The sequence below is a fragment of the Rhinoraja longicauda genome, chromosome 15 (assembly GCF_053455715.1).
Source record: "Rhinoraja longicauda isolate Sanriku21f chromosome 15, sRhiLon1.1, whole genome shotgun sequence".
Classification (NCBI taxonomy): Eukaryota; Metazoa; Chordata; class Chondrichthyes; order Rajiformes; family Arhynchobatidae; genus Rhinoraja; species Rhinoraja longicauda.
In genome coordinates this window covers 10,127,667-11,281,099 of record NC_135967.1, presented here as the reverse complement: position 1 = coordinate 11,281,099, position 1,153,433 = coordinate 10,127,667, and the positions used below count along the sequence as shown (strand labels likewise).

Below are 1,153,433 nucleotides of genomic sequence, written 5' to 3'. Positions count from 1 at the left end.
GCAGTTGCTGCCAGTATCCCTGTCTTATAACAATTTGTGATGAGCTTCAGTAAATTCAGTTTATCAACAAAATATTGCAACAATACCTTTGGGCATTGTGTTCATGTGTAAGTTCATAAATTATGGGAACAGAGCAGAATTAGGCCATTTGGCCCATCAAGTCTACTCTTGCATTCAATCATGGCTGATCTATATATTCCTCTCAACCCCACTCTCCTGCCTTCGCCCATAACCCCTAACACCCATACAAATCAAGAATCTGTCAATTTCCGCCTTAAAAATATTCATCGACTGCTTCCATACCCTTCTGTAACAATAGATTCCATAGATTCACCAACCTCTGACTAAAGAAATTCATCCTCATCTCCCTTCTTAAGGTACGTTCTTTAATTCTGAGGCTGTGGCCTCGACACTCCAGCTAGTGGAAACATCCTCTCCACATCCAGTAAGCTTTGAACGAGATTATGTAAGAACCATAACAACATTTAAAAGGAAGTCGGGGAATTGAGAACCAGAGGACATAGGCTTATAATGAAGGGGAAAAGATTTAATAGGAATCTGAGGGGTAACTCTTTCTCGTACAATGTGCTGGATGTATGGAATGACCTACAAGAGGAGGTAGTTGAGTGTGGGACTATTACAAAGTTTAAGAAACATTTAGACAGGTACATGGATAGGACAGGTTTAGAGGGATATGGGCCAAACACAGGCAGGTGGGACCAGGATAGATGGCCATCTTGGTCAGCATGGGCAAATTGGGCCAAAGGGGCCTGTGTCCATGCTTTATGACTCAATGACTATGATATTTGAACACGTACATGGATAGGATAGGTTTAGAAGGAAATGGGCCAAATGAGGGCATGTGAGACCATGGCATGTTGGTTTGGCGTGGGCAACTTGGGCCGAAGGACCTGTTTGGGTGCTGTATGTCTCTGATTCCAGTCAATAATAGCTCAACGTTCAAGCTGCATTCCTACCTTATTACTGAAGTTCATCAGTGGCTGATAGGCATAAGATCATAAGTGATAGGAATATAATTAGGCCATTCGGCCCATCAAGTCTGCCATTCAATAATGGCTGATCTATCTCTCCCTCCTAACCCCATTCTCGTGCCTTCTCCCCACAACCTCTGACACCATTGTGAATTGAAATATGAAATGACTACAGATCTTAAAATCCTACATGAAATAAAACAAATGCAAACAAGCTTCTGATGACATTTAGAGGCAGTTTCATAAACGAAATATTAAAATTTATCTTTGTGCCTAGCTGACTCAGCATTGTTAAAAGGAGTAATTGCTTTTTTATAAAACCTGATTTCCAGTCTAACTCCTTCCAATAGGTTCTTTATGTAATCAATATCCAAATTGAATGATACATTATCCGTTCCAGAAGATAAGATGAATATTTAATATTCATTTTCTCAGCCGAATCAATTTTAGGTATTGTAGATATTGTCTTTGTTGCAATGTTGATTGATATTTAATTAATTGATGAAAACAAATCTATTCTATAACTGTTCAAGCTTTCCTTACAACACTTTCCATTGATGTTGGCTGCAAAAGGTCATATTACATACCAGATCCATACCTTCTGCCCTAATGAATGAACAAGATGCCATCCTGAAATCTATTAATTGCCTTTTTAGGAAGATCTTTTGCATTTGGAAACAATGAACAGACTGTCTGTCATGATTTATTTTATGTTTTGGTGTAATAAATGCAGCATTTCCATATTATATCTTTCAGGCTGCACAACACTGGAATATGTTTCCACTTCCAAATGTAATTAGTTTAGAGACATAATGCCGAAATGGGCCCTTCAGCCCACCAAGTCCGCACCGACCAGCTATCCCGGTATACTAGCACTATCATATGTACTAGGGACCAATTAATCTACAAACTCTTGGGAGTGTGGGAGGAAACTGGGGAAAACATGGGGAAATCGTACAAACTCCATACAGGCAGCACCCTTAGTCAGGATTGAACCCGGGTCTCTGACGCCGGAAGGCAGCAACTCTACCACTGCACCACTGTGCTGAAATTATACAGTAAGAAATTAAAACTGAAATATTTGGCTTGTCTTGTATCCAAATAACGTAAAACCTCAACCCAAGCAATTTTTAGAAATTTCCTTCACGATTTTGGAGCGAGTTTAAATTTCTGTGTGCGGAAGTAATGAGAACCTGCCTCTGATGCTCGAGACTTGTGGAAAGAGGTTATGAGCAGGGGAAATGGCGCAGCTGGTGGAGCTGCTACCTCACAGCGCCAGAGACTCTGGTTCGATCCTGACTACAGGTCTGGCCGCGTGGAGTTTGCACATTCCCCCGAGGACCGTGTGGGCTTTCTCCAGCTCCTCTCCTGTGCCACCCTGTTGTCTCATATTTATTTTATGGAAGATATTAATGACAGAAAAGAAATGTAGATATAAAGAAGAAAGCAGACATTTTAAGTCTGAATAAAAGAACGTTAATCATTAAAGTTGACGAATCACTCATTCCAAACTGAACAAGTTGATGGTCATCACAAGAAAAGTTTCAACAGCACTATTTTTATCTGAATATCCTACAGGATCAGGACCATGACAAACAATGTCACTGGTTTGAAATTATTTCTAAACAGCTAACGGTGCTGATTGCTGTGTTGAAAAGGAACCGGAGAGAAACTGTTTTTATTGTGCCACAGAAAATTGTTTGTAAAACATTTGTATTCTGATGGAGGATTTTTGGAATAATGGCTTTGCTATTCAACCCAAATAACAGGAGTCTCCAGTGTGTATTAAAACACATTCCAATTTCCAATTGACTTACGACCAAAATGGAGACTCATTACCTCCAGCACCAGTACGAGTTACTATTTTTTCTGGTTTCGTTTAGAGATATAGCGAGGGAAAAAAAATTACTGAAGCCAATTAACCTACAAACCTGCATGCCTTTGGAGTGCAAGAGGAAACCGGAGCACCCGGAGAAAACCTACACAGTCGCAGGGAGAACATGCAAACTCTGTACAGACAGCACCTGTAGTCAGGATTGAATCCGGGTCGCTGGCACTGTAAGGCAGTGTTCTCTACCGCTACACCACTGTGCCTGCCCCTCTGTACATTTTTGTACATTTGGTGGTGGAGTATGAGCCAGAAGGATCATACATAAAAACAATGCCACTATCGTAGATCCTTGAGCATTTGACTATTATTTCAAATGATGCCAAAGACATGCCTCTGATACCACATGTAATATTTAGTGCAACTGATACATAGACAGATTCCTAGGCTGATAATAGAAGGACCCACCGAGAGAAAGGAGATGAGGAGATGAGGAGGAATTTATTTAGTCAGAGGGTGGTGAATCTGTGGAATTCATTGCCGCAATGTCAATTGAGACCATCACCACCAGGGGGCGCCGCACGAGGGCTGCCTTGCCTACAGTCTGTCTGTCCTTTTCAAACTTGTTATTTTTGGCAAGTTTTAAAAGTTTGTGTAAATGTTCTCTGGTTTGTTTTATGTGGGGTGGTGGGGTGGTGGTGGGGGGGGGGGGGGTTGAAACTTTTTTTCAATCTCTTACCTTGCCGGAGATGTGATTGCTTCCGGATCGTATCTCCGGTTGCTCTGCACCCCAACATCGTGGAGCTGGAGGTCTGCCTGGGACTGACTGTGAGCCCCCACCGGGGCGCGGACCTACCATCTGAGCATGTGATCCCTTGTCTGGGATCAACACTCCTGTGGAATTTAACATCGCAGAGCTTACAGTCTCGGGTTGAGACCGGTCGGGAGCTCCAAAAGCCGCACGAGGTTCGATAGCCCCGATCGCCTGGCATGGGGGAGTTGAAATAACATAACATAACAACACTTTATTGTCACTCGGCTTTTTACACCGAACGAAATTTCAGCAGTCACACAAAACACAGCAAAAAAGAAAAGAACACAGGACACCCGACCCCAACACAAACATCCATCACAGTGACTCCAAACACCCCCTCACTGTGATGTAGGCAACACAACTTCCCCTCTCTTCCCCCCGCACCCACGGACAGGCAGCTCGACCCCTACCGAGGCAACCGACACGCACAGCCCCCGCAAGGGGATGGAAGGCCTGGGCACCGAAACGTCCCACGGCCGCACCGGGCGATGTTAAGTCCAGCGGCTGAGCCGCACCGGGCACCGAAACGTCCCGTGGCCGAGCCGCACCGGGCACCGAAACATCCCGCAGCCGAGCCGCACCGGGCACTGAAACGTCCCGCGGCCGAGCCGCACCGGGCACCGAAACGTCCCGCGGCTGAGCCGCACCGGGCACCGAAACGTCCGGCGGCCGAGCCGCACCGGGCACTGAAACGTCCCGCGGCCGAGCCGCACCGGGCACCGAAACGTCCCGCGGCCGAGCCGCACCGGGCGATGTTAAGTCCAGCGGCCGAGCCGCACCGGGCACTGAAACATCCCGCGGCCGAGCCGCGCTGGCGATGTTAAGTCCAGCGGCCGAGCCGCACAGGGCACTGAAACGTCCCGCGGCCGAGCCGCGCTGGCGATGTTAAGTCCCGCAGCCGAGCCGCGCCGGCGATGGAAGGCCCCGCGGGCGAGCTGCGCCCCGGGGAAGAGACCTAATAAAAGAAATGTTTCCCCCGCCCCACCCCACCCCCACACCCACACATACACAGCCAAAAACAGAAACAAAAACCATCCCAACACCGACACCGACACAAACAAAAAAAAAAGAAAAAAAGACAAACAGACTGCCAGAGAGCAACAGCCGTTAGGCGCAGCCAACTCCTCCCAAATCCCCCCCCCCTCGATGCAGGAGCTGGATCGCCCCGACGAGGAAGTTACCGCCACCGGTTACTGGAGTCAAGATCATCCTGTCAACGGAAGGTTAGAGACCCTGGATCGCTGGAGGACAAAAGGGAGAGATTTAACTGTTTTTGGCCTTCCATCACAGTGAGGAATGTGGAGGAGTCACTGTGGTGGATGTTCATGTTAAAATGTATTTTGTGTGTCCTGTTGCTTTTTATTGTTATGACTGTATGGCAAATGAAGTTCCTCATATGTTGCAAAACATACTTGACTAATAAAGTATTATTGTGATTGTGATCATTGGGTATTTTTAAAGCTGAGATTGACAGGTTCTTAATTAGTAAGGGTGTGAAAGTTTACGGGGAGAAGGCAGGAGAATAGGGTTAAGAGAGAAAGATAACTGCCATGATTGAATGGCAGAGCAGACTCGATGGGCCGAATGGCCTATTTCTGCTCCTATGACTTATGAACATGAACCTATGAGCATGTACCTGACCAGCATAGGAATCCTAGTAGGATAGAAGTGGCTTCGGACCAATTCTGGAGTGACGCTCAAGCAATTCTTTTGATCGAGATCGATAGGTTAACACCATTAGCGTTGTATCAATGTGACTATCAGAATGGTGGAAAGACATAGCAAAATGTTCATCCTTCGACATCTCACAATGTTTATACTGTTGAGTTGTGAGCTACTGAAAGGGAACACGAGGTCCTGTTCCTCTTGTTTGTGTTTGGCCTCACTCTGTCAATGGAGGAGGCCCAGGACAGGAAGGTCAGTATGGGAATGGGGAGGGAATCTCTACTTTGCATTTGTGAGAAAGGGCAAGTAATAAATTTGCCTCTGCTCGTTGGCTCCAGTGAGCTCGAGTTTCATCTGCTGATTTGTACTTCCCTCCTCTCGGTTCTAATGTATTAACGTGATGGACCCAAAAACATAACATATATAGATGATAAAAAGTAACTGCACATGCTAGTTTAGACCAGAGACAGACAAAACATGTTGGAGCAATTCAGTGGATCAGGCAACATCTCTGGAGAAAATGAATGTGACTTTTTGGGTCTGGACCCTTCTTCAGACATCCGCAATATTAATCGGTCTAAATAAGGGTCACGACCTGATACTGTAGTGGGACGAGAAGGAGTCCCGCCAAAATCTAATCGGACACGAGTTGCGTGCACTATACGTGTTTATTCGCTCCAATACAGCTCCTACTCCAACCCTCGTGACGGGCGTTGCCCGGCCTTAAATACCAACTCAGGTACCGACCCCGTGGCTAGCACCTCCCACACCGAGACGCCACCCTCTAGTGCCGATGGTTCGTTCTGCCCTTAGGTTGCCACCAGGCGTCACCACATGACCGACCCCCCCCCCCCCCCGCTGAACCAGAGGCACCGAACGAGACTGGACGCCGAACGAGGCGGCCCGAACGCATCGATACAATCCCACGCCTGGGGAGCTTGCTCGGTTCGGAAGAATCTCCGGGAGCCCGGCATGGCAGACGCCCAAGACGGGACGGTTGAGCCACATGGACTGGCACGTTCAGGTCCAAGTGGGCCAGTTTCAAACGACCAACAGACACAGTTTTGCGCCGGCCTCCCATGTCCAAATCAAACGTAGTAGCCCCGTGCCGCAGCAAGCGAAAGGGATCTTCATACGGGCGCTGCAAGGGCGACCTGTGGGAGTCACGGTGTAGGAAAACGTATGGCGGCAAGCTTATCAGCGGCAGTGGCACATGGGAAGAGGCCACTCCATGACGCGACGTTGGGATGGGAGACAATACGCCGACCCTCTCCCGCAAGCGGATCAGCACCGATGAAGGGGGTTCCTGGGACCCATCAGCAGCTGGGACAAACTCCCCGGGGACGGTAAGCGGAGCACCATATACCAACTCCGCGGAGGACGATGACGGATCCTCCTTGGGGGCCGTCCGAATCCCCAACAGGACCCATGGCAACTCGTCCCGCCAAAAACCAATCGGACACTGAAGCCAATTAACCTACAAAACCTCACGTCTTTAGAATGTGGGAGGAAGCTGGAACACCCGGAAGAAACCCGCATGGTCACGGGGAGAATGTGCTCACTCCACACGGACAGCACCCAAGGTCAGGATCGAACATGGGTCGCTGGAGCTGCAAGATCGCAGTTCCACCAGCTGCTCAATTGTGCAGCCCTGGTTCGTTGGGTTATCAAAGAATATAATGTATGCAACATAACTCAATGAAATGTTTGTTTTGCACATTAAATCTATTCAGGCAAGGGCAAATATGCTGAACAGCATCCATCTAGTTTATTAAATAGCAGAGGCATTCCCTCCTTGCACACTTGGCAATTTACCAGAAGCAATGAATGTGAGCCAAAGTGGATTCTCATTACAGGTGCAAGGACACCGTCTGCATTGCTGTCCTCATTTTCATTAATTAGCAAGTATGATCTCCTAAACGGGGCTTTCTTTCACTGACACCTTTATTCTGTCTGTGAATCTGCTGCTGCAAGGCTTTGCCTGAACACCTAGCACGGCCAGGTGTGAAAAGCAGCTGAAACTGCCGCCCCATCCTCACTCCGTCAAGTTAATGTTACTGCCGGGGATATTTAGCAAGGCTTTTATGAGTTTTATTTCAATTCTTTCAATTCTTTCAATTCCTATGAAAGGAAGATTGTGAGGAGCCAATTCTCTGGCCATTCTCCTGTGCTTCATCTTTTGTTGATACTCCTGCACAATTCATTTCTGGGCGCTGCAATGTGGCAGTGGTTGAGTTGCTCCCCTACAGATCCCGAGAACATGGTTCGATCATGCCTATGGGTGCTGTCCGTGCCGAGTTTGTACATTCTCTCTGTGACCGTGTGTTTCTTTTTTTTGCCGGGTGCTCCAGTTTTGTCCCACATACCAAGGGCGAGCAAGCTTGCAGGTTAAGTGGCATCTGTAAATTGCCCCTTGTGTGTAGGGAGCGGATGTGAAAGTGGGATAACACAGAACTAGTGTACGGGTGGTCGGTGGGCTGAAGGGCCTCTTTCCACGCTGTTTCAGAAGACCAAAATCCTGCTTCTACCAGCCATGCAGGCAGTGAGATCCCAGCTCTCCGTGCAAGCTCGTATTCTCCTCTTTCCAAGTGTGCCATCCTCTGCGTCGTCTTCAGCTTAAACGAGCTGAGAGACTTGTTTGTGACATATGGATGGGGTAAAGCTTTGCTCCAAGCAAAATGAGCAAAATCAAGTTCACTCATCCCAGTCGATTAATAAAGTCCTGTTATCATTAACAATTTCTCAGAGGATACCAAAAAAAGCAACATATCCTACAAAAATAATTTCTCATTTTGAAGATGGATAATTATCCTGTAATTTATCACTTAATGGCTGTCTAAGAATCAAATTAAAGAAGCATTTTAAGATCTGTCAAGAGGCCAACATAAATTGAGTGTGTAGAATATTCTCAAGTGGCATGACCTTTGTATGTTCTCTCAATACTGCATGCGTTCATGAATAAAGTAACTCAATTGCTTCTACCACTGACACCCTTATTTTCCCTCGTGCTTTCACACATTATTATACTTGGTTATGGTGCGTGCAGTAATAATGTAAATGGAACGGATTCACTTTGACCGACCATTTCTGCCACAGTCAGAGACAGTTTATTCCCAAACAACCTTTAAGATGCCATTTGGAATTAAAATCGAAAGTGTGGCTTATTATATTGCACAGCACCCAGGAGCAAAACTAATGACCTGTTGGGTTTTTTGTGTGTAGATAGGAACTGCAGATGGTGGCTTATAATGAAGATAGACGCAAAGTGCTGGAGTAACTCAGTGGATCAGGCAGCATCTCTGGAGAAAAAGGATGGGTGACCTTTCGGGTGATGTGAAGGAGGGACCCGACCTGAAACTTAACCCATCCTATTTCTCCAGAGATTCTGCCCGACCTGCTGAGTTACTCCAGCAATTTGTGTCAACCTTCTGTTTGTTTGTTTATTTATTTTTTCCATCCCAACAAATTAAATCACAATTTTTTTCATACATTCACCGAGGGGTAATTTTATAGCTGGGTATAAAATCATCAGGGGGAATAGATAGGATGAATACACAGTTGTTTAGCCAGGGTAAGAGAACCAGGATCCAGAGGACATGGGTTTAAGGTGAGGGGGTAGGGGGGGGGGGGGGGGGGGGGGAGAAAGATATATTAGTAAGCTGTGGGGCAATTTTTGTATTATTTTCACACAAAGGGTGGTGTAGGTGTATGGAACAAGCTGCAGGAGGAGGTAGTTGAGGCTGGTGCTATCACAACATTTAGAAAAACATTTGGACAGCTCCATGGAAAGGATAAGCGTGGAGGGATATGGACCAAATGCAGGCAGGTGGGACTAGTGTAGATGGGCCTTGTTGGTCGGAGTGGGCAAGTTGGGCCGAAGAGTCTGTTTCCATGCTGTGCGACTCTGAGCTGCCGCAGTGAGATTCAAACTCCTGTCTCTCGCGTCACGCAACCCTGCTTCTTCTAAAGCAATCTCTGGGGATTGAGAAAACCTTGTGCTCACTCTGGTTCTGTGGGGCTCAAGATGGCCGAGGGAGCCCAATATAGGAACGACAGGCTCTTGCATAGATGGGCCGACTGACATCTCTCTACTTTCCAGCAAATTAACCACTGTGTTACTGTACCCTGCAGCGAGCTCCAGAAATGCCAAATAAATTGCATTAGCGCACACTAAACTGCTTTAGATAAAGATCTCAAATTTTATTATGTTTAATGTTGCTCTCTGCTGTGATGTAGCATAGCAAAAGTCTTTAAATTGCAATCTCTCTCTGTGTGATCTTTTGCTTTGCTCTCTTGAATAAATTAGTATATTTTATTTAGTTTGGAGCTGCAGGGAGGAAGCAGGCCCATCGAGTCCGTGGCACCCAGTAATCCACACATACGACCACTATCCTACACACCAGGGACAATTTACAATCTTTACCAAAGCCGATTAATGTGTGCGGCACGGTGGCGCAGCAGTAGAGTTGCTGCCTTACAGTGAATGCAGCGCCGGAGACTCGGGTTCGATACTGACTACGGGCGCCGTCTGTACGGAGTTTGTATGTTCTCCCCGTGACCTGCGTGGGTTTTCTCCGAGATCTTCGGTTTCCTCCCACACTCCAAAGACGTACAGGTATGTAGGTTAATTGACTGGGTAAATGTAAAAATTGTCCCTAGTGTGTGTGTAGGATAGTGTTAATGTGCGGGGATCGCTGGGCGGCGCGGACTCGGTGGGCCGAAGGGCCTGTTTCCGCGCTGTATCTCTAAAATCTAAAATCTTTTTTAAAAAAAAGCCTGCATGTCTTTTGAGTGTGGGAGGAAAACGGAGCACCCAGAGAAAACCCACGTGATCATGGAGAACATACAAACTCCGTACAGCCAGCACCCTTAGCCAGGGTTGAACCCGGGTCTCTGGCGTTGTGAGGCAGGAACTCTATCAGTGCATTTCCTGCAGGTATATTTGGAATGTGCTCCATTGGCTGTGCTGCATTAGAAGATGCCTTGAGACTGTGAAAGATATTGATAAAATGCAAGCCGTTTCCTTCTACACTGACTTGAATGCATCTGGCTAACACAGGTAGCATTTACCACCCTCACTCTCTGGTGAAGCTTATCACTGATGTGCGATGTGATGAACAGCTCTCCACAGCTGCAACACCGTGACATGCAACACTGTGAGCTCGTGCCAAGGTCCTGAGCATCAAAGTAACTGGGAATTCCACAATCCCTGCACGTGGAAGCTGGAAGGAGCTTTCACTCTATATTTATGTGCGCTATCCACAGCACCGGGTGGCGGAGCGATAGAGTTGCTGCCTTACAGCGCCAGAGACCCGGGTTTGGTCCTGACCTCGTGTGCTGTCTGTAGTTTGTCTGTCTCGGAGTTTGCACATGATCACAAGGGTTTCCTCCAGGTGCTCCGGTTTCCTCCCACATTCCAAAGACTTGCGGGTTTGTAGGTTAATTGGCCTCTGTAAATTGCCCCTCGTGTATGGAGTAGATGAGGAAGTGGGATAACATAGAACTGGTGTGAATGGGGTAGATGAGCTGTATCTCTAAACTAAAATCGAAGGGAAAATATGGATGTGCCTTTAGAATGGAGATGAAGAGACTTTTTTTTTAAACCAGAGGGTGTTGAATCTGTGGATTTATTTGCCACAGACAGCTGTGGTGGCCAAAGTCTTTGGGTATTTTTAAAGGGGAGATTGACAGATTCTTCATTAGTAAGGGTGTCAAAGGTTATGAACACAAAGCATGAGAATGGGGCTTAGAGAGAAAGATAGATCAGCAATGATCGAATGGCAGATGAGACTTAATGGGCTAAATGGCACAATTCTACTGCTATGACTTATGAATTTATGAATAGCAAGAGACGAGAGATTGCAAGTGATTGTTCAATCCAGATAAGGAGGGATTGATTGGGAGAGGAGTCAAGTAGGGGAGAAAGTTGGAGTTTAATACTATTGAAAAACTAAGGGGAAACAGTGACATACCTGAGAAAGGAAAGGAGAAAGAATTTATTTAGCCAGAAGGCGGTGAATCCATGGAATTCATTACCAAAGACGACGGTGGAGCCCAAGTCTTTGGGTATTTTTAAAGTGGAGATTAACAGGTTCTTGATTGCTACGGTTGTCAAAGGTTATGTTTATAGTTATATTTCAGAGCCGATAATCATTTAGAGATAAACATGATATGGTGGATGAGTGAGAATATACTGATTGGGTGATAATTAGCTGGGTAGGAATGAACTGTAGATGCTAATTTACACCGAAGATAGACACAAAGTGCTGGAGTAACTCAGTGAGTCAGACAGCATCTCTGGAGAACAGGAATGTGATAATTCGGGTCGAGACCCATCATCAGACTCCTCACTCTTCAGCATCTGGGGAGGTTTTGCAAAGGAGCTATATAAACGCAAGTCTGATTTTTTGGTTAGTGACAGCTGCTGAGAACTTTGTTGCACCAGTGCATAACATTACCGTGATGGAGGTACCAAACGATAACTGATGGCACCATGCCAATAAAATGGGAAAGAGTTCCCCTTCATGCAGCATCGGTGGTGATAATCTCCCACTGACTGATGTTCCTGACTCGACAGTTTCCCACTGAGTTGTCAGAGATACATGTCTTCTGTTGTCAATTATACTGCAAGACAACTTGGGGAACTTGCACCCTGTGATTACAAATCAGCTCTGTGACAGTGCGAATGCCTACACTGTAGTTAGCAGCACATCTACCACTGGATCAGAACAATGTTGGTCCAAATCCCCCTTCATTTTATATTTACAAAGGTTGACTTCCAGGAGGCCATTTCCTCCTCTCCTTATCTGCCTGCATCCTCTCCTTATCTGCCTGCATCCTCTCCAACCTCTCTCTCTCTCTCTCTCGCTTGCCCACCACCTCTCTTTTGATTTTATTGCTAATGCGCGAGGCAATTAATCTTTCAGCATGCGCTCGGCCTGCGCTCGGCCGTGGGACTTAACATCGCCGGCGCGGCTCGGCCGCGGGACGTTTCAGTGCCCGGTGTGGCTCGGCCGCGGGACTTAGCAGCGCCCGGTGCGGCTCGGCCGCGGGGCCTTCCATCGCCCGGCGCGGATCGGCCACTGGACTTAACATCGCCGGCGCGGCTCGGCCACAGGACGTTTCAGTGCCCGGTGCGGCTCGGCCGCGGGGCCTTCCATCCCCTTGCGGGGGCTGTGCGTGTCGGTCGCCTCGGTAGGGGTCGAGCTGCCTGTCCGTGGGTGCGGGGGGAAGAGAGTGGAAGTTTTGTTGCCTTCCATCACAGTGAGGGGGTGTTTGGAGTCACTGTGATGGATGTTTGTGTTGGGGTCGTGTGTCTTGTGTTCTTTTCTTTTTTTGCTGTGTTTTGTGACTGCTGAAATTTCGTTCGGTATTTATACCGAATGACAATAAAGTTCTGTTATTGTTATTCCTTCGGAGTGCGGGAGGAAATAATAGCATCCAGAGGAAATTCAAGCATTCAGAGAGACAAAAATCATTCTCTGCACCCATCAGGATCGAATATGGATCCCGTTAGCTGCAAGGCTTGGATAAACGTCAAGGCCGCAGAAAGCATTTAGGCAGCGTCACACTGCTGAACAAATCATAGAACGTGGAACAGTGCAGTATAGCACAGGAACAGGCCCTTCGGCTCACAGCCTCTGTGCCAAATATGGTGCCAAATTAAACTAATCTCATCTGCTTGCACATGATCCATATCCACATGCTTATCTAAAGCCTCTTCAACGGCACTATAGTATCTGTCTCCATCACCATCCCCACCAACACATTGGAGTTATTCACCACTCTGTGTTTAAAAAACAAAGTTGCTCCTCACATCGCCTTTAATCTTTACCCCTCTCACCTTAAAGCTATGCTCTCTAGTCTTTGACATTTCCACCACGAGAACATAGGGTTAGACAATAATAGACAATAGGTGCGGGAGTAGGCCATTCGGCCCTTCGAGCCAGCACCACCATTCACTGTGATCATGGCTAATCCTCCACAATCGGTACCCCATTCCTGCCTTCTCTCCATATCCCTTGAATCCGCTATCTTTAAGAGCTCTGTCTAACTCTCTCTTGAAAGCATCCAGAGAATTGGCCTCCACTGCCTTCTGAGGCAGAGAATTCCTCAGACTTACAACTTTCTGATGAAAAAGTTTTTCCTCATCTCCATTCTAAATGGCCTACCCCTTATTCTTAAACTGTGGCCCCTGGTTCAGCACTCCCCCAACATCAGGAACATGTTTCCTGTCTCTAGTGTGTCCAATCACAAGATTTTTTTATGCTTCAATAAGATCCCCTCTCATCCTTCTAAATTCCAGTGTATACAAGCCCAGTCGCTCCATTTTTTCAACATACGACAGTCCCGCTATTCCGGGAATTAACCTAGTGAACCGACGCTGCACGCCCTCAATTGCAAGAATATCTTTCCTCAAATTTGCAGATCAAAACTGCACACAATACTCCAGGTGTGGTCTCACTAGGGCCCTGTACAACTGCAGAAGGACATCTTTGCTCCTATACTCAACTCCTCTTATTATGAAGGCCAACATGCCATTAGCTTTCTTCACTGCCTGCTGTACCTACATGCTTACTTTAAGTGACTGATGTACAAGGACACCGAGATCTCGCTGTACTTCCCCTTTTCCTAACTTGGCACCATTCAGATAATCTGCCTTCCTGTTCTTGCCACCAAAGTGGATAACCACATTTATCCACATTAAACTGCGTCTGCCATGTATCCGTCCACTCACACAACCTGTCCAAGTCACCCTGCAACCTCATAGCATCCGCCTCACTGTTCACACTGCCACCCAGTTTTATGTCATCTGCAAATTTGCTAATGTTACTTTTAATCCCTTCATCTAAATCATTAATGCATATTGTAAATAGCTGCGGTCCCAGCACCGAGCCTTACGGTACCCCACTAGTAACTGCCTGCCGTTCTGAAAGGGAACCGTTAATCCCTAGTCTTTGTTTCCTATCTACCAACCAATATTCTATCCATGTCAGGACCCTACCCCCTAATCTCTTATGTGGGATCTTATCAAAGGCTTTCTGAAAGTCCAGGTACACTACATCCATTGGCTCTTCCTTGTCCGTTTCCCGAGTTACATCCTCATAAAATTCCAGAAGATTAGGCAAGAATGATTTCCCCTTCGTTCTGACTGTCTACCCTATCTGTGCCTTTCAGCCTCCAATGCTCCAGGGGAAAATAATCCAAGGTTTGAAATCATTTTCCATAGAAATGGGAAAACAAGATCATATCTGTTTTCTTATGGAAGATATATACAATTTTCCACATTTAAGAAGGGGGATTGCTGTAAAAACCTAATGTGTTCATACATTTTTGATCAGACACATTTGAGAACAATTGAGAACAGTAAACCTTTCTCCTCTCGCCTTGAACTTTGATCTCTGGTACTTGATTCCCCGTCCCTGGGTAAAATACTGTGTATTCACACTGTCAAATGCCCTCATGATTTTATACACCTTGCTTGGATCATCCTTGTGCCTATTGGAATCCAAGGAATAAAGTTTAGTTTATTGTCAGGTTCTGAGGTACAGTGAAAAGCTTTTGTTGTGTGCGAGCCAGTCAGCGGAAAGACTAGACGTGATTGCAATCGAACCATCCACAGTGTACAGATACAGGGTAAAGTGTATAACGTTTAGTGAAGACAAAAGTAACAATGACCTGTTTCCTTTATCATCATTACTTTTTTGCATAACTTTCATTCATTTATTCTATAGCTCTCTGCTTCACCGTCTATATCTCTCGTTTCCCTTTCCCCTGACTCTCAGTCTGAAGCAGGGTCTCGACCCAAAATTTCACCTATTCCTTTTCTCTGGAGACACTTTTCTCTGAGTTACTCCAGCTTTTTGTGTCCATCTTTGGTTTAAGCCAGCATCTGCAGTTCCTTCCTGCACATGAAGTCCAGAAAGGTCTGATTAAAGATAGTTTGCGGGTCTCCAATGAGGTAGATTGTAGCTCACCCAATGTTACCCTTTTGCTCAGGCCTGGCAACATCCTTGTAGATCTTCTCAGTACTCTTTCCATCTGAATGGCATCCTCCAAAGACGTACAGGTTTGTAGGTTAATTGGCTGGGCAAATGTTTAAAATAATTGTCCCTAGTGGGTGTAGGATAGTGTTAATGTGCGGGGATCGCTGGGCGGCGCGGACCCGGTGGGCCGAAGGGCCTGTTTCTGCGCTGTATCTCTAAATCTAAAAAATCTTCCTGTCACAATGACGCCCTTCGGTGTGCGTGCCCCTTCTTCCACTTACACAGAGTCTCTGTCTAGTTCCAAAGCAGGGACAAAGAGGTTCTCAAACCATCTTGAATGATCTGCTGGGAGTAGTCATGACAGAGATTACAAACGAGCCCAGTGAGTTGGAAGTGTGCCAACATCCTAGCAATTTGAACGGAGCAGTAAAGAGAAATTGTTATCCGCTCCGGAGTTATCTGAGTTTGATTGGTGGAAAAATAAAACTTGCGAGGAACTTAAGAACTCAAGTTCGATCCTGACTACGGGCGCCAACTGTACGGAGTTAGTATGTTCTCCCCGTGACCTGCGTGGGATTTCTCCGAGATCTTCGGTTTCCTTCCACACTCCAAAGATGTACAGGTATGTAGGTTAATTGACTGGGTAAATGTAAAAATTGTCCCTAGTGTGTGTAGGATAGTGTTAATGTGCGGGGATCGCTGGGCGGCGCGGACCCGGTGGGCCGAAGGGCCTGTTTCCGCGCTGTATCTCTAAATCTGAAAAAAAATCTAAAAAAAAGATAGAGACAAAAAGCTGGAGTAATTCAGCGGGACAGGCAGCATCTCTGGATGGTCGGGTCGAGAAAGGACTGGGTGATATTTCAGGGAAGAAACGTCCTGACTTTATTTATTTTCTCCAGAGATGCTGCCTGTTCCGCTGAGTTACTCCAGCATTCTGTGTCCATCTTTGGTACAAACCAGCATCTGCAGTTCTTTCCTACACATTTTAGTTAGGAACTTATCCCGATTGTAAAAAGGGCTTTTATGAAACAGAGGAGATAGTGGCTAATGTTAAATTGACAAAATAGGGCACACACACAGGCAAGTTGGTGGTCAGCCTGAGGACTAGGAAATCCTTTAGGATCCAGGAGTGAAAGACTAAATAGCTCCGAAGAATGGGTGAAAATTCATTTTGGGAGAACACTTGTAATACCAAAACAATCAATAAGAGATTCAGTGGGTATATGAATAGAAAGAGGACCGCTAAAGTAAGAGAATGAGGCTGGAGAATTAATAACAAGAAACAAAGAAATGGCAGATCAGTTAAATCATTCTTTTTGTCAGTTGTTACCATGGAGAACATTGCAAAATTTTAAAGAGCATCAGAAGATAAATAAAAAGGCAATATGGGGAGAAGGTAAGCTAGCCAAGAATATAAAGGAGGATAGTAAAAGCTTCTTTCGGTACGTGAAGAATAAAATTAATAGTTAAGGCAAATGTGGGTCCCTTGAAGACAGAAGCAGGTGAATTTATTATGGGGGAAAAGGAAACGGCAGACGAGTTGAAAAGGTACTTTGGATCTGACTTCACTAAGGAAGACACAAAAAATCTCCCAGATGTTCTAGTGCCAGAGATCCTAGGGTGACGGAGGAACTGAAGGCAATTCACAATAGGCGGGAAATTGTGTTGGGTAGATTGATGGGACTAAGGTTGATAGATCCCTGGGGCCTGATGGTCTGTATCCCAGGGTACTTAAGGAAATGGCTCTCGAAATCGTAGATGCATTGGTAATCATTTTCCAATGTTTTATAGATTCAGGATCAGTTTCTGTGGATTGGAGGGTAGCTAATGTTATCCCACTTTTAAAGAAAGGAGGGACCGAGGAAACCGGAAATTATAGACCAGTTAGTCTGACATCGGTGGAGGGGAAGATACTGGAGTCAATTATAAAATAAATTGCAGAACATTTGGATAGCAGTAACAGGATCATTCCGAGTCAGCACTGATTTACGAAGGGGAAATCATGCTTGACTAATCTTCTAGAATTTTTTGAGGATGTAACTAGGAAAATGGACAAGGGAGAGCCAGTGGATGTAGTGTACCTGGACTTTCAGAAAGCCTTCGATAAGGTCCCACATAGGAGATTAGTGGGCAAAATTAGAGCACCTGCCATTGGGGGTAGGGTACTGACATGGATATAAAATTGGTTGGCAGACAGGAAGCAAAGAGTCGGGATAAATGGGTTCCTTTTAGAATGGCAGGCAGTGACTAGTGGGGTACCCCAAGGCTCAGTGCTGGGACCACAGCTATTTACAATATACATTAATGACTTAGATGAAGGGATTAAAAGTACCATTAGCAAATTTGCAGATGACACAAAGCTGGGTGGTAGTGTGAACTCTGAGGAAGATGCTAAGAGGTTGCAGGGTGACTTAAATAGGTTGTGTGAGTGGGCAGATGCATGGCAGATGACGTTTAATCTGGATAAATGTGAGGTTATCCAGTTTGGTGGTAAGAACAGGAAGGCAGATTATTATCTGAATGGGGTCAAGTTAAGAAAAGGGGAGGTACAACGAGATCTGGGTGTCCTAGTTCATCAGTCACTGAATGTAAGCATGCAGATAAAGCAGGCAGTGAAGAAAGTCAATGGAATGTTGGCCTTCATAACAAGAGGAGTTGAGTATAGCAGCAAAGAGGTCCTTATGCAGTTGTACAGGGCCCTAGTGAGACTATACCTGGAGTATCATGTGCAATTTTGATCTCCAAGTGTGAGGAACGACATTCTTACTATTGAGGGAGTGCAGCATAGGTTCACAAAGTTAATTCCCGGAATGGCGGGACTGTCGTGTCGTATGTTGAAAGGCTCGAGCGACTGGGCTTGTATACTCTGGAACCTATCGAAACATACAAGATTATAGAGGGATTGGACACGCTAGAGGCAGGAAACATGTTCCCAATGTTGGGTGAGTCCCGAACCAGGGGCTACAGTGTAAGAATAAGGGGTAGTCCATTTAGAACGGTGATCAGGCAAACCTTTTTCACTCAGAGAAGCTGTGGAACTCTCTGCCTCAGAAGGCAGTGGAGGCCAATTCCCTGGATGCTTTCAAGAGAGTTAGATGGAGCTCTTAATGATAGCGGAGTCAAGAGATATGGGGAGAAGGCAGGAACGGGGTATTGATTGTGGATGATCACGGTGAATGGCAGTGCTGGCTCAAAGGACCGAATGGCCCACTCCTGCACCTCTTGTCTGTTATCATCTCTGTGATGGAGTGTGGAAGTAGGCCATTCGTCCCACCAAGTCCGCATTGACCAGCGATCATCCCGCACATGATCGCTATCCTACACATTAGTTGAATCAGGAGATAAAATTGGCGTGTCAAAAATGTAATGCTACGGTGGTTATGGGAGATTTCAACATGCAGGTAGATTGGGAAAATCAGGTTGGAAATGGACCCCAGGAAAGAGAGTTTGTAGAGTGCCTTCGAGATGGATTCTTAGAACAGCTTGTACTGGAGCCTACCAGGGAGAAGGCAATTCTGGATTTAGTGTTGTGTAATGATCCTGATCTGATAAGGGGACTAGAGGTAAAAGAGCCATTAGGAGGCAGTGATCACAACATGATAAGTTTTACTCTGCAAATGGAAAGGCAGAAGGGAAAATCGGAAGTGTCGGTATTACAGTATAGCAAAGGGGATTACAGAGGCATGAGGCAGGAGCTGGCCAAAATTGATTGGAAGGAGGCCCTAGCAGGGAAGACGGTAGAACAGCAATGGCAGGTATTCCTGGGAATAATGCAGAGGTTGCAGGATCAATTTATTCCAAAGAGGTGGAAGGACTCTAAGGGGAGTAAGAGACACCTGTGGCTGACAAGGGAAGTCAGGGACAGCATAAAAATTAAGGAGAGGAAGTATAACATAGCAAAGAAGAGTGGGAAGACAGAGGATTGGGACTCTTTTAAAGAGCAACAAAAGTTAACTAAAAAGGCAATACGGGGAGAAAAGATGAGGTACGAGGGTAAACTAGCCAATAATATAAAGGAGGATAGCAAAAGTTTTTTTAGGTACGTGAAGAGGAAAAAAATAGTCAAGGCAAATGTGGGTCCCTTGAAGACAGAAGCAGGGGAATTTATTATGGGGAACAAAGAAATGGCAGACGAGATAAACCGTTACTTTGGATCTGTCTTCACTGAGGAAGATACACACAATCTCCCAAATGTTCTAGGGGCCGGAGAACCTAGGGTGATGGAGGAACTGAAGGAAATCCACATTAGGCAGGAAATGGTTTTGGGTAGACTGATGGGACTGAAGGCTGATAAATCCCCAGGGCCTGATGGTCTGCATCCCAGAGTACTTAAGGAGGTGGCTCTAGAAATAGTGGAAGCATTGGAGATCATTTTTCAATGTTCTATAGATTCAGGATCAGTTCCTGTGGATTGGAGGATAGCAAATGTTATCCCACTTTTTAAGAAAGGAGGGAGAGAGAAAACGGGTAATTATAGACCAGTTAGTCTGACATCAGTGGTGGGGAAGATGCTGGAGTCAATTATAAAAGACGAAATTGCTGAGCATTTGGATAGCAGTAACGGGATCATTCCGAGTCAGCATGGATTTACGAAGGGGAAATCATGCTTGACAAATCTACTGGAATTTTTTGAGGATGTAACTAGGAAAATTGACAAGGGAGAGTCAGTGGATGTGGTGTACCTCGACTTTCAGAAAGCCTTCGACAAGGTCCCACATAGGAGATTAGTGGGCAAAATTAGGGCACATGGTATTGGGGGTAGGGTACTGACATGGATAGAAAATTGGTTGACAGACAGAAAGCAAAGAGTGGGGATAAATGGGTCCCTTTCGGAATGGCAGGCAGTGACCAGTGGGGTACCGCAAGGTTCGGTGCTGGGACCCCAGATATTTACGATATACATTAATGACTTAGACGAAGGGATTAAAAGTACCATTAGCAAATTTGCAGATGATACTAAGTTGGGGGGTAGTGTGAATTGTGAGGAAGATGCAATAAGGCTGCAGGGTGACATGGACAGGTTGTGTGAGTGGGCGGATACATGGCAGATGCAGTTTAATGTAGATAAGTGTGAGGTTATTCACTTTGGAAGTAAGAATAGAAAGGCAGATTATTATCTGAATGGTGTCAAGTTAGGAGGAGGGGGAGTTCAACGAGATCTGGGTGTCCTAGTGCATCAGTCAATGAAAGGAAGCATGCAGGTACAGCAGGCAGTGAAAAAAGCCAATGGAATGTTGGCCTTCGTAACAAGAGGAGTTGAGTATAGGAGCAAAGAGGTCCTTCTACAGTTGTACCGGGCCCTGGTGAGACCGCACCTGGAGTACTGTGTGCAGTTTTGGTCTCCAAATTTGAGGAAGGATATTCTTGCTATGGAGGGCGTGCAGCGTAGGTTCACTAGGTTAATTCCCGGAATGGCGGGACTGTCGTATGTTGAAAGGCTGGAGCGATTGGGCTTGTATACACTGGAATTTAGAAGGATGAGGGGGGATCTTATTGAAACATATAAGATAATTAGGGGATTGGACACATTAGAGGCAGATAACATGTTCCCAATGTTGGGGGAGTCCAGAACAAGGGGCCACAGTTTAAGAATAAGGGGTAGGCCATTTAGAACGGAGATGAGGAAGAACTTTTTCAGTCAGAGGGTGGTGAAGGTGTGGAATTCTCTGCCTCAGAAGGCGGTGGAGGCCAGTTCGTTGGATGCTTTCAAGAGAGAGCTGGATAGAGCTCTTAAGGATAGCGGAGTGAGGGGGTATGGGGAGAAGGCAGGAACGGGGTACTGATTGAGAGTGATCAGCCATGATCGCATTGAATGGCGGTGCTGGCTCGAAGGGCTAAATGGCCTACTCCTGCACCTATTGTCTATTGTCTATTGTCTATTGAGATAACCACTTATGAGGTGTTTGCGCAGTAATCAACCAGAACCAGACACCTGCATTAATCAAACCTACTGACCTTCTTCAGATTATATTAGAGAGACTTTTAGATCTAAAGAAGAAGAAATCTCTTGGAGCTGATGCCTTGCACTGAGGAGTTTTAAAGGAAGAGAATGTACTTTGTATCCACTTTGGTGGTAAGAATAAGAAGGCAGATTATTATCTGAATGGTGTCCAGTTAGGAAAAGGGGACATACAACGAGATCTGGGTGTCCTAGTGCATCAGTCACTGAAAGGAAGCATGCAGGTACAGCAGGCAGTGAAGAAAGCCAATGGAATATTGGCCTTCATAACAAGAGGAGTTTAGGAGCAAAGAGGTCCTTCTGCTGTTGTATAGAGCCCTAGTGAGACCGCACCTGGAGTACTGTGTGCAGTTTTGGTCTCCAAATTTGAGGAAGGATATTCTTGCAATTGAGGGCGTGCAGCGTAGGTTTACTAGGTTAATTCCCGGAATGGCGGGACTGTCATGCGTTGAAAGACTGGAGCGGCTAGGCTTGTATACATTGGCATTTAGAAGGATGAGAGGAGATCTTATCGAAACATGTAAGATTATTAAGGGGTTGGACACGTTAGAGGCAGGAAACATGTTCCCAATGTTGGGGGAGTCCAGAACCAGGGGTCACAGTTTAAGAATAAGGGGTAGGCCATTTAGAACAGAGATGAGGAAAACTTTTTCAGTCAGAGAGTTGTAAATCTGTGGAATTCACTGCCTCAGAAGGCAGTGGAGGCCAATTCTCTGAATGCATTCAAGAGAGAGCTAGATGAAGCTCTTAAGGATAGCGGAGTCAGGGGGTATGGGGAGAAGGCAGGAACGGGGTACTGATTGAGAATGATCAGCCATGATCACATTGAATGGTGGTGCTGGCTCGAAGGGCCGAATGCCCTACTCCTGCACCTATTGTCTATAGAGAGTAAATTTTAAAATGTTTTAATTAAATTTTTAAAAATTGTTAAAAAAATTTCAAACCTCGCTAATTTTCAGGAAAGCACCAGAAAACTGGAAAACAGACAATATAGTCCGAGGTACAGTGAAAAGCACTTGCCCCGTGCTATCCAGTCAGCGGAAAGACAACACATGATTACAATCGAGCCATTTACAGTGCATGAATATATGAAAAGGGAATAACGTTTAGTGCAAGGTAAAGCCAGCAAAGTCTGATCAAGGATAGTCCGAGGGTCACCAAAGAGGTAGATAGTAATTCCATACTGCTTTTTGGGTTGTGGTACGATGATTCAGTTGCCTGATTACAACTGGGAAGAAACTGTTCCTGAATCTGGAGGTGTGCGTTTTCACACTTCTATACTTTTGGGCTGATGGGAGAGAGGAGAAGAGGGAGTGGCTAGGGTGTGACTCGTCCTTGATTATGCTGCTGGCATTGCCGCGGCACCGTGGGTGTAAATGGAGTTAATAGAAGGGAGGTTGGCTTGTGTGATGGGCTGGGCTGCGTCCACAATTCACTGCAATTTCTTGCAGTCTTGGATGGATCTGTTCCCAAACCAAGCTGTGCTGCATCCTGATAAAATGTTTTCTATGGTGCATCTGTAGAAGTTGGTGAGAGTTGTAGGGGACATGCCAAACTTCCGAAGCCTTCGAAGGGAGACAATATGACTCCTTTCTTCAAAAGAAAAGAGGATGATAGGTGGTGGGGAACTACAGGCCAGTTAGTTTAACACTTGTTTAGTTTGGTTTTGAGATACAGCGTGGAAACGTGCCCTTTTGAACTCTACACATTTTTAGCCACCTTACCTGGAAAAAGGTATAGCTTCCAAAGGAAATTCATCAGGATTAATCCTGGGATGAAGTGTGTGTGTGTGTGTGTGTGTGTGTGTGTGTGTGTGTGTGTGTGTGTGTGTGTGTGTGTGTGTGTGTGTGTGTGTGTGTGTGTGTGTGTGTGTGTGTGTGTGTGTGTGTGTGTGTGTGTGTGTGTGTGTGTGTGTGTGTGTGTGTGTGTGTGTGAATATGAGAGAGAGAGAGAGAGAATATGAGAGAGAGAGAGAGAGAATATGAGAGAGAGAGAGAGAATATGAGAGAGAGAGAATATGAGAGAGAGAGAGAATATGAGAGAGAGAGAGAATATGAGAGAGAGAGAGAGAATATGAGAGAGAGAGAGAATATATTTAGGGTCTATGTTCCTTAGAGTTTAGAGGAATGAGGGGTGACATAGTTCAAACATATGATCCAAAGGGAGTTTGACAGGATGAGATGTTTTCAGCAATGGGAGTATCACAAACAAGGGAACATAACTACAAAATAAGGGACCGATCAACCAGAACTGAGGTATCTGGAAATTTATTCTCTCTGACGGTGGGGTATCTGCAATCTTGTTCCTCTGAGTATCAAATATATTTAAGATTGAGATGGTCATGTAGATCTGAAACAGCCCCTTCAGCCCAACTTGCCCACACCAACCAAGATGCCCCATCTGTACTAGTCCCGCCTGCCTGTATTTGGCCCATATCCCTCAACTTCTCCTATCCATGTGTATGTTTAAATGTTGTTATATTCCTGCCTCAACTACCTCCTCTGGCAGCTCATTCCATATACCCATTTTGTGTGAAAACGTTGCCCCTCAGTTTCCTTTTAAACTTTTCCCCTTTCATCGTAAGCCTACGTCCTCTGGTTCTTAAGTCCCCTTATCTGGGTAAAATATTCTGTATGTTCATCCTATCTGTTCCCATCAGGATCTTGTATATCTCCATGAGATCACCCCTCAGCCTCAAGTGCTGTGAGGAATGAAGTCCTAGCTCGCCCAACTCCTCCTGATAGCTTAGGTCCCCAAGTCCCAGAAATATCCTTGAACGTATGAAAGATCTTTGAGGGATTGAGGGTTTGAGTGCAACTGACAGAGTAGTTGAGTTGAGACCAGCATAGATCAGTCACAATCATACTGAATGGTGGGGCAGGCTTGCGAGACCTGGGAAGCTACTCCTATTTTCTTGTGTACATCTGGGACCTCTCTCTAGGTTGTGGGTCAAATGCCAGTGTTTCCTTGCCTTCTCCCAAAAGGCTGACTTGAAATGTAAGGAAATAATTCCTACAGGGAAAAACTTCGGCTGTTTTGATCTCTGACCTCTTTGGAGCACCATTTCTGTGGTAAAGATGTCAACAATGTAGGATCTTTTGCTGAGTGCAGTTGGAACTAGAAAGTGCTGGGCAAATAAAATATATATATTTTTTAAATCAATATAATGTTGATGACCATGTAATTCTAATGAATGTAAAAGCAGTAATGAGGAATATAACATATAACATATAACAACTACAGCATGGAAACAGGCCTGTCCGGCCCTACCAGTCCACGCCGACCATTCTCCCTGACCTAGTCTCATCTACCTGCACTCAGACCATAACCCTCCAATCCCCTCCTATCCATATACCTATCCAATTTACTCTTAAATAATAAAATCGAGCCAGCCTCCACCACTTCCACCGGAAGCCCATTCCATACAGCCACAACCCTCTGAGTAAAGAAGTTCCCCCTCATGTTACCCCTAAACCTTTGTCCCTCAATTCTGAAGCTATGTCCCCTTGTTGGAATCTTCCCCACTCTCAAAGGGAAAAGCCTACCCACGTCAACTCTGTCCGTCCCTCTCAACATTTTAAAAACCTCTATCAAGTCCCCCCTCAACCTTCTACGCTCCAAAGAATAAAGACCCAACCTGTTCAACCTCTCTCTGTAGCCTAAGTGCTGAAACCCAGGCAACATTCTAGTAAATCTCCTCTGTACCCTCTCCATTTTGTCGACATCCTTCCTATAATTTGGCGACCAGAACTGCACACCATACTCCAGATTCGGCCTCACCAATGCCCTGTACAATTTCAACATTACATCCCAACTTCTATACTCGATGCTCTGATTTATAAAGGCAAGCATACCAAACGCCTTCTTCACCACCCTATCCACATGAGATTCCACCTTCAGGGAACAATGCACAGTTATTCCCAGATCCCTCTGTTCCACTGCATTCCTCAATTCCCTACCATTTACCCTGTACGTCCTATTTTGATTTGTCCTACCAAAATGCAGCACCTCACACTTATCAGCATTAAACTCCATCTGCCATCTTTCAGCCCACCCTTCCAAAAGGCCCAAGTCTCTCTGTAGGCTTTGAAAATCTACCTCACTATCAACTACTCCACCTATCTTAGTATCATCTGCATATTTACTAATCCAATTTGCCACACCATCATCCAGATCATTAATGTAAATGACAAACAACAGTGGACCCAACACAGATCCTTGGGGCACTCCACTAGACACTGGCCTCCAACCTGACATACAATTGTCAACCGTTACCCTCTGGTATCTCCCATTCAGCCATTGTTGAATCCATCTTGCAACCTCACTATTAATACCCAACGATTTAACCTTCTTAATCAACCTTCCATGTGGAACCTTGTCAAATGCCTTACTGAAGTCCATATAGACAACATCCACAGCCTTGCCCTTATCAATTTCCCTGGTAACCTCGTCAAAAAATTCAAGAAGATTAGTCAAACATGACCTTCCAGGCACAAATCCATGTTGACTGTTTCTAATCAGGCCTTGTTTGTCCACCCTAGTTTAATCTTTGTAATTATATATATTTTTAATTAAGGCTTTCATGCACAGTATTTAAAAATTTAGATTTTCTTATTTAATATACTGTGTATATAATGTGTTGATTTAAAAAAAAAATCACAGTATGTAACCACTGATTAGAAGATATATCGTAATGAATAATATATTCAAATTTGGCTTAATTGTTTTATCACTTGTTTGACAATTAAAAAAACGTGACCCAGGTAATTGTTACGGTTCACTTAATGCTTTGCAATTCATAAAGCATTAACATTGGTGAACGGGAGATGATTGTTCAGGCAATTTAGCAGAAGTGGTGTTCCGAGTCATGAAAGCATGTCTGATTCCTTGGTTATAACGGTGACAAAGTGGGTCACAAGCACTTCATGTGAAAGAGCAACTTTGGGATTTTCATACATACGTACGTGGTTTATCTGTGAAATCCCACAGCTATTTGGCTGCAGTTCAGATCTATTCCACTGACTGTGCTGTTTGTAGCTTCCCCGATGCAAACAAGGGAAATGACGGCAAATCATTTATAATTTCATCTTATTAGCAACTAATTTTGCATGAACCTCCTTTTTGTGGAATGAGGTTAAAATGCGTTTTTCATGATGTGCCAGGTTACAATTACTCCTCACCAAACCATGCCAGTCGGTTAACTTCAGACATCACGTTTCATAAGTACTAGGAGCACAATTAGGCCATTTGGTCCATTATGTTTACTCCACTTTTCAATTGTGTCTGATCTATCTTTCCCTTTCAACCCCGTTCTACTGCCTTTGCCCCATAACACATGACACCCGTATTAATCAAAAATCTGCCCTAAAATTATCTATTGGCTCGACCTCCACAGCTGTCTGAGGCAATGAATTCCACAGATTTCCACCCTCTGACCAAATAAATTCCTCCTCATCTCCTTTCGAAAGATGTGTCCTTTTATTCTGAGGCTATGCCCTCTGGTCCTAAACTCCCACTTGTGGAAACATCCTCTCCACATCCACTCTATCTAGGTCTTTCAATAGTCATAAGTTTCAATGAGATCACCCCTCATCCTTCTAGAGTCCAGCGAGTATGGGCCCAGTGCCTTACAGCGCTCATCTTATATTAACCCAATAATTTGGGGGATAATTTCCATAAACCACATCTGGACCCTCTCCAATGCCAGCGCGTTCTTGCTCAGATATATGGGTCAAGGAATGAGGTTGGAGTGTCAGAGTGCATCCAGTGGAGGTGGGGTGCAGGGGCTTTGTAGCCAGTTCCACCACAAGGCTCCTGAGGGAAGTAGGAGTCAGAGGGCAGGCCCAAAGGAAGGCAACCAAATAACTTGCCAATGCCGCTGAACGGAGCAGTCACTGGCTGTGGGTGAAAAGAAGAGATGCTGTCTGGGCTGCCACGTGACCATCTAGAGGCTAACCATAAGACACACACCCAGGTCTGATCACCCTGCGGTGGGCCTGCCTCGACTGAGGGGGTCTTGTGATAAAAGGCCGAAACACCCAGCGACGGCGAGGTACACAACTGAAGATGTGTCTGAATGGTAGCAACATCACCTAGTGGTCATCCCCAAGAACAACACCAGGCAAGTCAATTGTCGTGCAAACCTTAGGGATTGTAACATCCAGTCCTACTAATCAACCAAATACTGTTGCTATTTCCTCACATAAATATTTCACACTATTTTTGCCTAAAAATGTCTATGTCTTAATTGGTGGGTTGGATGGTTGAGCATTGATAGCGCCATGTCTGGCTGAGCATTTCATTTAACGAGGTTATGACAGGATTCTGTCCCCAAGACCCGTTTGTAACCCAAAATAAATACACAAAGTGCTAGAATAACTCAGCAGGTTAGACAGCATCTCTGGAGAACATGGATAGGTGACGTTTCGGGTCGGGACCCTTCTTCAGACCGATTATAATGTGCGGGGTGGGGGAGGGGAGGGACAAAGCCTGGCAAGTGATGGGTGGATACAGCTGAGAATCCAAACTGTACAAGTTGGACAATTTTGGAGTACACCATTGAAACAAGACCTTCAGCCTAATGATTCCATGCCAACCATGTATTTCCCTTACACCAGTTCTATCCTGCACACTAGGGGCAATTTACAGAGGCCAATTAACCTATAAATCTCCACATCTTTGGAACTGGGGAAGAAAACGGAGCACATGGAGAACGCTCACGAGATCACAGGGGGAATGTGCAAACTCTGCTCGGGCAGCATCTCAGGGTTAGGATTGAACGGTCCCTCCATAAGTTGGGGTGCACCTCTACCCCATTGAGGACTGTCTCTGGCGCTGTGAGGCAGCTGCTCTACCGCTGTGCCACCGCGCCGCTCTGGTGTAAGAGTAAACATTATATGGGAGAGGCTCACAGGGACAGTGGCGCCCGGAGAGCGATCAGGAGCAGGTGGAGCAGCCTCCAGCCGACCTTCCTGACTCAGTGTGTGAGCGAGCGAGTCTGTTCAGTGCACCTTGCTCTGCTCCGCTCCGCTCCACCCGGCCCCCCCATTATTGCAGCTCTGAGTGGGGCTGGAGGGTGGGAGGTGGATATGCCAACTCCCACCCAGAAGAAGATGCCTGCAGCTCCACAGCAGCCGGCAAATCCAACCCCATCCATTCTCCGCTGATCTCCCAAACACTCTTCCGTTATCTACCAGGCGTCCATAAATCTGCCGTCATAACACAAGGAAGAGGCTGTACATGTGACAGATTGCTGTGTGTGTATAAGCTAGCTGCTGCTTTGTCCCAGCCCGGTCATTCCTCCTTCTCCTCATCCCAGTCTGGCAGAAGGATCCGGTTTGAATGCGTGCACATCATCAGACTCGGGAACAGCTTCTTTCCCTCCGTTATCAGGTGGCATGGTGGCCCAGTGGTAGAGTTGCTGCCTTACAGCGCCAGAAGCCCGCATTTGACCCTGACTGCAGGTGCCACCTGTACTGCGTTTGTAGATTCTCCCTGTGACCGTTTGGGTTTTCTCCAGGTGCTCCGGGTTCTTCCCACACTCCAAAGATGTGCAGGTTTGTAAGTTAATTGTCTTCTGAAAATTGTCCCCAGTGTAAAGGATAGTGCTGGTGGACAGGGTTATGGCTGGTTGGCTCGTACCTGTTTCCACGCTGTTATCTCTAAAGTTATCAAGCTTCTGAACGGTCCCTCCATAAGTTAGGGTACACCTCTGCCCCATTGAGGACATTGGACTTTGTCTCTGGAACTGGTGCGCTACAATGCTGAAAACTATATTCTGCACTGCATCTTCCCCTTTGCTCTATCTCTTATACTTGAGTTTGACCTGATTTGTATTTATGTATAATATTACCTGATCTGATTAGATAACATGCGAAGCGAAGCTTTTCACTGTAACTCGGTACACATGCCAATAATAAACCTAACCCTATTACAGCAACGATTGTTAAAAGTGAGAAGAGCAGCCTCTTTAAATGTGAAAAATGTCATATAATAACTAGGTATTGATTCTTGGTAATGTTTATTAATCAAATGTCAAGAAAAATGAGAAACAAATTCAATCTCAATTTTCTTTTCTCTCATTATTGATTTTCCTGTTTAACTCTTGAGCCCAAATTGATTCCAAGTGGTGGGGAACAGATAAATAGAGAGCTTCTTATAATTAAAATTAATTATTCAGCGCAGCTGATCTTTTTTCAGAGTAAAAGGAAATATAGGTTATTGATTAGCAAGTGAATGTAATGTTCCCTGTACTATTTATATTTAATATGTGCTTCACTTTATGCCCTATGTTTAAAAGTTTAATTGTTATTGTAAGAGCATTTATTCCCTCTCACCAAACATCTGTCTTTGTTATTTTTATGGAGATGCTAACCTGGTACAATAAATAGACTTGGCAAAGACATGGATCTGGTACCAATAGGCACAATGTAACACTGCAGTATACTGCTGGTGGGAACAGGTCTGTCACTGCCTAACACCAAGTTATACATCAAATGGAGAAACAAGAAACTGCAGATGCTGGTTTATAAAAACAAGTACTGTTCTGGAGTAACTCAAATGGGTCAGGCAGCATCTCTGGAGGACATGGATACATGATCGCTTTGGATCGAGACCCTTTAGATTGTGCAAGGGTCCCGACCTAAAACGTCAATATCCTCCAAAGATGCTGCCTGACTCAATGAGTTATTCAAGCACTTTGTGTTATTCTCATATGGTATTAATTTAGGGCGGCACAGTGGTACAACTGGTAGAGCTGCTGCGACACAGTGCCTGAGACTCGGATTCAATCCAGCCTCTAGTGTTGTCTGTATGGAGCAAGATTGATCCAAGGGCAGGATACAATGTCGATAAAAGCCCTGCGGGCCATCGTGCCTGCACTGACCAATGATCACCTGTACACTAGTTCTATCCCACACACAAAGAACAATTTGCAGAAGCCAATCAACCTGCAAACCTGCACGTCTTTGCGATGTTGGTGGAAACCGGAGCACTTGGAGAAAACTCATGCGATCACAGGGAGAACGCACAAAATCCATACAGACAGCACCCGTAGTCAGGATTGAGTTTGAGTTCAGTTTATTGTTGTGTGTATCGAGGTACAGTGAAAAGCTTTTGCTGCATGCTAACCAATCAGCGGCCAAACAATATATGATTACAATCGAGCCATTCACAGTGTGCAGATGCAGGGTAAAAGGAAAAACGTGGATAATGTTTGGTACAAAATAAAGCCAGTAAAGTCCGGTCAAAGATAGTCCGAGGGTGTCTAGTGAGATAGATAGTAGTTCGGGCTTGTTCTCTAGTTGTGGTAGGCTATGTCAGAACCCGGGTCTCTAGCGCTAGAAGGCAGCAACTCTACAGCTGCGCCAATGTGCCACAGTTGGTAGAGATTACACTGTGGAATTAAACTTGGTTTTGATTTATCTTTTTCTTGTGGGCTGAAGGGCCCATTCATGTGTCATCTGTTCTATGACTAAATTGTTGGAGCTGTTTGAAGTAATATTTTTTTTGCACCAATATTGAGGTTATTAAGTTATTGGATTTTGTGTATTTTCTATTATCTATGTATATTGTGTTACAGGCCTGCTCATAAGAATTTCATTGTTCCTGTTGTCAATACATGTGACAACTGAACACCCTTGACTCTCGACTCAACTGACTCTTCTGAATGGGCTGGATTGGTGCCTTGCGAGTTTGTCGTCAATGGCAAATAGTTTGTACATTAACAGGACAGAGCCGGGTGGCTTGGACTCTATTAGCATAATCGCTTTCATTCCTTGGCCAACACTGCAAAAACATTCTGAGGTTTATGTGAAAACTATTGATTTGTAGGCCTTGAGGAAAGAAACCCTGAACAAGTGACCCTTCTGCAGAAACCAGTACGGACTTGACAACCAAATGGCACCTTCTGTGCAACACCAAATCGATAATTCCTAAGTGGTCACTGTATATACCATGGACACCACAATTGGTAATCACTTCACATTTGCAGGCTTTTCTGAATACCCCAAGGTCATTCTTTTATTTCTTTTTTTAATTGTACAAGCACTCTTGAGGACTTTGAGCAATTTATTTTTTCAATGTTTAACACAAAGTACTTATTATATTGTGGAACCAATATATTTTTACAATTTTTTTTCCCCCTAGATTTGTAGCTTTTGATAAATAGGTTTCAGCTCACAAGGTCTAAGGCTTGATTGCTAATATTTTAAACATAAGTTGCAAATTAACATTAAAATACAATTAAATCTCTGTATCGTGCCTGGCTCCCGTTTGATTTCCCAAATGTTAGTTTTTAAACATATAACTCTCATGCTGTTTCACGAGAAGAAAAAGAATGGCGATAGTGGCATTTCTGATTTATTGCTGTGCCCTGACCTTTTTTTATAAAGTGGTCTTTGGAGAACAGTTTAAATAACTAAAGCAGTCAATCAGCACTTAGCTTAAGTTATTGCGGTTGGAAAAATGCTGGTGTCAAACAGTGGAGAAAAGCAACCTGCTATACCTGCTCATGTGCAAAGATACCTTTAGCTTAGTTTAGTTTAGAGATATAGCACAGAAATAGGCCATTCTGCGCACTGTCTGGCAATCCCCACACACGAGCACTATCCTACACACTAAGGACAATTTACAATTTTCACCAAAGCCAATTATCCGACAAACCGGTATGTCTTTGGAGTGTGGGAGAAAACCGGAGCACCCGCAGAAAACAGGGAGAACACACAGACAGCACCCGTAGTCAGGATCGAACCCGGGTCTCTAGTACTGTTCAGGCAGCAACTCTAAAGCTGCACCATCTGTGCCGCCTGTGTTGAAGTAGACAAAATGTGTGACAAAAGGGCCTGCAGATGCTGGTTTATACCAAAGATAGGCACAAAATGCTGGAGTAACTTGGCGGATCAGGCAGCAAATCTGGAGAAAAGAAATAAAGTCGGAACATTTCTTCCCTGAAATGTCACCCAGTCCTTTCTCGAATTGCAAATGTGATATTTCAGTTATTTCTTTTTAAGTACTTCGCAAAAATGTCTAAACATCTGTTTTTGCTTTTTTATGATGAGGTATTGTGTGTAGATTGATGATTAAAAAAAAGAATTTAATCAATTTTAAAATAAGGCTGTAACGTAGCAAAATGTGGAAAAAGTGAAGCGGCCTGAATACTTTCTGAATGCACTGTATGTAGCAAACGCTTGCACTCAGTACTTAACAATATGTACTTGACGGATCAAATGCTCTATTATTGCGGTGAATTTATTTGATGCTTTGAATCACTGGAGGGCTCCCAAGCTCAAAATGGTTTTGATATCTATGTGTCTTGTTTTCCATTCTTAGTTACTATTTGGGTATCCTTAGCAACCGATAACAAAGATGCCATTATGTAGAAACTAAGAGCTGCAGATGCTGGTTTACCGAGCAAAGACTCAAAGTTCTGGAGTAACTCAGCAGGTCGGGCATCATTCCTGGAGAACATGGACAGATAATGTTTACTTTAGTTATGCACAGTCTCTTTCAATGCATGATAAAGTCATAAAAAATGTTGGCAATTTCCTTTCTTAAAAATTATGTTGGCAAAATGAAGATTCTATAATGAATACAATAATTTGTTAATTTAGTGGAGTTCATTGAGTGCAAAACATTGTCTCCAAATGTTATTATGTTATGGTTTATCTTGCAATCTCATATTGGGAAGCAAATTGCAATCAGGTTACAACATTATATCATCATATTATGATGCTCGCAGACTCAGCCAACTAGATTTCTCCAGCAGTGTGTAATAACTCATAAGAAACTGCAGAGAACAAAGAATAAAGTGCTGGAGGAACACAGCAGGTCAGGCAGCATCTGTGGAGGGAAATGGACAGCTGACGTTTTGGGTCAGGACCCTTCTTCAGACTAAATGTGTAGGAAGGAACTGCAGATGCTGGTTTAAACCGAAGATAGAAAAAAAAAAGCTGGAGTAACTCAGCAGGACAGGCAACATCTCTGGAGAGAAGGAATGGGTGACATTTCAGGTCAAGACCCTTCTTCAGACTGGTTAGGAATAAGGGAAACGAGAGATATAGACTATGATGTAGAGACATAAAGAACAATGAATGAATGAAAGATATGCAAAAAAGTAACAATGATAAAGGAAACAGGCCCTTGTTAGCTAATTGTTGGATGAAAACGAGAAGCTAGCGTGACTTGGATGGGGGAGGGATAGAGAGAGGGAATGCCGGGGCTACCTGAAGTTGGAGAAATCAATATTCATACTACTGGAAGGGTCTCAACCCGAAGCGTCACCCATTCGTTCTCTCCAGAGATGCTGCCTTTCCTGCTGAGTCGCTCTTCTTCAGACTGCTAGTCGAAAGTAAAACAGTTTAGCCTGGGTTGGGAGTCAAGCATGATCACGTTAAATGATCATTAACGAAGGGACGAATGGCCTACTACCGCACCTATTTTCTATTGTCTATTGCCTATAACCCTGCTTGTGGATGAAGAAGTCTCATCCTTGAAGTAAACAGTAGTTTACAACAGAAAGCAGTAGGCCTATAAAAGCAATATTTACTTTGTTACAAAATAACTTTACAAACACCAAGGTGGTTTCAAAGTGTTGAATTATCAGTGGCAAAGCCATCAAAAGTGAACAGACGATGATTGTATTGTAATGTGTATCAGGTGGTGTGTTTTGCTCAGGATTCCAGCGCCCACAGTTCCTATCGCCTCCGTAGGACATCAAGATGTTGGTTCCTCTGTTGCTCGTCAGAATTGTAGCCATGGGTCGTCTTGTATCCAACTGAGAGACTCACTTGGGCCTGGGTTTAACATTTAATGTTTCATCCAAAAGGCAACATTTCAAACAGCAAAGCAAACTGCATTGGAGTGACAGACTGTTCTTTTGTCTTGTGTTGTGCACAGCGGGAATGAAAGTTGCAGCCAGTGGCTCAGGAGGAGAGTCCAACTAACAGCCAAGCACTTGACATGAAACAAAATGCTGACAGGCGGCAAATGATTTACTGTCCTAAAGATTGGGATGGGAGACAGATCTGTCGTCCCTCAGCGCAAAAAATTAGTTTAGTTTGGAGATGCAGCACGGAAACGGGTCCTTCGCCCCACCGAGTCCACACTGACCATCGATCACCTGTGCACTAACACTGTCATACACACTAGGGACAATTTACGATTTTTACCGATGCCAATTAACCTACAAATCTGCACGTCTTTGGAATGGGGGGGGGGGAATGGAGCACCCGGGGAAAACTCGCACGGTGACAGGAAGAACGTACAAACTCCATACAGACTTCGCCCGTGGTCAGGATCGAACTCGGGTCCCTGTGCTGTAAGGCAGCAACTCTACCGCTGCACCACTGTGCCGCCCACAAGGGTGTGAGTCCCGTCCCACCCACTATGTAGTGTGCGGGATGCCTGTAATTGAAAGTTTTAGACTTTGTATAGATTGCAGGGTCTGGGGTTGAGTGTTGTCTCCAAAGCATGGCGGCGTCCGGTTGCACCCAATGACGTCCAGCAGCTTACACAGTTCACCTGGGCAGGAATGTCTGGATATTCCAGCACCTATGCATGCTCTGCATTATCTGCCGCCACTCATGCAGAAAGTGGCACTTGCAATGGTTCATTGTTATTTAAAGGTAATCCAATCATAGACAGGAACATCAGAACGCAGGAACGTCGTCATTCTGTGCCAGACGGGGAACCTACTTAAACGAATCGAGAAACAAGGAACTGCGGATGCTGATTTACAAAAGAAGACACAGAATGCTGGAGTAACTCAGTGGGTCAGGCAGCATCACCGGAGAACATGGATAGGTGACGTTTCAGGTTGGGAACTTTCTTCAGATTTCTTCTGAATCTGAAGAAGGGTCCTGAACTGAAACGTTGTCTATCCATGTTCTCCAATGATGCTGCCTGACCTGACGAGTTACTCCAGCAATTTCTAAACTAATCTCTTCTCTGAATGTGATCTATATTTCTCTATTTCCCTGCCTCCATTTAATGAAGCTATTTAAAAAAAATCTTAAATGCCACTATCGCATTTGCCTCCACCACTAACTCTAGCAGCATGTTCCAAGCACCCACCACTCTGTGTGTATAAAAACTTGCTCTGTGTACCTCCCTTAAACTTTCGCTCCCTGACCTTGTAGCTGTGTTCTCTACTGTTTGACGTTTAGCTAGTGGAATGGGCAGATTGGTGGCAGGTGAAATATAATGCTGAATAAAATATAGTGTTACTGTGTAGAAGGAAGAAAAGTGGAAATGTCAAGTGGACGACTCAGTTCCCAAAGCAGTTTATCGGGGGTTTTGGTTTATTGAAGTGGCTGGGATGACCCTAGGTTTGATAAACGGAGGGAAAGAATAATGAATGAGGAACTCAAGATGAACATCAATAAAATAATGGTTTTGGTTCTTAAGCTGGAGAGGGTGCAGAAAAGATTTACGACAATGTTGACACAACTCGAGGGTCTGAGTTACAGGACGAGGTTGAGCAGACTGGGATCTTATTCCTTGGAGTGCAGGAGGATGAGGGGTGGACTTGTTGAGGTGCTCAAGATCATGAGAGGAATAGATCAGGTAAATGCACAGTCTTTTACCCAAAGTAGGGTAATCAAGAACCAGTGGCCATAGTTGAAGGTGAGGGGTAAAGATTTAATAGGAATCTGAGGGGCAACTTTTATGGACATAGAGTGGTAGGTGAACGGAACGAGCTGCCAGAGGAGGTAGTTGAGGCAGGTACTATCACAACTTTTAAGGAACATTTAGGCGGGTACCTGGATAGGATAGGTTAGGTTTGGAGGGATATACTCAAACGTAGGCAGGTGGGATTACTATAGATGGGGCATATTGGTTGATTTGGGCAAGTTGGGCCTGTTTCCACGCTGCATGACTATATGACTATAACTGGAGTACAGTTCTTGGTGCAATACTTTAGGAAAGATGTAAAGGTTTTAAAGAGGGTGCAAAGAGTTTTACTAAAATGATTCCAGGGATGAGAGACTTCAGGTTGATGGATAAACAGGAGAAGATAAGACAAAATCTCTCGGGAAGAGAGAAAGTTGCAAAGGGTCATGATGGAAGTATATTGTTTAGTTTGTTGTCATGTGTATGCAGATAGAGTGAAAAGCTTTTTGTTGCCTGCCATCCAGTCAGCGATAATGATACATGATTACAATCAAGCCTTCCACAATGTACTGATACAAGATAAATGGACTAATGTTTAACGCAAGGTAAACTCCAATAAAGTCTGATTAAAGATAGTCTGAGGGTCTCCAATGAGGTTGATGGTCGGTCTGGTGGTAGGATGGTTCAGTTGCCTGATTACAGCTGGAAGGTACTGTCCCTGAATCTAGAGGTGTGCATTTTTGAACTTCTGTATCTGATTTTAAATGGCGAATGGTAATTTGGAGGGCGGCACGGTGGCACAGCGGTAGAGTTGCTGCCTTACAGCGAATGCAGCGCCGGAGACTCGGGTTCGATCCTGACTACGGGTGCTGTACTGTACGGAGTTTGTACGTTCTCCCCGTGACCTGCGTGGATTTTCTCCGAGATCTTCGGTTTCTTCCCACACTCCAAAGACGTACAGGTTTGTAGGTTAATTGGCTGGGCAAATGTAAAAAAAATTGTCCCTAGTGGGTGTAGGATAGTGTTAATGTGCGGGGATCGCTGGGCGGCGCGGACCCGGTGGGCCGAAGGGCCTGTTTCTGCGCTGTATCTCTAAATCTAAATCTAAAAAAAAAAAATCTAATGAGTAAATGATAGGAAATCATTGCCATTGGTGGAGGGCTCATAAACGGAGGGAAATCAAGTCAATTTGATTGCTGAAAGAACTGAAAGTAACGTGAGGAAAATGAGATCACATAGTAATGTGATAGGCTGTGGAATGCAATGTCAGGGGTAGTTGCAAAGGCACAAATAATTGTAACTTTTAAAAGGAAGCGAGAAAGTGTCTGATCAGAAAGAACTTGCTGCTTTGGAACTTCGGTCTGAAGAAGGGTCTCAACCCGAAGTGTCACCCATTCCAGAGTTACTCCGGCATTTTGTGTCTATCTTCGGTGTAAGCCAGCTTCTGCAGTTCCTTCCTACACAATAACTTGCTGCGTTGTGAGGAGAGCGAGGGTGGGGGAAATGAGAATAATTTGCTTGTTCTTGCATGGAGCTGCTATGGACTTGAGATAAATGGTATCCTTTTGAGATGTAATCATTCTGCGATATTGAAGCAAAGTAAAGGTATATTGAGAATGATTTAGGCTCTTGTATTCATGGTAATCAATGATTGATGGCCTGTACTATTATTGTAGATCCCAGACTTCTCAAATTGAGTTTTATTTAATGAAAAAGCCATTAATGGGAAATGGCTATGAGTAATATTTGAAAATATGAATAGTGTTATTAAAGAAATAATTTCTTGATTTGACTGAGCTATTCATCATATACTAAAATATTTTGAACAGATGTCAAGGACGGGGGCAATAATGGGGACAATAGGCTGGATTTCAAAAGCATTGTGATCACCTTCAAACAAAGGTTCTTAAATGCTGCTAAACTCTTGGCTAGATAGCAGGAAATATTTTAAATCAAATTCAACAAAATACACTGGGTCATGTTGCTAACAAGTTAAAATCATTGCTTTAAGAGGCACATATTGTACAGTGGGAGAGATGGGGCAGATGAAGAAACATCAGATTGCAGGTATAATGCAGTACCCACAATGAGTTAACTGGGAGTGCTTGACAGAACATAGAACAAAGAACAGTGCAGCACAAGAACAGGCCCTTTGGCCCACAAAGTTCATGCCAAACATGATGCCAAGATAAACTGATCTCATCCTCCTGCACATGATCCATATCCCTCTGTTTCCTGCATATCCATGTGTCTATCCAAAAGCCTCTTAAATGTCACTATCATATTTGCCTCTCCACCACTCCTGACAGCACAATCCAGGCACCCACCACTATCTGTGTGTAAAGAATAACTTGCCCTGCGTATCTCCTATAAACTTTTCCCCTCTCACTAAGAAGACGGTGGCCTCTAGACTTTGATATTTCCACCCAGGAAAGTTATTCTGATTGTCTACCCAATCTATGCCTCTCATAAATGTATATTCTTTTATCAGGTCTTCCCTCAACTTTTGGCATTCCAGGAAAACAATCCAAGTTACTCCACACTCTCCTTGTAGATAGTACTCTCCAATATGTAGGTTAATTGGCTTGGTAAATGTTAAAATTGTCCCTAGTGTGTGTAGGATAGTGTTAATATGCGGGGAATCGCTGGTCGGCGCGGACCCGGTGGGCCGAAGGGCCTGTTTCCGCGCTGTATCTCTAAACTAAACTAAACTAATAGTGATGGGATTTATAACAGTTCACGGGTAAGCAAAAACAAGTTAATTTTCCCATGAAACAAGATGATATTTAAAGCTCAAAGAAGCCAGATTATTCACAAACTTAACAATTTCCAATGAAAGTAGGTTAATTTTTCCAGGCAAAAATTGGCAATGATGAAGTGTGGTTACCATAATTAATTGAGAGGGGAATATTGCAATTATAACCATTCTGGATGGGAGTGGTGTCAGAACACAGAACACACAACAGTACAGGCAACATAGGGATAGACCCTTCGGCCCACGATGTCCATGCTGAACATGATACCAAGTTAAACTGATCTCCACTGCAAATGATCCATAACCCCATCTTCCCCACATAAGTACCTCCCCCCACCCCATCCCCTTCCATCTATATTCCCTCCTCTGGCTTCACATTTCACTCCACTTCTCTCCTTATCTTGCACCTTACCTCCTTTCTACTTCCAGCAATTGTCCATCCTTTTGCCAATCTACAACCTCTCTCACCTTCATCCACCAATGATTTCCCAGGCTTTGTCCTATCCCCACCTCCTTTCCAGCTTCTCCCCCCCCCCCTTGAGCTTTGGATCTTCAGGCTTCTGAAATTGCAATTCCTACTGGGCGGCACAGTAGCTCAACGGTAGAGTTGCTGCCTTATCGTACCAGAGACCCAGGTTCAATCCTGTCTACGGGTGCTGTCTGTATGGAGTCTGTATGTTGTTCCTGTGACCGCAGGGGATTTCTCCCGGTACTATGTTTTCCTCTCGCATTCCTAGGACATGCAGGTTTGTAGGCTGATTGGCTTCAGTAAGTTGTATTAATCCCTAGTGTGCAGCACTAGTTTACGGGGTGATCGCCACAGACTCGGTGGGCTGGAAGGCCTGTTTGCACACTGTATCTCTGAAATCTAAAGGAGCAGATGGTGGGTGATAAGCACAGGAGATCCATTGAGAGACTAGCAGCTATGACATGCCTGGATTCTGCAGCTCTTGTCGGGACCAGCAACAAGTAGCCAGAACCCAACCAACTCGGAATTAAAAACCAGAGGAGGTCTCATCAAAGACAAGGGAGGCTGACGGTGCTGGCTTCAAGGAGCACTTCAAAGAACTCTTCAGCCAAGTCTCCGTCTTTGATGTGAGTGTCTTTGACTGCGACGCGCAGCTATCCCCTGCAAGTTCAGTGCCACCTCAGCCCAGCGGTAGGCTGTGGACAGGCCCTCCAACAGCTGGAAATCAGCAAGGCCTCTGAAGCAGGCAAACCCCCCTGCAACACCACGAAGGTGTGGTGGAGGAGTACTGCTGCTCTGAATACATCACCACACCTAGGAAGACAAGAGCGTGCCAGAGGATCTCAGAAGTTCTGCAGACACGTCAGTTCCAAGAAGGAGGCAACCCTGATTAGAGTGGTAGAGGTGCTGCCTTACAGCGCCAGAGACCCAGTTTCGATCCTGACTCCGTGTGCCGTCTGCACAGAGTTTGTACGTTCTCCCTGCGACCAGATGGGCGTTCTCTGGGTGCTCCGGTTTCCTCCCACATTCCAAAGACGTACAGGTTGGAGGTTGATTGGCCTTGGTTACATTGTCCCTAGTGTGTAGGATAGTGCTAGTGTACGGGGTGATCTCTGGTCGGCATGGACTCACTGGGCAAAGGGCCTGTTTCCGTGCTGTATTTCTAAATGCTAAAGTCGAGAGCAATTACGGAGGGATCTCGCTGCCATCTGCCACAGGGGGAATGATCCTAAGGATTATAATCTTGAGCTGCTCCCAGTGTGGCAGTGAACATGGTATAGACTCTGCAACAAGAACAGGACAAGTATAGGGAGCTACGTCAACTACTGTACATGAACATTGAACATAGAATATGGAACAGTACAGCACAGGGATGGGCCCTTCGGCCCACAATGTGTCTGCCAAACATGATGCCAACTGATTAAACTGATTTCATCTCCCTCTTTGTGATTCATATCCCTCTATTCTCTGAATCTCCATGTGACTATTTAAAAGCCTCTTCATCGCCACTATCGTTCTATGTTCAATGCATTCCAAGCACTCTCCACCCTCTTTATAAAAAAAAATTGCCCCTCACATCTCCTTTCCACCCAAATCCAAAAGTTGGTAGGTTAATTAGCCACTATTAATTGGTCCCAGCGTGTAGGCTGAAGTGAATGTGAGGATAACTAAAAGGGTGTTAATGTAAATGTAAGAAATTTAAGTGCTCTTGTAAAAAATACTCCTAAGTGGATGATAATCATTGGTGCATTGCCAAAGAGTCTATTTCCGAGCTGAATCTTTTTATTATTCTGAATAAAGATTCTGAAATGATTCACATGTCACAAATAGATATTTGGGTGGCACACTGGCCCAGCGGTAGAGTTGCTGCCTTACAGCGCCAGGGACCTGGGTTCAATTTTGACTAAGGGGGCGTGTCTGTACGAAAACATAGAAACATAGAAAATAGGTGCAGGAGGAGGCCATTCGGCCCTTCGAGCCAGCACCACCATTCATAGTGATCATGGCTGATCATCCACAATCAATAACCCGTGCCTGCCTCCTCCCCATATCCCTTGATTCCACTAGCTCCTAGAGCTCTATCTAACTCTCCCTTAAATCCATCCAGTGATTTGGCCTCCACTGCGCTCTTTGGCAGAGAATTCCACAAATTGACAACTCTCTGGATGAAAAAGTTACTTCTCACCTCAGTTTTAAATGGCTTCCCCTTTATTCTAAGACTGGCACCTGGTTCTGGACTCGCCCAACATTGGGAACATTTTTCCTGCATCTAGCTTGTCCAGTCCTTTTATGATTTTATATGTCTCTATAAGATCCCCTCTCATCCTTCTAAACTCCAGTGAATACAAGCCTAGTCTTTTCAATCTTTCCTCATACGACAGTCCCGCCATCCCAGGGATCAATCTCGTGAACCTACGCTGCACTGCCTCAATTACAAGGATGTCCTTCCTCAAATTAGGAGACCAAAACTGTACACAATACTCCAGATGTGGTCTTACCAGGGCCCTATACAACTGCAGAAGAACCTCTTTACTCCTATACTGAAATCCTCTCGTTATGAAGACCAACATGCCATTAGCTTTCTTCACTGCCTGCTGTACCTGCATGCCAACTTTCAGTGACTGGGGGACAAGGACACCCAGGTCTCACTGCACTTCCCCCTTACCTAACCTAACTCCATTGAGATAATAATCTGCCTCCTTGTTTTTGCATATTCTCCCTGTGACTGCGTGGGTTTTCTCCGGGTGCACCGGTTTCCTCCTACCTTCCAAAGACGTGCATGTCTGTACGCTAATTGCCTTCTGTAAATTGTAAATTGTTCATCGCGTGTAGATATTGCCCGTGTACAGGGTGATCATTGGTCGGTGCAGACTCGGTGGACCAAAGGGCCTGTTTCCATGCTGTACCTCTAGAGTGAGCAATCTCCTCTGCCGACACATGATCTGTCTCCCTCCATTCTCTGCATATCCATGTGCCCATCATAAAAACTTCTTAAACGTCACTATTGCATCTGCCTCCACTACATTCCAAGCACCTGCCACTCTCGGTGTAAAAAGAGTTGTCCCACACATGTCCTTTAAGCTTTGTCCCTCTCACTTTCAAGCGATGTTCTCGGGTCTGTGACATTTCCACCCTGGGGAAAAAGGCTCTGACTGTCTACCTTATCTATGCTTGTCAAAACTTCATATACCTCTATTAGGTATATGAAAAACTTTTTCAGTCAGAGAGTTGTGAATCTGTGGAATTCTCTGCCTCAGAAGGCAGTGGAGGCCAATTCCCTGAATGCGTTCAAGAGAGAGCTAGATAGAGCTCTTAGGGATAGCGGAGTCAGGGGGCATGGGGAGAAGGCAGGAACGGGGTACTGATTGAGAATGATCAGCCATGATCACATTGAATGGTGGTGCTGGCTCGAAGGGCCGAATGGCCTCCTCCTGCACCTATTGTCTATTGTATATTGTCTCCCCTCTATCTCTGGCGTTCTGGAGAAAACAACGGAAGTTGTGTGGCACCAGCTGTACTAGCGGTACTGTGCTACTGTTTTATTAGCGAGATGCAGCATGGAAACACGCCCTTCACGGAGGTTAATTAACCAACAACCCGCACGTTTTTGGGATGTGGGTGGAAACTGGAGTACCTGGAGGAAACTCACATTGTCACAGGAAGAATGTGCAAAGTCCACATAAACCCCTGTCCCACTTAGGCGATTTTTTAGGCGACTCCAGGCGACTCCAGGCGACTAGGCTGTCACCACACGGTTGCCGGGGTGTCACCTGTATGGTCGTGAGTAATCTCCAAGGAGTCGTAGCGTTTTCCTGGTCGCTGCTGGATTTTGAAATGTTTAAACATTTTCAGCGACTGTTAGTTTGACACCAATGCTCGTAGCTTGAAGTCTCCTGATGTGGGTGCTGTCGTAGGTTGTCGCCAGGTGACGTAGGTTGTCGCCGGTGCTGACTTCGGTGAATTCCATTGGCGACTACCTACGTCAACCGGCGACAGGTACCGGCGTCAAAACCGGAGGCCAAAATGATGTGAATTGTCTTCAGTTGTCGCCGCCAGGGTCGTTGCTTGTCACAGGTAGACGTAGGTTGACTTCAGTTGTCGTAGGTTGTCGCCTGTGTGGTCGTAGGTTGTCGTAGGTGCAGTCATAGGTGGACGTCCTAAGTCACGACGATTGGGTCGCCGGTTGTCGGTAGCTTGTCGTAGCTTGACGTCGACTAGGTGGTAGGTTGTTGTAGCTTGTCGTAGACATTGTCGTAGGGGGGGTGGTCCAGTCTCCGGTTTTTCGGCGACCTGCTATGACTAATGACAGTCGCCGGCAGTCACCTAAAAAATCGCCTATGTGGGACAGGCCCTAGAGACAGCATCAGAGGTCAGGATTCAGGATCAGAACTCTGGTGCTGTGAGGCAGCAGCTCTAACAGCTGCACCACTCGCTGCCCCCTGGCCCTGCAGATCTTCTGGTGCATGTGAAAGGAAGAGGTGTTCACAAGTCATAGGAGCAGAAGTAGGCCAATCGGCCCATCAAGTCTACACCACCATTCAATCATGGCTGACTTATCTTTCCCTCTCAACCCCATTCTCATGCCTTCTCCCCTTAACCCTCGACACTCTTACCAATGAAGTATTTGTCAATCTTCACTTTAAAAATACCCATTGACTTGGCCTCCACAGCCATCTGTGGCAATGAATTCCACAAACCCGCCACCCTCTAACTAAAGAAATTCCTCCTCATCTCCTTTCTAAAAGTACCTCCTTTTATTCTGGGCTGTGCCCTCTGGTTCTAGACTCTCCCACTAATGGAAACATCCTCACCACATCCACTCTATCCAGGCCTTTCACTAAGTTTCAGTGAGGTCCCCCCTCATTTAATCCATTCATCCTTGCTAATGTGAAAGTGATGAGGTGTCAGCTCGCAAGGAGAAGGCTGAAGAGGCAATTGTCCTTCATCGTATCGAGATCAGTGGCCACAAGATAAAGATTTGATTTATCCTCACCTAGTAATGAATCATGTAATTAATAACAGTGACATTCATCACATCTCATGCTCATTGCCTCGACAAGAACTAGTTCAGTCCAATTTCTCTGTAACCATTACCGCAGAATAGGATTAGACAACTCAAAGAGCTTGCAACATTTCACTGCCGTTTGTTGCAAGCTGCGAAGACTGTCAATAGATAATTTTGTCTGAATCCCTTCCACTTTTTTTAATTGTCTTTCTTTGTAGCTCAATACAGCTAATTAAGTTGTGAAACAGAACCCTCATTCAGTGACCCAATGTGTAACCCAGTCTGTCTGACCAAAACTATCTCTAAATACTCTAGAAACATACAATGGAGAAACGGGCCCTTGCGGTCCACCTGGTCCATGCTGACCATGATGCCTCTTTCTATGCAACACATGTTTACCTGCATAAGGCACATATCGTACAACTCTTTTCTGTCCTGTCCTGTCCAAATTCCTTATTAAACATTACAATGGTACCAGCCTCCACTACCTCCTCTCGGTACCTCACTCTAAATATTTACCACTGCCTGTGTGAAAAACCTACCCCTCAGATCTCCTCCGAATTTCACTCCGTTCTGTCTTAAACCCGTCCCACATATTTCCTCGCTCATCTGCCCCAGGAAAAAAACAGATTTTAACTGTCTATCCTATGCCCCTCATCATTTTGTAAACCTTATTCCTCAGCCTCCTATACTTCAATGATGAATAAATCCATCCTAGCCAACTTCTCCTTATAATAACAACCCTCCATTCCAACCAACATCCCTATGAATCTCTTCTGCACTCTCTCTCTCTCTCTCTGTTGCGTCACCATGCTTCCTGTGGTACGGTGACCAGAACTGTGCACAAGTGTGGTGTAAACAACATTTATGTACAACTCCAGCATGATGTCCTAACATTGTACAAAATACCTCGGCCATTCATGGTAAGCCAATCCAAGTGTCATTTTCATTACCCGATCCAACTGTGTTGCCACTTTCATGGAAATATGTATCTGACCTCGCTGTCCTGCTACATCCCCCAGGCATTCACTGTGGCCCCTGGTTTTTCTTACTGAAGTCTAACACCTCGTGTTTATCTGAATGAAAGTCCATCTGCCTCATCTCCTTGGAGGAAATTGGGCACATTTTGAGCAATTTAAAACTTTCCATCTCGCTAAAAGCGCTTTGTAAAACATTGGTCTCCCTGTCCTGCTATCTTTCTATTTGGGTCACTGGCTCTTTTTTATCCTCTTGTGCTCTTGAAGTGTTTTACGACAATAAAGACAAGTCCTTTTTCAATTTAATAGCAGGCAAAGGTGCCACTTTGGATCTTGTCCTTTTGTTCAGTTGTTGGCCTTACAAGACCTCCTTCTGTTACGCTAATTGGAAATAAAAAAGAAAGTCTTCCCTTTCTGTAGCACCTTTCAAAATCTCCGGATGTATCCGCATGGTTGAGTGCCAAGGAGCCATGAGAGTTTAATTGTCATATGTTCTGATGACAGAACAATGGAATTCTTACTTGCAGCAGCATAACAGGCCTGTAAACACAATACACATAGAAGTTTTGTTTATTATACATTATCTAGCAATTAATAAGCACAATTCTATTGCAAAAAAACAAAGAACTTTTTGCAACCAAAAATGGTCCATAGAAGATAGACACAAAGTGCTGGAGTAACTCAGAGGGTCAGGCAGCATCTCTGCAGAAAAAGAGATGCTGCCTGACTCGCTGACTTATTGCAGCATCTGCAGTTCATTTCCACACAATGCTCCACATTAGTCTAATAGTCTACACAATAGTCCACAGAAGTTCATAGTTGCGGTTAGGGTTGTGTTGTGCCCAACATCCTGATGGGCGTTTGGAAGAAGCTATTCTTGAACCTGGTGGTCACAGTTTTCAGACTCCTGTACCTTCTTCCCGATAGTAGAAGTGAAATGGTGTGGGTCTTTGATGATGCTGGCTGCCTTTATGAGGCAGCACCTCCTGTAGATCCCTTTGATGGCGGGAAGATCAGTACCCATGATGGACCAGGCAGTGTCTATCTTATCGAAGATGGGTAATCAACAAGAAGGGCTGCAATGCAGGAAATGCAGCACTAATTAATAGTTTAGTTTAGTTTATTGTTACGTGTACTGAGGTACAGTGAAAAGCTTTTGTTGCGTGCTAACCAGTCAGTGGAAAGACAACACATGAATACAATCGAGCCATTTACAATGTATAGATATATGATAAGGGAATAATGTTTACTCCAAGGTAAAGCCAATAATGTCTGATCAAAGATAATCCAAGGGTCACCAAGATAGTAATTCAGGACTGCTTGCTTAGGGTGATTCAGTTGCCTGATAACAGCTGGTAAAGACACTGTTCCTGAATCTGGAGGTGTGCGTTTTCATACTTCTATACCTTTTGCCCAATGGTAAAGGGGAGCAGAGTGCCAGTGTGCGACTCTTCCTTGATTATGCTGCTGGCCTTGCCAAGGCAGCGTGAGGTATAATTGAAGTTTTCAAAATATACTGAAATTATTGGGTAGAAACATTACGTAGAGTCATTGGGTCATACAGTGTGGAAACAGGCCCTTCGGCCCAACTTGCCCATGCCGACCAACATGCCCCATTTACACTAGTCCCACCTGTCTGCATTTGGCCCATATCCTTCTAAACCTGTCCTACTGACGTCCCTGTCTAAATGTTTCTTAAACATTGTGATTGTACCTGCCTCAACTACCTCCTCTGGCAGCTCATTTCACATGCCTAGCACCCTTTGTGTAAAAAAGAAAGTGGCCCCTATTTCCTGATTCCCCTACTCTGGGGAAATATGGAGCCTGAGGGAGGATTATTAAGGGGTTGGAAAGATTATTAAGGGGTTGGACACGTTAGAGGCAGGAAACATGTTCCTAATGTTGGGGGAGTTCAGAACCAGGGGCCACAGTTTAAGGGTAAGGGGTAGGCCATTTAGAACGGAAATGAGGAAAAACTTTTTCAGTCAGAGAGTTGTAGATCTGTGGAATTCTCTGCCTCAGAAGGCAGTGGAGGACAATTCTCTGAATGCATTCAATAGAGAGCTAGATAGAGCTCTTAAGGATAGCGGAGTCAGGGGGTATGGGGAGAAGGCAAGAACGGGGTGCTGATTGAGAATGATCAGCCATGATCACATTGAAAGGTGGTGCTGGCTCGAAGGGCCGAATGGCCTACTCCTGCACCTATTGTCTATTGATATTGGTAGAAGGTGATGAGGAAGAAGGATAGTGGGAGAGCTGGGGGTTGGTTGGAGGGAGCATCAGAAAGAGAGGGAGGGGATGGAAAGTGGGGAGTTTTAGCTAGAATTAGGAGAATTCAATTTTCATATTATGGGTCTAAGCTACCAAAACAGATAATACATCTGAACAATGATTGTTGGAATAGCCCAAAAGTGAGTTCCTTGAATCGATCACCGGGAGATCAACTCTATCGATAGGTCTCCTTTCTTTCTTTTCAAATCTTTTTATTAAATTTCCAAAAAAATAAGCATAACAGTGATATTGATACATAGGGATCAGGATTACATTAACAACAAATGTGGCCTTAATATAAATCCAGTTTTAAAATACATATAGGGTATAGACCTCCCAGTCTCTATGTATTTATAGATAAAAGGTTAAAAGAGAACTTATTGTTAAAAAAAAGATAAAAAGAAAAAAAAATTAAAAAAATTACCCCCCTAAACTAAAATAAGTAAACAACAACAAAAATCAAAACACAACAGAATCTGGGCTGCAAAAAAAAAAAGTCAACAGTTTAGACCCCTGTTTGTCGTTAAATCTGTTCCACCAAATAAAGGTAAAATATTATTATAACGGCTGGAGAGGGAACAACTTATATTGTGTGAAAATATTGAATAAAGCTTCCCCAAGTCCTAACAAGGAACATCAACAGAAGAACTATTAGAGAGGATTAGGAAAAGATTCGGGTATTGAATTGAAGCGGAACGACACGCTAATCAACAAAAGGCAAAATATTCAACAGGAAGACGGGAGAAACAACATTTAATTAGCATGTGCAGAAATACAGGGACAGATCTTCAATAGATGGCAATCCTTGCTACAGCATTAAAACAATTGCACCTTGCCTATAAAATGTAACTAACTGCACCGCTCATTAAGTTTATGAACCATTCATTTGGTGAAGTGTTTGTATTTCCATTGCTCATTTAACATCGAGAAACCGTCTGATGGCGTCTCCATGTGGGCAGCTGACGCAAATAGGCCTCTTTGTGCCGATAAAAGGAAAGATCAGGTGGATCAAACAGGCTAATTGACCTAGAGTTTCCACTGTTCTGCCTTGCTCCCTTCTTAAGCATTGGAGTAATATTTACAATTTTCCAATCATCTGGAACCACCCCCAAACACTACTGATTCTTGATAGATCATAACTAATTCCTCCACGATCTCTAAAGCCACCACTTTCAGAAGCCTGGGTTGCAGTCTATCCGGTCCAGGTGACTTATCCACCTTCAGACCTTTCAGCTTCCCAAGCACCATCTCTTTAGTAACAGCCATTCCACTAACTTCCACTCCCTGACTCTCTTGAATGTTCAGCACGTTGCTGGTGTCTTCCACTGTAAAGACTGATGAAAAAAAGTTATTCAACTCCTTTGCCATTTCTTTATTCCCCATTATCATTTCTTCAGCATTATTTTCCAGTGGTCTTGCCTCCTTCTTACTCTTTATATATCTGAAGGAACTTTTGCTATCCTCTTTTATATTATTGGCCAGCTTATTTTCGTATTTCATCTTTACTTCCCGTGTTGCCTTTTTAGTTACCCCTCTGCAATTTTTTTTTAAAACTTCTCAATCCTCCAGCTTCCCACTAATCTTTGCAGTTATATACACAGTATATGCCTTTTCTTTTAGTTTTATGCTGTCTGTGACTTCCCTTCTCATCCACGGTCACCTCATTCTCCTATTAGAATCTTTCTTCCTCTTTGGAATATAAACATCCTGTATTTTTCTATTTGTTCCCAGAAATTCCTGCCAATGCTTTTCCACCGTCAAACCTGCTAGGGTCCCTTTCCAATTAACTTTAGCCAGCTCCTCCCTTGTGCCTCTGCAATCACCTACCTTTGCTCAACAGGAATACAGACATATCCAATTTCATCTTCTCCCCCTCAAATTGTGTTGAATATTATCATATTATGGTATTATCACATTAAGGTCCATAATCACATCCAACATTACACAGGGACATTCAACATGGCTTTATGTGGGATATTTTTTGTTTCATTCAGAGATACAGCATTGAAACAGGCCCTTCAGTCCACCGAGTCCACGCCAACCATCAATCATCCATTCACACTAGTTCTATGTTCTCCCACTTTCGCCTCCACTCCCAACACACTTGGGACAATTTACAGAGGCCAATTAACCTACTGAACGGAGAATGTGCAAACTCCACACGATGTCAGGATTGAACCCGCATCTCTGGCGCTGTGATGCAGGGGCTCTACCAACTGCGTCACTCTGCCACCCAGAGGTCATGTCTTCCAAACTCAATTGAGGAGATCTAAAGGTGATTGATGAAGATAGAACAGCGGATATTACTGAGGCATTTGAATGTTCCCACAATAGCGCTACATTAGAAATTTTGGGATGTTGAGTCTACAGTATCTGTTCAAGTGCAGATTGAGACTTTAAACTTTTACTTTAGAGATACAGTGTGGAAACAGGCCCATCGACCCACTGAGTCCGTGTCGACCAGCAATCATCCCTGTACACTGGCTCTATCCTGCACACTAGGGACAATTTACAAAACTTAACTGAAGCCAAGTGGACTACAAACCTGTGCATCTTTGGGATGTGGGAGGAAACCAGAGCACCCGGAGAAAACCCATGCGGTCACAGGGAGAACATACAAACTCCGTACAGCTAGTGCCCGTAGTCAGGATTGAACCCAAGTCTCTGGCGCTGCAAGGCAGCAAATCTACCAGTGCCATTGTGCTGCCCACTAGACGTTGTATTGTTTGATGGCACCTGATGGTTTTAATCGTTATCTGGACTCGAGTTCCTAGACCCCAAAGATATTGTTGAGGTAAGCTTTGAGTTTCACCAGTGTATCATTCATAAGTTTGTATCATGCTGAAGGTGGAACAATAAAGCAAATTGCCATGACTTCAGTGATCATGCGGAAGGCTTTCAGCTTGATGGTGTTGAGCATCTTGAGCATTGTGCCAATGCTTGCAATCTCATTGCACTCCTGACGGATACAGTTTGGAATAGTTTAGTTTATTGCCACATGTACTGACTACAGTGAAAAGCTTTGTGTTGCATGCTGTTCAGTCAGCAGAAGACAAGACCTGATTACAATCAAGCCGTCCACAGTGTACAGATCCAGGATAAAGGGAATACATTTAATACAAGATAAAGCTCACCAAAGTCTGACTAAAGATAGTCCGAGAGTCTCCAAGATAGAAGATCAGGACTGATCTCTAGTTGTGGTAGGATCGTTCAGTTGCCTGATAACAACTGGGAAGAAACTGTCCCTGAATCTGGCGGTGTGCGTTTTCACACTTTTATACTTTTTGCCCGATAGGAGAGGGAAGAAGAGGGAGTGCCCAGGGTACAACTCGTGCTGGCTCGAAGGGCTGAATGGCCTACTCCTGCACCTATTGTCTATTGTCTATTCCCTTGACTTCATCTGCCCAGTTAATACTAGCTAACGTCTGGCTCGTTGAAATACCCCATTACTGTTTTACTTTTTGGAAAAAATTCCTGCATTGTCTGCATATTTCTTCCTCCATTTCTCTTCAGCTATTAGATGATCTGTAGACTACATTTATTACTCTGAATTATTCTTTATTACCTTTTAACTATTCAAATGGATTCTATTTTTGTCTTCCTTGCAGCTGCATTTATTCTCTGCATCCATTATATCTAAGTACAGCTACTCCACCTCCCCTCTTTTCCTCTCCATCTTTGAAATGTGCTTACTCTGCAGCATTGAACTCTCAGTCTTCATCTTTCTCAAGCCATATCTCAGTAATTCCTATGAGGTCTGGTTCCTCCCAATGCATGATTACACCCATCTCCACCATTTTACATGCTGTGCACACAGTTTAACTTGCCTTGAATGGGATTTTTCTCTCACTTTATGTTCAACCATCATTTTGTACTCCCGTTCAATATCCCTATTTGCCTCCTTGCTGTCAATGGGCTCTCTTGCTTTCTCCCTTCTTGTGCTACACTTTCCAGTTTTGCCTCTGATTCGTAGTGTCGAGAGGATCTGCAGATGCTGGTTTATACTGAAATCGGACACAAAGTGCTGGAGTAACTCCACAGGACAGGCAGCATCTCTGGTGAAAAAGGATGGGTGACATTTCGGGTCGGGACCCTTCTTTAGACAGGAAGTAGAGAGGATGGAACTGGAGGTAGGAAAAGGCCGGAACGAAGCTGAACCTTTGGAAAGAGACTTAAGATTCATGGTGAGTGTCTTAGAGGCTTTTGGCACTGGACACAAGGCAGGGAAAAACAATCATGTTTTGGTTCCAGGAGGCTGCAAAATCCACATCTAGTTCCCAGGAAAGAGAACAAGTGGCAGTACCTGCCAGGCCGAACCCTTGTTGTCTCTCCCTGTCCCACATTTCAGGGCAAGGGGTATAAAACAGGAGAGAGTAATGCCAAAGAACTAAGGTGTGCCTCTGCTAATCAACGTTTGCGTTAAAAGTATTGGGGTAGAAGTGGGACACTGTTCAATTACATATGTTCATTCAGATTAAAAATCTAAACTCGATCTGCAGTTAAAACAAGTATGCTGAAACTTTACCTTAAAGTCCACAACGACCAGTGATCTCTCCGGACACTAGCATTATCCTACACACGAGAGACAATTTATGACTTTACAGAAGCAAATTAGCCTATGGCTTTGGAGTGTGGGAGGAAACCGGAGCACCCTGGAGAAAGCCCACGTGGTCACAGGGAGAACATACATACTCCTTACAGACAGCACCTATAGTCGGGATCGAGCCCGGGTCTCTAGACCATAAGGCAGCAACTCTACCGCTGTGCCACTGTGTCACTCTCTACACGTCATCAAACGACAGATTTGATAGATCCGACCAAGCCTGAGCTTCCAATTAAAATGCACATTTTTACCACAAAGTAATTCCTACTGTTCGCACTTTGGTGAATTTATTTCACAGTTCTGATTTTGGGAGAGGAAGAGATCGTACTTTTTATATTATGGAACTGCATTCTGAGGCAATAACTATTACAAAACTGATTAAAAACTCTCAGTGCATGAAGTGTCCATATGGTTACGGAACACTAAGGCACTCACCATAAATCTTAAGGCATGAAAAGATTGTTCTCTGTTTCATAAATGTTAGTGTTCAGAGTTTATGATGTTTTTGCTTGGAACCAGGCATTGAAACCATTGAGTTACATAGGAGCATATCCGTCTAGGAGACATTAAAATGGTATCTGAATCATTCCAGGTCAGAAGATAACACCGAGGTGCAGCTGGTAGTGCCGCTGCCTCACAGCGCCAGAGACCAGGGTTTAATTCTGTCCTCGGGAGCTGTCAGTGTGGAGCTTGCACCTCTTCCCCGTGATCCCATGGGTTTCCTCTGGGTGCTCCTGTCTCCTCCCACATCCCAAAAGATGTGTAGGTTGTAGGTTAAATTGGCCTCTGTAAAATTGCCCCATGTTTGTACAGAGTGGAAGTAGGACAACAAAGAACTCATGGGAATGGGTGATCGATAGTCGGTGTGGATTAAATGGGCCAAAGAGCCTGTTTCCATGCTGTATCTCAAAGGTTTCAAAGGTCTTTTATTGGTACGTGTACCAATTAAGGTGCAGTGATATGCGAATTACCATACAGCCGTACCAAAAAAAACCAAGACACACAACTACATAAAAGTTACCAGAAACATCCACTGCAGCGGACTCCCCATATTCCTCATTGTGATGGAAGGCAGTAAAGTCCAATCTTCTTCCCTCATTCTTCTCCCGCGGTCGGGGCGATTGAAGCCACCGCGTCGGGGTGATCGAAGCTCCTGCGGTTTGGACTTCCTGAAGTCAGTCTCTGACGAGAGACCACCGGCTCCACAATGTTAAAGTCCGCAGGCCCCGCGGTTGGAGCTCAGAGGTCGATCCCTGGCAAAGGGCCCCGCGATGTTAAAGTCCTGCAGGCTCCCGCGGTGAAGCTCTCGAAGTTGGTCTCCAACAAAGGCCACCAACTCCTTGATGTTAGGCCGCAGTGCGGACGGAGATATGATATGATAAAAAACATTTTAAAAATTAAAATAAATTAAGACCAGGTGGACCACAGTTTGTGCAAGTGTACCCTGCAGAATCACCTATTTACACCCATCTCTTTGTGTTTTGCTCCATAGCTCAGGAGATGTCTCCATCTCTGATTCTCCCCAATTTGTTGTCGGTAGGCTTGTGTGAATTGGACATGGTCCAATTCACAATGAGGGAGAATGGAAGGAATTTCAGGACAAGAAATGAGGAGGTGACCATTAAAGAACTATAATGAAGGGTTTTACAAGAGGTTGAGATGGAGGACCTCCTCTGTCCTGTATAATATACTCCCTGCCCATGGAGGTAGCTGCAGAGTGGACAACCACAATGCAGACCAAGGCATGTTGGCTCAGAAGTCAAGAGACGGGGCAAAAGCCGGTGGTTTGTGTTCATGATGAAAAGCTCTTTCATTACAGTGGACGAAAGCTTTCCTGCAGGCTAGGATGAGAGAAGTTGAGTATAGGAGCAAAGAGGTCCTTCAGCAGTTGTACAGGGCCCTAGTGAGACCATACCTGGAGTACTGTGTGCAGTTTTGGTCTCCAAATTTGAGGAAGGACATTCTTACTATTGAGGGAGTGCAGCGTAGGTTCACAAGGTTAATTCCCGAAATGGCGGGACTGTCGTATATTGAAAGACTGGAGCGACTGGGCTTGTATACTCTGGAATTTAGAAGGCTTGTATACTCTGGAAAAACTTTTTCACTCAGAGAGTTGTGAAGCTGTGGAACTGTCTGCCTCAGAAGGCAGTGGAGGCCAATTCCCTGGATGCTTTCAAGAGAGAGTTAGATAGAGCTCTTAATGATAGCGGAATCAAGAGATATGGGGAGAAGGCAGGAACAGGGTACTGATTGTGGATGATCAGCCATGATCATAGTGAATGGTGGTGCTGGCTCGAAGGGCCGAATGGCCTACTCCTGCACCTATTGTCTTTGAGTCAAGTCTTGAGATGATAAAATAATGCAAATAACCACCCCTGCAGACTGCTGTGATCTACTTTAAATGAAGGTTGCCTACATGTACATGTAATTTGTGGACTGCCATTTGTTTGTGCTCAGCAGCAACAAAATGACACCATGCAGTCTTCTCTGTCTGCACAAGGATTTCTTCTATCCTCTCTCCGAAGGTAAACGTGGGCTGCCACATTTGAACTCAAGAATGATTTGTTTCAAGTTTGCGATGAAGACAGTGCGCAAAGCTGACAGGATTGGAAGTGGAGGACACAGCTGGAACTTTCATCTCCTGTAATGACATTGAACCCTGATTGAACATTCGAGTATTGAGCTATTCAATTTTACTTCGCAGTGTTTCTGTATTAATCCAGAAAAAAAGAGCAGACCTGTAACCCTTTCGACCTCCTCCACAACCATTTTTGCCGCCGTGTTTTACTTTCTATTGATTTCAGCAAGTGGCTGAAGAACAATACGTTTGGAGAAAAATGAACGTAAGCAACATATCAAATGTTGAAGTGTAATATCTGAAGATTGTTAAAATCTTGTTTAGTTTACGGAACACCCTCACAAGGATTTTGCCAGGACCTGAGGGCTTGAGCGATTGGGAGAGGTTGGGCAGGCATGGGCTTTGTTCCTTGAAGCACAGGAGGATGAGTGATCTTATGGAGGTACATCAAATCTTGAGGGAAACAGATGGGTGAGAAGGGGAATCAAGAGCCATGGGTTTAAGGTGAGAGGGGAAAGAGTTAATAGGAAGGTGAGGGGTATCTTTTTCATATAGAGGGAGGTGGGGGTATGAAAGGAAAAGTTAGAGGAGGCTGTTGAGCGAATTACTGTAACATTTAAAAGACATTTGGACAGTTTTATGGACAGGAAAGGTGTCGAGGTATATTGACCAATGCAGGCGGGGGGCGGGGCTAGTGTAGATGGGGTATCTTGATCGGTGTTGGGGAAATTGGGTCGAAGGGCCTGTTTTTGTGCTGTGTGATGTTACAACTATGACCCTGTACAGCATGGAATCAGCCCTTTGGCTCACTGAGTCCGTGGTGACCAGCGGTTACCATTCACGCTCGTTCTAAATGATTTAACTTTCTCACTCACTCCGTACACATTTAGGGGCAATTTACAGAGAGCTCAGTTAACCAACAAACCCACACATCTTCGGGATGTGGGAGGAAACCCATGCGGTCACAGGGAGAATATACAAACTCTGTACCGTCAGCACCCGTAGTCAAGATCAATCCCGAGTCTCTGGTGCTGTGGGGCAGCAGCTTTACCAGCTGTGCTGCATTCCAATGCATTTGTAATTAAAAAAAAAAATTAAACCTCCAGTAAAATAATCACCCTGAAATTTCCCTCTGTTCCTCATGTCAATCATAGAAATGGTTGTGTTTTGTGTTATTTTAAATTGTGGCTCCAGTGACTGACTGAGGATGAATTTTTATGTGATTCTTTGACTGTGATAAATCAGGCTTTAATTAGTCTGTGCAGAATACGTATTAATTTAGCTGTAATTTATTAGGAGACCGCACAATGATGTGCACCTGCTTCTGACGAACCTTTCCTTATATTCCCTCTGCCACGTATCCTTAAACTCCTGGCCTGGCACGGTGATGCAGCGGTAGAGTTGCTGCCTTGTAGCGCCAGAGACCCGGGTTCCATCCTGATTACTGTGTGCTGTCTACCGGGTGCTGTCTGTACCGAGTTTGTACCTTCTCTCCGTGACCACGTAGGTTTTCTCCAGGTCCTCCGGTTTCCTCCCACACTCCAAAGACGTACAGGTTTGTGAGTTAATTAGGCTTTTGTAAATTGTCCCTAATTTGCAGGATGATATAAATGTGTGGTGTGGTTGATGTAGATTCAAAGATAAACACAAAGTGCTGGAGTAACTCAGTGGGTCAGGCAACATCTCTTTTGAAAAAGGATGGGTGACACAGACTGAAAGTAGGCGACCTTACTTTCAGTCTGAAGAAGGGTCCCGACCCGAAACGTCTTTTTTCCATCCTTTTTCTCCAGAGCTGCTGCCTGAACTGCTGAGTTACTCTCGCACTTTGTGTCAATGTTTGAGAATGCACAAACTCCGCAAAGACAGCACCCATAGTCAGGATCGAACCCAGATGTCTGATGCTGTAGGACGGCAGGTCTACCTACCACTGTGCCGCTCATTGAAGATAGACCCTTCTCCTGTCTGATTAAGTGTTCCAATCTGAAACGGCACCTATCCCTGTTCTCCAGAGATGCTGTCTGATCTGCTGAGTTATTCTAGCACTTTGTGTCCTTTTGCACAAACCAGCATCTCCAGTTCCATGTTTCGACATTCAGCCCACACTGTCCATGCTGGTCACCTTTCACGCCTCCAGTCTAAATCTAACAGTGAGACGCTCAATTCCATTCATACCCTTTTGTTTCAGCTTCCAATTAAATGTATCTTTACTCTTTTCATCTCAACAAAACACGCCCTATGAGAGAGAAGACCACATTCCCCGTGGATAAGGAAGTTTCTTCGGAGCTTCCCACTGGACTCCTCAATGTCTCAAGTTCTTCTCTTCTCGTGGAAACCTACCTTTGCATTCATACATTCAAAACATTTCATTAAAGGCTTTTTTTACCTCAAGAATGAAGACTCGTGCAATTGATTCTAACCATTGTTGCTTATTGCAATGAATCAGAAGAGATGTCATTGTACCTAATATCTAACTATCCTAATTCATTTCCTTACAAAAAACAATGAAAGGAAGTCATACAGTTAGCCCTTCGGCCTAACTTGCCCACACCAACCAATATGCCTTATCTTCACTTGTTCCACCTCCCTGCATTTGGCTCATATCCCTCTAAGCCTATCCTATCATTATACCTGTGTAAATGTATCGTAAACATTGCAATAGTACCTGCCTCAGCTACCTCGTCTGGCAGCTTGTTCCATACACCCACCACCCTTTGTGTAAAAAACGTTATCTCTCGGTTCCTATTAAATCTTTCCCCCTTTACCTTAAACCTATGTCCTCTGGTTCTTGATTTCCCCTACTCTGGGCAAGAGACTCTGTGCCTTTATTCAATCTATTCCTCTCATGATTTTTTATACCTCTATAAGATCACCCCTTATCCTCCTGTGCTCCAAGGAATAAAGTTCTAGCCTGCCCAACCTCTCCCCACAGTCTTGGCAACATCATTGTAAATCTTCTCTGCACCCTTTCCATCTTTCATATAACATGGTGTACAAAACTGAACACAAGACTCGAAATACTTCCTCAACAACATCAGCATCCCCACATAACTGCAACCTGACCTCCCAACTTCAATACTCCCAAGAATAACGTTATTTATTTTCTCTGTTCTAAGTCCTTTCTATCTTTAAAGAACATTATCTTTGAATGTAAAGTCAGAATATTATTTGTCTGAGTGAATATTACTGGACTATATAATTTTATGGATTCATAAACTGCTTCAGTGAACTTTAAACACTGCAAATCATCTGTTGGGCTCAGAATACAAGATCTCACAGGCCACAACCTATTTCGTTGGGTGGAAATTTAGATGAATACTAGACGCTGCCCAGTTTGAAGAAGGGTCCCATCCCGAAATATCACCTCTCCCTGTTCTTCAGAGATGGTGCTTGACCCGCTGAGTTATTCCATCACGTTGTAAACGAGTGTCTGCAATTCCTTGTTTCTACTGGGCACATCTCCTTTGGTATCTGAAGAAGGCTCCCGACCTAAAATGTCACCTGTCTGTCCATTCCCTCCCCAGATGCCGCCTGACCCATGAGTTCCACCAGCACCTTGTATTTTGCTCAAGGTTTGAACATCTGCAGTTCCTTGTGTCTCCTTTGCTATTGCTGAAGTGAAGTGTTGTGCATCTTTAGAAAGCACCACAGATCATTTGGCTCTGCAGTCATTTATTTAACATGGGCACTGTCCTAAAAGGCCATGATATTCACACACATTGAGATTAGCAGATAAAGGCATGAAAAGTCTTTGAATTGGCAGATGTTTGCAAATTCTTGGCCGAAGATCAAAATAAATCAATGAGGGATGATAGACTTTCTCCTTACGCGCACTGATGTGTGCTGCTTGTAACATGTCCTGTTCCATTTTGACATTCACACTTCAATTGGTAGGTTTTTGAACCATTATTGGCATGGCCTAATGTTTTGCCTTCGTTCATACCCCCGGCTAATTCAATTTCCTTTGATCTTGAAGTTTCTCTCTTCTGCCAGGTGAACCTGTGGAATTCATTTCCACAGATGGCTGTGGAGGCCAAGTCATTGTGTATTTTAAAAAGCGGAGATTGAAAGGCTCTTGATTAGTGAGGGTGTCAAAGGTTACGGGGAGAAAACAGGAGAAAGGGGTTGAGAGGGAAAGATAGATCAGCCATGATTGACTGGCAGAGCAGACTCTATGGGCTGAATGGCCCAATTCTGCTCCTTTCACGAATGAGCTTATGAACGTCTTTAGGATGTGGGAGGAAATTGGAGCATCCAGGGGCTCACAGGGAGAACGTGCAAACTCCACACAGACTGCTCCCAAGGTCAGGATCAAACCTGGGTCTCTGACGATGTGAGGCAGCAGCTCTACCAGCTGCGCCACTGCGCCGCTCAAGCGGGAAGAAGCGAGGGGCTGATTGGAGCGAGAGGGAAGTCGTTACAACCTATTACTGTCACTGAGAAAGGCCAGTGATTGGCACTCATTTGCCTAAGGGGCTAAATTGAAATCATCTGCTTTTTATCCCTCACCGTTGTGCTCACAAAAGCGTACGCCGTCAGCCAGCCCGAGGGAATCTGGTGCAGTGCTGAAATAATTATCTGTCTTCTCACTGCAGTGTGGCATTCTGATTTAAAGTTCAGAGAGAATTGTCTCAACTCACCAGGAAGAATGTACCACACAACCTGCTTAAATAAAATTAGTTGGAGCAAAAACAAACTGCAGATGCTGGGAAGCCGAAATAATATCAGAGCATGAGTCTGAGTTTAGTTTATTATCACATGTTTCAACAACAATGATCAACAACAATCTTCAGATCGTCCCTCTGTCCCTCTCTTTCCCCTCTCCCTTCCCAGTTCTCCCAATAGTCTTCCGGTCTCCTATTACATCCTATCTTTGTCTCGCCCCCTCCCCTGACATCAGTCCGAAGAAGGGTCTCGACCCGAAACGTCACGCATTCCTTCTCTCCCGAGATGCTGCCTGACTCGCTGAGTTACTCCAGCATTTTGGGTCCAACAACAATCTTACTGTAGCATTTCAATGTATCCCATTGCTAATTCCTTTAATGTAAAAATTCTATTTATATTGCATCAGAAACATTCCTTTGGATGTTGTTGCACTAAGATGCTAAATTAACTTGTCACGTAATGCTGGAGTAACTCAGCAGGTCAGGCAGCATCTCGGGAGAGAAGGAATGGGTGACTTTTCTGGTCGAGACCCTTGTTCAGTCTGAAGAAGGGTCTCGACCCGAAACGTCACCCATTCCTTCTCTCCCGAGATGCTGCCTGACCTGCTGAGTTACTCCAGCATTTTGTGAATAAATCGATTTGTACCAGCATCTGCAGTTATTTTCTTATATAACTTATCACGTACATGCAGAAGGTTGACACAGAGTAATGGGGTAACTCAGCAGGTCAGGCAGCATCTCTGGAGATAAAGGATGGAGACGTTTCCGGTTGGGACCTTTCTTCAGATTGAAAGTGGAGGGGAGGTTTCCCTCTAATTTCAGTCTGAGGAAGGATCCCGATCCGAAACGGCACCCATCCTTTTTCTCTAGAGAAGCTGGCTGTCCTGTTGAGCAAGGAGAGGGACATCAGTTCGTGGGCCGAGCTGGTCAAGGGTGACGGAGGAGGCCCTGCAGGAGCCTGGGGCTTTCCTGGATCGGGAGCCGCTCCAGGGCATCGAGCGCGTGGACATTGGCGCCAAAATATGGCGGCTCGTGCACGTTTGATCAATGCAAAAAGAATTTCACCGTGCAATGCACACGTGACAATAAACCACCGTTGAATCCTCATTAACCTTCCAGACACAGTAATATCCTTGTAAATCTTTTTTACACCCTTTCCAGTTTAATAACATCCTTCTCCCCGTACCAGGGTAACCAGAACCGTACAAAGTACTACGAATGTGGCCTTACCTACGTCCTGTACATAAAAGATCAAGACCACGCAAGGGGCTACCAACTCCAAAGAAATGCTTTACGTCTGACAAATTATACTGCAATGGTGTCGAGGGAATTGTTGTGGGAGCACAGACAATCAAATGGATCTGAACCCATCACTAAATGCGACGGTTTTTGAAATAAACACATCCACGTTTCAACTTTTCTCTGGGCCAGACTATCAATTTTGGTTTATGCACTCAATAGTTGTAGAACCTCCTGTATTTTACATATTTTATTTGCAAAACATTAACGTAATTCCATGATATCTTTTCATAATTAGAGAACTGTTCTCAAACCAAAACTGGTGAAGGGTATTCAGAATTATTACTGCAGTTTTGATTGCACAGACTTATGGCATTGCAATGCTACATAAAATATTACAATCTACCACAACATAAATATAATCTGTGCACCAAAGGCAAATTACGAATCTGAGGAGATTTTGAGATGTGGTTTGCTGAAATTAGTATGAAGTACTCTCGTGAGTTACTGAAATAAAGAAATGTGCTTTGAGGAATTGGAAATGTGCTTTGAGGAATTGAACTGCGATCACCAATATTTATGTCTGAAGAAGGGTCTCGAGCCGAAACGTCACCCATTCCTTCTCTCCTGAGATGCTGCCTGACCCGCTGAGTTACTCCAGCATTTTGTGAAATAAATACCAATAATTAGGTAATGTGCATTGGTGAAACCATATTTGGAGTATTGTGTTCAGTTTTGGCCACCCTGTTATGGGTTGTTGTTGAGCTGGAAAGGGTGCAGAGAAGATTGACGAGGATGGTGCCAGGAATAGGGGGACTGAGCTTTTGGAAGAGATAGGGCAGGCTCGGACTTTATTCCTTGGAGGATGAGGGTGATCTTATAGAGGTGTATAAAACCATGAGGGGAATAGAAAGGGTAGACACACAGACTCTTTTACCCAGAGTAAGGGAATCAAAAACCAGAGGACATACGTTTAAGGTGAGAGAGAAAAGATTTAATGGGAAGCTGAGGGGCAACTTTTTCATACAGAGGGTGGTGGGTTTATGGAACGAGCTGCCAGAGGTGGTAGTTGAGGCAGACACTCTCACAACATTTAAAAGTCACTAGAGCAAGTGGACCCATTGGGCCTAAACCTCTCCTGCATTGGTGCAGCACCCTCTCTTCCCCCACTCCCCCCTACTCCCTTCTCCCCCCCCCACTCCCCTCTCCCCCCTTTCCTTCCCCCTCCCTCTGTCCACTCCCTTCTCCCTCCCTCCCCCCCTCCCTTCCACTGCCTCACCTCCACCCCCTCCCTCCCCCCCCCTCCCCCCTCTACTTCCCCTCCCCCTTCCCCTCCCCCCACCTTCCCTTCCCCCACTCCATCCCCCTCATCCCCTCCCTCCCTCCACCCCCCTCCCCCCTTCCCCTCCCCCCACTCCATCCCCCTCAACCCACCTTATCCCTCCCTCCCTCCACCCCACCTCCTCCCTCCCCCCTCCCTCAACCCCCCTTATCCCTCCCTCCACCACACCTCCCCCCTCCCTCCCCTCCCTCCCCTCCCTCCCTCCAGAGGAGATAGATTTAAACATTAAAATGTGAATAACTAAAAATATAACACCAATTTTAATGAAACTTCTTCCATTAGCACCAAAGGGCCGACGGTGAGTAAGGTGGGCCTTAAATTGTCGCGCTATCGTGTACTGTTTTTGCTGTAGTTCAGAAACAAACAAACAAACGAGCGCTTTAGTATATTGAAGATTATTTGGACATGGACGTGGATAGGAAAGGCTTAGAGGAATATATATGGAACAAATGCAGGCAGGTGGGACTAGGGTAGATGAGACATCTTGGTCAGCATGGGCAGGTTGGGCCGAAGGGCCTGTTTCCGTGCTGCATGACTCTATGGAGACACAAGGAACTGCAGGTACTGGAACCTTGGACAAAACACAGTGTGATAAAGTAGGAGCAGCACTGTGACACAGCAATAGAATTGCTGCGATTGACTAAAAAAAGCAATAGAACCAGGGACCTGGTTCAATCCTGACTATGGGCGCTGCCTTTATGGAGTTTGTACGTTCTCTCTATGACCGCATGGACTTTCTCCGGGTGCTCTGGTTTCCTCCCACATTGTAAAGGCATGCAGGCCAGAAGGTGAATTGGCTTCTGTAAATAATGCGTAGTGCGTAGGATAAAACTAACGTACGGGGTATTTGCTGGTCGATGTGGACTCGGCAGGCCGAAGGGCTTGTTTCCATGCAGTATCTCTAAACTAAACTGAAACTAAAACTAATCAACTCACCGGGTCAGGCAGCATCTCTGAAGGGAATAGATAAGCAATGTTTCGGATCGGGACCCTTCTTCAGATAATTTAATGTGGCCGCATTAAATCGTTATGTTAACTCACATAAAAGTAATTGGAAAATTGACATCAGACAGTACCCTAGCTTATGGAAGGACTGTTCAGAAACCTGGCAACAGTGATTGCATTGGAGATAAAGGTGGAGGTAGTTTGCAATTGTCACCCAGCCTTGAAAATGGATTTGCAGATTAATTACCATTAGAGAGACTGTTTGCATCATATTCCTCTTATGATTACATTTTATGCTTCTCAGAATGGATTTTCACAACAGGAGTGAAAGGCACATTAAGCATTGCAAACTTCTCCTATTCCAGGTGATTAAGCCTGCTGTGCCACATGTGCATATGATGAAAAAATATACTGAAATCTAAGTACTAAAGCTCGAGGAAGACATTTCCTTGAATGGATTTAGAGTTTGCCAAGTGCCTTTATTGTTAACACTGACTTATGTCAGTATGTCCAATGGCTTGTACTTATGAGATACTTGCAATGAATTGATATTGGTGACATGACACAGTGGCAGAGGTGGCATGGTGGCAGGGATGGGCACTGGCAGGGGTGGCACGGTGGCGCAGTAGTACAGTTTCTGCCTTGCAGCGCCAGAGACCCGGGTTTTGACATAAACTACCACAACCAGAGAGCAGGCCTGAACTACTACCGACTACGGCTGCTGCCTGTATAGAGTTTGTACTTTCTCCCCGTGACCACGTGGGTTTTCTCCGGATGCTCTGGTTTACCTCCCACTTGTATAAGTCTGTAGGCTAATTGGCTTTGTAAAAAAATTGTCCCCCAGCTGTAGGAATTAGCTAGTTGACAGGTGGTCGATGGTTGGCACGGTTTCAGCGGATCCCCAGAGCACTTGTTTCCAGGTGGTACCTCTAAAACTAAAACGTAATGAACAATTATGTGTTGAGACATTCCGAGACCTACAGAATTATGTGAACTCGAACTAATGTAAATATTTCTAACACTGTACAAGAATGATCCCAGGAATGAGTAGGCAACAAAAAACTACAGATGCTGGTTTAAATCGAAGGTAGACACAAAATGCTGGAGTAATTCGCAGTGGAGCGGCAAGATGTTTGTCTCCTACTACATCCCATCTTTGCTTCCCGTCCCCTACTACATCCTATCTTTGTCCCACCCCCTCCCCTGACATCAGTCTGAAGAAGGGTCTCGACCCGAAACGTCACCCATTCCTTCTCTCCCGAGAAGCTGCCTGACCCGCTGAGTTACTCCAGCATTTTGTGTCTACCCAGGAATGAGTAGGTTAACCAATGATGAGCGTGTGTCGGCACCGGGCTTGTACTCGCTGGAGTTTAGAAGAATGATGGGGGATCTCATTGAAACATACAGAATAGTGAAAGGCTTGAATAGAGTGGAAGTGGAGAGGATGTTTCCACTAGTGGGAGAGTCTCGGACTAGAGGTCATAGCCTCAGAATTAAAGAATTCTTTTAAGAAGGAGATGAGGAGATGTCCCGCTTCAAGTGTTAATTTATGGGGATCGCTGGTCGTCGCGGACTCGGTGGCCTATTTCTGCACTGTATCTCTAAACATACAAAAGACCCGTGCAAAATCTGACTTGCATAAGTGTTCAGAGAAAGTAACCCTTGCGTAGGTTGGGGAGTGCCTTTATTTTTTTTGTCTAATTTCATGAGAAAACTCAAGGCCAGAGTTTGAAAGGATGATATATAAAGTGAAAGAGCTTCACTGGTGGGCGTGTCAGAGTGGTGATTACTGTGGTTTGTGATATGGATGTATTGCTCAACATCATCTGTGGTGCTGCAGCTCATGAATATGGATGTCTTGTTATGTGTCAGCTAACATTGTATCTGCTTAACTGTAATATTCAAGAGCATTGGCAGCTCATCCACGTTCCCTGAATAGTGAGGATGAGAACTCTGCCTCTTTGATTAAATGGCATGGTGCCGCATGGGATAATCTTTACACGTTTCCGACACAGTATGAACAAGTGTCGGGTGGCAATGGCAGTGCAGCGGTAGAGTTGCTGCCTTACAGCACGGGAGACCCAGGTTTGATCTTGACGACGGGCGCTGTCTGTACGAACTTTGCACGTTCTCCCTGTGACCGCGTGGGTTTTCTCCGGGTGCTCAGGTTTCCTCCCTCACTCCAAAGACGTACAAGTTTGTAGGTTAATTGGCTTCAGTAAAGATTGTAAATTGTCCCCAGCGTGTGGGAGAGTGCTTGTGCACGGGGTGATCGCTGGTCGCCACGGATTCGGCGGGCCAAAGGGCCTGTTTCCGCGCGGTATCTCTGCAGATGATACTAAGCTGGGGGGTAGTGTGAATTGTGAGGAAGATGCAATAAGGCTGCAGGGTGACTTGGACAGGTTGTGTGAGTGGGCGGATACATGGCAGATGCAGTTTAATGTAGATAAGTGTGAGGTTATTCACTTTGGAAGTAAGAATAGAAAGGCAGATTATTATCTGAATGGTGTCAAGTTAGGAGGAGGGGGAGTTCAACGAGATCTGGGTGTCCTAGTGCATCAGTCAATGAAAGGAAGCATGCAGGTACAGCAGGCAGTGAAGAAAGCCAATGGAATGTTGGCCTTCGTAACAAGAGGAGTTGAGTATAGGAGCAAAGAGGTCCTTCTACAGTTGTACCGGGCACAGGTGAGACCGCACCTGGAGTACTGTGTGCAGTTTTGGTCTCCAAATTTGAGGAAGGATATTCTTGCTATGGAGGGCGTGCAGCGTAGGTTCACTAGGTTAATTCCCGGAATGGCGGGACTGTCGTATGTTGAAAGGCTGGAGCGATTGGGCTTGTATACACTGGAATTTAGAAGGATGAGGGGGGGATCTTATTGAAACATATAAGATAATTAGGGGATTGGACACATTAGAGGCAGGAAACATGTTCCCAATGTTGGGGGAGTCCAGAACAAGGGGCCACAGTTTAAGAATAAGGGGTAGACCATTTAGAACGGAGATGAGGAAGAACTTTTTCAGTCAGAGAGTGGTGAAGGTGTGGAATTCTCTGCCTCAGAAGGCAGTGGAGGCCAGTTCGTTGGATGCTTTCAAGAGAGAGCTGGATAGAGCTCTTAAGGATAGCGGAGTGAGGGGGTATGGGGAGAAGGCAGGAACGGGGTACTGATTGAGAGTGATCAGCCATGATCGCATTGAATGGCGGTGCTGGCTCGAAGGGCTGAATGGCCTACTCCTGCACCTATTGTCTATTGTCTATTGTCTAAGTCTAAAGCCTGCGTTGTACCATTAGAGTGCTGGAGTAACTCAGCGGGTCAGGCAGCATCTGTGGAGAACATGGATAAGTGACGGTTCACAGAGTGCTGGAGTAACTCAGCGGGTCAGGCAGCATCTGTGGAGAACATGGATAGGTGACGGTTCACAGAGTGTTGGAGTAACTCAGCGGGTCAGGCAGCATCTGTGGAGAACATGGATAAGTGACATTTCACACAGTGCTGGAGTAACTCAGCGGGTCAGGCAGCATCTCTGGAGAACATGGATAGGTGATGGTTCGGGTCAGGGCACTTCTTCAGACTGACAGTATTTGGGTATGGGGGAGAGGGTTGTGGGAAGAAAGCTGGAAGAGGGGGGTGCAGGACAAAGCCTGGCAAGTAAAAGGCCAACACAGGTGAGGAGGGAAGATGGTTGGATAAAGATCAGAGATAAATGGAGTGAAGAGTTGCAAATTGTGAAGCTAGAGGAAGGAATGTATGTGAAAGGGAAGGAGGAGGGGAGAAATAGATGCAAGTCCAGGTGAGGCACAGCATCTACAGTTCCTCACTTCGACGCTTGTTCCATTACAAACTGGAAATGAGATTTATGGGACATTGAGAATAGCATGTACTACAAGGTACACTAAATCTCTTCAGGATTCTCAATCAGTTCCTGACTTTATCAGCCACGTCCATTGCCTGTTTTCTCCAATCTCAGAAGTGATTATTGGGACAAATACTGAATTAAAAAGAAAGAATCTCAAGTGTCTTTACAGGGAAGAAGGATGTGTCTGATGAAAGCAAAGTGACAACAAAACCTTCCTCATGGCATGGGTGTCTTTTGTTTCTCACCAATCTTTCTTAACCAATGCTTCATTCTGTGTCCATATGGCACAGCTTAACTTTCCAATGGATTGGATCGTAAAGGTTTGGAGGGATATGGGCTAAACACAAACAAATGTTTTAACATTAGAGATGCAGTGTGGAAACAGGCTCTTCAGTCCATCAGGTCCAAGCCGACCAGTGATCGCCCATGCACTATTTCTATCCCGTACACAAGGGATAATTTCCCGAAGCCAATTAACCTACAACGACTATCCTGCACACTAGTGACAATTTACATTTTTTACTGAAGCCAATTAACCAACAAACCTGCACACCTTTGAAATGTGGGTAGAAACTCCAGCACCCGGAGAAAACGCACGCGGTCGCGAAGAACGTACAAACTCCGTACAGGCTGCACCCGTAGACAGGATTGAACTGGGGTCGCTGGCACTGTAAGGCAGCAACTCTGCCATTGCCGCAAGTGGAGCCTCTTGCTCAGCAATAGACAATAGACAAATAGACAATATCTCTCAGACCATTTCAGATTTCATCACTTCCGGCTGTTTGCCCTCCAAAGCTTCCAACCTTATCGTTCCCCAGCCCCGCACGGCCCGCTTTTATCTACTCCCCAAAATCCACATGCAGAACTGCCCTGGCAGACCCATTGTTTCTGCTTGTTCCTGTCCCACTGAAATAATTTCCACAAACCTCAACTCCATCCTATTGCCCTATCTATGTCCACGACACCCCACACGCCCTTCGTCTCTTCAATGACTTCTGTTTTTCCAGTCTTCACTCTCTCATCTTTACTATGGATGTTCAGTCACTCTACATGAAGGTCTTAAAGCCTTTGGTTTCTTCCTCGACTGCAGAACCAGCCAATTTCCCTCTACCAACACTCTCCTCTGCCCAGCAAAGCTGGTCCTTACCCTTAACAACTTGTTCGACTATGGGCACTCACATGGGCCCCAGCTGTGGCTGCCTCTTTGTCTGGTACGTCAAACAATCACTGTTCCAGGCTTCCACTGGCCCTATTCCCGAACTCAACTTCCGCTCCATTGATGACTGCATCGGTGCTTCCATCTGCACCCATGCAGAACTCACTGACCATTAACTTTACTACTAATTTCCATCCTGCACTCAAGTTCACTTGGACCATCTCCGACACCTCCCTCCCCTTTCTTGATCTCACTATCTTCATCACAGGACACTGACTATCAACTGACATCTATTATAAACCCACTGACTCCCACGGCTATCTCGACTACACTTCTTCCCACCCTGCTTCCTGTTAAAACTCTATCCCCGACTCCCAATTCCTCTGTCTACATCACATCTGCGCCCAAGATGAGGTGTTCCAAACCAGGCCGACGTCCTCATTCTTTAGGGAACAGGGGTTACCTTCTTCCATCATAGATGAGTCCCTCACGAGGGTCTCCTCTACATCCCGCAGCTCTGCTCTTGCTCCCCCTCCCCCCAGTTATAACAGGGACAGAGTCCCCCTGGTCCTCACTTTCCAACCCACCAGCCGTCACATACAGCACATAATCCCCCAACATCTTTGCCACCTCCAACGGGATCCCACCACTAGCCACATCTTCCCATCTCCACCCCTTTCCGCTTTTCACAGTGACAGTTCCCGCCACAACTCCCTGGTCAACTCGTCCCGTCCCACCCAAACCTCCCCAGGTACTTTCCCCTGCAAATGCAGCAGATGCAACACCTGTCCCTATACCTCTTCCCTCGACTACGTCCAAGGACCCCGACAGTCTTTCCAGGTGAGGCAGAGGTTCACTTGCACCTCCTCCAACCTCATCTAACTGTATCCACTGTTCCAGGTGTGGACTCCTCTATATCGGCGAGGCCAAGCGCAGGCTCGGCGATCGTTTTTCGTTGAACACCTCCGCCTAGTCCACCTTATCCTACCTGATCTCCTGGTTGTCAAACACTTTAACCCCCCCTCCCATTCCCGCACTGACCTTGTTGTCCTGGACCTCCTCCATTGTCAGAGTGAGGCCCAGCACAGATTGGAGGAACAGCACCTCGTATTTCACTTGGGTACCTTGCACCCCAGCGGTATGAACATTGACTTCTCTAACTTCAAGTAACCCTTGCTTTCTCTCTCTCTCTCCATCCCTCCCCCTTCCCAGTTCTCCGACCAATCCTACTGTCTCCGACTACATTTTATCTCTGTTTGCTTTGTTGTTACCTTCTCCCAGCTAACAATGATCAATTCTACAGTTTCTTTGATCTCCATTCCCTTTGTCCTGTTTCCACACGTTAACTTGCTTATCTATGTTTCTCCCTCTCCCCTGACATCAGTCTGAAGAAGGGTCTCGACCTGAAATGTCACCCATTCCTTCTGTTCAGAGATGCTGCCTGTCCCCGCTGAGTTACTCCAGCATTTTGCGTTTATCTTTGGTTTAAACCAGCATCTTGCAGTTCCATCCTCCACATCTTGCCTGGCAAGTTGGGCCAAAGGGCCTGTTTCTGTGCTGTCTGACTCTATGACCCATTGATGCGGTAGAAGTGAGCAAGAAAGCATGCCGTTTCCTTTTAAGAATTAGCAGGTGACTATGAAGATAAGGCACCCTGCAATTGTAAAAGATCGATGGCAATCAAACATCACATTGTCCCTGAGGGAACAGCATTACGAAAAGAGAAATTGCACAAAGCTGCTGTGACACGGGCTATTCAGATTACGATTCTTTTAAACGAGGCACACCTACTGATTTGTTGAATGTGTCTATGTTCACAGTGAGAGCCTCATGCACTAAAACAGAATGATTTCCCACAGACAGCTGCAGCCTCCTCCCATGGTACTGAGGTGAAATTGTTTTCTGAATATGCATTGATTCTGGGGAGCTGCTTTCAGAGGCAACAAATTATCTCCCAATGCTAAATGAATGCACACTTTTTGAAAGAGAAACCATTTTGACATGAGGATTAATCAACCAGTGGTTAATCATTGGCTTGCAGATTAAAATGATACTCTACAAGACAGCAGTGTTGCACAGCAGGTAGTGCTGCTGCTGCATACCTACAGCCAGCCGGGTTCACCCTGTACAGTTTATGTAGTGTGTCTACATTCTCCCTGAGCCCACGTATGTTTCCCCAGGGTGCTCCAGCATTCCTCCCACACAACATCACAAGATCATCAGTCATAGCAGCAGAATTGGGCCGTTCGGCCCCTCAAGTCTGCTTCGTCATTCAATCTTGACTGATCTATCTTTCCCTCTCAACCCCATTCTCCTGTCTTCTCCCCGTAACTGTTGACATCCATACTAACCAATGAATCAACCAATCTCTGCTCTAATAACGCCCAATGACGGCCTCCACAGCCACCTGTGGCAATGATCTCCATGCCGACCATTGATCAACTGGTACACCAGTTCCATTTTGTCTTACTTTCGCATCCTACACACTTTAGACTTTAGAGATACAGCGCAGAAACAGGCCCTTCAGCCCACCGAGTCCCCTCCGACCGGCGATCACCCCGTACTAGCACTATCACAACACCCTCGGAGCAATGTACAACTTTTACTGAAGCCAATTAACCTACAAACTTGCACGTTTTTGGAATGTGTGAGAAAACCGCAGCGCCAGGAGAAAACTCACACGGTCACGGCGAGAACGGACAAACTCCATACAAACAGCACCATGGTCAGGATCGAACCCTGGTCTCTGGCGCTGTGAGACAGCAGCTCTATCGCTGCACCACTGTGCTGCCTCAGCTCCACAAGACATCTTACAAGTCCTAATATATTTATCCGTTCATAAAACTTACTAAATCAGTTTACTTTAGAGATTTTTTAATAATGTTTCTCGCCTGTTGGAGACATAAAAAAACTCTTTTTTTTGGTGATAGTTCCATTTTCAGCCATTTTAGTAAAACTGCTCCAAGTTATTACTTGTAAACACAGCAAGGAATTAGTCCAGCAATGGAAATAAAATAATTCTATTGCATTACCTTATTGCAAAGGAGAGTGGAACATTTCATTGTGGTTTTGAGGATGGATATTAGCAAAGATTTGAGCTGGAACATGGAACGTGCAGTTTCAAGGGCGTTTTGGTCCAGTTACATCATTCCATCCTAATGTCATTTATCTTTTAAACCAGTGGATGTCAAGTTCAAGTCTTTCTTATCACTGCACATCGTGATGCAGCTGGGAGAGGCCCTGCCTTGCAACACCAGAGACCCAGTTTCAATCCCGACCTTGGATGCTGTCTGTGTGGAGTTTGCATGTTTTCCCTGAGAACAGGCGGACACCCTGTGTCCTTTGGTTTCCTCCCGCATCCCAAGTACATACTGATTGGTAGTTTAGTGTACTTTATTGTCACGTGCACTGAGGTACTGTGAAAGCTTTTGTTGCGTGCTAACCAGTCAGTGGGAAAGGTTGTACATGATTACAATTGAGCCATTCACAGTGTATAGATACAGGTTAAAATGAATAACTTTTAGTGCAAGGTAAAGTCCAGTAAAATCTGATTAAAGATAGTCCGAGGGTCTCCAATGACGGTAGGTAAATTGGCTGCTGTAAATTGCCTCTGGTGGGCAGGGGAGCGGTAGAATCTGGGTGGGAGTTGAGGATGTGGGGAGAATAAGAAAATGGAGTTCATGCAGGATTTAGTGTAAGTGGGTGTTTGATGGTTGGCATGAACTTGATGGGATGAAGGGCCTGTTTCGTTACAACTATGTGGAACAAATTCCATTCTTGATCACTAATTTGGAAGGAATTATGTTTTGGAGCAAAAGGTTGCCCTGGACTGCCGGTATCTATCAAACATCAGTCCTGATAGATTGAGGCCAATATTGAGGCACCAGACAAATGAAAAATGGACACAGAGTGCTGGAGTAACTCAGCGGGTCACATAGCATCTCTGGAGAACATAGACAGGCGACGTTTCAGATCGGGACCCTTCTTCAGATTCGATAGGTGATGTATCATGTTGGGACTCCTGTCAAATAAAAAAAATAGTTCTGACTGTGGAACTCATAGATTTAAAGCACAGCAGATAAAGATAGCACAGGAAAAACACTGCATCTAAAATGTCATTTGAAATATTATGAGCAACTTAATTCTTGTACACAGACACTCTTTTGCAAATGTTAGCTAAGCCTTATTTGGAATATTGGAGTAATTGTTGGGCAGTTCAGAACGTCCCATTGCAGAAAGGACATGGAGGCTTTGGAGAGGGTGCAGAAGAAGTTTACCAGACAATACAATACAATACAATACAATACAATATATCTTTATTGTCATTGTACAGGGGTACTACAAGATTGGGAATGCGCCTCCCATACGATGCAATAATTTAATTAGCTAGTCAGTATTGCTGCCTGGATTAGAGTGATTAACTATAAGGAGAGGTTGGACAAACTTGGATTGTTTTCTCTGAAGCATCAGAGGTTGGGGGGGGACCTGATAGAAGTTTATAAAGTCATCAGAGGCATAGATAGGGTAGACAATCAGAACCTTTATCCCAGCTGGAAATGTCAAAGACTAGGAAACTTAGCTTTAAGGTCAGAAGTGGAAAGTTTAAAGAAGATTTTTACACAGAAAGTAGTGGGTGCCAGGAACGTGCTGCTGGGGTTGGTGGCGAAAGCAGATTAAATGGTAGCATTTAAGAGGCTTTTCGATAGCACACGTGGGTAAGCAGCGAATGGATGTGGAAACGAGGAACAGCAGATGCTGGTCTACACAAAAGGACAGTAAGTGCCAGAGTAACTCGGGTCAGGCAGCATCTCGGGAGAACGTTACGGGTCAGGACCCTTCTTCCTGGTGGTATATGGATCATATCTGAGTGGAGGAGATGGAAGGAGATAGCGGGAGGGGGGAAGGGAAGAAATGACTCGCCTTCTGAAGCATTGCCGCAGCATCAGCAAGCCTGTTTCAAGCAACTACAATTGGAATAATGAACTGCCTCAGTAGGCAAAGCACTTTGGCAAAGAAATTGAAGCATCTTTGTTATTTCATTTTTATAATATCCATCTATTTCTCCAGAAGTCTTGATGTTTTGTTTTAATAATATGGTTCAATAATGTGTGGTGCTGCAATTTGCCTGGAGAATGAGCTACTGCGTGACACTTTCAGTTAAATAAATACCTTTGCAAGTCTCCCAGGAATGCTAGGATATAGCATGATGCAGCACATTTTTAAATGGAGCGTTCACACCGCTCTTATGATGTATTATGTTTCACCGGCTTAAGAAAGTGTCAGTGCCCTATTAAATCACCAATTGTATCATTGTTGTTTTAAAATAACATGTAATTTATCACCAGCATTGATAAAGAAAGTAAAGCATTGCGTGAATTCAGGGCAAGGACTCTGCAAAATGTGCTGCTTAAGATCTGTCTCTCCATTTCCGTACAATTTTACTGAAATTTTGAACCAAAATGACTCTGTTTCCACTTCATTGCGGAAGTGAATATGCCGTAAATGTGCACAAGAGATTCCAAGGAACGACTCGGCGGGTCAGGCAGCATCTCTGGAGAACATGGATAGGCGACGTTTCGGATCGGGACCCTTCTGCAGACTGATTGTCTAAATGAGAGTGGGAGGGAGAAAGCTGGTAGAGAGATGGGGCAGGGCCAAGCCTGGCAAGTGATGGGTTGATTGGCAGATGTTTGTACAGAGAAGTAAAGACAAAAAGTTTAAAGGTCAAATTGTGAAGCCAGAGGAAGGAATACAAGTGGAAGGGGACGGAAGGAGGTGTGGGGAGAAGGAAGGGGAGAAATGGGTGTGAGTTCAATTGGGGCACCGAGGGGAGAGGGGGAATAAAAAGGGGGGGGCAGAAGGGGGGTGGGTGTGCTTTTTAGATTAGTGCCGGAGTTACTCAACTATTCAGGCAGCACCTCTGCAGGGTGGATGAATGATGTTTTGGGTTAGGACCCTTCTTCAGACATTGTAGTGTGGCGGGGGGGGGGGGGGGGGGGGGGGGGGGGGAGAGGGAGAAAGCTGGAAGCGAGGGGGGGCAGGACAAAGCCCAGCAAGTGGGGGGGAGAGGGGGGGTTAACAGGCTGATGGTTGGACAGAGATCAAGACAAATGTGTGAGATAAGGATACACTTTTCACTGTACCTCACTACACGTGAAAATGTAATAAACTAAACTAGGCAAAACCAGTAGAATGTGAAGCCAGATGGAAGGAGACTGAAGAATGCAAAGGGGAGAAATGGATGTGAATCCAGGTGGTACACAAGGAAGAGGGGAGGATCAGGACTTGGAGGAGTACACATCAACTGTACTTTGCTACATCCAAAACTGTGTTGACAATGTCACCGTCGACAAACGCATCCGGTTGTATCCCAATCAAAAACCCTGGATGACAAAGGATGTCAGGTCTCTCCTCAAGGACCGTAACACCGCCTTCAGGTCTAGTGATAGAGCTCTATACAGTGCTGCTAGAACCAACCTGAAGAGAGGCATCAAGGATGCCAAAGCGTCCTACAAGAGGAAGATTGAGGACCACTTTTCCAACAATGACCCACGGCGGGTATGGCAAGGCATCCAGCACATCACCAACTACAAGACCAGCAACCGCACGACTGCCGACGGCGACGCCTCGCTGGCAGAGGAACTTAACTGTTTCTTTGCTCGTTTCGAGGTGAAAGCTACAGTGGCAGACATAACACCCTCTCCAGCACCTGACAGCAACACCTTCACTGTGCAGGAGTATGATGTTAAGCGCGTGCTCAGAGCAGTGAATCCCAGGAAAGCTGCAGGCCCCGATGGTGTGACGGGCAGAGTGCTGAGGGAATGTGCAGACCAATTATCTGAGGTCTTCACAAAAATCTTCAACCTGTCCCTTTTAAAATCCACCATCCCTCCCTGCCTGAAGTCCGCCATAATCATCCCACTGCCGAAAAAGTCTGTCATCAGCGGTCTTAACGACTACCGTCCGGTAGCACTCACACCGGTCATCACAAAGTGCTTCGAGAGACTGGTCCTGCAGCACATCAAAGCCAGCCTCCCACCCACCTTCGACCCACACCAGTTTGCCTACAGAGCAAATAGGTCTACAGGGGATGCCATCGACACTGCTCTTCACACTGCACTGACCCACCTTGAACACCAGGGGAGCTATGTGAGGATGCTCTTCCTCGACTTCAGCTCTGCCTTTAACACGGTCATCCCGAGCAGACTGGTCACCAAACTTTCCGACCTTGGATTTTCCCAAACCATCTGCCAATGGATCAAGGACTTCCTGACCAACCGCCCCCAGACCGTCAAAATAGGCCCTCACCTCTCCTCCACCATTACACTGAGCACCGGCTCACCACAGGGCTGTGTGTTGAGCCCCATCCTTTACTCCCTCTACACTCACGACTGCGCCCCCACCCATCCCACCAACACCATCATCAAGTTCGCGGATGACACGACTGTGGTTGGACTCATCTCAGAAGGAGATGAGACAGCCTATAGGGATGAAATCCAAAGGCTGGCAGCATGGTGTTCAGTGAACAATCTGGTCCTGAACTCCTCCAAAACAAAGGAACTTATAATTGACTTTAGAAAAACCAGTGGAGATTACGACCCACTCTACATCAATGGGGTCTGTGTGGAAAGGGTACCAGCTTTCAGGTTCCTGGGTACGCACATCGCAGAGGATCTTACCTGGTCTACCAACACCATCACCACAGTAAAGAAGGCACAGCAGAGACTCCACTTCCTGAGGATCCTCAGGAAAACCAACCTGCAGGAGAAGCTCATGTTGTCCTTCTATCGCTGCTCCATCGAGAGTGTGCTGGCATACTGTATAACCACATGGTATGCCAGCTGCTCAGAAAAGGACAGGAAGGCCCTTCAGAGGGTCATCACGACGGCCCAGAAGATCATCGGCTGCTCACTGCCCTCCCTGGAGCACCTGTTCAGCCTACGCTGCCTCAGTAGAGCAGGCAAAATAATAAAAGATCCATCCCACCCCGGCCACCGTCTGTTTGTTCATCTGCCCTCTGGTCGACGTTTCAGGTCGATCAAATCCCGAACAAACAGACTTAAGAACAGTTTTTACCCCAGGGCCATACGAGAACTGAACACTACCTTTGCACTAGGCAACACTGTTAAAAAATCTTGTACTTAATATAATTGTATTTAATTGTATTTATGTATTTATTTGTTTTTGCATTTATTGCATATATGTTTGTATGCTATTTGCTATTTTTTAATTTCGTTGTACTCGTTGCAATGACAATAAATGAATATTATTATTATTATTATTATTATAAAGAGGATGGGGAGGTTGGGGGGGGGGGGGGGCGGTGTATTTTTTTGGATTAATTTACGAAGATTGGAGAATGCAATGTTCCAAGTTTCTAAGGGTGAGCTTTAGAGTGCGTGGGGAATTATTACATTGGAGGCAATCCAGTTAATAACCGATGTCTGGATTTTTTTGGAACCATTTTGCATCAATGTTGGAAAAAGTAAATGATGCAAGCTCACAAATATAATAAGTTTAATATGGTCATTACGGCTTGTGAATATATTTGCAAATTGGAAAGTGGAAAAGAAACCGGGCTTGAAATTGGATTTCACCTATTTTTGTGCATTAGATGATGCCCGAACAACACTTAGAGGTCGGTGAAATAAATTCCTAAATTAGGTCATCTTTACTTGAGATATTGCAATCACAGTTTCCTCCCACATAAGGGTGTTGCGAGTGGAGAAGTGGGTTAATGGGTTTGATTATTTTTCTCTTAACCAGTTTTTTAAAAAAGAATAAGATCTGCATCAGAAGTTGTGTTTTTTTTTTGTTTGTTTGGCTGTTTTACTTCAATTAATGTAGTTGTTTACCCAGATTATGGGAATGGGGAATCAGAGGACATAGGTTTAAGGGAAGGGGGGAAAGATTGAAGAAGAACCCGAAGGGCAACCTTTTAACACAAAGGGTGGTCGGTCTATGGAATGAGCTGCCGAAAGAGGTAGTTGAGGCAGGTACTATCATTAAGAAACATTTAGACATGTACATAGGTGGGATAGGTTTAGAGGGATATGACGGAGGCAGGTGGGACTAGTGTAGATGGGGCATGGTGGTTGGCGAGGGGAAGATAGGCCACAGGGGCCTGTTTTCACGCTGTGTTACTCGATGACTCTATGAGTTTATGACTCTAAAACCTGTCTTGCTAATACAATCATGAATTCAAGAGTCATACATCATGGAAGCTGGCCATTCGGCCCACCCATGGGTGACCAGTGGGCACCCATCTGCATTGGTGGCACCTTCCAGGACTTGGCCCGTTGTCCCCGTACCACGGCAATTTAAGAACTTGTCGACACACTTCTCAAATGCTCTCAGTGACAGTTCTTCCACCACTTTTTCAGGAAGTGTGCTCCAATACTCACTGCTATCTTGGTGAAAAAGGTCTTCCTCTAATACCCACTCCAATGTGAAACAAGCATTTTCTTTTAAGATTCCAGCTTTAAAAACAGAGTTATGTTGCTTCGGCTTGTGACCAATTCATTTGCAGATGCACTACAATATATTCAATGATTCAATTATACTTTGTTGTTGTATGTACCTCGGCACATGTTTGTTTTGCTTACAAACGGGTGAAATCATGCAGCAGACCTCACCTAGGCAGTACACAAGAGTCGTCACATTACTGACGCTGACAGAGTTGGAAAAAAAAGTCCATTGAACAGTCTTATCTACGACCAGGCCTGTTTCTCATGTGGCCGCAGGTGCCCCCCCCCCCCCCCCCCCCCCACTGGGTTCCCCTTTGTTCTCGGCGGCCCCTGCCTGCTCGCTCTTGGCGGCCATCCTCACTGACTGAAGTGTGGGTCCTACTCGCTCTCCTTGGCTCCTCTCTCTCTCGACGGCACTGGTCCCCCTTGGTCACAGCGGCCCCCAGCGGGGTTACTCTCGGCGGAGCGGATTCCATCTCGCTCTCGGCAGAGCGGGTCCCTCCTCACTCTCGGCAGCATTGGTCCCCCCCCGTGGTCACAGCGGTCCCCACCCAGGTTACTCTCGGCAGAGCGGGTCCCTCCTCACTCTCGGCAGCATTGGTCCCCCCCCCGTGGTCACAGCGGTCCCCACCCTGGTTAAACTCTGCAGAGCGGGTCCCTCCTTGCTCTCGGTGGCATTGGTCCCTCTCGGTCACAGCGGCCCCCACCCTGGTTACTCTCGGCGGCCCTCCCACGGGATCCTTCAGCCCTGTGGTGCTGCCTGCCCGCGCGCGGCGCACCTTGGGAAGTCCACCCTATTCGTGGTCGGTGTAGCCACGTGATGTTGAAAAGTCTGAAGATTATAAGAGAGATAAGTGGTAACCTTGTAACGGGTTTAACCCAAGAGCTTATGTACTGGGAAAGCACAATGGGAAAATGGGCCCACATAGTGATGGGAGCTTAAGGATGTTAGGCGAGGTGATAAATAGGTTTATCAGCTGCAAATTTCACATGTAATCGGAAATAGAGGTGTCCTTTATTGCACCCATTTGTGATTGGGAATATTGTTTTCTAATAGCAGGAAGCAATAGGTTAAACGTTGATCAATGGTGATTCTTTCAAAGATGTAAAATCCATATGTAACCATTGTGTCATGGGAATGTAAAATTCTCTGGGTGCTGCAAAGCTTTGAAATACTTTGCGTTTTCTCAAAGTGAGTCCCAGTGTACGCTTGTTTGGCAAACACACCACTATATGAGGTATTCTTTGTGTCTGCTCCTTTTTGAACCATAATGAGGAGGGCAACTAGGCCCCACATGAAAGCCAGATTCAGGGTACAAGTTAAACCCAAACTTCCCTCCAACAACACGTGTAGCACAATATATATAAGAAAATAACTGCAGATGCTGGTACAAATCGATTTATTCACAAAATGCTGGAGTAACTCAGCAGGTCAGGCAGCATCTCGGGAGAGAAGGAATGGGTGACGTTTCGGGTCGAGACCCTTCTTCAGACTGATGTCGGGGGTGGGACAAAGGAAGGATATAGGTGGAGACAGGAAGATAGAGGGAGATCTGGGAAGGAAGAGGGGAAGGGAGGGACAGAGGAGCTATCTGAAGTTGGAGAAGTCGACGTTCATACCACCGGGCCGCTAACTGCCCAGGCGAAATATGAGGTGCTGCTCCTCCAATTTCCGGCGGGCCTCACTATGGCACTGGAGGAGGCCCATGACAGAGAGGTCAGACTGGGAATGGGAGGGGGAGTTAAAGTGCTGGGCCACCGGGAGATCAGTTGCGTTATTGCAGACCGAACGCAGGTGTTCAGCGAAGCGATCGCCGAGCCTGCGCTTGGTTTCGCCGATATAAATAAGTTGACATCTAGAGCAGCGGATGCAATAGATGAGGTTGGAGGAGGTGCAGGTGAACCTCTGTCTCACCTGGAAAGACTGTTTGGGTCCTTTGATGGAGTTGAGGGGGGAGGTAAAGGGACAGGTGTTGCATCTCGTGCGGTTGCAAGGGAAAGTGCCCGGGGTTAGGGTGGTTTGGGTAGGAAGGGACGAGTGGACCAGGGAGTTGCGGAGGGAACGGTCTCTGCGGAAATGGTGAAAATGAGGGAGTGGGGGCCTGGGAACCGGAAGTTATCCAGGAGATGGAGAGCTTGTGAGGTGTCTTGGACGTAGGTGGGGAGGGATTTAACCAGGGGGGATAGGATGGAGTCGAGGTAGGTAGAGATAAGTTCGGTGGGGCATGAGCAGGCAGAGACAATGGGTCTGCCGGGACAGTTGTGTTTGTGGATTTTGGGTAGGAGGTAGAATCGGGGCATGCGGGGCTGGGGAACTATGAGATTGGAGGCACTGAGGGGTAGATCGCCGGAGTTGGTGAGGTCGGTGATGGTGCTGCTGATGAAGGTCTGGTGTTTATCGGTGGGGTCATGGTCCAGGGATAGGTAGGAAGAGGTGTCTGATAGTTGTCGTCTGGCCTCGGTGCGGTAGAGGTCAGCACGCCAGACTACCACACCCCCTCCCTTGTCAGCGGGTTTAATTATTAAGTCCGGGTTGTTGTGGAGTGAGTGGAGGGCTGCACGCTCAGGAGGGGAGAGGTTGGAGTTAGTCAGGGGAGTGGAAAATTTGACAATAGACAATAGACAATAGACAATAGGTGCAGGAGTAGGCCATTCAGCCCTTCGAGCCAGCACCGCCATTCAATGCGATCATGGCTGATCACTATCAATCAGTACCCCGTTCCTGCCTTCTCCCCATACCCCCTCACTCCGCTATCCTTAAGAGCTCTATCCAGCTCTCTCTTGAAAGCATCCAACGAACTGGCCTCCACTGCCTTCTGAGGCAGAGAATTCCACACCTTCACCACCCTCTGACTGAAAAAGTTCTTCCTCATCTCCGTTCTAAATGGCCTACCCCTTATTCTCAAACTGTGGCCCCTTGTTCTGGACTCCCCCAACATTGGGAACATGTTATCTGCCTCTAATGTGTCCAATCCCCTAATTATCTTATATGTTTCAATAAGATCCCCCCTCATCCTTCTAAATTCCAGTGTATACAAGCCCAATCGCTCCAGCCTTTCAACATACGACAGTCCCGCCATTCCGGGAATTAATCTAGTGAACCTACGCTGCACGCCCTCCATAGCAAGAATATCCTTCCTCAAATTTGGAGACCAAAACTGCACACAGTACTCCAGGTGCGGTCTCACCAGGGCCCGGTACAACTGTAGAAGGACCTCTTTGCTCCTATACTCAACTCCTCTTGTTACGAAGGCCAACATTCCATTGGCTTTCTTCACTGCCTGCTGAACCTGCATGCTTCCTTTCATTGACTGATGCACTAGGACACCCAGATCTCGTTGAACTCCCCCTCCTCCTAACTTGACACCATTCAGATAATAATCTGCCTTTCTATTCTTACTTCCAAAGTGAAGAACCTCACACTTATCTACATTAAACTGCATCTGCCATGTATCCGCCCACTCACACAACCTGTCCAGGTCACCCTGCAGCCTTATTGCATCTTCCTCACAATTCACACTACCCCCCAACTTAGTATCATCTGCAAATTTGCTAATGGTACTTTTAATCCCTTCGTCTAAGTCATTAATGTATATCGTAAATAGCTGGGGTCCCAGCACCGAACCTTGCGGTACCCCACTGGTCACTGCCTGCCATTCCGAAAGGGACCCATTTATCCCCACTCTTTGCTTTCTGTCTGTTAACCAATTTTCTATCCATGTCAGTACCCTACCCCCAATACCATGTGCCCTAATTTTGCCCACTAATCTCCTATGTGGGACCTTGTCGAAGGCTTTCTGAAAGTCGAGGTACACCACATCCACTGACTCTCCCTTGTCAATTTTCCTAGTTACATCCTCAAAAAATTCCAGTAGATTTGTCAAGCATGATTTCCCCTTCGTAAATCCATGCTGACTCGGAACGATCCCGTTACTGCTATCCAAATGCTCAGCAATTTCGTCTTTTATAATTGACTCCAGCATTTTCCCCACCACTGATGTCAGACTAACTGGTCTATAATTACCCGTTTTCTCTCTCCCTCCTTTCTTAAAAAGTGGGATAACATTTGCTATTCTCCAATCCACAGGAACTGATCCTGAATCTATAGAACATTGAAAAATGATCTCCAATGCTTCCACTATTTCTAGAGCCACCTCCTTAAGTACTCTGGGATGCAGACCATCAGGCCCTGGGGATTTATCAGCCTTCAGTCCCATCAGTCTACCCAAAACCATTTCCTGCCTAATGTGGATTTCCTTCAGTTCCTCCATCACCCTAGGTTCTCCAGCCCCTAGAACATTTGGGAGATTGTGTGTATCTTCCTCAGTGAAGACAGATCCAAAGTAACGGTTTAACTCGTCTGCCATTTCTTTGTTCCCCATAATAAATTCCCCTGCTTCTGTCTTCAAGGGACCCACATTTGCCTTGACTATTTTTTTCCTCTTCACGTACCTAAAAAAACTTTTGCTATCCTCCTTTATATTATTGGCTAGTTTACCCTCGTACCTCATCTTTTCTCCTCGTATTGCCTTTTTAGTTAACTTTTGTTGCTCTTTAAAAGAGTCCCAATCCTCTGTCTTCCCACTCTTCTTTGCTATGTTATACTTCCTCTCCTTAATTTTTATGCTGTCCCTGACTTCCCTTGTCAGCCACAGGTGTCTCTTACTCCCCTTAGAGTCTTTCCACCTCTTTGGAATAAATTGATCCTGCAACCTCGGCGGCTGATGTCACGCCGGCAGTTTGAGATAAAAAGTTCTAGTGAGGGTAGTAGGCCATACTGGGGGGTAAAAGTGGAGGGGGTCCGTTGGAGACGGGAGAAGGGGTCATCAGTGGGGGGTCGGGGCTCCTTGCCATGGTAAAAGGCTCGGAGGCGGAGGCGGCGGAAGAAGAGCTCCACGTCATGGCGGACGCGGAACTCGTTGATGTGGGGGCGGAGGGGAACAAAGGTAAGGGGAACAACATTTCCGTCACCTACAACAGGACCCCACCACTGGCCATATCTTCCCATCCCCTCCCCTCTCTGCGTTCCGCAGAGACCGTTCCCTCCGCAACTCCCTGGTCCACTCGTCCCTTCCTACCCAAACCACCCTAACCCCGGGCACTTTCCCTTGCAACCGCACGAGATGCAACACCTGTCCCTTTACCTCCCCCCTCAACTCCATCAAAGGACCCAAAAAGTCTTTTCAGGTGAGACAGAGGTTCACCTGCACCTCCTCCAACCTCATCTATTGCATCCGCTGCTCTAGATGTCAACTTATTTATATCGGCGAAACCAAGCGCAGGCTCGGCGATCGCTTCACTGAACACCTGCGCTCGGTCCGCATTAACGCAACTGATCTCCCGGTGGCCCAGCACTTTAACTCCCCCTCCCATTCCCAGTCTGACCTCTCTGTCATGGGCCTCCTCCAGTGCCATAGTGAGGCCCGCCGGAAATTGGAGGAGCAGCACCTCATATTTCGCCTGGGCAGTTTGCGGCCCGGTGGTATGAACGTCGACTTCTCCAACTTCAGATAGCTCCTCTGTCCCTCCCTTCCCCTCCTCCTTCCCAGATCTCCCTCTATCTTCCTGTCTCCACCTATATCCTTCCTTTGTCCCAACCCCGACATCAGTCTGAAGAAGGGTCTCGACCCGAAACGTCACCCATTCCTTCTCTCCCGAGATGCTGCCTGACCTGCTGAGTTACTCCAGCACGTGTAGCACAATACACTGGTCAGTGATGTAACTGGTGTATCTCTGGATAACAGAATATTCTGACATAAGTCTGGTGGCACGGTGGCGCAGCGGTAGAGTTGCTTCCTTGCAGCACCAGAGACCTGGGTTCGATCCTGGCTATGGGTGCTTGACTGTATGGAGTTTGTACGTTCTCCCGGTGACCTGCGTGGGTTTTCTCTGTGGTCTCCGGTTTCCACCCACACTTCAAAGACGTACAGGTTTGTAGGTTAATTGGCTTGGTATAATTGTAAAATGTCCCCAGTGCGTGTAGGTTGGCATTAGTGTGCAGGGATCGCTGGTCAGTGGGCCAAAGGACCTGTTTCCACGCTGTATCTCTAAACTAAACTGCTGTGACTGTGTAGTCTTCTGTCAAAGAATGCACCCGTGGGTAGTTTAGAGTGATAGAATTTATTGGTTAGAGAGTAGAACACAAGCCGCTGGAGTAACTCAATGGGTCAGGCAGCTTGTCTGAAGGACATGGATCGGTGACGTTTTGGTTAGGACCCTTCATCAGACTGGAGGACTTGGATAGACAACATTTCGAGTCAGGACCATTCTTCAGAGTTGGGGATATGAGTGGAACAGCGGTCATGGGGAGAGATGTGAATTAGTAAAACCACAAGTGGCAATGGAGGATTTTGAATTAATTAGTTGCAATTTTTAATTGAAGCCCCAAAAAAAAAACATTTACATTTGCAAATTACCAACAATCTCTGACTTTGCCGAAGATAATTAAATGTGTCCAAACTGAAAGAAAAATGAGAAGCACAATCTCTGGGCATTACACAGATCACTAATTTTCAAAAGGTGTTGTTGGGTCTCCTATGTCCAATTAACTTTTATTTACTAAAATGTATTTATTACTAATTAACTTAATTGACAATTAACCAAGATGGTGGCCAAGACGTTGCGACTCCCAGTGTGCTGGTCCCAGAAGCTGATCTGCAATCACTGATTACATTTGCTCCACTCTTTTTAAACGAGTACACCAAAAGCAGTATTTCTTGCTTCAACTATGCTCTTCTTAATCTCCTCTCAGATCTTTAATTGACTTTGCTGGACTTTATCTTGCACTAAACGTTATTCCCTTTATCCTGTGTCTGTATACTGTGGATGGCTCGATTGTAATCCTGCCAAGTCTTTCCGCTAACTGGATAGCGCACAACAAAAAGATTTTCACTTTACTTTCGTACACCTGACAGTAAACTTAACTAACTAACTTATTTTAATTAAACAAAACATGGAAACAGAATACCATGGCATCTTGATTATCCATCATAAAGTAAACCGTCTGAAGAAGGGTCTCGACCCGAAACATCACCCATTCCTTCTCTCCGGAGATCCTTCATGTCCCACAGAGTGACTCCAGTATTTTGTGTCATTCTCTACCAAGAACTGCAGATGCTGGTTTATACAAAGGACACAAAGTGATGGAGTAACTCAGTGGGTCAGGCAACATATCTGGTGAACATAGATAGACAACGCCATAGAGAGTCACACAGCATGGAAATAGGCCCTTTGGCACAACTTGCCCACACCGCCCAACATGCCCCATCTACTCAAGTCCCACCTGCCCTTGTTTGGCCCATGTCCCAATAAACCTATCCTATCCATGTGCCTGTATAAATGTTTCCTTATAGGTTGCAATAGTACCTCCCTCAACTGTCTCCACTGGCAGCTCGTTCCATACACCCACCACCCTTTCTGTTAAAAAAAACATACCCCTCAGGTTCCTATTAAATATATTTCCCCTCTCATGTTTTGTGTTTGGGTTTGAAGAAGAGTCCCGACCCAAAACAATCTCCAGAGATGCTGCCTGACTCACTAAGTTACTCCAGCACTTTGTGTCCTTCTTTACTAAGGGGAGGGACAGTGTTGAGGTACTAATTGCATGGCTCATGCAGCTATTAGGGATATGAAGAAGTGTCTCATTCTTCGCTGTGGGATTCTGTGACTTTACGATTGCTTTCTGTAACATGAATCTCCTCCTGGACATAAGAGCAGCTGTAATCTAATGCATTGCCGGAAGCTTTCGTTGTTCTGACAAAAGCAAGAGAGAAAATCATTCTAGCAAAGCATGGGGAGGAATGCAAAGCAACAACAGGTTTATTACATGCGGGACACATGAAGGAGCCAGATAATGTTTTCATACATCAAACAATTTCTGACTGATGCTCAGAAAAACAGCCACCTCTGCAATTTCTGGTTACAATAGGGCTTTCCTCAATCACCTGGTGTTCATGCAGTGAATCATAAAACAGGAGAATGATCTTTATTCTGCCCGCACCCTTGTGCAGACAAGGTGCCTTTTCTGATCTCACCTTCACCATTTGTATGCGGCACAGTGGCGCAGAGGTAGAGTTGCTGCCTTACCGCGCCAGAGATCCATGTTCGATCCTTACGGGTGCTGTCTGTACGGAGTTTGTGCGTTCTCTCCGTGACCATTTGACTTTTCTCCGGATGCTCCGGTTTCCTCCCACACTGCAAAGACGTGCAGGTTTGTAGGTTAATTGTGCTTCAGCAAGTTGTGAAATTGTCCCGAGAGTGTAGGCTAATGGACGGGATGGTCGCTGGTCGGTGCGGGCCTGGTGGGCCGAAGGGTCTGTGTCCACGCGGTATCTCGAAAGTATAAACTCCCCCTGAATCCCGCTGCTCACCCACACACCGGGGACAATTTACAGCAGCCACTTAACCCATTAAACTGTGCATCTTTGCAATACGGGAGGAAACCGGAGCACCCGGAGGAAACCCACCAGGGTCACAGCGAGAATGTGCAGATTCCACCACTGACACAGAACGGTCAGGATTGAACCTGGTTTGCTGGTAGCAACTCCGCCGTGACCTCTGTGCCAACTCTGTTGCTGGGTAAGGGTTAAAAGGCATTGAGCAGATTGAAAAGTGAAAGGGTTGAGGTAACTCAAATTGCATGTAACCCACAGCACAACAGCAAGTGATATTTAATATAATGACTTGAGAGTGTTGAGAGTGGAAATGGAAAATCGTCTATATCAAGGTTCTCTCAGCATGAAAGCACTGACAGATGAAGAAAGTATGTAAATTTTGAAATGTCAAGATGCATGATAAATGATCAGAAGCTTTTGAGGAGGCAATGATAATATTTCAAACTGATCTATTCACCGTATTATGGAAATGACAGAAAACGCTATTGTCTAATGTGACAATAGTGCATTTGTTGTAGAGGATGGACACATCAATTTAAAAGCAAAACTCATTTATTTAGTAACGTGAAACTTACTGCCATTTAGAATAGCTGAGGCGAACAATTTAGATGCGTTTAAAGAGATTTAAATTATGGACACGAGGTACAAAGGAATTGAATTGTTCATTGCCAGCGAGGTGACACAGGTTGGAAAGATGCTGATCTTAAAGTAGAGACACACGGAACTGCAGATGCTGGAATCCTGTGTAAAACACACAGTGCTGGAGGAACCCAGTGGGCCAGTTAGCATCTCTGGAGGGAATAGATAGCCGATTTTATCCATTCCCTCCACAGATGCTACCTGTCTGATACATGGATATTAAAAATGTAGGGCAGCACAGTGGTGCACCAGTATAGTTGCTGCCTTGCAGTCTCAGTGACCCTGGTTCGATCCTCACTACGGGTGCTGTCTGTACAGAGTTTGTGCGTTCTCCCTGTGACCATGTGGATTTTCTCTGGGTGCTTTGGTTTCCTCCCACACTCCAAAGACCTAGAGGTTTGTAAGTTAATTGGCTTCGGTAACATTGTGAAAAGTTCCTAGTTTGTATGATAGTGCTAGTGTACAGTGTGAGCGTGGTCAGCATGGATGCGGTGAGGCAAAGGACTTGTTTCTGCGCTATGTCGCTAAAAGTCTAAAAGATGTGGGCCAAACGCAGGCAGGTGGGACTAGTGTAGATGGGGTATCTTGGTTAGCATGGGCAAGTTGGGCTGAAGGGCCTGTTTCCATGCAGCATTACTCAATCTATAACCTGCTGTGTTACTCCAGCACTTTATGTTTGAGCCTGAAGCTATTCTAATTCAATATGCTTTAATGTTGTAAATTTTCTGTAATGTCATTACTGAATGCACAAAGATACATTTCAGCATATCTATCTATATTCCTTTAGTTTTATGGGATCTTGAATCACAGTCAAGTAATCCTTGTCTCAGCTTCTCGTGATCAATATGATAATAAATATTTACGTCTTGCAGTTAAATTAACTTCCATATTGAGATTGATGTCTTTCATGCTTTCTGGGGACTTCTATAAGTAGAGTTTTTTAAAAATTCCCATTTCATAAATCATTTTATGTTATGGATCATTTATTGGAAAACTTGCCAACATCTGGGATTTAAAAAAAACAACCTGTTTTGCTCAAATAACGGGATAATGATTTAGGAAGACAGAAATAAAACAGATTTAATGTTTTTACTTTTGAAAAATCAAGGAAACAAAACACATACTTTATTGTGCATTTATGGATTCTACTGATGTTTCCAAAAACTGAAGTTTGTTCACAAAGATAAAATGAACAATGAACATTTGCTTTGAGAGTGTGTTTTTAACAATTCCAGTGATATCACAACGCATTTTATAGAAAATACAATTCTTGTAAAATTAAAAATACCGTAACACAGCACGTTCTCTTGCATTATCTGCATGTGGAGTAATGATTTGACTGGTTAGCATGAAAAAAAAGCTTTTCTCCTGGAGTGCCTGGAATGCACTGCTGGTGTGGGGGGAGGGGGGTGGGGGGTGGTAATGGAGGGAGATATGACTGTGGCATTTAAGAGGCTTTTGGATGGGCACAAAATTATGCAGGGAATAGAGGGATATCTATCTATATACTAAAACCCTTGTTTGTTTGTTTGTTTGTATGTTTGTTTGTTCCTGAACTACAGCCAAAACGGTACACGATAGCGTGACAATTTTAGACCCACCTTACTCACCGTCATCCCTTTGGTGCTAATGGAAGAAGTTTCATTGAAATCGGTGTTATATTTTTTAAGTTATTCATATTTTAAAGTTTAAATCTATCTCCTCGGGGGGTGGAGGGAAGGGTGGGGGAGGGAGGGAGGAAGGGGGAGGAAGAGGGGGGAGGGGAAGGGGAGGAGAGGGGGAGAAGGGGGAGGGAGGGGGAGAGGAGGGGAGAGTGGAGGGGGGAGTGGGGTGAGGAGTGGAGGGGGGCGAAAGAGTGCTGCACCAATGCAGGAGAGGTTTGGGCCCAACGGGTCCATGGTCTAAATGCAGACAGAAGAGTTGGTCTTGGCATTATGTTCAGCACAGACATTATGGGCCGAAGGGCCTGTTCCTGTGCTGTACTGTTCTATGTTCTATGTATCTTGGTACATATGACAATAATAATAAACCGAACCAATTAATGGGAAAAATATTGGCAGATCGGATAGCACCTGTGGAAAGAGAAACAAAGGAAATGCTTGAGGCCACTGATCTCAAGAATCAGAAAAGTTTAGACTTCAGAGACACAGCATGGAAACAGGCCCTTCAGCCCACCAGGTCTGCACCAGTCAATGATTATATGGTACACTAGCAATATACTACACACACCAGGGATAATTTATAATTCACAGAAACCAATTAACCTACAAACGTGTACATCTTTGGAGTGTGGGAGGAAACCAGAGCACCCGGAGAAAACCCACGTGGTCACAAGGAGAATTGTACAAACTCCGCACAGACAGCACCCATAGTTAGAATCAAACCCGGGTCCCTGGCGCTGTAAGGCAGCAACTCTACCGCTGCACCGCTAAAATTTATTGAACTGAATCATTAACTCTGATTCTCCCAAAAAAATGGATTGGCTTAATGATTTTGGGGGAATGCAGTAATGTAATCAAAATGGTGTTAATGTTGCGAATTATTCTCAAGCAGCAGAATGCACGCATTTTGTCAGCAAAATTGACTCAGAGAATTTACATCTGCTTTGTCTGTGCAATGGGTTGTTGTAATGTCATTACTCGATACTGGATACAATGCAGTTACTGCCCCTCCATTACAATGAAGAAAGGACTGGAAATCCCACTAATGCTTCGCTGAAAGGGGATGAAGGGGATAGTCATTACAAACTAAATTGTTATTAAAATGCTGTTCCTGTAAAATCTTTAGCCTTTATTACTATGTTGTTTGAGGTAAATTGCTCACTTTGGGAATTTGTAAAAGCAGGACAAACTGCAGTGTTGTGTGCAGCAAGTACTACTTGAATATATCAGCATTATACTTCTGGTGGCCCTTTCAGAACAAAATTTATTATCAAGATTCAAATGTCAAGAGTGCTTTATTGTCATATGTCCCAAATAGAACAATGAAATTCTTACTTGCAGCAGCACAACAGAATATGTAAACATAGTACACTGTAAACAATGTAAATATATTTACACACACGCACACGCACACGCACACACACACACACTGCAAAAAGACAAAACCAATGCCCTCAAGTCTATGTACTCCAGAGCTCACTTAGAGGTTGTAGTGTTTAATAGCCTAATGCTGCAGGGATGAGGCTGTTCCTGAACCTGGATGTGTCAGAAGGAACTGCAGATGTTGGTTTAAACTGAAGATAGACACTTAAAGCTGGATTAACTCAGTGGGATAGCATCTCTGGAGAGAAGGAATGGGTGAAGTTTTGGGTCGAGACCTTCAGACTAGTTAGGGATAAGGGAAACGAGAGATATAGATGATGATGTATTGAGACAAAGAACAATGAATAAAAGATATGCAAAAAAGTAATGATGATAAAGGAAACTGGCCATTGTAAGCTGTTTGTTGGGTGAAAACGAGAAGCTGGTGCGACTTGGGTAAGGGGGTATAGAGAGAGAGAGGGAATGTCGGGGCTACTTGAAGTTGGCGAAATCAATTATCATACCACTGGGCTGTAAGCTGTTTTTCCCAATTTGCATTTAGCCTCACTCTAACAATGGAGGAGAACTATCCTGAACCTGGATGTTACAGTTTTCAGGCTTAATTTTCCGTCCGATGGCAGGAGTGAAATGAGTGTGTGGCCTGGGTGGTGTGGGTATCTGATAATGCTGTCCTCTTCACTCCTGGGTGGTCAAGTGGCCGAACCAGCCCTGGCGCAACCAGTTAAAAAATGAACAAGCTACAAAATTCCATATCTAATAGAAGAATATAAAATACATGGTACGCAAATGCTGGCAGAGCTGATGCCACACAGCGTCAGAGACCCAGATTTGATCCCAACTTTGGGTAATGTCTGTGTGGAGTTTGCACGTTCTCCCTGTGACTTCTGGGTGCACCACTGATTGTCCTCAGAATAACGGAAACTAATATCCAGAACAATATTGCAAGGACAGAGTCTGCTTCCGTTTCCAGCGCATCACCATTTCCACCAGGTTCCGCCAACCAAATCCCAAGGAGGGAATTTAGAAGGATGAGGGGGGATGACTAGTGAAAGGCCTGGATAGAGTGAATGTGGAGAGGATGTTTCCACCGGTGGGAGAGTCTAGGACCAGACCCCATAACCTCAGAATAAAAGGAACTACCTTTAGAAAGGAGATTAAGAAGGAATTTTCTTTAGTCATTGGGTGGAAAATCTTGCTGTAGACAGCTGTGGAGGCCAAGTCAATGGATATTTTTTTGGCAGAGATTGACAGATTCTTGATTAGTAAGGGCGTCAGGAATTATGAGGTGAAGGCAGGAGAATGGGGTTGAGAGTGAAAGATAGATCAGCCATGATTGAATAGTGGAGTAGACTTGATGGGCCGAATGGCCTTATTCTGCTCTGGGAACTTATGAACTTATGGGTTTGTCTCTGTAAATTGCAGACAAACAAAAAACTTTGATTTAGTCGAAATGGATGAGGATTAACAGAGAACTAGTGGGAACAGATGATTGATTGACAGTCAGTGTGGACTCTGTGGCCTTCTGTAAATTGCCCCTAGTCTGTAGGGAGTGGACGGGAAAGTAAGATAAGATAGAACTAGCGTGAATGGGTGAGTTTTAGATATTTAGAGATACAACGTGGAAACAGGCGCTTCGGCCCACCGAATCCACGCCGACCATGATCACCTGTACACTAGTTCTAGCCGACACACCAGGAGCAATTTACAAAAGCCAATCAACCTATAAACTTGCATGTCTTCGGAATGGGTGTGGAAACTGGAGCACCCAGAGAAATCGCATGCGGTCACAGGGAGAGCGTGTAAACTCCGCACAGACAGCAACCGAGATCAGGATCGAACCCGGGTCTCTGGCGCTATGAGGCAGCAATTCCTCCAGCTGCCCCACCGTGCTGATCGATGGTGATCAATGGCTGGCATGGAAGGGTCTATTTCCAATATCTACTCAATCAATCAATCCATAATCCATCCATCATTCGATCCGTCCATCTATCCATCCTTTGATCCTTCGGCCCAACTTGCCCATGCCGACCAAGATGCTCCATCTGTACTAGTCCCATCTGCCTGCATTTGACCCATTTCCCTCTGAACCTTTCTTATTCATGTACCTGGCAAATGACTTTTAAGTGTCAGGCACAAAGTGCTAGAGCAACTCTGCAGATCAGGCAGCCTCTCTGGAGAAAAAGGACAGATGATATTTCGAGTCGGGTCCGTTCCTCAGAATGAAAGTAGAGTTCGAGTGGGGGGGGGGGATGAAGGGCGAAGAGTTGAGGAGAAAAAACACCAGGACCAATCAGAGCTGGCAACAAATGACTCAGGCAGGGCAGTACTCTGGTGGGCCTGTTGCCTAGGGAACTAAGGAGGTGGGTGGTGGAACTGGTTAAACGACTAGGCTGGAGGAAGGGAGCTAGCAGGGATGGGAGGTGAGTGTGAAGAACAGTCCCAACCGAAAACGTCACCAGTCCTTTATCTCCAGAGATGCTGCCTGACCCATTGAGTTGTTGCAGCACTTTGTGTCTATCATTGGTATAAACAGCATCCGTAGTTTTTTGTTTCAACATTTTGTCTTTTAAATGTTGTCGTGGTACCTGCCTTGACTGCCTCTTCTGACAGTTCAGTCCAGATACCCACCACCGTCAGTATAAAAAAAAGTTGCCCCTCAGGTTCCAATTAAATATTTCCCCTCTCACCTTAAACCTATGTCCTCTGTTTCTTGATCCCCATGCTATTCCTCTCACGATCTTATACTCTATAAGATCATCCCTCATTCACCTGCGCTCTAAGGAATAAAGTTCCTAGCCTGCCCAACCTCTCCCTGGAGCACAGACCCTCGAGTCCTGGCAACATCCTCGTAAATCTTCTCTGCACTCTTTCCAGCTTAACAACATCTTTCCTTTAGAATAGTTCGATCAATCTATATACTAAATGGGGTGTGGTGGGGGGGGCGGGGGGGAGAGGGGAGGGGGGAGGGGGGAGTGGGGAAGGAGAGGGTGTTGCACCAATGCAGGAGAGGTTTGGGCCCAACAGGTCCACTTGATCTAGTATTAACTATTTGTTTCAACCACATGACACTATATCTGCTATGCTGTTGAATTTGCAAATAAGGATGTCATTTTTGGTACATATGGCGATTAAACACCCTTGCCTCTTGACTCCCCCAAGCTGTTTATTTTGTAGTTAAAAAAAATGCCCATATGCATATTAATTAAAAATTAATGTACATTTATCAGCTGTTTTTTCCAACAATATATGCCTTCTCCTCCGTTTTGATTTTGTGACCAATTAGATTCAAATTGAACAAACGAATAACGAAAAAGTATACCATCAAATTAAAATGTAAAACATTTGAAAATGTAATTTTTAATATTTTAAAGGTGCCAGTACGGCCTACTATCATAAAATAACACTGCTCACAACAGAGAAATTTATAAATATGTGAATGATTCTCATGGAGACTATCCATGTTATTGAGTCACAGGACCTTCCATCCATAGAGACTGCACTGACCATCACCCATTTAGTTTATTTTAGTTTCGTTTTATAGTCACGTGTACTGAGGTACAGTGAAAAGTTTTTTTTTTGTAGCGTGCTATCCGGTCAGCAAAAAACTATACATGATTATAATCAATCTGTCCGCAGTGCAAGATCAAGTCCAGTAAAGTCCAATTGAGGATAGTCCAAAGGTCTCCAATGAAGTGGATGCTAGCTCAAGACATAAGATGATAAGGTCATAAGACGTAGAAGCAGAATTAGGTCATTCTGCTTCTATCGAGTCTGCTCTGCCATTCGATCATGGCTGAACTATTTTTCCCACTCAATCACATTCTCCTTCCTTCTCCCCGTAACCTTTGATGCCCTTACTAATCAAGAACCTTACTTCTCCGCATTAAATAATCATTAATCCCACTTTATTTTCCCTTGATGCTCAACGACTCTCCCAAGACTCCACCACTGACCTGCAAGCCAGGGACAAATTAAAATGGCCAAACCGCATATCTTTGTAATGCAGGAGGCATCGGGACCATCCATCTTTTCAGGAGTCCACTCAGCCCGCCTGAACCTACCTCCTGGTTGCTAAACACTTTAATTCCCCTTCCCATTCCCACACTGACTTTTCTGTCTCAGGCCTCCTCCACTGTCATAGTGAGGCTATACACAAATTGGAGGAACAGTATCTTGTATTTTGCTTGGGCAGCTTACACCCCAGGGGTATGAATATTGATTTCTCTAACTTCAAGTAACCCCTGCATTCCCACTCTCTCTCCATCCCTCCCCCACCCAAGTCCACCAGCTTCTCGTTCTCACCCAACAAACAGCTAACACTGGCCTGTTTCCTTTGTCATTGGTACTTTTTTGCATTTCTTTCATTCATTGTTCTATATCTCCCCACATCATTGTCTATGGCTCTCGTTTCCCCTTCCCTGTGACTTTCAGTCTGAAGAAGGATCTCGACCCGAAACGTCACCCATTCCTCCTGTCCAGAGATGCTGCCTGTACCACTTGGTTACTCCACTTGGTTTGTGTCTATCTTCTAATTGTCATGGACCTGATTAGTTTAGTTTAGAGATACAGAAAGGAAACAGGTCCCTTGGCCCACTGAGTCCGTGCTGACCAGTGATCTCCATACATTAGCACTATCTTACAGACGAAGGCCAATTTACAATTTTTACTGAAGTCAAATTAACCTACAGGCCTGCACGTCTTTGGAGTGTGGGCGATAATCGGAACACCCGGGGAAAAACCACGCGGTCACAGGGAGAACGTACAAACTCCATACAGACAGCATCTATAGTCAGGATTGAACCCAGGTCTATGGCACGGTAAGGCAGCAACACTGCCGCTGTGCCACCATGCCACCCTGTTGTTGGCTCCGGGATTGGTTAAATCAATGGTTTCAAGAAGGAATGACGAGGGCACAAGATTTGCAGAGCGATGGGCATAGAGTGTGGGAATGGCATCGATATGATAGATCTATTTGCTCTGGGCTGTATGGCTTCCTCCTGTACTGTGACATTCTATGTTTCTGCAAAGAATGTGGGAGTCTGAGAGGTAAAGACCTAACGGGACAAAAGTGCACGAGGACCTTGGGGAGCCGAAAGAAGAAATGAGGCGGGAAAATAGGAACGGAGAGGGGCTGAAACGGGAAGAATTGGAGCAGAAATCACAATGGGAAGGAAGATGCATCTGACAGAAAAAACTGCATGTGAGCAATTTGACAGTGCAGCCAAGTGGTAAAGTCCAGCACAAACATGAACAGAGGATTGAGAATTTATCCTGCAACATACTCACATGTATTACTTGACTGACGACTTAAAGGAGGTTTTTATTTCCATATAGTTAATTGAGAATTATTAATTTTCTGGAGACTATCAATTAATAAACAGATAATTCATTCTCTTGGAGGATATCTATAATTAACTCAAAAATAGGCACAAAGTGCTGGAGTAACTCAGCGAGTCGGACAGCATCTCTGGAGGAAAAGGATAGATGACATATAGTGTCAGGACCGTTCAGACTGAAAGTGGGGGGGGAGGGGGGGTGGGGGGGGAGGTGAAGAGCTGGAGGCGAGGGAAGACCAGGAGCAATAGGGGCCCGCTACAAATGATCTCAGTAAGGTTGGTGAACTGATAGGCTCATTGTTGGCTGCCTGACCCGCTGAGTTACTCCAGCACTTTGTGTCTATCTTTGGTATAAACCAGCATCTGCAGTGCTTTGTTTCTCCTCTGCAATTATCTTGGTGGTTTTCTTTTCCCAAAGCAGTTCTCTTAACAGTTGACCTCTGGACTGCACATGACCAATACCAATACTGCAGATGTTGGCATCTTGGGCAAAGTACTAAAAGCTGAAGGAACTCAGTGCATCAGGCACATCTGTGGAGCTGTCAGAAGGAACTGCAGATGCTGGTTTACATCTGTGGATGTAATGGACAGGCAAGGTTTAGTTTTACTTAGTTTATTTTCACGTGTGCCGAGGTACAGTGAAATTTGTTTTTTGTCGTGTGCTACCCAGTCAGCGGAAAGACTATTCATGATTACATTCAAGCCACCCACTGTGTACAGATGCAGGATAATGGTGAAATGCTTCTGTTGGAGTAGAGGTTTAAAAGAGTGGAGCGATTGTAATGAATGATTGCAGATCCACTTCTGGGACCAGCATGCACGCGTAGAGTCGCCTTGCCTGGGTGCCATCATGGGACAGCATGAGTTTGGGACCTATCTTCAGACTGATGGAGCAGTGGAAAGGGAGGTGGGGGTGGGACAAAGCCTGGCAAGTGATAGGTGGATACAGGTGAGAGGCACCAAACAATAGGGATCTATCAATGCAAAAATATACCTTTTAGTTTTAAAAATACAGCATGCAAACCGGCCCTTTGGGATATCGAGTCCATGTCGAACATCGACCACCCATTCACACTAGTTCTATGTAATCCCAGTTTCATATCCTACACACCAGGGGCAATTTACAAAAGCCAATTCACCTCCAAGCATTCACGTCTTTGGAGTGTGAGAGGGAACCGGAGCACCCGGAGAAAACCCAGGCCGTCGCAGGGTGAACGTACAAACTCCGTACAGGCAGCACCCGTAGTCAGGATCGAACCCGTGTCTCCGGAGCTGTGAGGCACCGTTATGCCACCATGCCGCCCAGGCCCAGTTACATAATGTTAAGAGCAGGTCACTGTCTAATTATGATGACACAACGTGCACATTTTTACATTAAAATAAGAAAATGCTACAAACCCCAGCAGGTCAGACTATATGTGTGGAGAGAGAGACCATGTGAAGCTTTCAATTCCACATCTGGTGCTCTGATGAATGGACATTGAGCTGAAACATTGTCATTTATTTATCACTTTCCACTGCAGCTTCCCAATCGATTGAATATCTCCAGGAGAGACTTTAGAGTTATTTCAGTTATCCAGAGAGTTTAATTATCATGGTACCTGCCAACTAATAGTTAGCAAGGTTTTTGTGGAGCCAGGTGTCTGATGAAGAGCGTTGAGTATTAGGGACAGGAAGCCGTGTGGCAGCATTATAAATATTCATTGGGCTGCTTTTGAGTGTTGTGTGCATTTCTGGTCGCCCCATTACTGGAAGGTTGTGGAGGTTTTGGAGAGGGTGCAGAAGAGGTTTGCATAATTGCTGCCTGGATTAGAGGGTATTAGTTATCAGCACAGGTTGGACAAACTTGGATTATCGTCCTGCTGAATTTCACTGAATGTTTGTATCACTCGTTATCACCTTCTCCACAGCCAACAATGGACCATTGTGGGCTCCACCTTCCTTCGATCATCGTTGCTGGCTTTGATTTATCCTTTTGCATACCTTTCTTTTATTTGTTCTATGTACCTTTTCATATCTCTCTTTTCCCTCTCCCCTGACTCTCAGTCTGAAGAAGGGTCTCGACCTGAAACGTCACCCATTCCTTTTCTCCAGAGATGCTGCCTGACCCGCTGAGTTACTCGAGCACTTTGTTTCTATCCACCTATCAATTGCCAGCCTTTGGTTTACCGCCATCTCTCTTTTCCAGGTTAATCCCCCACCCGCACTATAATCAGTCTGAAGGTGAATCCCGACCCAAAACGTTGTCTGTGCATTCCCTCCCCAAATGCTGAGTTCTTCCAGCACTTTGTTTAGTTTAGTTTTAGTTTTAGTTTAGAGATACAGCGTGGAAACAGGCCCTTCGGCCCATCTGAGTCCGTGCCGACCAGCAATCACCCACACATTAACGCTATTCCTACACACACGAGGGACAATTTACACCCATACCAAGCCAATTAATCCACAAACCTGTACGTCTTTGGAGTGTGGGAGGAAACCAAAGATCCCGGAGAAAACCCACACAGTCACGGGGAGAACGTACAAACTCTGTACAGACAGCATCCATAGTCGGGATCCAACCCGGGTCTCCGGTGATGCAAGCACTGTAAGGCAGCAACTCTACCGCTGCGCCACTGTGCGCTTTTGTGTTTTGCTCGATTCCGACTTCTGCAGTTCATTTCGTCTCTCAACCCTTTCATTGTTTTACCCTTCGCATTCTTTGTCAATATTAGTAATTTTATTTGAATTATTGTTTTGTTTCTTGCAGAAATATTGTTAGGGAGATTTTTCAAGATTCCCATGCTATTTCATCTCCAGGTTTTAGATCACAATGTGACAAATTTTCTGACTTAAATTCTGTGTGATTCCTCTTCTATTTATCATGTTTGGTATTTAATACACTGGTGGAAACCTAAATTGTTCCATAATTATGGATTTTTAATATTTAGCAGACAGCATGTTATTTAACAATAGCCGCACATCACCTGGACAATGCAACAATCTTGAAAAATCAATTCCACTGATCAATGTCTCGACTAAATCTTGAACAGAGCAATAATTGAATTAGTAGGAATTGAGTGAGGAAGAAACTGGCTTTTTCACAATGATTGAAATCCTACTTTAAATTGTACTATTTTGACAAGATTGTTTGCGTTCACTAGCTTTAGATTTGAATACCTTTTGTCTATGAAAAATAACATTTTAAGTTATACATATGACATGTCCGTTCCTCAGAAAAGATACATTTACATAAATGGTTTTGCAATAAATAACATATTAGACACCAGCATAACCTTTTTTAATCCATCCATATCTATATACTAAAACTCGTTTGTTTGTTTGTTCCTGAATTACGGCCAAAACGGTACACGATAGCGCAACAATTTTATGCCCACCTTACTCACCGTCGTCCCATTGGTGCCAATGGAAGAAGTTTCATTGAAATCAGTGTTATGTTTTAAAAGTTATTCACATTTTAAAGTTTAAATCTATCTCCTAGGGAGGGGGGAGCGAGGGAGGGAGCGGGGTGGAGGGAGGATAAGGGGGGTTGAGGGGATGGAGGGGATGGAGGGGGAGGGGATGAAGAGGAGGGAGGGAGGGGGGAAGGGGAGGGCTGGGGGGAGGGGGGAGGGGAGGGGGGGTGGAGGGGAGGGAGGGATGGGGGGAGGGGAGGGGTGGAGGGGAGGGGTGGAGGGGAAGGGAGGGGAGGGGGGAGGGGACGAGGGTGGAGAGTGAGGGTGCTGTTCCAATGCAGGAGAGGTTTGGGCCCAACGGGTCCACTTGGTCTAGTCATCTAATGAAACAGGGCTTATAGTTTCATTCTCTGCTAAGTTACACTCTATTGTAGACTTACACTAACATTCTTCCTTATGACTCGGTCAAGATGGTAGAGAGCTACCCACCAAACATACCCATGGACCAAAAGGATGGCAGATGTTCATAAAAGACCACCCCATTCTTGACCACTGCAATATTCAGAAGGATGGACAGCATTTATTGCCCATCTCTAGTGGTCTTTGAGTTGGAGAAGGTGGGCTGCCTTCTTGAATCACTGCCCCCTTCAGTCCTAATTTCTGGGAAGTTCCAGATTTTTCACCTAGTTATGGTTAGAGTTACTCCAACACTTTGTGTCTATCTCTGGTATAAACCAGCATCTGCAGTTGCTTCTGATTATATTACGTTTAGACTTTAGCTTAGCTTAGTTTAGCTAAATTTAGTTTTAGTTTAGTTTAGTTTAGTTTAGTGATCCAGCATGGAAATAGGTCCTTGTAGCCCGGAGAGTTCATGCTGACCATCGATCCTCCATTCACATTGTGTTATCCCTTTGCTATGTTCTATGTTATCCCATTTTCCCATCCATTCCCGAAACACTATTTGCAACTTGCATTGGCCGAGTTTAGTTTAGTTTAGAGGTGCAGCTTGGAAATGTGCCCTTCAACCCACCAAGTCCATGTCGACCATCAATCACCCGTTCACAGTAGTTCTATGTTAAGCCGCTTTCTAATCCCACTCACTGCAGACTAAAGGGCAATTTTCCAGAGGACAGTTAACCTACAAACCCGCATGTCTTCGGGATGTGAGAGGAAACCCGAGCACTCGGACAAAACCCACATGGTCACAGGGAGAACGTACAAACTCCATGCAGACAACTGCCGTTGTCAGGATCGAAACTGGGTCTCTGGCGCTGCGAGGCAGCAGCTCTACCAACAGTGCCACTGTGCTGCCCTTTGTCACTTATAATGACGAAAGAACGATAAGGTTAACGGCAGCATGGTTGGAAAGGTCACGTGGAGGTCACCTTGTGCCTGCTGCTGATATTCTTTAATGGTATGGTGGTTTTAGAAGATGTCCTCGAATGTTCTTAGGTGGCACGGTGGCGCAGCGGTAGAGTTGCTGCCTTACAGCACCACAGCCCCGGTTCGATGCCGACCACGGGTGCTGTCTGTATGGAGTTTGCACGTTCTCCCTACGACCGTGTGGGTTTTCCCCAGGTTCTCCGGTTTCCCCTCACACTCCAGAGGCATGAGATTGTAGGTTAATTGGCTTAGGTTAAAAAAAACTGTAAATTGTCCCTTGTATGTAGAATAGTGCTAGTGTACAGGGTGATCGCTGGTCGGTGTTGACTCGGTGGGCCGAAGGGCCTGGTTCCGCGCGGTATCTCTAAACTAAACTAAACCAAGATGTATCTTACACGTTGGAGGCAGTGCAAAGAGCAGTCACGCTGAGCTGGAAATGGAGGAGCCGAACATTTAGAGTGATGGTTGATAGATTTGCCATCTCCAATGCTGCACAGAGATTTCTGTCCGTTCAGTACGCGGCGGGGGGTTTCTCTGCCAAGTTCTCCCTATTCAAGGCCTTGCTGAAGAAATTAGTCGTCTGTTGGATAGCTTTGTCTGAGTGCAAGCTCTCTCTGATGCTGTGTCGTGTTGCCATGGGATTTGGGGTGATGGATACGGCTTCATGACAGCAAGACACAGCAGCCTTGTGGCAAAGATGCCGACTACAGGTTTGCACTGCATGATCCATCACCTCCCAGTCCGCCAGCTGCAAATCAAAGCCATACATTTTATCACAGCACTTGCACTTTACTCAACACGTTTTGACTGACTTTCGACTATAGATGTCAGAGATGCAACGTGGAAACAGGCCCTTCAGCCCACTGAGTCCACGCCGCCCAGCAATCACCCCATACACTAGCTCTATCCCACACACTAGGGACTATTTACAATTCACTGAAACCAACTAACCTACAAACCTGTACGTCTTTGGAGTGTGGGAGGGGACTGCAGCACCCGGAGAAAACCCACGCAGGTCACGGGGAGAACGTACAAACTCTGTACAGACATCAGCCATAGTCAGAATTGAACCTGGGTACCTCTGCTGCTGTAAGGCAGCAACTGTCTGGTGGGTGCGTGTTGCGAAGATCCATTGATTGGCTGATCGAGGGAGGGCAGGGTGATTTGCCAACCAGCCTCGATGACTTGCCCGGTGGAAGTCCGCGCCATGATTGTTGGCTTCAGCTTCCCCCTGGGTCAGTGGTTCGCTTGTTGGCATCCTTAACCAACCTATTCAAACGTCTGCATCGACTTGACGTGTCACGTCGAGGGCACAACACACGGCTGGCCCTTGTGTTCATTCTTTAAGGGATCGAGGCATTGACTTGCAAATTCCCATTTCGTGAATGGAGCCCTGTGCTTGCTCGAATCACAGAATCCTTCATTCAGGACTTTACACTTGAAGCTGCTGGACCCGCTGAGTTACTCCAGCATTTTGTATCTATCTTTGACTTGAGAGATACATTGTGGAAACAGGCCCCATGGCCCACCGAGTCCACCCCCACCAGCGTCCACCCCGTACACGAGCACTATCCTACACATGTGGGACAATTCACAATTTACAGAAGCCAAATAATGTACAAACCTAGAAACAGTGCCAAAACATGGCAGCGCCCATGTATGTAAATATGCAAAAAAAGAAGACCTCAGTCAAATTTCCTCCCTGTTTTAGTGGTGGGCATGAATGACATAGAAAGGCACTGCCCATAAATTGGCCCTTCGGTCCACCAATTCCATGCCAAGCATAAAGTACTGATTCATTTCAATCATACACTGAATCCATTTATTCTCTTTACATTCTCTCCAACACTCCTTATCTTCCCTCCAAAGCAGATTCCACCATTCATCTGCGCACTTGGGGACACCCGGAGGAAACCCACGTGGTCACAGGAAAACGTGCAAACTCCACGCAAACAGCACCCGGGATCAGTATCGAACCTGGGTCGCTGAAGCTGCAGCTTGGTTTACTTTATTGTCACGTGTACCAAGCGACAGTGAAACATTTTTGTTGCATGCTATCCAGTCGGCGGAGACCATACAATTGAGCCATCCACAGTGTGCAGATACATGATAAAGGCAATAATGTTAAGTGCAAGATAAAGTCCAGTAAAGTTGGCATGGTGGCACAGGAGTAGAGTTGCTGCCCCACAGCGCCACAGACCCAGGTTCGATCCTGACCACGGATGCTGTCTGCACGAAGTTTGTAAGATCTCCCCGTGACTTGCGTGGGTTTTCTCTGAGAGCAGTTTCCTCCTAAACTCCAAAGACATACAGGTTTGTAGGCTAATTGGCTTGATCGCTGATTGCATGGATTCAGTGAGCTGAAGAGCTGTATCTCTGAATTAAACTCAACTAAAAGTCATATTAAATATAGTCTGAGGACTAAGATAGACAGTAGCTCAGGACTGCTCTCCAGTTGTTGATAGGATGGCTCTGTTGCCACTCATCTGGGCTTCATTAGACAATAGACAATAGGTGCATGAGGAGGCCATTCGGCCCTTCGAGCCAGCACCGCCATTCAATGTGATCATGGCTGATCATTCTCAATCAGTACCCCGTTCCTGCCTTCTCCCCATACCCCCTGACTCTGCTATCCTTAAGAGCTCTATCTAGCTCTCTCTTGAATGCATTCAGAGAATTGGCCTCCACGGCCTTCTGAGGCAGAGAATTCCACAGATTCACAACTCTCTGACTGAAAAAGTTTTTCCTCATCTCAGTTCTAAATGGCCTACCCCTTATTCTTAAACTGTGGCCCCTTGTTCTGGACTCCCCCGACATTGGGAACATGTTTCCTGCCTCTAACGTGTCATATCATATCATATCATATATATACAGCCGGAAACAGGCCTTTTCGGCCCTCCAAGTCCGTGCCGCCCAGCGATCCCCGTACATTAACACTATCCTACACCCACTAGGGACAATTTTTACATTTACCCAGCCAATTAACCTACATACCTGTACGTCTTTGGAGTGTGGGAGGAAACCGAAGATCTCGGAGAAAACCCACGCAGGTCACGGGGAGAACGTACAAACTCCTTACAGTGCAGCACCCGTAGTCAGGATCGAACCTGAGTCTCCGGCGCTGCATTCGCTGTAAAGCAGCAACTCTACCGCTGCGCTACCGTGCCGCCAACCCCTTAATAATCTTATACGTTTCGATAAGATCCCCTCTCATCCTTCTAAATTCCAGTGTATACAAGCCTAGTCGCTTCAAAAAGAAAAGCCACAAGTCCTCGTCTCCCTCCTTTACTGAAGCCCCTCGCTCTTGATTTAATTCTTGGCAATCTCCCCTGCACCCTCGCAGAGAGAAAGGAGAGTTCCCCCAACACGAAACTTTTTGTAAGCTGATAGCTGTCCTTTGACCATTGACAATCGACCATTATTTACAAACGTTCACCGTAACGTACCATTGGCGGTGAATGGGTGCTGTCTGTACGGAGTTTGCATGTTCTCTCTGTGACCGTTCTCCCCGGGCGCACCGGTTTCTTCCCACACTCCAAAGATGAGCAGGTTTGTAGGTTAATTGAGTTCTGTAAATTGTTCCAAGTGTGCAGGATAGAACCAGTGCATTGGGCGATCGCTGGTCGGCATGGACTCAGTGGGCTATTGCGGCCTGTTTTCACTCTGTATACACTGGAATTTAGAAGGATGAGGGGGGATCTTATTGAAACATATAAGATAACTAGGGGATTGGACACATTAGAGGCAGGAAACATGTTCCCAATGTTGGGGGAGTCCAGAACAAGGGGCCACAGTTTAAGAATAAGGGGTAGGCCATTTAGAACGGAGATGAGGAAGAACTTTTTCAGTCAGAGAGTGGTGAAGGTGTGGAATTCTCTGCCTCAGAAGGCAGTGGAGGCCAGTTCGTTGGATGCTTTCAAGAGAGAGCTGGATAGAGCTCTTAAGGATAGCGGAGTGAGGGGGTATGGGGAGAAGGCAGGAACGGGGTACTGATTGAGAGTGATCAGCCATGATCGCATTGAATGGCGGTGCTGGCTCGAAGGGCTGAATGGCCTACTCCTGCACCTATTGTCTATTGTCTATTGTCTATTGTAAACTAAACAAATGTCCCAGGAGGGAGAGATGAGTTGAGTTGACTCTTGTGTACTGCCTCAGTGTCATCTACTATTCTCACACCACTGTAGTTCGGTTTGACTGTGATTATGTAGAGCAGGATTTCACTGAATTGTGTGTAAACAAAAAATAATTTCACTGTTCCTTGGTACAGGTGCGAGTGAAGTGCCATTAAACTGTTGGTCTCACCTGGAATACCTGTCCCAATGTAGCAACAAGGTTGACAGGCATTGGGAGAAGCCCAGGAGTGGGTAACGGATACATTGGCGCGGTGGCGCAGCCTGTGGAGCTGCTGCATCACAGCGCCAGAGACCCGGGTTTGAACCTGACTACGGGTGCTGTCTGCACGGAGTTTGTACGTGCCTTGAAGTTATAACTATGTAGGAGAGCCTTGTTGCTTTTGCTTAGGATCCATCATCTAGGATTGGCATTTATTGGGCCAAGGACATTTAGACGAGGGACATTTTTATGACGGACTGTTTTAGATTTCGTGATTGAAAGAGCAAATATTAGGGTCTGTCTGCCTGAGAGGTGTATCAATCATACAGCAGCAAAGAGCCTGGTTGATGCCAATTTATGCATCTACCCACTGTCGTCTCCAGCAAGCCCATCAATCTGGGGTGACCTTTTTACAGCAGTGGGCAGAGAATACTTTTGAACAATGCTGGATTCAAAGTTTCCCTTCACATCCTCGCATAGAAACCTGGCATTTCTCGTCATTCATTCTCTGTAGCTTCTCCTGCTTGGGGTGGCACGGTGGCGCAGTGGTAGAGTTGCTGCCTCACAGTGCCAGAGACACTGGGTCGATCCTGATTACGGGTGCTGTCTGTATGGAGTTTGTACATTCGCCCCATGACCTGCATGGGTTTTCTCCGTGTTCTCCAATTTCCTCGCACACTCTAAAGACGTATGGGTTTGTAGGTTAATTGGCTTTGTAAAATTGTAAAGATTGTCCATAGTGTGTGTAGGATAGTGCTGGTGTACGAGGATTGATGGTTGGGGCAGACCCGGTGGCCCGGGGCATGTTTCCATGCTGTTTCCATCTCAACTAAACTATGAGACCTCGGTGTGGGTGCTATCTGTGCGGAGTTTGGACGTTCTCCCTGTGACCACGTGGTTTTTTCTCCGGGTGCTCCGGTTTCCTCCCGTATTCCAAAGATGTGCGCGGTTCTAGGTTAATTGGCTTCTGTAAATTGTCCCCAGTGTGCAGGATGGTCGGTGCGGGCTCGGTGGGCCGAAGGGCATACTTTCGCAAAGTATTTCTCGACTGGACTAAACTAATCCCTTCTTCGAGACATGACGATATTTCTTCGTGCTGTTTCTGCTTGAAAGGAAGGAGGTTTTTGGTGTGACGATGCACTGCCACTTTCAGCACAGTCTGTGTTGATTATTCCACACGAGAGTAAATAACAGGCACCGAAGCCTTCTGCAATTTTGTTGAAGGCTGTTTAGCGGTCGACAAAGTATGTAAATAGTTTAATGCTTGCTTGCTGTGGCATGGCTCCAGGAAGCAATTTTCCACTAAAATTCAGCAGCTGAGACTCAATCCTGCCAATGGAATATTATGAATAATATAATCTGATTGCTGAATAAACCACAGCAAGACTGCATAGCCGTGCAAATAGGATCCATGATTTACTTCAATAATTGCTTAACTTGTGATTAGGAGCAGCTGATGCCCCCTATTAAAAATCATTTGTGGATTGATTGAGAGAAAGTGAGCAAAATTATGTGGTCTAATTCAGCAGGGGACGCATCCTACCATGTAATCCATTTACCTTCAGACTTTAGAGATACAGCATGGACACAGGCCCTTTGGCCCACTAATTCCGCGCCGACCCAGCGACCACCCCGGCTACTATCCCACACACACTTGGGACAATTCACTATTTTACAGAAGCAAATTAACCTGTACGTCTTTGGAGTGTCGGAGGAAGCCGGAGAAAACCAATGCGGTCACAGGGAGAACGTACAAACTCCACACACACAGCAACCGTGGTTAGGATCAAACCTTGGTCTTGGCACTGCGAGGCAGCAACTCTACTGTTTATAGTACCTGCCTCAACAACCTCCTCTGGCAGCTCGTTCCATATATATATATATATATATATATATATACCACCCTCAGGTTCCTTTTAAATCTTTTCCCTCCCCCACCTTAAACCTATGTCCTCTGGTTCTTGATTCCCCTACTCTGGGTAAAGGACTCTTGTGTGTTCATCCTACCTGCAGTGTTTTCATTTTATTATTTATAGCCTGTTATTTTAATGACTTGCGAAAGATTCGCATTATAGCATTGAAATTAAGTCTCTAACAGAGGCAACTGTTCAACTGCACAGTCGGTGGACACTTTGTCTCTGAAAAGAGACTTTTCTTTGATAGCAAGTGATAATTTTACACATTAAAGTCTGTTTAGCCTGTCAGAGAAATGGCCAATTTGTCGCTGGTTAAAACATCACTGAGAATGTTAATTAAAAAGTGTAAAATTGACAAAGAAATGTCCAGCATTCATTTCTCACGTCCCAAGGTGTAAAAACTGTTCATGTATCTGTTTGATCAAAGCTAATTAGTACTGTCATGTCAGATATCCCACTGCCAAAAAATACCTTCCAGAAATTATTAACCCCAGATGATGTGATTCAAATTTGGTATTTTGCTGTGCAATTATTATTTTGCATTCAAATAAATGTAATTTACCAGTCTCAGCGAATGCATGATTTTCTTAGAGCCACAGAGTCATCAATTCATAAAGCACAGAAACAGGCCCTTCAGCCCAACTTGTTCATGCCCACCAGGTTTTATAACAAAGTCTGTCCATTTTCCCGCTTCACATATAAAAATTCTTAAGGGATTGGACAGGCTAGTTCCAAGAAAAATGTTCCCGATGTTGGGGGAGTCCAGAACCAGGGGTCACAGTTTAAGAATAAGAGGTAAGCCATTTAGGACTGAGATAAGGAAAAACCTTTTCACCCAGAGAATTGTGAATCTGTGGATTTGTCTGCCACAGAAGGCCGTGGAGGCTAATTCAATGGATGTATTCAAGAGAGAGTTGGATATAGCTCTGTGGGCGAACTGAATCAAGGGATATGGGGAGAAAGCAGGAACGGGGTACTGATTTTGGATGATCAGCCATGATCATATTGAATGACGGTGCTGGCTCGAAGGGCCGAATGGCCTACTCTAGGACCGATCTTCTATGTTTCTATAGTATAAACAAAGAACTGTAGATGCTAGATTGTACCAAAGGTACACCTTCCCTAGCTAACAATGGGCCTACCAGGCAACACCTTGCCTGAGGTCATTTGTGACTGGCCCTGATTTGTCCTGGTCTTTATTTGCCTCCAGCTTTTCACCCCCCTCCCCACCCTCGTACTTTTCATCCCAACAAGGGTCCCAATGCAAAACGTCACTCATCTTTTTTCATCAGAGATGCTTTTTGATCTGCTGAATTACTCCAACACTTTGCGTCCATCTATATCGGCATAGCACCTTTTATAACTGAAGGACCTTTCAGATAAGGCTGATCATTGTTGTAATTGTGGAAGCACATCAGCTAATTTGTACATCGCAAGCCTCCAACCAATAAGACCACATTTTGTGTTTAATTTACATAAAATTTGTTTTTGTGTAAAATACAAAATGTTGGAGTAAATCAGTGGGTCAGGCAGCATTCGGGGTGGGAACCTTTTCCATACTGATTGTAGAAGGGGGAACAAAGCTGGAAAAGAGTTGGGTGCGGGACAATGGCGAGTGATAGGTGGATACAGGTGAGGAGGAGTTTAGTTGGCAGATGAAAAGAGCGCTAGAAAGCGACCAAGCCACTTTGATTCATATGTTTTGGGATTGTCCTAAGTTATCTAATTTTTGGCAATTAATATTCGATATGCTTTCCCAAACAACTAATGAATCCTTAGAACCATCAGCTCCCCTTGCTTTATTCGGTGTGGTAACACAAAATCTTGCATTAAATAATAATAAACTAAATCTTTTGTCTTTTGCCACGCTGGTGGCCTGGCGACAAATCTTGATCAGATGGGAAGATTGTAACCCTCCAACATTTGCACAATGGATTAGGGATATGTTGTATTTTATTAAATTGGAGAAGATTAGGTATACTGTTAGGGAATCAGCTGACAAGTTTACATTGATATGGCAACCTTTTCTTAGTTGTATTGATGCTTTAGGCTCTGATAATTTTATGGTTGAGTAGAGTCTTTGATATGTGTGTATGTAATTAAGAGTGGGATTGAAGTATTAGAATGGTCCCTGATATGTCTTAACATTCCGATTTTTCTGCTTCCCTCTTCTCTGTTTTTATGCGTGTTAGTGCCCCAGATAATATGGTGTACTACTTTAAACCTCTAACAATTTATCTTTTATAAAAAATTATTTTAATTTTATTTTTTCATTTATTTATTTTTTGATAATTTTTTTTATTTTTTTAAACTTTGTCTTTTTCTTTATGCTTATGTTTATGTTTACTTATTTACTTATTTTCCTTGCATATCTTAAGTTGTATACCCTCTGAATGGTATTGTGGCTATCAGTACTAATGTGTTCATGCATTAAATTGTCAAAGCTGTATTAATAAAAAATCAGAAATAAACTTTGTTAAAAAAACACCAAAAAAAAGAAAGGCACAGCGGTCGAGTTGCTGCCTCGCAGCGTCAAAGACCCGGGTTTGATCCTGACCTCGGGTGCCGTCTGTACGGAGTTTGTACGTTCTCCCTGTGACCGCTTGAGCTTTCTCCACTTGCTCCGGTTTCATCCCACACTCCAAGCTGCGCAGGTTTGCAGGTTAATTGACTCATGTAAATTGTAACTTGTACAGAGTGTATGGGGTGATTGCTAGTCATTGCGGGCCTGTTTCCACGCTGTATCTCTAAAGTCCTAAATATAAAAGTGAATGGGTAGAGAGGAGAAAGAGACAAATAAGTGTCAGATAAGGAGGGAAGAGGGGTGAAATGTAAAGACAGAGGGAAAGATCTAGGTGGATGGGATTGGAGTGATGGGTTAGGGGGAAAAGAGGCTGCATAGTGGGGGCAATGGGTGCTCATCAGGGTGGGGTAAAGGGGTTTTGGGACACAGGATAAAGAGAGGGGGAAGGAGGGTGTTACTTAAAATTGGAGCATTCAGTGTTCATACCATTGGTTTATTAGCTATTGAAACGGTGCTGTTTCTTGTTTTAGTGTGTATGTCTGAGTTTATGTGCTTGTGATGATGACATATTTCATCATATCTGTACTTCAACATACAATACACCTGCATCCCAAAGATGTGCTGGTAGCTTCAGAACAGCACGGTGACGCAGTGGTATAGTTGCTGCCTTACAGCGCCAGAGACCCTGATTCAAACCTAACTTTGGGTGTTGTCTCTACGGAGTTTGTACGTTCTCCCTGTGACCGCACGGATTTTTTCAAGGTGCTCCAATTTCTTGCCACTTTCCAAAGATGTGCAGTTGTGTAGGTTAATTGGCTTCCATAAGTTGTCCCTAGTGTGTAGGATCATGAGAGAAAGAGATCAGATAAACGCACAGAGTCTCTTGCCCAGCATAAGGTGAGCGAGGACTAGAGGACAAGGGTTTAAGGTGAAGGGGAAAAGATTTAATAGGAATCTGAGGGGTAACTTTTCACACAGAGGGTGGTGGGTGTACGGAACAACTGCCAGAGGAGGTAGTTGAGGCTGGGACTATTGCAAAATCAAAGAAACATGGATGGGACAGGTTTAGAGAGGTATGGGCCAAACGCAGGTAGGTGGGACCAATGTAGATGGGACGTTGGTCAGAATGGGCAAGTTGGGCCGAATGGCCTGCTTCCACGCTGTATGACTCTATGACCCTATCATTGCTGGTCAGCACAGACACGGTGGGCTGAAGGGCCTGTTTCTACCCTGTATCTCTAAAGTGTAAAGTCTAACATCTAAAGTTAATTGTCTATTGTGCTGAAAATGTCAATAAACTCAACGTGACTTAAAAACACTAGTGCAGGGGTAAATGTCTCACTGTGTGCTCTAAAGCAAGCATTGATGATCAAAGAAACGTTTCAGTTCAAAAGCAAATTGACCTTCCTCTGAAAACTGGCATCCAACCATGAAGACAAGAGAACGCAAGGAAGAATCTCCTACAATCGTTCACTGTTGATTTAGCTGATCAAAATGGAGGTGGCAGCATAGATAAAAGATGTGCTTCCATGCCTTGCTGCAAGTTGGCTTGCTCCTGTGAGAAGACCGATCGGAACAAAGGTTGGGAAAATAAAGGAAGGAGATTTGGATTCCACAGACTCAACTCAGCCATCTCTCAGATGCACACTTATTTTAAACTTTACTTTATAGATACAGTGTGGAAAAAGGCCCTTCGGCCCACCGAGTCCACGCCAACCAGTGATCACCCCGTGCGCTAGCTTTATCCCACACACGAGGGACAATTTATAATTTATCAGAAGCCGATTAACCCTCAAACCTGCACGTCTTTGTGTAGGAGGAAACCTGGAGCACCTGGAGAAAACCCACGCAGCCACAGGGAGAATGTACAAACTCCGTACAGAGTTTGGAGCACCCGAAGCCAGGATCGAACCTGGGTCTCTGGCGCTGTGAGGCAGTACCATTGTGCCACTGAGCCGCCCAGTGCGAAGTGGAAACAGTCCCATCAGCCCACCGAGTCCGCGCAATCCTGAAAGAACAGAGCACTGAAAGAAAGATCTTGCCTGTCATGACATTGCATTGCAGTCAATACAGTGTTTTTTTAAACAACGGTCACCATTGTAAAGTTGGAAAATCGAGCAGCCAGATTACATGCAGCAGCTTTTTGCAAAACAGTTGCCAGTAACCCATTTGTTTTACCGATGTTGATTGAGGGTTAATGAGAGTGAAACTTGCTGCTCTCCTTTAAATAGCTTGGGCTCCATGGTGCCACAAGCAGATTGTGTTGCTGCCTCTCAGCTCCGAGGGCTCGGGCTTGATCCTGAACTCTGGTGTTACCATGGTAGAGCGTGCACATTCTCCTCTAAATTTCCCCTGGCTGCTCCAATTTCCTCCCACATCCCCAAGATGTGCTGAGAGGTTAATAGCCTATTGTATGTTGTCCCTTAGTGCAGCCACGTGGCAAAAGAATTCAAGAGGATAGAGACACAAGGGACTGGAGGTGTTAGTTTACCAGAAACGACACAAAGTGCTGGAGTAACTCAATGGGCCAAGCAGCATCTCTAGAGAACATGAATGGGCGACGTTTGAGGTTGGGACTCCCCTTCAGGCTGATTGAAAGGTCTACTAACCTTTGTATGTTTGGCAAGGATGCTGCCTGACACGCTGAGTTCCTCCGGCAGTTTGTGTCTTTTGTTTAATTCATGAGGATTATGGCCAGCATAGTTAGTGGCCCAGCTACTAGAGCTGCTACCACATGGTGCCAGAGACCTGGGTTTGATCCTGATCTCGGGTGCTGTCTTTATGGAGTTTGCACATTTTCCCTGTGCCTGTGTACGTTTCCTTCAGGTGCTCGCTCCCCTTTCCTGCCACATCCCAAAGACGTGAAAGTTTGTCGGCTAATTGTCCTCTATAAAATTGCCATTAGTGTGTAGGGAGAGGGTTGGAAAGGGCAATAATGTAGAATTAGTTTGAACATCGTGATCGATGGTTGGCGTGGACTCGGTAATGCTGTATCTCAAACTTAACTAAACTAATTCCACAATGATTCATCAGCAAAATTATTGTTTGGTCTGGATATTGGAGTGAAATTTGGCTTAAGTTTGATACAGTTAATTAGTTTAAAGATAGAGCGTGGAAACAGGCTTTTCGGGCCACCGATTCTAAGATGACCAGGGTCACCCACACACAAGTGCTTTCCTACAGACTGGGGACAGTTTACAGAAGCCAATTAACCTACAAACCCACACATCGATCGGGTGTGGGAGGAAACCGGAGCAGCCTGAGGTAACCTAGGCGTTTACGGGGAGAAGGTACAAACTCCGTACAGACAGCACCCGTAGTCAGGATGGAACCCTGGTCCTTGGTGATGTAAGGCAGCAACTCTTAGTGTGTGCTTTGGGGCAATTTATGCAATTTAAATAAAGGACTTTCTTCCTTGAGCTGAACTATAAAGAAAGACAGTATGTTTGCAGTCTTCAAGCTTAAGCTATTCACTACAGCACCACTGCAACTGGTTTAGTTCAGAGGCACAGCACGGAAACAGGCCCTTCGGCCCACCGAGTCTTCGCCGACCAGTTATTCCCATACACTGGCACAATCCTACACACTAGGGCTAATTTACAATTTTTACTGCAGTCGATTAACCTACAAACCTGCACATTTTTGGAGTGTTGAAGAAAATTGGAGCACCTGGGGAAAACCCAAGCGATCACAGAGAGAAGGTACAAACTTTGCGTACAGACAGCACCGGTAATCTCTGGCACAACAAGGCAGCAACTCTGCCGCTGTGCCAATGTGCCACCCTAAAACACTTTGGACTGGAGTGATTGAGTTATGAGGGGGGGATGGATAGGCTGAGACTTTTTCCCTGGAAGGTACGAGGCAGAGGGATGGCCTGATGGATGTATATCTGTGCCCTTGAGTTAAGTGGATGATCACAGTCTTTTCCCCAGGTTCAGGGAGTCTAAAGCTGGAGGGCATAGATTTAACCTGAGAGGGGAAATATCTAAAGGGATTCAGTGGACACACAGAGAATGATGAATATATGGAACTATCTGCCAGTGGAAGGTAAAGAGGTGCGTACAATTACAACATTTAAAAAACACTTGGACAGATACATGGATGGAATTGGTTTTGAGGGATCTATGCCAAAAACAGGCAAAGGGACTAACTCTGATTGATAGCTTAGGTACCACAAAAAGCTGGAGTAACTCTGCAGGTCAGGCAGCATCTCTGGAGAGAAGGAATGAGTGACGTTTCAGGTCGAGACCCTTCTCTCCAGAGATGCTGCCTGACCCGCTGAGTTACTCCAGCATTTTGTGATACCTTCGATTTGTACCAGCATCTGCAGTTATTTTCCTACATTGATTGATATCTTCATCAGCATATTTTGTTGAGCCATGGGGATTGTTTCTGTGCTGTATGACTCTAATCTCGATATCTTTTTTTATGCAAAGGTTTGTGAAAATTTGAAAAAAGAAGCGAGCTGGAGATGCATGTTGAATCAATTTGTTTCTAAAGACAGTGAATTATATAATGGGGAAAATTATAATGAGTTCCGTTAAAAAAAGAGCAGATAATCCATGTAACTGGGATAAAATCAGCAGACAAAATGGCTATGTATTGTGGATTAATCAAATCCTGTTCCTACAACCTTCACTGGAAACATTGTATATTTGGTCATCAAACAAAAATGAAAATGAAACATGTTGTGAAAGGACCACATGGACAGAGGAAAGGTTATTCTGCCATTCGGTTAGCCTTTACCTGATCTCTATCTAAATGCCCAGAAAGGAACTGTAGATGCTGGTTTAACCCGAAGGCAGACACAAAAAGCTGGAGTAACTCAGCGGGACAGGCGTAATCTCTGGAGAGAAGGAATGGGTGACGATTCGGGTCGAAACCCTTCTTCAGACTAGTTGGAGATAAGGGAAACGAGAGACATAGGCAGTGATGTGGGGAGATAAAGAACAATGAATGAAAGAAATGCAAAAAGAGTAAGGATGTTAAAGGCCATTGTTAACTGTTTGTAGGGTGAAAACGAGAAGCTAGTGTGACTTGGGTGGGGGAGGAATGGAGAGAGAGGGAATGCCAGGGCTACCTGAAGTGAGAGAAATCAATATTCAAACCGCTGGGCTGGAAGCCGCCCAAGCGAAATATGAGATGCTGTTCCTCCAATTTGCGTTTACCCTCACTCTGAAAATGGAGGAAACCGAGGACAGAAAGGTCTGTGCAGGACTGGGAAGGAGAATTAAAGAGTCCAGCAACCGGGAGATCAAGTAGGTTCATGCTGGCTGAGCGAAGGTGTTCCTCAAAATGATCGCCCAGTCTGCGTTTGGTTTCGCTGATGTATAAGAGTACACATCTTGAACAGTACAGTACTCCAAAGACGTACAGGTATGTAGGTTAATTGACTGGGTAAATGTAAAAAATTGTCCCTAGTGGGTGTAGGATAGTGTTAATGTGCGGGGATCGCTGGGCAGTGCGGACTTGGTGGGCCGAAAAGGCCTGTTTCCGCGCTGTATATATATGATATATGATATGATATATGATATATGATATATAGTAGATACAGTAGGAAGAGGAGCAGGTGAACCACTGCCTAACCTGAAAGGACTGTCAGGGTCCCTGGACAGAGTCGAGGGAGGAGGTATAGGGGCAGGTGTTGCATCTTCTGCAGTTGCAGGGCAAAGTACATGGGGAGGGGGTGGTTTGGGTGGGCAGGGATGAGTTAACCAGGGAGTTGCAGGGAAACGGTCGGTCTCTGTGGAAGGCGGAAAGCGGTGGAGATGGGAAGATGTGGCTAGTGGTGAGATCCCACTGGAGATGGCGGACATTTTGGAGGATTACTTGTTATATGCAACGGTTGATGGGGTGGAAGATGAGGACTAGGGGGACTCTGTCTCTGTTGCAACTAGGGGAGGGGGAGCAAGGGCGGAGCTGTGGGGTACCAAGGAGACACAAGTGTGTGTCTAATTTATGATGGGAGAGGGGAACCCCCCATTCCCTAAAGAATGAGGACATCTCGGATGTCCTGGTATGGAACACCTCATCCTGGGCGCAGATGCAGCGTAGATGGACGAATTGGACGTAAGGGATAGATTCTTTGCAGGAAGCAAGGTGGGAAGAAGTGTAGTCGAGATAATTGTGGAAGTCAGTGGGTTTGTTATGGACGTCAGTCAATAGTCTATTTCTGGTGATGGAGACTGTGAGATCAAGAAAGGGGAGGGCGGTGTCGGAGATGGTCCAGGTAAATTTGAGTGCAGGATGAAAATTAGTGGTGAAGTTGATGAAGTCCATGAGTTCTGCATGGGTGCAGGAGGTAGCACCAATGCAGTCATCAATGTAACAGAGATAGAGTTCGGGGATAGGGCCAGTGTATGCCTGGAACAGAGATTGTTCAGCGTACCCTACAAAGAGGCAGGCATAGCTGGGGCCCATGCGGGTGCCCATAGCTACGCCTTGGACTTGGATAAAGTGGGAGGAGTCAAAGGAGAAGTTGTTGAGTGTGAGGACCAGCTCCGCTGGGCGGAGTAGAGTGTTAGTGGAGGGAAATTGTATGGTTCTGTCGTCGAGGAAGAAACGGAGGGCTTTAAGGTCTTCCTGGTGGGGGATGGAGGTGTAGAGTGACTGAGCGTCCAAAGTGAAGATGAGGGAGCAGGGGCTCGGAAAGCAGAAGTCATTGAAGAGACGAAGGGCATGTGAGGGATCTTGGACATAGGTCGGGAGGGATTGGACCATGGGGGATAGGATGGAGAAATGTCTTATCTAAATGCCCTTTTCTGCAGGGTGAACATATATTTTTTTAAAAGACAAAGTGCTGGAGTAACTCAGCGGGTCAGACAGCATCTCTAGAGAACATGGATGGGTGACATTTCAGGTCGGGACCCTTCTTCAGAAGTATGATCTCTGGTCGGTCCCAAATTGGCTCCCCGTAGACACATCAACTACCTGACCGGCCTCATTTCCTAAGTCTGTGTTGCCTTGAGTGTGGGAGACTAACGGAGACTAGGTGAGGTGCTTCAGATATCTCAAGGTGTCCCAAATAACAAAATGTATTGGTTTAGGGCCATTTCGTTATCCAGAAGCACATCTCCATACAAAGGAAGTGAGAAACTACAAGTCAATAGACAATAGACAATAGGTGCAGGTGTAGGTCATTCGGCCCATCGAGCCAGCACCACCATTCAATGTGATCATGGCTGATCATTCCCAGTCAGTACCCCATTCCTGCCTTCTCCCCATATCCCCTGACTCCGCTATCTTTAAGAGCTCTATCTAGCTCTCTCTTCAAAGTATCCAGAGAATTAGCCTCCACGGCCTTCTGAGGCAGAGAATTCCACAGATTTACAACTCTCTGACTGAAAAAGTCTGTTTCTGTGCTGTATGACAGGGTGGTTAGAATTTGGGATACGTTACCTGAGAGAATGGTGAAGACAATAATACTCATAGCATGTATGTAGTATCTAGAATTGGACTTGAATTGCCAAGCTATATACTGTAAGTCTTAGAGACCATGTGCTGGTGAATGGGGCTAGTGTAGATCGAAGCTTGATGGTCAGCATTGGATGTGGTGGGCTGAACGGTCGGTTTCTTTGCTGTATAATTCTATGCCGCTATGAAATTGAAAAGAAAAGAATAATTCTCTGGAATAGGGTGGATGTACAATCATGTAGAAAATGTTTGCTTGGAAGAAAATAAGCAAAGCAATAAAGCTATTAAATGTTTCAAACCCAGAAAATATATTGATGAAGCATAAACTTGCTAAACTAACAACACGGAAGGTTATAACACAATTTTATTTTTTGCAATGGCAGCCAATTTTGCCACTTAGTTGAAATGTAAACTGAAACCATCATTGATTTTGCCCTGAAAAGGTTATTGTTTCCTGAATTCTTGTGCCCAAAGCAACTCAATATTTAAAGGATATGTTCTTGGGTCACATTTTTAAAAAAAGCAACATTTGCTGTTGGTATTTATATTGCCACGAACCGTTGGAATTGACCTGAATTCATTATCCAAAGAGTAATAGAGTTATCCAATGTGGAAACAGGACTTCAGCTCAACTCGATCAAGCCGACCAAGATGCCCAACCTAAGCTTGTCCCATTTCACCGCGTTTGGCCCATATCTCTCTTAACCTTTCCTATCGATGTAATGGATTGTGTTTTTCAAATGCTGATTTAGTTTTTTCTGCAAATTAACTCCTCTGGCAGCTGGTTCCATATACCCACCACCCTCTGAGTGATAAAGTTGCCCCTGAGGTTCCTATTAAATCTTTCCCCCTCTCATTTTAAGCCACTGCTCTCTGGTTCGTGATTCTCTGACCTTGGGTAAAAGACTGCGCATTCACCCTATCAAATACCCTCTTAGCCTCCTGTGCTCCAAGCAATCTTGCCCGAGCTTGCCCAATCTCTCCCTATAGCTTCGACCCTTGATTCTTGGCAGTATCCTTGTAAGTATTCCCTGCATTCTTTCCATCTTAATGCCATCCTGTCCAGACCAGGCTGACCAAAACTGAATATAATACTCCCAAGTTGTATAATTTTGTTTGGTTGGGAAAAGATAGGACTGTTTGTCATGACTCCATCTGAAATATCAAGATATTTTGGGATCACTTTGCTTCATTTGCAGTAATGTTAAGGTCTAACTTTAGGATTAAGAATGGTACAAGATTATTATTTCCTTTCTTTTGGAGAGGATATTTTCAGCCTGAATTTCAAAGTGGAGGAACAGCAGCTAATATTTTGCTTGGGCAGCTTACATCCCAGTGGTATAAATACTGATTTTTCTAATTTCAAGTAACCCTTGCATTCTCTCTCTCCGCCCCCTCCCCCACCCTCGTCACCCTGCTAGTTTTACTGTTCGTATCCCTTTGTTATCACCTCTTCCACAGCCAACATTGGACCATGATGGGCTCCACCTTTCCTGGGTTGTTGGTGAGGAGCTCAGATTTGTTCTGTACATTTTCATAACTCCAGCTACCTTCTCCCTTAACTCCCAGTCTGAAGAATGCCCTCGACCTGAAACGTCATGTTTTCATGTTCTCCAGAGATGCTGGCCTGACCTGCTGTGTTACTCCAGCATATTGTGCCTGCCACAGAGCCTCTCCATAAGGATGGGATAACTAGACTTTGGATTTGAGGTAATTGGAATGGGAGATTAAATTAAATTATTGACAGTCCACTGTAGAATTAAGTAAAGTGTCACCAGAGCTGCTGTGACCTGATTGTATTTCCGAATATTAATGAACTATGGGGGCTGCCTTCATGTTTGGCACCTGGTTGACAAGAATGATGGTTCTTATTTGCATTTTGAATCCCCAGCTGTCTGGTTAAGATGGATGGTGGGCTTTCTTTTCATTTGTCATTTCTCCACTGGATGTTTTTCCAACTGAAAAGAAAGATTAAAGGAGCCCAAATAGTGAAATTATAATTTATTTCGGGGGGAAAATGTACTAATTTTTTCAATGGAATTGCACACAGATATTGGAGGGGGTGGGGGGCAGGATGGGGAGGTGATGAAGCTCAGATGCCCTCGAAGAAACTCACCCCATTGTGTCGTGTATACTTAGTCACAGAGTATTGTAATTGTACTGTATTGTAATTAGTTTATTAGCCAAGTATGTAAAAATTTGCCATACAGTCATAGCAAAAAAAGCAACAAGACACACAACTACATAAAAATTAACATAAACATCCACCAAAGTGCAGTGTGATGGAAGGCAATAATACATTATCTTCTTCCCTCCTTTTCTCCTGTGGTCGGTGCAGTCGAACCATCCGCAATCGGGGCGATCAAAGCTCCCACAGCCGGCAATCGAAGCTCCCACGTCGGGGCGGTCGAAGCGCTCGCGATCGGGGCGGTCGAAGCTCCTGCGGTTGGAGCTCCCGAAGTTGATCCCTAACCAAGGGACCGCGAGCTCCACGATGTCAAGTCCGCAGGCTCCCGTGGTTGGAGCTCCCAAAGTCGATCCCCAGCAAAGGGACCCGCCAGCTCCACGATGTTAGGCCGCAGTGTGGACGGAGATACGATACGGAAAATTCACATCTCCGTCAAGGAAAGAGATTAGAAAAAAGTTTCTCCCCACCCCTACCCCCACATAATACAAAAACTAAAGATACACTAAAACAGACTAAAAACAACAAAAGAAGAAAAGGACGAGACAACTGTTGGCGAGGCTGCCATCGTACGGCTCCACCCATGGAGTCTTACAGCGTGGGAACAGACCCTATGGCCCAACTTTCCCACACTGGCTAACATGTTCCATCAACACTGGTCCCACCTGCTTGTATTGGGCCCATATCCCTCTAAATCTGTCGTGTCCATGTTACCTGTCGAAATGTTAAACATTGCCATAGTACCGACCTCAACTACCTCCTCCGGCAGCTCGTTGCATACACCTACCACAAAAAGTTACCCCTCACATTCCGATTAAATCCATCGCCTTACCTTAAACCTATGTCGTTTGGTTCTCAATTAACCTACTCTGTGCTGGATACTCTGTGTCTACATGATCTCAAGATTTTGTACACTTCTATAAGATCACCCCTCATCCTCCTGCACTCCGAGGAAAATAGTCCTAGCCTGCTCAACCTCTCCTAATAGCCCAGGCCGTTGAGTCCTGGCAAAATCCTTGTAAATCTTCTCTGCACCCTTTCCAGCCTGCCAGCATCTTTCCAATACCATGGTGCCCAAAGCTGAACACTGTGCTCTAAATTCAGCTTTGCCAATGTCTTATACCACTGCAACATGACCTGCCAACATCTCTGCTCAGCACTCTGACTGAAGAAGGCCAACGCGCCAAAAAAATGCACAGTTATTTCATTCTTTGAGATTGAAGACCTTTGGATCCACACAGCCTTTTGTTCATTGTGGACTCAAAGCAATTAACGTAGGCTGGTGTATTCACTGTAGTGCTGAAACAATTAAGATTAATTCAGACCATGTTGTTAACTCGAGTGCTGAATGGTGAATCTCAGCAGGAGAACTATTCAAACTACATGTTACAATTAAGTAAGTCATTTAAAACTAGAATTATCGCAAAACATTTCCTGTAAAGTAATAGTTTCGTTTAGTTTATTGATATTGCGTGGAAACAGGCCCTTCGGCCCATTGAGTCCACACCCACTAATGGTGCCCATGCATGTGCACTATCCTACATACTAGGGACGATTAATAATTTTTACCAAAGCCAAATTAATCTACAAACCTGTACGTCTTTGGAGTGTAATAGTTTTGAAGCAGATTCTGGATGGGTGAAAGAAGGCATCTCCAGTGATGTTTAGATTAGAGATACTGCGTGGAAACAGGCCCTTCAGCCCATTGAGCACGTGCCAGCCAACAATTGGCCCATATAATCGTTCTATCCTGCAATGTAGGGACAATTTACAGAACCTACAAATCTGCACATCTTTGGGATGTGGGAGGAAACTGGAGCACCCTGAGAAAACCCATGCAAGGCGAACAAGCAAACTCCATACAGACAACACCCGCAGTCAGGATCGAACCTGGGTCTCTGGCTCTGTAAGGCAGCAACTCTATCATTGCGCCATCCTGGACGTGGAATCAATATAGTTCTCCATCATAGAGCTTGCTTGTTCTCCCTGTAATCTTATGGGTTTAACACTGACGTTCCACCTTTCTCCCACATCTCAAGCACCTGAGGCTACCATGGACTGGGCAAATGGTAGAATCTGGAGAGATGGTCATTCTGGGGAAGTCTTGCTCGTTTAATTTAGAGATACAGCGGGGAACATGCCCTTCGGCCTACTGAGTCCACGTCGGCCATTGATCACCCTTTCACACTAGTTCTATGTGATCCCACTTTCTCATCCCCTTCCTACACAGAGGCCAATTAACCTGCAAACCTGCACTGCTACGGGGTGTGGGAGGAAACAGGAACATCAGGAGAAAACCGAAGTGGTCACAGGGAGAACGTGCAAACTCCACACGGACAGCATCCGAGGTCAGGATTGACCCTGGGTCTCTGGAGCTGTGAGACAGCAGCTCTACCCGTTGCACCACTGTGGGGAAACTTGGAAGGAGTCAAAGAAATAGATGTGTATGATTAGTGTCTATAGGGGCTTGATGGTCATAAGGTTATAAAGTTATAAGTGATAAGTGATAGGAGTAGAATTAGGCCATTTGGCCCAAAAAGTCTACTCCGCCATTCAATCATGGCTGATCTATCTCTCCCTCCCAACCCCATTCTCCTGCCTTCTCCTCTGACACCTGTACTAATCAGGAATCTATCTCTGCCTTAAAAATATCCACTGACTTGGCCTCCACAGCCTTCTGTGGCAAAGAATTCCACAGATTCACCACCCTCTGACTAAAGCAAGTGAACCTAGTGGGCTGAAGGGCCTGTTTCCACACTGTATGATGCTGACGCTAACAATGTGGTGGTCCCATTGCTTGTTTGATGGGTTGGGTTTTGTATTGCTGGGACAGTCTGACTCAGCTGGTGTGTCTGATGCCCCGACCACACACTGCAAAGAAACTCTGACTCCTGGATCCAAGCTCGTCCTAAACCCTCGCCCACAACTAACATGAATCTCCATTTCGGCTTTGATCCCTTAACACCAACACACCTTGGGTCCATCTCTAACTCCTGACAACCTCAGTTCCTGGCCCAAACTAAGTCCACAAATGAATCCCCAATCTCAACACTTATTTTGTGCATTTATAACCCAAGCCAAATATCCATTCTAGTTCTAGAGTAACATCAGGCCAACAATAACAACTGCACCCACATAACCCTCAAAGTGCTTAAGTAACTCAGCGGGTCAGGCGAACATGGATAGGTGATGTTTCGGGTGGGGACTACCTTGAATCCATCCTTTCTTACCTACATCCGAGACATCTCGCAAGGCCTTTCAATTTCTAAGCCTCCATTTCCTCATCTTTACCATGGCCGTCCAGTCCCTCTGCACCTCCACCCCTCACTGGGAAAGTCTCAATGCCCTCCAGTTAAAGTCTTTATTTGAACCTTAAGGATAATTGTTCAAGTTAAATAACTTTGGCAATTTGTATTATTCAACATTAAAGATTGGCTTAAAATAGCCTGATGGGACTTGAGTCAAAAATGGTTCATGTTTTGTTTAGTTTGGGGATGCAGCGCGGAAACAGGCCCTTCGGCCCACCGAGTCTGCACCGACCAGTGATCCCTGTGTACTAACACTATCCTACACACACGAGGGACAATTTATAATTATATCAAGCCAAGTAACCTACAAACCTGTACGTCTTTGGAGTGTAAGAGGAAACCGGAGAAAACCCACACAGGTTACGGGAAGAACATACAAACTCTGTACAGACAGCACCTGTGGTCAGGGTCAAACCTGTGTCTCTGGCGCTGTAAGGCAGCAACTTTACTGCTAAGTGTTACAGATGAAAAAGGTTGGAAGCGAATAATTTTGTATTTTCAAAAAAGGAATTATTTTGTTCAAAACCAAAGCATTTCAATCAGAATAATTGTCGCAATGACTTTAATTCAGAGCAGTTGTCTCCTGCGATTGATTCTTGCTGCAGGGCACTGTAGACTTTGGATTACATTTTCAATCAAGTGAACCCAACTTAGAATGACATTTTCTCCAAAGTATCACCAGAAGAACATGCAATTATTCATCTCGAATTGTCTCCAAGTGTCTTGGACGCTTTAACAAATTACCTTGGAGAGCAGCGATCATTAAATGCAGGGAGATGGTGCTGCTTCTTGTTCCTTTACAAGTTTCAACCATTAGTAAACAGGTAAAGTGTTCCGCATTTTAAGTGGAAAACACAGAGAGCTGGAGGCACTCAGAGGGTCTGGCAACATCCGGGGAGGGAATGGCCAGGCAAAGTTTCCGGTCGTGGCCTTCTTCAGATTGACTGGAGTAGTGGGGATAAATGTGGAAAAGAGATAAGGAGCGAAGAACAGAAGAAGTATGACATGTGAGGCCATTCAGACTGAATGTGGTGGTGGTGGTGGTGGTGGTGGTGGTGGTGGGGGGAGAAAGTTTCTTTCTATGGACTCCAATATCTGCAACACATTGGAATCAACGTTGGCTATTATTTTATCTTCCAGCTGTACTTACGGATAAGCTACCAGAGCTGTTGGACCCTTTTGAAAACCAACAGAACATTGTAGATGTCCAGTTGGGTGAGTAACTTCCTTAGGAAGTCATCCTTCACATCTTCTCGATAAGCATGAATATTGTTCTTCTTGTGTGGTATCAATATACTATTCTTCCCACACCTTCAGCTTCAGCAGACTGTGTAACCCCTTGTGATCCTCAGTGTGCAGGCAACAAAGGCAGAAATGAGGGATGCATTCTCTGATTATATTGTATCCATTCCTTCTATTTCAAGCATTTAAGCTTTCCAAAGCTGTCTACTTCCTTAAGACATGATTTCTCTTAAATATCACAGTTGAAATAAAAAGTGTTTTTTTTCTTTAAGCAACTGAATGGTCAATTATCTTTTTTTAAATGTTATACGCTGGTGGAGCATGCTTCTGTATTTTTGTATTGTTCAACTTTCAGCTCCAGAACAAGAAAGAAATGAGTTTGCCATCCAAATGTGTTTGACAGGGATGGTGGGCATCAGGAGGAATAGATGATGCTGATAATGAATGAGTATTTATTATGTGCAGGGGAAAGCAAGTAGCTACCTCTTTAAGAGGTTATCTTAAGTAGCTAAGTACTTAAGTACTCTTAAGTAGCTATCTCTTTAAGTACTAAATAGCTATGTCTTTAAGATTTACTCTTAAGTAGCTGCATCTTCGAGAGGTACTCTAATGTTGCTTACTTTAAGAAGTACTCTTAAGTTGTTCCCACTTTAAAGGATATTATTATGTCTTTAAGAAATGCTCTCAAGCAACTCCATCTTTAAGAGGTACTCTAAAGTAGCTATCTCTTTAAGAAGTAAAGAAGCTACCATTTTAAGAGATACTCATCAGTAGCGACATCTTTAAGATGTGCTCTTAAGTAGCTTTGCCTTTAAGAGGTAGTCTCAAGTAGCTACATCTTTAAGTACCCTTACATAGCTAGGTCTTTAAGAGGTACACTTAAGTAGCCACCTCTTTAAGACAGGTCTCTTCCATTTTTTTAAAAATTCACCGCTATTGATGCTCTTGATCCCAGGATAACCTCCAGTGCAATTAGCATCCATTTAATCAATAATAAACGTTGTGCTAGAGCTCCAGCTGGCTACCTACTCAGTCAGCAATTACAGGAGAGGGGAATTATTTGCTCTGACAGAAATATCCTTCCACCAGCGTGGAAGGAGCATTGTGTTATTTGATGAGCATGAACATCGAGGACTGAGGGTGATCTGGTCCGTGCGGGAATTTGGTTATCTACTCGGTTTATGAGAGTTGGGAAGTTCGGAACTGTACAACAAGTGCGTGCTTCGTCTCAGAAAGAGAAAGTAAGTCCTAACACGGAACTGGAAACAGAAAGGGGACCTGGATTATTAGTTGGTGTTAGAACCCATGCCATGTGGGCAATGGCTGTAGTTGGCATGCCTTTTATTTCCTGTGAAGAATGGTTTACTTTATGCTTTCATAGTATGAAGACATAGTGTGCACATTTGTGGTATTGTCTTCAGCTTTGGTCACCATATTTTAGAAAAGATGTTGTCAAGCTGCATTGAAGATTTACAAGGATGTTGCCTGGACTCGAGGGCCTGAGCTACAAATGGAGGATGAGCAGGCTCGGACTCAATTCCTTGGAGCGCAGGAGGATGAGGGGCAGTCTTATCGAGTTGCACAAAATCATGAAAGGCATAGATTGGGTAAAGATACAGAGCCTCTTGCCCAGAGTTGGGGAATTAAGAATCAGAGGACATAGGTTTAAGATGAGGGGGGGAGAAATTTAATAGCCTGAGAGTTAACTTTTTTACCCAAAGGGTGGTGGGTGTATGAAACAAGCTGCCAGCGGAAGTAGTTAAGGCAGGTACTGTCGCTATGCTTAAGAAACATTTAGACAGGTATATGGATAGGATATGTTTAGAGGGATGTGGGAAACGCAGGTGGGACTAATGTAGATGGGCCTTGTTGGTCCGAAGGGCCTGTTTCCACACTGTAAGACTTTGACTCTGAGAGCGAAGGTAAGAATGTGCAGACAGAGAATTTAGTTTTAAATGAGCTTTCAAAAATAATTTTGGATTGTTCTTCTTGGAGTAAAGATTAAAAGAACATTTGAATAGAGGTGTGAAGGGTTTTAGTTTAGTTTAGTATTGTCACATGTACCTCGGTACAGTGAAAAGTTTTTGTTTGTGTGCTATCCAGTCAGAGAAAAGACTACAGATGATTACAATCAAGCCATCCACAATGCACAGATAAAGATAGTTCAAGAGTATCCAATGAATTAGAGGGGATGTCAGTATACACTCTAATGAGTGCATAGTTCAGTTGTAGCTGGGAGGAAACTACTCCTGAATCTGGAGGTGTGCGTTTTAACATTTATGTACCTCTTGCCTGATGGGAGAGGAGAGGAAGGGATATATATATATAAACATAGCACAAAAAGTAAGGAAATTTGTGTTTGGTAGATTATTTCTTTGTTGTAACAATGCTTCTTGGCAATAAATCTTATACCGTTGGAAAGCCTGTTTATTTCCCTTTTAAATGGTACCACATTTGTAAGGAACATGCATTTGTGGGATGAGCAGCAGAGCTGAGTATATGGGTTGCGCCCATGAACAATTTGCCAAATCTTCTCTGCCAATGCCAAACAGCTTATTCTGCTGTTGCTATTGACTCTTGTTTTGAGCTTCTGGTACCCCCAGGTGCTGACAATCAGGTGCCTGATTGGCACCTGATTGGCAGCATCTGTGAGCATGGGCCCTGCTACAGTGATCAGTAGGTGTCTGCTCCACGAATCGGCATGCCACGTTTGACTGATCTGGATAGGGCCCGTGCGATAGGGCAACTTCAAGCTGGTGTTCCGCAAAACCAAGTTGCGGCATTATTTGGAGTGAGCCCTAGTACCATCTCCAAAGTGAAGGCCAAGTTCCATATAACGGGGGATGTCAGAGACAGGCCGCGAAGTGGGCGTCCCAAGAAGACGACACCCGAAGAAGACCATTTCCTCACCCTGTCAGCACTTAGGAACCATAGGCTGTCTTCTACAGATTTGCAGTCAAGGTTTGCAGGACGATATGGCCGACGGCTCTCTGCCCAGACAATTCGGAACAGACTGCACACAGCCGATCTCCGGTCTCATAGGGCTGCCAGGAGGCCTGCCATGACTGCCCTTCACCATCAGGCCCGTTTGCGCTGGTGTCGGCAACACGTGCACTGGAACCTGAACATGTGGAGGAACGTTATGTTCAGCGATGAGTCCAGATTCTGCCTACGGCAGTTGGATCATAGGGTCAAAGTGTGGAGAAGACGCGGAGAACGCTATGCTGATTGCTGCACCGATAGAGTAACATCTTTTGGTGGAGGCAGTGTGATGGTGTGGGGCGGCATCTCCCTCACTGGAAAAACGAGGCTTGTCATCATTGGAGGCAATCTCAATGCAGAGAGATATCGAGATGAGATTCTGCAACCAGTGGCAATCCCATATCTCCACAGTCTGGGACCGAACTCTATCCTCCAAGATGACAATGCTCGCCCCCACAGAGCAGGGTTTCTCAGAGACTACCTCCAGAATTTGGGAGTGGAGAGGATGGAATGGCCTGCCAGCAGTCCTGACCTCAACCCCATTGAACACTTGTGGGATCAGCTTGGGCGTGCTGTTCGTGCCAGAGTGACCAACACAACCACGTTGGCTGACTTGCGACAAATGCTGGTTGAAGAATGGGATGCCATCCCACAACAGTGTGTGACCAGGCTGGTGGCCAGCATGAGGAGGAGGTGCCAGGCTGTTGTGGCTGTGTATGGTTCTTCCACACACTACTGAGGCTCCTGTTTATTAAATGAATAAATTGTTAAATTGCCAATATGTCTTGTTTCTTCAGACTTCAATCATCCAATCCACCAAACAACACCGAACAAGAGTCAATGGCAGAATAAGCAGTTTGGCATTGGCAGAGAAGATTTGGCAGATTTTTCATGGGCGCAACCCACATACTCAGCTCTGCTGCTCATCCCACAAATGCATGTTCCTTACAAATGTGTCACCATTTAAAAGGGAAATAAACAGGCTTTCCAACGGTATAAGATTTATTGCCAAGAAGCATTGTTACAACAAAGAAATAATCTACCAAACACAAATTTCCTTACTTTTTGTGCTATGTTTAGATATATATTATATATATATATATATATATAAATATATACATCTTTTAATATATATTTATATATATATATATATTCACACACACACACACATATATATATATATGTATATATAATTATGTATATATATATATATATTTATATATATACACATATGTGTGTGGATATATATGTGTGTATGTGTATATGTATATGTGTGTATATATCATACACCTCTCAATTATTTCATGGTAACCACATAACCTTTGGTATATTGTATATATATTTATGTAGTTGCCATAAAACAATTGAGAGGGGTGTGACGTATGATCCACGTGAGCACGGTATAAGTAGATTAATCAGTGTTGCACCATTATTGCAGGAACGATGTGGATGCTTTGGAGAGGGTGCAAGAGGTTTATAAGAATGTTGCCTGGATTAAAGGATATTAAAGGATTAAAGAGAGATTAGGCAAACTTGGATTGTTTTCTCTGAAGCATCAGAGATTGAGGGAAGACCTAATAGAAGTATAAAAAGTTTTGAGCGGGATAGGAAGCTAGCTTTAAGATGAAAGGGGCAAAGTTTAAAGGAGATGTGCAGAGCAAGTATTTTACACAGAGAGTGCTGGGTGCGTGGAATGCACCCTGGGGTGGTGGTGTAGGCAGGTACAAACACGGCATTTAAGAGGCTTTATTAGATGCGCACATGGATAATGCAGAGAATGGTGTGATGCAGGTTAATCACGTTCAGGCAGAGAAGATTGACTTGCCATTATGTATGGCACAGACATTGTGGGCTGAAGGGCCTGTTCCTGTGCTGTACTGTTCTATGTTCTGAAAAAAAAAAGAACAGCTTGGAAAGATAAATTTACAGCTTTTCCTCCTCTAATTTTGCGATTAAATACGTTTTTAATCTGCACCTCTGTTATAGTCTTTGTCAGAAAATAGTGTTCAGTAATGCATCACATGAGAGGAAAAGTAATTTAATGAGAAAATATGTGTGGTGTTTGAGCATATTGCACTGGGTTTTGCCTGATATTCTCTGGCTCTCTCATGTCTTATCTTTTTATTTGATTGATATTCGGTAATGAAATGTAAATTTAAAGTGTTTTTACTTTGCTTAAACTTTTAGCAATTTAGTATTTCTGTTAGCTATTGTTGATTTTTGACTATATTCACATATGTCTGGAGTGTTTAATTGTCGCACGCACCAGCACTAGAACAATTACATTCTTACGCTGCAGCTTTGCAGGCACATAGCAACACAATACATCCCCTTTAAGGCCTGCTCCTCTCCCGGCCACAGGCAAATGAGCCACAGCCAAGTCCAAGAGAGGGTCATTGGATCAATTATCAATTAACCCGAATCGACAGACCTACCCTTTTCAACCCTGGAGAGGAGAGGGGAAGAGAGAAAGAGAGGAAGCGAGAGAGAGAGAGAGAGAGAGAGAGAGACGAAGAGAGAGAGCGCGCGCAAATGAGAAAAAAAGGGAGGGAGAGAGAGAGGAAGGGGGTGAGAGAGGATGATCATGTTATAGGTGCACAATTAGGCCATTTGGCCCATCAAGTCTACTCTGCCATTCAATCATGGCTGATCTATCTCTCCCTCCTAACCCCATTCTCCTGCCTTCTCCCCACAACCTCTGACACCCGTATTAATCAAGGGGGAGAGAGGGAGGAAAAGAGAGACGGTGGGAGGGAGGGAGAAGGGGAGGGAGGGGGGAGAGAGAGGGGGAGGGAGAGAGAGGGGGAGGGAGAGAGAGGGGGAGGGAGAGAGAGGGGGAGGGAGAGAGAGGGAGAGCGAAGTGGAGGGAGAGAGACGGGGAGGTGGAGAGAGAGGAATGAGAGGGGAAGCTGAAGGGATGATTCCAGACCTTTGTCTCTAGAACTCAAGCCCATCGGGTAGTTTCGTCTTACTGTGTGTGCCAGATCATTATTGATCAAGCGTCATGACTGATGCCACAATAGGTACACAATAAATTACCAGTTATTCTATGTAAATGAGACCATGCTGGTACAAGCCAAAGTACAGAGTATAACTTCAGTCGTGGAAAGTTCATAGTCATACCATAACAAAAAAGGAATGCTGGTTTATATTAAAAAATTACACAAAATGCTGAAGTAACTCAACGGGTCCCGACTCAGTGTTGCCTGACCCGCTGAGTTACTCCAGCATTTTATGTCTCTCCACGGTAATAGTATTGTTTAACCTCAAGTTTCCTTGAACAGTGAGTTAATATCTTGTGCTGTGCGGCAAACACAAACTGGAATTGTGAGGGCTGTTTTCTCACTCCTTTATTGATTTTAATCTTGCCGTGACATTATCTGTCCATTGTCTTACACTCCAAAGTCATTGAATTTCTGCTTTGACCCAGTCCTGCCCGATAGGCCAGAGTCCCACATCCAACAGAACGTCCCCTTCAAGTGATTCCGATCCTTGCTACAGGGGCGAGGGAATGGTGGTACCAACATTAAGGGTGACGCAGTGGCATAGCTGGTAGTGCTGCTGCCTCACAGCACCAGAGACCCAGGTCCGACCCTGACCTCGGGTGCTGTCTGTATGGAATTTGTACATTTCCCCTGTGACCGGGTGCGTTTCCTCTGGGTGCTCCGGTTTCCACCCATGTCCCAAATACTTGTGGGTTTACAGGTTAATTGATCTATTAAAAAATTGGCCCTCATTTGTCGGGAGTGGATGAGAAAGTGGGATACCGTAGAACTTATATGAACGGGTGACTGACGGTCTGATGGGATCTGTTTCCCTGATGTACCACTAAACTAAATTGACCTAAACTAGATTAGATTAGACTAAACTAAACTAATAGCCTCCGTAACTAGGTGCTTAGAAATGTGGTAGATTAGTCAGTGTCGCTACACTTGTGCTCGGGTCAGTGGGTGTTTTAGTTTTAGAGATACAGCATGAAATCAGACCCTTCGGCCCACCGAACCCACCCTGACCACTGATCACCCATACACTAGTTCTATCCTGCACACGAGGGGTGATTTACAGAAGCCAATTAACCTACAAATCTGCAAGTCTTCGGCATGTGAGAGGAAACCCACGCAGTCACAGGGAGAACGTACAAACTCCGTCCCGCAAACCGTTCTCTGCCTCCTTGCCCAGCCATCTTCAACCTTCATGCCCCAGGGGGGCCTCCAGCAGTGTGGTGGTGAGCACCTCCAAGTCACCACAGCACCCCCAATAGTTGATGCTGGACTCAGCCTATCTTGGACTATCGAGGACCGTTCCACCATATTCGGCACAGTGGTACAGCAGTAGATTTGCTGCTTTATAGGACAAACCTTTTGTTTGTTTTTATGTCTTGTTTGCTTTGTGAAGCGTCTTTGAGTATCTTGAAAAGCGCTATATAAAATAAATGTATTATTATTATTATTATTATTATTATAACGCTGGAGACCCGAGTTCGTTCCTGACTACAGGTGCTGTCTGTACAGAGTTTGGAGTGTCAGCATGGGATCGCCGGTCAGCACGGACTCGGTGGGCCGATAGGCCTGTTTCCACGCTGTATCTCTGAAATAAACTAAACTAAACTAAAGAAATATTCCTATCTCTGTTACCAAAAGAACCTGTCAGGCCAGCCATGGATTTTTAAACCTGTTCACTTATATTTTAATTGAACTTTTCACCTCGGAGGTTTGTATGAGTCTCATTCCGGAGGTCTGCCAGAATGCTGCCTGTATTGGAGGGTATTACCTGCAAGGAGAGGTTGGACAAACTTGGATTGTTTTCTGTGGAAGATCAGAGGTTGAGGGGAGATCTAACAGAAGAATAAACAAGGTTGACATTCACAACCTTTTTCCAAGGGGTGCAAATGTCAATGACTACAGAGCATAGGTTGAAGGTGAGAGGGGCAGAGTTTAACGGAGATGTGTGGGGCAAGTCGTTTTATACAAGGAGTGGTCGTGTTTGGAACACGCTGCCAGAGGTGGTGATGGAGGCAGATACAATAGTGACTTTCATCAGGCTTTTAGATTTGCACGTGGGTATGCAGGGAATGGGGATGTGGATTACGTGTAGGCAGACGAGATTAGTTTGACGTGGCATCGTGTCCGGCATGGACATTGTGGGCCAAAGGGCCTGTTCCTGAGCCGTACTGTCCATTGCTCCGTGTTATATGGCATCCTTAATGATAAACTCACCTTGGCCTTGAAAAGGACAACAATGACTTTCTGATCATCTTCCATTTTGAGCAGGTTAACAACCATTAAAATAGCTGTGCATGAAAGTGAACAACAAATATACACAGGGAGATCAAAACGTATCATTGCCAACCATAGAAAAATGTATTATTTGCAAATGTAAAGATATTCCTAATCTTTTTGTTTATTATCCCGACGATAGAAATAAGTGTGCAGGTATGGCACACAATTAAAATGTAGTGGTCTTATGTGACTTTTGTAGCTTATTTGGATTGGATTCGATAAATAAGCCACTTGAGCATTTATTATCGACTGAAGTGCTGTTTGTTGGCATTGTTGAAAGAATTGCTAAAGGAGAGGCACCAACAATGTGATTTAACAACACATTGGGGGCGATTTGTTACTGAAACCAATGACCCACAAAGTGTTGGTCGCTTGCTACAGAACTGGAAGAATGAAATGTATTGGCTTTCTTTGCGTCTCTAAGGAATTTTTTAATTTTTAATATGTGACCTAACTAGACCCAAGGTATACAAACACAGGCTTAATTGGCTATTGATAATTCGTGGTTCTTGGAACCTGCTGAAGTGTCAACAGCTGTATGTGGCATTTCTAAACTCTAACGGTTGCATGCGGAGGAATGATGTGCCACAATTACCCTTCCTTCAGGATGCTCCCTCTCAAGGAGTTAGCAGAGTTCGATTACCAATTTAGAGCTGGTTCAGAATCCTCTGTTTGTCACTTAGCTGAAGGTGAAACTTGTCAGTAGCAGCATTGGGTGTAATCATGTCATTTTTACTCTATTCTTCAGCTGAATATTCTGTGACGAAGGGAAGGATTCAAGCTCAGGTTCTTTTTGTGTGCCTGAGTAGACCCTAGTTGTCCTACTAGTTCGACAGACCGCATCCCTGTATTCGTAATGTAAGAAAATAACTGCAGATGCTGGTACAAATCGAAGGTATTTATTCACAAAATGCTGGAGTAACTCAGCAGGTCAGGCAGCATCTCGGGAGAGAAGGAATGGGTGACGTTTCGGGTCGAGACCCTTCTTCAGACTGATGTCGTGGGCGGGACAAAGGAAGGATATAGATGGAGACAGGAAGATAGAGGGGGATCTGGGAAGGGGGAGGGAAAGAGAGGGACAGAGGAACTATCTAAACTTGGAGAAGTCAATGTTCATACCGCTGGGCTGCAAGCTGCCCAAGCGAAATATGAGGTGCTGTTCCTCCAATTTCCGGTGGGCCCCACTATGGCACTGGAGGAGGCCCATGACAGAAAGGTCAGACTGGGAGTGGGAGGGGGAGTTGAAGTGCTCAGCCACCGGGAGATCAGGTTGGTTCAGGCAGACTGAGCGAAGGTGTTGAGCGAAACGATCGCCAAGCCTGCATTTGGTTTCGCCGATGTAAAGAAGTTGACATCTAGAGCCGCGGATGCAATAGATGAGGTTGGAGGACGTGCAGGTGAACCTCTGTCTCACCTGGAAAGACTGTTTATCACCTCTTCCACAGAGAACAATGGACTTCCTTGATGTTCTTTTGCCAGCCCTGATTTGTTCTGGTCTTTTCCTAACACGTTTCCCCCCCCCCCCCTCACACCCTCTACTTTAAATCTGAAGAAGGGTTCCGACCTGAAATGTCACCCATTCTTTTTCTCCAGAGATGCTGCCTGACATGCTGAGTCTCTCTATCTTCAGTAGAGTGTCTATCTTTGTGTCTATCTTCGGTATATATCAACACCAAGAACATTTCAAATGATGAAGTTCCTATTCACTTCCTTCAACTCTTGGTTTAGTTTAGATTTACAGCATGGAAACAGTTCCTTCTGCCCACCAAGTCCACACTGACTGTCGATCGCCCGTTCAAGATCACACTAGTTCAATATTATCCCACTTTCCCACTCCCTGAAGACATGGGGGCAATTTTATAGAGGCCAATTAACTCACGAACCCGCACGTCTTTGGAATGTAGAAGGAAAAGGAGTTCATTCCTGACCTCGGGTTCTCTCTGTACAGAGTGTGCACGTTCTCCCTGTGACTGTGTGGGTTTCCACCAGGTTCTCTGGATTCCACCCAGATCCCAAAGACGTGCAGGTTTGCAAGTTAATTGGCCTCTGTAAATTGTCCCTAATGTGTAGGGAGTGGATGAGAAAGGGGGATAACATAGGACGGATGATCGATGTCCAGTGAGGACTCGGTGGGCCGAAGGGCCAGGTTCCATGCTGTGTTTCTAAACTATACTAAAAATATTTGGTTTGATCAAGTACTTGGAACTCAAGTTGTTACAGAGGGCAAGGGCATGAGTAGAGGGCTCTTCCATTTCATTGTATTTTAATCTCAATGCAATGAGCTGAACCTGCATCTTCTTGCCCTTGGTAGTGTCAGAGTATTTACAATATTATTTTGTGCTGGCTTAGTATTTTTTTTAATATTGATTACTGGCACAATAGGTGAACTGAAGTGGCCACCTTTCATCCTTAGTAACTACCAACTGACTGTGGCAGTCCACTGCTCAACTTCAATCTAATTCCTCATGTAGAGCTGCTGCCCTCTCAGCGTCAGAGACCCGGGTTCGATCCTGACCGCAGCCTCTGAAAAGAGGCAGAGAGTGAACGATAAATATCACGGTGAATTATTTCTTCACACAAAGGTGGCAATCTCTGGAATTCTCTAATTAGTGTGTTATAAAGACGAGATGCAGCGCAGAGGGAGAGCTACTGCCCATGCTCGATCCTGACTACAGGTACTATCTGTGTGGAGTTTGTGCTTTCTCTCTGTGACCGCATGGGTTCTCTCTGGTTGCTCCGGTTTCCTCCCATATCCCAAAGACATGCGAGTTTGTAGATTAATTGGCCTCTGTAAATTGCCTCAAGTGTGTAGGATGCCAAAGAGGGCTAATGGAGAAACAGTGTACAGATGATCAACGGTCAGCATGAACCCGTTGGGGCGACGGACCTGTCTCCACATTGTATCTCTGAACTCTAAACCAGATCATATGGGTATTTAAAGTGGAAGTAGATACATTTTTGAAAGATCAAGGAATTGAAAGCCATATTGAACTGGTGCAGGAGATAACCTGGGATCATGTTGAATGGTGGGATAGGCTTGAGGGGCTGAGTGGCCTAATATTGGCGCCATTTGTTTCTGTGCTTGCGTGAATATTCAGTTGCTGTGCCATAAATCCAAAGCAATTCTCTATGAGGAAGCTTTGGGTCACCTCCTTCTGTTCAGCATTCATTTATTTCATTTCTACACACTTCTGTGAAGACAGAAGGAGATCTATTGCTATATTTATGGTAATATTCTCATACAAATTGTCGTAATCTTGCTATCTGTACTAAGTGGGTTACTGAGCTTTTGTATTGTGGCTAAAAACAATCCTTTCAGATGAAGAATCCATAATAATCATGAACAATGAGCAATAAAATTGTAAATGAATTAACATAAATATCCTTTTGTTTTAATGTCCTCAAACAGAAGGCTACATTTTAAATGTCGCTATTATGGTGTCAGATTTTTATTACTCGTCTATTCAGATAAATGTGCACCGAATCTAAAACAAACTTAGTTCTTGAGGGAATTTGAAGGTTGTTCGAGTTAAAAAGCTTCCAGAATAATTTGGTTAAATAGTTCTTATGATAGAAGACAGCATTGTCAAATCAACAAGCACTGGATCGCTGGAGTGCTAACATTCACCAGACGCATATTAGGGTTCTTAATTAATTCCAAGGGACTATTAACTGCACAAGAAGAGCTGTCAAGAGCTCTTAGGCAAGTTTGTTTTAAATCCTAGCTGTCTCGTACTGTGGTATTAGTTTAATTGTCTGAATTTGATAACCCTTTCAATTTGTAAATAAATTTAATTAATGGTTTTCATCTGTCATGTTCGCCTGTGAAACGAGCTGCCGGGCAATATTTAGCAGTATCATGCACTTTACTTTACTTTAGAGATACAGCGTGAAAATGGACCCTTCGGCCCCCCGAGTCCGCGCCGACCAGCGATCACCCTGTACATTAGCACTGTCCCGCACACTAGGGACGAATCACAAATTTTATCAAAGCCAATTAACCTAAAGACACTTACGTCTTTGGAGTGTGGGAGGAAACCAGAGAACCCGGGGCAAACCCACACGGTCATGGGGAGAACAGACAAACTCCATACACACCGCACCCGTAGGGACATTTTTTATCAAAGCCAATTATCCTACAAAGCTCTATGTTATCAGAATTTAATTTTACTTTTAGAGTTGCTGCCTTACTGCGCCACAGACCGGGTGCAATCCTGTCTTTGGATGCTGTCTGTATATTCTCCCTGTGACTGCGTGGGTTCTCTTCAGGTGCTCCGGTTTTCGCACACACTCCAAAGATGTACAGATTTGTACGTTAATTGGCTTTGGAAAAGATTGTAAATTGTCCCTGGTGTGTAGGATAGTGGTAATGTGCTGGGTGATTGCTGGTCGGCATGGACTCGGTGGGCCGAGGGGCCTGTTTCCACACTATATCTCTGAACTAAACAAACCTAATCTAAATCTTCAATCCTCATCTCCAGATCTCACACTTTTTGCCTTGTCATCTGTGTCCTTGTCCACCCATCTGCCAATCAAGCACCTTCCTCACCTATATTCTCCCATCACTTGTCAGGCTTTGTCCTGCCCCCACCTCTCTTCCAGCTTTCTCCCCACTCCAACATCATAATCGGTATGACGAAGGGTCCCGACCCAAAGCGTCACCCATCCATGTTCTCCAGAGATGCTGCCTGATCTGCTGAGTTACTCCAGCACTTCGTTTCTGGAAACAGGCCCTTCAGCCCACATGAAGTACTCATCTTCACTATTGAAGTACTCATCTTCACTATAATTCCCATTAGTCCCACTCACCACTTTATTATCACTTTATTCTTCAGTCACACACGAACAGCAGGGGTAAGTTACAGTAGCCTAATAAACTATCAACCAGGAGGGCAAAAAGTGGATAGGTGACATTTCGGGTCGCGACCCTTCTTCAGACTCTTCTTCGTCTCAAACCGAAACGTCACCTATCCATGTTCTCCAGAGATGCTGCCTGACCCTCTGAGTTACTCCAGCACTCTGTGAAACATCACCTATCCATGTTCTCCAGAGATGCTGCCTGACCCGCTGAGTTACTCCACTTTGTGTTGTATTGTGTAAACCAGCACCTGCAGTTCCTTGTTCCTGAACTATCAAGTAGCACATCTTTGGCAAGTGGGTGGAAACTGGACCATCCATACTGTCACTGGGAGAAGGTGCAAGTTCTGCACAGCACCCAAGGTCAGGATTGAACATGTGACTGAGGAGTCTGAGACAACTGTGAGAGGGACCATACCACTCTGAGGCATTAATGATTTGACCAGCAGCTGTGCCAGGCAGCATGTCCTTGTCTGTTGTCACAATCGTTCCCAACATTTTCAAGGGCAGCCAAAATGTGCAGGAAGGGGATGGAAATGTTGAGATGTTAAAGGAGATTTGCGTGCATCAATGACATTTTATCCTCTCTAATGTCTTCCTGTAATGGAATCTGGAATAGTGTTTCTGTTTTGGGAGGTAACAAAATGCTGGAGTAACTCAGCGGGTCGGGTGTCATCTCTGGAGAACAAGGATAGGCAACATTTTGGGTCGGGACCCTTCTTCAGACCTGAAGGGTCCTGTCCCGAAATGTCACCTATCCATGTTCTCCAGAGATGCTGCCTGAACCACAGCTCCAGCACTTTGGGTCCTTTTCTTAATAATAAATTCTTGATAAACAAGGGGAATTATTAGACAAAAATATGGCACCGTCCATCTTCTCTCTGTGAGTCAGGCAGCATCTGAAGAAAAAGAATCGCTGAGACGGCTGTCTAAAGAAGAGTCTCGACCCGAAATGTCACCTATTCCTTTTCTACAGAGATGCTGCCTAATCCTCTGAGTTACTTCAGCATTTTGTGTCTGTGTTTGGTATAAAACAGCTTCTGCAGTTCCTTTCTAGACATTTCGTCTCAGAAAGAACTGCAGATGCTGATTTAAATTGAAGAAAGGCACAAAATGCTGCAGTAACTCAGCGGGACAGGTAGCATCTCTGGAGAGAAGGAATGGGTGACGTTTTGGGTCGAGACCCTTCTTCCTTCTCTCCAGAGATGCTGCCTGTCCCGCTGAGTTACTCCAGCATTTTGTGTCCATAGACATTTTCATTGTGAAATCTCCTCAAGGTGTGCCTACTTTGAAGAGGTTCTCCTCCTCTCTCCAATGGGAGTTCTGCAGCAGTCTGAAGAAGGGTTCTGATACGAAACGTCACCTGTTCCTATTTTCCGGAGATGCTGCCTGACCCGCTGTGTTACTCCAGCATTTTGTGTCTGCCATTTGCAATGGCAGAGCTGATTCGTCTCTTCCAAGGATGGCACTTATACACAAGAGGCTTATCCACCGTCAACTGACCAACATGTTGAGTTTGGATTCGAGAAAGTTACATACAGACATCCCCTCAGCCAGGGCCGTTTTTACAGCATTATGGGCCCCCGGGCAAAGCAGTGTACTGGGGCCCCTACCGTTACTCTCCCCCACCCCCCTTTCCCTACCAGCCCCCCCCCCTGTCGTGCCGGCGAAAACCACTTACCGAAAAGCACTTAGCGATGGACTTAGGGTGCTACATTGTTGCGAAAAGCACTTACAGATCGCTGTGAGAAGCACTTAGGGATGGAAAAGCAAAGCACTTAGGGAGCTAATTGTTGCGAAACAGATCGCTGTGAGAAGCACTTAGGGACCGAAAATGTTGCGAAAAAAGCACTTATTGAACCTACATTTTTAAAGTAGTATTTATTTATTACAAGTCACTTAACATACACAGATCAGCATGGGGCCCCTATGCTCGTGGGCCCCCGGGCAAGTGCCCATCAGGCCCATGCGTTAAGACGGCCCTGCCCTCAGCTAATGGAGAATATGGATAGGTGACAGGAATAAATCAATACCAAAACCAGGCAGGGAATTCTGAGCTAGCAGCTGTTTTTTGAAGTGACAAAGGGTTTTCAAGGACTACATTTTAAAACTTTCCATTGGTCGATAGGGTTGTAACAAGGAACTGCAGATGCTGGTTTACAAAAAGCAAAAGGCACAAAGTACTGGATGAACTTCGCCGGTCAAACAGCATCCCTGGAAAACATGGACAGGTGACGTTTTGGATCGGGAGTCTGAAGAAGAGGCTCAAAATGAAACGTCACCTATCCATGTTCTCCAGGAACATGCTGCCTGACCAGCTGAGTTTGTCCAGTATTTTTTGTAGTAACAATAGATTTGACATCCCATCAATAACTGAAGTGTGGTTCCAATCTACCATCTACCTCATTGGTGACCCTCAGACTACCTCCAATCAGGCTTTACTGGACTTTGACTCTCACGAAAGGTTATTCCCTTTTTTTCTGTTTCTGTACACTGTACATTGTGTCATGTATAGCCTTTCTGCTGACTGAATAGCATGCAATTAAAAAAGCTTTTCACTGTACCTTTGTATATGTGACAATAAATTAAACAGAACTAAGACAGAAGGAACTGCAGATGCTGGAATCTTCAGTGAAATGCTGGAGGAACTCAGCAGGTCAGGCAGCATCTAAGGAAAGAATGGATCGGCAATTTTTTGGGTCGTGACCCTTCTGCAGAATGAGATGAGATTTCATTCATTTTCAGCACAAAAGGGGGATGATTTCTTGAAGCTCAGCAAGCGTGTTTGTTATTTGCGACGTAGTACAAGAGGAAAGAAAATTGAAAGCAGATTCAATAACAATTTTCAAAAAGGGATTGAATAAAACATGAGGTGGTTACAAAGAGCACAGGAGTTTGGCAATAATTGGGTAGCTTTTTCAAAGAGCTTGCTCTGACCTCTTCCTGTGCTGCCTGAGTTGATGATTCCAGGTTTCAGATAAAAGGGGACGTACAACGAGATCTGGGTGTCCTCGTGCATCAGTCACTGAAAGGAAGCATGCAGGTACAGCAGGCAGTGAAGAAAGCCAATGGAATGTTGTCCTTCGTAACAAGAGGAGTTGAGTATAGGAGCAAAGAGATCCTTCTACAGTTGTACTGGGCCCTGGTGAGACCGCACCTGGAGTACTGTGTGTAGTTTTGGTCTCCAAATTTGAGGAAGGATATTCTTGCTATTGAGGGCGTGCAGCATACGTTTACTAGGTTAATTCCCGGAATGGTAGGACTGTCATATGTTGAAAGACTGGAGCGACTAGGCTTGTATACACTGGAATTTAGAAGGATGAGAGGAGATCTTATCAAAACATAAGATTATTAAGGGGTTGGACACGTTAGAGGCAGGAGACATGTTCCCAATGTTGGGGGAGTCCAGAACCAGGGGGCACAGTTTAGGAATAAGGGGTAGGCCATTTAGAACGGAGATGAGGAAAAACTTTTTCAGTCAGAGAGTTGTAAATCTGTGGAATTCTCTGCCTCAGAAGGCAGTGGAGGCCAATTCTCTGAATGCATTCAAGAGAAAGCTAGATAGAGCTCTTAAGGATAGCGGAGTCAGGGGGTATGGGGAGAAGGCAGGAACAGGGTACTAATTGAGAATGATCAGCCATGATCACATTGAATGGTGGTGCTGGCTCGAAGGGCCGAATGGCCTACTCCTGCACCTATTGTCTATTGTTAATCCAAGGTACATTCACTCTGTGTGTTATAAGAAACATACAGGGTAAAAAAAATATTGAATAATAAATTGTACAAAAGCAACTGAAGTTTTAATGCAAAAGCAATTGAGAAGTCGGCAGAAAATAGACCTGATTTTATCACAAATGTAAACTTTAATGTAAAATATAATGCCAAGACCGTATGACAAAGGATCAGAATTGGAGCCATTGGGCAATTGGAGACACAGGAGCCTTTCAGCCCATCGAGACAAACTCTTATCTGCTGATAGAACATAGAACAAACCTCCTCATCTTCTTATCTACTAAGATTCTAGTTCTCACTACACATTAGGAACAAATTACAGTAGCCATTTGACCTACGGAATTGTCCATCTTTGGAATGTGTGAGGAAACTGGAGTAACTGTGGGAAACTAATGCAGTCACATGCAAACTGCACACAGCATCCAAGGTCAGACTGAATCTGGGGCTGTGGTAGAAACAAAGAACTACAGATGCTGCTTTATACCATAGACCACAAAGTGCTGGAGTAACTCAATGGGTCAAGCAGCAACTCTGGAGAAAAAAGGATGGGGGATGCTTGGGGTCTGGACACTTCTTCAGACTCTGAAGAAGGTTCTGACCCGAAATGTCCCCCATCCTCTAGAGAGTCTGCCTCACCTGCTGAGTTACTCCAGCAATTTGTGTCTATCTCCAGGCTAGTGATGCAGTCGTTCCACTAGCCGCACCACAAGACCACTTCTAATTAACTCTGATTGACGAAGAGCACAGAAAATAATTTGTGTACTGATTTTTGTTCCATTTCCCTGAAAGTGGCGTCACATGTATATATATTATGGCAAAGAAGGGGTTTGGTACATTGACCTTCATCAGTCAGGGTATTGAGTAGAGAAACAAGGAAATGCAGATGGTGGTTTACAAAATGCTGCAGTAACTGAGCGGGTCAGGCAGCATCCCGGGAGAACATGGATAGGTGGCTTTTTGGGTCAGGACTCTTCTTCAGAAGATTCTGTGTTGTTTTTCTGAGTGTGGAAGTTGGGACATTATGGTACAATTGTAGCAGGACTCGAGGGCTTGAGCTATAATGGAGGGACTGGCAAGCTAGGACTTTATTCCTTGGAGATCAGAAAGCCAAGAGTGATCTTATAGATGGTGTAAAATCATGAGGGGGATAGGGTGAATGCACTGAATCTTTTACCTAGGGTAGGGGAATCAAGAATTAGAGGACATAGGATTTGGTTAAGAGGGGTAAGATTTAATAGCAACCCAAGGGGCAACTTTTTTATTCAGAGGATGGTGGGTGTATGGAACCAGCTTCCAAATGATGTGCAGGGCGGCACAGTGGCATAACCGTAGTGTCAGAGACCCGGGTTCGATCCTGACCATAGGTGCTATCTATGTGGAGTTTGCACGTTCTCCCTCTGACTGTTTAGGTTTTCTGCAGATGATCCGGTTTCCTCCCACATTTCAAAGATGTACAGGTTTGCAAATAGCCTCAAGTGTGTAGGGTAGTGTTAGTGTACGGGGTGATCGCTGGCTGCCATGGACTCACTGGGCTGAAGGGCTTGTTTCTGTGCTGTATCTCCAAAGTCTAAAGTCTGAAAAAGTAGTTGGGGCAGGTATTTTAACAGCATTTGAAAGAGCATTTATAGACAATAGACAATAGACAATAGGTGCAGGAGTAGGCCATTCAGCCCTTCGAGCCAGCACCGCCATTCAATGCGATCATGGCTGATCACTCTCAATCAGTACCCCGTTCCTGCCTTCTCCCCATACCCCCTCACTCCGCTATCCTTAAGAGCTCTATCCAGCTCTCTCTTGAAAGCATCCAACGAACTGGCCTCCACTGCCTTCTGAGGCAGAGAATTCCACACCTTCACCACTCTCTGACTGAAAAAGTTCTTCCTCATCTCCGTTCTAAATGGCCTACCCCTTATTCTTAAACTGTGGCCCCTTGTTCTGGACTCCCCCAACATTGGGAACATGTTTCCTGCCTCTAATGTGTCCAATCCCCTAATTATCTTATATGTTTCAATAAGATCCCCCCTCATCCTTCTAAATTCCAGTGTATACAAGCCCAATCGCTCCAGCCTTTCAACATACGACAGTCCCGCCATTCCGGGAATTAACCTAGTGAACCTACGCTGCACGCCCTCCATAGCAAGAATATCCTTCCTCAAATTTGGAGACCAAAACTGCACACAGTACTCCAGGTGCGGTCTCACCAGGGCCCGGTACAACTGTAGAAGGACCTCTTTGCTCCTATACTCAACTCCTCTTGTTATGAAGGCCAACATTCCATTGGCTTTCTTCACTGCCTGCTGTACCTGCATGCTTCCTTTCATTGACTGATGCACTAGGACACCCAGATCTCGTTGAACTCCCCCTCCTCCTAACTTGACACCATTCAGATAATAATCTGCCTTTCTATTCTTACTTCCAAAGTGAATAACCTCACACTTATCTACATTAAACTGCATCTGCCATGTATCCGCCCACTCACACAACCTGTCCAAGTCACCCTGCAGCCTTATTGCATCTTCCTCACAATTCACACTACCCCCCAGCTTAGTATCATCTGCAAATTTGCTAATGGTACTTTTAATCCCTTCGTCTAAGTCATTAATGTATATCGTAAATAGCTGGGGTCCCAGCACCGAACCTTGCGGTACCCCACTGGTCACTGCCTGCCATTCCGAAAGGGCCCCATTTATCCCCACTCTTTGCTTTCTGTCTGTCAACCAATTTTCTATCCATGTCAGTACCCTACCCCCAATACCATGTGCCCTAATTTTGCCCACTAATCTCCTATGTGGGACCTTGACGAAGGCTTTCTGAAAGTCGAGGTACACCACATCCACTGACTCTCCCCTGTCAATTTTCCTAGTTACATCCTCAAAAAATTCCAGTAGATTTGTCAAGCATGATTTCCCCTTCGTAAATCCATGCTGACTCGGAATGATCCCGTTACTGCTATCCAAATGCTCAGCAATTTCGTCTTTTATAATTGACTCCAGCATCTTCCCCACCACTGATGTCAGACTAACTGGTCTATAATTACCCGTTTTCTCTCTCCCTCCTTTCTTAAAAAGTGGGATAACATTTGCTATCCTCCAATCCACAGGAACTGATCCTGAATCTATAGAACATTGAAAAATGATCTCCAATGCTTCCACTATTTCTAGAGCCACCTCCTTAAGTACCCTGGGATGCAGACCATCAGGCCCTGGGGATTTATCAGCCTTCAGTCCCATCAGTCTACCCAAAACCATTTCCTGCCTAATGTGGATTTCCTTCAGTTCCTCCATCACCCTAGGTTCTCCGGCCCCTAGAACATTTGGGAGATTGTATGTATCTTCCTCAGTGAAGACAGATCCAAAGTAACGGTTTAACTCGTCTGCCATTTCTTTGTTCCCCATAATAAATTCCCCTGTTTCTGTCTTCAAGGGACCCACATTTGCCTTGAATATTTTTTTCCTCTTCACGTTTTGGAGGGATATGATCCAAATGTGGATAAATGGGACCAGGTTAAATGTAGCACCTCGATTAGCATAGACGCGTTGGGCCGAAAGGCCTGTTGCTGTGCTGTATGACTCTGCGACTCACCATTAAATCATCTGAGCGTTTTAACGTTGTGAAACTCACTGCATAATGGGAGAGCTTGCAGTTAGTGGTAAAATATACATTTGCATTACATTTTTGAGGGTTAATATATTACAACAGTATCTGCAAAGATCCAAGGTAGACACAAAATGCTGGAGTAACTCAGTGGGACTGGCAGCATCTCTGGACAGGGGGAATGGGTGATGTTTCGGGTCGAGACCCTTCTTCAGCATTTTGCGTCTACCTTCGATTCAAACCCGCACCTGCAGTTCTTCCCCACACGCACTATCCACAAAGATCTATTCTGGCTTCTGTCGGCATGCAACCAATTGTTTCAGAAGACTTTTATTAAACAGAACAGCCACTCAGGCATACCATCTCGTGAGTTATTGGGTTGTTCAAGGAGCTTGGACTTAATGCTGTATCTCTTTCACCATGCAACCTTAATGTAATTTGAAAGAGATAGAATAGTCTGCAGTGCCTATTTTAGAGGACACCAGTCAAGCACAAGACTGCTGCTTGGAATTAGGATAAACATTTATTAACTCCAGTTGACTGATCCGGAATTGTGCCAATTCAGCAAAAATAATGTTTTTAAAAATCTCCCGGTTTCTGAATGCTGCTGGCAGTCACTCGAGTGTGGCTCTCCCCACGTGATATGTTGGTGGATAAAACAGGAGCCCAGATAAAAGGGAAAAAAATGTGTTTGTTTACTGTTGCTCGTTGAACTTCCCACAGGCTACTGTAGTCTGACAGCGACTCACTAGTGGATGTCAGGTCGAAATGCTATCTGAACATGAGTTAGACTATCAACCACTGCCCAAGCGCATCACATTTTAAACAGCTATAAATTATTTTTATGTATCAACTCCAAAATAAAGGCATTTCCCAAGGCATCTAAAAAAGAACAGTAAAGTAAGTCGACTGGATTTCAATATAAATACTAGAGTTACAGGAAAATAGACCATCTACCTGGAAGGGTGACACAGCGTTAGAGTCACAGCACCAGAGACCCAGGTTCGATCCCGACTAAGGTTGCTTGTCTACGTTCTCCCTGTGACCTGTGTGGGTTTTCACCGGATGCTCCGGTTTCCTTCCACACTCCAAAAGATGTTTAGGTTTGTAGGTTAATTGTCTTTGGTAAAATGGTAAATGGTCCCTAGAGTGCAGGGTAGTGTTCAGGCATGGTGGGGATCGCTGGTCGGCACGGACTTGCTCAGCTGAAGGGTCTGTTTCCGCGCTGCATCTCTGAACTAAACAAAACTAAAAGTAACAAGGCACCAACTTTCCACCAGCAATTCCTTTCTTAGATTGGTTTCATAGAATAAGGAATATAGAACAGTAAAGTGCAGTAACAGGCCCTTCGGCCCACAATGTCTGTTCTGAACATGATACCAAGACCAACTCTAAACTGCCTGCACATATTCCATATCTCTCTATTTCCCGCATAGTAATGTGTCTATCCAGAAGTCTCTTAAATGCCACTGTTCTATCTGCCTTAATCACCAACCCTGGCAGTGCGTTCCAGGTTCTCACCATTGTGTAAAAAAACATGCCCCACACATCTCCTTTAAACATTTCCCCTCTCACCTTAACGCTACGCCCTCTAAGATTTGATATTTCCATCCTGCGGAAAAAGTTCTGACTGTCCACCCTATCTCTGCCTCTCATAATTTTATATATTTCCATCAGGTCAACCCTCAACATCCAGGGTTCAAGAGAATATAATTCGTCCATTAACAAAAAAGTCCCGTGACTTCCCTAAGTTACTGGTGATAGTGCGTTATTTACTGCAGCAGTAGGGTTTTCTCCGGGTGCTCCGGTTTCTTCACATCTCAAAGAAGTGCAGGTTTGTAGGTTAATTGGCCTCTGTAAATTGCCAATAGTGTGCAGGGTGTGGATGCGAAAGTGGGATAACAAGGAACTTGTGTGAATGGGTGATCAATGGTTGGTGTGGACCTACCTGTTTAGAGATACAGCGTGGAAACAGGCCCTTCGACCCACTGAGACCACGTCGACCGGCGATCGTCGGTACATTCATTCTTCTCTACACACTGGGGACAATTTTTACAGAAGCCAATTGCCCTACATATCTCTACGTCTTTGAAGTATGGGAGGAAACCGGAGCACCCGGAAAAAACCCACGCATTTACAGGGACACATTTCACGCATCCCTTTAGCTTATAGGTCATGCAAAGTCAAGTTGATGGCATTGATTGAGATACTCACCTCCAGCGCTACACTTCTTGTCCAAGATTTAGTTGATTCACAGAATAAGATCACAGACTGGAGCCTCCACTGAAATTGATGGAGGGGTTTACTCCAGCAATTTTTCTTGCTCAGAACAGCCTTGCCCCCCACATAATTGCTACATGATTGAGATGGAGATGTTTTCAAGTTGCCTTGTGTCACAACACAGCGTACTTTATTATACAGTGGCAGCTTTGATCTATATTTTCTGTCACATCAGTCAGCCTTGCAAATTATTATTGCGTGTGTAATCCATTACATCTTTGGTGCGCTATCTGCACCCAAAGATGGTCTGAAGCCGCACAGGTAATGTTGCTAGATGAGCTTCGTCATAAAGGGAAGCATTAGCACATCGTAATCAACGTAGTGTTATGTTTTGGAAGTAAAACTATTAGCGTCAAATAATAGATACACAGCATGATCCTCACAATTGGAATTATTGGTGCAATTATTGCAATAAAAAGCACTTCATGATGTGTACAAGACAGCCTTTCCACTTCATGGAGACAAAAGAAACTGCAGATGCTGGAATATTGAGCAAAACACAAAGTGCTGGAATAATCCAACGCGTCAGGCAGCATCTGCGGAAGAAATGGATAGGTGACATTTTAAGTCGGGACTCTTCTTCAGATGGTCTGAAGAAGAGTCCCAACCTGACACGTCACCTGTCCATTCTTCCACAGATGCTGCCTGACTCGTTGAGTTACTCCAGCAATTTGTGCTTCATTCCACACAATATTTATGTTCACTTGCACCTATTGTTGGATGCAGATTGCTACACACAGCCTATGCTGCAGGAGAAGGTTATTTAGCCTGTGAATCCTGTTCTTGGGTGACTACTAACCCAATGGTACAAACTTTGAATTGTCCAATTTGAGATAATCTCCACTCCCCCCCCTTCCCCCCTCTCTTTCCTATCTCTTCCCTCCTCCCCCTCAAGCTGAGGGTTTGAAGGGGCTGTTTCCATGCTGTATCTGTAAAATAAACCAAACTATTTTTCCTCAGTCTGGCTGGTAATCTCTTCCCATGTCAGAACTCTGGCGGAACTGAATGCCTGCCTCAAAAGTCTACGTGAATGATGTAGGCTGCCCAACTGAGCCAAATGAGTGTAATTAGGGTGTTGATGTTTGGGATGGAGGCCTGGAAGAGGCCTCTGATATTGGAAGAGGATCCTTCTGGTGCGCTTGTCACTCTTCTGGTGGATTTGGAGGATTTTGCAGAGTGTGTTGGTGGTACCTAATCTGTGCTTTGATTGGCGATTCCTTGAAAGCACTACCAATGGAAACGCAAGCAACTGTAGATGTAGGAGTCCCGAGCAAAACATAAAGTGCTGGAGGAACTTAGCGGGTCAGGCAACATCAACGGAAGGAATGGACAGATGATGTTTCTCTATCAGTTTGAAGAAGCGTTGAAACATCCCTTGTCCATCCCCTCCCCAGATGCAGCCTAACTCATTGAGTTCCTCCAGAGCTTTGTGTTTTGCTTAAGATTCCAGCACCTGCAGTCATTTGTATCTCCTTTTTATGTATTTCTTGTTTGTCTGAATTTGTTGGACTTGAATGTTACCACTCACAATGTTTCTGTCTGGTTTGATCACTCATTGCCTGCTTTGGTGCAACAGTTCAGAAGGTTTGGTCCTTGGGTCTACACCTGTGCTCAGAGTATTTGCTGTAATATTCACCAGCCCAGTTTTGCACCAACCTGCAATGTATATTTTGACCACTATGTCCCATTTTATTCCCACAGTTGTGCAATTTTTATTTTCTCTTTTTAAATGTTGGATACTTGGACTTTGTGGTTGAGTTATCAGAGTCGCAATGCCAAAACCATGATTCTTGATCAGTTGACATGAGTTTGTATCCCACCCTGGCAGCTGAGAAATTGTACTGATTTAAAAAAAAAGAATCTGGACGTAATAAACATAAAATCTAATCTCAGTAAAGGTGACCATATAACTGGACTATCGAAAAAAATCATCTGGCTTGCTAGCATCTTGCAGGGAATGAAATCACTATCTCTCACCTGGTCTGGTCTTTAGGTTGCCCCACTTAACCATCATAACACTTGCATTTGGAAATAGCCAAAATGCCACTCATTTCAGGGGACTCCTAGGAATGGGTAACCTTGCCACAAATGCAAACTTTTTACAAATAAATCAAATGTTTTATTTTTGCATCTCTGCAAGACTTTGTTTAGGTCACATTTGGATTATCATGTGCAGTGCTGATCACCCCTTTACACGAACGATGTGGAGGCTTTGTGCAGAAGTGGTTTACCAGAACTCTGCATGGATTAGAATGTATTAGCCACGAGGAGGGGTTGTACAAACTTAGGTTGTTTTCACTGGAATGCTGGGGATTAAGGGGATAGAAGCAGATAAAATTAGAGGAGGCACAGATAGAGTAGACAGCCAGAACCTTTTTCCCCCAAGGTTGAAACATCAAAGAATCGAGGGCATAACTTTAAGATGAGAGGGGCAAAGGAGATGTGCGGGACAATGTGTAAAGGAAATGTGATGGGCAAGTTATTTTACCCAGAAGGTGGTGGGTGCCTTGAACACTCTGCCTGGAGCAGCAGTAGAAGCAGATACGACAATAATGTTGAGGAGGTTTTTATATCGGGACATGGATATGCAGGGAATGGAGGGATGTGGATTACATGAGGCGGTCAAGATCCGTTTAACTTAGCATTGTAGGGACATAGGGATTGGCTGAGAGTTCGAACCCTCGGATTGGCTAACGATGTCACGAGGTGGGCCAGCGCGGGAGAGAGAGCTAGTCTAATGTTGAACTCCGTCCAGTAAGGACGTATTCGTTGGTTGTCTCCAGTTGTGAGTATTGCGTTTGTTACGGGTTTTTTGCCCATGCAAATAAACTCCGTCTTCAACACTCACCCGCTTCTGGACTCGCCACATTGGTGACCCCGACGTGATCGACGATCACAAGAAGATGGAGGGAGCGAACAGTGGGCAGCCCAATGCGAACGCCGTTCACCTGCCCCCGTTCTGGGCCCATCAACCGCACCTGTGGTTCGTACAGGTGGAGTCCCAGCTCCACATCAAAAAAGTCGTGGAGGACCAGGAAAAGTTCCACCACCTGGTAAGCTGCCTACAGCCCGAGGTGGCCGCGCGGGTGGGACGGTACCTGACCAACCCCCCCCAAACTGAGAAGTACGAGGGGCTTAAGAGGCTCCTCCTGAGGGTTTGTGGCTTTAGCCAGAACCAGCGGGCTCTTAAGCTCCTACATCTACCGGAGCTGGGGGATCGACTACCGTCCGCCCTAATGACTGAGATGCTAACCTTGATCGGCGACCACCAGCCGTGCATCATGTTCGAAGCGGCATTCCGGGAGAAATTGCCCCTAGACGTCAGGTTAGTTTTGGCGGACGTCTCCTTCGAAGACCCGGTGGCGTTCGCGGAGAAGGCGGACGCTCTCGTGACGGAGGCCCCGACGGGCGACAAGTCGATAAATCGGGTTTCCAGGCCTAAGAGCGACCGACCGCGCGGCCAAGATGGCGGCACATCACCCGCCATTTTACAGAAAGCCCGCCAAGACGGAGCTGCAGCGCCCGCCATTTCGCAGCGGGCCCACTCTACAGAGCCGCACAGGCGCGGCTGGTGTTTCTTCCAACAGCGGTGGGGCGGGGAAGCCCGAAATTGCAGGGCCCCATGCACCTTTTTGGGAAATGCCTCGGCCGATCGAACATAGAGGCAGTCTCGATCGGCCGCAATCGCCGCCTCTACATCAAGGATCGAGGTACCGGCACCGTGTTCCTGGTCGATACAGCCTGACCGCTATCCGATCCCTCACATACAGGACTTCTCAGCCAGCCTCGAGGGCGCTACGGTGTTCTCGAAGATCGAATTGGTGCGGGGATATCATCAGATCCCCGTCCACCCACCGGACATTCCCAAGATGGCTACGATTACTCCGTTTGGTTTATATGAATGGTTGCGCATGCCGTTCGGTCTCATAAACGCGGCTCAGGCATTCCAACATCTCATGGATCATGTGGGTCGCGGATTGTCTTTTGTGTTTATTTATCTCGACAACATCCTGGTCGCTAGTCGTTCGATCCCAGAGCACCTGGTCCACCTTCGCACTGTGTTCCAGAGGCTGCAGGATCACGGCCTGATCCTCCACCCGTCCAAATGCCAGTTCGGCCTGTCCTGGGTGGATTTCCTGGGCCACCGGGTCACCGGCCGGTGCCACTCCATTGCCCGCCAAGGTGGACGCCGTCCGCGCCTTTCCCCGCCCTACCACCATCAAGGGCTTGCAGGAATTCGTAGGCATGGTGAAATTTTACCACCGGTTCGTGCCTGCGGCAGCTTGGATCATGCGCCCCCTTTTTCAATGCCTCGCGGGTAATCCCGCTGAGTTGGTCTGGACCACAGCTGCCGAGGCGGCCTTTGATGCGGTCAAGCTGGCCCTCGCCAATGCCACCATGCTCGTACACCCCCGCCCCTCGGCCCCCATGGCCCTCACGGTGGACGCCTCAGCCGTAGCGGTGGGTGGGGTCTTAGAGCAGCAGGTCGATGGTCACTGGCAGCCTCTGGCATTCTTCAGCCGGCAGCTTACTCGGTCTGAGCTGAACTACAATGCTTTCGACAGGGAGCTCCTGGCCCTCTATTTAGCTGTCCGTCATTTTCACTATTTTTTGGGGGGCCGAGTTTTTGTTGCCTATACAGATCACAAGCCCCTCACGTTTGCTTTTTCTAAGGTCTCGGATCCGTGGTCGGCCCGCCAGCAACGGCACCTCACCCTCATTTCGGAGTTCACCACGGATGTTCGCCACATCGCGGGTAGGCTTAACGCCGTTGCTAACGCCCTGTCCCACCCAGCCATTTCCTCTGTTGCGGCGGTGGGGGGCTGAGGTGGATTTTCGGGAGCTAGCGGAGGCTCAGCGCCTGGAAGGCATTGCCTCAGCGTACGCCTCCACTGCCTCAGGGTTGCGGTTGGCCCAGGTGGCATGCGGCCCCACAGGTACCACACTTTGGTGTGACGTTTCCCTTCCCCGCCCCCGCCCGGTTGTGCCGACCGCCCTGCGGCGGAAGGTTTTTGAGGCCATTCATGGCCTGGCACACCCGTCCATTCGGGCAACCTCGGCTATGGTGGCCGCCCGATTTGTCTGGCACAGCCTGCGCAAGCAGGTGGCCGCCTGGGCCCGCGCCTGTGTCCCGTGCCAGGCCTCCAAAGTCCACTGCCACGTCCAGCCTCCGTGCCAGAATTTCGTCATTCCGCCCGTCCGTTTTTTCCACATTCATGTAGATTTGGTTGGTCCATTGCCTTACTCTAGGGGCTACACTCATCTCCTGACGGTGGTCGACCGTTTTACTCGTTGGCCGGAGGCTCTCCTGTTGTCGGACACCTCGGCGGCCTCCTGTGCACGGGCCCTGGCGTTACATTGTGTTGCCCGTTTCGGCATCCCGGCCATCATCACTACCGACCGGGGCGCCCAGTTCACCTCGTCCCTGTGGGTCGCGCTTGCGCAACTGTATGGGTCCCGCTTGCAGCAGACAACCGCCTATCATCCCCAGGCGAACGGGATGGTAGAGCGCTTCCACCGACAGCTGAAGGCGTCCCTCTGTGCCCGCCTGACCGGCCCTGACTGGGCTGACCAGCTGCCTTGGGTCCTCCTCGGTATTCGCACGGCACCTAAGTCCGATCTGGGTACTTCCTCGGCGGAACTCGTCTATGGCTCGCCCCTGCAGGTGCCGGGTGACCTTTTTCCTCCATCCTCCGACCTGCCGTATTCCGTCCCGTCATTTTTGGCTTCTCTCCGGGCTCGGGTAGGTTCCAGCCTCCCGTCATGGGAGTGCCGTGGTGTACGTACCGGCGGACTTGCACGACTGCGAGTTCGTTTTCCTCCGGCGGGATTCCCACCGGCCCCCTCTGCAGCCGGTCTACCAAGGCCCGTTCCAGGTGCTCAAAAGAGGGACGGTCACCTTCACTCTGCAAGTGGGCACCCGACAGGAACGGGTCTCTGTCTCCCGGCTTAAACCTGCCCACTTAGACCAGGACCGTCCCGTTCTGGTGGGTCAACCTCCTCGCCGGGGCCGCCCTCTGGCCGGCCCACCGGGTTTCCCAGCTGCGTCTTCTCTCCCGCCGCCCGGGCCTCAGCTGCCCCCGGTCGGGTTTCCTCTGCCCCCTCCAGCCACGCCGCCTCCACCGGAAGGGCCCTCCCTACCTTCCCCTCCAGCGTCGCTCCCATCGCCTCCACCTTCAGGGCACTCCCCGCCTCCCTCATCGCCGGGGGTGCCGTCCTCCCCTCCCCGTACCCGTTCAGGTCGGGCGGCCCGGCTGCCCGTTAGGTACCGTACCGAGGGTTCTGGGGGGGGTCATGTAGGGACATAGGGATTGGCTGAGAGTTCGAACCCTCGGATTGGCTAACGATGTCACGAGGTGGGCCAGCGCGGGAGAGAGAGCTAGTCTAGTGTTGAACTCCGTCCAGTAAGGACGTATTCGTTGGTTGTCTACAGTTGTGACTTTTGCATTTGTTACGGGGTTTTTGCCCATGCAAATAAACTCCGTCTTCAACACTCACCCGCTTCTGGACTCGCCACAGCATCATGTTTGAAGAGACATTGTGGGCCGAAGGGCCTGTTCCTGTGCTGCACAGTTCAATGTTCTGTGGCATTTGGAGGGGACAGCAAGGCCTATATTTGGTGTCCATTCCCTAATTTCCCCCTGGACCAACACAGAGCGCAGTTATGAGTGAATCACATTGCCGTGGATCTGCTGGCTGAACAGTAGATTTGCTTCCCTCCAGGGCATTGATTAATTAAATGGACTTCTCTGCCAATCTGCAGTTGCATGTTCGCCAGTGATAATACTTAATGATACTTTACTTATTTAATTGAATTAGAATTCCCCATCTGCCATGATGGTTTTGATATTGTTCAGTAACTTAATCACGATGCTGCTGTCTCTCAATTCCCTTTGAAAGTAGAGTTTGAATCTCCTTTTTCATCCTTTAAAGCTGGATTACAGCAACCTACTGAATAACATCATCTCACCTCCTGGGGAGAAATGGCAATTGTGAATCTGTCCAAAAAAACACAAACTGCTGAAGGAACTCAGGCAGCATCTGTGGAGGGAAATGGACAGACGGTGTTTTAGGTCCCGACACAAAATGTCGTCTGTGTACATTTTCCCTCAGATGCTCCCTGAACCGCTGATTTCCTATAACATTTTGTTACTTACACAAGATTCCAGGATGTGCAGACTCTTATGTCTCCGTTGTGAATCAGTTTGAGTTTGAATTTAGTTTATTGTCACATGCACCAAGGTAGTGAAAGGATTTTGTTGCGTGCTAACCAGTCAGCTGAAAGACAATACATGATTACAATCGAGCCGTCCACATTGTACAGGTATATAATTAAGAGGATAATGTTTAGTGCAAGATAAAGTCAGTAAAGTCTGATCAAAGATAGTCTAAAGGTCTCCAATGAGGTAGATAGTAGCTCAGGACTGCTTTGTAGTAGTTGGTAGGATGATTCAGTTGCCTGATAACAGCTGGGAAGAAACTGCCCCTGAATCTGGAGGTGTGCATTTTCACACTTAGCTTTTGCCTGTGTGGAGTTTGCACTTTCTCCCTGTGATCGTGTGAGTTTCCTCCAGGTGCTCCAGTTTCCTTCCAGCAGCCATATACCTCCCACCCTTTGTGTTAAAGTTGCCCCTCAGGATCCTATTAAATGTTTTCACCTCACCTTAAATCTATGGTTCATGATTCCCCTATCAGGGTAAAATACTGCATTTACCCAATTTATTCCTCTCGTGATCTTATACCACTCTGTAAAATCACTCCTGCCCCTCGTGTGCTTCAAGGAATAAAGTCCTAGCTGGCTCAACCTCTCCCTGTAGTCAAGCATTTGGGTCCTGGCAACATCCTCATAGATCCTTGCACTCTTTCCAGCTTAATAACATCATTCTTAAAATTGGGACCAAACCTACTCCAAATGTGATTTCACCACTTTTTTGTACAACTGTTACAGAACTTCCCAATGTCTATACTCTATACTCTGATTGATGAAGGCCAATGCGCCAAAGGCTGCACTCATAGATCCCTCTGCTCTACAGCACTCCCCAGAGTCGAGCCATTGCCTGTGTCCTGCCCTAGTTTGATTTCCCAAACTGCAACATCTCACATTTATCTGTATTGAACTCCATTAACCATTCCTCAGCCCGCCTGCCCAACCGATCAAGATCCTGTGGCAATTTCTGATGACCATCTTTGCTATCTATGATGCCACCCACTTCTGTGTCATCTTCAAACCTCGTGCCTTGTGCATGCGAGGCAAAGCCTCAGCACATACCCACACCAAAGTACTCTTGAGGCAAAACCTTAGCACTTACCTCCAACAAGATACTTTGCCTCAACATCGCCTTTCTCCAAATACGGCTGCTCCCAATGGGCCACTCCACGACCGCATTGGTTCCTGATTCCACTTCACTGATGCCCTAATTCCCATCTACGAATATTCCACCTTAAGTTCTATTTACTGGTGTTCTATATTAATTCCTAGTTTCTTGGTCACTACTCTAATTCCCATGTTCTCTATCCTCATTCCCATTGATCAATGCACCACCGTATTACCTATTTACCAGTGCCCTACCCCAATCCCTATTTACTGGTGCTTTTCCTTAATCCTTATTTATTAGTGCCCTACCCTGATCCATATTTACTAGTACTCTACCCTTATGCCCATCTGATTTTGCTCTACCCTAATTCTTATTCTCTCGTGTTCCACCCTAAATTCCCATTCGCCAATGCTCTACCCTATATGGAGAAAATAGACTTAATGGCAAGACCCTTAACAGTGTTGGTCTGCAGAGGGATCTTATGTGCTTTGACACCAAGGATGTGCCTTGTCCAGTCCCGTGTGATCCCATGGAGCTGTGCAACATCATAAGAAGGAACACAGTGAATGCAATTATCTTCCCAACTAAACCAAACAAAACTGATATAATGTGCAGAAATGAACTGTAAATGCTGGTTTATACCAAAGGTCCAAAATGTTGGCGTAACTCAATGGGTCAGGCAGCATTGGAGAAAAAGTGATATTTTGGGTCAGAACCCTTCTTCAAACTGAAAGATAGAGAAGGCCAGAACAAAACAGGGCCGGCAACAGATGACCAGATGACCTCAGGAAGGTCCAAGGAGTCCATAATGGTCCATTGTGGGCTGGGGAAGATGTGCTAACCAGAGGGATACAAGGATGCGGACAGCGGAACTAGTAGAATGACTAGGGTGGGGGGGAAGGGGGTAAGAGAAGGCGGGGGGAGGGATGTAGTTACTTGAAATTAGAGAAATCAACATTCACACTGCTGGGTTTTAAGCTGCCCAAGTGAAACATGGGGTGCTGTTCCTCCATTTTGCATGGGCCCTCACTCTGATGGTGGAGGAAGCCCAGGACAGAACGATCAGGACGGGACTGTTGCGAAAAGCGGTGGATTGACCTTCGGTACCTGTAATCGTGGTTGGATCTGAATTGGGAGTTCTGGAAGCCACAAGGCACAAGATGGAGGCGTAGTCAAGTGTCGTGGAAACACACGTGGCTGTGATAGGGAGTCTGGAAATCCAGATAACTGACATCATCTTGTGGAGCCTTCATGCCCATGTTGGTTTTGCATACAGCCTGTCACCGTTGGCAACTCGCCAGCAGCCTCACGAGAAGGTCCAGCCACACGAGCTCAATAACAACTGCAAGAGCACGCGGGTTACCCGTAGATCGCCTCAAAGTCGCAACGGCTGAATTTGACCATATGTTGGAGCTGGGGATCGTCCGCAGGTCTAAGAGCTGCTGGGCGTCACCTCTTCACATGGTCCCGAAGAGGTCTCCCGGAGAGTGGCGACGCTGTGGCGAGTACCGTTCACTAAACAATGCCGCTATTCCAGATCGATACAGCATCCCACAATTGCAGGATTTCTCTGCAAGCCCACAGGGTAAGCGGGTGTTAGCAAGCACCGATCTCGTGCGCGCGTGTTATCAAATTCAGGTTGGGCCTGCCGATATTCCTAAGACAGCCGTGGTCACTCCGTTCGGGGCGTTCGGATTTCTACGCATGCCGTTTGGTTTACGGGACGCAGCACAATCGTTCCAGCGTTTCACGGACCACGCACTCTCCGGCCTCGATTTCATCTACCGCGTACATCGACGACGTGTTGGTAGCGAGCTCCAGCGAAGACGAACACAAGAAACACCTCGGATTACTGTTCCAGCGTCTCGACGAATATGGTATTGTCATTAACACAAACAAATGCGTGTTTGGCGCTCACGAACTCGCCTTCCTCGGACATCGCGTGACGGAGAACGGCATCCTGTCCCGCGAAGCAAAGGTGCAGGAAATCTGAAACTACCCAGCGCCAAATTCATTAAACCAATTTTGCCGATTTTTGGGGATGATGAATTTCTACCGCCGTTTTCTACCGAACGCTACAGGTTCCCTATCATGCTTGACCAACTTACACAAAGGTTCGGACAAATCGTCTTCAAAGAAACCTTTGTGTTTACCCGAGGATGCAATGCAAGCCTTCAACACCACTAAGAGGACACTCGCCGATGCTGGTCCATCAGAGGCCCAATGCCTTATTTTCCCTCACCACTGATGCCTCCGTCAACTCCGTGCGAGCCGTCGTGGAGCAGCGAGTCAACAGCAGGTGGGGGCTGCTGGCATTCTTTACGGCAAAATTACCACCCACTCAGATGAGGTACAGTACATTCGGGCGAGAACTTTTGGCTATGACTGGTGAGAATGTAGGTAAAAGGGGCTTCTGGAATAAACGCGACACAAGGTGTCTGGCTCAGCTAAGTGTCGTTTGTTCTTTGCTTTCTGTCATCGGATTCAGAAGATCCTACAACTGACACTATTACCGTACATTTTTCTGCGCAACTTTTCAATTGTTCTTAATGATGCACCAAATTATACCCAGTGCTCTGACTTTGGTCTGGTGAATGATTCATCGTGAGCAGTGCATAACAATATTGATCTCTCTGTTTACTAAAACTTTCATTGCCACCATAACTACTTCATTTATGTAGTGCCCATAATGTGCAAGACCCATGACGGAAAGGCTATGAGCCATGTAATGAGCCTTATTAAAAGGGCCTGTCCCACTTAGGCCATTTTTTTGGCGACTGCCGGCGACTGTCAAAGTCGTAGCAGATCGCCAAAATTTTCTTTTACCCAACGACAATGACCACGACAATGCCGAGTCAGGTCGAGATTACACCGTCTTCTGAAACATCGCGAAAATTCCCACGCGGTCAATGCTTCTCCGGCGTCCTGATTTTCGCTGAAATCACTGACAAGTCGGTAAGTACTTGAGTGTTTTGAACTATAACAACTTGTGCGGGTTACTTAAAAACCAAGCTTCACTGTAACAAGGCATAAACTGGATTTACTTCCAGTTTAATAATAGCTTTATTAAAAAAAGTCGTAGCAGATCGCCAAAATTTTCTTTTACCCGACGACAATGACCACGACAATGCCGAGTCAGGTCGAGATTACACCGTCTTCTGAAACATCGCGAAAATTCCCACGCTGTCAATGCTTCTCCGGCGTCCTGATTTTCGCTGAAATCACTGACAAGTCGGTAAGTACTTGAGTGTTTTGAACTATAACAACTTGTGCGGGTTACTTAAAAACCAAGCTTCACTGTAACAAGGCATAAACTGGATTTACTTCCAGTTTAATAATAGCTTTATTAAAAAAATAATTAAAAAGTGGTTCAGTGGATTTTTGTGAAAAGTGTGTGGGCATTCTTTGAAAATGGAAGGGAGATGCATATCTGGTTTCTGGGTTGCATATCTGGGTTGGGAGCCCACTTTAAATGTAATGGCTGAGGCCAAAAACATCACGAAAATTCCCATTATTACCTGACCGTCAAACTGTCGCCTCCAATCTACCTGTCAAATGTCCTGACGGTAAATAAATTGGTTAAACACAAGCATTTTATGGCATTTTGAAATGACTTTACATATTTTAATATTATTTGCTTCTAAATGCATCTAAGAGAACCTAACAAACCTGGGGACAGCAGGCGACAGACAGCGCCCGCAATAAGCAACGATACCTGGCGACAAGCCAGCTGTCGGCGAGAAATTTCAAACCGGATGATTTCTCAGCGACGCGCCGAGATCCACTACGATTTTTGGAAGACTCCTCACGATCACGCCCGCGACACCCGGCGAACTGTCGGCGACAGCCTAGTCGCCGGCAGTCTCCTTAAAATCGCCTAAGTGGGACAGGCCCTTTAGTCTGCTGCCCATATTGGGAGGTCTGAACAGTCTAGACAGAATGACACAAGCTGGGAATGTAAAAGTAGTTGTACAAGACTAGAGAAGCATTGTCATTAAAGCACAGGACATTATCAAATTTCATCATGGCGGATGGGGAATTTAGATTTAATGAAATAAATAAAGGTATCAAGTCTGGTGAACCAGCAGCGACAGATTGACAGGAAAATCTATTTCATTTACCAATACCCTTGAGGGAAATTCATCTGCCGTGCCTGCCTTATAACTCCAGAATGATAGCATTTGGGTGACTCACACCTGCCTCCGAAATGGTGCAATAATGTCTGTTTCCTTCTTTAATAGAATTGTAGAGATGAAATTCTAGAGGTTAGAAATAACCGCCAATGGTGGAGGGAATTGGGTCGAGGTCAGGCAAGAGGTCAGAATTAGAAGGCCAAAGCCCTCTCAGATTGTAGAAACAGGGAACTGCAGATGCTGGTCAATACATAAAAGGACACAAACGTGCTGGAGTAACTCAGCAGGTCAGGCAGCGTCTCTGGAGAACATGGATAGGTGACGTTTCAGGTCGAGACTCTTCTTTAGAGTCCTCGCCAGGGTCTTCTTCAGAAACATCTCCAATCCATGTTCTCCAGAGATGCTGCTTGGCCCGCTGATTTGCTCCAGAAATTTGTGTCCTTTTGTGTATCTCAGACTGTCTGAAGAAAGGTCTCGACCTGAAATGTCAGCAGTCCATGTTCTCCAGACGTGCCACCTGACCCCACTGATATGCTCCAGAAATTTGTGTCCTTTTGTGTATCTCTGATTGTGATAGAACTGAAGAAAACTTCAGACAAGTAGACAGGCGGGATCCCCACAAAACAGAGATACAACAGATAACACTGAGGTGTTGATGACCTTAGAACACGTGTCATTCAGCTTGCACGGAATGAAAGGGATTGGTGAGAGTTAGGATGGAGACAGAAGAGCCTTGACTAAAGAGGGGTCTCGACCCGAAACGTCACCCATTCCTTCTCTCTAGAGATGCTGCCTGTCCTGCTGAGTTACTCCAGCTTTTTGTGTCTATCTTCACAGCCTTGTCTAAACTTGGCTATAGAGAACAGATCAAGGGAGTCTGACTCTAAGCACAATGCTGTGATCAAATGAGAGGTATGTGGCACAGTGGTGCAGTGGTAGAGTTGCTGCCTTACAGCGCCAGAGACCCAGGATTCAATCCTAACTATGAGTGCTTGTCTGTATGGAGTTTGTACATTTTCCCCATGACCTGCGTTTGTTTTCTCGGAGATCTTCGGTTTTCTCCCACACAAACTTGAAGATTAACTAGACCAAGTGGACCCATTGGGCCCAAACCTCCTGCATTGGTGCAGCACCCTCTCCTCCCCTTCCCCTCTCCTCCCCCTTCCCTCCCCTCCCCCTTCCCCCTTCCCCTTCCCACCTCCCCCCCTCCCCCTTCCTCCCCTCTCCCCTCCCCTCTCCCCTCCCCTTCCTCCCCTCCCCCTCCCCCCTTCCCCTCCCCCTCCCCCCTTCCCCTCCCCCCTCACTCCATCCTCCTCAATCCCCCTTATCCTCCCTCCTCCCCTCCCTCCATCGCCCTCCCTCCATCGCCCTCCCTCCACCCCCTCCTTCCCTCCCTAGGAGATAGATTTAAACTTTAAAATGTGAATAACTTAAAAAATATAGCACCGCTTTCAATGGAACTTCTTCCATTAGCATCAAAAGGCTGACAGTGAGTAAGGTGGGCCTAAAATTGTTGCGCTGTCGTGTACCATTTTGGCTGTCATTCAGGAACAAACAAACAAACAAACGAGAGTTTTAGTATATAGATTAGCTTGTTATAATTGTACATTGTCCCTAGTGTAGATAGAGTTAATGTGAGTGGATCGTTGGTCAGCGCGGACTCGGTGAGCTGATTGGCCTGTTTCCGCACAGTATCTCTAAACTAAACTAAACTTGGGTAACAAAGGCACACATGGCAATTTAAGACAGATGTGCTAAAACTGGGTGGAGTAATCCACTGACATTGTTGCATTGTCAGTAAGTTACTAATGCATCATGTTCAAAGCCTAGAAGCCGTAGTCAAAGTCTAGAAGGCATAGCTTTAATCTGCTGACATTGTTGCATTGTCAGTAAGTTAATCATGCATTTATTCACAAAATGCTGGAGTAACTCAGCAGGTCAGGCAGCATCTCGGGAGAGAAGGAATGGGTGACGTTTCGGGTCGAGACCCTTCTTCAGTTACTAATGCATCATGTTCAGACTAGAAGCGGTAGTCAAAGTCTAGAAGGCATAGCTTTACAGTGAAAGGGGCAAAGTTTAACGGAGATGTGTGGGGCAAGTGGTGGGTGCCTGGATTGCACTGTCGGGGGGTGGTGGTGGAAGCAGATAAGATAGTACCATTTAGGAGGGATGTGGATATGCAGAGAATGGCAGGATATGGATTATATGTAGGGAGAGAAGATTAGTTTATTCTGTTTATTAGTTTATTTTGCCCTCATGTTCAGGGCAGACATTGTGGACTGAAGGGCATGTTCTGATGCTATACTTGTTAATGTTTTCTGTTAAACAATGTAATTTGCTCTAGGTAAAACCTGTTTCCATGCTGTATCTTCTAATTAAATAAAGTAGGAAATAGGAGCAGAGGGAGGCCATGTGATACTTTACATTTGTCTGCCATTGAATAGAATCATGGCTCATCATCCAAAACCAGCTCCCTATTCTGCTTTCTCCCCAGATCCCTTGATCTATTGACCCATTATAGAGTCATAGAGACATACAGCATGGAAACAGGCCCTTCAGTGCAATTTGCCCACACTGACCAACTCCTCGAATATGCATAATTTAATTTCAACTGGTAGATAATTCCAAGGCTCACCATTATCTGAGTGAAGAAATGTCTCCTCATCTCATAAAGGCTTACCCTTTATCCTAAGGTTTTTTGGTCCTAGTCCTGAAGGTAGACCCAAAGTACTGGAGTAACTCAGTGGGTCAGGTAGCATCTCTGGAGAACAAGGATGGGTGATATTTTGGGTCGAGACCCTTCTTGGTTCCACCGACCATTGGAAACATCTTTCCTGCATCCCAACTGAGAATTCCACCCTTGCTGAATGGAAGAGATTGACCATGTATCATGAAAGTTGCTTCAGTAATTGTACTGGTAATTGATACAGAAGGGATCTTTGTCTACATATTATTCATACATCCAGCGATATCAATAGTGCTGAGCAGATTAAAGGATCTTCATGCTTCACCAAGTAATCAAATGCATATCGCAATATTATATGCGGCGTTAACTCGTAAAAATAGATGTGAATTCACTGAGTGTGAACTGATAGCCCTCTGGAACAATGACAGGCTTATCTTTTTCTTTAAATCGCTAATTGGTTATGTAGTCAATAAAAAGTAATGCAGACAGGAAGGATTAAACATTGTTACTGGTTTGAACGGCAATGCAATGAAGCTCCACAGAACAGCAATCAAGCAAAGATTGTGTGCCGTTAATTCTGCATCAAAACCAAATAATATTTACAAACCATTTAAATTAAGAATGATGCAATTGAATACAGTCAAGTCCCCCCAATTTTATCTTGTTCGATAAATCTCCTGTGGAGTCTGCATGTGCCGATTTTAAAACACTGAATAGTTTATTTCCACATCTGATGGGTCGAGGAAGACTGAGCAACTGGGACAAACCCAGGATCACCAACGCCACCGTGAGGTCATGACTGGGCTGCCGGGTAAGAAGCCCTTGGCTGACAGCGCCTCTACTGAGGCTAAGACTGAGTGGTGAGCCTGAGACGCCAGAACCCTGCCCACTGGAATGGAATGTTGGCCTTCATAACAAGAGGAGTTGAGTATAAGAGCAAAAAGGTCTTTCTGCAGTTGTACAGGGCCCTAGTGAGACTGCACCTGGCGTACTGTGTGCAGTTTTGGTCTCCAAATTTGAGGAAGGATATTCTTGCTATTGAGGGCGTGCAGCGTAGGTTTACTAGGTTAATTCCCGGAATGGCGGGACTGTCATATGTTGAAAGACTGGAGCGACTAGGCTTGTATACACTGGAATTTAGAAGGATGAGAGGGGATCTTATCGAAACGTATAAGATTATTAAGGGGTTGGACACGTTAGAGGCAGGAAACATGTTCCCAATGTTGGGGGAGTCCAGAACCAGGGGCCACAGTTTAAGAATAAGGGGTAAGCCATTTAGAACGGAGATGAGGAAAAAGAATTTCAGTCAGAGAGTTGTGAATCTGTGGAATTCTCTGCCTCAGAGGGCAGTGGAGGCCAATTCTCTGAATACATTCAAGAGAGAGCTAGATAGAGCTCTTAAGGATAGCGGAGTCAGGGGGTATGGGGAGAAAGCAGGAACGGGATACTGATTGAGAATGATCAGCCATGATCAAATTGAATGGCGGTGCTGGCTCAAAGGGCCGAATGGCCTACTCCTGCGTCTATTGTCTATGACAATGAGGGACTGCACCGACACACTAAGGAGACAGACAGACACACACACACACACACACACACACACTTACACTCTCTGAGGGCAAGGAACAGCGCCCTCATGTGGCCCTGGACTTTCTTACCACTGCAAATAAAATATATCATGTGTATACAATCATGAGACACAAAGTGTGGTAGGTGTATGGAACGAGCTGCCAAAGGAGGTAGTTGAGGCAGGGAATATCGCAATGTTGAAAAAGCAATTAGACAAGTATATGGATAGGACAGGTTTAGTGGAATATGGACCAAACGCAGGCAGGTGGGACTAGTGTCGACCAATGTGGGCCAATGTGGGCAAGTGGGCTGAAAGGCCTGTTTCCACACTGTGTGACTCTATGAGTTCACCTTACTACAAGAGTATTTGTGGACCACAATGTCACAACTGTGCTCCTGATTTTCTTTCATTCACTCTTCCCCTCTGACTCCATTACTTTCCATAACGCATATTTCTTTGGTACAGAAGTCGAAAATGCTGGAAATATTCAGCATGTCAGGCAGCATCTGTGGGAGGAGAAACAAGAGTCAATGTTTCAGGTTGGAGACTTTTCAGGACTGGGAGGGAGACAAAAGAAAACATACAAAACTGCAGGGAGATTTGGGGGACGTTGCTGCTTGGGTCCACTGAGGTAACCATGGCGATATTAACTCGAGTTTGCTCACTTTAAACCTTCGCCCTTCTCTTCTTGAACTCAAGGCATGTCCGTAGCTGTGAGGCAACACGGGAAGCCTCAAAATCAAAATGAACAATGGGATTGACAAATGGGATAGCACAGCCTAGAGACCCAGGCTCAATCGGGACCAGGGGGGTGTGTGTATGGAGTGTGCACGTTCTCACTGTGACCACATGCATTTTCTCTGGGTGTTCTGGTTCCCTCCCACAATCCAAAGGCGTGCAGGTTTGTAGGTTAATTAGCTTCTGTAAATTGTCCCTAGTGTTTCGGACAGAACTAGTGATCCAGGGTGATCCAAAGTATTGCAGATGCGATCCTGACTACGGGTGCTGCTTGTTTGGAGTTTGTACGTTCACCGTGTGACCGTGTGGGCTTTCCCCTGGTGCTCCGATTTCCTCCCACGTTCGAAAGACGAAGCTAAATTGGATTCGGTAAAGATTGTAAATTGTCCCTCATGTGCCAGGTAGTGCTAGTGTACGGGGATCGCTGGTCGGCATGGATTCGGTGGGCCAAAGGGTCTGTTTCCATGTTGTGTCTCTAAACTGAACTAGTCCTCTTAATTTTTGCACTGCAATGTTTCTTGCCATCTGTACACAGTTTTCTCTTTGCTCCTTTCAGACACAAGCCAGAAGCAAGGCATGTAATTATTGTGGAGGTTCATTATTGCCATCTATGATGAGTTGGGTGAGATGCTTTGTATGGTATCTTAAAAGTGCCTTTTCCTGAGCAATGAAAGCCGTGGCCTTGATCCGAAGAAGGTCTTCCCCCTCAATGTCCGGTTACCGTCTTTGTTGCCCAGAGTGCTAACTTAGCAATGAGGTTTTGGAGCACGTTTAACTGTTTAACCACTGCTTAAGTTTACTCTTAATTACCAAGAGCCAGATTAAGATTCCAATCATCAATTTTGTTTAGTTTGGTTTAGAGATACAGCATGGAAACAGGCCCTTCAGCCCAACGAGTCCATGTCGACCAATGCTCACCCATACACTAGTTCCATCCTACAAACTAGGGAGAATTTTTGGAAGCCAATTAACCTACAAAGGTGAGATGAGTATAGGAGCGAAGAGGTCCTTCTGCAGGTGTACAGGGCCCTAGCGAGACCGCACCTGGAGTACTGTGTGCAGTTTTGGGCTCCGAATTTGAGAAAGGACATTTTTGCTATTGAGGGAGTGCAGCATAGGTTCACAAGGTTAATGCCCAAAATGGCGGGACTGTCGTACGTTGAAAGACTGGAGCGACTGGGCTTGTATACTCTGGAATTTAGAAGGATGAGAGGGGATCTTATTGAAACATATGATTATTAAGGAATTGGACACGCTAGAGGCAGGAAACATGTTCCCGATGTTGGGGGAGTCCCGAACCAGGGGCTACAGTTTAAGAATAAGGGGTAGGCCATTTAGAACGGAGATGAGGAAAAACTTTTTCACTCAGAGTGTTGTGAAGCTGTGGAATTCTCTGTCTCAGAAGGCAGTGGAGGCCAATTCTCTGGATGCTTTCAAGAGAGAGTTAGATAGATCTCTTAATGATAGCAGAGTCAAGGGATATGGGGAGAAGGCAGGAACGGGGTACTGATTGTGGATGTTCATCCATGAGCACGGTGAATGGCGGCACTGGCTCGAAGGGCCGAATGGCCTACTCCTGCACCTATTGTCTATTGTCTAAACCTGCACGTCTTTGGAATGTGGGAGGAAATCTGAGCTCTTAAAGAGAAAATCCATACAGTCACAGGGAGAACGTGCAAACTCCATACAAACAGCACCCGTAGTCAGGTTTGAAGCTGGCTCTCGGGTGCTGTGAGGCAGCAACTCAATTGCTGCGCTACTGTGCCGTCCTGCAGACTAGGGACAGTTTGCAGAAGCCGATGAACCTACAAACCTGTTTGCCTTTGGAGTGTGGGAGGAAACCGGAACTCCCAGAGAAACACACGCAATCATAGGGAGATCGTGCAAACTCTGTACCGACAGCGCCCGCAGCCAGGATCGAACCTGGGTCTCTGGTGCTGTGAGGCAGCAACTCTACCGCTGCTCCAATGTGCCTCCCATTAATTAAATTGATTACAAGTCCTCATTTGCTTTGTGGCACAGCAATGAATTGCTTTCAACGCCCACCAGCAGAGCAGGAGTCCGGGCTCCACAGCTGAAGATCAGATGCCCTCCTCCCTCACTGACTGGAATCAGTTGACTGTGTATCACTGGGCAGGGGGACTTTGGAGAAGGATTTGGGAGGCTTTCAACAAAATCAACAAGCTACTCATTGGCTGTAAAACTGGCTCTGCAGCATGCTCTCTGATTCCAAAATGTGGCCTTTGATAGCTGCCAGAAGCCACACATTATCTAACATTTGCATAGTTAAGGCTTTCCTGAAACATTTGACAACAGTGTTGGCACTTTACAGCTCCAAGCTCCTGCCAATAACCTCAACAGTAGCAGAAACGATGGTCCACACTGAGTATATTTTTAAGGTGAGGGGGAAATTTAATAGGAACCTGAGGGGTAACCTTTTTTACACAATGAGTGGTGGGTGTATGGAACAAGCTGCTGGAGGAGGCAGTTGAGGCAGGTACTATCGCAATGTTTAAGAAGCATTTGTGCAGGTACATGGATAGGACAGGTATATGGCCAGAAGCAGGCAGGTGGGACTAGTGTAGATGGGGCATGTTGGTCGGTGGGGGCAAGTTGGGCTGAAGAGCCTCTTTCCTTGCCTTATGACTCTATGACTCAATGACTGTGAAATTTGAAGCCAAAGGAAGGAATATAGTTGGAAGCGGTGAGGGAGGGAGAGGATAAGGAAAAATGGATGTGCATTCAAGTGGGGCACAGGGAAGAGAGGGGGAAAGGGGGAAAGGGGGGCAGAGGAGGGGTTTGTAGGGTAATTAGCTCAAATTGGATAATTCAATGGAAGTTTCGCCACCAAATCAAACACGACTGAGCAAACTATGGCATGTTGAAACAATAACTCCGCTGCCTGATCTCCCAGCGCAATCACAGCTAACCTGCGGGTAAAATATTTTACTTAGAATTCACAGGACAGCCGTTTAGTTTTTTAATACGTTTCTGGCCTGACCCTCTCTTTCCCGAATAACCTTATCCTAACCACAGTAGAGCCCGACAAACGAAACAGAAGCTGAAAGTTCTGCGCTCGAACGGATTGTCAAATGTCTCAGCTGGCTTTTCATCAGGTTTTATTGGAACGAGCAGATGAGGTGGAAATTCATCTCACAAACATGGGTAATGAAGGGTGGGATGCACTTATGTTCTGCAGTACGATGTAATTTGCTCAATTAAAGCAGTGGTGGGGGTTGCTGGGGGGCTTTCTCAGTCTCGCTTATTCCCCTGGTCCCAATACTCACAGTGCTTCAGAACCACATTTCACTGACTTGATACCAGGCCAGTTTCCAATGCTAGCTGACTGACACTCCGAGGACTCTATTATATAAATACTGTCAAACGTGACTTCAGCTCGTGAAAGGAAAGCATTTTTGTTAGATTCATTTCCAAGGGAAATATAAAGTGGAGGAACGACGAGAGAAGTGAATGGCTGGAAGGAGCTTGGCACTGGGAGTGGAAGGTCAAAGTGTCTTCAGATTCAATTTTCTGCACTCCATCAGTCACGCAGATGAGAAATTTAATTAGTTTCAGTGTAGATTATTAAAATGTAGCGGCTTACAGGAGTTGGGGGATGTGTGTTCCCCCGCTTCTATAACATTTAATTCCCACTGAAGGGTATTCTGATCTGACAGACAGGGCCCTCTGGAAAGGGATAAAAGTTACAGTATCAGATAAGGTAATAAGGTCCGGATGATAAAACCAACCAGCATTACGATCCATCCATCTATATAAAAGGCAGCGAGCAGCTCCAATCCATTTAACACTCAGAAGCTGATCCCTGAGAGGTGTCACTGTGTGCAGCCAAGTGCCGCCTCCGGCAAGGTACAGCAATCCCAGTGTTGGTGGATGTGTCAGGGCCATGCCAAGATCACGTAGAAGTTGATGCCCAGTCAGTAGCACTCAAAACGCAAGGCAGGATGGGGGGCAACTTCATATCCTTCACTCCGGTGTGACCGAGCCTTGAAGCGTACTGTCTCTCTTGCAGAGCACGCTTTGTGTGTTGCATTGTGTGAATTTACAACCAAGCGCTTGCAAATTGGTGTCTGCGGGGTTTTTTTCTGCATCCATACACATGATTGATCATGTGGCGGTGGCACGGTGACACAGCAGTAGAGTTGCTGCCTCATGGCGCCAGAGACCCGGGTTCTCATTTCCATTGGAAATATAAAGTGGAGGAACGAAGAGAGAAGTGAATGGCTGGGAGAAGCTGAGCACTGTGAGTGGAAGGTTAAGAAACATAGAAAATAGTTGCAGGAGGAGGCCATTCGGCCCTTCGAGCCAGCACCGCCATTCAATGTGATCATGGCTGATGGTCCCCAATCAATAACCCGTGCCTGCTTTCTCCCCTTGATTCCACTAGCCCCTAGAACGCCATCTAACTCTCTCTCTTAAATCCATCCAGTGATTTGGTCTCCACTGCCCTCTGTGGCAGAGAATTCCACAAATTCACAACTCTCTGGGTGAAAACGTTTATTCTCACCTCAGTTTTAAAAGGCCTCCCCTTTATTCTAAGACTGTGGCCCCTGGTTTTGGACTCCCCCAACATTGGGAACATTATTCCTGCATCTAGCTTGTCCAGTCCTTTTATAATTTTATATGTTTCTATAAGATCCCCTCTCATCCTTCTAAACTCCAGTGAATACAAGCCTAGTCTTTTCAGTCTTCGCCTAGTCTTTTCAATCTGTCTTAAGGTGTCTTGAGATTCGGTTTCTTTGCATTCCAACAGTCACGCGGGTCTCTGGCACTGTGAGGCATCAACTCTACCAGCTGTGCTACCAAGGTTGGCAGGAATAGGCAGCACACTGCTATCCTGTATCGGAACACACCCTTCTTCCATGTGTAGGGAAAAAAAACTGCAGATGCTGGTTTAAATCGAAGGTAGACACAAAATGCTGGAGTAACTCAGCGGGTCAGGCAGCATCTCAGGAGAGAAGGACTGGGTGACGTTTTGGGTCGAGACCCTTTTTCCATGTGATAGCATCGCCATCTCAACCCCAGGCTGTAAGTGAGCCCAAGACACGGCAGGTTACCGACTCTTTGGGAGGCCATTGGTTGCACCTTCTGGCAATGCATAATACATATCTGCTCAGTTCACTGTGTCCTTGAAATTATGGTGAAGGGTCCCGATCTGAAGGTTCGCCTATCCATTCGCTCCGCAGATGCTGCCTGATCCGCTGAGTACCTCCAGCACTTTGTGATCTGCTCAAGATTCCAGTCTCTGCAATTACTTGTGTCATCTCTGAATAATATAAGAAAATACCTGCAGATGCTGGTACAAATCGAAGGTATTTATTCACAAAATGCTGGAGTAACTCAGCAGGTCAGTCAGCATCTCAGGAGAGAAGGAATGGGTGACGTTTTGGGTCGAGATCCTTCTTCAGACTGAGGTCTGAGTGTCATCTCTGAAAGTCATTTTGTATTTTGCTCTGGCAGCTTACATCCCAGCGGTATGAACATTGACTTCTGACCCAAAACATCACCTATTCCTTTCTTCCAGAGATGCTGCCTGACTCGCTGAATTGCTCCAGCATTTTGTGTCTATCTTCTGAAAGTCGTCTCATTGCCTTCAGTGCCACCGAGTACCTTTAGCCCCTACTATTTGCTTTTCAGATTAAACTTATTGGGGGGGAATGATCTACTCATGTTAAACAAATGACAGGTTTGTTATCTTTTTGAACAAAGCCTAATTCATAATTAAGGGATTTTATTCTGTTTACTGGCAGAAAGAGTTTTTATTTAGATCTGAATGTTTCAGTAACATGTGTAGGAAGGAACTGCAGATGCTGGTTTACACCATAGATCAGGCTCGAAAAGCCAGAGTAACTCAGCAGGTCAGGCAACATCTCTGAAGAAAAGGAATGGGTGATATTTTGGGTCAAAACCCTTCTACAGAACTGGCTGTAATACTTAATTCAGTAATGACCCTGTTTAGTACACCAATTACATGTTTTAAGTTAATAGGAGAACCCCAAAAAAGTTGTCGTTTTTTTTCTTGGGGAGAGAATATAATTTCCTGACTTTCTATTGTGTATTGGACTTTCTATTTTGTGGCATATGGTCTACTTTCCGGTAATTCTACTATTTATTTTGAAATCCACTATATTTTATTGTTCTTTTTTAGATGATTTAGGAAATGCCTTCATTTTATTGATAAAACCTGGAGAATTTATATTTAGTTAACATGTGCTACACTTGGGCAGTGTTTTTCAGTTTAAATAATAGTCATAGAGTTGTACAGCGTGGAAACAGGCCCTTCAGCCTAACTCACACCAACATGTCCCATCTACACTTATCCACCTACTTGTATTTGGCCCGTATCCTCTAAACCTGTTCTATTCATGTACCTATTTAATTGTTTCTTAAACACTAAGATAGTACCTGCATCAACTACATCTGCCGGCAGCTCGTTCCATACACCCACCACCCTTTATGTGAAAAAGTTGCCTCTTAGGTTCCTTTTAAATCCCCACCCCACTCACCTTAAAACTATGTCCTCTGGTTCTCTATTCCTCTACTCTGGGCAAGAGTCTCTGTGCGTCTACCTGTTCTATTTTTTTCACGATTTTGTACACCTCTATAAGATCACCCCTCATCCCCCTGCACTCCAATGAATGGAGCCCAAGCCTGTTCAGATGCTTTTCAACCTGACACCATTACTAAGCTATTGGCCTATGGTAAGTTCTCACAAGCTATAGTAAATGAACTCGTTTTTTCTGTCTTCATCTGAGCTGCTGTTCCATCCACCTACACAGAGTCATTTATGTTAGAAAGGGGAAAAGTTTTATCAAAGAACAGAACAGCGTTTTGAAGAGGATGCTTAATAAAGAAAATATGAAAGAAAGAACTTCCTTGTCGTACAGCGTCAGATCACGACAGAGTGCTTGTCATTAAACACTTTGTATGATAGTGGTGCAACTGGTAGATCTGCTATCTCACAGCACCAGAGACCCGGGTTCGATCCCCAATTTGGATGCTGTCTGTATAGAGTTACAACATTCTCTATACAGGTATGTAGGTTAATTGACTGGGTAAATGTTTTTAAAAAATTGTCCCTAGTGTGTGTAGGATAGTGTAAATGTGCGGGGATCGCTGGGCGGCACGGACTTGGTGGGCCGAAAAGGCCTGTTTCCGCGCTGTATCTGAAATATAAAATATGAAATTCTCCCCTTAACCCCGTGTGTTGCCTCTGGATGCCCCTCCCATGTGATTTCCTCCCTCAAACAAAAGACGTGGGTTTGTCGGTTAACTGCCCTCTATAATATTAATCCTATAGTGTAGGGAGTGGATGCAAAAGTGGAATAACATAGAACTAGTGTGAACGGGTGATTAATGGTCAGCGTAGACTCAGTGGGCCGAAAGGCCTGTTTCCATGCTGTATCTAAAACCTAAAGCCTGTTGGGTATTTGCAACGAGCTGCCAGAGGAGGTAACTGAGGCAGGTACAATAACAACATCTAAATGACACTTGGACATGTACATGGATAGGAAATGTTTAGAGGATATGGGTCAAACAGAGGGCAGCACGGTGGCGCAGCGGTAGAGTTGTTCCCTTGCAGTACCAGAGACCCAGGTTAGATCCTGACTACTGGTGCTCTCTGTACGGGGTTTAGACATTCTCCCTGTGAATTGCATGGGGCTTTTCCAGGATCTCTGGTTTCCTCCCATATTCCAAAGAAGTACAAGTTTGTAGATTAATTGGCTTTGGTAAAATTATAAATTGTCCCTAGTGTGTGTGGAATAGTGTTAACATGCAGAGATAGCTGCTCAGCACTATTCGGTGGGCCGAAGGGCCTGTTTCCTGACTGTATCTCTAAACTAAACCAAACAGACAAATGGAACTTGTTTAGATGGGGCATCTTGGTTGGCATGGATGAGTGGTGAGGACTTATGACAATTATTCATTCTTGACTTGTCAACTTTGTACATGGTACCCATATGAGTGTAGTTGTAGCAACTGACAGCTAACTTTCCACTCCATTTATTGGTATCCAGAATGCATTGACAAGCCTTAAGGCATCTTGATATGTTCTCAAGTCTGTCAAGAGTGTTTAATCGTCATATGCAGTGGGACTCAATCAGTGCAATTCTTACTTGCTGCAGCATTTAAAGACACATTAACACAGCAACACAACAAATAAACATGCAATAAACAACAAGGTTAATTTGTCTAACTCCACCTTAACCCCTCTAACAGTGCAAACCGTGGCGGTATCTTTGGCCAGATAACTTCTTCAACCTGACAAATGATGTGACCAATTACTGCCTGAGATTTTTACACACAGTCATAGAGTTATACATCACAGACACAGGCCCTTTGGCCCAACTTGCCCATGCCGAAAAGCTGAGACAAAGATCACTTTAACCATGATTCAAGATCCCACAAAGCGAAAGGAATATAGATAGATATGCTGATATGGGTCTTTGTGCATTCAGTGATGACATTACAGAAAATCTACAACAGTAAAGCATGTTGAATTAGACCAGGCTAGGCACAAGATGCTGGAGTAACTCATCGGGTCAGGCAGCATCGCTGGAGAAAAGGAACAGGTGACGTTTCGGGTTGAGACCTACCTTCGTCTCGACCCGAAACGTCACGTGTTCCTTTTCTCCAGCGATGCTGCCTGACCTGCTGATTTACCCCCGGCATTTTGTGTCGAACTTTGGTGTAAACCAGCACCTGCTGTTCCTTCTTACACATTGAACTAGACCAGCTTCAGATTAAAACACAAAGTGCTGGAGTAACTCAGCAGATAGAGTAATACAGTTGGGAAACAGGCCCTTCGGCCCAACTTGCCTATGGCGACAAAGATGCCCATCTAAACTAGTTCCATCTTGCTGCACTTGGCCCATGTCTATATACCTGCCCAAATGTCTTTTTGATGTTATTATAATACCTGACACTATCCTACACGCACGAGGGACAATTTTACATTTATATCAAGCCAATTATTCTACAAACCTGAAAGTCTTTGGAGTGTGGGAGGAGATCGAAGATCTCGGAGAAAACTCATTCTGGCCTTCCTTCACAGTGAGGAGGGACTAGAGGAGACTCACTGTGATGGATGTTTCTTTTGTTTGGTGTTAGTTTATGATTGTATGTGTTATTGCATTTTTATTGATTATTCTTATTGGTCTTATTGTTGAACTGTGGGTAATTTTTCATTTCACTGCACATTTATGTGTATGTGACAAATAAACGACTATTGACTATTGACTCCGTAAAGACAAGCACCCGCAGTGAGGATCGAACCCAGGTCTCTGGCGTGTAAGGCAGCAACTCTACCGCTGTTGTGCCACCGAGCCGCTTGCACGGTTTATTCTTTGCACGTTCCTTTGAAGACACTGCCTCATTCAAACAGTTTGAATGGGGTTTGCTATTTCATTGGCCTAATTTTTAAGCAGTTCTCCTTGTTATGTTGCAGTTTCAGTACATTTTGATTGACCTTCATTTATTTTACCTTCATAACCAAATGAACAACCAACCATTTGTCCACATAACTGCCGTGACTAGGCTTTTGAGGCAATTCATTGGATGCAAAGTGTTCAGGGACACTTATAGAGGACATGATAAATTGCTGAATAAATGCATGCATTTCTCTTTGCTTTTGTGCTATTGTCTGATCCGTCGCCCTGAGTTCAGTGAGATAATTAGTTGGAAGCAGTCTTATCACCAAATGCAAGCCTGCTATTAGATATGGGTCAATAGGTTTAGCTCTTGGGTATCTACAAGAAAACTTTCCCGCCAACTGGACTTGAAATGTGCATGTGAGTTGATGGTTCTTTGTTATGAATTCCAAGAGTCTAGAAAGACATAGGAGCAGGATTAGGTCCTTCAGTCCATCGAGTCTACTCTGCATTTCAAATGGCTAATCTATTTTTCCGCCTCAAACCCATTCTCCCCGTAATGTTTGACACCCTTACTAATCAAGAACCTATCAATCTCCGCTTTAAAAATACCCAATGACTTGGGTTCCACCATCGTCTGTAGCAATTAATTCCACAGATTCACCACCCTCTGGCTAAAGAAATTCTTCCATATCTTCATTCTGAAGGTACATCCTTTTATCCTGAGGCTGTGCCGTCGGGTTCTTGACTCTCCCATTACTGGAAACATCCTTTCCCTGTCCACCTTATCCAAGACTTTCATTATCCAGTAGGTTTCAATGAGGTCCCGCCTCATCCTTCTAAACTCCAGTGAGTACAGGCCCAGTGCCATCAAGCACTCCTCATATGTTAACTGAATCATCCCCGGGACCATTTTCGTAAGCCTCCTCTGGACCCTCTCCAACACCAGCACATCCTTCCTCGGATATGAGGCCCAAAGCAGCTCACCATATTGCAATTGTGGCCTCATCAGCACCTGATAAAGCCTCAACATTACATCTTTGCTTTCATATTCTAGTCAAAATGAATGCTAGCATTGCATGTGCCTTCACCGACTGAACATGCAAATTGACCTTTGGGGAATTCTGCACCAGCACTCATAGAGTCATGCAGCACGGAAACAGGCCCATCGGCCCAACTTGCTCATACCGGCCATTACTTCATCTGCACTAGTCCCACCTGCCTGCATTTTGCCCATATCCCTCTAAACCTTTTCTATCCATGTACCCATGTAAATGTTGTTAAAATGCTGTTATTGTACTGCCTTAACTACCTCCTCTGGCAGCTTGTTACATATTCCCACCGCCCTCTGTGTGAAACAAAACGAGCTAACTATGGGGAGAATCATCTCGCTGGTCTGCTTCCACTAAAAGGCATCTCCCGGATTGTCCTCTGCCTTGCTATTTCTGTTAATTAAAATGTCACAGAACTGAGCGCAGTCTCTCCCCTTCCCTTAAAACCATGCAGTATGCTACATAAATCAGTAGAAGCTATCCTGATTTTAAGTCCTCTGTTGTTAAATTCACCCCATTGTGCAAGCATCAATCTTACTTTATGAGAGCAAATTCAGTATTTTGCTTTCAGTGTGACATCCTTATCATATGATGTCACGGCTATCTATTTGAATTGTTTGCTTTCAGTAAAGGGAAGCAGATTACATTCACTGCTCTATGAACATCACTTATCTGGCAATATGTTTGTCTCCCGCACACTTAAGCCTTGCCAGCGTGTTATGAAATGAAATTGTGTGTGTCAACATTATATGAGACAAAGCAAAGGTCATCTCTGATGTTGTTTCTCATTCAGGAAAGAGCCCGCCATCTCCTCAGTAGGACAACAGCAGGCGTCAAGAACCACTCCAGCAAATACAATTTTGGCAGCACTACCTCACAGTGCCAGAGACCCGGGTTCGATCCTGACTACGGGTGCTGTCTGTACGGAGTTTGCACGTTCTACCTGTTACTCCATGGGTTTCCTCCAGGTGATCCAGTTTCCTCCCACATTCCAAAGACGTGCAGGTCTGTAGGTTAAATAGCTTCTGTAAATTACCCATAGTGTGCAGGATGCAAAATTGGGATAGCATATAACGTATTGTATGGGTGATTGTTGGTCCGCGTGGATTCGGAGAGGCAAAGGGCATGTTCCCACACTGTATCTCTGAACTCTCTAAACAATAGTACAGTGGAAACACCAGGATGAGACCTTAAAATACTTCACAATAGAAATCCAGTGATAAATGCTCATGTCATGACTAGTCCGCAGAGTCAGGTTACCATGTGTTGAGAATACACTGAATAAACACGTGTTTTAATTTTCAGTCTTTTCAAGCATTTGAGGGAGGAATTGATTAAGAAACAGAGTGTGTATAAGGAAGGCAAATGCAGCGATTTCACCAAATCTCTGATCTCTGATGACATGGGAATGTAGAGCCAAACTTTAGCTTGGGGTTGTGTGGATTTATATAGTTCAGTGGGATGGAACAACAACACAGGAAAGAAAACTCGGATTACAATGAATTCTGTATTGCTACAAATGATCGAGAACACATGAAATTGTTATCAAAGCTCAACCTGTTCATTGAGCTTTGATCAATAAGCTGCATCAAACCCTTTTGGTGAAGGTAACCTCCTGCCCTCCCCACAGCCTTACACCAATGCGGTTAACTCTTAATCTTTCACCTGAGATAGGCCAGACAACCGCTTGGTCATTGGGGGCTGGGCAATAAACGGTGGGCTGTGTCTGTGATCTTTGCATTTTGAGAATGAAATACATATCTGAAAAATGCAAAATTGAGGTGTTCACAGTGTTGAAACAAAAGGAACACAATCTTGTGGTATTTTCTTCCCAGAGACCAACTCTCTCAACACTGGTGGAATGGAAATTGGATTGGATTGAATAGAATTGAATTCAATTAAATTCTGGGTGAAGAAGGGTCTCGACCCGAAACGTCACCCATTCCTTCTCTCCAGAGATGCTGCCTGTCCCGCTGAGTTACTCCAGCATTTTGTGTCTGAATTCAATTGAATTGTTCAGTTGGGTTTTGTTTAGTTTTGTTTTGAGATACAGCGTGGAAACAGGCCCTTTGGCCCACCAAATCCATGCCGACCAGCGATCACCCATGCACTGATTCTATATTATCCCAGTTTTGCATCCGACACAATAGGGGAAATTTACAGAAGTCAATTAACCTACAAACTTGCATATCTTCTCTTTGTGGGAGGAAACCGGAGCACCTGGAGAAAACCCACGCTGTCACAGGATGAACGTACAAACTCTGCAGGACAACACCTGTAGTCAGGACCTAACCCGGGTCTCTGGCACTGTGAGACAGCAGCTCTACCAGTTGCAAGACCCTATCTATTTTCTCCAGAGATGCTGCCTGACCCATTGAATTACTCCAGCATTTTGTGTCTATATTTGGTACAAACCAGCAGTTCATTTTTATGACATTAAGCATATGCAATGTTGTTTGTGAATGATGATTACTTTAAGCCTGCCATCTCTTTTGGGATAACGCATTAGACCTGGAGCTATAGTTCTGAGTTAAATGGTGCAAGAATCAATGGCGTATCGAAGGTCCCAGAGACAGCCTGAGACCCCAAGGAATAAACCACACATATGTTGTTTAAATTTCTCATATCTCTGGTGTACAAGTAAGTCTTTGAACATTATCTATTGGACCTTGTTGGGAATTAAGATTCTGCTGAGTTCACTATACTTCGCACACACTCAATAAAACACAGAGGTCAAGTCAAGTCAAGTCAAGTCAATTTTATTTGTATAGCACATTTAAAAACAACCCACATTGACCAAAGTGCTGTACATCTGATTAGGTTCCAATGGGAAAAAAATGAAACATACAGTAGCACGCAAACAGTTCACAGCGCCTCCTCAATGAGCCTCAAACGCTAGGGAGTAGAAATAGGTTTTGAGCCTGGACTTAAAGGAGTCGATGGAGGGGGCAGTTCTGATGGGGAGAGGGATGCTGTTCCACAGTCTAGGAGCTGCAACCGCAAAAGCGCGGTCACCCCTGAGCTTAAGCCTAGACCGCGGGATAGTGAGTAGCCCCAAGTCGGCCGAAGAGGTGCAGTTAAATAAACTCCAGTAGCTCCGATCCATCTTCGCTTCTGGTGCTGTGAGTGTGGAGTTTGCACGTTTAGTTTAAAATCTGTAAAATCATTGTTTTGAAGTAGATTCTGAGTGGTTGAAAAGAAGGCGTAAAACTACGTTAAACATCTCCAATGATATTTAGTCTAGTTTAGAGATACAGCGTGGAAACGGGTCCTTTGCTTCACCAAGTCTGCGCCGACCAGAAGTTACCTGTGCACTAACACTATCCAACACACTAGGGTCAATTTACACAAGCCAATTAACCTGCATGTCTTTTGTATATGGGAGTAAACCGGAGCACCCAGAGGAAACCCACACGGTCACCGGGAGAGAGTGCAAACTCCGTGCAGACGGCACCCGTAGTCCGGATCGAACCCGGCTCTCTGGCGCTGTAAGGCAGCGACACTACCGCTGCACCACTGTGCCACTGTTGCCACTGTTTGAGCAAGGCTGCCCTAATGATTGAAATTGATGGATTGAAAGATACAGTTTGGAAACACAATGCTTTGGCCCGCCTTGTCCATGCTGACTAACGATCACCAGTTCACACTAATTCTATGTTATTCCACTTTTATCATCTGCTCCCTACACACCAGGTACAATTTACAAGAGGCCAACTAGCCTACAAACCCCTACGTCTTTTGTATATGGGAGGAAACCGGAGCACCCGGAGGAAACCCACGCGGTCACAGGACAAACGGTCAAACTCTGCACAGACAGCACCCGAGGTCAGGATTGAACTTGGGTCTCTGGCGCTGTGAGGCAGCAGGTCTACCAGCTGCACCACTGTGCCACCCGATAAACTCCCTCTGCTGTTCTCCCTGTGAGTGCACTCATTTCCTCTGAGTTTCCTCCACGTTTTAGATTTAGGTTTATTACTATCACGTGTACCGGGGTACAGTGATAAGCTTTGTTGTGCATGCCAATAAAATGAAATCAGCTAATACTATTCATGAATGCAATCAAGCCAAACTCAAGTACACTACATAGAGCAAAGGGAAAGATACAGAGTGCAGGGTATAGTTCTTTACGCGTTCAGGTTGGTAGGTTAGTTGGCCACATCAATGGCCCCTGGTGTGGGAGTGAATGGGAGAATATGTCGGGGGTTGATGGAAATGGGATTAGTGTAGGATTAGTGTAAATGGGAACTTGATGGTTTGCATGTACTCAGTCGGCTAGAGTGACTGTTTCTCTCCCATATGACTCCATGTCTGTCTATTATCATTTTCTATCGAGCCTTATTGTCACAGTATGCTCCGTGTTGGCTAAATTACATCGTTTGGCAGGCAGACCACTTCCATTGGCCAAACCATATTGCCGCACAGACTTGTTTCTTAATTACATTGTAGCCTCACTGTAAACAAGGTAGAGGCGATAAAAAGGATAATCATAATTTCAGAAAACCCATGGATCCCAATTCACCAAAACTTCCTCTTTAAGGAGTATTGAATGCGGTTCTGGTTATCCGATTACAGGCAGGATGGCGAGGGTGCAAGAACCAATGGACAATAGACAATAGGTGCAGGAGGAGGCCATTCGGCCCTTCGAGCCAGCACCGCCATTCAATGTGATCATGGCTGATCATTCTCAATCAGTACCCCGTTCCTGCCTTCTCCCCATACCCCCTGACTCCGCTATCCTTAAGAGCTCTATCCAGCTCTCTCTTGAATGCATTCAGAGAATTGGCCTCTACTGCCTTCGGAGGCAGAGAATTCCACAGATTCACAACTCTCTGACTGAAAAAGTTTTTCCTCATCTCAGTTCTAAATGGCCGACCCCTTATTCTTAAACTGTGGCCCCTTGTTCTGGACTCCCCCAACATTGGGAACATGTTTTTCAAAAGTGAAGAGTTTTTTATTGTCTTATGTGAGAAGCCTAGGAAGGAACTGCAGATGCTGGTTTACACTGAAGATACATAGACATAAAATGATGGAGTAGCTCAGTGGGCCAGGCAGCATCTCTGGAGAAAAATGATGGGTGACCTTTTGGGTCAAAACCCTTCTTTAGACCTCAGACCCGCTGAGTTACTCCAACATTTTGTGTCTACCAGAATGTTGCCTGGGTTAGCCCCAAGGGAAGGTTGGACAGACTTGGATTGTTTTCTCTGGAGGTTGAAGGGAGACCTGATAGAAGTATATAAAATTATGAGAGGCATAAATAGGGCAGACCTTACCAGAGTGGAAATGTCAAAGACTACCAAAGTGGAGAAGAGTTTATTTGAAAGAATACTAAGCTGAAACATTACAGTGGTGCAGCGGTAGAACTACTGCCTTACACTGCCAGAGAACCAAGTTCACTCCTACCATGGGTGCTGTCTGTATGGAGCTTGTACGTTCTCCCTGTGACTGCGTGGGTTTTCTCTGGGTGTTCTAATTTCCTCATACACTCCAAAGATGCAGGGGTTTGTAGGTTAATTGGCTTTGGTTTAAAAAAATTGTAAATTGTCCCCAGTGTGTAGGATACGTGCTGGTGTACGCTGGCTGGCACGGTCCCGGTGGGCCGAAGGGCCTGTTTCTGCTCTGTATCTCAAAACTAAATTAATATTAACAACTTTTCTTTCTATTGATTTGCTGCCCGACCTGCTGAGTATTTGCAACATGCTCTATTTTCATTTTAGATCTTTAAGATCTGTTTTAATTTCTTTCTGATCATAAGTATTCATCTAGAGGCTAACCATAAGACACACACCCAGGTCTGATCACTCTGCGGAGTGCCTGCCTCGACTGAGGGGGTCTTGTGATAGAAGGCCGAAACACCCAGTGACGTCGAGGTACACAACTGAAGATGTGTCTGAATGGTAGCACCTAGTGGTCATCCCCAAGAACAACACCAGTCGGCCGCTGGACTTAACATCGCCCGGTGCGGCCGCGGGACGTTTCGGTGCCCGGGGCGGCTCGGCCGGGGGGCCTTCCATCCCCTTGCGGGGGCTGTGCGTGTCGGTTGCCTCGGTAGGGGTCGAGCTGTCTGTCCGTGGGTGCGGGGGGAGGAGAGGGGAAGTTTTGTTGCCTCCATCACAGTGAGGGGGTGTTTGGAGTCACTGTGATGGATGTTTGTGTTGGGGTCGTGTGTCCTGTGTTCTTTTCTGTGACTGCTGAAATTTCGTTCGGTGTTGTGCCGAATGACAATAAAGTTTTGTTATGTTATGTTGTGTTAATTGTAGTGCAAACCCTAGGGATTGTAACATCCAGTCCTACTAATCAATCATCAAGTTTCAAAAATCAAAATTTCTCTGGATTCCCATTGTGTTGGAACAAATGTTGTCCTGTTAGCAGAGTTCTTATTGAGAAAAAAATACTTGCATTTAGATAGGAGACACAAGAGATAGCAGATGTCGCAATGTTGAGTAGAAAACAGTGGTGGAGGAACACAATGGGTCAGGCTGCATCCGGTTGTCCAACCTCTTCCTTGCGCTAATATCCCCTAATCCAGGCATCATTCTTGTGAACCTCCTCTGCACACTTTCTCAAGCTTCTACATCATGTAATGGAGCTTGCCAGAACTGCATCCAATACTCCAAATGTGGGTGAATCAAAGTCCTGTAGAGCTGAAACATACGATGATATTGTAATCATTGCCTTGAACAGAGACAGTTCACTCTGGAACAGAGGAGATTGGAGTTTATTTGAGATGTTTTAAATGATCAAATCAAGAGTGATTTATTGTCATATGTCCTGACAATGACAATGAAATTCTTACTTACAGCAGCACAACAGATATGTAAACATAGTACTCTGCAAAACCCATAATAAACACAAAATAATCAGTGTGTGTATAGATATAGATATATATATATATACACTTATTTTTTTGTGTTTACTTATGTTAGGTATTTATTGCGTTTATGTATACATACAGATATATATATATATATATATATATATAGATATATATATAGTGTAAGAAAATAACTGCAGATCCTGGTACAAATCGAAGGTATTTATTCACAAAATGCAGGGGTGACTGAGCAGGTCAGGCAGCATCTCAGGAGAGAAGGAATGGGCAACATTTCGGGTCGAGATCCTTCTTCATATTATATATATATATATATATTAAAAAAACACAGACAAATAAATAATCAATAATAGTGCAAGGTCAAAAATAATGCCAAGTCTATATAGTTCAGAGCCTCTGGAGGTTGTAGTGTTTAATAGCCTGATGGTTGGAGGGAAGTAGCTGCTTCTGAACGTGGACGTGACAGTTTTCAGGCTGAGAGTTCTTGGTTGGGCAGACAGTGAGGACCCATTTCTCTTGTCTCGTTAGACCAGTAGTTAAGGAGTGTGGTCAATTTAATCAGTGGGGGCATTAGAGGAGATTTGAGAATTGTTACTTCATTCAACAATGGAGGTCTGTAAGTGTGTGTGTGTGAGTAATGAACTAGTAGCAAGAATGGAATTGGGTAGCGCATCCATTAGCACTATGGATTCATCAATACTTTCGCTGACTATGTGAGCTGATTAAACTACAACTTTGGGACTCTGGCCACACCATGGATGTTGAAAAGCACACACAAAAAGATGGCAGGCTTCAGCCCCACATGTCAGCGACAAAATCACAGCTGAACTAGTGCATCATCTATGGTCCTGCCTGATCTCCACATCCTTTAATCCTTCTGGTGCCCAAAACATGTATCCATCTCAGTTTGCAATATAGCATCATACCCTGTGGAAACAGACCCTTTGGCCAAACTTGCCCTCGCTGACCAACCTGCTCCATCTACACTAGTCCCACCTGCCTGTGTTTGGACCATAATCCCACCTGTCTGCTTTATCCCTCTGAACCTATCCTATCCATGTACCTGTCTCAATGTTTCTTTAACATTGCAATAGTAGCTGCATTCACTACTTCACCCACCACCCTTTGTTTGAAAAGTTACCCCTCAGGCTCCCATTAAATCATCCCCCCCTCACCTTAACCCTATGTCCTCTGGTTCCTGATTCTGGGCAAGAGACTCTGAGTGTTTACACGATCTATTCCTGTCATGATTTTATATACCTCGATAAGATCATCCCTCATCCTCCCGTTTAAAAAAAAGTTGTGCAAGTACCTGCCTCAATGACCTCCACTGGCTGCTTGGTCCTGTACAGAAAACCCACCACCTTTTCTGTGCAAAAGTTGTTTTCAATATGTTCAATGGCCGGTGATCCTCTGGGTTTTGAGGTGGAGGATTCCAAAGACTTGCAGTCCTCTGAGTAAAGAAATATCATCCCATCTCAGTCTGAAGCATTCGATCTCTTATCCTGAAACGACACCCACCCACCCCTCCCTATACTGCTGGCTCCAAACATTCCAGACACAGGGAATGGTGACAGCATTTATCCTGTCCACAATTACCTGGTTCACTGTGTGTTTCAACGTGACCACTTCTCATTCTTTTGAACGCCAGTTTACAGACAGGACTCATGGATATTACCCAAGCTCTTATTGTATATTGACTGGTTACATCACAGCCGGATTTAGCAACTCGAATGCCCAGAAACAAAGGAGACTACTTCAAGTGGCCCCGTTGACCTCAAACCTCTCCTGCATGGGTACAGCACCTGTCCTCTCCCCTCCCACCCCCCTCCCACCCCCCTCCCTCCCCCCCTCCCTCCCCCCCTCCCTCCCCCCTCCCCCCTCCATCGCTCCTCCCTCCACCCCCTCCCTCCAACCCCGTCCCCCACCCTCCCCCCTCCCTCTCCCCTCCCCTCCACCCCCCTCCCCCTACACCCCCCCCCTTTTATCCACTTGAAAGTTTGAAGTAATTTTATCCACTTTATAATTTGAAGTAATTTTATCCACTTTATAGTTTGAAGCACTTTTATCCACTTTTTATCCATTTTATCCACTCACGTGCACACTAGGGTAAATTTACAGAGGTGATTTAACTGAAAAACCGGCATGTCTTTGGGATGTGGGAGGAACCCAGAGCACCTGGAGTAAACCCATGTGGTCAGGGGGGAACATGCAAAAGACAGCACCAAGGATTAGAATTGAACCTGGTTCTCTGCTGCTATGAGGCAGCAGCTCTACAGCTGCGCCCATTGTGTGTATTGTGTTTACTCTGCCGCAAGTAAGAACTCAATTGTTCCACTATCGGTAAATATAACAATGAAACACTCCTAACTCTTGAATCTCTTGTCAAAGAACAACCCCTACATCTGAGCCCAGTGTTGCAGTGTTCATTTTTTAGGTGCCGGAGCGGCGCTCCAGTGAGCTCCAGCAGCACTGCACCCCTGTCTGAGCCACTGATTTGGTGAACCCACAAAATTATCCTAACTCCAAGGGATCCAAAACTGCACCCCATACCCCTGATGATATCTCCACAGTCCGACCAAGGCTGCTACACCTTTCTGCACCAACCTTTTCACAACTGAGGCCATTGAATCAAATAACCACTTTTGACATATGCACACATTTAATTGATTAGGTATTAAACACATCTCAGCATGCTTAGTCTCTTAAAACCTAAGTAACAGACACCTAATCTATCAAATTGCTCAGGTGATTTCTTGTGCTGGTTGTTAGCACATGTTTCCACCAAGCTAGATGTAAAATGAGTGCAGAATTAGTATTTATAGTGTTTTAAAAATTATAATTCTGCAATGATCTTTCAAATTGCCCTTGAAATTATCTTAAGTAATGAGGAATAGTAATCTTCGTTAAGTGACACCATAAACAAAGTAAATATTACTACAGTTTTTAGGTAACAGCGGGGCCAAGTGTTTTACACTACCAATAAGATAAATATTTTTGCCTCAATCTAGACTTGCGATAAATCGCCTCAATTCACTTTGTAGGGTCTGAAGAAGTGTCCCAACCTGAAATGTTGCCGATCCATGTTCTCAACAGATGCTGCCTGACACGCCAAGTTACTCCAGCAGTTTGTGTCTTTTTTTTGTAAACCCCTACCACCTGCAGTTCTTCGTGTCCACACCTCAATATTGTGCCTGTATTTCAAGTGATGCATGAATTATAGAGTTTCAACTGCATTGAGATCTTGTAAAATATCCCAAAAAAACTTCCTCCAGATTTCAAACTACTTGTTAGCAAAGCCATGGAAGATCTCTCAATTATTAATCTTTGTATCTTAAATTATGCAGTGTTATCTCTCATGCAGTTATGCGTTATGTGCTGTATTAGAATTTTATCCTGTATAATATCCACAATCCTCTCGCTTTACAGAAACAACTGGTATAGTTTTCAGACCTTTTCTGAGAGAGTGTTGTCTGAATTCAATGTGACTGCATAACTGTGTATTAGGCATAGCAGCTGAAGTCATTGAGACACATACACGGAAAGAAACACAGAAATGGATGTGGAGAGGATGTTTCCACTAGTGGGAAAGTCTAGGACTAGAGGTCATAGCCTCAGAATTAAAGGACATTCCTTTAAGGAAAAGATGAGGAGGAATTTCTTGAGTCAGAGGGTGGTGAATCTGTGGAATTCTTTGCCACAGCAGGCTGTGGCATATCATGGATATTTTGAAGGCAGAGATAGTTAGATTCTTGATTCGTACGGGTGTCATGGGTTATGGGGAGAAGGTAGGAGAATGGGGTTTGGAGGGAGAGATAGATCAGCCATGATCGAATGGTGGAGCAGACTTGATGCGTCAAATGGCCTAATTCTGCTCCGATCACTTTATGACATGACCTAAATAGGATCAACGAATGGACAGGTGATGTTTCAGGTTGGGACTCATGTGGTGATTCCAGCATCTGCAGTCTTGTGTGCCCTCTAATTACTGCCCAATAATAGTGCAAAGCCAAAAACAATGCCCCCCCACCAAAATGTATATATATATATATATTTAATTTAGTTTAATTTAGTTTGGAGATACAGAGTAAAAACAGGCCCTTCTGCCCACCTAGTCCAGGCCGACCAGCGGTCTCCATACACTAGCACTATTCTACACGTTATTCTACACTATTCTACACAAGTTACCAAAATCAATTTACCTACAAACCTGTATGTCTCTGGAGTGTGGGAGGAAATCGGAGCATCTGGGGAAAACCCACCCGGTTACAGGAAGAACGTACAAACTCTGTACGGCCGACACCTGTACTCAGGGTCGAACCTGGGTCTCTGGCGCTGTAAGGCAGCAACTCTACCGCTGCGCCACCGTGCCGCCCCTCTACTGTCTCCAGCACCTCTTTATCTTTTACGCCCGGTTCCAACACTTGCAATCTCCGATGTCTATCGTGATGACGGATTGGTTCAATGGCTCTTTATCGTCATGTATGCACATATGCACAGCTCAGTGAAATTCATTTGCACAACCACAAATGCACAGTTGCCGTAATATAGATGCCATTTAAAAAAGAAAAAAACACAGAAAACGCAAACAGTCCAAAATCCAGTCCACTTGTTGGATGTCCTGGAGCACCCCCGATCCAGGAGGCCTGCAGACCTGCGACCCAGTGTCCCCCTCGTCTGCCCACCCCCCACCACCCCTGTGTCCCGAGGGAGGGGAAGTGCCTCCTGCAGCCGACCTTGAAGGCGCTGGAGGCAACGTTGGAATGTGAGGCAATGGCCGGCTTAAATACTAGAGATTTGTGTCTGACATCAGGGGCTTTGCACAGAGCTTGCCGAGACAGTGAAGATCCAGACACCATGATTGAAGCAGAGACAATGTCATTATTTAAGGATGTTAGCTAGTGATTGAAATAAGGAGTGTGTGAACAGATTATAGCCTCTTGGGATTGGGGCTAGTTTTCACGCAGAGTATAAATACAGACTGGTTGGGCTCAAGGGTTTTTGTCAGGTTTTGATTTTCACTGTCAGTCACTGTTAATTGATGGCTTAGCTGCTCGCAAGTAGTAAAGGGTCATGATAATATTTGTCACTTCTCCTGACTTCCACGAGGTCTTCTAATAGATTTACATTCCTTGAAAACCTCGGTCATAAAACTGTGTGCACTTGCTCTCGTGAATTTGTTATTCCTGGCGTTCAATGCACATATTAAATTATTGAAGAGAATATTTGGGAGAGAGAATATAAGTCTCTTTTGATCTTTTCATCAGTTCTTTCTGATGTACACCTTTTAAATAATTATATTTTCTTTTTGCATATCGGTTTAAGTGCACCATTCCAAGTATTTTCCTGCATGACGTGTAAGCCTGGGAATTTAAGACAACATACTTTTCTTAGGGGGCATTAGCCACAGAGAGAGGAGACAAGATGAACTGCAGATGCTGCTTTACAAAAAGGGTTGGCCAAACTTGTGTTGATTCTTTCAGGAATACCGGAGGTTGAAGGGAGACCTGACAGAAGTATGTAAAATGATGAGAGGCATGGACAGTCAGAACCTTTTTCCCAGGGGTGGTAATGTCAAAGATTAGAGGGCATAGTTTTAAAGAGAGAGGGAGAGATTTTAAAGGAGATGTAAGGGACACATAGGGTCGTGGTGGTGGTGGTGGCGGCAGATACGATAATGACATTTAAATAGGCTTTTATATAGGCACATGATGTGCAAGGAATGGAGTGATATGGATCGGATGTAGGAAGATGGAATTTGTTTATCTCGGCATTATGTTCTGTACAGACATTGTGGGTCGAAGGGCCTGTTCCTGGACCGTACTGCCCTGTGTCCAATGCTCCAAAAGTTTGCTTCTTCGCTTGGCTTTCCCCGCATGTGATAGTGTAATAGAGGCATAGAGTCATACAGCACAGAAACTGGCCCTTTGGTCCAACTCATCCTTGCTGCCCAAGGTGCTCCATCTAAGCTAATCCCATTTGTCCCTATTTGGCCCATATCTCTTTAAAACTTTCCTATGCGTGTGCCCATCCAAGTGTCTTTTAGTTATCATCGTACCTGCCTCAGCTATCTCCTCTGGCAGCTCGTACCATAAACCCACCACCCAGATGAGGTTGCCCTCAGGTTTCTATTACATCTTATGACAATGAACCAGAATTCCCAGTAGTGCCATATCTTGGAACAAACTGTAAAGATTTTACATTTTTCCATGATCAGATGGCAGACGTGATTTGCGAACGTTTGCCAGGACCCAGTTCCTCTGGTCTGGGATACTTAGGTACAGATTGCAGCGTGGGTTTTCCCTGGGTGCTCCAGTTTCCTCCCACACTCTGCGCTGTATCTCTAAAACTAAGGGAGGCACGGTCAGGCAGCAGTAGAGTTGCTGCCTTACAGTGCCACAGACCCGGGTTCCATCCTGACTACGGGTGCTGTCCACACAGAGTTTGTACGTTCTCCTTGTGACCGCGTTGGTTTTCTCCGAGATCTTCAGTTTCCTCCTGCACTCCAAAGATGCACAGGATTGTAGGTTAATTGGCTTGGTTGTAATGTAAATTGTCCCTCGTGTGTAGGGTAGTGTTAGTGCGCGGGGATCGCTGGCCGGAGCAGACTTGGTGGGCCGATGGGCCTGTATTCAGGCTATATCTCTAAACTTGGGCTGCATCTCTAAACTTAACGAAACTAATTAAAGGTATTTATTCACAAAATGCTGGAGTAACTCAGCAGTTCAGGCAGCATCTCAGGAGAGAAAGAATGGGTGACGTTTCGGGTCGAGACCTTTCTTCGGAACCCGAAATGTCACCCATTCCTTCTCTCCTGAGATGCTGCCTGACCTGCTGAGTTACTCCAGCATTTTGTGAATAAATACCTTCGATTTGTACCAGCATCTGCAGTTACTTTGCAGTTTTAACGAAACTAATTATAAGGTGTATTTAGCTCAATGCACCCGGGCCATGCGGCCCTGCCCTCTCTCGTTCTCTGCTATCGAGCTGCCTTATTTCCTCTGTGTTGCACAGTCTCTTCAGCCCATTGAGTCCATGCTGTCCAGTGATCAGCCCAAACACTAATCTACACACACTAGGCCAATTTACATAAGCCAATAAACCTACAAACCTGTACATCTCTGAAGTGTGGGAGGAAACCCACGCAGTCACGGTGAGAATGTACAAACTCCGTACAGACAGCACCCGTAGTCAGAATGGAACCCGTGTCTCTGGCACTGTAAGGCAGCAACTCTACTGCCGTGTCACCCCTGCAGTACTTGTGTCTCCTTTTCATGCATTCCCTGTCTGGCTATGTTAGCTGGGCTTGAATGCTGCAAATTTCATTATTGTCTGGTTTGATCACTCGCAACTGCTATGGTTCAGGAGGTGTGGTCTTTGGGTCTACACCTATGCAAGGAGTATTTTGCTGTAATACACACTGGCCTGGTTTATCTTTTATTCATCACTGCTTGCAGGACGTGGGCAAGAGGCGAGGCCCGTTTACCTTGTCCATTCCAGAGGCACAAGACACTGGGGGGTGATGGAATGTTGAGTAAAATAAATGGCACCTGTGGCAGTAAACTGAAGCATAACATTTTGGATGGGGAGAGTCAGTCAAACCTCACCTCCGCAGATGCTGCCTGACCCGCTGAGTTTTTTCAGCTGCTTGTGCTTTACTGACACCTGATCAGAGTGTTTCACTGTGCTGTTCCAAAAAGGCAGTTAAGCTTTAACATCGCACAAGAGACAATAGACAATAGGTGCAGGAGGAGGCCATTCGGCCCTTTGAGCCAGCACCGCCATTCAATGTGATCATGGCTGATCATTCTCAATCAGTACCCCGTTCCTGCCTTCTCCCCATACCCCCTGACTCCGCTATCCTTAAGAGCTCTATCTAGCTCTCTCTTGAATGCATTCAGAGTATTGGCCTCTACTGCCTTCTGAGGCAGAAGCCGTTTGGATCATCAGCTTCATGCCAGCTCACATTAGTCTCAAGCAATTGCTTATTCCCTGGACCCCTGAAACTTATTCTCTCACACACCCACCAATTCCCCTTTGAACCTTTTCCCTCTTATCAACACTAAGATAACTTAGTGGCCAATTAATCTACCAATAAACACACTTTTGGGAATATGCAAGGGATCTGGAGCATCCAGAGGAAACCCATGCAGTCAATGGTTGTATATACAAACTCCACACAGACAGTACCGGAGGTCATGATCGAACCTAGATCAACAGAGCTGAGAGGCAATCGCACTAACATTAGTGGAACTGGAGTCAGGTGGAAGCCACTCGGGTTAAGAATGATGGACATTAATAAGCCTTTTTGATGCACTATAATAATACAAAGTTTTTAATTTAATTAGAGTTATTGATTTTAAATTCCCCAGCTTCCATTTGGAATCTGAAGATTTCTCATTGTACCTTGCTGTTATACATCGACTGGTTATAGTGGCTGAAATGGGAAAATCTGATGACTATTACTGCCGGGAAAAAAAGACACAAAGTGCTGGAGTAACTCAGCGGGTCAGGCAGCATCTCCGTACAGACAGCACCCGTAGTCAGGATCGAAATTGCGTCTCTGGTGTAGCAAATCTACCACTGCGTGAATATCCACCACTGTTCCATTGAACTGCAAACCTGTAGGTTTTTGGAATGTGGAGCACCTGACCAAAACCCACGCGGTCACAGCGAAAACGTACAAACCCCGTACAGACGGCCGCCACCCGTACTCAGACCCATGAAAGATGTTAACATGGATTTTGCACTGAAGACCAAAGGTGTATGTTCCCCTTTAAATGTTAGTTCCTGTAGCAACGAGAAGAATTGTTGGTTGACAGGGTACCTTTTTAAATAGCACAATTGTTTGATTGATTAGCTTTCACACTTTGTGTGCCTCGCCAGTAAAACACACACTGAGTGACAAATGATTGCAGAAGACGATATCTCGGTTCAGCCAAATAGAACCAGGGTGTCAGGAAATAATTTCGGAGATGAAACTGTAGAATGACATTGACTGAACATCTGACCATGTAACCTTTGGATGGACTGTGTTACATTCTTTACAACCATTCCCAAACATTCTAGAGTTATGGATTCATAGAGTCCTACAGCATGGAAGCAGGACCTTTGGCCCAGCTTTCCCACATCAACCAAGGTGCCCTATCTACTCTTGTACCACCTGCCCATGTTTGGCCCATATCCCTCTAGACCTCTCCTATCCATGTACCTTGTCCAAATGTCTTTTAAATGCTGTTAAATGCTTTTAAATGCTGTTATAGTCTCTCCGTCAACTCCCTCCTGTGACAGCTCATTCCAAATACCCACCACCCTCTGTGAGAAAGAGTTGCCCCTCAGGTTCATATTAGATCTTTCCCCTCTCACTTTAAGCCTATGTCCTCCGGTTCTTGATTCCCCAACTCTGGGTAAAAGACTCTGTGCATCTACCCTATCTATTCCCCTCATGATCTTATACATCTCTATAAGATCACCTACATATCTCTTCATCAGGCTGAAGAAGGGTGTCGACCCGAAACATCACCCATTCCTTGTCTCCTGAGATGCTGCCTGACCCGCTGAGTTACTCCAGCTTTTTGTGATACCTTCACTTCATCAAAATATTTAAGATTAAAGAACATCTTTAAAATGAATGTGCAAGCGTGCAGAAGAAAGGAGGTCACAAACAGGACACACAGTGCTAGAGTAACTCAACGGGTCAGGCAGCATCTCTGGAGAACATAGATGGGTGACAGAATGGGTCGGGACTTGGTACTGAGTTAGTACTATGTTCAGACTGAGATCTGTCATGTACTCCATCCTAGAAACTAGGAACTGCCGATGCTGATTTACAAACTAAGATACAAAGTGATAATAAAACTCAGCGGGTCAGACAGCAGCTCTGGAGAACACGTTTCTGGTCGCAACCCTTCCTCAGACTGGATGGAATATCTGGGCCAGGTACTTCATCCCATTGCTCAGCTATCTGCTGAGATGAATCAGACTCCTTATTTAGGTTTTGGTAGGTTTATTAGTGTCATGTGGACAGCGGTACAGTGAAAAGCTTTGTTTTGCATACTATCCCATCAAATCTGATAATGCTCTACATAAATACAAACACGTCAAACTCTAGTACACACTGAATACACTGGAATTTAGAAGGATGAGAGGAGAACTTATCGAAACGTATAAGATTATTAAGGGGTTGGACACGTTAGAGGCAGGAAACATGTTCCCAATGTTGGGGGAGTCCAGAACAAGGGGCCACAGTTTAAGAATATGGGGTAGGCCATTTAGAACTGAGATGAGGAAAAACTTTTTCAGTCAGAGAGTTGTGAATCTGTGGAATTCTCTGCCTCAGAAGGTGGTGGAGGCCAATTCTCTGAATGCATTCAAGAGAGAGCTAGATAGAGCTCTTAAGGATAGCGGAGTCAGGGGGTATGGGGAGAAGGCAGGAACGGGGTACTGATTGAGAATGATCAGCCATGATCACATTGAATGGCGGTGCTGGCTCGAAGGGCCGAATGGCCTCCTCCTGCACCTATTGTCTATTGTCTATTGTCTAGTACCACAGGTAGAGCAAACGGTAAGATACAGAGTGCAGAATAAAGTTCTCAGCATTGTAGTGCATCAGTTCCATAGGCAAAGTCCAATGTCAGCAATGGGATAAAGGTGAATCAGACGGTACCCCAGCTTATGTAAGGTCCATTCAGCAGCCTGACAACAGAGGGGCAGAAGCCTGGTAATGCATGCTTACACGCTTCTGTATCTCTTGTGGCAGATTTGATGCAAAAATCTGTGGCCAATTTTTCAGTAGTCTCCTTCCAAAGCCCATTAGCCACATGTTTCTCCCTCGTTGAAATTTCACAGAACATTATTCTTTGTCAGACGAACAATATAAATGCAAATAGCCGTGCGTTTGAAAAGAACGATTCAGTTCAGTCAGTAGACATTTCTATATCTTCCCTTCCTTTATTTAGCATAATGATATTTGAGAGTTAGTTAGGAGTCCCACAGGAGCCCACAGACCATGGGAGTCGTTTATAAATGTCATTTGTTCTTCAGGATATAGTTAAAGACCATGGGATAAAGTTCCCATTGTTCCACACTTGGGGCTCAATTGACTCCAAGCGCAGAGGAAGATTAATGGGTCAATACATCAGATTATTTTTTTAAGCAAAGCACAAAGTGCTGGAATAACTCAAGGCTTGGGGCAGCATGTTGCCACAGCGGCAGAGCCTTACAGCGCCAGAGACCTGGGTTCCATCCTGACTACGGGTGCTGTCTGTACAGGGTTTCGACAATCAACCTGTTTCCGCACGGGTTTTCTCCAGCAGTTCCGGTTTCCGTCCACACTCCAAATGTAGATTAATTGTGTAAGTGGTCCCGAGTGCATAGGGTAGGACTAGTGTATGGGCGATTGTTGGTTGGCATGTATTCGGTGGGCATTCGGGCCTGTTTCCACACAGTATGTCTAAATGAAATGAAACTAAACTAAACTAAACTAAATGGATCAGGCAACATCTTTGGTGGTATAGCTGTGTTGGGTTGGGACCCTTCCTCGGACTGATTGTAGTAGGGGGGAAGAAAGCTTGATGAGAGGTGGGGGCAGGACAAAGCCTGGAGTGTGATCCAGGTGAGGGCAATTAGGAGTTGAGTTGTTTCTGTGTGGCAATTTAAGCAATGTATTCCATTGCCATAACAATATTAAAGCAGTCCGTGCGATGTACCCAGTTGGAACCCAGTTGGAACCCTGTTGAAAAACGGAAAAATTTGAAAGGTTGTCTTGAGACATTTTCCCACATTAAAGGCAGAATTTATGACTTGCATTGCAATGTTGTGTAAATAAAGCAATGGACCTATTTGGACTGTGAATGGACACTTGAGGACAATACTCATTAGATGAATGGTTATGGCAATTTAAATGGAAGATTTTTGTTCACTGTTTGGCTGCTTTAGACTTTAGAGATACAGCTTGCAAACAGGGCCTTCGGCCCACCGAGTCCGCGCCGACCAGTGATAACCCCCTACACGAGCACTATCCTACACACGAGGGACAATTTAGAATTAACAGAAGCCTATTAACGTACAAATCTGTACTTCTTTGGAGTGTGGGAGGAAACCGGAGCACCCGGAGAAAACCCACGTGGTCACAGGGAGAATGTCCAAACTCCGGACAGACAGTACCAATGGTCAGGATTAAACCTGGGTCTCTAGCGCTGTCAGGCAGCAACAATGCCACTTAATGCCCTAAAACTTGTAAGACACAATCTCCCAGGTGCATAACCATGCTGACTATTCCCAACCAATTCATTTCCATCTACAGTGTGACTCGCATTTGGCACTATGGTGCTCAGATATTGTTTGTAATGTAATTTGATCCTTCACCAGGGAACTTCTAGAAGGTCACCTGACCTCAGTCACAAGGCACAAGCCCATTGGCCAGCTTCTGCTCTTGGCCTCAAGGGGGCATTGGCATTTACATTACATATACATCACATTGTTGAATGATCCAAGAGTGATCCATAAAATGATCTGGCGGCTTGATGCATAAAATAGGAGAATAGATTTCTATCTGTCGAATGGCTTTATAGGTTATGTTAATTTTCTAGATAATCGATGCATTAGGAAACCTTAAACATGCTTTTTCTAGCAGTACTGATCAAGAATACTCAGCAAAAATATTCATTAACAATGCAGTAAATATCATGTAAAACCCTCTTTTCAAGGAAGCGGCTGGAATGTTGAATAACTTTAGACTTTACTTTAGAGATACAGCGTGGAAACAGGCCTTTCGGCCCACCGAGTCTGTGCCGACCAGCACCTGTACACTAACACTTTCCGACACGTTAGGGACAATTTACAATCTTACTGAAGCCAATTAACCTTTAAACCTGCCTGTCTTTGGTGTGTGGGAGGAAACTGAAGTAACTGGAGAAAACCCACGCGGTCACAGGGAGAACGTACAAACTCCGTACAGACAGCACCCGGAGTCAGGATCGAACCTGGGTCTCTGGCGCTGCAAGGCAGCAACTCCACCGCTGCGCCACTGTGCCGCTCTAAATATTGAGAATGACATCGGACTACGTAAAGAAGGGTAGATAAATAGATTGGGAAGAATAAGAATTGAAACATGAATAAAGTGCTGAAGTAACTCAACACGTCAGGAGCAAGTCTGGAGAATATGTTAAGGTGATGTTTCGGATCAGAACTCTTAGACTTTCTCGGATGAATTAAAGAATATTATGATATGAGGTTAAAAGGGTTGGGAGGTGATTCATGTGGACAAGGAACCCTGGCAGCAAGGATCTGGACAAAGGAACTTTGTTCCGTGTTGAAAATCTGATGCAAGTGGAGGTTTGTAGCATATATTTGGCATAAACGAAACTGATGTGCGACAATACGCTATAATGCTGAGAGGATTCTGCACGCTGTATCTTTCCCTTAGCTCTAGGTACATGGAACAGGTCAGCACGGTGGCACAACGGTAGAGTTGCTGCCTTACAGCTCCAGAAACCCGGGTTCAATCCTGACTACAGGTGCTGTCTGGACAGAGTTTGTACCTTCTTTCTGTGACTGCGTGGGGTTTTTCTGGGTGCTCCATTTTCCTTCCACACTCCAAAGACGTGCAGGTTTGTTGGTTAATTGGCTTCTGTAAATTGTCACTAGTGTCCAGGATAGAACTGGTTGGTGCGTACTCAGTGGGCCAAAGTGTCTGTTTGCAGGCTGTATCGCAAGTCAAGTCAAGTCAAATTTATTTGTCACATACACATACACGATGTGTAGTGAAATGAAAGTGGCAATGCCTGCGGATTGTGCACAAAAAAGAATTACAGTTACAGCATATAAATAAAGTTAATAAGTTACTATAGTGTAGACAAAAATTTAGTCTCTGGGGTTATAAAAGTTGACAGTCCTGATGGCCTGTGGGAAGAAACTCCGTCTAATCCTCTCCGTTTTCACAGCGTTACAGCGGAGGCGTTTGCCTGATCGTAGCATCTGGAACAGTCCGTTACTGGGGTGGTAGGGGTCCCTCATGATCTTGCTTGCTCTGGATCTGCACCTCCTGATGTATAGGTCCTGCAGGGGGACGAGTGTAGTTCCCATGGTGCGTTCTGCCGAACGCACTTCTCTCTGCAGGGCCATCCTGTCCTGGGCAGAGCTGTTCCCAAACCAGACTGTAATGTTGCCGGACAGGATGCTCTCTACAGCCCCAGAGTAGAAGCAATGAAGGATCCTCAGAGACACTCTGAATTTCCTCAGTTGTCTAAGGTGGTAAAGGCGCTGCTTTGCCTTACCCACCAGTGCGGCAATGTGCGTTGCCCACGTCAGATCCTCTGTGATGCGGACTTCCAAGTATTTAAAACTGCTCACCCTATCCACAGTACGTCCTTGGATGTTTAGCCCTTCTGAAGTCCACAATCAGCTCCTTCGTTTTAGTGACATTCAAGAGGAGGCTATCGTCTCTAAGCTCAACTAAACTGAACAGTAGGGTACAGAACAGAAACAGGCTCTTCGAGCCACACTGTTTACGTAGAACTTTATGCCAAGTTAATTAGTTATTCCAAGTTAGTATACTTGATTTATTGTGCTTGAGTTTGAATTGATTGTATCTATGTAATGCTATATGTCACCCGTTTGGATAACATGTAAAACCATGCTTTTCCCTGTACCTTGAAATATGTGACAATCACAACCCTAAACCGAAACTTAAATGCCTGGAAATACAATACAATACAATACAATACAATACAATACAATACAATACAATATATCTTTATTGTCATTGTACAGGGGTACAACGAGATTGGAAATGCGCCTCCCATACGATGCAATAAAATAATTAGCTAGTCAGTATTCATTTAAACAACCCAATTAAACAAATTGTAACAGTTTTAAAACAGAATAAAGAGCAAGTAGATCTGTGCCGGTTCCCTGTGCGATGTGACCATCCGGCTCAGCAGGACCGGTTCATTGCAGCTATGGCCCTGGGGATGAAGCTGTTCCTTAGTTTGGAGGTGCGGGCGTAGAAGGCCTTGTATCGTCTGCCCAATGGTAGAAGTTCGAACAGACTGTTGCAGGGGTGTGAAGAGTCTTTGTGGATGCTGGTGGCTTTTCTGAGGCATCGTGTGTTGTAGATGCCCTCCAAGGCTGGTAGCTGTGTTCCGATGGTCCTCTGAGCTCTATGGACTACCCGCTGAAGAGCTTTCCTCTCTGCCTTTCCGTGCAGCTGAGATACCACACAGGGATGCCATGTGTTTCTTGAATTTCATCACAAAACTTTGATGCAACTTGCTGGTCCAATGGGATCCATGCATTCCATGCTTCAATGCAAAGTTGACCATTGAGAGTGAATGGACAGTTGCAGCATCCTTTTAAAATGTAGAAGTATTTTCCCGATGCACAAGGAACTACAGATGTTGACTACAAAAATAAAATACACCATTTTATAGAAAGAAAAAAAACACACAGTCTGAGTAAGGGTTCCAACCCAAAACAAGACGTATTCCTTTTTTCCAGAGACGTTGCCTGACCCGCTGAGTTACGCCAGCATTTTGTGTCTATCTTCGGTATAAAGCACACAGTGCTGAAGCAACTCAGCGGGTCAGGCAGCAACTCTGGAAGACATAGATAGGTGAAGATTTGGGTCAGGGCCCTACTTCAGACATTTTTTAAAACATTTCACAGTTTGGTAAAGACATTTACATTTGTCATCGTTGCTTTTAATGTCTTTAAACTACATTATTAATGAGACAGGCAGTATATTTGTTTATGCTCTTGAAGTTGTGGAACGTGCAGAATGCAAACGCAATCTGTGCTTTCATGCATACTAGGAACAAATCTGTCCGCATATTACTAGCATCCGACAACAAACGGTGAAGTTATTAGCCTGTAATTGCAGTGGTATATAGAGCAGATGCTCGCAATCAACTAAACAGGAGGGATACCTCATCTTGGGCATTTCAGACCCATGGTGTTTAAGGTATCTTTAGGACACTACCATGTTTAGAAATAATAAATGGTCTGTGTAATTTATGTGTGTAATAAAAGCAAAGAGACTTAATGCATGCACTGTATTGCTTTGTACACGGTTTTAAATAATTTTGTGGCAAAGATATGCAGTCTGCAAACAAGATTTAATGATAAAAATTGCATAACAAATTGCCAATGGCACCTTTATGCGGCAGGATTTCTAATTACCTCATTGAGGAATATATGACTTTTCAAACCCATTATTTATTCACCATTCCACTGGAGCCTCCGACAGCCAAAATAAAGATTAATCTAACATGATGGAGATGGCTTGTTTACAACACAGGCTAAAGGAAACATTTTGTAGCATTTTTATAAGTAAATAATCGTTTGGTCCTGAGCTAAATGTATTCAACAAAGGGAAGGGACCAATGCACCCACTTACATTTGATTAATTTATGTATTGAGATTAGAAAATGTAGATTTTGTTTTATTGTACTGCATATGTAATGTGGCATCTGGAAGGCCTGTCTTACTTGAGATGTGCCATATGCCATGGGGAAGGTTTCAAAGTGTTTCTTGATAAATTGATGTTTCCCATCCTGAACGATCCTAAACCAGGTTTACAAATGGCTCGTGTCTCTCCGCCCCACACCCATTCCTCATCTCCCCCACCCCCCACCTCTTCTTTATTCTAGCTATCATTCCTCTCCACTTTTAATCTTAATGCAGGGTCTTAACCCAAATTTGACAACTTTGACAACTCCTTTCACCAACCCCCCTCCCCCACCCTCACTCACACACACACACACACACACACACACACACACACACACACACACACACACACACACACACACACACACACACACACACACACACACACACACACACACACACACACACACACACACACACACACACACACACACACACACACAAGCACCTTTTATTCACAAAATGCTGGAGTAACTCAGCAGGTCAGGCAGCATCTCTCCCGAGATGCTGCCTGACCTGCTGAGTTACCCCAGCATTTTGTGAATAAAAACCTTCGATTTGTACCAGCATCTGCAGTTATCTTCTTATATCACACAAGCACCTTACTCACTACTTCCTAAAATGTAATTTGACCCTGATTTAGATTTGGTTTATTATCGTCACACGTATCGAGGTACAGTGAAAAGCTCTGTTTTGCATATTATCTAAACAGGTCAGATATAACTTACATAGATACAATCAAGACAAACTCAAGTACAATGGATAGAGCAAATGGGATGATACAGAGGGAAAGATATAGTTCTCAGCATTGTAACGTACCAGTTCCATAGACAATGTCCTCAGTGGGGTGGAGGAGAATCAAACTGTACCCTAGTTTATGGAAGGATTGTCAGAAGCTTTGATAACAGAGGGGAAGAAGCTGTTCCTGGGTTTGGTAGTGTGCGCTTTCAATCTTCTCTATCTTCTGCTGGACAGGAGCAGGGAGAAGAAGGAAAGTTTGGAGTTCCTCCAACAGATTGTTGGCTGTAATGAATTCAACTGACTGTCACAGTACCACTGTTTAGAGTAGATAATGAATGGCTTTTTTGTTAACTTTTAGTTTAGTTTATTTAGTTTAGTTTAGTTTCTAGTCACATTTAGCAAGGTACAGAGAAAAGCTTTTTTGTTGCTTGCTATCCAGTCAAAGGAAAGACTGGGCGGCACAGTGGTGCAGCAGAGAGTTGCTGCCTTACAGTGCCAGAGACCCGGGTTTGATTCCGACTGCGGGTGCCGTCTGTACGAAGTTTGTACTTTCTCCCTGTGGCCACGGGTATTCCCCAGATTTCTGGTCTTCTCCCACACTCCAAAGATGGACAGGTTTGTAGGTCAATTTGGTTCAGTAAAACAAAAAGTAAATGTTTCCTAATCTGTAGGATAGTGTTACTGTACTTATCTTTAGGACACTACCATGTTTAGAAATAATAAATGATAGTATGGGAATCGCTGGTTGGCACGGACTCAGTGGGCTGAAGAGCCTGTTTTTGCGCTGTTTCTCTAAACTAAACTAAACTATACCTGGTTACAATCAAGCCGTCCACAGTGTGCAGATACAGGATAAAGGGAATAATGTTTAGTGCAAAAAGGACGGAAGTGAATTAATTAGTTTTCTTTGTTTCTTATAGGCTTTTCACAGCACAGCACAGACTGAATCCATTTGGCCCATTGAGTCCAACCTGTACTCTGGAGAGTCCATTTCTATGCACTTTCCCCTTATTTCCTTTAAGTGCCTACATACTTCTTCACTGTAAGCCCCTGGTGTCTCTGTCTCCATTCCCCCCCCCCCCCCCCCCCCCCCCAAGTGAGTTCCAGGTTATAATTAAGCACAAGAAAGCTTTTCCATCAAATTCCCTGTTAGTCCTTTCCGTGTGACTTTAAATCTGTGCCCCCTGACCATTCAGTCACCTGCTGATGGAGACATCTCCTCTCTCTATTAACCTTATTTGAACCAATTGTGGGTTTATACACCTCTATCAAGTCTTCTCCTGAGCCTTTGCTGCTGCAAGCAGAACATCTCCGGCTTCTAGCCTTGTCGATTCTCCCTTTAATTTAATCGTTTCGCGATTCACCGGCTCCACCAGCGTCGATTGACCTTTTTCAATTATCTTTGAGAAGCAGCAGTGAGCCACTTTCTCCTGAACCTCTGCAGCCCGAAGCTAAACTCCCTCATCCCTCGGAGAGCAGGGAGGGCGGTCGAGAGCTACCCGGCGGGGGCCGTCAACAACGGTGGGGAGACCCTGCAAAGGGGGGGGGGCACCGAGAATAAAGGGGGTCCCAGCGGAAGCTGTGGGTCTGGGGGGGGGGAGCATTGAGAACATAGGGGGGAACTCGTAGGGGGGGGGGGCAAGAAACAAGAGGGACCCGGTGGGATGAGATAGGACAGTTCAGTGAACTTTTATAACCTTGTCAGTGCCAGACACGTGGCAACACTGTGTACTGCCTAAGTGAGGTCTGCTGTGTGATTTTACCAGGTTGTGTGCAAAACTAAGCATTCCACTGTACGTAGGTGCATGTGACCATAAAGTATCATTGAATCGTCCTTGGAACCTTTCCTGCTATTCTTTTCTACTCCGTCCCTGAGACTTCTATGTTCCCTCCAAAGCATGGCAATCAAAATTGGCCACCGTTCCCCAGTCGTGACCAGACTAGACTTACTTCCATCCAGATGTTCTTTTAAAATTAAATCTCAAAGTAGGATTTCAGCGCATATATTCTTCCAAATACCTGCGTGGTTTCCCGGCACTAGACCTGGATAATAAGGACTATATTTCTGGTTTCTGCCACTTCTGCACACCACTTAAAGGAAGACACATTTCAATCTGGCAAATTGACTTTAATTAATAAGCCTCTGACGTTTGTTTGTTTTTTCCTCTCTAACAAAAGGAGATTTACGTGTTAAGGTCAATTGGAGGTGCATTTGTCGCTATTGATTTGTGGATAATTGGATGACCACCACAGTAACTCAGTCTCGAAGCATTCCTTACTGTACTGTTTGAATAGATTTGAGAGGAGCAGTTTGGCAGTGTCATTTATTCCAAAGATAGACACAAAATGCTGGAGTAACTCAGCGGGTCAGGCAGCATCTCAGGAGAGAAGGAATGGGTGACATTTCGGGTCGAGACCCTTCTTCAGACTGATGTCAGGGGAGGGGGCGGGACAAAGATAGGATGTAGTAGGAGACAGGAAGACAGTGGGAGAACTGGGAAGGGGGAGGGGAAAGGGACGGACAGAGGAACAATCTAAAGTTAGAGAAATCAATGTTCATACCGCTGGGCTGCAAGCTGCCCAAGCGGAATATGAGATGCTGTTCTTCCAATTTGCGGTGAGCCTCACTATGATAATGGGGGAGCCCCATGACAGAAAGATCAGACTGGGAGTGGGAGGGAGAGTTGAAGTGCTAAGCCACCGGGAGATCAGGTTGGTTCAGGCGGACTGAGCAAAGGCGTTGAGCGAAACGATCGCCGAGCCTGCATTGGTCTAGCCGATCTAGAGAAGTTGACATTTGTTGTGTTCAATGCAATCGGAGCCTTCCTAAAAGGGAAGCCTATACAATCCATGCTATCAATTTGTCTGAGTACATCAAATGCGAAATATGTCATACAGAATAATAAAACATCATTGGGCATTGAGTCAGGCCAGATAAGAACATAGAACAGTAGAACGGTACAGCACAGGAACGGGTCCATCAGCCCACAATGCTTATGCCGACCATGATGACAAGTTAAACCGATCTCAACTGCATGGTCATGGAAATGATCTATTCGCTGTACTTTGCTGCATTTCCACGTGCCTCTCTAAAAGCCTCTTAAACATCACTATTGTATCTGCCTCTGCCACCACCCCTGACAATGTGTTCCAGGCCCCCACCAGCCTCTGTGAAAAACACTTGCCCTGCACATCTCCATTAAACTTTCCCCCTCTCATCTTATAGCTACGCCCGAAGACTGGAGAAATTCCTTCCTCAAAGGACATTCATGAACTAGGTTGGTTTTTACAACAACCTGGTAATTTTCTGATCACAATTACTGATGTTCGTGTTTCTTTCAAGGTTGATTCCACTTACTGGGACTTGAACTCAGATCGCTGGATCAATAATCCAGACCATAGATGGACACAAAGTGGTGAAGTAACGCAACGGGTCAGGCAGCATCTCTGGAGAAAAAGGGTGATGGTTGGAACTCTGCTTCAGTAGTAGGGGTTGGGGGGCAGGAGCGGGCTGCAGGCGGTTGGCAAATAAGAGCTGGAGGCGAGGAAATACCAGAACAAATCAGGGCCAGCCACAAATGACCTTTGGCAGGGTGGTGCCTGGTAGGTCCATTGTTGACAAGGGAAGGTGTTATCTCAAGATCTCAAGAAAAACAAAGTGGAGAACTGAGGAACGGGAAAAACAACCAGGGCAGAGGAAGGGGGCAAGGAGGGGAGTGTAATATGAAGTTACTCAAAATTAGAAAATTCAATGTTCATCCCACTGGGTTGTTAGCTACCCAAGGGAAATACGAGGCGCTGTTTCTCCTGTTTGCATCTGACCTCACTCTGAAATTGGAAGAGGCCCAGGATAGAAATGTCAGGATGGGAATGGGTAGGGGAGTTAAAATAATCCAGACCTCAATAGTCCACAATGCCCCTCCACCTCAAGTTACAATAACAGTGCAATTGCTTTTTCAATAGTCAGTAGTCAATTTATTTGTCACATAGTGAAATTAAAGATTACCCACAGTCCAACAATAAGACCAATAAGAATATGCAATAAAAATATGCAATAACACACAATCATAAACCAACACCAAACAAAAAGAAACATCCATCACAGTGAGTCTCCTCCAGTCACCTCCTCACTGTGGTGGAAGGCCAGAATGTCATTTCTCTTCCCCTGCCGTCTTCTCCCGCGGTCAGGCTGTTGAAGTTGCCACGTCGGGGCGGTCGTGGCTCTCGACATTGAAGCCATTGATTTTAAGGAAGTTATGATAGAAAAGTTGACAGGAAGTTTACACTGAAGATAAAGTTTTTTATTAATAAAGGCAGGGATATATAAAAGCAGAGCTTATTCGGAATTTTTATATCTCTTTCCAATTCATTTTGAATTTCCCCTTCATTTTAGTTTCTTGCTTTTTTTGTTTCACTTATATTCTTTTTTTTATTTTTATTTTTTATTTATTTATTAGAGGTTAAATACATCAATGTACTTCACATATATCTTGTTACAATCATTGTACCCCATAATTTTATGGCTTTAAAAGAAAAATAGTAGAAAGAAAGAGAGAAAGAGAGAGAAAAAAAAAAAAAAAAAAAAAAAAGAAAAAAAAAAAAACTTTTATCACGCAAAAGGAATCCACCAACTCGATAGTTTTCCGTCCCCCCCCTACCAAGGCCCGAGGTACTCCTCCACCCTATCTTTGTAATAATTCTATAAATGCAGACCACGTCTGATAGAAGCGTTCTGATTTTCCTTCCAGGCGGAGTCTCATATCTTCCAGATGTAGTGTTTCAAACATAGTTGATATCCACATATTTAATGTTGGTATAGGAGCATTTTTCCAGAATTTTAAGATTAATTTTTTTCCTATTATTAAACCGTAATCAAATAAATTCTTTTGATACGCATTTAATTCCGAACTACCTTCTGTCATTCCGAAAATAATCCATTCTGGCTTTGGTGTCATTTTTATTTTAAACACTTTTGTGAAAATTTCAAAAATTTCAGTCCAAAACTTTTGAATTTTTGTACAAAAGATGAATGAGTGCGCTATAGTAGCTTCTTGACAATGGCATTTATCACAAATTGGTGAAACGTTAGGGAAAAATTTATTTAATTTAGTTTTTGAGTAGTATAATCTATGTATGATTTTAAATTGTATTAAAGTATGTCTTACGTTAATTGAGCATTTGTGCACATTTAATAAGTATTGTTTCCACCTTTCAGTGGAAATTTTTATGCTTAGTTCATTTTCCCACTCACCTCTAATACCTTCCGTTGTTGGTATTACTGCATTTAGTATAATATTATATATATGTGAAATTAAATTTGGTGATTCCGCCTTTGTATTCATTACTTCATCTAGTAAGTCTGATGGGACGTTGTGAAATTCATGCGCATGTTTTTTCAAATAATCACATATTTGGAAATATTTAAAATACTGATTGCTACCCAGATTGTATTTTAGTTGTAATTGTTTAAATGATAATAGTTTTCCCGTATCATACAAATCTCCCAAAGTTTTAATTCCTACTCTTTCCCAATGTATGAATGCTTTGTCTATAATCGAGGGTTTAAACAAAGGGTTTTTAGCAATAGGAGATAGGAGAGATAAGTTTCTTAATTTTAAATTGTGTTTTATTTGTTTCCAAATTCTGATTGTACTATGTATAATTGGGTTTTTGTTGTAGTTTGTGTTATTCACCGTCATTGGTGAAAGAAGGATTGCACCAATATTAAATGGGGAGCAATCCTCTTTTTCCATGATGATCCATTCCGGTTGATGAAGAGCGTTATCCAACAATTGAATCATGTTTCTAATATTTACCGACCAATAATAATACATAAAATTAGGGAGTGCTAATCCCCCTACTACTTTGGGTTTATTCAGGTGTGATCTTTGTATTCTATGGGTCTTATAATCCCAAATAAAATTTGTAATATCTGAGTCCAATTTTTTAAAAAACTTTTTGGGTAAATATAGTGGGATTGATTGGAACAAGTATAGAATTTGAGGTAAAAAAATCATTTTTATGGCATTTATTCGACCTATTAAAGACATCGGGAGGGTTTTCCAGAATTTAATTAAATTATGTAATTTCTTAAGTATAGGGTTATAGTTTGCTTTAAACATGTCTTGGTATCTTCTAGTAATTTCAATGCCCAAGTATTTAAATTTTCCCCCCGCTATTTTAAAAGGAAATTGTACGAGATGTATAGAATCTTTCGGTTTTATTGACATGATTTCACTTTTACTCCAGTTTATTCTGTAACCTGAAAATGAACCGAAATCCTCAATTAAATTTAAAATATTGGGTATAGTGATATGAGGCTTTGTGATGTACAAAAGTACATCATCAGCGTATAATGATATTTTATTGTCTGAATATTTTGTCTTATATCCGTGGATATTCGGATGAGTTCTAATACTTTCCGCTAATGGTTCACTTATATTCTGATGGGGATATGTTTTCTTTGAAATATATGTCCCTCTACAGGTAGTCACTGTTGTAGCAAAGATGTCGTATGATTCAGTCACCCTAGCTGCAGAGTGTTCATAGTTTCATGAGTATTAGTTTAGTTCAGAGCAAACCAATATTTAAGAGCTACCAAAGCAGATTATTGTTTAGTTTAGTTTAAAAATACTGCGCAGAAACAGGCCCAACGGCCCACTGAGTCCACGCCGACCAGCGATCCCCGTACACGAGCACTATCCTACACACTAGAAGATTTTACTCTTTTTTTTGAAGCCAATTAACTTACAAACCAGAGATAGACACAAAAAGCTGGAGTAACTCAACGGGACAGGCAGCATCTCTGGAGAGAAGGAATGGGTGACGTTTCGGGTCGAGTTAGGAACAGGGGACGTACAACGAGATCTGGGTGTCCTAGTGCATCAGACACTGAAAGGAAGCATGCAGGTACAGCAGGCAGTGAAGAAAGCCAATGGAATGTTGGCCTTCATAACAAGAGGAGTTGAGTATAGGAGCAAAGAGGACCTTCTGCAGTTGTACAGGGCCCTAGTGAGACCGCACCTGGAATATGTAATACTGTGTGCAGTTTTGGTCTCCAAATTTGAGGAAGGATATTCTTGCTATTGAGGGCGTGCAGCGTAGGTTTACTAGGTTAATTCCCGGAATGGCGGGACTTTCATATGTTAAACAACTGGAGCGACTAGGCTTGTATACATGGAATTTAGAAGGATGAGAGGAGATCTTATCGAAACGTATAAGATTATTAAGGGGTTGGACACGTTAGAGGCAGGAAACATGTTCCCAATGTTGGGGGAGTCCAGAACCAGGGGCCACAGTTTAAGAATAAGGGGTAGGCCATTTAGAACTGAGATGAGGAAAAACATTTTCAGTCAGAGAGTTGTGAATCTGTGGAATTCTCTGCCTCAGAAGGCAGTGGAGGCCAATTCTCTGAATGCATTCAAGAGAGAGCTGGATAGAGCTCTTAAGGATAGCGGAGTCAGGGGGTATGGGGAGAAGGCAGGAACGGGGTACTGATTGAGAATGATCAGCCATGATCACATTGAATGGCGGTGCTGGCTCGAAGGGCCGAATGGCCTCCTCCTGCACCTATTGTCTATTGTCGAGACCCTTCTTCGTCTTTGGACTGTGTGTGGAAACCGGGGCAGCCAGAGAAAACCCATGTGGTCACAGGGAGAACGTACAAACTCCATACAGACAGTAATTAGGAATGAACCCGTTTCTCTGGCGCTGTAAAGCAGCAACTCTACCGCTGCGCCACAGTGCTGCCCCTGTGGGTTCCAAGCAGTATAATTATATGACTATTATAAGCAAAGAGCTTGAAAAACAATGAATTTGCACTCTCTTGCTACTTCTCGCAACTTTACATAATTTTGTTGACTCTGAACTATTTTTGTTGCATTTCTTTATTCTCGATAAACAGTTTGTAACATTTAGAGCCAGCCAATATTTAACAGCTACCAATTGCAGATTGTTGCTTCAGCTCCATTTTCCACTGTCAGCCTTGCAGTGGGGACAGAGTAGAATAACATCACCCCAGTTAGTTCTGGTGCTTCAGTAAACTGTAACACCGTTTGTGCCAACTTACCTTTGACGTGGTTGATTCAATGCTTCCTTGACCTTCCTCTATACCTGTGTACAGAGGGCCACTTTTTCCATTCGTCATGTGCCTAAATAATTTCAGATTTCTCTCATAAAGATTACAAATAAACGAAGCTTTTTTTTTTACAGTATAAATCATATCCAGTGCTTAACACGAGGTCACAAGGATTTTCATCAGTTTGAGGAAGGGTCTCAAATCCGTCAATGTTCACCAGAGATGGACGCACTTTGCGTCCTTTTACATTTCACACCTCTTCTCTCCTTATCTGATACCCCCTTATCTCCTTATAACCTCTAACCTTTGACCACCCATCTGCCATGCAACACCCCCTCACATTTTAAAAGACATTTGGTCAGGTACATGGGGGTGAAAGGTTGAGAGGGATATGGGCCAAATACAGGAAGGTGGGATGGGCGTATTGTGGCATCTTGGTCAGCATGGGCAGGTTGGGCCGAAGGACCTGTTTCCGTGCTGTATGACTCTATGACCTGTACCCAGCTCTCACTTGCCAGGCTTTGTCCCACCTCCCACCTCTTTTACAGCCATCTCCCTCCAACTACAATTAGTCTGAAGAAGGGTTTCAACTCGAAAGGGCACCTGTCCATATCCCCCACAGATGTTGCTTGACCCGCTGAGTTCCCCCAGCGCTTTGTGTTTTATATTCACAATTTGTCATGATAATGCAAGAATGGTTAGTAGCGTCAGGGCAGTAATTAGTTCAGGACTGCACACACTGAGACTTATATAGTAATGTGAAGTAGGCAGATAATTTGGCACAGATGGATAACTAAACTCAACTCTACTATGAATTGGGTGACACCGTTGCTGACAACCTTTGCATTTTCCAGGAGCTAACTGCGTAACTGCCAATATTCAGGTAAATAATTGCACCACATGGGAAATCTTGCCACTGCCGTCTGCATTAATGGATGTGCCAGGTGTCTTCTCTCAACTTTAGCTGTCTGTATCTAGTCCCAGCCTACCAACACAGAACTCATTTAACCAACACCAGATGATCAGATCGTCCACATGACAGCACAGATGACGGAGTGATGCAGGAGGTAGTGCAGCTGCCCCCCAGTCCTGGCGACCCTAAGGAGAGTCTTGCACCCAATGCTGACTCTGTGGGGTCTGCACGTTCTCCCTGTGACTGTGTGGATCTCCTCAGGTGCTCTGGTTTCCTCCCCAAAGGTCAGCACGTTAGGCGGCTTCTGTAAGTTTTCCCCCAGTATAGGTCGGCGGTTGAAGATTCAGAATGCAGTTGGTAGCGTATGCGAGAGACAATGTGAAGTGACAAGGACATAAATATAATGGGATTGTGTGGGAAGGAACTGCGGATGCTGGTTTAAACGAAGATAGACACAAAATGCTGGAGTAACTCAGCGGGACAGGCAGCATCTCTGGATGCCGAAACGACCCCCATTCCTTCTCTCCAGAGATACTGACCCGCTGAATTACTCCAGCGTTTTGTGATACCTATTAGATTGAAATCTTTTTAGTTTCCGTCCCGTTATGTTCTGTATTCCTCTGTATATATACTACTTCTGCAGAGTAATCGTTTCTAAAAGCTTTTAATGGTTCAAGAGTGAGGATCAATGACTGCTTATGAAACATTAAACTGAGAAATAGCAACCTTTATCACAGAACATAGAACAGTGGAGCACAGGAACAGGGCCTGTAGCTGGAGAATCGGATGGCATAGAATTAAGACAAATCGTCTTCCATTTAGGGTTAGAGAGCTCAGAGAGCCGTGGACACACGGTCATGGAAATGGGGCAAGTTTAAATTAATGTACATTCTCAATGGAGAAAATCCATTAGTTTCATGGCCTTTGGTTCAATGGATTCAAAGTGAATCAGAGGACATGGTGATTGAGTGGAAAGTTATCGAGCCACAGGATTATCCAAGATCGTTGAATAGTAAAGAATGATTAATGGGCTGAAGGACCTCTCCAGCTCCTGCCGCTGATATTCTCAAGAACTTGAGTTGTAAAGTAGGTATAGGTTTTGATAAGTTACGAGCTTCAATATTCACTAGAGTTGCTATGCCCGCAGCGCTAGAGACCGGGGCTAGATCCTGACATCGGATGCTGTCTGTGTGGAGTTTGCATGTTTTCCATGAAACCACGTGGGTTTTCTCCGAGTGTTCCGGTTTCCTCTCATATTCCTAAGACGTTCAGATTTGTGGGTTAATTGGATTCTGTAAATTGTCCTTAGTGTGTAGGATAGAACAAGTGTACAGGTGACTGTGGTCGGTATGGACTCGATGGGCTGAAGGGCCTGTTTCCATGCTGTATCTCTAAACTAAAGTAACAGCATTTGGCACATTGGCCTTGATCAGTCAGAGTATTGACTATAAAATTTGGGAGGTCATGGCTGCTATGAACCGGTCCTGCTGAGCCGGATGGTCACATCGCACAGTGAACCGGCACAGATCTACTTGCACTTTATTCTGTTTTAAAACTGTTCTAATTTGTTTCATTGGGTTGTTTAAATTAATACTGACTAGCTAATTAAATTATTGCATCGTATGGGAGGCGCATTCCCAATCTCGTTGTACCCCTGAACAATGACAATAAAGATATATTGTATTGTATTGTATTGTATAAGATGTTGGTGAGACCGCATTAAGAGTATTGTGTTCTGTTCAGGGCACCACATTATAGAAAAGATTTTGTTAAACTGGAAGGGGTACAGAGAAAATTTACAAGGATGTTGCCAGGACTAGAGTGTCTGAGCTATAGGGAGACGTTGAGTAGGCTGGGACTCTATTCCTTGGAGCACAGGAAAATGAGGGGTGATCTTATTGAGGTGTACAAAATCATGAGAGGAATAGATTGGGTAGATGCTCCGGGTCCCTTGCCCAAAGAAGGTGAATCGAGGACCAGATGACATAGGTTTAAGGTGAAGGGGAAAAGATTTAATAGGAATCTGAGGGGTAGCTTTTTCACACAAAGGGTGGTGGGTGTATGGAACAAGCTGCCAGAGGAGGCAGTTATGGCAGGGACCATCCAAACATTTAAGAAACAGTTAGACAGGTGCATGGATAGGACAGGTTTGGAGGGATATGGATCAAATGCGGGCAGGTGGGACTAGTGTAGCTGTTGGCCGATGTGGGCAAGTTGGGCCAAAGGATCTGTTTGACTCAATGACTCTACGACTCTACAGTTTTGATGTAGATAGACAAAGTGCTGGAGTAACTCAGCGGGTCTGGCAGCATATCTCGAGAAAAGGAATAGGTGCAATTTTGGGTTGAGACCCTTTATCAGACTGATGAAGGGTTTCGACCGGAAAAGTCACCTATTCCTTTTCTCCAGAGATGCTGCCTGACCAGTTGGGTTACTCCAGTATTTTGTGTCTATATTCAGTGTAAACCAGCATCTGCAGTATCTGAGCTAGTTTTGATGTGACAGACTGCCGAGTGTTAGCTATGGATTAACAACTTTCTGACAAGGTCACAGAGAGCAGAATAGTTGGCCTGCCTGGCTCAGAATTTCATGAGCCCTTTTCTACATAACTCCAGTTTCACTTTACATGCTGAAGCATCTGAACTGTGTGAAACCACTCTTGAATTTTGGCCTGAGAATCTTTGCAATAAAGCAAGCGTGGCCTCTGTGTGCAAAGGTGCATAAATTCTGATGATATTGATTCATAACCATCTTGAAAAATGTCTGACAGATCCTCTTTTTCATTATGGAGAGAATCTATATATTGCATCCTCATAAACAAATGAATATCAAGCCGACGTTTTTTCAAATGGATATCTCAGTAAAAGAGAAAAACAAAATCTACAACATGGGCACTCTTGCATTGATGCTGACAACGTTCCTTTTTTATTCCTGGTGATTCAACAGATCTAAACACATCACTAGAAGACAGAATATTTCTGTTCATGGGAGGGTGGGTGTAATCTGCAAAATGCCATCAAATGGGACAGGTACATGGATCGGAAATGTTTATAGGGATATGGACCAAATGTGTGCAAATGGGACTATTAAATGGGGCATCTTGGTTGGTTGTACTGAAGGGCCTATTTCTGTGCTGTATGATTCTATGACTCTAATGCCAAGTATGGCTTGGGCATGATGTTGAGCCATTGAGTCTCATAGCGTGGAAACAGACCCTTCGGCCCAACTTGCCAATGACCAACATACTCATTTACACTTGTCCCACCTGCCTGCATTTGGCCCATATCCCTCTAAACCTATCCTATCCATGTACCTGTCTACATGTTTCTTAAACGTTACGATAATATCTGCCTCAACTACCTCCCCCCACATCCGGTCCCATACACCTACCACCCTTTATGTAAAAACGTTGCCCCTTAGGTTCCTATTAAATCTCCCCTCACCCCCCCCCCCCCCCCCCACCCTCGCCTTAAACCTATGTCCGCTGATTCTCGATTAACTGATTAAACTGCGTTAACCCGATCTATTCCTTTCATGATTTTGTACACCTTTATGAGGTCACCCCTCATCCTCCTGCGCTCCAAGGAATAAAGTCCTCGCCTGTTCAGCCGCTCCCTTTTTCTGAGACCCTCCAGTCCTGGCAACATCCTCGTAAATCTTCTCTGCACTCTTTCCAGTTTGACAAAATCTTTCCTACAACATGGTGATCAAAACTGAACACAATAATCTAAATGTGGCCTCGCCAACATCTTATATAACCCTAACATGACCTCCCAAACTTCTTTACTCAGTATTCTGCCTGACGAGGGCAGAAAGCCTTTTTGACCACCTTATCTCCCCTGGACGTCACTTTCAAGGAGCACAATGTGTTCCAAATATTTGAGATAAATTCTCATTCATTTACTGGGGTGATATTACCGTATCAGTTTATTTCCTGCAGTTTGTCAGTGTGCACAAGTTCTGGCTTATGATACAAATATTTTAATTTGGATAAAATACTGCCTGGCGATTCCAGAAAAAGGGTTTCAAATATTTGAGATCAACTTTCGTTCACTTGTGCAAATAATCGAGACAAGTATTTTCTTGCGATAAACATCTCAATAATGTTTTCCCTGGTGTTTGACATTAAGAAAGATTCAGATGATGTTGTGAATGGACAGATAAAGTTTCATTTTTTTCAAATCTAACATCTTTTCAATCCTTTGTTCCTATTTCACTGTAGAAAATAACTCAGCTTTATGAACTGAATCTCTTGTGGGTGTCGCTATTGAGTTCAAACCATATTATGCACATTGCTTCTGAAATATTATTACCAGGATATTACTGTATCAGTTTATTTCCTGCACAGTTTGGCAGTGTGCATAAATTCTAGCTTAATATAATATTTAAATTGGAGTTAAATTACTGCCTGAAGTCCAGATTCAAGTCAAGGGTGTTGAATTGTCATGTGTGTCTACAATGGAACAATGAAATTCTTACTTGCAGCAGCACAATAGCCCTGTAAACAATGCACATGGATAATATATAATATACCAAAAAAAAATCAATACATCAATAACCACAAAGTTAGAGCAATCATGCAACCAAAAGGCTTGTATACACTGGAATTTAGAAGGATGAGAGGGGATCTTATTGAAACATATAGGATTATTGAGGGATTGGACACGTTAGAGGCAGGAAACATGTTCCTAATGTTGGAGGAGTCCAGAACCAGGGGCCACAGTTTAAGAATAAGGGGTAGGCCATTTAGAACAGAGATGAGGAAAAACTTTTTCAGTCAGAAAGTTGTAAATCTGTGGAATTCTCTGCCTCAGAAGGCAGTGGGGGCCAATTCTCTGGATGCTTTCAACACAGAGCTAGATAGAGCTCTTAAAGATAGTGGAGTCAGGGGGTATGGGGAGAGGGCAGGAACGGGGTACTGATTGAGAATGATCAGCCATGATCACGGTGAATTGTCTATTGTCTAAAAACAGTCCATTGAAGTTTATATTTGAGGTTCGTATTGCAGAATGTTTAAGGGACTGATTGGTGCTGGGAAGAAGCTATTTTTAACCCTGGTGTTCATGGTTTTCAGAATCCTGCACTGTCTTCACGGTGGTCGGAGTGAAATGAGAGCTTGGCCACAGTGTCTTTGATGATATTGGCTGCCTTTTTGAGGCAGCACCTCCTGTAGGTCCCTTCCATGGCGGGGAGGTCAATATCCGTGATATGACTGGGCAGTATCGAGCACTCTCTGTAATCTTTCTCCCTGGCCACTTGAGTTGGCGAACCAGGCCCTGATAGAACCAGTCAATATGCTCTCCGACTTACACTCGTGGATGTTCACGAGAATGTTCATCGGCATACCAGACCTTCAGGGATTCCAGTGCCTATGAACCTGTGGCTGGGTGGTTGGGGAAAGAGGTGAGAGTTCTTGTCTGGGATTCAATAGGTTTTGATTGTGGAATGGGGTGAGGTCCTTGAAGGGCTGAGAGAAGGATGCTTGAGATAATACCTTCCCAGCGAACATTGGGCTTACCAGGGCACCACCCTGCCGGAGGTCATTTGTTGTTAGCCCTGTTTGACCTGGTCTTTTCTCTCCACCCCACCCTCCCCCACTGTCCCACCCCCTACTTTCAGTCTAAAGAAGGGCCCCGACCTAAAACGTTACCTAGGATGGCACAGTGACACAGCAGTAGAGTTGCTACCTTACAGCGCCAGAGACTCGGGTTCGACCACCACTACAGGTGCTTGTCTGTGCGGAGTTTGTACGTTCTCCCCGTGACCGCGTGGGTTTTCTCCGAGATCTTCGGTTTCCTCCCGCACCCCAAAGACGTAGAGGTTTGTAGGTTAATTGGCTTGGTATAAATGTGAATTATCCTTGGTGTGCGTAGGATAGTGTTAGTGGGCGGGGATCGCTTGCCGGTGCGGATGTGGTGGGCCGAAAGGCCTGTTTCCACGCTGTATCTCTAAACTAAACTAAACTAAGCTATCCATGTTCTCCAGAGATACTGCCTGACCCACTGAGATACTCCAGCACTCTGTGTCCATCATTCCAAATATAAACTTAATGCCGTAATGTTTGATATTCAATCTTAAGTGCTCTATATTATTCCATAAAGACCTCATTATAAATGTGAGGTGAAAATTGTAATGAGGCAACTTTTAAATTGCAAAAGAGTACAATCATTTCCTGGCTACCTGAATTGCATTTATCACCCTGTACAGTTTATTGCAGAACAAGAAAATGTATGGTATGGGGAATAGTGAGAGTTCTCATCATCATCAGCTATTAGAATATAACAACTTCCATTTGCAAACAGGTTTGGATTTCTTTTTAAATCTAATTTAATTTCAGGGAGGCACAGAGCCAAGCCTAATGAAGGAGTGCACACAGTTTAGTCAATCAGAGGAATACTCCTGTTGGGTTCTAACTGGAACATTCACAGTAGGCAGAGGATATGTTTCAGTAAATGATGCCTTCCATGCATAATGATAGCGAGGTAATGCAACAGCCTGAAACAGTCTCACAACTGGTAGAGCCGCAGCCTCACAGCCATGTCGACGGGGTCAATCGTGACCTTGGGTGCTGCCTGTGTAACGTCCGCACGTGCTCCTTGTGACCGTGTGGGTTTCCTTCGGGTGCTCTGGTGTCAATACGATACGATACGATAGAACTTTATTTATCCCAGGAGGGAAATTGATCTGCCAACAGTCATAAAAACCCAAAATACATGAAACATGAAATTAAAGTGTTGAGTGGAAAGGCTTTGGGGATGTCCAGAGGCATGCAGGTTGGTGGGTCGTTTAGCTGCTGTAAATTGCTCCAACTGTTATCAGGCAACTGAACCATCCACGCAGCCGCTGGAGAGCGTTCCTGATCTCCCATCTACCTCAGTGCAGACCGTTAAATTTTAGTCGGACTTTATCTTGCTCTAAATGATGTACCCTGTACCCTATATCAGCACACTGTACACAGCTTGATTGTGATCATTAATCGTTTTTTCGTTGACTGGAGAGCACGCAACAAAAAAGCTCTTCACTGTACCTCGGTACATGTGACAATAATAGACAAAACAAAGTGTAGGTGAGGGTTAGAGTCTGGGGGAGGGTTAGAGTCTGGGCAATGTTGGGTGAATATAATGGGATTATTATAGGATTAGTGCAACTGGTCAATGCAGACTAGGTAGACTGCTGGGCCTGTTTCTCTGTCATGTCCCTCCATCACCCATTGACACAGTGGTTCAATGGGAAATTCTTCAGATCCGACATAGCTCTATCATCTGCACCACAGTGGGCATCAGAGTGTCAAAGTTCGTGGAGCTTCTCCCTCACAGGTTCGATCCTGACCCCCAGGAGCATTGTACAGATGAAGATTGTGTGTCCTGGAACACTGCCCGAAGAAATCTCTGAGGCAACATCCTACAACTCAGGAGACTGGTCTCCAAACACCCCAACCATCTCCACCGCGCTATTAAAGATGGAGATGGCCCAAACTGTGCATCACACTGTTCAGTTTTACTCTTGAATCTTGTATTGAATTAACCGTGGAAATTCTAATGTTATGTTGACCTACACTCCTTCCAAAATAATTCATCTCATTTCTATGCACCGTGCTTGAGTTGTTCATTGCATTTGTTTTGTGAAGACGAGCACTCCAATTCATTTGCAGTAAGCAAAACACTTTGAGGCACTTCAGAGAGCCAGAGAAGGCTGTAAGATACTTCAAAAATTTCTTTCGCACATGCTTGAAAATGGTTGAGATGTTATTCATCAGGAATAACCTTGATTCGGTGGTAATGGCTTCTCTGGAAAAGTCAGTGCAGGAACAGGCCCGTCGACCCACAATGCCCGTGCCAAACATGATGCTAAATTTAGTTTATTTTTTTGTTTCGTTTAGAGATACAGCGTGGAAACAGGACCTTCAGCCCACCGAGTCCGCGCTGACCAGCGATCCCCACACATTAGCACTGTCTACACGCCAGGGACAATTTACAATGTTACCAAACCCAATTAACCTATAAACCTGTACGTCTTTGGAGTGTGGGGGGAAACCAGAGCGTCTGGAGAAAACCCAAGCAGGTCACAGGGAGAACATACAATCTCCGTACAGACAGCACCCATGGTCAGGATCGAGCCCGGGTCTCTCGCGCTTCAAATTGCTCCAACTGTTGTCAGGCAACTGAACCATCCGCTCAGCCGCTGGAGAGCGTTCCTGACCTCCCATCTACCTCAGTGCAGACCGTTAAATTTTAATCAGACTTTATCTTGCGCTAAAAGACGAGCACTCCAAATCATTTGCAGTTATGCAGTAACTCTACCGCTGCGCCAAGTTAAACGAATCTCTGTTCTCTACTTTCTTTGAAAGCCTTAACTTAAGGAAACATGTTTTTTTGTTGTGGACATTAGAAAGAATTTTCAGTGTGCTTTCAAGTTTCTTTCTGATGTGGAAGTAAGCTATTCAGCCCTTTAAATCCAGGTTAGCTGTCCGAGTAATCTCATCAATCTTGCGTAGGAAGGAACTGCAGATGCTGGTTTACACCGAAGATAGAAACAAAATGCTGGAGTAACTAAGCAGGACAGGCAGCATCTCTGGATAGAAGGAATCGGTGACGTTTTCGGGTGGAGACCCTTCTTCAGACTGAGAGTCAGGGGAAAAGGAGACACAGAGATAAGGAGGTATCAGGTGTGAAAATGAGACATTAAAGGGGATGTAGCTCAAGGAAAATGTAGAATAGATCATTGTTGACTAGGAGAAGGTGACAATGAAGCATACAGAGAGAGATAAGATTTTATCAGGGGTACAGTCAAACTGGTCGGACCCTGACTCTCCCTCGCCCCTAACTCTCAGTCTGAAGAAGGGTCTCGACCCGATATGTCACCCATTCCTTCTGTCCAGAGATACTGCCTGTCCCGCTGAATCACTCCAGCATTTTGTGTTTCTCATCAATCTTGTAGCTTATTCAATCTACCATCAATTCTGCCCTAATTCTCCCACTCCCCATCTACACCAGCGATCACCTACAGCAGCCATAGAGTCATATACGGCACGGAAACAGGCCCTTCGGCCCAACTCATCAATACCAACCAAGATGCTCCAACTAATCATCCCCTTTGCCCGTGTTTGAGCCATATTCCTTTAAACCTTTCCTGTCCATGTACCTGTCAAAGTGTCTTTTAAATGCTGTCTTTTAAAACCTACCCCCTCTGCCAGCTCATTCCACCTACTCATCACCCTCTGAGTGAAAAAGTTGCTCCTCAGGTTCATGTTAAATCTTAACCCTCATACCTTAAAAGTTATATCCTCTTAGCCAGACACCTTTTTGGGATATGGGAGAAAAGCAGAAAGCCCTCATAGTCAAAGGAAGAACGTGCAAGCTCCAAACAGACAGGCCCCACATTCAGAATTGAACCCAGGTAACTGGGACTGCACTACCTGCTGCACCATTGAGCCGCCCTTAGAATGGACAAAACAAACTCTTTTTGAAGTACCTACCAGGGGTGCAGTGCTGCCGAAGCTCACTGGAGCGCCGCTCCGGCACCTCTGTAAAACAAAGCCCAGATAAACAGCTGGGAATTTTAACTAGCGGAGAATTTAACAGAGGCGTTCTGGCACCAGTGACAGCTCCAGGACCCAAAAAATTAGCACTGCAACATTGGTGCCTACAAGTTCATGTTTGTACGTTATAGGGGCAGAATTAGGCCATTTGGCCCATCGAGTCTGCCATTCAATCGTGGCTGATCTAACTTTCCCTCTCTCCTGCCTTCTCCCCATAACCCCTGACACTTGTACTAATCAAGAACCTGTCAACCTCCACCTTAAAAATATCCATTGGCCTCCACAGCCTCCTGTGGCAGTGAATTTCACAGATTCACCACCCTCGGGCTAAAGAAATTCCATCGCATCTCCTTTCTAAAGGTGCGTCCATTTATTCTGAGGCTACGTCCTCTGGTCCTAGACTGTCCCACCGGTGGAAACATCCTCTCCACATCCACTTTATCCAGGCCTTTCACATCGAAGTTACCACTTCACATTTGTTCATCTCTGCACAGTGATACAAGCAGCAAAGAGAGAGCGGGCAGAGAATCTGCATTCAGTGATGTTGGTTACGAGTTAAATATTTTGTTGAATAACATGAAGCATCACAGAAAAGGCTCCACGGCCCACAATGCCCGTGCTGAACGTGATGTCAAGTTAAACTAATCTCCTCTGCCTTTACGTGATCTGTACCCCTCCATTCCCTGCACGTCCATGCACCTTTATAAAAGCCTCTGAAGCACCACTATCGTATCTGCCTCCACCATCAACCCCGACAGCGGGTTCCAGTCGCCCACCACTCTCTGTGTGAAAAAACTTGCTTGACATATCTCCTTTAAACTTAGCTCCGCAAGCTTAATATTTTGCAGGACATACAGTAAGAGAATAATAATTGAGTAATGATTGTATCACTTGGGTAGCTTACATCCTGAAGGCAGGAACATTGAATTCTCCAATTTTCAGAAACCTCCAATAACTCCCCCCCCCCCCCCCTCCCCCCCCAGCAAAAGCTGTTCAACACAATAAAGATGGCCAAGAAAATGCTTCAGAATTAAATCTAAGAGTGCAAAATTGATTATTTCACAGGGCTAGCACCAATTAAAGAACCTTGAATACATAAAATGCAAGAACGTAACACAGTACAACACAGAAGGTATTTATTCACAAAATGCTGGAGTAACTCAGCAGGTCAGGCAGCATCTCAGGGGAGAAGGAATGGGCGACGTTTTGGGTCAAGACCCTTCTTCAGACTGAAGAAGGGTCTCGACCCGAGAACGTTACCCATTCCTTCTCTCCTGAGATGCTGCCTGACCTCCTGAGTTACTCCAGCATTTTGTGAATAAATACCTTCGATTTGTACCAACACCTGCAGTTATTTTCTTATATTTACAGTACAACGCAGTATCAGACCCTGCAGCACACAATTTTTGTGCCGAACATAATGCCAAGTTAAACTAATCTCATCTGCATGCACGTGATCCAAATCCCACTATTCTCTACATATCCACTTGCCTATCTAAAAGCCTCCTAAATGCCACTATCCTATCTGCCTCCACCACCAACCCCTGTCAGCCATTCCAAGCACTCGTCACCCTCTGTGCACAACACTTGTTCCATGCATCTCCTTTAAACGTTGCCTCTCACACCTCAAAGCTATGGCCAGGAGTCTTTGACATTTCAACTTTGGGGAAAAAGGGTCTGACTGTCGACCTCATCTAAACCTCTCACAATTGTATATACTTCCCTCCGCCTCGGATGTTCCAGGGAAAATAATCCAAGTTTGTCCTTACAGATAACTCTCCCTAATGCAGGCATCATTCTGCTGAACCTCTTCGGCAACCATTCCAAAGCCTCCACATCGTGCAATGGGGCGACCAGAACTGCACACGATACTTTGTCGAGAGAAGGGTGTCCTTCAAAGCTTTGACCTCAAGATTAAGAGTGTTGTAATTGATCTGTGTTCCATTGCAGGCGATTTGAATGTGTTTTATGGTGCAGATTTATTTCAAAGTAACTGTTTTCATTGCCAGTTTATATTCACATTACAATTTTAATGCACAAACATTTGGTGCAGATGTGAAGCGGTTTCAAATCAAGGATTTTGAATGTTCAGGGGTGAGCAGCAAGAAAGATGGGATTAGGTGCAGATGCAAGAGCACTGGATTGTGGGAGTGTTATGCAGGATGAAGAGTCTGTGCTAAGGAGGTGAGAGGTTAGAGTGCAAGCTTGGTGAGGCAATGAGTGTGTGATAGTGGAGGGATAGAGCTATCACCTCACCATGTGAGTTTACTCCGGGTGCTCCGGTTTCCTCTTACACTCCAAAGACGCGCAGGTTTGTCGGTCATTGGCTTCGGTAAAACATTTAAAATTGTTCCAAGTGCATCGCAACAGTGAAAGGATTCAATCCTGAGCTCCAGCATTGTCTGTCTGTGTGGAGTTTGCATGTTTTGTATTGGTATCGCTTTATGTGACTTTTAGACTTTAGAGATACAGCGTGGAAACAGGCTCTTCGGCCAACTAAGTCCGCACCGACCAGCGATCACCCTATACCCTAGCACTATCCTACAAACCACCTTGCAGCGCCAGAGACCTGGAATCAATCCTGACTATGGGAGCTGTGTGTATGGAGTAATGTACGTTCTTGTCGTGACTGCATAGGTTTTCTCTGGGAGCTCCAATTTCCTCCCACACTCTGAAGACGTACAGGCTTGTAGGTTAATTGGCTTCAGTAAAATTGTAAATTGTCCATTTGGTGTAGAATACTGGTGTACGGGGTGATGGCTGGTCGATGTGGACTTAGTAGGCCGAGGGTGGCACGGTGGCGCAGCGGTAGAGTTGCTGCCTTACAGCGAATGCAGCGCCGGAGACTCAGGTTCGATCCTGGCTACGGGCGCCGTCTGTACGGAGTTTGTACGTTCTCCCCGTGACCTGCGTGGGTTTTCTCCGAGATCTTCGGTTTCCTCCCACACTCCAAAGACGTACAGGTATGTAGGTTAATTGACTGGGTAAATGTAAAAATTGTCCCTAGTGTGTGTAGGATAGTGTTAATGTGCGGGGATCGCTGGGCGGCGCGGACCTGGTGAGCCGAAGGGCCTGTTTCCGTGCTGTATCTCTAAATCTAAAAATCTACAAAGGGCCTGTTTCTGCACTGCGTCTCTAAAGTCCAAAGTAAATGGCGAAGCTGGGTAGGATATAGTCCCAATTGAGACAAGTGAGATTCGCGTAAGTAAGCTAAAAGTTTGCATTGCCTGTGGTGGGACAAAGGGGATATTTCTGTAGGAAAAAAATCTGCAGATGCTGGTTTAAATCGAAGATAAACACAAAATGCTGGAGTAACTCAACGGGTCAGGCAGCATCTCTGGAGAGAAGGAATGGGTGACGATTCGGGTCAAGACCCTTCTTCAGATATTTCTGTGTTGTACAACTCTTTGGCACTGTCAGAACTTTTTTTTTTCCCAAGCGTGGAAATTCAAAAATGAGAAGGCACAGCTTTAAGATGAAATGGGCAAAATTTAAAGGAGATTTACAAAACAAAGAACGGTAGGTACCAAAGATAGGCACAAAGTGCTTGAGTAACTCAGCTGGTCAGGCAGCATCTCTGGATAAAAAGCATAGGTGACGTTTCGGGTCGGGAGCCTTCTTCAGACTTCCTGACCCGAAATGTCACCTATCTTTTTCTCCAGAGACGCTGTCTGACACGTTGTGTTACACCAACACTGTGTCTACCTCGGTATAAATCAGCATCTGCAATTCCTTCCTATTACGTAAAGAATGGCAGGTGCCTGGAAAGTGCTGCCAGGGATGTAGGTATGAAAGGATTGTTTGAGGCATTTAAACAGGCACCTGAACACAGAGGGGGCCTTCCGTGAACGCTGGAGGTCGAATGTATTATTGACAAAGTTGGCGGAATTTTAATTTGATAATTGTTTAGTTTGTAAACTGCCAATACAGGCAGCTTTTGATTTGATCGCGTTACTACTGTGTATGTTTGTTTTTGTTTTGGAATAACGTTTTTGTAAACAAAAAAAACACAGAGGGAATGGAGGGATATAGACTATGCGCGGGCAGATGGGATTGGTTTGGATTGACACAGATATTGTGGGTCAAAGGGCCCATTCGTATGCTGTACTGTTCTGTGTTCTCCGTGTTCTTCTTTGGATCTGGATTCACGTAAAGGCCAAACAGAGTTTGCATATTCTCCCTGTAAACACGTGGGTTTTCTCCGGGTGCTCCTGTATCTTCCCACACTCCAAAGAAGTACAGGTTTGTGGGCCAATTGGCTTTGATAAAAAAAAATGTAAATTGTCCCCAGAGTGTCGGTTAGTGCTGGTGTCCAGGGTGATCGCTGGTCAGCATGGACTTGGTGGGCCGAAGAGCCTATTTCCACGCTGAATCTCTAACGTCCAAAGTAAATGCGAAATACTTTTCTGTGGATAAGGACAAAAATATATATTTTTCCCAGAAATATATTTGAGACCCAGATGGGTGGTTACGATTGTTAATTTCATGGTTATTGTTGCTGAGACTAGCTTTTTTTTTCAAGTTTCCAGATTTATATAATTACTTGAATTTAAACTCCCCATCTGTCATGGTGGGATGTTAATTGGTGTTGATGGGCCAATGATCCATAACCTAACCACTGGTCTATCACAGGCATCGTGAGTGTGTAGTTCATCTCATTTAGAGAATCCAACAAATATATGCACAGTGTTGCCCCACAGGATGAACTTGCTATTCTAATTGCTATTCTAATTATTTATCTTGCTGAATACATACGTCCAATCTATCTGTTGCTGTCAATTGCTAGATTTCAATGTAGCACCATAAACCATGGTATTTTGCAGGAGAGTTTTTGAACAAAATCCAATTCCCAACTACAGTGGTAGCACATCCCAAAGGTATGTGTGCTTCTAAGTTAACTGGCCACTGTGAATCGCCCCCCAGTATGTAGGGAGTGAATGAGAAAGTGGAATAGCATGGAATCAGTGGTCGATGTTGGCATGGACTCAATGGGCCAAAGGGCCCACGTCAAAGAATGGTCCAGATGCGAAATGCCACCCATCCATGTTCTCCAGACATGCCGACTGACCTGTTGAGTTACTCCAGTACTTTGGGCTGTTTCCATGCTGTAACTTTCTGTCAATTAAAATCAATTAACTTTGTGTTTTGCTCAAGATTCCAGCATCTCCATCTAAAAACCGAACCTCTGCTTAACGGTTTGGGACTTGGTACAAACAAGGTCACAGTAGCACAGTAGCGCGACCTGAGATTTATAGAGTCTTGGATGATATAGTGTGCTGGAATAAAGCTGGTAACAGCCAGCATTCAGTACGTTGTTAATGTATTTTTCTTCCAGCTTGATGCAAGGGGCACTTCCACTGTGTGCAGTGCAGGCAAAATTGACTTAAACTTGACTGATTTAGGGCTTCTGCACTTTTTCATAAATGGGTTTTTAAAATGACCATAAATTTCATTAAAGGCCACACTACAATTTATACATCACCTCTCTCGGTTACTTCAGACAAATAATTGTCAGATTTGTTTAGAATGTGCCATTGAATGTGGCATGTTATCTGTTTAGCTTCTTGTCGTGTTCATTAATCTTTGGTAGGAGCCATCCCTCCATCTTTGTGTAGAGTTTCTGCTTCATGAAAAGGTCACAAGTGTCTTAGCTGTGTTTCATTATCTTTATATGAATGGGATATGTCGGGAAGGGTGGACATAATGATATGAGAATGCTCAACACCAGATTATGTATTGCCATGGATCTGGGTAGAAGTACCTTACCGTTAACTTACTGCACGAGACTCCAGGGCCTGAGCTACAGGGAGAGGTTGAGCAGACTAGGATTTTATTCTTTACTTCAGACTTTAGAGATAAAACATGGAACCAGTCCGCGCCAGCCGGCAATTACACCACACACCAGCATGAGGAAAAACTTTTTCAGTCAGAGAGTTGTGAATCTGTGGAATTCTCTGCCTCAGAAGGCAGTAGAGGCGAATTCTCTGCCTCAGAAGGCAGTGGAGGCCAATTCTCTGAATGCATTCAAGAGAGAGCTAGATAGAGCTCTTAAGGATAGCGGAGTCAGGGAGTATGGGGAGAAGGCAGGAACGGGGTACTGATTGAGAATGATCAGCCATGATCACATTGAATGGCGGTGCTGGCTCAAAGGGCCGAATGGCCTCCTCCTGCACCTATTGTCTATTGTCTATTGTCTATCCTACAAACTAGGGACAATATTTAAATTTTTAACCAAAACCAGTTAACCTACAAACCTGTTCATCTTTGGCGTGTGGGAAGAAACCGGAGCACCCGGAGAAAACCCCTCGTGGTCATATCACAATATTTGGATAGGTTCATGGATAGGAAAGGTTTTGAGTGATATAGGCCAAATGCAGGCTGGTGGGACTGGTGTAGATGGGACTTGTTGGTCAGCATGGGCTAGTTGAGCCAAAGTTTTCACATTGTATATCTGTCTGACTCTAATTATCCCGCCTGCTTTACATTTCATGCCTCCCCTCCTCTCATTATCTGACACCCTCTTGTCTCATTTTCACCTCTAGTCGGAGGCTGAGGAGTGACCTTACCGAGGTTTATAAAATCAGGAGAGGCATAAATAAAATGGACGGTTAGTCTTTTCCCCCCAAGGTAGCAAAATATGAAAATAGAGGCTAAATAATGTACCCAACCATTTCAACTCCCCTCCCCATTCAAATACAGTGGTTTCTATCTTGGGCCAGAGTGAGGCCACAAGTGTAAATTGGAGGAAAAACACCTCCTATTTTGATTAGGTAGCTTACAACTCATGAGATGAACATTGAGTTATCTAATTTTAAGTAACTTCTACTTACACTACATTTCTCTCCCTCGCCCACCTTGCCTTCTTCCCCTACCCTAGTCACTTCAGACTTTAGAGATACAGCGTGGAAACATGCCCTCTAACCCACAAAGTCCATGCCGACCAGCGACCACCTCGTACACTAACACTATGCTACCGACCTATACATCTTTGGAGTATGGGAGGAAACCGGAACACCCAGAGAAAACCCATGCGATCACAGGGAGAACATACAAACTCCATACAGACAGCACCTGCAGTTAGTTTCAAACCTGCGTACCTGGAGCAGTAAGGCAGCATCTCTCCTGCTGCGCCACTGTGCCATGTCATCCGCCCTTTGACTTGCGTTCAAAATGTTTCCTGATGGATCCTGCAATATATTGTGTTCCTTGCTGTTGTGTCTCGATTCCTCCCACCAGTGCAATTTTAGACTTTAGACTTTTAGATTTTTTAGATTTAGAGATACAGCGCAGAAACAGGCCCTTCGGCCCACCGGGTCCGCGCCGCCCAGTGATCCCCGCACATTAATATTATCCTACACCCACTAGGGACAATTTTTACATTTGCCCAGCCAATTAACCTACAAACCTGTACGCCTTTGGAATGTGGGAGGAAACCGAAGATCTCGGAGAAAACCCACGCAGGTCACGGGGAGAACGTACAAACTCCGTACAGTACAGCACCCGTAGTCAGGATCGAACCTGAGTCTCCGGCGCTGCATTCGCTGTAAGGCAGCAACTCTACCGCTGCGCCACCGTGCAGCCCAGTACTTTAGAGATACAGTCCGGAAACAGGACCTTCAGTCCACCAAGTCTGCCTTGACCAACGATCACCCTGTGCACTAACATTATCCGACGCTCTAGAGACAATTTTACAACTTAACAAAGCCAAATAACCTACAAACCTGTAGGTCTGTGGAGTGTGGGAGAAAACCGGAGCACCCAGAGAAAACCCATGCGATCACGGGGAGAATGTACAAACTCCATACAGACAGCACCCAGAGCCAGGATTGATCTCTGGCGCTGTAAGGCAGCAACTCGACCATTGCGCCACTGTGTCGCCCTTCATGATTTCTCTCAAAATCTCAATTTCCCTCTGTATGTACCCTATCAAATCCTTTTCTCATTTAAACAGATTGATCGCACCACTGCACTGCTGTAATGGTGATAATGTACAAGAATATTGCAATTCATAAATTGTCAATTCATCTTGGCTGATCATTGCAGTCATTCATATCTAATTACATGCTTATTATCACCTAAATTATAGAAGGCATGCCTGGAAGTTTTGACAATTTATTTTGAAAACGTCATCCGTTGGTAAACATTCTCCCTCACACCTTCTCTCTGGTACCACACGCCAGGCATCTAACCGTGTTCTCTTATAAACTTTCTGATGTCTTCGGGCTTCATTACACAGCAAGTGGTCTTCTCTGTAGTGTGCAATGCACAAAGCACTGCTGGCTACCCCATTGAGCTCCAATCTTCGCCGACAGAATTGGCTTCCTTGAAACACAAGAAACGTGGAACAATAAAGGTTAAAGTCGTGCGTGCAGTACATTTTAATCGAGGCACTAGTGGATGCAGAGGCTGTAATCTGGAGTGAAATAAAATCAAACTGCTGTAGGAACACAATGGGCCAAGCAGCATCTGTAGAGGGAAAGGCATTCAGTTTAGTTTAGTTTCGAGATACAGCGTGGAAGCAGTACACGGAGTCCACGCTGACCAATGATCACCTGGACACGAGCTCTATACTGCACACGAGGGACAATTTAGAAGTCAATTGTTGAAACAAAGAACTGTAGATAATGGTTTATAGCAAAGATTGACACAAAGTGTTGGAGGAACTCAATGGGTTGGGCAGCATTTCCAGAGGAAAGCGGTGGGTGACGTTTCGGGTCGGGACTAAACTAAGCTAACTAACTAAAATGCCCTTGAATTAGTGCTGGGCCATTCAGAAGGAGGTCAGTGAGTTACACACATTGCTGTGGTACCGGAGTCAATGAGACACAAGACTGATGGTTAATTGTTTTCCCTCGAGGACATTGGGAACCTGATGGTTCTTCACAGTTAGCGTTACTGACACTTGATTTTTATTCCAAATGTATTTAATTAAAATAAATTTAATTTCCCAGAAAGTGTAGTGGGATTTGAGATCCCATTGAGGGTCTAATGATTTTGCCGCTGCACTGCCATTCCCATCTGCAATACTTGACTTTATCCTGTTATTGAGATTGTTCTTCATAGCCAGTCCACAAATTACATATCTCATCATTAATTTATTGACTCTTAAAAACAGCAGCCTTTTGGCACTTTTGAAATTGGGTCATTTTGTCTTACCCATATAATTTAAAGCAATGTAGCACGAAGGTACATAGTGACTATAGTATATAGATATTATATAGTAACTATTATATAGTTGGCGGGCAGTTTGTACATTCTCCCTGTGACTGCATGGGTTTTCTCCGGGTGCTCCGGTCAGCCTCCAGCACTGCAAAGACATACATGTTTGTAGGTAAAATTGTAAATTGTCTCATGTGTGTAGGGTAGTGTTAGTGTATGGGTTGACCACTGATCGGAGCGGACTCAGTGGGCCCAATGGCCCGTTTCCATGCTGTATCTCTAAAGTCTAATGACAGCAATGTCTTATACTCTATCTCACTGAGGTAGCAAGATATTATTTCTTGCTATGATAATCCAGATGTTTGTAAACTCAGACACTATTTAGTCTTTCATGAACCCTCGAGTCCTTGCAAGCCTATCGATATTGCACTTGCAATCGTGTATATTTTGCAGTCATTGCTTAAAAATAAGGGTTTTCCAAACCTTCGACAGAGCTACGGTGAGACATTTTCCAAAGATTGTGAACCTTTAAACTCTTGCTCAAAGGGTATGGCCGATAGCAGTAGATTCTTAATAGAAACAAGGAACTGCAGTTGCTGGTTTACACAAAAAGACACAAAGTGGTGGAGTAACTTTGCAGGTCAGGCAGTATCTCTGGAGAACACAGATAGGTGACGTTTTGGGTCATGACCCTTCTTCAGACCTGAAGCGTCCTTACCCGAAATGTTGTCAATCCATGTTCTCCAGAGATGCTCTCCGTCCATCCCTCTCCTCCACAGCTGCAGAAACCCTCATCCACCCCTTCATCACCTCCCGTCTGGACTACTGCAACAGCCTCCTCTATGGTTCACCCTTAAAAATCATCAAAAAACTCCAACACATCCAGAACTCCGCTGCCCGTCTACTCACCCACTCCCCGATCCGTGATCATATCACCCCCGTCCTTTACAAGCTCCACTGGCTCCCCATCCCCCAGAGAATCCAGTACAAAATCCTCCTCATGACCTACAAAGCCCTCCATAACCTTGCCCCATCCTACCTGACTGACCTCCTCCACAGACACACTCCAACCCGTAACCTCCGCTCTACTGCTGCAAACCTCCTGTCCCCCCCCCCATCCGGACCAAACTCAGATCCTGGGTGGACAGGGCTTTCTCCATTGCTGCTCCCACACTCTGGAACTCACTACCCCAAACCGTCCGAGACTCCTCCTCACTCACCACATTCAAAACATCACTGAAGTCTCACCTATTCAGCACTGCCTTCAATCACTGACCGTTACCTCACCTTCTTTTTCCTTTTCTCTTCGTTTACTTATTTATCTATTTATTTTCTTTTATGTTTTAGTAAACCTTGTAAAGCGTCTTTGAGTGTTTATAAAAGCGCTATATAAATGAAATGCATTATTATTATTATTATTATTATTATGCTGCCTAACCCGTAGAGTTGCTGCCATGCTGAGTTGTGTCCTTTTCTTAATAATAGATTTTTGATAGATTCTTGATAGGAATGTTTGGTTACCACAAATATGGAGAAGAGGCTCCAGTTATATCATCCATCATCTCTCTGTACAGATATTCAGAGGCTCTTCATTTCATACCTTCATATTTAGGTATTGTGCAGACAGGAACTGCAGATGCTGGTTTATACCGAAGATATACACAAAATTTTGAAGTAACTCAGCGGGCCAGGCAGCATCTCTGGAGAGAAAAAAGGTGGGTGACGTTTCAGTTCGGGACCCTTCTTTAGACGGTAAGTAGACAGAAACCTCCCCTCTACTTTCCGTCTGAAGAAGAGTCCCGAGCAGAAATATCACTTGTTCCTTTTCTCCAAAGATGCTGCCTGACCCGCTGAGTTACTCCAGCGCTTTGTGTCTATCTTCAATATGTAGGTATTTTTGGGGTAGACAGCCAGACCTTTTTCCTGGCAGGTCAATGGCAAAGATATGAGTGCATCTTCGTAATGCTTTTTTTTTCTGAGTTAAATGTAATACGAATCAGCTGCTGGTCTCGTGATCACCAGAACATATGGATCTGTGATGTGTTCTGTTTGAAGGAAGAGTGATTAACTGGTATCATTATCAGAGCAGTCATATTTTGTTCCCGACAGGCCCATCTTTAACAGCTCTCGTTCAAGTATCTTTTTAGGTATCCTAGGTGCTCAAGGAGACCACAGACAACATATGGAGTTGTTAATGAGCCTGTCCATGGAACACCTCCATATGCTGGGCTGTAAAATTTGATCACGTGGAAAATGCCTGATAGAGTACACGATTTAGCATTAATATGCTAGTGTCGTTGGGATTGCAACCGAGAGCTCTTTGACTGATTATGCTAATTGCTTCACCCCAGATCTCAATAGCAGTAGTTTGTTTCTCTGTCATTATGTGCTTGCAATTTCAGTTAACAGCCTACAGCAGACTTAACAACATAAATTTGTTCTCAGGAAAAATAAAGAGCAAAGGAGTGTGTAATCAAATAAGAAGTTGTTAAACTACTAAAAAGGACAATAAGAATGTAAAGCAAAGTGTTAATCAGAGCAATGGATTAATGAGTTCAATTTCATGTGTGGTTAAAAACAAACATCCCTCAAATGCCAAACTCAGAAATAAATAGTACTAAAAATGTGGTGGCTAGTCAAAACTCAACAATATTCCCCAAAGTCACAAAGTGTTCCTAAAATGTTTAGAATATAGAACAGAACCATAATGTGCAGGAACAGATCCTTTGGTTCGTAATGTTTGTGCCGAACACAATGCCAAGTTAACCTTACCTCGGCTGCCTGCAGGTGATCCATATTCCTCCATTCCCTGCAGATCCATGTGCTTTCCAAAAGCCTTTTAAGTGCCACTATCCTATCTGCCTCCATTACAACCCGTGGAAGTGCGTTCCACGCACCCACCACTCTGTGTTAAAAAACTCGCCCCGCACATCTATATACTAAAACTCTCGTTTGTTTGTTTGTTTGTTTGTGACCGAACTACAGCCAAAACGGTACATGATAGTGCGACAATTTTAGGCCCACCTTACTAATCGTCGTCCCTTTAATGGTAATGCAAGTAGTTTTATTGAAATCGGTGTTATATTTTTTGTTATTCACATTTTAAAGTTTAAATCTATCCCCTAGGGAGGGAGGGGGGAGGGTGGGTGGGATGGAGGGAAGGGAGGGGGAGGAGGGAGGATAAGTGGGGTTGAGGGGGATGGGGTGGGGGAGGGGGAGACGGGTTGTGGAGGGGGTGGGGGATTGTAGGGATGGGAAAGGGGGGAGGAAGGAGGAGGGTGGGAGGGGAGGAAGAGGGGGGGGCAGTGGACAGGAGGGAGGGGGGAGGCAGGGGGGAAGAGAGAGGGGGAAGAGAGGGGAGGTGGAGGGGGAGGTGAGGGTGCTGCACCAATGCAGGAGAGGTCTGGGCCCAACGGGTCCACTTGGTCTAGTCTTCTTTAAACTTTAACCTTCTCACCTTAATGCTATGCCCTCTACTCTTTGACGTTCACATCCCGGGAAAAAGGTTCTGACTGTCTGCCCTATCTATGCCTTTCATCATTTTATATACCGTTATCAAGTCTCCCCTCAGTCTCTGATGCTCCAGAGAAAACAATCAATGTCCAACCTCTCCATTTGGCTAATACCCTGTGATCCAGTCAGAATTCTGGTAAGCCTCTTCTGCACCCTCTCTAAAGCCTCCACATCTTTCCTGAAATGGGGTGATTAGAAATGCATGCAATAAGCCAGAAAATCCTCTCAACGCATTTGGGATGATATGATGTTCAAGTCCAGGGCAATTCAGTCTGAGAAAATAATATTAGCTTATTCTGAAACGAAACCCTATATTATCTCCCATTTGATAAATTGTTCAGACATGCATCACTATTAGACTTTACACTGGCACCAAAGTAGTCGTTTAGGGTAGAATTAATACGACTATTAAATAGAAAAAGATAAAGTGCAGAAATGAACTATGATGAAAGATGTGATGCATATATTAGCCGTCAGTTTATTGCAGTATTTCTTTTATCTCAAATGCCAAATATCAAGAATAAAAGATCATCCCCCTCCATTCCCAGAACTGGCTTTTATGATTCATATTTGTTTGAAATATTAAATACTGTCCAACTTTATGCTATTGTAAATGCACAGTACTTTTCAACACAAGTTTAGGCTGATTTTGATTGTGCTGTTGAATGTGGCCCAGTTCTATTGACTTCCAAAGGGACTACATGAATGCATTGTAGAGGGGATGGGTGTTGAGGAAGGAAGTTTCTCATGAGGAGGTTCCACACATTTTGTTTCTTGGACTGCAAGATCCAGCTTGTGTTTTCCAACCCAATTTTTGGATATCCGTGGTTCTATCTCAAACTAAATATAACTCTAAGACTTTGGTCGGGCATAGTAAGAGAAATATGGATCAAAGCACCCTTAAAATGTTAAAAAAATGTCCGTCCTAATTTTGCTTATCATAGATATTTTACGCTTAATAGCTGTTTTGTTTGGCTGGCTTCAAATAATTGAGCTATATCACCTATATTATCAACATAAGGGTGGCACATTGGCACAGCTGGTAGAGCTACTGCCTCACAGCACCAGATACTTGGCTTCAATCCTAATCTCGGGTGTGGAATTGACATGTTCTCCCTGTGTCTAAAAAACCCCATACATTTGGGCACAAGGTTCTGATTGTCTTCCCTATCAAAACCTCAAGTGCTAATAGAGCACTTTAGTCTTCTCGATATTAAGTGAGAATCTGAAGCATTAGTGGGATTGTGTGGATCCAATGCGGACTGAAGGTTGGTCTCAGTTTGTGTGAGGATGGCTGGCTCTTCAGAAGACCAGAGAGCCATAATGAAGGCCTGGAAGATTGTATTCTCCAGGAGCGGAGACAATAGAGACCAAAGAGCTGCCACCCATTCTGCGCCTGATGTCAGTTCCAGTGGGGCTGTGACCTCTGGTGAGGCAAGGATGGATACTAATGTGATGGAGAACAGGATCGGTAACACCTTGTAGAAACAAGGAACTGCAGGTTCTGATTTACAAAAAAGATATAAAATACTGGAGTAACTCAAAGGGTCAGGCAGCATCTTCAGACTTTAGAGATATAGTGTGAAACAGGTCCTCCAGCCCACCAAGTCCATGCCGACCAATGATCACCGGTACAGTAGCACTATCCCACACATTTTTTTCTGAAACTAACTAACCTATAACCCTGTACATCTTTGGAGTGTTTGAGGAAACTGGAGAACCCAGAGAAAACCAACACAGTCACAGGGAGAACGTAGAAATTCCGTACAGACAGCGCCTGCAGTCAGGATCGAACCTGGGTCTCCGGCGCTGTAGTTTAGTTTAGTATAGTTTATTGTCACCTGTACCGAGGTACGGTGAAAAGTAAGGCAGCAACTCTACCGCTTCGCCACTGAGCCGCCCACTGTGCCATCCTCTCTGGCGAACATGCCTGGGCGACATTTCAGATCTGTCCAAAGAAGAGTCACGATCTAAAAAAATCGCTATCCATGTTCCCCAGAGATGCTGCCTGACCCGCTGAGGTACTCCATCACAATTTGCGTCTTTTTTGGAGATAACACATCCTTGATTAATCTCATTTTGGATGATGAATGGATCTGTCTCCAGACTTTTGCAGAGAATGGTCGCAGTCTTCTGTACAGGAAGAAGCCTTGGGACCTTAATACATTTTGGAGGGGAGCCAACTCTAGCCAAGCGCCTTCCACGGAACATCACGATTGCAGTAATGTAATCACTGAAGTTCTGACGTTCACTTGCAGAACACGTTTTGTTCACGATACATTTCCTGGATTTGATGTGAAGATCATGGTAATTTTCCCACAAGACAGTTTGAAACAATAATGAGATCCCAACAGAGCTTCTTTGGTAAGTGAAGTAATTGATTTAAGGGGATGCAAGACAAGGACTTTTCTTGCTGTAAAAAAGCAAAGCAATACCATAATAACTGCCGTGAACAGACACAAAATTGTCACAACGACCTTGAAAAAATCATCCACGCATTCATTTCCTCCCGCCTAGACTACTGCAACTCCCTATACACTGGGATCAGCCAATCATCTCTGTCCCGCCTGCAATTGGTCCAAAACGCCGCAGCGAGACTCCTGACGGGTACCCGTAAAAGGGACCACATCACCCCCGATTCTGGCCTCTCTCCATTGGCTCCCAGTACAGTACAGAACCAACTTCAAGCTCCTCCTATTCACATACAAAGCCCTAAACGGGCTTGCCCCCCCCCCCCCCCCCCCCATATCAAAAATCTTCTAACCCACCACTCTATCTCCAGGTCCCTCAGGTCGGCCGACTTGGGGCTACTGACTATCCCGCGGTCTAGGCTTAAGCTCAGGGGTAACCGCGTTTTTGCGGTTGCAGCTCCTAGACTGTGGAACAGCGTCCCTCTCCCCATCAGAACTGCCCCCTCCATCGACTCCTTTAAGTCCAGGCTCAAAACCTATTTCTACTCCCTAGCGTTTGAGACCCTCTGAGGGGGGCGCTGTAAACTGTTTATGTATGTGCTGTTATGTTTGTGTGCCATTGTATGTTCTTTTTTAGTACCTGTACTGATGTACAGCACTTTGGTCAACGTGGGTTTTAAAAAAAATGTGCTATACAAGTAAAATTGACTTGGCTTGACTTGACTATCATGTTCAATGATTCCATTGCGTGACTTCATTCCCTGGTCCAATCTTTGCCTCCCACGATAATTGACATGTCTTCAGCTTTTAATACTATTAGTTCAATTCTCGATAAATGTTTCACAACAACTTATGCGGAAAGACAAAGTGATCCCAAAATGTTTAAATCTGACAGCATTAAAGGGGAAGTGAAGAATAACGAGAGAGAGAGTGAGAATTTCATGGAGGGACTTGGGACCTTGGTACAAGTAGACCACTTGAGTGATTACCTTCAGAAATAACTGCGATCATATGAACACATAATGAGAGTAAAGTTGTACGTGCTTCAGTAGAAAGTCAAGGATAGCTTTCCTGCTTTCCTTGAAGTTTTATAGATGAAGAATGTTCAAAGCTGCAGCTGGGAATCTTGAGGGCAATGTGACTGATGGCTGAACGTCATAACTTCCAACACCGTATAAATACAGAGAAAGCCCCACCTAACTATTGCTGCTTCAGCATGCTCAAGAAAATTGCAACAGTTCATCCTCCGAATCATCTGCAGGGCGTGCAGCGTAGGTTTACTAGGTTAATTCCCGGAATGGCGGGACTATCATATGTTGAAAGACTAGAGCGACTAGGCTTGTATACACTGGAATTTAGAAGGATGAGAGGAGATCTTATCGAAACGTATAAGATTATTAAGGGGTTGGACACGTTAGAGGCAGGCAACATGTTCCCAATGTTGGGGGAGTCCAGAACAAGGGGCCACAGTTTAAGAATAAGGGGTAGGCCATTTAGAACTGAGATGAGGAAAAACCTTTTCAGTCAGAGAGTTGTGAATCTGTGGAATTCTCTGCCTCAGAAGGCAGTGGAGGCCAATTCTCTGAATGCATTCAAGAGAGAGCTGGATAGAGCTCTTAAGGATAGCGGAGTCAGGGGGTATGGGGAGAAGGCAGGAACGGGGTACTGATTGAGAATGATCAGCCATGATCACATTGAATGGCGGTGCTGGCTCAAAGGGCCGAATGGCCTCCTCCTGCACCTATTGTCTATTGTCTATAGTTCATCCTCCGAATCATTTTGCAGCTTTTGCTTTACTTTTTGAGTTAAAGCATGGAAACGGGCCCACCGAGTCTACGCCGACCATCGATCAGCCTTTCACACTAGCTCTGTGCTATCCCACTTTTCCATCCATTCCCTGCACACTAGGGGCAATTTACAGAGGGCCAATTAACCTACAAACCTGCACACTTTGGTTTGTGAGAGGAAACCAGAGCACCCGGAGGAAATCCATGCTGATGCCAAAACCTCGTGATGAACAACTAACCATTCGATGAAACGCAGAGCACAAGAGTATCTTCTCATACGAAAGTAAGCTCATCTGCGAGAAAACTATTACTGGTAAAATATTGTCATTTTAAAATAAATTTAATTATCAGGAACAGCAGTTGGAATTTGAATTCTGGCAAGCGTATTTTTTGCTCAGTTGAACACTGCCATAAGTTAGCATTTGAAATTGGGTCAATATGTGACTCAGATTCATTTTGGCTACGTGCTCCTTCATTAACTACCAAAGATGCCAAACATTATCAAGCAATGGATCTGCTCGCGTGGAAAAACAAAAAAATTGCAGATGCTGGAAATATATAAACCGTAAGTGCTGGAAACCTTCAGTAGGTCAGACGTAATGTGTGAAGAGAGAAACAGAGTTAACGTTGATGTGTCAACAGTACTATCTCCACAGACGCTGCCCGATCTGTTGAGTATTTGCAGCAGCCTTTGTCTTTATTTCAGACTGATCGATTGAATTGATTGAAAGATACGAAGTGAAAACAGGCCCTTCGGCCCAGCCAGTCTATGCCGACCACCCATTCACACTAATTCTATGCTATCCCACTCTCTTATCCACTTCCTACACTCTGGAACAATTTACAGAGGGCCAATTAACCTACAAACCTGCACTTCATTGGGATGTGAGAGAAAACCGAAGCACCCAAAGGAAATGTTTGGCATAATGCGCTCAAATTTACTGCCTACAACATAGTCATGTTTAGATTTAGTTTAGTTTAGTTTAAAGATGAGAGGTGATCTTATAGAGGTGTACAAAATCACGAGAGGAATAGATGGTAGAAACGCAGTCTCTTGCCCGGAGTAGGGGAATGGAGAACCAGAGGTTTAAAGTGAGGTGGGAAAGATTTAATAGGAACCTGAGGGGTACTTTTTTACACAAATTGTGGTGGATGTATGGAACGAGCTGCCAGAGGAGGTAGTTGAAGCACGTACTTTTGCAATGTTTAAGAAACATTGAGACACCTACCTGTACATAGATAGGATATGTTTAGAGGGATATGGGTCAAACACGGTCAGGTGGAACTAGTGTAGATGGGACGTGTTGGTCGATGTGGGCAATTGGGCCGAAGGGCCTGATTCCATGCTGTATGACTCTATGAGTTTATGAGTTTTGGCCTGTCTAGGTATCTAGAGTTAGGGGCTGCCATTTCAGAATAAGTGGCTACACATTTAAAATGGAGGAGGGGAGGAGGAAATTTTTCCTTTCTGAGAATGGCAAATCTTTGCAATTCAGTTCTGCAGGCACATGGATCATGGTTAGTACAGACAGGTGTTTGGACCATGGGGAAGTCAAGGATTATGGCAAACATGCAGGCATGCAGAGCCTAGGCCAAGATCAGAGAGGCTGTGATCTTACTGAATGTCTGGGCAGGCTTGAGCATCATTTGGCCAACTTCTGCTCCTATTTATGATGAAAAAACATGCATCATTTCACGGTATACTTTATTGATTGAAAGATACAGCATGGCAACAGCCCCTTCGGCACATCCACGCCGACCATCAATCGCCCGTTCACGCTAGTTCTACGTGATCACCACTTCCTGATCCACTCCTTGCACACTAGGGAGAGGCCAATTAGCCTAAAAACCCGCACGTCTTTGATGATGTGGGAGGACACCGGAGTGCCCAGAGGAAGCCAGTGCGGGCACAGGGAGAAGGTGCGAACTCCACATAGACAGCACCGGAGGTCTGGATTGAACCCAGATCTCTGGCGCTGTGAGGCAGCAGCTCTACCAGTTGCACTACTGGACCAGGCTTTACTGCAATAATTGGTATGAATCCCTGAATATTATCTCATCGCTTTAAAATGTATGTTCCAAAATCATTCTTGTTTTACTTTGAGTATCATGGGTTGCATTGATGAATCTCCAAGACAAGGTTGATGCAGATTCTGTGCCGTGCCCCATGTGTGACTTTGTATTGGTTCATTACTGTCATGTATACCAAGATACAGTGAAAAATATTGTCTTGCATGTTATCATGGCAAATCATACCGCGCATACGTACATCTAGGCAGCGCATGGACAGAAAGAAAGAATGTAGCACTGAGGTACAGTACATTAGGACCATATGAGCAGTCCGTTCAAGAGTCTGATAATAGCGGGAAAGAAACAGTTCTGGCACGGAGAATGGAATGGTATGGATCATGTGTGGGCAGATGAAGTTAGTTTATCCTGGCATTATGTTCGCAGTTCTCTTATCTATTTTTTTATATTCTATTAATCTGATAAGTGAGTTCACAAGTGATAGGAGCAGAATTAGGCCGTTCAGCCCATCGTCTACTTCACCATTCAATCATGGCTGATCTATCTTTCCCTCTTAACCCCATTCTCCTACCTTCTTCTCATAACCCCTGACACCCTGTGCTAATCAAGAATCCATCTATCTCTGCCTTAAATATTACAATTGAGTCCAAAATAACAATCGATGGTACACGCTTTCAGGCTTTTGTATCTTTTGCCTGGTGGGAGAGGGGAGAAGATGGAATGATGGGGTTGTAAGTGGCTCTTGACTATGTTGGTTGATTTCCCGGAACTGTGGTGTAGATGGAGTCGATGGTGGAAGTTATGTGTTATATACTGGGAGTGAGTTCACAACTTTCTGCAATTTCTAAGGCAGAGCAGTTGCCACACTGAGCTGTATTGCATCTTTCTAAGCTGCATCTGTAGAAAGTGAGACATACCCAATTGTTTTAGCTGTCTGAGGTAGTAGCAGCGTTGGTGTACATTCTTGGCCATTGCGTTAATGTGGATGGACCTGGACAAAATTATTGGTGGTATTTACGTCTAGGAACTTGAGTCCCTCGACCATCTCTATGTCAGCACCATTGATAAGGATAGAGGCCCGTACTCCAGCCCACTTCCTGAAGTCAATGGCGTTATATTGCTGATGTTGATGGAGAAGTTGTTGGCTTGACTGTGACCATGCTACTTAGCTCTCTATCTCCTTCTTGGACACCGTCTCGACATTGCTTGAGATCTGGCCCACTACCATGGTGTCATCTGCAAACTTGCAAATAGAGTCGGAGCAGAATTTGGCCGCACAGTCGTGAGCGAATAGGGAGTGTGCACTGCCCCAAACGGCTGTGGAGGCCAAGTCATTGGGTATTGTTAAAGCAGAGATTGCCAGGTTCTTGATTAGTATGGATGTCAAATGTTATGGGGTGAAAGTAGGAGAATGGGGTTGAGAGGGAAAGATACAGTAGATCATGGCGGAGTAGACTAAATGGGCAGAAAGGCCTAATTCTGCTCCTGTGACTTATTACACACGTCCAGCAAATTCCAGTGATCACTGAAAATCTCTATTATTTTTATTTTGTATATAATTATTCTGTTGTTGGTCCACTCTCTACAACATCCATCTGTTTCACTGAGTATGGATTTACAATAATCAGCATTAAAAATCCCAATTAGCATGTTTTCTTTCAAAACAACCACTAACTCTTATGTTCACTGGTTTTGGTAACTTGGCTTTAAAAAGGAGACATCACTGCAGTCAATGAAATATTTCTGAAGTGTGATTACTTTTGTAACGTGGGAAACATGCAGGCTCATTTATGAATATCAAACCTACAAAAACATTTGATCGTGTCAAGGTTTGATGTTATGTTGAGTGAAGGATGGAGATCGGCAATGATATCACCTCTCTTGGATTCCTCACAACAGCATCACAAGGCTTGTTATATCCAAATAAGACAGGAAACAGAGGCAACACTTCATTCACAAAATGGGCGGCACAGCTGGCACAGCTGGTCGAGCTGCTGCCTCACAGCGCTAGAGACCCTGCTTCGATCCTGGCCTCAGCTGCTATCTACGTGGAGTTTCCACGTTCTCCCTGTGACCACACGGATTTCCTCCGGGTGCTCCGGTTTCCTCCCACACCCCAAAGACGTGCAGGTTTGTAGGTTAATTGTCTTCTGTAAATTGCGTCCACTGTGTAGGGAGTGGATGAGAAGGTTGGATAACAGAACTGATATGAACAGGTGCATGATGGTCAGCGTGGGCCAAAGGGCTTCTCTCCATGCTGTATCTCTAAACTGAAAAGAAAACACAAGCTCCAATGGTATAACAATACTCAGAATCAGAATCAGAATCAGAATTACCTTTATTTGTCATCCACAAAACAAGTCTTTTGGACGAGATTTCGCCACCCACAGTCCAACAATAAGAGCAATCAAATAAGCAAATTACATAACCCCAACCAACACAAAACACACAAAAAAAAAGAAACATCCATCACAGTGAGTCTCCTCCAGTCACCTCCTCACTGTGATGGAAGGCCAGAATGTAATTTCTCTTCCCCTGCCGCCTTCTCCCGCGGTCAGTCTGTTGGAGTTGCCACGTTCCAGGCCGCGCCGGACGGTGAAAGGTCCGCGGTGAAAACTCAACTAAGTCAACTTGGAGTCAAATTAGGGAGAATTGGACTCTCAATGTTACCCTGAGTTCTGAAGACACTTCTGACACACTTTGGTCTCTATTTAAAAGCATTTGCTATTTCCCAGCAATTAAACGTTTTTTTCATAGAATATAGAACAGTTTAGCAGAGGAAGGATGCTTCAGCCCACAATGTGCCGAACCTGATGCCAAAGCCAACTCTTATCTGCTTGCACATAATCCCTGCATATCCATGTGCCTATCCAAACATCTCCGAAATGCCTCCGGTACGGAACAAATGATGACCTAGGAAAGGTAGAGCCCACAGTGGCCCATTGTTGGCTGTGGAAGAGGTGATAACGAAGGGATACGAACCAGAAACTGTGAAACGTTTCATGTCGGGACCCATCCCCAGACTGAACGTGCATCAGTGTGAAGAAGGGTCCCGACCCAAATGTCTCCTATCCATGTTCTCCAGGGATGCTGCCTTCTCCACTGAGTTACTCCAGCATTTTGTGTCTTTCCTTGGTAAACTAGTGACTGCAGTTCCTTGCGCCTACGTTTGACCTGGCTATTTTATACATGTATTTTGGAAGCACATTGAGAAGATAATGTTTCCGCTTCATCGTGAAGAGCTGCATCAATTAACACTCTGGTTCAGGGCAGCATTGGGCCTTCAGTTGCCTACAAAGCTGTCAATTAACTACATTTAAAATTTGGCTGAAGCAGCAATTCCTGCATGCCTTGAGATGTTAATACAAACAGACTGGTCGTTTCACATTGGTGCCAAGATTTCTTGATGAGAACAGCAAGTAATTTGTCATGTAGGCAGAGTGTCAATCAGTGCCCCATGCAAACCGAAAGGATGTGGGTCACTCTTTATCCGATGCTAACAGGTAAATGTGATTAAGAACATGCTTAAATACTGTGAGAAACCATTGTTCTGACACTATATCATGTGCCTGCTTAGAGTAGCATAAAGACTATGATTAGTTTAGTTTAGTTTAGAGATACAGTGTGGAAGCAGGCTCTTTGGCCCACCGAGTCCGCACCGACAACAATCACTCTATCCTTTACACTAAGGACAATTTACAGAAGCCAATTACAAGCCTGTACATCTTCGAAGGGTGGGAGGAAACCAGAGCACCTGGAGAAAACTCACGTGGTCACAGGGAAAATATACAAACATCGTACAGACAGCACCCATCGTCAGGATTGAACACGGGTCTCTGGCGCTGAAAGGCACCAACTCTACCGCTACGCCACTGTGCCTCCCACTCTTGTGATCTCCTTTTGATTCCCTGTACTTAAATGGTATCTGTGTCAGAGATGTGAGACTGGGCTCTCTGAACTAAAGGATCACTCACATTCATTTCACCACTTCAAATTAGGGAATATTGTCAAAGGTTTTGGATGCATTATTAGCTTTTGACATTTTCAAATCGTGCTTTGTATTTGTATTTTACCAAACCACGCAGCATGTGGGTTGATTATGATGTTCCCTCTTCATATGCTAAACATCCATTCCTAAGAGCTGTCACAAACTGGGAATCGTTGGCTTACCATGTGATATATTGCTTTACCGCTGCCATTTTGACTGCTGTCTGCGTGGAGTTTGCACGTTCTCCTTGGGACCGCCGGAGTTTCCTCCACCATCCCAAAGACGTGGGGGTTTGTAGGTTAATTCCATGGGAGCGCTCTGCCTCTATGCCCTCTTCATCACAAGCCATCTGAAGAAGGGTCCTGACCCAAAATGTCACTTCTCTATTCCCTCCACCGATGCTGCTTTGCCCAGTGAAGTTTTGTTTATTATCACGAGTACTGAGAATTTTTTTTGTTGCGTGCTAACCAGTCAGCAGAAAAGCAATACATGATTACAATCAATCCATTTACAGTGTATGGATAAATAAGAAGGGAATAGGAATACAGATTTAAGAGTGTCGAGCGATTGTAATATGAGTTTGTAGACCTGCTTCTGTGGCTAGCACGTAAATAGTCGCCCATGTTGCGTGTATCCACTGAGTTTCTCCAGCACCTTGTCCTTTATTGATGTTGAAATTGTTCACTGAAGTCTTGGAACTCCATGCTCAGCCACCTTACCAGAAGAACTGCAGTGACTCCAGACGCCAGTTTACCCAACTGCAAGGGCAATTGGGATAAATGTCTCTGATGCCTGATCTTATCAATGGAGTAAAGTGAGATGTCAAATTTCTAGTGAATACTGTATCTCTATTCTTCAGTTCAGACGTCCAGAAGCATTTGCCACATTGCAGTTATAGTTTGAATGTTATAACGGCACAGTTAATAGATCTCAGAGCTCCAGCAACCCAGGTTTGATCCTCACCTCTGGTGCTGTTAAGCTAATCTCTTCTGTCTGCATATGATCCATATCCCTCCATTCTCTGCATATCCATGTGCTAATCGAAAAGCCTCTTAATTGCCACTGTTGTATCTACCTCCATAATATGGGTTTCTTCTCCCTTCTCCCAAAGACATGCATGTTGGGAGGTTAATTGATCACTAACGATAGACCCAAAATGCTGGAGTAAATCACCGGGTCAGGCAGCAACTCTGGAGAAAAGGAAGGGGTGACGTTTCGGGTCGGAACCCTTCTCACTCCGAATTGCCCCTGATGTTCAGGTGAGTGGTAAAATCTCGGGGGTATTGAGAGGAATATGGGGACAATAAAATTTGGTGAGTGTATAATTAGTGTAAATGGGTGCATGATGGTCAGCACAGACCCTGTGGGCTGAAGGGCCTCTTTCCATCATCTACAGTATATATCCATGACTCTGTGCCGGTGAGTCGTCGGTACAAACTGATCTAGTGACAAGTTATTTTTTTTTGTTTTAGTTTAGAGATTTAGTTTAGAGCATGGAAAAAGCCCTTCGACCCACCGAGTCCATGCCGATCATCGATCACCCATTCACACTTGTTCTGCGTTATCTCATTTTTGCATCCACTTCCTACAAACTGGACGCAATTTACAGAGGCCAATTGACCTACAAAGCCGCATGTCTTTGTGGTGTCAGAGGAAACCAGAGCACCCGAAGGAAACCCAGGCGGTCAAAACTCCATACAGACGGCACTTGAGGTCAGGATTGAACCAGGGGAATGAGCCATCAAGCCCTCCTTTCCCAGCTCGATGCTCCAGTCACTTCCATGGAGCCACAAGAGACTGCAGATGCTCGAATCAGCAGCAAAAGCAGGAGAGCTGCCGGAGGAACACAGCGAGTCAGGCATCATCCGAGAAGGCAAATGCTGAGTCAACATTTCTGAGAGGCATAGGCAGAGTAGATGATCGTAACCTTTTTCCCCCAGGATAGTAATGTCAAAGACCAGAGGGGATAGCTTTAAGGTGAAAGGGGCAAAGTTTAAAGGAGATGTGCCGGGGCTTTTGTTTTACACAGAGGGTGGTGGGTGCCTGGAACGTGCTATCAGGCCTGGTAGTGAAGGCAGATGGTGGCATTTAATAGACTTCCAGATAAGCACATGGACATGCAGAGGATGGAGGGATATGGGTCACGTGCAGGCAGAGAAGATTAGCTTAACCGGGCATCATGTTCTGCATGAACATTGTGGGCCAAAGGACCTGTCCCGTGCTGCACTGTTGTGTGGACTATGTAATTGCATTAACCTGCCTTGGTCCACTTTAAAGCACTGTAAGCCAGCTTTACAGCCTTTGAAACAATCTGCTCTTCAATTTTCCTTCCCAATAATTGTGTCATTATCATATCATATCATATCATATATATACAGCCGGAAACAGGCCTTTTCGGCCCACCAAGTCCGTGCCGCCCAGTAATCCCCGTACATTAACACTATCCTACACCCACTAGGGACAATTTTTACATTTACCCAGCCAATTAACCTACATACCTGTACGTCTTTGGAGTGTGGGAGGAAACCGAAGATCTCGGAGAAAACCCACGCAGGTCACGGGGAGAACGTACAAACTCCTTACAGTGCAGCACCCGTAGTCAGGATCGAACCTGAGTCTCCGGCGCTGCATTCGCTGTAAAGCAGCAACTCTACCGCTGCGCTACCGTGTTTATGTTTAAGATCTGCTATTAATTCCCGACTGAGATCTTTGTAGAATTGGTGTAAGATCTCAGCCCAGTGGATATCTAAATGTAATTCCTATTTATATCTAACTCTAGGCAGAGCCAATTTTCAATGCAGTTCACTGCCTCTGTGCTAATCCAGGCGATATCAACCTTCACTCAATCTCTTGTGGGATTTAGTGTAGCATTGTATTTGAAAGTCAAAATCTGTAATGTCTGATGGTGTGTTCCTCTGTGACATACAGATCGATGCTTATCAGCATTACAAGCCAAGGGAAGGGTTTGTACTTTATTTTTCAAGATCAAAACTAATCTCACAGTCTCCTTTTATGAATGCTGCAAATGAAGAACTTACTTAATATTTCAGTCCTCTGATTGATTCGATCCAATTGAAAATTTGAATCTAATGCAAGATAATCTTTCCATTAAACCCTGCTTCACCTCTGATTGTGAAATCGGATTTGGAAGATACCGAGAGACATAAAGAACTTCAGATGCTGCAAAACACAAAGCTCTGAAGTAGCTCAGCGGGCCAGGCAGCATCTGTGGAGGGAATGGGCAGGCAATGTTTCCAGTCGAAACCCTTCTTCAGATTGATTGTTGTGCGGGGGGGGGGGCGGGGGAGAAAGCTGGAAAAGAGAGGTGGGGGCAGGGAAAAGCCTGGCGAGTGATAGGTGGATACAGGTGAGGGGAAGGTTTGATTGTCAGATGTGTCGTCACCGATCAAATGGACTCTGACAACTTGCATTTATTTTCCAAACACACTTTATTTACTTATGCACAAGGACAGCAACACAATTCCAGTTCCTGGACTACTCTGTAATTCCACTTGGAACTGGGTTGCTTTTTTTACAGATTTTGACCCTTGAAATCATGCGCGTTTTCTAATTTATCATTGATCCCAACACATTCTCAACACACGAACACAAATACACTTCCAATTATTCAAATAAAACGAAATGCTATTTAATCCTTTGTTTGTATTCAATTGTAGTAAGGTTGATTATCAAGAACTGTGTGCTCTAGATTATAGCCAGCTGTACGTCAAAGGATGTCCTTGTGCTGAACAGCTATCTTAACCCTTGTTAAATACTGAAGCATCCACAGATGGGTGGAGTAAGTGACGAAGGCATGAGATGAAAAGGAGACAAAAGTGTTTCAGATAAGGAGAGAAGAGGAGTGAAATATAAAGGCAGAGGAAGGGAAGTTGTTGGCAGTGGATGGGGATAGCGGAGCAGGTTAGGGTCTGAGAGAGAGGGGCAAGGGAGAGTGAGAAAAATGGGTGTGAGCACGGTTGTGGAGCAAGAGAAAGGAGAAGGGCTCACATTACACAAAATTGGATCATTCAATGATAAGAAGATATCCATTGTTTCGTCTTTACTTACAATTTTTATTTTCAATTTATACTATTTTTGCCATGAATGTTCCCATGGGTTGGTCAATGTTCATTACAAATTATAAATTGTCCCTCGTGTGTGTAGGGTAGTGTTAGTGTGAGGGGATCGCTGGTCAGCGCGGGCCTGGCGGGCCGAAGGCTCTGTTTCCGCGCTGTATCTCCAAGCTAAGCTGAACTGAACCGAGTCTTTCAATGCAGTCGCCCACATGAAGTAAAACCATTTAAACTATTTCCAGAAAGAACAATGTGTTGGGAATGTGCTTTATCACATCACGTCGCCTTTTTATCCTGGGCATTTACCGACTGAAACAAAGGCATCGCAAAGGGACTGTGGGGCTAAATTAATTTACACTTTGCATTATATCTGAGAGACTTTCATTAATTTCCTGCAGACCTCAGGACGAAGCTGAATGTAGATTATGATTCTGAATATTTTTTATGCAGAATAAATTAGAAATATTCCTGTGTGAGGAAATATTTAATATTGTATCGGTGTTGATAGGCTATCTGTATTGAACAGGATTTTACATTGTAATAGCATCACTGTTGCCTAATTTGGAACAATATTGAACATTCATGACCAAATCAGAGAAGACAACTGCAATGCTGCTTGATATTTGCAAGACATATTTGGGGTAATAGGTTCCTTATTAATGTAGCTTTATTGTGATTTATTATATTCATATCTTCTTTGATATAAACAAATTTTAGAATTTATTATGTATTGCTTCCATTGTCAGCCCATGCTCTTTGCAAAATTGAACTCATTTTCTAAAATTAGGTAAGCATCGGACTTGGTGGGCCGAAAAGGCCTGTTTCCGGCTGTATATATATGATATGATATGATATGATAAAAATATCAGATGAGATTTTAAACAAAGACTTGGTCGACTTTCTCGGTTGGAAACAGAAGATCCTACATGACTGTGTTTTTTTTTAAAAAGAACATTTATCTCTCATATCTACCATCATTTTAACAGATTATCTGGTTAATCTCCCATTATTCTTTGTCAAAGTTTGGCTGCTTCTTGTTTTATGATTTACACAAATGATGGACTATTTTCAAGTTTGTGATAAACAAAAATAATGAGCAAACAAAAATCCAAAATTAGCGTAAAAATTAGTGTGAGTGAGTGTCAGGGATTACATGCTTAAACATATAGTATCTCTATGGTGTCTTCCCAGCGGCATAGTTGCTGCCTTACCTGGGTAGACCTGGGTACAATCCTGACTACGGGTGCTGTCTGTACGTTCTCCCTATGACCTGCGTGGGTTTTCTCATGGATCTCCGGTTTCCTCCCACACTCCAAAGACGTACAGGTTTGTAGGTTAACAGGCACTGATAAAATTGTTAATTGTCCTTAGTGTGTAGGATGGTGCTAATGTACGGGGTGATCAATGTTTGGCATGCACCTTGTGGGCCGAAGGGCCTGTTTCCACGCTGTATTTCTAAAGTCTACAGAGAGGAGAAATGGAAGTCTTCTCCCTTTAGAATAGAATAGAACAGAATAGCCTCTATTATCATCCAAAAACATGTTTTTGGACGAAATTACGTTACCCACAGTCAACAATGAGAGGCAATGAAAAAAGAAAGCAATAAAACACACAATCACAAAAACCAACATAAAACAAAAGAAACATCCATCACAGTGAGTCTCCTCCAGTCACCTCCTCACTGTGGTGGAAGGCCAGAATGTCTTTCTTTTCCCTGCCGTCTTCTCCCGCGGTCAGGCTGTCGAGATTGCCACGTCAGGGCGGTCGGGGCTCCCGACATTGAAGCCCCCGCCGGGCGGTGGACACTCCCACGGCCTATTCCAGGCCGCGCCGGATGGTGAAAGGTCCACAGTGGGCTGACCCAAGCCCCCCAATTCAGGGCGGATGAAGATGCTGCCGCTGCCGGAGCTCCCAAAGTTGGCCTCCACCCAGGGACCTGCGAGCTTCCGACGTCCACAGGGCCCGCGGCCTGCGACCGAATCCTCCGAAGGAGAGTCGCAGCCGCACTCGCAGCGCCACCTTACTTTAAAAGTCTAAAGGGCATCTCACTGGACTACATCTCCTCTGATCACTCTTCTCCCCACCCTAATGTGGAGTACCATGAAGGGGCATTATGTAAACAAGCATCTCTTCAAGCTTGGAAGGGTGCAGAGAAGATTTACAAGGATGTTGCCAGGACTCAAGGGGCTGAACTACAGGGAGAGGTTGAGCAGGCTCGATCTCTGTTCTGTGGAGTGCAGGAGGATGAGGAGTGATCTTATAGAAGTGTACAAAATTGCGAGAGGTAAACGCACAGAGTCTCTTGCCCTGATTAGGGGAATCGAGAATTCCCCTCGATTTTGGTTGAAGGTGAGGGGGGAAAGATGAAGGGTAACCTTTGTATACAAAGGGTGGTGAGCTTACGGAATGAGGTGCCAGTGGAAGTACTGGAGGCAGGTACTATCACAACGTATATGAAACAATTAAACAGGTACATGGACAGGATAGGTTTAGAGGGATATGGGCCATATGCAGGCAGGTGTGACTGGTGCAGATGGGACATGTTGGTCGATGTGGGCACGTTGGGTTGATGGGCCTGTTTCCACGCTGTATGACTTTGACTATGACTCTTCCTGTCCAAGATATGTTTGAATGAAACATGGAGTTTCTTTTTCCAGTTGACATAATCCAAATCAGGGGCAACTGGTCGAGATGAATGCACCCAGTGTACAATGGTACAGCGTTTGTCATAATGCCTTCAGCAGGCAACTATCACATCAACTCTCCCTCCACTCCATTATGTCAATCATATAGTCTAACTGCGGTGATCGAGTATCCTGTTGTATTTGATTGTAGCACTGTGCAAGACCCACGTTATTGTCTCTGGACTCTGAAAAGAGTACATTGTGTTTGTGGTTTATTTTGGGCAATTGTAGCACAGAATCCTACCTGGCTGTATGAACCACTAAGTGATTTGGGCCAATTATCTTATTGACTGCAGTATATCACTCCTGTCAGAAGCCTCCAAGGTCACTTTTAACAGGACACTTAGCAGCACTGATGAATTACAGTGCCAGCCAGCATCGCAGAATGAGGTTGCTTCATCTTGTTTGGCTGCACATGATTCATTTCTTCAATTCTGATTCTAAACTTCGGATTCTTGAGACCTCTTTCATATAAAGGAATTTCCGCAAATCTCAAAGAGTAAAAGTGAGGTCAAATAAAACGTTATCTTTCCTTGGCATCAAACTGGCTCTTTGGCAATGAGCCATTTTTACATTTAAAGTTTACGTCAAGCAAGGACACAGAGTCATAGAGACTTACAGCGTGGAAATAGGCCCTTTGGCCCAATTTGCCCATGCCAAACAACATGCCCTATCTACACTCATCCCACCTGCCTGCTTTTGGCCCATTCCCTCCATACCTATCCTATCCATGTACCTGTCCAAATGATTTCAAACATTGTTATAGTATCTGCCTCATCTACCTCCTCCAGCAGCTCGTTCCATACACCCACCACTCTTTGTGTAAAAAAGTTACTCCGCAGTTTCCTATTAAATCCCCCCCCCCCCCCTCCCCACCCCCACCCCACCCCCACCCCTCCCCCATCACATTAAACCTACGTCCTCTGGCTCTTGATTCCCCTATTCTGGGCAAATGACTCTGCATGTTTACCTGATCTATTCATCTCATGATTTTGTACACCTCTATAATATCACCCCTCATCATACCGTGTTCCAAGGAATAAAGTCCTGGCGTGCTCAACCTCTCCCTGTAGCTCAGCTTCTCCAGTCCTGGCAACATCCTTGTAAATCTTCTCTGCAGCCTTTCCAGCTCAACAACATCTTTCCTATAAGTGGTGACCAAAACCCAACACAATACTCCAAATATGGCCTCACCAATGTCCTACGTAACTGCAACATGACCTCCCAACCTCTACACGCAATACTCCCTGTACTGAGATGTGATCTATGTACAGGTCCACCGTCGAATATCCAGCAACTGGTGATCCGACATCCACCTGTAACACGGACAAAATCTCCCCCCAGATGTTCCCCTGAAAATGTGCTGCCCAGGCTGGGTGAGCTCAACTGATCCCGACCTCATCGGTACTTCGACGCCCTCTGCGGCTGGGACTCTGGAACTCCAGCCCAGCCGGAACCGGCAGCCAACTTCAGCGCTATCTCCCCCCCCCAAGAAGACGCTGCGACTTCTGTTGGTCCGGCAAAACGAATAATCTAGAAATGCTCTGGGTGCCAGAAAATAGGTGGTGGACCTGTACTATGGAAAACGTTCACCATATACCATACCATACCATACACATACAGCCAGAAACAGGCCTTTTCGGCCCTCCAAGTCCGTGCCGCCCAGCGATCCCCGTACATTAACACTATCCTACACCCACTAGGGACAATTTTTACATTTACCCAGCCAATTAACCTACATACCTGTACGTCTTTGGAGTGTGGGAGGAAACCGAAGATCTCGGAGAAAACCCACGCAGGTCACGGGGAGAACGTACAAACTCCTTACAGTGCAGCACCCGTAGTCAGGATCGAACCTGAGTCTCCGGCGCTGCATTCGCTGTAAAGCAGCAACTCTACCGCTGCGCTACCGTGCCGCCCTGACTCTTGCTAATCTGGCACCTGACACCGTGCTGAGGGTGTGTTTGCTGTGGCTCACAGCTTGATTTCTAAAGGCTCATTTTCACCCCTCCCCCCCCCCCACCCCTCCCACCACCCCCTTTGTGTTTACACACCCTCTCCCGCCAGCTCACGGAAATTGTACAGCCTTCGCTCGACCATCCCCCCCCCATCCCGCCTGCCCATTCCTGCTTCCAATTTGTGGAATGTAAAATTCAAATGAACGGAGCAGAATTGCTTTATTTTTTGTTCTTTCTCCTTCATTCCGGTTTTCAATTTCACTCACACAGGGCAGCAGAGCAGAGGGAAATTAAAATAAAATTCACTCTGAAGGTGAACGAGAAGGTGACTGCAGATCACAAACGGTGGACACTGGGGTTGGCTCTTTCTTTTCCCACCAAAGTGTGATCATTTCTCGAGCTGCCTGAGGTAAAATTAGACAATAGGCAATAGACAATAGGTGCAGGAGGAGGCCATTCGGCCCTTCGAGCCAGCACCGCCATTCAATGTGATCATGGCTGATCATTCTCAATCAGTACCCCGTTCCTGCCTTCTCCCCATACCCCCTGACTCCGCTATCCTTAAGAGCTCTATCTAGCTCTCTCTTGAATGCATTCAGAGAATTGGCCTCCACTGCCTTCTGAGGCAGAGAATTCCACAAATGATAACAACTCAGTGCAGCAGGAGGCAGCTGAGACTAGGCCGCAGATTTGATTCCTCATATCAGTCAGGTCTGGCAGCGTCATTGCTTCCTGTCCAAATGATTTCAAACATTGTTATAGTACCTGCCTCATCTACCTCCTCCAGCAGCTCGTTCCATACACCCACCACTCTTTATGTAAAAAAGTTACTCTGCAGTTTCCTATTAAATCTCCCCCCCCACCCCCTCCCCCATCACATTAAACCTATGTCCTCTGGCTCTTGATTCCCCTACTCTGGGCAAATGACTCTGCATGTTTACCTAATCTATTCATCGCATGATTTTGTAAACCTCTATAATATCACCCGTCATCATACCGTGTTCCAAGGAATAAAGTCCTAGCCTGCACAACCTCTCCCTGTAGCTCAGGTTCTCGAGTCCTGGCAACATCCTTGTAAATCTTCTCTGCAGCCTTTCCAGCTCAACAACATCTTTCCTGTAACGTGGTGACCAACTCCTGTCCAACAGATTCTCATTGGCCACAGTTTGTCATCAAGTTCAAGTTCAAAAGTTCAAGTTTAAAAACACTTTATTTGTCCCCGTGGGGCAATTTACATAGGCACGTAGAGTAGTACAAAAACTATAGGGGGAGAGGAGGGGATTAGCAGGGTGAGCAGTGGGACAGGGGTGGCTGGGAGTTGAGGGGCTGAACAGCCTTTTTGGACAAAGGTTGCCCTTCTCTGTGTTCCACAGCCTGGGCAGCGAAGCCGGCATCCTGAGGGGAGCCACTCAAACGCAGAGAACAGGACGTGTGAGGGGTCCTGTAAAATCCTGCCAGCTGACCTTAGCATCTGCTGGCAGGAAGTCCAATAATGAGTCCAACAGGGAGCCCAATAATTTTGGAACAGACTCTGGCTGTGCTCTGCAGACGGTTTCTGTTCTGAAAGCTGATGGAGTGGAACCAGCAGGTGAAGGAGAACGTGATGATGCTCTCAATGAAAGAGTGGTAAAACGTTATGAGGATGTCCTTGCTGACCCCAAAGAAGTGGAGCTTCCTCAGGAGATTACTGCCGCTGCTGGCATTTCCCGAGGATACCCTCTGTATTGGAGGCAAATTTCAGCAGGTTGTCGAAGATCATGCCCAGGTACTTTCATGTTCCTCAACAATCTCCACAGGCTTCCCGTGGATAGTGGCAATGACTGCCGCAGCCAGTTCCCTCTGCTTGTTGGAGAAGGTCACTACCATCTCGTCGGTCTTGTTTGCATTTAGTTCAAGGCAGGACTTGTCGCACCACCCCACAGACTCACGAAGAGCTGAGCTGTGGTGCTGTGAGGGGCCTGAGAGCAGAGACAGGAGAACTGTGTCATCAGCGTACTTGACCAAATGACAACTTGGCCGGGTGGACCTGCAGTCATCAGTATACAGAATGAAGAGCAGGGGTGAGAGGACACAGCTCTGCGGGGAGCCAGTTGATGTGTGTAGGAGATTGGAGTAGGTGTTATTGACCAGCACTCTCTGTTGGTGAGAAAGTCCACAGGATTAGTCGGTCACCTAGGTGGAAACGGGTGGTGAGTTTCTCTGCAAGAATGTGTGGCTGCAGGGTGTTGAACGCACAGGAGAAGTCTGCAAACAGGAGTCTGGCTGTAGTGTTGGGGAGTTCCAGATGTTTATGTATGGTGTTGAAAATGAATGCTTTTACATCATCAACCCCTCTACCCGCTACCCGCACAATATGCAGACTGGAGTGGGTCCACCTGTGAGTCTGCTGCCTTAATCCTAATCAGATGTGCAGCACTTTGGTCAACGTGGGTTGTTTTTAAATGTGCTATACAAATAAAATTGACTTGACTTGACTTGACTTAATGATTTGGTTTTTGGTGACCCTCTCCAGAGCCTTCATCACAAGAGAGGTGAGAGCCACAGGCTTGAGGTCATTCAAGACCGTGATGGTGCCCTTTTTTGGTATGGGAATAACTGTGGAGTGTTTCCACAGCTGGGGGACTATGCTGCTGCCCACGGAGCTCTGGAACAGGAACTGGAACACGCCCCCTAGCTGCTCAGCGCAGCACCTCAGGGTACGGCCGCTGATGTTGTCTGACCCAGGTGCTGAGTTTGCTTTGGTCTTTTTGAGGGCCCTGACCACATCCTCTGTGTTAATGGTGAGGGCAGAGTCTCCAGGTTTGAGTGCGGAGATGGTTGCATCTAGCTGGGTGCTGTTGTCTGTCTCGAAGCTGGTGTCGAAGGAATTGAGGTCATCAGGTAGTGATGTTTGCATTAGGGACTTCTCAATGATATGTTTGTGAAATGGAAAGACCACGGGTTTTCCAGGGAAGCTACTCCACTTCGATTTACATTTATGTGTGGGAAAGAATGCAGTTTAAACCGGAGATAGACACAAAATGCCAGAGTCTGAAGAAGGGTCTCGACCTGAAAGGCCACCCATTCCTTCTCTCCAGAGATGCTGCCTGACCCGCTGAGTTACTCCAGCATTTTGTGTCTATCTTAAATCTACATTTACATCACTAGGAGTCCCTAATCGCGTAAAAAACAAAATTATGCATCAGGCATCGTTGGGCATTACTGATGCACTCTGTATCTTTATGGTGCATTCACTCTCTGCCCATCTTTAACCCCACATGGTTAAAAATACCATTAATATTGTATTTCCACCTCCCCATTAAAATCAATAGTAATCATGATTTCACTGTGTTTGAGCGTTATTTGTGGTTCCAAGTTCAGGCTTCATAATCATAAGGCACAGAGGCGTACAATGGAGGTGCTGCCCCATAGGTTCTATCCTGACCTCGGGTGCTGTCTGTGTGGAGTTTGCAAGTTCTCTGTGTGACCGCGTGGGTTTTCTCTGGGTGCTCTGCTTTCCTTACCACATCTCCTACCATGTGCAGGTTTGTAGGTTAATTGGCTTCTGTAAATTGTTCCTCGATTGGATGATAAAGTGGGTTAACATCGACTGATGCGAATGAGTGACTGATGGTCGGCATGGACTCGGTACGCCATAGAGCATGTTTTCATGCTGTGTCTTGAAACTAAACTAAACTAAACCAAACTAAACTCAACTAAAATCAATGCACAATGGCCTGTAGTTTGCTAGTAAATATTGATGATTCTGAATGGGCAGTTGACATTTACCCATTTAACCGGCAACAAGTCAGAGAGAAACACACACGCAAAGTGAGAACTCTTTGCATTTACTCTCCATTAGTTGGTATCTTCTTTGGTGCTGTCTCAGAGGACAATCTACCATCATTTAGACAGCTACATGGATAGGATAGGTTCAGAGGGATATGGGCCAAATACAGGCAGGTGGGACTAGTGTAGATGGGACATGGCGGTAGGCATGGGCAAGTTGGGCCATAGGTCCTGTTTCCATGCTCTATGACTCTATGACTATGATTCTATCATCTGAAACAATCACACCACTCTTTTAAATCTGTTTTCCACTTGTGAAACTATCACCATTTCTAGTACTTGCGTTTGGCTTGATTGTATCCACGTACAGTATTATCCGAGTTGATTGGATAGCACGCAAACAAAGTTTAGGTTTCGGTTTATTATTGTCACATGTACTGAGTAAGCGCTTTCTAGCTCCTGTATCTTTTACCAAAAGGAACCAGGGAAAAGAAGGAATGGCCGGGGGGGGGAAGAGTATTTGATTATATTGGCTGTTTACCTGAGGCAGCATGAAGTGTCAACGTATTCAATGGTGGGGAGTCTGGTCTGTGTGATGGACTTGGCTACATCTGCAACTCTCTGCAATTTCTTGCAGTCTTGGGCAGAGCTGTTGCCAAACCAAGCTGTGATGCTACCTGACAGTATGCTTTCTATCGAAGGTAGACACAAAATGCTGGAGTAACTCAGCGGGTCAGGCAGCATCTCAGGAGAAAAGGAATGGGTGACGTTTCGGGTCAAGACCCGAAACGTCACCCATTCCTTCTCTCCAGAGATGCTGCAGGGCCCGCTGAGTTACTCCAGCATTTTGTGTCTACCTTCGATTTAACCCAGCATCTGCTGTTTTGCTTCCTACACAGTGTGCTTTCTATCGTGGATCTGTAGAATTCTGTAAGAGTCATTGGAGGCATACTGAATTTCTCCTTCTCTGAGGAGGACGAGGTGTTGGTGTGCCTTCTTGACTGTCACATGCATCAGGGAACAGGGTTCGACCCTGACTACAGGCGCTGTCTGTACGGAGTTTGTGCGTTCTCCCCGTGACCTGCGTGGGTTCTCTCCGAGATCTTCGGTTTCCTCTCATGTTCCAAAGACGTACAGGTTTGTAGGTTAATTGGCTTGGTATGAAGGTAAAATTATACCTGGTGTGCAGGATGGTGTTAATGTGCAGAGATCGCTGATCGGCGCGGACTCAATGGGCCGAAGGGCCTGTTTCTACACTGTTTGCGCACTGTATCTCTAAACTAAACTAAACTAAGTTTACCCAATGACAGATCATAGAAACATAGAAACATAGAAAATAGGTGCAGGAGGAGGCCATTCGGCCCTTCAAGCCAGCAACGCCATTCATTGTGATCATGGCCGATCGTCCCCAATCAATACCCCGTGCCTGCCTTCTCCCCATATCCCTTGAATCCACTAGCCCCTAGAACTCTATCTAACTCTCTCTTAAATCCATCCAGTGTTTTGGCTTCCACTGCCCTCTGTGGCAGAGAATTCCACAAATTCACAACTCTCTGGGTGAAAAAGTTTTTTCTCACCTCAGTTTTAAATGGCCTCCCCTTTATTCTAAGACTGTGGCCCCTGGTTCTGGACTCGCCCAACATTGGGAACATTTTTCCTGCATCTAGCTTGTCCAGTCCTTTTATAATTTTATATGTTTCTATAAGATCGTTGGTAAAATGAACGCCAAGGAACTTGAAGCTCTCAACTATTCCCACTTTGTCACAATTAATGCTGATTAGGGGACGTACTCCACATGCTTCGATGTTGAGGAGTTTTTGGATCCTTGTTTGATTAAGAACAGGATCTGCAAACCCTCTATTTCACCTAAGATTACAGGGCTGTGGGGAAGCCGAGGAAGAAGGAAGCGAAACATTTTTTAAAATATATATATATATATATATGACATTTTAATGGTTTTGAATGTCAGAGTCTCTTTTCGTTCAAATTGCCAGTCTTGCCCTGACCCTGTCACCATTACACAATCTCCAATTTGATCACTTTCTGCCAGATAATGTTTGAATCTTCAGCTGAGTGGACCTGTGATTTAAACTTTTAAACTTTAAACTTTAGACTTTAGAGATACCACATGGAAACAGGCCCTTCGGCCCACCAAGTCCGTACCGACCAGTGATCGCTCACCCCCTCCACCAGCACTACCCTGCACACGAGGGACAATTCACAATTTTTACAGAAGCCAATTGTGTACGTCTTTGTAGTGTGGGAGGAAACCGGAGCACCCGGAGAAAAGCCACGCAGTCACAGGGATGACATACAAACTCCGTACAGACAGCATCCAAGGTCGGAATCGAACCCAGGTCTCTGGTGCTGAAAAGCAGCAACTCTACTACTGCATCACAGTGCCGCCCAAATGTTCAAAAGGAGGCAAAATCGACAGTGCAGTGGACAAAATGCAGCAGGCTGCTAATAATTGAATAGTGTCTGGTTAAGGCCGGCAACAGATAGGATGGGCTTGAGGGGCCTCCTTCGGCGGGGACTGAGTGGATGTTGCACGCACTGACATGGCTCCGTGAAGACTGCCACTTCCCGATCTCAACACGGTGTCAACGAGGCAATGAAAACAGGCTGGAGCTGTGCAAGCATGTTTTATTAATCTCCTGCAGGAGAAATAATGTGTCACTTAGTCTCTAATACAAAGAGATATCAAAATATAATGATGGCAGTCAGAATTACCATGACCTAGGGGATATCCTGAAATCCCGTTATCACCTTCAATTTCACTTCTTCCTTGGGATTATAGAAATTCCCCAAGCTGATTATCCCAGCCTGACAAATGTCAACAGATTGGCATTATTCCTGAAGGATCAGTGTGGGAAATGACTGCAGATTTAGCCCACGTCATTGTATTTTGACTCAGTGCTGCTATCTGCTGTCATTTTAAGAAGTACCATTGCGGCAGTGCTTTCTATAAAGCAAGTTCTTGCTTCATCCAAAACCATAAGACATTGCAGAGAGGGACGGCACGGTTCCCCAGTGGTAGAGCTGCTGCCTTACAGCGCCGGAGACCCAGGTTTGATCCTGACTACAGGTACTGTCTGTACGGAGTTTGCACATTCTCCCTGTGACCGCTTGGGCTTTCCGCGGGAGTTCCTGTTTCTTCCCACATTCCAAAGACACACAGGTTTGCACGGTATTTGGCTTCGGTAAGAATTGGGATTTGTCCCTCGTGTGTAGGATGGTGCTAGTGTGTGGGGATCACTGGCCAAAGCAGACCCAGTGGACCGAAGGGCCTGTTTCCATGCTGTATCTCTGAACTCAAATTGAAAGTTGTGGACGTAGCCCAGACCATCACGCAAACCAACCTCCCTTCCATTGACTTCTAGTTCTTACCAATAAATATCATCAGCAATTTGTCCTGGAACAGCCACATCGAAGCAATGGCCAAGAAAGCACGCCAACGCTGCTACATCCTTACCAGGCTTAGGAAGTCCAGCATGTCCCCAACAACCCTCACCAACTTCTACAGATGTGCCATGGAAAGCATTGCATCAGGATGCATCACAGCATGGATTTGGGAACAGCTCCATCCAAGCCTGATAGTCATTGGGAAGAAGCTGCTCGTAAACCTGGACGTTACAGATGTTGGGCTCCTATACTTTCCCGATGGCATGTGTGAAATGAGAGTGTGGCCAGGGTAGTGTAGGCTTGATGATACTAGCTGCCTTTTGGAGGCAGCGCCTCGAAGGTGGTTCAAAAAGTAGCTCCAAAGAATAATAAAGTACAATAAGGGAATAAGCGAGTGGTATAGAGTTAAGAGTAAGAGTACGTGGCAACACCTCAGGGAAGGGGGTATAAAAGCTGTGATCAGTGCAGACTCTCAGCAGCAGGGAAGATGCTGTTCTGAAGACTGGGCACCCAGGCTTTCAAGCTCCTGCGTCTCTCTCCAGAAGGCAGTGGAGAGAAAAGGGGAATGGCCAGGGTAGCAGGCATCCTTGACGTTACCTCCAGCCTTCCTGCCCCAAGGCACAGTGAAGGTGGACTGGATGGCAGAAAGTGACAAGCCAATGATGGATCCGGTTGTGTTCACCACTCTCTGTAGGTTCAGGTGGTGTAGGGCAGAACAGGCTGAGACACAGAATGCTTTCTATGGTGCATCTGTGACGCAGCGGTATAGTTGCTGCTTAACAGCACCAGAGACCCACAATCGATCCTGACGATGGGTGCTGTATGATCAGTGCACATTGTCCTTGTGATCCCGTGGGTTCTTTGGAGTGTGGGAGGAAACCAGAGCACCCGGAGACAACCCATGTAGTCACAGGGCTGACTTTTGTATCAGCAGCAAACTTTTGTATCATCAGCAAGTTGCCCTTCATGTTCTCATCCAAATCATTGATGTAGATGACAAACAGTAACGGGCCCAGCACTGAGCCCTGGGGCACACCACTAGTCACAAGCGTCCAGTGTGAGAAGCAACCTTCCAAACTCTGTACAGACAGCACCCAAGGTCAGGATCGAACCCAAGTTACTGGCACTGTAAGGCAGCAACTCTACCGCTGCACCACTGTACCACCCATAATTCAGGGAGTGGATGGGATTCGTCTGAGGGATAGCACAGATTTGATAGCACAGATTTGATGGGCTGAATGGTCTTCTTCTGTCATAAGGAAACATGACAAGTCCGACCAGAGAAAATGTAGTTCATGTTCATGGATGACGCCTTGCAGGGGAAGCAATGAAGCTTACAGAAAAATATGCCTCAGGCTGCGAAGATAGACACAAAGTGCTGGAGTAACTCAGCGGGTCGGGCAGCATCTCTAGAGAAAAAGGAATAGGTGACGTTTCAGACCGAAACTCTTCCACAGACTGAGAGAAATTGACCAAAGAAGGGTTGCGACCCGAAATCTAGTCCATCCAGAGATGCTGCTGACCTGCTGAGTTACTCCAGCACTTTGTGTCCATCTTCGGTGTAAACCAGCATCTGCAGTTCCTTGGTTACAGGTGAAGTGTAGAATCCGGATGGAGTTGGTGGGAAGGTCGGGGGAATTAAATATGGAATTATGCAGGATTAGGGTAAAAAAAGTTGAAATGAGGAACTGCAGATATAAAAGATTAAGAGTTAAAATATCAGAGCTAATACTTTAAACTTCCCTTTTGCCAGGGAGCCTGAATGTGCTTTTAATCCCTGTTTAGATACACTGACTTAAGGTTTGACAAATGTTACAAATATAATTTTGCTTAAATCTCTCACGCTTCAGCATGAAAGTAAGTAGCTGTCAGCAAATGCATCTCTTCTGACTGCAGCTGCACTCTGACACGAGGAATATTAATTTCTCCAATCCACTCTCCGCAGTTAACAGCCATGTAATTTGCTCAGCAGTTTTGCTTTCAGATTGAGTGGCATGTGTATGGTGGGTTACTGTATGAAACGAGGAACGGTGCTGAAGAAAGTGGTGTTGGAAAATGGCCATCAATTAGACAACTTTCATTACCAGCCTCCAGTGTGCCTTCGTTAAAATTTATTTTTAACCACAGGAAGCTTCAAAAATAAATAACCAATTTGTGCCTGAAAATACTTTAGTAAAATCCAGTCAATGAAAGATTAGTGTTCTACAAAATGACATTTCTCCACAATGTGATTTGTGCAATAGGGAGAAGGTTGGGCAGGCTGTGTCTTGACTCCTAGGAGAGCAGAAGGCTGAGAGGCGATCTTACAGAGGTGTATAAAATCACAAAGAACTGCAGATGCTTGTTTAGAGTCAGAGAGTCATAGAGTGATTCAGTGTGGAAACAGGCCCTTCAGCCCAACTTGTCCACACAATGTCCCAGCTACACTAGTCCCACCTGCCTGTGTTTGGTCCATAGCCCTCCAAACTTGTCCTATCCATGTACCTATCTAACTATTTCTTAAACTTTGGGATAGTCCCAGCCTCAACTACCACCTCTGGCAGCTTGTTCCATACACTCACCACCCTTTGTGTGAAAAAGTTACCCCTCAGATTCCTATTAAATATTTCCCACTTCACCTTGAACCTATGCCCTCTGGTCCTCGATTCCCCTAATCTGGGCAAGAGATTCTGTGCATCTACCCGATTTATTCCTTTCATGATTTTGTACACCTCTATAAGATCTCCCCCCATCCTCCTGCGCTCCATGAAATACAGACCCAGTCTACTCAACCTCTCCCTATACCTCACACCCGCTAATCCTGGGAACATCCTCGTAAATCTTTTCTGAACTCTTTCAAGCTTGACAATATCTTTCCAATAACACGGTGCCCAGAACTGAACACAATATTCTAAATGCGGTCTCACCAATGTCTTAAACAACTGCAACTTGACCTCCCAACTTCTATACTCAATACTCTGACTGATAAAGGTCAAAATGCCAAAAGCCTTTATGACCACCTTATCTACCTGCGACTTGACCTTCAAGGAACCATGCACCTGTACTCCTCGACCCCTCTGCTCTACAACACTACCCAGCGGCCTACCATTTACTGTGTAGGTCCTGCCCTTGTTCGACGTCCCAAAATGCAACACCTCACACTTCTCTGTATTAAATTCCATCAACCATTCCTCTGCCCACCTGGCCAATCGATCCAGATCCTGCTGCAATCATTCACAACCATCTTCACTATCTGAAAAACCACTAACTTTTGTATCATCAGCAAACTTGCTAATCTTGCCCTTTATGTTCTCATCCAAATCATTGATGTAGATGACAAACAGTAATGGGGCCCAGCACCAAACCCTGAGGCACACCACTAGTCACAGGCATCTAGCCTGAGAAGCAACCTTCCACCATCACCCTCTGCTTCTTTCCATGGAGCCAATTTGCTATCCATTCAGCTAACTCTCCTTGGATCCCATGCGATCTAACCTTCCAGAGCAGCCTACCATGCGGAACCTTGTCAAAGGCCTTACTGAAGTCCATGTACACAACATCTACAGCTCTGCCCTCATCAACCTTTTTGGTCACATCTTCAAAAAAATCAATCAGATTTGTGAGACACGATTTCTCACGTACCAAAGATAGACACAAACTGCTGCAATAACTCAGTCAGTCAGGCAGCATTTCTGGGGGAAAAGGATGGGTGTTGTTTCGGGTTGCGATCCTTCTTCAAACTGAGTACAAAAATCATGAGGGGAATAGATAGGGAGAATGCACAGTCTTTTACCCAGAGTAAGGGAATCAAGAACCAGAGGAATAGGTTTATAGTGGGGCCAGATTTAATAGGAACATAAGGGGCAACATTTTTACTCAGAGGGTTGTGGGTGTATGGAACGACCTGCCAGAGGAGGTAGTTGAGGCAGGTACTGTAACAGCATTTAAAAGGCACTTGGACAGGTACATGGATAGGAAAGGTTGAGAGAGAGGTTGAACTAGCTTTGATGGGGCATCTTGGTCAGCATGTTTGAGCAGGGCTAAGGGGCCTGTTTCCATGCTGTACGACTCCATGATTTACAGGCCATTATTCTTTGTCTCAATCTGTTTTTATCAATGTGATATGAAAATCTCTTCCACAACATTAGATGTTCATTAGTCAGACTACCGAAGGATGCTTGTTGGCTCTAGTTCTCTGGAGCACAGAAACAGGCCATTCAGCCAACAGGTTCGTATTGGAGTTAATGTTTAAAGATGGCATAAGAGGTTACATTTGTTATAATGTTATTGTCACGATGTCTGACATTGCCTCAATCCATACCTCGAGTACTCTCTGTGTAGAGTTTGCAGGTTCTTCCTGTGACCATGTGAGTTTCTTCCGGGTGCAGGTTCTCCCACATCACATATGTGTGGACTGAGAGTTTAATTGGTCTCTGTAAATAATAATAATAATAATAAGCATTTATTTTATATAGCGCCTTATCAGGTGCTCAAAGCGCTTTACATAAACAATCAAACATAAAAACAAACAGACAAACTATCCTAACGGAGAAGCGGCGAATAAACAACGCCAGCGTCCTCTCACGTCAGGGTCCGGCAGTAGAGAACAAAAAGCACAGGACACACAGATACAATTTTTACACAATTTTTACACAAACAGCCATCACAGTGATTGCTCTAGGCACACCCTCACTGTGATGGAAGGCAAAGTCTTATCTCCTCCTGATTTCTTCTCCCGTGGTGCCACGAGGTGATCGAGGCTCCCTACTTGCCCTACGGTTACAAGTGAGTTCTAGAATCTGAAAGGAACCGATGGGGAGGTTGGGAGAATTAAAAATGGGGTTATGCAGAATGTTAAAGAAAAGTAGAAACAAGGAACCAAAGACACAAAATACAACAGTAACTCAATGGGTCAGGTAGCATCCCTGGAGAACATGAACAGGTATTGTTTCGGATCAGACTGATAAAGTGTTCCGACACGAAACATCACCTAGCCATGTTCTCCAGGGATTCTGGCTGACCCGCTGAGTTACTTCAGCATTTTGTGTCTTTCCTCAATGTAATAAGGTTTGGACTTGATGGGTCAAAGGACGTGTTACCTTGCTGAATCTCCCGATGACATTTTTTGTGCAAAATGATTAGTTTGTATTGAATCTTGGGGGAGGTTCAGACTAACGTGCAATCCTGTGGTCTTCATATTGTAAAGGTGAATACAGAGGACCTGAAGAAATCTGCTCAATGGTGCCTTTTGTCACCTTTAACGATAAATACTCATAAACACCTGTGGAATGACCTGTTCCTGTTCTACACAGCATGGTGGCGTAGCGGTATACTGCCTCACCGCGCCAGAGACCCGGGTTCAATCCTGACTACGGGTGCTGTCTGTATGGAGTTTCTACGTTCTCCCCATGACCGCATGGGTTTTCTCTGAGATCTTCGGTTTCCTCCCACACTCCAAAGACGAATAGCTTTGTAGGTTCATTGGCTTGGTATGAATGTAAAATTGTCCCTGGTGGGTGTGTCGGGTAGTGCTAATGTGCGTGGATCGCTGGTCAGAGCGGACACGGTGGGCCAAAGTGCCTGTTTCCGGGCTGTATCTCTAAACTAAATTAAACTACAGAGAAACACCCTCACCACTCCCCACCTACGCCATCTCACCCATTTCGCAGTGCTTTCCATCTTCTTTCTCCCTCATGAGTTTCTGCAACTTCTGCTTACATTTTTCCCCAACACATTCCACCCATCAAAAGGAAGGTTCAGACCTGAAATGCCATCTGCCCATTCCCTCCACAGATGCTGCCTGATCCGCTGAGTTCCTCCAGCTCGAAAACTTTGTGTTTTGAGCAAGATTCTGACATCTGCAGCTCGTTACAACTCTATTCGACTTATCTGCTCCCTGCACCAATACTTTAGGGCAGCATAGTTGCCAGTAGAGTTGCTACCTCACAGCACCAGAGACCCGGGTGCGAACCTGACTACGGGTGCTGTCTGTATGGAGATTGTACGTTCTCCCTGTGACCACTTGGGTTTTCTACGGGTGTTCTGCTTTCCTCCCACACTCCAACGATGTGTAGGTTTGTAGGTTAATTGGCTTTAGTAAAATTGTAAAAGTTGTCGCTAGTGTGTAGGATAGTGCTTGTGTACGGGGTGACCGCTGGTTGGCGCATTCTCGGTGGACCGAAAGACCTGTCTAAAGTGATCTTGAGCTTTTGAGGGTGGCACAGTTGCTGCCTCGTAGCTCCAAAGATCTGGGTTCAATCCTGATCCCGGTTGCTCTCTGTGTGGAATTTGTATGTTCTCCCTGTGACAGCGTGGGTTTCCAGAAGGTTCTCTTGCTTCATCCACATCCCAGATACGTGCAGGTTTGGAGGTTAAATTTCCTCTGTAAGTTGCCTTTCGTGTGGAGGGAGTGGGTGAGAAAATGGGCTAACCTAGAACTGGTGCGAACGGGTGTGGAGTCAATGGGCCGAAGGGCCTTTTTCTGTTCTGTATCTTTCAATCAATAAATCAATCTAATTTATCAAAGGGCACAGGAAAAAGGGACAGAAAAAGTTGGGCTAAGGGAGTCTATTCTACCATTCAATAAGACCATCTACCTGAAATCCAAATTATGACTTTAAAGGTGATGTCAGACTTCTAATGTGTGTTAGAATTAAAACATTTTTAAAATGATTAATTGCTTTGAAATTTGTATGCAATCTTCTTGGCTCCATGTTATAAAATGGGCACAAGAACCTGAAAAAAAGAGTAAAAGAAAGTTTTGACAATAGAAAGGATGTGCTCAGTATTCAAGGTCAGATCTCTTTGCAAGCGGGATATTGTCAGACTAATATTTAGTAAAAATACTTCATTGTTAGCTGAAGATAATGGGAAATAAGTATTTGTTGATACAGGCACATGGTGCTAATCTGTTTAATTTGATTATAAATGTTGTCATATTTTTCCATCATTTTCTGGTTTTATTTACCGTTGAGATTTGATTCTAACATAAGAGACTGTAAGATCCAGCTGCCAATAGTTCTTCATTGTCAGGGCCAAAGCTAAGCTAAACTGAAGGAATACAGAGTCATGGAGAGTCGAAGAGTCACACAGTGTGGAAACAGACCTACGACCCATACCAACCAACATGCTCCATCTACATTAGCCGCACCAGCCTGTGTTTGGATCAGATCCCTCTAAACCTATTCTATCCATCATATACAGCTTCTTTATTTATTTTTTAGTTTAGTGATACAGCGCGGTATCAGGCCCTTTGACCCATCGAGGCCGCGCCGCCCAGGGTAATACTATCCTACACACACTAGGGACTATTTACAATTTTACCGAAGCCAATTAACCTACAAGCCTGAACATCTTTGGAATGTGTGGAGGAAACCGGAGATCTCGGAGAAAACCAACACAGGTCGCGGGGAGAACATACAAACTCCATACGGACAGCACCCATAGTCAGGATCGAACCCGGGTCACTGGCAAGTCTACCGCTGCGCCACCGTGCTTCTGATCTTGTGATGTACACAGAAACCACCTCCTAATCTCCAAACTTCAGAGGCTTTTGAGATTCAAAAAGGATTGTAAAGAAGGACCAACTTTGGCCCAAAGACACTCAGTGACAGCGGACAAGGAGATGGAGAGTAAAAATATTGCTTGCAGCAGCATCGCGCACAACTTATACATAAATTACACCTACAATTCTAAAAGAATGTTACAATGAAGAAGACATTAGTGCAAAAGCATTATTAGGAAATAAAGAAGTCCACAGCAGTGCAAGAGGTGGACCATAGTGTTCCATTGCCGAGGTAGCAGTGGGACTGTGCAGGTGGGTTTAAGAGTCTGATAGTTTTAGAGAGCTAGCTGTTCCTGAACCTGGTGGTGTGGGACTTCAGGCTTCTGTACCTCGAAGGAGGTAGTTGAGGCAGGTACGATCACACTGTTTAACAGACGTTTGGACAGGTGCAAGGATAGGATAGGTTTGAATAGTTCAAATAGCGTCTGAAGAAGGGTCTCGACCCGAAACGTCACCTGTTCCTTTTCTTCAGAGATGCTGCCCGACCCGCTGAGTTACTCCAGCGTTTTTTTGTCTATCTTGGGATAGGTTTAGATGGTCATGGGCCAAGCATGGACAAGCGGGACTCATGCAGATGGGGTGTGCTTGTCAGCGTGGGCAAGTTGGGCCTAATGTCCTATTTCCATGCTGCATGACTCCATGACTCCAATCAAATCCAATTGGTAAATAAAAACAGAAAATGCTCAAAATTAGCAGATTAGTACCAAATGCCTGTATCAACAAATACTTATTTCCCAATTATCTTCTGCTAACAACTGAAGTATTTATACTAAATACTAATCTTAAAACGTCCTGCCCCGCCACTTGTTTCACTATTCCTGTGACCTTCTCTATTTTTTTCTGAGGGTCAGGATGGGATTTAATCATAGGCGGCTGAATTTTTCTAGCCTCCGTTTAAGTTTCACCAACGGAACAGTAATGATGCGTGAGTGACAGCCTTGTTTAAAAAAAAATCACTCAAAGAAAGATTTCAAATTCTAACCTGAGGCTTAACAATGACTAGGTGACCTTAGTGGATGAAAGGAACTAATAATGTCCATCAATAGCTTTTAATTAGAACATCATTTTACCTTGCACATGGGTCAAAGCATCCTTGAAGTGTATAGTTGACCCTCAGTTTAAGTTCATTGCAAGTCTATGCATGAGTGCCAGTAATGTGAGAAGTGCAGTTGTCATGGAGTCATATTGTCGTACAGGACAGGAAAATGGTACTTTGGCCCATCATATCCATGCTGCCCCCCATTGATGTTAATCCCATTTACCAGCATGGCCTGCAACCCGCTATGCCCATCTAATTCAAATCTGCATCTTGACACTTGTTAACTTTTAGTTTAGTTAAGAGTCCAAGCTAATCATCTGTTAGCACAAGTTCTGTGTTATCCCACTTCCCCACCCACCCCCTACAGACTAGGGGCAATTTTACAGAGACCAATTAACCGACAAACCCGCACATCTTTGGGATGTGGGAGGAAACTGGAGCACACTGAGGAAATCCACATGGTCACAGGCAGAACATGCAAACTCCATACAAACAGCATTCAAAGACAGCATCGAACCGGGACCTTTGGTGCTGTAAGGCAGCAGCTGAGCTCTTTTGCACACTTTTGCAGCACAGAGCAGTAGTAGAGTTGCTGCCTTACAGCACCAGAGACCCGGGCTTAATCTAATCCTGACTACGGGTGCTGCCTGCACAGAGTTTATACATTCTCCCTGTGACCACGTGGGTTTCCCTTTTGTGCTCCAGTTTCCTCCCACACTCCAAAGGCGTGCAGGTTTGGAGGTTAATTGGCTTCTCTAAATTGTGAATTGCCCCAGGTGTCTAGGGTCATGCTGGTGTACGGGATGGTTGCTAGTCAGAGCGGACTTGGTGGGCCATAAGCCCGGTTTCCACGTTGGATCACTGAAGTCTAAAGTAAAGTCTAACGGAGTATTTGCCTCCACTACCTTGTCATACAGTGCACCGCACATTACAGCCACTTTCTGGGATAAAAATTAATTCTCTAACCCTTACCCTTTCCACCTTAAAACTGCCCACCCTGGTTTTACACATCTCCATCAAAACTGTTTCTCACAAGCCAACTATCTGTGCCTCTCACAATTTTGTAAACCTGTATCAGTACTTCCAGTGAAATCATGTCCTTCCTACAGTGAGGTGACCAGAACTGCATAAGTACTCCAGCAGCAACCTAAACAAAGTTATACAAAGTATTAACATGACCTCCCTGCCTCTATGTTCTACTCTTAGGCTAATGAAGGTAAACATCTCATGTACATTCTCAAGCAACCTATCTGTGTATGTGTTTGTATGTTTATATTGTGTGTGAAGGTACATGATTATAGTGCATGTGTGTGTCATGTGTGCGCTGAGAGTCATTCATGTGATTGTGCATTGCATATATGCTGTATGTGGAATTTTGTTGTAGTATGTGCATGGCATGTGTTGTGCATGTTTAACCTATGTATCTGTCGTGTTGGGTGGGTGTATGTATCATGGGGTCAGGAAACAAGTCTTTCGGACCAACTCATCCATGCCAACCAAGATGTCCTATCTAAATTAATCCTATGTTCCCGCCTTTGGCCCATATCGCTCTCAACTTTGAGATAGCCCCGAAATGCCATCCACCTAGAGATACTGCCTGACCCGTTGAGTTACTCCAGCACTTTGTGTCTATCTTCAGTATAAATCAGCATCTGCACTTCCTTTTTACACATTCCCTCCAAACTTTTCCTCTAGAGGTAATTGTTGGATGTTTTTATCATACCTGCCTCAACCACTTCCTCTAGTAGCTCATTCCATGTACGTACCACCCTCTGCGTGGAAAAACCTGCCCCTCAGGCTCTTGTTAAATGTTTCCCTTCTTACCTTACACCAGTGCCCTATTGCTCTTGATTCCCCTACTGTTCATTGAACCTCTCTATGCCTCTCATAAATTTTGTACACTTCCATAAGATCACCCCCTCAGTCTCCTGCATTCCAAGAGGTAAAGTCCTAGCTTGCCCAATCTCTCCATACTCCAGCCTGTGTGTGTATGTGTGTGTGTGTGTGTGTGTATGTGTGTGTATGCACTGTCTATCTGTAAAATGAAATGTACTTACATGGTTTGTGTGTGTCTGATTATCTTGCTTATTCGGTCAGAGAGTCAATAGGATTAACAAACTTATCAGGAAGGCTGGCTCCGTCCTGGGGGCAGAGTTGGATTCATGGGAGGTGAACTTGCAGGGGAGGATGCTCCTCAAACTGCAGAGTATCCTGGACAATACAGCTCACCCCTACCATGACACACTGGTCAACCTGAGGAGCACCTTCAGCAAAAGACTGGTTCCACCACGATGCAGTACAGAACGCCACAGAAGATCCTTCTTCCCTGTGGCTATCAAACTGTACAACTCCCCCCCCCCCCCCACCTTCTGTCATGGGGCAGACTGAGGCTGACTCCCCTCCCCCACCCCCACCCCCCCCCCCCCCTTCCCTCCACAATCTTTGCACATCCCCCAAACCTTTCAACTCATCACTTTAATTTCATGTTTCATCTATTTTGTGTTTTGTGTATTTGGTGTGTTTATGACTGTTGGCAGATCAATTTCCTTCCTGGGATAAATAAAGTTCTATCATATCGTATCGAGTCATATAGTTCGTTAGTTAGTTCGTTTAGTTTATTGTCACATGTACCGAGGTAAAGTGAATAGCTTTTGTTGCATGCTAACCAGTCAGCAGAAAGACAATACACGATTACAATCGACTCATCCACAGTGCACAGATACATGATAAAAGGATAACGTTTAGAGCACAATTAAACCCAGTAAATTCCGATTTCAGATAGTCCGAGGGTCTATCCGATTAAAGAGGTAGATGGTAGCTCAGGACCACTCTCTAGTTGGTGATAGGATGGTTCAGTTGCCTAATAACAAATGGGAAGAAACTGTCTCTGAATCTGGAGGTGTGCGTTTTCACACTTCTGTACCTCTTGCCTGATGGGAGAGGGGAGAAGAGAGAGTGTCCATGGAATATAACAATGGCATTGGGAAACATAACCTTTCAAAGGGACATTAGTGTAGTTTGGTTTAGCGATCAAGTTGGCCCACCGAGTCCGCGCCGAACAGCGATTTGTGCACACTAACACTATCCTACACACACTAGGAACAATTTACGATTTTTACAGAAGCCAATTAGCCTACAAACTGTACGTCTTTGGAGTGTGGGAGGAAACCGTAGAAAACCACGTAGGTCACGGGGAGAACGTACAAACTCCGTGCTGACAGCACCCACAGTCAGGATCGAACTCGGATCGCTGGCGCTGTGAGGCAGCGACTATCCCTGTGCCATCGTGCTGCCCTGTTGGGTAATGTGTTCTGACTGTACTCTGGCTCACAACCTTTCTCCATAGAGCCCCTTGCTGGGATTTTGATTGGGGCCATTCTATTTCATCAATGGCACCATCTTAACCTGATATCCATTCTATACATTTACCATCAGGAACAGGGCCCCTTGCAAAAGGTTATGCAAAAGTAGTTGATGGGTTGATTCGCACTTACTGGGGGTCTGGTATTTTCCCCAATACGAGACCAAGCCCTCTGTCTTGATCACCCTTGTACCATCTAGGCATGTTTAGTCAGTGCCAGCCCCATTTTCTTCCAAGCTTTGTTCTGCACAGTTTTGGAACTCAGTCAAAAGGGAAAACTGAGCATAAGTTTCTATGAGGAGGTTAGTGATGTGAATATAACTCACTGTGAATTCGCTCTGATCATATGTCCAGAAGATTTGGGTATCGTAGCGGTGCTGTGTTGGAATAGATCTGACTGCAATACTTCATGTTAATGAGCTCTGCATTTGCTGTTCAATGCATCACACAGCACCTTGCAATGACAGTGTCTGAAAATTAGTCCCATCTGAGGCTAAATGCACCAGACTTATAATCCAAGTTGTTAGTAACCATATTGGTGGCCTCTATTGAATGACATGCCTGTTTCCCTGTGTTGAGGTGAAATCTATGGAGGTTTCTTCAGCTTTGACAGCGTGTTTTTGCTGTCCATTGAGCAGATAATATTACAGCACAATAGATATACAGTGTGGAAACAGGCTCTTCAGCCCATCAAGATACAAAGTGCTGGAATAACAGCAGGTCAGGCATCATCTCTGGAGATCATGCATAGTGACATTTTAGGTCGGGACCCTTCTTCAGACTGCCCTTCACCCTACCGTGTCCATGCTGACCAAGGTGGCTTCCTGAGTTACTCCCATTTGCTTGCATTTGGCCAATATCACTCCCAATCTTTCCTATCCTATGTTGGAGGAATTCATGGTGTGCTCATGCCTCCTGCATTCTGGAGAAGGTGTCCACAGAGGATTCAATAGCTTTGGGTTTGATCAAATGTTGTTTGCTGGGATGGTGATGGGCAAGTCTGGGAACAGCTCCATCCAAGACCGCAAGAAATTGCAGAGAAATCTGGACGCAGCCCAGACCATCACGCAAACCTCCCTCCCTTCCATTGGCTCCATCTGCACTTCACGCTGCCTCGGCAAGGCCACCAGCATAATCGAGGACCAGTCTCAACCCGATCATTGCCCTGTCCATCAAACAAGTGTGAAAATGCACATGTCCAGATTCAGGGACAGTTTCTTCCCAGCTGTTATCAGTCAACTGAACCAACCTATCAACAACTAGAGAGCGGTCCTGACCTGCTATCTACCACATTGGAGAACACGGTCTATCTTTAATCGGACTTTACTGCACATTATCGTGCACTAAACATTATTCCCTTTATCCTGTATCTATACAATATGAATGGCTCGATTGTAATCATGTATATTCTTTCCGCTGACTGGTTAGCACACATCAAAGGCTTTTCATTGTACCTCGGTACATGTGACGATAAACTAAACTAAACTTAACTAAACTAAACTAAACTAAACTAAAATAAACCTGCCAGTCTAAGGCAGTGGAATGTGCTATATATTCACAGGTTTTGGTTTAGGTGTATTATTGTCACGTGTACTGAGGTAGAGTGAAAAGGTTTGTTGTGCATGCTATTCAATCAGATCAGATATACAATACATAAATACAATCAAGTCAAATTCAAGTACAATAAATGGAGCAAAGAGGAAGATACGGAGTGTAGAGTATTGTTCTCAGCAATGTGGAACATCAGTACCATAGATAAAGTCCAATGTCTGCAATGGGGTAAAGGTGATTTGGACCGTATTCTCGCTTATGGAAAAACCATTCAGAAGCCTGCGACGAGAGGGGGAAGAAGCTTTTCCTGAGCTCTCTTCCTTTATTGCCTTGATCTTCAGTAAATTCCCTAAAGAAATCACCTATTGCAGTGAATTAAAAATAAATCAGAATCAAAATCAAAGTGAATGAAATATGCGCCCGGGCATTGCAGACTGGGCCAATTAATTAAATCAATGGTTTTAGTAAATAAATTGCCTTCCGTATTCTTTGGAGTGGGAAAAGCCACTGACAATATGTAGCAACTTTAAAAGTATGTGTGTTGATTTCTGTATGCAATAGAATTATGGAAATAATATTAGATTTCTTGGATATTGTGCTGTGCAAAATTTGAGTTGTGTCTTTATTATCAAGTTGTTTCCATTATTTACTTGATCACCAATCTTTTCCAAATTTAATTTTAAACATATAGTTGTCAAGTGATTACAAGGACTGCTCTATAAATGCAATTAACTCCCATCCCTGTCCACAGAGTTTGGTTCTGTTATTAATACAACATCAGAGCAACAGTTAAAATGTGTTGCTTGAGGTTCAATGTTATTTGCTGATGGCAAGTGCACTCCACAACAAATGTAGTCACTGGGGGAATGTGAGAGTCAATCTAACCACAGCAAGATCGTGTGGCCAGCAATACGAAGCTACTTCATGATACTTAGGCTGCATCGTGTACTGACTGCAGGGCAGATGTCATGGCAAATATAAGCCATACCTGCAAAGAGTTCTGGAGAGGCTGCAGAGGAGATTCACCTGGATATTACAGGGATGGACCATTTTGGTAACAAAACACATAAACAGGGTGGAGTTACAAGGTTGAGCTTAGCAACATCACTTTGGTCCCTGAGATGTTTTTGGGCACATTTGTAACATCAGTAATGGCACATGGTCAGAATGGTGAAGACTGCTGCCTGGATCAGAGGGCATTAGCTGTAAAGAGAGGTTGGACAAACTTGGATCATTTTCTCTGGGGGATCGGAGGCTGAAGGGAGACTTGATAGGCATAAATTATGAGAGGGATACCCTGGGGTAAACAGTCACAACCTTTCTCCCAGGATGGAAACGTCAAAGGCTAGGGGGGGGGCATAACTTTCAGGTGAGAGAGGCAAAGATTGAAGGAAGATGGGTACAACATTCTGGAGTAACTCAGTAGGTCAGGCAGCATCTCTGAAGAAAAGGAATAGGTAATGTTTCAGGTCGGAACCATTCTTCAGACTCTGAAGTTTGACTCAGGGACTAAAGAAGATTTCCGACCCGAAATGTCATCTATTCTGTATAAGAAAATAACTGCAGATGCTGGTACAAATCGATTTATTCACAAAATGCTGGAGTAGCTCAGCAGGTCAGGCAGCATCTCGGGAGAGAAGGAATGGGTGACGTTTCGGGTCGAGACCCTTCTTCAGACTGTCTCGACCCGAAACGTCACCCATTCCTTCTCTCCCGAGATGCTGCCTGACCTGCTGAGTTACTCCAGCATTTTGTGAATAAATGTCATCTATTCTTTTCTCCCGAATTGTTGCAATACCTCCTGGGTATCTGTGTTTGGTATAAAGCATCTGCAGTACCTTCCTACACAAAGTTTAAAGGAGATGTGCAGAGCAAGTTTTTTTACAGTGGTGGGCTCCGGAATTATGTGATCAGAGGTGATGGTGGAGGTACACACGATAGTGACATTTAAGATGCTTTTATATAGACACATGGAGATGCAGAGAATGGGGGGATATGGATCACATGAAGGTTGACTGGATCGCGCATCAGTAAAGTTGTTACCTTACAGCGCCAGAGTCCAGGGTTCGATCCTGACTATGGGTACTATCTACACAGAGTTTGCATGTTCTCCTCGTGACTGCATGGGTTTTCTCCGGGTGCTTCAGTTTCTTCCCACACTCCAAAGAAGTACAGGTTATCGGTTAGTTGGCTTCTGTAAATTGTGAATTGTCCCTAGTGTGCAGGATAGTGCTAGTGTACGGGGTGGTCGGCGGTCGGCATGCACTTGATGGGCCGAAGGGCTTGTTTCTATGTTAGATCTCTAAACTAAACTAAACAGGTGGAGGAGTTTAGTTTATTTTGGCAATATATTTGCACAGCCAGTGTGGGTTGAAACATAGAAACATAGAGAATAGGTGCAGGAGTAGGCTTTTCGGCTCTTCGAGCCAGCACCGCCATTCAATATTATCATGGCTGATCATCCAGAATCAGTACCCCATTCCTGCTTTCTCCCGATATCCCCTGATTCTGTTAGCCCTAAGAGCTGAATCTAACTGTCTCTTGAATACATCCGGTGAATTGGCCGCCGCTGCCTTCTCTGGCAGAGAATTCCACAGATGAAGGGCCCGTTACTCTGCTTTATTGTTCTATGTTCTAAAATGCTGTGGTTGGAAAGGACTAGTATTGAAATTCCTCCTTCAATGGGTTGCACTGGACACCCAAATATTGTCTGTGAATTGGATTTGACTCCTGAAATTCAGTATGTTTAAATCAATGGAAGCAAGTTTCAGAAACATCATACACATTACACCATTAACACAGGTGGCTGAGAGAACAGTTGAAGTGTGGAATGCCGCTTTGCAGACTGTCGTGGACTTTCACAGTCTCCTTTACTTTGCTCGCCGTGGGATATAGTTGGTTGCAATTGTGAAGCATATGTGTACCACAGAACAGTCATGGTGTAGGAAGGAACTGCAGATGCTGGTTTACATTGAATATGGACACAAAATGCCAGAGTAACTCAGTGGGTCAGGCAGCATTTCAGGAGAAAAGGAATAGGTGATGTTTCAGGTTGAGACCCTTCTTCAGACTGAGAGTCAGGGGAGGGGAAAACTAAAGGTAGGAAAAGGTACAGAACTAATCAGAGCCGGCACTGATGGCCAAGGAGCCAACACGGCTCCATTGTTGGCTGTGGTGGAGGTGATAACGAGGGGATACAAACAGTCAAACTAGTAGGATGACTAGGATGATTGATGGACTGAGAGAGAGGGAATGCAAGGGGTACTTGAAATTAGAGAAATTAAGTTTCATACCATTGGGTTGTAAGCTGTCAAATGCTGTTTAGTCTCTATCTTGAGTGATAAACTAATATGAAAAGGGAGTGACAAATTCTTTCAAAGGCTAATCGTATTACCTTGCTTTGAGGTCACTTAACAAACAAGAGGAGTTAAAAACACACATTTTTACATTTAATTTTTGTGGTGTAAATTGTTCATCCAGCTGAGGGTTTAGGTTTAAGTTTATTATTGTCATGTTTACCAGAGTACTGTAAAAAGCTTTATTTTGCATGCTCTCTAAATAGATCAGATAAGTCCACACATAAATGCAATCAAGTCAAACTCAAGTACAGTATATAAAGCAAAGGGGAAGATAGAGTGCAGAATATAGTTCTCAACGCTGTCTGTACGGAGTTTGTACGTTCTCCCCGTGACCTGCGTGGGTTTTCTCCGAGATCTTCAGTTTCCTCCCACACTCCAAAGACGTACAGGTATGTAGGTTAATTGGCTGGGCAAATGTAAAAATTGTCCCTAGTGGGTGTAGGATAGTGTCAGTGTGCGGGGATCGCTGGGCGGCGCGGGCCCGGTGGGCCGAAGGGCCTGTTTCTGCGCTGTATCTCTAAATCTAAACACTGTAGTGCACCAATTACATAGGCAATCCAATGTTCGCAATGGGGAAGAGGCGAATCAAACACTACCCAAGCTGATGGAAAGACTGTTCACAATCCTGATAACAGAGGGGAAGAAGCTGTTCCTGAGTCTGGTTATACATGCATTCAAATTTCTGTACCTTCCGCCTGATGGGAGCAGAGAGAAGAAGGAATGACCGGGTGGGATAAATCTTTGATTATGTTACTACACAGCAGTGGGAAGTTAGATGGTCAATGGTGAAATGTCTGGACTGTGCGATGGACTGAGCTACTTCTACCACTCTGTGAAATTTCTTGCGGCCTTGGGCAGAGTTGTTCCCAAACTAAGCTGTGTTGCAAACCCCACTGCAAACTATGGCACATCTGTAGAGGTTTGGAAGAGTCATTGGAGACATGCCAAATATCCTCAGTCTGCTCCTGAGGTAAAGGCGTCGTAGTGCTGTCGCATGGTCCACATCTGATCATTGCTAATATTAATGCCAAGGGACTTGAAGCTCTCGGCCATTTCCACTTCAGCACCATTGATGCTGAATGACGCAGTTTAAAGGAAGCCGGTCTACAGCCACTGTGCAGGGAATTGGAGCCACCTGTAAGCAAAATTGAACAGGAATGGCAGCTTCCATATTTCCACTGACAGATAAGGCCAAGCAAATCTATACTGGTTAGCAGAACATTCCATCAGGCCCATTCCACCACTTATTTCCGATTACCCATCATAGACAATAGACAATAGGTGCAGGAGTAGGCCATTCGGCCCTTCGAGCTAGCACCGCCATTCACCGTGATCATGGCTGATCATGCACAATCAGTACCCCGTTCCTGCCTTCTCCCCATATCCCTTGACTCCGCTATCATTAAGATTAAGATATCATTAATGTTCTCTCTGACACCCCACCCGCTACCAGGACAACTGCAATCAATAGATGGCAACTCCATATTTTAACAAAGCGGCAATCTTTGATGAAACATTATGATCAGGTTAAGATTTCAGTAATTTTTTTCTCTATTTCCCTTGATGTTTCAATTATTCAATGCATTTTTGATCTGAAAGTTAATTCTCTTTTTAATTATTCTAAATGTAGGAATGATGGTTAATGGTCAGGGCAGACTCGATGGGCCGAATGGCCTGCTTCTGTGTTATATATTTTTTACAATGACGATAATTTTTTTGCCCGTACATTCAAACGTAACTTTCAAGTACGAACTGTTCATGATTTCACTGTGCTGTGCATACCTGACAATAAAGAACCATCGAACCATTCAGAAAACAATTCCAGGCTAGGGAGAAAGAGCAGAGAGTGAAGTGATTAGACAACTTTTCAAAGAGCAGGCATAAGGACAATGGGCCAAATGGCCTTTCCATGCTGCTTGCTTTTAGTTTAGAGATCCAGCACAGTACATACCCTTGGGCCCATCGAGACCCTGCCGACCATCGATCACCTTTCCACTCGTTCCATGCATACCACCTTCGCATCCTGCACACTTGCGGCAATTTACAGAAGCCAATTAACCTACAAACTTGCATGTCTTTAGGATGTAGGAGGAAACCGGAGCACCCGGAGGAAACCCATGCGAGTTACAGGGAGAATGTGCCAAAGGGCTTGTTTCCATGCTGTATATTTTTTACAATAACTCTATAACAAGAAATTAATGGTTCAAATTCAATTATAAATTATTCATCAAATTAATGAATGATGTATATGACAGGGAAAAGCCATCAAAGGCCATCAAGGTGACACAAGAAACTACAGGTGCTGGAATCTTGAGCAAACAAACCAAGTGCTGGAGGTACCGTATGAAGAATGGTCTCGATCCGAAACGTCACCCATTTCCTTTCTCCAGAGATGCTGCCGGACCCACTGAGTTACTCCAACATGTGGTGTCTCTCTTCGCTGGGGGTACTCAGCAGGTCAGGCAGAATCTGTGGAGGGAATGAACAGATGACATTTTGATGACAGCTAGAAACTCATCGAATTGAGAATGATCAGCCATGATCACATTGAATGGCGCTGCTGGCTCGAAGGGCCGAATGGCCTCCTCCTGCACCTATTGTCTATTGTCTATTCAATTGCCCACCACCCTTTGTGTGAAAAAGTTACCCTTCAGATTCCTATTAAATCTTTTCCCCTTCATTTTGAACCTATGTCCTATGGTCCTGAATTCCCCTACTCTGGGCAAGAAATTCTGTGCATCAACCAAATTTATTCCTCTCATGATTTTGTCCACCTCTATAAGACCACCCCTATCCTGCGCTCCAAGGAATAGAGACCCAGCCAACTCAACCTCTCCCTATTGCTCAGACCCTCTAGTCCTGGCAACATCCTCGTAAATGTTCTGTAACTGATGAAAAAAGAACTAAAATAAAAGAGGAAGTTCTGAAAACACTCAGCGGGTCAGGCAACATCTGTGGAATGAGAAACAAAGTTAGCAGTTCATGTTCAGTCTGAAGAAGGGTCTCGACCCGAAACGTCACCCATTTCTTCTCTCCTGAGATGCTGCCTGACCTGCTGAGTTAGTCAAGCATTTTGTGAATAAATACCTTCGATTTGTACCAGGATCTGCCGTTATTTTCTTACACTAGCAGTTCATGTTGAGGATCTTAGATGGTTTTAATATTTCACTAAAATAAAACCAGAAGATTTACTTTAGTTTAGTTTGGACATACAGTGTGGAAGCAGGCCCTTCAGCCCACCAAGTACACGCCATCCAGCACACCAACACTATCCAAAACACACTCGGGACAATTTATAATTTTACCAAAGCCATTAACCGACAAACCTGTACGTCTTTGGTGTGTGGGAGGAAACCGGAGCAAACCCACGCGGTCACAGGGAGAACGTACAAACTCCATACAGATAGCACCCATGGTCACGATCCGGCGTCTTTGACGCCTAAAGGCAGCAACCGTGCTGCCCCTAAGAAGATGCTGGTGTTATTTGGCAGATCAGGCAGCATTTGTGGAAAAACAATACAGTTAATGTTTCAGGACGAAGACCCTCTATTCGATTTTCATTTAACTAGTTTTGAACCAGTCTGCATATACTGGTGGAGTTAGTTAACTGAAGTTAATTGACAAGGCATTAATTTGTTTCACTGGGAGATGAGCTCAATTATCAATTACACTGTATAAAAAAAAATGATCCTTTGATTTGAAGTCTTGCTTGAGGCTTGTTAATTTTACAGTCATATTTTCTGATTTTACACTCCTAGACCAAAGTCAAATGACTTGCTTTCATTTGTAAATACATCTATAAATAGATTGGAGCCCAGTTTTAAATACACAAGTCAGATTGTACGTTTCAACCTTCAGTGTACCAGGGATCCACAGAGCTGGAGTTTGTTTATTTACCTTGCAGCAAGAAATCCTTTCAGGAGAAATTAGGAGTGAGAATGTGGAGACAAGAGACAGCAGATGCTGGAATCTTGAGCAAAAAGCAGACTGCTAGAGGAACTCAACATACCCCCGTTGACTTCCTCCAGCTGTCTGCTGTTTGTTGTGGGCGGTACGGGCGGGCGGACGATGAGGCAAATAGCTGAGGGACATTTAAAGGAAGCAAGATGAGGGGGAATAGATTCTGCAGCCAGAGACTCATCGAATTGCAGATCCTTGAGTCTTCAGCAAACCATAATGTAAAATGGTTCAAAATCATGAGAGGAATATATTGGGTGGACGCACAGAGTCTCTTGCCCAGAGAAGGGGAATCGAGAACCAGAGGACTTAAGTTTAAGGTAAGGGGGGGGAAGACTTAATGGGAACCTGAAGGGTAACTTTTTTACACAAAGGGTGGCGGATGCATGGAACAAGCTGCCGGAGGAGGTAGTTGAGGCAGGCACTATCGTAATGTTTATGAAACATTTAAACAGGTACATGGATAGGACAGGTTTAGAGGGTTATGGGAAAAACGCAGGCAGGTGGAACTAGTGTAGATGGGACATGTTGGTCGGTGTGGGCAAGTTGGGCCGAAGGGCCTGTTTCTAAACTGGATGTCTCTAAGGTTCTTTATTATCACAAGTACTGAGTAGAGTGAATTTTTTTCTCTGCACACAGATCAGTAGATTATTACTGTGCATAAGTACAATCCCGGATTAAGTACAAAGCATATAGAAAAAGTCCACTGAGACCAGATACAAGAGTCACCAAGTTTTTGGCTCCATTTCCAAAGTCCAAGCTGCAGTTGACCATAGAGGCCCATTGTAGCCATCACCCCGATCGCCCATTGAACCGCCCATCCGTCCAGCCTTTGTGGTCCAAGTGGACCTCCCACAGCCGACCTTGAATGCGCAGAAAGTAAGACCCAGTTGTTTTATCGGCCCTTTGTTCTTTTTCCCGCCGTTGCCGACGCCCTCCTCTCTGGTTCTCTGGGACGAGCAGAGACTGGGCTCGGCAGCTTCCCTCGTCGGGCTTCCCTCTTGTGCCGCGCAGCACGACGGTCCTGGAAGTACTGGAATAACTCCGCGGGTAAAGCAACATCAGTGGAGGGAATCGGTAGATGATGTTTGAAGATGGGCCCTGAACCGAAACCTCACCTATCCATTCCCTCCACAGATGCTGCCTGACGCCATGAGTTACTCGAGCTCTTCATGTTAACCTCGAGACATGCTGCCAGACCTGGATGAGTTGAAATGGGAAGCAATATCCAGAATACCTGTTGGGCTGAATGTTTAGAGATAAAGCATCGCCTTTACAGCACCTCTCCTCTCCGCCCCCCGCCCCCTTTGGCCCACCGAGTCCACACCAACAATCAATCACCTGTTCACACGAGTTCTATGTTATCCCACTTTCTTATCCACTCCCTACACACTAGCGGTAATTTACAAACCTGCAAGTCTTTGGGATGTTGGGGGAAATCATAGCACCTGGAAGAAATGGGCACAGTCACAGTCACACATTTAGCCCAGTTAGACGATGGAGAGCCGGCATTTGTTAAGCGGCAGGAGAATGGGGTTGAGAGGGAAAGATAGATTGAATGGTGGAGTAGACTTGATGGGCCAAATAGTATAATTCTGCTCCTATGAGTTATGAATTGATGAACTAAGTAATGCGGGTAATTGTCTGTGTGGATAGCAGCTAAATCTTGCATTCCATCATATAACATTTAGTTTAATCGCCAGAGTTCCTTTTACCGATTGTGTTTAAAAGATCTGTAAACAAAGGGCTATCCCTCATGGTGACAAAGGGATTAAGCCACATTTGGCAGAATGCAAAAGGAAGTGTTTTGATTGTGAAAAGTTTTTCATTGCTTGACTGAACTGCCAGATGTCCAGCATTGACTTTTAATGGTTTAGTTTAATTTAGTTTAGTTTAATTTAGTTTATCGTCAGCGTGTATCAAGGTACACTGAAAAGCTTTTTGTTACGTGCTATCGAGTCAGCAGAAAGACTATACTTGATTACAGTGTTCATACACAGGACAATGCAAATAACATTTAGTTCATAATAAAGTCCAGTAAAGTACGATTAAAGATCGTCTGAGGGACTCCAAAGAAGTTGATAATAGGTCGGGTTTGCTCTCTAGTTGTTGATAGGTTGGTTCAGTTGCCTGCTAACAGCTGGGAAGAAGCTATCCCTGAATCTGGAGCTGTGCGTTTTCACACCTCTGCACTCTTGCCTGATGGGAGAGGGGAGAAGAGGGAATGCTTGGTTGAATATTTTTCTGTTGTTGCTTGAATGCTGGTGATCACTGTCCAGTGACCAACAGAATCAGCTGTCATTATTCACGGCTGCTGGTCACAGAAGTGTGATCTCTGTGCGGTTGACGTGTGCGTGATTGCTCTGCTCCCTGCATTCCCACACGGATGCCCGCAATAAAACCGTCGCCTACAGTTCACAGCGGCGGACCTACCTGGGAATGCCTGGCCGTGGATTGAGTGATCCAGTTGTCACCTTCCCAAACTGACGACTTCTCAAATCATAACCAGGCAGGCTGATGAGTTTGCCTTGACCTTGGATTGCAGTGTGCGTAAAGTCACGAGGGGAATAGATAGGGTGAATGCATGGAGTCTTTTACCCAGGAAAGGGGAATCAAAAACGAGAGGATGTCGGTATATGGTGAGAGGGGCAAGATGTAATTGGAACCCGAGGGGCAATGTTTCCTCACAGAAGGTGGTGGGATTGTGGAACGAGCTGTCAGAGGAGGTAGCTGAGGAGGGTACTTTAACAGCATTTAAGACACATGGACAGTTGCATGGATAGGAAATGATGAGATGGATGTGGGGCAAATGTGGGCAAATGGGACGAGCTTAGATGGGGCATTTCAATCGACATGGATGAGTTGGGCCGAAGGGACTGTTTCCATGTTCTTTTACTCCAGGAGCACAATGGAGTGAACCAATCCAGAGGTTTAGGTTTATTATTGTCACATAGAAACATAGAAAATAGGTGCAGGAGTAGGCCATTCGGCCCTTCGAGCCAGCACCGCCATTCAATATGATAATAGACAATAGACAATAGGTACAGGAGGAGGCCATTCGGCCCTTCGAGCCAGCTCCGCCATTCAATGTGATCATGGCTGATCATTCTCAATCAGTACCCCGTTCCTGCCTTCTCCCCATACCCCCTGACTCCGCTATCATTAAGAGCTCTATCTAGCTCTCTCTCGAATGCATTCAGAGAAATGGCCTCCACTGCCTTCTGAGGCAGAGAATTCCACAGATTCACAACCCTCTGACTGATCATGGCAGATCATCCAGAATCAGTACCCCGTTCCTGCTTTCTCCCTAATATTCCTTGATTCCGTTAGCCCTAAGATCTATATCTAACTCTCTCTTGAAAACATCCAGTGAATTAACCCCCACTGCCTTCTGTGGCAGAGAATTGCACAGATTCACAACTCTCTGGGTGAAAACGTTTTCCCTCATCTCAGTCCTCAATGGCCTACCCCTTATTCTTAAACTGTGACCCCTGGTTCTGGACTCCCCCAACATCGGGAACATTTTTTCCTGCATCTAGCCTGTCCAATCCCTTAATAATTTCATATGTTTTATATGTTTCTATAAGATCCAAGGTGTAGTGAAAAACTTTGTTTGCCTGCTATTGAAACAAATCAGGCAATACTGTATATAAATACAATCAAGCCAAACTCATGAAGAACAGGTAGAGCCATGGGGAAGTTACAGAGTGCAGACTATATGGACGTCATTTTTATAGTGCATCAGGTCCACATAAAAAGTCCAATGTCTGCAATGGGATAATGCTGAATTGTACAATACCCTAGCTTAGGGAAGGACCATTCAGAAGCCTGATACCCAGGGTGGAAGAAGCTATTCCTGTGTCTGGTGATGGGTGCTTTCAAACTTCTGTACCTTCTGCTGGAAGGGAGTAGAGAGAAGAAGTAATTACCGGAGTGGGACAAGCCACCATCAATAACTAGCTTGCGTACAGTTACTTTGTGAATTATTTTACTGGGGCGTGTTGTTTTTGGAGCTCCTGCAGTATATGTTGTTTTCCCCTTGAGAAAAGAACTGAATGAAATTCATTGGTAATACACACTCAATGATAATGAGTCCAGGTTGCAAGGAGCCTCCCCAGTGGATTAAGGGGTCATGTTGTCAAGAGATGTATATTGGACTTTCTGTTTAAATGCAGGAGCAAGGCCAGTCGGTCTTGTAATGCAACAATGCATGGCAAACCATTCTGGTTGAGGCATTTAACTGAGCTGTGTCAGCTGGATGGAAATTATATTAATTTCACTGCTTGAACATGCATTAAATCTGCTATCTACAGATAGAAAGTCTTGCTCGAAAGCAGGTTAATTTAATATTCATGCTGCTCCAGTTGAAAACACCTCTCAGAAAACATTGTTGAACTATTAAATGTTAAGAGACCATACAGTGTAGGTTATACATTGAATATCATTTAAATAATAAGCTGAAATAAAAGCAGATAATATTACAAATACAGCAGGTCGGGCAGCATCAGTGGGGAGAGAAGTGAAGTTAATGTCGCAGGTTAATGACTTTCCAGCAGACACACCAAGTATATGCATTGCAAGTAGTGTCTCTAAAATGTATCCAATCCATACCAATTACCAGCTTGCATCCGCTGACTTGATCAATTCTTTAGAGCTCTAAGCTGCAAACTTGGTTGTGTGCAACACATTACTTTAGTGTTGAGGACACACTGAGTCACTCCAGCACTTTGTGGGGACTGGAGAAGGGTCCCAACCCGAAACATCACCCATCCATGTTCCTCAGAGATGCTGCCTGACTCGTTGAGTTATTCCAGCACTTTGTGGAGTCGGAAGAAGGTTTGAGGTCAAGGTCAGTTTATTGTCAGGAGGTGTTGGAAAAAACCCGTAGATGCTGATCAGTCTGAAGAAGGGTCTCGACCCGAAACGTCACCCATTCCTTCTGTCCCGAGATGCTGCCTGACCCGCTGAGTCACTCCAGCATTTTGTGTCGACCTTCAGTTTACTGCCACATGTACCAATTAAGGTACAGTGAAATTCGAATCACCATACAGCCATACTAATTTTTTTTTTAAAGCAGCAAGACACACAATACCTAAAAGTTAACATCAACGTCCACCACAGCGGATTCCCCACATTCCTCACTGTGATGGAAGACAAGAAGGTCCAATCTCCTTCCTCTTTACTCTCCCGCGGTCGGGGCGGTCGAACCATCCGCAGTCGGGGGTATCGAAGCAGGCCGGCGGTCGAAGCCTCCGTGTGGGGCGATCGAATCTCCCACGTCAGGGCGATCAAAACCCCCGGGTTGGGGGGGTCGAAGCTCCTGTGGCTTGGAGTCCCCGATGTTAAAGTCCCGCGGGCTCCCACGGTTGGAGCCCCAAAGACGACCCCCGACAGGGATCGCGAGCTCCGTGATGGTACGTCCGCAGGCTCCCGCGATGGAGCTCCCGGTCGATCTCCAGCAAAGGCCGCCAACTCCCCGATGTTAGGCCGCATTGCGGACAGAGATACGATACAGAAAAAATCGCATCTCCATCGAGGTGAGAGATTAGAAAAAGTTTCTCCCAACTCTCCCACCCCCTACCCCCCACATAAAACAAGCTTAAGAACACTAAAAAAAAACATACATTTAACACATAAAAAACAGACACAACGAAGGAAAAGAAAAGACAGACTGTTGGCGAGGCAGCCATTGCTGGCGCCACCCAGTGGTTTAGAAGAGTCTTGACCCAAAACTTCATGTTCTTCATCGGAGGGTGGTGAATATGTGGTACGAGCTGCCAGAGGAGGTAGTTGAGGGAGGTACTATAACAACATTTAAAATACACTTGGACAGATACATGGATAAGAAATGCTTAGAGGGATATGGGTCAAATGTGTGCAGGTAGCTTAGATGGGGCGTCTTGGTCAGCATAGATGTGTTGGGCGGAAGGGCCTTTTTCCGTGCTGCAGGACTCTATGTCTCTGACTCTAGCAAAGCAAACCACTGCCGCAAAGCACAATGTTTTAAGGACAACTTATTCTTTCCCGAACTCTAAGCTCTTTATTATACCATTTATTTTATAATTCAGGGAAGCTTTCACTATTATCGAAAGATTTATCTATATCCTTGACAGCAGGGAGTTTACGTTGATTATTAGAGGATTAGCCTTTGTGCAACCCCTTCGCTTGACATATTTGGAGTTCTGAGATTCAGATTTGGTTCAAATATACTTTGTGTCATAAACTTCTTATCACCTTTTCTGTACAAATTGATTTTTCTGTCCAGCTTGTCTCTTGGCTTTAGCAAGACAAATTATGATTATGGTTGATGAGACAAAGCATCTGCCTAACCATGAGTCATCTCGTAAAATTTGTTCTCCGGACAGTGACAAGGCTAAACCCTCACTTATGCCTCCATATCGATTAAAGTTGAGTGCAAAAATAGGTGCCTTAAAAACCCACCAGAAATGCTGTAAAAATCAGGAAGCATCTGTGGAGGGAGTTAATTTTCACAACAGCAGAAACATGTATTTCTAATCATCAGGAAATTCAGCTGATCGAACTTTGCTTATTATCTTGCATCAAAGTCTATTGTGTTTACAGGCCTGTTATGCTGCTACAAGTAAGAATTTCAGTTCTATTGTCAGTACCATTAATAGAGACAATTAAACATTCTTGCCTACACTTTTAGTTTCGTTTATTATTGTCACGTGCACCAAAGTACTGTGAAAAGGCTTTTTATTGTGTGTTATCCAGTCAGTGGAACGACGATACATGATTACCACATGATTATTGTCAACTCGTCCCTTGCCACCCAAACCATCCCCTCCCCAGGTACCACAGGAAATGCAACACCTGTCACTCCCCTCCCCGCCCCCTCAACTCCGTCCAAGGCCTCCACCAGTCTTTTCAGGTGAGGGGAGGTTCACTTGCACCTCCTCCAACCTCACCTACTGTATCCTCTGTTCCAGATGTGGACGCCTATATATCAGCGAGACCAAGCGCAGGCTCGGCGATGTATCGCTGAACACCTCCGCAAAGTCCGCCTAAACCTACCTGATCTCCTCTTTAACTCCCCCTCCCATTCCAACGCTGACCTTTCTGTCTTGGGCCTCCTCCATTGTCAGAGTGAGGCCCAGCGCAAATTGGAGGAACGGCACCTCATATTTCGCTTGGGTAGCTTACACCCCAGCAGTATGACCAAGCGCAGGCTCGGCGATGTATCTTCAAGTAACGCTTGCTTTCCCTCTCTCTCCATCCCTCCCCCTTCCCAGTTCTCCGACCATTCTTAACGTCTCCGACTACATTTTATCTCTATTTGCTATGTTGTTACCTTCTCCCAGCCAACAATGATCGATTCTACATTTTCCTTGATCTCCATTCCATTTGACCTGTTTTCACACCTTACACTTCCTTATCCTATGTATCTCCCTCTCGCCTGACATCAGTCTGAAGAAGGGTCTCGACCTGAAACATCACCCATCTCTCCAGAAATGCTGCCTTTCCCGCTGAGTTACTGCAGCATTTTGTGTCTATCTTCAGTTGAAACCAGCATCTGCAGTTCCTTCATACACATTGCAATCAAGCCGTCCACAGTGTACAGATACGGGATAAAGGGAATAACGTTTAGTGCAAGTTAAAGTCCAGTAAAGTCTGATTAAAGATAGTTAGAAGATTTCTAATGAGGTGGATGGGAGGTGTGCGCTTTCACACTTCAGTGCCTCTTGCCTGATGGGAGAAGAGGGAGTGGCCGGAGTGCGACTGGTCTTTAATTATGCTGGTAGCCTTGCTGAGGCAGCGTGGTGCAGATGGTCATTGAAAGGGAGGTTGGTTTGCCTGATGGTCTGGGATCCGAAATTGAATATTGTAATGTCAATGGCATGAATTTTAGAAGCAAAATATCTTGACAGAACCTTGGAGCAGATTTAATGACTGACCAAGGATGAGTTTCGTTTGGGAATTTAAACGCTAAAATCCATAGATGCTGAAAAACTAAAACACTCACATGGAATAGCAAAGACAGCCATCTTGGTTAGCGTGGACATGGTGGCCAACAGGGCTGGTTTTAGTGCAGTATAATTCTTTGTTTCCTTTCGCATGATAAATGTTTGTGTAGATTTCTTTTGATTGTAATTGGGCGATGTTACAGCGGAAAAGGCTCTCTTTCTCAGCAGTAGTAGGAATATGTGGTGGGCATATGGACAGAATCTGTCACAGAGATGGACCCAATGGTCTGGGAATGTTCATAATGGAGGTGGGTGGCAGTATTTTTATTCTTTCCAATATTCATTTGAAGGAATTATCTGTTCATCCTGTTGACGCTATTAACTCTATAGGGTATCAACTGAGATGGTGAACAGAAATGGACACCAAGTGCTGGAGTAACTCAGCGGGTCAGGCAGCATCTCAAGAACATGGCTCGAAGATGTTTCGGGGAGGGACCCTTCTTCCGACTGATTCCTTCATTGAGGGGGATGTGGGGGAGATAGGAATCAGGAAGTGAGGAGGGGCAGGACAAAGCCTGGCGGGTAATAGGTTGATATGGGTGAGGGGGTTCTTTGATTGGCAGATGGTTGGACAAAGACCAGAGATAAGAAGACAGAAGGTGTGAGATAAAAGGATTGAAGAGCTGTGATATGTGAAGCTAGAGGAAGGAATGTAGGTGGAAGTGGAGGGGGAATGCAGAAGTAAGTGCAAGCCAAGGTGCGAGGAAAGGGGAGGTGGGGGAGAGTAGTTTGAGGAGAAAATGTAGAAGGGGTTTGTGGATAATTCAATGTTTATACCCTTGGGTTGTAAACTTCTTCATTATGGGCTCCACCTTTCCTGAGGTCATCTGCGGCCAATCCTGATATTTTTCTGATCTTTTCTGCCCTCCAGTTTATTTCCCCCCCCCCCCCCACTACTTTCAGTCTGAGGTAGGGTTCCCACCTGTAACGCGGCCTATTTTGTTTCTCCAATGATGCTGCCTGAACCCCTGAGTTACTCCAGCATTTTGTGTCAACATCTTCAGTCTAAACCAGCATCTGCAGTTACTTCCTATAGAACAGTCCGGCATGGTGGCGCAGCGGTAGAGTTGCTGCCTTACAGCGCCTGAGACCCGGGTTCAATCCTGACTACGGGTGCTGACCGCGTGTAGTTTGTACATTCTCCCCGTGACCGTATGAGTTTTCTGTGGGCGCTCCGGTTTCCTTCCACACTCCGAATACGTACATGTTTGTAGGTTAGTTGGCTTCTGTAAAAATTGTAAATTGTACCGTGTGTGTAGGATAGTGCTAGCGAACGGGGAACGGTCATTAGCGCGGACTTAATGGGCCGAAGGGCCTGCTTCCATACAGCATCTCTGAACCTAGTCATTTTCACTGTGTTCCTTTGTGTTTGCGGTCCTGGCAATTCTTTCTTTCTGTCGCGTGTTACCTGGCACTATCCTCCCAAAGCCTGTCAGGTCACTTGACGTCACATCTCGGCCTACGATCCACAGTTGGAGAGTGGGCCAAAAAAAGGCAGTGGTGTGGCTGATTTGCTGGATGTTGTCAGCATCCAAGCAGAAACAGCTGTCATGTTTTCACATGAAATCGTCAAGGGATAGCGTGGATGTGAACAAGGGAAGATGGGCAGTGACAGACAACCGGATGGATCGCAGGAGCAAGTTTGTTAGAACGGGGAACATTGTAAATGCTTCTCTAACTATGACAAGAAGGATATGATCTGAACCCCCAGATGAAGTTCCAGCCATCTATTTGATGTGGAGAGACATTGATAACATGGTCAATCATGCACATGGCTGCACACAGGTCAATCCACTTTCCAGTCATCATCCTACAGTAAGACACAAACTGCTGGAGTAACTCATCGATCAAGCAGCAACTCTGGAGAAAAGGAATAGGTGATGTTATAGGTCAGAATCCTTCTTCAGACTGCAGTCACCTACTCCTTTTCTCCAGAGATGCTGCCTGACCCACTGACTTATTTCAGCATTTTATGTCTATCTTCGATATAAACCATAATCTGCAGTTCCTTCTTACACTTGGCCTGTGGTGACTTACCCAGCTCTGCCCCCCTCCCCCACCCACCCACCATCAGACAAGGGCTCTTTATCCTGAAACATTAACTCTGCTTCTCTTCCACAGGCGCAGCCTGCCCTGCTGTGTATTTTCCATTTTCTATTTTCATACATCCCGAAAACAAGCCCTTTGGCCCAACTTGCCCATGCCGACTAAAATGCCCCATCTACACTAGTCCCACCTGCCCGCATTTGGCCCATATCCCTCTAAAACTTTCCCATCCAGTTACCTGTCCAAATGTCATTTAAATGTTGTTATAGTACCTGCCGCAACTACCTCTTCTGACAGCTCGTTCCACCTTCTGAGAGGAAAGATTGCCTCTCAGGTTCTAATTAAATCTTTCCCCTCTCACATTTAATCTGTGTCCTCTGGTTCTTGTTTTCCCTACTGTGGGTAACAGACCCTGTCCATATATCCACCACTTTATTTTAAATTTATCACATCTCTCCATTTCTTTATTTTCACCGAACATCCTAATCTGCAAGCAAAGGCTATCATTATTCTTTCGAGAGTGAATCGAAGCTGAACGGTTTTACCTTTTGCATGTTTACTTCCGTATTCGACAACATTCCTGGGCAAAGTTCCTGTCCGGCATTTCTTTCTTGTGAGAGCAGGTTAACTAGTGCATCCTGGCAAACATTCAATTGATATAGAGAAACAAGAAACGTCAGAGTGCTGGAGTTGCTCAGGGGGTCAGGCAGCATCTCTGGAGAACATGGTGCTTTATTGCCACATGTGCAAACGCACAGTGAAATTATTTTCATACAACCAGTTCAATGATGTATTGGAGGCCATACCTAAGCACAATCCCCGATTAGCAAAGTGCACAGAAATAGTCCACTGAAACCGCATACAAGAGGCGCTAGGTTATGGTGCCATTTCAAAGTCCAGTCCGCACTCTCGGTCTTATGAATGGAACCCGGTCCAGGCGAGCCCCAGGCTGCTGCAGGGCCTAGAGCTGAGACCTTCCTTGGACATGTGGATTGACCAGCAAACCAACGTCCCTCTCCTTGCCCGTCCACCTTTGTGCCCCTGGAGCGCCTCCTGTAGCAAACCTTGAGGGTGCGGTAAGGCAGACCCTGGTCCCTCTCGTTGGGTTGGGACCCTACATCAGATTCCCTTTGCAAAATGGCTTTGCCAATTGGTATATCAGGCATGAACATACATAGTATTTGCAGGCTGTTTTTCAATTATTTATCTTTAATAAAAGTTTTTGAGATTAAAGGGAAAGCTTTGCAGAAGTGAAGGCACGACCGACCACCTTTGGCTAAAAAATAAATAAAAGCATAATAAAGTGTATTATGTTAATTTGCGATCCATTAATATTTGCACTTAAATAATTAAAAACAAATGTCTTCATTTCGTTTAGTTTAGATATACAAGGTGGACCCGGACCCTTTAGCCCACCAAGTCCGCACCAACCAGCGATCCCAGTACACCAGCACTATTCTACACACTAGGGACAATTTACAATGTTTTACCAAAGCCAATTAACCTACAAACATGTAGGCCTTTGGAGTATGGGAGGAAATCGGAGCACCTGGAGAAAACCCACATGATCTTCGGGAGAGCTTACAAACTCGGTACAGGCAGCGCCTATAGTCAGGATTGAACCTGGGTCTCTGGCAAGGCATCAACTCTACCGCTGCGCCACCGTGCCGTGTCACAGCGTGTGTTCTGTTAATTGGATTGGAGCGCATGTCAGGGTCATTTACACTCTGCTTTTTCATCAGACTGTCCGAGATTACTCCAACAAAATTTTATCTTCTGAAGAAGTTAATCATTTCCCTAATGGCTTATTTAACAGTCACCATTGTACTGCAGGTGAAGATTGGGCATTATAATGATTTAGGATCATTTTTAAATCAGAGTGATACACCTGGATTCCATTAGAAAAGGTGATTAGACTGCCCAGAGCCCTAATAGGGAAATTATATCGAAATAACACTAATTAATAATAGGCAAAAGTCATTTAAAAGTCCTGCATTTTGAGTCCAGCTGGCATCACTGATGAAGATACATTTCTTTGCCACCTGATGGTTTGAACCAAGACCCGGGATTAATGATAAGCGTCAATATGGTGATTATTTTACCAAGGGATGGCACTCCCGATTCATTCTTCACTGCAAACAAATCCGATTTATTTATCTGCAGAAGTTAGCCTGCAGCATAGAACAGTCATAGAGCCTTAAAGGTATAGAGTCATACAGTGGGGAAACAGGCTCTTTGGCCCAATTTGCCCATGCCAACCAAACTGCTCCATCTACGCTAGTCCCACCTGCCTGCATTTGGCCAAAATCCCTCTAAACCTATTTTATCCATGTACCTGACCAAATAACTTTTAAACGGTGTGACAGTATCTGCCCTTCGGCCCAACTTGCCCACACTGGCCAACATGTCCCATCTACACTAGTCTCACCTGCCTGTGTTTGGCCCATATCCTTCCAACCTGTCCTATCCATGGACCTATCCAAAGGATTCTTAAACATATCAAATAAGACCTGCCTCAACTATGTCCTCTGGCAGCTTGTTCCATACACCCACCACCCCTTGTGTAAAAAAGTTACCCCTCAGGTTCTTCTGAATATTTTCCCCACTCACCTTAAACCTATGTCCTCTGGATCCTGATTCCCCAACTCTGGGTAAAAGACTGCACTTACCCTATCTATTCGCCTCATGATCTTATACACTTCTATAAGGTCACCTCTCATCCTCCTGCGCTCCAAGGAATAAAGTCCTAGACTGCTCAACGTCTCCCTATAGCTCAGGCCCACGAGTCCTGGCAAAATCCTTGTAAATCTTCCCTGCACCTTTTCCACCTTAACATATTTCCTGTAACATGGTGACCAAAACTGAACTCAATACTACAAATATGGCCTCACCAATGTCTTGTACAACTGTAACAAAACCTCCCAACTTCTATAGTCAATACTGACTGACAAAGGCCAATGTGTCAAAAGCCTTTTAGGCCACCCTATCTACCTGTGGCGCCACCTTCAAGGAACTATGTACCTGCACTCCTAGATCCCTCTGCTTGACAGCACTCCTCAGATCTCGGCCATTCACTGTGAAAGTCCTGCCTTGGTTTGACTTCCCGAAATGCAACATCTCATACTTATCTGTATTAAACTCCATTAACTACTCAGCCCACATGCCAAAAAACGATTAAGATCCTGCTGTAATTTTTCATTACCATCTTCACTATCTACGATGCCACTCACTTCCAGGACATCTGCAACCTTGCTAATCACGCCTTGTACATTCTCATCCAAATCATTGATATAAACTACAAACAGCAATGGGCCCAGCACTGATCCCTGAGGCACACCACTAGCCACAGGCTCCCAGTCCGAAAAACAACCTTCCACCAATCATCCTCTGCTGACTTCCAAGAAGCCAGTATGGGGCTAAAATTAGCCATTGAACAAGATCCTACTTGACATTGAGTTAAAGGATTTGGGTGGGACCAGAAAAATCTGTCAGTTTAGGACTTTATTCCTTGGAGACCAGGAGGGAAATAGATAGGTAAGTGCAGTCAACTCAAGCTAAAATCGAGATGCTGCAGGAACTCAGCAGGTCAATTAGCATCTGTGGAGGCACATGGACAATCAATGTTTTGAGATGAAACTGGGTGGCGCAGAGGTGCAGTGGCAGAGTTGCTGTTTTTACAGAGACCTGGGTTCGATCCTGGCTATGAGTTCTGTCTGAACAGAGTTTGTGTGTACTCCACGTGACTAGGTGGGTTTTCTCCGGGTGCTCCGGTTTCCTCCCACACCAAAGACGTACAGGTTTATAGGTTTATTAGCATCGGTAGTTGTAAAATTGTCCCTAGTGCGTAGGATAGTGCTAGTGTATGGGGTGATCGCTAGTCGACGTGGATTTGGTGGGCCGAAGGACTTGTTTCCACACTGTATCTCTAAAGACTAAAGTACAGTGTAAATGAAGACATTCTTCGGGACTGTGCCAGTTCTGTGTAAAGCTATTGACAGTCCCACTGACCTCCTCGAGCTCCGTATGTAATTAATTCCTTTCTGAAAGTTATCATTGAATCTGTTTCCACCATTCCTTCAGGCATCTCATTCTAGATCACCTTACTGTGTAAAGAATAATCCCTCGTGTAAAAGGACACAAAGTGCTTTCAACGTCTCAGACAGATTCGCTGGAGAACATGGACAGGCGACGTTTTGGGTCGGGACGACCCGTTGTGTTACTCCAGCACTTTGTGTCCTTTTGTGTAAATCAGCAATACAGTTCCTTGTTTCTACAATCCCTCATGTAACCTCTGGTCTTCATCAATAACATTGATTCTTGTCACTGACCCTTCTGGGATTTATTTGTGAAAGTTATAACAGTATAACAGTATAACAGAGCTTTATTTGTCATTCGGTACCGAGGTACCGAACGAAACTACATAGCAGTCATAAAAAAAAGAACACAAGACACATAGCCCCAACACAAACGTCCATCACAGTGACTCCAAACACCCCCTCACTGTGATGGAGGCAACAAAACTTCCACTCTCTTCCCCACGCCCACGGACAGACAGCTCGTCCCCGACCAACCCGCACAGTCCCCGCAAGGGGATGGAAGTCCCCGCGGCCGAATCGCACCGGGCGCTGAAACGTCTCGCGGCCGAGCCGGGCGATGAAAGGCCCCGCGACCAAGCCTTGCGCAGCTAAGTCCCGTGGCCGAGCCGCACCGGGGGATGTTAAGTCCCGCGGTCGAGCTGCACCGGGCGATGTAAAGTCCCGCGGCCGAGCCGCACCGGGCGATGCTAGGCCCCGCAGCCGAGCCGCACCGGGCACTGTCAAGTCCCGCGGCCAAGCCGCACCGGGCGATGAAAAGTCCCGCGGCCGAGCCGCACCGGGCACTGTTAAGTCCAGTGGCCAAGCCGCACCGGGCGACGCAAAGTCCAGCGGCCGAGCCGCACCGGGCGATGCAAAGTCCAGCGGCCGAGCCGCACCGGGCGATGCTAGGCCCCGCAGCCGAGCCGCACCCCGCGCCGTGAGGAAGAGAAAAGTTTCTCCCCACCCACACCACCACCCTCCCCCCCCCCCACACATACACAACCAAAAAAAAAACAAAAACCATCCCAACACCGACACACAACAAAAAAAAAGGAAAAAAGACGAACAGACTGCTAGCGAGCCGCAGCCGTTAGGCGCCGCCACTTCCGCTTCATGTTTTTGTATTTAAATTTGTTTAGTGTAGTTTTAGTTTAGTTTTGAGACACTGCGCGAAACAGGCTCTTCGGCCCACCGAGTCCACACCGACCAGTGATCCCCATACACTGGGACTATCTTACACACTGGGGACAACTTACAATCTTTACTGAAGCCAATTAATCTACAAACCTGTACGTCTTTGGAGTGGGGGAGAAAACTGTAGCACCCGGAGAAAACCCACGTGGTCACAGGGAGAAGGTATAAAATCCGTACAGACAGTACCCGTAGTCAGGATCGAACCCAGGTCTCTATAAGAAAATAACTGCAGATGCTGGTACAAATCGAAGGCATTTATTCACAAAATGCTGGAGTAACTCAACAGGTCAGGCAGCATCTCAGGAGAGAAGGAATGGGCGATGTTTTGGGTCGAGACCCTTCTTCAGACTGATGTCAGGGGGGCGGGACAAAGGAAGGATATAGGTGGAGACAGGAAGATAGAGGGAGATCTGGGAAGGTCTCTGGTGCTGTAATGCAGCAACTCTACTACTGCGCCACCGTGCCACCCCTGAATTTATATGCTGTTGAAGTTGTTATCTGGCACAATCTTACTGAATGGCGAAGCAGACTCAGGGGAGGGTGTGGAGTTTGGGTGTCACAAAATGCTGGAGTAACTCAGCGGGTCAGGCAGCATCTCAGGAGAGAAGGAATGGGTGACGTTTCGGGTCGAGACCCTTCTTCGGTTTATGGAGTTTGGGGAACAGTAGGGGGCGCTGCGAGAGGTGTGCACTGTGCCCTATTTCTATTCCAGTTCTGAATAGTTTTGTTTTCATTTGACACCTTTTTTCTCCCCGAACAAGAGGAAATGTACGTTTTCACCAAATGCTCCATGCGATATTTATCATTGATGACACCATCACAGGATGTCACAGCCTGCTGCATAGAACAGCGTGGGATTAAAATTGGCCATTGAATAAGATCCTTATTGAGACTGGGTTGAGGAGTTGGGGAGAGACCAAGAACAATCTGTTATGTTAACGCAGGCAACTCTTCAATTCCAATTTACTTTACTGACTTGGAAAAATAGCACTAGTCGTGGATATCAATCCTCAAACTCTCAGCAATCCCTTGAGGGCACCTTTGGACATAGGCTGAAGTATAGAGAAGACATACATTGGTCATTCCCTCGTCTTCCCTCTAACATCGGAGGGAAGATACAAAAGCTTGCTTCCACGTATCAGGAATAGCTTAATTCAGTCTCCTGACTGGATCTCTCATAAGCTACGGATGTATTCCCAATCTCCCACCTACCTCATTTTGGAACTTGCACTTCTTCTTAACTTGCATTTCCCTGTTGCTCCAACACAGTACTCTGGTGTTCTTCTTGCTGGGGTAGAATGCAGAACAATGTTTTTCTCTGTACCTTGGTACGTGACAATAATAAACCAAGACCAGTCTCTACTTTCTCAAAGGTAATGTGGACTGGACATAATGTTCTGGGTTCAATTGAAGGATACAGTGTGGACTCAGGCCCTTCGGCCCACTGAGTCCACGCCAACCCTTTCACACCATAGAAACATAGAAAATTGGTGCAGGAGTAGGCCATTCGGCCCTTCGAGCCAGCAATATGACCATTTGATCTGATCATGGAATGTCATCCGAAATCAGTACCCCATTTCTACTTTCTCCCCATTTCCCTTGACGCCAGTTTTATGTTATCCCACTTTTGCATTCACTCTCTTCACACGAGGGGCAATTTTATAGAGGCCAATTAACCTCCAAATCCGCACGTCTTTAGGATGTAGGAGGAAACCAGAGCATCCAGAGGAAACTCACATGGTCACATGGTGAATGTGCAAACTCCACACAGATAGCATCCGAATCCAGAATCAAACCTAGGTCTCTGGCGCTGTGAGGCAGCAGCACTATCAGCTGTCAGTGGTTCTGGATGGGGAAATGGCTGATTATTGATTGTGCCAGGTTCTCACCCCACCCAACCTTATGGGCGGCATGGTGGCACAGAGGTAGAGGTTCAATAACTATGGGTGCTGTCTATACGGAGTTTGTATGTTCTCCCTGTGACCACATGGGTTTTCTCCGGGTGCTCCAGTTTCCTCCCACACTCCAAAGACGTGCAGGTTTGTAGGTGAACTGGCTTCGGTAAAATTCTAAATTGTGCCTAATGTGTAGGATGGTGCTAATGTATCGCTGGTCGGCGCGGACTTGGTGGGCCGAAGGGCCTGTATTTCTAAAGTATAAAGTAAAGTAACCTGTCTTTTTGTGCATACTTAGTTAGTTAGTTAGTTTAATTTATTGTCATGTGTACCGAGTTCGAGTGAAAAGCTTTTGTGTTGCATCCGATCCAGTCAAAGAAAAGATTACACATGATGACAATCAAGGCATCCACAGTGTACAGATACAGGATAAAGGGAATAACGTTGAGTGGAAGATAAAGTCCAGTAACATCCAATGAAAGATAATCCAAGGGTTTCCAATGAGGTGGATAGTATCTCAGGACCGCATACTAGTTGGTGATAGGATGGTTCAGTTGCCTTGTGACAGCTGGGAAGAAACTGCCCCTGAATCTGGTGGTGTGGTGGGAACTAGATCCCCTTCCACTATTTCTAACCCTGGAGAATATTCAATGTCTGTAAGAATTATTCTGTCATCTGTAAATTATTTTTGTCTGTTGCTAGGTCATCCAACCAGCCTCGTCTGCAGGGCATTCTTTGGCTACAGCTTGGTAAGCCCCATCATTTACTGGATGAAAGGTGACAAGTACATGGAGGAACTGGAAGACAATCAGGTTAAGGAGAGTGAAATCAGGTAAAATTTATTTTACATGGATTATCGTTGAAATTCTCTTTTTTTTTTAAATTACCAACCAGCTGAGATTTCAATCATTTCATGACAATGAAATGCGATTCTCTGCGTCATGGTTTTAGCGGGTACGGTTTCCTTATGACACACGAGAAACTACAGATGCTGGGATCTTGATCAAAACACAAAGTGCTGGAGGAACCCAGCTGGTCAAGTGGCATCTGTGGAGGAAATGGCCAGACGCTGGTTTGTGTTGGTCCAAAATGATTAAATGGATCAAACAGCCCTTGTCTCCAGTGTCTATTGTTCGGGCATCACATGCTACCTGCTTCTAAAAGCTCCTCCATAAGTAGAGTAACATTGATTACAAATGACAGTTCACATTTTTAAGAATTAAATACTTCTCCCCAAGGTTTTGTGCAAGCCAATTGCTCGGCAACTATGTTTAGTTTAGTTTCATTTAGAGATATAGAGTGGAAACAGGCCCTTCAGCCCACCAAGTCCGCTCCAGCCACCCATATACTAGTTCTATCCTAGTGACAATTTACTGGATCCAATTAACCTGCAAATCTACACGTCTTTGGGATGTGAGCAGAAACCACATAATCCATATCCCTCCATTCCCTGCAAACCCATGTACCTATCCAAAAGATTCTTTTTGTGTAGCTTTGTTTAGTTTAGTTCAGAGATACAGCATGGAAACAGGCCTTTTGGCCCACTGAGTCTGCGCCAACCAGACAGTGATCCCCCATACACTAGTTCGATCCGACACACTGGAGACAACTCACAGAAGCCAATTAACCTAATAATCCTATACGTCTGGAGTGTGGGAGGAAACTGGAGCACCCGGAGAAAGCCCACGTGGTCACAGGGAGAAGGTACAAATTCCACACAAATAGACAGCACCTGTAGCCAGGATTGAACCTGGGTCTCCGGCGCTGTGAGGTAACTCTACTGCCGTGCCACTGTGCCGCCTCGTAAATGCCGATAAAGACCCGTCTTGTCATCGCGATTCACATTATGTAGCTTTGAAATAAATAGGATCACGCAATCAATGTTATGGGCAACTAATGGGAGCCAAATTAAGAAGACCTATTAACAGAAACTTAAATGAGGGAATGGAAACATTAAGCGAGAGTGAGTGCAATGAAGACATGCAAACATGGCAGGAGTTAGCTAAGGCTAAGCTCTACTGTATTGAAATAAGATGAGACAGATGAAATGTGGTGTGACTGACCTCTGGTATACCCGAGATACGAGATTCATTTGTCACTGGTGTAGGGAGAGACAAACGCTCCACATTCTGGTACTTTATCCTTCAGGGTGACCTGTGCATATATATCAATGCAATATAAGTGGCTCAGACTTGAAAGACAAAGTTTGTTGTTACAAATCCTATTACTGTCATTTCAATATTGATTTTACAGTGGCACTGGGCAGACAAGCAATTCTTAGCTGCAAACATTGAAGCTTAAGCTGAATGGGTCTGGGATTGAGTTAAACCTTGGGTCTGATAGTCATCCAGAGGGCAGTCGGGACTCAAACACGTTGTGGTGGCTCTGAGTGGAGACAGGGAGGAAGTTTCTCTCCCTGAAGGACATTTACAACAATCCATTAGTTTTATGGCCACCATTATTGCAACCAGCTTTTCAATTCCAGATTTATTTTATTACCCAGGTGCTGTGATGGGGCTTGAACTCGGGTCTACAGATTACTATTCGGGACACTAGACTATGCACTTCTCCTGCACAACTCCTGCACTTCCAAATAGAGCCAATAGAGTCATACATAGTTGAAACAGGTCCGTCGGCCCAACTTGTCCATGCCGACCAACTTGCTCCCATCTACACTAGTCCCACCTCCTGTACTTGGCCCATATCCCTCTAAATCTATCCTATCCATGTACTTGTCCAAATGCCTCTTAAATGTTGTCAGGTCATAAGGAATAGGAGTAGAATTAGGCCATTTGGCCCATCAAGTCTACTCCGCCATTCAATCATGGCTGATCTATTTCTCCCTCCTAACCCATTCTCCTGCCTTCTCTCCATAACCTCTGACACCCGTACTAATCAAGAATCTATCTTTCTCTGCCTTAAAAATATCCACTGGTGGCCTCCACAACGTTCTGTGGCAAAGAATTCCACAGATCCACCACCCTCTGACTAAAGAAATCTCTCCTCATCTTCCTAAAAGAAGATCCTTTAATTCTGAGGCCATGCCCTCCAGTGCTAGACGTCCACTCCACGTCCACTCTATCCAAGCCTTTCACTATTCGGTGATAGTACCTGCCTCAACTACCTCCTCCGGCTGCTCGTTGTTTATACTCGCCACCCTTTGTGTAAAAAAGTTACTCCTCAGGTTCCTAGTAAATCTCCCCCTCCTCCCCCCAACCCCACCCCCCCCCCCCCCCCCCCCTCTCATCTTAAACCTGTCCTCTTTTTTTCGATTCCCCTGACCTGGGCAAAGGACTCCGTGCAATTACCCATTCTATTCCTCTTATGATCTTGTACACCTCCATAAGATCAACACTGTGGCACGGTGGCGCAGCGGTAGAGTTGCTGCCTTACAGCGAATGCAGCGCCGGAGACTCAGGTTCGATCCTGACTACGGGCGCTGTACTGTACGGAGTTTGTACGTTCTCTCCGCGACCTGCGTCCGTTTTCTGTGAGATCTTCGGTTTCCTCCCACACTCCAAAGACGTACAGGTTTGTAGGTTAATTGGCTGGGCAAATGTAAAAAATTGTCCCTAGTGGGTGTAGGATAGTGTTAGTGTGCGGGGATCGCTGGGCGGCGCGGACCCGGTGGGCCGAAGGGCCTGTTTCTGCGCTGTATCTCTAAATCTAAATCTAAAAAAAAAATCTCATCCTCCTGCCCTCCAAATCTACACATAAGCTGTGGCATCGTCTACAAACGTTCCCCTGTGCTGCACGGATAACCACAAATAACTGGTTCAGAGGCCGATGTGTCAACTGCTACCAGCCCATGGATCTGAACATTCATGTTTCACCAGCCTTGTTAGACTGGATGATCTGTCAGACACCATTTGCTTGCCGTATCTTACAATTATATTCAATCAATACATTACTCACACAGTTCAGAGGTATTAAACATAGAAACATCGAAAATAGGTGCAGGAGGAGCCCATTTGGCCCATGTGATCATGGCTGATCATCCACAATCAGTAACCTGTGCCTGCCTTCTCCCCATATCCCTTGACTCCACTAGCCCCCAGAGCTCTATCTAACTCTTTAAAATTCATCCAGTGAATTGGCCTCCATTGCCTTCTGTGGCAAAGAATTCCACAAATTCACAACTCTCTGGGTGAAAAAGTTTTTTCCCACCTCAGTTTTAAATGGCCTCCCCTTTATTCTTAGACTGTGGCCCCTGGTTTTGGACTCCCCCAACATTGGGAACATTTTTCCTGCATCCAGCTTGTCCAGTCCTTTCATAATTTTATATCTCCCTATAAGATCCCCTCTCATCCTTCTAAACTCGAGTGAATACAAGCCCAGTCTTTCCAATCTTTCCTCATATGACAGCCCCGTCATCCCAGGGATTAACCTTGTGAACCTACGCTGCATTGCCTCAATAGCAAGGACGTCCTTCCTCAAATTAGGAGACCAAAACCGCACACAATACGCCAGATGTGGTCTCACCAGGGCCCTGTACAACTGCAGAAGAACCTCTTTGCTCCTATACTCAAATCCTCTTGTCATGAAGGCCAACATGCCATTAGCTTTCTTCACTGCCTGCTGTACCTGCACGCTTACTTTCAGTGACTGGTGTACAAGGACACCCAGGTCTTGTTGCACTTCACCTTTACCCAATCTAACACCATTGAGATAATAATCTGCCTCCTTGTTTTTGCCACCAAAGTGGGTAACCTCACATTTATCTACTTTATACTTCATCTACCATGCACCTCCTAACATCCTCACTCAACCTGTCCAAGTCACCCTGCAACCTCCTAACATCCTCTTCGCAGTGCACAGTGCCACCCAGCTTTGTGTCATCTGCAAACTTGTTAGTGTTACTTCTGATTCCATCATCCAAATCATTAATATATATTGTAAATGGTTGTGGCCCGTTCTAATTTTAGCCAGTTCTCCCTTGACAAGGTCTGGAAATATATTTATTGGCAAATATTCCAACATTTCATTGCAAACATCTTTAACATGTTTAACCACCTTTTTAAATTCATTCTTAGGATATAGTCGTCACTACCAAGGCCAGCATTTAATGTCTATCTTCAAACGGCCTTGAATTATGTGTTGGAATGAACTGCAGATGCTGGTTTACACCAAAGGTAGACTCAAAATGCTGGAGTAATTCAGCAGGACAGGAAGCATCTCTGGATAGAAGGAATGGGTGATGTTTCGGGTTGAGACCCTTCTTCAGACTTGAATTATGTGTTATTTCAGAATGTAAAAGGGTCAACTGTGAATCTGGAATTATAGTTCAGAGTAAGAACTACATTTTTCTTCCCAAGTGAACATAATACAATCTTTGTCCATCTATGTCTCTTTGTCACCATTATCGCGGTGGATTAAAAAACTTCCAGCTGTACTTAATGCTCTTGACTGAGTGTACATTCCCCAACCGTCATTGAACCCATGGTTCCATATCCACAGTCCAATCCTCCAGGTCACGACCCAAAAACGTCACCCATCCTTTCTCTCCAAAGATGCTGCCAAACTTGTTGAATTACCCCAGCACTTTGTGTCTACCTCTAGGTTATAAGTCCAGTAACTACTGTGTCATCATAAACCATCTAGTTACTTGCTGCAAAATGTGCCTGGTTTGGTTGGTGTTCGTGATGGAATCAAATATCCAACAATGTCCGGCGGTTAGTGTAGAAGCAAGGAACTGCAACTGTTGGTTCACAAAAAAAGATACAAAGCGCTGGACTAACTCAACGGGTCAGGCAGCATCTCTGGAGAACATGGCTCAGTGACGCTTCAGGTTAGGACCTTTCTTCAGACAGTTAGTTTTAGCTGATGATTCTTGCTAACCCAGTCCCCTTTTGGAGTTGTAAACACAACGACCTTCAGGTTTTGGTTTATAAAAAAAGACGCAATCTGCTGGAGTAACTTAGTAGGTCAGGCAGCATCTCTGGAGAACATGGATAGGCAACCTGACCCGTTGAGTTACTGCAGCATTTTGTGATCTCTTTTGGTGTTTTTAATCCTCATTTGGTGCCCTTGTTTGCCCAGATGAACACAAATAGAAACATGTTAAGATGATAATGCACTACTAGGAGAGCACAGTGGTGTTGCTGTCTTACAGCACCAGGCATCTGAGTTTGTTCCTGATTATGGGTGCTGTCTCTATGGACTTTGTACGTTTTCCCTGTGATCACGTTGGTTTTCTCCGGGTGCTCTGGTTTCCTTCCATATTCCAAAGATGTGCGGGTTTGCAGGTTAGATAAACATAAAATACTGGAGTAACGCAGCGAGTCAGGTAAGTCGAAAGCACACGTTAGCTTTTACCATAAGTCAATAAGTTATTTGAGCAGAGTTAGGCCATTTTGTTTCCACGCTGCATCTCTAAACTAAACTAAACTGAACTAAACTAGGGAGTGCAAGCCTCCAACTAATTTTAAGTATATATGTTTGTGGTTTTGTTTGTATCTTGCAGTCCTTTCATGCTGAGAATCCCCCCAAAAAAGACATCAAATGCAAGTCAAGCAGGAGATGCTGATCTGGTGGTTCACGCCGGTTCCAATGTCTAAATACGTAAATGTTTATTTGACTGCATTGCACCATTTTAAAATCAAAATAGGATTCATTAAAGTTTCATGTATATAAAATAAACATGACCTGCTGAGTGATGGGGGAAAAAACAGAACAGATACCTTATTGAGAAAAATATCTGACATACTCTTGCTATCTTCTAAATCGTCTGTGCTGTTGAGCTGTCAGTCACGTTTAATTGTGCACTGTGGGTGTGGAGTTAATTATTGTACATCACACATTGATTAACAAGGAAATTGGTTTGGTTTTTTTCAATTGCATCCTTTTGAAGGCATGGGGAAGGTTCTGACTTCAGACTAACTGTCATCTGTCCATCCGCTCAGCAGTCATCCCTTGGGCTGTTGGCGGCAACTGCACAGAATCTAACGGATGTGAGCGAGGCAAATCTCCGAGATGGACGTGTGGAGGGGGGAGAGGAGTGTCCGTGGGATGGGGCCGGCTGCTGTGCGGATGCAGTGGTGACGGAGAGTCAGGATGCATCAGCTTCTACAGGAGTGATCACTTTGAATGACGTCTCGAGTAGAGTGATTCTGAAAATAGTCTCCTTCCCCGTCGGATATGCGTCAGTCCGATAGCTTCTGTTGGAGAGCTCAGCTGAAGAAAGCCGAGATTCAGTGGTGCACTCTTTGTATCAGGAGCGGAGTGGATACCATCTCTCGCCAGCACTGGGCTTTGCTTAATCCAGCAACGCCACAGGCTGATCCATCAGTTTATCCTGACCTCGTCAACTCTCCTGCTTTCAAACATTCCTCAGAACCTACATCACGTTGACCTGATTTAATTAACCTGTCCTAAGGTCTTGCAAAGCAGCTCGGTTTAAAAGATAGAAAGTGCGGGTTATAATTTACAAAGTTACCTCATAATGATTTTGTTTTTTACCATCCAAATCAAGTTCCCAATTAAAGTAAATATTCTGCTTCTTCAATAGACAATAGTCAATAGACAATAGGTGCAGGAGTAGGCCATTCGGCCCTTCAAACCAGCACCGCCATTCACTGTGATCATGGCTGATCATCCACAATCAGTACCCCGTTCCTGCCTTCTCCCCGTATCCCTTGACTCTGCAATCTTTAAGAGCTCTATCTAACTCTCTCTTGAATGTATCCAGTGAATCCGCCTCCACTGCCTTCTGAGGCAGAGAATTCCACAGATTCACAACTCTCTGGGTGAAAACGTTTTTCCTCATCTCCGCTCTAAATGGCCTACCCCTTATTCTTAAACTGCGGCCCCTGTTTCTGCACTCCCCCAATATTGGGAACATGTTTTCCTCTTATTGAAACATATAAGATTATTAAGGGATTGGACACAACTCTAGCATGTCCAATCCCTTAATAATCTTATATGTTTCAATAAGATCCCCTCTCAACCTTTTAAATTCCAGTGTATACAATCCCAGTCGCTCCATTCTTTCAACATCTGACAGACCAGCCATCCCGGGAATTAACCTCGTGAACCTACACTGCACTCCCTCAATAGTAAGAATGTCCTTCCTCAAATTTGGAGACCAAAACTGCACACAATACTTCAGGTATGGTCTCACCAGGGCCCTGTAAAACTGCAGAAGGACCTCTTTGCTCCTATACTCAACTCCTCTTGTCATGAAGGCCAACATTCCATTAGCTTTCTTCACTGCCTGCTGTACCTGCATGCTTACTTTCAGTGACTGAAGTACAAGGACACCCAGATCTCTTTGTACGTCCCCTTTTCCTAACTTGACACCATTCAGATAATAATCTGCATTCCTGTTCTTGCCACCAAAGTGGATAACCTCACATTTATCCACATTAAACTGCATCTGCCATGCATCCGCCCACTCACACAACCTGTCTAAGTCACCCTGAATCCTCACAGCATCCTCCTCACAGTTCACACTGCCACCCAGCTTTGTGTCACCTGCAAATTTGCTAATGTTATTTTTAATCCCTTCATCTAAATTCAATTTTCACTTTTGCAATCTCATAATCTTCAACAATCACAAACCCCTACATTCTCCATCAAAAAGACCAGTTTACCCAACATTGACCCGATCTACACCACGCTGCTTCGGATATGCAGCCAACACCATCAAGGGCCTTTCCTACCCTGTCATTTTTTCTTCTCCTTGCTCCCGTCGAGCAGAATGTACGGAAGCTTGAAAGCACGCACCACCAGACTCAGAAACAGCTTCTAAACGTCTACTATCAGACTTCGGCCCACCGAGTCAACGTACATAGCGCTATCCTACACACTAGGGACAATTTACAATTTTTACTAAAGCCAATTCACCTATAAACCTGTACATCTTTGGAGTGTGGGATGAAACCAGTGCACCCGGAGAAAACCCACATGGTCACTGGTAGAACGTACAAATGCAGTGCAGACGGCACCTATAGTCAGGATCAAACCGGGTCTTTGGTGCTATAAAGCAGCAACTCTACGGCTGCACGACTGTGTGTGTGTGTGTGTGTGTGTGTGTGTGTGTGTGTTTGTGTTTGTGCGTGTGTGCGCCTGTGTGTGTGTGTGTGTGTGTGAGTATGTTCTAAAAAACATCACAGCTTGTCACCTCCATTGTCCAGTCCCCACCTGCAAACAAAAAGTTGTCCATTTAATATGCAAGCTCCTCCTTTCACCAACCTATCAATTCTGATTCAATTTTAATAAGCTGTACTTTCTGACTCAGTCAATAACCTCCGACATGCGACTTATTTCACCTTGACAGCTGCCTGCTGTGGTTTTTCACTAAGCGCTCTCTTTGCATGCCATGCTAAATTATTCCTTCAATTTGCAATGTCATGCAAAATATATTTACTGCACGTGGTGCTGTCAAATCACTCGGGATCCACAATTTTTAGATGAAAACTGACAGTTCCAAGCGATGTCCTTTTTTGTCAGACCTCCCAATCCTTCATTCATTCTCCATGTGTCAAGTAGTATAAGAAAATAACTGCAGAAGCTGGTACAAATCGAAGGTATTTATTCACAAAATGCTGGAGTAACTCAGCAGGTCAGGCAGCATCTCAGGAGAGAAGGAATGGGTGACGTTTCGGGTCGAGACGTTTCGGGTCGGGACTGAAGAAGGGTCTCGACCCGAAACGTCACCCATTCCTCTCCTGAGATGCTGCCTGACCTGCTGAGTTACTCCAGTATTTTGTGAATAAATACCTCCATGTGTCAAGTAATTCCTGTCAAGTAATTCCTGTCAAGTAATTCTGTGGTTTCATCAGTAAGGTCTGAACCTTGCGGCGGCACGGTGGCGCATCGGTAGAGTTGCTGCTTTACATCACCAGAGACCTGGGTTCGATCCTGACTACTGTCTGTACGGAGTTTGTACATTCTCCCCGTGACCTGCATGAGTTTTCTTTGGGTGCTCCAGTCTCCTCCAACACCCCAAAGACGTACAAGTTTGTGGGTTAATTGGCTTCGGTAAAAATTGAAAAATATCCCTCGTGTGTAGTGTGTGCTTGTATTACGGGGATCGTTGGTCGGCTTGCACTGGGTGGGCGGAAGGGCCAGTTTCTACACTGTATCTCTAAACTAAACTGAACTAAACGACAGCTGTTTTGTGGAGGTTTTCTTGTGAAATGTCGTACAGTGGTGTAGGTGTTAAATTATTGGAGTCCTAATCCAATGGTTTGCATGAATGATCTTCAGTCACGAGTCATATCCCATTTTAACAGCTGGGGCATTAAATTCAATAAATTATGTAATCTAGAATTATTAAATCAGCCATCATCTTTGTGATTGTCAAACCACTATATTGTGGTTTAAAATTTGTACAAGTCACGAATATCCTTTAAGAAAGAAAGGAAGTCTGCTGTCGACATAAGGAACTGCAAATTTTGGTTTACAAACAAAAAGACACAAAGTGCTGGAGTATCTCAATGGGTCAGGCAGCATCTCTGAAGAACATTCATAGGTGACATTTCGAGTCAGGAACCTTCTTCTGGAAGTCCACTGTTGATTTTATATATTCCTCTAACTCCAGCCCGACAGTTATGGTTGATTCTTATTAGAATTTAACTCTCACTAGTGTGAGGTGTTGCATGTTGGTACGTCAAACCACAGCAGGACTTACACAGTAAATGGTGGACCCCTGGAGAATACGTTTATAAAAAGAGAGATCAAGGAGTACAGGTGCTTGGTACCTTGAAAGTGGTGAGTCAGGTGGACAATATGATGAAGAAGGTGTAAGAAGGAACTACAGATGGTGGTTTAAACCGAAGATAGACACAAAAAGCTGGAGTAACTCAGCAGGACGGGCAGCATCTCTGGAGAGAAGGAATGAGTGACGTTTCAGGTCGAGCCCCTTCTTCAGACTGGTCTCACCTATAACCTGTGTAGCTGCATCATGATGTCCCAACCTTTGTACTCAATAACCTTCCCAATGAAGGCAAGCATACCAAAGACCTTCTTCACCACAGATAGACACAAAAAGCTGGAGAAACTCAGCGGGACAGGCAGCGCCTCTAGAGAGAAGAAATGGGTGACATTTCGAGTGGAGACCCTTCTTCAGACTGAAGAAACAGGAGCAAGAGGTTCTCCCTTTCTCAGTTGAGATAATGAGTCAAGAGTGTTTGCAGTGCTGACTCGAAGGGCCAAATGGCCTCCTCCTGCACCTACTTTCTATGTTTCTATGTTTCATATAACCCAAAACAGAAAAATTACGTTTATACTTGGAGCAGCACAACAGATATGTAAACATGGTATTCTGTAAAACCCATAATAAACAAAAAAGAGAGAGAGAGAGAGTCAGTCTATGTAGCTCGGAGCCTATTTGGAGGTTGCAGCATTTACTAGCCTGATGGTTAAAGGGAAGAAGCTGCCCCTGAACCTTACAGTTTTCAGGCTCCTGTCCCATCCGGATGGCAGGAGTGAAATGACAGCGTGGCCAGGCTGGTGTGGGTCTCTCATGATGCTGCTGCCTGCCTTTTTGAGGCAGCGACTCCTGTAGATCCCTTCGATGGTGGGGAGGTCAGTATCCGTGATGAACTGGGCAGTGTGTTTACCACTTTTTGCAATCTTCTCTGTTCGTGGTCACTCGAGTTGGAGTCTCAAACCTGAAACATGAACTATTCTCACTTTCTGCAGCTGATGCGTGACCGGTTGAGTTTTCTGCACCTTTTTGGGGTTTGTGGTTCGATGGCCCCAACACAGACTTATGTCACCTTTGTCTTCCCCACAGGGTACTGAGTGAGCATCTCGGGGAGAAGGAGGTGGAACTTTCGTTGTTATTTGACTGGGTGAAGGAGACGGACCTGGGAAATTACACCTGCATTTTGGAGAACCGGATTGGACGCACGCAGACCAGCATTCTTCTCCAGAAAAAAGGTAAATCTCAGCAAGGTGGGGTGCTTTGAAACAATAATTTAGTCCCGTGTGATTTTTCTTCCTGCACTTTGACCACAACCCGATCTGAAGCAGAGAACATCAGCAATAGGTGACGTTTCGGGTCGGGACCCGTGGTATTTAGTTATAGTTTTAGAGATACAGCGCGGAAACAGGCCCTTCGGCCCACCGTGTCCGTGCTGACCGGTGATCCACGTACAATGACACTATCCTACACACGAGGGACAATTTACAATCTTTTCCAATGTCAATTCACCTGCAAACCTGTACGTCTTTGGAGTGTGGGAGGAAACCAGAGCACTCGGAGAAAACTCAAGGGGAGAACATGCAAGCTCTGTACAGACAGCACCTGTAGTCAGGATCAAACCCAGGTCTCTGGCACTGGAAGGTTGCGATTCTTCCACAAAGCCACCGTGCTGCCCCTATTTGAGCCTTCCTCAGACTCAAAGCAGAAAGCCCAACCTGAAACACCTATCCATGTTCTCCCGAGATGGTGCCTGACCCGATCAGTTGCTCCAGCACTTTGTATCTATCTTCGGTTTAAGCCAGCAACTGCAGTTCCTTTTTATTGCAGAAAATATCAGGCCTTGGTCTGTTATTAGTTCACAGTTCATTGCCGTGACTTGACAATACAGCACGGTCCTTCAGCCCAACTCATCCATGCCGACCAAGATGCCCTGTATGAGTCCACGTTTAACCCATGTTATTATAGTTTTTGCCTCAACTGCCTCCTCTGGCAGCTCGTTCCGTGCGTCAATTACCCACTGTGTGAAAATTTATCCTTCAGATTGCCCCTCTCACCTTAAACCTAAATCATCCGCTTCTTCATTCCCCTATCCTGGGTAGAAGACAGTGCATTCATCCTATCTAAACCCCTCGTGATTTTATGCACAAGATCACTCCTCAGCCTCCTGTTCTCAAGGAACACAGTCTAGCCTACCCAACCTCTCCCAATAGCTCAGGCCCTCAGCTCAGTCCTGGCAACACCCTTGCAAATCCTCTCTGCACTCTTTCCATTTTTTGTTTGGCTGTGGGGGGAGATTGGCCAAACTTGTATTGTTTTCTAAGAAGCATCAGTGGATGTGGGGAGATCTGATGGAATGATATAACATTATGAGAGATAGACAGCCGGAACCTTTCTCTCGGGTGAAAATGTCAAAGGCCAGAGGGCAAATCTTGAAGGTGAGATAGAGAAAGTTTAAAGGAGATGGGAAGGTTTTGTAAAAGTTTTGTTCTTCACAAAGAGTGGTGGCTGCCTGGAGGGGTGGTGGTGGAGGCTGATACCATAGCGCATTCTAGAGCTTTCTGGATATGCACATGAATATGTAGGGAATGGAGGGATGTGGGTCACGTGCAGGTTTAACTTGACATCATGTTCAGCACAGACATTGTGGGCCGAAGGGCCTGTTCCTGTGCTGTACTGCTGTTTGTTCCGTGATCTCATCCATAGGACTTTCATCTCTCAGCTGCGAGCTTTCGGGAAAATCGTCCAGTCCTGCATCCTCTGAGATATCTGCGTGCACCCAATTTTGCCCTCTTGCATGTCCCTGATCTTTCCCTCCGGTATTCGCCTTAAACTCTGCGATGTCCTGCTTAGAAGTCACTGAAGTCCTCTGTGTCGGAAGGAACTGCTGATGCTGATTTACACCGGAGGGAGACACAAAATGCTGGAGTAACTCAGTGGGTCAGGCAGCATCTCTGGAGAAAAGGAATAGGTGACATTTCAGGTCGGAAGAAAGGTTTTGACCTGAAATGTCACCTATTTCTTTTCTCCAGATATGTTGCCTGACCCGCTGAGTTATTGAAGTCCTCCCTTCCTTTAAAACCTACCTCTTTTTCCAAGCTTCTGTTCACCTTACCCCACATCTCTGTATATAGCCAGATGCAGGCACCGCCTAATTAGAAAGTATAGTTGCTACTGTATTTGTTGAGCCAGGAACTAGTTCTGCACTCCACTTGAAGCAGAGTGTGTATGGAGCGCCCTCTGCTGTCTATTGCTGTGCTTAAAAAAACATCTCACAGATCCCCCGGGTTAATAAAACAACTATTTTAATTTTAACATATTTCAAATAAGCTGCAAATTTACACAGCACTCCGGCACTGTGATCCAATGGATGTGTCATAAATATTCCAGTGTTCTTGCTTTGTGTGTTGAATTAAGGAAATAATGGAATATGAATTCTGACTGCAATGAATGGTGACAATCCCCAATCTTTCTTTTCCAAAAATGTTACGTTGAATCGTTTTTTAGAAAAATTGTATTCATATTTTTTGTGATCGGTTTCAAATCCATGGTATTTTTCTTTAATTTTATTATTCAAATTTTACTGGTGGTACTTAACAAATCCATTAATTGTTTAGTTTTGTTTATCAGTTTAGTTTGTTATTGCCTCGTGTACAGAGGGTACAATGAAAAGCTTTTCTTTGCGTGCTATCCCGTCAAAGAAAAGAATATACATGAAATCAATCAGTGCACAGATAATGGATAAAAGATACAACATTTTGTGCAAAGATATAACGTTGAAGTCTGATTAAAGATATGTAAGATGGAACTGTAAATGCTAGTTTACACCGAAGGTAGACACAAAGTGGTGCAGTAAATCAGCGGGTCAGGCTGCACCTCTGGAGAAAAGGAATAGGTGACATTTTTGGGTTGAATCTCCTCATCTGACTGGGAGTCAGGGAGGGGGAAACTAAAGGTATGGGAAGGTACAGAACAAAGCAGAGCCCGCATCGATGACTCAGGGAAATCTGGAGCCCACAATGGTCCATTGTTGGCTGGGGACGAGGAGATAACGCAGGAATGCAAACGGTGAAATTAGCAAGAGGACTAGGGTGAGTGAGGGACGGAGAGAGAGAGGGAATGCAAGGCATACTTGAAGTTAGAGAAATCAATAAAGATAGTTCTAATGTCTCCAATGAGGTAGGTGGGAGGTCAGGACCACACTCAGGCTGATGAGGGGACTGTAATAAATACAATAAGCTCAACTTTGATGATAATCCTTCAGCATTAAAAAGAAAGATTCATGTTCCTAATTGCCTCATAAAATGGAATTTCAAATTAAAGCCACGGTTTTTGTCTTAAATTAAAACGATCTGTAGGTTGTGTTCGTGGAAATGAAATGGGTGGTGTTGGCATACTCAGTTCTTCAGGGTATCAAAAAGTGAGCCAAATCCATCATTTATTTTTCCACACTATGGTCTCTAATCGTGCTGTAATGCTTGAAGGTAGCTGGTAGGAACACAAACATGACAAATTGGCAGGCTTGTAACTCTAATGGGCTTGAGATTTATGAACAGTATGGATCATTAGGAGATGGATTTGTCAATGGGACACAGAAGCAGAGAATGTGGGGTCTGATGTATTTTCCATTAACACTGTGCTCTACAGAAAGTAGCAGTGGGGGAGAGGTGCACGGCAATATCGAGCTGTGTTGTGAAGGACACAAGATTGCTGAGCCTGTGTGTACAAACCACTGAAATGCAGGTATCAGCCATCCAATGCAAAGATTAATAGAAAGCACACCTTCATAAGGGCAGCACAGTGGCACAGCGGTAGAGCTGCTGACTCACAGCACCAGAGATCCACTTTTGATTCTGACCTCCTTTTTTTTTTTTTTTTAAATATAAAAATTTTATTCCAAAGAAAAACATACAAACATACTAAGCAAAATGTGATCAAACAAAAGCCGCCTGTATCTATCGGCAGTTTACAAAATAAACAGTTATCACATTAAAATCCCGCCATCTCTGTCAACAATACATTCAACCCCCCGCGGCGACCAGCGTTCACGGAAGGCCTCCATAGTCCCCGTGGACACCGCGTGTTCCCTCTCCAGGGACACGCGGGCACGGACGTAAGCCCGGAACAGTAGTAGGCAGCCGACCTCTGTGAGGCCGTCGACTGCCCGCTGCCTGGACGCGCGGATGGCCATCTTGGCCAGGCCCAGGAGCAGACCGACAGGGGACGATTCTGACCTCGGGTGCTGTCTGTATAGAGTTTGTACATTCTCTCTGTGACCACTTGGGTTTCCTCCGGGTGCCCTTCTTCAGACTGAGAGTCAGGGGAGAGGGAAACTACAGGTATGGCCCAGTACCTTTTCATACCTCTAGTTTCCCTCTCACCTGAGTCTCCGTCTGAACAAGGATCTCGACCCCACACATCACCTATTCCTTTTCTCCAGAGATGCTGCCTGACCCACTGAATTACTCCAGCGTTTTGTGTCCATTTACACTGTACAGTTCCAGGTTTAGGTGAGGCAGACTCCAATGGAATGAGAGAATGGTTTGCCTTTGCCAACATTTGGAAGGTTAAAGGGACAGTATGAATGAAGTTTCAAGGTTCTCTTTCGGAAAAAAAAAACTGCAGATGCTGGTTTAAATCGAAAGTACACGCATCTCGGGAGTGAAGGAATGGGTGACGTTTCGGGTCAGGACCCTTCTTCAGACTGATCAGTCTGGACCCGAAACGTCACCCATTCCTTCTCTCCCGAGATGTTGCCTGACCCGCTGAGTTACTCCAGCATTTTGTGATACCTTCAAGGTTCCCGTCCAGGGTTGATGCAGCCGGTAGAACTGCTGCCTTATGTGACCAGAGACATGGGTTCGACCTGAACCTCGGGTGCTGTCTGTGTGTGGAGTTTGCACCGTTTCCCCTACGACTGCTCCAGTTTCCTTCCACATCCCAAAGGCGTGCGAGTTTGTAGATTAATTGTACTCTGTAAATTGCCCCCAGTGTGTCGGGAGTGGAAGTGGGAAAACATAGAACCAGTGTGAATGGATGATGGATGGTCAGCGTGGACTTGATGGGCCGAAGGGCCTGTTTCCATGTTATACCTCTAAACTAAACTAAACTAAAATAAACTAAACTCCTGATCTAGAAGCAGTGTGGGAATATTTCACCACAAGGACCACAGCTAAATAACATGGCTGTAGGTTGGATTATCACACAGTGGATCATGAGCTTGTATTGTTTTTATCATGTATCAGGATCAACTGAATTGTCCCTTTATGATACTCCGAGAGAACGTCAAGGAAGATAATATAAACCTTACAACCAGTGCTAGACATTTTGGGAGATAAACTAGAAAATGCTTTTTCATGGACGGATCAGTGGCAGCTGTCTGAATGATTAATTTTACCTTAAAATTTAGAAATATGTTTTCACCGGATGGATAAATAAATAAATAAAAGGATATGGAGGCAAGTCAAGGGGATGCATTTATTTTGCAGATCAAAACACTAAGTGCTGGAGGAACTCAGCAGGTCAGGCAGCAGCTGTGGACTACTGTGGTACTGCCTGACCCACTGAGTTGCTCCAGCATTTTGTGTTTTCCCTCGGGATTGCAGCAGCTGAAGTTCTTTATGTGTCTATAATGCTGATCAACTGTAATACGATTCAGTAGTGAAGAGGACAAGAGGGCAGTATGGCTTCTCTCTCTTTGTATGAATTCTGGCACATCAAAGGTAAGGGTATTATAGATGTGTGCAAGCCAAACGTAGACATTTCTCAAAGAGAGATGTAAACCCACCTTCCAGCACCAGAGACCCAGGTTTGATCCTGACTATGGTTGCTGTCCGTACAGAGTAACTGGGTCAGGCACCATCTCTGGAGAAAAAGGTTGAGTGATGTTTTGGGTCGGGATCCTTCTTCAGACTGAAAGTAGGGGGTGGAGGGGGAGGGTCGGGGGGGGGGGGGGAGGGGTGAAGAGCCGAAGGGTACAAAAGACCACGACCGATCAGGGCCAGCCACAAATGACCTCAGCCGGCAGGGCGTTGCTTGGCAGGCCCATTGTTGGTCCAAGAGAAACAATATGGAGAACTGTGGAACTGATTAACGACGAGGGTGGAAGAAGAATCCCGGTACGGTAGCGCAGCGGTAGAGTTGCTGCTTTACAGCGAATGCAGCGCCGGAGACTCAGGTTCGATCCTGACTACGGGTGCTGCACTGTAAGGAGTTTGTACGTTCTCCCCGTGACCTGCGTGGGTTTTCTCCGAGATCTTAGGTTTCCTCCCACACTCCAAAGACGTACAGGTATGTAGGTTAATTGACTGGGTGAATGTAAAAATTGTCCCTAGTGGGTGTAGGATAGTGTTAATGTGCGGGGATCGCTGGGCGGCGCGGACTTGGTGGGCCGAAAAGGCCTGTTTCCGCGCTGTATATATATGATAAGAAGGAGGAGCAAAGAGGGAAGGGGGAGGGGAATATGAGATGCTTACTTTAAATGAGAGAATTCAACTTTCATACCGCTGGGTTGTAAGCTACCCAAGTGAAACATCAGGTGATGTTACTCTAATTTGCGTGTGGCCTCGTCCTGGCAATGGAGGAGGTCCAGGACAGAAAGTTCAGTGTGGGAATGGGAAGGGGAGTTGAAATGATTGGCAACCAGGGGATCAGTTAGGCCCAGGTGGACCCAGCATGCATTTATCTCAGATCTTTTTAGTCATCCCCCTCCCCCCCCCCCCCCCGAGCTTTGCCTGACCTTGCACCTGTCTCTCCACCCCCTCCATCCACCTGCATTCCTACACAAATTGCACCTCACCAACCCTCTAGCTTCACAATTTACATCTCTAATCCTCTTGTTTCACATGTTGTGTGTGTTCCTATCTAGCTTTTGTCCAATCATCTGCCTATCAAACCCTCCCTTGGCAGTGTTCACCTATAATCTGCCATCTTGTGTCCTGCCCCTCCACTCTTTTAGTTTTCTTTCTCTCAACCCCTGTAACCAGACGAAAGAAGGGTCCCGACCCAAAACGTCATCTGCCTTTGTATTCCAGGGATGTTGCCTGACCTACTGAGGTAGTCCCACATCCACTCCACCAAGGTGGTGCTGCAGTAAAGTTGCTGCCTTCCAGCACCAGAGACCCAGGTTTGATCCTGACTATGGTTGCTGTCCGTACAGTTTAAACGTTCTCCATGTGACTGCGTGGGTTTTCTCCGTGTGCTCCAGTTTCCTCTCACATTCCAAAGACGTGCAGGTTTTGTAGGTTAATTGACCTCTGTAAATAGTCCAAAGTACGCAGAATAGAACTGGTCGCTGGTTGGCATGGACTCGGTGGGCCGAAGGGCCTGTTTCCATGCTGCATCTTTAAACTAAACTAAAATTCAGCAGGCATGTTGTGATAAATTTGAAAGAGTGCATTATCAAGCAACAAAGATCATTCACTCACTGAGAATTATATGTCCTCTTTTGCACACAATTTAAATGCCTTAGTCTGAAGTGCAGTTGAATAACAGAATCTCTTAAAGAAAAGGCTTCATTTTGCAAGATATTATAAGCATTTGCACTACAGTTTCAAACAAATTGTTAGCAGCATGATGTTGTAGAATGAATGGCACACAATGGCAGTTCCTCAATAAAAAACAACTCAAGTGGACTATGTTAATTGGTAAGCTATCGTTCTGGCTGCTTTTCAGCTTTCTTTCCAATAATGTTCACTCAAGATAAGAGATCAGGCCATTACAATGGAGTGCTTGATGTCTAACAGGAGCTGTAAAGCATAGCTGTTGCAGATGGATGTGTGGCATACACTATTGTTGTAGATGTAACCCAGTTCATTACACAGACCATCCTCCCCTCCATCAACATGACACAGTGCCTCACAGAGCCAGAGACCCGGGTTCGAATGTTTGCACATTCTCCCTGTGATCGCATGGGTTTTCTCCGGGTGCTCCAGTTTCCTCCCACTTTCCAAAGACTTGTAAAGACCGTGGCTCCTGTAATTGGCTTCTGTAAATTGTCCCTAGTGTGTAGAAGAAACTAGTCTAAGGGTAACTATTGGTCGGCACGGTCTCGGTGGACCGAAGGACCTGTTTCTACACTGTATCTCTGAAATGAAAATTAAAATTATGGGTCATGGAGTGGAAACAGGATCTTTAGCCTAACTTGCCCATACCGACCAACATGTTCTATGCATATTAGTCCCACTTGCCAATGTTTGGTCCATAAACCTCTACACCTATCCTGTACCTGTCTAAATGTTTCTTAAATGTTGTGATAGCGCCTGCCTCAACTACCTCCTCCAGCAGCTCATTCCATACACCCACCACCAAAAAAGTTATTCCACTAGGTTCCTATTAAATCTTTCCCCCCACTCCCTTAAACCCATGTCCTCTGGTTCTCGATTCCCCTACTCTGGGCAAGAGACTGTGCGTTTACCCAATCTATTCCTAGCATGATTTTGTACACCTCTATAAGATCCCTCATCCTCCTGCGCTCCATGGAATAGTGTCTGAGCCTTGCCAACCTCTCTCTATACCTCAGGCCCTTGAGTCGTGGCAACATTCTCGTAAATCTTCACTGCACCCTTCCAGGTCATAGATTAACATGACACATAACAACAAGTTCCGCCCAACTTATCAATGGCAACCAGGCAAAACGGGCTGGTCCCATTTGCCCTTGCCTGCCCCAAATCCCCCCAAACCTTACATATCCATTTACCTATCCAAATGTATTTTTGCCCGTCATAATTGTATCCACCACCACCACTTCTGGCAGCTTGTCACCACCCTCCAAAATTGTTGCCCCTCAGGTCCCTTTTAAATTATTCCTCTCTCACCTTAAAACTATGCTCGAGAGCTTTGGACTTCTTTACTCTGGGGAAAAGACAGAGACTATTCACTTTTTCAATGCTCCTCTGATTTTATAAACCTCTATAAGATCACCCCTCAGGCTCCTGTTTTTTTACACAGAGATTGGTGGGTACCTGTGGTGATGGTGGAGACAGATACGACAGTGGCATTGAAGAGGCTTTTTGATAGGCACATGGATATGCAGGGAATGGTGGGATATGGACCAAGTGCAGGTAGTGATTAGTTGAACTTGGCTTCATGTTTGGCACGGACATTGTGGGCTGAAGGGTCTGTTCCTGTACTGTTCTCTTCCAAGTGATCACAGACAATGAGGGTATTTATTCACAAAATGCTGGAGTAACTCAGCCTGAAGAAGGGTCTCGACCCGAAACGTCACCCATTCCTTCTCTCCCGAGATGCTGCCTGACCTGCTGAGTTACTCCAGCATTTTGTGAATAAATACCTTCGATTTGTACCAGCATCTGCAGTTATTGTCTTATACAGACAATGAGGGACTCAGCACCAAGCCCTGTGGCTCACCACTCATTATATTTCAATCTGATGTGCAAAAGATTAATAAGAACATAGAACAGTACAGGTAGACACAAAATGCTGGAGGGTCTCCCAGCATTTGAAGCTGGAGGGTCTACAAAATGAAGGATCTCGACCCGAAATGTCACCCATTCCTTCTCTCCCGAGATGCTGTCTGACCCGCTGAGTTACTCCAACATTTTTTGTCTACCTTCGATTTAAACCAGCATCTGCAGTTTTTTTCCTGTACATAGAACAGTACAGCACAGGAACAGACGACTTGGCACACGACTGTGCCGAACATGATGCCGTTAAACTGATTTCATCTGCCTGTTTGTGATCCATATCCCACCATTCCCTGCATATCCACATGCCTCTCCAAAAACCTCTTAAATCCCACTGTCGTGACATTTCATAAAAATCACTGATTCTTCACTCAAACCAGTTTAAAAGCTTTTAGAAGAGATTACTATGCAGAAGATGTATACAGAAGAATACAGACCATAATGGGAAGGAAACTTAAAAGACTAGATTCTAAATAGTCATTCACATTTGCAGTGTTGGGCAATATGGAAGCCCAGACAATCCATGCTGTAAATATGTATGAGTACATCAAATACTAAACATGTCATACAGAACAATAAAACATCAGCAGGTCATTGTCAGACCTGTTAAGATCATGAGAGGGTAGCACAATGGGGCAGTGTGGCACAATGGCACAGCAGTAGAATGCTACCTCACAGTGCCAGAGACAATAGACAATAGACAATAGACAATAGGTGCAGGAGTAGGCCATTCAGCCCTTCGAGCCAGCACCGCCATTCAATGCGATCATGGCTGATCACTCTCAATCAGTACCCCGTTCCTGCCTTCTCCCCATACCCCCTCACTCCGCTATCCCTAAGAGCTCTATCCAGCTCTCTCTTGAAAGCATCCAACGAACTGGCCTCCACTGCCTTCTGAGGCAGAGAATTCCACACCTTCTCCGTTCTAAATGGCCAAACCCGGGTTTGATCTTGACTGTTGTCTGTAAAGAGTTTTTTACGTTCTCTCTGTGACCGCATGGGTTATATTTGGGGTCACCAGTTTCCTCCCACACTCCAAATACCGACAGGTTTGTAGGTTAATTGGCTTCGGTACAATTGTAAATTGTCCCAAGTGTGTAGGATAGTGTTAGAGGTCGGCGTGGACTCGGTGGGCTGAAGGGCCCTTTTCCGCACTGTGTCTTAAAGTCTAATGTAAACATAGAACAGTAGAAGAGTACAACAAAGGAAAGGGCTCCAGTTGTGCCGAACATGATGCCAAGTTACCCATTCCTTCTCTCCAGAGATGCTGCCTGACCCGCTGAGTTATTCCAGCATTTTGTGATACCAAGTTATACTGACCTCATTTGCCCGTACATGATCAATATCCCTCTCTTCCCTGCACTGCCATGTGCCCATCTAAAAGCCTTTGAAACACCACTACCATGTCTGCCTCCACCCCTGGCAATACATGCCAGGCCCCCAACACTCTCTGTATTAAGAACGTTGCCCAGCACATCTGAAATATCATTAAAAAATTAAATTAAAGGCACAACACTTTGAAATGTCTTTCAATCCAGACATAAAAATTAATCATTTTATGGATTTCAATGATTGTTAGCAGTAATTTCAAACTTGTGCACACCTCATAAAACAAAACGGCAGTTTGGAGATTTTTTATAACAAGCATATTTTATAAATGCCTCAAGTTCTGATCAGCTCAGTGATTCACAGAAGTTACGGTGGAGAGGGGAGCAGCTTGTGGGGGTGTAAGGGATCTCAGGTGTATACTTTAGACTTGAGAGACATAGCATGAAAACGGGACCTTCAGCCCACCGAGTCCACGCCAACCAGTAATCAGCCCGCACATGAACACTATCCTGCACGCTAGTGACAATTTACAATTATTTTTACCAAAGCCAATTCACCTAAAAATCTGTGTGTCTTTGGAGTGTGGAAAGAAACCAGAGCACCTGGAGAAAACCCACGTGGTCACACAGAGAACGTACAAACTCCGTACAGACAGCAGCCATAGTCAGGATTAAACCCGGGTGACTGGTGCTGTACCACTGCGTCACTGTGCCGCCCTCTCTTGTGAAATTCTGTGTTCGACTGCCCATGTCTAGCTTCCTCAAGAAATTCCTATCATTTTCCAGGTGAAATGACAGCAAATACGAACACAACGAATTGCAAATGCTGGAGTCTTGAGCAAATGCTAACATAGAAACATAGAGACATTAGAAACATAGAAAAATAGGTGCCAGAGTAGGCCATTTGGCCCTCCGAGCCAACACCACCATTCAATATGATCATCTAAAATCAGTTCCCCGTTCCTTTTTTCTCCCCATATCCCTTAATTCTTTTAGCCCTAAGAGCTGAATCTATCTCCCTCTTGAAAACATCCAGTGAATTGGCCTCCACTGTCTTCTGTGGCAGAGAATTCCACAGATTCACAACTATCTCGGTGAAAACGTTTTTCCTCATCTCAGCCCTAAATGGCCTACCCCTTATTCTTAAACTATGACCCTTGGTTCTAGACTCCCCCAACATCGGGAACATTTTCCTGCATCTAGCCTGTCCAATCCTTTAAGAATTTTATATGCTTCTATAAGATCTCTTCTCATCCTTTAAAATTCGAGTGAATACAAGCCCAGTCAACCCATTCTTTCATCATATGTTAGTTTCTACTGCCTTATGTGGCCACCACTGCCACATAAGGCAGTGGAGGCCAATTCACTGGATGTTTTCAAGAGAGATCGTTAGATTTAGGTCTTGGGGTTAAAGGGATATTGGGCAATAAGTGGGAACGGGGTACTGATTTTGGATGATCAGCCATGATCATGTTGAATGGCGGTGCTGGCTCCAAGGGTCGAATGGCCTACTCCTGCACCTATTTTCTATGTTTCTATGTTTCACCATGATTACTACTACAATATCTAAGCCCACAGCGTGGAGGCACTTGAGATAAATGATAAACTGAAGGTGCAAGTTAACTTCCAAGTGCTCTTGAAGGCAGAGTGAGACTGTAAAGGACACAAGGTTTTTTTTTAAATGCTGGAAAGAACGGTTGGCACAATGGCACAGCTAGTAGAGATGCTGCCTCACAATGCCAGTGACCCAGTTTGATCCTGAGCTCCGATGTTCTGTCTGCACATTCTCCTGGTGAGCATGTGGGTTTCCTCCGGGTGCTCCGGTTTCCTCCCACATCCCAAAGACATGCAGGTTTATTGGCCCTCTGTAAATAGCCCCCAGTGTGTAGGGAGTGGATGCGAAAGTGAGGTAACTTAGAACTAGTGTGAATAAGTGATCGATGGTGGGCGTGGGCCGAAGGGCCTGTTTCTATGCTGTACTTTTCAATCAATCAATCAAAGAAACTGTGTGTGCATAAGGTATTGTAGCCGTGATGATGACTAGAAGTAGTTAGTGAGAATGAAGAATAAATGTAATGATGAAAATAAAATGTGTTGGAACAAAAATTCTGTTCAATCCATTATTATTTCCATAGGCTTTATACACCTATAAAATCAGTCATTTCTAACCATTTATTTAAGCTTGAGGCAAAGTTGTAAGAGCAGTTTTATTCTTAGGATACTGAGTAAATATTCAGAGTATTTTAGTCACATATTCCATTACATACTGAGGTGCAGGAATCATTAGGAGTTGTTTCCAAAGCCCAGTGTTTGCATTCACATCAAAAGGCTGAAGAAACTGATCCAGTTTCAAAATGTCCATGATAATCAGGCAAGTACTTGAAAGGTAAAGAAATCAGAAGATTGTTGGGAATGATCCAAGAAGTACCACTGCCAACACCCTTCCCCAATATCTGGCTTTACATTTCACTCCTCTTCTCTCCTGAACTGATAGCACTTTGTCTCCTTATCCTACATGGATAGGACAGGTTTGGAGGGACATGGGCCAAACCCGGGCAGGTGGGACTAGTGTAGCTGGGAGATGTTGGCCAGTGTGGGCAAGTTGGGCCGAAGGGCCTGTTTCCAGGCTGTCTGACTCTGTGGGTATTGTCAACTCTACCCTTTGTCCACCCATCTCCCTATCAAAATTCTCCTCACCTATATCCACCTATCACTTGCCAGGCTTAGTCCAGTTCCCCACTACTTTTTCAGCTTCCCCCTCCCCTCCCCCCCTGACTACCATCAGTCTGAAGAAGGGTCCCGACGCAAAACATCACCTATCCATATTCTCCAGCGATGCCGCCTGACCCTCTGTGCATGTTGTGTTTTCAACAAGTGATGCTGGTTGGTACAGGTGTCAATGGGCTGAATAGATCCTTGTGTTTACCATTCAACCCACCATGAAAAATAACATGGCTTTACCTTGCACTAAACATTATTCTATTATCATGTATCTATACACTGTAAATCGATCGATTGTAATCACGTATTGTCGTTCTGCTGACTGGTTAACATGCGACAAAAGCTTTTCACTGTACCTCATGACACGTGACAATAAACTAAACTGGACTGAGCTCTCCAATAAGTGGAAACAAAAGTGGGATTATGTTTCATGTGAACGGGTGATCGATGGTCGGCAGGGACTCAGTGGGGCGAGGGGACTGTTCCCATGCTATATCTGTCAATTAATCAATCAATCACTTTCTGCTTATTACTGGACGGTGCACCACACAGGTGAATATATTTCCCATCATGTCTGTGCTGTCTAATCCCACTCGTTAGCTGCTTCCCCATTACCATGTGAGTTCTTTACCCTTCAAGCATCAGTTATCCTCTTTAGAAGGTGCCTTAAAGCGAATGCAGCGCCGGAGACTCAGGTTCGATCCTGACTACGGGTGCTGTACTGTACGGAGTTTGTACGTTCTCCCCGTGAACTGCGTGGGTTTTCTCCAAGATCTTCGGTTTCCTCCCACACTCCAAAGATGTACAGATACAAGCAATCTCCCAGATGTTCTAGTGGCCAGAGATCCTAGGGTGACGGAGGAACTGAAGGAAATCCACATTAGGCAGGAAACGGTGTTGGGTAGACTGAAGGAAATCCACATTAGGCAGGAAACGGTGTTGGGTAGACTGAAGGCTGATAAATCCCCAGGGCCTGATGGTCTGCATCCCAGAGTACTTAAGGAGGTGGCGCTAGAAATTGTGGACGCATTGGTGATCATTTTCCAATGTTCTATAGATTCAGGATCAGTTCCTGTGGATTGGAGGGTAGCTAATGTTGTCCCACTTTTTAAGAAAGGAGGGAGAGAGAAAACGGCAAATTATAGACCAGTTAGTCTGACATCAGTGGTGGGGAAGATGCTGGAGTCAATTATAAAAGACGAAATTGCAGAGCATTTGGATATTAATAACAGGATTGTTCCGAGTCAGCATGGATTTACGAAGGGGAAATCATGCTTGATTAATCTTCTGGAATTCTTTGAGGATGTAACTTGGAAAATTGACAGGGGAGAGCCGGTGGATGTGGTGTACCTTGACTTTCAGAAAGTCTTTGACAAGGTTCCACATAGGAGATTAGTGGGCAAAATTAGAGCACATGATATTGGAGGTAGGGTACTGACATGGATAGAAAATTGGTTGACAGACAGAAAGCAGAGTGGAGATAAATGGGTCCCTTTCAGAATGGCAGGCAGTAACTAGTGGGGTACCGCAAGGCTCGGTGCTGGGACCGCAGCTATTTACAATATACATTAATGACTTGGATGAAGGGATTAAAAGTACCATTAGCAAATTTGCAGATGATACAAAGCTGGGTGGTAGTGTGAACTGTGAGGAAGATGCTATGAGGTTGCAGGGTGACTTGGACAGGTTGTGTGAGTGGGCGGATGCATGGCAGATGCAGTTTAATGTGGCTAAGTGTGAGGTTATCCACTTTGGTGGTAAGAATAGGAAGGCAGAGTATTATCTGAATGGTGTCAAGTTAGGAACAGGGGACGGACAACGAGATCTGGGTGTCCTAGTGCATCAGTCACTGAAAGGAAGCATGCAGGTACAGCAGGCAGTGAAGAAAGCCAACGGACTGTTGGCCTTCATAACAAGAGGAGTTGAGTATAGGAGTAAAGAGGTCCTTCTGCAGTTGTACAGGGCCCTAGTGAGACCGCACCTGGAGTACTGTGTGCAGTTTTGGTCTCCAAATTTGAGGAAGGATATTCTTGCTAGTGAGAGCGTGCAGCGTAGGTTTACTAGGTTAATTCCCGGAATGGCGGGACTGTCATATGTTGAAAGACTGGAGCGACTAGGCTTGTATACACTGGAATTTAGAAGGATGAGAGGAGATCTTATTGAAACGTATAAGATTATTAAGGGGTTGGACACGTTAGAGGCAGGAAACATGTTCCCAATGTTGAGGGAGTCCAGAACAAGGGGCCATAGTTTAAGAATAAGGGGTAGGCCATTTAGAACTGAGATGAGGAAAAACTTTTTCAGTCAGAGAGTTGTGAATCTGTGGAATTCTCTGCCTCAGAAGGCAGTGGAGGCCAATTCTCTGAGTGCATTCAAGAGAGAGCTAGATAGAGCTATTAAGGATAGCGGAGTCAGGGGGTATGGGGAGAAGGCAGGAACGGGGTACTGATTGACAATGATCAGCCATGATCACATTGAATGGCGGTGCTGGCTCGAAGGGCCGAATGGCCTCCTCCTGCACCTATTGTCTATTGTTTGTGGGTTAATTGGCTGGGCAAATGTAAAAATTGTCCCTAGTGGGTGTGGGATAGTGTTAATGTGCGGGAATCACTGGGCGGCGCGGACCCGGTGGGCCGAAGGGCCTGTTTCTGCACTGTATCTCTAAATTTAAACAATCTAACATCTAAATGTTGCCCTGTGAGGCAGCAGGTTTTTGGATTCCAGTCTCTGTGTAATATAAAGTTACCTCTGGTTGCAAAACTAATCTCCTGCCCGCAATTACAATTTCTTTCCATTTACCCTCGGGAAAGCATTTGCGACTTTGAGGACCTCCACCAAACCTCTTCCTAACCATTAAGCTGAAAGCAGTTGAGTTTTTCCAGCCTCCCAGTATCTCCAGTTTCTCGTTATACCCTGGCATCAGACGGATAAATAGATTTCACCGCTGCAAAAGCATGATTGAATTGAACCCTGGTCAGCTTTCCATTGGTCACGTACAGTCTTCGAGTTCACTCTTGCAAGGGTCTAGTTAATCCCTTGGATCCAATGTTACTGAGAATAAACGCAATAAACTTTCACTGAACAAATTGTGGCTTTGCCGCCAGTGTGTGGTTTACTGTGGCTGATAAGCGTTTAAACATAATGAGGCCAACAAGAAGTACATAAGGTCGACGAGGTGAACAATAAAACCATTAAGAATTTTCAGTTCAAAAGATACTCCCCGAAGCTGGAGAAATAATCTTCTATGTTGGCATTAACTCAGCAAAGACAAGGAATAAATATTACAGGAGGAAGAAGAAAATTCCATTCAAAACATCATACAATTCAGAAATGACATTGGCATTGTGTATGAAATATTTATTGACTTGCTGATTAAAATTTATTTGAAAGCATCAGGATAAAAACATGTCCTTGATCTTTTGAGTTCAACACAGAACATAGTAACAGCCTTGTGTTGTGCTTCTGAAATTTAGTTCTGTTGACTGCGATGGAACCAAATTTCAGAATTCAGTACAAGGAACAGCTGCTACTACTGTTACCATTTTAGCACCAATGATCAAAAACAACTTTCCAACCACTCGCTCCTCTGCATACTAATATTGTAATTCCATTTTCCATTTCTATATAGAGTCAATCAGCACCAAAATAGGTGCTTTAGCCCACCATGGCAATGCCAATAACAATTAACCAACTGTACCAGTCTCACTCGCCAGCACTTGGTTCACAGACTACATTCCTTGATGATTCAAGCACATGTTTATGTATTCTTTATATGCTGTGAGAATCTCTGCCACCATCATTCACTCAGGTAGCATACTCCAGATTCCAACTGCTCTCTGGGTGAGAACTCGGTGATCCTAGACTTGCCATTGCTGAACAGTGTCTGCGTTTTGCCTCAGATAAATATTTGCTGACACCATTGTCTTGCCATTTATTCCAGACCTGATGTACAGAGTGGAACTTGCAGGTGGCTTGGGTGCTATCCTGCTCCTGATCACCTTATTTGTGACCCTTTACAAATGCTACAACATCGAGATAATGCTCTTTTACCGGAGCCACTTTGGAAGTGACGAAACGGAAGATGGTAAGCAGATAAACGTTTGAATAAAGTGTATGAAGGAACTGCAGATGCTGGTTTAAACCAAAGAAACACACAAAATACTGGAGTAACTCAGATGGGCCAGGCAGCATCTCTGGAGAGAAGGAATGGGTGACGTTTCGAGCCGAGACCCTTCTTCAGACTGACGGCAGGGGGGGAGGGAGATAGATAGATAAGGAAGTGTGAAGGTGTGAAAACAGGGCAAAGGGAATGGAGATCAAGGAAAATGTAGAATCGATCATTGGTAGCTGGGAGAAGGTAACAACACAGCAAGCAGAGACAAAATGTAGTCGGAGATAGTAAGTCTGGTGGGAGAACTGGGAAGGGATGGAGAGAGAGGAAAAGCAAGGGTTATTTGAAGTTGGAGAAGTCAGTGTTGATACCGCTGGGGTGTAAGCTGCCCAAGCGAAATATGAGGTGCTGTTCCTCCAACTTGTGCTGGACCTTACTCTGACAATGGAGGAGGCCCAGGACAGAAAGGTCAGTGTGGGAATGGGAGGGGGAGTTAACGTTTCCAGCAACTGGGAGATCAGGTAGGTTCAGGCGGACTGAGCGGAGGTGTTCAGTGAAACGATCGCCGAACCTGCACTTGGTATTGCTGATATACAGGAGAGACTGAGCGGAGGTGTTCAGCGAAACTATCCTGCTAAACCCGCCTGCGGTCGATCTTCCTCCCCCCAGACATCAGTATGAAGAAGGGTCTTGACCTGAAACATCACCCATTCCTTCTCTCCAGAAATGTTGCCTGTCCCGCTGGGTGACTCCAGCATTTTGTGTCTAGCATTTGAATAATGGTGTGTTTCTCCGATGATAAGGAGTAAATAATGTGTGTGAGTTCAATGTCCATTTGCTGAAAGAGTGGATATTATTGCAATGTAATGGTTTATATCATCAGAAGGAATGTGAGGTATAATATATTACTCAAAATGACAGGCTATCTAAACGACATGTTATTGAAATTGAACAAAAGACACATCTAAGTGCTATTGTCAGGTACCATACTTTTATCAGTCACTTTTAGGGAGAGACCTCAGAAAAATATATTAAATGATAAGAGGCATAGATAGGGCAGACACTCAGAAGCTTATTCCCAGGGTAGAAATGTCAAAGACTAGAGGGTGCAGCTTATTAGGGTCAGAGGAGCAAAGTTTAAAGTAGATGCTCAGAACATGTATTTTACACCCAGGGTGGTGGGTGCCTGGAACATACTGCTTGGTGTGGTGGTAGAAGCAGGTATGATAGTGGCATTTAACAGGGTGGTGGGTGCCTGGAACATACTGCTTGGTGTGGTGGTAGAAGCAGGTATGATAGTGGCATTTAACAGGCTTTTAGGAAGGCAGAGAATGGAGGGATGTGGATCACGTGCAGACACATGAGATTAATTTATCTTGGCATTGTGTTTGGCATGGGCATTATGGGCCGAAGGGCCTGTTCTTGTGCTGTACTGCTTCATGTTCGATAATATCCTGCAAGAGGTGGTTAAAGCTGCTATATAAATGCACCTGAGATCAGGTTCAGATGGGGAGTCACTGAGATACTGTTGCCAAGAACGTGGATAGGACAGGTTTAGAGGGATATGGGCTAAACGCAGGCTGGTGGGACCAGTGTAGATGGGGCATGTTGGTCATTGTGGGCAAATTGGGCTGAAGGGCCGGTTTTGTTGCTGTTTGACTCGAAAACAACTGGCTCAAGAGGCAGGGTCTACAGAAGAGCAATATTGGACTGAAGGGAGATTATGATATGAAACTCAGTGCCTTTAAAGGTACTGGAAACAGAGTCAACAAGGCCTTCAGAAGGGACTGAAGGGGAAATCTTATGAAGAGCAGTGGGAATCAATGGGGGAAATAGGACTGACTGGACTTCTCAATGGGTAATAGACACTGACTTGATGGGCCTAATGTCTTCTGTCAATGCTGTACCTATTCTGTGATTCTAAAAGCCTTTTCCATTTCTCTATATATTTATGCTACTTAGAACCTGTAGAAGCAACACACTGATTTTGAGAGTGTGTGAGAGTCCAGTTAATGCATGGCCTTTGTTGACTGTGGAGATCACAAAAGCTCACAAGAGTTTTATCTGCCAAGTTCTTAGTGCAAATTCCTTAAAATCAGCACAGCTCCAAACCTCGTGGGGATGAACCTGATGTTTTTTTCTTTAAGAGTGGGACAGAGTGCTTTATGAATTTAACAGAATGGTTGACAGTGTCAAGACACAGAAGTGGCTCGCACTCAATGCAGTGAGCCATTTGCTTTCTCACATTGAAGGAGGCTTGATTTCGCAAGTCCCACTGTGCATATAGCAGAGTTAAAAAGAATCAAGGATATCCACAATAAAGACAGATTGTGTTGGAAATGTGTGCTTGTGAAAGTGAAAGACTGACTTGGATTTTTTCAATTATTGCTGCATTTCATTCAAATGCAGTTGACACGTTTAAACAACGGAATAGTGGAGTTTAACCCAGGGTAATGGAGTCAAGAAGCAAAGGACGTAGGGTTAATGTGAGAGAGGAAAGATTTAATAGGTACTTGAGGAGCAGCTTTTTCATTCAGAGGGTGGTGGATGTATGGAACGAGTTGCCAGAGGAGGTTGTTGAGGCATGTACTATAACACCATTTAAAAGACCGTTTGGACAGGTACGTGAATAAGAAAGGTTTAGAAGGATATGGGCTAAATGCGGGCGGGTGGGAATAAAGCAGATGGGGCAACTTAGTTGACAAGTTGTGCTAAAGGGCCTACTTCCATGCTGCATTTCTAATCTAATCTCTAAACAGAAATCAAATAATTTCTTGCTTGCAGTGTTAACGCCCAAAGCTTTTGGTGCTGCATATTATCACATCTGGTAACAATGCACCGACTTTCACCTGCTGTGAAATGTTGATAAGAGACAAGCCAAGATTCAGATCCTGTTTCTTCTTATCATGCTTGATATGAATTGTCAGTCAAACCCATTCCACGCAATTGTAGAACATCAAACAGTGTCGCACAGGAACAACCCCATCTGCCTGCGATGCCTGTGCTGAACATGATGCAAAATTAAACTAAACCCTTCTGCCTGCACCTATCCATAACCCTCCATTCCCCTCATGGGGCTATCTACAAGCCTCTTAAACATCACTGTTCTATTTGCTTTCACCGCAAACCCTATCAGTGTGTTGCAGGCACCCACAAAAGATTCTGACTGGTTACCTGATCTATGCATCTTACAATTTTCTAAACTATAATCGGGACTCTTACATTTTAGAGAAAGCAATCCGAGTTTGCTCAACATTTATAATAATAATAATACATTTTTATTTTTTTTTATTTTTTTATCCATCCTGGTAAACCTCCTGCACCTCCTTGAAAGCCTCTCCATCCTTCATGTGAAGGGTAGACTAGACTGGACACAATACTCCATATAAAAGTTTTAGAGAGCATCAATTTGACTTTCAGACAATTGTTGTGTCAACTAATATATATATATACATACATATATATATATATATAATTATCAACAATAGATGTCCCAGCACTGATACCCGTGAAATACCACTGGCCACAGGAACGGCACGGTGGCGCAATGATGGACTAGTAGAGCCGCTGCCTCACAGCTCCAGGGACCAGGGTTCAATCCTAACCTCGGGTGCTGTCTGTGTGGAGTTTGCATGTCCTGCGACCATGTGGATTTCCTCCGGGTGCTCCCATTTCTTCCCACATCCCAAAGACGTGCAGGTTTCCAAGTTAATTGTCCGCGGGAAATTGCCCCGAGCGCATCGGGAGTGGATGGGAAAGTGGGATCACATAGATCACATCGAACTCGTGTGAACGGGTGAATCATTGGTTGGTGTGGAATTACCGTATCTTCCAAACAATCAAATGATTAAAGTAAGAAAAAAAACAATGATACTCCTCTACCACTACCCTTGCAATCACAGGGAGCGTATCTACACGCCCAGCACGCTCACACGCCACTGGAAACACTATCCTTGCAATCGCAGGGAGCGTATCTACACTCCAAGCCTGCTCACACACCACTGGAAACACTACCCTTGCAATCACAGGGAGCGTATCTACACTCCCAGCACGCTCACACACCACTGGAAACACTACCCTTGCAATCACAGGGAGCGTATCTACACTCCAAGCACGCTCACACACCACTGGAAATCAGGATGGAAGCCAGCTTAAGGTCCACTCACTGCCCCACTCTGGTCTCCCACAGCCGTCCTGCTAATTCACGGGGCGGCCAGATGGCACAGCGGTAGAGTTGCTGCTTTACAGCGCCAGAGACCCGGGTTCGATCCTGACCGCGGGTGCTGTCTGTACGGAGTTTGTACGTTCTCCCGTGACCTGCGTGGGTTTTCTCCAGGAAGCTCCAGTTTCCTCCCAGACAGGTTTCCGTGCTAATTGGCTTGGTATAAAAGGAAATTGTCCCTAGTGTATGTAGGATAGTGTTAGTGTGCGGGGACTGCTGGTTGGTGCGGACTTGGTGGGCCAAAGAGCCTGTTTCTGCTCTGTACCTCTAAACTAAACTAATCTAAACTAAGCTAGGGTACTGTCCAATTCACCTCTACCCTATTGCGGACATTGGACTTTGACGATGGAACTGGTGCACTCCAATGTTGAGAACGGTTTTCTGCACTATGCATCTTCCCTTTGCTCTATCTTGAGCATGGCTTGATTATATTCATGTAAAATGTTATCTGATCTGATTCAACAGCATGCAAAAACAAAACTTCTTGCTGTACCTCTGCACACGTGACAATAATAAACCTAAACCCAAACCTAGCCGACTGCTCCGGTTTCCTCCCATATTCCATTGGTAGGATAATTAGTCAATGCAAATTGCCCCTAGTAGGGGTGAGTGGCGGTAGAATCATCGAGGAGTTGACTGAGAGAGAATAGGTGACAGTGAAATAAGCAGAGAATGCATTGATGGGATTGATCTCACTCGATGGGCTGAATGGCCTCCTTGTATGTCATCAGAGCGAATGGCACTTGAGTACATAGCTCCAACATGAAGCTGAGATTAAGTAGCCTGTAAAGTATAGACTGAACTGTTCTCTTAAACCTCTGTGGTATTGTCCTTAATGCTGATGTTCATGTAATTAACTCACCTCATCAGATAGTATAGAGTCATGCAGCATGAATACAGGCCCTTCAGCCCAACTTGCCCACACCGGCCAACATGTCCCATCTACACTAGTCCCACCTGCCTGTGTTTGGCCCATATCCTTCCAACCTGTCCTATCCATGTACCTATCCAAATGATTCTTAAACATATCAAATATTACCTGCCTCAACTACCTCCTCCAGCAGCTCATTCCATACACCCACCACCCTTTGTGTGAAAAAACATTACCCCTTAGGTTCCTATTAAATCTTTCCCCCATCACCTTAAACATATGTCCTCTGGTTCTTGATTACTCTATTCTGGGCAAGAGACTTTGTGCATCTACCCAATCTATTCCTCTCATGTTTTGTACACCTCTGTAAGATCACCCCTCATCCTGCTGCTCTCCAAGGGATAGAGTCCTAGCCTGCTCAACCTCCCCCTACAGCTCAGGCCCTCGAGTCCTGGCAACATCCTCGTAAAACTTCTCTATACCCTTTGCAGCTTGACAACATTTTTCCTATAGTGCCCAAAACTGAATACAGTACTCTAAGTGCGGCCTCACCAACGTCTTATTTAGTTTTTTTTTAGTTTAGTGATACAGAGCGGAAACAGGCCCTTCGGCCCACCGGGTCCATGCCGACCAGCGATCCCTGCATATTAACACTATCCTACACACACTAGGGACATTTTTTCTTACCTGTACCAAGCCAATTAACCTACAAACCTGTACGTCTTTGGAATGTGGGAGGAAATCTGAAGATCTCGGAGAAAACCCACACAGGTCATGGGGAGAACGTACAAACTCCGTACAGACAGCACCCGTAGTCGGGATCAAACCCGGGTCTCCGGCTCTACATTCACTGTAAGGCAGCAACTCTACTGCTGCGCCACCGTGCCGTACCTATTCAAATGCAACATGATGATGGTGTATTTGTCGAACTCTGACCCCCATGTGCCTGAAGGTTAGAGTTAGCGTGCCATTGATTTGGGCATGGTTTCATTAACTCCATGTGCAGAACCCTTGGACTTCTTTGCAAGTGGACCAGTTCAGTCAATCTGGAAGGAACGCATTGACCTAGAAAAGGCTTATAAGCCAAGCTGAAAAAGCTCAAAACCTATCCAAGGGGATACCTAGACAATAGGTGCAGGAGTAGGCCATTCAGCCCTTCGAGCCAGCACCGCCATTCAATGCGATCATGGCTGATCACTCTCAATCAGTACCCCGTTCCTGCCTTCTCCCCATACCCCCTCACTCCGCTATCCTTAAGAGCTCTATCCAGCTCTCTCTTGAAAGCATCCAACGGACTGGCCTCCACTGCCTTCTGAGGCAGAGAATTCCACACCTTCACCACTCTCTGACTGAAAAAGTTCTTCCTCATCTCCGTTCTAAATGGCCTACCCCTTATTCTTAAACTGTGGCCTCTTGTTCTGGACTCCCCCAACATTGGGAACATGTTTCCTGCCTCTAATGTGTCCAATCCCCTAATTATCTTATATGTTTCAATAAGATCCCCCCTCATCCTTCTAAATTCCAGTGTATATAAGCCTAATTGCTCCAGCCTTTCAACATACGACAGTCCCGCCATTCCGGGAATTAACCTAGTGAACCTACGCTGCACGCCCTCAATAGCAAGAATATCCTTCCTCAAATTTGGAGACCAAAACTGCACACAGTACTCCAGGTGTGGTCTCACCAGGGCCCGGTACAACTGTAGGAGGACCTCTTTGCTCCTATACTCAACTCCTCTTGTTATGAAGGCCAACATTCCATTTGCTTTCTTCACTGCCTGCTGTACCTGCATGCTTCCTTTCAGTGACTGATGCACTAGGACACCCAGATCTCGTTGAACATCCCCTCTTCCTAACTTGACACCATTAAGATAATAACCTTTCTTTTCTTACTTCCAAAGTGAATACTTTCAAAATCAGCCACAATTTAGGAACAGCTCCATCCAAGACAGCAAGAAATTGCAGAGAATTGTGGACGCAGCCCAGACCATCGCACAAACCAACCTCTCTTCCACCGATCTCTTCCTTTTCTCCAGAGATGCTGTCTGACCTGCTGAGTTACTCCACCATTTTGTGTCCATCTCCCTTCCATTGACTCCATCTACACCACGCTGCCAAGGCAAGGCCGCCAGCCTAATCAAGGACCAAGCACAACCGGGTCACTCCCTCGTCTCCCTTCTCCTGTCAGGCAAGAAGTACAGAAGTCAAAAAACGCACACCTCCAGATTCAGGGACAATTTCTTCCCAGCTTTTATCAGGCAACTGAACCATCCTATCACTAACTAGAGAGCAGTCCTAAACTACTATCTACCTCATTGGAGGCACTCAGACTATCGTCAATTGGACTTTACTGGACTATCCTGCACTTAACGTTATTCCCTTTATCATGTATCTGTACACTGTGGATGGGTCTATTGTAATCATGTCTAGTCTTTCCGCTGACTGGATAGCACGCCACAAAAGTTTTTTCACTGTACCTCAGTACACGTGACACTAAACTAAACTAAAACTAAAAAACTAAAACTAAAGATGAGGTTCAATCACATCTCAATTAAACTCTTCAGCAGTGTTCCCGATTTAACACTGGGAGGGTGCATGGGTGTTTTAATGTCATTTTAACTCTTCTTCCATGATCTCTCTAGATAATAAGGAATATGATGCATATCTGTCGTACACCAAAATCGACCCTGATTCACTCACGCAGGAGAACAGGAAAGAAGAGCAATTTGCATTGGAAATACTTCCAGATGTCCTGGAGAAACACTATGGGTACAAACTATTTATTCCTGACAGGGATTTAATGCCAAGTGGAAGTAAGTGAACATCATTTATTCACGTGTTTTTATGTGTCAATTTTATATGAAGCTTTGCAGATTATTTCACAGCTTGAGTACATTAATGCAATCCTTCTGACTCATCCCTCAAGAAGGGACAACACAGTGGCATAGCAGGTAGAGATGCTGCCTCACAGTGCCGGAGATTCTGGTTCGATCCTGACCTCGGGCTCTGTCTGTGTGGTGTTTGCACATTCTTCCTGGTGACTGTGTGGGTTTCCTCTGGGTGCTCCGGTTTCCTCCCACATCCAAAAGATGTGTGGGTTTGTAGGTTAATTGTGAATTGCCCCCAAGTGTGCGGGAAGTAGATGAGATGGTGGGATAATGTAGCACTAGTGTGATTGGGCGATTGATGGTCGGCATGGACTCGAAGGGCAGAAGGGCTCCTTTCTGTGCCATATCTCTCAATCAATCAATCAGTCAATAAGATATGACTGGAATAGGAATTCATGGATCAAAACGTTTAGGAGGGATATGGGCCAAACATGAGCAAATGTATCTAGCTTAGATGAGACATCTTGGTCAGCATGGACTAGTTGGGCCAAAGGGCCTGCTTCTGTGCTGTATTGCTCTATAACTTTAAGGTATGACTGAAAATATAAAAAATATATATTTGAATGGATAAAAGAAAAGATTAAGAAATGAAAAAATGTTGTCACTTATTTGGATTATCAGCATATTAATTCATTTTAATAGTTGGCAGTTTAACTCCCAAAACTGTTTGAGAAAAGCACTTTAGTTGCTTTTTCGTTAAAGTTTAGCATTCAAAGAAAATGGATGGAAATTTGCCTCATGCCAAGTGGCCAGTCCATAATAAGTTATTTATGTGAGGCAAACTGATGATATTGCGTGGAATCCTACTTTTTTTTCACAATTGCCTCTTCTTCACTTGATGCATTGCAGTCATAATTGCAATTCAGAGCTGTCTTCCAAGGGAGGCATTCAAAGTACTAAAATACAACTCCGTTGTGGTCATTGGCTTTCTCAACTACACCTCCCTAAGCCACTTACAGTATGCCCGTCCATTGCTCTCTCAGTTTCTCAATGATTGAAAGATACAGCATGGAAACAAACCCTTTCGGCCCATCGAGTCCACATCGCCCATCGATCACCCGTTCGCACTAGTTCTACATTGTCCCATTTCCCTATGTCATCCATTCCCTGCACACGAAGGGGGTAATTTACAGAGGTCAATTAACCTGCAAACCTGCATGTCTTTAGGACGTGGGAGGAGACCGCAGCACCTGGATGAAAACCCACATGGTCAAAGGGAGATTGTGTAAACTCCGCACAGATAGCACCCGAGGTCAGGATCGAACACGGGTCTATTTCATTGTGAGGCAGTGACTCTACCAGCGGCACCACTGTGTCGCTCATCAACCTGGACACCCTCGACTTTGGAGTGTGGGAGGAAAGTGCGGCTATCAGGACTCGAGGGCCTTAGGTCTAGGGAGAGGTTGAGAAGGCTAGGACTTTATTCCTAGGAGCGCAGGAGGATGAGGGGTGATCTTATAGAGGTGTACAAGATCATGAGATGAATAGATTGAGTAAATTGCCTTTTACCCAGAGTAGGGGAATCAAGAACCAGAGGCCATAGGTGTAAGGTGAAGAGAAAAAGATTGAGTAGGAACTTGAGGGGTAACTTTTTTACACAAAGGGTAGTGGGTATATAGGACCAACTACCAGAGGAGTTAGTTAAAGCAGGTACTACCGTTATGTTTAAGGGACATTTGGACAGGTACATGGATAGGATAGGTTTAGAGGGGTATTGGTCAAGCATGGGTAGGTGGAACTAGTGTAGATGGGGCATGTTGGGTGGCATGGGCTCGTTGGGCCGAAGGGCCTGTTTCCACCCTGTATGACTATGACTTTATGTTGTGTATGAATTGATGTAGTTATTCTGGAAGAGGTGTTCCAGAGGTGGAAAGCAGAATTTGCTTTTGTGTTTGCAACACTTCTCTTCCAACTAAGTCTGGGATGATATCAGTAATAATGCCGATGGCTTATCCACTCTGTAAGACCTTTCACAGTGTGTTTCCATTATACCATGGAAGACAAAGGCAAGCTGCAAGATCAAATGAGAAATATACCAAGTGCATCCTTGGCCAAGTTCACTGCACAACACAACCTTTTCCCTTGCCCAATGATTTTACTTTCCATTTTGGAGATACAGCGTGGAAATAGGCCCACCGAGTCTGCACCAACAGTACAGTGAAAAGCTTTTGTTGTGTGTTAACCAGTCAGTGGAAAGATCATTCATGATTACAATCAAGCCATCCAGAGTGTACAGATACATTATAAAGGGAATAATATGAATAAAGTTTAGTGCAAGATAAAGCCAGTAAAGACCGATCAAAGATAGTCCAAGGGTCTCCAATAAGGTAGATAGTAGTTCAGGACTGCTCTCTAGTTGGTAGGATGGTTCAGTTTTAGTGCAACATTTAGTGCAAGGTAAAGTCCAGTAAAAGATAGCCCGATTGACATTTTACAGAATTCACAATTTTACAGAAGCAAATTAATCTACAAACCTGCACTTCTTTGGAATGTGGGAAGAAACTGGAACGCCCGGAGGAACCCCATGCAGTCACAGGGAGAACGTACAAACTCCGTACAGACAGTGCCTGAGGTCAGGATCGAACCCGGATCTCTGGCGCTGTGAGGCAGCAACTCTACCGCTGTGCCACTGTTTTATGTGTTGACTAAAATGTGACTCTGCAACTCCTGCCAACTGCAGGGAAGTTGCACAAGGCAGTTCCAAATTCTGACCACAACTCTGAGCCTTGCTCTCCTTTACACAGTGGCCTCTGGAGCTAGATTACTCAATCTTTAGAACCACTTCCCCATTCTTTACCTTTATACCTGCACAGTCTTGACCTAAGTCCATTCCCTCGTGAAGCTTTGTTCCCACTGCCTCCTCTCCACATTCTGTCAGATACTGCAAGTGGTCTCTTCTGCGCTGTGCTTTAGTTTAGTTTAGAGATATAGTGTGGAAACAGGCTTTTCGGCCCACTGTGTCTGCCCCGACCATCGATCACCCACACACTAGTTCAATTCTACATACTAGGGACAATTTACGGAGGCCACGTAACCCTTAAGCCTGCACATCTTTGGAGTGTGGGAGGAAACCGGAGCACCCAGAGAAAACCATGCAGGCACAGGGGAAACGTACAAACACCACATAGACAGCACCCTTAGTCAGGATCGAACACAGGTCTCTGGCGCTGGAAGGCACCAACTCCCGTGTATTGTTGTATGATTTTATATTTGCACTAAATATGAAAGTTACAGTAGCTACAACTGATCAATTCCTCCCTTGATTAACCAGTAATGGTGTAACAATGCTTGTTTGTTGTTAAAACAGGCAGGGGAATTATGTAAGTGAAATCTTTACATGGCCCCTTATTACCATTAAACATACCACACCTTGAAGTAGATTTTATTGGGAATATAAGTGAGAATCAAATTACACACAGTAAATTCCTGTAAACAATGTGAATGAATATATGTAACATATTCCAGATATACTGTTATATATTTCCATTACATTATACTTATTTAGTTTATTGTTGTTGTAATAATTTTGTTAGTTTTTTATTTTAAGTTATTTTATTTTATGATTGTGCTTATTTATGGTATCATTGTACTAGATGGTACGCAAAACAAAGTATTTCATTGCTGTACGGACTCATTAAGTCTTAGAGTCGTACAGCACAGAAACAGGCCCTTTGGCCTAACCTGCCCATGTCGACCAAGATGTCCCATCTGTGCTCGTCCCATCTACCCGTGTTTGGCCTATATCCTTCTAAACCTTTCCTCTCAATGTGCTTGTCCAAATGTCTTTTAAATGTTGTTATAGTACCTCGTTCCATATACCAACCACCCTTTTTGTGAAAAAGCTGCCCCTCAGGTTCCTATTAAATCCTTCTCCTCTCACCTGAAAACTCTACCTCGACTCAAAACGAAACGAAACTTTCCCCCATCCTCACATCCATTTTCAGCGAAATCTCTTGGATAATGGTGAGGGTGAAAAGCTCTGCTTCCCCTTGCTCAGATGGAGGGGGGAGAGGAGAACTGAAACAGGAGGTTTAGTTAACAAACTCAGTAATGCTTCATTGAAGTGCGTAGATCAATTCTAATCAACATGCTTACCCAACATGAGTGTTTAATGTAATACCGCAGTAATTCGATTTCAAAGGGTCCTTCAAGGAAAATGGCGAGATTTATAATCAATCATTATCAAAGCAGCTGTTGGCAGCTGCTTCCTCTAAATATCCCACTGTGCGTTGCCTCCTCAGAGAAAGCTTACTTTAATTTATCAGATGTTTGCTCCCTCTCCCTTGACTTTTACAATTGTGGCAACCGTCATTTAATTAGTTGCTTTAATTCACTCCGAACTTCTTGTTAATAGTCCAATGTTGGCAATTGTGCACACTGTAATAGGATTTCACTTCAGGCAGATGTTAATAATTCCTTGCTGTTGCTTGGGTTTAATTAAGTAACAAGCAATTCTTTCCAGTGCTGATACAACATATAGAGTAAAACTTTATTTATTCTCTGTGGAAGCAAGGAACTGTAGATGCTGGTTTACAATAAAAAGGCACCAAGTGCTGGAGTAATTCAGCAGGCCAAGCAGCATCTCTGGAGAACATGGATGGGTGACATTTTGGGTCGGGACTTTTCTTCAGAGTGATTGCAGGGGAGGGGGAAGAATGTTAGAAGAAATTAGGGTAGAACAAAGTATGGCAAGTGAAGCCACATTTAGAGTATTGTGGGTTCAGTTTTGGTCACCTTGTTATAGGAAAGATGTTGTCAAGATGGAAAGGATGCAGAGAAAATATATGAGGATATTGCCAGGACTCTAGAGTCTGAGCCAAAGGAAGAGGTTGAGCAGGCTAAGACTTTATTCCTTGGAGCGCAGGAGGATGAGGGATGATCTTATAGAGGTGTACAAGATCATGAGAGGAATAGATTGGGTAAATGCACAATCTCTTGCCCAGAGTAGGGGAATCGAGAACCAGAGGACATAGGTTTAAGGTGACGGGGGAATGATTTAATAGTTACTATAACATTGAATTGACATGTGGACACGCCATACGGATATGATAGGTTTAAAGGGAATGTGTAGGAAGGGACTGCAGATGCTGGTTTAAACCAAAGATAGACACAAAAAGCTGGAGTAACTCAGCAGGACAGGCAACATCTCTGGATAGGTGATATTTTGGGTCGGTCTGAAGAAGGGTCTCGACCCGAAAAGTCACCCATTCCTTCTCTCCAGCGATGCTGCCTGTCCCGCTGAGTTACTCCAACTTTTTGTGTCTATCTTAGGTTTAAAGGGATATGGGCTCGTGGGACTAATGTAGATGGGGCATACTGGTTGGCGTGGGCAAGTTGGGACGAAGGGCCTGTTTCCACTCTGTATGACTCTATGACTCTATGACTAATAGGTGAATCCAGGTGAGGGAGTTTTTGATAAGCAGTTGGGTTATTTATCTATGTCTCGTTCCAGCCAAATTTCATTCCACAAGCTGTTTAGTGTGTCCTCTGTGCACCAATTATAATATTTCACTGCATCAATATAGCGCTGTAATTAAAATAATGAGCAAGCAGTCTTTCAACACGTTTATAATATTCCAGTCAAGCCAATTCCCACTTGAATCTCAACTTGATAAACAAAAATCTACCCAAAAACAAGAATAGTTGTTTGCTTGGAGAACAGACAAAAATATTAGAAGAAACAAGGAACTGCAGATGCTGGTCTTCAAATAAAAGACATAAAGTGCTGGAGTAACTCAAGGGGTGAGGTAGTATCTCTGGAGATCATGGATGGGTAATGTTTCAGGTCAGGACCCTTCTTCAGACTGAACACGCTTGACTCTTGATGAAGGGTTCTGTCCCGAAACGTCACCATGTTCTCCAGAGATACTGTCTGACCCATTGGGTTATTCCAGCACTTTGTGTCTTGACAGAAATATTACTTAATATTAATATTAAGTTATCTTCTTAGGTTAAAATGAAAAGAACTCCCAACTTTATTCTTTGACAAGAGATCGATGGGGGGATGCGGGAGGGTGGGTGCAGGCAGTGATGATGGAGGGCATTGCTGGGGAAGACAAGGCTATGTGACCACAATGCGTATTTGACCCACTACCAAGCCTCTACAGTTCAGCTGCTCATGGTCAATAGGCAACAGTCCATGTCAAGTGACCACAATGGTCAGGCTGCTGCAGGGCCTCCAGCCGTTGCCTTCCTCAGACATCTGGATCGACCAGCGAACCGATGTCCCTCTCCTCACCCATCCACCATTGTGCCCCTGAGGTTCCTCCTGCAGCCGACCTTGAGGGCGCGGTAGGCTAGACTCCGGTTCACTCTCCCATCAGATTTTTTTCTTGTGTCTGCATTCACCGAGCTCCCAACTCTCCAGTCTCTGGTCTTCGGGGGACAAGAAGGGGCCGGCTTGGCGGTTCCCCCTGCAGCCTGCAGCCCACCGGGTCTTGTGCGTCCAGCTGCGTGGCCCGACGGGTCTTTGAGCCAACCACCGAGGTTGGTGTATATTGACCTGTCATTGATGCGCCCGGTCTCCCTGCAGTCTCACGGCTTTTTCCGTGCCTTGCACCTCTTTAAATACAGCTAGATATGATCAAAATCCTCATCATATTGTGTGTGGGAACACCTATGTAATCAGCCTGGAAGATAAAGAGCCGGCACTGTGCGTCCTCTCTGCTTTTACACGGGGCAATTTTATTTTGCAACCGGATCATTTCCACAAGTTGGTGTCCTTACAGCGGACAGCTGAAGCACCAAGATAAAGGGAGCAGCTTTTTCTGAAGGAAAAACTGAAAGCATATCAGGATGCAGGAAAGTCACACGTTAATACTATTTCAATGTCGTTGCCGGAGCAGGCAAGGACTAACGCCAATCACCAACTGCACTCCTCTCAACAACGAACAAGGTGCTTTTCGTTGAGTTGCAGAAATTTTGCAACGGAATATTTGAAAAGTAGTAGAAGTCTATTTATTTCCCGACACTTATAAATAAAGGATGAACGACATCTGCTACAGGATTACAGCAGCCAGATTCAGGGACAGTTTCTTCCCGGCTGTCATCAGGCAACTGAACCATCCACTCTCCAACTAGGGAGCGGTCCTGACCCCCCCTCAACCTCATCAGAGACCCTCGGACTATCCATAACCAGTCCTTACTGGACTTCATCTTGTGCTAAACATTATTCCCTTTATTGTGTATCCATACACTGTGGACAGCTCGATTATGATCATGTATAGTCTTTCCACTGACTGAATAACATGCAACAAAAAGCTTATAACTGTATAAAACTGTAATAAAATTGCCATGGAAGCCAATTAATTCCAGGGATCCAATAGAAACATTTCTGCAGAAATCCAGAGACAACTGAAGATGCTGGAAGCATGCAAGGTTCTGAAGGATATGGCCCAAACACTAACAGGTGGGACGAGTTTTGATGGGGAATCGTGGTTGATGAAACAGGCAGAATCCCCCCATCTATTGATTGTTAATAGCAGCAATTGAAATCTTGACAATTATTTTTTTTTTCTTTTAACTTTTTAAATGAAATTATTAATATCTGCCTTTCAGCCAGAGATATTTTAGTTTAGTAGATGTCACTGCAGGGCCATATGATTCATTATTGTGGATAACTCTTTGAGTTAGCTCATGTTTGTGCTACCTTTAGCAGATTAAAATTGACAGATGTTTCGGCCTCAAGACTTTCAACTTGTGTGCTTGCTTTACTAATAGTTTAACATTAGCGTTCCTTCCATTCCTTACCAATTAAGTGATATGACAGTGTAGGAAAATAACTGCAGATGCTGGTACAAATCGAAGGTATCACAAAATGCCGGAGTAACTCAGCCGGGTCAGGCAGCATCTCTGGAGAGAAGGAATGGGTGACGTTTCGGGTCGAGACCCTTCTTCAGTCTGAAGACCCGAAACGTCACCCATTCCTTCTCTCCAGAGATGCTGCCTGACCCGTTCAGTTACTGCAGCATTTTTGTGATACAAGTGATAAGACAGTGTTCCTCTCATTCCCGAGTTCCTCTCATTCGAGTATTGAGGTTGTGAGGTCATGCTGCAGTTATGTACAATGTTAGTGAGGCCACGTTTAGAGTATTGGGTTCAGTTTTGGTCACCATGTTACAGGAAAGATGTTGCCAAGCTGGAAAGTGGGCAGAAAAGATTTACTAGGATGTTGCCAGGACTCGAGGGCCTGAGCTATTGGAAGAGGTTGAGCAGGCTAGGACTTTATTTCTTGGAGTGCAGGAGGGTGAGGGGTGATCTTATAGAGGTATACACAATTATGAGAGGAAGAGATCGAGTCAATGCACAGCCTTTTGCCCAGAGTAGGGGAATTGAGAACCAGATGACATTGGTTTAAGGTGAGGAGAAAAGGATTTAATAGGAACCTGAATGGTAACTTTTTGACATAAAGGCAGATGAGATTGGTTTAACTAGGAATCATGTTCAGCACAAACATTGTAGGCCGAAGGGCCTTTTCCTGTGCTGTACTGTTCTATGGTCTATATGTGAGATGAAATTATTGAAGAGTTGTGAATTGTGAAGTCAGAGGAAGGAATGTAGGGGGATACAATAATAGAACCCAAGATAAAAGGGAAATTTGCATTTCTCTGTCAATTCCTATGATGTGGACTGATCTAAAGCTAATAAGATACTCCTTGATGTACTGTTACAAGGATAGTTTGAGATGAGTGCGGTAAGAATTGGAAGCTGTGGAATTCATCGCCACAGACAGCTGTGGAGGCCAAGGCATTGGGTATTTTTAAAGTGGTGATTGATAAGTTCTTGATTAGTAAGGACTGCAGAGATACAGCGTAGAACCAGGCCCTTCGGCCCATCGAATCCGTGCCGAACAGCAATCACCTCTGACACTGGCACCATCCCGCACACTAGGGACAATTTACAATTTGAACTAAGCCAATTAAACAACAAACCTGCGTGTCTTTAGAGTGTGTGAGGAAAGCGGGGAAATCCCATGTGGTCACAGGGAGAATCTACAAACCCTGCACAGACAGCACCCATAGCCAGGATCAAACCCGGGACTCTGGCGCTGTAAGGCAACAACTCTACTGCTGCGTCACTGGGGCGCCCTAAGGGGATCAAAGGTTACGGGGCGAAGGCAGGAGAATGGGGTTGAGAGGGAAACAATAATTTAGCCATGATCGAATGGCGGTGCAGACTCGATGGGCTGACAGTCTGATTCTGCTCCTATGACATGCCTTATTTCATGGTTGAGGATATCCACTGTATAAAGAAGAAGTGTTCCTTTTCATTACCCGTTCACCATCTCACTAATCACTAAAACCAATGTGAACCAATAGCCAAGGAGAGTGACGCTATCAGAGCCAAAATGGCCTCTCATTTCATAGAAGCTTGGTTTATATTTAATGCTGGCCAGCGCTTTTCTTTGTAGACATAAAGATGCCAGGACGCCTATCACGTTGGTGTCTATGATCATCGTCTTATAAGCCTACTTTAGTCGTTTCAGGGTCTGACCGTCTCAGTTAATTAATAGTTTATTTTGAAACTTTTGTGATCTTTTTTGTAATATAAAAAATGTGAAAATTTGAAAATCTAGCTTTTAATATTTTCGAGGTGCCAGAACGCCATTACTGGAATGTAGCATCACAAACAAAGTACTGACCCTGGGCAAAACGAGCTCCAGCATTCCACTCCGTGTCTTACTATGACTGAGTGCGTTTTCTCCTCCGGGTGCTCCGATTTCCTCCCACATCCCAAAGATGTGCAGGTTTGGAGGTTTATCGGCCCTCTGTAAATGAGTGTGTAGGGAGTGGATGCGAAAGTGGGATAACGTAGAATTAGTTAGTCTGAACAGGTGATCGATGGTCGGCGCGGACTCGCTGGGCTGAAGGGCATGTTTCCGTGCTGCTTCTATCAGCTTTAAACCAAGCAGCAGAATATGCTTACAGCTCTGCAGCAGCCGAAAAATCCAATCCCCGCTCTCCAAAACACTCAATCCTATGTGTAAGAAAATAACTGCAGATGCTGGTACAAATCGAAGGTTTTTATTCACAAAATGCTGGAGTAACTCAGCAGGTACCAGGCAGCATCTCAGGAGAGAAGGAATGGGTGACGTTTCGGGTCGAGACCCTTCTTCAGACTGATGTCAGGGGGGAAGAAGGATATAGGTGGAGACAGGAAGACAGTGGGAGATCTGGGAAGGGGGAGGGGAAGAGAGGGACAGAGGAACTATCTAAAGTTGGAGAAGTCAATGTTTATACCGCTGAGCTGCAAGCTGCCCAGGCGAAATATGAGGTGCTTTTCCTCCAATTTCCGGTGGGCCTCACTATGGCACTAGAGGAGGCCCATGACAGAAAGGTCAGACTGGGAATGGGAGGGGGAGTTGAAGTGCTCAGCCACCGGGAGATCAGGTTGGTTAAGGCGGACTGAGCGAAGGTGTTGAGCGAAGTGTTCGCCGAGCCTGCGTTTGGTGCTGCTCTAGATGTCAACTTCTTTACATCGGCGAAAGCAAACGCAGGCTCAGCAATCGCTTCGCTTGCAGCCCAGCGATATGAACATTGACTTCTCCAACTTTAGATAGTTCCTCTGTCCCTCTCTTCCCCTCCCCCTTCCCAGATCTCCCACTCCCATGACATCAGTCTGAAGAAGGGTCTCGACCCGAAACGTCACCCATTCCTTCGCACCCATAGTCTAACGTGTCCAACCCCTTAATAATCTTATACGTTTCAATAAGATCTCCTCTCATCCTTCTAAATTCCAGTGTATACAAGCCTAGTCGCTCCAGTCTTTCAACATATGACAGTCCCGCCATTCCGGGAATTAACCTAGTAAACCTACGCTGCACGCTCTCAATAGCAAGAATATCCTTCCTCAAATTTGGAGACCAAAACTGCACACAGTACTCCAGGTGCGGTCTCACTAGGGCCCTGTACAACTGCAGAAAGACCTCTTTACTCCTAAACTCAACTCCTCTTGTTATGAAGGCCAACAGTCCGTTGGCTTTCTTCACTGCCTGCTGTACCTGCATGCTTCCTTTCAGTGACTGATGCACTAGGACACCCAGATCTCGTTGTCCGTCCCCTGTTCCTAACTTGACACTATTCAGATAATACTCTGCCTTCCTATTCTTACCACCAAAGTGGATAACCTCACACTTATCCACATTAAACTGCATCTGCCATGCATCCGCCCACTCACACAACCTGTCCAAGTCACCCTGCAACCTCATAGCATCTTCCTCACAGTGACTGGTAGAATCCGGGAAACTTGATGGGTGTGTAGGGATAATAGATACAGGGGAAAGTAGTGAGGAAATGGATTGCACTGGGGATGACCTGGGGTTGACTCGATGGGCTGAAATGATCTCCTGCGCAGCAAGAAAATATGAAAGCATGGATTGATAAATGCGTGAAAGATGGAGATTTTTGTAGGTATATGTGTAAGAATGGGAGATAAATATATGGACGTATATCTGTGGGGGTGGCATGGTGGCGCAGGGGTAGAGTTGCTGCCTTATAGCACCAGAGACCAGGGTTTGATCACCTGTTTCCGCACTGTATCTCTATCCTAAACAAAACTGAATATGTTTATACCTTTCCTATAATTTTGAATTTTTAAATTACATTTAATTAATTGACACTCAAGAGATTGTTACTTTTAGTTTTTAGTTTCAGAGATGCAGCATGGAATCCAATCCTTCGGCCCACTGATTCCATGCCGACTATCGGTCGCCAATTCATACCAATTCAATGTGATCCCACTTTCTCATCCACTTCCTACATATTAGAGGCAATATTTACAGAGCTTAATGCCGGTTTTAACCTGCTGGATCTTCTGAATCTATCTCCTTTACTTTAGGTTGGAGACACAGCATGGAAGCAGGCCCTTCAGCCCACCGAGTCTATGTCGACCAACGATCGCCCATTCACACTAGTTCCCTGTTATCCAACTTTCTCAGCTCCCTCCTACACATTAGGGGCAATATTTACAGAGCCTAATTAACCTACAAACCTGCACATCTTTAGGATTTGGGAGGAAACCGGAGCACCTGGAAGAAACACATGCATTTACAAGGAGAATGTGCGAACTCCACAAACAGACAGCACCCCAGATCAGGATTGAACCCAGGTCTCTGGTGCAGTGAATCAGCAGCTCTACCAACTGTGCCATTGCACAGCCCTTGAGATAAACATGCCTGGACTGAGTGAATATGGATTGAGAATTTGACAATGGTAAAAAAATGAAATTGCAACAGGCTATAGATAACCTGTTCATCTCAGGACGGATGGCTATTATTAAGGGAATGCCATAAGTGTCGGTACTTCGGACTCAGTTACTTACAACCCACATTGATAACTTAGAATGGGAGACCAAATGTAACATATCAGTGTTTATTGATGGCACAGAGCTGGATGGGAAGGGAAGGACTAGAGAGGAAGCAAACAATAAAGTTGCTATATAAAATCATGAGGGGCATAGATAAAATGCAGTATTATAGTCTTTATTATAGGGTGGGTGTGTCCAAAACTAGCGGCAAAGTTATAAAGTAAGAGGGGAAAGATTCAAAGCGGTCCTGAGAGGCAAGTTTTTCACGCAGAAGGTGACGGATATTTGGAACGGGGTAGTAGAGGCACATCCAGTTACAACCTTTAACAGACATTTTTAGGACTGAGATGAGGAATAATGTTTTCACCCAGAGAGTTGTGAATCTGCCACAGAAAGCAGTGGAGACCAATTCACTGGGTGTTTTCAAGAGAGAGTTAGATTTAGCTCTTGGGGCTAAAGAAATCGAGGAATATGGGGTAAAAGTAGGAATGGGGTACTGGCTCGAAGGGCCGAATGGCCTACTCCTGCACCTATTTTTCTATGTTTTCTATATGGATTGGAAAGGTTTAGAGGGATATGGGCCAAATGCAGGCAGGCGGGACTCGCTCTAAGAGACAACTTGTTCGGCAGGTTGATAAGTTGGGCCAAATAGCCTGCTGTATAACTATGATTCCAGGTTGAGAAGTAGATGGGAGGTTAAGTGTTTTGAGTAATTTGAGGCATTTTGATTTCACCGTGGGTTGTGAAATTATTCACTTGGATAGAAAAAAAAGGCAAAACAGAATTATTTATTTGAAGGTGAGAAGCCAAGAAATGTTAATATTTGGAGGGATTTGAATATCCTTGTACATAAATCACAGCAAAGTAACGTAGTGTATTGGGCTTTAATGGCAGTATACAAATAACGATTTCTTGCTGCAATCAGAGAATGGTTACGTTACTGGAGCAATATCTTAAGGTCTTGTCTATTGATCCAGTTGGGAAATGCAAATTCAGGCAATTAAATAGATCTTGAATAAAAGCTATCACAAAATGCTGGAGTAACTCAGCGGGTCAGGCAACATCTCTGGAGAGAAGGAATGGGGTACGTTTCGGGTCGAGACCCTTCTTCAGACTGATGTCAGGGCGGGTGGGACAAAGAAAGGATATAGGTGGAGACAGGAAGACAGTGGGAGAACTGGGAAGGGGGAGGGGAAGAGAGGGACAGAGGAACTATCTAAAGTTAGAGTAGTCAATGTTCATACCGCTGGAGTGTAAGCTGCTCAAGCAAAATATGAGGTGCTGTTCCTCCAAATTCCGGTGGGCCTCACTATGGCACTGGAGGAGGCCCATGACAGAAAGGTCAGACTGGGAGTGGGAGGGGGAGTTGAAATGCTCGGCCACCGGGAGATCAGGTTGGTTAAGGCAGACTGAGCGAAACGATCACCGAGCCTGCATTTGGTTTCGCCGATGTAAAGAAATTGAAATTTAGCGCAGTGTATACAATAGATGAGGTTGGAGGAGGTGCAGGTGAACCTCTGCCTCACCTGGAAAGAGTGTTTGGGTCCTTGAATGGACTCGAGGGGGGAGGTAAAGGGACAGGTGTTGCATCTCCTGTGGTTGCAGGGGAAAGTGCCTGGGGAAGGGGTGGTTTGAGTAGGAAGGGACGAGTGGACCAGGGAGTTACGGAGGGAATGGTCTCTGCAGAAAGCAGAAAGGGGAGGAGATGGGAAGATGCGCCCAGTAGTGGGGGTGACGGAAATGTTGGAGGATGATTTGTTGGATACGCTGGCTGATGGAGTGGAAGGTGAGGAAAAGGGGGACTCCATCCTTGTTACGAATGGGGGGAGGGGGAGCAAGAGCGGAGCTGCGGGATAGAGAAGAGGCCCTAGTGAGTGCCTCATATGAAAAGGAAGAAGGGATGCCCCGTTTCCTAAAGAATGAGGACATCTGTGATGCCCTAGTGTGAAACACCTCATCCTGGGCGCAGATGCGGCGTAGACGGAGGAATTGGGAGTAGGGGATAGACTTTTTGCAGGAGACCGTGTGGGAAGAAGTGTAGTCAACATCTAACATCTAAAAGCTAACATCTAAAACAATGACTGTGACACAAATGAATTGGCACAGAAGCTAGACTGTTTCACGAATACTCCAGGGAAGGAAAATTGCCATCCTGATCTATGCTGGACGACGTGACTCTGTACACACCATCAACATTGATACCTCTCAATGGCCTTCTGACAGGGGTGGCACGGTGGTGCAGCAATAGAGTTGCTGCCTTACAGTGGCGGAGACCCAGGTTTGATCCTGATTACGGGTGCAATCTGTACAGAGTTTACATGTTTTTCCTGGAACTGCATGGGTTTTCCCCAGGTGCTTCGGTTTCCTCCCACACTCCAAAGACTTACTGGTTTGTAGGTTAATTTAGCTTTGGGGAAAAATTGTAAATGTCCCTAGTGTGTAGAATAGTGCTAGTGTATGGGGATTACCGCTCAGTGTGTACTTGGTAGGCCTGTTTCCACATTGTATAATTAAACCAAACGAAACTAAATGGCATGCCCCCAACTTCAAGTGTAGTTTTAGGTTTAATTTTAGAGATACAGCATGGAAACAGGCCCTTTTTGCCCACCGCGTCCATGCCAACCAACGACCAGCGATCACCCATACACTAATTCTATCCACACACAAGGGAACATTTACGGAAGCTAATCAACCAACAAACCCGCACGTCTTTGGAATGTGGGAGGAAACCGAAGCACCGGTGAAAACCCAAGCAGTCATAGGGAGAATGTAAATATTCTGTGCAGACAGCACCTGTGGTCGGGATCGAACTAGGATCGAGGTCAAATGTCCTGCAAACTTGCACATCTTTGGAAGGTGGGAGGAAACCGGAGCAGCCGGAGAAAACCCATGTGGTCACAGGGAGAACGTACAAAATCCATACAGACCACACCTGTAGTTAGTATACCACCCGGCTCTCGAGCGCTGTAAAGCAGCAACTCGACCGTGCGCCACTGTGCCGCCATTACATTGTTTAAGGATGGAAAATAAATACCAATGACATCCATGTCCTATAAATATATAATAATCATAAAAAAACTTGGATGAAGCCATATCTGGGATACAATGTACGTTTTTTGTTCTCCTGATGTAAGTAAGGATATACCTGAATGAGTTGAAAGAAGGTTCATGGGATTAATCCTGGGATCAGAGGATGGTCAACAGGAACACCATGAGATTCTTTGCTTGGTTACAGTTGCTATATACATGCAAACTGATGTTGCTGATGCAAAATAATTTCATTGTTGTAAATTATACAGTTGTCCACCATGGAAACACATCATTTGAAAACCATTTCATGTACAAGACATCAGTGAGGCCACATTGTTTAGTTTAGTTTAGAGGTACAGCGTGGAAACAGACCCTTCGCACTATCACTTTCCTACACACTGGGGGGCAATGTGCAATCTTTACTGAAGCCAACCAACAAACCTGCACTGTACATCTTTGGAGTGTGGGAAGAAACCGGAGCACCTGGTGAAAACCCACGTGATCACAGACAGCACCTGTAGTCGGGATCGAACCTGGGTCTCTAGCGCTGTGGGGCAGTAACTCTACCGCTGCACACATTGTGTTCAGTTTTGGTCAGCCTACTCTAGGAAGGATGACGTTAAGCTGTAAAGGGTGCAGAGAAGATTTACCGCAAGGCTCAGTGCTGGGACCCCAGTTATTTACAGTGTATATTAATGATTTGGACGAGGGAATTGAATGCAACATCTCTAAGTTTGCGGATGACACGAAGCTGGGTGGCAGTGTTAGCTGCGAGGAGGATGCTAGGAGGCTGCAGAGTGACTTGGGTAGATTAGGCGAGTGGGCAAATGCATGGCAGATGCAATATAATGTGGATAAATGTGAGGTTATCCACTTTGGCGGCAAGAACAGGAAAGCAGAGTATTACCTGAATGGTGACCGATTGGGAGAAGGGGAGATGCAACGTGACCTGGGTGTCATGGTGCACCAGTCATTGAAAGCAAGCATGCAGGTGCAGCAGGCAGTGAAGAAAGCGAATGGTATGTTGGCATTCATAGCAAGAGGATTTGAGTTTAGGAGCAGGGAGGTTCTGCTGCAGTTGTACAGGGCCTTGGTGAGACCGCACCTGGAGTATTGTGTGCAGTTTTGGTCTCCTAACCTGAGGAAAGACGTTCTTGCCTTAGAGGGAGTACAGAGAAGGTTCACCAGATTGATCCCTGGGATGGCGGGACTTACATATGAGGAAAGACTGGATAGACTGGGCTTGTACTCGCTGGAATTTAGAAGACTGAGGGGGGATCTTATAGAAACATATAAAATTCTTAAGGGGTTGGAGAGGCTAGATGCGGGAAGATTGTTCCCGATGTTGGGGGAGTCCAGAACCAGGGGTCACAGCTTAAGGATAAGGGGGAAGTCTTTTAGGACCGAGATGAGAAAACATTTCTTCACACAGAGAGTGGTGAGTCTGTGGAATTCTCTGCCACAGAAGGTAGTTGAGGCCAGTTCATTGGCTATATTTAAGAGGGAGTTAGATGTGGCCCTTTTTGCTAAAGGGATCAGGGGGTATGGAGAGAAGGCAGGTACAGGCTACTGAGCTGAATGATCAGCCATGATCATATTGAATGCCGGTGCAGGCTCGAAGGGCCGAATGGCCTACTCCTGCACCTATTTTCTATGTTTCTATGTTTCTATGTTACCAGGATGTTGCTAGGACTCGAGGGCCTGAGCTATTGGGAGAGGTTGGGCAGGTTAGGAGTTTCTTCTTTGGAGCGCAGGAGGCTGAAAGGTGATCGTTTGGAGGTATATACATTCATAAGGGGAAGGTATAGCGTGAATGGACAGACTTTTACCCAGGATAAGGAAATCAAGATGAGAGAGGAAAGATTTCATAAGAACCAGAGTGGAAACTTTTTCACTCAGAGGTAGGTATATGGAACAAGTTACCAGAGGAGGTGGTTGAGTCAAATACTATAACAGCATTTAAAATACACTTGGACAGGTACACAGATAGGAAAGGTTTAGTAAGTAACGCAAGTAAATGGGACTAGCTTAAATGGAACATTTTGGTCGGCATGAATTGGGCCAAAGGGCCTGTTTCCATGCTGTATTACTCAAGGACTAAATTTAAATTATACATTTCTGTTATTTTTTGGACCTGCACATGCACTTTCTATCCTTTTATCGACTCGTTGAACAGATTCCCCGCAGCTTCGTAAAAACACTCATGGGGAAATTTCTTTCAGCGCACGAGAAAGTAAACTTGCACGTGTGAGTTAATTATTTAGCGCAAGTAAACCATGTGGGACACATAACATTATTATGGCAACACTCCAAATTTCACAAAGTTAATTTGGAGTTACAGGATAATGACTACCTTCTAATTAACAAAGTTAATTCTCCGTGGCATATTTCATTAATTTGTTTATAGGTAAAGATAAATCGGAATTTCTTGTTTAAAATAATTGTTTATTGATCAATCTCTCACAAAGTCGGGGTGTAATGAAACACCTCCATTTATTGTAAGTACGGCCTCAACAGCATTGAAGAAACTGAAACATACACTGTGCCCTCTCTGATACCTTAAACAGGTAATCCCTCCACTGCCAACACACAATCCAGCTCCTGGGCCTGGCCAAGCTGGCCATCCGCGACTCACGGCACCAGGCTGAAGAGGGCTCTGCCTGAGCCAACTGCCTACCCCTTTTCCGGGGTTACGTCCGCGCCCGGGTGGTGTTGGAGAGGGACTACTCGCTGTCCACGGGCACCCTAGGGGATTTCAGGGACCGTTGGGCACCGCGGGGGATTGGATGTATCCTGGATAGGGATTGTAATATAATTGTATAATAGTTTCAATTGGTATATTTGTTTGTATAGTATTCTGGTGGTGGGTTCTGTTTTGGTTTTATTGGTAAAATATTATTTTAATATTTGAATAAATATTTTAGATTTAAAAAGCAAAAAAAAAAACACACTGTTCCAAAACACATTTTGGATATGTTTGGCACAGTGGTGCAGCGGTAGAGTTGCTGCCTTACAGCGCCAGAGACCTGAGTTTGATCCTGACTCCAGGTGCTGTCTGCGTAGAGTTTGTACGTTCTCCCTGTGACCGCGTGGGTTTTCTCCGGGTGCTCCGGTTTCTTCCCACATTCCGGTTTGTAGATTAATTGGCTTCTGTAAATTGTCCCTAGTGTGTAGGATGAAACTAGTGAATGGGTGCTCAGTGTTTGGTGTGGGCCGAAAGGCCTGTCTCTGTGCTGTATCTCTAAATCTAAAACTGCAAACTAAAACATTGAAGCACTAGGAAGCAGTTAAAAACAAATGTAAACCATTAATTACATTAATTCAAGGAGGAGCTTCTTCCCCTCTGTTATCAGGCTTCTGAACAGTCCTTCATAAGCTAACGTACTGCCCGATTCACCACTGCCCCATCATGATCATTAGACTGTATCTATGGAACTGATGCGCTAATATACTGAGAACTATATTCTGTACTCTGTATCTTCCCCTTTGCTCTACCTGTTGTATTTGAATTTGATTTGTTTGTATTGTATGTATGGTCTCTCTGATCTGCTTGGCCAGCATGAGCACAGCTTTTCACTGAAACTCAATACACATGACAACAATAAACCTGAATGTAAATTAATTAATTATCAAACTAATTATCTTTTTTCCTCCTGATTTCCCGGTTGGGAAATCAAGTGAATGAGAATTCCAGTCTTGTGTCAGGACTGGTTGGTCAGGGATACCAACACGACTGGGCTCTGCAGGGAGCCTGGTGGTCGAAAGGAGTGACACACTGAAGGCAGGATCCCAGTCTGAAGAAGGACTCCGACCCGAAGTGTCACTTCTTCCTTCCCTTCATTGATGTTGCCCGACCCGCTGAGTTATTTAGTTTGGTTATTTTGTGTATTTTACCGAGGTACAGTGAAAAGCTTTTGCTTGCGAGCTACCCAGTCAAAGAAAAGCCTATATATGATTACAATCAAGCCGTCCACAGTGCGTGGATAAAGGATAATGAGTGCAACATTTAATGCAAGATAAAGTCCGATAACGTCTGATTAAAGATCATTCAAAGGTCTCCAATGAGGGAGATGGGAGGTCAGGACCACACACTAGCTGATGAGAGGATGGTTCAGTTGCCTGATTACAGCTGAGAAGAAACTGTCCCTGAATCTGGAGGTACTGTATGTGTTTTTATAGTTCTATGCCTCTTGGCTGGTGGAAGAGGGAGCGAGTGGGGTAAGACTGGTCTTTGATTATGCTGATGGTTTTGCCCAGGCAATTTGAAGTCTAGTTTAAGTTCCAGCACTTTGTGGTTTAGTCAAGATTCCAGCACCTGCAGTTCCTTGTGTCTGTCCCCATAATTAAATGTCGGAGCTATTTCCCTGGCAGCATCTGAATGCCAGAAGCAATGGCCATTTTGATACAGCATGTTGCGTTTAATATGTACAATGGATAACTAATATCATACTGACCAGAATTCAGAACTGTAGATAATGTTCAGAAAATCAAGAATCTTACAAAATAAAGTGCTGGAGTAACTGAGCAGGTCAGGCAGTATCTCTGGAGAACATGATTAGATGGTTTCGGGTCGGACTCTGAAGATAGGTCCCGACCTGAAATGTCAGCCTATCGAAGTTGAGACTGAAGAACGGTCCCAACCCAAAACATTGCCTATCCATGTTCTCCAGGATTGGTACTATCGCAATGCTTAAGGAACATTTGGACGGGTACAGAGATAGGACAGGCTTAGAGGGATATGAGCCAAATGCAGGCAGATGAGACGAGTGTAGATGGGACACATTGGTTGGTATGGGCAAGTGGGGACTCCATGAGATGCTGCCTGACCTGCCGAGTTACTCCAGTGCTCTGTGTCTTTTTTTTGTAAACGAGCATTTGCAGTTTGGTGGGTCTGCATTCCACACAAAGTGTTACTTTGTAACTCCCTGTTTTTGTTAGTCAAATCTTCGAAGTCAAACTAGCTGGACAATGTTATCCACGATAGGACAACACTGGAATGTGCCGAGACTCGGAAAGTGCAAACAGTTTAGACTTCCTTAGATAGATACAAAAAGCTGGAGTAACTCAGCGGGTCAGACAGCATCTCTCGAGAAAAGGAATAGGTGACATTTCGAGTCAAGGCCCTTCTTCAGACTGGGTCTGAAGAAGGGTCTTGACCTGAAACGTCACCCTATCCTTTGCCCCAGAGATGCTGTCTGACCCGTTGAATTACTCCAGGTTTTGGTGCTGTTTATCTTCAGTTTAAACCAGCATCTGCAGTTCCTGCCTACACGTTTAGATTTCCTTGACTTGTAATATTCTCTGCAGAAACAATTGAAGGAAATGGTATTCATTGCTTATGTTGGAGAAAAATCCTTTTTGTATTTTAAGTTTATTTCAGATCTTTTGTGACCCAACCGATATTATTAAATTATTGGAATGAGAAGGATCATTCTACTATGAATATCCAAAGCTTGATTCTCTCGTGAAAATTGCTCACTGTTAGCACACTGTCAGATTCTGATTGTTAAAGGATTGATTTCAGCTCAATCCTCAAAGCATTAGCATTTAAATGGATAAAGCAGCACTAAGGTAGATGTTGAGGTAAATTGGCATTGTTATTAGACTTTAAAGATACAGTGTGGAAACAGATTCTTTGGCCCACCAAGCCTGTGCCAACCAGCAATCATACATCTGTGCCCTATACACTAACACTATCCTACACAACACTAGGGACAATTTACAATTTCCAGAAGCCAATTAACCTAGCATTCTGTGTGTCTTTGGAGTGAGAGAGGAAACCAGAGCACCCGGAGAAACCCACATGGTCACAGGGAGAACGTACAAACTCCGAAGATAGACAGAAAATGTTGGAATAACTCAGCGGGACAGGCAGCATCTCTGGAGAGATGGAATGGGTGACATTTCGGGTCGAGACCCTTCCTCAGACTGATGTCAGGGGAGAGGGAGATACATAAATAAGGAGGTGTAAGGTGCGAAAATAGGACAAAGGGAATGAGATCAAGGAAAATGTAGAATAGATCATTGTTAGCTGGGAGTTGGCTGTTTTTTAAAATTTTTGTTCAAAGCAAACAGAGATAAAAAAATGTAATCGGAGACAGTAAGACTGGTCTTAAGGATAGCGGAGTCAGGGGGTATGGAGAGAAGGCAGGAACGGGGTACTGATTGAGAATGGTCAGCCATGATCACATTGAATGGCGGTGCTGGCTCGAAGGGCCGAATGGCCTCCTCCTGCACCTATTGTCTATTGTCTAATGTCTATAGAACTGGTAAGGGGGAGGGATGGAGAGGGAGGGAAAGCAAGGATTATTTGAAGTTAGAGAAGTCAATGTTCATACCACTGGGATGTTAGCTGCCCAAGCGAAATATGAGGTGCTGCTCCTACAATTTGCGCTGGGCTTCACTCTGACAATGGAGGAGGCCTAGGACAGAAAGGTCAGTGTGGGAATGGGAGGGGAAGTTAAAGTGTTTAGCAACCAGGAGATCAGGTAAGTTTAGGCGGACTAAGCAGAAGTGTTCAGTGAAACGATCGCCGAGCCTGCGCTTGGTCTCACCGATATAATAGGAGTCCAAACTTGGAACAGCGGATATAGCAGATAAGGTTGGAGGAGGTGCAAGTTTTCGGGACAAATGTTGCATCTCCTACGATTGCAGGGGAAAGTACCTGGGGAGGGTGTGGTTTGGGAGGGAAGGAACGAGTTGACCAGGGAGTTGCACAGAGAACTTTATCTACTGCATCTGCTCCATTCCCAGTCCAATTTTCATACCTTACACTTCCTTATCTATGTATCTCCCTCTCCCCGGACATCAGTCTGAAGAAGGGTCTGGACTCGAAATGTCACCCATTCCTTCTCTCCAGAGATGCTGCCTGTCCCACTGTTACTCCAGCATTTTGTGCCTATCTCCGGTTTAAACCAGCTTCTGCAGTTCCTTCCTACATGTACAAACTCCGTACAGACAGCACCTGCAGACAGGATCGAACCTGAGTCTCTGACCTTGTAAGGCAGCAACTCTACCGCTGCACCACTGGGCTGCCCCGAATTCCCTTTATTGGGTAAGCGTTAGGTTGGGTATTCAGAGGGAGTGAGATTGGAGGGGATAAGAGGAATAGAAAAGTCAAGCCATTATATTGTGATTGCCTGAAGAATCGTTTTTTTATCAGTTTCTTCCACAGATACTGCCTGATCTGTTGGGTTACTCCAGAACTTTGTGTTTTACAGCACTAAGTAGATCATGTGGTGCCATTGACTGGCAGCTCAATTTTGCCAACCATATTGAGCCCATGGATGAGAACTCAATAATAAGTAGCTCTCTGCCCTCCGCAGTGTATGGATACATGATGAAGGGAATAATGTTTAGTAACAAGGTAAAGTCCAGTAAAGTCTGATTAAAGATAGTCTGAGGTTCTCCAAAGAGGTAGATGGCAGGTCAGGTTCACACTAGTTGTGGATCGGTTGGTTCAGTTGCCTGGTAACAGCTGGGGAGAAGAAACATGTCCCTGAATCGGGAGGTGTGCATTTTCACACTTCTGCATCTCTTGCCTGATGGGAGAGGGGAGAAGAGGGAGTGGCCGGGGGGAGACTGGTGCTTGATTATGCTGGTGGCCGTGCCGAGGCAGCGTGAGGTGTAAATGGACACAATGGAAGGGAGGTTGGTTTAGGTGGTGGTCAGGGCTGTGTCCACAAATCTCTGCAATTTCTTGCAGTGGTGGATGGAGCTGTTCGCTGTGGTGCATCGCTATGAAATGCTTTCTGTGGAACACCTGGAGAAGTTGGTGAGAGAGGTTGGGGACATGCTGGACTTGCTCGGCCTTCCAAGGAAGTGGAGCCAATAGACAATAGACAATAGGTGCAGGAGGAGGCCATTCGGCCCTTCGAGCCAGCACCGCCATTCAATGTGATCATGGCTGATCATTCTCAATCAGTACCCCGTTCCTGCCTTCTCCCCATACCCCCTGACTCCGCTATCCTTAAGAGCTCTATCCAGCTCTCTCTTGAATGCATTCAGAGAATTGGCCTCCACTGCCTTCTGAGGCAGAGAATTCCACAGATTCACAACTCTCTGACTGAAAAAGTTTTTCCTCATCTTAGTTCTAAATGGCCTACCCCTTATTCTTAAACTGTGGTCCCTTGTTCTGGACTCCCCCAACATTGGGAACATGTTTCCTGCCTCTAACGTGTCCAACCCCTTAATAATCTTATACGTTTCGATAAGATCTCCTCTCATCCTTCTAAATTCCAGTGTATACAAGCCTAATGAATACAATCCAGTGTATACAAGCCTATACGAGTCATTGGTATAATTTCCTGGCAATTGCTTCGATATGGCTGGTCCAGGGAAAGTTGCTGGAGATATTTACTCTTACTTGAAGCTTTCAACCGTCTCAACTTTGGTGCTGCCAGTATATATCGGGGTATGTGTACCGCTTCGCTTCCTGAAGCCGATTACAGTCTCCATTATTTTCTGACATCTGGACAAAATTGACTAAAGGACGTCTGCAAAAAAGAGGACCATTGATTGCTGTGGATTGACCACACCATAACATGGGTGCAGAAGCCAAATAAAGCTCCTGTCCCAATCCTGTGGATAGTAATAACAATGGTGTGCAAAATAGAATGTATCTGAAAAGCACCTCACATTGCAAAGGATTCACAATTAAAAGGACTCCTCCCTCTCTCTAGTTTATTTTATTTTATTTTATTATTGTGACGTGTACCAAGTTACAGTGAAAAGCTTTTTGCTGCTTGCTATCCAGTCAGCGAAAAGACTCAACAGAATTACAATCAAGCTGTCCACAGTGTACAGATACAGGATAAAGGTTGTAAAATTTAGTGCAAGATAAAGTCCAGTTCGATTGAAGATAGTTCGAAGGTCTCCAGTGAGATAGATGGTAGGTCAAGACCGCTCTATAGTTGGTGAGAGGACGGTTCAGTTGCCTGATAACAGCTGGGAACAACTGACCTTTTGGTCTGGTTCACCTTGTGGTCTAATTCCTCCAGACCACCGTGGTGCAGGCAGAGTTAATGTCTGCTTCCTGTTTTCGCTCAGGATTTGTGATTTTCACCGCAAAGGAAACACCAACAGCAGGTAGACTGCAACGTTCCCATGGCAGCAAAGTGTTTGCTTCCCTTTCTTTGCAAGGGCACGGTGGTGCAGCGGTAAAGTTGCTGCCTTACAGCGCCAGAGACCCAGGTTCAATCCTGACTACGGGTGCTGCCTGTACCTTCTCCCCACGGGTTTTCTCTGGGTTCTCTAGTTTCCTCCCACACTCCAAAGAAGTACAGACTTGTAGGTTAATTGGATTTGGAAACAAATTGTGATGTCCCTTATGTGCGTGAGTGTGTAGGATGGTGTTAGTGCACAGGGATCACTGGTTGGTACGGACATGGTGGGCCGAAAGGCTTGTTTCCACGCTGTTTCTCTAGACTAAAGCTGCTGAATGTTCTCCGCCATTATCTAATGTTAAAGTGATATTTATCGTGATTAATATTGTTATGTGGATCAAGGTGGAATTTATAGTTTAGTTTGGAGATGCAAGGTGGAAAGGCTCTTTGGTGCACCGAGTCCGCACCGAACAGTGATCATTTGTAAACTAGGTTAGTTTAGTTTAGTTAGAGATACAGTACAGTATCAAGCTCTTCGGCCCACCAAGTCCACAACGATCGCTGTGCACAAGCACTATCCTACACACTGGGGGCAATTTACAATTTTATCGAAGCCAATTAACGTACAAAATTTGGAGAGCATCTTTGAAGTGTGGGAGGATATGGGAGCACCCGGGGAAAGCCCACGCGGTCACTGGGAGAATGTACAAACTCCGTACAAACACCCATAGTCAGGATCGAACCTGGGTCACTGGCCCGTGAGGCTGCAAACTCTACCGCTATGACACCGGGCGACCCACATTAAGTTGTGATGGTCGCGTTGCATCACAGCACAAGTAATGCAGAGCGATGTTGCATTGACACGAAGCAGGATGTGAATCCCAATTGAATATTTCACAACTGCATCAGTTCAATAGTTCGATCGTTGCATTACTGTCACATGTACACAAATACAAAGAAATGCTTTGTTTTGCGTACAATCCAGTACAGTCAAACTATACACAGGCACAATCATACAAGTACAAGAGCACAATGAATGTAGTGTTAAAAATAAAGTAGATTTCTTCTGAGGCAGTAAACAAGGAGTTGCCATGTTTCCAACACTATCTTGTAGCTTTTCAAGTATCAACTTGGGAGGCACAGTGGTGCAGTGGTAGAGTTGCTACCTTGCAGCACCGGAGACCCGCATTCGATCCTCACTAGGGTTGCTGCCTGTACAAAGTTTGTACGTTCTCCCTGTGACCACGTGGGTTTTCTCCATTTGCTCCAGTTTCCTCCCACATTCCAAAGATGTGCAGGTTTGTAGGTGTATATATAAATTGTCCCTAGAGCGTAGGATAGATCGAATGTACAGGGTGATTATTGTTCAGCATGGACAGTGGGTCGATGATGCCTGTCTCTGCACCGTATCTCCAATCTAAACTCAGCTAAAGTTCATGAAAGTATTGGGACTTATCTTGGCCTTAAGGGCGCGTTGTCCTGGAAACGGTACAGGGTTGGTGTTGCAAGGATCGGCCTGGCTTGGTGATGCTGTCGGTATCCACCACCGCTCCATGCCACTGTGGGACCCACTCGATCCATGCACTCCTCTGACCTCATGTGGCCTCCAGCGGCGTTTTTCGAGCATGTGGGAGGTGAACTCACGGCCCATTCACAGACACTGATCTTCCCCTTCCCCTTCCCGTTTCCCTTTCCCTTCCCCTTCCCCTTCCCCTCCCCCTTCCCCTTCCATCGCCGATATCTCTTCAGACGTTGAAGTAGCCAAAAAGTCAAATCATGAATGGCACGGTGGCGCAATGGTAAAGTTGCTGCCTTACAGTGCTGGAGATCTGGGTTTGATCCTGACTATGGGTGCTGTATGTATGGAGTTTGTACGTTCTCCATGTGACCACGCAGATTTTCTCCGGCTGCTCCGGTTTCCTAACACACTCCAAAGATGTGCAGCTTTGTAGGTTAATTGGCTTCTGTAAATTCATGTCATAGGAGCAGAATTACGCCATTCAACCCATCAAGTCTACTCCGACATTCAATTATGGTTGACCTATTTTTCCCTCTCAACCCCATTCTCCTGCCTTCTCCCCAGAACCCCTGACACCCATGAAGAATCTATCAATCTCTGCTTAAAAATATCCATTGGCGGTCTCCACAGCCGTCTGTGGCAATGAATTCCACAGATTCACCACCCTCTGACCAAAGACATTCCTCCTCATTTCATTTCTAACAGTACATCCTTTTATTCTGAGGCTGTGCCCTCTGACCCGAGACTCTCCCGTTGGTGAAAACATCCTCTCCACATCCATTCTATTCAGGCCTTTCACCAGTTGGTAAATTTCAATGAGGTTCCCTCTCATTCTTCTGAACTTTCCCCTCCTCTCTTCTAAAATTACCCACCCCCCCCTCCCTCCTCCATCCCCCCTCCACGCCCCACCCCTCAATCAGTCTGAAGAAGGGTCCTGGCCCAAGACGTCACCTATCCATGTTCTCTGGGGATGCTGCCTGACCTGCGGAGTTACTGCAGCACTTTCTGTCTTGCTTTCAAAACCAGCGTCTGCAGTTCCTCGTTTCCACAAATAACCTTTCCTCTTCCCTTTCTTAACCTGCAGCTTACATGGAAGACTTGGCGAGGTGCGTCGATCAGAGTCGGAGGCTGATTATCGTGTTGACGGCCGACTACATTGTGCGGCGTGGGTGGAGCATATTCCAACTGGAAAACAGACTACACAACATGCTCGTAACTGGTGAACTCAAAGTTATTTTGATCGAATGCCCTAACGTGCAAGGGGTAATGAACTACCATGAAATTGAAGCCTTAAAAGACAACATAAAACTTTTATCCATCATCAAGTGGTGCGGGCCGAATTGTAACAAACTGAATTCCAAGTTTTGGAAGAAGGTCCAGTATGAGATGCCCATTAAGAAGAAGGAGCCAATTGCACGTGGCCAAGTCTTGGATTCTGGTGAACAGGGTATTTTTGGTGAACTTCAAGCTGTCTCCACTGTTTCCATGGCAGCCAACTCCGCCACGCTTGGGCCTTCCCCTATGGAGCTGCAACCCAGCTTCCACAAAGCAGATCATATGCAACTCAGGCATTACTGCCGAACTTACGAGTACGACTTTGCCCCCCCGACTGTGCCCATTACCTCGATAAGCAATCAACATACCTACTGCAATATTCCAATGTCCCTCATCAATGGACAGGTGCCACAGATCATTATCACCAGAGATCCCTCCCTCCGGAGTAACCCCATGAGCGACGAAACCCTGCCAATGCCTCCACGAGAGATTGGCATCACCAGCGACATCTGGTAAGGGTGAGGCAGAAGGGGGCCTCATTCCCCTCGTCTCTCCACCCACCCTCCCGACCAGAGGCTCACAGGGAAACAAGAACCTAACGTTAAACTCATGAGCCGTGAACACCTCCTCATTCATGCAATATCCTCGAACAATGTTACCTTTCAGAACATTGTGTGTGCGTGTGCGTGTGAGCTTGTATACTTTAGTTGGGATTTTAAGAAGATTGTCAGCCTGTGCTATAGATTGGCTTTAACCCTACTGCGCACAAAGTTGCCAAATCTGAATCAGTCAATGATAGCAGACATTGTTTTGAGCGAGTCACTGATTTTCACGGTCAGATTAAAGCTGACGTGTCAATTTCTGGAACTATTCCCCGCCCTTGAAAAGTTGGGGTGTTGATGGGAACTTTTGATACTGTGATGAACATATTTTGTTAGCCTAGGTTATTAACGGTTACGATAGGAACCAAAGGATGTTGATGGAGCTAACCATGATCTAATAGAACGCGGGAACATGTTCGAAGGGCTGAATGGCCTCTTTCTGTTCCTAGCCTCTTGGGCGACATCTTCTTAGAGAAACGTTGTCCGAAGTGAGGACACTAGAAATTTATATTTTGGCTTCCTTTTCTACTCTGCCCAGTGCGTGTTTTCACGGATGTTGACAACAACGTCACTGGAAGCAAAGTGGGAGACTTGAGCAGCCATGAATTCCGATCAGATTTTTTTTTTTAAACCCACAGCCAAATCTTGCAAGTTTAATGACGACAAAGTGGTTAAATATAATGTACAGGACACTACTGAGCGTGGTACTGTCAGCCTGTTACCGAGGGGCGCTAATGTTTTGCACAATGGCTTGGTGAGTTCCATCACTCTTTTTGGTCCACTTTCCCTTTGCGATCAATTTCTTTTGCCACAAAGTGTTTCTCAGAGCCCATCAATCTCAGCATTCCGCATTAATACTGCAACCAAAATGAAATACTTCAACCTGATTTCTTTTTGAGTGGTTATTGCCATTGAGAGTGGACTTTATCTTCCTTGATGCAGTTTACCTTGTAATATTGTTGCATCCTCACCCTTTTCCCTGCACATTTCTTCCCCCTCCCCCCCTTAGACTTGAGAGACACAGCACGGAAACAGGCCCTTGGGCCCATCGAGTCCGTGCCAACCAGCGATCACCCCGTTCACTAGCACTATGCTATACATTGTGGACACTTTATAATTTTACCAAAGCCAATTAACCGACAAACCTGTACGTCTTTGGAGTGCGGGAGGAAACCGGAGCACCTGGAGAAAACCCGGGTGGTCACAGGGAGAACGTACAATCTCCGTACAGACAGCACCCACAGTCAGGATCGAACCCGGGTCTCTGTGGTTTTTGGGCAGCAACTCTACCGCTGCGCCACCGTGCCGCCCTACCTCATGGAAAAGTCGAATGTAAGGCATTGCCTGCACAGGAAATTCAACAGGTTTGTGGAATAGAATGTCAGTGTCCTGGTCATTCAGACAAATGCACACATATTTAAAGAACGGCATGTGCATTCACTGCATCAACACACTTTTAAACACAGCACATTGAATAAAAAACATCTCCTCCGTGAGTGACAGTGCAAGATCTATTTCAAGTCATAGAGTCACAGAGAGACAACAGGAAACAGGCTCTTCGCCGACCAACGCCCCATCTACATTAGTCCCACCTGCCTGTGTTTGGCCCATATCCCTCAAAACCTGTCCTATCCATGTACCTGCATAAATGTTTATTAAACATTGCAATAGTACTTGCCTCAACTACCTCCTCCAGCATCTTATTCCATACACCCACCATCCTTTTTTTTAAAAAGTTACCCCTCAGGTTCCCATTAAATCATTCTTCCCGCACCTTAAACCGATGTCCTCTGGTTATCGATTCCACTACTCTGGGCAAAAGATTCTGTGCGTTTATCCAATCTATTCCCCTGATGTTCTATTCGAGATTAAATTACTTTCAATAGGTTTCTGCCAGAGTCTTGCAGCTGTAAGTCGGGCACTCCCTTGTCATCATCTCTTTGCCTACCATTGATTTGCTGCCTTACAGCACCAGAGACCCGGGTTTGATCCTGACTATGGGTGCTGACTGTACGGAGTTTGTACGTTCTCCCCCTTGACCGCATGGGCTTTTGGGGATGCTCCGGTTTCCTCCCATATCTGAAAGACGTTGTGTAGGTTAATTGGCTTCTGTAAATTGTCCCGAGTGTGAGGGGTAGTGTTAGTGTATGGGTGGTTGCTGGTCAGTGTTAATTCAATGGGCCGAAGGTCCTATTTCCACACTGTGCCTCTAAACTTCTGACAGAGAATGACTGCCGACTGCTTTATGAAGCAGACTGAAGTCCCTATTAAACCATGTCTGCGTAAATAATTATTCAGTGACGCAATTGTTTTATTTCTGTAACTGTTTAGCATCAAAGCATCGTCTGCGTGGATGATATTTCTTTGTGGGGCTAGGCAAAAGGACAGAGCGATGTTCGTGTGAGTTCAAAGTGGGGTGGCACAGTGGTGTATCTCGTAGAGAGAGCTGCTTCCTCATAACGGATACGAGGAACTGCAGATGCTGGTTTACAACAAAAAAGGGACACAAAGTGCTGGCGTAACTCAATGGGGTTCAGGAATCGTCTCTGGAGAACATGGACAGGTGACGCTTCGGGTCAGGAACTTCTTCAAACAGTCTCAAGAACGGTCCCGACTCGCAACGTCACCTAGCTGTCTTCTCCAGAGCCTGACCCGCTGAGTTATTCCAGCACTTTGTGTCTTTTTCTGCTGCCTCATAGTGTCAGAGACCCTGGTTCAATCCTGACCTCGGGTCCTATCTGTGTGGTGTTTGTGTCACCATGTGAGTTTCCTCCGGTTGCCCTGATTTCCTCCCACATCCCAATAGTCTACATTAGTGACTTTAGACTTTAAAGAAATGCAGTGAGGAAACAGGCCGTTCGGCCCACCGAGTTCATGCCGACCAGCCATCACCCCACACACTCGCCCTATCCTACACACTTACGAAAATCAATTTTTTTACCGAAGCCAATTAACCTACAAACCTGCCGTCTTTGGAAGATGGAAACCGGAGCACCCAGCGAAAACTCACGCAGTCATGGTGAGAATGTACAAACTCCGTACAGACAGCACCCGTAGTCAGGATCGAACCTGGCTCTCTGGCGCTATGAGGCAGCAACTCTACCGCCCTACCACCGCGCCTCCCGTCCAGTGTTATAATTTGCAACAGGGACTGGTAGCAAATGGTCAAGAGTGAGGAAGCAGGAACATTTCCTCCTTACCCACCCTTTGGAGGCAGACCTCAGTGCCCAGACTGACATCGATTAATTCTACACAGATAGAGTCCAACCCATAGACTTCTAATCCTACATGTTTTGCTTTTACTTATCCAGTAAATAACTGCAGTGGATTAATTTAAATAAAATTTAACTTGAGTGAGCCATACATAACAGTGACATTCACTGCAGAGTAGTTCAGTTAATTATTGTCACGTGTACCGAGGTACAGTGAAAAGCATGTTTGATGTGTGCTATCCAGTCAGCGGATAGACGAGAGGTGTTTACAGTCTAGCCGTCTACAGTTTACAGACACAGCATAAAGGGAATGATGTTTAGTGCAATATAGTGTGTAGTAAAGTCTTTATTAAAGATAGTCCGAGGGTCTCCAATGAGGTAGGTGGGAGGTCAGGACCCCTCTCTAGTTGGTACAGTGATCCAAAAATTATTGTGCTCAGTTAGTTAATGCAGGAAAAGAGGAAATGATGTACAAATACTTTGGCAGTGAACTACTGAAGCCATTTGTTTTTGGGCCCTTTGCCATTATTTGTTTTTGGGTGGAAGGGGTGTTTGAGCATTGTCCATCCATGGCCGCCCTTGAGGAGATGGTGGTGAGTCATCCCCCTGAACTACTCAAACCCACCTGAGTGGCTGCAGGGGGCAGGAACTCTCACAGTATTGAGGAAGTAACTCCGTGAACCCCAGGTGTAGATGGCCCAGTCCAAGCACTGGTAAATGGGAATATGTAGGAAGGAACCGCAGGTGCTGGTTTACACTGTAAATGCTGGAGTAACTCAGTGGGACAGGCAGCATCTCTGGAGAGAAGCAATGGGTGACGTTTCCGGTCAAGACCCTTCTTCAATGGGAAGAGTCGCAATAGGGACTTGAGGCCTGGCAACGGTTTGCTGGGGCTGAAGGGCCTGCTTCTGAACTGTACAACTATGACTTTCCAATGAAGTGTTGCTGGGTAGGAAACTCCACGATTTAGAGTCACAAATAATGAAGTCAAGGCAATATATAAAAGGTTAAGGACGTTAGAGTGAGTTGCATGCTTCCCCCCCCCCCCCCCCCCCCCTCTCTCCTTTGCTAAATTCGAATGGACTAAAAACGAAGTGTAACAGTGTCATGTCCCACATCAGGGAACTGGTCCTCTCTGCCAGGCCACTGCCCCAAATAGTGCCACATTATAACCTTGGGCTTGGTCTTCCAGAGAGGGTTTGTTCCTGTCCAATTTCCATGCAGAATAGGTTACCAAAGGACACATTGGGCTGTCAAAGGACTGTCAAAAGCCTGCGGTGGAAAGAGTTAGGTTCTGCTCGTGACATTAATAACAGCTAGATTGAATATAGCAAAGTAATTCGTATTCTCAGCCCAAGGCAGTGAATAACATGCAACTTGGCCTGGAGGTTAGGACTTTAAAAATTATGTTATAAAATAATTCTACACCCACCATGATGTAATGTGCTTCATGCATGTTAATGCTGATGGTAAAACAGGGTGTCCCTTGAGTATGATATTCCTGGCCGGGTGAAGTTAACCCAAACCACCAAAGTAAGCTTTTCAAATACAGGCCCACCACCGCTATCCCGGCAACTGGTGATGTGGCACCTCCTTTAATCCGGACTAAATTACGAGAGCGCACTTCAAATTCCCTCTGGAAGTCCATCCCGAATATGTGGCCCCTAAGCCGGGTGATGCAGTCGAATTTGCTCCCTGCGGCCAGTACTTTGGAACTCCAGCCCAGCCGGAGGCAGCAGATCCATTCCCTTAGCCGACATCCACGGCCGATTAGGGAACCGGTACCTCGACCTCCCGCAAGGCTGTGATCTCTGTTGGTCCGACAATATGTACAGTAACGCAAGGCTCTGATACCAAGGGTGCCAGAAAATCGGTGGTGGGCCTGTACATTTTCATGATGCATTGAGGATTAAGCATTGACAAAATTGGGGGTGACCAGCAAGAAAGTGGGGCATGATTCATAGGGACTTTATTGAAATCTACGGGCAAGTGGCTGGAGAGATGCAGTGAGGTTGATGCACTGGGCTTGCTCACTAGAGTACTGAGGTGATGGGGAGACGTTCAAGATGGCAGAAGGTGCTGTAAGCATCGATGTAAACTGCTTCGACAGGTGAGTACAAAACAAGAGGATATACCAGGATAACACACACACACACACACAAAAACCAGAGAGAATGTAAGGAAGATTTTTCATTCACAAAATATGTTAACATACAAAAGATGAAGGACGCAGATTCAGAAATAACTTTCAAAAAGGGAACTGGATGTGTACTTGAATTTATTGATACAATAAGCCAAATGGCTGCCTCCTGTCTGGTTTGAATTTATAACTGTGTTGTGGAGCATATGGAATTTATTGATTTAAGAGCTGCTCAGGTTTCTCAGAGCATGCGTGTCCTCTCGAAGAATCATCACATCTGCCGACGTGACCGCCGATAAATCCAACGCATGAACCACACTTATACCTGGGCAGTATGCCCACTCGATAGACAGACGCTGCTTCTTTGATGACCAGGATTGCTAAAAAGATAAGCTGGCTTACTTTAATAGGATCAGGTAAGAACTGCCATCCCCTAAAACTAACCAGAGCTGTTCGACTGACCGTTATTCCCCCCACCCCCCACCCCCCCAAATCCAATGTAAATAAACACAAAGCCTTTAAGTAATATTGTTATTCAAGCTGTCGATCTTTTCGGATGGCGTAACTCATTTCAGAAACTCGAGCTCGGAGCTGAAAAGATGTAGAGTAACTAGATTTAATTCAGCGATTGCACTTTCTAGACACATCATTGAGTATGATGGTCACCTTGACAGGTGAGCAAGCTTTAAGATGCTCCCCTCAATTCCAGTCCCCTTGAAGGCCATAAGACTTCCATTACCACTCTGAAAGCAGATACAATGAAGATGTTTTCACAGATTCGTTTGTTAGATTTTATGAGCACAGAACATACAGTCCCATACGTATCATAGCACAACCTTCTTGCTAAAAAGAGAAAAATAATTTTTTTGGATCCCTTGTAAAGTACCAGTTAGCTGTTCGGAAAAATTTTACTACTTGTACATAAATATTTTTGTATTTAAAGGGGGCGATTTCGCCACCTTTGGTATACAAGTAATTTCAGGAATGGAATCACCGAGTTATTTGCCAATTTTGTAAAGTGTTCCACTCTGCTGTCTTCTCACTTACAAACCTTGTGTTAATATATCTCCTTAATGCAAATTGTTCTGTAACACAAAACAATTTTTAAAAAACTGCATGTAAATGAAATGGGACTTTTATTATGTTGGAAAGAAATTTGCAAAACATTAATTGATGGCCTGGCAAGGTGTGGTAAGGTACTGTACTATCCTCTGATTGCAACTTCAAGTGCTATGGTTCGAGTTTCAAATATGCCAGATAATAATGATAGATCTGCATCCTCAATCCTGGCCAGGTCACTGTGTGACTAGTCTGCAACAGTGAATGTTCCTTTTAGCTCACCTCTTTAACAAAATCTCTATTTTACTTTTAACTTATGCCATCTTTGCTACCGAGAACCTTGTACTGTATTTATAATGAGAAAACTCAATATTTGTTGATGCGGAACAATTATTTATCAAACACAATAAAATACAAGACTGAGAAAAAAAATATCTATGGTGTTTATTGCAACATCTTCGTTTAATTTATAACTTAGTTCAGAGATATAGTGCGGAAACGAGCCCTTCGGCCCACCGTGTCCACGCCGACCAACGATCCCCGTACACTAGCACTATCTTGCACACTAGAGACAATTTACAGTTTTACCGAAGCCAATTATCCAACAAACCTGCACATCTTTGGAACGTGGGAGGGAACCGGAGCACCCGGAGAAAACCCACGTGGTCACAGGGAGAACGTACAAACTCCGTATAGACAGCACCCATAGTCAGGATCGAACCCGGGTTTCTGGTGCTGTTAGGCAGCAACTCTACCGCTGCGGCCTTGTTTTTGTATTTGTATTCATGAGGCTGAAAGTTCCTGAAAATAATTTAGTTTAGAGATGCAGCATGGAAACAGGTCCTTCGGCAACCGAGCCCACACTGCCAGTCTGAAGAAGGGTCTCGACCCGAAACGTCACCCATTCCTTCTCTCCTGAGATGCTGCCTGACCTGCTGAGTTACTCCAGCATTTTGTGAGATAAATACCTTCGATTTGTACCAGCATCTGCAGTTTTTCTCTTACACGAGCCCACACTGACCATCCCGATCACCTGTGCGCACTAGTTGTATGTTATCCCACTTTCTCTTCCGCGTCCTGAGCACTAGGGCCAATTAACCTACAGAGACGCACATCTTTGGGATGTGGGAGAAAACTGGAGCACCCGGAGGAGATCCACGCAGTCACAGGGAGAACATGCAAAGTCCGCACAGACAGCACCCAAGGTCAGGATGAAACCCGGGTCTCTGGAGCTGCAAGACAGCAACTATGCCAACTGCGCCTCTGTGCCACGCGACTGTTCTGTAAACTGAACCACTGAACAATTATAAGAACATTGTCCTCAGTTGCATTGTAATATTCTCAGTATGAGAGTTTCATGGATCAGTTCCAATATTACTTCCATCTATTTCACTCAGAGGGAGGTGGGTTTCGCTCAGAGGGTGTATGGAACATGCTGCTAGAGGAGGTAGTTGAGGATACTATATGATACTACAGAATTTAGACTCATAGAGTTATATAGTCATATAGCACAGAAACAGGCCCTTCGGCCCAGCTAGCGCATGCTGATCAAGGTGCCCCATCTACACTAGTCCCACCTGCCCGCATTTGGCCCATATCCCCCTAAACCTCTCCTATCCATGTACCTGTCCAAATGTCTTTTAAATGTTGTTATAGATTTGTGCCTCAACTCCCTGCTCCGGCAGTTCATTCCATGTACCCACTACCATCTGTGCAAAAATGCAGCCCCTAAAATGGATTCAAGCATTAAAAACACATTCAAATATCCACTGAAAATTGGCAGCTAGAGCTCTGGAACTCTGTGGGTCAGCTCTGAAAATCTAAGTGACTATCTTCTGAGTGAAACATTGGATTACTCGAGTCAATTCTGGTGGAATGCAATTAATCAAAATCAATGAAGTTCAGTCAAGAAGACTCCAAGCTTGTGGATCTAACATTCCACACATGTTTTCAATGGTCTTGCTCCCATTACTGCCTAAAAATAAGTTACGGAAAGGAAAAATGGTACATTCTGCAGTCATACGTTTTTGTTCAGTGTGTAATTTTTTGGGGAGATAAAGCAGCCAATATTAAATGTAAACATTTAAGAACATATTTCCTTTAGTTTAAGATAGACACAAAGTGTTGGAATAACTCAACAGGTCAGGCAGCATCTCTGGAAGAAAAGAATAGGTGATATTTCTGAGTCTGAGGAAGGGTCCCAACCTGAAACATCACCTATCTTTTCTGCTCTCTGTAAAAACAAAATGGCTCCTAAAATATTGGCAGTATACCTCCTGCCAAGTGCAACAGCAGGACTGTTCGAACTTTTGCTACTTTCTAGGCGCCAAATCGTGCTGACACTTGCGTACTCCCCAGGTGAGGTCTGCTGTATGATGTTACCAGGTTGTATGCAAAACAAAGCATTTCACCCGAACTGGGTACGTGACAATAAAGTATCATTGAATAAAGTATCATTAAAAGATTGCCATTGAGGTGGGGGATGAGTGGTTTGGAGTGGGAAAGGAAGAGATGTGTATCTCACATGATGATACATGGGAGAATCAGAGAAGAAGTAAGCCATCAGGCCAAGTACAGGCCTGTAAATCACTGTATAGTTATACCAGGAGACCAGCAAATTGTTTCCCCAATCTAATCTCAAACGAGATCCCTTTTGAAAAGCCGAATTGATTCTGTTTCCACCAGTCACACATGCAATCAAATCCAAATCACTGCTACTATGTGTATAAAGGAAGTTTCTTCTCCCACCCACATATATATATATTTATACTTCACTTTAAGTCTCTGACCATTAGACTTTAACCCCGATGGGAATAGTTTCTTGCGTCATCTTTCTCTCTACCAGATCTCTCCTTGGGAAGTAAGAGTCTCTCATTGAACCTTGTGTCAGAATTTCTTCAGCTCTGGAACCTCTCTCGTGCTCTGAATAAGAAAAAAAACTGTAGCTGTTCTCTTTTTAAAGATGAAGGAAAAAAGATAAGGAAGTGTGTGTAGAAAGGAACTGCCGATGATGGTTTACACTGAAGATAGATACAATGTGCTGGAGTAACTCAGTGGGTCAGGCAGCATCTCTGGAGAAAAAGGATGGGTGACGTTTTGGGTTGGGACCTTTCTTTAGACCCCTAAGGAAAGACAAGGAAGAGACTTGGAAGAGAGAGAGAATGCAATCACGTGAGAAACTTGGTTCGCATGTTCAATGGTTCAATGGTTCCTTTATTATCACGTCTACCAAGGTACAATTAAATTCTTTATTTTGCATACAGATCAATAAGGTTATTGCCACACATAAGGACAAAAGTAAATAATACATAGAAACAGCCCACTGCATTCATATGCAAGGGTCATAGAAACATAGAAAATATGTGCAGGCGTTGGCCTTTCGAGCCAGCACCGCCATTCAATATGATCATGGTTGATCACCCAAAGTCAGAACCCCGTTCCTGCTTTCTCCCCATATCCCATGATTCCATTAGCCCGAAGAGCTAAATCTAGCTCTCTCTTGAAAACATCCAGTGAATTGGCCTCCACTGCCTTCTGTGGCAGAGAATTCCACAGATTCACAACTCCCTCGGTGAAAAAGTTTTTCCTCCTCTCAGTCCTAAATGGCCTACCCCTTATTCTTAAACTGTCACCAGATTTTGGCTCCATTTCACAATCCCAACTGCGGCTGGCCATAAAGGCCCTTTGTGGCCATCACCTCCGCCCGGCCGTCCCGTGAACCACCGTCCATCTCCTCGTTCGGCCATCTTCAACCTTCGTGCCCCATGGGAGCCTCCCACAGCCAACCTTGAGGCCGCAGAGGGTAAGACTCCTGGTTCCTTCTTACCGGCCCATGTGATTCAAAGACTAATGGTCAGAGACTTAGAGTGCTGATTTTATACCTTTTAGTTGTTGACTTATAAAATTAGGGGCTGATTCTAAGCACTCACCTAGAGTCCTGGCAACATCCTCATAAACCTTCTCTGCACCCTTTTTACAGCTTAACATCTTTCACATAACAGAGTGACCGAAGCTGAACACAATAATCCAAAGATGGACGCAAAATGCTGGAGTGACTCAGCAGGTCAGGCAGCATCTCTGGAGAAAAGAATGAGGTGACGTTTCGGGTCGAGAACCTTGAGTTACTTCAAATGTCACCTCACCAATGTCCTGTACAACTATGGCAAGATCTCCCAATTTCTATACTCAATACTCTGTCTGATGAAGGCCAATGCGCCAAAAGTCTTCTTGACCACCCTAATTACCTGTGACGCCATAGAGGCAAATAGGACTAGCCCAATATGTCATCTTGGTGGGCATGGACAAGGTAGGCCGAAGGGCCTGTTTTCGTGCTGTAAATGCCTCCATGACTGTACAACTGCTTTTCTTGCAAGAGTATAAAACGTGTATTTTTCATTCAAATTCTTGAGATATATGCTTGGAATCACGTCATTAAATGCTTCTTTGAGGCTTGAATGAATTGTGTAATTGAACCTGCTGTACAACTGCACCTGAAATCAATTTTAAATGTTCTCTTGATTGTGCTTACAAAACGTAGCAGTGAAAACAGATAACAAACAAAACCTCTCTCCTCAGAAACCTTGTGACTTATTTATACAGGTTTAACTTTTCATCAGACTTAACACTGCAGAAGGATGTGTTCCTTGGTGACCATGTTGCAGTGACAAATCTCCACAATCAAACAGAAAGCTGAACTCTGGGCCTCCGCTTCCAGGCAAGATCTCCTCTGTAATAAATCATTTATAATTCAAAAGGCAACTGCAGTAGCATTGACTCTCTTTTAAAATGCCAAACTAAATTAAAAATCTCGTCTCACATCCAATCGATGGACCTGCTAGCCTTTGTGGAAATGATCATTTATATAAATTTGAAAGTACGCCAAGCATCAACATTTTCAACCATCATGAATTTCCTTATTTCTTATAAGAAAGGTATTGGAAAGCTTCTTGCTATATTCTTCAGAGGTTTATTGGAATTTGGCAGTCTCTCTCTTTCACGAATGCTTCTGGTGATGGTCCCTTTTTCCAAAGATCTGGTCATCTGATTGATCATCTACATACTAAAACTCTCGTTTGTTTGTTTGTTTGTTCCTGAACTACAGCCAAAACGGTACACGATAGCGCAACACTTTTAGGCCCACCTTACTCACCGTCTTCCCTTTGGTGCTAATGGAAGAAGTTTCATTGAAATCGGTGTTATATTTTTTAAGTTATTCACATTTTAAAGTTTAAATCTATCTCCGAGGGAGGGAGTGGGGAAAGGGGGAGGGAGGGAGGGGGGAAGGAGGGAGGAGGGAGGATAAGAGAGGTTGAGGGGGACGGAGTGGAAGGGGAGGGGAGGAGGGAGGGGAGGGGAGGGCAGAGGAGAGGGGGGAGGGGGAAGGGGGAGGGGGGGGGGGGGAGGGGAGGGGGGAGGGGGAAGAGGGGAGGAGGGAGGAGAGGGTGCTGCACCAATGCAGAATAAGTTTGGGCCCAATGGGTCCACTTGGTCTAGTAAGATTATAAGACAAAAAAGCAGAAGTACGCCATTCAGCCCAACATGTTTACTCTGCCATTTGATCTATTTTTCCTTCTCAAAACCATTCTCCTGCCTTCTCCCTGTAACATTTGACACCCTTACTAATCAAGTATCTGTCAATCTCCACTTTAAAAATATCCAATGACTTGGTTTCCACAGCCATCTGTGGCAATGAATTCCACAGATTCATCATCCTCTGGCGAAAGAAATTCCACCTCATCTCCATTTTGAAGATACATTGTTTTATTCTGAGGCTGTGGTCTCTAGTCCTGGACTCTCTCACTTCTGGAAACATCCTCTCCACATCCTCTCTATCCCGGACTTTCATTGTTTGGTAGGTTTCATCATCATCATCATCATCATCATCGGCCCACCAAGTCCGTGCCACCCAGCGATCCCCGCACATTAACACTATCCTACATCCACTAGGGACAATTTTTTACATTTACCCAGCCAATTAACCTACATACCTGTACGTCTTTGGAGTTTCAATGAGGTTCCCCCTCCCCCATCCTTCTAAACAGCGAGTGCAGGCCCAGAACCACCAAATACTCCTCATATGTTAATCCAATCATCCCCCGGATCAATCTCAAAAACCTCCTCTGGATCCTCTCCAACACCAGCACATCTTTCTTCAGATATGGGACCCAAAACTGCTCCGAATATTCCACATATGATCTGACCAGCGCCTTGCAAAGCCTCAGCATTACATTCTTATTTTTATATTCTAGTCCTCTTGAAAGGCATGCTAGCATTCCTTGCTACTAACTCAACCTGCATATTAACCTTTTGGGAATCCCGCACCGGCACTCCCATGTCCCTTTGCATCTCCGATTTCTGAATCCTCTCTCCATTTAGAAAAGAGTCTACGCCTTTGTTCCTCCTGTCGGAGTGCATGGCCCTATACTTTGCTGCACTGTATTCCTTTTGCCTCATTTAATTCAAGAAGACCCCCAGTTGTGCTAAAATGATTGGGGAAGACTTTCTGTGGAGATCATTGTAACCAAGTTCCTATTTCCATTGTGTTAACATTACTTGCATCTAATCTGCCTCTGAAACATTTATCTATGTCTTTCTCTCTACATTAGGTCAGCACGGTGGTGCAGTGGTAGAGTTGCTGCCTTACAGCGCCAGAGACCCAGGTACGATCCTGACTTTGGGGCCTGTCTGTACGGAGTTTGCGAATTCCCCCTGTTTCCGCGTGGGTTTTCCCCGGGTGCTCCAGTTTCCTCCCACACTCCAAAGATGTAGAGGTTTGTAGGTTAAGTGGCTTCAATTAAAAATTGTCCCTAGTTTGTGGGATAGTGCTAGTGTACAGGGTGATCGCGTGGACTTAGTGGGCCGAAGGGCCTGTTTCTCGAAACTAAACTAAACTAATTTGGCAACTTAGGCAACAACTGCAGATGTTGGTTTAAATCAGTTTAAATCAGTTTAAATCAGTCTGAAGAAGTGTCTCGACCCGAAACATCACCCATTCATTCTCTCCAGAGATGCTGCCTGTCCAGCTGCGTTACTCCAGCATTTTGTGTCTACCTGGAAAATTAGGCACTCCCTTTCAACAATCTATCATCTGCACTCCCTAAACATAAGATTATTCAGAACATTTGCACTGAGTGTTGCTCACAAGACCAACCTGTCCTTGATGATCTGCAGTGAAACCACACATTAGCAACAGCAAGATCTTAGCACACAATAGACAATAGACAATAGGTGCAGGAGTAGGCCATTCGGCCCTTCGAGCCAGCACCGCCATTCAATGTGATCATGGCTGATCATTCTCAATCAGAACACACATTTTGCTTCCAAATACTGTTATACCTTCATTGCTTCCTGCAGAAATCATTTGACAGGGTAAATGCAGGGTTAGTGTTTTCCACGTCAATAGTGTCTAGAACAGCCATGGTGGCGCAGCGGTAGAGTTGCTGCCTTGTAGCGCTTGCAGCACTGGAGACCCTGGTTCGATTCCGACTACGGGTGCTGTCTGTGCTGTGTTTGTACATTCTCCCCATGACCGCGTGGGTTTTCTCCAAGATCTTCGGTTTCCCCCCACACTCCAAAGACGTACAGGTACAGTATGTAGGTTAATTGGCTTGGTGTATGTGTAAAGTTGTCCCTAGTGCGTGTAGATAGTGTCAATGTGCAGGGATCGCTGGTCAGTGCGGACTCGCTAGGCCAAAGGGCCTATTTCCGCACTGTATCTCTGAACTAACATAAACTAAACTTGTGTTGGAGCCTCAAATGCCATTCAGGCCATTCAGGACAGAAGTGCAAAGAACTATCTTCAGCCAGAGGGCAGTGAATATTTGCACTTCTCTATCCGACAATTTAATTACTTTGAGTATATTCACAACTGGAGGGCAGTACTGAGCTACTATCTACCTCATTGGAGACCCTTGGACTATCTTTGATAGGACTTTACTGGACTTAATCTTGCACTAAACGTTATTCCCTTTGTCATGTATCTGTACACTGTGGGTGACTTGATCAATTCACGCTTGGTGCAAAGGCCCAAAATACTGCAAGTCCCTCCTAAAATATTTCACCTCCTTTCTTTTCTGACCCCTGATAATATTCTCCTCCGAGCTGACGTCTTTGATCAGGATTTTGCTGCCTTCCCCAACATCTTTCTGGTGTTTGAGTTCCTTTGGTGATTCTCCTGGGAAGCACTTTGCATGTTTTCTGTTACTGAAGCCACGGATACAAGTTGCTGCTGATATATTTCCAATTTCAACACGTTTATTTGAAGATAATTTACAACAGATTTAAAAGAAAACATTTTAATGGCACCTCTGGGGACTGGCCCCTGCGAAATGGTGAAGAGGAAGAATTAATGGTATCTTTCAAAAGCAACTTGGATAAATATTTGAAAAGTAAACACTTTGAGTGATAAACGCAGAGTTAAATTAGTTTGAGACCCAAGCGAGTTGGAATCTTAAGCTGAACACAAAGTGTTGGAAGAACACAATGGGTCAGGCAGCATCTGTGGAAGGAATGGACAGATTGACATTTTGGGTTAGGGCTCGTCTTCAGACTGATTCAGATTGAATTGGTTAGCTCTTACAAAGAGCTGGAAAAGGCATAAAAGGCAAAATAGCCTCTTACATGCTCACTGATACCAATTTAATTTAATGTATTTGGATCAAGATTGGTGAATGTGGGCTCGAGCAGGTTGGCGATAAGGCATTAGCACAAGAATGACTTCCCTCTTATCTGAAGGTAATTGATGGTGTAAGTGAGTATAGATTTGATTGTTACAACAAAGGTGGTAGTATAATGGGTAAGTTAGTGGCCTAGGCTGATGATTTTGGTTCAATTCCCACCAAGGTGCCTGTGGAATTGAAATGTATTCTGGGTAATGTTGTTATTCTTACAGCTGAGAAGAGTGTCATAGAGTCATAGTGTCATAGAGTCATACAGCATGGAAACAGGCCCCTCAGACCAACTTCCCCACAACAACCAACATGTTCCATCTACACTAGTCCCACCTGCCTGCGTTTCGCCCATATCCCTCTAAACTTATCCTATCCATGTACCTGTCTAATTGCTTTGTAAACATTGCAATAGTCCCTGCCTCAACTGCTTCCACTGGCATTTCATTCCATGCACCAACCCCACTTTTTTGAAAAAGTTACCCCTAAGATTCCTATAAAATCTTTTCCCCCTTCACCTAAAACCTATGCCCTCTGGTTCTCGATTCCCCTACTTTGGGCAAGTGATTCTGTGCGTCTACCCGAACTATTCCTCTCATGATGTTATGCACCTCTTTTAGATGAGCGTTTGTCGGCACTGGGCCTGTACTCGCTGGAGTTTAGAAGAATGAAGAGGGACTGAATTGAAACATACAAAATAGTGAAAGGCTTGGATAGAGTGGATGTGGAGAGGATGTTTCCACTTGTGGGAGAGTCTAGGACGAGAGGTCATAGCCTGAGAATTAAAGGGCATTCTTTTAGGAAGATGAGGAGTAATGTCTTTAGTCAGAGGGTGGTGAATCTGTTGAATACTTTGCCACAGAAGGTTGTCGAGGCCACCAGTGAATATTTTTAAGGCAGAGATAGATAGATTCTTGATTAGTACGGGTGTCAGAGATAATGGGGAGAAGGCAGGAGAATGGGGTTAGGAGAGAAAGATAGATCAGCCATGATTGAATGGTGGGGTAAATTTGATGGGCCGAATGGCCAAATTCTACTCCTATTCCTTATGACCTTATAAGATCACCCTTCGTCCTCCAGGGAATAGACACAGCCTGCTCAACCCCACCCTGTAGATCAGACCCTTGAGACGTCACACCACCATCCCTCCTGTATGGCAAATCTGACACCAGTCATTGGATCATTGAGCCCTTGAACTTCTGAACAAAGTTTTGTCTGGACTCTTGGTGTCATCTTTTATTTTGAAATTTGAGATCTTTTTATGTTCAGTTTTGTGCCTCTTCTTGAATCAGACTTTGTTCAGACCTGGAGTACCTAAGTTTAAACAATACTGGCACTGGGTTTCAGCAAGGTGGCTGTCGTTGAATAGTTGCCCCTTTGGCTTAGTTTAGAGATGCAGCGTGGGGACAGGCCCTACTGCCACCAAATCCACACCGACCAGCGATCCCTTCACACTAACACTATCCTACGCACACTAGGAACAATTTACACTTGTACCAAGCTAATTTATCCACAAACCTGTACATCCTTGAAGTGTGGGAGGAAAGTGAAGATCTCGGAAAAAACACATGCAGGTCACGCGGAGAACATACAAACCACGTAAAGACAAGCACCCATAGTCAGGATCGAACCCGGGTTCCTGGCGCTGTAAGGCAGTAACTCTACTGTGCGGCCCTCTTAAGCATCATAGAGTCATACTGCACGGAAAAAGGCACTTCAGCCCATCCAGTCCAGGGCAACAATCAACCACCCATTGACACCAATTCTACATTAATTCCATTTTTATTTTCCCTCATTCCTATCAGCTCCCACTGGTTTCTATCACTCATCACTCTTCTAGGATCAGGTCGGATGGCACAGAGGTGCAGCTGGTAGAGCTGTGGCCTTGCAGTGCCAGAGATCCGCGTTCAATCCTGACCTTGAGTGCTCTCTGTGTTGAGTTTGCACGTTCTCCCTGCAACTGCGTGGGCATTCCCCAGGTGCTCCAGTTTCCCCCCACAGTCCAAAGAAGCACAGGTTTGTAGGTTAATTGGCTTCTGTAAATTGTAAATTGTCCCAAGTGTGTAGGATAGTGTTAGTGTATGGGGTGATTGTTGATCGGTGCCATCTCGGTGGGCCGACGAACATGTTTCCACGCTCTATCTCTAAAGTCTAAAGTACACACACTGTAATATTGGCTCGCTCCACCTTCACAGATTTGGGAAATCTTAATCTCGGGCACTCCTTTGCAAACGGTAACTTCAGTAGTTCCTTGCTCCAAAAGTCTTTGCTCCAATGTTTCCCCCTCTTTGGCTTTTTTAGCACGGAAATTATAGATTGGGAATTTTAAAAATGTAACATGTTGTTTGGAAGCACTCTGCCTGATGTTGTTGTGAGAATTGCTTCCATTTTTAAGTGGGCTGGTGACCATGAGAAAATAGGAAATAAAAGCTTGGATTTACGGTTGGTTGAAATCTCTGGCGAAGAACTAATGCAGTGCTCTGCCCCAATGTTAGTTTAGTTTTGTTTATTAGTTTAATTTATTGTCACGTGTACCGAGGTACAGTGAAAAGCTTTTGTTGCGTGCTAACCAGTCAGTGGAAAGACAATACATGATCACAATCGAGCCATCCATTGTGTACAGATACACGATAAAGAGAATAACGTAAATAATGTTTAGTGCAAGATAAAGTCCAGTAAAGTCCAATCAAAGATAGTCTGTGGATCTCCAATAAGGTAGATAGTAGCTCAGGACTGCTCTATAGTTGTTCAGTTGCCTGATAACTGAGAAGTGTTGGACTAACTCAGCGGGTCAGGCAGCATTCCTGTAGAATATGTATAGGTAACATTTCGGGTCGGGACCCATCTTCAGTCGAATTGTAGTGGAGGGGAAGTGGGGGCAGGACAAAGCCTGCCAAGTGATAGGTGGGTACAGACGGAGGGGGGTTGGTGATGGGCAGATAGTTGGACAAAGGCCAGAGTCAAAAAGATTTAAAAATGTGAACAATAGAAGGTGTGTGAAATGACAAGAGTCAAGAGTGTTTTATTGTCATATGTCCCAGATAGAACAATGAAATTCTTACTTGCTGCAGCACAACAGAATATGCAAACAAATGCGAAGCCAGAGGAAGAAATATTTGTGGAAGAGGACAGGGGGAAGGGGGTAGGGGGAAATGGGTGTGCTATCAACCCAGGAACCCCCACAATTATCTGGACCACACCTCCTCCCACCCTCCTCTTGTAGAAAGCCCGTCCCCTCCTCCTAATTTCTCCATCTCTGCCACATCTGCTTCCAAGATGAAGCTTTCCATTCTCGAATATCCAAAATACCCTCTTTCTTTATTAAACATGACTCCCCTACTGTCATAGATGGAAGCATGCAGGTACAGCAGGCAGTGAAGAAAGCCAATGGAATGTTGGCTTTCATAACAAGAGGAGTTGAGTATAGGAGCAAAGAGGTCCTTCTGCAGTTGTACAGGGCCCTAGTGAGACTGCACCTGGAGTACTGTGTGCAGTTTTGGTCTCCAAATTTGAGGAAGGATATTCTTGCTATTGAGGGCGTGCAGCGTAGATTTACTAGGTTAATTCCTGGAATGGCGGGGCTGTCATATGTTGAAAGACTGGAGCGACTAGGCTTGTATACTTTGGAATTTAGAAGGATGAGAGGGGATCTTATCGAAACGTATAAGATTATTAAGGGGTTGGACACGTTAGAGGCAGGAAACATGTTCCCAATGTTGGGGGAGGCCAGAACAAGGGGCCACAGTTTAAGAATAAGGGGTAGGCAATTTAGAATGGAGATGAGGAAAAACTTTTTCAGTCAGAGAGTTGTGAATCTGTGGAATTCTCTGCCTCAGAGGGCAGTGGAGGCCAATTCTCTGAGTGCATTCAAGAGAGAGCTAGATAGAGCTCTTAAGGATAGCAGAGTCAGGGGGTATGGGGAGAAGGCAGGAAGGGGGTACTGATTGAGAATGATCAGCCATGATCACATTGAATGGCGGTGCTGGCTCGAAGGGCCGAATGGCCTACTCCTGCACCTATTATCTATTGTCTATTGACCATGGTCTGGTACAGCAATCACAATGCACAGGAACACAAGAGGCTGTAGAGAGTGGTGGACTCAATGAGATCCTTCTTGGGCACAACCCTTCCTCACCATCGAAAGCATCTACATAAGGTGCCACTTCAAGAAGAGGCATCCATCATCGAGGATCCCCACCATCTGGGCCATGCCCCCTTCTTGCTGCTACCATTGGGTAGGAGGTACAGGTGCCTTGTCCTAAATCAACCATCAGGTTCTTGTACCAACCTGCACAACACTAATCCTACTCAGCAATAGCACACTTTTGTCCACCTCTTACACGACCATGGACATGTTTCCTGATTCTGTCTTGCAATTATGTTTTATTTTTGCAGCCTTTTTCCTTTCATTGTCTTAATTTATTCCTAATTTTATGTAGTTGTGTGTTGCTTGAGTCTTTGTGTCTGAGTTGCTGCTGAAAGCAAATGTTACTGTAGCTGTACCTCACCATACTTCTGCAAATGACCACAAGCTCATAAGTTCATAAGTTCCAGGAGCAGAATTAGGCCATTCGGCCCATCGAGTCTCCTCTGCCATTCGAACATGGCTGATGTATCTTTCCCTCCCAACCCCATTTTCCTGCCCTCTCCCCATAACCCCCCGATAAACTCGAGGCACCAGGAAGTACAGATGCGGGAATCTGATGTGGAACACAAAGTGCCGGAGTAACTTAGTGGATCAGGCAGCATCTGTGGAGGGATTGGATTGGTGATGTTTTGGATCGCGACCCTTCCTCAGATATTCACAACGAACTTGACTTGACTCGGATGATCAAGCCATGGTTGCTCACAGCCGTGTGCCGGAGTTCCTCATCAAAGACTTTGTTTCAAGCTTCGGCAAGTTTTCACTCCGGATATCACATAAGTTTCACGCTTCATTTATTTAGCTTTTCATTGATCAATTTATTATCAGAGAACAATTCTTTGAAAACCATAGTATGGTGAAGAGATGTTTTTGTCCACATTTTCCCCCATGAAACTGTGTGACTATTTTTTTGTCATTTATCAGGCATGCATCCACAGTGTTGAAGATTAGCAGTGATGGGAAAGTGCTGCCCAGTTGGTGGCTTGAGTGAGACAAAGTCCTTTCATCCGTGAGCAGGCATCAGCAACACAGGGGTTTCCCAACAGGAATTGCCACGAGCACATTGTTTAGAGAAGCCTTGCGTAATGTCTCTTGTGCAGAGCTCATGGTCACACAAAACCTCTGGCATCACGTGCCAATCCTGCTGTTTCATTAATACCCTGTGTTACAATCACCCACCTGAGTTGCACAGATGTCCAGAACACTAGCCATCACCTCTCAGTCCTTCCTCTCATGGCTTCCGGCTACCAGTCTCTTACCTTAAGAATAGTTCAGATCATGCATCCGGTCACCTACTCTGATATTTTGCTGTGCGTGATGTTAGATGAAGCACTTTCATAAGTGATAGGAGCAGAGGTGGGCCATTCGGCCCATCGAGCCTACTCCGCCATTCAATCATGGCTGTTCCATCTATCCCATCCCACCCAAGCCCATCCTACCTGCCTTCTCCCCATAACCCCTGACACCCCTTTGGTGTCATATTAGGTGTTACTTTGGGTGTCGAAGGTTATGGGGAGAAGGCAAGAGAATGGGGTTGAGCGGGAAGGATAGATCAGCCATGATTGAATGACGGGGTCGTCTCGATGGGTCGAATGGCCTAATTCCACTCCTTTGACTTATGAATGACCTAGTCAGTGCCACAGTGTGTCTGCCAAGGAATGGCACCTCTGACACACGGCCATTCCACCAACAGTAGATCTGAAGAAGGATCACGACCTGACCATCATCTGTCCATCCCCTCCACGGGTGCTGCCTGACCCACTGTTCCTCCACACATAATGTTTCATCAGAATTCCAGCATCTGCAGTCTCTTGTGCCTCCATTCTTCCACCAGCTTTCACCGATTATGAAACCAAACTAACAGGCCTTGAGAAGAAAATGCAGAAGTTCATAAATTTGTTATAAAGTCGTAGATTCATACAGCGTGGAAACAGGCCCAACTTGCCCACACTGACCAACATGCCCCATCTACACTAGTCCCACCTGCCTGTGTTTGTCCCATACCCCTCTAGACCTGTCCTACTCGTGTAAACGTTTCTTTAACACTTTTGAATCATTTTTTAAAGTGTCGTAACGACTTCTGTCCTTTGAGACCAGATCTGTCGTTACATTAAGTTCACCCCAGGCCTCTCACAACCTCCTATTGCTGGCATCACAGGGTCAAGGAGTCATGATGGAGTTGCACACCATAAATATGGGCCGTTTGGCATGTCCATACTCATCCCATTTGACTGCATTTGGATTGTATTCTTCTCTGCCTTCTCTGTCTACTTAAGTAACTTCTTTAACATTTAAACATGGTCATTGTGTCTGATTCTACCACCTCTTGTGTCAGCGCGTTCCAGATAATAACCACTCTGCGCGTAAAATACCTTCCCTTCACAAACTTTTAAAACTCCTTCCTGTCAACTTAAACCTATTGTTTTTGATACCTCTACGATGGGGAAAAAATAGACTATTTACCCAATCTGTGCCTCTTATAATCTTGGTTAAGTTTAGTTTAGTTTAGTTTGGTTTTGTTTTGTTATTTTGTTTCGTTTCGTTTTTTGTCACGTGCGCCGAGATACAGTGAAAAGCTTCTGTTACATTCTAACTGGTCAGCGGAAAGACGAGACATGATTATAATCAACATAATCAAGCCATCCACTGTGTACAGATACAGGATGAAGGGAATAACGTCCAGTAAAGTCCGATTAAAGATAGTCCCAGGGTCTCCAGTGAGGTAGACCGTAGCTCTCTTTATTTCTTTTAGTGATGTTGCTCATCTTAAATCAGCCTGGTTTATTTCTTGTAGACACAAGGAACTGTAGATGCTTTTTTTGACAAAAAAAGACACAAAGTGCTGGAGTAACTCAGCAGGTCAGGCAACATCTCTGGAGAACATGGATAGGTGACATTAACATGGATAGATTCTCAAGGCGCATTCCCAATCTCGTTGTACCCCTGGGTACAATGACAATAAAGATATATTGTAAGAAGGGTCCCGATACGAATCATCACCTATCCAGAGTTCTCCAGAGATGCTACCTGACCCGTTGAGTTACTCCAGCACTGTGACTTGATTTCTTTCTTCATCTTTTCATCTCAAATATAGAATAACTTGCTATATCCTTTTTTTTAATGTTCATTTCCTCTTTTTATTTGGCAGGTCTGATGTCTTTACTTCCCCCTTTTGACCTGGATCTTTTTATAAACTTCTTACTTTGCAGAGCTAATTGGCTCTTGGCCTTCTCCAATCTGTGCATAGCAAGCTCCCACTCCCAGCTCCAAATTAGAATGTCATAGGTTCAATTCCCAGAGACCACATACTTTATTATAATTAAATGAAGGAAAACCACAACCACGCCCAGAGATAAATGCTCTGTTATTTCTTGACGTAAAGTCCAGGAAAGTTTCACGTTTAAATGTGAGGGGGATGGCCTCAGAATTTGATATCTGAAACATAGTTCTTCCAACAGTACAATATTTCCTCATTGGAGTATCATCTACATACTAAAACTCTTGTTTGTTTGTTTGTTTGTTCCTGAACTACAGCCAAAACGGTACACGACAGCGCGACAATTTTAGGCCCACCTTAATCACAGTCGTCCCTTTGGTGCTAATGGAAGAAGTTTCATTGAAATCGGTGTTATATTTTTTAAGTGTTTCACATTTTAAAGTTTAAATCTATCTCCTAGGGAAGGAAGGAGGGAGGGGTGGAGGGAGGGGGGAGGGAGGGAGGATAAGGGGGGTTAAGGGGGATGGAGTGGGGGGAGGGGAAGGGGGAGGGGAAGGGGAGGGGAGGGAGAGGGGAGGGGGAGGGGGGGTGAAGGGGGGAGGGGGAGGGGAGGGGAGGGGGAAGAGGGTGGAGGGAGGGGGGAGGGGAGGGGGGGGGGAGGGGAGGAGGAGAGGGTGCTGCACCAATACAGGAGAGGATTGGGCCCAATAGGTTCACTTGGTCTAGTAGAGTCATAGAACTGTACAGCCCAGAAATAGACCATTCGATCCACCTTGCCGAATGCCGCCCATGTACTCTCGACCATGTTAAATATCATTCCGACTTTGATGCAAATTGTCATTCCTTCATTGTCACCCTTGCTAAAGTTCTAAGTTGATTGTATCATACTATTGGGAGTCCCACCTGCCAGAAGCAGTGGCGCGGTGGTGCAGCTGGTAGAGCTGCTGCCTCACAGCGCCAGAGACCCCGGTTCGATTCTGACCTCGGGTGCTGTCTGAGTGGAGTTTGCACGTGCTCCTTGTGACCACGTGGGTTTCCTCCAGGTGCTCCGGTTACCTCCCACATCCCAAAGACGTGTGGGCTTGTAGGTTAATTGGCCTCTGTAAGTTGTCCCTTGTGCATAAGGATTGGATGAGAAAGTGGGAGAACATCGAACGAGTGTGAACGGGTGATCAACAAACGGCGTGGACTCGGAGGGCTGAAGGGCCTGTTTCCATGCAGTTTTTTTTCAATCAGATCAATCAAGTCTTGTATCGGCTCAGTAGTAAGGCGAACCTTTCAGGACAGGGGAGGAAGAAACTTGAAATGCAACAGAGTCTCTGTCACACACGTCTCACAAATACACTGAAAAAGCAGCAGAACTAACTTCTAGCCGGAATGGGTGACGTTTCGGGTCGAGACCCTTCTTCAGAATGTCACCCATTCCTTCTCTCCAGAAATGCTGCCTGTCCCGCTGAGTTACACCAGCATTTTGTGTCTACCTTCCATTTAAGTCTGCATCTGCAGTTCTTTCCTACACACAACTTCTAGCCTGTATTTATTCCGCTGTTTGAAAAAAACTCTTAGTGGTGTTGGTCGAAGAAACATAGAGTAGTGCATAGCAGGAACAACTCTCCATGCCTGGATAAGATATGTGATAAGGTTTTAGTGAGTGTCAGCCCGGGTAAGTTTGAACCCTATCCAGATGCAACAACGGTTTCGACCTCAGGTGGAACGGCTGTTTCTGTTTGAAGATTGTTGTTTTCTGCCCTGACCTTCCCTCGGACAATATTATTTTCTTCAACCACAAAGTGCTGGAGGAACTCAGCAAGTCAGGCAGCATCTGACGAAGGAATGGACAAATGATGTTTCAGGTCAAGACCCTTCTTCAGTCGGTCGAAAGATTTTCTCCAGCATTTTGTTTTGATTCCAGCATCTGCCGTTCCTTTTGTTGCTGTGATATTTTCTCTGCAGTTCTGTATTCCAGGCTGACTCCTGGTTTGTCTCCCGTAGTTTTAGTTTAGTTTAATTTATTATTGTCACGTGTACAAAGGTATAGTAAAAAGCTTTTGTTTGTGCGCTTTGCAGCCAGTGAAAAGACTATACATGACTACAGTCAAGCCTGTTCACAGTGCAGATACGGGATAAAGGGTATAACATTTAGTGCTAAAGTCCAATAAAGTCTAATTAAAGATAGTTCAAAGGTCTCCAATGAGGTAGATGGGAGGTCAAGACCGCCATCTAGCTGATGAGAGGACCAGTCAGTTGCCCGATAACCGCTGGGAAGAAACTGCCCCTGAATCTGAAGGTATGTTTTCAAACTTCTGTATCTCTTGCCTGATGGGAGATGGGAGAACAGGGAGTGACTGGGTGGAGACTGGGCCTTAATTAAGCTGGTGGCCCTGCCGAGGTAGTGTGAAGTGTAGATGGAGTCCATGGAAAGGAGGTTTGTTTGCGTGATTGTCTGGGCTACGTCCACAATTGGATGGAGCTGCACCCAAGCTATGTTGTGATGCATCCCGAAAAAATGCTTTCAACGACGCATCTGCAGAAGTTGGTGAGGATTGTTGGGGACATGGCAAAATCATAAGCCTTCTCAGGAAGGTGAGGCATTGGTGTGATTGCTTGGCCATGGCTATGGCGTGGCTGGTCCAAGATGAATTGCTGGTGATCCTGTATTTATTCCTAAGAACTTGAAGCTTTTGATCATCTCCACGTTGGCGCCATCAATGCATGCCTGGGTGTGCGTACCGCTTCACTTCCTGAAGTGAGTCACTATCTCCTTTGCCTGCTGTCATTGAAGGAGAGGTCCTTGCCTTGGCACCAGGTTACGAGGCTCTCAATCTCCTTCCTGTACTTCGTCCCGTCATTATGGACTGTCGGCTTTCCTGTTTGACTGTCCTACGAATCACTCATCTTGGACGATATGTTACAATCAATCCCTTTCTGCCTTCCCAGTTGCATGTGAGGTACCCATTGGAACATTTCTGAGGGTCAGGAGGCCTCCTGATACTCTGGCCAACGTAAATATCATCGGCGATGCTTCATTCAGTTTTTGAAAAGAAATCACAGGAGAATGAATGCTTTCAGAACACTGTGAACCAACAAACATGACTTAACAACCACAGTGCTGATACTGATTAACCAATACCAATCATATCCTGCCATGTTCTAAAGATATGATTGCCCTTGCACCTTCCCGTTTAGACATGAGGAACTGCAGATGCTGGAATCTTGCATGGAACACAAAGTGCTGGAGTAACTCAGGTGGTCAGGCAGCATCTCTGAAGCACATGGATAGGTGATGTTTCAGGTCAGGACCCTTCATCAAACTCAAGTGAGAGGAGCCAATAGAGAAATTGGTGAGGGTGAGGTCAAGTCCCCCTGTTAGTAGAGGGGGAAGTGACTGGGACAGTCCGAAGAAGAGCCTTCAGACTTTAGAATTTACAGCATGGAATAAGGCCCTTTGGCCCAACCAGTGATCACTCCGTACACTGGTTCTATCCAACTAATTAGATACAATTAACATTTTACAGAAGCCAATTAACTTACAAACTAGTGCGTTTTTGGAGTGTGGGAGGAAACCAGAGTACCTGGAGAAAACCCATGCGGAGAACGTACAAACTCCGTTCACGCAGCACCCATAGTCAGGATCAAACCCGGGTCTCTGACACTCTAAGGCAGCAACTCTACCGCTGCTCCACTGTGCAGCCCCCTCCCGCCCACCAAGAAAACCACCTTGGCTCTGAGTCCTGCTCTGTTCACTCACACGCTGCAGCTTTGGCTCTTGTCTAGCAAGGGGGGAGGGGGGGGAAAGGGGGGAGGGGGAGGGAGGGAGGGGGGAGGGGGGAAGGGAGGGAGGAAGGGGGGAGGGAGGGGGGAGGGAGGGGAGGGAAGGGGGGAAGGGGGAGGGAGGGGGGGAAGGGGGGAGGGGAAGGGGGGGGGGGAAGGGAGGGGGGAAGGAGGGAGGGGGGAAGGGGGGAGGGAGGGAAGGGGGAGAGAGGGAGAGGGGTTCTGAGCGCAGACCCGTTGATCCCCCCACATCTGTGCTGGAGTCTGTAACGGGGGGGACGAGGGTTCGAGTCGTGGGAAGTGTCACCCAACTTGTCTCTCTCTGTCTCTCTGTCTCTCTCTCTCTCTCTCTCTCTCTCTCTGTTCGTGTCAAAGTTTCTCGGTTCATTTCCTCCGGCTTGTGTGTGTGTGTGTGTTTTCCGGGTTCTGCCCCTCTGTGGATGTCAGTGTTTCCTGTGTTTGTCAGTGAGGCTGCGGGCAGAGGGGATAGAGAGTGTGTGTGGTGTGTGTGTGTGTGTGAGAGTGAGAGAGAGACACATTCAGCATGGAGTGACAGTGCCCAGGTGAAGCTCTGCCCTTGTTGCACGTCGCCCAGGTGGAGGGGAGGGGAGGGGAGTGGAGGGGGAACATTGCAACAACTTTCCGACAAAAAAAGATAAAGTGTGTGGAAGATGGCAAGAGAGCTCCCAGCCAAGAGCCTGGATAACATTGATCTCTCCTGCTTGCGGGTAAGTTGCATTTGGACGCCTGTGACTGACTGTGCGGAGTTTGGTGGACTGGGTGAATATGTGAGACTCAATGAATTAACGTACCCGGTCCGTTCTCAGGCTAATGTCAGTGCCATTCGCTCATTGCAAAGATCATAAGCTTTTTAAATCGACTTTTTTTTAAAACGTGAAGCTTTTAAAAATCTACTCTCGCATCAATTGGTCTGAGCTGTGTAAGTGCATTCTGTTGTCGCTCCTGTGGTCCCTCCAGTTACTGCTTGAGGAACTACTTACCCCAGCACACATCCACACTGGCATTTATTCAACAGCTTCGGCCCACAATGTCGTACTGTGCTGGCTATGAAGCCAAGACCATCTGCCTGCACATGCCCCATAATAACCCTCTATTCCCTGCACATGCCCCCATAATAACCCTCTATTCCCTGCACATCCAAAAGCCTCTTCAATGCCATTATCTTTTCTGCCTCCACCACCACCACCACCACCACCACCACCACAATACAAAGTGTTCCAGGCACCCACCACCCTCAAAATCAAAACTTGCCCCACGCATCTCCTTTAAATGCTGCCCTACCCGTGGTAAACTCACTGCCTTACAGTGCCAGAGACCTGGGTTTGATCCTGACTACAGGTGTTGACTGCACTGAGTTTGTACGTTCTCCCTGTGTGACAGCGTGGGTTTTCTCTGGGTGCTCCGGTTTCCTTCCACGTTCCAAAGACAATAGGTGCAGGAGGAGGCCATTCTGCCCTACGAGCCAGCACCGCTATTCAATGTGATCATGGCTGATCATTCTCAATCAGTACCCCGTTCCTGCCTTCTCCCCATACCCCCTGACTCCGCTATCATTAAGAGCTCTATCTAGCTCTCTCTTGAATGCATTCAGAGAATTGGCCTCCACTGCCTTCTGAGGCAGAGAATTCCACAGATTCACAACTCTCTGACTGAAAAAGTTTTGCCTCATCTCAATTCTAAATGGCCTACCCCTTATTCTTAAACTGTGGCCCCTTGTTCTGGACTCCCCCAACATTGGGAACATGTTTCCTGCCTCTAACGTGTCCAATCCCTTAATAATCTTATACGTTTCGATAAGATCTCCTCTCATCCTTCTAAATTCCAGTGTATACAAGCCTAGTCGCTCCAGTCTTTCAACATATGACAGTCCCGCCATTCCGGGAATAAACCTAGTAAACCTACGCTGCACGCCCTCGAACAGGTAAAATTGTAAATTTTCCCTAGTGTGCAGGGTTGTGCCAGTTTTCAGGGTAATCGCTGGTCGGGATGAACTAGGTGGCCCGAAGGGCTTGTTTCCTTGCAGCACCAGAGTTTGGTTGCTGTCTGTGTGGAGTTTGCATGCTCTCCCTGTGACCACGTGGATTTTCTCCCATGTGCCAAAGATGTGGGTTTGTAGGTCCATTAGCATCTTTAAATTGCCCCTAGTGGATGAGAAAGTGGGGATAATAGAGGACCAATGTGACCAGGTGTTTAAAGGTTGCAGACGGGCCTGTTTCAGTGCTGTATCTGAACCAATCTCGGTGTGATTCCAACCCATGAACCTGTGTCAGACTCCAGGACCCTGACTCCAGTGTACTAACATCAACATGCCACTACTCTTTCCAATGTACTCATGTATGGAGCAGCAGGTAGAGTCAACCAGCACAGAAACAGGCCATTACGTCCAACTCGTCCATGCCGGTCAAGGTATCCCATCGAACCTTGTCCAATTTCCCCATGTTTGGCTTGTATCCCTCTAAAGCTTTCCTATGCATGTTCCCGACCAAGTATCTTTGAAATGCTGTTATAGTAACTACCTCCTCTGTTAGACAATAGACAATAGACAATAGACAATAGGTGCAGGAGTAGGCCATTCAGCCCTTCGAGCCAGCACCGCCATTCAATGCGATCATGGCTGATCACTCTCAATCAGTACCCCGTTCCTGCCTTCTCCCCATATCCCCTCACTCCGCTATCCTTAAGAGCTCTATCCAGCTCTCTCTTGAAAGCATCCAACGAACTGGCCTCCACTGCCTTCTGAGGCAGAGAATTCCACAACTTCACCACCCTCTGACTGAAAAAGTTCTTCCTCATCTCCGTTCTAAATGGCCTACCCCTTATTCTTAAACTGTGGCCCCTTGTTCTGGACTCCCCCAACATTGGGAACATGTTATCTGCCTCTAATGTGTCCAATCCCCTAATTATCTTATATGTTTCAATAAGATTCCCCCTCATCCTTCTAAATTCCAGTGTATACAAGCCCAATCGCTCCAGCCTTTCAACATACGACAGTCCCGCCATTCCGGGAATTAACCTAGTGAACCTACGCTGCACGCCCTCCATAGCAAGAATATCCTTCCTCAAATTTGGAGACCAAAACTGCACACAGTACTCCAGGTGCGGTCTCACCAGGGCCCGGTACAACTGTAGAAGGACCTCTTTGCTCCTATACTCCACTCCTCTTGTTACGAAGGCCAACATTCCATTGGCTTTCTTCACTGCCTGCTGTACCTGCATGCTTCCTTTCATTGACTGATGCACTAGGACACCCAGATCTCGTTGAACTCCCCCTCCTCCTAACTTGACACCATTCAGATAATAATCTGCCTTTCTATTCTTACTTCCAAAGTGAACAACCTCACACTTATCTACATTAAACTGCATCTGCCATGTATCCGCCCACTCACACAACCTGTCCAAGTCACCCTGCAGCCTTATTGCATCTTCCTCACAATTCACACTACCCCCCAACTTAGCATCATCTGCAAATTTGCTAATGGTACTTTTAATCCCTTCGTCTAAGTCATTAATGTATATCGTAAATAGCTGGGGTCCCAGCACCGAACCTTGCGGTACCCCACTGGTCACTGCCTGCCATTCCGAAAGGGACCCATTTATCCCCACTCTTTGCTTTCTGTCTGTCAACCAATTTTCTATCCATGTCAGTACCCTACCCCCAATACCATGTGCCCTAATTTTGCCCACTAATCTCCTATGTGACCTAAATCAGTCACCTCCCCTCAAAATCCATGTCTCTAGTTCTTGATTCCCCTAGGCTGGGTAAAATACTCTTCCTATCTATGCCCTTTCTGATTTTATGAGCGTGCGACTACTAAGGCCCCCCTCGGTCATGGCTGACCATGGGTGATGCATCCTGGTTGTTGGCTGTTTGCTCCAAACCTCGGCAAGAGCAGCGTTGATGTGTGGGTCGGATGCAAGCCTGGGCGATGTCATATGAAGGACAGGCTGTTGCCCATGCAGCACGTCCCCCATCTCCACGTCACTGATCGATCCAAAGGAACAGCAGAGCCATTACAGTTTGGCACCAGCGCCATCACAGGAGCTGCCAGAACGAGGTTGTAGACAACGACGAACTGCCTTAGGGACTCCGACTGTGGAATTTTCTTGAGGTTTACTCCTGGAGCCTTTGCCATGACTGGATATGGCCACAAGGCAGTGGAGGTTTTAGATCAGAGTTTTCCCTCTCCTGGATGGCCTGCCTTCCCAGGCTGACGAGCCTTGTCTGCCCGAAGCCCGTAGCATTTTTATAATTGTGAGCGTTCTAGCATTTTTATAATTAATTGGCTTTAGAATTATTCATCTCTGTTAGTGGTTGGTAAAACAAATTCTCTTCTTTTATTTGTTAAATCCCATTTTCTTTCCTCAGGATCCTGCAGGAATATTTGAGTTGGTGGAAGTGGTTGGCAATGGGACCTATGGCCAAGTCTACAAGGTGAGGGTTTGCTGTACTGTTCGCAAGATGGCTGAAGTTGTTTGAGTTTAGTTAATGTCATGTGCACAGTCTGGCAAATGTGTAGACATTCATAAATCATAAGTATAAGAAAATAACTGCAGATGCTGGTACAAATCGATTTATTCACAAAATGCTGGAGTAACTCAGCAGGTCAGGCAGCATCTTGGGAGAGAAGGAATGGGTGACGTTTCGGGTCGAGACCCTTCTTCAGACTGATGTCGGGGGTGGGACAAAGGAAGGACATAGGTGGAGACAGGAAGATAGAGGGAGATCTGGGAAGGAGGAGGGGAAGGGAGGGACAGAGGAGCTATCTGAAGTTGGAGAAGTCGACGTTCATACCACCGGGCCGCAAACTGCCCAGGCGAAATATGAGGTGCTGCTCCTCCAATTTCATAAATCATAAGTTCCCTTGTCTATTTCTAGACTTTCTTTTGTCAGCGGTGCTGTGAGGAGGGATTTACAGAGTGAGACAATATACATCACTTTGATCCTTGCCACACCACTGATCTGATCTGTGATCTGAGATTGAGCATTTTCCTGGAAGTTTTGTCACACTAAATGTCTTCCCCCCCCCCCCCCCTCCCCACCCCATCCTGTTCGCTCTCACTACAGACTATACCATAATACATAGAAGCAGAATTAAATCATTCAGTCCATCGAGTCTGCCCCACCATTCAATAATGGCTGATCTAGTTTTCCCTCTTAACCTCACCCTCCTGCCTTCTCCCTGTAACCTTTGATGCTCTAACTAATCAAGAACCTGGCGATCTCCACCTTAAAGGCAAAGGCATTACATCCTTGCTTTTATATTCTAGTCCCCTCAAAATGAATGCTAACATTGCAGTCAGAGACATATTATGCTTTCTTTACTGCCAGTACTGCTGTAACAAATAAATGGAGCAGTTTAATGAGCACTTCAAATATTATTTGAATGACTTGCTTGTGGTAATATCCCTCGGGCAAGAGGGTGGTGGAGGCAGATACACTCATAACACTTTAAGAAGTAACTGGATGAACATGGAACCATACCTCACAGGAATGCACAATATCCACGCTGAACATGATGCCAAGATAAACTAATCTCATCTGCCAGCACATGATCTATATCCCTCCATTCCCAGCATTCATACAGCACACGAATCACCAAGGCACAGAAGGCTGTGGATGAAGTGCTTGTAAACTGGATTAGTACAGAAGGGTAGTGATGATTGGTACAGACATAGTGGGCTGAAGGGCCTCTTTCTGTGCTCTACAACTTGGTGACTCTCCCAGGCAAATTTTAGTTCCTAGTGACTTCAGGACATAACAGAAGTCTGCAACCAAATCCAATTGGGCTCTCGACTCGAAACATCGCCTGTTCCTTTTCTCCAGAGATGCTGTCTGACCCGCTGAGTTACTCCAGCTTTTTTGTGTCTGTCTCCAATTAGAATGAGGTGACTTAACGGGTTGGGCAGAGTTATTGGTTACATCGGGAATTATCCTGCATTGTAAAACCTCTTCAATTGCGATTACATACCAAATCATCGATTATCTTCTTAGGAGGAATTCCAGGCGGATGAGGAAATTGCATTAACCTTGGGGGCAATTACCACAGGAAGTTTGCAGTCCAATTTCCTGGTGGGAGGGACTTAATTAAGAAGTGAATGTGAACATGTCAAAACATGTCTGACGTCTTTGTAATTCTTCACGGTGGTTTGGGGAGGACAGTGGAACTGCCAATGTTATCTGGCTGGGTTGTTGGCCTTGTAACCTTGGAGTCATTTCTACAGAGGAGCCCGGAACACATGTTCCTGCACGGTGGAGCAGCACTAGAGCTGCTGCCTTACAGCGCCAGAGACCCGGGTTCCATCCCAGCTACAGGTGCTGACTGTACTCAGTTTGTACATTCTCCCTGTGAATGCGTTGATTTCGTCCCACACTCCAAAGACTTGCAGGATTGTAGGTTAACAGTCTTCAGTAGAGATTGTAAATTGCCCTTCGTGTGTAGGATAGCAGGAGTGTGTGGGGATCGCTGGTCGGCGTGGGCTGAAGGTTCTGTTTCTGCATTGTAAACTAAACTAATAGGTACCATGCAACAAGCATTGGTGTGGACCTGCAAGTTGATGGACACATCTTGCCTCAAACTGTTGCTTTTTGCTCGCATTGAGCATTTAAGACCACGCAGAGCAACAGATAGACCACAATGTGAATCTGGACAAAGTACGTCTAATACCTCTGCCATTTTTGATATTTGCCAGTATAAACTCTCTAATCTCTTTGTAAAAAAAAAAAAATCGTTGTCATTGCCATTCTGTCACGTTGCTGTTTGTGAAACATTGTGTGCGTAAATTGGGAGCTATGTTTCCTGTTTCAAAACAGCTCAGAAGTCGTTCACTGACTGTGAAGTATAGTAGGATGTTCCAAGTGACTTGTATTCGGGCGGCTCGTATTTAGAGCAGTTGCCTCACAGCGCCAGAAACCCCGGCATTGATCCTGACCTCTGGTGCTGTCTGTGAGGAGTTTGCACATTCTCCCTGTGACCATGTAGGTTTCCTTCGCGTGCCCCGGTTGCCTCCCACACCCCAAAGGCGAGCGGTTTGTAGAATAATTGGCCATCTGTAAATTGCCCCCAGTGTGTAGGGAGTGGATGCAAAGTATGATAACATAGAGTGAGTGTAAATGGGTGATCAATGGCGTGTGGGCTAAGGGGCCTGTTTCCATGCTGTCTCTTGCAATCAATAAATGCAGGTACTTCATTTTGTTAAGATGTTATGTTACATTGCTCTTCAAGAAACCCCAGGAATATTTCAACAATACGAACTAGTTTATATTTCTGAAACCAATTGTTTATTTTCCATTTTTTCTCGCCCAGCTAACTCTGCCCCATCCTGGGTAGTTGTCCTTCTATCAGTTTTATCACTGCTCATAGGAAGGTGGTTACATTTGTTCAACCATCCCCCCTGTGAGGGAAAGGATATAGGAGGAATGAAGTAGGGTCCCAGCCTGAAACGTCACCTAATGTCTCAATGGTTATTTATTGTCACATGTACCGAGGTACAATGAAATTATATATATATTTTTTGCGTATGTTCAGTAAACTATCATGTATAGAAGCACAATCCCAGATTAAGTGTGTAGTAATAATCCACTGAGACCGTGTAAAAGAGTCGGCAGGTTTTGGCACAATTACCAAAGTCCAAGTTGCTTTAGGTGCAGTTGTCCATAAAGGCCTGTTGTCTTGGCATTGCCTGACCATGCCTATCTGGGTTCTCCAGAGATGCTGCTTCACCAGTGCCGCTGAGTTACTCCAGCAGTTTGTGTCTTTTTAAAGGAGAATAAAACAGGATCAGCTTAAATGGGTGGTTGATAGTTGACATGGACTCAATGTGCCGAAGGTCCCGTTTCTGTGCTCCAACTCTGGAATTTCAGGCTTCATTAGTGAACTTAAATATGTACAGACCATGTTTTATATTTCTGCTAAACCATTGCATTGTGTTCAATATATGCAACAGCCTTGTTTTCCCTTTGCTCCTAATTATATACCAGATGCTATGGTTGGAGTACAATTCAATTGCATTCTGTGCGATTGTTAATGAAAATTTCTGTTTCCTTTCCTATTTCGGCTAATTGTTGTTCCCCAACATCCTTGTTCCCTTTCCTGAGTTTGCTCTGGGTAAAGTTAGGTGTGAATAGTCTGTTCAACTATTGCTTCCATCAAAGAGAGGCCTAGGGCTGATCACAGACTCTCTTCAGAACTTCTGATGCATACCTTCTATGTTCCTTCTGAAATATTCATGATCCCATGCTATAGAGTGCCCGAGCACTAGAACAAAACACTTCAAGCAAAGCTTTATTGGTTTTCGCAACATGGGAACAAAAAAAATGTATTTTTTGAAGTAGAGATGTTTTGAAACTGCGGAATAAAATGTTGCAGAGAATAGAAAATGACCTGAGAGGATAAGTTCATCAGTTGTCGGAGCAGAATTAGGCCAATCGGCCCATCAAGTCTATTCTGCCATTCAATCATAGCTGATCAATATTTCCTTAACTCCATTCCCCTGCCTTCTCCCCATAACCCCTGATACCCGTACAAATCAAGAACCTATCAATCTCCACCTTAAAATTTTCCATTGATGTGACCTCCACAGCCTTCTGCGGGAATGAGTTGCACAGATTCACCACCCTCGGACTAAATAAATTCCTCCTCGTCTCCTTTCTAAAGGTACGTCCTTTTATTCTGAGGCTGTGGCCTCTGGTCGTAGATTCTCCCACTAGTGGAAACATCCTCTCTACATCCACTCAATCCAGGCCTTTCACTATTCAGTAAGTTTCAATGAGGTCCCCCTCATCCTTCTAAATTCCAGCGAGTACAGGCCCAGTGCTGTCAAATGGTCACCATATGTTAACCCTATCATCCCTGGGATCATTCCTGTAAACCTCCTCTGGACCCTCTCCAATGTCAGCACGCCCTTCCTCAGATATGGGACCCAAAACATCTCGCAAGATGAGATGGGTGGTTAGTAACCCGACACGGTGTGCATGACAAAGCTTGTAAGCCAAACTCGGCCTAATTATTACAGAAAAAGCCTTACCAAGCCTATAACACGAAGTGCAAGAGGAATTCAACAGATCAGTCATCTATGGATGGAATGAATGGATGGATGATGTTTCTGGTCAGGACCTTTTAGCTTGATAGTTGGAGGGGAGAGAAAGCTGGGAAAGAATGTTGGGGGTGGGGGCAGGATAAAACCATGGAAGTGATGGGTGGAAACGGGTGAAGGGGGGGTGGGGAACGGGGGCGGGGGGAGGTTGATTTCAATCAATGGTACTTTATTGTCGCATGTACCGAGGCACAGATAAATTCATTTTTGCATATAGATCGGTACATGTATTACAATACGTAAGCACATCTTGGATACAATACAAGTGTGTAGAAATAGTACACTAAAACAGTGAGCGAGAGTCACCAGACTCTTGGCAGGAGTAAGTGATGAAGGCTAGACACAAACCCTGTTACCTGTATGTGCCAGGCTTTGTCCAGCCCCCATCTCTCTTCCAGTTTTCGACCCCCTACTACAATCGGCCTGAAGAAGGGTCTGTCCATTTGCTCCTGACCCTCTAAGAGAAAATATTTCACGTCATTGCCATCTTAAATATGTGACCATTTCTTTCTAAACCACTTCTAGATTCTCCCACAACACCAAATATCCTCACCACAGCCATCCTGTCAGACTTTACTGGACTATATCTTGCACTAACATCATGTTAGTTATTCATGTTATTCCCTTTAGCGTGTATCTGTACACTGTGGATGGCTCCATTGTAATCTTGTGTTGTCTTTCCACTGACCGCTTAGCACGCAACAAAAGCTTTTCACGGTACCTCTGTACACGTGTCAATAAATTAAACTAAACACTGTTGAACCTTGTGTAGGCAGGAACTGCAGATGCTGGTTTGCACCGAAGATAGATACAAAATGCTGGAGTAACTCAGCAGGAGAGGCAGCATCTCTGGATAGAAGGAATGGGTGACGTTTGCCATCTCTCAGTCTGAAGAAGGGTCTCGACCCAAAACGTCACCCATTCTGTCTATCCAGAGATGCTGCCTGTCCCGCTGAGTTACACACCATTTTGTGTCTATCCCATTGAATCTCTTGGGCTTCAATCAAATTGCCCCTCACTCTTAAATGCCAGTGGATACTGGCTTAAATGCCAGTGGATACTGTGTCCAACCTATCAGCGAAAACAATCCCTCCATTCCAAGAATTCATCTTGTAAACCTCTGAACTGTTTTCAAAGCATTTACATCCTTCCTTAAAGAGTGGGAGCAATACTGCACACAATACACCAGATGTGTTCTTACTACACCAGATGTGCTCTGTACAAGTGAAGCATAACTGCTTATTTTGCATTCAATTCTCCTTACAATAGTCAATAACGTTCTTTGACTTTAATATACATTTAGATTTGGCTAACCAAATTGGTAACAACGGGATTTCCAGGAGTGTATACGGGATGGTTTTCTAAGCCAATATGTAGAGGAACCAACTAAAAAGCAGGCTATCCTAGACTGGGTATTGGGTAATATGTTGTTGTTGCTGTTCGTCCTTCGGGTTCAAAGATGACCATGACTTCACTTTCAGTTGGAGGATTGGTGACTGTGGGTCCGGAAGTGACTGGTGAGGCCAATCCGGGCCCGGAAGGCACGCCCACACGTAGGACACAAGTGGATGGGTGCTGCAGTGGAAGTCGAGGTAGCCCGGGCCTTGCGCGCGGTGCGGTTCCTCTGGGCCTCTGCAGTGCGTCTGTTCTCTGCTGCACGGGCTCCTGTGGTGAGCTTGCTACGCCAGGTTGGACGGTCCAGAGCAAGAGACTCCCAAGTGCTGAGGTTGATGTCTAAGTCTTTGAGGGACACTTTGAGACAGTCCTTAAACCGTTTCTTCTGTCCTCCTACTGAGCGCTTGCCCTGACACTGTTCTCCATACAGAAGCTGTTTTGGCAGTCGACTCTCGGGCATTCTGACGACAGGGCCTGCCCATCTGGCTTGGGCTTTCAGTAGGAGGGTGTGGACGCTGGGGATTCTGGCGTAATAAGGAAGGATTAGTTAGCAATCTGGTTGTGCAAAGCCCCTTGAGCAACAGCAACCATAGTATGGTGGAATTCTGCATTAAGCTGGAGAGCGACACGGTTAATTCAGAGACCAGGGTCATGAACTTTAAGAAAGGGGACTTTGATGGTATGAGACGGGAATTGGCAAATGATTCTTCGAGGGTTGACGGTGGATAAGTAATGGCAAAGATTTAAAGGTAGCATGGATGAATTACAACAATTGTTCATCCCTGTCTGGCGTAAAAGTAAAACGGGGAAGGTGGCTCAACCGTGGCTAACGAGGGAAATTAGGGAAAGTGTTAAATCCAAGGAAGAGGCATATAAATTAGCCATAAGAAGTAGCAAACTGGAGGACTGGAAGAAATTTAGAATTCAACGGAGGAAGACAAAGGGGTTGATTAAGAGGGAGGAAATAGAGCATGAAAGAAAGCTTTTGGGGAATATAAAAACTGTCTAAAAGCTTCTTTATATATGTGAAGAGGAAAAGATAAGTGAAGATTAGTGAAGACAAATATAGGTCCCTTACAGCCAGAAACGGGTGAATTTATAATAGAGAAACAAGGAAATTGTGTAAGAAGGAACTGCAGATGCTTGTTTAAATCGAAGATAGACACAAAAAGCTGGAGAAACTCAGCGGGACGGGCAGCATCTCTGGAGAGAAGGAATCGGTGACGTTTTGGGTCGAGACCCTTCTTCAGACTGGTTGGGGATAAGGGAAACCAGAGATATAGATGGTAATGTGGAGAGATAAGGAACAATGAATGAAAGAGATGCAAAAAAGTAACGATGATAAACTGGCCATTGTAAGCTGTTTCTAGGGTGAAAATGAGAAGCAAATGGGCCTTGAGTAGGGGAGGGAGAGAGAGGGAATGCCAGGGCTACCTGAAGTGAGAGAAACCAATATTCATACCACTGGGCTGCAAGTTGCCTAAGCGAAATATGAGATGCTGTTCCTCCAATTCGCGTTTAGCCTCACTCTGACAATGGAGGAGACCAAGGACAGAAAGGTCTGTGTAGGAATGGGAAGGAGAATTAAAGTGTTCAGCAACCGGGAGATCAGGTAGGTTCATGCTGGCTGAGCAAACTGTTCCGCAAAACATTCGCCCAGTCTGCGTTTGGTCTCGCCGATGTATAAAAGTCCACATCTTGAACAATGGATACAGTAGATGAGGTTGGAGGAGGTGCAAATGAACCTCTGCCTAACCTGAAAGGACTGTCGGGGTCCTTGGACAGAGTTGTGGGAGGAGGTATAGTGACAGGTGTTGCATCTTTTGCGGTTGCTGGGGAAGGTACCTGGGGAGGGGGTGGTTTGGGTAGGAAGGGATGAGTTAACCAGGGAGTTGCGGAGGGAACGGTCTCTGCGGAAGGCGGAAAGGGGTGGAGATGGGAAAATGTGGCTAGTGGTGGGATCCCGTTGGAGATGGTGGAAATTTGAGGATTGTGTTGTATGCGACAGCTGATGGGGTGGAAAGTAAGGACGAGGGGGACTCTGTCTCTGTTGCGACTAGGGGGAGGGGGAGCAAGGGCAGGGCTGTGGGGTTCCGAGGGGACACGAGTGAGGGCCTCCTCTATGATGGGAGAGGGGAACCCCCGTTCCCTAAAGAATGAGGACATCTCAGATGTTCTAGTATGGAACACCTCATCTTGGGTGCTGATTCAGCGTAGACGCTTTGGTTCTGTCTTCACTAAGGAAGACCCAAACAATCTCCCAGAAATACTAGGGGATTGTGGATCTTGCGTGAGGGAGGAACTGAAGGAAATTCACTTTAGCCAGGAAATGGTGTTGGGTAAACTGTTGGGACTGAAGGCACATAAATCCCCATGGCCTGATGGTCTGCATCCCAGAGTACTCAAGCAGGTGGCCCTAGAAGTCGTGGATGCATTTCATGATCATTTTCCAATGTTCGAAAGACTGTGGATTAGTTCCTGTGGACTGAAGGGTACCTAATGTAACCCTGCTTTTTAAGAAATGAGGGAGAGAGGAAACAGAATTATAGATCAGTTAGCCTTACATCAGTAGTGAGGAAGATGCTTGAGTCGATTATTAAAGGTATAACAGCAGCACATTTGGAGAGCAATGACAGTATTGGTCAAAGTCAGCATGGATGTATGATAGTCCCAAATCATGCTTGACAAATCTGGACTTTTTTGAGGATGTAACAAGTAGAATGGATAAGGGAGAGCCAATTTTCCATCCATTCAACTATCTCTCCTTGTTGAAATCCTTGAAGTATACAACATCCACACCTTTGCCCTCATCAACCTTTGGTTACATCCTCAAAAACCTCAATCAGATTTGTGAGACACTATCTCCCATGTTCAAAACCATGCTGATTGTCCCCAATCAGCCCTTGTCCACCTCGTCAGTGAGAAATCATCTTGGGTTGTTGTCGGGGAGAATAGTTTTGCATCGTGCTCCACTCTTTCCTGCCTGCTCCAATTGCCGCTTGCTTTCAGGGTCAATGTTATTGAGCAGCTGGAGGTCATTCAGCCCATTAACCCTTTGTTAGCTTTGAGTGGAGAAATCCCCTCTGATGCACTGTCTTGCCCTTTCCTCTCAGTCCGACAAATTATTTTCCCGAGAGGGCCTATTTAATCCACACTTGGAAGCCCCAAATGACTACTATCATCTGCACAAGATCATCACTGCTCTGTAACAACAAAAAATATGGAGGTACAGTGAACAGCACCAAAGTCCCAAGACCTCGGATGCTGTCCGTGTGGAGTTTGCATGTTTTCCCTGTGACTGCGTGGGTTTAAATCCATGCGTTCCATTTTCCTCCCACACCCCAAAGTCTTATGGGTTTGTAGGTTTGTTAGCCTCTGTAAATTGCCCCTAGTGTAGCGAGAGGATGCTAAAGTGGGATAACATAGAATTAGTGTGAATGGATAATCAATGGTTGGCATGATCTCAGTGGGCCGAACAACTGTTTTCATACCATATCTTTCAATAAATCAATTCAACAACATCTTGCTTGCATCCTTGGCCCAAAAGCCATGCCTCCTGATCTTTAAACAATTTGGGAATGTAAACAGCTTATCTCTGGTTGCAGAAATGCTGCCTTTTTTAAAAACGTTTCCAGTGCTTTTAACACCATCCGGCCTGCACTGCTTGGGAGCAAACTGCCGAAGATGTGGGTTGGTGCTCCATTGGTATCCTGGATCACCAACTACCTGACTGGGCGACAACAGTATGTCAGGCTACAGAACTGTGCCTCGGGCATGGTAGTGAGCAACACAGGGGCCCCACAGGGGACGGCCCTCTCTCCCTTCCTGTTCACCATCTACACCACGGACCTCAGATATAACTCGAACTCCTGCCACCTACAGAAGTTTGCAGATGACTCTGCAATTGTGGGCTGCATCAGTGAGGGGAGGGAAGCTGAATACAGAGGTGTAGTCAACAACTTTGTGTGTTGTGGGCTGAATCACCTGCAGCTCAACACCAACTAGACGAAGGAGTTAGTGGTGGACTTTAGGAGGAGAGGAACACCCTTGTCCCCTGTCTCCATCAATGGTGTGGATGTGCAGTTTATCAAGGAGTACAAATACCTTAGAGTGTAACTGGACAGTAAACTGGACTGGTCCAGGAACGTTGAGGCCCTGTCCAAGAAGGGGCAGAGTCATCTGTACTTTTTGAGAAGGCTCCACTCCTTCAATGTCTGCAGTAAGATGCTGCCGATGTTCTACCAATCGGTGGAGCCAGTGCCATTTTATTTGCCGTGTGCTGAGGCAGCAGGGCGATGGCCACTGGGTACGCCAATAGAATGAACAAACTCACCAGGAAGGCCGGCTCTGTCCTGGGGGCAGACTTGGATTCATGGGAGGTGGTCTTGGAGGGGAGGATGCTCCTCAAACTGCAGAGCATCCTGGACAATACAGCTCACCGCCTCCATGTCAAGTTGAGGAGTACCTCCAGCAACAGACTGGTTCAACCAAGATGCAGGACAGAGCGCCACAGGTGATCCTCCTTCTCTGTGGCTATCAAACTGTACAACTCCTCTCCTTCTGTCGTGGGGTAGACCCCCCCCCCCCCCATCCCCCCCAAAAAAATCTTTGCATATCCCCATTTCCACTTATCACTTTAATTTCATGCTTCATGTATTTTGTGTTTTTATGATTGTTGGCAGATCAATTTCCCTCCTGAGACAAATAAAGTTCTATCGTATCGTGATCTGCTGAGTTACTCCAGCATTTTGTGTCTATCTTGCCTCTAGCGGCACTGTCTTGGACACCACTGTTATCCTCCTTGGCTCCAAGGAGAACAGCCCCACTTCCACTGCCCAGTCTTACACTATCATGATTATAATGTTAGTAACCAGAAGGTGGTTGATGGAGAAGGAATTATTCGCAACCTGAATTAGCACCTACATGAATAGAGATGCATGTGGATGATATTCCTAGCCTGTGCTCTGGAAAGTTTGGCTGAGAATTACAAGTTCGCTTGAAGATCTGACTATGCCAACAAGAACTTGGCTGCATTTTGTAAAAGGTTATTGAGCCTTTCATCTGAGAGAAATGGATAATCAAACTAACCTGTATTAATCTGAAACTAGCCACATTCCTCTTTCATTAAAGGGGCACAGTGGTAGAATTGCTGCTTCACAGCATCAGAGACCTGGGTTCGATCCTGACTACGGGGGCTATCTGTACGGTGTTTGTCCGTTCTCTCTGTGACCACGTGGGTTTCCTGTATATTGCCTTTAGTGTACAGGAAATGGATGCGAAAGTGGTTTAACATAGAACTAGTGTACAGGTGATCGATGGTCGGCGTGGGCCGAAGGGCCTGTTTCCATGCTGTATCTCTAAACTAAATTAAACAAATGCCATAATCATTGAGGTTCACTGCAAGAATTCTGAAGCAGCACCTGTGTTTGTGGAATTGAGGAATGCATTGGCCAAAACCTCAGCTATTTCCTAAAATATTACAGCACGTCACTCGATAGGTCGAAATGCCTTCCAGCTCCACCTTGTTTATATTTGGCGAAGCCAGTGGTTTGTGTTGGCAAGCACCATACAGTCTGATGCAATGCATTGGATGCTGCTCTTAAACTGAGCCATTATTCCTCTTTCAACACATGTAGCATGACTTTCTTTTAAAGACAGATGAAGAGGAAACCAGTGTTTAGGTGTTGGTCACTAGTGACTGCAGAAACAAAAGAGAGGGGTTTGATTTGGCCAAATTCAGGAGCAGGTTATGCGTCACCTAACCTTATTTTTGATAGGAAAGTTTAAAAAGTAGCTTGCGAGGTTTAGTCAATATGTTCTGATCTTGTGCAATGTACAAAATGCTGGAGTAACTCAGCAGGTCAGGCAGCATCTCGGGAGAGAAGGAATGGGTGAAGTTTCGGGTCGAGACCCTTTCTTCAGACTTTGAGTCTCGCCTGGGAGTTGGGTGATATATATATATATATATATATATAGCCTTAGGCTGCATGTTCCAGGCACTGACTACTCCCAGCATAAACGACCTGCCCGACACATCTCCATCACCCAACTCCCAACTGCATTGTGGGTCACCCAGCCTTCTTTAGGAGATGTGTCGGGCAGGTCTTTTATGCTGGGAGTAGTCAGTGCCTGGAACATGCTGCCTAAGGCTTTAGTTTTTTTTTGTTTTAGAGATAGTGTGGTAACAAGCCGTCCGAATCCACACCAACCAATGATCACCTGTACACTAGTTCTATCTTGCACACTGGGGACAGTTACGCGCAGAAGACAATTAACCCACGATCCTGCGCATCTTTTGGTTGTGGGAGGCAACCGGAGAAAACGTCGTCACAGGGAGAACGTACAACCTCCATGCAGATCGCACCCGTAGTCGGGGTCGTACCCAGGTCTCTAAAGACAACAACTCTACTACTGCGCCATGGTGCCACCCACTGTGGCGTGGCATAGAACAGTGGCGTTTTTAGATGGGTACATGTATATGGAGGGATGTGGGTCATGTGCAAGCAGAGGAAATTGGTTTAATTTGGCATCATGTTTGTCACAGACCTGAATCTGGTGCAGCAGGTAGAGTTGTGGCCTCAGAACGCCAGCAACCCGGGTTCAATCCTGATCGTGGGAGGTGTCTGTGCGAAGTTTGCATGATCACCCCATGACTGCGTGTGTTTCCTCCAGATGCTCCTGTTTCCTCCCACATCCCAAAGATGTGCAGCTTTGTAGGTTAAATGGCCTCTGTAAACTTGCCCGTTGCACATCGGGATTGGATGAAAAAGTGGGATAAGGGAACTAGTGTGAATGGGTGATCAGCAGTTGGCACGAAAATCTTTTTGTTACACGCTATCCAGTCAGTGAAAAGACTACACATGATCACAATCAAGCTTTCTGCCGTAAGCAGATGCAGAATAAAGGGTTTAGTGCAAGATGGGGTCCGATTAAAGATAGTTTGAATGATTCCTATGTGGTTGATGGCAGGTCAGGGCCTCTCTCTTCTTGGTGAGAGGATGGTTCAGTTGCCTGATGATATCTGAGAAGAAATTGTCCTTGAAATGCAGGTATGTCAAAAATCTGGTCATCTCCACAATACTGACTACTAATACTGACTAGCTAATTAAATTATTGCATCGTATGGGAGGCGCATTCCCAATCTCGTTGTACCCCTGTACAATGACAGTAAAGATATATTGTATTGTATTGTACTGCATCTGGAGGTTTTCAAACCTCTGTACCTCATGTTTGATGGGAGAGGGGTGACCAGGGTGAGACTGGTCCTTGATTATGCTGATGGCCTTGCCAAGACAGCATGAAGTGTAGATGGAGTCAATGGAAGGGAGATTGGTTTGCATCATGGTCTACATCCACAACTCTGCAATTTCTTGTGGTCTTGGAAGGGAGCTGTTCCCAAACCAGGCCATGATACGTAGATGCTGCACTGATGATGGAGCGAGTGTATGATTGAGATATTAGTTAACGTTGTAGACTTTCCCAACTGCAGATAGAGTGGTTTCCTGGCCATTCCTTGTTCTTAAACTCCTCTCTACTCTTGAAATTGAAAGTAAATTACCTTTCAGTATTTAAGGCTTGAAATCCTAATTTGTTTGAACTTGGTATTCTAACCTCTGGAGTCTAAATCAGCATCTATCTGGAAATGTGTGAACACAGGTAGTGGAGTTTACTGGGGAAAGATTCGACCAGTAAATTATTTGATTTGAAGATCTTCCAGTGTTCCGACTGCTATTTATCTTTCAAATTAACATTATCAGAACAGATTGACCCTTTTAACCTCTGTATCGTGTTTAGGAATGTGCTTTGCACAAATGTCTGAGAGTAAATACTTCAGTAGCTTTCTGTTACCTCCCTGGAGAATTTTAAGATAACTTAAGAATGTAAAATCCACATGCAATTTCTTTTAATATCATCCTTGTTCTCGATGTAATACCATGCTGAAAGGATTGCATTCACACTACGGGCTCCTATATTTCACAAGGTGTCACATAGTTTATGTAATTGATGGCATAACATGCTTGACAGCTCCAGCTTTAGTTGCCACAATCACCCCAATATCTTTCTTTTCAAATAAAAATGGCCTCCCCACAAAATCTATCAATAGACAATAGACAATAGACAATAGACAATAGGTGCAGGAGTAGGCCATTCAGCCCTTCGAGCCAGCACCGCCATTCAATGCGATCATGGCTGATCACTCTCAATCAGTACCCCGTTCCTGCCTTCTCCCCATACCCCCTCACTCCGCTATCCTTAAGAGCTCTATCCAGCTCTCTCTTGAAAGCATCCAACGAACTGGCCTCCACTGCCTTCTGAGGCAGAGAATTCCACACCTTCACCACCCTCTGACTGAAAAAGTTCTTCCTCATCTCCGTTCTAAATGGCCTACCCCTTATTCTCAAACTGTGGCCCCTTGTTCTGGACTCCCCCAACATTGGGAACATGTTATCTGCCTCTAATGTGTCCAATCCCCTAATTATCTTATATGTTTCAATAAGATCCCCCCTCATCCTTCTAAATTCCAGTGTATACAAGCCCAATCGCTCCAGCCTTTCAACATACGACAGTCCCGCCATTCCGGGAATTAACCTAGTGAACCTACGCTGCACGCCCTCCATAGCAAGAACATCCTTCCTCAAATTTGGAGACCAAAACTGCACACAGTACTCCAGGTGCGGTCTCACTTGTCTTCCTCGCCTGAAAAGAAACTTGTTCAGATATTCGTGCCATTAAACTTCCACCCTTTGCTTTTCGATTCCTGAGCATCACAGCGTCCAAACTCCATGTAGTAGAGTGCAGGTTTAGCAGCATAATCAGGGAAACTGCATGCGGTTCACCCTGAATATCACCTATGATCTCTCGCATTCAAATAAGAGGCAATTTATTATTTTCCGGAGTCGAGTATTTTCAATTAGTATCCAATTTATTTCTGTGTTACAAAACAGGTTACTGTAACTTTTGAGATGTATTTTAGTTATTGGTGTTCCGAATTTTTGCCTCTTGAGCTGCCAAAGCACACTGCAATTGAAATGTTTTGAGCTTATAGCCAGTAATTTCGTGATGAAACAGATTAAAGAGAGCCATCTTAGAGTTTAGTGTTGATTCAATGTTTGTGGGTCATGGCAAAGGCTGCAATGTATATTTTGTCACAAGGATAATTGGCAGGCTGGCTAGAAACCTGAGCTCCTGATGTTTTTCATACTTGAAAGCATGTTCACTTATCTAAGCTTGCTTGGTACTTTAATTATGGATTTGGCCTGTGAAAACTTTCTTAAAGATCAGAAATCCCTCTGTGGGACCTTGCTGTATGGGAATATCTCACGGACGGACTGACGCCAACATTGACATAGCGTGTTTAATGAAATAAATGTACACCAAGGTGTTTGAGGTGTGTTATCAAACAAACATTTGCTACTGAGTCACACAAAGATATTTGGACCGAGGGAGTGCAGAGTGACACAGCAAGTGGAGGTACGTCCGCTCTGTGCTTGAGACCCAAGTTCAAACCTGACCTCGGGTGCTGACTGTGTGGGGTTTGCACGTTCTCTCCTTGACCACCCGGTGCTCTTGTTTCCGTTCCCATACTAAAAGATATGCAGGTTGGTAAATCAAATGGTCACTATAAACTGCCCCAAATGTGTAGTTAAATTACTTTAGTTACTTTGGAGATACAGCGTGGAAACAGGCCCTTCGGCTCATCGAGTCCGTGCTGACCAGCGATTACCCCGTACACTAACACTACACTACACTACCCTCCTGTCCGGTAAGGCAACAACTCTACCACTGTGCTGCTATTGTGGAATTAAAACCTTGATTGTCACAGGGACCATGAACCCACCAAACCACAGGTGCCTGTCTGATCACTAATCCTCTGCAAGGAAGGAAATCTACTTTTCCAGATGGCCTTTCCAAAGACTTGTTAAACCACTCATTTCAAAGGGATTTGCGGATGGATCTTAAATCACTGTCCTCAAATCCTGTAAATATTCTACTCTTGTCTCTTCTTTAAAATGTCCTTATAGATACCCGTTTCTTCCCTCTGCTCAAGTAATTGGTCTCAGTGCCCCATCACTGGCATTAACAGACCTGCTGGATGTGATGCATTGACGAATGAATGTTTATGCTGACTGCTGTGTAATCTCCTTTTCAATCCTTCAGAATCCTACTGCAGCTGACTCATTCCTTTTAAAAGTTGAAATATTTCCACTCAAAGCTCGCAATTGATTCAACAAGTCATGGTCTCTGAAGGGTGACACTTTTATTTCTACACATAATATACACTGTGCGATTAAAAAGTGTCCATGAATCTTTTACCCAGCTCCCAGTACATATAAGTAACAAGATCTTTAATTGCCGACAATTATTTTAAAGCCTATAATTTTCTGATACATTTCATTCCACAATTTAATACCTGAATATATTAGTGATTGCATTGATTAGTGTCGTTCCTGCTGTAGTGTGTTGCCGCTTGTTTCAATCTGACAAAGCTCTTTCAGATGAAAGAGCTGCTGCCTCACAGCAGCCAGAGTTCCGGATTTGATCCTGATCTTAGCCGCTGTCTGTGAGGAGTTTGTACGTTCTCCCTCCGACCGCGTGAGTTTTCTCCAAAACTCCCATAGAAACCCAATAAAGGAAACTCATCCTGCAAATTGCACACATTTTACTCTCAGCCGAATGTTAAACTAATTATTTTTTTAAAAAGGAGCATTAATCATATCACACGTTAAACTAAAACCTGCAAAATAAATTCTCCATTACAAAACTAATTTACCTTCGCGATTTTTAAAATGGAAGTGAATTTGAAATTAATTATGCCATAAAATGCTTTTCCTTGAATGGAGTCGGTGGGCCGAAGGGACTATTTCCAGTCGGTATCTTTCAATCAATCAATCAATGGAAGAAATTCGAGCGATAAACAGAAGCAACAAATCCTATATGCAGAAGTATTATATAAAACTTTAATAAAAGAAAGTTGTAGAGTTTTGTAAAATAACAAGGGCAAAACATTTTATGGCATCATTAATTTCAAATTCACTTCCATTTTAAAAACCGCGAAGGTAAATTAGTTTTGTAACGGAGAATTTATTTTGCAGGTTTTAGTTTAAAGTGTGATATGATTAATACTCCTTTTTAAAAAAAGAATTAGTTTAACATCCGGCTGAGAGTAAAATTTGTGCAATTTGCAGGATGAGTTTCCTTTATTGGGTTTCTATGGGAGTTTTGAGAATAAAATAGCTTTTCATTGTAATGAAACAAAGAAAAATGATCACAACTACGTATTTATATAGTCAAAACTTCATGAGTCATTTCACTGCTTAACATGTCATGATGCAAAAAGTATTATTTTTTCTGTGGAAATGTTAATGGCATTCAATTGTGCTTTGACTGTCTCTCAAAATATAACATGCCTTCAGAATGTAATAATAATAATAATAATAATAATGCATTACATTTGTATAGCGCTTTTCTAGAAACTCAAAGACACTTTACATATTAGATAAAACATAAAAATAAAGAAATAAACGAACAGAAAAGGAAGAATAAGGTGGAGTGACGGTCAATGATTGAAGGCGGTGTTGAACAAGTAAGACTTCAGTGATGTTTTGAATGTGGTGAGTGAGGAGGAGTCTCTGACGGTTTGGGGTAGTGAGTTCCAGAGGGTGGGAGCAGCGATGGAGAAAGCCCTGTCCCCCCAGGATCTGAGTTTGGTCCGGATGGGGGGGGACAGGAGGTTAGCAGCAGCAGAGCGGAGGGTGCAGGTGGGAGTGTGTCTGTGGACGAGGTCAGTCAGGTAGGATGGGGCCAGGTTATGGAGGGTTTTGTAGGTCATGAGGAGGATTTTGTACTGGATTCTCTGGGGGATGGGGAGCCAGTGGAGCTTGTAGAGGACGGGGGTGATATGGTCACGGGGAGGGGGGGGGGAGTGGGTGAGTAGACGGGCAGCGGAGTTCTGGATGTATTGGAGATACATCCAATGTACATGTACATGTACAACCAATGATTTTTTTTTAAACCCCTGCAGATGCTAGAAACCTGCGATAAAACAGAAAACATTGGGGGGAAAATAACATAGCAGGTTAGACAGCATCAGTGGAAAGAGAGACGGTCAATGGGTCAAGTCTACTTTCTCCTAGTTCTGATAAAGGGTTGCAGACTGGAAATATTGACTATTTCTCTTTACACAGATGCTGCCTGACCTGCTGAGTATTCCCACCATTTTCAGGGGGTTTTTTCATCTCTGAATGTGCAGTTCAAGAAAGATTAACTAAATTCATTTTGACAGTCTCTGAACTAAGGCTGTCTCTCTGCCTCCGTCTCTTATAACATTTATTCTACTGCTAAATTCAGAAAATTGTAAAAAAAATGTCAGTCAATTGTAAAATGGCCAAGGCTGCATGCTGCATGATGATCAGTAACTGTTGATTAAGGCATTGTTTAGTTTAGTTTGTGATTGCCAGGTGTACCAAGGTACAGTGAAAAGCTTTTTGTTGCGTGCTATCCAGTCTGGGAAAAGACAATACATGGTTACAATCAAGCTGTTTCTAGTGTACAGATATAGGATAAAGTGAATAACCTTTAGTGCAAGACAAATTCCATGAAAATCCCATTGAGCATAGTTCAAAGGTCTCCGATGAGGTAGATGGCAGGTCAGGACCACTCTCTTGAGTCCGAAGAAGGGTCTTGACCTGAAACATTGCCTATCCATGTCCTTCTGAGATGCTGCCTGACCTGCTGAGTTACTCCAGTACTTTGTGCCCTGTGTATTAATCAGCATCAGCAGTCTCTTGTCTCTACACGAGACCTGCTTGTTCTAACCGAATTAAATAAATACCTTGGGAATAAATTAATTTTGGTTAACTGAATTAGATGGAGGAAAGTTCTAATTTGGAGAAGCTGACCTAACATCAAGGTGGCACAGTGGTGCAACAATAGAGTTGCTGCCTCACAATGCCAGAGACCCAGATTCGATCCTGACCTTGGGTGCATGACAAAATGGAAAGCTTTCCTCCCACATTCCAAAGACATGCAGCTTTATAGGTCATTTGGCCTTGGTAAATTGTCCCTAGTGTGTCGGATTGAATTAGTGTGCAGGGTGATTGCTGGGGTAATCGCTGATTGGTGTCGACTTGGTGGGCTGAAGGGCCTGTTTCCACGCTGTATCTCTAAACTAAACTAAAGTAAACCTGGTTATGATCAGGTCTGATGACCCTTTCTAAGCCTCATGTTCTGCTCCATCTAGGGTTGCCAACTTTCCCACTCCCAAATAAGGGACAAAAGGTGATGTCACCACCCTGCACCTCACGTGACCTCACCCAGCCAGCGGCCACATGTTCCCGCTCCACCAATGGTGGCCGGCTGGGCCGGGAGGCAGGTTGCTACGCAACCTCCGTTGGACAGCACCCGGGCCTCCGGGCCTACAGTGGCCCCCGGACCCACAATGTCTGGGCCTACGGTGTCCGGGCCTACAGCGCCCCCTGGGCGTAATACGGGACAGGGGCGGTCCCATGTGGGGCAATCCAATTTAGCCCAATATACGGGATGTCCCGGCTAATACGGGACAGCTGGCGACCCCAGCTCCATCTGAGAACATTTGTTCTGCATTTTGACCTGAGGATGACTTCAGCCATCGTCTGATATTATCAGCAACCTATCAGATAACCACTTGAACTCTTGAACTTACTTTCACTGGTGCTCAATGCAAAAGCCAATATCTCTGCCAAAAGTACTTGTTTCATTTTATCATTATTTCCAATTCAACTTTTTGTTTCTATGAATCCTTGTATTGGTCAGGTGTTGGGGTATTAGAGTCATGGAAATCATGTCCATGCCCACACTTCTGCCCACCTGTATTTATCCAGTTTGCCAACATTATCCTGTATTGGTACATAGAAACATAGAAAATAGGTGCAGGAGTAGGCCATTCGGCCCTTCGAGCCTGCACCGCCATTCAATATGATCATGGCTGATCATCCAGCTCAGTAACCTGTACCTGCCTTCTCTCCATACCCCCTGATCCCTTTAGCCACAAGGGCCACATCTAACTCCCTCTTAAATATAGCCAATGAACTGGCCTCAACTACCTTCTGTGGCAGAGAATTCCACAGACTCACCACTCTCTGTGTGAAGAAATGTTTTCTCATCTCGGCCCTAAAAGACTTCCCCCTTATCCTTAAGCTGTGACCCCTGGTTCTGGACTTCCCCAACATCGGGAACAATCTTCCCGCATCTAGCCTCTCCAACCCCTTAAGAATTTTATATGTTTCAATAAGATCCCCCCTCAGTCTTCTAAATTCCAGCTTTAGTTAACTGTGGATGGCTTGAATTGTAATTGTGTATCGTATTTCAGCTAACTGGGAAATACGCAAGAAAGCTTTCCACTGTACCCTTGTGCACAGGGCTACAATCTAAACTATTAGGACCATCTGCTTCTATGCCATGCCTATTGAAATGCCTCTTAAATATCCAATTCCAACAGTTCCAGGTATCAATCACACTCTTGGTAAAAAAGCTTGCCTCTCAGATTAGCTGTAAGTGGTTCCAGTGATGGTTCTTGATTCTTCCCCTGGTGTCACCTCTGCTCTCAGTGGTAACAATTGAAATGACACTCTTTGCATTAAATCAGCCCTCTGAGACCTTGCCCTTCACGAGCTGTCCTACCCTCTCGAACGTCCCTTTCCTCTCGTTCGGGATGATCCAATTCCATTTGAAGTCCGAATTCGATTCATTGCCTGCCCCCAGATTTTGGTTCAATTGTTTGTTGAAGCTTCCATCCCAGAAACATTTTCTCAAAATCACAATTTTATCATATAGTTGCGTCATCTACTCTTTCATAAAACACAGAGCAGTACAGTCTGAAGAAGGTCTTGACCCAAAACATCATCCAGTCCTTCTCTCCAGAGATGCTGCCTGTCCCGCTGAGTTACTCCAACATTTCATGTCGATCTACAGCACAGGAGCGGGTCACTTGGCCCACAATGTTTGTGCCGAACATGATGCCAAGTTACACTGATCTCATCTGCCTGTATATGATCCATATCGCTCTCTTCCTTGCACTTCCATGTGCCAATCTAAAAGCCTCTTAAAGGCCACTATCATATCTTCCCCCACCACCCCTGGCATTGTGTACCAGGTCCCCACCACCTCAATGTGAAACCAAACTTTCCTTTTACCTTTTTTATATTTTAGCTTCGACCCAATTCACAGAGCATAAACTACCATTTTGAAATGCCCCATTAAGTCTAAAATTTTAATCAATTCAAATGAACTCTCAAACCTAATATCAAGACTTCCTTTCAGAAGTAAAATACGAATGGTGGTTTCTGCATGAAGGAGCACAAATGATCAAGAAGATATTTGAAATACTGTAGCTGGAAATGTATTGTGCAAAGATTTTGTAAAATCTATCTTCAATGCTATCAAACCAAAATGTCATCATTCACGGTTGCCCAGATTGCCAGTGTTTGGACTATTGTGGTCTTGTGCAATGTTTCAATAAGTTGACAGAGGTAGGAATGCAACACATAGGAACAAGTGTGGGACACACATTACAGTCATGAACTTTTGGTTCAATGCAGAGTGGGAGCTCTTTTTTTTCATGATATAACAATCAATTTCTATTTCACCTCTCGACTTAAAGGTGCAGTGTGGAAATAGGCCCTTCGGCCCACTGAGTATGTGCCGACCAGCAAGCATCCCATACACTAACATATCCGACACACTAGCGACAATTTTACCCGAAGCCAATTAATGTCTTTGGAGCGTGGGAGGAAACCAGAGCACCCGGAGAGAACTCGCACCGTCACAGGGAGAACGTACAAACTCTATACAGACAGCACCCATAGTCAATGTAAGAAAATAACTGCAGGTGCTGGTACAAATCGAAGGTATTTATTCACAAAATGCTGGAGTAACTCAGCAGGTCAGGCAGCATCTCAGGAGAGAAGGAATGGGTGACGTTTCAGGTCGAGACCCTTCTTCAGACTGATGTCATGGGGGCGGGACAAAGGAAGGATATAGGTGGAGACAGGAAGACAGTGGGAGATCTGGGAAGGGGGAGGGGAAGAGAGGGACAGAGGAACTATCTAAAGTTGGAGTAGTCAATGTTTATACCGCTGAGCTGCAAGCTGCCCAGGCGAAATATGAGGTGCTTTCCCTCCAATTTCCGGTGGGCCTCACTATGGCACTAGAGGAGGCCCATGACAGAAAGGTCAGACTGGGAATGGGAGGGGGAGTTGAAGTGCTCAGCCACCGGGAGATCAGGTTGGTTAAGGCGGACTGAGCGAAGGTGTTGAGCGAAGTGTTCGCCGAGCCTGCGTTTGGTGCTGCTCTAGATGTCAACTTCTTTACGTCGGCGAAAGCAAATGCAGGCTCAGCAATCGCTTCGCTTGCAGCCCAGCGGTATGAACATTGACTTCTCCAACTTTAGATAGTTCCTCTGTCCCTCTCTTCCCCTCCCCCTTCCCAGATCTCCCACTCCCATGACATCAGTCTGAAGAAGGGTCTCGACCCGAAACATCACCCATTCCTTCGCACCCATAGTCAGGATTGAACCTGGATCCACAGCACCGTAAGGCAGCAGCTTTACCAACACCATTGTGCCATACATCTGAGAACTCATTCCTTCTTCCTGCTTCCAGCTGGCAGAATGTCCAAGAGCTTGAACACGTGCAACACCAGATTCAGGAACAGCTGCTTCCCCTCTGTTGTCAGGCTTCTGATCGGCCTTTCCATAAGCCAGGGTACTGTCTGGCTCACCTCTATCCCATTGTGGACATTGGCTTTTGTTTGTGAAATTGATGCACTTCATTGCTGAGAACTATATTCAGCACTCTGTATCTTCCCCTTTGCTCTATCTCTTGTAGTTAAGTTTGACTTGATTGTATTTATGTTTAGTATAGCTGATCTGTTTGGATTGCATGTAAGGCAAAGCCTTTCACTGTACCTCTGTACACGTGACAACAATAAACTTTAAAACTGAACTGGCACCCATCTGACCTGTGAATGGTGGGAGCAATGTCATAACAGCAATGACAGAAGTTCCAATCCTGCAGCCAAAGGTTGCTACACCATTTGAGTTTGCCTGCCGCCTATCTGATGAAATGGGACAATCCACTACCAGTTTTTAGTTAAGTTTGGGGGTTTTGGTTTTGGAGTCTCAGTTTTAGATTTAATTTATTGTCCCATGTACCGAGGTACAATGAAAAGCTTTTTTGTTGCATGCTATCAAGTCAGCGGAAATGCTATACTCGATTATAATCAAGCTGTCCAAAGTATACAGATACAGGATAAACGTTTCATGCAAGATAAAGTACTGTAAAGTCCGATGAGGTCTCCAATGAGGTGGATGGTAACACTTAGTTGGTCCAGATCCCATTTATTTTTTTCAAGAGGTCAATCTTTTAATGAAGGCAAAGAAACCAACCTGAGCGTTGGTCCTTTAAACAACGGGGTTAGGAAGACTTGGTTGACGTCCACGTAAACAAGAGCTGCGCTGAAGATGAATGTTGTGCACTGTTTCAAATGCTGTTGCCAGTTGAGGAAATTCTCCACTGGAATGCTGAAGGGAAATGGAAAGCCGGAAAAAGAATGGAAGGGTGATTTTCCTTCTAAGTGCAAAGACTTCCAGAACAATGAGTACAATTGCTTTATTCTGAGTTAATGCAAAATTTTCATAGTTTTATGAATGAATTTCTGGTCTGAGGATTTGGTCACAACTTACTTTTTGGATAAATCGCAATGAAGGCTGCATCTGCTTAATGAAGTCTTCACTACACTTGTGGGTCTAAGTCTACAATCCCAGGTATATGTGGAGTCCTACAATGGATGATTCTCTGGGTTGTATCAAGGGACTGGAGAGATGCTTACAATAAATATCTGTTCTGCTCCTGATTTGGGTCCGTTCCTGATCCATTAACTCATGCAAACACCACAAATATTATTTTTTTAAAGTGTAGATGCTGGACATATTCAGCAAGCCAAGCATCTACTGTAGAGCGCAAAACAGTTAGTATTTCTAAATCATGGTCTTTCAATGGAGAACTCTCAGCAAATAATAGATCGTTGACCTGAAATTCTCTCTGCCTCCCTGGATGCTGTTCAACCTGCTGAGTATTTCCAAAATGTCATTAAAAAAAATCCGATACTACTGTGACTGAGTTCTGGCTTATGCATCAACAGTAAAAAATATCACTGAAGTGGTTACAAAGGTGTCAACAGTTTCAGGAAACTTTCTAGTCAAAATAATAGCTGTGCTTTTTCAATGTGGTGAGGAGGTTATTGTGGAGCATTGTTGAGATTGTTGGAGAATTGATGACATTGCATCATTTTAGGATTTAAAAAAAAATTCCACCATATGGGCGGCACGGTAGCGCAGCGGTAGAGTTGCTGCTTTACAGCGAATGCAGCGCCGGAGACTCAGGTTCGATCCTGACTACGGGTGCTGCACTGTAAGGAGTTTGTACGTTCTCCCCGTGACCTGCGTGGGTTTTCTCCGAGATCTTCGGTTTCCTCCCACACTCCAAAGACGTACAGGTATGGAGGTTAATTGGCTGGGTAAATGTAAAAATTGTCCCTAGTGGGTGTAGGATAGTGTTAATGTGCGGGGATCGCTGGGCGGCACGGACTTGGTGGGCCGAAAAGGCCTGTTTCCGGCTGTATATATATGATGATGATGATGATGATATGGCGGCACGGTGGTACAGCGGTAGAGTTGCTGCTTCAGCGCCAGAGACCAGGGTTCGATCTTGACTACGGGTTTGCACATTCTCCCCGTGACCTGCGTGGGTTTTCTGCAGGATCTCTGGTTTCCTCCCATACTCCAGGCACATATAGGTTTGTAGGCTAATTGGCTTGGTATAATTGTAAATTATATTTAGAGAGATATGGGCCAAGCGCGGGCAAATGGGACTGGTGTGGATGGGGCAAATTGAGTCAAAGGGCCTATTTCCACTCTCTCTGACTATGCCATTTTAAACGGGCATCCCAAGGTCTACCATTTTGTTTCCAGCTCCAATTCCTCCTTTCAATTATCAAACAAAGAGATTAAAAACAAAATAGGAAGCGTTGATTTGGTTTCATTCTTATGACTCTGCAATTTGTTGCATTTTAAAATGTGTATGGGAGCAGTTGTATTTTTATGTACCTTATCTATTTAGTAGATCAAGCTATGGTTTAGATTGGTATTGGTTTAGTCATGCAACATGCAACATGAATGAAAGTGTGGATTCTGTGTAGTTGACCAAGGCAGAGGTTTATTAGTGAAATCAAAGCAACTTCCAGGAAATCCTTGGGAGTGTTTCATGGTTTTCAACCAAAAAATGAAATCCTCTTAAGTCGCCATAAATGGGTCGATACATGGAAATGATATTGGCATCGGATTTTTATTGTCACATGTACCAAGATATTGCGAAAAGCTTCGTTTGCATGCAATCCAGTCAAGTGATACTATGAAAAAAGACAAAGTGCTGGAGTAACTCGGTGGGTCAGGCAGCATCCTGGTGATGTTTCAGGTCACACCTTTCTTCAAAATACTATGCTATAAATTCTGTTACAAAGTCATATCCTGCGTGTGTGCAATCCAGTCATACATAATTACAACAGGTATTGCAAAGATAAAAAATAACCTGAGTGTAGAATATAGTGTTGCAGCATTTTAGATTTACAGTTACAGAGAAAAAGTGTAATGAGGTAGATTGGAAGATCGGGCCTACATCCTAGTTTATGAGGGTTTCAGTTGTCTGATTGCAGTGGGGAACAAGCGGTTCCTGAATTTGGTGTAATATGTGCTTTGTAGCTTGAGCATCTCCTGCCCAACAGGAGAGGGGAGAAGAGGGAATATGAGTGATCATTGATCATGCTGGCTGCTTTCTTGAAGCTGCGTGAAGTGCAGATGGAGTCGATGGTGGAGTGACTGGTCTGTGATGGACTGGGCTACATCCACAACTCTCTGCAATTTCTTGCGCACTTGGGTAGATCTGTTGCCTAATTAAAATGCGATGCTTTCTACGGTGCATCTGTAAAGTTAGTAAGATATGTACGGCCTGCTGTTTCAAAATAGAGTTCTTGGAGGGTTTTTGTTTCGAAGAAAAATCAAACCGTTCTTGCATAATTGTGCAGAGCAAGAAAAAGAAAACCAAGATCTGAATTTATAGGGCACCCTGAACAACACCTACAAATTCCAGAGAGAAAAGGAACTGTGGATGCCGGTTTACAAAAAAAAATGACAATGTGCTGGAGTAACTTGCATGGGTCAGGCAGCATCTCTGGAGAACATGAATAGTTGACGTTTCAGAATGTAGATACAAAATGCTGGAGTAACTCTGCAGGCCAGGCACCATCTGTGGAGAACGTGGATAGTTGATGTTTCAGGTTGGGACCTTTCCAGATGTTGTTTCAGAAGAAAAATTCCAGATGTGTTTAGGTTCACATGCAGCCAGTGCACAGATGTAAATGGACTGCTCCTTTGAGAATCCTTTTAAATTATTTTGGAGAGGGTATTGAGTAAAATTTGCTGCTATTGCTAGGTTTTTTTGAGACTACGCTTGATGGTAATCAATGTTTGACGGGACAGTTTTCAAAATAGAATTGGGCACAAAATTTAATTAAGTCGCAAAACGCTCTCCAAATCAGTACTCTCACAGCCAGACATTAGTTCCCTCAAAGTTAATTGATCTCGAGTACAGAGCACATGATAAACCTTTCAATGCTTTTAAGCTCTTATTGCTGATGAACAGAGGCTAGTGTTTTATATTAAAATGATCTTACAGTTCCTTGTTATTCTAGACGATGCTTTAATGTGTGTGACGGTCCTTCTCAAAGCACTTTGGAAGTGTTTTTAAATCTCCAACATGACCACAAGCAGAATTCCACCATTAATCATGAGACAACAATGAAAGCCTTTAGTTTTTGGTCTCTGGAGTTTGTGTCTTAAGTTTGGACCTGATGCTGAGTAAAATTAATATTTTGTTTTACTTTAGTTTAAATACAGCACACAAACAGCCCCCCCTCGACCCATTGAATCAGTGTCGACCAGCGATACCCACACGATAACGCTATCCTCCACACACTAGGAACAGTTTGCAATTTTACTGAAGCCAATTAGCCTACAAAACTACATCTTTGGAGTATGAGAGGAAACCAGTTTTGGTTCAATTTATTGTCATGTGTACCGAGGTACAGTGAAAATCTTTTGTGTGCTGACCAGAAAGAAAATACATGGTGACAATCGAGCCATTTACAGTGTACAAGACAAGGGAATAAATCAGAGCTCCTGGAGGAAGACCAGGCAGTCACGAGGATAACATTCAAACTCCGTACAGATAGCACTGGTAGTCAGGATTGAACCTGGGTCTCTGGTGCTGTAAGGCAGCAACTCTACTGTTGCACCACTGTGCCACCCAAGCCAGAGGGTTTTGACAGAAGAAACTGTTTTGAGCTTTTAATTGTCCTTCGTGTCACAAATGTGCCTTCTCCATTTACCCTTTACATTCAGCCTAGTTGCCTCCACAAAGCATATTTTAAATAGGTTCCTTCTCTCCTGAGATGCTGCCTGACCTGCTGAGTTAATCTAGCATTTTGTGAAATAAATATTTTAAATAGGAACTGAGTTTTGCATTGTATAGCACTGTTCACACCCTTCTGATATCTATCAAACTGCTTTAATCAGTGTGGTTTTTTTTAAGTGAAGTTTCGGATGTAATAGTGGAAATTTAGCAGCAGGTTTACCCACAGAATAATTTCACAAACAGCCAGGTAATCTTTAAAAAAAATAATGTTGACAGAGTCGTCAATATTGGCCAGGACAGCTCCAAAACCAAAGCACCACAAAGTGCTGATCATCTGAAGGAATATAGAGACAGAAAACACTTTCAAAGTTACTAGAAAAAGATGACCTGCAATACTTGGCAGGCCCAGCAGCCTCTCTGGAGGAAGAAACGGTATTGAAGTTTTAGATCAATGATTTTTCCAGATAACTTTGCTGAAAGATCATCCATATGAAGCATTAATTCTGTTTCTATTTCCATGAATGCTGCCCAATTTGCTGAATATTTCAAGCCTTTACCTTTTTTTTTAGGCCGGGTACATGTCTTCAAAATGGTGCCACAAAATCTGTGGTATTCCTCTTGCACAAGCAGAGGGACTCATTTTAACATCTCCTCTGATAATGCGGTATTCCTACAACTGTGCACTGAATCAACAGCCTGAATATTTGCAATCTATTGTCTGGAGTGGGACTTGGAATTTTGTATCATCGGTCTTGAAGGCAAGAGTTTTTCTTATCGAGGCATGGGTGGTATCTAGATAAACAAAGGCTCATGGACTGGAGAGGGTTTAACCTTTCAAGCTCTTGTATAAGCACAAGGGTTTTATCTGGGTGCTCTGATTACCTCCCACATCCCAAAGATGGTGGGTCCAGAGGTTAAGTGGTGATTGTGTACGTGTAGGTGTGTGGTAGAATCTGGGGCAAGTTGATTGGGATGTGGCAGGAATAAACATTTAATGTATTGTCACGTTTACCAAGGGACAGGGAAAAGCTTTTTTGCCGCTTGCTATCCAGTCAATGGAAAGACTCTACACACTTACTATCAAGCCGTCCAATGTGCAGATACAGGGTAAAGGGAATAACGTTTGGGGCACGGCGAAGTCCGATTAAAGATACTCCGACTGTCTCCAATGAGGTAGATGGTAGGTCAGGACTGCCTTCTAGCAGGTGGTAGGGTGGTTTAGTTCTCTCACAGCTGGCAAGAAGCTGTCCCTGAATCTGGAGGTGTGTGTTTTCACACTTCTCGACCTTCTGCCTGATGGGAGAGGGCAGAAGATGGAGTGACCGGGGTGAGACTGGCCCTTGATTATGCTGGTGGCCTTGCCGAGGCAGCGTGAAGTGTAGATGATGTTGATAGAAGGGAGGTTGGTTTGCGTGATGGACTGGACGGTGTCTGCAATTCTCTGCAATTTCTTGCAGTCTTGGATGGAGCTGTTCCCAAATCATACTGTGAATAAAATGGGATTAGTGTAGATGGATGGATGCTGATCACCATGGACTCAGTGGGCTGTAGGGCCTGTTTCCACTCTGAATGTTTTTCCATATTAAATTAATCTGGAAGAAACATAAGTTTAAGGTTAGGTTTATTATTATCATGTGCACCGAGGTATAGTGAAAAGCTTTGCTTTGCATTTCACTTTGAAATCTGTTCAGATAATGCGATACGTTAATACAATTGATATGTAGCAGATGCTAATGAATACACAAAAGACCACAAGTTCTTCAGAAGGGTCTCAACACGAAACATCACCCATCCGTGTTCTCCAGAGATGCTGCCTGACCCTTTGAGTTACTCCAGCACTTTGTCCTTTTATAAATGCAATCAAGTCAGACTTGAGTGCAATAGGTAGTGCCAAGGGGACGGTGCAGAGTACAGAGAGTGTAGTTCCCAGCTTTGTGAAACACTCGGCTGCAATGGGAGGTCAGAACTGTGCACGCCCACTGCTACTGAAACTGTGCCATCATCTTTACTCATTTCCTCTTCTCACTTCTGTCCAAGTTGGTCATTATATCCTGCAAACCCTTCAAAACACTCTGCATGTGTCTGAAAGGTAATATCATTCTCATGTGCTCATCTCTGCACATTTCAATCCTTTACTTTTATTTAGTAGAGTTCTATTGACTGAGATTTGATGCAAACTGCTTGGCAAATGTGCAAACCAGTACTGGGAAGAGTGAGCAAATATTAGGCCGATCTTCAAGAATGGGTTTTCTAAGGATGAATCATTTTTCTCTAGTGCTGCATTTCACAGCCTTGATTTTCCACAGGCTGCTGAGGGCAGAGTTTTGCAAACAGGAAATTCCAGGGAATATGCACTCATTCACAGTAACTTGGAAGGGAAATGTATCAAGAAGGATCATGTTGGATATTTGCATTTGATTCAGCTCTGATACTGTAGCTCTGAGTTGAGATTTGAGGCAAGTTGGAATCGAAGATGAGGGAAATGTAATTTTTTCTCAATCTGATGGTGATCTGGAATGAATCGGTAATTGTTGGTGGGCCAGTGGTCATAATCATACAGTGGGCAAACAGGCCCATCTTGTCCACACTGACCAACATGCTCCATTTACTCTACTCTCACCTGCCTGTGTTTGGCCCATGTCCCTCTAAACCTGTCCTATCCATGTACATGTGTAAATGTTTCTTAAACGTTGGGATAGTCCCTGCCTCAACTACCTCTTCTGGTTGCTCATTCCATACACCCACCACTCTTTGTGTAAAACAAAATTACCCCTCTGGTTCCTATTATATCTTTTCCCCCTCTCACCTTACACTTTTGTCCTTTGGTTCTCGATTTCTCCTACTCTGGATGAGAGACAAAATCTACACGATCTATTCCTCTCATGATTTTGAACACCTCTATGAGATCACCCCTTATCCTCCTGTGCTCCAGGAAAGAGACCTAGACTGCTCAATGTCTCCCTATAGCTCAGATCCTCGAGAGCTGGACACATCCTCATAAATCTTCTCTGCGCCATTTCCAGCTTGAATAAGTGAAGAGTGTTAGTTGCTTCACATTCTCATGACCTATCCTGGGCCCAGCACATTGACGCAATAGCAGAGAAGGTGCAACAATGCCTCTCCTTTCTTTGACGTTTCAAGAGACCTGGCAAGTCAGCGTCAACCCAGGCTTCTGCAGATGCACTGTGGAAGGTGTCCTGGCTGGTTGCTTCATGGCCTGTTACGGCAATTCCAATGCAAAGGAATGCAAGAGGCTGCAGGGAATGGTGGACTCTGCCCGGTCCACCACGGGCAAAGCCCTCCCCACCATCGACAGCATCTACATGAGGCACTGCCTCAATAAGATGGCAACTAACAAAAAATGATCCCCACCACCCGGGCCGCGCCCTCTTCTCGCTGCTACCATCGGGCATGAGGTACAGAAGCCTGAAGTCCCACACCACCAGGTTCAGAAACAACTACTCTCAGGTTCTTGAACCAATCTGTACAATCCTCATTCTATGCAACATAAACCTATGCACCACATCTTGGAATACCATGGATTGTTTTCTAATTATACTTTGGCACTAAAATCTTCCTTTGCAGTCTTTTTCTTTTTGATGACTTTAAAAAATATATATAGTTGACTATTTTGTGTGTGTCTGTGGTCTTGCAAGCAAGATGTTTCATTATACCTGTACCTCACTGTACTTGTTTACATGACAATGAATATTTGACTTGACTTGGCTATTGCCTGACGGCTGGTGGAAGCAGACATTTTGCAAGGACATTGAATGTACACTCAAGGGGTGAACAATTGGGCGACTTTGAGGAAGGCAAAACTGCTTGGGTAGCTGTTTCAAAGAACCAACACTGTGGACCTCTTCCTGCTACTGTTGACTTGGGTCAAACTCTACTGTCGGTTGATGTGGACGAAGATGCTGTGTTGTGGGTTTGCACCATTTGTTTACATTCGTTTCACTCCAGAGATATGCAGATAAACTGCAGCCCGTTCTTTTACTTTAGTTTAGAGATACAGCACGTAAACAGACCCTTTAGCCCACTGAGTCTGCACCAACCAGTGATCCTCGTACACTAGTACTATCCTCCCCACAACAGGGACAATTGTTACCAGAGCCAATTAACCTGCAAACTTGCACGTCTTTGGAAGGTGGGAGGAAACCGGAGCACCCAGAAAAAACTCACAGGGAGAACGTACAAACTCTGTACAGCCAGTGCCCGTAGTCAGGATCGAGCTTAGGTCTCTCGTGCTGTAAGGCAGCAGGTCTACCGCTGTGCCACCATTACACTGAGTCAAACAGCAGTTCCCATTCCGATTGTAAATAGGGTATTGTGAGAGCTGAATCTTTGATTGGTTGACAGTCTTTCTGACTTAGATCAGCAGGGTGTAGTCAGATCTGAGAATTATCCAGAATCTGAGGTGTGTTGATGATCTTGGGTAATCAGATCTTGCTCTCTTCACCAGAAGACCTGCCTTAGCATAATCTTCCGTATTTCATTATAGAAAAGATTAAAGCTGCCTTTTGAGCAGTGAAGAATTGCTGACTAGATCCATGCTGTTGATGGAGCCATTGATGTGCTATGTTCTGAAGAATGCTTCTTTTTTGTAACATTGCAAATCTCATTGTAAATGAGCAAATATGTTTCTAAAATTTTTGATCCCTCAAATTCGCATAAATTCACTGTTGTGGATGTAAGACAAGAAAGCCAATTCTTGAAGGGTTGTCAGGGGTTTGTTAAGTCATCTCTTCATTAGTCTCTCTATCTCCGGTCCCCCTCTCCCCTGACTCAGTCTGAAGAAGGGACTCGACCCGAAACATCACCCTATTATTACCTCTCTCCGGTGATGTTGCCCGTCCCACTGAGTTACTCCAGCATTTGTGTCTATCTTCAGTGTAAACCAGCATCTACAGTTCCTTCCTACATTCTACATTAGTTTAGCTTAGAGACACAGCGTATTAACAGGCTCTTCGGCACACAAAGTCCAAGCCAAACATGATCACTCCGTACACTAGCACGATCCAACACATTAGGAACAATTTTTTTTTTTTTTACCGGCCAGTTAACCTACAAAGTTCTACGTCTTTGGAGTGTGGGAGGAAACCTGTGAAAGCCCATGCAGTCGCAGGGAGAATATATACTGCACCTGTAGTCAGGATTGAACCCAGATCTCTGGTGCTGTAAGGCAGCAACTCTACCGCTGCGCCACCATGCCACTCTAAATTAATTTATGACCAGTTAATTTCTCATTTATTCTTGTGATCCTATTACAAATGAACATGATCATAGTGGCTGTGCTTCAGAACTGATGGCAGTAGTGTCCGCCAGAAGTATATGTGGGATTTACACAGCTAGGGGTTGGGGACCTGAGCAATAGGGAGAGTTCGGATAGGCTCGGACTTTATTCCTTGGAGCTCAGGAGGTTGAGGGGTGATGTTATAGAGGTGTGTAAGACCATGAGGGGAATAGACAGGAGAAATGTACAGAGTCTTTTACCCAGAGTAGCGGAATCAAGAACCAGGGGGCATAAGTTTAAGGTGCGGGGGGAAAAGATTTAATTGGAACATGAGGGGCAACTTTTTCCACACAGAGAGTGGTGGGTGTATGGAATGAGTGGCCAGAGGAGGTAGTTGAAGCAGGTACTATAACAACATTTAAAAGACATTTGGACCGGAAAATGTTTAGGAAAGGATTAGAGGGATATGGGCCAAACATGGGCAGGTGGGACTAGTGTAGATGGGGCATCTTGGTTGTCATAGGAAAATTGGGCCGAAGGACCTTTATCCGTGCTGTATGACTCGGAGTCTGTGACTCTATGACCTGCCATGACCTGTCTGTGACTAATGCAGTAAGAAATACCTACGTCGTTGTAACTCTACTCTGTCGTAATAATCCAGGTAAACTCTAGTGGGGGACATGGAATTATTCATTCAAATGGGAATTCTTGATTTAAGTTTATTGTTATTGACATGTATAATGAGGTACAGTGAATCGCATTGTTTTGCATTCTATCCAAACAGATCAGATATACAATCATGTCAAGCTCAGGTACAATAGATAAAGCAAAGGGAAAGATACAGATTGCAGAATATAGTTCTCAGCATTGTAGTGCATCAGTTCTAGAGACAAAGTCCAATGGGTAGTGGTGAATCGGACAGTACCCGAGCTTATGGTAGTACCGCACAGAAGCCTGGTAATCGAAGGGAAGAAGCTGTTCATGAGTCTAATTTTAGTTTAGAGATACAGCGCGGAAACAGGCCCTTCGGCCCATTGAGTCCGCATCGAGCAGTGATCCCCACACATTAACACTATCCTATACGCTAGGGACAGTTTACACATACACCAAGCCAATTAACCTACATGCCGGTATGTCTTTGGAGTGTGGGAGGAAACCGAAGATCTCACAGAAAACCCACGGGGAGAACGTGAGAAATCCATACTGACAGCACCCGTAGTCGGGATCGAACCCGGGTCTCCAGCGCTGCAAGGTCAAGAAAGGTCCTGACCTGAAATGTCATCTGTTCATGCCCTCCAGAGATGCTGCCTGACCCACTGACTTACTCCAACACTTTTTTTTGTTGTAAACCAGCATCTGCAGTTCCTTGTGTCTAGATTCATAATTGTTCCTCCAAGTTAACCACTGAAAGGAAAATAACAGAAAAGACTTTGCAACATTAGTAGATGTGATCTCTGCTGCCTATAACTCTGTGGGGAAAAAATAAATCATTTCATTTACCTGAAAATAATAACTCTGAAGATGGGTCTTGACCCGAAATGTCACCTATTCTTTTTCTCCAGAGATGCTGCCTGACCCACTGAGTTGCTCCAGCATTTTGTGCCTGTTGTTTGCCTCTCCATTTTCTGAAAGCGGATTTAACTTCTGTGATTTAGTAAAATAATCTCCTTTTGTTTTTACAGTCTATGTGCTCTGCCATTCCTAGTTTCCTGCAGATTAAATTGCAAAGGCAGGTTGTCTAAACTTGCAATCCCCTGAGTTTGGAAAGTTAAAGGTTGAGCTAATTGAAGCATTTGAAATGATCAAGGGGTTTGATAGGGCTGATATGAAGAAAATATTTCCTCTGCTAACAGAATCTAGAATAAGGAAGTGACATTGTAATTTGAGCTGTCATTGACAAATGAAATCACAACCATCTCTTTCAACACAAGACACCAAGTGGAATTCCAAATTTTCATGACGGATTAATAGATCTTTGAGAAGTTGGAATAAAATCAAGTTAATGCAAATACAAGTCTGGCACTTTTTGTTGAATGTGAGTGGCGAACAGAAAGAATAGTTATGATCAGAAATTTACTGCCTTTAGGGGTATTGAAACTAAACGAATAAGAGGCTTTAAAACAGGAACTGGATTGGCGATGCGAGGAGGTTATTTGCAGGGCTATGGGGGAAATAGGAGAGAAATAATATATAGAAAGCAATATAGTTATTTCACATCTTTAGACTAGAGATACAGTGTGGAAACAGGCCTATCAGCCCACCGAGTCCGTGCCGACCAGCGATCACCCCGTACACTATCCTACACACCAGGGACAGTTTACAATTTTACTGAAGCCAATTAACCTACACACCAGTATGTCTTTGGAGTGTAGCAGGAAACCGGAGCACCCGGAGAAAACTCACGCCGTCACGGAGAGAATGTACAAGCACCACACATACGGCACCCATTGTCAGGATCGAACCCAGGTCTCTGGCGCTGTAAGGCAGCAACTTCACCGCTATGCCACTGTGCCACCCTCAGTTTATTTCTAGTTATGTGTGCAGCCATACAGTGAAGTGCTTCTTCCTCATGCTATCCATCAAATCATTCCCTACATGAGTACAATAGATCATCTGATGGAACAACACGCAGTGTTGCCACATTCCATCACCATACAATACAATACAATACAATATATCTTTATTGTCATTGTACAGGGGTACAACGAGATTGGGAATGCGCCTCCCATACGATGCAATAATTTAATTAATTTAAACAACAACAACCCAACGAAACAAATTGTAACAGTTTTAAGGCAGAATAAAGTGCAAGTAGATCTGTGCCGGATCACTGTGCGATGTGACCATCCGGCTCAGCAGGACCGGTTCATAGCATCTATGGCCCTGGGGATGAAGCTGTTCCTGAGTCTGGAGGTGCGGGCGTAGAAGGCCTTGTATCGTCTGCCCGATGGAAGGAGTTTGAACAGACTGTTGCAGGGGTGTGAAGAGTCTTTGTGGATGCTGGTGGCTTTTCTGAGGCATCGTGTGTTGTAGATGCCCTCCAAGTCTGGTAGCTGTGTTCCGATGGTCCTCTGAGCTCTATGGACTACCCGCTGAAGAGCTTTCCTTTCTGCCTCCATGCAGCTGAGGTACCACACAGGGATGCCATGTGTTAGGATGCTCTCTATGGTGCAGTGGTAGAAGGTCGTCAGCAGCTGTTGAGGTAGACCAGACTTTTTCAGTGTTCTTAGGTAGAACAGCAACTTCCAAGTCTCTGAAAAGTCTGATCTTCGCTTGGGGGGTGGGGGGGTGGGGGGGGGGGGGGGATGCAGTGACTAGTTTTCTCACTTTAAGGCCCGGTCCTGGCAGTACTGGATGGATGAAGTCAGGGTCGGCCTGGCCCAGCGCGATACCGTCAGCTCCTTCCGCCACCACCCCGTACAGCTGCCGCAGGAGACGTTCGATCCGCTCGCTCACCCGGCTGCTGTAGGGCCTCCCGTGGCCATCTTGGCAGTGCTGCGCTCTGCACTCCATTTAAAAAAAACTTGAACAATGAAAAAATATTTGCATTTGTGCAGCAACTTTCACTCTTTAGGTTATCACAAGATTCTCCAAAGACGATGAAGAGTTTGTTTTGAAGTGTGGACATAGGAAGGGCAATGGTTTTTTGGGGCATAGTGGCTTCAATGAGACGGAAATTAGATTTAGTTTGGATTATTGTTAGGTGTCTGACATACCGTGAGATTAGTTTTTTTTATTGTCACGTGTACCGAGGTACAGTGAAAAGATTTTTGTTGCCTGCTATCCAATCAGCGGAAACACTGTATATGATTACAATCAAGCCATCCACAGTGTGCAGATGATACAGGATAAAGGGAATAATGTTTAGTGCAAGATAAAGTCCTATTAAAGTTTGGCTGAGGGTCTCCAATGAGATAAATGGATAGTTAGGATCACTCTCTAGTTGGTGATGAGATCGTTCATTTGACTGAAAACAGCTGGGAAGAAACTGTCCCTGAATAATATTGGCCTCGGAGCAACAGTATTCCACACAGGGATTTATTCACAAAATGCTGGAGTGACTCAGCAGGTCAGGCAGCATCTCGGGAGAGAAGGAATGGGGGACGTTTCGGGTCGAGACCCTTCTTCAGTCTGACGAAGGGTCTCGACCCGAAACGTCACCCATTCCTTCTCTCCCGAGATGCTGCCTGACCTGCTGAGTTACTCCAGCATTTTGTGAATAAATCAATTTGTACCAGCATCTGCAGTTATTTTCTTATTCCACAACAGGGCCCTTGTGAGACCACACCTGGAGTACTGTGTGCAGTTCTGGTCACCAAACTTGAGGAAGGATATTCTTGCTATTGAGGGAATGCAGCGTACATTCACGAGGTTAATTCCCTGAATGGCGGGACTGTGGTACGTTGAAAGACTGGAGCGACTGGGCTTGTATACATTGGAATTTAGAAGGATGAGAGGGGATCTTATTGAAACATATAAGATTATTAAGGGATTGGACATGCTAGTGGCAGGAAACATGTTCCCAATGTTGGAGTCCAGAACCAGGGGCCACAGTTTAAGAATAAGAGGTAGGCCATTTAGAACGGAGATGAGGAAAAACTTTTTCACTCAGAGTTGTGAAGCTGTGGAGCTCTCTGCCTCAGAAGGCAGCGGAGGACAATTCTCTGGATGCTTTCAAGAGAGAGCTAGATAGAGCTCTTAATGATAGCAGAGTCGAGGGATATGGGGAGAAGGCAGGAACGGGGTACAGATTGAGAATGATCAGCCATGATCATGGTGAATGGCGGTGCTGGCTCGAAGGGCCAAATGGCCTACTCCTGCACCTATTGTCTATTGACAGTCCTGGTTTTTATCAAAAACTTTTTGGGCGATTTATATTAACTCAAGATAGCAGATAGATTAACACCATGTAAGAGCCAGCAGCCTTGGTGTTCACTCTGCACTGCATCTGTAGGTTGCTTTAGATTTATGTGCTCAAGTCCATGCAAATATGACTATCTTAAAATCTTCTGGCCTGCTAAATTAAGCTCAGATAACTCAGCAAGCCATGATATTGCAGATCAAAATGGATATAGAGTCATAGAATTATAGAGTCATTGAATCCTACAACACGGAAACAGGCCCTTCTGCCCAACAAGCCCATGCTGACCAAGATGCCCCTTTCAAGCTTGTCCCACTTGCCCATGTTTAGACCATAACCCTCTAAACCTTTCCGATCCATGTGTCTGTCCAAGTGTCTTTTAAATATTATAATTTCTCCCTCAACTGCCTCCTCCGGCTGCTTATTCTATAGACCCACCACCATCTGAATGAAAAAAAAATGCCCTTCAGGTTCCTATTAATTCTTTCCCCTCTCACCTTAAATCTATGTCCTCTGGTTTTCAATTCCCCTACCCCAGGTAAAGACTCTGCACATTCACCCTATCATTTCCCCTCATAATTTTATATACTTCTATAAGATCACCCCTTGGTCTCCTGCACTCCAAGGGATAAAGTTCTAAAATTTGGTAGATTGCATTGAGTAGAGGAGGAACTGCAAAGATCCACATATTGCTACTATTGCTGAGTTGAATTTTCCAACAAGCAGGCTGGGATCTGAACTTGACCTCTTGGTTTCCAGGCCAAGAGCATTGAACCACAGTAGCCCCAGCACCTAACCCATGTGGTACTTGTTAACTGCCTGTGAGCCAATAAATCAGCTGCAGAATTGGTGCTTTTATACTTTACACTTTAGTGATGCAGCATGGAACCAAGCCCTTCGGCCCACCGAGTCTGCACCAACCCGTGATCTTGATGCCTCGTTCAATTAATCTCCTCTGCCTGCACACAATATCCCTCCCTTCCTTGCATAGTCATCTGTCCTCCTATACTCCTGACGTATGACTTGCAGATGGTGGGATTCAGTGATGCCGTTGAATGGCAAAGGGCGATTGTTAGAATTGTCCTTGCTGAACTTGGTCATTGGGTTTAGAGATACAGCATAGAAAGAGGCGCTTCGCCCACCATGTCAACGCCGACCACCGGTCACCCTTTCACAGGGAGAACGTACAAACTCCACACTGAGAGCAGCCATTCATTCTACTGCATTTATTCCACTATTTGAAGATTTTCTTGATTAAATACTTGTGTAAATTGATTGAAAGATGCAGCGTGGAAAGGGCCCCTTCGGCTAACTGAGTCCACGCTGACTGTCGATCGCATGTTCACACTAGTTCTATATTATCCTACTTTCTCATCCGCTCCCAATACACCAGGGGCAATTTGCTGGGGGGCAATTAACCTGCAAACCGACATGTCTTTGGGATATGTGAGGAAACCGGAGCACAGGGAGGAAATCAACTCGGTCACGGGGGAGAACGTGCAAACTCCACACAGACAGCAGCGGAGGTCAGGATCAAACTCTGGTCTCTGGCGCTGTGAGGCAGCAGCTCTGGCAGCCAAGCTACTGTGCCACCGATGTCACGAGAAATGTGACTTCCCTGTTGTCTTCACACGCCTGAATGCTGGCTCTATCTTGTTGCACGCGAGCAACTATCTTGTTGCACTCTGTCTTGTTGCACGCGAGCTCAAATATCTTTGTCATCTCGCATCTTGCAAATCGGACTTTACATTGCCATTCATCAGTTGGCATCCTCCCTTGTGACTTGGCCATGGAAGGAAGGTCATGATATTTTATCCCAAAGACACATTGAATTAAAAAATATGCCACATGAGCATTTCCACTTGCATGTGGTCGGGAACTGGAGGCTATTATTGCTGAGGGAAAGAACAGCATTCTCATTCCTATTCTTTGCTGTTCAGTTTTATCACCTTCCTGCTTCAGAGTATAAAATAGACGGAGTGTCCAAAATAGCTTAAGGGAAGAAAGGAAATCCAAAAGCAATTAAATTATCCCTGGAAATATTTACCCCAGTACCAGGATTGTGGCCACAGCTTCCCTTCACTGCTCCACTCCCAAAAAAACACTTTCAATCGTATTCTTTAAATTAGGAATTCATTCCGAAAGTATTAAGTTTTACAGTTGGCCTCACGGCTCTAGAAAGCTGGGCTCGATCCTGAAGTTTGGGACAGAAACAGAAAGAGCAGGAATGGATTCAATGGACAAATGCAGCAATTTAGGCAGCACGGTGGCTCAGCTGGTAGAGCTGCTGCCTCACAGTGCCAGAGACTCTGGTTCAATCCTGACTCCTCAGGATTGGAGAGAGAGTTGGATGTGGCACTTGGGGCTAACAGAATCAAGGGATACGGGGAGAAAGAAGGAACGGGGTACTGGTTCTGGATGATCAGCCATGATAATATTGAGTGGCTCAAAAGGCTGAATTGCCAACACCTGCACCTATTTTCTATGTTTCTGACCTCAGGTGCTGCCTGTGTGGGTTTTCTCCAGGTTTTTCCAGTTTCCCACCCACTCTCCAACGACGTATGGGTTTGTAGGCTAATTGATTTTGGTTTTAAAAAAATTGTGAATTGTCCCCAGTGTGTACAATCGTGTCAGCGTGTGGGTGATCACTCGTTGGCACTCTCGGTGAGCCGAAGGGCCTGTTTCTGCGCTGTATGTCTAAAGTCTAAAGCTGCTGCCTCACAGCGCCAGAGACCCTGACCTCGGGTGCTGCCTGTGTGGAGTTTGCACACTCTCGCTGTGACTGCGTGGGTTCCCTCCGGGCGCTCCTGTTTCCTCCCACATCCCAAAGATGTGCGGGTTTGTAGGTTAATTGACCTGTGTAAATTGTCTCGCATGTGTAGAGAGTGAATAAGTAAGTGGGATAACGTGGGAATAGTGTGAACGGGTGATCGATGGTCAGTTTTGTAGGTTAATTGGCCTCTGTAAATTTCCCTGAGACTGCAGGGAGTGGATAGAACGAGGGACCGAGGGTGAGTGTGGACTCAGTGGGCCGAAGGGCCTGTTTCCATGTTGCATCATTTAATCAATTAATCAATGGAAAGACAGCCTTTATTTTATTAATTGCAAGGGGAAATATCACCCTCATTTGAATACAATTTAATGGCAACGCAGGAAATTGGTGATTTCCTTTCATGAGTCCTGTGTTGATCCCGGAGTTGGAAAGCAAACATAATGAGAGAAAAAATGGGTCTTGCTTTTACACGGCACCCTTTTCATGACCCCAGGACATCCCGAACACCTTGCAGCTGATGAAGTTCCTCCTTAGTTCCTTCTGAGCTTCATCATCATTGTTACACAGGATGTGCCGTCTCCTATTTGCACACAGCTTTGCTCCACAAACACCAAGGTGGCAACAAACAGATCATCTGGTTTAAGCCAGGACCATTCCTTCAGTAGTCTGACGAAGGGTCTCAAGCCGAAACGTCACCTCCTGATGTTCTCCAACGATGCTGCCTGAACTGCTGAATTATCCAGCACTTTGTGTCTTTTTTGGTCAACCAGCATCTGCAGATTTTACTTTAGGCTTCACTTTTAGACTTTAGAGATGATACAGCGCGGAAACAGGCCCTTTGGCCCACCGAGTCCACATCGACCATCGATCGCCCCGTACACTAGCACTATCCTACACACAAGGGACAATTTACAATTTTACCGAAGCAAATTAACCTACAAACATATTCATCTTTGGAGTGTGGGAGGAAACTGGAGTACCCGGAGAAAACCATGCGCTCACAGGGAGAACGTACAAACAGCAGCCATAGTCAGGATCAAACCCAGATCTCTGGCGCTGTAAGGCAGCAACTCTACCGTTGCACTACTGTGCTGCCCCAGAGTTCCTTGCGTCTAGAATGTTTTTAAGTGTTTTGATTAAGGAAGGACTAATTAATGGCTGGGAGATGCAAGGAACTGCAGATCTTGAGCAAAACACAAAGTGCTGGAGTAACTCAGCGAGTCAGGCAGCATTTTGGGTTGGGCCACTTCTTCAGAATGGCCGGGATAGAGGGCGTAGTGGCATAGCTAGTAAAGATCTTGGCCCCATTGACCCAGGTTCAGTCCTGACCTCGGGTGCTCTCTGTGTGGAGTTTGCATGCTCTCCCTGTGAACGTGAAGCTTTGCTTTGAGGGCTCCGGTTTCCTCCCACATACCAAAGATGGGCTAGTACATTGGCTACTGAAGTTTTCCCCGAGTGTGTAGTTGAGTGGTAGTAGCTGGGGGGGAGTTGATCAAAACATGGAGAGAATAGATCGCAAGTAGAAATTGGGCAGGAATTGCTTTTACTCTGAGAGCCAGCATAGAATGTTGCCAGGACTCGAGGGCCTGAGCGATAGGGAGAGGTTGAGCATGCTAGGACTCTATTCCTTGGAGCGCAGGAAGATGTGGTGTGAGCTTGTAGAGGTGTACAAAATCATGAGAGGATTAGATTGGGTAGACGCACAGAATCTCTTGCCCAGAGTAGGGGAATCGAGAACCAGAGAGGTTTAAGGTGAGGGGGGAGAGATTTAATCCGAACCTGAGGGATAACTTTTTCACACAAAGCGTGGTGGGTGCATGGAATGAATTTCCGCGGGAGGTAGTTGAGGCAGGTGCTATCGCAATGTTTAAGAATCATTTAGACAGGTGCATGGATAGGACATGTTTCGAGGGATATGGGCCTAATACAGGCAGGTGGGACTCGTGTAGATGGGACATGTTGGCTGGTGTGGGCAAGTTGGCCTGAAGGCCTGTTTCCATTCTGTATGAATCCATAACTAAGAATGGACGGGCCAAATGGCCTATTTGAATGTATTGAAAAACAGAAACTTGGTATGTTTGCAAGAACTCTCATGATCTTTGAACATTGCTGAAGGTATTTATTCACAAAATGCTGGAGTAACTCAGCAGGTCAGGCAGCATCTCAGGAGAGAAGGAATGGGCGACGTTTCTGCAGTTATTTTCTTACACTACTCTTTGAACAAGTGTTTGAGTAAGTGTTAATGTAAGCCTGACTGCGAGAGAAGACGGCAGGGAAGGGAAATGACATTCTGGCCTTCCATCACAGTGACGAGGGGACTGGAGGAGACTCACTGTGATGGGATGTTTCTTTTGTTTGGTGTTAGTTTATGATTGTATGTGTTATTGCATTTTTATTAATTATTCTTATTGGTCTTACTGTTGAACTGCGGGTAATTTTTCATTTCACTACACATTTATGTGTATGTGACAAATAAACGACTATTGACTATTGAAGTGACTTTGAGAGGGCACTATGGGGGCTGATTTAACATTGTTTCTGAAGGTAGGCCCCTTTGACAGTGCAGGGCAACTTTCTAGCAGCATTGGATTCTCAGCTTGATCAACCTCTCATGGGACTTGATCCCACAAACCTTTGTCCCAGTACTCCATGCGAAGAGTAAATGAGACTGGAAGCCTGACGACGTTTACTTAAAGAAATCAAAGTCGGCCGGGAGTGTGTGTGAATATTTTTTAAAAAGCACAATCAGCAAATTTGTGGTAATGATCACATCAGTGTTTTCTCAGTCAATGTGTTTCCTGGATGTAAATCCCGAAGTGCGGTCAGCTGCAGAATACCGTGGGATCGACACCACACTCTTGTCACTGGTGTGAAACTTGATCCTGTGCTCAATGCTTCTTGTTCCAACAAGAACTGAAACCACTCGTGAGTTCAACGCATCATCCCGTTCTGAAGGATGTGGCACTTTAATTTTTAATCCCATTTATTATGGCTAACCACAAACCACTCATGAGCAAGGCTAATGGGGAGCTACTTTTCTCTTAAACGATTACATAAATTGGACAGTAATCCAGAGGTCTGGAGTAACAAATTTGGAGACATGTCAGCTGGGGAATTAAATCCAGTTATTTAATTTGTGACGTTAGAATTAAAGGCTAGACACGAGGATATGTCGGGGCTGGAATCTTGAGTGGAGGACATGGTAGGCCACATTTCACGGAGTCATATGGCAGGGAAACGGGCCCTTCGGCCCAACTTGCCCATGCCGACCAAGATGCCACATCTACACCAGTCCCCACCTGCCCACATTTGGCTCATGTCTCTCTGAACCTTCGTTGAAACAAGGACCTGCAGATGCTGGTTTGCACAAATGGAACAAATGAGAAGTAACTCAGCGGGTCGGACAGCATCTCTGGAGAACATGGATAGATGATGTTTCGGGTCGGGGCCCTTCTTCAGTCTGAAAAAGAGGTGGACAATAGACAATAGGTGCAGGAGGAGGCCATTCGGCCCTTCGAGCCAGCACCGCCATTCAATGTGATCGTGGCAGATCATTCTCAATCAGTACCCCGTTCCTGCCTTCTCCCCATACCCTCTGACTCCGCTATCCTTAAGAGCTCTATCTAGCTCTCTCTTGAATGCATTCAGAGAATTGGCCTCCACTGCCTTCTGAGGCAGAGAATTCCACAGATTCACAACTTTCTGACTGAAAAAGTTTTTCCTCATCTCAGTTCTAAATGGCCTACCCCTTATTCTTAAACTGTGGCCCCTTGTTCTGGCCTCCCCCAACATTGGGAACATGTTTCCTGCCTCTAACGTGTCCAACCCCTTAATAATCTTATACGTTTCGATAAGAGGTGGAGGCTCTTGAAGGGGGAGGGGGAGGGTGGGAGGAAGGCGACAACATTGATGGGTGGAAGGAGGAAATAGGAGGACAAGGTGTGAGGGAATAGTGTTTGTAATGGAGGTGTCCCACACTTCACGCAGTGCCCGACATTGTGTAGTGTCTCGTACTGTTATTGTGCCATGCCACACTGCGCTTGAAACCAAACCCAGAGGTGCTGTGATATTTCTCAGAATTGCAAAAAGGCAGCACTTGTGAACCAGTGTGGGGAAATGAGTGCAAAATAAAATCAAAGCCCCAGCAGGGACATTTCGATTTGCATGTGGTCACAACCAGATGTATGCTGTGAGTGCAAAATGAAGGCCACAGGTTGTGACCTGTTAATTGGTGCCTGTCGGTAAATCCATGCAGACTGATAATGCCGTGTCACGGTTTGGTTCCCTGAGCAGACTGCCCAGCTTGTCTGGAGAAATGCCTCATCACCAGAACTCACCAACAAGCACCAAGACCTGGCTTGGCTGTGGGTGAGAGGGACTCTCCCAGGCAGGTCATTCCTGCATCGTCAGAATCGTACCACCGATGGCGGCTGCCCTCGGGCCTGCTGCTCTGGAGAGGAAACAGGTGTCCACCTCTTCACAGAGTGTGGATTTGCGAAGAGGGTCTGGAGAAGGTTGCAAGAGTCCCCGTTGCAGTCTATCCCAAACAGCTCCGTAATGGAGGGCTCTCTGATTCTATGTTCCCAGGGACACATTCAGAGACAGACGTCGAGTGCACCTGGAAGGTCATCAACTCGGCGAAATACGCTCTCTGGTCTGCCCGAACCTTGTTGGCCTCCCAGCGGCGCGAGATGTCCGTCGGGGAATGTAGCCGACTGGCACTCTGCAGACTGCAGGATTACAGGCTGAGGGACGCACTGAAGCTCGGGGCAGCCAACGCCAAGGCCCTGTGGGGGAGGGCCACAGTCTAGGGTCCTTCCACTGCTGGTCATTGGAGAGCAGAATGGTGGAGACACTCCTCAAACAAGGGAAGGGATATCACCACAGTGGGCCACATGAATGGCAAGGGTGCCAGGTATAATTATGGTTTTTGAGAACACTACCAAATATAACGCTGCTGAATGTATGAGAATTCATACCTAATGGCGAGCTACTTTTCTCTTAAACGATTACATAAATTGGACAGTAATCCAGAGGTCTGGAGTAACAAATTTGGAGACATGTCAGCTGGGGAATTAAATCCAGTTATTTAATTTGTGACGTTAGAATTAAAGGCTAGACATGAGGATATGTCGGGGCTGGAATCTTGAGTGGAACACAGAGTGCTGGAGTAACTCAGTGGGTCAGGCAGTATCTCTGGAGGACATTGTAGGCGACATTTCACGGAGTCATATGGCAGGGAAACGGGCCCTTCGGCCCAACTTGCCCATGCCGACCAAGATGCCACATCTACACCAGTCCCCACCTGCCCACATTTGGCGCATGTTCCTCTGAACCTTCGTGGAAACAAGGACCTGCAGATGCTGGTTTGCACAAATAGAACCGTGGTGCAGAAGTAATTCAACGGGTCGGACAGTATCTCTGGAGAACGTGGATAGATGATGTTTCGGGTCGGGGCCCTTCTTCAGTCTGAAAAAGAGGTGGACAATAGACAATAGACAATAGATGCAGGAGGAGGCCATTCGGCCCTTCGAGCCAGCATCGCCATTCAATGTGTTCATGGCTGATCATTCTCAATCAGTACCCCGTTCCTGCCTTCTCCCCATACCCCCTGACTCCACTATCCTTAAGAGCTCTATCTAGCTCTCTCTTGAATGCATTCATAGAATTGGCCTCCACTGCCTTCTGAGGCACAGATTCACAACTCTCTGACTGAATTTTTTTTTCCTCATCTCAGTTCTAAATGGCCTACCCCTTATTCTTAAACTGTGGCCCCTTGTTCTGGACTCCCCCAACATTGGGAACATGTTTCCTGCCTCTAACGTGTCCAACCCCTTAATAATCTTATACGTTTCGATAAGAGGTGGAGGCTCTTGAAGGGGGAGGGGGAGGGGGAGGGTGGGAGGAAGGCGACAACATTGATGGGTGGAAGGAGGAAATAGGAGGACAAGGTGTGAGGGAATAGTGTTTGTAATGGAGGTGTCCCACACTTCACGCAGTGCCCGACATTGTGTAGTGTCTCGTACTGTTATTGGGCCATGCCACACTGCGCTTGAAACCAAACCCAGAGGTGCTGTGGTATTTCTCAGAATTGCAAAAAGGCAGCACTTGTGAACCAGTGTGGGGAAATGAGTGCAAAATAAAATCAAAGCCCCAGGAGGGACATTTCGATTTGCATGTGGTCACAACCAGATGTATGCTGTGAGTGCAAAATGAAGGCCACAGGTTGTGACCTGTTAATTGGTGCCTGTCGGTAAATCCATGCAGACTGATAATGCCGTGTCACGGTTTGGTTCCCTGAGCAGACTGCCCAGCTTGTCTGGAGAAATGCCTCATCACCAGAACTCACCAACAAGCACCAAGACCTGGCTTGGCTGTGGGTGAGAGGGACTCTCCCAGGCAGGTCCTTCCTGCACCGTCAGAATCGTACCACCGATGCCGGCTGCCCTCGGGCCTGCTGCTCTGGAGAGGAAACGGGTGTCCACCTCTTCACAGAGTGTGGATTTGCGAAGAGGGTCTGGAGAAGGTTGCAAGAGTCCCCGTTGCAGTCTATCCCAAACAGCTCCGTAATGGAGGGCTCTCTGATTCTATGTTCCCAGGGACACATTCAGAGACAGACGTCGAGTGCACCTGGAAGGTCATCAACTCAGCGAAAGACGCCCTCTGGTCTGCCCGAACCTTGTTGGCCTCCCAGCGGAGCGAGCTGTCCGTCGGGGAATGTTGCCGACTGGCACTCTGCAGACTGCAGGAGTACAGGCTGAGGGACGCACTGAAGCTCGGGGCAGCCAACACCCTGTGGGGGAGGGCCACAGTCTAGGGTCCTTCCACTGCTGGACATTGGAGAGCAGAGTGGTGGAGACATCTCTCAAACAAGGGAAGGGATATCATCCCAGTGGGCCACCTGAATGGCAAGGGTGCTGGGTATAATTATGCTTTTTGAGAACACTACCAAATATAACGCTACTGAATGTATGAGAATCCATACCGTGGAGAATACCGGAGGAATTTTGCACAGTTCTAGTTTTGTACATATTTTTAAAATCCTGAATAAAGTATATTTTGATTATTAAAAAAGGTACATGTAACAGTTCAGGGAAATGACTCTAATTCCTAGGGTGAACCTTCTCAGGAAGGTTAATTTCCCAACAGGCCCAGGCTGACAAATGCCAGAAACGGGCACAAACAAGAGGGGCGGCGTGGTGGCGCAGTGGTAGAGTTGCCACCTGAAACAGGCAGCAGAGGAAGAATGTGCAAACTCCACGCGCACAGCATCCGCAGTCAGGATGGAACCCGGGCGGCATCAGTCTGAAGAAGGGTCCTGACCCGAAATGGGTGGCACAGTGGGGGGCACAGCTGGTAGAGTTGCTGCCTCACTGAGCCAGGGAACCAGGTTCAATCCCAACTACTGGTGCTGTCTGTGCGGAGTTTGCACGTTCTCCCCGTGACCGTGTGGGTTTCCTCCCGGGGTGCTCCGGTCTCCTCCCGCATTCCAAATACATGCAGGTTTGTAGGTTAATTGACTTCTGTAAATTGCCCCTCGTGTGTAAGTTGCAAAAGTGGGATCACATCTAGTGTGAACGGGTGATCGATGGTTAGCATGGACCCAGGTGTGCCGATGGGCCTGTTTCCAATTTGTATCGCTGAACTAAACAGAACTGAGACATTTCCTATCCATATTCTCCAGAGAAGCTGCCTGACCCACTGAGTTACTCCAGCACTCTGTGAAACGTTACCTATCCATGTTCTCCAGGGATGCTGCCTGACCCACTGGGTTAATCCAGCACTCTGTGAAACGTCACCTATCCATGTTCTCCAGGGATGCTGCCTGACCCACTGAGTTACTCCAGCACTCTGCGAAACGTCACCTATCTATGTTCTCCAGAGATGGGCGGCACGGTAGCGCAGCGGTAGAGTTGCTGCTTTACAGCGAATGCAGCGCCGGAGACTCAGGTTCGATCCTGACTACGGGTGCTGCACTGTAAGGAGTTTGTACGTTCTCCCCGTGACCTGCGTGGGTTTTCTCCGAGATCTTCGGTTTCCTCCCACACTCCAAAGACGTACAGGTATGTAGGTTAATTGGCTGGGTAAATGTAAAAAAATTGTCCCTAGTGGGTGTAGGATAGTGTTAATGTACGGGGATCGCTGGGCGGCACGGACTTGGTGGGCCGAAAGGGCCTGTTTCCGGCTGTATATATATGATATGATATGATATGCTGCCTGACCCGCTGGGTTAATCCAGCACTCTGTGAATCATCACCTATCTATGTTCTCCAGAGATGCTGCCTGACCCGCTGAGTTACTCCAGCACTTTGCTCCACACACATTCCACGCAGGCAGCACCCGTGGTCAGGATTGAGCCTGGGTGTCTGGAGCTGTGAGGCAGTAACTCTGCCGCTGCACCACTGTGCCATCCTCTAGCCATCAACGAAGCTTGATGCAGCACTGCTGTGAGGAGTGACTGCGTGTGACTTTGAGCACTGTTTTTGCACATTGCCATTCACCGCACTTATCTGGATACATGACCCTACTTTCATTTCTTTTGAAGATGTTGCAAATTTCACCCGTAATCTTCCTCTTTGTTTTCTGAGTGCACGAGCTGCCCAGTGGCTCATGTGCTCAGCCTTCCCCTCGTCCCGTGAATTGGCAGTGTCATCAGCAGATGTCCACTGACAATAACAGACCAAAGTCTGTTAAGCTTTGGAATGCGCTACCTGAATGGACTGTAAAAGTAGATTTACTGCAAACTTTTGAAAGGGAATTGCAGTTGAGGGTTTCTTGCCTGTGCTTGAGATTGGATAAGCGGGGTCGTTTTTCCTTGGTAGATGAGGGATGTAAGGGATCTGAAGAAGGGTCCCCACCCAAAATGTCCTCTTCTACCCTTTAATGTTTCCTCTTCGCCATGTTGTCCTCCCTCTCCCTCCTCCCTCTCCCTCTCCCTCTCCCTCTCCCTCTCCCTCTCCCTCTCCCTCTCCCTCTCCCTCTCCCTCTCCCTCTCCCTCTCCCTCTCCCTCTCCCTCTCCCTCTCCCTCTCCCTCTCCCTCTCCCTCTCCCTCTCCCTCTCCCTCTCCCTCTCCCTCTCCCTCTCCCTCTCCCTCTCCCTCTCCCTCTCCCTCTCCCTCTCCCTCTCCCTCTCCCTCTCCCTCTCCCTCTCCCTCTCCCTCTCCCTCTCCTCTCCCTCTCCCTCTCCCTCTCCCTCTCCCTCTCCCTCTCCCTCTCCCTCTCCCTCTCCCTCTCCCTCTCCCTCTCCCTCTCCCTCTCCCTCTCCCTCTCCCTCTCCCTCTCCCTCTCCCTCTCCCTCTCCCTCTCCCTCTCCCTCTCCCTCTCCCTCTCCCTCTCCCTCTCCCTCCCCCTCCCCCTCCCCCTCTCCCTCCCCCTCTCCCTCCCCCTCACCCTCACCCTCCCCCTCACCCTCCCCCTCTCCCTCTCCCTCTCCCTTCCCCCTCTCCCCCCTCCCCCTGTTTCTGTGCTGTACAATTCCATGACGCAACGACTAAGGTTTTAGAATTGGATGGAAACTTTTTAAGGTTTGGGCTATGAAGCATTTTGTAGGATTATGGAGAAAGAGTAAGGGATTAGGTTTAAAAATTGGATAGTCCCATTGAGGGAAAGGCACAGACATGATGGACCATAGGTATTGCAGTTGGGAGGTCATGTTACAGTTGTACAAGACGTTGGAGAGAAGCCACATTTAATATGTTGCGTTCAGTTTTGGTCGCCCTGTTATTGGGAAGATGATGTTACGCTGGATAGGGCGCAGAGAAGATTTACAAGGATGTTGCCCAGAGTAGGGGAATCGAGAACCAGAAGACATAGGTTTAAGGTGAGGAGGGGAATGATTTAAGAGGAACCTGAGGGGCAACTGTTTTTTTACAAAGGGAGGTGGGTGTATGGAATGATCTGTCTGAAGGGTCTCGACTCGAAACGTCACCCATTCCTTCTCTCCTGAGATGCTGCCTGACCTGCTGAGTTACTCCAGCATTTTGTGAATAAATACTTTCGATTTGTACCAGCATTTGCAGTTATTTTCTTACACGAGCTGTCTGAGGAGGTAGTTGAGGCACGTACTATCACAATGTTTAAGGGACATTTGGACAGGTACATGGATAGGACAGGTTTAGAGGGATAAGGGCCAAAACACAGGCAGGTGTTTTGCCCACGTCCACTGACATGCCTCAACTACTCTAGTAAGAGTAGCTGAACTAATGTCAGTGGACGTGGGCAAGTTGGGCTGAAGGGCTTGTTTCCACACTGTATAACTCTACGACCAAAAAGCCTCCTTCCGTGTGGTGCAATTCTACAATTCCCTGATTTCTTCTTCATTTTTGTTCCACTCACAATGTTACCCTGACATAGATTGAACTTTTCTTGAATCCATAAACAGGGTCAGATAACCTGATGAAAGAAGGGGTATGGTAGCCCAGGCCAGGCGTGCTCTTGCCCAGTGACAACACTGATGTACAGCCCTGGTCACACTCTCCAGACACTGAGTATTGGAAACCATTAGAGATTTATTCCTCCCACTCGTAAGATACCAGGAGCCAACACGGGGTCATTGCTAATGGGGCACAAATTCAGAGTGAAACACTGGATTGTCATTGTTTAATAGTTTAAAGAGTGCAGGAGCCTCAGGCATAAAATCCCTTTCCTTCCCCTTCTCTCCCTATCCCCATCCACCTGCATCTCTCCTTCCGGTCTTACATTTCATTCCTCTTCTCTCCCCTAACACTCTTTTCACCTCTAACGTTTGTCACCTAATCCACCCATCACACTGACACTGAGTATATGTGTAGGAAAGAACTGCAGATGCTGGTTTAAATCGAAGGTAGACACAAAATGCTGGAGTAACTCAGCGGGAGATGCAGCATCTCTGGAGAGAAGGAATGGGTGACGTTTCGGGTCGAAACCCAAAGGTGTAACATTACAGTCCCTTGATCAGCCACTTTTACACATAAAGTGTGGCCCATAAATTCTTAAAGGGATGGTGCAGTGAGTGTTATCAGATAGGATCTTGTCCCTCATCCTTCAGCTTCAATTAATGCTGCACTGCAGATACTCCCCCATTCCTTCTCTCCAGAGATGCTGCCTGTCCCGTTGAGTTACTCCAGCATTTTGTGTCCATCTGCAGATGCTGCTTGAGTTGGTCAGGGTACATGAAGGCATCGTGTATCTGGGACCATGGTTAATAACGAGACCAAGCCACGTCAAGGGTCAAGAATGTTTTATTGTCATATGTCCCGAAACAGAACAATGAAATTCTTACTTGCCACAGCACAACAGAATATGCAGACATAGTACTGTAAAACCCATAATGAACAACAAAATAAAAGTTGTATCTATATATATATATACATATATATATACACACACATACATGTACACACACACACATACATATATGCATACACATATATACACATGCATATGGATGCACACACATGAGCACACACACATATTGTGTGCGTGTGTGCATATATATGTCTGTGTATATATGTGTGTGTGTGTGTGTGTGTGTATGTGTATATGTGTGTGCATTTAGATGTGTGTGTGTATAGTTTTGTTTATGTATACACATACGTATATATATGTGTGTGTGCATATATGTATGTATATGTATGTGTGTTTTAATTTCGAGATACAGTGCGGAGACAGGACCTACGGCCCACCATGTCCATGCCCACCAGCGATCGATCCCCTTACACTTTCATTATCCTAAACACTAGGGACAATGTACAGTGTTTTACTAAAGCCAATTAACTCTTAAACCTGTACATCTTTGGAGTCTGGGTGGAACCCACGTGGTCACAGGGGGAACATACAAACTCCACGGGGGGGGACATACAAACACCCGTAGTCAGGATCGAACCCGGATCTCTGGCACTGTAGGGCAGCAACTCTACTGCTGCGCCACTGTGTTGTGTTCAAGAGTGTTTATTGTTCAATGTTTCTGAGAAAAGTGCTCTTACTCAGGAAACAAGTTCACTTATTTGACCAAACCTACAGCAAATCCTTATGATAAAATCAAAGTTGCTGCTGTAGGATGAAGTGAATGGACCATTGATTCATGATGCAGATTATGTGTGCAATATCAATTCTTGTCTCTGTGCATGATTGATGTATTAATCACCCAGTTATCTCCGTGCCAGCCTGGATAAGTAATGCTACTCTATAAATGATACTCCATATAAAAAATTATATATATATATATATATAGAGAGAGAGAGAAAGAGAGTAGTTGACCTAAGACTCTGAATGTTAAAGGGTATGAACAACTTAATCTCTTCGAGTGCTTTCACAAGTAATGTTAATCGTTTAAAATCATTCCAATCCAAGTTTCTTCGTGCGGCAAGAAGCTGCAATTTAATATTGTCTCTTTTAAAAAAATAATTGCCTCTGCTAAGAAAATCTAATCACATTAAATGTAATGGAGAATCATATTTTACAAAAATATTAGTTTTATTTGCCCCCATTACACCAGAAATTGCATTTCCAAAGTATTTATTTGAAATCCTCAGATTAGATGTGCAGTCGTATCAATCAATCTATCTATCTATCTATCTATCTATCTATCTATCTATCTATCTATCTATCTATCTATCTATCTATCTATCTATCTATCTATCTATCTGTCTGTCTGTCTGTCTGTCTGTCTGTCTGTCTGTCTGTCTGTCTGTCTGTCTGTCTGTCTGTCTGTCTGTCTGTCTGTCTGTCTGTCTGTCTGTCTGTCTGTCTGTCTGTCTGTCTGTCTATTACAAAACCTCTCATCTTATATCAAATACAGCCAAAACAGTACACGATAGGGCAACAATTTTAGGCCCATCTTACTCACCATTGGCCTGCGGTTCAAATGGTTGATATATTTTTTAATTTATTCATTTGTTAAAGTTTAAAAATCACTTTTTAAACTTTAATAAATTCATTTTCCACTTGCCCTGCCCATCAGCTGCACCTGCGCAGTAATACCTCCGTGTTCAACGTCACAATGGGAACTTAAACTCCGCACTTGCGCAGTTGGGGCCTGTTGATCTAATCTTTAAGTAAGATGGCCATCGGATCCGCACATGCGCAGGTTGGGGGAGGGTTGCCGCTCGGAGGGGGGCGGGACCCACCCGAGTGAGTGGCGGCCAATGAGGGGGGGCGGGTTGAGGAGAGCTCTCCTGCTGCTGGCCGCCGTGATGGCCACCCGGGGCCGGGGTGAGTGGCTTCCTCTCCCCTTTCCTCTCACCTCACGCCTGCCCCTGGCCCCAGGGGAATGTTGAGGGGGGTTGAGGGGGGATGGAGTTGGTGAATGGTTGGGGTGGGGGGGGGAGGAGGGGGTTAAGGGGGTGATAAGAGGGGGTTGAGGGGGGAATGGAATGGGGAAGGGATGGGGAGGGGGAGGGGAGGGTGCTGCACCAATGCAGGAGAGATTTCGGCCCAACGGCTCCACAGCAGCTAGTATATCACCAAAAGTCACCAGTATTATGACTCTAATCTCTTTTTACCTTTCATTACAGGGTCGTCATGTGAAGACTGGACAACTAGCCGCCATTAAGGTTATGGACGTCACAGAGGTTAGCTTATAGTTATTGATTAGGTTATTGGCTAACAAATTTTCATCTCCATAATTTTTAAAACATGGAGAGATCAGTCTGAAGAAGGGCCCCGACCCGGAACATTGTCTGTCGACATCTCTCCACAGATGCTGCCTGACCTGCTGAGTTCCGCCAGCAGTTTGTTTTTTGCTCCAGATTCCAACATTCACAGTCCCTTTTCCCTCAAAGAATTTATTTCTTTGTTCTTGCATGTTGTGTAAAATAGAAAGATAAGAGTTTCACTCTTAATGAACTGGAATAACTATTGTTGTCTTTTGCGTACGTATTTCTTAAATGCTGCAAGCTAGCATGAGGTGAGGCAATTCTAAGGGAAAATAATTCACCTGCTTTACTTTAGGTTAGAGTTTAAAGATATAGCGTGGAAACGGCCCTTTGGCCCACCGAGTTCATACTGACTATCGATCACCTGTACACCAGTTCTATGTTGTCCCACTTCCGCATCCTACATGTAGGGGCAATTTACAGGACACCATTAAACTACATACCTACATGCCTTTGGAATTTGGGGGCAAGGCAAGGCAATAGCACATTTCAGCAACAAGGCAATTCAAAGTGCTTTACATAAAACATTAAAGAGCAATTAAAAGCAATTAAAAACAATCATTGAAGAGAATAGAAAATAAAAACAAGCTAAAATAGAATAAGTCAGGGATAAAATACAAGAATAAAAGTTACAGTGCAGTGTAAGAAATGAATAATTATTTGATTTAATAAAAGGCAGCATCAAACAGAAACCCCCCCGCTGTCACAGGGAGGACAGACAAACTCCGTACAGCAACCATGGTCAGGATGGAACCCGGGTCTCTGGTGGTGAGGTAGCAGTTCTACTGCTGCGACACTTGGCTGCCTATATTCCCAGCTGTGTGGACAGACAGCGCTGCAGCAATGATTACGTTCACTTGCTAGTGAAAAACAAAATGCAACGTCGCTTCACATCAGCGGGTCATCTTTTTAACTTAAAGAACGGGTTGTCTTATTATCCTTGGGTATTGGCAGTCTTTAAAAATACCAGTTCAACTTTTCCTGAGATAGTTATTAACATTTTAACTCAGAGGATACAAGGAATTGAAGACGCAGCCATTTAGAGTTATACAGCATGAAGCAGACCCATCCTACCAACTTGGCATGCTGACCAAGCCCATGTTTGGCCCATATATCCCTCTAAACCTTTCCTATCTATGTATCTGCCCAAATGTATTTTAAATATTGTTATGGTACCTGCCTCAACTACCTCCTCTGGCAACTCCACCACCCTCTGAGAGAAAAAGTTGCCTCTCAAGTTCATATTAAATATTTCCCCTTTAATGTTAAAACTATGTTCTCTGATTCTTGATTCCCTCCCTCTGGGTAAAAGGCTCCTGTGAATCTACCCTATCTATTCCATGACTATGACATGAAAAGCCATGTTAAAATCATTTAACGTGACTTTTCAACATACCAAAGAATTTCTGAGTCTTCTTGTCCCCCTAGCCTGGGGTTGTCCCCTTATTGGGTGATTGTGCAGCTCGTAACATGCATAGGTGGTGGGAGGTGGGATTGTGGAAAGAATACTGTTGTTCCTTCAATTGTTCCACAAATCGGGCTTAATTGACCTGTCCTTTCACGACAATGGTTCAGTGGATCCTTATCACATATATCAATGCACAGTGAAATTATTTTTCTTGCATGCATTTTAATAAAATTATTGCCATGCATAAATACAGTTCCAGATTAAATATAGAATGTATGGAAACAGCCCACTGAGTCCTAAATGCTAGAGTCGCCAGGTTTCAGCGCCATTTTCAAAGTCCCAGCTGCATTTTCAGTCAGAGAGTTGTGAATCTGTGGAATTCTCTGCCTCAGAAAGGCAGTGGAGGCCAATTCTCTGAATGCATTCAAGAGAGAGCTAGATAGAGCTCTTAAGGATAGTGGAGTCAGGGGGTATGGGGAGAAGGCAGGAACGGGGTACTGATTGAGAATGATCAGCCATGATCACATTGAATGGCGGTTGTGGCTCGAAGAACCGAATGGCCTCCTCCTGCACCTATTGTCTATAAAGGACCATTGCAGCCATTGCCTCCATCCGGATCGTCCGGCTAACCGCCATCCTTCTCTTTGGAACGTGGGAGGAAATGGGAGCGCCCAGGGATAGCCCACACGATCACAGGGAGAATGTCCAAACTCCGTGCAGACAGCACCCGGAGTCAGGATCAAACCCGTGCCTCTGGCGCTGGAAGTAGCAACTCTACCCCTGCGCCACTCTACCGCATCATGGGGACCTTTTAAAGAGCCGGCTTGCCACAAGCTAAATAATCATACAGAGTGGTGCAAATAGACAATAGACAATAGGTGCAGGAGTAGGCCATTCGGCCCTTCGAGTCAGCACCACCATTCAATGTGATCATGGCTGATCATTCTCAATCAGTACCCCGTTCCTGCCTTCCCCCCATACTCCCTGACTCCGCTATCCTTAAGAGCTCTATCTAGCTCTCTCTTGAATGCTCTCTCGCCAAATGTGGAGAAGATGCAGCAAAGAGCAATGTGATGTTAATTCAGAGGCACTCATCTGCACAATAATGAGGTCACGTAAAGTACTAAAAGCACCTAACTGCACACGGCTACATAAATGACAAGGAATTTTTGTCAGTCTCCATTTTTTACTGACTGAAACATTGCTCTATTGTAATGAACATTTGGTATTTTTCTCTTTCTAAATCACTAACAAGCATTTAAACAGCGACAAGCGTGGATATTGTTAGCTACTCGCTCTATTAATTTAGTTTAGTTTAGTTTGGAGATACAGTGCTGAAACAGGCCCTGGCTTTGGCCAACCAAGTCCGCACCGACCAGCGATCGTACACTAGAACTATCCCAGACACCAGGGACAACTTACAATTAACAGAAGCCAATTAACCCACAAACTTGTACGTGACTTTCGAGTGTGGGACGAGACCGGAGCACCCGGAGAAAACCCACACGGTCACGGGGAGAACGTACAAACTACGCACAGACAGCATCCGTAGTCAGGATGGAACCTGGCGCTGTAAGGCAGCAACTCTACCGCTGCATTGCTGTGCCACCCTATTGTCGCACAAGAATGTAAAAAAGTATAAGTTGACCTCCTCTAAAATAGGTATTCAATTTATCCAGAGTAAACTATGGGGTTTCATCTGTGTCAAGAACGTTAGATTAAAGTTTAGTTTAGTTTATTTTTGTACAGTGGAACAGTAGATGCTTTTGTTTTGCGTGCCATCCAGTCAAAGAAAAGCCGATACATGATTACAATCAAGTCGTCCAGAGTGTAGAGATAAAGGATAAAGGGTACAACATTCAGTGCAAGATAAAGTCTGATTAAAGATCTCTAATCATATATGTGGGAGGTCAGGACCAGACTCCAACTGATGAGAGTTCAGTTGCCGGAGTACAGCTGGGGGGGGGGGGGGGGGGGGGGAGAAAGTGCCCCTGAATCTGGAGGTGTACGCTTTCAAACTTCTGTACCTCTTGTCTGATGGGAGAGGGGAGAAGAGGGAGTGACCGACCGGGGTGAGACTGGTCCTTGATAATGCTGGCTGCCTTGTCGAGGCAGCGTGGTGTAGATGGTCTAAAACATGCCTGCACAGCTTGTACTCTGATTTGTGTGATTCCTCAACTGCTCATATCTATCACCGACTTGTAAACTGTTCAATCATCATAACTTCAGGAAATCCTGTTCAAAGGATAAACAAGCCATTAGTATATATCTGTCAAAAATGTGGCTACTATAGAGATATGTTCCCATGCATGTAAAAGTGTGCAACTCTCTCTGTCAGCATGTTGACTTTGATTTTAGTTGGACTAGTATAGATCACACATTCAAAAGTACAGTGGATATGTTCAATCAGATTATAATAGAGACGGCTTGGCTGTATAAACTGTAGCTGATCAACAGTCAATAATCTGTGTACACAAAGTGTATTTAAGCCTTTTGTTTTTGCACAAAGTGGGCTTGGGGGTGTGTCAGAAGACAGTTAGCTTATCACGTTCTGTAATTGTAGTGCCATCAATCATTTAACTGTGTTAATGTTCAGTAAGCCAGCGTTTCGGTCACTTTAACATTAAGAAACTTGCCATCAATCAAGATAAATGTCAATTGTTGGAAAGGTGGCAATAAAGTGGAGTATTGGGGTCAGTTCTGGCCGCCCCCAGCGCAGGAAGGATGTGGAGGCTTTGGAAAGGGCACAGAGGATGTTTACCAGAATGATGCCTGGATTAGGGGGTATCAGCTACAGGGAGAGAGGCTTGGGCAGACTTGAACGCCAGCGGTTGAAGTGAGATCTGATAAATGTTTATAAAATTATGAGGGGCACAGACAGGTTAGACAGCCAGAACCTTTTCCTCCGGAATGTAAATGCCAAAGACCAGAGGGCATAGTATTACGGTGAGAGGGACAAGGTTTAAAGGAGAGATGTGCCGGGCAAGTTGTTGACATAGAGGGTGATGGCTGCCTAGAACACCCTGCAGGGGGTGGTGGAGGCAGATCCGATAGCGGTGTTTAGGAGACTTTTAGACAGCTACATGGAAGGATATGGGTTACGTGGAGGCAGAAAGGTGTTGGTCTTGGCATCATGTTTGGCACAGACATTATGGGGCAAAGGGCCTGTACGTAAGCTGTACTCTTCTATGTCCTATGTTTCAGATCAAGAACCCTTCATCAGAATGGGACACGTGACAAAACGCCCGTGATTTAAGTTGCAGGGACAGGCAAGGGCAGCAGAGAATAGAGAAAATGCTGATTTCTCTTCTCATTAGTGTAGTTGAGCTTAGAGATATAGCGCGGAAACAGGCTCTTTGCCCCAGCAAGTCCGTGCCGACCAGCGATCCCCGTACATTAGCACAATCCTAACACATTAGGGACAATTTACAATCTCTATCGAAGCCAATTAACCTGCAAACCTGTACGTCTTTGGAGTGTGGGAGGAAACTGGAGCACCTGAAGAAAAACCACGCGGTCACAGGAAGAACGTACAAACTCCATACATATAGCACCCGTAGTCAGGATCAAACCTGGGTCTCTGGCGCTGGAAGGCAGCAACTCTACCGCTGCGCCACTGTGCCGCCCGTATTCGCAGCTACAAGTTATTTAAATTTAATTGTTACTTTGATAACTTTGGTCTCCAACTTTCCTCTGCAACTTCTCTTTTTTTTATTCTTGAGCTGAGACACTGATTCTGTTTTTTTCCACACAGATGCTGACTGATCTGCTGGGTATTTCCAGCACTTCCTGTTTGTTTCTCATTCCCATTACCTCCAATGTTTCACTCCAACGACTCCCTACCTTTCCCTGCACTTTACCTATTGTCATTTTGTTTGGCTTGACTGTATTTATGTCTCGTATTCACTGTTTTCATCGGTTAGCGGGCAAAACAAAAGCTTTTCACTGTCGACACAAGAAACTGCAGGTGCTGGATTTGCAAAAAAAATCACAAAGTGCTGGAGTAACTCAGCGGGTCAGGCAGCATCGCTGGAGAACAAGAATAGGTGACATTTCGGGTGGGGACCTTGATGCTGCCTGACCCGCTCAATTCACTTTGAGTTTCAGGTCCTGACCTGAAACGTCACCTATTCCTTAAAACGTCACCTATTCCTGTTCTGCAGAGAAGCTGCCTGTCCTGCTGAATTCAGTTTGAAAATGGGTCCCGGCCCAAAAGGTCTGCTATTCATGTTCTCCGGAGATGCTGCCTGACCCGCTGAGTTACTGAAAGCACATTGTAGCTTTTCTCTGTACCTCAGTGCACATGCTAATTACAGACTTAAACCTAATATATAAACCTTGGGCGAATACACGATTACATCCTTGCTTTGTGGAAGTAGGGATGTAATGAGACTAAATCGGTAGCAAGGAGTTAGCCTGATGAAATCCTCCTTTCATTCTCAGCTCCGCTCAGAATGTGGTTCCAGATAAACATGAACCATGAGAGGTTGTGGTGTGGCAGCCTGCTCCTGCTGTGTCCCATTGCTTCCTCTTGAGTGAATGCACATTGCAATGCCTTTGGTCCTCTATCTCACTCCACATCCTTCCTCTCCTTCGCAGGAAGCAAGGATCCGGGTCATCTTCCTCTCACTGCTGAGTTGATGGGAAAGTGGTTCGAAATGTATTTTAAGACAACGGATTGCTCCCAATGTTTTTATGGTATTTGATGGAATCAAGACTGCTTTATGTCATATTTCCTGAAACAGAACCATGAAATTCTTACTTCTGAGGCTGGGACCAGAGGCCACAGCCTCCGGATAAAAGGACGTACCTTTAGAATGGGGTTGAGGAGGAATTCCTTCAGTCAGAGGGTGGTGAATCTGTGGAATTCATTGCCACAGGCGGCTGTGGCAGCCAAGTCAATGGATATTTTTTAGCCGGAGATTGATACATTTTTGATTAGTAGCGGGTGTCAGGGGTTGTGGGAAGGAGGCAGGAGGATGGGGTTGAGAGGGAAAGAGAGATTAGTCGTGATTGAATGGCAGAGTAGACTTGATGGGCTGAATGGCCTAATTCTGCTCCTATGACTTATGAACTTTTTTTAAACAACATTTTTCAAAATTTTGTTGGGGATGATAAGTATGGAACCAATTCCATTCTTATCATTCCCAACAAAATTTTGAAAAATGTGCAAGGATTATTCCCAACAAAAATTATCCTCAATCTACCTGTGGTATCTCAAGTCCCCTTTAATTAAAAGCACTGCCCACTCGCGGAAACTCAACGCCCTTCCCGAAATACATGACCATTTGCATCAGTGTTCAGCATCGTGCATTGAGTTTGACAAGAAAGTGGGTGAACATGTCGTTCACTTAACGCCTCGTTGATTCGCGTCTCTCAACGCCGGGCAGGTGAGATCAACTCTCATCCAGGTCAAATTGAAATGCAGCAAGTATTAACTTAAATCCCCACTTAGCTTTAAAAGTTCTTCACCCTCAAATCTCCAAAGTCTAACGATGGCCTTCCCCTGATCTTGTTAATCTCGCCAGCCTTTTATTTCAGGACAGTTGTTGAGAGTTTCTGGTGGTAGTCTGTTCATTTTACATGCTGCAAATTGTACTTGTGCTGTTGACCGGAAGCACGGGGTTCAGTTTCACTGCACTTCCCTGGAGCTTCATGCCCTCGCTTCAATCGCCCAGGATTTAGTTTAATTTAGTTTAGAGAAACAGCATAGAAACAGGCCCTTTGGCCCACCGAGTCCGCACCGACCAGCGACCCCCACACATGAACACGGCCGTACACACACTAGGGACTACATTTACACCCAAGCCAATTAACCTACAAGCCTGTATAGGTTGGGTGTGCAGGAGATTTTGAGGGTGAACTCAAACATATTACCATTTTTGCTGGTGTCAGAGAAAAGACCAGGGCTCACCTGTGTATGCACACGTTGGGTATATCCCAAACCAGAATGGAGGATGATTAACACTGGGCTCGCATAACAGCTGGAAAATGGGAAGGACTGTTCCTTCCATCAAATGTGGTTTGGTTATCAGCCAAGAGAAGTCAGTGAAGAAACTGGAGGCCTTCCAGTTTGGAGATTGGGGGGATTTGCAAGCCTCACAAGGGAATTTCAGTTTCATCCGAATAATCAGTTCCCAGTTTCTTTATGCGCATTGTGTTCTAGTGTGTCTAGTGGAAGTATTAAGGCCAACAAGTGGATGGTCATGTATTGTGCAGCCATGTCCTATCCATCGTGTGCTTGACCATATCCGAAAACTGCCATTGATCAATTAGATAAGGCATTTGTGAGAGCTTGGGCGAGGATCACTGTGCACCATATTAGTTCCCGTACTTCAGGAAAGATGTTGATGTTTTTCAAACTGTTCAGAGAAGATTCACTGGACCATTTCATGGTCTGTGGGAAATAGGAACTGTACCCTAGCTTCTGGGGAGGGCTATTCAGTAGTCTGATAACAGCGGGGAGAAGCTGTTCCTGAATCTGGTGGTACATGTCTTTGGATCATCTGTGCAGCCTGAACAGACGTCTTCTTTAATGTACAGGGAAATACACCCCTGAGAGTATGCGGACTCCAGGAACAAATGCTGTAACAAATCAACACTGTGCGGAGCACCGATGTATTGGATAACTGACTAACACTTCTGAACAGTGCAGAGATCTTTTGCATCCAGCTAAGAGACCTAGGTTTGATAGCTTGTCAGGCGGTAGGGCGGTCCGGTGGAATTGTGGTAAAATTTCTGCCTTACAGCGCTGGCGATCCGGGTTCGATCCTGACCACGGGTGTACATTCTCCCCCTGACCTGTGTGGAATTTCTCCAGGTGCTCCGGTTTCCTCCCACACTCCATGATTAATTGGCTTGTAAAATTGCAAATTGACCCTCGTGTGTGTCGGACAGTGATAGTGTGCGAGGTTCGCTGGTCGGCGCAGACTCAGTGGGCCGAAGGACCTGTTTCGGTACTGTATCATTCAACTGAACTAAACAAGCAGCGACTCTGACAGTGGAGCACACTTTAAAGGATAAATGAAGATGTGTAATAAATGTCAAGCACGTCCCATAAGTGAATGAAAACAAGCTAATGAGTGTGATGATGCAAAGGAGACAAACAAAATGGCTGCTTGTTATAGACGATATCAGCCTGAGAGAACAATACAACAGTGGAGCGAGTCAGAGGAACAGATTGTTGGTGGCAAACCTGCTCCATGTATCAAGTAACAAAGCGGAATATGAATTAGTAAACCTGAAGAGCAGTACGAGATATTTCAGCTACTATGTTGAGAGCCATTCTAAGGCGATCACCCTCCTTCATTAATCAACGTCAATCCATATAGGTAATCATTAGAAGGATTTGCAGGATATTGATGAGTGTAGTGGGATCTGGATGCCACTTCCTCAAGGACTGGGAGAGATGGAAACTCATAAAATGGTAGAAATTACCTAGATGTGTGCTTGAAGACTCATTCCTTGCAAACCTCAGGACTAAGAGCTCGAGATGGCATCAACTTTTTAAATGTTTGGTTGTGGCTGGCATGAACACAGAGGGCCAAATGGCCTCCTGTAAAGACTTGAGTCTTTAGACTTTAGAGAGATGTGGCATGGAAACAGGCCCTTTGGCCCACCCAGTCCGCGCCAACCGGCGATCACCCCGTACACTAACACTATCCTTCACATTAGGGATAATTTACAATTTTATAGGTCAATTCACCTACAAAGCCGTTCGTCTTGGGAGTGGGGGAGGAAACTGGAGCATCTGGAGAAAACCACGTGGTCGCGGGGAGAATGTACAAACTCCGTACAGACAGCATCCGTCGTCAGCCCGGGTCTCTGGTTCTGTAAGAAAGAAACTCTACCACTGCGCCAATTTCTATGGTGCTATAAATTATTATTATTACCAGTTCTGTTAATATCAAACATAGAGTAGAGGTGTAACAACATAAGACATGGAAGCAGGAGGAGGTCATTTGTGCCCGCTCTCCAATAAAATCAAGGCTGATCTTTGACCTCTGCACCACTTTCTTTTTTTCTGAGGTGTGAATGATAATCTCATTGTACACAGCACGTGTTTAGCACATGAACAGAGGTTGGTCTTTGTCAGATCCTCGCCTTGATCCGGATATAATAAACACACTCCAAGGACACTGAACGCAAAACATGCAGCTTATTCCTCCTCCATTCCTTTAGATCCCAGCAACTTGTGATGTCTCTCCTTTATGACTCATAGTAACACGTGATACATTTAAATACAATGTAAATTACCATGACAGTCCCCAACTTCCACCATGAGGATTACAAGTTCAGGGTTGCCTTCCCATCAAAATATGAGCCCCTTGACTTGCATTGTTGTGGACGGCTTGTTAGATAATCAGCATGAACAGATGGCGTCTTGGATGATCTGCATGTCACGGATGGAGATGAAGATGAGTTGCACTGTCATTAAAAATAATCTGCCAGATCTTTTTTTTCTCCCCACTCTCACTTCCCTTGTCCTTCCCAGCTATTCCATCCTCCTCCTGAATGCTTCCTCTTTTGCCCACCATCCTCACCCCTCCCGATCACTCTCACGTTATGTTGCTTTAATCTCGTTGAAAACCATCCATGGCGTTTGCTGTGGGCGACACAGTGGTTACAGCTCAATGTGCCTGAGTAGCCTGGCTTCAATCCAGACCTCCGTTGCAGTCTGCACAGAGTTTGCACAATCTCCCCGTGCTAGATTAACTGGCCTCTTATAAATGTCTCGAGTGTGTCAGCGAATGGTTGAATCGCGGGAGAATAGATGAGAATGTGGGGAGAATAAAAAACAAAATGGGATTCAGGTATGGTTAGTGTAAATGATTGGTTGATGGTCCATGTGGGCTTGGTGGGCCTTCTTCCATGTTGTATCTCGATGACCCTGACTGGAATCTCACAGGCTCTGCAGTTTCTTTTAAATGCATTACAAAACCTATTGCCGGTAGTTCAGGTTTATGCAATAGGGTTAGTCACATTCACTGTGAAAGATGTGTCGTGACACTCATGACAAAACCATAGATGCTGCCGCAAGGGTAACATCAACTCCTCCTTCTGCAGGAGATGGGTGGAGGTGTTGCATCCCATGTTATATCTTTCCCCTCTCACCTTAAACCTATGTCCTCTGGTTCTACTCTGGGTAAAAGACCGTGCATTCACCCTCTCTATTCCTGGCGGGAACTGTCTCGGATCATGAGGGGAATGCACAAAGTCTTCTACCAGAGTGATGGAATCAAGAACCAGAGGACATAGGTTTAAGGTGAGGGGAGGACAGATTTAATAGGAACCCGGGGGGCAACGTTTTTTTACACAAAGGGTGTTAGGTATATGGAACGAGCTGCCAGAGGAGGTAGTTGAGGTAAGTCCGATCAGAACGTTTAAAAACTATTTGGACAAACTATAAGATAGGTTTAGAAGGATATGGGCCATAAGTATGCATGTGGGGTGTGTAGATGGGCCAGGTTGGTTGGCATGGACAAGTTGGGCTGAAGGGCCTGTTTCCACCCTGTATGACTATGACTATAAATCTAGTTGCACTGTGCAATTTTGGCAGCATGTATTCCAATGGCTCAGATTTTGCTGTAACAGGGCAGATAATGGTATGTGGCCTCCACTACTGAGGTTTACACATAGATCTTTAGGGCCGGCACATTGATGCAGCGGTACAGTTGCTGTCTTACAGTACCAGAGACCCGGGTTCGATCCTGACTACAGGTGTGGAGTTTGTACATTCTCCCCGTGACCTGCGTGGGCTTTCTCCGGGATCTCCGGATTCCTCCCACACTCCAAAGACCTACATTGCCTAATTGGCTTCGGTAAAAATTGTAAATTGTCCTTAGTGTGTAGGATAGTGTTAGTGCGCGTGGGTCGCTGGTTGGCGTGGACTCAGTGGTCCGAATGGCCAGTTTCCACGCTGTATCCCAAGATTAAACTAAATTAAACTAAACGCATTGTACTCAGTGTATAGGTTTTAGGAAACTGCAGCCAACTGAAGCAATGACGTTGAAGAACTGAGATCTGAACTGTACAAACGATGTGGGAGAAAGGTGATTTTAAATTCATATCCAGCATTGCAAGAGAAACTCATGTTGCTCTTAGGTTGCCATTCAGCTGGAAAGAGTGCAGTAATCCATGAGGAAGTTAACAGGACTTGAAGGCCTGAGCCACAGGGAGAGATTGGTCAGGCTAGGACTCCATTCCCTGGAGCGCAGGATGCTGATCTTGTAGTGGTGTACAAAATGATGAGAGGAATTGGTTGGGTTACCTAGACTCAGGGAATCAAGAATCAGAGGACATAGGTTTAAGGTGAGAGGGGAAAATTATAATATGAACTTGAAGGACAGTTTTTTTCACTCAGAGGGTGGTGGGTATATTGAATGAGCTGCCAGTGGAGATGGTTGAGGCAGGCACTATAATAGCATTTAAAGGACACTTGAACAGATGCATGGATGAGAAAGGTTTGGAGGGATAAGGGCCAATTGCTGGCTGGTGGGGCTAATGTAGATTGGTCTGCTTGGTCAAGTTAGGCTGAAAGGCCTGTTTTTGTGCTGTATGCCTCTGTAAACAAAAGGAGGGTTTTATTCAGAGAGGAAGCAAGTCAAAAAAATAATCAGAACCTCAACAAGAACGAAAACCTGAAAGAATGAGATTTTAATAATTAATCTTCAGTAAGTCACTCAGCAATTATAAACAATTGTCAAAATTGTAGAATGAAAATGTAATTGCAGCATATAACTGCAAGTTTAGCTTGCATTTACTGAAGAAGCTTCCACCCACTCAGTACATTTCAGTTGTAAAAGAGACAGGAAAAGACATTGCTATTGAACGTCATGGGGGGAGCCATGCGACTTAAATAGCAATTTCTGGGTATGGAGATATCCGCTGCATCTGAAGTTTAGAGGCTGAAGATTTTATAGTATTCTTCACTTTGGCAAACTATAACTTTAGACTTTCGAGGTACAGCGTGGATAAAGGCCTTCAGCCCACCGAGTCAACGCCGACCGGCGATCCCCGTGCACTAGCACTACCCTAAACACAAGGGCCAATTTACAATTTACAGAAGCCAACTCGTCTACAAACCTGCACATCTTTGGAGTGTGGGAGGAAACTGAGGCACCTGGAGAAAAGCACGCGGTCGCTGAGAGAAAGCACAAACTCCGTAGAGGCAGCACCCATAGTCAGGATCAAACCTGAGTCTCTGGCGCTGTAAGGCAGCAACTCTACCGCTGTGCCGCCCTAAACCCTGCACACTGGACTGTCCCTGAGCCAACGCAAGAGATTACAGAATTTTAAGTGAAAATCACATCTAGTGCAGCGCAAGTTTCAGTAATCTTCGGTGTTAGGTTTAAAAGCATTGCATAAGAAATAGGCCCCATCCCCAAAGTTGGCTGTATCCCCAAGCGAATTAGTAACAATGGCCATTGCCACTTATTTTATGTTAGCTGCACTCCAAGAAGGCTCCTAGTGTCAAGTTGGATTATGGAGACATGAGAGTCGGTAGACACACAGAGTCTCTTGCTCTAAGTAGGGGAATCGAGGACAAGAGGACATTGGTTTAAGGTGAGGGGGAGAAGATTTAAGAGGAACCTGTGGGGTAACTTTTTCACACAAAGGGTGGTGGGTGCATGGAACAAGCTGCCAGAGGAGGTAGTTGAGACTGGTACTATCGGAATGTTTAAGAAACATTTAGATGAGTACATGGACAGAACAGGTTTATAGGGATATAGGCCAAATTCAGGCAGGTGGGACGAGTGGAGGGAGATGAGGCAACTTAGTTGCCATGATCAAGTTGGGTCGAAGGTCCTGCTTTTAAGCTGTATGACTTTAACTCTTTGACCTAATTTTTTTCAAGCTGGATTACTTGGGCACAGTGTCACTGAGTTTAATTTTTCTTTTGAATTTATCAACTAATACATCCCATCAAACTAACAATTTACTCTCCATATCTTCTAAACATAAGTTTTATTAATTTGTAATCCTGTTATTCAGGCGATGACTGAATTAAATCGTACGTCGACAGGTACACGGCCTTTAGACAGGTACATGGAGAGGAAATGTTTAGGGGGACATGGGTCAAACGCAGGCAGTTGGGGCTAATGTAGAGAGGGCAGCTTGGTTGACATGGGCAAATTGGGCCAAAGGGCCTGTTTCCATATTGTATGACTCTATCTTGCCAGATTAAGTAGTTTAGACAGGTATAATAACATTTAAAAGACATTTGGATAGGTACATGGATGGGTACGAAAGGTAAACCTACAGAGCAGTGGTGCAGTGCTAATTGTTTAGGCGTCGGAGTTGTCACCGGTGCCGGAGCGGCTGCTGTTAAATTCCCCGCTAGTTAAAATTCCCTGCTGTTTATTTTGGGGGTTTTGTTTACAGAGGTGTCGGAGCGGCGCTCCGGTGAGCTCCGGCTGCACTGCACTCCTACTACAGGCACTACAAAAGATTTAACACTACCTGAGAGGCAACTGCTTCACACAGAGGGTGGTGGGTATATGGAACGAGCTGCCAGAGGAAGTCGTGGATCCCGGATAGAAAGCAGTTCATAGCCACTTGGACAGGTACATGAGAATAAGAAAGGACGAGAGGGATTTGAGCCAAATGCAGGCAATTGGGATTAGCTTAGATAAGTCATCTTGGTCGGCAGGGGCGTTGGGCCGAAGGGCATGCTTCCATGCTAAATGGCCCTGTTCCTATTCACAAGCAGGAGTGGCCAATTAGGAGCAGGAGTGGCCAACATTTAATAATGCAAAGAGCAGATCTGATTATAACTTCAAATCCACATTCCCATCTCCCACAGTAGCCATTCGGCTCTCGCCTATTCAATAATATATCCATGTCTGCCTTACGATCTTCAAAAACTCTACTTCCACTACGCTTCGTGCGAAAGAAAGTTCTAAAGACTCATCAACTTTTGAGAGAAAGCATTTCCTCAACTCTGGTATCAGCCAGCTAAATCTTCTCTGTGCTGCTTCAAATATATGAACATCCTTCCTTCAGCCCAGGGAGTGCAGGCAACCATCAAGCACCCATTTTTACACTGATTCTATCCTCATGCATTTATTCGTCCCACACTCCCAACAACTGAATGCCAGATTCTACCACCCACCTATACAATATTTAGGGACCCCAATTAACCTAGCAGCCCACACATCTTGGAGAAAACCTAAGAGGAATCCCACACAGTCACAGGGAGAACACACAGTTACAGGGGGGCAGCACGGTGGCGCAGCGGTAGAGTTGCTGCCTCATAGCGCCAGAGACCCGGGATCGATTCTGACAACGGCTGTATGAAATATGCACATTCTCCCTGTGACTGCGTGGGTTTCCTCCAGGTGCTCCAGTTTCCTCCCACACTCCAAAGATGTACAGGTTTGTAGGTTGACACAAAAATGCTGGAGTAACTCAGCGGGACAGGCAGCATCTCTGGAGAGAAGGAATGGGCGACGTTTCGGGTCGAGACCCTTCTTCAGACTGAAGAAAGGTCTCGACCTGAAACGTCACCCATTCCTTCTCTCCAGAGATGCTGCCTGTCCTGCTGAGTTACTCCAGCATTTTGCTTCTACCTTCGATTTAAACCAGCATCTGCAGTTCTTTCCTACAAAGGTTAATTGACTTCAGTTTTAAAAATTGTACATTGCCCCTCATGTGTAGGATAGTGCTGGTTTGCAGGAATATTGCTGGTCAGTGCAAACTCGGTGGGCCAAAGGGCCTGTTTCCGCACTGTATTTCTAAAGCCTAAACGCTAAAGTAAGCATGCAAACTCCACATGGACAACACCGGGAATCAGGATCGATCTCGGGTCTCTGGAGCTGAGAGGCAGTGGCGCTACCCGCTGTGCCACCGTGTCACTCTGTTCTGTAGGAATCCTCCTCCTGTGTCACATTGACCAATGTTGTCAAGTCATTTTCTTTCTTTCAGGCACTTGAGTTCTGGCTCCATAATTTATCTTTTGACGTTTCAAAGAATAATTGGTAGACTCGGCTACTCAACAGAGTGAAAATAAAACTACACATGTGCACAATATGTTTCACAGGCGTTGGGCTGTGAAGTATGGATCTTTGTCCAGCAACACCCTGGTTTTGTCCCGTCTCACCTCTGATGTGCGTGCCTACCAGGCACATGGGAGGCAGAGATGAGATGGCGGCTAAGTGCAGACATCCTCCTCAGCCTCTGAATTTTGCTCTTAATCATATCATATCATATCATATATATACAGCCGGAAACAGGCCTTTTCGGCCCACCAAGTCCGTGCCGCCCTGCGATCCCCGCACATTAACACTATCCTACACCCACTAGGGACAATTTTTACATTTACCCAGCCAATTAACCTACATACCTGTACGTCTTTGGAGTGTGGGAGGAAACCGAAGATCTCGGAGAAAACCCACGCAGGTCACGGGGAGAACGTACAAACTCCTTACAGTGCAGCACCCGTAGTCAGGATCGAACCTGAGTCTCCGGCGCTGCATTCGCTGTAAAGCAGCAACTCTACCGCTGCGCTACCGTGCCGCCCGGGGGGAAAGTACAACATACTAAGTTGAGGCATTGGATTTCTTTTGAATGGGGTTGCAAACATCTATGCACTAAAACTCTTGTTTGTTTGTTTGTTTGTTCCTGAACTGCAGCCAAAACAGTACACGATAGCGCGACAATTGTAGGCTCATCTTATTCACCGTCGTTTCTTTGGTGCTAATGGAAGAAGTTTCATTGAAATCGGTGTTATATTTTAAAAGTTATTCACATTTTAAAGTTTAAATCTGTCTCCTAGGGAGGGAGGGGGGGAGAGGAGGGTGGATAAGGGGGGTTGAGGAGGATGGAGTGGGGGGAAGGGGGAGGGGGGGGAAGGAAGGTTGGGGGAGGGGGGGAGGGGGGAGTGCTGCACCAATGCAGTAGAGGTTTGGGCCCAACGGGTCCACTTGGTCGAGTTGATTACAAAGGTAAAACTAAAAGAAAAGCAGGTACATTGTCTGTGTCTTTCATTGTCATTTAGTTTAATTTCGTTTTGAGATACAGCACGGGAACTATCCTACACATTAGGGATAATTTACAAATTTTACCGAAGCCAATTAACCTACAAAACCTGTACGTCTCTGGAGTGTGGGAGGAAACCGGAGCACCCGGAGAAAACCCACATGGTCACGGAGTGGATGTCCAAACTCCGCACAGACAGCACCCGTAGTCAGGATTGATCCAGGTCTGTGGCGCTGTGAGGCAGTAGCTCGAACAACATCACCACTGTGCCACACGGAATTCTTTTGTACGGAGTTGCAAACTCTGATTACAAGAGTAAAACTAAAAGCAGGTAAATGGTAGGTGTGTTTCATTGTGATTACCTGAATGATTTTATTTAATTTCCCGCTCTTTAATCTTTGTTTGATTGAAAGATGCAGCATGGAAACAGGCCCCTTGGTCCACCACCGACCATCGCTCATCCACCCGCACTGGCTCCATGTTATTCCACTCCCTAGACACTAGGGGCATCTCCAGGGAACTTTCATATTCTAAACAGCGACGATGGGGCAGATGTAAAAGTACTCAGTAGAGCTTACAGGGAGAACGTGCAAACTCCGAACAGTCAGCACACATGAAAGTTTGTGATTCAATGAGTAGCTAGAATGGGGGAATTTACAGTCTTTTAGTGCATAGAGGCATAACATCACACAGCAAGCGAACAGGCCCTTCGACCCACTGAGTCCATGCCGACCATCAAGTACCCATTTTTACACTGATCCTGTCGTAACCCATTTTCTTCTTAGAATCCTGATACCATTACCTATTTACACAGTAGGAGCAATTTACAGTCGCCAATTAACCTACCAACCCACTGACTGAGTTCATAAAGAGGTAGGAGCAGAATTAGGCCATTCGGCCCATCGTGTCAATTCCGCCATTCAATCACGGCTGATCCATCTTTCCCTCTCAACCCCATTCTCCTGCCTTCTCCCCATAACCTTTGACACCCTCACTAATCAAGAGCCTGTTAATCACTGCTTTAAAAAGACCCAATGAACTGGCCTCCACAACCATCTATTGCAGTGAATTTCATAGATTCACCACCCTTTGACAAAATAAATTCCTGCTCATCTCCTTTCTAAAGGTACGTCCTTTTATTCTGAGGCTGTGGCCTCTGGTCCTAGACTCTCCTACAACTGGAAACAACCTCTCCACATCCACTCTATCTAGGTCTTTCACTATTCAGTAAGTTTCAATGGGGTCTCCCCTCATCCTTCTAAGCCACTCCATGCCAATACAATTGTCCATTCCTCCCATAGTATGCAATGACATTGTCTAGCAGAGACACTTAATGTCACAGCATTTGTGATCTTAGGTGGATGGAGAGGAGGGGGAAACAGAGAATTCCTTCCCGTGAGACCGCACCTGGAGTACTGTGTGCAGTTTTGGTCTCCAAATTTGAGGAAGGATATTCTTGCTATTGAGGGCGTGCAGCGTAGGTTCACTAGGTTAATTCCCGGAATGGCGGGACTGTCGTATGTTGAAAGGCTGGAGCAATTAGGCTTGTATACACTGGAATTTAGAAGGATGAGGGGGGATCTTATTGAAACATATAAGATAATTAGGGGATTGGACACATTAGAGGCAGGAAACATGTTCCCAATGTTGGGGGAGTCCAGAACAAGGGGCCACAGTTTAAGAATAAGGGGTAGGCCATTTAGAACGGAGATGAGGAAGAACTTTTTCAGTCAGAGAGTGGTGAAGGTGTGGAATTCTCTGCCTCAGAAGGCAGTGGAGGCCAGTTCGTTGGATGCTTTCAAGAGAGAGCTGGATAGAGCTCTTAAGGATAGCGGAGTGAGGGGGTATGGGGAGAAGGCAGGAACGGGGTACTGATTGAGAGTGATCAGCCATGATCGCATTGAATGACGGTGCTGGCTCGAAGGTCTGAATGGCCTACTCCTGCACCTATTGTCTATTGTCTATTGTCTATTGTCTATTGTGAAGCTACATAGGTCTTCAACCTTAGAGGATAACACTGACAGTTGAGACCATACAATTAGAGACACAAGGAACTGCAAATGCTGGAATTGTGCATAGAACACAAAGTGCTGGAGCAACATAAAAGGTCAGGCAGCATCTCTGGAGGACATGGATATGCCGTGTTTCAGATTGGGACACTTCGCCACATCAGTCTGAAGAAGGCTCCCAGCCCGAAACGTCACCTATCCATGGTCTCCAGAGACGCTGCTTGAGCTGCTGAGTTACTCCAGCACTTTGTATCCTTTTTTGGAAAACCAGCATCTGCAGTTCCTTTTTTTGCATATAATTTATTCTTTGGGGACAGAGAGAAAGTTATTAATAAAATTGATCCAGGAAGATGGTGCAGTGGTAGAGTTGCTAACTTACAGCACTAGAGACCTGTGCTCAATCCTGACCATGGACGCTGTCTGTACAGGGTTTGTACGTTCTCCTTGTGACTGTGGGAGTTTCCTCTGGGTGCACTGGTTTCCTCCCACATTTCAAAAATGTGCAGTTTTGGAGGCTAATTGGCTTCTGTAAATTGCCCCAGGGTGTAGAATAGAACTAGTATATGCGGTGATCATTAGTCGGTGCAAACTCAATGGGCCGAAGGGCCTGTTTCCACACTGCATCTCTAAAACTAAAGACCTGCATACCGGGGAACTGTTAGACCAGGAATCCTCCTGAACATAATGAAGCTGGATACAAATCAGAATCTGTCCAATTGGGAGGAGTGAGTCTAAATAATTATGTTTAATGACTGAATTAGGAAGGTATTTGGTTCTCATTTAAGTGGGTGTGTGACTTGAGCAATTTGGGCTAGATGGTTCATTAGAATAAGTTAACACCCATTTCATTGCAGGAACGAGAGTGAATTATTAACCCTTTGGTCAGTTTTCGGGCTGTAGTATAATTGAGCATCAATGTACCTTTAAGAACTAAAGGGTGGCGCAGTGGCACTGTGGTAGAGTTACAGCACTGGAGTCCTCGAGTTCGATCCTGACGACAGGTGCTCTTTGAGTGGAGTTTGCAACTTCTCCCTGTGACCGCATGGGTTTTCTCCGGGTGCTCCGGTTTCCTCCCACACTCCAAGACATGCAGGGTTGTAGGTTAATTTGCCCTTTGTAAATAAATTGTTGCTGGTGTGATGGATAGAATGAGATCTGGGTGATTACTGGGGTCAACGTGGATTTGGTGGGCCTAAGGGCCTGCTTCCAAGCAATTTGAGCTAAACTAAACCAAGCTCTATTGCAGGGCATGACTTAAATGCATCATTGCACTAACTTTTGTTTATTGAATGACTGCCTTCAATTGCTTAGGAAAATAACTGCAGATGCTGGTTCAAATCGAAAGTAGACACAAAATGCTGGAGTAACTCAGCGGCTCAGGCAGCATCTCAGGAGAGAACGAATGGGTGACGTTTCGGGTTGAGACTCTTCTTCAGACTGAAGAAGGGTCTCGACCCAAAACGTCACCCATTCCTTCTCTCCTGAGATGCTGCCTGAGCCGCTGAGTTATTCCAGCATTTTGTGTCTGCCTTCAATTGCTTGCGCGGCCTGCTTGTTTAATTGTTATTTATTGTCACCTGTACTGAGGTACAGTAAAAGCTTTTTATGTTGTAAGGTATCCAGTCAGCGGAAAGACTATACATGATCCAGGATAAAAGGAATAACGTTTAGTGCTTGATAAAGTCCTGTAAATTCTGATTAAAGATAGTTCGAAGGTCTCCAATGAGGTAGATTGGAGGTCAGGACTGCTGTCTGGTTGTTGAGAGGACAGTTCAGTTGCCTGATAACAGCTGAGAAGAAACTATCCATGCGTCGGGAGTTATGCCTTTTCATACTTCAGTACATCTTGCCTGATGGGAGAGGGGAGAAGTGGGAGTGATCGGGGCTGGTGACCTTGCTGGTGCAGCAGAACATTGCATTCTCCAATTTTCAGGTACCGACCGACAGACGGCCCCCTACCCCTTACCCTTCCCCCCTCCCTTATCCCTACTCTTGCCTGTGCACCCATTTGGCCCATCCCATCTCCTCCTGTCCCCTTCCACTGTTATTCCTTCCACAATTTGCACCTCTTCTATCCTTATCTCCTTATCTCACACTTTTTGTCTTTTTGTCTCTTGCCTTTAGAGTCATAGAGTGATACAGTGTGGAAACAGGCCCTTCGGCCCAACTTGCCCACACCGACCAACATCTCCCAGCTAACTTTTGCTATCCCACTGGCTTCATAATACCATCTACAAGCAAAAGCGTATCTATCTCAGACTTAGTATAATTAGTTTAGTCTAGAGAAACAGGCCCTTCAGCCCACCAAGTCCATGCCGACCTGCGATCCCCGTACAGTAACACTATCCTACACACTCGGGACAATTTACAATTTTACCGAAAGTCAATTTACCTACAAACCTGTAAGTTTTTGGAGTGTGGGATGGAACCGGAGCACCCGGAGAAAACCCATGCAGGTCATGGGAGAACGTACAGACTCCGTACAGACAGCACCCGGAGTCAGGATTGAACCCAGGTCTCTGGCACTGTAAGGCAGCAACTCTACCGCTGTGCCAACGTGCCACGATGAATTGAGCTCACATTTACTGCCCCTTGCGGGATGGGTGGTTTTAAACTTCCATTCCGCTGCATGAAGATACATTCCTAATTTTGATTCTGTAGAAAAGCAGGACTTTGATTTGTTAGGTTATGAATTCAATTCCAAAACACTCCAAACAGCAGGGAAGTTTCCATCTGCCCTGCCAACTTCATTCGACATGCTGAAAACCAATCAAATAACCCTTTAAATTCACACACTCCATGGGATGCCACCAAGTTTACACACAAAAAAATGTTATGACAACTAGTTTATGCAATCACTTTTTATTGTCTAACATTCAGATCCCTGGTAATTACTGATGGGATAAAAAACTAAACTTGAAAGTCCCGGAAAGTGTAGAATTCCCTGAAAACTTCACTGCTTTTTAGTTGCCAGGTTTACACTACATTTGGTCCTTCATACAGATATTGCTAATTTATGCAATTTAAAAAAAACAGCCCCTAGACTTTGGAGACTCCCTTGTTCAGGATAGTTCAATTTGGCTTGTTGAAGAAGTTTCTACAATTTCAGCATGGCTATTTGTAAATTAATTTAACTCCGTTTTAATGTGGGAACAAAGAACTGCAGATGCTGGTTTATAATCAAAGTGCTAGAGTAACTCATTTTACAAGTTCTGCCAGGTGAAGGAGAGTGTTAGCAGAAGGGAATTTGTTCGGCCTCTGTCAGAGACGGGGGCCACATGTAACCTGGAGGAACAGCACCTCGTATTTTTCTTGGGCAGCTTACAACCCAGCAATATGAGCGTCGAATTTACTAATTTTAGGTAACTTATACAAACACCCCCCTCTCCCCTCCCCAGCCCTTTGTGTCAAAGGTCATAAGTTCTAGGAGCAGAATTAGGCCATTCAACCCACCAAGTCTACTCTGCCATTCAATCATGGCTGATCTATCTTTCCCTCCCAACTCACATTCCCCTGGCTTCTCCCCATAACCCCTGACACCCATGCTAATTAAGAATCTGTCAATCTCCACCTAAAAAATATCCATTGACTTGGCTTCCACAGCCGACTGTGGCAATGATTTCCACAGTCACCACCCTCTCTCAAAATAAATATCTCCTCATCTCCTTTCTAAATATACGTAATTTTATTCTGAAGCTATGGCCTCTCATCCTCGACTCTCCCACTAGTGGAAACATTCTCTCCACATTCACTCTATCCAAGCCTTTCTCTATTCCCCCCATCCCCATGCTTCTAAAAGCTCCAGCAAGAACAGGCCCAGTTCTTGCAAACGCTCATCATGTGTTCACCCAATCATTCCTGGGATCATTCCCATAAACTTTCTTTGGACCGTCTCCAATGCCAGCATATCTTTCCTCAGATATGGAGCCCAAAAATGCTGACAATACTCCAAATGCTGTCTGACCAGTGCCTTAGAAAGCCTCAGCATTACATCCCTGTTTTTATATCCAGACCCTCTCGAAATAAATGCATTCGCCTTCCTTGCTACCGATTCGACTTGCATATAAACTTTTTGGGAATCTTGCACCAGCACTCCCAAGCCCCTTTGCACATCCAATTTCCGACTTCTGTGTCCTTTTGTGTAACTCGGTTTTATAGCAACTGCTATACCATCTGATTGCATGTTGGTACAAATAGGAAGCCTGTTAAGTTCGGAGCCCAGGAGGTCAATGTACAACATTACTCCACTTTGGACAATTAATTGCTACCACTGAGGAGTAGTGTTTTACGCCTACCGCACCTGAGAATGCGCATTTAGTTTTAGAGGAGACATGGATCTTTTATTGTGGAAAAATGTTTCACTGCAAACTCAAGTTGAGGTCATTGGGAAGAAGCCAAGACCATAACAATCTGTAAACGCGATGTTTCAGTTTCAGTGGGGTTTTGATTGCTGTGTATTCCAGAAATGACTTGCAACAAAACCCCCATTTGGTTGGTTCAATAAAGTGATGGTTCGAGTCCGAAGCTGTGATTACGGGATCGTTATGTAATCTGAGTTCCTCATTTTGTAACTCGCAGAATTTGTGGGGCTCCCCACTTCCAATGTGGAAAACAGGCAATGCTTTCTTATTTCTGTGGAAGAGAAGTAAGCTTCAAGGACCATTAGGACAGAGGAATTCCCCTCTGACCATTTAGTCGTTTTGGTATAAATTGTTTAGTTGAGATGAGTATCAGCATTAGGGAATGCAAGTATGTTTCTCCTACCTTTTAAAGTACTTGGAATATGGTATTGAATTTTTTGTTCGATGCTGACATTGGGTGCTGTCTGTGTGGAGTTTGCACGTTCTCCCCGTGACTGCGTGAGGTTTTTTTCCAGGAGTTCTTGTTGGCAATTTACGTGCTTACCTCTGAAGGACACTGTGGGGCGGCTCAGTGGCACAGGTGGTACAGCCACCGCCTCTCAGCACAAGAGACCTGGGCTCGATCCTGACTACGGGTGCTGTCTGTGTGGAGTTTGTACGTTCTCCCTGCGACCACGTGGGTTTTCTCCGGGTGCTCCGGTTTCCTCCCACATCCCAAAGACCTGCAAGCTTGCAGGTTAATTAGCCTCCGCAAATTGTCCCTGGTGGTTGGAAAAGTGGGGGTAGCCCGGAACTAGTGTGAACAAGTGATCGATCGGAAAGGACTCATTTGGTTGAAGCCCTGTTTCCATGCTGTATCTTTAAACTAATCTAAACTAAATAGAGAAATATAACGTTAGTATCAGTAATGATGACAGTGGAAATATTTGTTGTGCCTGCTTCAATCCGTGTCCTCACCACCCTCTGCGTGAACGTTGCCCCTCAGATTTCCATGGGGGTGAATGCAGGGTGAATGGATGAGAGAGTGGGGTACCGCAGAACAAGTGTGAACGGGTGGCTGGCGGTTGGTGTGTTGGCTGCAAGGCCCGTTCTCAAGCGGCATCTTTCAACCAATCAATCATCTGCAGTTTAGACTTTACTTGAGACTTTAGAGGAACAGCGCAGAAACAGGCCCTTTGGCCCACTGAGTGCGCCTACCAGCGATCACCCCGTACGCTAACCTACACCCACTAGAGACAAATTTACAACGCTCTGTAACCAATTCAGCTACAACCCCGCATGTCTTTGCAGTGTGGGATGAAACCGGAGCACCCGGAGAAAACCCACAGGTGGAACGTACAGGCAGCACCCGAGGTCAGGATCGAACCTGGGTATCTGGCGCTGTAAGGCAGCAGCTCTACCGTTGCACCACTGTGCCGCCTGTTGCATGCTCTGACTACACGAGGTAGCCATTAGCAGTAAGTTGCGCTGACTTGGAACACTGAGACCGCTGACTAGTGTATGGTTAAGTTCCTGGACTTGTATCCAGACACATCTGTGAAGTCACTCTGCAGTTTGCAACTGAGCAGGTTCGCTGGGGAATTTCAATTAGCTAAATAAAATTGGAATTCGTAGCTCAGATCAGTAATGGCAACCTTGAAACCTTGGGATTTTTGGAAAGAGAAATAAACAGCTGGTGTCCTGATGTCTTTCAGGGAAAGAAATTATAGTTTCTGTCCATTCTGGTCTGTAATCCACACTTTTACAATGCATTTCATTCTTGGCTGAACTCTGAGACGGACTTGTCAGCCACTGGACTGCAGGCTAAATAAATACACACTGACACGTGCAACCCGTTTGAACAAATTTGATGTGGTCTTACAAATGAACCGCTGTGTGTTCTCGTGTGTGCTTAGTTTAGTGTAGACATACAGCATGGAAACAGACCCTTCAGCCCAATGAGCCTGCGCTGATTAACACCTAACCAGATCTATGTTATCTCAGATATACATATATATCAACATAGATTTCTTTTGCATTCACTCCCCACACATTCGGGTCAATTTTACAAAGGCCAGTTAACCTCCAAATGTGGGAGGAAAAGCACCCTGAGAAAACGCGCACTGGCACTGGCACTGGAACGCGCACTGGCACTGGCACTGGAACGCGCACTGGCATCTAGAATGTGTGCCACACTCCACAGGTGATTCAAAGCTACCTAGATACAGTGAAAGGCTTTGTTTTGCACACAAACCGGTAAGATCATAATGCAAACCTCACCTAGGCAGTACACATGTGTCACCATGTTTCTGGCGTCAATAAAGTTACAAGTTTTCATCAGTAAATATGTAAAACTGAAGTGCTTCCAAAACTGAAGTGCAGCCAAATTTCCAAAGCTTGGTTTAGTGCACCTATGTTGCACATTTAGCACATGTGAACGAACGCAGGGCACATTTCGAGCCCGTTAATCATCTTCCATCTTTCAACAGCCCCCTCCCCTCCCCCTCCCACTGCCCCATCCGCCATTTTCCTACAGGGTTAAGCCTTCCCATACTACTATTTCAAAGAAGCAGTTGATATTTCTCCAATTCCAAACAACATGCTATTCCTCAACCTACATCAGATTGTTTGGTCATGACCTGTCTGTGGAAACATGTTGTTCACTCAATGTCTCTTGTTTCGCCTGCAGCAGTGAATGCATTGTAATCGTTCGTAAACTGCTGAGAAATGTTATGAGGGTTCACATGAAATGTGCTCAGTGAATCCAGCTTTTCATTACTTCATCTCCAATGGGCAGTGTTGTGGATGCAGATGGGGTAATGCAAGATTATTTCTTCCTGCCCTCTGGATGGATATGTCTAAACAATGGACCAGGATATTGATTATTCTCCTTAAGTAACACAAAAGGACACAAAAGTGCTGGAGTAACTCAGCGGGCCAGGCAGCATTGACACAAAGTGCTGGAGTAACTCAGTGGGTCAGGCAGCATCTCTGGAGAAAAAGGATGGGTGACATTTCGGGTCGGGACTCTTCTTCAGACTGTTTCGACATCCTACTTAAATAATCCTGAGTATGACTCGATTCACAAGAGAATTCATTACTTGCATCTCTTTGTACATGAACACACAAAAGTTAGCAATGCAACTATTGTCCTTCCAAAGTACAATTGAGATGAACAACTACAATTACAAAGGGTGATTACCAAGGGTTTTAATTACAAAGCGTAAGGAGTATGACTGTGGAGAAGTTTTGATAGAACTGAATGACCCATCCTTACTCCTGTTTGAATGGGATTTGATATTTTTAAGATTACTATTGACTTCAGTTTTCTTATTGACATGTATACCAAGATGCAGTGAAATGCTTTGTTTGCTTAATACTTAGTCAAATCATACTATATGTAAGTACAATCATGCCACAAATACAATAGGTGGTGCAAAGAGGAAAATACCAGAGTACTGAATATAGTGTTACAGCATTATCGTGTTATAGTTTCCGTCATCCAGCACAGAAACAGGCCCTTCAGTCCAGCTTGTCCATGGTGACCAACATGTCCCATGGAAGCTACACCCTTTATCTGCGTTTTGACCCATTTTCCTCTAAACCTTTCCTATCCATGTACCTGTCCAAGTGTACTTTAAATGCCGTAATAGTACCTGCCTCAACCACCTCCTCTGGCAGCTCATTCCATATACCCATGACCCCGAATTACGGAGAAAAAACAAGGTTCGCAATGAGGTAGGTTGGAAGATTGGGCTTGCAACCTAGCTAATTGCGGCAGCCTGGTGGCGCAGCGGTAAAGTTGCTGCGTGATAATACCAGACACCTGGCTTTGATCCTAACTCTGTGTGCTGTCTATATGGAGTTTCTGCGTTCTCACTGTGACCTCGTGGGTTTTCTCTGGGTGCTCCGGTTTCCTCCCAAACTCCAAAGACGTACAGGCTTTGTAGGCTCATTGGCTTCAGTAATAATTGTAAATTGTCCCCAGTGTGTAGGATGGTCAAGTCAAGTCAAGTCAATTTTATTTGTATAGCACATTTAAAAACAACCCACGTTGACCAAAGTGCTGTACATCAGTTCAGGTACTAAGAACGAACATACAATGACACCATACAATGGTGTTAGTGTAGGGCGGTCGCTGGTCGGCACGGTCTCGGTGGGCAGAAGGGCCTGTTTCCACGCTGTATGCCTAAAGTCTCAAGTTATAGGAGGACCGTTCAGTAGTCTGATGATCGTGGGGAAGAGGCTGTTCTGAATCTGATGCCTCGTGCTTCCAAGCTTTTGTATCTGTGGTGTGGATATTTGTGATGGCCAGCAAAGATAAATTTGTTCTTGAACTGGGCAACAATAATTCATATTTCAATGGCTAAGATGCATTTTCTATAATCCCTCGCCATTCATTTCTCTTTCCTCTGCGGGAAATGTTTGAAGTCTCATGATTTATATATGTTCTGGGCCAGGCATGTGAGCAACTCGTGAAGCTGCCTTGTGACATTCATGATGAGGTCAGCCTTCAGTGGCCCTTGCGCGTAAATAGCCTGTTATTGTAATCACCAGACATAACAGATGGTCCGGGGTCTTAGACACAATTACCAAGAGTTAGAGCCAAACAGTCTCAGTTAACACTTGCGTGCCCATTGTTGGACATCCGAGAAGGAAAGCAGGCACCCTACACCTCCACTCTTGCCATCTCGAGATAACATCACGGCTTCTTTATAGTAGTCCGCTGATTTGGCACCCAAGAGAGAAAATATTTTTTTAATTGACTGTGTTGTGCCCACATTTTGCACAAGCGAAGGATGGGGGGTGATCTTCTAGAGGTGCAAAAAATCATGAGAGGAATAGATCAGGTGTACGCACAGAGTCTCTTGCCCAGATAGGGGAGGTTTAAGGTGAAAGGGGACAGATTTTGTCGGAATCCGAGGGGTAACTTTTTCACGCAAAGGGTGATGGGTGTATGGAACGATCTGCTGGAGGAGGTAGTTGAGGCAGGGACTATCGCAACATTTAAGAAGCAATTAGACCGGTACATGGGTAGTATAGGTTTAGAGGGATATGGACCAAATGCAGGTTAGTGGGACTAGTGTCGATGGGACATGTTTGTCAGAGTGGGCAAGTTGAGCCGAATGGACTGCTTCCATGCTGTAGGATTCTATGAATGTGTTATGGAACATAGAACAGAACAGTACAGCACAGGCCCTTCGGCCCACAATGTCTATGCTGGACATGATGCCAAGACCAACTCTTATCTGCCTGCCTATGATCTATATCCTTCTATTACCTGTATATCTAAGTGCCTCATCAAACATAATCCTGAATTACTGCAAGACGTGGTGATAACTGTGCAAGAGACTTGAATAGTCAGCAACATATTGCAAATGCATTTGGCAGAGCCTTCCAAGCCTGGCTCCAGATTTAGGAACTCTGACCTTTGGTTTAGAAAGTAACAAAAATGACTCTATTCTTAAAGAAAGAATGACACGTATTAATAGCCTCATCAATTGTGAGGTTGTTCACAGCAATGGTGATTTACAGCACAAAGAAAGTCCTTCAGCCCAACGTGTCTGTGCTAACCATCAGCCATTCATTTACACTAAACTTATGTTATCCCTTTCTTTTCTTTTCCACACATTCTCATCAACTCCCTCTGGATTCTACCTTTCACACATGGGGCAATTTACAGAGGTCAATTCACGTACCAACCTGCATATCTTTGGGATGTGAGAGGAGACCATAACACCAGAAAGAAACAGACACAGTCACTGGGAGAACGTGCAAACTCCACACCTACAGCACCTGAGGAGAGGATTGAACCCAGGTCCCTGGTGCTGTGAGACAGCGGCTCTACTGATTGCACCAATGGAATTGGGTGTTTCTTCACCTGAGACACAGTCCTTGAGTAATTCTGAAGCCATCAGCATAATTGTAAAAGTTGTTCCAAGTTGAATTACCTAATCATTTTCTCTTTGTTTGGGAGAGGATGGGGGTAGTAACATGGTTCAAACCATCAGCTTCTCACGGTGAACCTGGGTGACTTGTTTGAGAAGATAATGGCGATTCATCCTCTGCCCAATGTGCTCAAGGTGCAATGTAGTAACTGCAGCCCATTGAGGTCCACTTCTGAAATACAATTCCAAACTTTACTCCAAATTCAGACTCTCGACTCAGCTACTATTAAAAAAAAAAAGATCATATTTTTATTTCCTTAATCTGTATTATGATTCATAATATCCAGCCTTGTTGGACATTCAACGAGCGTCATGTTCATTCTCAAAACCATTGGTTTCCATCCCATTAAATAGTCCCTTCTTATCTAGATATAAAAACAGCACATTTAAAGTGCATAGATAAAGTGTAGAAACATGCACCTTTGGCCCACTGAGTCCATGCTGACCATCGATCACCTGTGCATTAGTTCTATGTTATCCCACTTTCGCATCCTACAGACTAGGGGCAATTTACAGAAGCCAATTAATCTACAAACCTACATGTATGAGGGAAGATGGACGTAAAATGCTGGAGTAACTCAATGGGACAGGCAGCATCTCTGGAGAGAAGGAATGGGTGACATTTCGGGTCGAGGCCCTTCTTCAGATTGATGTCAGGGGAGAGGGCAGTACATAGATAGGGAAGTGTATAGATAAGGAAGTGTAAGGTGTAAAAACAGGACAAAGGGAATGGAGATTAAGGAAAATGTAGAATAGATCATTGTTAGGTGAGAGAAGGTTGCAACAAAGCAAACAGAGATAAAATGTAGTCGTAGACTAAGACTGGTCGGAGAACTGGGAAGGGGGAGGGGATAGAGAAGAAGGAAAGCAAGAGCTACTTGAAGTTAGAGCAGTCAATGTTCATACTGCTAGAGTGTAAGCTACCCAAGGAGGCGTAGGGACAGGTGTTGCATCTCCTGCGGTTGCAGGGGAAAGTACCTGGGGAGGGGGTGGTTTGGATGGGAAGGAACGAGTTGACCAGGGAGTTGCAGAGGGAATGGTCTCAGCAGAAAGGGGTGGAGATGGGAAGATGTGGCTAGTAGTTGGATCCCGTTGGAGGTGGCGAAAATGTCGGAGGATTATGTGCTGTATGCGATGGCTGATGGGGTGGAAGGTGAGGACAAAGGGGACTGTCCCTGTTACAAATGGGGGGGAGGGGGAGTAAGAGCGGAGCTGCAGGATATCGAGATTGTATGTCTATCTATGTTCCTATACACTGTAAATGGATCGATTGTAATCATGTATTGTCTTTCTGCTGACTGTTTAGCACGCAACCAAAGCTTTTCACTCTACTCCGGTTCACGTGACAATAAACTTAACTGAACTGAACTGCATGTAAATTACATCAATACGAATTTATTCAGAAAATACCAGCCTGCATAAACCAGGCCTAATGGTACTTGTTAGCTGTAAACCCATGTCTGAAAGGGCAGAGGAAGCAGAAACAACTAGTGAACTGAATAACACTTGAACTGTGGGGAAGGATTGGCCCTAATTTTTTTGATTTAGTTTAGTTTAGTTGAGAGATACAGCATAAAAACAGGCCCTTCGGCCCACCGAGTCCACGCCGACCAGCGATCACCCCGTACACGAGCACTGTCCTACACACGATGGACAATTTACAATTTTTACCAAAGCCAATTAACCAACAAACCTGTACCTTTGTAGTGTGGGAGGAAGCTGGAACACCCAGAGAAAACAAACGTGGTCACAGGGAGAAAGTACAAGCTCTGTGCAGACAGCACCCATAGTCAGGATCGATTCCGGGCCTCTGGCGCTGTAAGGCAGCAACTCTACCTCTGCGCTCTATATTTCAAAAATAAACCTTTTCCATAATAATAAGTATATACGAGAAAGATAACGAGCTCTTAATACATTCTTAGTGTTCTTACAATTGTGATAGAGCTGCTGCCTCAAGGCGACAGAGACCCAGAGTCACTGCCGACTTCTGTGTGAGTTGGTGTGTTCACCCTGTGACTGCGTGGGTTTCTCCGAGTGTTCCAGTTTCCTCCCACATCACCAAAGATGTGCGGGTTTGTAGATCCTGTATATCGGCCTCCGTGAATTGCCTCCCACTGGGCGGGGAGTGGATACTTGAGTGGGATAACATGAACCTGTTGTGAACGGATGATCGATGGCCAGCATGGGCCGAAGGGCCTGTTTTCATGTTAAATCTTTCAGTCAAAAAAAGACCTTATTGAGGAGTGATGTCCTTTTATAGGCTTGATCATTCAGTAAGAAAATGAAACATTCAGATAAATTGACGATGCAGAAGAATAGCATTTGGCCCAGTCGGCACATGCTGTTCAAAATTGAACCTTTTCCCCCACGGCTTTAAGAGGCTTTTGGATAGGTGCATGGGTATGCAGGGAATGGAGGAATATTTTATCACGTACAGGCAGATTAGATCAGTTTAGCTCAGCATCATGGAAACCTCATATTTTGTTTGGGCACCTTACAATCCAGCGATATGAACATCGATTTCCTCTCCCCCTCCCCCTCCCCCTCCCCCCTCTCCCTCCCCCTCTCCCTCTCTCTCCCCCCCCCCTCCCCCTCTCTCTGTTGCGCTATCATGTACCGTTTTGGCTATAGTTGAGGAACAAACAAACGAGAGTTTTAGTATATAGATGTGCAGGGCAAGACGTTTTTACACAGAGAGTGGTGGGTGCCTGGAACGTGCTGCCAGAGGTGATGGGTGCAGATGCAAGAGTGGTGTTTAAGGTGCTTATAGATAGGCTCAGGGATATGAAGGGATGTATCACGTGCAGGCAGAGTAAATTAGTTTATTTTGAATGAATGAATGAATGAATGAATGAATAAGTTTATTGGCCAAGTATATGCATATACAAGGAATGTGCCTTGGTGCTCCGCTCACAAATGACAACACAAACATACAGTTAACAATCAAGAGTTTGTCCATTTTGACATCATGTTTGGCGCAGAAATTGTGGCTGGAAGGGGCTGTTTCTGTGCAGCACTGTTCCACGTTATTTGTTAAAGAGTCAAGAGGTTTATTTTGTGTTACAAAAAGGCTCTTCCCATTAGTGTGAGCAGATTGTGCATCCCTGTGACAGAATATACGTTCAAAGAACCAAGGGCGTGGTGGTAACACCCTAACAGTTCAACCGTAAACCCATCAGGCTTTCAGTAATGTGGTGAAGCCACTTCACGCCTTTTCATCTTTATCTTTGCTATTTTTGTGCTTTAATCTCTTTTTTTAATAGAACTCATTCTCAGATTTTCAAAACCACAGGCAAGGCTCATTCCAACAGACCTTCCCACGGTTCCATGGGCCACTGTCGAGGACGATTCCGAGCCAGACAAATGAGAATAGGTCGCATTAGGCTAGATTAGGAAAGAATATTGATTTCCTTCTCTTAAAGACATTCGAAAAAAAAAATATATATTTTTACAATAATGATTGAGATCAGACTTGTTAGATTTAATTTGCAAATGTAGGCACAAAATGCTGGAGTAACTCAGCGGGACTGGTATGGGGGGAGGGGATTGTTTGTAGACGCCACCTATAAAAAAAGTTACCTAACTCTTCCACCGGCTTGCCCCTCTTACTCCACTAAACGTCGGTCAACAAGTTCACAGTTCACAACAATGTATCCTTCTTGCGATCACAATATCCCTTGCCAAAATTCAGCCGATCAGGGAACCTCCTTGCCTGAGGTCACCTGTTACCGGTCCTAATTTGTCCTGGCCTTTTGCTTCCAGTTGCCCCCCGCCCAAACTACAATCAGTCTGAAGAAGAGTCCCGACCTGAAATATCACCTATCCATGTTCTCCAGAGATGCTGCCTGACCCGTTGAGCTACTCCAGAACTGAGATGAGGAAAAACTTTTTCAGTCAGAGAGTTGTGAATCTGTGGACTTCTCTGCCTCAGAAGGCAGTGGAGGCCAATTCTCTGAATGCATTCAAGAGAGAGCTGGATAGAGCCCTTAAGGATAGCGGAGTCAGGGGGTATGGGGAGAAGGCAGGAACGGGGTACTGATTGAGAATGATCAGCCATGATCGCATTGAATGGCCGAAGGGCCGATTGGCCTCCTCATGCACCTATTGTCTATTGTCCAGCATGTTGTGTCCTGTCTTTGGTGTAAACCAGTATGTTCAGTTCCTTTTTATTAGATTAATATTCTACTTGCCCTTGGATTATTAGTCTTTGATTTAGGTGTACAAGTCCAGAAATGTGACCACAATGCTGCTGCACTTTTATTTTACATTCCTGAGCTATCATTTGGGGTACATGCCTATTGAATCATGTCTGATCCAGCTTGATAAAAACATCAATTATTTGTGTGCAGGGGTCTGAAATCTTTACCACTCTGTTTGTGGGTGTATATATTCAGTCACTCACGTCTTTGTACATAAGTAGCAGTATAGATGCTGGCTACTGTTACCTCCAGCTCTCACGATGGTCTGGAGACTAGCAGGCCTGTACTAGGTTAACGCAGTACAAAACCCGAACTGGATTATGGAACGGATGTGGATCTACATCCTCCTTCTTAAGCATAAGCCCCCAAACTAGATAAGTGCATCTAAAGCCACTACAATACAAACAAACTACAGCTGACCGACATCCGAATATAAGGGATGAAAACAGCAACTACGACAAGCGCTAAGCAGAGGAGGATACAAATTGAGTAAGATAAATGTAAGGGAACGGGAAGGACTGTAATTAATCAGAGTCCATAATAAGTATCTAGCCACAGTCTTGGTACTTGGGATTGGGCTTACAGACCCGTCCTGCACGAGTACGATACAGGCCTCCCGCTGTGCCCGTTGTAGGTGGCAGCACCGTAGGTGGTGGTTCAAATGGCACTGGTCTCCCAACAGCCGTTTGCACAGGAGACAGCAACGGTGCCATCACGGGTGGCTTTATAGGCGATTTTATGGGTGACCAGCGGCTCCTTTGTTGGTGTAAAGACCAGCTTGCGGTCTGCTGGTGCCAGGTCTTGGTACCAGGTAGAAGGATGATGCTGCATCTCCAAACATATGACATGACACTAATTTACAAACCGGGCAAGGACATGCACCTGGCCCGCTCCCTGTCCCGTGCGACCTGGAAAACATATAACGGGCATGCCACCAAGAAGGACAAGCAGGAGATACATATATGTCAACCCGAGGGATTTAAACACTGCACTCAAGTGACCTCATTACCCCATGCGCACCGTGGACAAGGTGGCCACACACATGGGCAAGGCCACTGTGTTCTCGGTTCTCGGTACCAAGAGCTCGTTTTGGAAACTTCCCCTGGACCACAATTTCTCTCTGCTCACTACTTTCAGCACAGCCTTCGGACGCTACAGATTCTTGCAGATGCTGTTCGGTATTAACGCGGCCAGCGAAGTGTTTCAGCGCTCTATGGATCAAATTTTCGACAGATACCCCTGTGTGATTGTCCTCGATGACGGGTAAGGACGTGCAGGAGCACGATGTCAACTTAAGGAAGATACTCGATCGTGCCAGGGAGGTTCACTTAAAACTCAACCCCAACAAGTGCAGGTTCCGTGTCAACAAGGTGAACTATGTGGGACAGGTTTTCACCAGCGAGGGCCTCAAGGCTGATCCTGAGAAGACACCAGCCATCAGTGAGATGGCAGTACCGACTGATGTCACCAGCCTGCAGAAGTTCCTGGGCATGATGAACTATTTTGGCAAGTTACGGTTCTGTAAGCCCAAGCCCAAGTACCAAGACTGTGGTTCTACACACTCAGCTTAATTTGTGGAGTGAGGTTGATGGTTATCATAAAGTAATTTATGTTAGAAAACAATTCAAGTTGTATTCCTGTGTTATTCAGGAACAGATTCTTTCCAGCTGTGCTTCCAACCATCCTATCAACAACTGGACTGCAATCCTGAGCTACTATCTACCTCATTGGAGACCTTTGGACTATCTTTAATTGGACTTTACTGGACTTTATCTTTCACTAAACGTTATTAGCTTTATCATGTATCTGTACACTGTGGATGGTTCAATTGTAATCATGTATAGTCTTTCTGCTGACTGGTTAGCACTCAACAAAAGCTTTTCACTGCACCTCGGAACAGGTAGCAATAAACTAAATGAAACTAAACTATAAAGGTATGTAGGTTAATTGGCTGGGTAAATGTTAAAAAAAAATTGTCCCTAGTGGGTGTAGGATAGTGTTAATGTACGGGGATCACTGGGCGGCACGGACTTGGAGGGCCGAAAAGGCCTGTTTCCGGCTGTGTATATATATGATATGATATATATGATATGATATCAACAAACCACAATCCCCTACATCCCCCCCACCCACACCCCACCCATACTTCCTCCTTGAGGTCCCGACCACTCATCAACTTATTGGATTAGTCATAGTTCAAACTAGAACTACTAAGAGACCATCAGTGTGATCTCCATTCTTTGCTCACAGTCCATTTCACTTTGCAGGAGAGTGAGAGGCCACAAAGGAGGCACACAACCACACTAACATTCATTGGGAGCCAAGCACAAGGTTGAGTCTTACATTTCATTTAGTTTAGTTTTGAGATATAGCATGGAAACAGGCCCTTTGGCCCACCGAGTCTGCGCCAACCATACACTAGTTCTATCCTACACACAGGTGACAATTTATAGAAGCCAATCAACCGACAAACCTGCACGCCTGCACGTCTTTGTAATGTGGGAGGAAACTGGAGCATCTGGGGAAAACCCACGCGGTTATGGGGAGAAAGTACAAACTCCGTACAGACAGCCCCTTTAGTCGGGATCGAACCCGGGTCTCTGGGGCTGTAAGGCAGCAACACTACCGCTGCGCCATTGTTCTCTCTTGTGTGATTTACCTCAGTATAAAAGGCAACATGGACGCAAGGATCTCATTGACTGTCAAATGCTTTGCAACATCCCAGGTTCATAAAACTATGAAATACTTTTCCCATTTTCCTCCCTTTCTATTTCATTAGTGCTAGTAGTGAAACCCTTTCTTTTCACACAAAGGGTGTGTGCAACAGGCTGTTGGAGGAGGAGGTAGTTGAGGCAGCTGCTATCGCAACATTTAAGAAACATGTGGACAGGTACATGGATAGGACAGGTTTAGAGGGATATGGGCCAAATGCAGGCAGGTGGGGCTAGCGTAGATGGGACATATTGGCTGGTGTGGGCAAGTTGGGCCAAAGGGCCTGTTTCCACACTGTAAGACTCTATGACTCTACACAATGCAGGGGAAAACTTGCAGCTAAATTACAATGAAAACACAAAATACTTGTGCTACAACACCAGGATAAACGCACAACCAAGAAAACCAAGCCCAAAAGCCAAAGTACTATCTAAACTGATTATACAAACTTATGCTAAGGACAATAACTAACTCCATATACAATAAACAGCTACCCACTTGTTAACAAGCACTTTTTTAAAAAAACTGGTTGTGTCGATGCAAGTATATCATTGGGGTTATCAAGTGGCACCTCCCTTCACCGGTGTTTTGTTGAGTCAGGCTCACCACACCTCGGGAAGGCTCAACAGAGCCTCAAAAGAGTCTTTTCATGTCCTGTGGAAGTCCCAACACCCATGACAGCTGTTGAAATACACTTTTTTGCCATTAGATAGCCCGGACATATAAGATTATTAAGGGGTTAGGCACGTTAGAGGCAGGAAACATGTTCCCAATGTTGGGGGAGTCCAGAACCAGGGGACACAGTTTAAGAATAAGGGGTAGGCCATTTAGAACGGAGATGAGGAAAAACATTTTCAGTCAGAGAGTTGTAAATCTGTGGAATTCTCTGCCTCAGAATGCACTGGAGGCCAATTCACTGAATGCTTTCAAGAGAGAGCTAGATAGAGTTCTTAAGGATAGCGGAGTCAGGGGGTATGGGGAGAAGGCAGGCACGGAGTACTGATTGAGAATGATCAGCCATGATCACATTGAATGGTGGTGCTGGCTCGAAGGGCCGAATGGCCTCCTCCTGCACCTATTGTCTATTGACATGACCATCTCTGGCAGTCGAGCATTAACTTTATACTCAGTTACAAGTGCAGGGCAATTGAGTTATTCTGATGACTTATGCAAGTTGTGGGTTCTATATGAAACAGACACACCCAGGAAAGCTCCGGCGGTTGATTCTGGTAACGTATTGTGTGTTGATGCTATAAAGTCTTTGATGATAAATATCATTGATTCCAACAGCATGGAAATATCTCCTTTCAAGGCAGAAACCAAGTATCTATCTTAGGGCAGCACAGTGGTACAGCAGTGGAGTTGGTGTCTTACAGCGCTAAAGAGGCAGGGTCAATCCTGACGACAGGTGGTGTGTGTACGGTGTTTGTACGCTCTCCCCGTGACCGTGTAGGTTTTCTCCATTGAGGTTTGAAGGCCAATTGGCTTCTGTAAATTGTCCTTGGTGTGTAGAGTAGGACTAATGTATGGGGTGATCACTTGTCAGTGTGTGCTCAGTGGAACTCAGTGGCTCTTTTCCATGCTGTATCTCTAATAATAATCTGATCTGTATTAATCCCAGTGATAATGGACAAGAAACATTTAGTGGGATAGAAACATTTAGAAGCACGGGCAATATGGGCAAGTTTAGATGGGGCATCTTGGTCGGCAGGAGTTGGGCTGAATGGCCTTGTTCCATGCTCTATGACACTGACTATGATTCAATACCGTAAATCTGAAATATAGCCAGAGAATACCGTAAACACTCGGCAGGTTTGATTGAAAGATACAGTACGTAAACAGGCCCTTCGGCCCATGGACTCTACGCTGACGGTCGATCGCCTGTACACGCTAGTTCTATGTCATCCCATTTCTCACCCTATGCACACCAGGGGAAATCACAAAGGGCCAATTAATCTACAAAGCCGCATGACTTTGGGATATGAGAGGAAAAAACGGAGCACCCAAAGGAAACCCACATGGTCACAGGAAGAAAGTGCAAACTCCGCACAGACAGCCCCCGAGGTCTGGATCTAATCTAGGTCTCTGGCGCCAAGAGGCAGCAGGTCTAACACTTGTACCACTGTACCATCACTCATGCAGCATCCCTGGAAAGAGAAAGACTTGAAGTCTCAGACCTGAACCATTAATTGTTTCTCTTTCCACACTGTTTACTCGAACTGCACAGTGGTGCAGCGGTAGAGTTACAGCACAAGAGAGTCAAACATTTCTATCAGAGAAGATTTGGAAATTTTTGATCAAGCCCTTGCCTCACCGAGAGGACTAGGATGCATCTCATCAGGCCTTGCGTTTACCCATCTTCAAGCCCACCACACATCTAACATCTTCCTTCTTGAGTGGTAGTTTGTTCCAGAATTCCACCACCCTTTCCTTAAATGCCGTTCTCCGCAATGGATACAGATAACACAATGGTACATTGGTGGAGTTGCTTCCTCACAGCGCCAGAGACCCGGGTTTGATCCTGACCTCGCGTTGTCTTTGTGTGTGGTTTTCGCACTTTTCACATGGGTTTTCTCCAGGCGCTCCAGCTTCCACCCATATCCAAAACACGCGCGGATTAGCACGTTAATTGGCCTCTGTAAAATGCCCCAAGTGTGCTTGGAGTGGATACGAAAGTGGGACAACATAGAACCAGTGTGTGAATGGTGATCGATGTTCAGCATGGACTCGGTGGGCCGAAGGATCCATTTGTCTGCTGTATCAATCAAACAGTCAATTCAATTCAATGAGAAGTATTCATTTACAACCTCACTTGATTTCAAGACCCAACGTTATGACACCTTGAGTTCAAAAGCAAAACCTAGAAGTGCTGTAAACACTGAATGTGAGCCAGAAAATGCAAGAAAAACCTAATAGGTTCTGCATCACCTGGAGAGTTAACATTTCAGGTCAAGACGCTTATGGCAGATTTGCAAACCATAATTCATACCTTATAATTTCAAGAGGTGCAGCTGAGCAGTGCTTTCCATCAATAATATTTCCTTTCCCCCCCTAGCTTTACCTTTTCTCCAAGAGTGGAAACTAATATTCCTTCAGAGAATGAATTATTAGTGTTTGGGTGACTTTGTAAAATCCAGACACATTCACTCCTTTTAAAATGTAAGTGATTAATCTTGATGCCTTTGACTTTCTCAAATAGCTGTTTCTACTTTGTTGGCACAGAGTTTTCATGCATTTCTACCTGAAAAGAAAGTTGTACAGGTCCACCACCGATGTTCCACTGGTGGTTCGGCACCGCTTTAATCCAAACAAAATTAGACGAGCGCACTTGAAATCCCCCAGAGAAGTCCCCCCGAGAAGTCCCCCCAAAACTGTGGCGCCGAGGCCGGGTGAGGCGGCTGATCTCGACCTCATCGGGACTTCCAACGCCTGATCGGCGGGTCGAATTTGCCCTTGATCCAACTCTGTGCCAATGGTGGTACGGTGGCACAGCGGTAGAGTTGCTGCCTTACAGCGAATGCAGCGCCGGAAACTCAGGTTCGATCCTGACTACGGGCGCCGTCTGTACGGAGTTTGTACGTTCTCCCCGTGACCTGCGTGGGTTTTCTCCGAGATCTTCAGTTTCCTCCCACACTCCAAAGACGTACAGGTATGTAGGTTAATTGGCTGGGCAAATGTAAAAAAAATTTTTAAATTGTCCCTAGTGAGTGTAGGATAGTGTTAATGTGCAAGGATCGTTGGGCGGCGCGGACCCGGTGGGCCGAAGGGCCTGTTCCCGCGCTGTATCTCTAAATCTGAAAAAAAATCTAAAGTAGAAACAGCTATTTGAGAAAGTCAAAGGCATCAAGATTAACCACTAACATTTTAAAAGGAGTGAATATGTCTGCATTAACACCAATAATTCATTCTCTGAAAGAACATTAGCTCTGGAACTCCAGCCCGGCTGGAGCCAGCAGATCCCTTCCATTAGCCGACTTCCGTTGCCGAATTTGTGGGCCAGTTTTTCGTCCCCTCAGCGGCCTGGGCAGAACGTTCTAGTAACGTTGGACTCCCGTGACCTCTGTTGGTCCGGCAAAATGGATAATCCATACAGACTCTGGAACCAAGGATGCCGGAAAATCGGTGGTGGACCTGTATAAGTAATTAACACCCCCAGATTCCTACTTAGTCCTGTTATTGGAGGGAGTTGCTGTTGACACTTGTTGTGTGAAGTGACTGCAGTTATATTTGCCATGCTTGGTTCAATTTTTCCCGGCCAGTTTTTTTCAACTCTCCAATTTTTTCCAATTCTCAACCAACAGCATTAGAATGGAGAGTAGGAACAAGGAACTGCAGCTGCTGGTTTACGGAAAAGGACACAAAGTATCGGAATAACAGCGGGTCAGGCAGCTGTCTGTCCGTGGGCGTGGGGAAGAGAGGGGAAGTTTTGTTGCCTCCATCACAGTGAGGGGGTGTTTGGAGTCACTGTGATGGACGTTTGTGTTGGGGTCATGTGTCTTGTGTTCTTTTTTTTTCTTCTATGACTGCTATGTAGTTTCGTTCGGTACTTCGGTACCGAACGACAAATAAAGCTCTGTTATACTGTTATACTGTTATCTCTGGTTATTCCATGTTCTCCCGAGATGCTGCCTGACCTGCTGTGATACTCCAGCACTTTGTGTCCTTGTATTTATCATCAGAATAGATCTCTTTCCTGTTTCATTAATGTTTGTGGGGCTTAATGAATTACATTCGCTGCCCGAGGCAGCTGGTAGAGCTGCTGCCTTTGCGGCACGGTGGCGCAGCGGTAGAGTTGCTGCCTTACTACGAATGCAGCGCCGGAGACTCAGGTTCGATCCTGACTATGGGTGCCGTCTGTACGGAGTTTGTACGTTCTCCCCGTGACCTGCGTGGGTTTTCTCCGAGATCTTCGGTTTCCTCCCACACTCCAAAGACGTACAGGTATATAAGTTAATTGACTGGGTAAAATGTTTTTTAAAAATTGTCCGTAGTGTGTGTAGGATAGTGTTAATGTGTGGGGATCGCTGGGCGGCGTGGACCCGGTGGGCCGAAGGGCCTGTTTCCACGCTGTATCTCTATATCTAAATCTTACCACGCCAGAGACGCAGGTTCGATCTGGACATCGGGGTGCTGTCTGTGTGGAGTTTGCACGTTCTCCTCGTGACCCCGTGGTTTTCCTCCGGGTTCTCCAGTTTCTCCACAAGTCCCAGATATGCGGGTTTGTAAGTTAATTGGCTGTAAAATGCCTCCTGAGAATGTAGGGAGTGGATGCAAAAGTGGGATAAAATAGAACTAGTGTGAACTGGTGGTCGATGGTCAGCGGGTACTCAGTGGGTGGAAGGGGCTGTTTCCATGCTGCGTCCCTAAACCAAAACCGAGTCACTGCCTCATAGTTCCAGAGACCAGAGTTCAATCCTGACCTTGGGTGCTGTTTGTGTGGAGTTCGCATGCTGACCCTGTGACTGCGTGGCTGACATGGACTCGATGAGCTGAATGGTCTCTTTCTATTTTGTATCTTTCGATCAATCAGCAACCATAACCATACTTCAGAAAGTCTTCAATGGGTACAAACTGCATTGAAACAGTTGTATTCATAATAAGCACTCTCTAGATGTTTCAGTTGGGTTGGTGAATAGACACAAGACAAGTTTGCAGAGACTAACGGCAAGATCTTTGCTGCTCTATTTCGGGTTAATTAACACTGATGCCATTTTGTCCAATGAAACAGGATGAAGAAGAGGAAATTAAACTGGAGATTAATATGCTGAAGAAATATTCTCATCACAGGAATATAGCAACTTATTATGGGGCTTTCATCAGAACAAATCCTTCAAACCACGAAGATCAGTTGTGGGTAAGTGCTTTGTAGACAAAAAGAACTGCAGAATCTGGCATTGGGGAGGGTCCAGAGGAGGTTTACGGGAACGATTGGGTTCATGAGTGATGGGCATTTGACGGCTCTGGATCTGTAATCGCTGGGGTTTCGAAGGATGAGGGCGGGGATCTCATTGAAACTTCTGGAATAGTGAAGAGCCTGGATACGGTGGATGTGGAGAGGATGTTTCCACCATGAGTCTAGGGCCAGAGGGCACTGCCCCAGAATAAAAGGGGGCAACTTTTAGAAAGGACATTAGGGGGAATTTATTTAGCCAGAGGGTGGTGAATCTGTGGAATTCGTTGCCATGGACGTCTGTGGAGGCCAAGTCTTTGGGCATTTTGTAATGGGGAAGTTGGCAGGTTCTTGATGGTAAGGGTGTCAAAAGCCACGAGGAGATTGGGGTTGAGAGGGAAATAGGCCATGATTGAATGGCAGAGTACACTCCATGGGCTGAATGGCTTCATTCTGTTCCACTGTCGTATAAACGTATGAAACAGGAGAGAAATAAAACAAAGAACCAAATCGGAACCAAATTGGAACTGAAATATCCAGTTACCTTTGTGGGGAGAAACAAAGCTGCTGATTTCCTGAAACAGTGGACACAATATTGTCCCTGGGGCTGGACCTACCAGATGCAAGATGGGAAGAAATTTGTTGAGTGTACATTGGGCATTATATTTTTGTGTTAACCTTGTGGACACATGGGCTTCCCCTAGTGTACACTCCAAGGTAGATTACTTGGTTAATGTAAATTCCCCCTGGGGTAGTTGGGTACTTGGGAAAATGGTTAGCATGTGAGAGAGAAAGGGGAAACATCGAGCGGCACAGTGGCACAGCGGTAGAGTTGATGCCTTACAGCACCAGAGACCCGGGTTTGATCGTAACTACAGGTGCTGCCTGTATGGAGTTTATACATCCTCCCTGTGACCATGTGGGTTTTCTCCAGGTGCTCCAATTTACTCCCATACTCCAAAGAAGTGCAGGTTTGCAGGTTAATTGGCTTTGGTAAAATTGTAAATTACCTGTGTGTGTGTGTGTGTGTGTGTGTGTGTGTGGGATAATGCTAGTACAATACAATACAATACAATATATCTTTACTGTCATTGTACAGGGGTACAACGAGATTGGGAATGCGCCTCCCATACGATGCAATAACTTAATTAGCTAGTCAGTATTAATTTAAACAACCCAATGAAACAAATTGTAACAGTTTTAGAACAGAATAAAGTGCATGTAGATCTGTGCCGGATCACTGTGCGATGTGACCATCCGGCTCAGCAGGACCGGTTCATAGCAGCTATGGCCCTTGTGATGAAGCTGTTCCTGAGTCTGGAGGTGCGGGCGTAGAAGGCCTTGTATCGTCTGCCCGATGGTAGAAGTTCAAACAGACTGTTGAAAGGGTGTGAAGAGTCTTTGTGGATGCTGGTGGCTTTTCTGACGCATTGTTTGTTGTAGATGCCCTCCAAGGCTGGTAGCTGTGTTCCGATGGTCCTCTGAGCTCTATGCACTACCCGCTGAAGAGCTTTCCTCTCTGCCTCCATGCAGCTGAGGTACCACACAGGGATGCCATGTGTTAGGATGCTCTCTATGGTGCAGCGGTAGAATGTCGTCAGCAGCTGTTGGGGTAGACCAGACTTCTTCACTGTTCTTAGGTAGAACAGTCGTTGCTGTGCCTTCTTGACCAGCGCAGCAGTGTTATTGGACCATGTGAGATCCTCCGAAATGTGAGTGCCCAGAAACTTGAAGCTGGACACTCTCTCCACACTGTCCCCATTGATAAAGATCGGGGCGTATTCCCCGTTGTGTGACCTACGGAAGTTGATGATCAGCTCCTTGGTCTTGGTGGTATTTAAGGACAGGTTGTTATCAGAGCACCAGTCCACCAGGTTCTGCACCTCCGCTCTGTATTTTGTTTCATCACCGTTGGTGATCAGCCCGATCACCGTTGTGTCGTCTGCAAACTTGACAATGGGAAGATTGCTGGTTGACACGGACCCGGTAGGCCGAAGGGCCTGTTTCCGCACCATGTATCTGAAGTCTAAAGGCTGCATGGGCTTCCTCCGGATGCTCCAGTTTCCTGCCACATCCCAATGAACTTGTTTGTAGGTTAATTGGCATCTGTAAATCACCCCTAGTATGTAGAGGAAAATAACTGCAGATGCTGGTTCAAATCGAAGGTAGACACAAAATGTTGGAGTAACTCAGCGGGTCAGGCAGCCTCTCAGGAGAGAAGGAATGGGTGATGTTTTGGGTCGAGACCCTTCTTCAGACTGAAGAAGGGTCTCGACCCGAAACGCCACCCATTCCTTCTCTCCCGAGATGCTGCCTGAGATTCAGTCTGAAGAAGGGCCTCGACCCGAAACATCACCCATTCCTTCTCTTCTGAGATGCTGCCTGACCCGCTGAGTTACTCCAGCATTTTGTGTCTACCTAGTATGTAGAGAGTGGATGTGAAAGTGGGATAACGTAGAACTGGTGTGAATGGTGTGTGTCAATTCTGTAGCTTTTCCTTCACCACCAGTGTCCAAGAATTCTTGATCATGTGTTTAACCCTATTTCCTTGACTGCAATCTCTTGCCTCTCTGAAATATGGCCATTTGACTTCGTCTCTGAGGTTCCTAAGAACAAATAAACAGTTTTCAAAATTTAGTTCTGGTTCAGTGCCCTGAATCTTGATGCATGAATATCATCAGACCAGTCAAGGAAATTTTTGCAAGGTAACTTAAAAAATGAGACCATATTTTCCTTCATTCAACCAGCATTCACAAAATATTTACACTAGATGGCTTGATTGTATATTCCTTCCACAGAATTCCAGCTTGTTAGTTGTTGTACAACCCGTTTAACATATAAGGCTCCATTGCACCATTTCTTCCATTCATTAGGGAGTCACAGCTGACTGGATTGACGGATTGTTTGTTGGAAAAAAGACTGGGCAATGGAAGTTTATATACATAATTTCCTAAGCTCCACCATTGCCTTTCTCAACTTGTCTTACAACCCCAGTGTGCATTGATGTAGTCAATATAAATGGTTTTAATCCAAAAACCGTCACATTGTTTACAAATCAGGGTGATTTTTGCCTTAAAGTTTCAAAATATCAGATTTACTGAACTAGAACTAGTTTTACTTTAGACTTTAGAGACACAGCATGGAAACAGGCCCTTTGGCCCACCGAGTCCACATCAACCAGCGATCATCCTGTACACTAACACTATCCTACATACTAGGAACAATTTACAGAAGCCACTGAACCTGCCTTTGGAGTGTGGGAGAAAACCGGAGCACTTGGAGAAAACCCACACGGTCACAGAGAGAACGTACAAACTCTGTACAGACAGCACCCGTAGTCAGGATCGAACCCGTGTCTTTGGCGCCGTAAGGCAGCAAATCTACTGCTCTGCCACACTGCTGCCCTAAAACGTTTATACTTTGCCAAAGTTTATAGTTCTGAAATCTTCCTGCCTTCTGTCACAATGATTATTTTTTTGCAAGCTCTTTGGCACTCCAAACCATTTGCTTTTGCAGATTTGGCTCTCCCAGTTTTCTCAGGAACTGGGTTTGTCCAAAGATTACAAGGTGACAAAGCCTCCTTACAGAAGCAGACACAGTTCCTCACTTAACTTCTTAACTGGATATCGTGTTACTGTGGCAGGCTGGATCACATCAGAGGGTTGGAAAATCTTGAATAGTTACCTTGTCTTCTTGCAAACTCCTATGTAGCTGTTCCACACGTTGCTTGTGCAAACATTGCAGTCTAAGACCAAGGGTTAGGCAGGCAAAAATATGATATGAGGTAACTCTTCCAAGTCCCTGAAGTCCTTGCAACCAACTGAATACATCTGACCCTACCTTAGTTCAAAGACAATCCAATCCACATCATAAAAGATAGAAACAAGGAACTGCAGATTTAGTCTTTAGACTTGAGAGATACAGTGTAGAAACAGGCCCTTCGGCCTACCGGGTTCATGCCGGCCAATGATCGTCCCATACACTACCACTAACCTACACATGAAGGCCAATTTACAATTTACAGAAGCCAATTCTGGTCCTGGTTGATTACTGCGCAAACACCTCATAAGTGGCTATCTCGCGCAGGTAACCTACAGACCTGTACATTTGTGGAGTGTGGGAAACTGGAGCACACGGAGAAAACCCATGTGGTCACAGGGAGAACGTACAAATTCCGTCCAGACAGCACCTGTAGTCAGGATCAAAGCCAGCCTCTGGCACTGTAAGGCAGTAACTTTATCGCTGAGCCACAGCGCTGCCCAAATGGTTAATAATCAAATGGGCACAAAGTGCTGGAGTAACACGGCAGGAAAGGCAGCATCTCTGGAGAAAATGGATAGAGGACATTTCGGGTTGAGACCCTTCTTCAGACTGAAATAGTCCCAGCCTGAAACATCACCTATCTATATTCTCCAGAGATTCAGCCTGGCATGTTGAGATACTCCTGCACTTTGTGACCTTTAACTTCATAAAAGAGTTACTCTGCGACTGATTATAGTCATGGATGTCATAGAGAGACACTACATGGAAAAAATCCTTTGAACCACCTATCACACTCCTACTTACACCAATCCTACCCAAACCCCTCTTATCCGCCTACATTGCCCTCAACTCCCCCCAGGTTCAACCACTCCCTTGCATACTGGGGGAAGTTGATGTCTTTGGAACGTGAAGCAAACTGGAGCACATGCACGCTGACACAGGGAGGGCATGCAAACTGTGCACAGATAGCTCCAGAGGTCAGTATTGAACCTGGATCCCTGGAGTTGTGAAGCAGCAGATGGGCAAGCTGACCCACACACTGTCCCAAATTATGCTCCATGCCCCCCTTCCTTTCTCAAACCTCAATCTTCCATCTTATAGACAACAGATGTTCAGTGGAATAGTTCCCTGTATGAAGGAGCTACTAAAAAATCTCAATGTCAAAGACTGGCAACATGAAGGCACTATATCTCCTTTGTAGAAATTTGCTTGATATTCAAATGGTCAAATTTATCACTCACTTACCCTACCAGACCAATCTCAAACTTCAACAGTGGGAGTCGTTGACAGAGTTATCACCTGATTTTACTAATCAATTAACTGCTCAATAAATCACAGATTAGATTCTCCCCCTAGCAATTAACTCCAGACTTCATGAGAGCAGGGTCCAAAGATGGGCAGGGGCTAATGCCCAGAGATGTGGTGAAAGTGACGTGTAATTGATAGAAGAGCTCGGCACTGTAACAGGACCTTGGGCCAACAATGAGGCAAGATCACAGACACAAAGTGCAGGAGTAACTCAGCGGCTCAGGCAGCATCTCTGGAGAAAAAGGATGGGTGACGTTTCATGTCGAGAACCTTCTTCAGTCTCAGTCTGAAGAAGAGTCCCGACCTGAAACGTCACCCATCCTTTTTCTTCAGAGTTGCTGCCTGACCTGCAGAGTAACTCCTGCACTTTGTGCCTATCTTTGGCAAGATTATCTGGGTTACTATGTTGACAGTAATTAGACAGACCCAAAGCAATTTAAATTGGAAGGCTATACTGGATACACTGGAAAAAGTTACTCGTGTGAGGCTCAGTCACTGTTGTAGACCAGTTAGGCAAAACAGCCTATTCCCTATTTTATGGTCATAGTCTTGTAGCCCTCACTCCATCTTGCCCACTCTGACCAACATAGCCCAACTACACTGGTCCCACCTGCCTGCATTTGGCCCATATCCCTCTGAACCTGTCCTATCCACGTCCCTGTCCAAATACTTTTTAAACATTGTGATAGAACCTGCCTCCTCTGGCAGTTCGTTCCATATACCTGCCACCCTTTGTGGAAAAAAATTGTCCCTCAGGTTCCCATTCAATCTTTTCCTCCCCCCCCCCCCCCCCCCCACCCACCCTCATCTTAAACCTATGTCCTCTGCTTTTATGATTCCCCTACTCTGGGTAAAAGACTGTGCATTTACCCTAGTTATTCCTCTCATGATCTGACACGGTGTTTACATAACACTGGAACTCCACTTCTGCATTACAAAGGGTTTGGATATGATAGATATGTCAGGGATGTTTCTGCCAGTGGGGAAATCGAAAACTAGGAAATCCATAATCATTCAGACACCCAAAAGGGAATATATATATAGGTAAAGCTTGTGCCTTGATAGGAAGTAGAACTTGATCTAACCGAGCAGTGAGGTGAGATTAATAGGACAGGTGCATTAAAGAGTAGCTGGTTAACTCAGCGAAGGCCAATTGAACAGAAGGATGGAGTAAGGTCCATTGGAATCGTTGGAGGCCCTTGCAGAAACTGGATACGTTACGTGGGCTCTGTCTGTGGTGCAAACTCTACAAGGTTGTAACTTTGACATCCAGTTGTACAATGGAAGCTTACCATATCTTCCTGCTTTTCTTTTGACCTTTAATTCCAGCTGGTAATGGAGTTCTGTGGAGCAGGTTCTGTCACTGACTTGGTCAAGAAAACCAAAGGCAACTGCTTGAAGGAAGATTGGATCGGGTACATCTGTCGGGAAGTCCTGCGGGTAAGTTGGAACAACCATTAACAACCTCATTCTATCAAGTTGCTGCTTCAGTAATAGGAAATAATATTTCTCTTAAATAGAAATAGATTTACGAGGATGTTGCCAGGACTCGAGGGCCTGAGCTATAGGGAGAGGTTGAGTAGCCGAGGACTTGATTCCTTGGAGTGCAGGAGGACGAAGGGTGATCTTGGAGGTGTAAAAGATCATGAGAGGAATAGATCGGGTAAACGTACAGTCTTTTGCCCAGAGTGAGGGAATTGCGAACCAGAGGACATAGGCTTAAGGTGAGGTGGGAATGAATTAATAGGTACCTGAGGGGTAACCTTTTAACACAAAAGATGGTGGGGATCAAGCTGCCAGAGGAGGTTGTTGAGACAGGTATTATCATGACATTTGAGAGACATTTAGACAGGTACATGGATTGGACAAGTTTAGAGAGTTATGGGCCAAGACGGACAGGTGGGACTGGTGTAAATGGGGCATATTGGTTGGCCTGGGCAATTTGGGCTACTCTGCCATTCAGTCAAGGCTGATCTTTTTGTCCTGGACCTATTCTGTTCTATTGTTTTGCACTACTATAGCTTGGTTGCTGAGTATTACTGATTATTAATATATAGTATGACTGATTGTTGTATATTCATTTGTGTGTTGTTCCATTAATGGGCCTCCAAAGCTGCAGCTAGTAAGGATGTAATTGTTCCATTGCCAATACATATGACAAGTAAACATTCTTGATGCTTCTTAGGCTTGATGTAAGACCACATTTCCATGATTTAATGATAGTTTATTGTCACATGCACCTAGGTACATTGAGATTCTTTGTTTTTGCATCTATAGACAATAGGTTCAGTAGTAGGCCATTCGGCCCTTCGAGACAGCACCGCCATTCACCGTGATCATGGCTGATCATTCACAATCAGTACCCCGTTCCTGCCTTCTCCCCATATCCCTATCATTAAGAGCTCGATCTAGTTCTAGTTCATGGAAGCATCCAGGGAATTGGCCTCCACTGCCTTCTGAGGCAGAGAGTTCCACAGCTTCACAACTCTCTGAGTGAAAAAGTCTTTCCTCATCTCTGTTCTAAATGGCCTACCCCTTATTCTTAAACTGTGGCCCCTGGTTCTAATTTAATCCGGTAACATCATACAGCAGACCTCACCAAGGCAGTACACAAAGAGTCGCCACGTTTCTGGCGCCAACAAAGTTTGTTAAAGTTCTTAGTACAGTCTTATCTTCTCGCAGCGCCGAACCAGGCCTAACTGCTGCACGAGGCCTGTAGGCAGCTTCCCTGCTGGGGCCCCCATTACCGGGTCCACAAGATTCATAGGTTCCAGGAACAGAATCAAGCCATTTAGCCCATCGAGTCTACTCTGCCATTCAATCATGGCTGATGTATCTTTCCCTCTCAAACCCATTCTCCTGCCCTCTCCCCATAACCCCTGACACCCGTTCGAATCAACTGGTCCTCCTTCAATCTCTGTGGCCCCCTGCTGCTCCCCCTTGATTCTTTGCGCCCCCCCCACATTGGATCCCCTTACATTCTCGGTGGCCTGCTTTAACGAGACTCTGTTAAATGATGGAGCAGCCTATATCTGCCTTAGTGTTTATCCTGTTATTGCATTCCTTGCTAACTAAGTAGATTTTGCTTATCAAGTGCAGTAGATTGTTTACAATCCTTAGAATCTTAATTTAATCAGTCTTCGCTCTTATCAGCTAATGAAATCCTGGAGATGTTAATTACTTTTGAAACGATTCCACAAAATTGTTCTGCCACTTCACATTGAAACTCTGGCAATATTTTCTTGATATAAATGACGTGATAAGGAAGTTTTGAAAAGCCCCCAATATAGTTCTCATTCAAATACTGGCACAAGAGACTGCAGAGAGGCAGCACAGTTCATAGAATTGCTGCCTGACAGCACCAGAGATCCCAGTTCAATCTTACACTCCAGTGCTGTCTGTGTGGAGTTTGCACGTTCTCCCTCTGATCGTGTGGGTTTCCTCCTGGTGCTCCGGTTTCATCCCTCATTCCAAAGACGTCCAGATTTGGAGGTTAATTGGCCTCTTTAATTGTCCCTGGTGTGCAGGGAGTGGATGTAAAAATGGGATAACGTAGAAGTTGTGTAAACAAGTGATCGATGGTCGGCGTTGATTCCGTGGGCCTGTTTCCGTGCTGAATCTCTGAACTAAGCTAAGATACCAGAACATTGAACAAAGGACAAACCTCTGCAGGAACTCAGTGGGTCAGGCAGCATCTTTGGACCATTTCTTCATCTGAAGAAGTGTCCTGTCCCGAAACATCACCTGCTTATTTCCCTCCACAGATGTTGCCTGACACATTGAGTTCCTCCAGCTGCTCCAGCAGGGGTGGTGGAATGATTTTGTATGTTTTTTGCTGAGTTTAGACTTTACTTTGACTTTAGAGATGGTGGGCTGAAGGGCCTGTTTCACGCTCTGAGTCCACGCTGACCAACAATTACCCCGCACACGAACACTATCCGACACATTAGGAACGATTTACACTGTTACTGAAGCCAATTGACCTCCAAACTGTACGTCTTTGGAGTGTGGGAGGAAACCAGAGCACCTGGACAAAACCCACGTGGTCAAAGGGAGAACATACAGACACTACCCACAGTCAGAATCTAACTCGGGTCCCTGCCGCTGTCAGACAGTAACTCTACCGCTGCGCCACTGTGGCGCCCACCCTTGATCTAATTGAAAGGTGTCCAGAACAAGGGGTCAGAGTTTAAGGATAAGGGGGAAGTCTTTTAGGACGGAGATGAGAAAGTTTTTTTTTCACACAGAGAGTGGTGAATCTGTGGAATTCTCTGCCACAGAAGGTAGTTGAGGCCAGTTCATTGGCTATATTTAAGAGGGAGTTAGATGTGGCCCTTGTGGCTAAAGGGATCAGGGGGATGGAGAGAAGGCAGGTACGGGATACTGAGTTGGATGATCAGCCATGATCGTATTGAATGGAGGTGCAGGCTCGAAGGGCCGAATGGCCTACTCCTGCACCTATTTTCTATGTCTATGTTTTCTATGTGTCAAGTCAAGTCAAGTCAAGTCAACTTTATTTGTCACATACATATACAAGATGTGCAGTGAAATGAAAGTGGCAACGCCTGCGGATTGTGCTAAAACTACAAAACAGAATAGAATAAAAGAACATTTTAACACAAAAAATAAATTAATACAGTAAATTAAATTAGTCCCTGGTGATATGAGAGTTAACAGTCCTAATGGCCTGTGGGAAGAAATCCGTCTCATCCTCTCTGTTTTCACAGCATGACAGCGGAGGCGTTTGCCTGACCGTAGCAGCTGTAACAGTCCGTTGCTGGGGTGGTAGGGGTCCCCCATAATGTTGCTGGCTCTGGATCTGCACCTCCTGATGTATAGGTCCTGCAGGGGGGCGAGTGTAGTTCCCATAGTGTGTTCACCCGAATGCACTACTCTCCGCAGAGCCTTCCTGTCCTGGGCAGAGCTATTCCCAAACCAGATTGTGATGTTCCCGGACAAGATGCTTTCTACAGCCCCAGAGTAGAGGCACTGAAGGATCCTCAGAAAGACTCTGAATTTCCTCAACTGTCTGAGGTTGTTAAGGTGCTGCCTTGCCTTACTCACCAGTGCGGCAATGTGTGTTGTCCATGTCAGATCCTCTGTGATGTGGACTCCCAGGTATTTAAAGCTGCTCACCCTATCCACAGTAATCCCATTTAACTCCAGTGGCGTGTACGTCCTCGGATGTTGAGCCCTTCTAAAGTCTACAATCAGCTCCTTAGTTTTTGTGACATTCAAGAGGAGGCTGTTGTCCTGACACCAGAGTGCCAGATCAGCCACCTCCTCATTACATGGAGGGGAATGATTATCCCTGCCTCTGTTTTGTATGTTTTTATGCAGAGTTCCCACTTATCCATCTTGATGATAGAGACGTGTGATGTGAAGCTCATCTCGGTGTAGCCAATGTGTGAACATCATACTGATGGATGGTGTTTTCCATTCGGTAACTTATACTGTTTCATTTCATTGAATTGTACCGCAGGGATTGTCCCATCTACACTCTCACCACGTCATTCATCGAGATATCAAAGGACAAAATGTGCTGCTGACTGAGAATGCGGACGTAAAGCTTGGTGAGCAGTCCTTCAAAATGTTTCATATTTTATCAAATATATTCTTCAAAACGGTGATCCAAATCAGGAACCCCATGTGTCTTCCAGCGAGGGGTTGATGAATTGCAATCTCAACTGGCTCTTAGTCGTTATGTTTGGTTCATATCTAGTTTAGTTTATTGTCACTATAATGTATTGCCCGGAACAATAATCAAAACTGAGTAAGTAATGTAACTATACTTCAACTTCGAAGGCATTTATTCGCAAAATGCTGGAGTAACTTAGCAGGTCAGGCAGCATCTCGGGAGAGAAGGAATGGGTGATGTTTCGGGTCGAGACCCTTCATCAGACTGAAGAAGGGTCTCGACCCAAACGTCACCCATTCCTTCACTCCCGAGATGCTGCCTGACCTGCTGAGTTACTCCAGCATTTTGTGAATAAATACCTTCGATTTGTACCAGCATCTGGAGTTATTTTCTTATACGTACTTCAACTTCGAACTTTAAACATCATTGTAACTTACAAAAGACGGCTGTAGCCATTCAGTCGATGCCTCGGCTGAGACCCGCCCGCGTAAGTACAGTCACGTTATGTCTTATCCAGTCAGCGTAAAGACTATACGTGACTGCAATCGAGCCGTTCACTGTGTACAGATACATGATAAAGGGAATAATGATGAGTGCAAGATAAAGTCACAGTAACGACCGATTAAAGATTGTCTGAGGGCAGGGCCGTTTTTACAACATTATGGGCCCCCGGGCAAAGCAGTGTACTGGGGCCCCTACCGTTACTCTCCCCCACCCCCCTTTCCCTACCAGCCCCCCCTGTCGTGCCGGCGAAAAGCACTTACCGAAAAGCACTTAGCGATGGACTTAGGGTGCTACATTGTTGCAAAAAGCACTTGCAGATCGCTGTGAGAAGCACTTAGTGACCGAAAATGTTGCGAAAAAAGCACTTATTGAACCTTCATTTTTAAAGTAGTATTTATTTATTGCAAGTCACTTAACATACACAGATCAGCATGGGGCCCCTATGCTCGTGGGGCCCCGGGCAAGTGCCCATCAGGCCCATGCGTTAAGACGGCCCTGTCTAAGGGTCTTCAATGAGGTAGATAGTAGCTCAGGACCACTCTCTAATAGTTGGTAGGATGCCTGAAAACAGATGTGAAAAAACTGTCACAAAATCTGGATGTATATGTTTTGACACTTCTTTTTTAGTTAGATTAGTTTGTTGTCACGTGTACCGAGGTACAGTGAAAAGCTTTTGTTGCGTGCTAACCAGTCAGCAGGAAGACAATACATGATTACAATCGAGCCATCCATAGTGTACCGATACACGATGAAGGGAATAACGTTTAATCCAAGAGAAAATCCAGTAAAGTCTGATTAAAGATCATCTGAGGGTCTCCAATGAGGTAGATGGTCGGTCAGGACTGCTTTTTAGTAAAGGAATAGGTGAAGTATCGGGTCGAGACATGTCTTCGATGTTTCGGGTCGAGACCAAAAACGTCACCTATTCCTTTTGTCCAGAAATGCTGCCTGACCTGCTGCGTTACTCCAGCACTTTGTGTCTATCTACAGAAATAGTCTACCGAGCCTGTATGCAAGAGGCGCCCTGTTTTGGCACCATTTGCACTGTGCAATATTCGCTCTAATTCATATGAGCAGTGGCCGATCTACGCAAGCCCCAGGCAGCTGTGGGACTCCAGCCAGTCATCAAAGTACTGCTGAGCTTTGGAGCTTCTCGGCTGTCTGACTTTCTGGTGTTAAGACTGAGAGGTGAGGTTTTAAGATGACACCAACTGACCCTTTTACGGTTCCTTTGCAGTTGATTTTGGAGTCAGCGCTCAACTGGGCAAGACGATGGAGAAGCGGAATACTTTCATTGGCACTCCTTACTGGATGGCACCTGAAGTGATAGCGTGTGACGAGAATGCAGAGTCCACATACGACTACAGAGTAAGCAACAAACGGGGCAAGGGCACATAACCAAGGGTTGGTAGGGCAAATGTACCGCAATGATGGTGACGCCATGTTTGGAGTATTGTCTTCACTTTTGGTCACCGTGTTAGAGGAAAGATGTCGTTCTCTGTGCAAATTGGCAACCACATTGACCACATCACAAGAGTAGCCCCATTAACCTTAAATAGAAAAAAAAGACACAAAAAGCTGGAGTAACTCAGCGGGTCAGACTGCATCTCTGGAGATAGAGCAATAGGTGACGTTTCAGGTCGAGACCCTTCTTCAGACATTAAAACTGGGTCACCAGGTCACAGGTCAACCACTGATTTCCCCAGCAACTGGTGGTCCAACTGGTACCGGGTCCTTGAATCCAGATAAAATTACGAGAGTGCACTTGAAATCCCTCCTGGAAGTCTCCCCGAAAATGTGGCGCCTAGTCCTGGTGAAGCGGCCGATCTCGACCTCATCGGGACTTCGTCAGCCAATCAGCGGATCGAACTTGCACCCTGCGGCCCCCGTAGTCAACTTCCGAGGCCGACTTTGCGGGCCGATGTCTCGGCACCTCCAAGGCCAAGACCTCTGTCGGTCCGGCAAAACAGAGAGTACGGCAAGGCTCTGGAACCAAGGATGGTGGACCTGTATTGTGGAAATTAAATACTGCAACAAAAATTTGGCAGAGTTGCTATGAGCAGATTTTTTTAAACTATTGGATCTAATTCCAATTTACAACCCGTACATATTTTAAATTCCCTTTTTTTAGATCTTACACGGAATTATCACGAATATCCCAGTGAAACGGAATATTCCAGTATAAGATTATTAAGGGGTTGGACACGTTAGAGGCAGGAAACATGTTCCCAATGTTGGGGGAGTCCAGAACCAGGGGCCACAGTTTAAGAATAAGGGGGAGGCCATTTAGAACGGAGATGAGGAAAAACTTTTCCAGTCAGAGAGTTGTGAATCTGTGGAATTCTCTGCCTCAGAAGGCAGTGGAGGCCAATTCTCTGAATGCATTCAAGAGAGAGCTAGATAGAGCTCTTAAGGATAGTGGAGTCAGGGGGTATGGGGAGAAGGCAGGAACGGGGTACTGATTGAGAATGATCAGCCATGATCACATTGAATGGTGGTGCTGGCTCGAAGGGATGAATGGCCTACTCCTGCACCTATTGTCTATTGTCTATTGAAACCATTAGATTTAATGGGATTGAGAGAAACAGGGCACTGGTCAGTCTGAAGAGACACTGGAAATGGATCCCAGTGAGTCAGAAGCAAACATGGGGAAACAATAGTCCAACGAAGAGAGGTGTGAGCATGGGAATTAGGGCCATCGTTAGTTGAATGGAACACAGCATAATGACTTTGTGAGCAGAAACTGAACCATCAGGAATTCTGAATAGTTGGATAGCGGATTATTGGAGTTTTATTCTATCCACTCATTTATCATATTACAGTGTGCAAATTAACTGCCTCGTGTCCTACAATGTAACAAAAACGTTAGACTCAAAAACACCGACTCCGCCCAGGCCAGCGATCACCGCGTACACTAGTATAAGAAAATAACTGCAGATGCTGGTACAAATCGAAGGTATTTATTCACAAAATGCTGGAGTAACTCAGCAGGTCAGGCAGCATCTCGAGAGAGAAGGAATGGGTGATGTTTCGGGTCGAGACCCTATTGTCTATTGTCTATTGAAACCATTAGATTTAATGGGATTGAGAGAAAGAGGGCACTGGTCAGTCTGAAGAGACACTGGAAATGGATCAGTCTGAAGAAGGGTCTCGACCCGAAACATCACCCATTCCTTCTCTCCCGAGATGCTGCCTGACCTGCTGAGTTACTCCAGCATTTTGTGAATAAATACCCCGTACACCAGCACTATCTACACACGAGGGACAATTTACAATTTTACCGAAGCCAATTAATGTACAAACCTGCACGGCTTTGGAATGTGGGAGGGAGCCAGAGTACCCGGAGAAAACCCATGCGGTCACAGGGACAATGTACAAACTCCATACAGACAGCACCCATAGTCGGGATCAAACCCGTGTTTATTGCGCTGTAAGGCCGCAACTCTGCCACTGTGCCGCCCCACCCTCAGCGAGTACACCCATCACTACTTTCTCAGGAAAAGCATCAATGAAAAACAGAAACAAGGAACTGTAGATGCTGGTTTACAAAGAAATTGCCGGTTAAAATAACAACTCAGCAATGAACCCAATGCAAGCTCATGCAGTGGTATTTCCTGTCTGAAAGCTCTGATCTGATCACTGATCCTGGGAACAATGGAAAGTGGAGAGCCAATTTTACTGCGGTTTGCTTTGCCAGCTGGAACCATTGCCATGAATGTAGGGAATGCTGCTCCTGATTTCCTGCCAGCAGATTCCCTGTCAAGACACGGCAACACAGTCTCCGTGTTCATTGATCCCGCTGTTTCCAGCCCATTTTCCAACACTGTAATAAAAAAGGAACTGCAGATGGTAGTTTATACTGAAGACAGACACAAAGTCCTGGAGTAGCTCAGCGGGTCAGGCAACATCTCTGGAGAAAATGATTTGGTGGCGTTTCGGGTCAAGACGTACATACACTTAAGGTAGACACAAAATGCTGGAGTAACTCAGCGGGTCAGGCAGCATCTCGGGTGAGAAGGAATGGGTGACGTTTCGGGTCGAGACCCTTCTTCTGATGCGAAACGTCTCGACCCTAAATGTCACCCATTCCTTCTCTCCCGAGATGCTGCCTGATCCGCTGAGTTACTCCAGCATTTTGCGTCTACCTTCGATTCAAGCCAGCATCTGCAGTTTTTTTTCCTGTACATACACTTAAGTGACTTGTACAGTTCGACGCTAGGGGCGGCGCGGTGGCGCAGCGGTAGATTTGCTGCCTTACAGTGCCAAATACCCGGGTTCGATCTTGACCTTGGCTACTGGCTGCACGGAGTTTGTACGTTCTCCCAGTGTCCGGGTGGGTTTTCTCCGGGTGCTCCAGTTTCCTCCTACATGCCAAAGACATACAGTTTGTAGGTTAATTGGCTTTGATAAAAATTGTAAATCGTCCCTAATTTGTGGTATACTGCTATTGAATAGGGAATGCGGTCAGTGTGGCCTCGGTGGATTGTAGGGCTTGTATCTACAAACTGCAAACACTTACCTCCCCACCCGCCCTCCTGTCATTTCCCTCCTCCCCCCCCCCCCCACTTCCTCCCGTAAAAGTCTGTTAACCATTTCTGCGGTTCGCCACGATGCATCACTCTTTGGATTATGTCGTCCTTACCCAACAATTGGCCTATCAGGGAACCTCTCTGGTGACCTGAGAGAAATTTAGAATGGCAAATTAACCTACTGACCCATGATAGACACAAAACGCTGGAGTAATTCAGCAGGTCTGGCAACAGCATTTATTGTGTCATGAGTCACTCCAGCATTTTGTGTCGTGCTGCCTGACCCGCTGAGTTACTCCAGCGTTGTGCATCTATGTTTGGCATAAACCAGCATCAGCAGGTCCTTTTTCTTTTACAACCTACTGACCCATGTACTCTGGGATGTGGGAGGAGATAGAAAAATAGAAACATAGAAAATAGGTGCGGGAGTAGGCCATTCGGACCTTCGAGCCTGCACCGCCATTCAATATGATCATGGCTGATCATTCAACTCAGTATCCCGTACCTGCCTTCTCACCATACCCCCTGATCCCTTTAGCCACAAGGGCCACATCTAACTCCCTCTTAAATATAGCCAATGAACTGGCCTCAACTACCTTCTGTGGCAGAGAATTCCACAGATTCACCACTCTCTGTGTGTGAAAAAAAACGTTCTCATCTCGGTCCTAAAAGACTTCCCCCTTATCCTTAAACTGTGACCCCTTGTTCTGGACTTCCCCAACATCGGGAACAATCTTCCTGCATCTAGCCTGTCCAACCCCTTAAGAATTTTGTAAGTTTCTATAAGATCCCGGGATCTGAGCACCCGGGAGAAACCCACATGGTAGGTTTTCACTGTACCTCAGCACACATGACAATAAACCAAACTGAACTGAGCTGGTCAGACTGAAGGACGTGCAAACTCCGCACAGGCAGCTCCCGCTATAAGGATCGGTCAGGTTGCTGGAACTATGAGGCAGCAGCTCTACTGGCTGCACCACTGTACACTTCAACCATGGGCATAATGAGGGGAAGAAAAGGAAAGGTTGTGTGTCAACATGATGCCTTTCAGATCCTCCAATCTTCCACAAAGTCATCAAATATTCTTTAACATATTGCTACTATTGTAACGTGAAACCAATTTTTACAGCAGTCTCTGCAACAGGAATGTGGTAATTGGCCAGATAATCCATTTTCACCTCTGGAGGTCTGGTTTCTTGTATTATCAGATTTGACTGGACAGCATGCAAAAACAAAGCTTTTCACATGTACCTCAGTACACATGTCGATAATAAACCTAAACCATCTTCAGTCCAGGTCCCAATCCAAAATGTCACCTGCCCATGTCCTGCGGAGGTACTGCCTGATCCGTTGAGTTCCTCCAGCACTTTGTGTTTTGCTCAAGGTTCCATCATCTGCAGTTTCTTGTGCTTCTAGTATCTTAGTTTGAGAGATAAATAGAGATCAGAGCGTTGCCATCTTTAACATAATGCACTGGGAATTGTGTTTGCAAGAAGCAGACAAGACCTCACTTTAATGTTTCACGAGAAGGTTGGCAGTGTTATCATTTCAGATTCCAATGTTTGCAGTGTCATGTGTCACGACTCATGCAGTAACTTTGCAATTGAAAACGTAGAATCCTGTGCTTTATTCAACAATTTAACAGCCTCAGATTCACAACGTCGTTCTGCAGGAGAAAATGGCAAATGATAAAATGTAATTCATCTGCAATCCAGATAGACATTCACAGGTTGACAGAGATATCTGTGATGAGATAAACACAAGATAAAATATGGATGCTTCTTGGTATAATTGGATTAGAGCAAGATCTGATTTTTTTTTTTACGCATTCAGAAAGGCAATGGATTGAATGAAGTTTGCAGATGAACTCTTTGATTAAATCTGGGAGAAAACAATATTTCAGTCAAAGCTTAGTTATGAGTGGGCCCAAAATTTATTATTGTCAGCTGTTCACCTACATTTATCTTGCAAAATTTACTATTTTACAGACGCCATAGTTTTTTAATGGATTCTAAACTCTGAAATAGATTCCGAGCTTTACATTCAGGCTGTGGTGGCCTTACAGTGAATAGATGGCTCTTAGATTGAAATTGTTTGGGTTCTGCCTATGATTTTTGGCAATGTATTATCTGCAGAAAGACATTAAAAATGTTAGATATTGAGGCACCCTGATCATCAAATGTCTTTTAACTGGCTAACATAACAGCTGGAGACACAATAGTTCATAAGCTACAAGGGCATAATTAGGCCATTAAGTCTACTCCGCCATTCAATTATGGCTGATCTATCTTTCCCTCTCAAGCTCATTCTTCTGCCATCTCCCCACAACCCCTGACACCCGTACTAATCAAGAATCTGTCAATCTCCTCCTTGAAGATATCCATTGGCTTGGCTTCCACAGCCGTCTGTGGCAATTAATTCCACAGATTCACCGCCCTTTGCCTCAAGCCACGAGGAATTGCAGATGCTGGAATCTGGAGTGTTCATTCCCTCTTCGGATGCTGCCTGACCCATTCAGTTCCTCCAGCACTTTGTCTTTTTCTCATTTTGCAATTATTCTTTCTAATCAGTCTTATGTACCTCTGTGCCATTCATTATAACAATGTGGAGGTGTGGTTTCCATATGAAGTACTTTTTGTGAATTTCCCAACATCTGTAAAACAGAGCTTGGTTGTTAGCCAGGGCTGAGCTGTACAACTTCTCACCCCCAATAAATATTCATTGGTCTGAAACATCAGGGATGGCACAGTGGTGCAGCGGTAACTGCCTTATAGCACCAGAGACCCGGGTTTGATCCTGACTATGGGTGCTTCTGTATGTTCTATCTCTGCCTGCGTGGGTTTTCTCCAGGTGCTCCAGTTTTCTAGCAGATTGTAAAGACGTGCAGGTTGTAGATTAATTGGCTTCTGTAAATTATCTGTGGTGTGTAGGATGCGAAAGTGGGTTAACATTGAATTGATGTACAGGTGCCGTTTTGGATTGAGTCTCTCTTCAGTCTGCAGAAGGGTCTCAAACCGAAACATCATCCATACCTTTTCTCCAGAAATGCCGCCTGACCCCCTGAGTTACTCCAGCATTTTGTGTCCATCAGCATCTGTAGTTCCTTCCTACACTAGTGGATTGTCGGGCAGCGCAAACTCACTGGGCTGAAGGGCCTGTTTCTACATTCTATCTCTAAACCTAATGAACTAATTCTGTCTCTCTCTCTTTCCATCTGACTTGCTAAGTATGCCCAGTACTTGTATTTCTCTGGTCAATATTGTGACGGGAAGTTTGTTCGATACTCAAAAGCTACCACATGTTAACGGCAGTTTGAAAGTTAGGAAGTCAGGTGTAAGAATGAAACTTGTGTGCCAACTGTTTATAGGTCAGTTTTGCTTGTGGTTTGGTTTCATGACCAAATCAGTGATGCACACACACACTTTTTCTTGTAATGAGGTAGCAACAGCGTTGGTTCATTTAAATTGTTACTGCAATTATGTTCTATTATAATTTGCAATTGTAACTGCCTCTGAAAAATATTTAGTTTAGTGTGAAAATACAATGTGGAAATAGGCCCTTCGGCCCACCGAGTCTACCCTTCACTAGTTCTATTCTACACACCAGAGTCAATTTATAAAAGCCAATTAATCTACAAACCTGCATGTCTCTGGAGTGTGGGAGTAAACCGAAACTCTTTAACATTTAAAAAATTTCCCAAACTAATGTAAGGAAACAGAAAAAAAAGGAGTGTGGTTTTAATTGTTTTGTCATTACCACTCGAACATGTTGTCATTACCACTCGAATATGTTTTGTAAAAGCAACAGGGTTATTGCACTGGGTGACTTTAACTTCCCCCATTTTTACTGGGATTCCATAGTGCAAAAGGTTTAGATTTCAACCTTACTTTAGAGACACAGCATGGAAACAGGCCCTTTGGCCCACCGAGTCCGCACCAACCAGCGATAATCCCGTCTACTAGCAGTATCCTACACAAGGGACAATTTACAATTAGCAGAAGCCAATTAACCCACAAACCTGTTTGTCTTTGGAGTGTGGGAGGAAACCAGGAGCACCCGGAGAAAACCCACGTGGTCACAGGGAGAGCGTACAAACTCCGCACAGACAGCACTCGTAGTCAGAATTGAACCCAGGTCTCTGGCGCTTTAAGGCAGCGACTCTACCGCTGCGCCACCATGTAAAAGCAACAGGGCTGTTGTAGTGGGAGACTTTAACTTGCTCCATATTAACTGGGACTTTCGTAGTGCAAAAGGTTTAGATGGTGCAGCATTTGTTCGGTGTATCCAAGGGGATGTTTTGAACAATACATGGATAGTCCAACTCGAGGAGGTACTGTAGTGGTATTGGGAAATGAGCCTGGCCAGGTGACAGGTATTTCAGTGGAAGAGTAATTTGGGAACAGTGATCACAGGTCAATAAGTTTTAAGATAGTTATGAATAAGGATAAGTCTAGGCCTTGGGGAAAGGTAGAAAATTGGGATAAATCAAATTACAACAATATTAAGCAGGAGCAAGGGAGTGTAAATGGGAGTATTTTTCATTGAGTAAGTCTACATCTGACATGTGGGAATCATTTAAAGACAGCTGATGGGAATTCAGGATGGGCATGTAAGGAGGATGGATAATGATGGCAAGGTGAGGGAACGTTGGATGACCAGAGAAGCTTCAAAATGGAAAAAAAAAGGAAGGCAATGTAAGGCTTAAGGAGATGAAATCAGACAGAGCCTTTGAAGAATATAAAGCAGGCAGGAAAGAAGTCATGAAGATAATTAGAAGGGCTAAGATGATCAGTCAGATTACAAAAAGTCTAAAACTAGGGAGAAAGTGGGACTCAAGAATAAAGGAGGAAACTTATGCTGGGAGTAGACAAGATACTAAATGTGTACTTTGCATCTGTATTCACCGAGGACAAGGAAATTGGAGGAACAGCACCTCATATTTTGCTTGGGCAGCCTACAGCCCAGAGGTATGAACATTGACTTCTCCAACTTTAGATAGTTCCTCTGTCCCACCCTTCCCCTCCCCCTTCCCAGTTCTCCCACTGTCTTCCTGTCTCCACCTATATCCTTTCTTTGTCCCACCCCCCTGACATCAGTCTGAAGAAGGGTCTCGACCTGAAACGTCACCCATTCCCTCTCTCCTAGATGCTGCCTGACCTGCTGGGTTACTCCAGCATTTTGTGATACAATACTCCAAACGTGTGTAGAAAAGAACTGCAGATACTGGTTTACACTGAAGATAGACACAAAGTGCTGGAGTAATTCAGCGGGTCAAGCAGCATCTCTGGAGAAAAAGGGATCTCTCTAGAGATGCTGTCTGAGTTATTCCAGCACATTGTGTCAAATGTGTGATGCGGTTTTATAATATGAGTCTCAATTTGTCGTATACTTGCCATTAATGAAAATGTTTGACTTTCAATTTACAATTGACATACAATTCGTCCTGTTATTTACTTCCTCACAGAGTGACCTGTGGTCATTGGGAATCACAGCGATTGAGATGGCAGAAGGGGCTCCTCGTAAGTAGTTTTGTTCATTTTGCAATGAAGGGCTTCAGGGCAATTAAAGGCTGATGCGGGTTTTCAAGAGATTGATGGATTACTTGAAGTACATGGGACTTACAGCGCAAAATAGGAGAGTTTTAAACTTTAGCCTTCAGCGTTACAGTGCGGAAACAGGCCCTACGGCCCACATACCCCGCGCTGACCAGAGATCATCCCGTACAATAACACTATCCTGCACACTAGGGACAATTTACCAAAGCCAATTAACCTACAAACCTCTATGTCTTCGGAGTGTGGGAGGAAACCGGAGCACCCGGAGAAAACCCAAGCGGTCACGGAGAAAGTACAAACTCCGTACAGACAGCACCTGTAGTCAGGATAGAACCCAGGACTCTGGCACTGTGAGGCAGCAACTCTACTGCTATGCCACTGTGCCCCCCCCCCCCCCTCCCCTTTGTTGGCTCCTCAGACTTTTGCAATATGAGCATAGTCCCAATGTTCTAAGTCTTGCTCCATCAAACGACCCCTTTGCTGTTTTCCCCCTTGAGTGCTGTGTACCCAAGAACAAAGGAGGTTACAAACAGTGTTGGCACTGCCCGGTCCATCACGGGCACTGACTTCCCCAGCATCATCGGAAGCACAGCCTCAAAAAGACTGCCCGTGTCATGAAGAACCCATACCACCCTAGCCAAGCTCTCATTTCACTCCTGCCATCGGGAATAAGGTGCGCAGGAAGGAACTGCAGATGCTGGTTTAAATCGAAGGTACACACAAAATGCTGGAGTAACTCAGCAGGATGGGCAGCATCTCTGGAGAGAAGGGATGGGTAACGTTTCGGGTCGAAACCCTTCTTCAGACTGATGTCAGGGGAGTGGGCGGGACAGAGATAGAATGTAGTCGGAGACAGTAAGGATCACGGGAACAGCGAGAGAGGATGTTTCAGAACTGTAGTCGGAGAGAGGAGGAAAACGTCTTCAAAGTAGACATACCCTGAGGAGATTTTGCAGTGGAGCAGAAAAAAATGTGTAGGAAAGAAATCGGGAATAAGGTCCAGGCTTCTGAAGACTGTCACCACGAGTTTCAGGAACAGCATCTTCCCAACAACCATCAGGCTCCTGAACACTATAAACACCAACTAAACAACAAATTATGAATTGTCTTGGTTCCCCTAGGGTCTTTGGGTTTTTGATTAGTTTTGCTCTAATATTGGGGGTTTTACTGAACATTTTTTTGTTAGTTGTTTGTTTTATTACGTTATTTATTGAGTAATGTGTTTTACTGACCTATTACGCCTCTTTAAATGAGAATTTCATTGTTCTGTTTCAGTACATATGACAATTAAACATTCTTGACTTGATTCTTCACTTGCTTATATATATATCTTGCAATAAATTGCATTAAATTCCAATGAATAAAACATATGGCAATAAATGCATTATTCAACTTCACTGCAGCACATTCCAGGACCTCTCTTGAGCAAAGATGTTCTACCAAAATTCCCTGTTCGAATTTTTGGTAATTTATCTGTCAGTTCGACCTTTCCTTCTCGAAGTTTCTTTCTTTAATTTCAAACTTTATCGCAGACACTCAGCTTCCATGCATTTATATCCACTGATACAAGCGTCAGAAGCGGTTCCTAGCTTTGTGTACAAACCTGGCCAGTTTATGTTTAGTCCAATTTCGAGATGCAGCATGAAAACAGCCCCTTCGACCCACCGAGTACACACCGACCATCGATCACACAAGTGCGATGATATCACACTTTCTCTTCCACTCCCTACACACTAGGGGCAATTTACAGAGGCCAATTTACCTACAAACCCGCGCGTCTTTGGAATATGGGAGGAAACCGGAGCACCCAGGCGAAACCCGCGCGGTCTCAGGAAGAACATGCAAACTCCACACAAACAGCACCCAAGGTCAGGATTGAACCTGAGTCTCTGGCATTGTGAGGCAGCAGCTCTACCTGCTGCGCCACTGTGCTGCCCAGTAATAAGATTTATTTCTTGGCAGTATTGACAGATACATGCATGTCGCTGTACTTGGGTGACAATTGTCAATGAATAATTTAGAACAGAGATGAGGAAAAACTTTTTCAGTCAGAGAGTTGTGAATCTGTAGAATTCTCCGCCTCAGAAGGCAGTGGAGGCCAATTCTCTGAATGCATTCAAGAGAGAGCTAGATAGAGCTCTTAAGGATAGCGGAGTCAGGGGGTATGGGGAGAAGGCGGGAACGGGGTACTGATTGAGAATGATCAACCATGATCACATTGAATGGCGGTGCTGGCTCGAAGGGCCAAATGGCCTACTCCTGCACCTATTGTCTATTGTCTATAAAGTTTGTTTTTAACTTCATTCATTAAATCCACTGCCTCTGTGTTTGTCTTCCAGCTCTCTGTGACATGCATCCCATGAGGGCCCTCTTCCTCATCCCACGAAACTCTCCCCCCAAACTGAAGTCAAGGAAATGGTATGACCATGTATTGGGGAATGAATGTTACGCTGGAGTGGAAGTGAACCATTGTCATTGTAGGCTGTAACAATATTCAAGCTCAGAGTTTGGTGATGAAGTCACAAGCACACGTTCAGTGACGGGTAATAGACTGTGGGGAGGGGAAGGACATTCTACCAGCTTGGACCAAATACTCATTGAAATTCCAAGGATGCATGTTGTTCTCCTGTTGTTCTAATGGCCAATTCTCCTGTTGTTCTAATGTTCTTCAAAGAAAGAGATATGCCTTCTATATCCAGTCTGGCCTATATAAGTTTATAAGTTATCGGAGCAGAATTGGGCCATTTAGCCCATCAAATCTACTCCGCCATTCAATCGTGGCTGATCTATCTTTCCCTCTCAACCCCATTCATCTGCCATCTCCTCATAACCTTTGGCACCCTTACTAATCAAGAGTCTGTAATCTCCACCTTGAAAATATCCATTGACTTGGTCTGAGGCCATGAATTCCATGTATGGTTCTGGGACCATAGGGATATGGTTGACACAAGGAACTGCAGATGCTGGAATTGTGCACAGAACACAAAGTGCTGGAGAAACTCAGAGGGTCAGGCAGCATCCCTGAAGGACACGGACAGGGGATGTTTCGGGTCAGGACCGATCTTCAGACTGACTGCAATGGGAGAGAGAAAAAGTTAGAAAAGTGGTGGGGGCAGGACACAGCCTGACATGTGATAGTTGGACACAGTCTGGCAGATGGGAGGACAAAGGGCAGTGGTGAAAAGAAGATGAAAGGGTGACAAAAAGGGGAGTAAGGGAGACAAAAAAATGAGATAAAGGCTGAATTTCGTCCAATATTGGATGACAAATAAAGCTATCTTGAATCTTGAATCTTGAATCTTGATAAAGAGAAAAGAGGAGTGGATTGTAAAGCCAGAGGGAGGGAGGGATATTGGTGGAGGGGGACACTGGGGGAGTGAGGGGTGGGGGATAGGGAAAGGGGATGGGGTGGCAGAGGACTGGGTATACATCAGGGTCAGGAAAGAGAGGGAGAGGAGAAGAAGCAGAGAGAAAAGAATGGAGTGGGGTGTTATCTAAAGCAGGAATCGCGGACATGGAGACACATGAGAGCGTTCTAGGGCGAGACATAATTGACACGTTTTGAAATACCAAAGTGAACTCCCCAGTTGAGATCAAAGCCCTATCGAACTATCCAATGCATGGTAAAAAAAAAATCATTAGAGAAGTAGGGTAATCTTCAGCTCTCTGCGTCTTATTCCTCCTCCAGCCAACACCATCAGCGAAGAAAAAAAACAGATGCTTCTTATTTTCTGAACTTTTGAAATGTATAATTAGATACTCCTTGTTCGACAATGTCGGGTGCACTTCAGAACCTTTACAGTGGATTTAAAGTGGATACAGCATCAAGGAACTGCAGATGATGGTTTACAAAAAAAGACACAGTGAATGGTAGGGGCCTAAGGAGTGTTGTAGAGCAGAGGGATCTAGGGATGCAGGTACGTAGTTCCCTGAAAATGATGTCACAGGTTGATCGGGTGGTCAAGAAGGCTTTTGGTGTATTGACCATTATAAGTGTAGAAGATAGACACGGTGTGCTGGAGTAACTCAGCAGGTCAGGCAGCAACTTTGGAGATAAACGATGGGTGACATCTTGGGTCGGTACCCTTCTGCAAATGGTCTGAAGGAGGGTCCCGTCCCGAAACCTCACCCGTCCTTTTTCTCCAGAGATGCTGCCTGATCCGCTGAGTTACCCCAGCACTGTTTCTATTTTGGTACAATCCAACATCTGCAGTTCGTTGTTTCTATATTGAGTATAGAGGTTGGGTTGTTATGTTACAGTTGTACAAGACGTTGGTGAGGCCACACTTGGTGTATTGTGTTCTCCCTCTGCTACAGGGAGAAGGTCATTAAACTGGAAAGGGTGCAGAGAAGATTCACAAGGGCGTTGCCAAGACTTGAGGTGCTGAGTAGGGAGAAGTTGTGTAGGCTAAGACTTTGTTCCTTGGAGCACAGAAGGCTGAGGGTTGATGTTCTAGAGGTGTATAAGGTCATAAGGGGAATAAATAGTGTGACTGGACAGAGTCTTTTACCCAGGGTAGGGGAATCAAAAACAAGAGGTCATAGGTTTCAGGTGAGGGGGCAAGATTTAATAGGAGCCCGAGGGACAACTTTTTCACTCGGGGCAAAGAGAATATGGAACGAGCTGCCAGAGGAGGGAGTTGAGGCAGGTACTATAACTGCATTTAAAGGATACTTGGACAGGTACATGGATAGGAAAGGTTAAGAGGAATATGGGCCGAACGCTGGTAAATGGGACTAGCTTAGATGGGGCATCTAGGTCAGCATGAACGTGTCGGGCCAAATGGCCTGTTTCTGTGCTGTATGACTGACAGTATGTGCTGGAGTAGCTGAGCGGGTCAGGCGGCACCTCTGGAGAACATGAATAGGTGATGTTTGGGGTTGGGACCCTTCTTCAGACTGATTGCAGTAAGGGGGGGAGAAAGCTGGAAGAGTGGTGGGAGGTAAGGTGGATGTTATGCAAGTGCAATTCTGTCATTTGAATCCCTTCTGCAGCTCATCATCCGAACCTGACTATCACCGTGATGTATTATATTTCTCAGAACAGTTCTGGAAGAGTTTCCTTAAACTAATGGTCCCTTTGAGCTATTACTTACCTTAAAGAAAGGCCATTGCCACTGAATTTGAAGGGGGGAATTTGTTTGGGGATGTGCTATTTGTTCTGGCTGTTATGGGTGGTGGAAACGATCCCAGCTTCTTCAATAGTAAAGCATACGTCAGTGACACAAAGAAATTGCAGTGAGATTAGTCGCTGCTCAGCGCTCACCTTTAATGCCTGCACTCCATTTGGCACGTTGCAGGCTGGTGCCACATCTGTTGACAAGCCCAAATTCATTATAAGCAAGGAGACAATAATGGATATTGGTTGAGGAGAAGAGCTGCTTCATGATATAAGAAGTGCACTTGAACTGAGATGTGAGGAATAAACCATGCTTATCTCTGATGCACAGTGTCACAACCCAACTGAGAACCAACTAAGATTCCCAAGCACACTGAAACCATTTATTTCTTCCACCTGATGCACCACTAAGGGCATGAAACATCTTTGTTGCATCCCATTTAAAGTTTTCCCCTTGTCGACAGAAAGTGCTGGAGTAACTCAGCAGGTCAGGCAGCATCTCTGGAGAACATGGATAGGCAACATTTCAGGTCGGGATGCTGATTTGTTCGATAAAGGGTCGGGACTGGAAACATCATCTATCCATGACTTCCAGAGATGCCGCCTGACCCACTAAGTTTTTTTTATTTTTTAAATTTATTTAGAGATACAGCGCGGAAACAGGCCCTTCGGCCCACCGAGTCCGCACCGCCCAGCGATCCCCGCACATTAACACTATCCTACACACACTAGGAACAATTTTTACATTTACCCAGTCAATTAACCTACATACCTGTACGTCTTTGGAGTGTGGGAGGAAACCGAAGATCTCGGAGAAAACCCACACAGGTCACGGGGAGAACGTACAAACTCCGTACAGACGGCGCCCATAGTCAGGATCGAACCTGAGTCTCCGGCGCTGCATTCGCTGTGAGGCAGCAACTCTTCCACTGTGCCACCGTGCCGCCCTAGCATCTAGCATCTGTAGTACTTTGTGTCTACATTTTAAGCAGCAGTGCATGTTAATGTGATCGTCACTCCTTGTCATGCAGATTGCCCAATGCAGCTGGTGTTCGATATACACCCTTGAGTGCCAAGCAAGGTACCAAAGTATATACTGCTCAGTTCCACAACTACTATATCTATCTTAAGTTTGAAGAAAGGTCCTGACCTGAAATGTCACCTCCCATGTCTTCCAGAGATGCTGCATGATCCAGCACTTTGTGTCACTTTTTGTAAATTCACATCTGCAGTTCTTTCTGTCTACATCTTATCTCCTTAAAGTCCAGCTTTGGGTTTTTTTTAACACCATCAGTAAATCCACAAGTCTTGTTAAATCAGTTTGCTGCCAGTAATGGCTCTGTAGGTACTGCATCACACATCAGGGTAGGAAGGTTGTTGGTTCAAATCTCACTCCACAAACTCAGATAAGCTGATAACCCAGTATAGTACTAGTTTAGAAACGTAGAAAATAGGTGCAGAAATAGGCCATTTGGCCCTTCAAGCCAGCACTGCCATTCAATATGATCATGACTGATCATCCAAAATCAGCACCCCGTTCCTGCTTTCTCCCCATATCCCTTGATTCCATTAGTCCTAAGAGCTATAACTAACTCTCTCTTTAAAACATCCAGTGAATTGGCCAACACTGCCTTCTGTGGCAGACAATTCCACAGATTCATAACTCTCTGGGTGAAAAAGTTTTTTCTCATCTCTAAATGAGCCTGTCCTAAATGGCCTACACCTTATTCTTAAACTGTGACCCCTGGTTCTGGATTCCCCCAATATCGGGAACATTTTTCCTGCATCTAGCCTGTCCAATCCCTTAAGAATTTTAAATGTTTCTATAAGATCCCCTCTCATCCTTCTATAATTCCAGTGAATATAAGCCCAGTCGATCCATTCTTTCATCATATGTCAGTCCCGCCATCCTGGTAATTAACCTGGAGAACCTACGCTGCACTCCCTCAAGGGCAAGAATGTCCTTCCACAAATTAGGGGACCAAATTTGCATTGTTAAACAGCGATGAAAAGAAGCTCATGACCAATGCTATCTGGTAATAAAAAGGAACTGCAGATGCTGGTTTATACCAAAGATAGACACAGAATGGTGGAGTAACTCAGTGGGTCTGGCAGCATCTCTGGAGAAAATGGATAGGTGACGTTTTTGGGTCGGAACCTTCTTCAGACTGATTGTCGGGGGGGAGGGTGAACTGGAAGCAGGAAAAGACCAGGACAAATCAGGGCCGACAATAGATGACCTCAGGCAGGGAGGTTCCCTGACAGGCCCATTGTCGGCTAGGGACGGTGTGATCCCAAGAGGGATACATCGTTGTGAACTGTGGAACTGGTTAACGGACCTTTAGTGGAGAAGGGGGGGAGGGGGGGGGGGGGGGGGGGAGAGCGTGAGGAGGAGAGAGGGGAGTGTAGGTAGAAGTTACCTAAAATTGTAGAATTCTGAGATCATATCGCTAATTTGTAAGCTACCCAAGCGAAATATGAGGCAGTAAAAATGTTGGGTGTTTGGACATCTTGAAGGGTGCTATATAAATGCACATTTTTCTTCTGCAAACCGATGGACATTGCAGATTTAAGGCCGATTAAGTCACAATTCCATTTCTCTGTGTGTGTGTGTTCCACTTTTACTGAAATCACCAGCTTCTGTAGAGATGTTTGAGTCAGAAACTGGGGCCACGCTTCCTCTTTTGAAGGTGTCATTTTTTATTGTAATCTCTGGGAGTTAGTTTGCCTTTGGGGAAATGTTTTAACATGAATCTCTTTCTTAATGATATTTTTTAATTACTGTAGCATGATGAATACTAAACCTCAGAGCAAGCCCTAACCAAAATTTAGAGTTTATGATGACGTGGAGATTTATTGTATTAATTATGTAGTGTTGTTCTTTGCGGCACAGTGTTTCTTTGTGACTTTAATAACAAATGTGAATTGAATCATGGGTTTTTTTGTGATTTAGACTTGCATTTTCAAATAGACTAGTTATTCTGTAGCCAACCCCAGTCATTCGACCAGTTCCACTGTTTGCAGCCTTGATTCCCTGTTGATATCACACCTTCCCCAGCCAACAATGGCCCATCAATGTGATCATTGAATGGCGGTGCTGGCTCGAAGGGCCGAATGGCCTCCTCCTGCGCCTATTGTCTATTATGGGCTCCACCCTCCCCAAGGTCATCAATTGCCGGCCCCTAATTTGATCTGGCCTTTTCTCGCCTCCAGTTTAATCCCAGCCACCCCCCCCCCCCCCCTCACCCACTCATCCCTACTTTCAGTCTGAAGAAGAATTCCAACCCGAAAAGTCACCTATTCGGTGGCAGCACGGTAGCGCTGCGGTGAAGCTATTGCCTTACTGCACCAGGTTTGACCCTGACTACAGGTGCTGTCTGTACACAGTTTGTACGTCCTTTCCGTGACTGCATGGGTTTTCTCCGGGTGCTCCAGTTTCCTCCCACACTCCAAAGATGTGCAGGTTTGCAGGTTAATTGGCTTCGGTAAGATATTGTCCCCAGTATGTGATGTGCGCTAATGTAATGGGGGCCGCAGGTGGGCCGAAGAGCCTGTTTCCGTGCTGTACCTCCATCTGTATTCCTTTTCTCCACACTGGCTGCCTGACCTGCTGAGTTACACCAGCATGTTGGGTCTATCTTCAATGTGGTCTTGCCTGTTTTATAGGTGGTCCAGCCACTGTTAGGGATGGACCACCTAATGGCTGCCGACGTTAATGCCTCAGGCATTGCACCAGGCCGGGTAGGCTGCAAGTATCAATTAGACCACAGGCGATAGAAGCCAAGGCCTTGCCCACGGATCATCCCAATTATGTCCTGACAACGCCCACGGCCAAAAGACTTTTTGCACCAAGATATTGTGAAATTTATTGAAAATTATTGAAAGATAATTAAATAATTAAAATTATGAATAAAACATCCAATATAAAGCAGTTATGTTTAGATATACAGCATAATAGAAACATAGAAACGTAGAAAATAGGTGCAGGAGTAGGCCATTCGGCCCTTCGAGCCTGCACCGCCATTCAATATGATCATGGCTGATCATCCAACTCAGTATCCCGTACCTGCCTTCTTTCCATACCCCCTGATCACCTTTAGCCACAAGGGCCACATCTAACTCCCTCTTAAATATAGCCAATGAACTGGCCTCAACTACCTTCTGTGGCAGAGAATTCCACAGATTCACCACTCTCTGTGTGAAAAATCCACCACTCTCTGTGTGAATAATAAACGGGTCCTTCCCCCTCTAAGTCCACACTGACCAGCTATCACCTATTCACACTTGTTCGATGTTATCCCACCTTCTCATCCACTCCCTGCACGCCGGAGGCAGTTTTACAGAAGCCAATTAACCTACAAAGCTGCACGTCTTTGTGATGTGGGAGGAAACCAGAGCAATCGGAGAAAGCCCACGAAGTCATAGGGAGAACGTGCAAGTACCCAAGGTCAGGATCGAATCCGGGTCTCTGGTGCTGCGAGGCAGCAGGTCTACCAGCTGCTCCACTGTGCCGCCTAGTTATGAATTTTAACATCAAAGGAAATAATATGACTTTCACTGAGCTTTTAAATGAAGTGTGCCAAATCCTATTCACACGTGGTGGAACTAGATGCAGCAATGGCGGCGGCTGTTTAGCTCAGTTGAGAGATACAAGGCAGAAACAGGCCCTTTGGCCCGCCAGGTCCGCGATGACCAGCGATCTCTGTTACACTCGCGCACACTGCACACTAGGGACAATTTTTAATTTTTACCGAAGCCAATTAACCGACAAACCTGTATGCCTGTGGATTGTGGGAGGAAACTGGAGCACCTGGAGAAAACCCACGCGGGAAGAATGCACAAACTCCGTACAGGCAGCAGCTATAGTCAGGATCAAACCCGGATCTCTGGCGTTGCGAGGCAGCAACTCTACCGCTGCACCTCCCTGCAATCCTGTGGAAACAATGTGTATCCAGGCCTTGGCCTTATGGAGGGGCGGCCTGACTCAGTACGAAATGCAGGGTGGAGATAGATGTCAGATGAGCCTGCACCTGATCTCAGATATTTATTTCACAAAATGCTGGGGTAACTCAGCAGGTCAGGCAGCATCTCAGGTGAGAAGGAATGGGTGACGTTCCGGGTCGAGACCCTTCTTCAGTCTGAAGAAGCGTCTCGACCCGAAACGTCACCCATTCCTTCTCTCCTGAGATGCTGCCTGACCCTCTGAGTTACTCCAGCATTTTGTGACAAAATACCTTCGATTTGTACCAGCATCTGCAGTTATTTTCTTACACCTACTACACCTGATCTCTAGTGTGCTCCCAACTTCGACACAACAGTACATAACAACAGAGTTGCTGACTATACTGCCGGTGCAGTCCTGCCAGTTATTTGCCTGGTGTCTAAAATATGGTTGCAGCACATTGATAACAATGACATTTCTATAACAACGTAGGGCGGAAAAAAACAAGAAAACATGCATCTGGAGCGATTTATCTCCTAGCATTGATTGCTCTTTCAAGCAACAACAATTTACATTTAAATAGCACATCGAACAGAGCAAACATCCCACGACCCTTCACAGGCACGTTGCCAAACAAGACCTGGCACTGAGGCGAATCAGAAGGTATTAAAACAGGCAACCTACAGCTTAACCGTTATGATGGTAGAGTGCTTTAAAGAAGGAGAGAGGGAAGGACAGGTCATAGAGTCAGATAAAGTCTTACAGCGTGGAAACAGGCCCTTCATCCCAACTTGCCTACACTGCCCAACATACCCCATCTACACTGGCACCATCGACGTGTATTTGGTCCATATCCCTCGATATCTGCCCTATCCATGCACCTGTCCAGGTGCTTCTTAAGTGTCTGTTCCTCTCTGCCCTGATCTCTTCCTCTCATGATTGTGTACACCCCTCATCCTCCTGCACTCCAAGGAATAGAGTCCCAGCCTGATCAACCCCTCTCGTTAGCTTTTCCCTGTAACCCTATAGGTTTTGGGGAAGAATTCGAGAGCTTGGTTGTCTCCACTGAAGGCACCATTTCCAATGGGCCAAGCGGAAAATGACGGGCATGGAGATTGTGGAGAGTCTTGAGATCGAAGTATTATTATCCTGTGGTGCTGGTAATCGTGACGAGTGTGCCTTCCATCCAGAGAGTAATCAAGAAAATACAAATTCCCAAAGAAGCGTCTTGACCCGAAACATCATCAGTCCATTTCCCCCCACAAATGCTGCCTGATACGTTGTTGCAGCGGTAGAGTTGCTGCCTCACAGCGTCGGACACCCGGGTTTGATCCTGACTACGGGTGCTGTCTGTACAGAGTTCGTATGTTCTCCCTGCGAATGTGTGGGTTTTCTCCGGGTGCTCCGGTTTCCTTCCACACTCCAAAGACTTGCAGGTTAATTGGCTTCGGCAAAAATTCTAAATTGTTGTCCCTGGTGTGTAGGATAGTGCTGGTGTACAGGGTGATCGCCAATCAGCGTGGACTCAGTGGGCTGAAGGACCTGTTTCCACGCTGTCTCTAAAAATGTAATTAATACCGAATGGGTGGCCACAGGTCAGCGTGGATCTAATGGGCCGATCGTCCTGTTCCCGTGCTAAATGACTCCATGAGCAGTCACACCATCAAGCCGTCAAAACGATTGATGGTGTGAATGGAAGATTGGACTTCTTTACCCAAAATGTATTGTTCGTTTATCTATTGCGGTTCATTCCATTGAAAAGATGAATCACGTTCTGGTCATGAAGAGAACTTTCAGTTCCACATAAAGAATATGCATTATTCAAATTTTCTTATTTACAGGGGGATAAAAAGCCATTTGACATTTCCTCAAAAGTTCTTTGACACCGCATTTCCTCAGAAGTTCTTTGGGGAATTCCTGTTTTCTGTTGGAATTTGAATGAACAAAGCAGAAAGGTAGAACCGCACCAGATAATGAACCTCCTGACCTATTCGACACTTAAAGCAGAGTTTCGATACCGCACCAACCATCAACACACTGATGTACTCATCCCTTTCTATTCCCTCTTTATTCCTGGTCACCGCTTCCCAGAAGAAAGGTAGATTTCGCCACACACTGGCGGGCAGTTTACAATGGCCGATTAACCTGCCTCCCCGCACGTCCTGAGGATGTGGGAGGAAACCAGAGCAATTGGAGAAACCCACACAATCACAGAGGGAACATGCAAACTCCACGCAGCACCAGGTCAGGCTTGATTCTGGATTGCTGGAGGCTTTAGCTGCTGCACCACTGTGAAGCCCCACGTGGTCATTACATTTCATCATTGAGCTTAGAACATAGAACAATACATTGCAAGGACAGGCTTTCAGCCCGCACTGTCAATATCGAGCAAGATGCCACGTTAAACTCCTCTACCTGCATGTGATCCACATCCCACCATTCCCTGCATATCCTCTTATCTGCCATCGTATCTGTGGTGAGATTGCCATTATTCATTCTGCACTCTCCATGGTAGCTTTCCCATTGCCTTCTCCAGAGTTACATCCAATGATAGGACCTCACTTTTTTAGTTTAGTTTGGAAATACTGCACAGAAACAGGCGATCACCCTGTACACTAGCACTATCCTGCACACTAGGGACAATTTACAAATCTTTACCGAATCCAATTCACCTACAAGCATGGACGTCTTTGGCGTGGGGGAGGAAACCGGAGCACTCGGGGAAAACCCACGCAGTCACGGGGAGAACGTACAAACTCCGTAATTCCTCACAACAGAAAGAGATGTTGAAGATCAACCACGGCAGGGCATCCACAGTTACACAGACCAGCCCAGAAAAGGACAGGAGATTTGCTTCCCTAAAGCACGTTAATGAACCAGATGAGATTTTGCAAAAATCCAACAGTCCTAATCCAATAGGTTAATGTTGTGACTGACTTTTTTTTAAAAATGAAGTTCCTGTTTTTGTTTCATTGTTTGAATTTTACTTCCCTATTTGCCATGTTTGAATTTAAACCAGTATCTTTTGATTACTACCATAATGACTTCACCACTAAACTTAATTAGGGCAGCACAGTGGTGCAGAGGTAGAGTTGCTGCCTGACAGCACCAGTTCAATCCTGACCACGGGTGCTGTCTGTACGGAGTTTGTACGTTCTCCCTGTGACAGCGTGGGTTTTCTCCGGGTGCTCCAGTTTCCTCCCACACTCCAAAGGCGTATTAATTTGTAGGTTAATTGGCTTTGGTTAAAAAAAAATTGTCCCTCATGTATAGAATAGTGCTAGTGTGCTAGGGTGATCGCTGGTCGGCCCGGAGTCAGTAGGTCGAAGGGCCTGTTTCCGCGCTGCATCTCTAAAGTCTAAATTAAAGTCACCGTACTAACGTGCTCTGTAATCATCAATGTGACTAGCTTCTTACTGATTATAGGAACATTCATCAATGCTGGTGCATTTTGCCCTGCGATTGATATAACTAACTAGGTGAGATTACAGGAACATGTCTTGGGCTGCTGTCTTTTTGTTCAGTCGCCAACAGGTTGTCTCACTTTAAGGACTAAAAGGAGACTTGTCCCTGAGCAGCTACTGTCGACCATGTTGGTGGGTCTGGAGTCATGTTTAGGCCTAGACTGAGTGAGCATGGTTTATTTGCTTCCTATAAGACCATAATACATGGGAGCAGAATTGGGACATTCAATCCATCGAGTCTACTCGGGCATTCAATCATGGTCGATCTATTTTTCCCTCTCAACCCCGTTCTCCTGCCTTCTCCCCGTAACCTTTGATGCCCTTACTCATCAGGACAAGGGCATCTCTGAAGGATGAAAGTGAACCAAATTTCTTATGACCCGACCGTTTCATGGTTTCGGTTACTGAAACCGACTTTATTTAATTATAGATTTAGAGTCATAGAGAGACACAGTAAGGAAACAGGCCTTTTGGCCCATGTTGACCATCAACCACCCATTCACACCAAATCCTGCATGAATCCCATTTGTTTAATTCCCATCAACTCCCCAAAGATTTCACCATTCCCCTACACACTAGCAGTGGTCAGATTACCTGCCAACCTGCACGTTTTGGGATGTGGTAGGAAACCGGAGCACCAGAGGGAACACCTCACGGGGTCACGGGGAGAACATGGGAACTCCACACAGTGTCCAGAGTCAGGAATGAACCCAAGCTTCCAGCGCCTCAGGGCAATGCCTCAACTGGCTGGACTTCTGTATTAAGAAGGGATTACAGGGAATTTTTGTGTAGTGTATGAGTAACCAGAGGAGCAACAAAACCTACTGGGTCAAATTCGACAATGGCAATTGGGGAAGTAAAATTCAAGTGGTAAAATAAAACCAGGAACTTCATTTTTAAATGTCTGTGAATTTATTTGAATCTGAATTTCCCAGTGTCGATACTATGATACAAAGTCATGTCAAATTTGTGTGTTACCTTTGACATAATCATGTAATGTTCACTGAACTCTTCTTAAATACTTCGTTGTAGGTCGAAGAGGTTCATGAACTTTGTAGAAACCTGCCTGGCAAAGAACTACTTGCAAAGACCCTCCACTGAAACGCTGTTGAAACATTCATTCATCCGTGACCAGCAACATGAGCGACAGGTTCGCATATTGCTGAGGGATCACATCGACAGGACCAGGAAGAAGAGGAATGAGAAAGGTAACGCGCTTCTTATATTCAAGCTTAATCAAGGACAAGTCTCACCCCGGACACGCCCTCGTCTCCCCTCCCCCATCAGGCAAGAGGTACAGAAGTTTGAAAGCGCACACTTTCAGATTCATGGACAGTTTCTTCCCAGCTGTTTTTTAGTTTTAGATAATAGACAATAGACAATAGACAATAGGTGCAGGAGTAGGCCATTCAGCCCTTCGAGCCAGCACCGCCATTCAATGTGATCATGGCTGATCACTCTCAATCAGTACCCCGTTCCTGCCTTCTCCCCATACCCCCTCACTCCGCTATCCTTAAGAGCTCTATCCATCTCTCTCTTGAAAGCATCCAACGAACTGGCCTCCACTGCCTTCTGAGGCAGAGAATTCCACACCTTCACCACTCTCTGACTGAAAACGTTCTTCCTCATCTCCGTTCTAAATGGCCTACCCCTTATTCTTAAACTGTGGCCCCTTGTTCTGGACTCCCCCAACATTGGGAACATGTTTCCTGCCTCTAATGTGTCCAATCCCCTAATTATCTTATATGTTTCAATAAGATCCCCCCCTCATCCTTCTAAATTCCAGTGTATACAAGCCCAATCGCTCCAGCCTTTGGCGTTTAGTTTTTTAGAGATACAGCTCGGAAACAGCCCCTTTGGACCATGGAGTCCGCACTGACCACCGATCCCCAAACAACATGGAGGGAAAGAAAAATCAGCCATGATTGAATGACGGAGTAGACTTGATGGGCCATCAAACTTATGAACTTACGCTATCCTACAGACACTAGGAACGATTTACAAACTTTACAGAAGCCAATTAATCTACAAACCTGTACGTCTTTGGAATGTGGAAGGAAACCAGAGCACCCAGGGAAAACCTACGCGGTCGCAGAGAGAACGTACAAATTCCGTTCAGACAGTGCCCATCGTCAGGATTGAACCTGAGTCTCTGGCGCTGTAAGGCAGCCACTCTACCACTGTGCCACACTGCCACCCTGTTATCGGGAAACTGAACCACCTTATCAACAACTAACCTCCCATCCACATATGTAGATTTTACACTATCTTTAATACGTTGCACCCTTTATACTTTATGTGTACACTGTTGACGGCTTGGTTGTAATCATGTTTCGTCTTTCCGCTGACTGGATAGCTTGCCACAAAAAAGCTTTTCACTGTACCTCAGTACATGTGACATTAAAGCATAGCTTTAATGTGAAAGGGGAACATTTTCAAGATGTGCGGGGAAGGTTTTTCACACAGAATTTGTGGTGCCCTGGAATGCACTGCCAGGAGTGGTGGTGGAAACAGATACGATAGTGGTGTTTGAGGCTAATAGATTGGTACATGGATAAACTTCATCCTCAACATTGATGGTCTCCCAGTATCCACCTCCCCTCACATCCGGAATCTTGGAATCATCTTTCATCAAACCCTCTCCTTCGACAAACACGTCAAACACATCACAAAGACAGCCTTCTTCCACCTCAAAAACATTGCCCGTCTCCGTCCATCCCTCTCCTCCACAGCTGCAGAAACCCTCATCCACGCCTTCATCACCTCCCGTCTGGACTACTGCAACAGCCTCCTCTATGGCGCACCCTCAAAAATCATCAGTAAACTTCAATACATTCAAAACTCCGCTGCCCGTCTACTCACCCACACCCCGATCCGTGACCATATCACCCCCGTCCTTTACAAACTCCACTGGCTCCCCATCCCCCAGAGAATCCAGTACAAAATCCTCCTCATAACCTACAAAGCCCTCCATAACCTGGCCCCATCCTACCTGACCGACCTCCTCCACAGGCACACTCCCACCTGCACCCTCCGCTCTGCTGCTGCCAATCTCCTATCCCCCCACATCCGGACCAAACTCAGATCCTGGGGGGACAGGGCTTTCTCCATCGCTGCTCCCACCCTATAGAACTCACTACCCCAAACCGTTAGAGACTCCTCCACACTCACCACATTCAAAACATCGCTGAAGTCTCACCTGTTCAGCACTGCCTTCAACCACTGAAGGTCACCTCACCTTCTGTCTCCTTTCTCTGTTCGTTTACTTATTTACTTATTTATCTATTTATTCATTTCCCTATGTTCTCTAAATCTCTGTAAAGCGTCTTTGAGTATATGAAAAGCGCTATATAAATAAAATGCATTATTATATGCAGGGACAGAAGGAACATGGATCGTGTGCAGGCAGAGGTGATTAGTTTAACTTTACATCATGTTCATCACAAACATTGTGGGCCAAAGGGCCTGTACCTGTGCTATACTGTTCTCTGGAGGTAATGGACACGTGAGGAACAGGTTGCAGGGAAATAAGTAGAGGAACGGAACTGGTGTGCTCACTCTAGAAATGGCAGAAGTTCAATGGACTGAAAGACATCCTTCTATGGAAACCACAGTTTAAATGCCAATAGACAATAGGTGCAGGAGTAGGCCATTCGACCCTTCGAGCCAGCACCGCCATTCAATGTGATCATGGATGATCATTCACAATCAGTATCCCATTCCTGTCCTGCCCTCTCCCCATACCCTCTCCCCATGCCCTGCTGCTATTTTGAAATTCTCAGAAGTTAGCCTGTTCACGGTCTATTGCCCTGAACAAGTGACATGTAGTACAGTGACAGGCTGAATGGCATAGGATGTTGGAATCTCTGCTGGTAACTCATTATGCTGACAGACGCAAAGTGCTGGAGTAACTCAGCGGGTCAGGCAGCATCTCTGGAGAAAAAGGATGGCCGGCATTTCAGGTCGGGACCCTTCTTCAGACCATCATTCTCTTCACTCTTCATTCCTCTGATGTTGAATTTAGCCACTTGCCTCTTCATTGCAATGGGTCAGTGTGGAATGGGTCCCCAGTGCGGTATTGGTAAAAACAGATGGATCACTCAGACAGAACAGAACACAAACAAATCTAATCTTCATATCCTTCAGCTGTTATTCTATTGCTTACTGTTGGTCTGCACTGAGCTAGCTTATTAAGTGTCCAATCTATTAATTCCCCATTTCTCTTTCACTGTCACCTTCCACTGTGCCTGCAGCAATTGCAAAGTCTGTTGTCAGACCTTGTTTTCACCCTCTGATCAACACTCTGCAGTAATCCTCACTAAATTTAATTTACACACTGTTATTCCTTGACAATGTCACCTTCAGGTCATTGAATAGCCTTCTTGTCTTTGTACCAGGATTTTAACCCAATCCCCTCCAACTCGTTAGCTAAGAGACACAATGCAGAACCAGGCCCTTCAGCCCACCGAGTCCCCGCCGACCAGCGATCCCCGTTGCACAAGCACACGCGACACACTAGGGACAATTTACAGTTTTTACCAAAGCCTATTGACCTACAAACCTGTACGAATTTGGAGTGTGGGAGGAAACCGGAGCACCTGGGGAAAGACCACACGGTCACAGGGAGAACGTACAAACTCTGCACAGACAGCGCCCATAGTCAGGATTGAATCTGGGTCTCTGGCGTTGTGAGGCAGCAACTCTACCGATGCGCCGCCATGCCGACCAAACTCAGTTGTAACCCAAGCGTAAAGTCTGAGGCACTGCCTTTCAGATGAGATGCCAGAGTGAGATCCATCTGCTCTTCCAGCTGCGCAAAGTCCACAAGATACTGTTCAGAAGATCAGTGGGATCTTAATTATCCCTGGGATCTTAATTTACACTCGCCTCTCAAACCGCTACGATTGTATTTGTAGTTTTCCAATCTACCTAATTGCATCCCTAACACTTTTAAAATCTGCATTTGCTGTAACATTAAATTCCGCACTCTGCTATGTTCTCCGTTGCACTACAGTGCATGGGGGAGGGGAGGTGTCACAGCAGTGCAGCTGGTCGAGTGACTGCCTCACAGCGTTGGAAACCCGGGTTCGATCCTGACCTCGGGCGTTGTCTGTGTGGAGTTTGCACGTTCTCCCCGTGACCGTTTGGGTTTCCTCCAGGCGCTCTGGTTTCCTCCGACATCCCAAAGACGTGTGTTTATAAGTTAATTGACCACTGTAAAAAGCCCCCAGTGTGTAGGGAGTGGGTGCAAAGGTGGGATAAGATGGAACCCGTGTGAACGGGTGATCGATGGTCTGCGTGGGCTTGGTGGGCCGAAAGGCCTGTTTCCATGCTACATCTCTAAAACTAAAACAATATAACTACATGTTGTACTCTTCCATAGTATGATCTGCCTGGCCAGCATGCAAAACAACATTTTTCACTATATCCACTAACTTAGCCTCCACTGCTGTCAGTGGCAATGACTTTCACAGATTCACCACCACCTGGCAAAATAAATTCATCCTCATCCCCATTCTAAAGGTGTGCCCTTTTAATCAAAGGCTATGCCCTCTGGTCCCAGACTCTCCCGCTACTGGAAACATCCTCTCCACATCCACCAATGGTCTCCAAAGATGCTGCCTAACCCACCGAATTACTCTAGCACTTTTTTCCCTGCAAACCAGCATCTGCAGTTCCTTGTGTTTAGTATTATTTGTTGTGATTGGATAGCGTGCAAACAAAAGCTTTTCACTGTGCACAGGACCTCTGAACCTACATGACTGATTAAAAGCCTAGCTTAATTAAAACAATAATTAGTTCTGGTTTCCACTCTTGCACTCACTCAATGGCTTTGGCGCCGAACATAAGTTTCACTGTCATCCCTTCTCATCACTAGATGAAACGGAATATGAATACAGTGGAAGTGAAGAAGATGAAGATGGATTGAATGAAGATGAAGGAGAACCAAGGTAGATGGTTTATTCGCTTGTATTGTTCAAATACATATCCAGTTCTTTTATGCCTGTTGTTCTTAAATCTACTTCCAGCCAATGTTTTCTTGAATTAATTCATAAATGGAGAAACTTCCCAAAATTCAAGGGAATTATATTCACATGAGATTTCGTACAAAATCATTCAATGCTTGGGGATTGATGGAGGGAAATATACTACCCAGGATGCGATTGTTATGTGGAAAGGGGTGCACTGGCATAGGGGTCGGGTACTGGACCAGCTTTCTGAGTCCGAGACTTGACCTGGAAACAGAAGTCCAGATCCCACCATCCCAGCTAAGGATCAACAGATTCCAGTACGGTGGTTTGTTTGGGAGCCAGTTGACTGCATGCACTGAGTACAGGATCAATGGGCCAAAAAGCCTGCTCCTGTATGGTGAGGGTGCGTTCTCTGAATAATGTACCTTATAAATTTACTTTTGTTTTGCTACTGCAGAGCAAAAAAACAAACTGCTGGAGGAACTCAAGGGGTCAGGCAGCATCTGTGGATGGAAAGGGACAAACGACGTTTCTGAAGAAGGGTGCTGACTCGAAATGTCGTCTATACCCATTTTGCAATGCCGACGCTGCCTGACCCGTTGAGTTCCTTCAGCAGTTTGTTTTTGGCTCAGGATTCCAGCATCTGCAGCCTCTTGCGTCGTAACTTTCCACAAGCCAGGTGTCGAAGTAGTGATCTTGTCTGTTTGGTTCAGACATTCTGTTTGGTTCCGACACTGCCAGAGTGAGGCCTCACGCAAATCGGAGGAACAGCACCTCGTATTTTGCTTGGGTTGCTTACACCCCAGCAGTATGAATATTGATTTCTCTAATTTCAAGTAAGCCTTGCATTCCCTCTCTCTCTCTCCATCCCTCCCCAACCCTCATCGTCCTGCGAGTTTCACATATCCCTTCGTCACCACCTCCTCCACAGCCAACAATGGACCAATGTGTGTTCCTTGGCCATCGGTGCTGGCTCTGATTTGTTCTGTACCTTTTCGTACCTCTGGTTTTCCTCTCCCCTGACTCAGTCTGGAGAAGTGCCTCGACCTGAAACGTCACCGATTCCTTTCTCCAGAGATGCTGCCTGACCGCTGAGTTACTCTAGCATTTTGTGTCTTTATTCATTGGTCGCAGGCTCAGCAAGAACCCAAAACAAAAATAAATTTATAAGGTGCATTATTAAACCCATCCAGAGAACACACCCTCACAGCACACACGAGCAGGCCTTTTGGCCCATTGACTCTGTACTAGCTCTTTTGAAAGTCCTCCAATTGATCCCCACACACTTAATCTTGTGCTTTTTAATTCCCTTTCTAAATTAATCTGTTGCTACAAGCTTGTGGGAAAGCTGGGAATGAATCTATATACTAAAACTCTCGTTTGTTATATTGTTTGTGACTGAACTTCAGCCAAAATGGCACATGATAGCACGACAATTGTAGGCCCACCTTACTCACCAATGTCACTTTAGTGATAATGCAAGTAGTTTTATTGAAATCGGTGTTATGTTTTTTAAAGTTATTCACATTTTAAAGTTTAAAAGGAGGGGAGGGGAGGGGGAGGGGGGGAGTGGGGAGAAGGGAGAGGGGAGGGGGGGGTTGAGGAGAGAGGGGAGGGGGGGGAGGGGAGGGTGCTGCACCAATGCAGGAGAGGTTTGGGCCCAGCGGGTCCACTTGGTCTAGTACCCCATAAAAAGATTGAGCCTCACATACATTAACAGCCAGGATTTCCACTGATGTGGGCAAACATCTCTCCTGCATTTTATGCAAGTGCTGTTGTGGGTGAAAGACTTCATTTCTCTTCTGCTTCAAGTGCTGATACCTTTCTGATTTCCAAATAAAATAAAATATATTGCATCGTTTGGTTTCAGAACCAAAGGGGATGGCACGGTGGTGCAGCGGTAGAGTTGCTGCCTTACTGTGTCAGAGACACAGGTTCGATCCTGACTACGGGTGCTGTCTGGATGGAGTTTGCACATTCTCCCCATGATCACGTGGGTTTGCTCCTCCCCCACTCCAAAGACGTGCAGCTTTGTAGGTTAATTGGCTTCGGTAAAAATGGTGACTTGTCCCTGATGGGTAGGATGGTGCTCGTGTACGGGATGATCGGTGGGCCGTGGGGCTTGTTTTCGCACTGCATCTCTAAAGCCTAAAGCCTAAACCTGGAGCTAACATTAGTAGTATTGAGCATTGCTACCGACCACCCACCCCAACCCCCGAGCTCTTCATTATATCCATGATGTTGCCCACTTTGTTCAATGACCATTTGGACGATGTGTTCCCTGTTGTCTGCCCAGCTCCATCGTAAACCAGCCAGGGGAGTCCACCCTGCGCCGGGAGTTTCTGCGGCTACAGCAGGAGAGCGCGAGCCGCCCAGCGTCACAACAGCAGCAGCAGATACACCAGCAGCAACTGCGGGACCAGGAGCAGTACAAGAAGCAACTCCTGGCCGAGCGGCAGAAGCGCATCGAGCAGCAGAAGGAGCAGAGGAAGTGGCTGGAAGATGTGAGCGTTTAACCTGTGCTCAGTAACTTATCATTGGCGTTCGGCTCTCCATGTCCACTCCCCCCTCTCCCCTCCCCCCCCTCACCCCCCCCCCCCCCCCAACCCCCCCCCGAGTTCTTATCTCACGTTCTCGCTGCATTGCAGTTGAAGAGTGAAGAGCAGGCGTTGGAGATACCACCTCCGGCTCTGTGCCTTCTCTCCCCCAACATGACCCATTAGACGGGAATTTGGAGAGGTCTCTGCCTGTGTCCTGTCCAGCTATGGACTCCACCCTTCCTGAGGTCATCTGTTGCCGGCCCTGATTCATTGTGGATCTTCTCCATCTTTCGGTCTGAAGAAGAGTCATGACCAGAAACGTCACCTATTCCTTTTTCTCCAGAGATGCTGCCTGGCCCGCTGACTTACTCCAGCATTTTGTGTCTATCTTCGGTGTAAACCAGCATCTGCAGTTCCTGCCCTTCCTACCCTACTCCTACCCAGAAAGTAACCCTTTCTGCCTATGTGTGTCATCACAATTGGATGTTAAACCAAATCTCAGGAACTCAGCGGGTCAGGCAGCATCAGAGGAAGTAATGGACAGATGATGTTTCGGGTCGGGACCCTTCGTGGAGCATCGGAGACATGTACAAGTTAGAGGCATGCTCAAATTTCTGACCATTGCAACCCACACCAAAAAATAAGTCTCCGAGCAAAATTTGCAATTGGGCCCTTGACTAGTATCTTTTCACAAGAGTAAGTGATTGATAGGTGGTTTTATTCAAAGGTGTTTAAGTAGGGAGCATGTTGGAAGCAAAGATACTAGAGGAACAAGATAGACCACTCGACCCTAAAAACCGTCGTACGTCATGGCGCCATTTTAGTAGGCAGAAACCTGCAGAAACATTTTAAAAGAAAAATAACAAAAATCTATGAATTGGTAGGTGAAATATATTCTGCATTTTAATATTATCATCACAATATACCCCAAAACACTGATTACACTGCGAGAGGCAGAGCGAACGGCGGATTTTGCTTACTAAAATGGCGGCCGTTCCACTCCTTTGCGTACTACACTTCAGTATAGGCGATTTCAACGGAGTGGTCCATCTTGTTCCTCTAGTATCTTTGGTTGGAGGTACATTTTAAATGAGTGATTGACCATCAACCACCCATTTAAACTAATCCTACATTAATCCCACTTTTAATTCTTCCTGCACTTCAATGGTTCAATGGTCCTTTATTGTCACGTGTACCGAGGTACAAAGAAATTTGATTTACCATACAGCTATAGGAGCAAAGAGGTCCTTCTACAGTTGTACCGGGCCCTGGTGAGACCGCACCTGGAGTACTGTGTGCAGTTTTGGTCTCCAAATTTGAGGAAGGATATTCTTGCTATGGAGGGCGTGCAGCGTAGGTTCACTAGGTTAATTCCCGGAATGGCGGGACTGTCGTATGTTGAAAGGCTGGAGCAATTAGGCTTGTATACACTGGAATTTAGAAGGATGAGGGGGGATCTTATTGAAACATATAAGATAATTAGGGGATTGGACACATTAGAGGCAGGAAACATGTTCCCAATGTTGGGGGAGTCCAGAACAAGGGGCCATAGTTTAAGAATAAGGGGTAGGCCATTTAGAACGGAGATGAGGAAGAACTTTTTCAGTCAGAGTGGTGAAGGTGTGGAATTCTCTGCCTCAGAAGGCAGTGGAGGCCAGTTCATTGGATGCTTTCAAGAGAGAGCTGGATAGAGCTCTTAAGGATAGCGGAGTGAGGGGGTATGGGGAGAAGGCAGGAACGGGGTACTGATTGAGAGTGATCAGCCATGATCGCATTGAATGGCGGTGCTGGCTCGAAGGGCTGAATGGCCTACTCCTGCACCTATTGTCTATTGTCATACCAAAAAAGCAACAAGATACAAAACTACATAAAGATTAAACATAAACAGCCACCACAGCAGCGACGTGTGGGAATCCCCAGGTCACACAGCATAAGTGGAGACCCACAGCCATCCGTTCAATGTCCGGGCTGCACACACACGCTCCTTCACCGTGATGTGACCAGAGTTGTACCGGCCGCTGTCACTCTCCCTGCAGTCCCTGTCCGCCCGAACAGTCAGAAAGCCGTCCGCACTCGCACTAGATTCCGGGATGTCCTCATGGTGCCATGTCCCCGCAAACACCGAGATCACTGCACTCACTCCGAGTCCTCCCCAGTGCAGGCAGCATCTTGTTTTTCGGCGACCTCACATCCCCCACTGTGATGGAAGGCAAATAACTTTTACCTTCTTTGGCCCAATCCCCCTGGGACCGCCACACATCCTCCTTTTCTCCCGCGGTCGGGGCGATCGAAGCTCCCACAGTCTGCGATCGAAGCCCCCGCATCCGGGCGTTCGAAGCTCCCATGATCGGGGCAGTCGAAGCTCCTGCGGTTGGAGCTCCTGAAGTCGATCCCCAACAATGGGACCACCAGCTCCACGATGTTAGGCCGCAGTGCGGATGGAGATACAATATGGAAAAAGTCACCTCTGGCGAGGGAAGAGATAAGAAAAGTTTCCCCCATCCCCCTCCGCCACCTTCCACATAATACAAAAACTAAAACATACAAATAAAACAGACTAAAAACAACAAAAGAAGAAAAGGACGAGACAGGCTGTTGGCGAGGCTGCCACTTACAGCGCCACCCGGTGGTCAAACATTCACTGACACTCCTAGATTCTACCACTCATCTTTTCACAAGTCAAGTCAAGTCAAGTCAATTTATTTGTATAGCACATTTAAAAACAACCCACGTTGACCAAAGTGCTGCACATCTGACTAGGAAAAAAAAAGAAACATACAGTGGCAGGCAAGGGACCATCTGTCAACGATTCCAGAGATAATGAAGGTGGACTGTCTCAAAAGAGATGCATGTTATTAATCTTTCCTCTGCTAATGGAGTGGATGTGGAGAGGATATTTCCACTAGTGGGAGAGTATTGGACCAGAGGGCACAGCCTCAGAATAAAAGGCTGAGGCTTTTAGAGCCTTAGAAAGGAGATAAGGAGGAATTTCTTTAGTCAGAGAGTGGTGAATCTACGGAACATATTGTTACAGACGGCTGCAGAGTACAAGTCTTTTAAAGTGGACATTGGCAGGTTCTCATGGATGTCAAAGGTTATGGGGAGAAGGCAGGAGAATGGGGTTGAGAGGAAACGATAGATCAGCATGATTGAATGGCCACTAGACTCTATGGGCTGAATGGTCTCATTTTGCTCCTATGGCTGATGAGCTTAACTCAACAGGGGGAATTTTTAAAGACGGGCACCTGAACCGAAGTTGGCTCATGTCAAAGTGACCCATGTTCCAGTGGCCATTGTGTTGGCCTGCTGGTTTGTCAGTCTTCGTTCTCACTGAAGACAAACGGACCCGTCAAATAAGTGACACTGACCGCATCTTCTCGGGCTATTGTCATTTGTCCACTGATTCCCGCAGCACCACAAGATAGAGGAGAAGCAGCGAAAGCAACAGGAGGGTGCAAAGAAGTCCGAGCTGAAGGAAAGGCCCAGGAAAGAAGAGAGGAGTCAGGGAGAGGAGGAACGGAGATGGGTGGAGGAGGAACGGTGGAAGATAGTGGAAGGGAAAAGGAAAGCTGAGAAAAAACAGGTAAGCATTTTCCCATTATTTCAGTTTCTAGTTTTACAGATACAGCATGGAAACAGGCCCTTCTGCCCACCGAGTTCATGCCAACTGGGGATCACTCCGCACCCTAGCACTATTCGACACACTAGGGGGAATTTGCAGAAGCCAATTAACCTACAAACCTGCACATCTTTGGAATGTGAGAGGACACCAGAGCACCCAGAGAAAACCCTCGCGGTCACTGGGAGAACGTACAAACTCCGTACAGACAGCACCCGCAGTCAGGATCACCAGGCTCTCTGAAGTTGTGAGGCAACAACTCTACCGCTGCACCACTGTGAATGTCTGAATCATTGATGTCTGATCTCCTCAATCTGCCCTTTGGCCAAACTTGCCGATGTTGGCTAAGATGCCCATCTACTCTAGTCCCACCTGCATGCATTTGACCCACATCCCTCTAAACCTTTCCTGTCCATGTACCTGTCCAGATGTATTTTAAATACTGTTATAGTACCTAGCTCCTCTGGCAGCCAATTCCATGTACCCACCACCCATTATGTGAAAAGGTTGCCCTCAAGATCCTATTAACATTTTCCCTTAAACTTTAGTCCTCTGGTTCTTGATTCCCCTACTCTAGATAAAAGACAATGCATTCACCCTATCTATCCCCCTCATGATTTTGCACACCTCTCTCTAAAATCACCCCCTCCATCCCCTGCACTCCAGGGAATATAGTCCCAGCCTGCCCAACCTCTCCTTATAGCTCAGGCTCTGAAGTCCAGTCAACATCCTCGTAAATCGTCTCTGCACTCTTTCCAGTTTAACAACATCCTTCTTTTAGCAGGGAAACTGAAGGTAATACTCCAAATGTGTCCTCACCAATGTTTTGTATGGCTGTAACATAACATCCCCACTTCTACACTCAAGAGCCTGACTGATGAAGGTCAATGTACCAAAACCCTTCTTGATCCCCCTATCTACCTGTGATGCCATTTTTATGTAGCTGCACTCCTCGATCCATCTGCTCTCTAACACTCCCTAGGGCCCTGTCATTCACTGTGAGGAACGAATCCTTCCCCCGGAGGTTCCCTCTCAAATGTGGTGCCGAGGCTGGGCGAGGCGGCCGGTCTCCACCTGATCGAGACTTCCACGGCCGATCGGTGGGTCAAATTGGTCCCTGCGGCCGGGGCTCTGGACCTCAGGCCTGGCCGGAGCCGGCAGATCCGTTCTCATTGTCGACTTCCGCAGCCGACTTTGCTGGCCGGTGTCTCGGCCCCCCAAGGCCGTGACCTCTGTTGGGTCATCTACACTAGTCCCATCTGTCCACGTTTGGCCCATATGTCTGCAAACCTTTCCTATCCATGTACCTGTCCACATATCTTTTAGTTGTTGGTGTGGTACCTGCTTCAGCCGCCTCCTCTGGCAGCTCGCTCCATATACCCACCACCGGGAACAGCTCGGGGAAAACCACCAAGCACGTGTGGAATCACTGCAACAACAAAAAATGGCAACTGTCTGCAAGTTAGATATAATCCCTTTAAATAGCCCAGTGGTGTATGGTGTGCAGGAGGGAGGTTTAGACAGGGATACATGATTAGGCCTCTCCTGAGGTTGATTGAGTTGTGGGATCAGATCGACATTGGGCACTGTCTTCACGTCCTCTTAAACTGTATTCTTCCTGTGTGCATTTCATGGGCATGCAAAATAACACAGCTCCTTACCAGCGAATCTCTTATAGTAAGTGTCCACCTTCTCTGGATGTCATTTTGTTGCCTCAGTCGCTTTCCTGAGTGCCCCAAAATGGCCACATGAAATCTAAATGTAATGCCAAATATGTCATTTGGGCGGCGCAGCGGTAGATTTTCTGCCTCACAGCGCCAGAGACCCGGATTTGATCCTGACTATGGGTGCTGCCTGAACGGAGTTTGTACGTTCTCCATGTACCTGCATGGGTTTTCCCTGGGTGTTCTGGTTGCCTCCCATATTCCAAAGACGTAGAGGTTTGTAGGTTAATTGGCTTTGATAAAAAATGTAAACTGTTCCTGGTGTGTGTCGGATAGTGCTCGTGTACGGGGTGATTGCTGGTCGGCTCAGACTTGGTGGGCCGAAGAGCCTGTTTCTGCATCTCTAAACTAAACTAATGTCAAACACTTTGTACAAACAAGGAACTGCAAAAGCTGGTTTACCCAAAAAGACACGACGTGCTGCAATAGCTCAACGGGTCAGGCAGCTTCACTTGAGATCAGAGATAGGTTACGTTTTGGGTTTGGACCTCTTCAGACCAAACTAAAAAAAGTCACCAATCCATGTTCTCCGGAGATGCTGCCTGACCCGCTGAGTTACTCCAGCACTTTGTGCCCATTTAGGTCAAATACTGACCTTCCCCTGACAAAGCATTTATTAATTCATCCATTCACTCTGATGTTGACCTTGTCTAACTGTTGCCTCTCCACAGGCCGATGGTCTTTCTGAATATCGGACGAGTGAAACCTCTAAAGTAATGGACGTTCATCCTCGGCAGGTACGTGTGCTCAGATGGCTGATCTTCCCATTGTATCCTCATGCTGTTTGTTTCTGGCCATGAATAGGCATTCAATGCATGGGAAAAAAGTCCCTTCATCTACGGGCAGCACAGTGGCGCAGCTAGTAGAGCTGCTGCCTCATCGCTCCAGTGTCCCTGGTTCGATCCTGACCTCGGGCGCAGTCTGTGTGGAGTTTGTGCACTGTCCCCCATATGATCATGTGGGTATTTGTTCTCTAGCTGCCTCGGTTTCCTCGCACATGCCAAAGACATTAAAGTTGGCACTTTAGTTGGCCCGAGGGGCAGAATCTAGGGGACATTAGTGGGAATGAGGAGGGAATGACATGGGGGAGAGTAGGATGAGAGTCAGGCCGGGTGCTAACGATTGGGGCGGTCTCAATGGACTCTTTGCTGTGTCTCCATGACTCTAACACTGGGAGCACAGTAGCACAGCTGGTTTGCACTTTCTTCCCATGGCCATGTGGGTTTCCTTGGTGTGCACCAGTTCCTCCCGCATTCCAAAGATGTGCAGGTTTTTCGGGTTAATTGGCGTCCGGGAGACGGTTGGAACCTTTCTCCCAGAGTGGGCAGATCACAAACACTGGATAGCATTGCTCGAAGGTGAGAGGGGCAAGGTTTAAAGGAGGTTGCGCGGGGCAAGTTTCTTTACACAGTGTTGAAAGTGCCTTGAACACGCTGCCAGGGGTGGTGGTGGAGGCAGAGATTATAGTTGCATGTTAAAAGCCTCGGCGGTTTCGGCAACATCCCGACAGAGCTGGTCAGAGCTGGTCAGCTCCAGGGATCACCACACCGGCAGGATGGAGACGGAGGCAGCGCCAGGAGAGAAAGCAAAAACGTGGACGGCGCGCAAGGCTATGGAGGGCTCCGCAGAGACCATCCCTACCGAGCGTTTTCCTGGCAAATGTCCGCTCACTCACCAACAAGCTGGACGAGGTAAGGCTGTGGCTCAACTCGCAAAGATCACTGGGGATCTTCACTGAAATGTGGCTCAACGCGCCGGTTCCCGACGGGGCTGTGGAGCTGACGAACCGGTCACTACACCGGGCAGACAGAACAAAGGACTCTGGTAAGAGCAAGGGCAGGGGGCTCTGTATCTTCATCAATAATGACTGGTGCACCAACCACACTGAAATGGAGAGGTACTGTTCCCCAGATCTGGAATACCTACTACTTAAATGGAGACCGTTTTACCTGCCCCGGGAATTCTCCGTTGTTATCATAATGGCTGTGTACATTCCACCACAAGCTAATGCTAATCTTGCGTTAGCACAGCTGCACGTGGCCATCAGTAAGCAGCAGGATGCTCACCCCAAGGGTGCCTTCATTGTTGCAGGGGACTTTAACCAGGTCGACCTACGAGCTGTGCTCCACAAATTCCACCAGCATGTGCAATGCCCTACCAGGGGCTCAAACACGCTGGACAAAGTATACACTAACATCAAGGACTCATACAAAGCTCTCCCCTGCTCACCCCTGGGACAATCTGACCACCTCTCACTGGTCCTGATGCCAGCATACACACCTCTCATCCGCAAGACCAAACTTGTAATAAAGACAGTCAAAATATGGCCTGAGGAATCCACCTCACAACTCCAGGACTGCTTTGAACGCACCCACTGGGACCCGTTTGCACAACAGGCGACCCATGGCACAGAGGTAGACTTGGAGGAGTACACATCCACTGTGCTCTCCTACATCAACAGTTGTGTGGAGAATGTCGCAGAGGACAAGAAGATAAAGATATTTCTTAACCGGAAACCATAGATGAACAAAGAGGTACAAAATCCGGGGACACTGCAGCACAGCATAAAAAGGACCAAAGACCTCCACAGGCAATGCGTGGAAGACCACTTCAACAGCAAGGCATCAGGGATATCACTGATTACAAGAGCAACCCTGCCTGCCCCCACAATGATGTCACACTGGCCAACGAGCTCAACACCTTCTTTGCTCGCTTTGAAACCGGCAACAACAACATGAGTGGAAACATTCCGGCCTCGGAGGACGATCAGGTACTCACACTGAGCACACATGATGTACAGCGCGCGATGCAGAGGATCAATCCACGCAAGGCCGCAGGTCCGGACGGAGTCCCAGGACGGGTACTTAAGGACTGTGCTGACCAGATTGCTGGGGTATTCACTAATATCTTCAATCTATCTTTATCTCTGGCAACGGTCTTGCAGTGCCTGAAGTCGGCCACCATAGTGTCGGTGCCGAAAAAAGCAAACATCAGCAATCTGAACGACTACCGCCCGGTTGCCCTCACACCGATAGTTATGAAGTGCTTTGAAAGGTTGGTCCTCTCCCACATCAAAGCCACCATCCCTGCCTCACTGGACCCACATCAGTTCGCAAACAGAGCAAATAGATCCACAGAGGACGCCATCTCTCTGGCTCTTCATACCGTCCTGACTCACCTGGAGAGACAGGGCACATACGTGAGGATGCTATTTATAGACTATAGCTCGGCCTTCAATACTGTCATCCCCACCAAGCTCACCTCCAAACTCCACCAGCAAGGCCTCAGCTCATCAATATGCAACTGGATCCTGAATTTCCTGACGGAGAGCCCTCAGGCAGTGAGACTGGGCCTGCACCTGTCCTCCACCACCCTGAGTACCAGCACACCACAGGGTTGTGTACTGAGCCCCATCCTCTACTCCCTCTTCACACATAACTGTGTCCCCGCTGTGTCCCTGCATTCGCCACCAACACCATCGTCAAATTTGCGGATGACACAACGGTGATAGGGCTGATCTCCAATGGCGATGAATCAGCCTACAGAGCGGAGGTGCAGAACCTGGCGAGTTGGTGCTCAGAGAACAACCTGTCCCCAAACACATCAAAGACCAAGGAGCTAATTATCAACTTCAGAAGGACACAGAATGAGAAATACGCTCCAGTCCTCATTAACGGGGACGAAGTGGTGAGAGTGTCCAGCTTCAGGTTTCTGGGCACACACATTTCACAGGACCTCACATGGTCCACTAACACCGCTGTGCTGGTCAAGAAAGCACAGCAACGGCTGTTTTTCCTGGGAACGCTGAAAAAGCTCAGTTTGCCACGACAGCTTCTGATGACCTTCTACCGCTGCACCACAGAAAGCATTCTAACATACGGCATCTATATGTGGTATCTCAGCTGTACGGCAACGGACAAGAAAGCTCTTCAGAGGGTCGTCGGCAGAGCGCAGAGGTTCATTGGGACACAGCTGCCAGCCCTGGAGGACATCTACAACGCACGCTACCTCAGGAAAGCCACCAGCATCTACAAGGACTCCACACACCCATGCCACCGTCTGTTTGAACTACTTCCATCTGGCAGACGTTACAAGGCCTTCTACGCCCGCACCTCCAGACTAAGGAACAGCTTTATTCCTGGAGCTATAGCTGCTCTGAATCGGTCCTGCTGAGAGCCCGCCATGATCCGTCTCTGCCCCCAGGGTCATCTGGCACAACTGACCCCTGCATGAACCTTTTTTGCACTTTACCTTGTTCCCCCTTTTTCTTTTTCCTTTCTCCCCCCCCCCCCCCCCCTTTTTGTTGTTTTCACTTTCGTCGTGATTTATTTATATATTTGATTTGATAGCATCGATATGGAAGCGACAATCAAAATCCCGTTGTACTTGTACAATGACAATAAAGGATATTGTATTGTATTGTATTGTATTGTAGTTGCATTTAAGAGGCTTTTAGATGGGCACGTGAATATTCAGGGGATGAATGGATATGGATCACATGCAGGCTGTGGAGATTAGTTTAACTTGGCATCTTGTTCAACACGGACATTGTAGGCCTGAGGGCCTTTTCCGATGCTGTACTGTTCTCTATTCTATGAAGATAAAAAGCCTGTTGCAAAGAATTTGGTTTTAGAGAGTGGTTCAGATTTTCTACCTTCTGTAAATGGTGAACAAAGATAAATAGGAAGTAGGTATATACCTCCGATCAAGTATGAATTAAGTGTGATAGAAAGAGTACAGGATCGGCAGCTAAATGGACAATGGAGATTTTAGAAAAACTGTTGATATTGGAGATCTGAAAAGAAAACAGAAACAACATTCTTTTAGGAAGGAGACGAGGAGAAAATTCTTTAGTCAATGGGTGGTGAAATTCTGTGGAATTCTGTGGAATTCTTTGCCGCAGAAGGCTGTAGAGGCCAAGTCAGTGGATATTTTTAAGGCAGAAACAGATAGATTCTTGATTAGTACAGGTGTCAGTGGTTATGGGTAGAAAGCAGGAGAATGGGGTTAGGAGGGAGAGACAGATCAGCCATGATTGAATGGTGGAGTAGACTTGATGGGCCAAATGGCCTGATTCTACTCCAATTCCTTTTGACATGACTACCGAAAACATTCAGAAGGTCAGGCAGCATCTGTGGGAAGAGAAAGAGGACAAGTCTGACATGTTAGATTCAAATTGAGATGAGGGATATTCAATCTGAAACATTAAATCTATTTCTCTCACCAAAGATGCTACCTGACCAGCTAAATGTTTCCAGCATTTTTTAAATCAATACTTCAAGTTAATAACTTAAAAATACAACAAAATTTCAACTTATTTATTGATTAATTAGTCAGCCAACTAATTAATGTTTGAGTTTAGTTTATTGTCACGTGTACTGAGGTACAGTGAAAAGCTTTTGTTGCGTGCTAACCAGTCAGTGAAAAGACAATACATGATTACAATCAATCCATCCGCGGTGTACAGATACATGATAAAGGGAATACTGTGAATAATTTTTAGAGCAAGATAAAGTCCAGTTAAGTCCAATACAAGATAGTCCAAGGGTTTCCAATATGGTAGCTAGTATCTCAGGAGTGCTGTCCAGTTGTTGATAGGATGTTAAATGATTATTTGGTTGATTATTAACTATTTGATTCATCAATTCACATAACTGAGAATAGCTTGAGATAAAACAAGATTCAGAGAAGGGAAGGAGAGGAGAGAACAAAAGGGAACATCAGTGAAATGGTAGAAGACAGGATAGAAGGAATGGTAGAAGGGTTGGTATGAACTCGGATGCCATCTGTGGGAAGTTTGCATTTTCTCCTTGTCACCACATGGATTTCCTCCGGGTGCTCTGGCTTCCTCCCCCATCCCAGAGGACGTGCGGGTTGTAGGTTAATTGGCCTCTGTAAAATTGCCCCTAGTGTGTCGGGAGTGGATGAGAAAGTGGGATCGCATAGAACTATGATTGATGGTCGGTGGGACGAAGGACCTGTTTCCATGCTGTTATCTTTTAATTAATCAGTCGGAGCAAAATGGAACCAAGTAAAGAAAATCAGTGGATCCAACAGGAGTGCAAGTGGCAACTGCAGAATCATTATCGGAAATGCTAAATATAAAATTAATCCGAATGTGGTTAGAAATTTTTTGTAAGGGATTTGCACGTTGCAAGAGGAGAATAGTCAAAGCAGCAGATGGGGAAATAAATAGAATTGGAGTTGACAGGCAGAAAGTGAGTGTGGTGGAAAGGCAGTGAAGAAAGCCAATGGAATGTTGGCCTTCATAACAAGAGGAGTTGAGTATAGGAGCAAAGAGGCCCTTCTGCAGTTGTACAGGGCCCTAGTGAGACCGCACTTGGAGTACTGTGTGCAGTTTTGGTCTCCAAATTTGAGGAAGGATATTCTTGCTATTGAGGGCGTGCAGCGTAGGTTTACTAGGTTAATTCCCGGAATGGCGGGACTGAAGTATGTTGAAAGACTGGAGCGGCTAGGCTTGTATACACTGGAATTTAGAAGGATGAGAGGGGATCTTATCGAAACATATAAGATTATTAAGGGGTTGGACACGTTAGAGGCAGGAAACATGTTCCCAATGTTGGGGGTGTCCAGAACCAGGGGCCAGAGTTTAAGAATAAGGGGTAGGCCATTTAGAACGGAGATGAGGAAAAACTTTTTCAGTCAGAGAGTTGTAAATCTGTGGAATTCACTGCCTCAGAAGGCAGTGGAGGCCAAGTCTCTGAATGCATTCAAGAGAGAACTAGATAGAGCTCTTAAGGATAGCGGAATCAGGGGGTATGGGGAGAAGGCAGGAACGGGGTACTGATTGAGAATGATCAGCCATGATCACATTCAATGGTGGTGCTGGCTCAAAGGGCCGAATGGCCTTCTCCTGCACCTATTGTCTATTGGCAGTGCTTTTCTTTGTACACAAGGTGCCGGTAGGCATGATTGCTAAACAAACGTGTCACGTGGCTGTCCGCAAGTGCTGAGCAGGAGATTTCAGAGCAGCAGCGGGAGATGTAAATGAAAAGGAGCCATTTTACATAACGTTTTAGAGGTGTCAGTACGCCACATCATCACAAAAAGACACTGAGTAAAAGTGAGGTAAAGAAAAGGAAGAAAGGTGCATGGGACACACATGATTACAATCGAGCCATCCACAGTGTACAGGTGATACAGGGAATAACATGCGTAGCGTTTAGTGTAAGGTGAAGTCCAGTAAAGCAGGGAGGTGAGACAAAAGGGAAGATAGCATGGAAGGATGGAATGGACCAGAGTCACGCATGCTTCAGGCAAGAGGAATGATTTTCAATCCATTCTAAGCACACCGACTAGGTTGGCGCCTCTAAAGGACCCGTAGGCTCGATGGTCTGCGGTACTGGGAAACCACCCGAGGACACGAAGGCTCACTGGGTGGTGACACTGGGAGGGAGCTGCTGGAGATGTCAGACGCGAGGAGCAAGGAAGGGCCGGTAGGATGGCGAACTGGGGGTATTGCCACCACCGCCTTCAAGGTCGGCTGCAGGAGGTGCCCTCGGGGCACAAAGATGGCCGGGCGAGGGGAGGGGCGTCGGTACGTGGTCTGATCTGTTCGAAGGCCAAGGAGGAAGGCCCTGCAGCAGCCTGGGGCTTGCCTGGATCAGGAGCCGCTCTAGTAGACCAAGTACGCAGGCGGACCGGACCTTGGACTTTGGAAATGGCGCCAAAACATGGTGGCGCCCGCACGTGTAAACATGCACGAAGGATTTCACTGCGCAGTTGCACACGTGACAAATAAAACACTATTGAACCATTTAATGTGGAGTTCAAAATGCAGTCGCATTAGGCAAAACTACCAGAAGTTAGATGAGGATTTTTTTATTTTACCCAGCGGGTTGTTGCGATGTGGAATGCAGTGCCTGGAAGGGATATGGAGACAGCCATGATAGGAGTTTTTAGAAGAGAGTTTGATTTAAAAACTTGAAGGGAAAGGATTTACAGAGTTACAAGGAAATGTATACGCATCACAAGATAGAAAATAGAAGGTGGAGGAGGCCATTCATCCCTTCAACATGTTCTGGCCATTGAACACAATCATGGCCGACCCTTTATCCTTTTTTTTCGGAAGGAGGACGTATCAAAAGGCAGACTCACAATGGATCATGCATTTCCTTCCAAACAGTGTGACTCTATGGCCCACTGTCCAAGTTTTCAATGTCTCGTAAGCTTTACGAACGAAGCATGCCTTGAGAAGTTGAGCTCCCAAAAAGCATCCCAATGTCAAGCTTTCTCGAGGTGTCCGTTTCCGTGCTGGTTGAGTCTCACCTTAAATGCAGCTGTAACCAAGTTCATCCTGTTCTTGCCTAATCCTTCGTCTGCCTTCTACTTAGGGAGCAGAAAGACTGAAGCAAATGGGTGATGGTTTTGCCCCATCACGCACTAAACTGGGCAAGTTGGTTCCTGGGGCTTCAGTACCTGCAGATGGCGACCCCACCAATGGAGGCAGGACAAGTCACATCAACTCTGCTCTAAAAAGGCCCACAGACCTACAGGTAATTATGTACATTCTCAGAGGGCAGACATCACAAGTTGGATACTCTATTATTTAATTTCCCTTCCAAAGTTCAGAGACTGGTGGAATGGTTAGATGCAGAAGCAGGCCATTCAGCCCACTGACCCTTTGTTGCCTTTGGAAGAGTGACAATAATCTGGTCCAAGTGCAGGAAAATAAGACTAGCTCAGGAATTCAACTTGGTTGGCATGAACGGTTGAGTCTGCTTCCTAGCTTTTTCCCAATCCCTTACACCCTCCCTTCATCCAGCAAACTATTCTCTCTCGTACCTCCACTAATTTTATTCAGAAGTCCTGATCCTGATTTAACGATGCCATTAATTTGCAAGGGCACAGAGGAGATTCACAAGGATGTTGGCTGGACTTGCGACCTTGAGATAAAGAAGAGGTTGGATCGGCTGGGAGTCTTTTTGTTTGGAGAGTAGGAGGCTGAGGAGTGACCTCATTGAGGTGTACCAGATCTTGAGGGGCATGGATAAAGTGAACGCGTAGTCTTTCTGCCCCAAGGTAGAAGATTCAAAAACCAGAGGGTGTTGGCTTACAGTGAGAATGACGACATTTAAGAAGGGCCTCTGGAGCAACCTTTTTCACTCAGAGGGTAGTCCATACCTGGAATGAGTTGCCAGAAGAAGCTATAGAAGCAGATGTGGTCACGACTCTTAAAAAACACTTGGACAGATATACAGCATGGATTGGAGGAAGGATAGGGGCTAAATGCAGGCAAGTGGGACTCACCCAATAGATAGCACTCATCCGTGGATAAGGTGGGCCAAAAGGCCTGTTGTCATGCTGTACAGCTCTATGACTCTACAACTGTTCACCTCCCCCTACAATCAATGAGTTACAGATCCTGACCCACTCACTGTATAGAAATGTTTCTCCTTGCAGCTCACTCAGGTCTTTCTAGCCTTAGAGGGAGTACAGAGAAGGTTCACCAGATTGATCCCTGGGATGGCAGGACTTTCATATGAAGAAAGTCTGGATAGACTAGGCTTATACTCGCTGGAATTTAGAAGACTGAGGGGGGATCTTATAGAAACTTACAAAATTCTTAAGGGGTTGGAGAGGCTAGATGCGGGAAGATTGTTCCCGATGTTGGGGAAGTCCAGAACCAGGGGTCACAGCTTAAGGATAAGGGGGAAGTCTTTTAGGACCGAGATGAGAAAACATTTCTTCACACAGAGAGTGGTGAGTCTGTGGAACTCTCTGCCACAGAAGGTAGTTGAGGCCAGTTCATTGGCTATATTTAAGAGGGAGTTAGATGTGGCCCTTGTGGCTAAAGGGATCAGGGAGTATGGAGAGAAGGCAGGTACAGGTGACTGAGCTGGATGATCAGCCATGATCATATTGAATGGCGGTGCTGGCTCGAAGGGCCGAATGGCCTACTCCTGCACCTATTTTCTATGTTTCTATGTTTGCACCACGTTTTAAATCTGCTCTGGTCATTGAACGATTGGAATTAACTTCCATTTCCACTGTCTTTTTGAAATATATGAGTCTCGCGGTCTGTCAGGTATAAAAGGCAACCCAACCCGGACTAGAAGCCAAGGAATCGTAATATTTAACTTATTCAATCCAGCCTGACCATCACTACAGATGCAGGAGTCTCAAACATGCTGCCTCTCGGGTGGCGTCATGTTGATGAGTGCAGACGTGTTTGCATGAAGCAGGAGGGGACATCAGTTGCCACAATCCATTAATAAAGAACTGAGTTGGTCCACGTTGACCTAACCCAACCTGGATTGGGCGGCACAGTGGCGCAGCGGTAGAGCTGCAACCTTCCAGCGCCAGAGACCCGTATTCGATCCTGACTGTTGGTCCTGCATGTAGTTTGCATGATCCTCCTGTGACCACGTGTGTTTGCGCCAAGGTGCTCTGGTTTCCTCCCATACTCCAAAGATGTGTAGGTTAATTGGCCTTTGTGAATTGTTCCCAGTGCGTAGGATAGAACTAGTGTGATCACTGGTCGACGCGGACTTGGTGGGCCGAAGGGTCTTTTTCTACACATTATCTCAACTGAACGAAAATAAATTAAACTGGAACGAAGTGCAAGATGAGAATGTTGATCCCTTTCCCGAGGCAGCATGAAGTTCAGATGGAGTCGATGAGGGGTAGGAGGGCTGGTTTATGTGATGATGTAGCTGAGAAGAGGAGCAGAGCAGGAGAATTACAAAGAAGCCATTAGTTTCTGGGAGTGACTGCGTCATGTGGTGTAACAAAGGAAGGCAGGGACTAATCGGGGGGGGGGGGGGGGGGGGGGGGAAGGGTGGGGGGGGCATGTTCTGAAGTGGCTGGGCCTGAGGTGAAGTAATGTGATTGAGAGGAAGTGCTGCAGCTTTAGCTCGAGAGGCTTTGGCCAGGAGGTTGAGGGGAGTAAGTGTAAGATAAGGTAAGATCTGTGCTGTCTGTACGGAGTTTGCACGTTCCCCCTGTGACTGGGTGGGTTTTCCCCGGGTGTTCTGGTTTCCTCCCACTCTCCAAAGACGTGCAGGTTTGCAGTGTACAAACTCCACACAGGCAGCACCCGTGGTCAGGATCGAACCAGGGTCTCTGGCATTGTCAGGCAGCAACACTACCACTGCCCCTTTGTCGTCGAACTATAGAAGTTGCTTGTGTGTATGTAAAAGTACCGATCCTGTATGATGTCGAACTACAGACGTTGCTTAAGTGTATGTAAAAATACTGATCCTGTATGATGTCGAACTGCAGAAGTTACTTAAGTCAGTTACTGAAGTATATAAAAGTCCCGACCCTATATCCATGCTACATGACCTCTATGACAACTCTGCAGTTTCTTGCTGTCTTGGACAGAGCAATTGCCATGCCAAGCTGTGATACATCCGGATAGGATGCTTTCTGCAGAAATTGGTAAGATGCGATGGAGACCTGTGGACTTTCCTCAGCTTTCAAAGGAAGCCGAGCTGTTGGTGTGCTTGCTTGGGCGTATCGGCACAGTCCCCTCTTAACATCCCCTCATTAGAATCGCATTTCCCACTCAAATTGTCAGCTCTCTCAAGCAGACAAAATCTCCTGGTGGGGACAGAGGAAGGTAATTTTTCACTGAAGGAATATTGTCAATAGCTGACATATGGAAATGCCAGCTCTGACTAATTAGGAGTGTGAGTAGCAATTGTGTTTTGAGAGCCAGGCATAGAATTCACTTACATAAAGTGCAGTTTACTCAGCTCCTGCAAAACAGAACAGCACTTTGGATAGACACAAAAAGCTGGAGTCACTCAGAGGGTCTGGCAGCATCTCTGGAGAAAAGGAATAGGTGGCGTTTTGAGTCGAGACCCTTCTTCAGTCACCTTTTCCTTTTCGCCAGAGAGGCTGTCTGACCCGCTGAGTTACTCAAGCTTTTTGTGTCCATCTTCGGTTGAAACCAGCATCAGCAGTTCCTTCTTACACAACATTTTGGAAGCAGAGTTCGACGTGGTTATTTTTTAGGTTTAGGTTTAGGATTATTATTGTCGCCTGTACCCAGAGCCAGTGAAATGCTTTGTTTTGCATGTTTTCCAATCTGGTCATTAGATACAATCAAATCACACTCAAGTACAATAGATAGAGCAAAGGGGAAGATACAGTACAGAGTGCAGAATATAGTTCTCAGCATTGTCGCATGACAGTTCAATAGACAATAGACAATAGGTGCAGGAGGAGGCCATTCGGCCCTTTGGCCCTTCGAGCCAGCACCGCCATTCAATGTGATCATGGCTGATCATTCTCAATCAGTACCCCGTTCCTGCCTTCTCCCCATACCCCCTGACTCCGCTATCCTTAAGAGCTCTATCTAGCTCTCTCTTGAGTTCCATAGACAAAGTCTAATGTCTGCAATGGGGTAGAAGTGAATCAAACACTACCTAGTTTATGTTGTTCTCATGTGTCCTGGGGTACAGTGAAAAGCTTTTTGTTAACCTAGCTAACGGAAAGATCATTTGGAAGCCCGTTAACAGAGGGGGAGAAACTGTTCCTGACTCTGACGGTTTGTGTTTTCAAGCTTCTGTATCTTCAGTCTGATGGGAGTGTGGGGAAGAAGGAATGACCGGGATGGGAAAAGTCTTTGATGATGTTGAATGCTGTTCTGAGGCACCGTGAAGTGCCAATGGAGTCAATGGTGGGGAGTCAGGTCTGTGCGATGGACTAGGCTACATGTACAGCTCTCTGCAGGTTCTTGTGGTCTTGGGCAAAGCTGTTCTCAAACATATGTTAAAAAACATGCATCAGTTCCTATAAAATGTTGTCCTCAGGTGTTCAATAGATTGCAAAAGCTGCCAAGGGTGTGGACACTTTGGAATGGGCAGGGACGAGGCTTTGGTGAAACTGTAAGTTGTCCCTCGTGTGTAGGATAGTGTTCGTGCCTCCCAGGAGGCCGCAGAGAAGCCGGCCTGCCTGGGTTGGTGGAGCCTCATGGCGGCCGACAGAGCCCGGTGATGGTGGAGCCTCGCGGGGCGACCCGCGGTCGATGAGAGCGTGGGGGGACCGATTGCCGTGAGGAGGGGAGGGGGCAGAACAATGGAGGACCTGGCGGGGGTACTTTGTCACTTTGTTGGCGCCATTTATGTGTCGACTATTGCACACCTTGAGTATGCAAGCCAATAATTTCACTGTGCCTTGTCACAGGTGACAATAAAATATTCCATTCCAGTGATCACTGGTCGGCACGGAATAGATGGGCCGAAGGGCCTATTTCCATGCTGTATCTCTAAAGTCTAAAGTCTAAAAGGTGCCTTTTATCAGCTGAAGCATCTATATACTAAAACTCTCATTTGTTGGTTTGTTTGTTCCTGAACTACAGCCAAAACGGTACACGATAGCGCGACAATTTTAGGCCCACCTAACTCACCGTCGTCCCTTTGGTGCTAATGGAAGAAATTTCATTGAAATCGGTTATATTTTTTAAGTTATTCACATTTTAAAGTTTAAATCTATTTCCTAGGGAGGGAGGGAGGGATGGGGGGGAGGGAGGGAGGGGGGTAAGGAGGGAGGGGGGAGGAGGGAGGATAAGGGGGTTTGAGGGGGATGGAATGGGGGTAGGGAAGGAGGGGAAGGGGGAGGAGGGAGAAGGGGGAATGGGGAGGAGGGGGAGGAAGGGGAAGGAGGAGGGGGGAGGATAGGGGAAAGGGGGAGGGGGGCAGAGGGGAGGGGGGGAGGAAAGGGTTCTGTACAAATGCAGGTTTGGGCCCAACGAGTCCACTTGGTCTAGTTAAAGCTAAGCCTTTCCAGCCCTAAGCTACAAAGCAAGATGTCAATACAGCAACAGAGGGTGGCAATGTAGTTGTGGCTGAGGCAGTGGCCAGGGATGGTGTCGGCGGCCTGGCCTGGCGGTGAAGTTTAGCAGGTCAATCCCCCATAACTGAAACACGCTGTAAAGAGCTCCATAAATACGAGGGTTTGCTTTACTGATATTTTCACAGTTTAAATTTTTATGAACAGCTTTGGAAGAAAAGCCGGTAAAATATCGCATGTAATAACTTTGATTCAGGTCATCATCCTCAATAATTCTAACCCAGATTACTCAGAGAACTTTGCTTTTTTCTTGGCCGGGATTGTTCCCTGGCAGAATTTATGGGGGAAAAAACCCAGAATTAAAGCTTCAGGGTCAGAAAGGAGTGGTAGAGTTGTTGCCTTACTGCACCAGAGACGTACAGCGCCCTCCATAATGTTTGGGACAAAGACCCATCATTTATTTATTTCCCTCTGTATTCCACAATTTGAGATTTGTGATAGAAAAACTCACATGTGATTAAAGTGCACATAAATAAATGATGGGTCTTTGTGCCAAACATTATGGAGGGCACTGCAGGTTCAACCCTGACTACGGATGCTGTCTGTACGGAGTTTGTACATTCTCCCTGTGACCGTGTGGGTTTTCTCCAGGTGCTCCAGTTTCCTCCCACATTCCAAAGATATGCAGGTTTGTAGGTTAATTGGCTTCTGTAAATTGTCTTTTGTGTGTACGGTAGAACTGGTGTATGGGTGATCAATGGCACAGACTTGTATTAAGTTTATTGTCATGTGTGCAGTGAAAAGCTTTTGTAGGTTGCTAACCAGTCAACGTAAAGACGATACGGGCTGCACGGTGGCGCAACGGTAGAGTTGCTGCCTTACAGCGAATGCAGCGCCGGAGACTCAGGTTCGATCCTGACTACGGGTGCTGTACTATAAGGAGTTTGTACGTTCTCCCCGTGACCTGCGTGGGTTTTCTCCGAGATCTTCGGTTTCCTCCCACACTCCAAAGACGTACAGGTATGTAGGTTAATTGACTGGGTAAATGTAACAAATTGTCCCGTGTGTGTAGGATAGTGTTAATGTGCGGGGATACTGGGCGGCGCGGACTTGGTGGGCCGAAAAAAAGGCCTGTTTCCGCGCTGTATCTGAAATATGAAAATAAAATAATATATACACCGATTAGCCAAAACATTATGTCCACTGACAGGTGAAGTGAATAACATTGATTATCTTGTTACAATGGCACCTGCCAAGGGGTGGGATTTATTAGGCAGCAAGTGAACAGTCAGTTCTTGAAGTTGATGTGTTGGATGCAGGAGAAATGGGCAGGAGTAAAGACCTGAGTGACTTTGACAAGGGCCAAATTGTTATGGCCAGACGACTGAATCAGAGCATCTCTGAAACGGCAAGGCTTGTTGGGTGCTCCCGGTCAGCAGTGGTGAGTACCTACCGACAGTGGTCCGAGGAGGGACAAACCACAAACCGGCGACAGGGTGTTGGGCACCCAAGGCTCATCGATGCACGAGGGCAACAAAGGCTAAGCTGTCTGGTTCAAACCGACAGAAGGTCTACTGTGGCACAAGTCACAGAAAATTTTAATGGCATCACGGGAGGAATGTGTCACAATACCCAGTGCATCGCACCCTGCTGCGTATGGGGCTGCACACAGAGCACCAACAGTATATTAGGCTGGTGGTCATAATGTTTTGGCTGATCGGTGTATGACTACAATTGATCCAACCACAGTATACAGATACATGGTAAAGGGAATAACGTTTAGTCCAAGATAAAACCAGTAAAGTCTGATCAAAGATCGTCCGATGACTTGGTGGGCTGAAGAGCCTGTTTCCATGCTATCTCTAAACTAAACTAAAAAGGAGATGGAAAAGGATGTTGTAAGTTGCCGTGAGGGTGCGAGAGGAAGGAATAGGATAAAGTGACCGTCTGTGAGGAGGTGACTCTGGGCTTGGTGGGTTAACGCTAGCAGTTACACAGCTTTGGCTGTGTTATGTGTTACTAATAGCAGGGCTGGTGAGACATTCCCAGCAGATCATACTGCACTAATGGAAAGAAACACTGAGCAAGTGTCACTGATGATTTACAGCAGAAGTGGTCGGTTCTCAGACAGACGGAGATAAAAGATTCCCTCACGTTGCAAAATTTGATAATGAGTTTGGAAAGCAGCAGTTTGCCCAGCTTCAGGTGTTGCTTGTTTGAGCTTCTGCTGGGCTACTTTGTGGTGGTGGACAGACCATGAACAGATAGCCCAGAGTCAGGTGGGAAAGGAAAGCGCCCCCCCCCCCACACTTTGTCCCACTGTGTGTGTGTGTGTGTGTGTGTCCCCTGCACCACACTAATCGGACACTCTGTGCTCAATACAATTTCCCTGAGCCGTGCTGTGAAAGACTGAGTTAATGAAGTCGTTATCAGTGTGGGAGAGTCAGGCTGCTCTTGCTCAGCATCGATCTAATTATCCATCGTGAGTAATGGACAAACAGGCAGTGCAAGTTAACAAACAAAACCTTGGTATGATATTGCCCCAATAATCTCTCCACTCAGATAATTACCAGCCCTTGTTGACAGTAAGTGTCAGAACAATATCCAAATATCCAATTTGCTGTAATACCCAAACAGATAATGACTTGGAAACCCTTCACTGCCAGAACAGAAGTCAGAAAATACACTTTGAATGATGGGGGTGAAACTGAATTGTAAATTACTTTAGACTTTAGCGGACGGTCCGACTGAACTTCACCGCCAGGCTGGGCTGCCGCCATTATCCCCGACCCACACCACCTCTCCTGGCTGCTTCCAGGCTGGGCTGCCACCAACATAACCAGCCCACACTGTCTCCTGGCCACCAATATAACCAGCCCACACTGTCTCCTGGCCACCAACATAACCAGCCCACACTGTCTCCTGGCCACTTCCAGGCTGGGCTGCCACCAACATAACCAGCGCACACTGTCTCCTGGCCACTTCCAGACTGTGCTGCCACCAACATAACCAGCCCACACTGTCTCCTGGCCACTAACATAACCAGCCCACACTGTCTCCTGGCCACTTCCAGGCTGGGCCCCCGACACCATCACCCCCAGCCCAGACCGTGGTGGTTTCCAGGCTGGGCTCCCGGCTGCTGCCTTGGCCGTGCTTACTGCTAATTATGGAGATACCACAAACTGCAGTTGCTCAAATCTTGTGCAAAGCACAAAGAGCTGGAGGAACTCATCGAGTCAGGCAGCATTTTGGGTCAGGACCCTTCTTCACACTGAAGTCTGAAATTTCACCACCAAAAGTCTCAAAAAAAAGCCCCGACCCCAAACATCACTGTGCCTCGGCTTTTCACTGTGCCTCGGTACACGTGACAATAAACTGTTGCCCGCCACAGCTGCTGCCTGACCTGTTGAGCTCCTCCAGTACTTTGTATTTTGCTGAAATAATTAAAAAAGTTTCAGTCATAATTCAAATTATGTGCATGGTATCTTTACATTTAATAATGGTGGCTGCATTATTTATTTTTCTTTATTCATCTCTTTGCTATGAATTTATGATCCCAAGTAATACTAAACTGTAACCTCCACAGGACCTGAGCCCAAATGTGTTTAGGAGACAACTATTCAGTTCCACTTCCATTTCCGATATGGGGATGATTCCAATGTCGCCTGAACAGGATGATGTGTTTTGGGAAAATGGCGTTCCACCTCCCAAGGTAGGTTTATTGACACATGGTATGCCCTATGGCTTTGTGAATATCGTTTCATTTAGTTCAGAGATACAGCGCAGAAACAGGCCCTTTGAGTCCGCACCGACCAGCGATCCCCGCACACTAACAGTCCAACCGCACTCGGAGTATGCTTCCGCTGCTTGGAACCCCGCTACCAAGAAAAATAAAGATCTTCTTCAAAATGTTCAACGAAGAGCAGCCCAGTTTGTGTACGGCGACTTCAGACGACAATCCAGTGTAACCAAAATGCTCACCAACTTAAACTGGGACTCCCTTGAAACCAGACGCCAGATGCTCAGATTGGCCACCCTTCACAAGATCATCAACAAGGACATCAACCTCGATGCTGACTTATACGTCAAAGAGAAAACAACAAGATCCAGAAGAAGCCACAGCAGGCAACTTGGATTTCAACAACACTCATCTACTCCCTACATCCAGTCATTTTTCCCTGAAGCAATTCCCCTCTGGAATGCCCTCCCACAACCCTCGGTTGACAAGCCCACCTACGCAACCTTCAAGACCTCCATCCAGGCCCACAGACAGCACAGACCCACTCTCGTCAACTTCCAGTATAGACCCTGGTGGACTCTTCGGAGGTGATGACCACAAGATACAAGATACAAGAAACACGAGGGACAATTTACAGTTATACCAAGCTAATTAACCTACAAACCTGTACGTCTTTGGAGTGTGGGAGGAATCCAGAGATCCCGGAGAAAACCCACGCAGATCACGGGATGAACGTTACAAACTCGTAGTCAGCACCCGTAGTCATGATGGAACTCGAGTCTCTGGCACTGTAAGGCAGCACCTCTACCGCTGTGCCACCGTGCCGCCCTTATTAGCTTCTGACTGCCATTGTGAAGCTTCCCTTACGCGACAGGATAGATCGGTTCATTTTGGGATCACTTTGACTCGTCCTTTCAAGGTTAGTGTGGAGAACTGCTTGATGAATGTGCACATTTACTCCATTCACAATCCTCTCACCGATGGCTCATTTGACAAATTATAGGGACAGCTGTCGGTGATCTAATGAAGCAGATTGTACATTGCATCCTCAATGCTCTGAGGCTGCTCACCTCAAAGGGTGCAGAAGAGATTCCTCAGGGTGTTGCCTGGGCCTGCGGGCTTGTGATATTGGGAGAGGTTAGATAAACGGAGACTTTTTTCTTTAGACTAGGAGGCTGGGATTTTCCCTTATTGAGGTGTACAAATCATGAGGGGCATGGATAGAGTGAACACTCTCAATCTTTTTTTCCAGGGTCGAGAATTCTAAAACTAGAGGGCATAGACTTTACGATGAGAGGGGGGAGATTTAGAAGGGACCTCAGGGACAGCCTTTTCACTCAGTGTAGCCAATATCTGGAGCGAGCTGCCGGAGGAATCTATAGAAAGGTCAAGAATGTTTTGATTTGGCATTTGATTGAGTGAAGGTTTAGAGTTATTGTTTTCAAACCTAATGGTGTATTCTTGCATGGAATTGGGCTAAAATTGTTTCAGGGTTGCACATTAACGAGGAGACTAGAGACTGCAGATACTGGAGCAGAGTACAAAGTGCTGGAGGAATTCAGCGGATCATGCAGCATCTGTGAGGGGAATGGACAGGGGGAATTTTGGGTCCGGACCCTTCTTCAGGCCGATACAGTTGCCCCAAATGTCACCAGTCCATTCCTTTCCTGGATGCAGCCTGACCTGCTGAGTTCCTCCAGCACTTTGTGTTTTGTGCAGTAGTGATATCTTCCAAAAAGAAAATCTCTTTTTTTAATTGTTATTTCTCACTCTTAAGGTTCCTGAAAGAACTGTGTCCAAATCCTACAGCAAAAACCAAATAAACAGTCACGCCAGCCGCAAAAGTACTCCCAGGTGAGTGATCTCCAGCAACTAGATGCAACTATAATCTATCACCTGATTCAACCCGTGAAGGATCAATGGCCATACGATACATGAGCTGAATGTGCCCAACTGTGACAATTGGTGACCCAAAACTTGGTGCTAAGAATGCTCTGCAATGTGGGCGGGCAACGTGGCGCAGCGGTAGAGTTGCTGTCTTACAGCGCCAGAGTTCGATCCTGACTGCGGGTGCTGTCTGTACGCAGTTTGTACACTCTCCCCGTGACCGCGTGGGCTTTCTCCTTGTTTCCTCCCACACTCCAAAGGTGCACAGGTTTGTAGGTTATTTGGTTTGGTAAAATTGTAAATTGTCCCCAGTGTGTGTAGAACAGTGCTAGGGTGCAGGGATCGCTGGTCGGCACAGACTCGGTGGGCCGAAGGGCCTGTATTCCACGCTGTATCTTTAAACTAAAACTAAATTAAAGCTTTGTTTTTGAGCTTCCCATATGGGCAAACTTGGAACTTTTGTCCAAAGTGGAGGGGGGGTTAAAACATTGCACTGGTAATTTACAGTTCTGGTTTCACATGAATTTAATTTGTATGATCACAAACCTACAATTGCCAAAACAGAGCACAAACAGGCAGTGCAATGGAAGGCAGACACAAAAATGCTGGAGTAACTCAGCGGGTCAGGCAGCACCTCTGGAGAGAAGGAATGGGTGACATTTCGGGTCGAGACCCTTCTTCAGACTGATGTCAGGGAAGGGGGCGGGATAAAGATAGAATGTGGTTGGAGACAGTAAGGTGAAAACAGGCCCTTTGGCCCACCGAGTCCACGCCAACCACGATTCCCCCCCACATCAGCTTTAGTGCTGTGCCACCATGCCACCCACTTGCATTGCCATTTTCACTCTGATTATTGATGTAACCAAAACAGAAGTAAAACTTAAAGTATAAACCACTTTCAGAGTGAATCGCGACTCCACAATCTTCCATGCTGCTTTTAAAATCACCACCCAGATCCAGAACTTCATTCTCAAAACTGGCTTCAACACCAGGTTAACTGTGAACATTTGCAAGACCTTTGAGGTGATTCCAAAAATTGGAATGGTCCTGGTAACCTATTCAGTCCCATGAGGTGGCCTGGCCATTTTGAAAGATCTTCCTCATCCAGAGCCTCAACTCCTTTTCTCACCCCATCCTTAACATGCTTTGATGTCCTTGCTGTCCTAAAAATTATTGATACCCTCAGAAGATATCCTTCGCAGCTCCGGTGGCCCAAGTTCAATCCTGGCACTTGCTGCTTGTGTGGAGGTTGCATGTTCTCTCCATGACCGCGTGGATTTCCCGGGGGAACCTAGAAGAGTACGCACTGGAACAGGCCCTTCGACCCAAAATGTCTGTGCTAAGCATAATTCCAAGACCATCTCTTATCTACCCGCACATAATCCATGTCCTTCCATTTCCTGCATAACTAGGTGCCGAGACAAAAGTCTCTTAAATCTTGAAAAGCGCTATATAAAATAAATGTATTATTATTATTATTATTATTATTATTAAATGCCACTTATGTACCTCCTTCAACCACCAGACGTAGAAAAAAGAACTTGCTTTCCACAGTGAACTTCTAACCACAGTGGAACAACCTGTTGCTGTGAAAATCCATGTTTCTACTGATGGATTGGTGATTTCATAGAACATCGATCAGTAGGGCACAGAAACAGGCCCTTTGGCCCACTATGTCTGCGCCAAAGATTATCCCAAGTTAAACTAATCTCATCTGCATGCACATGATCCATATCCTGTCATTCCTTGCATGTCCATGTGCCCAGCTAAACACCTCTTAAACACCTCTGTCCTATCTACCTCTACCACCTCTCCAACATTTTGGGTCGACCCTTCTTCAGACTGAAGAAGGGTCTCGACCCGAAACGTCACCCATTCCTTCTCTCCTGAGATGCTGCCTGACCTGCTGGATTACTCCAGCATTTTGTGAACTAAATACCTTCGATTTGTACCAGCATCTGCAGTTATTTTCTTACACTATATATATATAAATATATATATATATATATATAAATATATATATATATATATATAAAAATATATATAAATAGTATATATCTAATGTTCTCAGTCATTTTATATAGTGTCAGTTAGAAGTGACAGATTAATTCGTAATGTTTTTTTGTATTTTGTCCTTTCAACTGTGCACAATGCATCAGATTATCACTCTCAAAAATATGAAGCAGTATTTTTCATAGAAAAAATTGAAAAGCAAAGGCCTGGATAGAGTGGATGCGAAGAGGATGTCTCCGCTGGTGGGAGAGCCTCGGGCTATAAGCCGCAGCCTCAGAATAAAAGGACGTACCTTTAGAAAGGAGATGAGGAATTTCTTTGGTCAGAGAGTGGTGAATCTGTGGAATTCATTGCCAATTCATTTGGGTATTTTTATTGGGGAGATTGACAGATTCTTGATTACTAAGGGCGTCAAAGGTTATGGGGAGAAGGCGGGAAGAATGGGGTTGAGGGACAGATAGAGCAGGCTTGATGGGTTGAATAGCCTAATTCTGCTCCAATGACTTATGAATTTATGGAAGCTGTACCAACAAATTGTGATCCTCGGAGCTTTGTCTTCTTGTGAACGTGTCCAGTTAATTTCAGACTGCCGTGAGATGTTGGTTTATCTCCATGAATGTGAGTGAAGTATTTATGAATGAGGTATTTATGGTTGCCATGACGATGTGAGAGCTTGAGTATTATCACCTCTGTGTGGTCTATCCCATGGATACAAGTGGACACAATAGTCACACCAGCTTCAGCTCTGGTGACCAAGAGAACATCTCCCCACCATTAACTTCTGCATTTGAAGTGCAGTTATTTAATAGTCCATCATAAGACAGAATTTGAGGCGGCACGGTGGCGCAGCGGTAGAGTTGCTGCCTTCTAGCGCTAGAGACTCGGGTTCAATCCTGACTATGGAGTTTGTACATTCTCCCTGGGGCTGTGTGGGTTTTCCCTGGGTGCTCCGGTTTCCTCCCACACTACAAAGATGTACGTACAGGTTTGTAGGTTAATTGGCTTCTGTAAATTGTAGGATAATGTTAGTGTATTCTATCATGGTTGATTTATATTTCCCACTCAACCCTAATGGCCCCATAACCTTTGAAGTCCTTACTAATCAAGAACCTATCAATCTATGCTTTAAAATACCAATCCATAAATCTCTTAAATGCCACTATCACAACTGTCTCCACCACTGGACTTGAAGGGCACAAGATGTTACCTAAAATGTGATGACTCTCGTGTACTGATTCTGTGTGGTCTACTATCTTATACAGTGCCCTCCATAATGTTTGGGACAAAGACTCATCATTTATTTATTTCCCTCTGTACTCCACAATTTGAGATTTGTAATAGAAAAAATCATACGTGGTTAAAGTGCACATTGTCAGATTTTAATAAAGGCCATTTTTATACAATTTGGTTTCATACATAGTATGATTGTGTCATAATGTATTGTGGGGATGTCACTGAACTGTATACAAAAAAAAAAGACTTTCACTGTACATAAAAATATAAGTGAAAAATACCCAATAACTTGGCCTCCATCGCCATCTGTGGCAATGAATTCCACAGATTCAATTCTCCAAAGACGTACAGGTATGTAGGTTAATTGGCTGGGTAAATGTAAAAATTGTCCCTAGTGTGTGTAGGATAGTGTTAATGTACGGGGATCGCTGGGCGGCACGGACTTGGTGGGCCGAAAAGGCCTGTTTCCGGCTGTATATGATATGATATGATAATACTTGTAGGATAATCACTTAAAAGGTAGGTGAGTCAATAGTCTATATCTCCTGTGTCGGAGACGGTGAGACCAAGAAAGTTGGCTCTCGTTGCCAAAAGAAACACTTCCCCATCGGTGATGAGAAATTGCTGTAACATGGTTCATGGATTGCAGATTATTTGTGTTTCTATTGAGCAGCTTTGAACTTCAGCCTCTGTGGGAGAGGGTGGAGAGCCCACTAGCCAAGCATGTTACAGGCAATTCCCCCAGCAACACTTTGAAAACAAGAGGTCAATCTGGTTCTCGTACTGCATCAGGTGAGTCTAAAACGTTGGCATTAAATTGCCCCCTTTTTTTTTCGAGAAAAAGCACACAGCTTCAGTGTGTCTTGCCCATTTGCTTTTAGAAACATGGAGCAAGTTGGAGTGTTACGTCCGCCAGTTATTTTTTGTGACATTTTTCTTCAGGTTTTCTTGGTACCGCTCTCAAAGAGTGAAGTATTTTGGAAGGGGAAGTTACAGGGTTTGGCGCCAAGTTTCTAGCCGTTTGGTTATGCTTTTATTTCCAATTAACATCTTGAGTTTATCTCCACATCGAAACACAAGGAGCACGCGATGCAAAAGCAGGAAGTTTGATGTGATTGGATTTAGTTCCGAGCCGACAAATTCCCAATTCCCTTCCTTTCCCATCTCTTCACCAACCTATCTAAACTAATCTACGATTGATGACATTGCTTTTGCCTCGCCCGTTAGCATTGATTTTCGCAGCTCTTAGAATGTAAGATGCCAAATGTCATAAAACTCCTGCAGTTAATTCTATATCTCTGGCCATTTGTGGTAGATCTCTCGATCTTTAGACTGTTAAAAACGTGGTATAATTTTCTACCCTATCATAACGTTATGGATAAGAATAGGTTTAGAGGGATATGAGCCGGATGCAGGCAAGTGGGACTAGTGAAGATGGAACATGATGCATGGCGTGGGCAAGTTATGCCAAAGGGCCTGTTTCCATGCTATAATGATAACTCTCTGACTCTATTAAATAAGCCTATTGACATCTGCATTGTTTTTTTTCATATTTCAAAAGTCGTATTTATATTTTGTTATGCAAGAGAGTATTATTGTGAACCTGCATCAAATCTCCTCTAAAACCTTAGCGTTTTCCAATCCAACATGGAACCCAAGTGTGCAGACTGTGCATCAACTGAGTTTTTATTATATAGCCTCAGGTTTATCATCTATCTTTTCAGAAAATTATACAGCACGCACAGAAACAGATTTTTCAGCATGTCTACTGTCAGATACTTACCACTACCAATTCCATTTACCAATGCTTGGTCCATAGCCCATTATATCTGGCCTACCCGATCTCCCAGTTGCCACTTTAATTCCCCTTCCCATTCCACACTGACCTTTTTGTCCTGGGCCTCCACCGTTGTCAGAGTGAGGCCAAACGCAAATAGGAGGAACAACACCTCATATTTCGTTTGGGCATCTTACAACCCAGTGGTATGAATGTTGATTGCTCTACCGTCAAGTAACCCTTATATCCCCTCTCCCTTCGTCCCTCTCCACCAAAGTCATTGTACTAGCTTCAAAGCTGCCTTGTTGAGTCTCATTGTCTGTAACTCGTTTTCAACTAGGCCCCAGTGACCAATGGCCTATTCCCTTTGTCATTGTTACTATTTTGCATATCTTTCATTCATTTGTTCTCTATTTCTCTATATCACCGTCTATATCTCCCAGCTCCCTTTCCTCCGACTCTCAGCCTGAAGAAGGGTCTCGACCCAAAATGTCACCCATTCCTTCTCTCTAGGACCTGCAGATGAAATGTGTAGGAAGGATCTGCAGATGCTGGTTTACACCGAAGATAGACACAAAATGCTGAAGTAACTCAGCGGGACAGGCAGCATCTCTGAATGGAAGGAGTGGGTGATGTTTCAGGTCAAGACCCTTCTTCAGACTGGATGATGGTCTATACCAAAGATAGATACAAAATGCTGGAGGAACTCAGCGGCTCAGGCAGCTTCTCTGGAGAAAAAGGATCGGCCATGTTTCGTGTCGAGACGTATCTGTAAATATCTCTATCAGCAGTACCTCCATTTCTGTTATCTTCATGATCATTAAGTTGCTCTTGGCGGGGAACATAAAATAACAAGCAAAGCCCTGGGAAGCTGAAAAGTTTTGTTCAACACTGGCTATGCTTGCGGTGTGTCGCTGTTTTGAACGTTATTGTTGAAGATCCAGTAGATCTCAAATATGACTTTCATGTTGCTGATCCAGGATTAATTCCAAGGTCGATTTACAGCTCACTCATGTCCTATGTTCAAGTTATTTACAATTGCTGCTCCTTAGATCAATGCAAACATTTCCTCACTGTTTCAGGAGAAAGGAATAGACCTCCCAATGATATTGCAAATCAATGTACATCTTTCTGTATTTGGTGAATAGTTTTGGCCTTATTATATCAGTCATGCTTGTGCGCTTGAGAAGAAATAAATCAAGGATCCAACTGAGTAACTTCATATAAAAGGCTCAATCCTGCTGTGCCCAATGTTCCTTACAGTTCCTTTCTCAAACAAACATATGCCTTTGCGGTCTTGATCACCCCTTGTGTCCGCCCCTTTGGAATTGCATTTGTACAGAGACCCACTTATAGCAAAATGTGAGGTATTCAGCAACACATAATTCTATAAAATGTAATATCGGTTTAACTCCAAGGTACAAAATGACCATGTCCCATTGACAGAGCTTTGAATGTGAACATTAACTGGAGCTATGAAGGCCACATCCATCATTCCCAGGAATGTCGACATACTCAGTCCTTGAGGAAATCATCAAAGTATTTTGCGTTGCTAAACCGAGCAAGCAAAGCATAAAGGAATGAAATAAGTTGACATTAAGACGTAGGAACTGCAGATGCTGGTTTTCAAAAAGAGTCGCAGTGCTGGAGTAACTCAGCAGGCCAGGCAGCATCTCTGGAGAGTATGGATAGGTGACATTTTTGATCGATGCCCTTCGTTTGAAGAAGGGCCCTGACCCGAAACGTCACCTATCCATGTTCTCCAGAGATGCTGCCTGACCCGCTGAGTTACTCCAGCACTGTGTGAAACGTCACCTATCCATGTTCTCCAGAGATGCTGCCTGACCCGCTGACTTACTTGTGCATTTTTTATCTTGTTGTCATTAAGGCAGATTCCACCACAATGTAGGCTGTTTGTTTACCCTCCTTTTAATCCAGAACCAAGAAATTGGAGTTGTAATGGTAAAATTGTTTGTGTTCTGTACCATGACTCTGTAATGCTGACAACTTCTCAACACGTGCTCTGCTAAATCCAGAGGTCTCTCCACAGGTTACACTAAGTGAGTCTTCTCAGATTCAGTCGGGCACTGAATCAGTGATTTGGTGCAGGTTTGATTCACTGCTATTCTTGCTGTGAAAAAACCCCATAAAGAGCAGTCAGGTTGTACTCTGTGTGGCCTGCCTTTTCAGCCACACCAATCGTCTTTAAAGGAGTTACACATCCAAGGTGTTTATCCTGAAGGAGTACAAACAATGAACAGGAGTCCATATTCTGAACCCACCAAAAAACTCCAGCTTTCTCCCGCCACATCAGGGTGCCACGGTGGCGCAGCGGTAGGGTTGCTGCCTGACAGCTCCAGAGAACCAGGTTCAATCCTGACTGCTGGTGCTGTCTGTGTGGAGTTTGTACGTTCCCCCTGTGACCGCGTGGGTTTTCTCCAGGTGCTCCGATTTCCTCCCACATCCAAAAGTCGTGCTCACCTGTATCCACCTATCACTTGCCAGGCCTTGTCCCGCCTCCACCACTTTTCCAGCTTTCTCCCCCCCACCCCCCCAACTCCAGTCAGTCCGAAGAAGGATCCAAACCCAAAACATTGCCTATCCATTGGTGCTTGACCCGCTGAGTTCCTCCAGCATTTAGATTCAGAAGTCTACGGAATGCCCTGGAGGCCAAGTCAATTGATATTTTTAAAGCAGAGATAGGTAGATTCTTGATTAGTACAGGTGTCGGGGGTTATAGGGAGAAGGCTGGAGAATGGGGTGAGGAGGGAGAGATAGATCAGCCATGATTGAATGGTGGAGTAGACTTAATGGGCTGAATGGCCTAATTCTGCACCTATCACTAATGATCTTATGACCTTATTCCATATTTGCAGTTCCTTGTGCCGCTAGTCAGATAGTTTACTGCCTTCCCAACTCATGTTGTGTTGGGACATGTTTGGTCTGGCTTCATGCACACCCTAGATAGAGCTCTTAAGCATAGCGGAGTCAGGGGGTATGGGGAGAAGGCAGGAACGGGGTACTGATTGAGAATGATCAGCCATGATCACATTGAATGGCGGTGCTGGCTCGAAGGGCCGAATGGCCTACTCCTGCACCTATTGTCTATTGTCTACTGTCTATTGTCTATTGTCTAAATACATTTACTGCCGAAGCATGGTGATTAAATCTGTGCCGAGTTGCATTCAGCTTCATTGCAGGAATGTTGCATTCAAGTGAATCAGCAAAGCAGAACAAGTAAATAATTTTTTTACATGTCCAAATCTTATTCATATTAAATCCCTTCCACTGATTCCATTGAATTCCAGACTTTCTTAAACTCATTCTGTTTCTGGTCAAGAGTTGGAGTTAGAGTGATGGAGTCTTACATCACAGAAACAGACACTTTCACCCAACTAGTCCATGCCAACCATTTGCCATCCAAGCTAGGCAACAGTTACAACTAGACCAAGTGGACCCGTTGGGCCCAAACCTCTCCTGCATTGGTGCAGCACCCTGTCCTCCCCCCCTCCCCTCTCTCCTCAACCCCCTCCCCTCTCTCCTCTCCCCCACCTCCCCCTTCCCCTTCCCTCCCTCCTCCTCCTCCCCCTCCCCCTCCCCCTCCTCTCCCCCTCCCTCCTCCCCCCTTCACCTCCCTACCCTTCCCCCCCTCCACTCCATCCCCCTCAGCCCCCCTTATCCTCCCTCATTCACCCTCCCTCCAACCTTTTCCCTCCCTCCCTCCCTAGGAGATAGATTTAAACTTTAAAATGTGAATAACTTTAAAAATAAATCACCGATTTCAATAAAACTACTTACATTATCACTAAAGTGATGGTGGTAAGTAAGGTGGGCCTAAAATTGTTGCGCTATCGTGTGCCATTTTGGCTGAAGTTCGATCACAAACAAACAAACGGGAGTTTTAGTATATAGATAGCATAACCATTGCAATAGTAATCCGCACTCCAAGCCTGAATCGGAAACGTGAGTTCAGATCCTACCACAACTGCTAGACAATAGACAATAGACAATAGGTGCAGGAGTAGGCCATTCAGCCCTTCGAGCCAGCTCCGCCATTCAATGCGATCATGGCTGATCACTCTCAATCAGTACCCCGTTCCTGCCTTCTCCCCATACCCCCTCACTCCGCTATCCTTAAGAGCTCTATCCAGCTCTATCCAACTTTGTCATTAACTAAAAAGCTAGTCTCGATGGTGACTTCGGATTCTTATCAAAATCATTAGGTCGATGAATGATGTTGAACCGGGAAATCTGCCATTTCTTTACCGCGGTCTAGCCTAGTCTCACAGCAACAAGGCTGCCTCTCCAATGCCTTCTGAATTAGCTGGACAGGTCACTTAGTGGTCATAGTCATGGTCATAACAGTGTGGAAACAGCCCCTTCATCCCAACTTGCCCACACCGACCAACATGTCCCATCTACACTAGTCCTGCCTGCCTGCATTTGGCCCATATCCCTCTAAATCTGTCCTATCCATGTACCTGTCTAAATGTTTCTTAAACATTGCAATAGTACCTGCCTCAACTACTTCCTCTGGCAGCTCATTCCATACACCCACCACCCTTTCTGTAAAAAAAGTTATCCCTCAGGTTCTATTAAATCTTCCCTCCTCCCCCCTCGATTCTACATCACCTTTTCAAGAGTACCTCAAGGTAGGGAATAAATGTTGATCTTACCATGATCTTGATCCCACAACCAAATTATTAAAAAAGAACAAAGTCTATCATGAAGGGACTCCAGCCTTACAAGTTTTTTCAACAGATTTGGCCGTACCATTGCACTTCAATGGTGAATGTTGCTTTGTAAAATGTATTGGGCAAATGCATCAGCGGAGATGCCAAAGAAGAAAGTTACAGATGAATGATTATGAAAAATGTATTCTTTTGCGTCTGAAGTTTCAAAGGTCCAGTTATTCATCCAATTTGCCTCGGCTAGATAATTAACGAACGATCACAAACAAACCCAATATATTTGAAGACTATCCTCCCAATTATGTTCCATCTCCAAATGTCGAGGCAAAATAGTCCAAAGACTAAAACAGATCAACTTTTGATTCCCTTGACAGTTCATCTTAATTGTTCTTAGCTGATTATAAAAGGGACCCAGATGATGAAACACCCCTATTAGCCTTGTTTCCATAGTTACACATTTTATGCCATGCAGTTCCTTGGCGCAAAGTCTTTATAATGTTGCCATTGCGTTCAGATTCTCCTGCAACCTGCACAGCAGCAAGGGCTGTCATCTGCACAAGATGCGGTAAACTGGCTGCATTACAGCGCCAGAGACCTGGGTTCGATCCTGATTATGGGTGCTGTCTGTACGGAGTTTGTCTGTTCTCCCTGTGACCGCGTGGGTTTTCCCCGGGTGCTCCGGTTTCCTCCCACATTCCTATTCCTGCATAGGCTCACCTTCCCCCTCTGCTGGAGCTCTGAACAGCCACTTGCTGCGTCTCCACTGCTTACTTTGCTAAACACTGTTTACTTGAAGCACAGATGGATGAGGTGTGATCTTCTAGAGGTGTCCAAGATCATGAAGGGAATGGATTGGGTAAACGCACAGTCTTTTACCCAGAATAGGGGAATCAAGAACCTGAGGACATAAGTTTAGTTTAGATTAGACAATAGACAATAGGTGCAGGAGTAGGCCCTTCGAGCCAGCACCAGCATTCAACGTGAGCATGGCTGATCATTCTCAATCAGTACCCCGCTCCTGCCTTCTCCCCATAACCCCTGTCTCCGCTATCCTTAAGAGCTCTATCTAGCTCTCTCTTGAATGCATTCAGAGAATTGGCCTCCACTGCCTTCTCAGGCAGTGAATTCCACAGATTTACAACTCTCTGACTGAAAACGTTTTTCCTCATCTCCATTCTAAATGGCCTACCCCTTATTCTTAAACTGTGGCCCCTGGTTCTGGACTCCCCCAACATTGGGAACATGTTTCCTGCCTCTAACGTGTCCAACCCCTTAATAATCTTAGATGTTTCGATTAAAATCCCCTCTCATCCTTCTAAATTCCAGTGTATACAAGCCTAGCCGCTCCAGTCTTTCAACATATGACAGTCCCGCCATTCTGGGAATTAACCTAGTAACCCTACGCTGCACGCCCTCAATAGCAAGAATATCCTTCCTCAAATTTGGAGACCAAAACTGCACACAGTATTCCAGGTGCGGTCTCACTAGGGCCCTGTACAACTGCAGAAGGACCTCTTTGCTCCTATACTCAACTCCTCTTGTTATGAAGGCCAACATTCCATTGGCTTTCTTCACTGCCTGCTGTACCTGCATGCTTCCTTTCAGTAACTGATGCACTAGGACACCCAGATCTCGTTGTACGTCCCCTTTTCCTAAACTTGACGCCATTCAGATAATAATCTGCCTTCTTGTTCTTACCACCAAAGTGGATAACCTCACACTTATCCACATTAAACTGCATCTGCCATGCATCCGTCCACTCACACAACCTGTCCAAGTCACCCTGCAACCTCACAGCATCGTCCTCACAGTTCACACTACCACCCAGCTTTGTATCATCTGCAAATTTGCTAATGGTACTTTTAATCCCTTCATCCAAATCATTAATGTATATTGTAAATAGATGCAGTACCTGGGTTAGTTTAGTTTATTGTTACATGTACCGAGGTACGGCACAAAGCTTCTAGGGGTGCCTGCTAACTAGTCAGCAGAAATACAATACATGGTTACAATCGAGCCACAGGTACACATGCATGATAAAGTAAATAATGGTTAGTGTGTAGCGACCATGGAGAATGGTCTAGGTCGTCGAACCCTCGGATTGGCCAGCGAGGTCACGTGGGAACGCGACCATGGGGATTGGTCCAGGGAAGGACATCGCTGATTGGTCAGCGATGTCATGGGTGCGTTTGGCGCCCGATTTAGTTAGTTCGTCTGAGTCTTCAAGGAAGACAGTAAGTTTATATTGGTTGTCCTGCGACTTGTTGTTTTGATTCTGTATTCGTGTATTGCGGTTGCAATAAACTTCATCTACAACTACAAGTCTCGGACTCGCCATATTGGTGACCCCGACGTGATCTGGACGATCACCGACTGAGAAAAACCCGACACCTCGTTGACGATGACTGAGCAGGGCACACCGGAGTCAAGCGCGGCGGACGTTCATCTTCCGTTATTTTGGACGTACGCACCGCAAGCTTGGTTTATCCACGCCGAGGCCCAATTCCATATAAAGAAGGTGTCGGATGATTCCACGAAGTATTTCTACCTCGTCAGCGCGCTATCGCCGGACACAACCAAGCGCGTGATGCGGTTCATAATAAATTCACCTGCGGAAGACAAGTATGAAACCATGAAGAAGGTATTACTGCGGACCTTCGGGTTAAAAAAGCATGGTGGTGCGGCAAAACTTCTGCACCTACCGGAGCTTGGAGACAAACTGCCTTCCGTCCTCATGGCCGAAATGATGGTGCTAGCCGGTGAGCATACGGATTGCCCGATGTTTGAGCAGGCATTCCGCGAAAAACTCCCCGAGGATGTCCGATTGCTGCTTACGGATTGTTCTTTTAAGGACCCCGAAGCATATGCAGCGAAAGCGGACGCGCTCATAGCGGGAAAAAACAAGGCAGGGGATTCCATCAACAAAGTCTCGACATCGGTGACCACGCCACAGCGACGGCAAGATGGCGCCACGTCTCCCGCCAATTCTCCGAAAGCCCGCCAAAAAAATCCGCACAAGCGCGGCTGGTGCTATTATCACCTACGATGGGGTAACGAATCCCGCAACTGCCGCTTGCCTTGTACCTTCGCGGGAAATGCCTCGGCCGATCGTACATAGGGGCAGTTACGATTGGCCAGAACCGGCGCCTCTATGTCCATGATCGATTCACGGACACAGAATTTTTGGTAGACACGGGAGCCATCGTCAGCATAGTGCCGCCGACCGACCTCGAAACCAGATCGGGTAAGACAGGTCCCACCCTCATCGCGGTGAACGGCAGCCCAATTCGCACTTTCGGTACACGGAAAATGTCCCTGGGTTTAGGCCTCCGCACGTACGAATGGCCATTCATCATAGCCGACGTCAAACAAGCGATCCTGGGCGCAGATTTTCTCTGGGCTTTTTCACTGGTTCCTGATGTCCGCGGTAACGACCTCCGACCTTCCGCCGAAGACGAGCACATCGCTCCGACAATCGCCTCCTCGCTCAGCCCTACTGTCCAGGCCGTCGTCGCGGCCCCCGACTCGTATGCTGCGATTCTGGCCGAGTTCCCAGAGCTGCTCGTTCAACGTTTCGACGCACCTTCGGCTAAACACGGTGTGGTCCATCATATCCGCACCGAAGGCCCTCCCGTTTTCGCTCGGGCCAGGAGACTGCCGCCAGACAAACTGGTGGTGGCAAAGGAGGAGTTCAGGAAGATGGAGGAAATGGGAATTGTCCGTCAGTCTGACAGCCCGTGGGCCTCGCCGTTACACATGGTCTCCAAGGCATCTGGGGGGTGGAGGCCATGTGGCGATTATCGGCGTCTCAATGCTGTCACCACGGCTGATCGCTACCCCATACCGCACCTACAGGACTTTTCATCTGGGCTGGAAGGTGCGGTAGTGTTTTCCAAAATCGATTTGGTGCGAGGATATCATCAGATTCCGGTGCGACCGGAGGACATACAAAAAACTGCAACTATAACTCCGTTCGGGTTGTTTGAATGGTTGCGTATGCCTTTCGGTTTAAAGAACGCGGCACAGGCTTTCCAGCGACTGATGGACCGCGTGGGCCGGGGTTTACCCTTTTTGTTTATTTATCTAGACGACATCCTGATAGCCAGCCCCTCCGTGCTGGAACACCAGGCCCATTTGAGGACCGTGTTCCAGCGGCTCCAAGACCACGGGCTCATTATCCAACCCTCCAAATGTCAATTCGGCCTGCCTGCCCTTGATTTTCTAGGGCACAGAATTACTCCTGCCGGTGCCGCCCCTTTACCCGAGAAGGTGGAAGCCATCCGGGCCTTTCCCAGGCCCACCACTGTAAAAGGGCTGCAGGAGTTCGTCGGTATGGTTAATTTCTACCATAGATTCGTTCCGGCAGCGGCGCGAGTCCTGCGCCCGCTTTTCCAATGCCTTGCAGGGAACCCGGTAGAGTTGTTGTGGCCCCCGGCCGCAGAGTCGGCTTTTACGGCAGCTAAGGCAGCCCTAGCAGACGCCACCATGTTGGTCCATCCGAGCCCCTCCGCCCCCACGGCCCTGACGGTTGACGCCTCTGACGTGGCGGTGGGTGGGGTTCTGGAGCAGCAGGTTGGTGGCCATTGGCAGCCTTTAGCCTTTTTCAGCCGGCAACTAAATTCGGCCGAGCTGAAATATAGTGCATTTGACCGAGAGCTTCTAGCTCTCTATTTAGCTGTCCGTCATTTTAGGTATTTCCTCGAGGGCCGCCCATTTGTGGCATTTACGGACCACAAGCCATTAACATTTGCGTTTTTGAAATTGTCTGACCCATGGTCGGCCCGCCAGCAGCGGCACCTGACTGCTATCTCCGAATTTACAACAGATGTCCGTCATATCGCGGGTAAGCTTAATGCCGTTGCTGACGCCCTGTCTAGACCTGCTTTTCCCCTATTTCGGCGGTGGACTGCGAGGTGGATCCCCAGGAGCTCGCGGAGGCGCAGCTTCTGGCGGATACCGTTTCGGCTTACCAGTCCACCACTTCGGGATTAAAGTTGGCCCAGGTGGCTTGTGGGTCGGAGGGCACGAAAGTCTGGTGCGATATTTCTCTTCCTCGTCCCAGGCCGGTAGTGCCGCCTTCCCTTCAGCGCCGAGTTTTCGATGCCATTCATGGGTTGGCGCACCCGTCCATCCGCTCCACCTCTGCCTTGGTAGCAGCGAGGTTTGTCTGGCATGGCCTGAGAAAACAGGTAGCGGGGTGGGCACGTTCCTGCGTGCCCTGTCAGACCGCTAAAGTCCAGCGCCACGTCCAGCCCCCCGTACAGGATTTCGAGGTCCCGGCCTTTCGTTTTTTTCACATCCACGTGGATTTGGTCGGACCTTTGCCTTCCTCCCAGGGCTACACCCACCTCCTCACGGTGGTGGATCGGTTCACCCGGTGGCCAGAGGCTTTCCCATTGTTTGATATCTCGTCAGTGTCTTGTGCTAGGACTTTGGCCCTCCATTGGGTAGCTCGTTTTGGGGTCCCGGCAGTTATTACCACTGACAGAGGGCCACAGTTCACTTCGTCCCTCTGGGCCGCGCTGGCGGAACTGTACGGGTCCAAGTTACAACCCACAACTGCATATCACCCCCAGGCAAATGGACTCGTAGAAAGGTTCCACCGCCAACTTAAGGCGTCCCTCAGTGCAAGGCTTGAAGGCCCGGACTGGGTGGACCAACTCCCTTGGGTTCTTTTGGGCATCCGGACTGCTCCTAAGCCAGATCTCGGTGCGTCGTCTGCAGAGCTAGTATATGGCTCGACACTTCGAGTACCCGGAGACCTTTTTTCGGACCCTTCAGCCCTGCTCCCTTCGGTCCCATCAGCGTTAGCATCTCTCCGGGAACGGGTGGGCTCCCTGGCTCCAGTGCCGACTTCACGCCATGGGTGTTCCATGGTGCATGAACCGGCTGCCCTGAAAGACTGTGAGTTTGTTTTTCTGCGTAAGGATGCCCATCGCGCCCCGTTGCAGAGGGTCTATCAAGGGCCGTTCCGGGTGTTACGTAAGGGAACGGCTACTTTCACCTTAGACATGGGCGGCAAGAGCGAACTAGTCTCGGTGTCCCGGCTCAAACCTGCCCATTTGGACCCGGATCAACCAGTTTTGGTCGGTCAAACCCCTCGGAGAGGCCGACCTCCGTTAGTTCCGCCCAGTCCAGAAACCCCCGTTCTGACAGTTCCTTCAGGACCTCCCGTTTCGGCAGTTCCTCCAGAGCCCCCCGTGCCGGTAGTTCCTCCAGAACCTCTCGTTCCGGCTGTTCCACCAAGTCCGGAACCTCCGGCTCCTGTGGTTCAGGCTGTCCCTCTCCGTACTCGTTGTGGTCGCGAAATCAGGCTCCCAGCTAGGTTCCGCACCTCGGGTTCTGGGGGGGGTCATGTAGCGACCATGGAGAATGGTCTAGGTCGTCGAACCCTCGGATTGGCCAGCGAGGTCACGTGGGAACGCGACCATGGGGATTGGTCCAGGGAAGGACATCGCTGATTGGTCAGCGATGTCATGGGTGCGTTTGGCGCCCGATTTAGTTAGTTCGTCTGAGTCTTCAAGGAAGACAGTAAGTTTATATTGGTTGTCCTGCGACTTGTTGTTTTGATTCTGTATTCGTGTATTGCGGTTGCAATAAACTTCATCTACAACTACAAGTCTCGGACTCGCCATAAGTGCAAGATAAAGTCCAGTAAAGTCTGATTCAAGATAGTCTGAGGGTCTTGAATAGGGAGATAGTAATTCAGGACCGCTCTCTAGTTGTTGATAGGATGGTTCAGCTGCCTGATAACAACTAGAAGGAAAATGTCCCTGAATCTGGAGGTGTGTGTTTTCATACATATACCTCGTGCCTGATGGGAGAGGGGAAAAGAGGGGATGACCGGGGTGAGACTCGTCCTTGATTATGCTGGGGAGAAACCTGAGGGGCAACATTCTTTTTAAACAAAGGGTGGTAGGTAAAGGTCTGAAGAAGGGTCCTGACCCAAAACGTCACACACCCTTTTTCTCCTGAGATGCTGCCTGAACCCTCTTGAGTTACTCCAGCACTTTGTTTCTATCTTTGATATATGGAACGAGTTGCCAGAGAAGGTAGCCGAAGCTGGTAATGTCACAACGTTAAAAAAACATTTGGACAGGTACATAGACAGGACGTGTTTAGAATGCGGCCAGGTGGGACGAGTGTAGAAGTGGCATGTTGGGTTTTTTTAGAGATACAATGCCGAAACGGGCCATTCGGCCCACTGATTCCACGCCAGCCACCGATCCCCGCACGCTAGCATTATCCTACACACACCAGGGACAATTTTGCAATTTTACCAAGCCAAGTAACCTGCAAACCTGCACATCTTCGGAGTGTGGGAGGAAACCAGAGCTCCTGGAGTAACTCACGTGGGATACGGGGAGAACGTGCAAAATACATACAGACAGCACCCGTAGTCATGATCGAACCTGGGTCTCTGGCGCTGTAAGGCAGCAGCTCTACCACTGTGCCACCGTGCTGCCCCTCTATTGGGGCTTACGGCTCTGACCTATGTAGATGGGGCATGTTGGTTGGCGTGGGTATGTTGGGCCAAAGGGCCTGTTTCCATGCTGTATGACTCTTATGACACTACACAAACCTCCACATTGACTGTGTTCCCTTTTGACTTCCAGCTCCTCTTCTGACTTCATCCACCCCAAGTCACAAACAACAGAGCAGGAGATGTGAAGAAAAAAGGAGTTTTCCCTTTTCTCAACATCGCACGGTGAGTCATCTTCTCGACGGCACTTTGCCCTGAGATGGGCATTTTCCTTCCGATCTTATCAGTTCTTGAGCGTGATTTGAAGAACAGCATAACAACCTAGCGGTATGAATATTGAATTCTCTAACTTGAAGTGAACCTTGCATCCCCTCTCTCTCTCCATCCCACCCTAGTCGTCGTACTAGTTTTTTGAGGATTATCCTTCAGGAAATGTCGGGATCACAAGGTTCATGGAGAAGGTTGATAAACTTCATCGGGATTTTAAAGACCAACAGTTTCAGACCAATTATGGAGTCAAGGCAAAGGATAGGGTATCCTTATATATCCTTGTATATATATATGGGGATAGGGTATAGTGAGAAAGAACGAGAGGATGTGGTTTAAGAAAATAACTGCAGATGCTGGTACAAATCGACCCGAAACGTCACCCATTCCTTCTCTCCCGAGATGCTGCCTGACCTGCTGAGTTACTCCAGCATTTTGTGAATGAGAGGATGTGGTTGCATGAATTGCATGAAGAGGTTAAATATCACCAAGGAAAACGATGCAGATATTAAGGGATTGGGGATAGAAATTCAGAAACTAAAGAAGGAATGAGATGAGGTGCAAATGGGAATAGCCGGACAAAAGAGGGAGGGAAGTCCAAAAAGTTTGGCAAACAGAAAGCTTCCATGACAGAGGAATGTATGAAGTGTAGCAACAGGATGCTGGAGTTGCAGAGATCCATGGAGACATGAACTGCAGATGCTGGAATCCTGAATAAAACGCAAATTGCTGGAATTACTCTGCGGATCAGGCAGCATCTGTGGAGGGATCCTTCTTCAGAGTATGAAGTGTCTGGTCCTGAAACATTGCCTATCTATTCCTTCCACAGATGCTGCCTGATCCACCGAGTTCCTCCAGCACTTTGTGTTCTGTTTACAGAGAACCTTACCAATTATGTCTCACTAATAACGAGTGATAATGGAGTGTTATGTAAACAGGAGCTGCATTGTGGAGAGATAGTTTTCCAAGTGGAATGACATTGAGAATGAACTGGCAGACACAAGATGCTGGAGTAACTCAGCAGGTCACGCAGCATCTCTAGAGAAAAGGAATAGGTGACGTTTCAGGTCGAGACCCTGCTTCAGACTGAGAGTTAAAGGAGAGGGAAACTAGAGGTATGAAAAGGTACAGAACAAATCAGAGCCGGCACTGATGACTCAGCAATGAATGAGTTGGTCAGCCGGAGCTGGCAGAGATTTCATGAGCATCTGGGTGAGCTGATGTGATGTATCTGTGAACCAACAGGAGATGATTACACCAGGCCGAGGAAAGTCTGCCCCTGCTCCCTTTTTCAAGGCCACAGATTACTCCTCTTCGAGTGACGAAGTTGGCAGTACGGATGAAGATGACGAACTAAGCCACAACAGAATCGAATCTCGGCACGGCAGATCCAGGTAGGCAGCTTCATTGTGGTGTCTGCAGGTAACCGTTTAGCTCTTGGGCTCGAAGGAACGTGGGTGTATGCCTAACTACAGCCCTGGAGAGCTCTATCTGGGTAATAGCCATCCTTGAGAACTGACTGAGTACCAGTTTTCTCCACATCTTCAAGTGAGCCACTCTTTGGAGATCCAACCTGATGTATTCGAGAGAGAGTTAGATATAGCTCTGAGTTGCTAACAGAATCAAGGGATATGGAGAGAAAGCAGGAACGGGGTACTGATTTTGGATGATCCGCCATGGTCATACTGAATGGTGGTGCCGGCTCGATGGGCTGAATGGCCTACTCCTGCATCTATTTTCTATGTTTCTCACCCGTCAGAAACATTTATCCATTGAATTCTTGCGTCCTTATGTTTAGTTTAGTTTAGTTTGGAGATACAGCGTGGAAACAGGCCTTTCGGCCCACCGAGTCCACGCTAACCAGCAATCACCCGTAACCCCCGACCTCTGTCCTTGAAGAGGACAAGGTGCACGTATCGGAATTGGTTGGTTTATGTGCCAAGATACAGTGACAAACGTTGTTTTCCATGCTATTCACTCAAATCAAAACATACATGAGTACCATCAAACCGCTCACAAGTAATGCAAAGAGAAAAATAATAGGTGCAGAATGGAGTTTAGTTTAGAGATACAGTGCGGAGACAGGCCCTTCGGCCCACTGAGTCCGTGCCGACCAGAGATCCCCGTACATTAGCACTATCCTACACATGAGGGACAATGTACAATTTTTACTGAAGCCAATTAACCTACAAATGTATTTGGAGAGTGGGAGGAAATCAGAGAAAACCCACGCAGTCACAGGAACAACGTACAAACTCTGTACAGACAGCACCCGTAGTCAGGATCAAACCCGGGTCTCTGACGCTGTAAGGTAGCAACTCTACCACTGCACAATGTGCTGCCCCCTGTGTGGACTTCGCATGTACTCCGTTTGCCCACTTGGGTTTCCTGTGGGTGCTCCCGTTTCCTCCCACATCCCAAAGACGCGTGGGTTTGTAGGCTAATTGACCTCCATTAATTGCTCCCTAGTGTGTCGGGAGTGCACAAGAAAGTAGGATAACATGGAACTAGCGTAAATGGGTGATCGATGGTCGGCATGGACTGTGTGAGCCGAAGGGCCTGCTTCCACGCTGTATCTTTCAATCAATTTGATTAAACAGTCAATCTGATTGTAGACAAATATTATCAATCCTTTACGGTCGCTGAATTTTGCTTTACAGTTGGGTGAGATAGTTGGTGGAGGGAATGGACCTCAACCCCATCAATTTCCCTCCTAAATCTTTGCATACATTTAAAGACCTCTCTTCGGACTTGAGATCCAGCTGCTGTGAGGAGAACCCCCTGTCTAACAACACGGTGGGCGGTCAGTCGCCAGTGGCCTGTCGCTCCCCACACCACCTGCTCAAGGCCACGTCGGGTTGAGCACCAAGTGTTGTCCATGTCTGTGATGCCCAAATGACCAGATATCAGTGTGAACCTCTGGTCCTTGTATTGCAGGCAACCTGCCAGTTTAAGCATCAGTGACATGCAGTGCATCAACGCGAAGGGTCAGGATGGAATCGAGTTGCAGCCACACAGCACCTTGAATGAAGCCCAGGTATGAATGACCTTGTCACCTGCAAGTCATGTGGGGGGAAAACGAACTTGCCAACTTAGTCTCTGGTCTAATCACATCTGAACTGCAATTGCAATAACCCCCTAACCCCCGACCTCTGTCCTTGAAGAGGACATGGTGCACGTATCAGAATTGGTTGGTTTACGTGCCAAGATACTGCTATAAGGTGGCACAAAGTGGGCGGCACAGTGGCGCAGCGGTAGAGTTGCTGCCTTACAGCGACAGAGACTCGAGTTCTCTCCTGACTATGGGTGCTGTCTATACAGAGCTTGTCGGGAGGAAGCTATTCCTTAACCTGGCCATTACAGTTTCCAGACTCCTCAACGTTCTTCCTGATGAAATGAGAGCGTGGCCAGGGTGGAGAGGGTCTCTGATGATGCCGGCTGCCTTTTTAGGTTTCTGATGGTCAATAGCCGATCTGGTGAAACGTTAACTGTATTTCTCACTCTGTGGATGCTGCCTGACCTGCCGAGTGTCCCCAGCATTTTTTATTTGGTCAGACGTCTGAGCAGTAAATCCTGATAGAGGGGTGGCACAACGGTAGAGCTGCTGCCTTACAGCGCCAGAGACCTGGGTTCGATCCTGACTACGGGTGCTGTCTGCAGGAAGTTTGTACGTTCTCCCCGTGACCGCGTGGGTTTTCTCCGAGTGCTCTGGTTTCCTCCCACATCCCAAAGACGCACATGTTTGGAGGTTAATTGGCTTCTGTAAAAATTGTAAATTGTCCCTTGTGTGTTGGATAGTGCTAGTATGCGAGGTGATCAGTGGTCGGTGTGGACTTGGGCCGAAGGGCCTGTTTTAGTGCTGTATCTCTTGAAGTCTAAAAGTAAAGTCTGAAGGGGACAAGACCTCCCTGTAGGATTTCTAACCTTTTAGCATTATCTAATAGTCTCCCCAAAGTATAGATTGAACTGTACACTGTGGAGACCAATCCCAATGTTTTTTGAAACTTCTGTTTAAATATTGGAGATGGGTCATGGGTGTTGGGTGGGAAGATTGAAATATGCTCCGTGACTGGGTGAGACAATTTAGTTTAGTTTGGTTGAGAGGTACAGTGTGGAAACAGGCCCTTTCCGCATCGACCAGCGATCCCCGCTCACAAGCACTATCCGACACACAAGGGACAATTTACAATCTTTGCTGATGCCAATTAATCTACGAACCTGGACATCTTTGGAATTGATGGTGGGAACTGTCTTCAACCCCGTCACTCCACTGTCAGAGTCAGGCCACACGCAAATTGGAGGAATAGCACCTTCTATTTCACCTTTGCAGCTTGCAACCCAGCGGTATGGACGTTGATTTCTCTCATTTCAAGTGACTCCAGCTTTCCCTCCTTCCTCCCCCACCCTAGTTATACTACAGATTCCACTGTGACACATCCTGGTATCCCTCTAGTTATCACACCTTCCCCAGCCAACAATGGGCAATGATGACAATTCCAATGCTGGCGTAATTGGGGGGGGGGGGGGGGGGGGGGTTATGCCAGGAAGATTTCTAGTGAGGGACGAAGATCCTGTTGTGTGTGACGTGCAGTTGTGCCCCGGAAAGTAGTCTTCAGTACATTAGGTTCCAAGCCAGACCTTGTGGCTCCCTGATAAATTAATTAATGCAGCTAGAAATGTGTGCAAAATTGTTCTGCTTTGGATAAAGCCAGATTTTAATAAGGTATTGTCTTTTTTTGGGAGGCGAGGGTCGTGGGATTGTGTGATCATATTTCTTGCTACCTGATTGAGCAAAGAACCCTGGTGAACGATGATCAAGCTGAAATATTACCCACGTTTCTTTCTCCACAGATGGTGCCTGACGCCCCCCCCCCCCCCCCCCCCCCCCCCCACCGATCTTCTGTTAATATTTCTGATTTCCTTCGGGCAGCACTGCAGCGCAGCTGGTAGAGTTGCTGCCTCTCAGTGCCAGAGATGCGGGTTCGATCCTGACCTCGGGCGCTGTCTCGTGTGGAGTTTGCGCGTTCTCCCCGTGACGGCGTGGGTTTCCTCCGGGTTCCTCCCACATCCCAAAGATGAGCGGGGTTTGTAGGCTAATTGACAACTGTAACTTTCCTCTCATGTGCAGGGAGTGGGCGGTAAAGTGGGATCACATTGAAGTAGTGTGAATGCGTGATTGATTGCTGGTCGGCGTGGACTCAGTGGGCCGAAGGGCCTGTATCTCTCAACTAAACTAAATTTCCAACGTCTGCCATTCTTTGCCTTTGAATTCCTTTCAATGGTATAAATAGAGTCTTGTGCCACTGACACACAGCATAAGTCCCTTCATAACCATGTGGAGGGGAACAGGTATACTGCAACCGCACCCTACACTTTTGACCAATTTGTCAATTGGCTTGTCACCAATGTGACATTAACTACAGTGTCCTTTGCACTGATCGTAAATTCTCTTCATCCCTCAGCCCGCAGTGTGTGCACGAGGAGGTGGAGAGAATTAAACATCCTTCGCATAAACTTGGAATTACAAGGACACTACAGTTTTAATGCTTAGTAGACAAAGTGGACCCGTTGGGCACAAACCTCTCCCGCATTGGTGCAGCACCCTGTCCTCCCCCTCCCCTCTCCCCTCCCCTCTCCCTTCTCCCCCACTCCCCCCTTCCCCCTCCCTCCTCCCTCCTCCCCTCCCCCTCCCCTCCTTTTAAACTTTAAAAATATAACACCGATCTAAAGTGACGATGGTGAGTAAGGTGGGTCTAAAATTGTCGCGCTATCGTGTACCGTTTTGGCTGAAGTTGAGTCACAAACAAGATAACAAACGAGAGTTTTAGTATATAGACAGCAGTTCAGAAGAGTATTGTAGTGAAATTAACAATAACTTTGACTATTTTACGATGTGAAACATTTCAAATTGCTTCAAAAAGAAGTCATGAAACAAACTTTGATACAGAGTCGCAGAAGGAGGTATTCAGACAGACAACAACAAGATTGATCAAAGAGTTTGCTTCTCAGGAGGGAAGGGAGATCGCGAGGCTCAGGAAGGAAGATTCCAGAGATCCCAACCGTCGTGTTGCTGGGGTGCAATGAGTCCGTTTCTTGAAGTTCATATAACCATATAACCATATAACAACTACAGCACGGAAACAGGCCCGTTCGGCCCTACCAGTCCACGCCGACCACTCTCCCTGACCTAGTCTCATCTACCTGCACTCAGACCATAACCCTCTAATCCCCTCTTATCCATATACCTATCCAATTTACTCTTAAATAATAAAATCGAGCCAGCCTCCACCACTTCCACCGGAAGCCCATTCCATACAGCCACCACCCTCTGAGTAAAGAAGTTACCCCTCATGTCACCCCTAAACTTTTGTCCCTCAATTCTGAAGCTATGTCCCCTTGTTGGAATCTTCCCCACTCTCAAAGGGAAAAGCCTACCCATGTCAACTCTGTCCGTCCCTCTCAAAATTTTAAAAACCTCTATCAAGTCCCCCCTCAACCTTCTACGCTCCAAAGAATAAAGACCCAACCTGTTCAACCTCTCTCTGTAGCTTAAGTACTGAAACCCAGGCAACATTCTAGTAAATCTCCTCTGTACCCTCTCCATTTTGTCGACATCCTTCCTATAATTTGGCGACCAGAACTGCACACCATACTCCAGATTCGGCCTCACCAATGCCCTGTACAATTTTAACATTACATCCCAACTTCTATACGCGATGCTCTGATTTATAAAGGCAAGCATACCAAACGCCTTCTTCACCACCCTATCCACATGAGATTCCACCTTCAGGGAACAATGCACAGTTATTCCCAGATCCCTCTGTTCCACTGCATTCCTCAATTCCCTACCATTTACCGTGTACGTCCTATTTTGATTTGTCCTACCAAAATGCAGCACCTCACACTTATCAGCTTTAAACGCCATCTTTCAGCCCACCCTTCCAAAAGGCCCAAGTCTCTCTGTAGACTTTGAAACTCTACTTCATTATTAACTACACCACCTATCTTAGTATCATCTGCATACTTACTAATCCAATTTGCCACACCATCATCCAGATCATTAATGTAAATGACAAACAACAGTGGACCCAACACAGATCCTTGGGGTACTCCACTAGACACTGGCCTCCAACCTGACATACAATTGTCAACCATTACCCTCTGGTATCTCCCATTCAGCCATTGTTGAATCCATCTTGCAACCTCACTATTAATACCCAACGATTTAACCTTCTTAATCAACCTTCCATGTGGAACCTTGTCAAATGCCTTACTGAAGTCCATATAGACAACATCCACAGCCTTGCCCTTATCAATTTCCCTGGTAACCTCTTCAAAAAATTCAAGAAGATTAGTCAAACATGACCTTCCAGGCACAAATCCATGTTGACTGTTTCTCATCAGGCCTTGTTTATCCAAATAATTATATATATTGTCCCTAAGTATCTTTTCCATTAATTTTCCCACCACAGACGTCAAACTAACAGGTCTATAATTGCTAGGTTTACTTTTAGAACCTTTTTTAAACAAAGGCACAACATGCGCAATGCGCCAATCTTCCGGCACCATCCCCGTTTCTAATGACATTTGAAATATTTCCGTCATAGCCCCTACTATTTCTGCACTGACTTCCCTCAATGTCCTAAGGAATATCCTATCAGGACCTGGAGACTTATCCACTTTTATATTTTTCAAAAGTGTCCGTACCTCCTCTTCTTTAATCCTCATAATTTCCATCACTACTCTACTTGTTTCACTTACCTCACATAATTCAATATCCTTCTCCTCGGTGAATACCGAAGAAAAGAAATTGTTTAATATCTCCCCCATTTCTTCCGGCTCAGCACATAGCTGACCACTCTGACTCTCTAATGGACCAATTTTATCCCTCACTATCCTTTTGCTATTGACATATCTGTAGAACCCCTTGGGGTTTACTTTTACATTACTTGCCAAAGCCGCCTCATATCTTTTTTTCGCTTTTCTAATTTCCTTCTTAAGATTCCTTTTACATTCTTTATATTCCTCAAGAACCTCATTTACTCCCTGCCGCTTATATTTATTGTATATCTCCCTCTTTTTCCGAACCAAGTGTCCAATTTCCCTGGAAAACCACGGCTCTTTCAAATTATTATTCTTTCCTTTCCACCGAACAGGGACATAAAGACTCTGTACTCTCAAAATTTCACCTTTAAATATCCTCCTTCTCTATTATATCCTTTTCATAAAACAAAAAGTTCCATTTTACTCCTTTTAAATCCTTTCTCATCTCCTCAAAATTAGCCTTTCTCCAATCCAAAATCTCAACCCTTGGTCCAGATTTGACCTTCTCCATAATTATATTGAAACTAATGGCATTGTGATCACTAGACCCAAAGTGCTCCTCAACACATACCTCCGTCACCTGACCCGTCTCATTTCCTAACAGGAGGTCCAACACTGCCCCTTCTCTGGTAGGTACCTCTACGTATTGCTGCAAAAAACTATCCTGCACACATTTTACAAACTCCAAACCATCCAGCCTTTTAACAGAATGTGATTCCCAGTCTATATACGGAAAATTGAAATCACCCACAATCACCACTGTGCTTACTACTAATATCTGCTATCTCCTTACATATTTGCTCTTCCAATTCTCGTTCCCTATTTGGCGGTCTATAATACACCCCTATAAGTGTTGCTAATACTCCTGATCTCAGCCACGGTGCAGCAACTGAGAAGACTGCACTGAAGCTGAGGGGAACTGGGGAAGAGAGGGTGAGCGGAGAGTTTTGCTAAGTGCCTGGGTGGTCTCTAGGCCTTTGGTTTTTGCCATCAATGGTTCAATGGTATTTTATTGTCACATGTAGCTCGGCACAGTAAAATTCCTTTTTTTATGCCCACGGTCAGTCACAGTAAAACTCTTACTCTACGTTGGCACAGCCATACTAATGTTTACTTTGGTTCAGAGATACAGTGTGGAAACAGGCCCTTCATCCCACCGAGTCCGCGCCGACCAGCGATCACCTCGTACACTAGCCCTATCCTGCACAAGAGAGACAACTTATCATTTTTACCGAAATCAATTATTGTACAAACCTGTACTTCTTTGGAGTGTGGGAGGAAACTGGAGCACCCGGGCAAAACCCCACGCTGTCACATGGAGAACGTACAAACTCTGTACAGGGAGCACCCGTGGTCAGGATTGAACCCGGGTCTCTGGCGCTGTGAGGCAGCAACTCTACCTCCGTGCCACTGTGCCACCCACAACACTAGAGTGTAAGAATAGGTGATTGCATTGAGGTGGTGCACGAGAGTCACCAAGTTTCCGGTGCCATCTTTTAACTTCAAGTCCAAAGGTGTTGAAAATGTAAAGTCTTAACTTGGCCGTGAAAGCACACCGTCCTGGTGGCAGCACTGGGTCAGAGTTGCAGGGGTCAGTCTGGCCTGCCGATGTTGTTGATGTCCTCCACCGCTCCACCAAAACACGAAGAGTCGAAGGAGTGGATATGTTAAAGTGTACGTCTGAGTGAGAATAATCTGCTCAGGGGAAACGACAGGGACATGGATAGGAAAGGTTTAGACGGATAGACACTGAATGCAGGAGTAACTCTGTGGGTCTGGCAGAGGAACTGCAGATGCTGGTTTATACTGAAGATAAATGTAAAATGCTGGATCAGACTGGGAACTGCAGATGTGTAGAAAGGAACTGCGGATGCTGGTTTATGCTGAAGATAGAAACAAAGTGCTGGAGTAACTCAGTGGGTCAGGCAGCATCTCTGGAGAAGTAGGATGGATGATGTTTCGTGCCGGGACCTTTCTTCAAACTGACGATCCCTTCTTCAGACTGAAGTTTGAAGAGGAGTCCCGACCTGAAATGTCACTCAAGCAGCACTTTATGTCTATCTAATGAACTGCAGATGCTGATTTATACTGAAGATAGATGCCGGGACTACCTGAAGTGAGATAAATCAGTATTCATACCACTGGGCTGTAAGCTGCCCAAGCGCAAATTGGAGGAACAACATCTCATATTTCACTTAGGCAGCTTACAGCCCAGTGGTCTGAATATTGATTTCTCTCACTTCAGGGAATACTGGCATTCCCTCTCTCTCTATCCCTCCCCCACCCAAGTCACACTAGCTTCTCATTTTCACCCTACAACTAGCCTGTTTCCTTTATCATCATTACTTTTTTGCAAATCTTTCATTCATTGTTCTTTATCTCTCCACATCACTATCTATATCTCTCGTTTCCCTTATCCCCAACCAGTCTGAAGAAGGGTCTCGACCCGAGACGTCACCCATCCCTTCTCTCCAGAGATGCTGCCCGTCCCGCTGAGTTACTCCAGCTTTTTGTGTCTATCTTGGGCTGACAGAGAGGTAAGAATGAGGGAGAGCTGCATAATTGAGGGCACAGCACCTTGTAATATTTAGGCCCAATCCAACATGTTGACAACACAAAATTTAAAAATCCACGTTCAAAAAAGGGCAAAGGAGTTTTTACCGAACATCACAATCAATATTTATCCCTCAACATATTGTAAGAGAATTTCAGGTCACTATCACCTTGTCTTTAGACTTTTCTTTAGACTTTAGAGATGCAATGTGGAAACAGGCCCTTTGGCCAACCGGGTTCGAACCTACCAGAGATCACCCCGTACAATATCCGAGACACTAGAGCCGGATTTTCTTTTTTTTTAAACGTCTTACAACAGGCCAATTAATCTACAAACCTGCACGTCTTTGGAATCTGAGAGGAAACCGGAGCACCCAGAGGAAACCCACGCAGTCACAGGGAGAAAGTACAAACTCCGTACAGACAGCACTGCAGTTTGGATGGAACCCGGGTCTCTGGTGCTGTAAGGCAGCAACTCTACCAGGGTCACTGTGCTGCCGCTGTTTTCCTGTTCCTGTTGTTTTGTGTGAGCATCCAGTGTGCATATTGGCTGCTTTGTTACAAACATTGGAAGTGGCGCAGCGGGTAGAGATTCTGCGCTAGAGATCCAGGTTCAATCCTGACTACGGATGCTGCCGCCCGTGTGGACATTGCAGGTTCTCCCTGCGGCCGCGTGGGTTTTCCCCGGGTGCTCCAGTTTCCTCCTACATTCCAAAGATGTGCTGGTTGTCGGTTAATTGGCTTCTGTCACCTGTCCCTCGTGTTTTGGATAAAACTAGTGTATGAGTGATAAATGGTCGGCACGGACGGACTCAGTGGGCTGAAGGGCCTGTTTCCACGCTGCGTCACTAAACTAAATTCAGGATAGTACTAATGTATGAGTGATCGCTGGTCCGGACGAACGCGATGGGCCGAAGGGCTTTTTTTCCGCACTGTATCTCTAACACTAAAACTAACACAGACTTGCAACCATGACTAAGGTTCAGATGCCGTTTATTAAGCACTTTACAATGTGAGAAAAGATTATAAATAAATGCAAGTTTTCCCCCCCCACTGTTGGCGAAAGTGAACCGGAGCAGGTCTGGAAAGATAACTCGCAACGAAAGGAACTGGTTCCTGAGTAATTAGCCATTTCTTGTGGATTTTATGGGAAATGTCGACAAGTGACAGATCTCCGGCAATTTGAGGTTAAGAGGAGAAGCTGTGAAAGTTAAGATATGGAAGTGCATGTACTGCTAATCTTCTTAAATTTAAATTGCAGGTATTAAAAAGTTACGGGCCTGACAGGAAGGAGAGATATTTTATTTAAAGACTTCTATTTATACAACTTCTCTTCTGATCCCAGAATCTCCCAAAGTACTTTAGAGCAAATTCAATTCAACTATGACTGTTAGTGCTGTAAAGTCAAAAATGTAAGAAGCAATTAGCTTTCTGCAATGTTCCTCAAAATGACAAAATAATTTATTTTGTTTTTACATTGAGACTTTAGCCAAGAATTCACAGAGAACTTTTCTCTCTCCATCCCATCTTCTGTTCAGTTGAGAGAGTATCTCGGAAGAATTACCAAGTTTAACATCTCAAGGAATGACAGCACACACCTGCTGTGATCCCATGATATTATCGTTCTGCAATCAAGTCCCCAGAATGAATCCAAAGCACGTTGGTATTCAAGATGAGTCTGCTACTTTACAGCAAAGACTATCAAGAGTAAAATAAAAAGAGGAATGGAATAACTCAGCGGGTGATAGTCATACAGCATGGAAACAGGCCCTTCGGCCCAACATGCCCGCACCAGCCATGTCCCTTCTAAACTAGTCCCACCTGGCTGCGTTTGGTCCAAATCCCTCTGAATCTGTCCCACGCATGGACCTTTCTAAATGTTTCTTAAACATTGCAATAGTACCTGCCTCAACTACCTTCTCCAGCAGCTCGTTCTATGCACCCACCACCCTTTGTGTGAAAAAGTTACCCCGCATGTTCCTATTAAATCTTCTCCCCCCTCACCTTAAGCCCATGTCCTCCAGTTCCCCATCCCCTTACATGGGGCAAGAGACTCTGTGCATCTGCCCAAACTATTCCACTCATGATTTTGTATGCAGGCAGGCAGGCAGGCAGGCAGGCAGGCAGGCAGGCAGGCAGACAGACAGCATCTGTGGACACCATGAAAAGGTAACGTTTTGGGTCAGGACCCTTCTGATTAGAAGGAGAGATATTTTATGTAAAGACTTCTATTTATATAAATCCTCGTCTTATCACCCAAAGTATGTTGAGCAAATTCAAGCCAATGAAGGTTAATCACTGCTGTAATGTCAGACCTGTAACAAGCAATTGACCCACTACAATGTCCCTCAAACAACAATGTGGCAACAAAATAGAAGAAAAAGTGACAAAAATAAACCCAAACAATGTAATCATAAGACGTTTAGTCTGAGCCAACCTGTGCCTTTAAGAATTGATCGTTGGGAGTTCAAGAAGGGATGTTACTTCTAATTCTTAATCCTTTTACATTTTAAAACATTTAGAAATAGCCACACCATACCTTCCCCTCTCTCCACAGATGTGGCTGTATCTTACTGTTCCAATCTGTTTTCTTTTAAATCTTCTGTCTCCAATTAACGGATTGTAAACTAATTGTTATACATCTACATCCTAGCACAAGGATTCCCTTAGTTCTCCCCACCTTCCCCTCTGACGGCAGCTTAAAACACACGCGCCCAGTTTGGGACTCACGTTCCCAGTTCTGATGAAGGTATCCTTGACCTGAAAGGTTGACTCTGTTTCTCACCCCGCAGATGCTGTTTGAGCTTGCAGAGTGCTTCCAAAACGCATTCTGTTTTTGTTTCGGGATTTCTGCTCCTCTCAGAATTTTATTTGTTTCAGTGAGATTGCCTCGTGTCTCTCCGCTCCTGAAAACGTAGACCAACCCCACTCAATCTCATTAAAAGCTCAATCAGGAACAATCCCAATATCATCATCAAAGCCTCTCTCTGACAAGGGAGGTGCCATGGTACTTATGTCTTTCCGAGGTACCGTGGTAGTCTGGCAGGCTGACCTCTGCTGTGTTGAGGCCAGCTCTCGGACACCTCCACGTGCCCACCCATTAACCACGACCCCACGGACGAACACCAGGACATCATCTCCCAAACCGCACCTGGAGTACTGTGTGCAGTTTTGGTCTCCAAATTTGAGGAAGTATCTTCTTGCTATTGAGGGCGTGCAGCGTAGGTTTACTAGGTTAATTCCCAGAATGGCGGGACTGTCATATGTTGAAAGACTGGAGTGACTAGGCTTGTATACACTGGAATTTAGAAGGATGAGAGGAGATCTTACCGAAACGTATAAGATTATTAAGGGCCGGAAACATGTTAGAGGCAGAAAACATGTTCCCAATGTTGGGGGAGTCCAGAACAAGGGGCCACAGTTTAAGAATAAGGGGTAGGCCATTTAGAACTGAGATGAGGAAAAGCTTTTTCAGTCAGAGAGTTGTGAATCTGAGGAATTCTAAACCTCAGAAGGCAGTGGAGGCCAATTCTCTGAATGCATTCAAGAGAGAGCTGGATAGAGCTCTTAAGGATAGCAGAGTCAGGGGGTACGGGGAGAAGGCAGGAACGGGGTACTGATTGAGAATGATCAGCCATGATCACATTGAATGTCGGTGCTGGCTCGAAAGGCCGAATAGCCTCCTCCAGCACCTATTGTCTATTGCCTATAAACTGTTACTGATCTCATCACCTCTGGCCATCTCCCTTTCATGGCCTCCAAACTTATAGTTCCCCAATCCCATGCTACCCATGAGCAAAACCCCACTCAATCTCTCCTGACTGGACATTGCAATAATACATGCTGCCCAAAATGGTTTAAATATTTCAGGATGTTTTATGATTGTGAAAGACCTTAACCTGTTCAGTGCCACCCCCGAGTGTAGTTGGGTCATGACCAATAGTGGAAACAAAACTTGTCCGTGAACAGGTTAATACTCCAACGAGCTTGTGCGAGTTACAAAGGGAATCCTGGATGCTATTCTTTGTAGAACAAAGGAATAAATGGAAAGAAAGAATAAATGGATGCAAACCACAAGCTGTACCTAGTTTATCAGTCCACATTATGGTTAGTTTAGTTTAGAGATACAGCATGAAAACAGGCTCTTCGGCCCACCCAGTTCATGCTAACCGTCGATCATCCATTCACACCAGTTCTATGTTACCCCATTTTCTCATCCACTACCTACAAACTAGTGACAATTTACGGAGGGCCAATTAACCTACAAACCCGCACGCCTTTGAGATGTGGGACGAAACCAGAGCATCCGAAGGAATCCCACGCGGTCGCAGAGAGAACGTGCAAACTCCACATGGAAAGAACCCGAGGTCGGAATCGAACCCAGGTGTCGTGCGCTGTGAGGCTGCAGATCTACCAGCCACAACTCAGCGCATGGCTGGCATGCTGAACAAAAGTTTTTTCACAGTGTCCCGAAACACGTGACAATAATACATCAACACCGCTAAGTTTAACTTGAATGCTTGGGACTCAACCCCAGGAGAATGGGGTTCGGAGATAGAGATAGATCAGCAATGATTGAATGGCGGAGTAGACTTGATGGGCCGAATGGCCTAATTCTACTCCTATTCCTTACGACCTTATGAGTTCAGTTGAGACTAACATTGTCCTTCCTTCTGTGACGTGTGTGTGTGTGTTGTTTCTGCACAGAGCCCAACAGGTCAGGAGGGTGGCGGAAGGCATGACTGCCCAAGCTTCCTCAGTCCGGTACACCACCTCCCGGACCTTCTCCAGCAAAGCCACCCCACCAACTCCTCGGCTGACCACCAAGAACCCGGGCAGACCCTCCTCGACGAGATCACAGCTGACCAGGCACGTTCGACAAAGAGGGATGCAAGTGTCCTGTAAAGTAGAAATTATCAAACGGTCCTGAGCACTTGTAATGTAAACAGGCATCTTTGAAATGGCTAAATGTAGCTCCTCTAAAGTTATTCTTTGCTTGTGTGACCTTGGATGAATTATTTAGCTGGATTTAAGTAGCATTGAGTTGCTCTGGTCTTTAATGGTTATAGCTCCCAAACATGACTTGCTATGCTGTATTCATTCAGATAAGGGGCCTAGTAAAAGGCGGCACAGTGGTGCAGGTGGTAAGAGCTGCTGCCTCACTGCCCGTGTTCGAGACTGACCTCGGGAGCTGTCTGTGTGGTGTTTGCACGTTCTCCCTGTGACCACACGGGTTTCCTTCAGGTGCTCCGGTTCCCTCCCAAACCTCTAAGATGTTTGAAGAAGGGTTCTGACCCGAAGCATTGCCTATCCAGTCCCTCCACGGATGCTGACTGACCCACTGAGCTCCTCCAGCACTTATTGTTTTACTCAATATTCCAGCATCTGCAGCTCCTTATGTCTCCAACTTATTACAATATTGATTCTAAGAAAATAAAGAGGCATATAGGCAATTTGAATTGCAGGGAATAGAGAGATATGGATCATGTACATTCAGGTGAGATTAGTTTGAATAGGCATCATGTTCGGCACAAACATTGTGGGCTGAAGGACCAGTTCCTGTGCTGTACTGTTCTATTTTCTATGTCTATGTTCTACGCATTAATACAGTCAAGTAAAGCTCAAGTACAATGGATAGAGCAAAGGGGAAGATAGTGCAGGATATAGTTCTCAGCACTGTGGCACATCAGTTCCATAGACAATGTCCGCAATGGGATAGAGGTGAGAGACTTCAGCTCCTGCACATTGAAGGTCAAATGCGTCTGCATCTGACATCTTCCTCCATCACTAGACACAGCATTGAATCAAGACGTTTTTTGATATCTTACCAAGCAGAATGGCTGCATGCACTTCATATAGACTTAGAGTCATAGAGTTATACAGCGCGAAAACAGGCCCTTTTGCCCTATTTGCCCTCTCCAACCAACATATCCCATCTACACATGTCCCACTTGCCTGCATTTGGCCCATACCCTCTAAACCTGTCCAGGCCATGTGCCTGTCTCAATGTTTCTTAAAAGTTGCCATAGTCTCTGCCTCAACTACCTCCTCTGGCAGCTCGTACCGTACTCCCACCACCCTTTGTGTGCAAAAGGTTACCCCTTAGGTTTCTATGAAATCTTTCCCACCTTACCATCAATCAATGTCCTCTGGTTCTCGATTCCCCTACTCTGGGCAAGAGACTCTGTGCATTTACCTGACCTGTTCCTCTCATGATTTTGTACCCCTCTATAGGATCACCCCTCATCCTCCTGCACTCCAAGGAATACCTAGCCTGCTCAACCTCTCCCTATAGCTCAGGCCCTCGGGTCCTGACAACATCCTCGTAAATCTACGCTGTACCCATTCCAGCATGTATATGGCCCCTCGGTTTTTACACCAGCAATGCTGATGCATCAAGTGTGACCCTGGTGCATTTAGCTGCCGTCACTAACCTTATTTAAAATGGCAGGTATTTCATTCACAGAAAGCTGGAGTAACTCAGCAGGTCAGGCAGCATCTCAGGAGAGAAGAAATGGGTGACTTTTCGGGTCGAGACCTTGAAGGGTCTCGACCCGAAACGTCACCCATTCCTTCTCTCCTGAGATGCTGCCTGACCTGCTGAGTTACTCCAACATTTTGTGAATAAATACCTTCGATTTGTACCAGCATCTGCAGTTATTTTCCTACACTACTTATTTAAAATGGCAATGAGTGTATTTAGTTTAGTCTATTTGAATGGACTTTTTTGACATTTGACGTAATCTAATCTACATTTGAACTAACTTGAGAAGAGAGATATCCACTGCCTGTATGGAGTTTGTACGTTCTCCTTGTGACCGTGTGAGTTTTCTCCGGGTGCTCCGGTTTTCTCCCACATTACAAAGACGTACAGGTTTGGAGGTTACTTGGGGTATCTAAAATTGCCCCTAGTGTGTGGGATGCAATAGCGGGATAACATAGAACTAGTGTATGGGTGACCGATGGTCGGCGTGGATTTGATGGGCCGAAGTGGCCTGTTTCCATGTTGTATCTCTAAACCAAACCAGACATTTTCTCGCATCCCCTTTGAGTGCATTCCACGATTTGTCAATTCTAACTTTGATGGAGAGTAACAAGCATTGCTCAGTTGTTTAACCAAATCAGAAGTTTGTCGGTTCAAATCCTACATTAGGAGCTTGAGCTCAAGATGACTTGGGAGTCAGTCTTAGTGAAGCGGAGTAGTGAGGCCCAGTGCAAACTTGGCGACGAGACTTCACCACTGAGCATTTCAATTTCCACGCCATCCTCTCTTGGAACTACATCACCAAACATGATGAATTCCTGAAGTGCTTTTAGTTCAGCAAAGTTTTATAAATGGACAAAGCTGGACGAAATGTACGGTGGCAATTTTGAAACAATGTATCGTACACAAAGAGTGAGGCATTATTCATTATAGTAAGACATAGTTTAATAGAACAAAAAAAAATGTAGCACAAAAATTCAGTGGTGTTACAGCCAAAATTGAACATTTTATAAGTCAAACGATAAGTGGAGTTTATGGTCACTGGATCTAAATCTTGGAACTCCTTGCTTGTAAATCCCATCAAAGAACAAGCACCCATAAAAATGTTGTGAAGAAACATTTATCAGCAGCTAAACCGCAACATGAGCTTTGCCAGCTGTTAGTCATCAAATAATTTTGAATGCTTGAAACTTCAAGAAGATTCAATAAAATGTTCAGAAGTGTGAAAATTTAATCAAACAATTAAAAATAAAGCACAAGGTGCTGGAGCAACTCAACAGGTCAGGCAGCATCTGTGGAGGGAATGGACAGGCAATGTTTTTCCGGGTCACAACCCTTCCGCTTTTTGAAGACCTGAAACGTCATCTATCCAGTCCCTCCACAGATGTCAACTGACCCGCTGAGGTACTCCAGCACTTTGTGTTTTACTCAAAATTCTAGCATCTGCAGTTCATTGTGTCTCCAAATTATTAAAAGATTGATTCTAGGAAAATTAAATAATCGAAGCATCAAGGGGTGAAGTGGCAGAGTTGCTGCCTTACTGCGCCAGAGACCCAGGTTTGATCGTGACTACGGCTGCTGTCTGTACTTTGTACTTGCTCCCTGTGACCGCATGGACTTTCCCCAGCTCCAGTTTCCTCCCACACTCCAAAGACGTACAGGTTTGTGGGTTGATCTGACGTCAGTAAAAATTGTAAATTGTCCCTAGTATGTGGGATAATGCTAGTGTACGAGGATCACTGGTCGGCGCTGACTCAGTGGGCTAAACTGTATGTCTAAACTAAACTAAACTAAAAATTTGATTTACAACTTCTAAATGTGCTCAATTAAAAAGATCTAAAGAACACCAATTTTTATTTTTATTATTTGCGGTTGCATTAGTTCGTATCCAAACTTAGTCTCCACAAAGGGTCTTCAACCGAAATCATTAACTAACGATGGCAGACAGACCTGGCCCAAATTGCTGAGTCTTTTCGTAATGTTTATTGCGACTATTTGGAATTTTTTGCAACGTTTTCTGCTGTGTTTGCAAATTTCCTGCATCTGCAGTTTAGTTTTATTTTCATTTGCTGTGTAAGTTGTGGCTGTGTGTGAAATATATTATTGGGGAGGGATCTCTGAATCTGAACAATTGAATTCCATTCTGAGCAGTTAGTTCATCTTTCATTTCCTCTGACTTTCAGGATCAATTGGTGGAAAGTCCACAACCAAAAGGTAGTTCTTCATCTTCCTCGTCATTCACAACATTCATTGACCCCAGACTCCTACAAGTATCTCCATCCAGTCCTACAGGAACTCCAGGTACATATATTTGTTAGGCTGCATATGGAGCATTGCATGCAGTTCTGATCACCCTATTACAGAACGGATGCGGAGGGTCTCATAGATTTATGGTGAAAGGGAAAAGATTTAACAGGAATTTGAGGGTAACTTTCTCACTCAGAGGGTGGTGGATGTATGGAACGAGCTGCCGGAGGCGGTAGTTGAGGCAGGGACTATCCCAATGTTTAGGAAACAGTTCGACAGTTACATTGATAGGACAGGTTTAGAGGGATATGGGCAAACACAGGCAGGTGGGACTAGTTGGCCAGTGATGGACAAGTTGGGCCGAAGGGCCTGTTTCCATGCTACATCGCTCCATGACTAGAGGTTTACCAAAATGCTGCCTCAATTAGAGGATATTAGTTATAAGGAGAGGGCCTGAGCTATAGGGAGAGTTTGAGCAGGCTAGGACTCTATTCCTTGGAGCACAGGAGAATAAGGGGTGATCTTATAGAGGTGTACAAAATCATGAGAGGAATAGATCAGGTAGACGCACAGTCTCGTGCCCAGATTAGGGGAATCAGGAGCCAGAGCACATACGTTTAAGGTGAGGGGGGAAAGGTTTAACAGGAACCTGAGGGGTAACTTTTTCACACAAAGATTGGTGGGTGTTTGGAACGAGCTGCCGGAGGAGGTATTTGAGGCAAGTACCATTGCAACGTTTAAGAAACATTTAGACAGGTATATGGATAGGGATACGGGCCAAACACAGGCAGGTGGGACTAGTGCAGATGGGAAATGATGGCTGGTTTGGGCCAGTTGGGCTGAAGGGCCTGTTTCTCCACTCTCAAACTATGACTTTATGAGTGTTTGGACAAATTGGGATTGTTTTGGGAAGCTGAGGAGCGACCTGATGGAAATATATAACATTATGAGAGGCTTAGATAGGGTAGACAGTCAGAACCTTTTTCCCCGGGATGAAAATGTCAAAGACTAGAGGGCATAGGTTAAGGGAGTTTAAAGGAGATGTGCAGGGCAGGTATTTTACACAGAGGGTGGTTAGCGCGTGGAATGTACTGCCAGGGTTGGTGGTGGAGGCAGAAACGAGACTGGTATTTAAGAGGTTTTTGACTAGGAACGTGGGTATGCAGGGAATAGAGGGATGCAGACCACAGGCTGGCAGAGGAGTTTGGTTTAACAGCACCAAATTAAACTAATCTCCGAAGGGCTTGTTTCTGTATCGTACTTTGGGTGGAAATGTCAAAGATTAGAGGGCATAGCTTGTGGAAAGTTTAAAGACGGTGTGGGCAGGTATTTTATACAGAGGGTGGTGGTTGCCTGAAATGTGCAGAGAACGGTGGGTGGAAGCAGATATGAAAGTGGCGTTTAAGAGGCCTTTGGATTGGCACATGAGTGTTGGGTGTCTGGAATGCACTGCCAGGGGTGGTGGTAGAAGTAAGTACAACTGTGGTTGTTGGCTGCAAACTTCCCCCCCCCATTGACGAACTGTACACTGCAAGGGCCAGGAAGCGAGCGGGCAAGATCATCTCTGACCCCTCTCACCCTGGCCACAAAATCTTCGAAGCACTTCCCTCTGGAAGGCAACTCCGGACTGTCAAAGCAGCCACAGCCAGACATAAATACAGGTTTTTTTTCCCACGAGTGGTAGTTCGACTCAATAACCAAAGTCTGTAGTCTCTTTTGTTGCTCTGGTTTATTTTCACCCACATGTTTAGACCGTAATGTCGTATCCTTATTGTTTTGATGTGGTTATGCTTTATTCTTAATTGCTAACTGCATGTCCTGTGTTGTCATTTGTGAGCGGAGCACCAAGGCACATTCCTTGTATATGCACATACTTGGCCAATAAACTTATTCATTCATTCATTCATTCATTCAATGGTAGTGTTGAGGGGATTTGTACATGGTCCCATGGATATACGGGGAATGGAGGGATGTAGATTACATCCAGGCAGAGGAGGTTAGTGTAACTTGGCACTGTTAATATCCGGAGGGCTAGTTTCTGTGCTGTCGTGCTCTATCATCCATGTCATATATCAGCAAACCTGAAGCGGTCTGCCAAACGCAATATCAATGAATAAAACTCTCCCCTGCTCTGTCTCCTATTCAGGAGGTAGTAAATCTGAGTCTCATCAAAGCAACTGTGCAAGAAAAGGATCGGTCGTAAATGTCAATCCGACGAATATACGGCCGCAGAGCGACTCGCCAGAGATCCGCAAATACAAGAAGAAATTTAATGCAGAGATACTTTGTGCGGCTTTATGGGGTAAGACACTGGTGATGCTTTTCGAGACGTAACAACTGATTAAGAGAAGACTACTTCTCACTGAGGGTGGCCCCTGGAACTCTCTGCCCTTTAAGGTTCTGGAAGTAGGCTTGTGAGGGGGTTATTTAAAGAGAAGTCGTTGTTTGTAAAAGACTAGCACATTTCACCTGATGGGGAACTGGCACAAGAGAGGAGATAGACACAAAAGGTACGGTAGCGCAGCGGTAGAGTTGCTGCTTTACAGCGAATGCAGCGCCGGAGACTCAGGTTCGATCCTGACTACGGGTGCTGCACTGTAAGGAGTTTGTACGTTCTCCCCGTGACCTGCGTGGGTTTACTCCGAGATCTTCGGTTTCCTCCCACACTCCAAAGACGTACAGGTATGTAGGTTAATTGGCTGGGTAAATGTAAAAATTGTCCCTAGTGGGTGTAGGATAGTGTTAATGTATGGGGATCACTGGGCGGCACGGACTTGGAGGGCCGAAATGGCCTGTTTCCGGCTGTATGTATATGATGATATGATGATATGAAAAAGCTGGAGTAACTCAGCGGGACAGGCAGCCCATCTCTGGAGAGTAGGAAGGAATGGGTGATGTTTCGGGGTTGCGACCCTTCTTCTCAACCCGAAACGTCACCCATTCCTTCCTTCTCTCCAGAGATGCTGCCTGTCCCGCTGAGTTACTCCAGCTTTCTGTGTTTATCTTTGGTTTAAACCAGCATCTGCAGTTCCTTCTTACACAAAAGAGCGGATGATCATCTGTGATTATAATGGCCACCTGAGGAGTTTGATAAGCCAGCCCCTAATTCTTATGGTCCTAATACTCCTGCCCCTAATTTCTTATGGTCTCAACAAACAGAAGTAGTAGAAGCCAGAGAGTCAGGCAGCTGGAAACAAGACCTTCGGCCCATCTTGCCCATGCCGACCATCTACACTAGACCCAACTGCCTGCATTTGGCCCACATCCCTCTAAACCTTTCCTATCCATGTATCCATCTAAATGTTTTTTAAATGTTGTTATACTACTTGCCTCAACGACCTCCTCTGGCAGCTCGTTCCATATATTCACCACCCTCTGTGTAAAAAAAGTTGCCCCTTGGGTACCTATTAAATCTTCGCCCCTCACATTAAATCTATGTCCTCTGGTTCTTGAGGCAGTTGGTGCTTTATTGTGCTCCACCCTTCAGTAAGGATATGATTGTCCATGTCCCAGATGAACCCCATACCTTCTGGGTCTCAAATATCCACCAATCTCAGACTTGGACATCTTCAACGTCTCAGCGTTCACTGCTCTCTGGGATTCACAGGTCCAAAGATTCATGATCCCCTCAGTGGAGAAGGTTTCTTCCCACCCCAGTTCTAAATTACTACCTCCTCGCCCCGAGGGTCATAAATTGTGGGAGCAGAATTAGGCCATTCAGCCCATCAAGCCTACTCCGCCATTCAATCATGGCGGATCTATCTTTTCCTCTCAACCCCATTCTCCTGTCTTCTTTCCATGAGCCCTGACAACCTTGCTAATCAAGGATCTGTCAATCTGTGGGGTGGGGACGGGGGGGGGGGGGGGGGGGGAGGGGGAGGGGGAGGAGGGGGGGGAGGAGGGGGAGGGGGGGGGAGGGGGGGGAGGGGGGGGAAGGGCGAGATACCGGCCCGCAAAGTCGGCCTCGGGATCGGCAATGGGAACGAATCTGTCGGGTCCGGGCGGGCCGGATTTCAGGAGCCCTGACAGATTCGAGCCGCCAATCGGCCGCGGAAATCCAGATGAGGTCAAGATCGGCTGCCTCACCCGGCCGAAGGGGACGTACCGCGGGGATTTCAAGTCTGATTAAAGATAGTTCAAGTGTCTCCAATGGGGTAGATGGGAGATCTGGACCATCCTCTACTTGATGGTAGGTTGGTTTAGTTGCCCCATGGCACGTTTATGATGCAGAAGAAGGCTGTTCAGATCACACTCTATGTGCCGGCATGTGTTAAAAAAACTGCTCAGGTTAACCACTGCCTTCCAGCACCGCATGTCAAGGCTCTTCAACAGTAAAAAAACAATGACTTAAGTATGATGATGGTCGCTGCCTCATTATCCCTTCTGGCAGACCTTGCTGGTGACAATAAACCCCGATCTTTAAACTACGATAGACACAAAGTGCTGGAGTAACTCAGAGGGCCAGGCAGTATCTCTGGAGAAAAGGAATGGGTGAAGCTTTCGGTCGAGACCCTTCTTCAGACCGGTGCCGTCACCTCACCTGAGTTCCAGGTTCGGCTACAGACCCGCAGATCTCCTCTGAGGCCATTTCCGCCAACCCGTCCCTTTATGGCAGCCCTCGCGGGCCTCCGCTAGCGAACCTGGCCAACCCTCGCCTCTCCACCGCCCACCAGCAAGCCGGAGCCGGAGCCTCACCTGTGTTCCTTCTTCGGACTGGAGCCGTCTCCTCACCCGAGTTCCAGGCTCAGCACCGGGCCCACAGCCTCCTCCTGCTGAGTTACCCCTAATTTTGTGTCTATCTTCGGTGTAAACCAGCATCTGCAGTTCCTTCCTACACTTTAAACTATGAGCTCTACTTTTAATTCCGATGGGAAATAGATTCTTCCGACCGCTTTATTTTTTTATCCAGCTCCCCCCCCCCCCCCCCCCCCCCACCCCCCAGATAACTACTGATTCATTATTAAGAACCCAGGAAACTGCAGATGCTGGAATCCTGAGCAAAACACAAAGTGCTTTAGTAACTGGGCGGGTCAGGCAGCATTTCATTGAAAGGCTCAGCATGGAAATAGGCCCTTCGGCCCACCGATTCCACGCCGACTATCGATCACCCAATCACACTCATTCCATGTCATCCCACTTTCTCATCCACTCCTTACACATTCGGGGCAATTTACAGAGGCTAATTAACCTACCAACCTGCACAACTTTGGGATTTGGGAGGGAATGGCAATAGACAATAGGTGCAGGAGGAGGCCATTTGGCCCTTCGAGCCAGCACCGCCATTCAATGTGATCATGGCTGATCGTTCTCAATCAGTACCCTGTTCCTGCCTTCTCCCCATACCCCCTGACTCCGCTATCCTTAAGAGCTCTATCTAGCTCTCTCTTGAATGCATTCAGAGAATTGACCTCCACTGCCTTCTGAGGCAGAGAACTCCACGATATTTTTTGGCGATATTTTGGGTCGGAACCTTCTCAAACTCTGGCCTCGACCCGAAACGTCGCCTGTTCCTTTACTCCAGAGATGCTGCCTAGTCTGCTGAGTTACTCCAGTTTTTTTAGGTCAATCTTTGATTCATTATTAACATGACTTTCACAGCCTGGTTGTTTTATACTTATTTACTGGGCAGAATGGGAATGATGGAGTTAAGAATAAAAGAGAAAAAAAGGAGAGAAAAGGGGAACCATATATTTTGTCAGCATTCATCTGCTCAGGAAGTGGTTGCTGTTTTCATGCAGGAAACGGTGCTGCAACCAGCAGCTGCCGAAAGTAGATCATGTTTTTAGTGTGGGATAAATACAGTGCAGAGGGCTCCCTTAACATAAGCTCAAGGGTGTGCAGGGGACATCAATGGGGGATGCCACAGCGTCACACAGCACAGAAACAGGCCCTTCAGCCCAACACATCCAGCCTGTGCCAGCCATCAACAACCCATTTACACTAACCAAAGCGACACAGAGTCACACAGCACAGAAGCAGGCCCTTCGGCCCAACTTGCCAATGCCAACCACGATATCCCATCTGACATAATGTGCTCTCATTTTCTTGCATGTTCGCAAGAAGGCCATTTGGCCCACTGGGTCTATGCCAGCTCAAGGCCTTCCATTCAGTCCCAGTCCCCTGCCTGTTTTCCTTTCACCTACTCCCTGTCTCTACTTGGTATCGGATTATATGTGATCTGTGGGATGTCTTCCATACTTTTAGAGCTCAATGTAAATTCGAGGTGCTCCTGCAAGACAGACTCATCAAAGTAATTTGGTAGGCACAAAATGCTGGAGTAACTCAGCGGGACAGGCAGCATCTCTGGAGAGAAGGAATGGATGACGTTTCGTGTCGAGACCTTTCTTCAGACTGGTCTCAATCCGAAACGTCACCCATTCCTTCTCTCCAGAGATGCTGCCTGACCCGCTGAGTTACTCCAGCAATTTGTGTCTACCTTCGATTTAAACCAGCATCTGCAGTTTTTTTCCCTACAGAGTAATTTGGTACTTCATTTCAGTTGCAAAGAAATAGATGTGGTTAAATCAGTGCGGGAAGAATCATCACATTATTCTGGCAGTGCCTGGAGCCCTTCAATTGGATTATGCGTCGTTAATGTGATCTTCTGTAAATGTGATTACCGACTCCTTGTTTCTGCTCTCCATGTGTTCCTTGCTCTCTGTGTTCCTTGAGCACCCCACCCTGACAGGCAGATCAAAAATGGAGCCATTTAGTGAATAAGCTTCAAAGGAGATTTTCTGCAGCGGTGAAGAAATTGTTCGCATGTAACGCTGCCACCTTGCAGAGCCAAAGCCCCCGGGTTCGATCCTGACCACGAATGCTGTCTATGTGTGGGAGCTTGCACGTTCTCATTAAGACCGGGAGGGTTTCCTCCGGGTGCTCCAGTTTCCTCCCACATTCCAAAGACGTGCGGGCTTGATGGTTAATTGGCCTGCTCCTGTGCTATACTCTTCCACCTTCTATGGTGTTAACAAATATTCGAAGTAGAGTTCAGCAACGATACGATACGATACGACACAATACAATGAGGGGAGGATGCTCCTCAAACTGCCGAACATCTTGGACAAAACAGCAGGGAAAATGTATACCCACTCACCAAATTGGAAATTGCATCGTCTTTTTAATAATTTTTACTTAGATCCCAAATAAAATAGCTCTGTGCAAGTTTCTAGATTTGTGGTCTGCGAATATATATTATAAATATTACATATTCTTGCTAATTTCATACAAAGCAGCCAAATCTAGGAAATAGCAATCTTGATGTTCTAATTTTAGATGAATCTATTAATTGCATTGAAAATAGATTACTTCCATACACCTAGGTCTAAGATAGAACTTTATTCATCCCAGGAGGGAAATTGATCTGCCATCAGTCATAAAAACACAAGATACATCAAACTTGAAATTAAAGTGAGGAGTGGAAAGGAGTGGGGATGTGCAAAGATCGGCGTGGGGGTGAGGGGGGGATGGGGTTGAGGGGGGGATGGGGTGAGGGGGGGTGGGGGGAAGGCGTCAGTCGACCCCACGACAGAAGGGGGAGGAGTTGTACAGTTTGATAGCCACAGGGGAAAAAGGATCTCCTGCGGCATTCTGTCCTCCATCTTGGTGGAACCAGTCTGTTGCTGAAGGTGCTCCTCAGGTTGACCAGTGTGTCATGGAGGGGGTGAGCTGTATTGTCCAAGATGCTCTGCAGTTTCAGGAGCATCCTCCCCTCAGGACTCCATGAGCGTAACCAAAACAGCAGGGAAAATGTATACCCACTCACAAAATTGGAAATTGCATCGTCTTTTTAATCATTTTTACTTAGATCCCAAATAAAATAGCTCTGAGTAAGTTTCTAGATTTGTGGTCTGCAAATATATATTATAAATATTACATATTCTTGCTAATTTCATACAAAGCAGCCAAATCTAGGAAATGCCAATCTTGCTGTTCTAATTTTAGATTAATCTATCAATTGCATTGAAAATAGATTATTTCCATACACCAAGGTCTAATAAATAAATACATTACAAGCACATATAATCCAAGACACACATTATCATCTGGAAGGAGGTCAAGAGGATTTACAAGAATGTTACCAGTGCCTGAGCATTGGGGAGAGGTTAGGAAGACTCAGACTTTGTTCCTTGGAGTGCAGGAGGCTGAAGGGTGTACAAAATCATGAGGGGAATAGACAGGGTGAAAGCACATAATCCTTTACACCGGGGAAAGGGAATCAAAAACTAGAGGACGTGGGTTTAAGGTGAGAGCTGCAAGAATTCACAGGAACCCGAGGGGCATCTTTTTCACTCAGAGGATGTTGAGAATATGGAGTGAGCTGCCAGAGGAGGTGGTTGAGGCTAGTATTATAACAGCATTTAAGAGACATTTGTACAGGTACATGGATCAGAAAGGTATCGAGGGATGTGGGCCGAATGTGGGCAAATGGGACTAGCTTAGGCGGGGCATTTTGGTCGGCATGGGTCAATGAGCCTGGTTACGTGTTGACAAACCAGCAAAAAGCAAATGTGGCTCGGAGTCATTGATTTGGAGAAATATATAAAACATTGAAGGCAGAGGTTGGAGATTCGGAGAAGATGGAAAGGTTGACCTGATAAACCAGCACTTTGTGTCCATCAAGTACCTACTTGCATTAATCTTACACCATTCACATTTATTTTCTTTGCACATCCCTATCAACTACATAACAACGGGGAGGTGATGGTGCAATGTTATAAAATATTGGTTCGGCCACAGCTGGAGTATTGTGAACTGTTCTGTTCTTAATGCTTTAGTGAAGAGGTGCTTTCATTGGGAAGAGTGCAGAGGAGATTGACCAGGTTGGACACACAGTGCTGGAGTAAATCAGCTGGTCAGGCAACGTCTCTGGAGAATCTGGATGTGTGACATTTTGGGTCAAGATCCTTCCTCAGAAGATCCTTCTGGAATCTGAGGAAGGGTCATGACCCTAAATGTCATCTATCCATGTTCCCCAGAGATCGACACAAAATGCTGGAGGGTCAGGCAGCATCTCTGGAGAAAGGGAATAAGTGATGTTTCAGGTCAAGACCCTTCTTCAGATTCTCCTGATATGCTGCATGACTTGCTGAGTTATTCCAGCTTTTTGTGACTAACATCCCATTCAACCTTTGATGTGTTTCAGATTGATAACAGTTACTCCAGTACTTTAAGTCCTTTTGTATATTGACCAGCACCTGCGGTTCCTTGTTTCTAGATTCACCAGGTTGTCGTGTGTGATGGAATGTTTCTATTTCTGAGATTAGACTCGATAGATTGGGTTTGCTTTCCTTGAAACAGGGCAGGCTGAGAGGCGACCTTATAGAGGGATGCAAATCTATGTGCTGAGTAGATAGAGTAGATAGCAGGAAACTGTTCTCCAGACCAGAGGTGTGTAAAGCTGTGCTGCACTTTTGTTCCCCGGACTCAATTCTCAAACAGAATCTTATCTACCTGCTCAGAGGGATGTAGCAAACACTATTGCATAATCTGCAGAGGGATAGGATCGTGGACAATCCTCATCAGTCATTTATATCATATGTTGTTTGCAAGATTTAATGTGCAGGTTCGCAGGCTTTTATAACTACTTCAGGTTTAAAAAAGAAAATGAAGGATTTTTGATGAAATACCTTAAGAAAATGAGATAAAATATAACTCCTTGTTTAGTTTTTAGTTTAGTTTAGAGATGCAGCGTGGAAAACAGGCCCTTCGGCCCACTGGGTTCGCAACGACCAGCCATACCCGCACATTAACACTACCCGACACACCCTCGGGACAATTTACACGAATACCAAGCCAATTAACCTCCAAAACCTGCACGTCTTTAGTGTGGGAGGAAATCGATCTCGGAGAAAACCCACGCAGGTCACGGGGGGAACGTACAAACTCCGTACAGACAGCACCCGTGGTCGGGATCGAACCCGGGTCTCCGGTGCTGCAAGCGCTGTAAGGCAGCGACTCTACCGCTGCGCCACTGTGCCGCTCATGCAAAAATGTTATTTTTTTATTTTTCAACCATTCACGAGAAGAAGGATGTTATTTTCCATTACTCGTTCATTGAATTGTGTATCCTTTTCTACACAAGCAGTGGTATATTCCTCAGAGAAGCCACAGAATGGCGGCACAGTGGTGCAGCGGTAGAGTTGCTGTCCTTCAGCACCAAAGATTTGGGTTTGATCCTTAGGTGCCGTCTGCACAGAGTTTGTACGTTCTCCCTGTGACCACATGGGTTTACTTCGGGTGCTCTGGTTTCCACCTACATTCTGTGTGGGTTTGTAGATTAATTGGCCATTGTAAATTGTCCCGAGTCTGTAGGATGGACAGGTACCTGGATAGGAAAGATTTAAAGGGATGTGGGCCAAATGCAGGCAGGCAGGAATAGTGTAGATGGGACATGCTGGTCGGTGTGGGCAGGTTTCCACATTGTATGACTATGACTCATTGATAGAACTAGTATACGGGTGATTGTTGGTCGATGTTCACGAGGTGGACTGCAGGCCCTGTTTCCAGCTTGTATCTGTAAACTAAAGCGAAAGTGACAAATATAATGGTGCAGTAAACTACTTTTGATCTTTGCAGGAGTTAATCTGCTGGTGGGCACGGAAAATGGACTCTGGTTACTGGACAGAAGCGGGCAGGGCAAAGTTTATTCCCTCATCAACCGAAGGCGCTTCCAACAAATGGATGTATTGGAGGGACTGAATGTACTCATCACCATATCAGGTGGGGAACGTTTCCCAGTTTATTCATTGTTTTACAAATAGAATTCAAACAGAGCCAGTGATGTTGCCACTTAAACCCGTGAACTCGTCCTGCTCCCCATGAGGGGGGCACTGTGGCACAGCTGTTGGGGCTGCTACCCCACATCCCCAGAGACCCAGCCTCGATCCCCACCTTGGGTACTGTCTGCCCTGATCACGGCGAATGGCGGTGCTGGCTCGAAGGGCCGAATGGACAACTCCTGCACCTATTGTCTATTGTGTGTGAAGTTTTTGCACCTTCTCCCCGTGACCACGTGGGTTTTCTCCGGGTGCTCCACTTTCCTCCCCCCTCCCCAAAGACGTGTGGGTTTTCAGGTTAATTGGCTCCTGTAAATTGCCCCCAGTGTTGGGATAGAACAAGTGTGCGGGTGATCACTGTTCAACGTGAACCTGTTGGGCCAAAGTGGACGAGAAAGTGGGATAACACAGAACTAGTGTGAACGGGTAGACACAAAATGCTGGAGTAACACAGCGGGTCAGGCAGCATCTCCTGAGATGCTGCCTGACCCGCTGAGTTACTCCAGCATTTTGTGCTTACCTTCGATTTGAACCAGCATCTGCAGTTAATTTCCTACACATAGTGTGAACGGGTGATCAATGGTCAGTGTGGTGTGTCGAAGGGCCTGTTTCCATGCTGTATCATTCAATCAATCACTGTTAAGATGGGAACCGCGTCACTTGTACAGTTTTGGCTTCGAGTGTGATGATCATAATTCAGCCAAACAATGAACTAGAAAATATTCTGGTAATTGGATAGTCTCTGTGAAGACAGGGAAAGGCATTGACCGGGAAAGACAGCTGGACAGACGGACAGAGATAGTGATAGAGCGAGAGAGAGAGAGAGAGAGAGAGAGACAGATAACGCAAGGTAGAGAGAGAGAGAGAGAGAGAGTTTGGTGGAGACAGACAGAATCAATATTTCAAGTCAATGTCCATTCATCCTGAAAGTTAACATTGCCGCTTGGCCAAAGCTGCATCAAGTTCTGTTTTCAGATTTCCACACTCCTTGGCATTTTACGATCATGCCTCACTTTAAAGAACTTACAGATTTTCTCAATAAAAGGCAACCTTTACACTTTAGCCAAGAAGTAATGCACATTTTAATTCCTTTGTCCTTCATTCCTCTGTCAGCTCATGCTAACAAAATCTCCTGCCGTCTCTCCACAATATCACCTGCACGCAAGGTGCCGATCTCTAGTCTCTCGGCCCTGTGGGGCAGCACGGTAGCTCAGCGACAGAGTTGCTGCCTTACAGCTCCAGAGACCCGCGTCCGATCCTGACTACGGGTGCTGAGTGTGTGGAGTTTGTACGTTCTCTCCATGACTGCGTGGGTTTTCCCTGTGTGCTCAGGTTTTCTCCCACACTCCAAAGATGTAGAGGTTTTTAGGTTAACTGGCTTCGGTAAAATTGCTAAATTGTCCCTAGTGTTCAGGGTGATCGCTGGTCAGCACAGGCCGATGGGTCTCTTCCCGCACTGTATCTCCAAAGTTAAATCTAAAGTAAAGGCCCCAAATGGATCCTTATCCAGTTCCACACCATTCACTTAAAACATCAACGTTTCCGCTCATTACATTTAACTTTACAATGGTCTGTGTTGAATTTCATCTGCTGTCCCATTGTCGCAATAATCCATTTAGGGTCAGGTATTTGACGCTGTGCAAGTTGGCTTTTTCGGTGCAGTTGCAACTGCGATGCACATACATAATTCCCCGTGGGCTGTTTTTGCTCTCTCCTTGTTCCCCTGGAGTTTGCCTGCTTACAACATTAGCCCCTCAAATGTAGCACATCCCAAATCATTCCACCACTTCATCATGCTGTAATCACAATTACCCAAGTGTGTCGGAGGTTGTATTTTCTCCAGGCTCGCTGCTTGCCTCTTGTATTGTCAAGTTGAGTAAAGAACCTGGTGGCACGGTGGCGCAGCGGTAGAATTGCTGTCTTACAGCGCCAGAGACCCGGGTTCGATCCTGACTACGGGTGCTGCCTGTGCGGAGTTTGTTCATTCTCCCCGTGACCTGCGTGGGTTTTTTCCGAGATCTTCGGTTTCCTCCCACATTTCAAAGACCTGCAGGTTCGTAGGGTGATTGGCTTGGTATAAATGTGAAATTGTCCCTCGTATGTAGGATAGTGTTCTTCAGTCTGAAGAATGGTCCTGACCCGAAACGTCAACCGTTCTTTTTCTCCAGAGATGCTGCCTGACCCGCTGAGTTACTCCAGCACTTTGTGTCCATCTTCCAGTCCTTATGTAGTTGGCTGCAATCCTGCTCTACTCTAATCCTATCTCTGCATCTCCACCTTGCCAGTGGGTTGAGTGTAACTCGGCCCTTTATTTTGAGCTTGGAAAGGCTCTCTTGTTTTGGTGGCTGTTTTTGTCCTGAGCACTTTAGTACTCTCAGTCCACTTCTTTCACCTTTCACGTTCCCTCAGGCATGTACAATTACACTCTGTTTTGGTATTAGTTTAGTTTATTGGTGTCACGTGTACTGAGTGAGGTACAGTGAAAAGCTATTCAGTCAGAGAAAAGACTATACTTGAATGCAAACAAACTGTCCACAGTGCACAGATTTTTAAACAAGGGTACTTTTAGAAAGGAGACGATGAGGAATTTCTTTAGTCAGAGGGTGGTGAACCTGTGGAATTCACTGCCACAGACGGCTGCGGAGGCCAAGTCAATTGATATTTTTATGGCGGAGATTGACAGATTCTTGATCAGTACGGGTGTCTGGGGTTATGGGGGGGGCAGGCAGGAGAATGGGGTTGAGAGAGAAAGATAGATCAGCTGTGATTAAATAGCAGAGTAGACTTGATGGGCCAAATGGCCCAATTCTGCTCCCCTAACTTATTAACTTATGACCGCACTCTAGCTGGTGAGACGACCATTCAGTTGCCTGGTAACAGCTGGGAAGAGACTGTCCCTGAATCTGGAGGTGTGCGTGTTCACACACTTCCGTACCTCTTGCCTGATGGGAGAGGGAGTGGCCAGGGTGCGACTTGTCCTTGATTATGCTGGTGGCCTTGCCGAAGCAGCCTGAAGTGTATGAAATCAATGAAATGGAGGCTGGTATGTGTGATGGTCAGGACTACATCCACAACTCTCTGCAATTTCTTGTATTTTGGTTCCCTCCGAACATGTTTCCACTCTGTTGTATTTGTCTCCATCTACTGGGGAAATCCTGCTTCTATTCTCCGTACCATTTCATTTTCCGAATTAAACCATGCGTTCTCAAGTTGAGAAATCCCTCCTTCCCATTCTCCCACTGACCTTTCTACCCAGAGTCTCCTCCATTGCCAGAGTGAGGCCACACACTAACTGGACGAACAGTACCTCATATTCCACTTGGGTAGCTTACAGCCCAATGGTATGAACATCGAATTCTCCAATTGTAGGTAATTAATCTAGAAGCAACCCTGCCCACCTTTTATCCCCCCTCTCTTCCCTGTGCCCCGTCTGGATGTGCACCCATTTCTCCCTTTCCCCTTCTCCCCATCACTTCCACCTATATTCCTTCCTCTGGCTTCACATCTCAACCATCTTCTCTCCTACCTCTTTATCTCACTTTTGTCATTTCATTTCATTCCTTTAGCCAACCATCTGTCAATCAAAACCCCACCTTACCTGTATCCACCCATCGCTCGCCAGGCTTTGACCTGCCCCCTCCTCCTCCTCCTCTCTTCCAACTTTCATTCCCCTAATATAATCCATCTGACGAAGGATCCAGACCCAAAACGGCACCCATCCGTACTCTTCAGAGATTATGCCAGACCCGCTGAGTTACTCCAGCACTTTGTGTCTTCATTTGTATACCAGCATGTGCAGTTCCTTGTGTCTAGACTGAATGTCTGTCTTGCACAGCACTACCTTATTTATAAACCTCTACCCAACAGGTGGGAATCTCTTAACGTACTCTTAACTTTCAATGGAATTGCCATCACAGAGATCCCACCATCAATATCCTGGGCCATCATTGACCATGAATGTAGCATAAACCATGATACAAGAAGATGGGCATCCTACAGTCTGAAGAAGGATCTCGACCCGAAACGTCACCCATTCCTTCTCTCCTGAGATGCTGCCTGACCTGCTGAGTTACTCCAGCATTTTGTGAAACCTTCGGCATCCTCACCTCAGTGGGTGACTCACCTCAAGATATTCCAATGTTTGTTCACCTTGTACCAAACATGCATCAAGAATATGATGCACGCTCTCCTCTTACATGGATGAGTGACACGCCAATGACACACGAGGAGATCAATGCCGACCACGACGAAACAATATATTTGACAAGAGAATTGGCCTCCACTGCTTTCTGAGGCAGAGAATTCCACAGATTTACAACTCCCTCACTGAAAAAGTTTTTCCTCATCTCCGTTCTAAATGGTTTACCCCTTATTCTTAAACTGTGCCCCCTGGTTCTGGATTCCCCCAACATTGGGAACATGTTTCCTGCCTCTAATGTGTCCAATCCCTTAATAATCTTATATGTTTCAATAAGATTCCCTCTCGTCCTTCTAAATTCCAGAGCGAACCATGGCCTCTGGTGCTGTGAGGCAGCATCTCTACTGCCTACTTTCATGCTTATGCTGTCTCTGCAGTAACTTAACTCTGCCTGGAATTACTTCTAATTTAATTTGCTTTTCTAATGATAAACACTGAACAGGCAAAAGCTGAATGATAGGATGGGTCTTGGGAATGTTAATCTTCCGCACTTTCCAATGCAACCTCATTAATATTCCTCACACAGCAGAGCATCTGATGCGCATTACATCTGGCGCTGCAGCAATGCGACCAGCTGGTGGGGCTAGACACCATGCAGGGAACATTGCCACAGCCCTCTCACACCGCAAACTGCCCAGGCATTCCTATGAATATTTAGACATAGCGCATGCATTATGTATGCTCATTCCTACCCAACATCTGGCCATTGGTTTTCATTCCTGCAGCAGGAACTGAGGCTGCCCCCCAGTCTGTTGTCAGACCACTTGTTTAGTTTAGTTACTCTAGAGATACTGCGCAGAAACAGGCCCTTCGGCCCACCAAGTCCGTGCCGACCCCGTGCATTAACACCATCCTGCACACTAGGGACGATTTACAATTTTATCGAGGCCAATAAGCCATCAATCCTGTACGTGTAGGAGTGTGGGAGGAAACTGGAGCACCCGGAGAAAATGATGGAGTGAATGCTTGTGGTGAAATTGAATGAAACTTGCACAGAGGCAAGGAGTGCATAAGTAGTGCATTTCTGAATTTTAACAAGTCTGAACTGCTTTGAGGCCCAAAACTCAGTTGAAATTTGATTAACTGGCATTAGATAGGAAAAGAGACACAATGAACTGAAGGTAAACAAAAAATGTCGGAGGAACTCAGTTGGTCAGGTTGAATTTCTGGAGAAAAGGAATAGGCGACGTTTCGGGTAGGAAGCCTTCTTCAGATACAGTCAAGGAACTGTAGATGCTGGAATCATGAGTAAAACACAAAGTGCTGGAGGAACTCAGCAGGTCAGGCAGCGTCTCTAGAGCACACGGAAAGGTGATGTTTCCGATCCAAATCCTCCACTTCCTTCCTGTAATGGGGCAAGTATCTTATGTATTCCTCCTTTCACATTGCCCCACTTCTGATCATATCGTGAGCTCTAAAACATTTAAGTCCTCTACCCCTTCACCACTTCTACTTCCTCAGGGGGTGGCACAGTGGCGCAGCAGTAGAGTTGCTGCCTTACAGTGCCAGCGATCTTGGTTCAGTCCTGACTACGGGTGTTGTCTGTACGGAGTTTGTACGTTCTCCCTGTGACCGCGTGGGTTTTCTCCAGTTTCCTCCCACACCTCAAAGACGTACAGGTTAATTGGCTTCAGCAAGTTGTAAAATTGTCCCTAGTTGTCTGTAGGTTAGTGTGTGAGGTGATCGCAGCTCAGCGCGGACTCAGTGGACCATACGGCCTTTTCTGCACTGTCTCTCTAAAGTAAAGTCTAACGTCTAAAATCACCCTCTTTTCTTTTGGACACCTGTTCGGATGGCTCCTTGTCTAGCTTTGTGTTATTTCCTTGTCTGAATACATGCCTGGCCCTGTGTGACCAGTACATAAACGCATTGTGATTATTGGCCACCTTAGAACATTGAACAGTACAGCACAGGAATAGGCACTTTGCCCCACAATAACTACGCTAAATATGATGCCAACCTAATCTCATCTGCCCGCACATGATCCATATCCCTCCATTCCTGGCATATCCATGTGCCTATCTAAAATCCTCTTAAACTCCACATTCATGTCTGCCTCTACCAACACCACTGGCAGCACGTTCCAGGCACCCACCTCTCTCTGTGCAAAGACACTTGCCCCACACAAGTCCTTTGAACTTTGCCCGTCTCACCTTAAAACAATGGCCTCTAGTCTTTGACATTCCCATCAAGAATCTACCACCCTCAGTGTCCAAAAAAAACTTGCCCTGATCATCATCTATATACTAAAACTCTCATTTGTTTGTTTGTTTGTTCCTGAACTACAGTCAAAACGGTCCTCGATAGCGCGATAATTTTAGGCCCACATTACTCACCGTCGTCCCTTTGGTACCAATGGAAGAAGTTTCATTGAAATCGATGTTATATTTTTTAAGTTATTCACATTTTAAAGTCTAAATCTATCTCCCAGGGAGGAGAGGGGGAAGGAGTGGGGGGGAGGGAGGAGAGGGGGAAGGATTGGGGGAAAGGGGGGAGGGAGTAGGGAGGAGATGGAGGGAAGGGGGGAGCGAGGGGGGTAGGGGAGAGGGGAGCAGGGGGCGATGGGAGGAGAGGTTGCTGCACCAATGCAGGAAAGGTTTGACACTTGGTCTAGTCACCTTTAAAATTTCCCCTTCTAGCTTTAATGCTATGTCCTCTGGTCTTTGACATTTTCACCCTGGTAACAAGGTTCTGACTCTCTACCCCATCTATGCCTCTCATAATTTTCTACATTTCTATTAGGTCTCCCTTCAGTCTTGAGTGAGGGTTTTTGTGTGAAAGCCACAGGATAAACAATTTGAAGACCCTCTCTCCAGCCCTCTCCTGTTTGCGTTCATCCTTTACCTTATTATGCGTTTGGCAGCATTGCCAACACTGCTGGGAGTTTGTGATAATTATTCCAGGTGCTTCGACTTGTGTAACTGGAATTCTGTAAAATATAAATGAGGCATTAAATGAGGCTTCTGCAGGCTCAGATATCTAAAAGTACACAATCACCATCCCGCGTAGCAGATGTGTGGGTTGGCACGGTGACGCAGTGGTAGAGTTGCTGCCTTCCGACGTCAGAGACCCGCTTTTGATCCTGACTACGAGTGCAGTTGTCTGCACAGAGTTTGGCGTTCTCCCTATGACCGCGCGGGTTTTCTCTGGGTGTTCCTCTCACGCTCCACAGACATAACATTGTTGCGCTATCGTGTAACGTAGGTTAATTGGCTTTGCTAAAAATGGTAAATTGTCCATATTGTGTAGGAGGGTGCTCGTGTACGGGGATCGTGGTCGGAAAGGACTCAGTGGGCCGAAGGGCCTGTTTCTTTGTTACATCTCTAAAATAAACTAAACTTATTTTATGAGAAGATAACTGCAGATGCTGGTACAAATCGAAGGTATTTATTCACAAAATGCTGGAGTAACTCAGCAGGTCAGGCAGCATCTCGGGAGAGAAGGAATGGGTGATGTTTCAGGTCGAGACCTTTCTTCAGACTGATCAGTCTGATGAAGGGTCTCGACCCGAAATGTCACCCATTCCTTCTCTCCTGAGATGCTGCCTGACCTGCTGAGTTACTCCAGCATTTTGTGAATAAACTTATTTTATTTTGGATTTCCAGCATCTGCAGTTATTTTATTCAGAATCAGAATCAGAATAACCTTTATTGTCATCCAAGTCTTTTGGACGAGATTTCGTCACCCACAGTCCAACAATAAGAGCAATAAAAATAAGCAATTACACACACAACCACAAACTAACACAAAACAAAAAAAAGAAACATCCATCACAGTGAGTCTCCTCCAGTCACCTCCTCACTGTGATGGAAGGCCAGAATGTCTTTTCTCTTCCCCTGCCGTCTTCTCCCGCGGTCAGGCTGTTGAAGTTGCCACGTTCCATTTATTTATCCATGATTTGCCCCTTAGCTGTGAATCTTGGGCCAATCGGGATCAGGATGTTCATTGGCCAGGCTCAGAATTGGCACAGGCCCTGAGTTCTCATTGTAACGCTGTCCAACCCCCACAGGGAAAAAGAACAAGCTGAGAGTTTACTACTTGTCATGGCTTCGAAACAAGATCCTGCGCAACGACCCGGAAGTGGAGAAGAAGCAAGGATGGGTGCCTGTTGGTGACTTGGAATGCTGCGTCCACTACAAAGTTGGTAAGTGTTGGCCATCTGGAGGATGGGCCATTTACTCATCCTGTCTTTGTCACGAGTTGTTTAACAATTTATTTTACGAGGATGCCAAACAGGTTTACCAGTGTAGACACAAAAAAGCTGGAGTAACTCAGCGGGTCAGGCAGCATCTGTGGAGAGAAGGAATGGGTGATGTTTCGGGTCGAGACCCTTCTTCAGGCTGTAGGATGCCCATCTTCTTGTATCATGGTTTATGCTACATTCATGGTCAATGATGACCCAGGATATTGATGGTGAGATCTCTGTAATGGCAATTCCATTGAAAGTCTGAGGAAGAAGGGTCTCGACCCGAAACGTCACCCATTCCTTGTCTCCAGAGATGCTGCCTGACCCGCTGAGTTACTCCAGCATTTTGTGCCGACCTTCGATTTAAACCAACATCTGCAGTTTTCTTTGCTACACAGGTTTACCAGCATGCTGTGGAATACATTACCACAGAGGGCTGTGGAGGCCAAGTCAATGGATATTTTTAAGGCTGAGTTTGACCATTCTTGATTTGTACGGTTGTCCGGGGTTACAGAGAAAAGGCAGGAGAATGGGGTTGAGAGGAAAGGATAGATCAGCCATAATTGAATGGTGATGTATGCTTGATGGGCCGAAATGCCCTTTTCTGCTCCATGAACTTAGGAATGCTGAGTGGGTATTAGCTACATGGAGATGTTGGACAAGCTCGTATTGTTTTCTCTGGAACGACGAAGTTTGCAAGACCTGATGGAAGTATATAAAATTATGAGAGGCATTGATAGAGTAGACAGTCTGAACCTTTTACCCCAGGGTTGAAATGCCAAAGACCGGAGGGCATAGCTTAAAGTGAAGGGGGCAACATTTAAAGAAGATGTGTGGGGAAAGCCTTTTGTGTTGTGTCTAGAATGCGCTGCCAGGGGTAGTGGCGGAGGCAGATATGACAGTGGGTTTTAAGATGCTTTTAGATATGCAGGGAATGGAGGGGTGTGGATCACATGCAGGCAGAGGAGATTAGCTAAACGGCTAGACATGATTACAATCAAGCCATCCACACTGTACAGATGCAGGATAAAGGGTGCAACGTTTGGTGCAAGTCCAATAAAGTCCGATTAAAGATAGATCAAAGACCTCCATTGAGGTAGACGGGAAGCAGCATAATTAGTGTAAGAAATACTGCTGCAGAAATACAGATTTAAAAGAGTGGAGCGATTGTAATGAATGATAGCAGATGACTTCTGGGGCAAGCACACCAAGCGCTTCCTGGGCTTTGGCGCCATCTTGGAGTGTCTCGTATACTGTATGTCCAATCAATCAGTGCACCACAAAAGAGCACATCAACAGAATAGCAGATGTTTCGGTAGGTGAGTGGTGTCAATAGACAATAGACAATAGGTGCAGGAGTAGGCCATTCGGCCCTTCAAGCCAGATTCAATGTGATCATGGCTGGTCATTTGTGAGGGGTTGTATCACAGTGTCGAGGCGCCCAGATGTCAGAGCCATGGAAGGGGAGCTTCAAGGGTCATGGATCAGAGCTAGTTGGAGCGTGGAGATGCCAGGAGATCTTGGATTGAGATGTTTAGGTTCAGATTTATTATTGTCACTTGTACTGTGCAACGCTTTAACGTAATTAAAGGGAACTGCAGACGCTGGTGTACACCAAAATAACCATGCTGACCCAGATGCCCCATCTGAACTCGCCCCACCTGCCCGCGCTTGGCCCACATCCCTCTAAACCTTTCCCATCCATGGATCTGTCCTAAAGTATTTTAAATGCCATTATAATACCTGCCTCAATGACTTCCTCTGACAAAATGTGCAGGAAGGAACAGCAGATGCTGGTTTACACTGCGGATAGACGTAAAATGCTGGAGTAACTTAGCAGATCAGCCGGCAACTCCAGAGAAAATGCGTTGGTCACGTTTCAGGTCGGGACCTGTCTTCAGGTGGATGAAGTGCAAAGCTTTGTTTTGCATGCCGTCCAATCAGATCAGATAATACTGTCCAGAAATAAAATCATGTCAAACTCAAGTACAATATAGAGTGAAGAGAAGGACACAGAGTGCAGATTATAGAGCAGGGTAGTAGATCCAGTCATTGCTAAGTCAGAAAGAGTGTCAAACAATGGTGAGTATGTTTACAAGATAAGAGGGTACGCACATAAAAATTAGTTGTGCAGGAGTATCTTTACACACAGGAGATGATTCTCTGGAATTCTCTATCCTGGAGGGTTTATGGAGGTTGGATCATTTTAAGGGATCAGAAGATAGATAACATTATGAAAATATCTGGGAATTAAAGACATGGAGAACTGGGACACAAAGGCAGATCAGCCACTATCATTTTGGAAGGCAGGGCAGGCTTGAGAGCCAACTCCCGCTCCAACCTTGAGATCAGTGGCCGAGGGTCCTGAGGGCTATCCAGTCTCAAGAAGGGTCTCGACCCGAAATATGGTTTGTCCACTCCCACCTCAGATGCTGCTGAGTTCCTCCAGCACTTTGTTTTTTGCTCAATGAACTGAAGGCAAACTAGCTGAACTCGCCAGCCCCCTTCTAAATTGCTCGGCAGCTGGTAAAACATTGCAATTAAGGGTGGTGGTGGGGACATATACGACAGTGGCATTTAAGAAACCTTTGGACAGGCAAGGATATGCGGGGAATGGAGACGTGGATCACGTGCAGGGAGATGAGACTAGTTTACTGTGGCATTATGTTTGGCATGGGCATTGTGGGCCCAAGGGCCTTTTCCTGTGCTGTGCTGTTCTATGTTCTACTGAATAATCAAAACTTTGATCTGAGCCCAGTAGCAGACTGGTCTTTGCGGCCAAATTTCTGTAGAAACAACATTTCCACAAGGAATTGTGTAATGGAAAATGCAGGGGCAATTCGGGACCAATTACAATTCCAGGGTGGAGATATTCCAACCGGAAATGATCACAATGATTTAGACTCAGAATAAATTAATTTTCAAATGCCTGATTCCACAGAAAAAGAAGAAAACGAATTGTTTGGGCTACTTTTAACACAGTGAGCTGTTGTGTCCTTGTAGCCAATGACTCGAGAAGTCTAAGCAGATGAAGGGCAACTTTCCAAGTGCAGGCACACGGAACTGCAGATGCCGGAACCATGAGCAAGACACTAAGTGCTGGAGTAAGGCAGCATCTGTGGTTCAATGGTTCAATAGTGCTTTCGTGTCACATACACAAATACACAGTGAAATTCTTTTTGCATTTCTCACACATGGTAGCGCTGCCATTTTTGGCGGCATTATTCAGAGTCCAAAGTCCGTTCGGCCCGTTCGTTCGATTACTGGAGCAGTTCCCGTGAACCGACTTCCCTTTCCTCGTCCGGCCATCTATGTGCCCCAGGGGAGCCTCCTGCAGCTGACCTTGAAGGCGCTGGAAGCAATACCCCGCCTCACCCTCCTGCCGGCCCTTACTCCTGGCGCCCGACATCCCCAACTCCCTCCCAGCTATGCTGACCGACGAGCCTTCAGGCGGGTTCCCGGTCCCGCAACCGCCGAGCCTTCCAGGGGGGGCACTCGTGGCCGCAGCACCTCAGGGGGATCTCCGCCGCATGACACCTCAGGAAGGGAGGGAATGGCCAGTCAATGTTTCTGGTCGGGACCCTTCTTCTGACTGAATTACTCCAGCACTTTGTGCTTTGCTCAACCTTCCAAAGGCTATTCGATAAGCAGTTCAAAAGAACATCTTTGCGCGGGTGTGGGGAAGGAGCGAGGCAGTTGGGGGAATTGGTGAGCCTCACCAAGGAACTGGTTGGCCCAAGTAGCTGCTTCAGGGCTATGACATCCCACTCCAGTCCAGTGCAAACCTAATTCAGATTCCCACGTGTTTTACATGGAGAGGTAAGGTTGTAACTGACAACTGACTGACTTTGGAGATTTAGACAATAGACAATAGACAATATGTGCAGGAGTAGGCCATTCGGCCCTTCGAGCCAACACCACCATTCAACGTGATCATGGCTGATCATTCTCAATCAGTACCCCGTTCCTGCCTTCTCCCCATACCACCTGACTCCGCTATCCTTAAGAGCTCTATCTAGCTCTCTCTTGAATGCATTCAGAGAATTGGGCTCCACTGCCTTCTGAGGCAGAGAATTCCACAGATTCACAACTCTCTGACTGAAAAAGTTTTTCCTCATCTCCGTTTTAAATGCCTACCCCTTATTCTTAAACTGTGGCCCCTTGTTCTGGACTCCCCCAACATTGGGAACATGTTTCCTGCCTCTAACGTGTCCAACCCCTTAATAATCTTATACGTTTCGATAAGATCCCCTCTCATCCTTCTAAATTCCAGTGCATACAAGCCTAGTCGCTCCAGTCTTTCAACATATGACAGTCCCGCCATTCCGGGAATTAACCTAGTAAACCTACACTGCACGCCCTCAATAGCAAGAATATCCTTCCTCAAATTTGGAGACCAAAACTGCACACAGCAATGTGCCAAGAAAACATTGTGTCAAAACTAGGTCTAAATTGTTGCTGCACAGCATGAAGACAGCAAATAAGGCCTCAAATGCAGGAGCTTTGTTGACTTTAATATATCCAAACCAAGGATTATAAATATGCAATTGTCCATTAGACTGACTTGGTATTGAACCCTAGTGTATCAATGTAGCAGGTCAGACACTGAGCCATGTCTAATTAATAGCCTTCTACTCTTGGAATCTTGACCAGTGTATCACTTGACATCATCCCACCCATCTTTCTCTCGGGACAGTCCAGAATTGGACTGGTCTCAAAGCATTTGGAATTCTTCCATCCCTGATGTTGTACATAATTTATAAACCAAAGGATTCATATTTTACAGTTGTGTTTTATTGAAATAAGATTATCCAGTCGGCCTCTCATCTCCAAGCCAAGATTATAATGAGAAGGAACATTTGGCTGCAGATTGTCTCAACTACTCATTTTCAAACAGTGAAAAAGATTTGGCTGATGTACTTCGTGACAGAAGCCCTGTGTCGTCCTCATTGTTTTTTAATTGCTGAAGTGTACATGTGGAGATTACAGGGGAATGTTGGCAGGCTCCGATGCGAGAAGTGCCTCACTGAAAAGCAGCAGGAACGACCGAATTTCCTTGATTTGTTCTCCACGTTTTCATACCTCTAGTTTCCCTCTCCCCTGACTCTCAGCCTGAAGAAGGTGTCTTGACCTGAGACGTCACCTACTCCTTTTCTCCAGAGATGCTGCCTGACCCGTCGAGTTACTCCCGCATTTTGTGTCTATCTTTGATTGAAACCAGCATCTGCGACTCCATATAACCATATAACAATTACAGCACGGAAACAGGCCCGTTCGGCCCTACCAGTCCACGCCAACCACTTTCTCTGACCTAGTCTCATCTACCTGCTCTCAGACCATAACCCTCCAATCCCCTCCCATCCATATACCTATCCAATTTACTCTTAAATAATAAAATCGAGCCTGCCTCCACCACTTCTCATTCCACACAGCCACCACCCTCTGAGTAAAGAAGTTACCCCTCATGTTACCCTTAAACTTTTGTCCCTTAATTCTGAAGTTATGTCCCCTTGTTGGAATCTTCCCCACTCTCAAAGGGAAAAGCCTACCCACGTCAACTCTGTCCGTCCCTCTTAAAATTTTAAAAACCTCTATCAAGTCCCCCCTCAACCTTCTACGCTCCAAAGAATAAAGACCCAACCTGTTCAACCTCTCTCTGTAGCTTAAGTGCTGAAACCCAGGCAACATTCTAGTAAATCTCCTCTGTACCCTCTCAATTTTGTCGACATCCTTCCTATAATTTGGCGACCAGAACTGCACACCATACTCCAGATTCGGCCTCACCAATGCCCTGTACAATTTCAACATTATATCCCAACTTCTATACTCGATGCTCTGATTTATAAAGGCAAGCATACCAAACGCCTTCTTCACCACCCTATCCACATGAGATTCCACCTTCAGGGAACAATGCACAGTTATTCCCAGATCCCTCTGTTCCACTGCATTCCTCAATTCCCTACCATTTACCCTGTACGTCCTATTTTGATTTGTCCTACCAAAATGCAGCACCTCACACTTATCAGCATTAAACTCCATCTGCCATCTTTCAGCCCACCCTTCCAAAAGGCCCAAGTCTCTCTGTAGACTTTGAAAATCTACTTCATTATTAACTACACCACCTATCTTAGTATCATCTGCATACTTACTAATCCAATTTGCCACACCATCATCCAGATCATTAATGTAAATGACAAACAACAGTGGACCCAACACAGATCCTTGGGGTACTCCACTAGACTCCTTCTTATACGAATTTTCTTGCAATATCCCGACTCCATTTTTACCAGGATGCGGCCTGCATGAGGTGGTATTAGCTACGAGGAGAAGTTGGACAAATGTTTTCTCTGGAATGATGGAGATTGAGGGGAGATCTGAGAGAAGTACATCAAACAATGAAAGGCATAGAATGGCTAGACATTCAAAACCCTTTTGCCAGGATGGAAATGTTTGATTAGTTGGTATTCAAGGAGAGGTTGGACAAACTTGGACTGTTTTCTCAGGAATGTCGGAGATTCGGGGGAGACCTGACATAAAATTGTATCATTTTAGTTAAATAAGGTACATACAATTCTGAGAGGCAACTGGTAAGGTAGACATTCAGTACCCTTTTCCCGGGATGGACACGTTTGATTAGGTGGTATTAGCTCCAAGGATAGGTTGGTTTCTCTGGAACGCCAGAAGTTCAGGAGAGATCTGATCGAAGTATATAAAATTACGAGCGGCATCGATAATGTAAACAGTCAGAACCTTTTGTTCCCCAGGATGGAAATGTCAAAGATTGGAAGGCATCTCTTTAAGGATAGAGGGGCAACATTTAAAGGAGATATGCGTGGCAAGATTTTTTAACACGTGGTGGTGGGTGCCTGGAATGCACTGAACTGGCAGGTGGTGTAGGCAGATACGATGGTAGCATTTAATAGATTTTTGGACAAACACGTGGGTATGGAGGAAATAAGGGATATGGATCATATGCAGGCAGATGAGACGAGTTCATCTTGGCATCATGTTTGGCACAAGCATTGTGGGCCAATAGGCCTGTTACTGTTCCGCACTGTTCTGTACTCTGTGTAATTCAGGTGTGACTTCACATCTGAACTTCTTGCAACTGTTCTTAATTTGTGATGTTATTTACTCTAGAAGGCTTGTTAATAGCCACCACAGTAAATGTAATCGTGCAAATTCCATCAAGTTGTGAGCTAGTGGTTGAACTTCATACAATTGCTTTGTGAAATTAGAACTATGTGTCTGGATAATTGTACTATTCCATTCAAGATGTGCTGTATTGTCATTGCGTGGCGAGTCAATTAAGGTTTTAGTAATGAACCAACACTGGCAAACTTCAATAGAGTCTGAGGCCCAAGTATTAGGTGTCAATGAAGGCAATAGACAATAGGTGCAGGAGGAGGCCATTCGGCCCTTCGAGCCAGCACCGCCATTCAATGTGATCATGGCTGATCATTCTCAATCAGTACCCCGTTCCTGCCTTCTCCCCATACCCCCTGACTCCGCTATCCTTAAGAGCTCTATCCAACTCTCTCTTGAATGCATTCAGAGAATTGGCCTCCACTGCCTTCTGAGGCAGAAGCGGGTTATACAGGGGTTTTATCTGCATCTCAAATAAGGGACATTTACAGAACCTAGACCGGGTACTTGCATACCCTTTTCCCAGGATGGACATGTTTGATTAGGTGGTATTAGCTCCAAGGATAGGTTGGTCTCTCTGGAACACCAGAAGTTCAGGAGAGCTTAGGATTAGTTGGGGACAGGTTGGCCCTGAGAAAGGGTGTGGTCTGCAGCCTGGAAATTGGTTGGTGGAGCGGGTAACTTGAGGAAACCAGTGAGCAGGGGTTCACGGGAATTTAGGAAAGTTGGAAATCCAGGTGGCACGCAGTTGGGGGTCATGTATTCAAGGGAGGGCAAACCTGGCAATGGGGCCAGTGGAGCTTCACAGTGCTGTGGAAGTGGGTGGGTGTCTTGAAGGTTAGATTCTGGAGACACAAAGTGCTGGAGTACCTCAGTGGGTCAGATGCATATCTGAAAAACATGAATAGGTGATTTGTTTCGTTTAGTTTAGAGATACAGAAACAGGCCCCATCAGCCCACCAAGTCCGCACCGACCAGCGATCCCCGCACATTAACACTACCTTACACACACTAGGGACAATTTTACATTTATACCGAGCCAATTAACATACAGACCTGTACGTCTTTAGAGTGTGGGATGAAACCAAGGATCTTGGAGAAAACCCACGCAGTTCACGGGGAGAATGTACGAACTGATGTTTCATGTTGAGACCCGTCATCTGGCTGGAAAAATCTGAAGAAGGCTCCCAACCTGAAACATCACATATTCACGTTCTTCAGAAATGTTGCTCTATCTTATTTTTTGTAAACCAGCATCTGCAGTTCCTTGTGTCTTAGGTTAGATGAGGTTTATTATCGTCATGCATGCCAAGGACAGTCAAAAGCTTTACTTTGCCTGCTCTCCATCAGATTAGATATACCATACATAAACACAATCATGTCAAGCTCAAATACAATAGGTAGAGCAAAGGAGAAGATACAGGGCGCAGAATATAGTTCTCAGCATTGTAGCGCATCAGTTTGAGAGACAAGATCCAAAGACCACAATGGGGTAGAGGTGAATCAGACAGTACCCTAGCTTATGGAAGGACCGTTCAAAAGCCTGATAACAGAGGGGAAAAGGCTGTTCCTAAGTAATGGGATTTACTTGGGTTGAATCCCGTCTTACGGGCCTGTTTCCGCACTGTATCTCTAAACTAAACTAAATTCCATCGTGGGGCCCAGGTCCATACCTCCCAGAAAGTAGCAATCAAAGTGGATAGTGGTAAAGGAGGTGTAAGATAGGATAGACAGTCAGAACCTTTTATGAGAGGCATAGATATGGTAGACAGTCAAAACCTTTCTCCTAGTGTGGAAATGTCCATCACTTGAGGGAATAGCTGTAAGGTGAGGGGGGGATAGTTTAATGGACATATGCCAGTCAGGTTTTTCGGCACTGAGGGTGGCAAGGTCTGGAATGCGTGCAATGCAATAGTTGAGGCAGAAACAATCGTGCCATTTCAGAAGCTTTTGGAAAGGGACATGGATTTGCAGGCAATTGGGGGGCATGGATCATGTGCAGGCAGACGAGATTAGATTGTCTTGGCATCATGTTCAGCATGGACATTGTGGGTGAAGGGCCTGTTCCTGTGCTGTACTTTTCTATGATCTATGTACTGGGCCCAATAGCGAATCTCCACCTTCAGGTCACCCACTGAGTTCCTTCATCAGTTTGTTTTTAACTCAAGACTTTAGTATCCGCAGTCTCTTGTGTTTCCATGTAATATAGATTTCAGGTTCATTTGAGAAATTGATCTTTGACTGACCCGAATATGCCCCAAGGCGTGTGGTCAGGGTCAACCACTAATACATGAATGATTCCAGCTCAGTCCCACAGTGTCAAGCCAATTCTCAGTGCCTCTCATATCTTTAAATACTTCTGTCAGGTGTCCCCTCAACCTTCCGTGTTCCAGACAAAACAATCACTGCTAACAATAAAAACACATCTTAAATTATGTTAGGACTTTACGAAATTACTTTATGATTACTATACAATTTTAGATTAGGCCACCAGCATAATCAATGACCTGTCTCACCCCGGTCACTCCCTCGTCTCCCCTCTCCCATCAGGCAAGAGGTACAGAAATTTGAAAACACACACCTCCAGATTCAGGGACAGTTTCTTCCCAGCTGTTATCAGGCAACTGAACCGTTTAGACAATAGACAATAGGTGCAGGAGGAGGCCATTCGGCACTTCGAGCCAGCACCGCCATTCAATGTGATCATGGCTGATCATTCTCAATCAGTACCCCGTTCCTGCCTTCTCCCCATACCCCCTGACTCCGCTAACCTTAAGAGCCCTATCTAGCTCTCTCTTGAATGCATTCAGAGAATTGGCCTCCACTGCCTTCTGAGGCAGAGAATTCCACAGATTCACAACTCTCTGACTGAAAAAGTTTTTCCTCATCTCAGTTCTAATTGGCCTACCCCTTATTCTTAAACTGTGGCCCCTTGTTCTGGACTCCCCCAACATTGGGAACATGTTTCCTGCCTCTAACGTGTCCTAACCTCCCATTCACCTCACTGGAGATCCTCGGACTATCTTTAATCAGACTTTACTGGATTGTATCTTGCATTAAATGTTATTCCCTTCATCCTGTGTTTGTATGCCGTGGACATTGATCGTCGTCATGTTTAGTCTTTCAGCCGACTGGATAGCATGCAACAAAAACGCTTTTCACTGTACCTCGGTACACGTGACAATAACAAACTAAAATAAGATTATTTTATAATAATCTTCGGTGGGCCGAAGGGCCTGTTTCTGCACTGGATCTCTAAAGCCTAAAGTAAAGGATTAGAAGGATATGTATCAGGTGCAGCCGTCTGAAGAAGGGTCTCGACCCGAAACGTCACCCATTCCTTCTCTCCCGAGATGCTGCCTGACCTGTTGAGTTACTCCAGCATTTTGTGAATAAATCGATTTGTACCAGCATCTGCAGTTATTTTCTTATATAAAATAAGATTACCATTGATGAACATGTTACTGAATTGTATTGTGTACCTTGCTGTATCAATTAATTTTAATACTAAAATTATTGTAACATTAACTCTTTTTTGACAGTTAAATATGAAAGGATAAAATTCTTAGTGATTGCACTGAAGAATTCTGTTGAAGTGTACGCCTGGGCCCCAAAACCATATCACAAATTTATGGCATTTAAGGTAAGATTACTTTCAGGGAAACTTGTTACCACATAAACCAACAGTGAACGATTGACCAGTTCAAAATCTATTGTTCCCAGGAAGGTGAAACACAAGAAGGAGTGATAAAGTATGCTTGCCTTCATCGGTCAGGGCATTGAGTATATGTGTCAGGAAATCATGCTGCTCCTTTATAAAACTTTGGTTCGGCTGCATTTGAAGTATTGTGTCCATTATTGTGCGCATTAGTAAGGGTTTCAGAGGTTACGAGGAGAAGGCAGGAGAATGGGATTGGGAGGGAAAAATAGATCAGCCATGACTCCAATGGGCCGAATGGCCTAATCCTTCTCCGAAGTCTTATGGTCGTAGTTCTGGACACCCTGTAATCGGAAGATATGTGGAGGCTTTGGAGAGGAGGCGGGAGGTTTACCAGATGCTGCCTAGATTAGAGAATATTAGTTATAAGGAGAAGTTGGGTAGACATGCATTGTTTTCTCTGGAGCGTGGGGAGCTGAGGGAATACATGTTAGAATTTTATTAAATTATGAGAGGTATAAATAGGGTAGACAGTCAAAACATTCCCAGGGTAGAAATGCTAAATACTAGAGGGCATATGTTTTAAGGTGAGAGGGGGCAAATTTAAAGATGATGTGTGGGCAAGTTTTTTATGTGGAGATTGGTGGGTGCCTGGAACCCGCTGCGAAGGATGGTGGTGGTGAAGAAGGCCGAGGCAAATAAGATAATGGCATTTAGGAAGCTTTTAAATAGGTACATGAATATGCAGGGAATAAGGTGGTACAGCGGTAGAGTTGCTGCCCTACGGCGCCAGAGACCCGGGTTTGATCCTGATTATGGGTGCTGCCTGTACGGAGTTTGTACGTTCTCCTTTTGACCACGTGGGTTAACTTTGGGTTTCACTGATTTGCTCCCACACTCCAAAGACGTACAGGTCTGTAGGCTAATTGGCTTCGGTAGAATGTGAATTGTCAGTAGTGTGTGGGATAGTGTTAGTGTAAGGGGTGATCGCTGGTCGGCGAGAACTCGGTGGGCCGAAGGGCCTGTTTCTGCACTGGATCTCTAAAGTCTAAAGCAAAGGATTAGAAGGATATGTATCAGGTGCAGGCAGAAGGGAGTTTAAAATGGCATCATGTTCAGCACAGACATCATGGGCTGAAAGGCCTGTCTCTGTGCGGTACTGTTCTACGTATTATATTCTATGATGATTTATAGTTTGTCAGCGGCCTTGGGCTTGAGACGGGCATGTCAAGTTAACATGGTAGTACACTGCTCCTTATAAAAGTAGCTTAATGTTTACAGTTCATCACGGTCCAAGCACTAGAACCAAAGTGGATACAGCAGGCCACAGGCCTGAATGCCATGGTTAGTCATCTGGAAGAGCAATAATGGCAGTCCTTGTTGCAGCTGCCTGCCCTGCTGGACATCTGTCAGGCTGCAGCAACAAGGATGCTGTCCAGATCAAATGGCTGATATAATCTGAGAGCCGGTAGCCTATTTGCCATGAGGTAAGCCAGTGTGCATCGGTTACATGTGTACACCCCCACAGCGAGTGGATAACAAGGCTCCCTGGCAATAAGGGCAAACACAAGCACAATATACCAGCCATCAGTTGATGCATTCAATATTCTTGAGAGGCGAGCAGCTGCAGATGCTGGTTTGTCTGAAGTAGAGTCCCGAGCCACAATATTTCTGCCCCCCCCCCCACCATGATCAGTCTGAAGAAGAGTCCCATCCCAAAACATCACTTACACTGGAAATGCTCAGTATGTAATGCAGGAGACAGGAACAATCAAAGACACAAAGTGCTGGAGTAACTCAGTGGGTCAGGCCGCGTCTCTGAAGAACATGGATAGACGACAGACATTTCGGGTCGAGACCCTTCTTCGGACTCCACCCTCCCTCCTACCCCCCCCCCCCCCCCCTCCCCCCCCACATTCAGTCTGAAGAAGTGTCTCAACCCGAAACGACACCTACTTTACTCCAGAGATACCGATGACCCACTGAGCTACTCCAGCATTTTGTGTTTATCTTATGTGTCGGACTGACTCTCAGTCTGAAGAAGGGCCTTGACCCGAAACGTCACCCATTTCTTTTCTCCAGAGATGCTGCCTGACCCGCTGAGTTGCTCCAACATTTTGTGTCTGTCTCCTCCAGGGATGCAGCCTGACCCAGTGAGTTACTGCTGCACTTTGTGCCTTAAATATTCTCTCACTGTCTCCCTGTGGCTCTTTTGGTGAGCTACGGTATCTGTCAATGAGAGCTGCAATACCTGTTGTGATGCGGTCAGTAAATGAACGCAGTAAATAGTCAGTAAATGGAGAAAAAAAAAGGTTCATGGATGATATTCATAACAAGCCCCATTAACCATAAAATGGTGCTGTAAAGAATTGAACTACTTAATATACGCCGTCTCATATCGTATGTACATGGCCTACTTATTCAGCCTAGTGCTCCCTTTGGTCTACCTGTGCTATCTCCCAAGGATTCTGGAATATATTGGTTTGGAAATGTTCCACTTTCCGAGTCTATTAATTCCCCGCCGTATTTAGGTTAACAGAGCCGAGAAGTGGAACAGGCCATGAGAACAAGAGTCACATTGAATTAGATTTTAGATTTAGATTTTAGATTTAGAGAAACAGGCCCTTCTGCCCACCGGGTCCGCGCCGCCCAGCGATCCCCGCACAGTAACACTATCCTACACACCCTAGGGACAATTTTTACATTTACCCAGCCAATTAACCTACATACCTGTACGTCTTTGGAGTCTGGGAGGAAACCGAAGATCTCGGAGAAAACCCACGCATGTCACGGGGAGAACATACATTCTTTTAAACAGCGATTCTACTTAGCAGGGTTTGAAGGGATATAATATTAAATGTGAAGCCCAACACTATGACCCCAGCAGTTCCCAGAGAGTCTGGGTCAACGTCTTTGCAGGTGAAGACATTTAAAAGTACAAATATAATTCATGCCGAGACCCTTCTTCGGACCCGAAACATCACCCATTCCCTCTCTTCAGAGATGCTGCCTGTCCTGCTGAGTTACTCCAGCATTTTGTTCCAGCATCTGCAGTTCCTTACCACACAATAAAATGTATGCATATGGAATCTAGGCTTAAAGTTAGTAAGAATCTGCAGAGAGAATGTACAGATTCATGTTTCAGGGACAAGTCTAACACAAAACCTCTCCCTTTTATCTCGGGGCAATTTACAGAGGCCAGTTAACCTCCAAACCCACCACTGTGTCGCCCTTAGTGTAGGCAACCTGGAGTCCTGGCAACATCCTCATTGATCTTCTCTGCACCCTTTCTAGCTTGACAACATCTGTTCTTGGATATTAATATTATTGGTTTAAACTCAAGCCACCGGATGTAATGAAGCACTACCTAGCAAAGATACTAGAGGAGCAAGATAGACCACTCGACCCTAAAAGCCGTAGTATGTCACGGCGCATTATTAAGTAGGCAGAAACTTGCAGAAACATTTTAAAAGAAAAATAACAAAAAATCTGTGAATTGATAGATGAGATATATTCTGCATTTTAATGGTATCATCACACATACTGTTCCCCCAAAACACTGATTACACTGCGAGAGGCATAGCGAACGGCGGGTTTTGCCTACTAAAATGGCGGACGTTACGTTCCTTTGCGTACTACACTTCAGTATAAGTGATTTTGACGGAGTGGTTCATCTTGTTCCTCTAGTATCTTTGCTATCTAGTCTCCTCTGCTTCTTCTCTGCATCAAGGATAACAAGCTTGGATGTTGTCAAGCTGGAAAGGGTGCAGAGAAGATTTACGAGGATGTTGCTAGAACTCGAGGGCCTAAGCTATAGGGAGATGTTAGGTAAGCTTGGGCTTTATTCCTTGGAGCGCAGGAGGATGAAGGGCGATCTTATAGAGATGTACAAAATCATGAGAGGAATAGATCGGGTAACTGTACAGAATCGTTTACCCAGAGAACCAGAGAACATAGGTTTCAGGTGAGTGGGAAAAGATTAAATAGGAACCTGAGAGGCAATCTCTTTACACAAAGGGTGGTAGGTATATGGAACGAGTTGCCGGAGGAAGTATTTGAGGCACAACGTTGAAAACATATTTGAACATGTTCATGGACAGGATAAGCTTAGAGGGCCAAAAGCAGGCAGGTGGGACTAGTGGAGATGGGGCATGTTGGTCGGTGTGGGCAAGTTGGGCTGAAGGGCCTATTTCCACACTCTATGACTCTATTTATCCACTGCCAGTGAGTTCCCTTATTCCATGACCATTTTGCCGAATCTGTTCTGCTCCACCATTGCTGAGAACGGCACATCCCGTGTGGATTCAATGCTCCATTTATAGCCTGGCCACAACTAAAGCAAAGCCCAACAGCATGAAAATTCACAGGCAAAGCATTTACAACTTCACTACAAAGACCAACTGCTGGAGTTCATTCTTCCTGCTGGGCAACGTTCAGTGAGCTTGAGAATAATGAGTAACATCAACTCATCCAACGATGAATCACTCACAGCCCACGCTAACGATTCATTTCCATAAGAAAGTAAATCCTGGAGCAAAGATTTCCTTTCCTGCAAGAAGGTTGTTTTATTATTATTGACTAATGAAGATAATAAAAAAAGCCTTTTGAATACAAGGTTGTTTTGGGTTATCCATCCTTGTTAGCTTTGGAAATTGTCCAGACAAAATTAATTTGGCAAATTCCTAAGATGGAAGAGTTGTTCTGTTAACAACAGGTTAAAAAGTTAGATACAAAGTGCTGGAGTAACACAGCGGGTCAGGCAGCATCTCTGGAGAAAAGGAATAGGTGACGTTTTGGGTCTTCTTCAATCCTGACCTGAAACATCACCCATCCATTTTCATATATATATGTATATATATATATATATATACTGAACTATTTTTTCATTTATTGTATTGTTTGTAGAGTACTATGTTTACATATTCTGTTGTGCTGCAGCAGGTTAGAATTTCATTGTTCTGTCTGGGACATATGACAATAAAACATGGCGGCACGGTGGCGCAGCGGTAGAGTTGCTGCCTTATAGCGAATGCAGCACCGGAGACTCAGGTTTGATCCTGACTACGGGCGCCGTACGGAGTTTGTACGTTCTCCCCGTGACCTGCGTGGGTTTTCTTCGAGATCTTCGGTTTCCTCCCACGCGTCCAAAGACGTACAGGTTTGTAGGTTAATTGACTGGGTAAATGTAAAAATTGTCCCTAGTGTGTGTAGGATAGTGTTAGTGTGTGGGGATCGCTGGGCGGCGCGGACTCGGTGGGCCGAAGGGCCTGTTTCCGTGCTGTATCTCTAAAACAAAAATTTTTAAACACTCTTTTTGGCTGTTTGGAGTTTAGAAAAAGAAAGGGTGATCTTACTGAAAGATAGGGGGCCATTGCCAGATCAAATCAGAATAGTTTTAAGCGGCTTTTGGATTTGTGTCAGATTAGTTTATTGTCATATACACCAAGGTGCAATGAAATTCTTTGTTCACATGAGGCTTGCAAAGTAAACAATATGCATGGCCATGATAAATCAAGATGCAAGAGTGTTTTGTAATTTGTCCTGAAACAGAACAATGAAATTCTTACTTGCAGCAAACAAGTCAGCAATATATGTACAATGATGAGTGCAAAACAGCAAAATGATACAAGAATGTAATGCAATCCAAATTAGGGCAAAAACTTACTGAAGTGCAGTAATGGAATAGCCAACTGAGGAAGAGATCAGAGCAAGACTCCTCTGGGAATGGGGTGTAAAAGAGGTGATTGGTTCAGCAGTCGGAGAGCAGCGGGAAAGAAGCTGTTCCTGTCTGGACTTCCGGGCTTTCTCGGCCAGGGTTGCAGGCATTCTTGACGATAATTCCAGCCTTCCTAATGCGCCGCCCCGTGAGGACGGGCTGGCTGGAAGGAAAGCGACGAGCCTGTGATGGACTGGGCAGTGTTCGCCACTCTCTGCAGGTTCAAGGGCAGAGCAGTTGGCATACTAGGCTGAGATACATCCTGTGGGAACACTTTCCAGAGGACATCTGTCGACGTTTGTCGACGTTTAAGAAATTCTTTGTGGACACGTCAAAACTCCTCAGACGCCTAAGAAAGTAAACACGCTGATGTTTACAGGTTTACTGATCACCGCTTCAGTGTGAAGGGACTCGGTTAGGTTGTTAGTCGTATTAACTCCTCAGGATTTTACAATCTCTGCAGCGGGTCCATTAATGAGGACAGGGTTGTGTTCACTCCCTTGGTTTCCTAGCTCAACAAACAACACTTTCATTTTGCTGCTTTTGTTTTCATTTTGACCCTTCGTCAACACTGTTTTGGTCAGGACCCTTCCACAGTCTGTTTCGGGGTAGGACCTTTCTTCTTCACTGTGTGACACACTTTGGGTTATCCTAAAAAGGGGATTTAAAATGCAAGATGGAGACATAAGGAGCTGCAGTTGCCGGAATCTTGAGCAAAACGCAAAGTGCTGCAGTAACCCTGCAGATCAGGCAGCATCTGTGGAGGGAATGTTTAGTTTACCTTAGAGATACAGCACGGAAACAGGCCCTTCGGCCCACCGAATCCATGCCACCAAGCGATCCTGGCACACTAACACCATCCTGCACTTCCATTAGGCACAATCACAATTTTTTCCAGGCCAAGTAGCCTACAAACCTGTACGTCTTTGGACTGTGGGAGGAGAAATCGCATGTAGCGGGGTGAATGTACAAACTCCGTACAGACAGCACCCATAGTCAGGATCACACCCGGGTCTCTGGCGCTGTTAGGCAGCAACTCTACCGCTGCGCCACTGTGCCTTCCCTAAATGCAAAGGCGATGCTTCCATTCGGGTCCGAAGAAGGGCACCGACCCAAAACGTTGCCTCTCCATGTCATCCAGAGATGCTGCCTGACCTGCTGAGTTACTCCAGCACTTTGTGCTTTGCTCAAGATTCCAGCATCTGCAGTTCCTTGTGGCCTTAAATGGGACTTAACCTCCACCAGATGTGGAGCGTTGACTCCCCGCACCCAACAGATGTTCTGTGGGTGACAAGGAGGCAAGTAGTCCTCAAGTAGCAGCTTCCAAAACTCCACACCAAGTGCACTGATGGCGATTGAGAGCTTGCTGGCTGTCAAGGGTCTTTTAGCAGTTCTCAAAATAGAGACATTTAAAAACCACTCAACTAGATTTAAATAATTATAAAAATAAAACATTAAAAAAATTAAAATAAGGATATGCACAATTTATTGAAACCACACTAAAATGCTAATAAATAATTTAAAAGATTAAAATACAGCAAACTAAATTAAATAAAGAATGCACGCTGAGCTTTCTAAATCGGGTAAAGCAGTTCCATATGCCAGCCCTGCCCTCCCAGGCTTAAAGAGCCCCTCCACGCTCTCCAGCGCACTCTGCTCTGCACCTGGAACAGAGATGAGCCCCAGGATGGAGTGGGCATTGGAGTCTCTTGGTACTCAACTGCACCAACTATGCAGGTGGTGCAGTGGTAGAGTTGCTGCCTTACAGCGTCAGAGACCTGGGTTCAATCCTGACCGTGAGTGCCATTCAGTTTCCTCCCACATTCCAAAGACGTGCGGGTTGATGTTAGACTGTACTTTAGAGGTACAGCGCGGAAACAGGCTCGTCAGCCCACCGACTCCGCGCCAACCAGCGAAAACCCCATACTCTAACCTATTCATACCAGGGTCAATTTAACCTCCAAACTTGTACGTCTTTGGAGGGTGGGAGGAAATAGACAATAGACAATAGGTGCAGGAGTAGGCTATTCGGCCCTTCCATCCAGCACCACCATTCAATGTGATCATGGCTGATCATTCTCAATCAGTACCCCGTTCCTGCCATCTCCCCATACCCCCTGACTCCGCTATCCTTAAGAGCTCTATCTAGCTCTCTCTTGAATGCATTCAGAGAAATGGGAGGAGCACCCAGAGAGAACTCGCATGGTGACTGGGAGAACGTGCAAACTCCGTACAGGCAGCATCGTGTAGTCGGGGATCGAACCCGGGTCTCTGGTGCTGTAAGGCAGCAACTCTACCACTGTGCCACCTTACCATTTGAGTAGTTAACGATCGTTCCTTGACTGTGAGGTGCATTAAGTTTCCAGATAAATGCAAGTTCTAACAATTATTTCATGAGATGTGTAAAGTAGGTTTAGTTTTAGTTTAGAGATACAGCATGGAAACAGGCCCCTCGATCCACATCGACCATTGATCACCTGCACACTAGGTCTATGTTATCCCAATTTACAAAAGCCAATTAACCTGCAATCTAGCATATATTTGGAGCGTGGGAGGAAACTGGAGCACCTGGAGAAAACCCACGTGGTCACAGGGAGAATGGACAAACTCCATACAGACAGCACCTGTAGTCAGGATCGAACCCGGGTCTCTGGCACTACAAGGCAATGAAATGTACTTTATATGGCAAACTGGATGTTCTCTCTGTTCTGAACATAAATCGACTTATATGAGTCTAACATCTCCATTAAATTAGCACAGGCAAGTCATAAAAAGCCAATAAACTATTAATAGCCCAAAAGAGCATTGCTAATTTCAATTAAAAATAGAAAATGCTGGGAACACTCAGCAGGATAAGCAGCAAAGGTGGATTGAGAGACAGAGTTAATATTTCAGATTGATGTCCTTTCATCAGAATTGCAAACTCTAACAATTTGACTCCTGCCATGCGACAGGCTGTTCAGTCATGAGAGTTTTGCTCTGGCATGAGAGGGGTTAACTCATTCCTTCCCACCCAAACCACCCCTCCCGAGGTACCTTCACCTGCAACCGCAGGAGATGCAACACCTGTCCTTATACCTCCTCCCTTGACACCATCCAAGGTCCCCGGCAATCCTTTTAGGGGAGGCAGAGGTTCACTTGCACCTTCTCCTGGTGGACTTTAGAGGATAGGGGTGTTTCCTCCTCCTGTCTCCATCAAGGGTGTGAATGTGCAGTTTACCAGGGAGTACAAATACCTTGGAGTGACCTGGACAGTAAACTGGATTGGTCCAGGAACGTTGAGGCCCTGTACAAGAAGGGACAGTGCCGGCTGTGCTTTTTGAGAAGGCTCCGCTCCTTCAACATCTGCAGGAAGATGCTGCAGATGTTCTACCAATCGGTGGAGCCAGTGCCATCCTCTTCGCTGCCGTGTGCAGGGCGAAGGTCGCGGAGGCCAATAGGATCAACAAACTCATCAGGAAGGCTGGCTCCGTCCTGGGGGCGGAGTTGGATTCATGGGAGGTGGTGTTGGAGGGGAGGATGCTCCTCAAACTGCGGAGCATCCTGATCAATACAGCTCACCCCCTCCATGACACACTGGTCAACCTGAGGAGCACCTTCAGCAACAGACTGGTTCCACCAAGATGCAGGACAGAACGCCACAGGAGAGCCTTCTTCCCTGTGGCTATCAAACTGTACAACTCCTCCCCCTTCTGTCGTGGGGTAGACTGAGACTGACCCCCCTCCCCCCCCCCCCCCCCCCCCCACCCTCCCCAATCTTTGCACATCCCCAATCCTTTCCACTCGTCACGTTTAATTTCATGTATTTTGTGTTTATGACTGTTGGCAGATCAATTTCCCTCCTGGGATAAATAAAGTTCTATCGTATCGTGTCTTCAAACTCATCTACTGTATCCGCTGTTCTCAGCATGGGCTCCTATATGTCAATGAGACCAAACGCGGACTGGGTGATTGTTTCACTAAATACTTTCACTCAGTCCGCCTTACCTGAGCAATCCCCCGGTTTCCAAACATTTTAACTCCCTTTCCCATCCCCATACTGACCTTTCTGTCCTGGGCGTCCTCCACTGTCTGAGTGAGGCCGCATGCCAATAGGAGGAATATATTTCGCTTGGGCAGCTTACAACCCAGCGGTATTTATGTTGATGTCTTTAATTTCAAGTAACCCCTGCATTCCATCTCCTCCCCCCTCCCCCCCCCCCCCCCTTCATCCCACTAGTTCCACTCTGCGTATCATTGTATCACATGGTTATCACCTCTCCCCCAGCCAACAATGGGCCATGATGGGCTCCACCCTTCTTGGTCACCTGTTGCTGGCCTTGCTTTGTTCTGGCCTTTTATTTCCCCCAGTTCCCTCCACTCAGACTTCAGTCTGAAAAAGGGTCCCAAACCGAAATGTTACTTATCCTTTTTCTCCAGAGATGCCTTGCTGGGAATGTGCACCTTGATGATGATATTAGAGAAACAACTCCTCGTCTAGCAGTTCCAACCCATACCAAAGTAGAGGCAATTTCTTCAATGTTCTGGTCGTTAAACTGCACTGGTGGTAGTGTGTGGCATTACCCAATGTTACCCAAGCTGTCTCTTCTCTTGCAGTCTTTCTCGTCTCTACCGCATAAACCGCTGTCAGTGGATCTCACAGTTGAGGAAGGCCAGAGGCTAAAGGCAATCTACGGCTCCACTTCAGGCTTCCACGCCATTGACGTTGATTCGGGAGCAGTTTATGACATCTACCTTCCGACTCACGTAAGAACTTCTGATCTTTTTGCAGCCCACATCCCGTGAGGGGTTTAGTTTTGGGGTGTTGATGTTGAAGCAAGTGGACACTCCTGTTAGAAGCATCAAATCCCTGCTTCGTATATTGAATCCACAACACTGGCCCCAGTTCCAAAGTCAACTGGGACACTTGTCAGTGCAAGAGGTGTTTGACAAAGGATGCATACTCTGATTCAATTAGAACATGTTTTGGATGATCTACACTAGTTACCTTTAAAACAAAAATGCTAGGCTCTTCTTATGTAAGTACAATCCCATAAAAGACAGTTACCTGTAAATGCAATACATTCAAACATATTGTCAATCGATGCTATTTCTCTGACAGTACACAGCTATACAGCATACCAACACAAATTTAATATCATTATTTTGTTTTCAGGCCTTTCCACAGATACTACCTGACCTACCGAGTGTTTCTAGTTGTGTGACGTACGTTTATTTATCGTGTGTACCGGCCTCTTTTCTCCTACATTAAAAAAGCACTGATCATAGTTTGGGAGCTATGGTTTTTACGTTACTACATTAATGCTTAATACAGTTAATATCTTTTTTAATTGCTCAGCCTTTAACCTTGTCCATCAAAATTTCAGCAAAATCAGTGAGGCTGGTATGAAAACAGAAACATTCAGTAGGTCAGGTAGTATCTGTGGAAAGGGATGCAAGAATATCACCTATTCTGGAAAGAGAATGTATGAAAAAAATAGTCATACAGCACAGAAACAGGCCCTTCAGCCCAACTTGCCCAAGCCGACAAGACCCCCCATCTGCACTAGTCCTGCCTGCCTGCATCTGCCCCATGTCCTTCTATGTACATCCAAATTCCATCCACCCACATTCCAACCAAATGTCTTTTAAATGTTGTGATAATACCTGCTTCAACTACCTCCACCAGGCAATTCATTGTGTACATCCACTACCCTTGGTGTAAAAAAAAGGCCCCTAGGTTCCTATTAAATCTTTCCCCTCTGTCCTCTGGTTCTTGATTCCCTACTCTAGCTATCACAGAGTGTCTTAGTTTTGGAGATACAGCATGGTCACATGCCCTTCACCCCATGCTGACCATTGATCACCTGTATTTATTCACAAAATGCTGGAGTAACTCATCGGGTCAGGCAGCATCTCAGGAGAGAAGGAATGGGTGACGTTTCGGGTCGAGACCCTTCTTCAGACTGATGTCAGGGGGGCGGGACAAAGGAAGGATATAGGTGGAGACAGGAAGATAGAGGAAGATCTGGGAAGGGGGAGGGGAAGAGAGGGACAGAGGAACTATCTAAAGTTGGAGAAGTCGATGTTCATACCACTGGGCTGCAAGCTGCCCAGGCGAAATATGAGGTGCTGTTCCTCCAATTAAAATCACCTGTTCGCATTAGTGCTATATGATTCCACTTTCTCATCCACTGCTTACACACTAGGGGTTAATTTACAGAGGCCAATTAACCCACAGATCTGCATGTCTTTGGAATGTGGGAGGAAACAGGACCGCCCGGAGGAGACCCATGTGGCCACAGGGGGAATGTGCAAACTCCACTTGGTCAGCACCCAAGGTCAGGACACCATAACACGAGATTCGCAATCTCTTTCCCATACCTCATCTCATCATTGTTGTAGATCCAGCCGGTGATCAAAGAACTTAAAGATCGAGTCAGTGTTGTCCTTGGCCACACAGTCATGGGTCCACAGGGAGTAAAGCAAGGGATTGAGCACACAACCCTGAGGGCAACAGTGCTGAAGGAAACGAAAACTGTATAAATAACAACACTACACTTTCTTGCCACAAATTCTAATATTATGCTCATCTCTATACTAAAACTCTCGTTTGTTATCTTGTTTGTGACTGAACTTTAGCCAAAACGGTACACGATAGTGCGACAATTTTAGGCCCACCTTACTCACCATTGTCACTTTGGTGATAATGCAAGTAGTTTTATTGAAATCGGTGTTATATTTTTTAAGTTATTCACATTTTAAACTTTAAAAGGAGGGGAGGGGAAGGGGAGGAGAGAGGGGGGAGAAAGGAGAGGGGCGGGGCGGGGCGGGTTGAGGAGAGAGGGGGGGGGGACAGGGTGCTGCACCAATGCAGGAGAGGTTTGGGCCCAACGGGTCCATTTTGTCTCGTACTTAACAATGTCTACGAAATTTATCGGTTTGGCCATTCAATCCCCCCTGTTCACTGTGGGAGGTGAAAATTTGACTCATACTGTTGAAGCTGTATAATTAAGTTTAAAGTCTTGCTTTTAACACATCAGTGCTCTGTTGCAGAACTACATGTGGTAACCAAGTCAAGTCAAGTCAAGTCAAGTCAATTTTATTTGTATAGCACATTTAAAAACAACCCACGTTGACCAAAGTGCTGCACATCTGATTAGGAAAAAAAAAAAAAAGAAACATACAGTGGCAACCAGGCTGGGTTAATTGTGTGCCTGTATGTACAAAGTGCACATGTATACACCCTGCGTGGGAAACAAATTGCAGATACTGGTATAAATTGAAGGTAGACAAAAATGCTGGAGTAACTCAAGTCTGAAGAATGGTCTCGAACTGAAAGGTCACCCATTCCTTCTCTCCAGAGATGCTGCCTGGCCCGCTGAGTTACTCCAGCATTTTGTGTCTACCTTCGATGTATACACCCTGCTGACATTGTGATAGTCAATGTTTTCCTTTACTTTTCAATTCTGCACAAGTTCATAAGAAAAATAGAAAGACATGAACAGCCGTTCAGCCCCTCAAGCCATTCTTGTCCTTTAAATGGATTTTGGCTAACCTGTATTTTAACCGTATCTGCTGAACCTGACAAACCATCAATAATCTTGCAGAACACAAAGTGCTGAAAGAATACAGCGCATCAGACACTGTCTGGGGAGGGGTTGGACAGCTGGCATTTAGAGTCGAGATCTTCCTTTAGAGTCTGAAGGAGGGTCCCGACCCAAAATGTCAGTCAATAGAAGGGTCCCGACCCAAAATGGTGCAGTCTGAAGAAGGGTCTTGACCAGAAACGTCACTTAGCCTGACCCATTGAGTTCCTGGCACACTTTGTGTTCCACGTCAAGATTCCAGCAATTTGCAGTTCCTTGCGCCTCCAATAACTTTGTACAATCTAGGTGATTATTTCTTCAAAAGGTAACAGGCTCAGTTAATTAATTTTAACATCTGCATTTTTCAGGGCAATAGGTTCTGACCTCAACCACTTACTCTATGAAAGGATATGCCTCTTGATTTCACTGCGGAATATACAGTATATCAACCTGTGGTCCACAATAGCCTTACAGTGCAAAACTCTTTCTGATCACTGGGAACTGAACCTCAGTCTATGAGGGAACCTCTGGAACTCCATCCCTACCCAAAGTCTAGCAGGATGCCATGCAACTAATATTTGCTGAATAAACCAACAGCAAAGCAACAAACTTCACAAATGAATATCTGAGCTGCACAAAAGTTTGCATTAAACTGTCTTCAACTACATGAGTTTTCCCTGCCTGCTGTTCTACTGACCCATTTAAGAAAAACCCATTAACCCTTTCTCCAGGAAGGAACTGCAGATGCTGTTTTTCACCGAAGATAGACACAAAAAGCTGGAGTAACTCAGCGGGTCAGGCAGTATCTCTAGACAAAATTAATAGGTGATGTTTCAGGTCTGAAGAAGGGTCTCGACCCAAAACGTCACCTTTTCCTTTTCTCCAGAGGTGTTGCCTGATCTGTTGAGACACTCTAGCTTTTTGTGTCTATCTTCACATTAAACCTTTGCTGTGTTTCAATCTGATAACATCTCTATTGTTCAGGTTTAGGTTTAGTTTATTATTGTCCTGGGATGTACTGGGAAAAAGTGAAAAGCTTTGTTTTATAAGAAAATAACTGCAGATGCTGGTACAAATCAAAGGTATTTATTCACAAAATGCTGGAGTAACTCAGCAGGTCAGGCAGCATCTCGGGAGAGAAGGAATGGGTGACGTTTCGGGTCGAGACCCTTCTTCAGACTGATGTCAGGGGGGCGGGACAAAGGAAGGATATAGGTGGAGACAGGAAGATAGAGGAAGATCTGGGAAGGAGGAGGGGAAGAGAGGGACAGAGGAACTATCTAAAGTTGGAGAAGTCAATGTTCAACTAAAGTCAATTCTCCAACTTTAGATAGTTTCTCTGTCCCTCTCTTCCCATCCTCCTTCCCAGATCTCCCTCTATCTTCCTGTCTCCACCTATATCCTTCCTTTGTCCCGCCCCCCTGACATCAGTCTGAAGAAGGGTCTCGACCCGAAACGTCACCCATTCCTTCTCTCCCGAGATGCTGCCTGACCTGCTGAGTTACTCCAGCATTTTGTGAATAAAAAGCTTTGTTTTGCTTGTCATCCAATCAGATCAGATAATATCACCCATAAATACAATGAAATCATACTCAAATACAATAGGTTGAGCAATGGGGAAGATACAGAGTGCAGAATATAGCTCTCAGCATTGTAGTGCACCAGTTCCATAGACAGTTTAATGTCCTCAATGGGGTAGAGGTAAATCGGACAGGACCCTGGCTTATGGACGGACCATACAGAAGCCTGATTACAGAGGGGAAGAAGCTGTTCCTGAGTCTAGTGATTCTGTATCTTATGCCAGATGGGAGCAGGGAGGAGAAGGAATGAACAGAATGTGACGTCTTTAATAATGTTGGCTACTTTCCTAAGCCACGATGAAGTTTTGATGGAGTCAATGGTGGGGAGTCTGGTCTGTGTGATGGATGGGGCTACATCTGCAACTCTTTGCAACTTCTTGTTCTCTTGGGCAGAACAATTCAGAAACTGAGCTATGATACTTTGTCAGATGAGGCATTAAAATGAGGACCCAGGCAGCCTCTGAGACAGACATAATTGATCCCCCTGGTAATAGACGTACATGATGGGACACTCTCCCTGGGTCCTTGTAACAGGTCGGCTGGTCATTGTCACAGAGCTCAGGCACCGAGACCATCACACCTCCCACATCGCTATAGTGACTTGGTTTCATTATTACATGATTGGCTTTTGGGCATGAATGTTTACAACATCGTCCTTGTATGAAATAAATTGTCATAAGTTCATAAATTCATAAATTGTAGGAGCAGAATTGGGCCATTCGGCCCATCAAGTCTACTCCGCCATTCAATCATGGCTGATCTATCCTTCCCTCTCAACCCCATTCTCCTGCCTTCTCCCCATAACCCCTGACATCTGTGCTACTCAAAAATCTATCAATCTCCATCTGAGAAAAAGCTGATCAAAATGTTAAAATACCACTCAGGATCTGTTGTTTTTGGGGAAAGAAAATTTGAGATTATCTTTTAGTTTAGTTTAGACGTACAGCATGTCAAACAGGCCCGTCAGACCACTGAGTCTGCATCGACCAGCGATCCCTATACACTAGCGCTATCTGACACACGAGGGACAATTTTACAATTTTACCGAAGCCAATTAACCTACAAAACTGCACGTCTTTGGAATGTGGGAGGAAACTGGAGCATCTGGAGAAAACTCTAGCAGGTCACAGGGAGAACATACAAACTCCATACAGATCGCTTCCGTAGTCAGGATCGAACCCAGGTCTCTGCCGCTGTAAGGCAGCAACTCTACTGCTGAGCCACTGTTCCGCCAAGTACATCCTGATTGTACACTGAATGATCGGGCTGCAATGTTGGGACTATATCCCATTTGGGGATTATGTTGAGTTAATGAACTATTAATCCAGGGAGTGGTATTCTAGAGGCTTGAACTGCTGATCCAAAGACCTAGACTAATAATCAAGGGACACAAGCAACTGCAAATGCTGGAATCTTGCATAGAACACAGTAATGCCTGAGTAACTCAGCGGGTCAAGCGACTTTTGGATCAGAACCTTCCTTCAGACTTCTTCAGTCTGAAGAAGGATCCTGACCCAAAATGTTGCCTGTCCGTGTCCTTAATGATGCTAAAAGAAAGACACAAAGTGCTGGAGTAACTCAGCGGGTCAGGCAGCATATCTGGTGAACATGGAGAGGTGACGTTTTGGGTGGAGACCCTTCTTCAGACTGATGAAAGTTTCTGCATGTTTCTGCATCCTCAATGATGCAGCCTGACCTGCTGAGTTACTCCATCACTTTGTGTTCTCGTATTCCAGAGACCTGGACTAAAAGATCTGGATTCATGGGTTCTTGACACCTGAGGGATGTAAGTAGTGGATAGGAACTGCAGATGCTGTTTATTTTAAAAAAGTACACAAAGTTCTGGAGTAACTCAGCGGGTCAGGCAGCATCTCCGGAGACCGAGGATGGATAATGATGCAGGTACGTTAACTAGCAGTGAACTGCAGCTATTCTTGAAAATTTGAGCCTCTTGGATTGAAATATTAATACAGTAAACTATCATTATTATGGACCTCCTTACAACAGAATTCGGATTCCTGGGGTCCAGACCCAGTTCCAGACCGAGAGTCTGAAGGGTCCCATCATGAAACGCCACCTCTCCATGTTCTCCAGAGATGCTGCATGACCCGTTGAGTACTTTAGACTTTAGAAATACAGCGTGGAAACAGGCCCTTTGGCCCAACGAGTCCGTGCAGACCAGCGATCGCCCCATGCACCAAGCGAGGGCCAATTTACAATTTTACCAAAGCCAATTAACCTGCAGACCTGTACGTCTTTGTAGAGTGGGAGGAAACAGGAGCATTCGGAGAAAACACATGCGGTCACAGTGAGAACGTACAAACTCTGCACAGACAGCACCCAGAGTCAGGATTGAACCAGGGTCTCTGGCGCTGTAAGGCAGCAACTCTACCACTATGCCGCGTTTCGTTGTCAAACTAGAAAGAAAAATGATGACTTTTCTGGCATAGTACTGAGATTTTCTGTTTGTTTGTTTTATTATTATTTCTAATTTTGTAGCCTATATTCCAGTCAAATCCTATCATGGGTTGGGGAGAGAAAGCGATTGAAGTTCGTTGTGTGGAGAATGAACATCTCGGTGGAGTGCATTTTGTGCCTCAGTTTCTCCAGCATTTTGTGTCCTTTTCTGTATTAACCAGCATCTGCAGTAGTTTGTTTCTACTGCTTATACAATGATACTCCCTTACTCGATATAGCGGACAATCGGCAAAGGGACACCATCCCCCCTCCCCCCCCCACGGTCCGTTACAGCGAGGGTTCACTGTGATGCCTCGTGGAGTACAGGAGGAAGTTTGCACTGCTGCTGGTAGTGGAGTAATGAAAGGGTTAACTTCCTTCGAGTGCAGCAGCACATTCTGTTCAGCAAGGAAGCCTGAGGCGGAATAATTTGGTTGATCTGCCCTTGTTAGTTCCACGCTCCCAGCTTTCATGGGTTCCAAAAATAAAGCACTCCCCCCTGGTGCCACGGCGCTGCGCGGCACGCTGCTGGCGTGGGCATCCCCAAGTGACGGGCTAGCTTGCCTTGGACATCACCTGATGGCGAGGAAGCCTTTATTAAGCCGGCTTGCCGTCAACCATCGCTGTGTCGTTTGCAAGCTGGCCGATTGAAATTCACCCACTGCCTTTGCTCTCACCACACGGTCCTCATGAGAATAATAAGACAGCGGATAAAAATTGCCCTCCGACTGTGGATGCCTGTCCTGATGCTGAGGATAGTGGCTGCTGAGAAATGGGATTCCTGTGTTCACCCAGAAACACACAGCCTGGCAAGTAGAGTATAAACGCAATGTGATCTCTCTCCCCTCTCTGTTTCCCCCAAATGAGACTTTGTAAAAAAAAAAAAAACCCTATAAGTGATGAATATTGTCGCGAACAGCCTTGTGCTGAAGCTGTTGTCTGTGACTGCTCTGGAGTTAATTTGCGGGCTAAGTAGTAACGTTTCTCACGTGTGATTCAGATTCAAGGCAGCATTCAGCCACACGCTATCATCATCCTTCCGAACACTAACGGGATGGAGCTGCTAGTTTGCTATGAGGATGAAGGGGTCTACATCGACACCTACGGACGCATCACAAAGGAGACGGTCATGCAGTGGGGAGAGATGCCCTCTTCGATTGGTAAGTGTGCCTGCTTTCATTCCCACTGCTTTACTTAAGGTCACCATATAGGGATACCGTCTGCCCTATTTCTGCCCTGCAAGACCTTTGCTGTTCTGTAACTACAGAACAAAACCCGTCTCTCTCCATCTTCCCAACCAAAAGTTAGCTGCATCTATATTTCCATCACTGAATGTCAATGGTTATTTGGAAATTGTCTGAGATTGTTTCAGTTTCCTGCCTTTTTTTCTTTTGACTTTCGAGACACAGAGTGGAAACTGGACCAGCGGCCCACCGAGTCCGCGCCGACCTGTGATCCCTGTTAAGCTAGCATCACCTTGCATATTTAGGGACAATTTACTGAAGCCAATGAAGCTACGAACCTGCATGTCTTTGGAGTGTGGGAGGAAACCGGAGCACCCGGAGAAAATCCACGCAGTCACAGGGAGAGCGTACAAACTCCATCCAGACAGCACCCGTAGTCAGGATCGAACACGGGTCTCTGCTGCTGTGAGGCAGCAGCTCTACTGCTGCACCACTGTGCTGCCCTTCTCTGACGTTCCAACATGATAGGGTGCATGCACACCTTTAACCAGGGTAGGGGAATCAAAGACCAGAGGACATAGGTTTAAGGTGAGGACATAGGTTTAAGGTTAATTCTCTGCCACAGAGGGTAGTTGAGGCCAGTTCATTGGCTATATTTAAGAGGGAGTTAGATGTGGCCCTTGTGGCTAAAGGGATCAGGGGGTATGGAGAGAAGGCAGGTACAGGTTACTGAGCTGGATGATCAGCCATGATCATATTGAATGGCGGTGCAGGCTCGAAGGGCCGAATGGCCTACACCTGCAACTATTTTCTATGTTTCTATGTTTCTATGAGAGGGACAAGTCTTTTTCACTCAGAGGGTGGTGGGTGTATGGAACGAGCTGCCAGAGGAGATGGTTGAGGCAGGTAGTACAACAACATTTAAAAGACACTCAGACGGGTTTATGGATAGGAAAGGTATCAAGGGATATAGGACAGACGCGAGCAAATTGGATTAGCTTAGGTGGGGCATCTAGGTTGGCACGGATGAGTTGGGCTGAAGGGCCTGTTTCCGTGCTGTATGACTATGACTGATGATTCACAAATACAGTATCAGGAAGGTGTGCCCTAAGACAGGAACGCTGGTGGAGGGAGGGAGGGAGTCTGAAGAAGGGTCCTGGCCTGAAATGCTGCCTGTCTGTGTTCTCCCAGGGATGCTGCCCGACATGCTGAGTTACTCCAGCACTGAGGGCCCATTTGTGTAAACCAGCATCTGCAGTTCCTTGTTTCTACAGGAAAACTGGAGCTGGTCAATAGGTCAGGCTGCATCTGAGGTGAGATAAACAGGATCGATGACCTTTGGTCACAACTACTGATGAAAAGACATCCGCCGTTACACAGAAGTGGAGGAACACTGCAGGAGACTGCAGATGCTGGGATCTGAAGCAAAAACTGGGGAAGCTGCTGGGGAAACGCAGCGGGTCAGGCGGCATCTGTGAAGGCAAAGGGATAATCAACATTTTAGTCCTGAAGATAGACACACACACAAAGCTGGATTAACTCAGCGGGTCAGACAGCATCTCTGGAGAAAAGGAATCGGTGCCGTATCGTGTGGAGACCCTTCTTCAGACAGGTTCATTGATCTCTCTGCCTCTGTGGATGTGGCCTGACCCACTGAGTTCCTCCGGCAGCTTTTTATTTTTTTATTACACAGATGTGGTCTGACCTGCTGAATGGTTCAAGTATGCTGACCATCAATCACTGGGCACACTAGTTTCATATTATCCCACTTTCGCATCCACTCCCGAGACACCACGGGCAATTCCCTTATATTCTCTCATGTGATCCCTTCAAATGTATTTATATTTCATCCGTCATAATCTCAAGGCAGACACAAGGAACGGCAGATGCCAGTTTACAAAAAAGACACAAAGTGCTGGAGTAATTCAAAGGGTCGGGCAGCTTCTCTGATGAACGTGGATAGGTGACGTTTTGGGTTGAGACCCTTCCTCGTAACTTCAAGGCATCCCATGTTGTTTTAGGATGTCATTAAAATGGAAAGGGTGCATAAAATATTTACAAGAATATGACCAGGTCTGAAGTATTTGAATTAGAAGAAGTGGTTGGATAGACGAGGACTTTCTTCCCTGAAGCATAAGAGGCTGAGGGGTGATCTCGTTGAAGTTTACAAATTCATGAGGGACACAGATAAGTTGAATGGCCATATTTTGCTTCCCGGGTTTTAGGAGTATAAAGCTAGAGGGTATAGGTTAAAGGTGAGAGGGGAAAGGTTTAAAAGGGTCCTGAGGGGTACCTTTTTCACACGGAGAGTGATGCGTTTCTGGAACGCGTTGCTAGTGTAAATGGTGGATACAGTTGCGGCATTTAAAAGACGCGTGGGCAGGCACATGGATAGGAAACGTTTGGAGGAATGTTGGCTAGGCACAATCAAGTGACACTCGCCTGGTTCAGCAAATTGGTCGGCAGAGACAAGCTGGGCTGGAGGGCCTGTTTCCATGCAAACGGCTCTGCCAAATCGTAAGGGACGGCCCAGTGGCTCAGCGGTAGAGTTGCTGCCTCACAGCATCAGAGACCCGGGTTCGATCCGGACTATGTGTGCTGTCTGTGCGGATTTTGTACTTCTGCCCTGTGACCAGGTGGGTTTCCTCTGGGTGCTCCGGTTTCCTCCCACACTCCAAAGACGTGCGGATTTGTAGGTTAATTGGCTTCGGTGAAATTGTAAATTGTCCCTAGTGTGTAGGATAGTGCTAGTGTACGGGGTGATCGCTGGTCAGAGGGGACTCGATGGGCCGCAGGACCTATTTCCGTGCTGTATCTCTGATGTCTAAAGAAGTTTAATGTGGGAATTCCAGAGCCTAACATCTTTTAGCATGGCTGGTCCATGTAGAAATATCCTGGGATAGAAAATATACTGTAGGTGGATCCTTTAGCTTTAACTCTCTCTCCCAACAATGTCGCTAGCAGTTCGCTGACCGACAATCATCATTGTCATTGGGTGAGCACAGTGGCGCAGCTGGTAGAGCCACTGCCTCACAGAAGCAGAGATCCAGGTTCAATCCTGTCGATGCTGTCTGTGTGGAGTTTGCACACTCTCCCAGTGACCACATGGGTTTCTTCCAGGTGGTCCTGGTTTTCTCCCACATCCCAAAAACGTACGGGCTGGTAGATCGATTGGCCGATGTGAATTGTCCCTAGAGTGAGTAGGTGAGTGGAGGAATCAGTGGTAAGTTGATGGACTCAGGAAGCAGAAGGACCTGTTTCTGTGCTATGTGACTGTGCAATATTCTGTACCTTCTCATCCTTCCCTTCAGGGGCCCCAAACCACAGCAGAATACCTCAGCTTCCCATTTCTACCTAAAATTGTAAGGATCAAAAAGGAAACTCTTTAATCCCGACTCTGTGAAATGGCAATCCATCTAGTTCCACTTCCCGAAATCTCTTTCCCTACACCAGATGAGGTCATTGAGGCAGGTACTATGGAAGAATTTGGACAAGTACATGCGGAGGCAAGGTTTAGGGGGATATGGGCCAAACGCGGGCAAATGGGACTAGCTTCGATGGAGTATCTTGATCGGCATGGACAAACAAGGCCAAAGGGGCTGCTTCCATGCTGCATGACTCTGATTCTAAATAGGAATAGCACAGTGTCATGGTGAAACGAGAAAGAATCATCAGCAGGGCACGAATAAATTGCCAGAATAACTCAGTGAGTCAGGCAGCATCTCTGGGGAAAATGGATTGGTGATGTTTTGGCTCAGACTGGAGTCTTCGTAAATCTGAAGAATGGTCTCAACCCGAAACGTTACGTATCCATGATCTCCAGGGATGCTGGCTGACCTGCTGAGTTACTCCAGCATTTTGCGTCTTTTATTCGGAAACCGGCATCTGCCGTTCCTTATTACTTCAATTTTTGTTAACCTTTGTTCAAGTGTTTATCACATTCCCCATTTAAAAGCCGCTGCTGAATCACCTTTCTGCAGTGTATTCCAGGTCATAATAAGTTGCAAAGTGACTCAATACTGTTTACATGGGCGATAACAATTGGCATGGCAACAAATGATGTACTCTGGGGAAATGCTGTAGACGCAGGTGATCTGTGTGGGGAACAGTACGCTGGTACGCCTCTGCTGCAAAAAGTAGGGCTTGGAATTATTGCTCCTTCAGTTTCTTTACTTTAAACCTGACCTTAAACCTGGATAGAGTGGATGTGGAGAGGACGTTGCCACTCGTGGGCGAGTCTCGGACCAGAGGCCACAGCTTCAGAATAAAAGGATGTACATTTAGAGAGGAGATGAGGAATTTCTTTGGTCAGAGGGTGGCGAATCTGTGGAATTCAATGCCTCAGACGGCTGTGGAGGTCAAGTCAATTTTTAAGTTGGAGATTGACAGATTCTTGAGTAGTAAGGATGTCAAGGGTTACGGAGAGAAGGCAGGAGAATGGGTTTGAAAGGGAAAAAATAGATCATGATTGAATGGCGGAGTAGACTTGATGGGCCGAATGGCCTAATTCTGCTCCGATAACTTGTGAATCTATGAATCTTATGTTACTCCTCCCTCTAAATTCTCAGTAACTCTACACTCCGAGATTTGTAATAGATTCTAAATTATTTTTATAAATTTATAAAAATCATTCCTGTTATAAATTTGTAATGGAAATCAAACCTAAGCTGTATGCTACTGGAAAATTGCTTTAGAGCCGTACAGCATGGAAACAGACCCATCAGCCCATGGTGACCAAGATGCCACATCTATGCTCGTCCCACTTGCCTATTAGCCTTTCCTCTCCATGTAACTGTCCAAACCTCTTTTAAATGGTGTTATACTGTAATACCTGCCTCAACTACCTCCTCTGGCAGCTTGTTCTATATACCCACTACCCTCTGTGTGAAACTGGAAAACTGTAGACTTTATGTTTAGGTTAGAGTTGCAGCACTAAACGTTATTCACGTTATTCCCATTTACCATGTGTGTGTACATTGTGGGTGACTCGATTGTAATCATGCATTGTCTTTCCATTGATGGTTAGCATGCAACAGAAGCTTTTCACTGTACCTCGGCAAAGATGACAATAAATTAAACGAAACTAAACTAGATCATCCTGCTCGGGACTGTCTAATTCAGCTCTATGCAGGACATTGGACTTTATCTTGGGAACCGAGGCACTACAAAGCCTAAGAATGTTGAGAACTGAGAAATGTAGGACAGAGGACAATGGGGAACCGGAGTGGAGGAACTGCTGTGGACCGGGTGGGGGGGGGGGCACAAAAGGGGGAGCCGGTGGTCTGTAACATTGTCAGTGCCATAGGTGACCGCTATTTGTATACATTGTGCATGCAAGCAAAGATTTTCACATGTGACATTAAAGTATTCCTAACTATATTCTGCCCACTGTATCTTACCCTTTGCTCTATCTGTTGTACTTGAGTTTGAACTGATTGTATTTATGTGTGGTGTCCCTGATCTGTTTGGCCAGCGTGCAAAACCAAGCTTTTCGCTGTACCTCGGTACGTGTGAAAATAATTAGCCTAAACTTAAACATGGGGACAGGGCGAGACAGGTTTCGTGGACAAGGACGGGGGTAGGTGAAGTTTAGAGGGATATGGGCCAAACACAGGCAATGGGGACAGCTTAGATGGGGCACAGAAAGAGAGGAGAAAGCAATGTGGGCTGGTTCAGGGGTCTTACATTGTGGGCTGGTTCAGGGGTCTTACATTGGAGGCTGGTTCAGGGTCTTACATCTGCCCATTGGGCAGGCCATTTAGAACGGAGATGAGGAAAAACTTTTTCACTCACAGAGTTCTAAATCTGTGGAATTCTCTGCCTCAGAAGGCAGTGGAGGCCAATTCTCTAGATGCTTTCAAGAGAGAGTTAGATAGAGCTCTTAATGATAGCGGAGTCAGGGGATATGGGGAGAAGGCAGGAAAGGGGTACTGATTGTGGATGATCAGCCATGTTCACATTGAATGGCAGTGCTCGCTCGAAGGGCTGAATGGCCTACTCCTGCACCTATTGTCTATTGTCATTGCAAGTCAGACCAGAGCTTTGGACAGTGGTCAGAGATTGTTTAGTAGGCAGGGGCAAGGGGGGAGGATGGGAGGGGGGGGGGGGAGTCAAAGGTTGATGATCACAGCCTCATTTGGTCTTTTGCAAGTAGGTGAGGGATTGAGATGTTGGAATAGGGCCTCAGCCAGGGATCAGGTATCAGGGGAGTTGGGGTATTTGGATCAGAGATGATCTTTGATCAGGGGTTGTGATGGGAATGTAGGTTGAGTGGTGAGTTTGGGACAGGTCTGGCCAAAGTTGGGTTTTGAGGGTGATTTCGTTTCAAAGAGTGGAGTAATGGAGAAGGTAGAGGTGGAGGGAACCCAAAGGAAAGTGAAAGATCCCCCTGAGTGTGTTCCCCAAGCCCTACTGCGATCCAAGACAGCAATTGCAAAGAGTTGTAGATGCAGCCCAGACCATCACGCAAACCAACCTCCCTTCCATTGACTCCATCTATAATTCATGGCCACCAGCATAATCAAGGACTAGTCTCACCTTGGCCATTCCCTCTCCTCCCCTCTCCCATTGGGCAAGAGGCACAGATGTTTGAAAACGCACATCTCCAGATTCAGGGGAAGTTTCTTCCCAGCTGTTATCAGGCAACTGAACCGTCCTATCAACAGATAGAGAGCAGTATTGACCTCCCATCTACCTCATTGGAGACCTTCAGACTATCTTTAATTGAACTTTACTAGATTTTATCTTGCATTAAACGTTATTCCCTTTATCCTGTGTGCATCGTGGACACGATTGTAATCACATATAATATTGACTAGGTAGCAAGCAACAAAAAAGCTTTTCACCGTACCTCGGTGACACATGACAATAATAAACGAAACTAAACTATACTACTGACCTGCTCAAGTGTCCAGAGTGGTGACCTGAAAACATTTGCAATGGGATTCCTCTTGGGAAATAACTGGCCAATGTATAACTACCACTGAAAAGGCGACACAATGCATGTGGATTTTTAGGCCAGTATTTTTAAGTAGGTTACTAATCAACTTTGATATTCCCGTAATAATAATATTCCACGATGAGCCGCACTACTTTCAGACTTTCTGTACTATTTTAACTCCAACTCCCCAAAGTCTGGCCCTCACTGGCCCTCTGTTCCCTCGCACTCCAATTATCAAGTGCCTGTCATGAATTCTGTCAATGATCTCTATCTGAAGAAGGCTCTCGACCCAAAGCGTCGCCCACTCCTTCTCTCCGGAGATATTGCCAGTCCTGCTGAGTCGCTCCGGCATTTTGTGTCGATCTTCGGTTTAAACCAGCATCTGCAGCTCCTTCCTGCAGATTGCTTTCTATCCTCTGTGTTTTCTGCCTAACGGGAGAGGGGAGGAGAGAGAATGACTGGGATGAGAAAGGTCCTTGATTATGTGGGGTTAAGGTTAAGCCTGGGCAGCTAATGTTTGTAGATTAAGGACCCAGAACCCTGGCTGCCGTTCCAGTAACTCAATCACTGTACTTCCCCTCAGCACTGGCCTTCATCCTTCTTCAGTTCAATCTCACTCCATACTTCAGCTCTCGGCAAACGAATCAATTTTGCTAAGGCTTTAAAATGATTAATGTCCTGAAGACCATAAGGCATGAGGGCAGATTTAGGCTGCTTGGCCCATCACATCTACCCCACCATTCAATCACGGCTGATCTATTTTCCCCTCTCAACCCCATTGTCCAGCCTTCTCCCCTTAGCCTTCGCCACCCTTACTAGTCAAGAATCTATCAACCTCCACTTTAAAAATACCCAATAACTTGGCCTCCGCGCCCATCTAAGGCAATGAATTCCACAGGTTCAACATCCTCTGCCTCAGGAAATTCCTCCTCATCTCCATTCGAAAGGCACGTCCTTTTATTCTGAGGCTGTGCCCTCTTGTTCTCGGCTCTCCCATTACTGAAAGCATCCTTTCCATGTCCATTCTATCCAGGCCTTTCTCTATTTGGTAGGTTTTAACGAGACCCCCTCTCATCCGCCTCAACTCCAGCGAGTTCACGCCCAGAGCATTCAAGTGCTCCTCACACGTTAACCCCATCATCCCCGGGATCATTCTCGTTAGCATCCTCTGTGTTTACGGGTGGTGGCACGGTGGCGCAGCCGTAGAGTTGCTGCCTTACAGCGAATGCAACGCCGGAGGCCCTGGTTCGATCCCGACTGCGGGTGCTGTCTGTATGGGGTTTGCACGTTCTCCCCGGGACCTGCGTGGGTTTTCTCCGAGATCTTCGATTTCCTCCCACACTCCAAAGACGTACAGGCATGTCGGTCAATTGGCTTGGTAAACATAAAGATTGTCCCTAGTGGGTGTAGGATAGCGTTAATACGCGGGGATCGCTGGTCGGCGCGGACCCGGTGGTATCCACTATTTGCCTTTTTCAGTTGTTCACTGATTTTGCTACATGATACCAATATTTGGAGGGGGAGGGGGGGGTTCTCAAATAAGTATCAGAATTTGTCATATTTCCAATCGACTAGCTGTTTTAAAGAGTGCTTATATTTCCCTCCCCAACCTTCCAAAAGATAGAGAAACCATGAAGGAAATCAGCTGCATTTGTCTTTGAACGGATATCGGGACTGACAGATCTGGGACACGAAGCAGAACACTAAAAATACCATCTGATACTCATCTTCTGCACTTAATTCTTCCCGGCCTATCCATTAGTCACTGATCTAAATGGACACAGAAAGATAGTCACAGAAATATTAAAATGTGCAGTGAAGCCAAGAGGTGTTGACTCCATTCTATTGTGATTTGTTCATCAGGGAGTCATAGAGTCAGAGTTCATCAGGGTTGTTCATTTGTTCATCAGGGTTCTCATAGAGTCAGAGGGTCAAACAGCGTGGAAACAGCCCCTCGGCCCAACTTGCCCACACTGACCCTCAGGTTCCTATTAGGTTGCAACATGTCCCATCTGCACTAGTCCCACCTGCCTGCGTTTGGCCCATCTATCTATATACTAAAACTCTTGTTTGTTTGTTTGTTCCTGAACTACAGCCAAAACGGTACACGACAGCACGACAATTTTAGGCCCACCTTACTTGCCGTCGTCCTTTTGGTGCCAATGGAGGAAGTTTCATTGAAAATGGTGTTATATTTTTAAAGTTATTCATATTTTAAAGTTTAAATGTATCTCTTAGGGAGGGAGGGGGGGAGGGAGGGAGCGGCGTGGAGAGAGGGGGGAGGGAGGATAAGGGGAGTTGAGGGGGATGGAGTGGGGGGAATGAAGTGGGGGAGGGGAGGTGGGGAGAGAGGGGAGGGGGGGAGGAGAGGGTGCTGCACCAATGCAGGAGAGGTTTGGGCCCAACGGGTCCACTTGGTCCAGTCTCCCTCTAAACCTATCCCATCCATGTACCTGTCTAAATGTTTCTTAAATGTTGCGATGGAACCTGCCTCAACTACCTCCTCTGGCCGCTCGTTCCATACACCCCTCTCTCTTCGGGGTGTGGGAGGAAACCGGAGCACATGGAGAAAACCCACACGATCACAGGGGCAATGAGACAAACCTCGTGCTGACCGCACCCGTAGTCAGGATCGAACACGGGGAGTCTCGCGCTGTTAGGCAGCAACTTACCGCTGCGTCACTGTGCTGCCCCCTGCTTTCGAACTGGAAAGAAAAACGATGAAGTTTCTGTCACAGCACTAAAAATTGAATATTTTTTAACATTTTTGTTTTTATTTTTATTTCTTCTTTTTGTAGCCTACATCCAGTCAAATCACGTCATGGGGTGGGGAGAGAAAGCGATTGAGCTTCGTTGTGTGGAGAATGGACGTCTGGATGGAGTGTTCATGCACAAGAGGGCACAGAAACTGAAGTTCCTCTGCGAGAGGAATGACAAGGTGAGGCACAAGGAATTAAATGTCAATGCACTTGGTCAACGAGCTCTCCGGGCCGGAGCTTTCTGCTTCATTCGCTTAATCATCAATGCTTTGTTTCGGCAATTTCCTATCTTGATTGTTTAGTTTAGAGATACAGCGTGGAAACAGGCCCTTTGGCCCACCGAGTCTGCGCCGATCAGCGATCACCCCGTACGCTAGTTCTATCCTACACTCTCGGGGCAATTTACAGAAGCCAATTAGCCTACAAACCTGCATGTCTTTGGAATGTGACAATAGACAATAGACAATAGGTGCAGGAGTAGGCCATTCAGCCCTTCGAGCCAGCACCGCCATTCAATGCGATCATGGCTGATCACTCTCCATCAGTACCCCGTTCCTGCCTTCTCCCCATACCCCCCTCACTCCGCTATCCTTAAGAGCTCTATCCAGCTCTCTCTTGAAAGCATCCTTAAAAGCATGTGGGAGGAAACCGGAGCACTCGGAGAAAACCCACGCGGTCACAAGGAGAACGTACAAACTCCGTGCAGACAGCACCCGTGGTCAAGATCAAACCCAGGTCTCTGGTGCTGTAAGGCAGCAACTATACCGCTGCGCCACTCACACACGGCGTGGAAACAGTCCTGTCAGCCTAACCTGCCCATGCTGACCAAGATGCCATCTACACTAGTCCCAATTGACTCTTTTTGACATTAACCTACACTAATGATAGTTTTCAGTGGCCAATTAACCTACCGGCCCATCGTTGTTATGTGGAAGGAAACTGGAGCACCAAGAAGAAACTTAGGCAGTGACAGAAAGGGGGCGGTGCAGCGGCAGAGTTGCTGCCTTACAACGTCAGGGACCCGGGTTTGATCTTGACTACGGGTGCTGTTTGTACGTTCTCCCTGTGACCGCGTGGCCTTTCTCCGGGTTTAGTTTAGTTTACTTTAGAGATACAGCGCGGAAACAGGCCCTTCGGCCCACCGAGTTCGCGCCTACCAGCGATCCCCGCATATTAACACTATCCCACGTGCAGGTTTCCTCCCACCTTCCAAAGACGTGCAAAGACAAACGTTATTTGGCTTTGGTAAAAAAAATTGTAAATTGTCCCATATGTGTAGGATAGTGCTAGTGCAAAGAGTGACCACTGGTCGGCCTGGACTCGGTGGGCCAAAGGCCCTGTTTCCATGCTGCATCTCAATGTCTAAAATAAAGTCTCAGGAACGTGCAAAGCTTTATACACACAACACCTGAGGTCAGAATCGAACCTGGGTGACTGGAGCTGTGAGGCAACAGCATTAACTGTTGCATCACCATACAAAGTGAATGTGAACAACAGAGAGAAGGGAAGGGCTAAAATGCCATGTAGATATTCAGGCCCTTTATCTCCTATTGAATGTTCATGACATCGTGATTCACGTTTATTCTTTTCTCTATGCCTTTAAACATGACTGAATACTCATATTTGTCTGAAGAAGGGTTCCGACCAAAAACGCCACCATCCACTTTTCTGTAGAGATGCTGCCAGACCCGCTGAGTTACTCCAGCACTTTGTACCGATCACTGAATGACCCCATATGCTTTATTTGCTTTCGCTGTTACTTTTACCTCCATGATTTAAGAGTGGCACTGTTCTCCATGTTGATGTGAAGATTGTTGGGAAGGTGGGATTCTTTTCAAAGCAACATTATTGGAGTTAGACTTAACAAAAGCGTTCAACATTGTCAAGTTGGAATCTCTCGGGAGATACTTCTCCCTGGATCGGAGATCAGAGGATGTAGATTTAAATTCGCTGAAGAAAAAATTGTTTTTGACACACTGAATTACTTTGGTCATAGATACATACAGTGTGGAAACGGATCATTCTGTTCAACTTGCCCACACCGACCAGCATGCCCCATCTACACTAGTCCTATTTGCTTGCCATTTCCCCATATCCCTCTAAACCTATCCCTTTCTATGTACCTGTTTAAATGTTTCTTAAAAGTTGCGACAGTACCTCCTCCGGCAGCCTGTTCCATACACCCACCACTCTTTATGTAAAAAGGTTATCCCTCAGGTTCCCATTAAATCTTTTTCCCCCAACCTGAAACCTATGTCCTCTGGTTCTCGATTCCCCTCCACTGGGCGGCATGGTGGCGCTGCGGTAGAGTTGCTGCCTTACAGCGAATGCAGCGCCGGAGACCCGGGTTCGATCCCGACTACGGGTGCTGTCTGTGTGGCGTTTGTACGTTCTCCCCGTGACCTGCGTGGGTTTTCTCCGAGATCTTCGGTTTCCTCCCACACTCCAAAGACGTACAGGTTTGTAGGTTAAATTGGCTGGGTAAATGTAAAAATTGTCGCTGGTCGGCGCGGGCCCAGTGGGTCGAAAGGACCTGCTTCCGCGCTGTATCAAAAAACTAAACTTTGTGTGTTCAGCTGATCTATTCCTCTCATGAATAGAAGGAATTCCTGAAAGAATAATGGCAGGAGATTCAGGGTTAATGGTCAAAATGAAATGGAATAATTTCTTGCAAATGAACAAAGTAATTGTGGGGCTGTGGGGAAAGGAAGGAGGGGGTGTGGAATTAACATCACAGAGTTGTCTTAGGAATGAGGATCTAATTGGACTCCCCCTGTGCTGTGTGATGCTTTGGGGCATCGCGAGGAAATCAAAGGCTTGAGATAAATGTCAGCATCTCTTTCAGTCTTGCAGAGTCAGGGTGACAACTTCCATTGATGTAGTCTCCAGAACATGGTGAACCTACCCAGTGTATATATTCCAGGTTGTATCCAGCCATAATGCAATGTTGATAATCACCATGTTTTGGGAGAAGGTTGGGATGTTGGACAGTTCAACTAACAGTGCCCAAGAGGATTCAATAAGAATAGAGTCTTAAATAAGACTTTCTTGAGTCAGAGGGTGGCAAATCTGCGGAATTCATTGCCACAGACGACTGTGGAGCCCACGTCAATGGATATTTTTAAGACGGAGATTGACAGATTCTTGGTAGACACAAAATGCTGGAGTAACTCAGCGGGTCAGGCAGCATCTCGGGAGAGAAGGAATGGGTGACGTTTCGGGTCGAGACCCTTCTATGGACTGATGTCGGGAGGGGGCGGGACAAAGATAGGATATAGTCGGAGACAGGAAGACTAGTGGGAGAACTGGGAGGGGATAGCGAGGGGAAGCAGGGACTACCTGAAGTTAGAGAAGTCAATGTTCATACCGCTGGGGTGTAAATTGCCCAAGCAAAATATGAGGTGCTGTTCCTCCAGTTTGCACTGGGCCTCACTCTGACAATGGAGGAGGCCCAGGACAGAAAGGTCACATTGGGAATGGGAGGGGAGTTGAAGTGCTGAGCCAACGGGAGATCAGGTTGGTTGAGTCGGACTGAGCTGAGCCTGCGCTTGGTCTCACCGATGTAGAGAAGTTGACATCTGGAACAGCGGATACAATAAATGAGGTTGGATGAGGTGCAGGTGAACCTCTGCCTCACCTGGAAAGATTGTATGGATCCTTGGATGGAGTCGAGGAGAGAGGTAAAGGGACAGGTGTTGCCTCTCCTGCAGTTGCAGGGGAAAGTACCTGGGGAGGAGGTGGTTTGGGTGTGAAGGGACAAGTGAACCAGGGAGTTTCGGAGGGAACGGTCTCTGCAGAGAGCAGAAAGGGGTGGAGATGGGAAAATGTGGCCAGTAGTGGGATCCCGTTGGAGGTGGCGGAAATGTTGGAGGATAATTTGTTGTATGCGACGGCTGATGGGGTGGAAGGTGAGGACAAGGGGGACTCTATCCTTGTTATGAATGGGGGGAGGGGGAGCAAGAGTGGAGCTGCAGGATATTGAGGAGACCCTAGTGAGAGCCTCATCTATAATGGAAGAGGGGAACCCCTCATCTATAATGGAAGAATGAGGACATCTCTGATGCTCTTAACAGATTCTTGATTAGGAAAGGTTTCGGCGGTTATGGGGAGTAGACAGGAGAATGGGGTTGATAGGGATAGATAGATCAGCTATGATTAAATGGCGGAGTAGACTTGATGGGCCGAATGTCGTAATTCTGCTCCTAGAACCTATGAACCTATGAATATAAAATGTAATAAGGGCGAGCGGCTGGTTGAGCTGATGGTGACCTTGGGTCAATGAATGCTTTGGCGCTTTAATGATGGTTATTTGTGATCTCTATTAAACTGGCTGGCTTCCTTCCCGATCATTAATGCTCTCCCCTTTTGCTCCTCTTTTAGGTGTTCTTTGCCTCGGCCCCATCTGGTGGAAGCAGCCAGATTTATTTTATGACACTTGGCCAGAACTCACACTTGAACTGGTAGCCTCCAGGGGACCTGGACCTGGATTCAGTGTCGGATTGCACTGAAGTGGTCATTACTACGTACTCACACCACACCTGCTTTCAAGTAATTATTGCCGGCACCCATTACAACTAATGACACAACGTGGAACAAGAGGCTGCCATCTATGCGACAGTGGTGGAAACTGGCTTCTGTAATTCTGCTGATTTATATTTATGTATATAGATCGTATCCATGTTATTGGTAATGGTCAGGTGTGCTGTAGCAACCAATATATTATTGTGATGTTGAACAAGAGATAGCTCGGTGTGTCAGTTGTGAGTGGATATACATGTGCACAAACATTTTTGCACAATCTCGTCTTTGCAATTTAGTGATTCACCAGCAAGTGAGTCACCAGTTTACCCCAGTATTTTGTATATTCAGTATAAATGGGATTTATGTTGTCAGTGACAATGTTAAGAGAATTCATGTACTGTATTTCATGTGAAAATAATTATTCGGCAGTGCACCTTTTCAAAGTGGCTTTCTGCCATTTCCAATAGAGTCCGAGAGATGGAAACAGACCATTCAGCCCAACTCGTCCATGCCGACCAAGGTGCCCCGTCTAAGATGGTTCCAGTTGCTCACAATTGGAACCTATCCCTCTAAACCTTTCCTACGCAAAAAAAGACCGATTCAAACATTTCAATTCCATTGAATTCAAAGGAGCGATATTCTTTGCCTGAGTTTAGAAGATCTTTTGAGAAGGATGGTTAATTGATTAATCAGAGTTCATTAGGAATATAACTGCAGATGCTGGTACAAATCGAAGGTATCACAAACAGCTAGAGTAACTCAGCGGGTCAGGCAGCATTTCAGGAGAGAAGGAATTGGTAACGTTTCGGGTCGAGACCCTTCTTGGGTCTCGACCTGAAACGTCACCCATTCCTTCTCTCCTGACATGCTGCCTGTCCCGCTGAGTTACTCCAGCTTTTTGTGATACCTTCAATCAGAGTTGATTGATTGATTGATTAATAGGCACACCTTGGAAACAAGCCATTCGGCCCGCAGAGTCCACGCCGATCACTGGTCACCCGTTCATCGTAGTCCTCTATCATCCCACTTTCTCATCCACTCCCTACAAACTATTCCCTGCACTTTTGTGTGCCTATCTGAAAGCCTTTTAAACACCACTATCGTATCTGCCTCCACCCCCACCCCTGGCAGTGCATTCCAGACCCCAACCACTCTCTGTGAAAAAAAACTTGCCCGCCCTGCACATCTCCATTAAACTTTCCCCCCTCTCACCTTGTAGTAATGCCCTCTAGTGTGGACATTTCCCCCCTCTCACCTTGTAGTAATGCCCTCTAGTGTGGACATTTCCCCCCTCTCACCTTGTAGTAATGCCCTCTAGTGTGGACATTTCCACGCTGGGACAAAGGTCCATGATAATTTTACATGATAATTTCCTTTAATTTGGTTGTTGAAATTAACAAAAAATCTCCCCCAAAAAATCTTTTTCCAATGTTTCTTTTTGTAAAAGAAAAAGAACAAGACCTCTTGTGTGTATCAGAAACAGGGCGACACTGTGGCGCAGAGGTAGAGTTGCTGCCTTACAGCGCCAGAGACCCAGGGTTCGATTGTGACAACGGGTGCTGCCTGCGCGGAGTTTGTGTGTTCTCCCTGTGACTGCGTGGGTTTTGTCCTGGTGCTCCGGTTTCCTGCCACATTGCAATGACGTGCGGGTTTTGTAGGTTAATTAGTTTCTGTAAATTGTCCCTAGTGTTTAAGATTGAACTAGTGTACGGATGATTGTTGGTTGGTGTGGACTCGGTGGGCCGAAGGGCCTGTTTCCATGCTGTATCTCTATATTAAACTAAAGCCATTAGACACTGGTTTTCAACAAGGGAGTTGCTGAAAATATATGCCAATTCATTAACATTTTGAAATAAGATTTAGGTTAAAGTCAGTATCTTTCTGTCTGCTATTTCCCTTGCCTCCCATCCCATCATAAACACTGCCACTGTTCAGTAGACGCCTAACCTGATTAGCAAGTCACAAGGGACTTGAATCTTTTTCCCTCCACACTTAGCTACAAATCTAAAATCAGTGGATTGGTTTATTTTGAGTCCTTGGGAGAAAGAGCAGAAAGCAGGAAGAGTTGAACGAGAGAGACGAAAATGAGCAAAGCAGCAGCGGGCAACACGAGAGGATGAGAAAATGTAGAAAGGAGTGAGCAGTGATCAGCGAGAGAGAGAGAGAATGAGGAAGAAGGAAAGTGGAACATTGAGTGACAAAGGGACCTGCTGGCAGAGGCAGTGAAAGGAAGGAGTGAAGAAAGTGAAGAGGAAAATGAAGGAGAAGAAATGAAGCAGCCAAAAGGGGGAGGGAGAAGGCAGGAGGTAAATGAGGGAAACGGGATGAGAAGATGAATGAACCTGAGACGAGGAAAAAGCAGCTTAAAAAGGTAAAGCAATGAAAGGGTGTGAAATACAAGGAGTAAGAAAATCAGATGAGTCTGCAAAGATAATCTTTGCTTCATAACATGCGGGACTTTGTCATCTAAAATGGTATCTATTTTGACCCAATGGCTTGAAAGAGACTTTTGGATAGGAAAATGGTTATGCAGGGAATGGAGGAATATGGATTATGTGCAGGCAGATACGATGTGTAGAAAAGAAGTGCAGATGCTGATTTATACACGATCTCCCGATTTCCAGTAGGCTTGTATACACTGGAATTTAGAAGGATGAGAGGGGATCTTATTGAAACATATAAGATTATTAAGGGGTTGGACACGTTAGAGGCAGGAAACATGTTCCCAATGTTGGGGGAGTCCAGAACCAGGGACCACAGTTTAAGAATAATGGGTAGGCCATTTAGAATGGAGATGAGGAAAAACTTTTTCAGTCAGAGAGTTGTAAATCTGTGGAATTCTCTGCCTCAGAAGGCAGTGGAGGCCAATTCTCTGGATGCTTTCAAGAGAGAGCTAGATAGAGCTCTTAAGGATAGCGGAGTCAGGGGGTATGGGGAGAAGGCAGGAACGGGGTACTGATTGTGAATGATCAGCCATGATCACATTGAATGGTGGTGGTGGCTCGAAGGGCCGAATGGCCTACTCCTGCACCTATTGTCTATTGTCTAAAATGTCAAAGATTGGGGAGCATAGGTTTAAGGTGAGAGGGGCAAACTTTAAAGAAGATGTAGAGGGCACGTTTTTTACCATGAGAGTCGTGGGAATGTGCATCCAGTGTTGGTGGTGGAGGCAGATACGATAGTGTCATATATGAGGCTTGTTAAATAGGCAAATGGATATGCAGGGAATGGAAAGATATGGAACACATAAACAAATTGCAAGCAGAGGGGATTAGTTTCATTGGTGATTGTGTTCAGCACGGACGTTGTGGGCTGAAGGGCCAGTCCTTGTGATGCACTGGTCTATGTTCTGTATTCACCTGTCCAATGCTCCGAATCTGGTCCATTTTATCTTGGGGTTTGTTTCCCGCTTTGCACTGCGGAGTGCCGGAAGGAAAACCTGATGCATTGACTCAGTAGCACCCCCACCTGGGACCTCGGAACTACTGTTGTGCGTAGTTGGGGCCCCGTGACTGAAGCAGTCAACAGTGTCCTTGCAACAACTGCAAAATGCACAATTTACAGCGCTCTCCAATTACTGACCACGCATTACACAACTGCAGGGAAAGGTAGCACTTGCTACCTTAAGAAATACACTGGTCAGACCGCATTTGGAGTATTGTGAGCTGTTTTGGGCCCCATATCTGAGGAAGGATGTGTTGGCGTTGGAGAGGGTCCAGAGGAGGTTTACGACAATGATCCCAGGAATGGTTGGGCTAACATATGAGTGTGAGACAGCACTAGGCCTGTACTCACAGGGGTTTAGAAGGATGAGGGGAGACCTTGTCGAAACTTACTGAATAGTGAAAGGCCTGGATAGATTGGTTGAGGAGAGGATGTTTCCACTAGTGGGAGAGGTCAGGATCAGTGGCCATAGCCTCGGAATAAAAGGACGTACCTTATTCATTGCTTTGAAACAATCCATGGTTAGGAGTGCAGATCAGCAGCTGCAAATCGTACTGGTGAAGGGGAAATGAATTATATCTATAGTACAAGACGTTTGTGAGGCCACATTTGGAGTAAAGTGTTCAGTTTTGGTCACCCTGCTGCAGGAAGGATGTTGTCAAGCTGGAAGGTGTGCGGAGAAGATCGATGAGGATGTTAGCAAGGCCCAAGGGTCTGAGCTGCAGGGAGGGGTTGGGCAGGCTGGGACTTTATTCCTTGCAGTGTTGGAGGTTGAGGTGTGATCTAATGGAGGTGTGTGAGATCATGTGGGGAATAGATAGGGTAGATGCACAGAGTCTTTTACCCAGAATAGTAGAATCAAAAAACATAGATTTAATAGGAAACTGAGGGGCAACCTTTTTGCACAGAAGGTGGTAGGTATTTGACGTGAGCTGCCAGAGTTGAGGCAGATACTTAACATTTAAAAGGGATTTTGATTGGTAGGAGCATAGGAAATGTTTAAGAGGAATATGGGCCAAAAGAAGGCAGGTGGGTCAGGTGTAAATGAGGCATCTTGGTCGCATGGGCAAGTTGAGCCGAAGGGCCTGTTTCCGTGTTGTATGACTCTATGACTCTAATGGAAATCACCATCAGTGTCAAGGGTCACTAAGCACATTCAGATGAATGATTTAAACACTAAGGATGCTGCTTACCAGGTCAGGCAGCATCTATAGAGAGAGAAATTACCTTGCAGGCAGATGACCTGTCAGCAAAACAGGAAACGGAGGATGAGAAAGCATGCGAGTTTCGTTGCAGAGAAAAGGGGTAGTTGGAGAAACCAAAGGGAATGTACTTGATAAGATGGAGACCAAGGTTGGCCAAGTGAAGTTGTGTGATCAGCGAGGGTGAATAATGCATAGGTGACCTGTCTGGAGGAGATGTAAGTAAAGGGAGATGAAAAACGACTTTGGAGGATAAAAAACACTGGAATTGTGAGAATGAGAAAACTGCATTTGCTGAATGTTAGCTTGCAGGTAGGGGAATGATAATATAGCAGGAAACAAAGAGACGTGATGAGTCAGAGCAAATGGTATTGCGATTAAAAAGACCACATTTAATAATGGAGTAGACAGAGGGATTGAATGGCCTACACCTGTTTCTATTACTTAGAGAGTCATAGAGTGATACAGCGTGGAAGCAGGTCCTTCGGCCCAACGTGCCCACACTGCCCAACAGGTAGCAGCTGCCTGCATTTGGTCCATATTCCTCCAAACCGGTCCTATCCAGTTACCTGTCTAACTGTTTCTTAAACGTTGGGATAGTCCCAGCCTAACCAATGGTCTCTTGGTCCATGGGCATCGGACCTACTCTGACTCCTGTTGATAGTCCCAGCCTAACCAATGGTCTCTTGGTCCATGGGCATCGGACCTACTCTGACTCCTGTTGATAGTCCCAGCCTAACCAATGGTCTCTTGGTCCATGGGCATCGGACCTACTCTGACTCTTGTTTCCTCTCTCTAGCTGGGGCTTATCACTTTCCCTGTAAGGACAGCTCTCCTGAACCCACCAGTCAGCTGACCAGTTCCAAACGGCCACAAGGCCATTTGTTTCTCCTCCCTCACTCCACTATTCTACCGCCAGGATCAACTAACCATGTTTCAGCAAGAGTGGAAGCCTTCAGCGGGTACCTGCAGGGACCTGTTGGGCATCTCAACCAGCTTGAGTATTGCACTCAAGGGGCAGAAATGGAGGAACAATCCACGACGTCCATGATTTCCCTCTCCCCACCCTCTTCCATCCCCTGACCCACAGCGTTGTTGTATGGGAGAAGGACATTCAAACCGCACCGGTAGCGTTGCTGCCGTACAGTGCCAAAGACACGGGTTCAATCCTGACTACAGGCCCTGTCTGTACAGAGTTTGTACCTTCTCCCCGTGACCTGCACGGGTTTTCTTCGGGTGTTTCAATTTCCTCCCACACTCCAAAGACGTACAGGTTTGTGGGCTAATTGGCTTGGTAATATTATAAATTGACCCTAGTGTGTGTAGGATAGTGCTAATGCGCGGGGATAGCTGGTCGGCACGGACTCGATGGGCCGAAGGGCCTGTTTCCGTGCTTTATCTCTAAACTAAACTAAACTAAACTCTCAGGCTGAATATAAACTTTTCCAAATGTATCCATGCTGGGATTCACCGTTATATTTTAACCCCCCAGGTTTTTTATGGCCTGTGTTTACTTGAGAAATATAGGTAGATGGAGAAGCTTTTTTATTAAATTGCACTGCTTAGCGAATGTTGTAAATGCGATTGAAATTGTTACAAATATCAATAAAATTGTTGCGTTGACTGTTTCTGTATTTTTATCTGTATTTTTGTCGACCTAAGTTTACAAATTGGTGCCTCTTGCCCACCGAGAATGTTAACTTTCATGCCAACACCTCCCACCAATCACTTTCATGCCAACACCTCCCACCAATCACTTAGCTGACCCCATATTCCCATGGATTTGTTGTCCATTTCTAGTTACATCTATATACTGAGACTCTCGTTTGTTTGTTTGTTTGTTCCTGAACTACAGCCAAAACGGTACACGATAGCGCGACAATTTTAGGCCCACCTTACTCACCATCGTCCCTTTGGTGCTAATGGAAGAAGTTTTATTGAAATCGGTGTTATATTTTTAAAGTTATTCACATTTTAAAGTTTAAATCTACCTCTTAGGGAGGGGGAGGGAAGGAGGGCGGGAGTGAGGAGGGAGGGGGGTTAAGGGGGGTTCAAGGGGGAGGGGAGGGAGGGATGGAGGAGTGGGGGGGGAGGGAGGATGTTGGTATATACCGAAGATAGACACAAAATGCTGGAGTAACTCAGCGGGTCAGGCAGCATCTCCGGAGAAAAAGAATGGGTGACATATCGGGTCGGGATCCTTCTTCAGACTGGAGAACCAAAAGGTCACCTTGTAGTGCAGCGATTAGGCCCGAAATGAAGGCCGAGGAGCCAGGTGTTTGGGGAACAGTTTTAATTGCTGTGGTTCTCTTGGGCAGACGAGTCTGCAAGAGAACGATTGCTCCTAAACCCCTGCCATTTATCCCTGTAGCTTGGGCCCATCCCCAGACTAGTCCGTTCCCGTGCCGAGGGGTTCGATAACGGAATGGCCCGACCCTTGGGAGCCGCCACAACCTATTCCTTTTTCTCCAGAGATGCTGCCTGACCCACTGAGTGACTCCAGCACTTTTTGTCTCTATCTTCACCAATGTTTTTTACAATGAAGATAAATTACAGAAATCAAACTTTAGTTGAGAATGACAGCATGGAAACAGGCCCTTCGGTTCACCGAATCCACACTGACCAACGATGACCCAATTATACCAGTTCTATGTTATCCCACTTTCTCGTCAACTCCATACACACTGGGGACGAGGAGTTTCACGATGCAATGGCTGATCCAATGCCATTCATTGTAAACCTATACCCACCTTCAATGGTGCTTTCATATTTCTAAGCTGAGTATTTTTATTCTGCTACGCTATGTTCAGAATTTAAGGATCACTGGGTAAATTGGAAAATGTCATTGAAGCAATGTTAAGGAAGTTGCAGTTTGTTTAAATATCACTGATCATTGTGTACGGGTGAGGGATAATCTGCTGTGATGGGCTTCATTAGCTTTATTGCTGCTGAATTATAAATTTGACTCAGCATCAAACCTATCTTTATATGATTGCACAAGAGCAAAGTATATTAGCTCTGATATCGACTTGGCACAATGGTTCAATCAGCCACAGAGAGCCGTGATTGATATGTAATACAAATCAGCTATGACTTAAAGATAATCTCTAATGAGACTATCATTTTCCTGCATGGTTTCAGAAGGTATTTTTTCTCTATTGTGTAACTATGAATTTGGATGTAAATTTGATCAGAGGGCCTGCTGACAATATTATCAGGCCGTGAGTCTTCTGGCTTTTCGCTTGCTCACTGAATTGAAGTCAATTAGTTGGCAATGGCATAAGTCAGAAGTGATTTGTTTAAGGAGGTGGTTGGAGAAGGGTGCAGCTGTAGAGTGGCTGTCTCACAGCTCCAGAGACCCAGGCTCGATACTGACTGTGGGTGCTGTCTGTACGGAGTTTGTACGTTCTCCCTGTGACCACGCGGGCTTTCTCTGGGTGCTCCGGAGAATGTGTTCCCCACATTCCAAAGATGTGCAGGTTTGTAGGTTGATTAGCTTCTGTAAATTGTCCCTGGTGTGTAGGATAGAGCCAGTGTGCGGGGCGATCGTTGGTCGGCCCGGACTCGGTGGGCCAAAGGGTCCGTTTCCACACTGAATCACTAAACTAAAATTAACCGTGTAACGGTTAAAAAAAAATGTAAACAAGCTCTATGAATGCGTGAATCCTGTTTGGTTTTGCCATATCAGAAACATAGAAAATAGGTGCAGGAGGAGGCCATTCGGCCCTTTTAGCCATCACTGTCAGTCAGTAGCCCGTTCCTGCTTTTTCCCCATATCCCTTGATTCCTTTAGCCCTAAGAGCTCATATTAACGTTTAATATTAAAATATTACATTTTAAATATATTAAATATATCAATAATATTTTAAATATTAAGGCTTAATGTGTAATGTTTTCAAGAACTGAGGGACCACCAATATAAGATATGTACGGGGTTTGTTGAAATAACTTATGGATGGTGTTTGGTAAAATAACCACAAGAGGGAAACAAAGTAAACATTTTCAAACGAGTGCATTAGTGTGAGCCAGAGTTTACTTCAATTAGTAAATGATAGCTAAGGAGTGGATCTGAGTCTCTGTCCGTAATAGCCCAGACTGAAGAAGGATCCCAACCCAAACGTCACCTATTCAACATCTCCAGAGATGTTGCCTGACCCGTTGATTCCCCAAGTGCCTGAAGTCGGCTATCATAGTTCCGGTGCCGAAAAAAGCAAAGATCTCCAACCTGAACGATTACCGCCCGGTTGCCCTAACGCCGATAGTCATGAAGTGCTTTGAGAGGCTGGTCCTCTCACACATCAAATCCAGCATCCCTGACTCACTGGACCCACATCAATTTGCATACAGGGCAAATAGATCCACAGAGGACGCCATCTCTCTGGCTCTTCACACTGTCCTGACTCACCTAGAGAGACAGGGCACGTACGTGAGGATGCTATTCATAGACTATAGCTCCGCCTTCAACACGGTCATCCCCACCAAGCTCAGGTGTGGGGTGTGGTGCTGCGGAGCTCTGTTTCAATCACTCGAACGAGTGAGTTTCTAAACATTTTTTGGAATTCGGAGGAGGTACAGCGGTACTCTAAACATCCTTGGGTATCGCTGCGACGCTACAGAAATCTTTTTTAAAAGGTTTCTGTGTGTTTTGGGGCTGTGAGCGGTGTTATCAGCTGACTGCTCAGCTCCCACTACTGAGGTTGGCAACCTGCCAGGAAACTGTGGCGCAAAAAAAGGGGGAGAAAAACCTGTCTGGACTGTTACACCTGCGTCCAGAACAACCCCCCCCCCCCCCCCCTACTGCCTCGTCGCTACTGACCGGACGGGTCTGGTTTTCGTGCGGTGTGGGAGTTTTTCTACACCCTCGACCTTCTTCTGCGGCCTTGAGACCTGGAGCTGAAGGAGCCTCCTCTCTATCAGAGATAGGCTTCCAACAATAACAGACTGCAGGTGAATCCCTTTCGTTGCTGCAGGAGCAGCGAAGACCAGCGGGGATTGCTTGAGAAAGTCTGCAGCTCACCAGGGAACGCAGGAGAGCTGAGATACCCGGGCCAAGAGGCTGTGACGCAGCAGTTTTTAGTGGGAGCCGCCATTATTGACGTTCGAGGCAACACCACTCGCCTCCCTCCCTTGAACTGTTCTACACTTGTTTGTGTGTTTGGACTTGGCCCCGTGCCTTTTGGATTGTCTTTGTCTTTGTGTATCAGTGTTTTGTTTCACTGTAGTGCCTGATACCATGCAGGGTCAGCGTTCTGGGGGATCGGGGCCTTCGGGGAGTTATGCTAAGGCGGCTGCTTCAGCTGCTTCGGCTGCTCCTCTGGGGGCCCGGTTCCCAATGAGGAACCTACCCTTTGAACATGGGGTCAGGTGCTACATGCCCCCCCAAATGAACCTGGAGGACTGCGCGGCTGCTGTGGCAGCGGCAGCCAAGCCTGTAGGCATTGTGTATGTGGGAAAAATGTTTGGGAAGGGCGTGTTCTTTCTGGAGTCAGTTGAGGGGGTGAACGCGACTGTATGTAAAGGGGTCACAGTGGGTGGACTTTTCCTACAGGTCGAGCCCCTGGGGTCCACCGCGCAGCGGGTGGTCCTATCCAACGTCCCGCCTTGCATCAAGAACGAGGCCCTCCTTCCCCACCTTCATACCCTGGGGAAGATCCTCACCGACATCACCCCAATACCCATGGGGTTCTGCAGGAAGGACTTGCAGCACGTTCTCTCCCTCCGGCGCCAGTTGACAATGCTGCTGGACCGGGAGGAAGTGGTCGACGGGCGCTTCTGTGTCCAGCAGGATGGGCGAGACTTCACCATCTTCTGGACATCGGATCGCCCGAGGTGCCACGCCTGCAAGGAAGTGGGGCATATTCGGAGGAATTGCCCCAAATCCCGGGCGGAGGCCTCCGCCTCCGGTGCCACTAAACCCCCTCCCCCCCCCACTCCCACTCCCCCTGTAGTTGAGTCAGGGAACCCTGGGGATGGGGAGGGTCAAAAGAAGGGGGGCAAGGTGGCGAAGAAGATAAGGCACCTGGGGAACAAACCCCCCGGGGATAAGACTTTGCCACCCATCCCGTCACCTCCCGTTAGGGAGTCCGCAAGCCCCATAATCCAGCCGGGGGCGGAGGGGATTGGGCGGGAGGAGGGGGAGCCGCAGACTAGGGTTGCTCAGGTGACCCCAGAGTCTGTGAGCTCCTCCCCTTCGAAAAAAAGAAGGAGGAATCTCTCCAGGGAGGAGCAGAAGGGGGACATAGGGGAATCTTCCAGTGGGGCGGGGTGTGCTGTGGTGGAGGATGACTCCTGGCCTCTGGTTCAGGCCCCGGTTCCATGCTCTGAAGGGGTTTCTGGGGAGGGTGGTGATGGGGACCACTCGGGTGTAATGGAGCAGGGAGAGATTCCTGTTGGGGAGGGAATCCCGATTCATGCACCCGAGGAAGCCCAGGAGCAACCCACCCAGGACGAGGTTGAGAACACGCCTGTGGAGTTAGGGATAGTAGGCGGGGAGGGGGAAGGGGAAACCAGCCCTTCTCTCCCGTAGGACCTGGCTCCAGAGGGACTCCCTGAGTCTGGGGCACCAGAGTCCACTCTGGGCCCAACTGGTGGAGGGATAGACCCCACTGTCAATGGTCTTGACTGCCCAGGTACACCCGAGGAAGGCCCCTCTGCCACTGGCCCCACGGTGGGGACTGAGGTGGAGGTGAGACCAGAGGGTGGGGAAGAGGCAACCGCTGCGCAGAGTGGGGCGGGAGTCTCAAGCACAGAAGGTGTGTCCAAGGATGGGAATGGTGACTCCATCTGCAGTGGGGGGGTGGAAGGGGACTCCTCGGGCAATGAGTCAATGGATGTTCTCGCTGCCCCCGACGCCACTCCTCTCATTCCAGTGGAGGAGATCCGCGAGTTCATCGCGGCCACCGAAGGAGCCCAACATCGGCCCAAACTGGCCTCCCTCTGGTGGCCGAACTTAAAAGGGGTCACCAGCTCCCTGAACCTCATCCTCAGAAGGAAGGGGAGGGGAAAGGGAGGGAAGGGGGTGAAGGGCGGGACGGGGGTGAAGGGAGGGATGGGGGTGAAGGGGAACGACCGGCGTCAGCTCAGGTCTTTCTTGGACGACCTGGAAAAGGACGCCGAGGCCCAGAGCAGCGTCGTTCCTGCTGAGGGTAGAGGGACCAGTAGAGCGTCCCTTGTTGCCAAGATCCGGAAGGTGAAACGCACTGCCAATCCATCTAGGGTCCGTAGCGGCAAAGGCGACTCTGCTGTCAGTGACCAGGGGACTGGTGAGGGGATCTAGTGTACTCCTGACATGGCCATCACCATAGCCAGTTACAACATAAATGGCAGCAGGGGGGCTCTCCGCAGGTTTAACCATCTCTCAACCCTGAGGGATGGGAAATATGCGGTGAGCTTCCTGCGGGAAACCCACACCATCCCAGGTGACGAGTCCACCTGGCTCCTGGAGTGGGGTGGTGAGGTCTTCATGAGCCACCTCAGCTCCATTTCCAGTGGGGTGGCCATTTTGCTGGCCCCGAATTTCCGGCCAGAAATCCTAAAGGTCCAGGAATTGGTGCCAGGCCGCTTGCTTCACCTGGCCGTGCGCCTGGATGGCGTGCCGTTGCATTTTGTCAATGTGTACGCCCCCAAGCCCGCCGTGTTGCAGACGTGCCTGTTCCGGGAGGTGTCTACCCTTTTGAGCTCCATCGACCCTGGCGACTGCGTGATCTTTGGGGGAGATTTCAACTGTACCCTCGAGGAAGGAGACCGTTCCGGTATCCAGCGCGGCCAGGAGTCGGTGAAGAAGTTGAAGGAGCTCGTGGGCTCCTTTGACTTGGTAGACACCTGGAGGAACCTCCACCCCGACTCCAATGCCTTCTCCAGGAGGTCAGAGGGGGGTGGTTCTCGCATTGACCGCCTGTACATTTCTCGGGCGTACGTCTCCCGCGTCTCGGCGGCCTCCATGCGGCCGATGCCTTGCTCGGACCACCACCTGGTGTGGGCGGAGTTTACCCCACTGCGCACGAGGGGAGGGTCCGCGTACTGGCACTTTAACAACCGGCTGCTGGAGGATCACCGTTTCCGGAACTCGTTTGTGAGGTTCTGGACCACTTGGAAGGGGAAGAGGGGAGGATTTCACTCCCTGCGGCTATGGTGGGAGGTGGGCAAGGCCCACATCCGGCGTTTCTGTCAGGAGTACACTAGGGGGTCTACCAAGAGACGCGATTCCAAGGTCAGACAGCTCGGGAGTGAGCTGCTCGATTTGGATTCGCGTCTAAGTCAGACCGGTGGGGACCCGACCCTCTGGAGGGAATACCAGGAGAAGAAGGACGCGCTGAAGGAGCTGCAGTTACAGCAATCCCGAGGCGCGTATGTGAGGTCGCGGATCCAAATGCTCCACGATTTGGACCGCGGTTCACCCTTCTTCTACTCGCTGGAGAAGTGGCGGGGAGTCCGTCAGCAGTTAGTGAAGCTGCTCGCTGACGATGACTCCCCCGTCACCCAACCAGAAGACATCAACGCGGCGGTTCGTTCCTTTTATGGGACCTTGTTTTCACCGGATAGCTCCGGCGTGGACGAGTGCAGTGATCTGTGGGAAAGTCTAACCACGGTCGGCCCGGAGGGTGCCGAGCGTCTGGACGCCCCCCTGACACTAGACGAACTGACCGCGGCCCTCCATCAGATTCAACGGGGCAAATCCCCTGGCCTGGACGGCCTGACAGCAGAGTTCCTCCGCACTTTCTGGGGGACCCTGGGGGAGGACTACACCATGGTCCTGAGGGAGAGCCTGGCGACCGGGGAGATGCACCTGTCTTGGCGGAGGGCTGTAGTGGTCCTTCTGCCCAAGAAGGGTGATCTCCGCCTACTAAAGAACTGGCGCCCGGTCTCCCTCCTCTGTACCGATTACAAGGTCTTTGCTAAGGCAATGGCCAACCGTCTGGGCCCAGTGCTGGCCCAAGTCATCCACCCTGACCAGTCTTACACAGTCCCGGGCCGGTCCATCCAGGACAATATCCATCTGGTCCGGGACCTGGTCCACCTGGCTCAGGAGACCGGTGTATCCACTGCCTTTCTCTCCCTTGACCAGGAGAAGGCTTTCGACAGGGTGGATCACGAGTATCTGGTGAGGACTCTGCGGGCGTTTGGGTTCGGACCGCACTTTGTGGCCCGGATCCGACTTCTATACGCCACTGCGGAGTGCCTCGTCAAGGTCAACGGATCCTTGACGGCCCCCATTCCCTTCCGCAGAGGAGTACGTCAGGGCTGCCCCATGTCAGGCCAACTGTACGCCATCTGCGTGGAGCCATTCCTTAGTCTGCTTCGGAGGAGGTTGACGGGCATGGTTCTACGCGAGCCAGATATGGAGGTGGTCCTCTCGGTCTATGCCGATGACGTGCTCCTCATGGTCACTGACCCCGCTGATCTGCAGAGGATGCGCGAGTGCCAACGAGTCTTCTCGGCCGCCTCCTCTGCAAGGATCAATTGCGGGAAATGTTCTGGACTCTTGGTGGGTCCATGGCAGGTGGACTCCCTCCCTGAGGAGATGCGGTTTTTCACGTGGAGCACCACGCGCCTCCTTTACTTGGGAGTCTACCTGAGTCCCGTCGCGGAGACCTGGCTGGCGAACTGGCAGGAGCTGGAGTTGAAAGTCGTCGCCCGGCTGGGGCGCTGGTCAGGTCTCCTCAGGGTGCTTTCCTACCGGGGCAGGGTGTTGGTCATTAACCAACTCGTGGCTTCCCTGCTCTGGTACAGATTGACCACATTGGTCCCATCAGCCCTTTTGCTGGGATCATCCAGAAGAAGTTGGTGGACTTCTTCTGGGGCAATGGAAAGCACTGGGTCTCTGCAGCGGTCCTGAGTCTCCCGATTGAGGAGGGCGAGCAGTCGCTGGTGTGCATCTGCACCCAGTTGGCGGCTCTCCGCCTCAGGACTCTGCAGAGATACCTGTACTCGGAGCGTCCTCCCAGGTGGCACGTGCTGGTGACGCACTTTTTCCAACGGGGCCGCTGCCTTCAAGCAGGTACGCGGATCCCGATGGTGGGCGTCAGCCGTGCTATCCTGCTGGGAATGCCCGGCTTCTACCGGGACTTGCTGAGAGTCTGGAACCTGGTTGCTGTCGATCGGGCCCCCCCTCCGCTGACGGAGGGCGGCGGCCCAGGCGTGAGAACAGCCGGCCCTTGTCCTGCCCCGCTGGGTGTCGGAGAGGCTCAAATGTGTGGAGCACCTGCGGCTGAGCAAACCCCCGCTCAGCCGGAAGTACTCGTCGGACCGAGGCACCGTAATCCTTCCCGGGAGCCGGTCCCACACAACATGAGCCGCATTTCCTCGACACCCTTCATCTCCCTCCGAGACGCAGGGAGGCGTGTCCTGTACGGGCTCCTCCTCCACACCCTGCACTTCCTCGCCCTGGTCCACCGTCCGGACACTAAGTGGCGGTCGGTGTTGCCTTCCGGTAGCGAGGTGACCCCGCGGTGGGGGTCCCTCTACGCAGGGATTCTGCCCCTCTCCATCGGGGACCTGGGGTGGAAGATATTGCACCGAGGAGTCCCCTGCAACCTGTTCCTCGCGCGGTTCACAGACTCGCCAGCCGCCTGCCACTTTTGCGGGTTGGAAGAGTCTGTGTACCACGTGTACATGCAGTGTGTGAGGTTGCAGCCCCTGTTCCAATATCTAAAGGGGCTGCTCCTTGCTTTTTGGCTGCATTTTTCACCCACCATCCTCATCTTTGGACACCCTGTGCGTAGGGGAGAGGGTAGGGCCGAAGATGTCCTTGTTGGGTTGCTCCTGGGCCAGGCCAAGCTGGCCATCCGCGACTCACGGCGCCAGGCGGAAGAGGGCTCTGCCCGAGCCAGCTGCCTGCCCCTTTTCCGGGGTTACGTCCGTGCCAGGGTGGTGTTGGAGAGGGACTACGCGCTGTCCACGGGCACCCTGGAGGATTTCCGGGACCGCTGGGCACCGCGGGGGATTGGATGTATCCTGGATGGGGATTGTAATATAATTGTATAATAGTTTCAATAGGTATATTTGTTTGTATAATACTCTGGTGGTGGGTTCTGTTTTGGTTTTATTGTATTGTATATATTATTTTAATATTTGAATAAATATTTTTGATAAAAAAAAATAAAAAAAAAAAAAAAATAAAAAAAAGACCAAGGAGCTGATCATCAACTTCCGTAGGTCACATGACGGGGAATATGCCCCGATCTCTATCAACGGGGACAGTGTGGAGAGAGTGTCCAGCTTCAAGTTTCTGGGCACTCACATTTCGGAGGACCTAACATGGTCCAATAACACTGCTGCACTGGTCAAGAAGGCACAACAAAGACTGTTCTACTTAAGAACACTGAAAAAGTCTGGTCTACCCCAACAGCTGCTGACGACCTTCTACCGCTGCACCATAGAGAGCATCCTAACGCATGGCATCCCTGTGTGGTACCTCAGCTGCACGGAGGCAGAAAGGAAAGCTCTACAGCGGGTAGTCCATAGAGCTCAGAGGGCCATCGGAACACAGCTACCAGACTTGGAGGGCATCTACAACACACGATGCCTCAGAAAAGCCACCAGCATCCACAAAGGCTCTTCACACCCCTGCAACAGTCTGTTCGAACTCCTTCCATCGGGCAGACGATACAAGGCCTTCTACGCCCGCACCTCCAGACTCAGGAACAGCTTCATCCCCAGGGCCATAGCTGCTATGAGCCGGTCCTGCTGAGCCGGATGGCCACAACGCATAGATCAGCTTGCACTTTACCCTGTCTAAAAACTGTTACAATTGTTTCGTTTCGTTGGGTTGCTGTTAATTACTTAAATTATTGCATCGTATGGGAGGCGCATTCCCAATCTCGTTGTACCCCTGGGTACAATGACAATAAAGATATATTGTATTGTATTGTATTGTATTCACTCCAGCACTCTGAATCCCTCTCTGCAGGTAATGTTTGAGGCTTATTTCAAACGTAATAATATGCCAAGGCCACATTATCCATAGATTTACCATCAACGATTTCCATATGCAGACATCGCGGTCAGGACAACAGGAGTCAGGAACCTGAGCAATCTATACACTAAAACTCTTGTTTGTTTGTTTGTTTGTTCCTGAACTACAGCCAAAATGGTACACGATAGCGCAACAATTTTAGGCCCACCTTACTCACTGTTGTCCCTTTGGTGCTAATGGAAGAAATTTCTGAAATCGGTGTTATATTTTAAAAGTTATTCACATTTTAAAGTTTAAATCTATCTCCTATGCAGAGAGGAGGGAGGGAGGGGGGTGGAAGGAGGGGGGAGGAGGGAGGATAGGGGGGTTGGGGGAGGGGAGGGGGAAGGAGGGAGAGAAAGGGCAGAGGGGAGGGAAGGAAAGGGTGGAGGGAGAGGGAGGGAGGGAGGGAGGGGGAGGGAGTGCTGCACCAATGCAGAAGTTTGGGCCCAACAGGTCCACTTGTTCTAGTTTTATATAAAGCTGAAACCGAAACTGACAAGGTGCAACTTGCATGAAAGTTAGACACAAGAAACTGCAGATGAATGTTGTGTAGAACACAAAGTACTGGAGTAACTCAGCAGGTCAGTCAGCATCTCTGGAGAACATGGATAGGTGAAGTTTCACGTCGGGGCCTTTCTTCAGACTCCTACAGTCCAGATAACATATAACTGTAATGTCCCGTCAGATCTGTTAGTCTTGTGTCATATTCTGTGTTTAGATTCTCATTTCAGGTCCCTTGACTTCCTGCCATTGTAATTGTCAGCCCCGCCTTGATTGTTTCCACCTGTGTGCCCTTACCTCATGTATATATAGTCCATGCCTCCCTTTGTCCTGTGCCAGTTCGTATTGTGATTCATGTGCGCTGATTCATGTGCTCTCGGTCGTAGTATAGCTAGTAAGTAATTTTTGTAACTAATGTTTTTGTAACTGAGTAAGTTTAGAGTTTTTGGTTCGAATCGCAGTGTTCTTTAATGTGAAAATTAAAGAACGCCTTTATTTTCTCCAAATTGACTCTTGTGTGTGAGTCGTGCGATTGAGTCCAGTTCCTGTGTACCCCAGAGCATAAGAATAACATATGATGAGCGTTTGACTCACTGGGCCTGCACTCGCTGGAGTTTGGAAGAATGAGGGGGGACCTCATTGAAACTTACTGAATAGTGAAAGGCTTGGATAGTGTGGATGTGGAGAGGATGTTTCCACTAGTGGGAGTGTCTAGGATTACAGGTCATTGCCTCAGCATTAAAGGATGTTCCTTTCGGAAGGAGATGAGGAGGAATTGCTATAGTCGGAGGGTGGTGAATCTATGGAATTCTTTGCCATAGAAGGCTGTGGAGACAGTCAATAGATATTTTTAAGGCAGAGATAGATAGATTCTTGATTAGTACGGGTGTCAGGGGTTATGGGGAGAAGCTAGGAGAATGGGGTTCGGAGGGAGAGATAGATCGGCCATGATTGAATGGTGGAGTAAACTTGATGGACCAAATGGCCTAATTCTGCTCCTATCACTTATGACCCGAAACATCATCCATCCATGTCCTCCAGAGATGCTGTCTGACCCGCTGAGTTACTCCAGCACTATGTTTCTTGCGTAGGCGTTGATAAACCCCTGGAGGTCTGACTGCTGTTGGTCATTGCTTGGCTGGTCCACCGCGAACCTCAAGAGGGAATCCACTGAACCGACTCTTGCTCATCCTCAAGGACCGGAGACCCGAAGCTCGGAGGGAGTCGGCAGACCCAAGAACAAAGGTAAGTGGATCCGGGCTCTTACCTTCCATGCCTTCAAGGTTAGCTGTAGGAGGCTCCTCCTGAGGCACAAAGGCTGAAGGTGGCCGGGCGAGGAGAGAGACGTGGTTCAATGGACGATCTGGATCGAGGCGGCGGTTGGAGGCCCCGCAGCCGGGACTACAAACCTTTATGGCCAGCTGTAGCTTGGACTTTGAAAATGGTGACAAAAACGGACAATTCGTGCATACAGTTTGAGTGGATTATTTCTATGCACTTTGTACTTAATCTGGGATGGTGCCTACCTATGGTAATAATTTACTGAAATGTATGCAAAAAAATAATAATTTCATTGTTCCTTGGTACCTATGATAATAAAGAACCATTGGCCATTGAAAAAATATTGCTACCAGCGGCATGAGTGGTAATTCATGGGGTTGGGATGAGCTGGGTAGAGAACGTGCTCCAGGTGTGGCCGCAATGGAGGTTCATGGCCAAACCTTGGCGAGGGTGAAATGGACAAAGACCCAGAGACATCATGAGAGAAATGATCCAGATGACTCGGCCCGTTGTGATGGCATCCCAATGTCGTGGAATCTGCACCAGTCGTGGATTCTTCAGTGTGACACTTTGGGTATGGTCTAAGGTATAAATGAGTTGACAGCTTTGAAATCAGTTCTGCCGCACCAACTCTACCAGTTGACCCTCTGTGCCATGAAAAAACTGCAGTTACTTGTTATCAAAGATACCAGAGGAGCAAGATGAACCACGCCGTCTAAATCCCCTATACTGAAGTGTAGTTGGCAAAGGAGCGGAACGTCCGCCATTTTAGTAAGCAAAACCGCCTCTCGCAGTGTAATCAGTGTGGTGGGGGAACAGTATGTGTGATGATACCATTAAAATGCAGAATATATCTCATCTATCAACTGAATTTTTTTTTTGTTATTTTTCTTTTAAAATGTTTTCCCCCGCTTCATTTCTCTGATTTTATTATTTCTTCCTGTTTCTGCCCATTTCCCTCTCATCCTTCTTCCCCAGGCAGCCCCCTCTTTTGTGCAGTTTCCCTTGTATTGCTCAAACACCCACTCTGCACAAATTTAACATATATATATATATATATATATATGAATGTGTGTTTGTGTGTGAGAGGCAAGATAGAGATAAATAGATCTCAAAGTTCCATCTCATGGATCAGAAGCAAGTTTGATTTAAAACAATGCTCTATTTCTCTCTTCATCTTATTTTTCACATGATGTACATCACAAAGGAACGATATATATATATATATATATGATGTACATAAACCATAAAGGCAATTTGACCTTCATGAATTATGTGTGTATATATATATATATATATATATAGTAAGCGAAATCCTGCTGAGCTACTCCAGCACTTTGTGTCTATCTTCGGCGTAAACCAGCATCTGCAATTGCTTCCTAGCGAGAGGCACCGTATTTTGCCGGCTGCCATGGAGCTGCAGGCATCTTCTGCCGACTGGGAATTGGCATAGCCACCTGCTTCTCCCCCCACCCTCCATCACCACCGTGGGGGCTGGGTGGGAGCGAGCGGAGCTGGCTCTCCCGTCACTGCCGTTTATGTTAGCAAAAGATATATATATCTATATATATACACATAATTCATAAAGCAATAGTAAGCAAAAGATATATATATATATATCTATATATATACACATAATTCATAAAGTAAGCAATAGTAAGCAAAAGATATATATATCTATATATATACACATAATTCATAAAGTAAGCAATAGTAAGCAAAATATATATATATCTATATATATACACATAATTCATAAAGGTCGAATTGCCTTTGTTCCTTTGTGATTTCCTCTAATTATTTGTTTAGCAACCTTTTTCTTTCAATCTCTCTCTCTCTCTATATATATATAATCAGTCATGCACATAGTTCTCAGCACATGGTTCTCCCTATCATGATCACTGTTCTCTCACATAGGGCCTACCCATACACATTCGCAATCAGTGATATCAAACTTATTTCCAAAAATCCTAATATTGTGAATAAAATAACTATGAACGTATGTCAAGATATTTTTTCATTCTTTTCATTCTATATTAGTGTAATAAAGTGTAATGCATACATGCCTACACTGATACAGAAGTGCTAGCTTTAGACATGAATAATGTACATTACTACCATAATTTAGTTTTGAATTTAGCATATAATGCTAATCCTCACTTTTGTGAAAAATGAGTTACATGCATTAACACGATCCTTGCCCATTACCCTGCAACCTGTAAAAATTTCATATTTAACCGATTCAACCGATAAGTTGGTCAAATAACATAGGCACCTTCCTGTTTTTTTTGTGATTTATGGATTTTTCAAATGTGAATATCTCATAACGACACATTTGTGTGTTAGCAGTATAATGCACCAACCCCCTTCAATTTGACATCATTCAAAAATGAACTTCACAAACAAGGATAACACTTATTATTTCTGTCATTCATGGTAAGATTTATATCATTTGTGTGTGAGATATATAGGGTTGCACTGTTTTACATATCAACTAACCAATGTAAAGATCAGGTCCTGATTTATACCAGCTCTTCACCTCCCCCCCTTGTCTGAAGAAGGGTCCCAACCTGAAACATCACCCATCCTTTTTCTCCAGAGATGCTGCCTGACCCAGTGATTTACTCCACCACTGTGTCTATTTGAATTGGATACCACGTCATGCAGCATTGGTCATTTTAGTGTCTGTCAAGGGTTTTTAACTAATCAATTCACCAATTCAAATTTTCTTGCCTCTAAGTATAAAGTTAAATGTCTTTTCAATTATATTGTGGATACAGTAGAGTTCTATTGTTTGCAAATGCCTAATCTCTGCTTCCATGACTTTTCAAAATAAAACAAAAAGAGATACAGCTCGTGGAGGTGAAATTAAAATGAACAGAGATAGCAAAGAAGAACAGTTCATGAAATATGATCAATTTGCCTAATACAGAGTGGATCTCTAGTGCAAATATTCAATCAGTAACATCCAAAGTTTAAAGATCATGAAGCAGCGACTCTTCAAGAAATTGTTATAAATGTCAACTATCAACTTATCCAAGAAGTTGAACAAAAATAATGGTTTGCAAACATTTTATGCACGAATAAATCGCAGAGAGTTGTGAACACTTCCCGGTCTAGCACACAGAATCTGCCTACTAAAATGGCGCTGAAATGTACCCATGACCTACTACGGTTTTTAGAGTCGAGTGGTCTATCTTGCTCCTCTAGTATCTTTGCTTGTTATAAAGTTATAACGTTGCAAGTGAATTTTTTTCAAAACGATGACCATGTTGCAATTGTTGGCTCCTGACAAAGTGTCATCTGATTTATTTATGGTTTAAAGACGTTTTATATTATTAAGTTATTCGTGCACTGTGCCATTTCCAGTGTTGAGTCATGTTTGTATTTAATGGTCCGCTGGGTGTAACTGCAGGCAAAATCCTGAGCTACAACCACTCATCTTTATGCGAGTAGGTGGATGAGCCGCTAAACAACTTCGCCGCCGCTCTCCTCACAACAGCACTGCTTCACCGCCAACCTTTCACGTGAATTAAGACAGAGAATGATAATGGATTAAATGGCTGAAAATCCTTTATGCCTCCTGCTATGTGAAACACGCAATCTTATGTAGGCTCCCATTGCTTTCTCGCATTCAATGCAAGTCTGTTTGGATGAGGGTCCGTAGGTTAATCGTCACTCTGTAAATTTTCCCTCATATGTAGGGAGTGGATGTGAAAGTGGGATAACATAGAACTAGTGTGAACAGGTGACCGATGGTCGGTGGGTGATGTTCGGTGGCCCGAAGGGCCTGTTTCCGTGCTGTATCTTTCAATTAAACAAACAAACTGACCCAAAACCACATAAGGTGACACAGTAGCGCTGCTGGTAGAGCTGCTGCCTTACAGCGCCAGAGACCCAGGTTCGATCCTGACTTTGGGTACTGTCTGCGTGGAGTTTACATGTTCTCCCTGTGACTGCGTGGGCATTTCCCAGGTGCCCCTGTTTCGGGTAAAGATGATATTAGGACAGGTGAATAAAACCTTGACAGGTTTTAATTGCATCAATAGACAATAGACAATAGGTGCAGGAGTAAGCCATTCGGCCCTTCGAGCCAGCACCGCCATTCAATGTGATCATGGCTGATCATTCTCAATCAGTACCCCGTTCCTGCCTTCTACCCATACCCCCTGACTCCGTTATCCTTAAGAGCTCTATCTAACTCTCTATTGAATGCATTCACAGAATTGGCCTCCACTGCCTTCTGAGGCAGAGAATTCCACAGATTCACAACTCTCTAACTGAAAAAGTTTTTCCTCATCTCCGTTCTAAATGGCCTACCCCTTATTCTTAAACTTTGGCCCCTTGTTCTGGACTCCAGCAACATTGGGAACATGTTTCCTGCCTCTAACGTGTCCAACCCCTTAATAATCTTATTCCTAAAGGACAAAAGCATTGACAAGCTGAAGGTGTTTAGGGAGTGCACGAAGTCCCTGGGTTACAAAAGGGTTCCGTTCATGAGAACTGTTGTTAACCTGAATCATCTATTAAGTGGGACAAGAACAAACAGTGAGTGGGAGAGGAGAACATACACTGTGGTGAGGAGAGAGCACGCAGGAGCGGGAAGAGCAGTCACCGGAAGTGTGTGAGTGTCGTAATTGGTACATTGAATGGTTGAGGCATTGACAGTATAATGTCTGACTGGGTATTTTGTTTTACAGGTTATGATCGGATTCTGTTCCTGAGAACCGTTTGTAACCCAAAACGAGGACACAAAGTGCTGGAGTAACTCAGTGGGTCAGGCAGCATCTCTGGACATCATGGACAGGTGATGTTTCGGGTCAGGACCCTTCTTCAGACTGATTGTAGTGAGGGGAGGAGAAAGCTGGAAAGGAAGTGGATGCAGAACAATTTCTGGTGAGTGATAGGTGGATACAGGTGAAAATCCAAGCTGTTTGGATGACAAAAATGAACAGAAGCAGTGCGAGGGTGGGGATAACATAAACGGTGGTGACGGGAGAGCCAACAGCGCGCCCACCTCTGCTCGCTTCCACCCAGCCCCCAGGGTGGTGATGGAGGGTGGGGGGAGAAGCAAGTGGCTATGCCAATTCCCAGTCGGCAGAAGATGCCTACAGCTCCATGGCAGCCGGCAAAACACGGTGCCTCTTGCCTAGGAAGGAATTACAGATGCTGGTTTACACCGAAGATAGACACAAAGTGCTGGAGCAGGACAGGCGGCATCTCTGGAGAGAAGGAATGGGTGACATTTTGGGTCGAGACCCTTCTTCCGATTGAGAGTCAGAGATAAGGAAGTGTAAGGTGTGAAAACGAGACATCAAATGGGATGTGGATCACGAAAAATGTAGAATAGATCATTGTTAGCTAGGAGGTGACAACAAAGCAAACAGAGATAAAATGTAGTTGAGGACAGTCAGACTGGTCGGAGAACTAGGAAGTGGGAGGGATGGAAAGAGAGGGAAAGACAGGGTCACTTGAAATTAGAGAAGACAATATTCATACCGCTGGGAAGTTAGAAAAGCCAATATTCATACACGCAGGGGTCAAGACCCTTCTTCAGACTGAGAGTCAGGGGAGAGGGAAGTGAGAGGTATGAAAAGATACAAAGAACAAATGAATGAAAGGTATGAAAATAATTAATTTACACCTCACGTTGCTTCTGCAAAGCCATCAGCATGATCAAGCCGAGTTCCACCCCCGGTTACTCCCTCTTCTACCCATTCCCATCAGGCATGCGATACCGAAGTGTGAAAACACACACCTCCAGATTCAGGGACAGTTTCTTCCCAGCTGTTATCGGGTAACTGAACCATCCTATCAACGACTAGAGAGCAGTCCTGAACTACTGTCTACCTCATTGAATGGACTTTACTGGCTTTATCTTGCATTAAACATTATTCATGTTATTCCCTTCATCATATGTCTGTACACTGAATGTCTCGATTGCAGTCATGGATTGTCTTTCCGCTGGCTGGTTAGCACGCAACAAAAGCTTCTCACTGTACCCACGCCACACGTGACAATAAACTAAACTCAACTCAAGAAGAAATCAAAGCAAAGCATACCTGTCAATTTAACCTGGGGGGTGATACACCTGTCAATTTCACTGACAGGATACACCTGTCAATTTCACCTGGGGCTACAGCTGTCAATTCTACCCAGGCGATACACCTGTAAATTTCACCTGGGAGATAAACCTGTCAATTTCACCAGAGGGATACACCTGTAAATTTCACCTGGGAGATACACCTGTAAATTTCACCAGGGGGATATACCTGTCAATTTCACCAGGGGGATAGTCCTGTCAATTTCACCAGGGGGATACACCTGTCAATGTCACCTGGGGATAGTCCTGTCAATTTCAACAGGGCGATACACCAGTACATTTCACCAGGGGGATACACCTGTAAATTTCACCTGGAGATACCCCTGTAAATTTCACCAGGGGGATACACCAGTAAATTTCACCAGGCGATACACCTGTAAATTTCACCTGGAGATACCTCTGTAAATTTCACCAGGAAATACACCTGTCAATTTCACCTGGAGATACCCCTGTAAATTTCACCAGGAGGACACACCTGTCAATTTCACGTGGGAGATACACCTGTCAATGTCACCTGGGGGGGATACACCTGTAAATGTCACCTGATGGTACACCTGTCAATTTCAGCTGCTGGTACACCTGTCAGTTGTTCTACCTGTCCATCCCACCCCGATGGTTGGCTGTGAATCCGGGAACCATCCCCGTCCTGGCGTTGACTGCGAGTTCCAGTAGCAATGTCCTAAATGTTTGAACCTTTTGGGGGGGTTGTTTTATTTTTGTTGTTATTAATTGTAAACGTTGGGACTCGCGCATTTAATTCCGCTTTGTGACCGAACGCTTTCAACTTTCAAACCACGCGGGGTGACTGGCTGGCTGGCTGGCTGGCTGGCTGGCTCCTCTGTGCAAAAGCAGTTGCATTTCGTGCACAAAGCAGTCCAGTCGGGTGCCAGCAGGTCGGCTGTAAGTGACTTTAAAACGCCCCGAAGGCGAGTCGGCTTCAAAATTGCAACACTTTGTAGCGGCGTGTACAGTGTGCGTTACATTGTAATCTGGAACTGCATGCAGCTCGCGTTTATTAAATAAAATGCCCCAGATTCACCCAAATCAGCCCCTTCTTTGGCATTTAATGATCCTTTAATCGCAGGTATCTCATAAACCTCAGTGAAAGTAACTTCTCCACACTGCACCCTTTAAGGAACGTCTCCTTTAACCAAGACGTTGTGTCAATGTAATGATTTGAAACACAGGGCCGGGCGCGGCAATTGGCTCCAAACATTTTGTCGCCAGTAAAAACGGGTTTCATTGGCCTCCCTTCTGCAGATTTCCAGCCTTCCCCCACCAAACAGAACTGCCCGGGTTCTGATGTTAACATTTGTTGTTGTTATTATTTTAAACGCGAATGAATGGCAAATGCACGTCGAGGCTGACCAGGCGGAGCAAGTGTCTGAGACTGTAAGTTACAACAATTGTCACAATCCCCATCTAAACGTGCACTGAGTTACAGTGACTGCCCCCAGCTCAGTGTGTGGCTGCAGTCAGTCCCGGAACAGTACCCAGCCCAAGAGTGTTGTTGCAATGGCAAGAAGGGTCCCCACCCCAAACGTCAAGTCAAGAATTTTATTTGCACAGCACATTTAAAAAACAACCCACGTTGACCAGAGTGCTGTACATCAGTTCAGGTACTAAGAAACGAACATACAATGGCCCACAAACATAACAGCACATACATAAACAGTTCACAGCGCCCCCTCAGAGGGCCTCAAACGCTAGGAAGTAGAAATAGGTTTTGAGCCTAGACTTAAAGGAGTCGTCTGTCCACCACCCCCACCCCACAGATGCTGCCTGGCCCGCTGAGTTCCTCCGGCACTTTTTGTGTTTTGCTCAAGACTCCAGTATCTGCAGTTCCTTATGTCCTAAACGTTCAGTGTCTGAGTTAGAAGAAAAATCCCATCCCAAAATTGTTCACAGTGTTCTGTCGACTATCCATCCGCGTTCCAATTTCACTCATGTTCGCGGTGTGTTTCAGTCGCGGTCTCGTTCTCGTGTTGACTGTGTGTTACAGTAACAATGTCGTCCAAATGTTGATTGTAAGTTACAGTGAAACAATCCCAACCTAAAGTGAGAAGATATCAAAGCGGTCACCTCTGTGTGGAGCCGCAGGAGATGGGCAAGGTCCTCAATGAGTATTTATCCCCTGTATTTACAGAGGAGATGGCAGGAGGACGGAGGAACTTGGGGCAGTCAATGGAAGTGTCTTGAGAGCAGTCAGTGTTACTGTCGAAGAAGTACTGATGGTACTGTCGTGTATGAAGGTAGACAAATCTCCAGGGCCTGGTCAGATATATCGGAGGACATTGCGGGAAATCAGAGAGGAAATTGTGGGAGCCCGGGTTGAAGTCGTCCTTAAATACAGGAGAGGTGCCGGACCGGAGGGTGGCAAATATTGTGCCTCTTTTCAAGAAGCGCTGCAGAGAAATGCTGGGAACTATAGGCCGGTGAGCTGTATTAACATCTGTTGTTGGAAAATTACTAGAGGGTATTCTGAGGGATTGGTTTACAGGCATTTGGATGGGCAACGACTGATTAGGAATAATCAGCATGGTTTTGTACGTGGGAGGTCGTGTCTCACAAATCTGATTGAGTTTTTTGAAGACGTGACCAAAAAGGTCAATCAGGGCAGAGCTGTAGATGTTGTGTACATGGATTTCAGCATAGTAGGCTGCTCTGGAAGGTTAGATCGCATGGGATCCAAGGAGAGTTAGCTGAATGGATAGTAAATTGGCTCCATGGAAGGAAGCAGTGGGTGATGGTGGAAGGTTGCTTCTTGGACTGGAGGACTGTGACTAGTGGTGTGCCTCAGGGTTCGGTGCTGGGCCCGTTACTGTTTGTCATCTACATCAATGATTTGGATGAGAACATACAGGGCAAGGTTAGCAAGTTTGCTGATGATGCAAAAGTGGATGGTTTTGCAGATAGTGAAGATGGTTGTGAACGATTGCAGCAGGATCTGGATCGATTGGCCAGGTGGGCGGAGGAATGGTTGATGGGATTTAATACAGAGAAGTGTGAGGTGTTGCATTTTGGGACATCTAACAAGGGCAGGACCTACACAGTGAATGGTAGGCCTCTGGGTAGTGTTGTAGAGCAGAGGGATCTAGGAGTGCAAATGCATGGTTCCTTGAAGGTCGAGTCACAGCTATAAGGTGGTCAAAAATGCTTTTGGCACATTGGTCTTCATCAGTCTAAGTATAGAGTATAGAAGTTGTGAGGTTATGTTGCAGTTGTATAAGACGTTGGGGAGACTGCATTTAGAATATTGTGTTCAGTTCTGGGCACCATGTTATAGGAAAGATATTGTCAAGCTTGAAAGGGTTCAGAAAAGATTTACGAGGATGTTGCCAGGACTAGAGGGTGTGAGCTATAGGGAGAGGTTGAGTAGGCTGGGTCTTTGTTCCATGGAGCGCAGGAGGATCAGGGGTGATCTTATAGAGGTATACAAAATCATGAGAGGAATAGATCGGGTAGATGGACAGAATCTGTTGCCCAGAGTTGGGGAACCGAGGACCAGAGGACATAGGTTCAAGGTGAAGGGGAAAAGATTTAATAGGAATCTGAGGGGTAACTTTTTCACACAAAGGGTGGTGGGTGTATGGAACAAGCTGCCAGATGAGGTAGTTGAGGCGGGGACTATCCTAACGTTTAAGAAACAGTTAGACAGGTACATGGATAGGACAGATTTGGAGGGATATGGTCCAAACGCAGTCAGGTGTGACTAGTGTTGCTCGGACATGTTGGCCGGTGTGGGCAAGTTGGGCCGAAGGGCCTGTTTCCACTCTGTATCACTCTATGACAAAGTGGTGGAGTACCTCAGTGGGTCAGGCAGCATCTATGGAGAGAAGGAATGGGTTACATTTCGGGTCAAGACCCTTTTTCAGACTGAGAGTAGGGGAAAGGGAAGCAAGCGATATGGAGAGGAAATAGAACAAAGATGTGAAAGATATGAAAAAAAAGTAAGGATAATCAAGAAACAGTCCATTGTTAGCTGTGGGCTAGGAGAAAACGAGTTAGGGGCCTGTCCCACTTAGGCGTTTTTTTAGGCGACTCCCAGCGACTGCAATAATCGTAGCAGTTCGTCGAAAAAACGGCGACTGGACCCCCCCAACGACAATGTCTACGACAAGCTACAACAACCTACCACCTAGTCGACATCAAGCTACGGCAAGCTACCGACAACCGGCGACCCAATCATCGCGACTTAGGACGTCCACCTATGACCGCACCTATGACAACCTACGACCACGCAGGTGGCAACCTACGTCTACCCGCGACAAGCTACGACCCTGGTGATGACAACTGGAGACAATTCACGTCATTTTGGCTTCCGGTTTTGACGCCGGTACCTGTCGCCGGTTGACGTAGGTAGTCGCCAATGGAATTCAATGAAGTCAGCACCGGCAACAACCTACATCACCTGGCGACAACCTACGACAGCGCCCACGTCAGGAGATGTCAAGCTACGAGCATTAGCGTCAAACCAACAGTCGCCAATTTTAAAAAAACATTTCAAATTCCAGCGGCGACCCGAAAAACGCTACGACACTTTGGAGACGACTCACGACTCACGACCGTACACACAACACCCCGGCGACCGTGTGGGACAGCCTAGTCGCCTGTAGTCGCCTAAACAATCACCTAAATGGGACAGGGTTTTTTGACAGTTAATGAAACTCACCAGGACTCCAGTGAAACGAGTACAACGGTTAGGGTGGAGAGACGGGATGCAAGGGTTACTTGAAGTTAGAGAAATCAATATTCATAGGACCCCGACAGTCTTTTCGGGTGAGGCAGAGGTTCACTTGCACCTCCTCCAACCTCATCTACTGTATCCTCTGTTCCAGGTGTGGATTCCTATATATCGGCAAAACCAAGCACAGGCTCGGCGATCGTTTCGCTGAACACTTCCGTTTCGTCCGCCTAAACCTACGTGATCTCCCGGTTGCTAAACACTTTAACTCCCCCTCTCATTCCCACACTGACCTTTCTGTCCTGGGCCTCCTCCATTGTCAGAGTGAGGCCCAGCGCAATTTGGAGGAACAGCACCTCATATTTCACTTGGGCAGCTTACACGCCAGCGGTATGAACATTGACTTCTCTAACTTCAACTAGCCCTTGCTTTCCCTCTCTCTCCAAATCCTCCCCCTTCCCAGTTCTCCGACCAGTCTGACTGTCTCCAAGTACATTTGATCTCTGTTTGCTTTGTTGTTACCTTCTCCCAGCTAACAATGATCTATTCTACATTGTTTTCTTGATCGCCATCCCCTTTGTCCCGATTTCACACCTTACACTTCCATATCTATGTATCTCCCTCTCCCCTGACATCAGTCTGAAGAAGGGTCTCGATCCGAAACGTCTCCGATTCCTTCTCTCCAGAGATGCAGCCTGTCCCGCTGAGTTACTCCAGCATTTTGTGCCTATCTTCAATATTCGCACCTCTGGGGTGTAAGCTGCCCAAATGAAATATGAGGTGCTGTTCCTCCTATTTGCTTTTGGCCTCACTCTGACAATGGAGGAGACCCAGATCAGAAAGGTCAGCATGGAAGAGGAGTCAAAGTGTTTAGCAACTGAGAGATCACGTTGCCCACCCAGACTGAGCGAAGGTGTTCAGCGAAACGATGGCTCAGTCTACGTTTGGTCTCACTGATGTATATGATACCACACCTAGAACAAGGGATATAGTACAGGAGGTTGGGTGTTCATTATGGGTATCAGTAACAGTCCCCATTCTCGTGTGAACTGTTTGTGAGTTACAGTGGACAGATACAATGCTAGATACATCAATGCTAGAGTAACTCAGCGGGTCAGGCAACATCTTTGGAGAAAAGGAATAGGTGGCGTTTCGGGTCAAGACCCTATTTTAGACTGAGAATCAGGGGAGGTGGAAACTATAGGTATGAAAAGGTACGGAACAAATACAGAGCCGGAGAAAAGTACAGTTCTGTACCTTTTCATACCTCTAGATTCCCTCTTCCATGACTCTCAAGACTGAAGACACCTATTCTTTATCCCCAGAGATGCTGCCTGACCTGCTGAGTTACTCCAGCATTTTGTGCCTATCTTTGGTGTAAAACAGCATCTGCAGTTCCTTCCTACAGGTACATTGACTGGACGGATTTAGAGGATTCTGGGCCAAATGCAGGCAAGTGGAACCAGCCAAGAATGCCAACTTGGTTGGCATGGACATGTTGGGCCAAAGGGCCTGTTTCCATGCTGGATAACGATGGATCTAATCCCATTCTTGTCTTAACTGTAAATTACAGTAACAATCCCCATATTGAGCAAGAGCCTCTAAATTCTGGAGTAACTCAGCAGGTCAGGCAACATCTCAGGAGAACATATATAGGCGATGTTTCGGGTCGTGATCCTACTTCAGACGGATTGCAATGGGGTCGAGGGAGGTGGGGGGGGGGGATGGAAGGAGGTGAGGTGGGGCAATGCCAGGCAAGAGATAGGTGGATACAGGTGAAGATGCGTGGCCCAGAGGCAAGAGATGAAAAAGAGACAAAAGGAAGTGAGGGGGGAGAAAATAGAGGGGAGGGGGAGAAGAAGGGGGGGTAATGAGGGGAGAGAAAAGGGGAGGAGAGGGGGAGAGAAAAAAGGAGAGAAAAAAAGAGGAGAAAAATGAGGGGCAGAAGTGGGGGCGAGCAAAAGGGGGAGAAAAAAATGAAATGGGGAAGGAGCAAAAAGGGGGCAAGGAGGGGGGAGAAAAATGGGGGGGGGGAATGAAGGGGGGATGGGTGAAGGAGTAATGCCAGAGGGGGGAGGGGTGATGTTGATTATTCCCTCTCTTGCTGTCCACTGTGTGAATGACAGGGCCATTCCAGGTCCTATTGACCAGTGTCCACTGTCCAACGCTCCACTGTCCTGAAGATAGACACAAAATGCTGGAGTAACTCAGCGGGACACGCAGCCATTCCTTCTCTCCAGGGATGCTGCCTGTTCCACTGCAGTCTCTTCGTACACATGTTTCGTCTGCTCCATTGTCCTGATTGACTTGCCTCTCCCCTCGTGGTCTAGGTGATGTCGGCTGATGTGTGCGCCGTCTCTCCGGGAGGAGACCGAGTCGGTTCTGCTGCCGACCAAGGGCATCCCTCTGTCATCCCTGAGCTCCTTCTCCGCCTGCTGTCTTCCGCCGCCCCTAGGTCGGTGGGTGCCGGTGAATTCCTCTCCGTTTTCGCAGTCCGCCGTTACCTGGGGGAACCGTCCGGGGAAGCCGGCCCCGGCCCCGGTGCTGCCTCCTGCTACCTGTACGATGTGACCGTGACCGACGGTAACTGCCGGCTGAGGTGCCACCTGTCGCCGCGGCTCAACCCGTTGGTGCAGCGGAACTGCGTGAGGGCCGGCTGCGGTATCCGCATCACCCGCTGCAGCCTGGTCTACGAAGAGAAGAGGCTGAACCGCTGTTACCTGCAGATCGAGGCGCTGGAGCTGGGCGGGGCGGAGCAACGTCCCCAGGTGGACGCCAGTGCCCCGGACTCCGCACCCCTCCGCGCCCTCACCTCCACCCAGCGGGGAAGGGTCTTACTGGCCACCACGCTCTCTGCAACTCCCGTCAAGGGCGGAAGGACCCATTACTTACCCCTGTGGAATAACACCGACCCCAACGGCCCAGAGTGGAACTCCTCGAAGCACACGCCTGCCTCCGAGGATCAACTGGATGGTAAGTCTGAATTTAGATTTTACAGATGCAGCACGGAAACAGGCCCTTGGGCCCACCGAGTCCGTGCCGACCAGCCGCCACCCCGCGCATTAATCCTACCCTACACACGAGGGACAATTTACAATTCACCGAAGCCTCTTCACCTACAAACCTGCACGTCTTTGGAGTGTGGGAGGAAACCGGAGCACCTGGAGAAAACCCACGAGGTCACAGGGAGAACGTACAATCTCCGTAAAGACAGCGCCCGCAGTCAGGATCAAACCCGGGTCTCCTGCGCCGCGAGGCAGCTACCCCATCGCTGCGCTGCCCTCGAGTCTTGAATCGGCTCCTTCAGTGCCCTCCATAATGTTTGGGACAAAGACCCATCATTTATTTATTTGCCTCTGTACTCCACAATTTGAGATTTGTAATGGAAAAAATCGCATGTGGTTAAAGTGCACATTGTCAGATTTTAATAAAGGCCATTTTTATATATTTTGGATTCACCATACAGAAATTACAGCAGTGTTTATACATAGTCCCCCCATATCAGAGCACCAAAATGTTTTGGTCACAGCAATGGAGGTCTTCCTTGGCCTGCCAGTTCCTTTGTGATTAGTAAGCTCACCAGTGCTCTCTTTCTTCTTAATGATGTTCCAAACAGTTGATTTTGGTAAGCCTAAGGTTTGGCTGATGTCTCTAACAGTCTTATTCTTGTTTCTCAGTCTCATAATGGCTTCTTTGTCTTTCATTGGCACTACTTTGGTCCTCATGTTGATAAACAGCAATAAAAGTTTCCAAAGGTGATGGAAAGACTGGAGGAAAGACTAGGTGCTGAGAGCTCTCTTATACCTGCATTCAGGAGGCATTTAAACACGCCTGAGTAATTACAAACACCTGTGAAGCCACGTGTCCCAAACATTATCGTGCCCTGAAATAGGGGTACTATATATAAACACAGCTGTAATTTCTACATGGTGAAATCAAAATGTATAAAAATGGCCTTTATTAAAATCTGACAATGTGCACTTTAACCACATGTGATTTTTTTTCTTTATGGAGGAGCACTGTAACTTTCTACTAACAGCGGTGACTTCAGGATACTGTCGAGCAGGAGTGGGGTAAAGTAGTCTTGGACTCCATTTACTCAATTGCTCTGATTTTTTTTAAATTACAAATCTCAAATTGTGAAGTACAGAGGCAAATAAATAAATGTTGGGTCTTCGTCCCAAACATTATGGAGGGCACTGTATTTAGGGAGGATGCAGGTTGATGGTACTGGCATTTATTCTGCTTGGCTAGGACAAGTTTCATGTAGAAAGCAAACTGCTGGAGGTGCTCAGCAGGTCAGGCAGCATATTCTGCGCTGGAGATACAAAAGTCTGCAGATGTTTTGGTTTTAGTTTAGGGATACAATGCGGAAACAAGCCCTTCGGCCCACCGAGTCCGCGCCAACCAGTGATCTCCGTGCACCAGCGCAGTGCTTCTTAAACTGGTGAATGGTTCACCCAAGGGTGAATGAAACCAGAGGGGTGCATGAAGGGCGAATGACTTAATATATATAGAATTATACACGAGGGAGAACAAGACAAAAATGACCAAAAAACATAAGAAAATTTAGTCGAGGGTGAATGAAATTTTGTGATAAAGACTCAAGGGCGAATGAGTTTAAGAAGCACTTCACTAGCACTATTCTGCACACTAAGGACAATTTACAATTTTACCAAGCCAGTTAACCTGGAGCTACCGGAGAAAACCCACACAGGTCGCGAGGAGAACGTACAAACTCCGGTGCTCCGGTTTCCTCCCACACTCCAAAGACGTGGAGGTTTATAGGTTAATTGGCTTTTATAAAATTGTAAATTGTCCCTAGTTTATGTAGGATAGTGCTAGCGCACGCAGATGACTGGTTGGCATGGACTCGGTGGGCAGAAGAGCCTGTTTTCACACTGTATAAAGCAGGCATGTGAAATTTCCGCAGATTTCCGCGTTTTTAAAATCAATTTTCCGTGCTTTTTGCATGATTTCCGCATTTTTCACTTTGCCAAAATCGCGTTTACCAACGGAGAAATCGGATCGGAAAAAAAGAAAAGAAACGATGTATAGACTTGTAATGAACACTAGGGTTCTGCTAGAGGTCGCTAGGGGTTCTGCGAAAAATCCCCTGCGCCCTGGAAGTCTCCCCAAAACAGTGGCACCTAGGCTGGGCAAGGCAGCCAATCTCGACCTCATCGGGACTTCCATGGCCAATTTGTCAATTTGGCCACCAGAGGTCGCTAGGGGTTCTGCGAGAAACCCCCCGTGCCCTGGAAGTCTCCCCGTAAATGTAGCACCTAGGCTGGGCAAGACAGCCAATTTCAACCTCATCGGGACTTCCACGGCCGATCGGTGGGTTGAATTTGCAACCTGCGGCCGGGGGCTCTGGAACTCCAGCCCAGCTGGAGCCAGCACATCTATCCCCATAGCCGATTTCCTTGGCCAGCTGGATAAACCAGCAAAGCTCTGGAACCAAGAATGCTAGAAAATCAGTGGTGGAACTGTGATGAGTAAATATTAAATTTAAGTGCAAGATTATATAACTAAATTAATTAAGATGGGGTTAAAATATAAAACACAGCAGAAAAGCCAATCACCACCTTTTTGGGCTGATTATCAATTAATGTGCGAATTTACTTCAAAATGTTATTAGTATATGGTGACATATTCACATTATTTTGTAATGTCCGTTTTTACTTTGAAATCAAGTCAAGTCAAAGTCAACTTTATTGTCAATTTCCAGTTAGTTTACACAGACAGAAAATCGAAATACCGTTTCCCACAATCCCGAGGAATAAAGTGCATTAAATTAAGTTAAAATTAAAAAGGCACAGCAAACAACAATCAATATAAAATATAGTCACTTCAATGAAAAAAAGATGAAGATGAATATATTACAATAAAAAAATAATGAACAGTAGTGCAAAACCTGTCCATAGCAGCGTTAAAAAAAAAAAGTGTCTGGTGCTGGATGTGCGTGTGTGTGGGGTGTTAAAGTCCAGGTCCAATGGGGGCAAGGGAGAGAGGAGGGAGGGAGGGGAGAGAGTTCAGCATCCTGACAGCCTGGTGGAAAAAACTGTTCTTTAGTCGGGTGGTGCTCGACCTCAGGCTGCGAAACCTTCTCCCTGAAGGCAGGAGGGTGAAGAGGCTGTTGGAGGGGTGGGAGGGGTCACCCACAATGAGGCTTGAAACTAGTAATTTTGTGTAAATTTTCCAATTTTTTGACCCATGGCTGTATAAGCAAACAAGCACGCACTCGGCTCTGTTCCTCTTTATTTTTTACCTCACTCACATGCCTGATAAAGTAAAGTAAAGTCTAAAGGGTCCCAACCTGAAACGTCATCCATCCATGTCCTCCAGCATTTTGTCTCCTTTTATGTATCAGTCGGCATCGGCAGTTCCTTGTTCCCCCATTTATATAATGTTGGATTTCCTCAGTTTTCCAAGATTTCCTGGGAAACCTGTTTTAGCTGAGCTCCCTCCCCACCTGCTTTCCTGTTCCTTCAATGATCCTGGTACCGGGCACGTCAGTGTAAATAGGAGTTGATTTTTCTTTTATTCTCCTTGTTCGCCAGCAGCTTGTGGATTCATCTCTCTCCAACACCTGGCCAGGACGTGGACGACCAGGGTGGACTTCCCGCACCTTCTGGTCCGGGTCATGTACAAGTCCCGGTTACGCTACTACGGGAGGCCCGGCATCAAGGTGGACTTTCCCTATCAGGTGCAGAATTCCGGCAGCGCCCGCATCCCAGCGGTCCGGAACGTTGCGCGGTTGGCGGCGTCGCTGCGGCTTCTCCTCGCCCGTTCCTTCGTGGAGCGGTGAGGCTGCGGAGATGGGGCTGGTCCTCAGCCAGACTCTCTGGTCCCATCGGTCAGCACCAGAGCAACACGAGTCTCCTTCTGCTCATGGTACCCCTGGTAGTGGGGCAGGAAGTCGGTGGGGTCAGGCAGCATCTGTGGAGGGAAATAGACCGACGGCTAGAGTCTGAAGGAGTGGTCCGACCCACAACATCTTCCATCCATTTCCCTCCGCCGATGCTGCCTGACCCGCCAAGTTCCTCCAGCGCTTTGTTTTCTCAAAAAGGTTTTTGAAAGGTTACTGAGCCTGGCCCTTATCCTTCCTCTGTGTCCCTGGGCCATCTCAATCCATCATCGGGATTGGCGCACTAACAATACAGAACAGTTTAGTTTATTATTCTCACCTGTACCGAGGTGCAGGGAAAAGCCTTTGTTTGCGTGCTATCCAGTCAAAGCAAAGGCTTTACATGAATACAATCAGGCTGTCCACAGTGTACAGATAAAGGGTACAACATTTTGTGCAAGATACAGTCATCAGGATTCCTGCACCTGCAGTTCCTTGTGTATCCGATAATTGAGATTGTCTGGCTGAAGCACATTTCAAAAGCAACAGCAGAGATGCTGCCTCACTCCCTGCCTCTGTGCGTGCTGGTCCAGGGAGTGGATCTGTGATCGTCCATTACAATCACTCCACTCTTTTAAGTCTTTATTTCAACAGCAGCATTTAGTTTAATTTTTTCTTAGTTTTGTTTAGTTTCGAGATACAGCCTCGCCAACAGTCTGCCTGTCCTTTCCTTCTTTGTGTTTTAATAGTATGTGTTAAATGGATGTTTTTAGTGTTCTTTAGCTTGTTTTATGTGGGGGATGGGGAAGGGGGTTGGGGGAAACTTTTTCTAATCTCTTACCTCGACGGAGATGCGATTTTGTTTCCGTATCGTGTCTCCGTCCACACTGCGGCCTAACATCGAGGAGGTGGCGGCCTTTGCTGGAGACCGACTTCGAGAGCTTCACCGCGGGAGCCTACGGGACTTTAACATCGCGGAGCTCGCGGTCTCTTGTCAGAGAACGACCTCAGAGCTCCAACCGCGGGTGCCTACGGACTAAACATCACGGAGCTCGTGGTCTCTGGTCAGAGAACGACTTCGGGAACTCCAAGCCACAGGAGCTTCGATCGCCCCGACGCGGGGGTTTCGATCACCCCGACGCAGGATTTTCGATCGCCCCGACACGGGAGTTTCGAACGCCCCGACACAGGAGCTTTCACCGCCAGCTGCGGGAGCTTCGATCGCCCCGACCACGGGAGAATAAAGAGGAAGCAGATTGGACTTTCTGCTTTCCATCACAGTGAGGAATGTGGGGAATCCGCTGTGTTGGATGTTTATGTTAACTTTTATGCGGTCGTGTGCCTTGTTGCTTTTTTTTTCGTCTGGCTATATGGTCATTCGCCTATCACTGTACCTTGATTCGTACATGTGACAATAAAAGAATTTTGAAACAGGCCCTTCAGCCCAACGAGTCCACATCGACCAGCGATCCCCGCACATTGGCACTATCTTAAACACACGAGGGATAATTTACACTTATACCAAGCCTATTAACCTACAAACCTGTACGTCTTTGGAGCGTGGGAGGAAACCAAAGATCTCGGAGAAAAAACCCACGTGGTCACAATGGGAATGTACAATCTCCATACAGATAACACCCATAGTCGGGTTTGAACCCAGGTCTCTGGCACTGCAAGCGCTGTAAGGCAGCGCCCATTTCTTAAACTAACTGTGTTCTTCTTAATCTGCTCTCAGATATCTTGCACTAAAAATTGATTCCTTTATCATGAATCTACGTGGACAGCTTGATTGTAATCAAGATATCTGGATAGCACGCAACAAAAAAGTTTATCAATGTACCTTGGTACACGTGACAATAAACTAAACTAACCACATTGAGCTAAGAAAAGAAGCTGAAAAATACAAAGGAAACCGACTGTGCGAATATAGATTGTCAATAGGTGTTGAAAAATATTGTATGTACCCAACTAATAATTTCAGTTTTAACCTGTTCTCCTGTCTAGATTTAATAAAATGCCAGAACCCGATTAAAAACAGTTGTTAGTTAATTATAGTGCACTTTTCATCATGTATTATAAAGTATGGGTGTTTTATTGCTAAAATAAGTTTTAAATGGAGTTAAAAATACAGTTCAAGACCTACTATGTACATTTCTCTTTGAACACATCTGATAGAACATTGGAGTTATGAAGAGCCAAAGTTTAGTTTTAGTGATACAGTGAGGAAACAGGTTCTTCAGCCCACTGAGTCCACACCATCCATCGATCACCCGCTCACCCTGGTTCTATGTTATCCCACTTTCGCCTTCACTCTCGACACACTAGGGGCAATTTACACGGCCATTTAACCTACAGATCTGCGTGCCTTTGGCTTGTGGGAGGAAACTGAAGCCCCCTTGGCCTGTCCACAGGTTGCCCGTTTAGTTACGGGGACACGCTCTGTGCCTTGGTCTGTAATAATGTCACAGAGTCACACAGCACGGAAACAGGCCCTTCAGCACAACCTGCCCACAAACACCAACATGTCCCATCTGCACTAGTCCCACCTGCCTGCGTTTGGCCCATGTCCTTCTAAACCTGTCCTATCCGTGTACCTGTCCGAATGTTTCTTATGGCGGATGTATTTGGTTCTTGCCGTAGGCATACCTGGAAGTGGCCGACCACTCTGGCATGATGCCGGTGGTGCTGTGGAACTCGTTGTGCCGGGATTGGTACCAGTCGTTGCACGTTGGCGCGGTGTTGCTGCTCCATCGATACTCTGTCAAGCGGGGTTACCAGCAAAGAACCTGGGCCACCCACTGTGACTCGCAGGTGAAGAGTTTTCGCTTTGTAGGTAAGCTTAGTTTAGTTTAATTTAATTCCGGGATGCAGCATGCAAACAGGCTCTTCGGCCCACCGAGTCCATGCCGACCGTCCCACGCCCGTTCACATTTGTTCTACATTCTCCCACGTTCCCATTCCGCACACGAGGGGCAGCTTACAGAGGGCCAATTAACCTACAAACCCGCACGTCTGTGGGACGTGGGTGGAAACCGGTGCACCTAGCCGGTCACTGGGTGAACGTGCAAACTCCATACAGACACTGCTCACGGGCAGGATCAAATCCGGGTGTCTGATGCTGTCTCTGAGGCAGCTGCTCACTATGTAAGAATGAATAAATTCATTATAGTCAAGACCGTAATAGTAACTGAGTCAGGGTGAATACACACAACTTTTTACCGGAGGTTGGGGAATCAAGAACCAGGAAGCACAGGTTTAAGATGAGAGGGGAAAGATTTAGCAGGAACGTGGGACACCTTTTCTCACAGTGGGTGGTACATGTATGGAATGAGCTGCCAAGGCAAGCTGCGGAGGTAGGCACTATAACAGTATTTAAAATATGTTTGGACGGATACATGGATAGGAAGAGTGTAGAGGGATATGGGTCAAACGCTAGCAAATGGGCCAGGGTAGATGGATACCTTGGTCGGCGTGAACAAGTTGAACTGAAGGGCTTGTTTCCACGCTGCGTGACTTTATGACTAAATCTTGTGTCTGCAGACCTTCCAACCCTTCCCAATTTGGCGGAAAGTTTCCACTTTCTTATTTCATTTCCGCCATTCTGATTTTGCCTCACTTTTTTTCGCAAAACACATGCCCCGCCACTCGCCCCGCCCCGCCGCTCAGCTGGTCCGGCCTCGCCTCTGTACTTGCCTCGCCTCGCCGCTAGCCTGGCCTGGCCTCGCCGCTGGCCCAGCCTCGCCTTGTCACTGGCTCGATCTTGCCTCGCCTGGCCGCTGGCCCGGCCTTGCCTCTCGCTGCTGGCCTTGCCTCGCCTCTTGCTGCTCGCCCGGCCTCGCCGCTCGCCTCGCCGCTGGCCTAGCCTCGCTGCGGAGCGTGAGGCCTGTTGATATTGAGAGGGGATGCGGGGGGGGGGGGGGGGTGTAGGGGACCAGGGCAGTGGAGGGGGAGGAGGGAGTAGGTGTCGGGGGGGTAGAGGAAGGGAGGGGGAGAGTGGGGGTGGGAGGGGAGTGGGGGAGGAGGGGTGGGGGAGTGGATTTGGGGGGAAGGGGAGGAGGCATGGAGGGGAGGGGTGGGGAGAGGGGGGTGGGGGGGACATGGACCATTGTGATTTGCTGTTGAAGACCACTGGAGTAAGTATGTCTTCAATTAAATTAGGTATGTGCAGTTTTTAAAATAAAACTTTCTTCATAACTTAGTCATAATTTGATGACCATTGTTCCTTTATTCAATACCAAGAGAATTGGGATGTGTAAGGAAAAGGCAAAATAGGAAAAACAAAACAAAACATTTTTTTCTTTGTTGTAAAAAGTATCTCTGTTCAATAACCTTTCTATAAATAGTAGAATATACTCATGATAGGTCTGACATTGTACATGTAGTCCAACAACTACAGACTGTTGGAAATAATAGTATTTTTTCACCCGTGAATGTAGCGCAACGCTATACACGCATTTGGCGTGCTTTTGTTTTGCTGAATAGTTGCATTACGCACCATATTATAAATTTTGATGTAAAATTCTGAATTTTGGACATCAAAATTGCTGAATTTGTAAAATCAAAAGTTGGGAGGTCTGTGCCTGATGGCTTGTTCTGCTGTTTACTTATGATGCCACAGAAGGAGGCCAATCTGCCCATCAATTCCATGCCAGCTCCCACCAGAACAATCCCCACATTCCCATTCCCTCTCTCCTTATTTTCCGTCAGTCCGGCAACTTATTCCCCCTCACAGGCCCATCAATTCCCATTCTGTTTGACGGCTTACCTACACTGTGGGATCATTTGCAGGAACCATTTCGCCAACTAGCTTGCCTGACAAACCCATGTGTCAGCACAGAAATGGGCCCAGGGTGGCACAGTGGCGCAGCGGTAGAGTTGCTGCCTTACAGCGCCAAAAACCCGGGTTCGATCCAGACTACGGACACTGCCTGTACAGAGTTTGTACATTCTCCTCGTGATTGCGTGGGTTTTCCCCAGGTGCTACGATTTCCTCCCACACTGCAAAGATTTTAGATTTTAGATTTAGATTTAGAGATACAGCGCGGAAACAGGCCCTTCGGCCCACCGAGTCCGCGCCGCCCAGCGATCCCCGCACCTTAACACTATCCTACACATACTAGGGACAATTTTTTACATTTGCCCAGTCAATTAACCTACATACCTGTACGTCTTTGGAGTGTGGGAGGAAACCGAAGATCTCGGAGAAAACCCATGCAGGTCACGGGGAGAACGTACAAACTCCGTACAGACGGCTCCCGTAGTCAGGATCGAACCTGAGTCTCCGGCGCTGCATTCGCTGTAAGGCAGTAACTCTACCGCTGCGCCACCGTGCCGCCCAAAGATGTGCGGCACGGTGTTTAATTGCCTTCCGTAAATTGTAAAATTGTCCCGAGTGTGTTGGATAATGCTAGTGTGCTGGGTGATCACTAGTCGTGCCCAATGGCCTGTTTTCACGCTGCATCTCTAAAGTCTAATAGAGAGGCTGTTATGCTTGTTCCCAATACCGGCCAACTGCTGGAGAGATATGCATCGTTTTGACGTTCCATTTCTTTTCTGTTGGGTCTGATGTGTTTCAGAGATCTGCCTCAATCCACGGGAACCTCGGACCGAAATCCAGATTGTGCCGACTAAGCAAGTTAAAGCTGAGTGGAGGCTGCCCGACATCAAGTATAATTTCATCACAAGGTACTGTTCCGGAAAGAACATGGAGCATGAAAAACATAGAATACGGGTGCTGTCTGTGTGGAGTTTGTCCATTCTCCCTGTGACCACGAGGGTTTTCCCCGGGTGCTCCCGTTTCCTTCCACACTCCAAAGGCGTGCAGGTTTGTAGGTTGATTGGCTTCGGTAAAAATTGTGAATTGTCCCTTGTGTCGGATAGTGCAAGTGTAATAGAGATCCTTGGTCAGTGCAGACTCGGTGGGCCGAAGGGCCTGTTTCCACTCTGTATCCCTAAACTAAATTGAACTGAACTAAAGACCGATCACCTCACACTTTCCCTAATTAAACCCATATGCCAATTCTCGGCTCAAATTTCCAACTGATCAACATCCTGTTCCATCCTTTGACAATCTTCCTCACTGTCCACAACTCCACCATTTATTACCCATTCCACGTTACCTCTGACTCTGTTACCTGTCAGTTCATGTCAGAGGAAGGTTCAGAGTTAAATAAAATGGTGAACACAAACACTGCAGATGCTGGTTTACAAAAAGAGACACAAAGCTGGGGCAGCTCAGCGGGTCAGGCGGCACCTCTGAAGAACATGGGCAGGCAATGTTTCGGGTTGGGACCCTTCTTCAGACTGATTGCAGTCGGGAAGAGAAGCTGGAAGAGAGGTGTGCGTGGGACAAAGCCAGGCAAGTGATAGGTGGATACGGGTGAGGGGGAGGGGGGGAGGGGAGGTTGATTGGCAAATGGTTGAACAAAAGCCAGAGGAGAGAAGATGCGTGAAATGTAAAAGCGTCGAAACAAGGAACTGCAGGTGCATGTTTACAAAAAAAAGACACAAAGTTCCGGAGTAACTCAACGGGTCAGGCAGCATCTATGGAGAACATGGAAAGGTGACGTTTTGGGCTGGGATCCTTTTTCAGATATAAAAAAAGTAAAGGCAGAGGAAGGGATGTAGTTGGAAGTAGAAGAGGTGAAAAGGGGGTGGTATAGTGGGAGAAATGGGTGCACATCCATGTGGGGCACAGGGAAGAGAATGGGGAAAAGCAGGGTCTGGTGGTGTTGGTTGTTTTGTTATCTAAGATTGGAGAACTCCATGCTCATAGCATTGCGTCATCAGCTACCCAAGTGTAATAAGAGGAATCTATATACTAAAACTCTCGTTTGTTATCTTGTTTGTGACTGAACTTCAGCCAAAACGGTACACGATAGCGCGCCCATTTTAGGCCCACCTTACTCACCATCGTCACTTTACTGATAATGCAAGTAGTTTTATTGAAATCGGTCTTATATTTTTAAAGTTATTCACATTTTAAAGTTTAAAAGGAGGGGAGGGGGAGGGGAGGAGGGAGGAAGGGGGGAGTGAGGGAGAAGGGAGAGGGGAGGGGGGGGGGAGAGGGGAGGAGGGGACAGGGTGCTGCACCAATGCAGGAGAGGTTTGGGCCCAACTTGGTCTAGTATGAAATAAAATGGTGGGTCTGGAGCTGTTGCTCATTTCCTTCCCAAAAGATGCTAATTTACTAGATGGGATTGATACAACATACTGGAGCAACTCAGCAGATCAGGCAGCAGCCCTTGTTTCCAGAGATGCTGCCTGACCCACTGAGTTACTCCAACACTTTGTGTCTATCTTTGGTATAAACGAGGATCTCCATATTGACTGCTCCATATTGACTGCTTCACTGCATAATGTCCTCAAGGAATGCCTAAGATAATAATAATAATAATAATGCATTTTATTTATATAGCGCTTTTCATATACTCAAAGACGCTTTACAGAGATTTAGAGAACAAAGTGCCCTGTTACAAAGATAGACACAAAGTGCCCTGTTACTCCAGCATTTTGTGTCTACCTTCGATTTAAACCAGAATCTGCAATTCTTTCCGACACATTGTCTGTCCTGAAGTTCAGACCCTGAAGTCTGAAGAGGTGTCCCGACCTGAAACATCACCCATCCTTTTTCTCCAGAGAGGCTGCCTGACCCGCTGAGTTACTCCAGCACACATCTCCAGTTTGTGCCTATCTTTGGTGTAAACCTGCATCTACAGTTCTTTCTTTCTGCTCCAGCAACGCCTACTTTGAAGCAGTTCTTCGCTCCAGAGATGCTGCCTGACCAGTTACTCCAGCACATTGTGTTTTTTTTCCGTAAACCAGCATCTGCAGTTCCCTACTTAGTTAAGTTTAGTTTAGAGATGCAGTGCGGAAGCAGGCCCTTCGGCTCACCGAATTCAAGCCGACCAGCGACCCCTGCATACATACACTATCCTACACACACTAAGGACAATTTACAATTTTACCAAGCCAATTAGCATACAAACTTGTACATCTTTGGATTGTGGGAAGAAATGCAGAGAACCAGCGAAAACCCACGCAGGTCACGGGGAAAACGCACAAACCTTCATCCGGACAGCACCCGTAGTCAGGATGGAACCTGGGGCTCTGGCGCTGTAAGGCAGCAACTCTACCATTGTGCCACCGTTTCTACCCAAGATTTACACAGCCCTGTGGTTGTGTGGTCACCATGACCGAGACTTCCATTTTATTTCCGTATTTATTTTTTAAAACATCAATTTACATTTTACAGTTGCTGTTGTGGGAATAGAACTCAAATTTCTGGAATAATAGCGCTGGCTCAATTATGCTACCTCATTAAGTTAACCCCCTTACAACCACATGTCTAAATTCAAATAGCTCAGATGGTTTTTGCTCCTTGCTGTCTGAATCTGTTTTAGCTTTATCTGTGTTTGACTATTTGTGGATGAGAACGTGGGATAACATCGAACTGGTGCGTTGGTGATCGTGGGTTATCCGTGTTTGGCTGTTTGACTCTGCCTGTGATTGGCTATTTTTCTTGGTTCAATTAAAGGCATGAGAACATAGATAAAACTTTAGATTATTTGTCCAAAGAAGAACTAACTAAAACGAGTCATAAAACCAATGCCACAGTCACACCCAGTGTGAATTTCCTCACCATAAAATATAGTCTTTAGTTTAGAAACAAGGAACTGCAGATGCTGGTTTACACCAAAGAAAGGCACAAAGTGCTGGAGTAACTCAGCGGGTCAGGCAGCATCACTGGAGAAATAGGTGCTTAGTCCCTTGCTCTACACCCTGTCGGCCAAGTACAACACTGACTCGATCTTTATAGTTTCTCATTTATACCATTTTCATCGGCCATAGCAACGACAGCTATGAGATGAGGTAAAGGGAAGAGATCGAGAACCTTGTGTTGTGGTGTCAGGCAAAATAATGTAGCCATTAACGTCAGTACGATTGATCATTGACCTAAGCTATTGAGAGGGTGACGCCAGCTATGTGTTCATCAACGTTGCCGCTGTAGATATGGTCGGCAGCTTCAAGTTCCTAGTCCTCCATATCACCTGCTTTCTATGGAGAAACAAGGAAACTGAGATAGGCACAAAATGATGGAATAACACAGCGGGTCATGCAGTATCTCTGGAGAAAAGGAATAGGTGACGCTTCGGGTTGAGTCCCTTCTTCAGACAGAGTCAGGGGAGAGGGAACCTAGAGGTATGGAAACGTTTGGAGCAAATCAGAGCTGGCACCGATGACTGAGGAAAGGTGGAGCCCACAATAGTCCATTGTTGGCTGTGGAAGAGGTGATGACGAAGGGAAATACGGATGCGAAGTGCAAATGATGGTTTACAAAAAAGGGCACAAAGTGCTGGAGTAACTCAGCGGGTCGGGCAGCATCTCTGGAGAATATGGAGAGGTGACATTTCGGGGCGGGAGCCTCCTTGAGATTCAAGAGTTCAGAGTCTACATGTTTAGTCTTGCTCCGTTTTCAGACTGTCCTGGGTGGACATTTCACCTGACTTTGTCCCTTTAGGGTGGAGTTGGACAAAATGCCTGACCCTTACACGTGTGACATCATTGGAGTGGTGACCTTTGTGGGAAGATGTCAAAGAAGAAGAAAAGAAGGTAATCGTTGCAGGCGAGGCTGGTGGGAGAAGTTACCACATGCAACTTCGACTGTTGTCTACCTCGAGACACAAAATGCTGGAGTGACTCGGTAGGACAAGTTCCACCAGCGTTTTGTGTCCATCTTCGGTGAAAACCAGCATCTGTCGTTCCTTCCTGACCGTTTACTTGTCCTTATTTCTCCTCTTGCAGAGGGCAGCGAGGATTTCTACCTGTACCGCTGGGTACATGCTGTAGATGGCAGCACCCAGCAACCTTTCATCCTTGAACTCTTCGCCACTTCACAGCCTGAAGCATTTCAACAAATTCACCCGAGTAAGTAATGTTTCACCTTTCCGCGCGATTAAAAACTTTAGTTAAATCAGAGCACCAGCCTGCATTTATCGTGTTCCAGTCAGAACGAGACGAAACAAGCTGTGCATCTGCTAAACTCAGAGCTTTCTCACCACTTATCTCAGGGGCCTCCAAACTTATCAGCATGAGGGCCATATTGTATATTTGGCACACTTTTTTGCGGACCATGGGAAAAAATAAAGAAGTGTGAATTTTATAAATTTAATGAACTCAAAAAAGTTTAGACTAGGTTACGTTAGATTAGATTAGGAAAGGTTAAACTAGGTTAGGTTAGATTAGGTTAGTTTACATTAGGTTTATATGGCAACAAATAAATGTTCACATTTTTTTTTAAAAGAGCTTGAAATATTGGAATATATATAAATATATACCACAGGTATACAATTATTTATAAAACAGAAAAAATGCAGTCACCACCATTGGGGGAGAGAGAGAGAGAGGTAGTGAGGAGGGGGGGAGAGTGTGGGGGAGAGAGATTTGGGGGGGGTGAGAGAGGGTGGAGTGAGTGGGTGGGGGGGAAGAGAGTGTGGGGGAGAGAGAGTTGGGGGGGAGAGTGGGTGGGGGGAGAGAGAGTGGGTGTGGGGGAGAGAGTGTGGGTGGGGGGAGAGAGGGTGAGGGGAGAGAGTGGGTGAGGGGAGAGAGAGGGTGGGGGGAGAGAGTGGGGGTAGAGTGGCGGGGAGAGAGAGAGTGGGGGGAGAGTGGGGAAGAGAGAGTGGGGGGGAGAGAGAGTCGGGGTAGAGGGAGCAGCGAGTGAGAGGGGAGGGGGAGGGTGTCAGAGGGTCCAGTGAAAGAGCGCCGCCACTTGCGGGGGCTGCTCCCTCCCTCTCTCCCCCCTCTCTCCCAGAGCCAGCGAGATCTGCGCCGTTCCTCCACTCTCTTCCCCTGTCCCGTCTCCCTCTAACGCAGCGAAATAAGAACAAACACAAGTGTAGTCGTTGTTCAGAGGCCCCGTATCCCCGGGGTGAGCGGCGGCGGCAGCGGCGAGGTGGGAAGTTTCCTTGTGTTTGTTGTTTGGGAGGGGGTGCTGCGATCTCTCGCCTTGTCCCGGCTCTGGGTCGGTGGCGATCCGCTCTCGGGCGAACCTTCGCCGGCAGCTTCTGCCTCCAGTCCCCGCCGCCCAAGGGCTTGCGGCGGGCCGGATAAAATCTGGTGGCGGGCCGTCGTTTGGAGATCCCTGACTTATCTGATGGTGCTACAGTGAAAATTCAGTGGATGGATGTTTGTCTAAAAAGCATATTATGCCCGAGACCAACTTGTTAAACACAGAGATCCCATGATCGCATTAAAGATAAACAAGGTGGCTGTTTTTTAGATTTAGATTTAGGGATACAGCGTGGAAACAGGCCCTTCGGCCCACCGGGTCCGCGCCGCCCAGCAATCCCCGCACATTAACATTATCCTACACACCCTAGGGACAATTTTTACATTTGCCCAGCCAATTAACCTACATACCTGCACGTCTTTGGAGTGTGGGAGGAAACCAAAGATCTCGGAGAAAACCCACGCAGGTCACGGGGAGAACGTACAATCTCCGTACATTCGGCGCCCGTAGTCAGGATCGAACCTGTTGTTGTGAAGGTAGACACAGGTGCAATGTCAAGTCTCAAGCCGATTTTTCGAGATTTCGGAATGCAGAAAAATTGGAAACAAGTGAAGCAATTCTCCTAGCACATGGAGGTAGCGAAGTGCTTCCTATTAGCGTGGTGGAGCTACAGTGCCACCTCGCGGCACGATCGTATAACATACAATTTTTCATAGTTAAAGGCACGGTGGTGCCTCTCCTTGGTGTAGATGCATGTATAGACATGGGTCTACAAGCAGCAGCCTGCATCTATGTGGTGCTGTTATTAACAACATGTTTCACTTGTAACGCCAACTTGTATGAAGACATTACACATACCAGCAGCTTGTATTACGTACTCACAGTGATGTGTGTGTGTTTGGGCGTGCGTGTGTGTTTTTCTCCTTAGTGGATCTCTCTCAGTACTTAGAAGGTAGACACAAAATGCTGGAGTAACTCAGCGGGTCAGGCAGCATCTCAGGAGAGAAGGAAGGGGTGACGCTTTTCGGATCGAGACCCTTCTTCAGACTGATGTCAGGGGAGGGGGTGGGACAAAGATAGGATGTAGTAGGAGACTGGAAGACAGTGGGAGAACTGGAAAGGGGAGGGGAAAGAGAGGGACAGAGGAACTATCTGAAGTTGGAGAAGTCAATGTTCATACCGCTGGGGTGTAAACTGCCCAAGCGAAATATGAGATGCTGTTCATCCAATTTGCGCTGGGCCTCACTATGACAATGGAGGAGGCCCATGACAGAAAGGTCAGACTGGGAGTGGGAGGGGGAGTTGAAGTGCTGAGCCACCGGGAGATCAGGTTGGTTAAGGCGGACTGAGCGAAGGTGTTGAGCGAAACGATTGCCGAGCCTGCGTTTGGTCTCGTCGATGTAGAGAAGTTGACATCTGGAACAGCAGATACAATAGATGAGGTTGGAGGAGGTGCAGGTGAACCTCTGCCTCACCTGGAAAGACTGTTTGGATCCTTGGATGGAGTCGAGGGGGGAGGTAAAGGGACAGGTGTTGCATCTCGTGCCTACACATCTCTCAATACTTAGTTTAGTTTTAGTTTGGAGATACAGCATGAAAATGGTCCCTTCGCCCAATGAGTCAATGCTGACCATCAATCACCTGTTCATCAATATAATAGTTCCCACTTTCCCATCCACTCCCTACACAAGAGGGGCAATTTACAAAAGGGCAGATCAGCCTAAAAATCCGCATGTCTTCGGAACGTGGGAGGAAACTGGAACACCCGGAGGAAACCCACATGGTCACAGGGAGAACATGCAAACTCCACACAGACAGCACGGAGATCAGGATTGAGCCCGTGTCTCTGGCGCTGTGAGACGGCAGTACTCAGTGCATAGGAGAGAGAGCCAGGCTTGTTTGGTGCTGAAGAATTTGTCCCATTGCCAATGAATGTGAGAACAACACGCCCTAGTGTACCTGGAAAACAGCACCAGCATTAAACATTAGCAACAAAGAATGAATTGTATTGTGGTTCAACTTTGTGTAAGAGGAGGTACGGTGGTGCTTTCCTCTAGGGTAGATGCAAGAAAGTGCAGATGCTAGTTTACAAAAAAAACAACACAAAGTGCTGGAGTAACTCAGCAGGATGGGTCACAACCCGAAACATCACCTTTCCATGTTCTCCAGAGATGCTGCTTGACCCGCTGAGATACTCCAACACTTTGTGTCTTTTTTAAAAAAGAATAACTAGGTCATCAGTGCTGGGGATGTTGACCTGAGAGAGAGTGCTGACATTTTTTCGTTTACCCTTTTGTTGAATTTGGAGGGTTGGTGATATCACTGCAGGATTCAGTGTCCTGTCAGTAAACTAGAGAGGAACAAGGAACTGCAGGTGCAGACATTTTGAGCAAACACAAAGTTCTGGAGGAACTCACAAGGTCAGGCAGCAGCTGTGGAGGGAATGGACAGGCTAAGTTTCATGTCGTGAATCCTCTCTTTGTCTAACACCCTTTCGCTTCCTTTTCACCTCTGGTCCTTGTCTCCCATTCCACCCATTTGCCAATCTAAGGCAAGGCAAGTTTATTTATAGCACATTTCATACAGTAATGGCAATTCAAAGTGCTTTACACAGAGCATAAAAAATACAGAACAATAATAATAATAATAATAATAATACATTGTATTTGTCATATGTAGGTTGGCACAGGGTCAACGGTACAATGAAATGTATTTGACAAGACAACGGGTCACCTCAGCAGTAATATTCCAAGGATAAATAAAATTTAAAAAATAACATTAGTAAGGTAAAAAGACAATATTAAAAATAATCAACATATATGATTTGAAATGTGTTTATGAGTTCAGAAGCCTGATGGCCTGATGGTAGAAACTGTTCTCAAGTCTGGTGGTACGCGCAGCCATACTCCTGTATCGTCTGCCTGACGGTAACAAGGAGAACAGCCTGCGTGCTGGGTGGCTGTGGCAAGGAGAAAAGGTAGGAAAATGCAAGTAATAAGATAAATAATGAATAGTTAAAAGTAAGATTAATAAAGTAATGGGGAATCATGACAGAAGCCTCCTCGTGGCGATGCCCCGGAAAAGACGTCACGATGCGCTGTGTGACGCGTCGGGCGACCAATTCTGTCAACATGTTGGATGACGACAGAAGCCAACAGCGAGCTAACGTCGTCTCGACACACGAGCGAACGATGGAGTAATAAAATTAGATCAAAAGTAATAAGATATAAAACGTAATAAGAATAGACCAAAAGTAACATATATAGAGTAGCAAGAATCAAAGTGCTACTCATAGACACTGCAGGACATGAAGGTTTTAAGCCTAGTTTTGAATATACGTAGAGTTTGGGCCTGTTTTGAGTTCTTCAGGGAGTTTATTCCAGATGCACGAAGCTGAGTGACTAAAAGCTGCTTCACTGTGTTTTGTTTTTACTCTTGGAGTGTTTAATAGACTGGTCCCGGCTGACCTCAGGGGTCCAGCTGGAATTGGAATGTAAGGTGAGAGAAGGTCTGATATGTAGTTTGGTCCAAGACCATTAAGTCATTTGTAGACAATTAGTATTACTTTGAATTCGATTCTCTGACAGACTGGTAGCCAGTGTAGAGATCTGAGAATTGGTGTAATGTGTTCAGATTTTTTAGCTTTTGTTAAGACTACCAGCGGCGTTTTGGACGAGCTGCAACTTGCTAACAGCCCCTTGAGATAGGCCTGTCTGAAGACCATTACAATCACCAAGCCTATTCAAAATAAATGCGTGGATGAGCTTTTCAAGGTCTTGTTTAGACATGAAACCTCTAACTCGAGCAATGTTTTTCAGGTGCTAGTAGGCTGATTTAGTTATTGAGTTCATGTGGCTGTTGAAGTTTAGATTAGAGTCTAGAATTACACCAAGATTTCTGACCTGGTTTTTAGTCTGAAGAGAGTGAGAATCAAGGTGGGCACTGACTATCGGTCTTTTGTCATGTGCACCGAAGACAATTATCTCGGTTTTATCTTTGTTTAGCTGGAGAAAATTGTGTCTCATCCAGCTGTTTATCTGTTCAATGCATTGATGGAGACTATCGATGGGACTATAGTCATTTGGAGAGAGGGCTATGTAAATTTGAGTGTCAACCGCAGAGTTATGGTAGGCAATTTTGTTGTTTTATAAGATGTGTCCCAATGGAAGGATGTAGAGATTGAATAAAAGAGGGCCAAGGGTTGATCCTTGGGGAACTCCACATGTTATTTTAACTTGATCGGATACAAAGTCTCCAATGGAGACATAACAGGTTTCTGTCCTGCAGGTAGGATCTAAACCAAGTTAAGACAGTGCCTGAAAGTCCAACCCAATTTTCTAGTCTGTCTATTAAAATGTTGTGGTCTACAGTGTCAAAGGCAGCACTAAGATCAAGAAGTACTAAAACTGAAATTTTTCCGGAATCGGTATTTAAACGAATGTCATTTAAGACCTTGATCAGGGCCGTTTCGGTGCTATGTAAGGGGCAAAAGCCTGATTGAAAGTTGTCAAAGAGGTCAGTTAAGGTCAAATAGTTGCTAAGTTGTTGGTAGACAGCGTTTTTCAATTATTTTACCTATAAAGGGTAAGTTTGATATGGGTCTATAATTGTTGAGTAATAATGGGTCTAGGCTACTCTTTTTTAATAGAGGCTTAATAACTGCAGTTTTTAGAGTTTCTGGGAAATTTCCTGATAGAAGGGATTATTTGTATTAATTCACTCGCCAAGCAGCTGAAAATGTTTTTAAAAAAGCTAGTGGGTAGAACATCGAGGGCACAGGTAGCTGGTTTAAGATGAAACAATCTAGCCCCAACTGTATCCACCTAACACTTGCCAGGCTTTGTCCCGCCCCCACCTCTCTTTTCCAACTTTTCCCCTCTACTAAATCAGTCTGAAGAAGGATCCCAACCTGAAATGGCGTTTGTTCATTCCCTCCACAGATGCCGGCTGACCCGTTGAGTCCCTCGGGCACGTTGTGTTTTGACACCATCATTCCTCGTCTTTCATCTTTTTTTCTTGCAAATGGACCAAATCTTCCAAACCTCCATCACTGCATTTCAAATGGATAGCAAGTGGAACTAAGGGGAATAAAGACTTAGCCCAGACCATCACACATTTCAACCTCCCTTCTGTCGACTCCATCTACACTTCACGCTGCCTCGGCATAATCAGGGGCCAGTCTCACCCCGGACACTCCCCCTTCTCCCCTCTCCCACCAGGCAAGAGGAACAGAAGTGTGAAAACGCACACCTCCAGATTCAGGGGCAGTTTCTTCCCAGCTGTTATCAAGCAATTGAACCATCCTATCAACAATTAGAGAGGTGTCCTGACCTACTATCTAACTCATTGGAGACCTTGGACGATCTTTAATCGGACCTTACTGGACTTTATCTTGCACTGACCGTTAATCCCATTATCCTGTACACTGTGGACAGCTTGATTGTAATCATGTATAGTCTTTTCGCTGACTGGATAGTAGGCAACCAAAAAGAAGAAGGGTCTCGACCCGAAACGTCACGCATTCCTTCTCTCCAAAGATGCTGCCTGTCCCGCAGAGTTACTCCAGCTTTTTGTGTCTATCTTCAGCTTTTCACTGTACCTCAGTTTACCTGACAATAATAAACTACACTAAACTAAACTAAAGTAAATAAAGTGGAGGCTTTGGAGAGGGTGGAGGTTTGCCGGAATGCTGCCTAGATTAGAGGGTAGGAGCTGCAAGGAAAGTTTGGATAATTTGGGAAAAAATCAGGAACTGCAGATGCCGGTTTACACTTAAGGACATAAAGTCCTGGAGTAACTGAGGGTCAGGCAGCATTTCTGGAGAGCATGGATAGGTGACATTTCTTCAACTGGTGACATTGACCAGTCTGCAAAAGGATCCTAACCTGAAACATCACCTACTCATGTTTGCCCGACATGCTGCCTGACCCACTGAGGTACTCCAGCACTGTGTCGTTTTTTGGATAAATGTTGATTGTTTTCTGTGAAAAATTGAAGGCTGAGGCGCAACTCGATAGAAGTATACTAGACCAAGTGGACCCATTGGGCCCAAACCTCTCCTGCATTGGTGCAGCACCCTCCCCTCCCCTTCCCTCCCATCCCCTCCCCTCCCCCTTCCCCTCCCCACACTCCATCCCACTCAACCCCCCCTTATCCTCCTCTCCCCTCCCTCCCTCCCCCCTCCTTCCCTAGGAGATAGATTTAAACTTTAAAATATGAATAACTTTAAAAATATAACACCGATTTCAATGAAACTTCTTCCATTAGCACCAAAGGGACGACGGTGAGTAAGGTGGGCTTAAAATTGTTGCACTATCGTGTACCGTTTTGGCTGTAGTTCAGGAATAAACAAACAAACAAGAGGTTTAGTATATAGATAAAATTATGGGGGGCATGGATAGGGTAGACAGTCAGAACCTTTTTCCCCCGGGTGGAAATGTCAAAGAGCAGAGGGCGTAGCTGTGAGGAGAGAGGCAAAGTTTAAAGGAATGAGTGGGTCGGGCCCTTTACACAGAGAGTGGCGAGTCGTTGGAACACACTGCCAAGGGTGGTGGTGGAGGCAGATATAATAGTGGCATTTAACATCTAATCTTCAGTATCATATCGTGGCTTGCTAAGTCATCTGGCCTTAAACTTGGGACTCTATGTTGGTGAGGATGGACAAACTCCATCCACAGGAGGTCATCTGACATTGTCGACCATGTCTCCATTCACTCAAGTCCTGTTTACTCTTCACCTCCAGTTCCACTCAGTAAGCTATTCCTTCATTTTAAAATCTCAACCATTGATTTCCAATCTCCCCTTGGTGTCCGCTTTCCCTCCATTATCCCCTTTATTTAATCTTTCAATTCTCCGGGACATCTGAATGTGTTGCCAGGGGTGGTTGTGGAGGGAGATATGGTGGCAGCATGTCGTGGAAATAGTCATAGAACGTGGAACTCTTCCGCCCAACTTGCCCACGCCGACCAACATGCCCCACCTATATTAGTCCCTCCTGCCCACGCTTGGCCCATAACCCTCTAAACCTCTCCGAGTCGTATACCTGTCCTAATGCTTCTTAAATGTTGTGATAAGACCTGCCTCAGCTACCTCCTCCAGCAACTTGTTCCATACACCCACCACCCTTAGCTTTAAAAAAAAGTTACCTCTCAGGTCCGCATTAAATCTTTCCCCCGTCACCTTAAACCTATGTCCTCTGGCTCTCGGTTTCCCCAACTCTGAGCAAAAGACTCTGCGTTTACCCGATCTATTCCGCTCATGATTTTATTCACCTCGAAAAGATTCTCTTGCGCTCCAAGGAATAAAGCCCTAGCCTGTTCAACCTCTCCCTGTAGTTCAGGCCCTCGAGTCCTGGCAACATCATCGTAAATCATTGAACAACCTTGTTAAGAGGCTTTTAGGTGGGCACATGAATACACAAGGGAACGGAAGGGCGCACATCACGTGCAGGAAGAGGAGATCAGTTTAACATGTTGCACCATTTTCAGCCCAGCATGGTGGGCCGAAGGGCCTGTTCCTTTGCTGTACTGTTCTATGCCTATATGTCCGGGCCAATATTTCTTTGTCATTCGATCATTGATCGTTGCCACGGTATTTTGGGCGGCAGCAGGCAGTGTGCAACCACGCACCTTGTTTCCCGCAATGCCGCGGTATTCAGTGGCTGCGGACTAGTCCGGGGTATCCGGGATTGTTGCACAACGGCACGTCAACCAACCAACTAATGTCCGAATGCTTTGCCCCCCACAGTGACCTACCTGGTGTGTACGCAGATGAGAGTGGTTCGAGAGTTTGGAGTGGTCTACCTCACAACCTCCAATGAAAGCCAGATATCCATCTCAGGTAGGTTGGTACGGAATAAGAAACATCCTCGGCTCGTTGCAGTGGGAAGGTTTAAACTTTCCAAGAATTGTGGTTCTCATCCCACGCCCTACTCCAACGCATTCTCTCCCAGCTGGCAAGTTAATGCAGCGGGTGAACCTCCAATGGACTGAGCTCGATCCTGACGTTGGGTCTTTGCATCCAAGAAGTTTGCACATTCTACTTGTTACTTCTTAGGATTCGTCCGTGTTCTCTGGGGTTTGTTCCTATATCCCAATACGGGATGGATGTTGAAACAAGGAAGTGCAGACGCTGGTTTACATAGAAGGATGGCTTATGCAAAAGGGCAAAATGTGCTGGAGCAACTCAGTGGGTCTGGCAGCTTCTCTGGAGAACATGGATGTGTGATGTTTCAGGTCGGGACCCTACTTCGAGATGGGTGTTACGACTTTGGAGAGGGTGCAGAAGAAGGGGAAGGGGCCAGCGGGGATAATCAGGCTAGCTAGTCATTGAACTGCCTCCAGCTTAGTGGAGCATTTGCATTTCCCCCTGCTCAATCACTTCACGTAAACTGTCACTTTTCTGCAGTAGTCTAGTTTAGTTTAGAGATACAGTGTGGAAGCAGGCCCTTCGACTCCCTACAGAGTCCATGCCAACCAGTGGACTATCCTACACCAGCACCATCCTACACACGAAGGACAATTTACAATTTTTACCAAAGCCAATTAACCTCAAATCCTGTACGTCTTTGGAGTGTGGATGATAACCAGAGCACCTGGAGAAAACCTACACGGTCATAGGGAGAACGTACAAACTCTGTACAGACAGCACCCATAGTCAGGATCGGTGGTCAGCATGGACTCTGTGGGCTGAAAGGCCTGTTTCTGCGCTGTATCTCTAAACATTTTGCTTTTCTCCAAACAATCTCGTGTCTCCGCTACTGAGAGTGCTGGTTTTAACCTGTAACACAGCTGCCTGTATGTGCCTACACAGTCCACTAAAATTTTAATATTGCCTCGTTTTTTTCCAAAGCATGGCATTCTTATTCTGAGCTTATGTCACGGATAAGTTCTCCAAAAATGGTAGAAGGTGAACAGAAGGTTGAAATTGAATCTGAGGAATCAAATATCAAAATATTCATTTCACCTCTCCTCTTGGCCTGTGTTGCCATTTGAAACCTAGTGGACCACAGACTCGAGACTAATTGCTCCCTGCCTCTATCTTTTGTATGTCCCAAACATCTGCTTTCTGATTTCATGGTTGGCAGATTGAACTCAGGAAATAAATACCAGTATAAGAGAATTAGTCCTCCCTTGCCTAAATTATTTTTATATGTTTGGTAGGCCTTGAATTTTTGGGTAGAAAGCAAACTGCTGGAGGAACTCAGCAGGTCAAGCAGCATCTGTGCAGGCAAAAGTTGGCTTGTTTTTTTCATATGGGAACTTCCTTTAGAATTTTATTTATAGGTCGGCACAGACTCGGTGGGCTGAAGGGCCTGTTTCAGCGCTGTGTCTCTAAACCAAAGTAGCTTACAATAAATAAGATGGTGGCTGATCGGATCTTGGGTTCAGTTCCGTCTTCCTGCCTGTTCCCCGTAACCTGTGACTTCCCAACAGACCAAGTATCTTCCATCCACCTGAGACAATCTCTCCTGATCTCTCCGTCAAAACTTTTCATTACTTTTTGCCCTGCTGGGTCAAATCTCCTCGCACCCTCTCTGCCCCAGTGGGCGACTGCCCCAGTCGTTTCAGTGGCGTCCGTAGTCCCAGCTACCAACCTAGTGAATCTTCGCTGCACTCTCATCGCCAGCAATGGAGGCCCCCCCACCTCCGGCCTGTAGAGGGAGCCGCCGAGCCTGGTCCCTGCTCGTCCCCTGAGGACCGGGGAACCAGAAAGGAGGATGGAGGGAGCCAGCGATGGCGGAGGCAAGAGCGAGGGATGGGAAGAGAGATAACCGAGGTCTCGCCTTCCGCGCACTCAAGGCCGGGCTGCGGGAGGCGGCCCCGGGGCACAAAGTCTGAAGGCGGCCGGGCGAGGAGAGGGATGACAGTTGTTCACTGGACAATCTGGGCGGAGGCGATGGCTGGGCACCCTGCAGCAGCCTGGGGCTCGCCTGGATCGGACACCGCTCCAGGAGACCGAGCGCACGGACAGGACTGGGCCTTGTTAAAATGGCGCCGCAACATGGCGACTCTTGTGCATTATTTCTATACACTCTGTATTAATCCAGGATTGTGCTTAGTTATGGCAATACTTTACTGAACTACATGCGAAAAACAGCATTTCACTGTACGTCTGTACATGTGACAAGAAAGAACCATTGACCATTGTGGCAAAGAGTGGTGGAGATGGGAACAGTGAAAGTAGCGGGGACCTTTTAAGTTGTGGGCAAAGATTGGGGTAGAGAATCCATTATGATACAGGTATGAAATTTTACAAAGTGAAAATGATGGAAGCACTCAGACAGTATATGTATGATCTTTTACTGGAGTAACATTGAGATAGTAACTGCCTCAACTACCTCCTCCGGCGGTTCATTTCAAACCCCCACCACCATTTGTGTAAACAAAGTTACCCCTAGGGCTCTGATTAAATCTTTCCCCCTCATCTTACACCCACGCCCTCTGATTCTCGATTTCAAGTCTGTCTCTAAAGGGTAATGTTTGGCTCCTAAGTTAAGATAATTGCTGAATGTGAACCAGAGTTGCAAATGTACCCGTGCCCTGATCCATTCTGCTCTCTCTTGCTATTGTCTTGCAGGGCATCACAAAGGAAAGCCGTACACTCAGGATCCGAAGGTGCAGGCCTTCATTCAGTGGGTGAAAGGGCAACACGAGAAGCATTTGCTGAAGAGGTCTGTCATGGGTGGCTACTACTCATTCCCCCCAGCCCCGAGCTTATTTCAAGATTACTGTAAAAACCTGAACGGTGAGAACAAGATGCACGTTTGAATCCCTCTTCAGAATCCCAACCTCCTGTTATGTTGAATTAAACACGGTCAAACAAAAGCCACAGCCACATAAAGTAACAGACTGACTTTGACATCCGTGCCGGAAGGAACTACAGATGCTGGTTTATACCGAAGATAGACACAAAGTGCTGGAGTAACTCAGGCAGCTTCTCTGGAGCAAATAAATAGGTGACGTTTCGGGTCGGGACGCTTATTTAGACTGAACGTGGAGGGCGGGGGGGGAGCTGGAGGTAGGAGAAGGCCAGAACAAAGCTGGGCCAGCAACAGATGACCCCGGGATGGATGGAGCCCATAATTGGCCCCTCGTTGGCTGGGGAAGATATGATAAAGAAGGGATGCAGGGGTACGCACAGTGCAACTGGTGGAATGACTAGGCTGGGAGAAAGGGGGGTCGGAGGGAATGCAAGGGTTACTTGACGTTAGAGTGATTAACGTTCATACCGCTGGGTTGGAAGCTGCCCCTGTCAAATGTGAGGTCTGATATCTGTTCATTTTCATCTCCCCATGTGCAGAAGAGGTTTACCAGAACACTACCTGGATCAGAGGGTATTACTATAAGAAGAGGTTGGACAAAGTTGGGTTGTTTTCTCTGGAGCGTCAGAGGTTGCGAGGGAAGACGTGATAGAGCATATAAAATTACGACAGGCGTAGATAGAATAGATTGTCAGAACCTTTATCCTGCGATTGGAAATGTCAAGGACTAGAAGGTCTCGTTTTAAGATGAAAGGGGCGAAGTTTAAAGGAAATGTGATGGGCAATCTTTTACACAAAGAACTGCGTGTGCCTGGAATGTGCTGCCAGGAGTGGTGGTGGTGGTGGCAGATACGGTAGTGGCGTTTAAGAGACTTGTGGATAGGCACGTGATATTCAGGGAATGAAGGGATGTGGATCATGTGCGGGCAGAGGAGATTAGTTTAACGCCATCCTTGATGGGCGGCACAGTGGTAGAGTTGCTGTCTTACAGAGCCAGAGACCCGGGTTCAATCCTGACTATGTGCTGTCGGTACGGAGTTTGTCCGTTCTCCCTGTGACCGCGTGGGTTTCCTCCGGGTGCTCCGGTTTCCTCCCACTTGCTTGTAGGATAATTGGCCTCTGTAAATCTTTTTTTTAAATCATCCTCACGTGTTTGGAGTGGATGGGGAAATGGGATACCATCGAACTAATGTGAACGGGTGATCAATCAATGGTTGGTGGGCCGACCAAGCTGTATCTCCAAACTAAACAAAACTAAAATTAACCTACCAACCTGGATGCTTTGGGATGTGGGAGGAAACCAGAGCACCCGAAGAAAGATTTACAGACAGCGCCCAGTGTAAGGATTGAACCTGGATCGCTCGAGCTGTGAGGCAGCAGCTCTACCAGCTGTGCCACTGCGACAGTCTCCTTGGTAGGAGATATACTAGTTTCCTAACCTCTAGGTTCTAGAAACATTCCTATCGTTTCCCTCTCCCCTGACTCTGTCTGCAGAAGTGTCTCAACCCGAAATGTCACCTATTCTTTTTCTCCAGAGATGCTGCCTGACCCATGGAGTTATTCCAACATTTTGTGTCTATCTCCTTGGGAGGAGTGTTGGCATGGAGAGAGAGGATGTATTTGGCTTCTGCACTAAGTGAATGTCGAGCCGTGAGATAGTAACTCTCCTGATAATATCTTCCTTGTTTATTTGGCTGGGTCGTTGATTGGTTTTTTCACAGGCTGTTCCTGGCCTAATCTCACATCTGCAATGAATTCTGATTCCCCAGATGAGGCAGTCTTGACCTCTGCAGGTGACCTGAAGAAGGTGATTGCAAGCTTGCATTACAGGGAACATCGGCGGATCGCGTTGCAAGCCACCATTGCTGCAGTTCGATACATTGGACTCGCGGAGTTGGTGGAAGGACAGGGAACTCACCACATACAGGTAACCACAGTCCAGGTGTGGGTCTGCCCCAAACACTTAGCCTCACCTACCTTTATATCTCACACATTTATGTAACATCCTTTATGTCCAATACATAGCCTATCGGGCTTTAATGGACCTTACCTTGCACTAAACACTATTCCCTTTATCATGTACAGCGATCAGCCAAAACATTATGACCTGATCAGCCAAAACATTATGACCACCTGCCTAATATGCTGTTGGTCCTCCGTGTGCAGCCCCATATGCAGCAGGGTGCGATGCACTGTGTATTGTGACACATTCCTCCCGTGACCACCATTAAACTTTTCTGTGACTTGTGCCACAGTAAACCTTCTGTCGGTTCGGACCAGACGGGATAGCTTTCGTTGCCCTCGGGCATCGATGAGCCTTGGGCGCCCAACACCCTGTCGCCAGTTTGTGGTTTGTCCCTCCTCGGACCACTGTCGGTAGGTACTCACCACTGCTGACCGGGAGCACCCCACAAGCCTTGTCGTTTCAGAGATGCTCTGACCCAGTTGTCTGGCCATAACAATTTGGCCCTTGTCAAAGTCGCTCAGGTCTTTACTCCTGCCCATTTCTCCTGCATCCAACACATCAACTTGAAGAACTGGCTGTTCACTTGCTGCCTAATGTATCCCACCCCTTGACAAGTGCCATTGTAACAAGATAATCAGTGTTATTCACTTCGCCTGTCAGTGGTCATAATGTTTTGGCTGATCGGTGTATACACTGTGGATTGCTCGATTGTAATCGTGTATAGTCTTTCCGCTGACTGGATAGCGCGCAACAAAAAAACTTTTCACTGTACCTCGGTACACATGACAATAAACTAACCTGCCTATGAAAGTCCAAGACTTTGGTCTGTCAGAATGGCTGGAACACCACCATTCAAAATCAAGCACGGTAGCGCAGCGGTAGAGTTGCTGCTTTACAGCGAATGCAGCGCCGGAGACTCAGGTTCGATCCTGACTACGGGTGCTGCACTGTAAGGAGTTTGTACGTTCTCCCCGTGACCTGCGTGGGTTTTCTCCGAGATCTTCGGTTTCCTCCCACACTCCAAAGACGTACAGGTATGTAGGTTAATTGGCTGGGTAAATGTAAAAATTGTCCCTAGTGGGTGTAGGATAGTGTTGATGTGCGGGGATCGCTGGGCGGCACGGACTTGGAGGGCCGGAAAGGCCTGTTTCCGGCTGTATATATATGATATGATATGATATGAGAGGACAAGAGAAGAATGGTCTCAGACATTTGTTAGTCCAATTTAAGTTTTAAGACCATAAGAGATAGGAGCAGAATTAGGACATTCAGCTCATCGGGTCTACTCTACCATTCGATCATGGCTGATCTATTTCCCACTCTCAACCCCTTTCTCCTGCCTTCTCCCCGTAACCTTTTACTAATCTCTTACTGATCAAGAGCTTATCAACCTCCGCTGTAAAATACTCACTGACTTGGCCTCCACAGCCGTCTGTGGCAATGAATTCCACATATTCACCACCCTCTTGGGCGGCACGATGGTGCATCAGTAGAGGTGCTGCGTAACAGTGCCAGAGACCCGGGATCGATCTTGACCAAGGGTGTAATCTGTACGGAGTCTGTACCTTCTCCCCGTGACCTCTGTGTATTTTCTCCGGTTTCCTCGCCTCTTTCACTCCAAAGATGTACAGGTTATTTGGGTTTGCAGGTTATTTGGCTTCAGTAAGTTATAAAATTGCCCCTAGTGTGTGTAGAGTAGTGTATGGGTTGATCGCTGGTCGGTGCGGGCGTGGTGGACGGAAGGGCCTGTTTCCACGCTGTATCTCTAAAGTCTGCTGAGTTTGCCTCCAGTGTTGTATTTTGTCCCACCGTGTTACTTAACGTTGACCCATGGGTTTGTCCATTCTCACCCCGGACAGAATGCGCGAGACATTTCGGGTCCCTCGCTGAAGGAAGCTTCCTCACGGTTGCCATCAGAACCAGTCCGATCTGCGGAACGTCCAGAGAAAGATCTGAACCAGCCGGCAGAGAGGCTTCGGACCGCACCGACCAAAGCCCAGCGGAGGTGCAGGTCACCAGTGCTCAATCACTACTCATTAAGGTAGGCCAGGGTCAAGATGGCGGCCCACCATCACCTTCTCAAGGACAATAGATGTGGCCATGCCCGGATCCCGGAAACAATTGTATTGTTAAAGAAACAACATAGAGCAAAGTGAAGGTATCAAGAACTGTAAACGTTGGCTTACAAAAAAAAAAACAAAGTGCTGGAATGACTCAATGGGTCAGGCAGCAACTGTGGAGAACATGGATAGGTGACGTTTCGGGTAGGAACCCTTCTTTAGACTGTGAGGTGGCATTTGGGATCAAGACCCTTCTTATTCAGACTGCGAGGTGATGTTTCGGGTCAAGTCAACTTTATTTGTCACATACATATACAAGATGTACAGTGAAATGAAAGTGGCAACGCCTGCGGATTGTGCTAAAACTACAAAACAGAATAGAAAAAAAAATGTTAACACAAAAAATAAATTAATACAGTAAATTAAATTAGTCCCTGGTGATATGAGAGTTAACAGTCCTGATGGCCTGTGGGAAGAAACTCCGTCTCATCCTCTCTGTTTTCACAGCATGACAGTGGAGTCGTGACTCTCCTTCAAACTGCAAGGTGACGTTTCAGGCCTGGACTCTTCATCAGCCTGAAGTAGGGTCCTGACCCGAAACGTCATCTATCCGTGTTCTCCAGAGATGCTGCCTGACCCGCTGAGTTGCTCCAGCACTTTGTGTCGTTATATAGATGGAGTGGTGTTGTTGTGCAGTTGGCTTGGGCTGACCCACCCTGAAGAAATGTTCATGGTCGGGTGTTGAAGCCCCACTAGAGACACTTGGCTGGCTTCCCCCACCCCCAGTGCAGCTCTCTCAGTGGCCCTGTCTTGCAGATGAAGGTATTACACTGAGCTCCATTTGCACCTTCAGATGGACGTGAAAAAGCCAACGTGAAGGGGATAACGCCACCGCCGTTACCCCTGTTTAGCCCCCTCCCACAGTGCAGTTATTACCCCTCTGCTGGTGAACCAGGCCGAAGGAAAAATAGGTGTGATCTCTCCTACATTACCAGAGATTAAAGCCAGAGCTTCACTGCCTTCCCGCTCTGATGTATACAAGAATCAGGTAGACAATCAGAACATTTTTTCACAGGATAGAAATCTCGAGCTCCAGAAGGCATCTTTAAGCTAAGGGGAAAAGTTTAAAGGAGATGTGTGGGACAATTTTTTTTAAACAGCTCTAGAGTATAGATTTAGATGTAGATTTAGAGATACAGCGCAGAAACAGGCCCTTCGGCCCACCGGGTCCGTGCCGCCCAGCGATCCCCGCACACACTAACACTATCCTACACCCACTAGGGACAATTTTTTACATTTGCCCAGCCAATTAACCTACATACCTGTACGTCTTTGGAGTGTGGGAGGAAACCGAAGATCTCTGAGAAAACCCACGCAGGTCACGGGGAGAACGTACAAACTCCGTACAGACGACGCCCGTAGTCAGGATCGAACCTGAGTCTCTGGCGCTGCATTCGCTATAAGGCAGCAACTCTACCAATGCGCCACCGTGCCGCCCGGAGTTCAGTATTGTCCTGAACTCCCATCTACCTCTTTGGCGAAATTTGGATTAACACTAGCTACATCTAGGACCAGTATAATGAAACTGGCTGCCACAGGGGGGCTAATTTATCTGACTTTATCTTGCAATAAATAATAATATTCCCTTTATCCTGCATCCGTATACTGTGAAACGTCACCTTGATTGTAATCGCGTATAGTCTTTTCATTGACTGGAGAGCATGCAACAAAAAAAGCTTTTCACCGTTACTAAACTAATAATAAATGAAACTAAAGGTGGTGATGAAGGCAGATTCAGAACATGGAACAGTACAGCAAATGAACAGACCCTTCGGCCCATCGTGTCTGTGCCGAACATGATGCCAAGACCATCACCTATCTACCTGCACATAACCCATATCGCTTCGTGCCCTGCATATCCATATGCCTTCCCAAAGCTCTTTTAAATGCTAGTAACGTGTCTGCTTCCACCACCACCCTAGTTCTAGGCACTCACAACCCTCTGTTTAAAAAGAACCTGCCCGCACGCCTCCTTTAAACTTTGCTCTTCTCACCAGAGGAGATCAGTTGAAAACATTGGTTTTAGCGTTCAGCACTGACATTGTGAGCCGAAGGTTGTTCATTGTAGTTTAGTTTATTTTGTTGTGTGTGCCGAGGTACAGTGAAAAGCTTTTGTTTCTTGAGGGATCGGACAGGCTAGATGCAGGAAAAATGTTCCCGATGTTGGGGGAGTCCAGAACCAGGGGTCACAGTTTAAGAATAAGGGGTAGGCCATTTAGGACTGAGATGAGGAAAAACTTTTTCACTCAGAGATTTGTGAATCTGTGGAATTCTCTTCCACAGAAGGCAGTGGAGGCCAATCCACTGGATGTTTTCAAGAGAGAGTTAGATTTAGCTCTTGGGGCTAACGGAATCAAGGGACATGGGGAGAAAGCAGGAATGGGATACTGATTTTGGATGATCAGCCATGATGGCTTGAAGGGCCGAATGGCCTACTACTGCACCTATTTTGTATGTTTTCTCTGCCATATTGTTCCATCTACTTTTTGCCCTTATTAGTTCCAATTGATACTTGCTAGTTCTGGTACCAGTGTAATGAAGCTGGGTGTCGGAGCGGGGTTAATTGCCTGTACTTCCATGTTCTTTCAGATGCAGATATTCTTTGAGGAGTTCACATAAGACTGACAACAGCAAAGAGCAAACATCAAGGATGTCCAGGTATGTTGCCGCGACCTTATCGACACCCCCTTGACTTCCTCCGCCTGCCGAACTAATTGTTGCCGGAGTCGTTCACACAAGTCTTCTTTCTCGCCCGTTGAATCAAGGAAGAAGTTTCCGGACGCACCAGGCGCACTGAGGAGAAAAAAGCAGGCGAGCAGATCGAGGGCTGTGTTACTGAAGAGGTAACGTCAGAATCTTACAGAGAGCCCAGGGTTCAGACCCGGTACATGGGCAACAGGTGTCTCTCTCTCTTTCATTCTCTCTTTTTCTCTCTCTCTTTCTCTCTCTCTTTTTTCTCTCTCTTTCTCTCTCTCTTTCTCTCTCTCTTTCTCTCTCTATCTCTCTCTCTATCTCTCCCTCTCTATCTCTCCCTCTCTATCTCTCCCTCTCTATCTCTCCCTCTCTATCTCTCTCTCTATCTCTCTCTCTATCTACCTCTCTCGACCTCTCTCAACCTCTCTCTACCTCTCTCTCTCTCTCTGCACCTCTCTCTCTCTGCCCCCCTCTCTCTGACAGAAATGGCTGGAAAACCCCCATTCCAGGTCAGAGAGGATGAGGGCGAAACACATCTCAGAGGTACTTACTTGCCGAATTTAAGTTTTGTTTTAAGTAGGAGTCATGATAGAGCTTTACAGGACTTTGGTTAGGCTACAGAGGAGGTTTACCAGTCGATGCCTGAATTAGGGGGTAGAAACAAGGAACTGCAGGTGCTGGTTTGTTTTTAAAAAAGCACAAAGCTGTGGAGTAACTCAGCGGGTCAGGCAGCATCTCTGGAGAACATGGATAGGTGACGTTTCGGACCCCAAACATCACATATCCATGTTCTCCAGAGATGCTGCCTGACCTATTGAGTTACTCCAGCACTTTGTGTCTTGTTCTGGATTGGAGGGTACTAGCTACAGGGAGAGGTTGGACTGACTTGGCTTGTTTCTTCTGGAATGCTGGAGTTTGATTGAAGTGCATAAAATTACGAGAGGCATTGTGAGGTGAGCCAGCCAGAGCCTTTTATTCCGGGCTGGAAAAATCAAATACTTGAGGGCAAAACTTTAAGGTGAGAGGGGCAAAGTTTAAAAGAGTTGTGTCGGCCATTCTTTCCGTGCTTTTCACAAGTTCATAGGTGGGAGGTGCAGAATGAGGCCATTTGGCCCATCAAGTCCACTCTGCCGTTCAATCATGACTGATCTATCTTAACCCATTTTCCTCCCCATGACCCCTGGCACCCTTACTAATCAAGAATTCGTCTTGTCGCCGTTCGCCCCATGCACTGCCAGGCATGAAATGTTTGTGTACTGGGAGCAAACAGAATTAAAAGCAAGATTCATATGTCAGTCAGGGGCTGGAGTGGAGCCTGAATCAACAGTAACTTTAATGATTAATTCTTTGTGAATGGTATTGCAGGGAAGGCTGATCAGCTGCTCTCACCTCAAGCTTGATGTTTCTCGAGGCTGAGGTGATTTTCACATTGGCCCAAACTCTTGGGTCATATGGAAAGATTTGTCTATTGTTGTCCATCAAACAGCCTTTATACCAAGAGGATTGTTGGTGGGGAGGGGTTGGGTGTAAGAGGGGGGTTGTGGGGGGCAGGCTGGGGAGGCAAGCTTCTGGTTCCAAAGTTTCGTTTAGTTTAGAGATATGGCTAGGGTGTAGCCCTGAACTTCCAACCTACCTCATTGTGGACCTTGCACTTTTTTTCCCAATCTGCACTTTCTCTGCAACTGTAGCACTGTAATGCTGTAACACTATATTCTGCACTCTGTTATTTTTCTCTTTGCACTGCCTGTTGTACTTCTACACGGCTTGATCTGCCAAGACTGGCAGAGCCACTTCAGAAAGTGTAGCATATTGAGCAAATCAAGCATATTGGTTTGAGACTTTTGATAAATGTAAGGCCCAGAGACCCATCCATACCTTGAGGAGACTTTGCAGTGGAGCAGTCAAAATATAGAACAAGGAACTGCAGATGCTGCAAATGCTGGCTTACAAAAAATGACTCAGTGCTGAAGTAACTCAGCGGGTCAGGCAACATCTCTGGTCTCGACCCAAAACGTCACCTATTCCTTTTCTCCAGAGGTGCTGCCTGACCCGCTGTGTTACTCCAGCTTTTTGTGTGGATCTTCAGTGTAAACAAGCACCTTCAGTCCATTCCTACACATCTCTGGAGTACATGGATAGGTGATATTTCAGGTCGGGACCCTTCATCATACTTTGAAGATGTTCTCCTTCATTCTCCGATAAGTCGGAAGAAGGGTCCAGACCCAAAATGTCACCTGTGCATGAATGCTGTCTGAGCCGCTGAGTTACTCCAGCACTTTGTGGCTTTTTTTATTAGCCTTTCATATGCAATTGTGTAGGAGGGAACCGCAGATGCTAATTTAAACCGAAGATAGACACAAAAAGCTGGAGTAACTCAGCGAGTCAGACAGCATCTCTGGAGAGAAGGAATAGGTGGCATTACCAGTCGAGACCCTTCTTCACACTCGATTGTCAATTCCTTGACGTATCTCAATCTCTGTCATACTAATTTGTTACCTACTAAACAATGGGCTGTCCTTTTCCATGACATCCCTTTGTGTAGAACATCATGATGTTCCTTCACTCTCCGATCAGTCTGAAGAAGGGTCTCAACCCAGAACGTCACCCATTCTTTCCCTCCAGAGGTGCTGCCTGTCCTGCTGAGTTACTCCAGCTTTTTTTTTGCGTCTATCTCGATGCTTTTAACAAAAATGTACCCACTTCATAAACACTGTTACTGGCCCTTAATTTTCAATTAAGTTTGAGTTTTCAAGTCTTTGAGTCCAAATTCTCAAACTGTAGGTGGAGCTTGTGAAACTTGACTTCCCTCTGGAACTCTGGATCACGTCTAGCGTATAACTTCCGTCACCGCCATATCGTTACGGGACACTTTGTACTCGAACGTAGGGTGGGAACTATCTTTTTTTTTTAAATCATGCGGTAGATCTCTATCTGACGAAAGCGAAAGTGTGTGAAGTTATTGTGTTTCTGGAGCTGAGAAGGCGATTGCGGAAAGATGACAGGAACGGCGTTGGGTGTAAACCTTTGGCATCCGCTGTCTGCTACCTGAACCTGAATCGTGTGTGAGGTGATGCACAACAGATTAATTGAGCGTTTAATTCAGGCTGACAGCCAACGTGGTGTTGAGGGAGCACTTTGCTGCTGGAGATGGAGACCTCTGCTGAGATGATTATTACTCTGAGACACTTGGCTGCCTGAACCTTTTGTCCAGGCCCATGTCAAAGAGCCCACGTCGTTCCGTGAGGATTGCTCCTTAACCAAACCAAACATGGACAGGTGAAGTTTTGGGTCGGGACTCTTCTTCAGACTGACTATCACACCCCCTACGATCCCAACCCCAAACGTCACCTATCCATGTTCTCCAGGGATGAGGCCTGACCCGCTGAGTTACTCCAGCAATTTTTGTCTTTCCTTGGTAAACTGGCATCTGCAGTTCCTTCTTTTTACAATCTATTAGATTTAACCTCTGCTGCCCAGCAACGTCACTGGCAGACCAGCAATCCCTCAAGATTGACCACGATTTCAGGCCCAGTTTGATGTCATAGAGTCATACAGCGTGGAAACAGGCCCTTCGGCCCAACTTGCCAATGCCAGCCAAAATGCCCCATCTACACACTAGTCCCACCTGCCTGCTTTTGACCCGTATCCCTCTGAACATTTCTATGAGCCTCTCCAAATGTCCTTTAAATGTTTTTATAATATTTGTCTCAACTACCTTATCTGGCAGCTTGTTCCATTTACCCATCACTCACTATGTGAAAAGGTTGCCCCTCGGGTTAACAAAAGATTTTTTCTCCTCTCACCTTAAACCACTACCCCCTGGTTCTTGATCCCCCTTACTCTGGGTAAAAGACTGTCCATTTACCCGTTCGATTCCCCTCATGATCCTACACATCTCTATAAGATCAGCCGTCATCCTCCCCAACAACTCTCACTGACTTCTTCAGATGCGGCGTAGAAAGCGTTTTATCGGGATGCATCACAGCATGGTTAAGGAACAGCTCCATCCAGGTCTGCAAGAAATTGCAGGCAATTGTGGATCTCGGACTATCTTTAATCGGACTCTATCTTGCACTAAACGTCATTCCCTTTATCACGTGTCTGTACACTGAGGATGGTTAGACAATAGACAATAGGTGCAGGAGGAGGCCATTCGGCCCTTCGAGCCAGCACCGCCATTCAATGTGATCATGGCTGATCATTCACAATCAGTACCCCGTTCCTGCCTTCTCCCCATACCCCCTGACTCCGCTATCCTTAAGAGCTCTAACTAGCTCTCTCTTGAATGCATTCAGAGAATTGGCCTCCACTGCCTTCTGAGGCAGAGAATTCCACAGATTTACAACTCTCTGACTGAAAAAGTTTTTCCTCATCTCAGTTCTAAATGGCCTACCCCTTATTCTTAAACTGCGGTTCGATTGTAATCGTGTATTGTCTTTCAGCTGACTGGTTAGCACGCAACAAAAGCCTCTCACTGTACCTCGGTCCACGTGACGATAAACTAAACCAGCTGTGACGCCCCTTCAAAGGAACTATGTACCTGCACTCCTAAATCCCTTTGCTCCACAACACTCCCCAGGGCTCTGTCATTCACTGTGAGGGTCTTGCCCTGGTTTGACTTCCCAAAATGTGTCACCGCGTGCGTTCACACCTCGCTCTGACCTTTTGGGGTAAAGGCACTTAGCCAAGGCTGGAGCAGAAGAATGGGATAGTAATCCTACAGATGCACCATGGAAAGCATTTCATCGTTTCCCTCCCCCCCCGACTCTGTGGTCTGAAGAAGGATCTCGACCCAAAATGTCGCTTGTCCATGTTCTCCAGAGATGCTGCCTGACCCGTCGAGTTACTCCAGCATGTTGTGTCTATCCTATCTGTGTGTTCTATTTACCGTTTGTTAACTCTGAGTGCTGTTCTGTTTGTTGCAGGAAGGCGTCCGATCGGGATGCCGATGGCGCCGTGAATGGCAAAGGATTCTCACAAGCTGCAGAGGAGCCTGTGGCAGCCGACAAAGGTACAGTTCTTCTGTCTTTAACCACTCAAACCACAGCCAAGGCCGCACAGCCGTCAGGATACTGGAAGTGGGTTGGGCAATGTTAACCGGTGGTCTTTTTCTCACGGAGAATCGTTTGCACTTTGGCTGGAGCTGGCCGATCAGTCAGCCGTTGCACCCAACGAAAACCGGCCCATCACGGGAGCATGACTGACATCTCCCCTGTAAGGATGACCTGCTCGTGCAGACGCAGGGAACCGCAGATGCTGGAATCCTGAGATAAACACAAAGTGCTGGGGTAACTGAGCAGGCCAGGCAGCACCTGTGGAAGGAAGGGATGGGCGACATTTTTGGGCGGGGCCCTAATTTAGACATGCTCTCCTTGTGTTGGTGGGCACTAATCAGAAGCAAAGATAATAGAGCAGAGCAAGATAGACCACTCGACCCTAAAAATAACGCAGTGTGTCATGGCGCCATTTTAGTCGGCAAAAAATTGCAGAAACATTAAAAAAGAAAAATAACAAAAATCTGTGAATTGATAGAAGAGATATATTCTGGATTGTTATGGTATCATCACCAAAACAATGATTACACTGCGAGAGGCATAGCGAACGGCGGGTTTTGCTTACTAAAATGGCGGACGTTACGTTCCTTTGCGTATTACACTTCAGTATAGGCGATTTCGATGTAGTGGTTCATCTTGCTCCTCTAGTATCTTTGATCAGAAGTGAAGAACATGGGAGGGAAGAACTTCACCACATGAGACTGCTCATTTAATGCCATCTCCAGTTGTATCCGTATAAACAAATTGTTGCATTGCCGCACATTTTGGAGCATTTTGGAAACAAGGGATCAGGGGGTATGGAGAGAAGGCAGGTACAGGTTACTGAGCTGGATGATCAGCCATGATCATATTGAATGGCGGTGCGTACAGGCTCGAAGGGCCGAATGGCCTACTCCTGCACCTATTTTCTATGTTTCTAAGATACTGACACCGAATCACGGAAGGAAACATTTGCTAAAAAGATACAAGAACACAAGGTTGTTTCTCAGGAGTGGTTTAAAGGCAAAAGAAGAGAAGGGAGGTTTAGGGTAAGAATTCCAGAGCATTGGGCCTGGCAGCTGAAGGCATGAGCACCAGTGGTGGAGTGATGCGTTCAATATTGTGCCGGAGGTCTTATTGGAGTACATAGAAGACAGAACCATAGAACAGTGCAGCATTTCAGATCACAATGTCCACGCTGAACATGATGCCAAGATAAACTAATCTAATCTGCTTGCACATGATCTGTACCCCTCCATTCCCTGCATATCCATATAAAAGACTCTCAGATCCCACTATCATATCCGCCCCCACCACCACCCCAAGCAGCACGTTCCAGGCACCCACCAACCTCTTTATAAAAAAAACTTGCCCCACACGTCTCCTTTAAACTTTGCGCCTCTGACATTAAACTGTGCCCTCTAGTCTTTGACATTACCACCCTGCAAAGACCAACTCAGCTCTGTCTGCCCAGAATCCATATCCCTCCATCCCTTTCACATCCATGTGCCTAACCAAAAACCTCTTCAATACCCCTATCGTATCTGCCTCTCCCACCACCCCTGACAGCGTGATCTAGGCACTTACCACCCTCTGTGTAAAAAAAAAAAACGTACCCCGCTCATCTCCTTTAAAGGTTGAGAAAAATTTAGAAACCCATTCTAAGGATGGAAGGGTTGACCTGTGAACAATAGTGAACAATATAATTATTATGGTTTACAAGCCTGGGAGGTGATCCTTTGAAACTTCTAGGTTTCTGAATGGGTTTGAAAAGGCAAATGTTGAAAGGATGTCTCCACTTGTGAAGGGATGGTGAACCAGAACATAGTACGGCATAGGAACAGGACCTTCGGCCCACTCTGTCTGTGCCAAGATAAACTCATCTCCTCCGCCTGTATGTGATCCAAATCCCTCCATTCCCTGCATATCCATGTACCTGTTAAAAGCCTCTTAATCACCACTATCGTATCCGCCTCCACCACCACACCTGGCAACGCATTTGGATGTCCAAGAGAATTGAAAGATTAAAGGGGATAAAAAAAGAGAAAGCTGACACCAAGGAGAGATTGGAAATTGAGCAGTGAGATTTTAAAATCCAGCTTTAGCTTGCTGAGTTTTTAGATTTTTCAGATTTAGAGATACAGTGCAGAAACAGGCCCTTCGGCCCACCGGGTCCGCGCCGCCCAACGATCCCCGCACATTAACACTATCCCACACCCACTAGGGACATTTTTTTTTAACACTTGCCCAGCCACTTAACCTACATACCTGTACGTCTTTGGAGTGTGGGAGGAAACCGAAGATCTCGGAGAAAACCCACGCAGGTCACGGGGAGAACGTACAAACTCCGTACAGACTTAGAGGTCCTTCTGACCTTTTGGGTTTTAAGCAGGAGGTGTCAGAAAAGTTACCACAGGGATAACTGGCTTGTGGCAGCCAAGCGTTCACAGCGGCGGGGTTTCTTGATCCTTCCTATCATTGTCAAGCAGAATTTATCTAGTGTTGGATTGTTCACGCATTAAGTATAACCAGGACATTGTGTGAATGGGGATCAACAATGTTGGTTGACCTCCTGGGGATGGTATTGGTCCATCTCCACCTAAATTAATCTGCCGTACTTATTTTAATTTCCACTCTCCCCCAAAGTCCTCCTCTTGCCCCATACAACTCACGACCCGGGAAAACTCCTCACAGACAGACACTGGTGAGACAGAACAACTAGCTACAGTGAGGATTGGAAATTAATTCATTGAAGGGGACTTAGGGTAAATAAGGGAATTATGACATTTTGGAGGGTCTCGAGAGGACTGAATGAAGAAGTGTGTGATGAGGTTCTTGTGAAAAAGAAAACGCCAGCACAGTCAGGGCAAATGCAATCAGAAGTTTATTGGCAAGATGGGACACAAACTGCTGGAGTAACGCAGCTTCTCTGGAGAACATGGATAGGTCGTGACGTTTCAGGTTGGGACCCTTCTTCAGACCGCAATCGAAGTTCTCCACAGATGCTGTCTGACCCGCTGAGTTACTCCAGCACTTTGTGCTTTTTTGTTCATGATTCCAGCATCTGCAGTTCCTTGGCCCAATGCTCCCTTGATGGCACTTCTGCTCACTGGAAATGAAATTGGACATTTTAGGGTTAATGTGAATGGTTTCGGTGACTGGTGCGGAGTGCCGGCTGAGTTTCCATCAGTTCTATTGCGGCAGTTCATACATCATTTAAAAAGTGTTTGCAATGCATGATTCAGTGTTCATTTTAAAAGGGTGATTGTCTTTCCACGACACTCTTGGTATCAAGTGTTTTCTAATACTGTTAACCCTTTAAATGCAAACAGTGTTGGTGGGGGGAGAGGAATGAGAGTTTACTTTCAAAACTTTAATCCCTTTTTATTCTTCTCAATCCACCTCCTAATGGTATGTTTAGTTTAGTTTAACTTAGTTTAAAGATACAACATGGACACAGGCCCTTCGGCCCATCGAGTCCACACTGACCATCGATCACATGTCATGTGAAAGTGGCATAACATAGAACTAGAGTGAATGGGTGATCGACGGTTGGCATGGACTCGGTGGGCCGAAGGGCTTGTTTCCACGCTGTACCTCTGAACTAATCTGTAGATGGAGTCAATGGTGGGGAGTCTGGTCTGTGTGATGGTCTGGGCTGCATCCGCAACTCTCTGCTTTCTCTCTACTGGCAAGACTTTAGACTTTACCTTTTACTTTGGACTTTAGAGGTACAGTGCAGAAACTTTGGCCCATTAATCCCTGTACACTACTAACGGCAATTTACAATTTAAAGAAGCCAATAACCTACGAAACCTGTACATCTTTGGAGTGTAGGAGAAAACCGGAGCACCCGGAGAAAACCCATACATATTTGGCTGTTAAAAAGAACTTTGTATTTGAAAACAACTTGTTGCTTCACGGAGTGACCACTAGGTGGCTGGAACGAATCCCCCTACTTGGTTTGAGAGGACAATCAGCAATCACGGACACCATTTCCCCCCTGGTCCGTTATAACAATGATGTTCTGCAATCTGAGTGAGCAACTCTCTTACATGCTGAGTTCCTCCAGCACTCCGTTTTTCTTCCCTCAAGATTCTAGCATCTGCAGTTTCTCGCAATTGCATTGGATGTAAGAGTTGGGAGGTCATGTTGATTAGGCCACACTTGGAGCGTTTTTGCATTCTGATCACCCTACTGCAGGAAGGATGGGGTAACATTGCGAGAGAATTCAGAAGAGATTTGCCAACCTAGAATAGACCAAAAATTGCTGGAGTAACTCAGCGGGTCAGGCAGCATCTCTGGAGAGAAGGAATGGGTGACGTTGCGGGTCGAGACCCTTCTTCAGTTCTTCAAGGGACTGGAAACGAGATACAGAAGGGCACAAAGAACATAGAATGATGGGCTGCAGTTATGAGGAGACATTGGATAGGCTGGGTTTACTCTCACTGGAACAGAGGAGGCTGAAGCCTAAACCTCACTGAGCTTAATATAATTTATTGGGGGGGGCGTAGATAGAAGAGGGACTAACTAAACTAAACTTGGTCAGCAATAATGGGTCGGGCCAAAGGGCCTATTTTCATGCTCCAGATCTCTATGACTCTATAAAAACAATTAGACTAACCATCTTGGCAATTACTGGAAAAGCCGCACTTTCAATTGCGCATTCCCTCTCATCCATTCTTAACACTTTGTGGATGTAGCCCAGTCCACCACACTGACCAGACTTCCCACTATTAACTCCATCTGCACTTCATCCTGCCAACATCTCACAAGTAGATAGGGTAGTTTAGTTTAGAGATACAGCGTGGAAACAGGCCCTTTGGCCAACCGAGTTCAGATCAACCAGCAATCCCCGTACACTAGCACTATTCCACACACTGGTGCCAATTTACAATTTTTTACCAATGCCAATCAAACTGCAAACCTATACGTCTTTGAAGTGTGGGAGGAAACCAGAGCACCCAGAGAAAACCCACACAGTCACAATGAGAAAATACAAACTCCTTACAGACCGCACCCATAGTTAGGATCGAACACGGGTCTCTGTCACCATAAGGCAGCAACTCTACCGCTGCACCACTGTGCCGCCCATAGAGTCTGAAGACGTGACCCGTCCCAAATCGTTGCCTATCCATTGCCTCCACGGATGCTGCCTGCCATGCTAAGTCACTCCAGCACTTTGATTTTTACTGAAGATTCCAGCATCTGCAGTTCCTTGTGCCTCCATATTTCTTGTTTGGAGTGCCAAGAGTCAATGAGAGATTGTCTCTCCTTGGCACTCCATTATAACATGAACCCTTGAGTTGTGCAGTAAGAGGAAGATTTTGCATATTTAGCTAAAAGCATTTGAGGTTTAAATTCTCCTTTAATGTGAATGCCGCAGAACTGACAGGTTTATTTTTGATTTGTTTACCGCTTCAGATGAAGATGGGCGAACTGAAGAGACGGAGAGGAACAGCACCTCTCGAAGTACGTGGGAAAGCACTCTGTGGCCAGAGATTAAGGAACATCTGTCAGCGCACTTACAGTTTGGTCAGCTCCTTTCCGAGAGTGTTCCTCGGACATTTGACTACAAACAGAGAGACTTTCTGATGCAGCAATGTAACCTTCAGCCTGCAGAGTACAAGCCAGACGCAGTCACCTCTCAGATGGACCTTGAGAGATTTGGACCAGCCTGTGACCATGGTTACTACAGTGTGACAATCGTGGGTGCGTACTGTTGCACAAGTCAGGAGAATGGGTTGCTTCACTGTACATCAAATGCACTCCAGTCAAACTTGTCTTTGAGTCAGAAGGTTGTGGATGCAAGGATTCCGGGAGCCACACTCTAGTGCTGTGCTAAAGGAGTGCTGCACTTGTTGAGTGTGCCTGGAGTTAGTTAGGAAGGGCTCAGTGTACCATTTGGGTCAAGATGGGATGCATGAAACACCACATATCCTCTTCTACTTGACTAACCATCTTATCAATTGTTGGGGAAAGGGAAGATTTACCTGCGTGTTGCCAGTGCTCGAGGGCCTGAGCTATAAGGAGAGGTTGGGCAGGCTAGGACTTTATTCCTTGGATTTAACTTTCCCCGAAGGACGTTAGTGACCCAATGTACCCTACATAACAATTCAGTGGGTTTAGTTTAGAGACACAGCGTGGAAACATGCCCTTCGGCCCACTGAGTCCACGCCGGCCAACGATCACTCATTTGCACTAGTTCCATGTTATCTCACCTTCTCAGCCACTCCCTACGCACTAACAGTAGGACGGAGATGAGGAAAAGCTTTTTCAGTCAGAGAGTTGTGAATCTGTGGAATTCTCTGCCTCAGAAGGCAGTGGAGGCAGTGGAGGCATTCAAGAGAGAGCTAGATAGAGCTGTTAAGGATAGCGGAGTCAGGGGGTATGGGGAGAAGGCAGGAACGGGGTACTGATTGAGAATGATCAGCCATGATCACATTGAATGGCGGTGCTGGCTCGAAGGGCCGAATGGCCTCCTCCTGCACCTATTGTCTATTGTCTCACAGCAATTTACAGGGAGACAATTAACCTATAAAATCTGCATTTCTTTGGAATGTGGGAGGAAACTGGACCCCTGGTGGAAACCCACGCGGTCAGAGGGAGAAGGTGCAAACTCCACGCAGGCAGCACTACAGGTCAGGATTGAACCCGCGCCTCTGGTGCTGTGAGGCAGCAACTCTATATCAGTTGCGCCTCGGTGCCAGCTAGTTAATTGAAAGTGCCTTCTTCAGTAGTTTGTAGCCATCAGGTTAAATGAAGGGAGAATTGTTGTTCGAATTGCCTGAGCGTTTGATGTGTCTCTGAAAAGCGATTGCATTGCTCGTCTGCTCCAGGTATAAATTACCGTGTCGCAGTTGACGTTGTCTTTCGACCGTCTACGAAGAGTCATGACAGACTCTGCACGTTGGGTCATCCGATGGAAAGCCACGACAACAGGCTGGCCTCCATTTTGGCCAGTGGATACATCTGTGATGAACAATCTCCCAGCGGTAATCAGGAAGGACCAGCATCTGGCTCTCCAGGTAAGGGTTGCGTCCACAGCCGCATCTCGGCTGGAGATTGTCCTTTGAGATTAGGGGGGGTGGGAGGGCTCATTACTGCAGCGGTAGAGTTGCTGCCTTGCAGCGCCAGAGACCTGGGTTTACTCCTGACTATGGGTGCTGTCTGTACAGAGTTTGTACGTTTTCCTCGCAACCTGCGTGGGTTTCCCCAGGAGCTGCGTTTCCCCCCCACACTCCAAAGACGTTTTGGTTTGTAGGTTAATTGGCGTGCGAAAATTATAAAAATTGCCCATAGCGTGTTTCGGATAGTGTGCGGGGATCGCTGGTCGGCGTGGTCTTGGTGGGCCTAAGGACCTGTTTCTACGCTATTCCTCAAAACTAAGCTAAACTAAGGACATCTAGTTGGAATATTGAGGGGGGACCCACACTGTCAGAGATACCTTCAACCCTGTCAGATTATTAATGATCCCAGCCTACTGTTTGTATGAGGATGTGGAGCTGTATCCCAGATGTCCTGTTCAGCATTTATCCTTAAACCAACATCACTGAAACAGATTATCTGATCTTTCACATGTGGCTGCTTGTACGGGTTTAATGTGCACAAACTGGGTGAAAAGTTTCCGACGTTTCAACCATGATTTGGTTCGATCCTGACCTCGAGTGCCTTCTGTATGGAGTTTGCAGTTTCTCCCTGTGACCACGTGGGTTACCTCCGGGTTCTCCAGTTTCCTCCCACTTCCCAAAGACGTGCGGGTTTGTAGGTTCATTGGCCTCTGTACAATTGCCCGTAGCGTGCAGGGAGTGGAAGAGGAAGTGGGGTGACATAGAACTGGTGTGTACTGGTGACCAACGGTCGGCATGGACTCGGTGGGCCGAAGGGCCTGTTTCCATGTTGTGTCTCGGAACTAAACTGAACTCTGATCCTCTGGGCACAGAAAACAATTTCCATGCAATGGAAACAAATTCTCTCTGCTGACCCCTCCTGGTTGTGAAGCGGGCTTTTTGTTTGCGGGTGGGCAACTTTGACGAGGCTTTTTGCCATTTGTACATCTTGCCTGGGGTGAGCTTGGACGGTTGTGCGGGTGAAACCCTCTGCATTTTTCTCTTGTAGATCACGTTGTAAGAACCGCAGCTGAGCTGGACAACCTGCATGTCATCTGTATCATAGACCTTTGCCATCACGGTGGGGACATCTCTGAAGCAATTTTAAACAAAATATACAAGGTGACCGAATGAAGCCGTCTGTGACCATTGTAACACCATCAACTCTTCAACATCCATTTCTTGTTCATGGATTCTGGACTTTGATCCGGGTCTTACTGCTCGAGTTACCGCCTCGACATAACTATCAACAATGCGCACTGTGTGGTAAATATTTGCAGTAATATTTTATTTTATGTGATTTTTTTTTTACCAATGCGTATGTATTCATCCTGTAATCTCTCAAATAAATCTGTGTATTAAATAGAGCCGCTACGCATGAAGAAATATTCTTCCGAGTTCTGAGAAACAGCTTTTAAAAGCAGCTATGCAGCCACTCACTGAACAGTATCAGATATCATGGACTTAAGAAGGGGGTAACCAAGTGACTGTTGATGATTATGCTTCCACATCCAGTGAACCTGGCTGGTGAATTATTTGGGAAAACCAAATTGAAGGTCTTACGTAGAATTTATACTGATTTATAGAGTCATACAGCATGGAAACAGGCCCTTCGGCCCAACTTACCCATACTGACAAAGATGCCCCACCCATATTTGTCCCACCTGCCTGCGTTTGGCCCATGTCCTTCTGCACCTTTCCTATCCGTGTACTTGTCTAAGTGCCTTTTAAATTTTGTTATAGTATCTACCTCAACTACTTTCTCTGGCAGCTCGCTCCATGTACCCACCACGCTTTGTTTGAAAACTTTGCCCCTCATGATCTTATTAAATCTTTCTACTCTCACCATAAACCTATGTCCTCTGGTTCTTGATTCCCCAACCCAGGGTAAAAGACTTGATTTCCCATTCCGGGAATTAAGCTAGTAAACCTACGCTGCACGCCCTCAATAGCAAGAATATCCTTCCTCAAATTTGGAGACCAAAGCTGCACACAGTACTCCAGGTGCGGTCTCATTAGGGCCCTGTACAAATGCAGAAAGACCTCTTTGCTCCTATACTCAACTCCTCTTGTTATGAAGGCCAACATTCCATTGGCTTTCTTCACTGCCTGTTGTACCTGCATGCTATTTTTCAGTGACTGATGCACTAGGACACCCAGATCTCGTTGTACGTCCCCTTTTCCTAACTTGACACCATTCAGATAATACTCAGCCTTCCTATTCTTACCACTAAAGTGGATAACCTCACACTTATCCACATTAAACTGCATCTGCCATGCATCCGCCCACTCACACAACCTGTCCAAGTCACCCTGCATCCTCGTAGCATCTTCCTCACAGTTCACACTACCACCCAGTTTTGTATCATCTGCAAATTCAGGCGAGAGCCTAATTCTCACCTTCCCCTCAGCTAACAAGGATCCATTCTACATTTCCTTCATCGTCTGCTTTGATCGGTCGATTTCACACATTACCCTTCCACATAGCTGTAGTCTCCCTCTCTCCTGACTCTCAGTCTGAAGAAGGGTCTCGACTGAAACGTCACCCATTCCTTCCCTCCAGACATGCTGCCTGACCCGCTGAGTTACTCCAGCTTTTTGTGTCTATCTTCAGAGAGATTAAATACCTAGTTGAGTGGCGTAAAATCCAAGGATCTAATCATTGACTTCAGAAAGGGGGGGGGGGTGTTGGGAGGTTGTGTGTGTATGTGTGTGTGTGGTGGGGGGGGGTTGGGAGGTTGTGTGTGTGTGTGTGTGGGGGGGGGTTGGGAGGTTGTGTGTGTGTGGGGGGGGGGTTGGGAGGTTGTATGTGTGTGTGTGGGGGGGGTTGGGAGGTTGTGTGTGTGTGTGGGGGGGGGGGTTGGGAGGTTGTATGTGTGTGTGTGGGGGGGGGTTGGGAGGTTGTGTGTGTGTGTGTGGGGGGGGGGGTTGGGAGGTTGTGTGTGTGTGTGTGTGTGGGGGGGGTTGGGAGGTTGTGTGTGTGTGGAGGGGGGGGGTTGGGAGGTTGTGTGTGTGTGTATGTGTGTGTGGGGGGGGGTTGGGAAGTTGTGTGTGTGTGGAGGGGGGGGGGGTTGGGAGGTTGTGTGTGTGTGTGTGTGTGTGTGGGGGGGGGTTGATACGAGTTTGTCAAAAATTCTCTCCAGTTTGTGGGTGTCCTCACTCTAGAAATGGAGGAGGCACAGGACAGAAAGGTCAGTGTGGGAATGGGGAGTTAAAATGGTACCTCTTGCACTATCATGGACTGGCATTTTTATTGTAATTGTGTGTTGTATTTCCGTCTTTTTTGCACGGCCTTTTATTGTCCCCAAATGTTTTATCCCCTTTTAACAGTTCCACCAACACCCTGTCCCCACACCCACCCTGGCCACACCGTGTCACAGATATTCCTTCCCTCCCCATAACCTCTCTACGATTTAAAATAACAGTTCCACTCTCTGTCCCAATCCTCGTGCAGGGCCTTTGACCTGAAACATTGCCATCTCTTTTTCTCTTTCTATGGATGCTGCCTGACAAGCTGAGTGTTTTACACAGTTTATGTCTTTGTTTAATTTTCTTCATGACCTGTGGCTTTTTGTGGCGGGAAGAAAGAGCCAGTGCTTTGGTGTGGGTATCTATTTCAGCCTTTGTTTATTCTTCAATGGTTCAGCGGTGCGTTATTATCACATGTGCAAAACGCAGTGAAACTCTTTTCCGAGTCGCCAGAATTGGCGCCGTTCCCAAAGTCTGGTCCCCGCGCCAGGCCTTACGGAGCGGAGCCCACGATCCAGTCAACCCCTAGACTGCTGCGGGGCCTCCAGCCGTCACCTTCGGCTGGATTGTTCAGTGAACCAATGCCCCCTCTCCCCGCCCGGCCATCTTTGTTCCCACAGCTGATCTTGAGGGCGCGGAGGGATCTTGCTCCTCACGGCCGGCTCTCTCCTCTTGGGTTCTCTGGTCTTCGGCGGACATGTAGGGGCCGGGCCGGGCTCGGCGGCTCCCTCTACAGGCCGGGGCCCGCCGTGCGGTCTTTCTGCGCTTGGCTCGGTAAGTTACATTGATGTTGGTCTAACGGTCTAGAACAGAGTACCCCACATTACTAGGAATTGTTACTTTTAATACATTCTAGGATCAGTGCTCGGAGATTAACCTCCGGGAGGTGGTTTCCTTGCAAAAACTGATAGGTCTTGGCAATGAGGTTGGTGGATAATATGTCCAAATGTTGCCAGATCCCAGAACAGACTCCCAGTAATGCTCTAGCCAGACGCTGACAAGTCCTTATACTGCATCCTTGAGTGAATTGGGACAATGAGAGATTCAGTGCAAGACTGAGGAAATCTAATTAATAATTGTTGAAAGAATTACGTATTTTTGACAGGGTTAAATATGAACGGGGTGGCGCAGGGGTAGAGTTGCTGCCTCACAGCGCCAGAGACCCAGGTTCGATCCTGGCTACGGGTGCTATCTGTAGGGAATAAGGTTATATGGTCATAAGTGGTAGGAGTAGAATTAGGCCATTCAGCCCATCAAGTCTACTCCGCCATTCAATCATGGCTGATCTATCGAAACGTATAAGATTATTAAAGGGTTGGACACGTTAGAGGCAGGAAACATGTTCCCAATGTTGGGGGAGTCCAGAACAAGGGGCCACAGTTTAAGAATAAGGGGTAGGCCATTTAGAACTGAGATGAGGAAAAACTTTTTCAGTCAGAGAGTTGCGAATCTGTACAATTCTCTGCCTCAGAAGGCAGTGGAGGCCAATTCTCTGAATGCATTCTAGAGGGAGCTAGATAGAGCTCTTAAGGATAGCGGAGTGAGGGGGTATGGGGAGAAGGCAGGAATGGGGTACTGATTGAGAATGATCAGCCATGATCACATTGAATGGCGGTGCTGGCTCGAAGGGCCGAATGGCCTCCTGCACCTATTGTCTATCTATCTCTCCTATCTCCATTCTCCCGCCTTCTCCCCACAACCCCTGACACCTGTACTAATCAAGAATCTATCTCTGCCTTAAAAATATCCAAACTCTACGTTCTCCCCGTGACTGCATGGGTTTTCCTCGGGTGCACCAGTTTCCTACCACATTCCAAAGATGTACAGGTTTGTTGGTTAATTGGCTTTGGTAGAATTCTAAATTGTCCCTAGTGCAGGATAGAGCTAGTGTCATGTGGGATAGCAAGTCGGCACAGATTTGGTAAGCCGAAGGGCTTGTTTCCGCACTGTATCTCTAAAACAAAAGAATTAATTTGTTCAGGCTATTAGATGTGAGACTTTAGAGATACAGTGTGGAAACAGGCCCTTTGGCCCACCTAGAACGCGTCGATCAGTGATCACCCTGTACATTAGTACGATCGTACACTCTAATGACAATTTATACTTTACAGAAGCCAATTTACCTGCAAACACAAGATAAACACAGAATGCTGGAATAGCTCAGTGGGGTAGGCAGCATCTCTGGAGAGAAGGAATGGGTGACCTTTCAGGTCGAGACTCTTCTTCAGACTAGAGTCAAGGTAAAGGGAAATGAGATATATATGATGGCGTGGAGATATGTTAAACAAATTAATGACAGATATGCAAAAATGTAACAATGATAAAGGAAACGGGCCATTGTTAGTTGTTTGCTAGGTGAGAACAAGAAGCTGGTGCGACTTTGGTGGGGGAGGGATGGAGAGAAAGGAATGCAGGGGTTATTTGAAGTTAGAGACATCAATATTCGTACCACTGGCCCTGATACCTCTAGGGAGTGGTTGGTGCACACACAAGGCTCAAATTCAATGCACTGTAGGCTTGAGCCAGCATGCTTAAAAGGAACAGTTTGCAAAGCTGCAGCCATGCCTGATCGTCTGAGCAGCAGAGCAACACAGTTGGTAGAGCTGCTGCCTCACAGGCCCAGAGACCCGGGTTCTGTATTTGTGGAGTTCACACGTTCTCCCTGTGACCCTGTAGGTTTCCACCAGGTGCTCTGGTTTCCTCTCGTATCCCAAAGACATGCAGTTTTGTAGTTTAAGTGGCCTCTTTAAAATTGCCTCTAAAGTGTAGGGAGTAAATAAGAAACATAGAACCATGGGCGGCCCAGTGGCGCAGCGGTAGAGTTGCTGCCTCACAGCTCCAGAGACCTGCGTTCAATCCTGACCGAGGGTGCTGTCAGTACTGAGTTTGTATATTCCCCCTGTGACCCACGTGGGTTTTCTCCGGGTGTTCTGTTTCCCTCCCACATTCCAAAAGGGTGCAGGGTTTGTTGATTAATTGGCTTCTGTAAATTGTCCCTAGTGTGTCGGATAGTGTTAGAGTACGGGATGGTCGCTGGTCAGCGCAGACTCGGTGGGCCGAAGGGCCTGTTAAAAGCTATCTCTAAAGCCTAAAGTACACCAGTGTGGACGGGTGGTTAGTGTGGACTCAGTGGGTTTAAGGGCCTGTTTCCATGTTGTATCTTTAATCTAAAGTAAACTGGGTGGGTGCCAGATTTTAGGTTTTGGCATGCTCCGGACAACTATGGACAACTATGGAGTCTTCTACTCCAGTTCTGCACTGTCCTTTAGTTGAGATATTAACCAGAGTCCCTGTCCATTCTCTTGGATGGATTTGAACGATTCAATGGCAGTATTTTGAAGCAGAGCAGAAAAGTTGACTTCCAATTGCTCCGTCGAAAGACTCTATCCCCTACCCCCAATTCCTCCGTCTAAGCTGCATCTGCGCCCAGGACGAGGTGTTCCAAACCAGATCATCGGAGATGTCCTCATTCTTTAGGGAACGGGGGTTCCCCCCTTCCATTACAGATGAGGCTCTCAGTAGGGTCTCCTCGATATCCCGCAACTCCGCTCTTACTCCCCCTCCCCCCATTCGCAACAAAGACAGAGTCCCGCTTGTCTTCACCTTCCACCCCATCAGCCGTCACATACAGCATATAATCCTCCAACACTTTCGCCACCTCCAACGGGATCCCACCACTGGCCACATCTTCCCTTCTCCACCCCTTTCTGCTTTCCGCAGAGACCGTTCCCTCCGCAACTCCCCGGTCAACTCGTCCATTCCCACCCAAACCACCCCCTCCCCAGGTACTTACCCCTGCAACCACAGGAGATGCAACACCTGTCCCTTTACCTCCCCCCTCAACTCCATCCAAGGACCTTGACAGTTTTTTCAGTTGAGGCAGAGGTTCACTTGCACCTCCTCCGACCTCATCTACTGTATCCGCTGTTCCAGATGTCAACACCTGTATATCGGCGAGACAAGCGCAGGTTCGGCGATCGTTTCGCTGAACACCTCCGCACAGTCCGCCTTAACCTATCTGATCTCCCGGTGGCTCAGCACTTCAACTCCCCCTCCCATTCCCAATCTGACCTTTCTGTCCTGGGCTTCCTCCATTGTCAGAGTGAGGCCCAGTGCAAATTGGAGGAACAGCGCCTCATATTTCGCTTGGGTAGCTTACACCCCAGCGGTATGAACATTGACTTCTCTAACTTCAAATAGCCCTTGCTTTCCCTCCCTCTCCATCCCCTCCCCCTTCCCAGTTCTACCACCAGTCTAACTGTCTCCGACTACATTCTATCTCTGTCCCGTCCACTCCCCTAACATCAGTCTAAAGAAAGGTATCGACCCAAAACGTCACCCATTCCTTCTCTCCAGAGATGCTGCCTGACCCACTGAGTTACTCCTACATTTTGTGTCTCCCTTCAAGTTGACTGCATTGCCCTACAGTATGGCAACAGGCTCTTCAGCCCAACTTGCCCACGCCGACCAACATGCCTCATCTACATGGGTCCTACATGCCTTTGTTTCGCCCATATCCCTCTAAACCTGTCCTATCCATGTACCTGTCTAAATGTTTCTTAAAGATTGTGATAGTGCCTGCCTCAACTACCTCCTCCAGCAGCTCGTTACATATACCCTCCACCCTTTGTATAAAGAAGTTGCTCCTCAGGCTCCTATGAAATCTTTTCCTCCTCTCCTTAAACCTATGTCCTCTGGTTCTCGATTCCCCTACTCTGGGTAAATGAGTGTGCATTCACCCAATCTATTCTTCTCATGATCTTATACAACTCTATAAGATCACCACTCATCCTCTTGCACTCCAAGGAATAAAGTCCCAGCCTGCTCAGCCTCTCCCTATAACTCAGGCCCTCGAGTCCTGGCAACCACCTCGTAAATCTTCTCTGCACCCTTCCCAGCTGGCCAGCGTCTTTCCTTCAACAGGGTGACTGAAATGGAACACAATACTCTAACGTTTGTGAAAGGTGAGTAAATTGTAACTTTAACGCAATTACTTTACTTAAAAAAATATTTTATCGGCTTCAAAGTGCCTCAGGGCATCAGTAAAGGCAATTCTCGCTTTCTCTAATATATACTTGGCATTGACTCCAGGAGTTGGGACATCATGTTACAGCTGTATAGTACATTGGTGAGACCACACCTAGAACGTTGTGTATATTACTGGTTGCTGTACAGTAGGAAGGGTTTGATTATGCTGGGGAGATAAATCATGTTGGGGGGGGAAACTGGGCGGACCTCTGTCAGGTACTGACTGGTCTCTCTGTCTTCAAACGGTTCCTTGCTCTGTATTTTGGCATGAGGCCATTCAAACCGTCAAACTTGTCAAACCCGTGCCAGTCGTCTCGCAAAAATAAACAAAATGTGCCTCACAGAACACACAAGACATTCCGCATTTACCCAGCATCCTGATTTTAATGTAAGGAAATAATTAATTTGGACTTTACAGGACAATCATTTCTTTGATGATCCGATACAAGGCATGGGTTTGCCATGAGTTGGGAGAATGTGGCAGGAATTCTGCTTTTCCCACGAGTTTGGTAAAGAGAGAAATAAAAGCTGCAGAGGCTGCAAATTTAAAACATAACAAAAATAAAACATGTTGGAATTAGTGTCAAGTTAGGAACAGGGGACGTACAACGAGATCTGGGTGTCCTAGTGCATCAGTCACTGAAAGGAAGCATGCAGGTACAGCAGGCAGTGAAGAAATCCAATGGAATGTTGGCCTTTATAACAAGAGGAGTTGAGTATAGGAGCAAAGAGGTCCTTCTGCAGTTGTACAGGGCCCGAGTGAGACCGCACCTGGAATACTGTGTGCAGTTCTGGTCTCCAAATTTGAGGAAGGATATTCTTGCTATTGAGGGCGTGCAACGTAGGTTTACTAGGTTAATTCCAGGAATGGCAGGACTGTCGTATGTTGAAAGACTGGAGCGACTAGGCTTGTATACACTGGAATTTAGAAGGATGAGAGGAGATCTTATCGAAACGTATAAGATTATTAAGGGGTTGGACACGTTAGAGGCAGGAAACATGTTCCCAATGTTGGGGGAGTCCAGAATAAGGGGCCACAGTTTAAGAATAAGGGGTAGGCCATTTAGAACTGAGATGAGGAAAAAAAATTCAGTCAGAGAGTTGTGAATCTGTGGAATTCTCTGCCTCAGAAGGCAGTGGAGGCCAATTCTCTGAATGCATTCAAGAGAGAGCTGGATAGAGCTCTTAAGGATAGTGGAGTCAGGGGGTATGGGGAGAAGGCAGGAACGGGGTACTGATTGAGAATGATCAGCCATGATCACATTGAATGGCGGTACTGGCTCGAAGGGCCGAATGGCCTCCTGCTGCACCTATTGTCTGTTATTTTCTATTACTCAGCAGGTCAGGATGGATCTATGCGAAGTGAAACAGTCAATGTTTCAGGTCAAAAAACGCTCCTCAGATCATTACAAGCATTTGTGTTTTTTGTTTTAGTTCAGAAAAGGGATTTGACCAAGAAAAAGGTGTAGATTTTCATTTAGCTGCTCCCACACGCCTGGCTTTCATTAGTTCATAAGTCATAGGACCAGAATTAGGCCATTCGGCATCTTGTATCTATTCTGCCATGGCTGGTCTATCCCTCTCAGCCCCATTCTCCTGCCTTCTCCCCTTGACTCTCTTACTAATCAAAAATCTGTCAATCTCTGCCTTAAAAATACCCAACGACTTGGCCACAGTTGTGTCTGGCTTTAGATGTCTCTTCCTCCTTGGTTTAGTTCATTTTAGAGATACAGCGTAGAAACAGGCCCATGTTGACCACCGATCACCCGTTCGCACTACTTCTACGTTGTCCCACTTTCTCATCCACTCACTAACACACTAGGGCCAATTAACCTGCAAATCAGCACGCCGTTGGGATGTGGAAGAAAACCAGAGTACCCGGAGGAAACCCACGCAGTCACGTGGAGAACATGCAAATTCTGTACAGACAGTACCAGAGGTCAGGATCAAACCCGGGTCTCTGGTGCTGTGAGGCAGCTGCTCTACCAGCTACACCATTGTAACAGCCTGTGAATGAAGAACTGAGAGCTCTGCACTTGTATTCAGAAGGAGTGCCGCTGTGTGTGTGCGTGCTGCTGAGCATATTTTAGTGGATTTACAACATTGATCAATCACCTGCTTATTATTCCAAAGACGTACAGGTATGTAGGTTAATTGGCTGGGTAAATGTAAAAATTGTCCCTAGTGGGTGTAGGATAGTGTTAGTGTACGGGGATCGCTGGGCGGCACGGACTTGGTGGGCCGAAAAGGCCTGTTTCCGGCTGTATATATATGATATGATATGATATTCTCTGTGTGTTCCTACTGGTAGTTCAATCACAGTGGTGCAGTGGTAGAGTTGCTGCCTTACAGTGCTTGCAATGCTGGAGACCTGGGTTCAATCCCAACTACGGGTGCTACCTGTATGGGGTTTGTACGTTCTCCCCGCGACCGCGTGCGTTTTCTCCAAGATCTTCGGTTTCCTCCCACAGGCCTAAGACGGACAGGTTTTTGTAGGTTAATTGGCTTGGTGTAAATTGTCCCTAATGTGTGTACGGTAGTGACAATGTGCGGGGATGGCTGGTTGGTGTGAACTCAGTGGGCCGAAGGGCCTGTTTTTCCACGCTGCTGTCTCACACGCCAGAGACCCGGGTTCAATCCTGACTTCGAGTGCTGTGTGCACAAAGTTTGCATATTTTCTGTGGACTGCGTGGGTTTTCTCCAGGTATTCCGGTTTCCTCCCATATGCCAAAGACATGCAGGTTTGTAGGTTAATTGGTTTCTATAAATTGCCCCGAGTGTGTGAGAAAATGAGATAACTTAGAACTAGTGTGAATGGGTGATCGCTGGTCGGCGTGGACTCGGTGGGCCGAAGGGCCTGCTCCCACACTGTATCTCTAAAGCTAGTTAAAGGGTAAAAAATAAGAGGTTCTTATGACAGAAGGTAGATGAAGAGGTAGAAGAGTATGTACAAGGGACTGCCCCAGGTTTTTTCAACTATATACACCGATCAGCCAAAACATTATGACCACTTGCCTAATATGCTGTTGGTCCTCCGTGTGCCGCCAAAACAGTGCCGACCCACCGAGGCATGGACTACAAAAGCCCTGAAGGTGTCCTGTGGCATCTGGCACCAAAACATTAGCAGCAGATCCTTCAAGTCCTGTAAGTTGCGAGCTGGAGCCGCCATGGATCGGACTTGTCGATCCAGCATATCCCACAGATGAGCCTTGGGCGCCCAACACCCTGTCGCCAGTTTGTGGTTTGTCCCTCCTCGGACCACTGTCGGTAGGTACTCACCACTGCTGACCGGGAGCATCCCACAAGCCTTGCTGTTTCAGAGATGCTCTGACCCAGTCGTCTGGCCATAACAATTTGGCCCTTGTCAAAGTCACTCAGGTCTTTACTCCTGCCCATTTCCCCTGCATCCAACACATCAACTTCAAGAACTGACTGTTCTTGCTGCCTTATATATCCCACCCCTTGACAGGTGCCATTGTAACAAGATAATCAATGTTATTCACTTCACCTGTCAGTGGTCAGAATGTTTTGGCTGATCGGTGTAAGTAACTTCTATTCAGAAACCTTGATGCATTTGAAACGAGCAAAATTGTTCCAAAGTTCTAAGCTGGAAAGGGTGCAGAAAAGGTTTACAAGAATGTGGCCAGTACTTGTGAGCCTGGGCTTTAGGGAGATGTTGAGCAGACTAGGACTTTATTCCTTGGAGCGCAGGAGGATGAGGGACAATCTTGTAGAGTTGTATAAGATTATGAAGGGAATAGATAAGGTAAATTCATTGTATTTTATCCAGAATAGTGGAATCAAGAAACAGAGTTCAGAGATTTCAGGTGAGGGGGGAAAGTTTTAATAGGAACCTGAGGGTCAAGTTTTTCACGTGGTACGTGGACCTGAGGCGGTACATGCTTTCAGGCTTTTGTATAGTCTGCCTGACGGGAGAAGATGTAAGCTTTTCCCAGAGCAAGCTGTGGTGCAACCCAATAGTACATCTGTAGAAGTTGGTAAGCGTCATTGGAGACTTGCCGAATTCCCTCAGTCTCCTGAGGAAGCAGAGGTGTTGCTTTACTTTTTGGGCCACATCTTCCATGTAGTTGGTCCAGGACAGATTGTTGGTGATATTTACGCCGAGGAACATCAAGCTCTCGAGCATTTCCTCTTTGGCACCATAGATACTGATTGATGTATGATGTACTCTGTATTGCAATGTAAATATTGTATCACTCGTAGATTGTATCTAGCAACCCCAATCCATGACAGTAAGTCCAATCTGGTGCCAGTAAGTTACAGGGACCAATGGTATGTGGAAATGCCTGGTCCAATTTCCCAATGCAAGTTAATAGCTAGAAATTATGGTTCGGTGACTAAACCCAGGTGAAATTAGTTTTAGTTCAGTTTATTGTCATGTGTACAGTGAAAAACGTTTGTTGCGTGCTAACCATCCAGTGGAAAGACAAGACATGATTACAATCGAGCCATTTACAGTGTACAGATACATGATAGGTGGATATCATTTAGTGCAAGGTAAAGCCAGTAAAGTCCGATCAAAGGTAGTTCAATAGTAGTTCAGCGCTGCTCTCTGATTGCGGTATGATGGTTCAGTTGCCTGATAACAACTGGGAAGAAACTGTCCCTGAATCTGGTTCCTACCTGACTTCTGGGCAAGTTTTTAGGTTTTGTTTAGAGATAGAGCATGGAAACAGGCCCTTCGGCCCACAGAGTCTGCGCCGACCAACGATCACCTGTGCACCAGTTCTGATGATGATGATACTTCATTGTCACACGTACCTAGGTGCTGTGAAATTCTTTGTTTTTGCATATAATGTACACAAAAGAGTCGTAACAAAGGCCCGACAAAGTTACAAAGTCCTATCCTACACTCAAGGGCCAATTTACCTACAAACCTGTACGTCTTGGGAATATGGGCAGAAACGGGAGCATCCAGAAAAAAAACACACATGGTCACAGAGAGAACGTGCAAACTCCGCACAGACAACACCCGTGGTCAGGATCGAACCTCGGTCTCTGGCATTGTAAGGCAGCAACACGACCGAGCAAGGCCATGCCATTAAATTTCTATGGAAGTGATGATGCACCTTAAAGAGACTGGCAGTCCCACTGTTACTCCAGCATTTTGTGTCTATCTTCGGTGTAAACCAGCATCTGCAGTTCCTTGGAATTGCACTGGAATTTAGAAGGATGAGAGGAGATCTTATCGAAACGTATAAGATTATTAAGGGGTTGGACACGTTAGAGGCAGGAAACATGTTCCCAATGTTGGGGGAGTCCAGAACAAGGGGCCACAGTTTAAGAATAAGGGGTAGGCCATTTAGAACTGAGATGAGGAAAAACTTTTTCGGTCAGAGAGTTGTGAATCTGTGGAATTCTCTGCCTCAGAAGGCAGTGGAGGCCAATTCTCTGAATGCATTCAAGAGAGAGCTGGATAGAGCTCTTAAGGATAGCGGAGTCAGGGGGTATGGGGAGAAGGCAGGAACGGGGTACTGATTGAGAATAATCAGCCATGATCACATTGAATGGCTCGAAGGGCCGAATGGCCTCCTCCTGCACCTATTGTCTATTGTCTATTCCTACACATTAACCTTAGCAACGTCTCCAACAGATGACTTGCACCCTCAGCTGGCTGTTATTAATGTGTTTGGGTATTTGATGGAAAATATAAAGGCATTCAAATGAAAGAATGAAATAGTTCCCAAAGTTGGGTCACACAGGTGTGGGATCTTAGTGTGGATATTTTTGTGACCCTCAGGAGCATGCAATTATTTTCCTTAATTCCCAGAGTGGATCCACTGAACTGAAATAAATGCTTTCCTTATTTTGATGACGTGTCTATTTGCTGCTCTTAATCTTAACCCACACAAACTCAGTGTCGACAAAGAGAATTAAAAATGACATTCATAACAGGTCCAATATACTGCTAGAAAGGAGAAGAGGAGGAATCTCTTTAGCCACAGGGTGGTGAATCTGTGGAGTTCATTGCCACAGCCGGCTGTGGAGACGAAGTCATTGGGTAAATGATTAAAATGATTGAATATGACGTTATTTAAGTCATTCCCTTTATTGTGTGTCTGTACCCTGTGGATGACTCAATAGTAATCATGTATCACTCTCTGCTGACTGGTCAGTACGCAACAAAAGCTTTTCACTTGGCAATAAACTAAACTCAATTATACTTTATTATCACATGTACCTAGGTACCGTGAACTGCTTTGTTTTGCATGCAATCCATTAAAATCATACAGCAGACCTTATCCAGGCAGTACACAAAGAATTGCCATGTTTCTGGTGCCGACAAAGCAACAAAACGTTAATCGAACAGTCTTATCTTCTCACACCGCCAAACCTGCTGGCAATTGAAGCGGAGGTTGACAGATTTTTGATCAGTACGGGCATAAGATGTTAGGGGGAGAATGGGATTGAGAACGAAAGATAGTTGTGCCATGATTGAATGAGCTGAATGGCCTAATTCTGCTCCTATGACTTATGAACATGCTTGTGGTTTGTGTTTATGAGAGATTTTAACTGAAGACTCAAAATACTGTTGAGGAGATTCAAAATACCGGAAAGCATATGTGGCGAAAGGAAGTTAACCTTTCATCAACAGAAAATAGTTCGAAATAGTTCATGTTTTAAGTAAGTATGGAGGCAGGGAAATAGGGAATGGAAGAATCAGCAACACAAATTCTTGGTAACAGATTGTATGACAGGAGAATCACATGTCATGGAAATACGCTCTTCGGCCCACCTCGTCCATGCCAACCAAGGTGCCCCATCTAAATCAGTCCCAATTGCCTACGTTTAGAGTCATAGAGTCATCCAGCAAGGAAGCAGGCCCTTCGGCCCGACTTGCCCACGACGACAAACATGCCCCATCTACACTAGTGCCACCTGCTTGAGCTTGGCCCATATCCCTCCAAACCTATCCAATCCATGTACCTGTCCAAATGTCTTTTAACTGAGATTCTACTGTTCTACTGTTTTAACTGAAAGATTGGGATTTCAATAGTCCACGCGTCAAAGAATTCTCTGCCTCAGAAGGCAGTGGTGGCCAATTCTCTGAATGCATTCAAGAGAGAGCTAGATAGAGCTCTTAAGGATAGCGGAGTTAGGGGGTATGGGGAGAAGGCAGGAATGGGGTACTGATTGAGAATGATCAGCCATGATCACATTGAATGACGGTGCTGGCTCGAAGGGCCGAATGGCCTCCTCCTGCACCTATTGAAAATATTTTTTTAAATATTAAATAAAATATTAAGTGCTGGAACCAATAAAGATGGATGACCAGTGGTCATCGTGGACATGATGGGCCAACATGGCATGTTTCATGTTATGTGGCCCTACAATGCTGTGACCATTTTACAAAGCACCTGTGTTGAACCCACAAAGACGTCTCTGAGTCTCCAGCTACATATCACTTTAATTTACCATCCCATTCTTAGACCATCACCATCCTTGGCTGCAGAGTGGCACCGCAGTAGAGTTGCTGCCTCACAGCGTTGCTGCCAGAGACCCCGGGTCCCACGAGACGTGCTGTCTGTGTGGAGTTTGAACGTTCTCCCCGTGACCGCGTGGGTTTTTTTCCGGGTGTTCCGGTTTCCTCCCACATTCAAAAGACGTGCAGGTTTGTAGGTTAATTGGCTTCTGTAAATTGTCCTTAATGTGTACGATACCCGAAATGAGGGTAACATAGAACTAGTTAGCAGTGCACGGGTGATAGTTGATTAGCAGCGACTCGATGGGCCGAAGGGCCTGTTTCCACTCTGCGTTACTAAATTAAATCTCTCAGTCTGATGAAGGGTCTTGACCCGAAACGTCACCCATTCCTTCTCTCCTGAGATGCTGCCTGACCTGCTGAGTTACTCCAGCATTTTGTGAATAAATACCTTCGATTTGTACCAGCATCTGCAGTTATTTTCTTAAACTAAACCTCTCAGTCTGTGACATTGGGCAGTTTTCTAATGATTCTCATGATTTTGGGCACCTCTCTAAGAATCACCCCTCATCCTCCTGCATTACAAGGAATAAAGTTCTAGCCTGCCCAAGCTCCCCCTACATACAAGCTCAGGCTCTGGGAGTCCTGGCAACATCCTCCCAAATCCACTCTGCACTCTTTCCAGCTTGATGGACAACTTACTGCGGCCAATTAAGTTAGGTTAACGTCACCCATGCCTTCTCTCCAGAGATGTTGCCTGACCAGTTACTGAGTTACTCCAGCATTTTGTGTCTACCTTCAAGTTAATGACCATGATGAACGCTGAAGGATTCATGCTGCGGTGTGAATTTGCACAAAGCTCTGTCCCTTGAACCTTTAATCTGCCTTTCCCCAAAAACAGAGCGCCTGCACGTGTATGCATGTCTCCTGTGTGTGAGACTTTATCGCCGATCAAACAACAACCAGCACTGACTCACACAAGAGCTGTCCACGTTGCAGCGGGCCACCGTGGAGCCAAGAAGACTCTCTCAAGTTGCTGTGGGAGGTCAGATTAGCAACTCACCTGCCATCCATCGCCCCACCTGTTTCACAACCTCATCAACATCCCCACCCACTCCCTTCCTCCGGGAGGGGATTGATTTGTGACCTGACGATTAAGGGAGTGGCGCAGCAGTGGAGTTATAGACAATAGGTGCAGGAGGAGGCCATTCGGCCCTTCGAGCCAGCACCGCCATTCAATGTGATCATGGCTGATCATTCTCCATCAGTACCCCGTTCCTGCCTTCTCCCCATACCCCCTGACTCCGCTATCCTTAAGAGCTCTATCTAGCTCTCTCTTGAATGCATCCAGAGAATTGGCCTCCACCACCTTCTGAGGCAGAGAATTCCACAGATTCACAACTCTCTGACTGAAAAAAGGTTTTTCCTCATCTCAGTTCTAAATGGCCTACCCCTTATTCTTAAACTGTGGCCCCTTGTTCTGGACTCCCCCAACATTGGGAACATGTTGATCAGTCTGAAGAAGGGTCTCGACCCGAAACGTCACCCATTCCTTCTCTCCCGAGATGCTGCCTGACCTGCTGAGTTACTCCAGCATTTTGTGAATAAATTGGGAACATGTTTCCTGCCTCTAACGTGTCCAACCCCTTAATAATCTTATACGCTTCGATAAGATCCCCTCTCATCCTTCTAAAGATGCCTCACAGCGCCAGAGACCCTGACCTCGGCTGCTGCCTGTGTGGAGTTTGCACCTTCTCCCCGTGTGGGTTAATTGCCCCCCCCCCCCCCCCCCCAGTGCGTGGAGCAGGGGATGAGAGAGGAGGGGTCCAGCATAGATTTGGTGAGCAGGAGAGGAGAGGAACTGTAGAAGCTGATTTAAGCCGAAAATGGACACAAAAAGCTGGAGTAACTCAGCGGATCAGGCAGCATCTCTGTGGAGAGAGGGAATGGATGGGAGACCCAAGGGTCTCGACCTGAAACATCACCCATTCCTTCTCTCCTGAGATGCTGCCTGACCCGCTGAGTGGCCCCAGCATTTCGTGTGTATTGTAGACCTGGTGTGAGCGGGACACGGAGAGCTATTTCCACGCTTTACCTGCAAAATAAAGGAAGAGGAAATGAGCGCGTTCACCGCCCTGAACCAATGCCTGAACCGAGCCAGTCCCCTGCACAAGGCTCGAAGTCGAGAGATAAGAGGTCCGTGGACTCTCCGGAGCGACCGACCGTAAACAGGGCGCAGGTGGAAACCTCCACAGCTGGCAGACCTACCCCACTCTCTCTCCCAGCCTGTCTCCCACTCTCTCTCTCCCACCCAGCCTGTACCACTCTCTCTCCCAGCCTGTACCACTCTCTCTCTCTCTCTCTCTCTCTCTCTCTCTCCCAGCCTGTACCACTCTCTCTCTCTCCCACCCAGCCTGTACCACTCTCTCTCCCAGCCTGTACCACTCTCTCTCCCAGCCTGTCTCTCACTCTCTCTTTCCCATTCTCTCTCTCTCCCATTCTCTCTCTCTTCTATTCTCTCTCTCTCCCACTCTCTCTCCCCCAGCCTCTCGCCGACAGGGATCGTTCCAAAGCAGAGTTCGGTTTGAGTTGCCCGCCCGGCGCCCCGGGAGCGGACAGTGAGGATGTCGAGTGTCCCAGCAGGTGTAGGGTGGACGCGGTGGCTTTGCCTCCTGGTGGTCCTGTCGGAGACCATGAGCAAGGTGGACCTCTGGCCAGACGCCATCATCAACATCACCCACGTCTCCCCGGGGTCCAACCACACTTCCAGCGAGTTAGTGCGGGGCGCCTTTGGCAACGGTTCGCCCAACAGCCGGGCAGCCGGGTGTGTCCGGGCACCGAGCTCCGAGGATGCACTGGCCTGCGAGCCGGGCATTGACTTCAGCGGCACCGAGTCCCCTTGGGTGGCGCTGATAGAGAGGGGCAACTGCACCTTCACGGAGAAGATTGACAACGCAGCGGGCAGGGGGGCGACTGCCGTGGTGATCTACAACAAGAACGGCTCTGGCGACGTATTCAACTTCGGCAGTGATGGTAAGCGCACACTTACGTTCACATTCATCCAGAGGTTGTGGGAGCAAGTAATATCGCAGCACTCTCTCTCTATATATATATATATCATTGTAATTACAAGAGTGCTGCAAATATACAAATACATATTGAAATATATAGAAATTAATTAAATAAGTCATTGTCATAAAATAATGTCAATATATATATATACAAATACATATTTAAATATATAGAAATAATAGTATCGCAGCACTCTCTCTCTCTCTCTCTCTATATATATATATATATATATACACACACACAAATACATATTGAAATATATAGAAATGAATAAGTCATAAAATAATGTCAATATATATATATATATATACAAATACATATTGAAATATATAGAAATTAATTAAATAAGTCATAAAATAATACGTCATTACAAATACATATTGAAATATATAGAAATGAAATTAAATAAGTCATATAATAATAAAATAATATAAAATAATAATAAAATCATGTCAATATATATATATATACAAATACATATTGAAATATAAAGAAATTAATTAAATAAGTCATAAAATAATACGTCATTACAAATACATATTGAAATATATAGAAATGAAATTAAATAAGTCATAAAATAATAATAATAATAAAATAATATAAAATAATAATAAAATCATGTCAATATATATATATATCTATACAAATACATATTGAAATATACAGAAATGAAATAAAATAAGTTATAAAATAATAAGTCAGAAAATAATGTCAATATATATATATATATACAAATACATATTGAAATATATAGAAATGAAATTAAATAAGTCATAAAATAATGTCAGACACTTCAGCCTGAAAAAGGGTCCCGACCTGTAACATCCTCTGTCCATTTTCTCCAGAGATGCTGCCTGACCCGCTGAGTTACTCCAGCATTTTGTGTCTCTCTCTTCGTCTAACCCAGCATCTGCAGTTCCTTCCTGCACTCTAGTATAAATGAGATAGCAGTGTAGGAAAATAACTGCAGATGCTGGTACAAATCGATGGTATCGCAAAATGCTGGAGTAACTCAGTGGGTCAGGCAGCATCTCTGGAGAGAAGGAATGGGTGATGTTTCGGGTCAAGACCTGTGTAGATCAGTAAGGTGCCCGGAGGACGTTCATAATAATATATTCCTTTATTCGTCCCACAACGGGGAAACTTACAGTGTTACAGTAGCAAAGTGGATAGCAAGAGATCATTCATTATAAATAAAAGTAAAGACAAGCATAAATTGTCATCAGTTTACTGTGTATTTTTAACTGTTACTGTTGACTCATCTGCTGGAAGCAGTGCTGGTTGTGCAGTCTCACAGCAGCGGGAAGGAAGGACCTCCTATATTTCTCCTTCACGCATTTGGGGTGAAGGAGTCTGTCACTGAAGGAGCTACTCAGTGCAGTGACAGTGTCCTGCATGGGGTGGGAGTCGTTGTCCAGCAGCGATGTTAGCTTTGCCATCATCCTCCTCTCTCCCACCACCTGCACTGAGTCGAGGGGGCAACCCGGGACAGAGCTGGCCTTCCTGACCAGCTTGTCGAGTCTCTTCCCCTCTGCCACTGAGATGCTGCTGCTCCAGCAGACCACTCCATAGAAAATATCTGATGCAACCACCGTGTTGTAGAAGGTCCTTAGGAGTGCCCCCTGCACTCCAAAGGACCTGAGTCTCCTCAGCAGATAAAGTCTGCTCTGACCCTTTATGTATAGCGCATCGGTGTTTTTGGTCCAGTCCAATTTATTATTGAGGTAAACACCCAGGTACTTATAAGAGTGCTTTCCATGCTGCAAAGTGGCGATTATATGATCATCAGACTCTTATGATAAAGTTGTTGCCCCCTTTTTAGCTCTCCTTTCCAATACTCCTTCACCAAACATAGTTTTCTTTCCACTGCAGTGCTAATGCATTGCCAGTCACGGGACATCCAAGTGGCAAAGATAGACACAGAGTGCTGGAGTAAATCGGAGGGTCAGGTCGCATCTCTGGAGGACATGGATGGGCAACGTTTTGGGTCGGGACTTTTCGTCAGAGTTAAGTGTTTGAAGAAGGGTCCCGACCCGAAACACCTGCAGAGGGCGTGCAGCGTAGGTTTACTAGGTTAATTCCCGGAATGGCGGGACTGTCGTCCGTTGAAAGACTGGAGCAGCTGGGCTTGTATGCACTGGAATTTAGAAGGATGAGAGGGGATCTTATCGAAACATATAAGATTATTAAAGGGGTTGGACACGTTAGAGGCAGGAAACATGTTCCCAATGTTGGGGGAGTCCAGAACCAGAGGCCACAGTTTAAGAATAAGGTGGTAGGCCATTTAGAACGGAGATGAGGAAAAACTTTTTCAGTCAGAGAGTTGTAAATCTGTGGAATTCACTGCCTCAGAAGGCAGTGGAGGCCAAGTTTCTGGATGCTTTCAAGAGAGAGCTAGATAGAGCTCTTAAGGATAGCGGTGTCAGGGGTTATGGGGAGAAGGCAGGAATGGGGTACTGATTGAGAATGATCAGCCATGATCACATTGAATGGTGGTGCTGGCTCGAAGGGCCGAATGGCCTACTCCTGCACCTATTGTCTATTGTCACTTATCCATGTTCTCCAGAGATGCTGCCTGCACGTTGTGTCGATCTTTGGTGTAAACTCACATCTGCAGTTCCATTTTATTCCATTCAAGTTGCAGTCTGAAGAAGGGTCCCGACCCAAACATCGCCTGTCCATTCCCTCCCCAGGCGCTGCCTGACCCGCTGAGTTTCTCCAGCACTTTGCATTGGGTCTCAAAATAGTGTGCATTTGGTAAGGGAACCAGAGAACGTTACAGACCGTGGGAGTTTGGCTGAACAACTCCATTTCTCCTGACTTCACTCCACATCTCACACTCAAGTCAAAATTTAGACACAAGGAACTGCCGATGCTGGACTAGTCAAAAACAACAACAAAGTGCTGGAGTAACACAGCGGGTCAGGTAAAATCTCTGGAGGACAGGGATAGGCGAAGTTTCGGGCGGGGACCCATCATTAGTCTGAAGAAGCTTCCCGACTCAAAACGTCAACTATCCGTGTCTTCCACAGATGCTGCCTAACCAGCTGAGTTTCTCCAGCATTTTGTTTTTGTTCAAAGTAAAGATCTACCTCAGTTGTGAAAATTCCAATCAGCCAGATTTCCACCAGGCTTCCAATGAAAACTGAATTTCCATGAAGTTGCTTCTCCATGTGCAACTCTGGAAAATCCTCTAAATCCTCAAGAAAAGTATGGCTAATTCCATCTTCATTCCAGAATCCAAAAAACAAGCAGGGATAGGTGAATGCAGTCAGGAAACCTCCAAGACTATTTCAAAACATAACCCAAAGTATTTCATCCTGGGGTCTCCAATAAAATGACACGAGGCACCAACACATCCTAAACTAACACGTCTGTCCAAAGCATTTTCTCGGGATGCATCACAGCATAGTTTGAGAACAGCTCCATCCAAGACCTTGCAGACAAGAAATTGCAGAGAATGTGGACGTAGCCCAGAACAACCTCCCTTCCATTGACTCCATCTTTACTTCATGCGGTCTCGGCAAGGCCACCAGCATAATCAAGGACCAGTCTCACCCAGGTCACCCCCTCTTCTTCCTTCTCCCATCAGGCAAGAGCTACAGAAATGTAAAAACGTACACCTCCAGATTCAGGGACAGTTCCTTCCCTGCTGTTGATGGGCAACTGAACCATCCTATCACCAATTAGAGAGTGGTCCTGACCTACCATTTACCTCATTGGAGACCCTCGGATTATCTTAAATCAGACTTTACTGCACTAAATATTATTCCCTTTATCTGCACACTGTGGACGGCTTAATTGTAGTCATGTATAGTCTTTTCACTGACTGGATAACGCACAACAAGAAAGCTTTTCACTGTACTTCAGTACGCATGACAATGATAAACTAAACAGAGCAATTGAGTAAATGGAGTCCAAGACTACTTTACCCCACTCCTGCTCGACAGTATCCTGAAGTTACCGCTGTTAGTAGAAAGTTACAGTGCCCCTCCATAAAGAAAAAAAATCACATGTGGTTAAAGTGCACATTGTCAGATTTTATTAAAGGCCATTTTTATACATTTTGGTTTCACCATGTAGAAATTACAACTGTGTTTATACATCGACCCCCATTTCAGGGCACCTTGATGTTTGGGACACACGGCTTCACAGGTGTTTGTAATTGCTCAGGTGTGTTTAAATGCTTCCTTAATGCAAGTATAAGAGAGCTCTCAGCACCCAGTTTTTTCCTCCAGTCTTTCCATCACCTTTGGAAACTTTTTTGCTATTTATCAACATGACCAAAGCTGTGCCAATGAAAGTCAAAGGAGCCATTATGAGACTGAGAAACAAGAATAAGACTGTTAGAGACAACAGCCAAACCTTAGGCTTACCAAAGTCAACTGTTTGGAACATCATTAAGAAGAAAGAGAGCACTGGTGAGCTTACTAATCACAAAGAGACTTGCAGGCCAAAGAAGGCCTCCACAGCCGATGACAGAAGAATTCTCTCTATAATAAAGAAAAACACCTGTCCGACAGATCAGAAACACTCTTCAGGAGTCAGGTGTGGATTTGTCAATGACCACTGTCCGCAGAAGACTTCATGAACAGAAATAGCGGCTACACTGCAAGATGCAAACCACTGGTTAGCCGCAAAAATAGGATGACCAGGTTACAGTTTTCCAAGAAGTACTTAAAAGAGCAACAACAGTTCTGGAAAAAGGTCTTGTGGACAGATGAGACGAAGATTAACTTATATCAGAGTGATGGCAAGAGCAAAGTTTGGAGGAGAGAAGGAACTACCCAAGATCCAAAGCATACCACCTCATCTGTGAAACACGGTGGTGGGGGTGTTATGGCCTGGGCATGTATGGCTGCTGAAGGTCCTGGCTCACTTATCTTCATTGATGATACAACTGCTGATGGTAGTAGCATAATGAATTCTGATGTGTATAGACACTTCCTATTTGCTCAAGTTCAAACAAATGCCTCAAAACTCATTGGCCAGCGGTTCATTCTACAGCAAGACAATGATCCCAATCATACTGCTAAAGCAACAAAGGAGTTTTTTCAAAGCTAAAAAATGGTCAATTCTTGAGTGGCCATGTCAATCACCCGATCTGAACCCAATTGAGCATGCCTTTTATATGCTGAAGAGAAAACTGAAGGGGACTAACCCCCAAAACAAGCATAAGCTAAAGAAGGCTACAATACAGGCCTGGCAGAGCATCACCAGAGAAGACACCCAGCAACTGGTGATGTCCATGAATCGCAGACTTCAAGCAGTCATTGCATGCAAAGGATATGCAACAAAATACTAAACATGACTACTTTCATTTACATGACATTGCTGTGTCCCAAACATTATGGTGCCTTGAAATGGGGGGACTAGGTATAAACGCTGCTGTAGTTTCTACATGGTGAAACCAAAATGTATAAAAATGGCCTTTATTAAAATCTGACAATGTGCACTTAAACCACATGTGATTTTTTTTATATTACAAATCTCAAATTGTGGAGTGTAGAGGCAAATAAATAAATGATGGGTCTTTGGCCCAAAGATTATGGAGGGCACTGTATTTCGAACTTAATGTTAGTATCAAGGAAAGACACAAATTGCTGGAGTAACTCAGTGGGTCAGGCAGCACCTCTGGAGAATATGAACAGGCGAATATGGATGGTTGGGCCACCTCTTCAGACTTTAGTCGTGTTAGTATTAGTATCTGTGGAAACTGGTCAAAGATATTGGAGTGGACTAATGGAGAAAATAGGTGGAGTAATGGCGGTTATATGAATAGCAGCAAATGTAAATCTGCTTCTTTAACTGTAAACTATTGTAAGTTATGCCATTGTTTGGATAAGAGGTGTGACCAGCAAACATTGGTACTGGCGTGGGGAAGGGCGGGGGGGGGGGGGGGGAAGGGGGGGGAAGGGCGGGGGGGGGGAAGGGCGGGGGGGGGGGAATGTTCTCATTGTCCCGTATGAAGAGCTTTGCTTTTATTATCCAGGTAAATCATTTCATACATAAGTACAATGGTCAGTGCAAAAGAGAAAATAAACAGAGTACAGAATATGGTGTTACAGGGACAGCAAAATTGCTGACTTAAAGAAGTCCAAGGGCCACAGCAAGATAGATTGGACGATTGGGAAATTCATCCCTAGAATATGTGAAGTCTTATCAAGAGTCCAATAGCCGTGAGGAAGAAGCTATTCTTGAATGTGTAGGAAAGAACTGCAGATGCTGGTTTAAATCGAAGATAGACACAGAATGCTGGAGTAACTCATTCACAGAAGCATTCCTTCTCTCCAGAGATGCTGCCTGTTCCATTGGGTTACTCCAGCATTTTGTGTCTAGGCTACTCTTGAACCTGCTGGTACGTGTTTTTAAGAATTTGCATCTTCTGCCTGGCAGGAGATGGGAGAAGAAAGAATGACGGAGGTGTGAGTGGTCCTTGATTATGTTGGCTGCTTTCATGGAGTCAGAGACTGTTATGCTACCCCCTGCCTCAACTACCTCCTCAACCAACGCGCCACACTCTGAATGAAGAGCATGAACTGACAATGGGCCGAGAGGTTGGTCTGTGTGAGATGGACTGGGCCGCGTTCACAACTCTGCAATTTCTTGCAGCCTTGGGCAGAGCAGTTGTCTTATGAGATCAGAGGTGATCTGGGAAATGTAGATCTAATGGCTGGCAATTCCATCCCATTGGTCTCCCAAACGCTTGTGGATATATGTGGGTTGACTGTCATATGTTGAAAGACTGGAGCGACTAGGCTTGTATACACTGGAATTTAGAAGGATGAGAGGAGATCTTATCGAAACGTATAAGATTATTAAGGGGTTGGACACATTAGAGGCAGGAAACATGTTCCCAATGTTGGGGGAGTCCAGAACCAGGGGCCACAGTTTAAGAATAAGGGGTAGGCCATTTAGAACTGAGATGAGGAAAAACCTTTTTCAGTCAGAGAGTTGTGAATCTGTGGAATTCTCTGCCTCAGAAGGCAGTGGAGGCCAATTCTCTGAATGCATTCAAGAGAGAGCTGGATAGAGCTCTTAAGGATAGCGGAGTCAGGGGGTATGGGGAGATGGCAGGAACGGGGTACTGATTGAGAATGATCAGCCATGATCACATTGAATGGCGGTGCTGGCTCGAAGGGCCGAATGGCCTCCTCCTGCACCTATTGTCTATTGTCTATAAACTGGATGTTTAAGACCTGTGCTCAAGTTGCGGCCTAACCGTTATTAACACAGTCTCCCTGCTTTTGTGCGATGTGTAAATTTTTTTTTTTAGTGAAACCCAGGATCCGTTGTGCTTAATGTACCCCTAATACTTCACACGCTTAACGTATCTTGCCACTTTCAAAGATTTCTTCACATATACACCAAGGTCCCTCTGTTCCCGTGTGTCCTTCAGAGCGGTAAAATGTATCTATATTACATATTCTCCTTTCTATTTTTCCTTACACTTTTCTTTTCTGAAGTACTGTACAATGTTAGATTAACACATGCATTATTCTAGGTGATTCTGACAGAAATATATTGATTGCATTATCACCGTGCCATAGATGAAATGACTTCTACCTTTTTTGGTTTGCCTTGTTCAGCAAAATATATTCCCTTGGTCAGCAAAATATAGTCCCTGGTTCCCCTCTCTATCCCCTCCCCTTCCCAGTTCTCTCACTAGTCTTCCTGTCTCCGACTCCATCCTATCTTTGTCCTGCCCCCTCCCCTAACATCAGTCTGAAGAAGAGTCTCGACCCGTAACGTCACCCATTCCTTCTCTCCCGAGATGCTGCCTGACCTGCTGAATTACTCCAGCATTTTGTGTCTACCTTCGATTTTAAACCAGCATCTGCAGTTTTTTTCCCCTATATTCAGTATCTATCTTGTAACTACTGGCCTCTCCTTTCTTGGAAACAATTAAAGATGTGATTTACTGCTTCTCACCTTAGTGCTGTAAGGGAACTTTGAGGCTGTTAAACTTAAAAGAAGATACAAAGTACTGGAGTAACTCAGCGGGTCAGGCAGCATCCCTGGAGAACATGGATTGATAATGTTTCAGGTCGGGATCCTTCTTCAGATGAATTGTGGGATAGGGGTGGGGGAAAGAAAGCAGGAAGTGAGGAGGGGCAGGACAAAGTCTTGCAGGTGAATACAGGTGATGGGGTGGGGTAAGATAGGGAGATAGTTGGACAAAGGTCAGAGATGAAAAGATAGGTGTGAAACAAAAGAGTTGTGAATTGTGACGCTGGAGGAAGGAACATAACTGGAAGTGGAGGGGGAGGGAAGAAATAGCTGAGAGTCCAGGTTGGGAGGGGGGGGGGGGTGGAGGTATAAAGGAATAAAGGAGAGGGGCAAGATTTGTAGTTACCCAAAATTGGCAATACCATTGGGCTGTAGGCAATGAGGTGCTGTTCCTCCAGTTGCAGGTGACCTCACCCAGGCAATGGAGGAGCCCAGTTAAGTCTTCATGGGAATTGGAAGAGGAATTAAAATGGTCAGCAACCAGGAGATCCAGGAGGCCTTGGAGGACCGACGCAAGTGTTTAGCGAAGCAGCGGCTGAGTCTACGCTTGGTGTCGTCGATGTTTAAGGCCACATCGGGAAGAGTGGATGCAGTAGATGAGGTTAGAGGTAGTGCACGTGCTCCTCTGTCTCACCTGGAAGGGGTCCCTGGATGGAAGTGAGGGAGAAAGTACAGGGTCAAGGGTCAAGTCAAGTCAATTTTATTTGTATAGCACATTTAAAAACAACCCACTTTGACCAAAGTGCTGTACATCTGATTAGGTTCCAATGGAAAAAAAAATGAAGCATACAGTAGCACGCAAACAGTTCACAGCGCCTCCTCAATGAGCCTCAAACGCTAGGGAGTAGAAATAGGTTTTGAGCCTGGACTTAAAGGAGTCGATGGAGGGGGCAGTTCTGATGGGGAGAGGGATGCTGTTCCACAGACTTCCACAAGGGTCAAGGGTTACATCTCCTGCAGTTGCATAGAAAGTACCTAGGGAGGGGGTGGTTCGGGTGGGAAGGGATGAGCGGACCAAGGATTTGCGGAGGGAGCGGTCTCTGTGGAAGGTGGAGAGGGGTGGGGATGGGAATATCTGACAAGCGGTGGAATCTGGTTGTTAAACTTGCTATCTCTATGGAGTTTACACGTTCTTTTCTGACTATGTCCATTAACCATTTAAACTATAAATCTACTTGTGTGTGTTCCTAATTGCTGCCGTAACTAGATGTTACTCTTCATGATCCGTGTATCAGAATATTCAGGTCCCTCTGAACACCAATCTTTTACAGTCTGAAGAGGAGACCCGGCCCAAAACTTTGCCTGTCCATTCCCTCCACAGATGCTGCTTGCCCATTAAGTTATAGAGTCATAGAGTGATACAGTGTGGAAACAGGCCCTTTGGCCCAACTCGCCCATACCGGCCAACAATGTCCCAGCTACACTAGTCCCACTTGCCTGTGTTTGGTCCATATCCTTCCAAACCTGTCCTATCCATGTACCTGTCTGACTGTTTCTTAGACAATGGGATAGTCCCAGCCTCAACTACCTCCTCTGGCAGCTTGTTCCATACACCCACCACCCTTTGTGTGAAAAAGTTACCCCTCGGATTCCTATTAAATCTTTTCCCCTTCACCTTGAACCTATGTCCTCTGGTCCATGATTCCCCTACTCTGGGCAAAAGTCCCTGTGCATCTACCCGATCTATTCCTCTCATGATCTTATATACCTCTATAAGATCTCCCCTCATTCTCCTGTGCTCCATGGAATAGAGTCCCAGCCTATTCAACCACTCCCTGTAGCTCACACTCTCTAGTCCTGGCAACATCCTTGTAAATCTTTTCTGAACCCTTTCAAGCTTGACAATATCCTTCCTATAACATGGTGCCCAGAGCTGAACACAACATTTTAAATGCGGTCTCACCAACGTCTTATACAACTGCAACATGACCTCCCAACTTCTATTCTCCGGCACTTTGGGTTTAACCCTTTTCACTTTTACATCATTAAAAAAAATGCACCAGGTTTTTATTATTTCTAACTAAATGTTTAGCCTCGTGTCTTTTCACATTATATGGGTGGCACAGTGGTGCAGCTGATAGAGCTACTATCTCTCAGTGCCAGAGACCTGGGCTCGACACTGACCTCGGGTGCTGTCTTTCATTCTCCCCAGCGTGGACCCCGTGGGTTTTCTCCAGGCTCCCCACTTTCCTCCCGCATCCCAAAGACGTGCGGGTTTGTAGGACGCACTCAGTGGGTGAACTCTGTGGTCCACATCTTTGGGATGTGGGAGGAAACTGGCGCACAGGGAGAACGTGCAAACTCCACACAGACAGCACCTGAGTCAGGACAGAATCTGGGTTTCTGGCACTGTGTGGCAGCAGCTCTACCCGCTGCACCTCTGTGCCGCCCTTCGGCAGGATCGTCATTCGTGCATCCAGTCTGTCAGAGGTAGATAATGTTCAATGGGATTTCTCATTCTTCTAAACTCTTGTAAATATCAATCCAATCGTTCAATATCTCTTCATACATCTGTCCTGCCAGGGACCCTATCATCAGTTCCTTCACAACGTATTCCAGTAACTTGCTACCAGCTAGTCTATAGTACACTTTCTTCCTCTCCCTCCTGTCTGAAGTGCTGTTGAGATAGGGTCAGATCTGGACTCAGAATATACTTTGCAGAATGAAAACTACACTGAATAATAATGATTTTCAGTCCTGAAGAAATCAGGAATGTATCCCAACCTGATAGGGCGGCACGGTGGCGCAGCGGTAGAGTTGCTGCCTTACAGCGAATGCAGCACCGGAGACTCAGGTTCGATCCTGACTACGGTTGCTGTCTGTATGGAGTTTGTATGTTCTTGCCGTGACCTGCGAGGGTTTTCTCCGAGATCTTCGGTTTCTTCCCACACTCCAAAGACGTACAGGTTTGTAGGTTAATTGGCTGGGCAAATGCAAAAATTGTCCCTAGTGGGTGTAGGATAGTGTTAGTGTGCGGGATCGCTGTGCGGCACGGACCCGGTGGGCTGAAGGGCCTGTTTCTGCGCTGTATCTCTAAATCTAAATCTAAATCACCTATCTGTGTTCTCCAGAGATGCTGTCTGACCATGTTCTCCAGAGATGCTGAGGACCCACTGAGTTACTCCAGCACGATACAGCGTGAAAACAGGACCTTCAGCCCAACTTGCCTATAACGGACAACATGTCCCATCTATACTAGTCCCGTCTGCCTGTGTTTGGCCCATATCCATCCAAACCTGTCCTATCCATGTACCTGTCTAACTGTTTCCCGAATGTTGCAATAGTCACTGCCCCAACTACCTCCTCTAACAGCTCGCTCCATACACTCACCACCCTTTGTGTGATAAAATTACCCTTCAGATTCCTATTTAAATAATTTCTCCTTCACCTTAAACCGATGTTTTCTGGCTCTCGATTCCGCTACTCTGGGCAAGAGATTCTGTGCATCTACCCGATCTATTCCTCTCATGATTTTATGTACCTCCATAAAATCCCCCCTCATCCTCCTGTGCTCCAAGGGATCGAGTCCCGGCCTACTCAACCTGTCCTTTTGTGTAAACCAGCATCTGCAGTTCCTTGGTTCTAGGTTTTGACTGCTCCACTGCAAAGTCTCCTGAAGGTGTGCCTGCTGTAAGGAAGTTCTCCTCTCTCCGAAGGGGAGTTCCGTGAGGCCCTCTCTTGCTGCTCCCCCTCCGTGACTCCTGCTGCTACCTGGCTCGACAACCATGTTTTAACCCGGACTCACTACCACAGCCGGGTGTGTTTCCTCAGAAGGGTCCTCTACCCAAAGTGTCACCTATCCACGTTCCCCAGAGATGCTGCCTGACCGGCTGAGTTACTCCAGCACTTTGTGTCCTTTTGTGTAAACCAACACCTGCAGCTCCTTGTTTCTGCATTGTGCGCGATGCACGAGTGGTTTCCCCTGACTGAAATGGTATCAACTTATGACTCGGGTCATCGTTACTCGGGTAACTGTATGTTAATTAATCATAGTTTAAAGGAGTGGGTTAATGGGCTTGTGGGCAGTTAGTTAACTTGCTACCAACTAGTTTCTAGTTCCCTTTTCTTTCTCGCCCTCTCTCACAACCCATAAAAAATTAGTTAATAGATTGCCACTGGGATTGATACAGTTGAATGTAGAGATACTGAGAATGTATGAAGAGTTTTTGTTCCGAATAGATTTTATTTTTGAAATATACAGAAATGAGATTGTCAATGATGGGTGGTGTTGTTCCACAGGGAACAATGTATGACTCACAGCTGTTGGCTATTTGGGCATGACAACCTAGAGTACAATCGAGGATCTGAGCGTCAGACCTGCCTCAGTGCTCCGGTTCAGTCCTCGTTTCTGGTGCTGCACAGAGTTTGTATGTTCAGCCAGATGCTCCTGGTTTCCCCCCAGAAACTCTAGGTTCCTCCCACATCCCAAATGGTGCAGTGTGTAAGTTATTGGCTACTGTGTGTGTGTGTCTGTGTGTGTGTGTGTCTGTCTGTGTGGGTGTCTGTCTGTGTGTGTGTCTGTCTGTGTGGGTGTCTGCCTGCATGTGCCTGTATCTGTGTGCGTCTGTGTGTGTGCATCTGTGTGCGTCTGTCTGTGTGGGCGTCTGTCTGTGTGTGTCTGTCTGTGTGTGTCTGTCTGTCTGTCTGTCTGTGTGTGTCTGTCTGTGTGTGTCTGTCTGTGTGTCTGTCTGTGTGTCTGTCTGCGTGTGTCTGTCTGCGTGTGTCTGTCTGTGTGTCTGTGTGTGTGTGTCTGTGTGTGTGTCTGTCTGTCTGCGTGTGTCTGTCTGCGTGTGTCTGTCTGCGTGTGTCTGCGTGTGTCTGCGTGTGTGTTTCTGTGTGTCTGTCTGTGTGACTGTCTGTGTCTGTCTGTGTGGGTGTCTGTCTGTGTGTGTGTCTGTCTGTGTGTGTGTCTGTCTGTGTGTGTGTCTGTCTGTGTGGGTGTCTGCCTGCATGTGCCTGTATCTGTGTGCGTCTGTGTGTGTGCGTCTGTGTGTGTGCGTCTGTGTGTGTGCGTCTGTGTGTGTGCGTCTGTGTGTGTGCGTCTGTGTGTGTGCGTCTGTGTGTGTGCGTCTGTGTGTGTGCGTCTGTGTGTGTGCGTCTGTGTGTGTGCGTCTATGTGCGTGCGTCTGTGTGCGTGTCTGTCTGTGTGTGTCTGTCTGTGTGTCTGTCTGTGTGTCTGTCTGTGTGTGTCTGTCTGCGTGTGTCTGTCTGCGTGTGTCTGTCTGCGTGTGTCTGTCTGTGTGTCTGTCTGCGTGTGTATCTGCGTGTGTCTGCGTGTGTGTCTGTGTGTGTGTGTCTGTCTGTGTCTGTCTGTGTGGGTGTCTGTCTGTGTGGGTGTCTGTCTGTGGGTGTCTGTCTGTGTGGGTGTCTGTCTGTGTGGGTGTCTGTCTGTGTGGGTGTCTGTCTGTGTGGGTGTCTGTGTGTCTGTCTGCGTGTGTCTGTCTGCGTGTGTCTGTCTGCGTGTGTCTGTCTGCGTGTGTCTGCGTGTGTCTGCGTGTGTCTGCGTGTGTGTGTCTGTGTGTGTCTGTGTCTGTCTGTGTGGGTGTCTGTGTGTGTCTGTCTGTGTGTCTGTCTGTGTGTGTGCCTGTCTGTGTGTCTGTCTGTGTGTGTGTGTCTGTGTGTCTGTGTGTGTCTGTCTGTGTGTGTCTGTCTGTGTGTGTCTGTCTGTGTGTGTCTGTCTGTGTGTGTCTGTCTGTGTGTGTCTGTCTGTGTGTCTGTCTGTCTGTCTGTCTGTGTGTGTCTGTCTGTGTGTGTCTGTCTGTGTGTGTCTGTCTGTGTGTGTCTGTCTGTGTGTGTCTGTCTGTGTGTGTCTGTCTGTGTGTGTCTGTCTGTGTGTGTCTGTCTGTGTGGGTGTCTGTCTGTGTGGGTGTCTGTCTGTGTGGGTGTCTGTCTGTGTGGGTGTCTGTCTGTGTGGGTGTCTGTCTGTGTGGGTGTCTCTGTGTGTGCGTCTGTCTGTGTGTGCCTGTCTGTGTGTCTGTCTGTGTGTGTCTGTCTGTGTGTGTCTGTCTGTGTGTGTGTCTGTGTGTGTCTGTCTGTGTGGGTGTCTGTCTACGTGGGTGTCTGTCTGTGCGTGGGTGTCTGTCTGTGTGTCTGTGTGTGTGTGTCTGTGTCTGTCTGTCTATGTTTTCTTTCATTGTTCTATCTGGGACGTACGACAATAAACACTCTTGAGTCTTGAGGGTGGGTGGGGAAGGAGGTGGGGTAGAATCTGCAGGAATGAACCCCAACTAGTCACAGGGAAAACAAACTGCACACAGGAGGTGAGGATCAGCCTGGGTCCCTGGCTCTGTGAGGCAGCAGCACTGACGGCTTTGTTATCAGTTTTAGTTTTGGAGATGCAGCATGGACACAGGTGCTTTGGCCTACCGAATCCACACTGACCGTTGATCACCCACACACTCGTTCCCCCAAGTGTTATCCCACTTTTGCATCCAACGCACTAGGGAGAATTCACAGGAGCCAATTAACTTACAAACCTGCACATCTTTGGAATGTGGGAGGAAACCAGAGCACCCGGAGAAATCTCACGCTGCCACAGGCAGAACGTACAAACTCCGTACAGACAGCAACCCATAGTCAGGATCAAACCCAGGTCTCTGGTGCTGTCAGGCAGTAACTCTATCGCTGCACCACTGTGCCACCTGTACCACTATAAAATCCTCATTGTACACCTGAGGATTTAAAACAAATGGAATAAATCTGTTATAAAATACTATTATCAGTATCAATAATCACATATTATTATTTCACAAAATGCTGGAGTAACTCAGCAGGTCAGGCAGCATCTCAGGAGAGAAGGAATAGGAGACTTTTCGGGTCGAGACCCTTCTTCAGACTTCTTCAGAAGGGTCTCGAACGGAAACGTCACCCATTCCTTCTCTCCTGAGATGCTGCCTGACCTGCTGAGTTACTCCAGCATTTTGTGAAATAAATACCTTCGATTTGTACCAGCATCTGCAGTTATTTTCTTACATCACATGTTATTATATTGTTGTATAAACTGATCTACTATGGAAAAAAAATCTACTACCCTTGCCTGGTCTGACCAACAGGTGATTCCAGACCAACTGATACGATAGTCTCACAAACACCATTGTTCAGCTTTATTTGGAGATGGACACAGAAAGTCAGCTTTGCCAATGGTATCTTTCCTAATTTAGTTTAATTTAGAGATACAGGGTGGAAAAGGCCCTTCGGCCTACCGAGTACGTGCCGACCAGCAATCCCTGTGCACAAGGTCATTTGGAATAGGAGTAGAATTCGGCCATTTGGCCATCAAGTCGTTCAATAATGGCCGTTCAATAATGGCTGATATAGCTCTCCCTCCTAATCCCATTCTCCTGCCTTCTCCCCATTACATCTGACACCAGCAGATCTGATACACTATCTTACACACTAGGGACAATGTACAATTTACAGAAGCCAAATTAACCTACAAACCTGCATGTCTTTGGAGTGTGAGAAGAAACCGGAGCACCTGGAGAAAACCCTTGCAGTCACAGGGAGAACGTACATGCTCCGTACAGACAGCACCCATAGTCAGGATGGAACCTGGGTCTCTGGTGATGTAAGGCAGCAACTCTAGTACTGCCCCACTGTCCCACCCCAAATAAAGCAGTATCTTCTTGCAATGACTCAATAAATTCCTAAAATAAAAAGAGTGCGAGGTAGTGTGATTCATTTGGAGGAATATGTATCTCGGAGCGAGGGAACAACAGATATCCGGGAGTCTGTGTTACCTCCGGGCAGATTATCAAAAGTAGCAGTTTAGTTTTGCAAAGCCACGGAAATGCAAAAATACAAAGGTGTTAATCACTGGTAAGACTGAACTGGAGAAGCAGTCAAGTTATAAATGCTTTAGATGTTTGTTCCTTTGGAGGGATACGCATCATGTGTAGGCGGAGGTGATTAGTTGATCTTGGACTTTAGACTTTAGAGATACAGCGCAGAAACAGGATCTTTGGCCCACCGAGTCCACACCGGCCACCATCACCCTGTATACTAGCTCATCCTACACACAAGGGACAATTTTACTGAAGCGAATGAGCCTACAAACCTGCACGTCTTTGGAGTGTGGGAGGAAACCGGAGCACCCGGGGAAAACCCACGCAGTCACGGGAAGAACATACAAACTCCTTACAGAGAGCACCCATGGTCAGGATCTAACCCGGGTCTCTGGCACTGCTGTACTTGGGAATTTATAGCCACAGAAGGCTGTGGAGGCAAGTCAATTGACATTTTTAAGGCAGAGATATATAGATTCTTGATTAGCACTGGTGTCATCGGATAGGGGGGCAGTGTTAGCAGTGAGGAGGATGCAAGGAGGCTACAACGTGACTTGGATAGGTTAGTTGAGTGGGCAAATGCATGGCAGATGCAGTATAATGTGGATAAATGTGAGGTTATCCACTTTGGTGGCAAGAACAGGAAAGCAGACTATTACCTGAATGGTGGCCGATTAGGAGAAGGGGAGATGCAAAGAGACCTGGGTGTCGTGGTACACCAGTCATTGAAAGTAGGCATGTAGGTGCAGCAGGCAGTGAAGAAAGTGAATGGTATGTTGGCATTCATAGCGAGGGGATTTGAGTATAGGAGCAGGGAGGTTCTGCTGCAGTTCTACAGGGCATTGGTGAGACCACACCTGGAGTATTGCGTACAGTTTTGGTCTCCTAATCTGAGGAAAGACATTCTTGCCATAGAGGGAGTACAGAGAAGGTTCACTAGATTGATTCCTGGGATGGCAGGACTTTCATATGAAGAAAGATTGGATAGACTCGGCTTGTACTCGCTGGAATTTAGAAGATTGAGGGGGGATCTTATAGAAACTTACAAAATTCTTAAGGGGTTGGACAGGCTAGATGCAGGAAGATTGTTCCCGATGTTGGGGAAGTCCAGAACAAGGGGTCACAGTTTAAGGATAAGGGGGAAGTCTTTTAGGACCGAGATGAGAAAGTTTTTTATCACACAGAGAGTGGTGAATCTGTGGAATTCTCTGCCACAGAAGGTAGTTGAGGCCAGTTCATTGGCTATATTTAAGAGGGAGTTAGATGTGGCCCTTGTGGCTAAAGGGATCAGGGGGTATGGAGAGAAGGCAGGTACGGGATACTGAGTTGGATGATCAGCCATGATCATATAGAAGGGCCAAATGGCGTACTCTTGCACCTATTTTCTATGTTTCTATATCGGAAGAAGGTAGGAGACTAGAGTTATGAGGGAAAGATGGATCAGCCATGATTGAATGGCAGAGTTGACTTGATGGGCCGAATGGCCTAATTCTACTCCTATCACTTATGAACACTCCATCATAGGTGTACAAGGAATAGAACTAGGGACTGAATATTTAACCCTGAGGAGCACCAGTGTTGAGGGTCTACTGAAATGATACCAGAACTGAGAAGTTCTGATCATCAGGACAAACTGAACAGGTTACTTTTCCCTCTTGGGAAGAGTAGATGTATGGTTGTAGAAACAAAGAACTGCTTGTTTATACCAAAGATAGATACAAAGTGCTGGAATAATTCAGCGGGTCAGGCAGCATTTCTGTCGGAAGGGTCCCGAAACGAAATGTCACCTTCCTTTATCTCCAGAGATGCAGCCTGACCCGCTGAATAACTCCAACACTTTGTGTCTATCATAGACATAAGGTTACTTGCTAGAAATTGTTAAAATTGTAAGATTTTGAAGGCGTTGATGGTAAAGACATTGTGCACGTCAAATCAAGTCCAGTTTGTTCTCATACACACAAGTACAGTTAGGTGCAGGTGCAGTGAAAATCTCGCTTGCTGCAGCATCGCAGGCACACAGACAATGCAAAAAAACATAAGCTATCCAAGACAGTGAAAAGAAAAAGGCTGTACAAAAATAAAACATTAGAGGAAACCAAAATCAGAAAAACAAGACCATGGTAATATAAGGGATGCTCCACAGTGTTCCGTTGCTGAGCTGGGATTAGGGTTCTGCAGGTCGGTTTAAGGACTTAATTGTCATAGCAAACGGGCTTGTTCCTGAACCTGGCGATGTGGGTCTTGCTTCTATGATTCTCTGGGGAATAATTTACCCAGGATTAGTTAAAATGAGGAACCAGGTAGTGCGTGGAGCAGCTGAGGGAACAGGTGTGTTTAGTATGTAGAAAAAGGACGAAGAAAGAAAGGGAGGAGCTTGTTGATGTGGTTGGGAGCTCCAAACATCCTCATCATCCAGATTGCCTGGTTTCTGGATTGAAAATACTCAGAACGTCTTTGTAAATAATATTTATGTCATGTTTATTACCTTAAGCCATTCAGCACAGAACTCGGGTGCAGTTTGTTCTCTGGGCTTCATTATACGAACAAATAAATTATTGCTACTTGAAAAAGTTTACTGGATTGACATCCTTCTGTTTAAGATTTCTCCATATTTCCGCAAGCATATTTCAAAATGTATGTCTTTCTGCTTTTATCTCAATACTGTGTAAGGTGCGATATAAATGTAGGCCATTGTAAATATTCCACGTATTCAGAATCTACAATTAGAAGCACAACCATAACTTTCAGAAAATGATTGAAAGATTCAGATTCTGGGTGCAAAAAGATCCATCTCTCGATGCCTGAAGATGAATGCTTTGAATTCCTTAATGAACTGATAATTGACCTATTTTCAATAGATGAGCCAAAGGCCTCTCAAGTACTTTGGCAAGCATCTCTTTGTACTTGAATTGGCCTTTTCAACCCAAGCCTCAGGGGATTCAACCAACACCTGCGCTCGGTCCGCGTTAACCAATCTGATCTCCCGGTGGCTGAGCACTTCAACTCCCCCTCCCATTCCCAGTCTGACCTTTCTGTCATGGGCCTCTTCCAGTGCCATAGTGAGTCCCACCGGAAATTGGAGGAACAGCACCTCATATTTCACCTGGGCAGCTTGCAGCCCAGTGGTATGAACATTGACTTCTCCAACTTTAGATAGTTCCTCTGTCCCTCTCTTCCCCTCCCCCTTCCCAGATCTCCCTCTATCTTCCTGTCTCCACCTATATCCTTCCTTTGGCCCGCCACCCTGACATCAGTCTGAAGAAGGGTCTCGACCCGAAACGTCACCCATTCCTTCTCTCCTGAGATGCTGCCTGACCTGCTGAGTTACTCCAGCATTTTGTGGATAGACTGGGTGACTCAACTTTGAAAGCATTGTTGGAGTTGAACTGGTGTTTTATAAAGTAAAGTACTTGCAGGATAGGATTGGTATCCAAACCTTGAAAGCTCGATACACAGACACAGGGGCCGGTACTGTCAGTGGTGGGTATATGGCTGTATGCTTTCTTGATGATGGACACAAAGTGCTGGAGTAACTCAGCGGGTCAGGCAGCATCTCTGGAGAAAATGTGAGGGTGACGTTTCAGGTCGGGACCCTTCTGCGGATTTCAGACTGAGTCTGAGAAAGGGTCCCGGCTGAAACATCACCCACCCTTTTTCTCCAGAGATGTTGCTTGACCCGAGTTACTCCAGCACTTTGTGTGTATCTTTGGTATAAACCAGCACAGTTCCTTCTTTCTGCTTTCCTGGTGGACAGGTTTGTCAGTGAGGGTCAGGCATGCTAAAAGAAACATTTTGATTAGCTACGGTCACAAGTTTAGTTAGGTTAGAAGCCTGAAATGTAAGATACCTCTATCCTGAGCTGTTTTACTAAATACCATACGATAAAAAAAAACGTATTCTGAAAAAGGGTCTCGACCCAAAACGTCACCCATTCCTTCTCTCCAGAGATGCTGTCTGTCCCGCTGAGTTACTCCAGCTTTTTGTGTCTATCTTTGGTTTAAACCGGCATCTGCAGTTCCTTCCGACACAGCTTGTACTCTACATTGTCTGCCGGTCTCAAGATGTGTCAAACTGCTGGTGAAATACGTCAGAGGGGGTAGTCATTGTTGTAACATTGTAATGTTAGATAATCTAAGTTGCATTGGGATTGGTTATGGTCTATTATTGTCACGGGTGTCGAGATATGGTTAAAAAAAACTTTGTTTTGTATTCTATCTTGGTAAAAATTCAATTCATTAATACAATCAAACCACACAGATATAGTGTAACAGTGACAGGGAACGTGCAGATAAAATAAATAAGACAAGGGCCGCAATGCCTAGAGTACAGAGAATGCTTTCCTGCTTTATAAGAGTTCCATTCAAGAGTCTGATAACTGTGGGAAAGAAGTTGATGTGTCAGAAGGAGCTGCAGATACTGGTTTACACCGAAGGTAGACACAAAATGCTGAAGTCACTCAGCTGGACAGGCAGCATCTGTGGAGAGAAGGAATGGGTGATATTTCGGGTTGAGACCCTTCTTCAGATCTGGTGATGGGTGCTTTCAAGCTTCTGTATCTTCCACCCAGCAGGAGAGGGAATGACTGGGTGTGTGTGGTCTGTGATTGTGTTGGCTGGTTGCCCGAGTCAGTGTGAAGTGTGGATGGAGTCAATGGGTGGGTGGAAGCAAAGCTGGTTTTGTGTGATCTTTTGTGGGCTGTGTCGACAACTCTGCAATTTCCTGCTATCTTGGGCAGGATGTTTGCCAAACCAAGCTGTGATGCATCCAAATGAGTTGTTTCCTATTGAAACCTATACAAATTGGAAAGAGTTATTGGAGATGTGCCAAGTTTCCTATGTCTTCTGAAAAAAACGTAATGGTGTTGGTGTGCTTCCTTGGCCTTACTATGAATTATCAGATATTTACCCATGTCTCCCTGCACTCAACCCATTCTGGAACTCCTCCTTCATGAATTCCTTCTTGACCCACTTCCATACCATTGATTCTTGAAGCAGAGAGGATTCAAATTTTTATCTACGGTCCTTCTCAAACCCCTTTAATCATTATTTTCATATTTTCTAACTCTCGAAGCAGGCATAAATATGTGGGCTGAGACTCCAGTCCAGTTGGGCTCCACTCCAGTGAGTGCTGTGCCGTTAGAGGTGCAGCCTTTCAGCTGAGGCATTCAACAATTGGGCAGTGCAGCGATAGAGTTGTTGCCGCACAGCGCCAGAGACTCTGGTTCGATCGTGACTACGGGTGCTGTCTGCGTGGTGTTTGTACGTTCTCCCTGTGACCGCGTGGGTTTTCTCCAGGTGCTCCGGTTTCCTCCCACACTCCAAAGACGTGCAGGTTTTTTGTGGTTAATTGGCTTCTTTAAATTATCCCCCGTGTGTTGGATAGTGCTAGTGTATAGGGTGATCGCTGGTCGGTGCGGACTCAGTGGGCTGATGTTTCCGCGCTGTATCTCTAAAGTCTAACAAGTCCCAGTCTGCTCTCGGGTGGAGTTTCTTTTAAATACCTTGATGATTTTTCCATGTGTCCGTCAATCAATAGTACTGATAAATAGATTGGAGGCGCAAGAGAGCTTGTTGAGGCAGGTACTGTAATAACGTTTAGAAGATATCTCGAGGGACATGAGCTAAACCTGGGCAGGTGGGACTAGGGTAGATGGAGCATCTTGTTCGTCATAGACGAGGTAGGCCATAGGGTCTGGATTCTAAGGCTTTAAGACATTGCAGATGCTGGATTCTGGACCCTACATCTGCCCCACCTGGTTCCATCTCCCATCATCTCTCACCTCATCTGGTTCTACCCACCTCCTACCAGCCCCTGTCTCACCCCTCGCCACCTTCCCTCTTCACTCTCAGTTCTGATGCAGGGTCTCAGACTGAAACGTCGACCATCCCTTTGCCTCCAGAGATGTACTTCTGACCTGCTGAGTTCCTCCAGCACTTTGATTTTGGCTGTAAAACAGAGCATCTGGTCACATTGCTGGTTGCGGGAGATTGCCGTGACAAAATGGGACGTCATGCCTCCCCCCATCATCTCAACTGGATTTTACATGTACTGAAGATAGACACAAACTGCTGGAGTAGCTCAGCGGGTCAGGCAACATTCTCTGGAGAAAAAGGATGGCTGTCGTTTCGGGTTGGAACCCTTCTTCAGACGATAAAACATGTAACATATACATGTGTATATGTATACCTTGTATATGTATATCGATATCTAGTTTTGAGTTTTAGAGATACAGTGGGGAAACAGGCCCTTTGGCCCACCTAGTCCGCGCCGACCAGCGATCCCTGCTCTTTAACACTATCCTACACACACTAGGGACAATTTACACATACACCAAGCCAATTAACCTTCAGTCTGAAGAAGGGTCTCGACCCGAAACGTCACCCATTCCTTCTCTCCCGAGATGCTGCCTGACCTGCTGAGTTACTCCAGCATTTTGTGAATAAATCGATTTGTACCAGCATCTGCAGTTATTTTCTTAACCTACATGCTTGTGTGTCTTTGGAGTGTGGGAAGAAACTGAAGATCTCGGAGAAAACCCATGCGGACACGGGGAGAACGTACAAACTCCTTTCTTCACTTATCTATACTTCACTGCTATGACAGGAATCATAGTCAGAGAGTCATAGAGCATGGAGACAGACCTCTGGCCCACCAAGTTCACGCTGACTGTCATTGAGAATGTGCATAGTGCCTGCAACATGCAAGTCTTTCATTCCAGTTCACTCCCTGCTTACTCTATTTTATTTCCTTCTGCCATGTGAAGCAGACACAATTCTGACGACATTTAAAGTTGGATGTGGGGCCAGCCATGATCTTGGTCTGGGTGGTGCAGTGTTTTTTCTCTCTGAAATATATTTCCTTCTCCAAGGCGAACAAAACAGTCAGATTTGATGTGGTTTTAAATTTCCTACATTGCTAAGATTTTCCATACTTGCTTCAAAAAAGGACTCAAAACCTCCTTATACTCCAACTATTGACACTAAGTTACACCTGCTGCAGTTTACTGAACTGTTGCAGTGGCTAAGCAAATACATAATCTAGTGAAGCATCTGCCCTCTTGCCGAGTTTATAGGTCACGTTATCGAGCAGTCAGTGATTACCCATATAAAATTACTTGTACTTTCATCCCTTCTCTCAGCTGTAGGAGTTGCCCACTTGTTTTCTCCAGGCATGAAGTGATGTGTTCATATCGCTCCTTGTTACAGAATATGGCTGAGTCATTTTCTCAGAGTTGGGTCGTTCAAGGTACCGCAAGAGTCAAGAGTGTTTTATTGCCATATGTCCCAGATAGAACAATGAAATTCTTGCTTGCAGCAGCACAACAGAATATGTAATCAAAGTACACTGTAAACAATATCATAAAAATATGTATGTGTGTACCAGTATGTGTATATATACACACACTGAACTTTTTTTCTCTCTTGATTATTACACACACACACACACAAACACACACACACACACACACAAACACACACAGAGACACAGACACACAGACACACACACCCAGACACACTAATAGTGCAATAACAATAATAATAATAGTCTATTGCAGTTCAGAGCTTATTTGAGATTGTCGTGATTAATAGCCTGATGGCTGTAGGGAAGAAACTGTTCCTGAACCTGGACGTTACAGTTTTCAGGCTCCTGTACCTTCTTCCCGATGGCAGGGGTGAAATGAGTGTGTGGCCAGGATGGTGTGGGTCTCTGATGATGCTGGCTGCCTTTTTGAGGCAGCGACTCCGATAAATCCCTCTGATGGTGGGGAGGTCAGAGCTGGTGATGGATTGGGCAGTGTTCACAACCTTTTGCAGTTTTCTACGCTCCTGGGCATTCAGGTTGCCGATCCAGGCCATGATGCAACCAGTCAATATGCTCTCGACTGTACACCTGTAGAAGTTCAAGTCTATCGTCTCTGACGTACCAAATCTCCGTATTCTTCTCCAGAAGTAGAGGCGTTGATGTACTTTATTTATAGTTGCATCTGTAACAACTATAACAATGGGACCGCCCCCTCCCCTGACAGCAGTCTGAAGAAACGTCTCAACCTGAAACGTCACCCATTCCTTCTATCCTGAGATGCTGCTTGACCCGCTGAGTTACTCCAGCTTTTTGGGATACCTTCGATTTGTACCAGCATCTGCAGTTATTTTCCTACACAAAGCTTCCCACTGTATCTCAGTAGGTGGCTGTAATAAACCCACACCAATAGCAATATTTTGATTGGTTTAGAGATGCTGCGCAGAAACAGGCCCTTCGGCCCACTGAGTCCGTGCTGACCAGCGATCACCCCGTGCACTAGCACTATCCTACTACACAGTAGGGAGAATTTACAATTTACAGAAGCCAATTAACCTACAACCCTGTACGTCTTTGGAATGTGGGAGCAAACCAGAATGTGGGAGGAACTCGGGGAAAACCCACGTGATCACGGGGAGAACGTGCAAACTCTGCACAGACCGCACCCATAGTCAGGATCGAACCCGGGCCCCTAGCGCTGTAAGGCGGCAGCTCTACCTCTGCGCCACTGTGCCGCCCATTGACGTGTGTCAACAGAGTGCATGTTGGGGGACATGCTGAATCTTAGTGCAGCTGCCTCAGACTTTTTATGGGGAAAGGCGACCAGGGGTCTTGGAAAGCTAAAGTGAGGTTTTCACTGAGCTGATCATCTTGCTTCATTCAGCCGCTGTGGCCCGTGCTGGCTTGTTAATGCAGCGTGTGGTGAGTGCCTGGAATGTTTTGCCGGGGTGGTGGTGGAACAAAGTACGATAGCGACATTTAAGGGGCCTTGAGATAGACACATGGATATGTAGGGAATGGAAGGGTATGAATCATGTGCAGGCAGCGGAGATAGTTCAACGACATCATGTGTGCCACAGACGTTGTGGGCTGAAGGGCTTACTCCTGTGCTGCACTGTTCTCTGGGTTCTATGTAAATGCACCACAGTGGAGCAGCAGTAGAGTTGCTGCCTCACGGTGCCACGGTGCCAGGTTTGACCCTGACAATGGGTGCTGTCCGTACGGAGTTTGTACGTTCTGCCTGTGACCTGCCTGGGCTTACTCGTGGTGCTCCGGTTTCCTCTCACGCTCCAAAAACGTGCGGGTTTGTAGGTTAATAAGCTTTGATGAAATTTGTAAATTGCCCCTAGTGTGTAGTATGTGTGCTGGTGTACGGTGTGACCGCTGGTCGGTCGGTGCAGACTTGGTGGGCCGATTGGCCTGATTCCATGCTGTATCTCTAAAATAAAGCTCTTCAAAAGGCACTTCTGCCCAACAAGTGACATTCTCAATGCCCCCACATTCCCATCAACCCCCCCGGATTTTACCACTCTCCTACACACCTGGGACAATTTACAGTGGCCAGTAGACCCTTCATGATGTGGGAGGAAATGGGAGCATCCGGAGGGAACCCACATGGTCCTCGGGAGAAAGTGCTAATCCCACGGAGACACGCTGCTGCAGGTCACGGGTGAACTCCAGTCACTGGCTGAATCACTGTGCCAGCCTCAGTCCAGAGGGAATGCCAAAGGGGAGAGTGATTCTGTAAACAGACTCTAACCACTGAGTATTTTTAACTTCATTATTTGCCATGAATCACAAGCCCTGCCCATAGATCGGCTCATTGAGTGTTGAAGGGTTGTCAATAAACATCAAATTTAATTATGTTTAAATAAACATCTGATTTTCAATGTTCATTCGACACTCTGGCCGGCAAATTCATTCGCAGCCAGTCACCAGTTTAGCTTAGTTCATATGTTCACAGGTTGTAGGTGCAGAATTAGGCCAATCAGCCCTCGTTTACTCCGCCATTCAATCATTGGCTGATTTATCTTTCCCTCTCAACCCCATTCTCCTGCCTTCTCCCCATAACCTCTGACACCCGCACTAATCAAGAATCTGTCAATCTCCGCTTTAACAATATTAATGGACAATAGACAATAGGTGCAGGAGGAGGCCATTCGGCCCTTCGAGCCAGCACCGCCATTCAATGTGATCATGGCTGATCATTTTCAATCAGTACCCCGTTCCTGCCTTCTCCCCATACCCCCTGACTCCGCTATCCTTAAGAGCTCTATCCAGCTCTCTCTTGAATGCATTCAGAGAATTGGCCTCCACTGCCTTCTGAGGCAGAGAATTCCACAGATTCACAACTCTCTGACTGAAAAAGTTTTTCCTCATCTCCGTTCTAAATGGCCTACCCCTTATTCTTAAACTGTGGCCCCTTGTTCTGGACTCCCCCAACATTGGGAACATGTTTCTCTGCCTCTAACTTGTCCAACCCCTTAATAATCTTATACGTTTCGATAAGATCTCCTCTCATCCTTCTAAATTCCAGTGTATACAAGTCCATTTACCTGACCTCCAGAGTCTTCTGTGGCAATTAATTCCCCAGATTCAATACCCTTAATTTAGTTTTGTTTAGTTTTTTGTGACTTGCTATCCAGTCAGCGGAAGGAATGGACTACTTTATTGTCACATGTGACAAGGCATAGTGAAATTCTTTGCTTGCATACCCAAGGTATACAAATAGCGGCCACCTACGGCCCTGACAATAGACAATAGACAATAGACAATAGGTGCAGGAGTAGGCCATTCAGCCCTTCGAGCCAGCACCCCCATTCAATGCGATCATGGCTGATCACTCAATCAGTACCCCGTTCCTGCCTTCTCCCCATACCCCCTCACTCCGCTATCCTCAAGAGCTCTATCCAGCTCTCTCTTGAAAGCATCCAACGAACTGGCCTCCACTGCCTTCTGAGGCAGAGAATTCCACACCTTCACCACCCTCTGACTTGTATACAAGGTACGGCGGCTCCTCCTTTGTTCTCCCCTCGTGTATAAGGATTATACAAGGATCAAATTGTCCATTGTGTACAGATACTAGGTAAAGGAACGTTTAGTGCAAGATGAAGTCTGTCGTTGGAGTTGAGGTTTAAAAGAGTGTAGCAATTGTAACGAATGAATGCAGATCCACTTCTGGGAGCAGCACGCAGAGAGTCGCATGGCTTGGGCGCCATGTTTGATGCTAATAAATCTTTCGTAATGGTCAGGTGTTGTGCTCCAGAGATACAGAGTATTTAACATGGGTGTTAATGTATTATGTGTTCAGTGTTCCTGAGCAGGGATCATTTGCTCAGGTGTATTTGCCCTTGGGAGTGTGCAAGTCAGCAAGGAGCTCAAACATATTTTGCCCGGGCAGCTTACAGCCCAGTGGTATGAATATTGATTTATCTCACTTCAGGTAGCCCCGGCATTCCCTTTCTCCACAGTTTAAGAATAAGGGGTAGGCCATTTAGAAGGGAGATGAGGAAAAACTTTTTCAGTCAGAGAGTTGTGAATCTGTGGAATTCTCTGCCTCAGAAGGCAGTGGAGGCCAATTCTTTGAATGCATTCAAGAGAGAGCTGGGTAGAGCTCATAAGGATAGCGGAGTCAGGGGGTATGGGGAGAAGGCAGGAACGGGGTACTGATTGAGAATGATCAGCCATGTTCACATTGAATGGTGGTGCTGGCTCGAAGGGCCGAATGGCCTCCTCCTGCACCTATTGTCTCTCTATCCCTCCCCCAACCAAGTTGCACCAGTTTTGCATTTTCACCCTACAAACAGCCTTAAAAGGCCTGTTTCCTCTATCATCTTTACTATTTTGCATATCTTTCATTCATTGTTATTTATCTCCCCACATCACCGTCTGTATCTCTCGTTTCCCTTATCCCCAACCAGTCTGAAGAAGGGTCTCGACCCGAGACGTCACCCACTCCTTCTCTCCAGAGATGCTGCCTGTCCCGCTGAGTTACTCCAGCTTTTCGTGTCTATCTTCAGCTCAAACATGTTGATGGACACCAAGATCATGGAGGCAAATCAACCAGCCAGCGACTCCTTTCAACTTTAGACTTCAGAGATACAGCACGGAAACAGGCCCTTCAGCCCACCGAGTCCACACTGACCAGCGATCACCTCTTGCACCAGCACTATCCTACACACTGGGGACAATTTACAATTTTACTGAAGCCAGTTAACTCACAAACCTGCACATCTTTGGAGTGTGGGAGGAAACCGGAGCACCCGGAGAAAACCCACGTGGTCACTGAGAGAATGTGCAAACTCCGTACAGACAGCACCCCTAGTCAGAATCGACCCCGTGTCTCCGGCACTGAAACACAGCAACTCTACCGTTGCTACTCTTGCGTATTCTCCAGAGACACTGTGCCACCCCACCTCCTCTCCCACAGAGATGTGAAGTCATACAAAAAGCCATTTGGCCCACTGTGTCCGCAGCAAACACTCATTTACACACATTCTCGGGGTGAGGGCTCCACCTGCATTCCTCCCTCTGGCTTCACAATTCACAACTTTTCAATCCTTTTGTCTCACACCTTTTATTTCATCTCTGGCTTTTGTCCAGCCATCTGCCTATTAAACCCCACTTTGTGTGTTCACCTATTACCTGGCGTGCTTTATCCTGCCCCTCCTCTCTTACGGCTTTCCTCATCCCCCCCCCCCCCCCCCCCCCCCCCCCAACAATCAGACTGAAGAAAGGTCCCAACCTGAAATGTTGCCTATCCTTGTTCTCACATGCACAAGTTATAGGAGGAGAATTAGGCCATTCGGTCCATCGAGTCTACTCTGCCATTCAATCATGGCTGATCTCTGCCTCCTAATCCCATTTTCCTGCCTTCTTCCCATAACCCTTGACACCCGTTCTAATCAATAATTTGTTTATCTCTGCTTTTAAAATATCCACTGACTTGGCCTCCACAGCCCTCTGTGGCAATGAGTTCCACAGATTAACTACCCTCTGACTAAAGAAGTTCCTCCTCACCTCCTTTCTAAAAGAGCACCTTTTAATTCTGAGGCTATGGTCCTAGACTCTCCCACCAGTGGAACCATTCTTTCCACATCCACTCTGTCTATGCCTTTCATTATTCTGTAAGTTTCAATGAGGTCCCCCCTCAACCTTCTAAACTCCAGCGAGTACAGGCCCAGTGCTCATCATTATGCTAACCCACCCATTCCTGGAATCATTCTTGTAAACCTCCTCTAGACCATCTCCAGAGCCAGCACATCCTTCCTCAGATATGTGGCCCATACTTGCACACAATGCTCCAAATACGACCTGACCAGCGCCTTATAGAGCCTCAGCATTACATTTCTGTTTGTGTATTCCAGTCCTCTTGATATAAATGCTAGCATCGAATTTGCCTTCCTTATTACCGATTCGACTTGCAAATTAACTTTTTGGGAGTCCTGCACCAGCACTCCTAAGTCCCTTTGCACCTCCAATTTCTGGATTCTCTCTCCATTTAGAAAATAATCTACGCCCTTATTCTTATCACCAAAATGCATGACTCTGCACCTTGCTACACTGAATTTCATCTGCTACTTCTCTGCTCACTCTCTCAACTTGTCCAGGTCCTTCTGTGGAGTCCTTGCTTCCTCTCCACTGCCTGCCCCTCCACCTATCTTAGCTCCATCTGCAAACTTGGCTCCAAAGCCTTCAATCCTTTTATCCAAATCATTAATATACAACGTGAAGAGAAGCAGCCCCAGCACCGACTCTTGCGGATTCTCCAGAGATGCTGGCTGACTGGCTGAGTTATCCAGCATTTTGTGTCTGTCCTTTTGCTCTGTTCTATTCCCCGTTCATTAATTTTGAGTGCTGTTCCATTTAGTTTTAGTTTAGTTTTAGTTTAGTGTCAAATGTATCGAGGTACAGTGAAAAGCTTTGATGTTCCATTAGTAAATACTGTTAATACGTGTGTGCGTGCGTGCGTGTGTGTCGCACAGTCTGAAGAAGGGTCTCGTCCCGAAACGTCACCCATTCCTTCTCTCCAGAGATGCTGCCTGTCCCGCTGAGTGACTCCAGCATTTTGCGTCCATCTATATATATATATGTGTGTGTATACACGTATATGTATACATTTACTTATACATATATACATATACACACACACATGTATAAATATACACATACACACATATATATATATACATACACATACACACACACATATATATATTTTATATATACACATGCATACATATGCACACACATACATATACACATAAATACGTACACATATTACACACATATATATACATACACATATTACACACACACATATATATGTACACGTGTATATATCTATATATATATATATGTGTGTGTGTGTATATACATACATTCATATATTTATACACCTATACACATATATACATTTATATGCACACACACACATATATATTATATATATATATAATATATACACACATACACACATATGATGCATAATTTATTACTAATATTTATAAAATATAAGAAAATACTGTTCTATTTTCAAAGTCAAAAGCAATACTTGTAAAGGCGAGAAATGTTTGCTTGCTTCTACACGGGATCCATCACCATTCCTTTTCATGCCCTGTGCTCGTCTCTGTTCTCTCTGTGGATCCTGTAAAAAAATGCGTCACTTACTAACTATCCTGCACTTGGTATGAGCATACACAGATGAAGCACAGATAGTCATAAATGCCAAAGTACCACCATTGCCCCCCCCCCACCACCTTCAATGTACTGTTTCAGTTTTAAACGTAGAAAGAACTAAACATTAAACTTTAAAATCGTCATTGATCAAACTGTATCCTGGTCTAAAGTTTATGCCAACTGTGAAATTATGCAAGGATTTCTTACCACTCTGGTCTGTATCAGGTTTACAGTCTAACACAGCCTCTGTGCCTCACTGACAATAGCTTCAGACAATAGCTTCCATTTGTGTAGTGCCATCTACATAAAAAACCTCCACAGAGATTGACCGGAGCGTTGTCAAACAAAATTGATGGTGTAGAACACACAGTGCTGGAGTAACTCAGCGAGTCAGGTAGCATCTCTGGATGGCATGGATAGATGACATATCAGGTTGGGATTCTTCTTCAGACTCCAGGGTTGTTGTCTGACTCAGTTACTCCAGCACTTTGCAAGATTCCAGCATCTGCAGTTCCTTATATCATAGAGTCATGGAGTCATAGAGCATGGAAACAGGACCTTCGGTCCAACTTGCCAACTTGTCCCATCCACACTAGTCCTAGCTGCCTGCATTTGGCCCATATCCCATTAAACCCCTACTCTCCATATACCTGTCTAAACGTCTCTTAAACATTGCGATAGTACCTGCCTCAACTACCTCCTCCGGCAGCTTGTTAACATACACCCACCACCCTTTGTGTGAAAAACTTACCCCACAGGTTCCTATTAAATGTTTTCCCCCTCACCTTAAACCTACAGTTCTCAATTGTGTCTCGAGCCTGTAACCGGGAGTCATCACATACACTTATGTACATTGGCAAAAAACTGACAACAAATTTTGGGTCACCAATGGAGATATTGGGGGAACTATCAAAAGGTTGATTAAAGATGCAGCTTTTAAGGGCTTGAAGGCAGAAAGAGGGGTCAGGAAACAGATTCTGAGAGGGAGATAGTGCAGGTTATGGATGTAATAGTCACACAGCAGAGAAACATCAAGTGCATGCCAGAGGAAGCAAGAACTAGAGGGAATGGGTTTAGGTTGAGAGGGGAAGGATTTAATCGGAAACCTTGGGGGCAATGTTTTCACACAGAGAGTGGTTGGGTTATGAAACGAGCTGCCAGAGGAGGTAGTTGAGGCAGGTACTTTCAATAGCACTTAAAAGATATTTGGGCAGGTACATGGATGTTTAGAAGATATGGGCCAAACACAGAGAAATGGGACGGGCTCATTTGGAGAGGTACATATGGATCGTAAAAGGATTAGATGAATATGGACTATGCGCAGGTGCAGGTGGGACTAGTGTAGATGGGGCATCTTGGGCAGAAGGGCCAGTTTCTGTGCTGCATGACTTTATAACATTTGGATAGACACACAGATAGGAAAGGTTTAGAGGGATATGGACCAGCTGCAGCCAGATGGGACTATCTTGGTCGTCATGGGCAAGTTGGGCAGAAGGGCCTGTTTCTGCGCTACATGACTCTATGACTCTAATTGTATTCCATAGGTCCACTCTGTTAACAAGCACAAAAGGCATCACATTGACTCTAATGATAAAAGCTGTTCAATGCTCTGCTTCTTGAAGGGAAACTAGATATTATCTGATGCCATGTCACTGGATGGACCTTTTATTGAAATGTTTTCTGACGATTGTGAAAATAGATCTCACCTCATTAGTCAATAGAGGTACCATAAACGACCTAAAGCCAACTCGGATAGAACCAGTATGATAATAATATTGCTTGGGAGACACAGGTTCTTGTTTCCACTGTGTCTTTCCTTCAGATCCAACCTTTTACAGTCCGTTGACTGTATCAAATGATTGGTGTTGGCAGATGTTACCAATGTTATTGTACTCCTGGATTAATGATTCATGGAATTAGTTCAAAACTCACTGTCGGCAGCTGAGAACGTAATCAAAAGAACATAAAATGGTGGTGATTGTGAAACTTCTAGATTGTTGTTCAACCAAAGAATAGAGTTTTTATTCTGTTTTATTAAGAATACAGTGTAGAAACAGGCCCTTTGGCCCATCGAGTCTGTGCCAACCAACGATCAGCCGGACACTGGTTCTATCCTACACACTCGGGACAATTTACATAGAAACATAGAAAATAGGGGAGGCCATTCGGCCCTTTGAGCCAGCACCACCATTCATTGTGATCATGGCTGATCATCCACAATCAGTAACCTGTGCCCAACTTCTCCCCATATCCCTTGATTCCACTTGCCCCTAAGAATTTACAGAATTAACCTACAAACCTGAAAGTCTTTGGAATGTGCACGGAAGCCAGAGCACCCGGAGGAAACCCAGGCAGTCACGAGGAGAACATGCAAAGTCCATACCGACAGCACCTGTGTGTTCTATATGGAGTTTGTACGTTCTCCCTGTGACAGCGTGGGTTTTCTCCAGGTGCTCTGGTTTCCTTCCACATTACAGGTTTGTTGGTTAATTGGTTTCGGACATTGTAAATTGTCCCTAGTGTGTGCTAGCGTAATAGTGATTACTGGTCGGAGCGGACTCAGTGAGTCCGAAAGGCCTGTCTTTGCACTGTATCTCTAAACTAAACTACACTAAGTTTGATATAATGTGGCTTACTGGGACAAAACAGTTCCCCAGTCTTCACTTAGTCTCGCCGAGGTAAAGGAGGCCACATCAGGAGCACCAAATGCAATAAGGTTTGAGAAGGTGCAGTGAACCTGTGTCCCTTGTGGAGGTTCTCCTGGGATCCCTGGATGGGAATGAGAGAGGAGGTGTAGGGACAGGTGTTCCATCTCCTGCAGCAGTAGAGAGTCGTACCTTGACTCAGTGAGGTCTTGGTCAACTCCAGCAGCAAGGTTACCCGAGATAGCTGGAGGCCAGGCTCTGCTGCACTCCTCTTCACGACTCTCACATCAGACGATCTTTTGTCTCCTTTTCATCTCCTGCATTTAGTATAGTTTAGCTTGGTTTAGAGATACAGTGCGGAAACAGGCCCTTCGGCCCACCAACTCCATGCTGAGAAACGATCCCCGTACGCTAACCCTATCCTACACACACTAAGGACAATTTACAATTTTACCAAAGCCAATTAACCTGCAAACCTCGACCCAAAAAGTCACCAAGTTTGAAGAAGGGTCCCAAGCCAAAACGTCACCTATTTTTCCTCCAGAGATGCTGCCTGACCCGCTGAGTTACTCCAGCATTTTGTGTTTAGTCTTGTATACGCTGGAATTTAGAAGGATGAGAGGAGATCTTATCGAAACGTATAAGATTATTAAGGGGTTGGACACGTTAGAGGCAGGAAACATGTTCCCAATGTTGGGGGAGTCCAGAACAAGGGGCCACAGTTTAAGAATAAGGGGTAGGCCATTTAGAACTGAGATGAGGAAAACCTTTTTCAGTCAGAGAGTTGTGAATCTGTGGAATTCTCTGCCTCAGAAGGCAGTGGAGGCCAATTCTCTGAATGCATTCAAGAGAGAGCTAGATAGAGCTCTTAAGGATAGCGGAGTCAGGGGGTATGGGGAGAAGGCAGGAACAGGGTACTGATTGAGAATGATCAGCCATGATCGCATTGAATGGCGGTGCTGGCTCGAAGGGCCGAATGGCCTCCTCCTGCACCTATTGTCTATTGTCTATTGTCTATCTTCGCTACTAACCAGCATCTGCAGTTCCTTCCTACACCTATCAGTTGCCAAACTTTGATCCACCCCCACCTTTTTTCCAGTCCCCTACTACAATCCATCTGAAGAAGAGTCCTGACCCAAAACGTTGCCTGTCCATTTCCCTCAAAGATATTGCCTGACCCACTGAATTCCTCAGTACTTCATGTTTTACTCCAGCATGAGCAGTTCTTTATTTCCAAGACTTTCCGCCTTTACTTTTTAGACTTTACAGATACACCACGGAAGTAGGTTCTTCAACCCACCGAGTCTGTGCCGACCAGCAATCACTGGTGCACTGGCACTGTCCGACAACTAGGGACAATTTACAATTTTACAGAAGCTAATTAACCAACACAAACCAGTACATCTTTGGAGTGTGGGAGGAAACTGGAGCACCTGGGGAAAACCCACGTGGTCACAGGGACAATGTATAAACTCCCCTACAGACATCACCCATTGATAGTGTCGAACCCAAGTCTCAGGTGCTGTAAGGTAGCCACTCTACCATTGCGCCACCACTTTTATATGTTGTCCTTAATTATCCTTCACTTGTTTCTTCCATCCAGCTGCGCTGAACAAGTGACTTGGATCCGGATATTCCACTTTCCCATGACTGTTCTTTAGTACCGTGTATTTTAACAAGTTAACAGAGCGCTCACACTGCATGCCAGTTAAAACACCATCCAGAATAGCTCAACAGTTCCTGGTAGTTACCCGTGACGTGCTGGCTGCATTTGCAGTTTTGGCTGCCAAACATTTGCCTATTGTCTAGACAGCTTTGGGAGCCTGCACATTCAGTTTGATTGATGAGGGTCCCATCCTCTACCTGTTACTCTGGTCACACAAGTGGCATTGTCCATACATCAAGCAGCTGCTGCCATTGATTCACCAACCAAGGCTGGAGGTTTTTCCTTGGCTGAGTGTACTAACTTGCTTTTGTCCGACCCAAAACATCACCTGTCCATGTTCTCCAGAGATGCTGACTGACCTGCTGAGTTGTGCAGGTTCAGGAACAGTGTCTACCCTACAACCATCAGGCTATTAAACACTACAACATCTAAACAAGCTCTGAACTACATAGACTTTGGGGGCATTGGTTTTTGTCTTCTTGTACAAATATTGTTTGTGTGCAATATACTCCAGCATATTGTGTCTTTTTTAGTTTTTCGAGGTACATATCATATCATATCATATCATATCATATACATACAGCCGGAAACAGGCCTTTTCGGCCCTCCAAGTCCGTGCCGCCCAGTGATCCCCATACATTAACACTATCCTACACCCGCTAGGGACAATTTAAAAAAAAAAAAAATTACATTTTTTTACCCAGCCAATTAACCTACATACCTGTACGTCTTTGGAGTGTGGGAGGAAACCGAAGATCTCGGAGTAAACCCACGCAGGTCACGGGGAGAACGTACAAACTCCTTACAGTGCAGCACCCGTAGTCAGGATCGAACCTGAGTCTCCGGAGCTGCATTCGCTGTAAAGCAGCAACTCTACCGCTGCGCTACCGTGCCGCCCTACAGTGCAGATGCTGGCCTTTCGGCCCACTGAGTCTGGACTGACAAGCAATCACCCCACACACCAGCACTACCCTACACACAAGGGACAATTTACAATTTTTACCAAAGTCAATTAACTTACAAATCTGTACGTGTTTAGAGTGTGGGAGGAAACCGGAGCACTCGGAGAAAACCCATGCGGTCGCAGGGAGAACGTGCAAACTCCGTGCAGAGAGCAGCCGTGGTCAGGATTGAACCGGGTTCTCTGGCGCTGTGAGGCAGCGACTCTCCCTTCTGGGCCACTCTGCCGCCCCGCGTCCTATTTGTTTTTCCGTACATTACTTTGATTTGTCAGCTCACAGGTGAGAGGTGTTCCCCCTGCTCTTTGGGTGACCAGGTTTAGACAATGGGCCTCGGAAAATAACACACAATCTTGAGGAGAGGATCAGATCCACAAACCAAACTTTAATTCTGAAGGTGCCTCAAGAAAAAGATCCTGTCCAAGATTTCAGAAAAATATTTTAAAATGAAGTGTTTTTTTAAGAGAAAGCTAGATGTTCATGCATTATAAGGGCAACCATTTCCCAACTAAGTCAGGAAATTGGACACATTTCCACCCTCAGTAACCAAATGTACTTCATGGGCACATCCCTGACCCCAACACAACTAAGACATGGGAGGAAGGCCGGGTTTAGAGTCACAGATTCAAGGGATTGTGCACTCTGATGAGCTAACACTCATTAACACATATTGAATTTGGAGCTAATGCTTCCGACAGACCCGTCCTCACCATTATTATATCCGAGTGTTATAAAGTGACAGACCCGTCCCTACCAGTATTGTACCCCAGTGTTACGCAGTGACCGACCCATCCCAATCGGTAATGTACCCCAGTGTTATACAGTGACACCCGTCCTCACCAGTCCTGTATCCCAGTGTTATACAGTGACAGTCCTGTCCCCACCAGTACTGTACCCCAGTGTTATACAGTGACAAACTAGTACTGTACCCAACCACATCAACAGATCTGCATTGACAAAAAACACTGGAGTAACTCAGTGGGTCAGGCAGCATTTGCCCTGGGCTTCCTCCACTGCCAGTGATCAACACTTCATATTTCGCTTGGGCAGTTTACAAACCAGCGGTATGAACGTTAATTTCTCTCATTTTAAGTACCTCCTAAATTCCCTCCCCTCCCATCTCTCTCCCCATGCCCCAGCTCAGTTGTCCCACCGGTTCCACTGTTCATATTCTTGTATCCCTCTTGTTATCACACCTTCTCCAGCCAACAATGGGCACTTATGGGCTCCACCCTTCCTGAGGTCATCTGTTGCCGGCCCTGATTCTTTTCTGGCCTTCTCTCACCGCCAGTTTATCCCCCCTCCCCTCCACCTCGACTTTCAATCTGAAGAAGGGTTCCAACCCGAAAGGTCACCTATTCTTTTTCTCCCTACAAATGCTGCATAGCCGCTGAGTTACTCCAGCACTTTGTGTCTAACTTCAAACCTGCACCTGGACCGGTCATGTCCTAGTCCTGGGCATTGTATCTGGTCCCTGAGGCTGGCATCCCACGACCCCAGCCCTGCTGCCCAGGCAGATGCCAGAGGTTTCACTTAGATGGCCCCGGGTTTCTGGTGTTGTAAGGCAGCAACTCTTCCGCTGTGCCACCAGTGTTTGGGTCGGCAATTTCCACCGTGTTCCCCACGCTGCGTTCAATTCTCCCGTGCTCCCCACGCTTTGCTACCAGACCACATCAGCGCAACTGCACCGCACGACCGCTGCACCAGATGGTGCAGAGAGCGAGTTGCTGCCTTACTGCGCCAGGGACCCGGGTTCGATCCCGACTACGAGTACTGACTGTGCGGAGTTTGTATGCTCCCCCCCCCCCCCCCCATGACCTGCGTGGGTTTTCTCCGAGATCTTCAGTTTCCTCCCACGCTCCAAAGATGTACAGGTTAATAGGTTAATTGGCTTGGAATAATTGTAAATTGTCCCTAGTGTGTGCAGGATTGTGTTAATGTGCGGGGATCACTGGTCGGTAGGCCGAGGGGCCTGTTTCCGCGCTGTATCTCTAAAACTAAGACACTCCTTCTAAGGAGTTGTGGTGGGTGGCTGGGCAGGGTAGAAGCACTTTGTAGGGACAGCAGGAGCCCACAGGTTGTGTTGTCCCATCCTACAGGCTGCGTCCAGCTGCATGATACACCCATGCATTTAGAAAGAAACTGAATGGTTTGCTCACATCCACGAGGAGGCCTGGTAGTCAAAATAAGAACTGCTGTTGGAGTGTCCAGCGTGGGCACAGGAATAGTCAAGGGCGTTTGTTTGTCAAATGCGTGGAATATAAGTGATAGGAGCACAATTAGGCCATTCAGCCCATCGTCTACTCTGCCATTCAATCATGGCTGATCTATCTCTCCACCCCTAATCCCATTCTCCTGCCTTCTCCCCATTACCCCTGACACCTGTACTAATCAAGAATCTAACTGTCTCTGCTTTAAAAATATCCATTGTCGGCCTCCACAGCCTTCTGTGGCAAAGAATTCCACAGATTCACCACCCTCTGACCAAATAAATTCTTTCTCATCTCCTTCCTAAAGGAACGTCCTTTAATTCTGAGGCTATGACCTCTAGTCCTAGACTCTCCCACTAGTGGAAACATCCTCTCCACATCCATATGAATCAGAACAAGGGCGGCACCGTGGCGCAGCGGTAGAGTTGCTGCCTTACAGCGAATGTAGCGCCGGAGACTCAGGTTCGATCCTGACTACGGGCGCTGTCTGTACGGAGTTTGTACGTTCTCCCCGTGACCTGCGTGGGTTTTCTCCGAGATCTTCGGTTTCCTCCCACACTCCAAAGATGTACAGGTATGTAGGTTAATTGGCTGGGCAAATGTTTTAAAAAAATTGTCGCTAGTGGGTGTAGGATAGTGTTAATGTGCGGGGATCGCTGGGCGGCGCGGACCCGGTGGGCCGAAGGGCCTGTTTCTGCGCTGTATCTCTAAATCTAAATCTAAAAAGACAATGAAATTCTTAGTTGTTACAGCCTAACAGGCACATTAGATGCAATAAAAACAACAATCACTATATGATAAATGATCAGTTATCATGGTAAGCTGGACCATGGTACTTCAAAAACCAAAGTACATAGTGCAACCATGGTTTAGTTTTAGTTCAGAGATACAGCGCAGAAACAAGCCCTTCGACCCACTGAGTCTGTGCTGACCAGTGATCACCCCGTACACCAGCACTATCCTATACACTTGGGACAATTTAATTATTTTTTTACTGACGCCAAATCAACCAACAAACCTGTATGTCTTTGGAGTGTGGGAGGAAACCGGAGCATCTGAGGAAAACCCATGCAGTCACATGGAGAAAGGACAAACTTGCTGATTTATTTAATTAACAGTGTAAGTTTCTTGTGGTATGATTTGACCTGGTGTCTCTGGATAATCAGAACAGCGCTGCACAGGAACTGGTTCTTTGGCCCACCATAGGTCGAGCAGCCGTCGTGTTTGGTACATTTAACAACCAGTAAGAAATGGATGACTGAATATTGACAGTGCAACTGCCCATGCAGTTGGTACTGAGGCCATTTTCAACCCTCAAAGAATTCTGTACCACCTCACCTGTCCAGGTTCTCCGGGGATGCTGCCTGACCCACTGAGTTACTCCAGCACTTTATGTCTGAAGATGTGTTGTTGTTGTTGTTCGTCCTTCGGGTTCGAAGATGACCATGACTTCACTTTCAGTTGGAGGATTGGTGACTGTGGGTCTGGAAGTGACTGTTTTGGTCTCCTAATCTGAAGAAAGACATTCTAGCCTTAGAGGGAGTACAGAGAAGGTTCACCAGATTGATCCCTGGGATGGCAGGACTTTCATATGAAGAAAGACTGGCTAGACTAGGCTTATACTCGCTGGAATTTAGAAGACTGAGGGGGGATCTTATTGAAACATATAAAATTCTTAAGGGGTTGGAGAGGCTAGATGTGGGAAGATTGTTCCCGATGTTGGGGAAGTCCAGAACCAGGGGTCACAGCTTAAGGATAAGGGGGAAGTCTTTTAGGACCGAGATGAGAAAACATTTCTTCACACAGAGAGTGGTGAGTCTGTGGAATTCTCTGCCACAGAAGGTAGTTGAGGCCAGTTCATTGGCTATATTTAAGAGGGAGTTAGATGTGGCCCTTGTTGGTAAAGGGATCAGGGGGTATGGAGAGAAGGCAGGTACAGGTTACTGAGCTGGATGATCAGCCATGATCATATTGAATGGCGGTGCAGGCTCGAAGGGCCGAATGGCCTACTCCTGCACCTATTTTCTATGTTTCTATGTTTCTATGACTGGTGAGGCCAATCTGGGCCCGGAAGGCACGCCCACACGTAGGACTCAAGTGGATGGGTGCTGCAGTGGAAGTGGAGGTAGCCCGGGCCTTGCGCGCGGTGCGGTTCCTCTGGGCCTCTGCAGTGCGTCTGTTCTCTGCTGCACGGGCTCCTGTGGTGAGCTTGCTACGCCAGGTTGGACGGTCCAGAGCAAGAGACTCCCAAGTGCTGAGGTTGATGTCCAAGTCTTTGAGGGACACTTTGAGGCAGTCCTTAAACCGTTTCTTCTGTCCTCCTACTGAGCGCTTGCCCTGACACAGTTCTCCATGCATAGTCTGTTTTGGCAGTCGACTCTCGGGCATTCTGTACCACCTGTTCATTAGCAAGGGTGGCATTGGAGGAGGTTGACAAACATGTTTTTATATCTTTATATGAAGCCACAAAATCACGAGATATCAAATAAGGTGAATCATAAAAACAAATTTATGGGCTATTGCATGACCTTCCCACATTGCTACACCTCTAAGGAATGTGCTAAAGGTAATATACCTGTGTGTCTTGTTACAACAGAAGCCTGCTTCAACAAGACAGCTTAGGAACGTCTGTGTGTGCATGTGCTGAGCTGGGGATCGTGGAAGAGGAATTAAGAGTCATGGATTTTTCATGACCTGCTCATTGCAATGGATATGAAAATTACACAATATTATTCATTGCTGCCTGGTGAGACTGACATATTTCATCTTCTCGGTCCTCACATCACTGATCATTCTTAAGCTAGGCTTGTGAGCAACTCTAACATGTTCTACCAGCCCTGGTATCACAAAATGCTGGAGTAACTCAGTAGGTCAGGCAGCATCTAGGAGAGAGGGAATGGGTGACGTTTTGGGTCGAGACCCTTCTTCAGACTGATGCCAGGGGGGGCAGGACAAAGAAAGGATATAGGTGGAGACAGGAAGACAGAGGGAGAACTCGGAAGGGGGAGGGGAAGAGAGGGAACAGAGGAACTATCTAAAGTTGGAGAAGTCAATGTTCATACCGCAGGGCTGTAAGCTACCCAAGCGAAATATGAGGTGCTGTTCCTCCAATTTCCAGTGGGCCTCACTATGGCACTGGAGGAGGCCCATGACAGAAAGGTCAGACTGGGAGTGGGAGGGGGAGTTGAAGTGCTCAGGTTGGTTCAGGTTGGTTAAGGCGGACTGAGCGAAGGTGTTGAGAGAAACGATCGACGAGCCTGCGTTTGGTCTCGCCGCTGTAGAGAAGTTGACATCTGACAACTAAACACAGTACCCCAGATTGCATGTGTGTTCCTTCCCTCACTACAATAATCTATATCAGTAAATCAAATAAAAATTATATTTAGCATGAGGTTATAAACACATTCACTTTGTTTTATTACAGACTCTAAAAGCTGGTAAATTCCTGTACACACCCCTGACCTGACACCAGATTATTTGACCTTTACAGTGTTGATACTTTGCAGTCATTGAACTAGCCTGCTAAGAGATTTGGTTTAATGAAAGGACCTCAAAATAAAACTTGTCTACTGTGGTTCAAAGTAGGCTTTGGCTAATCTTTTGTTTTCCCAAGCTGGGGAGTTTCCAATATCAATTGTGGCATCCTCAGCTTTGCTGATTTGGTCTGAACTTGAACTTGGACCTTCCTGATTCCCCTGCCTTGATATGGTTTCAAGTACTGATCAAATCTGGAATCATTCAGGACGAACGATCAAAATAGCTCAGCCCCTCGAGTCCTGGTAACATGCATGTACATCTTCTCTTCTGTGTCATCAGTTGTTGAAGTCTGTATTTTATCTCGCGGACATAAACCTTTCCCCCTGTGAGCACTCTGGCATCGGTTTACCCAGTCCCTCACTAACAGGACGATTTGTGGTCACGTTGAGAAACCAGAGGATGCAGGTGAAGCCTCCGTAACAATGAGAACGTGCAAACTCCACAGAGGCAGCATTGGAACTCAGGATTGAATCCAGGTTGTTGCAGTTGGCAGGCAGTAACACTAGGGTGACGCAGTAGTAGAGTTGCTGCCTTACAGCACCAGAGACCAGGGTTGGATCCTGACTACGGGTGCTGTCTGCATGGGGTTTATACATGGCATCAGAACTGTGAGGCTGGACTGATGGGGGAGTTAATCAGTACAATGGCACAGCAGGTAGTGCTGCTGCCTCACAACTCCAGCAACCTGGTTCAACCCTCCGTTCCAGTGCTGTCTATGTGGAGTTTGCAGGTTCTCATTGTAACAAGAGAATTTCCCCAGGATCCTTTGGATTCTCAACGTATCTCAAATACATTTAATTGGCTACTGTAAGTGAGTGTATGGGCAAGACTGGGGATTCAGAGTGGTGTTGAACGGACTGTGAGAAAGAATAGGTTACAGGTAAGTAAGTGGGGGGGATAGTATGCTTTGGACTTTAGACTTTCGAGATACGGCGTGAAAACAGGCTGTTCAGCCCACCGAGTCCGCGCCGACCAGCGATCACCCCGTACACTAGCACTATCCTACACACTAGGGACAATTTACAATTTACAGAAGCCAATTAACCTACAAACCTGTACGTCTTTGGAGTGTGGGAGGAAACCGGAGCACCGGGAGAAAACCCCATGTGGTGACAGGGATTACATACAAACACTATACAGACAGCACCCGTGGTCAGGATCGAACCCGAATCCAGAATCGTCAGGGTCGAGTTGTGATCTAACTCACAACCCTGCGTTGTAAGGTGGCAACTCTACCGCTGCACCACCCTGCACCACAGGAAGCATATTGTTTAGGAAAGAACTGCGGATGCTGGTTTAAATCGAAGGTAGACACAAAATGCTGGAGTAACTCAGCGGGACTGGCAGCATCTCTGGAGAGAAGGAATGGGTGACGTTCCGGGTCGAGAGCCTTCCTCGGACTTATTGGGTGACGTTTCGGGTCGAGACCCTGCTTCAGACTGAAGAAGGGTCTCGACCCGAAACGTCACCCATTCCTTCTCTCCAGAGATGCTGCCTGTCCCACAGGAAGCATATCGGCAGGTTACATCACAACTTGGTTTGGGAACAGCTATGCTTAGAAAGCGGACATGGACTCAATGGGCTAAATTATCCCTTCCTATGTCATAAGACAAAAACAGACTTGAGATGGGATTGGCGTGGTCATGGAAGTTGTTGCATGGTCTTGGCTTACAGTCGGGCAAACGCCAATGACTTGACCCATAACTCTTATCTCACGTTGTCGTCTTTCCCAGAGGTATTCAAGTCAGAATGTAGTTTTAAATTTCAAACAACATGCAAAGGAAATGAAATCCTTCCTCATTCCATGGGGAATTAAACAGAGGCTGGAATAGAATGAGGTCAAACCTGATCATTGAGATTTAAACGGTGAGCAGGTAATTCAAGTCAAGAGCCAGTCACCGAAAACTGAATGAGATTTAAACAAAGAGGAGTATTTGATACCTCAGGCTCCCTGTCACAAATGAAAGAGGAAAAATAAATGTAGGAACATGGCTCAAAGCAGTCAAGAGGTGGGTGAAATAAAATATTGTGTCTGGGGGAAAGGGGCGCAGTCACTGACGTATAAGCTGTGAATAGACACAAAAAGCTGGAGTAACTCAGCGGGACAGGCAGCATCTCTGGAGAGAAGGAATGGGTGATGTTTCAATAGACAATAGGTGCAGGAGGAGGCCATTCGGCCCTTCGAGCCAGCACCGCCATTCAATGTGATCATGGCTGATCATTGTCAATCAGTACCCCGTTCCTGCCTTCTCCCCATACCCCCTGACTCCGCTATCCTTAAGAGCTCTATCTAGCTCTCTCTTCGGGTCGAGACCCTTCTTCAGACTGTCTCTGGGTAACAAACGGGTTCAACTTATTCACAGGTCCATTAGTCTATTTTGTCCATAAGTCAGAAAATGCATAAAAATCACTCAACACGGTAACCATAACTCCACAGTATTGTGCCTAATGTGATCAAAACTGCAGACTTATAAGAAAAAAGCAAACAAAGATGGAGCCAGAGTGTAGGGACGTACACCAAAGTCTAGTGTACGCCAGACTTTTTCATTTAATAATACTATGGGAGATAGAAGAGACTGCAGGCGTGGAATCTTGAGCAAAATACAAAGTGCGGATAGAACTCAGTGGGTTGGGCAGCATCTGTGGAGACAATGGAAAGGCGACGTTTCAGGTTAGGACCCTTCTTCAGACTCACAGATGCTGTTTTGAGTTGGGGACCTCCTTCTGGCTTGTTCGTACGTGTGGGTGTCCATAAACTAAGTAATTGCAACACTTGTAATGGCAAGTCTGTACGAGACATAGATTTTTAGATTGACTTTACTTTATTGTCACGTGTACCGAGGTACAGTGAAAGGCCTTTGTTGCGTGCTAACCAGGCAGCGGAAAGACGAAACATGATTCCTATTGAACCATCCACAGTGTACAGATACATGATAATGGAAAATAATGTCAATAACGATACGATACAATGCAATAAACTTTATTCATCCCCGGGGGGAAATTGGTCTGCCAACAGTCATAACACACAAGGTACACAAAAACTTGAAATTAAAAGAGAAAAGACAAAAAAAAGAGAAAGACAAGCGACTGTTGTCTGGATGCCGTGTGCACAGCGCCTTCACCGGAACAAACAAACGCGGGCTTATCCCCCTGGACAGAGGATTCTAAACTAGAGTGTCCCCTCCCCCCCCTACCACCCACACTGGGTCCCCCTTTGTTCTCCCATCGACCCACACGGCGTCCCCCACACGGGGTCCCCATTGTCTTCCCCTCCACCCTCATGCTCATCGACCGCGAGGCCCCACCGCCACCGAGGCTCCCGTTGCCGCCGAGGCCCACGTTGCTCCAAGGCCCACGATGCTCCAAGGCCCACGTTACTCCAAGGCCCATATTGCTCCAAGGCCCATGTTGCCGCCGAGTCTCCCGCTCCCGCCACCGAGGCTCCCACCACCGCCACGGCTGACTCACCTTCAGCCCAGACAGGCCTCGCTGCCCGCAGCTTCATCGCAGTCCCCTGGGAGACCCACGGGGCATGTTCCGGTCATCAGTCGTCGTTCTTGTCGTCGTTGGCATGGTTGTTCGGCGGGTGGATCAGGCCCGCGCGGCTCCCCAGGACACTCTCACCGCACGCACGGCTCCCTGGGACGTTTAATGCAAAGTAAAGTCCAATCAAACATAGTCCAAGGGTCTCCTTAATAATCCAAGGGCAACGATGGATCCAGTATTGGGAAATTGGGAAGGGCAAGTTCATGAAGTGTTTGTGGAGGAGCCTTTTGAGACCAGTGAGCACAGTTTGATTAGGTTTAATACAGTTATGGATAGGGAGTGAGAGGGTCCACGTGTTAAAATGCTCAACTGGGGTAAGGCCAACTTTGAGGATAAGAGAGAAGGTCTCGCTCAAGTTGACTGCAGCTGGTTCTTTGAGGGGAAAGGAACATCGGCCAAGTGGGATGTTTTTAGAATTGTGCTGCCGACAGCTCAGGATATGTACTCCCCTGTTAGAGTGAAGGGCAAAGCAGGCAAACGTAAGGAAGCTTGGCTGACGAGGGAAATTGAGGTGTTGGTCAAAAACAAGAAGGATGCATGAGACTGGGATAGGCAGCTGGGATCAAGTGCATCCCTGGAGGAGTTTCGGGAACTAAGGAGTAAACAAAGTAAAGGAGATAAGAAGGGCAAAAAAGGGCCAGGAGATAGCTCTGGCGGGTAACATTAAGGGCAATCCCAAAAGATTTTATAAATACATAAGGGGGAAAAGGGTAACTAGGGAGAGAGTGGGACCTCTCAGGATTCAAAGGGTCACCTCTGTGTGTAGCCACAGGAGATGGGCAAGGTCCTCAATGAGTATTTCTCCTCTGTATTTACAGAGGAGAAAGACAGTAGGACGGAGGAACTTGGGGCAGTCAATGGAAGTGTCTTAAGAGCAGTCAGTGTTACAGTCGAAGAAGTACTGACGGTACTGTTGTGTGTGAAGGTAGACAAATCTCCAGGGCCTGATCAGATATATCCGAGGACATTGTGGGAAACTAGAGAGGAAATTGCGGGAGCCCTGGTTGAAATTTACGAGTCGTCCTTAAATACAGGAGAGGTGCCGGACTGGAGGGTGGCAAATGTTGTGCCTTTATTCAAGAAGGGCTGCAGGGAGAATGCTGGGAATTATAGGCGAGTGAGCTTAACATCTGTAGTTGGACAGTTGCTAGAGAGTATTCTGAGGGATAGGTTATACAGGCATTTGGATGGGCAAGGGCTGATTAGGGATAGTCAGCATGGTTTTGTACATGGGAGGTCGTGTCTCACAAATCTGATTGAGTTTTTTGAAGACGTGACAAAGAAGGTCGATGAGGGCAGAGCTGTAGATGTTGTGTACATGGATTTCAGTAAGGCATTTGGCAAGGTTCCGCATGGAAGGTTAAGGGCCTGTCCAACCGGTGGTTTTTAAGGCGACTACAGGTGACTAGGCTGTCGCCGCACGGTCGCAGGTGTGTCGCGGGGTGTCGCGGGCATGGTCGTGAGTAGTCACCAAAACGTCGTAGCTTTTTCTCTGGACGCCGTGGAATTTTCTCCCTGCTCGAAAATGTTTGGCGACTGCTGGCTTGAGGCCAATGATTGTAGCTTGTCGTCTCCTGTTGTGGGCGCTGTCGTAGGTTGTCACCAGGTTGTCACCAGGCGACTTTGGTTGTCGCCGGTGCTGACGACGGTTATCCACCTTTTATAAGAATCTTGTTTGTTTGAATAAAGTAAATTTTGGACATTTTGACCAAAGATTGATGTTTGAAGTGATTGTATTTCAGAGTAGTTTCTCATGGCATCTCTTTCAAATATTTTAATTTCATTTCTTTTGACCAATAAAACAAACACAAACACAAGCATTGCACTGCATTGAAAAGCAAACTCTTTTCATTTATTTTGACATTGCACTGCATTGGGTCTCTTCAGGGACAAGGGCTTCAACCACACAGACCTCTTCTTAGGCTTCTTCTCCCCCATTCTTCTTGTCCTTCTGTCTTGCAGAATTGTAAGCATGAGGGCCGCTGCAAACATCAGGGCTTGCATTTGATGTAAGAGCAATGCCATCATATGTTGCTTCCTGGCAGTCCTGACAGGGTCGTAGCTTGTCGAGGGTGGAGGTAGGTTGACTTTGGTTGTCGTAGCTTGTCATAGTCGCTGTCGTAGGTGGACGTCCTAGGTCGCGACGACTGGGTCGCCGGTTGTCAGTAGCTTGGTAGGTTGTCGTAGCTTGTCGTAGACATTGTCGTAGGGGGAAAAAAGTCGCCGGTTTTTCGGCGATCTGCTACAACTTTGACAGTCGCCTGCAGTCGCCTTAAAAATCGGCAAAGTGGGACAGGCCCCTTAGATCGCATGGGATCCAAGGAGAGATAGCAGAATGGATAGCAAATTGGCTCCACGGAAGGAAGCAGTGGGTGATGGTGGAATGTTGCTTCTCGGACTGGAGGCCTGTGACGAGTGGTGTGCCTCAGGGTTCGGTGCTGGGCCCGTTACTGTTTGTCATCTACATCAATGATTTGGATGAGAACATACAGGGCAAGATCAGCAAGTTTGCTGATGATGCAAAAGTGAGTGGTTTTGAAGGTAGTGAAGATGGTTGTGAACGACCGCAGCAGGATCTGGATCGATTGGCCAGGTGGGGTGATCTTATAGAGGTGTACAAAATCATGAGAAGAATAGATCGGGTAGATGCACAGTCTCTTGCCCAGAGTAGGGGAATCGAGGACGTGAGGACATAGGGTCAAGGTGAAGGGGGAAATATTTAACAGGAATCACTCTATGAGGTAGATAGTAGCTCAGGACTGCCCTCTAGTTGTTGATAGGATGGTTCAGTTGCCTGATAACAGCTGGGAAGAAACTGTCCTTTAATCTGAACGTGTATGTTTTCACCCTTTGTACCTTTTGCCTGATGGGAGAGGGGAGAAGAGGGAGTGGCGAAGGTACGACTCATCCTTGATTATGCTGGTGGCCTTGCCGAGGCAGCGTGAAGTGTAAATGGGGTCAATAGACAATAGACAATAGACAATAGGTGCAGGAGTAGGCCATTCAGCCCTTCGAGCCAGCACCGCCATTCAATGCGATCATGGCTGATCACTATCAATCAGTACCCCGTTCCTGCCTTCTCCCCATACCCCCTCACTCCGCTATCCTTAAGAGCTCTATCCAGCTCTCTCTTGAAAGCATCCAACGAACTGGCCTCCACTGCCTTCTGAGGCAGAGAATTCCACACCTTCACCACCCTCTGACTGAAAAAGTTCTTCCTCATCTCCGTTCTAAATGGCCTACCCCTTATTCTCAAACTGTGGCCCCTTGTTCTGGACTCCCCCAACATTGGGAACATGTTATCTGCCTCTAATGTGTCCAATCCCCTAATTATCTTATATGTTTCAATAAGATCCCCCCTCATCCTTCTAAATTCCAGTGTATACAAGCCCAATCGCTCCAGCCTTTCAACATACGACAGTCCCGCCATTCCGGGAATTAATCTAGTGAACCTACGCTGCACGCCCTCCATAGCAAGAATATCCTTCCTCAAATTTGGAGACCAAAACTGCACACAGTACTCCAGGTGCGGTCTCACCAGGGCCCGGTACAACTGTAGAAGGACCTCTTTGCTCCTATACTCAACTCCTCTTGTTACGAAGGCCAACATTCCATTGGCTTTCTTCACTGCCTGCTGAACCTGCATGCTTCCTTTCATTGACTGATGCACTAGGACACCCAGATCTCGTTGAACTCCCCCTCCTCCTAACTTGACACCATTCAGATAATAATCTGCCTTTCTATTCTTACTTCCAAAGTGAATAACCTCACACTTATCTACATTAAACTGCATCTGCCATGTATCCGCCCACTCACACAACCTGTCCAGGTCACCCTGCAGCCTTATTGCATCTTCCTCACAATTCACACTACCCCCCAACTTAGTATCATCTGCAAATTTGCTAATGGTACTTTTAATCCCTTCGTCTAAGTCATTAATGTATATCGTAAATAGCTGGGGTCCCAGCACCGAACCTTGCGGTACCCCACTGGTCACTGCCTGCCATTCCGAAAGGGACCCATTTATCCCCACTCTTTGCTTTCTGTCTGTTAACCAATTTTCTATCCATGTCAGTACCCTACCCCCAATACCATGTGCCCTAATTTTGCCCACTAATCTCCTATGTGGGACCTTGTCGATTGGTCAAAGGAAGGGAGGTTGGTTTGTGTGATGGTCTGGGCTGCATCCACAATTCCTTGAAGTTTCTTGCTGTCTTGGATGGAGCTCTTCCCAAACCACGTTGTGATACTGTTTATTAAATATTTGTATCCCTGGCAATGTTTACGTTAATTATCTCTCTGATTGGTACTGAACTGCAGAGGCAGTGAATGGCCACTGGCATTGGTGGTCGGCACGAGAACACAAGCAGTGAGTGCAGGAATAAAACATTCAGCCCTCAGAGCTTGCCACTCAACACAAACCATTCAACATGATCATGGCACATCAAGTACAATCCATCTGTCCCCCAATGCCCTGATTCTTTTAATATCCAGAAATCTATTGATCTCTACTTTAGATGTAATAAATAACTGAATTTCCACTGCCGTCCAGTGTAGAAGGTTCCTGAGGCTCACCCCCATAAATAATTATTGGCTTAATGCGGCCCTAAACGGCCTGAACTTTGTTCTGAGAATGCGATCCCTGCTTCCAGACCCCTTCGTCAGAGGAACCATCTTAGCTTGTCCCATTCACCGGCATTTTGCCCACATCCCTCTCCACCTTTCCTACCCATGTAACTGTCCAAGTGACTTTTAAATTCCGTTCTCGCACCTGCCTCAATTACCTCCTCTGGCGACTAGACATCAGGAGGTGCAGATCGAGAGCAAGCAAGATTATGAGGGACCCCTGCCACCCCAGCAACGGACTGTTCCAGCTGCTACGGTCAGGCAAACGCCTCCGCTGTCATGCTGCGAAAACGGAGAGGATGAGACGGAGTTTCATCCCACATGCCATCAGGACTGTTAACTATTAGAACTCCAGGGACTACATTTTTCTTTTCTGTATTAATTTTAATTTATGTGCTGTAATTGTAATTCTTTTTTTGCACAATCCGCCGGCGTTGCCACTTTCATTTCACTGCACATCGTGTATGTGCATGTGACAAATAAACTTGACTTGACTTGACTTGATATACCCACCATCCTCAGGTTCCTATTAAATCTTGCCCCTTTTATCTTAAAACTATGTCCCCTGGTGTTTGATTTTTCTCCCCTGGGGGAAAAGGAATTGTGCATTCACCCGATCTATTCCCTCCATAATCTTATACACCTCCATAAGATCACCCCTCAGCCTCCTGCGCTGCAAGGAATAAAGTTCTAGCCTGCTCAACCTCTCCCTGCAGGCCAGGCTCTCGAATCCTGGCAACATCCTGGTTAATGTGACAGATGCTGTTTTGTATTAAAAACAAAGGACACAGAGTGCTGGAGTAACTCAGCAGGCCAGGCAGCATCTCTGGGCAACATGAATAGGTGACCTTTTGGGTTGGGTCACTGCTTCAAACTCGCAGTCTGTAGTATTTTGATTCTACTGTTGTGTATTAGACTTCAGAACTGCAGGGTGGAAACAGGGTCTCCAGCCCACCGAGTCCACACTGACCAGCGATCACTCCGTACACTAGCACTATCCTACACACGAGGATCATTTACAATTTTTACTGAAGCCAATGAACCTAGAAACCTGCAGTGTGGGAGTGTGGGAGGAAACCGGTTTTGCATTTAAAAAAGGACACAGAGTGCTGGAGTAACTCAGTAACCCGTATTAGCCGGGACATCCCGTATTTTGGGCTAGATTGGTTTGTCCCATACGGGACTGCCCTTGTCCTGTATTAGGCCCGCGGGCCGCTGTACGCCGGGACAGTGTGGGCTAACGGAGTGTGTTCGGGGAGCGGGGCCGAGTGTGTTCGCCTAACAGAGGTTGCATAGCAACCCGCCTCCCCGCTCGGGTGGCCGCCATTGGTGTAGCGGGACCACGTGGCCGCTGGCTGGGTGAGGTCACGTGTGGTGTGGGATGGTGACGTCACCCTTAGTCAGGACCCTTCTTCAGATTCCCAGTCTGCAGTTCCTTGGTTCTCTGATTATGCATTGACTTGTATTCATTGTTCAATTGGACCAAGGGTTCTACACACTTAAGGTTAATGTTACAGCTGTGTGCTTCCAAGGCTACTGTGGAGAGCGGGCTGAGAACTCCAGTGAAGATGGAGATATTGTCCAAAACTCTTGTCCTCCAAGCTGCATTCCTACCAGCTGGTTGGACAGGTTTGTTCATAGTCCATTTGCTGAGTGACTACTTTACATTCTTAAGGGCTGAACAAATCGCATAAACAAGGTGGAGGCTTTAGCTGCCTTTGCAAACTTCCTGCTACTGGCAAGAAGACAAAGATAATATGAAGGCGTTCTCCTTTATACCTAACACAGATGAACATCCCACAATAAACAGGTTCTAAAGTTCTAAAGTATGAAAGGGATTACACACATGTTGAAATATTTAACGAAATGCAAATGTCATCAGCCAACATTCCAAACAACTAGAACTGAAACTTAGTAGTTTGATCCTGTCTACGATGCTGTCGGTGCAGAGTTTATACTTTCTCTTTGTGACTGCGTGGGTTTTTTCCAGGTGCTCCAGTTTCCACCCACATGCAAATGATGTGCAGGTTTGTAGGATAAAGCACTTCTGTAAGTTGCCACATATGTGTAGGGTACGAAAGTGGGATAACATAGAACTAGTGTACATGGGAATGATAGTCAACATGGACTCGGTGGGCCAAAGTACCTGTTTCCATGTTTAGTTTCCAACTAAACTAAACTAAACTAAACCAGGAGACAGATGGACAGGTCCCAACTCACAATGTTGTCTATCCATTCCCTCCACAGATGCTGCCTGACCTGTTGAGTTACTCCAGCACTTTGTGCTTTGTGCAAGCAAAGAACACACGACAGAATGGAGACACCAGAAACTGCAGATTCTGGAATCTCGAACAAATTCTAACAGTGCAGCAGGAACTCAGCAGGTCTGGCAGCTTCTGTGGATGGAATGGACATATGACATTTCAGGTCAGGACCTTTCTGCAAACTGATGGAGTAGGAGGGAGAAAGCTAGATGCGAGAGATGGGGGTTGGGCAAAGCCTGGCAAGTGAAGATGGAAATAAAAGACAAACTGCTGGAATAACTCAGCGAGTCAGCCTGGAGAATACAGATAGGTGATGTTTTGGGTCTGGTCATAAGATCATAAGTAATAGGAGCTGAATTAGGCCATTCGGCCCATCAAGTATACTCCACCATTCAGTCATGGCTGATCTATCTCTCCCTCCTAACCCCATTCTCCTACCTTCTCCCTGTCACCCGTACTAATCAAGAATCTATCTTGATTCCCTTCAGGGATGCTGCCTGACTTGCAGTCCCAGCCTGCTCAACCTCTCCCTGTAGCTCAGACCCTCAAGTCCTGACAACATCCTCGTAAATCTTCTCTGAACCCTTTCAAACTTGACAACATCTTTCCTATAACATGGTACCCAGAACTGAACACAATACTCTAAATGCGGCCTCACCAACGTCTTATACAACTGCAACATGACCTCCCAACGTCTATGCTCAATACTCTGACTGATGAAGGCCAGTGTGCCAAAAGCTTTTTGGGCCAGCCTATCAACCTGTGACGCCACCTTCAAGGAAATATGTACCTTCACTCCTTGATTCCTCTGCTCTACAACACTCCCCATAGTCCCACCATCCACTGTGTAGCTCCTGCACATGTTAGAGATACTGCCTGACCCGCTGAGTTTTTCCAGCACTTTGTTTTTTGTTCAATGCATCCACATGATGATTACCTCCTCAGATATATTTGTTCACAAAATTCAAGATGGGTCTAGATCTGTCCTTGTGAGTCTATGGATCTGCAGAGAGCAAATCCACAGGCAATGAGGAGAAAATGTATAGGGTTTTTAAGGTGAAGGGGGAAAGATTTAATTGAGGAGTAACATTTAATCTGAGGAGTAACAATTTTTACACAAAGGGAGGTTGTTGTATGGAACGAGCTGCTGGAGGAGGTAGTTGAGGCAGGGACTAATCATGACATTTAAGAGACTATCCAGGTACATGGATAGGATAGGTTTAGAGAAGTGTAGGAAGGAACTGCAGATGCTGGTTTACACTGAAAGACACAAAATGCTGGAGTAACTCAGAGGGTCAGGCAGCATCTCTGGAGAAAAAGGAATAGGTGACATTTTGGGTCGAAACCTTCCTTCAGACGGGTCTCGACCCAAAATGACACCTATTCCTTTTCCTCCAGAGATACTGCCTGACCCGCTGAGTTACTCCAGCGTTTCTCTTTTCTACTGCACAACCGCTAATAGCTGGGCCATCTCGTGCAGGGCGCCTATCTTTGTGCCTACCTTATGTTTTGAGGGGTAAGGGCCAAGTGCAGGCAGGTGGGACCAGTGTAGTTGGGGCGTGTTGGCTGGTGTGGGCAAGTTGGGCCGAAGGGCTTGCTTCCGCCCTGTGTGACTATAATGACTCCACGTCAGAGGAAAATTATAAAAGAATAGGCTGGGAAACATTCAGCAGGTCAGGCAGCATCTGTGGAAGGAGAGGCAGATGCTCATGAAAGCATGTATGTGCTGGAAATCTCCTAGTGTGAAGAATCTTCTGAAGGTTTCCGGCATTTATATTTAAAAAAACAATGAGCATCTGTTATTCTTTCCACAGATGCAGCCTGGTCCCACCTGCATTATTTTTGTGCACAACCCGCAGGCATTGCCACTTTCATTTCACTGCACATCGAGTATGTGTATGTGACAAATAAATTTGACTTGACTTGACTTGACTTGGTCTCCTGAGTGTTTCCTGCATCTTCTGTTGACTGCAGGGCAGGGTCAGACTGGGTAGATGAGTTGTTGCCGAGGCATGTAAGCGATCAGGAAGGGGTTGCATCACACAGCAGTCGACAACACTGAGACAAGCTTTTAAAAAAAAAGTAAAGTTCCACTCGGCGTGGAGCTCAAATTCCCTGCCACTGGGTCTGGGTCGACAGTCAAGCCCCGTGGATCTCAATCCACTAACCATTATGCCGTGGTACATCTTGTACATTCATATTATGTATACACCTCCGTGTGTGTGTGTGCGATTATATGACTGCTTTGAAATATTCATCATTGGTTACAGAGGGAGTTGAAATTGGAAACAGAGAGACAGAGAGAGTGACACACACAGAGACACAGAGAGAGTCAGAGAGAGACACACACAGACAGACAGAGACACGGAGAGAGTCAGAGAGAGAGACAGAGAAAGAGAGAGAGAGAGACACACACAGTCAGAGACAGAGAGAGAGGGAGAGAGAGAGAGAGAGGGAGAGAGAGAGAGAGGGAGGGAGGGAGAAAGAGGGAGAGACAGAGAAAGAGAGAGAGAGAGAGAGAGAGACACACACACACAGACAGAGAGAGAGAGAGAGACACAGAGAGAGTCAGAGAGAGAGACAGAGAAAGAGAGAGAGAGAGAGACGGAGAAAGAGAGAGAGAGAGAGAGAGAGAGAGAGAGAGAGAGACACACACACACACAGAGTCAGTGAGTGACGAGTGACAGAGAGGGGGAGATAGGAAGGAGAGAGAGCAGCGATTGGCAAGAGTCAGATACATTGCCCCTTTAAGCGGCTGAGAGGGTGGAGTTTGTAACTTTATAGACGTTTACTGAGCTGTAGGAGGAGATTTTTTTTCCACCTGGACAGGTTGGGTCGCTGGAGCAGGGATTCTGTGACTGGGTGTGAGGTGTGAGAGCTGTGCTGAGGGCAGGGGGAGGAAGAGGAGAAGGTTTGAGTGAAGTGGGGTGAGGATTTTCCCAGTTGCCAGTGTGGTCTCTGGGTGTCAGGGGCGATGCGGGCTCTATCTGGGGGCTCTCCTTCTGCCTGGTTGACGGTGGCCCAGCTACTGTGTCTACACTGCCCGCTCTCCAGCTCCTTCTGGACGGCGTACATCAACATCAGCTTCAACGAGCCCCTGGCCAACCGCACGGTGCAGGAGAAGACCGAGAGCGGCGTGTACGGCCAGAACTCTCCACTGGACAGTGTCAGCGGGCAGGTGGGCATCGCACAGTCGGGCCGGGGCTTCGGCTGCGACCCGGACGTCCCGTACATCAGAGCCGACCCCCAGCAGCCTTGGGTGGCCCTGATCGAGCGAGGGGACGGGTGCACCTTCTCCGAGAAGATCCTCAACGCCGTCGGCCAAGGGGCGAGCGCGGCCGTCATCTTCAACTACCCGACCCCGACCAACGAAGTGGTCCAAATGTCCCACCCTGGTAAGTGTTGGACCCCCACATCTCCCACCCACTCACTCTCTAACTCTCATCCACTTTGTGCCGCTTTAACCCGGGCTAAACTCTCTCCACCCACCACCCTTCCACCCACCAAACCACTTGTACATCAGGGGCACAGGCCATTCGGCCCATCTCCCCCCATGCTGAAGATGGCACCAAAAATATCACCTGTTGTATCACCTATCAAAAATATCACTTACTTTTGTACACCGTGCGTAAAGTATACAATATCCTGGGTATTTATTTCACAAAAATGCTGGAGTAACTCAGCAGGTCAGGCAGCATCTCTGGAGAGAAGGGGGAATGGGAGACGTTTCAGGTCGAGACCCTTCTTCAGACTGAAGAAACGTCACCCAATTCCTTCTCTCCTGAGATGCTGCCTGACCTGTTGAGTTACTCCAGCATTTTGTGAAATAAATACCTTGGATTTATTTGTACCAGCATCTGTGGTTATTTTCTTATACAATATGTGGTGAGTCTGTGGAATTCTCTGCCACAGAGGGTAGTTGAGGCCAGTTCATTGACTATATTGAAGAGGGAGTTAGATGTGGCCCTTGTGGCTAAAGGGATCAGGGGTATGGAGAGAAGGCAGGTACGGGTTACTGAGTTGGATGATCAGCCATGATCATATTGAATGGCGGTGCGTACAGGCTCGAAGGGCCGAATGGCCTACTCCTGCACCTATTTTCTATTTCTCTATGTGCTGGAGTAACTCAGCGGGTCGGGATAGATAGGTGGCGATTCGGGTCGACACCCTCCTCCTTCTTCAGACTGAGAGTCACGGGGAGAGGGGAAACTCGAGGTGAGGGGGAGGTGGGAAGAAACGTCGCCTCTACCGCCTCCTCCTCCAGGAGGGGCAGTGTCCGTCCGGCTGAGTTACTCCAGCTTTTTGTGTCTGTCTTTGGTGTCAACCAGCGTCTGCAACTTCCATTCCGACATATTTTGCTTCCTCCATGTCGACCAAGTTGCCCCATCTCAGTGCACGCTGTGGCTGTGGCTGTGTGTGTGTGTGTGTGTGGCTCACTGGCAACGTGGCCCATGTTGGGATGTGTACAGAGGAAGAGGAGTGAGGGAGGGGGGGGGGGGGTGAAAGAGAGGGAGGGGGGGGGGGTGAAAGAGAGGGAGGGGGTGAAAGAGAGAGGGGGGTCGAAGAGAGAGGAGGGGGTGAAAGAGAGAGGGGGGGGGGTGAAAGAGAGAGGGGGGGGTGAAAGAGAGAGGGGGGGGGTGAAAGAGAGAGGGGGGGGTGAAAGAGAGGGGGGGGGGGTGAAAGAGAGAGGGGGGGGTGAAAGAGAGGGGGGGGGGGGGTGGATGAGTGAGGAGAGTTACGTTTTCATTTTACAATATCTCCAACGTTAGAAAGGGGGTGTTTGCATTTGCACGCCTGGGTTTTATTTTAGTTCTTTTGTTTGGGAGGGGAGGGGGTGGATTTAGAAAGGGTTGCTTTGTGCTGGGACCGCCTGGGTGAAAGAGGGGGCTTTCTATCAAACTTTGACTTTCACCGCCGCGACAAAGGCACCTTGTGGGGGGGGACTCTGAAACTCAGACGGCAAACAACACACAGTCGGGGTTGCTCGTATTTGTTTAACGTGATGCAACGCGGTGAATGTTGTGCCAGCTGCTCAGGGTCGCCAGGAGAAATAGTCGGATTTAACAAGGTAGTTGCTGGAATTCCTCTGGTTACTTTGACTCCCAGTTTTTGTCCGTCTCTCTCTCTCTCACTCTCCGGGAGCTTTAACCTCCCGTCTTCAGAAACCATCAGTTAGTCTTTTGGAATCTCTTTCTCCCCCTCCCCCCCCCCCCCCCCACCCCACCCACACCCCCCACCACCACCCACACCCCCCACCACCACCCACACCCCCCACCACCACCCACTCCACTCCACCACCCACCCACTCCCACCCCACTCCCCCCCACCCACTCCCCCCCACTCACTCCCCCCCACTCACTCCACCACCCACTCCCCCCTCACTCCACCACCCCCCCATTCCCCCGCCACTCCACTCCCCCCCCCACTCCACCATCCAATCCCCCGCCCCCCCCACACTCCACCACCCAATCCCCCCCCCCCCACACTCCACCACCCAATCCCCCCCCCCCCCCACTCCACCACCCAATCCCACCATCCACCCCACAATCCCACCATCCACCCCACCACCAGCACCCCTCCCACTCCACCCACCACCCAACCTTCGGGTCCCCTTTGCTTCCGCTGTGGACACTTCCCCATTTCTACCCGCCTTGTCTCCACCCTCAATCCCTCCACGCTCAACCTCCCCCTCGTCTCTCCCCTCAACCCCCCCGTCTTACCACTCTCTCACTCACCCCCCCTTGTCTCCCACTCTCTCACTACCTCCCTCATCTCCCCACTCATCACCCCCAACCCACCATCCACCCGTCTCACCCCCACCCGTCTTCCCCTCAACCCCACCCGTCTCCCCCCCACCCGCCTCACCCCCACCCGTCTCCTCCCCAGTCACCCCCCCTCACCCCCCAGTCACTCTCCCAGTCTCCCCCCCCCCCCCCTCATCCCTGAAGAGTCTGTTTCCATGCTATATTACTAAACTAAAGTATAGTTCTAAAGCGGGAAAGTGTGACGAGTGGAAATGGGCAAAATGATTAACATGATGGGCCAAAGGGCCCATTATTGTACTGGGTGACTCTATGACATTGACTCAAGCAACATCTGTGGAATGAGAAACACAGCTAATGTTTCAGGTTGGAGGACGGAACAGTGGTGTAGCGGTAGAGTTGCTGCCTTTCAGCACCAGAGACCCGGGTACGATCCGGACTACAGTTGCTGTCTACAGTTGGAGTTTGCACATTCTCCCTGTGACCAAGTGGGTTTTCTCTGGGTGCTCCGGTTTCCTCCCATATTCCAAGGATGTGCAGGTTAATTGGCCTCTGTAAATTGTCCCTAGTGTGTAGGACAGAACTAGTCCACGGGTGTTCACTCATCTGCGCAGACTCGGTGGCTGAACAGCCTGTTTCCGTGCTGTATCTCTAAACTAAACTACAAATTGACTTAATAAAAAGGCCCGATAAATAATATAGATTTTGGGAAATTGACACATTACATGAATGGAGGCAGGATCTTGTAGAAACAAGAATCTGCAGATGCTGGTTTGCCAAGGAAAGAAACAAAGTCCTGAAGTAACTTGGTGGGTCAGGCAGCATCCCTGGAGAATATGCAGAGGTGACATACCCAGAAACATCCTGACCTGACATGTCACCTATCAATGTTCTTCAAGGATGCTGTCTGACCTGCTGAGTTACTCTAGCATTTTGTCTTTTGTTTTATATAGGCAGGGTCTTGTCGGTAGCACTGCAATGGACCTCAGAGTCTTTGCATCAGTGGATGAAGGCAGGATGAATGCAAGCTCGATTCCCATCTTGCAGCAAGGGAAGGCTGTCTGAAGTGGGGGTCATGTCCCACGGTGGTCATGCCTCCAAACCTTCGCTGCCAGGATGTGACCATTGGGCTGTTGACCATTGACCACTTCGGCAATGTGTATGACAGTGTATCATGAACTAATGGTATTATAATTCAATAAGCAATGGATACCTTAATGTAGTGGGTGGGATTCTTTATATAAATTCCCCCTTTTCATGTGAAAATAAGGGGAAATTGTGAGCAATGTGGGAAGAACAAAATGGGATTCGTGTAGGGTTGGTGCAAAAGGGTGGTTGAGTGTCAGTGGAGACTTGGTGAGCCAAAGAGCCTGTTCCTTGTTGCAGTTCTATGACTCTTAAGATTTGCCTGTTGTCAGTGCAGTTCAGAAGAACAAGAGGCAACACCATTGAGACATAGAAGAATGAGGGTTTGACATGGTCGATGACAAAGGACCATTTTCTCTAGATGGATTGTTTAGAACTGGTGGGATATGGTCCCAGGGAAAGTGGATTCAGGACTGTGAGGAGGAGTTTCTTTACTGGGGAGGGGGCTGTCAAACTTAGGAGTCCACCCAGAGATTGTAGATGCTTGGACACTGGGCATTGGCAGAGGATGGGATTGGTGGGAAAGTGACATTGAGGCAGAGACGAGGGATCGCTGGTCAGCGTGGACTCGGTTGGCCAAAGGGCCTGTTTCCACGCTGTATCTCTAAACTAAAACTGCACGAAACAGAGGATCTTTGATTGGGGTAGTAGGCCGGAAGGAGCACGTGATCTCCACTCCCACTTTTCTGCATCTGTTTTGAAACTAGGATGATGTAAACTGTTGAAAGAGGAACTGCGTTGAAAGACGAACTCTGTCTGTCTTTCCACCAATGGTGCTTGACACCCCTGAGTGTTTCCATAATTTTCTGTTTCTCATTTTGGACGTCCAGATTTTTCTTTTTCAATTGCGGCACAGTGGCTCAGCTGGTAGTGCCGCTGCCTCTTGATGCCCTGGTTCAATCCTGACTTTGGGTCTTGCCTGTGTGTGGAGTTTGAACATTCTCCCTGTGACCACGTGGGTTTCCTCCCACATCTCAGTGACCTACAGTACGGGTACGTCGGTTCATTGGCCCTCTGTAAATTGCTCCTAGTGTGCAGGGAGTGGATAACATAGAACTAGTGTGAACGGGAGATCGATGGTCGATGTGGGCTGAAGGGCCTGTTTCCGTGATGTTTCTCCAAAGTTAAAAGAAAATAAATGTCATGATTAAATTGTGGCCCGTAAGCTTTTATGCTACGATGCCTTTCACGGGTTTTATTTGTTCTGAAGCACTTTTCAGCCAACAAAACTTGGCATTGTTGTTGTGTTTCGTATTGTTAGAAACACGGCATCCATTTCCAACACACCTTTGGTCCCGTAAACAATGTCATGATGACTAGTTGTTCTGTTTCAGTAATGTTGGAAGGGATACATGAGTTGTGGAGACATATATGCAGGCAGCAAGGCCATGGAACATGCATGAATAATACAGAGCATTCTTTAGCGTTTATCAAAATGATCAGCTGGTTCTAAATGAGAATGGTAAAACAATTCAGTAACAGCACCTTTAATATACTGTACCGTAGGTTAATTAATGGGTCATGGAGACAAACTTTTAAAAACATTGCTGTTGGTTAAAAGCAGCACTGCAGTTAACAAAAGCAGGACGAACTTTTCACAAGTTTAGTTTAAAAATACAACATGCAAACCAGGCCCGGCACGAAGTGTGGAGAACATGAATCGGTGATGTTTCGGGTCAACACCCTTCCTCAAATTGGAAGAAACAGGCCCTTGGGTCCACTGAGTCTACGCCAACCCGTTCAGACTAGTTCCATGTTATCCCACTTTCTCAACCACTCCTTACACCTTAGGGGCGATTTAGAGAAGCCAATTAACCTGCACGTCCCTGGGATGTGGGAGGAAACCTTGAGCACCCAGAGGATGCCCACCTTTTCGCGGGGAGATGGTGCAACTCCACACACAGACAGCACCCGAGGCCAGGAGCAAGCTCTGGTCTCTGGTGCTCTGAGGCAGCAGCTCTACCAGCTGCTCCACTGTGCTGTGCTGACATATAAATTGATTTAGAAAAATAGATCGAGTGATTCCCAAATCAACAAGGCAAAGGAGGTACTTTTCAAATGTAGATGGTTACAATGAGGAAACCAGTTGTACATATATATACGGGCTGCTATTTTATTGCAATGGTACATTGTTGTCACATTAGGTTTTACATTCCCTCTCCTTATTCAATGATGTGGAATACTAATGATGGATTTGGAACATTGTATAGCGGGTGTGCTCTGTCCTCCAGTTCACAATCTATTTGATTTATGTTCAACTAAGCTTTTTTTTTTTTTTTTTTAACCACCCAAGCCATTGACATCAGGCTCCATAATGTTAATTGGTTCCCCACGGTCATGACTTCTTTGATTGGGAAGCTCATTATTTCCTACTGGGAAAGTGATTCATTCTCCTGAACTGTGCATCATTATTCTGTAGCTCAGCTGATGGTTTCTTGGGATTTAATCTGCCTGTAATATTTTAATCACTTCACCCTCTTTTTTTTTTACACACCATACCTCTCAAAATGGCGAGTTTACAAAAACGCGCAGTCAATTGAACGAATTATGCATTCTACTTTTCTATCCACATGTTCTACCAGTCATAGAGCCACACAGCACAGTAACAGGTTCTCTAGCCCAAGTTGCCCACGCTAACCAAGTTGCTGCTTTCACATTAGTCCCACCTGCCAGCATTTGGCCCATATCCCTCTAAACCTTTCCGATCTGTGTACCTCTCCCAATGTCTTTTAAATGTTGTTACAGTACCTGCCTCAACTACTTCCTCTGGCAGCTCATTTCCATACACTCACCTGCCCTCTGTGTGGAAAAAGTTGCCCCTCGGGTTCCTATTAAATGTTTACCCTCGTGTAAAAAATTATGATGCTTGATTTTCAAGTGTCTGATAAAAGATGTTTGGTCTGCAAAATAGTTGAGCAGGATTCAGTGAGTTCACATTACAGTTTGAACCTAGTTTTTAAAAAGTTCAAGAAAGGAATTTGGTCTCAATGTCTAGATGAGTTATCATCATGACGTTGCATCTATTCTGCCTGAAGAAGGGTCTCGACATGAAACGTCACCCATTCCTTCTCTCCAGAGATGCTGCCTGTCCCGTTGAGTTACTCCAGCTTTTTGTGTCTATCGTCAATTTAAACCAGCATCAGCAGTTCTTTCCTACACACTCTATTCTGTTGCTCTGACCCTCCACAACATTTATCCCTTGGAATGAGTATCTAGTTTTTCTTGTGTCTTCTCTGTGTGGGGATGGCGTAACTAATTAATTCCTAACCCTCAATCAGTTGGCAAAATAACCCAAATTCTGCCATCCAGTTTTGAGAGATGGTTCTCAGAATTCACAGCTTATAAAATGATGGGAGATTCTGAAATGGTGGAGGTTCAGGCAGCACAGTGGCGCAGCGGTAGAGTTGTTACCTTGCAGTGTTGGAGACCCGGGTTCGATCCTGACTATGGTTGCTGTTTGTACGTTCTCCCTGTGACGGCATGGGCTTTCTCCGAATGCTCTGGTTTCCACCCACACTCCAAATATGTGCAGGTTTTGTAGGTTAATTGGCTTCTGTAAATTGCCCTTGGTGTGTAGGATAGTGGTAGATATGGTGTGATCACTGGTCAGTGGACTCGGTTGGCCGAAGGGCCTGTTTCCATGCTGTTCCTCCAAAGTAACGTCTAAAGTTAGGTTAAGCTGCAGAATTACATGAAATATTCCAGTTGGTGGTTGAAAGGAATATCTGTGATAAATACCTGAAGAAGGGTCCCAACCTGAAATGCCACCAATCCATGTTCTCCAATGATGCTGATTTACTCCAGCACTTTGTGTCCTTTTGTGTAAGCCAACTTCTGCAGTTCCTTGCTTCTCCATGATGTGTGATGAACTCGTGGTCTTTCCCTGACTAGAATGTTGTAATTCTAGTCACCGAGTGGTGCCATCAGCGATGGCAGTCTCCCCAACAGTCTGTCTGTCTTTTTGTCTTTTTTGTTATTTTCAGTGTGTTTTAAAAGTTTGTGTTAATGTTCTCTGGTTTGTTTTATATGGTGGGTGGGGGAGGGGGTCGGGGAAACCTTTTTTCAATCTCTTACCTTGCCGGCGATGCGATTGTTTTCCGGATCGTATCTCCGGTTGCTCTGCGGTCTAACATCATGGAGCTGGAGGCCTTGCTCGGGACTGACTTTGAACCCCACCGCGGGGCCGTGGACTTGCCATGGGGGCCTGCGATCCCTTGCCTAGGATCGACGCTCCAACCACGGCCTGCGGATTCCAACATCGACGAGCTCGTAGTCATGGTTAGAGGCTGATGTTGGGAAGCTTCAAGCCCCACGAGGTTCGACCAGTCCCAACCCCGGGTCCGATCACCCGGCACGGGGGAGCTGAGATTCCCCCCCCCCATTGCGGGAGCTTGATCGCCCCAACGTGAAGGGCCCGACCACCGGCTGTGGGAGCCAGGATCGCCCCGTCAACGGAGGTTCGAGGCCCCCAACCACGAGAGAATAAAGAAGTGAAGAAGATTGAACTTTGTTTGCCTTCCATCACAGTGTGGAATGTGGGGAGTCACTCAGCAGGTCAGGTAGCATCTCTGGAGAAAAAGGATGGGTGACGTTTTGAAGTCTGAAGAAGGGTCTTGACCCTGAAATGCCACCCAATCTTTTTCTGCAGAGATGCTGCCTGACCCGCTGCGTTACTCCAGTGCTTTGTGTCTTATCTTTGGGACGAAGCTGCTTCTGAATCTGACGTTGTGCTTTCAAGATTTTGCACCTTCTGCCTGACCTGAGAGGGGAGAAGAGGGATTGACGGGCGAGAAAGGTCCGTGATTCTGCTTTCCCGAGACATTGTGCAGTGTGTTAGTCAATGGGGGTGAATGGGGAGGCTGGTTTGTGTGATGGACCGGGCTGGTGACTCCACACGCAAACAATGTCCCTGACACTATATACACCAGGACGATAAATGACCAAAAAGCAGTAAGGGACAGTTAGGTATATGTATACTGTTGTATCTGCCAAGTTTATTCATGGAAGAAAGAAGATGCATTCATTCTCAATCAGTCAATATGACAAGGCTTGGACACCAATCAGACAACAGCCAGTGTATCCATCTGTTCATGGAGGTCTGCGTCCAAAATGTAATTTTAGATTTTATTGGAGAATTTGTGAGAGCTTTGTTAAGAATCTTGAACCTGGGGGGAATGGTTCAATTGAAATATTATTGTTATGCGGAGGTTATAAATTATACAAATCAATTCAATTAAAAAAACTTTAAAAAACATACTGAGTTTTCTCTGTACCTCGGTAATAACAAGTCTATCCCAATACCAGATTCTATACCCATCTTTCACACTGAGTGTAAGACGGTACAGTGGCGCACTGGTAGAGTTGCTGCCTTACTGCGCCAGAGACTCGTGTTGGATCCTGACCATGGGTGTTGAGTGTATGGAGTTTGTACGTTCTCCTTCTGACCGGTTCTCCGGTTTCCTCCCACATTTCAAAGACATACAGGTTTGTAGGTTAATTGGTTTTGGTTAAATTGTCTGTAGTGCGTAGGATAGTATACGGGGTGATCGCTGGCGAGCGTGGACTCGGTGGGCCGAAGGGCCTGTTTCAGCGCTGTGTCTATAAAGTCTAAAATGGAGTAAATGATTTGATCCTTCCATACGGTTGCATGAACTAGAAGCTGGCTCTGTAAGAAGCTGGGCCCCATATGGGCATTCAAACTGGCGGACTCTTCAGCCTGCTCTGCCATGTAATAAATAAGATGGTTGTATTCTAAACACAGTCCTATCTACCTGTTGTCCCCTTATCAAGAGTTGACCTACCCTCGCCTTTAAAAGTATTCAGAGACTCCGTCTCAATTGCCTTTTGAGGAAGAGATTTCCAATGACTCGTAGTCATCTGAAACAAAGAAATTCCAGCCAGTCTGTCTTAATTGCACAAAAATGACTTGGTTCCTTTAATAAATCTGCGGTCCGTGCGTTGGATTCAACAGTTTGACTTGTGGTGTCTGTAATTAGCTTGGCTTCTTTCCAAGTGTCTGTTTGTCCTTTATTCCTTCCTCACCTCCTTTTTATATGGTCTTTCGCTCTGTCTTTTTATCCTCTTGCCAAACTTAAATCGGCTCTTGGCTTTGTGTCAGAAGATTGTGGTTTCAAATTAAACTGCCCGCACAGGAACGCCAGCAACAGACCAGAGGGAGTTTTTGAAAAAAAGGACTAACTTGTTGGAGGAGCTTGGCGGGCTAGGCAGCATCCATGGAAGGAAATGGACAGGTGACAAGAAGGCACTCTCCTTCATACTGATGAATACTTGAGGCAATGCTGCCTTATTAGAAATACTTCCCATTGAATGAGATTTTAACATCGAGCATAGAACAGTACAGCACATGAACAGGCCCTTCGGCCCACAATCTCTGTGCGGACAAGATGCCAAGACCAACCTATCTTCCTGCATATAATCCATATCACACTATTCCCCGAATAGCCACGTGCCTCTCCTCCAAAAGTCTCTTAAATGGCTCTGTTTTTTCACTCTGGGTGTAGTGGTCTCCTGGTGCTGAATCTGTGGAATTCTTGGCCTCCACTGCCACCTGAGGCAAAGTCTTGGGATATTTTAAAAGCAGAGATTGATGAGATCTTGATTAGTGTGGGCGTCTGAGGTTATGGGGCAGTTGAAAGGGAACTGTAGACCAGCTACGATTGAATGATGGAGTAGTCCAAATGACCTAATTCTGCTCCTATGACGTATGAAGTCACGGTAATCTAGTGGAACAAAACTTTTTTTGCCCACTATTTATCTCCCAATCAATATAATTCTAGCAACAAAAAAAAGGTAAAAGGAGCAAGTCAGAAGGAGAGTGAACGTTGATGCGAATGTTAGCTGTCTCTCCTCTTGGAGTGCTCCTTGATCTGGTATTTCTACCATTTTCTGTTTTTAATGTTTTCCAACATCTGCAGATTTTTTTTTGCTTTTGGATTACTATTTAAGAGAATGTGTGGTGAGCCATGTATGACGTGATGCTAAATAACTAGTCTTGACTTTTGCTTTGAATTGTGCAAGGGGTAAAATATACACGCCTTCTATTACTTTGATTCTTCCTGCGTAGAACATAGAAAAGCACCGACCGCAGAGGAACAGGCCCTTTGCCCCACAATATCTGTGCCGAACATAATGCCACGGTAAACTAATCTCATCTGCCTGCACGTGAACCAATTCCCTGCATTCCCTGCTTATCTAGATGCCTCTCTAAAAATCCCTTAAATGCCTCCATCGTATCTGCCCCCATCACCACCTCTGGCATTGTAACTGTTTAAGCTAGTTGTATTGTTTCATCTCTTGTTCTATTGATCTGCTTCAGGTTTGGGTTTATCATTGTCACGCAGTGTACCGCAGTATAGTGAAAAGCTTCGTCTTGCATGCTATTCCAATCATTCGGGTATTATTATTCAGATAATACTGTACATAAATCCAATAACATCAAACTCAAGAACAGCAGGTAGAGTGAAGGGGAAGATCCAGAGTGCAGAATATAGTTCTCAACATTGTCGTGCAACAGTTCCTTTACATCGAATGTAGTTTAATGGTACAGCATGGAAACGTCTGGCCCTCGGCCCATCTTGTCCGCACCGACCAGCAATCATCTCCTACGCCAGCACGAAACTGCACACTACGGACGATTTACCCCTTCCTGCCTTCTCCCACTACCCCCTGACTCTGCTATCCTTAAGAGCTCTATCTAGCTCTCTCTTGAATGGGCGGAGAAGTTTACCAGAATGATGCCTGGATTAGATGGTATTAATTATAACGAGGTTGGACAGGCTTGGATTTTTTTCCCTCTGGAACACCTGAGGTTGAGGGAAGACCTGATAGAAGCAGATAACATTATGCGAGATACAGACAGGGTGGACGGTATTAAAGGTTTTTCCATGGTTGCTTTAGAGGGCTTAGCTTTAAGGTGAGAGGGACAATGTTTAGAGGAGATGTGCAAAGCAGGGTTTATTTTAAAGCAGTGTTTACACAGTGGGTAGCCTGGAACACGTTCACGGGGAGAACGCACAAACTCCGTACAGACAGCACCCGTGGTCAGGATCGAACCTGTGCCTCTGGCGCTGTAAGGAAGCAGCTCTACTGCTGCGCCACTCTGCTACCCTTTCGTGTAATATCCCAAAGGCTTTGTGGAGCATGACTTTACAGAGCAGGAAAGCAAAACATTTTATTTATTTATTTTTGCTGTCTAGTTTCACGTGCACGGATGCAAAGCACAATCAAAACATTGAAAAATGTTGCTGGAAATTATCTGCGTACTCATTTCAACTTCTTTCCATTTTCTCCATACCAGTCAAATGAGTCGTACTGTCTTTAAAACAGTTTTTCAGTGAGTCGTCATTTGTGAAAGAGCAGGTAATCAGTTATTTCGAAACCCTCCACAGTGTGGAAACAGGCCCTTTAGCCCAACTTGCACACTCCGACCAACATGTCCATCTATACTAGTCCAACCTGCCTGCGTGTGCTCCATATCTCTCTAAACGTATCCTATTCATGTACCTGTCTAAATGTTTCTTAAACATTGCAATAGTACTTGCTTCAACTACATCCTCTGGCAGATCATTCCATACACCCACCACCCTTTGTGTGTAACAAAAAAAAGTAACCCCTCAGGTTCCTACCTTTTCCCCCTCACCTTAAATCTATGTCCTCTGGTTTTTGATGTCATTCTATAGCTGCCACCAATGTGGGTCTGATTGGGTTCCTTTTAACTTGCTCCTTGCAGATCTAAAGAGACATGTCATTTGCACCATTGTAAATGGTTCTTTGATTATTTCCAGTGACTCTTAAGCTAAGAGGTGCTGAGGCGCTAAGAAAAGCTAAAGGAGATGCTGACATCCAGAATTGGGTTTTTGTGATAGAAATTGTTGTGAAACAGCCACAAACACCTTCAAAGTCTTGTTAATGCAGGGACTTAGCAGTGGGGAGGGTGGGAGAGAGAAGAGTACAAACTAAATAAAGCATCCCGTGCGTGTATGGGGCGTAGGGAAAGGCGCTGTGCAAACAACCCTGAGAGACACCAGTGTTGAGGGTCAGGGTGGAGGAAATGTCATAACAAATACAAGACTTTGAAGAAATGATCCTTTGGGATTTGTCCAACCTCTTGTACAACTTCTGACTGAAGATTGACCGGCACAAAATATGATGTCACTCCAAAGACGTACAGGTTTGTAGGTTAATTGGCTTTGGTAAAATTGCACACTGCCTCTGGTGGGTAGGATAGTGCTGGTGTACGAGTGATCGCTAGTTGGCATGGATTCAGTGGGTCAAAGGGCCCGTTTCTGTGCCGTATCTCTAAACTAATCTCAACTAATGCCTTTCACGTGTGTTTTGCATGGCCAAACAAAGCTCGATCTAGACTGGATCTGTCCCATTCATTTCGGTCGGATCTGCTTTCATGAGGGTAAAATCTCGGAAAGTGTCCGACCGGTATTGAGCCCCAGGATGGTTCTGAAATCGTGCAGAATCAACTGTCCAGAGTCTTTGCCGACATCTTCAGCCTCTTGGTTCAATAGTCTACTGTCCCCATCTGCTAGAAAGGAAACCTCCATCACTCTAAGAAAAATAACGTGACCTGTCTTAATGACTACTGCCCAATATATCTGGCAATGACCATAATGAAGAGCTTTGAAAGACTGGTGAGGATCCACATCTCAACCCTCTAAACCCTCTGGAACTTGCAAACAGGAAAATTAGGTCTATGGAGGATGCCATCTCCCCTGCACTACAATCAGCCGATTGGATCACCTTGACAATACGAACACTTAGGTTGCTCTTTATTGATTACAGCTCAGTTTCCAACAGCATAATACTGAATCAGCTTACCTGTAAACCTCAAGACCCTGACCTTGGAGCCTCCAGCTGAAACTGGCTCCTGGACTTCCTCACCAACACACACCTCAGTTGTTTCGGGTTGGCCATAATGTTTCGTCCACCCTGACCCCGACACATGGATAGGACAGGTTTGGAGAGATATGGACCAAGTGCAGGCAGGTGGGACTAGTGTAGCTGGGACATGTTGGCCGGTATGGGCAAGTATGGGCCACACTGTATCACTCTATGACCCTTAACACTGGTATCCCTCGGGGTTGTTTACTCAGTCCCTTGCTCTACGCATGACGATGTTGCCAATTCAATCATTAACTCCATCGATGGTACCACTATGGTTGGCTGAATTAGCAACAACTTTGAGACAAAGTGTATGAAAGAGTTTGAGAACCTAAGCCAGCCCTTAACATCAGGAAGACAATTAATCAATCAACAAAAGGGTTGTTTGTTGAACAAAGGAAACGAGAGAGTGAACACAGCCTTGTTCTTATCAAAGGATTGGCTTTAGAAATTGGTGAATAGCTTGAGGTTTCTAGGTATTGATATTATCAGCAACCTTGCCTAGTTCCATCACACTGATGCAGTGATCAAGAAAGTACATCTGCATATTTACTTTTCTTGGGCTTCTCAGAAGATTCTGCATGTCCACGAGGATTCTCTCGAACTTCTATGGATGGGCAATGGAAGGTATTCTGCTGGGATGCATCTCGGCCTGGTGTGGAAACTGCTCTGCTCTTGAATCTGCCTGAACCTGCAGAGTGTGGAAAACACAGCCCAGTCCATCACAGGCTCGGCATCTCCTTCCATCGAGTCCATCTTCACGATGCATTGCATCGGGAAGGCTGGAAGTATTATCAAGGATGCCCGACACCCTGGCTGGTCCCATTTCTCCCTTCTACCTTCTTGGAGAACGTACAAGTGCTTTGAAAGTTCCGATATTCAGACTTAAGAACAGTTTCCCCACTGACATCCAATTCCTGAACCAATCGCTGTTTTCATACCGCAATACTGGAGGTGATCCCATGCAGTCTTGCTCTTATCCCTATTCCATTTGCATTTTGATTTGTAATCTTGCACCACTCTGCTATTTTACACTCATTGTATTTATCATTACTGTGTGTATACTTGATTACTCTGTGACCTTCATTTGAACAAGGACTTTCATTGCACTCTTATTGCTCTTTTGTACGATTCTACTGGGAAAGGTTGATAACGTTGGGTGGTCTACAACAGTAAATTAAAAAGCAGAAGATGTTGTTTTACTTTTAGATATACAATGTGGAAACAGGCCCTTTTGCCCACCGAATCCACCCTCGCCAGCAATTCCCCCCTCTCCCCTACTTTCAGTCAGAATAAGCGTCCTGACCCGAAATGTCAACCGTTCTTTTTCTCCAGAGATGCTGCCTGACCCGCTGAGTTATTCCAGGACTTTGTCTGCCTTTGGTATGCACCAGCATCAGCAGTTCTTTGTTTCTAACCCGAGGGGCAACCTTTTCACCGAGGTAGGTGGGTATATGAAACGAGCTGCCAGAGGAGGAAGTTGAGGCAGGTCTAGCGCAGCATTTGAAAGATATTTGGACAGGTACATGAGTAGGAAAGGTTTAGAGGGATATATGCCAAAGGTGAGCAGGCGGGACTATCACAAATGGGACACCTTGGTCAGCATAAGCAAGTTGGGCTGATGGGTCTGTATTCGTTCTGTACGTTTCTGTGACTGAGTGTTGATTAAGGATGTTGATTGTAGCATAGATATTAGCTGGAACATTAAGGCTGCAGGTCCTCCACACTGGGAGATCTTTTGCATTCAACAGAGAGAGTTTAAGGTCCCGTCCCAAAGTTGCGCTGGCTGAAGGAGGGCTGTTGCCTGGGCAACGTTGCTCTTTGCTCTGTGTTAGAATGACTGGCCGTGTCATGGTGTGTTAACAAGAAGCTGTCGAGCTGGCATGGAATGAGTGTGGATACAGCCTGCTCTGGCTCGGTTTGTCTTCCACCTGTCTGCTTCAAAATGCTGCGTGTCCAAGCCTCACACGAGAGACTTCAGCACAACAATGCAGGCACGGTTTAGTTTAGCAATACAGTGTGGAAACAGGCCCTTCGGCCCGCCGAGTCTGTGCCAGCCAGCGGTCACTCGCATACTGATTCCCTCCTGCACACAAGGGGCAATTGACAGAAGCCAATTAACAGACAAACCTGTACATGTTTGGAGTGTGGGAGGAAACTGGAGCGCCTGGAGAAAACCCATGCGGTCACAGGGAGAACGTACAAACTCCATACATATACAGTGTCCTCCATAATGTTTGGGACAAAGACCTATCATTTATTTATTTGCCTCTGTACTCCACAATTTGAGATTTGTAATAGAAAAAATTGCATGTGGTTAAAATACACATTGACGATTTTATTAAAGGCCATTTTTATACATTTTGGTTTCACCATGTAGAAATTACAGCTGTGTTTATACATAGTCCCCCCATTTCAGGGCACCATAATGTTTGGAACACATGGCTTCACAGGTGTTTCTAATTGCTCAGGTGTGTTTAAGTGCCTCCTTAATGCAGGTATAAGAGAGCTCTCAGCACCTAGTCTTTCCTCCAGTCTTTCCATCACCTTTAGAAATGTTTATTGCTGTTTATCAACATGAGGACCAAAGTTGTGCCAATGAAAGTCAAAGAAACCACTGAGACTGAGAAGCAAGAATAAAACTGTTAGAGACATCAGCCAAACTTACCAAAATGAACTGTTTGGAACATCGTTAAGAAGAAAGAGAGCACTGGTGAGCTTACTAATCGTAAAGGGACTGGCAGGCCAAGGAAGACCTCCACAGCTGATGACAGAAGAATTCTCTCTATAATAATGAAAATCCCCAAACACCTGTCTGATAGATCAGAAACACTCGTCAGGAGTCAGGTGTGGATTTGTCAATGACCACTGTCCGCAGAAGACTTCATGAACAGAAATACAGAGGCTACACTGCAAGATGCAAACCACTGGTTAGCCGCAAAGATAGGTTACAGTTTTCCAAGAAGTACTTAAAAGAGCAACCAGAGTTCTGGAAAAAGGTCCTGTGGACAAATGAGATGAAGATTAACATATCAGAGAGATGGCAAGAGCAAAGTATGGAGGAGAGAATGAACTGCCCAAGATCCAAAGCATACCACCTCATCTGTGAAACACGGTGGTGGGGGTGTTATGGCCTGGGCATGTATGGCTGCTGAAGGTACTGGCTCACTTATCTTCATTGATGATACAACTGCTGATGGTAGTAGCATAATGGATTCTGAAGTGTATAGACACATCTTGTCTGCTCAAGTTCAAGCAAATGCCTCAAAACTCTTTGGCTGGCGGTTCATTCAACAGCAAGACAATGATCCCAAACAAACTGCTAAAGCAACAAAGCTAAAAAATGGGCGATTCTTGAGTGATCATGTCAATCACCCAATCTGAACCCGATTGAGCATGCCTTTTATATGTTAAGGAGAAAACTGAAGGGGACTAGCTCCCAAAACAAGCATAAGCTAAAGATGTATAAGAAGATAACTGCAGATGCTGGTACAAATCGAAGGTATTTATTCACAAATTGCTGGAGTAACTCAGCAGGTCAGGCAGCATCTCGGGAGAGAAGGAATGGGTGACGTTTCGGGTCGAGACCCTTCCTCAGACTGATGTCAGGGGGGCGGGACAAAGGAAGGATATAGGTGGAGACAGGAAGATAGAGGAAGATCTGGGAAGGAGGAGGGAACGGGAGGGACAGAGGAACTATCTAAAGTTGGAGAAGTCGATGTTCATACCACTGGGCTGCAAACTGCCCAGGCGAAATATGAGGTGCTGTTCCTCCAATTTCCGGTGGGCCTCACTATGGCACTGGAGGAGGCCCATGACAGAAAGGTCAGACTGGGAATGGGAGGGGGAGTTGAAGTGCTCAGCCGCCGGGAGATCAGTTTGGTTAATGCGGACCGAGCGATCGCTTCGCTGAACACCTGCGCTCGGTCCGCATTGACCAAACTGATCTCCCGGTGGATGAGCAGTATAGCCTCCTCCTTCCCAGATCTCCCTCTATCTTCCTGTCTCCACCTATATCTGGAGCAACAAACACTCTTCTGGGGATACTCCATGGGTCGAGCAGCATCTGTGGTGGGAGGGGGCAGTTGTGGGAGAAGGATGTCCTGATGCAGGGTTTAACCCCGAAATGGCCACAAATCCTTCCTCTGCCCCCACCCCACAAATGTCCAGCTTCTCCAGCAGATTGTTGATTGCGAGTTTGTGGCAGAATAGTCTGGCAAATAATAGGTGGAAGAAGGGTCTCGACCCGAAGCTTCACCAATTCCTTCTCTCCAGAGATGCTGCCTGTCCCGCTGAGTTAGTCCCAGCTTTTTGTGTCTATCTTAAGTAATAGGTGGATATCGGCGAGGGGGGAGGTTGATTAGGATATGGGTGGACAGATGAAGGAGATGAAAGGAGTCAAAAGGATAAGATGCGAAGAGGAGAGAAATGTGAAGTCAGAGGAAGGAATATAGGTGGAAGGGGATGAGAGAGGGGGAAAAGGGTGGGAGAAATAATTGCACACTGAGCTTAGGGAGAAAAAAGGGGCGTGGTTACCCAAATTGGATAATTCCACGTTCGTACTGTTGGTTATAAGGTACCCAAGTGGAATACGAGATGCTATCCCTCCAGTTTATTTCCAGTGTTTGGAAATCTCTCCCTCAGAGCCTTTAAGTGTTTTTAAGGCAGATGTACATACATGATTATCAAGAGAGTAAGATTTGGGATGCAGAACTGGTTAGAATTGGATGAGTCATGTTAAATGATGTTGAAGTTGAAGGGACTGCGTTTATTCTGCTCCTCATTCACAAAAAGACACAAAGTGCTGGAGTAACTCAGCGGGTCAGGCAGCATCTCTTGAGAACACGGATAGGTAGCGTTGCGTTACCTATCCGTGACCTGCTGAGTTACTCCAGCACTCTGTGTCCTTTTGTGTATTAACCAGCATCGGCAATTCCTTGTTTCTGCTCTTAATTCATACACGTAGGACTTGGAGTATTATTGTTTTGATATACAACCTTGTGTCCATGTTAACATTTCGGGTTGTGGTCGGGACTGTTTACCCGAGTCTGTATATCCGTATTTTTCAGTGTATTTCCTCATGCAGCTTATGACTTTATGCACGGAAATCCGTTTAGACAGGTTTCAAAAGTTGTCGAGGAAACTGTTGCTCTAGATAGTTCCTTTAACTTTAGATAGTTCCTCTGTCCCTCTCTTCCCCTCCTCCTTCCCAGATCTCCCTCTATCTTCCTGTCTCCACCTATATCCTTCCTTTGTCCCGCCCCCCTGACATCAGTCTGAAGAAGGGTCTCGACCCGAAACGGCACCCATTCCTTCTCTCCTGAGATGCTGCCAGACCTGCTGAGTTACTCCAGCATTTTGTGAATAAATACCTTCGATTTGTACCAGCATCTGCAGTTATTTTCTTATACAAACTGTTGCTCCTGAACGTTGAATAAATGTATTCATTGATGAAGCTCGAATGAGCACTTTCAATCTTTTACCTGGCATAACATTTAGTTTGGTTACAATCCAACACCCTGCAGATTTTTGAACAACCAGTTCTATTTTTGCTGCATTCTTTTGTCTTCAATAAATACTGACGGACTGGGGGGGGAGGGGAACTTCTGAACGGTCCTTCCGTAAGATGGGGTACTGCCCCGATTCTTCATCCCCGATTCTTCAACCCCTCTCATTGCAGACACTGGACCTTTTCTCTAGAGCCAGTTATGCTGCAACACTGAGGAACTATCTGTCCCCTTGCTCTACCCATTGTAGTTTATTTAGCAAAACTGCGTAGAAACAGGCCCTTCGGCCCGCCTAATTATTTTCAATGTAATTTATTAAAAATTGTACTTTGCGGGGATAATTTGATCATAGTTTAGAGTGAAAGATCGCTGCTTTCACTGGCAAAGGTGCAAGGATAAGCTGACAGTCTGAACATAACGTTGGTAGTCTCCAGTTTCCCTGTATTTCTGGGAGCCACACTGTGTTTAGTTCAGTGTGGAGAGACAGCATGGAAACAGGCCCTTCGGCCCACCGAGCCCACGCTGACCAGCGACCTACCAACACACTTCTATCCTATGCACTGGGGACAGTTTTACAGAAGCTGATTAACCTCCAAACCTGCACATTTTGGGGGACGAGGGAGGAAACTGAAGCTCCCTGAGAAAACCCACGTGGTCACATGGAGAACGTGCAAACTCCATGCAGACAGTGCCTGTGGTCAGGATCGAATCGGGGTCTCTGGCGCTGTGAGGCAGCAACTCTAGTGCTACACCACCATGCTTCCCCGCTGGCAATGCTGCCTGACCCATCTGGTCACTCCAGCTCTGTGGCGAGTAATGAACTGGAGTTCCTGGTACCATCCACCTTCCTCAAACTTGCCAGTTTAACCTTCTTGATGCTATTCATCTTCTCCCCTATTTCACTCTGGCAACATCCTCATCGCTGGCTCCTTTTCTCCCTCTCCTCCTCCCCCCACGAACACAAGCCACAGTTCGGCAGTGAAGTAGTGATTCAGGCGTTTCTTTAGCTGGGTCTCCTGCTGCCTCTCCAAGCTTTCATTCCTTTCACGGGCCTTCTTGCACCATGAGAATTTTAATTTTCCTGAGATGTGTGTTTTCCTTGTTCAAGTTGGTCGAAGCTCGTTCCCCTTCAGTGGAGAACAAATGGTTGTGGATTCCCTTCACATTGTTAGTTTTAGTAATTAACACACCATGCATCAGTCAATAACCCAGACCACTATCAGAACGTTGGAGCAAGTCCTTTGTGGAAGTATTTGGATTGCTTTAATGGGCCTGAGGTACTGGGCACCTCATGAATCACCCATCGTTCCTGGATGTGCCTGGGTCTGGTGCAGAGAGTACATCTTGCTGGTCAACTCCAGACATGGGTGGCTTCTGGGCTGCTCCCAGCGTCAGAGACAAAACTGCTGATGCTGGGAGCAGTTTAGTTTAGAGATATAGCCTGGGAAACAGGCCGTTCGGCCCACCGAGTCCACACAGACCGACGATCACCCCGTACACTAGTTCTATTCTACGCACGAAGGACAATTTACAGAAGCTAATTAACCTACAAACCTGAGGATAGACACACAATTGCAGGAGTAACTCAGCAGGCCAGGCAGCATCCCAGGAGAAAAAGATTGGGTGACATTTTGGGTCGGGACCCGTCTTCGGCACCTGCACGTCTTCGGGATGTGGGAGGAAACCGGAAGACCAAAGCACCCAGAGAGAACCCACGTGGTCACAGGGAGAACGTGCAAACTGCGTACAGACAGTGCTCACAGTCAGGATTGAAGCTGGGTCTCTGGCGTAGTGAGGCAGCAGCTCTGTGTCACTGTGCCGTCCCTGGAGGGAGAGGTGCCATCTGTGATATATTGGGAGAGCATCCGCCCCCTCTACTCTTCCTGTGAAGTTGTACCATGGGAACTTGCACATCCACCTGAGAAAACAGGCAACGCGTAAAACCGTCGGAATAATTGCTGTTCAGCCTCTGATCAGCACAGGAGGCAATGAGTATTGTGTACTCGGGGGGCCTCTGGAGGAGGGCTTCACCATTAAGGATTTCAAGCTACTCATTTGGGGATGAGTGTTATTCTCTTGAAACATCCAGGAAATTGTCTGAATAACCCCTTGCTGATTTTCAGATGAGATATTGTCTATTGTCTATATTTAAAGGAGATCCTGCTTTAAGTGTAACGTAGCTCGTTTGTTATTAGTTGCACCTGGGAGTTTCCCAAATTTCTTGACTTAAACCGCTCCGTCAGTCAACCTCAGTAAACTTGAACCACCTCCTCATGTCTCCCTGGTGTTAGTGATTTTGCTTTTCTAATTAGCTTCCAAACTTGCCTCCAAAACGAAGCTATTTATTTTTCTTTTCCCCTCTCCTCTGCCTGTCTGATGTAATATTTTAAAGTTAGTTACGGGAATGGACAGAAAGCACTGGAGTATCACAGCAGGTCAGGCAGCATCTCTGGAACACAGGCGGCACGGTGGCTCAGCAGTGGAGTTGCTGCCTTACAGTGCCAGAGACCCGGGTTCGATCCAGACTACGGGTGCTGTCTTTATGGAGTTTGTACATTCTTCTTGTGATCACATGGGTTTTCTCTGGGTGCTCCAGTTCCCTCCCACACTCCAAAGACATATGGGTTTGTAGGTTAATTGGCTTCGGTCAAATTGTAAATTGTCCCCAGTGTGTAGGATAGTGCTAGTGTACGGGGATCGCTGGTCGACGTGGACTTGGTGGGCCGAAGTGCCTATTTCTGTGCTGCATCTCTAAACTAAACAAGGATAGGTGACGTTTTGGTTCAAGGACACTTCTTCAGACTTTGTGTCCTTTTATGTGTGAACGAGCATCTGCAATTCCTTGTTTCTACCTTCCGCCCACAAGCGTCCACGCTGACCATTGATCGCTCGTTCACACCAGCTCTATGTTACTCCAATTTCTCATCCACTCCTTACACACTCAGGGTAATTTACAGCAGCCACTTACCGACACTTGGGCAGGTACGTGGATAAGAAAGGGGTGGAGGTATATGGGCAGAACGCAGGAAAATGGGACCAGCTTAGATGTGTTTCCTTGGACGCATGGATGAGTTCGGCTGAAGGGCCTGTATCTGTGCTGTATGACTGACGCTTCCATAAAAGCGTAAATGTTTGTAACAATGTGAGCAAAAGTTCACTTTGTTGCTCTTTATCGGTTATCTTCAGTTTAGTTTAGAGCTCCAGCGCGGAAGCAGGCCCTTCAACCCACCAGGTCTGCGCTGACTAGCGATCCACGCACACTAACACTATCCTGCACACGCCAGGGACAATTTACAGTTTTACTAAGCCAATTAGCCTCAACCTGTACTTCTCTGGAGTGTGGGAGAAAAACCAGAGCACCAGGAGAAAACCCACAAGGTCACAGGGATAATGTACAAACTCCGTACAGACAGCACCCGTAGTCAGGATCAAACACAGTTCCCTGGCACTGTAAGGCAGCAACGCTACAGCTGTGCTACTGTGCCGCCCTCTTTGTTTTTTTTCTATGTTGACAAGATGGATGAGAATGTTTGCATGGTCGATTAACATGGGCTGCCCTTGGCACTGTATGGCCTTCGTTTAATGAAAAAACAAAACAATTTTGAGCTCGTCATAGCTTTGAATTGTGCTTTCCTTGGGATAATTTTTCAGTCTGGTGACGTATTTCTGCAAGAGTCACTCAAAACTTGCCAGTCATTCTGACAGAAACTAACCCAACAATTGGTTTCACTATGATCACAACAGGTCTCGACTGGGATTTTCCATTGTATCATGTTACATTGAGCAGGCTACTTTATATATTTTTAAAAAAGTGAAGTGTGATAATTAAATAATTCTTGCTCCCTGAAGAGTGTTTCTTTGGAACCTGTGTTAAATAACAACCTGGCATGTTTCTGATCTCCATAACAATCCTCATTGCTTTGAATCTTTCACCGTCTCTGCTGGGACCAAAGGCTAGGAACTCTACAAATGGCAGGTGCTGGTGTTTGTGTTCATCAGTCCACCAGTCAGTAAAAGGCAGCACTGCCTCCTGCCTGCACTACTACTGAATGCATGGGATAGATTGATAGCTTGGAGTCAATCCAACTAATCCTGTCCTGAGAGGGGGAAGAGTTCGGCCACTCAACTCTATTGGACTGGGTGTCCATTTCCAGTTGGGTGTTTGAGTCAGTTCATGTTGTTCTGACCTAGCTCAGTGCCATGTCCAGGTCAGACATGCTTAGTATTTCTGTACATCCTCTACCTCGATCTCTCGTGATGTTTGCCCATGTTTCTGCAGCCACCTCCTTGGCATGGTGCAGCGCTGGAGAAAACACGAGGATTGTGATGGGGTTTTTCTACCTTTGCAAAATAAATTTGACCTGAACATCTGATCTGATCAGAACAAAGATCTGGAGCGTGAAAGAATCAGCGTTGGGAGAGATGGGGGCCAGCCAAGTTGCCATAGAAGGGTCTTGACCCGAAACGTCACCCATCCCTTCTCTCCAGAGATGCTGCCTGTCCCGCTGAGTTACTCCAGCTTTTTGTGTCTATCTTTATCCTGGATGGTGTCAAGCTTCTTGCGAATTGTTGGAGTTTCATTCATCTGGTGAAATGGAGAGTATCTATCACAGTCTTGACTTGTGCCTTATAGATAGCGAGGGGGCTTTTGGGAGATGGAAGGTGAGTCACTGACTAAAGGACATGCAACCTCTGGTCTGGTCTGCGCTTTGTAGCGGCAATATTTGTATTTGGTCCATTTGAGTTTCTGGGCATTGATGACACCCGGGACTTTGGTGAGTGAGCACTGTGATGAAAAAGGGCCCTTCGGTGCAACTTGCCCATGCAGACCAAGATGCCCCATTCACAGTAATCCTGCTTGCCTGCATTTGGCCCATATCTGTCGAAACCTTTCCAAAGCATATACCTGTCCAAATGTATTTTAAATTCTGTTATAGTACCTGCCTCAACTTTCCCCTCTAACAACTAGTTCCAATGTGTGGAAAAAGCTGCCCCTTGGGTTCCTATTAAATCTTTTCCCTCTTGCCTTAAACCTGTCTTCTGGTTCTTGATTCCCTGCTCTGGGTAAAAGACCGTGTTCACTCTATCTATTCCCCTCGTGATCTTATCACCTCTATCACACCTCTATCAGATCATCCTTCATCCTCCTGCGCTCCGAGCAATAAAGTCCTAGCCTGTCCAAACAGTCGCTATAGTGCAGACCCTCAAGTCCTGGCAACATCCTCATAAATCTTCTCTGCATTCTTTCCAGCTTAACAGCATCTTTGCTCTAGCAGAGTAACCATCACTAGACACAGTACACCAAAAATGTAATTGCCAAAAAATACTCCAACAATGTGACAAGTAGCTGTTTAGACGGTCTCCAGTCAAGGATGGTCTTTGCCTGATATGTGGTGCAAGTGTTACCTGTCAGTTAGCACCCACTTATCTAAAACTGTGTAACTAAATGGAAGTCATTGACCATAAGTTCAATTGGGGGTTGTGGTTTTAAGATTTGAGCTATGTCTCACACCTCTTGTTAATCCCCTATACACTGATGGGGCCCTTCCTAATCATGAACCAAAGTTGTCTCCATCTTGCCATGTTTTCTTGGCTATCACACAGACTCCAGTGGGGAGGAGTTTGGATCAGCAATTGAATAACTTGGTGTAGACAGGTGAAGTCTATGCTGGGTCACAGTGTTGCCCTGTTGCAACCCCAAGACTAGTGGGCTTTGTTATCTGACTTTTCTCCATAGACAAGTTTCGGCCATGATACCACCAGCTTCTCTGGTGCCACCGTCTTATCTCCCTCACGACTTCGAAACCAGCACAAAATTCTATTCATTATCCCTAAACAATCGTCTTTTGATCCCCCTCTATCCTTTCCACTACAAATTTCATCTGACTTTCTTCAGTCTGTTCATTGCCAAGTTTTTTTTTCTTCACTATTGGCCATGACCAGAGCATACTTGTGGCACTAAACAGGTTAGTTTAGTTTGTATACTGAGGTACAGTGAAAAGACTATACATGATTACAATCAAGCCATCCACAGAATACGGATGCAGGATAAAGGGACCAACGTTTAGTGCAAGATAAAGTCCGATTAACGATAGTCCGATGGTCGCCAATATGGTAAATGGTAGTTCAGGACCACTCTCTAGTTGGTGATGGGCTGGTTCAGTTTTTTCACAAGCTTTTTAGTTTAATCGTATATCCCATATTGTATTTCATTTTTAATGAGTCTGTTTATCTGCGTGACTGTATTGCTGCATTGCTTAACAGGATAATGATTAAGGTGTGCAGCATCCATCTTGAGGTGAAGATTCCCTATGGTTTTTCCCTCAGCTCATTTGCAAACTTTTTTGAATTATTATGAGTATCGTTATTAGTAGTATTATTATTAGTAATAGTATTATTAGTATGGCCAAGTCCAAGGGTAAAAGAACATCCATCTGTGCTGGTCTGGTGTGTTGGTAACGTAGCAACTAATGCGATGTTTACGATACAGCTAGGACAGGAAGGAATTTATATGATGACACAAGGAAGAAATTACTTGCTTTCATTCATGCCCAGGTTGTCACCTATTCGTCTGATTGCAAATCTGCCTTTTTCCAAACTGTGATGAGCTGATTAGTGAGTTATTTCACAATCTATCTTTTGACTTGGATATACCTCTTTGATTTTCCAACATTAGTCCATAATACCATGAGATACAGGAGCAGAATTAGGCCCATTGAGTCTGCCCCGCCATTCAGTCATGACGGATCTATCTTTCCCTCCCAACCCTATTCTCCTGCCTTCTCCCCATAACCTTTGACACCCTTACTAATCAAGAATCTATCAATCTCCCCTTTAAAAGATACCCAATGACTTGGCCTCCACAGCCGTCTGTGGCAATGAATTCCACAGATGCACCAGCCGCTGGCTCTGGACATTCCTCCTCATTGAATTGAACATTGAACTAAACCATCTTGTGGAGGTGCAAGAACCTGCAGATGTTGGAAGCTGGAGCAACAAACAATCTGCTGGAAGAAATGGAGAGTGTCTATCGTGGTCTTGTGCCTTACAGATAGTGGGAGGGCTAATGGGAGATCGAAGGTGAGTCACCCACATTAGGACGTGCAACCTCTGCAACCATGAGAGGGATAAATTGGGTAGTTGCACAGAAAAAAAATCTCTTGCCCAGACTAGGGGAATAGAGGACATGGGTTCAAGGTGCAGGGGAAAAGATTTCATTGGAATCTGAGGGGTAACTTTTTCACACAAAGGGTGATGAGTGTATGGAACAAGCTGCCAGAGGAGCCTATCCCAACGTTTAAGAAACAGTTACATGGATAGAAACATAGAAAATAGGTGCAGAAAGTGGCCATTCGGCCCTTCGAGCCAGCACTGCCATTCATTGTGATCATGGCTGATCATCCACAATCAGCAACCTGTGCCCAACTTCTCCCAGTATCCCTTGATTCCACTTGCCCCCAGAGCTCTATCTAAAGGGCCTGTCCCACTTAGGTGATTTTTTTGGCGACTGCCGACGACTGTCAACGTCGTAGCTGATCGCCAAACTTTTCTTTTACCCGACGACAATGACCACGACAATGCTGAGTCAGGTCGAGACTGTAACTTCGTCCTCTGAAACATCGCGAAATTCCCACGCTTTCAATGCTTCTCCGGCATCCTGGTTTAAAAAATAATAATTTTAAAAGTGGTTAAGTGGATTTTTGTGAAAAGTGTGTGGGCATTCTTTGAAAATGTAAGGGAGATGTATATCTGGTTTCTGGGTTGCATATTTGGGTTGACCCCACTTTAAATGTAATGGCTGAGGCCATAAATATTGCGAAAATTCCCACGCTTACCTGACCGTCAAACTGTCACCTCCAATCTACTTGTCAAATGTCCTGACGGTAAATAAATTTGTTAAACACAAACATTTTATGGCATTTTGAAATTACTTTACTTATTTTAATATTATGTGCTTCTAAATGCATCTAAGAGAACCTAGCAAACCTGGGGACAGCAGGCGACAGACAGCGCCCGCAATAAGCAACGATACCTGGTGACAAGCCAACTGTCGCCGAGAAATTTCAAACTGTTTGATTTCTCAGCGACGCGCCGAGATCCACTACGATCTTTGGAAGACTCCTCACGATCATCCCTGCGACACCCCGGCGAACTGTCGACGACAGCCTAGTCGTCGGCAGTCGCCTTAAAATTGCCTAAGTGGGACAGGCCCTTAGCTCTCTCTCCAGTGATTTGGCCTCCATTGCCCTCTGTGGCAGAGAATTCCACAAATTTACAACTCTCTGGGTGAAAAAGTTCCTTCTCTCCTTATCTAGGACAAGCTTGGAGGGATTTGGACGATACGCAGGCAGGTGGGGCTAGTGTAGTTGGGACATATTGGCCGGTGTGGGCAAGTTGGGCTGAAGGGCCTGTTTCCACGCTGCTTCACTCTGTGATTCTACGGCTCTGCTCTGCTCTTGGGCCGGCCCACCCGGATGAGGGGCAGGCAGTCGACTCGGATAGAACCCGTGACTGTCGATGCCCGCCGTGGGAGGAGGCGCCCATTATTGTGGGTTTGTTGCGCTGGTCGTAAGAATTTTTTTTTTAAATTGCCCCACCAAAAGGTGAAAGTCTGATTGGAACATGGGATCTTTGATCCAACATATTGATTCAGCAGGTAGAGGAGGAACACAATGCTGAGCAGATTCCAGGAAATTTGAGCGGCCTACATACTGACAAAGATGCTGGCTCTTTCTGAAACCTGCTTTTGTCTCTCTGAGTATACAGGGTGTCTCTGACACCTGGGCTCCCTGCCAGTGCTGCTGCCATTGATTGCACTGAAGCGAACCTGTTTGGCCGATGGTCGTCCTTGGAGCTAAGAACTGTCGATGCACTACCACTTCACTTTTCCATGGTCCGCTTCTCGTGCCAACAGATTAACGTCTTCATTTTGTACTTGGTGTCTCCGGTTGCACTTGTTAACTTTTATAAGCTTGGTCAAACGATATCCTGCATGGAAAAAGTGAGACTTGAGACTGCAGTAGGGGATAAAGGCATTCCATCGAGGTGACTGCCATACCTGTGAACGGCAAAGTTAAGCACAAAAAGCTGGAGTAACTCAGCGGGACAGGCAGCATCTCTGGAGAGAAGTAATGGGTGATGTTTTAGGGCTGAGACCCTGCTTCAGACTCGACCCGAAATGTCACCCATTCCTTCTCTCCAGAGATGCTGCCTGTCCTGCTGAGTCACTCCAGCTTTTTGTGCCTATCTTCGGTTTAAACCAGCATCTGCAGTTCCTTCCCACACAGCACCAAAGTTAAGTGCGTCACTCGTTCTATTGACTTGCACTTCCATTCATTCCATGAATAGGCTGCTGTGGTATTGTGTTGCCTGGGCAAGTTGGTTTCCATTCTATCTCAGTTGTTCTCCCTCTGTTCATTCCACAACTCTTTTCCCACCCTCCCCCTCTTTGCAACTTAAAACATGCCACCTTTCTCATATTTGTTTCAAGTTTTCATGAAGGGTCGTTCACCTGAAAGGTTAAATGTTTCTCGCACCTCAGCTGCTGCCTGACCTGCTGAGTGTTTCCAGCAGTTTTTGTTCTGTATTTCTTTAGACTTTACCTTTGTGTTTAGAGATACAGTGTGAAAACAGGCCCTTCGGCCCACCAGGTCCGCGCCAACCAGCGTTCACCCCCGTACACTAGCCCTATCCTACACCCTAAGGGCAACGTACAATTTTTATCAAAGCCAATTGACATACAAACACGTACGTCTTTGGAATGTGGGAGGAAACCGGAGCACCCGGAGAAAACACACGCGGTCACGGGGAGAACGTACAAACTCTGTACAGACAGTAACACACGTCAAGGTCGATTCCAGGTCTCTGGCGCTGTAAGGCGGTCGCACTACCCGCTGCGTCACTGTGTTGCCTGCCCACTTCATCTGATTTTCTCATTTATTTTCAAGTACAATAATTGGTTAGGCAGCATCTGTAGAGGATGAGACAATGTTTTGATTTGACAGTTGTTTACCAAAATCACAGTGATGTGAAATATTAGTAGAAACAATGAACTGCAGATGCAAAGGAAAGACACAAAGTGCTGTAGTAACTCAGCATGTCAGGCAGAACCTCTGGAGAACATGGATAGGTGATGTTTCTAATCGGAACCCTTCTTCAGACTGAATCAATCACCAATGTGACCAATGCACTTGAAATGTCATCTATCCATCTTCTCCATGGAAGCTGCCTGGCCCGCTGAGTTACTCCAGCATTTCGTTTCTCTGACGTGAAATATAAGCTGGGGAGGCGAGAAATTGCAAATGCAGAAATCTTGAACAAAACGCAAAGTGCTGGAGGAACTCGGCTGGTCAGGCAGCAACTGGGGAGGGAAAAAAAGGTAGGGGTAGCAAGAAATAGAGGACACAGGTTTAAGGTGAGAGGGGAAGGAATTAATGAAAATCTGAGGGACAACTTTTTGCAAATGTTCTGTACGTATTTGGTGTTAAGGGATTTGGAGTTAGTGCAGGGAAATGGTGCCAAAGTAAAAAATGAGTCATGATCATATTGTGGGGAAACGGACACAATGGGCTGAAAGACCTGCCCCAATTTCTAACGTTAGCTTTCTGGTCAGATGCTGGCAATTTTCAGGGTTATGCTCTAAACATTCTGATATTAATCTGGATCTTGAATGCAGGAAATGCACAGATAGCTGGAGGAACAGCAGATAAGGCAGCATGTGTGGAGGGAATGGGCAGGTGATGTTTTGGGTCGGGACCCTTCAGTCTGATTGGAATTTGTGGGTGGGTGGGAGAGAAGGCACAGAGGTGGGGGTGAGGACAAAGCGTGGCAAGTGACAGGTGAAGACACAAGGAACTGCAAACGCCAAAATCTTGGGCAAAACGCTAATGGCTGGTATAATTCAGCTGTGGAGGCAGCATCTCTAGAGGACATGGATTGGTGATGTTTAGGTTCGGAATCCTTCTTAAGGTCTGAAGAAGGTTCACGACCTGAAACGTCACCTCTTCCTTTTCTCCTGAGATGTTGCCTGACCTGCTGAGTTACTCCAAATTTTTGTGTCTGCCTTCTGACTGAAGAAGGGTACCAGCCCTAAATGTACCGATCCGTGTCCTCCAGAGATGCTGCCTGACCCGCTGAGTTACTCCAGCACTTTGTGTCTGTTTTGGGTCGGGACTCTTCTTTGGCCTGATGTACACCAGCACTTTGTGTTTTGCCTAAGAAATAGGTGGATGTAGGTGGAGCGAGGGTTGACTGTCTGATGTTGTCAATAAGTGATACCAGGTAGAGGTGAAAGGATGACAAATGGGTGTCTGATAAAGAGAGGAGCGCTGGGACTGTTTGAGTTCGGTGTCATACAGTGACTGTATTCTGAAAGAATTTGAAAGAACATTTGCTCATATTTTGCAAGGCACAATGGTGTGAATATATAACCCGGGACTTGTTAAATTCTCAAATTAACAAACCAGTCCCAATGCCCTTGAGCGGAGGAGTTCTATGTCGAAACTAGACATTACAAACTAGTTTTGCTTGTTTGGTGACATTTTACCATTGGCTTTCCAAGTTGGCTAAAAATAACCAATGGGAGGCAAATCTTGTGTTTGTTTTCTCTCTTGGTGTTTAAGGTGCTGCGGAACCAGTCCTCACCAAGCACTAAAGGGCTTGTACCTGCGAATGCCTATATCAAACAGCCTGGAAACAGGCCCTTCGACCCAACCCATCCATGCTGCCCATCTAAAATGTCATTTGACCCATTATTCCTCTAAATATTCGATAAACACAAAGTGCTGGAATAACTCAGCAGGTCAGGCAGCATCTCTGGAGAAAAAGGACGGGTGATGTTTTGGGTCCGGATCCCTCTTTAGTTAATACATGATATTGAAATCTTAATGATGCTATTGAGTCTGAAGAAGGATCCCGATCTGAAACATCGCCCATCCTTTTTCTCCAGAGATGCTGCCTGACCCCCTCAGATACTCCCTCATTTTGCCTGTCCTTTGTATAAACCAGCATCTGCAGTTATTTGTTTCTCCATCTATATACTAAAACTCTCGTTTGTTATCTTGTTTGTGACTGAACTTCAGCCAAAACGGTACACGATAGCGCGGCAATTTTAGGCCCGCCTTGCTCACCATTGTCACTTTAGCGATAATGCAAGTAGTTTTATTGAAATCGGTGTTATATATTTTTAAGTTATTCACATTTTAAAGTTTAAAAGGAGGGGAGGGGAGGAGGGAGGGGGGAAGGGGGGAGTGGGGGAGAAGGGAGAGAGGGGGTTTGAGGGGAGGTGGGGGGAGGACAAGGTGCTGCACCAATGCAGGAGAGGTTTGGGCCCAACGGGTCCACTTTGTCTAGTTTCCTCTAAATCTTTCCTATCCACGTACCTGTCCAAATTATTTTAAATGAAGGAACAACAAATTGCGGATGCTGGTTTATGACAAAGATAGACACAAAGTGCTGGAGTAACTCCGTGGGTCCGATGGCGTCTCTGGAGAAAAAAGGATGGGTGAAGTTTTGGATCGGGACCCTTTTTCAGACAATAATTGATATTTACTTTTTTTTTTTGTGGGTGCCAGTGCCATTTGGGTGTGAATGTAACTTTGGACGAGGGGAAAGCAATCAGAATGGGTGGACACTGAACTGCTTTGAATGGCGACCTTGACCATAGACTGATGTTGGGTGTGTGGAGGGTCCCCAGATTGATCTTCCCTCCTGCACTGGATGCTCAAAGGCAGGACTGGACTTTGCATAGAAATTGAGGAGCAGCTTGTTCTAATATTGAAAGAGGGACTACAGCCTCTGGCCTTTAATGCACAGACTTTGCGGCAGTAGCCCATCACACAGACCTGACTACTCGCCATCGACTCCATCTACACTTCACTCTGACTGGGAAAGCAACCAACAAGATGACACAGAGCTGGGTGGCAGTGTGAACTGCGAAGAGGATGTTAGGAGGTTGCAGGGTGACTTGAACAGGTTGAGTGAGTGAGTGGGCAGATGCTTGGCAGATGCAGTATAATGTAGATAAATGTGAGGTTATCCACTTTGGAGGCAAAAACAAGGAGGCAGATTATTATCTCAATGGTGTCAGATTAGGTAAAGAGGAAGTGCAATGAGACCTGGGTGTCCTTGTACACCAGTCACTGAAAGTAAGCGTGCAGGTACAGCATGCAGCGAAGAAAGCTATTGGCATGTTGGCCTTCATAACAAGAGGATTTGAGTATAGGAGTAAAGAGGTCCTTCTGTTGTATAGGGCCCTGGTGAGACCACATCTGGAGTATTATGTGCAATTTTGGTCTCCTAATTTGAGGAAGGACATCCTTGCAGTGCAGCGTAGGTTCATGAGGTTAATCCCTGGGATGGCAGGACTTTCATATGAGGAACGATTGGAAAGACTGGGCTTGTATTCATTAGAGTTTATAAGGATGAGAGGGGATCTTATAGAGACATATAAAATTATAAAAGGACTGGACAGGCTAGATGCAGGAAAAATGTTCCCAATGTTGGGTGAGTTCAGTACCAGGGGACACAGTCTAAGAATAAAGGGAAGGCCATTTAAAACTGAGGTGAGAAGAAACTTTTTCACCCAGACACTTTTGAATTTGTGGAATTCTCTGCCACGGAAGGCAGGGGAGGCCAATTCACTGGATGAATTTAAAAGAGAGTTAGATAGAGCTCTAGGGGCTAGTGGAATCAAGGGATATGGGGAGAAGGCAGGCACTGGTTACTGATTGTGGATGATCAGCCATGACCACAATGAATGGTGGTGCTGACTCGAAGGGCCAAATGGCCTCCTATTTTCTATGTTTCTATTAACATAATCAAGGATAGACACAAAATGCTGGAGTAACACAGCGGGACAGGCTGAGTTACTCCAGCATTTTGTGTCTATCTTCGGTTTAAACCGGCATCTGCAGTTCCTTTATAAACATAATCAAGGATCTTTTTATACTCTAGTCATTCCTCCTCCTTCCCTCTACCATCGGGCAGAAGGTACAAAAGCTTGAAAGCAAGTACCACCAGCCTTAGAAACAACTTTTCCCCCTCTGCTTTCAGATTACTGAATGGCCCTGCCATGTTCAGGGTAGCTCCGATCTTTCAGCCTAACTTCATTGCAGGCACCGGACTTTATCTCTACAGGCCCACCACCGATTTTCCGGCACCTTCTTTAATCTGGACAAAATCACCAGAGTGCGCTTGAAACCTCCCCCTGCAAGCCTCCCTGAAATGTGGTGCCTAGGCTGGGTGAGGCGGCCAACTTCCATCTCATCGGGACTTCCACGCCGATCGGCGGGTTGAATTTGCCCCTTGAGGCCGGGGCTCTGGAACTCTGGGCGGGCCGGCCGGCCGGAGCCGGCAGATCCGTTCCCAGAGCCGACTTTGTGGGCCGGAATCTCGGCTCCCCAGCGGCCTAGACGGGCTGCTGGACTCCTTTGATATCCGCAGTTACTTCCTATCCATTCATTCATTCATTCATGGACTTCTATGCTCGGTGCCTTTAGGAAAGCCTAGCCAAACGATACAGAGCTGGACGTTTGCATGTAAATGTAACAGTAGCCAAGGTGCACCTGACCTGTGGAATTTAGATCAGGAGGAAGCAAGACACCACAGCATGAAACCCGGTACGGAAACTCCATCCCGACAGAGCAAAGCTGATAACCCGTGTACTCCAATATTAAGTTGCATTGAGCTGCTCTTGTTTAAGAGCGTGAAAATAGAAGCAGGAAGAATGTCCTTTACATCTGCTTTGCAGCTTTCTCTGCACCCTTTCCAACTTAACAACAACCTCCTTCGGTTATCTTCTATCTTCGGTTTAAACCAGTATCTGCAGTTCCTTCTTACACTTAACATCAACCTTCCTTTAACATGGGTGATCCATACTGAATACAGTGTTATTTGGAGCTAGCACTTTATTTGCTGTGTGAGACGCTGGCAGCTGCTCTGGTTTCATGTCACATCTCAAAGACATGGGTAGATTACATGACTGTTGTAAATTTCCCCTCACGTAGGCACGGGGCAAACGAGAATGGTTGAGGTCTGGATCATTCTGCCAGAAGAGGTGGTGGAATCACTTACAATTACTGCATCTAAGAGGCATTTGGACAGAGCATTGAAACAAGCAAAGTAGTGCAGTTTATGTAGAAATCAGGAACTACAGCAGGCTTACACAAAAGGACACAAAGTTCTGGAATCACTCAGTGGGTCAGGCTGCATCTCGAGAGAACATGGACAGGTGACGTTTTGGGTCAAGACCTTTCTTTAGATTGATTGTAGAGGGGTGGGGGAGGGGAGTGGTGTTGGGAAGAAGAAAGCTGGGAGAGAGGAGAGGCAGGAAAGAGCTTGGTAGGTAATATGTGAACATGGGTCAGTGGAGGGAGGGTTGATAGTTGGAACAAAGGCAGGAAATTAAATCAAGATGGTGTGCAACAGAAGGATTGAAGAGTTGCAAATTGTGGAGGCAGATGAAGGAATGTGGGAGTGGGAAGTCAAGTCAAGTCAAGTCAATTTATTTGTATAGCACATTTAAAAACAACCCACGTTGACCAAAGTGCTGCACATCTGACTAGGAAAAAAAGAAACATAGGAAAACATGGGTCTGAGTTGTGATCGTGCACAGGGGAAGGGGAGTGGGGGGCTGGGGAAATAATGGAGGGAGTGGAGGAGAAAAGGGGAGGGGGGGGGGGGGTTGTTAGAGGTTACCTAAAATTGGAGAATTCAATGTTTATGGGAAATCGGAACGCTTGGTGAAAACCCACGTGGTCACAGGGAGAAGGTACAAATCCCACACAGACTGCACCCATAGTCAGGATCGAACCCAGGGCCCTGCTGCCAAGAGGCAGCAACTCTACTGTTGTGCCACTCTGCCAAAAATCTCTCGTTCATTCTGGCATTTAATTTGGTTTAGTGTGTTGTCACATGTACCGAGGTACGGTGAAAAGCTTTTGTTGTGCTAACCAGCATTTGTATGTTGGGGTATCCATGGGTCGAGGGTTCGCTCGTATGCAAGGGTGTCGATATGTCAGGGGGGGGTGTAAGACTGTCCATGTCAGTTGACCGTGACCCTGGATCACCTGCATGTCAATAATGATGTGATTAAACATACTTGAGGCCTTAAGCTCTCTGTCAGTGTTATCCATGGACATGGAGTCTTAAATGATGTCATGGGCCGGGATAACATGAGAACTCGCTGCTATCTCAATTGATCCTTTTACATTGAAAGGTGTGCAATGCTTACTTTACCTCCTCTTTCACAGGGACTGACAACACGGTGGCCGTGATGATTGGCAACATCAAAGGGCGAGAGATTCTGGCGCTGGTGAAGGAGGGGATCTCGGTTTACATGGTGATCGAGGTTGGGCGGCAGCACGGAGCCTGGATGAACCAGTACTCCATCTTCTTTGTCTCCATTTCCTTCTTTGTGGTCACTGCCGCCACGGTCGGCTACTTCATCTTCTACACGGCCAGGAGACTCCAGATCGCAAGGGCTCAGTTAAGGAAGCAGGTCTGTTACCCGTGGTATGAATATTGATTTCTCCAACTTCAAGTAACCCCTGCATTCCCTCTCCCTCCATCCTTCCCCCACCCAAGACGTACCAGCTTCAAAGTCATCTTGTTGTCGGGATCTTATAGAAACATACAACATTCTTAAGGGATTGGACAGGCTAGATGCAGGAAGATTGTTCCCGATGTTGGGGAAGTCCAGAACAAGGGGTCACAGTTTAAGGATAAGGGGGAAGTCTTTTAGGACCGAGATGAGAAAGTTTTTTTTCACACAGTGGTGAGTCTGTGGAATTCTCTGCCACAGAAGGTAGTTGAGGCCAGTTCTTTGGCTATATTTAAGAGGGAGTTAGATGTGGCCCTTGTGGCTAAAGGGATCAGGGGGTATGGAGAGAAGGCAGGTACGGGATACTGATTTGGATGATCAGCCATGATCATATTGAATGGCGGTGCAGGCTCGAAGGGCCGAATGGCCTACTCCTGCACCTATTTTCTATGTCTATGTTTCTATGTTAAGCCTCATTGTCTATACTCGTTGTCGCCTAACAAACAGCTAATAATGGCCTGTTTCCTTTATCACCGTTACTTTTTTGCATATCTTTCATTCATTTGTTCTATATCTCTACATCACCGTCTATATCTCTGTGCAGTCTGAAGAAAGGTCTCGACCAGAAACATCACCTATTCCTTTTCTCCAGAGGTGTTGTCTGACCTGCTGAGTTACTCCAGCTTTTTGTGTCTATTTTTGGCTTAAACCAGCATCTGTAGTTCATCCTACACTGTTAGCCGGTTCCTTGCTTGTTGGCATCTGGCTGTCCCGATGGGCACGTGTTCCTTTGCCGTCAAATGGACGAGAGGATTTAAAATAAGGAGGAGAAAATGCACTGATCTGCCCGGATGCAAACTAAAATGTTATTATGATTTCCAGACTACAATTCTGGTGGGATCATAGAACAATGAATGTTATAATCTGAATCTAAGGGCAGTAATTGAGTTTAGTTTTGTGATACAGTGCACAGCCACTTGAGCTCATCACATCCATGCTGACCATCGATCACCTGTTCACTCTAGTTCTACTTTCACTTTCTCATCCAGGTTTGGAGGGGGACAGGCGAAATGCAGGTAAATGGGACTAGTTGAGATGAGACAATGAGGACCAGTTGGGCCAAAGGGCCTGTTCCGTGCTGTATGACACAATGACTCCTCCTAGACAATAGGTGTGACTTTACAGGGGCCAGAGGCCAATTAACCTCAAGGCTGAATCATCTTGATCAGTTACATGTTTAATTTAAGCTTTAACATTGTACACATATTTTTGAACAGTTAAACACGTGACTTGATGTGGGAATTGTAACGCTTTGCTTTATAATTTTTGTGTTAATTTGCCGAGCCATCGTAATGGCTAAGGTTAGTGATCAGTTGGCACATTCCTCCAGTTTCTGGCACAGTAAGTCAAGTCAAGTCAATTTTATTTGTATAGCACATTTAAAAACAACCCACGTTGACCAAAGAGCTGTACATCTGATTAGGTACTAAGGAAAAAATGAGACATACAGTAGCACACAAACATAACAGCACATACAAAACAGTTCACAGCGCCTCCTCAATGAGCCTCACACGCTAGGGAGTAGAAATAGGTTTTGAGCCTGGATTTAAAGGAGTCGATGGAGGGGGCAGTTCTGATGGGGAGAGGTTTGCTGTTCCACAGTCTAGGAGCTGCAACCGCAAAAGCGCGGTCACCCCTGAGCTTAAGCCTAGACCGCGGGATAGTGAGTAGCCCCAAGTCGGCCGACCTGAGGGACCTGGAGTTAGAGAGGTGGGTTAGAAGATTTTTGATGTGGGGGGGGGAATGTCCATTTAGGGCTTTATATGTGAATGCTGATGCTGGTTTAAACCAAAGATAGACACAAAATGCTGGAGTAACTCAGCGGGAAAGGCAGCATCTCTGGAGAGAAGAAATTGGTGATGTTTCTGGTCGAGACCCTTCTTCAGACTGATGCCAGGGGAAAGGGAGAATAAGATTTTTTTTAGATTTTTTAGATTTAGAGATACAGCGCAGAAACAGGCCCTTCGGCCCACCGGGTCTGCGCCGCCCAGCGATCCCCGCACATTAACACTATCCTACACCCACGAGGGACAATTTTTACATTTGCCCAGCCAATTAACCTACAAACCTGTACGTCTTTTGAGTGTGGGAGGAAACCGAAGATCTCGGAGAAAACCCACGCAGGTCACGAGGAGAACGTACAAACTCCGTACAGTACAGCACCCGTAGTCAGGATCGAACCTGAGTCTCCGGCGCTGCATTTGTTGTAAGGCAGCAACTCTACCGCTGTGTCGCCATGCCAATAAGGAGGTTAAAGGTGTTAAAACAGAACAAAGGAATGGAGATCAAGGAACTCCCAGCTAACGATGATCTATTCTACATTTTCCTTGATCTCCATTCTCTTTAAGTTTGGTTTAGTTTAACTTTGGAGATACAGAGTGGAAACGGGCAATTCGGCCCATCAATTTGTGGCGACTAGCTTGTTCCCCCCCATACACAAGTTCTATTCTACACACTAGGGGCAATTTATAGAAGGCAATTAACCTACAAACCTGTATGTCTTTGGCATGTGGAAGGAAACTGAGCACCCGGAGAAAACCCACGCAGGTCACGGGGAGTGCGTACACACTCCGCACAGATGGCACCCGTAGTCTTGGTTGAACCTGAGTCTCTGGCGCTGTGAGGCAGCAATTCTACTGCTGCACCACTGTGCCATCTCTCCAATTTTGAGATGATTAAAAGCTATGAAAGTTGCTACAGATATTTAATAAGATGTAACTGAAAACCCTAATCACTAAGAAATAATGAACAGCATTAAACTAAAATGAGTGTGTGTGTGTGTATATATATATATATATACGCACACGCACGCGCACACACACACACTTTAGTTAATTCTGCTAAAGTCCAAGCTAAGGATCCCTCATCATACAATGATGGATGTGGGGTTTGGATCAGACATACAACAGGCTGCAGACGCTCTGTGTAAATATGGAGTGAGCTACATGGGAGTAGATTTCGGCACTGAGGTCCTGCTCGTTGCCAGTGCAGTTTATTTTGGTCACACTGGACGTAGAAATGATTTTGATATTCAAGGAGCTTTCTGTCTGGTGTACCTGTTTGCCAAAATCAGCACCTTTTTACTCTGATCACATCTCTTGTTGATTTTTTTTTTGTTGGCATTTTTGGGAGCTTGGCGTTTCACAGCCATAGGCCGAGGATTTCCTCAATGCCTAGGTATGGAGGGCCATTAAGGCCTCCAGGGTCATCCCAGAGTAGTGTGGGCAGAGGCACGTTCGTAAGTCCTTGGAGAAGAATTTGGCCATTCAGCCCATTGAGTCTACTCCACCGTACAATCATGGCTGATCTATCTTTCCCCCTCGAGCCCATTCTCCTGCCTTCTCCCCATAACCCTTGACACCCTTGCCAATCAAGAACCTGTCAAATTCCACTTAAAAAAAATATCAAGGGTGGTAGCAGAAGCAGATATGACATTCAAGTGCCTTTTAGATGGGCACATGAATATGCAGGGCGTGAAGGGATATGGATGACCTGCAGGCAGAAGAAATTAGTTTAATTTGACATCATGTTCAGCACAGACTCTGGCATGAAGAGCCTGTTCCTGTGCTGTTCTGTTCAATGGAATTCATCTTGCCATTGCCACTGCCAGGGTAGATTGACTTACCTGGCATGATCTCGTATTTGGCTTGTGTGCGGATGTTTAAAGTGTCTGCAGGGACTACAAGAGGGATATTTGTGTTGAGCTGTCTACGTAGAAATGATGAAGGGCACTGTGTCACAGTGGTTAAGTCACTGGATTAATAACCAGTGGTGTGGGCTGTGGAGGCTGGGAGAAGTGTTCCATTCCCATTGTAGCACTAATTAAATAATCATCTGGAGTTTTGGGAGGCTAATGTTGGTGATTTTACCAGGGAGATCACTGGATTATTGTAAACACCCATCCCGATGATCATCAATGAATGAACTGGGGCGGCACAGTGACGCAGCGGTAGACTTGAGCCCACCAAGTGCGTGCCGACCAGCGATCGCTCACACCCTAGTTCTATCCGACACACTAGGGATAATTTACAGAAGCCAATTAACCGACAAACCTCTACGTCTTTGGAGAGTGGGAGGAAACTGGAGGACCTTTAGGAAACCCATGTGGTCACTGGGAGAGCAGACAAACTCCATACGGGCAGCACCCGTAGTCTGGATCGAAGCCGGGTCTCTGGCGCTGCAAGGCAGCAGCTCCACTGTACTGCCCTTTTGGAGATATGCTAAGTCTTCCCCCATGTTCTCTCTCACATACCCATCAACTCTATTTATTACCTGTCAGCCACCTAGACGAAGGGCAATTTGCACGGCCAGTTAAACTCGGCCCATCTTTCGGATGTGGGAGGAGACCACTGTGGCTGTGCAAACTCCACATCGTAAGCACCCAATACCAAGGTTAAATCCTGGTCACAGGAGCGGAGGCGTGGACACTACCTGCTGCACGCTGCGCCGGCTCCTGCATTGGTATTGCCTCCACAACATGGTTGTACCCTATCAGGGAAACTGCCACAGGTGGATTTTGCAGTTGTCTGATTAAGAGTCTTGAAACTAACGCGTTTCATTGCACCAGGTAAGAGGCAGCGCTTGGCATGAATCCCAAATTCCTTTGTGTGGAGGTTTTTCTTGCAAGTGCTGGGCGATTTCTGTTTTGATTGAGATGACTTGCAGAACCCCTCTCCCTCCCCCTGTGTGGCATCTCTGCATCTCTGCATTTCTGCAGCTGGCGTGTCGCCATCAGAGTTTGTGATGTAAACTGCGCAAGTGTTGTTCCCACAACACTGTTTTGAGGTTGTGTGGCCTGCGAGTTTCTCAGACACCTTGTGGAGCTCCCAGTGTAATCTACCTGCAACTACCTTCCACTTTTGCTTAAGTCGTTCAAAACACATTCATGCTTTTTATTGTAAAGTTATGAATGTTTCAAAAATCGATAACCGCCTGTAAGAAGACGAAGGCCATTTTTGAGATGCCGTCCTTGAGAAATGGTTAACACAGGATTCAGATGATTATTCCTCATTGCCCACTCCCTATTCCCTCCCCAAGTTTAGTTTACTTTAGAGATAAAGTGCAGAAACAGGCCCTTCAGCCCACTGAGTCCACACCGACCAGCGATCACCCAGTTCACTAACACTATCCTAGACACTAAGGACATTTTATAATTTTTACCGAAGTCAATTAGCCTGCAAATCTGTACAGCTTTGGAGTGTGGGAGGAAACCGGAGCACCCAGGAGAAAAACCATACGGTCACGAGGAGATCATACAAACTCCGTACAGACAGCAACCCTGGTCAGGATCGAATCTGGTTTTCTGGCGCTGTGGGGCAAAACGCCTCTACCGCTGCACCACTGTGCTGCCCTCTCCTCCCTGTGACTGGAGCAAGCATTCATGTGATATTTCCGTCTGATGAAAGCAGTGCAATGCTTCTCCTGAACTTTCACTTCAGTTGCACCCCCCATAAGTTTCCAAAACAGTTCCCTAATACATATCTTAAATTTTGATGTGTTGGTTTGGCACCAGAAAAGTTTTTGAATTTTACATTAAGATGGCCACATCAAAAGACTTTGGAAAAATACTTCCCGTTTCTTGCTTTATGAATATTGGGGTGTGGGGGTGTGTGTGTATGTGAGTATTGGTAATTATAATAGTGTATGTGTCACTATTGTAATTATAATAACTTGGTGTCAATGTGTGTGTATCAATATTGGTAATTATAATGATTTAACATTGTGTGTGTGTGTGTGTGTGACTATTGATAATTACAATTGTGTGTGTGTCACTATTGGTAATTATGAAAGAATGGGTCGACTGGACTTGTATTCATTGGAATTTAGAAGGATGAGAGGGGATCTTATAGAGATCTTCAGTCTGAAGAAGGGTCTCGACCCGAAACGTCACCCATTCCATCTCTCCCAAGATGCTGCCTGACCTGCTGAGTTACTCCAGCATTTTGTGAATAAATACCTTCGATTTGTACCAGCATCTGCAGTTATTTTCTTACACTTATAGAAACATAAAATTCTTAAAGGATTGGACAGGCTAGATGCAGGAAAATGTTCCTGATGTTGGAGTCCAGAACCAGGGATCACAGTTTAAGAATAAGGGCTGGCCATTTAGGACTGAGATGAGGAAAAACTTCTTCACCCAGAGAGCTGTGAATCTGTGGAATTCTCTGCCACAGAAGAGGCCTGTTTTCAAGATAGAGTGAGATTTAGCTCTTGGGGCTAAAGGAATCAAGGGATATGGGGAGAAAGCAGGAATTATTTTAAATGATTTTAGATGATCAGCCATGATCATATTGAAAGGCGGTGCTGGCTCAAAGGGCCAAATGGCCTACTCCTGCACCTATTTTTCTATGTTTCGATAACAACTTAGTGTGTGTGTCACTTGGTAATTATAATATTAGTGTGAGTGTGTGTCACTGTTATTAATTAGAATAACTTTGTGTATCACTATTACTAAGTATAATCTTTGTGTATGGTGTATGCTTGTGTGTGTGTCACTACTGGTAATTATAAAAGCTTGGGGTGAGGAAGGATTTTTAAAGTGTTTAATGAATTGTTTTCTAAAGATGTGCACATGTACACCAAACCTAACATCAGGCGCAAACACTTCTGTGATTGTCTTCCCATTTGACATGCATTTTACAATACAATACAATATCTTTATTGTCCTTGTGCAAGTACAATGAGATTAAGAATGCCACTTCCATATCGATGCTATAAAATAAATAAATACATCACGGCGAAAACAAAAACAACAAAAAGGGGGGCGGGGAAGAAAAGGAAACAAGGTAAAGTGCAAAAAAGTTTCATGCAGGGGTCAGCTGTGCCAGATGACCCTGGGGGCAGAGACGGATCATGGCGGGCTTTCGGCAGGTCTGATTCAGAGCAGCTATAGCTCCAGGAATAAATCTGTTTCTTAGTCTGGAGGTGGGGGCGTAGAAGGCCTTGTAACGTCTGCCAGATGGAAGTAGTTCAAACAGACGGTGGCATGGGTGTGTGGAGTCCTTGTAGATGCTGGTGGCTTTCCTGAGGCAGCGTGCGTTGTAGATGTCCTCCAGGGCTGGCAGCTGTATCCCAATGATCCTCTGCGCTCTGCAGACGACCCGCTGAAGAGCTCTCCTATCCGTTGCCGTGTAGCTGAGATACCACACATAGATGCCTTATGTTAGTATGCTCTCTGTGGTGCAGTGGTAGAAGGTCATCAGTGACTGTTGGGGCAGACTGACCTTTTTCAGCGTTCTCAGGAAAAACAGCCGTTGCTGTGCCTTTTTGACCAGCGCAGCGGTGTTAGTGGACCATGTGAGGTCCTGTGAAATGTGTGTGCCCAGAAACCTGAAGCTGGACACTCTCACCACTTCGTCCCCGTTGATGAAAACTGGAGCTTATTCCGCATTCTGTGTCCTTCTAAAGTTGATAATTAGCTCCTTGGCATTTGATGTATTTAGGGACAGGTTGTTCTCTGAGCACCAGCTCGCCAGGTTCTGCACTTCCGCTCTGTAGGCTGATTCATTGCCGTTGGAGATTAGCCCGATCACCGTTGTGTCATCCGCAAATTTGACGATGGTGTTGGTGGCGAATGCGGGGACCCACTCATGTGTGAAGAGGGAGTAGAGGATGGGGCTCAGTGCACAGCCCAGTGGTGTGCCGGTACTCAGGGTGGTGGTGGAGGACAGGTGGAGGCCCAGTCTCACTGCCTGAGGGCGCTCCGTCAGGAAATTCAGGATCCAGTTGCATATTGACGAGCTGAGGCCTTGCTGGTGGAGTTTGGAGGTGAGCTTGGTGGGGATGACAGTATTGAAGGCCGAGCTATAGTCTATAAATAGCATCCTCACGTATGTGCCCTGTCTCTCCAGGTGAGTCAGGACGGTATGAAGAGCCAGAGAGATGGCGTCCTCTGTGGATCTATTTGCTCTGTTTGCATACTGACGTGGGTCCAGTGAGGCAGGGATGGTGGCTTTGATGTGGGAGAGGACCAGCCTTTCAAAGCACTTCATAACTATCGGTGTGAGGGCAACCGGGCGGTAGTCGTTCAGATTGCTGATGTTTGCTTTTTCGGCACCGGCACTATGGTGGCCGACTTCAGGCACTTTGGTACGGTTGCCAGAGATAGAGACTGATGGAAGATATTAGTGAATACCCCAGCAATCTGGTCAGCACAGTCCTTAAGTACCCGTCCTGGGACTCCGTCCGGACCTGCGGCCTTGCGTGGATTGATCCTCTGCAGCGCGCGCTGTACATCGTGTGTGCTCAGTGTGAGAACCTGATCGTCCTCCGAGGCCGGAATGTTTCCACTCATGCTGTTGTTGCCGGTTTCAAAGCGAGCAAAGATGGTGTTGAGCTCGTTGGCCAGTGTGACATCACTGTGGGGGCAGGCAGGGTTGCTCTTGTAATCAGTGGTATCTCTGATGCCTTGCCACATGCTTCTGGTGTCAGTGCTGTTGAAGTGGTCTTCCACGCGTTGCCTGTGGAGGTCTTTGGTCCTTTTTATGCCTTTGTTCAGGTTTGACCTGGCAGCACTGTGCTGCAGTGTCCCCGGATTTAAAGGCATTATTGTGTGCCCTTAACAGATTTTGTACTTCTTTGTTCATCCACGGCTTCCGGTTAAGAAACATCTTTATCTTCTTGTCCTCTGCGACATTCTCCACACAGCTGTTGATGTAGGAGAGTACAGTGGATGTGAACTCCTCCAAGTCTACCTCTGTGCCACGGGTCGCCTGTTGTGCAAACGAGTCCCAGTGGGTGCGTTCAAAGCAGTCCTGGAGTTGTGAGGTGGATTCCTCAGGCCATATTTTGACTGTCTTTATTACAGGTTTGGTCTTACGGATGAGAGGTGTGTATGCTGGCATCAGGAACAGTGAAAGGTGGTCAGATTGTCCCAGGGGTGACCAGGGGAGAGCTTTGCTGTTATTATCGATTGTATTCATGCCTTGAAAATCTGAACTGCCATGAAAGCCACGCATACGTGGTTAATTTTCCATTTCAGTGTGTCAAAATGAAATGGAGGGAAACTCACTCTTGTTTGGCAGAGCTTCTGCCTCACAGCGCTAGAGACCCGGGTTCGATCCTGACTTCGGGGTGCTGTCTGTATGGAGTTAGTTGACTTTGGGTTTCCTCTGCGTGCTCTGGTTTCCTTCCATATCCCAAAGACACCCAGGTTTGGAGGATAATTGGCCCTTTGTAAATTGTCCCAAATGTGTGGAGAGTCAGTGAGAAAGTGGGATCGCATAGAATTAGTGTGAACGGGTGATCGATGGTCAGCATGGTCTCAGTGGGCCGAAGGGCCTGTTTCCATGCACTATCACTAATCTAAACTAAACCATAGACACAAAATGCTGGAGTAAATCAGCGGGTCAGGCGGCATCTCTGGATAAAAGGATAAACTCTGGATAAAAGGATAAAATGGATAAACTCTTCTTGGATAGCTTCACAACTATGAATTAACTTTCTTAAGTGGTCTTGCTGCTTTCTTGTTGGCAAATTTGGCATCTGTTGTGTGCACAGCAAGTTCTTTAACAAACAGCAATGAATGTGAGTTAACCTGTTAATGGTTAAAGGATGAAAGTTGGCCAGGATGCGGATAGTTGGCGTAACATGAGAACACTACCTGCTGTACAGGTGCAAGTGGCTCCTGGGCCTAACATCCCATAGAAAAAAAAACATTAGTGCCCTGGAGGTAACTGAAGGCCAATCTCATGGTTGAAGAAGGGCCACCTAACCCTTTTCTCAAGAGATGCTGCCTGACCTGCTAAGTTACAACAGCATTTTGTGTCTATCTCATGGCTCAGTGTCTTTATTACTGAGAAATAATAGTGGCACAGCAGTAGAGCCGCTGTCTTACAATGCCAGGCAGCCGGGTTTGATCTTGACTACAAGTGCTTGTCTGTACGGAGTTTGGACTTTCTTCATGTGACCTGCGTGGGTTTTCTCTGCGATCTCTGGTTTCCTCCCACACTCCAAAGAAGTACAGGTTTGTAGGTTAATTGGCTTCAGTAAAATTGTAAATTGTCCCTCGTGTGTGTAGGATAGTGTTAGTGTGTGGGGATCGCTGGCCGGTGCGGATTCAGTGGGCCGAAGGGCCTGTTTCCATGCTGTCTCTAAACTGATCTAAAACCAAACTCGAGCTGAAGTGACCAGAGATATTGTGGGATCCAGTTGGAAATTCAAAAACATTTCACAGTACTGAGGTATATTATTGATTACTGCAGGGATTGGTTCTAGGGGAAAAGATTATTATTCCTGCAGTTTTGTCCAAAATATAATCCGCAATCGTACTATAATTCCAAACCACTGGCCAATATCTGTCAGATATTTGTGTGAATTGCAACATTTGTTTTTAGATTAAAGAAACGGCATGAAAACAGGCCCTTCAGCCGACCAAGTCCATGACGACCATCCATCCATCGCCTGTTCAAACTTGTTCTATGTTATCCCATTTTCGTGTCTGTTCCCCACACATTGGGGGCAATTTTACAGATTATATTCTTTGGTGCAGGAAGGAACCGTAGATGCTAGTTTAAACCGAAGATAGACCCAACATGCTGAAGTAACTTAGTGGGACAGACAGCATCTCTGGAATGAAGGAAAGGGTGACATTTCGGATCGAGACCCTTCCTCAATCTGAAGAAGGGTCTCAACCCGAAACGTCACCCATTCCTTGTCTCCAGAGATGCTGCCTGTCCCGCTGAGTTACTCTAGCTTTTTGTGTTTATATTCTTTGGTGTTTGGAGGAATAAGGGGTGATCCAATTGAAATGTATAATGTTCTAAGGGGGCATGAGGCAATGATCTCGATGTTTTCACAAGCTGGAAAGCTGTGAGTGAGGGGATGTGGTCACAGCAACCAACATAATCAAAGACTGGTTCCACGCCAGTCATTACTACTGTCAGGCAGAAGATACAGAAGCTTTAAGGGCCTGTCCCAGTTACGCGATTTTTAAGGCGACTGCCGGCGACTGTCAAAGTCGTAGCAGATCGCCAAAATTTTCTTTTACCCTACGACAATGACCACGACAATGCCGAGTCAGGTCGATACAAGTTACTTTTTTTGTGAAACTAACACCTGGCTAAGAGATTACACCGTCTTCGGAAACATCGCGAAATTCCCACGCTTACCTGACCGTCAAACTGTCGCCTCCAATCCACCTGTCAAATGTCTTGACGGTAAATAAATTGGTTAAACAAAACTATCTTCTGGTATCTTCAAATGCCTTTTCTTAATTTAATATTACGTGCTTCTAAATTCATCTGCGACAACCTAGCAAATCTGCGGACAGCATGCGACAGCGCCCGTAATAAGCTACGATACCTGGCGACAAACTAGCTGAGACAAGCCGAGAAATTTCTAGCAGGTAAATTTTTCTGCAACGCGCTGAGACTCCTCACGATCACGCCCGCGACACCCCAGCGTACGTTCGGCGACAGCCTAGTCGCCGGCAGGCGCCTTAAAATCGCCTAACTTCGACAGGCCCTTTAAAGAGCACACCACCAGACTTGGGAACTGCTTCTTCCCCTTTGTTCTCAGGCTTGTGAACAGACCTTCCAAAGCTAGCGTACTGTCCTAGTCACCTCTATCCCATTGCCGACATTGGATTGGAAGTAGTGTGCTGCAATGCTGAGAGCTGTATTCTGCACACTGTAACTTTCCCTTTGTTCAATCTACTGCACTTGAGCTTGGTATGATCGGATTTATGTATTAGCAGATGTAGAAACATAGAGAATAGTAGGAGTAGGCGATTCGGTCCTTCGAGCCATCAATGCAATTCAATATGATCATGGCTGATCATCCAAAATCTTGCTATTCTTGCTAATGAGGGTGTGCAGAGTAGGTTTACTAGGTTAATTCCCGGAATGGCGGGACTGTCATATGTTGAAAGACTGGAGCGACTAGAGCGAATACACTGGAATTTAGAAGGATGAGAGGGGAATCTTATCGAAACATACAAGATTATTAAGGGGTTGGACACGTTAGAGGCAGGAAACATGTTCCCAATTGTTGGGGGAGTCCAGAACCAGGGGCCACAGTTTAAGAATAAGGGGTAGGCCATTTAGAACGGAGATGAGGAAAAACTTTTTCAGTCAGAGAGTTGTAAATCTGTGGAATTGTCTGCCTCAGAAGGCAGTGGAGGCCAATTCTCTGAATGCATTCAAGAGAGAGCTAGATAGAGCTCTTAAGGATAGCGGAGTCAGGGGGTATGGGGAGAAGGCAGGAACGGGGTACTGATTGAGAATGATTAGCCTTGATCACATTGAATGGTGGTGCTGGCTCGAAGGGCTGAATGGCCTCCTCCTGCACCTATTGTCTATAAACTCAAGAAAGTAAGGCATCCCTGAACTAATGTCGTTGACTGCTTTAACCTAAAAAAAAAAATTGGATTTCTGCATCTCATTTTATAATCTTTGGACACCCTAAAGTACTTTATAATCAATTAAGTACCTTTGGAAGTTTTAGCCTCTATTCTAATATAGGAAATACAAAACCTTTCAGAGATAAAACTTGGACAATGTTACTGAAGGAACTGTAGATGCTGATTTACACCAAAGATAGGCACAAAATACTAAGGGCAGCATGGTGGCGCAGTGGTAGAGTTGCTGCCTTGCAGCGCCTAAGGCCTGGGTTCAATCCCGAATACATGTGCTGTTTGTATGGAGTTTACATGTTCTCCCCGTGACCACGTGGGTTTCCTCCCACACTCAAAGATGTACAGGTTTGTAAGTTAATTGGCTTGTTATAAGTGTAAATTGTTCCTAGTGTGTGTAGGTTAGTGTTAATGTGCAAGGATCGCCGGTCAGTGTGAACTGAAGGGCCTGTTTCTGCGCTGTAAGTCCAAACAAACAAACTACACTCAGCGGGTCAGGCAACACCTCTGGAGAAAAGGAATAGGTGATGTTTTGGGTCGAGTGGCTTCTTCAGGCTAAGAGTCAGGGGAGAGGGCAAAGTAGGCCAACTTCATCTTGAGGAGATTTTGCAGTGGTGCAGACAAAATGTGTAGGGATGAAGTGCAGATGCTGAATTACACCGGAGAAAGACAGAAAATCCTGGAGTAGCTCAGCGAGACAAACAGCACGGCACGGTGGCGCAGCGGTAGAGTTGCTGCCTTACAGCGAATGCAGCGCTGGAGACTCGGGTTCGATCCTGACTACGGCGCCATCTGTACGTTCTCCCTGTGACCTGCGTGGGTTTTCTCCGAGATCTTCGTTTTCCTCCCACACTCCAAAGACGTACAGGTATGTAGGTTAATTGACTGGGTAAATGTAAAAATTGTCGCTAGTGTGTGTAGGATAGTGTTAATGTGCGGGGATCGCTGGGCGGCGCGGACTCAGTGGGCCGAAGGGCCTGTTTCCGCGCTGTATCTCTAAATCTAAAAATCTAAATCTAAAATCTCTGGAGAAAAGGAATAGGTGACGGTTTGGGTCGAGACCCTTCAATGTGACAATGACCAGGTAACCATCTCAGTAGTTTTAGTTGAAGGTTACATATTGGCTAACATTGCCAGGGAGAACGCACTCGATCTTCTTTTGAAATCTATCTCTGCAGTCCTTTAGTTGGACTTGATTCAGACCAGATTATAGTTTTGAAGATACTAAGAAAAGCACACATTACCAAAGTTTAAGTGGAAAACTTTCCAAAGAAGAATTTACACCCAGCGAAAGTGAGAAAAGAAAATAGAACTTGAACCAAGGTTTTTTTTTTCTTTCGCCTCCATTACTTGGTCAGATGAAATGTCCAGGATCGAGTGGTGCGAAACGTGAGATTGCTCTCAGTTTAAATAATCTAGCTACAGTAAAGACTAAAAGCTAGTATTTATGATCGGATTTCATTAATTGCCCACAAAAAAAATCACTGTTATCTGCAAAGCACAGATGGTGAGAGGAATTTGGGCGGCACGATGGCGCAACGGTAGAGTTGTTGCCTAACAGCGCCAGAGATTCGATCGGGATCAATCCTGATTATGGGTGCTGTCTGTAGGGAGTTTTTACGTTTTCCCTGTGAATGCGTGGGTTTTCTCAAGCAGCTCCGGTTTCCTCCCACACTCCAAAGATGAGTTCACCCAGAGAGTTGTGAATCTGTGGAATTCTCTGCCTCAGAAGGCAGTGGAGGCCAATTCACTGGATGCATTCAAAAGAGAGTTAGATAGAGGTCTTAGGGCTAGCGGAATCAAGGGCGATGGGGAGAAGGCAGGAACGGGGTACTGATTGTGGATGATCAGCCATGATCACATTGAATGGCGGTGCTGGCTCGAAGGGCTGAATTGCCCACTCCTGCACCTATTGTCTATGTATCTATGTCTATGTATCTATGTATGATCACGTTTGTATCTTAATTGGCTTCTAAGGATTGTAAATTGTTCCTAGTGTGTAGGATAATGCTAGTCTACGGTGATCACTGGTCATCGCGGACTAGGTTAGCTGAAGGGCATGTTGATCGCTGTATCTTTAAACTAAACTATTGTGCAGTCACATCAGCAGGTTACCCAAGGCTTGGGTTTCAAGCTGATACCAAGTACTATGTTCTGCAGGTATAGAAGCCATGCTGGATCAAACCTGGCGGGAAGCTTTTCCAAAAATCAAAAGAAAAAAGTATTTTACCCAGGATAGGGGAATCAAAAACCAAAGAACATGGGTTTAAGTGAGAGGGGCAAGATTTACCTAAGGGGCACCATTTTCACCGAGGCTGATGATTATATGGCACATGCGATGCCAGAGGAAGCAGTTGAGGCAGGCACTTTATAATAATATTTAAAAGACACTCTGGGTACATGGATAGGAAACATTGGCGAGGCCACTTTTAGAGTATTGTGTTCAGTTTTGGTCACCCTGCAATAGGAAAGATGTTGTTAAGCTGGAAAGGGTGCAGAGAAGATTTCGATTTTTTAGATTTAGAGATACAGCGCAGAGACAGGCCCTTTGGCCCACCGGGTCCGCGCCGCCCAGCAATCCCCACACATTAACACTATCCTACACCCACTAGGGACAATTTTTACATTTGCCCAGCCAATTAACCTACATACCTGTACGTCTTTGGAGTGTGGGAGGAAACTGAAGATCTCGGAGAAAACCCACGCAGGTCACGGGGAGAACGTACAAACTCCGTACAGACGGCGCCCGTAGTCAGGATCGAGCGAGTTTCCGGCACTGCATTCGCTGTAAGGCAGCAACTCTATTGCTGCGCCACCGTGCCGCACGATTTATGAGGATATTGGGAGGACTTGGGTGCCTGAGCTATAGGGAGAGGTTGAGTAGGCGAGGACTTTATTCCTTGGATTGCAGGAGGATAAGAGGTGATCTCATAGAGGTGTATAAGATCATGAGAGGAATATATATAGGTAGATGCACAGTCTTTTATCCAGAGTTGGGGAATCAAGAACCGGAGGACATAGGTTTAAGGTGCGGGGGAGAGTGGGAGAGATTTAATAGGAATCTGAGGGGCAATTTTTTCACACAAAGGTTGATGGGTGTCTGGAATGAACTGCCAGAGGAAGTAGTTGAGGCAGGGACGATCCCGACATATAAGAAACAGTTGGACAAGGGTGTGGATAGGACGGGTTTGGAGGGATATGGGACATACGTGGGTAGGTGGAACTAGTGCAGCTGGGACATGTTGTCTGGTGTGGGCATGTTGGGCCAAAGGGCCTGTTTCCATGATGTATGACTTTATGACTATCTATGACAGGTACATGGATAAGTTGTACATGGATAGGTTTAGGCGAGGGTGGGAAAGATTTAATGGGAACCTGAGGGGTATCTTTTTCACACAAAATGTGGTGGGTGTATGGACAAGCTACCGGAGGAGGTAGTAGAGGCAGGTACTACTGCAACATTCAAGAATCATTTAGACACGTACATTATAGGTTTAGAGGGACATGGGCCAACCACAGTCAGGTGGGACTAGTGTAGATGGGGCATGTTGGTCATTGTGGGCAAGTTGGGTCCAAGCTCTACGTTGAATGACTCTATGAAAGGTTTAGAGGGATATGGGCCCAATATCGGCAAATGGGACTAGCTAAGTTGGGGCATCTTGGTCGGCAGGGACGAGTTGGGCCAAAGGGCCTGTTTCCGTGCTTCTCGACTTTATGACTAGCCAACAGAACATATTTATAGTTGATCTGATTGAGTGGGAGAAGCTTGAGTGTGGATTCTAACAGTGGATTTCCAGTCCACCTATTGGCCAGACAGATCAGTCTCTCAGTTACCACTTGGATGGTTTTTGGGCTCAAGTCCAACTCCAATGATTTGGGGTTCTATGCGGACCTGATAACAGAACTGTCGTGTTTCAGTGAAGCTAAGTTAAACTAGTCTCCTCTGCCTGCACATGATCCACATCCCTCCCTTCAATACATGTCCATGTGCCAATCCAAAAGACTCTTAAATACCTGGCAGTGCAGTTCAAGCATCCACTATTCTATCTGTGGGGGGGGGGGGGGGGGGGAATAAATTGTCCTGCACATCTTCAAACTTTGCTCCTCTCACCTTAAAGCCATCCCTCTTGTCTTTGATATTTCCACCGTGAGGAAAAAAGTTTTCATGTTCTACCCAATGGCTTTCATTTTATACACTCTGTCAGGTCTCTTCTCCACCTCCAACGCTCCACAGAAACCAATCCAAGCTTGCTTCAGGATTCTTGAGTGGTGATGATATAGTTTGTGTTGCAAGCAGTCAAACAGCCTGCATCATAACACCGGGCAGCACAGTGGCCCGACCTGCACAGTGACAGAGCTGGTAGAGCTACTGTCTCACAGCGCCAGAGACCCAGGTTCGATCCTGACCTCGGGTGCTGTCTGTGTGGAATGTGGGCGTTCTCCCTGTGACCGCGTGGGTTTCTTCTCACATCCCAAAGATGTGCAGGTTTGAGGGTCAATTGGCCTCTGTAAATTGCCCCTACTGTGTACGGAGTGGATACAAAAGTTGGACAACATAGAACTAGTGTGTGAACGGGTGATTGGTGTTTGGCATGGAATCGATAGGCCAAAGGGTCTGTTTTTATAGTGTATCTCTCAAGTATAAACTCTATAATGAATGTTGGGCAAGGAAGAGATTCTCTTAACCACATTGTAGTTGAACCACAAAATGCATTTTGCGTGTACTGCCATTATGCAAGGCTTATTGCAATATTATATACGATTTTAATGTTTTGTTGTAAACGAACAAACAATTGCATCAATGCCTCATTATTTGCCTTTTGGCCTGCGTTGTCTAGGTGAAAGTATTTGTGTAGTCAAGCGTTTGCCAAACCAGTTTCGATGATAGTGCACTTGTTGAAAGGTGAGGGGATATTTATCGCCATGGCAATCTCTTTTGAGCTTGGCTTCTCTATGTCAACGAGGAAATAATAACGTCGGCGTTTAAAAAAAAAAAATAATAATAATGCCTCCCCAATTTGTGCTGCAGGTTTATGACTTTTCAGCCCTGCAAGGTCTTGCATTGCCAACGTTATGCATAAGGCTCCCAGGGTCGGAATTTCCAAAAAAAGGTTTGCTATTCCATCAGCTGAAAGCTGAGGTTTGTATTTAAGGAAATCTCTGCACTGTGGAAGGGGAAGACATGGGTTCCTACTACGTCAAGGTTAAATGCCGGTTGGGTAAATGGAGTGCCTCTATGCCAACATGCAGGGTCATTGCCTGTGGGCATCAAGTGGGCATGACAACAGTTAGACAGTGATAATTCTATTGCTTGCTGTCAACATTTGTTGGATGTGGAGGTGGTAGCTCAATTGCAATGTGGAACCGTAGAGGGAGAGATGGGTCAGAATTGACCATTTTATGATTCGAGCAGTTCAGTGGCTCAGCTGGTGGAACCGCTGCCTCATAGTGCCAAAGACCCAGGTTCGATCCAGACCTCAGATGCTGTCTGTGTAGAGTTTGCATGTTCTCCCTGTCACCGTGTAGGTTGTCTCCGGGTGCACCGGTTTCCTCCCACATCCCAACGGTGTGAGGGTTTGAAGGGAGTGGGTGTGAGAGTGAGAGACATACAAACAGTGTGAACTACAGGGTGGCACAGCGGTAGAGTTGCTGCCTTACAGCACCAGAGACCCGGGTCAATCCTGACCTCAGATGCTGTCTGTGTGGAGTTTGCTGGCTCTCCCCGTGACCACGTGGGTTTCCTCCGGGTGCTCCGATTCCTCCCACATTCCAAAGGCATGCGTGTTTGCAGAGAGTGGATGTGAAAGAGAGAGACATACAACTAGTATGAACGAGCGATCGATATTTAGTGTGGGCTCGGTGGGCTAAAGGGCCTGTTTCCATAGATTGGCACTGAATGCTGGAGTAACTCGGCGGGTCAGGCAGCATCTCTGGAGAAAATAGATAAGTGACTTTTCGGGTTGGGGCCCTTTCTCAGACCTGATTTCATGTTATATCGCAAAAACCTTTAAAACGTGCCTTCGTTGAGCCATTCGGGATTAAGTCACCTCCACCAAAGCGGTCCAGAAACAAAATTGTGCAGATGCAGGAAATCTGAGGCAAGATCCCTGGGCAACATGGATTGGCAACATTTTGTAATGGGACCCTGCTTTATCATATCATATCATATATATACAGCCGGAAACAGGCCTTTTCGGCCCTCCAAGTCCGTGCCGCCCAGCGATCCCCGTACATTAACACTATCCTACACCCACTAGGGACAATTTTTACATTTACCCAGCCAATTAACCTACATACCTGTACGTCTTTGGAGTGTGGGAGGAAACCGAAGATCTCGGAGAAAACCCACGCAGGTCACGGGGAGAACGTACAAACTCCTTACAGTGCAGCACCCGTAGTCAGGATCGAACCTGAGTCTCCGGCGCTGCATTCGCTGTAAAGCAGCAACTCTACCGCTGCGCTACCGTACCGCCCTGAAATGTCATCTATCCATGTTCTCCAGAGATGCTGCCTGATGCACTTAGTTACTCCAGCACTTTGTGTCTTTTATTGATTTGACCGTATTTGCCATTGTTGCAGAAAGCATGATGAGATTTGGATCTAGCATAAACCAGTTCCAATCAGTTAGTTGACGCTGAACATAGATTGCAAGAACAAAATCATTTTTCAGAATTAAATTTGCAGAGCATTTTCTAGGTTCTGTTCGCCACATGCTGGAATTGGCTTTTATATAATGAAATACATTTGGATCTAATGGCTAGAATGCACTGCAGCACTGGTGGAAATCCAACTCATCAAATGCTGCACTTTGGAAGGGCAGCTGAATTAGTCTCCACTCTCCCGAAAATTCCCTCTGAAACTCGCTGTGAGTGAAGTCCCACCGCTTTTTACTTTTAGACTTTAGAGATACAGCGCGGAAACAGGCCCTTTGGCCCATCGAGACCGCGCCGACCAGTGAGTCAAGTCAAGTTTATTTGTCACATACACATACAAGAAAGATGTGCAGTGAAATGAAAGTGGCAATGCCTGCGGATTGTGCAAAAAAATTACAATTACAGCATAATTATAAGAGGAACTTGTATTATAATTATAATATAATTATAAGAAAGTTCCTCTCTAGAGGAACTTTACTCCGTCCGCCGCCTCAGCAGAGCAGCCAACATCCTGAGGGATCCTTCCCAACCTGGTCATCAGCTGCTCGAACTGCTGCCCTCAGGTAGACGGTTCAGGTCCATTACATCACGGACTAATACACTCAAGAACAGCTTCTACCCCAGCGTCATATGTGAGCTGAACACTGCCAGACACTCACATACAACTGAATGGAAGGAACGGAACTGATCGGAGCATTGTCAGTTACTTGTCAGAAAACATAAGCCTCAATTTAATACATGTTTACATCCTACTGCACTTATATTGCTTAACATTTGCTAAACTTATTACATGTTACACCCGACTGCACCTTATATTTAATCACATTATTTCTTTTATTTAAAAAAAACGGCACTACCGATGCATTTGCAATATGTTAGCTCTCATTGCTGTGCAATAACTTGCTGCCTTGATTGCACTGTACACTGCCTTGACCGTATTGTAATTGTTTTGTCTATATTGTATTAGAGGTCAGTTTGTTTAATTCAGTAGATTAGGTTTAGCTTGTTATGGATATAGGTTTATCCTTTGTACTGTCTGCTGTGTGTGATTGCATCATCTGGACTGCTTTTAATTTCGCTGTACTTTGTGTAGTGACAAAAAAGGGTTTTTACATTTTACACTTACATAAAAATTTTAATTAATACAGAAAAAAAATGTAGTCCCTGGAGATATAATAGTTAACAGACCTGATGGCCTGTGGGAAGAAACGCGTTCACACCAGTTCTGTGTTATCCCTCTTTCGCATCCACTCCCTCCACACAATTTACAGAGAGTCAATTAGCCTACACACCCATACATCTGTAGGATGTGCGAGGAAACCGGAGCACCAGAAGGAATTGCACAGGGAGAATATGGAAAATCCACACTGACAACACCCGAGGTCAGGATCGAACCTGTATCTCTAAGGCTGTGAGGCAGCAGCCGTGGCAGTGTGAGCTGTACTCGTCCTGGCTCAAATGCTTTTTAATTTGTTTTTATAAGTTGGGTGATGTTGTTTTTGAAATGCCAAGCTTTTATCCACATTTGGAAGCTTGACAAAAGCTTCAAATCCGTGGCAAGGTTCATGGGTGGCATTGATGGGAGTTGATGGTTTCACACTACGGCCTCACGGGTGGGGTTTGGTCTGGCTGCCCACGTGACAGTCTCCATTGCTTAATGCCACAGCATTGATGGCCTAACCAGTCAGACCAGATCGCCAGCTAGTTTGACCTGTACAGGTCCGAACAGTTCAACGGTTCCTTTATCATCAAGTGTACCAAGGTGCAATGAGTTGTTTTTTTAGCACACCGATCAGTAAGATTATTGCCATACACTAGTATAATCCCCGGTTAAGTTTACTGAACTTTATCTTGCACTAAATGTTATTCCCTTTAACATATATCTATATACTCCTGATGTAGGAAAATAACTGCAGATGCTGGTACAAATCGAAGGTTTCACAAAATGCTGGAGTAACTCAGCGGGTCAGGCAGCTTCTCTGGAGAGAAGGAATGGGTGACGTTTCGGGTCAGTCTGAAGAAGGGTCTCGACCCGAAGCATCACCCATTCCTTCTCTCCAGAGATGCTGCCTGATGCCTCGATTGTAATCATGTATATTACCTTTCCGCTGAATGGTTAGCACAGGAAAAAAAAGCTTTTCACTACTTTGGTGCAAGTAACAATAAACTAAACTAAAATAATGTGTGGATACAGCCCACTGAGTCTGTAAGAGTCGCCAGGTTTTGGCTCCATTTCACAGTCCCAACTGCGGGTGGCCATGAAGGCCTGTTGCAGCCATCGCCTCCATTATGACATCCCGTGAACTGTCATCCTTCTCCTCGCCCGACTTAACTAAACTAAACCCTCCCCGGGGTGCCTTCCACAGCTGTCATACGTAGTAACCAAGAAACCATGTTCGTTTGCACAAAGGACACAGAGTGCTGGCGTAACGCCGTGGGTCAGGTAGGATCTCTGGAGAACATGGATAGGTGACGTTTCAGATCGGGTTGTCTGAAGAAGGTTCCTGACCTGAAATATCATCTATCCAAGTTCTCCAGGGATGCTGCCTGACCCGCTGAGTTACTCCAGCACTTTGTGCCCTTTTCAGCATAGGAGGTCTCTTTTTGGCCCTTAATGTCTGCCGAATATGATTCTACATTAAACTATTGTAGTTCCGTCTGCCTGTGCATGATGCATATCCCTCCATTACTTGAATATTCATGTGCCTGTCTTTAGACTTTAGAGTTACAGCACAAAAACAGGCCCATTGGCCCACCGAGTCCGTGCTGACCAGGGATCTCCGTACACTAACACTATCCTACACACCGAGGTCAATTTACAATTTTACCAAAGCCAATTAACCTACAAACTTAAACTTGTACATCTTTGGAGTGTGGGAGGAAACTGGAGCACCCGGAGAAAACTTGCAAACTCCGTACAGACAGCACCCATAGTCAGGATTGAACCAGGGTCTCTGGCGCTGTAAGGCAGCAGCTCTACTGCTACGCCACTGTGCTGCTCCAAAAGCCTTTCAGACACCACGATCATGTCTGTTTTCGTCACCACCCTTGGCAGCACATTTCCCTTCTCCGCACATCTCCTTTACACTTTGGCCCTCTCATCCTGAAGCTACGCCCTCTAGTCTTTGACATTTTGAATCAAATTTGACTCTGTGGATCAAAGATGTGGAGTGGCGGCACGGTGGCACAGCGGTAGAGTTGTTGCCTTACAACACCAGAGACCCGGGTTCCGCACTATAATCTCGAAACTAAACTTCTTAAACTAAACCAAACCTAGAAGTATAACTAGCTGACAAAAAAATGTGAGCTATCTGTATGTGCGTTTGTTTGCCCTCTTTAACGACAGCTTGTTTGGAAGTTGTAGATTTTTCCAGCTCGTTTCACCACCGGCTGCACTACAGTGTATCACTACATTAATATTTATCACTTTGTTTCTCCGTTGTGAATTCGCAGTCATATGAATGGAGGCTGACTCAATAAACAAACATTTTGGAATCTCTAGGGAGACCAGTGAAGCTGTGTGCTATAAATTGTTAGACTCGAGGAGATGTACAATGAACAAGCAGTGTGCAAAATTAACATGAGCTTAATTCACCCAAAAGGTTTACAACGCTGAATGTCTAAAATCTACTTGCAGGGATGAGAAATTATTATCCATTAAAAAATCAGTACCCCATTCCTGCCTTCTCCCCATACCCCCTGACTCCGCTATCCTTAAGAGCTCTATCTAGCTCCCTCTTGAATGCATTCAGAGAATTGGCCTCCACTGCCTTCTGAGACAGAGAATTCCACAGATTTACAACTCTAGGACTGAAAAAGTTTTTCCTCATCTCAGTTCTAAATGGCCTACCCCTTATTCTTAAACTGTGGCCCCTTGTTCTGGACTCCCCCAACATTGGGAACATGTTTCCTGCCTCTAACGTGTCCAACCCCTTAATAATCTTATACGTTTCGATAAGATCTCCTCTCATTCTTCTAAATTCCAGTGTATACAAGCCTAGTCGCTCCAGTCTTTCAACATACTTTCTGTCAGAGCCCTCTCCACCCTATGCGACCAGCAGATGCTAAGGTCAGCTGGCAGGAATGTACAGGACCTCTCGCAGGTCCTGTTCTCTGTGTTTGAGTGGCTCCCCTCAGGATGCCGGCTTCACTGCCCAGGCTGTGGAACACAGAGGAGAAGGGCAGCCTTTGTCCCCAAGGCTGTTCAGCTCCTCAACTCCCAACCACCCCTGTCCCACTGCTCCCCCTGCTAATCCCTCCCCCCCTATAGTTATTGTACTACTCTACGTGCCTTTGTAAATTGCCCCATGGGGACAAATAAAATGTTTTTAAACTTGAACTTTGAACAAACTTGAACTTCATTATTGGTGATGCAGTGTACTGCATGCTGGTAATGTATAGGCAGTGTTGTCTTTAATGTAAACTGGTGATATTTCGTCCAGTAAATCAAAATGGCTGCTGTGCGATGTAGACAAGGCAGGGTCTGAAATGCTACCAGTCAGCATTTAAGGGCATGCATCACCAATTGTGTTGAAATTCTCCAAATTCTGAACTTTTATCGGGAAGTCCAATTTTTATCGGGAAGGCAAACTGCTTCATGACCAATAAGGACGGCATAATGGCGCAATGATAGAGTTGCTGCCTGACAGCACCAGAGACCCTGTCGATCCTGACTACGGGTGCTATCTGTACGGAGTTTGTACGTTCTTCCCATTACCGCATGGGTTTTCTTCATGCACTCTGGTTTGCTCCCACACTCCAAAGATGTACAGGTTTCTAGGTTAATTTGGCTTTGGTAAAGACTCTAAATTGTCCCTAGTGTGTAGGGCACTGCTAGTGTATGGGAATCACTGTTTGGCGTGGACTCAGTGGGCGGAAGGGCATGTTTCTGCGCAGTATCTCTAAAACTAAAAAACTAAAACCAAATAGAAGATGCTAAACTATGATGAGGAGGAAGTTTCATGACAACTTTGTGCTGGATCGGAGCTGCTTTCCATTAAGTATTTTAGAAGAGAATCTATCAATATGCAGGAGTGGTCTCACTATTGTTTGACTAATATCTGAAAGAGTCCATATATTGCTTGAAAGTTTGTTGGCATGAAAATAGAGAAACTCGATCACACTGTTCACATGACAGAGGAAATAGTTGAGGCAGGTACAGTGGCAACATTTTAAACGATATTTGGACAAGTGTATCTAGTGGAAAGGTTCAGAAGGATGTGGGACTAGCTTAGATGAGGCATATTTGTTGGCGTGGAAGAGTTAGGCCAAAGGGCCTATTTCCTTGTTGTGTGACTAACTCAATGACGTGACTTCCAAAGATTTCAAAACCCAAGTATGTATTATGATCACAAGAGTTATGTATTGCTGAGATCATGGGAATCAATTAATTAGTGCGAGCAAGATGAAGCACAAAGTTCCTGAATCCCTCAAACAGCACCAATTTGGATGTCGGAAATACACTTGACACATGAACCTTTTTCCCCAGGGTGGAAATGGCCAACACTAGAGAGCATAGCTATAAGGTGAGAGGGGGGAACGTTTAAAGGAGATGTGCAGGGGTTGGTTTTTGCACCAAGAGTGATGGGGGCCTGGAACACATTGCTAGGTGTGGTGGTGGGAGTAGATATGATAGTGGTGTCTAAGAGGCTTTTGGATAGACACATGTAAGTGCAGGGAATAGAGGAATATGGATTACGTACAAGCTGATAAAATCAGTTTAACTTGGCATCATATTCGGTTAGGGTTGCCAACTGTCCCGTATTAGCCGGGACATCCCGTATTTTGGGCTAAATTGGTTTGTCCCATATGGGACCGCCCTTGTCCCGTATTAGGGCCTGGGGGGTGCTCTGTAGGTCCGGACGCTGTAGGTCCGGAGGCCGTTGTAGGTCCGGACAGTGTAGGCCCGGGGGCCGCTGAAGGTCCGGACAGCGTAGGTCGGAGGCCCGGGCGCCACCTAACGGAGGTTGCGTAGTAAACCGCCTCCCGGCCTGGGCGGCCGCCATTGGTGGAGCGGGAGCATGTGGCAGCTGGAAGGACCTTGAACAGGCCCTTCAGCCCATAATGTTTGTACCGAATATAGGGGTGCCAACTATCAAATAAGGGACAAGCTGACGTCACCACCCCGCGCCCCATGTGACCTCATCCAGCCAGCTGCCACATGCTCTTGCTGTTCTATAAAAGCACAGACAGTGGTTCTTTTGACCCATCTCATTCATGCCGGCTGTGATACTTGTCTATCTTAAACTCATTTGTCTGAATTAGGTCCAAATCTCTCAATGCTTTTCCTAACCAAGTATCTGCCCAAATGCCTTTTAAAGCATAGTAATTAAATCTGCCTCAACCATTACTTCTGGCAGTTCATTCTAGATCACTACCTCCCTCTTGTGTGTAAAAAATATATATATCCGTCAAGATATCCTTTACAATTTTCCCATTTCTCTTTAAACCGGTGCCTGTCCAAGTAAAACTATATACATCCATCTCTCATTTTTCTCAGGGGTAACGTTCTTGAAAAGCAGTGCGTATCTTATAAAAGCATAAATTAAAACATATATTTACCGTAAGGATGTATATAAATGGTACAGGTTAGACGAAACTTCGTATAACCGCCTGCATTACATTACACAGTGTAGGAAGGAACTGCAGATACAGGTTATATACCAAAGACAGACACAAAATGCTGGAGTAACTCAGTGGGACAGGCAACAGCTATCAAGAATGGGTGACATTTCGGGTCGAGACCCTTCTACAGACCCTACTTGAGTCACCCATTCCTTCTCTCCAGATAGGCTGCCTGTCCCACCTTTTACTCTAGCTGTTTGTGTCTACTTTGCACAATAAATAATTCATTTATGGCTAAAAAAATGTGCGAAAGACGGCAAGTTGATGCGAACGTGCACAAAGCGAAGATGGCACATATGAAAACAAAGCAGTAAGCAGCAGTGCTGAACGCTGTCACTGTTGTACTGTACAAACCATGCCAGGCATCGCCCGTGTCTACTATGCCAGCCATGAATTTGAGCTCTATATTCGGACGGCACGGTGCTCCCTCACAGCGCCAGAGACCCAGGTTCGATTCTGACGTCTGGTACTGTCTGTACGGAGTTTCTACGTTCTCCCTGTGACCGCGTGGGTTTTCTCCGGGTGCTCCAGTTTCCTCCCCCACTCCAAAGACGTGCTGGTTTATAGGTTAATTGGCTTTGTAAATTGTCCCTAGAGTGTAGGGTAGGACTAATGTATGGGTGATCGCTGGTCGGCAGACTCGGTGGGCCGAAGGGTCTGATTCTCCTCTGTATCTTTAAACTAAACTAGTCTTAAAAATTACAAAAAACATAAATCAACCAAGTACAAAACACCAGGTGGTTGTATCAGGATTCAGACTGTTTCAGCAAGAGACCAGCTGATTTCCATGTAATCGGGTTGACGTTACGGTGTAATAAGCCTGCATTGATTGTCTGCTGTGCTTTCTTTTTTTGCATGTTATGAAACTGGTTTGTAGATTAATTGACTTCGGTAAAATTGTATATTGTCGTGTGTGCGTGCGCTAGTCTTCGCTGTTCGGCATGGACAGTATCTCTAAACCAAGCTAAACTAAACTGATGTTAAAATGGAGGCACAAGGAACTGCAGCCTCTGGAATCTTCAGCAAAACACAAGGTGCTGGAGTAAGTCAGTCAGCCTGACCCACTGAGTTACTCCAGCATCTTGTGTTTTGCTTAATAATGGTAAAATGAGCACCAAAGCAACCAATTCTTAATTCTTGTCTATCTGAATGAAATTGGCAATGTTTTTGGGATAGTATAGATTCTACGTTCCGTAATTATAGGCCTTAGTTCAATCTGCTGGAGCAGAATTGATAATGCTCTTGAACGACTGGTATGCAGAAGAGGAAACTGCCTTCTACTTAAGCCACGTGGTGCCAAACTTGAACCTGAACACCGAGAAAGTTATTAAAGCTTTTCATATGTTAAGATCACTTCCTCCTCTGTCTTGCTTCATGAGTTATAGCAGGAAGTTAGGCAAGGGCCAAATAACTAATCATAGTCGGCTTGGATGAGTTTCTGTACTGTATGACTTCATGATGCTATGACTAAAAGATGCTGGGGAAAAAATAGGTTGTTTTCCACTGATTCCTGACAACTACACCAATCATAGGAGTTACAAAGTAGTGCAGCAGTAGACTTGCTGCCTTACGGTGCCAGCGACCTGGGTTCAATCTAGACCACGGGTGCTGTCTGTACAGAGTTTGTACATTCTCCCTGTGACCATGTGGATTTTCCCTGGGAGCTCCAGTTTCCTCCCACACTCAAGGCGTATTAATTTGTAGGTTAATTTGGCTTTGGCAACGATTGTAACTTGTCCTTAGTGTTTAGGATAGTGTTTAGGTGTGCGGGGATCACTGATTGGCGAGGACTCGGTGGGCTGAAGGATCTGCTTCTGCGTTTTATCTCTAAACTAAACTAAACTCCCAGTTGCAAATTTCAAAAGATATTAGGACAGATAGTTGGATTGGAAAAGTTTAGAAGTTTTTGGGCCAAATGCAAGCAAATGGGACTCGCCCAGAATGCCAACTTGGAGGGCTTGAAGGCCCTGTTTCCGTGCTGCATAGCTCCATGACTCCGAGTCTAACTGCTTATTGCCTTTTTCTCAAATTATTCTTTTCACACTTATTGTCACGCGTACCGAGGTGCAGTGAAAAGCTTTCTGCTGCGTGCTAACCAGTTGACGGAGAGACTATACATGATTACATTCGAGCCGCCCACCGTGTACAGATACATGAGAGAGGGAATAACGTATAGTGCAAGATAAAGTCCAGTGAAGTCCAATTAAAGATAGTCCGAGGGTCTTCAATGAGGTAGATAGTAGCGCATCATCATCTCTAGTTGATGATTCAGTTGCCTGATAACGGCTGGGAAGAAACTGACCCTGAATCTGGAGGTGTGTGTTTTCACACTTGTGTACCTGTTGCCTGATGGGAGAGGGGAGAAGGAGTGACCAGAGTGAGACTGGTCCTGGATTATGCTGGTGGCCTTGCCGAGGCAGCGTGATGTATAGATGGAGTCAATGGAAGGGAGGTTGGTTTGCGTGATGGTCTGTGTTGCTTAGAGCAAAGCTCTGAATTTTCTCAGTCTGGGCACCTGATGGGCACAAACGATGTGGATTGCCTTGTGGAGATAAAATTTAAAAAACTTATTTTGCTGATGAGACTTCTAGTTAGTCAATGAAGATGTAGAGTACTGGGACGCAGAGTACTTGCAAGTGGAGTGTGTGAATGAAGTAATTTTACCAAAGAGTTTTAGACATGTCAATAACAATAATTTTATTAATTTTACAGAATCAACTGAAAAATGAAGCCAAGAAGGCCATTAATCAGCTGGATCTCCGCACCTTGAAGCAAGGTGACCCGGTGCGTGCTACAAGTAGATTACCTGGAAGGGTTAAATGGGCATCTAGGGGTGGGTGATAAACCGACAATCTGGAAGTCCAAGTGAAAGTTACTTTTAAAACGTTTGTGACTTTATATTTTTATGTTCTGTGATTCCAACTGAAATATGCCTGTCATTGCCACGCTGAAGCCAATTATTTATTCTGAATGAGACAGGGGGAGAAAAAAAGCACCTTGTTCAAAGTTATGTCAGCCAGTTTAATAGTTTCAGTAATCTTTTCAATTTAATAGTTCAATGATGCTTTATTGTCATATGGACCTGAGTACAGTGAAATGCTTTGTTTTGCATACACCCCGGTAAAATCATACAGCAGACCGCACCTCAGCAGTACACAAGCGTTGCCACGTTTTGGCACCGACAAAGTTACAAGTTTGCATTATGTTGCAGATTTAACGTGAAATCAGAAATTCATCATATCATATATATACAGCCAGAAACAGGCCTTTTCGGCCCTCCAAGTCCATGCCGCCCAGTGATCCCCGTACATTAACACTATCCTACACCCACTAGGGACAATTTTTACATTTACCCAAACAATTAACCTACATACCTGTATTGGTCCCTTCCTCTCTGCAGAGTGATGTGACCCAACCCAATGGTAGCACAGCACAGGCTTTGTCTGGCCTTCCCATTTTCTTCCTTTGTGTCATTAAGAGGGGGAGATGCTGCAGAGGATCCAGCTTAAAAAATGGGAACATTGTGCAATTGTAAGGATTTGCATTGCAGATAGACCCCGTTAGATCAATTGATTCCACACTCGGCAGAATAAAGCTGCCGAGGCCAATTCTCTGAATGCATTCAAGAGAGAGCTTGATAGAGCTCTTAAGGATAGCGGAGTCAGGGGGTATGGGGAGAAGGCAGGAACGGGGTACTGATTGAGAATGATCCGCCATGATCACATTGAATGGCGGTGCTGGCTCGAAGGGCCGAATGGCCTCCTCCTGCACCTATTGTCTATTGCCCCTGGCTTTTGGTGGAGGCACAAGGAACTGCACTTCTCATCTGTTGGTTTGTTGTATTGCACAATTGTATGAATGACGTTTGCATGGGTTAAATAAATAAATGCAAACAATGCGTTTGAAAGCCTGACCTGTGCACAGGTAAGTGACACCGGTCTTACCACGAGTCTTACCGTGACTTTGTTGATGTGACCGGTGCACATTGATTTCCAGGCTGGTGCAGGTTAGTCCATGGGACATTCTAGGCTGACGCGGAAATTTAAGGCACAAGGGATCAGCGGCACGTTGGCAAACTGGAACATGGCTCCGTTTGCTCTGCCTGACACCCCCACCACTCGTAGGACGATGGCCTTAGTCATGGGGAGCTGTGGGGTTGCATGCAGTTAGTGGGACCACCGGGACCTTGTTGGTGTTGTATGTGAAGCATGGGCTGGGTGGAGGATATCCAGCCCAAGGTGATTAGTTTATTATTAGTGTCACGTGTACCAAGGTACAGTGAAAAGCTTTTTGTTGCGTGCTATCCAGTCATTGAAAAGATTATACGTGATTCCAATCAAGCCGTGCACAGTGTATAGATACAGGATAAAGGGAATAACGTTCAGTACAAAATAAATTCCAATAATGTCCAACTAAAGCTAGTCTGATAAGGAAAATGAGAAGTCAGCTCTAGTTGCTAATAGGATGGTTTAGTTGCCTGATTACAGCTGGGAAGATATTCCTGAATCTGGAGGTGTGTGTTTTCAAACTTCTGTACCTTTTGCCTGAGGGTGAGGGAGTGACCTGGGTGAGACTTGTCCTTGACAATGCTGGTGGCCTTGCCGAGGCAGCCTGAAGTGTAGGAAGGGAGGTTGGTTTGTGCGATGGTCTGGGCTGCGTCCACGACTCTCTACAATTTCTTGGGTTCTTAGATGGAGCTGTTCCCAAACCAGGCTGTGGTGCAGCTTTTGACTCTTTGTTGCTCTGCGCTGAAGCAACAACGTCACCAGTGGACGAAACAGCCCTGATGTTGCACCTCACGGTAAAGCTGACAATCAATAACTGATTTTTCTTTCTCCCCTCTCACCCCTTTCGATATCCAGGAGACCGGCCCAGATGCCGACACCTGTGCTGTGTGCATCGATGCTTACAAGCCCAATGATGTTGTTCGCATCTTGACTTGCAAGTAAGTAGGTTATCGTCATGTATGTCCCTCAATGCATGTTGCAGAATGCAAAGGAGTGAGAGCAGTGTGAGAAATTAGATTTATGTAGAAGTTCATGGTGCCCATTTTAAATTGGAGTAAAATGATCAAATTTCCTGTAGAAATGGAAACTTGATTTGTGGGTTTGCACAAGTGACGTGGGTTTATTTGCAATATTCCTCAAGGGGAATTTAAAGAAAATATATATTTTTTTAATATACCGCAAATAGTTTTTATTCAGAACCTGCTTCCAGAAAGGATAATCAATCAAAGTTTAGAGAATGGAATTGAATAGGTACTGAGTACTTAATGCCACAAATAGCAGGCATGGGGGCTGATGAGATTGCTCTTTGAGGAGCTAGTATGGATGTGATGGGCTAAAGGTCATATTGTGCCATAGTGGTTCTAGTTTCACCTACTTAAGCGCTGTCAATAGTCAAGAGTGTTTTATTGTCACATGTCATGAACAGAACAATGAAATTCTTACTTGTAACAGCACAACAGAACATGTAAACAGAGTACGCTGTAAACAATGTTATAAATTAGAAAAATAAAAGTTTATATAAATGTGTGTGTATATGTATTTATATATTATATATAAGGTTGAATAAAGGCTGGTTGAAGGATCATTTTTGCTAAACAGATCTGTTATGTAATGTCCTCATCTGTTCTAATGATCTAAACAAAAACATGTGTATTAACTTGGGGCCTGAACTTGTGATTAAAGGGAAGGTAATGAGTAATCAGCTGATTTAAGGTATGAGGTGTAGGAAAATAACTGCAGATGCTGGTTCAAATCGAAGGTAGACACAAAATGCTTGAGTAACTCAGCGAGTCAGGCAGCATCTCAGAAGAGAAGGAATGGGTGACGTTTCGGTTCGAGACCCTTCTTCAGACTGATGTCAGGGGAGGGGGCGGGACAAAGATAGGATGTAGTAGGAGACAGGAAGACAGTGGGAGAACTGGGAAGGGGGAGGGGAAAGAGAGGGACAGAGGAACTATCTGAAGTTAAAGAAGTCAATGTTCATATTGCTGGAGTGTAAACTCCCCAAGCGAAATATGAGATGCTGTTCCTCCAATTTGCACTGGGCCTCACTATGACAATGGAGGCGGCCCATGACAGAAATGTCAAACTGGGAGGGGGAGTTGAAGTGCTGAGCCACCGGGAGATCAAGTTGGTTAAGGCGGACTGAGCAAAGGTGTTGAACGAAACGATCGCCGAGCCTGCGCTTGGTCTCGCCGATGTAGAGAAGTTGACATCTGGAACAGCGGATACAATAGATGAGGTTGGAGGAGGTGCAGGTGAACCTCTGCTTCACCTGGAAAGACTGTTTGGGTCCTTGAATGGAGTCGAGGGGGGAGGTAAAGGGACAGGTGTTGCATCTCCTGTGGATGCAGGGGTAAGTGCCCGGAGATGGGGTGGTTTGGGTGGGAAGGGACAAGTGGACCAAGGAGTTTCGGAGGGAATGGTCTCTGCGGAAAGCAGAAAGGGGTGGAGATGGGAAGATGTGGCCAGTAGTGGGATCCCGTTGGAGATGACGGAAATGTTGGAGGATAATTTGTTGTGTGCGACGGCTGATGGGGCGGAAGGTGAGGACAAGGGGGACTCTGTCCTTGTTACGAATGGGGGGAGGGGGAGCACGAGCAGAACTGCGGGATATTGAGGAGACCCTAGTGAGAGCCTCATCTATAATGGAAGAGGCGAACCCCCGTTTCCTAAAGAATGAGGACATCTCTGATGCCCTAATGTGAAACACCTCATCCTGGGTGTAGATGTGGTGTAGACGGAGGAATTGGGAGTAGGGGATAGACTTTTTACAGGGAACAGGGTGGGAAGAAGTGTAGTCAAGATAGTTGTGCGAGTCAGTGGGTTTAGAGTAGATGTCAGTCACTAGTCTGTCTCCTGTGATGGAGATGGTGAGATCCAGAAATGGTAGGGAGATGTCGGAGATGGTCCAAGTGTATTTAAGAGCAGGATGGAAATTAGTGATGAAATTTATGGTCAGTGAGTTCTGCATGGGTACAAGAGGTAGCACCAATGCAGTCGTCAATGTAGCGGAGGTAGAGTTCGGGGATGGGGCCAGTGTGCGCCTGGAACAGGAATTTGGAACAGGAATCAGCTCTTCACTCCTCCTCCCAGTCTGACATTTCTGTCATGGGCCTCCTCCATTGTCATAGTGAGGCCCAGCGCAAATTGGAGGAACAGTATCTCATATTTCGCTTGGGCAGTTTACACCCCAGTGGTGTGAACATTGACTTTTTTAACTTCCGATAGTTCCTCTGTCTCTCTCTTTCCCCTCCCCCTTCCCAGTTCTCTCACTGTTTTCCTGTCTCCTACTACATCCTATCTTTGTCACCCATTCCTTCTCTCCTGAGATGCTGCCTGACCCGCTGAGTTACTCCAGCATTTTGTGTCTACCTAAGGTATGAGGTGAGTGATCTTGTTATTGAAGTGCAAAATATCAAAGCAAGAAGTGCAGGCTCTCATCATTGCTTTGAAGAAGCAACCATGAAGCCTTGAAGATTGTTAATGCTTAAGTCATGTAAGCCTCCTTCACTTAGCTCCATCGTGTTTTTGACTCGGTTAAATTCCACTGGTGATGATATGTGGGGCCAGTTATTCTTAGTTTGACGGGACTCATGCATGTTGGATTACAGTCACATTGGGTACATTCTCAGCTTGACAAGACTTGAGCATGTTGGATTAGAGTCCTACCATGTTAAACATCCATGGTAAAGATGAGGCAATGGGGGCCTCAAAATTGAAAGTTGTTGAAGAGCACGCCCTTTAAACATTGTACTTGTGCCAAACTCCACCACTTCCTCTGACGGCTCATTGCAAATTCTCATCATCCTCTGTTAAAAAACATACCCCTCAGACCTTTTACCACTTACACCTTAACCATGTTCCCTCTAACTCAAGTGTGACCTGTCCTGGACAAAATACCTTGAATTTACTTTGTCTGTGACCCTTATAATTTCATAGGCTGACATATGGTCATCTCTCAACCTCCTCCATTCCTGAGAGGATACGAAGCCTGCGTGAGAATGCAGGGAGCCTCTCGTCTGTCGGAAAGCACCTCTGAGAGTGCAGCATTCTTTTGGTACCACACTAGAGGGTCAGTCTTTAGACTTTTGAGATACATCGCGGAAACAGGCCCTTCGGCACTCAGAGTCAGCGCCGACCAGCGATCACCCTGTCCACTAGCACTATCCGACACACGAGGGACAATTTACCATCTTTACTGAAGCAAATTAGCCTCCAAACCTGTGCATCTTTGGAGTGTGGGAGGAAACCGGAGCACCCGGAGGAAACCCACGCAGAAATAGGGAGAACGTACAAACTCCGTACAGACAGCAGCAGTAGTCAAGATTGAACCCGGGTCTCTGGCGCTGCAAGGCAGCAATTCTACCGCTACACCACTGTGCCGCCCCAGTCCATTGTATGAATTGCCTCCTGTCACTTGGGTCTTGTGATCTTTGTATTGATTGCATGGGACACTGGTGGTCACTGCTATCCACCTCCAATTTTCCACAGCACTCAAAAGTTGCTCAAAGGATTCGCTACTCAAAAGTTGCTTAACAGCTTTTTATCTCTCTCTCTCTCTCTCTCTCTCTCTCTCTCTCTCTCTCTCTCTGTAAGACTCCTCCCAGAAAGTTGTCATAAGTTAAATATACTGCAGTTCTCCACTCCCGTCCCCTTGGCACTTCTGTTGCGGCAGTATTTTAAATACAATCTTGTTTGAAACATTGTTGCTGACGACATCACTCATTTCCAATTCTAATACCTCTTTTGGTTCAATGGCTGATGGAAACACTTTGTTACCGCCTGGTCTCACCATTCTACGACACATCTAACTAGTTCTCCTCTCTGCTAAATGAAAATAATGTCACAAGGTGCTGGAGTAGCTTCCAAGATGACACCCAAACCAGGCGACTATTTGCGTGTTAGCCAAAGAAGCAGACCTGCGATCACATATTACAATCGCTCATACTTTAAAATCTCTCTCCTACATCAACATTTCTTACTTAACGAGAGAAGTCCTGAACTATCTACCTCATTGGGGACCTTCAGACTGTCTTTGATCGAACATTACTGGCTTTACCTTGCACTTAATGCTATTCCCTTGTCGTGTATCTGTACTCTGTGACTGGTTCGATTGTAATCGTGTATTATCATATCATATATATACAGCCGGAAACAGGCCTTTTCGGCCCTCCAAGTCCGTGCCGCCCAGTGATCCCCGTACATTAACACTATCCTACACCCACTAGGGACAATTTTTACATTTACCCAGCCAATTAACCTACATACCTGTACGTCTTTGGAGTGGGAGGAAACCGAAGATCTCGGAGAAAACCCACGCAGGTCACGGGGAGAACGTACAAAATCCTTACAGTGCAGCACCCGTAGTCAGGATCGAACCTGAGTCTCCGGCGCTGCATTCGCTGTAAAGCAGCAACTCTACCGCTGCGCTACCGTGCCGCCCGTATTTGTCTTTCTGGTGACTGGTTAGCACGCAACAAACGCTTTTCACTGTACCTTGGTATAGGTGATGATAAACTAAACTGAAACTCACTGTCAGGCAGCATCTCTGGAGAACATGGATGGATAGGTGACGTTTTGGGACGGGACCCTTCTTCAGACAGATTGCACGAAGGAGGGGTGAGGGGATAAAGCTGGAAGAGAGGTGGAGGAGGGACAGAGCGATAGGTGGGGGAGGTCTTTAACTGGCAGATGGTCGGACAAAGGCCAGAGATGAAAAGGCATAAGGTGTGAGATAAGGAGATGTTGATGAAAGATGTGCAGAGTGTGAAGCCAGAGGAAGGAAAATAGGTGGAAGGAGAAGGGGGAGGAAATGGAGAAATTGGTGTGAATTTAGGTGCAAAATGTCCTCTTTGTAAACCCAATCTTCAGGAAAACTGCAGGCCTTAAACTAACTTGTGTAAAATCCTGGTGTGCTGTGGCTGGTTGGTTGGGGGTGGTTGATAACCAGTAATATATGCAGCAGGCAACCAAATATATTTAAAAATGTCTTTTTGGTCTTTCTTGCAGCCACTTATTCCACAAGAGCTGCATTGATCCATGGCTTTTGGAGCACAGAACCTGCCCCATGTGTAAATGTGACATTCTGAAAGCTCTGGGAATAGAGGTGAGTTGTCTGTAAACTCTGTTGTGTCACGTGTTGTAGAGGTTGCTGCAGGGAAAGATGAATGATCGCAAAGGTAAGTGAGTTTTGTAAAGATAGACTCTGAAAAGAGAGAATCTTCCATCAATGAACCATCATTCATAGCCTTGATATTTTGGGATGTCTTGCAGCTAATGAAGTGTATTCAGTATTGTAAAGTTGGAAGCACAACAGCTAGATTGATCACAGCAAGCTTCCACAAGAGGGAAAAAAAAACAATGATCAGATAAATAGTTTAGTTGTGTTGGTTGGAGGATAATCACAGGACAGTCATTTTCCCAGGCTTAATATGTGGGGAAAGAGGCTAAGAAAGACTCTACAAATACAGCACGGAAACAGGCCCTTCGGCCCACAGAGTCCTTGCCGGCCCACAGAGTCCTTGCCGGCCCACAGAGTCCTTGCCGGCCCACAGAGTTCTTGCCGGCCAGCGATCCCTGCACCCCAGCACTATTCTACACTTTAGGGACAATTTACAATTTTACAGAAGATAATCAACCTGCAAACATCTTTGGAGTGTTGGAGGAATCCGAAGGACACGGAGAAACCCACCTGGTCACGGGGGGAATGTACAAACTCCGTATAGACAGCACCCAAAGGCAGAATTGAAACCAGGTCTCTGGTGCTGTAAGGCAGCAGCTCCACCGCTACCTCAAGGGTGACTTCTTCACTGGGCAAGTAGGCTGTATCTGAAATAAGGTGCTAGAGGAAGCTATAGAAACAAATACAATGATGGCTTTTAAAATACAATTGGACAGATAGATGGGTCAATAGACAATAGACAATAGACGCAGGAGTAGGCCATTCAGCCCTTCGAGCCAGCACCGCCATTCAATGCGATCATGGCTGATCACTCTCAATCAGTACCCCGTTCCTGCCTTCTCCCCATACCCCCTCACTCCACTATCCTTAAGAGCTCTATCCAGCTCTCTCTTGAAAGCATCCAACGAACTGGCCTCCACTGCCTTCTGAGGCAGAGAATTTCACACCTTCACCACTTTCTGACTGAAAAAGTTCTTCCTCATCTCCGTTCTAAATGGCCTACCCCTTATTCTTAAACTGTGGCCCCTTGTTCTGGACTCCCCCAACATTGGGAACATGTTTCCTGCCTCTAATGTGTCCAATCCCCTAATTATCTTATATGTTTCAATAAGATCCCCCCTCATCCTTCTATATTCCAGTGTATACAAGCCTAATTGCTCCAGCCTTTCAACATACGACAGTCCCCCCATTCCGGGAATTAACCTAGTGAACCTACGCTGCACGCCCTCAATAGGGTCAAAAGGGGTTAGAGGGATATAGGCCAAATGCAAGCAAGTGGGACCACCCCAAACCGAAGATCTCGGAGAAAACCCACGCAGGTCACGGGGAGAACGTACAAACTCCTTACAGTGCAGCACCCGTAGTCAGGATCGAACCTGAGTCAGGTGGAAAGTGTGCTGAAGGAGGCATTTGGTGTGCTTGCCTTCATTGGGAAGGGTATTGAGCACAAATGTGGAGACATTATGTTACAGATGTACAAGTCGTTGGTGAAACCATACATGGAGTACTGTGTGCATTTCTGGTCACCCATCTGTAGGATGGATGCCATTAAGTTGGAAAGGGTGCAGAAAAGATTCACCAGGATGTTCTGCTCGCTTGAGTTATAGGGAGAGGTTGTATGGCCTGGGGAGTGTGTATTTAGACTGCAGCAGGTTGAGGGATGACCTTTATTGAGTTGTACAAGATCACGAGAGGCAAGGATAAGGTGAACATTCTTTTTTCCAGGGTAAAAAATTCAAAAACATGACGGCATAGGCTTAAGGTGTGGGGGTAGAGATTTAAGACAGATCTCAAGAGCAGCCTTTTCACTTTAGGCCCACCTTACTCAAGATTGGCCTGCGATTCAAATTGTTGTTATATTAAAAAAATTATTTACGTTTTAAACTTTAAAAAATCACTTTTTAAGCTTTAATAAATTTGATTGGCTCTACCTCCCCACCCCCACGTGGGGTCCAGGCATCCTCCGTGTTTGACATCACAATGGAAACCCAACAGGTCCGCACATGCGCAGTTGGGGCCTGTTGATCTAATACTAAGGTTCGATCCTGACCTTGGGTGCTGTCCATGTGGAGTTTGCATGTTCTCCCTGTGACTGTGTGGGTTTCCTCTGGGTGCTCCGGTTTCCTCCCACGTCCCAAAAACATGCGGGTTTGTAAGTTAGTTTGGCCCTCTGTAAATTGCCCCGAGTGTGTTGCGAATGGATGAAAATATTAGATAAAATAGAACTAGTGTGAATGGGTGATCAATTGTCAGCATGGACTCGTGGGCCAAAGGGCCTGTTTCCATGCTCCTCTAAACTCTAAAATGCATAATTAGAGCCAATTTTGATGAATGCAAATTGAGTATACACTCGAGGGGGTCTGAGCTGTAGGGAGAGCTTTAATAGGCGAGGACTCTATTCCTTGGAGCGGAGGAGGATGAGGGGTGATCTTAGAGAGGTGTATACAATCATGAGAGGAATAGGTCGGGTAAATGCACAGTCTTTTACCCAGAATAGGGGAATCAATAACCAGAGGACATAGGTTTAAGGTAAAGGGGGAAAGTTTAACAGGAATCCGAGGTATAGCATTTTCACAAAAAAGGGTGGTGGGTGTATGGAACGAGCTGCCAGAGGAGGTTGTTGAGGCAGGGACTATCATAATGTTTAAGAAATAATTAGGCCAATGGATAGGACAGGTTTTGAGGGATCTGGGCCAAAAGCAGACAGGTGGTACTACTGTAGATGCGTCATGTTGGTCGGTGTGAGCAGGTTGGGCTGAAGGAGCCTGTTTCAATGGGGTATGACTTTATGCCTCTAATTTAAATGTGGTGTGAAAGCACTTTGAGTTTGACTGGCCCCTTGTACCTTGCGCCTATGTGTTTGGTTTCTAATTGCCACAGATTGATGAGGAAAAACCCGAAGAAGCTCCAGAGCTGGAGCAGGTATCCAGCAATCCCCACAGGGGTGGGCAGGATAGAAACACTGAAGTCCCCGAGCGTGCCAACTATACCCTGCCCGCAGCCTATGGGCTGGAACACAGACGGGATGAATGCCCAGTGACTGAGGACAGTCTCAACTTCAGTGAGTAGTTATTATTGCTTTCAGCCAGTCCAGCTAATCTGTGACACTCTACTTTTAATCTATCCAACTTCTTGATTTTTATTGAAACCTACTTTATGTGTCTTGCCTTTTGGCTTTTAGATTAAACACCAAAATTGTTGCAAACAGTTTTTCATTTCTCTTCTCATTTGACATAGTAGGCCGTCTTCTTCACAGGAAGCAGACTATTGACCGACATCTACTTCAAACCTACTGACTCTCATAGCTATCTGGACTACACTTCTTCCCACCCTGCTTCATGTAAAGACTCTATCCCCTACTCCCAATTCCTCCGTCCAAGCCGCATCTGCGCCCAGGATGAGTTCCATACCAGGGCATCGGAGATGTCCTCATTCTTTAGCAAACGGGGGTTCCCCTCTTCCATTATAGATGAGGCTCTCACTAGGGTCTCCTCTATATCCCACAGCTCCATTCTTACTCCCCCTCCCCATTCAGAACAAGGACAGAGTCCTCCTTGTCCTCACCTTCCACCCCATCAGCCGTCGCATACAGCATATAATCCTCCAACATTTTCGCCACCTCCAACGGGATCCCACTACTGGCCACATCTTCCCATCTCCACCCCTTTCTGCTTTCCGCAGAGACCGTTCCCTCCGAAGCTCCCTGGTCAATTCGTCCCTTCCCACCCAAACCACCCCCTCCCCAGGCACTTTCCCTTGCAACTGCGGGAGATGCAACACCTGTTCTTTTACCTCCATCCTCGACTCCATCCAAGGACCCAAACAGTCTTTCCAGGTGAGGCAGAGGTTCACTTGCACCTCCTCCAACCTCATCTATTGTATCCGCTGTTGCAGGTGTCAACTTATTTACATCGGTGAGACCAAGCGCAGGCTTCGGCGATCGTTTCGCTCAACACCTCCGCTCAGTCTGTCTTAACCTACCTGATCTCCCGGTGGCTCAGCACTTCTACTCCCCCTCCCATTCCCAATCTGACCTTTGTCCTGGGCCTTCTCCATTGTCAGAGTGCGGCCCAACACAAATTGGAGGAACAGCACCCCAGCGGTATGAACATTGACTTCTCTAACTTCAGATAGCCCTTGCTTTCTCTCCGCATACCCTCCCCTTCCCAGTTCTCCCACTAGTCTTACTGTTTCCGATTACATTTTATCTTTGTCCCGGCCCCTCTCCTGACATCAGTCTGAAGAAGGGTCTCGACCAAAAAAGTCACCCATTCCTTCTCTCCAGAGATGCTGCCTGTTACTCCAGCATTTTGTGTCTACCTTTGACATAGTAGGCCTTTTGGCTCTATGCCAGCTCTGATTTCCATCAGTCCCATTCCCTCACCTATTTCCCTACAACCTATTCTCCTTCATGCTCATCAACTCCTGATTCAGCTGCCACCCATCAGCACTCAGGCCAATTTCCAGGGGCCTGTTAAACTTCCCGGCATGTCTTTGGGATGTGGAAGGAAACTGGAGCGTCAGCTCATTCAATCATGGCTGATCTATCTCTGGAGAACATGGATAGGTGACCATTCGGGTTAGGGTCATTCTTCAGATCATTTTCCCTTTTCACAGATGCTGCCTGACCTGCTGAGTTATTCCACCATTTTCTGTTTTGATTGTGGCGCAACGGTAGAGTTGCTGACTCACAGCGCCAGAGACCTGGGTTTGATCCTGACTACAGGTGTTGTCTGTGTGCAGTTTGTACGTTCTCCCTATGATCCCATGGGTTTTCTTTGGGTGCTTCAATTTTGTTCCACATTCCAAAGACATGCAGGTTTGTAAGTTAATTGACGGCTGTAAATTGTCGCTAATGTGTGGGATGCAAAACTGGGATAACATAGAGCAAGTGTGAATTGGTGATCGATGGTCAGCGTGGACTTGGTTGGCCTGAAGGGCTTGATTCCACGTTGTATCTCAAAACGAAACCAAATTTCATGTTTCCAACCTCTTGTTTTTTTTAATTCTTCATTCCCTTTTGATTTATGAGAAGTGTTGAATATTTAGTAGAATATATATTAAAGATTCATTTTAAAGCAGTCATGCAAGTTTAATAAGTGTAGGAAAATAACTGCAGATGCTGGTACAAATCGAAGGTACTTCGTTGAATGGTATTTCCTAGCTGCCTTGGCACATGCAATCGTTTCTTCCCTGTGTGTAGATTACTATTTCTCTCTGCTCCTCAGGTGAAGAACAGCGTCTCTTCAATAACGAAGCTCGAGGGAACGCTCTATCTGTGTATGTTCTGCCAGAGAACTCAGCCTACGAAGAAATTGACCTGCGCGACGAAGTCTTGAATCATCCCAAAGTGGTAAAACAATGAAGACGGCATCAGCCACCAACTGATACGGAAGGAGTCTCTCTCCAGCGAACGTTTCGTTCAAAGTCTTTGTGGACTGGCTCGCAATCTACTTCCTGCTGCATTTTTTTATGCCAATGTTTTAAAATAAAAGTCATTTTAGATAGCCTATATATAATGGACAACGTGATTAATACTGATGCTGGATTCCTGGAATTTCATGCAATTGGTCGGTTTAATTTTCCCATGGTCCAGTGACTGTGGGGTTTTAGAGAAAGGCAGAGATTACTGAACTTTATTCTCAACCCTTGGATGGTGCAAGTTAGGTCATTTAAACCTCTGCTCTCCAAACATGAATGGGCTGTTGTACTTTCCCCATGCTGGATACCATCTATAGTGGAATCTATTTTGTTATGGGCCTTTAAAAGATGCCTGCACTCTGCTGATCGCTGCATGAAATTGCACAAAACCTTGAAGAAGATGCAAACAAAAGGTTAATTGTCTATCCGATCGAAGCAGTGCTAATGCAAACAAAATCTGTTGCCTATTGGTGGTATCTCTCCTGGATAATTTGATCCCTGATATGGAAAATACTTTTGATTTATCTTCCACATTGTCATAATGGTGTTGCTGGTACAGTTGCTTCATAATTCGTGATGCATTTACCAGTATTTTACTTTTCTGAAAATAATAAATAATTTAAATTTTATTTTAATTTTGGTGGGGGGGGAGAAAAAAAGTGATGTGATCAATCATAAAGGCAAGTTAGTCATTCCATTCTGGGCTCCTGAAAGGGCTGTCATAAACAACTAGACCCTGACAGAAGTTGCTTTTAATCAAAGTTTATGGTCAAAGAGCATTTTTAATAACCCTCTACAGAATTGGCTTATTTTACTGATTTTTGTTTTCAAAAGCAAACGAAATCGTCAATAAAGTTAAATCTATTTTGGAGATAAAATATGTTTGTGGAGATGTTATTTGAATTATTTTTGTTTTAGCAATTATTTGCGACTGCTGTTAAGCAAGATAAAAAATAAAAGGGGAGCAACCGTTCGGGAGAGGAATCTCCTGGAATCTATAGGCATACGTTATCACCAGATGGGTAACTGGAAATTATATGGGGGAGTTTTTTCCCTTCAGTTTCCAGAGTATTTTCGAGGATAATGCTTCAAGTTCTGAACATTAAATTCTTGTTGAAAGCTGTATTTTCTGCTGCTAATCAAAGACATTCTCTTTAGGAATCCCTGGAGTGGAAGTGACAGGGAAAATTATGATCATTTAATGTTGGTAATATACTTATGCAACTGCCTAACTTTAATCTTGCTCTAAGAGTGCTTCCGCACAATGGAAAGTTAATTGTTTTTGTTTAGATGGTGAGCAATTTTTGTAGCATTGAACAATGACCGATGACTTTTATATTCCATGTACTACCTGGTAAGGTATTACAGATCGTTGATTGCTGACTTGGGCTCTGTTGGTATTCGGTAGCTCTCTAACCCCAGCAGGATTGCAATAGCCCTTCCAGTCACTGTGACTCACCCTCTAGTGCTCCTTGAACCTCGAATCGTGGAAAACTTTATGAAAGCCCAGTGCCTACAACTCAATATTGCACTTTTTCAAAAATGGTTCCTGCTCTGTGTTACTTTGGTGGTCTGAGATCTTGCCAGATTATCATCTCCCAACAGAGTACCACTAGACCTAGTACTTGGTTTTGTGGCTCACCTTCCCAGAGATATTGGAAAGTTATACTTGTCCATGTAATATGGATATGCAGGGATATGGTTTATGTGCAGGTAGATAAGTGATGGTCTTGGCATCATGTTTGGCGCAGATATTGTGGGCCAAAGGGCCTGTTCTTGTGCTACATAGTTCTAAATGCTATATCCACGATTATAGACAATAGACAATAGGTGCAGGAGGAGGCCATTCAGCCCTTCGAGCCAGCACCGCCATTCAATGCGATCATGGCTGATCACTCTCAATCAGTACCCCGTTCCTGCCTTCTCCCCGTACCCCCTCACTCCGCTATCCTTAAGAGCTCTATCCAGCTCTCTCTTGAAAGCATCCAACGAACTGGCCTCCACTTTTGCTATAAACGGAGTGCTCTTAACAACTTTGCATTCTAGATATGAAACAAAATTGCTCCTTTGGGCAATCCAATTCACTGATAAAAATACTTTCCATTGCTTCAAATTTAATCTTTTTAGTGCAGTGTAACAAATTTTCCAAGCATCAGTTTGGTAGGAAACACAACAAAGTTTAACTGCTTTGGTTGAAGTTAACAACCATTATAGCATTTCAGTGAATGGAAGTTGAGCTTCTCAGAGAATGTTTCTGTCTGTCTCTAATAATTTAGGTGGATGAAAAGATGCCTGGCCGTTATTTCAAAGAGCAGCAGGTAAGCTCACCAAATTGATCAGGTTTATATTAATCCCTCAATCAACACCTGAAACAAATGATCTGCCCATGATTATCTAGTGATATTGGTGGGAGCCTGCTATTGAGTATACTGTTGGTTGTATTTCGTACGTTATAATAGAGGGCCCCAACAACCTTTCCGGCAACTGATGGTCTGACACCTCCTTTATTCCAGATAAAATTATGAGAACTCACTTGAAATCCACTCCTCCCCCCCCCCCCCCCCCCCCCCCCTCGGCACCTAAGCTGGATGAGGCAACTGATCTTGACCTCATTGGGACTTCCGTGTCCGATCGGCAGGTGAAATTTGCAACCTGCAGCCGGGGTTCTGGAACTCCGGCCCGGCCAGAGCCGGCAGATCCGTTCCCATAGCCGACGTCCGAGACTGACTTTGCTACCCTGCAGCCTTGGCGTGCCATGCCGGTACCATCGGACTCTTCTCTGAGGCCGTGACCTCTATTGGTCCAGCAAAACGGATAATCAAGCAAGGCTTTGGATCCCATGGTGCTGGAAAATCGTTGAGGTGGACCTGCATTGACGAAAAAGACTTTGATGGCTGTAAAGTTATCAGATGACTTGATTGGGCAGCACAGTGGTGCAGCTAACAGAACTGCAGCCTCTAGTAACCCAGGTTAATTCCTGACCTCAGGTGATGTCTGTGTGGGGTGTGCACGTTCTCCCTTTGACTGTATGGGTTTCCACCTGATGCTTCACACCACTTTTGTTCCTCAGCCCTGCATCGCGGTAGGTTAATTGCCCCCTGTGAACTGTAAATTGCCCCCTGATATGTATGTGAGTGGTAGGGACTGGTGGGAGTTGACAGGAACATGAGGAGAATAGGATTGTTCTGTGAGCCAGCATAGACTCAATGGGACAAAATGGCCGCCTTCTGTGTCAAGGTAATGTGGTACAGAGACTTGAATTAATGTAGGTATTTATTCACAAAATGCTGGAGTAACTCAGCAGGTCAGGCAGCATCCCAGGAGAGAAGGAAAGGGTGACGTTTCGGGTCACCCATTCTGGCCGGTTTGAATTAATGTAGGCCTCTTTTAATCTTGCCTGGCATTTCGATGTTGCTTTGTGCTCACCAGCTAGTTTAATTTGATGCTGCTAACTATAGGCATCTGAGGCACTGTATGCTTCCCTGCCACCCCACAAAATGGGCATCGACCTGATGTTTCACCAACTGCAGTGCTTCGTTATTCCTTCCCCCTCTTTGTACATACAATGATGTAACTGGAAGCTTACAAGACCTCGTAAGAAATAGCTCACACTTTGAGAGGTTGCCAAACTCTTGATTTGCTGTTTTGATGTTATCCTGGCACAATTGGTAATCAAAGTAAAAGCAACCATTTTAATGCCAATGCACGCAAGTTCATTAGTGATAGGAGCAACATTCACCCCATCATGTCTACTCCGCCATTCAATCATGACTAATCTATCTTCCCCTCTTAACCCCATTCTCCTGCCTTCTCCCCATAACCCCTGACACTCAAGAATCTGTCAATCTCCACCTTAAAAATATCCATTGTCTTGGCCTGCACAGCTGTCTGTGACAATGAATTCCACACATTCACCACCCTCTGACTAAAGGAATTCTCCTCATTGCCTTTCTAAAGGTACATCCTTTTATTCTGAGGCTGTGCCCTCTGGTCCCACGAGTGGAAACATCCTCTTCGCATCCACTCTATTCACTATCCATCCTCTCCACATCCAATATCTCAGTAAGAAACTACACACATACATGTGATGGACAAACCCTGTGTCTGTCCCAGGGAACATCCATTCAACTTGGCAGGGGACCATTGGCCATTACTTTTCATCCTCCTACCTAACCTGGTTGCTGAAACTGGAGTCATAGTGTTCTCTTATCCCACCCTTGTAAACAAACATACCCAACTCCAATCATTCCATCAGTCGTCAAAGCTATTCAATAGTCAATAGTCGTTTATTTGTCACATACACATAAATGTGTAGTAAAATGAAACATTACCCGCAGTTGAACAATAAGACCAATAAGATTAATCAATAAAAATGCAATAACACATACAATCACAACTAACACCAAACAAAAAGAAACATCCATCACAGTGAGTCTCCTCCAGTCCCCTCCTCACTGTGATGGAAGGCCAGAATGTCTTTTTCTCTTCCCTGCCGTCTTGCTGTTGGAGTTGCCACGTCGGGGCGGTCGGGGCTCCCGACATTGAAGCCCCCGCTGGACGGTGAAAGGTCCACGGCCTATTCCAGCTCCCGCCGGGCGGTGAAAGGTCCGTGGCGGGCCGACCCAAGCCCCGCGATTGGGGGCGGGCGAAGACGCTGTCGCTGCCGCTGCCGGAGCTCCCGATGTCGGCCCCCACCCAGGGGCCTGCGGGCTTCCGACGTCCACTCGGCCCGCGCCGGAGACGAGTCGCAGCCGTTCCCGCAGCATCCGCAGGCAGCCAGCGCCGCAGGTGGTGAGTCCGGGCCGTGGGCTCTGCGAACCAGAGCCCCAGGTGGTCCCAGGTGCATGGCCGATGGTAGGCCGCAACGGGAACGGAGACACAACACAGAAACAAAGGTCGCGTCTCCGTTCGGGAGAGAGAATTTTACAGTTCCCGTTCCCTCCCACCCCCCCCCCCAAAAACATAACATACAACACTACATCATATTAAAACTACAATTCAGACAAAAACAACAAAAAACACAAAAGACAGACGGACTGCAGGCAAGCCGCAGTCTTTGTGTTAATGGAAGGTACAATTGAATGGGATGCAAATCATGTCGCACCTTATCAAAAGGAGGGAGCTGGAGGGATTATAATCATCCCATACCCCCAACCCCAAAACGCCATCCATTTCTCGAAGAAGGGTCCCGAACCAAAACGTCACCTATCCATGTTCTCCAGAGATGCTGCCTGACTGGCTGTTACTCCAGCACTTTGTGTCATCTATTCCTCATAGTCAGTTTATCTCCTAATAAAATGTCAGAAGAAAACCAAAGGCCTTAATTATTTAAAATATAAAATCACACATTCGAGCCGATATACACCATTCTTCATCTTAATCTCATGCACTTTATTTTGGGGATTTGTATGAATGAATCTTTTCTTATCTTGCCTCCTTGGGTGATCTGCATTGTGAATTTGTTCCCTGTGAACCCAACTTCTCAAAGAACTTTGAGAAATCAGTGGGTCGTGTTTTTTTTAAAGACATATGAAAATTAAGGAAGAAATGATTATTTGTACTAGAATTTTCTGCTTGAGAATTTATTGTACACGTGATTTAAAAAAAATTATAAGAATTCCTTTATCAACCTGTAAATTTTGATGCTCTAATAAACTATTGTTTCTAAATTAATTTCTCAGTCTGAAATAATCAGCATATTGGTATCACACTCACTGCTGGTTAAAATGTGAAAACTTATTTGATCATCTGAGCTATCAGTGTTGTACATTTCAGATGGCTCTTTGCGTCAAGTGGGTTTAACTGTCCTATGTACTGGCAATGGGACAATGAAATTCTCACTTCCTGCAACTTTTGCAGGTCCATTCAAGCAAACAGATGCTGTAAATGAACAATGATAATGCAATAAATTAATAATCAGTAATACTATGGAACCAGCCGCCAAGCGTGCAAAACGGAAGGTTGTGCTAATGTAGCGCTTTTAGGCGCTAATATTATCTGTTACGTCGTAACATGAATGTGTGAATTGTGAAGAGAGTCAGCAAATTGGAGTGAAATATAAACGTGACCTTATCACCCAAGTATGTGACAAGAGTGAACCGTTTACTTAGGTTCATAAGAAACTCAGGACATAGACTGTTTTAGTTTGAAGATGGATCCAAAGCTGAGGAATTTAATCTCAAAATTGGAGGGGTTTTGCATGCAGCTAAGTTTGATTTTGGGAATACATGATCATGATGTGGCTTTAGAAGCTGACGCGTTAGAAGATGGTTCAAGCATTTGAGACAACTTTCAACATTTTAGACAAAAGACACTGGTTTGTCAGACTAATTCAGCGTGGGAACAGGTCCTTCACAGGGTGTAGCTGAACATCTAACCTTCTGAAGATTACGAATCTCCTAGTTCACGCAGGGCTTCTAGCTGCGAAGAAATGAAATGTTCTTGTACGTACACATTCATTCACACATTTCTTAGAAGATCTGTATTTCCTTAGAAGATTGAGGAGATTCGATATTGAGTTTAGAGATACAGCACGAAAACAGGCCCTTTGGCCCGCCGAGCCCGCGCCGACCAGCGATCCCCGTACACTAACACTACCCTACACATTAGGGGCAATTCACAATTTTTACTAAAACGAAATTAACCTACAAACCTGTACATCTTTGGAGTGTAGGAGGTAACCGGAGCACCGGGGCAAAACCCAGGCTGTGACAAGGAGACTGCAGTCAGGATAATGGTGGAGAACTCTATCGGTGGGTAGGACGGTTGGCACTTAACTACCTGATGTTCTTTGATCTATTGACGGCAGTAATATATAAATCACAGAAATCCCTGTGCAAACTTCCACCATACACGTCACTTTTAAGACACTCCCTTAATCTTACCTCCTTGATTGAGTGCTTGGCCACCAATTTAGTCAACTGCCTGACCCACACATACAGTGCGCATTTGATTCAATTTCCAGGATAACATTTGCAACACATGAAAGATCATCTTGGCCATTTTATGACATTCAAGGTGACAAGTCAAATCAAGTTATTTAATATTTTGAGATAACTTACTTGGTTTATTAATAGTTGGTCAGGTCTTATTTGGAGTATTAATAATAATAATAATAAAAATGCATTACATTTATATAGCGCTTTTCTAAACACTCAAAGACGCTTTACAAGGTTTACTAAAACATAAAAGAAAATAAATAGATAAATAAGTAAACGAAGAGAAAAGGAAAAAGAAGGTGAGGTGACGGGCAGTGATTGAAGGCAGTGCTGAACAGGTGAGACTTCAGTGATGTTTTGAATGTGGTGAGTGAGGAGGAGTCTCTGACGGTTTGGGGTAGTGAGTTCCAGAGTGTGGGAGCAGCGATGGAGAAAGCCCTGTCCCCCCAGGATCTGAGTTTGGTCCGGATGGGGGGGGGGGACAGGAGGTTTTCAGCAGCAGAGCGGAGGTTACGGGTTGGAGTGTGTCTGTGGAGGAGGTCAGTCAGGTAGGATGGAGCCAGGTTATGGAGGGCTTTGTAGGTCATGAGGAGGATTTTGTACTGGATTCTCTGGGGGATGGGGAGCCAGTGGAGCTTGTAAAGGACGGGGGTGATATGGTCACGGATCGGGGAGTGGGTGAGTAGACGGACAGCGGAGTTCTGGATGTGTTGGAGTCTGTTGATGATTTTTGAGGGTGAACCATAGAGGAGGCTGTTGCAGTAGTCCAGACGGGAGGTGATGAAGGCGTGGATGAGGGTTTCTGCAGCTGTGGAGGAGAGGGATGGACGGAGACGGGCGATGTTTTTGAGGTGGAAGAAGGCTGTCTTGGTGATGTGTTTGATGTGTTTGTCAAAGGAGAGGGTTTGATCAAGGATGATTCCAAGATTCCGGATGTGAGGGGAGGTGGATACTGGGAAACCATCAATATTGAGGGTGAAGTTGTGGGTGGATTTGGTGAGGGTTTTTGGTCCAATGATGATGATTTCAGATTTGTCGCAGTTGAGTTTGAGGAAATTGAATTGAAGCCAAGATTTTATTTCAGTGATGCAGTTTGTCAGGGTAGAGTGCGTAGTGGTGGAGATAGACTTGGTGGAGATGAGGAGCTGGATATCATCGGCATAGCAGTGGAACTTGAGACCATGACGGCGGATTAATTGACCAAGGGGGAACAGGTACAGGATGAAGAGGAGGGGGCCGAGAACTGAACCTTAGGGGACACCTTAGGGGAGCGGTGGGGGATTTGCAGTTATTAATGGAGATGAACTAGTGCCTGTCGGAGAGGTATGATTTGATCCAGGATAGGGCTGTGCCGGTGATGTTAAAGGAGGTTTCAAGTCGAGCGAGGAGGATGGAGTGATTTATAGTGTCAAAGGCGGCGCTGAGGTCGAGTAGGATGAGAATGTTGAGGTTGCCAGCGTCAGAGGAAAGGAGAAGGTCGTTGGTGATTTTGAGGAGTGCAGTTTCAGTACTGTGGTTGGAGCGGAATCCGGATTGGAATGTTTCATACAGGTTATTGGTAGAGAGGTGATGTTTGAGTTGAGAAGCTACAGTGCGTTCCAAAACTTTGGACAGAAAGGGTAGGTTGGAGATTGGCCTGAAGTTGTTTGGGGTGTCGGGGTTGAGTCCAGGTTTTTTCAGAATAGGGGTGACAGCGGCGATTTTGAGGGATGGCGGGACGATGCCAGTGGACAGGGAGGAGTTTATTGTTGCAGTGATAAGTGGAGAGAGAGTAGGAAGGCTGGCCTTGACAAAGCTGGAGGGGATGGGGTCCAGAGAGCAGGTGGCAGTTTTCATTCCTGTGAAGAGGTCAGAGAGGTCGGTGGTGGAGACTGGGGAGAACTGAGGCAGGGGTTGACAGGAAAGGGGGAGCAGGTGGTTTGAGGGGGAGCAGGTGCGTTGGTGGTTAAGGTGCTGTAGATGTTGTCTATTTTGCTTTGGAAGAATGAAAGGAAAGAGGTGCATTTGTCGACTGTGAATGACTAGGAGATAGTGTCCAGGGGGCTGAGGAGTTTGTTTATTGTAGAGAAGAGTGCTGCTATAGGAAAGGTGTAATTTAGCTCGAAAGTCTGCAGAAATTATTTACGAGGATGTTGAGGAGAGGGGGAGATGCAACATGACCTGGGTGTCATGGTGCACCAGTCATTGAAGGCAAGCGTGCAGGTGCAGCAGGCAGTGAAGAAGGCGAATGGTATGTTGGCATTCATAGCAAGAGGATTTGAGTTTAGGAGCAGGGAGGTTCTACTGCAGTTGTATAGGGCATTGGTGAGACCGCACCTGGAGTATTGTGTGCAGTTTTGGTCTCCTAATCTAAGGAAAGACGTTCTTGCCTTAGAGGGAGTATAGAGAAGGTTCACCAGATTGATCCCTGGGATGGCGGGACTTTCATATGAAGAAAGACTGGATAGACTAGGCTTGTACTCGCTGGAATTTAGAAGACTGAGGGGGGATCTTATAGAAACATATAAAATTCTTAAGGGGTTGGAGAGGCTAGATGCGGGAAGATTGTTCCCGATGTTGGGGGAGCCCAGAACCAGGGGTCACAGCTTAAGGATAAGGGGGAAGTCTTTTAGGACTGAGATGAGAAAACATTTCTTCACACAGAGAGTGGTGAGTCTGTGGAATTCTCTGCCACAGAAGGCAGTTGAGGCCAGTTCATTGACTATATTTAAGAGGGAGTTAGATGTGGCCCTTGTGGCTAAAGGGATCAGGGGGTATGGAGAGAAGGCAGGTACAGGTTACTGAGCTGGATGATCAGCCATGATCATATTGAATGGCGGTGCAGGCTCGAAGGGCCGAATGGCCTACTCCTACACCTATTTTCTATGTTTCTATGTTGCCGGGACTCGAAGGACAAAGTTATAGGGAGAGGTTGGGCAGGCTTGAAGTATAGGAGGCTGAGGGGAGATCATACAGAGGTGTATACAATAAAAGAGGTTTATAAAAAGTGTGAAAGCGCACAGTCTTTTACCCAAGTTTAAGGAATCCAGAACTGGAGGGTTTAGGTTTAAGGTGAGATGGGAAAGATTTAATTGGAACTTAAAAGGCACTTTTCCCACACAGAAGGAATGCTGGCTGGATTAGAATGCTGCCTGGATTTGAGGCTTCAGGGAGAGGTTGGAGAGACTTGGATTGTTTTCTCTGGAATGTCAGAGGTTGAAGGGTGATGATAGAAGTACGTAAAATTATGAGACGTGTAGATGGGGAAGACAGTCAAAACCCTTTTTCCAGGGTAGAAATGTCCAATGCGAGAGGGCATAACTATTTACGTGGGAGAGGGGGGGAAGAAGGTTTAATGGAGATGAGCGAGGTAAGTTTTTTACAGAGTGTAATCGGAGTCTGGACTGCACTGCTAGGGGTGGTGGTGGAGCCTGATACAAGAGTAGTGTTTGAGAGGCTTTTAGATAGGCACATGGATACGCAGGGAATGGATGGATATGGATCATGTGCAGGCAGATTAGATCAGTTCAACTTGGCATCATGTTCAGCAAAAACATTGTGGGCCGAAGGACTCATTCTCATGCTGTACTGTTCTATCAGTCTGAAGAAGGGTCTTGACCCGAAACGTTACCAATTCCTTCTTTCCAGAGATGCTGCTTGTCCCGCTGAGTTACTCCAGCATTTTGTGTCTATCTTCGATTCAAACCAGCATCTGCAGTTCTTTCCTACACACACTGTACTGTTCTATGTTCTATAGGGTGATATGTGTATGGAAAAAGCTGCCAAAGGAAGTAGTTGATAGAGGTACAATAATAAGATTGTAAAGAAATTTGAATTCCTGTATTCTGTTATCCATACACTGTAGATGGCTTAATCGTAATCACCTATAGTCTTTCCGCTGACTGCACGCAACTAAAAGCTTATCACTGTATCTTGGTACATGTGACAATAAACTAAACTAATGAAATTTGGATAGGTGCATAGATAAGAAAGGTTGAGAGGGATATGGGTAAAACACAATCAAGTAGATGGGCATTTATTCACAAAATGCTGGAGTAACTCAGCAGGTCAGGCAGCATCTCGGGGAAGAGAAGGAATGGGTGACGTTTCGGGTCGAGACCCTTCTTCAGACCCATCTCTCTTCGACAAGTAGATGGGCATTATTGACAGTAAAGACATGTTGGACCAAAGGGCCTGCTTCCCTGCTGTGTGACTCTCTGACTCTAATGGGAGCCACAAAGCAAAAGCATGATCAAAAATTGACTAACCGGGAAACGGCCGGCACAGGGATTAGTTTAGTTTAGAATAAGAAAATAACTGCAGATGCTGGTACAAATCGAAGGTATTTATTCACAAAATGCTGGAGTAACTCAGCAGGTCAGGCAACATCTCAGGAGAGAAGGAATGGGTGACGTTTCAGACACACACTGTACTGAAGAAGGGTCTCGACCCGAAACGTCACCCATTCCTTCTCTCCCGAGATGCTGCCTGACCTGCTGAGTTACTTCAGCATTTTGTGAATAAATACCTTAGTTTAGTTTAGAGATGTGGCATGGAAAAAGGTCCTGGAGGCCGAGACAATTTACAGAATCCCATTAAGCTACCAACCAGCACGTCTTTGGGGTGTGGGAGGAAACCAGAGCACCCGGAGGAAGCCCACATGGTCACAGGGAGAACGTACAAACTTCATACAGACAGCAACTGTAGTTGGGTTTGAACCCGGTCTCTGGTGCTGTAAGGTAGCAACTCTGTGGCTGCACCATAGTGCCACCCTAAAAAGGAACTAGAATCTTTATGTGCTGATTTGATTTGCACAAGGGATTTTATATCTGCTACTTAATATAGGAGGTTTCAATCTCGCATCCCCAACATCCTCTAAGTTTGGTTAAAGTAGCTCTGGTGACCCCTGTTCTGAGGTAACATCAAGACTATGCCACGTGTTATTTAATTGAATGACCACTTGTCTCCATCTTGTGGCCCAGAGAGGAATATACTTTGTCACGCTTTCTTCTATCTCACATTCATAAGTTCATATGTTCTAGGAGCAGGATTAGACCGCTCACCACATCAAGTCTACTCTGCCATTCAATCATGGCTGGTCTATCTTTCCTTCTCAACTCCATTCTCCAGCCTTCTCCCCATAACCCCTGACACCTTTACCAATCACGAATCTGTCAATCTCCGCCTTAAAACTATCCAATGACTATGGCATAGGCATTCTAACTATGGCAATGGCCATGGCATTCTAACGTTGTGCAAAGCACAAAGTGATGGATGAACTCAGCAGGTCAGGCAGCAGCTGTGCAGGGAATGCGCAGGCGATGTTTCGGGTCAGGATCCTTCTTCAGACTGATTGAACTGATTTTAACAATTCTTCCCCCGTCAGATTTCTTCTGTCCCTCCTTCAGCACTTCCCCTGAAGCCACGTTGTGATTTTCTCCGGTCTTTACCACCATCTCACAGCTGGCTTCACCACTCACTTGTGCCACTGCTGGCTTCCACTGATACCCCACCCCCACACCCTTCTCATTGTTCTCCCTGCTTTTTTTTTAGATTTAGAGATACAACGCAGAAACAGGCCTTTCGGCCCACCGGGTCCGCGCCGCCCAACGATCCCCGCACATTAACACTATCCTACACCCACTAGGGACATTTTTTACATTTGCCCAGCCAATTAACCTACAAACCTGTATGTCTTTGGAGTGTGGGAGGAAACCGAAGATCTCGGAGAAAACCCACACAGGTCACGGGGAGAACGTACAAACTCCGTACAGATGGCGCCCGTAGTCAGGATCGAACGTGAGTCTCCGGCGCTGCATTCGCTGTAAGGCAACAACTCTACCGCTGCGCCATTGTGCCGACCTGCTTTATCCACTTTTTCTACAAATAAAGAACTACTAGATCTCTGAAGATGAGTCCCGACCCGAGTCGTCACCCATCCAGTCTGAAGGGTCCTAACCTGGATCATCGCCTATCAGTCTGAAGAAGGGTCCTAACCTGGATCATCGCCTATCAGTCTGAAGAAAGGTCTTAACCTGGAACATTACCTATCAGTCTGAAGAAGGGTCCCGACCCGAAGCATCCCCCATCCACCTTCTCCAGAGAAGCTGCCTGACCTGCCGAGTTACTCCAGCACTTTGTGTCTATTTTTGGTATAATCCAGCATCTGCAGTTCTTTGCTTCTACAACAGCTTAACTTTCCTCTTTTCCAGGTTATCTGCCATAGTGATCCAAAATAAAGTGTAAGCTTTCCCACCATTGTGTCCGTTTTGTGGGAGTTCAAAGACTCAGTCAATTGTATTTGTCCCACTGCACCATCTCATTCAAAACAGGCTGCTCACTCTCCCACTCTCCGTACATGTTACCTTAGGTAGGATGACACCTAGCACGAGGCATCTAATTTAGGCACAATGGTTTCGCAACCAACTCATCTGACAACCACGTGTCAGTATCTCTATCTCACTCAGATCCTGTAGGATAGGCAGTAATCTGAAACAAACAGGAAAAAGACACAAAGTGCTGGAGTAACTCAGCGGGTCAGGCAACATCCCTGGAGAACATGGACAGATGACTTTTCAGGTCGGGACCCTTCTTCAGACGTTGGCACTACCAGACTCACTGATTTATTACAGCATTTTGGGTATTTTTTTTGTAAACCACCAACCACCAGAGCGGCACGGTGGCGCAGCGGTAGAGTTGCTGCCTTACAGCGAATGCAACGCCTGAGACTCGGGTTTGGTCCTGACTACGGGCGCCGTCTGTACGGAGTTTGTACGTTCTCCCCGTGACCTGCATGGATTTTCTCCGAGATCTTCGGTTTCCTCCCACACTCCAAAGACGTACAGGTATGTAGGTTAATTGACTGGGTAAAATGTAAAAATTGTCCCTAGTGCGTGTAGGATAGCGTTAATGTGCGGGGATCGCTGGGCGGCGCGGACTCGGTGGGCCGAAGGGCCTGTTTCCGCGCTGTATCCCTAAATCTAAATCTAAATCAACAACGTCTATATGTGAACAAACAGAGTGCTTTGAACAAACTAAAATAAAAGTTACTGAGAGAGAGTATTGCCTGCAGTGTACCTAATCATAACCCTAAAAACCCACAAGTTAAACCAGTTCTATACAGCTCCACATTAATATTTGCATCAACAACAAAAAGACTGGTCACATTTGTAGACACACCCAGGATTACACAAGACAGGTGTTATTGGGGCGATTAGATAGTCAAATAGTCAAATAAACTGACTCTGGCATCAATTAGTGCAGCTCTTGAACCTGTAATTTATATGAGACAGTCTGAGTTAGTGTTCAAAAGGACACAAAGTGCTGGAGTAGCTCAGCAGGCCAGGCACCATCTCTGGAAAACATGGATTGGTGATATTTTGGGTCAAAACCCTTCTTCAGACTCTGTTAGTGCTCCTTTGGTTTACTCCATTCCCCCCCACCCCCACCCCCACCCCCAATTGTTTCAGCTGCATCATTTATCTTACCCGCAAAATCCATTCTGATTGAAGTTCTTTCCAAATTGCAGAGGGAATCTAATATGCTATGATTTAGTGCTGCATGATATCAGCAGATTTGCACACCAATTTGCACACCAACAGTACCATTGGCCCACATTATTAAAGCAATTACACCACTACATTCAATTTACTTTGGGGCACTGTTTGAGAAATCTGATGATGTCTCAAATCTAAAAGACCTTTGGACAGGTACATGGATAGGAAAGGATTAGAGGGATATGGGCCAAATGTGGGAAGGTGGGACGAGTGTAGATGGGGCATCTTGGTCGGCATAGGAAAATTGGGTCAAAGGGCCTGTTTCCTTGCTGTAAAACTGTGACGCTGTCATGTGGTGTACAGCTTTTTGTTTATAAAACCTTAAAGAAGTAGAAGCAAGAATAGGCCAATGGGTCTCTCTGCCCAACTCCTTCAGTTATTAGAGGATATTTGAGCTCAGCACCATTTTCCAGCAATGACCTATACATCCATTGATTGCCTGAATATCCAACTTGATTGCCTGAATATCCATCTCTACTTGCATATCCATAACACATGAGTCGCCAGATCCTTTTGGGCAGGGAATTTCAAAGAATCGCTATTCTTGAGATAAAAAAAGATTCTTGAATAGTTAATTTCTGCGATATGCTTAACAAATCTAATGAAAACTGCAGGTGATGTTAATGGAGAGCAGGATAGTCACAGGACGATATTTGATCAGTTGATAAAATAGGCAGATCAATGGGAGATGGAATTTAATCCTGGTTAGCGCAAGGTGATGCACTTTTGAAGGACTAATAAGGGTAGGACATGAACAATGACTGATAGGGCCCTAGGGAATTAAGAGGAACAGAAGGACCTCTGTGCCCAGATCCAAGGATTCTTTAAGGTGTAGCATACATAGATAAGCAGATGATATGAAGAATATAGAATCATGCCGACATTAACTGGTGTGCCAAATACAAGAGCAGAAAGATTATGGTCCAACTTTATAAAACATCGGTTAGCCCACAGCTGAGGTTGCTTAGAGATGCGACGTGAAAACAATCACTTCGGTCCATCAAAGGTAGACACAAAATGCTGGAGTTACTCAGCGGGACAGGCAGCATCTCTGGAGAGGAGGAATGGGTGACATATTGAGTCGAGACCCTTCTTCAGACTGAAAACTCTTCAGTTTAGTTTAGTTTATTTTCATGTGTACCGAGATGCAGCGAAAAGCTTTTGTTGCGTGCTATCCAGTCAGCAGAAAGACAATACATGATTATAATCGAGCCATTTACAGAACAATTAAATTCTTACAGCAGCAGGAACAGCTTCTTCCCAACAGCCATCAGGCTATTAAACACAACAAAGTGCAAATAAACTCTGAACTACATAGACTTGGGGGTCTGAAGAAGCGTCTCGACCCAAAACGTAACCCATTCCTCCTCTCCAGAGATGCTGCCTGTCCCGCTGAGTTACTCCAGCATTTTGTGTCTACCTTCGATTTAAACCAGCATCTGCAGTTCTTTCCTATACACTTCGATCCATCAAGTCCACGCTGGCCAGCGATCACCCGTAGACTAAAGACAATTGTACAGAAGCCATTTAATTTGCAAACCTGCATGTTTTTGGTACGTTGGAGGAAACCGGAGCACCCAGAGGAAACCTGCATGGTCACACGGGAACGTACAAACTCCATACAGGTAGTACCCATAGTCAGGATTGACCCGGGTCTCTGGCACTGCATGGCAACAACTCTACCGTTATGCCACTGTGCCGCCCTGATTGTACAATTTTGATCGGTCCTATAGGAAGGATGTGATTGCACTGGAAAGAGTGCAGAGGAAATTCACCAGGTTGTTACCTGGAGTGGGTTAACCTATGATGAGAGTTTGTCGGTACTGGGCCTGTACTCGCTGGAGTTTAGAAGAATGAGGGGGGACCTCATTGAAACATACAGAATAGCGAAAGGCTTGGATAGAGTGGATGTGGAGAGGATGTTTCCACTAGTGGGACAGTCTAGGACTAGAGGTCATAGCCTCAGAAATAAAGAACGTTCTTTTAGAAAGGAGATGAGGAGAAATTTCTTTAGTCAGGGGGTGAGGAGTCTGTGGAATTATTTGCCACAGAAGGCTGTGGAGGCAAAGTCAGTGGATATTTTTAAGGCAGAGATAGATATTCTTGATTAGTACAGGAGTCAGAGGTTCTGGGGAGAAGGCAGGAGAATGGGGTTGAGAGGGAGAGACAGATTAGCCATGATTGAATGGCAGAGTAGACTTGATGGGCCAAACAGCCTAATTCTACTCCTATTCCTTATGGCCTTACGAGTGGGGTGAGACTGACTAATCTGGGTTTACTTAGTCTGGAATGAAAGACTGAGGGGCACTTGATAGATATGCATAGACAGGGTAGGTAGATGGAAACTTCTCCCCATAGCAGAGGGATAATAAAAGTAGACTACATAGGTTTAAGGCTGGAGGAACTCTAGATGGAATCCGAGGGAGAATTTATTACCCCAAAGGATGGAACTTCTCATGGAGGGTGGGGGGACAAGCTTTCTCACAATGTATATAAACAATCTGGGCAAGCACTTGAATTGTCAAGGCATAAAGAAAGCTTTGACTCCAAGTGTTCGTAAATAGGATTAGATAAGATTTATTGATTGAGTTAATGCTTTTCAGAATAATTTGTTAGTCGGATATTGACATTATGAAGTATTTGCAAATCAAAGGACTGCACATGCTGGAAATCAGAAATGAAGTGCCTGAAATGAAGAGACTTCAACCTGAAAGTTTAACTCTGTTGCTCCTTCCCTATTTGCTACCTGATATGCTGAAAAAATTACAATTAATTTTAGGTATTTTTTCTTAGTTTTTTTACTGTAACTGCAATCGGTCTGAAGGAGGGTCCCAGTCTGAAACGCCATCTGTCCATTCAATCCACAGATGCTGCCTGACCCCCTGAGTTAATGAGCATTTGCACCTCCCCACCATCGAAGGGATCTACAGGAGTTGGTGCCTCGAAAAGGCAGCCCGCACCATTAAAGACCCACACCACCTTGACACGCACTCATTTCATTCCTGCCATCGGGAAGAAGACATAGGAACCTGAAAACTGTTTAGTTTAGTTTAGTTTATTTTCATGTGTGCCGTGATTCAGTGAAAAGCTTTTGTTGCGTGCTATCCAGTCAGCAGAAAGACAATACAAAGACAATACATGATTACAATCGAGCCATTTACAATTAAATTCTTATTTACAGCAGCAGGAATAATAATAATATAATAATAAAAAAAATTATTTGTCATATGTAGGTTGGCACAGGGTCAACGGTACAATGAAATGTATTTGACAAGACAACGGGTCACCTCAGCAGTAATATTCCAAGGATAAATAAGATTTTAAAAATGACATTAGTAAGGTAAAAAGACAATATTAAAAATAGGTAAAAAGACAATATTAAAAATAATCAACATATATGATTTGAAATGTGTTTATGAGTTCAGAAGCCTGATGGCCTGATGGTAGAAACTGTTCTTAAGTCTGGTGGTACGCGCAGCCATACTCCTGTATCGTCCGCCTGACGGTAACAAGGAGAACAGCCTGCGTGCTGGGTGGCTGTGGTCCTTGATGATGCTGCGTGCCTTCCGCAGGCACCGCCGGTAGAAAATGTCCTGAATGGCCGGGAGACAGTTGCCAGTGATGTGCTGTGCCGTCTTCACCACTCTCTGTAGTGATTTGTGGCTGTGGGCAGAACAGTTCCCGTACCAGACTGTAATGCAGCCTGTCAGCAGGCTCTCGATGGTGCATCTGTAGAAGTTTGTGAGGATGCTGGCGTTCATGCCAAATTTCCTGTCTTCTCAGGAAAAAGAGCCGCTGGTGGGCCTTCTTTGTTATTGTGTCTGTGTGCAGTGTCCAGGAAAGGTCCTCAGTGATGTGCACACCGAGGAACTTAAAGCTGCTGACCCTTTCAACCTCAGCATCACCGATGTGGATGGGGAGGTGTCCACTCCCCTGCTGTCTCCTGTAGTCCACAATCATCTCTTTAGTTTAGCTGACATTGAGAGAGAGGTTATTTTCCTGGCACCAGCTGTTTAGTGCCTTTTCCTCCTCTCTGTAGGCCGTCTCATTGTTGTCTGTGATGAGGCCCAAGATGGTCGTGTCGTCAGCAAACTTTAGGATGCTGTTTGAGCTGTGCTTAGCAGTACAGTCGTGTGCGAACAGAGTACAGGAGAGGACTGATCACACAGCCCTGTGGTGTGCCTGTGTTGAGGATCAGTGAAGAGGTGTGTCTGCCAATTCTCACCACCTGGGGCCTGCCCGTCAGAAAATCGAATATCCATCCGCAGATGGAGTTCTCCAGTCCAAGATCAAGGAGCTTGGGGACGAGTTTTGAGGGAATAATAGTGTTGAATGCCGAGCTGTAGTCAATAAAGAGCATTCTCACATATGTATTTCCTTTGTCCATATACATATATATATTTCTACACACATACACATATATGTATATATATTTATGTGTGTGTTTGTGTGTGTACATATATATATGTGTGTGTGTATATATATATATATATATATATATATATATATAATACATATATACACCGATCAGCCGAAACATTATGACCACTTGCCTAATATGCTGTTGGTCCTCCTTGTGCTGCCAAAACAGCGCCGACCCACCGAGGCATGGACTCTACAAGAGCCCTGAAGGTGTCCTGTGGTATCTGGCACCAAAACATTAGCAGCAGATCCTTCAAATGCTGTAAGTTGCGAGGTGGAGCCGCCATGGATCAGACTTGTCGATCCAGCACATCCCACAGATGCTCAATCGGATTGAGATCTGGAGAATTTGGAGGCCAGGGCAACACCGTGAACACTTCATCATGTTCCTCAAACCATTCCCGAACAATGTGTGCAGTGTGGCAGGGCGCATTATCCTGCTGAAAGAGGCCACTGCCATCAGGGAATACCATTGCCATGAAGGGGTGTACCTGGTCTGTGACGATATTTAGGTAGGTGACACGCGTCAAATTAACGTCCACATGAATGGCCAAACCCAGGGTTTCCCAGCAGAACATTGCCCAGAGCATCACACTCCCTCCACCGGCTTGTCGTTTTCCCACAGTCGGTTCGGACCAGACGGGATAGCCTTCGTTGCCCTCACGCATCAATGAGCCTTGGGCGCCCAACACCCTGTTGCCGGTTTGCGGTTTGTCCCTCCTCGGACCACTGTCGGTAGGTACTCACCACTGCTGACCGGGAGCACCCCATAAGCCTTGCCGTTTCAGAGATGCTCTGACCCAGTCGTCTGGCCATAACAATTTGGCCCTTGTCAAAGTCGCTGAGATCTTTACTCCTGCCCATTTCTCCTGCATCCAACACATCAACTTCAAGAACTGACTGTTCACTTGCTGCCGAATATATCCCACCCCTTGACAGGTGCCATTGTAACAAGATAACCAATGTTATTCACTTCACCTGTCAGTGGTCATAATGTTTTGCTGATCGGTGTATACACACACACACACACACACACACACACATATAACTACGTACATAGCACACAACTTTTTTTTCGCGTTCATAATATTGTTGACAGAGTACTATGTTTACACATTCTGTTGTGCTGCTGTAAGTAAGAATTTTTATTATTCTGTCTGGGACATATGACTTGGCAGATTCTTGTAACTTTTTCTTAGTTTTTTTTCCTTTTATTGCCAGGGGAACATTAAATACAAATCTCCAATAGTTTAGCCCTCCTCCTCCGCCTTGGGGCAATAATGATTTTGCACTGACAACCTACTTGACTGGTTTTGGCGAGGGCTGCTGGGAATTGTAGTTCCCCAATGCGGCAGAGCGTCGGACGTGAAAAAAACCCACGGCGGGAGTGTGACTACAACTCCCGGGATGCTCCGCGGCGGGGCGTCACATGAGCGCCGACTTGTCGACGTGGGAAGGGTGACAGCGTGCAGTGAGGTGGTGGCGGCGGCGGTGCTGGTTGCCCCTCGTCCCCCTCACCTCACCTCACCTCTACTCTCCTCCTCTCCTCTCCCGGAGTTTCTCTCTCCGTCACCTCGAACATGTGGCTGAAACCCGAGGAGGTGCTGCTGAAGAACGCGCTGAAGCTGTGGCTGACGGAGAAAAACCACAAGTACTTCGTCTTGCAGCGGCGCAGGGGCTACGGCGAAGGAGGCGGCGGACTAACGGGTAAAGTTGATGGAGGCGGCGGGACAGTGAGTGCGCACCTCCGGCCGCCGGGGGCGCTGCGGCGGGAGGACCACTCACCCCAATGCCAATGAATGGGCACTGAAAGTTTGACAGCAGCAAAACTGTACAGTTTATTTATCTTTCAGTTACTTGTTCATCTCCCAGTTACTTGTTTGTCTCTCACTATTCCTTGCTTGTTTACTATCTGCCTGCAGTGCATTCAATAGTAATCTTTTCATTCACTTATCTGACAGTACTTATTTAGCATTTATTGATATTTTTAATTTTGGACTATTTTGCACTTGACCATTTAATTACCTGTCACTGATTTAAATATTCTATCAGTCATTTGTCTGTTTTAAAGGGTTGTCATTTATTTGCTGGCTATTTGCCAGTGTTCATTGGGTAAAACATAAAGCATTGGAGTAACTTAGCAGTTCAGGTAGTGTAAGAAAATAACTGCAGATGCTGGTACAAATCGAAAGGTCTCAACCCGAAACGTCACCCATTCCTTCTCTCCTGAGATGCTGCCTGATCTGTTGAGTTACTCCAGCATTTTGTGAATAAATAGCAGTTCAGGTAGCATCTGTGGAAGGAATCGAAAGGTAACGTTTCAGATTGGGATCCTCTTAGTTGCCGTTGTTCATTTATTTAGTTGCTATTGGGAACATCTCATCTTTAGTTCAGATAGTGGTACTGTTTGCATTTGAAACTGGAGGCTACAAAGATCTTAGACAATAGACAATCTTGGCTGATGTATCAGGGTAACATCGCACACCTTAGAGTGTAGTGATTCAACATGGAAACTGGCCCTTTGGACCACCGAATCTACGTCGACCATCGATCACCCATTCACGCTAGTTCTATTTATGTTTCTTTCGCATCCACTCCCTACACAATTTTACACAACGCAATTAACCTAAACCTGCATGTCTATGGTTGTGGGAGGAACCGGAGGAAACCCATGCGGTCACAGGGAGAACGTACAAATTCCACACAGACAGCGTCTAAGGTCATGTAATCAAATCTGAGTCACTGGTGCTGTGAAGTGCCAGCTGTGCCACTCGTTGAAGATGTTGACTTTAACATTAATTCCCCACACCATTACGATCTTATCCTAACAAAGAAGCCTTGACTATTATTTGATGCCTCGGCTATTATTTGAACCTCACAAAAGTGGATTACCTGGCTATTTTTGAAGCATAGGTTGTGGGAGATGGAAGGAACCACAGATGCTGGAATCTTGTGCAAAACAAAGTGCTGGGGTAACTCAGAGGGTCAGGCTGCATCTGCGGAGGGAATGGACAGTTTTGTGGGTGTTTGCTGTGCAAAAATTGACATTCTTTCCTGTACACTTGCTCTGGCCTGCACACTCCAACCCATTTCAGTGCTGAAAATGAATAAAAAAGGAAGCTTCATGGAGAACAGCGTTATAGTGGGTGCCAGATAGTAAGGATTTATTTCATGTTGTCTGTGTGACAGCTTGAGCTACTTCCTCAAACTTTGAAGGTTCATTGTGCAGCACGGACTGTGGTTTCTTCTGAACGTTGAGCATGCTGTCAAGGACCCAGATTAGCATGCTGTAGTTTTCCACTTCTTGGGCAATACACTGCTCTGAAAATTGAATCAATACATTTCTCTTTCTCTCTCTCTCTCTCTCTCTCTCTCTCTTTCCTAGCTGCAATCATGTTTCGGGAAATGTGGCTTCATGATGCAAATTTGGTAATGTTATGCAGAGGGCAAGGATGGCTAATATGAAGTAATATGTTGCGAAGGTTAAAATGCCCTAATTTCAATGCAGCTTCTCAGTTGTAGAGGTTATGGTTGTCTGTGTCATATGTTCACCGATCAATACAGAGTGATTATGCATAGACTGGTGTGATAGGTAAAAACTTTAGATGTAACTATGGTACTATACTTGACAGTTAGATTTAGCTTTAGTTTACGTGCAGTAAGGCAGTGATTGATTAATGTTCCAATTGAATCCATCTGTTTTCTATATTCCCACAAGTGTTTTATGCTTTCGATCTACCCTGATAGCTGATGTCATCTCCCTGGCCCAATACTCATCCCTGGAACACCTAAACAAGGACACCTACATATAGGATGGAATTGCACATTCTGGTTTACACCGAAGATAGACACAAAATGCTGGAGCATCTCTGGATAGAAGAAATCGGTGACGTTTCGGGTCGAGACCCTTCTTCAGACCGAGGGATGAGATTTCAGGTCACAACCCTTCTTCAGACTGAGCTCAATCTGAAGAAGGGTCTCGACCCGAAACGTCACCCATTCCTTCTATCCAGATATGTTGCCTGTCCTTCTAAGGAACTCCAGCATTTTGTGTCTATTATCGAAGGACATCTACGTCAGACTTCTATTCATAGAAGATAGCTCTGCTTTCAGTTCCATTATCCCATCCAAGCTAATTTCGTGGAACTTGGAGTCAGCACTCACCTCTGCAACTGGATCTTCGACTCCCTGACCAACAGACCGCAACCAGCGAGGATATGTGAGAAATACGATAATCCTCAAAGCTGGTGGCCTGTAAGGATGCTTTCTGTGTTCTCTTCTACACTTGTTATACACTCATGACTGTGCAGCCAAATAACAATCCAACTCAATCTTCAAATTTGGAGACAAAACCTCCATAGTGGGCCGGATATCAAATAATGATGTGGCAGAGTACAGAAAGGGGATTGAGAACCTTGCAACCTGGTGCCAAGCCAACAACCTCTCCCTCAATGTCAGCAAAACAAAGGAGATTGTGGTTGACTACAGGAAGCGAAGTGGTACACAAACATTGATGGTACCAAAGTATAGATGATTGAAAACTTCAAGTTCTTAGGAAAAAATATCACCAGCAATTTGTCCTGGACCAGCCACATTGAAACAATGACCAACGAAGCACAGCAATGCTTCTACTTCCTTAGAAGGCTTAGGAAGTTTAGCATGTCAGCAACAAACCCTCACCAACATTTACAGATGCGCTGCAGAAAGCATATTATCGGGATGCATGGTTTGGGAGCAGACGAGTTACTCCAGCACTTTGTGTCCATCTATGGTTTGGGAACAGCTCCATCCAAGACCGCAAGAAATCGTAGAGAGTTGCGATTGTAGCCCAGACCATCACGCAAACCAACCTCTCTTCTATTGACTCCATTTATGCCATCACGCTGCCTCGGCAAGGCTAATAACCTGGTCACTCCCTCTTCTCCCTCTCCCGTCGGGCAAGAGGTGCAGAAGTTTGAACTAGAGACGGTTTCATCCCATCTGTGATCAGGCTACTGAATCGTCCTCTTGCTAGCTAGAGAGCGGTCCTGACCTCTTATCTACCTCATTGGAAACCTTCAAACTATCTTTTATCGGACTTTATTGGACTTTATCTTACACTAAATGTTATACCCTTTATCCTGTATGTTCACTGTGGACGGCTTGATTGTAATCATCAATAATCTTTTCACTGACTGGATAGCATGCAACAAAAAGCTTTTCACTCTACCTCGGTACACATGACAATAACAAACTAAACTACCCTTTCAGAGTGTTTTATAATCTACCATGCCAATGCTCATTTTGCCTCATTTTAAAGAGTCCCAGCCTCTTCAATCTACATTTGCTTGTGCACTAATAATTATTTTAAATCTTTTAAACTTTGTCTTTTGTTTCAATATCTTTTATATACTATGCAAATTACGAGCTGAAACTTAATAATAATAATAATAATATATTCCTTTATTCAGCCCACATCGGGGAAATTTATAATGTTACAGCAGCAAAGTGGATAGCAAGAGAGCAAGAGATCATTCATTATAAATAAAAGATACATAAATTGTCATCAGTTTTTCGTGTGTTCTTAGCTGTTATTGTTGACTCGTCTGCTGGGAGCAGTGCTGGTTGTGCAGTCTCACAGCAGCGGAAAGGAAGGACCACCTATATGAAGGAGTCTGTTACTGAAGGAGCTACTCAGTGCAGTGACAGTGTCCTGCATGGGGTTGGAGTCGTTGTCCAGCAGCGATGTTAGCTTTACCATTATCCTCCTCTCTCCCACCACCTGCACTGAGTCGAGGGGGCAACCCAGGACAGAGCTGGCCTTCCTGACCAGCTTGTCGAGACTCTTCCCTTCCGCCGCTGAGATGCTGCTGCTCCAGCAGACCACTCCATAGAAAATGGCCGATGCAACCACTGTGTTGTAGAAGGTCCTTAGGAGTGCCCCCTGCACTCCAAAGGACCTGAGTCTCCTTAGCAGATAAAGTCTGCTCTGGCCCTTTCTGTATAGCGCATCGGTGTTTTCAGTCCAGTCCAGTTTATTGAGGTAGACATCCAGGTACTTATAAGAATCCACCCTCTCGATGTCCATTCCCTGGATGTTCACTGGTGTCGGGGGGACCTGGCTGTGCCTGCGGAAATTTACCACCATCTCCCTGGTTTTCCCCACGTTGATCCGGAGGCAGTTCCGCTGGCACCAGTCCACAAACTCCTTGATCAATTCTCTGTACGACCTGTCCTCGTCGCCCGTGATGAGGCCGACGATGGCAGAGTCGTCAGAGACATTCTGCAGATAGGCGTTTGCAGAGCTGTGCCTGAATGGAGCTAGCACTGTTCCCTGCAGAACCCCAGTGCTGCAGACCACCCTGTCCGAGACCAGGTCCTTTGTCCTCGCACACTGTGGTTGGTTGGTGAGGTAGTCCAGAATCCAGGATGTGAGGTGGTGATCCACTCCTGTGCGCTCCAGCTTGCCCCCCAGAAGCCCCGCTGGATGGTGTTGAATGCACTGGAGAAATCAAAGAACATGATTCTCACAGTGCTATCCGGCTTCTCCAGGTGTGAAAGAGCTCTGTTCCGCAGGTAGATGATGGCGTCCTCCACCCCGATGCGAGTCTGGGAGGCGAACTGCAGCGGATCCATTGATGGTCTCACCAGGGGGCGGAGATGGGCGAGGACCAGACGCTCCAGTGTCATCATCAGGTGCGATGTCAGTGACACCGGCCTGTAGCTGTTGAGTTCCTTCGGGTGCTGCATCTTTGGTACCGGTACCACGCAGGATGTTTTCCACAACTGTGGAACTTTCCCCAGTTTCAGGCTCAGATGGAAGACATGCTCCACTATTCCACACAGCTGGTCTGCACAGGACTTGAGGAGCCTCAAGCTGATGCCGTCTGGACCAGCCGCCTTCCTCGCATTGATCTTCCTGAGTGCATTTCTCACCTGGTTTGTGGAGAAAGACAGATTGGAGCACAGGGGCTGGGTGCTCAAGAGTTTGAGAGGACGAGGGGGTGTGGGGGTGTGGATGATGTGGGGGAGGAGGTGGGGGTAATGGGGTTGGGGCAGGAGAAGCAGAAGCAGTGGGTGGTGACTGTGACCCAGGTGCTGTGGGAGGGGAGGTGGGGCAGTGTTCTGGACGTGCAGACAAGGGGGGCTGCAGCAGGGGTGACTGGACCAGGGGAGGGGTAGGTGACTGATCGAACCTGTTGAAGAAAAGGTTCAGATCGTTCACCCACTTCTGGTCCCCCATGGCCCGGGATTCCGGTTCCTTGTACCCAGAGATGGTTTAGAGGCCTCTCCAGATTCCACTGATGTTGTTCCTCTGCAGCTGGTCCTCCATCTTCTTCCTGTAGTTGTTCTTCCCCTCTCTGATCTTCCTCCTCAGCTCCTTTTGCACAGCCTTCAGTTCCTCCTTATTTCCCGACTTAAAGGCCCTCTTTTTCTCCTTAAGGAGATCCTTTATGTCAGGGTTGACCCAGGGTTTGTTGTTGGAGAAACACCGTACAGTCCTGGTGGGTACAGTGTTCTCCACACAGAAGTTAATATAGTCCGTGAGGCACTGGGTTAGACCGTCAATGTCCTCCCCATGGGGATCACAGAGTTCCTCCCACACAGTTGTTTCGAAACAGTCTCTCAGAGCCTCCTCCGTCTCCTCGGACCATCCTCTAACTGTGCGGGTCACCGCTGGTTGCCTGTGCACGAGAGGTTTGTACACAGGCTGGAGATGGTTCATGTTGTGGTCAGATCTCCCCGGGGGGGGGGGGGGGGGGGGGGGGGGGGGGAGGGGAGGGATGCAGAGTTATATGCCTCCTTGGTTTTGGAACAAGGGAGGGGCATATGTATATTGAACGAGGGGAACTGAAAAGCAGCTTCATACTCTGAATCGACGTGTTTGCTTTTGCATTGTGTTTTAACATTGTTGGAATGGAGCTGTTTGGCACCTGTTCAGGCAGTATGTCCAATAGAAAGTTAAAGTAGTCGATGTGAATTGTTTCAAACAACATAAATGCCTGAGGTCAGCAATATGTGAACCTGAAGTAGAAAAACAGAAAATGCGGGAAATATTCTGCAGGGCAGGCTACATCTGGGGGAAGAGAAACAAGTCTCTACAACTTTAGTTTGTTTCTCTTCTCACAGACGTGGCCTGATCTGATGAATATTATTGGTATTTTCTTTTCTTTATTTCAGATATTGGATATTGAGGTATATAGATTTACATTTGCTGTGCAGAGCATTAAAAGATTAATTTTACTGCAAGTATGGGGGAGTCCAGAACCAGGGGCCACAGTTTAAGAATAAGGGGTAGGGCATTTAGAACGGAGATGAGGAAAAACGTTTTCAGTCAGAGAGTTGTAAATCTGTGGAATTCTCTGCCTCAGAAGGCAGTGGAGGCCAAGTCTCTGAATGCATTCAAGAGAGAGCTAGGTAGAGCTCTTAAGGATAGCGGAGTCAGGGGGTATGGGGAGAAGGCAGGAACGGGGCACTAATTGAGAATGATCAGCCATGATCACATTGAATGGTGGTGCTGGCTCGAAGGGCCGAATGGCCTACTCCTGCACCTATTGTCTATTGTGTATATGTCAAAATAATTACACAGTTTGTATAAAGTTTTGTCACCTGTTGCTTGCTTTTTTCAACTCTCCTATTTTATAAAATCAACCTCCTTTACATTGTCATAGTGTAGAATTGTACTGCAAGATATCACAGGAGGTGTCATATGGTCTACTGCATTTGTCGTGGCTCTCTAAAGAATTATTTACTCCTATTTCCCTATTGAAGTTTTGATTGAAAGATGCAGCCTGGAAACAGGCTCTTTGGCCCACTGACCATCGATCATCCGGTCACATTCGCATCCATTCCCTACACACTAGGGGTAATTTTACAGAGGCCAATTAAAATACAAACCCGCACGCCTGTGGGAGGTGGGTGGAAACCGGAACCCCACACGGTCACAGGTAGAACTTGCAAACAGACAGCACCCGAGGTCAGGATCAAACCCGGGTCTCTGGCGCGGTGAGGCTGCAGCTCTACAGCTGTGCCTCTGTGCCGTCCTATTTTCCTGCAATGGTGTTTGCTCTTCCAGATATTTGTGCTTCTTCCTTTTGAAAGTTGTTGGATGGCTTTTGGATGGAAACACTTCAAAGAATTTTGGTGTAGTAAAATTATGTTGTAAAATCGCAGTAATTAATTCCGGAGACTAAGTTCCACCTCCCTGTGTTTGCCCATATACCCCTGAATGTTTCCTATCCATTATTTTGGATTCATTGCAGAAAAACGCTTGCATTAATGTTGTCTTATTTGGGCCCATGACGTTTGCAGCTGATGCATCCACTTGAAGGAACTTTTTTAATGTTGTCACTGAGGTCGGAAAGACAGCACTAAATATGGACAGATCAATATCCTCCAAAGATCAATGTGATGACAGTATAATTCGCTTTCAATAATGTTGGCTGACGGTAAATATTTTCTCAAGTCTCAAAGAAGAGCTTCAAAAATCCTTTTTGAATCAGTGCGTGGAATCTTTTATGTGGATTACAAGGACAGCACGGCACTCTGCCAATGTTAGACTATTAATGTAAAACAAAACACTTTACTCCATTACAGTGCCCAGTGGTAGAGTTGCTCCCTTACAGTGCCAGAGACCCGGGTTCGATCCTGACTATGGGTGCTGTCTGTACGGAGTTTGTACGTTCTCCCCGTGACCTCATTGGTGTTCCCCAGGTGTTCTGGTTTCTTCCCACACTCCAAAGATGTATAGGTTTGTGGGTTAATTGGCTTCGGTAAAAATCGAAAATTGTCCCCAGTGCTAGTGTTGGTGCGCGGGGATCGCTGGCCTGTTTCCGCACTGTATCTCTAAACTACAGTTTAGAGTAGTATACAGTAGTATACTAAACTAATGTATACAAAATGACACTGAGCAGGATTATTTTTAGTACATTCTATTTTCTATTTTCTATTTTCTATGTTTCTATATTGTGGATGATCAGCCTTGATCACAATGAATGGCGGTGCTGGCTCGATGGGCCGATTGGCCTCCTCCTGCACCTATTTTCTATTTTCAATTATCATTATTTTAATCCTATTGGTCTGGAGAGAGATATTGTTACTCCAATACTATGCTACAATCAAAGCATTTGTTATTACAATCTGGAGATAATCTCTTTTTGTTTGTAAAGTAAAGTAGATATCAACTGTTCTGACATTTATCTGATAATTTGTTTGAAGTGCAGCAGAAATGCTGCAGAAATGCCAAATGTTTGTGTGAAGAAGATTCTACTTGGATTAAGAATTAATTTTAACTCTGGGTATTAGGATGTGGAATTTCTGGACGTGTGTGAGTCTTGCAATGCAGAGGGCATGTAGTAGATGCAGCTTCTGAAGTGTTGCCAATTGTTGATTTGCAGAAATTATTTAAAGTCTTCTAAAACCTAGTTTAATAATTCGCTTACACATGGTTGTAGCTGCTTGATGTCATAGCACACCGATTTTGAAGAGATTGACGAATGATCTGAAAGCTGTATAAGATAAATCTTTCTTAGACAATAGACAATAGACAATAGGTGCAGGAGTAGGCCATTCAGCCCTTCGAGCCAGCACCGCCATTCAATGCGATCATGGCTGATCACTCTCAATCAGTACCCCGTTCCTGCCTTCTCCCCATACCCCCTCACTCCACTATCCTTAAGAGCTCTATCCAGCTCTCTCTTGAAAGCATCCAACGAACTGGCCTCCACTGCCTTCTGAGGCAGAGAATTCCACACCTTCACCACTCTCTGACTGAAAAAGTTCTTCCTCATCTCCGTTCTAAATGGCCTACCCCTTATTCTTAAACTGTGGCCCCTTGTTCTGGACTCCCCCAACATTGGGAACATGTTTCCTGTCTCTAATGTGTCCAATCCCCTAATTATCTTATATGTTTCAATAAGATCCCCCCTCATCCTTCTAAATTCCAGTGTATACAAGCCTAATTGCTCCAACCTTTCAACATACGACAGTCCCGCCATTCCGGGAATCAACCTAGTGAACCTACGCTGCACGCCCTCAATAGCAATAATATCCTTCCTCAAATTTGGAGACCAAAACTGCACACAGTACTCCAGGTGCGGTCTCACCAGGGCCCGGTACAACTGTAGAAGGACCTCTTTGCTCCTATACTCAACTCCTCTTGTTACGAAGGCCAACATTCCATTGGCTTTCTTCACTGCCTGCTGTACCTGCATGCTTCCTTTCAGTGACTGATGCACTAGGACACCCAGATCTTGTTGAACATCCCCTCTTCCTAACTTGACACCATTCTTATGCAAAGTCTGGCTGGCATCGTAAGGCCGAAGGTGATCCAGTAATAGTTTTTTGGAAGGAACAGGATAAATACATGAAGAAGAAAATGAATGGCAGGAATATAACATGAGAGCTAAGGAGAGGGCTGCTGTTCAAAGGAGCTGGCAAAGAAGTAGATAGAGCCAGAGACGGGTTCGATCCTGACGTCGAGTGCTGTCTGCGTGGAGTTTGCACATTCTCCCTGTGACCGTGTGAGTTTCATCCGGGTGTCTCTCATATCACCAAGGACATGTGAGTTTGTAGGTTAATTGGCAGCTTGTTCTGTACACCTAGCAAGGTGTGTGTGGCAAAACTTCCTCTCCAGTCCCCTTTAAATGTCTTCCCTCTCACAAACCTATACCCTCTAGTTTTAGATGCCCCTTCTACACGAAAAGGACTGGATATATCTACCTAATCTATGACTCCTTATAATTTTATAAGCTTCTACAAGGTCATTATTATGCCTTCTATGCTCCAGCCTATACATGTCCTTGTGAATCTTTTCTGCTGAATTACATCCCTCCAGTTTGAATCTCCAGCTGATGATACGACTTGAGTTATGATTTAACCATCAAGTAGCAACAGCTGTATAACGGTGGCATAAGAGACTGCAGATGCTGAAATCTATATCAAAAAAGAAGAGCAGCTGGAGGGACTCGCCGGGCCAGCATCAGTGGAAGGAAACGGACAGTCAACCTTTTGGGTCGAGACCCTTCATCGTGATTGAAGGAGTAGAGAGGAGGTTGTCAGTATAAAGAGATGGGGGAGGGATTGGGCAAGAGCTAATAAGCAATTAGTGAATGTAGGTGAGGAGAGAGTAATTGGTGGTTAACAGTCAGTTGGGAGAAGGAAGAGTGGCGAATGCCACTTGGGGGAGCCCAGAACCAGGGGCCACAGTTTAAGAATAAGGGGTAGGCCATTTAGAACGGAGATGAGGGAAATCTTTTTCAGCCAGAGAGTTGTAAATCTGTGGAATTCTCTGCCTCAGAAGGCAGTGGAGGCCAATACTCTGAATGCATTCAAGAGAGAGCTAGATAGAGCTCTTAAGGATAGTAGAGTCAGGGGGTATGGGGAGAAGGCAGGAACGGGGTACTGATGGAGAATGATCAGCCATGATCACATGGAACGGTGGTGCTGGGTCGAGGGGCCGAATGGCCTTCTCCTGCACCTATTGTCTATTGCACCAGAGACTGGGAGATGATAAATGGAGAACAATAGGCTATCGATCCTGGAATCTGATAGAAACGGATGGTGAAGATTGGAATTGAATGAGGGTTGGCGACAGATTGGAACAACTGAGGGGTGAGCAGTGGGGGATGGATTCAGTGAGAGGAGTGTGTGGAGAGGGAGAAACGAAATGGGATAATAGGGGTGTCTGATGGCGGTTGGGGGGGATCGATAAGGTGGAAAAAGCCTGAAGATAAAGCCTGAAGAATGCTTGATATTGAAGAATTCAAAGTTCATGACGTTGGGTTATAGACAATAGACAATAGGTGCAGGAGGAGGCCATTCGGCCCATCGAGCCAGCACCGCCATTCAATGTGATCATGGCTGATCATTCTCAATCAGTACCCCGTTCCTGCCTTCTCCCCATACCCCCTGACTCCGCTATCCTTAAGAGCTCTATTTAGCTCTCTCTTGAATGCATTCAGAGAATTGGCCTCCACTGCCTTCTGAGGCAGAGAATTCCACAGATTCACAACTCTCTGATTGAAAAAGTTTTTCCTCATCTCAGTTTTAAATGGCCTACCCCTTATTCTTAAACTGTGGCCCCTGGTTCTGGACTCCCCCAACATTGGGAACATGTTTCCTGCCTCTAACGTGTCCAACCCCTTAATAATCTTATACGTTTCGATAAGATCTCCTCTCATCCTTCTAAATTCCAGTGTATACAAGCCTAGTCGCTCCAGTCTTTCAACATATGATAGTCCCGCCATTCCGGGAATTAACCTAGTAAACCTAAGTTGAACGCCCTCAATAGCAACCTACGCTGCACGCCCTCAATAGGTTGTAGACCACCCATGCAGAATATAAAGAGCTGTTGCTCTAGTTTGCCTCAGCTTGGCAGTGGAAGAGACTGATGCAGATTGGGCGATGTGGGAATGAGAGGGAGAGGGAAAATTAAAATGCTGGCAACCAGGAGATGGATGGCTACTCAGTCAAGTGGTCATTTTGTCCACGTTTGGCCTCACCGGTGTAGAGGAGACCACAGTCTGGAAGAGGTGCAGGTGAATCTGTCCCACCTGGAAGACTGTTTAAGTCCCTGGATGGAGGTAATGGAGGAAGTGTAAGGATTAGTGTTTTATTTATTTAAATGATGAAATGACCTGTTTGCTCTTTCCTTTGGTGCTTTAACTCTGAAAGGATCCAACTGATCATTCTGAAGATGCATTTTGTTATTATCTTTATCACTTCCAATTTGTTTTTAAAATCAAAATGAAAATGCAGTGGGACAAGACTAATAAATTTAATTATATATTGCTGATTAGTGTTGTCTTAGTGTTTGCAGCAATCTAATGCCGTTGTTCAGAGAAAGTTTTTACTTGGATGTCTTTATTTCTATGTCTCTAATCCACCTTAAAACTCCATTTTCAAATATGCATGATTAAATATATAAGTAGCTAAGTGTTCAGGTTCAAATTGTTGTATCTATTTTTTGGTTTCTCTAGGCCTCCTTGTTGGAACCCTTGACACTGTGTTTGATTCAACTTCCAAAGTAGCTCCATATCGCATTCTACACCAGATACCAGAATCCCAAATCTATTGGTCCATTGCTTGTGGTAAGTCACAGTATTACTTTCCAATTGGAAACTATAACTGATCATCTTTAATTATCAATTGATTGGGATTTACAGAATTTGGTTAGTTGAAGACATATTAATATTGAGTAACTCAAAATAATCGAATGGCAAAGCTCCGTTTAAAAAATATTAAGCAATTATTTTCTCCTTTCAAGATACTGACCTGCAATTTACGATAAGAACAGTGAGTAAAATAGAGCTTTGTAAATAAAAAATCTCAACTCAGTTGTTTTTTTACCAATTATTTTATATTTGCATCCTTTGGTTATTGCCAATTGAAGTGGTTTCTTATTTGCCATAACAAAATCTCTTATAATTTTGAGCCCTTTATTAAATACCTCTTCTGCTTACAAAAGACTGAACAAAATGCAAAATTAAAGCCTTTCACAGAAGGGGTTCCAAAAATATCAAAACAATGTTATAGCCAGCATTTATCACCATTTGATTAGTTGAAAGATAAGATATGGCATCAGCTGATAGGGACAAGATTCGGGTTACATTTTCTTAAAAGCTGGATTCCCGACCCGCCTGCTGTTGCAAAATCGTTGACTCCCTGCCTCTCCATTTCTATCACCCATTCCCCCAATCTCCATCTGTGATAGCCAACATGGGAGTGAAAGCCTACTTTTCTTGCATAGAACAGTCCAGCACTGAAAAGGCCCTTTGGCCCACCATGTCAGTGTCAGCCATGATGCCAATGTAACAAATACCATCTGTCCACACTTGGCCCATATCGCTTTGTTCCCTGCCGATTTGTGTGTCTGTTTAAAAGCCTCTCACACTTTGCCATCATGTTAACTTATATTCAAGGGCGCACGGTGGCGCAGCAGTAGAGTTGCTGCCTCACAGCGCCAGAGACCCGGGTTCGATCCTGACTATGGGTGCCGTCTATGTGGAGTTTGTACGTTCTCCCTGCAACCTGCGTGGGCTTTCTTCGGGATCTCCGGTTTCCTCCCACACTCCAAAGACGTGCAGGTTTGTAGGTTAATTGGCTTGGTCTTATTGTAAATTGTCCCTAGTGTGTCCACTAGGAAAGTGTTAGTGTGTGGGAATTGCTGGTTGGCATGGAGTTGGTGGGCCAAAGGGCCTGTTTCTGTGCAGTATCTCTAAACTAAACCTAAAATTATCGTCTTCCCTGACAGCGCATTCCAGGCACCCTTGCACCTTTAAATCCCCCCCATCCTTAAGTCTATTTCCTCTTGCATTTGACATTTCCATCCTTGGAGAAAGAGTCTGACTGTTCATCTTATAATTTTGTACAATTCTCTCAGGTCGCCCCTCAGCCTCCAATGCTGTCCAGAAAAAACAATTCAAGTTTGTTCAACCTCTCCTTTTGGTTCAATCCAGGCACCATCCTCATCCTATTCTTCACACTGCCCAAAACCTCCACATCCCTCTGTAGAGTGGCATCGAAAGCAATATCAACGAGGCCTAACCAAAGTTTCACATGGCTTTAACATGACATGCTAACTTTTATACTCGATGCCCCAATCGAGGCAAGTATGCTGGATGCTTTCTTTGCCACCTATCTACTTTTGCTGCCACTTTCAGGGAGCTGTGGAACTGCACCCTATGTTTCAACAATGCTTCAAAGTTCCCTGGCAGTTACTGTCTACTTTGCTCTTGCATTTGATCTCTCAAAATGCATCACTTCACATGTATCCATCTGCTTCATCAGAATAAACTACATCTGCTATTTCTCCTCCCACTTTTCCAGCCGGGTCACTTGATAACCTTTCTCAATATCCACAACTTCACCAATTTTAGTGTCATCTACAACCTTGCTAATCTGAGCACCTACCATTTCTTCCGAATCAACAGGGTATATGTTAAAAGCAATAGGTGTAAGCACTGATCAATGATTTTCATTCAGATGAATGCTCTTCCACTATTACCCTCTTTTGTCTTTGACCAATCCATTTTTTTCCAATTCACCCCTGATTCCATGTAACCTGACCTTTTGGATCAGCTGACCATGAGGGACCTTGTCAAATACTTTGCTGAACTCTGAAGACAATATTCACTGTCCTACTCTCATCAATCATCATCTTCCCCTCTTCAGAATACCCTAACTGTGTGGACCAATGCTTGCTTTAAGATCAAGCTGCCACACAAAGTTTCAGGAGGTGAGAGCATCTGGCGGAGCTGGGAGGGGGGGTATTGGAAAGAGGGAATGTGTGAAGGTTAGTTCATCTGCTCTGCTGACAAGTAGTAGCCCCCTGGGGAAGACACAATGGAGCGATGGAGGAGAGAGGGGAGATTAAGGCTCGCCTACCTGCTCAGCTCAGCAGCAGGAATAGAAGGACAACCATTTAGAATTGAGGTGACGAGGAATTTCTTCAGCCAGAAGGTGGTGAATCTGTAGAATTCATTGCCACAGATGGCAGTGGAGGTCAAGTCATTGGTTATTTTTAAAGTGGAGATCGATGGTTTCTTGATGAGTAAGGGCATCAAAGGTTACAGGGCGAAGGAAGGAGAATGGGGTTGAGGGAAAGACAGATCAGCCATGATCGAACGGTGTAGATGATGGGTGAACAGCCTAATACTGCTCCCGTGCCTTATGGTCTTAACTCCTAGGTGATGAAGAGGGAATTAGATTGTATTTATTAGATTGTATATTCCTCATCTTCTTGCCTATGGGCTGTGAAGATGGTCTTCCAACAATCAGGGATGTCCATTGCCTGATTTATAATGTATGGGCCTGCAGGAGTTTTAGTGCACATAGGACATAGAATTGGCTAAATTCAAATGCTCACTATTCTCCGTGGCAGCTCCCCCACAACTCAGTACTTTGCACTACAGTATAGATCACGCTCCAGGTGCAGGAGCACAAACATTTGCATGTTCAGAGCAAGCGTTGTAAAGATGGAGCAGCCATCCTTCAACCAACGGCTCTTTTCAGATCGATGTAAATGATCTCCAGGCACTGAGTTAAGTACCTGGGAGTGCTCTTTGCTGCGCCGGCTAATGTTAATCAGTAAATTACCTGGTCACTGTCATATAAGACTTCTGTTCCTTTTGTTTTGATTAGCTTTTAGTGTCCTGTGAAATGTTGCATATTAAAACCCGGTAATATTGGGAAATAGTTTGGAAGTCCTGCACATGGTTATAATGCTTGGTATTTTTAGAGCACAGCGTTCTATCGTAATGGAATTTGGCACAATCTGCTGGATGCTTGCATTCAGTAACTACAGATCAATGTTAAGACTTTATTAACAGAACGATTACTATTTGAGCATTCAAAACAGTAATCCCAGTTCAATTTAATATTTGTGTTAACTGAATATAGAGGTTTTGCATTATCAAAATGTTGTTTTCTTTAAAGAGATTGAAAGTAATGTCACATTTGTCATCTGGTGGATTCTCACCAGAGTGTGTGGAGTTTGACTCAACTGCCCCAACTGAATCATCTTTTCACAATGGAAAATCTGTTTGGAGCTGCAAATGTGTCACTGCTGACTGCCAACCATCTGTCTCTCTAAGTGTTGTCATGTGCATATCGTGTTCTTGCTCTCTGCAAATCAGCCTTGGCTTGAGCCTCTTTAATGATGTTATTTTATCTTCTTGGAGAGAGATTTAACTTGTATATTGATATTTTATTGCCATTCATTATAGTTAATGAAATAAGAATTAACAATATTCGTTCAGACAGTGGAGGATGTGTTGAGCAGAGCTAGGAAAAAAATTGCAATGTTTATGGTGGAATTTCAGTGAAACATTAGTATATAACTTTTTGTCTCTTATTCGAACAAACTGGGGAAAACACCTGTATAATTTATTTTTTTGTCTTTGGGATCCTGCAAAGTAATTTGAGATGCATAACTTAATTGTGAATTAGAGAAAATCAAACTTGCATGCATAACAGAAGATTTGCACAATAAAGTGTATGGGGGTCAAGTATATTTTCCCCTTGGCTGTTTGCTATTTGGTATATAATCAGTAAATATGAAACAGCATTGTACTTTAGTTTGCTATGCTATCATTTGGCTCTACTTTAGTTTAGAGAAGCAGGCCCTTCGGCTCACCGAATCCCTGCCAACCAGCGATCACCCTGTACACTATCACTATCCTACACACTAGAGAAATTTACAGAAAGCCAATTTACCTATAAACCTGTACGTCTTTGGACTGTGGGAGGAACCCAGAGTACCCGGGGAAACCCCATACGCAAGGATAACATACAGGGAAACGCAGGGTTAACATACAAACTCCATACAGACAGCACTCGTAGTCAGGATCGAACCCGAGTCTCTGGCGTTGTAAGGCAGCATCTCCCCCACTGTGCCACCGTGCTGTCCCACTTCTTCCACTGAAGGTCGAATCTAACTAGTTACTTTCAGCAATGATCTCTAGACATGACTATGTAGATTTTTGGTGGTATTCCCACATAAGAGGCATCTAAGAACAGTGCATATCAAGTAGAAGTAAACGCAGAGGATTGGAATGGGCACAAATATCAGATATTTAGGAAAATAAAGAGAGGGAGAAAGAATAAAATGTTTACTACAAATCTGCTAAACTCAAGCTGAATATAAATGTTTCCTTTGGCCACATGAAATTCGCTTAATATTCATTAAGCAGGCATTCAGTAGTGCTCTCAGTGTATGATTACAATACTTTTGATTTTATGCTAAAGCAGTTTTTATTATGTCTATTTCAGTTATTCTTGTATTTTATTTTAATGAAACAAAATGTTGCAAATTTGCTTCTTGCAGCCTGCTAATATTCACCCATTGCCTGTCCTGTGTAAACACAATCATACTTTATTAGCCAAGTATGTTTGGCAACAACGTACGGGGAATGTCACAGTTCAAAGATTAAATGTAAACTGTGCGGCTGAATTATAACAGGAAGTACAGTCATGCATTGCATTCATACAAGACCATGATTTAGTTTAGTTTAGAGATACAGCTCAGAAACGGAGCCCTTCGGCCCACCGAGTCCGCACTGACCAGCAATTTCCCATGTACACTTGCACTATCCTACACATTAAGGACAATTAATAATTTTTACTGAAGCCAATTAACCTACAAACCTGTACGTCTTTGGAGTATGGGAGGAAACGAGCACCTGGGGGAAACCCCACGTGGTTACAGGGAGAACATATGAACTCTGTACAAACAGCGCACATAGTCAGGATCAAACCAGGGTGTATGGGCTGTAAGGCAGCAACTCTACCGCCCTGTAGGTTTGTTGATTAACCTTACTTTTGTCTACTAGCATAAGGTTTTTTTTCAAAGATTTAGAAAATACGCATTTCTTTCTGTACAGAAAATGAGAATTGTGACTTAGTTGCAACACTAACGTTTAATGAGGCAGCAGCCAAAATGTTTGGAGTCAGTGTCATAGTCATACAATATGGAATCATGCCCTTTGGCCCAACTTGCTCACATTGACGAACATGTCCCATCTACACTAGTCCCATTTGTCTGTGTTTGGCCCATATCCCTCTAAACCTGTCCGATCCATGTACCTAATTGTTTCTTAAACATTGCAATACTCCCTGCCTCAACTACCTTCCCTGGCAGCTCATTCCACATGCCCACCACTGTTTGTATGAAAATGCTACACCTCTGATTCCTATAAGATCGTTCCCCCTTCACCTTAAAACTGCCCTCTGGTTCTCTATTCCCTTACTCTGGGCAAGAGACTCAGTGTCGACCTGATTTATTCCTCTCGTGAATTTATACACCCCTATAAGATCACCCCTCAACCTCCTGCGCTCCAGTGAATAGAGTCTCCAATTATAAGATGACTTGATAATCAATTAGGGAATGTTGACCAAAAGAGCTCGGTTCCTTAATTTCTCAGCTAAATAGCCTTTGGATGAAAAATGTTTGGCCCCTCTTGTGCCAGCTGTTCACATGCTCTAGGATATGACTCGAAAGGAGATTTAGGCATGTCTATTTTTGAATATTTGAGTGCTGCCTAAGGAGCTTTATTTGCTCTAGTAACCTGAAGGGATTCCCATTTGATTGGCTTTGGTTGTTTAAAATGGATAAGCATGTTTAGTCATGGTCTTTAAAGCTTTCTAATGGATTTTTTAAAATAATTTGTCTAAACCAGGAGTCAGTAGTGAAGAAATAAACAAACATTGGGAATGGCTGGAACAAAATGTGATGCAGATACTTTCTGTATTCGATAGTAATGAGGATATTACCAGCTTCGTTCAGGGTAAAGTACGGGTAAGAGTAGATTTCTCTACACACACACACACAGTTCTATTTTGCCCATTTGTTTTTCTTTCTTTCCTGTTCCGTTTCTTTCCTAGTTTGTTTTTGTGAATTGAGTATGAAGAGTTCAACAACAATAGGGAAACAAATTGCAGCTCTATTATTTTAATTAAAAGATGATAAATCATCCTATACCTCAACCATATAATTTTTTTAAATGTAAAGCTTATTTGAACTGTACCACAGGGTGATCAAGTTGGTTTATGAATCATACAGCACAGAAGGAAGCCATTTTGCCCACTGAATGAAGAAAGGCACCGACCCGAAACGTCACCTATTTATACTCTCCAGGGATGCTGCCTGATCCGCTGAGTTACTCCAGCATTTTGTGTTCTTTTGCCCATTGCCTCGACAGTCTAAACTAAAAGAATGTCTATTAAGCCTTTTTTCCCCCTGCTCCCTCCCCATAAGCATGCAGCCTTTCTTTTACCCTCTGGGTACTTATGTGGTTCCCTTCTGTAAGTTACTACATTCACCACTCTTTTAGCCAATACATTCCAAATTCCTCCTTGCATCTTAACATTTTTTTTCTCTCTCATGCTATTCTTGTTTTGTGTTAATCGTTGTAAGTATTTGTTCTCTGGTATTTCTTACACTGCTGTCTTCAAGCACCCCCAGTCTTTCTCATCAAGTATACATTAAAAAAATATTCAACTTAAACACACTTTCTCTTTCTCTCTTTTTCTTTCTCTTTTTCTCTCGCTCTCTTTCTCTTTTTCGCTTTCTCTTTTTCCCTTTCTCTCTTTTTCTCTCTCTTTTTCGCTCTCTTTTTCTATCTCTCTTTTTCTCTCTCTCTTTCCTTTTCTCTCTCTTTCTCTCTCTCTCTCTCTCTCTCTCTCTCTCTCTCTCTCTCTCTCTCTCTCTCTCTCTCTCTCTCTCTCTCTCCTCTCTCTCTCTCTCTCTCTCTCTCTCTCTCTCTCTCTCTCTCTCTCTCTCTCTCTCTCTCTCTCTCTCTTTCTTTTTCTCTCTCTCTCTCTCTCTCTTTCTATCTCTTTATCTCTCTCTCTCTCTCTCATTCTCAAGATAACGGGCAATCCCTCATTTCTTTGTATTGTCTTTGCCTGCCCATTGCACCAATGTCCTTTAGAATGGTGAGCCAAAGCAGCAGTGAGTCCTGGCACTGAATCTTGGAGAACTGTACAATTCCACCCTCTCATACTTTTCACTTCGCTGATTTTGTATCCATGCTGTGGTTTGAAGGTTGCATAGCTTGAACAATTTGCTCCTTAAAGTTTCCAGATGACATTTTGCAGCACTTTAGAGCAATGTACTGAATTGAGCTATTGGAGATCCATGAATGGAAAAAGTGATTAGAATTGTTAACCTACCACTTTGATGCTTTGCTACCATTACAACATTATCCATTTATTCAAATTAAAATGGTTTTGTAATACCGTTGCAAGACAATTAATTTTGCAATTTGATTTACGTTTCACCTCAAATTGAAACATGTGATTTTTTTTTTTTAAATGGTAATTTTAAGAAATGTCCTCATTTTCTGTAGGAGTCTAACTTTTGATTTTAATTTGGCTTAATGGTTATGAAAAAGATACTTTTGGAGGTATCAAGGTATCATTGTATTTATTATTTTTTTAAAAACTTATTTGGTGTAATCTATTTTGGATTGTTTCTGTTCCAGGGGCTAATAGCAGAGGAATCTCAAAACACATCCATAAAGGAGGAGGAAGATCCTGAGAAGTTTCGTGAGGCCTTGTTGAAGTTTGATAAATGGTTTGGACTGCCTGAGCAAGAGAAGCTGGTGACTTACTATTCATGCAGCTACTGGAGTGGAAGGGTGCCATGTCAAGGCTGGCTATACCTCAGTGCCAATTTTCTCAGTTTCTATTCCTTTTTCCTCGGCAAGGAAGGTGAGAGTCTGTGCCATGCATTCAATCCAAGACTGATCTTAAAAAGCTAAAGTCTATTTACAAAACAAATTGTTGGATCTGATGACTGCCAATTTCAGTGCACCAGATTGGTGCCGATGTCCACCGTGTGCACCTATGACGTCGATGATGTTGCATCTCCAATTCAGAGTCGTTTTTAGATGTCCTCTTTTGGCAATTTTCAGTCTGACTGCATAAATTTAAAAGAAATAAATCGCTTGTGTGTTAAACAAAGGTCGACTGATGTAACTGAAAAAAATCATTACCATGTAGAAACAAAGAAATTCAGAGGCTGGTTTACAAAAAAAAGATGCTGGAATAACTCATCAGTTAGGCAGCATCTCTGGAGAACACGGATAGTTTAGCTTATTGTCTTGTGGTACAGTGAAAAGCTTTTGTTTGCTTGCTATCCAGTCAAAGGCAGACTACTCATGAACACAATCAAACCACCCACAATGCACAGTTAAATGACAAAGGTACAACATTTAGCGTGAGTCACATTATACGTAGAACATCACAGTAGCAGACCCTTAGTGCCGAACATCATGCCAGTTTAAACTAATTTCCGCTGACTGTATGTGATCCATATCCCCCCCCCCCCCATTCCCTGCATATCTATGTGCCTAAAAGTGTCTTAAATGCCCGAGTCATAATTGCTCCATTTACCAGCTGAACTGTTTGTGTTATTGTGGGAAAGTTCCGTCTCCTCTAGCAGGCCCTTCTTGTGGGAAAGTTACATCTCCGGTAAGCAATGCTCAGGATTTTGACCTTGTATCAATGATTGAATCACAGTATATGTCAATGCTAGTTATAATGGGATGTTTGAAAGAAAATTTGAATATTATGGTGTTAATGTGTGACTGCTGGCCCTCATGCATACAGTTGGTAAAAGTATGCTAATCCTAACCCTAACCTTTATCTTGCATTTTTACTTTCTAAAACTGGCTTATTGTGTAGCACACAAATTGCTGAAATAACTCAGCAGATGGGGCAACATCTCTGGAGGACCTGTACAAGTGACATTTCGGGTCTGGACCCTTCTTCAGACTTATTGTGTAGCACTTGTATAATCATTAGCTAACCAGTTTACCATATAGTATATCACATGTTAGTACATGCAATGTTGCTGTAGGTGTGTATTTTGATATAAGTTTTGATTTAAAAAAAAATCATTTGTACCATGATGTTTATCCTTTAGAATGGCTAGAATTAAGACCAATGAGCTGTCTTATGATTTATTTAATATAAAAGCCTGCATTCTTAATTTTGCATTTGAATCCCCTGTTGTTACAAATGCATCTGGAGAAGGCTGTAAACCATACACATTTTGTTGAGAGGTCATAAACACACTGTGTCTAGGCAGCATTAATACTCGCTTTTGTGGGGTGGAAGTGACTACTTTCAAGTGATAATGAGTTATTTTTGAGAATATTGATCTTTACAGGTAGTTGGTATTTTGCTGGGATTAGATTTGCCCATGATTTCTTTCTGTGGTGGAAGGTTCTGATATACTTGAGTAAAGATGTTTATTTCTTTGATCTAAAGGTATTATTTTCATGTGGGCATTCAGTGCAGGACAAGCTCACATTGCCTGTCCTTAACTGACCTTGAGAAGCTGATGTGATCTACCTGCTGAAATGATGCCATCCTGTGGTGAAGGTCACCAACAATGCTGTTGGGCCAATGCTGTTAGATCTGGGATTTAAAGCTGGATGCAGGAATGGTGAGATACCACCACATCGGAACTTGGAGGAGACCTTGCCGATAGTAATGTCCCATGCAGTCCTTATCCACCTAGAGCTTGTGGTGCTGACATAATAGTGACTCCCCTGCCTCCTTTTAAAAGGCCATTACAAGATAATTTTCTATATATGTTCCTGAAGATGAGTATCAAATTTACATCGACACCTCAACTATCGATCCCTTTCCAGACAGTCGTGTTGAATATGCAGATGGTGGTTGCTATCAGAATTTGGTTCAAATGATTTATTCCAGTTCACTACCTTGGTTGTAAAGCACAAAGTAGTCACTTGTGAAAATGGGGAACGTGGCAGCCTATTTGTGCCCTGCAAGCTCTAACAAACTGAAACATACGAATTAAAATACGTTTTATGTGTCATTGAAGGATGAATATTGACAGGATATTGAAAATAACTTCCTCCTTCCATTTATAAATGTTTCCCTGTGACCCTGTCCATTCACTTGGGAAGGCAGGTAGGGGCCTCAGTGTAATGTCTCATTCGAAAGACAGTGTCTCCAGGAAAGCAGAACTTTTTCATTAATGTGCTGGGGGTGTCAGATCAAATAATAATCTCCCCAATCGTTTGAGTGGTAAAGACATTTTTTACATGGAATGTTGCACTTGTACTTTACGGTGGAAACTAGTGAATATGAGATGTCTTTAGATTTTAGTTTACAGATTAGGACAATAGAGCCTATGTTATTGGATGTTCTTGAACACCAATTTATTTAATACAAGAACCTCTGCTGCACATCTTTAATTGCCGGACGGTTCGCAAACCTGTTGCCAACATGGCTCAGTGCATATTAGTTAACGCTGCTTATTTCACAAAATGCTGGAGTAACTCAGCAGGTCAGGCAGCATCTCAGGAGAGAAGGAATGGGTGACGTTTCGGGTCGAGACCCTTCTTCAGACTGATTAGTTAATGCTGCGTTCACCTCTTCCTTGGCTTCTTTTGTGCCTCTTCCCCAAACTGTTGACAGGTTTTATTCAGCCCTATGTTAATGTTTCAACCTTCTATCCCTTCACATTTGCCTTTTACACTCTGCCTTTACTTCCCCCTTTCATGTGCAATAGTCTGATCCATGTTGGTGTGCCACCCAGCCACAACCTCTGCAATGTGCTTCCCAAAGGCTTCCTTTGCCTCATCCTCTTGTAACAGTAGTTCAAAATTCTCCCCCTCCTCTTTCTTAATCGAACGCAGGTATTGTTGCCTGGGATCCAGTCCTTGTGGGAGATTTCAGAATGCAGGTCCATAGTTTCAAAAGAAAAGAGTAGAAACAAAGAACTGCAGTGGCTGACGTAACACTCAAAAGGACACAAAGTGCTGGAGTATCTCTGCAGGTCAGGCAGCATCTCTGGTGAACATTGATAGGTGACGTTTCGGGCCAAGACCCTTTTTTAGACTCTCATTTTAGATGAAGACTTGTTGAAGCTTGTGAATTTTTGTAATTCTCTAGAGTATAAAGATCCAGAGGCAAAGTCATTGAATATATTCAAGTCTGAGAAAAAAAAAGATAAAACATGAAGAGGTTCAAAGAGCTCATAGGGTCCTGCCCCTCTTTCTTAAGTCGTTAAATTTCATGTGCACACCATTGTACACCATAACATCATGCTTTTATAACATGGTTGTTCTTTGTCCCGCCCCCCTGACATCAGTCTGAAGAAGAGTCTCGACCCGAAACGTCACCCATTCCTTCTCTCCCGAGATGCTGCCTGACCTGCTGAGTTACTCCAGCATTTTGTGAATAAATACCTTCGATTTGTACCAGCATCCGCAGTTATCTTATATTAATATTTATAGGGGCTCCAGTGCAAACACTGCTGAAAAATTCTGCCAATATTACATGGCCCATTAGAAAGAGGAATAAATATAAAGACCTGTGAGCTTGCCCACTGTGTGCTCTTAAAATGAGCAACATTTTCTGTCGGTGATTGCTACTTATATTGATTTTGTGTATTCTGTTTAATTTGCAGTTAAGATTATTATTCCCTGGGATGAAATATCAAGACTTGCAAAGACGACAAATGTCATCCTTTCTGAGAGCATACACATATGCAGTCACGGAGAAGACTATTACTTTACAATGTTCATGCATTTAAATGAAACATTTCTGCTGATGGAACAGCTTGCAGATTATGCTGTGAAGAGATTATTTGACAAAGAAACCTTTGAAATGGATTTATTGTTTAGTGACCATTTACAAATAACGAAAAGGTAATGAAAAAATGTTAGTCTGCAGTGAGATGTCCAAAGCATGTAGAAAACTTAGTTCTATTTCTATTTTGAAGTATGACACTTTTGAAGAAAAATTCTTATCAATTAATTGAATAATCTTAAAGACTCATTTTTAAAAAAGTTGAACCAACATTTTTTCTCCTCCCTAAATGCATTTAATATTCCACAAAACAAACTCCTTGCACAAGACAACAGAGTAGCTATCAGTGGAAGTATGAATCAAGTAGTTATCCCGTTCTTCACCATTGTTTTACTCTTATTCATTTGTGGGATGTGAATGCCATTGGTAAAGTCTGGCTCTTATTGCCCACCCCCCAGTTGTTCCTTGTACTGAATTACTTGCTTTGAATTGGGGATTTAAGGAGTAGCCACATTGCTGTGGGTCTAGACTCGCATTCACGCAGAATGGAGATATGGGACTGCAAACGCACAAATCTCAACAAATTTCTCAACTAGGTTCTTGCTCCCCCACCCATCCTTGCTTTGGTAATAAGCTGATAAATAAGCAACACAGTTCATATTATTTAATGTGAGTCATCTTATAAAGAAAAGTAGTTTCCATGTGTACATTGCAATGGAAAATATATTACACTGGAGTGCACTTGCGTATCAAAAATATTTTTGTCAGCACAGCTCTCCGATACGGTTCTGAGTCGTTTGTTAGTCTGTCAGTGTTTTCGATCATGCAAACTTTTCGATCATGCATCTTTATTCTATTGTGTTGTAAAGCTGGTTTGTTACATTGGTTGCATTCATTTTGTTTTATTTTAGAGTTATGGAGAATCGAGCAAGGACTGAATATTTCACTGCACTCTTTAGACTTCCGAGGAAAGAAAGTCTGGATGACATACTTGATTGTTTTCTTTGGATCCCTTTTTGGCACACTCATGCATTTGGGAAAATGTTTATTTCAGATAATTACATCTGCTTCAGTAGCCAAGACGCAAATCATTGTAATGTAATCATTCCAATGCGGGAGGTAATGTATATGATATGTAACATCAAAAGAGTTTGGGATAAAATCCCTCCCGGGCTTAGAATTGTCATCAATGCGGTTAAGACTAAAACTGTTTGAAATCCAGTTTTGGAGTGCCTTTTCCAGGCATTAGAGGTGAAAAGATGAAAAGTCCTATTTGCACCAAGGAAGTTTAGTTTTAAGAAGGAGCAAGGAACTGCAGATGTTGGTTTAGAAAAAAAAGGCACAAAGTGCTGGAGTAACCCAGCAGGTCAGGCAGCATCTCAAAAGAACATGGATAGCTGAAGTTTCTGGTTGTGATCCTTCAGACCTGTTTATATATAGACTGGTACATACATTACATAATATGCAGTTTGAAGAATAGGCCCCGACCCGAAACATAACCTGCCCATGTTCTTCGGGGATGCCGTTACTCCAGCACTTTGTGTTCTTAAGTTTATTGTTAACCTGCAGTGTAGGTCTGGGTTACACACTTTTCTGCTGCTATCTTTGCAGGGAGGTTCTGGGGAGCTGGACACTCCCTGAGAGGAGAACAGAAGAACTCTGGGGGTGAGTGCACCATGTCGATCCCATCGCTCGTTGTTTTTGGAGAGGGGTGATTGATTGCTGGCATTGTTGAGGAATTAGGAGTTATAGAAAGTTTGAGAAAAGTTCAGGTTCTCTGTCCCCACAATTTAGTCATTTACTCCAGAGGGATGCTGTTCTAAAATTCACTGACCTGACTTTAACTTTTTTAATATATATTTCAATTCAAACTAACATTTTTCCACTGGCAAAGTTGCAGTTTCAAGGGGCCATTTTCTTTTTCATGGTGTTTTGGTTTTATTGTAATTTGGGCTATAAATTCTTGAAAGAATGGTCTGGTATTTTTTTCAAAGATGCTGTTGTAATGTTGAATGTCACAACTGTTTTGTTGTGACATATCAAGTTGGAGGTTGAAATCCCTACACTATCCAACAAAGTATTATCGCCCCACACAAATTAATGCATGAGTGCTGCAGAGTACTTTGCTCAATGTCATAGTCATCAATCTTAATGGTATATCTGAATTATTTAAAGTGTTTCTTTTCATCTTCAGCCTCACCGATGCCTTAAGCTGCCTAGAGGCTAAGGAAATGTGAATATTAAATTGATATGCGTTCTCTAAAACAGGTCACTGGTATGGAAACACCAGACAACTCGGGCAAACACATCTCCTTCAGCACCAGGTGCAAAATATCTTTGCGCTTCACTGACATTAAGGACAGTAATGGCCTCGCACAGAAACTGGAAGGGAAGCTGAAATGTGGCACAAGTGGAAGTACGCAACACACTTTGGGAAAGGAACAGGTAAATATCCAGGAAGTTGTTATGTGCACTATTCGCAAAACTGGGAAATTTGGTGCTGTTTGTTCAAATAGCAGAATTATTCGTCACAGTTGCAGGGAACCAGAGGACATAGGTTTAAGGTGAGCGGGGAAAGATTTAATGCAAACCTGAGGGGTAACATTTTTACGTAAAGGGTGGTGGGTGTATGGAACAAACTGCCGGAGGAGGTAGTTGAGACAGGTTCTATCGCAATGTTTAAGAAACAATTAGGCAGGTACATGGATAGGAAAGGTTCAGAGGGATATGGACCAAATATGAGCAAATGGGGCATCATGGTGTGGACAAGTTGGGGCAAAGGTCCTGTTTCCATGCTGTATGACTATAACTCTAAATCTCTTATTTATAGAACAGGTCCATGAACATTTTCTGCATCTTTCCTAGGATGTTGTCATCTTACAGTAATTTTTACACTGGTATTATACATTTTTCAGACATGAATCTGGGCATTTTTTTCCATTATAGCTGTTAGAAATCTACAGAATAAAAGCTTAATCGTGGATTGTAGTAAAATGTAAAATAGATTTAAATCTTGGCTTGGATGTGATGAGCTGATCAAACTTTCCTTGGTGTAAAAGCTGGTTGCGAAGGTTTAAGAAGAGAGGGGCACGTTTAAAGGAGCAGGGCACGATTTTTTTACACGGAGGGTGGTGGGTGCCTGGATTGCGCTGATTGCGGTGGTGGTTGAAGCAGATACGTAAGTGGCATTTAAAAAACTTTTGGACAGGCAAATGAATATGTAAGGAATGGAGGGATATGGGTCATATGCAGGTAGATAAGTTGGTCTTGACATCATGTTCGATAGACTTTGTGGGCTGAAAGGTCTGTTGTGCTGGACTGTTCTGTGTGCAAGAATGCCTTGTTCATGATGAATTTGTTTCTTTTGGTAGGAGTCGTATCAAAAAGGCACTCGGGAAGATGACACTTTCTTTGGTCACAGTGAATCTTTGCTTTCATTGACTGGTGAACAACATAGTGCATTGCTTAAAGAAAGCAATAAAACTGTGAATACTGAAGCACTAATGAGAGTCTTTCATCCACAAGATGCAGAAAATCTGGATTCAAAAATGGCAAGTAATTTTTTATTTGTTCGTGCCTTAAAATTTGGTGTGCATTTTACAGATATTTTGTTGTATCATCTCTATTGTGGCTTCAGGTTAATTGGGTCCAGTTATGATTTTTCAGTGTAAACATTGAACCTGTTAAGTTACAGACGACACCCGTACTAAGGCTGGTTAGGTAATAGAAATTCTTCATTAAAGAGTTCACAAATCACAAACCAAAAATATGATGTACCGAATAAAATTTGCTCTTGCTAAATTTACATGGAAATGAATTAAGTAAACAAAATATTATTTTTGAACTCGTGCTTCTTAAGGCATGCACAGATGTGGGAAATTTGCACTACAGAAAATTGCGGTTTCACAGTTTTCCTTTTTCTCAGAATGTAACCCATCCCACAATTAATGTTCAGTGCAGTGTTTTCCTTTGTCTAAATATATGCAATAAGATGGGACATTTAAAAAAAAATCTTTAGGTCTTTTGTTACTATTACAAACTGATGTAATAACAGAAATAATTTTTTTTATTTACTATTCACATGTGCAAGGCCTTCAATGATTTGTTTACTATCATGTGTACCAGGGTACGGTGAAATACTTTTTTTGGCACACAGATCAGCAAGATGGTCACCATACATAAGCACAATCCCCTGGTTAGCATAGAATGTGCAGAACAGCCCAATGAGTCCATATGCGAGGTGCCATTTTGGCACCAATTTCACAGTCCCAGCTGCAGCCAGCCACAAAGGCCTGTTGCAACCATCACCTCCATTCCGGTCGTCCCACAAACCATTTTCCCTCTCCTTGCACGGCCCTCTTTAGCCCTTGTCCCCCGGGGGGTGCCTCCCGCAGCCGATCTTGAGGGTGCGGAAGATAAGACCCCCAGTTCTTCTCACCGGCTTTTTGTCCAGCATCCATCCACCTCCTTCTTGATTCCTGGCCTTCAGGGTTCTGAGTCTTCCTGATGGGAGGCAAGACTAAGCCAAAGCTGATTCTAAGGGGTCTGTTAAAGTCTCAGGCAAGAAATTCTAGGCTATGATAGTTTCATGTTATGTCCCCCAACAGCTTTGTTGTATGCAGAAAATTCATTATCAATATAAAAATATGGCTTGCTTGAGAATGCATTATAAGCTACTGTTATTGTATGATTTACAGTTGAAAGAAAAAATGAAAGTGCAATCGTGGAACATTCATTTTGTGGAGTATGGTCATGGAGTCTGTATGTTTCGTACAAAAAAGACCCGGGACCTGGTAATGAGAGGAATCCCAGAAGTCTTAAGGGGAGAACTTTGGCTATTATTTTCAGGTGTGGAACGTGTTCAACTGTGGAACAAGTCTTTTGAAATGATTTAGAAAATTAGTAATTTAAATTTCCAGGAATTAATTAGAAATTAGACCCTCTTAGTTTTTCCAATGTGCAGGAAACATTCTCCCACATTTTCACAATCACGTGTATGTAGTTTGTAATGTGACATTCTCTTCATGGCTGTAGCTTTTACCTGTGCAGGACGCAATAGAAAGAAACATTCAATGTACGGGGAATGGATTGGGGTTGAATGTTTGGACGAATTAGTGATGCAATGAGGCATGATAAAAGCCAGCTCCAGCAAGTTTCTCCAAGGTTACACCCAAGCATGTTTGGGTTGGCCCAATCAGATGGGGCAATCATTTTAGATGATAGTTACTTACAAACATGCGCTCATAACATGTATTCAACTACAAATCAGATTTAATGCAAGGAACTGGAAATCCAGGAGTCCTGGCTCTTGCATGCTTTGGTGGGTCCATAGGAGGTGCAGAATTTGGTGGTAAAACCACTACTGTTTATGGATCATGAGCAGCATGAGCGATTCCCAGTTTCATTTCTCGAGAAGGCTTTTTTCATGGAACTTGGAACAGTACAGCAATGTCTGTGCTGAACATGATGCCAAATGAAACTAATCTCTTCTGCCTGCATGTGATCCATATCTCTCCATTCCCTGCATGTTCAGATATGTATCTCCTGACTGGCTTTTTGTGAGTCAATCTTCCCTCAGTAATCTCTCTTAACTCTCCATCCTAACCCGTCACACATTACGTTCTCCACTGTTAGACTCTTCCGACCACATATAATTTTCCATCTAGCCATCATCTCAATCTGTTGCCAGAGAAAAATGGAGGGGGAAACATGATATCTTAGTATTAAATGCAATTTTGAATATCTTAGCTACTCAAACTCCTACCACTAATATATACATGTAGTGATACCCTCTCTGGTTTGAGAATAGCAGAGATTTATTTTTAATGGCCTCTGAAGATTTGAGGCAGGTACTTGGAGTGAAGATCTTACTATAAATTCCAATCTGTGTCTTTTGTTAAGAATTGGATTTGTTTTGGAAAAACTCTTGGATAACAATCTTGTATATTTAAAGGAAGATGTAATATTTTGAAATGATGGTAGCTTGCTTATTGTGATCACTGCAGTATAACAGCAAAAGTACATTTTGTGTAAACTCAAATTCTAGGTGCAAATAATGACATGGCTGCTCACCCTGGCTATTATACCGAGTTGGTGGAGAGGTCCATGGGCACCTGTACTCTGGCTACTGATGAGATAGAACGTGATCTACATCGCTCACTACCTGAACATCCTGCGTTCCAAAGCGATACAGGCATCTCTGCGCTTAGACGAGTTCTCACAGCCTATGCTTCCCGGAACCCAAAAATAGGTTATTGCCAGGTTGGCGTTGCCAGTTTACTATCAAATGTATCATTTTCGAATGCTATTATATTTTAATCATAGTTTCTTCTGTAGCATCAAGCCAACCATATGCAAAAGAAACTTCACCTTGCAATTCCATGGCGAATAACATTTAAAGTTGGAAGAAGGGCCCCAACACAGAATGTCGTCAACATATTCCTTCCACAGATGCTGCCTGACCCTCTGAGTTACTCCAAATGTGTAGAATGGGAACTGTAGATGCTGGTTTACAAATAAAAAGACACAAAGTGCTGGAGTACTTTTCAGCGGGTCAGGCAGCATCTCTGGAAAACTCTGGGAGTCTGAAGAAGGGTCATAACCCAAAACTTAACCTATCTATGTTCTCCAGAGTTGCTGCCTGACCTGCTGAGTTATTCGGGACTTTGTGTATTTTTATTTTACTTCAAATGTGTGTTTTACTGGAAAATGTATACATCCCAGACGAGTAACCAAAGAATTATAAAGGATTTAAGAGGAGAAAATTCATGGTAGTTAGTACTTTTCTCATTTTCATCATGACTTTCCTGACTTCGAAATCGCATTCTGAATGACTTCAAATAAAATGTTTCTCATTCTGTTTGCTGGCAACCCTATTGAAGTGTTCGCTTTGCTGTGCATATGTTTGGTATTTGTTTTGGGTAAGTTGTGTTCCCAAGGGGTTTAAATCCTTTCTCAATGACATACCTGGCAATGCAGATTCAAAGTCAAGCCATCCTCTGCACCAGAGAATGTGGGGCTTCATAACTGGAACTATGTCTGGTGATTGGACCTGGCTTCCACGTATATGTGACAACACTTTACTTGTTCACAGCACATTGAGAAGCTGTGAGTGTTTTCTTTTAAATAGGTTGAGCAGATTCTGCTGAAAATCGAGATAACCCTTCACACTGCTAGCTGTGGTTCTGAGGTTACAATTATCAGCCACAATCTTGCAAAATGACACAGTAAATTTGAGGGGCTGTGTTGCCTGAGAGCCATTAGGAGGCAGTGACCACAATATGATAAGTTTTACTCTACAAATTGAGAGGGAGAAGGGAAAATCGGAGGTGTCAGTATTACAGCATAGCAAAGGGGATTACAGAGGCAGGAGTTGGCCAAAATTGACTGGAAGGAGGCCCTGGCAGGGAAGACTGTGGAACAGCAATGGCATGTATTCCTGGGAATAATGCAGAAGTTGCAGGATCAATTTATCCCAAAGAGGAGGAAAGATTCTAAGGGGAGTAAGAGGCACCCGTGGCTGACGAGGGAAGTCAAGGACAGCATAAAAATAAAAGGGAAGAAGGGCGGCACGGTAGCGCAGCGGTAGAGTTGCTGCTTTACAGTGAATGCAGCGCCGGAGACTCAGGTTCGATCCTGACTACGGGTGCTGCACTGTAAGGAGTTTGTACGTTCTCCCCGTGACCTGCGTGGGTTTTCTCCGAGATCTTCGGTTTCCTCCCACACTCCAAAGACGTACAGGTATGTAGGTTAATTGGCTGGGTAAATGTAAAAATTGTCCCTAGTGGGTGTAGGATAGTGTTAATGTACGGGGATCGCTGGGCGGCACGGACTTGGTGGGCCGAAAAGGCCTGTTTCCGGCTGTATATATATGATATGATATGATGATGATATAACATAGCAAAGAAGAGTGGGACGCCAGAGGATTGGGACTCTTTTAAAGAGCAACAGAAGATAACTAAAAAGGCAATATGGGGAGAAAAGATGAGGTACGAGGGTAAACTAGCCAATAATATAAAGGAGGATAGTAAAAGCTTTTTTAGGTATGTGAAGAGGAAAAAAATAGTCAAGGCAAATGTGGGTCCCTTGAAGACAGAAGCAGGGGAATTTATTATGGGGAACAAAGAAATGGCAGACGAGTTGAACCGGTACTTTGGATCTGTCTTCACTGAGGAGGATACAAACAATCTCCAGATGTTCTAGTGGCCAGAGATCCTAGGGTGACAGAGGAACTGGAGGAAATCCACATTAGGCAGGAAAAAGTTTTGGGTAGACTAATGGGACTCAAGGCTGATAAATCCCCAGGGCCTGATGGTCTGCATCCCAGGGTGCTTAAGGAGGTGGCTCTAGAAATTGTGGACGCATTAGTGATTATTTTCCAATGTTCTATAGATTCCGGGTCAGTTCCTGTGGATTGGAGGGTAGCTAATGTTATCCCACTTTTCAAGAAAGGAGGGAGAGAGAAAACGGGAAATTATAGACCAGTTAGTCTGACATCAGTGGTGGGGAAGATGCTGGAGTCAATTATAAAAGACGAAATTGCGGAGCATTTGGATCGCAGTAACAGGATCGTTCCGAGTCAGCATGGATTTACGAAGGGGAAATCGTGCTTGACTAATCTACTGGAATTTTTTGAGGATGTAACTAGGAAAATTGACAGGGGAGAGCCGGTGGATGTGGTGTACCTCGGCTTTCAGAAAGCCTTCGACAAGGTCCCACATAGGAGATTGGTGGGCAAAATTAGAGCAATAGACAATAGACAATAGGTGCAGGAGTAGGCCATTCGGCCCTTCGAGCCAGCACCGCCATTCAATGTGATCATGGCTGATCATTCTCAATCAGTACCCCGTTCCTGCTTTCTCCCCATACCCCCTGACTCCGCTATCCTTAAGAGCTCTATCTAGCTCTCTCTTGAATGTATTCAGAGAATTGGTCTCCACTGCCCTCTGAGGCAGAGAATTCCACAGATTCACAACTCTCTGACTAAAAAAGGTTTTCCTCATCTCTGTTCTAAATGGCCTACCCCTTATTCTTAAACTGTGGCCCCTGGTTCTGGACTCCCCCAACATTGGGAACATGTTTCCTGCCTCTAACATGTCCAACCCCTTAATAATCTTATACGTTTCGATAAGATCCCCTCTCATCCTTCGATAAGATCCCCTCTCAGCACATGGTATTGGAGGTAGGGTACTGACATGGATAGAAAGTTGGTTGACAGACAGAAAGCAAAGAGTGTGGATAAATGGGTCCCTTTCAGAATGGCAGGCAGTGACTAGTGGGGTACCGCAAGGCTCGGTGTTGGGACCGCAGCTATTTACAATATACATCAATGACTTGGATGAAGGGATTAAAAGTACCATTAGCAAATTTGCCGATGATACAAAGCTAGGTGGCAGTGTGAACTGTGAGGAAGATGCTATGAGGTTGCAGGGTGACTTGGACAGGTTGTGTGAGTGGGCGGATGCATGGCAGATGCAGTTTAATGTGGATAAGTGTGAGATTATCCACTTTGGTGGTAAGAATAGGAAGGCAGATTATTATTTGAATGGTGTCAAGTTAGGAAAAGAGGACGTACAACGTGATCTGGGTGTCTTAGTGCATCAGTCACTGAAAGGAAGCATGCAGGTACAGCAGGCAGTGAAGAAAGCCAATGGAATGTTGGCCTTCATAACAAGAGGAGTTGAGTATAGGAGCAAAGAGGTCCTTCTGCTGTTGTACAGGGCCCTAGTGAGACCGCACCTGGAGTACTGTGTGCAGTTTTGGTCTCCAAATTTGAGGAAGGATATTCTTGCTATTGAGGGCGTGCAGCGTAGGTTTACTAGGTTAATTCCCGGAATGGCGGGACTGTGATATTTTGAAAGACTGGAGCGACTAGGTTTGTATACACTGGAATTTAGAAGGATGAGAGGGGATCTTATCGAAACGTATAAGATTATTAAGGGGTTGGACATGTTAGAGGCAGGAAACATGTTCCCAATGTTGGGGGAGTCCAGAACCAGGGGCCACAGTTTAAGAAAAAGGGGTAGGCCATTTAGAACAGAGATGAGGAAAAACTTTTTTAGTCAGAGAGTTGTGAATCTGTGGAATTCTCTGCCTCAGAGGGCAGTGGAGGCCAATTCTATGAATACATTCAAGAGAGAGCTAGATAGAGCTCTTAAGGATAGCGGAGTTAGGGGGTATGGGGAGAAAGCAGGAACGGGGTACTGATTGAGAATGATCAGCCATGATCACATTGAATGGCGGTGCTGGCTCGAAGGGCCGAATGGCCTACTCCTGCACCTATTGTCTATTGTCTATTGCCTGCTTCTGATTGCTATATAGATGCTCTGTAAATGAGTGGAGACCTCATTAGAAGTATGACTCCACTGTATCCATCAAATGGAAACCAGTGAGGAAGAAGGGTCCCGACCCAAAACTGTTCCACGTTCTCACGAGATGCTGCCTGACCCGCTGAGTTACTTCAGCACTTTGTGTCCTTAGATTTCTTAATATCTTTATTTGTAGCTTCTTAAATATTGTCAGTTTCCACATCTTCTAAATATATTGTTCTGAAGTTTCATTATAGTTTGTATGCAATTATGCTTTAAAAAAAAAAAAAGATTATTTGGAATAACAAAATACAGTTACATGGAAAACTGCAATAGAAATTTAAAATGCTGAAAGTACTTGGCAGGTCAGGCAGCATTAGTCAGGAGATGGATGGAATTAACATTTCAGATTGAAGACCTGTCATTAGAACTAACACAGGATGGTGTTGCTGTTTGATAGTGGAATGCCAATTCACTGAACATGGCAACCATAACATGCTGGGAAATTAAGTTTGGCGACTGGCAATTTATGGGCTAATTTTTGTTTTTAGGAACACTCATTTCTCCGAACACTCTATTAATGTTCCATGTAAAATGTAATCTGTTTGATCTTGAAGTAGTCCACCAAGCAAATAATGCTCTTTCGTTCACAAACAAAATAAATGTCAGTCTTGCAGATTGGTACTGTCTTGATATGCCTTGACATGCCTCTGGTCTCCTGTCCATGAGTTGGTGTTGAATTGTTTGAATGCTGCTCAGCAATACTTTAGGAGGATAAACGCATTCAAAGAGCTAAGTAAGTATAAGTTGCTGTCATTGTCTTGGACAATCTTGACCTCAATGAGTTAGCAACATCCTTCTTGATAACATTTGGCAGCTGACTTTGAATGGTTTAGTCAAGCAGCAGCATGACTTAGTCATAGTCTCAAGATCCTTTCTGCGTGCAAACTTTCTAAACCACCTAGGCTGTCCAATGACATGTTGAAATGTGGGTTTCCTTTAATGTTTGAAAGGTCTAGGCAAAACGCATTATTTTGTAACTACATATTACACGGATAGTTATAAATTATTTATCATAGTGTATTTTCTTTCTTTCACTTCACCTGCAAAGGCGATGAACATTTTGACGTCTGTTTTGCTACTTTATGCAAAAGAAGAAGAAGCCTTCTGGTTACTGGTTGCTGTGTGTGAAAGGATGTTGCCAGATTATTTCAATCGCCGAATAATTGGTAAGATTTGCATGTTCTGCATTTTTTAAGTCTTATTTCCAAATGTAGACTCCCTCAACAAGAGCCTATAGTGGCACAGGGTTCAGAAGTTATAGGAGCAGAATTAGGCCAATCGGACCATCATGTCTACTCCACCATTCAATCATGGCTGATCTATCTTTCCCTCTCAACCCCATTCTCCTGCCTTCTCCCCATAATCCCTGACACCCGTACTAAATCAAGTGATTGGTGATTGAATCATTTTATTCTATGTTAAAGTTCAGAATTTTACTATATGTTAAAGTTAAGAATAATAAATGCTCATCGTGAGTGTCCTCCAACAATAAGCTTATAACTGCTGGATGTACTTTGCACAGAAGCATTCTCAAGATGAATTTATGCAGCAGATGTTACCATGGAGTATTTTTCAAAATGTTATTTTCAACTGTGGAGCAATTCTGAAGTTTGTTGGATTAGGTTATCTGTTTGGGCCCAATCTTTATTCGTTCAATGATAACATGACTATTTGGCATAAATAAATGGTGGTCACGGTGGCACAGCGGTAGAGTTGCTGCCTTACAGTGAATGCAGCACAGGAGACCCGTGTTCGATCCTGACTATGGGGGCTGTCTGTATGTAGTTTGTACGTTCTCCCCGTGACCTCCCTGGGTTTTCTCCGAGATCTTTGGTTTCCTCCCACACTCCAAAGATGTACAGGTTTTGTAGGTTAATTGGCTTGGTAAATGTAAAAATGGTCCCTAGTGGGTGCAGGATAGCGTTAATGTGCGGAGATAGCTGGGCAGCATGGACCCGGTGGGCTGAAGGGTCTGTTTCCGCGTTGTATCTCTAAACTAAATTAACACAAACTTTTAAAAAATGTACTTTTTCTCTGCCTTAAAATCAACCACATCATTATCTTCGTAATTGGACGTCATGCACTATTACTTCCATAAAGGCGCTTTTTAATGTTTCTATTAATTTACAATTTATGCATTTATTTTTTGTGATATATGTACAAAGCCCAGTAAATGTTGATGCAGTCTTGAGTAGAATAAGTAGAATTGCCAAAAACAATAAGAGAATTAGCAGCAAAGTTATGGAGTAAGTCAGCTGGTCAGGCAGCATCTCTGAGAAAAAGGATGAAAAGGTTCAGGTCCCGACCTGAAACATCATCCATCCTTTTTCTCCAGAGATGCTGCCTGACCCGCAGAGTTACTCCAGAACTTTGTGTCCTCTTCGGTATTAAACAGCATCTGCAGTTCCTTTCCACACAATAGAATTAACAAATCTGTTTTTTGAATGCAAATTGGAATTTTAGATTTTATTGCCGTCTGGTTCTTAAACTAAAGTTGGTGATGAAAGAAGTATCATAAGTAGCTTGGTTGGTTTTTAAACAAGGTTAAGTGCAACCATAGTCGGGTCATAGATTTAACTGCCAAAGGTTGAGAACTATTTTGCTGGTGATACTGCAAATTCACCAGGTCATCACCAGGTCATCACCAGCAATGAGACAATTTCTCGCCATTTGCTCCAAACAGCTCAAGTGCAGCCTCAGTTGAATCAGGCTATTGTTATCTGTTGAAGGTTGAGCTCTCTTTGGTGACAGAAATTTGTTAATACTGATCAGCCCTGAGATGTTTTGGTGTCTGCTTGGATCAAATTCTTTCCCTCCTAAGGGCAAAGTACATCTGATTCCTCCCTGGAGATGATTACTATTTTCTCCCAGAATAGCTGTTCACGTAATAGCTGAGAATGTCCTTCCAGGCTGTGATCACCCAGCTCACAAATCCTGATAAACTGAAAACAGTACCCTTGCCAGTAAGCAACCTGGGTTTGGCACAGGTACACTTTGGGCTTAATTTCCCCCACGCACGAGGCTGATGTACTTGTGGCATCTTTGATATATGCTGAATCACAGGACACTTATTGTATTTGATTCAGATGCATACCCAATTACTAGATGGAGACACAAGGAATTGCAGACATCCAACCCCATCTCTTTCCTGCGACCCCACAGCACATCCATTTCTCCCATAATCTCACTCCTTGTCCCCCTCCACCTATATCCCTTCCTTGACATTTCATTCCCCTCCTTTCCGTATCTGACAGCTTTTTGTCTCCTTTTTATCTTAAGCCTTTATCCATCTATCTGCCAAACCACCCCCTCCCCTCACCTGTATCGGCCTACCACTTGCCAGGCTTTGTCCCACCCTCGCCTCGTTTCCAATTGTCTCACCTCCGCTAAAATCAGTCTGAAGAAGGGTCCCTACGAGTTTCACTGTACCTTAATTGGTACACGTGGCAATAAAATACCTTTGACCAGAAACGTCAGCTGCTTTGTGCTTGACTCCAGATTAATTGATGATTTGCATCTTGATTCCTGTTTTGGATGCCAAATCATTCAGTCCCTCCAGTCTTTCAACATACGAATGGCGGGACTATCATATGTTGAAAGACTGGAGCGACTAGGCTTGTATACACTGGAATTTAGAAGGATGAGAGGAGATCTTATCGAAACGTATACGATTATTAAGGGGTTGAACACGTTAGAGGCAGGAAACATGTTCCCAATGTTGGGGGAGTCCAGAACCAGGGGCCACAGTTTAAGAATAAGGGGTAGGCCATTTAGAACTGAGATGAGGAAAAACTTTTTCAATCAGAGAGTTGTGAATCTGTGGAATTCTCTGCCTCGGAAGGCAGTGGAGGCCAATTCTCTGAATGCATTCAAGAGAGAGCTAAATAGAGCTCTTAAGGATAGCGGAGTCAGGGGGTATGGGGAGAAGGTAGGAACGGGGTACTGATTGAGAATGATCAGCCATGATCACATTGAATGGCGGTGCTGGCTCGAAGGGCCGAATGGCCTCCTCCTGCACCTATTGTCCACACCCAAATAATCTGCCTGACATACAATGTGCTATGTTTAACCATAAAAATGCAAAGCTCTTTTTATATCCACAACAGATCACGTACAATGTCAGTATATGTAAAATGCGTGCATGTAAAAGTAATAGCCGGTACTATAAATGTGCCACTTCTAATTCAGCTTTGCATTTGAATAATAAGCTTCTGTTGCTGCATCTTAATATCATGCATGTACAGTGCCCTCAATAATGTTTGGGACAAAGACCCATCATTTATTTATTTGCCTCTGTACTCCTCAATTTGAGATTTGTAATAGAAAAAAAATCACGTGGTAAAGTGTACATTGTCAGAGTTTAATAAAAGCCATTTTTATACATTTTGGTTTCACCATTGAGAAATTACAGCAGTGTTTATACATAGTCCCCTCATTTCAGGGCACCATAATGTTTGGGACACAGCAATGTCATTCACGGAAATGAAAGTAGTAGTGTTTAGTATTTTGTTGCATCTCCTTTGCATGCAATGACTGCTTGAAGACTGCAATTCATGGACATCACCAGTTGCTGGGTGTCTTCTCTGGTGATGCTCTGCCAGGCCTGTATTGCAGCCTTCTTTAGCTTATGCTTGTTTTGGGAGCTAGTTCCCTTCAGATTTCTCTTCAGCATATAATAGGCATGCTCAATTGGGTTCAGTACGAATGATTGACTTGGCCATTCAAGAATTGACCATTTTTTAGCTTTGAAAAACTCCTTTGATGCTTTAGCAATATGTTTGTGTCATTGTCTTGCTGTAGAATGAACCGCTGGCCAATGAATTTTGAGGCATTTGTATGAACTTGAGCAGATAGGTTGTGTCTATACAATTCAGAATTCATTATGCTACTACCATCAGCAGTTGATTCGTCAATGAAGATAAGTGAGCCAGTACCTTTAGCAGCCATACATGCCCAGGCCATAACACCCCCACCACCGTGTTTCACAGATGAGGTGGTATGCTTTGGATCTTGGGCAGTTTCTTCTCTCCTCCATAGTTTGCTCTTGCCATCACTCTGATATAAGTTAATCTTCGTCTCATCTGTCCACAAGACCTTTTTCCAGAACTGTGGTTGCTCTTTTAAGTACTTCTTGGCAAACTGTAACCTGGCCATCCTATTTTTGCATCTAACCAGTGGTTTGCAGCTTGCAGTATAGCCTCTGTATTTCTGTTCATGAAGTCTTCTGCGGACAGTGGTCATTGACAAATGCACACCTGACTCCTGAAGAATGTTTCTGATCTGTCAGACAGGTGTTTGGGGATTTTTCTTTATTATAGAGAGAATTGTGCTGTCATCTGCTGTGGAGGTCTTCCTTAGCCTGCCAGTCCCTTTGCGATTAGTAAGCTCACCAGTGCTCTCTTTCTTCTTAATGATGTTCCAAACGGTTGATTTTGGTAAGCCTAAAGGGCCTGTCCCACTTAAGCGATTTTTTAGGCGACTGTCAAAGTCCTAGCAGATCGCCAAAATTTTCTTTTACCCTACGACAATGACCACGACAATGCCGAGTCAGGTCGAGATTACAGCATCTTCGGAAACATCGTGAAATACCCACGCTGTCAATGCTTCTCCGGCGTCCCAATTTTCGCTGAAATCACTGACAAGTCGGTCGGTAATTATTTGAGAGTTTTGAAATATAACATCTTGCCTGGGTTACTTGAAAACCAAGCTTCACGGTAACAAGGCATAAGCTGGATTGACTTCCAGTCTACTAATAGCAGTATTAAGAAATTTAATTTTAAAAGTGGTTAAATGGATTTTTGTGCGGAGTGTGGGCATTCTTTGAAAATGCACGGGAGATGCATATCTGGTTTCTGAGTTGCATATCTGGGTTGGGAGCCTACTTTAGATATAATCGCTGATGGCCATAAACATCGCGAAAATTCCCACGCTTACCTGACCGCCAAACTGTTGCCTCCAATCTACCTGTCAAATGTCCTGACAGTAAATAAATTGGTTAAACACAAGTATTGTATGGTATCTTCAAATGACTTTACTTAATTTAATATTACGTGCTTCTAAATGCATCTAAGAGAACCTAGCAAACCTGGGGACAGCATGCGACAGAGCCCACAATAAGCAACGATACCTGGCGACAAGCCAGCTGTCGCCGAGAAATTTCATACCGGATGATTTCTCAGCGACAAGCCGAGATCTACTATGATTCTTTGAAGACTCCTCACGATCATGCCCGCGACACCCGGGTGAATTGTCGGCGACAGCCTAGCCGCCGGCAGTCGCCTTAAAATCGCCTAAGTGGGACAGGCCCTTAAGGTTTTGCTGATGTCTCACAGTTTTATTTTTGTTTCTCAGTCTCATAATGGCTTCTTTGACTTTCATTGGCACAGCTTTGATCCTCATGTTGATAAACAGCAATAAAAGTTTCCAAATGTGATGGAAGGACTGGAGGAAAGACTAGGTGCTGAGAGCTCTCTTATACCTGCATTAAGGAGGCAATTAAACATACCTGATCAATTACAAACACCTGTGAAGCCATGTGTCCCAAACATGATGGTGCCCTGGAATGGGGGGACTATAATTTCTGTAATTTCTACATGGTGAAACCAAAATGTATAAAAATAGCCTTTAATAAAATCTGACAATGTGCACTTTAATCACATGTGATTATTTTCTATTACAAGTATCAAATTGTGGAGTACAGAGGCAAGTAAATAAATGTTGGGTCTTTGTCCCAAACATTATGGAGGACACTATATGTTTTGAGTTGCTTTATCTTAGAAAGTTTATTGTTCCATTGAAATGGAAGCATGCCTGCAAAAAGCCTTTTGTTTTGAGTTTGACAAAATTGTTACAGTGCTCTTGTGAAATTCCTCCTAATATTAGAGTTGCTGTGATGTAGAAAACTTTAAAGTGCAAATTTCTGTTGCTGAGTGCTGTAAAAAAAATCTGTGGCCTGTTCAGAATTTATTCCAATGACAAGTCTACAATAGGTTTCCCAATCTTTCAATGTGTAAAGGGCGGCACAGTGGCGTAGCGGTAGATTTGCTGCTCTACAGCGCTCGAGTGCCGGGTTCAATCCTTACTCCAAACTCTGTATGGAGTTTGCTTTTTACATCACATTTTGTTTTCCTCAGTCTTTGATGCTGCTCTTTATTATATTCTTTCTGGAAATCTAAGTATATTACATCTACATGTTTCCATTTATCCACATCAAATGTTATTCCATAGTATTTCAACAGATTCAGATTTTCAGCGACTTTGGTGGTGCTACATGCAACAAAACGAGGGTTGGTGTCCCCTGTGAACTATAACATTCCACTGCTGTATTTCAGTCAGGATCACAGCAGAAAGCACCTTATGACGCTCGGTCCTTCCAAGTGTTTGCACCCTCGCGTGGGATTCCTCCAGTCCCTGATAGTTAAATGCAGTTTATTTCCGGATCTTGGAGGAAAATTCAAGGCATTAATTTTACTCCTGCAAGTTGGAGGATGTAAAATGAAATTACCTTTACGACAACCTTTGCGTCAAGCACTATAATGGGTTAAATTGAAAATCAGGCTCCCTATTCTCAGTCTCGTTATTTCCAAAACTCAAGCTTGTAAATATACATCTATTTAATTTCCTAAACCTTCTTATTATAAGATCATAAATGATAGGAGTAGAATTAGGCCATTCGAACCATCATGTGTGCGTCGCCATTCAATCATGGCTGATCTATCTCTCCCTCCTAACCCTATTCTCCTGCCTTCTCCCCATAACACTTGTCACGAAAGGAGTCTTAACATTGACCCTTTATCCCATTCTGAAGAAGATTTCCGACCCAAAACGTTGTCTATCCACTCCCTCCACAGATGCTGCCTGACCCGCTGGGTTACTCCAGCATTTTATGTTTTACTCAAGATTTCAGGATTTACAGATCCTTGTATCTCCTTTATCCCATTTTTGCCTTGCATCCGATTGAGAATTGGGTTTAGGCTATAAATTGATTTTTCGGTAGTTTGTAAGAAACAGGGAAATGTTATTTAAACTGCAATAGAAAGCTGGTTTTGTAAGGGAGAAGCGGTCCTCGGGTAAAATGAAAACAAAATACTCAGAATGTTGGATATGTGGAATGAAATTTAACTATCCCTGCTACTCTTTAAATCTCATTCATTTCACTTGCTTCCTGAAAAGTATTTTGCTTAGATTTCGAGCATCATTTTCATTTTGTCATGGATCTGTGAATGAGTATCCCTTTGAGTTCAACTTGTATCTTAACCTGATAAGCTTCTGTATGAATTTCACTTAACTTCTTTTGCATTTCTAACCCATCTGAAAGATAAGAGATTGCATTTTAGCATGATGTTGTGAATCTCTTAATTTCCTAAATGCTTGTTTAATGAATATTGAACATTTGTGTGTGTGTTTAGTGAAATAGCTGTTCTGCAGTCTGCATTACAGAGATAAAACATTTTCCCAGTTTTTGCATGGGACCTGTAAATAGTTTACAAATTTTTTTCTGCCTGATAAAAGTTAATACAAAAGCAACATAATGTTGCAGTTAATTGTTTTGCTTCTGCCTCATGACTTGTACTTTCCTCCTGTCCAAATGAATTACTATATTGTTTGTAATAATTTATCCTGTCCAAATACATGAATATCATTGAGTGTGCTAGTATTGGTCAGTATGGTATTCAACCTTTTGTTAAAATTCTGATTATTGGGAGAAGTGCAGTTTTTGCACCTGATCAAAGAACAGTCACTCTAATTACTATTTAAATATTCAATTTCAAAACAAAACTTTCTTCATTAAAAAAATACAGAAAAAAAACAGTCCAAAGTTCCTGAATGCATTCTTAGTGTCAGTCTGTACATTATGTAGCTGGTTTCTCCACTGGACTTCGCTCTTCAATGTCTAGTAGTGGAACAACTCTAGACTGTGGTCGTCCTCCACAGTGTCCATGCATTTGCGTCCCTCAATGCTATCTCTTGCGATCAGGAACGTGCCAGTGGGCACTTGAACGGTGGAAAATTTTGGACTTGAAGGGGCCTATAACTTGGCGACTCTTGTGTATGAATTCAGTGTGGCCTACTATCTTAAACTCTTATACTTAGCAAGAATGTGCCTAATGTATAGCAGGATTGTTACTGAACTTATATGCAAAGAAAAAGACCGTATTTGGGTACACATGACAATAAATTACCGTTGAACCAACTTGTTCTCGCCATCCTATTGCTTGACTGGACAACAAAACCCAGTCCCCCAAGAGAACTGGAGCTATAATGAACATTATCTCCTGCACGCCATACAAAGTTGTGAGGACTGCGCATCCCATGCAAGGGTAATAATATCTAACCTCAAAGTAACCTGGGATTGTAGCAATAATGTCAATTAGTTTGACTGACTTTGAGCTCTTGATTATTTAAAGCCAACATTTCTTTAGGGAATTTGTTACATGTTGAATTATTGATTCTAAACTAACATGCCATGAAATCAGACAAATGTAGATGTAAGTATTATAAGCCCTGCCTACAGGCTCATAATAGCTGAAGGTGAATTTGAGGTGCTTTTCAAAAAAAACAAAACAATTGGATTCCAAGAACCAGTGTAGCTGAAAAATAATGGTGTCCTGCACTATTGTTGTTTTATCAGGTGCTCTGGTGGACCAGGCAGTGTTTGAAGAATTTATTCGAAACCACCTTCCTCAGTTGACTGACCACATGACGGACATGACTTTTTTTTCATCCGTTTCCCTGTCCTGGTTCCTCACCATCTTCATTTCTGTGCTGCCCATCGAGAGTGCAGTAAATGTTGTGGACTGTTTTTTCTACGATGGGATCAAGGCGATCCTGCAGCTGGGCCTGGCAATTCTGGACTACAACCTGGACAAGCTGCTTCTCTGCAAAGATGATGCTGAGGCAGTCACCATTTTAAACAAGTATGGCACCTAATATTTATCTTTGTAGCCGTCGCCAAGAATTATAGTATTATTTTTATGTTATCAAACCTGTCGTGAATTCTAGTGCAAACACGGAAAATGGTACCGCCCATGTCAACAATGTAATTGCATTCCTCTTGTCAGTGGTGTTAATGGGGATCTTGTGATAAGTTTGTGTAGTGTAGATGAGTTTTTATATTTTGAATGCGTGTGTATTTGGAGTCTTATCAACCCACGCAGATCCATGCTAACTTTTCTCCCTTACAACTTGCTTTGTTGGCAGTCATCCCAGCCACATAGTTGGGTTCTGAATAAAGAATTAGACAATAGACAATAGACAATAGGTGCAGGAGTAGGCCATTCAGCCCTTCGAGCCAGCACCGCCATTCAATGCGATCATGGCTGATCACTCAATCAGTACCCCGTTCCTGCCTTCTCCCCATACCCCCTCACTCCGCTATCCTCAAGAGCTCTATCCAGCTCTCTCTTGAAAGCATCCAACGAACTGGCCTCCACTGCCTTCTGAGGCAGAGAATTCCACACCTTCACCACCCTCTGACTGAAAAAGTTCTTCCTCATCTCCGTTCTAAATGGCCTACCCCTTATTCTCAAACTGTGGCCCCTTGTTCTGGACTCCCCTAACATTGGGAACATGTTATCTGCCTCTAATGTGTCCAATCCCCTAATTATCTTATATGTTTCAATAAGATCCCCCCTCATCCTTCTAAATTCCAGTGTATACAAGCCCAATCGCTCCAGCCTTTCAACATACGACAGTCCCGCCATTCCGGGAATTAACCTAGTGAACCTACGCTGCACGCCCTCCATAGCAAGAATATCCTTCCTCAAATTTGGAGACCAAAACTGCACACAGTACTCCAGGTGCGGTCTCACCAGGGCCCGGTACAACTGTAGAAGGACCTCTTTGCTCCTATACTCAACTCCTCTTGTTACGAAGGCCAACATTCCATTGGCTTTCTTCACTGCCTGCTGTACCTGCATGCTTCCTTTCATTGACTGATGCACTAGGACACCCAGATCTCGTTGAACTCCCCCTCCTCCTAACTTGACACCATTCAGATAATAATCTGCCTTTCTATTCTTACTTCCAAAGTGAATAACCTCACACTTATCTACATTAAACTGCATCTGCCATGTATCCGCCCACTCACACAACCTGTCCAAGTCACCCTGCAGCCTTATTGCATCTTCCTCACAATTCACACTACCCCCCAACTTAGTATCATCTGCAAATTTGCTAATGGTACTTTTAATCCCTTCGTCTAAGTCATTAATGTATATCGTAAATAGCTGGGGTCCCAGCACCGAACCTTGCGGTACCCCACTGGTCACTGCCTGCCATTCCGAAAGGGACCCATTTATCCCCACTCTTTGCTTTCTGTCTGTCAACCAATTTTCTATCCATGTCAGTACCCTACCCCCAATACCATGTGCCCTAATTTTGCCCACTAATCTCCTATGTGGGACCTTGTCGAAGGCTTTCTGAAAGTCGAGGTACACCACATCCACTGACTCTCCCTTGTCAATTTTCCTAGTTACATCCTCAAAAAATTCCAGTAGATTTGTCAAGCATGATTTCCCCTTCGTAAATCCATGCTGACTCGGAATGATCCCGTTACTGCTATCCAAATGCTCAGCAATTTCGTCTTTTATAATTGACTCCAGCATCTTCCCCACCACTGATGTCAGACTAACTGGTCTATAATTCCCCGTTTTCTCTCTCCCTCCTTTCTTAAAAAGTGGGATAACATTTGCTATCCTCCAATCCACAGGAACTGATCCTGAATCTATAGAACATTGAAAAATGATCTCCAATGCTTCCACTATTTCTAGAGCCACCTCCTTAAGTACTCTGGGATGCAGACCATCAGGCCCTGGGGATTTATCAGCCTTCAGTCCCATCAGTCTACCCAAAACCATTTCCTGCCTAATGTGGATTTCCTTCAGTTCCTCCATCACCCTAGGTTCTCCGGCCCCTAGAACATTTGGGAGATTGTGTGTATCTTCCTCAGTGAAGACAGATCCAAAGTAACGGTTTAACTCGTCTGCCATTTCTTTGTTCCCCATAATAAATTCCCCTGCTTCTGTCTTCAAGGGACCCACATTTGCCTTGACTATTTTTTTCCTCTTCACGTACCTAAAAAAACTTTTGCTATCCTCCTTTATATTATTGGCTAGTTTACCCTCGTACCTCATCTTTTCTCCCCGTATTGCCTTTTTAGTTAACTTTTGTTGCTCTTTAAAAGAGTCCCAATCCTCTGTCTTCCCACTCTTCTTTGCTATGTTATACTTCCTCTCCTTAATTTTTATGCTGTCCCTGACTTCCCTCGTCAGCCACAGGTGTCTCTTACTCCCCTTAGAGTCTTTCCACCTCTTTGGAATAAATTGATCCTGCAACCTCTGCATTATTCCCAGGAATACCTGCCATTGCTGTTCTACCGTCTTCCCTGCTAGGGCCTCCTTCCAATCAATTTTGGCCAGCTCCCGCCTCATGCCTCTGTAATCCCCTTTGCTATACTGTAATACCGACACTTCCGATTTTCCCTTCTGCCTTTCCATTTGCAGAGTAAAACTTATCATGTTGTGATCACTGCCTCCTAATGGCTCTTTTACCTCTAGTCCCCATATCAGATCAGGATCATTACACAACACTAAATCCAGAATTGCCTTCTCCCTGGTAGGCTCCAGTACAAGCTGTTCTAAGAATCCATCTCGAAGGCACTCTACAAACTCTCTTTCCTGGGGTCCATTTCCAACCTGATTTTCCCAGTCTACCTGCATGTTGAAATCTCCCATAACCACAGTAGCATTACATTTTTGACACGCCAATTTTATCTCCTGATTCAACTTGCACCCTATGTCGAGGCTACTGTTTGGGGGCCTATAGATAACTCCCATTAGGGTCTTTTTACCCTTACAATTTCTCATTTCTATCCATACTGATTCAACATCTCCTGATTCTATGTCACCCCTTGCAAGGGAATGAATATCATTCCTTACCATCAGAGCAACCCCACCCCCTCTGCCCACCTGTCTGTCTTTTCTATACGTTGTGTACCCCTGGATATTCAGTTCCCAGCCCTGGTCCTCTTGTAACCATGTCTCAGTGATCTCTACAACATCATACTTGCCCATGACTAACTGAGCCTCAAGCTCATCCACTTTATTTTTTATACTACGCGCATTTAAGTACAACACTTTAACTTCTGTATTTACCTCCTCTCTCACATCGTTCACAATTGGCCCTGCCCTTAATTTCTTTTCCGCTCTAGAACTTCTGTTCCCATTCTTCCGAGAGTCTTTTGCAATATCTCCTGTATTCCCTTTTACCTCATCTTCATATTCACAATTTGTTAACCCCTCCCCCCCACTACTTAGTTTAAAGCCACAGGTGTCACACTAGCAAACCTGCCTGCCAGAATGTTTGTCCCCCTGCTGTTAAGATGCAACCCGTCCCTTTTGTACAAGTCACCCCTAGCCCAGAAGAGATCCCAGTGGTCCAGAAATCGAAATCCCTGCTCTCTGCACCAGCCCCTCAGCCATAAATTCATACCCTCTATCTCTCTGTTCCTGGCCTCACCAGCACGAGGTGCACCACATAGAACTGTACAGAACAAGAATGGGCCCTTTGGACCACAATGTCTATGACAGAGCTGATGCCAAATGTACCTAATCTCCTCTGCCTGCACGTGATTCATATGCCTCCATTCCATACATATCCATATCCATTATCTAAAGTCCTCTTAAACGCCACTATGATATCTGCCTGTGCCACCACCACTGACAGCATCATTCCAAGCATCCACCACTCACTAAGTAAAAACAAAAAATTTCCCCGCACATCTCTTTTAAACCAGATGCTTGGATTACTGCCCTGCAGAATTTTAGCCCATACTGAATGAGGGAATGTGCCTTCAGAATTTATGTAAGGCAGGTGGTGGTGAGGAGGCACGTAAGCCAGAATGTAAAGTTTGTCTACGCATATTCAACATTGATTTACTCAGTGGTCAAAATGGATCCCACTCAGTACAAAATTGGTTTTGCTCGACCACAGGCCACAGTGGCAAAGTGGTAGAGTTGCTGTCGTGCAGCGTCAGAGATCCGTCCTGACCACGGATGCTGGCTGTTCGGAGTTTGCATGTTCTCTCTGTGACAGCGTGGGTTTTCTCCAGGTGCTCCAGTTTCCTCCTACATTCCAAAGACATGCAGATTTATAGGTTAATTGGCTTCTGTAAATTGTCCCTCATGTATAGGACAACTAATGTATGGGTGATCGATGGTCCACACGGATTCAGTAGGCCGAAGGGCCTGTTTCCAAGTTGTATCTCTAAACTAAAACTAAATTAAACACACTTATAAATACTTCTGTGCTTTGGGGGTTTTAATGGTGGTAGGGAAGTTTATAAATGATGATACATTTTCAAATAATATTTGTAGAATTTATCTGGAAAATTACTGTGTGATTGTGGTAGAACTGCTTCCTCAGTTCCAGAGACTAGTTTGATCCTGACCTCGGGTGCTATTGGTGTGGAATTTGCATGTTCTCCATGTGGATTTCTTCCGGGTGCTCCGGTTTAATCCCACATCCCAAAGACATGCAAGTTTGCAGATTGTAGAAACAAGGAACTGCAGAGATGCTGGTTTACACAAAAGCACACAAAATGCTGGAGTAACTTAGCGGGTCGGGCAGCATCGTGGTCGGGACCCATCTTCAGTCTGAGGAGGGGACCCAACCAAAAAAGTCACCTATCTATGTTCCTCAGAGATATTGCCTGAACCACAGAGTTACACTAGCACTTTGTCTCCTTTTGGGTTTGCAGGTTAATTGATCGCTGTAAAATTGCCCCCAGTGTGTAGGGAGTGGGCGAGAAAATGGGATAACATAGAAATAGTGTGAACGGGTGATCGATGGTCAGTGTGAACTCGGCGGACCGAAGTTTTCATGCCGTATCTAAATTAAACTAAATTAAAATCTAGTATGCATGGTTTCATAATTCTGATGTCAGATTGGCTGCATTTTGGCTTTACTACTTCTTTCAGTAAGCAGTATTAAATTGCTTTGTAGATTTTTTGATAATGTCACCAACAAGGACAGCCCTTTGCCACCAATGGTGCACCATCCCCCTGTAGGTTGTGACAACCAGCCTCCCCATCCCAAAGTGGACATAACTGAACTTATCCGCGAATCCAACGAGGTAGGTGAAAAAGATTGATGTAACCTCTGTGTATACATTTACAAATCATAATGCAGAACAATTAGGAATGCCAGCCTGAATATTACGCTAAAAGAAAGGAGCAGTCACACTGAACCTTAGACTAACAAGTTGTCAGCATCTCCTTCGACTGGACACTTGCTTGATTTCTCCAAACGTGTCTCCTGTCCACCAGGGTCCTTATCCATGCTCTGCAGACAAACTTTAGCACCATCAATGTAGCCTGCAAAAATACATAGCAAGTTCAAAAGTTCTTCTACCTGAGTTTTTTAATCTGCTGCATTGTGCATCTGCATTATAGACAATAGGTGCAGGAGTAGGCCATTCGGCCCTTCGAGCCAGCACCGCCATTCAATGTGATCATGGCTGATCATTCTCAATCAGTACCCCGTTCCTGCCTTCTCCCCATACCCCCTGACTCCGCTATCCTTAAGAGCTCTATCTAGCTCTTTATGATCAAAAATAACTGTCTTGCCCAGAGTTTTCCTTGAACAAGTATCTTGGCCGATGGAGTATCGCAGATTTTTTGAAAAGGCAGACAAGATTACATTTATTTTGCACCTCTTTCAGCCTGATTGTTTCATACCTTTTGAAGTACAGTCACTGTTGTTGAGCGAGAATTGTTACCATGACTTACCAAGCTGTTATCAAGACTTTGGTTGAAGGATGAGTATCGACCAGGGCATGAGTTAACTTCCCTGGCTCTTCATTGAAATAAATCAATGGGGTATTTTGTATTCACTTGGGAGTTTAGTAAGGGTTGATTAGTAAGGGTGTCAGTGATTATGGGGAGAAGGTAGGAGAATGAATAAGTTTATTGGCCAAGTATGTACACATACAAGGAATGTGCCCTGGTGCTCCGCTCACAAATGACAACACAAACATACAGTTAACAATTAAGAATAAAGCATAAACACATCAAAACAATAAGGATACACCATTACGGTCTAAACATGTGGGTGAAAATAAACCAGAGCAAAAAAGAGGCTACAGTCTTTGCTAATTGAGTAGAACTATCACTCTTGCAAAAAAGCTGCTTTCGTGTCTGGCTGTAGCTGCTTTGACAGTCCGGAGTCGCCTTCCCGAGGGAAGTGCTTCGAAGAGTTTGTGGCCAGGGTGAGAGGGGTCAGAAATGATCTTGCCCGCTCGCTTCCTGGGCCTTGCAGTGTACAGTTCGTCAATGGGTGGAAGGTTGCAGCCAACAACCTTCTCAGCTGTGCGAACGATCCGTTGCAGCCTCCGAATGGGGTTGAGAGGGAAAGATAGATCAACCATGATTGAATGGTCTAATTCTGCTCCTATAATTTATGAACTTGGGCAAGGCCTCTTTTTAAAATCTGATTTCCATGAGGTGCTTCGAACAGTGTAGCTCACTCAGTCCTGTAGTCTGGACATTTGGATTCTGGCATGGGATTTAAATCAATCTTCTGACTGAGAGAGCTCCTACTAGTAGCTGATTGCAAATGGTTTGTTAAAATTCCCATGCGATTTTATGTCAGTAGTTTTCTGTGTATTGATTTACATAGTCATTCGAATGCCAAACAATTGAATGAGGATGGAATACAAGGACTGGATTTTGGATAAATATTTTTTGTACTTGCTTAAAAATGTTTCAGAATGTCTGGTCTGCACTATGGACTATTGGATTTGTTTCTGCACAAAATTGGGATTTAAATTTTTTTTAAAACTTTTTTAAACTTCTTTATATGATATTGGGGCAGCAGAGTGGCACAGTGGTAGAGTTGCTGCCTTGCAGCGCCAGAGACCCGGGTCTGATCCTGATTACGGGTGCTGCCTGTTTGGAGTTTGCACTTTCTCCCTGTGACCGCTTGGGGTTTTTCCTGGTATTCCGGTTTCCCCCCACATTCCATTGGCGTGCAGCTTAATTGGCTTCTGTAAATTGTCCCTGATGTCGGATAGTAGTGTACAGGGATTACAGGTCTCAGTGCAGACTCGGTGGGCTGAAGGGCCTGTTTCCACGCTGTATCTCTAAACTAAACTAAATCTATTTTACTGTGTTTACAACATGTGCTGCTGCAAGTAGAAATTTTATTTCGGGACATATGACAATAAAACACTCTCGATTTTTAATAAATATCACAAAGCAAGTCCTTCTGACTTTCTTGCAAAAATATCCTGAGAATGCCTGTGAATGATGTTGTTCCCAAAATGTGCTCTCTATTTTTAAACTATTTCATAGTTTAAAACTCTGTGCTGAGAGATGGAAAATTTTAGCAGGTGTATTTGTTAGAGTTTTGAGGTTTTGAATGAATAATATTGCCAGTGAAAAATAAATGTCCTAATTCCATTGGATTTAACACCTAATGTATTTCTGGTCATGGCAAGTTGCATCAAAATTTATTCAGTGGCTGCATTTCACTTCCTTCCCTTGTGACATCTCTCCTCTCTCTGTTCTGTAACTAAGGTCCAGATATTCCTTTGGAACATCAGTGACTTGATTGTCTTCTGTCCTCTCTGTCACCTCTGGATGACTTTCCAATTGTTTCTTCATTTGTATTCCTCAGCAATCAATAAAATGCATTCATCTATGTTCCCTGTAACCTGTCTGGTTTAATCATCGACCATTATTTCAAGTGTTTATTGCAACGGATTTTTTTTTTTAACTTCTTTTACTTTTAAGCACGATTAAAATATTGAAATGTTTTTGTTGCAGAAATACGGTGAGATTCGATCGATGGAAGTTGAGAGTATGCGACGTAGGAACAGGTTGTATGTGATTCAGACTCTGGAAGAGACCACAAAACAAAATGTGGTAAATCCTCTCATATTCAATGCATTTTTCACAGGCTCATTGAACAGTTTTCTTAAGCGGTAGCGGTTTTTTAGGTTATTTTTTTGAACAGATATATATATTTTTAAATTCAGTCTTGAGGTCTGGCCGTCATTTGCTAATTTCCTTATTGCTACATCACCATTCCCGAGAAGGCAGTGGTGAGGTGCAATGTTGAATTGCTGCAGCTATGAATTAAGCAGGACTATTAAAACTGATAACTTGTCAAGTGTGCACAATTTTAGCAACTCATCGTTAGCAGCTCATCGTTTGTACCCCTGCACTGATGTCCTGAGGTTGAGACGATTGACTCCAACCACTATGACTTGTGCTATATTAGGCCAGAATTTAGTTTATTCCTCACGTTCCATTGACCAACCTTTCTGGAGGATTTGATGCCACTGGTCAAGAACACAACTTCATTGACCTGCTTATCTCTGTATTCACTTGACAATAGACAATAGGTGCAGGAGCAGGCCATTCGGCCCTTCGAGCCAGCACCACCATTCAATGTGATCATGGCTGATCATTCTCAATCAGTACCCCGTTCCTGCCTTCTCCCCATACCCCCTGTCTCCGCTATCCTTAAGAGCTCTATCTAGCTCTCTCTTGAATGCATTCAGAGAATTGGCCTCCACTGCCTTCTGAGGCAGAGAATTCCACAGATTCATAACTCTCTGACTGAAAAAGTTTTTCCTCATCTCCATTCTAAATGGCCAACCCATAATTCTTAAACTGTGGCCCCTGGTTCTGGACTCTCCCAACATTGGGAACATGTTTCCTGCCTCTAACGTGTCCAACCCCTTAATAATCTTGAGTCTATGAGAAGCTTAAGCTATTTTTAGCATTTAATCATAAACTGAGAGATTAGATTCCTGCTAATGACTTAGAAAATGTTATTTGGATGAATTCCAACGAACAAATATTTTTAGTGTAAGTGAGAGAAACAGACAACTCTCAAGCTAATTGGGTTCTTTAACCAAATGATGCGATGAAAGCAAAACATGCAATTGCCAGAAATCTGTATAAAATTACAAAACCATAATTCTGGAAATACCCAGCAGAGCAAGTACCATTTATGGAGAGAAACAAAATTGATGCTTCAATCTGATACTTTGGGTTAAAATTTCAGATTGATGGAAGTTAATCGACCTGATACGTTAACTCTGCTTTTCTCTCCCTGTAGATACTGCCTCGCCTGACATGTATTTCCAACAGTTTTGTTTTAATCTATTGTGTATGTTTATTATTAGATATAGGTATATTATTGTCACGTGTGCCGAGGTTTTGTTTTGCATGGTGTCCGAACAGATCAGATATACCGTATATAGATACAATCAATTCAAACTCAAGCACAATAGGTAGAGCAAAGGGAAAGATACAGAGTGCAGAATATAGTTCTCAGCATTGTAGCGCATCAGTTCGATAGACAGAGTTCACCGTCCTCAGTAGGGTAGAGGTGAATCGAACGGTATCCTAACTTATGGAAGGACCGTTCAGAAGCCTCTTAACATTGGTGAGGAAGCTTTTCGTGAGTCTGGTGGTGCGTACTTTCAAGCTCGTATTTTCTGCCACATAGGAGCAGCGAGAAGGAGGAATGATCGGGGTGGGACAAGTATTTGATTATGTTTGCTGCTTTTCCAAGGCAGCATGAAGTGTAGACGGAATATTTGGTGGAAGTCTGGTCTGTGAGATGGATGGGGCTATATCTACAACTCCCTCCAATTTCTCGCAGATAGTTTACATCGTGGGGAAATCTCATTCCTTTTAGAGTCTCTTGTCAACCTACTTGCCCACTTTTACTCATTTTCTCGATGCCTCCACTACTGCAATTACGATGATGTGAGAACAATATTTATTCCAAAGGTGTTTATAGCATAAGGGTGGCACAGTGGTGCAGCAGTGGAGCGCCAGAGACCCAGGTTCGATCCTGTCTACGGGTGCTGCCTGTTCAGAGTTTGTTCTCTCTGTGAGTGTTCAGGTTTCCTCTTATTGCCAAAGGCATGCAGGTTTGTAGGTTAGTTGGCTTTGGTAAAAAACTATGAATCGTCCCCAGCGTGTAGGATAGTGGTAATGTACGGGGTGATCCCTGGTCAGTGGGGCGAAGGGCCTGTTTCTGTGCAGTATATCTAAAGTGTGCTCTGTTGCTTGCAACTGTGACATACAATCATATAGATATGAAGGGAAAGACCACTTGTTCTTCAAAGCATATCCTGTGCTATGGTGCAATTTATCTGCTTCCTTCTTTCCATAAGGCATAGGCAACCATTCATCTAGCAATCGCCGAAAGAGACAAATGAGATTATAGGCTTTTTTTTTAGGGGGGAGGGAGAAATTTTCGGGAATTTCTCACTGAAATGTATTTCTTCTCAGTCAAGTGCCATCGAGGAACTTTTGGGATATTGGGGGAGACCGGATAACCGGCGGCTGTCCCACTTAAAATTCAGCCACCTGTTGCTTTGAGGAAATGTTTTGAATGCCTGAAGCACAGATTAAAATTGTAAAAAACAATTCTACTGTTCCTTATTTCACCTTTGGGGCTTGTTGACTGGCACCATTTGTATTTTGAAATTGCGTGAGAGCAAGAAAGCATGACTTTTAGAGTGGTTTTATTGTTGAAATTTATTAGTACAGAAACGTTCAAGTTTATGCTCTGTTAATATGGTTGGCATTCCTTAGATTATTTGCAGGCAGTTACTCTGCCCAACATAATAACACATCTTATTTATTATTGAGGTTGATGGTGGACTGTATAATGATCAATGCATCAACGCTGCCTCTTTATTGCTAGCTTTCATCATTGTTTTTTCCATGGAACCATTTTGTCCGTTTTATGTAGCATGAGTTTCCAATTCTATCATTGTAATGATCATGGTTACATTGTGGTTCATCAAACCAAGTATCTTTGACATGCAGTATTCCACTAAAACCGCTGTCAAGTGAAGAAAGTTAGATGTTCTGTCCAGGATGTTATCTGTAATGATCAAAGAGTCTTTTTTTTAATAAAACGAGTTATTCTCAACTTAATTTTAGATATCTTGTAAATGATTGACCTTGGTCTGTCCTGATTAAAGTTTGGCTGTGCTGTGCATCTGACGTGATACTGCAGTCTGATTTGAATATGTTGTGCTATATTTGACATTTATAACACTTCTTGTCTGTGTTTTAGCTGCGGGTTGTATCTCAGGAAATGATGTTCCACACTAAAGATTTGGAAGACATCTTTGAGCTATTTAAGGTCAATACATATTCATTTCTTACTGTAAATTGCTTAAATTGTTCAGTCAAATTCTGTCGCACCCTCCTTTGGTACTTGGAGCATACAGTGCATTCAGAAAGTATTCAGACCCCTTCACTTTTTCCACATTTTGCTACGTTACAACCTTATTTTAAAATGGATTAAATTCATATTTTTAATCATCAATCTATACACAATGCCCCATAATAAAAAAGCGAAAACAGGTGTTTAGAAATTTTTGCAAAGTAATTAAAAAGAAATAACTGAAATATCACATTTACATAAGTATTCAGACCCTTTGCTATGACACTCAAAATTGAGCATCCTGTTTCCATTGATTATCCTTGAGATGTTTCTACAACTTGATTGGAGTCCACCAGTGGTAAATTAAATTGTTTGTACATAATTTGAAAAGGCACACACCTGCCTATATAAGGTCCCACAGTTGACAGTGCATGTCAGAGCAAAAGCCAAGCATGAAGACGAAGGAATTGTCCGGAGACCTCCGAGACAGGATTGTGTTAAGACACATATCTGGGGAAGGGTATAAAACAATTTCTGCAGCATTGCAAGTCCCGAAGAGCACAGTGGCCTCTGTCATTCTAAAATGGAAGAACTTTGGCTTCGTAACAAGTCTGTGAATGTCTTTGAGTGGCCCAGCCAGAGCCCGGACTTGAACCCGATCGAACATCTCTGGAGGGACCTGAAAATAGCCGTGCATCGACGCTCCCCATCCAACCTGACAGAGCTTGAGAGGATCTGCAGAGAAGAATGGGTGAAATTACCCAAATACAGGTGTGGCAAGCTTGTAGCGTCATACCCCAGAAGACTTGAGGCTGTAATCGCTGCCAACGGTGCCTCAACAAAGTACTGAGTAAAGGGTCTGAATACTTAAGTAAATGTGATATTTCAGTTATTTCTTTTTAATTACTTTGCAAAAATTTCTAAACACCTGTGTTTGCTTTTTTATTATGGGGTATTGTGTGTAGATTGAAGATAAAAAAATGAATTTAATCCATTTTAAAATAAGGCTGTAAAGTAGCAAAATGTAGAAAAAGTGAAGGGGTCTGAATACTTTCTGAATGCACTGTATATGTAAAATCTTGCAACAAGCAGACATCTGTTATGTCCTATCTATAAAAGTGTGAAAATGTGGCACCTTAGAAGCATGCTACATCAGGACTTCACACTGCATAGGATAAAACCTGTGACTCAATCACTTAACTCTTGTTACCAATGATATCAAAGTTAAGAAATCAATAGGTTCTGTTGATCTGAAAGCAAATCATTTGTGAACAATTATTTGACAATTTTTGACCACCATTTTTACATTTGTTGAAGTTTGTGTATGCAACTGAGAATGACATTTATAACAAGAAGCAGCAGGAGAAAAACACTCGTGGTGTGGAGCAACATACTAAACCTACACTTCAAAATCTCAGTCGCTCCATTAAGGAAGGATGTGGGGGGTTTGGAGAGGGTACTGGAGGTTTACCAGATGCTGCCTAGAATAGCTATAATGAGAGATTGGACAAACTTGGATTGTTTTCTCTGGAATATCGGAGGCTGAGGGGAGACATGATAGAAGTATATAAAATTATGAAAAGCATAGATAGAGTAGATAGTTGGAACTTTTTTCCCCAAAGGTGCAAATGTCAAAGACTAGAGGGTTTAAGGTGAGAGGGGAAAACGTTAAAGGAGATGTGTGGGGCACTTTATTGTACACGGAGAGTGGTGGGTGTCTGGAACGTGCTGCCAAGGGTGGTGGTGGAGGCAGACACGATAGTGGTATTTAATAGAGTTTTGGATAAGCGCATGGATATACAGGGAATGGAGGCATATGGATCATGTGCAGGCAGGAGAAATTAGTTTAACCTGCCCTCATGTTCGGCAGGGACATTGTGAGCCAAAGAGCCTGTTCCTGTATTGTACTATTCTATGTTCTGTGAAACCCCTTGAAATGTTTCTGTGCAGTAACGCCCTTCTCAAGTGTCCATGATTTTAATTACTCCATCTTCGATTATTGTTCCTTTAGCTGTGAAAACTCTAAGCTCTTTAATTCTTTGTCTTAATTTTTTCACATCCTTAACTATCGTTCCTCTTCGATCCCTTGATCGAGCTTTTTGTCCTCTACCATAATATTTCCTTTCTAGGTTTGGTGCCATAGATTATTTGATTAGACTCGTAACAAGGAACATATAACTTTTTTTAGAACATTAAAAGTGCTATTTAAATGCAGGTTGTCATGGTTCTTCACCTTCATCGTGTCTCATGATGTGTCTGAATCATTTGTGGCCATCAGTAATTTCTTTCTTGGTTCCAAAAGAAAGTAACTTGCTTACTTTGGGTGTTTGTATTTAAAATTTAAAAAATCAAAATAGACTTTGTTCAAGTAAATAAATAATACAGGAACTGTGTAAAAAAAAAAATCCAACATTTTCAGAGGCTATACATACATTCAATACTGTTTACCCAAATCACACAATTTTATCCCACACCCTTGCCTCCCATGTGGCTCCCTGACGTGAAATCCCTTCCCTTATTTGAGGAGCGTCTGCTCCCCATGTCCAGCGGCGGAAGGACCCGAGACTCTCGCCCTCCCCCACAGAGCCTTGGCGGTGGCTGCACCGAGCTTCAGTGCATCCCTCAGCCTGTACTCCTGCAGTCTGCAGAGGGCCAGTCGGCAACATTCCCTGAAGGCCATCTCGTTCTGCTGGGAGGTCAACAAAGTTTGGGCAGACCAAAGGGCGTCTTTCACCGTGTTGATGACCTGCCAGCAGCACTTGATGTCCATCTCTGAAAGCGTACCTGGGAACAGTCTAAATAACAGAGTCCTCTGTGATGAAGCTGTTCGGAATAATTTGTGATAGGGACCCTTGCAAACCATGGGTATTTGTATTTTTTATGTTATTTCAAAATAGACTTTATTCGAGAAATAAATATGTACAATACATGATCCTTACAAAAACGCCATCCGATATTCTCGGAGGCTATACATACATACAATACAGTTTCCCCAAATCACAATTTTACCCCACACCCTTGCCACTCATGTAGCCCACTGGTGTGGAATCTCTTCCCTTATTTTGAGGGATGTCCCCACCACACCCTGCCCCCCATGTCCAGCAGCGGAAGGACCCTTGACTTGCCCTCCCCCACAGAGCCTTGGCATTGGCTGCACCAAGCTTCAGTGCGTCCCTCAGCACGTACTCCTGCACTCTGTAGCGGGGTTATTTGTATTGACACAATTACTCTTACTCGCAGCAGCACTATATATATGTGTGTGTGTGTCCAAGCCGTGGGATCAGCTGCATGACTACCCCCCCGCCCCCACGATGTCTCCACTGTCTTGTGTGCATGCCACAAGTGCAGTCGGCAAGTCGTTGGTTCCAGCGGCTACGTAGCATGTGAAGCCTGGGTTCGGCGGATTGCGCGGAGGAAACCACCAGAAGGTTCAACGGGCAGAAAGACGATCCCAGCAAAGCGCCGTGGAGCGCAAACAGGGCAGAGTGAGATACATAGGACACTTCTGACCATCCACTGCATCCTGACCTGTCCCCAGCCGTCCCGACTACATCTTGCTGTTGGAACCCGATAGACCAGGACGAGAGAGTGAGGCCGACGATATGCGCAACTCCCCCTCACTTAAATCCAAGTCAAGCGCAAGTCATGACTTCAACCTCGGCCAGCATACCGCGGCTGGTGGCGATCCCAATCAGCGGTCGAAATAATAAGATTGAAAGTGAAGTCATGGTCATCTTCGAACCCAAAGGACAAACAACAACAACAATTGACACAACAGTTGAAGTAGAAGCTTCCATTTGTACCTTTGTGGACATTGTTAGATTGCACCAAAGCCTAAATAATAAGCCTTTGCGTAAGGGTGAATTTAGTACTTGAGATGTAATTTTGTAATGCAGACTTTTGAAAGGTTAAATTATAAACTTTTTGCATAATTTCAGTAAATTCTGTCTTATAACTGCTTTAACTGCATGTGCTACTAAAAATACAAAAAATAGAAAGAGGAGTGGGCCCCTCTTATATTTTCTGCCATTCAAAAAGATCTTTTACCTTAGTGGAGACACCAGAAATTGTAGATGCCAGAATCTTGCATTTAATATAAAGTGCTGGAATAATCGGCCAGGCAGCCTCTCAGGAGGACATGCATAGGTGACGTTTCGGGTCAGGATCCTTCTTCAGACTCAAGAAGGTGCCTGACCCAAAATGTCACCTATCCATGTCCTCCTGAGAGGCTGCTTGACCTGCTGAGTTACTCCAGCGCTTTGTGTTATTTTATCCCTGTCTCACTTTCCTATGCCAAATCTCTCCCTCTCGATTCACTTGCTATCAAAATTTATGTTTTTGAATAAACTTGAGCTTTCATGGCCTTCGTGGGTAGAGAACGGCAAAGATTCACTCCTCTCAATAAAATAAACATATTTCCCATGTTCTCAATGTCTTATACCTTGCATTGATACAGTGAACCCTAGTTCTAAAAATACCAGGCGGAGGAAATTTAATTTGAAGGAAGACTATTAATGACGATTAATGAAAAGCAAAATTGCACCACTTATTCACATTTTGTTTGTATTTGTTAATTTGTGGCTGATATCTTCAGCATAAAGCCAATGGATTGCATGCCTCAGCCAATGCTGATAACTGGTTTCCAATGTGGACTTTTTAATTTCCATTTATGATTTCCTTCCATTTAGTTACTCTAATATTTTGAGATGCCTGGCATGAGGTTTATTGGGTCATCTGCAGTTTTGAGAGGGGCCCGCATTACTGGTGGAATGGACTCGAGGGTCCGTGTGGCTACCTTGTGTTACAACGAGGCACAATACCTTGGAGAGTTGGTGACCTTTCGAGATGCAGTGCTGTGTATATATCACTTGTAATTAAGTACGCTACTATTGGGAACCATGTCATACATACAATAGCAAAATATTGTGAATGCTAGAAATATGAAAAACTCAATATGTAAAATGCAACTACCAGGAATTTGTAGTTGAATGTATCAAATTTTACATAAAATTAGTTTACATAATTTTACATAAAATTAGTTTACATAATTTTACATAAAATTAGTTTACATAATTTTACATAAAATTAGTTTACATAATTTTACATAAAATTAGTTTACATAATTTTACATAAAATTAGTTTACATAATTTGAAATTGTCTATTATCATATCATATCATATATATATTATTTTCAGAGTTTTCAGTGTTTAATACAGGTAATGATATTTTGTTGTTTTATTTAATTTAATATTGTTACCATCAACATGACATATTTGTGCATATAACATAACTGAACATTAACAGTTCATTAAGCAGTATTTGAATAATATTCTCATGAGCTATAAATCAGATTTAGATTAAGCAGTGCATCATGACATTTTAATAATTTGGTTGTATCTCTGACTGCCATTATTATTACTTGCTCTCTTTCAGTAGATGTGCAGAATAACTTTTATGGGTTTAGTGCAACATCTTCTAAGAAACTTATTGTGAATGGAGTAATCATTTTCGATCTCAGTCTTAAATACTTCTCCTTTTTGCAGCGGGAGCATTTCCTAAGCTGCTACTGGATTCCCCACAGTCCAGCGCTCAAACATCACGACTCCAGTCTACCATATCTAGAGCAGTATCAGATCGACAGTAAGCAGTACAGCAGGCTGTTCAAGCACTTGAGTCCATGGTCACATTCTGCAAATGTAGATTCATTAGCAACGTGGAGTTTTCGGCTTCTGGATGAAAATTCTGATGGTCTCATCAATTTCAAGGAATTCGCATTTGTTCTAGGTAAAACACTTCAATTTTCGTCTTTTTTAGAGCTTCGGATTTAAAAAAATTAAAGCAACGTGTGCAATAAAAAGACAGGTGCAATTTGGGATCTCAAGTAGTTTAGTTTAATTTAGAGATACAGTGTAGAAACAGGCCCTTTGGCCCACCGAGTTCACGCTGATCAACAAACACCCGTACACTGGTTCTATCCTACGCACTAGGGACAATTTTTACAGAAGCCTATAAACCTGCACATCTTTGGAATGTGAGAGGAAACCGGAGCACCCAGAGAAAACCCACACGGTCACAGGGAGAATGTGCCAACTCCATGCAGACAGCACCCTTAATCAGGATTGAACCCGGGTCTCTGGTGCTGTAAGGCAGCAACTTTACCGCCGTGACATTGTGCTGCCCTCTACTGTGCCACTGCCGCCCTACTTTAAGCACAACTAATCAGACTGCTTTGACAGGTGATGCTTCATATTAAAGCTAAAGTATTTGAACCAGGAATCTTGGGACATTCCAAAGTAGTATGATTTAGTCAATAGATTTTCGATTTCTTTGCAAAATTAGCATGGGTTTCTTACCTGCTTTATCTTCAAATATCTGATACTAGAATATGCTGCTACTGCTGAATCGTGTAAAGCAGGATGGGTTTCATCAGCCCCTCTTCTTTCGAGAAGGAGCATTGTTCCTCTCGGGCAAATGACATTTGCACTTGTGCCATTTTACAGTGGAAGCTTGAATACATTCTGAGTTTATGTTCACATTTGCATTCAGTGACATTGTTGGTATGTGCTTTCCACTTCCCACTAACCTCTGCCCCCACACAACTCCCAACAATGCACCAAACAAGTGGTGGCTGGTTAAGATACAATATGGATACTGGTGGCAATGAGTTGTGCTCTGACTTGCGTTACAGTGCCTTTAGCCCAGAGTTATTAGCCTTCTATTGTGAAGATTGATTGCTGAAATTTGCTGAGTTTTTATAGTTTGGGCACTGACGTACTCAAGGCGTGCAACATGGTTGGAGACACAAGAAACTGCAGATTCTGGCTCACCAAAAAAAAAAAAAAAGTGCTGGAGTAACTCAATGGGTTCAGGCAGCATTTACTGCAAGCTGACCCGTTGAGTTACTCCAGCAATATGTGTTTTTTTGTGCAACATGATTGTTAAGATAAATTCAGAACAACTGTCAACTGGAAGAGTGCAGGGCATGGGGACATAATAACATGATTTATACCTGGAAACATTCCGTGAACAATGGGATGTAGGAATCTGGAGCTGTTTTCCTCCAAAGTCTGTGAATGCTGGCTCAATTAAAATGCTGGTCTGGTTGATTTTACAGAGGTTTGAAGCAAAGTTAAGAAAATAGTTCATGTTCTATTTTCCTTAATTGCATTCCCGTGCCTCTTCCCTTCTGATTTATGTAGTCATACAGCATGGGAATGATCATCCATGCTGACCAAGATGCCCCATCTAAGCTAGTCCCATTTGCCCCATATCCCTCTAAACTTTCCTGTCCATGCACTTGTCTAAGTGTCTTTCAAGTCTCCGAGGGGCGGCACAATGGTAGAATTGCTGCCTTACAGCGGCAGAGACCCGGTTCGATCCTGACTGCTGGTGCTGTCTGTACGGAGTTTGTACGTTCTCCCTGTAACCGCGTGGGTTTTCTCCTGATGCTCCGGTTTCCGCCCACACTCCAAAGATGTACAGATTTGTAAGTTAATTTGCTTCGGTAAAATTGTAAATTGTCTCTCGAGTGTAGGATAGTGTTAGTGTGTGGGGTGATCGCTGATCGGTGCAGACTTGGTGGGCCTGTTTCCGTCCTGTACCCCTAAAGTCTAAATGCTATTTTATCTTTATATAAGATTGAATCGTCTCAGAAGTAATGTTGATTTTGGGCACCTCATGCAATTGTATTAGGAAGTCGGGTGAAAACACTGGGTGTTTTCATCCTTGCACTGCTTAAAGTGTGATTGCCACTTAACTGCATCCTTTGGGTGACGATTCAGAGATGGGCAGTAATGGCTGGTACTACTGGACAATGTCCATGTCCCACAAATGATTTTTTTAAAAAATGCAAAGCAGTTTATCTTTATTCTTGTGTTGAATCTTTAATTAAATTGTTAAAAGGATTTGACATCATGGAGTAATGCATTTGCTAATTCTATTCTATTGCAGATGTGATGTACAATGGATCATTTACAGACAAGCTGAAATTACTTTTTAAATTACATATTCTGCCAGGTAAATCAAGTAATTACTGAAATGCACTTGAGTATTACAAAATTAAATGTAACGAGTAATGTTCTCAACCCGAGAAGATTATATTTCACTTTGAGTAATTAGGGTTGATATCAGTTTATATGAGTAAAGATCTATCATTTCATACTTAATAGGCAGTTCCTATTTAAGAATGCAGCAGCATGTAATTACCGTAGCATGATGCTGATGGGTAGAGCTGTGAACAAACTCTTGAAAATCACTGACGGAATCGGCTTGGATGCGGCAAATTTCATGGTCAAAGTGTGGCAAACAGACGGTCAAATTATTTTGGAGGTGAAATACAAGTCGCATGTGAGCGATACAAGGAACTGCAGATAGGGTCACAGCATGGAAGCAGGCCCAGCTTGCCCACACCAACCAACATGTCCCATCTACACTAGTCCCACCTGCCTGTGTGTTGGCCTGCTTCGTACAAAAAAAACCCCACAAAAAACTGACTGTTACTCCAGCTCGGTCTTTTTTCAATTGAAGGGCCCATTTATTTATAAAATTATTGGAGATAACAGAAGCATCTCAATGGTGTTACAACTGGCTCGAATATCGACGTATCAGTTTAGTCGGGAGGCAAAGATGCACCGTGGTTTTGTCTGCTCCTCACTGCAGGCTGGATTGACTTGGAGAAATAAGTTAAGCCCTTCAGTCCACACAAAGGGACTGAGGCATTACTAGAGTGCAGTCTTTTGGCTGAGATACAAGGCTGAGACTGTCTTTTTGGAGAATGTTTAAGTGATTCCGTTGCTGCATTTGAACAGCTGCCCATGGCTAATCCCACCAAAACAAGTTAACTTGTTGCATGTCATATCCAGTGTTTGTAAAATTTTGCGCTGTGTAAATTGACTCTGGGGAGGTTATTGATTTAAACAATGACTGCACTTCAGTAATCAATCGTCCGTGAAATACTTTGAAATGTCCTCAGGAAGAATGATAAAAGTTATTTTTTCATAGTTAATTATGACTATGATTTGACTTTGTTAATCTTTTACTTGCAGCCTTTACTGAAGACGAAGGGGTAATTCCCTCCGCTTCAAAACACCCACAACTTTTCGATGAAGCAGTGACTCGTGGGGATGAGCTTAACGGTTTGTATTTTTTATTTTCTTCAGTTCTGCATTTTACATGGCTGGACTGTAAAATTTGCATTGGGAATAAGGATTCTAGAATAAGAATGGCCGACACCTGCACCTATTTTCTATGTTTCTAAAAACAAAATGCCAGAGGAATTTGGAGGGTCAGACAGCATCTGTGGTGGGGAAATAGCCTGACGACATTTTGGGGCGGCACCCTTCTTCAAACAGAAGATCCGAAACATCTTCCGTCCACTTCCCTCCCCAGATGCTGCCTGACCCGCAGAAGGTTTTCTTGAATGCTCATTGCCAGTTTGTGGAATATCAGCTCGAGGCTGGTGAGAAACCTGCAATGGGGGAGGATACAGTAATCGGGGTACATGAAGGTACACATGGTCAAGCAGGTCGTATGAGGAGCCGGGAACCATATGAAGAGGCAGAATGTCATAGTTACTAATCTCTGGATTGTTACCCGATTCGGATTGGCATAGTGCTAATAAGATTAGAGAAATAAATGTGTGGTTTAAGTGTTAGTATATAGAAGTGGTTTCAATGTGGGGTATACTGATAGCAATGCTGGGGAAAGTAAGAGCTGCACCTTGAGGATGGTCTACACCTGAACCAGGCTAGGATTAGTATTCTAGCAATCTGGATAACGAGAGAAATGGAGAGAATGACATCGTGGCAATATTACATCGTGCAGATCAGGAGTTGGTGTGCGAAATCGAGGTGCCTAAGTTTAGTTACATTATTTCAAAATGATCTCCATTGGTTAATATTTACTTATTCCTCTTCAATCACCTCAGGAAGTAACAAAGGGAAAATTAATATCCAGACGTATTTGAAACAATGGCAAGATGAGCTGGCGCGGAAGGAAGAAAGTATCCGAGCCCTGCCGAGGATAAATCAGGTTACAATCCAATCTAATTCACCATTTGTTCGAGACATGTCCTTGGCATTTACCAAGTGAAAGTTAGACTAGGAACTGGCTTTCCATATTGAGTTTTTATTTCTAGATTATTAGATGAGAGTTCACTTCTAACTACCCTGTTCGAGCCTTAACTTCAAGTTGAAATCCTCCCCACAAATCTCTTTACCTCTCCCCCTCTCTTTACTGTTTAAAGCTTGGTGAAAGAAGTCAGCTTTTGGATATCTGAAATGATATATTTGGTTGTAGAGTCATACAGAACGGAAACTCATCTTTTGGCCCAACTTTCCCATGCTGAACAAGGTCCACCATCTACACATGTCCCACCTGCCTGTGTTTTGCCCAGATCCATTTAAACCTTTCCTGTCCATGTACCTGTCCAGATGTGTTTTAAATTCTGTTTTAGTACATTTCCCTGTAGCTCAGGCCCCTAAATCCTGGCAACATCCTTGTAAATCTACTCTACACTCTTTCCAGCTTAACGATATCTTTCCTGTAGGAGGGTAACCAAAGCTCAACACAATACTCCAACTGAGATCTCACCAATGTCCTGTACAGCTGTAACATAACATCCCAACTGCTATACTCAATATCCTAACCGTTGAAGGCCAGTGTTCCGAGAGCCACCTTGACTATCCTATCTACCTGTGAGGCCACTTTCAAGGAACTATGTACCTGCACTCCTAAATCCCTCTGCTTCATTCACAACACTCCCCAGGTACTTTGTCAAATCTTGTTGCACTAAACTGATGGGAAAACCCTCTGACTTCTTGCTATAGTGTAGAAGCCAAACAAATACCAGTTGTTGGACAATGCATTTAGTTCAGGTTGGGTTTGGATCAACACCACTAGATTATCCATTAAATATTATTTCATTGTGCGTCGGAACTAAAAAATGAATGGTTCAAATGATGCTGGATCTGGCCCACTGTCTCTTCTTGTCCCTGTAATTTGGCAGCCTTGCAGGTCAAATCACCTTACCATCCATGTTCCGTGAGCCAAATCAGACTGGAAACGGCATCCGGGTTTCAAGACATGAATCCGAGGGTTCTTCTCCCGGTCAGCCTTGATAGCTTTTTAATAGCTAGCTCAGAGTGAGTTTAAAGTGTTCAAATTCATTTCAATAATTAGAAGAAAATATTTCACCGCTAGAGATAATTAAAATCATTAAGTAAAATAATGGAAAATCCACTTTCCCACATTTATTTAATTACAATCAGAATCCTCATTCAAATGATTGGGGCCATGCCCACCCCCTCCCCATTACAGCACTGAGCCTAGGAGCACAGTGGGAGGTGAGAGGCAGTGGACCTCCAGTTTGCAACCAGGAACGCCTTGGCCTATATACTGCAGTTAGCAGAAGCTCCATAGCAAATATCATACGATCCAGCCTAATATACTAGCAGAGTGATTCCTGCCAGTTGGGTTAAAGTCATAGAATTATTGAACTATATAGCATGGAAATAGGCCCTTTGATTCAATTTGTTCATGCTAATCAATTTGGCATTTGGGCTGGTCCCATTTGCCTGCATTAGATCCATATCTCTCAAAACCCTTCCTATCTATGTATCTGTAATTGTATCCGCTTCTCGAGCTTTATCTGGCAGCTTGTTCCAGGTATGTACTACCCTCTGAGTGAGAAGGTTATCTCAGGTCCCTCGTTAATCTCTTCCCCTCTCACCTTAAGCCTATGCTCGCTGGTTTTAAAATCCTTCACCTTGGGAAAATAACTGAGCATTCACTTTATCTATGCCCCTTGTGATTTTATATTATTCAATACGATTCTCCTTCGGCATCCTACGCTCCAAAGGGAAAAAGGTCCCCACCAATGTCACCCTACAGTTCAAGCCCGTACTTCCTGGTAACATCTTGGTGAGTCTCATCTGCACCCTTTGCAACTTAGTGATATCCTTCCTGTAGCTGGGCCAGAATTGCAAACAATGCTTCAGGTATGGTCCCATCAACAACTTATATCGTGATTTCCCAGTATCTTTGTGGATAACCTCCATTTGAGGAGGTGTCTTTGGTTGTGCGTTGGACCAAATGTGTTTAATGGTGATACAGACTCCTTGGCACTAATTCCCATAAAGTTGTAGCTTAGCATTGGAGCCTTATTGTAATAACCCCTTCTGGTAACTATTAACGCAGAGCAGACAATATGTTCACTTTTTCGGGGCCTCAGAGTAACTAATGATGTGATTTTGTTTTGCACCATCTGAATTAAAACAGGCTGATCTTTATGCAGTACAAGATTAATTATTTCTAATAGGATATGACTGTAAAAGCAAGGATTTTATTGGCACATAGTAATGCTGTAGAACTAGTAATCCAAAAACCTAATGGTCTAATAATCTAGAAACAAGTTCGGTTGGCAGTTAGTTTATGACTTGATCATATAAACACGTAATACAAACAATAGTAAAGATGACCATGTAAGTACAAAATTGACACACAAATCCACGAGTCTCACTAATGCCTCAGGAAATCTGTTGTTTGTCTCCAGATGTATGTCTCCAGATGCACAACGTAGTGCTTGACTCAGCTGCCTCCTGGGGCAGCCGGATAAACTACTAACTGCTGATGTGCACTGGAATGTATTCATCGCGTAAAATGCTTTGGGTCAATAGAATGTTCTCAGGATTGTTAGGTGATGTGAACTAAATACTGGCTTTTCCACGAATGTTGACCCCCATGAATGAATTGGAAGAAATGTACAAGGGCGGCACAGTGGCGTTGCGGTAGAGTTGCTGCCTTACGGCGCCAGGGAACCAGATTCAATCCTGACTACAGGTGCTGTCAGTACGGAGTTTGTACGTTCTCCCTGTGACCGCGTGGCTTTTCTCAAGGGTGCTCTGGATGTACAGGTTTGTAGGTTAATTGGCTTCGGTGAAATTATAAAATTGTCGCCAGTGTGTGTGCAGGATAGTGTTAGTGTACGCGTTGATCGGTGGCCAGCGTGGACTCGGTGGGACAAAGGGCCTGTTTCCACACTGTATCTCTAAACTAAATTAAACTGCAGGAGTAAATAAAGAAGTACTTGTGATGATGGACTAATTCAATAAAAAATGTTGACACTCTTGTTCTACTTTACAAGTCCATGTACAGTCTTGCTCTCTCTGATACCACCCCTTTCTGAGCTTTCTTCACACTATTCTTTGACACTTGCACCAAAGTCTTTTCATTCTCCTTTCTTTAAAATGTTTCCTAAAGCCCATTTCTCTGCTGATCAGAACTCTTCTCCCTTCACTGTTTACAACTTGCATCTTACTGAGTAAGTTTGTTATATTTGTGTAAATAGTGTGATCATCATTGCAGTTTGTATTGTTCAATTCTCCAATGCACTGTCAATATAGTTACCATACCAGGACTTGTAAAGTAGAACCAAGCGAGTCACAAATTTGTAATAATTGATACCTACAGTTTCGTGTCTCATCACCTGAATGATCTATAATTTGATCAGTATTTTCTGCCATCCTCCTCCCTTATCAACCCCCATAGAATTATTCTGATTAGGCTAATTATCTCATTATCTCTATTATTCCCCACTGAAAGAATTTTTAAATGTGGAATGTTGTCACCATAGACTTTACTTTAGACTTTAGAGATACAGCACGTAAACAGGCCCACCAGCGATCACCGCGTACATTAACAGCTTCCTACACACTAGGGACAATTTAACCGAGGCCAGTTAACCTACAAATCTGTGCGTCTTTAGAATATGGGAGGACACCCACCGGAGCAACTGGAGAAAACCCACGCGGTCACGGTGAGACCGTACAAACTCCGTACAGACAGTACCCATCGTGAGGAACGAACCAGGGTCTCTGGCGCTGTAAGTCAGCAGCAACTCTACTGATATGCCACTGTTGAAGCTGTGCCATAATTGACACAAGCTACAAAGAGGAAGTATGTTTCCAACATGCTATGGGGAAGTGGATCCTTGCAACGATATGCAGGGGATATTGATGTTTTAATGACAATCATACGTTTAAGAATATTGCCCAATTTGTATAATTTTAAAAAATCTGCAAAATAGAAAAAAAACTGCAAATTCAAGTCAAGCATAGACTGATGCCCAGTCCAATGCCTGTGGTCTAACCAGCATGTTGAACACACTGCCAATTCTGTCCTACCAAGACTAAGCAAAATTTGAAATTTGCACTAACTTGAATGACGACAGATAGCATGTTGTCTGTCCTCTCCTGAAGGTCATGACTCAATATGTACACTCTTCAATGAGTGTTAGCACCACTTCAAAACCTGCCCAAGCTGACCTCTGCTTGTATTACCCAGGAAAATTAGTTGTCTTTAGTCTGTTAGGCTGGAGTAGAGAAGTACAGTGAGCCTAGCTGCAAAGCAATTCAAATCCAATAGGTTTAGACAAGGTTGAAATGTAATTCATTGTGTTTCACCGACACATGCAATTTAACTGGAAGACTGGGAGAAATAAATGTCATCGCTGTGTTTCTTTTAACGTGAATAGAAATGTGACCTTCATTGATTTTTTTTTGTTTCTTGCTTCCATCATGTCCCATCCTACAGATTCGCTGGCAATTAATCATGTTAACTGGCCATGCTATTTCAAATTAGCACAGCCAGTAAAATTGAACAAGACTCCCAAAAAATAAGATAGTTTCTTCAAAGCACCATTCGCCATTTTGTTGACCATTTAGTTCATTTTTCCACAGGTTGTTAAATAGTGTCCATCTTAACATAACTAATAACAATCATAGGAGATTCCTTGCATATACAGTGCCCTCCATAATGTTTGGGACAAAGATCCATCATTTATTTATTTGCCTCTGTACTCTACAATTTGAGATTTGTAATAGAAATAAATCACATGTGGTTAAAGTGCACATTGTCAGATTTTAATAAAGGCCATTTTTATATATTTTGGTTTCACCATGTAGAAACTACAGCAGTGTTTATACATAGTCCTCCCATTTCAGGGCACTATAATGTTTGGGACACAGCAATGTCATGTAAATGAAAGAAGTCATGTTTAGTATTTGTTGCATATCCTTTGCATGCAATGACTGCTTGAAGTCTGCGATTCATGGACATCACCAGTTGCTGGGTGTCTTTTCTGGTGATGCTCTGCCAGGCCTGTATTGCAGCCATCTTTAGCTTATGCTTGTTTTGGGAGCTAGTCCCCTTCAGTTTTCTCTTCAGCATATAAAAGGCATGCTCAATTGGGTTCAGATCGGGTGATTGACTTGGCCACTCAAGAATTGACCATTTTTTAGCTTTGAAAAACTAATTTGTTGCTTTAGCAGTAGGTTTGGGATCATTGTGGGCGGCACGGTGGCGCAACGGTAGAGTTGCTGCTTTACAGCGAATGCAGCGCCGGAGACTCAGGTTCGATCCTGACTACGGGTGCTGTACTGTAACGAGTTTGTACGTTCTCCCCGTGACCTGCGTGGGTTTTCTCCGAGATCTTCGGTTTCCTCCCACACTCCAAAGACGTACAGGTATGTAGGTTAATTGACTGGGTAAATGTAAAAATTGTCCCTAGTGTGTGTAGGATAGTGTTAATGTGCGGGGATCGCTGGGCGGCGCGGACTTGGTGGGCCGAAAAGGCCTGTTTCCGCGCTGTATCTGAAATATGAAAATAATAAAATAAATATTGTCTTGCTGTAGGATGAACTGCCGGCCAATGAGTTTTGAGGCATTTGTTTGAACGTGAGCAGATAGGATGTGTCTTTACACTTCAGAATTCATAACGCTACTACCATCAGCAGTTGTATCATCAATGAAGATAAGTGAGCCAGTACCTTCAGCAGCCATACATGCCCAGGCCATAATACCCCCACCACCGTGTTTAACCGATGAGGTGATATGCTTTGGATCTTGGGCAGTTCCTTCTATCCTCCATACTTTGTTCTTGCATCACTCTGATATAAGTTAATCTTTGTCTCATCTGTCCACAAGACCTTTTTCCAGAACTGTGGTTGCTCTTTTAAGTACTTCTTGGCCAACTGTAACCCGGCCATCCTATTTTTGCAGCAAACGAGTGGCTTGCATCTTGTAGCCTTTGTATTTCTGTTCATGAAGTCTTCTGCAGACAGTGGGCATTGACAAATCCACACCTGACTCCTGAAGAGTGTTTCTGATCTGTCGGACAGGTGTTTGGGGATTTTTCTTGATTATAGAGAGAGTTTTTCTGTCATCAGCTGTGGAGGTCTTCCTTGATCTGCCAGTCCCTTTGCGATTAGTAAGCTCACTAGTGCTCTCTTTCTTCTTAATGATGTTCCAAACAGTTGATTTTGGTAAGCCTACGGTTTGGTTGATGTCTCTTACAGTTTTATTCTTGTTTCTCAGTCTCAAAATGGCTTCTTTGACTTTCATTGGCACAACTTTGGTTCTCATGTTGATAAACAGCAATAAAAGTTTCCAAAGGTGATGGAAAGACTGGAGGAAAGACTAGGTGCTGAAAGCTCTCTTATACCTGCATTAAGGAGGCAATTAAACACACCTCAGCAATTACAAACACCTGTGAGGCCATGTGTCCCAAACATTATGGTGCCCAGAAATGGGGGACTATGTATAAACACAGTTGTAATTTCTACATGGTGAAACCAAAATGTGTAAAAATGGCCTCTAATAAAATCTGACAATGTGCACATTAACCACATGTGATTTTTTTTTCGATTACAAATCTCAAATTGTGGAATACAGAGGCAAATAAATAAATGATGGATCTTTGTCCCAAGCATTATGGAGGGCACTATGTGTGCAATTATGACTCTAGCCTTGTCTTCACCAAATGCCAGAGGTTAACCTGCAGGAGAATGCATTTTGGCCTTTCACAGTGAACTCTGTTGTCACTGAAATGCGAAGTATTTGAAAAGATGCACAATAAAGCTGTTTTTTTAATGCTAAAAGTGGATTTTAACTAAAATGTCCATACCTTCAATTCATTTTGGAAAAATGATCTGCTTGCAGATTAACACAGATGCTGGAAACCTGATATAGAATCAGAATACACAATTACCTTTCAGTAGATGAGGGTTTATTTCTGTTTTTCCAATTTTGAGGCCAGGTTTCCCTCCTCCCATCACCCCCTCGCTCCCCCCCCCCCCCCCCCCCCCCCCTCCCCAAGCAAAAAGATAATTTCCCTGTAGGCCATGCTCATCTGATTCCCTAGACATAAAAAGCTGGAGTAACTCAGCGGGACAGGCAGCATCTGGAGAGAAGGAATGGGTGAGGTTTCCAGTCGAGACCCTTCTTCAGACTGGTTAGGGATAAGGGAAACGAGAGATATAGACGGTGATGTCCCCATCAGCCAACGCATACAACACATCATCCTCCGAAATGTCCTCCACCTCCAACGGGATCCCACCCCTAGCCACATTTTCCCGTCTCCACCCCTTTCCGCCTTCCGCAGTGACCATTCCCTCTGCAACTCCCTGGTTAACTCATCTCTTCTCACCCCCACCCCAGGTTCCTTTCCCTGTAACCTGCAGAAGATGCAACACCTGTCCCTGTACCTCCTCCCTCGACTCTGTCCAGGGACCCTGACAGTCCTTTTATGTTAGGCAGAGGTTCACTTGCACCTCCTCCAACCTCATCTACTGTATCCGTTGTTCAAGATATGGACTCTTATACATCAGCGAGACCAAACACAGACTGAGGGATCGTATCGTGGAACACCTTCGCTCAGCCCGCTTAAACCTACCTGATCTCCCGGTTGCCAGACACTTTAATTCTCCTTCCCATTCCTTATTTCCCTTATCCATAACCAGTCTGAAGAAGGGTCTCGACCCGCATCGTCACCCATTCTTTCTCTCCAGAGTAACTCCCGCTGAGTTACTCCAGCTTTTTGTGTCTATCTTCGGTTTAAACCAGCATCTGCAGTTCCTTCTTGCACATTTCGTCCACTAGACACAAGTGACTGCAGATTCTGGTTTACAAACAAAACACAAAGTGCTGGAGTAACTCAGCGAGTCAGGCAGCATCTCTGGAGGACGTGGATAGGTGACACTTCGGTCTGGGCCCTTCTGAAGAAGCAACCCTACCCAAAACGTCAGCATGTCCTCCAGAGATGCTGCCTGACCCGCTGAGTTACTTCAGCACTTTGTGTCTTTTCTTGTCTGATTCCTGTTTTGCCATTTTTCCTTGAGCCACCATTCTTTCTGTCCTTTGCAAATAATACCTAGAATTTTGAGATCAAAGTAGTCTTAATGAGACCAGGAAACCCGTTTTGAAGAAAGCTGATGTGTCTGATGATCTTCTTAATTCCCTAGTCACAATTTGTTCAGTTCTCCAAGACGCTCTATAATCTGTTCCACGGCGATCCCAACGAGGAGGCGCTCTACCGAGCTATAACCACCGTCACCAGCCTCTTGCTTCGCATGGAGGAAGTGGGGAGAATGTTGAACAGTCCAGGCTCCCCCATCCGTGGTGCATCAGTTGCAAGCCAAGGTTCCCAAAGTGGTGATGACGTCCAGGAGATCCAGACAGCGGACAAGTGCGAAGATACACCCCAGGAATCTCAGATTGATATCGGATGGACCTTTGCCTTTGAGCAGATACTGGCGTCGCTGTTGAACGAACCAGTTCTGGTTACGTTTTTTGAAAAGCCTTTTGACGTCAAGGTAAAAATAGAACAAGCAAAATCTGTTCAACTGAGGGCTAATAATCAGTCAAAGGTTTACGAATGAGTCTGTTGTGACTTTATGCCATATTTCTTTCTGCATTGATGGAACTATGCAATGCAAGCTCTGGACCTTTCTGTTGGTTGACGATGGGGAAATGCCTCTATGATTTTGCACGCCATTTCTCTCCTGTCTTGGCATGGGCTTCACCCTGATAATTAATGCCTCTGCTAAAATAGCATGGAAATTTGCACAGATGAAATGAGCAATTATTCTCACAACGACTGATTTCTAGGCTGCAGTTCTGCAATGTAGGAAACCTGATTTTATGTGTTGATAAGTACAAGCATTGAACCACGAAACATTTTTTGTCATTGAACAAATTAGTTTGTGTCTATGACATAGTGTAAGAGCGTGTCAGGCAAACCTTGTACGAAGTGAGATGCTGAACAGTGACTAATAGACTGAAAGTAGTTTGGTCTTTAAAATAACATCACTGGACTTTAAAATAACATCACTTGGAGCAGAATTTCTTGTCCTATGCTTGTTCATCTCAATTTTGAGCTGCACTACTTTTGTTAGGCTGCAGAGGGTGCCCACATGATATTTTTGATCTTGGTTGGAAAATAAGGTTGAAGGGAATTGCTGCCATTATAGTTTCAACAGACTGAAGGCACATGCCTTTTTTCTTAATTGTACACAAGTGTTTGTTTTTTTAGTGACATTAAAAAAGCAAACTGTTTATTGCTCTACAAATTCTATTAGAAAAGAGAATCTTTAAAAACAAATAGTCTTGTATTTTTGAAATATATTGCACACTTGTAAAATTTTGAAATTTATTAATCTATATTAGCTTAGCTTTAAAAAGTTTATATGAAGTTGTATAAGAATTAGAGCTTTCAGTATATTTAAGGAGAACTGAAACTATTGATCTGATAATTTTAATGTTAGGATATCAATTGCAAAAATATAAAATTATGAAGTTTCTATACATAGTTCAACTGGCTTGAAATTTACCATTAGTCATGAAAATATACTTTGATTTAATTGTTCTTCGGTTAAGGTAAGGCATTGCTCCTTTTTGAAGTATAAAGGCACATTATATTCCATATAAAAGTTACACATTATGAAGATGACAGTTGCTGCTCAAACCACTGCTCTCAAAATTAACCTCAAACACTTAAAATGTATTCTGCCAAACATTAGCCATGTTAGGATTATTATTTTTTACATATATATAGATTTAAAGGTATAAAACATTTTTGTGCCAACTGTTGAGGCACTTGGGTTATGTTGTATGTATAAATTCTGTTCTCTACATGTGCTGAATCCTTGCATTAAATTCCTTTTGTTTCATATTGTATAAAAGCCTCACTTCACGGATATGTTGAAAAATAAATATTTTGATTTCCAATTCATGTTTTCTGCTCTACTTGTTTTCAAATAATTTGACAAACTAAATTTATCCTTTTTAGTATGTGTGCAGTATTAACAGAAACATCGAGGTAGACCATTTGGCCCTTTAAAACTGCTTGGCCATTTGATGGGATCATAGTTGACCCTTCATATTCAGTACTCTATTGCTGCTTTCTCCCACATCCCATGATTGTCTTAGACATTAAAACAACGAATCCTCGAATATATTTAATAAATAGGCCAAAGCTATCTTTTGTGGTGTGAAATTCATTACTTTTTGAAGAATTTTCTCATCATCTCAGTCGTAAAAGGCATACGCCCCATCCTTAGGTTGTGAAAACTGGTTCTGAAATTCCCCACCATTGGCAACATCCTTACTCCATCTTGTCACAGAGTCATACAGTGTGGAAACAGGCCCTTCGGCCCAACTTGCCCAAACCGACCAACGTGCCCCATCTACACTAGTCCCACCTGCATGCGTTTGGCCCATATCCTTCTAAAACTATCCTATCCATGTACCTGTCTAAATGTTTCTTAAACTTTGTGATATTATACTATGTTTCAATGAGTTCACCTTACACCATTAGTCCGACCATCCAGGAATCGATCTGATGAACCTTTACTTCACTCCCTTCACAGCTAGGCAGCCCTTCCTCAGATAAGGAGACCAAAAATGCAGCAAATACACAAAGTGGGGTCTCACCAAGGCCTTGTGCAGTTCATAAGATCATAAGTGTTAGGAGCATAATTAGACCATCTTGGCCCATCAAGCCATTCAATCATGGCTGATCTATCTCTCCTCACCTCATTTTCCTGTCTTCTCTCCTTAACCTCTGACTCCTGTACTAATCAAGAATCTATCTCTGCCTTAAATATATCCACTGACTGCCTCCACAGTCTTCTGTGGCAAAGAATTCCACAGATTCACAACCCTCTTGACTAAAGAAATTCCTCCTCATCTTCCTAAAATAACATCCAATTATGAGGCTATGACCTCTAGTCCTAGGCTCTCCCACTACTGGAAATATCCACTGCACGTCCACTCTATCCAAGCCTTTCACCATTCTGTACGTTTCCCCTCATTCTTCTAAACTCCAACGAGTACAGGCCCAGTGCCGTCAAACACTCAAATGTTAACCTACTCATTCCTGGGATCATTCTTGTAAACCTCCTCCAGACCTCCCAACCCTTCCGAATTTGGCGGAAAGTTTCCGCTTTCTTATTTCATTTCCGCCATTCTGATTTCGCCTCACATTTTTCCGCATAACACACGCCTCGCCACTCGCCTCGCCCGCCCTGCCGCTCGCTTCACCCCGCCGCTCGCTTCACCCCGCCGCTCGCCTTGCCGCTAGCCTGGCCTCGCCGCTGGTCTCGCCTCGCCGCTGGTCTTGCCTCGCCGCTGCCCGGCCTCGCTGCTAGCCTCGCCTCACCGCTCGCTCAGCCTCGCCTTGTCGCTGGCCCGGTCTCGCCTCGCCTTTGGCCGCTGGCCTCGCCTCTTGCCTCGCCGGAGTAGGGTTGGGGGGGGACATGGACCGTTTCTTCATAACAGTCATAATTTGATGACCATTGTTCTTTTATTCAATACCAAGAGAATTGGGATGTGTAAGAAAAAAGCAAAATAGAAAAAACAAAACAAAACAATTTTTTCTTTGTTATAAAAAGTATTTCTGTTCAATAACCTATCTATAATAGTAGAATATACTCATGATAGGCCTGACATTTGGGTCCAAGAACTACAGACTGTTGGAAATAATAGTCGTTTTTCACACGTGAATGTAGCGCAACGCGTACGCGCATTTGGCGTGCATACTTATTTTTGGCTGAAAAATTGCATTACGCGCCATATTATGAATTTTGATGTAAAATTCTAAATTATGGACATAAAAATTCTGAATTTGTAAAATCAAATGTTGGGAGGTCTGCTTCTCTGGACCCTCTACAGAGCCAGCGTATCCTTCCTCAGCTATGGTGCCCAAAATTGCTCACAATATTCCAAATGTGCCCTGGCCAGCGCCTCAGCAGTACATCCCTGTTTTTGTGTACAAGCCCTCTCGAAATTAATGCTAGCATTGCATTTGGATCCTTTACTACCAATTCGACTTGCAGATTAACCTTTTGGGAATCATGCACCAGCACTCCCAAGTCCCTTTACACCTCCAATTTCTGGATTCTCTCCCCATTTAGAAAATTATCTACGCCTCTATTCCTACTTCCAAAATGCACGACTCCACACTTTGCTACACTATATTCCATCTGCCACTTCTCTGCCCACTCTCCCAACCTATCCAAATCCTGCTGCAGACTCCCTGCTTTCTCTACACTACCTGCCCCTCCACCTAATTTCCTACCATCTGCAAACTTGGCCACAAAGCCTTCAATCCCCTCATCCAAATCATTAATATACGTGAAGAGCACTGAGCCCTGCGGAACTCTGTTAGTCACTGGCAGCCAACCAGAAAAACCCTCCTTTATTGCCACTCTTTGCTTTCTGCCATCCAGCCAAGCTGATATCCACGCTAGTGTCTGCCCTTTGATACCATGGGTTCTCACCTTCCTTAGCAGCATCTTGTGTTGCACCTGTCCAAAGGCTTTCTAAAAATCTAGGTATAGAACATCTACGGACTCTCCTTTGTCTGTCCTGCTATTTACTTCTTCAAAGAATTCCAGCAAATTTGTCAGGCAAGACCTCCCCTTCACAAAGCCATGCTGACTTCAGCCTATTTTATCGTGAATTTCTTGGTGCTCCATAACCTCATCCTTTATAATGGACTCTAAAATCTTATCAACTACCGTAGTCAGACTAACTGGCCTATAGTTCCCACTATTTTGCTTTGCTCCATTCTTGTGCAGTGGGGTAATATTGGCCATTTTTCCAATCATCTGGAACCATTCCCGACTCTAGTGATTCTTGAAATATCACTATTAAGTCCTCCATTATCTCTAAAGCCATCTCTTTCAGAATTCTAGGGTGCAGTCCATCTGGTCCAGGTGACTTATCCACCTTCAGCCCTTTCAGCTTCGCAAACACTTTCTCCCTAGTAATAGTCACTCCACTAACTTCCACCCCCCGACTTTTTTGGATTTTAGGCACATTGCTGGTGTCTTCCACTGTGAAGACTGATGCAAAAATGTTATTCAACTCCTCTGCCATTTCTTTATTCCCCAATATCACTTTTCCTGCCTTATTTTCCAGCGGTCCAACGTCCACTCTTGCCTCTTACTCTTTATAGAACTGAAGACACTCTTGCTATCCTCTTTTATATTATTAGCTAGCTTACCTTCGTATTTCATGTTTTCTCCCTGTATTGCCTTTTTAGTTACCTCCCATTGTTCCTTTAAAGCTTCCCAATCCTCTGTCTTCCCACTAATCTTTGCAATGTTATATGCCTTCTCTTTTCGTTTTATACTGTCCTTGACTTTTCTTGTCAGCCGCAGTCGCGTCTTCCCCTAGAATCTTTCTTCCTCTTTGCAATGAAAAGATCCTGTGTCTTCCGAATTATTCCCAGAAATTCTTGCCATTGCTGTTCCACCGTTATCCCTGCTAGGGTCCCTTACCAGTCAACTTTGGCCAGTTCATGACTCTGTAGACCCTTTTTGCAATACTGATACATCTAATTTCACCATCTCCCTTGCAAATTGCAGATTAAAACATCATATTGTGGTCGCTACCTCCTAATGGTTCCTTTACCTTGAGTTCCCTTATCAAATCCGGTTCATTACACAACACTAAATCCAGAATCACCTTTTCCCTGGTAGGCTCCACCACAAGCTGCTCTATGAATCCATCTTGGAAGCACTCTACAAATTCCCTTTCTTGGAGTCCAGTACCAACCTGATTTTCCCAGTCTACCTGCATATTGAAATCTCCCATGACCACCTTTCTTACATGCCAATTGTATTTCCTGATGTAATTTGTATCCTATATCCTATCCTGGCTACTGTTTGGGGGCCTGTAAATAACTCCCATTGGGGTCTTTTTACCCTCACTATTGCAAAATATTTGTTGGAAAATATTGACAGGATCAGACAAATCAATGTGGATTTTTACAAAATAGAAATCATGCTTGCCAGCTTTACTACAATAGTAAAATGTAATCAATTAATGATTCCTCCTATAACAATTTTCCAAGCAGTAAGACATTCCTGCTCCTATGTTCAAATATACTCTATGAAGACTGACAGAGATGCTGCCTGACCCGCTGAGTTACTCCAGAAATCTGTGTCTATCTTTGGTGTTGGAGTTTGACTTGATTGCATGAATGTATAGCATTATCTAATCTGATTGATAGCATACAAAACAAAGCTTTTCACTGTACCTCAATATACGTGACAATAATAAACCTGAACCTGTGGGTGGAGAAGCAACATGGAGGAATACCAAGCTGGTAAGTCTATTAACATGACTATGTGTATGTAATGTGCATCCATTGTACTTGGTGACTATCCATGCAAGAGTGTAGCCACCTCTCGTTCCCTGTCTTAATTGATGTTACACTGTTAGTCTTGAGTTTCTCTCTCACAGACCAGAATTAATTTAATTGTCAAAGTTGAAAGTATTTTGGTAGAAATTGCAAAACAGTGCCCTTCGTGATTAGACACAAAATGTTGGAGTTATTCAGTGGGTCAGGCAGCATCCCTGGAGGAAAGGAATAGGTGATGTTTCATGTCAAAACCCTTCTTTAGACTGAGAGTCAGGGGGGAGGGAAACTCGAGGTATGGGAATGTACAGAACAGATCAGAGCCGGCACCGATGACCAAAGAGCCCACAATGGTCCATTGTTGGCTGTGGACCATAAAACTAGTAGGGAGGGGGAGGGTCAGTGAGAGAGGGAATTATCATGTTTCATTGCTGAGAGAATGTATCGAGAAGAAGCCAACCTATACCCATCAATGTAGGATGAAGCACTGGTTTCAATATGTATCAATTACAGCAATAACAGTCATTTTGTGCTTGTACCAATTGAGATGGCGAAATGTTCCATAGCATGTAATTGTCTTCATGTAAAGAGGGTGTTTAATTAATTCAGTGTGTTCCTTCTAAATAATTTCAGCCTAAGAGCCAAAAACCTTCAGGTACTTGCAAGGCCTCTTGGCTCAATGATTGCAGCTCTGATTATCCTTTTATGAATGTGGATTTTGGCAGGTTTAAAGAACCCTGAGATTTATGCTCCAAATGCTGAAGTACCTGTACTGACTCTCAGTGTCCCTGCTGCAGGCATGATTACATTGCTGCCTTGCTTTCATCAAATCAATACATCCTTTCCAGTACAATAAATGTATTACTGATTTAGTCACTGGGGCTTCTTATAAATCTGGGTAATAACCATAAGGCCATTAGTCATAGGAGCAGGATTAGGCCATTCGACCCATTGAGTCTGCTCCGCCATTCGATCAGGGCTGATCTACCTTTCCTTTCTCAATCCCACTCTCCTGCCTTCTCCCTGTAACCATTGATGCCCTTACTAATCAAGAACCTACCAATCTCCTCTTTAAAAATCCCCAATGACTTGGCTTCCATCTCCGTCTGTGGCAATGAATTCCACATCACCTTGTTGTTCTTAGACATGGGAAACATAAATGGGACTAAAAACGGTCATTTCCTCGATACAACAGCTATGAAGCTAATTACTTTGTCTCATTTTCCTGCCTTTCCCTGTAGCATTAGATGTTGTCCAAAGGATCACTGATGCACCTTCCATCTCCCAACTCCACAAACCACATTTCCCTCTTTTATTTTACCCTTTGAATGATTTAATTTACCATTTATGTCAATCCATACAGATCATAGTGTGCTTTATAATATACAACGATTCAGCATTGACCATTGGTAATTTGGACAGAGTTCGGCAGCTTCAATCTCCAGGACCACTTGTAAATTTGCCTCATTTCCTTCATTCATGCCTTTGTTTGGAAGACACACTACTTCACAGCACTTCAATTTGACTGGATTAGTTTAGCTTGACATCATGTTCAGCACAGACATTGTGAGCCAAAGAGCCTGCTCCTGGGCTGTGCCTTTCCAAGTATAAACAGAATATTTAGTTATAACGTATGTACCAGCCTACATATAAACAGGTCTAAAGAAGGGTCTCAACCCGAAACGTTGCTCATCCATGTTCTCCTGAGATGCTGCCTGACCCGCTGAGTTACTCTCGCACAGTGTCATTTTTTTTAAAGCTCAGCTGGTCAGGAGGCATCTGTGGTGGGAAACGACAGACAACGTTTTCAGACGGGGCTCTTCAGATTGATGGGAGCAGGAGGAGGAAGTTGATCTCCCCTCTCCCCCCCCCCCCCCCCCCCACCCCGTGCATCTTTCATCACCTCCCAAAATCACCCTGACCCAGCCACCCTCTTCCTTGTCCCTCTTTCGTACTTTCGCACCTGTAAGGCAGCAACTTCATTTCCAATCCATTAGCACAAGGTAGAGTACGTGAATTACTTTATTCTAAACTATTGCGAAACACCCTAAAAATGTCATTAATCTCATCTCCCATCCCCATGTCCCCTATTTCCCTTTCCGCTCCGCCATTTCATTCCACCCATATCCTTCCCCATGGTTTCACATTTCACTCAACTTCTCCTTTTATCTCCTTTTTACCTCTTGCCTTTTACCTCCCCCCCTTCTCCCAATGAACCCTCCCCACCCCTCTCACCTGCATCCACCTATCACTTGTCAGGTTTTGTCCCGCCCTCTCTTTTCCAGCTTTCTCCCCAGTCACAAGAGGGGTCCCAACCCGAAACGTCATCTGTCCATTCCCTCCACAGATGCAGGCTGACCTGGTGAGTTCCTCCAGCACTTTTAGTCTCGAATCGGGAAAGGGCCCTGTACAATGTTGAAAGAGTAAGAGAGGAGAAAATGCGTCTGCTGGCGAAGTCTCTTTATAAGTCATTTTTAATGTTTCTGTGTAGAACAATACTGTTGAAATTAGGAAGAAAAATCCATTGGAATTTGTGCAAAGATCCTTTATTCACAAAGACATAAATTGTGCAACCCCTTTCTGTAAGACACTTTGCTGTAACAAATTTTCATTGAATAAGAATATTCATAAATTCAAAATGACGTCACATCATATAAAATAAAGCTAATTTGCTACTATAAGGATTTTTTGTACGGAATTCAATACAATATGTGCATCAATTAACACTCTTCAATCTTTGTCAGGTATATATATCCAAACAAACAATGACTCCAAAAGTGCATATTCTTCATCCACAGGTTAACACGCCTAACAGATCATCTAAGACCAAAATGCAACTCTTTGAAAAGGTTACACAAAATAATGTAACAATGACAGAATTGTAACACTGACTATTAATGTGTGAGAGCTCGTGTGAAATAAACCTTCATAAACTGGTTTGTGTTGCAATTCAGTGCCTTTTCGAAACGTCACCCCTGTACTCTGCTGGGCATACATTTTAAAACACAATACAGATTGATTGTTGCATGATCAGTCAATGTTAATAAATGTGAAAATTAATAGTTGATTAAAGAGTTCTGATGGCCCTACTTAAATGAGACTTTTAGGGTAATTTGCAATAGTTTAAAATAAATTAATTCACATACCCGACATTGGAAATGAAGGGATAATGTATTGACAGACAGCGGGAAGTTGCGATGACATTTCTAGAGCTACAATGGGCGGCACAGTGGCTCAGCGGTAGAGTTGCTGCCTTACAGCGCCAGAGACCCGGGTTCAATCCTGACTACAGGTGTCATCTGTACGGAGCTTTTACGTTCTCCCTGTGACCGCGTGGGTTTTCTGTGGGTGATCCAGTTTTCTCCCACACTGCAAAGACGTGCAGGCTTATGCTTTGATAAACCTGTCCTTAGTGTGCGGGATAGTACTAGTGTACGGGGTGATCGCTGGTCGGCGCGGACTCATTGGGCTGAAGGGCTTGTTTATGCACTCTATCTAAATTCTAAAGCTGTAGGTAGAAATGGAGCTTTGAGATTAAGGATCTGCCATCATATTGAATGGTTCAGACTCTCAACGGTCTGGTCTCTTGTTCTGACTTGTTTGTGTTCTTTGAGCCATCATGACAGGGAAAAACATCAACCACTATACACGATCTTCACAAAAGTCTTTGAATCTGCCACTGGGGAATGATTGTGGAGCATCCTTGTGAAATATGAAACTCCACAGAATTCATCTCAATGTTACATTTCCCACAGGATGGGATGTAAGGCACAGTCTTAATAAAAAAAACTGGTCCAGAATAGACTCAATCCCAGTGGAAACTGGTGGTAAGCAAGGCCAATTCTGAGCCTTTCTCATTGCAAAGTGACATTTCACTCTGAATAGCTTTCCACTGGAGTGGAGGGAAATGAAGTTGTACATAATTCTTTTGACAAACTAGGAAACTGTTCAGCCCACAGAACCAAGGTCAACCCAATTCACTCGGCCAGCTGCCTACACAAAGGATGCGTGAGTATGAAAATGTTTGGGAGCAGTACTTTCGTTTAGTTTGGAGATTCTGCATGAAAATGAGCCCTTCATTTGCCCCTAGTGCCAGGTCCACTCCCTCCACACTAGGGGCAATTTTCAGAGGGCCAATTAACCTACAAACCCGCACATCGTTAGAATGCGGGAGGAAACCGGAGAACCCGGAGGAAAGCCCCGCGATCACAGGGAGAATGTGCAAACTCCGCACAGACCACCCAAGATCAGGAATGAACCTAGGCCTCGGGCGCTGTGAGGCACGGGGATGGGGAAGTGGGGGGGGGGGGGGGGGGGCATCTTTCTCCCTCCTACACCCACCAGTCTGAAGAAGGGCCCCGACTCAAAACGGCATCTATCTGTTCCCACCATAGATGCTGCCTGATCTGCTGAGTTACTCCAGCACACTGTGCATTGTGCTCAAGATTCCAGAATCTGCAGTTCCTTGGGATATTGGTTTAATATAGAAATACAGGATGGAAACAGGCCCGAACTGGGAAGGGAAGAGAAAGTCAGCACTGTGCAATTAATGCCCTTACTGAAAATAATCAGATGACATTCGCAATGCATGGCCACGAAATTGAGAAGGAATGTCAATTGTACTGCTGCAACCTAAATAATACTTGATATACATTCACATGCATTCGGATTTGTCCTCGCAGTTAAATTCAACTCTCAGGCTACTGAGTTAAACCTCAATTTCCCTATTAAGATCTGAATGAACTCATAATTTTTGTGTGTACATTTTTATATATAATATATATATATATATATTTCTTCCAAGTTTGAAAGCAAATGAGGCATTTTAATATATCATATCATTTGGATTTTCAGTTCCTGAGAAGATAAAACAGTTGTGAAACCAGGGAGTATTTGATTTTTGTTCAATCATCACTAGACCTGAATTTAAAAATTAATAATGCACCAACTAGTCTTACACACAGTGTACAGATTGCCAGCAGAGAGGTTTAATGCATTAAGTTTTTTTAGTGGATTCCACAGTGAAATATTTGGTTCAGAAACAGGAGGAGAAATATATTTTCATTTAATGGCAGTCAGATTTAAATACTTTTAAAATATAAAATAGGAAAGTTATTTAGAATATAGATAATGTAATATTTACAGTACATTTGCTTTGCAATTCTAGCTGTACATGAATGAGTGAAGTAAACACAGACTATTTCACAGAATCACATCTGACTTCCTGCCAAGGGCAACTATTAATGTTGACTAAAAGCACAGACTATGCAACATGGCATCTGACAAAATCAACTGCACAGTTAACACAGCTTTTAACAAGGTCACTTTTGCCATTGTTTTACTAGTAATGTTCTTTCACTGATTGTTTTACGTTGTGCCAGCTTAGTCCCAATAGTCATTTTCATGACTTTTTGTTCGTAGAGAAGCATATCTTCCGATCGCCAATAAATTATATCAAAACCTGCACTTACAAATGGAAGTGGTAGTGTTGCACAACGTGTTAGGTTTTCTCACTGTTGGGTTCTGGTGGGATTTGTACTCAAGGCCTCCACTGTGAAGATGACAACTGAGCATTAAATCCACTGGATTGATGCAAAATCCCAACGTATCCCTCAAGAGAAGGGACCCAACTGCCGCAGCCTGGTCACCCGTCTCGCCTTCTGTTTTTCCACGAGCTTGCAGTCCTTCCATGACCGTCTCCAAGAGATGGATCGCCTGCCCCAGTGGAACAGGGTAAAGATGAACCACTTGTTGAGTGACCGAACGCCTCCTCCAGGCATTACCCGCCACGCTCTGTCCAACTAAAGCGCTTGTTCATAATCCACCGCAGGCACATCGGCGCTTACCGCGGCAGCTGGATGTTGGACATGTCCGAGTGTGTACCCGCGCTGTTCTGTGCACCACGGGAGTGGTGTTGCGAGAGGTATTCCATGTGTTGGGCTGAAGGCAGGAAAAGTGACTGCGATTGGCTGCCTTGCATTATTCCACTGGGCAGCACCTGCTAAAGAAGCAAAAGCATCTCGTTACATCTCAACCTTCATCATATATCAGTTCATGTCACTTTTTTTAATGACATTGCTAAACTTCTCCAGTTTCCAACTTATTCAGCACTCTCTGTATCTTTCTCCTGACACTATTAATTGTTTTGTCTCTTGATCTGAGACCTAACTCTAAATGGACTTTACCACCATCGTCTGCACGGTGGTGTTAGTCTGAGCCTCCAGGACTGGCCTTACCTGCAGGTAGTGGTGTTGCTGTTGTAGGGGCATGGGATGGTGGGCATGCTGCTGTGGGATGGAGGTCGGCTGCTGCTGGGCGAATCCTTGGTACTGGAGAGCCATGGAACCAGGAGACGGCAAGATGACGGTGCTACAGTTGATCGGCTGCATAGCCAGCGCTGTAAGCATCTGCTGTTCTTGGAGATATCTGAAAAACCAAGAGAGCAAAAAGCATTCGTCATGCTTCCCTTGAAAGCATCCAAAAACAAGAAATTGCAGATGCAGGCAATGTGAAATAAGAACGAACAGCAGGGCAGTCAGTGCTTGTGGAGACAGAAATAGCCCCAACCTTCAGCATTTCAAAGTTGCATCGAAACTGGACAGTTCTTACAGAAAGTCAAAGTCAACAATCCTTTGTCCAAACATTTACCCACCAAAATCAAAACCCTCACCTGTGTCTACCTGTCACTTAGATAGACACAAAGTGCTGGAGTAACTCAGCGGGTCAGGCAGCATCTCTGAATAAAAGGAATAGATGACATTTCGGATGATGCATTCCTACCCAAAACGTCGCCTAATCCTTTTCTTCAGAGATGCTGCCTGACCCGTTGAGCTACACCAACATTTTGTGCCTAACTTTAGTATAAACCAGCGTCTGCAGTTCCTTCCTACATATTTTGCCTACTTATTCATTGTCAGGCTTTGTCTTTCCCACATCTCTCTTCCAGCTTTCTCCCCCACCAAAATCAATCTGAAGAAATGTCCCGACCCAAAATATCACCTATCCATGTTCTCCAGAGATGCTGCCTGACCCGCTGATTTACTCCAGCATTTTGCGTCTTTTTATTTTAACCAGTAATTTCAACTCTGTTTCTGTCTCTCCAGAGATGCTGCCTAACCTGATGTCTATTCCAAACGTTATCTTTTATTCTGGTTTTATACTACCTGAGGTGTTCAGCACTTCAATGTTCCAACATCGTTGATCTGCAGTGCTGGCTCATTTTTTCTCTCTCTTAATTTGTATGGCCTGATTTATTAGCGGTGTCTCACAACACTATTAATGGTAACACAAATCATAGACAAAGAAGTATAAACTGCTTTTAGCTGCCATATCAATTATTTTGGTCTCTCTCTACCAGAAATATTACCTTTGCTCCCAATCAGTCTGAAGAAGGGTCCTGAGCCAAAAGGCCACCTATCCACGTTCTCCAGGGAACCTGCGAAAGAGTCCCAACCCGAAACATCGCCTCTGTATGTTCTCCAGGGATGCTGCCTGACCCGCTGAGTTACTCCAACATTTTGTGTCTTTGCTTGGTAAACCAGTGCCTGCAGTTCCCATTTAGAAAGGAACCGCAGATGCTGGTTTACACCGAGGACACTGCCTGACCTGCTGAGTTACTCCAGCACTTTGTGTCTATCAAGGTTGTACCCAAAGCCTTCTTAAAGAACTACAATGTTCCACCTGACTCCTGGGAACCTCCGACCCATGACTGATGAAAGCAGGGGAGGGGGTATTTGGGAAAGTGTTAAGAACCTTGAAGCCTTGTATTGGGAGTGTAAACATGTGTAAACGGTGAAATGAGTCACAACCTTACAAACTACCCCCACCCCTCCTCCCTCCAGCCTCACCCTATTGACTACCGCCTAGCCCACCCATAGTAGAGTCTGTGTTTCCCTAGTCCTCATTAGTCACCTCAAAACGTACAACGCCTGAACAAAAGCAAGTCATCCTTAATATCGAGGGACTGCAGAAAATCGTAAATAAAAGCAGAAAATGCTGGAAATCTCTGCAGATCAGGCAGCAAAACAGAGTTAATGTTTCAGGTTGAGGTTGCTCTCCAGGTTTCAGGTTGAGGTCACACAGCAAGTTACTGGTAACTTGCCCTTAATTTGTCAGCCGAATGATCTAAGTAATAAATATCAGTTCAACACAGTGGGCCGAAGGGCTTGTTTCTATGCTGGATGACTATGACTTGAGTTGTACCTTCGTTGTCGGTCATGTCCAAAATCAGCACACAAGTGGCTTCGGCTGGTGTCTGAAGGCAGTGAAACTGGGAAGGTCCATTTCGGAGTCTGGGTAAATATGGGATTGCTGAAGGACGGTGCGACCAGGTTGTTTGGTGATTGAATTGGCACGCTGGCTCGCTGAAGTTGCCCGTCTTTCACGAACTGCTGCTTTATCTGCAGAAAGTAAACACACCGTCAACCCTCAGTCAATACATACGATAAAATACAATACAGGCCGGCACAGTGGCGCAGCGGTACAGTTGCTGCCTTGCAGCGCCAGAGACCCGGGTTTGATTCTGACAATGGGTGCTGTCTGAACGGAGTTTGTACGTTCTCCCTGTGACCACATGGGTTTTCTCTGGCGCAGTAAGGCAGTGGTCCTACCATTGTGCCACCGTGCTGCACAATTAGTAAAAGCTTACCGTTACAGAATAACTCGTATACCCCCGCTTTCTGAAACCTGTCCATTAACTATTGCATTATATACTAACCCCAGCTCCGTGTCCTTGTTCACGACCATGCCACAAATGTCACTTTAAAATCCAAATGCACTACATTTCCAAGTCCCTTTCTATCCACTCATTCAGTTACGTCTACAAAGAAATATAATGCATTTGTTAGATGAGACTTCCTTTTTAAAAAAAAACTATGATTCTGCCTAATCATGGTATGCATTGATGAATTTGAAGTAAATGCAACTTTCGCTACATATGTCCCCATGTCAACTTCTACTAAAATAAGGCCATGCAATCTTCTGTAGATTTTATATTGGGGCGATGGACATCAAGTTAAATAAATCAAGTTAAAAAAAGTTGTGAGTTCAATAAATTAAATAATCAGGCTGGAAAGGGTACAGAGAAAATTTACGAGGATGTTGCAGGTCGAGAGGGCCTGAGCTATAGGGAGAAACAGAGTAGGCTGGGACTCTAATCCTTGCAGCACAGGAGGACGAGGGGTGATCTTATAGAGGTGTAAAAGATCATGAGAGGAATAGATCAGGTAGATGCACAGTCTCTTGTCCAGAGTGGGTGAATCGTGGACCAGAGGGCATAGGTTTAAGGTGAAGGGGAAAAGATTTAATAGGAATCTGAGGGGCAACTTTTCCCCACAAAGGGTGGTGGGTGTATGGTACAAGCTGCCAGAGGAAGTAGGTGAGGCAGGGACTATCCCAACATTTAAGAAACAGTTGGACAGGTACATGGATAGGACAGATTTGGAGGGATATAGACCAAACGCGGGCAGGTGGGACAAGTGTAGCTGGGACATGTTGGCCAGTGTGGGCAAGTTGGGCCGAAGGGCCTGTTTCCACACTGTATCACTCTATGACTCTATGACTCCATAATAGGATAGACATTACTGTTCATTGCAATTACAAGATTAGGATCTGCATTTCCAATTCTGTTGTGGAGTGCAGGTTACTCCTGTAGGTGGTCTGGACTCCTCAATTCAAGAGTGTGCCCATGCTATATTTAATGATTAAACCTTGATATCATAAGCCAAGAGTTTGCACTTGAACTGCAATCAGCAATTTTGGTCAGAGTTCTAATCATTTTGAGAAAATTAGTTGAAAATGAATTTTAAGAAACATTTAGACAGGTATTAAGAAACATTTATAAAGGTATATGGATCGGACAGGTTTAGAGGGATATGGGCCAAATGCAGGCAGGTGGGACTAGTGTAGATGGGACATGTTGGATGCTGTGGGCAAGTTGAGCCGGAGGGGCTGTTTCCACACTGTAAGACTCTATGACTCTATAATAGTTTATGCATTTCCAATTTCTTGTAAAATTTATCAATCTGCCATGAACCAGTGGTTTTCTGCCAGTACAAAAGATGCCATTTCACAACATACTTTTTTTTTCCTTTACAAATACTTTGTTTTAAAATAACATTATATTCCCTAACTACAAGTTGTATCTCTGTGGTTCGATAAGTACTGTACAGTTAAAAATAGATTCATTATAATAAAAACCATTTACAATTAGTGGTGTCACTGATGTTAAATAACTGATAAATACTTTTAAGAGGAACCAAAACAGTCTGTGTTAACATATAACAACTACAGCATGGAAACAGGCCTGTCCGGCCCTACCAGTCCACGCCGACCATTCTCCCTGACCTAGTCTCATCTACCTGCACTCAGACCATAACCCTCCAATCCCCTCCTATCCATATACCTATCCAATTTACTCTTAAATAATAAAATCGAGCCAGCCTCCACCACTTCCACCGGAAGCCCATTCCATACAGCCACAACCCTCTGAGTAAAGAAGTTCCCCCTCATGTTACCCCTAAATCTTTGTCCCTCAATTCTGAAGCTATGTCCCCTTGTTGGAATCTTCCCCACTCTCAAAGGGAAAAGCCTACCCACGTCAACTTTGTCCGTCCCTCTCAAAATTTTAAAAACCTCTATCAAGTCCCCCCTCAACCTTCTACGCTCCAAAGAATAAAGACCCAACCTGTTCAACCTCTCTCTGTAGCCTAAGTGCTGAAACCCAGGCAACATTCTAGTAAATCTCCTCTGTACCCTCTCCATTTTGTCGACATCCTTCCTATAATTTGGCGTCCACAACTGCACACCATACTCCAGATTCGGCCTCACCAATGCCCTGTACAATTTCAACATTACATCCCAACTTCTATACTCGATGCTCTGATTTATAAAGGCAAGCATACCAAACGCCTTCTTCACCACCCTATCCACATGAGATTCCACCTTCAGGGAACAATGCACAGTTATTCCCAGATCCCTCTGTTCCACTGCATTCCTCAATTCCCTACCATTTACCCTGTACGTCCTATTTTGATTTGTCCTACCAAAATGCAGCACCTCACACTTATCAGCATTAAACTCCATCTGCCATCTTTCAGCCCACCCTTCCAAAAGGCCCAAGTCTCTCTGTAGACTTTGAAAATCTACCTCACTATCAACTACTCCACCTATCTTAGTATCATCTGCATATTTACTAATCCAATTTGCCACACCATCATCCAGATCATTAATGTAAATGACAAACAACAGTGGACCCAACACAGATCCTTGGGGCACTCCACTAGACACTGGCCTCCAACCTGACATACAATTGTCAACCGTTACCCTCTGGTATCTCCCATTCAGCCATTGTTGAATCCATCTTGCAACCTCACCATTAATACCCAACGATTTAACCTTCTTAATCAACCTTCCATGTGGAACCTTGTCAAATGCCTTACTGAAGTCCATATAGACAACATCCACAGCCTTGCCCTTATCAATTTCCCTGGTAACCTCTTCAAAAAATTCAAGAAGATTAGTCAAACATGACCTTCCAGGCACAAATCCATGTTGACTGTTTCTAATCAGGCCTTGATTATCCAAATAATTATATATATTGTCCCTAAGTATCTTTTCCATTAATTTTCCCACCACAGACGTCAAACTAATAGGTCTATAATTGCTAGGTTTACTTTTAGAACCTTTTTTAAACAAAGGCACAACATGCGCAATGCGCCAATCTTCCGGCACCATCCCTGTTTCTAATGACGTTTGAAATATTTCCGTCATAGCCCCTGCTATTTCTGCACTAACTTCCCTCAATGTCCTAGGGAATATCCTATCAGGACCTGGAGACTTATCCACTTTTATATTCTTCAAAAGTGTCCGTACCTCCTCTTCTTTAATCCTCCTAATTTCCATCACTACTCTACTTGTTTCGCTTACCTCACATAATTCAATATCCTTCTCCTCGGTAAATACCGAAGAAAAGAAATTGTTTAATATCTCCCCCATTTCTTCCGGCTCGGCACATAGCTGTCCACTCTGACTCTCTAATGGACCAATTTTATCCCTCACTATCCTTTTGCTATTGACATATCTGTAGAACCCCTTGGGGTTTACTTTTACATTACTTGCCAAAGCAGCCTCATATCTTTTTTTCGCTTTTCTAATTTCCTTTTTAAGATTCCTTTTACATTCTTTATATTCCTCAAGAACCTCATTTACTCCCTGCCGCTTATATTTATTGTATATCTCCCTCTTTTTCCGAACCAAGTGTCCAATTTCCCTGGAAAACCACGGCTCTTTCAAATTATTATTCTTTCCTTTCCACCGAACAGGGACATAAAGACTCTGTACTCTCAAAATTTCACCTTTAAATATCCTCCATTTCTCTATTATATCCTTTTCATAAAACAACAATTTCCATTTCACTTCTTTTAAAACCTTTCTCATCTCCTCAAAATTAGCCTTTCTCCAATCCAAAATCTCAACCCTTGGTCCAGATTTGACCTTCTCCATAATGATATTGAAACTAATGGCATTGTGATCACTAGACCCAAAGTGCTCCTCAACACATACCTCCGTCACCTGACCCATCTCATTTCCTAACAGGAGGTCCAACACTGCCCCTTCTCTGGTAGGCACCTCTACGTATTGCTGCAAAAAACTATCCTGCACACATTTTACAAACTCCAAACCATCCAGCCCTTTAACAGAATGTGATTCCCAGTCTATATACTGAAAATTGAAATCACCCACAATCACTACTCTGTGCTTACTACTAATATCTGCTATCTCCTTACATATTTGCTCTTCCAATTCTCGTTCCCTATTTGGCGGTCTATAATACACCCCTATAAGTGTTGCTAAACCTTTCTCATTTCTGAGTTCCACCCAAACAGCCTCCTTAATCGAGCCTTCTAGTCTGTCCTGCCAAAGCACTGCTGTGATATCCTCCCTGACAAGCAATGCAACACCCCCACCTCTTGCCCCTCCGATTCTATCACATCTGAAACAATGAAATCCTGGAATATTTAATTGCCAATCGCAACCCTCCTGCAACCATGTTTCACTGATCGCCACAACATCATACTTCCAGATGTCAATCCAGGCTCTAAGCTCATCCACCTTTCTTACAATGCTCCTAGCATTAAAATATACACATTTAAGTAGGAGTATAGGAAAATAACTGCAGATGCTGGTACAAATCGAAGGTATCACAAAATTCTGGAGTAGCTCAGCGGGTCAGGCAGCATCTCAGGAGAGAAGGAATGGGTGACGTTTCACACTCATGACCCACTAAGTTACTCCAGAATTTTGTGATACCTGCATTAAGTAGGAGTACAGTTGTTAACTGCATAGTAAATTGAAAAAAACTGCATGCTTTGATGCTTCCTATTTAGTGTCATGGAAACAGGCACTTCGGCTCAATGCCCATGTCAACCAAGGAGCCCCATCTATGAGAATCTCACCTGCCCGTGTTTGGTTTATATTTTGCTAAACCTTTCCTATCCATGTTGGTGTCCAAATGTCTTTTCAATGTTGTTATCGTACCTGCCTCAAATCCAGCTTGTTCCACATACCCACCACCCTCTGTGTGAAAAAGTTGCCCCTCGGGTTCCTATAAAATCTTTCTCCGTTGTGTACTTTGTCTGAAATGTCCCGGTTGTTATTGAGAGTTAAAATAGAACTTGCTGGAAACACTCACGACGTTAGGCAGCATCAGTGGAGTGGGAAACAGAGGTCAGATTGAAGATGCTTTGTCAGAACTTGGAAAGGGAGTTTCCGGGTCGGATGGAGGGTTCTGGACCCGAAACATCAACTGTTTCTCCTTCCACAGATGCTGCCTAACCTGCTGAGATTTTCGAGCATTCTCTGTTTTTGCAGCTTGTTGTTTTTTAATTTTTAAGCGTTCTTCAACATCTGGCAAAATAGTCCAATTAGTAAACCTCACCACGATGATTACTTAATCCTGGGACAACATCTAATTTAAAAGCAAGCTGCTACTTCCAGAATGAAGTGTGGACATTTGATTTACGTAGAAAATAATTAATATTTAAAATTCTGTTATCTTATGTATTGGTTAATATTAAGTAAATTACAAATGCAGAACAGCGAAAGAGAAACTCCAAACCACGTATCAAGAAGTCTAGACTTTACTTTAGACTTTAGAGATACAGCAGAGAAACAAGCCCTCTGGCTGATCGAGTCCAACCCAACCAGCGATCACCCCGTACACTAACACTATCCTACACATTGGGGACAATTTGTAATTTACTGAAGCCATTTAGCCAACAAATCTGTATGTCTTTGGAGTGTGGGAGGAAACTGGAGCACCCGGAGAAAACCCGTGCGGTCACAGGGAGAATGTGCAAACTCCATACAGCCAACACCCATGGTCAGGATCGAACGCGGGTCTCAGGCGCCTTAAGGCAGCAACTCTGCCACTGCGCCACTGCGCCGCCTTAAGTCTAGCCAAATGATCGTGCCTGGAAAGCCACTGTGAAGCCACCCTCTGTATTTGACTGTTGTAATCTGTAACAAAGACATTACCGGCACTGATTTTGCTCTTGGTTCCCTGAGGAGTTGCTGAAGGGATGAGGACACCTGCTGAGCGTGCATATCGGATTCGACGACTGCTTGCATTTGTTTGCTGGACAGGTATGAATTCTGCATGGCGATATCTGGCTGCTGCTGTGGCTGCTGCGCTTGAACGTGATGATCCGATGCACTAAACCCGAATGATCCCGATTCCTGAAACAACGTCGAGGAGCACATGGACAATATAGATTAAAATATAATGATCTGGAATTATTTTCTTGGAACTGTAAACTTTAGCACAGAATATTTCATAAAAGCAGAATTGATATTTCTCTGACATTCCTAACCACCTAATCCGGTGAAAATCACTCACAGTTGATCTAACTCAGTGGGTTGGATTTTGTTTAGTTTAGTTTCGGGATACAGCATGGAAACAAGCCCTTCGGCCCATCGAATCCATGCTGACCAACCATCACCCATACACTAGTTCTCTCCTACACTCTAGGGACAATTTACGATTTACAGAGTCCAATTAACCCACAAATGTGCACGTCTTTGAAATATGGCAGGAAACTGGAGCACCCGGGAGGACCCGTGCGATCACAGGGAGAATGTACAAACTCTGTACCGAGGTCAGGATCAAACCCGGGTCTCTGGCGCTGGAAGGGCAGCAACTCTACCACAGCACCACCCTGCAGACGGCCAGGCAGCATCTCTGGAGAACATGGATCAGTGGCATTTCAGGTCCCAAAGAAGGGACCCAAAGCAAAAGGTAACCTATCCACGTTCTCCAGAGATGCTGCCTGACCTGCTGAGTTACTCCACCACTTTGTGTCCTTTAGTGTAAACCAGCATCTACAGTACCTTGTTTCTTCTAGGAATTTCTAAAAATTGTATCATACTTTTATGTTATTGCCACATAGTAATTGAGACTAGTGTGTGCCTCGGGGTTCGGTGCTGGGCCCGTTACTGTTTGTCATCTACATCAATGATTTGGATGAGAGAACATACAGGGCAAGGTTAGCAAGTTTGCTCATGGTTTTGCAGATAGTGAAGATGGTTGTGAACGATTGCAGCAGGATCTGGATCGATTGGCCAGGTGGGCTGAGGAATGGTTGATGGAATTTAATACAGAGAAGTGTGAGGTGTTGCATTTTGGGACGTCTAACAAGGGCAGGGCCTACACAGTAAATGGTAGGCCTCTGGGGAGTGTGGTGGAGCAGAGGGATCTAGTAGTGCAGGTGCGTGGTTCCTTGAAGGTGGAGTCGCAGGTAGATAAGGTGATCAAAAAGGCTTTTGGCACATTGGCCTTCAGCAGTCAGACTATTGAGTATAAAAGTTGGGAGGTTATGTTGCAGTTGTATAAAACGTTGTTGAGACCACATTTAGAATATTGTGTTCAGTTCTGGGCACCATGTTGTAGGAAAGATATTGTCAAGCTTGAATGGGTTCAGAGAAGATTTACTGTACTAGGATGTTGCCAGGACTAGAGGGTGTGAGCTATAGGGAGGGGTTGACTAGGCTGGGTCTCTATTCCTTGGAGGCAGGAGGATGAGGGGAGATCTTATAGAGGTGTATAAAATCATGAGAGGAATAGATCGGGTAGATGCACAGAGTCTCTTGCCCAGAGTAGGGGAATCGAGAACCAGAGGACATAGGTTCAAGGTGAAGGGGAAAAGATTTAATAGGAATCTGAGGGGTAACTTTTTCACACAAAGGGTGGTGGGTGTATGGAACAAGCTGCCAGAGGAGATGGTTGAGGCTGGGACTATCCCATCGTTCAAGAAACAGTTAGACAGGTACAAGGATAGGACAGGTTTGGAGGGATATGGACCAACCACAGGCAAGTGGGACTAGTGTAGCTGGGACATGCTGGCCGGGGGAAGGCAAGTTGGGCCAAAGGGCCTGTTTCCACACTGTATCATTCTATGACTATTTGACTCTATGAGTTATGGAGTTATATAGCATGGATAAAGGCCCTTTGGCCCAAATCATCCATGCCAACCGATATCCCATCCAAGCTAATCCCATTTGCCCGTGTCTGACCCATAATCCCTCTAAACCTTTCCTATCCATGTACCTGTCCAAGTGTCCAACTACATCCTCTGGCAGCTCGATCCAAATCCTACCACCCTCTGATTGAAGAAGTTGAGATGGTCTGTTCTGATCAAATAGCAATACAATGGCTGGATTTGGTAATGAGTTGTGAGACCAAACCAGAAATTAGCAAGGAAGCAAAGTACAAAGAAAAGCAGCTCTCCATCGAGACCCGTACCTGGAGATTGAAGTCCTGCACGATTTGGAGCTGCTCCTTAATCTGATGGAGTTCCTCCTGCTGGGTCTTAATGTTGGCCTGGAGGATCCTAGTCCGTTCCTCCAGTTGCTCCTTCAGATGCTGCATCACCCCCAGCTGGGCAGGGCAGGGATACATGGTCTGCTGTGAAAAAATGGGCGTCAGCCAAACAGATGTCACAAACACTTGCATGTTTTAGTTTTAGTTTTAGAGATAAGTCATGTAAACGGGCCCTTTGGCCTACTGAGTCCACGCCAACCACACTAGTTCACACTAGTTCTATCCTACACACTAGGGATGATTTACAGGAGCCAATTGACCTGCGGAAACCTACCCATCTTTGGAATGTGGGAGAGAATCGGAGCACTGGGAGGAAACCCATGGGAGAACGTGCAAACTCCTTACAGACAGCACCTGTAGTCAGGATCGAATCCGGGTTTCTGGGGCTGTAAGGCAGCAACTCTACCGCTGTGCCGCTGTGTCTGTGTTGGTTGCATTTACATACGCTCTCTCTCCCTCTCTCTCGTCACCACTTTCTTTCTTTTTGTGTCTCCCTCCATCATATACGCACTCTTCCACTTTCTCTCCATCACACACACACACACACCCCCGCTCTCTAGCTCTCATTCTTCATCACACACTCTCTCACTCTCGGCCTGTCTTTTTGTGGGTGTTACTGTGGGAGCAATTTCATCAGAAGGACTAGTGGTGGCTTATCACACCCTTTCAAGACGAATTAGGGACGGCCAAAATACATCGGCTTTGCCAACTCCTGAAAACATTAACAAATAAAAGTCAGAGGCAAGTGTTGCCATTAAGTGAGAGTTAACTCTCAGGAAGCTGGGAGTCAGAGTGAATGCTTGTGGTTGTGGGTTAACTAACTTTGCCAAATTCCACTGAATACACAAGTAATCTTGTTCTCTGTATTGCTGGTTTCATTCCAGTTGCTCAAGGACTCTTCAGGGGCTAGTACTCGACAATGTCGGCAGTGGGATAATCAGGGTGGCTGATCGGGCCCTCCTGTTGTTGCCTCAGTGGACACCCAGTAGCAAGCGTAGATTTACACACTCAATGAGGACCGGCAGTGAGATGATGCTGGCACCAGACAAGTCTCTTCCAGCTATGTGGAACTGTCCCTCCTGTTCCCACAACCTGGAGCCAAGAGGCTTGTTGAGGAGGTGGAACTACTTGGTGGTAGCTTCCACACATCAAATTCTTAAAGAGACTCTATATTTTTAAGAACTTGATATTTGAAAGCTACAAGGTGGAGTCCAGAAATGTGGCAACTCTTTGCGTACTGCCTCAGAAGATATCTACTCAGTCATAAAGTCGTAGTTCAGCCCAACTTGTCCAAGCTGACCAAGATGCTCCATCTACACAAGTCCCACATGTCCGAGTTTACCCACGTTTGGCCCATATGCTGCTAAACCTTTCCCATCCATGTACCCGTACAAGTCCCTTTTAAATGATGTTACAGTACCTGCCTCAATTATAGATGGCAGTGGAGGTCAAGACATTGGGTATTTTTAAAGCAGAGATTGATAGGTTCTTCGGGTACAGTAAGGATGCTAAAGGTTACAGGCAGATGGCAGGAGAATGGGGTGAGAAGGAAAAATAGACTGACCATGATTGAATGGCGGAGTAGATTTGGTGCGCTGAATGCCCTAATTTTTCTCCTCTGTCTTATGGTCTAAATTTGTTGAACTCTTTTACTTAGGTTTGACTATACTTGTGCATAGTATGATTTTACTGGACTGTATGCAAAACAATTTTTTTTGTTGTTTCCAGCTACATGTGACCATAAATATCTACTACTAATAACTACGACATCAAGTTATAATTGGGGTTAGATCTGGGTATTTCCAGCCATTACATACCACGGGAGGCTGTTGAACGGAGCTGGTGGTTGGAGGCACAGACTGCTGCTGAGGTGCTTCAAGTGATGGTTGCCCTGTCATCAAGACCTGAGAAAGCAAACAGCAGAGTTCATGAGCAATATACCCTTGACTGAAAAAAGGTAATCACCAGTAAAAGGCAGTATTCGTGTCCATAATGCTCAACCAAATGACAATTTCCTAAGGGTTGGAATGCACATTCAATGACTACAACCGATTCCAATATTGATGTTCTAAGGCTTACAATGCAGAGACAATTCATTGGTCTCAAGAAGGGTTCCAACCCTGAATCGTTGCCTATCCACGTTCTCCAGAGATACTGCCTGACCTGCCGAGTTACTCCAGCACTTTGTGTCTCCGTGTCTTACTGTGTTTATGCTTCATGCAAATGTCATCAAACCCTCATCTGTCAAACCCTCCCAGCAGATTAGTTTAGTTTAGTTTCGAGATATAGCGTGGAAACAGGCCCTTCGGCCCACCCAGTCCACGCCGGTCAGCGATTACCCCGTACACTTGTCCTACCCGACACACCAGGGACAATTTACTGACGCCAATTAACCTACAAACCCGCACGTCGTTGGAATGTGGGAGGAAACCCACGGAGCACCCGCGGAGAAGAGCGGCGGTGAACGTGCAAACGCCATACACATAGCACCTGCAGTCAGGATTGAACACGGGGTTCTGGCGCTGTAAGGCAGCAACTCTACCGCTGCGCCACTGTGCCGCCTCCTTTATTCATTTGTACCTTTCCCCCCCTCTGACAACATATTTAGCTACCTTTTCATCAAACTATCTGAAGAAGGGTCTCGACCCAAAACGTCACCCATTCCTTCTCTCCTGAGATGCTGCCTGACCCGCTGAGTTACTCCAGCATTTTGTGAATAAATACCTTCGATTTGTACCCGCATCTGCAGTTATTTTCTTACACTACCTTTTAACTGAATATTCTGAATAACTGAATATTCTAAATAACTGAATTCCACCCCCCTCCCCCCCATCCCAAATATTGCCAGGGGCATTAAGTATCTTGGACTCCCCCCCCCTCTGGGAGAGGCTTCAGAAAACACTGCACTGCTTATTGAATACCTTGGGACATCCTGAGATGATGAAAGACAATTTGTTTTTTCTTTTGAGGAAGCTTTTTCTTGAATAGATTGATAAACTCCACAGAGAAGAGCAGGAAAACCGTGGAGGATGATGCAACTGATCTAATCAAAGGGTCCTTGCCTTTGTGGATTAAAGCACTCTAAGGCACAACGTGGATTTGAACTACCCTGTGTCCTGAGGAGCACCTTCAGCATCAGACTGGTTGTACCAAGGTGCAGTACAGAATGCCACACGAGATCCTTCTTCCCTGTGGCTGTCAAACTGTACAACCCCTCCCCCTTCTGTCGTTTTATAGACTGACTCCCCATCCCAACCCCCCTCCCCCGCTCCCCAAATCTTTGCACATCCCCAATCCTTTCCACTCCTCACTTTACTTTCATGTTGCATGTATCTTGTGTTTTATGACTGTTGGCAGATTAATTTCCCTCCTGGGATAAATAAAGTTCTATCGTATCGTATCGTATCTGAGTGTAGTATCTTGAGAATGCAAAATCTCACCGGAGTGTTGATTGTGTGTGGCCTCTGTACAGATTTGTTTTGCAGACTTGTGTTCACTGAGTGTCTGGATGGCGTACTTGCCTCAGTCTGGGTCTTGGATATCGTTGCTGAAAGCAAGAAACATTCACTGCATCAAATACATTCTCGCAGGCTTCAAATATTTACCAGTGGAGACTAATTTTGGACACTTTTCAAATAATAACATCTGGAAATACCACCATTCTCATCACAATTTCAATAATGCAGAATGAGAATGCGATGCACATTTTATCTGTTTTGTGCTGCTTGAAATTCATTCCCAACCAGTCGTGTTAAACGTGTTATCAGGAGGCATCAGCTCATTGGCTCCAAAATTCACCTCCACTGACTTCAATGGGAAGACTTCAGGGGCAGATTCAATGGTTCAATGGTCCTTTATTGACACGTGTACCATTTAAGATACCGTGAAATTTGATTTACCGTACAGTCATACCAGAAAAAAAGCAACAAGACACACAACTACATAAAAGTTAACATAAACATCCACCACAGCGGCTCCCCCACATTCCTCAACGTGATGAAGGCAATAAAGTCTTATCTTCTTTCCTCCTTATTCTCTCGCGGAGGGGCCAGCCGAAACATCTGCAGTCGGGGCGATCGATGCTCCGCAGCCGGCGATCAAAGCTCCAGTGTTGGAGGTCCCGCAGTTGGAGCTCCCGAGGTCGTTCCCTGACAAAGGGACCGCCAGCTCCCCGATGTTAAGTCTGCAGGCTCCCACGGTTGGAGCTCCCAGAGTCAATCCCCAGCAAGAAGCCATCAGCTCCTCGATGTTTTTCCACAACTCGGACGGAGATATAATACGGACGAAAATCGCATCTCCGTCGAGGAAAGAGATTTAAAAATGTTTCCCCCAAATCCACCCCCCCCCTCCCCACCCCCCATATAATACAAAGCTAAAGATACACTAAACATACATTTAACAACATACTAAAAACAACAAAGAAAGAAAAGGACGAGACAGACTGTTGGCGAGGCTGCCATTGTACGGCGCCACCTGGTGGAGATGGCGGATGACATGGGCAATGAATTTCTCAACAGATACCTGCTTAATACTGGGAATGAGATAGTTGTATAGACTATCCATTTATTATGCCATAATGCTGGACAATAGATTGGTCCTTTCTGGATATTTATTGTACACTGAGCCATCCATGCATTTTGCCTTGGTGTAGCATATTCTGAACCAAACTCCTTAGGTTACAAAACATTATCTCGCTCTCTGCTTCTTTCTGACCACCTGTTTCTGTCTCTCTCTCTCACTCTCTGTATCTATCTATCTCTCTCTCACTCTCTCTCCCTCTCTCTCTCTCTCTCTCTCTCTCTCTCTCTCTCTCTCTCTCTCTCTCTCTCTCTCTCTCTCTCTCTCTCTCTCTATCTCTCTATCTCTCTATCTCTCTATCTCTCTCTAAATTTCTTTTTCTTTCTAAACCTCTCTCTCTTCCTCTCCCACTCTCTCTAAATCTCTCTCTCTCACTAAATTGTACCCTCTCTCTATCATGCTCTCTCTCTAAATCTCTCTTTAAAACTCTTTCTCAATTTGTCAAACTCTATCTAATTCTCGCTCTCTCTCTCTCTCATTCTCTCTTTCTAAATCTCTCTCTTGATGCTGTCGGACTACTGGCCTTTACTGCTTGTTGTGTAATATTATAAATCTTTAACTGAACATATGTGAGCTTACATTTCTCATGGGTTTACCTATTTGACCTTTAAAAGAAAACTTTCATTGTTCAATCATTTGTTGAGTAAAACAGTGGGGGAATAATGGCCCAGGATAGGGAAGCTCTTCACAATAGGACAATAGACAATAGGTGCAGGAGGAGGCCATTCGGCCCTTCGAGCCAGCACCGCCATTCAATGTGATCATGGCTGATCATTCTCAATCGGTACCCCGTTCCTGCCTTCTCCCCATACCCCCTGACTCCGCTATCCTTAAGAGCTCTATCTAGCTCTCTCTTGAATGCATTCAGAGAATTGGCCTCCACTGCCTTCTGAGGCAGAGAATTCCACAGATTCACAATTCTCTGACTGAAAAAGTTTTTCCTCATCTCAGTTCTAAATGGCCTACCCCTTAATTCTTAAACTGTGGCTCCTTGTTCCGTGTTCTGTAGATAGACAGTGGTCATCCCAGCAACCACCAGGCTCTTGAACACTACAAACACCAACTAATCTATAAATTACAAAGTGTTTTGGTTGCACTAATGTTGCATTTTTTAATTCATCTGAAGGTTTATTGTTTATTGTGTAACGTGTTTACAGACCTGTTATGCTGCTGCAAGTAAGAATGTAATTTTTCCGCTCTTGGTGCACATGGCAATTCAACACGCTTGACACCTGTCTATTTTACACTCCACCTTTATATCTTAATGGAGATTAAATGAGGTCTATTATTCTGGTCTGAACATAGAGAGTACAAGCTTAATTTCCACTTACAAGAAGTGTCAGAGAGAGCGTCATGAGAGGACTTGAATGAGCCTGGGGATGACACCGAACACGGGCAGCTGCTACTCAGCTTCTCGGCGGAGAAGTCCCGGATGCCCTCACAATGCCTGGTATCCATGTGGCAGTTCTGGGTCTATGACACGGGGAAAGGAAGAACTCCTTTTAATCTCCAGTGGCTGTAGCCAAGATTACACATTTTCTCTTCAAAGGAGAAATATAGAAACATAGAAACATAGACAATAGGTGCAGGAGTAGGCCATTCAGCCCTTCGAGCCAGCACCGCCATTCAATATGATCATAGCTGATCATCCAACATCAGTACCCCATTCCTGCTTTCACCCCATATCCCTTGATTCCGTTAACCCTAAGAGCTATATCGAACTCTCTCGATAGCTGTAAACGCAGCAATTTTTAATTGCGTGACCGCCGAACAAAGTTATTCTTACACAGACAAAAGTACACGGTACAGACAGAGTTATTTTTTAATGTAAACTTTGCATCTTTCCCCTTCTAATTTGAAAGGCACAAAATTGTTCTGCTTGTACCGTGTTTCTTGTATCAGTCTGGCTTACGACCAAGTGCTCAAGAAGGAAATTAAATGTTAAAAATCAGCAGATGGTGGACATTTTAAATTAAAGTGGAAAGTGTTAGAATACTCAACAGGTCAGGTGGTAAGCATAAAAAATAGAAAGGAAGTTAAAAATTAGAGTCATCGACGTCAGCCTTTCAACCCGGCTCATCCATGCCAATCAATGCGCCTAGTCTTATTTGCTTATATCCCACTGAACCTTTCCTATCCATGTACTCATCTAAAGGTCTTCGAAATGCTGCAATCATTTGGAAAGTTTATCCTAAGGTGCAGCTGGGTGATAGGGGGATGGAGGCAGGGGGATAATTAATGAGTGCGTGAGAGAGAATACAAGGAAGTAAGTGGAGAAAATAAGGTCCTAGCAACATCCTCGAGACCTGGCCACATCCTAATAAATCCTCTCTGCACTCCGAGATTCAGGCCAAACTGAATGGTCAGGGCCACCCAGTGCTTTCCTCTCACTTCTACTCTCATGTATTAGGAGTTCTGATCATTAAGGTGCAGGAAGGAACTGCAGATGTTGATTTACACCGAAGATAGACACAAAATACTGGAGTAACTCTGCGGGTCAGGCAACATCTCTAGAGAAAGGGAATAGGATGACGTTTTGGGTCGAGACCCTTCTTCTGAAGACAGTCTGACGGTGCCTATTCATTTTCTCTAGAGATGCTGCCTGACCAGCTGAGTTACCCCAGTGAGAATCTATGCTATTAGCTGATATAGTTAATTAGAGATATTGATATTTTGTTGTAGTTGAGATGGTGTTTTAGCTAATATAAAACAAATGCTTATTTTCAGTAGAAAGCAGTAAGATGGATGCTTGTGGCAGAAATGTTATCCTTGGGAATGGAATGTGTTTGTCCCTTTATGAATGATAAGGAGTGTACAGAGGAGTAGGGGTTAAATTACTCCCCTACTCCCTTGTCTGACATTGTGAGCCCTGTGTATTAAAACAGTAGAGCAAGGTCGTGCAGCTGCGAGATTGCTCATGTATAAGAGATAAAGAAAGTCTCTTTCTTAATAACAACTCCTGATATGGATGCGTGTGAAAGTAGGAAAAGTTTTGAATCCACTCTAGGTAAATTGATGCATTTCCCCGAAAGCATGTGACTTATATTAATGGTTTGGTTTCTGAGCATGTGACCTGTATTAATGATTTTGTTTTCTCTGTAACCATGGGAATTGCATTAGAATTGTAATTGGTTATCGATTCCTTTTCTTTCACACCCCTTTTTCCTTTCTGTATAAAAAAAGTAAACAATCGTGGAAAAGTTGTTCTTCCCCTCTCCTGAGTTGAGATCTTTTCAGACACTAGTATTGTGGCTGGAATCCTCACGGGAAGAACCCTACTGTGGAATAAATCTGATGTGCTCATCCAGTAATTCGTGCGATTATTCAGACTGAAGGTAAAGAACTTGATTTAACACCAGCATTTTGAGTCTATCTTCTGATCATGAAGGTAACTGGTTGAGAAAGCCAACATCCGCATTGATTGTCAGTACCTTCAGGCCAGGTGGTGTCAAGGTTTCGGAGATGGATTCTTTGAGACCCAGTTCTCGTCGCCTCTCTGCGCGAACTTCAGCGTAGCTGCAAATCAGAAGATGAAGGTAAATGAGTCTATGCTAAAGTGAAATCCCAACCGGACAGGGTAAACATGGTGACATCAGCAACACCAGAGACACCAGAGGGTCCAGACCCAAACGTCACCTCTCCAGAGATGCTGCCTGACCCGTTGAGTTACTCCAGCATTTTGTGTCTATCTCCAGTTTAGACAAAAATGTACAAGTCAAACAACTATGGAAATTCACAATTGGCCAGCGTTATAGATAGATTCTTCCAACTTGTCAAAGAAACAAGAAGCAGGCATTATCAAACAGTCTGAATAACTACAACCATGCCCAAACTACATATATATGCAAAACAAAATTGTTGCCGTCAAACATGAACCTAAGGGGGAGACATGAGGAACTGCAGATGCTCAAATCATGAGCAAAACACAGAGTGCTGGAGGAACTCAACGGGTCAGGCAGTACCTGTGGAGAGAAAGAGATAGGCAATATTTTGAGTCGGGATCCTTCTTCAGACTTCTTTCAGATTGGGATCCTTCCTCAGACCTTTCCCTCTCCAGAGATGTTGACTGACCTGTTGAGTTACTCCAGCACTTTGTGCCATTTGCCTCTGATCAATGCTTGAGATTTGCGTGAGCGTTTCTACCACAGGGGGGCAGAGTCAGCATATGGTTTCACGAGTAGGTACCTGACTAATCGATCCTTCTGAGAAAATGTGCTTTTTACTTCCACCGTAATTTTTGTTATTTTGTAAAAAGCCAACTGTCATTGATTTTGCATCAGAAGCTTTCTGCAAATAAGTTCTTCACACAGAGGGAATCATACATGCATACATGCGATCACATGTTCATCTAATCGCATTCCGAATCAGATACATTAGAAATTCCTCCAGGTTGCATTATGAATGATGTTTTTTCTGTCACGTTGGAACATTGAAGATGGATATTGTGATGCTGGTTCTAATACATAGCCCTCTGAGCCCAGACAAAGGTGGTGAATTTCTAGGCAAAATAGCCTTAAGGAGATTAAGAGTCTTAAAACTTAAGAACTTTGAAAGCTGAAAAGACAATCATCCATAGTGGTGTTGAGGGAATGGAGTGTGCACAAGGATTGGAAAAGGGTAGAACTCTTGCAGTGTTGTTTGGCTTTAAGCGTTCCAGAGGTCAGGATGAGTCGAAATCACAAGGACTGAGGATTTTTAAATCTGCATTGTTGGACCAGGAGTTAGCATAGATTTGGAAGCCGAGCGAATAAGGGTCGTTTAGGACGAGGGGCGAATTAGGTTACAGACATGAATAGATTTGCTGCAACCATGCTGATACTCCTGGACTTTGTTTGTGGCTTCCGCCCTGCATCACCGGTGAAAATGCAATCGGGTGGTGCCTGGCGAGGGGCCACTGAGTGCAACCCAGTGGACAGACCACCGAGAACAGAGAGGGGCCCGGCAGGGCGCTGCCGAGAACAGAGAGGGGCCCGGCAGGGGGCTGCCGAGAACAGAGAGGGGCCCGGCAGGGCGCTGCCGAGAACAGGGAGGGGCCCGGCAGGGGGCTGCCGAGAACAGAGAGGGGCCCGGCAGGGCGCTGCCGAGAACAGGGAGGGGCCCGGCAGGGGCCTGCCGAGAACAGAGAGGGGCCCGGCAGGGGACCACCTAGGGTGAAGAGGGACCCTGCGGGTGGTGGGGGGGGGGGGGGGGGGGGGAGGCACTGAGAGGTTACAGACATGAATTTAAGGATAAGGGGGAAGTCTTTTAGGACAGAGATGAGAAAGTTTTTTTTCACACAGAGTGGTGAATCTGTGGAATTCTCTGCCACAGAAAGTAGTTGAGGCCAGTTCATTGGCTATATTTAAGAGGGAGTTAGATGTGGCCCTTGTGGCTAAAGGGATCAGGGGGTATGGAGAGAAGGCAGGTACAGGTTACTGAGCTGGATGATCAGCCATGATTATATTGAATGGCGGTGCAGGCTCGAAGGGCCAAATGGCCTACTCCTGCACCTATTTTCTATGTTTCTATGTATGACGGACCAAGTGGGAGGCCCACTGAGAACTAAGAGGGGCCTGGCAGATGGGCTGCCAAGAAGAAAGAAGGGCCTGGAAGGGGGCCCGGCGAGAACTAAGAGGGGCCTAGCGGGGCCTGCCGAGAGGAAAGAGGGACGCGGCCGGCCGCCTGCTTCCACACACGGCAGAGGGTCTAGTTCGCCACCGTGCGAAGATAAGACTGCACTAAGAACCTTTGGCAGTTTGTCAGTGCTAGAACGGTGGCGACTCTTTGTGTGATGCCTAGGTGAAGTTCGCAGTGTGGTTTTACTGCATTGTACGCAAAAACAAAGAATGTCACTGTACATATCATTGAATAATTGACTCATTGAATCTACAAAGTACAGAGCCACCAGTAAATGCTTCAATTGTAAACCAAGGCAATGGGGAGTTACCAAAGTCTCACTGCTACTTCTAGTCTATCCTGCCTCAAGTGCACCCTGCTACACACAGGGCAGGACGGGGGCAGAATACATGGCCTTGGAAGCCGATTTCGAGAGGACACTCATGGAAATCCACAGCTGCCAGAATAAAGAAGAATACAAAGTGCTGGAGCAACTCAACAGGTCAGGCAGCCACTCTGAAGAACATGGTTTAGGTGACGTTTTGGTTCAGGACCCCTCTTCAGACCCTGTACATGAGGCTGAAGAAGGGTCCCGACCTGAAACATCACCTATCCATGTCCACCTTAGACGTTGCCCAACCCGCTGCGTTACTCAAGCACTTAGTGTTCCCTGCCAAACTCCAGCACCTGCAGTTCCTCATATCTAAATAAAGCAGAAACTGCCCTGGCACCAACAACATTAAAGTGAATTAACAAAATGGACAATGCATTACAGAGGATGCCTTTAACGCGACCTTCAGTGAAAACCAAAGACACAGTGCATTCAATTTTGAATACTTTACACCGTTAAATGTGGCTTCGTGACAGAAGTTTACTTAAGATTCAAAGAATGCCTGAATCTCCACATTGATAAATAGACCCGTCAACAATCTCCTCGAGGACCAAAGAGCTTGGGGAGTGAGAGGAAAACAGCTTTCTAAATAGGTAAACAAGTGATTAATGTAACAAGCTTGAGGATGCTGATGAAAACTGCGATCTCTATTGCAATAATATGTTAGCTTTCCCAAGACTGATTGTTTTTTCTGCTACTCTCCCAACCCCTTTGACACATAGACAGGTGCTGCTGTTCGACAATCTGACACGTTGCTAACTGAGTACTGAGTGACCCTCTGCTGGGGGAAAAAGGCAGATTATAACTTTTTAGTTTAGTTTAGTTTAGAGACACAGCATAGAACCATGCCTATTTGCCCAGCGAGTCCACGCTGACCATCGATCACCCGTTCACACTATGTTATCCCACTTTTTTATCCACTCCCTACACACAAAGGGCAATTTAGAAGCCAATTAACCTACAAACCCGTATGTCTTTAGTTTAATTTATTGTCACGTGTACTGAGGTAGAGTGAAAAGCTTTTTTGCTGCGTGCTATCCAGTCGGCGGAAAAACAATACATGATTACAATCAAGCCGTCCACAGTGTAGAGATACATGATAAAGAGAATAACGTTTAGTGCAAGATAAAGTCCAGTAAAGTCCGATTAAAGATAGTCCAAGGGTCTCCAATGAGGTAGATGGGAGGTCAGGACTGCTCTCTAGTTGGTGATAGGATCGCTCAGTTGCCTGATAACAGCTGGGAAGGAACTGTCCCGGTACCTGGAGGTATTTCTTTTGTAGAAGAACACAGAGTACTGGAATAACTGAACAAGTCAGGCAGCATCTGTGGAGAACATGGATAGGTGACATTTTGAGTCGGGACCCTTCTAGAAGCTGATTTTGTTTTATGTGGGGGGGAGGGAGCTGGAGGGGCAGGACTAAGGCTGGCAAGTGATAGGTGGATACAGGGGTTTTGATTGGCAGGATTGAACAAAGGCCAGAGGTGAAAGGAAGGAGAATGTGAAATAAGGGTAGAAGAGGCACGAATGTGAAGCCAGAGGAAGTAATAAAGGTGGGGGAAGAGAAGAGAAGGGGGAAAGGAAGAAATGGATGTGCATCTGGATGGGGCACTGGGGAAGAGAGGGAGAAAAAGGGAGAGTGAAAGGGGAGGGGGTTATTTACAGGCCAGTTACCTAAAATTGGACAATTCATTGTTCAACCCTTAGGTTGGAAGCTACACAAATAAGGAGCTGTTCCTCCAGTTTCCAATATCACCTTTCCATGGTTTCAGAGATGCTGTCTGACCCACTGAGTTACGTCAGCACCTTGTTCTGAAGGGTTCTGCCTCAAAGCGTCTCTGATAATTTTATATACTTCTCTCGGGACTCCCCCAGCCTCCAGAGAAAGCATTTTCTGTGTCTTTCTTTGTAAACCGGCATCTGCATTTCCTTGTGCCTCCAATTTATTTTGTTTGTCTGGCAATGGCGGGTTAGACTTGAAGTTAAATACTGGGAAGATATTAGTATCCAGCACGGCACAGTGGCGCAGCGGTTGAGATGCCAGCCTTACAAAGCCAGAGACGCGAGTTCTATCCTGACTACCAGTGCTGTCTGTACGGAGTTTGTATGTTCTCCTTGTGACCTGCGTGGGTTTTCTCCAGGGTCTCTGGTTTCCTCCCACATTCCAAAGATGTGCACGTCTGTAGGTTAATTGGCTCGGTAAAATTGTAAATTGTCCCTAGTGGTGCTCGTGCGTGGATATCACTGGTTGGCGCGTACTCAGTGGGCCGAAGGGCCTGTTTCTGTGCTACATCTCAAAACTAAACTACACAGGGTACAATATCGTCCCCATTGTTATCCCTGAAGTGGGAGCTGCAATCCCAGTCCCATTCACAGTGTACAGTCTGTGTACCCATCAACGTCACCAACAATGACAGTGGAAGTACCTGACCACAGTGTGCGTGCAGACGATGAACTCAGGCTTGGAGTTCCACTGGTGGAAGGTGATGTAGTACTGGGTCTGTAGCCAAATCCACTGCTGCCCCTTCGTGAGGAATCGATAGTAGCAAGACTTGCCCTTCCCGAACTGCATTACTGTACAGAAGAAGCACCGTGTAAGACGCAATCTAGTTTACACAAGTGCAGATTTCAAAAATAATTTTTTTAGGCTTGATATTGACGTCCAACATTCAAGTAGATTGAATCTATAGCAAAAAGACTCTGTTGTCAGGGTTCTGAACAGTCCTTCCATAAGCCAGGGGACGGTCCGGTTCACCTTTATCCCATTGCGGACATTGGACCTTGTCTATAGAACTGGTGCACTACAATGCTGAGAACTAGCGATTCTGGCGCAGTGGAGGGCAGCTGTGGAGGCTGATACATGATTGATATGTAAGAGACATTTGAATAGGAAAATGGATATGCAGGGAATTGGTGGATGTGGATTACATGTAGGTAGATAAGAGATGGTCTTGGCATCATGTTTGCCACAATGTGGGCCGATGGGTCTGATCCTATCCTATATTGTTCTGTGTTCTAAGTGACCATCTCCCCATCTTTCTCGCACCACTTTCTCCCCTGGGAAGACTCAGCCCAAGACCACCATTTGCCTTGTGAAACACTGCAAACCATCCTTCCACCCAGACCCTCAGCATTGAGTGTCAACCCTATTGTGACTTGCCTCAATCAGCCACATGCACAACCTTTGTGTAAAGGATTATCATAGAGTCATAGTGTAGAGTATAGTGTGGAAACAGGCCCTTCAGCCCAACTTGCCCACACCGACCAACATGTCCCATCTACACTAGTCACATCTGCCTGCATTTGCCCCATATCCCTCTAAATCTGTCCTATCCAGGTACATTGCGATAGTACCTGCCTCAACTACCTCCTCCGGCAGCTCGTTCCATACGAAGCGAAAAAGTTACCCTTCAGGTTCCTATTAAATCTTTTCCCCCTCACCTTAAACCTATGTCCTCTTTTTCTCGATTCCCCTACTCTGGGCAAGAGACCCTGTGTCTATTCCTCTCATGATTTTGTACACCTCTACAAGATCACCCTTCATCCTCCTGCACTCCAACGAATAGAGTCCCAGCCTGCTCAACCTCTCCCCAAAGCTCAGGCCCTCGAGACATGGCAACATCCTCGTAAATCTTCTCTGCACCTTAACCTGCACGTCTTTGTGATGTGGGAGGAAATGGAATCACCTGGAGAAAACCCACACAGTCCAGTTCTATGTTATCCCATTCTACACACAAAGGGCAATTTACAGAAGCGAATTGACCTACAAACCTGCACGTCTTTGTGATGTGGGAGGAAACCGGAACACCCAGAGAAAGCCCACATGGTAACAAGGAGAATGTACAAACCCCACACAGACAGCAGTTGTAGTCAGGATCGAACCCGGGTCTCTGGGGCAGTGAAGCAGCAACTCTACCGCTGAGCCGCTGTGCCGCCCAAAGTTGATAAGAGTGCAAGGAGAATAGGTCACTGGAAAATGAGTGGGTGAATTGGATCACTCTATGAGCTGGCACCAACTCAATGGACCACATGGCCTTCTTCTATTAATTATGGAAAGTCAGAAGGGTGTGTGGTTTGAAGGGGACCTGCAGTTAGGGCCTGTTGCCTATGTCTGTAGATAGTATAGGTTGTGCTGTCGGTGTAGCTAGCTTATTCCTATCACTGTCTCAAATTATTATTATACCATACAACTGGTTACCTACAGTGTTCATGGCATCTTGCCAGAAGTCCCAAGTCATCAACGTGGTAGTAATCATAGCCTGATGTTCCCAATACTTCGAATGGAAGGTAACCGATGATGGGAGGAGCCCTGATAAAGAGAAGGGAGGACAGCAACATTGTTAGCTCTGACGCATTAAGCCATCAGTCATTGAGATCTTCATTCAGAGCACACGGGACATCAACAAACAGGCGATAAAGATCTACAATGGTTTCCATCTATCTGACGGAATATTTTGATCACCATTCACTCAAATATCTGTTCGATTCGCCTTCATATTTTTCCAGCACGTTTGCTCAGAGTGTTGCAATGGACCAGACCACTCCATACATTCAAATAACATGGAAAGCAGTTAAACTGAATGTGACATGTTCAGTTTGCTACACTCACTGATGTATATATTGCCACAGTGACTACTTTCCAAAAGTACTCAGTTTGCTATAAAGCAGTGTTGAAGGATGACTAAAATCTTCCTGCAGAATGGATCACTTGTCTGCTCAATTCCCCATTATGAGATGAATCATTTTTTAACTCGAGCCTCCCAGGCCAGACCGCACACAGGTCAGTGACTGGTGACACAGAGCTGCCTTTTCTAATCACACGACATTTTCTTTCTTCAAGCTCTTTCCCTTCAGCTTTGTCAGGGCAATTCTGCTGGGTGAAGACCAATTACTTTGATGCCTGCCTCAGTGAATCATGTTAGACTGGCAGAAACCCTAATCTGAATGTGTGACGGTCTTTGCTGCAAACAGTCACTTCACACACAAGGATTCGCTGCTTACCTTTCACCATTAGGATTATGCTGACTATTTCACACCGAACAAGAACCATACACTCATACAACATGACCCTTCAGTCCAACTCGCCCAAGATGCTCCATCCAAGCAAGTCCCATTTGCCCATGTTTGGCCCATATCTCCTTTAACCTTTCTTAGCCATGTATATGTCTAAATTTCCTTTAAATGCCGTTATTGTACCTGACTCAACTACCTCCTCTGGCAGCTTGTTCCATAAACCCACCACCCTCAGGTTCCTCTTAAATCTTTCCCCTCTCACCTTATCCCCCGGTAGAAATAAGGAACTGCAAATGCTGGTTCACAAAAAAGAACCAGAAGTGCTGGAGTAACTCAGCAGGTCAGGCAACATCTCTGGAGACCATCGATAGGTAACGTTTCAGGTTGGGTCTGAAGAAGGGTCCCCACCCGAAAAGTCATCTATCCATGTTCTCCAGGGATGCTGCCTGACCTGCTGAGTTACTCCAGCACTTTGTTTCCTTCTATGTCCCCTTTTTCTTGATTCCCCTACTCTAAAAGACTTAATGCTTTAATTCTACCTGCTTGTCCTATTGTTCAGGAAAATATATGCCGTTGGTATTTGATTATCTCAACGCATTTATAACTTCATTTATTCATTCGTTTGTACCAATGGTATCTACCACTGGTCAGGATAGAAGTGGGCAGCTTACCTTAAAGGTTAAGCATATGGGCAGCAAACACTAGGGTTCACCTACCGGACATCAGTGAGGTGCTTGGAAGAGTTGTGTGGCCTTACCTGTGGTCCAGAAACAGAAACTTCCATTCTAAACTATGCCGTGAGGTAAATTCTTCGCATGGCTCCTCAACATTGCACAGTTCCTGCAGTAAATAAGAATATCTAACATTAGAAGCTGCTGCTGCCAAACAAAGGAGTATTGTAAGATGAACTCTCTGCAGGTCACGTGATGAATATTTGTTATGAAGATTTGCAAACTTTTTACTTTCAATAAATTAAAATTGTTCCAAAGGTTGGAATGAGAGCCATGTAAGCTATTAATGCTTGAGGATTTGATATAAGCACGGTGGTCAAATAACCAGACTGGTATCCCAAGGCCTCAAAAAGGCAGCCAGCATCATCACACCACCCTGGCCACACTCTCGTATCACTCCTGCCATCGGGAAGAGGTACAGGAGCCTGAAAACTACAACATCCAGGATCAGGAACAGCTTCTTCCCTACAGCCATCAGGCTATTAAACATCACAACCTCCAAATAAGCTCCAAACTACATAGACTGGGGGGCATTGTTTTTGTCTTTGCACTATTATTATTTGTTTATACATACAGGTATATATGTCTTTATTTGTTGTGTTGGAAGGAACTGCAGACGCTGGTTTGCACCAAAGATAGACACAAAATGCTGGAGTAACTCAGCGTGTCAGGCAGCATCACTGGAGAAAAGGAATAAGTAACGTTTTGTGTCAAGACCCTTCAGCCTTTTTTCTTTGCTTATTATGGTGTTTGCAGTGCATTGAAACACTCTTCACTCCTTATAATTCCTTCGACATGCCTTTTGATGTAACGTTTCCAATGTATCCCTGATCATTCTTTCTCATTCCACCCCTCTTAAGAGCGTAAAACCCAGTTGACTATGTGCCAGCCAACTGTGACCTCCCTGCCCCCTGATTTCCAGTGACTCTTCCTTAAGCAACACCTTGATTTGGGAATTCTCATCGCTGATTTCAAATCCCGCTGTGATCTTGTGATTCTCCCTAATAGCTCGTTGAGCTATCTGCACCCCTCCAATTCCGGTTTCTTGTTTATTTTCGAAGTGTGTCCTGGGTGGAATTCCCCGGAATACATCGTAATGGGTAGTTGGGTGACCACCGTGAGGGAAGGGGAGAGAACAATGGACAATGGAGGACCCGGCGTGGGGAACCGCAGTGAGGGATGGGGGGGGGGGGGGAGGGGGGGGGGGGAAGGAAACAAAGGGGGAGCCAGCATACTTTGTAGCATTGTCAGGGCCGTAGGTGGCCGCTATTTGCAAACCTTAGGTATGCAAATAAAGAATTTCACTGTGCCTTGTCACATGTGACAATAAAGTATTCCATTCCATTCCATTAGTTGTGGAAGTAAATTCAATTATAACATTTAGACTGTTACTGGTTTGCGGCACGGTGGAGCAGCGGTAGAGTTGCTACCTTACAGCGAATGCAGCGCCGGAGACTCAGGTTCGATCCTGACTACGGGCCCCATCTGTATGGAGTTTGTACGTTCTCCCCGTGACCTGCGTGGGTTTTCTCCAAGATCTTCGGTTTCCTCCCACACTCCAAAGACGTACAGGTATGTAGGTTAATTGGCTGGGCAAATGTAAAAACGATTGTCCCTAGTGGGTGTAGGATAGTGTTAATGTGCGGGGATCGCTGGGCGGCGCGGACCCGGTGGGCCGAAGGGCCTGTTTCCGCGCTGTATCTCTAAATCTAATATCTAAAATGGCTGGAAGGAAATATTTTGCAAGTGGGAGGAAGGGGGAGTGAGTCAAGCATAGAGCCGGTACAGACCTGGCAGGCTGAATGGCCTCTTACCATGCTGCACTATCTAATGGTTCTTTGATAGGCCTCCCTGCATCTTTGCCATATTAAAGAGACTAAATAAATCCAAGTTTCTTCCACTTTTATGAGTAAAGAAACAAAATTAATTCTTGAAATTACTATCAGCAGGGCCCTGAGATATCTTGCAGAATCTACAAGAAAAAAAATGCCTGCAGGAAAGTTGGTGTTAACAGAAACCAGGCCTTTAACAGAAAAGAGATGCTCACGTGCATGATAAAATTAAATCAGGGACACAAGGAACAGAGATGTTGGAATCTTGAGCAAAGCACAGGACTAACTCAGCATGACAGGCTATGCAGGGAATGGGTAGGTAACGTTTCGGGTCAGAACCCTTATTCAGACTGTTGAAATTAAATTAGTCAGTCTGGCTTGTAGTGGGAAGTTTTTAGTGAGTTTAGCGTAGGAGTTTAATTAAAGCACTGTCAATGGGGAAGGTTGCACTTGGAAAGCATCAGGACTCTTCTTTGACACAAAAGCCAGAGATGTGAAGAATGTCTGAAAAGCAGGGCTTTCGATCTCTGTACCTTTAGAAACTGCGGGATAACGAGACGTACAGTGGCCACAAGGCAGACTTGTTCCTTCCCTGCAGACCTAAACGACCTTGAAACAGCCGATTCAAACCCATTGCAGGAGGATGAAGGCACTGGAACGACAATAATGTATTTTCAGAGCATGAATAACGCTTCGCTTCAACTACTGCAGACAGACGGAGAACATTAGAATGAAACAATCCAAAGACTACAAAGGCTGAATATTAAAAATTGGACACATCCTTCCAACACAGTGCTTGAAACAATTCAGCTTGCTTGTAACAAAGAAGTTGTAGTTCAATACTTAATGGTTTTGGTCAAAGACCCACAAGGGGAATGGTAAACAATTGTCCTCTTGCTGATCTTGACATTTTATTAAATGTATTTTTCACAGGATAAAGTCATCGTTCGCAGTCCCAGCATTTATTATTCATTCCTAATTGCCCCCATTGAGGAGGCAGTTAAGAGATGGTCTCGTTTAGAGATACAGGATGGAAACAGGCCCTTCGGCCCAATGAGTCCACGCCGATCATTGATTACCCATTGACAGCCTGGGGCTCGCCTGAATCAGGCACCATTCATAACAACTAGAGCGTGGACTGGACTTGGAAAATGGCGTCAAAACATGGCGCCTCTTGCATACGCGCTCAGTGGACTATTTCTGCACAATTGCTAAGTGGGGATGGTATAGCAATACTCTACTGAACTGTTTGTAAGAAAATAATTTCACTCTCCATTTACACTTAGCACGTGATGATAAACAGATCCTTCATCCCACTGAGTTCACCCCAACCATTGATCGCCCGTTCACACTAGTTCTCATCCACTCCCGACACACTAGGTGCAATTTTAGAGTCCAATTAACCTTCAAACCAGGACAACTTTGGGATGTGTGAGGAAACCAAAGCACTCAGAGGAAACCCACGCAGTTGTAAGGAGAATGTACAAACTCTACACACAGAGTCAGCATCCAAGGTCAGGATCGAACCCGGGTCTCTGGAGCTGTGCGGATGCAGCTCTACCAGCTGCACCACCGTGCTGCCCTTAGTTAAGAATGAATTACGATGGTGAATTTGGAATCCCGTTCGGCCAGACTGGGTCAGCTGACAGATTTTCTTCACGGTGACGCGGCGGTAGAGTTGCTGCCTTAGAGCGCTGGAGACCCGATATCGATCCTGACTGTGGGTGCTGTCTATATGGAGTTTGCGCGTTCTTCCTGTGACCTGCGTGTGTTTTCCTCCAAGACCTTCAGTTTCCTTCCACACTCCAAAGATTCACAGGTTTGTAGATTAATTTGCTTGGTATAAATGTAAATTGTCCCTAGTGTGTGTAGGATAGTTAATGTGCAGGGATCGCTGATTGGTGGGGACTTGGTGGGCTGAAGGGCCTGTTTCTGCGCTGTTTAGTTATCTCTAAACTAAACTAAAAGTACCTCAGTACCTAGCCGGATTCTTACAACAGTCAGGAACGTTCATGGTCATTGTTACCGATGCTAGATTTATTATTCCTTTTTATTTAATTACTTAAATTTAACTTCCTCAGTTGGTCTGGTGGGATTTGAACTTGCATGTCCTTAGATCAGTGACCCAAATCTATAGCTCTCTGTCACAATGGCTTAACTACTATGGGAGTATAGCAGATCTAAGAACAAAAGACCATGCACCTGTCTTGATTGGCAGGACACTGGTGGAGAGAGCTACCAGCTTCAAGTCCTTGGCGTACATGTATCTGATCATTTCTCCTGGGTTCAGCACATCGACGCAATCACAAAAAAAGGTCACCAATCCTCCACTTCTCAGAAGGAGATTTGGCATGTCACCGAATAAGAAACTCACCTAAACTCTATTGAACTTCTACCAGTGTTCCGTGGAGAGCATACCAACTGGTTGCAATTTGGCCTGGTTCAGAAATTTGAAAGCTCAGGAACAAGGGAGGCTGCAGAGTGTGGTGGACATTGTCCAGCCTATTATGGATCATCATCTCCCCACCACTGAAGCGATCTACAGGAAAGGTTGCCTCAAGAAGGCAGCTAATATCATCAAAGTCCTACGCCATAGAAAGACTCAAAATGCTGGAGCAACTCAGCGGGACAAATAGCATCTCTGGAGAGAAGTAAAATGGGTGACGTTTCGGGTCGAGACTCTTTGCCCCTATACTCAACTCCTCTCGTTATGATCTCGTTTGATCCTGACCTCTGGTGCTGTCTGTGTGGAGTTTGCACATTCTTCCTGTGACCATGTTGGTTTCCTCTGGGTGCTCCGGTTTCCTCCCACATCCCATAGACTTTGTGGTTCGTAGGTTAGCTTGCCTCTGTAAATTGCCCCTAATGGTGCTCGTGTGTACGGATGATTGATGGGTGGTATGGATGTGGTGGGCCGAAGGGCCTGTTTCAATTCTGTGTCTCTCAACTAAAGCTGAAGCAAGTAAGAATCTCATTGTCTGGTACATATCCAGTATACATGACGAATAAACACACTTGTCTCTTGTACAAGACATTGCCTTGTAAACTCACCAAGGTTGTGAAATTTAAAATTCCCCACAAATTTGACATATTCATAGATGGGTGGATCTTTTGGATCTAAGGAGCCTCTTGACAAATGACAACAGAATTCAACGTGATTTTGATCTAGAAGAAAAGAAGGAGAGCTGCTGTTTATATTGAAGTTACATCACCAGAATAAATGCAGGCATATTTACAACTTCAAGGGTGAATCGGTTGCATCTCATTTTCAAATGTACAAAAACAATATCAATAAACAGTATCATTCTAAATTTAACATATTCTCCAACGTATTCTGGTATGAAATTTAAGGTTGTTTCACTAACTTCTGGATTATAGTAAATGCACAGGTTGATAATGGGGTGCCTCAAGAATCGATCATTGAGGATCCTCACCAACCCTCTTCTAGCTGATACCATGGGGAAGGAGGTCCAGAAGTCTGAAATCCCACACCACAAGGTTCAGGAACAGCTACTTTCCTACAATTCCTACAATTAGTACAAGCCTAAACCTATCTCAGTCACAGGCAAACTCCACGCAGACAGCAGCCGAGGTCAGGATCAGACCCGGGTCTTTGGCACTGTGAGGCATCAGCTCTACCAACTGCGCCACCGTGTGGCCCTCAGTAGCTCCGAGAACATCAACGCCATCATCCATTTTTGGTAGTTGATCAAGCTTGTCCTGCTTGTTGAAGCATTTGCCATTATAAGTAGAGCAGAGCAATCAGCTGTAATCATCGGTACACTCTGCGTTCGGTTCAGTGCTTTGCTGACATTATCATTAACACAGAAAGACCATGTTAACATCCTGAGACTACATCAGTGCAGTCTAATTGGGACAATGATTTTCACCATCAATGATCTCTGAAGCAAACCATGGATCATTTCATGTGACAGCACCTTGCTCTTTCTCATAAAGAGAACCGTTGGGATAGATCAACAGTCCGGACATTGTATGTGTTAACTAAGTGTGCTGTCTTTTCCAAAACCTGGAATTAGGTTTCATTGCGCACTATGCCCAGGCAGAATGAAATTATAGATTCAATTATCCCCCGAGAACAACCTCACTACAGCACAACCCTCTCTGTCTCTGTCACTCTCTCTCTCTCTCTCCCTCTCCCCTTCTCTCCCTCTCCCCTCTCTCCCCTCTCTCTCTCTCTCCCTCTACCCCTCTCTCCCTCCCTCTCTCTCTCTCCCTCTCCCCCTCTCTCCTCTCTCTCTCTCTCTCTCTCTCTCTCTCTCTCTCTCTCTCTCTCTCTCTCTCTCTCTCTCTCTCTCTCTCTCTCTCTCTCTCTCTCTCTCCCTCTCCCCCTCTCTCCCTCTCTCTCTCTCTCTCTCTCTCTCTCTCTCTCTCTCTCTCTCTCTCTCTCTCTCTCTCTCTCTCTCTCCCTCTCCCCCTCTCTCTCTCTCTCTCTCTCTCTCTCTCTCTCTCTCTCTCTCTCTCTCTCTCTCTCTCTCTCTCTCTCTCTCTCTCTCTCTCTCTCTCTCTCCTCTCTCTCTCTCTCCCACTCCCCCTCTCCAATCTCTCCCTCCCTCGCACAATATGTGTTGGTTACGGCTTCAAATATGCATGCAAGGAAATTGTAGAAGTAAAAGAAAGAAGCGTTTCCACGCCCTGAATTATCCAAAAGTGCATAAATGTTTTAAGAAAAATAAAAACAGGAGAAATGCTGGAGTAACTCAGCAGGTCAGGCAGCTTCTTGGGAAAAATGGATAGGTGTTTTCTTGAGGAGATTTCACAGTGGAGCAGCCAAAATGTAGAAACAAGGAACTGCAGATGTTGGTTTATACAAAAGGACATCTGGAGTAACTCAGCGGGACAGGCAGCATCCCTGGAGAACATGGATAGGTGACGCTTCGGGTCGGGTCTCTTCTTCAGATGACCCAAAACATCACCCATCCATTTTCTCCAGAGATACTGCCTGACCCGCAGAGTTACTCCAGCACTTTGTGTCCTTTTGTGTCAACCAACATCTGCACTTCCTTGTTTCAGCATCGGGGGAGCAACAGGTTAACTGGTAACAATTATTGACCTTACAATAAAAGTTAGTTTCAACTTTGCTGTTTTAATTCATAGTTCATATCAGAAACATCACGTAAAAACAGGGTAGACACAAAATGCTGGAGTAACTCAACGGGTCAGGCAGCATCTCGGGAGAGAAGGAATGGATGACATTTTGGGTCGAGACCCTTCTTCAGACTTCTTCATTCCTTCTCGCCTGAGATGCTGCCTGTCCCGCTGAGTTACTCCAGCATTTTGTGTCTACCTTCGATTTAAACCAGCGTCTGCAGGTTTTTTCCTTCTCGTAAAAACAGGGTGTCTTGTGATGAATGTCTCATCTTCTGAATCCCAAGTTTTTCTGCCACTTAGACTTTACTTAGATTTTAGAGTTGCAGTGTGGAAACGGGTCTTAACCCCCCTGAGTCCGCACCAACCAGCGATTACCCCGTACACTGGCACTATCGTACACACTAGGGTCAATTTACAATTTTTACCGAAGCCAATTAACCTACAAACCTGTACGTGTTTTAAAGTGTGGGAGGAAACCGGTGCAGCCAGCGGAAACCCACAAGGTCATGGAGAGAACGTTCAAACTCCGTACAGACAGCACCAGTAGTCAGGATCAAACCCGGGTGTCTGACGTTGTAAGGCAGCAACTCAACCATTGTGCCACTGTGTCGCCCTATTTACAAGGCTTGTAAAGGAATACTTTCCACTTGCCTGCTTAGCTGCAGTACCAACAACTGTCAAGGACCTTGACGATACTCCAACCCTAATTATTCTCTCCCCTGAGCCACTGGTGTACAGTGGTTGTACAGATGTACTGGCATACAGATCAGCGTCACGGTCGAACCCAGGTCTCTGGCGCTGCGAGGCAGCAGCTCCACCAGCTGCATCACTGGGCCAGTGTGCTTAGACATTGGATTAGAAAACAAAACCCTTTCATCTCACCCCTAAGAGGGCACTTTAACTGGGCAATAAATTAATTTTAAACCCAGGACTCCTTCAGCAGAATGCCTTCTAACATATCTAATTAGCACGGACATTAAAGGGAAAAGGAGAGTAGAGGATTAAGTAGAAAGATGAAGTGAACACTGCCCAGTCCATCATGGGTACTGAGCTCCCCGCCATCAAAGGGATCTCTAGGAGGCGCTGCCTCAAATAAGCCGGCATCATCAAACACTCTCACCACCCTCTCATATCACTCCTGCCATCCAAAAGTGGAGAGTTGAAGAGGAGTCTAAAATCCATGACCACCAGGTTCAAGAATAGCTTCTTCCCAGCAACCATTACACAACACTGACTGATATACTATGTACTGTGTTTGTTTGGACTAAAGACATTAGAGCTATTAATTCCTGGATTTTTGTTTATTTTGCATTCTCTATGTAATTGTGTTACAAGCCCATAATGCTGCTGCAAGTAAGAATTTCATTGTTTCGTTGTCGATACAAATGACAATTAAACACTCCTTTTCTCCAGACCCACCAACATTTTGTGTCTACTCTCAACTCTCTCTTGACTCTTGATAGTTCTTTCAAGGAGCAACCAGACACAAGGGGCTGGTTTCCCACTGTAAGCTTTGATGACCCCCAAGTTGTTGTTGCTGTTCGTCCTTCGGGTTCGAAGATGACCATGACTTCACTTTCAGTTGGAGGATTGGTGACTGTGGGTCCAGAAGTGACCGGTGAGGCCAATCCGGGCCCGGAAGGCACGCCCACACGTAGGACACAAGTGGATGGCTGCTGCAGTGGAAGTGGAGGTAGCCTTGTACTCCCAAGTACAGTGCCCCAATCTGCTTGCCTTGCAGAAACTCTTTCTCTGCTGCGGTTTATATTATTCAATGACTCATTTTTGCAGTTTTGTTTTTCATTCTTGTTGGTTTCTTCTGCATCTGAAACAGTCGCAGATTTCTCACCCATTTGCCTTGCCCTCGTCTGAAACTCTCAACTGTTATATGTGTGAAAATAGGCCACCGACATGCATGACTCACCCATTGTCAGGTTCTCAACCAAAAAGCAATGTGCGCAAAAAAACGATCTGAACAACGTCAGCCATGGAGTCATAGAGTTACACAACACAGAAACAGGCTCTTCGGCCCAACTCGTTCTTCTTGACAAAGGTGCGTAACTCAGCACCTATCACCTTTGTGATAGACACAGAGTGCTGGAGTAATTCAACGGGTCAGGCAGCATCCCTGGAGAAAAAGGATGGGTGATGTTTTGAGTCGAACCCTTCTTCAGACTCTTTACCTCTTTAACCTAACTGAGCGAGTTGCATTAGCAACATTTGGTCCATATTTCTTTATGTTAGAGATACAGCATGGAAGCAGGCCCTTCGGCCCACCTGGTTGACACCGACCAGCAAACACACTGTACATTAGCACTATCCCACACACTAGGGACAAGTTACAATTGTGCCAAAGCTAATTAACTACAAACCTGTTCATCGATGGACTGTGAGAAGAAACCGTAGCACCCGAAGAAAACCTCTGCAGGTAACAGGGAGAAAGTACAAGCTCTGTACAGACGGCACCCGTAGTCAGGATTGAACCCGGGTCTCTGGTGCTGTAAGGCAGCAACTCTACCGCTGCGCCACCGTGCCGTTCCCTAAACCTTTCCCATCCACAAAACCTGTCCAAATGCAGTTTAATGGTTGTAATTGTACCCACCACTTTCACTTCTTCTGGCAACTCATTCTATATGCCCACAGCCTTCAGTGTGAAGTTGCCCCTCAAGTCCCCTTTAAATATTCCCTCTGTATCTTCCTTCCCTGGGATAATGGGTGGCAGAGTGGTACAGCTGGCAGAGCTGCAGTCTCACAGCGCCAGAGACCCGAGTTCCATCCTGATCTCGGGTGCTGTCTGTGTGAGGCTTGCACGTTCTCCCTATGACCGCGTGGGCACCCTCTGGGGGCTCCGGTTTCCTCCCACATCTGAGACAGGTGGGTCTGTAGGTGAATTGGTTTCTGTAAATTGCCTCTAGTGTGCAGGGAGCAAGATGAGAAAGTGGGATAACATAGAACTAGTGTGAACAGGGGATCGATGGTCAGCGTAGTAGGCCGAAGGATCTGTTTCCATGAAGAATCTCCAAACTAATCTCTGAACTAAAGTTCCTTGAAACCTCTTGGGTTGTTTTACTATGTGAGAGACACGTGGCAAATGCAAGCAAATGTATTGCTGTTAAATTCATCTTCTAAAATGGCACATTAAATGCAAGAAGGGTACCTACTGTTTGAGTAATCATGTTTGACCTGATCTGTCATCAGCATTTGGTTCGTGAGCAGTTTGAATACTTCCGCATGCTCCTGTTCCGGCAGGAAGTTCAGTATATTCTGCTCCACTAGGTCTGACTGATTAAAAAAAAAAGTTAGATTTTTTTTAAAGGACGAAATTCTCTTTATCTTTTTGCATAACTGTTCAATCCCTCGTCCTTGATAGAATCGGGTAAAAAATAGGCAACAATATATTTCCACCGTTACGATGAGAACCTTTACAAGTCACCTGCTTGAAAAGCAGATCCTGCCCCTATATCAATATTTAGTCTGGATTAGTTCTGAGAAACAGTGTGGAAGCAGGCCCTTCGGCCCATTGTGTTCACGCCAACCAACGAAACCCCATGTATACTAGTCCCATCTTATACACTAGGGGAAATTTACAGAAGCCAATTAACTTGGGGGAGGAAACCGGAGCACCCGGAGAAAACCCACGTGGTCACCGGGAGAACGTACAAAATCAACACGAGTGCAGGGGGATCACAGGAATTTCTAGAGTGAGATTTGGATTGGACATGGGGGGACTCCATGGGAAATGGTGCAAAGGCGTTGTTATACGTGTGAAAATATCTCCCATAGTGCAAACTCCTCATAAGATGGAGTTGAGGAGGAAATCAGACAAGATCTAATTGAACGGATGACATTTGTTCCCATGTTCTGTGCTTTATGATGAAATTATTTTTATGGTCATCCATTTATTTCCTTTTGAGATGGGACAAGAGAGTAATGAAGTAACATATCTGGTTTATATTAACGTATCTGGGTGGCACAGTGGCACAGCGGTACATCAACAATGGGGTTTTTTTCTGGGCAGGAGGGAGGAAAGGAGTCAACTGTAGGAGAGCCAGTACCACCATAGGTTTTGCCAGGAGTGCTAATTAGATCTTCCATCCTTGCTTCCTCCTGAGATTCCCACCATCTCCAGCCCATGCTCTACTCTCCATGTGATATCAAGCAATGGGCAGCACGGTGGCACAGCGGTAGAGTTGCTGCCTTACAGCGCCAGAGATCTAGCATTCGATCCCGACCACCAGTGCTGCCTCTACGGAGTTTGGACGTCCTTCCCGTGACCAGGTGGGTTTTCTCCCACACTCCAAAGACGTGCGGATTTGTAGGTTAATTGGCTTCTGTACATTGTCCTTAGTGTGTAGGGTAGAACTAGTCTATGGGCGATCGCTGGTCAGAGCAGATACGATGGGCCGAAGGGCCTGTTTCCACGCTGTATCTCTAAATTAAATGAAACTAAACTAAACCATTGCCTGTCATGGGAGGTACAATTGTCTACTGTTTTTGAGGTATCTTCTGATTTACACAGAAAGAACATACAAAATAGAACAGTACAGCACAGGAATTGAGGGACATGGATCATGTGCAGGTAAAGGATTTTATCCCATAATGTCTGTACTGAATATGATGCCAAGATAAAATCCTTTATCTGCGCTTGATCCATATCCCTCTATTCACTGCATTTCCATGTGCCTATTTGAAAACCTTTTATCCCTACTTGAGACTTGGTCCCTACTTGGTCCCTACTTGAGACCATAATCCATACACCCACCTTGGAAGTGTGTTCCAGGCACCCATCACTCTGTGAAATGCCCTCTCCACCTCCCTGCCTGTCATTTTATTTCTAAGACTTTCCTTGAAACCTGTTTCTGACCAAGAATATTGGACCAAGCAAACTAGGAAAGGTTCAAAGGCACACGGGTGAATGGGACTAGTTTAGATGGGGCATCTTGGACAGCATGGGCAGGTTGGGCCGAACGGCCTGCTTCCCAGCCGAATGACTTTCTGACTTCTAAATTGCAAATGCTATTCATTTTTTAATCATGATTATTGAAATTACACCGCTGTCATCAGCATTTCTGAAGAGCAGTCCATGTCCATTTGATTCCTGGCCCTTTCTCCATGTCCTTGTAACATTGTAGTTATCACATTCCTTGCTATTAATCCTGTTCCTCCCACTGCAGTTTAAAAAAAGGGAACTTGTTTCTCAAATTGACCAAATCCTGAGTTTCAATTATGTCTGCTTCACAGGTTCAACAGCATTTCAATCCAATTATTTCAGTAATTAATATATTGGTCAAGGTAAGCTTGGTGCAATTAATTTGCTGAAGATTATATCTCCTGCTCTGGCTATATGGCACGGTGGAGAATGGGCTACCTGCCAATAATTAGCAGGTTGGAAAATTGATGTACAAACAATTCAGATTGCAACATACAGGCTGGTGTGGGATTTATTGCTTAGCAATACTCAGGGATTATTACACAAATGTGATGCTTATTTTCAGACACCCAGTGAAGCAGTTTAGGGCAGATCTAAACCTGTGGAAATTTTTGAAACACAAGGGTATACTTAAAAAAAATACTATTCTTGATCATTCTCCTCCTCACTTTAGCAAACTTTAATAGACACCATGTTATGTAGGGAGATACAAGGAACTGCAGATGCTGGGATGTTGAACAAAACACAAAGTGCTGGAGGAACTTAACGGGCCAGGCAGCATCTGCGGAAGGAATGGACTGACGATGTTTCACGTCGGGACTCTAAAGAAGGGTCCCGACCCGAAGCGTTACCTATCCATTCCTTCCACAGTTGCTGAATGACCCGTTGAGTTACTCCGGCACTTTTGTGGCTTGTACCAATTATATATGATTAAACTAGCAGTGCTTGACGTTTAGGGTTTGGGGTGGATGTCCGGTCTCTTATTTCACTGGCTAGGAATGAACTGCAGATGCTGGTTTACACCAAAAATAGACACAAAATGCTGGAGTAACTCAGCGGGTCAGACAGCATTTCTGGAGAAAAGGAACATGGGATGTTTCGGGTCAGGACACCTTCTGCAGACTGAGTGTGTGAAGAAGGGTCTCATTTTGTGCCTATCTCTAATTTCACTGCTTCTTGTGAAAACCCAACCACAGTAAAGTTTTAATAGGTCAGATGAGTCAAATGCTAAACTTTCACAGCAATGATTAATTATCTCATAAAGGGGAAGCTTGGCATGTGGTTAAGAATGGAACCAAAGACGATACATGTTAGATGCAGGTGAACAACTCAATTGCACAGCGCTCTGCAACCAGTGAGGTCTCTCAGTGCAGGTAAAACAGCGGCTTAATTTCAGTTCAAAAGCCACACGCAGTGATAGAGTTAGACTCGGTTTCCAACCCACTGGGGAAGCAGAAGGCCAAGTGTTACCTGTCCAGTTGAGGTTGAAACAATTTTAAAACAACAACCTTGCTGTGAAGGGCCCCGACCTGAAACATCACCTCTCTATGCCTTCCAAATATGTTGCTGACCCGCTGAGTCACTCCAGCACTTGGTGTTTATCTTTTGTAAACCAGCATCTGCAGTTCCTTGGGTCTAAAGCTTGCTGTTGTTTATGAAGAACAAAGGCATCACCAGCAGCACCACACTACCATCCCTGGCCTGGGCCCTCTGCCCTGCTGTAAATTGATTGAAAGATACAGCATGGAAACAGGCCCTTCGGCCCACCGAGTCCACGCTGACTATCGACCGCGGGACTTTACATCGCTGGTGCAGCTCGGCCGCGGGGCCTTCCATCGCCCGGCGCGGCCGCGGGACTTAGTTGCGCACGGTACGGCCGCGGGGCCTTCCATCGCCCGGCTCGGCCGCGGGATGTTTCAGCGCCCGGTGCGGCTCGGCCGCGGGGACTTGGGCGTGGAGAAGAGAGCGGAAGTTTTGTTGCCTCCATCACAGTGAGGGGGTGTTTGGAGTCACTGTGATGGATGTTTGTGTTGGGGTCATGTGTCTTGTGTTTCTTATTTTTTGTGTGACTGCTGGTAACGTAATTTCATTCGGTACCTCGGTACCGAATGACAAATAAAGCTCTGTATATTCTGTATATTCTGTATATTCTGTCAGTTCACACTAGTTCTGTGTGTGATCCCACTTTCGCCTTCCACTCCTGACACTGAGCAAATTACAGGGCAGCACAGTGACGCAACTGGTCGAACTGCTGCCTCAGAGAGACAGAGACCTGGGTACGATCCTGACCATGGGTGCCGTCTGTGCGGGGTTTGCACGTTCTCCCTGTGACCGTATGGGTTTCCTCCGGGTGCTCCGGTTTCCACCCACATCCCAAAGTCGTGCGGATTTGAAGGTTAACTAGCTTCGGTAAAAGTGCCCCCGGTGTGCAGGGACCGGCTGGGAAAGTGGGATAACGTAGAATTAGTGTGAACGGGTGATCGATGGCCGTGTGGACTCGGTGGGCTTAAGGGCCTGTTTCCATGTTGTATCTCGAAACTAAACTATCTGCAGGTGACTTAACATCTTTGTCCAGGCCTGGAGGGTTTCTAGTTACAGCACGTCAGGTACATGTGGAGAGACATTGAAGCATACACACTCCTCCTTCAAAACCAATAACTGCTGAGCCAAGATTAGCAAAGAGGAATTCAAGTTGGAAATGTTCAACGGGACAAATGAGCAGTTGGAGGTTACAGTCAAGATACCCATGAGTGGAATGCTTTGATTTTTCTGTTCAGCTTCGCAGTGGACAATTGTCACTGGAAATATTCTTGACTGCAGCCATTTAGCGGTGCCTACCGAAGCTAATAGAATAAAGCAATTTTCCACACATTTAGACCACAAATCCACAGGCGAAAATCAATCTGCTTTACCATTTGTCTTGTCTGATTTTGTCATTTCTTTCTTGTCCAATTCATGCAACATTGCAAGACCAAAGTGTCGTCAACAAAAATACTGCAGTATTCTTACCGGTAAATGCCCAAGCAAGGAAGAAACACTGTCGGAGGTATAAATAATGTTTCCATCGACACTAAGTGCTATGAGAAATCCATCTAATGCCTGAAAGGGAATAGAAAGAAATAACAGCCATCAATGGTCCACTTAAGTGAAATACACGTTTCTATGGGGTTTTTTTTTTGAACTTGGGGGATGAATCATATGTGACAACACCTAGCTGCAGACTTCCCGTAATTGTGGATGGAAGGCACTCACACGGAAAAGAAAACAATTTCGGTAAATTGTTCGGTAAAGAAAACAGTTGTTTCTTTGTTTCTTGAGTTGATGTGATGACTTTTTTTTTGGGTCAGTGAAGTGTCCTCAAACCAAACACTGGACATTAAGACACAAGGAACTGCAGAACGCTGCTTTATACGAAAAAGGCACAGAGTACTTGTGGGGAGCTTGATTGTACACTGTATAGTATGATTTAACTGGGGAGCTCACAAGGTTTTTCACTGTACCTTACGACATGTGACAGTAATAAAATTAAACGATCGCAGGTATGGTGAATTCAGGCATGAGGTAGCACAGGCAAAGGTTTAGGAATTTAAATTGTATGATGAGGTGCTGCTGTAGTTTCGTTAAATTGATCCAGTTAGTATTATACACTGCAGAATAGTATTGTGCTTGATTGTACTCACATATATTACGTCTGATTTAATTGGACAGCACGCAAACAAAAGCTTTACGCTGTGTCTCGATGCACATGACAATAATAAACGAATAAAGGAAGACACTGAGGAAGATACAAACAATCTCCCAGATGTTCTGGTGGCCAAAGATCCTACGGTGACGGGGGAACTGAAGGAAATTCACATTAGGCAGGAAATGGTGTTGGGTAGACTGATGGGACTGAAGGTTGATAAATCCCCAGGGACTGATGGTCTGCATCCCAGGGTACTGAAGGAGGTGGCTCTAGAAATCGTGGACACAATGGTGATCATTTTCCAATGTTCTATAGATTCAGGATCAGTTCCTGTGGATTGGAGGGTAGCTAATGTTATCTCACTTTTTAAGAAAGGAGGGAGAGAGAAAACAGGAAATTATAGACCAGTTAGTCTGACATCAGTGGTGGGGAAGATTCTGGAGTCAATTATAAAAGACAAAATTGCGGAGCATTTGGATAGCAGTAACGGGATCGTTCCGAGTCAGCATGGATTTATGAAAGGGAAATCATGCTTGACTAATCTTCTGGAATTTTTTGAGGATGTAACTAGGAAAATGGACAGGGGAGAGCCGGTGGATGTGGTGTACCTCTACTTTCAGAAAGCCTTCGACAATGTCCCACATACGAGATTAGTGGGAAAAATTAGAGCACATGGTATTGGGGCTAGGGTACTGACATGGATAGAAAATTGGTTGACAGACAGAAAGCAAAGAGTGGGGATAAATGGGTCCCTTTCAGAATGGCAGGCAGTGACTAGTGGGGTACCGCAAGGCTCGGTGCTGGGACCGCAGCTATTTATAATATACATTAATGACATGAATGGTGTCAAGTTAGGAAAAGGGGACGTACAACGAGATCTGGGTGTCCTAGTGCATCAGTCACTGAAAGGAAGCATGCAGGTACAGCAGGCAGTGAAGAAAGCCAATGGAATGTTGGCCATCATAACAAGAGGACTTGAGTATAGGAGCAAAGAGGTCCTTCTGCAGTTGTGCAGGGCCCTAGTGAGACCACACCTGGAGTACTGTGTGCAGTTTTGGTCTCCAAATTTGAGGAAGGATATTCTTGCTATTGAGAGCATGCAGCGTAGGTTCACTAGGTTAATTCCCGGAATGGCGGGACTGTCGTATGTTGAAAGACTGGAGCGACTAGGCTTGTATACACTGGAATTTGGAAGGATGAGAGGGGATCTTATTGAAACATATAAGATTATTAAGGAATTGGACACGTTAGAGGCAGGAAACATGTTCCCAATGTTGGGGGAGTCCAGAACCAGGGGCCACAGTTTAAGAAAAAGGGGTAGGCCATTTAGAACGGAGATAAAGAAAAACTTTTTCAATCAGAGTTGTAAATCTGTGGAATTCTCTGCCTCAGAAGGCAGTGGAGGCCAATTCTCTGGATGCTTTCAAGAGAGAGTTAGATAGAGCTCTTAAAGATAGTGGAGTCAGGGGGTATGGGGAGAAGGCAGGAACGGGGTACTGATTGTGAATGATCGGCCATGATCACATTGAATGGTGGTGCTGGCTCGAAGGGCCGAATGGCCTACTCCTGCACCTATTGTTTATTGTCTATTGTCTATTGTCTATTGAATACAAATACCAATATTATAACTTTGCTGATAACATGTTATGCTTGCCTTTATAGGTTCGGGCACAGACTATAAGAGTAGGGATATTGTAATGTGACTTTACAAAATGTTGATTTCTCTAAGGTCCAGGTTCAGGAACAGCTTCTTCCCGACAACCATCAGGCTATTAAACACCACAACCTCCAAATAAGCTCCAAACTACATAGACGGGGGCATGGTTACAGCTTTCAGGCTCCTGTACATTCTTCCCGATGGCAGAAGTGAAATGAGAGTGTATAAATACTGAACGTATACTGAACTGTTAACCATTTATTATGGTGTTTACAGAGAACTATGCTTACTGTTGTGCTGCTGCAAGTGAGAATGTCATTGTTCCTTTTCGGGACTTATGATAATAAAATGCTCATGACTTGATTCTTGACTTTGGGTGTGTCTCTGTTATGATGAATACTGAAACGTCTCCAGTTACATTGTGTGCACTTTACGTACCTCTAGCATCAACTGAGTGAATTCTTCATTGCTAAGGAAGGAAGGCTTCCAGTCCTGTCTGATTTCATAAGCATCAGTTTGAGCAGAGAGTTCTGAAAGGAGAAACAGGTCTGAGTAACAGTCCATCGACTGGGCAAAGCAACTCTAAGAACAGTTTTAGTTTATGACATTTCCACTCGGAGGAAAAAAGGTTCTGACTGTCTACTCTATCTATGCCTCTCATAATTTTACAAACTTCTACCAGGTGTTCTATGATGTTCCACAGAAAACAATCCTCCTCCTCCGGCAGCTCGTTCCGTACACCCAGCACGCTTTGTGTAAAAAGATTGCTCCTCAGGTTCCTATTAAATCTTTCTCTACTCACCTTCAACCTATGTGATGCAATCTAATGTACTGGTTGGCAAATTTCAGGTGCAAAATAAAGACCCACAACAAACAGTTGGCCAAATTGGTTAGCAATAGAAACAAGGATGCTGGTACATTTAAAATTGTGGAAACAAATGTAAACATTTCAAATGTAGATGCTGGTTTACTAAAGAAAAATATGCAAAGTGCTGGAGTAACTCGGTGGGTCATGCAGGATCCCTGGAGAACACGGATAGGTGACATTTTTGAGTCGGGACCCATTATCAGTCTGAACTGAAATGCCACTAATCTGTATTCTCCAGGGATGCTGCCTGACCTGTTGAGTTACTCCAGTACGTTGTGCCTTCATTTTTGGCCAAATTGATTCCCAGTGGATCATTTTTCCTAAGTTTGTATGATTGGTAGAATAGCTATGTTATGGGGGTTTAGCAGAATTTCACCCAAAGATCCAGGGAATGTCTTGTCAGAGTCAAGCGGAGGGCGAAACCATGTTGTTATAGTCCAGGGCCAGTGTGCAGAGTTTAGAAGATACCATAGGCTTTGTGTAAGATGGGATGATTGCTGAGTTTCCACTAGTTTAAATGTACAGCTACGGGTTTGTAGTCAGCTGGTCAATCCTTGAGCAGCTGTCCCTTGATCATTCAACTATCCTCCAGTTTGCTGTGAGATCTCCAAGGATCAGTTTTAACCAGCACGGTCATAACAAATCAAAACTTTGCAAGCATCATATGAGAGTTGAATGCTGGATCTTATTTAACAATGGATAGAAATCCGATGGCCGTCTGTATGCAGAGTCAATGCAGATCTTGGTAGTAAACCTTTGACAGAATGCACTTACGCAAATCTTTTCGTTTCTGCAAGAAGTCAATTGTCCTCTGCAGCACCGTGGACTTGTCCATCTTATGTATGGAGCCCTGGAGCAATGTACTAAGTTCCTTGATGAGCACATTGAACTGGTCTCTTCGCTTCTTCTCCGATTTGTTACGTGAAGCCCTTTTAGAGAGAAAGATCCTTTAAGCCATTTTAGAAGACAGAGAGATCACAGTGAGATCAGTTTACATCGCCTAACCCCAAATGCAATGTAACCTTAGATTACATTGCCTAACCCTTGGTTCTGCCCACCAAGGTGACTCCGGACTGTGAAAGCAGCCACAGCCAGACATAAAAACAGCTTTTTTCCATGAGTAGTAGTTCTACTCAATAACCAAAGTCTGTAGTCTCTTTTTTGCTCTGGTTTATTTTCACCCACATGTTTAGACCGTAATGTTATATCCTTATTGTTTTGATGTGGTTATGCTTTATTCTTAATTGTTAACTGTATGTTTGTGTTGTCATTTGTGAGCAGAGCACCAAGACACATTCCTTGTATATGCACATACTTGGCCAATAAACTTATTCATTCATTCATTCAAGTTTACACAAGCACCCATTTAACTTTATCCTACCTTAATCCCAACTTTTAATCTTCCCCACATTCTCATCCATTCCCCCAGACTCTACAACTTCCCTCCCCAAGGGAGACAATTACAATGGCCAATTGACCATCTCTCTGGGATGCACTTGCTGGGAACTTACACGGTTACAGGGAGAACGTGCAAACTCTACCCACACAGTGGCCAAAGTCAGGATTAAACCCAGGACTCTGGCGTTGTGTGGTATTAACTCTATTAACGGCACCAACCAATTGGCCAAGTCGCTGGTCCAGGTACATTCCCAAACTTCTCACCTCTTTGCCCTGTCCTTCTCATCATCTTCCATCAGATCACCTCCACAGCTGTTATCTCTGTAAAAGAGAATAGGAAGAGTAAAACAAACATTTACATCTCCTGGTCAATATTCCAACAAAAGAGCCAAGAGTTGACCTGGCTCAGTTTAACCGATAACCGGGTTTGTGACTGGAACAGTCAATGAAAGGAAGAAGGACGTCACGTTTAAAAGCAAGGAAATGCAAATGCTGGTGTACAAAAAAAAGACACAAAGTGCTGACACAAACTTACTCAGGACCCTTCTTGACATTTCATGTTCTGACCCTCCTTCAGTCTGAAGAAGGAAGGATCCTGACCCGAAATGTCACCTATCCCTGTCCTTCAGAGATGCTGCCTGACCCGCTGAGTTACTCCAGCACTTTGTGTCCTTTTGTTTAGGATGTAAAGTTCTAAGTTATTGTCATGGCGAAGGTATGAAAGGATGTTTACTGTCAATGGCGCGCTGTGGTCTTTTAATAAATAATAGTATTGGAGAGTAGAAGGCAATGTTGGGTCATGATGAACTCATGTGTGGTTATGAGAATACAGTGTAAGACTTTAAATTAACTGGTGATTTTATCAAGATACTTCACTTAGTTACAAATTCAATGATTTTTATCGATTTGTTGAAGCAAGATAATGCATGAGTGTAAAAATGGTCGTAACATTATGTTGATGAGAGAAAGAGTGGAGCAATATGTTTTTTTCAGATTCATTGCACCCATTGTTTTTTACTAGGGCTGGACATAATAGTCACACTGTTAGCAAGCAAATAGAATGCCCAGTTAAAGTATGGATTACAGGGAACTATGGCAACAAGCTTATTTAATGCTCATTTGAAAGTCAGTCCTCTCTTAAACATAGACTTTACTCGTGATAGGCAAGATCACCTCTCTCACCAACACAGTGTAGTTTTAGGGTCACCTAGGATTCACAGGTCGATTGTAGGCTTGTTTCTTTTGGCTACTTGTGGATGGCACAGTATCGCAGCTGGTTGACCACTGCCTCACAGCGCCAGGGACCTGGGTTCAATCCCCATCTCCAGTGCTGTCCGTGTGGAATTTGCGCGTTCTCTCTGTGACCGTGTGGGTTCCCACCTGGTGCTCCGGTTTCCTCCCACATCCCAAAGACGTACAGGTTTGCAGGTTATTTGTCTTCTGTAAATTGCTCCTAGTGGGTAGGGGGCAGACGAGATAGTGGGATAACATAGAACTAGTATGAGCCGGTGATCGATGGTCGACGTGGACTTGGCGGGTCGAAGGGCCTATTTCCATGTTGCATCCCTTAACTAAAAACTTAACTAAACTATTGTTGTGATACTAATACCTGTTCGAGTTGTTTCAAGTAGAGTGCTTTCTTTTCGATGCCCATTCAGGACTCTCCCCATCCATCTGAGGAAAGTCATAGATGCTGCCTGACCCGCTGAGTTCCCCAAGTACATTGTGCTTGCTGGAACCGCTTGGCAGTTCTTCATTACTACTGCTGGGATGTTGCCTGGCCCCTTAGACTTTATAGTATCCAGGGCTCTCAGCTTAGTTTCGTTGAGAGATACAGCATAATAACAGGCCCTATGGCCCACCTTCCGTAATGCCCGTACACTAGCACTATCCTACACACTAGGAACAATTTACAATTTTACCCAAGCCAGTTAACCTACAAACCTGTATGTCTTTGGAGTGTAGGAGGAAACCGGAGCGCTTGGAGGAAACCCACCCAGTCACAGGGAGAACATACAAACTCCGTACAGAGGGCACCCGTGGTCAGGATCGAACCTGGGTTTCTGGCGCTGTAAGGCAGCAACTCTACCACTGTGCCACCGTGTTGCCCATTGCTTGATAGCACATGGAGATTAGAACACTGGCTGGAGATGGTGGGGATCTCAGGAGGAAGCAGGGATGGAAGATCTAATTAGCACTCCTGGCAAAACCTATGGTGGCACTGGCTCTTCTACAGTAGACTCCTTTCCTCCCTCCTGCCCAGAAAAAAGCCCATTGTTGACGTTCCACCATCACCACCACACCTCCATGCTGTCCTGTGAATTACCCGGTGTCAGTATCTGACTGTATGTATGAGATCGATTGGCACTGCATTTCCACCATCATGGTCCTGCTGTTCCTGCACTGTCGCCACAGATTGCAGTTCCAGGATATCTGAAATGAAAACAAAAATCACAAGGGTGAGGCTGCAGTTGCGGTGAGAATTGCAGGTAAGTGGTCCTTGCACTGCCTGCCGCTCGTAAATCAAGAGAGAGTGTGGCTTGACGGGGAGTGGAAAGTTGCTCGTGCATCCAAGAAGTGTCCATGAATGATTGTCCCAAGGCTGCAGCCACGTAGGTGTTGAGTGTGAATCCAGACATTGAACAGTGTTGGTGGATGAGCGACGGGCTTTTGGTGTATTGCTCAGTGCCAAGACGGTGAGATGTGACAACTGAGCATTCATTCACTGATACTGACTGCACGCGTGATGTCAATGAATTCAAGCTGGTCTGCTCCCAATGTATTTGGGACTTGCATGTAAATGAACACATGGTCTACCATGCACCTGGTACATCTTTCCTTCCCTTCCATTTAAAAGGCTTTTTTTTTTAGATAGGCAGATGGAAATGCAGGGAATGGAGGGATATGGATCATGTGCAGGCAGAGGAGATTAGCTTAACATGGCATCTTGTCTGACACAGACATTATGGGCCGAAGGGCCTGTTCCTGTGTTGTATTGTCGTGCATTCTATGTTGCTCCCTGAGACTCCAGTCAAGTGCGAGAAAGGGCGGCACAATGGTGCAGCAGTAGAGGTGCTGCCTCACAGAGGCCACCCAGCTGCAGATTCCACCCATGAATATTCCCGTCTGAATTTTGCAGCCCTCGCAATTAGTTAGCCACACAAGTGAATGGCAGGGCTCTGGAGAGTGTTGAAGACCATGAAGTGCAGGAACGTGGGTCCTTGAAGATGGCCTCACAGGTAGACAGGGTGGTCAAGAAGGCTTTCGGCACATTGGCCTTAATCAGTTGGGGTAGTGAGTGCAGAAGTTAGGATAGTCGTGCAAGACGTTGGTGAGGCCACATTTGGAGTATTGTGTTCAGATTTGGTCATCCTGCCATAGGAGAAATGTTGTTAAGCTGGACAAAAATGCAGAGAAGGTTTGCAAGGATGTCGGCAGGAATTAAGGGCCTGAGCTATGGGGAGAGGTTAGGCAGGCTAGGACTTTATTCTTCAGAGCGCAGGAGGACGAGGGGTGGAGGTTTAGAGGGATATGGGGCAAGCATGGACAGGTGGGACTAGCGTAGATGGTCGGCATGGATAAGTTGGTCTGAAGGGCCTGTTTCCATGCTGTCTGACTGTCTGTCTTACTCCCAATATTGTACTGGAAGGACAAGGGTTAATTGCGCATTATGCTTACAGTGCTCATTTTGAGGGGCTCTTGGATTTAGATGTAGGAACTCTCTCTTCCTAGATCGGACGAAGGGTCTCCAAATTGAAATGTTAACTCTGCTTCTCTTCTTTTAAATGCTGTCTGACCTGTCGAATGTTTCCGGCATTATATATACAGAGCTTGCAGCGGAGGCAGAACAGCGGGGCTGGAGAGCAAAGATCTGCCCGGTAGAAGTTGGATGTTGAGGCTTCATGGCAACATCAACTGTAAGACTGATGAAGGACCTGGGGATCAGTGGACAAGCCCTATGCCATGCCATCAAGGAAACATCAGGGGTGGCAGAGCAGAGTAGACAGTGGCTCTGGCTGAAGAGGAAAGACCCCATCTGGTCTCCCAAATAAGCCGGCTAGGCAGATGCAGAGGGGGGTGGTTCTGGGACGCCAGAACGCACCGCTGAGCCGTCGTGGGCCCAGTCAGCAAAACGTTGATGAAAGTAGGAGCCAATTTGATAACCCCAATTACGTGTCTGCCCAGCCTTTCTCAACATTGGAGGAGCATAGGTGAGTGCTTAAGCTTTCCATCACCACCGGGAGCAAGTTAAGAGGTGGCACCTTGGATTTTAACACGTCCTGTGTATTTGAAAACAGAACCATTTTGCTTCTCTTGTCACAGGTACATTTCAGAGAGTTTGAATGAACGCAAGGCTTTTTATTTTTATCGAGCTAATGAGGAGAGATGACAAATTGATCATTACTCAAGCTCTGCAGAAAAGAACATTCAATTAGTACTTCAATCCCCTTATGCCTGGGAGCTTTTCTGTCTTACGAGACTACCCGTCTGCTTAAAAAAAATCCATTTTACATGTGGCACCTCATTTGGTTAGAATACCGCTAAACGATTCCAGTAGAATTTTAAAAGTGAATGTTGTAAATGATTAAATGAAACTTGGAACATTTGGCCTTACTGAAAGCAACAGCCAGGCAAGAGTAAATGGAACCTTTCTTGAAGTAATGTGAATTCAACTGTGATTTAAAAAGGCTAAAATGTAAATCTTTCTAACTAATTGTTATACCTAGTAAACTGAGGAATAGTTATGTTATAAAATCAGACGGTATTCTTTAATGAGAATGCTTTGTTTCGTAAGTTCTAGGAGCAGAATTAGGCCATTTGGCCCATTAAGTCTACTCCGCCATTCAATCATGGCTGGTCTATCATTCCTTCTCAACCCCATTCTCCTGCCTTCTCCCCATAACCCCTGACACCCAAACCTATTAAGAATTGATTTTCTGTTGGTGTGTGTCAGGATATAGCAAGCAGATTTGGTTTATGATCCTGCTTAGAATCAAGAGCAAATAATGGTATCTAATTGCTCGGCTTCTTACTGGCAATCAGGACTGCAGCAGATGCTGGAATCTTGAGCAAAACACAAAGTGCTGGAGGAACTCAGCGGGTCAGGCAGATTCTTTGGAGGAAGTGGAGAGGCGGCATTTCGGGTGGGGACCAACTAGTTCAACCTACTAAATTAATCCAGCACTTTGTGTTACGCTCAATTCAAATCTATCTGCCTTGACCTGAATTAAAGTCACCTATTTGTCGATTTATTGCAGCAACGAAATGGGTGAAATTCAGAATGAAAATAAAATACCTGCAGATGAGATGGAGATCTGGGGGGAAAAAACCACAAGTTCCAAATATGTAGCAAATGCTAGCAGGTCAGGCATCATCTGTGGAAAGAGAAATGGGGTCCATGTTTCAGGACAAAGACCCTTCCTTCGAACTGGGAAAGAGAGGAAACAAATTTGTTTTCAGTTGTGCAAATGGTCTTGGAGGAATGGATAGGAAAAAGGGAATTTGTTTGGGCTAGTTTGCCGTGCAGTGAGGTGCTGTTGAGGTTCTCTGGTTTTGTAGATGAATTAGGAAAGTTAGTGAGAAGGAACTCAAACAGAGAGGCAAGTAGAAGCCGTGAACGACAGGTCACAGCAGATCAAACAGGCTCTCTCTTACTCCCAGTTTGGATAAAGGGTTTTTAGCCTGAAATATCAAATCTGTTTCTATCTCCACTGATGATACATGACCAGCAGAGGGTTTGCTATATTGTTTGTGTGTTATTATTACATTTATTCAGCCTTTAATGCAGCAGGAGGCCCTGGATACTTTACAGAGAAGTTATCAAATAAAATTTGACTTTGAGCCATGTTACAAGTTGCCATTTCTGCTGAATGATAAGTGGGAGATGAGCAAACCATAGATTAAGATAGATGACCAAAGGTTTAGCCAAAGGACTATCTTTTCTTTGGAAAAACTTAAAGCAGATGGAGAAAGTAGACACAAACTGCTGGGGCAACTCAATGGGTTAAGTAGCATTATGGAGAACATGGATAAGTGGCGTTTCAAGTCAGGACCCTTCTTCACACTGATTGCAGGGGAAAGAAGAAAGGACGGGGCAGCACACAGCATGGCTGGTAATGGGTGAACACAGGAAAGGGGTGGGGGGGGGGGGGGGGGGGGGGGGAAGGGGGGGAGATTAATAGGCAGATTGTTGGGCAAAGAAGAGAGATGAAAAAACAAGTGTGAGCCCAAATCAATACTTGGAGAAAGTAGAGGTTGAAGGAGGGAAATCCAGCATTTATCATACCATCATCATCATATATATACAGCCGGAAACTGGCCTTTTCGGCCCACCAAGTCCGTGCCGCCCAGCGATCCCCGTACATTAACACTATCCTACACCCACTAGGGACAATTTTTACATTTACCCAGCCAATTAACCTACATACCTGTACGTCTTTGGAGTGTGGGAGGAAACCGAAGATCTCGGAGAAAACCCACGCAGGTCACGGGGAGAACGTACAAACTCCTTACAGTGCAGCACCCGTAGTCAGGATCGAACCTGAGTCTCCGGCGCTGCATTCGCTGTAAAGCAGCAACTCTACCGCTGCGCTACCGTGCCGCCATTGACAGGAAAATATTGACAAGAGATGCATATGTGTAGTTGCAATACCAGAGGGAGACAGAGATCTGGAACAGATAAGCTGCTATTGGTCATATAACACATTCCACCACCTCATTACATCTAAAACACTTCCAAACTAACAGTACTTTTGAAGTGCAGTCACCTGTTGTACAAAACACAGCAGTCAATCTCAGCACAGAATGCAGCAATCTGGTAATAATCGGATCATTTATAGGCAATAGACAATAGACAATAGGTGCAGGAGTAGGCCATTCAGCCCTTCGAGCCAGCACCGCCATTCAATGCGATCATGGCTGATCACTCTCAATCAGTACCCCGTTCCTGCCTTCTCCCCATACCCCCTCACTCCGCTATCCTTAAGAGCTCTATCCAGCTCTCTCTTGAAAGCATCCAACGAACTGGCCTCCACTGCCTTCTGAGGAAGAGAATTCCACACCTTCACCACTCTCTGACTGAAAAAGTTCTTCCTCATCTCCGTTCTAAATGGCCTACCCCTTATTCTTAAACTGTGGCCCCTTGTTCTGGACTCCCCCAACATTGGGAACATGTTTCCTGCCTCTAATGTGTCCAATCCCCTAATTATCTTATATGTTTCAATAAGATCCCCCCTCATCCTTCTAAATTCCAGTGTATACAAGCCCATTATTGATATTCATTGTCTGTTCTAGCCCTTTGAGATCAACACTGAACTCGATAGAAAACCAGCCTTTCCAGTTTTTGCCAGTTCTGACAAAAAGTCTTCAACCTGCAATTATTTTTTTGTCTGTGTACAGCAGCTGCCCGATTAGCACAAGCACTATATCGTTCAACTTGAGGGAAGAAATTATGCAGAACTTACTCTCTCTATTTCTAATTCTCACACCCTTCCTTTCTGATTTTCTCACTTTCTCCCTCCTTCACTCCCCCTCTTCCTCTTTCTTAGTCAGTCAAAAGATGAGGCCTACAGGAGTGGGGATGCAGACCTCTACAGGCAGCCGAGAAGAGGAATCAGAGCTGCCAAGGAAAGGTACTCTGAGAAGCTGAGGAGCAAGTTCTCAGCTAATGACTCTTCTTCAGTTTGGAATGGCTTGCAAGAAATCACCAGCTCCAAGAGGAAAACCCCTCTGCTTCTTGGACAATCGTCAGCTGACCATCGACCTGAACGAGTTCTACTGCAGGTTCGAGAAACAGAAACATAACCCTGGGACCCCCTTCCCCCTCCCCAATTATCACTTCACACCTACTCACAGCCTGACTCCATTCTGCAAAGACTGGACCCTTCCCCACCCACTCCTCCCCAATCACCACTTCACACCTACTCACAGACTGACCAGTCTGCAAAGACTGGGCCCTCGTCCACTACCCACCCCACCCCCCCCCCCCCCCCCCCCCACTTACAGCTTGACTCCAGTCTGCAAAGACTGTCCCCTTCCCCCCCACCCCCCCTCCCCCCCCCCCCCCCACCTCTCTGCAATCACCACTTCACACCCACTTACAGCGTGACTCCAGTCTGTAAAGACTGGCCCCTTGTCCACTACCCACCCCCTCCTTGCTGCCCAACATCAGTCTGGCCACTTCTCCCATCTCCAACAATAGAAATTGCGGAGGTGGAGAAGCTATTCAGGAGACAGAAAAGCCGGAAATCTCCAGGACTGGACAATGTTTCCCCCTCTACCCTCGAGCTCTGTGCCGGACAACTGGCATTTTCAACCAGTCCCTGCAAACCTGCACTGTCCCTGCCTCCTTCAAGGTCTCCGCTATTGTCCCTGTACCCAAAAAGACATGGATCACTGGTCTTAATGACAACAGGCCTGTCGCACTGACCTTGTAGTCATGAAGACCTTTGAAAGACATGCTGCCCCAGCTGAAAAACATCACAAACCCCCTGCTGGACTCCCTGCAGTTTGCACACAGGGCCAATAGATCGGTGGATGGCGCAGTCAATCAAGGCCTGCACTTCATCCTCCAGCACCTAGACCACAAGGGGACCTATGCCAGGATTCTGTTTGTGGACTTTAGCTCTGCTTTTAACACCATTGTGCCAGAGCTACTACACTACAAACTCTCCCAGCTGACTGTGCCTGAACCCCTCTGTCAGTGGATCATCAACTTCCTGACGGACAGGAAGCAGCATGTGAGGCTGGGAAAGCACATCTCGGACCCGCAGACCCTCAGCATAGGAGCACCACAAGACTGCGTACTCTCCCCTCTCCTTTACTCTCTCTACACCAACGACTGCACCTCCACAGAATCCTCTGTCAAGCTCCTCAACTTTGCGGATGACACAACCCTGATTGGACTGATCCAGGATGGGGAGGAATCTGCCTACAGACAGGAAGTGACACAGCTAGCTTCCTGGTGCCATCGCAACAACTTAGAGCTCAATCCTCTTAATACAGTGGAACTGACCATAGACTTTATGAGAGCTCCCCCTCCCCTCCCCCCACTCACCATCAGCAACACCACAGTCACATCTGTATCTCCTGTATCTCATCCTGACCAGGCACATGTGATGTATTCTCAGAGTTGCATAACGATGTGCTATGGGCTCCAGAAATCAAATCCTACATCCTTTCTCTTTGCAAAAGAAAGCAAGGAGGAAACAGAAGGAAGGTATTTCTGGAAATCTCATTTGGACATCGTGATGCCCACAGCTCCTACATAAACATGGCCAGCAATCTCCTGCAGTACTGCTAAAGTACAGAGCCTTTCTTAAGAATCAAGAGTCAAGTGTGATTCATTGTCATATATCCCCCATAGAACAACGAAATTCTTACGCAGCAGCACAACAGAATGTGTAAAGATAGTGCACTGTAAACAAATTAATTAACAAGAAAAAAAGGTTTAGTGCATGCACACAAATACACACACACATATATACACATGTATATACACACACATATATACACACACACACATAAAGAAACATGTATACACACACACATATACACACACACACACACACACACACACACACACACACACACACACACACATATATATACACATGTATATACACACACACACAAATGCACATAAAAACAAACAAACAATAATCGTGCAAAAAGATGAAACCAATACCCCCAAATCTATATTGTTCAGAGCTTATTTGGAGGTTGTAGTGTTTGATAACCTGATGATTGTTGGGAAGAAGCTGTTCCTGAACCTGGACGTTACAGTTTTCAGGCCCTATATCGTCTTCCCGATGGCAGGGGTGAAATGACTGTGTGGCCAGGGTGGTGTGGGTCCCTGATGATGCTGGGTACAATACTAAAACAGCCCACCTCACACACTCTTCGAATTGAAGTCACGGATGTACAGTGAGCAGGTTTACCCCAAAAATATCAGTGATATCTCGAGAGTATCCACCGGAGTGATAACTAGCTGTGATAACATTGGACTGCAGTTACTTGGCACTCAGTAACAGACATCCCACCACAAATCGACCACAGTGATATACATGAAAAGGATGTTGTGCCATTAACATTTGGTAATTTTCGGCTGAGGGTAACCTGGCTGAACTCATTCGTGTCTTATCAGTTTCCACAATGCACTTCGCTGGTGCAATATCCAATACATTACACGTCAGCAGTTTGGCAACTGAAAGCACTAACATTACTAATTGTTCCCCATGTTACCAGAAGTTACCCGCCTCGTGAACAGTGTGCTAATTTGACTTCTATATTACACGATTTGCGAAATATATATTGCTGAACAGTGCGGAAAGCAAAGCAGGGCCTCTACAGTTACATTATTTTAGTTTTATCTTTTGAATATTAATCTGCATTTAAGACAGCTTAAATGCCCACTTAAATATAAAAGTGAAGGCTATATGTCAAAACACCGAGGTAACTACGAATGACATGGTTAAGCAGCCAGGAGAAAAACACTGCCAGTTGCTTCCTCTAAATTGCACAGATTATAAACAGAACAAATATTATATTACATAGAACATTTATTGATATACCATCATGTGATGCTTATAATTAGCCAAGTGTTGAAAGTAAATTGAAAGAACATTATTTTACAGCATTCAAAGGAACCCATTCAGAAGCATGGATAAAATGAATCTACCTTTGAAAAATGCTTCTTTATATTATACTTAAAACATTATAGGAACTGATACGCAAGTCATTACATACCTTTCACTTGATTTTGTTTATTGGAGTTCAGTGGTGATTTGGATGGAAACCATTCTTAAATGTTCACTGTTCTAAGCTATGTAATCCACCTCAACATCACCGTAAAACATACATTGAAGTCCTCAGTGAATGTCAACAAGCCATACATCTAACCTATTGGCACCTTGAGAGGTTCAGAGATATGACACTTTTGCCAGCCTAAAATCAAAGCTATTCATTTGTGCAACTAATTCTCCTGTAAGGATTCTGGCTCAGTCCATCCCAGTGCAGCCACGATAAAAAGAAATAGGGTTGATTGTCTGTTGGCAAGCTGCAATGAAAGTAGGTCAATTCAACAGCTCAGCTGCCTAACAACACGATCATTAACAACTCACTTTACAGTTCATAAATCAGAATGGGAAAACATTACAAAATATTCATTTCAAAATTAGCACATCTTCTCGTGCTTTTATTTTTGTAAATCATATAATGTGTTTGCTTCTATGAAGTGGAGTAGCGTTTTAGCAGTCATCATGAAAACATTTAAAAAACACTTTTGTTTACCAAAGCAAGGTATTAACTGATGATTATGTAAGGTTCCTTGATTAAAGCACTATCCTGTCATGTGAATATTATCTTTGTTGCTTCAAAGGTCTTGCTCCATCATTCTTGTCCACAGTCGGCGTCAAGATTTACTGTTGCTGATTTATTTATTTCCTAATTCATCTGCGCTATTCACAGACTGCTAACATCAATATTAATACTGCAGATAATGCACAAAAACATAATTAGCAAATAAAATGTTCAAATTCATCCTTTCTGAACTGCTTGCCTGCTAACTTCCAAACAGCTGTCTTAAAATGGTCATTTTGTAAATGGATGTTCTAATGTTCCAGTAATTAATTGCTCAAATTGTTATTGTATCGTGCATTGGCACAGCGATATGACTGTAATTATGATTTCAAAGGTGATTTTTTTACCTTGCTACGTATAATGGCCGAATGTGTTTATTGTTACCAAAAAGAAGATGGCTTCAAGATTACCACTCAATATTGTAAGCAATCTGAAGAGTGCACATTTCAAAACCCATGTAGAACATAGAACAGTGCAGCAGGAGAACAGGCCCTTCGGCCCACAATGTCCATGCTGAACATGATGCCTACATGTTTTCATCTGCCTACAAGTGATTTATATCCATCCATGCCTTGCATATCCATGTGCCTATCCAAAAGACTCTTGAAAACCACTGTCGTATCCACCTCCACCACCACCTCTGGAGGCGTGCTCTAGGTACCCACCACCCTCTGTGTAACCCCCCCCCCTGCACATCTCCTTTAATCTTTGCTACTCTCACCTTAAAGCTGTGCCCCCTAGTTGATGTGGGTCAAATGACCTGTTTCCATACTGGGTAGGAAAATAACTGCAGACGCTGGTTCAAATCGAAGGTAGACACAAAATGCTGGAGTAAATCATCGGGTCAGGCAGCATCTCAAGAGAGAAGGAATGGGTGACGTTTCGGGTTGAGGCACTTCTTCAGTCTGAAGAAGGGTCTTGACCCGAATCGTCACCCATTCATTCTCTCCTGAGATGCAGCCTGACCTGCTGAGTTACTCCAGCATTTTGTGTCTACCTGTTTCCATACTGTAGCTCTCTATGACTCTGTGACTAACTAACAATCATCTCTCAGCAAATAAATCCTTCATAAAAGGCAGCTAAAAATAGTGACATTAGAGCTATTGAGCATGAATTATTAACCACATATTTTTATTCTGATATTCTGTCAGAACCCATTCATAAAGATAAGACCAGGATGTGGATAGAGTTGCCATCTTTCCTTGAAAATTCCTTCATGTTACATACCACCCTGACTTGGAAATATATGGATGTTCGGGATGATTCTGAATCCTGGAAATCTTTAGTTTAGTATATTGTCATGTGTACCGAGGAACAGTGAAAAGCCTTTTTGCTATGAGCTATCCAGTCAGCGGAAAGACTATACATGATTACAATCGAGCAATTCACAATGCGCAGATACAGGATAAAGGAAAAAATGTTTAGTGCAAGATAAAGCCCAGCAACGTCTGACTAACGGTAGTCCAAAGTCTCCATCCACAATCAAAGATCTCCTCCCACTAGCATTGAAGAAGCACTTTCATCTGAAGAAATTAAGTGCTTCAAGAAAACAGCATAAAATGCGGGTCGAAGGGCCTGTTCCTGTGCTGTACTGTTTTGTGTTCTATGTTTCTCAAGGTTTATTGGGGATGGGTAATAAATGCTGGATGGGTAATAAATCCCAGGATGACAACTTTGCTTAAAATGAATTTTTAAATTGCCATCGTTCCCATTGCGCACAAAGAAGTCTCTCAAGAGTGTTTGAGAGGATAAGGAACAATTGGCCGGAGTCACTAAACAACTCCCTCTCAACCGGGGAGATGCAAGAGGTAACAGATGCTGGAAGCTGAAGCAACAGATGATCCACTGGAGGACGTCAACAAGTTGAGCCGTGTCTTCGGTGGGAAATGGACAATGTGATTGTCAAAGAGAGGAGTGGGGATTCAGAAAAATAAAGTAGCTCATAGGAAGATTTCATTGTATTACAGCCCATTCCAAAGCATCAATTCGAATGATCTACTTGACTTTAGAGAATTTGGTTTTAGTTTTAGAATTACAGCAGAGGAAGAGGCCCTTCAGTACATTGAGTCCATGCGACCGTTTGTTCTGTGTTATTCCCTTTTTCTCACTCACTACACACTAGGGGCAATTTACAGAGGCCAATCAAAGTACAAACCTGCATGTCTTTGGGATGCGGAAGGAAACCGGAACACTCAGAAGAATCCCATGTGGTTACGGGGAGAACATGCAAACTCCACACAGAGAACACGGGATGATTATAAAGCTAAAAGGTATTCCTTGGCAAAGATGAAATGAGACACGTGTGAGGGTCACGTAATCTTCAAACTAAGGTTGGAGAGACGGTAGCAGGGAGATGACCATGTTGTTAGGGCGGCACGTTGGCGCAGCGGTAGAGTTGCTGCCTTGCAGCGCCAGAGACCCGGGTTCGATCCTGACTGCGGGTGCTGTCTGTATGGAATCTGAACATTCTCCCTGTGACTGCGTGAGTTTTCGCTGGTTGAGAAACAGGCAGTCACAGGGAGAACGCACGAACTCCGTACAGACAGCACCCACGGTCAGATTGAACCCTGATCTCTGGCGCTGTGAAATAGCAATTCTACTGCTGAGCCACTGTGCCACTCCTGGCAAAAGGTGATGCCTTCTAAAAGTTAGAAGTCCCTGACCACATAAAAAAATTGTTATATGTTATTTTCATTGCTATCTCGTTTTTATTCTGTCAAATTATTTCCGCAATTTATTTTGTACACCAGAATAGCTCTTAATAGAACCTGGATTTTAGTAAATAACTAATACAGCTGTGGCTGGGATCATCTGTAAAAGAAAGTGTTATAATCTGATAGGAATGCTGGAAGAGGAGCAGAATCTAATGAAGACCATTCTGCTTTGCAGTAGAAATTGCAAATTCTACTAATGCTTCCAACACCATCCATCCATCCTAAGGCAATTCAAAGGAATTGAATTGGATGTAGTTGCAAATTCTTATTAATTTCATAATCTTTGGCTCACATTGTACAATTTATCATGGTTCATAAAATCAATCTTTTCCATACATGGTTTTTAACACTGTTTATGCAATTTCCAAAACTGCCGCGAAGTAAGAATAATTACTCTGTGTTTATATATCTCATTAAATCTTCCATCATAATTGAAGCCAAAACGTTGCATATCACATCCGACATTCCTGATAAATGATGCCATACAAGCAAATAGCTGATCCTGGCAAAAGCACACAGGTTCTCATCAAAACCTCCCTGAAATGCTTTTAACTCGGTCCTCATGTTATAAGTGTCTGTGAGTGTGATTTTAAAATGGCTTGCATTTGTGAAAGCTCTTTGCACAACTTCAGGATTCCAATGATTTTATTTTTATTTTTTAATTATTTTATAATGACTTTTGGAAGGGTCTTATCTAAGTACAAATTGCAAAGGCAAATTTTTACATGTAGTTCTCATTAGCTAATGCTATGATGAAAACTTGTCTTCCTGTCTCCGACTGCATCCTATCTTTGTCCCGCCCCCTCCCCTGACATCAGTCTGAAGAAGGGCCTCGACCCGAAACGTCACCCGTTCCTTCTCTCCCGAGATGCTGCCTGACCCGCTGAGTTACTCCAGCATTTTGTGTCTACCTGTGATGAAAAGTGATATTGTTAAAGGGCCCCCCCAGTGCTAACCAGGATGAGAATTCCCCAACTATATGGATAGAGTCAGATAGCATGGAGAAGAAGCTGTTTCTGAGTCTGGTGGTGCGCCCTTTCAAGTTGCTGTAACTTTAGCCTAACGGGTGCAGGGAGCAGAAACAAAAACCAGACTGGGACGCCGTGAAGGCAGGGTATTGCCTCCAGCATCACCTTCAAGGTCGGCCGCAGGGATGCCCCCGGGATACAGAGATGGCCAGGCGATGAGAGGGACGTTGGTTCACGGGCCGAACTGGTCGAAGGCGACGGAGGAAAGTCCTGCTGGAGCCTAGGGCTGAGGTAGAATGGGAACTGCTCCAGTAGACTGAGTGCGCAGGTGAACCAGACTTTGGACTTTGGAAAAAAGAGTCAAAACATGGTGTTACCCCACATGTGTAAATATGCAAAAAGAAATTTCACTGTGTAGTTGCACACGTGACAAATAAAGCACCTTTGGTCTAGTGAGAAGGAAGTATAACCACTGCTACACGGGTGGTTTTAAACTAAATAGGCGGGGGGGGGGGGGTGTCAAGGATGGAGTTAAAGGGAAAGAGAGTAAAGGGATAGTTAATGACCCCAGAATTAACGGGAAAGAAAGCTCACCAAACGCGTCCTTTTCAGAATGGCAGGCAGTGGCGAGTGGAGTGCCGCAAGGCTCGGTGTTGGGGCCGCAACTGTTTACCATATATATTAATGATTTGGATGAAGGAATTCGAAGTAACACTAGCAAGTTTGCGGGTGACACAAAGCTGGGTGGCAGTGTGAACTGCGAAGAGGATGTTAGGAGGTTGCAGGGTGACCTGGACAGGTTGAGTGAGTGGGCAGATGCGTGGCAGATGCAGTATAATATAGATAAATGTGAGGTTAACCACTTTGGCGGCAAAAACAAGGAGGCAGATTATTATCTCAATGGTGTCAGATTAGGTAAGGGGGAAGTGCAGCGAGACCTGGGTGTCCTTGTACACCAGTCACTGAAAGTTGGCATGCAGGTACAGCAGGCAGTGAAGAAAGCTAATGGCATGTTGGCCTTCATAACGAGAGGATTTCAGTAGAAGAGTAAAGAGGTTCTTCTGCAGTTGTATAGGACCCTGGTAAGATCACATCTGGAGTATTGTGTACAGTTTTGGTCTCCTAATTTGAGGAAGGACATTTTTGTAATTGAGGCAGTGCAGCGTAGGTTCACGAGATTGATCCCTGGGATGGCGGAACTGTCATATGAGGAAAGATTGAAAAGACTAGGTTTGTATTCACTGGAGTTTAGAAAGATGAGAGGGGATCTTATAGACATATAAAATTATAAAAGGACTGGACAAGCTAGATGCAGGAAAAATATTCCCAATGTTGGGCGAGTCCAGAACCAGGGGCCACAGTCTTAGAATAAAGGGGAGGCCATTTAAAACTGAGGTGAGAAAAAACTTTTTCACCCAGAGAGTTGTGAATTTGTGGAAGTGTCTCTGCCAGAGAGGGCAGTGGAGGCCAAATCACTGGATGAATTTAAAAGAGAGTTAGATAGAGCTCTTGGGGCTAGTGGAATCAAGGGATATGGGGAGAAGTTGGGCACAGGTTACTGATTGTGGATGATCAGCCATGATCACAACGAATGGCGGTGCTGGTTCGAAGGGCTGAATGGCCTCCTCCTGCCCCTATATTCTATGTTTCTATGTTTCTATATAAGTGTCTGTGAGTGTGGTTTTAAAATGACTTGCATTGTGGGAGCTCTTTGCACAACTTCAGGATTAAATTATTTTATTTTTATTTTTTAATTATTTTAGCTACAAGTCTTTAACAAGTCATTGACCAGATCTGGATGAGGTTTGTGCAAGTCCCAAGTTACCATAACAACAGTGAATGAGGACAGAATGATATCTGTGGCTATTGTTCCCAGCCTCTGTGATGGTGCATCAGTTGAATTGGCCCTGCCTTGGGGTAGAGTTGCTGCCCTACAGCGCCAGAGTCCAGAGTTCGATCCTGACTATGGGCCCTGTCTGTACGGAGTTTGCACGTTCTCCCCTTGACCACGTACGTTTTTTCCGGGTGCTCTGGTTTCCAACAACACTACAATGACGTGCAGGTTTGTAGGTTAATTGGCTTCAGTAAAAATTGTAAATTGTCCCTAGTATGTAGTATAGTCTTAGTACAGGTATCACAAAATGCTGGAGTAACTCAGCAGGTCAGGCAGCATCTGGGAGAGAGGGAATGGGTGACGTTTCGGGTCGAGACCATTCTTCAGACTGATGTCAGGGGGGCGGGACAAAGAAAGGATATAGGTGGAGACAGGAAGACAGTGGGAGAACTGGGAAGGGGAGGGGGGGGAGGAGAGAGGGACAGAGGAACTATCTAAAGTTGGAGAAGTCAATGTTCATACCGCTGGGCTGCAAGTTGCCCAAGCGAAATATGAGGTGCTGTTCCTCCAATTTCCGATGGGCTTAGTCTTTGTATATGTGGATCACAGGTCGGCGTGGACTCAGTGGGCTGAGGGGCCTGTTTCCACGCTGTACCTCTAAAAAAAAAGCCACATTAACGACTGAACATTCTGGACACTGGCCTTGTATTCACTTCCTTAAAGAGCGGTTTGCAACATTTAACAGAGAGGGGTCCCGCCCTTTGTAACCTTGCTCTGGTTTTGTACATTTCTGCTGCATTTTTTCTTTGTCTTTTGTTGCCTCGAGTACCGAGGATACCAATGCATCTGAATTCAAAGCATTGTGACTGGTTGCTGATGGGTGTTGCTATGGTGCCTGAGAGTGCTACAGTCCGTTATTGGTGATGTGAGTGAAGTGGAGATGAAAGGCTACCTTCAATGATTCACACATTGGTGCACTTTGTGCGTGATGTTAGGAGTACAAAGAAGACCGATTTAGAAACAGTCCTAATGTCAAGCAACGTGAATTCTGTTTAGTTCCAGTCTACAGACCTGGTGACCTGTTCAATGCCTCGGGATCATAACTTGCGTGGGAGTAGATATAGTGACGGGCCTTTCCAAAAGACAAAGACCCATTTTAGCTCGGCACAGAGGCGCAGCAGTAGAGTTGCTGCCTTAACTGCGCCAGAGACCCAGGTTCGATCCAGACCACGGTTGCTGTCTGTGCAGAGTTTGTTCGTTCTCCCTGTGACCACATGGGTTTTCTCCAGGTTCTCCACTTTCCAAAGATGGAAAGTAAGAGGTACTGTACTGCTTGTCAGCTAGTTAATGGGATTACGTCACAGGCAACTCAACAACACTTGGTAGCACACAACCGAGGGACCTGCAACACAGCCGGAAAATGTCCCCTTGGGACTGCCCGACTCTTTTATGCCTCGTTCTCATTTCCAGCTCCCAACAAATCCTAAAGTGCTCCTGTGGAATTAGTAGGGAGGATGAATAATGGCGCCTTGGTCTCTCGGACACCCTCCACGGACAATTGACTTTGTCACCCTAAGCCTGTGGCCATGGGCAATGAGTGCGTAAGGGATACGGACGTAGACAAGGGTGGGGACGGCAGGATAATATGTGGTGTAAAGGGATCAATGGGAACTGACATAGACTCAATGGTCTGAATGGCTTCCCTCCATGCCCAATGGAAATATGTTCACCGAGGGCAGTACAGTGGCTCAGCGGTAGAGTTACTGCCAGAGTCCCGTGTTCTATCCCGACTACGGCTGCTGTCTGTATGAAGTTTCTATGTTCTCTTTGTGACCACGTGGGTTTTCTCTGGATGCTCCAGTTTCCTCCCACGTTCCAAAGACTTTGTAGGTTAACTAGCTTCTGTAAATAGCCCCTAGAGTGTAGGAGAGAACTAGTGAACAGGGTGATCGTTGGTCAGCGCGGACTCAGGGTGCCGAAGGGCCTGGTTCCACGCAGTATCTCTGAACTCAACTAAACTATTAAAATGTACCCACCCATCAATTTCCACTCAAGGCAGGCAACATCTATGTTTTAAAATATAGATTGGAGCACATTAAAAACAAGGTCCCAAGGATTCACTTTAATTCAAAATAAGTTTGTTACTTTCAGTGTGATGTACTCCCACTTTACGGTGAGTTATTCATGAGCATTTCAATTCATGACCTTTTGATTCAATTTCTGTTGGGTAAGTAACTAAAGGATGTCACTCAAGCTGCCCACTTTACCGCATGCTCCCAAAATTAACATAAAACCAGCAAACCAAACAGAAAATACTGCAAACACTCTGCAGCTCAGGCAGCATCTTTTGTTGTTATTATTTTCTGGAACTGGGCATTGTTAGCAAGAATTGGTTGGACATCTTCAACTGCCCTATAACTGAATGACTTGCTGGGTCGTTTCAAAGGGTGATACCACTTGCCAGCTCTTGCTCCACCCTTTCCCCTCACCTCTCTCTGCCAGTTATCTCCTTCTGTTCTATCAGACTGCAGAAGGAGTCCGACTCTGAACATCGTCGGTCCATTTCCCTTCACGGATGCCGCCTGGCCCGCTGAGGTCATCTGGCAGTCAATAGACAATAGACAATAGACAATAGGTGCAGGAGTAGGCCATTCAGCCCTTCGAGCCAGCACCGCCATTCAATGCGATCATGGCTGATCACTCTCAATCAGTACCTCGTTCCTGCCTTCTCCCCATACCCCCTCACTCCACTATCCTTAAGAGCTCTATCCAGCTCTCTCTTGAAAGCATCCAACGAACTGGCCTCCACTGCCTTCTGAGGCAGAGAATTCCACACCTTCACCACTCTCTGACTGAAAAAGTTCTTCCTCATCTCCGTTCTAAATGGCCTACCCCTTATTCTTAAACTGTGGCCCCTTGTTCTGGACTCCCCCAACATTGGGAACATGTTTCCTGCCTCTAATGTGTCCAATCCCCTAATTATCTTATATGTTTCAATAAGATCCCCCCTCATCCTTCTAAATTCCAGTGTATACAAGCCTAATTGCTCCAGCCTTTCAACATACGACAGTCCCGCCATTCCGGGAATCAACCTAGTGAACCTACGCTGCACGCCCTCAATAGTCTGTTCCATCCTCCAGATTCCAGCATCTCCAGTCTACAGACCTTTCATATACAGTTTTCCCTTTGGTTCTGCCACGCTTTGTCCTGCCTCTCCTCTCTCCCAAATTTCTCTCCCCACCCCCCCCCAACTACAATAAGTCTGATGAAAGGTCATGGGCTGAAATGTCACCTATCCATTTCTCCAGAGACTATTCTGGCTCCCAACCAACAATCTCATCTGATGAGCCGCATTCTACTCGCCCTGTACTTTAAACATGCCTTCAGCTCCTGTTTGGTTCTTTTGCCGGTCATCTACCCTAAATACTATTTTAGAGGGATACGAGCCAAACATGGGCAGGTGGGGCCGGTCTAGTGTACTGTGGATGGAGCATCTCGGTCAGCATGGGCAAGCTGGGCCAAGGGATCTGTTTCCATGCTCTATGACTCCATGACTCCATGACTCTAAACGCATGGTTTACAACTGTCAATTAACCTCCCAGCACATTGTTGTGGGAGGATTCCAGAGAACCCAAGAGGGAAATCCACACTGTAGAGAATGTAGAAATTCCACATAAACCAGTCAGGTCAGGATGGAATCTGGGTCACTGATGTTGTGCGGCAACAGCTCTACCACCCATACTGTGGCACTGCCTATCTTCATCATAACAAAGTCTAAATCAATTCATTTGAACTTTATGATATGTACAAAGGATGTGAACCAATTAATTGCCTCACTGATTCCCGGGCAGATCTCTTATGTTATTTAAAGAGTGGAATAAATAGTGAGCAGCATGTTCAAACCAGGATGCAGCCATCAGTGTACTCAATTTATTGAATTCATATTCACATTGAAATAATAGACATATTGAGTTGATAATCATGTTGAATTCATATTGCTATTGAATTCATATTCATATTGATATTGAATTCAAATCCATATTGAATCCATATTGAATTCATTGTCAAATCAAGTGCAAGAAAACAAAATGCAGAGAGAGATAGGGGTGCGAGATTTAGAGCAAATTACAGAGACCAAAAAATGTTTTATTGATTTTGTTTTTAAACGTCAGTGATTAATAAAGGAATGAGAATCCAAATTTATCATTTCCAGCACCGGTGATATAGAATTGCAATAAGCTAAAGTGATCTTGATGTTAATAATTTACTTATGCTGCAATGGGCATGTTTTGTCTTACTCTGGTGAGTAACCTACCAAGTAAAACGTCTTCAGATCAAGTCAAGTTAAGTTTATTGTCATTTGCAGAAGTGCACAGAGGGCATGGTGGCACAGGGGTTGAGTTGCCACCTCACAGCGCCAGAGACGGGTTCAATCCTGACTATGGGTACTGTCTTTACAGAGTCTGTATGCTTTCACTGTGACCACGTGGGTTTTCTCTGGGTGTTCCTGTTTCCTCCCGCATTCCACAGACAAATGGCTTTGCAGGTTAATTGGCCGCTGTAAATTGCCCTAGTGTGTAGGGAGTGGATAGGAAAGTAGGATAATATAGTATACAAAACAAAAATTTTCACTGTATCTCGGTACAGTTGACAAGAAGAAACCAATACCAATACCAATTTGTACCCTTGAGAAAGAGTCCGACCATCTATTGGAATTGGTTTATTACTGTTATGTGTACTGAGATGCAGTGAAAAACTAGTTTTCATACTATCCAGGAAAATCTTACCATAAATGAGTACACCCTGTCTATGCCTCTCATTGTTTTATATACCTCTGTCATGTTCCCCTTCAGTCTTTGACGCTCCAGAGAAAACAATCCAAGTCTGTCCAACCTCTCCTTGTGGCTAATACTCTCTAATCCAGGCAACATTCTGATAAACTTCTGTACCCTGCAGAATCGATTTTGCAGAGGCCAATTAATTTTCTACTTCTTCTGTAGTTTTGTAAGCCTCTACTTTCTTCCTGTAATGGGGTTACCAGAAGGTGGCAGGGCTGGTGGGGAGAATAAAACTGGGTTAAGGAATTAGTTTGAAAATAGGCACTTTAGTGGCTTACAGTATAGACTCAGTGGGCTGAACAGCCTGTTTCTGTGCAATATTTCTATGGCTCTATGACTACCACCTCCATCAAAAACTCGCCCAGAGTTAAAACGAGATCCATTAGTTGAACTCAGTGCTTTTCCTAATAATACATTCCTTTCTAAATAATTGAAGCCCAAAGAAAAGATATAGCAATTTAAACATTACTCGCTACAGATTCTGAGAGATTTTTGTTTTAACCACTTGCGGTTGAGTTACTCACAAGTGAATTCTTAGCCAGGCATTTATTTGTGTGTTTCTATAATACTGATGATTTTATGGTGCAGATAAGGAAAGTAAATACGTTTATCTGTTCAGAGCCAGTGACGATTCTATTTCCTAAAAGGTTAAGAATGACGCTGATCTATTGACTGTTTCTGCAGATGTACAGGAGCGATGTTTTATTAAATTATCTGAAGAATGGAAACGAACGGAAGCAAAGTATTAATATTTAATCGTGTAGCAAATACTGGGAGAATGTAATGGGATGTTTAGAAACAAGACATGAACCATCACTAAAATCTCCACATCTTGTTACAATCTTGCCTGCACCAGATTTGATTGATTGATTGAAAGATATAGTAGGGACACAGGCCCTTCAGCCCACTGGCACACCAACCATCGATATCCCCTTCACACTAGTTCTATGTCATCCCATTTTCTCATCCACTCCCTATAGAGTTGGGGTAACTTACAGAGGCCTATTAACCCACAAGCCTGCACGCCTTTGGAATGTGCGAGGAAACTGGAGCACCCGGAAAAACCCCACATGGTCACAGGAGGAACGTGCAAGATACACACAGAGAGGAAACTGGAGCACCCAGACGAAACCCAGGCGGCCACAGATGAAACGTGTAAACTCCACACAGACAGCATCGGAGATCAGGATCAAACTCGGGTCTCTGGCACTGTGAAGCAGTAGGTCTACCAGCTGAGCCACCGTGCCACAACGGTTATATTAACGGAAGTAAGAAAGATATTTTTAGTAATGGCCATTATTTCTAAAAGAAAATGGCATCAGCTTAGGTTTTTTTTTTAATGAACGGTGAAATCCTCAAGCTGCAATCACTTTTTCAGTGCTGCTTGATACATTGCAAACAAGAGAAGTCATGTGAGCTGATGAATTGAACCCATGCAAAATCCCATACAGGCAGTACACAAAGTCATGTTCAAACCCGAGTCTCTGGTACATTGAGGCAGCAACTCTACAGGCAGTGCCACTGTGCCACCCTCTTTGGGCACTGCCAAGCCCTCTTTAAACGCCCTTGTGGAGGTGGTGTTGTGCCATCTTCTTCAACCACCACAACTGTGCAAACGCTGTTGATGCACCAAGGTGCCTTATGAAGGGACTTCAGAGGAGAGGTGAGCATCAACAACTTTGTTGTGGGTCTGAAGTCACATACAGTCTGGGCAACTCAGCAGGTCAGGCAGCATCTCGGGAGAGAAGGAATGGGCGACGTTTCGGGTCGAGACCCTTCTTCAGACTGAAGAAGGGTCTCGACCCGAAACGTCGCCCATTCCTTCTCTCCTGAGATGCTACCTGACCTGCTGAGTTACTCCAGCATTTTGTGAATAAATACCTTTGATTTGTACCAGCATCTGCAGTTATTTTCTTATACTACAGTCTGGGCAAGGTTGGCAGACTTCCTCTCTGAAATATATCTCTGCATTTTTACAAAAATTTATAATTTCATCACTGACACCAACATTCTTTTATGGGCGGCACAGTGGCGCAGCGGTAGAGTTGCTGCCTTATAGCGCCAGAGACCCGGGTTCGATCCTGACTACGAGTGCTGTCTGTATGGAGTTTGTACATTTTCCCTGTTTTCCCCAGGTGTTCCGGTTTCTTTCCACATTCCAAAGACATGCAGGTTTGTCGTTAAATGGCGTTGGTAACGTTGCAAATTGGACAGCGTGTTGAATAGTGTGAGTGTACGGGATGATCGCCGGTCGTTGCAGACTCGGTCTGCCGAAGGGCCTGTTTCTGCGTTGTATCTCTAAAGTCTAAATGCCACATTATGTAACTGAGTTTAAGTTTGATGGATTTTGAACGGTTGCCTCGTGTTTCCTAGTGGCTTGTAAAGTAAACACCATGCCACCATTTAATCCATTATTTTATGTGATTAGCCAGTTTGATAACGCAGCACTTTCAGTGCAGCAGGGAACCTTTGTGAACGCTGGCGGTCTCACCTCAGAGATTGCAGAGCTATCTTCAAGGTCAACCACAGGGTTCTGTTGCTTTAGGTCTGACCAGAGTTTCTGCATCATTGATTTATTTCTATAATGTACTCTAAATTTACCACTGCACATCATAGCAATAAACTGTTAAATAGTCAAGTGAAAAACATGATATTTTCCTTTTTTTATTATTGTCACGTGTACCGAGGTACACTGAAAAGCTTTTTTGTTGTGGCGAAAAGACTATACATGATTACAATCAAGCCGTCCACAGTGTACAGATAAAGGATAAAGGAAATAATGTTGGAATAATAGTAAAATATAAATCTTTTCTCTTTGCTCCAACTATTGTACTTCAACAGCATTTAAAAGACACTTGGACAGGTACATAGATTGGAGAAATTTAAAGGAATATAGACCAAATATGAGCAAATGGGGCTAGCTTAGATGGGGCATTTTGGTCGGCGTGGATTTGTTGGGCAAAAGTGCCTGTTTCCGTGCTGTATGGACTCAGTAACTATGACTCTAAGATAGTACTGTTTAAATATCATATTCAGTCAGGATATTCTTTTGTGACCATAAGTGTGGGTCAGAAGCTGGTTACCCTGCAGTGACTGAGTCATCTTCTGATGCTTCAAAGCCTTCCTTCCATCTAAAAATCAATATTCAGTAGCGTGATGAAATACTCTCTACTTTGATTGATTGAAAGATACAGCACGGAAACAGGTCCTTCAGTCCACCGAGTCCACGCTGACCATTGATCACCCATTCACACTAGTTACTTGGTTGGGACAAGGAACTGCAGATGCTGGTTATACAGATGGACACAAAGTGCTGGAGTAAGGGGAGAGGTATCCCAACCCAAAAAGTCACCCATCCTTTTTCTCCAGAAATGCCACCTGACATGTTGAGTTACGCACACTTTGTGTCTATCTCACACTGGGCAATTTCCAGAGGGCTATTAAACTACTAAGCCGCGCGTCCTTGAGATGTGGGAGTTAACTGGAGCAACATCACAGGGGGAAGCTGGAAACTCACCAAGGCAGACAGCAGCCGAGGTGAGGATCGAACTTGTGGTCTCTGGTGCTATGAGGCAGCGGCACTACCAGCTATGCCACTGTGCCGCCCCTTATTCGTTTGGATGAGTGCAGCTCCAAGGACTCTCCGGAAACTTGACACCATCCAGGATAAAGCGGCCCACAGAATAATAGACAATAGACAATAGGTGCAGGAGGAGGCCATTCGGCCCTTCGAGCCAGCACCGCCATTCAATGTGATCATGGCTGATCATTCTCAATCAGTACCCCGTTCCTGCCTTCTCCCCATACCCCCTGACAGCCCATCCAGTACCCGAAGCATTTAGAGTCATAGTCATACAGTCATACAGCGTGGAAACAGGCCCATTGCCCAACTTGCCCTCACCAACTGACATGGCCCATCTACACTAGTCTCACCTGCCTGCATTTGGCCCGTATCTAAACCTATCCGATCCATGTACCTATTTAAATCTTTCTTAAATGTTGCAATAGTACCTGCCTCAACTATCTCCGCTGGCAGCTACAGCCATATACCCACTACACTTTTTAGTTAAAAGGGTTACCTCTCAAATTAATCCTATTAAATCTTTCCACCCCTCACCTTAAACCCACATCCTCTTGTTCTCTATTCTCCTACTCTGAGCAAAGACTGTGTGCTTACATGATCTGTTCATCTCATGATTTTGTACACCTCTATAAGGTCACCCCTCATCCTTCTGTGCTCCAAGGAATAGAGTCCTCACCTGCTCAACTGCTCCCAATAGCTCAGGCCCTCGAGCCCTGACAATAGACAATAGACAATAGACAATAGACAATAGGTGCAGGAGGAGGCCATTCAGCCCTTCGAGCCAGCACCGCCATTCAATGCGATCATGGCTGATCACTCTCAATCAGTACCCCGTTCCTGCCTTCTCCCCATACCCCCTCACTCCGCTATCCTTAAGAGCTCTATCCAGCTCTCTCTTGAAAGGACAACATCCTCCTAAATCTTCTCTGCACCCTTTCCAGCTTGACAACATATTTTGATGCCCAAAACGGGACAAAATACTCTAAATATGTCCTTTCCAACGTCTGATAACTGTAACGTGACCTCCCAACTTTGATACTCAATGCTCTAACTGATGAAGGCCAAAATGCCGAAAGCTGTTCTGATATTCCTGCAAAGCCACTTTCAAGGAAATATGTACCTGCACACCAAGATCCCTCTACTCTACAACACTCCCCAGAGCCCTACCATTCACTGGGTAGGTTCTGCTCATGCTGCCCATCTGTCCCCTCTCTGCTATGATGCACATTGGCTGTGGTGTGCACCATCCTCATAGGATACCACATTGTCACCTCTTGACGACTCTAGCAACAACTCCCAAATCGGTGACCTCTACCCCGCAAGAACGGCATGGTGGCGCAGCGGTAGAGTTGCTGCCTTACAGCGAATGCAGCACCGGAGACTCAGGTTCGATCCCGACTACGGGCGCCGTCTGTACGGAGTTTGTACGTTCTTCCTGTGACCTGCGTGGGTTTTCTCCGAGATCTTCGGTTTCCTCCAACACTCCAAAGACGTACAGGTATGTACGTTAATTGACTGGTTAAAGTAAAAATTGTCCCTAGTTTGTGTATGATAATGTTAATGTGCAGGGATCGCTGGGCGGCGCGGACCCGGTGGGCTGAAGGGCCTGTTTCCGCGCTGTATCTCTAAATCTAAATCTAAAAAAGAAGTATAACGTAAGCAGCTGCAGCCTCCAAGTTGTACAAAATTCCGACTAACAACGCTCTTTCCGATCCTTCCTGATACTCCCTACCCAGCAGCACTTTGGAACCAAAGGGACTGCAAGGGCAGACCACCAACAACCCGAGCAATTAATGCTGAACAACCAAATCAAACCTTGCCAGCAACACCCACAATCCAAAACAATTGATCCATTCAAAAAATCCTTTGACGTTCAATAGTCACACTATCAATTAGCAACGTTCTTCTTCAAATTGCCGAAACAAGGAACTGCCGAAGCTGGTATACAAAAAAGGACACAAAGTGCTGGAGTAACTCTGGGTCGGCACAGTGGCACAATGGTAGGGGTGCTGCCTTACATCGCCAGAGACCCGGGTTTGATCCTGATTACAGGTTCGGCCTGGAACGTGGCAACTACAACAGCCTGACCGCGGGAGAAGACGGCAGGGGAAGAGAAAAGACATTCTGGACTGTGGGTAATCTTTCATTTCACTGCACATTTATGTGTATGTGACAAATAAACTTGACTTGACTTAAGGTGGTGTCTGTGCGGAGTTTGTACCTTCTCCCCGTGACCACGTGGTTTTTTACCCAAGTGCTCCAGCTTCCTCGCACACTCCAACGGCGTACAGGTTTATAGGTTAATTGGCTTTGGTAAAATTGTAAATTCTCCCTAGTATGAAGGATAGTGCTAGTGTACGGGGTAATCGCTGGTCAGCGCGGACTTGGTGGGCTGAAGGCCTGTTTCCATGCTGTATCTCTGAAGTCTAAAGAGTCAGACAGCATCTCTGGAGATCATGGATTGGTGACATTTCGAGTCAAACCCTTATTCAGTCTGAAAAAGGGTCCCGATCCTAAACACCACCTATCCATGGTCTCCAGAGATGCTGTCTGACCTGCTGAGTTTCCCCAGCACTTTGTGTCCTACTTTCTTCAAATTAACCCCTCAACTCATTATACAGCCCTGTGGTGTGCCTGTGTTGAGGATCAGTGAGACAATAGACAATAGACAATAGACAATAGGTGCAGGAGTAGGCCATTCAGCCCTTCGAGCCAGCACCGCCATTCAATGCGATCATGGCTGATCACTCTCAATCAGTACCCCATTCCTGCCTTCTCCCCATACCCCCTCACTCCGCTATCCTTAAGAGCTCTATCCAGCTCTCTCTTGAAAGCATCCAATGAACTGGCCTCCACTGCCTTCTGAGGCAGAGAATTCCACACCTTCACCACTCTCTGACTGAAAAAGTTCTTCCTCATCTCCGTTCTAAATGTCCTACCCTTTATTCTTAAACTGTGGCCCCTTGTTCTGGACTCCCCCAACATTGGGAACATGTTTCCTGCCTCTAAAGTGTCTAATCCCCTAATTATCTTATATGTTTCAATAAGATCCCCCCTCATCCTTCTAAATTCCAGTGTATACAAGCCTAATTGCTCCAACCTTTCAACATACGACAGTCCCGCCATTCCGGGAATTAACCTAGTGAACCTACGCTGCACGCCCTCAATAGCAAGAATATCCTTCCTCAAATTTGGAGACCAAAACTGCACACAGTACTGCAGGTGCGGTCTCACCAGGGCCCGGTACAACTGTAGAAGGACCTCTTTGCTCCTATACTCAACTCCTCTTGTTATGAAGGCCAACATTCCATTGGCTTTCTTCACTGCCTGCTGTACCTGCATGCTTCCTTTCAGTGACTGATGCACTAGGACACCCAGATCTCGTTGAACATCCCCTCTTCCTAACTTGACACCATTCAGATGAGGAAGAAGTGTGGCTGCCAATTCTCACCACCTGGGGCCTGTCCGTCAGGAAATCGAATATCCATCCGCAGATGGAGGTCTCCAGTCCAAGATCAAGGAGCTTGGGGACGAGTTTTGAGTGAATAATAGTGTTGAATGCCGAGCTGTAGTCAATAAAGAGCATTCTCACATATGTATTTCCTTTGTCCAGGTGGGTGAGCGCAGTATGTATTGCCATGGCGATGGCATCGTCCGTGGCCCTGTTTGGTCTACATGCAAAATGAAGAGGGTCCAAGGTGTCAGGGAGAGAGGAGCAGATGTGAGTTTTGACTAGTCGCTCGAAGCACTTCATGATGGCTGATATCAGTGCGACAGGACGGTAGTCATTTAAACAGGAGGTTACTGGTTTATTTGGAGCAGGAACGATGATGGATGCTTTGAAGGAGGTGGGAACTATTTGCCTAAGTGCTGGTTATTGTGAAGGATAATTTCCATATACATGTAAAAGTGGTTGCGTCAAGAGTCTTCAAGAAGGCAATGGAGGTAGATTCTGTTGGGTTGTGTCGCCAGGAGCAAATACCGTGAAGGTGTATACTATTATAAAGTTGCATAGTTCCCAATATTATCCAACTGGAGCATACAGTTTCTGCCATTCCTGCTTTCTAATCATTTGTAACTTTAAAAGTTAGTACCTCCATTAACTGTGACATATGGTGCCCGAGGCTAGTTTAGCATTAAACAAAGAGGCTTGGAAGATATAACTTTAACAACCATGGATTTCCATAGATGTCTCACTGCATTTCTTCTCAACCGACCCTCCTCCACCCATCTACGTACCCCCTTACCTCTCTCCTCTTCTTGATTCGGGGGTATAATGATTTAGTTAAATAATACTCAAAGAACTGCAGTTGCTGAGTATTCTTAAATAGAAAACAGAAAATGCTGGAAGGACTCAGGAGGTCGGGCAGCATCTATGGAAGGAGAAACAGAGTGAATGTTTCAGATCCGGGACCTTTGTCAGGTCGATCCGATTAAAAGTCTCGGACCTGAGCTGTAAACTTTGTTTCTCGCCCCTCAGATGCTGCCCGAACTGCTGAGGGTTTCTAACAATTGCTGGTTTTTTTGTCAACAATTTAAATACTAGCCTACCAACCAATAATACTGATGAAAATGCTTGAGTTTAAAATGGCAAAATGGCAGCAGGGAAATTTTAATGCAAGTCATAAAGTCATACAGTACAGAAGCAGGCCCTTTGGCCCACCCAGTCCACCTAGGGGCCCATCACTCCCCACCCCCACCCCCCTCCCACAAAATTCTTCCATCCACTAATCTGCTGTCCCATGTCGAGAAGTCTATCAAACCTATTCTTCTGCCATTCCTGCTCTTTAATTCTTTGTCATTTTAAAATGGGGCACCTTTATGAACTATCACATATATGTGCTCAGGGCTCGTTGAGCATTAGAGGCAGAAGATATAAGTTTAGTGCCCTTAAATTCCCACATACATCTCTGGAGTCAAGGGTTATGGGGAGAAGGAAGGAGAATAGGGTTGAGCGGGAAAAATAGATCAGCCATGATTGAATGGTGGAGTAGACATGATGGGCCAAATGGCCTAATTCGGCTCCTATAACTTATGAATTTATGAATCTCCCCATCTTCCACCACCAAAGACTTCTTTCTCTAATCTCTCCCTACATGGCCACAATGACACAGCAACATAGAGGCTCTCTCCCCCGTAAGCCATCTAATTCAAACTCTCGCAAGTTCCTCTTTGAGCTCAAGAGGTCAATCATATACCTTCCCAGAGATAATGGTGAATCATACCCCATATCACTGCCCCCATTGTTAACCCTTCACAAACTTTCCTAAGAAATTCTCTAAAGCTCAAATGATCACATTTGCCATGAGAATTGGCACTTCCAAAGGTCATCCTCCCTGCGCAGACACAATCCACTGTTTAGATGGGTAGCAAGGTGGACTTGGAGGTAGAGAACCATGAACAAGTGATCTTTGCATTGTACCATCTCTTCAAAACATTACTCGTTTATGCAGATTGCGAATCTGCAGTTTAACCGGTTTAAAGAAGTAGGTTATCTGGCAAAATAATTACTGGGTACTTAAAATAACTTCCAATTCCAGTAGAGAATTGGTTTTGTTCTTGGTTTTAGTCCTTTAAAAAGTACTGACTAAAATCTCTGTGGAATCTGTGTGGAATCTGTTAGACAGTTTCCATAATGTGTGTAGTCATCTGTTTATTTTAATAGTTGAGAGAAAAAAAAGACAAAAGTGAGGTTGAAAGTATATTTAAGAAAATGAAGGATGTCACTAATATCATGGCAAACAAAAGTGATTAGTAATGAATCTGCTTTATAGAGTTATAGAGTCTTACAGTGTGGAAACAGGCCCTTCAGCCCAGCTTGCTCACACCAGCCAACATATGCCAACATATCCCATCTACATTAGTCCCACTTGCCTGCAATTGACTCATATCCCTCTAAACCTGTCCTATCCATGTGCCTGTCTAAATGTTTCTTAAACGTTGCGATAGTCCCTGCCTCAACTACCTCCCCCAGCAGCTCGTTCCATACACCCACCACTCTTTGTGTGAAAAACTCACCCCTCAGGTTCCTATTGAAAGCAGCTCCTTGCTTTGTTTTTAGTTTTATAGCCACAGCAAGGAGAAAGACCCACTGACTCCACACAGACCACTAGTTCTATGTTATCCCATTTTCTCATCCACTCCCTACACATTAAGGGCCAATTAATCCGGGGCACCTGGTGGAAACCCACGAGGTCACAGGGAGAATGTGCAAACTCCACACAGACAGCACCCGAGGTCAGGATCGAACCCAGGGTCTCTGACGTTGTGGGGCAGCAGCTCTACCTGCTGTGCCACTGAGCTGTGGGGCATGTGGGGGAATCGAGTGAGCCAGTGTAAGTGGGTGCAGGATTGTTGGTGCACTCAGTGGACTGAAGTGCGATTACCATTCTGCGGCAATGAATACTGAAAGTTCTACTTCACTTCTCTCAACCTGGTGGTTCCTATTGCCCAGGTTTTACAGACAACTCACTGCAACCTAAACGCCTGCGGGAAAAGGACTCATCCTGTTCCAGTTCCACAGATGGAGCCTGATTCACTGAGTTTCTCCAGTAGTTTGTTCTTTGCTCCGGATTTCAAAGATTCATCTTTTCAACTACCAGCAGAAAATTTGCAGTTGGATGGAGAGCGAAACACTTGTGGTGTAATGGGACATCATGTTATAGTCATGCAGCACGGAAACAGCCCCTTCAGCCCAACTGGTCCACGCGACCAAGATACTCCATCTGAACTAGTCCCATTTACCCGCATTTGCCCCATACCCCTCTCAACCTTCCCCGTCCATGTACGTACCTGCCTAAATGTCTTAAATTTAAATTTCCTGGGAAATTCCCCGGGCCCACCAAAGTTTTTTGATCTTCTGATACCACCATGCATTATCCTTTGTCATTAAAGGAGACACAAGGAGCTGCAGATGCTGAAATTTTGAGCAAAATACAAAGTGATGGAGGAACCCAGTGGGTCAGACAGTATCTATGGAAGGAATGGACAAGAAGGATCCCGACCTGAAATGTCGGCTGGACATCCCTTCCACAGATGCTGCCTAAATTTATTTTTTGTTTGGCAAGAATTGTTTCTTTAGTCTGCTTCCCCTCAGTTCTCAGTCAACATTTGCCACCAAAGATGGGGAGATCTCCTATCATATCATATCATATCATATATATACAGCCGGAAACAGGCCTTTTCGGCCCTCCAAGTCCATGCCGCCCAGCGATCCCCGTACATTAACACTATCCTACACCCACTAGGGACAATTTTTACATTTACCCAGCCAATTAACCTACATACCTGTACGTCTTTGGAGTGTGGGAGGAAACCGAAGATCTCGGAGAAAACCCACGCAGGTCACGGGGAGAACGTACAAACTCCCGTAGTCAGGATTGCACGGGGAGAACGTGCAGCACCCGTAGTCAGGATTGAACCTGAGTCTCCGGCGCTGCATTCGCTGTAAAGCAGCAACTCTACCGCTGCGCTACCGTGCCTCCTCTATCGAAGAGCAACAACTTTGATAACTGGGCACCGGGAGATGTGCCAATTACCTCTTCTGATTTTTCATCCCTTGCCATGGGAAAGTGTTTAATATTAACTTTGCTATACCAACACATTGGCGTCTGGGATTCCTCCATCTAATTCTCCTGGGCTGCAAATGTGCATCATTCATTGCCAAAATAATCCTCTCAGGAACTTTAAATGGTAATTCCTCCATTTATGAGTGTTAGATATATGTATTTCCACAATAATTAACTCCTTGGGACATGTGTCTTCAGTTAAAGAAATTATTTTTGTGACAAATTGCATCCGAGTTTGCTCCAGCCTTTTAGATTTATGAAATTTCTTTTTAACAATATATTTTCGAGGTAATCATCCTTTTCCTAAATCAAAGAATATCAGTGTCACACTATTTTGGATCCTATGCGTCTAGAGTTTACTGTTTAGAGATGCAGCGCGGAAACAGGCCCTTCGGCCTACTGAGTCCATGCCGACCAGCGATCCCTGCACACTAACACTAGGGACAACTTGCAATTCCTCCAAAGTCAAACCTGTACATCTTTTGACTGTTGGATGAAACCAGAACACCCGGAGAAAACCCACGTGGTCACGGGGGAAGGTACAAACTCTGTACAGACAGCACCCGTAGTCAGGATCAAACCCGTGTCTCTGGCGCTGTAAGGCAGCAACTCTACCGCTGTGCCACCGTGCCACCCTGTCTATATTGCCCCTGATGTCCATATTTGGGAGAAGTAATGGCGATTAGTTAGCATGGTGCCCTTTATATTTTATTGCTTGCAAGTAGTCTAATAAAAATAGCTCAGTGGTTTAGCATAGGTTGTAAGCTCTTAACTAAATTAGATTAATCTCTGTATTCAGAACAATCGAGAGAACATCCACAGTCTTAATTCTCACAAAATTTTCTGGCGGCATGTTCAAGAGATGAGGTGAGTCATTTTTTGTGCAAGTGTCTAATTAGACGCTGGGTTGGTGGCGTCGAAGTATGCATTCACTCTCCCACCTTGACATACATGCGTTGAAAGATTTCTGAGCGCGTTTTTGTTTTTCACGTAACCAGTAGTTTTCGGTTCATCAAAGGCCCCGAGGACTCTATGTGTAATTTATTTAACGATTCTGTTTACAGCAGCTAATTATAACTAAAGCATCAGGTTCAGCGCTGGGCTAATGTCACACCAATAAGAATCAAGTCAGCTTTAGTTCTTGAAATAGTCAAAAAGATTGAATTTGTTCTAAGGAGAGGTAATATTAGTCTCTTCTTCGCCACAGTCGAACAAAGAATGTCTATGATTGGATTATGAGTTCTGTTTATCGTCATCGAACGGATTTATCTTGTCTATGTGTAGCACGCTAAAACCATCAAATGCTGTTGCTAAACAGAGAACTGAGTTCCATATATAGCACACTGCACCCCTCTCAAAGGGAAGTCACAAGCACTCATTTTGTTTTTGTCTCGATGCAAAATACATGCCTTTGATGCACATGTAGATGGTAGAATTATGGCCTGTGGAAGGTGCATGCTCGTGATTCAGCTGCTCTTGGACATACTGAGGTTGATCATAGGAGGAAGGCAATCTATAAGAATGCATGAACATCGAAGTGGATCGATCCATCAAATGCACTTATGCTGCTTTTGCTGCATCTTTAATTAATGGCGGCACGGTGGCGCAGCGGTAGAGTTGCTGCCTTACAGCGAATACAGCGCCGGAGACTCAGGTTCGATCCTGACTACGGGCACCATCTGTACAGAGTTTGTACGTTCTCCCCATGACCTGCGTGGGTTTTCTCCGAGATCTTCGGTTTCCTCCCACACTCCAAAGACGTACAGGTATGCAGGTTAATTGACTGGGTAAATGTAAAAAAAAATTGTCCCTAGTGTGTGTAAGATAGTGTTAATGTGCGGGGATCGCTGGGCGGCGCGGACTCGGTGGGCCGAAGGGCCTGTTTCTCTAAATCTAAATCTAAATCAAAACCTCATACAAGGTGCCTTGCAGAAAGATGGTCAAACAAAGAATGGATATTAACCACTCAAGTCCAATCAAATTTATCATCATACGCATAAGCACGGTGAGGTAGATTAGTTTCGTTTTGAGATACAGTGTGAAAACAGGCCATTCAGCGCACCGACTCCACACCAACCAACACTCACCCGTACACTAGTACTGTTCTACACACTAGGGGCAATTTACAGAAGCCAATTAACCTACAAACCCTGCATGTCTTTGGAATGTGGGAGGAAACCAGAGCACCCGGAGAAAACGCACGCTTTCACAGGGAGAACGTACAAACTCCGTACAGACAGCGCCCGTAGTTAGGATCGAACCCATGTCCCTGGTGCTGCAAGGCAGCAACTTTACCGCTGCGCCACCGTGCCATCCTACAGGTACAATGAAAATGTTGCCACATCATGGGTACACAGACATAAACAAAACTATACAACACTCAAAAACATATATTCCACATAAACTTTGCAAGACGGAATTTATTCGCAATGTATGAGAGGAATTTAGATGTCAAATAAATTCATATTTAGTTGAGTTAATTAAATTCTAGTGTCATTAAAGGTGACCATGAAATTACTTGATTGTGAGAAAAGTCGAGAGGTTTATTATTATTCTTTGGAGAATGAAAGTCTGCCATCCTTGACCCAGACTTGCCTACATGTAACTCCAGACCAACGAGATTGTGATTGATCCACCCGTCCTCTGAAAAGCCCCAGCTAGAACCTCAATTTGGCCAGACCTACAATAGTGCTGAGACGGTCTGCAGGAATGAAGTTGGGAACCTTGCGTCATGGTGTCAGAACATCAACCTAGCCCTTAATGTTAACTCGACGAAAGATCTTGGGGCAGCATAGTGGTAGAGCTGCTGCCTTACAGCGCCAGAGACCCAGGTTCGACCCTGACAACGGGTGTTGTCTGCACGGAGTTTGTACGTTTTCCCTGTGATCGCGTGGGTTTTCTCCCACACTCCAAAGAGGCACAGCTTTGTAAGTTAATTGGCTTTGACAAAATTGTAAATTGCCCCTAGTGTGTAAGATAGTGCTGGGGTACAGGGATCGCTGGTAGGCTTGGACTCAGTGGGCCGAAGGGCCTGTTTTTGTGCTGTATCTCTAAACTCAAAGTCTCTAGACTCCTGAACCAACACCCCTTCCACACCCCCTTCCTGGAGGTGCTGTCATGTAGCCTTATCCTTAAGTCTACCTCATCTGGTTATTCTGTTCTTGCACTTTGTTCTTGTGCACTATTTCATATTGGACTATAATCTTTGCACCATTCTGCTGTTTTGCATTTGCATTGTATTTATTATTATATCTATTATTATCATGTACATTGTGTGATCTAGGAAGTTTCATGCATGCATGGAATTCCATTGTAGCCTGGTGTAAATGACAAAAACAGTAATCTGAGTCTGAATTCGACTGAAATGTGATTGACTCGACCACCCTTCTGAAAAAGGCCCAACGAGCAGCTCATTTCCAGAAGAGCCAAAGTGGGTGGAAAATGTTAACGGGGGAGCAGTTTTCTGAATGAAGTTGGCACAGTTAGCACCTGGCAGATTAACATAAGGAGAACATGCATTAAAAATAAATATACAGTAGAAGAATTAAATGTCTACCTTTGTAATTACGAAAGGCTTTCACGTTTTCTGTTATCAAACCATTTTTTTCTTGTAATAAAATGCTTTCCTTTTGTGGAGTACAATTACATTTAAAATAGGCTTTAAGAAAAAAGCAGGGATTCCCAGAAAGCAGTAGGCCCCATGGCATAAGTCGACTAAAGCTTGTTGTGGTTGTTGGTGGAAGGCCAAAGTCACTTGCTCTGAACCACACTCTAATTGTCCACACAATAAGTCACGCTGCGGACGCAACACTGAGCACTGGAGGAAGGCTGATTTTAATCTTATCGATTGCCAAAAGCCTTCACCACTTATTCATCTTCTGTTCTTCAGGTTTGGCAAAAGACTGACATTGTTTATAAAACTGTGTCTGTAACGGTTGTAGTACTGATGCGTATTGACGGCACGTGCACGCACGATAAACTCAACAGCCGCAGTTAAAAAGCCTCCAAATCTGAGACATTTACAAGAGTAAGCATTGACTCCATCTACACTTCACGCTGCCTTGGAAAAGCAGCCAACGCAATCAAAGAGTTGACCCGCCCCAGTCATTTATTCTTCTCCCTGCTCCTGTCTGGCAGAAGGTTCAAAGCTTGCACCACCAGACCAGTTTAAGAATAAGGGGTAGGCCATTTAGAACTGAGATGAGGAAAAACCTTTTCAGTCAGAGAGTTGTGAATTTGTTGAATTCTCTGCCTCAGAAGGCAGTGGAGGCCAATTCTCTGAATGCATTCAAGAGAGAGCTGGATAGAGCTCTTAAGGATAGCGGAGTCAGGTGGTATGGGGAGAAGGCAGGAACGGGGTACTGATTGAGAATGATCAGCCATGATCACATTGAATGGCGGTGCTGGCTCGAAGGGCCGAATGGCCTCCTCCTGCACCTATTGTCTATTGTCTATTGTCTATTGACCAAGGAACAGCTTCGTCCCCTCTGTTATCAGGCTTCCGAATGGTCCTTTCATAAGCTAGCGTATGGTCTGATTCACCTGTACCCCAATGAAGACATTGGCCTTTGTCTATTGAATTGATGTGCTGCAATGCTGAGAATTATATTTTTCACTCTGTATCTTCCCCTGTGCTCTATCTATTGAACTTGAGTTTGAACTGATTGTATCTATGAATGATATTACAGTGGGGCATCTGGTAGAGCTGCTCAAGTTTAAGGCTTGACCTCTGGTGCTGTCAGTGTGGAGTTTGCACGCTCTCCCTGTGACCACATGGCTCTCCTTTGGGTGATCTGGTTTCCTCCCACATCCCAAATTGAGTTGGAAGATTAACTGCAATTGTAAGTTGCCTCTGGAATATGAGAGGCTTGATGTGTGAATGTGGGAAGGATAAAATGGGTCGGTGCATGGGTCGGTAAATATGTGATCAATCATTGGTTCAGACTCTATGGGACAAAGGACCAATTTCTACGCTGTTTACTGGGAATCTGAGAACACTCAATGGGTCGAGCAGTACCCACAGGGGAGGAATCACAGTTGATTCTTCAGGTCGTTGACCCTTCATCAGAACTGGGGAAAGTTTTGAACAACTGGAAAACAATTAAAAAGGCATCAACCCGTAAAACATTTATGAAGGAGAGAACTGAGGTGTTCCAACAAAAGGTGATTCCCAGAATGCAGATCTGAACTATAAACTATACACTATCGATTCTCCAACAAAAGAAGACACAAAGTGCTGGATATCTCAGCAGGTCAGGCGCAGTCTCTAGAGAAAAGGAATAGGTGACGTTTTGGTTCACAACCCTCTCATGTCTGAAGAAGGGTTCCGGCTCGAATCGTCACCTATTCCTTTTTCCCAGAGACGCTGCCTGACCTGTTGAGTTACTCCAGCACTTTGTGTCTGCCTTCGGTATAAAGTGGCATCTGCAGTTCCTTCCTGCACAGATGGATTGCGTGACTGCACATCACTCCCTCAGTTCTACCCTAGAGCATTGAATGCTCAAGATTTCTCACCAAACTATTGAATGACGGCAGAGGAGGAGACTGATTGGACTTTGAGGACTGTGCCAGCCCTTTGCTGGAGAAATGTGGCAGGTCCCTCTTCCTGCAAACTATCCCTGCAGACCTGCAATTATCTCCTTAAGTACTGACCCAATTCCTCTTTGAGTCAGCCTCCAGCAACCTGCTAGATGCAAACCATTTGCTATGCAGAACAGGTTTGTTTTTGTCATGTCACCCCTTGCCAACCTATCTCCTCTGGTGCATGACTATCCCAGAATGCTCTCTGCTCCCTCTTCCCTCCCTATCTGGACAATCCCCCCTCATTTTGAAGTGGAGTGATTCCTGCCTTTTCTGCTGCATGGAAAAATAATTGCCATTTTCTCCAGCCTTTCGCCATAACTCAAGTCCCTCAACTGGAATGTAGAAGGATGAGAGGGGATCTTATAGAAACATATAAAATTCTTAAGGGGTTGGACAGGCTAGATGCAGGAAAAATGTTCCCGATGTTGGGGGAGTCCAGAATCAGGGGTCACAGTTTAAGAATAAGGGGTGGGCCATTTAGGACTGAGATGAGGAAAAACTTATTCACCCAGAGAGTTGTGAATCTGTGGAATTATCTGCCACAGAAGGCAGTGAAGGCCAATTCACTTGATGTATTCAAGAGAGAGTTAGATATAGCTCTTAGGGCTAAAGGAATCAAGGGATATGGGGAGAAAGCAGGAACGGGTGTCGTGGTTACCGGTGTTCAAAATGAAGCAGATGACACGGAGAATTCTTCAAGAAGTTAAAAGCCTTTATTTGCAAACAACGGCTGGAACAATCAGGATGTCAACCATCTGACTGCCCACTTAGTACATCGGGCAGTCTATGTTTATATGATTATTCCAATCCTTATCTTCTTTACATTACCTCATACCCACACTCCTTTCTTCAGTCATTCATTTCTTTGCAGTCACCCATCTGTCCCGCCACCATTAAATCCCATTCAGTAATTTATCCTTATCTCAATGCTCACATCCCTTCATACTTCCCCTCCCTTATTTCCCTGCTAGTTCATCCCTCACGTCCATTCATCACCCCAAGGCCTATGTCTTTCTTTATCTGCCACCATTATCTTCTATTCTGGTTCATATGTTTCTCCTCCTCGCTCCACCATTAATTATCCGCCTGAGTAGAGCAGTTACAGACACGTGTCAAGGGTAAGGAATGTCTAGAGCGCCTTAATTAGTTACAGAGAGGCGCCTAATGCCTAAGTAGTTACAAACCTTAAACAACAATGTCTAATGTATAAAATAATATCGTAACAATGTCTAATGTATAAAATAATATCGTATTATCTCCCATACGGGGTACTGATGATCATATCATGGATGATCAACCATGATCATATTGAATGGCGGTGCTGGCTCGAAAGGCCGAATGGCCTACTCCTGCATCTATTTTCTACGTTTCCATATTTCTATCCCTGGAAGCATAGAACATAGAGCACAAAGCATGGAACACTACAGCACAAGAACAGGTCCTTCAGTCTACAATATCAGTGCCAAACATGATGTCAAGTCCAACACTTATCTGTCTGCACATAATCCCTCCATTCCATGCATATCCATATTGCTATCCAAAAGTGACTCAAGCACCACTACCATAATCTATGTCCACCATCACCCCAGACTCTCACCACCCTTTGTGTAAAACACTTGCCACACACATCTTCTTTAATCTTTGCCCCTCTCACCTTTAAAGCTGTGCCCTCAAACATTTGCTTTTTCCATCCGGGGAGTTACCATTTTAGTAAACATTTTCTCCAAGACCTTTATTTCCTTTCAAAACAGCTATTAGTTTACTATTTTGCTTCCCGTACCAACATCACCTTGAATAAATTTCGGCAAACAAGGAAAGTTCAAAGAACAGTGAACGTTTGATGAATTGTTACGTTACAATGCTGAGAACAATATTCTGTTCTCTGTATCTTGCCCTTCACTCTACCTATTTTACTTGAGATTGGCTTAAATGTATTTAGGTATAGTATTATCTGATTTAATAGGATAGATTGCAAAAACAAAGCCTTTCACTAAAAAAGGGCACGAAGTGCTGAGGCAACTTATCAGTGGGTCAGGTGGCATCTCTGAAAAACATGGACAGGCAAAGTTTTGGGTCGGGACCCTTCTTCAGGCTGATTGTAATAAGGGGGAGAAAGCAGGAAAGGAGGTGGAGGGTGGGACAAAGCCTGGCAAGTGATGGGTGGATACGTCAGGGGGCAGGGGACGATTGATAGGCAGATCACTGGAAACATCCAGGTGGGCCTCAGGAAAGAGAGCTGGATAAAAGAGAGGGGGGGGGGGAGATTTGTTTAGAGGCTAGTTACCTAAAATTGGAGCACTCATACCATTGTGTTATAAACTATCCAGGAATATAAGGTGCAGTTCCTCCATTTTGTGTGTAGCCTCACTCTGGCAATGGAGGAGGCCCAGGACTGGAAAGGTCAACATGGGAATAACAAGGGGAGTTAAAATGGTTAGAAACCGTGAGATCCAGAAGGCCTTGGCTGACCGAGTGGGTGTTTGGAGAAACGGTTGCCTAGTCTACGCCTGGTCTTGCCGATGTAAAGGTGACCACACACCGGGAGCATCAAATACAGCAGGTGAGGTTTGAGGAGGTGCATGTGAACCTCTGTCTCACCTGGAAGGAGTTCTGGGGTACCTAGATGGAAATGAAGGAGAAGGTATAGGAACAGGGTGAGGGATGTGAAGAAGAGGTATGGTGACCTGTTTCCTCCCACATCACAAAGTCATACAAGTTTGTCGGGTTAATTGGCCTCTGTAAATTGCCCCTAGTGTGTAGGGAGAGGCTGCAAAAGTGGGATAACATAGAACTGGTGTGATGGTCGGCATGGATTCGATGGGTCGATGAACCTGTTTCCATGCTGTTTCTCTGACCTACATCCAACTCCAATGTTTCCTCTGATATAACCTCTTTGTAACCTCCCACTGGGGATCGAAAATCCATTCTCTGTGACTGCAGTTGTCCTTAAGCTTTTCAAAGTAAAGGAACGCGGTTTTGACTGGTCTCTTCTAACAAGTCCATGCATGGTGAAGAATCTTGCCTCGAGGGGAATACTTATTGTGGGCTGTGCTCCTAAATGTTTCTGTGCATTAGGTTATAAACATGCAATATATAGAGGATGGCATCAGGAGTTAATTACATCAAATCTATTTTGTTCTAAGTCATATGTTAGGAGCAGTCAGCAATAGCAAAATAAATGTTTAAATGTACCAGCGATCACCCCATACACTAACACTATCCTACACACTAGGCACAATTTACAAACTTTTTTTTACTGATGCCAATTAACCTACGAGCCTGCACGTCTTTGGAGTGTGGGAGGAGACCGGAGCACCTGGAGAAAACCCACACGGCCACAAAGGGAATGTACAAACTCCGTACAGACTGCAAACGTAGTCAGATTCGAACCCTTGCCTCTGACGCTGTAAGGCAGCAACTCTACCGCTGCGCCACCGTGCACACACACAAATATTAAACGGGGCAAATAAAGTGCAAGGCCATCGGGTAATGATATACAGTGCGTCAACAGGAGGCAACTAGAGTTATTTTAGGTTGCACACAATAACACCTCATAAAATAGACGGACAAAATTACACTGAGTCACTTTATATTGAATTCTGATACCATAGCAACATGTGAAGGCACCAACCTTTTTCTATATTCTGCATTCATCAAAATGCCAACTGAGACAATGTGTAATATTGTGCAGTATGACATTTATACAGGATGCTCCACAAGAAGTTGGGGATAGAGTGGGGGGTGCGATGGGGGGGGGGGGGGGGGATTAACTGATGCGCCGTTGTTTAATGAGATACAATTCCATTCAGAATTCAGCACTTGGCTCCAAATTCGAAGCTCTCGCTCAGTGCGAGCAGTGAAGTTACAGTGAGGTGGGATGGCTCTGACTGGCTTGGAGATGCAGCCCTGATGCACTTCATTGTCACAGTATGTTGCTGAGATCGTGACCCCAGGAGGTCATTTATTCAGCATCCACTTTCAACCAAACGCAATTACACGCTGTAACAACCACAGTTTAAAAAGAAATACAGCACAGATAGTTATCTCCCTCCATTGTCCACCCCCCACGATTAGTGTATCTTTTCTCTTTCACAGTAGGCGCTCTCAGTCCATTTTTTTTTGTCTCGCTCTGCAGGGGTACACGAGCCCTCGAGACCTAAAACAAATTCGATCCGTCTTTGAAGCTTTCAATGCCTGCAACTCTGCTCCTCCCTTGATGAACACACCGACGGTCCCGAGTTTAACGTGACCCCCGTCTCACACAATCACAACAGCCAGAGCTTAGAGAGAAGGAAGTTCAAAAGAATACTGACCTGAAGTGTCCAGGGTTTGCGCCATCTATGGAAAAATACATTGCAAGGACATTTCTTTTCAAGCAACGCCAACTAATTATTTTGTTCGGTCACAGAACTTGTTTTGATCACCAATCACAAATGCCCTAAGTTAAACATCTGCAATGCATATCCGTCGTTTTTCAGTGTGTTTACACGGTTTGCCCTCATTCTGCAGTGGATCTGTTGAAGCTGCTCACAGCTTTCAGCTCATCTGCCTATTATAGAAGCTTAGCATTTTCTGAGGACTTAGATGTGATGTCAGATTGCTAGAGGTTGTTACTTTAAATATTTGAACTGAGAAAAACCTAATTAGTATTGGAAATGTGGTAGCACACAATTCATCTTTAAACCCTAGCAATTTATTTCCATTGCAATTTTCATCATAGGTGTACACAGATACGACAGTTGTTCCCAAGTTAACGTTTAGAAACATAGAAACATAGAAAATAGGTGCAGGAGTAGGCCATTCGGCCCTTCGAGCCTGCACCGCCATTCAATATGATCATGGCTGATCATCCAGCTCAGTAACCTGTACCTGCCTTCTCTCCATACCCCCTGATCACTTTAGCCACAAGGGCCACATCTAACTCCCTCTTAAATATAGCCAATGAACTGGCCTCAACTACCTTCTGTGGCAGAGAATTCCACAGACTCACCACTCTGTGTGAAGAAATGTTTTCTCATCTCGGTCCTAAAAGACTTCCCCCTTAACCTTAAGCTGTGACCCCTGGTTCTGGACTTCCCCAACATCTGGAACAATCTTCCCGCATCTAGCCTCTCCAACCCCTTAAGAATTTTATATGTTTACTGCTTACAGTTTCCTATCAGAGCCAGATTTTTACTTTACAGAAGTACTTTGTTTCATTGATGGCTTCCACATGTGAATCAGACTCAGAAGAGGAAAGAAAGTTTTCTCTTCTTAATCGAGGTAATAAAAACGTCACAAAATATATATCGGAGTGTGGTTAGATTTGGACTTTAGACATACAGCATGGAAACAGGCCCTTCGGCCCACCAAGTCCATGCCATACACAGTGATCACACCATACACCAGCACTATCCTAACAATTTTAGGATGATTTTTTAGGGATAATTTTACAATTTTCACCAAAGCCAATTAACCTACAAACCTGTAGGTCTTTGGAGAGTGGGAGGAAACTGGAGCACCCAGAGAAAACCCATGCAGGTCACAGGTAGAATGCACAAACTCCTTACACAGCACCCACAGTCAGGATCGAACCTGGCGCTGTAAGGCAGCAACTCTACTGCTGTGCCACTGTGTCTCTGTGTTATGTCAGTAGAGAATGAAACCAGATTGTTAATTCTGACTGGCAGGTTGAAAGTAAACAATTTCACCTGCCTCTCCTCCAAACATTGAAATGCAATCACCAGATGACGCATGGATTTAAAAGGAATTTACAGCCGAGAAAGATGCCATTCAGCCCATCGAGTCCATGCTGATACTAACACTCGACATGAGCCTCTTACTCCCGCCTCTCATCATTTCAATCAACCAACCTTTCCACTTCAAACACTTACTCAGTTTCTTCTTCAACGCTTTTTGCCATCATCAAATGTTATTTGGCTCATATAAAGTTCAGAGTTACTGCATGGAAACGTTTCCTTTGGCCCACTGAGTCTACTCCAACCATCCATCAACCGTTCGCACTAGTTCTAAGTTATCTGACCTTCTCATCCACTCCCTACACGCCAGGGGCAGCTTACAGAGGCCAACTAACCGGTAAACCCACACGTCTTTGGGATGTGGGGGGAAAACAGGGCACCCGGAGGAAATCCACGCCGTTACAGGGAGAAACTCCATAAAGATTGCATCCGAGGTCAGGATTGAACCGGGCTCTCTGGCGCTGTAAGGCAGCAGCTCTGCCACCCTTGCATTCGAAGTTCTAAGTCTTCATTGACTCATTTTCTGAATCTTACTAGTAACAAAGCCTTACATTTAACATCCATAAAACCTGGGTCTCTGGCTCTGTGAGGTAGCAGCTTTACCAGCGTTACGGTAGTGGTTGACGAAAAACCAAGAACCAAAATCACAAGTTACAAAGTACGTGTGTATTCAAAATGCAAAGAGCCCTGGATGTTTTGTTACATAGTTACTTCAACAAAGGTTTTGTTTTTCAATTTTCTGACTTTTAATTTTTTTCCACATTTTGTTATCCTAGCTTAAAAGCATTGAGCTAAATGTTTGTAATGTCATTAAAATGTTTGATATTCTAACAATAGTTTAGTTTAGTTTATAGTTTAGAGATGCAGCGTGGAAACAGGCCCATCGGCCCACCGAGGCCGTACCGACCAGCGATCACCCGTACACTAATTATATCCTACACATCGGGGACTAGTTACATTAGTCAGAGAGTTGTAAATCTGTGGAATTCTCTGCCTCAGAAGGCAGTGGAGGCCAAGTCTCTGAATGCATTCAAGAGAGAACTAGATAGAGCTCTTAAGGATAGCGGAGTCAGGGGGTATGGGGAGAAGGCAGGAAAGGGGTACTGATTGAGAATGATCAGCCATGATCACATTGAATGGTGGTGCTGGCTCGAAGGGCCGAATGGCCTACTCCTGCACCTATTGTCTATTGTCTATTGCCTATTAGACAATTAACCTACAAACCTGCACGTCTTTGGGATGTAGGAGGAAACTGGAGCACCCGGAGAAAACCCACGCAGTTACAGGGAGAACGTACAAACTCCACACAGACAGCAGCCAAGGTCAGGCTCGAACCTGGGCCTCTGGAACTGTGAGGCAGCAACTCTACTACAGCACCACTGTGCCATCCCGATAAATGCATGGGGTCCTACTTCATGCATGTGGAGGTGCACCTCAGTAATGTTCCTGTGGGACTGACCCTCCCCTTTAGAGGACAGTGCAAACCCCGTCTGCCCCCTCACTTTACCCTCCAGCTCACAACAATGGCAACCACTGTCCAGGGTCCTGCATGAACATTTGTAACAAGCCAGAGAGACAGACAATGCTACTTTACACTCACTTGATACAAAGCGCTGGAGTAACTCAAAGGATTGGGCAGCATCTCTGGATTACATGGATGGGTGACATTCCTTCTTCAGACTTGCCCCAGAGTTCTCTGGCGATGCTGCTTGACCCGCTGAGTTATTCCAGCACTTTGTGTCTATTTTTGTAAACCAGCATCTGCAGTTCCTTGCAAGTTCATACTCGTGTGGCCATGTCTGTCATCTTTACCCATGTCAACAACTATTCATTCATCAATCTCCAGACATGAACAGTGTGTTTGAAGGCTGAGAAAGCAAATTGAAAGTAGCAGTGGGCAGAGGAAATTGTTTTTAATACTCTATCATTGCCCTATAAGATGGGTTTTTTTGTTCTTAATCAGACCTCAAAAGACTACCCCTCGAAAGAAATATCCTTCAAAAACACAAAAGGACGAATCACGGAAATCTGTGTGCTCGAGGGAGAGTGAGCAATCAACTTCCAGCAAGAGCAATTATGGAACATTACCAAAGCAAACAGAAGCCACACTTGTGCCTACCTCCATCACACTTCCTGTCTTCCCTCATCTCCCATCCCCAAGTCCCTATTTCCCTTTTATTCCCCCCCACCTCTTCCCCACCCCCCTATTCCCCATATCTGTCCCTCCGGCTTTACACTTCACTCCTTTTCTCCTTATCTTAGTTTTTTACTTTAGTTTAAAGATTCAGCGAGGAAACAGGCCCTTCGGCCCACTGAGTCCGCACCGACCAGCGATCCCCTTACACTAACACTACCTGATTGATCAGATTTACAACTACTTTACAAGTAAAAGCATTTTCCCGTTTATCAGCATACCACTCATTTAAAATGGTACAGCTGCTGCCTCACAGCACCAGGGACCCAGGTGCGATCCTGACCTCGGGTGCTGTCTGTGTGGAGTTCGTACGCTCACCCTGTAACCGTGTGGGATTTCTCTGGGTGCTCTGGTGTCCTCCCACATCCCAAAGACCTATGGGGTTTGTAGTTTAATGGGCCTCTGTAAATTGCCCCCTGGTGTGCAGGGAGTTGGTGAGAAAGTGGGATAACACAGAACTTGGGTGAATGGGTGATCGACGGTCGGCTTGGATTCGGTGGGTCAGAGGGCCTGTTGCCATGAAGTATCTCTAAACTAAACTGCCTCGCGAGACCCAAAATGCTTGAGTAACTCAGCGGGTCAGGCAGCATCTCTGGAAAAAAGGAATAGGTGATGTTTCAGGTTGAAAGCCTTCTTCAGAATCTACTGAGAGCAATTAACATACAAACCCCTTCAGAAGAAGGGTTCCGAACCGAAACGTCACTTACTCCTTATCTCCAGAGATGCTGCCTGACCCACTGCGTCACTCCAGCATTTTGTATCTATCTTCAGTATAAATCAGCATCTGCAATTATGTTCTTTCCTACATAAATTGCCTCACTATTCCTCACATAGGTAGATATCACCTTTCATCCAGCAATTTGAATAACCATCTGAATAACCTGATAGCCGAAAGTGCAAAAAACCTACTAAAATCATTTCATGAATCAAAAACTTAAAAGCAAGTGGAATATCTGGCCAGTTTTGTGGACCCAACTTGCTTTGGGACAAACAGTATAATCCTTATTGCTGGGCCGTGTTGATAAACTGTGTAGGACCTTTCAATACCTCTAGTTTCCCTCTCCTCTGGCTCTCAGTCTGTTGAAGGGTCTCAATCCGAAACATCACCTGTTGCTTTTCTCCAGAGATGCTGCCTGACCCGCTGAGTTACTCCAACATTTTGTGTCTACCTTCTGTGTTGATAAACCGTTTATGAGGAAATACTCTTCCACTGAACTGGAGCCAACTTCACCTTGTGCTCTATAGAAAACTGAAGGTGGCTGCCTCCCAATATCAATCTTGCCTTTTATGTAAAAATGCAAATATGAGTTTATTCACGTTTGGAAGGTGTAGAGCTGCCTTTCGGCTTTGCTCTTCTAATCTACCCACTTCTGTACGCACTCAAGCTTTGAACCCATCTTCTATTCATACTCTGGCAGTGCCCAATCCCATTAGTGTCTCACTGTTTAAAAAAATACTGCAGGATATATTCATGCTACATAGGTTTCCAGAACAAATCTTATATAACCTATCATGTTAAATTTTAAGAGTTGGTTAGAAATTTGTTGTATCCTATCCGACTGGACAAAAATCTTCATAATAAGAAGCATTTCTCCTTCCTTTAACATTACAGCAGTTTCACAACAACTGGTTATATTTGCAGTCACATCCTTAAACAAAATTCTTCTCTGTAAAGACTGCCTTTAAGTGCTGACGTGCAGTAAGACAACATCAGTTATTTCTCAAATAATACGGCATTAAAAGACAGCCACGTACCTTTAAATAAATCTGGCCTTTGTCGCCGTGTAGTTCTTTCCTCAAGAGCCCTCAAGTTTAATTCTCGTCCGTTCCCTGTGCCCTGGATAGTTAAATAAAAAGTGTGTGACAGGTGATATGTAAATTGCCAGGTCTTGCTGCAAGGCATTACATACTTATGTCAAAAGAATTTGTGGTACTTTTTTTACACTGCGGTTTTGCATTAGTAACCTATTAGCACCAGAAGGTTCCAACGCTGGTATTATCTTTTCTGCGTAAGGGAGAACATGTTAGAATTGAGGGTGATTTGTTTCCCTGTACGGCAGAGGAGGTTAAGAGGAAATTTAATAGACAACCTTAAAGTCATGAAGAGTTCTGGGAATGCACTTAATGGGAAACTGTCTCTAATGGTTGAAAGATTGATGAGGTAGGAATATGGGGGAGATCAAGAATAAAATTCTAAGGATTGGGACCTAGTTGTCAAAAGGCATAGTCATCATTTGGGGAGAAATGCGTGGAATCCAGTATTGCAGGAGTACAGGGAAATTGAAGGGTTAACAATAGCAGTGAACTAAAGAGACGGGGAAGGGTGGGGCCTTGGAGGATTTTCAACATAGGAATGAAAATAATGCAATTGTGGAATCATTAATGGGCCACATGCAGTGCCACGGCTGGTAGAGCCACTGCCTCAAAGCACTAGAGACCCAGGTTTGATTCTGACCTCGGTGCTCTCAGTGCAGAGTTTGCACGTTCTCCCTGTGACCACGTGGGTTTCCTCCAGGTGTGCTGGTTTCCTCCCACATCCTCAAAACGTGCGGGTTTGTAGGTTAAATGGCTTCTGTAAAGAAGGGATGAGGAAGTCAGATAAAATAGTACCAGCGTGAATGGGTGATTGATGGTTGGCGTGGACTTGAGGGGCCGAAGGGCCTCTTACCATGGCCTTATCTCTAAAAAAGAGCCAGCATGTAATTTGATCGATGGTAGACTGTCATTCAGGACTTTAGGTCATTTTCATGATAACCTGGTTACATTTGAAGAAGCAAAGAAGGGCAGTGTTGCTGACAAGGTAGCACTTCACTTTTACTGTGTGAAAATATCTGCCAGGATTAAGTTCCTAACAGCAACAGTGGAATTTGAATGCATCCTTTAACATGATCTTGAGACCACATCCTTTGAACTCAGACAATACAGACAGTGCTAACTTAAAACCATATGATTCTTTGTACTTCCAAATAGAGTTCTTGCAGCACTTGTTGACAAAGAATGTACATTTTTCAACATTTCAATTGAAAACATCAGCTTGTTTAAATATGTGTTTTTCTATTCCCTACTCTCCCCACTGCAATCGGTCTGAAGAAGAGTCCCAACCCCAAATGTCAAATATCCATGTTCTCCAGGATTGCTGCCTGACCCACTGAGTTACTCCAGCATTTTGTGTTTAGCCTTGTTTAACTAGTAATTCTTAAACTGCTCAATATTTATGTTTAACTTGTAGAATCAGAGTCATACAGCATGGAAACAGGCCTTTTGGACCAACTGGTCCATGCACACCCAGATGCCCCATCCAAGCTAGTCACATTTGCCCATGTTTGGCCCATATTCTTTGAAACCTGTCTATCCATGTATCTGACTAAATGTTTCTTAAATGTTGTGATTTCAATTTCCCCATTGTCGGATGAATAAAGGATTATTATTATTATTATTATTATTATTATTATTATTATTATTACCGCGACACGGTAGCGCAGCGGTAGAGTTGCTGCTTTACAGCGAATGCAGCGCCGGAGATTCAGGTTCGATCCTGACTACGGGTGCTGCACTGTAAGGAATTTGTACGTTCTCCCCGTGACCTGCGTGGGTTTTCTCCGAGATCTTCGGTTTCCTCCCACACTCCAAAGACGTACAGGTATGTAGGTTAATTGGCTGGGTTAATGTAAAAATTGTCCCTAGTGGGTGTAGGATAGTGTTAATGTACGGGGATCGCTGGGCGGCACGGACCTGGAGGGCCGAAAAGGCCTGTTTCCGGCTGTATATATATGATATGATATGATGATGATTATTATTATTATTATTATTATTATTATTATTATTATTATTATTATTATTATTATTATTATTATTATTATTATTATTATTATTATTATTATTATTATTATTATTATTATTATTATTATTATTATTATTATTATTATTATTAGTAGTAGTAGTAGTAGTAGTAGTACCTGCCTCAGCTACCTCCTCCGGCAGCTCATTCCATATACCCACCGCTCTGTGTGGAAAACGTTACCCCCTCAGGTTCCCATTAAATTTTTCCCCACTCACCTTAAACCTATGTCCTCTGGTTCTCGATTCCCCTACTCTGGGCAAGAGACTCTGTGCATCTTACCCAATCTTTTCCTCTCATGACTTTGTACACCTCTATCAGACCCCTCCCCTCATCCTAGGGTGCTCTTCTGCATTAGATAAACTTGCTGGCAACATATCAAAGGACACTGTGGCATTTTTCACTCTTGTTTACCTGGAAGGCAGGGCTTGATTCATCTGACTAGAAACACTTGAAAGCAATTTTTTTTTTTGGAACTAAAGCATAGTTGCTGTAGATACCAGCAGGATGGAGAAAAATAATTTCAAGGGCTATAGCTCGTTGTCAGAGAGAGAAGGTAATACTTGTAACAAACACACGATGAAGGAATTGGTTAGATCAAAGAAACAAACTTCAAGCAGCAGAAAGAAGTGGTGCTTAATTTCAATATTACCCAAGGTAGCAGTGTATTCGGATGTTGCAATAAAATAATTGCCAAAAAGGATACCGTATGAAAATGATTTTGCACTGACATTTCTCTGGTAATTGACTTTAATAGCTGCTGTATTCTAACCAGTCCAGTAATGATCAATCGCTCTGGTCCGAAGGTTTCCTTGGCCATTCCCTTCATGAAGAAATTGGTGTGAAACCTCTTGCTTGGCTAATTGTCAAACATACACAGTGTTTATCCAGTGTTATGTTTTTAGTTTAGTTTAGAGATACTGCGCGGAAACAGGCCCTTTGGCCCACCGAGTCCGCGGCGACCAGCGATCTCCGTACACTAGCACTATCCTACACACGAGGGACAATTTACAATCTTTGCCGAAGCAAATTAACCTACAAAACTGTAGGTCTTTGGAATGTGGAAGGAAACTGGAGCATGCAGGAAAACTCACGCTATCACAGGGAGAAAGTACAAACTCCGTTCAGACAGCACCCGTAGTCAGGATCAGATCCGGGTCATTTTCCAAGGGGACATTTTCCAGCTGTGTTTCAGGCCCCTCGGTTGTGTGGTACTAAGTGCTGTTGAATTGCATGTGACGTAATCCCATTAACTAGCTGACAAGCAGTACAGTACCTCTTTCTTCCAATCTTTGGAAACTGGAGCACCAGGAGAAAGCCCAAAGGTCACTGGGAGAACGTACAAACTCTGTACCGACAGCACCCATGGTCAGGATCAAACCCGGGTCTCTGCCGCTGTAAGGCAGCAGCACTACCGCTGCTCCACCATGCCACCCCAAGATGCCAACATGCCACCCGAGGTGCCACCATGCCACCCCTAGATGCCAGAGAACATATGACAACAATTTAGAAGGATGAGAGGGGATCTTATTGAAACATATAAGATTATTAAGGGATTGGACACGCGAGAAGCAGGAAACATGTTCCCAATGTTGGGGGAGTCCAGAACCAGGGGCCACAGTTTAAGAATAAGGGGTAGGCCATTTAGAACAGAGATGAGGAAAGACTTTTTCACTCAGAGAGTTGTAAATCTGTGGAGTTCTCTGACTCAGATGGTGGTGGAGGCCAATTCTCTGGATGCTTTCAAGAGAGAGCTAGATAGAGCTCTTAATGATAGCAGAGTCAGGGGGTATGGGGAGAAGGCAGGAACGGGGTACTGATTGTGAATGATCAGCCATGATCACATTGAATGGCTGGCTCGAAGAGCCGAATTGCCTACTCCTGCAGTCTATTGTCTATTTTGGTATGAAATGATTGTCAGGAATTTTGCAATGTTATCAAACGGAGGCATTAGGCTGGAGAACCAAGGATCTGCAGGTGGAGTCTGCTCATGGGAGAGTGAACTCATCTTGCTGGCTTCGGTAACCCAATAATTCACATTAAATCCAACAATTCCTCTGTTGACGAAAAAGTGCACACAGACACTCACTCACACAGACACGCACATCCATAGACCAACACTAACACACACACTCACAGCAGCAAACGTACACCTGCACACATGCACACGCACACACACACGCACGCACACGCACTTTGTGTTTTGCTCAGGATTCCAGCATCTGGAACCATTCCAATGTTGTTCACTCTGCTCTAGGAAGGATGTCGTGAAGCTGGAGAGAGTGCAACAAAAGCTTTGGAGAACGTTTGGAGGATAGGCAGTAGGGAGAGGTTCTGCAATAGAGAGAATCTCTGCCTTGAGCAAAAGGGAGAAGTTGGGAAGGCTAGCACTTTATTCCTTGGAGCACAGGAGGCTGAGGGGTGATCTTAGACATGTATAAGATCACGAGGGGAATAGATTGGGTGAATGCACATATCTTTTACCCATAGTAGTGGAATCACGTACCAGAGCCCATAGGCTTAAGGTGAGAGGGGAAAGATTTAATAGGAACCTGAGGAGCAACTTTTTCACACAGAAGACGGTGGATGTATGGAATGAGCTGCCAGGGGAGGTAGTTGAGGCAGGTACTATAACAACATTTAAAAGTCATTTGGACAGGTACACGGAAAGGAAAAATATTTGGTTGTCATTTGGTGTTCCTGTCGGCTTTGTCCACACAGTGTGACCTTAAAGAGCAAGATCAGGGAACTACCATTGAGACATCAGCACCCTTGCCCAGAGTTTAGTTTCCCGAGTTTAGTTCCCCATGCTCGCACTTGCTTTGCCCAGATGTGGAGGTCCAATCCTGCTGGCCTCCTCCATCCCTCGGGCTGGACTCTCAGGTCTTGAGAATCCTGAGTGTTCCTGACAGCTGGCAAAGCTGTGAATTGGGCTTTGCCAGTTGTAAAAGCTGTCACTGATGTTGCAGTTTTAAAAAAAAATGTTTCTGACAGTCAGAACCATTGAGAAAGAAAAAATAATAATTCTTAGGGAATAAAAGTAAAATAATATTATATGTTAAAAGCACATGAAATACTTAAAATTTTAAAAGGCCTTAAAGAAAAAGATTGGAATTTTATTTTTAAGATTCCATTGTACGTTCTCCCCGTGACCTGCGTGGGTTTTCTCCGAGATCTTCGGTTTCCTCCCACACTCCAAAGACGTACAGGTATGTAGGTTAATTGGCTGGGTAAATGTAAAAATTGTCCCTAGTGGGTGTAGGATAGTGTTAATGTGCGGGGATCGCTGGGCGGCACGGACTTGGAGGGCCGAAAAGGCCTGTTTCCGGCTGTATATATATGATATGATATGATGATATGATAATTAGCAGCCCAATTAATTACTTGAAATACCTCATCTTGCAGTTACTGGAAGTCTGAACATGAAACAGAAAAGGCTGGAAATGCTTAGCAGGTTAGACCTGAATGGTAAACTATTTCCTGCACATTCTATTCATAACCTGTCACAACCTGTTCTGATCACACCCTTTTCTCAAAGAGTCATTTGTTGTTCTTTTGTTCACAAAGGGAAAGTAGGGATAATCCAAGGAATTATAATCCAGTGAGCATCACCTCAGAGATAGGGAAGCTATTCCAGCAGATTCATCGGGATAGGATTTTCTCCCATTTGGAAGTGAGTTAGGGACCATGGCTTGGTGCATGCTACTCCCCTGACTCTCAGTCTTGACCCAAAATGTCATCTGTTCCTTTTCCCCAAAGATGCTGCCAGACCCGCTGAGTTACTGCAGCTTTTTGTGTCTACCTTTGGTACATGGCAGGTTGATCATGTTTTTTGAGGAGGTGACAAATGGTGATTGATGAGGAATAGATCGGGTAGACACACAGAGTCTTTCGCCCAGAGGAGGGGAATTGAGAACTGCAGGTTTAAGGTGAGGGGGGGGGGAAAGCTTTAATAGGAACCCGAAGGTGGTGGGTGTATGGAACGAGCTGCCGGAGGAGGTAGTTGAGGCAGGTAGTATTGCAATGTTTAAAAAACATTTACATGGGGCTTGGGTCGGCCCGCCGCGAACCTTTCACCGTCTGGCGCGGCCTGGAATAGGCCGCGGGATTTTCTCCGCCCGGCGGGGGCTTCAATGTCGGGAGCCCCGACCGCCCCGACATGGCAACTTCAACAGCCTAACCGCGGGAGAAGACGGCAGGGGAAGAGAAAAGACATTCTGCCCTCCATCACAGTGAGGAGGTGACTGGAGGAGACTCACTGTGATGGATGTTTCTTTTTGTTTGATGTTGGTTTGTGATTGTGTTATTGCACATTTTCATTGCTTATTTTTATTGGTGTTATTGTTGGACTGTGGGTAATCTTTCATTTCACTGCACATTTATGTGTATGTGACAAATAAATTGACTATTGACTATTGATTGATTGACATGGATAGGGCAGGTTTAGAGGGGTATGGGCCTAACGCAGGGAGGTGGGACTAAGGTCGATGTGACATGTTAATCAGTGTGGGCAATTCGGGCCGAAGGGCCCGTTTCCACACTGTATAACTCTATGGCTCTATGATGAGGGGAGGGCGGTGTATGTTGTCTACATGTATTTTAGTAAGTTATTTGATAAAGTCCTCCATGGTAGGTGGAGATTCTGAAGATTAAGGTGCATGGGATTTGATTCTGAACTGTTTTACTCATAGAAGACAGAGGGTTGTGATGGAAGGATGTTATTCGGGCTGCAGATCTGTGCCCAGTGAAGTTCCACAGAGATCTGTGCTGGGATCTCTGCTGTTTTTGACATACATAAATGACTTGGACTCAAATATAGATGATTTGATTAGTACATTTGCAGATGACACCAAGTTTGTTGGAGTTGCAGACAGTGAAGAAGGCTGTCAAAAAATACTGCAGGAGATAATTCGACTGCAGAAATGGGCGGAGAAAATGCAGATGAGTTTAATCACAGCAAGTGTCAAGTGCTGCACTTTGAAATGTTGAATGTAAGGGGGAGGTAAATGATTGATGGTAACACCTTAACAGCATGGATAAACAGAGGGATCTTGAGTCCAGGTCCATAACTCAGTGAAAGTGACAACACAAGTAGATAGAGTGGTGAAGAAGGCATATGGTATGTTCACCTTTATTGGTTGGGTCATTAGGTAAAAGAGTCAGGAAGTCACGATGCAGCTCTAAAAGGCTTTGGTTAGGCCACCTTTGAGGTATTGTGTGCAGTACAATACTTCAAAGTAAAGTTGCTCCTTTAAGGGGAGGATGTGAAGGTTTTGGAGAGATTGCAGAAGAGATTTACCAGAATTCTGCCTGGATTAGGGGATATTAGCTACAGGTTGTTTGAGTTTAGTTTAGAGATGCAGCGTGGAAACTTCAGCCCACCAAGTAAGTCTGTGCCGCCCAGCGATCCCCGTACTCAAACACTATCCTACACACGAGGGACAATTTACAATTTTTACCAAAGCCAATTAACCTACCAACCTGCACATCTTTTGGTTGTGGGAAGAAACAGAAGCACCTGGAGAAAACCCACGTGGTCACGGGAGAAAGGTACAAACTCCGTACAGACAGCACCCGTGGTCAGGATCGAACCCGGGCCTTTTGCGCTATAAGGCTGCAACTCTACTGCTGCGCCACCGTGCTGTCCCAAATTTGGACAAACTTGGATTGTTTCTCCAGAACGCCGGATGTTGAAGAGAGACCTGATAGAAATATATAAAATCACGAGAGGCATAGATAGGATAGACAGTCAGAACCTTTTTTTTTTCAGGCTGGAAATGTCAAAGACTGGAGGCCATGGCTTTATGGTGAGAGGGGAAAAGTTTAAAGGAAATGTGTGGGGCCTGGATCGTGCTGCCCATGGGTGGTGAGCAGATATGATAGTGGCATTTAAGAAGCTTTCAGATCAGCACATGGAAATGCAGGGAATGGAGGGAAATGCTAGATCAGTTTAAGTAGGCAGCATGGACGTTGTGGGCCGAAGTGCCTGTTCTTGGGCTGTGCTGTTCTATGTTTTAATAATAATAATAATAATAATAATAATAATATTCATTTATTGTCATTGCAACGAGTACAACGAAATTAAAAAATAGCCAATCCTGATGGTGCGTACAAACATATATGCAATAAATGCAAAAACAAATAAATACATAAATACAATTAAATACAATTATATTAAGTACAAGATTTTTTAACGGTGTTGCCTAGTGCAAAGGTAGTGTTCAGTTCTCGTATGGCCCTGGGGTAAAAACTGTTCTTAAGTCTGTTTGTTCGGGATTTGATCGACCTGAAACGTCGACCAGAGGGCAGATGAACAAACAGACGGTGGCCGGGGTGGGATGGATCTTTTATTATTTTGCCTGCTCTACTGAGGCAGCGTAGGCTGAACAGGTGCTCCAGGGAGGGCAGTGAGCAGCCGATGATCTTCTGGGCCGTCGTGATGACCCTCTGAAGGGCCTTCCTGTCCTTTTCTGAGCAGCTGGCATACCATGTGGTTATACAGTATGCCAGCACACTCTCGATGGAGCAGCGATAGAAGGACAACATGAGCTTCTCCTGCAGGTTGGTTTTCCTGAGGATCCTCAGGAAGTGGAGTCTCTGCTGTGCCTTCTTTACTGTGGTGATGGTGTTGGTAGACCAGGTAAGATCCTCTGCGATGTGCGTACCCAGGAACCTGAAAGCTGGTACCCTTTCCACACAGACCCCATTGATGTAGAGTGGGTCGTAGTCTACACTGGTTTTTCTAAAGTCAATTATAAGTTCCCAAAAGGGATGCAGATGCTGGAGGTGTGCAGGGCCAAGTATGTTTATACAGTGGGCATTAGGTGCCTGGACCATGCTACCAGGTGTGCTGGTGGAAGCAGATATGATAGTGGTGTTGACGAGGATTTTAAGATAGGCACATGGAAATGCAGGGATTGGAAGAATCTGGATCACCTGTAGGCAGACGAGATTAGTTGACCTTGCCATCACGATCAGCAATTGTGGGCCGAAGGACCTGCTCCAGTACTATGCCTGTCCACGTTCTGTGAGTCACAGAGCCATATACACAGGCACATCAGCCCATCTCATCCCCTTCAACCAAAATGATAACTTAGCTAGTCCCACATGCTTGCACATGGCCCATATCCTTCCAACCCTTTCCAATCCACGTACCTTTACAAGTGTCTTTTAACAATTATTCCCTTCTGGGAGCTTGTTCCATGTATGCATCAACCTCTGTGTTGAAAAGGTGACCCTCAGATCCCATCTAAATCTTTCCCCGCTCACCTTAAAGCAACGCCTACTAGCTTTAGACTGCCCTTACCACGTTGAAGAGGCTGTGGTCATTCGCCTTCTCTATGCCCTTCATGATTTTAAATGTCCCTACAAGGACAACCCTCATTCTCCTCTGCTCCGGGGATAAAAGACCCACTCTATCCAGCCTCTTCTTATAGCACAAGCACTTCAAATCCGGTAGCATCTCATTTACACCTTTTCTAGTTTAGTGACGTTCTTTCCCTTGCACGGAGACCAGAATTTTGTACACAATACTCCAAACATAGCCTTACCAACGCCTTGTACAGCTGGTACATGACATCCCACCTCAACTTTAACTGCCACTACCCATGTTTAAGAACACTTGGACTGCAGTGGATTTAAGGATGGACTGGGAAAAGTCTTAAGCTTACAAGCATCTTTAGATTTGAGATACAACATGGAAACAGGACCTTCGGTCCAGTGGGTCCACGCCGACCAGTGTTAACTCCGTGCACTAACACTATCTTACACACTAGGGACAATTTTACAACTTATTGAATTCAATTCACATTCAACCTGTGCTGTACATCTTTGGAATGTGGGAGGAAACCAGAGCACCCAGAGGAACTCCTCGTGGTTATAGGGAGAGTGTATAAACTCCACACAGAAACACCCGTGGTCAGGATTGAACCGAGGAGTCCCCTGCAACCTGTTCCTCGCGCGGTTCACAGACTCGCCAGCCGCCTGCCACTTTTGCGGGTTGGAAGAGTCTGTGTACCACGTGTACATGCAGTGTGGAGGTTGCAGCCCCTGTTCCAATATCTAAAGGGGCTGCTCCTTGCTTTTTGGCTGCACTTTTCACCCACCATCCTCATCTTTGGACACCCTGTGCGTAGGGGAGAGGGCAGGGCAGAAGATGTCCTTGTTGGGTTGCTCCTGGGCCTGACCAAGCTGGCCATCCGCAACTCACGACGCCAGGCGGAAGAGGGCTCTGCCCGAGCCAGCTGCCTACCCCTTTTCCGGGGTTACGTCCGCGCCAGGGTGGTGTTGGAGAGGGACTACGCGCTGTCCACGGGCACCCTGGAGGATTCCCGGGACCACTGGGCACCGCGGGGGATTGGATGTATCCTGGATAGGGATTGTAATATAATTGTGTAATAGTTTCAATTGGTATATTTGTTTGTATAGTATTCTGGTGGTGGGTTCTGTTTTGGTTTTATTGTATTGTATATATTATTTTAATATTTGAATAAATATTTTTGATTAACAAAATAAATAAATAAAAGTAGTCAGGATTGAACCCGGGTCTCCACCACCATGAGGCAGTGGCTCTACCACTGTGCCACTTTGCCGCCTTCTAATATTTTATTTTGTAAGGACTTTAACAAATATTTTCCATAGTGTTTTTGAACACTTGCGGCTGCCAGAGGCATTTGCAAAGGTACCAACTGCTTGGCAGCTTTAGCAGTCCACTCATCCCAGGGCTATTTTTTAACCAGCTGTTGAAGCACTTCTGCGGGTTTCAGGACTGAACATACCTTGGGCTTTGGAGGAACTCAGTGTTTAAAATAGAACTGTTCATGTTCAGGATATAGCAGGTAATTAGGCTGTAAAAGCAGACCTTCCCCCACCTTGGTCTTTGTGATTCAATGCAAGTCTGCTTTGAACGTGGTTCATTGTCCTATCTACAGTAGATGGTGGAGCTGCTGCCTCACAGCGCTAGAGACCCGGGAATCACAAAGACCGTGGAGATTCCCAGGAGCCCAGTGAATTACCACCCGTTTCAAATAAAGGAGACATACCCTTAAATCCGAGGACAGTCATTTTTAAGACAAGGCAGTTCATAGTTTAGTTGGTGTTTGTAGTGTTCAAGAGCCTGATGGTTGTTGGGAAGAAGCTGTTCCTGAATCTGGAGGCTACCGTTTTCAGACTCCTCTTCCCGATGGCAGGAGTGAAATGAGAGCGTGGCCAGGGTGGTGTGGGTCCTTGATGATGCTGGCTGCCATTTTGAGGCAGTGCCTCCTGGCTGCCATTTTGAGGCAGTGCCTCCTGGCTGCCATTTTGAGGCAGTGCCTCTTTGATAGTAGAGATATTCTAAAGGATAGGATTGCCCACCACCATCAAAAGCATCTATGTGAGCCGTTGCCTCACGAAGGCGACATCTACCATCAAGGATCCCCACCATCCGGGCTGTGCCCTCTTCTCGCTGTTACCGATGGGTACAGATACAGAAGCCTGTCCCAGACCATCAGGTTGAGAGGAATTACTTTCCTACATCAGGTATCAACCTGCCTGCCCTGCACAATTCTAACCCTAACTTGCCAATAGAACACTGTGAACCATGCTAGTACTACCATGGGCGTCTTACAATGGTATTTTGCACTAATGTCTTGTTTTCTTGTACAGTCTTTTTCTTTTTAATGACTTGCATAACTAGTGTAATTTATGTATAATTTATGTTTATTCTGTGTTGTCTTGGAGAAAACCCATGCAGATCACGGGGAGAACGTACAAACTCCATACAGACAGCAACCGTAGTCGGGATCTAACCCAGGTCTCCGGCGTTGTATTCGCTGTAAGGGGCCTGCCCCACTTCGGCAATTTGACTGTCATAGTCGTAGCAGTTTGCCGAAAAAACGGCAACTGGACCCCCCTCCTATGACAATGTCTACGACAAACTACAACAGCCTACCACCTAGTCGACGTCAAGCTACGGCAAGCTACCGACAACCGGTGACCCAATCGTCGCGACTTAGGACGTCCACCTACGACAACCTATGACCACATAGGCAGCAACCGAAGTCAACCTACGTCTACCCGCGACAAGCAACGAGAAGCTACGACCGTGTCGGCGACAACTGAAGACATTTCGCATCATTTTGGCCTCAGGTTTTGACGCCGGTACCTGTCGCCGGTTGACGTAGGTAGTCGCCAATGAAATTCAACGAAGTCAGCACCGGCGACAACCTACGTCACCTGGCGACAACCTACGTCACCTGGCGATAACCTACGTCACCTGGCGACAACCTACGTCACCTGGCGATAACCTACGTCACCTGGCGACAACCTACGTCACCTGGCGATAACCTACAACAGCGCCCACGTCAGGAGACGTCAAGCTACGATCATTGGCGTCAAACCAACAGTCGCCGAAAATCTTTAAACATTTCAAAATCCAGCGGCGACCAGAAAAACACTACGACTCTTTGGAGACGACTCACGGACATACACGCGACACCCCGGCAACCATGTGGCGACAGCCTGGTCGCCTGTAGTCGCCTAAAAAATCGCCTAAGTGGGACAGGCCCCTTAGTTGGACAGGGGTTTAAGGCAGCAACTCTACCGCTGCGCCACCGTGACTGTAACTTGTCATATTAATGCACTAAGATTTCTTAAAATGCAGGCTTTTTCCATATATTTAGTTCAGTTTAGATATACAGCTGAAAACAAGCCCTTCGAACCACCGAGTCCACATCGACCTTTGATCAGCCATTCATACGACTTCTGTTATTCCACTTTTTGCATCCAAGCTGGGGGCAATTTACAGAGGCCAATTAACCCACAAACCTGCACGACATTGGGATGTGTGAGGAAACTGGAGCATCTGGGAGAAAACCCACGCAGTCACAGGGACAGCATGCAAACACCGCACAGACAGCACCAGAGGTCAGGATCGAACCGGGGTCTCTCGCGCTGTGAGGCAGCTGCTCTACCATATAGATAGGACAATGAACCACACTTAAAGCAGACTTTGAACTGAATCACAACGACCAAGAAAAGCATTGGCAATATCAGCCACCTGTACCTTTGGCTTGGTTGGTCACAGTGCAGAAGGAATACATTAGCTGACAATCAGAACATGATGCACACAACCCAGTAACCTACTTTCAGGAGGTTTTAAAGTAAAAGAGCATGTGCTCAGAAGTGGCAATAAATTGCTACCTTATCTTTAACCTCACTTTTTGTCTGAAATCTATTGCCAGGTGAAAGGTAGGTAGCAATTGTGTGTTCAACCATCCCAGAAGACCAAACTGAGTTTGAACAGGATGAGAACTAAACGAGAGAGCGATCACAGCCCCAAGTCAGGTCACAGCATGAACCGAAAAAGACACAAAGTGCTGGAGTGACTCCACAGCTCAGGAAGCATCTCTGGAGAACATGGACATGGACAGGTAATGTTTCGGGTTTCTTCAGAATGATTGTAGGGATGCGGGGAGGGGGTGAGGGGGAGGGGGTGAGGGGGAGGGGGTGAGGGGGAGGGGGAGGGGGAGGGGGAGGGGGGGAGAAGAAAGCTGGGAGAAGAGAGGAAGGACAAAGCATGGCAAATTGTAGGTGGACACAGGCGAGGGGAGGTGTTGATAGGCAGATGGTTGGAACAAAGGCCAGAGATTAAAGCAGTTGGTGTGAGACTGACGGTGTGAAGAGTTGTGAATTGTGAAGCTAGAGGAAGAAATGTAGGATGAGGGGGAGGGGAGAGGAGATGCGAGTCGAGGTGGGGTGCAGGGGAGGAAGGGTGTGGGGGAGAAAGGGGAGGCGGGGGGAACTTATTGGAGCTTACTTAAAATTGGAGAATTCACAGTTCGTTGCATCAACCTGTCAGCTTTTGTTAGCTCCTGGCAGCAGGCCTAGACTCTGCTAAACATGCTTTTGGCAGGAATATTCACTTGCCAAGTTCATGACTGTCTGTCGATCATCTTTCCTTTCAAGATGCGCTTCACTTCAAATTTTAATAGCTCAATACTTTATTTAGAGGTTAGACTTCAGACTGCAGAGATACAGCGTGGAAACAGGCCCTTCGGCCCACTGAGTTCATGCTGACCAGCGACGCTAGAACTATCCTATGCACGAGGGGCAATTTATAATTTACAGATGTCAATTAAACTACAAACATGTACGTCTCTGGATGAACCTGGAAATAGACACAGAAGGCTGGAGTAACTCAGCGGGTCAGGCAGCATCTCTGGAGAAAAGGAATAGGTGACGTTTTGGGTCGAGACTCTTTTTCAGACTTCGGTGTGAACCAGCATCTGCAGTTCCTTCCTACACAACCTACAAACATGTTCATCATAGTACCTTTCACACTAACAATGTCCTCGTCCTGTATCACAACTGTGAGGCTCTGACCCAGTTTCTTACTCTGAACACTGATTGAATTCTGACTGACATGCACGGCATGGAAACAGGCCCTTCGGCCCACTGAGTTCGTGCTGATCTTCGATCAGCCCTTCACCCCAGTTCTATGTTATCCCACTTTCACATCCAATCCCTGCACACCAGGGGGAAATTTACAGAGGCCAATTAACCTACAAACCTGTATGTCCATGGGATGTGGGAGGAAACCGGAGCTTCTGGAGGCAACCCACGTGGTCCCAGGGAGAACATACAACACCTGGTGCTGTCGGTGGGGCAGCAACTCTCTGGCCTGTACCACTGTGCCATCCTCTCTTCCTGTTATTGCCCTCTGCTGGTGTTGAAACATTGATAACTACGTTTTGAGAAAGCTTTCCCATAGATCTAGTTGTACAAAGACTTGCCTTCACTAGGCAGGTTCAAAATCCATTTGGTGTGACTTTGTCAACGCCGTGTTCTGTAATGACTTCTGCTTCAAAGTACAACGTAGCCTCATAGCAACGCTGAGGAATATGAAATAGCCAAAATATTATAAATATAACATGCACTCGGTCGACACACTAAAGGTGATGATATTTCCCCCTTTACAACGGGCACCTGGGAGTGTTACACTGAGCATGACGTGTAATAGCTATTTAAGTCAGATCATGGGCACTTCTGCGGCGTGGAAGAGACCGTGTTCCGTGTGTATATGGAGTGTGAGGGGTTGCAACCTCTGTGTGAGTATTTAGTTTAGTTTAGTATAGAGATACAGCACGGAAACAGGCCCTTTCGGCCCACCGGGTCCGTGCCGACCAGCGATCCCCGCACATTAACACTATCCTACACCCACTAGGTACAATTTTTACATTTACCAAGCCAATTAACCTACAAACCTGGAGGTTTTGGGAGTGTGGGAGAAAAACCGAAGATCTCGGAGAAAACCCATGCAGGTCACGGCGAGAACGAACAAACTTTGTACAGACAGGACCCGTAGTTGGGATCGAACCCAGGTCTCCGGCGCTGCATTCACTGTAAGGCAGCAACATTACCGCTGCGCCACCGTGCCGCCCACGGTATCTTTGGTCATCCGGTACGGAGGGGGGAGGGTCAATCGGCGGGAAGCGAGAGTGCGGAGATGGGGTGGGCGGAGGGGGGGGGGGGAGGGGCGGCGGTGGGATATCTCCCCATCGGTTTGCCCCTGGGCCTGGCCAAGGTGGCCATTCACAGGCTGGGGCAGCGGGCAGTCGAGGGTTCTACTGGGGTCGACTGCCTTCCCCTCTTCTGGGCCCGCATGACCCTGGAGAGGGGGAGCACTTGGTGCCCACGGTTCTCTGGAGGCCTTCCCGGAATGCTGGTCGTCGTAAGAGAGGGAAGGGTGGGTGGGGGGGGGGGGGGGATCAACTCCTGGCCAGTTTTGATCTCTCCAGTATCTTGTAACTATAATTATTTGAAGAAAAGCTCCTTGTTAAGGAGAAATAAAGGTGATATTTCACTTTGTACACCATTTAGCTCTGAGACACATCTGCATGGTATAACAACATTTTCTCCATTTGTACAGTTGGTATAATGATTTCCGATACATTCTTGGGTTGTGACGAAGGCCAATGTTTATTGCATCTGTCACTGCCCCAAGGTAATAAGAGGTTTGGATTCTCCCAAATTAATTAGAATCATATGTAGGGCAGTTAACCAGTTACCCAACCAGTGACGCTGCTGGGCATTTTATGACAATCCAATACCATTATGGTCACTTGTACTGACAACAGTTGCAGGCTAACTGAATGAATTTCTAGTCCTATGCATTACTCGTCCAGTTATATTAAAAATAGAAAACAGGAACTGCAGACGCTGGTTTACCAAGAAAAGACACAGAATGCTGAAGTAATTCAGTAGGTTTGGCAGCAACCCTGGTGAAAATGGGCCGCACGGTGGCGTAGTGATAGAGCTATTGCCTTACAACGCCGGAGACTCAGGTTCGATCCTGACTACGGGTGCTGTTTGTACGGAGTTTGTACGTTCTCCTGTGACCAGCGTGGGTTTTCCCCAAGATCTTCGGTTTCCTTCCACATTCCAAAGACGTGCAGTGTAGGTTAATTGATTTGTTTTAAATCTAAAAAACTGTTCCAAGTGTGTTTAGGATAGCGTTAATGTGTGGGGATCGTTGGTCGGTGCAGACCCATTGGGCCGAGAGGTCTGTTTCCGTGCTGAATCTCTAAACTAAACTAGACATGGAGAGCTGTCGATTTAAGGGCGGCACAGTGGTGCAATGGTAGAGTTGCTGCTTTACAGTGCCAGAGAACCAGGTTCGATATCGATCCACAGTGTTGTTTGTGTAGAGTTTGTACATTTACCCTGTGACCATGTGGGCTTTCTCCGGGTGCTCCGGTCTCCTCCCACACTCCAAAGATGTACAGGTTTGTAGGTTAATTGACTTCAGTAAAATTGTAAATTGTCCCTAATGTGTGTAGGATAGCCTTAGTGTTCCGGGGGGTAGTGTAAGAAAATAACTGCAGATGATGGTACAAATCGAAGGTATTTATTCACAAAATGCTGGAGTAACTCAGCGGGTCGGGCAGCATCTCAGGAGAGAAGGAATGGGTGACGTTTCAGGTCGAGACCCTTCTTCAGACTGATGTCAGGGGGGGCAGGACAAAGGAAGGATATAGGTAGAGACAGGAAGTTAGAGAGAGAACTGGGAAGGGGGAGGGGGGGGGAAGAAAGGGACAGAGGAACTATCTAAAGTTGGAGAAGTCGATGTTCATACCACTGGGCTGCAAGCTGCCCAAGCGAAATATGAGGTGCTGTTCCTCCAATTTCCGGTGGGCCTCACTATGGCACTGGAGGAGGCCCATGACAGAAAGGTCAGACTGGGAGTGGGAGAGGGAGTTGAAGCGCTCAGCCACCGGGAGATCAGGTTGGTTAAGGCGGACTGAACGAAGGTGTTGAGCGAAACGATCGCCGAGCCTGCGTTTGGTTTCGCCGATGTAAAGAAGTTAACATCTAGAGCAGCGGATGCAATAGATGAGGTAGTGTTCCAAGTGATGGCTGGTCTGCACTGTATTTCAAAACTAAACTAAAACTTCAATGACAAAATAATTTTTTTAATAAGGCATGATTACGGTAGGATTAAATTAGGGAAAATACTTGTCATCCATACAATAATTATAACATGTCAACAGCCAATTAAGTAAAGTTAGATCCAGGAAGCAATTAAAACAGCAGTAAAATGGGCCCAAACTTATTGCTTTTCCTTGCGTAACAGAAGCCTCCAAGCATTGAGATCCATAGATTATTTAGGGTTGGGTTGACCTATTAACAAAATCTGTTATTGTCACAGGCACTAGGTAAAGGACGTACCCAACACAAAAGAGTTCAACCTTTCTCCTTGACATTACTGGCATTAGCACCACCAAGCCCAAGATAATGAGTGTCAAGAGTGAGACCGATCCAAAGCCAATCAAGGCTTAAAAGCAGAAACTAAGAACTACAAATGCTGTCTTTTACCAAAGATAGACACAAAGTGCTGGAGTAACTCAGCAGGTCAGGCGGCATCTCTGGGGGAAATGGATAGGACCGGACTGAACGTATGGGGTGGGGCAGTGAAAGTGCTGGAGTCGAGAAGAGACGGGAATTAACCTACAAACCCGTATGTATTTGGAATGAGGGGAAGAAACCAGAGCATCGGGAGAAAACCCACATGGTAACTGGAAGAACATGCAAACTCCGTACAGACAGCACCTGTAACCAGGATCGAACCCGGCTCTCTGGTGCTGTAAGGCAGCAACTCTACCACTGCGCCACTGTGCCACCTCCAACTAAGCAATTAGTTTAATGGTATCATGTTCAGCATGGACATTGTGGGCTGAAGGGCCTGTTCCTATTCTGTACTTTCTTATGTTCTATGAGGTTCATGACAGCATCTAAATGACTGGCCTGAGCTGTGTGATCTCCAGTGTAAACATGGGGGGGGGGGGGGGGGGAGAGGGTTGCAAAGTACCAGGAACAAGGTATCTTGCTCATCGCAACGCCAGAAATCCGGGTTCGATTCTGGCCATGGGCGGTGTCAGTGTGGAGTTTGCACGTGCTTTCTGTGACCACATGGGTTTCCTTTCGCTATTCCGGCATCCTCTCACATCCCAAAGACGTGTGGGTTTGTAGGTTGATTGAGTTTATTTAAGATAAACTAGTCCCCCCTAGTGTGCAGGGAGTGGATGTGAAAGTGGGATAACATAGAACTAGTGTCGACAAGTGATTGATGGTCAGTGCGGACTCAATGGGCCGAAGGGCCTCTGTCCGTGCTGTAACTTTCAATCTATTTGTTCACTAGAGGTGAGAGGGATACCGAATGTGGTGACCAAGTTGAGCAGAGGCAGAGTAACAGTGGGAAATATCTGACCGCAGTAGTCTGTGAGGTTTCAGACAAACAACCTGGAACAAGGCAATAAGAGATGCTTTCATACACGTTCTGCAGGGAAAACCAAGAGAGCAGCTTGGTTAGTTGGTCAGCTTAGTTTAGTTTATTATCACGTGTACCGAGGTACAATGAAAAGCTTTTGTTGCATGCTAAAACCACTCAGTGGAAAGACAATACATGATCACAATCGCACCATCCACAGTGTACAGATGAACGATAAAGGGAATCATGCTTAATGCAAGATAAAGTCCAGTAAAATCCAAATAAAGATAGTCCGAGGGTCCCCAATGAGGTAGATAGTAGCTCAGGACCGCTCTCTAGTTGTTCGTCACCCATTCCTTCTCTCCTGAGATGCTGCCTCACCTGCTGAGTTACTCCAGCATTTTGTGAATAAATGCTGTCTAGTTGTTAATCAGCTGGGAAGAAACTGTCCCTGAGTCTGGAAGTAAGTGTTTTCACACTTCTCCACCTGTCGAGTCCATTACCTTGCATACATTGAGTGCCTTTCAACTTCCACAGATGCCTAAAGCCCAACAGTTTACTTGATGTAAAAGACAATGTCACTTCATACTCCTGTTGTGTAAAGGATCAGCCCCTGTAGACGCCAAGCCCTCCACTCACTTAGCACCAATCCCAGCATTCTCACAAAACCCGCCAAAACAAAGGAGGTGCCGTTGTCGTTTGGGGAGGGGTGGGGTGGGAGGCCCAGGATCGAAAGATCAGTGTGGGAATGGGAGGGGGGAGTTAAAGTGTTTAGCGTTCTAAGTGTTCTTATTTAGTGGGTCATTCAGTTTTACGATCCTCTTTACTGCCGGAGCTGGAGTTTTTTCAGTATTTATCTTTGTATTTGTTGCCTGTCAAACTGAGCAACTGCTCCTGGGAATAACTACTCCAGCTTTAAGTTCCACTGTTGTCAGGCTCATCTACAACAATGATGAGTTGAAGTACAGGAAAGGGATCGAGAACCTAGTGTCCTGCTGTCAGGAAAGTAATTGTCGGAGCAAAATGGATAGGCCATGTGGAGTTGGTGCTTGAAGTAACGGGCGATTTATTAAACTGGTGCACATCAGGAGGCCAGCCAAAGCTCACCTGCCAAGTGTGACTTTGGTACATTTTTTACCAAAGCTTACTCAGAAATGACAAGCCCCAACTTATTTACATCGGCGAAACCAAGCGCAGGCTCGGCGATCACTTCGCTCAACACCTGCTCTCGGTCCGCATTGACCAACCTAATCTCCCAGTGGCCGTGCACTTCAACTCCCCCTCCCATTCCCAGTCTGACCTTTCTGTCATGGGCCTCCTCCAGTGCCACAGTGAGGCCCACCGCAAATTGGAGGAACAGCACCTCATATTTCGCCTGGGCAGCTTGCAGCCCAGTGGTATGAACATCGACTTCTCCAACTTTAGATAGTTCCTCTGTCCTTCTCTTCCCCTCCTCCTTTCCAGATCTCCCTCTATCTTCCTGTCTCCACCTATATCCTTCCTTTGTCCTGCCCCCCTGACATCAGTCTGAAGAAGGGTCTCGGCCCGAAACGTCACCCATTCCTTCTCTCCCGAGATGCTGCCTGACCTGCTGAGTTACTCCAGCATTTTGTGAATAAATACCTCAGAAATGACAGATTACTCAGAAACTTGATTAACACTAAATCGAAGTCTTAATTACAGTATGGAACTCAGAAAGACTCGGAAAGATCACAATCCGAATGAGATGATTATCCACAAGACTAAATTAACAGTAGATCCCAATTTTTTGTTACAATGATGGATGCACGTATTATCAATGAAATTCCTGTTTGGCTTTGTCTGTGGTTTCCTCTCACCACATTAGCACAATCCACATCCCTGTTTACTAATTATTAGCCCTCTTGTTTACCTTAACAGTAATCAAGCTCTTAATATAGACACAAAATGCTGAGACTGGGTTTGTATTCACTGGAATTTAGAAGGATGAGGGGGAAGCTTATAGAGACGTATAAAATTATAAAAGGACTAGACAAGCTAGATGCAGGAAAAATGTTCCCAATGTTGGGGGGAGTCCAGAACCAGGGGCCACAGTCGAAGAATAAAGGAGAGGCCATTTAAAACTGAGGTGAGAAGAATGTTTTTCACCCAGAGTGTTGTGATATGGCTAGGACTACTTTGTTGGTCACAAGGACTACTTTGTATGCCTGTGTATATAAGTGATTGGTGTGATTGGGCGGCCACTCTGGATCCAGGTGGCCTTGGAATAAACAGCCTGGAATTAAGCTCCACCATGATAACATCTTAAACATGTGTAGTCATGGTCCGGTACCTGTGGTGACTCTGGACGGAAGAGCAAGAGGAACAGCACTTCATATTTCGTTTGGGCAGCTTACTGCCCAGCGGTATGAACATTGACTTCTCTAACTTTGGATTGTTCCTCTGTCCCTCTCTTCCCCTCCCCCTTCCCAGTTCTCCCACTGTCTTCCTGTCTCCACCTATATTCGTTCTTTGTCCCGCCCCCTCTGACATCAGTCTGAAGAAGGGTCTCGACCCGAAACGTCGCCCATTCCTTCTCTCCAGAGATGCTGCCTGACCTGCTGAGTTACTCCAGCATTTTGTGATACCTTCGATTTGTACCAGCATCTGCAGTTATTTTCCTACAGACTAATGCTCTTTACCGTTTGGTCTATAGCATTGCCACCCCCTTGCTAGTTCAAGTGACTGACCCTACAGTTCGACTTAGCATAATCTTTTCCCATTGCAACGTCAGTCACAAAGATGAACTGACAATGTTTCAAGAGCATTGGCTCTTTCACAGGATTCATCATCATTTTTTACCTTGTCAAAAAGCAGTGACCCTGCTGACAATTCTTCCCATTTACTGTTTTATAGATAAAGATTTCAGCCAAATTAAAGCATTTATTAAATGCCCTTTATCCCCCAAATGCTATCATGTATGAGTGGCGTGTTTCAGTGAAGTGAAACTCTGACATTGTTTTGACTGGCAGCTGATGGAGGGATTAAGAGTTCACTTGTCAATGTTGGGATTTAATTGTCCTGGGTTGCAGGGGCGGCACAGTGGCGCAACGGTGGACTTGCTGCCTTACAGTGCCAGAGACCCGGGTTTGAGCCTGACTACAGGTTCGGTCTGTATGGAGTTTGTAAGTTCTCCCTGTGACCGCATGGGTTATCTCCGGGTGCTCTGGTTTCTTCCCACATGCCAAAGACGTGCATGTTTGTAGTTTAATCAGCTCCAGGTTGTTGTGCTGGCACCATTTGGTCAATCGGCCGATCTCACTTCGAGACTCTGACTCATCACCATCTGTAATTCGTCCAACAGCGGTGGTGTCGTCGGCAAACTTGAAGATGGAGTTGGCACTGTGTGCGGCTACACAGTCATGAGTATAGAATGAGTAGAGCAGGGAGCAGAGCATGCAGCCTTGAGGTGCTCCCGTACTGATTGTTAACGAGGAAGAAGTGTTTCTGCCTATTCGAACAGACTGTGGTCTGTGGATGAGGAAGTCGAGGATCCAGTTGCAGACGGATGCGCAGAGACCCAGTTCCGTGAGCTTGGTAACCAGCTTTGTTTTTGTTGTTTTCATCAAAAAATGTATTCAATTATTAAAAATATTTACAATACAATAAAACAAAACAGAGCCCACCACTATAATACAAGACAAACAAATATACTAAATGGACTACGATACAACTATGTTACAATCGCGTAGCTCCTCTCTAAAACCCCTCCGAGCACAGAAGTAACCCCGGAAAAGGGGCAGGCAGCTGTCTCGGGCAGAGCCCTCTTCCGCCTGGAGCCGTGACTCGCGGATGGCCAGCATGGCCAGGCCCAAGAGCAACCCAACCAGGACATCCTCGGCCCCTGACGTCTCTCCTACGGACTTGGTGTACAAAGATGAGGATGGTGGTGGGTGAGAAGTGCAGCCAGAAGGCAAGGAGCAGCCCCTTTAGATATTGGAACAGGGGCTGCAACCTCACACACTCCATGTACACGTGGTACACAGACTCCTCCGGCCCACAACAGTGGCAGGCTGGTAACCAGCTTAAAAAATAAATATTTTTTTAATATCAAAAAAATATTTAATTATTTAAAAATAATATTTGCAATGCAATAAAACAAAACAGAACCCACCACCAGAATACAATACAAACAAATATACCAAATGAAACTATTATACAACTATATTACAATCCCTATCCAGGAATATATTACAATCCCTATCCAGGATGCATCCAACATGCCTAACGGTCCCCAGAGATCTCACAGGGTACCTGTGGACAGCACATAGTCCCTCTCCAAGACCACCCGGGTGTGGACGGGTAACCACCTTTGAGGGGATGATGGTATTGAATGCTGAGATGTCGTCTAGAAACAGCAGCCTGATGTAAGTATTTTTATTGTTCAAGTGGTCCAGTGCGGATTGGAGAGCCAGTGAGATTGCATCCTCCGTTGCCCTGTTGTGATGGTAGGCAAATTGTAGTGGGTTGAGGTTCTTGTTGTGGTAGGAGTTGCTATCCACCATAACCAGCCTCTCAAAGCACTTCATCACCACAGACGTTAGTGCCACTGGTCGACAGTCCCGACCCGAAATGTCACCGATCCATAAAGTATGCCCATCATTATCCAACGGCTCGGTCAGCTATAACCAAAATCCGTTATATAGAGGTCCGTAATAGTGAATGTTAACTGTACTATAAACCACTAGCTGCACTCAGAGAAAGTGAAAATACAACCTGTTTCTTTGGAACACCTCCGGCGGTGCCCCAGATATGAACTGTCAACTCCAGAATGGATCTGGAGTGTTGGTAATGACAATGACCTAGTTTACAACCTGTTGATTTATCTCCAAACAGTAACACCTCCCGCAGTACCATGTTATGCTTCATTGCAAATTGTGATGCTCGTGAAATTACGCAACGTAACCTCTTAATTGAACCAAGTGGCACAGTGGCACAAGGTGGCATGGAGGTGCAGCGGTAGAGTTTCTGCCTTACAGACTCGGGTTCAATCCTGACTATGGTTGCTGTCTGTAAGGAGTTTGCACGTTCTCCCTATGACCGCGCGGATTTTCTCCAGGTGTTCCGATTTCCTCCCACACTCCAAAGACGTACAGATTTGTCGATTAATTGGCTTCATTAAAATTATAAATTGTCCCTGGTGTGTAGGATAGTGTTAGTGTTGTAGTGAGTCCAAAACGAGCATTATTGTTCAAAGGTCTTTATTCGCAGGTAACCGTAACAAACTGCCAGCTAATCCGTATGTCCCTACATGACCCCCCCCCAGAACCCTCGAAACCATACCCCACGGGTGCCCGGACCTCCCTCCCGGAACGCGTACGGAGGGGGGAAACCGATACCGCCAATGTGATGGGAGGCGGGGAGGTCGCCGCCGCCGGAGGCGATGGAGGGGCCCCGGAAGCGGAGGGCGTAGGCGACGGAGAGCGCTTGATCGGGAACGGGGGCCCGGGCCCAACCATAGGCGGCGGGGGGCTGAGGGGTGGCAAACAAGGCGCCGCTGGCGGCACCAGGGGGGCGGCCATAGGCTGGCCCCTGCGCGGCGGCTGGGCCACCGACACAGGGAGGTCCTGGTCCAAATGGGCCGGCTTGAACCGGGATACTGAAACGAGCTCCTGGCGATTACCCACCTGTAAGGTAAAAGTGACAGCCCCTCTCTTAAGTACCTGAAATGGGCCCTGATAAACCGGCTGAAGAGGGGGGCGGTGGGAATCTTTCCGCAGGAACACGAAATCACAGTCCCGCAAGTCCGACGGGACGTGGACCGCCGTGCTTCCGTGCCAGGAGGTCGGGACTGGAGCCAGAGAACCCACCCATGCCCGGAGGGAACCCAACACCGACGTAACGGGTGGTGGCAAAGCGGGGGCGGAAGGGAGGATGTCACCTGGTACCCGCAGGGGTGAACCGTAGACGAGCTCGGCCGAGGATGTGCCTAGCTCGGCCTTTGGGGCCGTACGAATGCCGAGGAGGACCCAAGGCAGCTGGTCAGCCCAATCGTGGCCGGTCAGTCGGGCACAGAGGGACGCCTTAAGCTGCCGATGGAAACGCTCAACCATCCCGTTAGATTGGGGACGGTAGGCGGTGGTCTGCTGTAAACGAGACCCATACAGCTGTGCCAGCGCGGCCCAGAGGGAGGAGGTGAACTGGGCTCCCCGATCTGTGGTCATGATGGCCGGTACGCCGAAACGGGCCACCCAATGCAACGCCAGGGCCCGTGCACAGGAGGCCGCCGAGGTGTCCGACAATAGGAGCTCCTCCGGCCAACGTGTAAACTGATCCACCACCGTCAGGAGATGAGTATAACCCCTGGAATAAGGCAATGGACCCACCAAATCCACATGGATGTGGAAAAAACGGACTGGGGGAATCTCGAAACTCTGGTATGGGGGCTGGACATGGCGATGAACTTTGGAGGTTTGGCATGGAATACAGGCCCGTGCCCAGGCCGCCACCTGCTTCCGCAGGCCGTGCCAGACAAACCGGGCGGCCACCATGGCCGAAGTCGCCCTGATGGACGGATGTGCCAGGCCGTGAATGGCCTCAAAACCCTCACGCCGCAGGGCGGCAGGCACCATCGGGCGAGGGCGTGAAAGGGAAACGTCACACCACAACTTGGTACCTGTGGGGCCATACGTCACCTGCTCCAAACGCAGTCCCGAGGCTGTGGAGGCGTACACCTCGGCCGTTTTTTCCAGGCGCTGCGCCTCCGCTAGCTCCTGGAAATCCACCTGTCCGCCTACCACGGCAACGGAGGGAATGGCCGGCCGGGACAGGGCATCAGCAACAGTATTAAGCCTACCCGCAATATGACGGACATCGGTGGTAAACTCCGAAATTAGGGTGAGGTGCCGCTGCTGGCGAGCCGACCACGGATCAGAAACCTTAGCAAAAGCGAATGTCAGAGGTTTGTGATCCGTGTAGGCCACGAAAGAACGGCCTTCCAAAAAATAGCGGAAGTGGCGGACTGCTAAATAGAGGGCCAGGAGCTCCCTATCAAAAGCACTATATTTGAGCTCGGCTCGCGAGAGCTGCCGGCTGAAAAACGCCAGGGGCTGCCATTGACCTTCGACCTGCTGCTCCAAAACCCCACCCACCGCCACGTCTGAGGCGTCCACCGTCAGCGCCGTGGGGGCGGAGGAGCGCGGGTGCACCAGCATGGTGGCATTGGCGAGGGCCTGTTTGACCGCGACAAAAGCCGTCTCTGCAGATGCGGACCATACCAACTCTGCGGGGTTACCCGCGAGGCATAGAAAAAGGGGGCGCATGACCCGAGCTGCTGCAGGCACGAACCGGTGATAAAAGTTCACCATGCCTACGAATTCCTGCAATCCCTTGATGGTAGTAGGACGTGGAAAAGAGCGGACCGCCTCCACCTTAGCTGGCAAAGGGGTGGCTCCGGCCGATGTAACCCGGTGATCCAAAAAATCTACCACCGACAGGCCGAATTGGCATTTGTCCGGGTGCAGAATCAGGCCGTGGTCCTGCAGCCTCTGGAATATAGTGCGGAGGTGGACTAAGTGCTCCTGGACCGTACGGCTGGCAATCAAAATGTCATCGAGATAAATAAACACGAACGGCAAACCTCGACCCACATGGTCCATGAGACGCTGAAATGCCTGAGCTGCGTTTTTAAGGCCGAAAGGCATGCGCAACCACTCAAACAATCCGAACGGAGTAATGTTAGCCGTCTTTGGGATGTCCGGCGGATGGACCGGGATCTGATGATACCCCCGCACCAGATCGATCTTTGAAAAAATTGTAGCCCCCTCCAGGCTAGCTGAGAAGTCCTGTATGTGCGGAATCGGGTAGCGGTCCGGCCGTGTTGCCGCGTTAAGTTGTCGGAAATCCCCACATGGTCTCCACCCCCCAGATGCTTTGGAAACCATGTGCAAGGGTGAGGCCCACGGACTACTTGAAGGCCGCACAATTCCCAGCCTCTCCAAGCTCAAGAACTCCTCTCGAGCCATGGCCAGCTTTTCGGGTGGGAGGCGCCATGCCCGGGCAAAAACCGGTGGGTCCTCGGTTGGAATGAAATGCACCACTCCATGCTTCTCGGAAGGTGCATCGAACCGCTGAACGAGGAGCTGCGGGAAATCCGCTAGGACCGCATCGAACTGATGGTCTGGATCGCTGAACTGGGTGGGGCGGCGCTTGGAGGGGCCGCAGGTCCCGTACTTCGGGGCCGTTCGTCGGCCGAGGGCTGCAGGCCGCTACCGTGGACGTCTACGACCAACGAAAACGCCCATAGGAAGTCTGCATTCAAAATGGCCTGGCCCACATCCGCCACGATGAAATTCCAACGGTAGGTCCTAGACCCAAAGGACAGGGACATAGTCCTCTTACCGTAAGTGCGGATGGCGCTACCGTTCACTGCAATAAGGGGCGGCCCCTTCCCCCCCGCTTGAACTTCACAGCCGTAGGGGGGCACAATACTCACAACCGCTCCCGTATCCACCAGAAACACGATCCCGGTCTCTTGGTCCGTCACGTAGAGGCGGCAATTACGGCCAATCGAAACTGCCTCTACGTTCGATCGGCCCAGGCATTTCCCGGAAACGTACACGGGGCTCTGCAACTTCGGGCATCACTGCCCCACCGCCGATGGAAGAAACACCAGCCGCTTTTATTCTGCCGTGTTGGTTGTGCCCGCGACCAATAAACATGTTCTGCAGCCCCCTCTTGCCTGGCAGACTGCGAAATAGCGGCCGAGCCGTCGCTCTCCCGGCCGCTCCCCCGACTGCCGCTGGGCCTCAAGACACGATTGGCCGAGTCGTCCCGGGTGTGCCGCTCCCTGACGAGCACGTCGGCTTTCTCGGCGAACGTTTCCGGGTCGTCAAACGAGACGTCGGCCAACACCAGCCTGACGTCCTGGGGTAGCTTCTCTCGAAATGCCGCCTCGAACATCATGCACGGCTGATGGTCGCCCACCAAGGTCAGCATTTCCGTCATCAACTCGGACGGCAGCCGCTGCCCCAGCGCTGGTAGATGGAGCAGCCTCAGAGCCCGCTGGTTCTGGCTCCAGCCGAATTTCTTCAGTAGGAGCCTCTTGAGCCCCACGTACTGCTCTGTTTAGGGTGGACTGGTCAGATATTGACTGACCCTCACCGCCACCTCCGCCTGCAGACAGCTCACCAGGTGGTGGAACTTCTCCAGTTCGCTCTCCACCTTTTTAATATGGAACTGCGACACCGCCTGTACAAACCACAGGTGCGGCTGATGGGCCCAGAACAGCGGTAGGTGAACCTCGCCCGCGCTCGCTCCCAATTGCGACATTCTGCGTGTTCTTCGCGTTCGGGTCACCAATGTAGTGAGTCCAAAACGAGCGTTATTGTTCAAAGGTCTTTATTCGCAGGTAACCGTAACAAACTGCCACTGCTTACTTTGGACACACACTACTTAACTAGCCAATACAATCTAATCTCATCTCTCCAGCTGGTCGCCAGACACAACTATACCTCGCACTGCCGCATCTCGTGACTCGTTAGCCCAACCGAGGGTTCGAGACTCCCCCGCTAATCCGTATGTCCCTACAGTGTGATCATTGATCCGCATGGACTTAGTGGGCCTTAGGACCTGTTTCCGCGCTGTATCTCTAAACTAAAGTAAACTAGCATTTTAGCAAGGAATAAATTATACACCCATAATAAACATTGTTTTATTGTGGATTGAAATTAATGTTATAGTTCAAGTTTACCAAAAGATTTCAAGAAATACACAGTAAAATTCATTCACTGGCACAAGGCAGAACTATTTTGTGGTCATTTATTGTTCGAAACCCAATCAGGTCTCAAAACAAATAAAGCACTAATGAAAACAAAAGCCTGATGCTGGAGTAATAGACTTATTCATAAGGAAGAACATAACCTTTGGTATAACAGCATTATATAGATCAAAAGTTAGACATATGTAGACAGCTAACACATTTATAAGCAGAGTTATATTTACAGTCTTTAACAATATAACTCTAAAACACACACAGGCACAGAGCTGCACTGACAAATATATAAAACGAGAGCTTGATTAACAAAATCACTCACCCAGACAGCGATGAGGAGCCAGCTTTTGTGCAAGAGCTTCTCATAGAAGAAAGCATTCAGAGTAAATTTGCATTATTACTTATGTAGTCAGTAATGTAATTATCACTATTTCACTCTTAGTGCAGAAAATTAACATACCAAGTGGTTTCCCCCTTCAGTAATTTCGTTTCCCATCTCTCGGAGAAACGAACCACAACTGTGGTTACGCTGTTGTCAAGAGGAAATAATTATTTTATTTTAAACCGTTAAGAAGACGTATGCTGCAGTTCCATAGTTGAGGTTCAAGGGCCTCGGAGAAGCAGGGGGAGATTATACCACTATGCATGGTGTCAATTGGCTCCATTTCAGCGGAAGAGTATTTGCTCATAGCAGCGAGGGACAATTTATCAACACAGCCGACACAAAGTGCTGGAGTAACTTAGCGGGTCGGGACCCTTCTTCAGACTGCAACTTGAATGTAATAAAAGGGAACTGCAGATGTTGGTTTATACCAAAGATAGACACAACGTGTTGGAGTAACTCAGCGGGTCAGGCAGCATCTCTGGAGAACATGGATAGGTGACCTTTCGGGTTGGGACCCTTCTTCAGACTGAAAGTAAAGGGGGTGGGTTTGGGGGGGGGGGGGGGGGGGGGGAGGGGGGTGGAGTGGTGAGAAGAGCTGGAGATGAGAAAAGACCAGGACTAATCAGGGTCAGCAACAAATGACCTCAAGACCTGGTAAGCCCATTGTTGGCTGGGGATAGTGTGATTTCAAGTGGGATACAATGTGGTGAACCGTGGAACTGGTTAAACGACTATGGTGGAGGATTTAAAATTAGTTATTTCAAGTTGAAAAATTCAACGTTTATGCCGTTGGGTTAAGCTACCCAAGCAAAATATTAAGCGCTTTTCCGCCAATCTGCGTGAGGCCTGGCTCTGACAACAGAGGAGGGTTTGCAAGATATTCTGTTAGAAACATAGAAACATAGAAAATAAGGTGCAGGAGTAGGCCATTCGGCCCTTCGAGCCTATACGCGCCGCCATTCAATATGATCATGGCTGATCATCCAACTCAGTATCCCGTACCTGCCTTCTCTCCATACCCCCTGATCCCTTTAGCCACAAGGGCCACATCTAACTCCCTCTTAAATATACCCAATGAACTGGCCTCAACTACCTTCTGTGGCAGAGAATTCCACAGATTCACCACTCTCTGTGTGAAATAAAACTTTCGCATCTCGGTCCTAAAAGACTTCCCCTTATCCTTAAACTGTGACCCCTTGTTCTGGACTTCCCCAACATTGGGAACAATCTTCCTGCATCTAGCCTGTCCAACCCCTTAAGAATTTTGTAAGTTTCTATAAGATCCCCCCTCAATCTTCTAAATTCCAGCGAGTACAAGCCGAGTCTATCCAGTCTTTCTTCATATGAAAGTCCTGCCATCCCAGGAATCATTCTGGTGAACCTTCTCTGTACTCCCTCTATGGCAAGAATGTCTCTCCTCAGATTAGGAGACCAAAACTGTACGCAATACTCCAGGTGTGGTCTCACCAATGCCCTGTACAACTGCAGCAGAACCTCCCTGCTCCTATACTCAAATCCCCTCGCTATGAATGCCAAGATACCATTTGCTTTCTTCACTGCCTGCTGCACCTGCATGCCTACTTTCAATGACTAGTGTACCACGACACCCAGGTCTCGTTGCATCTCCCCTTCTCCTAATCGGCCACCATTCAGGTAATAGTCTGCTTTCCTGTTCTTGCCACCAAAGTGGATAACCTCACATTTATCCACATTATACTGTTGCACTGTGTTTGAGCACCTGTGTAAGCATTCACGTAGTTTTTGACTGCTCTCTAATTGGCAAAGTAAGTAAACAGCCATTTGCAGTTGCTCTTGTAACTACACAGAGATTCCCAATGGAAAGCCGTCTGAATGGGATTAGTTCACTGAGGTTACTTTGAACCAGTGTCTGAGCTTTGCCTCCCACTTGCAAGCACTGAGATGTGAATTTGTAATTTTTCTCTGCTCAGTTCAAAGATTGCAGCAATTAATGTTAGCTCTGTTTCACTCTATTCAAATGATGCATGACCTGCTGAGTGTCATTTTGAGAATCAAATGGCGGCACAGTGGTGCAGCAGTAGACTTGCTGCCTTACAGTGCCAGACATGGGTTCAATCCTGACTATGGGTGCTGTCTGTGCGGAGTTTGTACGTTCTCCCTGTGACCGCATGGGTTCTTGCCGGGTGCTTCGGTTTCCTCCCACACTCCAAAGATGTACAGGCTTGTAGATTACAATTTGTCCCTCGTGTAGCATAGTGCTAGTGTACGGGGTGATCGTTGGTCGACATAGATTTGGTAGGCCAAAGGGCCTCTTTTAGCAAAGTCTAAAATAAGAGGTTGTAGGAAGTTGGGACATTGGCCAGATATCAGCCTCCCCACCCTTGAAGGGGTCTACAGGAGGCACAGCCTCAAAAAAGGCAGCTAATATCATCAGACCCCCATCACCTTGGCACGCTCTCATCTTGCTGCTACCATCAGGAAGATGGTTCAGGAACTTGAGAACCATGACCTCCAGGTTCAAGAACAACTTATTCCTAGGTTCCTGAACCATCCTGCACAGCCCTAACCACAACCCAACCTTGGCACCAAACTGCTATGGCCTTGCTTTACACACTTTGGCTTGCACTATTGTGGTCTGGGTTACCTAGAATAACTGAAATTTTAAGGTGTTTTTATTTGTTGTGTTGTTACGTAAATGTGCCTGTACAGCTGTAGCAAGGAAGAAATTCATTCTTCCCGTTCCAGTTCATACAACAGTTAAACACCCTTGACTTTTAATACTCTTTCCAACATTTTCTGTTTTTATGCTCTGTTAACTGATCCATAGATCCCTGATTTATTTCTCTTTTTTTCTTAGATAGTGAGTTTATACATATACACTTTAATTTACAGGAATTAATCAAGAATCCATATAATTGTGTTCAGTTCTGGGCACCATGTTATAGGAAATATATTGTCAAGCTTGAAAGGGTTCAGAGAAAATATACGAGGATGTTGCCAGGACTAGAGGGTGTGAGCTACAGGGAGAGGTTGAGTAGGCTGGGTCTCTATTCCTTGGAGCACAGGAGGATGAGGGTTGATCTTATAGAGGTGCATAAAATCACGGGAGGAATAAATCAGGTAGATGCACAGAATCTCTTGCCCAGAGTAGGGGAATCGAGGACCAGAGGACATAGGTTCAAGGTGAATGGGAAAAGATTTAATAGGAATTTGAGGGGTAACTTTTTCACACAAAGGGTGGTGGATGTCTGGAACAAGCTGCCAGAGGAGGTAGTTGAGGCTGGGACTATCCCTACGTTTAAGAAACAGTTAGACAGGTACATGGATAGGACAAGTTTGGAGGGATATGGACCAAAAGCAGGCAGATGACACTAGTGCAGGTGGGACATGTTGGCCGGTGTGGGCAAGTTAGGCCGAAGGGCCTGTTTCCACGCTGTATCACTCTATGACTCTATGACTCTAATCCCAAAAGCTGATAATCAGCACATTAACTATCTCTAAAGCCAGCTCGTTCAAAACATAGGATCTTGGAGTTACTAACCTCAAATACTTTCTTTTAAAAAAATACATGCTTCCTTCGATCTTCTTTTTTGTAGGACCTGCAATTGTTGAATAAATCTGGTAGATATTTCTATGGAGACTGATATAAAGCAATTGACTATTTCCTCTGCCATTTCCTTATTCTCCACTATAAATACTCCTGCCTAGAACATAAAACACTACAGCACAGGTCCAGGCCCTTTGGCCCAAAATGATTTGTGATCTTACTCATTGGTGGAGTGGTCTCAGGAGTCCCATTGACCTATTTCTGTCTCTTTCGTGATGAGGGGCAGACAATCTATTCTATCAGTGTAGGTTGAGGGATAAATGTGGACCGGAGTGCGAGGGGCTTCTCCATTCTGGCTGGAATGCCTGGGTTTTATAAGGAGTAGGCTGACAAGGTTCAAGTGGCCAACCAATATCTGCTAATTGGACCCGACCGTTACCACTGATGCTGGGGTTGGCCTCTCCGGGCCTGTTAGCCAGTGATGGGGATCACAGCGGCATCCGAGGGAGAGGACGATGTCACAGTGGGTACATGTGCAGTGGCCGGTGCGGTGGCGCAGAGGTAGAGTTGCTGCCTTACAGCGAATGCAGCGCCGGAGACTCAGGTTCGATCCTGACTACGTGTGCTGTCTGTACGGAGTTTGTACGTTCTCCCCGTGACCTGTGTGGGTTTTCTCCGAGATCTTCGGTTTCCTCCCACACTCCAAAGACGTGCAGGTTTGTAGGTTAATTGGCTGGGCAAATGTGTAAAAAAAATTAAAATTGTCCCTAGTGGGTGTAGGAGAGTGTTAGTGTGCGGGGATCACTGGGCGGCACGGACCCGGTGGGCTGAAGGGCCTGTTTCTGCGCTGTATCTCTAAATCTAAAAAAAATCTTTAAAAATGTGGCAATAAATTACCTGTGAGATGCTCCACCTGGAAGCCTTGGTGTATATGTTAAATATAAGACTATCCCAGCAAAGGCATAGAGTGCTGGAGTAACTCAACGGGTCAGGCAGCATCTCTGGAGAACGTGGATAGGTGACGTTTCAGATCGGGATCCTTCTTCAAACCCTTTTTCATACCTGTCTGAAAAGGAGTCCCAACATGAAATATCACCAATCCATGTTCTCCAGATGTGCTGCCTAACCCGCTGAGTTAGTCCAGCACTCTGTGTCTTTTTTTTGCATACCAGTATCTGCAGTTCCTTGTTTCTACATAAAGCTATCCTAATTAGTTTGATAACATTTAACGTAATAATTAAGGAGGTTTAACTCAGAATTTGTTTGTTTTGGAAATAAAAAAAGGTTTGCATATCCTACTCGATCTCGCCTCAGAGGCCACCCACTGCATGCAAGGAATCTTTGCCTTGTTGACTCCAAGGCAAAATGGCATACAATGTTGTTGGACTGAGCATAAAGCCAAAATGCTGGAGGAACTCAGCGGGTCTGGCAGAATGCGTAGAGGCAGAAGGATAGTCGACGTTTCAGATTGGGATTCTGCAATGGGAGGCGTTGGATTGAGATACAAGGAGCAGCAGATGCTGGTTTATACAAAAAAAAGACACAAAATGCTGGAGTAACTCGGCAGGTAAGGCAGCATTTCTGGAGAACATGGATAGGTGACATTTCGGGTCTTGATCCTACTTCAGACTGATTGTGGTGGGGATGGAGAAAGCTGGATTGATGGTCCCCCTGTGCCCTGTACATTTGCAAGATGACCTCTTTACTCCTCTACTCACCTTCTTGTAACAAAGGTTAACGTTCTAGCTGTCTTACTGTTGGAGGGAACGTTATGTTTAAATTGTACCATGAATCTGGTTTCACGTGGGACCCAGTTATTCTTTTAATTACAGCTCGGATTAGAACAGATGCAAATGATATCGTGCAGAGTAGTGGTGAGTTTTTCAACAAGTCAGTTTATTGAAGGCATGGATAGTTTTGTTCTTCGCCTCAACAATACGCGCTGGGAAACTCTCTAAGAGAACCCAAAGCACTTCAAAGATTCGCAGCACCCACAGCATTTTTATATTCTCACAACATAATAGTTACATGTAGATTTTACACCTCTGAAACAATTGACCATTGATCAATGTCTCTGCAGCCTTTCATCTTTGTTTTACTCCCAAAGTTTTGTCTTTAACCTGTTTCCTTTTACTAGAGGACAATTCTTCCATTTACCTTACATAGAAACCTAGAAAATAGGTGCAGGAGTAGGCCACTCGGCCTTTTGATCATTCAATATGATCATGGCTAATCATCCAAAATCAGTACCCCGTTCTTGCTTTTTCCCCATATCCCTTGCTTCTGTTAGCCCTAAGAGCTGCATCTAACTCTCTCTTGAAAACATCCAGTGAATTGGCCTCCACTGCCTTCTGTGGCAGAGAATTCCATAGATTCACAACTCTCTGGCTGAAAAGGTTGTTCCTCATCTCAGTCCTAAATGGCCTACCCCTTATTCTACAAATGGATGAAATAAAGGACTCCTATATTTCTTGTTACAGGTGGATTTTATACCTTTGAAACAATTCACCATTGATCAATGTCTCTGCAGCCTTTCGTCTTTAAGTTCCCTTTACTGTTGCCAACCTTTCTCATCATGCTTTTCCCATAGGTTTAGTTTTAGTTTAGATGTGGAAACAGGCCCTTCTGCTCATTGAGTCCACTCCGACCATCGATTACCCATTCACACTAGTTCTATGCTATCCCACCTTTGTATCCTGCACAATAGAGGATATGTACAGAATTTGCCAAATAACCTACAAACATGCGTGTTTTTGGAATATGGGAGGAAACCGGAGCAACCGGAGAAAACACGTGTGGTCACAGGGAGAATGTACAAACTGTACAGTGAGCACCCATGGTCAGAATCAAACCCAGGTCTCTAGCGCGTTGAGGCATTTAGTGATAGAGCATGGAAACAGGGTCTTTGGCCCACTGTTTCCGCACCCGTGCAACTAGTACACTTGTTCTATCCTACACACTGGGGGCAATTTACACAAATTGACAATTGACCTACAAACTTGCATGTCTTTGGAATGTGGGAGGAAAATGGAGCACCCGGAGAAAACCCACGCAGTCACAGGGAGAACATACAAACTCTGCACAGACAGCGCCCGTAGTTAGAATCAAACCTGGGTCTCTGGTGCTGTGAGGCAGCAACTCTACCGTTGTGCCATTGCGCCATCCCTATAGCTCTTGGGTTAGACATATTACAACCTACTCATCTTTCTTATAATTTTAAGAATTTCCTGCTTCACTTATCAATTTCTTTCCTGCGTTTTATGATCTGGTCTAGCAAGGTTCCTCTGCACAAAGATTATCAGCATGTTACTGCGGGAGGAATTTAGAATTTCAGAACTATCAGGCAAATTGGAACAAACAATCGCTGCACAATGACACCTTCAAAGTACCTGTCCTTGAAGTGGGTCACCGATTTGCAAGACCTGGATTTTTGCATTTATATTTTGCCATCAGCATTTACGGTATATAAACACCACCCACCACGCCTATTCCCACCCACTTACAGAATCTAGGTGAAAATACGAATATGAATCACACAAATCCATTATGCTCAGTTTGATGAATTGCAGTGTACAATGAAAGCACAATAAGAGTTTCTCTGGGGGGGGGGAAATAGTTTCCTAAACCTATAATTTCTTAACAATTAATAACATAGAAATGTATTGCCGATTAGAATGAATGTAGAATTGGTGGTGGCACGGTGGTGCAGCAGTAGAGTTACTGCCTCACAGCGCCAGAGACCCGTGTTTGATCCTGACTGCGGGTGCTGTCTGTGCGGAGTTTGTACGTTCTCCCTGTGACAGCGTGGGTTTTCTCCGGGTGCTCCGGTTTCCTCCCACACTCCAAAGACGTACAGGTTTGTAGGTTAATTGGCTTTGATAAAAATTGTAAATTGTCCCCAGTGTGTAGGATAGTGTTAGTGTACGGGGATTGCTGGTTTCCTCCCACATTTCAGAGACGTGCAGGTTTTTAGGTTAATCGGCCTCTGTAAATTGTCCCTAGTGTGTGGAATGCGAAATTGGGATAACATAGAACTAGTGTGAAAGGGTTATCAATGGTCGGCGTGGACTCAGTGGGCCGAAGGGCCTGTTTCCACACTCTATCTTTCGGCACTTTGGCCTTCATCAGTCAGAGTACAGAGTATAAAAGTTGGGGGGGAGGGGGGGTCATGTTGCAGATGTATAAGACGTTGGTGAGGCCGCATTTAAAGCATTGTGTTCAGTTTTTGGCACTGTGTTATAGGAAAGATGTTGTCAAGCTGAGTGCAGGAGGGGTTATCTTATATAAGTGTTCAAAGTCAGGAGAGGAATAGATCAGGTAAATGCACAAGTCTATCGCTCAGAGTAGGGGAATCCAGAACCAGAGGACTTAGGTTTAAGGTGAGGGGAGAAAGATTTCATAGGAACCTGTGGGGTAACTATTTTACACAAAGGGTGGTGAGTATATGGAACGAGCTGCCAGAGATGGTAGTTGAGGCAGGTACTATTATAATGTTTAAGAAACATTTAAACAGGTACATGGACAGGGTAGATTTAGAGGGATATGGGCCAAATGCAGGTAGGTTGGACTAGTGTAGATGGGCCATGTTGGTTGGTGTGGGCAAGTTGGGCATCTGGGTCTGTTGATTCTATGACTCATCCCTAGACAACAAGGCCACCTACATCAGATTCCTATTTATTGACCCTAGCACTGCCTTCAGTATCATAATCCCAACCAAACTCATCTCCAAATTCTTGGACCTAGGATTCGGCAAAGCCTATCTGCAAACTGGATCCTTGACTTTCTGACCCATCGATCTCAATCAGTGAGGATAGACGACAAAACATTCTGCACAATAATTCTTAACACCACTACCCCGCAAAGATGCATTGTCAGCCCCTCACTTCATTCCCTATATACTCATGACTGTGCGACCAAATTCTGCTCCAACTCCACTTACAAGTTCACAATGACACCACCATAATCGGCCGGATTTTGAACAATGATGAGCTGGAGTAAAGGTATGAGATAGAGAGCTTAGTAACAAAACCTCTCCCTCAATGTCAATAGGATGAAGGAGCTAGTTATTGACTTCAGGAAGCAAGGTGGTGTACATGCGCCGGTCAGCAGCCACGGGGCTGAAACGGAGATAGGTCAAGAGCTCCAGGTTCCATGGCATAAAAAATCACCAGCAATTTGTTCTGGATCAACCACATTGGAGCTATACAGCCAGAGAAACTGCTTCTACTTGAGCTTATGTTTTCACTGCAACAAATACCTTACAGAGAGCTTCCAGTTTAGTGATCATTACAGCTATGCATGCTGCCCATTTTATTCACAGTTTTTCCTCTGAATTTAATGTTCTAAATACCGTGGGAAATTAGCAATAGTTGCAATTTCACTCTCACAAACCTCTCTGGCCCAGCAGAAAAGATAGTTCACTCTGGATGAGATTGGAGATTTGTTGCAGTCTTTGCAATGAAAAAGTAACTCTATTGAACGGCATTATTCATTGTATTATTCCTTTAACAAAATACACTCTCTATCTTAGAGATTACCTAAAGGCATGTAAGGACAGGAAATTAGTCTTACAATAATTCAATATTTTAACCAATATACACTGTAATATAATTAATGTCACTAATATAATTAGTTTTCTAATTAGTACTTCAGTCAGTCCTGTAACTGTGATCCACATAATCCGTTTAACCTCAAATTCTGAGGGGATTTCATGTAGTATGTGTAGTCTTTAATACGACACTAACCGAAAAGGCCATCTCGTCCTTTAAGCTGCTCCCTCATTCTTGAAAATCTTGACGTTCTTCTACCTCAGCACCATTTTTCCATCACCACCCTCATCGGTTTCCTTAATACCTCAAAGCTTTTCAATCTCTGCCTTGAATTAATGCAGTGATTGAGAATCCAGAGCCATCCCTGGTACAGACGTAGAGATTCACGCTTTGAATGAACAGAATAAGGGGTAGGCCATTTAAAACTGAGACGAGGAAAACCTTTTTCAGTCAAAGAGTTGTGAATCTGTGGAATTCTCTGCCTCAGAAGGCAGTGGAGGCCAATTCTCTGAATGCATTCAAGAGAGAGCTAGATAGAGCTCTTAAGGATAGCGGAGTCAGGGGGTATGGGGAGAAGGCAGGAACGGGGTACTGATTGAGAATGATCAGCCATGATCACATTGAATGGTGGTGCTGGGTCGAAGGGCCGAATGGCCTCCTCCTGCACCTATTGTCTATTGTCTATTGATTTCTTCCGTCTCAATGGTTCAATGGTGCTTTATTTGTCACATCTGCATATATTACACATTCAGGCGCCATGTTTTGACGCCATTATTCAAAGTCTGGGTGGCCCGGATGTACTGGAGCAGCTCCCGCGAGCCGACGTCCCTCCCCTCATACAGCCATCTTTATGCTCCTGCAGCCGACCTTGAAGGCGCTGGAGGCAATACCCCAGTTCATCCTCCTGCCAGCCCTTGCTCCTCGCGTCCCTTGTGACGAGCTCAGCTCCTCTGAGTCCTAACCAGTCTATCCCGGATTCAGAATGATGACCAACAACCAAATTGCCTCTGGTTGTAGATCACCCCCTCCCTGCCCGCCCACCACAAGCCAGGGGGAACATCCCTCTGCACCTAGCCGGTTGTGCATCGAAATAATTTTTTCAATGACAGCTCCTCTCATTCTTTCAACTTTCCTAATCTCTTTTTGTCTCTCGAACCAGTCTGGTGAACACGGTGCACTCCCACTGTTAATAGTACATCCCTTTTGGGGTGAAGAGACCAAGACTGCATGGTGGCGCAGCGGTGAAGTTGCTGCCTTACAGCGCCAGAGACCCGGGTTCGATCCTGGCTGTGGGTGCTGTCTTTATGGAGTTTACATGTTCTCTCCATGACTGCGTGGGTTTTCTCCAGGTGCTCCTGTTTCCTCCCACACGCCAACGAAGTACAGGTTTATAGGTTAATTGGCTTCAATAAAAATTGTAAATTGTCCCTGGTGTGTGGTGTAAGTGGTGATTACAAGTCTTGGTGGGCCAGAGGGCCTGTTTTCTTGCTGGTCTCTAAAGTCTAAATACCACATAATCATGCTCATTCTACATGTCTGGAGTAAGACATATCTGCTAAAATACCCAAATCCCTTTACAATAAAGATGAACTTATCATTTACCTTCCTAAACGTTTGTTTCGTTTACCGGTTAGCCTTCAGTGACTCACGTACAAGTATAGCTTAGTCTAGTTTTAGTTTAGAGATACAGCGTGGAAACATGCCCTTTGGCCCAGCGAGTCTGCGCCGACTAATAATCATCCCGTACACTAGTTCTAACCTACATAGAATTAACCTAGAATCCTGGGAGCCAATTAACCTACAATCCTGGGAGTCTTTGGAATGTGCGAGGAAACTGGAGCACCCGGAGAAGGCCACGCGGTCACAGGGAAAATTTTCCCAGTGACCGCGTGGCCTTTTCCGGGTGCTCCAGTTTCCTCGGACATTCCAAAGACTCCCAGGATTGTAGGTTAATTGTGCCAGAGGGTACCCAAAGTCAAGATTGAGCCCGGGCTTCTGGCGCTGTAAGGTAGCAACTCTACCCCTGTACTACTGTGCTGCTCATACTTAGGTCCATATGTAGGTTCCAATATCTTACCATTTAAGAAATATTCTCTTTTTCCTTTAAACACCAAAGTGGATACAATCATCTCATTTCCACAATACATTGCATTATTCAGTTAGTTTGTCAGCATCCCCTTGAAGAACCTTCAGATTTTCCTCCCTACTTAAAATCCCACTTAGTTTAGCAACATCAGTAAACCTGGAAACATGATATTTGGCCCATTTGGTCAAATTACTGAAAGAGACCACAAACAGCGTGGGTCCTAGCACCAACCCATTTGATGAACTAGAGGTGAGAGGGGAAAGTTTTAAAAGCAACCTGAGGGGCAACATTTTCCACACAAATGGTGGTTGGTATCTGGATCGAATTGCCAGAGGAAGTAGTTCAGGCAGGTACAATATGGCATTTAAAAGACATTAAAAAGATTTAGAGGGATCTGGACCAAATGTGGGCAAATGGGATTATTTTAGATGTGGATCTTGGTCAGCATGGATACGGTGGGCTGAAGGGCCTGTTTCCATACGGTATGACTCTATGACTATGACCCCCTGTGGAGATCCCTTAGTCACAGCCTGCAACCAGAGAACATATCTCTCATTTCCATTCTTTATTAATGCCTGATAATCATTCTCAAATTATGTCAGCAATTTTGTGTGCTTTTGCAATTTTGTATCCCCAAATTTGTAGCCCAATGTGTGAGGAAGCTTAATAAAAGCCTCTGAAAGCCCATTGGAACCCCTATATCTGTTCCATTAGTCACAAAGAAACAGTCATACTGCACGGAAACAGGCCCTTCAGTCCAACTTGCCCATGCCAACCAAGAGGGCTCATCTATGCTAGTCCTACCAGCTTGCATTTGGCCCCTATCCTTCTAAACTTTTCCTATCATTGTACCTGTCCACACCCTGAGAGAGCTCCAAAAATTTAGTCAAACCTGATTTTCCTTTCATAAATCCCTGCTGCTTCTGCTGAATTTTCTCTTTTGAAAAAGATACGACAGTGCAGTGGCACAGTTGGTAGAGGTGCTGCCTTGCAGTGCCAGAGGCAAATCTTGAGCTCAGGTGCTGTCTATGTGGAGTTTGCACGTTCTCCCTGTGACTGGTGCTCCGGTTTCCTCCCACATCCCAAGTTTTTTTTACATAGAGGGTGGTGCTAGAGGCAGATACATTAGGGATGTTTCAGAAGATTTTAGATAGGTGTATTGATATGCAGGGAATGGAGCAATATGGAACATGTGGAGGAAGAGTGGATTGGTTTAGCTTGGCATCATGTTCTCCCTGTGGAATTTGCACATTCTCCCTGTGACTGCGTGGGTTTCCTTCAGGTGCTCCGGTTTCCTCCCACATCCCAAAGACGTGCAAGTTTGTAGGTTTATTGGCCTCTGTAAAATTGCTTCTCAGGTGCAAGGAGTGGATGAGGAAATGGGATGGCATAGAACCAACATGAATACGTGGTTGATGGTAGGCTTGGACTCGATGGGCCAAAGAGCCTGTTTCAATGCTGTATCTCTAAAACTAAAATTAAAACTAATCCAATTATTCCTTTCTTAGTGTTCTTTTATTCATTATCCTGAGTTTAAAAACATTTTTGGAAAATTATATATCACTCCTTTAAATGCTAGTCACTTTCAATCACCGTACCTTTTTGTTCCCACATCCTACTTACTTTAATAGCTTCCATTATTGATCCAAGGTCATAGTGAACTGTAACATTTGCAAACTCTATGTAATATTCTGCCATCTTCTGAACGCTCTTCCCCAAGGATCCCTGTACAACCTGATTATTAATGAAGGCTTTTCTCTTTACACAACACTATCTCTTCACGAGAATGTGAGACAGCTTTGCTACTTCCATGGCCAGAAGTAATTATGTAATTGCCAACAGAAATGTGACTGAAGCAAGCAGCACGATAGCTTCTCAGTGTACATTTGTGATCACTGTGGCAGAACTTGCAAGTCAAACATTAGCCTCCAAATTAAAATTGTAAATTACAACAGGCAATAGGCAATAGACAATAGGCAATAGGTGCAGGAGTAGGCCATTCGGCCCTTCGAGCCAGCACCGCCATTCAATGTGATCATGGCTAGTATAAGACAATAACTGCAGATGCTGGTACAAATCGAAGGTATTTATTCACAAAATGCTGAAGTAACTCAGCAGGTCAGGCAGCATCTCAGGAGAGAAGGAATGGGTGACGTTTCGGGTCAAGACCCTTCTTCAGACCCGAAATGTCACCCATTCCTTCTCTCCTGAGATGCTGCCTGACCTGCTGAGTTACTCCAGCATTTTGTGAATAAATACCTTTGAATGTGATCATGGCTGATCATCCACAGTCAGTACCCCATTCCTGCCCTCTCCCCATACCCCCTGACTCCGCTATCATTGTCCCTAGTGAGTAGGATGGTGCTAGTGTACGGGGTGATCAGTATAACCTTGTGGGCCCTTGGTGGGCCTGTTTCCGCTCTGTATCTCAAAAGTCTAAAGAGTTAACTAAGTTCTAATGAGATGTCATCAAACTGAAACATTGGTTCTGGTTCTTTGGACACTGCCTGACCGACTGAGTATTTCCAACGCTTTCAATTTTAATAACCAACAAGTGCATTAGTTCCTCACTTTACCACCGGTCATATCATGATGGGCACAATTAGGGGAGGGAAAAGCACTAAAGGTAGGTGTGGGGGGGTTGATAGATAGGCACAAGGCATGTGAAGAAGTGTTACTTTAAGGCATGCCAAGCAAGAGCATGTGGAATCAATGCAAGATAAAAACCTGAGTTCACCATTTTCTATCTTTTTTTCAGTATTTTTAGAGATAATGGAAACAGACCCTTCAGTTCACTGGGTCCACGCCAACAGCGATCACTCAACAATTTTCAGAAGCTAATTAACCTACAAACCTGCATGTCTTTGGAGTGTGGAAGGAAACTGGAGCACCCGGAGAAAAAACATGTGGTCACAGGGAGAAGGTATAAACTCCGCACAGACTGCACCTGTAGACAGGATCGAATCTGGATCTCTAGCACTGTAAGGCAACAACTCTACCGCTGCGTCACTGTGCTGCCCTAACAACATGCTCATCTCGCTGCTACCCTCTCTGCAACAGCAGTTTGAAGATTAGGTGTCAGGCAATCACTCTACCGCTGCACCACTGTGCTGCTGTCAGGTTACAAGATAAACAAGTTAGTTCACTGGAGTTTTGGTGAAGTCGTGGTAATGGGCAGTAGAAGCTGAGTCGAACATGATCCTGACAGCCCAGGCACAATGAAATTGCTAAGTGGCGAGAACAGTCAGTACCAAATGCCCTGATTCCACCTTCCAAATGGGATTGAATAAAGCCAGCATTCAAAAATGGCAGGAAACAGTGCCTAAAAGATGCCTTGCAAAGCTGTGCCATCACCACAAGTGATCCGGATAAACCTCCCAATAAAATGTTATCCAGCCGACAGAATACTTACCATCTCTCCCTCCCTCCCCTTCTCTCCCTCTCTCCCTCTCTCTCTCCCCCTCTCTCTCTCCCCCCTCTCTCTCCCCCCCTCTCTCTCTCCCCCTCTCTCTCTCCCCCTTCTCTCTCTCCCCCCTCTCTCTCTTCCTCTCTCTCTCTCTCTCTTCCTCCCTCTCGCTTCCTCCCTCTCTCTTCCTCCCTCTCTCTTCCTCCCTCTCTCTTCCTCCCTCTCTCTTCCTCCCTCTTTTTCCTCTCTCTCTCTCTCTCTCTCTCTCTCTCTCTCTCTCTCTCTCTCTCTCTCTCTCTCTCTCTCTCTCTCTCTCTCCCTCTCTCTCTCTCTCTCTCTCTCTCTCTCTCTCCCCTCCCTTCTCTCTCCCCCCCCTCTCTCTCTCTCCTCCCCCCTCTCTCTCTCTCCCTCTCTCCTTTACCTACCAATGCCACAATGCCACAATGCCCAGAGACCCCTACCCCATTGCCCCAGATTCTGGAACCTCTCATGCAAAGTGTGAAATCTGCTTCTTCTGTGTTAATATAATCATAACTTTATGAATTCACCAAAAGATAACAATGGCACACATTTGGTGTTCCCGCTAACCTTGGGTAACTTAGCTTCACAAATTGTGACAATGCTCCATCAAGCTTGTTTTAAAGCTGATAATTACAAAAGCAAAATACTGCACTGTTCTCCATATAACTATTTCTAACATAATACGCACATCTACTCACCTCCATGTTGAAAGAAATCCACAGAGACTTTCCCTTACTTCCCATGATGGGCAGATGATAGGAGAAAGTTACCAACACCCACAACACAGTTCACATTAATTACCATTAAATATTGTTTGATAAACCATGTGTGAAAATTCAGTAAAGAAGATCTTTTTTAATTTTTTGTTTACCATACCCTATTGCTGGAATCTGACAATGCATCTTGCAGTGGAGCGTTTCCATAGGAACAGAAAGCTCTCTGGTTTTGAGTGTGTGTTTCTAGCTCCTTAATCGCCATTCAGAGTCATGGACTCTGTGAAATGGAGAACCCAAGCAATCGTGTGTGCTGTGGTTTCAAATTCAGCAATTAACCTTTGGTTTGTGTGGGGCGGGGGAATTAATCCTGAATGAACTATCATTATTAATGAAGAGAAGTTAATTGTTAAGAACCACAAAATTATCCAACAAAATGGCAGGCGAGTGGTGCAGCGGGTAGAGCTGCTGCTTCACAGCACCAAAGACCCGCGTTCGATCTTGACGTCAGGCACTGTCTTTGTAGAGTTTGCAAGTTCTCTCGGGGATCATGTGGATTTCCTCCAGATGACCCAGTTTCCTTTCACATCCCAAAGGCGTGGGGTTCTGTAGGTTAATAGTCCTTTGTAAAATTGCCTCTAGTGTGTAGTGAGTGGATGAGAAAGTGACACGGTGGCACAGCGGTAGAGTTGCTGCCTTACAGCGAATGCAGTGCCGGAGACTCAGGTTCGATCCAGACTACGGGCGCCGTCTGTACGAAGTTTGTACGTTCTCCCCGTAACCTGCGTGGGTTTTCTCCGAGATCTTCAGTTTCCTCCCACACTCCAAAGACGTACAGGTATGTAGGTTAATTGACTGGGTAATATGTAAAAATAAATTGTCCCTAGTGTGTGTAGGATAGTGTTAATGTGCAGGGATCGCTGGGCGGCACGGACTCGGTGGGCCGAAGGGCCTGTTTCCGCGCTGTATCTCTAAAAATCTAAAAAAAAACAAAATTAAAAAAAAATCTAAATAACATAGAACTAGTGTGAACAGGTGATTGATGGTCGGCGTGGACTCGGTGGGCCGATGGGCTTGTCTCCATGCTTTATCTCAAAAATTAAAACTAAAGTATTTTGGTTTTGCAGTACTCAACAGTTATTGAATTCTCATGGGATAAACTTTATTTAATAGAGGCTTTTCTGTGAATACCCGTTCTTGTTCTAGATAATCAGTATGTATTAATGAATAGTTCAAAAATGGATAGCAGAATAATTACCTTCTTGTTTCATCGGCATTCTTGTCAAATTGGATTCAACCAGCATTACCAACATGGTACATTTTGTATTACATGTTAAACATGTTCAATTTCCCATTAGTATTTTCCATTAGTTTTTCCTCTTGGTAATTGAGAGGCCTTTGGATGGGCTTGTGGACGTGCAGAGAATGGAGGGATATGGATCACATGCAGGCAGAGATTAGTTTGACTTGGCAGCATGTTCTGCACGGACATTCCGGACTGAAGGCCCTGTTCCTGTGCTGTACTATTTTATTCTATGTTCTATGAAATATTCTATTTGAATCTGAACTCATTGTTTATTGCTTGGGGCAACTGTAAACGGAATCTGCACAAGGCATAGCCTGGGGGATATTTTATTAAAAACTCCTCATTATGATCATCCAGAAATGACCATAAACCTACAACAAATCAGTGGCTTATCCGAAGTATGAAAGCATTATCACCACAATACACCAGCTATTCCTGGCACTATAGACTGGCTCAAACACCTCATAAAACTGGTATGAAGGAGCTGCAGATGCTGGTTTACACTGAAGATAGGCACAATATGATACTCTGGAGTAACTCAGCGGGTCAGGCAGCATCTCTGGATAGAAGGAGTGGGTGGCGTTTCGAGTCGAGACCCTTCCTCAGACTGAAGAAACATCACCCATTCCTTTTATCCAGAGATGCTGCCTGTCGCACTGAGTTACTCTAGCATGTTGTGTCTAACCTCATACAATTGTATCCTTGAAACAACTTACACCTTTACTACATGTTCAAATGAATGAATATTCATAACTCTCCCAAGACAATAAATGCCACTAATGCCTATAGTTCATGTGAATATAATTTTAAAAATTCTTACCTGATTTAAGAGTAATGGTACAAGAGGCTCTTTTGAAAGGACAAACTAAATCCAAATAAAGTAGTTTAATTTAATTTAGTCTAGTTTAGTTTAGTTCAGTTTTGCATAATTTAGAGATACAGCATGGAAACAGGCCATTCTGCCCCCTGAGTCCGTGCTGACCAACGATCACCTGCTATCCTACACACATAGGGACAATTTTATAGAAACCAATTAACCTACAAACTTGCATGTCTTTGGAATGTGGGAGGAAAACAGAGTACCCGGAGAAAACCCATGCGGTCACAGGGAGAACGTACAAACTCCCCAGCCACCTGCAATGCCTTCATCAAAGAAATATGTACCTGCACTCCACAATCCCTCTGCTCTACAACACTTCCCAAAGCCCTAAGTAGGATCTGTTTAGGACTTGTGTAGATCTTGCTCATGTTAGACGTTCCAAAATACAACACCTCACATTTCTCTGTATTAAATTCCATCAACCATTCCTCAGCCCACCTGGCCAACCGATCAAGATCCTGCTGCAATCTTTCACAACCATCTTCACTATCTGCAAAACCACCCACTTTTGTATCATCAGCAAACTTGTACAACAAAGTTGATGGGGAAGTGTACACTTTCTGCAGAAAGCAATGGAGGTCAGGATTGAACTAGGGTCATGAGGCAGCAGCACTTCTATGCATCCAAGTCTACAAGTTGTACTTCCTTGGCATGTATGCAAAGTTTTATAAGTTCCGTCTTAATTAAACTGTTCAAAAACTCATAATCCTTGTCTTGATCAGCGAACAATAAAACCAAAATGCATGCACATAATACTTTCCCACAGATAATTTCAAATCTCCATTCTTATTCCAATCATGTAATTTTTACTTTTTAAATGCTTTGTAATATGTTTTGGGTGAAGCAAATTTGTTTGAATACATCCACAACAAGATGTTAATCAAACAGGTAAATATTACAGGACATTTATAATGCACGACATAAAATATCTCAGTGGAATTTCAGTGGCAAAACTAATTGGACATAAGCAACATTGCCTTCAAGTTTTGTTAAACAAAGGCAAGGATTGATCACTGTAAGGAATATGGAAGGAGCAATCATTGTACCACAACTGGACAATTTACTGAATTTTCTATTTTCTATTTTTGTTAAATGTTTCTTTCAATCTACAGTTGACGCCAAATTTTATTGCGTATGAGGTCCAGGGAATGTTTGATAGAGACACAAAGAACTGCAGATGCTGGAACCTTGAACAAAACATGAAGTGTTGGAGTAACTCAGCAGATAGTCCACCAGGTGGTGCCAGCAATGGCTGCCTCGCCAACAGTCAGTCTGTCCCTTCCTTCTTTGTTATTTTTTTGGTATGTGTTAAATGTATGTATGTGTTCTTTAGCTTGTTTTATGCGGGAGGTGGGGAGGGGGTTGGGGGAAACTTTTTAAATCTCTTACCTCGATGGAGATGTGTTTTTTTTCCATATCATATCTCCTTCCGCACTGCGGCCTAACATCGAGAAGTTGGCGGCCTTTTCTGGAGACCGACTTCAGGAAGCTCCAATCGCGGGAGCCTGCGGACTTACCATCGTGGAGCTCACGATCCCTGTTGGGGTTCGACCTCGGAGCTCCAACCGTGGGAGCCTGTGGACAACAATCGTGGAGCTTACGGTCCCTGGTTAGAGACCGACTTCAGGAGCTCCAACCGCAGGAGCTTCAACCGCCCCGACGCGGGGGCTTCGATCGCCGGCTGTGGGAGCTTCGATCGCCCCGACGGATGGAGAATAAAGAGGAAGAAAATTGGACTTTATTGCCTTCCATCACAGTGAGGAATGGGGGGAATCCGCTGTAGTGGATATTGTAGTTAACTTGTATGTAGTTGTGCGTCTCGTTGCCTTTTTTTTAGTATGGCTGTATGGTAAATCGAATTTCACTGCACCTTGATTGGTACATGTGACAATAAACTGACCTTTGAACCTTTGATTAGGCAGCATCTGTGGAGATGCTGAAACATCACCTATCCTTGTTCTCAACAGATGTTGCCTGACCTGTTGAGTTCCTCCAGCATGGTGTTTTGTCCAAGGAATGTTTAACAGGTTTGAAGCCTTTCTTTCATAACGTGACATTATAAAGGAAAGGCCAAACGTCTGAAGAAGGGTCCCAACCCGAAATGTCACCTATGGAGTCTGAAGAAGGGTCACAATCTGAAATGTCACCTATAAAGTCTGAAGTAGGGTCCCAACCTGAAACTTCACCTATCAAGTCTGAAGAAGGGTCCCAATCTGAAACATCATCTGTCCATGTCCTCCAGGGGTACTGCCTGACTGCTGTGTTACTCTAGCACGGTGCGTTTTGATAAAGAAATAGTCGTTTGGGAAAGTGTTGATGGATGGAATTAGGATTTCCAGGATCAGCCAAGACAACAGTGGGGTGGGAATCTCAGGACCATGATCAAGATGGTGAGTAGGTTGGGGCAGAACAAGCACACACACTGGGGTAGATAATCTGCTCATCATCACTTTGCTATTTGTGGGAGTATTCTGTGTCTGCATTCACTGGTGTCTTTCCCACATTACATGTGTAGCTCACAAGGCAAATTCCCCATTGATTGTAAAGTGCTTTTGGATGCTTGATGTTTGCGAAAAGTATAGTAAATAAGGCAGTGTTTACTGTTAATGTTTGCAATGATCGTGTACTGTTGCTGAAATGATCACAGCATGGCTGCTAAAAAGGTTTCAGTCCAGCATTGCTCAAGAGACCTCAAAAGACCACCCTTCAAAAGAAATATACTTCAAAAACACAAGAGGATGAATCACGGAAATCTGTGTGATCTGGGCAGAGTGAGCAATCAACTTCCTGCAAGAGCAATTATGGAACAAACAGAAGCCACACTTGTGCCTACCTCCATTACACTCCCCACTTCCTGTCTTCCCGCATCTCCCATCCCCGAGTCCCTATTTCCCTTTTATTCCCCCCCCCCCCCCCCCCCTTCCCCACCCCCCTATTCCCCATATCTGTCCCTCCGGCTTTACATTTCACTCCTTTTCTCCTTCGTTTTTTAGTTTAGTTTAGAGATTCAGCGAGGAAACAGGCCCTCCGGCCCACTGAGTCCACGCCGACCAGCGATCCCCCTACACTAACACTATCCTACACACGCACAAGGGACAATTTACAATTTACACAAGCCAATTCACCTTTAAACCTGTACGCCTTTGGAGTGTGAGATGAAACCGGAGCACCCGGAGAAAACCCACGCGGTCACAGGAAGAACATACATGCTCGGTACAGAAAGCACCCGTAGACAGGATCGAACCCCGAACCGGATCTCTGGCGCTGTAAGGCAGCAACTCCACTGCTGTGTCTCTGTGCCGTTCAGCACTGTCCCGAGATGACGTGAATGTGAGGAGAATAAGGCCACGTTTGTGTAGGATGAGTGCTAATGGGTGCTTGATGTTTTAAGGTGAGACAAAGGGCGCTGTATATTTCCAGTTCCCACTATTATCTAGGTAACCAAATATTGAATGTTCTTCCTTGTATTACAGGAACAGATCATGAATGAATTTTCATTGGAACCTTCTACAAATGAGTCATAAACACATTCAAGAATTTAGTTCAATATAGATTTTGCAACAGGAAAGGAAACAGTATTTGTGCAGATAACATGGGCTATGTACACAAAGGGCGATATTTGTCTGTCTGATGCTCCATCTAGTGGCAATCATATAGTCATAGAGTCATAGAGCATAGAACATAGAACAGTACAGCACAAGAACAGGCCCTTTGGCCCACAATGTCTGTGCCGAACCTGATGCCGTCTTTCTCTTATCGACCTACCCATAATCCATACCCCTCCATTCCCTGCATATCCATAGGCCTATCCAAAAAATATCCAAACGTCATGCACACAGAAGCAAGTCCTTCAGCCCAACATGGTGAAGCCTCAGCGGCGGCAATGGAGCCTCAGCGGCGAAGAGCCTCGGTGGTGGTGAAGCCTCGCGGGTCAGCCCGCAGTCGAAGGTCAACGGGAGAGTGGGGGAACCGCAGTGAGGGGTGGGGAGGGGAAGAACAATGGACCCGGCGTGGGGAGACCGCCGTGAGGGAAGGGGAAGAACAATGGACCCGGCGTGGGGAGATTGCCGTGCGGGAGGGGGAAGAACAATGAACGATGGGGACCCAGTGGGGGAACCGCCGTGGGGGAGAAGGAGGAGCCGGCGTACTTTGTAACTTTGTCAGCGCGGTAGGTGGCCGCTATACTCTTTCTTCACCACTGTCTAACTACGTTGCCACTTTCAGGTAACTTTGTCCATGTAATTCTCGGTCTCTCTGTTCTAGAACATTCTCCAGGGCCCTCACACCCACTGTGTAGTTGCCGCCTGATTTCACTTCCTAACATGCATCACTTCGTATTTGTTCGAGTTAAATTCCATCTGCCATTCCTTTGCCCACTTTCTCAGTTGATCTAGATCCTGATGTAACTTTAGGCCACCATCTTTGCTATCCACTACATCATGGCAAGGTGACTCAGTGCTCGTGGTTGCTGCCTTACAGCTCCAGAGACCTGGGTTCGATCCTGACTACGGGTGCTGTCTGTATGGAGTTTGTATGTTCTCCCTGTGACCGCGTGAATTTTCTCCAGGTGCTCTGGTTTCCTCCCACCTATCCATGTTCTCCAAAGATACTGCCTGACCTGCTGAGTTACTTCAGCACTTTTGTGTCCTCAGGTATTTCACCTCTCCCCTGTACTCCTCACCACCAGCAATTCATCCCAAAACAGAGGTGTTGTTAGTGAATTTATAGATGGCATTGGAGTTGTGCTTAGTCACGCTGTCATGGATGGGGATAAGCAGGGAAGGCCTAAGCACACAGCCCTGAGGCTGTGTACCTGTATTGAATAATCCCTCACTAATAGGTCAAAGAACACCAAGTGCAGATAATTATCCCTTAACGAGATCGCTAAGATTGTCCAGGTATTATCACATTGTTAGAAAAATGGACTGCAAATGTTGGTTTACATCAAAAGACACAAAGTTCTGGAGTAACTCAGTAGATCAGGCAGCATCTCTGGAGAACATGGATTGGTGACGTTTCGGGTTGGGACCCTCCTTCACTCTGAAGAAGACTCCTGGCCTGCAAAGTCACCTATTCAAGTTCTCCAGAGATGCTGTTTGACTTGCTGCGTTACTTCAGCACTTTGTATCTTTTATTAGCACATTGTTAGTTGTGGGTGCCTGTTGTTGCCAAAGTGCTGCCATATTTCCTACACCACTATGGTGACTGCACTTCAAAAGATTATATGATTGTCTCTGAAGTGTTTTGAAGTGTCTTAGTATTGTGAAAGGTGCTACATGAATATCAGCAATTCACTTTCCTCACTGCCCCACAGTTTAAGGTGAAGTGCTCTGGATAATCTATATAATAAAACTCTCGTTTGTTTGTTTGTTTGTTTGTTTGTTCCTGAACTACAGCCAAAACGGTACACGACAATTTTAGGCCCACCTTATTCCCTTTGGTGCTAATGGAGGAAGTTTCATTGAAAGCGGTGTTATATTTTTAAAGTTATTCACATTTTAAAGTTTAAATCTATCTCCTAGGGAGGGAAGGGGTGGAGGGAGGAGGGGAGGGAGGATAAGGGAGGTTGAGGGGGACGGGAAGGGGAGGTGGAGGGGAAGGGGGGTGGGCTGGGGTGGAGGGGAGGAGGGAGGGAGGGGGGAGTGGGGGAAGAGGGGGAGGGGGAAGGAGGAGGGAAAGAGGGAGGAGGAGGGAACAGGGCAGGAGGGGAAGGGGGGGGCGGAGGGAGGGAGGGGAGGAGGGAGGGAAAGGGGGAAGAGGGAGAGATGGGGAGGTGGGGAGGGGGGGGAGAGAGGGTGCTGCACCAATGCAGGAGAGGTTTGGGCCCTTGGGACATGTGACAATAAAGTACCATTGATCATCAAAACAGCTTTTATCAAGTACTTGCATTGAATGGAATTAGTAGTTAAAACATCTTTTCTTTAAAATAAATTCCACTATTTGTCATGTGTCAGTTCGATGCTCCATCTAGGCTCTGGTTTTCTCTTTAATTGATCTCCTCAGTTCATCTGTTGAAAATAATGAACTAAATCTGCTTTATTTCAGGTGGATTTTTAAGGATAGTCGTCATCTAGTGATAAGTCTTAAAAGTATGGATTACACTTGAAAGACAGCTTTATTTCTCACAAAGCAAAAGGCTCCGTTCAGAAATGGCAAGCTTTAAATGTGGCCATTATCGGTAATGGCCACATTTAAAGCTTGCCATTTCTGAGACCAAAGGTCTCAGTGGATGCATACGTCACTCCTCTTGGTAGAAGGTTGCCTGAAGATGTTTTCTAGGTGCTAGTTAAGTGCCTGCTCCACAGGGAAGGAGTTGGCTGTGTTGATCAATATCAGTGACGTAGATGCAGTAATCAGTGACAGAGACTGCCTGGGGCTTAGGTGAGTTGACGCAGTATGGTCAGTTCTTTTCACCAGGTATTATTTTCCTCCATTAAATTATTCCAGGACTGGTAATCCGGGGACAGCTTTACTAAGACAAAGACAATGAATTGTTGAATATAGCAAAGTACAGCATCGGAACAGGTATATAGCACCACAATGTGCCTCTCTAGACCTTTCCTATGTACCTGTATAAGTGTTTTGTAAATGCTGTCATTGTACCTGTTTCAAACAGCGACCCTGGCAGCTCGTTCCATTTACCCACCACCATTTGAGTGGAAAAATTGCCCCTCAGGTTCGGATTAAATCTTGCCTCTGTCACCTTAAACCCAGGTCCTCTGGTTTTTGATTCACCTATCCTGGGTAAAAGACTGTACATTTACACTATCTATTCCCCTCATGATTTGATATGCACCTCTTTAAAATGACCCCTCAGCCTCCAGCATTCCAAGGAATAAAGTTCTAACCTGCCCAACCTCTCCCTATAGGTCTGGGCCTGAAGTCCTGGCAACGTCCTCGTAAATCATCTCTGCACTTTTTTCAGCTTAATGTGACAAATTTAAGGTTTCGTGGGCACATTGCAACTTTCTTCAATCTCTACACCAGAGTTGGTCTGTCCACATTCAAAAACACATTGGTGCAGTTCGTAGACTTGTTGCCTCATAGCATTGAAGACACAGGTTTGATCCTGACCTTGGGTGCTGTCTGTGAGGAGTTTGCACGTTCTCCCTGTGACTGCGTGGGTTTCCTGTGGACACTGGTTTCCTCCCACATCCCAAAGACGTGTTTGTAGGTTAATTGGCCCTCTGTAAATTTCTCCTAGTGTGTAGAATGGATGAGGTCATAAGGAATAGAATTGGGCCATTCGGCCCATCAAGTCTACTCTGCCATTCGATCATGGCTGATCTATCTCTCCCTCCTAACCCCATTCTCATGCCTTCTCCCCATAACCTCTGACACATGTACTGATCAAGAAACCAGTCACAGGGAGAACGTGCAAACTCCTCACAGGCAGCACCCAAGCTCAGGATCGAACCTGTGTCTTCAATGCTATGAGGCAACAAGTCTACGAACTGCACCAATGTGTTTTCGAATGTGGACTGACCATCTTTGCCTTAAAAATATCCAGACTTGGCCTCCACAGCCTTCTGTGGCAAAGACTTCCACAAATTCAGCACCCTCTAACTAAATAAATTTCTCCTCATCTCCTTTCTAAAAGAAAGTCCTTTAATTCTGAGGCTATGACCACTAATCCTAGACTCTCCCACTAGTAGAAACATCCTCTCTACATCCACTCTGTCCAAGCCTTCACTATTCTGTATGCTTCAATGAGGTCCCCCCTCATTCTTCTAAACTCCAGTGAGTACAGGCCCAGTGCCGACAAATGCTCATCATAGGTTAACCTACTCATTCCTGGGATCATCATTCTTGTAAACCTCCTCTGGACCTGGAATCGGAAATAAAAGTTTTTCTTAACCTGCACAAAGGATGGGAGATGGATAGATTCAACATAGGGAATATCGCAGATAGGGCGAGGCCAGGGTTACCATGAACTTCAAAAAAAATTATATTATCTATTGAGTAATGTGTTTTAGTACTGTGTTTTTTACAACCTATTGTGCTTCTGCAAGTAAGAATGTCATTGTTCCACTTCAGGACCTACGACAATAAAATACTCTTGACTCTTGAATATATTTGCACCAAAGAATGAAAGTTAAAAGTGCACATTTTGGAAAACTGTGCAGGTTTACTTTCAACCTTATTAAATTTCCAATTTAACTTTACAAAGAAGGCTGCATCTGCAATCTTCCAGAAACAATAAGAAATCATAAGAGGTTTTGTCAGCAGTGTTCCTACGTATCAGGCTCTCCACCCAAAATATCAACTACCCCTCTGCCTCCACAGATACCGTTCGACCCACTGAGTTCTTCCAGCAGTTTGTTTTGTTGTGTGATTTCATACCTGGAGGAATGTCCTTTGTTTATTTGATTTTTGAGTTACAGCATGAAAACAGGCCATTTGGCCCCTACTGACCATCCAGCGCCCTTTCACACTGATTCTATGTTATCCCACTTTCTCATCAACTCCTTACCTATTAGGGGAAATTTTACCGAGGCCAATTAGCCTACAAAACCTGCTCTTATTTGGTATGTTGGAGGGAATGTACATTGACACAGGGCGAAAGGGCAAACTCCACACAGACAGCACTCGATGTCAAGATCAAATGCAGGTCTCTGGCACGGTGATGCAGTAGTTCTGCCAACTACTGTGCCACCTAACATCCTGAACTTTTCTTAAATAAAACTAGATGAGCTGGTTGTCACTACAGTTTGCTGTGTGGGAACCTCCATGGTTAAATTGCTGTACTCAATCCAAAACCGAGTTTAGATTACAAAATAATTAATCAGATATCATGAAGCATCCTAAATAATTTAGTTCTTTAACTTGTTAAGTTATAGCGAATGTAAGAAAACACCCAGAAAAGTAATTTTGACAAATCAGCTTTATGAGTTTTGACCAATTATACAGTACTAAAGTATACCATTTAATTTCCAACACTAAGGGCAGTACAATTGTCTGATAATTTTCACATTACAATCAGATTTTGTAACATAACCTAAACATATTCATTTTTCCATGTTTCACTCAAAGCAAGTTTAATCATTCTGCAAACAAGGTTCGGGAAGGGAGTAAAATGGAAAAGTTAGAGCAGATTATGAGATTTTACTTTTTAGTTCTATGTTGATGTATTTATTAAAGAAATACACTCGTCGGTGAAAACAAGTGCAATCAATCAACCTCTGGCAGTGCAGAATATTTTTACTAAATGTTCCTGCTGTAAAATAACGCTCCATTTTGATTGGTTACACAGTGATTTTTTTTAAACAATCGCTGTGTGGTGGTGAAAGCAAGAATACTTGTTCTTTGTGGAAAAGCATTAATTACTAAATGCAACAACTCAGAACTTCAATGTATCAGCATAATTATTTATTCCGTATTTTTCTGAAGTACTCTGACAATATCACAAGGAGCAAATTTTCAACTATAGCACTTTCTGTGTACAGGTCTGTTTCAAAGCATTGTCCATCACAACTATTTACACCCTTGTGGCTGTAAGGCAAGGTTCACAATGGTGCCTCAAAAATGAATCGTCCATTTTAAAAGAAAGTTCAGTCCTTTACTGAGGTGAATTGGAGAAAATCACTGCAGACACAGAGGCTTTCTATAACATGTTTTAAAATGCTTCATGCAACTATTTTTGGTGCTAATGACAAATTAGCAACTTCTGAGTTTGATTCTCTGAAAAATTGGGAAACATGATCAAAAACCTGGACCACATGACGGCAGCCCTGGTGCCGCCTTACTGCAAGATTGTGCTGTCACTTGAGCAGCCAAGATAATCACGATAAATCATCTTCAATATGTTTTCTGCAGTTGACAGCTGATGGCTTTCCTCGGGGAGAAATTCACCCTCAAATACAAAAATTCTTCCTAAGCATTTTTAACATTCTACCAGACATCTTCCAAGATTAGTTTTTAAAAAGATGAGCCCGAGCAACCTGGATCTTTACAAATCCAAAACAATTTAATGTATAAATAAGATTCCGGAACATTGAGCAGACTTTCATAATACTGTCTCAAACCTTATTAGCATTATGTCAAGGATGTAGCTTCTGTTGCATTACTGATAGCAATATTACATTGTTTGAATCCACAATTGAGAAAATAACTTGCATCACAATAATAAGTGGAGATACAAGTAGACAGTTGTACAGAACATTTTGCTTATAGACATTTTGCTTATAGTAGTTTGTATTCTAAAATTTGGATCGTCAAATTAATGAGAATTTTAAACTGATGTTAAAGTGGCATTTAAATTGCACACTAATGTGTTCATTATTGGTATGCTAAAAAAATTATGAGCTACTTTTCCAGTTGCGTGTTATTTTGCCTGAAAATGTAAATGGTGTACATTTAAAGTGCATATCTTGAATTCTCAGCTGCTGAAGTAAGCACATGAAAAGGAAACAATTAGAGACACTGCCTTTGAAAGTTGAGTTGAGCTTCCATTTTTCTTCACTTTGCACCAATGCTTCTAATCCAAACAAAAATCCAATGGGTCTGTGGTACGTCACTCAGTCATTCTTCTGCCTTTTTAATTTGACTCCGTCTCCCAGAATTAGCTTAAGCAACCTGATGCTTAATCCAAATAAAGCTGCATTTAATCCTGTTTGCCACTGCGCCATTGCTTTGAGCCTTCGTTCCATGCCACATATACAAACAAGGCCAGCACAACATGAACAGCCACTACAGCAACTATAGCAGCATAGAAGTAGCTGTCTCTGTTTGACATCCCCAGTGAACCTGAGAAGGAAAAATGTACAATTAAAGACCATGTTTTGTCTTTAATCCAAAGTTAGGGCTTCAGTTAACGTACTATGAAGGGTAGGAATAAGAAACAAAATTAATAATCTGGACTTTGCAAGGTAATGACAGCATGATTGTCAATGTTCAATATTTCTCCACAAATCTGCCGCAACTTTGGGATTTCTGCAATTGTACAGATAACTGTAGATATCCAAAGATTTCTATCAGTGTTTCCCAATTCACAGTGGCTGCACCTTTATCTTATTGCTGTGCAAACCCTTTTGGTTTCAGTTTCTGAGCATACCAAGAAGGGACAACCTTGTGAGATAAAATACATTGTGACATTTAATAAAGATCTCTCCAAACTGTTTATTAAATCATGTGGTTTTACATTAAAAGAGCCCACAATCTAAAGGGCTGCCCGAACAGATTGCAAATGACCTATACTAGTCCAGCTGTACCCAATTAGTCTACCAAATCTAGCAGTTTCAGGTTTATGTCACTGTGATGATTTAAAAAAAATTCCAGGCTCAATTAAATCAATCAAATTTAATTTATCCAGCAGTTATGGTGGGATTTAAACTCGTCTGTCTAGAACATTGATTGAGAATACTGATTGATACTTAACCCCAAGACTAATGACTTGTGGATGTAGATGAAACAATGTTTTCATAAAGATTTAGATCACACCCAAGCTCTGGTAAAATACTGAAGATTCAGGAAATCTGAAATAAAAATAAGAAACTGCTGGAAATACTTAGCAAATCAGGCAGCATTTGTAGGGGGAGAAAATAAAACTGGATTAATTCTGACCATTTATCAGAACCGATGGAAGGTCATAAGTTTAAAACATTAACGATTACTCGTGCCTCAGATGCAACCTGACCTGCTGAATATTGTCAACATCTTCTGCTTTTTTTCTGTGCTGTCAACTAATCCAGTGCTTCTCCTGATCCTATAGATTATCAATGCCAGTGAGTATAAAGGTGTTACTAATCTGTGGCAATCCCAAGATATTTCTTGCATTTAAATGCACTACAGAAAGCATCCTCCTACAATGCACCAGCTTGGAATGGTGTAGGAAAATAACTGCAGATGCTGGTACAAATCGAAGGTATCACAAAATGCTGGAGTAACTCAGCAGGTCAGGCAGCATCTAGGAGAGAGGGAATAGGTGACGTTTCGGGTCGAGACCCTTCTTCAGACTGATGTCAGGGGGGCGGGACAAAGAAAGAATATGCTTGGAATGGTAATTGCTCTGCCCAAGATAGCTAGAAATTGCAAAGATATACAAACAATCCAGTACATCACACCAAGACACCACCCCCTCACTGATTCCATCCACACTTCACGATATCTCGGGAAGGCACTCACGTACGGTGTGGATGTACGATCTTCTTGGACAGCACACCAAAAAACTGTTTTTTCCACTGTATCTCGGTACAGGTGACAATAATAAACCAATACCAGGGAGAGGTTTCCAAAGTACACATTTTGCACTTCGTTTAATCAGGTCATTTCTGATTTGTCAGCGAATATTAATTTTATTAGCCACACTTTGCCAAACGTGCGTGCACATCATTTAAGATTTCCGTGTATGGTAAGCCAAAGGGATAGTGTACCACAAAGTGGAACCCCATTAATAAATTCAGCTCCAAGTTGCCAAAACCGCCACTAACAGTATCTAACACACAACAAAAGAGCATTCCCATCTGCTTAGGATACAAACAGCCCAAGACATGGGACAGAGCAAAAATAGCCAGCAGCTCACAAGAGATAGGAGTAGAATTAGGCAATTCGGCCCATCAAGCTTACTCCGCCATTCAATCATGGCCGATCTATCTCTCCCTCCTAACCCCATTCTCCTGCCTTCATCCCATAACCTCTGACACCCATACTAATCAAGGATCTATCCATCTCTGGCTTAAATATATCCACTGACTTTGCCTTCACAGCCTTCTGCGGCAAAGAATTCCACTTGTTACTACATAGCTACAAGCTTCCTTCTTGTAAATTTGATCCTATCCTTCGAAAGTACTGATTCGCTCAATGGAAGATGGACCCAAAGCTTTGACAAAGCATTGCAGATAATTCTATTAAAATTACATTTCAGCTAAATTTCACAGCTACGTACTTTCTTTCAAAAAAGGAAATTTTACCCATCGTAATCCAAAAGCACTTTATTTTGTTTTACTTTGAGAAAGTATGCCCTTAAAAATTAATTGACATAACAAAATAGAGAGACATAAGGACAGGTATTTTATATTGTTTTTAGCACTGACACAATCAAAGGCAATAAGACTATCTTCAATTGGCACCAAGCCAAAGAAGTCATCAAGGATCATCTTAAAGAACTTGGGCAAAGAGGAAGGTTTTATGGAATGACTTTACAGGAGGATGTGCAGGTTGAGGTAAAGCTTAAGTGCTTGGTTTGATAACATTTTATTTAAACCTCCCAGTTCTTATTGTCACACAACTAATCTGTATCCGTACAACTAATCTGTATCTGTATAAAGAAATAGATTGCACCAAACATTACACTTTTAAAACTTACAAATAATACCTTGCAACACATTTTTATGCACTACAGCAGGTATGGAATTGTATGTAACTTCAGGAGGAGAAAGGGACAAAAGGGATCGACAGTAACTTTTTGACTCTATACCCAAGTTGTAAACCTCCTAACTGCAGAAACTATCTTTATCTACCCCACAGATGCCACTCAATATCCCAAAAACTTTAATTGAATGACTCGTCATCTTCCAAAAGTTACAATAATAACATGTGTCACCAATCGTTGTAATTTAAGGCTGGTAATTGAACACGCATTTTAACAGCACCTTTCCACAAAATCTTTAGGCACCGCTTTAATAAAATATTATTTTTAGAGATGATGGCTAGAACTACTCTTTGTATCAGTGTAATCCAAACAAGGTTTTGTATAAAAAGGACTAACTTCTATCCTATTGAACTCCAGTACTCAAAATATAAAGCTAACGTTTAGTTAGTCTTCTAATAATTTTCCATCCTGTCCATAAATACCTCTATGATCTACATAGAGATGCACACTTTTATACTGCCATTGCATTTGGTATTTTGCCATTTAGAAACTACACTTTATCCTACCTCAGTACAACATGAATGGCCTCATAATTGCATTTGTAGAAATCTATTTGCTGTGGTTTTACCATTTGTTTACTCAAACTTTTTGTAATTTAATGTTCCCAACTAGACTGCAAACAATTTGGACAGGTACATGGATAGGAAAGGCTTTATATTACGTTAGCTTTATATTAGAGAGATATGGGCCAAACAGGGGCAAATGGGACTAGTGTAGTTGAGGCAGCTTGGTTGGCATGGGCAAGCTGGTCCAATGGGCCCGTTTCCATGCTGTGTGACTCTGACCCTAATAGCATTTATCTCTTCATCATCTGCATACTTGGATACATGGCCTTCTACCCCATTATGTTTGTTTAGAAATCTGGTGTATGGTTGCTGTGCAAGCACAGATCCTTATGTGGCATAAATATGAATTGCACCTGACTGTGTTTGTGGAATCCCATCAGCCACTCTACTACAGCAGCATACAACCACCAGTCACATCTTCCCCTCCCCATCTGCTCTCTGTAGGGACCCCTTTTTGTAACTCCTTGGTTCACTCAAACCCTCCCCACACATCTCTTCCCCACACCACACACTCTCTCCTGCAACCATTGGGTATAACACCTGCCCTGACACTCTCTCTCTCCCTCATCCAGGGATCTAAACAGCCTTTTCACATCAGACAGGGATTCACCTGCACCTCCTCCAACGTTGTCTATTGAATTAGGTTTCCTCGACATTGCTTCCTCTACACGGGTGAGACCAGACACAGACTAGACAACTATTTTGCCGAGCACCTAGGCAAAGCACTTTGCAGAGCATCTGTTGGCTGTGGCAATCTGGATCTCCGGATTGCCAGCCTTTGTAATTCCCATTCCCATACCAACCTGTCTGTCTTTGTCTTTTTCCACTGCCAGGGTAAAACCAAACCCACACTAGAGGACCAGCGACACATATTCCATCTGGAGAGTCTACAACCTAACAGCATGAACAATGGCGTCGCCATTATTATTACATGCCAAATGAATTTCACTGTGTAATATTTAATTGCATATGTGACAATAAATATCCATTGAACCAGAGTTCCTCTCATTACCTTCGGCTGCAGATTCCAGAATCTGCAGCCTTTTATTCTCTCATCACTTTGCAGCCTCTGTTGCTACTCTATTGTTCCCTCCCCACAACAGTTCACCAACAGCAATTTAGGATCCATCTTTGACAGAAACGTTCGTTTGACATGATACCAACTTAAAATGGATTAGCCGAATTAGAATACAAATCCTGTTTCGCTTCAATTGAAAGGAACTTAAACTAGAAAAGCCAATTGTTAAAAGAGCTTACCTTCAAAGACAAAAGATTTTGTTCCAAAATACAACCCAATTGGTAAAACAATCATTAGGAATGTGAAAAACAGGAGTGTCTTCAGAACCGATAACAGCGAGCTGTCATTTCTGAAAAAGGCAAATAAAAAATGTAATCAGACCTACACAGAGATAACAAACATGTTTATATATAAAACAGGCTTCCTTTTGGCAATGTCACAACCTGTTTTAAAGATACTTCACAAGGAGAACCCACAACATGACTATAAATAATATTTTGATCAAACCCATTTTAATTTCAGCAAATTGAAATCTCTGGTTGTTTTATTTTACAATACAAAAGAAAAAATGAACGCGTTTTGTGGAATTAGAGATAACACAAGATCATTGAACAATCGGTGGACTCGAAAGGCTGTTCTGTGCTGTATCTCTAAACTAAACTAAAATAAATAAATATGGAAAGTTAATTGTTTTAATAATATAATTCTAAATTAAAATCATGCCTTGGGCTGTGGGAATCCTGGAATAACAAGAGTTCAAGGTGGCAGAAAGTCATAATTTAATACCAAAGGGTAGATTGTCCACTTACATTTGTGAAAATATCAAGAGTCTGTCAAGCAGAAGAAAATTAGTGCACACAAAGAGACCATAGGAGTTTGGGATTTGGAGAGTTAGCAGCATGGAATAGGGCAACTCAACACAAATTATGAACCCATGAATTTTGAGTGTCTGACAGATGTCTCGGTAGGAAGAATGCAAATACAGAGTTCCACAAAATTGAGCTATAGTCATGGCCCAAAATTGCATTGATTTTGGTTGATTATTATCATGTGTACTGAGACTTTGACACCAAAATTGCCGGGGTCGTGGACTGTGAAGAAGGCTGTCAAGATATACAGTGCGATGTAGATTAGCTACAGAAATGGGCAGAGAAATGGCAGTTGTAGTTTAATCTGATCAAATTCAAGGGAATGGAGTGAAATGAATTACGTGCAAGTGGATAAGAGATGGTCTTGGCATCATGTTCGGCACGGACATTGTGGACTGAAAGTTTGTGCTGTACTGTTCTATGTTTACATACTTTAGGCATAGGAGCCTGCAAACTGTGAACACCAACCATCCTTTTTCTCCAGAGATGCTGCCTGGCCCGCTGAGTTACTCCAGCACTTTGTGTCTATCTTCCCAACAGCCATCAGGCTCTTGAACAGCACACAATACCAACCTATGCAATAATGAACTGCTATGGACTGTGTCTATGGACTGTGACTTTGGTGTCTTTGGATGGCTACCTATTACTAGGGTCATAAATTAATTGATTAAAAAAATGCACTTTATCTGTGTGTGTTGCATTTACGGGCTAGTTAAATGCAAATTCTAACAAGAATTTAATTGCTTTCTTGTCGGTACATACGACAATCAAACACACTTGGCCCTGACTATCCAGGGATGCAACAGTTGGTATCAAAAATTTAGTTTGTCACATGTATCGAGGTACAGTGAAAAGCTTTTTTGTTGCGTGCTATCCAGTCAGCGGACAGACAATACATGATTACAAACTGGTATATGCTGTGCAAGAGTATTAAAAAATGGTTAAGTTTATTCAGGAGGCTCTACTGTGTGTGGTTTTTATGGCAATAATCAAAAGGACATTAATGCTCAAGAGAGCCTGCAATCTGTGTTCAACTTAATAGCAAGAAGGGGAAAAAACATACCATAAAAAAGAAATAATTATCACTGAATGAAAATGTTAACAGAAATTTAATTAGGTTTTGTTTTAAAAATTATAGCTTTGACATTAATCCCACAACTTGGCTGTCTAACACACTTCCACATCAGAGAAACAGAAATAAGAAAACAAATTCAAATGCAGGAAGCCTTTAAGTGGAACAGAAAGCCTTAAGTGGAACAGAAGAATTCTAGCTCTGGTAGAACAGTAAATTAATAAAGTTATAATAACTTCCTTGGTTAAGGATGGTTGAGAAAATCAAGTGGTAATGAGTGGTGGGATTTGCCATAGAATTGTAATGGTTAGGAGCCTAGTTGGCTTGCTGAGTCTGTGCTGACTGCTGGTGGAGCAATCCTCTTCAATCCTGTTCCCTCAATCTTTCTTTGTTGCCTGTGTGATGCTGCAACTTGCTTGTCTTTCCTTTCCAAATACTTTCCTATCTAAATACTTCCATTTCACTACCAAGTCACATTGAAAAGTGATATTTGCCTTTTCAAGAATTATTCAATAGTGTTCCTACTAATTTGATTTATTTGGGTGATTTACAAGTGTTTAAAAAATATGAAGTTGGTCAAAACAACATTGATTGATTCAATGAAATCCATACATTTCAACATTTTCCGTACACGTTCAAGAATCTTTACAATATGTTCTTCACATTCTCACTTCATCTGAAAACAAGGGTCTCCTTTCCAACTACATCAGCCTTAAAAAATATTCAAAGATTCCAGTGTTTGAGGAATATTTTGCTTACTCATAGAGACAAAGCACAAGGGGGCACAGCCCTTTGGCCAACAGAGTCCATAACAACAATCAACCATCCATTTACATTCATTCCACATTAATCCTATCTGTTTTAAGTTCTTCCACATTTATCTGCTCATCTAGACACTAGGGACAATTTACAGTGGTTAATTAACCTACCAACTCATCCATTCTTGGAATGTGGGAGGAACAGGAGCACCCAGAGGACACCCATACAGTCACAGGAAGATGGCGCAAACGTCTGGAGTAACTCAGCGGGTCAGATCTGAGCAGGAAACGGATAGGTGACATTTCAGGTCAGAACACCCTTTCAGATAATAGAGGCAGAAGAAGCCTCCCGACACAAAATGTCACATATACGTTCCTTCCACAGATGTGGCCTGACCTGCTGAGTTTGGTTTGGTTTAGTTTAGAGATAGAGTATGGAAACAGGCCCTTAACCTACTGAGTCAGCGCTGACCAACGATCACCTGCACACTAGTTCGATCCTAAACACTAAGGTCAATTTTACAGAGGCCAATTAACCTATAAATCTGCATGCCTTTGGAACGCAAGAGGAGCCCAGAGCATCCGGAGAAAATTCACACTGTCACTGGGAGAACGTGCAAATTCCACACAGACAGTACATGAGGTTAGGATGAAACTAGAGTCTCTGGTGGCATTATGAGGCAGCAACTGAACCACTGTGCCACCCCCAGCTGGGAGTTATTCCAACACTGTATTATTCAAAATTCTAGTATTGGCAGTTCCTTGTGCCTCTATTGATTGGTTTGAATTGTTAGGTACAGTATTGAAACAGGCCCTTCAGCCCACTGATTATTGATTACCCATTCGGACTACTTCTGTTATCCTACTTTTTCATCCTACACACTCCCTAAATACTGCTGGACAATTTATCGAGGCCAATTGACTTACAAACCAGCCGACCTGAGGAAACCCATGCAGTCACAGGAACCAACAAACTCCACACGGACAGCACCCAGTCAGGATCAAACCCGGGTCTCTGGCTCTGTGAGGCAGCAGCTCTACCTTTTCGCTATACAGACAGGATGTGAGGTCAGGAATGAACCCAGGTCAAGTAGAAATCAAGTCAAAGGTCTGAAGAAGAGTCCCAACCAGAAACGTCACCCATCCATGTTCTCCAGAAATACTGCTTGACCTGGTGGTGAATCTGTGGAATTCATTGCAGCAGACAGCTGTGGATGCCTAATCAATGGATATTTTTAAGGCAGAAAAATGGATTAGGGGTTATGGCGAGAAGGCAGGAGAATGGGGTTGAGAGGGAAAGATAGATCAGCCACAATTGAATGAAGGATAAGAAAATAACTGCAGATGCTGGTACAAATCGATTTATTCACAAAATGCTGGAGTAACTCAGCAGGTCAGGCAGCATCTCGGGAGAGAAGGAATGGGTGACGTTTCGGGTCGAGACCCTTCTTCAGACTGATGTCGGGGGTGGGACAAAGGAAGGATATAGGTGGAGACAGGAAGATAGAGGGAGATCTGGGAAGGAGGAGGGGAAGGGAGGGAAGTTGGAGATGTCGACGTTCATACCACCAGGCCGCAAACTGCCCAGGCGAAATATGAGGTGCTGCTCCTCCAATTTCCGGCGGGCCTCACTATGGCACTGGAGGAGGCCCATGACAGAGAGGTCAGACTGGGAATGGGAGGGGGAGTTAAAGTGCTGGGCCACCGGGAGATCAGCTGCGTTAATGCGGACCGAGCGCAGGTGTTCAGCGAAGCGATCGCCGAGCCTGCGCTTGGTTTCGCCGATATAAATAAGTTGACATCTAGAGCAGCGGATGCAGTAGATGAGGTTGGAGGAGGTGCAGGTGAACCTCTGTCTCACCTGGAAAGACTGTTTGGGTCCTTTGATGGAGTTGAGGGGGGAAGTAAAGGGACAGGTGTTGCATCTCGTGCGGTTGCAAGGGAAAGTGCCCGGGGTTAGGGTGGTTTGGGTAGGAAGGGACGAGTGGACCATGGAGTTGCGGAGGGAACGGTCTCTGCGGAACGCAGAGAGGGGAGGGGATGGGAAGATATGGCCAGTGGTGGGGTCCTGTTGTAGGTGACGGAAATGTTGATGGATGATATGTTGGATCCGCTGGCTGGTGGGGTGGAAGGTGAGAACGAGGGGGATCCTGTCCTTGTTGCGAGTGGGGGGAGGGGGAGCAAGAGCGGAGCTGCAGGATGTAGAAGAGACCCTAGTGAGAGCCTCATCTATAATGGAGAAGGGGAAGCCCCGTTTTCTGAAAAACGAGGACATCTCGGAAGCCCTAGTCTGAAACACCTCATCCCGGGCGCAGATGCGGCGTAGACGGAGGAATTGGGAGTAGGGGATAGACTTTTTGCAGGGGACCGGGTGGGAAGAAGTGTAGTCCAGATAGCTGTGCGAGTCGGTGGGCTTGTAGTAAATGTCCGTCACTAGTTTTTCTCCTGTGATGGAGATGGTACGGCACGGTAGCACAGCGGTAGAGTTGCTGCTTTACAGCGAATGCAGCGCCGGAGACTCAGGTTCGATCCTGACTACGGGTGCTGCACTGTAAGGAGTTTGTACGTTCTCCCCGTGACCTGCGTGGGTTTTCTCCGAGATCTTCGGTTTCCTCCCACACTCCAAAGACGTACAGGTATGTAGGTTAATTGGCTGGGTAAATGTAAAAATTGTCCCTAGTGGGTGTAGGATAGTGTTAATGTACGGGGATCGCTGGGCGGCACGGACTTGGAGGGCCGAAAAGGCCTGTTTCCGGCTGTATATATATGATATATGATATGATATGATGATGATGGTGAGGTCCAGAAACGGGAGGGAGATGTCAGAGATAGTCCAGGTATATTTAAGGGCAGGATGGAAATTGGAGGTGAAGTGTATGAAGTCAGTGAGTTCTGCATGGGTGCAAGAGGTAGCACCAATGCAGTCGTCGATGTAGCGGAGGTAGAGTTCGGGGATGGGGCCAGTGTACGTCTGGAACAGGGATTGTTCGATGTACCCGACAAAGAGGTAGGCGTAGCTAGGAGTTGAATGAAGGAGATGGCTTGATGGACTGAAGGGCCTAATTCTGCTCCTACATCCTGTGATCTGATGTTTCTCAGCAGTGACTCAGGTTCGATCCTGACTATGGGTGCTGCACTGTAAGGAGTTTGTACGTTCTCCCCGTGACCTGCGTGGGTTTTCTCCGAGATCTTCGGTTTCCTCCCACACTCCAAAGACGTACAGGTATGTAGGTTAATTGGCTGGGTAAATGTAAAAATTGTCCCTAGTGTGTGTAGGATAGTGTTAATGTACGGGGATCGTTGGGCGGCACGGACTTGGTGGGCCGAAAAGGCCTGTTTCCGGCTGTATATATATAAACATAGCACAAAAAGTAAGGAAATTTGTGTTTGGTAGATTATTTCTTTGTTGTAACAATGCTTCTTGGCAATAAATCATATACCGTTGGAAAGCCTGTTTATTTCCCTTTTAAATGGTGCCACATTTGTAAGGAACATGCATTTTTGGGATGAGCAGCAGAGCTGAGTATATGGGTTGCGCCCATGAAAAATTTGCCAAATCTTCTCTGCCAATGCCAAACAGATTATTCTGCTGTTGCTATTGACTCTTGTTTTGAGCTTCTGGTACCCCCAGGTGCTGACAAGAATGGGATGCCATCCCACAACAGTGTGTGACCAGGCTGGTGACCAGCATGAGGAGGAGGTGCCAGGCTGTTATGGCTGTGTATGGTTCTTCCACACGCTACTGTGGCTCCTGTTTATTAAATGAATAAATTGTTAAATTGCCAATATGTCTTGTTTCTTCAGACTTCAATCATCCAATCCACCAAACAACACCGAACAAGAGTCAATGGCAGAATAAGCTGTTTGGCATTGGCAGAGAAGATTTGGCAAATTTTTCATGGGCGCAACCCATATACTCAGCTCTGCTGCTCATCCCACAAATGCATGTTCCTTACAAATGTGGCACCATTTAAAAGGGAAATAAACAGGCTTTCCAACGGTATAAGATTTATTGCCAAGAATCATTGTTACAACAAAGAAATAATCTACCAAACACAAATTTCCTTACTTTTTGTGCTATGTTTATATATATATATGATATGACCCATTGGTGGGCGGAAGGGTTGGCGTCACGTGATCTGGGGGCGGGGCCCGCTATGAACACGCCCACCGCTCCGCGTCGGGTCGCGGGGCCTCTGCCCGGTGAGTGACAACCCCCCGCCGCCGCCGCATTGACGGCTCCGGCCCGACACGTCCATTCCCGCCACAGCCGCCGCCGCCGCCGCGCTCCCCACCGCCTGCACCGCGCCGCCACACTCACCCCCTGAAGTCAGCGGCGCCGGCGGCGCCGGGGGCCGCGTTCAGCACCGTTCGGTCCGGACGCTCCATCTCCCCGCGACGCACTCGCTTCACGCGTCACTTCCTGCTCGCTGTTGCGGCGGCGGTGGCGCCCCGCCTGCTTCTTTCGTCACTTCCTCCTCCAATGGTTCTGGGGCAAAGATACTAGAGGAGCGAGATGGACCACTCCGTTGATATCGCTTCTGCTGAAGTGTCGGAACGGCCGCCATTTTAGTAGGCAAAACCGGTCGTTCGCTCTGCCTCTCACAGTGTAATCAGTGTTGTGGGGGAACAGTATGTGTGATGATACCATTAAAATGCAGAAAATATCTCATCTATCAACTCACATTTTTTTGTTATTTTTATTTTAAAATGTTTTACCCCTGCTTCATTTCTCTGATTTTATTATTTCTTCCTGTTTCTGCCCATTTCCCTCTCATCCTTCTTCCCCAGGCAGCCCCCTCTTTTGTGCAGTTTCCCTTGTATTGCTCAAACACCCACTCTGCACAAAGTTATGAATGTGTGTGTGAGAGGCATAATAGAGATAAATAGATCTCAAAGTTCCATCTCATGGATCAGAAGCAAGTTTGATTTAAAGCAACGCTCTATATCTTTCTTCATCTTATTTTTCACATTATGTACATAAACCATAAAGGCGATTTGACCGTTATGGTTTATGTATATGTATGTATGCATATATATATATACTAGCACAAGTGTGCCCGTTGGGCCCGTCCTCGTAGGGTTTCCATTGTAACCGGGAGGGGAGTGGGGGGGAGGGAAGGGGGAGGGGAGGGGAGGGGGAGGGGAAGGGAGGGGGACCTCCCCTTTTCCCAGTACCCCTCTTTCCCCGTTGGGCCCGTCCTCGTAGGGTTTCCATTGTAACCGGGAGGAGGGGAGGGAGGTGGGGAGGGAGGGAAGGGGGAGGGAGGGGGGGTGAGGGGGGGAAGGGAGGGGGGGAAGGGAGGGGGGAGGGGGACCTCCCCTTTTCCCAGTACCCCTCTTTCCCCGTTGGGCCCGTCCTCGTGAGGGAGGTGGGGAGGGAGGGGAGAGGGAGGTGGGTAGGGGGGGAGGGGAGGGAGGGGGACCTCCCCTTTTCCCAGTACCCCTCTTTCCCCGTTGGGCCCGTCCTCGTAGGGTTTCCATTGTAACCGGGAGGAGGGGAGGGAGGGAAGGGGGAGGGAGGGAGGAGGGAAGATATTTTTTCATTCTATATTAGTGTAATAAAGTGTAATGCATACATACCTACGCTGATACAGAAGTTGTAGCTTTAGACATGAATAATGTACATTACTACCATAATTTAGTTTTGAATTTAACATATAATTGAGGGGGCCGGTGCAATATAGTGCTAACCCTCACTTTTGTGAAAAATGAGTTACATGCATTAACACGATCCTTGCCCATTACCCTGCAACCTGTAAAAATTTCATATTTAAATTCAACCGATAAATTGGTTAAATAACATAGGCACCTTCCTGTTTTTTTTGTGATTTATGGATTTTTCAAATGTGAATATCTCATCACGACACATTTGTGGGTAAGCAGTATAATGCACCAACCCCCTTCAATTTCACATCTTTCAAAAATGAACTTCACAAACAAGGATAACACTTATTATTTCTGTCATTCATGGTAAGATTTATATCATTTGTGTGCGAGATATATAGGGTTGAACTGTTTTACATATCAACTAACCAATGAAAAGATCAAGTCCTGATTTATACCAGCTCTTCACCTCCCCCCACCCCCCCACCGGCTTGTCTGAAGAAGGGTCCCAACCTGAAACATCACCCATCCTTTTTCTCCAGAGATGCTGCCTGACCCGGTGATTTACTCCACCACTGTGTCTTTTGAATTGGATTCATGCTTCTGTACCACGTCAGGCAGCATTGGTCATTTTAGTGGCTGTCAAGGGTTTTTAACTAATCAATTCACCAATTCAAATTTTCTTGGCTCTAAGTATAAAGTTAAATGTCTTTTCAATTATTTTGTGGATACAGTAGAGTTCTATTGTTTGCAAATGCCTAATCTCTGTTTCCATGATTTTTAAAAATAAAACAAAAAGAGATACAGCTCATGGAGGTGAAATTAAAATTAACAGAGAAAGCAAAGGAGAACAGTTCATTAAATATGATCAATTGGCCTGATACAGACAGAGTGGATCTCTATCCCCTTCAATTTTACATCTTTCAAAAATGAACTTCACAAACACGGATAACACTTATTATTTCTGTCATTCATGGTAAGATTTATATCATTTGTGTGCGAGATATATAGGGTTGCACTGTTTTACATATCAGCTGACCAATGAAAAGATCAGGTCCTGATTTATACCAGCTCTTCACCTCCCCCCACCCCCCCCCCCCCCCCCCCCTCCCCCAACCATGAAAAAAGGTCTCGACCCAAAACGTCACCTATCCATGTTCTCTAGAGATGCTGCCTGACTTGCTGAGTTACTCCAGCACTTTGTGTCCCTTTGTCCCCTAACCTAGTCACAAGCCTTTGGCCAATCTCCCACATTTAGCTTCAGCAGAGAAGGACCCATTGACTACTTGCTGATCATCGTCCCATCACAAAGACTTTCCAGCAAAGGCCTGAGGGTTCAGATATTTCTGAGCAATATTGTGTTGAGAATTTTTGATCAGTACATTACAATAAAGACACAGTCACACTGCAGAGGGTACATAGGCTGATGCAAGGACTAGACAATGTAGATTATAAGGAAAGATCAGACAGGCAATGGTTGTGTTCCTTGGCACACAGAAGGCTGAGGAGTGGTTAATTGAAATGCATAACAATATGCGGGGACGAAAGAAATATAAGGGGCCCATTTCCTTCAGCCGACTGAACAAATATCAAGGGGAGTAGATTTAAAGTAATTGGGGGGCAGGAGATTTAAAGTAATTGGTGAGATGAGGAAAACATATTTTACCCAGAGACAGGTGGTGACTGCCTGAAAGGGTATTGGAAACACTAATCCTATATATAAGTAAGTACTTCTCTTACCCATAGGTTAAGTGTCATTGAGTAATACAGTATGGAAACAGGCCCTTCAGCCCAACTCATCTACGCTGATTACGATGCCCCATCTAAGCTAGTCCCACTGACCAGCATTTGGCCCATATTCCTGTAAACCTTTCCTATCCATGTACCTATCCAAATATCTGTTAAATGCTGTTATAGACCTGCCTCAACTCCCTCCTCTGGCAGCTCATTCCATATACCCACCACCCACTGATGAAAAACTTGCCCCTCAGATTCCTAATAAATCTTTCCCCTCTCACCTTAAACTGATGTTCTCTGGTTTGTGATTCCCCAACCCTGGGCAAAAGACTTTGTGCATTCACTCTATCAATTCCCCTCATGATTTTACACATCTCCATAAGATCACCCATGTCAGTTTATATTCCTCTATAAGATCACCTCTCAGCTTCCTGTGCTCCAAGCAGTGAAGTCCTAGCATGCCCATTTACTCTCTACAGCTCAGGACCTTGAGTCCTAGCAAAATTCTTGTACATCTCTGCAGTCTTTCCAGGTTAGGTTGTTGCCGGTTCAAGACCATGTTGTCTGTGGAATGTCCTCTGGACATCCCCCTGCATTGTCCCATAAGGATTGTTAGTGAGAAAAAGTATCATCGCATGGAACTTGGTTAAGGAATCATGTCAAGTGACAGGGGCAAGCATAGACAGGTGGTAGAAACAAAGAACTGCAGATGCTGGTTTACAATTGTTTTGGTCACCATGTCATAGGAAAGCTTGTCAGCTCGCAAGGGTGCAGAGAATATTTACGAGGATGTTGCTAGGACTTGTGGTCCTGAGCTATAGGGGGGAGAGGTTGAGCAGGCTAGGACTTTATTCCTTGGAGCGCAAGAGGTTGAGGGGTGATCTTATAGTGTACAAGATCATGAGAGGAATAGATTGAGTAAATGATTGAGTATTTTGCCCAGAGTAGGCGAATCCAGAACCACAGGACATCGGTTTAAGGTAAAGGGGGGGGGGGGGCGGGGAAAGATTTAATCGGAACCTGAGGGGTAGATTTTTTTAAACTAAGGGTGATGAGTGTATGGAACGAGCTGCCGGAGGAGGTACATGAGGCACGTACCATCATTTAGAAACATTTAGACAGGTACATGGATGGGATATGTTTAGAGGGATGTGGGCCAAATGCAGGCAGATGGGACTAGTGTAGATGGGGCATGTTGATTGGCATGGGTAAGTTGAGCCAAAGGGCCTGTTCCATGCTGTATGACACTGTGATGAAAAGACAAAAAGTGCTGGGGTAACTCGGCAGGTCAGGCAGCATCTCTGGAGGACATGAACATTTTCTCCAGAGATGCCGACTGAGCAGCTGAATTACTCCAACACTTTGAGTTCTTCTATGACAGGAAGTGCCCAGTTAAAGCATTCAGTTGACACAATTTCCTTGGGGTTAAATTAATTTTCATTTGCATCCAAATTAAAAATCACAAGCAGAGCAACTGTATAACCAGATGTATCTCTTCATGGAACCTAAAAGACATCGGTTTAAGGTAAAGTGGTAGGCTGGCTGGTAGCAATGTGAATAACAATGGTCAATAACGATGGAAATTCATCGATTTGTTTTAACTTTGCAAAATATTGTTTGAAATTTACTCGGTATTCCGTCCAAGAGGGATGATCATAATAAATTACTACAGCAGCTTATCAATAAGTGAGTTCATTCCCCTGTATCAAATTTAATTTTCAAATTCCCTATCCAGGCTGTCTTTTATATCATCCCCTTCAGAATATTCATTTTTCTAGCAACTTCCAAAAATTGAACTCATCGCTTTTAATTAGTCCCTGTCAGCATTATTCATCCTGTCATTGTCTTTGGCTGTTTCTTTTTGCAGTCATCGCAAATTAGGCCATCCATTCATATTAAAAGTGTTCCTTATCACTTTGTATGACTTTCAATTTAACTCTTTATTTGGTAAGTCGTGCACTTGCGTAGGAATTTCTAACACTATGCAGACACTGAATAGAAATGTAACAAT

At 45.4% G+C, this 1,153,433-nt stretch overlaps 7 protein-coding genes across 11 annotated transcripts in view; 5 read left to right on the top strand and 2 right to left on the bottom strand.

The window, feature by feature from the left end:
- Positions 1–361,495, top strand: part of il1rapl2 (interleukin 1 receptor accessory protein-like 2) — an 806,853-nt gene extending 445,358 nt beyond the window's left edge. For all 3 annotated transcript variants that reach the window (XM_078412191.1, XM_078412190.1, XM_078412192.1), the window contains 6 exons: positions 122,183–122,257; positions 292,921–293,050; positions 303,959–304,104; positions 321,280–321,423; positions 329,185–329,355; positions 356,471–361,495. In XM_078412191.1, the coding sequence (XP_078268317.1) occupies positions 122,183–122,257; positions 292,921–293,050; positions 303,959–304,104; positions 321,280–321,423; positions 329,185–329,355; positions 356,471–357,177 (1,373 nt within the window). In that variant the 3' untranslated portion in view covers positions 357,178–361,495. The remainder of the gene's footprint in view (positions 1–122,182; positions 122,258–292,920; positions 293,051–303,958; positions 304,105–321,279; positions 321,424–329,184; positions 329,356–356,470) is intronic.
- A 22,594-nt stretch (positions 361,496–384,089) lies between these two features.
- Positions 384,090–651,593, top strand: LOC144600523 (mitogen-activated protein kinase kinase kinase kinase 4). The gene is made up of 31 exons (XM_078412188.1): positions 384,090–384,200; positions 387,860–387,925; positions 441,848–441,904; positions 483,312–483,437; positions 489,873–489,983; positions 494,026–494,116; positions 495,923–496,053; positions 504,679–504,733; positions 507,109–507,187; positions 519,327–519,502; positions 524,173–524,245; positions 526,563–526,770; positions 530,219–530,389; positions 532,821–532,886; positions 540,504–540,665; positions 549,497–549,622; positions 551,427–551,503; positions 555,456–555,574; positions 568,867–568,958; positions 570,246–570,394; positions 571,938–572,037; positions 584,085–584,246; positions 588,045–588,162; positions 590,255–590,410; positions 598,687–598,830; positions 607,094–607,228; positions 617,959–618,059; positions 628,387–628,536; positions 636,396–636,555; positions 646,318–646,457; positions 650,659–651,593. The coding sequence occupies exons 1-31, from the start codon at positions 384,144–384,146 to the stop codon at positions 650,740–650,742; spliced, it is 3,642 nt and encodes a 1,213-aa protein (XP_078268314.1). The 5' UTR covers positions 384,090–384,143; the 3' UTR covers positions 650,743–651,593.
- Positions 651,594–676,635: 25,042 nt separating this feature from the next.
- LOC144600345 (RPA-related protein RADX-like) lies at positions 676,636–728,842 on the top strand. 2 transcript variants are annotated; one of them, XM_078411923.1, is made up of 17 exons: positions 676,636–676,678; positions 682,301–682,943; positions 686,537–686,679; positions 689,461–689,653; positions 692,397–692,505; positions 696,341–696,432; positions 696,625–696,747; positions 705,575–705,667; positions 708,407–708,574; positions 710,360–710,517; positions 712,416–712,597; positions 715,266–715,334; positions 715,442–715,519; positions 720,296–720,381; positions 725,828–726,115; positions 727,243–727,431; positions 728,522–728,842. In XM_078411923.1, exons 1-17 carry the CDS (start codon positions 676,637–676,639, stop codon positions 728,644–728,646), a joined length of 2,781 nt encoding a protein of 926 aa, XP_078268049.1. In that variant the 5' UTR covers position 676,636; the 3' UTR covers positions 728,647–728,842. The 2 variants fall into 2 exon arrangements, with proteins under 2 accessions (XP_078268049.1, XP_078268048.1); XM_078411922.1 differs by having other exon boundaries at positions 686,534–686,679.
- Positions 728,843–745,703: 16,861 nt separating this feature from the next.
- On the top strand, positions 745,704–879,492 carry rnf128b (ring finger protein 128b). Of its 2 annotated transcripts, none has more exons than XM_078411921.1 (7): positions 745,704–746,266; positions 836,608–836,855; positions 865,299–865,370; positions 867,449–867,531; positions 872,606–872,702; positions 875,658–875,838; positions 878,006–879,492. In XM_078411921.1, exons 1-7 carry the CDS (start codon positions 745,858–745,860, stop codon positions 878,140–878,142), a joined length of 1,227 nt encoding a protein of 408 aa, XP_078268047.1. In that variant the 5' UTR covers positions 745,704–745,857; the 3' UTR covers positions 878,143–879,492. The 2 variants fall into 2 exon arrangements, with proteins under 2 accessions (XP_078268047.1, XP_078268046.1); XM_078411920.1 differs by lacking the exon at positions 745,704–746,266 and adding an exon at positions 800,763–801,425 and having other exon boundaries at positions 878,006–879,489.
- A 19,025-nt stretch (positions 879,493–898,517) lies between these two features.
- Positions 898,518–974,742, top strand: tbc1d8b (TBC1 domain family member 8B). The gene is made up of 20 exons (XM_078412187.1): positions 898,518–898,800; positions 911,052–911,162; positions 917,250–917,368; positions 919,056–919,284; positions 923,021–923,261; positions 924,054–924,261; positions 925,411–925,587; positions 926,514–926,693; positions 927,840–927,990; positions 929,189–929,403; positions 934,561–934,678; positions 943,144–943,429; positions 948,516–948,645; positions 951,338–951,436; positions 954,624–954,692; positions 960,261–960,501; positions 962,668–962,733; positions 963,762–963,851; positions 964,643–964,746; positions 973,014–974,742. The coding sequence occupies exons 1-20, from the start codon at positions 898,674–898,676 to the stop codon at positions 973,428–973,430; spliced, it is 3,378 nt and encodes a 1,125-aa protein (XP_078268313.1). The 5' UTR covers positions 898,518–898,673; the 3' UTR covers positions 973,431–974,742.
- Positions 974,743–983,552: 8,810 nt separating this feature from the next.
- On the bottom strand, positions 983,553–1,124,270 carry LOC144600343 (circadian locomoter output cycles protein kaput-like). Its single transcript, XM_078411919.1, has 22 exons — positions 1,124,226–1,124,270; positions 1,079,995–1,080,076; positions 1,034,188–1,034,294; positions 1,032,126–1,032,182; positions 1,031,238–1,031,392; positions 1,030,034–1,030,125; positions 1,027,263–1,027,352; positions 1,022,485–1,022,605; positions 1,017,266–1,017,379; positions 1,014,748–1,014,866; positions 1,012,409–1,012,491; positions 1,010,841–1,010,947; positions 1,009,065–1,009,212; positions 1,004,084–1,004,168; positions 1,001,984–1,002,125; positions 999,515–999,621; positions 997,892–997,978; positions 995,997–996,158; positions 993,734–993,934; positions 987,401–987,597; positions 985,435–985,624; positions 983,553–985,199 (listed from the first exon to the last, which is right to left on the bottom strand). The coding sequence occupies exons 3-22, from the start codon at positions 1,034,244–1,034,246 to the stop codon at positions 985,041–985,043; spliced, it is 2,475 nt and encodes an 824-aa protein (XP_078268045.1). The 5' UTR covers positions 1,034,247–1,034,294; positions 1,079,995–1,080,076; positions 1,124,226–1,124,270; the 3' UTR covers positions 983,553–985,040.
- An 11,034-nt stretch (positions 1,124,271–1,135,304) lies between these two features.
- LOC144600521 (vacuolar ATPase assembly integral membrane protein VMA21-like) lies at positions 1,135,305–1,148,529 on the bottom strand. Its single transcript, XM_078412186.1, has 3 exons — positions 1,148,400–1,148,529; positions 1,141,619–1,141,728; positions 1,135,305–1,137,172 (listed from the first exon to the last, which is right to left on the bottom strand). Exons 1-3 carry the CDS (start codon positions 1,148,465–1,148,467, stop codon positions 1,137,030–1,137,032), a joined length of 321 nt encoding a protein of 106 aa, XP_078268312.1. The 5' UTR covers positions 1,148,468–1,148,529; the 3' UTR covers positions 1,135,305–1,137,029.
- Between the last annotated feature and the right edge of the window lie 4,904 nt (positions 1,148,530–1,153,433).

What these genes read in the sequence shown, in the direction of transcription:
- LOC144600523 (XM_078412188.1), top strand. Translation starts at nt 384,144, where the DNA reads ATGGCAAGAGAGCTCCCAGCCAAGAGCCTGGATAACATTGATCTCTCC. An exon ending in AAACTGAAGTCAAGGAAATG is followed by an intron (nt 507,188 to 519,326) that starts GTATGACCATGT and finishes ACTTCGTTGTAG; the next exon opens with GTCGAAGAGGTTCATGAACT. An exon ending in GCACCTTGAATGAAGCCCAG is followed by an intron (nt 572,038 to 584,084) that starts GTATGAATGACC and finishes GTTTCTGCACAG; the next exon opens with AGCCCAACAGGTCAGGAGGG.
- LOC144600345 (XM_078411922.1), top strand. Translation starts at nt 676,637, where the DNA reads ATGCACGTCGAGGCTGACCAGGCGGAGCAAGTGTCTGAGACT. An exon ending in GAAGAGTTTTCGCTTTGTAG is followed by an intron (nt 689,654 to 692,396) that starts GTAAGCTTAGTT and finishes GATGTGTTTCAG; the next exon opens with AGATCTGCCTCAATCCACGG. An exon ending in ATTTCAACAAATTCACCCGA is followed by an intron (nt 696,748 to 705,574) that starts GTAAGTAATGTT and finishes TGCCCCCCACAG; the next exon opens with TGACCTACCTGGTGTGTACG.
- rnf128b (XM_078411920.1), top strand. Translation starts at nt 801,005, where the DNA reads ATGCGGGCTCTATCTGGGGGCTCTCCTTCTGCCTGGTTGACGGTGGCC. An exon ending in GTTCGCATCTTGACTTGCAA is followed by an intron (nt 867,532 to 872,605) that starts GTAAGTAGGTTA and finishes TCTTTCTTGCAG; the next exon opens with CCACTTATTCCACAAGAGCT. An exon ending in TGAGGACAGTCTCAACTTCA is followed by an intron (nt 875,839 to 878,005) that starts GTGAGTAGTTAT and finishes TCTGCTCCTCAG; the next exon opens with GTGAAGAACAGCGTCTCTTC.
- tbc1d8b (XM_078412187.1), top strand. Translation starts at nt 898,674, where the DNA reads ATGTGGCTGAAACCCGAGGAGGTGCTGCTGAAGAACGCGCTGAAGCTG. An exon ending in ACACTTTGGGAAAGGAACAG is followed by an intron (nt 925,588 to 926,513) that starts GTAAATATCCAG and finishes TTCTTTTGGTAG; the next exon opens with GAGTCGTATCAAAAAGGCAC. An exon ending in GGAATTCGCATTTGTTCTAG is followed by an intron (nt 960,502 to 962,667) that starts GTAAAACACTTC and finishes ATTCTATTGCAG; the next exon opens with ATGTGATGTACAATGGATCA.
- LOC144600343 (XM_078411919.1), bottom strand. Translation starts at nt 1,034,246, where the DNA reads ATGATGGTGGAAATGCAGTGCCAATCGATCTCATACATACAGTCAGAT. An exon ending in CCTTGCTTGGGCATTTACCG is followed by an intron (nt 1,022,606 to 1,027,262) that starts GTAAGAATACTG and finishes TTTTTTAATCAG; the next exon opens with TCAGACCTAGTGGAGCAGAA. An exon ending in CAAGAGCAAAATCAGTGCCG is followed by an intron (nt 987,598 to 993,733) that starts GTAATGTCTTTG and finishes TACTTTCTGCAG; the next exon opens with ATAAAGCAGCAGTTCGTGAA.
- LOC144600521 (XM_078412186.1), bottom strand. Translation starts at nt 1,148,467, where the DNA reads ATGGAGCGTCCGGACCGAACGGTGCTGAACGCGGCCCCCGGCGCCGCC. An exon ending in GGCGCCGCTGACTTCAGGGG is followed by an intron (nt 1,141,729 to 1,148,399) that starts GTGAGTGTGGCG and finishes TGCCTTTTTCAG; the next exon opens with AAATGACAGCTCGCTGTTAT. An exon ending in AAAATCTTTTGTCTTTGAAG is followed by an intron (nt 1,137,173 to 1,141,618) that starts GTAAGCTCTTTT and finishes TTTCCTTCTCAG; the next exon opens with GTTCACTGGGGATGTCAAAC.